The 915,699-nt window shown below is 38.9% G+C and overlaps 7 protein-coding genes, 2 long non-coding RNA genes, 1 other non-coding gene and 2 pseudogenes across 53 annotated transcripts; 5 read left to right on the top strand and 7 right to left on the bottom strand.

Annotated features, from left to right (window-relative positions):
• Positions 1-25,628: 25,628 nt before the first annotated feature.
• Positions 25,629-33,481, bottom strand: LOC105490393 (nudix hydrolase 16). The gene is made up of 4 exons (XM_011755936.3): positions 33,348-33,481; positions 32,898-33,138; positions 32,525-32,794; positions 25,629-31,683 (listed from the first exon to the last, which is right to left on the bottom strand). Coding segments are annotated over exons 1-4 (693 nt in total). The 5' UTR covers positions 33,350-33,481; the 3' UTR covers positions 25,629-31,503.
• Positions 33,482-53,236: 19,755 nt separating this feature from the next.
• LOC105490392 (U8 snoRNA-decapping enzyme-like) lies at positions 53,237-57,095 on the bottom strand. 4 transcript variants are annotated; one of them, XM_071090911.1, is made up of 4 exons: positions 57,012-57,095; positions 56,085-56,150; positions 55,275-55,520; positions 53,237-54,377 (listed from the first exon to the last, which is right to left on the bottom strand). In XM_071090911.1, the coding sequence occupies exons 2-4, from the start codon at positions 56,100-56,102 to the stop codon at positions 54,165-54,167; spliced, it is 477 nt and encodes a 158-aa protein (XP_070947012.1). In that variant the 5' UTR covers positions 56,103-56,150; positions 57,012-57,095; the 3' UTR covers positions 53,237-54,164. The 4 variants fall into 4 exon arrangements, with proteins under 4 accessions (XP_070947012.1, XP_011754237.1, XP_070947013.1 ...); XM_011755935.3 differs by lacking the exon at positions 57,012-57,095 and adding an exon at positions 56,719-56,863; XM_071090912.1 differs by lacking the exons at positions 56,085-56,150; positions 57,012-57,095 and adding an exon at positions 55,821-56,018.
• LOC139361869 (uncharacterized) lies at positions 55,984-84,476 on the top strand. 2 transcript variants are annotated; one of them, XR_011619683.1, is made up of 4 exons: positions 55,984-56,119; positions 81,161-81,219; positions 83,052-83,166; positions 84,343-84,476. It is a non-coding gene; the product is annotated as an uncharacterized lncRNA (long non-coding RNA). The 2 variants fall into 2 exon arrangements; XR_011619684.1 differs by lacking the exons at positions 55,984-56,119; positions 81,161-81,219 and adding an exon at positions 67,831-67,971.
• Positions 67,119-377,441, bottom strand: LOC105490389 (NIMA related kinase 11). 32 transcript variants are annotated; one of them, XR_011619681.1, is made up of 19 exons: positions 377,252-377,441; positions 374,337-374,606; positions 325,523-325,688; positions 302,472-302,590; positions 285,889-285,953; positions 284,746-284,872; positions 266,086-266,235; positions 265,914-265,992; positions 263,473-263,558; positions 256,151-256,270; positions 253,164-253,257; positions 250,085-250,192; positions 248,103-248,217; positions 180,976-181,136; positions 165,349-165,409; positions 135,170-135,266; positions 127,072-127,157; positions 126,805-126,970; positions 84,975-85,090 (listed from the first exon to the last, which is right to left on the bottom strand). XR_011619681.1 is itself a non-coding variant. In XM_011755922.3 (18 exons), exons 2-17 carry the CDS (start codon positions 374,504-374,506, stop codon positions 127,112-127,114), a joined length of 1,764 nt encoding a protein of 587 aa, XP_011754224.2. In that variant the 5' UTR covers positions 374,507-374,606; positions 377,252-377,441; the 3' UTR covers positions 67,885-68,023; positions 127,072-127,111. The 32 variants fall into 32 exon arrangements, 30 of the variants coding, with proteins under 30 accessions (XP_011754218.2, XP_011754222.2, XP_011754221.2 ...); XM_011755922.3 differs by lacking the exons at positions 84,975-85,090; positions 126,805-126,970 and adding an exon at positions 67,885-68,023; XM_071090901.1 differs by lacking the exon at positions 126,805-126,970 and having other exon boundaries at positions 84,963-85,090.
• On the top strand, positions 313,232-313,334 carry LOC112428133 (U6 spliceosomal RNA). The gene has a single exon (XR_003020034.1). It is a non-coding gene; the product is annotated as a U6 spliceosomal RNA (small nuclear RNA).
• A 44-nt stretch (positions 377,442-377,485) lies between the features above and the next one.
• LOC105490386 (asteroid homolog 1) lies at positions 377,486-386,676 on the top strand. The gene is made up of 5 exons (XM_011755911.3): positions 377,486-377,755; positions 378,970-379,092; positions 379,236-380,352; positions 380,455-380,503; positions 386,615-386,676. Exons 3-5 carry the CDS (start codon positions 379,261-379,263, stop codon positions 386,674-386,676), a joined length of 1,203 nt encoding a protein of 400 aa, XP_011754213.1. The 5' UTR covers positions 377,486-377,755; positions 378,970-379,092; positions 379,236-379,260.
• Positions 386,677-388,426: 1,750 nt separating this feature from the next.
• On the bottom strand, positions 388,427-547,096 carry LOC105490383 (ATPase secretory pathway Ca2+ transporting 1). Of its 7 annotated transcripts, none has more exons than XM_011755907.2 (29): positions 510,105-510,363; positions 509,660-509,842; positions 475,179-475,289; positions 473,578-473,694; positions 470,959-471,048; positions 468,228-468,263; positions 465,028-465,089; positions 464,074-464,182; positions 451,852-452,007; positions 450,742-450,810; positions 449,649-449,724; positions 446,228-446,294; positions 441,503-441,627; positions 440,551-440,648; positions 438,322-438,417; positions 438,143-438,232; positions 435,870-435,974; positions 430,203-430,359; positions 426,266-426,436; positions 425,004-425,101; positions 412,185-412,235; positions 411,088-411,254; positions 409,062-409,130; positions 408,375-408,491; positions 407,416-407,563; positions 406,778-406,873; positions 405,469-405,610; positions 403,795-403,919; positions 388,427-388,985 (listed from the first exon to the last, which is right to left on the bottom strand). In XM_011755907.2, the coding sequence occupies exons 2-29, from the start codon at positions 509,663-509,665 to the stop codon at positions 388,890-388,892; spliced, it is 2,850 nt and encodes a 949-aa protein (XP_011754209.1). In that variant the 5' UTR covers positions 509,666-509,842; positions 510,105-510,363; the 3' UTR covers positions 388,427-388,889. The 7 variants fall into 7 exon arrangements, with proteins under 7 accessions (XP_011754209.1, XP_011754210.1, XP_011754207.1 ...); XM_011755908.3 differs by having other exon boundaries at positions 403,825-403,919; XM_011755905.2 differs by lacking the exons at positions 509,660-509,842; positions 510,105-510,363 and adding an exon at positions 546,762-547,096.
• On the top strand, positions 488,775-489,404 carry LOC105490382 (cysteine and glycine-rich protein 2 pseudogene; annotated as a pseudogene).
• A 21,662-nt stretch (positions 547,097-568,758) lies between the features above and the next one.
• Positions 568,759-569,506, bottom strand: LOC105490430 (glutathione S-transferase omega-1 pseudogene; annotated as a pseudogene).
• Positions 569,507-602,264: 32,758 nt separating this feature from the next.
• LOC139361746 (uncharacterized) lies at positions 602,265-638,794 on the bottom strand. The gene is made up of 3 exons (XR_011619338.1): positions 638,649-638,794; positions 632,267-632,367; positions 602,265-602,395 (listed from the first exon to the last, which is right to left on the bottom strand). It is a non-coding gene; the product is annotated as an uncharacterized lncRNA (long non-coding RNA).
• Positions 638,795-642,984: 4,190 nt separating this feature from the next.
• LOC105490395 (phosphoinositide-3-kinase regulatory subunit 4) lies at positions 642,985-716,709 on the top strand. Of its 2 annotated transcripts, none has more exons than XM_011755942.2 (20): positions 642,985-643,499; positions 644,590-645,365; positions 656,345-656,478; positions 658,220-658,802; positions 661,898-662,032; positions 663,662-663,883; positions 668,480-668,653; positions 673,143-673,288; positions 675,080-675,283; positions 684,608-684,809; positions 685,963-686,150; positions 687,311-687,521; positions 690,479-690,644; positions 705,038-705,202; positions 709,229-709,440; positions 711,286-711,417; positions 714,054-714,154; positions 714,589-714,677; positions 714,934-715,042; positions 716,163-716,709. In XM_011755942.2, the coding sequence occupies exons 2-20, from the start codon at positions 644,633-644,635 to the stop codon at positions 716,331-716,333; spliced, it is 4,077 nt and encodes a 1,358-aa protein (XP_011754244.2). In that variant the 5' UTR covers positions 642,985-643,499; positions 644,590-644,632; the 3' UTR covers positions 716,334-716,709. The 2 variants fall into 2 exon arrangements, with proteins under 2 accessions (XP_011754244.2, XP_011754245.2); XM_011755943.2 differs by having other exon boundaries at positions 643,017-643,197.
• A 154-nt stretch (positions 716,710-716,863) lies between these two features.
• Positions 716,864-879,011, bottom strand: LOC105490394 (collagen type VI alpha 6 chain). 2 transcript variants are annotated; one of them, XM_011755938.3, is made up of 39 exons: positions 878,783-879,009; positions 878,371-878,566; positions 878,101-878,215; positions 830,013-830,110; positions 827,095-827,691; positions 825,128-825,748; positions 823,483-824,043; positions 822,122-822,679; positions 819,155-819,730; positions 815,556-816,125; positions 808,228-808,571; positions 808,065-808,143; positions 802,352-802,506; positions 799,850-799,942; positions 798,555-798,608; positions 797,041-797,112; positions 796,931-796,957; positions 796,550-796,594; positions 796,403-796,456; positions 795,307-795,369; positions 791,320-791,385; positions 789,958-790,011; positions 783,058-783,093; positions 781,075-781,137; positions 779,339-779,401; positions 768,108-768,170; positions 763,762-763,824; positions 762,946-762,996; positions 761,240-761,275; positions 760,124-760,186; positions 754,503-754,565; positions 753,363-753,398; positions 753,207-753,243; positions 751,244-751,255; positions 746,761-747,254; positions 737,524-737,620; positions 733,996-734,667; positions 731,196-731,289; positions 716,864-720,455 (listed from the first exon to the last, which is right to left on the bottom strand). In XM_011755938.3, exons 4-39 carry the CDS (start codon positions 830,077-830,079, stop codon positions 720,266-720,268), a joined length of 6,789 nt encoding a protein of 2,262 aa, XP_011754240.2. In that variant the 5' UTR covers positions 830,080-830,110; positions 878,101-878,215; positions 878,371-878,566; positions 878,783-879,009; the 3' UTR covers positions 716,864-720,265. The 2 variants fall into 2 exon arrangements, with proteins under 2 accessions (XP_011754240.2, XP_070946995.1); XM_071090894.1 differs by lacking the exons at positions 716,864-720,455; positions 731,196-731,289; positions 733,996-734,667; ... (1 more) ...; positions 746,761-747,254; positions 878,101-878,215 and having other exon boundaries at positions 751,245-753,243; positions 878,783-879,011.
• Between the last annotated feature and the right edge of the window lie 36,688 nt (positions 879,012-915,699).

Here is a 915,699-nt window from a genome sequence, read left to right as displayed (position 1 = left end):
TGTCCTCCTCTATACTGCAAAAAATATTTCAGTAATAATCATGGAATGAAACTAATCATAATGAAGGCAAGAAAAGAAATGCAGACTGAGAATGTTTCTATTATTGTATTATATGTGTATAATTATGCCAAAAAATTAAAAATTAAACAAATATTATATTACAATAAGGAAAAATAATTATTAATGTTTTAAAATTATATCAGTCTGATTTTTGAAAAAAAGAAAAAATTACCTACTTTATCTCAGTAATGAAAACGTTATATTTCTGTTTTTAAAATATTTTTATATTTCAATTGATTTTTGGGAAACAGGTGGTGTTTGGTTACATGTATAAGTTCTTTAGTGGTGATTTCTGAGATTTGGCACTCATTATCCAAGCAGTGTACACTGAGCCCAGTGTGAAGTCTTTTATCCCTCACCCTCCTCCCACGCTTTCCCCGAGTCCCCAAAGTCTATTGTATCATTCTTATGTCTTTGTGTCCTCATAGCTTAGCTCCCACATAGGAGTGAAAACATACGATGTTTGGTTTTCCATTCCTGAGTTACTTCACTTAGAAAAATGGTCTTTAATTCCATCCAGGTTGCTGCAAATGCCATCATTTCATTCCTTTTTATGGTTGAGTAGTATCCACGATGTGTGTGTGTATATATATATTTTTTTGTTTGCTTTGTCGAAGATCAGTTAGCTGTAAGTATTTGGCTTTATTTCTGGGTTCTGTTTATATATACACACACACATATATACATACACACACACACATACATATACACACATACATGTATATATAATATATACATATATAATATATATGTATATAAATATATATGTATATATACACATATATAAAAATGTATGTGTATATAATATATACAATTTGTTTAATATATACATATAAGTATATATAGTGCATACCTTTTTCGTTTAATGACTTCTTTTCCTCTGGGTAGATACACAGTGGTGGCATTGCTGGATCAAACCATAGATCTACTTTTATTTCTTTAAGGAATCTACACACTGTTTTCCATAGTGGTTGTACTAGTTTACATTCCCACCAACAGTGTACAAGTATTCCCTTTTCACCACATCCACACCAACATCTATTTTTTTAAATTTTTTGATTATGGTCATGCTTGCAGGAGTAAGATGATATCACATTGTAGTTTTGATTTGCATTTTCATAATAATTAGTGATGTTGAGCATTTTTTCATACTTGTTGGCCATTGGTGTATCTTCTTTTGAGAATTGTCTATTCATGTCCTTGGCCCACTTTTTGATGGGATTGTTTGTTTTCTTCCTGCTAATTTGTTTGAGGTCCTTGTAGATTCTGAATATTTGTCCTTTGTCCGATGTATAGATTGCAAAGCTTTACTCCCACTCTATGTGAGATAAAAAGCTATCTGTTAACTCTGCTGATTATTTCTTTTGCTGTGCAGAAGCTTTTCAGTTTAATTAAGTCCCATCTATTTATCTTTGTTTTTGTTGCATTTGCTTTTGGGTTGTTGGTCATTACGTCTTTGTCTAAGCCAGTGGCTAGAAGGGTCTCTCCAAAGTTATCTTCTAGAATTTTTATGGTTTCAGTTCTTAGATTTAAGTCTCTGATCCATCTTGAGTTGATTTTTATATAAGGTGAGAGATGAGGATCCAATTTCATTCTTCTACATGTGGCTGGCCAGTTATCCCAGCACTGTTTGTTGAATAGGGTATCCTTTCCCCACTTTATGTTTTTGTTGGCTTTGTCGAAGATCAGTTAGCTGTAAGTATTTGGCTTTATTTCTGGGTTCTCTATTATGTTCCATTGGTCTATATGCCTATTTTTATATCAATACCATGCTGTTTTGGTGACTGTATTAGACTGTATTTTGGTGACTGTATGAGTTCATCCTATGAGTTCTGTCCTTCTAGAGAACTCTGACGGATTGAAGGGGAGTTGGGGAGTTTTTTAAGTGTTAACTCACATGATCACAAGGTCCCACAATAGGCCATCTGCAAGCTGAGGAGCAAGAAAAGCCAGTCCCTGTCCCAAAACTGAAGCACTTGGAGTCTGATGTTTGAGGGCAGGAAGACTCCAGCATGGGAGGAAGATTTAGGCTGGGAGACTAGGCCTGCCTAGTCTTTTCATGTTTTTCTGCCTGCTTTATATTCTAGCTGTGCTGGCAACTGATTAGATGGTGTCCACCCAGATTAAGGGTGGGTTTGCCTTTCCCAGCCCACTGACTCAAATGTTAAACTCCTTTGGCAACACCATCACAGACACAACCAGGATGAATATTTTGCATCCTTCAGTCCAATTAAGTTGACACTCGGTATTAACCGTGACCATAGCCTTATAGTATAGCCTGAAATCAGGTAATGTGATGCCTCCAGATTTGTTTTTTTTTTTTTTTTTTTTTTTTTTCTTTTTTGCTTAGGCTTGCTTTGGCTATGTGGGCTCTTTTTTGGTTGCATATGAATTTTAGGACTTTTTTTTTGTAGTTTTGTGAAGAATGATGGTGATATTTTAATGAAAATTACATTGAATTTGTAGATTGCTTTTGGCAATCTGGTCATTTTTACAATATTGATTCTACCCATCCATGAGCATGGGATGTATTTCTATTTGTTTGTATCATCTGTTATTTCTTTCAGTAGTTTTGTGGTTTTTCTTGTAGAGGTCTTTTACTTCCTTGATTAAGTATATTCCAAAGTATTTTAATTTTTTTGCAGCTATTGTAAAAAAGGTTGAGTTCAAGGAGTCAGATTCTCAGCCTGGTCACTTTTGGTGTATAGCAGAGGTACTGATTTGTGCATATTAATTTTATATCCTGAAATATTGCTGAAGTCATTACCAGTTCAAGGAGATTTCTGGATGAGGCTTTAGGGTTTTCTTGGTCTATAATCATATCATTGGCAAACATGACTGTTTGAATTCCTCTTTACCTATTTGGATGCCCTTTTTCTGTTTCTCTTGTCTGATGGCTCTGGCTAGGACTTCCAATACTATGTTGAATAGAAGTGGTGAAAGTGGGCATCTTTGTCTTGTTTCAGTTCTCAGGGCGGAACGCCTTCAGCCTTTCCCCATTCCGTATAATGTTGGCTGTGGGCTTGTCATAGATGGTTTTATTACATTGAGGTAAGTCCCTTTTGTGCTGATTTTGCTGAGGGCTTTAGTCATAAAGGGATGCTGGATTTTGTCAAATGCTTTTTCTGCATCTATTGAGATGATCATGAGGTTTTTGTTTTTAATGCTGTTTATGTGATGTATCACATTTATTGAGTTGCTTATGTTAAACCATCCCTGCATTCTTGGTATGAAACCACTTGATCATGGTGGATTATCTTTTTGATATATTGTTGGATTCTCTTAGCTAGTATTTTGTTGAGGATTTTTGCATGTATGTTCATCAGGGATATTGGCCTGTAGTTTTCTTTTTTTGTTATGTCCTTTCCTGGTTTTGGTATTAGGGTGATACTGGCTTCATAGAATGATTTAGGGAGGATTCCCTCTTTCTCTATCTTTTGGAATAGTGTCAATAGGATTGGTACCAATTCTTCTTTGAATGTCTGATAGAATTCAGTTGTGAATCCATCTGGTCCTGGACTTTTTTTTGTTGGCAGTTTTTAAATTACCATTTCAATCTCACTGCTTGTTATTTGTCTGTTCAGAGTTTCTATTTCTTCCTGGTTTAATCTAGGACGGTTGTATATTTCCAGGAATTTATATATCTCCCCTAGGTTTTCTAGTTTATGCACATAAAGGTACTTATAGTAGCCTTGAGTGATCTTTTGTATTTCTGTGGTGTCAGTTGTAATATCTCCCATTTCATTTCTAATTGAGCTTATTTGGATCTACTCTCTTGTTTCTGTTTTGGTTTTTGTTTTGTTTAGTCTCATGAATGGTCTATCAATTTTATTTATCTTTTCAAAGAACCAGCTTTTTGTGTCCTTGATCTTTTGTACTTTTTTTGTTTCAATTTCATTTAGTTATGCTCTGATCTTTGCTCTTTCTTTCCTTCTGCTGGGTTTGTGTCTGATTTGTTCTTGTTTCTGTAGTTTCTTGAGGTGTGACCTTCGATTTTCTATTTGTGCTTTTTCAGACTTTTTGACATAGGCATTTAATGCTATGAACTTTCCTCTTAGCACCACTTTTGCTGTATCCCAGAGGTTTTGATAGGTTGTGTCACTATTATTGTTCAGTTCAAATAATTTTTTAATTTCTATCTTTATTTCATTGCTGACCCAACAATCATTCAGCAGTAGGTTATTTGATTTCCATGTATTTGCATAGTTTTGAGGGTTCCATTTGGAGTTGATTTCCAGTTTTATTCCACTGTGGTCTGAGAGAGTACTTGATATAATTTTGATTTTCTTAAATTTGTTGAGACTTGTTTTGTGGCCTATCATATGGACTATCTTGGAGAATGTTCCATGTGCTGATGAACAGAATGCATATTTTGCAGTTGTTGGGTAGAATGTTCTGTAAATATCTGTTAAATTCATTTGTTGTAGGGTATAGTTCAAGTCCATTGTTTCTTTGTTGACATTCTATCCTGATGACCTGTCTAGTGCTGTCAGTGGAGTACTGAAGTCCCCTACTATTATTGTGTTGCTGTTTATCTCATTTCTTTGGTCTAGGACTGATTGTTTTATAAATTTGGCAGCTTCAGTGTTAGGTGCATATATACATATAGGATTGTGATATTTTCCTGTTGGACTAGTCCTTTTATCATTATATAATGTCCCTCTTTGTCTTTTTTTAACTACTGTTGCTTTAAAGTTTGTTTTGTCTGATATAAGAACAGCTACTCCTGCTCACTTTTGGTTTCCATTTGCATGGAATATCTTTTTCCACCCCTTTACCTTAAGTTTATGTGAGTCCTTCTGTGTCAGGTGAGTCTCTGGAAAACAGCAGATTCTTGGTTGGTGAATTCTTTCTGCCATTCTGTATCTTTTAAGTGCAGCATTTAGGCCATTTACATTCACCTTAGTATTGAGATGTGAGGTACTATTCTGTTTGTTGTGTGATTTGTTGCCTGAATATCTTGTGGTTTTTTTCATCATGTTATTGTTATATAGGTCCTGTCAGAATTATGCTTTAAGGAGATTATATTTTGGTGTATTTTGAGGATTTGTTAGAGCTCCTTTTAGCAGTTCTTGCAGTGCTGGCTTGGTAGTGGTGAATTCTCTCAGCACTTGCTTGTCTGAAAAAGACTAGCTTTCCTTCATTTATGAAGCTTAGTTTCACTGGAGACAAAATTATTGGCTGATAATTATTTTGTTTAAAGAGGCTAAAGATAAGACCCCAATCCCTTCTAGCTTGTAGGGATTCTGCTAAGAGATCTGCTAGATAATCTGATAGATTTTCCTTTATAGGTTACCTGGTGCTTTTGCCTCACAGCTCTGAAGGTTCTTTTCTTTGTCTTGACTTTAGACAATCTGATGACTATGTTCTGAGGTGGTGATTTTTTTTGTGATGAATTTCCCAGGTGTTCTTTGAGCATCTTGGATTTGAATGTCTAAATCTCTAGCAAGGCCAGGGATGTTTTCCTCAATTATTCCCTCAGATATATTTTCCAAACTTTTAGATTTCTCTTCTTCCTTGGGAACACCAATTATTCTTGGGTTTGGTAATTTAATATAATCCCTTGTTGGAGGGATTACAAACTTCTTGGAGGCTTTGTACATTTTTTAAAATTATTTTTTCTTTGTCTTTGTTGGACTGGGTTAATTTGAAAGCCTTCTACTTGTTTGATTATATTGCTGAGACTTTCCAGTGCATTTTGCATTTCTCTAAAAGTGTCCTTCATCTTCAGAAGTTGTGATTGTTTTTTATTTATCCTATCTATTTCACTGGAGACTTTTCCATTTATATCCTGCATCTTTTTTTAAAATTTCTTTAAGTCAGACTTCACCTTTCTCTGGTGCCTCCTTTATTAGCTTGATAATTGACCTTCTGAATTCTTTTCCTGGCAGTTTTCTCCAGCAATTCAGAGATTTCGTCTTGGTTTGGATCCAACGCTGGTGAGCTAGTGTGATCTTTTGATGGTATTAAAGAACCTTGTTTTATCATGTTACTAGAATTGTTTTTCTGGTTTCTTCTCATTTGGGTAGACTGTGTCAGAGGGAAGATCTGAGAATCAAGGGTTGCTGTTCTTTTGCCCCACAGGGGTGCTCCCTTGATGTGGTCCTCTCCACCTTCCCCTAGGGATGGGGCTTCCTGAGAGCCAAACTGCAGTGATTGTTATTTCTCTTCTGGATCTAGCCACTCAGCAGAACTACCAGGCTCCAGGCTGGTACTGGACAGTGTCCACAAGGAGTTTTTTGATGTGACTCCTCTTCTAGTCTGGCAGCTGTGGATACCAGCACCTGCTCTGGTGGAGGTGGCAGGGGAGTGAAGTGGACTCTGAGGGTCCTTGGTTGTATTTTTGTTAAATGCACTGGTCTCGTGTTGGTTGGTCTCCAGCCAGGAGATGGTGCTTTCAAGAGTGCATCAGCTGCAGTAGGATAGGAAGGATACAAGCTTGCCCTTGGTCAGGTGGTGTGCTGGGCCATAGAGCTCCCAAGAGATTATGTCCTTTGTCCTCAGAGTTTGTTGGCTGTCCCACGGAGCCTGCAGCAGCAATCCACCTCCTTCAAAGGGTCTGCTAATTCTCTTGGCCTTCCTGGTATATTCCTATGGTGGTTCTTAGAGCAAAGGTTCACGATATGGGTCTCCACATGCTGGTCTGTCTATCCGAGTGAGAGCTGCAAATTAGTCCTGCGTCCTAGCCACCATTTTCCTCTGAAAACATTGTATTTCTTGATTTTGAGCTTTAACTTCTGCAAATGTCAGCTATTTTGTCAACATTTGCATATCCATGTTAAAGAAACAGCCAGATTTGTCCACCTATCTTCACTCACAGTTCATTAAAAACTCATTATTAATTTTAATTTTGAAAGTTTCTTTAACACGAAGCAACCAATAAATCTTTAAGAAAAGTCTTAAGCATAAAGATAAATTAGATAGAGATTAATAAAAATCACATTTCACAAGAAATTCCAGAAATTGTACCATTGTTCACATCTTTGTTTCTTCAGGATTGACCTCAGTGGATTTCAAATGTCTCTGCAGTTGAAACACTTCCACTAAAATATTTTTGTATTTTTGCCAGAAATCTCATTGTAAGTTTCTATTACATCTTCTACTAAAACTTAACAAATGATTGAATAGTGAACACTGATTTGATCCACTGCTGTAGAGTAAATGTCTAGTTCTTGGTGAAAATGATCAAGGTGTTCAAATATTGCCCTTGTGATTTCTTGGCACTGTAAGACCGGCACATTTTATCATTTTTCCTGGCACTCTTCTTCAACATTTGATTATGTTTTATATGGAATTATTTATTTCCTTATTTTTTATGGTTATTGCATTGTTCATGGGCTTCTCCACAATTTCTGTGCACCAAACTTCAAGGAAAATTTTAAAGCCTGGTGCTAATGTATCTTCAGAGTACGTTATTCAAAACTGATTCTAACTGTTTGGAAATATTTTCATGTTTTTTTTTAATCTCAAAAAAGAAAAATTGCATTCAGCTATCATGGTTTATTTTAAATCTCCTGTTTAAGCACAAAAATGTGTGGTACCACAATGGCTGCATACATAAACCACACCTGAAGTTAGAGAGAATTTTTGAGAACCTCATAAATTTACTCTTGAAACAAACATGTAGCTGAGTCCATGTGTGTTTGAGGCCAAGTACATAACTGGGATTTGAAGCTTTACATATCTATTCTATCTATTCTTAAGACTCAACAGTAACCACAGAAATTGCCTAGAATTTAGGCCAATGAAAGATTTTTGAGGGGAGGGGCATGTTACCAATAACACTGTTTAGCATGGCCAATGTCTGGTGATAATAAAAAGCAAACCAACTTTTAGTCAGTTTTATTACTATTTTTGTATCCTCTACATACAGTGTGACATTTTATTGTTTATACCTTGGGCAGCTACTGCCACTGTTCCACACTTGGTATGCTAATGTTGAAAGACAATACATTCATTAATAATTCTGAGAGTCATTAAAAGATGTGATAGCATGCAGTGCTGGCCAGGATGGGGGTGTCTGGAGTAGGGGGAGACAGAAGAGGAAAAGAGAGGGCAGATTACAGTAGACTAATGCATTGCTGGAGGAGATGGGGATCATTCTAGCCCTTGGGATAGAATTTGGCAGTAGCTATTAAAATTAAATGTAAACATTCCCTTTAATCCAACAATCCTACTCCTGGGAATCAATCCTGTAGAAATAGAAGTCTTAGTTTATAAGGATCTATGGCCAGTAATGTTTATTGGGCATTGCTTGTGATAGAAAAAAATGGAAAGAAGCACATCAATAAGGGAAGATTGGAAATATTGTCAAATGTCTGAACCATGGAATTCCACACAGCCACTAATAAATTAGATTTGCACTGGGCGACTTAAAATGATTTTCATAATGTTTTATTAAGTGAAAAAAGAAAGTGGGCTAAAAGTGTTTATCAACAACAATAAGGCCTTATACATGTGAATATGTGACTTTATATGGTTGTAAGAGCCTAGAGAAAAACATTTATGAACCGAAGGAGTCATGCACTCTTGGTTTATTAGAGAGAAGGGAGGGGAAAGGTCAAAGGAAGAGAAAATAATATTTTAAAAGCTGTTTTTTATTGTGGGGCTCTTCTTTATTCTCTTTCATCTACAGCTTTTTACCATTTATGTAAAATCATGTGTGTGTGTACATAGCCACAGAGGGCTACGAAGAGAGGATGCCAGCAGACTCTCCAGCATCATCCGCTAACACTTTCTAAGATGACAGAAATGTGCTACATCTGCACAGTAGCCATGAGGCTCCTGAGCTGCTGAGCACTTGGAATATGGTTAGTGTGACCAAGGAAGTAAATTGTACTGTACTGGCTAAACTTAAATAGTTTAACTATTGTAGACAATAGTTTTTGATAAGCAGTAGAGTTGTGGTTTATTTTTATTTTCTTCCTTCTACTCTTCTATAGTGTTTAAATATTTCTATAGTTATTAATTATGTAATCAGAAAAAATTAGGCAGAAGTAGTATGTGTAGTGATTAAGAGCTCAGAGTTAGATCCAAACAGCCTGGTTCAATTCCTAGCCCTCCTTCTTCATTGCTTAAAATTTTTAGAAAATTTCTGAATCTGAAATTATTTCCCTCACTGTGCCTCAGTTTTCTCACCAGTAAAATGGACATAATCATGATACCTGTATCATGGAGTTATCATGAGGATTAAATGAATGTATACTTGGAACTTAGAACAATAAGTGCTTAGAACAATACCTAGAACATGGCAAGTGTTTGATAAGATTTACAAATAGAAATATTATTAGTTGTACTTGTCAAGGGTCTTAGTTGCAAGGAATAGAAGATTCTGGCTAAAGAATTTACTGAATAGATACTGGTGAGCTCACAAAAATGTTGATGTGTCTGGAGGACCAAGTTCAAGGCCAAAGGGCAGATCCCAAATGATATCTCATTACTGGTTCTGGTGAGGAAGCCACTGTGCTAATGTTGTCTGAGAGCAATTGCTTCCCTTCTATTCCAGAGTAAAAGTCTTTGCTGGTAGGTCAGATTGGCAGGGAATAGATCACATGTCTGTGCCCTAGCTGCAAGGGAGTCTATGTAAGCAAGCCCTCGTCTAACACTTTCAGCTTCTTTTGGGAAGGTGACTAAAAGTTGGGAGCTCCCTGCAAATAAAAAAGAACTTCATATGCTGGGCAGCCAAAACCAAAATATTTTAAAAATATACAATAAATGCCATTTAAACTAGGGAAAGGCTGGGAAGAAAGGGAAACTAATATAAAAATTTTAAGTAGACCTGGATTCTGGACTCATTAAATACTTTTTAGGGGTAACTAGCTCTCTGAAACCTTGTTTTTATATCTGAAATCAAAGTGTTGAATCAGATGAACTCTCTGGATGTTGATGGCTGTGAAGTGTCACATTCTCAGATCATCTCTGTGGTTGGCATGACTTGAAACAAAGAAACAAGAAGATCCCATAATTATGCTGAAAAAAAATGATTATTTTTATCTTAAGTCACCCCAGAATTTGTATTTAGAAATGGATAAGGTAAACATTTGTACAGGAATTTGTATTTCTTCCCTTAAAGTAACTTGTCAGTATTATACTGTTAGTTGTTGGAATTGAGAGAAGATCTTCTCTCTCCAGACGCCAAAGCCAGTCATCTTGTGCTCTCTGAAAGGGACCAGACTATTTTTAAAAGGGAGAGAAAGAGGTGCCATGAGGTGATAAAAGGGACAGAAAAAGGTAAACTTGGTTTCTGTAAAAGTTTTTTGGAGAGTGATAGCTTTTTCCATGTCAGCCATACTCAGAGGTAAGGGGGAAAAACTCCTGTCTAGCTCTCCCACATCTGCTGTGAAAGTTACTAGGGTTCTTATAGGCTTTTCTTCTGAATTACCATAACATATATTTATGACTATCCCTATTTCATCTGAAAGTTTTTATTGAAATATACTGCTTGTATGCACATGTTTTTTTTAAGTTTTGCTGAAATCTTAAGTATCATTCCATGGCATCTTAATTTTTCTTCCTGTGGGGGATGTTTCTCTTACTTCATAAACCGAAGACAGGGCTTTCCAAAATTTTTCACATCCAAGCACTCATAAAAATTATATTTGTACAGTATGTGAGGTTACTTCAGATCCTGAGTTGTCTTGGGGACTCCAGGCTAGCCACCCTGAAAACTGAGGGCATCAATGATGCTACCATCTGTATCACTTTCCTGGTTCACCAGTGTACGAGGCACTCCTCAGAAAGCTCTGGCCTAAGCCCATGGGAAAAATTAGGTTTGATATACCAAAGCAGTTTTTACATACAGTTTTCCAGGGATGGGTCTGCTAAAGCATGCAATATATCAGAAAGGATAGATTTCATGGAAGTGAAGAGAATGGTGGACTAGCCTAGAGATCTATTTCGGTGAACTGAAATAGATGAGGAAACTGGGACCCACAGAGGTAAGTGACTTGGCCTAGGTCACACAGCCACTTGGTGGCAGGCCAGGCCAAGATTACCAGGTGAAGAACCCTCTCAGTTCTATCAGTTAGAAGAGGTTTGGCCTCAAACTTAAGCATTGATATCAAATGCATTTTAGAATCTTGGAGTTTGATTTTTATCTAATAATAAGAGTTCTGCAAATTATAATCTTGGGATCTACCCAAGCAATTAGTTCAGTGATTCTTTTGTAAAGTTTGTAGACACTGGGGTTAAAAAGGAACGAAACAGTACTTTATTTTAAGCAGCTTAATTAATGTCTTTAGCTACTCCATCTATTTATCACTTTATTCTAGAGTGTTTTTGCAATGCCCAATTCTTTGGCAGTGCATAGAGAAACAAAGTTATTAATTACTATTTTCATAACCACTTCACAAAGCAATAAGTACTCAGACTTTCACTTCTACTTCCTAGGAGCAAAAGTTTCACACCAACATTCCTCCAAGACAAGCATCTTTAGAGTAAAACATTCATATGAATCATCAAGAGCTATTATTAAACGCTTTTCAGAGTTTCTGAGTCATTACCTTAAAGATTTAACTTAGGTTTACTTTGAGAGGAAAATAGAAGGCTAGCATTTAATATCTTTTCTTCTCCTTTAAGAAGTGCTGGTTCTTGACCAGGCCTCCGTGGGCGGCCCGCCCTACCACTCTTCTTATGGGGAAGGTAGACTCAAAGGTGCTTTGTGTCTATAAGAAACGTGTTCAGGCCTCTTCCTCTTTCTGTTAAGGTGGTATACTAGCATGGGCTGCTGGTTCCCTCCCCCCAAATTTACTGCAGATAGCTCCAGAAGCAGATGCAATCAAAACTCTGAGGAAATTATCAGTGACACCCAAAAGGGTGAGAATGCCCTGGAGAGACAGAAGGCCATCTAGAGTAGGAGTGTGAGGAATGAGCGGTGGCAGGCTGGGGCAGACAGCTGGGTATGTGCAGCAGGCAGAGGGGATAGTGGAGGAAGGCCTTTGGGTTCTGCCTTTTCCTCTTCACTGCCTGGCTTTAAATGAATCCTTGCTGGTCCCTTTGCCATTGAAACCGGCAGCATCAACACAGTCTGCTAGTGTTGTCAGGGTACATAAAAGTACTGCAAAAACCCCTATTGGGATGAGGGTTGATGAAAACAAGACTGGCCAGCTGATATTTAACATCCACTCATCCACCTCTTCCACATCAAACTCCCTGGGATGGCAGATTTTAATCTAGGCAACTATTGCCCGCAGGAGTTGCCTAGCAGAGTGGTACCAAAAATAGTAGCCTATCGAATTCTGTGGTATCTGGAGCATCCAGCTCTGGGGTTTATTCCTTCTCTGTTCTTCAACTCACATGAAGGGATTCAGCTCCTGCTTAAAACACATTACCAGGCAGGGTAGATTAAAACAGAAACATGTTTTCCCAGGACAAAATAACTGTCTCCTAAAGACAACAAACGTTGACTGGAACTTATAGAGCAAGAGCTTAAATAAACATAACAACTTAAAGTGAGAATGTGTTAGCAATCTGAAGCAGGAAAATAATGTTTCAGAGGTATATACGTACGTGAACATTTATCAAATTGTACACTTTAACTATATGCAGTTTATTTTATGCAAAGTATACCACAATGAAGCTGTTAAAAAGAAAACTAACCACTTATTCACAAAATAAAATGCAAATCTGACAATGTCACCCTATTTAACACTCTTCAATGGTTTCCCAATTATCTGAGGATAAAATGCAATCTTTAGAATGTGGCTTGGAAAGCTTGCATGATCTGGGTCCCTACTCAATATGTCCTTTTCATACCCAAACTCTCAAAGAGGAGACCCAGACATCTCAATTTCTTTAAATTCTTGGGTCTGCCTCCAAGCATTTGCATTCTATTGCTTGTTAGAACATTTTTCCCGTGCTCTACCCCTACACATACATATACACATTTACCTGGATAATTGCTTTAGGATTCTGCTTACATATCCTTTCCATGAAACTCTCACTGACCATCTCTCCCACCCCCACGACTGGGTGGAGTCCCTCCTATGTGCACCTACAGTACTCTGGGCTTCCCATATTGCTACAACTTGGGTGTAGTTTATTTGACTGCACAGTCTCATGTTGAAATTTGATTCCCAGTGTTGGAGGTGGAGCCTGGTGGGAGGTGTTTGGGTCATGGGAGTGGACCCCCTATGAATGACTATCTGATGCCATCCTCACTGGGAGTGAGTCCTCCTTCTTTGTTCCAATCAGAACTCATTGTTGAAAAAAGCCTGGCACCTCCCTTCCCTCTCTGTTGCTCCCTCTCTCACAATGTGACACACTGGCTCCTCTTTGCCTTCTGCCATGAGTGGAAGCAGCCTGAGGCTTCTGCCAACAGCAGATACTGGCACCATGCTTCTTGTACAGCCTGCAGAACTGTGAGTCAAATAAACCTCTTTTCTTTTTAAGTTACCCAGCCTCAAGTGTTCCTTTATAGCAACACAAATGGATTAAGACACATAGCTTATCATGTATCCCTCTATCTTGTGAGTGTCTGTTTACTTCTCTGATGCCTCACACCATCCTGGGAGAATGTTTGAGAGCAATAAATGTCCCTGTCTTGTGTATCACAGCTCCAGTGCCTTGGATACTATCTAGAATATGGTATGTTTGTTTAATGATTCAATCAATAAGTCAATGGGACATGGAGGATCCAAGAGTATGTCTTTATACTTAATTTAAAGGAAACCCAGGACAACCCTGTGAAAGGGAGAGAAGCAGGAAAGTACAGGGGTAAGAGCTCAAGCAATGTCATCAGGTAGACTTGAGTTCTCATATCAGCTCTGTCACTCAGTAACGTGACCATGTGGAAGCTCCCCAACCTCACTGTGCCTCACAATATCCTCATCTGTTAAGTGGAGATAATAGTGATACCTATTTCATTGGATTATTTTGACGATTAAATGAGATAATCTGTGTAACTTTAGGTTCAATGCCTAGTTTGGCCCAATAAGTGTTAACTATAACTAAACAAAACAATATCATAGTGCTTAAGAGCAAAAGGAACTGAATAATAACAAAATCCAGTCAAATAAATGTTTCTGATGTTACCAACATGGAAAAGCCAGTTATAGGTAAGTAGCAGATTTGATCAATGGTAGCTCACACTTACAGCTTTGCCTTAGAGGCTTTCTGCCCAGTTTTCCTGTAGTGTTGGTGAGTCTAAGGGTACTGAAGTTTGTGTTCCATGTTTTTGAGACTTCTGATTTTCTTCAAAACCTTGCTGAAGTAATATCTAGAGTTGAGGAGCCCATGAGAACATTCTAGCTAGGGAAGGCAGGGAGGAGATGCCACTCTGCTTACACATGAAGAAGCCCTTTGCAGTGGAGACTGTCGTGTGTTTCCCGAAACCTCCACTCCAGGACTGAAGCATTCATTCCTCCAGCTTCTAGGTGTGTTGAAGTCCAACACTCAGGTGAGACGCTATCTGGAAATTTGCCATGGCTAGAGAGAGCTACCTCCCCCAAAGTCAGTCTCTTCCCAGGGCAGCCTATATCTAACAACTGATTGAAGTGGGAGTACAAAGGCATCAACCTCTCACACCAGTTGGGTACGTCTCCGAAGGCCATTCTAGCCCCAGACCTCCCTCTAGAATTGACCTCTGTGGTGGGTGCATAGCAGTTCAACATTTCTCTCTGTGTGTGCCTCAGAGCACTTATCAACAAACTCCTTACCTGCACATCTCAGGTTCAGAAGCTGCTCTCCTGGAAACTGGACCTGTGACTCCCATCTCTTGACCCACTGGATGCCTCAGTGCCCATATATCCAGGTGCCACTGGGCAAACAGTCAAGGCAGAGATTGGCCACCTTCTCTGAAACTGAAACAATGGGGCAGCAAAGAGTGTCTTGGATCAGAAGAAGGAAGGAAAATTGCCACCATCCTTAGGAATTTGACATATGGAGTTATATTTCAGGACAACATTTTGAGGAGAGGCCTTGAGTTTATTGAATGATCAGAAGAAAAAGGTATTTACGATGGAAATCTGGGAGATCAAGGCACAGTTGACTGAACCATTCCAACTAAAATTGTAAGCTCCACGAGGGCAGGGATTTTTGTCTACTTTGTTCGTGCTGCATCTCTAGCACCTAAAACAGTGTCTGGCATATAAGAGGTACTCAATCAGTATTTAGTGAGTCAATGACTATGGATTGCAGCAGACAAGCTGGGCAAGGAAGGAGGCAAAGCTAAAAAGCAAAATGAGAAATGTGACTTAATTTTAAGTCCTAGAGAGGGAATGAGGCAGTGAAATTTGGCAAATCAGATCATGAGCTGTGACCACAGGCAGAGCTGAGTTCAACTCAGGCTTTGCTACTTGGTAGCTCTATGGCTACTGGGAAAATCATTTAGCCTCTCCAAGACTTAGTTTTATCATCTGTACAATAGGACTTATATTAAATATGGTGATTCTGCAAATTAAGGTGACTTGCATTACATATCTTGTACATAGTAGACACTCAATTATCTGTTCATAAGGAGGTACATATGGTACATACATATGCATACACACACACACACACACACACACGCACACACACAATCTCAAGGGATTCTAGGGTAATAGTGTTTATAACATGCTTTCATATCCCCAAGAGGAAGAAGTATGCTACTTTGTCGGTTGTAAAAGGCTCAATAACTTACTGGCTTTAAGGATGACACAAATTAATGCAAAAAACATGTGGGCAAGTGGAGCTTATAAACTTACAAGGCTGCACCACCCCGTTACTTTGAGTCCCAACCATATGACTAAGTTTTTAGTTGCTTAAGCAAACAAATGTTTTCAAATACCCTTTGAAGAACAAGCTAATTTGAAATTGAAGTTTTTTCTTAAATTGACATTTGAGATATTGCTGCTGAGGCTTGAATGTTCAACTTTGACTTAAAGTAGAACAGTTATGCCAGATAGATGAGAGGCCATTTGACCCTTTTATCTCTGCCCAAGCTTTCTAAACAACACAACCTATGGACACAGATTGGCTATGGTTTTAGTTACCATGGTATATAAGCTGCACTATCCATTTCTGACTTTGGTCTCTTATTAAATATGGGGTGGAAGTGGGTAGGCTGTCAAGGAGAACCAACAATTTCATATAAATCCTTCAATTCCAGGGAATTGTTTGAAATTGGGCAGAAAATACAAGTTTCATTTGTGAACCTTTTATACTTCAATTGACAAAAATAATCATGTACTTAATTTGGAGACAGAGTTCTGCCTTCCATGACACCATTATTTGGACATCGTGGTTCTCTTCTTCTCCTCATTGAATGGTAGTCATGAAATTTGATCCTATCCGTCTTGGCGCAGTGAGCCCGTTTTAGGTTGCCCAGGTCTCAGTCAATCAGCTCAATCCCTTCCTTTGACCACAGGGATTGGTTCAGGGCAGACAAATCATTGCAAATGTAAGGACTTTCCCTTAGATTCAAATAAGGGGAACCAGCCTCGCGATGGAGCCCTCACTATACATATTAGAGTCTAGTGAGAGAGAAAAACTGAATTATCAAGCCCCTGGATCAAATTCTTCTGAAACTCATATGCCTCTGAGATTTTCCAGTACATGAACCAAAAAGGTTTAAATTGAATTTTCTATTACTTACAACCAATGACTTCTTAAATAATACATGTCCATCAGCAAATGAAAATGTATTTGCATTTCCAAAACTATATTTGACTTCCTACATACCATGACAGGGGGCTCAGCACACAACTTCCTGTATTGGCATGTATAATAAAGGGAGATAGGCTTACTTAAGCAAAATGATTTTTCTTTACATTGGAAGTAGAGTTTGAGTCCTGAATTTGCAACTTGTTTGTATGTGAGCACTGAATTTGAGCTATGGAGTTCCAGTCATTATGGCTGCCCCCATGAGTAGTGATTAAGCAGTTACAGCTCAAAAAGTCATGCAGATCAGAATTAGATCTGGCACCCACCTGATAGGTCCACATCATCAATGAGGCAACCAGACAGGCAAAACACCTTAACATCCATTAGCCAATGAATAGGTCAGTAGGAATTCAGGGTCAGTGCCAATACTTCTACAGGGTTAACTTCAAAAGGTCAGTTTTCTAGCTTGCTTTGTTAACAAGAAAGGGCAGATGGGTTTGTTTAAGGAAGTTTGGAATGAAGTTTATTAGTGAACTTACCCACCCTTTTCTTCCTGTCCATTTTGTTTGGTCTTCCATAATTAGTAAGCAGCATTTATTTATACGTGTTCCTGACATAAAGCTATGACGTAGTTTTCCTGTTCTAGTAAGAAATTCAGTCAAAACCACCCAGGTGCCCACATCTCAATTAAAAATAAGTAAAAAGACAGGGAACAATTGGGTAGTTCTACTAGTTTTTAATGTTCTGTTTTTTCACAGCCCGGAATGTTCTAATTGGGAATGACAAGATTGCAGATCACAGGCAGAGCTGGGAGGTTTTCAGCCAAATTTAATGATACCTGAAAAATCCACTATTCTCCCAACGGGCTTGGTTTACTGGAAATAACGCCTGCTGTAAATAATTTACATCTTAGTATATGCGGTAAATTGCATGAATAGTTTTTTGTTGGTTTGTTTGTTTTTTGAGACAGAGTGTCACTCTTATTGACCAGGCTGGAGTGCAATGGCATGATCTCAGCTCACTGCAACCTCTGCCTCCTGGGTTCAAGTGATTCTCTGGCCTCAGCCTCCCACGTAGCTGGGATTACAGGAGTGTGCCACCATGCCTGGGTAATTTTGTTTTTTTTTTTTTTGTTTTTTTGTTTTTTTTTTTTTTTTTTGAGACGGAGTCTCGCTGTGTCTCCCAGGCTGGAGTGCAGTGGCGTGATCTCGGCTCACTGCAAGCTCCGCCTCCCGGGTTCACGCCATTCTCCCGCCTCAGCCTCCCAAGTAGCTGAGACTACAGGCGCCCGCCACCACGCCCGGCTAGTTTTTTTTATTTTTAGTAGAGACGGGGTTTCACCATGTTAGCCAGGATAGTCTCGATCTCCTGACCTCGTGATCCACCTGCCTCAGCCTCCCAAAGTGCTGGGATTACAGGCTTGAGCCACCGCGCCCGGCCATGTAATTTTGTATTTTTAGTAGAGTCGGGGTTTGACCATGTTGGTCAGGCTGGTTTCGAACTCCTGATCTCAAGTGATCCACCTGCCTTGGCCTCCCAAAGTGCTGGGATTACAGGCGTGAGCCACCAGGCCCGGCCACATGAATGGTTTTAATTTTCTACCTCTCCTTGTATCGATTCCCACCTGTTACCATTTGACTTTGAAGTTCCTCTTACCAAGAGGCAGATGTATTTCCCTGCCTCTTAACTTTGGGTTCAGCCATGTGACTTGCTTTCACCGATGGAATGTTAATGGGTGTGGTATCACTAATGGCTAGAAAAGGACTTGTGTAATTGTTCCTTGCTTCACTGCTGTAACTAAGAGATGAACATCTTGATCTAGCTCGCTGGTCCCAGGAGGAGGATGAGAAACACATGGAGCAGAGTCAGTCTCAGCTAAGCCCAACCCAGAGCAGCTAACTCCAGGCCAGCTGGAGGGCTGCAGGCACACAAGCTAAATAGATGATTATGTTACTCACTGCTGAGATTGTGTGGTTGTTATAGAGCATTGGTAATTGTTAATTAATGGAATGTCAATTAATTGTTATTTAATAAAATCCAGGATGCCCCATGACACCTTCTGAACATAATTTTGTTTCCATTTTAGTAATGCCTCTGTTGCTCCATTTTTTATCCTTGAAACTTTGTGGTTTTTCCCCACTTAAAGAGTGCACTTCCAGACCTTTCTTTATGCATTGATATAAACGAGTGATACTAACTTAATACCTTGACATCCAATACAGAGCTCCAAGAGAAATGTGGCCTGCCTATGATTTTTAGCAAAGACTTGTTATATCATTGGCTATAACATATGAACTTGCAGACTTAACCTGCCCACTACAACCAACGTATGACAAATTGCCACCAGCTGTCATACAGCAGATCTGCAGTGATGATTTACTAATTTAATTCCTTTAAAATGTTATAATGGGCCAAGTGTGGTGGCTCATGTCTATAATCTCAACACTTTGGGAGGCCGAGGCAGGTGAATGACTTGAGCCCAGGAATTCAATACCAGCCTGGGCAACGTGGCAAAACCCTATCTCTACCAAAAAAAATATGTATATATAAAAATTAGCCAGGTGTGGTGGCAGACACCTGTAGCTACTTGCGGGGGCTGAGGTGAAAGGGTCACCTGAACCCAGGGAGGTCAAGGCTGCAGTGAGCTGTTGATTGCACCACTGCACTCCAGCCTGGGTGACAGAGTGAGACCCTTTCTCTCTCTCTCCCTCTCTCTCTCTCTCTCTATATATATACACACACACACACACACACACACACACACACACACACACACAAACATATACACACATACAGATATACATTCATATAGATAGAGATAGTAAATATACATTATATATATAGATATAGTATCATGAAACAGGAATAATATTACTTCTCAACTCACCAATGTTATCTTTAAAAGCTCCATGTAGCTAATGCATAAAGATATTTATTCTAGTATTGAGCACTATTGAAAAAAATTATGAATATTCTATGGTTTTTTTAAAGATAGAAAGACCTTCACACTGAGAAGATGATAAAATTTCAGGTGTCAGCCAATAGGTGGGAGAGGGTCTGAGGAATGTCTCTAGGAACCAATAAAACCCTATTACATGGTAATCGATAAAAATGGCCTTAAGTTCCAAACTTCAACATGTACCTTCGGTAAATTTATCTGCTCTATACCCATCATTTGAGTGTAATGGTAGTAAGTTGCTAGGATGGTAATAAGTTGCTGAGATACCTCCGAGCAGCCTTATAAGTTTACTTTGTTAAACTATATCCTATGAATTAAGAATTATTAAGTGTTTTGATTGAATGAGGTGAGGAGAAGTGTTTATTTGCATTATGAGGAAACCAAAGAGTGCCCTTTGAGATTTGTCCAATCCCTTCATTTGTTTTACAGATTACATTATTAAAATAAATATTTACTGAGCACATTCTATGTGTCAGGCACTGTGCTAAATAATGGAAAATAAAGGGTACCCTTGAGAGGTTCACAGAAGATGGGGAGACCAAGACCCAGCAGGGTTAGGGAAGTTGCTCAAAGTCATAGGACCTTGTAAAAGAGACTTGAATCTTAGTCCAGTGCTGTTTGCCACAATGTGAGAAAACTCTTGACAAAAGTTAATATAAATTAATATTCAAAATGAACTTCTATGTGGAGGCTTCTTTAGCTTCCATAAGAGCAAAGACTTCTCATGAAGCATGCATTCAATAAGCATTTTACTGAGTGCTTATTGAGTTTACTTCATAAGAAACATACCATATGCTGGAGAAATAAAGTCGTGTTCTAGTAGGGCCAAAAGCAATTTAAAGACAGAATCCTGGGCAATGGCATATGTACTATTGCAGAGGCATACTCTGGTTGCCATGGTAGCCCAGAAGAGAGGGGGCAAAAGCGGCCCTAAAGGGATTATGAGTTTTGAAGGACAAGTCAGACATTACAGGGGCTTGGGACAAGTGGGACATTCCAGGAATGAACAGCATGTGAGTTGCACTTAATGTGATTAATGTTACTAAAAAGAGGATTGACATTTTCTCAGTAGTGTCTGAAAGCAAGATGCCTGATACCTATGGAGCCCATGTGTCCAGTTTCAAACATTCAGCTTTTTTGTCCTAAAAATTGGAAGCACCTTGGCAGACCACAGATCTGAGTTTGGGAAATGAGGTATTGAAGCCAATATTTGAACAGATCTTTAGGTATAAGGTGTTGGATTCTCAGACAGGGGATGGGCCTACACATCACTGACATTTCTGACTCCTCACCTCTCAGACATCACTGCATTCCATGGGCTCTTTCTTAGAAGTCACTTAGGTCTTCACCCACCTCTGAGGTGAAAACAAGGCTTATCTCCTGTGTTTCACCCACTCTGAGACATCGATTGCAACATGCATTAATATTTTAGGTACCATTAAGAAAGAAAAATACTGCCATGGAGCCATAACATGATGGTTTCCTGCCAATTAGAAGGTGTTTTTAAAATTTTCTGCACATTAAAAAAGATCTTTCAGACTCATTTAGACATGAGCTTTTATTATAGATCATGTTTGTACATACATAGAAAGGAAATATAAGCAAAATAAAATGACTTAGATATCTCTAAAACTTCTACACAGCATCCATCTCTTTGAATCACTTCAAATTGGGATCATAGGTGTCCATATCTTTCTATAAAACATCATCCTCTGTGCCATTAAGAGCCATGATGGGCAATGTTTCTTAAGAGTTCCCCACATTTGTCTCTTGGATTTCTTCCCAAGATGCTGACATTCCTTCTAAAACTTTTAAAGCTGTATGCAGCAAATATCAACTATGTCAAGAACAAAACCTGGCATCAATTGTAAGATTCATTCCTATTTCAGAGATTTTAAAAATGTGTGTCTTAGAATACTGAAACAATGGTAAGCCAGACCTAAGGTTTCTTAGAACATTATTACGCTTTTAAAACTTAGCAGAAAAAAAGTCCAGAATCCAGAACTTTCCCTCTGACTTTGTACATGGCATCAACCTGTGTCCATCTCCAGAGGTTTCTAACATGTGATTTGGCAGCCTCATGTCTGTCAGGCCCATGTGAGGTGGGAGCAGGATGACAGCTGCAAGTCAAGAACCGGAGCAAGACCTGCTGCCAGGCACTCTGATTTTAATCCTGTCAGTTAGTGCTCGGCTCCATCCAAAACGTATTCAGGGCTGTGACGAGGGTTCTCAGATCCAGTGCCTCCTTTTTACAATAAGGATTTGGGCCAGGTGCGGTGGCTCATGCCTGTAATCCCAGCACTTTGGGAGGCTGAGGTGGGTGGATCACAAGATCAAGAGATCGAGACCATCCCGGCCAACATGGTGAAACCCCATCTCTACTGAAAATACAAAAATTAGCTGGGTGTGGTGGTGAGCACCTGTAATCCCAGCTACTTGGGAGGCTGAGGCAGGAGAATCGCTTGAACCCAGGAGGCAGAGATTGCAGTGAGCCAAGATCACACCACTGCACTCCAGCCTGGTGACAGAGCGAGACTCAGTATCAAAATAAATAATTAAATAATAATTTTAAAAAATAAGGATTTGGGGACACTGTAGCAGATTGTATTTTCCAAAGATTGCCGTAGAATATCTCCTGTCCCACACCATCTTCCAGAGCTGTGCTGCTCCTTTATCAAGATTTGGAGCCCAGTCCTCCCACTCCTTGAATCTGTGAGTTTGTGTGTAGTTTGTTACCAATGGAATGTGGGAAAAGTGAAGTTGTGTGACTTATAAGGCTGAGTCAGAAAAGGCCATGCAACTTCCACCTTGCTTGGTGGAACACTCATGCTGGAGCCCAGACCTGCCATGTAAGCAGTCTCACTGCCATAAGGTGGCCATGCTGTGAGGAAGCCCAAACAAACATGGAGAGGCCCTGAGATGATCTGACGAGAGACAGACTACTGCTCTCAGTTGAGAGACTACGCAAGCTCCCAGCTACTCGAGCTCCTGCCTCTGTCTGACTGCAATCATGAATTGCTGTTATTCTAACCCACTAAATGTGGGGATGGTTTGTTACATGACATTGGTAATAGGAAGATTCCCTTTAAGGAGAATCCCTCCCATGGAAGACAACTGCCTTAGGGACATTAAATCATCCATGTGACCACGAAGTACACCAACACCAAGGAAAGGCTTCAGGTTCAGGGGCCATGGTTTCTCAGCCACTTACGCTCACTGGGGTTCGATTACTCTCTCTGCCTCACCTCTTATCCTTTTCATCACCGTAAGTCCTGGTATAGAACATTTACAAAACTTACCATCTCTTGGATAAATAAGGAATAACTAACTTCAGTCAGTTCTACAAACTGAAAAAAGCTCAAACAGATGATAGTTATTTCCCTATTAGTTATATCCCAGCTTTCTTGTTTGGGTCTCAACCCCAGCATCAGGGTCTTCAGGGAATGTGGGATAGTGAAAAGCTACTTCCTGCCCCACTTCACTCCATCCAAGTGGCCAGGGGTGCCAGGCCTCAATGCACAGGCAGAGCTACGTTGTGTGCGGCTTGAATCTTTTACAACTCTGGGAACACTTTTTAAGAAAAAAGAAAGCAAAATTACATATGAAAGGAAAGTGATTTAGAATATAAATTCACAACAAATTACAACTTGAAAAAACTAAAAAATCCTACAATCATGAAAAAATCCACAATAACATAATTAATTACCTAATATGCCCTTATAATATTTTTGTACCTTTTTTTAGTTGCATACTATTTGATTAGTCTTCATATGACAATTTTATGCTATCATTCTACATATGGTGTATTGGAAGTTTATTCAGTTGTCCTCTAGGATGGTAATCAAAATGTGTTTTTAATTATTGATAGTTTAAACAATTTTTTTTGGTTTCACAACTTGTTATTGGTAACATAATGTAAAGTTTTAAAATTTTTGTCAAATGTTTAAAAAACCTCAAGTGTTTGTGTTTGCTTGTTTCTGTATATGAGCTGTTAGATTAGGAAGAATTTTCCACAGGCTAGCTCCTGGCAATCTTAATTTCTAGCCTTGTTTCCTTGTTATTATCCTCATAATTCCAGGCTGGATGCCACAGGGCATGCTTCTAATATAACATGGTCTCTGGCCCTGCACCTTTGTGTGAGTTTACCTGGTTTTGTTCTCCCCGCTGTGTAGCGGACATCAGGTGTTTTTGCTATACACTGCCTCCTCCTCCTATACAAATCTTCTCCCGCAGATCTTGACCTGGTGAGACTGACAACCACAACTCTCCACCCTGCTGGCCACAGAGAGAGCAGAGGGCCCAGTCACACTGCATATTCCAGTCAGCACAGGGGATCCACGCGAGCGCACGGCCCAGAGTCAATCAGCCTCTAATCTGATTTTGATCTCTTGGGGCTGGGGAAGAGATCTTCCTTCAACTCCACATATTACCCCAAAATTCTTACCGGGATAGGTCCCCACTTACCCCTGAGCCCTTTTTTGTTTTTGTTTTTTAGATGTATTAGGGCTGGTTTCTATACACTCACAAGAAAAAAAAAAAGTTCCTTTTTATTATTTTAACTAGTCATTTTATGACCATAGAATACATACATATTGTGCAAGATTCGAACAATGTAGAAAGTCATAACAGGAATATTTCAGAGTGTCTGTCCCTGTAAATTTATTTCTAGTTTTACTACTTGTGGTCCAGAACTTGGTATGTGCTTTATCATTTCTTAGAGGGTGATAGAGGACCAGAGGATTTACTGAGGTTTGTGTGTATGTGTGTGTGTGTGTGTGTGTGTATGTGCGTGTGTGTGTATATATATATATGTGTGTGTGTGTATATATATATATAATATATACTTTAAGTTCTGGGAGACATGTGCAGAATGTGCAAGTTTGTTACATAGGAATACATGTGCCATGGTGGTTGCTGCACCCATCAACCCGTCATCTACATTAGGTATTTCTCCTAATGCTGTCTCTCCCCTAGCCCCCCAACCCCCGACAGGCCCCAGTGTATGATGTTCCCCTGAGGTTTTATTGTTGTTGTTGTTTGGAGATGGAGTCTCTCCCTGTCACCCAGGTTGGGTGCTGTAGCATGGTATGGGACCACTGCAACCTTCACCTCCCAGGTTCAAGCAATTCTCCTGCCTCAGCCTCCCGAGTAGCTAAGATTACAGATGTGTGCCACTATATCCGGCTAGTTTTTTTTTTTTTTTAAATTTTTGGTAGAGACAGGGTTTCATCATGGTGGCCAGGTTGGTCTCGAACTACTGACCTCAGATGATCCACCTGCCTCGGTGGCATGAGCCACTGTGCTCGGCCTATTGAGGTTTTATAAGGTCCAGTAAATGACTAATTTGCTAAATGTTTCCTGACCCTTTAAAATTATATTCACTGCTTGAGGTTACAGAGCTCAATATATAAGCAAAATACATTCATTTTATTTTTGACTTTTGTGCTGAGTCTATTTCGAGTATGAAGACAATAGTATCCCTACAACATAAGATTGTTCTAAGGACTCAATATGTTAATACATGAAAAGAGCTTAGAATAGTGCCTGCCACACAGTAGGCATCCCTAAAATGTTGTCATCAGCATCTTCCTTTTCATTCTTGTTCGCTACTAGATAAGCATACTTACAGCTGACATTTTAACTGTGAAACATTGATGAAAGTATGTTAGCACTCTCTTAATACTATTTTATGAATTTCTAATAGACTTTGCTGTATATAATCTGAAGTTGTTGGTGATTATATGATTATTGTGGATAATCTCTTAATCAATTAAAGAATTCTAGGGCCTTTGATATTAATATTACGATGATCTCTTACTTTTTGACCGTAATTCCCTGGCATTCTTTCTCATCTTTTCATATTCAGCCAGAATCATATTGTTTTGGTATGTACTTTGAAATAGTAAAATTTCACAAGTCTTACCATTTTCAGAAACCAAATCATGCTAATTTCCTCAGCAAAACCAGCCCATTTTTATGCTGCTTCCTCCCTCCTCACTTTTACTAAAATAAATGAGAACCTAGGAACTAGCATAAAATCAAATGATTTATTGTTATTCTTTATAAAATAATTACTATGCTCCCAGTATACATATTTCCTTTCAAATGCTAACATATTGTTTGACAGCTATCATTAATACAGCACGTCGCACTAAAATTATACATAATAGGAGCCACTGCCTCACAACCAGCTCACAAATTTCCTAGTTTTCCTGTTGATCAGTTATTTACTTTGATTCATTCTATACAAACATAAAAAACATCTGTATGGTTTTCCAGTAAAACTACGAGTAATATCCATGTTTTTGCACTTAAATGTCTATTTAGATAGACATGCAGTTTGTGCTGTAATAAATGACCTAATTCTCCTACCTTACAAATTTCCTTCACACAAAAAATATTCTGATGCTTTTCAGTTTTTATCTTTTTGTTCCCCTGAACATAGTGAGTACTGCCCACTTCTGGTGTAGTACTTTTCGAGTTTAGGAAATTTTTCTTCTTGTTTCCTCTAAAATGGTGTTCCTGTTACACACGTTCTGTTAGTATTTTCCTTTTATTACTTAACAAGACTCTGGATTCTCATTGTCTGATCTCTATATCTAGGATGTTCTCTTTGGCCATTTTCCTTGTTTTGCACTTTTTCTCTGGGTTCTAGGGGATTTTCTTAAGCCTGGTCTCCACATCAGAGGTAGATTTTCCTGGGGCTGATGATGCTCTTGCTGTTTCTAGGGTAATGTTAAATTCTTCAATACAGAGATCTCTCTCCTTAAATCCTTTCCTTGGTGTTGCCAGCTGTTCCTGCATGTCCTATCTTTTCTCTCCCCTCATTCCAGAGTCCGTGCTCTCGTTAAATGCCCTGAGCAAATACTGCTTCTACTCCTTGGAATGAATCTTTCAGAGCATGGTCTTCATCACGTGCATCTGGTGCTCACATACTCTTCTATTTTGTAGTATTTCTGGAACAGACCTATGTTCCTTGGTGTTTACTTAAGTTAATTGTGGGCAGTTCTGCAATTTTGGTTTCAAACAATTGGCGTCATTCAACTGTTCTCCCTTCCTTGTTTACCTGGCCTTTCCCTACATCCACAGCCTAGGACTAGTGAGGATAACAGGATGTTGTAAACTCATCTGTTCTGTCTTCTAGAGACCTGAAGAAGGTGGGAGGACTGGGACTGTGGGTGAGAGTCTTGGCTGCATCCAGGAGCTTTCTTTTTTTTTTTTTTTTTGAGACGGAGTCTCGCTCTGTCACCCAGGCTGGAGTGCAGTGGCCTGATCTCAGCTCACTGCAAGCTCCGCCTCCCGGGTTCACGCCATTCTCCTGCCTCAGCCTCCCGAGTAGCTGGGACCACAGGCGCCCGCCAGCTCGCCCGGCTAGTTTTTTGTATTTTTTAGTAGAGACGGGGTTTCACTGTGTTAGCCAGGATGGTCTCGATCTCCTGACCTTGTGATCCACCCGTCTCGGCCTCCCAAAGTGCTGGGATTACAGGCTTGAGCCACCGCGCCCGGCCCCAGGAGCTTTCTATACTTGTTGAAAACCCCATCCAGGGGTTGTTATCCTGAGTGGAAAGAGGGAATCCTCCGCCCCTGCGTCACCTGGGAATGCCTGTGGTGGGTACATGCCCATGGTGAGGGCACAGGCAGCAGCTCCAGTTTGCATCTGTGCATCAGGATGAGCAGCACGTTGGTGAAAACGCTAGACACACAAACTCCCTCCATCTGGGAACCGTTGGTGTGGAGCTTCCTTTTCTTGTTTTATGTCCTTCCCAAAGTCCCTTTGCTATTCTTGCTTTTCGAGTGTAAGAAAGGTTCCTTTGCAAGATTTCATCTGTGCCCAGCTGGCCCCTGTAGACTGCCTCCGCCCCTAAAGGGAGCATGAACTGCCTCATTTGCCCAAGCCGGAAGGGAAGGGGGGAGAAGGTAGCAGCTTCATCTGCGCTTTGTGCACTTGCTCTCAGTCATCTCTGCAAGGGACCCTGAAGCCTGGGAGGTCAGAGTCACTGACCCTTGATGGCACTGCTGACACAGTTTCTCTTTGTTTCTCTTGGTTTCTCTTTGTGGGGCCTTAAGTCCATGGGGGTTTCCCATTTTTCCTTTTTCCTCTGCCCTGTCCATATTCCTCAGAATTGAACATGTTGTAAATAAAATCCCCTACCTGGCTCTTCTATACTTCTCTGATAAGGGCCAAGCTCCAGCATCTTTTACTTTGGCTCAAATTCTAATGCCATCCAGTGATTTGTTTACAGACTACATTTTTTCCTCTATTTTTGACTCTCTGACACCCATTCATGAGTCCATTGGTGACAAAGGTTTCAAAAACATTTCTGTGCAATAAACTGAAACTCATAAAGGAAACATGCCTTCCCTCTTCTCTTCCCCTCCCCTTGTCTGTTTCACTGGCCGGCTCCCGGCTCTAAGGGTTCAGGTAACTAGGAAAGGAGGAAGTCACTGTTGCCTCAAATGTTCCAGCCCAAAGCAGCAGCTTTGCCATATGCTGGGTGACCACAGAGGACTTTGTCTCAGGACAGGGAGGAGCTCAAAGTGGTTTTATTCGGCACCAGCAGAAAAGTGCAATGCTGAGAAGTGGGAACAGCTTGCTGATTATGCGGAGAAAGGCAGAAACAGGTGTTTGTGGGGAGGCGGCCGGGCCACTCACCTTGCAAGAAACAAAATGTGCTGTGAAGCATAAAGTACATGGCATCCTGTACTTTCATACCGCTCAATGCCTCTCTGCACGCTTATCCCAAGTGCTGCCTCACCTAATCTCACCACAGGAATCACAGCAACATTTCAGAGAAGGAAAAGGAGGTCAAGGGCTTGGGTCAAAGTCACCACAGCAGTTAGTGGGGGTCAAAGACTGCAATGAGCATTTCTCTTCTTCTTCTTCCTGCCCCAGATGATTGGACTTAACAAGGCCAAGGAAAGCTTAAGTGGGTCATCATCCCCGGCTTTCCTTAAACCTCAGCAGGGTGGGAATGGCTAAGAGGAGGAGAAATGCAGAGTGTGAGCTTGTATCACCCCCCGTCTGCCTACCCAGAGACTGTCTATGTGGGTGAGATGAACACAAACCCCAGTACAGTGAAACTGAAACACTTTTATGAAGGCTGCCTGAGAAGTAATCTACTGACTTGGAGAGTATTCAAGGGATCATATAGGAAAGTCATGGGCTCCTCCCCATGTAACCATCTCCAGAGACCTAAATAAAAAGCCAATTTAATGCAAATAAGTGGAGAGATGAGCTGCCCAGTAGGCAGGTCCTGAGAGACTGATCACTGGGATACTCAAGCAGAGTGAGGCTGAGGGTGGAACCTTCCAGGTGGTATTAATGTTGACCTGGATTACATCCCATAATGAGTTATGCATCCAGAATTACCTGAGGGAAGGGGTGTGTCAGCAGTGCCATCAAGGGTCAGTGACTCTGACCTCCCAGGCTTCAGGGTCCCTTGCAGAGATGACTGAGAGCAAGTGCACAAAGCGCAGATGAAGCTGCTACAGGCTGGGACCCCAGGAGCCACTGGAATGTCCATTTCCTTCAGCCTGCCTATACTGAGGTTTAATCTAGATAACATTTGACAAAAGGGTCAGGGTGAGATTAGGAGATGACGATTAACCTCTAGGGGTCTATCTCATTTGTACAGCTGTTCCCCCACTGGATACTCCCATTCTTCTAAGACCAAGGGCTGAGAGTGGGAACCACATTGCTCTGCATTGAGCTTCCAGACCACTGCCCACCCTCCCTTCCTCAAAAGGCTCTCACCTGGGAGATGCTATCCTGTCATGCCTGCTTTCCCCTCTGGCAGGTGCCACTGGCCTTGTGGCCACTCCTCATGTTCACCAAGGATGCTGACTCCTAGGTCACACCATCCTCCTCAACATCTGTTGGTTTCTTGCTCCAGCACCCACGTGGAGGCTCACCCTGCCCTCCAGCCTCACCAACCCTAGATCTCACTTCTTAAGGCTCCTCCCCTGGCTCTGGCCAGCAACCCCAGGTCATACCCTCTATTTTGCCTTTACCTGAGATTGCTCCTCCTCTCAATTTCCAAAACACTCCTGTCTGGCTCAAATATACCTCCTTGCCCAACCCCTCATCATACTGGAGTTTCTATCTTGTCAAGACCTCTAATTTCCTAATCCCTTCCTAGTTACTCCCAGTTTTCAGTTTCCATCTTGGTCAGATTAATCCTCAGACCACACATTTCATCACTACAGTTTCTCCTGTGCATATCATCTGAATTGCCCCATCTTTCTCTCCTGGCAAAACCCCAACACTGCAGTAAGCATCTCCATCCCAGCTCCTGAATCCTAATGGGGGGAAGACAGGTGCATGCAAATCTCCATTTAACACACACACACCTGAGTGCCCAGCATCCTACTCTAAACTGACCATCTCAGAGCTCAGCCTTGCCCTGCCCTTCTGCTGTTTCCTTAATCAACCTGATTTCAACACCTAGGAAAACATCTACTTCATACCTTCTGAGAACGTGCTCCACCCACATCTAGCTGATAGTCTTACTTCATTTCACAAAGAAGAGATTCAAACTCCTTCATCATTTCCCCATTACTTTAGTCATCCTAATCTTCTATACTTGTCCTTTTCTGTTTTATTGAGCTCTGTGAGGCTGCAGGGCTGTGTCTCTTCCTACAAAGGTCCCATCCCTCCTCCTTTCTCATGAACTCTGCTCATTCAGGGGTCCTCCTCTTCATGCCCCTCCCACCTCTCTCATCACACCATCTTGACTGTTGCCATCAGCATTGGCATGCCCTACCTCCCATCTCAAACATGCCTTGACTCCACAGCACTCTAGTTATTAACCTGAGCCCCTTTAGGGCCAACCTCTCACATGCTCTATTCCCCCACTTTCCATTCACTCAACCAATCCAGCCTGCCTTCCACACCACCCTTCCTGAAATTGCTGCCATCATAGTCATCAAACACTTCATGTTACTGAATTCAATAGACGTAGTGAAATCCTCACAAGCACTCCACATAGTCCACTTACTGTCTTTAATGTTCCTGGTTCCCTCTGCCCAAACTCTTAGGATTGGGCTTCCTCAGGGCCTTGTCCTGAGTCCTCTTCTTTTTGTCTTTCCATGGATTACCTCCTCCAGTCTATGTTTTTATACCACCTTTATGTACATGAAGTGAAGGCAGGGCAGCGTTAGATTGGGGTGGGTCAATTCCCTTCTGATAGTCTCAGAGTCTCAGGCATCCCAAAGATGGAAGCTCTGGAGGAGACACACCAGTACTCACGGGTCTCACGTCCATGCTCCGTCCAAGGAGACCTAGCCACTTCCTTACCCCTCCTGGTCAGTTTCAGAAGAAAAGGACTGGGGATTGGTTGGGCTGTTCTCCCACCTTTTAAGAGCCAACTGCCTTGGTCACCACTCAAGACAAGAGCAAGTCTATTTTCAGGAAGCACAGGGGGTCCTCTGCTTCTCTATCCTCCCTAACAAATAGGCTGGGCTAGACCCTGGAGGGCAGCCATGGAGGAGTGTGGGAAGGACTCACCCTTGCTTCAGAAGTTCCTTGCAATCAGGGACCAGGGAATGGTGACAAATGCCACTTGGTTACACTGGACATGACCAGGGGAAGGTGTCAGGCTGTGTGTTGTTACAGATTGTATATTTGCATGCCTGGGGGTTACTAGGCTGTATGCATATAAACAGGGAGGAGGCAGGCTCTGAGAACCTGCCAGGGTGCCTGGGATGAGCTGTGAATCTTTGCCCCTGATGCCATGAGTTGGAGGGGCCTCTGCTCAAAACATATGGTACACACTTCTCCTTCTTTTAATCTGGTATCATGTGTCATCTCTCAGGTCCAATAAGAAAACATTCCCACGTCCTTCCCTCCCTCCCTAGTACCAAGGTCCTCATCTCAGTTTCCATGGGTCCATGGAGGGCTGCCTCTAGTGATGAGCCGGAATCTTAAGGCCTGAAATAGAGCCAGACTGCAGCAGTCCCAAGTCTTGGAGAGCTTCAAGTAACTGCTCCCGGGCAGAGCCAATAAAGGAATTCTCCAGGAAGGTAGGCAGGCCTCCCACACCATCCCGCAGGGTATACAGGGGCACTCGCACCAGGCCCAGCACCTGTAAAAGGAAGGAGACAGGAGACACTGGGGCCCCAGATGGCTCATTCCCTTAACTCCATCCTCTCTCCAGCAGATATTTCTAGAGCAGAGGCCTCACCCCTTAATACTCCAGCAGAAACAGGCCCAAGGTTCACACCTCACTAAAGCCTATTGGCTCAACCTTCTGCAGGAAAATGACCCAAAACATGTTATCTAGCTCTATCAGTTAATCTTTCCCACATCTGCTTCTAAACCTCTAATGGCTCCTGTCTCGAAGATGTATTCATACCCTTTCACCAGTGGTTGTCAAAATGTGGTCCTCGGATTATCTGCATCAGTATTATTTGGGAATTTTGAAAATTGCAAATTGTCAGGTTTCCTTACCCCCGCCCCGCCACCAATGCAGGAATGCTGAGAGAAATCGCTATTTTAATAAGACGCCCAGATGATTCTGCTACCTGCCAAATTTTCAGAACCACTTTCATACATAATCTATCTACTAGCCCTGCCTGAAATATCAGGGCCACATGTCCTACACAAGAAAAGCAAACCCCAAGAATAAAACCGAGGTTGCCACACCTAGATAATGTGATCATCTATCACACTGTCAACAGGGAACAGCAGAGAGACACAGATGAGTGTGTTCTAGAAAGGATCTCTCCTGGTAAAGGGAGGGAAAGACCTTTACACAAAGCCCAGGTTGGCAGTACTAATTCAAAGTAGAGATGACCACGATCTCAACTCCACCAAGAAAACTGGGGAGAGGGCAAGGTCAGAGGGGCAGACTTTTCTCCAGGAATGCTTTCTTGGGGTAGAGAAGAGGAAATTGGGAAAGGGACAGAGTCCCAGGCTGGCCCCACCTCCAGCCCGTGGTCCTTGGCGCGTGTTGCGCCGGCCTCCACAGCCAACAGCTGCTCGAGCGTCAGACTCTTGGCATAGAAGTGGGCCACAACGCGTGGCCCTGACCCGGCGTGGGAGCTGCGGTAGTCAGTGCGCTCCACGCGGAAAGCGGCCGCCGCCTCGCCGAGCTCCTCGCGCAGCTCGCGGTTCAGCCCGTCCTCTAGGCTGCTGTCCTGCGTGTCCACGAATCCGCCGGGGAAGCCCAGGCGTCCATCGAAGCGCATCTGCATCTGCGAGAGGGGGAGGCAGGGATTGGCAGGGGAGCCCCAGAAGAGACCCTCAGAGAGGGTGCGGGGCTCAGGCAGAAAGTGGCCGGGCGCGCCCCCTTCTCACCAGTACGGCGTAGCGCAGCGGGATGCGGCCGAAGAGCATGCCAGGGTCCGGCGCGTAGAGGAGAGCATGGCACGCATGACGCCAGCCCGACCCCAGCGCCAGGGCCTCGCCCAGCTCCAGCCTGCGGGCCCCGGCCATGGCCGGACACTGCTCCTGTGCTGTCCGGAAGACCCAAGTGGGCAGAGGGGCGGGTCTCCCCTCGGACCAATCCGAGCCTGGGCGGTGCCGCAAGGCCCAATCCCTGCAGGAATAAGGGGAGGAACCTAGGCGCCTTAGGACCCGGCGCCGGGACTGGTGCGGGAGGCAGCTAATCAGGGCGGGACTTGCAGACCTGGTTAAAGTCCAGGGCCCAGGAACGCTAGGGAAACCGAAAGCAGCCTCTGGGTTGGGCCTGCGGTGGGGCGGGGCTGGGGGTGTGGCCGCGCCCTGAACCTGGAGCAAGGTCAGTACATAAAGATTCCTGGGAGCCGAAAGAGCAAGTCAGGAAAGTAGCTTTGGTTGGGTTTCGTGGTACACAAAGCACAAGGCCTGGGTTGGGTTCGGAGGAAATGAGGCTTGCGGCGGGGCGGGGCTGAAGGTATGGCAGCGCCCTGAACCTGGAGCAAGGCTGGTACATAAACGCCTACGTCACAATCTGGAGTCAGCTGAAGTGTCCCAGCAGGTGAGGAAGAGCTGGGGCTCTCAGTTGAGTGCTGGGAGCCAAAGAAGCAATAAGTACATTTGGTTGGGTGTGGTGGTACACAAAGCACAAGGCCTGGGTGGGCGTTTGGAGGAAATGAGGCAGGGTTGGCCTCAGACACCAAGGCCCATCCTAGGGAAATGGGGATGGAGAGGCGCCATGGTCTAACAACTATCTTGAGTGGTGAAACTGAGGGGACTTGGTGACTGAGTGAATGGGGAAGAGGGAGCGCTGGGCTAGTGGTGGTTCAGAGTTTCCTAGATGTGGTGTCATTTTCTGAGAAGGGGAGAGTAGGAGAAGGGTGAGCAGTGGTAAGTGTAGTTCTAGTCAGGAATTGGGGTGACCATAGGCAGTGGGCAGCTGATCGTGGGGGTCTGACGCACAGGAAGTGGCACATGGAGAAGTCACAGGGCAGTGAGATTTTCAGGGGAAGTGTGGGGGTGGAAGGAGCTGTGAGTGAAATCCTGTGGCCCAGGACTGGGAGTGAGGAGGGGTGAGAGGTAGAAGAAGCTTTCTAGGCTTTCTAGTCTTTCCCTCACACACCCTGACACCTCTGAGCTGTGAAGGAGGGTGGGTTACCCTACCATTAGGGCAGAGGCCTACTCAGGGCCTGATGTTGAGGAGCAGGGATTTAGGATCCCTCACTCCAGGCCAGGCCTTCCCCAACCTGTAGAGCGCCCCTACACCAGGTGTCAATATTGATTATGCAATAGAAAGCAGGAGGCAGCTCCTTGAGGGGGGCTGGGCATAAACTCAGTCACAGCCTGTAAGTGACAGCATGTGGTGGGAAAGAGTCCGGACCCACCCAGAAACAGGCTTGTGCCCTTAACAAGTCACTTAACTCCCTCAGATCCCAGCAGCCCATCTGTTAAGTGGAGATGATACCAACCTATTAGGGATGCTGAGATATGTAAAGCACTTAGAACACTGCCAGGCAGAAGGTAAATGTAGCCATTCTTGGAGTTGAGGGTTGGGGCACAGTGCTATGTCTTACGTTGAGGACCCAGGGCTGGGTACAGTGGCTCATACCTATATTTCCGGCACTGTGAGAGGCGAGGTGAGAGGATCATTTGAGGTCATGAATTCGAGACCAGTCTGGGCAACATAGCGAGACCCCATCTCTACAAAAAATAATAATAATAAATAAAGACCCAAGTGTTGGAAATGAGCTGCACTCATCAGGCTCCAGTGTTCGAAGGAGGGATGAGACTGTATGACATCATCTTTCCTAGCTTAGTCTTCTGAGTTGCAGGGCAGAGATATTATCTAATAACATGAAGCAACTGCATTAAGGTGATGAGTCTGTAGGTATGACACAATTGTCATTAGCCTGCTGGAGTTCTAGGGGGTTTGGAAATAGCCCTGCTTTAACATTAGAGTCACCTCGCGAAAAGCTTATAAAAATTTTTAAAAGCTGCCACTTTTTCCTACCACAGACCAATTGAATCAGAATGTATGGGGGTCATGCAGGGGGTCATATGTGGTTTTTAAAATGTATTTTAGGTAACTAATAACCAGGGTGGAGGACCAGGGCCTTCCCCCTTCCACTAGCATTCCAAAGGCGACTTGGTTTTTCTCCTAGATAGGCTACCTTTAATGATTTAGGATCAAACATGCCCTTTCCAGATCTTCAGGCTGTTCTTTCTTTCCTGGTTACTTGAGGAGACTTTAAAGATGGACTTTTAAAGATGTACTTCAAAGATTTCGAAGGCAACATGAAAAACTGTAAAAAGGCAACAGCTATACGAGTTTTAACGATTTTGGAGATCAGAGCTTTTTCTAGATGAATATGATGAATATGGAAATCCTTTAGAGCCCCCAAGCTTGCCATCCCTTTCAAATCCTTCTTTGCCTCTGCCCCACCTCCCCACCCCCATCAACCATCCCCCATTCCACTATCCTAAGGCAGAATGCCCAGGACTCAAGGCTGCAGGTAGAGGGCTGAGCCATGTACCTAAAGAGCTGCTCCAAGTTCATAATGGTACCTGGAGCCAAAAATAACTCTGTGGTCAGCCTGGGAGGATTCTAGAAAACCAATCTATTATTTTAAAAATAATAATGAAAAGAACTAAGCATTTATCCTGCCTTTTTTATGTGAGCTCTTCCTCAGGGCCACCACATAGTTACTGAGAGGAAATTTTTCTCACAAAGTATTCCAGGTAATCAAAGACGAAGGACAGAAGCAATCAAAAATTTAACATTTGTTAAACTTTAAAGAATTAATGGAATCTAGGGAATGAGAGGAAATTTATCTCACAAAGTATTCCAGGTAGTCAAAGAGGAAGGACAGAGCCAATCAAAATTTTAACATTTGTTAAACTTTAGAGAACTAATGGAATCTAGGGAATGATTATCATTGGTTGCTAACATCATGAATAGACAGTTGTTATACACATTGTGATGAAAGAGCACACTACCTCCTTTGGATTATTTCTGCCAAAATATTGAACTATCATCTTAATCTAACAATTTATAAGAAATTCAAACGAATACCTATTTAAAATATTAGGAAGAGACTAAAATGATCTATGTAGTAATAGATTAGAGTTTGAAACATCAGTATGAATTCATTTTTAGCTTGATGTAGATATGGCTATATATATATATATACACACACACACATGCACACACATATGTGTACATACAAAGGTTAGTGTGCACACATATTTCCTTCCTCTGTCAGCTGAGTGGACTTAGAAGCAATGATATTCCAATAGCAACAAACACAGCAACTGCCACATTTTGGTTTCTAACACCATTTTCCATAAAAGGAATCAAAGCCCTTTGGAGAAATGGCTGATTCTAACATTGGAAATATGCAACATGGATATATAATAAGCCTAAAGCATCTTGTGATGCCAGAAATTAAGGAAGTTCACCAAATAAAAAAGGACAAAAATCTATATCGATGGAGGTGTGTCAAAGAAACAGGGACACAGGGACCAACTGAAAATGTTTCTAGTGGCCAAAGCTGAAAGAATTTGAGCAACAAAATAAGTAGTATTGGATTATAACTTGAAGTATCAAATAAATATCTACAGGCCCATACTGATAATACAAATAAATAATGAATATTTGTTAGTAAATAAATGGAGGAGAAGAGAAAAACATCCTGTGCAAAAGAACTGGAAATAATTCATGTAGCTACTCTGCCCTCAAGGAGGTGGAGCATAACTCCCCACTCCTTGTGGGTTGTGAATAATGACTTCCTTCCAAAGAGTGCAGTATGAAAACAGGAGAAGGAGTAACTTTGTAACTTTGTGGAGAAACCTGACAAACACTACCTTGAACACATGATCAAGGTTAAAATCATCATTGACAAGTCATATTGGTAGAATGTACCCTTAATATGAAGTAATGAAAATGGTACTTTTGTCTGTGGTTTTCCTCCAAAAAGACATAATCCCTCTCTAACCATGAGAAAAGCACCAGGCAAATCCCAGTGAAGGGACATTCTACACAATACCTGACCAGTAAGCCTCAAAATTGTTATTATCTTAGTCCATTACAGCTGCTGGAACAAAATACCACAGATTGGGCGGCTGAGAAACAATAAATACTTGGTTTCTCCCAGTTCCGGAGCCTGAGAAGTACAAGATCCAGGTACTGGCAGATTTGGTGCCTACTGAGGGTCCACTTCTGGGTTCATAGAAGATAATCTTGTGCTGAAACCTCCGTGTGAGAAGGGGTGAGGGAGCTCTCTAGGGTCTCTTTTATGAAGTCACTCATTTCAGTCATGAGAGCTCTGACCTCATGACCTAATAACTTTACAAATGCCCTACTTCCAAATACCAATACAATTGGAGTTAGGATTTCAACGTAAGAATTTGAGAACAAAAATATTCAGTCTATAACAATCATGAAGCATAATGAAAGTCTGAGAAATTCTCACAACAAAGATGAGCCTAAGAAGACATAACATGACTAAATGGAATGTGGTATCCTAGAGAAGAAAAAGGACATTAGAGAAAAACTAAGGAAATCTGAATAAAGCATAGATTTTGGTTGATGATAATGTATCAAAATTGATCTATTATTATAAGAAATGTTTTATAATAATGTAGATGTTAATTATAGGGTAAAGTAGGTAGAGTATATGGGAACTCTCTGTACTATTTTTATAGATTTTCTGTAGATGTAAAACTTCTAAAAAATAGATTTGTTTTAAATCAGGAGAATACAAACAGTGAAATATATAATGAACAAAAATTTAAAGGAAAAATGACCTGATTTCTTTAATAAATAAATTACAAAGGGAAAAAAGACATGGTGGCAGAATCTATACATTAAGAGACTGAGGAAACATACCAATTGAAACAGTTGGTTTATTTGAATCCTAATTTGTCCAAACAAATTTATTGATCATTGTTTGAGGTGCTAATAGTATGGCGGCTGTTTTGTTAGGGTTCTTTATCTATTAGAGATACATACTAAAACATTTGTGAATGACGTGATAAAAATAAGTCAATGAGGGAGCAGAGGCTGAAGTTATAAATAAAATAAAATTGGCCATGATTTGATAATTTTCGAAGCTGGGTGATGATGGGGCTATTAAGGACTTACGTTATTCTGCTTACTTTTACTTTTATATAGTTTCATGTTTCCATAGTAAAAAGTTAAAAATAAAAAGATCTTTGGCATCTCATGAAGTAAAGGTAAAGGTTATCATTTACATTTGAATAAAACTTTGCATTTCACAAAATTCTTTCACAGACAGAATCCCTTTGGTCAAGGAGAGGGAGAGAGAGGTAAGGGTCTGGTCTTCCTTTTTAAGCAGGAAGAAGACTACAAACCACCATCTGCCATCTGCCAGGTAATTTTAAACCAGTCCACTTAATCCCCATCAGATTTTCCAGATGCTTTGAATGCAGAGCCAAGGTTGAGAACCACTGATTTAGACAAATATACTATGGGGGAAGGAGAAGGAGGTTCCACCGGCAGAGAGCAACCAGCTGGAGCCATTTGGGACTTAGCACAAAGGACTTCTTGTCAGGGAAATTCACCTATTGAGAGACATTTTGGTGGTTTCCAATTCTGGGCCACTGAAAAGAATACTAATAAGCAAAGTCCCTCTTCTGCTGTGAAACTAAGAGTGGGCAGATATTCCCTTTCTGGCCCTTGGGTAACTGAAAGGAGGCTTATGACCAAAGCACAGCACAGCCAATGAAATGCTCCTGCTCAGAATACTGACTTTGGAGAAGTGACACAAGGTATATGGTCAGAGTTAAGGGTTCAGTAGGCCAGTAATGAGTGCCAGTGGTGGTGGTTCCAGTAGCACAACGGTAAAGACCCAGTTTTGAAGGCTCAGGTGGCAGCATCCTAAGCCCACTATCCCTAGAAAGATGCTGGCTGTGCCTCACCAACCCTCATCCCTGTCTCATCCTTGTTCTCCAGCCTCCCATTAAAACTGTGAGCTTCCTAATAAATTTTGTCATAAATATACCATAATCCATTTCTATTGTTTCTTTCTTTTCTTTTCTTTTCTTTTTTTTGGAGACAGAGTCTTGCTCTGTCGCCCAGGCTGGAGGGCTGTGGTGCAATCTTGGCTCATGGCAACCTCCACTTCTCAGGTTCAAGCGATTCTCCTGCCTCAGCCTCCTGAGTAGCTGGGATTACAGGTGCACGCCACCACGCTTGGCTAATTTTTGTATTTTTAGTAGAGATGGGGTTTTGCCATGTTGGCCAGGCTGGTCTCAAACTCCGGACCTCAAGTGATCCAGCCATCTTGGCCTCTCAAAGTGCTAGGATTACAGGCGTGAGCCACCACACCCAATGATTTCTATTGTTTCTATCCAAGAACATTGATGAGTATATGAGGACAAAAACACTAATCAAAAAGTCACATACGAATGAATGATTTGAAATGGCCATAAGTGATTTGAAGAAAAGGTGAAATTAATCTGGTCTGGAAGGTCAGGGTATAAAGAATGCTTCCCTTAGGAAGTGACACTGAAACTGAGACTCAGAGTTAATGAGGTACCATGTGGAGGGGTGGAGCAATGGGAGGGTGATGGGTAGTAACCAGGGGAAAGAAGAGTGGGAAATACATCACCAGTAGCCTGAGATCAAAATGGCTTTCTTAGCTCTCGTTGGTTTGGAGGGTAAGAAACTAAAGAGGAGGTGATTGAAATGCAGGTGACACATCTTTTTGAAATATTATGATCCTCGTGGAGACTGCATAGTACCATGGAGCAAATCTTATGGTTGAAGATAGTAGACCTGTAGTTCATACACCAAAGAATTAAGGAATCACACATGCCTATTGGAACAAAGGGGTAGGTAGTATACCTGGCCTTGCTTTTTCCTCTGTGGTGGACATCAGGTGTTTGTGCTATATACTGCCACCTCCCTTAGAGAACTGCTGCTTCCCCAAATCTTGATCTGGTGAGATTGCCAAGCACAGCTCTCCATTCCCCTGGCCACAGTGAGGGCAGAGGATCCAGGCCTGACCAGTCAGACTGCATATTCCAATCAGCACAGGGGGATCCATGTGAGCACATGGCTCAGACTCAGGCAGGCAGGCTCTGCTCTGATTTTGTTCATTTCGGGCTGGAGAAGAGATCTTTCCTCAACTCCACAGATTACCCCAGTATTCCTCCTGGGATGGATCCTTGCCCACCCAAGAATCCTTTTTTGTTTTGCTTTTTGATTTATTAGGGTTAGTTTCTGTATACATATAAGAAAAAAAAGTTTTTTACTTTTTAACTGTCATTTTATGACCATAGAATACATACATATTGTACAAGATTCAAACAGTAAGAAAACACATAAACAAGACCATTTCAGAGTTTCTATCCCTGTCATATATTTTTAGTTTTACTACCTGAGGTAGTCTAGAACAATGTGATCTATGATTTCTGAGGGGGACTAGAAGATTTGAGAGGATTTACTGAGGTTTGATAAGGTCCAATATATGACTAATTTGGTAAATGCTTCCTGAGCCCTTAAAGGTATATTCTCTGCAGTTCCAGAGTACAATATTTATCTGTTATGCAAAGTATATCAATTATATTTTTGGCCTTTGTGCTGGGTCTATTTGGAGTATAGAGACAATAGTATCCCTATAACATAAGGTTGTCCTAAGGACTACATATGTTAATATATGAAAAGAACTTATAATACTGCCTGCCACACAGTAAATATCCCCCAAATGTTAATTGTTTTCATCATCATCTTCATTTTTATTCTCTTTAGATCCAGATATGCATACTTAGAAGCTGACATTTTGGCTGGGTGCAGTGGCTCACGCCTGTAATCCCAGCACTTTGGGAAGCTGAGGCAGGCGGATCATGAGGTCAGGAGATCGAGACCATCCTGGCTAACACAGTGAAACCCCATCTCTACTAAAAATACAAAAAAATTAGCCGGGTGTGGTGGCATGTGCCTGTGGTCTCAGCTACTTGGGAGGCTGAAGCAGGAGAATCGCTTGAACCTGGGAGACAGAGGTTGCAGTGAGCTGAGATTGCGCCACTGTACTCCAGCCTGGATAACAGAGTGAGATTCCGTCTCAATTAAAAAAAAAAAAAAAGGTGACATTTTACCTGTCGAGCACCAAAGTAAGTGTGTTTGCACTCCTCAATCTATTTTGTTAATTTCATCCTACATTTGCAGATCATGCTATATATAATCTGAAGTTGGTAATTATGATCATTGTAGATAATCTAGTCAATTAAATAATTCTAATGCATTTGACATTCAATTTTGATGTTAATATTATTATGATTTCTTACCTTTGACTGTAGTTCCCTGACATTCTTTCCCATTCTTCCATATTCAGCAGAATCTGTTGCTTTGGTATGTCCCTTAAAGTAGTAAAATTTCACGAAGACTCTTACCATCTTCAAAAACTAAATCATGCTACTCATCCCCTCACATAATTAGCACATTTTTATTCTTCTTCCCCATACTCCCTATTATCTAACTTTCATGGAATGACCTAGAATTGGGGGGCTATCATGTTAATCAAATTATTTATTTTTTATATTACACACATTTCCATGTATCGGTAACATATTGATAGCCATAACACAGTAACTTAGCATTAAATTTGTACATAATAGGACCCACTGCCTCACAACCAGCTCACAGATTTCTTACACAATTTTCCTGATGTTATTTACTTTGATTCATTTTGTGCAATCCTGAAAAACACCTGTATGGTTTTCCAGTAAATCCAAGCATATCCCTGCTTTTGCACATCAATTTAGATAGACATACAGTTTGTGTTGTAGTAAGTGGCCTAATTATCCTACCTTACAAATGTTTTTCACGTGAAAAGCATTCTGATGTTGTTTTTCACGTGAAAAGCATTCTGATGTTGTTTTTCACGTGAAAAGCATTCTGATGTTGTTTTTCAGTTTGTATCTTTTTGTTCCCCTGAACACAGTGAGTACTTCCCACTTCTGGTGTAGTATCTTTTGAGTTTAGGAAACTTTTCTTCTTGTTTCCTCTAAAATGGTGTTCCTGTTACACGCGTTCTGTTAGTATTTTCCTTTTATCACTTAACAAGACTCTGGATTCTCATTGTCTGATCTCTGTATCTACAATGTTCTCTTTGGCCATTTTCCTTGTTTGGCACTTTTTCTCTGGGTTCTAGGGGATTTTCTTAAGCCTGGTCTCCACATCAGAGGTAGATTTTCCTGGGGCTGATGATACTCTTGCTGTTTCTAGGGTAATGTTAAGTTCTCTAACAAAGAGATCCCTCTCCTTAAATCCTTTCCTTAGTGTTGCCAGCTGTTTATGCATGTCTTATCTTTTCTCTCCCCTCATTCCAGAGTCCGTGCTCTCCTTAAATGCCTTGAGCAAATACTGCTTCTACTCCTTGGAATGAATCTTCCAGAGCATGGTCTTTATCACGTGCGTCTGGTGCTCACATACTCTTCTATTTTGTAGTATTTCTGGAACAGATCTATTAATACTACTCTCTGTTTACTTAATCAGAGGCAATTATTCTGCTCTTTTGCTCTCAAACCATTGGGGTCATTCACCTGTTCTCCCCTCCCTGTTTACGTGGCTTTTCCTACATCCACAGCCTGGAATTAGTGCTGAATAACAAGATATTGTAAACCCATTGGTTCTGTTTTTCAGATGTCTGAAGAAGGAGAGAGGACTGGGACTGTGGGTGAGAGTCCTGTTTGGGATTTGTTTATCCAGGAGCTTTTTATACTTGTTGAAAACCCCACCCACGGGTTGTCATCCTGAGTGAAAGGAGGGTATCCTCTGCCACCATATCAGCTGAGAATGTCCATGGTGGGTTCCTAGGTGGGGAGACGGGTGCAACTCAGGACAGCAACACTTTCGTGAAAAGCCTAGGCACACAGACTCCCTTCATCAGGGAGCTGTTGGTATGGAGCTTCCTTTTCCTGTTTCATGTCCTTCCTGAAGTCCCACTGCTATTCTTGCTTTTGGATTGTGAGTGCTGCCTTTGAGAAGACTTCCTCTCTGCCCAGCTGGCCCCTGCAGACTGCCTCCAGCCCTAAAGGGAGCACGAACTGCCTCATTTGCCCAAGTCAGAAGGGAAGTGGGGAAGCAGGGAGAAAGCACATGGTTTCTTTTTGCTGGGGCCTTAAGTCCATGGGGGAGTTTCCCATTTTTCCTTTTTCCTCTGCCCTGTCCATACTCCTCTTCCTCAGAACTGAACAGGTTTTAAATAGAATCCCCCAACCTGAGATCTGCTGCACTTCTCTGTCTGATAAGGGCCAAGGTCCAGCATTTTTACTCTGGCTCAAATTCTGATGCCATCTAATGATTTGCTTACAGACTAAATTTTTCCCCTATTTTTGACTCCCCCACACCCGTTGGTGCTTCCATTAGAGATAAAGGATTTCAAAACATTTCTGTGAAATAAACTGAAACTGAAATATGGCTTCCCTCTTCTCTTCCCCTCCCTTTGTATGTTTCACTGGCCGGCTCTGAGTGTCCAGGTAACTGGGGAAGGAGGAAGTCACTGTTGCCTCAAATATTCCAGCCCAGAAGTAGCAGCTTTGCCATATGCTGGATGACCACAGAGGGCTTTGTCTCAGGACAGGGAGGGGCCCAAAGTGTTTATTCTGCACCAGCAGCTAGCAGACTCAAGGGAAAAGTGCAATGCTGAGGAGTGGGAACATCTTGCTGATTACGCTGAGAAAGGCAGAAATATGTGTTTTTGGGGAGGCAGCTGGGCCACTCACCTTCCAAGAAACAAAATGTGCTATGAAGCAGGAAGCACACACAGCATCCTGTACTTTCATATGGCTGGACGCATCTCTGCACGCTTATCCCAAGTGCTGCCTCTCTAACCTCACCACACGAATCACAGCAACATTGCAGATAAGGAAAAGGAGGCCAAGGGCTTGGCTCAAAGTCACCACAGCAGTTAGTGGGGGGTCAAAGATTGCAATGAGCATTTCTCTTCTTCCCCCCCAGATGATTGGACTTAACAAGGCCAAGGAAAGCTTAAGTGGGTCCTGATCCTTGGCTTTCCTTAAACCTCAGCAGGGTGGGAATGAGTAAGAGGAGGAGAAGCATAGAGTGTGAGCTTCTATCACCCACTGCCTGCCTACCCAGGGACTGTAAGGTCTAGGTGATGAGATGAACTCAAAACTGACCGCAATGAAACATTTTTAGGAAGGCTGCCTGAGAAGAAATCTACTGACTTGGAAGGTATGTTCAAGGGATCATACAGGAAAGTCATGGGCTCCTCAACCATCTCCAGAGACCTAAATAAAAAGCAAATTTAATAAAAATAAGGGACTGATCACTGGGATACTCCAGCAGAGTAAGACTGAGTGTTAAAGGAACCCTCCAAATGATATTAATGTTGACCTGGATTACATCCAGAATGAGTTCTGGGTCCAGAATTGCCGAGGACCGGATCCTCAGGGAAGGGATCTATTAGCAGTGTCATCAATGGTGAGTGACTCTGATCTCCCAGGCTTCAGGGTCTCTTGCAGAGATGACTGAGAGCCAAGTGCACAAAGCACAGATGAAGCTGCTGCAGGCTGGGACCCCAGGGGCTACTGGAATGTCCATTCCCTGCAGCCTGCCTATACTGAGGTTTAATCTAGATAACGTTTGACAAAAGGTGACATTAAGGAGAAGAATGTAATTTACCCCTCTAGGAGTCTGTCTGTCTACCTAATCTGTACAGCTGCTCCCCCACCAGCCACTCCCATTTTTCCAAGACCAAGGGCTGCCAGTGGGAACCACATTGCTCTGCATTTAGTTTCCAGACCACTGCCTACCCTCCCTTCCTCAAAAGGCCCTTGCCTGGAAGGCGCTATCCTGTCATGCTTGTTTTCCCGTCTGGCAGGTGCCACTGGCCTTGTGGTTCACTAAGGACATTGGCTCCTAGGTCACACTATCCTCCCCAACATCTGCCCTCCAGCCTGGCTAACCCCAGATCTCACCTCTTAAGCCTCTTCCTCTAGCTCTGGCCAGCAACTCCAGGTCATAGCCTTGACTTTGCCTTTTCCTGAGATTGCTCCACCTCTTAATTTCCAAAGCACTCCTGTCTGGCTCAATACACCTCCCTGCCCAGCCCCTCACCATGCTGGAGTTTCTACCTTGTCAAGACCTCTAATTTTCTAATCCCTCCCTAGTCACCTCCAGTTTTCAGTTTCCATCTTGGTCAGATTAATCCTCAGACCACACATTTCATCACTACAATTTCTCCTGTGCATATCATCTGAATTGCCCCATCTTTCTCTCACCTCCTATACTCCCCTGGCAAAACCCCAACACTGCAGTAAGCATCTCCATCCCAGCTCCTGAATCCTAATGGGGGAAAGACAGGTGCATGCAGATCTCCATTTAACACACACACACCTGAGTGCCCAGCATCCTACTCTAAACTGACCATCTCAGAGCTCAGCCTTGCCCTGCCCTTCTGCTGTTTCCTTAACTTGCTTTTTCACACCAAAGTGAATGTTTACTTCATACCTTCTGAGAACATGCTCCACACACATCTAGCTGATAGTTTCACTTCATTTCACCAAGAAAGATTCAAATTCTATCATCTTCCCATCAATTTAGCCATCATAATCCTCTATACTTGCCTCATTCCTGTTTTTCTTGAGCCCTGTTGGGCTGCAGGCCTGTCCCTCCTCCTACAAAGGTCCTATCCCTCCTCTTTTCTCATGGGTGGTGCTTTTTCAGGGGTCCTCCTCCCGATCCCCCTCCCATCTGTCTCCTCTTGCCATCTTAACTGTTGCCGTCAACATCCACATGCTCTATGTCCCACCTTAAACACTCCTTAACCCAACAGCCCTCTAGTGATCATCCTAAGCCCCTTTAGGGCCAGCTTCTCATACCTTCTGCTCCCCCATTTCACTCAACCAATTGAGCCTGTCCTCTATGCCACACTTTTTGAAATTGTTGCCATCACAGTCATCAAACACCTCATGTTACTGAATTCAGTGTACAGTTCTGCCTCCATTTTACCTAAACCCTCACAAGCACTCTGCATAGTCTACTTTCTAAAAGCAGCTTTCTCTCCTCCTAGTCTCCTTTTACATGCCCTGTCCCTTCACCCAAACTCTTGGGGTTGGGCTTCCTCAGGGCCTTGTCCTGAGCGCTCTTTTTCTCTTTATGGATTACCTCACCCAGTCTAAGTTTTTCTATCACCTTTATGCAGACAAATTACAAATTTGTCTTAACCTGCCCAGAATGTCTTCCTTGATCCTGTGTCTTTCAAAAGCTTGTTCCCCCACCCACCAGCCTTTCCCTACATCCTCAATATCAGTGCATTAAGACACAAACATGGAAGTCATCTTTGAATCCTCTTTCTTCCCTACTCCCCTCCTCCCACAACCAGTCCATCAGTAGGTCTTGTCAATGCCACCACCAATATCTCACGCAATCACATCCTTTCTGCCCATCTCCACTGCCCCTCCCTGCTCCAGATCACCACCATCTGTCATGTAGCTATGTGGAAGCTCCCTCCGTCTCCTCCTTCCTCTACTAGCCCCTTCCAGTCCATGTTCCACACAACATCAGGAGTGACTTCCCCAAAGCATACTCCAAGCCCCTCACATGGCCTGTGAGGTCCTATCTTATCAGACTCCCACCTACATCTCCACCTTAATCTCCTCTTACTCTGGTGCGCCCACACGGCCTTTTCCATTTATAGACCATACTTTAGTAGGTTAAAGTTGACTACAAGTTATTTGCTAGTCCTCTGCCCTATTCCTCATCACCCCATCAAGAAATGGAATCTAATTTCCCTACCCCTGAATCTTGGCTTTATTTATTTATTTAGAGACAGAGTCTCACACTCGGTCACCCAGGCTGGAGTGCAGTGGCATGATCTCGGCTTATTGCAACCTCTGCCTCCCAGGTTCAAGCAATTTTCCTGCCTCAGCCTCCCAAGAAGCTGGGACTACAGGTGTGCTCCACCATGCTCAGCTGATTTTTGTGTTTTAGTAGAGACCAGATTTCACCATGTTGGCCAAGCTGGTCTCAAACTCCTGACCTCAAGTGATCTGCCTGCGTCATCCTCCCAAAGTTCTGGGATGACAGGCATGAGCCACCGTGCCTGGCCTTTGGCTGGCTTTAAATGACTTCCTTGACCAACATAGTTCGGCAAAAGTTACACTGTGCAATTTCCAAGGAGAGATAGAGGCCTTGTACTTTCTATCATGGTCTCCTGGAATGGTTCTCTGGGAGGCTGAGTCAACATGCAGGAATTTCGCCTACTGATACTACCATGTTGGCCAGACCCCATTTGGGAACTCTGGTTCCATTGAACCCCGTCTTTCAGTCATCCCTACCAAGGTGCCAGACCTGTCATTGAAGGTCTCTTTGATACTCCATACAGACCCTACAGGCCAGCTCAATACCATCTGGCATTCTCAAGGCATCTGCATCACAGTCACATGGAACAGAATTATCGACCTGGACCCCATCTAAATTTTGATTCACTAAATCTTGAAATATAACAAAATGGTTTTTCATGGAAGCACTAAGTTTTGGGATGTTTTGTCAAGATTCTGCTCACCTCAGGCACTTCATGTGTCTTTTTCTAGAATACTTTTCCCACACTCCTACCTGGCTACTTACTTCTCATCCTTCAGTTTAAATGTTCTCCAGGGTGAGCCCCTTACTTATCTAAAAGTAAAAATACCAAGTGGTTCTGTATGAGGTCCTTGTTTATTTCCTTCTTAACACTTAAATAACAAGTAGCCATCACAATTAAAATGATTAATTTTACCCTTCCCTATAGAGCAAGGGTTGGCAAACTATGGCCCAGAGGCTGGCCAACTACTTTTAAAGTTTTATTGGAATACAGCCACACCACTTGTTTATCTATTGTTCATGTGCTTTTGACATCATAGAGATGCAGAGCTGTCAGAAACAGCATGTGGTGGTGATCCCTGAGCAAAATGATGGAATAGTACTTTCCAGACTTGTCTCCCTGGAGATCCATCAATTTGAACAAGTATCCATTCATTCAGAAAAATAACTACATGAACTAAGGAAAGCAGGTAATAGATTATAGTACCTGTGTGTAACATAGAAATAATAAAAGATATAGTGAAGACAGTAGGAAGGACAGTTTTACATTACCCACATCACCTCTTCCCCAGCTTCAAGCAGCACAGTATATTGAGAGATACCTTCCACTTGGGGAAATGTGCAGGAAGTGAGGAGTGGACTTTGCCTTGGACAAATACCTGACCCATCCAAGTAAAACCCAACACTGCCCAGGCCCCACAGCCTCACACTTTAGGCTGGTACCTGCAGACTAAGCCTCCAGGTCTGCTCCAGTACTAAACCAGATCTCATGGCCCCAAGCCCCAGACTAACCCCAGTGCCAGGTCAGCCCCCATAGACAAAGGCTTCAGGCCCATCGCAGGGCCATGTTGGTCCTGTCTGCTCCAGGCTCTAGACCACTCTAAGCACTGGGGGACTAGTCCCCATAGCCTCAGGCTTTAGGGTTTCCCTTGTGGACTCAGGCTCCAGGCCTGCCCAGTGCCAGGCCATTTTCTGTATGCTCACCTTCTAGGATAGACCACGTGTCCCAACACTCCAGCAGACCTAGGACACAGGCCAGCCCTTTTGGACCCAGTTTTCGTGTCAGTAACTGCATACCCAGCTTTCAGGCCAGCCCCCACAGCTACAGGCTCCAGGCCAGCCCCCATGGCTCCAGGCTCCACATTAGCACCCAGGATCCCAAGCTTTAGACCAGCCCTTGCAGTTTCAAGCGCCATGCCTGACCCAGCATCAGACTGGGCCCAGGCTCCAGGTCAGTGCTCATGGCTCCAGTTTTGACCCACAGTTCAGGCCTGCTCCAGCAAACCCAGAGTCTAGACCCCAGCCCAGCAGACCCTGGTGCCAGGCTGGGCCCCGTGGGCCAAGATTCTAGGACCACATCTATAGGCCTAGACTCCAGACCAGGCCTTGTGGACACAAGACCCAAGATAGCCCCACCAAAGACTCAGGTTCCAGGCCCACCCCAGTGTCAGGCCAGTCCCTGTATACTCAGAGTACAGGCCCATCCCAGTGGATCCAGGCACCCATTCCCTGCCAGTGCCTGGCTGGCCTGTGCAGACTCAGGGTCAAGGTCTATATTAGTTCCAAGTCAGCCCCTGTGGACCCAAGCTTCAGACTAGTCATTGCAGAAGTAGGCTCCAGGCCTGCCTTCATGGACCTAGCCTCCAGGACCCCACTTTCTGACCCAGACACCAGATAAGCCTATCTGAGGAGTCCAGCAGCAAACCTCCCTGCAGACCATGCCAGATGGCCTGCCCAGAATTTCTGGACAGGCTAGTTGGTAAAAGGCTGCCCCAGATGACACAAGCTTGAAAAGACTGGAATAAGTCCCTGTTTTTTCAAATGTGTGGCTATCAACACTCAGCCACAAGGATTCAGAGCAATCAGGGAAACATGATCCACCCCCAACTCCCTCCCTGCAAAGAACTAAATAAAGAACCAGTATCCAAACTAAAAGAAAAGGAGACTCATCATCTTCTTGACAAATCAAAATAATTATTTTAAGGAAGCTCAGCAAACATCAAAACACTACAGATAGATAATTCAATAAATGAGGAAAATAATAACCAAGAGATTAGAATTATATTTTTAAAAATTCAGAAATTCTGGAGCTGGAAAATACCAGGAATGAAACAAAAAATGTAATAGAATATCAACAGCAGAATTGATCAAGCAGAAAAAATAATCTATAAACTTAAAGAGAGTTTATTTGAAAATATATAGTAAGAAAAGAAAAATAAAAAGGAATTAAAAGGAATGAAGAAGCCCCGTGGGATTTATGGAGCAGCATCAAAAGAGGAAATACTGAGTTATAAGAGCTCAAGAAGAAGAAAAGGAAGAAAACGGGCTAGAAAGTATATTTAAAGAAATAATAGCATAAAATTTTCCAAATCTGGGGTCAGGAAGGTGAAAGATCTCCAACAAGATTCAATCTAAACAAAACCATACCAAGATACGTTATAATGCAGCTATCAAAAATCAAAGCAAGGAGAGGATCCTAAAAGCAGCAAGAGAAAAGAAAAGAAATAACATATAAGGGAGCTCCAATAAGGTTATCAGCAGATTTCTTAGCATAAACCTTACAGGCTGTGAGAGAGTGGGATGATATATTCAGTGTTGAAGGAAATAAATGCTGGAACAATAATGCTGTACCTGGAAAAACTGCCTTCAAGAATGAAAGAGACATAGAAACTTTCCCAAAGAAAAGCTGAGGGACTTCATTATTATCAGGCATGTCTTACAAGACATGCTAAAGGGAGTTCTTTAAGTTGAAAGAAAAGTATGCTAATTAGTAACACTAAGCATATGAAAGCCTTAAACTCACTGGAAAAAGTAAGTGCACAGTCAAATTCAGGTGCTGCATAAATCACTTATATCTTTAATATAATGCTTAAAAGACAAATCTATTAAGATAATAGTGACAAAAATTTGTTAAGGGATACACAATATAAAAAGATGTAAATTATAACATTAAGGATGGAGTAAAAGTGTAGAGTTTCTGTATACAATTAATATTTAGTTGCAGTCAGCCTAAAATAGCCTATTACAATTATATTTTATATATGCCTTATGGTAACCACAAAGCAAAAACATACAGTAGATACATAAAAGATAAAAAGCAAAAAATCAGAGAATACAAATTTTAAAATCACCTAATCACAAAAGACAGCAAGACAGAAAGAAAGGAACAAAAGACCTATAGAGAATGAGAAAATGATTAACAAAATGGCTGTAAGTTCTTACCTATCAATAATTACTTTGAGCTGAGATAGCGCCACTGCACTCCAGCTTGGGTGACAGAGCAAGGCTCTGTCTGTCACAAATAAGAGAAGGATGCAACACAGTACTGGAAGTCCTACCCAGAGCAATTACTCAAAAGAAAGAAAAGGCATTCGAATTGGATAAGAAGTTACGTTTTCCCTGTTTGCAGACATGATCTCATATATAGAAAACCCTAAAGACTGTAGCAAAAAAAAGTTAGAACTAAAAAACAAATTCAGTAAAGTTGCAGGAAACAAAGTCAACATACAAAAATCAGTAGCATTTCTGTACAATAAAAAACAAACTATCTAAAAGAGAAATTGAGAAAACAATCCCATTTACAACAGCTACCAAAAGATTAAAATACTTAGGAATAAATTTAGTCAGACAGATGAAAGACCTCTACACTGAAAACTATAAGACATTGATGAAAGTAATTGAAAGTCAGGTGGGGTGGCTCATGCTTATAATCCCAGCACTCTGGGAGGCCAAGGTGGGTGGATCACCTGAGGTCAGAAGTTGGAGACCAGCCTGGCTAACATGGCGAAACCCCATCTCTAGTAAAAATACAGAAATTAGTTGGGCAGGACGGTGCATGCCTGTAGTTCCAGCTACTCAGGAAGCTGAGGCAGGAGACTTGCTTGAACCTGGGAGGAGGAGGTTGCAGTAATCTGCGATGGTGCCACGGCACTCCAGCCTGGGTGACAGAGTGAGACTCTGTCTCAAAAAAAAAAAAAAAAAAAAAAAAAGGAATTGAAGAAGACACAAATAAATGGCCCAACAAATAAATGAAAACACATCCCTTGTTAATGAACTGGAAGAATTTATGTTGTTAAAATGTCCATATTACTCAAAGCAATCTGCAGATTCAATGCAATCCCTATCAAAATTCCAGTGACCTTTTTCAAAGAAATAGAAAATTCAAAGATTCATATGAAACTACAAAAAAACTCTGAATAGCCAAAAAATCTTAACCAAAACAACAAAGCTAGAAGTATCATATTGCTTGACTTCACAATGTACCACAAAGCTATAGTAACCAAAACAGCATGGTACTGTCATTAAAAACAGACACATAGACCAGTGGAACAGAATAGAGATCCTGGAAATAAATCCACACATTTATGGTCAATTGATTTTCCACAGAGGGTAAGAATACACAATGGGGAAAAGATAATCTCTTCAATAAATGGTTTTGGGACAACTGCATATTTCTGTGCAGAAGAATAAAATTAGAACTTTATCTCATACCATATAAAAAATAAACTCAAAATAGATTAAAGGCTTAAATGCAAGACCTGAAACTATAAAACTACAGAAAACAGGGTAACAGCTCCATGACATTGGTCTGGACAATGATTTTTTTGGATAAGACTTCAAAAGCACAGGCAACAACAAGAAGAATAGACAAATGGGATTACATCAAACTAAAACCTTCTGCATAGCACAGGAAACAGTTAACACAGTTAAGGGACAATCTATAGAATGGCAGAAAATAATTTCAAATCGCACAACTGATGAGAGGTTAATAGCCAAAATATATAAGGAACATGAAAAACTCAATAGCAAGAAAACAAATAACCCAATTAAAAATGAGGCAGATGACCTGAATAGACATTTCTCAAAGAAAGACCAATAGGTATATAAAAAATGCTCAACATCACTAATTATTAGGAAAATGAAAATCAAAACCACTATGGGATATCACCCCATACCTGTTAGAATGGCTATGATTTAAAAAGATGAAAGATAAGTATTAGAGAAAATATGAAGAAAAGGGAACACTTACACAATATTGGTGGAAATGTACATTAGTATGATCATCATGGGAAACAGCATGGAGGTATTTAAAAATAAAGAACTACTTTATGGTCCAGCAATCCCATTACAGGGTATTTATCCAAAGGAATTGAAATTAGGATCTGGAGAGATATCTGTACTCCCATGTTCACTGCAACATTATTCACAATAGCCAAGATGTGGAATCAACGTAAGTGTCCATCAACAGAGAAATGAATAAAGAAAATGTGGTATATATACATAATGGAATACTATTTGGCCTTAAAATAGAAGGAAATCCTGTCATTTGTGACAATATGGATTAACCTAGATGACATGTTAAATAAAATAAGCTAGGTCCAAATACCATATGATCTCACTTATATATGGCATCTAAAAAAGTTAAACACATAGAAACAGAGAGTAAAATAATGGTTCCCAGGAGTAATTGAGAAGATATTGATCAAAGAATACAAAATTTCAGAAATAAGTTCAAAAGATCTGTTGCATGAATGGTGACTATAGTTAATAGCTGCATTATATTTGTGAAAATTGCTATGAGTAAATTTTATGTTCTTACCATGAAAAATGATAAATGTGAGGTAATGCACCATTAGCTCAATTTAGCCACACCACAATGTATACATATTTCAAAGCATCATTTTGTACACAATAAATATAGGCAATTTTTATTAGTCAATGTTAGAAAATATTTTTTTAAAAACTATGTAGTTTACAAAGCTTAAAATATTTGCTATCTGGCTTTTAAGAAAATGTTTGCCCATCCCTGCCCTGGAGTCTTGGAGAGCAAGGATGGCTTTCTATACCTTTTATAGTACGTGGCATTTAGTAGGTACATATTAAATAGCTGTTGAAAGAAGTGAAGGGCCTCAAGTGGCTGGACAGGTATGAGTCAGTTCTCTTCTGATAGTCCCCGAGTCTACAGCGAACCAAAGATGAAAGCTCTGAAGGAGAGACACCAGTACTCACAGGTCTCACGTCCATGCTCCGTCCAAGGGGACCTAGCTACTTCCTTGCCCCTTCTCAGTTTCAGGAGAAGCAAAGTGTTGGAGGTTGGTTAAGACCCTCTCCCACCAATTGCTTTGGTGAACCCTCCAGCAAGGGCATGGCTACTTTCAGGAAAGCAAAGAGGGTCCTCTGCTTCTCTATCCTTCCCAAAAAACATGGGCTGGGCTAGTCCCTAAAGAGTAGCCATGGAGGACTGTGGGAAGGACTCACCCTTGCTGTAGAAGCTCTCTGCAAAGCAAGAGGCAGGCTATGGTAAAAGATGCCAATTCCTGCTTAAATTGAACCTCACAGGTGAAAGATGTCAGGCTGTGTGTGGTCACATTATACATATGCATGCCTGGGGGTTACTAGGCTGTATGCAAATGCACAAGGAAGAGGTAGGCTCTGAGAACCTGCCAGGGCCCCTGGAATGAGCTGTGGATTTTTGTCCCTGATCCCACGAATTGGAGGGTCCTCTACTCAAAACATATGATATACATGTCATCTTTTAATTTGGTATCATCTTGAGGTCCAGAAGAGAAAACATTCCCTTCCTTGTACCAAAGTCCTCATCTCAGGTTCCCTGAGTCCACAGAGGGATGCCTCAGACGAACTGGGATCTGAAGGCCTGAGAAAGCACCAGCTTCCACCACTCCCAAGTCATGGAGGGTATCCAGTAACTGCTCCCGGGCAGCACCAATAAAGCAATTCTCTAGAAAGATGGGCAGGCCTCCCACACCATCACGCAGGGTATACAGGGGCACTCGCACCAGGCCCAGCACCTGTAAAAGTAAGGAGACAGGAGACACTGGGACTCCAGGTAGCTCATGTCACTACCTCCATCCTCTCTTTAGCAGATCTTTCTAGAGCAGATACCTCAACCCTTAATACTCCAGCAGAAACAAGCCCAAGGCTCCTATTTAAAGGAGGCCCAGTGGACCGAACGCTCTACAAATGACCCAAGACATGCTATCCAGCTCCATCAGTGTTAATCCTTATGACATCTGTCCCCTAAAACTCTATTGGCTCCTAACGCCAAAATTCATGCTTAACCCTGCAACAATGGTTCTCAAAATGGGAAACCTAGACCAGCGTTATTAGCATCACTTGGGAACTTTTGAAAAAAACAGATTCTCAGATTTCTGAACCCCTGCCCCCAGGACTTGGGAGTGGTGGAAGCTGGTGCTTTCTCACCCACGATCAGCATTCTGGGAGTAGAATCTAGTCATTTTGTTTTTATAAGCCTCACAGATGATTCTGATACTTGACAAAATTTGAGAACTACCTCCGTATACAATCTGTCTCCTACCCTGGCCTTAAGTATTAGGGCCATATCTTCTTCCTAAGAAAAACAGAGGCCCAACAATAAGGGACTCGGGTAGATGCCTGGCCATTTACACATTATCAACAGAGAGCAGCAGAGAGATGTGGACATGTGTATTCTAGAAAAATCTCTCCAGAGCCCAGTAAAGGGCGAGGTGGGTGGAAATCTTCCCGGGAACCTAGGTTGGCAGTACCATTCAATAAGAGAAGACCAAGATCTCAACTCCACCAAGAAAATGGGGAAGAGGGCAAGTTCTGACAGACGGGGACCTCAATCCAAAAAGAGTTTCTGAGGCAAAGGAAGGAACGGAAGGGAAAGGAATAGGATACGGAGCAGGGTCCCAGACTGGCCCCACCTCCAGCCCGTGGTCCTTGGCGCCTGTTGCGCTGGACTCCACAGCGGACAGCTGCTCGAGCGTCAGAGACTTGGCATCTGATCCAGCGTGGGAGCTGCGGCAGTCAGGGCGCTCCACACGGAAGGCGGCCGCCGCCTCGCCCAGCTGTTCCAGCAGACCACGGTTCAGCCCGTCCTCCAGGCTGCTGTCTTGCGAGTCCACGAATCCGCCAGGGAAGCCCAGGCGCCCATCGAAGAGCATCTGCATCTGCGAGAGGAGGAAGCTGGGATTGGCAGGGACACCCAAGAGTAGCGCCACAGGGAGGGGCAGGGCCATAGTGGAGAGAGGCTGGGCGCGCCCCCTCCTCACCAGTATGGCGTAGCGCAGGCGGAGGCGGCCAAATAGAATCCCAGGGTCAGGCGCGTGCAGGAGCGCATAGCAGGCAGGCCTCCAGCCTGGCCCCAGCGCCAGAGCCTCGGCCAGCTCCAGCTTGCAGGCCCTGGCCATGGCCCGACACTACTCCTCCGCTGTCCCGAAGGCCCACGAGGGCACAAGGGCGGGTCTCACCTCGGACCCATCCGAGAGTGGGCGGTGTCGCAAGGCCCCATCCCTTCAGGGATAAGGGGAGGAACTTAGGCACCTTAGGTCCGGGCGCTGCGACCGGTGCGGGAGGCAGCCAATCAGGGCGGAGCTTGCAGACCGGACTGATGTCCAGGGCCCAGGAACCTTAGGGAAACCATAAGCAGCCTCTGGGTTGGGCTTGCGGCGGGGCGGGGCTGAAGGTATGGCAGCGCCCTGAACCTGGAGCAAGGCTGGTACATAAACGCCTACCTCACAATCTGGAGTCATCTGGAGTGTCCCAGCAGGTGAGGAAGAGCTGGGGCTCTCAGTTGAGTGCTGGGAGCCAAAGAAGCAATAAGTACATTTGGTTGGGTGTGGTGGTACACAAAGCACAAGGCCTGGGTGGGCTTTAGGAGGAAATGAGGCAGGGTTGGCCTCAGACACCAAGGCCCATCCTAGGGAAATGGGGATGGAGAGGCGCCATGGTCTAACAACTATCTTGAGTGGTGAAACTGAGGGGACTTGGTGACTGAGTGAATGGGGAAGAGGGAGCGCTGGGCTAGTGGTGGTTCAGAGTTTCCTGGATGTGGTGTCATTTTCTGAGAAGGGGAGAGTAAGAGAAGGGTAAGCAGTGATAAGTGTAGTTCTAGTCAGGAATTGGGGTGACCATAGGCAGTGGGCAGCTGATCGTGGGGGTCTGACGCACAGGAAATGGCACATGGAGAAGTCACAGGGCAGTGAGATTTTCAGGGGAAGTGTGGGGGTGGAAGGAGCTGTGAGTGAAATCCTGTGGTCCAGGACTGGGAGTGAGGAGGAGTGAGAGGTAGAAGCCTCCTAGGCTTTCTAGTCTTTCCCTCACACACCCTGAGACCTCTGAGCTGTGAAGGAGGGTGGGTTACCCTACCACTAGGGCAGAGGCCTACTCAGGGCCTGTTGCTGAGATGCAGGATCCCTCACCCCAGGCCAGGCCTTCCCCAACCTGCAGAGCGCCCCTACACCAGGTGTCAATATTGATTATGCAATAGAAAGCAGAAGGCAGCTCCTTGACGGGAGCTAGGCATAAAGTCACAGCCTGTAAGTGACAGCATGTGGTGGGAAAGAGTCCGGACCCACCCAGAAATGAGTTTATGACCTTAACAAGCCACTTAACTCCCTCAGATCACAATAGCTCATCTGTTCAGTGGAGATGATACCAACCTATTAGGGATGTTGAGATATGTAAAGCACTTATAACAGTGCCAGGCAGAAAGTAAATGTAGCCATTCTTGGAGTCGAGGGTTGGGGCACCGTGCTATGTGTTATGTTAAAGACCCAGGGGTTGGAACTCAGCCACACTCATCAAGGATGAAAACTGTTGGGCATCATTTTTCCTAGCTTAGTCTTCTGAGTTACAGGGTGGACATGCCAACTACTAACATCAGACGGCCAGATCAAGGTGATAAAGCTGTAAGTGTGATACAATCCACGATGGCCTGCTATCATTCTGGGGACTTGGAAATGGCCTGGCTTCATGTTACACTCACTTTGCTCTAAAAGCTGATAGCAACTGCCAATTTCAGGGTTCCAACTAGACCAACTGAATCAGAATCTGTGGAGGCAATGCAGGGACATATGTGGCTTTTCAAAGGTGTTTCAGGTAACTAATAGCTAAGGTAGAGAAGAGGTGATCTACCCCTTTCCCCAGCATTTCAAAGGTGACCTTGTTTCCTAGATTAGCTACTTTTAAGGATTTAGGGTTAAACATGCCCTTTCCAGATCTTCAGGCTGTTCTTTCTTTCCTGGTTGCTTGAAGAGACGTTTAAAGATGGACTCAAATCAGGCAACACGAAATCTATAAAAACCAAGGCAACAGCTATTCAGGAATTAATGCTTTGGAGACCAGAGCTTTTTCTGGATGAAGGAATATGGAAGCCCTTAAGAACCCCCAACCTTGCCATCCCTTTCAAATCCCTCTTTGCCTCTGCCCCACTTCCCCACCCCCACCAACCATCCCCCATTTCACTATCCTGAGGTAGAATGCCCAGGACTCAAGGCTGGAGGTAGAGGGCTGAGCCATGTACCTAAAAAGCTGCTTCAAGTTCATAATGGTACATGGAACCAAAAATAGCTCTGTGGTCAGTCTAGGAGGATGCTAAGGAACCAATTCATTTTTAAAATAATGAGGAAAAGAATTAAGCATATATCATGCTTTTTTATTTTATTTATTTATTTATTTGAGATGGAGTCTTGCTCTGTCACTCAGGCTAGAGAGTGCAGTGGTGCAATCTTGGCTTACTGCAACCTCTGCCTCCCAGGGTCAAGCGATTCTTATGCCTCAGCCTCCCTGAGTAGCTGGGCTTACAGGTGCCCACCACCACGCCCAGCTAATTTTTGTATTTTTAGTAGAGACAGGGTTTCACCATGGTGGCCAGGCTGGTTTTGAACTCCTGATCTCATGTGATCTGTCCACATTGGCCTCCCAGAGTGCTGGGATTACAGGCGTGAGCCACAGTGCCCAGCCCATCCTGCTTTTTTTATATGGGCGCTTCCTCAGGGCTACTAAATAGTTGATGATAGGAAATTTTTGTTTTAAGTATTCTAGCTAATCAAAGAAGAAGGAGCCAATAACAATTTTACATTTTTTTTAAACTTTAAAGAATTAATGGATCCTAGGGAATGATCATCAATGGTTGCTAACATCATGAAAAGGCAACCAGTTACTGTGCACTTCATGATGGAAGAATACCTCATCTCCTATTAATTTTTCTTTCACAAAATTGAAGTTGAATCTCAACCTAAATACCAATTATTAGAAATATAAAGATGCCCCTTTTTAAAATATCAGGAAGAGACTAGAATGATCCATGTAATAGTGGATTTGAGTTGGAGACATCAGTATTAACTCATGTTTAACTTAATATAGCTACATATGTTTACATAGGGAAATATTTATAGACATGTACACACCTCTTTTAGAAAGTCACTAATCTAATTCGTGAGGCCCCTGCCTTCATGACCTAATCACCTCCCAAAGGCCCTACTTCCAAATGCCAATAAATTGGGAGTTAGGATTTTAACATATGAATTTAGGGGGAACAAAAATATTCAGTCAATAGCAATCATGAAATACAATGAAAGTCTGAGAAACTGTCACAATAAAGACTAGCCTAAGGACACATGACATGACTAAATGGATTAGAGAAATCTGAATAAAGTATAGACTTTGTCTAATGATAATGTATCAAAATTGGTTCATTATTGCAAGAAATGTACCATAATGTAAGATGTTAATTATAGAGTAAATTAGTTGGAGTAATGGGAACTCTAGGTACTGTTTCCACAATTTTCCTGTAAATGTAAAAAGCTTTTAAAAATATATAGATGAGTCTTAGTATATTGCCCAAGCTGGTCTCCAACTCCTGACCTTGAGCTATCTTCCCACCTGCGCTTCCTAAAATATTAGGATTACAGGAGTGAGCCACTGCACCTGGCCTGCAAATGTAAAACTTTTTGTAAAAGTTTGTTTTTAAAACACATGAGGATGCAATCAGTAAATCCTAGACTGAAGGAAAGTTTACAAGAAAAATGACCTGGTTTCATTAATAAATGAATTACAGGGGAAAAAGAAACATGGTGGTAGACTCTATACATTAAAAGAGATTGAGGAGACATATCAATTGAAGCAACTGGGCTTTATTCTAATTTGAACAAATAAAAATTCAACTAGTGAGGGACATGAGAATACTGATTGGATATTTTATATACAGGAATTATGGATAATTGAGATGTGATAGTATTGTGGCTATGTTTCTTAAGAGTTATCTTTTAGAGACACATATATTTGAATAAAGTTTTGCATTGTACAAAACTCTTTCAATGAGAAGATCCCTTTTGGTTCAGGAGAGGGAGAGAGGTAAGAGTGTAGTCTCACTTTTTAGGCAGGAAGAAAGCGATAGCAAACATCTGCCATCTGACAGTTATTTTTAAACCATTCCACTTAATCCTCATGAAATTTTCCAGGTGCTTTGAATGCAGAGCCAAGGTTGAGAACTACTAATTTAGAAGAATATACCATGGTATGAGTGGGGAGGAGATGCCACCAGCGGACAGCTATCAGCTAGAGGCTGTAATTTTACCCAGTTACTTCCTGAAAGTGCTAGATGCTGTTGCTTATTATTATTATTATTTTAAGCATTCACATAACCTAAAATCACATTCAGGAGCCTTAAAGGGGGTGCATTTTCTAGAAGCTAACACTGTTTTTGGTTATTTGCAGGTATAGCATCAAAACTATCCACTGCTCTGTTTTTGGAGTTCATTAAGTAGATCCATTTCACACTATCAAGACAGAATTTTCCAGACACCTGAAGCTCCATGCCTAGACCTTTTATTTTTATTTATTTATTTATTTATTTATTTATTTTTGAGACAGAGTCTCGCTCTGTCACCCAGGCTGGAGTGCAGTGGCGTGATCTTGGCTCACTGCAACCTCCACCTCCCAGGTTCAAGCCATTCTCCTGCCTTGCCCTCTCCAGTAGCTGGGATTACAGGTGCCTGCTGCCACGCCTGGCTAATTTTTGTATTTTAGTAGAGATGGGGTTTCACCATGTTGGCCTCGAACACCTGACCTCGTGATCTGCCTGCCTCGGCCTCCCAAAATGCTGGAATTATAGGTGTGAGCCACCGCGCCCGGCCGCCGAGACCTCTTTAACTGAATACCCCACAAGCACCCCAAACTGAAAACACCCAGGAATGAGCTCAGTATTTTTCCCACTGCCCAATCTGCATGTCTTCCTGTATCCCCAGCTCTGTGAATGAACTATCTCCTGCCCAGTCACCCACGCTATAAAACTACCAGTCCTCACAGACCACTCCATCACTCCTCTACCCATCCAGTCAGTCCTCAGTTCTCTCTCATTATCTCCCCTCAGGATGTCTTGACTTCCTCAGATGCAAGTCAGGCCTTCATCTTTTCAAACCTCCTGCCCTGCTGTCCTGCCTCCAGTCTCACCCTCTTCAAACCTGCTCTCCACCCAGTGCCATGATACAGCTAAAGATCATGTTCATCAATAACTTTGCAGTGGCTGCCCCTAACTACAGGACACAGCAGAGCAAACATGGCAGCATATAGCTGAGCTTTGCCTTCTGTATTGGTGATGTATTGCTGAAACATATTGTAAAATGTATTAACACCATCACAAGAAACATTCATTATTTCACAGTGTCTGTAGGTCAGGAATTAAAAGGGGGTGGTTCTAGCTCAGGGTTTCTCATAAGGTTTTAGTCCAGATGTCAGCCAGATCTGTAGTCAAATGTAGGCTTGACTAGGGCTGGAGAATATGCTCCCATAGCTCACTGACAGCTGGCAAGGTGGTACTGGCTGTTGGCAAAATGCCCCAATTTTTTATCCCAGAGATCTCTCCATAGGGTTGCGTACATGTTCTTACAACATAGTGGCTGGCTTCGTCCAGTGTGGGCGATACAGATGAAATCTGTGTGTTTTGTGACCTAGTCTCAGAAGTCACACACCATCACTTCTACATTATTCTGTTGGTCACACAGGCCGCCCCTGAGGCAGTGTGGGAAGGATCTACACAGGACGTGAATATACCAGAAGTGAGGATCATTGGAAATCATGTTGGAGGCTGGTCACCATGCCCTTCTCTCTAAACCTAACATTATCACTCTCATATTTCATGTTCCACCAGCACCAAAGGATTTCAGATTCCCAGAATCTATAGGGCTGTGTCTTCCATCTTTGTGTTCCTCATGCCTGCAAGATCTTTTCCTCCCTTCTATTTGCCTGGTGAATTCTTATCATTCAAAACTATGTGCCTATACTTAGTGCCTGGTACAGAATGGGAGCTCAGTACACGTTAAGCTGAAATCCAAAGAATAGAATTAGAAGAGACGGTCCAGGTAGGCTCCATGCTGTCATCCCACATTACCTTGAAATATGCTGAAGGCCGGGAAAGTCAGAGTTTGTGACTCACCTGGGCCATTTTGAAAAAGGGTATCCGTATTTTTTCTAAGAAGCCACAGAATAATTTAGTTGGAGACAAACTTCCTCCAGATTTATAAAAATCAATGCCTAAAAAAAAAAAAAAAAAAAATCCCAAGGATTTGATTAAAAAAAAAAAAAAGTGTTGGAGAAGGAATAAAGAGAGTGATGTCAGGAGAAGGAAGACATGTTGGTTAGCTTATTGACATATAATGCCACATAACCACCAACCACAAATCCTGAACAGCATGCAGCAGGACATATGTATCTCTTGCCCGGGAGTTTGTACGTAGCCTGGAGCAGCTCTGCTTTGCTCTGCAGTGGCTGAGGTGACTCTGTGTCACTCTGTGGGCTGGCTGGGGTGGCTCTGCTCCACCTCTGTCATCCTCCTATGATAGACGGGCTGGCTGGTGATGAGGGAGATGCAAGAGAACATATCCAAGTGCACCGACACGTTCCCAGCCCCTTAGTCCATTCCTCAGCCAAAACAAGTTCCATGACCAAACTCAAGAGTCAAGAAGTGGGGAAATATTGAGAACTACAGAGTTATAAGGCAACGGTCAGGGGTATAGGGAGGGCTAAATTGGGATTAAAAATTCAAACTATCAAAGTGGGAAAAGCCAATATTTGGGGAAGAAAAAAGAACGTTTCTAGCTGTTGAAAGATTGTCTCCTGAACTAAACCTAAAAATCTACTTTGAAAATATTCCTATTGGGGCCGGGCGTGGGTGGCTTGCGCCTGTAATCCCAGCACTTTGGGAGGCCGAGGCAGGCGGATCACCTGAGGTCAGGAGTTCAAGACCAGCCTGGCCAACATGGTGAAACCCTGTCTCTACTAAAAGTACAAAAAATATTAGCTAGGTGTAGTGGCAGGTGCCTGTAATCCCAGCTACTCGGGAGGCTGAGGCAGGAGAATCGCTTGAACCCGGGAGGCGGAGGTTGTGGTGAGCCAAGATCGCACCACTTCACTTTAGCCTGGGCGACAGAGTGAGACTCTGTCTCAAAAATAAATGAATAAATGAAATAAAAAAGAAAATATTCCTATTGGAGTCATGTTTTCAATTCTTTATAAATGTTAATAACTATGGTACTCCTAGTGAATATTTGTGAATATATAATTTTATAATGTATATTTGTTGAACCAAATTTCTGAACTTCCTTCTGAAGTTAAGGAAAACTTGAGCATCCTGAGATTTCTGGCGATGATGAACACTGTGGTGTTGCAGATTCATGAACTGTAAAGTGGGCTGAGGCACTGAAAGGAAGCAAGGCTGGTCTGGAGAGTCCACTGACTTGCCCTTCCAGAGCTGTCTTCCTCATGGTTCTGTCAGCTCTTAGCTGGCTCTCGGCTAATTTCTTGTTAAGTGCTAGCTGAAAATGGCTAAAAGTGTTTATCTTTCAGGGTGCATTTGGATGGTAATAATAGAAACCTAAGGAAGTCTTCAGGGATGAATCTCCAATGGTGGAAGATGACAATACATTTAATGATTTTTTCCCTCAAAGTTGAGAACATTTTATGGCATTTAAAGCACTTCAACACATTAGGCTGAATCGCATTGGCAATTTCATGTGATTCAACCTATTGTATTATTTATTCTTTACGGCAATCTTCAGACACAGGTAGGAAACAGATTCAGAGGAAATCACTTTTTTTGCCTTAGATCACACAGTAAATGGTAAGAGTAGGCCTGGAGTCCAAGTCATCTGCTATCAAGTTCAATTTTTTTCCTTACACAGGTGTGGCAGAAGTACTTTAAAACATTTTTTGCTCTGCTGTGCCTCTCTCCTTCCCCCAGCCCCACACCTTCTCCTTCTGTTTGCCTGTTTCTGTTTATCCCCTTAGTGGCCTGGCCCCATTCCCTTCTGATACACTAACTAGTGAACCCATCATTCTTGAAAGAGGAATGTGGTATATTTCCCCCTGTTGAGCTACTGCTTAATTTGTCAACCTCCTTTACCCTGAGCCCACTGTGATGGCTGGACTCTTAAAATATACCTAGAGCTTTGCTCCAACTTCAGCCCCAAAGACATTAAATAATTAACTTCCAGCACTCTCCTTTGTGTGCTTTATCTCTGCATCACCCAAAATAGCTGGTGGCATTTCCTCTGTATAAATAGAAAGCAGAAAGGTCAATTGGCATTTTTGAAATATATATGTATATATTTTTTACAAAGCAGCAAGCTAGCAGGTTCCCTTTATTTGCTCATAGTAACTGTTTCATAGCAAGAAACTTCCTAGTTTAACTCCTTAGTCAATTTCCCCCACCATCTTGCAGTTGGATAGTTATTAATACAATTTGAAGTGGTTCAAAATTAAGATTGAGTGTAGCTGAAGGAGAAAGCATTTTCCCAATGACGATAAGTCAAAGATTTAACCTTCAAGTACTGTTAAATCTTGTTCCCCACTCCCACCCCAGTGAACCAAATGAAAGTAAATTTGAGTGAGCTTCTCTTTAGAGGCATGGAGCTATGATGCAAAATGATATTTCTTCCTAGCTCTTTTTTCTTTTAAGCCTGATGAAGTGCATAACACAAATCCCTGGAGAGTAAGCTGTTTTTAGTCTGACCTGTCTTCTAAGAACCATGTTCTGAAATGCAAGGTATAGGAATGTGACTCTGTTTGTGAAAGAGACTATTTGAAAATCTAGCTATTTCCCCTTAGGACCCAGCACACAAGTTTTGTTCTGTTCTAATGTTATGAAAAACATTAACAAGAAGATTCAGCAATTTTTATTAACTGGGGTAATATTATGGTCCCTGCTCTTCCAGTCATATTTGCAATCTGGTTGGTCACAAAAGGGCATGTGGGCTCTGGGGAGCATTTTCTGGGGTGAGGTCTCGTCCCTGTTAACATGATGGCAATTTGCATGCCCGCTGTCAGCAGCAGTGTGGTCACATGCCCCCATCATCGCAGGTTTCCCAGGGCAAACCTGATTTTCAGTGTTCTACCATGGCAACAACCATGGGCCCTAGATTTTGACTTGGGAAACACACTCAAGTTCCAAATTCTGAAAAGTCTCCGATCCCACCTCCAGAAGCCAGTATTTGAGGTCTGCTTTTCCTGCTGCAGACACAGGGGCTGTGAGAGCACATACATGGTCCTGTCCGCCAGCCTCCCAGCCAGGAATCATTCTCTAGTATGCAGGGAGGGAGGGTGAGAACGAGCATTGTTAGCTTTGGGAAGAGGCAGAGTGAAGATTTGTGCAGCCCCAATACCTCTCCATAGTGTAAGGGAATTGTGGGAACTCAGAAGAGTGATGTTCACAACCCTTGAGCACTAGAGAAATTGTGGGTTCACCTGGTTGGTTCCTTTGGTCGCTGGGCAGGGATAGAAGTGAAGCCACAGGGTAGAGCGTTAGGGCACAGTGACCATGCCCCTTTGTCCTTAAAATAAGCCCATTAAGTTCTCTCAAGTTATTCACACTGACTCCCCTACCACTCCACCCCAATTACTACTTGTTTATACTTGCTGTGAAGTATTTGAAATCTTTGGAGCCTTCCTTGAAGTCCTCATACCACCTTCCAATATGTGAGATTAATTAAGCCCCCAATTAAGAGCAGCCAAACCACTGTTCCAAAAAGAGGGAGGGGGAGAAGAGAGACAACAGAAAGAAAGGTCTTAAACAGTGGTTCTGTGTGGTACCAGTGGCACCGGCACCACTTGGAAATGTGTTAGAAACCCTGACCTCTTGAATCAGAAACGCTGGTGATGGAATTCACCAATCTATGCTTCAGCAAGCACTCCAGGTGATTCAAATGCATGCTCAAATGTGAGAATCACTGGTTTAAAGGAGTGCATCATGCAGGAAGCACAGCACCACTGATAACAGGTTAGTAAGATAAAGAACCTCTCTTAGTTTCCTCAGACATCAGCAGGAGGCAGAAAAGTGAATAACAGTACTGTGGGCATCAAATTCACCCATCTAGTTCTGAAACAATAGATATGTTTTAGCCCCTTATCTTCCCAGAGAAGGGAGTGGGGTGGGTCTGGGTATTGATGAAGATTATCTCCTTGACCAAACTTTAGACAGGCTCTTTTGAGCCCTCTTTTTATGAGGACTCATTCTTGGCTCTGTCTTCAGCCTGCCAAATCCAGTTTTAGCAAGAATTCTGGTAAACTCAGTTTATTGAGAATCCCCCACATTTGATAGCTGATCACCCTCAGTATCTGATCAGATTCCTCATCACCTGCCCTCAATCTCTGATGACCCTTGCCTGCCTTCAGCGGGAGCCTTAAGTCAGTTTAGCAGGAGTCTCCCTGCCATGGTTTGAATATTTGCCCCTCCAAAACTTACACTGAAATTTGATCCCCAAAGCGGTGATGTTGGGAAGTGGGGCCTAGTGGAAAATGTTTGGGTTATGGGGGAGCACCCTCATAAATAGCTGTGGTACAGATCCGGAGTAGTGAGTGAGTTCTTGCTCTCTAGGCTGGATTACTTCTTGTGGGAATCGATTATTTCCCGGAAGTGTGGCTGTTATAATGCCAGGACACCCCTTAGGTTTCCCTGTCTTCGTACTCATCCACTTCCCCTTCACTGCCGTGTTGTGAGGGAGCACGCCAGCTTTCGCCAGAAGCCAGGGCCATGCCCTTGAACTTCTCAGCCTACAAAACCGTGAGCGAAATAAACTTCCTTACTTTATGAATTACTCAGTCTCTGGTATTCTTTTATAGCAACACTAAACAGACGAATACAACCCCTAACCTTTGAATACTCCTCTTAGAAATTTTCCATCCGCCAAGGCTCCTATCCTGCTAATTGGCTAATAATCTCTAGTTTTCTTTGCTTCAGCAAAGAAACTTCAGAGTTGAGCCCAGTGCCTCTCCCATATTGCAATATTGTTGATACCTATCAAAATAGTCCTGAGTACAGTCTTTTTGCCATTTCAATAAGTGTCAGAATAATTTTTTCATTAACAGTATATTTAAATGTGTCTATGTTTAAAAAGCTTCACAAGCAAATCTAATGTAGCTCCATGGTTGAAAATTCTGATAGACAGTGGTTAAGAGTATGGATTCTGGAATGAGACAGACCTGGTTGGTAATGCCAACTCTGCTTCTTGCAGCTGAGTTAATTACCTAACCTAACCTAAGCAAATTACCTAACCTGAGCATCTCTCTTTCTGTTGTCTGTCTCTCTGTCTCTCTCTTTCTCTCTCTTTCACTCTCTCTCTGTCGAGTTAGTGCAAAGATCCAATGAAGGCCCTTAAACTACTAAGTACAGTACTGGTACCCAACAGGCACCAAATTAACCAAATATTACTGGCTCTAAGTAATAATTATCAAAGGATGGATATGTTGCATTCAGTAAGAAAGTTTTACATAAGGAAAAGATAAAATAGGTGATTTATTTTGTAACTGTGAAAACTATGTTTATTTTGAATACAAATCTTGAATTATCTATGGATGAGTTTGAAATAAATCATAGAAGAGAATCACTCTTTGGATTTTTAATCCAGGTCCTTGTGTGTGTATGAAATACATACATTTCTTCCTTGTTAGTCATGGAAGGGCAAAAGTGGACCAAAAACACGTCAGCTAAGACAGGTATGTCTGGCTTCTGGGCTGCAGCTCAGCACGTTGTAGGCTAGGGTCCAGTGACCTTCACTGGCTGGCTGCTCACAGTCCACGAGACCCTAGGCAGTCAGGCACTGAGCTCTGTCCTCCAGCTGAAAATGATGAAGAGCACATGGCTTCTCCCAGGTCATTGTCAGGGTGACTTAATTCTGCTGGAAGCCCTGAGGGCGCACGTGAGAGAAATGCTTTACAAGAGAGCCAAACTTGATCTACAAGCTTATCTCAGGGTATAGTCCAAATAACACTTATGACTCCAAGCACAGGCAGCCATGCTCACCGCTCTCTAAAGAAGCCAGTACTTCTGACGAGGAATTGAAAGTCAATATGAGAGCTCTGCTTTTGTATCCATTCCCCATAATAGAGTTCAGCTTCTATGTTAAATGAATTTTCACATACATTTGTCCACTTGAACTCCTGCTTCTTTTTGACTGTTGCCTAGAGATGGTTCTGGAGAGTAGGTTATTTTCCCATCGTGATCAGCAACTGCTCTTCAAAGTACAGGAGCTGGTCCACTTCAAAACAGTCGCTGGCTCGAGGCACCACTTTTTCCAAACGCTCCCGGATCTCTGCTTCGCTAGCATTCTGATGCCTTGCTCTCTTGAGGTAATTATAGACCTCTTCAAATACTTCTGTCCCCAGCTTCTGCATGGCTGATCTGCCAAAAAAGTTACAAAAGATTATGAAGAGTTACGTATTAAGATCACCTGCAGGAAAATGTGCTTTTAAATCATTGATTTTACAAACATTGTCATTCTGGGATTTAGAATAAAAGGGGGAAGAAGGGCACAATGTCTAAACTGTGCCCTTTTTTAAACATTTAACAATATTCAACAAATAATGCCTCAATGTCTATTATGTGCCAGGTACCCTTCAAGGAACTGGGAATATAGCAGTAAACAAGTTAGGCAAAGTCCTGCCCTTGTGTGTGTCTATATATATAATACACAGATATACACACATATGTGTTTATATAAACGTATGTATATATAACACATATACACATAAGATAACAGATGGTTCTAAGTGCAATGAAGAAAAAGCAGGATGAGGCAGGCAGGAAAATCCTTCTGAGGAAGTATCATTTAAGCAAAAGCTCTTAGGAAGTAAGAGAAATACCAGGGGCTAGAGAATTTGGGCCCTAAGGCTAAAACATACTGGAAAAATAACAAGAAAGCTATTGTGGCTGGAGTTAGTAGAACAAAGGGAAACAGGATTGTGGGATATAAAATCCTGAAATAGTTAATAATAACAAAATAACAATGAGGAGGAGGAGGAGGAAAATGAGGGGGAGAATAGTTTTATTTGCCACTTGCCAGGCTCTTTTCTACTCACTTTGCCCTTACAATCACACTTAACCCTTACAACAGCTTTACGAAGGACGCGATTTTTTAAATCCCTATTTTACATATGAAGAGACTGAGGCTTAAAAGGGGCAAAGTTATTTGGCCAAGTTTCCAACAAGGCCAACATTCATTTTTTCCACACCTCCAGTGTTTGTCCTTATGTCAACATAATCTTTATGTTATAATCACATTGCCATATCTAGTGTGTTTATTTCACCATTGACTGTTTTCCTCTATCTCCAGAAAGGGTCACAAACTAAAGACCTATGGGCAAAATTTGGCCCACAACAATACCATGTTTTATCTTCATTATTTTTAAATGTTTTAATGTGAATGTCTTTATGTGGGGCCTGCAAGCGCTCTGTACTCTGCATTTTCTGACCATCTTTGACCTACCTCCCCTATGCTTTATCACCTTATACCAGGCTGCTTCTCATAGTTCTTCTACCCGCTTAACTCAGGGGCATTCAAGTTGGTGGATTTAGTTTTGGGTTCTTCACAGTTGTCGTTCTTAATGGCCCCATATTGTTCCACTGAATTTATGTGCTAATATTTACTCCATTATCCCTTCACCAAACAATGAGCTTTTTTCGCTTCTTTTCACTATAACATAATATGAATATCTCATCTTCAGACATTAGGCTTTTTCATTTTAGAGGAATATTTTATGACATCAAATTTTTAGGAGTTGGGCTATTACATGTGTGTGTTCACTCTAAAAATTTATGTGCGTACTTAGGGTTTCTGCACTTTTCTCTGAAGAACAGAGAAAAGAGTAAATATATGTTGTGCTTGATTAAATGATAAAAATGTTATGGGAATGAGATTATTAGGTCAAAGTGTATAAATGTGTGACTTTAACTTGAAGAAATACTTCTTTTTCTTCATTTCAATGCATTTGGTAAAAAGAAAAACCAGGATGTGTATTTTTTCACAATTTTAAAAAAATTTTTTATTTTTATTTATTTTGAGATGAAGTCTCAATCTGGTCCCCCAGGCTGGAGTGCAATGGCGTGATCTCGGCTCACTGCAAACTCCACCTCCCGGGTTCAAGTGATTCTTCTGCTTCAGCCTCCTGAGTAGCTGGGATTACAGGCGCCTGCCACCATGCCCGGCTAATTTTTGTATTTTTGGTAGAGACGGAATTTCACCATGTTGGCCAGGCTGGTCTTGAACTCCTGACCTCAGGTAATCTGCCCACCTTGGCCTCCCAAAGTGCTGGGATTACAAGCGTGAGCCACCGCGCCCAGCCTTTTTTCACAATTTTTGAAGCATTAATGCTTAACAGTAATGATGGTAATGTTGATAATAACATTGGAGACATTAGTCATAGACTCATTCATTTTATAAGCTTTTATTATTCAGTGTTATTCAACCTTGTAATCTCTAAATCATAGGATATGTGTTATGTATTGTGGCATATAAAGAGATGAATAAGTAATTCTTCTAGCTCTGGTTTAAAGGCTAGTAATGACAATGCAAGACATAAATTTTTAATTTTAACTAACATTTCTATAGCCCTTTAGAGCTTGCAAAGTGCTTTTGCATTCATTATATCAAATGCTCCTTGTGAACTAGGCAATTCATTAAACATTTGTCTTCATTTTACAGATGAGAATAAGTAGGTTTTTAGTAGTCTTTCAGAAGCTCCACAGTTAGTGTGGTGGAGTTTGGACTCAAATGCTGATCTTAAAACACCAGATGCTGGAGAAACCAGCAGCCCTACGCTCCACAATAGGTTTCCCACCTTCTGTCATGAGATTATCAGGACTGATTCCAGCATGCCTGACATCCCTAGTCACCTCAGTTACCCCCAAAATCAGGCGTTTATTTTGCTGACATGTACCAAACCCTGGTCATTCCCTTCATACATTGATTACTTCAGTGACTAGCCCACTCTCTTTCTTCCACCTTGTACTCTTGTCATCATTCTTGACTTCTGTATCCTTGCTGTCTCTGGTTTTGAACTGCCTCACATTCAGCCGTCATTTCTTTTACCCTACCTGAGTTGCCCATTCCCATGATCATATCAATTGACCTCCTCAGTGCCAATGACTACATGACCTCTGAAATTGATTTCACGCCTCCTACTCTCTAACCACCCCCTCTATGCCCTCCCACCATACTTACCAGCCAATCTTCCACTTCATGGTGCCCTTCATTCCTTCGACTCCACCCCCATGATAATAATTACTCACTCCCTTTGTAACCTCATATACTCACTCCCCACCTCCTCACAGTTATATTTCATGGCCCATCATCACAACCATTATCTTGCAAATACCTTTGACTTTTTCCACCCCTTTTCCCTTTGTTTGGCAAAGACCTAATGGCTAAACTCAGTCATATACCTACTCCATGGCTGTACCCAAACAAGAGAATATTTACGGAGAAAAGCATCCAAATGTACCAAGTCTCTCATTTAAGATGATAATCTTGATTCACAATGGTGCTCAGCACTACCCAACGATCTTACCGTATCTCCCCAGTATGTTTATTTTCCTCCCCAAATGACTATCTCAAATGTTTGCCTTTATTCTTTTAAAACATATTTTATTTTTTATTTTTAAATTTTATTGTGTATATTTGAGGTTTACAACATGATGTTTGGGGATACACATAGATAATAAAATGGTTACTATAGTGAAGCAGATTAATATATCTATGACCTCACATAGTTACTTTTTAATGACAAGAACAGCTAAAATCTACTTATTTAACAAAAATTCCCAATACAATACAATTTTATTAATTTTAGTCCTCATATTGCACATGAGATCTCTAGACTTGCCCATCCTACCTATCTACTGTTTTGTATCCTTTGACCTACATTCTCTCATTTCCTCTCCCCTACCAACCCTGCCTGAGGTAACCATTGTTTCATTCTCTATCTCTGTGTACTTGAACTCTTTTTTTTTTTTTTTAATATTCCATATGTAAGTGAGGTCATGCAATATTTTTCTTCCTGTGTCTGGCTGTTTTTCACTTAGCATAATGTCCTCCAGGTCTTTCCATGTTGTGGCAAATGACAGGATCTCCTTTTATAAGGCTGAATAATATTCCATTGTATATCTATGCCACCCTTTCTTTATGACTTCTCTATTGATAGATATTTAGGTTGTTTCCATATCTTGGCTATTGTGAACAATGTTGCAATGAACATGGCAGATATCCTGATGAAGTGGTATTTTCTTCTCCTTTGGGAAGAGGGATTTGCTGGGTTATTGGTAGTTATATTTTTAATTTCTTTAGGAACCTTTATATTGTTTTCCATAGTGCCTGTACCAGTCTACTGTCCCCCAGCTGTATATATTAGGGTTCTCTTTTCTCCACACCAACATTTGTCATTTCTTCTTTTTGATAACAGATATTCTCAGGGGTGTGAGGTAGTATTTCATGGGTTTTAATTTGCATTTTTCTGATGATTAGTGACATTTAGCACCTTTTCATATATCTTTTGGCCATTTTAATGTCATCTTTGGAGAGATATCTGTTCAGGTCCTCTGCCCTTTTTTTTTTTTTTGAGACGGAGTCTCGCTCTGTCGCCCAGGCTGGAGTGCAGTGGCTGGATCTCAGGTCACTGCAAGCTCCGCCTCCCGGGTTCACGCCATTCTCCTGCCTCAGCCTCCCGAGTAGCTGGGACTACAGGCACCCGCCACCTCGCCTAGCTAGTTTTTTGGATTTTTTAGTAGAGATGAGGTTTCACCATGTTAGCCAGGATGGTCTCAATCTCTTGACCTCGTGATCCGCCCGTCTTGGCCTAGCAAAGTGCTGCAATTACAGGCTTGAGCCACCGCCTCTGCCCATTTTAAAAACTGAGTTATTTGGCTTTTTGCAGTTAAGGTGTAAGAGTTTTTATAAATTTTGGATATTAACCACTTATTAGATACGTGGTTTGCAAATATTTTTTCCCAGTCTGTAGGTTGTCTTTTCCTTTGTTAATTATTTCTTTTGCTGTGTAGAATCTTTTTAGTTTTATATAGTACCATTAATTTATTTTTGCAAAAGATCAGAATAAAAATAAATCAAATAGGGAATAAAAAACATAGAAAAAAATTAATCAAACCAAGAGTTGGTCATTTGAAAAACAAAACACGATTGAGAAAGCCCTAGCCAGACTAACTATGAAAAAAAAGAAAATACACAAATAATAAATCAAAACAGAAATAAAAGTGGAGACATTACATCAGATGCATCAGAAATAAAAAAGGATTATAAGGGACTGATATAGTTTGGATACCTGTCCCTGCACAAATCTCATGTTGAATTGTAATCCCCAGTGTCGGGAGTGGGGCCTGGTGGGAGGTGTTTGGGTCTGGAGAGCTGTTCCCTCATGGCTTGGTGCTGTCCTTGTGATAAGGAATGAATTCTCACAAGATCTGGTTATTCTAAAGTGTGGCACCTCTCCCCTCCCCACTCTCTCTGTCTTGCTACTGCTATGTTACATGCCTGCTCCCACTTCCCCTTCTGCCATGAGTCAAAGCTCCCTGAGGTCTTCCCAGAAGCCAAGCAGATATTGGTGCTATGCTTGTACAGGCTGGAAAACCATGAGCCAATTAAACCTCTTTCTTTATAAATTACCCAGTCTCAGATATTTCTTTATAGCAATGCAACAATAGCCTAATACAGAAAATTGATACCAAGGAGAGGGGTATTGCTATAAAGATTCCTGAAAATGTGGAAGCAGCTTTGGAACCTGGGTAATGGGCAGAAATTGGAAGAATTCAGATAGCTCAGAAGAAGACAGGAAGATGAGGAAAAGTTTAGAACTTCCTAGAGACTGGTTAAATGGTTGTGACCAGAACCTTTTATAAGGTTTTATAGTGCTGATAGTGATATGAACAGTGAAGTCCAGGCTGACAAGGTGTCAGATGGAAATGAGGAACTTATTGGGAACTGGAGCAAAGGTCACAGGTGTTATGCCTTAGCAAAGAGCTTAGTTGCATTCTGTCCATGCCCTAGGGATCTGTGGAAGTTTGAACTTCAAAGTGATGATTGAGGGTATCTGTTGGAAGAAATGTCTAAGCAGCAAAGCCTTCAAGATGTGGCCTGGCTGCTTCTAACAACATATGTTCAGATATTGGAGCAAAGAAACGATGAAATTTGGAATTTATATTTAAAAGGGAAGAAGAGCATAAAAGTTTGGAAAATCTGCAGCCTAGATATGACAAAGAGAGAAAAAGCTTTTTTTGGGGGAGAGAAATTCAAGCAGGCTATGGAGCAACCACTTGCTGGAGATACTTGCATACCTAAAAGTGGGTCAAGTGTAAATATCCAGACAATGAGGAAGAGGCTTTAAAAGCATTTCAATGATATTCATGGCAGCCCCTCTCATGACAGGCCCAGAGGCCTAGGAGGGAAGAATGGGTTCAGGAGCCAGGCTAAGGGACCTACTGCCCTGCACAGCCTCAGGACACTGCTCCTCACATCCCAGCTGCTCTGGTTTCAGCCTTGGTTCAAAGAGGCCCAGCTCAGGCCAGAGCTCCAGATGGTGCCAGCCATAAGCTATGGCAGCTTCTACATAGTGTTAAGCCTGCAGGTGCACAGAATGCAAGAATGAAAGTGGCTTGGAAGCATCTGCCTAGGTTTCAGAGGATGTATGCAAAAGCCTAGTGTTCAGACAGAAGTCTGCTGCATAGGTGAAGCCCTCACAGAGATACTCTGCCGGGGCAGTGTGGAAGGAGAATGTAAGGTTGGACTGTCACCCTGGTTCTCAGCCAATGGCCTTACCTATTTTCTCAAATGGAAAACCAAAACAATCATGTAAACATTCCATTTTCCCAGTACTCAAACTGCCCACTTATTTGGATCAGTAACTATATACTTGACCTCCTCTTCTGTGCCTAATTAAGGGATCCTCCCTGCTCCTATCAAAGAAAAAACTCTACCTGAGTGCTCTGGATTCTGGCCTCTGTCGCCATCACAGTGACATTCCCTCCTGCAGTCATCTTCTCTCTTTACCTCACAATCACTTTCTACCTCTACTGGATCTTTCCTGTCAGGGTACACACATGACCTGCTCTATCTTTTCCTAAACAATAAAACCTCCTTTAATCTCCACATCCCCCAAGGCTCATCCCCTTCTCAACCCATCACTTTGATCTCTATTCCCAACAAAACTTCTTGAAAGAGTTTTATTTGTTGCTTTTTTACTGCACACTCTTTGTCAATCCACTCCTCTTGAGTCTTGGTCCTCTCTTTTTCCCTGAAACTACTCTTGCTATGGTATCAATGACTTTCATATGGCCAATTCCCCGATCACTTCTTTGTATACATAAATTTTTAAATTCTTTTTTAAAAATTGAGGTAAAAGTCATTTACCATAAAATTCCTGTTGTTTATAAATTGGCCAGTCTGAAGCATTTTGTTATAGCATTGGAATGGAGTAAAATACTTAAATTTTCTGTGCCTTGGGTTTCTTATATTTAAGTGGGGATTTCATATACACACATACATGCATACATATATACACACACACCCCTTATCGTGATAGCTATTATTTTACTATCATGCACGTTATTGTTGCTTCCTCAGTGGTGAATTGCACAGCAATCCTATTTCTGTTAAACTGGAAGCCTCAAACAATTTTGTAGCTCTATCTTGGTTAAGATACTGTTTTAGTTTTTTTAACTTCTCTGGATGAATTTGAAAAAAAAGACACCAGGAGACTAGTGACACAGTGGGAGTGAAAAACATGTAATTTCTTAGAAATAATCATGAAAACCTGGTTTACCAGAAAGCCTTAAAAGAACACAGGCATAGTTTAAGGAAACCCTGAAAATGATTTTATGGAATATAAGAAATCTCTGCACATCAAATATGTATGAGTCACTGCAGGAATGGAATGGTACAATGTACTTTACCTTTAATATTGTCATTTCAACCATCATTTGGTGCTAACAAGCATCGGGAATCTTCATTAAGGATACATTTTACAGAAAGAGGTTTAAAGTTCTCCATGTGTAGTGTTTCAAATGGCTGTCTCTGAATCAGGTGGGCAAAGACAGAACAGCTCTCTCTCCAGAAACAGGCAGGTGAACTGATAGATGCTTCCATAGCCTGCAGCCTGCTCAGATGGAGCATGTGCCTTGAAGGCCTCTTTCAGTCAACAGCACTTCCCTCTTGCTCAGTTCACCCTAGGCATGATCCTGAGTGCAAGCGTTGGTTTAATATACTGTCAAAAACCATTTCTAAAAATATTATTTTAATTGTGACTTAAATACCCACCATCATTCATAATCATAGTAAATGCAGATGGACTAGACTCACTGACTGAAAAACAAAATCCAGCTAGGCGTTGTTACAAGAAATACACCTACAACATGAGAGCATTGAAAGATTAAAAGTAAAATAATTTTTCACAAAGCTACCAGGCAAATAATAACCCAAAGAAATCTAGGGTAGCCATATTAATATGATAAAAATACATTAAAAAAGCATTATTAGAGATAAAGAAAGTCACTACATAATAATTCAATTCACAAAGAAGAAAAAAAATTCTAAATGAGCATGCATCTAATAAAACAGAATCAAAATACATAAAGCACTATAAAAAGAAACTGTCAGATATATTCTTACAATGTTGGATTTTAATATACCTTGCTCAGTTATTGATAAGTGAAGCATTCAAAATATTAGTAATGATAGAAAATATCTGAATAACATACTTAATAAGCTGAACTTAATAGATACACATAGAGCAAGACATTCTTCCCAGGCTCTCATGTAACATTTACGAAAACTGACCATGTGCTAGACAATTTAAGCTTCAATGAATGCTGAATATCAATGAATGCTGAATAATTGGTTTCACATAAAATCTAGTGGCTGACCACAATAAAATGGTTAGAAATCTGTAGTAAAAATAAAGATTAAACATTTATACATATGAGTAAATTTTAAAATAATACATTCTAAATAAATTATGGGTCAAAAACAAAACCAGTCATGCCATAAACAAACTCATTTTAGGCTGACAAAAAAGCTATAGGTGTTCCCGTCTTGGAATATTGCCATGTAAACTTATTCTGATATTTGGAAAACACACTATAATAGTTCTGCAATGATGCATTTGAATTTTTAGGATTCATAAATAGAAAATTCTATTTAAGAGGACTCTTGCTGTTATCTAAGATGTGAGAAGGGAGGGCAGTGTTCTCTGTGCTGTTCAAATTAAGAGAGTTCCTATGTTCCCTTTTTCAAAGAGAGGGACGTGGGGTGGCAGGAACTATTCCTTTATTTAGTTGGGTATCTCAAATAAAAAGAACTTATATTTTCATTTTTTTCTATTTCTATGCTGTATTTCCTTTCTAAATTTTATCATTTTGTTCAAGAATCAAAAGCCTTTTAAGTTTTTTAGGGATCGTCAAACATCATTTTAGTCCAAATACTTCATTTACAGGTTGTTTTGCCCAAGATTGAATTGGCAGTTGGGGACAAATAGGGGACTAGAGTCCAGGTTTCAGGACTCTCAGGACAGTGCTCATTGGCTGGATAATGTTCCCTGGGCACAGGAGTCAGGAATCCTGAAGGAAGGTTCCCTAATGTTCTAAAATTTGAACTGTTTGGGGTCACATCCCAAATATGTGTTTGGCTGACTCCCCTGCTGATGAAAAACTATTAAACACCAAGAAAGCTCTTCCTCTCTCCCCTGCCCATTTCCTCCAAACTCAGTCTCTCATCCTCCAAATTCCTTTACTTACCTGTTCCTGTGCTTACCTTTCATTTATAAAAAAATACATTTTATCACATCTACTTATTTGCCCATCAACTATAGACTATGCTGTGTACCCTCTAATTGTTTATCTCTATCTCATAAGGGTTCTAAAGAATAGAGCCATAGCTGCTTAGTTTTATAAGGATAATATGTAAAATGTCCTCACATTTTAAATATTATTTTAATTTTGAATCAATCCCATACTAACAGAAACGTTACAGGAATAGTATAAAGAACTCTTTTGTCCCTGAGTCTTTTGAGAATAAGTTGCTACCCCAATGTCCCCCACTCATACTTCGTGTATATTTTCTACAAATAAAAACACTTCTACATAACCACAGACCTGCCACCAAAATCACCAGTCAATCAAATTGATATTGATAGATCTGATTCTCTTATCTTGTATATGGAAACATTCAGATTTCCCCCAGTTGTCCAATAACACTGCCTTATAACAAAGCATTCAAAATAATCATGAGTTCCATTTACTTGTCATGTCTCTTTAGTTTCCTTCAATGATCTGGATGCTAGAATGTCCCTCAATTTGCATTGCTCATGCCTTTGGGATTTACCAGCTCTTACCCTCTGGTCATCCATCCTTTTATGTATTAGCCTAAAGGATGACTTCAGGAGTAGTGTCTTTCATTATCTTGAGGCATTATTAGAGAGCTCCACCTACGCCAGTTCAAGAAGGTTCTCACTTCTCTTGGGTAAGAACAAAGCCCTGATAGTAACAGGAGAAGGATCTTGCCACTTCCAGGTGCCTACTAGTGATTCTTCCATGCAATCTGTTCCTGTTGTACTATAAAAAACAGGACTCCTCCTAGGGAAGGGAAGCAGCTTGTGAAGTGAGTTTCCAGAAGCTCAGAATACAATGCTTTGTCCCAAATATTTCCCTGTACCCCCACCATCACACTTTATAAATCCCACCAGTGAAGGGTACATTCATACAGCGGAAGAAATCACTTCTCAAAGCAGCTGTTAGCTTCCTAGGATAAGGGTCAGGGGCTGCAAAGCTGAGCACAGTGAGAAGACTGAAGCCTCGTCAGACACTCTAAGTGCTGGATGGGATTCTGTTGCCAACTTTCCGGGTGAGGGACTTTCACTTTTCAGAGCCTCAGTTACTTCATCTGCAATGTAGACTAAATGATTTCTAAGGATTCTTTCAGCTCTAAATGTTCAGATTCAATTATAAGTGAGAGCTCAGGAAGACATTCTTTGCTTACAGGTGATCAATAATTATTTGTTGACAAAATGAAGTAAAAAATGACTCGAAGGCCAGAAGAAAATAGACACTTTGTGAGTCATGAATTTCACTCTTTTTAAAAATAGTATCTGAGTAAGCAAATTATTTTTAAGAGCTTTCAATCATGAGTAGTTCTTGCTCAGAGAGAGGGGAATATAGAAGAAAATCTGTTTTTTTAAGAGTATGTTAAGTACCAGGAACGTTTTGTTTTTATTTCATCTTTGTGGAATTCCCTCTTTTATTTTATTTTATTTTTTTTTATTTTTATTTTTTTGAGACGGAGTCTCGCTCTGTGGCCCAGGCTGGAGTGCAGTGGCCGGATCTCAGCTCACTGCAAGCTCCGCCTCCCGGGTTCACGCCATTCTCCTGCCTCAGCCTCCCGAGTAGCTGGGACTACAGGCGCCCGCCACCTCGCCTGGCTAGTTTTTTTGTATTTTTGTAGTAGAGACGGGGTTTCACCGTGTTAGCCAGGATGGTCTCGATCTCCTGACCTCGTGATCTGCCCGTCTCGGCCTCCCAAAGTGCTGGGATTACAGGCTTGAGCCACCGCGCCCGGCCTTATTTTTGTATATATTTTTTAAATTGATAAAAAAATTATATATAACAAAATTTCTTATTTTGAGTGTACAGCTCTATGAGTTTTGACAAACTCATTCAGTCATCTAACTCACACCTCAACTGAGATACAGAGCAATTTCATCACACTCCAAAATTCCCTCATATCCTTTTGTAACCAAATCCACCCTCCACCCCTTGGTGATGACTGACCTGTTTCTGTTCCTTCAGTTTTGCCTCTTCCAGAATGTCATATGAATGGAATCATTCAGAATGTAGCTTTTTAAGAAATAGTGACTTTCACTTAACACAGCATCTTTGAAACTGTTGTATGTATTATAATTTGTTCCTTTTATTGCTGATGAGTGTTTCACCGTATGGGTGTGCTGCAGTTGGTTTATCTGTTCATAGCTGGCCAATATTTGGGTTGTTCCCAGTTTTTGAAGATTGTGAATAAAGTTGCTATATGTATTCATATGTAGGTTTTTGTGTGGACGTATATTTTCACTTGACTTGGATAAATACCTAGGAGTGGAATTTCTGGATTGTATGGTAAGTGTATATTTAATTTTATAAGAAACTGCTTATTGCTTCTCAGCCTTTTGGCGAAAATCAAGTGTGAATAAACCACTCAACTGTTTTCCAAAGTGGCTGTTCCATTTTGCATTCCCACCAGCAGTGTATGACAGTTCTAGTTGCTCCATATTCTTGCCAGACTTGGTATTTAAAAAAAAAACCAAAAAACAGCCGGGTGCAGTGGCTCACGCTTGTAATCCCAACACTTTGGGAGGCCGAGGCGGGTAGATCATGAGGTCAGGAGATCAAGACCATCCTGGCCAATATGGTGAAACCCCGTCTCTACTAAAAATACAAAAATAAGCCAGGTATGGCGGTGTGTGCCTGTGGTCCCAGCTACTTGGGAGGCTGAGGCAGGAGAATCACTTGAACCCAGGAGGTGGAGGCTGCAGTGAGCTGAGATCGTGCCACTGCACTCCAGCCTGGGTGACAGAGCATGACTTCATCTCAAAAAAAAAAAAAAAAAAAAAAAAAGAAAAAATTTATGCCAAGCACTTGATTATCTATTTTTTAATGTGTTATTTACACAATCATATGAGGTATGCAATATAACTCCTGTTTTACAGTTGAAGAAACTGAGGCACAGATGTTAAGTATAATAACCACTAAATGGCACTGGCACTACATGGGGAGTTCAGATTGATTCTCATTCAGGCTTTGCTCCTAGCTAGCAGTGTGGTCTAGTCACTCAACTCTCCAGGCCAGTCACTATCTTCCTTTATAAATGAAGACATTAACTTCTGGAACAATCTCTAAGCTGATTTTTAATATCTATTAATTCTCAACAAACTGGAGACATTGCTAATGGTTTAATGGATACACGGAAGGTCATTATCATCTAATATTCATTACTCAAGCCCCCAGATTTACAAGGATGTTTAGGGCATCAGAACTTAAAAATATTTACTGATAAATGGTTGTGTATAAAATTAGTCCACCCTGAAAACTGCCTCTTTGCTGAATGCTAGTTTCTATCTCCGTCCATCACACTAAGAGTTCTGTTACCAGTGAGCTGTGACAAGGTAAACACAAAGAGCAAATGCAAAGTAAACTGACTTCATTAAAATGGCATTACAAAACTTGCAGATGCAGGATTTCACATGGTGCGTGAATGTGTCCCCCAAGGTTCACGGGTTGGAAACTTAATCCCCATTGCAGCAGTGTTAAGAGGTGGGATCTTCAAGAAGTAATTTGGTCTTGAGGGTTCTGCCTTATGAATGATTAATGCTGTTACTATGGGAGTGGCTTAGTTATTGTAGGAGTGGGTTCCTGATAAAAGGACGATTTTGCCCCCCTCTTCCTTCTCTCTTTTCCCCTCTCTCTTGTTCTTCTGCCTTCTGCCATGGGATGATGTAGCAAGATGGCCCTTACCAGATGCTGGCACCTTGATATTTGACTTCCCAGCCTCCAGAACTGTGAGAAACAAATTTCTTTTCTTTATAAATTACTCAGACTGTGGTGTTCTGTTACAGCAACACAAAATGGACTACGTGATGAAATCATGTTGGAATCTTGTGCTATCATTGATAAGAAAGGATCTGAGCATTAGGTCAATTACCAAAAAACTGAAAAATCAGTAACAATGATGACAGACTCTTCAAATAGGATGATTTAAATTTTAGGAAATTGGAAGAAGACTTTGAGAAAGTTAACAAGGTCCTCCAATATTTCCCCCAAAATGATCTTCTCTGATTTGACTATGCTTGTTCCTCCATATCTCCCTGATCCCTAGACTTCTTCTGTCCTCTATCCACATTCTCTCCCAAAGTGGGTCATCTAGTTTCATGACTTTAAATCTTCCCTTAAACTGTTGGTTCTCAAATATGCACTTGTCACTTCTCTCCTAAACTCCAGACTCATGTATTCAATTACCTACTTGATACTTCTGTGTGGATGTCTAGTAGGATGTCTAATAATCTTAGAATTATTGTGCCCCGTCAAATTCCTGCTCTTCTCTCTAAAATATCTTAATACTATTCAGTCTTCCCCATTTCTGTTTATGTCAGTTCCTGCTCAGATCAAAAACCTCTGAGTTATCTTTGATTCCTCTCTTTCTCTCACATTCCAGTAGTCCAGTTTCTTTCATAATCAGATCAATTAGTAAGCCCAATCAGCTCCACTTGTAAGATGTAACTAGGATCCCAACACTTCTCACCATTTCCACTACTACTCTGTCTCCCATCTGATTATTTCAGTAGCCTCTCGATTAGTTTCCTGCTTCCACCCTCACTACTCTACAGTCTGTTGTCAACTCCGCAGCCATGGTAAGCCCTACTTTCACTTCTCTGCTCAAAACTCTATTGGACTCTTCATCTCAGACTAAAGGTCTTTCCAGTGCTGTATAATATCCAATCACATCTCTCCAGATTGCCTACCTTCCTCCCCTCACTCGCTCCATTCCAGCTGCACTGGCTTCCTGCTCTTCTTTGAACACATTAGGCACATCCTGCTCTGGGACATTTGCATTGATGTTTTGATGTTCCCTCTGACTAGAATGCTCTTTCTCTGCATATCCATATGTTTCTCTCCTCATCATCTTCAAATCTTTTCCCTCATGTCATCTTCTCAGAGAACATATTCTGACCACCCTTTTTAAACTGTAATCTTTACCAATATTCTGTACTACATATTCACCAGCTCTGCTTTTGTATTTTCTTCTTAGTACTTGCTACTTTCCACCATGATCTGCTTTTCCCTAATATTTTATGATTTATTAATCACCCATTAGAATATAAGGTCCATGAGAACATGAAAAATATTTTTTTGACTGATCCCACTGCCTAGAACAGTGCTTAGTGCATAGTAAGTACTCAATAAATATTTGTTGGATGAATAAGTAGATGTCTTGAAAGTCAAATAGGAAGGAATATGGTGATGTCATACAATTTTATTAAAAAATGTATGTATCCCTAGTATTCTAAGAATAGCTAGGAATTTAATAGTAAATTAAATAGAATTTAATAGTAAAATTATAGCCTAATTTTATAAACTCTAAAATCACTTTTATGGGTTTTAGCTGCTGTTTTTCAAGATAAAACTCCAAACAAGTAGTTTTCAGTATTTCTTATGACATATTCATCATTATTGCAAATGAATTGGCTTTATGGGGCCTGCACAATCATCTGTAGATAAAAGATGACCTCTTATATTTCTGGGTGACTAGAAACAAGCCCTAATTTTTAAAAAGGAATTCTGTGCAGAAGGGACAGTGTTTCTGCCTGTCTTCTTTCACACTTTGCACACCCAGGCCATCTGGAGTGAAACTGAAGTCTGCCCAGAGCTGCTGGAAGCCCCAGCTGCCCTGCTGCCCACGGAGTCCTCTGAGAAGGACGACTCCAGAGGCCCTCAGATCCTTGGAGGAGGTAAGCAGCCAACACAGTGTTGTTCAACAGATGCCACCGTCTGCCATGTAAGTTAAATAAGGCAGAAGCAGCAGCTAAGGAGATTTTAGCCTCCTGTTCTAAACAGTATTTTAGCCTAACAGCAGAAAACGTTTAACATGTTACCCCACTCCTAGAAAAACAAGCAATGTATCTTCAGGGAGAGAGAGAAAAAACACTTTCCACCATTCTCATGGGTCATCAAGTTTAAAAGCTCTCTTATCCCTAACCCTTTAGAGAAACTAACGGAAAGTATGTTTCCCTTTCCCTGGAGCTTATTTACCTTGGAAATTGTTTGTCTGCCCAGAAGTGCTACAATAATGGCTACATACATATTTTTGTTTCCAGAGTCATTAATGATGTCAGAAGTGTAAAACTAAAAGGAGAAGACTGGTTTTCAAGATTGCTCCCCCACTAGGCTTGAAGACCCATGAAGGCAGAGGACCTTTCTCAGTTATCTTTGTACCCTGCACAGTCCTGGCACAAAATAGCACCTAAGTCATTCATTCGGCAAATTTTTTAAAACAATATTCCTGTCAATGACACATTCAGCAATGATCTCTTTATTTATTTATATTATTTTTAGAGACAGAGTCTTGCTCTGTCACCCTGGCTGGAGTGCAGTGGTACGATCATAGCTGCAACCTCGACCTCCCAGGCTTAAGTGATCCTCCCACCTCAGCCAGTAGAATAGCTGGGACTACAGGAATGCACCACCACAACCCAGCTCATTTAAACAAAAATTTGTAGTGACAAGGTGTCTTGCTATGTTTCCCAGGCTGGTCTCAAACTCCTAGCCTCAAGCAATCTTCTTGTGTTGGCCCCCCAAAGCACTAGAATTACAGGCATGAGGCATCATGCCTGGCTATAAGCACATTTTAAATGAGCACTTAGTATGTGCCATGTGGGGCAGATGTAGCCACAAGCCTCTGACCTCACAGAACTCATATTAAACAAATAAACAAATAAGGTAATTTTAGATTTTTTTCAGTGCTACAAAATAAAAACAGGGAAATAAGAGAGACAGTAGAGAACAGGACTGTTGAGAAGAAAGTCTGGAATCCCCAAGAAGGTGGGTGTCAGAAAAGATATTTCTAACGGATTTGGCACAGACCCCCACTTTTTTTTTTCTTTCTTTTTTTTTTTTTTTACCACCAGGCTCTGGAATTTGAACCACCATCTTCAGGACTGACTCAAATGCTAAGGAAGCCAGGCCTACTGCTAACATTTGTAAGAGGCGGCAAGAGTATAAATGGAGATCCACATATGTATAAATAATTAAAGAGTGTGAATCAAGCTAACAAACTGTTTAATAAAGTATGATCTACCCTCTTAGCTTGACAAATCAACTTTTCCAACACATGGAAGAACAAGTTTGCACTCAGGATTCTCAGACTCCTCAGAGTTCTGCACTGGGATGTGCAAGGGCTGTTCAAGCCAGCCCTTGGGGCCCTGATCCCTGCCTCCCGGCCTGTGCCCATCTCTTCTCAGCCTGGCTTCTCAGCCTGAGAGGAAGTTCTTGTACACATATGATACTGCTCCCCTATGTCTAATATTTATCCATACCTTCTGCAAACAGCCACTGTGTGACCACCCTTGGGCTTAGGGTCTGCAAACTGACAATACAGACAAAGGGAACCAAGGCAGAGGCTCACAGACTCTAGAAATGGGCTTGGGGCCATTTGAGCAGAGACTTGTGGAATCCCAGGTAAGCAAGGCATCTTAGTTTGCTTGTGCTGCTTAAACAAAATACTACAGACTAGGTAATTTATAAATATGAGAAATTTATTTCTCAGAGTTCTGGAGGCTGGGAAGTCCAAGGTCCAAGGTCAAGGTGCTAGCAGGTTTGCTGTCCAGTGGGAGCTGCTCCCTCTGCTTCCAAGATGGTACTTTTTTGCTGTGTCCTCTGGAGGGGAAGAAAGCTTAGATGGGTAAAAGGGGGCAATTATCTCTCTGAGGCCTCTTTTGTAAAGGTATTAATCCATTCCTTATGGCTCTGCCCTCATGACTTAATCACTTTCCCAAAATCACATCTCTTAATACTCCTTCAATGAAGATTAAGTTTCCACATGAATTTTGAAGGGGACACATTCAAGCCACAGCACAGGGCATGACCTAGTAGAGGAGATGCAAGCTCTGGGTGTGCAAGTCCCCTTTGCTCCATGAACTTCTTGCTTCACGGGAAGGGATGTGGCTGGAGGGTACCCGTCTACAGCACAGGGCCCAGAGCACCCCTCTTGCCTTGGGTTTAGGGATAATATAGGTGGTGGTTGTGAGGCTACTTTTGCTCATTAAGAAAAGCCTCTTTGAGGATGGGTGCGGTGGCTCACACCTGTAATCCTAGCACTTTGGGAGGCTGAGGTGGGTGGATCACGAGGTCAGGAGATCAAGACCATCCTGGCTAACATGGTCAAACCCCGTCTGTACTAAAAATACAAAAAAAAAAAAAAAAAAAAAAAAAAAAAAAATTAGCTGGGTGTGGTGGCGGGGCCTGTAGTCCCAGTTACTCGGGAGGCTGAGGCAGGAGAATGGTGTGAACCTGGGAGGAGGAGCTTGCAGTGAGCCGAGATCATGCCACTGCACTCCAGCCTGGGTGACAGAGTGAGACTCCGTCTCAAAAAAAAAGAAAAAAAAAGAAAAGAAAAGAAAAGAAAAGCCTCTTTGAGAGGTGGGGCTAAGAATGACATTTGAATGGAAACTTGAATGATAAAGATGAGTCATTCAAGCCAAGACTTGGGAGAAGGGCATTCCTAAGTGAGAGAAGAGGATATGCCCAGCTCTCATAAGCTCTAAGGAAGAGTCACCAACTGGGGTGGGTGGAGCCTAATTAAGAGGAGAAGAATGGTAAGAGATGACGTGAGATGATGGTCAGGCAGGAGCAGGGAGCCTGGAGGTCAGGTAAGGGGGCTTGACTTTGCCATGGGGTAATGGGAAGCCTCTGGAGGGTTGAAATGATTTTAGTTCTGTTACAGCACGATCACTCTGGGTGCTGTGTGAAATGGATGAATAGCAAGGAGCTGTAGCCAAGAGCAAATCAACAGAAGTACCACTCAGAATGTCTCAGTACCCATTACATAAGGATTCTTGTGATTAATTCTTCCCCGAATTTTAGAGCCAAGAAAAATCCAGCTCTCGAACCGAGAGTTGTGGATTAGAGCTTCTGTTTCTCATCTACACACAAATGTGTGCAATGTCTTTTCATGACAATTACAACTTTATCATAAGGTTGTCTACTAAGAAACCAGTAGGCAGGTTTCTCTCCTTGTCTAGACCACCTGAAAGCTCATAGCTGAGTTTGCACTTATTTGCAGAGTAATCTGCTCATTTATCAATCTGGCATCCAATCACAACTTTTTAGCTAACTACCTATATGTTTTCATAAACTTTTCTCACACAGTATAAATTTTAAATAAATAACAATAGCAATTACTCATATAAAACAACTTGAGACTGGTATCAGACTAGTGGTTCTTTCACCAGTGTGTACACTGGAAGTTTTGTTTGTTTTGTTTTTTGATGTTTGTACATTGTAATTGCAGGACAGGTAGTAAGAAGATTTTAAATTCACATTAGCTTTGCTACCACTAAATTATGGTGACTGAGTGTTTCTAATTTACAAAAAAATGTATGCAATCTCTTTTTATGATTATCCCAACTTTATCATAAGGTTGTTATATTTTAAGACATATGAAAAGGTATAAAGTATAATACAGTGAATACCCATATATCTAATTCCCAGTTTAAGAAATAAAACATCAGCAAATACAGCTGAAGCTCCATGAATTCCCCTCCCAAATCATACTCCCTTCCCACCCACAGAGGGAACCTCTATTCTGAGCCTGGTGTTTATCACCACCAAGAATTAAAAAAATAATTTTACTCTATATATACAAGTATGTATCCCTTAGAAATGAGTAGTAGTACTGTTTTGTGTGTCTTTACACTTTAAGTAAATGGTATAAGTTTTTTCTTGTTTTTGCTCAAAACTGTTGATATTTATGTCCTTTGATTCTTTGGCTGATTGACTTTCACTGTGAGTCATGCCATCATTATTTCTGTATTCATTCTCCTGCCGAAGTACATTTCAGGTTGTTTCTATTCCTCTCCTGATCGCCCTCCCCCAACACACAACGCTTTTATTAATAAATCTGCTAGAACATTCTTGCATACATCTCCTTGGATGTGTTGTATCATAAACCACAGAATATATTGAGCTTTTCAGACACAAGTTCTACATTAAGTCATTATTTTCAGATTGATTTACTATTGCTTATATTCAATCCTTTAGAATGGCCTCAGGATATTTTATAACAATGGAGCACAATCCAGAGAGGGACAGAGTAATTTTAAAAATCAGAATTATAGAATTTTTTAAAAATCCCTGTAAGGTACCAAGGAGCTCACCTAATGGAACACCTTCATTTTATGGACAAGAAAACCAATGCTCAGAGGGGGAAGGAGTTGCCTAGTAGTGAGCACTGGGCTACCGAGGGCAGCAGATACCTTCATTGAGCCTCCACTGTGATGGACATGTGTACAAACCTTACAAATAAACCCCTTGCTTTCCCTTCTGTTCTCTAAGACTCACTAAACAATGTGCCATGAAACATAGCCCACTTGATGAAGTCCCTCCTGAATGAATTACAATTGTGCTTCCTTTATCAATTCAAGCCACATTTTTTTTTTCATTTTTGAAGAGTCAATTTCACATCAGCTTTACTGAAGTAGAAGCAAAGATCAGAAGATAAAATAGATTTCTTTACCAAGCATAACTAGAATAACTAGATTTACAAAGGACAAATTTTTAAAAATCACAAAGGAGAAAACAGAGCATAAAGTTGGAAGAATTTCTCAGAGCAAGGATGAGTTCCCATGACTGGGAAACTATTCAGTTTCCTTAGTTAAGAGTGAATTTTAAAATCTACATTTCGTTTGGTGAGTTTCAACAAGGACTCTTTCCTTGACCAAAGCTTAATCTTGTTCCTCTGAAGCCTCTTCTTGACTAGGCCTGGTCCTGGCCTGCAGAGCCCAGATCAGCAAGAATTCCCAAACCCTTGATACTTAACCAAATCCTCTTAGTAATTTCCCATCCACTGACCCCTTCGCTATGCCCATTGCCCATAAATCCCCAGCTGTCCCTGCTGCATCCAGAGTCCAGATTAATCTCTCCCCTGCTGCAATAGTCTTGAATAAGGCCTTTCTTGCCTGTTTAATTATGTTTCATGCTTTTTTCTTCAACAGATTCACCTCCTAATACTAAACTGTCACTGAGTCCTTCATCCGAAACTGCCTGTAATTAGGATAGCCATGTGTATCCCTTTACTGAGACAGTCCCAGGGCCTGCCTGACACAGGAGCACAATTACCAGTGGCTGCCCAATCTACTCTCAAAATGCCTTGGTTTGCAGAATAAATTGTCTTCACACACATGAGGTGTGAAATTTACTGGCTAGAGACACTCATTAAGAAGAGGACTTTAAAAATGGTGCTACAGAAATATACACAGAATAAAAGAGAGCAAGTTCATGAAACTAGAACACTCCCTTTTCCACAGTGCCTCCAGAGGCGCAGTTACATTTGATTTGTATCATATTCTATCCAAGTTAAGTGTTTCACCATAAATAAAAATTGATGATTTTCACGAATTTCTCATTCAAACATATTCATACAATGTCTTTATTATGCCTCTCCTTTGGAAACTACAAATGGGTTTATTATAGAACACCGCCCAGAAATGTGACATGCATTCCAGAAAGAGAGGAAGACAGGGGAAGGAGACAGGTAGAGAGGAGATAGAAACAGACCAGGAAGGCCAATGTGGTATAGGCTTCAGGAAAAACAGCTGAGGTTGGGGAATCAATACCTCCTTTTCCAGAAATTGCATTAAAGGACTGAAATGAATTTGCAAAACAATAATTGAGGCCGACACCTGCTCTTGACAGAAGGGATGAATCAAGACTGAACTGTGCTTTAGCACCTGCTGTGGGGAGGAAAGAACAAGAAGGGAACTGCTAAAGCTTTTCGCCTAGAAATGCTGAGTTTTTTAATTGCTTTCTGAAGCCAAAAGAGAAAATTACTCATTAAGGTGGGGTTTGCTGAGTGATTTTTGAACAATGGTTTGTTTGTTTGTCCTAGCTACTTCCACGTATTTGAAAACATTTGCAAGAGGCCCTTATTCTGCAGAGCTTTCTTAGGTCTGATGGAATGAGACGAGAATAACAACTGCACACTCAGTGGGCAGGATCTCAGGCATGGGCTTTCAGACATAAGATGTGATGCAGGGAAGAGGGGAACAAGTTAGATCAGATAATCTTCAAAGTTTTCTCTAACTGGAAAGTCTAAGGTTCTGCCATTCAGTGGACTCTCTACATGGGTTTGCTAATCCCATTTTACAGAAGGAAAGATTCAAACAAGGAGAGAGCAAGGACACTGAAGGGGAGCGGGGGCCTCTTCATCAGAGCTCAGTATGTGACCCACAGGGTCAGACTGACAATTTAGAAAAGAGGAGCCAAGGCCATCACAAGGATGCTCCACTGAAGCCTCAAGGAAATGTGATCCCACCAATGGCATCACATCACATGTGAGCTGCTTAGACATGCAGAATCTCTCACCCTCCTCAGACCTACTAATCACAATCTGCACTTAACGAGACCCCAAGTTCTTCACATACACATTAGAGTTTGAGAAATACAGGCTCTGGTTTGCATTTCTCTGATGATTAGTGATGTTGAGCAGTGATTACACTTAAAGTAGCAAGACTCTAGAAAGTAGTTACAACTATGAACTAGCTTTTTAAAAAATGTAATTTCAACTTTTAGATTCGAGGGGATGCATATATGTGCAGGTTTGTTACATGGGTATATTGTATATTGTGTGATGCTGAGGTTTGGGATATGAATGACCCCCTCACCCAGAGAGCAAGCATAGTACTCAACAGTTTTTAACCCTTTCCCCTTCTCTCCCTCCCTCCTCTAGTAGTCTTCGATGTCTATAAGTGACAACATGTGGTATTTGGTTTTCTGTTCCTACAATAATTTGCTTAGAATAATTGTCTCCAGCTGCATCCGTGTTGATGCAAAGGACACGACTGCATTCTTTTTTATGGCTGCAGCATATTCCATGGTGTAGATGTACCTCATTTTCTTTATCCAGTCCCCCACTGATGGGCACCTAGGTGGATTCCATGTCTTTGCTATTGTGAATAGTGCTGCGATGAACATACATGTGCATGTGTCTTTTTGGTTGAAAACCTTGTTTTCTTTTAGATATATACCCAGTAGTGGGATTGCTAGGTCAAATGGTATTCCTGTTTTAAATTCTTTAAGAAATCTCCAAGCTGCTTTCCACAGTGGCTGAACTAATTTACATTCCTACCAACAGTGTATAAATCCTCCCTTTTCTCTGCAGCCTCACTGGAATCTGTTGTTTCTTGACTTTTTGATAATAGCCATTCTGACTGATGTGAGATGGTATCTCATTGTGGTTTTGATTTCCATTTCTCTGATATTTAGTGATGTTAAGCATGTTTTCATGTTTCTTGGCCACTTGTATGTCTTCTTTTCAGAGGTGTCCATGTCTTGCCCATTTTTTAATGGGGTTATTTGGGTTTTTGCTTGTTTAATTATTTAAGTTCCTTAAAGATTCTGGATACTAGACCTTTGTTACATAGTTTGCAAATATTTTCTCCCATTCTGTAGGTTGTTTGTTTACTCTGTTGATAGTTTCTTTTGCTGTGCAGAAGCTTTTTCATTTAATTAGGTTCCACTTGTCAATTCTTGCTTGTGTTGGAATTGCTTTTGAGAGCTTATTCATATATTATTTCCCAAGGCTGATGTCCAGAATGGTGTTTTCTATGTTTTCTTCTAGAATTCTTACAGTTTGAGGTCTTACATTTAAATCTTTAATTCATCTTTAGTTAATTTTTATATATGGTAAAAGGTAGGGATCCTGTTTTATTCTTCTGCATATGGCTAGTCAGCTATCCCAGCACCATTTATTGAATAGGGAGTCCTTTCCCCATTGCTTATTTTTGGAAGACTTTGTCAAAGATTAGATGGCTGTAGGTATGAGGCTTATTTCTGGATTGTCTATTCTGTTCCATTGGTCTATGTGTCTGTTTTTGTACCAGTATCATGCTGTTCTACTGTAGCCTTATAGTACAGTTTGAAGCTGGGTAATGTGATGCTTCTGGCTTTGTTCTTTTTGCTTAGGATTGCTTTGGCTATTTGGCCTCTTGTTTAGTTCCACGTGAATTTTATAATAGGTTTTTTTCTAATTCTGTGAAAAAATTATGTTGGTCATTTGATAGGAATAGCATTGAATCTGTAGATTGCTTTGGGTAGTATTGCCATTTTAACAGTATCGATTCTCCCAATTCATGAATATAGAATGTTTTTGTATTTGTTTGTGTCATCTATGATTTCTTAGCAGTGTTTTGTAGTTCTCCTTGTAGAGATATTTCACCTCCTCTGTTAGATATATTCCCAGGTATTTTATTTTTGTCTGGCTATTGTAAATGGGATTGCCTTATGAACTAGGATTGACATAGAATTCTGACATTCTTATAGGATCAGGGCAGCTTTCTAAGCTGGGAGGCATTGTTTCCCACACAGCATCCTCTACTGAAATACTAAGCTTTCTTTTTTACAATATGAGTTTAAATCTGGTAAAGGTACTGTAGAAGGAGTCACCACCAATTTCAGGCTACAGCTGTCTTTCCTTCTCTCTCTGTCTCTCCCTCTTCTTCCCCATTTCTGGAGGACAGATTTGCATTGATAATAATTTTGATTTTTAACACATTGTTAGTATTAATCAGTCTACTGTTCTATGTCTTAAGAGGAGAGCACCAGCCTTGCATGAGATGGAGATTATGAATCAGTTTGTTTGGTAGTTTGCTGGATCTCCTTGTCCACATTTACTCCTGACTTCTAATTCTGCATTGGCTAGAATTCTCTTTGCTTAACTAAGCAGGAAACCATTTTCTCTTTAATTTGGGTACTACTGCATTCTAATTTTATTTTACTGATGATCTGACTAGAAAACAACCAAGCATAAAGCTGTGTTAAGAATTTAATTTTTCTTTGATTTTCTTTGTATCTGGGGAAGGTACTATAGAAATTATTTGGTGTAAAATAGTTGTGATAAGGTCTAACATATGGGCAATCCTGGGGAAGAAACAAAAATAATTAAATCACAGGTTTTATGTTGAGCTATATGGAATTGCCATTTTTACAGGTTAAAAACAAGTCAAATATGGGCAATTTCATATAGTTCAGATGAATTAGAATATTTTAGTTTAGAATTTCTTGACTTAAGAAATATTGAGAAAATAGAAAGTACTATTTGTGGAGGCTGGGTTGTTTATTTTACTTGGAGACTTGTTTTTATGAAATAAAAAAAAATGTTTTCAGAGGCTAGATAATCATCTTTGTATTCTAAGCCACCATAAAGAATAGTGTGTTAGAAAGTAAGGTTCAGTTATAGATTCAGGATGAACGTATGTGTCCTTGAAGGAGATTTATTTTTTGCATGTGTGAAAGAAAGATATAAATGGTGCTAGACTTTGACACCAAAAACTAGGGAAAGTTTCTTTTCTACTTCCTTGCCACAGTCAGGTAAACTCTGATAGAAGTAAGAAGAGAAGATATTTCCCCTACAGAACCAACAACACATTACCACCACTCTAGTTGGAAGGTGGGAGAATATTTGAATATTTCAAAGCAAAGTAGTCCCTTTTTGGTTAATTATTACAATTCTACTACAAGCATGCTGAATTTCCATGGCACTCTGGGCATAATTCTATGACAGCCTGAACTGCGTCACAGTGTAATTGTGTGTTTAAACGTCTGTTTTCCCCATACTAGCTTGATATCACACTTTGAGTAGTAAAGTAGGAATCATGCTTATTTGTAATGATGTGCCTAGTGAATGCCAAGGGAGCTTAGCACACAGCAAGCATTGATAATTATTTTCTTTCAAATGTCCTGCTTACATAGGTTCACTTAGCATTACATCACAGGAATGTCCTAAGTTATTCAAATTTCTACCAAAATAGTTTTTGTAATGGCTATAGAATATTCCATTGGATGTAAATATTATAAATTATCCTTTTATAAATACATTATATATATAAACATGTACACACATGTACTAAACAACAACATATGCATGAGACCTTATTATGCCTATTGTTCTGCATCTTTCTTTTCTTGGTTAACAATATACTTTAGAGAGCTCACCACAGAAGCATGTGCAGATCTTTCTCACTTCTTTTTAATGCCAGGATAGTATGCCTTTGCAGGGATATATGTTGATTTTCCAAAACAACTGTTATTTATACTTTCAGGCTATTTATAGCTTTTTGTTATTAAAAAATCCTGTAAGTATATACCTTTGATATATGTTTTTGTGCATTTATACAAGTATTTACATAGCATAAATTCTGAAATTTGCTGAATTAAAGAGGATTTTCACTTAAAAAATTTGAACAGACATTGCCAGATTGCTCTCCAAATTATCACACTAATTAACATTCTCTTCAACTCTGTATGAAAGTAACTGCTTCATTTTAAAATGGAAATAGTGATTGGGATATATTTGTGTTTGTGTATTTGTTTGGGATTGAAATAGAGTTCAAGAACTCCAATGATACTATGGCACAACTAAATTAGGTTTTGCTCCCTCCTTCCCTATCTCCCTTTCCACTTCTTCCTCTTTATCTTCCTTCAATTTTTCTTTCCTTATTTCCCTCTTTCCCCTCTTCCTTCTTTCTTTCCCATCATTCTACCTTACTATTTTATTTAATGGGAGAAGAGATAGAGGAAAAATTAGACTGAAGGACAGTGAAGAATTTGAAGAAAGCAGGAAATGGGCTTAAGTTGGAAGCAGACTGTTGGGAATACATGGAAATCTGCAGGGTGGAGCAAGTCAAACATACTGAGGAGGACAGTTTGGATATGATTTTCTCATCCAGGGGGAACTTGTTTAAAAATGCAGAGGTCTGGCCGGGCGCAGTGGCTCATGCCTGTAATCCCAGCACTTTGGGAGGCTGAGGCAGGTGGGTCACGAGGTCAGGAGATCGAGACCATCCTGGCTAAGACAGTGAAACCCCGTCTCTACTAAAAATACAAAACAATTAGGTGGGCGTGGTGGCGGGCACCTGTACTCTCAGCTACTCGGGAGGCTGAGGCAGGAGAATGGCGTGAACCTGGGAGGCGGAGCTTGCAGTGAGCAGAGATCAGGCCACTGCACTCCAGCCTGGGCAACTGAGTGAGACTCCGTCTCAGAAACAAACAAAACAAACAAACAAAAAATGCAGAGGTCTGTTGTAGGGCCTAAAATTCTGCATTTCCTTCTCTTCTCCTCCTCCTCCTCCTTCTTCCTCCTCCTTGCACTCCTCCTTCTCCTCCTCCTCCCGCCCCTTCTTCTTCTTCAGTGGGGGTAGAGACAGGGGTTTCACTGTTGCCCAGACTGATCTTGAACTCCTGGCCCCAAGCAGTTCTCCTGTCTCAGTCTCCCAAAGTGCTGGGATTACAAGCACGAGACACCACAGCTGGTCAGATTCTGCATTTCTAATGGGACCTCTAGTGATACTGCTGCTCTTCATCTGGGACCACACTTTGAGGAGCAGCAATTAGTTGCCATAAATTGTAGGCAGGAGCGTTCCTAATCAGTGGTAAGGGCTGTGATCATCACTATTTACAGCCAAGGATGCCTCCTGCAAATGAAACAAGGGGATGAAAGCAATGAGCAGGAGCAGTGCAGCACTACTGCTTCACCCATCAGTTGCAACCTGTGCTGACACCAGCACCAGGACCAAACAGCCGCTGCACTCATACCAATGCTTAGTTTTTCACTCTGGCAGGAACCCTTATTGAGGAATTAGGTCAAATTTTATTCATTTCATCTCCAAAGCTCTGTCACAGAGTCCTTCAACATTTCCTTGATTCACATAATATCTGGTGCTGCTGACACTGTCCTGGGTTTAAGTGGCAATTGCTTGCCTTAGCTTCAGTCCTGAGGGTGCCCACAAACTGCAGCTGGTAGGATGGAAGCCTCACCCCATTATTTTCTATATTGTATGAGAAGAACAAAAAGGAAATTATTGCCTAAAGGCCCAGCATTAGTTTGAGTCCAAGCTTGAAAGCATCTCAACTTCCATTTGAAATTTTAAGCCATTTTTAAGCTCCTCTATAAACTCTCCATGCTCCACTGAAATAGTTTTCAAAATACCATGTTTCAGCAAAGTTGGGATTGTTCATGTATGCTTTGGAACCAGGTACTTTTATATTTTATTCTTCCTGTGTAATAGTTTCTTTACCATCAGTTTTTGCAAATCAAGGAAAGTACAAATGCTAACTTCAAAAAACTTGCAAGCCAAAGTTGAGAGGAGTATTTTCCATTTCTCTGATCTAAGCCAGACAGTGTTGGATGCTGGCATGCCTAGGTTTTCCCTCTCTCGGTTTCCACCTAAGGACAGGATGGCATAAAGATACTGTTTTTAAAGTATCAACAACAAAAAAAGCAAAAACAAAGAAGAACAATAAGAAAAAAGCAAAAACACACATAATCAAAATACAGGCGGGAGCTCAGGCGTGGAGCCTTAAGAAAACTAGTTAATGCATATATTCTCGTTTTCAAAATATAATCAAAAGGACAAGACTCAGAATAGCACAGGTCTGAAGAACTTCGTCACCTAGCGAAGATGTTAAATGTACCTTCTGTGTCTATGCCTAGGATGATGGTGTTTGCATTTGAGAAATAGGTTCAATGTGAGTAAAACTGTGTGCTTCTCTAAAGCTGGGGAGGGGAACAGGCATGCAGGGTTAGCTTTATGAGTGACAGATACAAATTAAGGATACACAAGAAAAGTTTCTAATATGGCAGTATTCCCTTTAGATTTTTCTCTAATAAGGATAATTTTAAAATATAGTGATTAGCAATTAGGTTGTTTTATGCTTGATTAATGCTTTTATTTGCAATAAAAAGTTCTATTTAAGTAGAAAATAAGATAGGCATAATGTTTCTTTCCTTTTTCAGAAAATTAGGCTGTTTGGATCATATGTTTATAATAACCACAGAACTATTGTCTGTCTACCTGGTGTATGAAACAAAACAAATAGCCTTTTGAGAATTTTCTTTGTATATCCATATATAGAAAGCCATAAAAATATTTATGCCTTTGTACTGATAAGTAAAAAAATAGAAGCATGTCATCAATGATAGACTGGATAAAGAAAATGTGGTAAATAGACACCATGGAATACTATGCAGCTGTAAGAAGGAATGAGATCATGTCCTTTGCAGGGACATGAATGGAGTTGGAAGCCATTATCCTCAGCAAACTAACACAGGAACAGAAAACCAAATACCACATGTTCTCACTTATAAGTGGGAGCTGAATAATGAAAACACATGGACACAAGGGTGGAACAACACACACTGGGGCCTGTTGCGGGCTGGTGGAGGAGGAAGAGCATCAGGAAAAATAACTAATGGATGCTGGGCTTAATACCTGGGTGATGGGATGATCTGTGCAGCAAACCATCATGGTAGCAAACCTGCACATCCTGAACATGTACCCTGGAACTTAAAAGTTGAAGAAAAAAAGCATGGCAAGATATAGAAACAACCTGTGTTTACTGATGGATGAATACACACACACACACACACACACAAACACACACACACACACACACACACACAGAGGAATATTAATCAGCTTTAAAAAGAGGAGATCCTGCCACTTGTGACAATGTGGATGAACTTAGAGGACATTGTGCTAAGTGAAATAATTCAGACACAGAAAGAAAAATACTGCATGATCGGAATCTAAAAAAAAGGAAACAGACTGCATACAGCACATAGAAACAGAGAATAGAATGGTGGCTGTCGGGGGAAGGGATTAAATGGGAAGATGTAAGTCAAAGAGTACACAGTTGCAGTTAGGTAGGATGAATAGTCTAAAGATGTAATATACAACATGAGGACTATAGTCAGAAATATTGTATTGTATACTGGTAATTTGCCAAGATAGTATATTTTAGGTATTTTTATTACATACACACAAAGAAACTATATGAGATGATGGATATGTTAATTTGCTTGACTACAGTAATTGCTTCACTATGTATGTGTATATCAAGGTACATATATCAAAACATCATGTTGTATACCTTAAATATGTACAATAAAAAAGAAGTGAAATAAAAATAAAATATAATAAGCTCCTCAGCAATTTCCATCCCTTAAGATAACTTATAAGTTGTTTGTTTGTTGCTTTTTAAAATATTTAACTTGAAGCCTGTTTATCTGCTACATTTGGCATTGAATAACGAGCTGATAAGGTAATAAAATATGTTTTTAAAACATGAGTATGGGAGCTTAGAAAGGCTTGTCCCAGGACAACTGAAGTCAAGGCTGTTTTCCACCTAGGACGCTGAAGGAATTGCTCAAGTTTCATGGTGAAGCAAGAAACACAGAAGCATGATATGCTCCAAGAATGTTTTTGGTGTGTGGTGGGCAGGCAAGTTGTGCCAGTTTTTCAGCTATGATCTCAGCTCCAAGCCCAATTTCTGTACTCTGCCTTGTGATGTTGAGCTCAAGACTCTGCCAACCCTACTTTAGCTTTCCAGCTGCTTCCTACTAGGTAGGCTCTGCCAATGGGAAGTGCTAACGAGAGACTGGAAAGCTGGAAGAGAAAAAGACTTATCCTACAGTTTCTGTGAATGATGGACAAGTTGAGAATGGCTGGGTAGGATTCCTTTTCAATACATAACATTCTTAAGCCTAGAGGATTTTCTCACAAGATTTGTTGCATAATTTGATATTAAATCAGCTACGGGTGGAACAGCCTGGTCCTTGTGTAGAACATCAGAAATGAGCACAAAAGAACCCAGTATTCTTGATGATTGTTCCATGAGTTTCCACCTCTAGCCCCTGCTGTCGATGCTCTAACAGCAGAGAAGATAAACAGAGTGTAGTGTGGCATGAAATTGTGGTTACAGTATTTTACAACTTCCTTAATGCAACACACACACACACACACACACACACACACACACACACACACACACACTTTTTCTCCATGGATAAATTGGAAGAAAGCAATGAGAGATTTCTGGAGAAGAATCTGGAGATTATCAATCAGAATCCTGGGTATAGTTAAACAAAGATAATTAGATGTCATTACAAGAATAAATGCCAGCATTGTTGAGTTGTCAGCTGACACTTATTTCCCAATATATTGGACTGAAAAGTAAATATACCTTAACTTGAAGACCTTTTAAATGAGTTTAAAAAATTGCCAATTCATTTATTGTTAGGAAAACGCACAATGTTGAAATGCTACTTGGTTCATATGCAAACCTGTGGGGCAAAACTGTTACCCCTACTTTGCACTAAAATGCTACTGTTGTAAAAGCAGTGTTGTAAAAGTCCCCTTCTTGAAAATTCCTAAGATTGTTTTGTTTGTGTTGGTTTAAAACAGCAAAATTGTGCATGGAGACATGTTAATATGAACATTTTCAGATGTATTGCTGTGTCTATAACATAGTGAGGACTGTGAAAACTTCCTACGTCTTACTTTTCAGAAGAAGATATATGTGCGACCAAAAAACATATGAAAAAAAGTTCAAGATCATGGATCATTAGAGAAACGCAAATCAAAACCATCATGAGATAGCATCTCCCACCAGTCAGAATGGCTGTGATTATAAAGTCAAAAAATAACAGATCCTGGCGAGGTTGCAGAGAAAAGAGAACACTCACACACTGCTGGTGGGAGGTAAATTAGTTTAACCATTGTGGAAAGCAGTGTGGAAATTCCTCAAAAAGCTAAAAACAGAACTACCATTCGACCCAGTGATCCCGTTCCTGGGTATGTAACCAAAGGAATATAAATCATTCTATCATAAAGATGCATGCACGTGTATATTCACTGCAGCACCATTTACAATAGCAAAGGCATGGAATCAACCTCAATGTCCATCAGTGGTACACTGGATAAAGAAAATGTGGTACATATACACCATGGAATACTATGCAGCTGTAAAAAATGACATCATGTCCTTTGCAGCAACATAGATGGAGCTGGAGGCCATAATCCTTAGCGAACTAACACAGGAACAGAAAACCAAATGTCACATGTTCTCACTTGTAAGTGGGAGCTAACTGATGAGAACACATGGACCCAAAGAGGGGAACAACAGACACTGGGGCCTACTAGAAGGTGGAGGGTGGGGAGGAGGAAGAGGAGTGGAGAAAATAACTACTATTGGGTAGTAGGCTTAGTACCTGGGTGATGAAATAATCTGTACAACAACCCCCCCGACACGAGTTTACCTACGTAACAAAGCTGCACATGGACCCCTGAACTAAGATAAAAGTTTTTTAAAAACTTACATCTTGTCTACTTCCCTTACCTCTAATTTTTAGCCTTCCTATTTGAACTGTTCTGAAACAGGCATTCAGAAGTGTCTTAGGGGTTCTGAAACTTGGCTGAATCACCCTTGGCCCTATTCTAGATTAGAAGGGATCAACTTGAATTTGTGCTGGTTGTTACAGATGTAGAAGGTACAATTATGAGGCTGAGTTGACTGACCATTCAATAAATATTAAGTGTCTTCTAAAGAAACAGATTCAGGCTATGAACAGATTCCTCAGAGGAAGGAGCCCTGGAGCCTACACTCACCCTGGGACCCACACTATAAATTGCCTGGACTAGTTCTCAGGAAATTTGGATTCTAGGTCTGCTCTGTACATAGGTTGAAGCTTAGAAGATATTTATTTCATCTGTAAAATGGGCTCATGTCTACAATGATTATCCCACCCTGACTCCCCCACTGCCCCAAGATCAGTGGGCTGGAAAGATGTTACAATGTCTCTAAGGCACAAGAACTGTTATAATTTCCACAGTGTGGGCATTGTCTATTCCCAGTCAGCTGGTTTTGATCAGCATCTAGGTTATAAACAGCAGCTGGACACAGTAATTAGTGTAGCAGGCAGCAATACTGACATGGGGAAAGAGGTGGCCATTGAGGGCTGAGGACAAAAAAACTAATTGTAATGTTCTGACTTTCCCTATGGTCCAGTGCTTTCCATGAGTCCATTAGGGTAATCACTTAATGTGTAATCTAATTATTTCAACCCTGGAAAGCAGGCATTGTATGCACATTTTATAGATGACAAAATTAAACCTTGAAGAGGTAAAGCAATCTGCCCAAGATCATAAAGTTGTTTAGTGGCAAGAAAAATCAGAGTCCAAGTCTCCCTGACTTAAAGAACTGGGCTCCTAACATCTCAGGGCAATTACACATCCTCATCTAACTCCGCCCTTCCCCATTTTGGCTTTACTCCCTTGGGCAATTAAAATTTTATGGACAAAACCCATGTTTTCTTGGGTGACTGTGGCCTGGTTGCCTTCCGAGCTTTTCTATATATACCTGGTAACTATGGCAGGTTCTAACATTTTCCTAAAATACATTACCCAACCAGTTATTTCAAATCAAAAATAAGTTCAAATATCTCTAGACTTTGTGGGCTTCCATTGAATTTTTCAGCAGCTCTCTAAAACAACAGACAGTGGTTTACAATTTTTGCTAAATCTTTATCTTCTCTGGGATGTTTGTCACTAGATCTTACTGATTCGCATACAACAAATATTTGCAAGAGCTATACTCTTCAAACATATCCCTTTCAGTGCTGTTCTCAAATCTCACTTCCAAGTGGCAAACGTCAGCTGCCTTAGCACACTCTGTAATACGTCTGCTCTTCCACAATCATCCACGTTTCTAACATTATTCACTCAGCAATATTAAGCCAACACCATAGAATACAAGGTGCTTCTATTTGCTTTGTTGCATTTAATTCAAGTTTCATAATAAACAAATGAGAGTAGGCAACATTAATGATCTTTTACATTTAATAGAGCAGGAAGAGGAAGTCCGGAAAACTCAGGCAATTTGCCCAGAGCTACAGGGCTAGTAAATCACAGAGGTGATTTAAAAGTCTTGGGCTTTCCTGTGTGGGGTTGAGAGGAGTGAACAAAGGTTGGTTAATGGATACAAACACACAGGTAGATAGAAGGAGTAAGTTCTGATGTTTGATAGCAGAGTAGGGTGACTATAGTTAACCACAATGTATTGTATATTTCAAAATAGCTACAAAAGAGGACTTGAAATGTTCCCAACACATGGAAATGATAAATGCTGGAGGTGATGGATATCCTAAATACCCTGACTTATTACACACTCAATGCAGGTAACAAAATATCACATGCATCCCATAAATATGCACAAATACTATGCATCGGTTTAAAAACTTTTTGAAAAAAAGTCCAGGGCTTCTAAATCTCCTAAGGCTGATATAATTCTGTACATATTTACTTAAGCAAAGGATGAGGGATCCCAGGAACCCCACTAATCCACAGGGGAGTTATGAGAGGGGAAAATAGCTATCAGGGTCAATAGATATTTCCTTCTCTCCTAACCACGGCTTAGGAAGGAGGTCCATGATGCTCATGCTGTAGAGCTAGAAGCAATTACTAGGCTGCATATTTACAGACATCCCATCAAGGGTATTGACAACAGCAGCTTAAAAAATGAAACACCTTCATTTTAGGACACAGTTTGGGTGATGCAAACTGCCTAAGATGCTGCATTAATGTTGCTGTGTGACTCCTGTCTTTTCCTGTATTTGTCAATTCTTCTGTGCAGATAACACACTGTGTTTTTTTCCTGAAGATGTTTTAGAAGCAGCCAAGAAACACATCTCCCTGCAGCTGACACTCAAAAGGTGCGAACACCAGCACCTCTGACATCGCTTTTCACTTTAAAGTTTGAAAGTATATTTGTCATGTAAAAAGTAAAAGTAAGAAACAAAGAAAACTTGAGATGCAAGAGATTTTTAAAATAAAAATCTTTAGAAGATAATAGCTAAGTTGTTCATCAGTGAAGTTGTCTACAAAAATCTCTCACATCTAATCCTGAAAATTAGTCTTTCAGATCTATGACGTATCTCCTATAATCACCTCATATTAATCATCACATTAAAACCCAGTTCCTCACTGGAGTCTTGCATCTTGTCCAGAGAAAACAAACCTACGGGCACCTGAAAACTGCCCCTAGAACCCATTTTTCTTAAGCCTAATCACAGTCCATTTAGGATAACCAAAGATCTGAATTATCATAAATTAATGAGCAAACTTTCGGAGACTCAAGGGTACAACAGAGAATAAATACTTTTTATGACCTCATATTTCATTCATTCATCTATTTACTCACCCAACAGCTATTTATTGAGCACTGCTTTGTGCTGAGGAATTGGCAATAATCCAATGAATCCTGTCTAAATCATTTGTCTTTTTCTCAATAGACAAAATGCAATAAGGAAATCATGTAATCACATCTATAGGATTTTATTTTTTTGAAACATGGTCTCATTCTCTCACCCAGGCTGGAGTGCAGTGGCATGATCATAGCTTACTGCCGCTTCACTCTCTCAGGCTCAAGCGATCCTCCTGCCTCAGCCTCCTGAGTAGCTGGGATTACAGGCATGTGCCACCAAGCTTGATGAATTTGTCTTTTTAATTTTTAGTAAGAATGAGTCTTGCTATGTTGTCTAGGTTGATCTCAAGCTCCTGAACTCAAGTGCCTTTTAAAATAAAATGTTCTACCCTCCTATTTCGGAACAAAAGGGTGGTTTTCTTTATAGCATTCTTCAGGCTATCTGGGAAAAGATGCACTTCCCTAATTTACTGAACATCCATTCTTCCACTTAGGCAGATAATATTGTCAAAAAAAAAAAAAAGCAACTGTCTTGTACCCAGATGTTTCAGTTCACAAAGAATATTAGTGTGATTCTGAGAGGTAATGAAACATCACCGTTTGAGACTTGTGTTTAATGAGAACATCTTCCTGAGCTATTGCAAGTAGGAAGAGAGGAGGTTGTTTTAAGATGTCTATGCTTCTGATGGCAACAAAAGTCAAAATTGACAAATGGGATCTAATTAAACTAAAGAGCTTCTGCACAGCAAAAGAAACTACCATCAGAGTGAACAGGCAACCTACATAATGGGAGAAAATTTTTGCAATCTACCCATCTGACAAAGGGCTAATATCCAGAATCTACAAAGAACTCAAACAAATTTACAAGAAAAAGTCAACCCCATCAAAAAGTGGGCAAAGAATATGAACACTCATCAAAAGAAGACATTTATGCAGCCAACAGACACATGAAAAAAATGCTCATCATCACTGGCCATCAGAGAAATGCAAATCAAAACCACAATGAGATACCATCTCACACTAGTTAGAATGGAGATCATTGAGAGTCAGGAAACAACAGGTGCTGGAGAGGATATGGAGAAATAGGAACACTTTTACACTGTTGGTGGGATTGTAAACTAGTTCAACCATTGTAGAAGACAGTGTGGTGATTCCTGAAGGATCTAGAACTAGAAATACCATTTGACCCAGCCATCCCATTACTGGGTATATACCCAAAGGATTATAAATCATGCTGCTATAAAGACACATGCACATGTATGTTTATTTTTTTTTTTTTTTTTTTTTTTTTTTATTTTTTTGAGACGGAGTCTCGCTCTGCCGCCCAGGCTGGAGTGCAGTGGCCGGATCTCAGCTCACTGCAAGCTCCGCCTCCCGGGTTCACACCATTCTCCTGCCTCAGCCTCCCGAGTAGTTGGGACTACAGGCGCCCGCCACCGCGCCCGGCTAGTTTTTTGTATTTTTTAGTAGAGACGGGGTTTCACCGTGTTAGCCAGGATGGTCTCGATCTCCTGACCTCGTGATCCGCCCGTCTCGGCCTCCCAAAGTGCTGGGATTACAGGCTTGAGCCACCGCGCCCGGCCAACACATGTATGTTTATTGTGGCATTATTCACAATAGCAAAGACTTGGAACCAACCCAAATGTCCATCAATGATAGACTGGATTAAGAAAATGTGGCACACATACACCATGGAATACTCTGCAGCCATAAAAAAGGATGAGTTCATGTCCTTTGTAAGGACATGGATGAAGCTGGAAACCATCATTCTCAGCAAGCTATCGTAAGGACAGAAAACCAAACACCGCATGTTCTCACTCATAGGTGGGAACTGAACAATGAGAACACTTGGACACAGGAAGGGGAACATCATACACTGGGGCCTGTCGTGGGGTGGGGGGAGGAGGGAGGGATAGCATTAGGAGAAATACATAATGTAAATGACGAGTTAATGGGTGCAGCAAACCAACACGGCACATGTATACATATGTAACAAACCTGCACATTGTGCACGTGTATCCTAGAACTTAAAGTATAATAAAAAAAAAATTAAGAAAAAAAAAGACGTCTATGCTTCTGACAGTGGAAGATCCATTTTACCCTGGATTTCAACTAGGAAATGACTCCATGCCAATGATTCCTTTTTTAACAATCCAAATAATAACGCCAGAGTCCAGCTTGTGTTGCTTCGTTTCTTCCCCCAAAGATTCAATTAGGAAAGAGTATGTGTCAATGAATTTTAAAATGCCTTTCCCAGGACCACAGCAGGTAGAACACTCACACAGATAACAAGAATCCCAAAGTTAGAGAGCGATACAGGCCAAGCAAAAGCAGAAAACATTCTGGGGGAATTAAGTAGCACCAAGCATTTTACCTGGTGCACTAGAGCAGGGGTACCCAACCCTTGGGCCGCGGACGAGTACCAGTCCATGGCCTGTTAGGAACCGGGCCGCACAGCAGGAGGTGAGCAGCGGGTGAGCGAGCATTACCACTCGAGCTCTGCCTCCTGTCAGACCAGTGGAAACGACAGATTCTCATAGGAACACAAACTTTCTGGTCAACTGTATATGCGAGGGATCTAGGTTGCGTGCTCCTTATGAGATTCTAACTAATGCCTGATAATCTGAGATGGAACAGTTTCATCCTGAAACCATCCCCCACCCCACCCCCACCCCATCCTTGGAAAAACTGTCTTCCACAAAACCAGTCCCTGGTGTCAAAAAAGTCAGGGACTGCTGCGTTAGATGATGCACAGGTTACAGAAATCATCCAATAGCAATTACACTTAAATTGAATCTTGAGAATCCTCAGGTGCGTGTATAAACTTTAGCAAATTATAAAAGGACTCTGTTACAAAGAATAGATTATCCTAGTTCAGAATAGAATGCGACATGCAGAAGACCATCAGCAAAATGTGTACCATACAAGGAAGTGAAAAATGTGGATCAGATGAGAGAAGTCATACAGTGAGAGGGTAATTCCCGATTCTTAAAGACAGGGGTGTAAATTTATTGTGCTCACTCACTCTGGTCCTCTGCCCCCATTCACTTAGCCATCAGAATGTGTTTTTACATATTTTTGCATTCATAAATTATTCTCATGCCAGAGTGTAAAGTTGATTACACACAACAAATCCTTGGGCTGCTTTAGACAATTCCGAGTTAAGAACTGTTTTTATTATATTAATACTTTCTTGACTATTATGGTTAAGGTTCTACTGCCTAAAGAATGGGCAAACCAACCCAGCAGAACCCCTTACTAAAGACTGATGAGGCCGGGCGCGGTGGCTCAAGCCTGTAATCCCAGCACTTTGGGAGGCCGAGACGGGCGGATCACTAGGTCAGGAGATCGAGACCATCCTGGCTAACACGGTGAAACCCCGTCTCTACTAAAAATACAAAAAAAAAAAAAACTAGCCGGGCGAGGTGGCAGCGCCTGTAGTCCCAGCTACTCGGGAGGCTGAGGCAGGAGAATGGCGGGAACCCGGGAGGCGGAGCTTGCAGTGAGCTGAGATCCGGCCACTGCACTCCAGCACAGGCGGCAGAGGGAGACTCCGTCTCAAAAAAAAAAAAAAAAAAAGACTGATGAGTCTCCATATTGAGTTACTATTGGATGCTATTCTGCATCTTGCCTGTCTTAGAATATCAATAATAGTAATTGTGCTGTAACACTCCTTGATTAGGAGGTGACCATAAAAATAGAAAGTCAAAACACCGTTAATTAATGCATGACAGTAGAGAAGCATACTCATCAAATCAGCCAAGGGCATTCCTGTCATTTATTCCTCTGAGAATTTAAATCAAAATCTGCCTTCAGTTTTTTTTTCCTTCTTCAAGGGTCACATATTTTTAATTTTAAAAAGTGAGAAGCAAACATTTAATTTTAATTAAAACCAACAGATTATAAATTCTCTAGGTACTTGAAATTTTACCACTGAATAGAGTTAGACCCTTGGAAGGCTACATAGTTTAGTTCATTATAGAACAGCTTTTTGTCACCAAAGAAACCACCTTTATAAAATTCACACTGCATTTCATGCAGAACTATTGAAGATATTGCTGTGCTCAATAGGCTCTATATAAAACATCACATGAGAAACTCTGTCTTCCCTGAAGAACTGGCAGCACATTTACATTCTTGATAATGAGAGTTAGGAATTATATCATGTTTTCCCTTTTTGACCTGGCTTCCTGGAAGCTCAAACTATATATTCACACAGCAACTATGGTCAGCACATTGACTTCCTCACCTTCCCTTTGATCTTCACTTTCTATAGATATTCCTTTATTATCAGCCTTACTATATATTGCACTTGACGTAAAAGGGGATTAAATAAATGTCTCTCAGACAACTCTAATGAGTTAAGCCCTGCTCAGCAAAATGTGCTATACATATGCATCAACTGGCAACTTGATTTTCAAATCCTTTTGACAAAGAGTTTGGGAACAAATACATTTTCAGTTGAAACAGACTTTCAGTCTCTCAAAGGCAAAGACTGTTCTATTTCTCTCTCCACTTTATAGCAGTAAGCACTATTCTCTGCAAACAGCAGGGGTTCAGTAAAGGATACTGAAAGCAACAAGAGTTAACACTTGTCTATTGAGGGTTTGGTTTATATTTCTCGTAAGTTGATTTAACTTCGGAGGCTATTTTTAATCCCAAAATAGGAGGTAAAGGATAAGAAGATAGGTGAAGGACTTCTAGTTTCTCATTTTCCATGGAAGTCACTTAGAAGGCATCACTGCCTCCTGATAAGTAAAAGGCTGAACAGAGTTTTTAAAAATCAACAACTCTTTTAGGATCCATTAGAGAGGTGAGGACACAGGGCAAACCTCTGCCACCAAGATTGGAGAGACAGGCAGGCAAATCCATGGATGGAGTCATGGCTTACCAGAGTAAACTCACGAGTAGAAACCATTGTGGGAACCAGTGCTGGGGTAGGAAAACATGAACTGTAATTGATGAATTCCTGGAGGCTCAGTGTGGACAAATCTGAAAGTTAAAAACTCTGGGGCAACTCAGTTATACAGGGTCCCCATCATTGTGTGAGATATACCTCCAGGAGCTTGACTATGTTATCCCAGTACATATGGGAGAAACGGCCCTGCATGCTTCTAGTAGGGAGAAAAGAGAAGGAACCATTTTGAAATAAGTCAGTGTACTCTGTTCTTCTCAGCAAGGCTTGCTCTTAGGAGAAATTAGTTAACCAGAACCTAATCTACTAATCAGAGCCTAACTGGCCCAGGTGAAAGAAAATGTCCAATTCCAGTTAGTTCTAGCCTTCCATGTGGAAGAATAAAAATACCCAGCTCTAGCCCACTCAACATGAGAGAAGGGAAATACCCAACTATAGCCCACTTTAGCCATCTTGTCCTTGAGAAACTGAGAATTGAGAAAGGCTTGCAAAGTTCACAGCCAGAGACACAGACACATTAAAAAACGGAGAACTTACTCCTAGGAGTGTAGAATGCTTCTCCTCCCCCTACACTTACTGCAACATTACTAAAGTCCTATTTACAGCAGAGTTTTTACTCAGTGTAACATGTTTGGTTATCAAAAGAAAAATTATAAGACATATTAAAAGGTAAAAAACACACTTTGAAGAGACAAAACAAAGTACCAGAACAAGACATGGCAGGGATGTTGAAATTATCAGACTGGGAATGTAAAAAAACTATGATTATGCTAAGGTCTCTAATGGATAAAGTAGATAGCATGTACAAAAAGATGGGCAACATAAGTGGAAATCCTAGGATTTCTTAAATCCTAAGAAAGAACCAAAAAGAAATGCTAGAGATAAAAAAGGAGGGCCCAAGTCAAAATGGCTGTCTAGACACCGCCAAAAGGAACATATCCCATCAAGAGATGGGGACATTGGGAAGACTGGGACACTCCAAGCAGATCTTTGGAGAGAAGGCATTGAGAGTGGGTAGAGGGAGGACCCAGATGCTTAGCTGTAAGCAGAAGAAGCTGGGAGCCCTGCATGGGGCTGTCAAGAACCAAGACTCATTCCTGGTCCCAGCAACTCTTTGAGAAAAGGTGAGTTGAATAGGTGAGGAATGGCCCACTCTTGCCATAAACCTCTGGAATCCTTGCAACAGAAGACCCCAAGATCCCCAAGGACACTTGAGCTGGTAGGGAGAACTGTTTAGAGAGGTGGATGGGGTGAGATTCCAGCCTGTGCGAAGCCCAGAGGGTTTGGTGTCGGAACATCTGCAGTGGAGCCAGGGACAAGACAAGCCAGTTCCCCAAGGCTCACCATGCTCCTTTAGGAGACTTTAACCTTAGGGGGACTATTGGTCTTAGGCAGAGCAGGGCAATCTTGCCTGTGGGATGGGGCCAGTCCAATCCGAGCACTCCTATATCTACTGGCTTCTCCTGGGGCCCCACCCTCACCATGCCTGCTAGCAGTGCAGCCTCGGATACCCAACCAGGATATTTCCTGGGGGCCCTTATCATAGCTCTTTCACCAGCAGGCCACAGTTGACTGTCGGAGAGCTCCAGCAGACCTGCCCCTGCCAAAACACACCAGCTCACCTGAAGCTTTGCTTTGCCATTTGGTTAGCATGCACTCACCAATAACCTTCTTACCACTGTTTTGCTGCCATGCATGTGTAGACAGACCTTTCCTCCCTCCCCAGCTAGTGCACACACCATAGCACTACTTCTGCTGGTGCAAGCACACCCCACTGTCCCCTCCACCGATGTGGGCACCCCACCATGCTGCCACCACAAATGCATGCATAGATATTGGAAATATCTCCCCTGCTGCCACCAGCACAAGCACACACACAAATGCTGGCAACCCCAGCCCTGCTCACAGCCCACCCAGTCATGCCACCACTGCCACCAGCACGAGGGGGTGCAGGAATGCCATCACTCCATTCCCAAAGGTGCTCCACCCCAGCTGACACATGTATACCTCACGACTCTGCCTCGGCTGCTGGCATGTGCACGTGAACACAGATCCCACTGCCATTGCCCCAACAGAACCCTTTGGCCAGCACCAACTATTGGCATGTTGTGGTTAGCAGACTGGGAACACCACAACCCTCCACCCCCCACCCCAGTGCAGTAGGTTCCTAACCTCAAGCGTCCAGAGAAAAAGCTCAGGGACTGGCACCAGCCTCTAGAGTTAGAGCACACAGCTCAGCTTATTCCATAAACAAAGCCAGATGTCTGAACCCACCCTGTACCACAATCAAACTCCCAAGGGTGTCAAAGAAGATAAAAGCAAATATCCATCCAAAAGAAAGCAACTTCAACGATTGAAGGAACATCAACCCACAAATATGAGAAAGAACCAGCACAAGAACTCTGGCAATTCAAAAAGTCAGAGTGTATTCTTACCTCCAAATAACTGCACAAGTTCCCCAGCAATGATTCTTAACTTGGCTGAAATGACAGACGTAGAATTCAGAATATGGATAGAAAAGATAATTGAGATTCAGGAGAAAGTCAAAACCCAATCCAAGAAATCTAAGGAATACAATAAAATAATACAGGAACTGAAATATGAAATGGCCATTTTAAGAAAGGACCAAACTGATCTGATAGAGCTGAAAAACTCACTTCAAGAATTTCATAATACAATTGCAAATAGTAAGACCAGAATAGACCAAGATGTGGAAAAATTTTCAAAGCTCAAATGCTGGTTCTCCAAATTAACTCAGACAAAAATAAAGAAAAAAGAATAAAAAAGAATGAACCTCAAAAAATGTGGAATTATGTAAAGAGACCAAATCTACTGGCATATCTGAAAGAGAGGGAGAGAAAGCAAGAATTATGTAAAGAGACAAAATCTATGACTCACTGGCATCTCTTAAAGAGAGGGAGAGAAAGCAAGCAATTTGGAACATATATTTAAGGATACTGTCTATAAAAATTTTCCCCGCCTTGCTAGAGAGGCCAACATTCAAAATCAGGAAATGCAGAGAACCCCTGTGAGATACTATACAAAGATGAGCATCCCCAAGACACAGTCATCAGATTCTCCAAGGTCAAAATGAAAGAAAAAATGCTAAAGTCAGTTAGAGAGAAGGGGCAGGTCACCTACGAATGAAACCCCATTAGGCTAACAGCAGACCTCTCAACAGAAACCCTACAAGCCAAAAGAAACAGGGGGACTATATTCAGCATTTTTAAAGAAACAAAATTCCAATCAAGAATTTCATACCCAGCCAAACAAGCTTCATAAACAACAAACAAAAACATAACAACAACAACAACAACAAAACCCTAAGATCCTTTTAAGACAAGCAAATTCTAAGGAAATACATTACCACCAGACTTACCTTACAAAAGGTCCTCTAGGGAGTGCTAAATATGAAAAGGAAAGACTGTTACCAACTACCACGAAAACACAAATACAAAGACTGTTGACACTATAAAACAACTACACAATCAAGTCTGTATAATAACCCCAGCTAATAACATGATGACAGAATCAAATCTACACATATCAATATTAACCTTGAATGTAAACAGACCAAATGCCACAATTAAAAGGCACTGTGTTGAGCCGGATAAAGAAGCAAGACCCAACTGTATGCTGTCTTCAAGAGACCCATCTCACATGCAATGGCACACATAGGCTCAAAGTAAAGGAACTGAGAAAAATCTACCATAAAAATGGAAAACAGAAAAAAGCAGGGGTGCTATTCTAATTTCAGACCAAACAGACTTTATACCAACAATAATCAAAGAAGGCAAAGAAGTGCACTACATAATGGTAAAGGGTTCAATTCAACAAGAAGACGTAACTATCCTAAATATATATGCACCCAACACAGAAGCACCATGTTCTGAGAGACCTACAAAGAGACTTAGATAACCACACAATAATAGTGAGAGACTTCAACACCCCACTGACAGTATCACACAGAGCACCAAGGCAGAAAACAGATATTCAGGACTTGAACTTGACATTTGACCAAAAGAACCCAACAGACATCTACAGAACTCTCCACCCCAGACAACAGAACATACATTCTTCTCATTGCCACATGGCACATACTCTAAAATCAAACATACAATCAGCCACAACACAATTCTCAGCAAAATAAAAAAAATCGAAATCATACCAACCAAGCTCTCAGTCCACAGCACAATAAAAGCAGAAATCAATACTAAGGAGATCTCTAAAAACCATATAAGTACATGGAAATTAAACAATCTTCTCCTGAATGACTTTTGGGTAAGCAATGCAATTAGAAATCAAGAAATTATTTGAAACTAATGAGAACAAAGATACAGCATACCAGAATCTTGGACACAGCTAAAGTAGTGCTAAGAGGAAAGTTTATAGTGCCAGATGCTCACATCAAAAAGTTAAATCTTGAATTAACAACCTAACATCACAACTAGAAGCACTAGAAAAACAAGAGCAAACCAACCCCAAAGCTGAAGACAAGAACTAACCAAAATCAGAGCTGAACTGAATGAAATTGAGATGTGAGAAACCTCCAAAAGATTAATTAATCCAGGAATTGTTTTTTTAAAAGAATAAATAAGACTGATACACCACTAGCTAGAATAATAAAGAAAAAAAGGAGAAGACACAAATAAACACAATTAGAAATGACAAATCGGATATTACCACCAACTCCATAGAAATAAAAAAATCCTCAGAGACTACTACAAACATATTTATGCATACAAACTAAAAAACCTGGAAGAAACCAATACATTCCTGGAAACCTACAACCTCCCAACATTGAACCAGGAAGAAAATGAACTCTTGAAAACAGACCAAAAATGAGGTCTGAAACTGAATCAGTGATAAAAAGCCTACCAACAAGAAAAAGTCCCATACCAGAGAGATTCACAGATGAATTCTTCCAGATGTATAAAGAAGACCTTGTACCATTCCTATGGAAACTATTCCAAAAAATTAAGGAGGTGGGACTCCTCCCTAACTCACTCTATGGGGCCAGCATCATCCAGATACCAAAAATATGGCAGACGCACAACAATACCCTTGATGAACATAGATGCAAAAATCCTCAATAAAATGCTAGCTAACCAAATCCAGCAGCATATCAAAAAGCTAAACCACCATGATCAAGTAGGCTTTATTACTGGGATGCAAGGTTGGTTCAACATACACAAATTAATAAATGTGATTCATCACAGAAACAGAACTAAAAACAAAAACCACACGATCATCTTAACAGATGAAGAAATGGTTTTTGATAAAATTCAACATATTTTCACGTTAAAAACTCTCCACAACAAACCAGACATTGAAGGAACATAACTCAAAATAATGAGGCATCTCTGACAAACCCACAGCCAACATCATACTGAACAAAAAAAAGCCGTAGCAATCCCCTTGAGAAACAGAACAAGACAAGGATGCCCATTCTCACCATTTCTATTCAACAAAGTACTGTAAGTCCTAGTCAGGGCAATCAGGAAAGACAAAGAAATAAAAGTTATCCAAATAGGAGAAGAAATCAAACTGTTTGTAAACAATGTGAGTCTATACCTAGAAAACCCCACAGTCTCTGTTCAAAAGCTCCTAAATCTGATAAATGACCTCAGCAAAGCTTCAGCCTACAAAATCAATGTACAAAAATCAGTAGCATTTCTATAAACCATCAATGTCCAAGCTGAGGGCCAAATCAAGAATGCAATCTCTTTCACAATAGCCATACAAAGAACAAAACACCTGGGAATATAGTTAACGAGGGGGTGAAAATTCTCTACAGTAAGAATTACGAAACATTGCTCAAAGAAATCAGAGATTACACAAACAAATAGAAAAATATTTCACACTCATGATTAGGAAGAATCAATATTGTTAAAATAGTCATACTGCCCAAAGCAATTTACATATTCAATACTATTCCTATCAAACTACTAATGACATTCTTCACAGTAATACAAAAACTATTTTAAAATTCATATGAACCTTAAATACAGCCCTAATAGCCAAGGTAATCCTAAGCAAAAGAACAAAGTTAGAGGCATCACATCACCTGACTTCAAACGATATCACAAGGATACCATAACCAAAACAGTATGTACTCATACAAAAAATGGATACATAGACCAATGGAACAGAACAGAGAGGCCAGGAATGAAGTCACACACCTACAACCATCTGATCTTGGACAAAGTGGACAAAAACAAGCAGTGGGGAAAGACTTGCTATTCAATAAATGGTGTTGGAATAACTGGCTAGCCATATGCAGAAGATTAACACTGGACCCCTTCCTTATACCATGTACAAAAATCAACTCAAGATGGATTAAAGACTTAAATGTAAAACCTAAAACAATAAAAATCCTGGAAGGTAATCTAGGAAATACCATTCTGCACACAGGCCTTGGCAAAGATTTAATGATGAAGATGACAAAAGTAATTGCAACAAAAACAAAAATTGACAAATGAAACCTAATTAAATTAAAGAGCTTCTGCACATCAAAAGAAACTGTCAAGAGTAAATGAACAGCCTACAGAATGGGAGAAAATATTTACAAACTATACATCTGACAAGGTCTAATATCCAGAATCTATCAGGAACTGAAACAAATCTGCAAGCAAACAACTAACAACCCCATTAAAAAGTGTACAAAGGATATGAACAGACACTTCTTAAAAGAAGACATATATGTGTCCAAAAAACATATGAAAAAATGCTTAATATCACTAATCCTCAGAGAAATGCATATCAAAACCACAATGAGATACCATTTCACACCAGTCACAATGGCTATTACTAAAAAGTCAGAAAATAACAGATGCTGAAGAGGACACAGAGAAAAGGGAATGCTTATACACTGCCAGTGGGAATGTAAATTAGTTGAGTTATTTTGGAAACCAGCTTGGTAATTTCTCAAATAACTTAAAAATAGAATTACCAATCATCCTTGCAATTCCATTATTGGGTATGTACCCAAAGGAATAGAAATCATTATACGATAAAGACATGTGCACACATAATGTTCATTGCAGCAGTATTCACAAAAGCAAAGACATAGAATAAACCTAAATGTTCATCAATGGTAGACTAGATAAAGAAAATGTAGTACATATACACCATGGAATACTACACAGCCATAAAAAGAATGAGATCATATCCTTTGCAGCAACATGGATGGAGCTGGAGGCCATTATCCTAAGCAAGCTAACACAGGAACAGAAAACCAAATGTTGTATGTTTTCACTTATAAGTGGAAGCTAAACATTGAGTATACATGAACACAAAGAAGGGAACAACAGACACTGGGGCCTACTGAGAGGCAGATGGTGGGAGGAGGGTAAGGATCGAAAATTAACTATCAAGGGCTAGGCATGGTGGCTCATGCCTGTAATCACAGCACTTTTGGGAGGCCGAGGCAAGTGGATCACTTGAGGCCAGGAGTTCGAGACTGGCCTGGACATCATGGTGAAACCCTGGCTTTACTAAAAATATTACTGTGATGGCACATGCCTGTAATCCCAGCTACTTAGGAGGTTAAGGCATGAGAATCACTTGAAACTAGGAGGTGGAGGTTGCAGTGACCTGAGATGGTGCCACTGTATTTCAGCCTGGGCGACAGAGCGAGACTCTGTTTCAAACAAAAATAAAAACAAAGGCCACCCATAAATTAAATGCTTGTCACCTGGGTGATGAAATAATCTTAAATCACAACCTTGCTACATACAATTTATCTGTATAACAAATCTGCACAAGTAGTCCTAAGCCTAAAATAAAAGTGTAAAAAAATACTGTAACAGAAACAAAGAATGCCTTTGATGGGCTTATTAGTAGATGAAAAATGGCTGAGGAAAAAATCTCTGAGCTTGAGGATATCTTAATAGAAATCTCCAAAACCTGAAAAACAAAGAGAACACATACTAAAAGAAACAGAAGAGAATATCTAAGGATTATGACACTGCTACATACATATGCAGATGTATGAAAAATACTAGAGGGAAAACAGAAAGAAAAGAAGAAATATTTAAAACAATAATGCCTGAGAATTTCCTCAAATTGATGTCAGACAACAATCCGTAGATCCAGGAAGCTTAGAGATCACTAAGTAGGATATACACCAAAAAAACACCACCACCATTACCACCACCACCACCTAGGCATATTATTTTCAAACCACAGAAAATTAAAGGTAAAGAAAAAATCCTGAAAGAAGGCAGAGTGGGGGAAACCATTTTGCCTAACAGGAACAAATACAAGAATTACATTAGCCTTCTCAGAAATCATGCAAGTAAAATGAAAGCCATGTGAAATATGTAAAGTTATAAGAGAAAATCCCACCAACCTAGAATTCTGTACCTTGAGAAACTGTCCTTCAAAAGTAAAGGAGAAATAAAGACTTCCTCAGACAAACAAAAATTGAGGGAATTTGTTGCTAGCAGACCTGCCTTGTAAGAAATGTTAAACGAAGGAAAATAACATAGGTCAAAAACTCAGATCTACATAAAGAAAGACCACTGAAGAAAGAATCAAGGAAGGTAGGTTTTACAAACTTTTATTTTTCTTAATCTAACAGACAACTTGTTCTAATAATAATAGTAAAAATGTATTCAATGATGTATGCTTATGTGTGCATGCGTGTATATATATTTTCTTATGTATGTTTATATATAAATGGAGTGATGGTAATTATAGAAGTGACGGAGGAGAGAATTAGGATTATTTTGTTATTATAAGGTACCCACACTACCTATGAAGTGGTATAACGTTGTTTGAAAGCAGACTTGGGCCAGGCATGGTGGCTCACGCCTGTAATCCCAGCAATTTGGGAGGCCAAGGCAGGTGAATGGTTTGAGCTCAGGAGTTCAAGACCAGGTTGGGCATCATGGTGAAACCCCATCTCTACAAAAAATACAAAAATTAGCCAGGTGTGGTGGCACTCACCTTTGGTCCCAGCTACTCAGGGGGTCTGGTCAGGGCTGCAGTGAACTGAAATCACACTACTCCACTCCAGCTCAGCAACAGATGAGATCCTTTCTCAAAAAAATTTAAATTTAATTTTAAAAGGAAAGTAAACTTGGATTAGTTGTAAATGTATACTGCCAATTCTAGGGCAACCACTAAAAAAAGTATAACTGATATGCTAGAAAGGAGAGATAAGGGAATCTGCTCAATTAAAACCGTAAAAAGAAAACAATAGCATACTAGTTAAAAACAGATGGTGTATCCATAATATAGAGTATTTTGCAACAGTTATATAAAATGGAGCAGATATATTAATTTATGTAAAAGGCAATCCATATCCATTGTTTTTAGAAACAAATTGGCCTTAAAAATTGTTTAATGCAAAAAAATTTACACATAACAAAATTACAGCCTCACAATATGATGTGTACTCATCTCTAACTTTTTCTTCATGATTCTCAAGATAATGTACTACAGGTTGAGTATCCCTAATCCAAAAATCCAAAATTCAAAATGCTCACAAATCTGACACTTTTTCAGCACCACCATGAAGGTCAAAAGAAATACTCATTGGAGCATTTCAAATTTCAGGTTTTCAAATTAGGGACACTGAACCAAATATTCCCCCCCCCCCAAAAAAAAAAATCCAAAATCTGAAACACTTCTGGTCCTAAGCATTTCAGATAAGGGATACTCAACCTGTACTGACTATTCAAATCAGCCTTAAAAATCTTTATTTGGCCTCTTTAAAAAAAAGGCAGAAAGGATTAGAAGATAAAAATGGAAAAAAGAACAGAGACAACAAATAGAAAACGGTAAGAAATAGGGTAGATACTAACCCAACTACATCAATAATCACATTGAACATCAATGATCTAAATGTACCAATTAAAAGAAATCATCAGGGTGGATCAAAAAATAAGATCCAACTACATGTTAATTACAAGAAACTCACTTTAAATATAAAGACACAATAGTCTAAAAGCAATTGGTTGGAGAACAAGATACCATGTGAAAACTCATTAAAAGAAATCAAGGGGCCGGTCACGGTGGCTCACGCCTGTAATCCCAGCACTTTGGGAGGCCGAGACGGGTGGATCACGAGGTCAGGAGATAGAGACCATCCTGGCTAACACGATGAAACCCTGTCTCTACTAAAAAATAGAAAAAAACTAGCCGGGCGAGGTGGCAGGCGCCTGTAGTCCCAGCTACTCGGGAGGCTGAGGCAGGAAAATGGCTTAAACCCGGGAGGCGGAGCTTGCAGTGAGCTGAGATCCGGCCACTGCACTCCAGCCTGGGCGACAGAGCGAGACTCCGTCTCAAAAAAAAAAAAAAAAAAAAAAAAAAAAAAAGAAACCAAGGGGAGCCTTAGTAATTTCAGACAGAGCAGATTTCAAAGCAAGGGAAGCTATGAGGGATAAATAAAGGCATTACATAATAATAAAGAGGTCAATTATTTAAGAAGTCAAAATAATCCTTAACACACATGTTCCTCAATGTGTATGTGCCTAACAACAGTGTCAAAACACGTGAGGCAAAAACTGACAGCACTGAAAGGAAAAATAAGATAAATCCACTATCATCATTGGAGACCTCAACATCCTTCTTTCAGAAGTAGATCCAGCAGATAGAAAATCAGTAAGGACATAGTTGAACTTGACAATATCATTGATCAAAAGGATAAAACTGACATCTACAGACTACTTCATTCAACAGCAGCAGAATACAAATCTTCTCAAGCTCACATGTAATATTCATGGGGACAGACTATATTTAGGGTCATAAAAGACATTTAGAATTTTTTTAAAAATAGAAATCATACAATGTCTGTACTTAGACTACAGTGGAAGTAAATTAGAGATCAATAACAGAATGATAACTAGAAAATCCCAAAACACATGGAGATTAAACAACACACTTGTAAATAACACATGGGTTAAAGGAATCTCAAGATAAATTTTAACATTTTGAACTAAATACAAATGAAAATACAACATCAAAATTTGTGGATATAGTGAAAGCAGTGCTTAGGAAAAAATTTGTAGCATTGAAAGCATATATTAGAAAAGGAGAAAGATATAAAATCCATAATCTAAGTTTCTACCTTAGAAAAAGAAAAGCAAATTTAATCAAAGTAAGCAGAAATAATGAAGAATTGGAGCAGAAATCAATGAAATTAAAAATGGGAAATCAATACAGAAAATCAAGAAGACCAAAAGCTGGTTCTTTGAAAAGATCAGTAAAATTGATAAGCCACTAAACAGGCTAATTAAGAAAAAAAAGGGAGAACACCAATTGCTAGTATAAGAAATGAAAGAGGGGACATCACTATAGATATAAGAAACATTTAAAAGATCATAAAACAATGCTATTAAGGACTCTATGTCCACAAATTTGATAACTTAGATGAAATGCGCTAATTCCTTGAAAGACAGAAGTTGCTAAAACTTGTACAAGAATAGATCATTTGAATAGGTCTATATCTATTCAATAAATTGAATCAATGATTAATAACCTTCCACATCAGAAAGCACCAGGCCCAGATGGGTTCACTGTTGCTTCTACCAAACATTTAAGGAAGAAATTATAACAATTCCCTACAATCCTTTCAGAGGATAGAAGCAGAAGGAATATTTCCTAACTCATTCTATGAGACCACAATGACCTATACCAAAATAAAAACCAAAACCAAAGATGTTATAAGAAAATTAAACTACAGATCAATATTTTTCATAAACATGAACATAAAAAGTTTTAACAAAATATTTGCAAATAAAATCCAACAATATATAAAAAGAATTATACAACATGACCAAGTGGGATATATCCCCTCTAAATGAGGCTAGTTCCGTGTTCAAAAATCAATTAATGTAATTCATTACATCAACAGACTAAAAATAAAAATATCACATGATCATATAAATAGAGGCAAACAAAAGCATTTGACAAAATATAGCACCCATTCATAAAAACTCTCAGTAAACTAGGAATACAGGAAAAATTCCTCAACCTGATAAAGAATATCTACAAAAAACTTCCAGTTAACATCATACTTAAGGGTGAGAAACTCAAAGCTTTTCCAACTAATATCAGTTACAAGGCAAAAATGTTCTCTCTCACCACACTTTTTCAACATTGTACTGCAAGTTCTAGCCAATGCAACAAGATAAAAAAAGGAAATAAATATATACAGATTGGGAAAGAAGAAATAATGCTCTCTTTCTTTCAGAGATGACATGATTGTCTATGTAGAAAATAAAAAATAATGGATAAAAAGGCTGCTGGAACTAATAAGTGATTCTAGCTAGGTTGCAGGATACAAGGTTAGTATATAAAGGTCAATCACTTTTCTACATATCAGCAATGAATCAGTGGAACTTGAAATTAAAAACATAATGCTGTTTACACCAGCACCCCCCCAAAATGAAACGGGTATAAATCTAACATAATATATATATAAGATCTATATGAGGGAAATTATGAAACTCTGATGAAATAAATCAAAGAAGAACTAAAAAAAAGAGAGAGATTTTATACTAATGGATAATAAGACTTAATATTGGTAAGATGTTAGTTCTATTAGTTGGATGTAGTGGCACACCCCTGTAGTCTCAGCTACTTGGGAGCCTGAGGCAGAAGGATCACCTGAGCCTAGCAGTTTGAGGCTGCAGTGAGCTATCATCACACCACTGCACTCCAGCCTGGACTACAGAGTGAGATTCTATCTCTTAAAAAAAAAAAAAAAAAAAAAAAGACGTTAGTTCCTCCCAACTTCATCAATAGATGCAATGCCAATCAAAATCCCAGCAAGTTACTTTGTGGATGCTGACAGATTCTAAAGTTTATATGGAGAGGTAAAAAATGTTTGGAATCGTCAACACAATTTTGAAGGAAGAAAACAAAGTTTGAAAAGTAACAATATCTGACATCAAGAGTTTACCATAAAGTTACAGTAATCAAGACAATGTAGTATTGGCAAAAGAATAGACAAAGAGATCAATGAAACAGAACAGAAAGTGCAGAAATAGACCCACATAACTGTATTCAATTGATCTTTGACAGATTACAAAAGGCAATGCAGTGAAACAAAGACAGTCTTTTTAACAAACTGTGCTGGAACAACTGTATATCCATATGCAAATAATTGAATCTTGGCACAGACCTTACACCCTTCACAACAATTATCTCAAAATGGATCATAGACCTAAATGTAAAGTACAAGACTATAAAACTCCTAGAAGATAACAAAAAAAGCCTAGATTACCTTGAGCATGGCAATGACTTTTTAGATACAACAACAAAGGCATGATTTTTGAGAGCAAGGAATGATAATCTGGACTGCTCTGTAAACGACAATGTCAAGAGGATGAGAGACAAGCCACATACTGGGAGAAGATATTTGCAAAACACTTATCTGATAATGGGCTATTATGTAAAATGTACAAAGAACTCTTAAAACTCAACAATAAGATAACAAACCACCTAACTAAAAAATGGGCCTCAACAGGTACCTCACCAAAGAAAATATATAGATGGCAAGTAAGCATATGAAAAGATGTTCCACATCATATGTCATCAGGGAAATGCAAATTAAGACAATGAGATACTACTACATACTTATTAGAATGACCAAAATCTGGGCCGGGCGCGGTGGCTCAAGCCTGTAATCCCAGCACTGGGAGGCTGAGATGGGCGGATCACGAGGTCAGGAGTTCGAGACCATCCTGGCTAACACGGTGAAACCCCGTCTCTACTAAATAATACAAAAAACTAGCCGGGCGAGGTGGCGGGTGCCTGTAGTCCCAGCTACTTGGGAGGCTGAGGCAGGAGAATGGCGTAAAAACCCGGGAGGCGGAGCTTGCAGTGAGCTGAGATCTGGCCACTGCACTCCACCCTAGGCGACACAGCGAGACTCCGTCTCAAAAAAAAAAAAAAAAAAAAAAAAAAGAATGACCAAAATCTGGAACACTGACAACACCAAATGCTGACAAGGATGAGGAGCAACAGGAACTCTCATTCATTGCTGGAGGGAATGCAAAATGGTTCAGCCATTTTGGAAGACAGTTTGGTGGACTTCTTGTTTTATTTTTATTTTTATTTTTATTTATTTTTTTAATTTTTTTTAATTTTTTTACAAAACTGAACATATTTTACCATATGATTCTGTAATCACACTCCTTGGTATTTACCTAAAGGAGGTGAAAATATGTCCACAGAGAGAAGTGAACATGGATGTTTACAGCAGCTTTACTTATAGTTGCCAAAACTTGGAAGCAACCAAGATGTCCTTCAGCAGATGAATGGATAAACTGTGGTATACCCCAACAATGGGATATTATACAAATGCTAAAAAGAAATGAGCTATTAAGCCATGAAAAGACATGGAGGAATCTTAAATATTACTAAGTGAAAGAAGCCAAACTGAAAAGGGGCACATACTATATCATTATAACTATATGACATTCCAGAAAAGGCAAAACTGTGGAGACAGTAAAAAGATCAGTGGTTGCCAGGGGTTGGGATGGATGACTAGGCAGAGTACAGGGTATTTTTAGGGTGGTGAAACTATTCTGTATGATACTATAATGATGGACACATGACATTATACATTGGTTCAAACCCATAGAATGTGCAACACCAACAGTGAGCCTTAAAGCTAACTGTAGACTGGGTGATTATGTTGTATGAATGCAGGTTCATCAGTTGCAACAAATGTACCATCTTGGTGCAGGATGTTGATAATGGGGAGGCTATGCATGTGTGGGGGCAGGGGATATATGGGAAATCTCTGTATCTTCCTCTCAATTTTGCTGTGAACCTAAAATTAAAAAACAACACCTTTTAAAAAAAGAAAGGGAAGATCTTGATTTTTCCAGTAAGCAGTTATCTGATCTTACAGAGTTTGGCATAGTAGTAGAAATCTAGGTGCACAGTTGAAAGCTGTCTCAAACCTCCTGCATCAAGTGCTGGGTGGGGTCACAGAGAGTCTGGCAGCATGACAGCAGCAGGGGCCATTCCTGGGCCTAGAACACTAACTGACAATTGTCTAGTCAACAATGACTTCGGCAAGAGACAACGGAGACAGAACCCCTGACCTGGGTAGCAGCCTGGGCTTATGTAAGCTGCATTCTCCCTGCTTCTCTCAAGTCTCAGCTAGTTCACTGATTTACCATGGTGAACATCACAATTTCTTGGGATCAGAACATTGCTGCTGACAAAATACACTGCAAAATAATACTGTTTTCTTTTCTCTTATAAGCTGATGTAACAGCAGTGGCACTCCTGCTATGTCTGAAATTCCTCTTGCCTCTCATTTTCGACCTGACGCTGGTGAGGGTGCACACACATTTTGATGTAAGGAAGGACCACACATTCGCTCAGTTTCCTACCCATGCTGCCAGGCATCAAGGGTAAGTCTATGACCAAGAACTGTAACAGGTTTCCACCCAATAGTGTAATCAACAGTGCAAAACAGAGGCTGAGCCATTTCTGACTTGCGTGGGAAAATATATTTCAGAGTCTCATAATTATTTGTATGCTTAGAGACCTGGATAATGAGTTGGCTTTCTCAGACCTCCTGGAAAACTCCCTCAGTTGTCTGCTTCAATCAAAGGCCCTGTGTTTTAACTGCTGGTGTCAAGAATTTGGATCCTTTGACTTGCAGAGACAATGTTAAGAAATCAGAGTTCTCTCCCGCTTTGGATGACAGGTGAGGCAAAGATAGGCATGCTCTTTCCCATTTCTCCAAGCTGTGCTGCACCATGACAGTGAAATCAGTAGCACTGAGTTTGTCTTATCAAGAACCTCTGGGTGATAACAGACCATCCTGAGAATAATCTGTGTGAAATTCAGGTGTGCCCTGGACCAGTTGTTGCTGAGATATAAGCTGTGGTGCTGCTGGCAGGTCTGGAACTGTGCACCACCTAGAACCTGAGACCTAGGCACAGGAGTGGACAAAAATTTCTAACGGGAGAGCATAAGGCTTGTCCTCTTTATCTGTCATAGGTGACACTAAGCAAAAAAGTTTACAAACCAAATCCCATCAATCACCTCTGTTCCACAGGTGGAGGTCCTTTGGAAGGCATTTGATGCTAGTGCCACGGTCTGTGCGAGTGCCTTCCAAACACTCATACCTATGCCTCATGACCAAGGGAGAAAAGGGCCTGTAAGAAAGTCCCTCCACCACAGATAATAAAAACACCTTATGTTATAGACAGAACTGTGTATCCCCCAAATTCATGTGTTGAAGTCCTAACCCCCATTACCTCTGAATATTTGTATATTTGTAGACCAGGCCTTGAAAGAGGTGATTAAGTTAGAACAAGGCTGTTATTGTGCGCCCTAATCTAATCAGACTGGTGTCCTTATAAGAAGAAATTTGGACTCACAGTGACACCAGGGACATGGGTCCACATAGAAAAAGGACATACGAGAACACTGAAAGAAGACAGCCATCTAGAAGCTAAGGAGAGAGCTCTCAGGAGAAACCAAACCTGCTGGCACCTTGATCTTGGATGTTCAGCCTCTAAAACTGTCAGAAAATACATTTCTGTTGTTTAAGCAACTTGGTTATGGTACTTTGTTATGGCAACCCGAGCAGACTAATACACCTGACTTTTCTGATGAGTTCTGATGAGTAGCTTTAATCTGGGAGGGGACAGGAACATTTTTAATCTCCATTTTATAGTTCTATAATTTATTTATTAATATATACCCTTTCATTTCACAAAGCATTTGAGGGAGCCTAAAAGAACGTATGTTATACTATACAAAACATTACACTAATTAGTTGAAATCGGGGTAGAGGAAAAATAAAATCAGGGAAGTCATAATCTAAGAGTAAGATTAACACAGAAATGCATACCATATAGGCCAGGCACGGTTGCTCACGCCTATAATCCCAGCACTTTGGGAGGCCAAGGCAGGCGGATCACCTGAGGTCGGGAGTTCGAGACCAGTCAGACCTACATGGAGAAACCCTGTCTCCACTAAAAATACAAAATTAGCCAGGCATGGTGGTGCATGCCTATAATCCTAGCTACTCAGGAGGCTGAGACAGGAGAATCACTTGAACCCGGGAGGTGGAGGCTGCGGTGAGCCTAGATCATGCCATTGCACTCCAGCCTGGGCAACAAGAGTGAAATTCCATCTCAAAAAGAAAGAAAAAAAAAAAAAAAAGGAAAAAAAAAAAAGAAAAAAAAAAAAAGAAAAAGAATTGCATACCATATAATCTTTGAAGAGAGAGGTAAATTTGATTCTATGATTCCTAGTGGCCAACGCAGAAAAGATGATCAGTATGCTCACCAACTCAAACCCTAGGATTAAAAACAAACTTGCTACTCAGGAGAAACAACTTCCCAGATACTAAGACAACAGAGAAAGAGAATATTTCAATGTAGAGGAGGAAAACCTGAACACATGGCATGATACAGAAGGTGACAATATCTCTTGTCATATCCTTAATTGAAATCAACAGCATGAAATCAGAGCACACTCAGGACAAACAACTGGGAGTGAGAGCAAGTGGGCAGAGGAGACCTCTGTCCCCTTAAATGTCATGGTCATGAAATGGGTGGATCCAGCAGTAAGATTTAGAAGATGGGGAGAAATTGGTGGTGGTCATATCTTTCCAGCTAACCTTTATGAATACGAAATTTTGCCACTAGGTTTTTTATGAATATTGGACAGCAAAGGACTAATGATAGTTTCTATGGCAGGAACATGGAATGCATGTAAATCTGTATCATGTCCAGAGAAAGGGATACCCCTGGGATGAAGTGGAGAATATTAAGGCAAATCAAAATCTCAGCCTTCCTTACATAATATTACTGGTATAATAGTGTTTTCCAAGGGCTGAAATGCCACGAGGAAGTACAAATCAAAATGCTCTGGAGTTAGACCAAGGTGGGCCGGCTCAGCTTGGCATCTGGAGGATTGAAGGACTTGTGGCAAGTAGGTCAAATCCACAGCCTTTCCCATGTTGACAGAGGGAGGATAACATTTCTGAGATACTCTTATGATTCAGATATCACCTGGGCCTTAAAAATCTTAGATAGAAGTAGGCTTGAAACAAAGATCTTCGGCAGGGCGTGGTGGCTCACTCCTGTAATCCCAGCACTTTGGGGCGCAGATCACCTGAGGTCAGGAGTTCGAGACCAGCCTGGCCAACATGGCGAAACCCCATCGCTACTAAAAATGTAAAAATTAACCGGGCATGGTGGTGCATGCCTATAATCCCAGCTACTCAGGAGGCTGAGGTGGGAGGATTGCTTGAACTCGGGAGGCAGAGGTTGCAGTGAGCTGAGATGGCACCACTGCACCCCAGCCTGGGTGACAGAGTGAGACCCTGTCTCAAAACAAACAAACAAACATCTTTGGACCATCCTTGAAACAGATCAAGTGGCCAAATTTGGGTCCCATTCCTATGATACACCCTTATCTCTTGTTCTGGAGGCAGGGATCTCTGTGTCTGCTAAACAATCCTTGGCTGCACCAAAGAGCTTGCCTAGTCCTATGAGATTACCTTTCCCTGCAGTCCAGCTTCTATGGGCACAGATGGACAGAAAAAAACTGCTATTTCATATGGAGTGGGAAATACTAGGGCTCTAATATTCTTCCAGTTTTTCTAAGGTTTCGCCCATTATTCTGCACCTGACTCTACCCAGAGTGCTTCTGGCTGCTCTGTTAGCACATTCATGTTGCACAAGGGTGACTTACCTGCATGTGCCCCTCACACCCAGAAGGGCTTAATGAAGGACAGGTGCAATTCCTTGATTCTACCCCCGCCTTATCAAGAATCCAAAATAATCTCTTTGAAAATTTTTTTTGGTCAGTATCTTCAAACCATACTGTCAGAGTAAACCTGCCTCCTTTCTGAGGTCCCAGGCACTGGAAGCCCAGATATGGCAGTTTATTCTGAGAATTGAAAGGTTCATGTTGCATGCTTTTTTTTCTTTCTTTTTTTATTATTATACTTTAAGTTCTAAGCGCAGGTTTGTTACATATGGGTACATGTGTCATGTTGGTGTGCTGCACCCATTAACTCGTCATTTACATTACTTGGACACAGGAAGGGGAACATCACACACCGGTTCCTATTGTGGGGAGGGGGGAGGGGGAGGGATAGCATTAGGAGATATAACTAATGTAAATGACGAGTTAATGAGTGCAGCACACCAACATGGCACATGTATACATAACAAACTTGCACGTTGTGCACATGTACCCTAGAACTTGAAGTATAATAAAAAAAGAGAGGCTTCTTTAGAGTTCCTGATGAGATCTAGACTTTAGCATCACTCAGCTCCCACTGTTCCCATCTCATCTTGGCAGTACTTTCCAGTTCTGGTTTTAGAATTAACTACACTTCTATTTGAAATGTTGTCTTGCCACTTACTAGCTATACGGCAATGGGAGGGTTTCTTCACCTCTTAAAATACAAACTCTTTACCTGTAAAATGGAGAGTCCTCTGCACCTCACAGGTATATGGTGAGAACTTCATGGAACAGAAGGTGTCCGGCTTAGCACACTCCCTGGCACAAACGAGGCATGCATTGAAAGCAAGTTTCCCTCCATATAAACACTGGTATGGCTTTGGTCCCATTCAAAAACTGAGCTGGTACGATTATAAATGTCATGTTACTACCCCATCTTGGGAACATTTTTAGCAAGTGCTTAATGTTTCACCATCAGTTTTACAAGCGATAGCTACTGTACCATGAGCTATATATCAGGTTAACAAGAAGGACGACAAAGATCACGGACTTCTCATGTTCTGTTTAGATCTTCCTGTCGAGATCTTCCTGTGATTGAAAGTGAAAGAAAAATTTCAAGAACTTGTGAACCGGCTGAGACTGAATCAGTTATGAGGTCTGACCTCACTGTTACTCATAGAAACTCCCTGTGCCTTCTGCAGCCTCTAAATAGTTGACTTCAGCCCTCACGGCAGCACGCTACGAGGGCTGTGCCCTGACCTGGGTAGGAGAACAGGCATCTATGACACAGATGCAAAAATACAGAAACCTGCTTTGAGCATCAGCAGTGGCATGCACTGTGGTAGCCATTCGACATGCCAGGGCATGAGACAGCTCCATGAAGATCACCTTACCCCTCATCTTCCTCTATAAATACTATAGACACAATGTCCACATGTAGGAGAAGCAATGCTCACTTGGGCATGATGTGCATGTCACTACACTGATCTCTATGGCATTAATAATGCCAGACTCATGTCTGATCTCTAGGCATTAATAATCTAAAACTGATGACACCAAAATCAGCAGCCCTGGAAAGGTGATTCCTCCTAGATATTAGAGATGTAGAATACCACAAACCCCCACTCCTCATTAAGATAATTTAAACAAAAATCTCTGGCTAAATAGCTAAATGAGAAAAAAAGTATCACTTTTATTAATCTTTGCAAGCAACAGCATTTGACTCCCAGTAAGCAAGGTTTCTGGTAAGCTGTGTTGGACATCTCAGCTGAAACCTGAGGCTAAAAGCGGTTTCTTCCCTTCCACTCCAAATTTAGATTTGGGGACATTTTGTGTACTTTAATCTCAAGTGTGTTTGCTGTAAGACATGAAAATATAGCTTCCTAAGTTCCAAAAAATATACCAAAAGCAAGTAAAATAGACCACGCAATGAAGTATTATATTTGTAAAAGACAAAAGTAGATATACAATAGATGGATGGATAGATTAGATAGATAGATAGATAGATAGATAGATAGATAGATAGATAGACAGAATAAACTCCAAAAGTTTGATAACGTACTTTGTGGGGAAACATCACTCTCATACATTGCTGGTGGGAATACAAAGTGGCTTTTGGAAATATCTACCAAAATTATGTATGCATTTATTCTCTAAGCAATCTCACTTCTAGAAATCTATCTCAAAGATAAACTGGCAATAAAACAAACAAACAACCCTGAATGTGCAAGGCTATTCATTACAGCACTATTTGAACTAGCAAAAGATTGCAAATACTCAAATGTCCGTCATTAGGTTACAGATTGAATAAACAATAGTACATCTACACAGAGGAGAATCTGGAAGCTTTAAAAAGAAGTGAAGCATATTGCCATATACTACTGTGCTCCAGCATATATTACTAAACAAAAGAGACAAAATGTGTATAATATGTTACCAATTTCTTAAGCACTAGGAGAGAGGTTCATTTATCTGAATATATTTTTAAATGAAAGTATGAACCATGAAATTTTTAAACATGGAAGGGAGGAAATAGGGCAAGGGATCAAGGATAGAAGCTAGTCTTCATTAACTATGGCTTTTAATAGATCTGACTTTGGACCCATGAAAATGTTACATAATTAACAAAAGTAATAAAACAAAAGCAGTTTCAAAAAATGTGAAGCAAAAGAAGTCAATAAACCTGTGAATACCCACACATAGAGTGTGATTCAGCTGAGTGTAGACCAGCACATGCATGTGGGGAGATTACTGAGCTGAGAGAGAGAAGGACACGAGTGGGTGAGATAAATTGGTACTTGGAGCTCATATTGTGCCATGAATAGTGCCTCTTCAGACCTTCATACTTGCCAGACTGGTAAACCTGGCCATTCATCAGCCATTGCATAGAGAACCCGGAAGGGTCTTGCTGCAGTAATGGGAAATAACCAGCTGCAGCCTAAATGCTGCCCTGGTCCCACATAACAAAGCTCAAAAGTAAAAACCAAAAGTATCAAACTGCTTCCAAGCAACTAAAACAAAGATCTAGGCTATTTATTGGAATACAAAATTATCCAGCACCCAAACCGGGTGAGTTTAACTCACAATGTCAAAGACATCAAAATAATTAGTATAACTCTACTCTGCTTATTAAATAGAGGAAATATTGAGCATGTTTAGCAGAGACAAGGAAGATGTAACAAAAAGACTGAAACCAAACTTCTAGAGATGAAAACTTAAATGTCTAAGATGAAGAATACACTGAATGTTCTAGTCAATTTTGCTAGGAATCTCAAACTGTTTATAATGTCTATTTATAAACATACACTGAATGAGATTAACAGTAGATTAGACATTGCAGAAGAAAAGATTAATAAATTTTAAGACATAGCAAAAGAAACTATCCAAAATGACACACAGAGAGGGAAAAAAGCCTTAAAAAAAGAGCACCAGTAAGCTATGGGACAACTTAAATAGCCTACTATATGTGTAATTGCCATTCCTAAAGTGGAGAACACGTATCCCTACAAAGATTAATTTTTTTCTTGTGCTCACTGCATGAATTGGCAATGCAAAGGCGATTCAGAGAATGTCACCAGAGAATGATGCCATCCCTGTCATTAAACTGTTTCTTAGGGCCCAGATGTTTTTCAGGTCCCTGACTTTCAACTGGAAAAGTGGGCCCAGAAGCTCCCCCAGATTCTCGGGACTTTTCCATTATTAAGCTTTTTAGTGAGGTGGATCTGATCCCTAGAAATCTCACTAGAGCAAGATGGAAGGAGCCTACCTCTACTCACACTGTTCTCAGGAACTAAGGCCTCCCAGCCATTGCAAAAAGCTGACAAGTCTGACAGGGAAACCAGCAGTTTAGCCTCAAAAATTTCTGGGTAGAAAGTTCCTCTAACAGCAGACTCTTACTGGGGCCAGAAACCTTCAGGACAGTTGCTAGTGAGATGCCTGTGACTTTAATGCCAGACCTGAGTGTCCTTGTGACAATTCTGTGGGGAATGAAGTTATTCAAAATTACAAGGCTCTAGCATGTGACTATGCATAGATCTAGATCCATATTCATAACTACTATCCAGTTACAATGGGGGTCTATGATGCTAAGCGATGATTTCAGTAATATGACATTGTAAAAAGGAAAAGCCATAGGGACAGAAAGTAGACCATGGTTGTGAAGTGCAGGGTATGGTGGGAGGAGCTGACTACAAAGGGGTAGCACAGGGAATCTTCAGGACAGAGAAATGTTCTATAATCTTGATTGTGCTGATAATTATATGACTATTTGCACTTGTCAATGTTGATAGAACTGTTTACTAAAGAGTGAATCTTATTGTATACAAATCAAAACTTACAGAACTATATAAAAAGAGGTGAGTTTTGCCACAGGTAAATTATATACTCCTTATTAAAATAAATGGAAAATAAGAGTATTTATTTTATTTTATTTTTTGAGATGGAGTTTCACTCTTATTGCCCAGTCTGGAGTGCGATGGTGTGATCTCAGCTCACTGCAACCTCTGTCTCCTGGATTCAAGTGACTCTCCTGTCTCAGCCTCCCTAGTAGCTGGGATTATAGGCGTGCGCCACCATGCCCGGCTAATTTTTGTATTTTTAGTAAAGAAAGGTTTCACCATGTTGGTCAGGCTGATCTCGAACTCCTGACCTCAGGTGATCCACCTGCCTCGTTCTCTCAAAGTGCTGGGATTACAGATGTGAGCCGCCACTCCCAGCATAAGTAAATTTTTAAAAGTCAAAAATATTAGGGCCTTAAAACATAAATATATAATACATTTTACATAATATTTGATTTTTATTAAGACTGATACTGATTCCAACTCACATTCTGGTAACAAATGTCTCAAACTTTAATGCGTATATGAATTTCCAAATAGTTTAAAATGCAGATTCTGATTCAGGAGGGATGAGGCCAGAGAGTTTGTATTTCTCACGGGTTTCCAGATGATGTCCCTGGTGCCGGTCAGGGACCACACTAAGTAGTAAGGCACAGGACACCAGTGGTCTCACTTGATGTATAAAGCTGAGGCCAAGAGGATAATTCATCTGGACAGAGCAGGCCCTTCATGTACATTGCCTTGGCCTCTGTGAGTTAAAGGACCAGTCTTAGTCACAGTGTGCCCCTTGCCCTCCTCAGAGCTGAAAGCTGTCCAGCTGTCATTCCATAGGGTCTCCTTTTTGGCCTCTAGTGGGAACATGGAGTCAGGCCTGGAATTTAATCTGGCTTGAGGCAGTTAAAATAAATAAATAAATAAATAAAAATAAAAAAATTTTTTAAAAAAGCTTTTTTGAACAGAAACCCTTCCCTGAGAGCAGAAGTTTCAGGAGGACCACGGAGCCACAAAGGCCCACTTATCCACCCATTCACCCATCCATCCACCTACCTGTCCATCAATTCACCTACCCATTCATCATTTATCTATCCATATTATGAATCGCAACCTCTCTTCAAATGTACATGGAAATTCCTCAGTCAGAAAAGAAGTCAACACTGACTTCTTGTCATTCTGCCAACATTCCAATGACTCTGAGCAGTACCACCTAATAATTTCTGAGAGCTGGCATTGTCTGTGCACCAGTAGGCGAGTTTCATTTATGGAGTAGTCTCCCTGCAAGAGTGAGAAGTGGCTGTGGCCAGAAGTCCAAGTTGGAGAACTGCAAATGGTTGGAATTTGTATTAAACAACTTCATGGCATTTTCTCAGAGAACTGGCACTAGCACTTTTTGCATGCTAAAAAGATACTACATGAATGTTTTAACAAACAGCTGCTTCACTTACCAATGCCCTCAGGTATAAAACATCACTAATACATGTCAACACCTTCAGATACTTGGCTTGGGGATTTTCAAAGTGAAGCAACCGCACACATATTGAGAGTCTAAGTTGTTAACATTTATTGAGCACTTACTATGTGCTATAAACTATTTTTAGTGCATTTCATATATTATCTCAACTCACCCTAATAACAACTCTACGAGGCAAAAAACATTATTAGTCCCACTTCACAGATGAGAAATCTGAGGCCCAAAGAGTTTGGTTAACTTGTCCAAGGATACATATTAGTCAGTGGCAAAGAGGGATATAAATCCCAGCAGCTTGCCCCTTGCATCTTCCCTCCTGACCACTGTGCTAGGGTCTACTCTATGCCTGACATTGTATATATTAATACTTACAAAGCCCCAGGGCCCCAGTTTAGAGAACTTGGAGAAGGATGTCAGTATGATCACCAGGTGTTTTGCCACCCAACTTCTTCATAGAGGAGATGACAAAGTCATTTGCCTGATATCCTTAAACTGCCACACACTAAGTAAGCCTTCAGGCATTACTTACTGAGCTGGAAGGTTCCTTCTCACCTAGATCTCGCCTTTGCTTATGTAACAATGGGGAAGGCTGTGGAGAGGGCAGGTGTGGTAGGGAAATTTAGGAATTCGGTTTTGGAAATCCTAAGCTTGAGATGCCTAATGGACATTCAAGGGAAAATGTCAAAGAACAGATTAAAATTCACATATTCACTGAAATATTTATAGATATAATATATGATGAATAGGACTTCCTTAAAAGTAACATGTGAGAACAGGTGGAAGTATAGAAAAACAAGATTGGTCATGGGTGATAACTGTTGAACCGGTTGGGTTGATTAGTCTATAGAAAAATTATACTACTCTGACTACTTTTATTTGTGGCTGAAACTCCTATAATTAAATGTTTAACAGTTCAGGACACACAATATTTCTTATGTAGGCTACCACCAAAAGTGTATAACCTGAAGCTCACGATAAGGAAGGAACAGACAAACCCACAGTAAGAGATATCTCACAAAACAACTGGCCTGAACTCTTAAAAAATGTCATTGTCATGAAAGACGAAGAATGATGGAGGAACCATTCTAGAGTAAATACACCAAAGAGACGTAGCAACTGAGTGTAATGTGTGATCCTGGCTTGTATCCTGAATTGGAAAAACAATTGCTATAATGGGTACTATTGGGATAATCAATGAAATCTGAATATGGATTTGTATATTAAATAGTGTATGTACTGATGTGAAATTTCCTAAATTCAATCATCAGACTGTGATTATATAAGAGAATGTTCTTGTTTTTAGAAGCTACACATTTAAATACTTAGGGATGAAGAATTGTGATGCATGGAATCTATTCTCAAATGGATCAGTAATAATAATAATTTATAAGTGTATATGTGTATATACTATATAGATAGATATAAAGAAAAATTATAAAAATGTGGCAAAATATTAACAACTGGTAAATCTAGATGAAGTCTATACTGGTAAATACAGAAGTCAACATCTTGCTCAGTCACGGCCCCTTCCCAGAGTGGCCCACATGCAATGTCTGATTGATGGGGTTACGAAGGCCCTCTTGTCCCAACTCAGGACAGTCCTGCAGGGCCATCTAGCCCCATAATTCCCTATGGGGTTGGCAGAGGCCTCTAATGACCTGTGTCACAGCTTGACTTCTCCCTAACTAGTCTGCTTCCTTCCTCCTCCTTTCCACAGGTGTTGGTCTCCAGAAGATTCCCTCACAAACCTCCTCCTACACATTAATTTCCATCTCTGAGTATGCTTCCTGGGTATCCAGCTGTGGCAATTAACATGACCATTTTACAGATGAAGAAACTGAATCTTAGAAAATCACTTGTGAAAGGTTAGACAGCCATTTATTAGTGAAGCCAAGACTCAGACACCAAATCTGCTGACCTCCAGTTTCTCCTCCTTTTTCTTTACCTCTCCAAATTATATCACTCTGTGAAGGCTAAATCTCTGCTTCTCCCAGAGGCCTTCCAACTTCCCCTTTCTGACCTTAGAGCTCTCATCATCTATTTGGCTCATGGTCACGCTCCCATTTGGGGACTGTTATTAACTATCCCTTCATATTACATAACCATTATGTTGTCACTTAACGTTCTGCATTTTAAGTTTTGTGTTGTCTCTACATTATAATCTCTATGGAGACAAATGTCATTAACTGTTCTTCTTGGCATCCCAATAGTTGAGATTCATATGCTGAGCATGCAGTATATCACTGTGCAGAGAAAATCACTGTGCGGAGAAAGAACAGCAAGATTTCCTCTTTCTGGCTGGCTTCTAAGTCTTTGAAACTGAGAAAACACAACATGCTCAAATGATACGCAGCTTTGCAGCCTTGATTTCCTTTTTGTCTTTTCTGGAATGGCATAAGGAGTCACAATATAAAATATAAAAGGATGGCAGGTTATTGCACTAAAGGAGCAATACCATCCACGGGGGAATAACTCAAACTGCATTAGCCCACATTAAAAAGGTGAGCCAGAAAGTACTTGGTCAATTACAGTAAAGCAATAAGGAGAAAAACAACACACTAGGAATAAAATCATTAGAATGCATCTTGGCCAATTAACTTGGCAAAATATTTTCATTTTAATTATTTAAAACATTTCATAATATGCTCGGAAGTGGGGTATAGTGTACTTTGCAAAAGTAATGAAGTCTTAGATCAAAAATCTGACACGACATTGTTAACTTTTATGGGTAAAATAAGCAAACCACTTTTCTTTTCTTTAAAGACTATCAACTGGGAAATTAGCAACACCTTCTATATTATCTCCTCCAAGCAAGGAGAGGTGGAGGTAGCTTCCCTCTACAGAGGGAAAAATTAATCCAAACTCCTTCACTTCCAGTTTCTGGGAATCACTTCTTGCCATGGTAATTATGTTATTATATGACCACTCTGGTACAGGTAGGGTTGGAAAACAGTAAGTATATAAACATATTAACAGCTTTAGGCTTGGAAATAATTTTCAGCATTTTTTTTCCTTAGCTTGCAAACATTAGTATGGATGAGAATGTGCTGTGCTGCAAGAATACTATAAGTGCAAATCAACTGAAAAATAATTCTTGCCAAACTTCCCTAATTATTCAACCAGCACCAATACAGAAAGTGAATTTGAGAGAGAAGTTTCTAATTTGGAGCATCCTAGTCCCAGGTATTTTGTTACAGCAGCACAAATGGACTAAGACAGTATCACATGACTGGGTCACACACTTGGTCAATATGCTTTAACACTGCACCTTCCTAGGGGGCAGGCAACATGCTACTTACTCCCTCATGCGTTTCATCTTGGTCCTGGCCATCACACTGTTGAAAATTGTTGGTCCTGGGGACACGTCTGCAGCCATGCTGGGAATGGTCTTTGTGTCTGAAAATCAATGCACAGCCCTTATTGACTTCATCAGCAATCCTGCAACTTCGAGGCAATGTTCAAGGGCAATCAGAAAACAGAAGCTAATCCACCTTTGCCACATGGTAATGCTACATTAATTAGAGATGAATTCAATTATAACATGCACATTAAGAAGATTTATTCCAAATGACAAGATTATTTACAGTTTTAATATGCACAAGGCATTCCAGGACAAAGCCTCTCTCACAAAGGATTGTTTAAACAAAACATCATTATTTCAAAGATGAGCTTTTTATCCTAGAAAACTCAGGGGGAAATGTATCTATAGAAAAGCAAGTGTTCCCGAGGACCCTTTGGCCATTCTCTTTCAGCAGGTGTGGATGTTTGACTAAATGACTAGGAATTTTTCTAATAAGCTTAGTTTTCCTTTCATCTTAATCTTATACCTGAGCATTAGCTTTTTTGCAGTGGAAAGCAAAATGCTTAACAGAGGTACAGCAGAATGGAGCAGAAGGCCAAAGTTGTGTTCAGAAGGTAGAGTTGGTAATGAAAGTTGAGGTGTAATGAAATCTGCTGAGAGAGCTACAGTTTTTAATGAAACATCCTGAAGGCTCTTATAAAACAAGTTGAAACTGAGGGAAAGAAACATTCCATCAACTGAAACAACACTACTTTCCATTAAAAAGCTAAAACTGGGCTGGGCGCAGTGGCTCACAACTGTAATTCTGGCACTTTGAGAGGCCGAGGTGGGAGGATCACCTGAGGTCAGGAGTTTGGGACCAGCTTGGCCAACATGGTGAAACCTCATCTCTACTAAAAATATAAAAATTAGCTGGGTGTGATGGCACATGCCTGTAATCGCAGCTACTCTGGAGGCTGAGACAGGAGAATCACTTCAACCTGGGAGGCGGAGGTTGTCGTGAGCCAAGATTGCACCACTGCACTCCAGCCTAGGTGAAAGAGCGAAGCTCTGTCTCAAAAAAAAAAAAAAAAAAGAAAAGGCTGCTAAAACTGGCCCATTAGCAAGAGCTCAGGGCAATCCATAGAGCTGAATTTACAATTTGGCCCTGTGCTGCTCTTTCCTCCCCGAAACTGGGGGCAGAGTCCTCCCTGCACACTTCCTTAGATCTCTTATAAGGTACTTTGTACCCCATCAGTAAAAAACTGTCCACTCTAATGATCATTTATAAATTATATCCATGCAGTTGCTATGTCAGAGAGAAGAGACTCATGTTATGAAATTCCTGTTCTTTTCTCAACATATCTCATATAATATGTGCCTGCCTGACTTAGGGACCAAGTAAAGAAGCAAGGTGGAGTCCCCATCTTACAAATTAGTAAAGCTTTTTCTTCTTTCTTTTTTTTTTTTTGAGACGGAGTTTTGCTCTTGTTGCCCAGGCTGGAGTGCGATGGTGTGATCTTGGCTCACCGCAACCTCCACCTCCCGGGTTCAAGCGATTCTCCTGCCTCAGCCTCCTAAGTAGCTGGGATTACAGGCGTGTGCCACCATGCCTGGTTAATTTTGTACTTTTAGTAGAGACAGCGTTTCTCCTGTTGGTCTCCTGTTGGTCAGGCTGGTCTTGAACTCCTGACCTCAGGTGATCAGCCCACCTCGGCCTCCCAAACTGCTGGAATTACAGGTGTGAGCCACCATATTTGACCTTTTTTATTTTTTTTGAGACGGAGTTTCACTCTTGTTGCCCATGCTGGAGTGCAATAGTGAGATCTCGGCTCACTGCAACCTCTGCCTCCCGGGTTCAAGTGATTCTCCTGCCTCAGCCTCCCAAGTAGCTGGGACTACTGGCTCCCGCCACCATGCCTGGCTAATTTTTTTATTTTTAGTAGAGATGGGGTTTCGCCATGTTGGTCAGGCTGGTCTTGAACTCCTGACCTGAGGTGATCCGCCTGCCTCGGCCTCCCAAAGTGCTGGGATTACAGGCATGAGCCACTGCCCTGTTTTTAAAATTTTAAAAGTTAAATGCAAATTCTAATATGTCTCACATACACCCTCTTTTTGCACCACCTGCTGGGGCATGCATCCCACTTTGAACTTCTTGCTCCTATAGGTATAATTGAGATGAATATTCTCCAGCTTAATTCTGTGCCAATCTCTGATCTTTCCTTAGACTAGATCCCTAGTTATGGAAATACTGAATTGACAGCGACAAATCTTGTAAATGGCATAATACAAATTAACAATGTGTTGCTCATAGTACATTCACCAATTATGACTTCATGATAAAGACACAAGTACCAGAGACTGATTGCTCCTATTTCTCTCACTCCTGGAGATTATCCCTTCCACACCTGGAGAAGAAATTTGCCTCAGCCCTCACTGCAACCGGACAGCAGCTTTCTGTCAGCTCCAATCTTCCCACTAGCTCTGGCCAGGACAGATACTTTTCCCCAGGGAAGCCTGGGGAGTGGGCAAGAGGAAGGCATAGGGGTTTATTTCATATTCCTCTTGGTTGCTTTTTAAAATAATTTTTCCTAGAACCTAAATAGTTACTAAAACAAAACCAACCATACCATGCCAAGTAACTCACAAACAGGCTCAAAAATCCATTCTGCCAATAATAAAAATAAGGTGCTCCTTTCCCATCTTTTCCAGAGCTAGCAAGTTTTGAAGACTTATGCAAATAAAGGTCAAAGCAATTTCCAGAAGAGCTGTAATTTATTTTAAGCTGGCTACAGTTCCCCTCAATAAGGCACTCAGTGCTGCTAGGAAAGATGCTAAGCTAAGCCCAAGGTAGAAAACAGGGCAAGTGTCATTTCAAGCAACAGGGTTGGCAAAGCTTGGTGCTCAGAGCAATTCCTTTTTCAGTGTTTCTTACCGGCCAACTTTCTTTCCCTCTGCATCCCATCTTCCAACATGAATAGCAGTTGCTTTATGTCAAAGAAAGGGACAATTCATTTAACAATCATAATGAAAATAATTGGGGCTAGAATCATAGATGTCCTCCAATAGGTCACTGAATCCCAGAGTGTGTTCTAGACCACTGCTTCTCAAACTTTAATGTCATACAAATCATCCAGGGATCTTGTTAAAATGCAGACTGTTCTTTAGTAGGTTTGGGTAGGACTTGGGATTCTGCATTTCCATAAGTTCCCAGGTGATACCAATGCTGCTGGTCCTGCAACCACACTTTGAGTAGTAAGGCTCTAGACAGGCCAGCTACATAATTTGTGGGGCCCAGTGCTAAATGACAATGCAGAAATCCTTGTTCAAGAAACAAGAGAAAAAAGCTGGTTTTTGGGGGGATCTGTATTTGTCTGTGGACCTGTCATTGTGCTTTTCGTTAGGTATTTAATGCCATTCTCCCTCGAGAACTAGGACAGATACTCTGCAGAGGAGTATAGACACTTATAGGGACCTGGCAGTCTTACTTCACCCCAAGTCTTCCTCAGTATTACCTAGGACCACACTGGGAATGGAAGGTTGCAGTAGTTATGGGGTGGGGATTAGGAGTGGGTGGCAGAGGAACCTTCCCAGGTAGATGTCTTAAAGGCAAGACAGCACATGAGCAAGGCTTTAAGCCCTGAGCCTGTATCCACTGTCTTACCAGCTTTCACTCATAAAATACAAATTCAAAGATAAAATTTTATGAAACCCCTTGTGTGGGCTCCTTCCTGAACCTGGGGTCCTGTGTAACTGCACTGGTCTCACATCCATGAAGCCCTGGTTCTAGAGCTCTGCTTTCTTAAAGCTCTGCTTTCTGAAAAAATAGCTGAATCCTTAATCCCCATGTTAATTTTTAAAAACTAATTTTGGGCAGACGGCTGAGTAAGAAGAACTCCGGTCAGCAGCTGCCAGTGAGATCAACACAGAAGGTGTGTGATTTCTCCATTTCCAACTGAGGTAGCCGGCTCATTTCACTGGGACTGGTTAGACAGTGGGTGCAGCCCACAGAGGGTGAGCCAAAGCAGGGTGGGGCACCACCTCATAGGGGAGGCGCAAGGGGTTGGGGAACTCCCTCCCCTAGCCAAGGGAAGCTGTGAGGGACTGTGCTATGAGGAACGGTGCACTCTGGCCCAGATACTATGGTTTTCCCACGTTCTTCACAACCCACAGACCAGGAGATTCCCTCGGATGCCTATGCCACCAGGGCCCTGGGTTTCAAGCACAAAACTGGGTGGCCATTTGAGCGGACACTGAGCTAGCTGTAGGAATTTTTTTTCATACTCCACTGGCACCTGGAAGACCAGCGAGACAAAACCATTCACTCCCCTCGAAAGGGGGCTGAAGCCAGGGAGCCAAGTGGTCTAGCTCAGTGGATCCCACTCTCGCAGAGCCCAGCAAGCTAAGATCCACTGGCTTGAAATGTGTGCTGCCAGCACAGCAGTCTGAAGTCAACCTGGGATGCTCGAGCTTGGTGGGAAGCGGGGCATCTGCATTACTGAGGTTTGAGTAGGTGGTTTTCCCCCCACAGTGTAAACAAAGCCACTGGGAAGTTTGAACTGGGCAGAGCCCACCGCAGCTTGGTAAAGCCTCTGTAGCCAGACTGTCTCTCTAGATTCCTCCTCTCTGGGCAGGACATCACTGAAAAAAAGGCAACAGCCCCAGTCAGGAGCTTAAAGATAAAACCCCCATCTCCCTGGGACAGAGCACCTTGGGGAAGGGGAGGCTGTGGGCACAGCTTCAGCGGACTTAAATGTCCCTGCCTGCTGGCTCTGAAGACAGCAGCGGATCTCCCAGCACAGTGTTCAAGCTCTGCTAAGGGACAGACTGCCTCCTTAAGTGGGTCCCTGAACCCCATGCCTCCTGACTGGGAGACACCTCCAAGCAGGGGTCCACAGACAAATACAGGAGAGTTCAGGCTGGCATCTGGTGGGTGCCCTTCTGGGATGAAGCTTCCAGAGGAAGGAACAGGCAGCAATCGTTGTTGTTCTGCAGCCTCCACTGGTGGTACCCAGGCAAAAAGGATCTGGAGTGGACCTCCAGCAAACTCCAGCAGGCCTGCAGCAGAGGGGCCTGACTGTTAGAAGGAAAACTAACAAACAGAAAGGAATAGCATCAACATCAACAAAAAGGACGTCCACTCAGAAACCCTACTTGAAGGTCACCATCAAAGACCAAAGGTAGATAAATCCATGAAGATGAGGAAAAACCAGCACAAAAAGGCTGAAAATTCCAAAAAATCAGAACACCTCTTCTCCTCCAAAGGATCACAACTCCTCACCAGCAAGGGAACAAAACTGGCGGGAGAATGAGTTTGACAAATTGACAGAAGTAGACTTCAGAAGGTGGGTAATAACAAACTCCTCTGAGCTAAAAAAGCATGTTCTAACCCAATGCAAGGAAGCTAAGAACATTGATAAAAGGTTAGAGGAATTGCTAACTAGAATAACCAGTTTAGAGCAGAACATAAATGACCTGATGGAGTTGAAAAACACAGCACGAGAACTTCGTGAAGCATACACAAGTATCAATAGCTGAATTGATCAAGTGGAAGAAAGGATATCAGAGATTGAAGATCAACTTAATGAAATAAAGCATGAAGACAAGATTAGAGAAAAAAGAATGAAAAGGAATGAACAAAGCCTCCAAGAAATATGGGACTATGTGAAAAGACCAAACCTATGTCTGATTGGTGTACCTGAAAGTGACAGGGAGAATGAAACCAAGGTGGAAAACAATCTTCAGGATAGTATCCAGGAGAACTTCCCCGACCTAGCAAGGCAGGCCAACATTGAAATTCAGGAAATACAGAGAATGCCACAAAGATACTCCTTGAGAAGAGCAACTCCAAGACATGTAATTGTCAGATTCACAAAAGTTGCAATGCAGGAAAAAATGTTACGGGCAGCCAGAGAGAAAGGTCGGGTTACCCACAAAGGGAAGCCCATCAGACTAACAGCGGATCTCTTGGCAGAAACTCTACAAGCCAGAAGAGACTGGGGGCCAATATTCAACAATCTTACAGAAAAGAATTTTCAACCCAGAATTTCATATCTAGCCAAACTAAGCTTCATAAGTGAAGGAGAAATAAAATCATTTACAGACAAGCAAATGCTGAGAGATTTTGTCACCACCAGGCCTGCCTTACAAGAGCTCCTAAAGGAAGCACTAAATGTGGAAAGGAACGACTGGTATCATCCACTGCAAAAACATGCCAAATTGTAAAGACCATCGATGCTAGGAAGAAACTGCATCAACTAATGAGCAAAATAACCAGCTAACATCATAGTGACAGGATCAACTTCACACATAACAGTATTAACCTTAAATGTAAATGGGCTAAATGCCCCCAATTAAAAGACACAGACTGGCAAATTGGATAAAGAGTCAAGACCCATCAGTGTGCTGTATTGAGGAGACCATTTCACATGCAGAGACACACATAGGCTCAAAATAAAGGGATGGAAGAAGATCCACCAAGCAAATGGAAAACCAAAAAGAGCAGGGGTTGCAATCCTAGTTTCTGATAAAACAGACTTTAACTGACAAAGATCAAAAGAGACAAAGAAGGCCATTATATAACGGTAAACGGATCAATTCAACAAGAAGAGCTAACTATCCTAAATATATGCGCACCCAATACAGGAGCCACCAGATTCATAAAGCAAGTCCTTAGAGACCTACAAAGAGACTTAGACTCCCACACAATAATAATGGGAGACTTTAACACCCTGCTGTCAACATTAGACAGATCAACGAGACAGAAAGTTAACAAGGATATCCAGGACTTGAACCCAGCTGTGCACCAAGTTGACCTAATAGACATCTACAGAACTCTCCACCCCAAATCAACAGAATATACATTCTTCTCAGCACCACACTTATTCCAAAATTGACCACATAGTTGGAAGTAAAGCACTCCTCAGCAAATGTAAAAGAACAGAAATCATAACAAACTGTCTCTCAGACCACAGTGCAATCAAACGAGAACTCAGGATTAAGAAACTTACTCAATACTGCTCAACTACATGGAAACAGAACAACCTGCTCCTGAATGACTACTGGGTAGATAACGAAGTGAAGGCAGAAATAAAGATCTTCTTTGAAACCAATGAGAACAAAAACACAACATATCAGAATCTCTGGGACACATTAAAAGCAGTGTGTAGAGGGACATTTATAGCACTAAATGCCCACGATAGAAATTGGGAAAGATCTAAAATTGACACCCTAACATCACAATTAAAAGAACTAGAGAAGCAAGAGCAAACACATTCACAAGCTAGCAGAAAAGGCAAGAAATAACTAAGATCAGAGCAGAACTGAAGGAGATAGAGACACAAAAAAAACCCTTCAAAAAATCAATGAATCCAGGAGCTGGTGTTTGGAAAAGATCAACAAAATTGATAGACTGCTAGCAAGATTAATAAAGAAGAAAAGAGAGAAGAATCAAATAGATGCAATAAAAAACGATAAAGGGGATATCACCACCAATCCCACAGAAATTCTACCATCAGAGAATACTATAAACACCTCTATGAAAATAAACTAGAAAATCTAGAAGAAATGGATAAATTCCTGGACACACACACCCTCGTAAGACTAAATCAGGAAGAAGCTGAATCCCTGAATAGACCAATAACAGGCTCAGAAATTGAGGCAATAATTAATAACCTCCCAACCAAAAAAAGTCCAGAACCAGATGAATTCACAGCCAAATTCTACCAGAGGTATAAACAGGAGCTGGTACCATTCCTTCTAAAACTATTCCAATCAACAGAAAAAGAGGGAATCCTCCCTAACTCATTTTATGAGGCCAGCATCATCCTGATACCAAAGCCTGGCAGAGACACAACAAAAAAGAGAATTTTAGACCAATATTTCTGATGAACATTGATGCAAAAATCTTCAATAAAATACTGGCAAACCAAATCAGGCAGCACATCAAAAAGCTTATCTACCACGATCAAGTTGGCTTCATCCCTGGGATGCAAGGCTGGTTCTGTTTATATGATGGATAAAACAATCCATCATATAAACAGAACCAAAGACAAAAACCACATGATTATCTCAATAGATGCAGAAAAGGTCTTCGACAAAATTCAACAGTGCTTCATGCTAAAAACTCTCTAAACTAGGTATTGATGGGATGTATCTCAAAATAATAAAAGTTATTTATGACAAATCCACAGCGAATATCATACTGAATGGGCAAAAACTAGAAGCATTCCCTTTGAAAACTGCCACAAGACAGGGCTGCCCTCTCTCACCACTCCTATTCAACATAGTGTTGGAAGTTCTAGCCAGGGCAATCAGGCATGAGAAAGAAATAAAGGGTATTCAATTAGGAAAAGAGGAAATCAAATTGTCCCTGTTGGCGGACATGATTGTATATTTAGAAAACCCCATTGTCTCCGCTCAAAATCTCCTTAAGCTGATAAGCAACTTCAGCAAAGTCTCAGGATACAAAATCAATATCTAAAAATCACAAGCATTCCTATACACCAATAATGGACAAACAGGGAGCCAAATCATGAGTGAACTCCCATTTACAATTGCTTCAAAGAGAATAAAATACCTAGCAATCCAACTTATAAGGGATATGAAGGACCTCTTCAAGGAGAACTACAAACCACTGTTCAACAAAATAAAAGAGGACACAAACAAATGGAAAAAGATTCCACGCTCATGGATAGGAAGAATCAATATCGTGAAAATGGCCATACTGCCCAAGGTAATTTATAGATTCAATGCCATCCCTATCAAGCTACCAATGACTTTCTTCACAGAATTGGGAAAATCTACTTTGAAGTTCATATGGAACCAAAAAAGAGCCCACATTGCCAAGAAAATCTTAAGCCAAAAGAACAAAGCTAGAGGCATCATGCTACCTGACTTCAAACCATACTACAAGGCTACAGTAACCAAAACAGCATGATACTGGTACCAAAGCAGAGATATAGATCAATGGAACAGAACAGAGTCCTCAGAAATAATACCACACATCTACAACCATCTGATCTTTGGCAAACCTGACAAAAACAGGAAATGGGGAAAGGATTCCCTATTTAACAAATGGTGCTGGGAAAACTGGCTAGCCATATGTAGAAAGCTGAAACTAGATCCCTTCCTTACACCTTATACAAAAATTAATTCAAGATGGATTAAAGCCTTAAATGTTAGACCTAAAACCATAAAAACCCTAGAAGAAAACCTAGGCAGTACCATTCAGGACATAGGCATGGGCAAGGACTTCATGACTAAAACACCAAAAGCATTGGCAACAAAAGTCAAAATTGAAAAATGGATCTAATTAAACTAAAGAGCTTCTGCACAGCAAAAGAAACTGCCATCAGAGTGAACAGGCAACCTACAGAATGGGAGAACATTTTTACAATCTACCCATCTGACAAAGGGCTAATATCCAGAATCTGCAAAGAACTTAAACAAATTTACAAGAAAAAAATCAAACAACCCCATCAAAAAGTGGGCAAAGGATATGAACAGACACTTCTCAAAAGAAGACATTTATGCAGCCAACAGACACATGGAAAAATGCTCATCATCACTGGCCATCAGAGAAATGTAAATCAAAACCACAATGAGATACCATCTCACACCAGTTAGAATGGAGATCATTAAAAAGTCAGGTAACAACAGGTGCTGGAAAGGATGTGGAGAAATAGGAACACTTTCACACTGTTGGTGGAACTGTAAACTAGTTCATCCATTGTGGATGACAGTGTGGCGATTCCTCAAGGATCTAGAACTAGAAATACCATTTGGCCCAGCGATCCCATTACTGGGTATATACCCAAAGGATTATAAATCATGCTGCTATGAAGACACATGCACATGTATGTTTATTGTGGCATTATTCACAATAGCAAAGACTTGGAATCAACCCAAATGTCCATCAATGATAGGCTGGATTAAGAAAATGTGGCACATATTCACCATGGAATACTATGCAGACATAAAAAAGGATGAGTTCATGTCCTTTGTAGGAACATGGGTGAAGGTGGAAACCATCATTCTCAGCAAACTATCACAAGGACCAAAAACCAAACACCGCATGTTCTCACTCATAGGTGGGAATTGAACAGTGAAAACACTTGGATACAGGGTAGGGAACATCACACACCAGGGCCTGTCGTGGGGGTGGGGTGGGGGGAGGAGGGAGGGATAGCATTAGGAGATATATCTAATGTAAATGATGAGTTAATGGGTGCAGCATACCAACATGGCACATGTATACATATGTAACAAACCTGCACATTGTGTACATGTACCCTAGAACTTAAAGTATAATTTTAAAAAGATGGGCACATATACACCATGAAATACTATGCAGGCATAAAAAAGAATGAGTTCATGTCCTTTTCTGGGAGATGGATGAAACTAGAAACCCTCATTCCCAGCAAGCTAACACAAGAACAGAAAACCAAACACAGCATGTTCTTACTCATAAGTGAGAGTTGAACAATGAGAACACATGGACTCAGGGAGGGAGACATCACACACCAAGGCCTGTTGCGGGTTGGGGGACAAGGAGAGCGATAGCATTAGGAGAAATACCTAATGTAGATGACGGGCTGATGGGTGCAGCAAACCACCATGGCATGTGTATACCAAAGCTGCAGCTTCTGCACATGTATCGCAGAACTTAAAGCATAATACAAAAACCTTAATTTTGCCTTTATTAAAATACTAGTAAGTCAAATCCAGTAACATGAAAAACGAATAGTATACCTTTTCTCCTAAGATCAGGAATGAGACAAGAATGTCTCTCTTGCCATTTTTATATAACATTGTACTATAGGTTATAGCCAGGGAAATTGGGCAAGAGAAAGAAATCAAAGGAATCTGAATTGGAAAGGAAAAAGTAAAATTATCTCTATTTGCAGATAACATGATTTTGTATATAGAAAATCTATGTCCTAGAGAATATGATAGGCATATTCAAGTTTTCTATTTCTTTTTGCTAAAAAAGTATTTGTGTATTTATGTTTAGAGACAGACTCTTGCTATGTTGCCCAGGCTGACTTTGAATTCCTGGGTTCAAGTGATTCTCCCACCTCAGTCTCCCAAGTAGCTGGGAGTACAGGTGCACATCCCTGCATTCAGCTTTCTATTGCTTCTGAGTCAGTTTCAGTAATTTGTGTCTTTCTAGAAATTTGTCCATTTCATTTAATTTATCTGATTTGTTGGTATACTGTTGTTTGTAGTATATGCTTATAATCCTTTTTATTTCTTTAAGGTTAGTAGTAATGTCCCCTCTTTCATTCCTAATGTATTAATCTGAATCTTCTCTTATTTTATTGGTCAGTATTTGTTGATCTTTACAAAGAACCTATTTTTTTTTTGTTTCACTGACTTCCTTTATTGTTTTCCCATTCTTTATTTTGCTTATTTCCACTCTGGTTTTTATAGTTTTCTCCCTTCAATTTGCTTTGGCTTTAATTTGCTTGTCTTTTTCTAGTTTTTTAAGCCATATATTTCATATGCTCAATAGGTGGGAGTTAAAATCAAAAGCAATATAAATAGTAGCTGTGATTCTTAACTTATAAAAATCTTGCAGTCAATTAAGAAGATGGGCTATCTATACAGATGATCCCTAGCAGTACTATGGAGTACATATACATAAGACACTAGACTACGTATGGGGCATGCAAAGAAGTATAATGAGGTCTGTGGAAAAAGCAATAGCCTTCAAGTTAGGGGACCACAGTTATTCTTTTAGTTCTCTCACCAGCTCAGGCCACCTCCCTGGGTCTCACTTCCCTCATTTTATATTTCAGTAGTTTCATTAGACTGAAGGCCTTCCCTCAATTCTGACATTCTGTGATCTGATATAAGACACAGGTCAGAGGTATAGCCTTTACTTGGGAAGACAATGCCTGTGCTAACAAAGATAAAGAACAATCAAAGGAAACAAATGCTACGAAGCAAATGGCTGGGACCAACAGTAAATGTTATGAGCATTATGTCAGGCAAGATCATCCTGAAGTCTCTTTTCTCATCTGCGAAATACAGAATGATGAGGATTGTGACACTTGACAATATCCCATGGGGATGTTTTGACAATGAGATGAAAACAAAATGATACGAAGACACATTAAACAATTGGATACTGTGTTTCCTGAGTGCAAAGCACAGCTCATAATAATAATGTTGTCAGGATTCCTCCTACCTCTATGGTCTCTCACCAGCAAAGGCATTTTCCCTGAAGGAGTGACAGCTTGATAATTCTGACATTTCACCAACAGAGAGAGTTTCTCCTCTCATTTCTTCGAAAATTTTCTTCTAAAATTTCCCTTTACCCATTTCAGTTGCTGGACAAATGACCTTGATCACAAAAGAAAAACCTGTGTTTGCCCTCCCTGCTAAACATCCTGCCATGTGGGTAATAAAGAGCTGATGCAGGGACCGCAGAGGTGGATATTTTGGCAAACAAGATCTCGCTTAAGCACCTGAGACATTGCTTACTCAGGAATCCTCAGACACTGCCCTTGGTGCACTGTACATTTACAATGCTTCTTACCTAATCTTTAACCCTCCTCTTGCTCTTAATTTCCTAAGGAATACTTAGGAAATAGCAGTTACTTGACTGATACCAGTCTTTGCCAAATTATTGCAAAGCCATATCCTCATGGCTCATATTTCTCCTCCTACTCCTCGGCATGGGACGTGATGGAAGATTTGCCTAGATCAAGGTCAGCAAAACTTTTTCTGTAAAGGGATGGGTAGTAAATATTCTAGACTTTATAGACCATAGAATTTCTGTTGCAACTACTCAAGTCTGCTGCAGTACCATGACAACAGCTATAGGCAATAGGTAAATGAATGAGCATGGCTGTGTTCCAGTAACGCTTTATTTACAAAAACAGGCAGTGAGACAGGTTTGGAATGCAGGCCATAGTTTGCTGACCGCTGGCCTAAATGATAGAGATTCATCATGATTCTGAGCTGGATGTGACCCTAGAACGCTTCAAGTCAAATTTCTTCATCTTACAGGGGTGGAGGCTAAGGCCAAGAGAGGCTGTATGACTTGCACATGGTCATAGAGCTATAATAGAAAGGGGCAGAGCGTAGACTAGAACTGTGGTTTCCTGACTCCCAATGTGAGAGTGCTCTTTCTAACATCCCATAGAAGTGCCATACCCAAATAACAAGTTTCACGTGATAATTTTTAAAAAATAAGATCATCAGACAAAACTCCCCCTCTAAAAGGTTGAAATTTGGGGTGATCATTATGTCTTCCATCTCATTTCTCCACCTCTCCAGAGGACAGCCCCATGACTTATTATGAGGGGCTGCGAATCAGCAGGGCAATGTGAAAGCTGCTCTACTCTGCTGAGAGGCTTAGCTGACCCAAACTTGGTGAAGATTTTTCCTTAAGCTTCTCCCGTGACAACAGTGAACAGCAAAATGGCAATAAAACTGTCAAAGAATCTGCGAAGCAGGGTAGTCTCTGCGAAGCAGGGTAGTCTCTGCACTGTCTCCCTCAACACCCCAGAAATGGAGATGCACTACGCAGATCCTCCTTGAAGGAAGAACTTGCTACCCTAACTGCTGGGAGTAGACAGACAGCCTCCAGCTGTGGCCCCTTCAGGAACTTCTTTAGCCACAGAAAGCTGCCTTGCCCCAAATCATGACTTTCCAAGTAGCAACCTTTAATGACTGATCATGGTAGAGGGTAGAGAACCGAACCATTATGGCCTTTGCTGGCAACTCTGATGGGACTGGAGCTCCCTGTGGATTTGGCTAAGGCTTGTCAGGCCTGCATGACTGCTCAACTTCTCCCTCTGCCTCATCCTGCATCCTTCTCCTTATGTCCACAGGGTCAATCCCAAGGGCACTCCTGCATAAAAGTGCTGCCTACTCAACTCTGTCAGAGACTGCTTCCTAGAAAACCCAGCCTAAAGGTTGAAGTGGATAAGGTTGAGGATGGAGATGATTGTTTTGGTTCCTTTAACAAGGTGGGTATTTGATAAGAGCAGTATTAGAAATAATGACATGACCATTCCTCCCACTTCTTGTCCACCCCCAGCTCTTTCAGAGAATTGATGTTATTGGTAGAGGACAGAAGCCACCGCCAAGGAAGTTGTTGTCAACCCTGTAGCATCAGCGGTGTCAATGCCAAACCACATTAGGAGGCTGGACTAGAAAAGCACGGGAGGAAAAGGAAGAAGGTGGTCTAGGAGAGAACGGCCTCAAATGCTTTCCAGTAGGAAGGGAGCTGGGGCATATTAGGACAAGTATGTGAGCTGGCTTAGAGGACTGGGGTTTGAATCCTGATTCTGTGATGTTTGGAGAGGTAAAAATCTGTGACTCGGTTGCCTCATTGATACAAAAAAACAAAACAAAACAAAACAAAACCCTATCTTCTACAACTCTAGTAAAGCTTAAATGTATATTAAACTTATACATAAATGTGCATTATTGCTACAAAAGACCCAAGGCAAATTTACACTGCCTCCCCATGATGTCCACCACAGTGCTTTGCGTGAAGCAGCTTCTCAGTATATCAATAGGACCCTACTGCCTACACCAAAATTAAATAGTTGGGAAAAAGTGGATCAACTTGGGAAAAACAAACTTGCTACTTATAGGAAATATGAAAAATACCAGAAGATAGAAAATAAAATATTTTTACTATGGTTATTTCACACTGCAAATATTCACCTGAATTTTATAGATGATTAAAAACAAGAGTTAAGGAGTTTGGAAATTCTTGTTTCATTTTGAATACAACAGGAGAAACCTCTAAGAACAGTACCTACTAGTAAAAGGAAGAGAGGAAGTGTCTGTTTTTTGGATTGACATTCAGTAATTAAATGTGGATATAGGCTAAGATGAGATTTGTGGAAGCCAGACCCTAACTTTTTCATTTGTGCTTTCCCTGTGGAGACAGTAGCCAATGTTTGGGGAGTTTAATTATTCTTATCTGCCAACATGAAGAAACTTAGCTTTAAAAACAAAACCTGCTTTTCTGTAATAGGAGGTTGATCTGGTTTCAAGACTGATTCAAATACTTAAGGAAAGTGTATCAGCAGTACTTCTTCTTTTTAAGTTTTCTTTAAAAAATTGTATTTTATTTTATTTCAATAGTTTCTGGGGAACAGGTGGTTTTTGGCTATATGGATAAGTTCTTTAGTGATGATTTCTGAGATTTTGGTGCACCCATCACTACAGCAGTGTGCACTGTACCCAGTGTGTAGTCTTTTATTCCTCATCCCCTCCCACCCTTCCCGCTGAGTCCCCAAAGTCCATTATATCATTCTTCTGCCTTCGTGTCCCCCCAGCTTAGCTCCCACTTATAAGTGAGAACACATGATGTTTGGTTTTCCATTCCTGAGTAACTTCACTTAGAATAATGGCTTCTAACTCTATCCAGGTTGCTGTGCATGCCACTATTTTGTTCTTTTCTATGGCTGAAGAGTGTTCCATGGTGTATACATAGCACACTCTCTTTACTCATTGGTTGATGAACATTTATGCTGGTTCCATATTTTTGCAATTGTGAATTGTGTTGCTATAAACATGCATGTGCAAGTGTCTTTTTTCATATAATGACTTCTTTTCCTTTGAGTAGATACCCAGCAGTGAGATTCCTGGATTGAATGGTAGTTCTTTAAGGAATTTAGTTCTTTTAGTTCTTTAAGGAATCTCCATACTGTTTTCCATAGTGATTGTACTAGTTTACATTACCACCAGGATGAGTTCTCACTTTTCATTAGAATGCAAACCCTAACAATTGCCATGTGAAGCATGTAGCTCTCTCTATAGTTAGCAGAACAGAAGATAAATTGAAAAATGATTACCTGGCATCACCTACTCCTTAGCTTCTATGAAAGCCAAAAGAGGAGATGTTTCCACAAGACACGCAAGAGCCATCTCTCCTTCCACATCTCTAGGTTATTCCTAAAATTCTATCCTTACAACAGTGGAGCCCATTAGTAGAGTAAATATTTGTTATTTTTGGCCTTACATTCTCATTTCCCTTGTAAGGGGAATCTTCTACTTTGTGAGACGGAGCCCAGCTCCCATTAAAGCCATGAATGTCAGAGACTAACTTACCAGTCTCCCATGTCATTAGGGTGTAGAAATATGACCAGCCTCTGCCAATAAGATGAATTTGACTGGACATGGTAGTTCACATCTGTAATTCCAGCACTTTGGGAGGCTAAGTCAGGTGGACCACTTGAGCCCAGGGGTTCAAGACCAGCCTGAGAAACATGGCAAAACCCCATCTCTACAAAAAATACAAAAAACAATTAGCCAGGCATCACGGCACGTGCCTGTAGTCCCTGCTGCATGGGAGGCTGAGGCAGGAGGATTACCCTGAGCCCAGGAGGTCAAGGCTGCAGTGACCCATGATTGCGCCACTGTACTCAAACCCAGGCAATAGAGTGAGACCCTGTCTAAAAAAAAAAAAAAAAAAAAAAAAAAAGGCAATGAGAAGAAGCAGAGGCCACATGAAGTCCATCCAGGCAGGTTTGGGGTAGAAATATCAGCCACAACCAGGTTCCCAAGGCAGCAATGTTGGCCAGTCTAAAAACTGTGCCCAGTATCTCATATTATTAGCCTTGAGGACACTCAAGATTCCCTGTGGGAAGGCCAATGTGGAGGGGATCTGAGGTCAGCTGTGTGAGTCACCTGGGAAATGCAACCTCCAGCCCCAGTCAAGCCTTCAGAAGACTGTGGCCCTGGGTGATAGCTAACTGCAAACTCATGAGAGACCCTGAGACACAACCAGCCAGTTACACCCTCCTGAATTCATGACCTACAGCAACCATGAGAAATATTAAATTATTATCATTGTTTTCAGCCCATATGTTTTTGAGTTAATTGATATGCATCCATAGATGACCAATATAGGAATTGAGCTTTTATGGTAGGTCAAGATAAGAAACAAATACATAAAAAATATTTCTGTATTTACCTTAAAACCAGTTTTGAAATCACTATATTGGTACATAGTCTTTGTAGAAGACCTAAGTTACAGTAAGTTTTTAGAATGTAGGGTTAAAAGAATAACTTTGAAAAAATTAATTTCTTAAATATCTTAAAAATGTTTTTAATTTTGTTTTCATTGACACATAATTATTGTATGCAATTATGGGATACAATGTGGTGTTTAGATAGATGTACATTATATAAAAATCAAATCAGTGTATTTAGCATATCCATCAACTCATACATTCATCATTTCTTCATGGTAAGAATATTCAAAATCTTCTCTTCTAGCTATTTTGAAATGTACAATATGATATTGCTAACCACAGTCACCCAACTGTGCAATAGAATACCAAAATTTATTCTTCCTATCTAATTTTAACTTTATACTCATTGACCAATCTCTTCCTATCCTCCTCTCCTCGCTCCTCCCCAGCCTCTGGAGACAAATTTAACTGTTTATTTAAGCAAAGAATGATTTATGAATGGCACAGCCCTCAGAACCACAAGAGGTTTGGAGAACTCTATTATGCAGTGTGGGCAAGCAGCAGTTATTGACAGAAAATGGAAGTGAGGTACAGAACCAGCTTTATTGGTTACAACTGGGTATTTGCCTTATTTGGATATGGTCTAATCAGTTGGCAACCCAAGGAAAGCTTCACAGAGAAGTAGAAGGTTTATAATTCTGGTATTTGTCAGGGCAGGGCAAGGTTGTGTTCACTATAATGTTCTCTGAGGCCAACACATAGTATGGCATACAATTTTTTTTTCAACAATCACTTAGCGAATGAATAGAAAGACAGAAGTAGAGCTGCCAAGCAGTTGGGAGGGGAAGCATTTTCTACAAAGGATCAAGTAGTGTGAAAGCTCAGAGGTGTGAAACAACATAGTATATTCATGGAAATGTCAAGAAGTTTGGTGGTACTGGAATGTAAGGTGTGAGGAAGGGATTGATAAACCTAGATGTATAGCACCAAGGCCAGAAAAAAAATCTTGTGTGTCAGGTTAGGAGTTTGAATCTTATCCTGTAGGTTAGGATACTACTGTTGTATTTTTTTAGAGCACGATTTGAAAAGGTCACCTTTAACAAACAAGGAGAGTGCTTTGAAAGCAGTGACTTGAAATGTAGAAATGGGTATATGTTATTACTGCTCAGATAACAGATCACATGTTACTATAGTAACTGTTTAGGATCATCACTGCTCAGTGAGAAAGATGGAAGATGACCTCTGACTTCATTTTCTTTGAACTTCTTAGAAATGAAAATTCTGTCTCCATATCTTAGTAACTACATTATGAGCCAAGGTAATCTACAAACTTTAACATTCTTAAATGTTTGGGAAATTAGCTGTACTGCTTTATTTATTTTATTTTATTTTATTTTATTTATTTATTTTGCGATGGAGTCTTGCTCTTGTCACCCAGTCTGGAGTGCAGTGGCGTGATCTCGGCTTGCTGCAACCTCCACCTCTTGGGTTCAAGTGATTCTCCTGCCTCAGTTCCCTGAGTAGCTGGGATTACAGGCACCCACCACGATGCCTGGCTAATTTTTGTATTTTTAGTAGACAGAGGGTTTCACCATGTTGGCCAGGCTGGTCTTGAACTCCTGACCTCATTTGATCCACCCACCTTGGCCTCCCAAAGTGCTGGGATTACAGACGTGAGCCACCGTGCCTAGCCAAATTAGCTGTACTTCTAGCTGAGAAAAGTTATCAGCAGAATGATACATGTCCTTGGTAAACTATATTTATAAAAAGGCTTTGTACATCAAAACTGGATGTTGTTACAGAAGTAATTAGAATTTCACAGATGCTCCAAAACCTCACTTCCCATTAAGATTCCTTTAGTGTGTTAATATGTCTGATCAGTTTTGCTTTTTGAAAATTGTTATCCCTCAATTCTTTCACAGAACTTTGGTAATAATTCCTTAATCTCTGCTAAACAGTAACACTGATATAGACCAGAGAAAGTATCAGGGCTTCTGAATCCCTTACAAACTTCCCTTGCTTAAGCTCTTCAAACTCTTAAGTCATTAAGTGTGGTGATGACTTACAGTCAGTTAATCTTGCACTATTATGTTTTTCACCTTGACAGAAAAAAATTTCTCATGCTAGTCTCACAGATATTTCAACATACTGTTTTATCTTTGGTTACTGACACATTGCGACCACTTTCACTGGAAGAGAGAAGGGATATTTTGGATCATAAGCCAGTTGGATCGTTTTGATGTGGATGCACAATATCTGTTTTCCATTATCCCTTCTGTTTATGTTTTATAGAGATTTATGTCTTGTGAAAAATTTAATTTTTTACAACTTCTTTAAAACTCCAAAGAATGCAACAGATTCAGGATTAGTGACAACTTGCGGAGAACCTGCTACGTGTCTGCTACCTTGTCAGACAGCTCCATTTGATCCATGTGTAGCAAGGGGAGGTGGCAAGGAAAAGAGTTTGTAATATAAATAAATCCCTACAACAATATTATTAATTACTCTTATTAGCATACTGATAGCAAAGAACATTATGTATATTGGTGTTAACTAGAAAGAAGTTCCAGTAATCAAGTTTACATAGCTAAAAGAGAAACTCACCAATCATTAATTCATTTAATACGCATATATTATGGTTTCATTGAAGTTAATATACTTTGTAGCAGAGATACTGTACATTGCACTAGGGTTGTACTCCAGTACATACCCAACACACATTTGCCTTGTTCACAGTGTGTGGTGTACTCATCACAGTGTTCTGCAATTATCTGTCTCCCTGACTAGACTGGGAAATCATTAAGACAGGGACTTGTTTTCTTCGTCACTCTGTGACATCTGGCTTATAATACAAACTTTACAAACATTTGTAGGGAAGGAAGAAGAGGAAAAGAAATCGAGGATACAAATTTCAACTATTGAAATGTCATGTTTCAAAATATCTGCCCTCAGTAAAATCGCTATTGGCTATATTATTGGCTATTTCCCATGCCCTCATTCTGGCCTTTTTTTCTGTTCCCTTTTCATTTCTTCCCTCTTTCTTTCTCCTAATTCTGCCTAGAATCACTTACTATCCTGTTCATGTCTGGTCTTGCTTCTTGTATCCCATGGGAAATTTTGATGAGAATTTAGAGTTTTGTAAATGAGGGGCCTTCATGTATGACAATTTGTTTTCCATGTATGAAAAAAGCACCTAGTAGGTATTCCCTGGTACTTTCACAAAACTATGCACTGGTCTGTCCAGGAGCCCACCTCATGACAAGGACCATATTCCAAATGAGTCTCAATATCCAACTCTTAATACAATGCCTTGAACCTTCCAGACCTCTCTAAATGCCTGATGTGGATACTGAGCTTCTAAGGAAGCTCAGTAACTCTTATACACAGTGCCAGATAGCCCATAACACAGGACAGGATCACAAAAAGAGGAAAAAAAAATCTAGGAAGAAAACATTTCATTTTAGCTTATAGCTTTTAAGTTCTCTATAATTTTTGGAAACAAAACTTTTATTTTACACTTTAGTATTATTCTGTTTGAAGTATAAATTGGAGTGAGTGTGTACAATAATCCTGTCAGGGCTTAAGGACTATAAAGCCATAGTTCTTAAAGTACAGTCTGGACCCAGAGCATCAGCATCATGTAGGAAGTTGTCAGAAATACAAATTCTTGGACACATACCAAACCTGTATTTTAAGCCCTCTAAGTAATTTGGATGCATGCTCAAGGTGAAAATCACTGATTTCAAGGCTTTAATCTAATCTTGATGCTATAAAGGAGACTGACACACTGAACTTGAAATGCAAAAGATCATCTTCAGGATCTACTGAAGCCACACAAATGCTAACTCATTCATTCAGTTCACTCACCTGTGATGTAAGAAGGAAAAATATCACTGTCCCTGTTCCAAGCAGAATTCAAACTAAATCGGGGTCAGGAATGGGGTCGAACCACTACACACAGCATTTTCAGGGTTTCAAAGTTAAAAATTTCTTGGTTGAAATTACCAGAAAGGACATGTGTATGTCTGTTTTTCTTTCTTCTCTGGTTAAGAGACAGAAGAAGCTCTTGAAGATGTCTGTAGAAGATACATACCTATCTTGACATGCTCTGCAGGCACCTGGGCATTACCAAAGTGCCTAGGCAGATACTGAGCATGAGTAAAGCCAGTTCATTCACAGAGGTTTCATTTTGAAGTGACAAAGCTTATACTCTGACATATTTAAGCTTAAATTGCCCCTGGATCCTGTTAACATTCTGACATATATTAACAACCACAATGATTCATAAGCTTTAACTATTATTATAGTTAGTGGGCCTCCCAAAAATGTAATAGGACCAAAACAGACACCAGTTACCTGGGCAGTGTTAGACCCTTATAAGACAATGTGATGGGATTGTCTTCATGATTTCTATGTAATGACAGGAAGTTCTTGCAGTCCTGAAAGCAATAAAGTTCTCATGTGTAATGAGGGTCCTGCTACGAGTTTCCACACCAGACAGGTATTTCAAAAGCATGTGCTCCCATCATCTTAATGTCTGTAGTCATAATCAAAGAACTTCCATTTCAGCAGCAGCATTAATTACATTCTACTGTTCTGGTAACATAAGAGGTCACAATAAGGGGTCATCATAGTCATAAGAAGCAGTAGAAGGATTAAGGGGCTTCCTGTGTTGCACAGTTTTGGGCAGCAAGCACTTTAGCAGTTACATGGAATGAGCACTGAAATGTTCTATAAATCATTCCAGTAGATGCCAGGACACAAGCAGATGCCAGGACGCAAGCAGGATGCAAGCCAGAACACAAGCAAAACTGAGAAATACATTTAATGAACGTATTCAGAATCTTGCAATCAGACAATCTGAAAAGAAGCTATTATAACTTCAGGGTATATGTATTTTTTATTTTATAATCTAGCTTCTTTTTAATTTACAAATTTAGTTTACTATAATCGTCTCAGTAGTCAAAGTGTCCAAAAGTCTTAATCCAGCCTTACTAGCAGGCACACTAAAGTAATGGAGGGCAGAATTGGGCTCTTTGCTTTCCAACATTTACCTCTTTTTAAAAATTGACTTCTAATCTAAGAATTCATGTACCTAGTACTTCCTTAAGTCAAAGCTTTTAATGTTAAAAACAAGGCAGCTTCTTGCCTCACCTTCAAGTTCCAGTCTCCAAAGTTGACCATATTCAACTCTTTAACTTGTTTTTTTTTTTTTGGATTTACCTTTATCTCTCTATAGCACATGTTTATACAACTATTTTTTTAAACTTTTCTGTTTTAGACTATCTATGGACATCCTACTATACATGGGGAATGTGAATTTTGTTCTTTCTTTCCTCTCTCTGTTATACAAACACACACACACATATACACACATATGCACACATATGCTTACAAAAATTTTTCTTTCCTCCATCTTTCTAATATAGTTACATCACATTTTAAAAATAATTGAATGTTTAAATTATGACTATGCAAATATTGTACAAAGCTAAGCACTCAATGTGTGCAGATTACTAATATTTTCTTTTAAAAATGACTTTTTGTTTTTCCAGGAGTTCATAATTGTCCTGGATTTTTTACTTTGTTTGGTTTTCTAATCTTCTTTCTAATTCATCCTTAAACTCACCAAAGGAACTGAAAACTCCTCTAATTATGATAAAATCCAAATGGGTTATCCATTAGTTCCATTCCTCTCTAGGAGATATTTATTCACCCCTTGGAATTATCAGACTCATTCTAGTCTAAATGGATTGTTTTCCAGGCCTGTTGCCCAGCTATTGTTCAGTGACCTTTCTTTATTCTCATTCTGGGAATCCCCTTAACCTCTCTCCTATATTGGATTTCCTATCTCCTGAAGTTCATGTCTTCCTCTTTCTTGATTGACTCTTATGTTTGATGAAGCATATCCTCTAGGAACTTCCTAAGAAAAGTCATGGGGGGTAGATATTTTTCAGACCTCGTTTTTGATACTGGATTCCTGCAAATGTCTTTCTTCCTTTCTCACACTTGATTGATAGTTTGGATAGATAAATAATTGTAGGTCAAACTTTATTGTCTTCTAGCTTTTAGGTATTTGTTGAAAAATAAGACACCACTCTTTTCTCTGATACTTTATAAGTGGTCTGTTTGATCTGACAATTTTTTTCATTTTCTGTTCTTTTTTCCTGGAATTTCTATTTGTTAGGTACTGAATCACCTAGATGAATCACTTTGTTTTCTTATCATTTATTAATTATATTCTGGTAAATTTCCTCACTTTTATCTTCCAAACCTTCTACTGAATTTTTTATTTCTGCTATTAAAATTATAACTTCCAGAGCTCTTTCTTATTCTCTGTATTATCTGTTTCACAGAGATAATATCCTCTGCTATCTTTTAGAATTTTAATATTGCTTCTTTAATTTTTTATTTTAAAAAACTTTTGTGGATACATAGTTTTTGAATTTTTATTTTCTTGCCTATATTGTCTGTTTCCTGAGTTCTTTGTATATTTTTGTCTTGATTTCCCTTTTTGGTTAGATTTCCTCAGATACTGGCTCTGGCTACTGCATTGTTACATGTTCATATGTAAGTGTGAAACATTAAAAGTCAATTTAAGCTCTTTCTGTAGATTCAGGGATTGTCAACTGGTAGGACTCATTCCCACCATTTTGTTGAGGAAATGTTAACATCCTTAGGATTCTCAGGCTGGTAAATGCTTTCAGAGAGATATCTTCTAAAGAGTCCCTGTTTTTCTGAACCTGAAGGAGTCCATGCTGTTCTTCCAGTGTTTCAGAAGCCAAGTAGGAAGGGTATCTGGGGATTTTATAACTTAATATGAAGACTTTCAATTCATCTCTTTGTTACATCACATCACCCTTTCCTTTGGTGTCCCTAAATCCAGAACCTTCCTGATTCAATGTTCCACCAAATTGAGTCTATTTTCTTCTGTCTTGACTGTGGAGAGGAATATTGTGGCTTTGCCAGTGGAGAGAAAGGAACCTGGAGTCTATTTCTCCTTATGCACACTGTCAACCAACCTTCCCATTTTAATTTTCACCTATACCATGCCTTCAGAGGTAGTTGAGGCCTCCAAATCTCGAGCATTTATGAGATTCTGTAGGTTCAGTTGCCTTGCTTCTCCTAGCCTACACCTTACCCTCCCTTCTTTCCTATATACATCTCAGGCACTTAGCTTTCAGGTTTCCCTGTTGTTGTTTTTTTGTTTTTGTTTTTGTTTTTTGAGACGGAGTCTTGCTCTGTCGCCCAGGCTGGAGTGCAGTGGTGTGATCTCAGCTCACTGCAAGCTCCGCCTCCTGGGTTCCCTCCATTCTCCTGCCTCAGCCTCCCGAGTAGCTGGGACTACAGGTGCCCACCACCATGCCCAGCTAATTTTTTGTATTTTTAGTAGAGACAGGGTTTCACCGTGTTAGCCAGGATGGTCTCGATCTCCTGACCTCGTGATCCACCCGCCTCGGCCTCCCAAAGTGCTGGGATTACAGGTGTGAGCCACCATGCCTGGCCAGCTTTCTCTGTTATCTAAATCAGTTATCACTCATCCATCTGCTTTATATCTTTCTCAAGTTCACTAAAGCTCTCATCTGCTTCCATCTCCTCTTACATTCTCTTTTTTTCTGTAGGTTTATATCAGCTTTATTCCTTTTTTGTCACGTTAGTGGGGCTTCAAGCAGAGATAAATGTGTATTTTTACTCCATGATTCTAATGCTCATTTATTTAAGGAAAAAAAAAAAGCACCCAGTTTAGAAAGGAATTTGGATATTAACTATTCAATCAGTGTTATTTCAATTTTTAGCAGTGGAATCTATCTTTTTCAAGACACAATCTTTTATAGAAATTCAATTTATAAAATAGATAAGAGTGAAGATAATTTTGGTTAAAACTGAGAAAAGAACAGGGTCTACATCTAATTTCTCCTAAAAATATTTTTAAACATTTCACATGGAAAAAGCAAAATAGTGCACAGAGATCCACTATAATCTTTTATTCAAGAAAGAACAGAGGAATTCACTGGAAAAGGAAAGATCTCAGTGAAGAGAGGATGGGTAGACAGCCTTCATGCCAACAACTAACTGAGAACTGTGAGTAAAGCCCTAATATGGGAGGCAGAGAGAGAGTGTTCCTCTATGATCCAGCTTTCCACTGGGGCATCATGCAATCCAGGCCACGTAAGAGCACCTTGTCCCTCCCCAGCCCTGGTGCTAACTTGGAAAAACACTGGCAGGCTGGCAAGAAAGAAAGGCTCCAGGAAGTACCCCAAGCATTTTTCCAGACCCAAACCTCAGTTTCCATGATATGATTACTATGTATTGTATGCCTATTTTAAAATATCTCATATACTCCATAAATATGTACCCACATAAAATGTTTAAGAACCATATGATCATCTATATAGATGCAGAAAAAGCATTTGAAAAAAGTCAGCATTCTATCATGATAAAACCTTCTACAAATGAGGCATAGAAGAACCCTACCTCAAAATAATAAAGGCCATATATGACACATCTACAGACAACATCATACTGAATGGGGAAAAGTTGAAAGTAATTCCCCTAAACCTGGTACAAGTTAAGAATGCCCACTTTCATTACTCCTATTCAACACAGTACTAGAAGTCCTACCTAGAGCAACCAGGCAAGAGAAAAATAAATAGCACCCAAATTGGAAAAAAGAAAGTCAAATTATTTCAGTTTGCTGATCATATGATCTTATACCTAGAAAATGCTAGACTTCTCCAAAAACTGGTAGATTAGATGAACAAATTAAGTAAAATTTCAGGATACAAAATCAACATACCAAAATCTATTGCATTTCTGTAGACCAATAACAATAACACTAAAAACCAAGTCAAGAAGGCAACTCTATTTACAATAGCCACAAAAAAACAAACAAACAAACAAAACAAAAAAACAAAACAAAAAAAAACCCTAGGAATACATTTAACCAAATAAGTGAAAAATTTCTACAAGGAAAAATACAAAACACTAATGAAAGAAATCATAGATGACACAAACAAATGGAGACACATCCCATGCTCATGGATGGGTAGAATCAATATTATGAAAATGACCATACTGCCAAAAAGCAGTCCTCAAATTCAATGCAATTCCCATCAAATACCACCATCATTCTTCACAGAACTAGAAAAAGAAATCCTAAAATTCATATGAAATGAAAAAAGAGCCTGCATAGCCAAAGCAAGACTAAGCAAAAATAATAAATCTGGAGGCATCACATTAACTCACTTCAAACTATACTATAAGGCCATAGTCATCAAAACAGCATGGTACCGGTATAAAAACAGACACAAAGACCAATGGATCAGAATAGAGAACCCAGAAATAAAGCCAAATACTTATAGCTAACTGATACTCAACAAAGCAAACAAAAACATAAAGTAGGAAAAGGACATCCTATTCAACAAATGGTGCTGGGATAATTGGCAAGTCACATGTAGAAGAATGAAACTGGATCCTCATCTCTCACCTTATACAAAAATCAACTCAAGATGGATCAAAGACTTAAATCTAAGACCTGAAACCATAAAGATTCTGGAAGATAACATAGGAAAAAACCCTTGTAAGACACTGGTTTAGTCAAAGACTTCGTTACCAAGAACCCTAAAGCAAATGCATCAAAAACAAAGATAAATAGATGGGACTTAATTAAGCTAAAAAGCTTCTGCACAGCAAAAGAAATAATCAGCAGATTTACAGACAACCCACAGAGTGGAAGAAAACCTTCATAATCTATACATCCAACAAAGCCCTAATACTCAGAATCTACAAAGAACTCAAACAAATCAGCAAGAAAAAAAAAAAAAAAACCATAAAAATTTGGGCTAAGGACATAAATAGACAATTCGCAAAAGAAGATATACAAATGGCCAACAAGCATATGAAAAAATGCTCAACATCACTAAGTATCAGGGAAATGCAAATAAAAACCATAATGTGATACCACCTCACTTCTGCAAAAAATGGCCATAATTTTAAAAATCAGAAAATAATAAATGTTGGCATGGATGCAGTGAAAAGGGAACACTTTTACTCTGTTGATGGGAATGTAAACTAGTACAACCACTACGGAAAGCAGTATGAAGATTCCTTAAAGGACTAAAAGTAGATCTTCCATTTGATCCAGCAATCCCATTACTAGGTGATCTACCTAGAGGAAAAGAAGTAATTATATGAAAAAGACACTTGCACATGCTGTTTATAGCAGCACAATTTGCAATTGCGAAAATATAGAACCAGCCCAAATGTCCATCAATCAATGAATGGATAAAGAAAATGTGATACATATACACATGTGGTACACACACCATGGAGTACTATTCAGCCATAAAAAGAAATGAAATAATGGCATTTGCAGCAACCTGGATGGAATTGGAGACTATTATTGTAAGTGAAGTAGTTCAGGAATGGAAAACCAAACATCCTATGTTCTCACTCATGTGGGACCTAAGCTATGAGGACACAAAGGCATAAGATTGATACATTTGGACTTTAGGGACTTGGGGAAAAGGGTGAGGGTGGTGAGGGATAAAAGACTACACGTTGGGTACAGTGTTCACTGGTTGGGTGATGGGTGCACCAAAATCTCATAAATTGCCATTAAAGAACTTATTCATGTGGCCAAACACCAACTGTTCCCCAAAAACCTATTGGAGTAAAAAAAAATTTTTAAGAAAACCTAGAGAAAACTCTTCTGGACATTGGTCTATGCAAAGAATTCATGACTAAGACTACAAGAGCACCAGAAACGAAACCAAAAATAGACAAATGGGACTTAGTTAAACTAAAATGTTTCTGCATAGCAAAAGAAACAAAGCAACAGCATAAACAGGCAATCTGCAGAATAGGAGAAAATATTTGCAAGCTATGAATCTGGCAGTGACTAATATCTAGAATTTATGAAGAACTCGAACAACCATCATAAAAAAAAAACCAATTAACTTGAATAAAAAGAGGGCAAAGGATATGCATGAACAGACATTTTCAAAAGAAGACACAAATGGCCAAAAAACATATGAAAACATGTTCAACATCACTAATCATCAGATAAATGCAAATTAAAACCACAAGAAGATACCATCTTACACCAGTCAGAATGGCTATTACTAAAAAGACAAATAATAACAGATGTTGATGAGGATACAGAAAAAAAGGAAAGTTTTACAGTATTTTTGTAGGAATATAAATTTGTACAACCTGTATGAAAAATAGTATGGAGATTTCTCAAAGAACTATCATTCAATCTAGCAATCCCACTACTGGGTATATACCCAAAGGAAAAGATCATTATATCAAAAAGATACCTGCACTTTTATGTTTATTGCAGCACTATTCACAACAGCAAAGATATGGAACCAACCTAAGTGTCCATCAAAGGATGATTGGATAACAACAGTACACACACACACACACACACACACACACACACACACACAATGGAATACTATTCAACCACAAAAAAAGAATAAAATCTTGAATTTTGCAGCAACATAGAAAGAACCGGAGGCCATTATCTTAAGTGAAACAACTCAGAAACAGAAAGTGAAATACCAATGTTCTCACTTATAAGTAGGAGCTAAATAATGTGTACATATGGATATAGAGTGTGGAATAATGGATGTTGGAGACTCAGAAGAGTGGGAAGTTGGGAGAGAGGTGAGGGATAAAAAATTACTTAATGGGTATAATGTACCATATTCAGGTGATGATTACACCAAAAGCCCAGACTTTACCACTGTGCAATATATCCATGTAAGAAAACTGCACTGCACCCCTTTACTTTAAAGAAATTATGACAATAATATATATTTTTGAGATAGGGTCTCACTCTGGCACCCAGGCCGAAGTACAGTGGTATAATTACAACTCACTGCAGCCTAAATCTCTTGGGCTCAAGGAATCTCCTAGTCTCAGCATCCCACGGAGTTAGGACTCCAGGTGCAGGCTATCATGCCTGGCTGAATTTTTAAAAATTTGTTTAGAGACAGGGTCTTGCTATGTTGCCCAGACTGGTCTCAAACTCCTAGCCTCAAGTGATCCTCCCATCTCAGCCTCCCAAAACATTGGGATTACAGGTGTGAGCCCCCACCTTCGACCATAAATATTTTAAAATATTTTTTAAGAGCCTCTTCTGCACCAGACACAGTGTTAGACCCTGGAAAAACAGAGATGAGCAGTACAGACATAGCTTCTGTTCTCATGCTGCTTAGTATCCCCAACCCCTCATCCTGGAGGTCTCCAAGGAGCCTAGCTTGAAAATTAGTCATCTGATCTGAGGTCCAGAGAGGAAAAAGCCTTCCTGGTCTTAAGTCATGCTTGAATGTTAAATGTACTTGTTAAATGTTAAATGTATCAAATAAGTGTATTTGATATACAATTAAACAGATCACAGGGTGATGGTCAGGTGAGAAAATCAAAGACCTGTGTTATGACTGAGGCTTCCCATATGCAGATGTGGAATAAGCCAGAAAAAGGCTATAAATTGTGCATAAAGCTCCTAATAAAATAGTGAATGTTTGCCCGCCTGAAAACTTAACTGTTTATTTTTACCCTGCCATTCCCTTTGAATAGATTGCTTTTGGTTTACCGTTTAAATATTTTAAATAAAAACTTGTAATCAAATTTAGAAGAAAAAAATATCTCAGCCCTTTTCATCTAGTAAGAATACTCTGCGTCACAGTTTATCATCTAGTGCTAGAGTGTATCACAGTTAAACTTTTCAGATTAAAAAAAAAAGAAAAAACTAACAAATAGGGCTTTATCCATGAAGCACAAGCAATCCTATTTATTGGGACTGACAATGCTAAACGAGTTTTAGTTTTGTTTTTCAGACCAAATCTCTTCAAATAACTGACTGACCTTCGGAGTGATGGCCCTCCCAGCTTAACTGAATGTACTCTGCTTCTACAGGACAAGTTAGGTAGGGAGATTCCTTTTTCCAGAAACTGCAAAAACTTGTTATTATGCACTGCTATGCTGCCATTTGATCACAAGGGACGACTGGATTTCAATTATTTCATCCTTGGAGACTAAGAGTTACTTACAATAATAATAAGCCATTTTTCTTCGAGTTTCCTGGCCCTTGGGTCAGACATTCAACTTCTGTTGGCCTCAGTTTCTTCATCTGTTATACTAGGATATCAGACTTAAACACCTGTAAGATTTCTTCGAAGTTATTTCAAGATAATCAGTAGCTGCCCATGTATTTTGAAGTCTAAAGGAACTTACTCACCTAGAGAAGTGCAACCCAGGACATTTTCCAAACACCTGGCCAACGCTTCAATATCGCTGTCCTGTCAAAATAAGGGAGAAAGATTTATTTTCCCTGTATGGCAGAAGGATACTTAATAACATGGAAAAATGTTCTTACTCCATTTAAGAAAAAAAAAAAAAATCTTGTTCCAAAATTATTTCAGTACAATCTTATTTTTAAAAAGAAAAATATCTTTGTGTATATCTACATCACTCTCTCCATAACAATCTTTAGATTAAAAAAATTTTTTTATTATACTTTAAGTTCCAGGGTACGTGTGCACAACGTGCAGGTTTGTTACATATGTATACATGTTCCATGTTGGTGTGCTGCACCCATTAACTTGTCAACAATCTCTAGATTTATTGCTCTGTCTCTCATGGCAAAAACATACACAAAAAATGTTAGCAGTGGTTTTGACTAAAAGGTTAAATTATGAGTGATCTTTATTGTCTCCTTTGTGTGCTTATGTCTTTTCCAAATTATCTCTAATAAATACATATTAATTCTATAAATATAGTAAATGCTATCAGAATAAAAGAAATATTTTATTCAATTTACAATTTAGTCAATACAGCAGAAATCTGACACATTTTTTCCTTGGAGAACAACTAGCTCTTCTTTGGAAATGTATGGTCTTCAAGGAGTGCTAAATCTAAGAATATCACTCGTCATTTACCTTAACCCTCAATAAGAGTCAGACATCCCCCATAAGGGTTGGGGAAATTTCAGAACTGCATTTGATTAAAAATATTGTCTTTAATACAAAATAAATCTGTCCTTCACCCAGCAGGCTTGAAATAACCCAAAACAGCATCCTAATGATCTGGGAAAAGTGTTAATTATTTTCAGGTTTGTGGTTATACTAAGGAAAATTAAGAATTTATGGCTGGGCACGGTGGCTCACACCTGTAATCCCAGCACTTTGGGAGTCCAAGGTAGGCAGATTACCTGAAGTCAGGAGTTCAAGACCAGACTGGCCAATATGGTGAAACCCTGTCCCTACTAAAAATACAAAAATTCGCTGCTCATGGCAAAGATTCAGTCAAAGAAAACATCTTTCAGGAGCGTATGATGGCCCGTGTGACTGAGAATCATGCTGCTGATTGGAACTTTTGCATTTCTTCACTGTTTCATAATTTAAATTGAAATTTACTGGAGCTAAATGGCCTGAGAGAGTAACTACATCTTGCTAGATGCCAAATCACAGTGTCACCAGCCTTCAGTCATCTCAGCCAAATGTTGGGAAGCCAGATTTTCAAATGCTGTGAAAAGAATGGCTTCTTTGTTGATGAACTTAAAAGTTCTTTAAGTCTCCTTCCCCCATAGCCATAAACCCCTCCATTATAAGAATATGCCTTAGAGGCACGAGGAACATCTTGTAAAATTCAATTCTGAAAAACTGTCCCATAGATTCAGATTTAGTCCAATGCCCACATTTTTTTCAGAAACCTATGCAGTCATTTCACTAATGGATTGGACGTTGCTTTTATGGTAGCTGTTCTCAAAAGGTACAGTCAGATCCGTGAAGTACATGATAACTATCAATGCCTACCTAGCAGCCACACAAAAAAAACTATCATATCTGAAGGAATCTCCCTTTTAAGACAATGTCAATATATAAATATTGAAAATAATGTTTTCTCTAACAATTCCCATTTATTTTTCATCTGGAAAATATACAAAATTATCAAAGACAATAAATACCCTAAATCCCACTGCTATTAATACAAACACACACACATAAACATATATAGTCGGTCTTTTCTATATACATCTATCTCTTAGATATTTCAGATCATACTATATATGTATGCTATATGCATGCCTATCTTTTAGATATTTGAGATTATACTACATATGTATGGCATATGTGTCTATACATAAGATACACATAAAACAGTACAATGTACTATTGTACAGTATTGTTTGGAATATTAAATTTATTAAATTAAAGGGGGTTAGTATTGATATAAAAAAAAGTTTATGTTTTTAGAACAGACATTTCAGTCACTGCATTCTCAGGTATTCCAAGCCAAATATGATGACATCAATAGATTGCATTTTAAAAACATTGTTTGGTTTTTCTGTTTCCAAACAGAAAATGTACAATATTGTTTGAACTTTTATCCGATGCTCTTAAAAATTCTTCAGAAGCATAATTTTAATGGCTGGACCACTGCACCCTAAAGATATATTATATGTATTTATCCATAGCCTTATCATTGGACATCTAGATTGCTTTCATTTTATTTTGTTGTAAATAATACTGCAATGTTGATCATTACACATACATCTTTGTTTCATGTTTATTGTTATTTCTTTAGGTTGGCCAATCAGAAATAGAATTATTGGGTCAAGGAATATGACAATTTAGAAACCTTCCTCTTTCTCTGTTCTTACTCTTTTCTCTACATTCATACACATCCCAACAAGTACATTTTCTCCACAAGGAGCTAATATATGCCTTCATATTTATTTTCATCCTCCTATCTATTAAAATATGCTCTCTGTCAAGAATAGATATGACAGATCCATTAAAGTCAAAATGCTTGATAAAGTTCATGTGTTATCTCTCTCAGGATATTTGTGTTTCATAAGGCATATAACCTCATATCAGAGGAGTTAATTTCTAACAGCAAAAGTTTAGGCAGCAGCAAGTAGGCAATCTCAAAGGAGGAAGTCGGATGGGGTCTTCACAGGATTGTACAAATCACACCACGTAGATCTTCATTTAGTTATCAGGCAGTTGTTTGACAAAATAATCCAGATTATCGCCTCACCTTAGAGCTAGTCATAATGAAAGATACCATTCACAAGAAAAAAACTGTGTCAATTCATTATCCAGTTGTATTTCATTCAGGAAACATTTATTAAATTAAAGAGGGTTGGTACTGATATAAAAAAAAGTTTATGTTTTTAGAACAGACATTTCAGTCACTGCATTCTTATGTATTCCAAGCCAAATATGATGACATCAATAGGTTGTATTTTAAAAATATTGTTTGGTTTTTCTGTTTTCAAAATAAAACCCTGTTTCTAACAACAACAACAACAACAACAACAAAACCAATTGTGTGTCAAATGTATACAAAGACAAGGAAGAGAGATGAAGCCTAAGCCTACCATTTGGGGAAAAATAATCATTTTCTGACACAGTTTGTTTCTCAAGCTATTGCTGACAATCAGTTATCCAAGAGACTCTGGTCGTGGTGTATTGTCCAAGCTGCAGCCAACTCCAGTGAAAAAGGTGCAGAAAGGTAGGAAAGAGGTTTTGCCACACCTATTAGGGAACAAACCAATAAAAACCTACTCATGGGAGAAGCCTAGTTCTAAAAGGTTTATTTTTCCCAAGTCTAAGAACAGTTAGCCTTTATGTGGATAAAGATTCTGAGAAAGGAGCCAGAGGAAGGCAAGGCTTAAAGAGATAAGATGCCATATTCTTCCCTCCTCCACTATCCACAGTGAACTTGCTCTCGCTAAATGAGTTAAAGGGAAAAACAAATTTACATTGACTAAAAATAATAAATAAATGATTTGGTTAAGAAAAATATTGAGTAAATTTGAAACGTAAAGAGTTGGAGATGAGAAACCAAAGACAGAGGGTTCTGTTTGAAAGTTAGGTAAGTGAAAACCATTTACACAGTTTTCATTGGAGCTGAATGGATAACTAAGGGAATGATATGTGTAAAATGATAACTATATTTAATATTATGTATATTATTTGGTAACAAATTAATTGTGACTGTATGAATGAATGAATGAAAGCTACCTAGCTGCCACAAGAACTTAGTTTGGGATAGAGTTCAGTTTGAGCACCAGCAGTCCCTTGGAGATGGCATATCTATCTTTAGATGATCTTGAGAGTCTCCCAAAAGGTTATTCTTTTGCTCACGGCTCCTTCACCTTGAAGGTGTGAAAACTCAGCCATCTGTCTACATCTAGCACCCTCAGCACTCTCCTGGCTGGTAGGCTATACTGACTCCCGAAGGCATATCTAGAGAAGGCGTGGTGCATATCCACACACGCATAGACAGGTTCAGAGCTACAGAAGTGTTTTCTGTTTCCAGCGGCTGAAAGCTGCTCTGAGTGAGTGAGAATGGATGCATGCACGCTTTCATGCTGTGCTGCCAGCCCCGACACCATGTCCTCCATCTGCCAAACAATCCCAAGCAGGCATAGACCTATAAATGTACGTACAGAGTAGAGTATGCATAACCTTCTATCACAGCCCCCGCTATGGAGAAGTGCTCAGCAAGCTTCATCTTGCTCAGGCCTCAGGCACGTCCTCACTCAACCTTATGTCAATAGATGCGAAGGCGTAGAGGGGCTGATTTCTTTCACCTCTTGGTCACCTCTTCTCTCAGAGTCATCCCACAGAGATGTAAATCCCACCAAATCATGCAAAACCCTCTTCCCTCCTCACCCAGAGTCACTCTGGACCTATGTTTTTTGGTTTTTTGTTTTTTTCCTGAAAGACTTCATTTGAGTATACTCACACCTTCTTGAAGCTGTGGCCATGCACTGGCCACAAGCAGCCAGGAAGTGGCCTCAATGCAGGCTGAGGACCTATAGAGCTCATCTATGTACATGAATATTGCAACTCTGTTGTAGTTTTTTTGTAGTTTTTCTTCTTTTGATGTCATTATTAACGATGCATTATTTTTATTGAGACAAAATTTGCACATGATTAAATGCAAGATCTTAAGGGTAAATTCTGTGTTTTCAAAAATGTATACACTTGTGTATACAACACCTGAAGCAAGGTAAAGAATATTTCTGTCATCCCCAACAGTTTCCTCCTTCCAGCCAATCCCCATTCTCCACAGGCACTGTTCTGATTTCTATCACCACAGACTCATCGTAAGAGTGTTTATGTTACCCTTCACTGCACTGGCCTTTGTCTGAAGTAAAATTCACCCTCCTTACAAGTTCTTCATGCATAGCTGTAACTGGTCTGACTTTTCCAACCTCATATGATCTTTTTGCTCACTATGCAGTTTCTGGAACGTGCCCAGTGTTTTCACGACCTGTAGCTCTCCCACACTCTCTGTTCCCTCTCGGTGAAGCACTCTTCTCCCAATTCCCCTTTGTCCCGTTGAGGACTGGCTCCTTTCCATCCTCCAGGTCATGGCTGAAAAGTCATCTTCTAGAAACTCTCCTTGACTTCCGTTACTAGTAGGTCTTCCCTTAACCAAATGCCCATTCCTTTATCACTTCAGCTTCTTCATTTTCTAGTTGCTCTTACTTCTTTGTGTCCTGGCTAATAGGCTACCTATACCAATAGACTGTACACTGCATCCATTCATTCATGTATTCCACAGTATCTACTAAGTATTTGTTCTATGATAAACACTGTTCAAGGTGCTGGGAATATAGCAGAGAAAAAAAAAATAGAATATCTGCTCTACTGGCTTTCATTCTAGTAGAGTGAGACAGGCCATAAATGAATAAGCAAGAAAACAGTGGCAACTCAGTTGGCAATAAAGACTATGGAAGAAAATAAAGTAGGGGAGGAAAGAGGGGATTCTCAGTCCCGTGAATGCTATTTCATACAAGGTGGTCAGAGTCCTCCCTGATAAGATGACATATAAACAGAGACTTGAAGACAGGGAGGGAGCAAATCATTTGTGTATCTAGCAGGAAGAGAATTCAAGGCTTCCAAAGGCAGGGACATGCTTGGTGTGTTCCAGAACCTGGAAAGAAGCCACAGAGGTGGAGTGAGTGAGGGCAGTTCTTGTATTGAGGGAAGAGAGGGCTTAGTGAGGTGATGATGATGAAGTACTGAAAAGCCTTTATTTGCTTTGAATGAGATGGGAGGGTTAGTAGGAGACCAGTTAGAAGCTATGACAAGGAGGTGATGATGGCTTTGGCAGTAGGAATGCAGGTAGTAAGTAGAGGTCAAATTCCAAGTATACTTTAAAGGTCAAGCCAACAGGTTTTGCTTATGGATTCGATATGAATGTGGGTGAAAGGATGTCAGTCAAGGTTGGCTCAGGAGAAGCTAATTTGGACTGAGGGTAGAGTATATGAGGGGCTTAACTTTAGTACATGCTTATTTCAGGATGTCCATTAGAGACTCCTAACCCTACTCCCAGGCAAGACTGGATATGTGAATCTAGAGTTCTTTTGTACACGCTTATTTCAGACTGGATATGTGAATCTAGAGTTCTGTCAAAACAGAACTGAAGAATGGTAGACACACATTTGGGAGCTGTCAATCAATAAATACTATGTAAATATGTAAGGCTGAGTGAGATCCCATGAAGGTGGAACTATGTCTATTGTGTTCATTACCGTATACCCAGTGCTTAGACCATTCACATATGTGATGCATAAATGAATGACCCAGAAAGTAACTCATCTATGTTGTGTGTGTGTGTGTTTTCTTTTTTTTTTTGAGACGGAGTCTCGCTCTGTCGCCCAGGCTGGAGTGCAGTGGCCGGATCTCAGCTCACTGCAAGCTCCGCCTCCCAGGTTTACCACATTCTCCTGCCTCAGCCTCCTGAGTAGCTGGGACTACAGGCGCCTGCCACCTCGCCCTGCTAGATTTTTTTTTGTATTTTTTAGTAGAGACGGGGTTTCACTGTGTTCGCCAGGATGGTCTTGATCTCCTGACCTCGTGATCCGCCCGTCTCGGCCTCCCAAAGTGCTGGGATTACAGGCTTGAGCCACCGCGCCTGGCCCTGTGTTGTGTTTTTAAAGGTGTTTTTTTAAGACAGGGTCTTATCTGTTGCCCAGGCTGGAGTACAGTGGCTTAATCATGGCTCACTGTAGCCTCGACCTCTTGGGCTCAAGTGATGTTCCAGCCTCAGACACCCAAGTAGCTTGGTGCCACCATGCCACCATGCCCAGCTATTTTTAATTTTTTTTGTAGAGATTAGGTCTCACTATGTTGCCCAGGCTGCTCTCAAACACCTAAGCTCAAGCAATCCTCCCACCTCAGCCTCCCAAAGTGCTAGGATTACAGGAGTTAGCCAGTGTACCCAGCCCCACCTATTTTTTTTTTTTCCTGCAAGTTACATTTCTAAACTATTATCTACTCTCCCATAAATGATGTCCAGAACAGCCCTGAAAAATATTACTAAGTTACTGAAACCAAAACACCAAGGTGACCTTATCCATCTTCTTCACACTCAGATGTACCTTTCACATCTCAGCTTGATCTCATTAGAAGCCAAGTCCTTGCTTATATGCATTCATAATTCATAGGAAGGCAGAAGATGCCGTTTAGCATAAAGCCATAGGACAGAGCTGATGGCACCTTTGTGAGGGCTTCCCTGAAATCAGGAAGCTGATATCACAACTCCCATCTCACTGCTGATGGTGGCCTTCTGCCTTAAAGTATGTGCAGTGATAGGAACACAGAGCCACATCTGCAAAACTCAAACTGCCAACAAGCCCCCAAAGCTCCCATACGACTGAAAGCCTCTTTCACTGAATTCCGAATTGCTGAAACGTGACTGTCAATGTGTCCACATTTCACTGCTAATGCCTTGTTTACTCTGCATTATTAAAACCTTCTAACTGCAGCTGTCTCTTATTAATGCCCAGGTTCTCGGCAAGTCAATGCCTGTGGGGTTGCTTTAGGGTTTCAAAGACGTTCTTAGGTATCCAATGACAGAACTCTTAAGACATTTAGAATTACAGCTTAGAAATGTAAAGGATAAAGAGACGAAAAAAGGAAGTGGGGCTGATAGAATGGCAACATAACACCTACCCAAAACAGGGCAATGGATTTTCCAGGAACTGGTGAGGCCTGTACTCCATCTGCAACAATCCATTTCTAGAATTCCCCCACAGTGAAAGAAAAGCTCCCTCTAATCAATCCTTCCACTTGCTCTTTATTAACTACTTAATCTCTTTCCACTCTATACATGCGATAGCCTAGAGAAGAAAGTCCTGCAATTTAGCGGAGGTTTATTGCCACAAAAAGACAAAAGAATTTTTCAGTCCAAAAGATAGTCATTGTGATACACAGTTCTTTATTGCAGATTTCTATTTTTAACTCTAGTTCTAGCTTTATTTTTATTTAAATCCCACAGAGTAAGTGAAAAATGTAGCCCTGTGATTTAAATATGATTTTAAATCATCAGCTCATAGTCCATTTTCACACACTTTGGAGCTGTCACGTAGGTCCCAAGCATCTCCTTTTCTTCTCCTTTACCAACTTCTACATTAAGTTCTATACTTACGCCAAATTCCTAATGTTGGTACAATGAATATTTGCTGGTTTAAACCCCAGCTCTGTCATTGGATGGGGTAACTTAGGTCAAATTAGTTATTCTGTCTGTTTCATAGTCTTCTCATTTGTAAATGGGTGAGAGATGTTAATTACATTAAGTGCTGTGAGTATGAATGGGATAAGGCATGTAAAGGACTTGGCACAATACCTGGATGCTGCAAGGCAGCTCTCTCTTATTATGACTGGTGTTTTCCCAGGGATGACATAGGCCCCTGTGCCTCCAGATTACCAGGTTATGTAGGAACAATGCACCCCCAGCAATGGCCCCCATGTGTCACAACCCTTTCCTCCCTCCCAGGTTGGACACCATTAAATGGTATTTACTCTCCCTGTCTAGGTGAATGAAATATTCAGAAAATTAAATTTCTGATCACAAAACAGTTGGATGGGACTTGTATTGTTCTGTTTGCCAACACTGTTTAGGATGGTTTTCGTATTTTTTGTAGGCTTTCTGTGTACCATGTGGTCAGGGCACCTCAGCTCTGATGATAGCTAGGAAAATAGGGGTTAATGTAGGGTAGTGGAGGGAGAAGATTGTTGGAGAGAAAAGCACTACAGGGTCCATCACAACTAGTCTTATCAGCTGTGTCTCACCACTCTCACCCCAAAGTTCCAGGAGCAGCACAGCAGAGCACAGGGCATCTCACAGTGAAGGTCACTGTCCCTTTATTTGCCCATTGACCTGTGGACCTCTGAGCAGCCACCAACAAGGGAGACCGTGGGGCTGGTGACCTTATCATCTTCACACTGAAGGGAACACTCAGATGCTTTGCATTCCTGCTCAGTTTTGCTTTGCCCTTTATTCACCCTATTGCCTTTCTCCTTTTTCTCCATGCTTTGGTATTGGGGTGAAAAATGTAGGTGCGATCCTAAACCCTATAATGGACCTAATTTTAAAGACTTAATGTCTAAGGTCTCCTACAAAGCCCGCAAACTCACACATGTACCCCCTGAACCTAAAATAAAGGTCAGAAGAAAGAAAAAAGAACAGTATATCAAATTGTTAAGAGAAGTAAGTGATACAATTAAAAAAAAAAAAAAGCCCACGGTGCTGTATCCCACAGCAAGGTTTGGCTGGTCCCAATATGACTAGCAGTGAGCTGTGCTGTGTCCGGACAAGAAATGGGAGAGAGACAAGTGGGAAGAATCATGATGGAAATGAAGGCTGGGATGGGGGTAGGGATGGAAATTGTCACCTCAAAGTCTCTCCTTTGAGCAACACACAGTCTACAGAAGGCCCATCACCTAGAAGGAATGACACACCAAACTGGGAGTATGCACCAACACTTTAGCAAGGCTGATTGCTTTACAGCCTGGGACACAGGCCAGCAGAATGCTAGTGGAAAAACGATCGACAGTCTGAAACAGCTGGGAGTCTGCCTTTTAGAACTGATGACCTCTAAGGTCGATTTAAGACAAAAAGTGTTTCTTTCCTAGTGTGAAGGTAAATTAATTAGGTCAGATCATGTAAAAATAACAGGCAAATAAGTCCCACTATTGGGACTCAACAGTTCTGGCAACTTCTTTTAAAAAAGAAAAGGACATAGGCTAGGCGTGGTGGCCCACGCCTGTAATCCCAGCACTTTGGGAGGCCGAGGCGGGCAGATCACGAGGTCAGGAGATCGAGACCATCCTGGCTAACACGGTGAAACCCCATCTCTACCGAAAATAAAAAAAATTAGCCGGGCGTGGTGGCGGGCGCCTGTAGTTCCAGCTACTTGGGAGGCTGAGGCAGGAGAATGGCGTGAACCCAGGAGGTGGAGTTTGCAGTGAGCTGAGATCGCGCCACTGCACTCCAGCCTGGGCGACAGAGCGATATTCCATCTCAGGAAAAAAAAAAAAAGAAAAAAGAAAAAAGAAAAGGACATAGTAGGAGGAGGTAAATCTGTATCCCGTAACAGATGAGAGATGTTGGGTCTTTTTTGTTTTACTTTTCATAACTCAGCACTCTTCCTGGAACTGGTTTAAATTTTGCCTTGTACATAGCACAGTCATTGTGTTTAGTAAAAAGGTCTTGCCAGAGTACCAGATAATGCAATGGCCCTGCAGCTATTCCCTGGCACCTAATGCATTTACTCTCTCATCAGTGGAGGAGAAGGGATTGTAACTGTTGTGCAGAGGAAAGACTGTATAAAGCAGAGGCTAAAAATAAAGTCATATAGTCCAGTTCTGCTACTTACTAGCTGTGTGGGCTTGCAGATGTAACTTCATTTCCTTATGCCTCAGTTTCCTCTTGTGGGAAGTTAGGATGTCACAGTCTTATCTTTCAAGGGACCTAGGTTTTAAAGTCAGCACTTGAAATAGCCTCCACTGCTGTTTCTTTTTTGAGCAAATGAAACAGCTGATTTGCACTTAGGGACTAGATTGTGCGAAAAATTGTATCTTAAATACTGGAAGTCTACAACAACAATCCAAAGCAACAGGAGGCTTTTACAGTCTGAGAGACGTGGGAACTGAGATGCAGGAGAGGGACAGGGCTCACATCTCTCAGCTCATTTTCACTCTGGAGCATTCAGCAGAGTCACATGAAATCCCTAACTAACGATCCCTTCCTCTCTCCCACCTTCACCTTCTCCTTTACCTCTGCCTTCTCCCTTATTTGAATTCCAGCCTATTAAATTCTAGTTTGATGCAGTTCATCTAGAATATATACATCAGAGTTGTTGCAAGAATTAAATGAAATAATACACCTGTGACAGCCATGAAATATGCCACTTAAAGTCCCTTCAAGAGAGACCCTGCTGCAAGGAGCCTAGTGATCTACAGCCCTCGGCTACAACACCTTCAGAATCCAATGCAGGGTCCACGCTGAGGTCCTGCTCTTCCCAGGCAGCTCCCAGGCCATGTAAGCACTATGGGGAAGTTAGGGCCAGGCCATTCTTTCCCAGTGCTGGACTCCAGCAACAGACCTTGCGCTCCCTCTTGGCCGGGCCAAGTCTTTTTCAGAATTGCAGTGCAGCCCGAGGCTCTTATCCAATTGCTCCCTCTCTCTCTCCCTCCCTCCCTCCTTCCTTACCTTCCTTCCTGCCTGCCAGCCTGCCTGCCAAGGCTTTATCGGAATTGCGCTGCAGCCTGAGGTTCTCATCCAGCCAACCTACCTTCCTTCCTTCCTTCCTTCCCCTCAAATATATCAGTATGGTTTAAGACTCCTCCCACCTAGTTGATAGGAATTTCCTTTTTATTTCTAATTCTGTCTCATCACCTGCTTCCTGGAGAACCTGAACTGACACAGCATGCAAAGTACTGAGCATAGAATGAAGGTTCTGGAAATACTAGCTGTTACTGTTATCATTACTATGATCTGATTAATGACTGGACTAACAGCAGAAACTCTTGGAGGCATCTACCATCATGACAATCAGATCCAAGGGTCCTCAGCAGAATCTCAGCCCTTGCCTATCGCATATCCAGTTCTCTGCCCCTGGGACAATGTTCCAAGCAGAAAATCAATTCTTTTTCCTAGTGCTTCACTGTGCAGTGAGAATTTCAAAACCTCTGAATGATTTGGGGAAAAAGCATATAGAACTTCAGAATCAACTGGAATAGTGGACGTCCACCACCTTTCATCTTAGGAAGAACAAACACCATAGTCCTGAAGAACCGTCTTAAAACAAGTCTCAGTGAGAGCCACATTCATTAAACAAAGCCCTTCTGAGGAAGTTTTGTGTCAAGTTGTTATTGTCCACCTAGTATGTGTATTACTGGATGCATCTGAGCCATTTATTAGTCTTGGAGAGAAAAATGATAGTCAAGGCAACAAGGGAAAGACAGAAGAGTCTGTGAAAACACTTGTCAGCCTGCAGCCCTAAGCCATGTCCACTAGAGCGCATAAAACACTTTTTAGTGACAGGTCGCACAAATGTTGCGGGGAACCCTGTTATGATGACAGCTATAAACTCAATTCTCCTGAGATGCAAGATGCTGGTTCCAATTCAGTGACCACAGACTTGGCAGAGGCGCCATCAACAATATGATAATGGCTTGTGAAAGAGGTTTTATTGATGCTGTGCTTATCACAGCAGAGAAACAGCTGGCAATCAGCAGCAATTAGGTGCTTAATAAAACTGCTTTGGAGACACTGCTGCTGAAAAGATTGCCATGGGCGGCACAAAGAACTCAGCAATCAATCTCAATGAAGTCCATGGCTGTGTTTACTTTTGAAAGCACTTCTTTCATCAAAATAACTATGTGACTTTGGCTCCATCTAAAGGAAGGGGAATCAACTTTGATCTGCTGACACACATAGAAGGCATTGGTGTGATAACCACCTAAGCAGACCCTGGCACACTCAGAGGTCCAGGGCAAGACCAGGGAAAGGGGAGAAGAGGCCAATCTGAGAGATGGCAGTAGGTCTCTCTCAATTCACAAAGTTGACCATGACTGAGTTCTGTAGTGTAATTTGTATGTTGCTAATGAAAACAACCTGAAAGGGAAGAGTCCATACTCATCACCTTTGGGGAAGGAGAAACTATATTGAATTACTGGAAGAAAACAAATGGGGTTGTAATTACCTGCCTCTAATACAAATTACTCTATCGTGTAAATGTTTTTGCTACTCTATACAAATTATTTTTTGCTACTCTATACACATTATTGTGTATTGTTTTTGCTACTGTAGAATATATATTGACCTAGAATGGACTTGGCAACACTTCTGTTTCCCTTATGCCAAGTCCATTCTAGGTCAATAAATATTCTATAGTAGCAAAAACATTGACTTGAGAATGTGACTGATGTGGGCCTGAGGCATGGGTCTGATCCTTGCCAAGCTACGTGACCACAGGAAGGCTACATCTCTCTCAGAAACTCAGTTTCCTCAATTAGAAAATAGGAATAAGATAACTACCCAACAGCGTTTGTCAGACAAAATACCATCATGTATATGAGAGGCTGTATTTAGTCTCTTCTCACACTGCTAATAATGACATACCTGAGGCTGGGTAATTTGTAAAGAAAAAGAGGTTTAATGGACTCACAGTTTCACATGGTTGAAAAGGCCTCACAATCATGGTGGAAGGTGAAAGCCATGTCTTAAATGGCAGCAGACAAGAGAGAATGAGAGTGAAGCGAAAGAGGAAACCCCTTATAAAATCATCAGATCTCATGAGACTTATTCACCACCATGAGAACAGTGTAGGGGAAACTACCCCATGATTCAATTATCTCCCACTATGTCCCTCCCACAACACATGGGAATTATGGGAGCTACAATTCAAGGTGAGATTTGGGTGGGGACACAGCCAAACCATATCAGAGGCCTTAGCATCTTGTCCCAATAGATTACTTAAAATCAATCACAATCTGTCATGTAACTTGTGATAGATATACAACCCAGAGAACAAAAACTGCTGCCCTTATATTTATCATCTGCCTTAAGACTAATAAGCAAGAATTTTTAAAAAATACTTAAAAGCAAGTTAGAAAATCTCATTTTAACATTAAGGAGTTTTGGCAGTATCATAAAGAGGTACTAGATACCGTGACTGGGTAACTTCATAATAATAATAGCTAATATTTCATTAAGTATTTTATTAAGTTCTGAGCATTATTCTAAGTACTTTATATTGATTACTTCATTTAATCCTCAGAACCACTCTATGAGGTAGAAAACATTATTTTTTCACTTTACAGATTAGAAAACTGAGGCACAGAGAAGTCTAGTAATTTGAACAAGGTCATGCAAATCACAAGTTATAAAGGATAGATTCAGATGCAAGCAATCTGATTTCCAACCTTATATTCTAACTGCCAAAGATGGATATTCTGAGACTGGCAAAATTGTATTTCCTGACCTAGGAGCTGTTTGCCATATAGTATTTTATTCATGTGGTTCTGAATCTGTTATATTTTCTTAAAAAAATTTCTAAGTGATAATATTAGTAGCTAAAATTTTACCACTTGATGCTTTGACCAAAAATTGGGCACTGGATGTATTTTGCCTATCGTGTGTTTTGCAACCATAGGCGCAGAATGAAGGCTCTATAATGTTGCAATAATATCCGTTACAGTTGTTTATGACAGTGGCTCAGAAGGTAGTAGAAATTATATTTTTGATTTGTGGTAGGAGGTGCTGTTGTTTTCCAGATTCCATTGGAAAAAAATGGGGAAATCGTATAAGCAAAGTTTTTATTTTGGCATTCTGAATCCCCCCTTTAGCTGTATTTTTCTCAAAATCTGTTTGTTTCTCTCTTCATTATTTGTCTCCTAAACTACCTCTCTCTAATCCTTACTCTTTATCTCTTTCTCCTCTTTATCTCATCCCTTTCTCTGCTTGGCCCCATACCTGTACCCTACTAGTTCCCTTCTCCTTGCCTCCCTCTCCTAATATCAAATTGGAGAGCACTTCTTACTGCTTTAATTTATTGAATATTATGATGCATAATCTTTATTAAAAATGGTTGAATGGATTTAAGAGGCTGAATGGATTGAATATTAGGATATATTGCATAATCTTTATTAAAAATGGTTGAATGGATTTTTGGAGTGAACCATCTTCACCCCAGAAATCATCTCCTCTAGCTGAGTTTTCGCTCAGTTAGGTGTCCTTTGGTAGACTTTTATTTTAGTAACTGCATGGTTCTCAGTTAACAAAAGCTTTTGTAACTCATGGAAGTTTAGGATTGGAAGGTAAGATGAAAATGAGGTATGGATGTATACATTGCCCAAAGCTTACCCCTTTATCTTCATATGCCTCTTGCTTTTTTTCTCTTGCAGACACCCAACACAGAAAGCACATGTCAGGGGTGTTTCTTGGCCTATAGCTCATATAAAGCTTAATCTTGCTATAGTCAAAGAGATCTACTACAAGGGCATAGGGCATATACTCAGAGAGACCTCACCACTTAAGCAAGAATGTGTCCTCAGAGGCTAAAAGTAGCTAGGAAGATTATCCCCTAAGCCCAGGACCTTTAGGTCTGATCCCCAAAACTAAGTCAGTCTTTACAAATTTGTATTTGCATTTAATTTGTGAACATGACCCCAAAATATGATTACCAGACAGAAAAGTATATAAAAAATCCCATTCTCTCTGCTAAAGAGACACTTGCATTTTTTAATTCAATAGCTGTAGATGAATCCCTCCTCAGTGTGCAATGTGGTATGTGCCATCCCCCAACCCCCCAAATAAGTACAGTGTACTCCAGCTCTTCCCTTATCAATATGGTTCAAATCAGATTCTCCAAATTCTATAGGGCCCTGCCTGCCTCTGGACCTTGAGAAGCCAGACCTATCACAAGTAGCTATTATAATAACCCTGGCCGCCGTGTCCCCAACTTCATCTTAGAAGACTTCCTTTCCTCTCTGGGAGAGTCCAGTCAGTACCTTGAACAGTTCCATGGCTTCCGATGGGGAGTATCACATACCTGTTGGTTTGTTCTGTAAGTAGGCTGGGATCCCTCATTCTTGATTTCTTTCTCTGGTCCTGCTAACACTATTTCTTCTTCCTCCTCATCACTCTCTTCACAATAGGAATCAAATGCATCAGCATAGTATTCTTCAGCCACAAGTGGGTCTTCTGGGATCTCTGAAATAACGAACAAACAACAGTCAGATACTACCAGTTATTAAAATTATAATGAGGTAAGAATACCCTATCTTTTCACAGGGATGTATATTTTGCTTGCACTAACAAAGCTTCCATGGAGTGTAGAGCTGAATCTCAGCTTCCTGAAAGTATTTGGTTGAATGTAATAAACACTCAGCAAAATAAAACCAGTGGAAGAAAGGAGGAACATTTCCATTAGCAATTACCTTTTGAAGGTAAGAAAAAAATCATGAAACAAAAATAAATAATACGCTTTAACATCTTGACATTTGGAGGCATGAATCCTTATTAAAAATGAGGAAATTTAGGAGCAAAGGTAGGACAAGATGTCCTGGCTGAAGGGTCCTGTTACACAACACACATAAAGTTTTTAGCGTACGTAGTTGGAGCAAAACTACCGCAGCATTTTTCCTAGATATTTCTTTCTTTTTTTTTTTTTTAATGTTACTGCTAAGACCAAACAAGATGACTAGGATATACAGCAGCAGCATTCTGGCAAGCTGGGAAAAACATAATTCTTTTCTAACAAGTAATGATGGCTTTTGAGATGGAGTTCACTCTGGTGGGTCCTATTTACTCAACCTTACATTCAGCACTTATTTTAAAAAAGAATACCCACTTAAGCTGATGACAATAAACATCTACCCAAGTTACTTGATGCAACATTGTTAGTAACTAGAATAAAGTCGTTGTTTCTAACAATCTTCAGTGAAGAAAGGCCATGACTGGATCACAATAAAGCATAACAATATAAACTCTTATTTACTAATGGGGGCCTAGAAATAAAGAACTACCCAAAGAACTACCCTTGGGTCAGGGGAGGAGAAAATTATAATACTCAACTGCAGCAAAACAGTAGGTACTTTAGACTTTGCACCATACTCAGACTTAAAAATAAAATTTGCATTCTAAATTATAACACATTATTTTTCAATCTATTGTTGCTATTTCCTGTCTAGTGGGAAAAATATGAAATTTGGGGTCAGAAAATCAAGGCTGGAATCTAGCTCTTCCACCTTTTAGATGAAAATTTGTGCAAGAGACTTAAACTCACAGAGCTCCAATTTCTGTGATAAAATTAACATAAGTGTAATCTAGTAGAGTGGCTACTGAGATTTAGTAATAGAATTCTCATGAAAGCATCGGTATGCAGGGAAGTTTCATACAAATGTTCACTCAATTTCCATGTCTGTGAAAACGGGCTTTTCATTAAATGAGTTCAGAATCCTTCCAAAGCAAAATACTTAATGGATTTAGAATTCCCTGGAAATAGATGTTAAAATGTGTTTGTTATCTATGGTTTTGCACTGAAACATAAAAGGTTGCTGTACAGTAAAATAAAAATTAGCCAGCTCAAAAGACAAAAATTACATATATTCAAAACTGCCTTTGCCAGTTCCTTAGAAAGCAGTGTACTAGGGATCTCATACCTTCTCTCAGCAATTTCAACACAGCGTATTTTTTTTTTTTTCAGATCAGTTCAGATCACTGATTTTCAGCTGAGCATCAGATGAGATAGAATACTGTTATGGAGAAGCTATAGTTTTAATTTTTTATTTATATTGAAATAATATATATGATTTTATTAAATATGGCTTCTAGGCATTATATCAAGAAGACACCTGCACGTGTCTGTATGTACACACATATATATAACATACCCGTACACTTTTGTAGATGCATATAGAACTTCAATACCTTTTGCACACAAGTGGTTTTTGGTTACATAGGTGACTTTTGCAGTGGTAAGGTCTGAGATTTTAGTGCACCCTCACCCGAGTAGTATACACTGTACTCAATATGCAGTTTTTTATCCCTTACCTCCCTCCCACCCTCCTCCCCTCTGAGTCTCCAAAGTCCATTATACCATTCTGCATGCCTCTGTGTACCCACAGCTTAGCTCCCACTTATAAGTGAGAACATATGGTATTCGGTTTTCCATTCCTGAGTTACTTCACTTAGAATAATGGCCTCCAGCTCCATCCAAGTTGCTGCAAAAGACAGTATTTCATTCTTTTTTTAATGGCTGAGTAGTACTCCATGGTGTACATATGCCACATTTTCTTCATCCACTTGTCAGTGACGGGAAGTTATGTTGGTTCCATATCCTTGCAATTGTGAATTGTGTTGTGATAAACATAAACGCGCAGGTATCTTTTTGCTATAATGACTAGAAGCCATGTTTAATAACAATCTTCATTTTACTTACACTGAGAATGACAAGACGATCACAGCATGAGAAGTGTATGAAAACTAAAATCCCCTGAGAGATCTCCTGTTCTGCCATCAAGTAGGGGCATGTGCTTGCTGAGTGGAATGAAAGACAGAACCATATGATGTCTTCCTTCTCTTGCCCACCTTCAACTCTCTCTGAATCTCTGTGTCTTTCTCTGAGCCGTCCATTCTCTCTCTTTCCCCACTCTCTTCTACTTCCTCTCCCTCCCCTTGAGTCTCTTTGTCCCTTTGACAGTTATTCATTCTCTCACTCATTCATATTTTTCCCTTTTGCTCTCCCATTTTTCCTTTATCTTCATTCCTCCTTGTCCACTCCCTTGGCTTTCAAACTATGACACGGTAAGAATATCATTTACATTGGTTGCCCAGTGAACAGAAATGTGCTTATATATGTATGTATGTAAATATCTTTATAGTTGAAACAAAAGTTTCATATATCAAGACCTACTTACCCAAACTATATATGATACACTCTGGTGTTTTTCATTCTGTTCAATCATTTTTTTATGCTGGTTGCAACTCACTAAACTGACCTCTCAACCTGCAGCTTGAAAAACACCCCAACCTAGCTAGAGAGACCAACATTCAGAAATACTCCTTTAGAATGCTGGCTTTGGCATAAAAACAAAATCTGCATTTAAATCAAGCCTCTAGCAATAGCTCTGTAACACTGTGTTGTTTAAGCTTTCTGCACTTCAGTTTTCTCATCTATAAAATAAAGATGATAATATTGGTCTCATGGAATTGTTGGAAACATTCAATAGTACAATGGATACAAAGTATGTATCAAACAAATGTTAGTTACTATTGGAAATAATAAGGCAAACACTCAGTAGTTTTGCCTGTAATATTCAACACCAGGAAGAAGTAACAGTCATGCATCACTTAACAATGAGGCTGTGTTCTGAGGAATATGTCATTCGGTGATTTCATCATTGCATGAACATCAAAGAGTGTACTTATTACAAACCTAGACAGTATAACCTACTACACATCCATGTTTATGTGGTATGGCCTATTGCTCTTAGGCTACAGCCCTGGACAGCATGTTACTACACTGAACACTGTAGACAATTGTAACACAGTGGTAAGTATTTGTGTATCTTAACATTAAAAATGTACAGTAAAAATGTAAAAGACTTTTTAAATGGCACATCTGTACAGGGCAGTTACCATGAATGGGCATGCAGGACTGGAAGTTGCCTTGGGTGAGTCAGTGAGTGAGTGCTGAGTGCATGTGAAGGCCTAGAACATTACTGTACACTACTACAGACGTTATAAACACTGGACACTTAGGCTACACTACATTTATAAAAAACATTTTCCTTTCTTCAACAGTAAATTAAACAGCTTACTCTAAGTTTTTTAAACTTCTTGACTCTATCGTAATAACACTTAGCTTAAAACACAAACACATTGAACAGCTGTACGAAAATATTTTCTTTTTTTTTACTTCTCTCCTAACTAGGATATAGTCAATAAGCATTTTTTCTTTCTTTTTCTTTTTCAACTGTTTTGTTAAAAATGAAGACACAAACACACACATTAGCCTACTGCTACACAGCGTCAGGATCACTGATACCACTGTCTTCCACCTCCACATCTTGTCCCTCTAGAAGGTCTCTAGGGGCAGTAAGACACATGGAGCCTCCATCTACTGTGATAACAGTGCCGCCTTCTGAAATACCTCCTAAAGGACCTGCCCAAGGCTGTTTTACAGTTAATTTTTTTTAATAAGTAGAAGGAGTACACTTTAAAATTATGATAAAAAGTATAGCAGGCCAGGCATGGTGGCTCACTCCTATAATCCCAGCACTTTGGCTGGCCAAGGTGGGCAGATCACCAGAGGTCAGGAGTTCAAGAACAGCCTGGGCAACATGGAGAAACCCAATCTTTACCAAAAGTACAAAAAATTAGCTGGGTGTGGTGGTGCACACTTGTGGTCCTGGCTAACTGGGAGGCTGAAGTGGGAGGATTACTTGAGCCTGGAAGGTGGAGGTTGCAGTGAGCCGAGATCTTGCCACTGCACTCCAGACTGGGTGACAGAGTGAGAACACACCTCGAAAAAAAAAAAAAGTATAGTAAATACATAAAGTAGTAACAGTCATTTGTTATCACTATACTGTACATAATTATATGCATTACACTTTTATATGACTGACAGTGTAGTAGGTTTATTTACCCTGCATCTCCACAAATATGTGAGTGGCTACGTTGTTGTGCAATGTTATGATGGCTATGATAGCACTAGGTCTTGGGAATTTTTCAGCTTCATTAATGGGACCACCATTGTACATGCAGTCTGTCATTGACCAAAAGATTGTTATGCAGTGTATGACTGTATTAGACAATTGCAAATATATACCCAAGTTTAAAATGTTTATTTTAAATAGAAAAACTTCTCAAAATTCATACTGAACCCAACTGAAATGGGCAATATGGAATCTAGACTCTCTCTGGTTTCCTTTCTGCTGGGCTCCACAGGAATTCTTAGGCAATTCACTACACCGTTCACCTCCCACTGTCCTTCCTGTCCACTGGTTCCGTCTAGGTTTCCTTCAAGCAGCTCAGCAGAAACCTCTGCAAGGGGGTTTGACAAATATATTCTGTAAAGGGCTACATAGTAAAAAGTTTTAGGCTTTGCAGATTACATGGTCTCTGTCACACAACTACCCAACTCTGCCTTTGTAGTGTGAAAACAGACAATACATAAATGAATGTGGCTATGTCCCAATAAAACTTTATTTGCAAACATAGGCAGCAAACCAAGTCATATCTCTACAACACAGACAAATTTTTCTTTTGTTAAAATACTAAGTTCCTCTTCCCAAAACGTAGCTCACTATGTACAGACAGCCTTAGTCCCTTTCCCTCTCCTACCTAGGATTTCCTCCTAGAAGGGGAAGAGGGAAAGAAGTGGCCAGGGAAAAGTGCCACTCTGCCACCTAAGTTGTGAAACAAACTGGGATGAATCTGTCTCCAGTATTTCTTAAGTAAGCTCCACTAACTTGGTGCTGCCCACGAAAGGACTCATTTTCATTTTCAAAGGGAAAAGTCAAAAGAAATGTAAGTCTGTTCGAACTGTGTTTGTCAAGCCTCATGTTTTTCATACATAGACCCAATTTGAAACCTTATCAGGCTAAGGTTCCTTTCTCCTGTCACTAAGGGGAAAAGAGTCTGATAAATATCTTTAATTTCCTTGTACCCTGAAGTCAGCCTCATAATGGGTATACTGGAGTGGCATTCCAGACCTTCTGTATGCCGGGTAAGCAGTAACAGAACGTGTTTATGAAGGAATCCAATAATGGCTGCACGAGTTTGGACACAGATGTTTCAAATCCATGCTGCAAAAAGGAAGACATCACCCTGTTCCAGGAAAATGATGGCCTTTATCAGATCCTTCAATTAAGACCCAAATAAATGCCTTTCTCTAAGACTTGTGTGAGCATCAGGATCACCTGCGGGCTTGTTAAAATGGATCTCTGGGTCCCACCCCAAGTCTTGCTGATTCAATAGGTCTGGTGTGGTACCTGCGAATCTGCATTACTGCCAAGTTCCCAGGTGATGCTGATGCTGCTGGTCTGGAGGCTGCACTCTCAGAATCTCTGCTCTAGAATGTGACTAGTTCAAATAAGAGTATACACTATAATAAAATATAAGAGATTTTATACTATCTCTACATATTTCAACCTTTGTAAGTTAAAGACGAAATGTAAACAAAAGAAAAACTCTACCTTAGAAGAGCTCAAATTGCCGTGCTATTAGTTGTCTAAATTACTTACCATCTCCATGGAGGTATAAGTAATTGAACTATTCCCATTTTGTTGATAGAAAAGAACAAAGCTAAGGGTTGGCAGCCCAAAGTTATAATCTTTATATTTGTGTGCATTTTACAGTTTAAAAAGCACATTGATACACATTTGATACCACAAAAATTTGACACCATTTGATAGCACAAAGATACCACTTGATCTTTGCAACAACTCTTCAATGTAGACTAGAATGACATTTTTCTGCCTACTTTTCAGACAGGAAAAGTAAGGTTCAGACAAGCTAATGACCAACCGAAGGTCACACTGCTGCATCTGAATCCTCTTTCTTCCACTGAATAAGTCTATTTATGGTTAGTTAGGAATTTTCATCTTTGCTAGTAAAACCATGTCATAAAGGTCACAATGATCTTTCTTGTAGCTCTGAAAGATATTAGACAACAAGGGATAGACTTTTGACTTACGAGATAGAAAAAGTGAAGCTTAGTCATCCTGGTAAATTGTCTTAAGGGAGCTGGGAGAATCAGATTCAGCCTGAGCCTAGTTCTCACTACCATCTATCTCAGATGTGCCAAACTTGAGTGTGCCTCAGAATCAGCTGGAAGGCTTGTTAAAACAAATTCCTGCTCCCACAACCAGTGTTTCTATTCAGTAGGTCCGGAATGGGGCCTGAGAATCTGCATTTCTAACTATGCCACTCATCTGGAAATACACTTTGAGAACTATTGCTCTATCTTATAGAACCTTCGAGGAGAAAATGACATCTAGATGCAACTGTTAAATGACAAACTCCTTGTCACTTCATCTACTGCATTAGCTCTTTAAACTTCTAAAATGATCTAGATACACATTAACAATTTTTTTTAAAAGAGTGTTTTCATAAAACAGGAACTTTGCCCGAAGAGAAAACTGAGTTTCCTCTAAAGGAACTTAATGCCTTTTAGACATTTAGAAGATCTCAGCCTGCGGGCCCACAACCATCCCAAATGGTTTTAACCATTAGGATGCCTTGAGCAAATCCATGTGACAGGCTTGTCAGAATGGTACTTAAAGGGTGGTCCCCAGAATAGCAAAAAGAACATCACCTGGGCTCTTATTAGAAATGGAAATTTCCAAATTTGCCTATATCTCCAACCTACTGAATCAGAAACTGGGATGAAGGTCCAGCAATGTGTGTTTTGACAAGTTCTCCAGGTGATCCTGATGCACCCTTAAGTTTGAGAACCACTGATTCAGCACAATGACTGGCACTTTATGTCTGCTGAAATAAAAATCCCTTCTAATATTCCAGGTAGATGGTAAGCTCCAGGAGGGCAGAGGCCATGCCCATCCTGCTCACCATGGTATCCCCAACAGATGATTCAAAGCAGACACCCAAAACTTCTTGCTGAATAAATGAGTACATAAATCTCTAAGCAATAAGGACTTTCAAATTGCCACATAGTATCATATACAAATAATTTACTAATCTTTTGGGAGAGTAGGATGGAGAGGGGAAGCTGAGGAGAGGAAGGAGATACAGATGTTTTTCTTAAGACCCCCACCCCTTTTCTCTTTTTCACATACTTTGAACTTATATCTCAGATGTAGTCATACCTTTGAACTGCAAAAAATGTCTTCAGCCTACTAAAACTTCCAGCTACATCCCACAGGCCCACTCAGTCAAGTCCCGGAACTCAGTCAAGATGACCCAGAATGTGACAGCTCACGCTGTTAGGCTGGGGCTTTCTCCAGGTGCCCTAGAGTCTGCCCCAGACACCCTGCCTCTCTCTGCATATCTAATCATAGTTCCGCATTAATGTTTGCGGAGCTGGCTGTCATGGGGCAGACAGAGGGTGGGTGGTGGGAGCCCTCTGCAGAAGGCAGCTACCAAAAGATGTCCATCTCTATTTTTCCTTTCTTTTCTAGTTTTCTGAAGAGGGTAATGGCTTTATTACACCAAGCCAGAAAATACTGAACAAAGGCTATTATAAGGCTGTAAGAAGAACAAACTGATTTATTCTTATATCTCAATGTGACCTCTACGAAGACCATGATCATTCATTACAAATTGGGAGTGGCAGTGCTTAGAATGATTACAGTTATTATTTATATTGACATGGCAGCTATCAAAGCATTTCTTATTTTCCCAAAAATGACATTTGTGGGTGTGAAAAACTGCTCAAATTCATTTTTTAATAAAAACATTAAAAATAAAACAATTATTTTCTCATATGTATAGGAAACCTATGATTAATATGCTACTACAATGTCCCTAAAACCAAAAGGTTTTTTTTTTTTTTACGTTTTACATAAGGTAAAAGTCAATACTTTGAGAAGACACACAGACATAGGCATTGTGCTGAGCTGCCTCGATTTCCCCCAGAAGCTCCATTTTGTATAAGATAAGCACAATTTAGATGAAACAATACAAAAAGAAATTGAAGTCAAAGTTAACTAGTGACATCTGCTGCTTCTGAGAAAAACTGCCTTCCATCAGAAGTGATGATACAAACTCGGGGCTAGGAGGACCAGCTGTAGGGTCAGATGGCAATCAAATTCTGCCTCCGTTGCTTATTGGCTGTGTGACCTCAGGTAGGCTACTTCACTTATCTGGGTCACAGTGCTCTTATTTGTAAGTGGGTGTAGTGGCTACTATCGATGTCCCACCCAAATTCCCTTACCAGACACACTCCAAAGTATAATTGGCACACCCTCGTCTGCTAGCTGCTGTGCGTGTTGGCTGCTGTATTAAGTCAGCTAGAGCTGCCATGAGACGATACCACAAATTGGATGATTTAAACAATAGAAATTTATTTCCCAGAGTTCTGGAGGTTGGAGATTAAGGGGCCAGCAGGGTTGGATTCCTCTGAGGCCCTTCTCCTTGGCTTCCCTCTTGCTGCTTCTTCACAAGGTCATCCTCTGTGCATTCATACCCTGGTGTCCCTGTGTCCTAATCTCCTCTTTTTTTTTTTTTTTTGTATACCTTAAGTTCTGGGATACATCTGCAGAACATGCAGGTTTGTTACATGGGTATACACGTGCCATGGTGGTTTGCTGCACCCATCAACCCATCATCTACATTAGGTATTTCTCCTAATGCTATCCCTCCCCTAGCCGCCACCCCCGACAGGTCCTGGTGTGTGATGTTCCCCTCCCTGTGTCTATGTGTTCTCATTGTTCAACTCCCACTTATGAGTGAGAACGTGTGGTTTTTGGTTTTCTGTTCTTGTGTTAGTTGGCTGAGAATGATGGTTTCTAGCTTCATCCATTTCCCTGCAAAGGACATGAACTCATCCTTCTTTATGGCTGCATAGTATTCCATGATGTATATGTGCCACATTTTCTTTATCCAGTCTATCATTTTTGGGCATTTGGCTTGTTTCCAAGTCTTTGCTATTGTGAACAGTGCTGCAATAAACATACATGTGCATGTGTCTTTACAGTAGAATGATTTATAATCCTTTGGGTACATACCCAGTAATGGGATTGCTGGGTCAAATGGTATTTCTGGTTCTAGATCCTTGAGGAATCACCACACTGTCTTCCACAATGGTTGGACTAATTTACACTTCCAACAACAGTGTAAAAGCATTCCTATTTCTCCACATCCTCTCCAGCAACTCTATCAAAAAGTGGGCGAAAGATATGAACAGACACTTCTCAAAAGAAGACATTTACATGACCAACAAACATGAAAAAAAGTTCATCATCACTGGTCACTAGAGAAATGCAAATCAAAACCACAATGAGATACCGTCTCACGCCAGTTAGAATGGCGATCATTAAAAAACCTAATCTTCTATTCTTATGAGGACACAGTCAGATTGGCTTAGAGCCTACCCTATCAGCCTCATTTTAATTTAATCACCTCTTTAAAAGCCATGTCTTCAAATACAGTCACATTCTGAAGTACTGGGGGATAGGGCTTCAACATATGGTTTTTAGGGGGGACTCAGTTAAGCCTATAACGTTGCAGACAGCACACAGATATTCTATTCTCCACAGAATTGTTCTTGGATCAAAGAAGCCCTCCTTACTGAAAAGATGATGCCATATCTCTGTCCCAGGGGCAGTCCTGGCCAATGACTGAGTGACTTAAGGTAGAATCATCTTTTTGGTGTTACTCATGCCCCAGAGCTCCCTGTGCCAGCAGATTGAGGCTAGTCTCCAGCTGAGACCACATCCTTGCTCAGCTCCCTCTATCTGGACACAGCCCCCAACCCCACACCAAACCCCATACACACGCCCACATCCTTAGAGCTCTCCACAATAAGATACATGCACCAGATACCCGTATCAGGCTGTGCTTCTAGGGAACCTAACTAAAGACTTGGACATTATAATAAAAATATCTTGACTCATGGTTACAAAACAAATATAAAAGACAAGTGACACTATACAGTAAGATAAACATCCCTTAAAGGAAAATAGTCAGGTGCCAGCAAAGTCACATTCTTTAATATTATAACTTTCATCCTCAGACCTTCCAGAAAATAATGGAGTCCACATCTGTGGCACTGCTAAAGTGAGTCCTTTGTCAGATATCAATTATATCTCAGATGACTAAATTTTTTCTCTCTGGAGGTCTAGTCTCCTGGCCCTCTTCAAAGTCTTCTTAAAATGCTTCATCTTACATAGTGTCCAGAACATGGTAGGTGCTCCATAAAATGGCAGTTATTAATTTAGTAGGTAGAAAGATTCATTTTTATCATTGTTGTTGTGAGAATTTTTTTTTAAGAAATTGTATTTAGAAAAATACATGACAAAAGTGCAGGGAAAGAAAATGACATGATCCCTTCTGCCAGGAACAAGAAGGGGGCTCTGGCCCTGTTCCAGAAAGGTGGAGAGAAAGAGAGTGGGAGGGGCCAGAGTGAGATGGTGGCCGATCATGTGCTCTGTAAGACTCCAAATTCACCCGAAACTTAGGATAGCTGTACCATCTAGGTTTGCGGGAGTACACTCTATGTCTGCCCAATGACAAAATTGCCTGAGGACACATTTCTTAGAACACATCCCCATTTTTAAGTGACGTGTGACTGTATACATAAAGGGCCAACAGCAGAGCTAGAGGAAAACACTTCCCAGGCAGAGGTCACCTGTCCTTCAGGACGACAGCAGAACTCTCCCAGCAAGATAAAAACCACTCCAAAAACCCCAGCTTTCCATTCTCCCAGGAGCTAATAAGGATACCCAGTCATTCCCTCACCCATGCCTTCCCCAGCACTATTAAAGAAAAGAAACTGACTCTTTTGATACTTTGCTGTTTGGGAAAAGGCATTTTGTCCACCTCAAAACTTCAATTCAACATATATTGTATTTTATTTTTTCCTTTTCAATTTTTAAAAGCAATCTCTGTCCCCACTGTGAACCATGAAACGGTTATGCAGTGAGTCATCGCTGGGCCTTGAACACTGTTTTCACGGTGTCCTAGTTCCTGGTGGCAGCGGTTAAGATTGCTCAGTGGAGCTCAGAAGTCATAGAGAAGGAAGCGCACACTCTGAGACCCGCAATTGTTCCTTTCCCTGGTGAGTCATCCCCTTTTATGATACCATGGGCCCCTGCTGGAGGTCCCAGAGAAGCCGTTACTCCACATGCCAAATGGTTGCTGCATCTCTATTTCATTACAAAGAGCTCCCTCTGTGCCCAAGGGAAGCAACGGTAATTTTCAATCACAATAACATTTAGTGGGACTGGAGGCGTGCAGCAGCATATTTGCTAAGAAATGTTTTGGACCAATGTTCAAGCCAGGAAAGAATATGGGCAGCCCCTAGTGAAATAAACACACTCATATTCTGAGGGAGAAATGAACACTCCAGGTATCTTTCAACACTCAGCTCTGCAATCATCTCCAGTCTTCCACTGGCATCATGTCTTACACAGGCTGCTGCAAGCCTTGCCTAATGCACTCACCGTGTGACTCTCCCCTTTCAATGATGCCCTCACTGCCAATAAAATTGAGTATAAAATCTTAAGTTTGGCAGGCAAGACGTTTTATCATTTGCAACCCACATTCCCAGATCTGCCTCTTCTTACCAATGAATACGGTAGCTCTCATTTAAAGGTATGTACCAAAAGACTCTGATTGGGCAGTCCTGGTCTGGGTCTAGGAAGCTTTATTTTTCTGATGCTTTCCAGACAGTTCTCATATGTATCTTCAGAATCCTGGCTTTCATCACCTGAACTCTGCATTTTCCCTGAATTCACTCTTTGCTTTCCCACTTCATCTGAAAGTACCACTTCTTTTAGAATTGACCTAACACAGTAGACACTAGCCACTTGTGGCTATTTGAATTAAAATTATTAAAATTAAACAAAATGCCAAATTCAGTTGCACTAGCTACTTTTCAAGTGCTCAACAGTCACCTGTGACAAAAATTATAGCATATTTCCAACACTGCAGAAAATCCTACTGGACAGCACTGTTCTAGGCTGTCATCTCTCTAAACACAGGGCCACAGCCTCTGCTCTCAGTTTGGCCAGATTTCTTTGAAGCTCTGGGATGTGAGTCACTTTACCTCTCTGATCCTCAATTCCTCTCCTGGCCAGCACACCATCTACCATCACTAATCCCCACCTCTGCAAAGAGAAGGTGGAATCTCCTGGCCCTTGAAAGCGCTCCAGCTCTCACGGTCATGGATGTAGCGGGGGAGAGGTAGTGCCCCCATCGCACCCCAGCCCTAAGCCTCTTCGTGTAACTGAGTGCCATATCAAAGGATGTACCAATCAAACCTTCTCATCTGTAAGATGCCCTTTTCTGCCTTCTTTTACACCATATCTACATGTACAGTTTGAATAAATGCCCAAACCCAGCCTTCTGGGCAACCCCTTGCCCAGAGAAAGGCAAGCTCACGGACCTCCCACATCCCCATGGTAGACAATATCTTTCACAGCACAGCAGGGATCAAGTCAACTTTGAGAATAATATCACTAACTGCAAGTGGAACTGAACCTCAAACACAAATGATATGTTTATATTCTTAGGATGGGGGTGCACATCAGTTGCTTGGTTTGCCATGATGCTTTCTTTCCTCACACAATAAGCTACAGGGTTAGTACCTTGACTTTTCTAAAATAAACTTTCAAAACCAGGGCTAAATTTAACTACATTGATTAGCTTAGCCTACAGCATCAGAACATGAGGTTGTGAAAAGAAATAATTTTCATAGACAAAATGCATATTCAAGACCCTTTCCAGAGGGCTAAATTAAGTACAGTACAGTACCGTTTTTTATATATAGGACAGCAGGTTCTGCTGTGTCTCTCTAAGTGGCATCTCTATATTTCACTGAGTGTACTAGAAGTTCTCCACTCCCTGCTACACACACACACACACACACACACACACGCACATGCACGTGACAGAAATAAGCTCCATGATCCTTTTGGAAATAGGTCTCCCTCAAGCTCCAGAGTCTGTACTTTTATCCTATATGTCAAGATGATTTTCCCTCAGGAAAAACTGTAATGTTTCCCTGAAACTTGTTTTTCCTGGTTTAGAGAGTAAAAGCCAAAATGACTAGGTAATGTTTGTCTTTTCTCCCCCAAATTCAGAGAAATGAATTCAGGCCAGGAAATTCATTCTGTCAAGGAGAAATGTAGAAAGACTTCACAGAGATTCTGAAAAATTTGGTACACAGTGGGATGTGCTGTGTTTGGTGGCAGAAGACACCTTGTTCTATGACTTTAGGCAACTGCTTTAAGTTCCCAGGCCTTAGGTGTCTTATGTGTAGAATGGGATGGTGATAACTCACCAACCTTCAAACCAGAGCCCGAACTGAATGATTTCAGGTTACTTTTCTGCATTAAGACTTACAAATTTACAACAAGGAGTAATAAACTAGACCAATATCTTAGTCAGCTTGGGCTTCCGTAACAGAATACCACAGACTAGGTGGCTTAAACAACAGAAATGTATTTCTCACAGTTTTGAAGGCTGGGAAGTCTAAGGTAAAGGTGCTGGCAGATTCAGCGTCTGGTTGAAGGCTCCCTTCCCGTTTTGCAGACTGCTGACCTCTTCTTGTATCCTCACATGGTGGAGCACGGAAACATAGAGACAGGAAGCCAGCTTTCTCATGTCTCTACTTACAAGGGAACTAATCCCATCCTGTGGGCTCTACCCTCATGACCAAATCACCTCCTAAAGGCCTCATCTCCAAATATCATCCCACTGGGGATTAGGGTTTCAATATGATGAATTTGGGGGGACACAAACATGCACTACATTATAACCAGTGTGCACATGAATCACCTGGGGAACTTGATGAACTCCGGGTTCAGACTGGCAGGACTGGAGTAGGGCCTGAGATTCTGCATTTCTGACATGCTTCAAGGTGATAGAGATGCTGCTAGTCCACAAACCACACTTAGAGTAGTAAAAGAATAGACCACTGATTTCTGTTCCTGGCCACCAAATATTTGTCAAAAAGTGAGTTTCTAACTAAGACCATCACAGCTGAAGGATTTAAATTACTACTATAGGTGGCCTCTCCTTCCTCTCTTTTACTTTTTTCTGGCTGTATTTTCTCATTAACAAAGTTTCTGTCATGTACTTTGGAATGCATAGCAACTTGTATGATTATTGGCAGAGAGAACACCTTGTAAGCCAAATGAGAGTTCCTCTTCAATAAAATCTTAACATCATAATTTCTCTTTTCCACCTCTGGTCTCCTGGAAAACATTTGTCTCCCATTGGCAGCACCCTTCTGTTAACTAGCCATCTGGAGGCAGTCAGGAAACTGCTAGAACATGCTTGCTGGCCTAAAGACATTATTAGTTCACCATTGTGAAGAGGCAAATGTAATACAGCAAGATGGGGTGTGTGTGTGTTGGGGGGTGTGTGTGTGTGTGGGTGTGTGTGTGTGTGTGGAGAGGGGTGGCATGGGGGATTTAAGGAATTGGTTCACATTCACACAATTATGGGGGTTGGCAAGTCCAAAATCTGCAAGGTAGGCTATGAGGGTAGGCAACAGGCTGGACACTAAGAAAAGAGTTAATGTTGCAATCTTAAGTCCAAAGGAAGCCTGGAGGCAGAATTCCTTCTTCTTTGGGGAAGATCAGTCTTCTTCTCTTAAAGCTTTCAACTGACTGGATGAGGCCTACTCACATTACGACATTATGAAAAGTGATCTGCTTTACTCAAAGTCTACTGACGTAAATGTTAATTGCATCTTAAAAACACCTTCACAGCAACATCTAGATTGGTGTTTTATGAAACTACCATGGCCTAGCCAAATAGATACATAAAATTACTATCACAGGATCCAACAGGAGAATTATTTCCCAACTTGAATTCCGACAGAGAATAAAGTTGCCAAAGAGAACTCAGATCTTCCACACAGGCTGTAAAAATCCCAAATAGTGGAATTCCAGGCCTCTTCCAGTACTGAAAAACATCTTGATATTTACAAGTTGACTTTTTGGCAAGGGTAATTAACAGTTTCTTAACAAAGACGATCGAATAGGAAAAGCTCCAGTCTACAGCTCCCAGCATGGGTGACACAGAAGATGGGTGATTTCTGCATTTCCAGCTGAGCTTTGAAAAGAGCAGTGGTTCTCCAAGAATGGAGTTTGAGATCTGAGAACGGACAGACTGCCTCCTCAAGTGGGTCCCTGACCCCTGGGTAGACTAACTTGGAGACACCTCCCAGTAGGGACCAACTGACACCTCATAGAACTGGGTGCCCCTCTGAGACCAAGCTTCCAGAGGAAGGATGAGGCAGCAGTATTTACTGTTCTGCACCCTCTACTGGTGATACCCAGGGAAATAGGGTCTGGAGTGGACCTACAGCAAACTCCAATAGACCAGCAACTGAAGGACCTGACTTAACAGGAAACTAACAAACAGAAAGGAATAGCATCAACAACAACAAAAAGGACATCCACAACAAAACCCCATCTCCTCGCCAGCAATGGAACAAAGCCGGAGGGAGAATGAATTTGATGAGTTGACAGAAGTAGGCTTCGGAAGATCGGTAATAACAAACTTCTCCGAGCAAAGGAGGATGTTCGAACCCATCACAAGGAAGCTAAAAACCTTCAAAGAAGATTAGAAGAATGGATAACTAGAATAAACAGCATAGAGAAGACCTGAAATGACCTGATGGAGATGAAAACCATGGCACGAGAACTATGTGACAGATGCACAGGCTTCAGTAGCCGATTCGACCAAGTGGAAGAAAAGGTATCAGTGATTGAAGATTAAATGAATGAAATGAAGTGAGAAGAGAAGTTTAGAGAAAAAAGAGTAAAAAGAAACGAACAAAGCCTCCAAGAAATATGAGACGATGTGAAAAGAGCAAATCTATCTGTGATTGGTGTACATGATAGTGATGGGGAGAAGGGAACCAAGTTGGAAAACACTCTTCAGGATATTAGCCAGGAGAACTCCCCCAATCTACCAAGGCAGGCCAACATTCATATTCAGGAAATACAGAGAACACCACAAAGATATTCCTCGAGAGGAACAACCCCAAGACACATAATTGTCAGACTCATGAAGGTTGAAATGAAGGAAAAAATGTTAAGGGCAGCCAGAGAGAAAGGTCAGGTTACCCACTAAGGGAGACCCATCAGACTAACAGCAGACCTCTTAGCAGGAACTCTACAAGCCAGAATAGAGTGGGGTCCAATATTCAACATTCTTAAAGAACGTTCAACCCAGAATTTCATATCCAGCCAAACTAAGCTTCATAAGCGAAGGAGAAAGAAAATCCTTTACAAACAGACGAGCAAATGCTGAGAGATTTTGTCACCACCACGCCTGTCTTACAAGAGCTCCAGAAGGAAGCACTAAACATGGAAAGCAACGACTGGTACCATCCACTGCAAAAACATGCCAAATTGTAAAGACCATCGATGCTAGGAAGAAACTGCATCAACTAATGAGCAAAATAACCACCTGTCATCATAATGACAGGATCAAATTCACACATAACAATATTAACCTTAAATGTAAATGGGCTAAATGCCCCAATTAAAAGACACAGACTGGCAAATTGGATAAAGAGTCAAGACCCATCAGTGTGCTGTATTGAGGAGACCCATTTCACATGCAGAGACACACATAGGCTCAAAATAAAGCGATGGAGGAAGATCCACCAAGCAAATGGAAAACCAAAAAGAGCAAGGATTGCAATCCTAGTTTCTGATAAAACAGACTTTAACTGATAAAGATCAAAAGAGACAAAGAAGGCCATTACATAATGGTAAACAGAACAATCTAACAAGAAGAGCTAACCATCATAAATATATATGCACCCAATACAGGAGCACCCAGATTCATAAAGCAAGTCCTTAAAGACCTACAAAGAGACTTAGACTCCCACACAATAATAATGGGAGACTTTAACACCCTGCTGTCAACATTAGACAGATCAACGAGACAGAAAGTTAACAAGGATATCCAGGACTTGAACCCAGCTCTGCACCAAGTTGACCTAACAGACATCTACAGAACTCTCCACCCCAAATCAACAGAATATACATTCTTCTCAGCACCCCATCGCAGTTATTCCAAAATTGGCCACATAGTTGGAAGTAAAGCACTCCTCAGCAAATGTAAAAAACAGAAATCAAAACAAACTGTCTCTCAGACAACAGTACAATCAAATTAGAACTCAGGATTAAGAAACTCCTTCAAAATCACACAACTACATGGAAACTGAACAACCTGCTCCTGAATGACTACTGGGTACGTAACGAAATGAAGGCAGAAATAAAGATGTTCTTTGAAACCACTGAGAACAAAGACACAACATACCAGAATCTCTGGGACACATTTAAAGCAGTGTGTAGGGGCACATTTATAGCACTAAATGCCCACAAGAGAAAGCAGGGAAGATCTAAAATTGACACCCTAACATCACAATTAAAAGAACTAGAGAAGCAAGAGCAAACACGTTCAAAAACTAGCAGAAGGCAAGAAATAACTAAGATCAGAGCAGAACTGAAGGAGATGGAGACACAAAAAAACCTTCAAAAAATCAGTGAATCCAGGATCTGGTTTTTTGAAAAGTACAATAAAATTGATAGACCGCTAGTGAGACTAATGAAGAAAAGAGAGAAGAATCAAATAGACACAATAAAAAATGATAAAGGGGGTATCACCACCAATCCCACAGAAATACAAACTACCATCGGGGAATACTATAAACACCTCTACACAAATAACCAGAAAATCTAGAAGAAATGGATAAATTCCTGGACCCATACACCCTGCCAAGACTAAACCAGGAAGAAGTTGAATCTCTGAACAGACGAATAATAGACCCTGAAATTGAGGCAATAATTAATAGCCTACCAACCAAAAAAAGCCCAGGACCAGATGGATTCACAGCCGAAAACTATCAGAGCTACAAAGAGGAGCTGGTGCCATTCCTTCTGAAACTATTCCAATCAATACATCAATAGAAAAAGAGGGAATCCTCCCTAACTCATTTTATGAGGCCAGCATCATCCTGATAACAAAGCCAGGGAGACACAACAAAAAAGGAGAATTTTAGACCAATATTCCTCATGAACATCGATGCAAAAATCCTCAGTAAAATACTGGAAAACCGAATCCAGCAGCACATCAAAAAAGCTTATCCACCACGGTCAAATTGGCTTCATCCCTGGGATGCAAGGCTGATTCAACATACACAAATCGATAAAAGTAATCCATCATAGAAACAGAACCAAAGACGAAAACCACGTGATTAACTCTCTTCTGCATCAATAGATGCAGAAAAGGTCTTCAACAAAATTCAACAGCCCTTCATGCTAAAAACTCTCAATAAGCTAGGTACTGATGGAACGTATCTCAAAATAATAAGAGCTATTTATGACAAACCCACAGCCAGTATCATACTGAATGGGCAAAAACTGGAAGCATTCCCTTTGAAAACTGCCACAAGACAGGGCTGCCCTGTCTCACCACTGCTATTCAATATAGTGTTAGAAGTTCTGGCCCGGGAAATCAGGCAGGAGAAAGAAATAAAGGGTATTCAATTAGGAAAAGAGGAAGTCAAGTTGTCCCTGGTGGCAGATGACACGATTGTATATTTAGATAACACCATTGTCTCAGCCCAAAATCTCCTTAAACTGATAAGCAACTTCAGCAAAGTCTCAGGATACAAAATCACAGTGCAAAAATCACGAGCATTCCTATACACCATTAACAACAAACAGAGAGCCAAATCATGAGTGAACTCCCATTCACAATTTCTTCAAAGATAATAAAATACCTAGGAATCCAACTTAGAAGGGATGTGAAGGACCTCTTCAAGGAGAACTACAAACCACTGCTCAACGAAATAAAACAGGACACAAACAAATGGAAGAACATTCCATGCTCATGGATAGGAAGAATCAATATTGTGAAAATGGCCATACCGCCCAAGGTAATTTATAGATTCAAAGCCATCCCTATCAAGCTACCAATGACTTTCTTCACAGAATTGGAAAAAACTACTTTAAAGTTCATATGGAACCAAAAAAGAGCCCACACTGCCAAGACAATCCTAAGCCAAAAGAACAAAGCTGGAGGCATCACGTTACCTGACTTCAAACTATACTACAAGGCTACAGTAACCAAATCAGCATGGTACTGGTACCAAAACAGAGATATAAATCAATGGAACAGAACAGAGCCCTCAGAAATAATACCACACATCTACAACCATCTGATCTTTGACAAACCTGACAAAAACAAGAAATGGGGAAAGGATTCGCTATTTAATAAATGATGCTGGGAAAACTGGCTAGTCATACATAGAAAGCGGAAACTGGATCCCTTCCTTACACCTTGTACAAAAATTAATTCAAGATGGATTAAAGACTTAAATGTTAGACCTAAAACCATAAAAACCCTAGAATAAAACCTAGGCAATACCATTCAGGACATAGGCATGGGTAAGGACTTCATGACTAAAACACCAAAAGCAATGGCAACAAAAGCCACAATAGACAAATGGGATCTAATTAAACTGAAGAACTTCTGCACAGCAAAAGAAACTACCATCAGAGTGAACAGGCAACCTACAGAATGGGAGAAAATTTTTGCAATCTACCCATCTGAAAAAGGGCTAATATCCAGAATCTACAAAGAACTTAAACAAATTTACAAGAAAAAATCAACCCCATCAAAAAGTGGGCAAAGGATATGAACGGACACTTCTCAAAAGAAGACATTTATGTAGCAAACAGTCACATGAAAAAATGCTCATCGTCACTGGCCATCAGAGAAATGCAAATCGAAACCACAATGAGATACCATCTCACACCAATTAGAATGGTGTTCATTAAAAAGTCAGGAAACAACAAACAGGTGCTGGAGAGGATTTGGAGAAATAGGAACTTTTTTTTTTTTTTTTTTTTTTTGAGACGGAGTCTCGCTCTTTTGCCCAGGCTGGAGTACAGTGGCGCTATCTGTGCTCACTGCAAGCTCTGCCTCCCAGTTCATGCCATTCTCCTGCCTCAGCCTCCCGAGTAGCTGGGACTACAGGCGCCAGCCACTGTGTCTGGCTAATTTTTTGTATTTTTAGTAGAGATGGGGTTTCACCATGTTAGGCAGGATGGTCTCAGTCTCCTGACCTCGTGATCCACCCGCCTCGACCTCCCAAAGTGCTGGGATTACAGGCATGAGCCACCACGCCCGGCTAGGAACACTTTTACACTGTTGGTGGGACTGTAAACTAGTTCAACCATTGTGGACAACAGTGTGGCGATTCCTCAAGGATCTAGAATGGGAAATACCATTTGACCCAGCCATCCCATTACTGGGTATATACTCAAAGGATTATAAATCATACTACTATTAAGACACATGCACAGGTATATTTATTGCAGTACTATTCACAATAGCAAAGACTTGGAATCAACCCAAATGCCCATCAATGATAGGCTGGATTAAGAAAATGTGGCACATATACACCATGGAATACTATGCAGCCATAAACAAGGATGAGTTCATGTCCTCTGTAGGGACATGGATGAAGCTGGAAACCATCATTCTGAGCAAACTATCGCAAGGACAGAAAACCAAACACCGCGTGTTCTCACTCACAGGTGGGAATTGAACAATGAGAACACTTGGACACAGGGTGGGGAACATCACACACCAGGGCCTGTCGTGGTGTCGAGGGTGGGAGAGGGATAGCATTTGGAGAAATACCTAATATAAACCAACATGCCACATGTATACATATGTAACAAACCTGCACGTTGTGCACATGTACCCTAGAACTTAAAGTATAATTAAAAAATAAATAAAATAAAACAATGCATGTTAAGGGAATGATGCACTACCTGTAATGTTAGTCCTCTGGTGATGCATATTTTTATTGTTTCTTATTTGAATTTTTGCTTGTGTGATAGATAAATGTGTTATTATATTCATTTTAATTGAATTTTAAAAGTTATGAGTAACTCTAATGATTTTAATATTTTTATTAGCTGTTTTACTTTTTGCTCTGTGACTTGTTAATATTTGGTTTAGGGCCAAGGTATTTGTGCATAAATTTTTTAAAAGTTAAAGCTATTAAACCTTTGTTAAGTTTAAAAATAAAAAGTTTCTTAACAAATAGAAACCTGCAACTACTACATCTTACAGCCTATCTGGAAAAGCTCTTTGTCTCTATGTATTCATGGTAAACTGTCTACAATTCTCTGGTAGAGTTCTCCTCATCATTCTGAGAAAATCATTGTCATCTTCACTTTGTCTGAAATTTTCAAACCTCTCTGGAGAGCCTGACTCTTTGGGTGAAGACACTGATGCCCGCCATCGACAGAACCAGGTAACCAGGTCACATTATGGCGTGGTGCCTGTACAAGGCTTCTTTTGGTGGATGTGGATGCTCTGTTTTATACCATAACCATAGAGAAAGTGTCAGCATTAAAGGCTCGCAGATTCATTAAAATTATTTTCCTTACTGAACGCAGTGATTCCATGGTTATCCTGTGACACAGACAACACATCAATAAAATCATCAATATTCTTTAAAAAAATTTTAAAGCCTAATTCAGGAAAAACTGGTAAGAAAACTCCCCCAGATCTCTTAAAACAGCCAGGAATTACTTCCAAACTTTTGAAAAGCTAGATGTCTTAGGTTGGATTCCCCAGAAAGACTCTTGAGATGAAAATTTTTATAAAAGTTATTTATCAGAAGGGCGGTATCAAGCAGAGGCCCACAAGGCCTAACTTTGGCTTAATCCCACAGAGCTCTAGAGACAATTAACAGGGAGGAACTGGAGTGTTTACACTCTTCCATACATTAGTCATTTTGAAAAGTCTGCCTCTTGAGGGCTGGGGGTGTGGGAGAGAGGTATATGTTCCCAGGCCATTCTGGCTCTCTTTGAGTATAGGCAAATCAAGCTCTGGCAGCTTGAGAGTAGCCCCCACAAAAAGAGACACAGCTGGGACACAAAGCACAAGGAAATGGTAAAGGGATCAAACAGGGTATGAACACAACACTGATAGCGACTGCTATACTGGAGGCTTTTCTCCTGACACTTGATTCCTATTCTGCTTTCTCCAGTTCTACCTATTTGTGATTCCTCTAATCAGACACCCTCCTGCTACATGCCTCCACTGAGAATGAGTAATGAAAGCCAAGGTGGTTACCTGTTCTGGATTCAAAAGTGCATTCCAACACTTGTTGGCTGTCAACTCCTTGGACCGACACTTTCACTTCTTATTTACCATTTAAATTTCAATTTGATCTAGCCCTATCCATTTGTGATTTTGCCTTTACCAAACCCAAATTCCAAACCCAAGTGAATCTTTGGTTCACTTTGCACCAAGCCCACCCAACTCCAGCATCTTGCCATACAGAGGTTAGTTCCTTAAGGATGGTGATTCTTACCTTCATCCCTATCCCCAGTCCACTTGGCCTCCTGATCTGGACTGGACCTTTTATATATCATCCTAAATTGCTCAGCCATGGTGTTTATTGAACTATAACTCATGTTTAGCTGATAATTTTCCCAAAAAATTAGCACCCTCAATGGAGAAAATCTTGAAGTCACAAGGTTCAATGTCCTCTCTCCATCAATATTCTGCTTCTGATTCTCTCAGAGCACTTTGATGGTCATGCTGCAAACAATGAAAAAGCCCAGGGCATGCCTACTGATTTGCATGAAATTATTTTCATAAAGAGCAATGCTAAGTCATTCCACTAGAAAATTAATTTTGGCCTATTTAATAAGTAGGGAGAAACAGATGTGTTGTACACTTGCATTGTAATAGTATTTATTTTTAAAAAAACCTCAAACCATTTTTCCTCTGCTGTCACACCAAGAAAACAATCAACACAGAAGACACCTGTGACCAAATGTGTGGGTGTTTTTCCCACAAACAAGCAATTAGTACTGCAATGGACACCAGCTGGGTGTCCCCTAATTCAATTCTGACTATCCACAATATCTATCTATGACACTGGAGGTGGTGTCAGATCTCACAGGTTGAGAGCTCAGTCCCCAAGACTGCCCCTCGCACTTCAAACACCAGTCACAAATCCAGGCCTTCTGATCAACTGGCTATAAATCAGGTTCCCACAGCCCCCTCTTTGGGTTTGATTAATTTGCTAGGGTGACTCACAGAACTCAGGGAAACACTGATGTTTACTGGTTTATTATATAGGATACCACATAGGATACAGATAAAGAAATGCATAGGGTAAGGCATGGAGGAAGTGGCATGGAGCTTCCATGCCCTCCCTGGGTGTGCCACCCTCTAGGACCCTCCATGCGTTCAGCCATCCAGAAGCTGGGCAAACTCTGTCCTTTTGGGTTTTTTGGAGACTTCATTGCATAGGCATAATCAAAGCATGGATAACCGTGTCAAAATGTGATTAGACAAATAGGGTAAGATCTAAACCTAGCAAAGCCTGTTTGTTCAGATTCCATTTGGCCTCTCTATGCAGCATCCCTTTCTCCAGGGTATGGAGCAGGACCCTCTCTAGAATGAAGGTCTTATGACTCACAATCAGATTAGAGTTGTAATGTGGGTGAAAGGAGGGCAGGCGAAGGTCACAGAGAGAGATTCTGTTTACTGAAACAAGGGCTATGGAAGTTATGAGCCAGGAACCATGGGTGAAAACTTCATATATATATATACACACACATATATATGTGTGTGTATATATATATAAACTTTATATATATATGTGCTTTATATATATGTGTGTGTGTGTGTGTGTGTATCATAATATCACAGTTTTGAAAAGTTTTGCTTCAGCAGAGCTGAAGCCAAGTTTCAATAAAGGGAAGGAGAATGTCTAGCAAGCAATTTTATTTTCAAATTTACATTTTCCAGCGCTGTTAGTGTATCTACCAATATGCTCAGAACAGAAAGGCAATGGGTGGAAAATGACTTAGACTAAGGTTTAGCAAACTACAGCCTGGAGGCCAAATCTGGGCTGCATGCCTTTGTAGAGTTTTTTGGAACACAGCCATAGCCTATAATGCCTATGGTTGTTTTCTCTCTTTAGTGATGCCAGAGTTCAACCAACAGCAGACTTGAGTAGCTGTGACAGAGATAATATGTCACAAAGCCTAAAATATTTACTATCTACTGCTTAAGAAAGTTTTTAACCCTTGAATCTGACAATAAATAGCTACCAGTCACTCTCCATAGACAAACCACTAGGAGCCGTCTCTGTTTCAAATCTCTGGCTGCTTCCAATGCATCCATCCATAGTAATCTTGGAAATTCTACAAGTCTTTGTGGTCAATGAAGCCTAGGACCTCCATCATAAAGCAAAGGCCTTTTGACCTGACAAGAGAAAAACCTTATTGAGCTTGTTCTGGATTCTAAGTGCCAAAGATGGGAGAAACCATTTTTAGTATGATTTCAGCTTACCAAGTTAAGTCTTACTCAAACACTAAACTTCATTGACAAACCCCTCCCCCAGAGCCACAAAGGGACAGGGGACAAAGTTCTGTGTGAATCTGTGAGGTTCTAAAGCCCGTACCCTCTGTTATCAATTAACTATCAATTAACCCCAGTGTGTTATATTCCCCACCCTGTGTCCAAGTGTTCTCATTGTTCAATTCCCACCTGTGAGTGAGAACACGCGGTGTTTGGTTTTCTGTCCTTGCGATAGTTTGCTCAGAATGATGGTTTCCAGCTTCATCCATGTCCCTACAGAGGATATGAACTCATCCTTGTTTATGGCTGTATAGTATTCCATGGTGTATATGTGCCTCATTTTCTTAATCCAGCCTATCACTGATGGGCATTTGGGTTGATTCCAAGTCTTTGCTACTGTGAATAGTACTGCAATAAACATACGTGTGCATGTGTCTTAATAGTAGTATGATTTATAATCCTTTGAGTATATACCTGGTAATGGGATGGCTGGGTCAAATGGTATTTCCCATTCTAGATCCTTGAGGAATCGCCACACTGTTGTCCACAATGGTTGAACTAGTTTACAGTCCCACCAACAGTGTAAAAGTGTTCCTAGCCGGGCGTGGTGGCTCATGCCTGTAATCCCAGCACTTTGGGAGGTCGAGGCGGGTGGATCACGAGGTCAGGAGACTGAGACCATCCTGCCTAACATGGTGAAACCCCATCTCTACTAAGAATACAAAAAGTTAGCCAGACACAGTGGCTGGTGCCTGTAGTCCCAGCTACTCGGGAGGCTGAGGCAGGAGAATGGCATGGACTGGGAGGCAGACCTTGCAGTGAGCCCAGCCTGGGCAAAAGAGCGAGACTCCGTCTCAAAAAAAAAAAAAAAAAAAAAAAAAAAAGTTCCTATTTCTCCAAATCCTCTCCAGCACCTGTTTGTTGTTTCCTGACTTTTTAATGATCACCATTCTAACTGGTGTGAGATGGTATCTCATTGTGGTTTCGATTTGCATTTCTCTGATGGCCAGTGACGATGAGCATTTTTTCATGTGACTGTTTGCTACATAAATGTCTTCTTTTGAGAAGTGTCCGTTCATATCCTTTGCCCACTTTTTGATGGGGTTGATTTTTTCTTGTAAATTTGTTTAAGTTCTTTGTAGATTCTGGATATTAGCCCTTTTTCAGATGGGTAGATTGCAAAAATTTTCTCCCATTCTGTAGGTTGCCTGTTCACTCTGATGGTAGTTTCTTTTGCTGTGCAGAAGTTCTTCAGTTTAATTAGATCCCATTTGTCTATTGTGGCTTTTGTTGCCATTGCTTTTGGTGTTTTAGTCATGAAGTCCTTACCCATGCCTATGTCCTGAATGGTATTGCCTAGGTTTTATTCTAGGGTTTTTATGGTTTTAGGTCTAACATTTAAGTCTTTAATCCATCTTGAATTAATTTTTGTACAAGGTGTAAGGAAGGGATCCAGTTTCCGCTTTCTATGTATGACTAGCCAGTTTTCCCAGCATCATTTATTAAATAGCGAATCCTTTCCCCATTTCTTGTTTTTGTCAGGTTTGTCAAAGATCAGATGGTTGTAGATGTGTGGTATTATTTCTGAGGGCTCTGTTCTGTTCCATTGATTTATATCTCTGTTTTGGTACCAGTACCATGCTGATTTGGTTACTGTAGCCTTGTAGTATAGTTTGAAGTCAGGTAACGTGATGCCTCCAGCTTTGTTCTTTTGGCTTAGGATTGTCTTGGCAGTGTGGGCTCTTTTTTGGTTCCATATGAACTTTAAAGTAGTTTTTTCCAATTCTGTGAAGAAAGTCATTGGTAGCTTGATAGGGATGGCTTTGAATCTATAAATTACCTTGGGCGGTATGGCCATTTTCACAATATTGATTCTTCCTATCCATGAGCATGGAATGTTCTTCCATTTGTTTGTGTCCTGTTTTATTTCGTTGAGCAGTGGTTTGTAGTTCTCCTTGAAGAGGTCCTTCACATCCCTTCTAAGTTGGATTCCTAGGTATTTTATTATCTTTGAAGAAATTGTGAATGGGAGTTCACTCATGATTTGGCTCTCTGTTTGTTGTTAATGGTGTATAGGAATGCTCGTGATTTTTGCACTGTGATTTTGTATCCTGAGACTTTGCTGAAGTTGCTTATCAGTTTAAGGAGATTTTGGGCTGAGACAATGGTGTTATCTAAATATACAATCGTGTCATCTGCCACCAGGGACAACTTGACTTCCTCTTTTCCTAATTGAATACCCTTTATTTCTTTCTCCTGCCTGATTTCCCGGGCCAGAACTTCTAACACTATATTGAATAGCAGTGGTGAGACAGGGCAGCCCTGTCTTGTGGCAGTTTTCAAAGGGAATGCTTCCAGTTTTTGCCCATTCAGTATGATACTGGCTGTGGGTTTGTCATAAATAGCTCTTATTATTTTGAGATACGTTCCATCAGTACCTAGCTTATTGAGAGTTTTTAGCATGAAGGGCTGTTGAATTTTGTTGAAGACCTTTTCTGCATCTATTGATGCAGAAGAGAGTTAATCACGTGGTTTTCGTCTTTGGTTCTGTTTCTATGATGGATTACTTTTATCGATTTGTGTATGTTGAATCAGCCTTGCATCCCAGGGATGAAGCCAATTTGACCGTGGTGGATAAGCTTTTTTGATGTGCTGCTGGATTCGGTTTTCCAGTATTTTACTGAGGATTTTTGCATCGATGTTCATGAGGAATATTGGTCTAAAATTCTCCTTTTTTGTTGTGTCTCCCTGGCTTTGTTATCAGGATGATGCTGGCCTCATAAAATGAGTTAGGGAGGATTCCCTCTTTTTCTATTGATGTATTGATTGGAATAGTTTCAGAAGGAATGGCACCAGCTCCTCTTTGTACCTCTGGTAGAATTCGGCTGTGAATCCATCTGGTCCTGGGCTTCTTTTGGTTGGTAGGCTATTAATTATTGCCTCAATTTCAGGGTCTATTATTCGTCTGTTCAGAGATTCAACTTCTTCCTGGTTTAGTCTTGACAGGGTGTATGGGTCCAGGAATTTATCCATTTCTTCTAGATTTTCTGGTTATTTGTGTAGAGGTGTTTATAGTATTCCCCGATGGTAGTTTGTATTTCTGTGGGATTAGTGGTGATATCCTCTTTATCATTTTTTATTGTGTCTATTTGTTTCTTCTCTCTTTTCTTCATTAGTCCTGCTAGCGGTCCATCAATTTTATCGTTCTTTTCAAAAAACCAGCTCCTGGATTCACTGATTTTTTGAAGGTTTTTTTGTGTCTCCATCTCCTTCAGTTCTGCTCTGATCTTAGTTATTTCTTGCCTTCTGCTAGTTTTTTAATGTGTTTGCTCTTGCTTCTCTAGTTCTTTTAATTGTGATGTTAGGGTGTCAATTTTAGATCTTCCCTGCTTTCTCTTGTGGGCATTTAGTGCTATAAATGTGCCCCTACACACTGCTTTAAATGTGTCCCAGAGATTCTGGTATGTTGTGTCTTTGTTCTCAGTGGTTTCAAAGAACATCTTTATTTCTGCCTTCATTTCGTTATGTACCCAGTAGTCACTCAGGAGCAGGTTGTTCAGTTTCCATGTAGTTGTGTGATTTTGAGGGAGTTTCTTAATCCTGAGTTCTAATTTGATTGTACTGTTGTCTGAGAGACAGTTTGTTTTGATTTCTGTTTTTTACATTTGCTGAGGAGTGCTTTACTTCCAACTATGTGGTCAATTCTGGAATAAGTGCGATGGGGTGCTGAGAAGAATGTATATTCTGTTGATTTGGGGTGGAGAGTTCTGTAGATGTCTATTAGGTCCACTTGGTGCAGAGCTGGGTTCAAGTCCTGGATATCCTTGTTAACTTTCTGTCTCGTTGATCTGTCTAATTTGACAGCAGGGTGTTAAAGTCTCCCATTATTATTGTGTGGGAGTCTAAGTCTCTTTGTAAGTCTCTAAGGACTTGTTTTATGTATCTGGTGGCTCCTGTATTGGGTGCGCATATATTTACGATAGTTAGCTCTTCTTGTTGAATTGATCCGTTTACCATTATGTAATGGCCTTCTTTGTCTCTTTTGATCTTTGTCGGTTAACGTCTGTTTTATCCAAAACTAGGATTGCAATCCCTGCTCTTTCTTGTTTTCCATTTGCTTGGTGGATCTTCCTCCATCGCTTTATTTTGAGCCTATGTGTGTCTCTGCATGTGAAATGGGTCTCCTCAATACAGCACACTGATGGGTCTTGACTCTTTATCCAATTTGCCAGTCTGTGTCTTTTAATTGGGGCATTTAGCCCATTTACATTTAAGGTTAATATTGTTATGTGTGAATTTGATCCTGTCATTATGATGACAGGTGGTTATTTTGCTCATTAGTTGATGCAGTTTCTTCCTAGCATCGATGGTCTTTACAATTTGGCATGTTTTTGCAGTGGATGGTACCAGTCGTTCCTTTCCATGTTTAGTGCTTCCTTCTGGAGCTCTTGTAAGACAGGCGTGGTGGTGACAAAATCTCTCAGCATTTGCTCGTCTGTTTGTAAAGGATTTTCTTTCTCCTTCGCTTATGAAGCTTAGTTTGGCTGGATATGAAATTCTGGGTTGAACGTTCTTTAAGAATGTTGAATATTGGACCCCACTCTATTCTGGCTTGTAGAGTTCCTGCTAAGAGGTCTGCTGTTGGTCTGATGGATCTCCCTTTGTGGGTAACCTGACCTTTCTCTCTGGCTGCCCTTAACATTTTTTCCTTCATTTCAACCTTCGTGAATCCGACAATTATGTGTCTTGGGGTTGCTCTTCTCGAGGAGTATCTTTGTGGTGTTCTCTGTGTTTCCTGAATATGAATGTTGGCCTGCCTTGGTAGGTTAGGGGAGTTCTCCTGGCTAATATCCTGAAGAGTGTTTTCCAACTTGGTTCCATTCTCCCCATCACTTTCACGTACAACAATCACAGATAGATTTGGTCTTTTCACATCGTCTCATATTTCTTGGAGGCTTTGTTCGTTTCTTTTTACTCTTTTTTCTCTAAACTTCTCTTCTCACTTCATTTCATTCATTTAATCTTCAATCACTGATACCCTTTCTTCCACTTGGTCGAATCGGCTACTGAAGCCTGTGCATCTGTCACATAGTTCTCGTGCCATGGTTTTCATCTCCATCAGGTCATTTCAGGTCTTCTCTATGCTGTTTATTCTAGTTATCCATTCTTCTAATCTTTTTTGAAGGTTTTTAGCTTCCTTGTGATGGGTTCGAACATCCTCCTTTTGCTCGGAGAAGTTTGTTATTACCGATCTTCCGAAGCCTACTTCTGTCAACTCATCAAATTCATTCTCCCTCTGGCTTTGTTCCATTGCTGGCGAGGAGATGGGGTTTCGGTGTGGATTTCCTTTTTATCGTTTTTGATGCTATTCCTTTCTGTTTGTTAGTTTCCTGTTAAGTCAGGTCCTTCAGTTGCTGGTCTACTGGAGTTTGCTGTAGGTCCACTCCAGACCCTATTTCCCTGGGTATCACCAGTAGAGGGTGCAGAAAAGTAAATACTGCTGCCTCATCCTTCCTCTGGAAGCTTGGTCTCAGAGGGGCACCCGGCTCTATGAGGTGTCAGCTGGTCCCTACTGGGAGGTGTCTCCAAGTTAGGCTACACAGGGGTCAGGGACCCACCTTAGGAGGCAGTCTGTCCGTTCTCAGAGCTCAAACACCTTGCTGGGAGGACCACTGCTCTCTTCAGAGCTGTCACACTGGGACATTTAAGTCTGCAGAAGTTTCTTCTGCCTTTTGTTCACTTGTGCCCTGCCCCCAGTGGTGGAGTCTACAGAGGCAGGTGGACCTCGTTGAGCTGGGGCGGGCTCCACCCAGTTAGTTCCAGCTTCCATGGGGCTTTGTTTACCTAGGCAAGCCTCAGCAATGGCGGACGCCCCTCCCCCAGCCAGGCTTGCCACTTCACAGTTCAATCTCTGACTAGCAGCGAGCAAGCTCCATGGCATGGGACCCACTGAGCCAGGTGCTGGATATAATCTCCTGGTGTGCCATTTGCTAAAAACATTGGAAAAGTGCAGTGTGTAGGTGGTAGTGTCCCGATTTTCCCAGTACAGTCTGTCAGGGCTTCCCTTGGCTAGAAAAGGGAAATCCTCTGACCCCATGCGCTTCCCAGATGAGGTGATGCCCCACCCTGCTTCAGCTCACCTTCAGTGGGCTGCACCCACTGTGCAGCCTGTCCCAAGGAGATGAACCAGGCACCTCAGTTGGAAATGCAGAAATCACCTGTCTTCTGCATCGATCATGCTGAGAGCTGCAGACCGCAGCTGTTCCTATTTGGCCATCTTGGAATGGACCCCTGGCTCACACCTTTAATCCCAGCACTTTGGGAGGCCAAGGTGGGCGGATCATGAGGTCAGGAGATTGAGACCATCCTGGCTAACATGGTGAAACCCTGTCTCTACTACAAATACAAAAATTAGCCAGGTGTGGTTGTGTACACCTGCAATCCCAGCTACTCAGGAGGCTGAGGCAGAGAATCGCTTAAATGCAGGAGGCGGAGGTTGCAGTGAGCAGAGATCATGCCACTGCGCTCCAGCCTAGGTGACAGATCGAGACTCCATCTCAAAATAAAATAAAATAAAATAAAATAAAATGAAAATCTGAATTTACATTTCTCATGTGTTGTAGGATTTCATGAGAAATTAACATTAAATTGGTCTGGAATAGTTAGTTATACAGGATGCCTGCCAGAAAGAAAGAAAAAAAAAAAATGACTGGAGGGACATTCCTACAACCTGCTGTTTAGCACTTGCTCAGAGAAAAATCTTCACTCATGATAAACTCTCAACCTAAATTTACTTACACACTCCAATGTTGTGGTGAACACATAACTTTGCAAAGTTTGTAGAGGTATTTCTGGATGATAAACCACTACAAGAAAATGCTGGGTAAAAGGAGAGGCACATTTCTGTCAGAGAGAACATTTCCCCTAGATATGTAGATATGTAGAGTTTGCTCTCTTATTTTGTCTCTACTAAAATGATACCTCCTAAACAATACCAAAGAAGTACAACATAATAAATATAAAGCAAATACTTGTAAAACTACTATATAGGCCCAGAAACACCACCCACATTCTGATATTACACATCCCTTCCTACTTGTAAGCCTGCTTTTCACTCTAGAAATAACCAATATTTTAATGTTTATGGTAAGCACTTCCTTGCTTTCCTTTATAATTTCATATATATATATATATATGAAATTTTAGTTATATCATGTCTACAAGATTTATCTATGTTGTTACGGAGAGCTGAAGTCCATTTAGTTTTATTGCTGTAGAGCATCCCATTGTATGAATATACTATAATTTATTTGTTATGCTATTAATAGGCATTTCATTGTTTCTAGAGGCTATTACCGTATTCTTGTATACGTCTCCTAGTATACATATTACTGATACACCAGGGGTTCTGTCTAGGTCCTGCTGCTTGCTGCACAGAAAGCCAATCACTGAGGCAATGAGTACTGCCAAGGAAGAAGGCTTTAATCAGGTGCTGCAGCCAAAGAGATGGGAGCTCAGCATCAACTCCATCTCCCTGGCTCACTAACTCTAGGGGTTTATATAGCAGGGAAGAAATGTAACAATGTATAAGAAAGCAAGAACTAGGGAGGAGCAAGGAGGCATCTGGTGAGTTTTGGTTCTTTGATACTTTTTTCAGAGGCCTGATAGTCCTTTTCTGGGGAAAAAAAACTCAGATAAAACAAATACAAATTTCAAGCTTTTAAGAGCAGAAGGGTCAATTTCTATGTGTATCCCAAAACAACTGTCTATGGGAGTGTTGGGCCAGTTTCACACATATGCATACATGTTTCTAAGGAATACACCCAGGAGTAAAATTATCGAGTCATAGGGCATGCATCTTTATTAGATGATGCCAAGACTCCCACCAGTAATGGAAGCATAATTTGTCTTTGTAGTTCCACATCCTTAACAACAGTTGGTATTATCAAACTTTTACATTTTTGTCCTGAGTGGTATGTAGTGGTATCTCAGTGTGGACTTTATAATTTTCATTACCTTGATTTACTCTATGAATTACAGGTTGAAGGTTACTTTCTTTCAGTACACAGAAGATGTCAATTACTTATGCCTTTCTTTATTGCTATTTAGATGAGCAATTAGTTTCCTTGTCACTTGTTTGAAAGTAATTTCTTGGTTTTTCTCTGGATTCTTTTAAGAATCTCTACATATTTGGTTGCCTAAAGTTTTAACATGATATATCAAGCAGAATACAGATTTCTATATTTTGTTGCTCGATATTTGTCAGTCTCTTGAATCTATTGAATGATATCCATCATCAATTCTGGAAAAACTTCCCCTGTTATTTCCTGAAATACTGTTTCTCTCTGGGACTTCAGTTCAGTGATATTAGATCTAACTGCGTTCCCCCGGTCTTTTGCCCTTTCTTCTATAATTTCCTGTGTTTGCTCTCAGTACTCTAATGTATTCTCACCTTTCTTTCAGTTCATTAATTTCTGCTTTGGCGGCATATAAGCTTTATGAAAACTAGTCTAGTCTAATCTACTGAAATGTTGCTGGCATTACCCAGCCTGCATTATCAGAAGTAGAATGCCACTGTGTTTTATAAGATATTACATTTTACTTCTATTTGTAGTTTTTTGTTCATTTTCTAACTTCTCCTCCAGAATGTTACATTCCAAGAGGTTAGGGACTTAAAAAAAAAAGCATTATATTCCCAATACCCAGAGAGCTCTTTACATATGATCTTTTTAAAAACTGTTGAATAAAAATATTAATTTTTTTAAAAGTTGTAAAATATTTCTTCAAAACTATTATGCATGTTACCATCAATGTATAAAAGTCCTGTTTCCCCCCGCACTTTTGTTAACATTGTATATTCTGTCTTGTAAATCCTTCCTGTTTTACAAAACTATGACATATCATAGTTTTATTTTTATTTATTTAATAAGGTTGAATCACCTTTTATTAGGCATTTGTGAGATTCTTCATGAAATTGGTAATTTCCTCCGCTCATTTTTCTGTTGGGTTTTCTTTTTTTGTTAATTTAAAGGGGTAGGTAGATTATATATTTTTACCTTATAACCTGTATATATTGTAAGAATTGCAAATGTTTTCTTAATTTGTTATTTGTCATTTGTCTTTTAACTTTATTATGTCTTTTGCTATATAGAAATTTTGCGGCCAGACATGGTGCCTCACGCCTATAATCCCAGCACTTTAGGAGGCTGAAGTGGGCAGATCACAAGGTCAGGAGTTTGAGACCAGCCTGGCCAATATGGTGAAACCCCATTTCTACTAAAAATACAAAAATTAGCCTGGCGTGGTGGCAGCACCTGTAGTCCCAGCTACTGAGGAGGCTGAGGCTGAGGCAGGAGAACCACTTGAACTGGGGAGGTGGAGGTTGCAGTGAGCCAAGATCACGCCACTGTACTCTAGCCTGGGTGACAGAGTGAGACACTGTATCAAAAAAAAAAAAAAAAGAAAGAAAGAAAAAGAAAAAAGAAATTTTGCATTTTTAAATAGGCAATTCTGTAAGTCTTTTATGACTTCTGGGTTTATTTCATAATTATAAAGAAATTCCTTACTCCAAGAATATGAAGTTATTCTTCAATATCTTCTTCTATTATTTATTTCATGTCTTAAATATTTAAATTTTTAATTCACTGAAATTTATTTTTGGGTGTGGTATACAGTGAGAATCTATTTTTTTTTCCAAACAGGCAATTTTTCCAAGACTACTTATTTAAATATGTCTTCTTTCTTCACTAAATAAAACAATGCATTTGTATATACTAAACTCATGTTTAGGCAATGTTCTGGATTATTTACTTTGCTCCATTGATCTGCTTATCATTGCTTATCTCTGGAAAATCTTAAGGACTGCTAATAGGGTATTTGAAAAAACATTTAAGAGTTTATATCACAGTAGAACCTAGCTATTTTACTAATAATCATTTTTCATATTCTATTTAATATTTATCACAAATAATAATTATAACTTACAAAGGACTTTCAATATATTATCACATAAAAGTCACCAAACCCATATAAAATATGCTCCCGTTCATTCATTAAGCAAATATTTATCGGACACATTTTACAAATAACTAACTATACTGGTTAATGGGTACAAAAATTATCAAAATTGACAGAGCTCCTACACTTATGAAACTTACATACCAATAGGGTGTACTAAAAAATTCTTCAATTGCGCATATATATATATATATATTCTGAAATATATATTCTTTATATTTACAATTTGTAGACATTATATGTACCACAACTGACAAAGGTGCTATAAAGGAAAAGAACGGTTCCAGCATCAACTCATGGTACAACTCCGGGGACCACCTTCACGTCATCTATGGAGGTCCCTGAGGTTGTGCAGCACACAGCGGGCACAATTGTATGCAGTAGCCCTGCAGGTGCTAATATAAGAATAACACATGAGATCTAATTTATATCTGTGACTCAGGGAAGGATCCTCTGCAAATAGGACCTTTAAACTGAGGCCTGAAGGATGGATAGGCATGAACTAGGTACATGGTGAGGGCATATGATGTGGCTTCCAAGACAAACAGACTTCTCAAAGATGGGAAAGATGTGGGCACACCCAGAGAACAATATGGCTGGACTATCAGGAGCGTAGTGGGCAACCATTCTTGTTTTCAGTGCTTAAACTAAGAAAATCTCAGGCAAACTGGGATGGCTAGTCACCACAACAGGAGTGAGATGGAGTGTAGTAGCACGGGGTGAGGTTGGAGGTGGGATGGGGAACAGCAAGCAAGCAGGGACCTTATAGGCCACGTGAAAGTTTTTCTGTTGTGTATCCTACACACAACAGAAAGCTAATAGATGTTTCAAGCAAGCAATGGCAAACTCTGCTTTACATTTTTAAAAGACCACTTTGGTAGGCATGTAATGAATGAACTGGTTGAGGGCAGGAGACTATCTGGAGGCAAATGCAGCACTTGAGATGAGATGAGGGCTCCTCAGAGTTGGGAAACTAGAGGTTCTTACCATGCTCATTACCATGAGCAGCCTGGTAATAGTACCTCAGAATCCATTTTATAGATGACAATGTTGAAACTTGGGAAAGTTTCAGAACTTGTCTGATATCACACAGCCAGTGTGGGAAGGCTAGATTCAACCTCGGATCTTTTCACTCTGTATCTCTTGATTCTCACTATACCATGCAGACTTCTTGCTTTATATTTCCTATATAAGAAAACAAACCTGAAAAGATGCATTCAATTGCATGATCGGTAGGATGACAGTTTCTTAGGAAAATAAAAGGGGAAAATATATTTTGTATTTAATAAATGTTGTGGTTTCTCCTAATCATTTGTTAAAACTCAATTTAAAACACAAAATTCACAGTTAAAATGTTGAGATTATTTAATTATAAAATATAAATTTATAAAAACTTAATGTAAATAGTGTACATATTGTGTGGCTTCACTTGAAAAACGAAAATGACTACTTTGAATAGTGGGGAAGAGAAACATTATCAATGTTGAAGTAAGAAAATATTATGCATTTCTGATTCTAAGTTCTGAATTTATAGGATCCTACTGAAAACCCCTAGAAAACTCTCTAGGATATAATAAATCTTGTCAATGGAAGAGGTGTATATAGATAGAAATATAAATTTGGGCCCATCACACTATTGCTGTGCATTCAACTAGAACTGCATTTATTCCAACCGTACATTAAGCAGCTTTGTCAAATGCACCTAATTTTTCATAAGCTATTCAACTAAAAATAACTGTATATCTTTCCAAGAGAAAATTAAACAAAAAAAAGAATACATTCATGTAAGAACATAACTGGGAAAACGGAAATAAAACTATACGTGTAATTTGTCAATGCTAACATAGAGCAATCCGTCTAAAGATACTCTCTGAAATCCATGCCACCAGGGACAGAAAAACATTTCACTGTCACCATACCTTGCAGTGTCTGAAAGTTTTATTTCCATGATGATAAACCTGCAAATCAACTTGCTGTAATATGTTGATTGCATTTGCTGATACTACAGCTCTCCAAGGACTATTTTTTTGAGAAGTTGACAAGTAACATAAAATTATTTATCAGACAATTGCATCTTATTTGGGATTCTTCAGTGATGAAAAACTGCTGTGCCTAGTGAATGCTGGAGCCAGGCATTTGGCTGATTCATTCAGAAACTCTCAAACTCTTGGGAGAAATATTTAAGTAAATGACTGTACTTCACCACACAATTATCCCCACAGGAGGCCCCCCAACAATTTCAAGATCTTGCACCTACCTACTTAGCACATAAAATGATATCTATTAAACTATAAAAGTGCATCATCTCAGTAAGAATGTAGAATTTTATGATAGTTAGAATAACACTGAAAACATTAATTCTGTTTATTAATGATTTCACACCCATGAAATTCAAATAAAGTAGGGCTTTTATCTTACAGTACCCTATTTATGAAATGGGTTCCTGTTGCTTCATTATTCCTTTTCCAGTTTATTAAAATTGTTTAATAGTGCAGAACAAATGGAGAAATTATTCATGATATCCTGGAATATTTAATGCTAGCTCTTGCAGTGTCATTTTATGCCTAGAATAGAAGTTCTCAAAGAGTAGTCCAGGAACCCCTGGAAGTCTCTGAGACTCAGGAAGTCCAAACTCTAACAATACCTAAGATGTTATTTGCCTTTTTCACTCTTGTCCAGTCATTAATAAACAGTTTTCCAAAGGTTATATGGCATGTAATATCACAATAGACTAAATACAAAGCAGATATGAGACTACCGCTGCCTTCTCTTAGACTAGTCATTAAAAAAACATAAAAATGTAAACTAACACCATTGCTTTAAACAAATTTTTTATTTTGGAAAATATAGTTACCTTTCATAATAAGTATGTAATTTATGTTAATATGTATAGATTTATTACTGTTATTTTTAAGTGACTATTTTAAAATTCTGTTTTAGTTTCTAATACAGTATATATCTATAGATATAACCATGTAAACAAAAGCTCTTCAGTGTCCCAAGCAATTTTTAAGCATGTTAAGGTGTCCTGGTGCCAAAAAGTTTGAAAACTGCTAACCTAGAGTTTATTCAGTAGCTGGGGACACCAGCCGATTACCACACCATCACACTGTTGTGCAACCATCACCACTATCCCTGTCCAGAACTTTTTTATTTTCCCAAATGGAAACTCTGTACCATGAAACAGTAACTCCCCATTACTCCCTTCCCCTAGCCCCTGACAACCACAGTTCTACTTTCTATCTCTATGATTTTGGCTGCTATATGTAGCTCATTAAAGCAGAATTATGCAATATTTGTCCCCTTGTGTCTGGCTTATTTCATGTAGCATAATGTCTTCAAGGTTCATTACATGGTGGCATGTATCAGAATTTTCTTCCTTTTTAAGGTTGAATAATATTCCATTGCATGTATGTTATGCTTTGTTTATCCATTCATCCATCAATGGACATTTGAGTTGTTTCACCTTTTGGCTCTGGTGAATAGTGCTGCTGTGAACATCGGTGTAAAAATATCTCTTTGAGATCCTGTTTTCAATTTTGGAGGGTATATAATCAGATGTGGAACTGCTGGAAAATATGGTAATTCCATGTTTAATTTTTTGAGGAATCACCATACTGTTTATACAGCAGCTACCCCGTCTTAAATTCCCACCAGCAGTGCATAAGGGCTCCAATTTCACCACATCCTGGCCAACATTTGTTATTTTGTTTTTTTGATAGTTGCCATTCTAATGGGTGTGAAGTGGTATCTCATTGTGATTTTTAATTGTATTTCCCTAGTGATTAGTGATATGGAGCATCATTTCATGTGCTTGTTGGCCATCTGTGTATCTTCTTTGGAGAAATTTCTATTCAAATTTTTTTGCCCATTTTTTAATTGGGCTGTTTGATTTGTTGTTGTTGTTTTCAAGAGTTCTTTATATATTCTGGATACTAATCCCTTATTGGATATGTGCTTTGCAAATATTTTCTCCCATTCTGTGGGTTGCCACCTTACTATGTTGATACTGTTCTTTGATACATGGAATCTTCTCATTTTGATGAAATCCATGTTTATCTATGTTTTCTTTTGTTGCTGGTACTTTTGGTGTCATATCAATAAATTACTGTCATATCCAATGTCATGAGCTTTCTTCTATGTGTTTCTATAGTTTTAGGTTTTTGATCTATTTTAAGTTAATTTTTTTTGGTATGAGGTAAGGGTCCAGCTTTATTATTTTGCATATAGATATCCAGTCTTCCTAATATCATTTGTTGAAAAGACTGTCCTTAACTCTCTTTTTAAACATTATATTTTTTATCATAATTAAGAGTATTTGTGGTAGGCAGAATAATAACCCCCAAACAATGTTCACATACTAATCCCCAGAGTTTGTGAATATGTTATCTTACATGACAAAGTAGAGTTAAGACTGACATAATTAAGATTGTTAATTTGCCACCTTTAAAATAGGGAGATCATCCTGGATTACCTGGGTGGGTCCAATATAATTCTAAGAGTCCTTAAAAATAGAAGACGGCACAGCACAGAAGAGGGAGAACCAGAGAGATGGCAGTATAAGAAGGGCTTGGTCCAGTGTTGCTGGCTTTGAAGATAGAGAAAGGAGGGCACAAACCAAGGAATGCAGGAGCTCTACGAGCTGGAAACAGCAAGGTCACTAGAGCCTCCAGAAGGAATGCAGCCCAGCTGACATATTGATTTTAGCCCAGTGAGACCACTTTTGGACTTTTAATCTGCGGAGCTGTAAGGGAGTCCATTTGCATTGCTTAAGCCACTAAGTTTGTGATTATTTGTTACAGCAGCAATGAGAAAGCAATACAGTATTATTTTTTCTAGGTATTAAACGTATTTTTTGAAATTATCAAAGAAAAAAACTGAAACTGAGTAGTTGCTAAACTTTAGATAATTGTTCCTTTACCACAAGAGATGTTAGTTAATAACATACCTCTGTAAGGATAATAATTATAACAATGTGAAGAGGCTGGAGTCTCTATCTTTTATTGGCTATGTGTTTCACTTTTAGATACTATTAATTGACTTTCTGCTGTTAAAGAAGTCTGTACACTAAGGCTTTTTTCCAACTCACCTTTCCATACCTCCCAATTTTGGTAACATGTTATTTTTATGTTGTTAAATGTTGTAATATTTACAATAATTATATTTTGTTCTGAAATCATAATTTCTAGAGACCTTTTAGTCTTCAGAATTGGGAGATTATCTTCACATTTTACCCTGGATTAAGAGATTCAATGCCCCACTAAACTTTTTACCACAGGGTATTAGTCCATTAGTATCACTATAATTATAAGGAATATCTGAGGGTGGGTAATTTATAAAGAAGAGAAGTTTATTTTGGCTGAGCGTTCTGCAGGCTGTACAGCAAGTGTTGTGCTGGCATCCACTTCTGGTGAGGGCCTCAGGAAGCTTAAAATCATAGCAGAAGGTGAAGGGGGAGTGGGTGTCACATGGTGAGACAGGAAACAACAGAAGGGAACAAGAAGGGGGAAGATGGTGAGACAGGAAGCAACAGAGGGGAACAAGAAGGGGGAAGATGCTACACTCTTTTAAACAACCAGATCTCATCTGAATGCATCAAGTGAGAAATCACCCATTACTTTAAGGATGGCATTAAGCCATTCATGAGGGATCTGCCTCTATGATCCAAATACCTCCCACCAGCCCCAACCTCCAACATATTTGTCTTGTTTCTTTTCTATCACCCCCAGTTGAATGGAGGCTCCATGGAGGCACGGATTTGTGTCTGCTTTGTTCACTCCTGAATCCCCAGTGCACAGGACAGTGCTGGGCACATGTGAGTGCTGGAACAGTAGTTTTTGAAAGCATGAATAAGTTCATTTGCTGCTAAAGAATTTTTGCTTCTTTAAAAAAATTTGTTCTAGCTCAAGTTTCCCAAAACGACTAACAAAATACCTTGAACTTAGCAGTTTCTCAGTAAATATTTATGGATTTATACATTGATGTGTAAAGTTAAATATAATCACAAGGCTATATGTGATTAAAAACAGTAGAGATATAAAGTTCTATGGTAAGTGAGCAATTAGAAAAAACATTTCTGTTTGGACTGACTGTGAAACAGTCTGTAAGCCTTTAACATTAACGAAAATTAGTAAAATAGTAGTAAAATAATTATTAAGCACTACACTCCAGCAACTGCTCTAAGTGCTTTTAAAGTCCTCACAGTAATGCTATGACATCAATATTATCATGATTTTCATCTAACAGATGAGGAGACTGAGGCACAGATGTTTCAGGTATTTGACCCAAATTATACAGTTAGTGATCGGAAAAGACAGAATTATAGCCCAGACAGTCTGGCTAAATAACCTGTTCTCTTGACTGCTATTCAAACAGGAGATAAAAGGGTTTATGTTTTTAAAATGAATAAAGGAAATGCTATGGTTTTAATGTTTGTGTCTCCCCTAAATTTATATGTTGAAAAGTAATCACCAATGTGATGATATTAGAAGTTGGAGCTTTTGAGGGGAGATCAGATTGTGAGAATGGAGCCTTCATGAATGGGATTAGTACCCTTATAAAAGATGCAGTGAGAAGTCATCATCTATGAACCAGAAAATAGGCCCTTGCCAGACACTGAATCTGCCAATGCATTGATCTTGGATTTCCCAGCCTCCAGAATGGTAATAAATAAATGTCTGTTGTTTATAAGCCACCTAGTCTATGGTATTTTGTTATAACAGCCTGAACAGACTAAGACAGGAAGTGTCTTAGTTTCCTAGGCCTGCTGTAATGAACTCCCACAAATTTCGTGGTTTAAAACAACAGAAATTTATTCTCTCACAATTCTGGAGGTCAGAAGTCCAAAATCAGGGCACTGGCAGGGTTGGTTCCTTTTGGAAGCTCTGAGGAAGAATCTGTTCCAGGCCTCCTTCCTAGCTTCTGGTGGCTGTTGGCAATCCTTGGTCTTCTTTGGCTGGTAGTTGCATTACTAAAATCTCTTCATATCATCTTCTTTGTATTAATATATCTCTGTGTCTGCTTTATTTTCTCTTATCTGATAAGGACTTGTCACTGGATTCAGGGCCCACTTGTAATCCAGGGTGATCTCACCTGAAGATCCTTACCTTAATTTTATCTACAAAGATCTTTATTCCAAATAAGGTTACATTCTGAGGTTCCAAGCAGACATACCTTTTGGTGGTCAGAATTCAACTCACTATAGGAAGTAATGAAACACTTTGGGGTAGAGGAAAACTGAAAACTTCACTGTAGGCTCTATAGGGCAGAAGCAAGTCTGTCTTGCTCACTACTGGATTCCCTTTTCTCAGCAGAATGGATGCCTGATAAATATTTGTTGAAGATTGAATGTTGATGAAAGATAAAAGTGGTGTTCAGGGAATGCTTTGCTAAAGGATATGAAAGGCAATTGCCTAGGAGCAGGAAAATCAATTAGGATTCAAAAGTGCAAGGATATAATGGTACCTACAAAGTACAAGGATAACAGCAATGTTAAATTCCTAAAAGAAAGGACTCCAGAATCCCTAAAAGGAAGCCCAGAAAGAAGAAAACAGGTAATTTTTAAGAGATTTCTACAGAGCCACATAAGATAACCACTTTTGAAGCTCAAAGAGGCAAACTGTCACTTAAGAAAATAAAGTCTATTATACTAGGTTAGTGCAAAAGTAATTGTGGTTTTTGCTATTGCTTTCAATGGCAAAAATTGAAATTGCTTTTGCACCAATCTAATAATAAATCTTTTAGAGGAAAAAGAAATACCACTGACTATTTTCCTATCACCATAAAATCATACTATTTTAATCACAAAGGAACCAAAATAAATGGACATTGTTGAGGCCACACAAGCATTCTGGAGATATGAACTCACAAAACACACTTCTATGTACGAGGCTATATAAGAAACAGCTCATTACACAACTACACATAAGAGACACACTCACACGATGGCACTCCAGGCCAGCTTTAGTCCCAGTGTCAAGCCTCTATCTGCCTGTGTACCCTCCATTAACTCAGGGTTTGGTTATTTGCTCCCAGATGTCACTAATGACTGTTAGCTATTTTACCGGACCATCTCTAATTAAATTGTATTTTGTCTTCAGTCTTATAAAATCAGCTGGTTTGAACACTTCTGATTCATTAACATGATCAACTGGTTTTGAATAAATGTAAGCTTTGTCTTTCACTGGTTGGGAAGGGATTATTGTTAGGTAAACTCTGAAATACTTTATTTTCAATCTGTGTGACTTTTGGGGCTTTCACCTGCCACAGTATGGTCTGAGAGAGCATAACAGTATCACAGTGTTGGGTCCTAATACGATCTGGAAGTAGCACTTCAACCAAACACCCGTACTCATTTCTTCTATTTAGTGGAAAGCTGTCACAGCAGAGAAGAGAAACCTCTGAAAAAAAATTACAGATGGGGCTGGGTCCAGTTCAACAATACCTCTTTTATCTTTTACCTCTTTGCATTTCAGTGTCCTTCTCTATGAAAAAGCAGAAGAGTTATTGACACATGTTGTCAGTATTTGAGAATTTCTGTAAACCAATCCCTCATTCCAAGGAAGAACTAGAAAATGAGGGAAATATAATTTTTTGTTAGTTTTAAGTTGAAATATAAGATCAACATTTAATAGTAGTTATAGTGATTATTGAAACAGGTTTCCCACCAGAATCACCTGTGGAACTTTTAAAAAATTTAGATACTTAGATTTTACTCTGGAACAGTGCTGACCAATAAGACTTTCTTCGATGATGAAATGTTCTAGAAGTATGCTGTCCAACACAGTACCCACTAACCACATATAATTATTAAGCACTTGAAATGTGACTAATGTGACTGAGGAACAGATTTTTAATTGTATTTAACTTTAATTAATTTAAAGTAATCACATGTGACTAGTGGATTTCAAATTAGACAGCATACTTCTAGACAAATTGCTTTTAGTGTGTGCTCCTCAAACCCACAGCACCAGTATCACCAAGGAACTTGTTAGAAACATAAATTCTTGATCTCTGCCCAAAAGGAAATACCCACTACCCAAGACCTATTGAATCAGAAGCCCTGAGGGCAGGGCTCTGCCACTGGTGGGCTGGTAAATAAATGTTTTAACAACTGGCTCCTGGAGAGAGGGAAGCCCTGATTAGTAGCATTTGCCAATGTTTCTGGTGTAAATACTTTCAATATGGCTGATTTCAAGCTACTCACATGATACCACCTGAACATAAGATTGGAAAGAGATATATACAGTAGGCTCTGAGAGTCAGTGCGCGTCAGCTTCAGCATGCCATTGAACCCATTAATCTGTGTTCTAGTTAGTCCTTCAGCTGATTCTGATGCCCAGTACAGTTTGAGTACCATGGATCAAGACCTTCTAAATCAGAGTCTAAAACAACAGATACAATGGTGTTTGTATTTTCAAATCTTCATAAGGGATTTTAATAAGCAGCCCAATTGGAAGGCCTGGACTCAGAACACATATAAACCAAGTCACCTTGAAGAGCCAGACTCAGACTATAATACCTCTCACTCCTGAGCATGGACAAGACTGGAGCCCTCAAAGTAGAGAGTCACATCCAGCCTGCCTTCCTTTACAGAAGCTATTCCACCATCTTGGTAAGATAAATGACATCACAGGCATAATCCGCTCTATGGGTAGACCCAACATATAAGCAATGCCAGCCTTCTAGCCACAACTTCACCCTTTGTCTCCCACTTAAGACAAAGAGTGAGAATTATGATATTATTAGGATAATTCAGAATCTGCTCCAATTAATTTTTATTTTAACAAACTCTTTTATCAACCAGAAAATTTCTGAAGACAGCTTATTGCTATTTACAACCTACAGTAGTAAAAAAATACTGTCTTGGACAAACCACTATATATCACTTCCAGAACATGCTCTTATTGAGTATAATTTTGACCTATCTCAATAGATTTGTGATAAGAAGCAAATGATGAAACTATGCATATTTAATCATATCTGGAATATTCTAATGCCAGATGCAGCCCAAAGGAAGGCAAAAGCATACATTCATTTGAAACAAGCACAGACTTTTCCTTGTCTTCGAAAGCTATGCTACAAAAAAAGGCCTGCTGAAATTTCTTCATATTCCAACTAAAGGAGAAAATAATGGAAGTAATTCAAAGCAACTTGTCTAAAACCAGGAGTTCACTTATACATACAGCCTCTGAGGTAGAGTGGGTAACAAATCCCTATGTATCAGGAAAATTACCTGATTTTATTAGAAACCCAAAGCAGAGGATTACATTAAAATAAACCACATATATTACCTAAATATTTCCATAGAAAAGTCGCGGTTATGCCTACCAAGTTCTATATTTTAATCTACTGAGTTTGGCCTAAATCTCAAATGAGACTACAATGAAAAAAGGGATACATATTCTGGTCCTTATTATGCTCCTTAGCACAAAATATATTTACATTTACAATGTACTTAGAGAAAATAGATGGAAATTTTAACTGCTAGTTTATAGGCTCTAAACGGCTGGCAAAGGAGCATTTTTTAAGGAAAGAACTTTGTCCCAGGTTCTAGTTCTGGATATAACAGTGGTATCCCTGATGCACCAACAGGAGGGTGCCCATTTAGACATGCCTTCCTTGGCATGAATTAGGTCATTAACAGCTTGCTGCACTCTCTCTACATTATCCTGATAAACATTTGTAGGGCCTTGGCTCTAATTCTGGGGGCTCTCTACAGACCTGACAAAGAAGATAATTTATTTTGGTACTAAGTTCACTGGCCCGGATAGGCATCATCAAGACCATCATTTGATATGTAGAACTAATCAGCCAAAGTGATTTTATATTTTTCATAAATGCAAAAACAATAGCAAATAAAAATACTGTATTCTAAATTATTCTTAATTCATATAGTGAAGGTGTTTATGGGTTAAAATTAGAAGGTTTCCTGGTGATTAATTGAAATATTATTGATCACCATTTCAAAGGTTTTATATGAAACTTGGGAAAATATTGCAACTTGCTTTGACACTGATTGTATTCCTTTAGTAAAAAATTGCTGTGTATTTTGTTTCACGTGCTGTGCTAAGCTCTTTGTGTACCATCTTATTTATTCCTCACTAAACCCCTATGAAATGTGTGTGATTATTCTCATTATAGAGATGAGAAAACTGAGGCTTGGGAATATTAAAATTTTATCCAGGTCCACATAGTTGGTAAATGCCATAAGTAAGGAAAAGACAAAGTCTGGCCCCAAATCTCTTTAAAGAATACCAGTGGCCATCAGTTTAGTGGATTTTTAGTGGAAATGTGTATGAATATTCCAGATATTTTAGTCATTCTTACTTTGAACATATTGGAGGTACGGTTACTTTAAGTCAGAGAAAACTACTGAATTATAGACTGTTATCAAAATAGTCTTTTATCATCTCAAGCATATGGAATGGCTCAAAGGAACCACTATCTATGAATCATCTGTGGAAGTCTGCCTCTCAGATCTTTCAAGAATTTGATGATTAGCTGCAAGGCATGCAGTGAGCCCAGCGCCTCCAACTGTAAGATACTGGGGATTAGTTGAGCGTTTGAGTTGGTGGGGGACAGTAGGGCATAGCATTTCTGTCCAATATGGGATTCCTCTACGGGAAATCTTTGAACCAGTATAAGCTGGTTCAAAGCCACCCACTGGGCTGAAAGAGGCTGTGTCAGAGCTCCAGTGCTGTCTGAAACGCTTTCTGCCCAGTCCATTTTCCTTCCTGCTTGCCTTTCACAGGTGTCAGGCCTGCATCATAGTCTGAAGGTTCTCTGCCTACTCCCAATCCTTCTATCAGTTTTCTTCAACAGACATTACCCTAATACAGCTCTTATACTTCTAACTGTTTTATTATCCACTTTCCAGAGGATCCAGTCAATACAACCAATAAAAAATATTTTCACATAATGGCCCTACTAGGCCTGTTATTAAAAAATAAAGAGTGATTCAACCAATATTTGCTAATGTTCTGTCATATGGAAAGTGATGTCATGAATTCCATGGGGAGACTAAACTGATATAAACAAAAGAAACAAGTGTGCACCTGTAATACAGACTATACTTCATACAACCCTTTAATTCCCAGTAGTTCTTAGGCAGGACACATCCCAAGGAGTCTTGGGAGGATTACTCTGGTGATCCTTCTATTAAAGGATGGCTGGCTGCTTCTATTAAATTAAATACTATTCTATAGTTACGGCAGAAGAACAAACCATATTTTTAAACTGTTGGTGGCTTACCTAAAAGATTATTTAAATGTAGGGGTATCCATAAAGAAAGATGCAACAGCTAGGGGATTCAAAAAGTATGCATGGAGGATTCTATATCCTTATCTCAGAAATTCCTTTATTTTTCATTTGTCCAGTATTCGTCTAGCGAAATTAGATTACAGTCTCCTTTAAGAAGAAAGAGAAAAATTTTAAAGATGAACAGTGATGCATACAACTTATCCTCTCCTGGTAACTTGTTATTCTACTGTTTCCCCAACTGAATTAATCTCTGCATGAAATGTATGCTGTTTAAGATAAAAAGCATTCATGTTCTTAACAGGATTTTTCCCTAGGTTTAGTCATTCATTCAACAAATACTTACCAAAACCAACTCTGAACTAGTTACTGTATAAGTAGGTAGGAATAAAATGATGAGCAAGACAGACATGGTCCATAGTCCCTTGGGTTTAGAGTCTAGCTCAGTGCTTTTCAAACTTTAATGTGCCTATGAATCACTGAGAGGTTGTTAGAAATGCATATTCTGATCTAGGAAGTCTGAAGTGAAGTCCGAGATTCCGCATTTCTAACAAATTCTCAGGATGTTAGTGATGCTAATCCACAGGCCACATTTCGAGTAACAAAGAACTAATTTATTGACTCTAAGCTGCTGTGGTATGATACATTCCTATACTGTGAGTACTTCCTTTGAGATTTTTGAATCAATGAATATTGCCAATATAATGGAAAATACATGTTTTCACCATGATGCCTACTGGATGGAATTTTGAGCTGAGAGAGCAATGATTATAGGAATACGATTTACCAAGAGCAAAAGGTAAGAGGCGAGGCATCGAATGACATCATGATGGCACCAAAGAATCATGGAGTTCCTAGGGACAGGTAAGAAGATGGCCTGTGCGATTATAAAAAGTCAAGAAACAACAGATGCTGGCAAGGCTGTGGGGAAATAAGAATGCTTTTACACTGTTGGTGGGAATATAAATTAGTACAACCATTGTGGAAGACAGTGTGGTGATTCCTCAAAGACAGAGAACCAGAAATACCATTTTATCCAGCAATCCCATTACCAAGTATATACCCAAAGGAATACAAATCATTCTGTTATAAAGATACATGCACATGTATGTTTACTGCAGCACTATTCACAATAGTAAAGACCAAATGCCCATCGATGATAGACTGGATAAAGAAAATGTGATACATATACACCATGGAATACTATGCAGCCATAAAAAGGAATGAGGTCATGTCCTTTGCAGGGACATGGATGGAGCTGGAAGCCATTATCCTCAGCAAACTAACACAGGAACAGAAAACCAAACACCACATGTTCTCACTTATAAGTCAGAGCTGAGCAATGAGAACACATGGACACAGGGAGGGGAACAACACACACTGGGGCCTGTCGGGGGCCAGGGGGAGGGAGAGAATCAGGATAAATAGCTAATGCATGTGGGGTTGAATACCTAGGTGATGGGTTGACAGGTGCCACAAACCACCATGGCACACGTTTACCTATGTAACAAACCTGCACATCCCACACACATATCTCAGAACTTTAAATTTTATTTAATTTAAAAAAAAGAAGATGGCCTGTCAACATGTTAGCATAGTCAGGGCAATGACCTACTCTCCTCAACACTGGCACAGAGCTAAAAGGGCCAAGGGAAACATTTTAAACATTTTTCTAAACTCTGCTCTTTCTTAATCAGTAGTCACCTTTCAGCCCTCTCAAGTATACCACTAAAATTTTTCATTTGGGATGCCAAAAACACACAAAGGTTGGTCCTGTTCAAAATGTATAATCTCACCAATAAAAGGAGGCTAAATATATGGCTAGACACCATATGCTCATAAGCAACTGCTTATGCAAATTGTCAAATTATTATATCTTAAAATGGATTTGTGGGAGGTGGAGGGTGGAAGGAAAGAAGCAGGTTAATTTAGTTTCATGCTATTTGAAGCCAAGAAAACAGGTCATGTGGAATTGAGCTGGGAGAAGGGTTGAGTTTTTTCATTTCTTCTAGAGTCAAAAAAGAAAATCAATCTGAGATATAAAAAAGGGTAAAGTCTCTTTGATTTCTACAACCCAAAATGCCCAGGCATCAACACATGCAATAAAAGGCTGCAGGCATCTTAAACTCATCTACAAATATTTACTTTGCCAGCTAATCTTTAATAGTAAGAAAAACTCCCATTAGTAATTTAAAGGAGTCTTGGCCAGAAAAATCTCAGACAAATGAAGGGGTTAGCAGGAAAGGATGATCAAGGTTAGCTGTGAAGGTAGGTAGGTATGTTTATACCACACATTCATATAAATATATCCCCACATGTGGATGGCAATGCACAGACCAATGAGACGGGTTTGCAAGGAACCCATCCTGCAAGATCAGAGACAAGTCTACCTGGTGAGCTGCAAATGCTGGTGACTTTGCATACTTCCCTGAAGACAGACATGGAAAACTGACTGCTAAAGGAGAGAATAAGTCAAATTCACTACACTGCTCACACTTATGCACACCACTATGAAAAGCAACAATCATTTTGGATCTTTTTAGAGGTTTCCTAGTTTTCTTTTTTTGAGTTTTTTTAGAAGCAAGAGAAAAAGAGAAGTCAGTTGAAAATGTTGTTACTGATGAGTGAAAAAGATACTAGGTTTTGCTGCCATAGTTACTTGCCCGAAAGTTCTTTTTTCTTTTCTCTTCTTTTTTCTGGAGATGTACTATTTCACTTCAAAAAACGAAAGAGTTTGACAGGTGATTCTTGGGGATCTCTCACTTACAACAATTAGTGTCTGGTACTGAGATGGCTCTTCATGTCACAAAACAAAATAGGAAGTTCCTTTATAAAAATCAAAGAATAATAATTTCAATGCCTATCATAAATTTCTAAATTAAAGTCTGGCCTAAACACCAAACCAAGCTATTTCAATCATTTCAACAAAAAAACCTAGCATATGAATCAAAGATGGTGGTTATTTGACTGGAAGCAGACATAATCCAATATAGCTGTATTAGTTTTCTATATCTACTGTGACAAATGACCACAAAGTTTGTGATTTAACATAACACAAAGTTACCTTTTCTTTTCTTTTTCTTTTTTTTGAGATGGAGTCTCGCTCTGTTGCCCAGGCTGGAGTGCAGTGGCCCGATCTCAGCTCACTGCAAGCTCTGCCTCCTGAGTTCATACCATTTTCCTGCCTCAGCCTCCCAAGTAGCTGGGACTACAGTTGCCCGCCACCATGCCCGGGTAATTTTTTGTGTTTTTAGTAGAGACAGGGTTTCATCGTGTTAGCCAGGATGGTCTCCATCTCCTGACCTCGTGATCCTCCTGCGTTGGCCTCCCAAAGTGCTGGGATTACAGGCATGAGCCACTGCGCCCGGCCAACACAAAGTTACCTTATAGTTCTGTAGATCAGAAGTCTGACATGGATCTCACCAAGCTAAGATACACTTGTTGGCAGGGTGCCTTCTTTTCTGGGGGATCCAGAGAGGAAGAATCCATTTCCTTCCCTTTTCTAGCTTCTAAAGGTCACTGACTTTCCTTGGCTCATTGTCTCCTTCCTCCATCTTTAAAGCTAGCAATGTTGGGCCAATTCCTTGTCTCACTGCCATCTCTCTGTCTACCTCTCTCTTCTACTTCTAAGAACCCTTGTGGCACTGAGCGCATCCAAATAATCAGAATAATCTCCCTATCTGATTAGCAACCTTAGTTCCATTTGTAACCTTAATTCATTTGCCTCTGTCATGTAACTTAACATATTCACAGGTTCCAAGGAGTAGGACAGCCTTAGGACATCAGGATTTTAAGGACATCTTTGGAGCCAATTCTTCTTCCTACAATAATAGCTTTCTTTAGCTGACAGAAACGAGAAGCTAAGAAAGACTGTAACTATTGTCCTTACAAATATAAACCTGTTCTCCAGCAGTTTTGGCAAGGCTTCATATGGCCCCAATATAGAATTTTACATATTATAGACTGACTTAAGAGATTCAAGAACCAACTTAATAAATGCCTCACATACATTGAAAGTTTTGCTTTTTAGGTTTAATCATGAAATTTAAAACTAAAAAAAATACATTGTTCTTGTCACCAGTTTTATGATAGAATATGAAGAAATAAGCTTATTTTATAATAGCTCATTTTGGTACAAGTTAATATATTCTTCTGTAAAAGAATAAAAGTATTAGTCTCTCTAATTGGAACCTAAACTTCACATCGTTCAATTATATATTTGGGTTTTGCTCATTACCCTAATTTCAGAGTCAGGTAACTAAGATAGACTATTGTGAAAAAGATCAGTAGTGTTCACCCATATCTGATTCTCTCCTCCTTAGACACAGGAAAGACTGTACTTCCCCATGCCCTTGGTGGAAAGTTGGGCCACATGACTAGTTTTAGTCAGTGAAATTGAGAGGAAGTAATTTCCAAGCTGAAGAATTTATCTGTGGGTGTGCTACTTCCAATCTACTTCTGCTGCTTGTGGGAACACTGAAAGCCACATGCTGAGATGGTGGCAGTATAAAATAGAAGAAGTCTTGATCCTTAGTCACTGCACAGGAAATGTCTTCCCTGAGAGATTCCTTTCCACATAGGACTTTATAGGAATGAGCTATAAATCCCTTGTTACCTAGGTCAGTAGGTGTATTTGTTACAGCAGGAAGTCTAGCCTAGCCTGACCAATACAATTGAGAAATATCATATTGTACTTTACAGAATCAAAGACACCATCAATTTTGAAATGAATTATTATACATCATTAATAAAACTACTGTCCATGGAATTATGATATGCCATCTATTTTAAGATTCAGAGGTGTTCAAATGTGCAAAACTGTGTATTTTAGACTGGATGAAATATGGTATATGTCTAATTGTAAGGAAACCTAGAAAATTTTAAGACTTGCCTCATTTTCTAATAAGAATATCAAACTTGAATGTTGAACTATTAGGAGTATAAGTCAAACAGATAAATTTCTATGTATAATATGTTGTTAGAAGATGGCCGAATAGGAACAGCTCCAGTCTCCAACTCCCAGCGCCAGCGACACAGAAGACCGGTGATTTCTGCATTTTCAACTGAGGTACTGGGTTCATCTCACTGGGGAGTGCCGGACGATCGGTGCTGGTCAGCTGCTGCAGCCCGACCAGTGAGAGCTGAAGCAGGGCGAGGCATTGCCTCACCTGGGAAGCGCAAGGGGGAAGGGAATCCCTTTTCCTAGCCAGGGGAACTGAGACACACAACACCTGGAAAATCGGGTAACTCCCACCCCAATACTGCGCTTTAAGCAAACAGGCACACCAGGAGATCATATCCCACACCTGGCCGGGAGGGTCCCACACCCACGGAGCCTCCCTCATTGCTAGAACAGCAGTCTGTGATCTACCGGCAAGGCAGCAGCGAGGCTGGGGGAGGGGCGCCCGCCATTGCTGAGGCTTAAGTAGGTAAACAAAGCTGCTGGGAAGCTCGAACTGGGTGGAGCTCACAGCAGCTCAAGGAAACCTGCCTGTCTCTGTAGACTCCACCTCTGGGGACAGGGCAATAACAAACACAGCCGAAACCTCTGCAGACGCAAACGACTCTGTCTGACAGCTTTGAAGAGAGCAGTGGATCTCCCAACACGGAGGTTGAGATCTGAGAAGAGACAGACTCCCTGCTCAAGTGGGTCCCTGACCTATGAGTAGCCTAACTGGGAGACATCCCCCACTAGGGGCAGTCTGACACCCCACACCTCATAGGGTGGAGTACACCCCTGAGAGGAAGCTTCCAAAGCAAGAATCAGACAGGTACACTCGCTGTTCAGAAATATTCTATCTTCTGCAGCCTCTGCTGCTGATACCCAGGCAAACAGGGTCTGGAGTGGACCTCAAGCAATCTCCAACAGACCTACAGCTGAGGGTCCTGACTGTTAGAAGGAAAACTATCAAACAGGAAGGACACCTACACCAAAACCCCATCAGTACATCACCATCATCAAAGACCAGAGGCAGATAAAACCACAAAGATGGGGAAAAAGCAGGGCAGAAAAGCTGGAAATTCAAAAAATAAGAGTGCATCTCCCCCAGCAAAGGAGCGCAGCTCATCGCCAGCAACGGATCAAAGCTGGACGGAGAATGACTTTGACGAGATGAGAGAAGAAGGCTTCAGTCCATCAAATTTCTCAGAGCTAAAGGAGGAATTACGTACCCAGCGCAAAGAAACTAAAAATCTTGAAAAAAAAGTGGAAGAATTGATGGCTAGAGTAATTAATGCAGAGAAGGTCATAAACGAAATGAAAGAGATGAAAACCATGACACGAGAAATACGTGACAAATGCACAAGCTTCAGTAACCGACTCGATCAACTGGAAGAAAGAGTATCAGCGATTGAGGATCAAATGAATGAAATGAAGCGAGAAGAGAAACCAAAAGAAAAAAGAAGAAAAAGAAATGAACAAAGCCTGCAAGAAGTATGGGATTATGTAAAAAGACCAAATCTACGTCTGATTGGGGTGCCTGAAAGTGAGGGGGAAAATGGAACCAAGTTGGAAAACATTCTTCAGGATATCATCCAGGAGAACTTCCCCAACCTAGTAGGGCAGGCCAACATTCAAATCCAGGAAATACAGAGAACGCCACAAAGATACTCCTCGAGAAGAGCAACTCCAAGACACATAATTGCCAGATTCACCAAAGTTGAAATGAAGGAAAAAATCTTAAGGGCAGCCAGAGAGAAAGGTCGGGTTACCTACAAAGGGAAGCCCATCAGACTAACAGCAGATCTCTCGGCAGAAACTCTCCAAGCCAGAAGAGAGTGGGGGCCAATATTCAACATTCTTAAAGAAAAGAATTTTAAACCCAGAATTTCATATCCAGCCAAACTAAGTTTCATAAGTGAAGGAGAAATAAAATCCTTTACGGATAAGCAAATGCTTAGAGATTTTGTCACCACTAGGCCTGCCTTACAAGAGACCCTGAAGGAAGCACTAAACATGGAAAGGAACAACCGGTACCAGCCATTGCAAAAACATGCCAAAATGTAAAGACCATCGAGGCTAGGAAGAAACTGCATCAACTAACGAGCAAAATAACCAGTTAATATCATAATGGCAGGATCAAGTTCACACATAACAATCTTAACCTTAAATGTAAATGGACTAAATGCTCCAATTAAAAGACACAGACTGGCAAACTGGATAAAGAGTCAAGACCCATCAGTCTGCTGTATTCAGGAGACCCATCTCACACGCAGAGACATACATAGGCTCAAAATAAAGGGATGGAGGAAGATTTACCAAGCAAATGGAGAACAAAAAAAAGCGGGGGTTGCAATACTAGTCTCTGATAAAACAGACTTTAAACCATCAAAGATCAAAAGAGACAAAGAAGGCCATTACATAATGGTAAAGGGATCAATTCAACAGGAAGAGCTAACTATCCTAAATATATATGCACCCAATACAGGAGCACCCAGATTCATAAAGCAAGTCCTTAGAGACTTACAAAGAGACTTAGACTCCCATACGATAATAATGGGAGACTTCAACACTCCACTGTCAACATTAGACAGATCAACGAGACAGAAAGTCAACAAGGATATCCAGGAATTGAACTCATCTCTGCAGCAAGCAGACCTAATAGACATCTATAGAACTCTCCACCCCAAATCAACAGAATATACATTCTTCTCAGCACATCGTACTTACTCCAAAATCGACCACGTAATTGGAAGTAAAGCATTCCTCAGCAAATGTACAAGAACAGAAATTATAACAAACTGTCTCTCAGACCACAGTGCAATCAAACTAGAACTCAGGGCTAAGAAACTCAATCAAAACCGCTCAACTACATGGAAACTGAACAACCTGCTCCTGAATGACTACTGGGTACATAACGAAATGAAGGCAGAAATAAAGATGTTCTTTGAAACCAATGAGAACAAAGATACAACATACCAGAATCTCTGGGACACATTTAAAGCAGTGTGTAGAGGGAAATTTATAGCACTAAATGCCCACAAGAGAAAGCAGGAAAGATCTAAAATTGACACTCTAACATCGCAATTAAAAGAACTAGAGAAGCAAGAGCAAACACATTCGAAAGCTAGCAGAAGGCAAGAAATAACTAAGATCAGAGCAGAACTGAAGGAGATAGAGACACAAAAAACTCTCCAAAAAATCAATGAATCCAGGAGTTGGTTTTTTGAAAAGATCAACAAAATTGACAGACCACTAGCAAGCCTAATAAAGAAGAAAAGAGAGAAGAATCAAATCGACGCAATTAAAAATGATAAAGGGGATATCACCACCGACCCCACAGAAATACAAACTACCATCAGAGAATACTATAAACACCTCTACGCAAATAAACTGGAAAATCTAGAAGAAATGGATAATTTCCTGGACACTTACACTCTTCCAAGACTAAACCAGGAAGAAGTTGAATCCCTGAATAGACCAATAGCAGGCTCTGAAATTGAGGCAATAATTAATAGCCTACCAACCAAAAAAAGTCCAGGACCAGATGGATTCACAGCTGAATTCTACCAGAGGTACAAGGAGGAGTTGGTACCATTCCTTCTGAAACTATTCCAATCAATAGAAAAAGAGGGAATCCTCCCTAACTCATTTTATGAGGCCAACATCATCCTGATACCAAAGCCTGGCAGAGACACAACAAAAAAAGAGAATTTTAGACCAATATCCCTGATGAACATCAATGCAAAAATCCTCAATAAAATACTGGCAAACTGGATTCAGCAACACATCAAAAAGCTTATCCACCATGATCAAGTGGGCTTCATCCCTGGGATGCAAGGCTGGTTCAACATTCGCAAATCAATAAACATAATCCAGCATATAAACAGAACCAAAGACAAGAACCACATGATTATCTCAATAGATGCAGAAAAGGCTTTTGACAAAATTCAACAGCCCTTCATGCTAAAAACGCTCAATAAATTCGGTATTGATGGAACGTACCTCAAAATAATAACAGCTATTTATGACAAACCCACAGCCAATATCATACTGAATGGGCAAAAACTGGAAAAATTCCCTTTGAAAACTGGCACAAGACAGGGATGCCCTCTCTCACCACTCCTATTCAACATAGTGTTGGAAGTTCTGGCTAGGGCAATTAGGCAAGAGAAAGAAATCAAGGGTATTCAGTTAGGAAAAGAAGAAGTCAAACTGTCCCTGTTTGCAGATGACATGATTGTATATTTAGAAAACCCCATTGTCTCAGCCCAAAATCTCCTTAAGCTGATAAGCAACTTCAGCAAAGTCTCAGGATACAAAATTAATGTGCAAAAATCACAAGCATTCTTATACAACAGTATCAGACAAACAGAGAGCGAAATCAGGAATGAACTTCCATTCACAATTGCTTCAAAGAGAATAAAATACCTAGGAATCCAACTTACAAGGGATGTAAAGGACCTCTTCAAGGAGAACTACAAACCACTGCTCAGTGAAATCAAAGAGGACACAAACAAATGGAAGAACATACCATGCTCATGGATAGGAAGAATCAATATCGTGAAAATGGCCATACTGCCCAAGGTAATTTATAGATTCAATGCCATCCCCATCAAGCTACCAATGAGTTTCTTCACAGAATTGGAAAAAACTGCTTTAAAGTTCATATGGAACCAAAAAAGAGCCCGCATCTCCAAGACAATCCTAAGTCAAAAGAACAAAGCTGGAGGCATCATGCTACCTGACTTCAAACTATACTACAAGGCTACAGTAACCAAAACAGCATGGTACTGGTACCAAAACAGAGATATAGACCAATGGAACAGAACAGAGTCCTCAGAAATAATACCACACATCTACAGCCATCTGATCTTTGACAAACCTGAGAGAAACAAGAAATGGGGAAAGGATTCCCTATTTAATAAATGGTGCTGGGAAAATTGGCTAGCCATAAGTAGAAAGCTGAAACTGGATCCTTTCCTTACTCCTTATACGAAAATTCATTCAAGATGGATTAGAGACTTAAATCTTAGACGTAATACCATAAAAATCCTAGAGGAAAACCTAGGTAGTACCATTCAGGACATAGGCATGGGCAAAGACTTCATGTCTAAAACACCAAAAGCAACGGCAGCAAAAGCCAAAATTGACAAATGGGATCTCATTAAATTAAAGGGCTTCTGCACAGCAAAAAGAAACTACCATCAGAGTGAACAGGCAACCTACAGAATGGGAGAACATTTTTGCAATCTACTCATCTGACAAAGGGCTAATATCCAGAACCTACAAAGAACTCAAACAAATTTACAAGCAAAAAACAAACAACCCCATCAAAAAGTGGGTAAAGGATATGAACAGACATTTCTCAAAAGAAGACATTCATACAGCCAACAGACACATGAAAAAATGCTCATCATCACTGGCCATCAGAGAAATGCAAATCAAAACCACAATGAGATACCATCTCACACCAGTTAGAATGGCGATCATTAAAAAGTCAGGAAACAACAGGTGCTGGAGAGGATGTGGAGAAATAGGAACACTTTTACACTGTTGGTGGGATTGTAAACTAGTTCAACCATTATGGAAAACAGTATGGCGATTCCTCAAGGATCTAGAACTAGATGTACCATATGACCCAGCCATCCCATTACTGGGGATATACCCAAAGGATTATAAATTATGCTGCTATAAAGACACATGCACACGTATGTTTATTGCAGCACTATTCACAATAGCAAAGACTTGGAATCAACCCAAATGTCCATCAGTGACAGATTGGATTAAGAAAATGTGGCACATATACACCATGGAATACTATGCAGCCATCAAAAAGGATGAGTTTGCGTCCTTTGTAGGGACATGGATGCAGCTGGAAACCATCATTCTTAGCAAACTATCACAAGAACAGAAAACCAAACACCGCATGTTCTCACTCATAGGTGGGAACTGAACAATAAGATCACTTGGACTCAGGAAGGGGAACATGACACACAGGGGCCTATCATGGGGAGGGGGGAGGGGGGAGGGATTGCATTGGGAGTTATACCTGATGTAAATGATGAGTTGATGGGTGCAGCACACCAACATGGCACAAGTATACATATGTAACAAACCTGCACGTTATGCACATGTACCCTACAACTTAAAGTATAATAATAATAAATAAATTAAAAATATATATATGTTGTTAATTTAGTAACAAATTTAAATTTACACTCTCATATTATATAAAATATTTAGAGCTACTGCTTTTTTCCCACTCTGAAATTTCATGAAATACAATTATTTAAACTCCTCACATGCATACAGACTAAGTGTCCTTGTCACGACTATGAGTTGTGCAACTCTGTACTTCCAGCTCATATTTTTCTGATAAAGCTCTCCTTGAAATCTGCATAGGAAACTGTCAGTACAAGTTCTATCTTTTTCTTAGCCTGTCTGCGCTATTATAACAAAATACCATGAACTGGGTAATTTATACAGAACAGAAATTTATTTCTCACAGTCCTGGAGGCTGGGAAGTCCAAGATCAAGGCAACAGTAGGTTTGGTTGTGTGGTAAGGGCTGCCCTCTGCTGCCAACATGGCGTGTCATTGCTCGATCCTCTGGAGTGAAGGAACACTGTGTCCTCACATGGTGGAAGGTGGAAGAGCAAGAGGGATGAACTCACTCCATCAAGCCCTTTGATAAGGGCACTTAATCCCATTCATAAGGAGGGAGTCCTCATGAGCTGATTGCCTCTTAATGACCCCACCTCTTAATAATTGCCAACAACTGAGTTTTTGAGAGCAGACATTCAAGTCATAACAATCTTAAAGTACAAGTACAGTCATGTACTGCATAATGACATCTCAGTCAACAATGAACCACATATAGAGTGGTGGTCCCATAAGATAATTAAACTAAAAAATTCGTATCACCTAGTGATGCAGTGTAAACACACATACTGCACTATCAGTCATATGAAAGTATAGTGCCTACAAGTATGTACAATATAATCATAATAAATACTTATGTTACTACTTTATTTACTATACTACACTATTATCATTATTTTATAGTATACTCCTTCTACTTATTTAAAAAATGTTAACTGTAAAACCTTCAGGAGATACTCCAGAGGAAGGCATTGTTATCATAGGAGGTGACAGCTCCCTGCATGTTATTGCCCATGGAGATCTCCCAGTGGGACGAGATATGGAGGTGAAAGGCCAAAGGCCTAGGCTAGTATGTGTGTTCGTGACTTCATTTTTAACAAAAAATTCAAAAGTTAAAAAAATTAATGTTAAAAGTAGAAAATAGCTTATAGAATGATATAAAAAAGAAAATATTCTTGTACAGCTGTACAATGTGTTTGTGTTTTCAGCTGAGTGTTATTATAAAAGAATCAAAAAGTTTTTAAAAATTAAATTTTATAAAGTAAAAAAGTTACAGTAAGCTAAGGTTAATTTATTGTTGAAGAAAAATACTTTAAAAAGAAATTTAGTATAGCCTAAGTGTTATATATACAGTGCTTATATAGAAAGTCTACAGTAGTAAACAGTAGTGAATGTCCTAGACCTTCACATTCACTCACCACTCACTTACTGACTCACCCATGGCAACTTCCAGTCCTGCAAGCTCCATTCATGATAAGTGTCCTATACAGGTGTACCATCTTTTATACTGTGTTTTTACTGTCTATTTTCTATGTTTAGATATACAAATACTTACCACCGTGTTACAATTGCCTGCAATATTCAGGGCAGTAATATGCTGTACAGGTTTGTAGTGCAGGAGCAACCAGCTATACCACAGAGCCTAGATGTGCATTACGCTATGTCATCTAGGTATGTGCAAGTATACTCTCTGATGTTTGCTTAAGGATGAAATTGCCTAATGACACTTTCTCAGAATATATTCCTGTCATTAAGCAGTACATGACTGTATTCATTTGAGTGATATTTGAATAGGTTTTTTTGTATGTTGTTGTTCATCCTATGTCTGTAATTTTTACAATATAACTACTTACTATTCTTTTTATAGTGCTTTTCGAAGACTTGTTAACAAAGACATCCCAGTTTTTCAACCTATGCTAGGGCAGGAATCAGGTTCACAACCTCAGTACTGTAAAGCAGCATAGGATATGTTCTAAGAAAGACGAAAAAGGATCAGGGAGATTAGTCAAGGAGTCCTGGTAGGAGACATCTTCTGATGTCGCATCAAGGAGGACGTCTTTGAGCTGGGTCTTAGAAGATAAGTTTGCTTCTAACAAGTAGACAGGAGTTGATTAGCAGCATCTAAGTATTCTATATCTGACTTGGTAGTAAGAGCTCCTGTCACTGATTGAGCCAAACACAGTAACAGACATGTATGTCACTGTATGTTAACAAATGTGTTATATCTAACACATGTTATCTCAATACTCACAGTGAAGTTTTCAGATTGGTATTACTAACTGCATTTTACTGATTAAAAAATAAATGTAAAAACTGCAGATCACAGAAATTATGTTCCTTAAAATCACAGTGCTATCACATGGGAAAGTCAGGACTCAAATGCAGATCTGAAAGATTCCCTTTCATATGGCAGCTTAGCTTTCTTTGGGCATCATAACAATGTTCTCCAAGTGGTAAGCACATAAGCCCTGAGCACAACTGTGAAACCTGCATGCATGGAAAATAAATTTATCAACTAAAGGAAAACCATACTGTGTATGTGCAGAGCACTGTCTGAAACACCCATTATAAAAGGTTTTACTCTATTACATTTGTTGCTATACCCTATTTATATTACATTTGCTTAGGATGCCATGTCAAAGTGGCTTGTTGGGCAGGTGTTAGTCAGCATCCAGCTTAACTTTTCTTTTTTTTTTTTTTTTTTGAGACGGAGTCTCGCTCTGCCGCCCAGGCTGGAGTGCAGTGGCCGGATCTCAGCTCACTGCAAGCTCTGCCTCCCGGGTTCACACCATTCTCCTGCCTCAGCCTCCCGAGTAGCTGGGACTACAGGCGCCCGCCACCGCGCCCGGCTAGTTTTTTGTATTTTTTAGTAGAGACAGGGTTTCACCGTGTTAGCCAGGATGGTCTCGATCTCCTGACCTCGTGATCCGCCCGTCTCGGCCTCCCAAAGTGCTGGGATTACAGGCTTGAGCCACCGCGCCCGGCCTAACTTTTCAAATTGGATATCATCTTTGAAATTTTAGTTAGAGACCTGTCATATAGAAGGAACACTCTAAATTATTAAATATGCCTCAGGGTGGAGAATCAGCACATCTTCATTCAGTATTAGATTCATTCTAATTACCCTGTAGAACTCAGAAATTAGTGAGAACTGCAGGCATCTTTATTCCTGAGAGCAAGTATTAGAGTCAGGTGGAAACACTATTATGAAATGCAAATATAACTCAGTGGAATAAGTGACAATTATGAAATAAAACCACCATCAATTTATGTTTATAAATCAAGTCTTGAAGACATCTAAAGTTCTGGAAGTGATGGAAGATCTAGGAATGTGGAAGTAACCCCTGGTATTTGTTTGGTCTTCTTTTCTGAGAGCTAAAGAGCCAGGCAGCTCCACCAGCTGGAGACATTGGACTGGGCATTGGAGTCTGAGCTACTACCTTTTGTTGTATTAAGCTCCAGTGGCTTTAGTGGACACTAGGTCCTTTTAGATCTGCTGGTAGGGCTCTCTGCTACTCAGATGTGTGCACCTCCACCCCCAACTATATAGACGGAAGAGAGAGGAGCTAAAAGATCCCTGTCCCTTATCTCCAAATAGCCAACTTTCCTCCCGAGACAGGACCCCAAAGCTTTGTTAACACTCATTGTGGAAGACAATGTTGTTCAGCTGATGTTAGAAGAAAATCTCAAACCCCATGATCACCCTCTGGATTAAGGACTCTGTGTCCCAGGTGATACCCAGAGATCTTCCCAATTGCTTTCTATCTCCATGACTTTTCTCGCATCTTTCTTGGCCATTCATTAGCTAACACATAGACAGTTAAGCATTACATTGTTTCTTCTGAATATTTTAACAATTTTTTAAATTTATCAATTTTATTTAGGTATAATTTATATATAATAAAATGCACTAATTTAAAGTATAGAGTCCAGTGAGTTTTGACAAATATACCCATCTGCGTAGCCAGCACCACAATCAAGACAGCAAACTTACAAACTTTTCTATCACAAAAAAAGGTTTCCTTATGCCCTTTTGGAGTCAACTCCCACCACCACCACCCCCAGGCAGCAACTGGCCTAATTTCCATCACTATAGATAAGTACTTCTGGTTCCGGAACTTCACAGAAATGGAATCATTCAGTATGAACTCTTTTATGTAAGACTTCTTTCACTTCTAATAATTTTAAAAGTATTTATCTATATTGTTGTATATATTGGTGTGTGTTCCTTTTCAGTGTCAAGTAGTATATATTCCATCGACAAACTACACATTTGCTTATCCATTCACCTGTTGACGGACACTTGACTTGCTTTAATTTTGAGTACTTATGAATAAAACTGCTAGAAACATTTGTGTACAGGTCTTGTAGACACATTTTCAGATAACTATCTAAAAGTGAAATTACTGAGTAGAGGTTTTCTTTTTAAAATTAAAACAATAAAAACATATCATGTTTAATTAACAAAGTTCAAATCACTTTATTTCCACTTGAACTTTTAAAAAGAAGAGGTGACATCATAAGTCATAGAACAGCCCAGAACTGCAAAGAGCATGTGGGGTTCCTACAGGCAAGCAAAGCACAACCTCCTAGAGGTCAGAGCTATCTCTGAGCACTGGGCTCAGTGCTTGCTTAAAGAGTGGCTGAACAGGAAATGAAGAGGTGACAGCTGGTCAGGATGTGGGTAAGCAGCCAAGGCCTACTTCACTGCATTCTCTACATCTGACTGGTGGGGTAGGGAGTCATGCTCCTGGTAGACCCACGATCAAGAGTCTCAGGCTATTCCAGCTTTGGAAAAAACACTGCTCTGAAAGTCAGCTGTGAGTTGCTAAAACATAAAATAAAATAAAATAAAATAAATAAAATAAAATAAAATAAAATAAAATAAAATAAAATAAAATGGCTAGAGTACAAGGAAGTTCCTGGCAAAAATTAATGGGCAAGAAATCATTAGCATTACATATAAGAAGTTAAATGGGGATAATTTCTTTAACATTCCAGTTGTACTTTCTCAATTGATTATAATGGTTACCCATGACTTTTGCTAGATTAAATCATATGCATAGTCAACTAATGCATATCAAATGTAAATAATAAGTCTTATCCTGTCTTTTTTTTCCCTGCAACTAACTCCTCATATGCCAGAGGGAATTTTCCAAGTCAACATCAAAGACTAATTAAACATTTGGTGTAGGAGCTTTGAAAGAATGACTGTGTAATTTTATTTTACATATACATGCCAAATAAAAAATAAACTAATAAAAACTTCCTTTGGGTGCTGAAAGTTTGCAGTCTAATCTTCTAAAAGGCAAAAAGCATTGAAAAAATAATTAACCACTTCAGAGTTCATCAACAAATTAAGTCTCATGTTTCAAAACCTCAATTAATCTCTGTGATCACTAATTTTCTGGTAGTTGCCCACCTTTCTAATGATTTGTCAAACCCAAAGCTTGCATTTTCTTTTTTTTCTTCTTTTTTTACTTTTGTTTTAGGTTCATTATAGCACTATGCACAATAGCAAAGACATAGAATCAACCTAAATGCTTACCAAAGTTATATTTTCATAGTTCTAAGTTTATTTTTTGAATTTAATATTAAGAAAGAATAGCATTTAGAAAGTATGAATTTACAGACAGGAAAAAATAACGGAAATGTTTAAAGTATTTTACAAGGCATCTGATCCACCTAAAACTATTATGTATTTTTTCTAATCTGATAGTTTATCATAGAGTCCTAAGTAGTCTTTACATTACAATATGAACAAAGTGGTCAAAGAAGTAGATTTGACGATTTCCACTTTGGCTGGTAAATCAACACACTGTCTACCATACTGAAATCTCCATGACAAAGGACAAAATGAGAGGTAAGAAGGACATAGCTTGAGTTTCCCATAGTAGCCGGAACCTGTGGTCAAGACTAGCTTGGGAGTAATTTGGCTACTACAGTTCACAAAAATTAGCAAAGAGACACATGACAAAGACTCTGCCTTTCGAAAGTCCAATTTCTTTGATATGTTTTTCTGTTTCTTACAAGTCGATTGCTTCTACCCACCACCACCAGAAACACATCCTTTGGGGGAAATGGAAAGGGTGGTGTACTAGATAGAAAGCAGGAACTCTGCAGTCCTTAAGCAAGACATTCAATGTCTTTGGATTCTCATCTATGAAATGAAGTATTAAGTACTTTTCCTATTTGAAATCAGGAGGAAGCTCAGACTTTTTGGTCCTAGACCACCCATTCAATATCCTGCCCTGGGGCTTCCTATGCATAAATAGTGATGGCTCTGTCCTCCAGCAGAGCACAAGCCACAGGTATCGGGAGTTACATACTGCCTAACTTTCTCAGCTTTCTGTCACTGGAAAAGGGTCCAATTCAGACCTCGCACAAGAAAGAATTCAGGGCAAGTTCATAGAGAAAAGTGGAGGCAAGTTTATTAAGAAAGTAAAGAAACAAAAGAATGATTACTCCATGGGCAGAGTAGTGGCATGAGCTGCTCGACTGAATAGACTTATAGTTGTTTCTTGATTATATGCTAAACAACAGGTGGATTATTCACGAGTTTTCCAGGAAAGGGGTGGGAAACTCCCGGAACTGAGGATTCCTCCTACTTTTAGACCACATAAAGTAACTTCCCATGTGTCATGGCATTTGTAAATTGTCACGGTGCTGGTGGGAGTGTCTTTTAGCATGCTAATGCATTATAATTTACATATAATGAGCAATGAGGATGATCAGAGGTCACTTTCATTGCCATCTTGGGTTTGGTGGGCTTTGGCTGGCTTCTTTACTACAACCTGTTTTATCACCAAGGTCTTTATGACCTGTATTTTGTGCTGACCTCCTGTCTCACCCTGTGACAAAGAATGCCTTAACCTCCGGGGAATGCAGCCCAGTAGGTCTCAGCCTTATTTTACTCAGCCCTTACTCAAGATGGAGTTGCTCTGGTTCTAATGTCTCTGACATTTCTATTTTTAGAAATAGAAGTCCATGGGATTTTTCTATACTTCTGAATTTTACTTTTGGAAACTAACAAATAATATATTAAATATCATAAAAAGCCTAAGAGAGAAATTCATCTGAAATACATATTTGTTTGTCAAGAATGTCTGTTACAAGATGGCTTCCATAGCACCATTTCAAAAGTTGGCTAATGCCAATCTTGTCTCCATACAGCTGAAGGAGGCAGCACAGGCTCTAACAGCTCTATCAAGAAGACTTCAAGTGCAAATCTGGGATAAGAAGACAAGATAACCCAAGGTTCACTACCTTAATTCTCAACTTGAGAAGACAGCTACACTGCTGCCAAAGAGAGCTCTTATATCATTGTGCAGCCATAAGGATGCACTTGAAGACCTCCAATAACACAGAGTGCAACTGGCCAAGGATCCCAGCTGCTGTGCTCTGAAATCCATCTCTGCATTCTCTCAGAGGCTATGATGCCTCCTGATGGGCGACTACTGGAGCACAGTAGGAATACAAAGGCAGGCCTGTAGGATGGCTCACTTTGCTAGAGGACTTCCTGACGCCTTTGCTACCTCTGACTGCAGAGCAATCTAGTTCACCTCCACCAAACCTCTCTTTTCACTTGGAATAAGACTTTAATCAGTGGTCTAATGGTTCCCCTGGTTTTTTCTAGCTCTTCTTTACTTTCTTTTATGTAAGCATTTTCTCTAAAAGTAACACTGCAATTGTAGTCCTGACTTAGCATCTGCTTCTCAGAGGTCCAGACTAACATTCATTCATGTATTCATCCACTCATTAATTCAGTCAAGAATTATAGAGTGCTTAGAATGTTCCTGGAACTTTGCTCTAGGCACTGGGGAGACTGGTGAACTATACTGAGAAGACACTTACATTGATAACCCTTCTTTGCTCAAAGTGTCATAACTGCTTCCCCTTCTTCAGCACTTACTGTATGCTGGGCACTGAACTAAGACCTCTCCACATGCCACATCTCATTTGCTCTTCACAACAACCCTGAAAGAAGGCATTATTATTCTTATTTCATAGATAAGAAAGCAGAGACCTAGAGAGATTATGTTGTCAGGGCCTTTTCTGATAGAGCCAACTTTTTTACTCCAAAACCCATGCATTTAACCGTTAGCTTATGATGTACCTACTCCATTTGGATGTATCTGCTCCATGTGGACCACTGATTAAAGTCTTATCCCAAGTGAAAATAGAGGTTTGCTGGAAGTGTACTCGTTTGCTGTGTAGTCTGAGGTAGCAAAGGCATCAGGAAGTCCTCTAGCAAAGTCAGCCATCCTACAGGCCTGCCTTTGTATTCCTGCTCTGAGCACTTTTATTTTCTGGTAATGCACAACTGCATAGTTGATTTTCCAAAGCCTGGCTTCATTTCTTCAATTTAAATTTACGACAGTTGGGAGAACCATTTACAGAACAGGGAAAACACAGTGCTCCAGAGCATTCAGAGTTCGCACAATTCCAAAGTCAGGTTAACGACAACATTGTTTAACCCACCCAGAAGAGGTCTCTTATCAGGTGTGAGTTTCCAACTCATCCTCACTATTGCAAAGAAGATAGAGAGGACAGAAAAATCCTTAGCTTCTCTACTTTTCATCCTGGTCATAGCCCAGCCCTGGCAAACTGATAGCAGGTACTGCATATACCCAGAGCTTCTCTCAGAGGCCAGACAGGCCCCCTGCAAAGTCAGCCACAGCAACCTGGGCAGCAGCTGTGAGCATCCTTGTGAAAACCAATGCAAACACGTACCATGATATCCAAGGTCAGATGTGGCATCCTCTACAATTGATTCAAGTTTGCGGAGGTCCATGGAAGGAATAGGCTGAGGTTCAGACAGGTTCTCTAAAGTCGGTTCATCAAATTCCTTGTGGAAGGTAATTAACAATTCATGAGATGCTGATAGAAGGAAACAGCACTACCACAAATGAAAAAAATATTCTTACTTAGAAGACTACTTGGAAACAAGCCTACCTAATCCTCTCCCTTAAACATTTTCAAACTTCAGGAGGTAAGCTGGGATAAGAGAAACAGCCCTGAATCAATGAGACAGGTGACTTTGCACAAAGCATTTAACCTTCATGGGCTCAGTTTCAGGATCATGACTAGGTAAGCCAAGTGGGGTGCCCAAGGTACCAATTGAAGGTACTCACTCCATTGACAGCTGAGGGGGGCCTCCTTCAATTTGGCACCTAGGATATTCCAGTTACCACACCCTACTCCAGCCCTGCTCAGTTTCTGCATCTCAAAATTAAAGGTGTTAGCTTGAATGACTTACAAGTTCCCCTCTAGCTTTAAATCTCTGTGATTCTATGAATTCCAATTTCCTAAAAGAAAAAGATCTAAGAGACCACATGATGAAAGAATTCACGCTTTAAAAAAATAAAAGGTTTAGCCAAAATCAGTAGGTATTTCAATAAATCATTTTGCCTTTTTCCCTTAGTTATGTGTGTGTGCGTGTGTGTGTGTGTGTGTGTGTGTGTGTGTGTGTGTGTATTTGTGTTTGAACCTGGAGCTGGTGCTGAGTTGATCTATTTTTCTTGATAAATGGTTTTCATGGGAAACTACTCCAAGAGTATCTTTTTAATAAAACAAAATTTAAAAGAAAGTTCAATCTAATCTCAATAAGTGAAATGAAGCCATGCCACACTGCAGTGCAGTATTTGTGAGAATATCATCATAAAGTGTTTTTAAGAAGTCAGTTTTCTGTACTATATAATACTTGTTTCAGGAGGTGAAATTGGTTCCAAATTTCAAAGGATTGCTGAGAGTACACAGAGAACTTTATGGATAAAGAACAAAGAGTACATGAAATACATCTTTACGTGCACTTCGAAAATTATTTGAAAATAACAATGTATTTGGACTCTCAATTAACTTTGATTTGCTGTTTCTCTTTGAAGAGAAAGATAGAATTATTATAAATGCTTCTTTTAGAAGGAGAAGGACATGGTCTGATCTTTGGTCCCCATTACCACTCTATGTATAGAGACCTGATCTGCTATGTACTTTTCACAGAGACCTAACTTTAGCCCCAGCACAACTGTATACGCCACAGGATCAACGACAGACCTGGCCTGTCTTACGTATTATGGTATCTAACTGCTTTAAGCTGTCATTCTTTAGAGAAACAGTGCCTAACATGATTCTACATTCGATGGTGCGTCAAGATTTCAAAGCCCAAATTCAGCCAACCAGAAAATGCCTGCCAAAATAAAAGGCCTTGTCAGCTAGGGTCTGAAAAACAAAGCAAGCCACTCTCCTACATGCCTCAAATAATTTTTATAACATGTTTAAGAGGTGACATAGAGCCCATTCTCTCCCATAACTCTGATTCTCTCCTGTAAGTGCTTTAGAAATATAAAGTAGCTTGCTTCCGCCAGGCAAGAGAGATGGAAGAAGGAATAGAGAACAGAGCTCCAGTGAGATTAGTAAGAAATTAAATCATAAACATGTGTATGGGAAAGGGGAAGGAAAGCACTCAAAGATGGGAGCATTTTTCTCTTCCTCTTCTTCATCACATTTTTCTTTAGCCTCTTGCATCTGATTAATCTCTTTCCTATATTCATTTCATCTTTTTCAGCTCAATGAAGCTTTTTCCTGCTACATTTAAAACCCTTCAGGCTCCTCTGCAAAGTGTTCAGCTTCCCATTTGATTTCCCCTTTGTTCTCTGGGTATCATTAAACCTGCCTCACTTTTGTGCTGAATAGTGTGTGAATATGATTAAACTTGCCTCTTCCCTGTCTTGCCACCTCTCTTCATCCTCGTCCTGGGGTGAACAAGAAAGTCTTCCCTCAGGTTGCTCCTCCTTTTCTTCCATTCCTATTAAATGTGTTTTTTCCTAAGGAGATTATGACAAGGTCTGTTCAGCAGTGGTTTTCCAAGTCTTCCCTCATCTGAGGTGAAGTGCTGCTTTCAGGAGGCCCATTTTCTATTCATTATTAATCAGAGTGTACATAGGAAATAGACCAGCAGCATAGGAAATAGCAGAGGGCTTATAAGAAATGCAACATCTCAGGCTGCATCTGGTCTAATCGAATCAGAATCTGCATCTTAACAAGATTCATAGGAAATCAAGGTGCATTTCAAGTTTGAGAATACTATAAGCCGTAAGAATTTGGAGGAGGGTCCATTGATTGTAGACCCAAGTGGGCTGAGAAGGTTTTCCTGAAAACATTTGAAAGAGAGGTGGGATGCTGACAATGTGCCAGAGGGAAATGGCTGATGTGACTGCACAAAAGAGAGCAAGATGCCTGGGGATGCTGAGCCATCCAGTCTGTGGGCCTGAACCAGCTGGCAAGAGGACACAGTGTTCAAGCAAAACAGACTCAACAGCCATCTATCTGCCTGGAGCATTTCTGCCGTCAATATATAAACATAGGAAACATGCTTCTGGAAAGCTCAGGGCCAAAGACAGTGGTGGCACTAATCTCAGAAGATCAAAGAATGAACCACAGTCTTTGTCCACAACAGCATCAGCATCAGTCGCTTCCCCTCCTGCTCCCTTTGCACCTTGCTGATGGGAAGGGGATGAAAATGGGAAGTCACTGGGGAAGTGATGAGTTGCGAATTCATAGGATCCTTGTGAAATCCTCTCTTTCTTCATCTGAGTTGGGCCAAGATCAGAACTTTGTGTCTAGCTCCCATGTTCTGTGGAATAATATATGGATAAGAACATTTCTTGGGATTCTGCCTGCCATATGATCTCAGGCTTATCTTCAGTCACTTCAGGACCCCCAAAGGACCTTGATTTATAAGAGGAAGACAAGACCTAATACAGTGTAGTCATAACACCAATAATAATTCCATCCAATATAAAAGAACACAAACACGGTGATCTTGAAGGGTCAAAGAAGAAAAGCAAAAAAGCAAATTATCAGACACTAATATTTAAGCTCATACTTGAAACTACATTTCTTTTTTGCCATATGGTAACTTCAAGAATGAAGTCATTTAGATTTTATAAAACAAAATAATACCATGCCTGTACTTCTCCATTTTCAATCTTAGGGGGAAAATCCCTTAGAATCAGGGATCCCTGATTTATAAGAGGAAGACAAGACCCGAAAGAGATTATGACAAGGTCTATTCAGCAGTGGTTTTCCAAGTCTTCCCTCATCTGAGGTGAAGCGCTGCTTTCAGGAGGCCCATCTTCTATTCATTATTAATCAGAGTGTACACAGGAATCAGACCAGCAGCATAGGAATTAGCAGAGGACTTATAAGAAATACAACATTTCTGAGCATTCTAGAAAACTATGTCCCCATTTCTATAGCTGAATAAACAAGTACTTTACACATGAACACACTCAGAATTCTTATAATTCTGTCAGCCTCCTTGCCAGGATCTGTGGGAATGAGCAGTTCTCAGGACTGTAGGGGGACAAAGCAGACTGAACCAAAGAAGAAGACCCATCTTCACAGGTTATCATTTGCAGGGCCTAGACGTGTGTGGGAAGTTGAAGAAAGGCACCCAGTTTTCAGAGGGGGGCTTGAGTCCTTCCATAGTGGTGGCATCAAGACCCTTCTCCAAACAGGGATCCAGCCCTATTGTTGACCCCATGGCCTTTCAGCCAGCAGGTTCTTCACTCACACCCCAAGTTCCCTGAGCAGGAAAGAACCCATCTCCCAAGTCTCTGTAGCCTGCAACAGATCCCACATGGAGACTTCACTTAAATGGAGTGGCGGATGGGTGGGAAAAGGGGGATGGAATTGAGCACATATCAAACCAGCATCCCCACATTGTCTGCTAACTGGTCCATCAAACAGAGGAAGACTCCTGAGGTTAGAGGAAGCTGGGCCTCTTATTGGTCCCAACTTGGGATTTTTAGAACTCCAAAGCACATAGAACCCCTAAATAATTGAGAAAGATGCATTACTGGCAGATCTCCCCTTAAGAGGGGCCCTATCTGGCTGAGGGTGAGGTCTCATGCATGCCCCAAGGTTTGGAGCCCTCTGATAACTAAGCTACAACAGAATTAGCATCCCTGGGGCTTGGGGGATTGTACCCGCAGCCTCAGGGGGCTTGGTGCTTCCTGCTAAAGGAGAGAATCTCTCACATGCAGGGATCTCCATTAATAAAAATCAGAATTTGAGATAGTAGAAGTTCTCTATAAAAATGGCTTCATCCCAAGTTGCTTTTACCTGAAGAGCTATGAGGTTGGTATTGACATCTATTGCCCAAATTTGACATTGTAAAGACCACCTTATTTATTAATCAGAGCCTACCCAAGGCCTGTGGAGACACTGTCAACCATTAGAGAAAATGGTGTTTGCTATTTACAGATTTGGAATGCCGAGGACATGCCGAGGTCATTTCATGTGAATCTGCAACTCTATTCATTATTGAACATCTATGGCAGTTAAAATTTGAATGAAGTTATCAACACAGTGTACAACAAAATGGGTAAGAAACAAAATAAAAAGGAAAAGAATAAAAACCAAAGAGAACAATGTACTAAAGAGGTAAAGCAACAATAGCATGGGTGGAATTAAAAATTAGATACACGCACATTTGTTCTGTCAGCTAATCCTTTTAACCCATCAGTTACGCATTCAGTGCCAATTCAGTTGTCTTGTGCAGAGTAGGCACTTGATTTTTGTTAAATGGATCAATTGACCCACCTCTCGCTACAACCACTTCGAATCGTTGTCACCAACTGTTGACCTACATTCTAGAATCCTTCCTAGAACTCGGCAAAGTTAATCTGGGTGTTCTTGTTTTCTCCCTCGTCCCTTTTCCTACCCAATCATCGCCATGAATCTGAAGCAAGAAAAATTTTCATGTAAACTTTAAAATAAGAGGATACTTACATGGAGTACATCAACACTCAGCTGCTGAAAGTTCCGAGATCTCAATTCTTGCATTCGTTTGCTATTTTCTTCATATTTTTCTTCCACAATCTTTCTATAAGTTTAAAGTGAATGTAGAAAAATAACTGTGAATTGCTAAAACCATGTCTATATTATACAGATGAATGTGATCCTTATTTCAACAGATCGACTGGGGGATTAGAAAATCAGGCCATCAGTTCTCTTCCTCATCAAGGTGAATGTGGTGCAGCACCCAGCTTTTAAAGCTTTTAAAGCACACACAGGATGCTCTGGTTCCTTATTCACCCTTACAAATCCCAAAATGCAGCAGCAGGAGAAGGCAGTGCTCCTCTCTGTGTGTTCTCCAAGTGCAATGACAGAGCTATGTGTTCCCAATGCCTAGCACAGTGCCTAACACAGACTAGTAACACAAAAACTGCTTTCAGGATGAACAAATCCATAAAAAGTAAAACTAGAGCCACATATCAAAGGATGTATGAGGAAATATATGGGAGTTATTGTACAGGGGAATTTTTCTAGACACATTTACTTTGTTTTCTCTTATTACAGGAGAGTGAGTTTAAGAGACCTGCTACTGAACTGGGAGAAAGATCTGAGTTCTCTGATTACTTGTGGGCTAATTGATACTCAGGTTTTCCTCACTGAACACCCTTCTGGTCAAACTTTCTTGTCTCTAAAATGGGTACGTTATAATTCTTCTGACAATAGAGTAATTTTCTAGCTAAAACACAAGACCCCCTTGATTCTACAATCAACAATTAGAAACAATTCTAATACAATTTATTCACAAAATCAAGGCCAAACTTTATTTAAAACCATTACCTTCAAATAAGAAAAATATATTAGTGTAACATGTGAAAGATATGTGACTTCTTTGTATTAAAAAACAGTTTTAATGTAAATATTTTGTAATCTGCATATGTTATTAAATTTACCTTTTTAATCTGTTCCTATCAGAGATTTAATTTTCCTTTTACCCTCAGCCAATGACATGAATCATGGCACCTTGGAAATATCACCATTTCTGAGGTATTACAAACAGATTTGGGGCTGTGAGCTGATGCAATGGCTCAAGCAATTTATGTGAATATATTTTCCCAGTAAAACTCACATTCAATGTCACAGTGGTTTGCAGAAGCCAACTTGTATTGGCTCCCAAGAGCAGACTGTGTAAATATCTTCCCAACTGAAAATTAAATGATATCATATTGGTAGCTTGATATTGGCCACAGTGGAAGTATTTATATCACAGAAATCAGCAGCCCCCTTCAAATCCAGAGCTGGTTATTAAATATTCACCAGCACACCACTGCTCACAATCTACTTTCATGGAAATCTTTTTCTACCCATTTATTAAAGAAAGCACATGTCAAGGGAAAACAGACTCACAGATTCTTATTTGGCTTATCATGATATTCATTCTAAGTACAAGGACACCTCTAAATCAGTTTTCAGATAAATTAACAAGGTAACAAAAGGAACAGATTTGTGTTCAGGTTCTTTCTGTCTCTCTAGTTCTTGACTGGGGCTCCTAAACTACCAAAACACTGACAGAGGAAGAAAAAATAAGAAAAATTAGGAAATTTGATAACCTACCAACAGATGATAAATCAGTTTTTCAGAAATTGAGGCTCTTAGGCTCTTTGAAATTTCATTTTATACATGTATTTTTTTCAGTTTTATTAAAACTTAATTGACAAAAAATTTTAGATTTATATATACTATGTGATGTTTTCATATATGTATACATTGTAGGATGATTAAATCAAGCTCTACTCTGTTAGCAATTTTCAAAAATACAAAACAATGTTATTAATCACAGTCACAATGTTGTACAATAGATCTCCAAAACATATTTCTCCTGTCTGACTGAAACTTTTTACCCTTTGACCAACATTTCCCCATTCATGCCCCCTTTCCCCTAGTAACCACCATTCTACTTCCCTCTTTTGTGAATTCAACTTTTTAAGATTCCACATATAAGTGATATTACGCAGTGTTTGTCTTTCTATGCCTGGCTTATTTCTCTTAACATAATGTCCTCCAGGTTCATCCATGTTGTTGCAAATGATGGGATTCCCTTCTTTTTTAAGGCTAAATAGTACTCCATTGTATGTATTTATACCACATTTTATTTATCCCCTTATCTGTTGATGGATACATACGTTGATTCCATATCTTGGCTACTCTGAATAATTCTGCAATGAACATTGGAGTGTAAGTATCTTTTTGATATACTGATTTCATTGGATATAAATCCAAATGTAGGACTCCCGGATCATATGGTAGTTCTATTTTTAATTTTTAGAGGAATCTTCATCCTATTTTTCCATAATGGCTGTACTGATTTACATTCTCACCACTACTGCACAAGGGATCCCTTTTCTCTACATCCTGGCTAACACCTGAAATTTCACTTTTTCATGTAAATACTCTAATTACTAGTGATATCTCCCACCAGCAACACCGCCCTGAGCATAGACTTTTCTAAAGGCTTCACTTGACAGAACAGAGCTCTGTTTCCCATCTACTTCTTTCAAAAGCTAACAATTTCCTGCCAATAAAGTCTCCTTCCTATAAATAAGTGAGGTCTCCTGGTAGAAGGTACGCAGCAAGCACCTAGGGAATCTGGGTAAAACAGTGATGTCTCCTGCTGGGGTATGTGCAGAAGCTGTCAACAGCAATGAGGTTTCATTTGGAAATTGACTCTATTTTCATCACTAATAACCTCCCAAATAGTTAATCTTTCCCTTCACACAAGACTGAAAGCCTGATATTAATAGCACCTGACATTCAATCTATGGCTCAATAGTCATCTTGAAGTGAACGAGTGAATGAATAAACACATAAATACATAATCGTATGCATTGGGGTTTCCTGTTTTGGTTTCTGCTTTTCTCTGTAAATTCCCTGAGAGCCCTGAGAAGTAGTACCAAGCATGAGTGCCTAAAGGAAATGCAACTTACTTCAGCTTCCTGGCTTTCTCATCAGCTGCCTGGAGCTTTCTCAGCCTCATCCTTTCTCTTGGAGTCATTTTCTGTACTTCTGACAGTGCCCTCAGAGTCTGCAGGTGGATCCTTTTTTGCCTATAAATAACAAAGATTCCCCTCATATAGCCCATCCCAAACATGTTCAGAAAAATTAAACAAATATTTTATAAAAGTATTACTACACTACTGAGAGCAAAAGCATCTTGAGACAGGCCAGGCAAAACCTAATAAGCTTTGGGTATGTAATGAGCCAACCAGGACTGTAGTTAATAAGCAACACTTCCCAAATTAGATTCTTGTTTAAAGGAAATTATTTACTTTCCAAATTCCTGCTCGTTTCATCGCCAATGACTAGTTTTCATAAAGTAAAACAAATTAGGATCTCGGCCATCAAAGAGTAAATAGACGGGCACAGTAATTCCACTATGTGTATAAAACACATAATTTTTAGAGTTAGGCAGAGTTTGAATCCCACCTCCACCACTCATTAGCTCTGTGGCCTTGGGCAAGTAACTGAACCTCCCTGAATCTCAGTTTTCTCATCTGCAAAGAATGGGCCATAGTAAGTATCACATGAGATAACACATGCACAGTGCCTAGCACATAAAAAGTATTCCAAATGCTAGTATTATAATAGCTAAATCTTATTTTTTAAATTTTATTTAAAGTTCAGGGGTGCATGTGCAGGTTATACAGGTAAACTCGAGTCATAGGGGTTTGTTGTTCAGATTATTTTGTCACCCACACATTAAGCCGAGTACCGATTAGTTATTTTTCCTGATCCTCTCCCTCCTCCCACTCTCCACCCTCTGAAAAATTCCAGTGTCTGTTGTTCCCCTCTGTGTGTCCACATGTCCTCATCATTTAGCTCCCACTTATAAGTGAGAACATGCATTATTTGGTTTTCTGGTCATGCATTACTTTGCTAAGGATAATGGCCTCCAGCTCTGTCTATGTTGCTGCAAAGGACATGATCTTGTTATTTTTATGACTGTGTAGTATCCCATGGCATAAACGTACCACATTTTCTTTATCTAGTGTACCATTGATGGGCATTTAGGTTGATTCCATGTCTTTGCTATTGTGAACAATGCTGCAATGAACATATGCGTGTATGTGTCTTTATGACAGAATGATTTATATTCCTCCAGGTATATATCCAGTAATGGGATTGCTGGGTCAAATGGTATTCTATTTTTAGGTCTTTAAGGAATTACCACAATGTTTTCCACAATGGTTGAACTAATTTACACTTCCACCAATGGTGTATGAGTGTTCCTTTCTCTCTTCACCCTCACCAGCATCTTTTTTTTTTTTTTTTTTTTGAGACGGAGTCTCACTCTGTCACCAGGCTAGAGTGCAGTGGTGCGATTTCAGCTCACTGCAACCTCAGCCTCCTGAGTAGCTGGGACTACAGGTGCGTGCCACCACACCCAGTGAATTTTTGTATTTTTAGTAGAGACGGGGTTTCACCATGTTGGCCAGGATGGTCTCGATCTCTTGACCTCATGATCCACCATTCTGTCTGGTGTAAAGTTTCTGAGAACTTGCCCTATGAATCTGGGTGGTCCTGTATTGGGTGCACGTATATTTTGGATAGTTAGATCTTCTTGTTGAATTGAACCCTTTACCATTATGTAATGCCCTTGTCTTTTTTGATTATTTTTGGTATAAAGTCTGTTTGGTTTGAAATTAGAATAGCAACCCCTGCTTTTTTCTATTTTCCATTTGCTTGGTAGATTTTTCTCCATCCTTTACTTTGAGCCTATGTGTGCCATTGCATGTGAGATGGGTCTCTTAAAGACAGTATATAGTTGGGCCTTGCTTCTTTATCCGACTCTGCACAGTGCCTTTTAATTGTGGCATTTGGTCTGTTTACATTCAAGGTCAGTATTGAGCTGCGTGGATTTAATCCTGTCATCATGATGTTATCTGGTTATTATGCAGACTTGTTTGTATGGTTGCTCTATAGTGTCACTTATAGTCTGTGTACTTCAGTGTATACCGGTAGTGGCTGGTAATGGTCTTTCCTTTCTATATTTAGTGCTTCCTTCGGGAGGTCTTATAAGGCAGGTCTGGTAGTAACAAATTCCCTCAGTATTTGCTTGTCTGAAAAGGATCTTATTTCTCCTTCGCTTATGAAGCTTAGTTTGGCCAGATATGAAATTCTTGGTGGAATTTCTTTTCTTTAAGAATGTTGAATGTTGGTCCTCAGTCTCTTCTGGCTTGTAAGGTTTCAGCTGAGAGATCTGCTGTTAGTTTGATGGGCTTCCCTTTGTATGTGACCTGACCTTTCTCTCCAACTGCCTTTAACATTTTTTCTTTCATTCTGATCTTGGAAAATCTGATGATTATGTGTCCTGGGGATGATCTTCTTGTGAAGTATCTTACTGAGGCTCTTTGCATTTTCTGAATTTGAGTGTTGGCCTCTTTAGCTAGGTTGGGGAAGTTCTCATGGATGAAATTTCTATGTTTCTATGTAACATATTTCTATGTTTTCTAAGTTGCTTCAATTTTCCCCACCTCTTTCAGGGACATGATTTGATCTCTTTTACACAATCCCATATTTCTTGCAGATTTTGTTCATTCCTTTTTCTCTATTCTTCCCTGTCTTATTTCAGAAAACCAGTCTTCAAGCTCTGAGATTCTTTCTTCAGCTAGGTGCATTCTGATAGTAATACTAGAGATTGCAATTTTTTTTTTTTTTTTTTTTTTTTTTGAGATGGAGTCTCACTCCATCATTAAGTCCGGAGTGCAATGGTGCTATCTCAGGTCACTGAAACCTCCGCCTCCCAGGTTCAAGCAATTCTCCTGCCACAGCCTCCTTGGTAACTGGGATTACAGGCACCTGGCTAATTTTTGTAGAGATGGGGTTTCGCCATGTTGGCCAGGCTGGTCTCGAACTCCTGACCTCAAATGATCCACCCACTTCAGCCTCCCAAACTGCTGGGATTACAGGCGTGAGCCACTGTGACTGGCCTGAAATTCTTATAGTGTGATTTTCAGCTCAATCGGGTCAGTTACATTCTTTTCTATACTGGCTATTTCGTCTGTCAGCTCCTGTATCATTTTATTATGTTTCTTAGCTTTCTTGGATTGTGTTTCAATGTGCTCCTGCATCTCAATGATCTTCATTCCTATTAATATTCAGAATTCTATTTCTGTCATTTCAGCCTTCTCAGCCTGGCTTAGAACCCTTGCTACAGAGGTACTGTGGTCACCTGGAGGAAAGAAGGCAGTCTGGTTTTTTGAGTTCTCGAAGTTCTTGCACTGGCTCTTTCTCATCTTTGGGGCTGAAGTTCCTTCAATCTTTGAAGTTTTTTTCCTTTTATTCTATTTGATAACTTTGACAGTTTGATTTTGGTATAAGGTGGATTCAGTAGACTGGCTTTGTTTCTGGAAAATTTTAGGCAGCCAGTGCTCAGCTCCGAACTCCTGGGCTGTGTGCTCTAACTCTGGGAGACTTGTATTGGGCCCCAACTTTGCTCTCTGGCTCCTCAAGGTCATCAACTCATTGCACTGGGGGGCCCAATGTGCTTCTGGACAGCTGGTCACTACACTCTGATGGGTGGTGCCAGCCAAAGCATTTTGTAGGATGGTGACAGTAGGATCCATCCTTGCTTGCATGTGCCAGCAGCGGCAGCGGTGGTGGAGTGGCAGTGTGGAGGGGTGCACACTTGTCAGCTGTGGAAAGGTGCTAGCAGGTGTCAGGGTGCCTGTCTCCCTGGGGGCGTTCACAGCAGCAGCAGAAGCAGAATGGCTCAGGGAGCTGGGTCCCTGCACTGGCAACTGTGCATGTGGTCCTATTGGTGGTGGTGCTAGCACAAGGTGCAGCACTGGTGGGCATAGGTCTGTGTGCAACCTCTGTGCATGTTGACATGCACATAGGTAGGAGTGCATGTCAGGGCAGGGAAGGGTCCGCTGTTCTCTGCACCTAGTTTCACTCTAGCAGCAGTGTTGGTACAGGGGCAGGGTGCTGGCAGGGCCAGGGCTGGCTGTCTCTGTGTCGCCAAGGCTCTGACTGCAATGGCAGGGGAGGTGAGGTGGGATACACTCCCGTCAGCAGCAGTAGCAGGGCACACGCATGTTGGCAGGGCAGGAAAGTCAAAATCTGCCCATGTATATACATGCCAGAAAAGCAACATGGGGAGGGGTGTGGCTGTGAGCCTGGGGAAGCTGCAGTTAGGGGAAGGAGTAGGTCTCCCCACTGGATCTCTCCTCCAGTCAGGCATGATTCCTCAGCAGTACAGGAGCTATGATGTAGACCCCCAGGGCACCCGCGGCTGCACTGCAAGCAGGCATGGTCAGGCTGGGCCTCAGGAGAGGACAGAAGATCAAGGGGTGCTCAGGTCAGATCAGCCTCCTCTGATGGGCAAGACTGCCTGCAGAGTTCAGGTCTGACAGTTCCCCTGGGTCTAAAGTCTCCCACGGGAGCAAGTCAAGCCAAGGGGATGGTCTCCCTGGCCATGCTCTGCTGCAGACACTCAAGCACCAAACCCTCTGGGCTCCACATCGGCTGGTGTGCTGCCCCTACTACTTCTCTAAGCAGCTCTCCCTACCAACTCAGGTGTCCCTGGTGATCAAGGGGTCTCCTCCAGCTGGAATTCCAGAGGCCTGTGGCAAGAGTAGGTTGCTCCCTGCCAGTTCAACTCACCCATTCCCCCAGCATCACTGGAGACCAGGAATGGGTCCTGGTGCACAGGTGTACAGTGGCCCCATGCAGGATTCCCAACTTCCTCCCCCTTCAGCCCAGCTTCTGTGCCTTCTCTCCAGCCACTCTCAGGAACATCTGTTAGGAGTGTGCCAGTAGTCCTGGTCCCTCAGTGGCAGCTGTTCCACCTGGCTGCACCTAGTTGGGCATCTTGTCCCCTACCTCATGCTAAATTTTATTGACTCTGTCTTCTATTCCAGGCTTAATACAGTAGATATTTTTGTTGTAGCATGGTGTCATGGTTAATTGCACAGATTAATAACACACTCTGGGTTCAAGAATACACAAACTTTTTCCCACTGCCCAGACTGTAATGGACAATGTCTACACTCCCAGGACCAACATAAGATTTAGGATAGTGAGATACCTCAGGAGCAAAATCTAAGGGGGCACCAAAAAATTCAGTAACCAAGATAATTTTAATGAAAATTATTTTTAAAAATCAAAGTTAATTTCAAAAAGCTATAAAGACTACAATAGCAAAATTTTAAGGACAGGACCCAACCCTGAACTTATACAATTCCACCTCACTTTCCTCACCCTGATCCTGGCCCTGCTGGACCCTGTCTTTAAACTTTTAATATTTTGTTACCAGGGATTTTAAGCATTAATTTGGAGTTTTACAATACTACATTAAAATTTGATCTTGATTATGAGTTTTTGGTGTCCCATTGAAATTTTGCCACAGGGTCAAGGGCCTCACTTGCATTATCCTGGTCCCAGCAGATCGCTGTGAATACCTTTAGACCTTTTTTTTTTTTTGTGGAATGTTCACAGCCTCTTCAGTGTTTTTGATCCCAACAATCAGCACATAAACCTCTTTCGATGTATTGTTAATGTTAAGCATGTTTCTTTAACTGAAAAAGAGGCTAAATAATCACATTGGCTAACATTTTAGCAGGTAATAACCCCATGCTTATAAGCACTTTACATGAATTAACTCACTCAAATGCAGAGCAACTCTGTGAAGTAGGTACTTTTTTTATAGTCATAGAGAGGTTAAGTAACTTGTCCAAAGTAATATAGAGTATTACCTGGGAGCTAGAATTTGAATTGAGAGAGTGTTATTAATCTGTGTAATTAACCACTATACCATGCCACAGCAAAAAATATTTACTGTATTAAGCCTGGAATAGAAGACATGGTCAATACAATTTAGCATGAGGGAGGGGGCAAGATGGCCGACGAGAGGCAGCCAGGCAGACAGGGATGACTCGCACACGTCTAAAAATCTTCAGAGGGAAGGCACATTGAAAGAACTTCAACCACATTCTCAATGGCATTTGCTTCTCTTCCTGACTTGATTAGGGCCCAATACTATAGAAGACCTTTTGCACTCCACTCTTTCCTTGACAAACACTATGAGAAAATTGTAATGACCTCTGAGGACAGTTCTAATACCTCTCTGACACCATCCAGACCACAGACTCCAGAGGACATTCAATTTTCAGGAATATACATCTCTTATTTTGTCAGACCAATGGATCTCCTTGAAACATAGTCATAGATCTCAAAAATAGCAGTGACCATCTGAAGTTAATATTTCATAATGTAAAATACCCTCCAAACAACTGGATTCTAGAACACTGTTAATTGTAAACAGTGTCAGTTTTATAACTGCAGTACAAAATGATAGCCAAAACTAGTCCAGTATTTAAAAAATATCTACTACTCTCACATCTCTAGTTAATAAAATACAATTGGAAATTTCGATGTTTCTTGAAATAGCAAATAATAAACCATAAAAACAAGGTTATTAGGAACATGCCTAAAAATTTACCCCCTGTGGTATATAGTGTATCTTAACTGGAGATCATGCAAATTTCCTCAGTTTGAAAGTGAAGATGGAAAGCAAACATGGTGGAGTTGAGAAACATTGGACTGGGTGTTGGAGGAGTGTATTTGTGCTAGAGCAGCCTATTGAGAGCTTCTGTTTTCACTCCACTGTCCTGCACACCTCTTGTATACTACAGTCGTTCATGACTGTACAACTATGCAAAAACCCAAAACATACGAACCTAGTATTCTGGGTTCTTGCAAGTTACAGAACAAAAATTTTGAACGAGGTAGGAGAGGGAAGTTAGATCAGGAAATAAATTTGTTTCTTTGGGAAATACATTGTTTAGTTCTTATATGAAGGAATGTATATTTCAAGAAAGTGAATTTCAGCTTATTTTCAATTGTCCCAGGACTTCACAATGTTCTCTTGTCAATAGATACTCTGCCAGTTCACATTAAACAAACAACATGTGAAAGCCATTTGTGGTTATTATGGAAGGCTCATTAGCATAAATGTTACTAAATATTTGGGATATTAACTTCTCTATATCCTTGCAAGGCAACTGCAGAGCTACCCTGCAGATTTGTAAGCTGTGCAGTGGTTTAAACTTTTATGATTTCAATTTGCTACCACCTGGGGTAAAGGGCTTTGGAACACCAAGTTCCTGAAGCTCCTTAATTTCTTGGCAAGACTTAAGTGAATTCTAGGATACTCCATGCAGTCAGTTTAGTGCTAATAGATTTTTAAAGACAAATGCATTCAACATTTACACTCGATGGGCTTTTTAAAAACAAAGCAATTACTTACATGGCATTAATTAAACAAGCAGCCTCCTTCTGACAATCCAAATTCTTGTCTTCCAGAGTCATTTCTGAATGTCTACACATTAGGTGCTGCAAAAAAGTTCAACAACCCTGACATACCTTAAAGGCTCCTCTTTCGGGATGAAAGGGAATAAATTACCAAGTATCTTTTCAGATTTGGGGTACTTTTGACCACGGCAGGGAGCCTGAGAACAAAGCATGCTATTTTTTCCTGGGTTCCGTAAAATTACATGGTAGCTTTTCCAAGAAGATTTTGCAGGGTCAGGCTCCTGCCTGTCTCTCCAGCTTCATCTTGCACTGCTTGCTCTCTCACTCCCTTTTGCCAATCATGGGCAGGCCTACTTTCAGCTACAAGAAGATACAAGCTTTTTCCAACCTCCCAGACTGTAGAGGACAGTATCTACACCCCCAGGGCCAGTGCAAGGTTTAGGCAAGTGAGATACCTCAGGTGCAAAATCTAAGAGGACACCAAAAAACTCAGTAACCAAGACAAACAATTTTAATGAACATTATTGTTAAAATTAATGTCAAAAAACTATAAAGAATACAATAGCAAAACGTTAAAGACAGGATCCAACCCTGAACTTACACAATTCCACCTCACTTGCCTCACCGTAATCCTGGCCCTGCTGGATCTTGTCTTTAAACTGTTAATACCTTGTTACCTGGGATTTTAAGCATTAATCTGGATTTTTAAAATATTACTTTTAAAATATTATGAGTTTTTAGTGTCCCCTTAAATTTTACCCCAGAGTCAAAGGGCTCACTTGCCTCATCTTGGTCCCAGCAGATCCCTGTGAATACTTTTTGACCCTTTTTATTTTTTTTTGAATGCTCACAGCCTCTTCAGTGTGTTTTTGATCCCCACAACCAGCATATGAGGCTCTTTTTCAGAGGACCACCCGCAGGTTCTACTGGATCCCATTTGGCCTTCACAGAAGGAGAGATGGAAGTACCAGGAAACCTAAGCCTGCCTCCGTCTCTCCTGTCCTGCCTTCCCCATGACCGCGTGGGCTTCCCTGAGAGCATAGGCTTACATAAGAACCCTCCCATCGGTATCTACCTCCAAGGCACAACATAATCAGGACCTTTGTGCCAGCTATTCCCTGTGATTCGAACACTGTTTCTGAGGCTCTTTACATGGCTGGTTGCTTCCCATTGGCTCGCTGGTAAAGAAATGTCAAGTACTCCTTTGACCACCAAAGCCCTTCCTTTCTCCCTTATTTTTACAGTATCCTGTTTGTTTATTATACTTTCTTCCTAGTGCTAGGCATATACTTATGTTATTTACATCCTTACTTTTTCTTGGTTATTGGCTTCTCTCACTAGTCAAGCTTCAAAAGGACAGGAAACATACCTGTTCCTTTCATTTTGGCATCCCCTGGTGTCAGCACAGTGCCCAGCACTCAATTAATAAGTACACATCATTTATCACCTTTGCTTCCTTTGGATTTGCAACATGCCCCACTGATGAAAAGCTATGCACAGTTTTTAAGATGGATGACCATTTTGTGGTTCTTCTTAAAGTTACCCATAAAATTAGAGGAAACTTGCTTCAGGGATTTGTATTGTAAAACCCTGAGAAGTTAAAAAACAACAACAACAACAACAACAAAAAAAACCCAAAAGCCCTCTAAAGAGGGGACCATTTGCTGCTTTCTTAATACCTGAGACACGGCCTCTATATCACATTTCCTAATTTACAAGAAAACAAAATAAACTTAGCTAATCATTAAAAAGTATTATTGTGATATATAATAAAGGATTGGAATTATAAATGCTCAGTGATAATCCTAGATTTTAGTATTCTCTGTTACTATATTCTTGTCCTTGCAGGGATATAGTTACAAAGTGTTTGGGTAAGATCTGTCCACAGGGCTCCAAGGACAGATGTTGAGTTTTGGCATAAAAAACCCCTCACTTCTCATTTTCAATGGCACTAGGGAATGGGAGTTCACACACACCTTATTTTGGAAAGAGATTGTCCTGACTACTATTTTTCTCAGCTTTTTAAAATTCGTATTTATTTATTTATTTTTGAGACAGAGTCTCACTCTGTCACCAGGTTGGAGTGCAGTAGCACAATCTTGGCTCACTGTAACCTCTCCCTCCTGGGTTCAAGTGATTTTCCTGCCTCAGCCTCCTGAGTAGCTGGGACTACAGACACACACCACCACGCCCAGCTATTTTATTTTATGTTTTTTGTATTTTTAGTAGAGACGGGGTTTCACTATGTTGGCCAGGATGGTCTCGAACTCTTGACCTCATGATCTGTCCGCCTCGGCCTCTCAGCTTCTTTTTGACCTTTTTCCTCCTTTCTGGTTGATTCTTACTGCATCGTATCCCCTCTGCATATCTTCAAGTCATGGAATGTGTATACAAATGCTAATACCTGTTTCGAAGAATCCCTTTCATTTTAAATACCTGTAGCTGCTCATCAATGTAAGGGATCTTTAAAATTTCGATAGCAGATGGTCTTAATGAAGGATTCTTGTTCAACATGCTGTAATGTTTAAAAAGAAAATTATTTTTCAAATGAACTAAAATATAAGTACAATTTTCAACTATTTCTGGGACAACATATTTATTTCTATACCTTTCCATGATGGCATTTAGTTCTTTTGGATATCTCTCAGGGAGAGAAGGTGTGTCACCTTCAACAATTTTTAAAACAATGGATAAGAAATTGGAGCCAGCGAATGCATGATTCATGCAGCACATCTCATATAAAATGCATGCCAGTGACCTGAAGACAAAGTCAAAGAATTTAAACAAGGAACAAATATCCTATTTTAAATTTTTTCATCATACAAAACCTCAGATGTGTTGGGGCATTGGCTGTGAGGCACAAACACGCAATCAGTAGTTGACTTAAAAACTGCAGTTTCATACTGTTTTTTTCCATTTAAAGACATGCTTACCAAAAAAAAAAAAAAAAAGGGAAAGAATAAAGCACAAAAGTAAGTCTGAATGACAGCTTCTTTATCAAAGAATAAGCAGCCCAAGAGTTAACAACATGCCCACACATAGTAAAGATTCTAAGTATTTGATCAATGTAAGGATTTTTTGAATTAGCCTTTAATAAATAAAATGCAGCTGAAGATTATCTTCCTAAGGCAGTTTGATAATTTTATATATGCAAAATATAATTTTAATTTAGCAGCCTAACCTTCCCTCTAATGTGCATCCAAGCATTTTTAAAAGGAAACTGGCATTATTTATTATTCTCTGAATATAATCCATTTGCAAGTGGGGTGGAAGAGCAGCTACTTGAAGCCCACATTAAAATGGATAATTCTCCTATGGTGAGTATGAAACAGAATATTAAAATTCTAGATAAGTCCAACACTGATTTGGATTAACCATGCAAATCAATAACCTCTAAACCAGCAGGAAAATATTTTAAATAACTCTACATCATTAAAAAAAAACTGAAAGAGAAATTCCTGTCTGAGCTTAGTATTAAGAAATAATAGCACTTCTCCTGAATAATGAATTATTTTTATCTTATGGACATTATGAATTATGTAACTGTCCAGGTTTTCCTTTTCATGTTAGTCACTTGAAAGATAAGAAATAAACTTGTGATTGACCTTGTGTAAGTTACATTTTATGTAACTTTTAACAATGTCCTTAATACAACAAAGGATAGACAGAAATAAATACATTAATAATATCATTGAACTATTTTGTGGGTGTTCATGAAAATGTGCATTTGTAAGAGAATTTTGGATACATACACTGAGAATATTTCTGTTCCAGTAAATAATAACACTAAAAATTTCCAACTGAGCTGATTGGTACTTTACATTTTACAAAGCACTGACAATATCTCAACAGTCCCTCATAACTTCCCAGTGAAATAAAGTAGAGCCCATGTAATATTTTTCCCATTTTATAGGTAAAAAACTGGCTCAGAAAACTTAAATGACTTGGCCAAGGTCATATAGGTAGTAAATGGTAGAACTGACTTTTGAATTAAGGCATTTATTTTTCAAAATCCTAGACTGTTTCCATTAAAGAATGCTAGAAAGAAGGGGGAGATGTTAGAACAAAGTGCATGAAATCAACTAGAATACCAATATCAATGTAAATATTAAAAATGACAAAAACTATTTGAAAATCAATAAATTTTGCATCTATCTGAAAGACTATTAAATGGCATCTGGTTAGATTTCTATACCCAGAAAAAACATTCCTTCAAATTAAGATGAAATAAAGATGTTTTTAGCCAAGCAAAAACAGAGATTTCATTATCAGCAGGAAAGCATTTCTTAAATCCTAGACATAAATTTTTCTAACAGAAGAAAAATGATCCAGACAAAAACAATGAGTACAAGAAGAAATAAAGAGCACCAAAAAAGTAATTTTGTGAATATGCATAAATGAATATTAACTCTACAAAATAAAATTAACAATATCTTGTGGTGCTTAAAAATTACGTAGAATAAAAATTCATGACAAAAATAAGGCAAATGACACAAGAGGGAAAAGATTCCAATTAAAAAACTAAATTATCAGACTGGAAAAATAAAAGGTATATTCTGCTCACAAAACAAACTTTAAATGTAGGAACACAGAGAGGCTGATAGAAAAACCATACAAACACCAAAATGGCAAGAAACACGACTAAGATTAAGATGGTGGATCAATAAAACAAGCAAACCACCAGGAATATAAAACAATTCTAAATCTGTATACACCCAATAATGTGTGTGTGTGTGCATGTGCATCGTGTGTGTGTGTGCATGTGCATCGTGTGTGTGTGTGTATGAAGCAAGAACTGACAGAATTAAAAAAATCAATCAAGATAGAAAAAATCTACACGATGACAAAATTGACATAATTGGCAAGCTGATGTAAATGCAACCAACAATAACAGAATTCAATGTTTTTTCAAGGGCACAGGGAACATTTACCAAAATTGACAATTTACACAGGGCCATAAAGCAAGCCTTAACAATTTTTAAGGACTGAAATCTTCAAAGCCTGATCACAGTAAAATTGTGCTAGACATGAATAACAGAGCGATAGAGAAAAAGAGATAATTGTAAAACCATAAAATTTCCAACTGCTTGAAAACTAAGAAATACACATCTAAATAATCCTTAGGTCAAACAAGAGATTAGAAACAGTTTTAATGGAATGCTAACGAAGATACCAAATATCAACACATTGAATGCAGTTAAGGTGCTTACAGCAAAATTCAAAGTATTAAATGCATATATTACAAAAAAAAAAAGCTTAAAATCTATCATATAAGTCAACTTGAGAAGCTAAAAAAACAGCAAATCACACCAAAGAAAGTTTAAGGAAATAAATTTTAAAAGAGAAGAAATTAATGAAATAGAAATAAACAATAGAAACAAAGTCAGTGAAGACTAATACATTTAATAGATCTCTAGCAAGGCTGATCAAGAAAATCAGAAAAAAAACACAGATTAACAATAACACAAATTGAAAAAGGTGCAACACTATAGACTCCACAGATATTAGAAAGTGTTAAGATGACATTATAAACATGTTTTTTCCAATAAATTTGACAATATGGATAAAGTTAACAGTCTTCTAAGAACACAACTTACTGACACAAGAAGAAAAACATAATCTGAATAGTTTTTTATCTATTAAACAGAGATAATTTCTTATTTAAGGTAATAAAACTCAAAGCAGAATTACCATTTGACCCAGCAATCCCATTAGTGGGTATATACCCAGAGGAATATAAATCATTCTACTATAAGAACACATGCATGCATATGTTCATTGCAGCATTGTTCACAATAGCAAAGATATGGAATCAACCTCAATGCCCGTCAATGGTAGACTGGATAAAGAAAATGTGATACATATAAATGATGGAATATAAAAGAATGAGATCATGTCCTTTGCAGCAACATGGATCAACCTGGAGGCAAACTAATAGAGGCACAGAAAACCAAACACTGCATTTTCTCACGTATAAGTGGGAGCTAAACATTGACTACATGTGAATGCAAAGAAGGGAACAACAAACACTGGGGCCTACTTGAGGGTAGAGGGAGAGGAGGAGGTTGAGGAACTCAAAAATAAAAGTAAAGAGGCAGTTGCTGTAACAAACTATAAACAAACACATAAATAAAGGTTTAAACACAAAAAATATAGTTAACAATAATTTATTATGTATTTCAAAATAGAAGATTTGGAATGTTCCCAACACAAAGAAATGATAAATGTTTGAAGCAATGAATATCTCAATAACCTAGATTTGATCATTATGCATTGTAAGCTTGTATCAATATACCACATGTGCCCCATAAACATGTACGATCATTATGTATGCATAAAAATTTTTTTAATTAAAAAAAACTGCCTATTGTGTACTATGCTTAACACCTGGGTAATGACATAATCTCTACACCAAGCCCATGTGACATAATTTTTTTATATATATATGTATATATATGTATGTATGTATAAAACAAACCTACACATGTACCCCTGAACCTAAAATTTTAAAATAATAATAATTGAGATAGACAACAGAAGTATCCCCTGACCCTCTATCTCAAAAGTAAATATTATAAAGCAATCCTTGTAAGAACAGGAGCTACATTTGTTTGGTTTTGTTTTTGCCTACCAATGTATTTTCAGCACAACAACAGAACAGTGGCTAGCTGTATCTTTTCAATAGAGATATTTGTTGAATACAGAAAAATAAAACAAAATAATAAAAAGCTCTTGCAAAGAAAAACTCCAGGACCAGATGGCTTTACTGATAAATTCTTCCAAACATTTAAGAAATAAATAACAATAATCTTGCTCAACCTCTTCATTCTGTAAGACTAGGACAAGTTTGATACTAAAATATAACAAGGATATTATATGAAAGGAAAATTACAAGCAAACGTTTTCATGAATGTTGATTCAAATAACCCACATTTACACACACATATTAGCAAATAGAATACAGTGACATATTAAAAAGATAATACATCATGACCACATAGATTTTATTTCAGAAATACAGTTGACTTAATATATGAAAATAAATAAATATATATCTCATTATAGAAAAAAGTTGAAAAACCATATCACCATCTTGATCGATGCAAAAAAGCATTTTATAAAATTCAAAACTTATTGTATTTTTAAAAAGAAGAAAACTCCTAGCACACCAGATATAGGAGGGAACTTCCTTAATCTGATTTTTTGAAGCTTAAAAATACATAGTAAACATGATGCTTATTGGCGAAATATTGAAAGTTTATTATTTTCTTCTGAGATTAGGAACAAAATAAGAATGTCTACTATCATCACTTCTATTGAACACTGTAATGAAGGTGCTGCCCAAAGCGATAATGCCAGAAAAAGTAAATTTTTTAAAAAATCTATAAAGATTAGTAAAGAAAACATTAGACTGTCATTAATCATGTCAACATGATTGTGTACAGAAGAAATTCCAAAGACCTGACAAACTGTTAGACTTAACGAGGGAATTATGCAAGACTGCTGAATACAAAGCCCTTCATTTCTATAAACTTGCACAAAAACACACTTAAAGTGGCCCACAAAATACGAGCCAAAATCCTAGCAGACATTTTGGCAGGAACTGACAAGCAGATTCTAAAATTTATATGGAAATACAAAGGGACCTGAATAGCCACAGCAATTAAACAAGAACAAATTTAGAAGTTTGTATGACCAAATATCAAGATTTATTATAAAGTTATATTGCTTATATTATAAAGTTATATTACCTATGAAAGTGTGGTATTGGCAAAGAAGAAAAAACTATATACCAATGAAATAAAATAGAGGGCTCAAAAACAGATTCACACATATTTAATCACTTGATTAACGCAAAAATAAGCTGCACTCCATGGTAGAGGAAAATATGACTTTTTCAACAAATTATGCTGGGCCAATTGAATATTCATATAGAAAAAAATGTACTTGGATTTCTGTCTCATACCATGTGGCCACATACATACACAGATCAATTATAGATAGATGTTACTGTGAAAGATAGAATCAAATTGAGTCGGCTTTAAAAGAAAACAGGAGAAGATAGAATCAACTGAGTAGGCTTTTAAAAGAAAACAAGAGACTATCTTCATGATCTTGGAATAGGCAAAGATTTCTTAAACAAGACACAAAAGGCACTAGTGATAAAGTTATGAACTTACAAAATGAACTTCATTAAAATTACAAACTTCTATTCATAAAAAGACACCATTAGGAGAGTGAAAAAGAAGACACATAGTGTAAGAAAATATCTGCAACTCAAATATTCATCAGACTACCAAAATATGGATAAAATTAATTAAAACTTCTATAAATCAATAAGAAAAATGAGAGAATCCAATAGAAAAATGGGCAAAAGACTTAACAGACACTCAATGGCCAAAAGCCATGAGAAGACGCCCAACATTTTTAGTCATCAGAAAAGTGCAAATTAAAACCATTGTGTCCTACCACTACATGCTACACACTCATCAGAATGGCTAAAAAGAAAAAGACAGACAATACCAAGTCAGTACTTGTTAAACTATGAAAAAAAAAGTTTCCTTAGGAAAACAAGAGGGGCTAAATATCACTTAAAAAATATAATCATCAAGTTGAACCAAATACTTTTACTAATGTAGAATGTGTAAAATATTTACGTTATGAATTGCCACAATATACTTAGTTATTTCCCCATAGAAGAATCTATAATTCAAACTTCAAGAATGTCCTCTTATACAGAATAGTAGAGTTACAAGAGACTATAAACATTTGCTCATTTCAAACTCTGGTTTTATCAGTGAGAAAACCAAAGCTGAGAGAGAGGAAGTAATTTGCCCAGAAAGGTACCATGTCAGATCAGCTCATGTTGGTATTGGTATTAGTTCTCATCCAATACTTTTTAAAATTTCTCTTTTAAAAAGTTACATTGACCACATTCTGTTATATAGCCTAATACACACATAATAATCTGAAAACTGAAAAAAAGAAATCAAATTTGCAAGTCCAAGTAACAGAAGGCTAGCAATCACTCAGCACCTACACACTCTCTTCTGACGATTTATGCTCACCCCACATAGGCTCAGGGTCTCCTTGAGGAGAAGATTAGAAACAGAACAAGCTAGACAACCTCTCCTGGCCTGGGCATATCTGAAGGGTTGTATGGGAGCAACAATCTCTGATCCAGAACATTTTAAAGTGTCTTGGAAGCAGCTATTAGATTGTCTCCACCAATAATACAAATGGTAACAACAAAAATGATAATAATAGTAATAATGAATATGATAGCTGGAATGTTAATAGTGTTCACTATGAGCCAGGCCCTCTTCTATGTTCCTTTCATATTTTAACTCATTGACTTACCCTCACAACAATCCTAATGAGGTAGGAACTATTATTATCATTCCCATATTTTAGATGAGAAAACCATAAGATTAGGTAAATTGTTCAAGGTTCCATATTGAGTAGGTCATAAAGCTGGGATTGTAGCCCAGGCTATCTGGCTGTAGAGACACAGACTCTCTATGCTATCCTGCTTCTGGATCTTGCACCAATCAGAGCATTCTGGATCACGAAAGGCTCTCCTGAGTTGGAAAACATGGCTAGCCCTGACAGAGCCTTTTAAGCAGGGGCTGATTTCCCAAGGTAATTTCAGGTTCTATATAGAACCTTAATTCACTTTTAAAAATCACTGGGGCCTTAGACAACAAACTATGCAGGGCATCACACCACGGCAAATATAGGGCACACAGACAATGAGACCTTCTGTGGAAAAAGGAAGGCAGACAAGTTTGGTTTTGCTTGGAAGGAAAGAGGGCTTAGTGGTCTATTAACGGTGAATTGATCAACAAGTCAAATTCTGGTTTGATGGAGATGTAACTCTATTTTGATGAATTTATTAAGGTTATAAAAAGATGTGGTAGGCCAGGCACAGTGGCTCACACCTGTTATCTCAGTGACTTGGGAGGCTATGCTGGGGCAATGAGTTGAGGCCAGGAGTTTAAGACCAGCCTGGGCAACATAGCAAGACCCCATCTCTACAAAAAATAAAAATATATTAACTGGGTATGGTATAATACACACCTGTATTCCTAGCTACTCCAGAGGCTGGGGTGGGAGGATCACTTGAGCCCAGGAGTTTGAGGTTACAGTGAGCTATGATTGCACAACTGCACTCCAGCCTAGGCAACAGAGTGAGACCCTCTCTAAAAATAAATAAAAATAAAAAAGATATGCAATTATCTGGCTAAAGAAACTATGGAACAATTAGATCTATAGGCTAACTTAGTAATCAGTTAATTCTGATATAAGTCTATAGTACTCTCTGTTTTGGAAATCCTCTCAGTATGCAGTGCAATTACCTGTTTCACTTTGATGACTAATATTTGCTTGCACTCTAGCACATAGAGAAGACTTCATTTATCAGCCAGTAACTTGTGGAAACGGACCTGCTATAGTGGTCCCAGTGTACCTAACCCTAGAATGGGCGCCAGTAACTGAAACTTGGACCAACTGATTACAGAAACTACCTTGACGCTCAAAGGTAAAAGATTTTTGGTTACCTACCATATCTCAGAGCCCCTGTCAGTGTTTCCCAAACTTTAACATACATGCAAATCACTTAGGGGTTTTGTTAAATACATACGGTAGGTAACCAAACTACATATGGTGACTATATTTCTATGTACCAAGTGTTTTTTTTTTTTTTTTTCTAGTTTCCAACCAGACATTTCCATATAGGAATAATCTAAAACTCTTTACTTCCATCCTTTTAAAATAATTTTCTTTTGTTTGACTCCCAGGTCTTCAGTCTGTTGATACAAAAGTAGATTGGGGGTGGGAGAGAGCTGAAATAAACAAGTGAGACGTGTATTTTACTTAGAAGTCTACGATTTGCATTCCTTTCTTTTTCCAAAATACAGACAACTTTGAAGAGGTAAGCAAATAAATCCCTGAGGGAGTGAATACAAGCAATGAAAAAGAAGGCTGGGATCAGGTGTCTGTGAAGCAAATTACACCTGAACTCCATAAACTTACCATCTGTCCAAGTTGAACAACTTGTCCGGAACTACTGAGAAAATTTTTGAAGCACAGGTTGATTGACAATAAATCACAAATGTAATTCAGGCTTTGTCTTGTCTTAAGGTAACTAAATTTACCCTTCAAAATCTGCCAGACTCTGCAAAGGCAGGCCTGCCCCAGGGCAATGCATGACTCTAGTTGGTTAGGAAGTTTTGTTGATCTTCTAGATAATGTTTTTATTTGATGTAATTGAGGAGCATCCTGATATATTCATCTAGAAAAGAGTAATCAGTTCAATCTATGGAATTCAATCAAAATATAACGAAATGAAAATAAATATAACGAAAACCATTGGGCTGCTTGAAGTAATAGTACTTAAGAAACAATATTATATAGCAATTGTTTATGAATAACCTACCATATCTCAGAACCTCTATCAGTGTTTCCCAAACTTTAACATATATGCAAATCACTTAGGGGTTTTGTTAAAATACTGATTCCAAGCATTTGGGGGGAAACAGTATATACAGTGGAAGCATAGTTTTTAGATCTTTCTTGAATCCACATATGAAAACAGAGCAGCTACAGAACAAAACTCAAAATCCATGAATAATATTATAATTTATAATAAAATCAGGTGATAAGATGTCCCCTTGAACCTCACAGTGCAAGTGAAGGAACACAAACCACATAGCTACATGACTGGCATAGTATCAGCATCTCTGTGAGAAGAAGCAGAGGGAAGCAACGGAGTGATCCAGGGACATGACAACAGAAGAACCTCAAACTATCCACAGTGGGCCAATCTAAGCATAGCAATTAAACCCAGCAGGGGTTCTGCCCAATCCAAAAGCAGGGTGAATGCAAGAAATCCCAAGATAAGGCTTAAAGCAGCTGGAGCAAAATAGTTCAGGGCTGTCCAAAAGAATTTATTGAACTCATGGAAATGTTCTTATTTCCACAAACAATAGCCACCAGCCACATTTGGCGTTTGAGCACTGAAAATGTGGCTAGTGTGACTGATGAGCTGAATTTTTTAAAGAATATTTAAAAAGAAAAGTGAACTCATTTCTTTTATCATATTCTAATATACTGCCACATTTTAGGGAAGACGACCCATAAAATTATAGACAAAACAAGGTTTGGGTGCATTTTCTCCTGTTCATACCAGCTCTTTCTAATTACTTTCCTCCATAACTGAGCTTTACAATGTTTCAAGGAAGATTATCAAATCTCTCTCCTCTGTAGTGGTCCCATGTCCTCCATACCGTAAGAATGTGGCTAATGGAGGAAAAAGATTAAAACCAGTGAGTGAGGAGGACAAGGAGACCACAGGGTGGCAGAAGAGAAAAACTGACCAAAAGTCGAAGCTTCTTTGCATCTTTAGCTGTTCTTGAGGTCACAGTTATAGATTCTATGCAAACCATACAGCTTGGGAAAGGATGTGGACAGTGATCGGAGTTGGGGTAGGGAGGTAGGTTGGCAATGGAAACAATGATCAAAGCATCCTTACATTACCAACGGTTATTCACTCAGCCACTCCATCAAGACCGAATACGGCAACAGCCAGCACTGCCCATGGGGCATCAACTGCTTCATACTTTGACCAAATTGCTATGTTCCAACTACTTTAATAATTTTATATCATCTCCGGAGACTCTTTTATGATGGACAGAACATCAAAAGTAGTAGAACATGCCAGGTTAATAGAAGACCTACCTATCTTCCTCCTTTGATCTTCACCAATCTTCTCCCTCCTGTCAGTTTTCTATAGCCCAGCTGGCATCATAGTAAGACTGACTCCCCTGGTAGATTGATTGCACTCTGCAAATATTCTTTTTCCCTTCCCCCACAGGGGGACTTGGCATAGGACTTGCTTCAGTCAACAGAATATGGGTGGATACGAAGTGTGTCACAACTAACTGAGTGGAGGATCTAAAGGCAGACATATGCTCTCTCTCTAGCACTGTATTGTCCATGTTAGCTCAGAGCATAACCTGTGTCCTGGAACTGGGAAAACCATGGATCAGAGCAGGCTGCACCTTGGAATAGAAACTCAGTTAATCTGCAGTCCTCATGTAATGCCAAAAAAAAATATACGAAGTAACTGAGAGTTTTTTGGAGTTCTTTGTTAGAGCAGCAAAGCTGACTGATACATCATTCCTCTGCTTAACAGCCTTTAGCAGTTTCTCATACTCCAGAAGAGTACAAGCTTCTTATCATAATTACATGGGTCATTCACCATCTGACCCCTGCCCGCCCTTCAGTCAAATGTACCAACACTCCCCTCCTTGCCACACACACACTTTGTCCTACAGCTAATCAGAAGACCCTGAGCTTTCTCACGCTTCCATGTCCTTTCATACCTTTTCTCAGAGTCTTTCAGGAGTCAGAGAAGGTCCAAGTCATTTGTAACTACTTTTAAATTCCCAGTATATTTTTTAAATGAATAAATACCACAATAAAAGTTTCAAAATTGGTGGCATATCTGAAATTTTGGCATTAAACAAACACCTTTAACATATACCACCTCATTTGGAGATAACTTTAAACACACACATTTGAGGCCCTTTGTGAATGAGAAGGCCCTGGGCAAATGGTTCTTCTGGCCAGCCACTTTCCCTACACAGTTCCCTCCCTCTTCTCCCAGTGGGCACCCCTCATTTTTGGTCATTGACATTGGGTCTTTTTACATGAAATACATTTGCCAAACTCTTATCCATGTTTTCCCCATCCTGAGCAGGAATCATGCACTCTCTAAGACTGTAGCTGATGCTCTCTACCCCATCCCCAGCTGTCAATCACTCTCCACTTTATACATCAGAACATGTATTGTACTACAACAGTATACAGCAATTTGTTTATATGTTTATCATTCCTTTGAGGACAGAAACCCTCATGTCTTCACGTCTCTTCCTTTCTGCAAATACTACCCTAGGGGCAAGAAAGAGTAAGGCTAAAGGTATGAGCTGTTCTGGTACACTGCCTTTCTGAGGTAGGAGGAGAAGCCCTAATTTACGAATTTCCATGGTATAAATACCATGGTTGTTTTCAAGTTACTAATGTGACATCAGTGAACACTGACTTGAGAAGAATTGTGGATAAGTGGGTCTTATGAGCTGGTATGAGCTCCAGCATACCACTGAATCATGGGAGTGACAGAAAGATAAGGCTGGAGTCAGATGGTCCAGTGCTGGGGCTGACGTTGGGGTGGGGGTTGGGAGAAAGAAGGCAAGGTCAGGAGGAGTGAAAGAAGAGTTCTGAGGCACATGGAAAAGTTGCTGGTCTGGAAGTTCTCAGCTGTGGTCCAGGTTCTTGGGTTCTACCCACCAAACAGACCAGCAAGTAGAGTGCCAGATTGCCCTCCTGGCACAAGCTTCTTCTCTTAAGCAATTTATTGAGCCTTTTGACATAAAGAAAATGAACACTGCCAGATTGTCATATGGAGGCCTAGATTAGAGGCTACTTCTCAATTCCTGCCTGCTGCTCTCCTGATGAAATCCTGCTCCAGTCACCACTGCTGCATAAAAAACCACCCCAAACCTTAGTACCTTAAAACAACAATAATCAGTCATTCTGATCATGAATCTTTTTGGTCAGAGACTGACAGGGAAGCCTTGAATCTGCTCCCCACAGCATCTGCTGGTGATGCTCAACTGAGGCTTAAGGATCCACTTCCAAGATGGCTCACGCACATGACTGGCCAATTGATGCTGGCTATCAGCTGGAAGCTCAGTGGGAGTAAAGATCAAAGGCCTTGGTTCCTCTCAATGTGGCCCTCTCCATGTTGGCCTCTCAATGTGCCACTCAGGCTTCCTCACAACAGAGTAGTTGGGTTCCAAGAACAAGAATTTCAAGAGAACCAAGAAAAATCTATGTTGTTTTTATTATCTAGATTCAGAAGTCACATAGCATCAATTTTGCCATAATCACAGCCTTACCCAAATTAAAGGTGAGGGAACACAGACCCCAACTCTCAATAAGAGTGTGTCAATATCACATTATAAAAAGAACATATGAGAAGTGATATGTTATGATGGCCATTTTTGGAAAATACAATCTGCCACATGCCCCTATGGATAATGGGACATTTTACCTTATGCTCCCATTCAAAGAGGTCTCTTTCCTCAGAAATCCAGGCCCTGCCCAGGCTCTCAAGGCTGTACTCTTTCCTCGCCCCTGATGTTCCTTGCTACAAAGTGCCCAATCCTGGAATTTGAAAGATTCAACCCCAATTTGACTTCCTATAGAAAGACTAGTCTCAACTAGGGATTCCAAGAACCTAACCCACTTTTAGGAGAAGGACTTCCTGTACTGAATGCTATAAATAAATGAAGCCGGAAAAGTTTAACAGATTTCAGAACGAAGATAATGTTACATATGGGCAAACATTAACAGATGAAAACATAAGTAGTATTAGGCCAATTCTCCTTTAAGCAAATTCTCCTGTCTCCAGTTAAAAAGCAACTTAAACAATGAAGAATGGTGGTAAGATTTAATACTTGCCAAATAAATTTGCATGTTTGAAATAAGAACTTGTTAACACAAGTAAATTTTTCTTTTAGTAAGAGGAATGAAAGAAAATTCTGAGCTAAGCCTCCCTCTCCAATTCTCCCACAGAATTAACAAAACAAGAGTATATAAATTTGTCACATCATTTATTAATGACTTAAATCTGCTTGGTCTTCTATAACCTTCTTATACTTATATATTAATATCTTTTTCTAGATTCAGGAAGTTCTCTGTTATTATTCCTTTTAATAAACTTCTTACTCCTTATTTCTTTCTCCACTTCCTCTTTAAGGCCAGTAACTCTTAGACTTGCCTTTTGAAGCTACTTTCCAGATCTTGTAGGTGGGCTTCATTCTTTTTTTTTTTCTTTTTTCTCTTATCTCAGAGCTCTGTGTATTTTCCAATATCCTGTCTTCAAGCTTACTAATTCTTTCTTCTACTTGATCAATTATGCTATTAAGATACGCTGATGCATTCTCCAGTTAATTGATTTCTCAAGTCCAGAACTTCTGCTTGATTCTTTTTAATTATTTCACTCTCTTTGTTAAATTTATCTGATAGAATTCTGAATTCCTTCACTGTGTTATCTTGAATTTTGTTGAGTTTCCTCAAAACAGCTATTTTGAATTATCTGTCTGAAAGGTTGCATTTCTCTGTTTCTCCAGGATTGGTGCCTTATTTAGTTTGTTAGGTAAAGTCATGTTTTCCTGGTTGGTCTTGACACTTGTGAATGTTCATCAGTGCCTGGGCATTGAAGAGTTAGGTATTTATTGTAGTATTCACCATCTGGGCTTGTTTGTACCCATCCTTCTTAGGAAGGCTTTCCAGGTATTTGAAAATACTTGGGTGTTGTGATCTAAGCTACATTTGCATTGGGGCTACCCCAAGCCCAGTAACACTGTAGTTCTTACAGACTTGTAAGGGTACCACAACTTGGTGGTCTTAGATAACATGCAGAATAATTCTTTGGATTACAAGGCAAAGACTCTTGTTCTCTTTGCTTACTTTCTCCCAAACAAATGGAGTCTCTGTATTGAGTTGCCTGGAACTGAAGGTGGGGTGACACAAGCACTCCTTTGGTCACCACTACCGGGACTGTGCTGGCTCAGACCTGAAGCCAGCATGGCACCCTGTAACCATTTCCTATTACCTATGTTCACTCAAGGCCCTGGGGCTCTACAATCAGCAGATGATGAAGCCAGCCAGGTCTGTGTCCTTCTCTTGAGGGATGTGAGTTTCCTAGGTCCTGGGCAGGTCCAGAGATGCTCTCCCAGAGCCAGGGACTAGAGTTAAAAACCTTAGAAATCTGCATGGTGTTCTATTCTACTGTGGCTGTGCTGGCACTCAAGCCACATGACACAGTCCTTCCCATTCTTCCCTCCCCTTTCTATGTGCAGAGGAGCTTCACTCCATGGCCACCACCACTACAGGCCTATAGGGAATATTCCCAGGCTACCACTGATGCTCAATTAAGGCCTAAGGACTCTTCCTTCAGCTTGTGGTGAATACCACCAGGCCTGGAACTTATCCCACAGGGCACCGGCTCCCCTCTGGCCCAGGGAAGGTCCAGAAATGCTATCCAAGACCTAAGACATGGAGTCAGAGACTCCAAGATCTCCCTTGGTCCTCTACACAACTGTGGCTGAGCTGTTACCTGGTTTTTGGTTCTTATGAAGGTGATTCCTTTGTGTAGACAGTTGTAAAACTTGGTCTTCCTCAAAGGATAAATGCTTGAGGGGAAGGATACCACATTTTCCATGATGTGATTATTCTGAATTGCATGCCTATATCAAAATATTTCATGTACCCCATAAATATATACATCTACTGTGTACCCACAAGAATTAAAAATTTAAATTTTTTTAAAACCTGGTGTTCCTGGGGAGGGCCATGATCAGTGGAGTCCTTATTCAGCCATCTTGTACTGTCATTCCTCTATCAATATCAATTTAACAAGGATTTATTAGCTATATTATTAACCTTTTTAAAATTCATCAGGCCAAATTAGTACTATCTGCAGAGTTTGTATCAACCATTTCATTCTAGTCATTGAAAAAAATATATTAATGCTCAAATATACTTCACCTGACTGCAATGTTTTCTTACCTAAGCTCCTATTGGATGAAAAAACTGACACCAGTGCTTATTCCCTAGGAAATCACTCCCTAGTCAATAGCTTCCTTCTGAACCCATATAAGAACTTCCCAGGCCACGGGCAATGAAAAAAAAATGAATTCTTTTGCTCCAGAGCTTTCTTCACTAAGAGGGAGCTGATGAAGCTGTTGGCTGCCAGCTACTAGATGGCCCCATTTTAGTTACAGGAAATGCTGCCAAGTTGGACTGTATTTCTCAAAAAAAATAGGCTGTTGTCCCCATCCCTTCCCTGACCACCCTGGAAATGTTCTTCTGTGAGAATACTTTCTTGGTCCTGGCAGGTCAGGCAGGTGCTGGTTCTTCTCTGTTTTCTTCTACCCATAGCTAATCCTTGTCTGATACTTTGGCCCCAAGATCACGAGAGCCTGAGTCCAATGTTGGGCATGAACTAGACTCCTTCTCTGTCCCCTACCCAACCAACTTCCACACCAAATCTCCGAGAAAAACCCTGGGAGCTTCACAGTACACTCTGGATGTTGCCACTATTCCCACCACTGTTCCTTTACTTAAATCACCCAAAGAATATGGGGGCTACAAGATCAAAGAGCCATCTGGTTGGCTTCTCACAACAAAGTACACAAGACCAACAGTGAAATATTGTTTTCTTTCTGTTTAATTGCAGTACCATTATTCAAATAATATTGCCCTTTATTTGTTTCTCCTACCAAAATAACATACTCTAACTATTCATAGTTTAAATCAATTTAATGAGCTGGCCTAGGAACCCAACTCATATTTGTATTTCTCCTGTGGGTATAAGAGTATTCAACAATTGCTTATACAAATCAGCTGTGATCAAGGCATTGTCCTCAGTAAACCTAACTATCCAAACTTTGCAAATCACTTTATGCACTTTTGGAACCTAACCCACTTTTAGGAGAAGGACTTCCTGTACTGAATGCTATAAATAAATGAAGTCGGAAAAGTTTAACAGATTTCAGAACGAAGATAATGTTACATATGGGCAAACATTAACGGATGAAAACATAATTAGTATTAGGCCAATTCTCCTTTAAGCAAATTCTCCTTTAAGCATTATAAGTATAATATGAACAGCTATTAGTGCTAAAATAAAACACTTGTCAATTATTCATAAGTGTTTCCAATCCTAAAAAAAAATCCACAATAAACAGATGCTACACACTGAGATGCAGAGATAGGTTCTCGACCTCATTCAATCTAATTTTTCTAAGAGTGTCTACTAAAGATTACTCATCACATGTATGTATCTGCCACTATAATTAATAGATATCTTATTCTTCCCATTTTAGGTTTGGCAATAGAAATTTCATTACCAGATAAGCCCACTTTGATTCTGATACAACCAAGGTAATTACTAAATCCATAATAAGGTGGTTATTTGGGGTCAGGATGATGATGAATCCTAAGCTTGTACTTGCTGAAAAGTTAATAATCTCTGCAAGGAGGGCTAACCTAAAGCTCAGAGAAACACATTAAAATCCTTCTGCATTTGTTATATTTTGGAGGTTTTGGTTGTTTTTTTTTTTTCTTTAGTCAGACATTTTTGTAATCCTAAACTACAGCAATACTGTCTGATATCCCATAATTCTCCATTATAGTAATAGTAATAGTAGGATCAGTTTTTTTAAAAAGAAATAGCACTGACATAACTGACACAAATACTCTATGCTTTCCTTTCCTCTCCGTGGGTTCTGCTGCTTTCGCCTTCTAGGAGACATTCATCTGATCTGGAAAGCAGATACAGATGCCTGTCAAAAGGAGCCAGGTTTGTTACATATAATTCCAAAAACTTAAATGATAGGCTTTGTAAATTAATTTACTCTTAATTCAGATGACATAACATATCTTCCTGAGATACCATATAACCTTAAACTATAAAGATATATATTTGAGTCTATTTAAAAATGTCTATAATATTAATTTTAAAAATTAAATGTAAAGAGATATATAGGTACATAATTGAAATTCAATCTGAAGCAAAGCCCGAAATTGATTTCTCAAACTAGAGAAAGGGACTCCAAAAGCAGCAAGATATCTCCTGATAGGTAGGAATCCTATCACTTTTGCTTTATACCTAAGGGATGTTACCTAGTTCTGGGCAAAGAGCAGATGTTCAATAAAGCAAAATTTAAAGGAACTCATTAGTTATTCCTCTAAAAATACCTTTGTGATGTTTGGTTCTGTTTGGTTTGGGTTTGCCTTTTCTTTTGGATGTGGTAGTTAAGCGGGTTAGAAGGAAAGAAGAGAGAAGATGATAGGTGAATTGGAAAAGACCTCCAGGGCAGAAGTAAGCCAATGATTAAAAAAAAAAACAAAACCTGTCAATAATTTAGAAATGAACAATTGCAAGACTGAATTGAAAGGACAGGATTTGTGGGGAACTGCCATACCCAGACCTAATCTTGACAATGTTCTCTCCCATTTGGTAGGCACGAGAACAAGGAACAGATAACGACCCTTGTGAAAATCCTAAGCAATATCCCCTGCTGTGGTTCACTTCCCTAACCAGAGAAAACATAATTTTCTACTTTGTCTTCTTTAGAAGAGTGAAGTGAGCACATCTTTTGCACTGCTTATCTTTGAAAGCTCAGAACTATTTATGTTGATTTGTATACAATGATTATTTACTTAATTAACTAGCCCTCAGCTAGATTGTTCTTTCAGTCCTTAACAAGCAGAAAAGTATATATTAAGATTCCTCTTCAGAGGAAAAGAAATAGGACCTATTGTTTACACTAGAACATATTGAACACAGTTTTCCACATGGCTTCTGCAATGAGATTTCACCTAGTTCCACAACAAGGAAGGAGAAATTACTTTGATATAAGAGCTCAGAGAAACTCAGACATCGCAGATGTATCTATCACTGAAAATTCAGAAATTTTAAAATTTAGTTTATCCTAGTCCAGGCGCGGTGGCTCACACCTGTAATCCCAGCACTTTGGGAGGCTGAGGCGGGTAGATCACGACGTCAGGAGATCGAGACCATCCTGGCTAACACAGGGAAACCCCATTTCTACTAAAAATACAAAAAAATTAGCCAGCCATGGTGGCAGGAGCCTGTAGTCCCAGCTACTCGGGAGGCTGAGGCAGGAGAATTGCTTCAACCCAAGAGGCAACCCAAAAAAAAAAAAAAAAAAAAAAAAAATTAGTTTGTCCTTAAAGCCAGAATCTTTAGTAAAATTCTTAAAAGTAACAAAAAGAAAAAATATATAGAAAATCTGTACATTCCCCACAGAGATCGAAGTTAACCTTAAAATAGGATAAGCACAGTACTTAGGGTTACAAATACTTTATTTAATAGGTTAACAGAAATGTATTAAAATTTAATGCTTATGGTACATTAAGAACTTTCCCTTGTGATTCAGGAACTAAAAATCCAAAACCAATCAATTAATCAATGAATAAAGAGAATTTTTGAAACTAGTTTAATGAAATATATCAAGCTCTAAATGCAAAAGACCTTCTTTTACTCTGGTCACAGAAATATTCACGTCAAAGGGATAAAGTGAATGTATGCAGCAAGCAAAGGAGCTGAGAGACAAAATGTACCATTCTTTTAGGACAGCAGATGAAGAGTCTAGCCCACTAGCCCACTCACCAGATGTCCGACTTTGTGTCATAGCCTTGGTGTTTCAAAGCCTCAGGACTCATATAATGGGGCGTTCCAGTTAACGTTGTGGCCAGGTCACAGGATCCCATTAGGAGTCGAGAAACTCCAAAATCTCCTTGAAAAAATAATTAATTTTTATGAATACTTTAAGCCAACAGAAAATTAGCTCTGGAAATTAACAACTGAATGAGTGCCTAATTTGACCATTTTATTATGCAATGGTTCATAGCATTTTAACAGGAAAGAGAAGTAATATATCTTAAATTACACAACGCTGGTAAATAGCTTTAAAAACGTAAGTTTTATAGGAGAAGGAAGACTTTAAGCCAGGAAAGTGAATTATGTAAGCTAAAATTCTTTACTTCTGGAATTATGGGAAACTAGACAATTTGATATAAAAAGCTATTTCAAGTCTGAATAATGGCAAACAGAATGATTTTGGAAAAGCTAAATAAGATGATATACAAGTCACCTGAGGGGGGAAGAATTTGTTCTTAAATTTACAATAAAGGAGAGTTTTAAAGAAAAGATCTGAGACTATTTAAGAACATGACTATAAAAATTTGAATCTATCAGCTTTTTTATACTTGCCTAACTAGTTGCACGCTTTTATTCCTTCCTTCCCCAAGAACACCCTATATGATGATTAGATGATCCAGTAGCTGGTATGAGGAGAGGTACAGTTCTGAAGAACTAAAGGTTAACAAAGCCATTATATCAACATTTTAATTATCTATAACCGCTTATTGCTTGTGATGAAATAATATAAATGAGAAACCTGTAGTCACTCATCAAACCAGTAAAATGACTCTAATAACTTGTAAAGTGCCTGGCATGACACAGGGAACTCAGAGTATATTTGAAAATCTATCAAATATGTGGTAAATGTGTATACCTCAATTTATATCAATACTCAGAAACAAAATAATTAGGTTTTGTTGGGCCCATCAGGTAAGAAACCTGGGAAATTTAGTGTTCATTTCAGCAGCACACATACTTAAACATTTGAGAAATTTAAATAAACCAATTATTACTCTAACACTTCCATGTACCATTTACTTAAATTTGATATGATAATATCTAGAATATACTGTTCTGTGTTTTTGGAATTCATACTTTTTAAAATCTTACCAATTTTAAGTAGATTATTTTTCAGAAATATATTCTTTGACTTTAAGTCTCGATGAAGTATCCTCCTACAAAAGACAAAAAAGATACACAACTTCATGCAGAATATAAAATTTTTAAATCCCCGTGTAAATAATATATATTGTTGCATGTGATTTATACATAAATATATACTCCCATAGATATATCTTTCAATGTTTAAAAGCTACAAAGTCACAACACTTTCCAGTTTCCCTGTTTGAGGAAACAAAAGTTTTAAAATAAAGATTTTAAAGGGTGGGGAACATGTGGTTTGGAGAAAGGTGATATGCTTTCAACTATTTCAGTAGGCTATATTTTATTATGTTTTTGTAGCATAACCTACATAGTACTATATCCAGTAACCATATCCTCAATTGATAGACCAGTTTGTAATCTATTATTACCCAAATGTCCAAGTTTTGTATACTTGTGAAATAATAATGTTGTTGATGACATTTAAGAATAGGTAACATTTATTAAATATGACTACAAGCCAGTACTATAAATTATGTCAGTTAAGACCTTTATTTTATGGCATTATGAAGAACTAGAAAACTTGAAAATCTTTACATAAAAAACTAAAATGCTGAATAAAGTATACAAATATCTTCATATATGCACAGTTGAGCTCACATAAAAATGAGAAAAATTGCCTGAGAATTATTCAAAAAGAAAATGAAAGTCATTCTAGGCCATAAAACATTAACAAATTTGAAAGAAGAGAAATCATACCATTTCTGCTCTCACATCAAAATGGAATCAAACTAGAAATTAATAACAGAAAGAAAACTGGAAAATCACAAAATATGTAAATATAAAACCACACACTTCTAAACAATGAAGAAGAAATCTCAAGAGAAATTTTAAAATATTTTGAACTAAATGAAAATGAAAACACACTTTATCAAAATTTGTGCGATACAGCAAAAGCAGTGCTTAGAGGGAAATGTATAGCATTTAATGTATATATTAGAAAAAAAAGGAAGATCTAAAATCAGTTATCTAAGCTTCCACCATAGAAAACTAGAAAAGAAAAGCAAATTAAATCCAAAGTAAGGAGAAATACTACAGCAGAAATAATAAAATTGAAAACATGAAACCAATAAAGAATATCAATAAAAATAAAAGCTGGTTCTTTGAAAAGATCAATACATCAACCAGCCTCTAGCCAGCCTCACTAAAACAAAAAGATAGAAGACAAAAACTATTAAAATCAAAAATGAAAGAGAGGGTGTCACTACAGATTCCCGTGGACATTAAAAGAATAAAAAAGCAACACTATTAACAATCTATAACCACAAATTTGATAACATAGATTATAGAACCAATTCCTTCAAAGACACAAGCTGCCAAAAATCACACGAGAAGCAAGCAATTGAATAGGCCCATCTTCATTAAATAAATTCAATCAATAATTAATAAGTTTCCAAATAAAAAACACCAGGCCCAGATGGGTTCACTGGCAAATTCTACCAAATATTTAAGGAAGAAATTACACCAAATATCTATAATCTCTTTCAGAAAATAAAAGCAGAGGAAATACTCCCTAACTCATTTTAAGATGTCAGCATCATCCCAATATTAAAACCAAACAAAGACATTACAAGAAAAGAAAACTAAAAACCAGTATCTCTGATGAATGTAGATGCAAAAATCCTCAATGAAATATTAGCAAATCAAATCCAACATTGTAGGCCAGGTGTGGTAGCTCATTCCTGTGGTCCAAGCACTTTGGGAGGCCGAGGTGGGCGGATCACCCGAGGTCAGGAGTTTGAAACCAGCCTGGCCAACATGGTGAAACTCCATCTCTACTAAAAATACAAAAGTTAGCTGGGTGTGGTGGCAGGTGTCTGTAATCCCAGCTACTTATGAGGCTGAGGTAGGAGAATCGCTTGAACCTGGGAGACAGAGGCAGCAGTGAGCTGAGATCACCCCACTGCACTCCAGCCTGGATGACAGAGCGAGATGCCGTCTAAAAAATATACATATTATACACCACAACCAAGTGGGATTTATACTAGGTATGCAAAGCTGCTTTAACATTTGGAAGTCAATTAATGTAATCCATCATATCAACAGAATAAAGAAGAAAAATCACATGAAAATATCAATAGATGCAGAAAAAGCAATTGACAAAATCCAATACCCATTCATGACAATAACTCTGATAAACTGGCAATAGGGAATATTTACAAGAAACCTACAGCTAACATCACACTGTACAATGAGAACCCTGAAGTTTTTCTCCTGATATCAGGAACAAGGGAAAAATGTCCCCTCTAATCATTTATTTTCAACATTATACTGAAAGTCCTAGCTAATTAAGTAAAACAAGAAAAAGAAGTACAAAAGGTATAGAGATGGGAAAAGAAAAAACAGACTCTCTCTGTTCACAGATGATACGATCATCTAAGTAGAAAATCCAAAAGAATCAATTAAGAAAACCTCCTGGAATTAAGAAGTAATTATAGCAATGTTTCAGAATACAAGATTGATATACAAAAATCAATTGCTTTCATATACACCAGCAATGAACACGTAGAATTTGACATTAAAATTAAAACATACTTACATTAGTACCCCAAAAATGAAACACTTAGGTATAAATCTAATAAAATAGGTACAAGATCTATATGAGGAAAACTACACAACTGTAATGAAAAAAAAATCAAAGAGGAACTAAATAAATGGAAAAATAATCCATGTTCATGGATGGGTAGACTCAATATTGTCAAGATATGGATTCTTTCCAAATTGATCAATAGATGCAATGTAACCCCAATCAAAATCCCAGGAAGTTATTTTGTAGACATTGATAAACAGATTCTAAAATTTGTATGGAAAGGCAAAAGACCTATATTAGGTCATTTGAAGGAGAACAACAATGTTGGGGGACTGATACTACCTGATGTGAAGACTTTCTATAAAGTACAGTAATTAAGACAGTATAGTATTGGGGAGGAAAAAAAAAAAAAGATCAATAAAACAGAATAGGGAGCCCAGAAATAAAACTGCATGAATACAGTCAACTGATCTTTGACAGAGAAGCAAAGGCAATGCAATGGAACACAGCTGAAACAACTGGGCATTCATATACAATAGATGAATCTAGACATAGACCTTACAGCCCGTGCAAAAATTAACTCAAAAATGAATCGCAGGCCTAAAAAATGTAAAACGTAAAACTATAAAACTGCTAGAAAATAATATGTGATAAAATCTAGATGATTTTAAGTTTGGTGATAACTTTTAAAATAGAACACCAAAGGCACAATCCATGAAGTAATTGATAAGCTAGACATTATTAAAATAAAAAAATTCCTGCTCTGCAAGAAAACACTGTCAAGAGAATAAAAAGATAAGCCATAGACTGGGAGAAAAGATTTGCAAAAGACATATCTGATAAAAAGACTGTTGGCCGGGCGCAGTGGCTCATGCCATGTAATCCAAACACTTTGGGAGGTTGAGGCGGGCAGATCACAAGGTCAGGAAATCGAGACCATCCTGGCTAACGTGGTGAAACCCTGTCTCTACTAAAAATACAAAAATAAAATTAGCCAGGCATGGTGGCGGGCGCCTGTAGTCCCAGCTACTTGGGAGGCTGAGGTGGGAGAATGGCATGAACCCGGGAGGTGGAGCTTGCAGTGAGCCAAGATCGCAACACTGCACTCCAGCCTGGGTGACAGAGACAGACTCAGTCTCAAAAAAAAAAAAAAGATTGTTATCCAAAATATACAAAGAACTATTAAAACTCAACAATAAGAAAGCAATCTGGTTTTAAAATGGGCCAAAGACCTTAACAGACACCTCACAAAAGATGATATACAAATGGCAAATAAACCTGAAAAGATGTTCCACATCATATGTCATCAGAGAAATGCAAATTAAAACAACAATGAAGTACCACTACACACCTATTAGAATGGCCCAAATCCAGATACTGACAACACCAAATGCTCACAAGGATGTGTAATAACAGAAACTCTCATTCACTGCTAGTGGGAATACAAAGTGGTTCAGCCACTTTGGAAGACAGTTTGGCAGTTTCTTACAAAATGATACAAATGCTTACCACATAATCCAGCAATCATGTTCCTCGGTATTTATTCAAATGAATTAAAAACTATGCCCACACAAAAACCTGCACAATGGTGTTTATAGCAGCTTTATTCATAATTGCCAAAACTTGAAAGCAACAAACACGTCCTCCAGTAGGTGAATGGTTAAATAAACTGTGGTACATTCACACAATAGAATATTATTTAGTGCTAAGAAGATATGAGCTATTAAGGCATGAAAAGACATAGAGGAAACTTAAATGCATACTACTAAGTAAAAGAAGTCAGTCTGAGAGATCTATATATGTTTCCAGCTATATGACAGTCTAGAAAATGTTAAACTATGGAGACAACAAAAAGATAAGTGGTTGCCAAGGTTTAAGAGGGAGGGAAGAATGAGTAAGGAGAGCACAGATAATTTTTAGGGTCATGCAACAACTTTATGGTACTAAAATGATGGTTACATGTCACACATGTGCCCAAACTCAAAGAATGTACAGCACTAAGAATGAAGCCTAATGTAAACTATAGATTTTGACGATAATGATCTGTCAATGTAAGTTCATCTGTTATAACAAATGTATGGCTGGTAGCAATGCTGATAACAGGGGAGGCAATGCATGTGTGGGAGCAGGGGGTATAAGGGAAATCTCTGTACCTTCCACTCAATTTTGCTGTGAACCTAAAACTGCTTTAAAAAATAAAGTTTATTTTAAATTTTTAATCAGAGCTTTGAGTAGATTCAACAAACTTTGATTTCAGGGTCCACAAAGGAAGAGGTATCTTAGTAAAAAACTAAAGCTTTCAGCTGAAAGCTCTGAAAAACTTCTTCATAGAAATAAAGGTAAACTAAAAATAGACCAAACCTCCAAAAGCCTACAGCCTACAGTTAAACTATTTCAGTTCCTGATTAGATCAAGGTGATCTGCCCTAAATATAACTGTCAGTCAGAGAAAAAAAATAAATAAACCCTTTCCAGAGAAAGATAATATCATCTAACATCTCTCAATATTTCACATATATTGTTCAGCATTCACTCCAAAACTACCAGGCATGCCAAAAGATAAGACCAAATGATTAAAAACCAAAGGAAAGAAAGAAACAAATACACAAGTGATCCACCTATTGAAATGATTGGGCAAGGACTTGAAAATAACTGTGATTATATGCTCAAGAAAATAATTGATACAATGGAGAATTTCAATAGAGAGCCAGATTTTCTAGGAATTAAATGAAGATTCTAAAACTGAAACAAAATTTTACTAAACTTAAGAATTCAGTGCATATGTTTGAAATCAAATTAGACACGGCAGAAAAGAAGACTTAGAAACTGGCATAATGGTTAGTGAAAAATATTTCAACTGAGGTGCAAAAAGAAAAAAAGATTAAAAACAGAAAAGGCTGGGCACAGTGGCTCACGCCTGTAATCCAAGCTCTTTGGGAGGCTGAGGTAGGTGGATCACCTGAGGTCAGGAGTTCAAGACCACCCTGGCCAACATGGCGAAGCCCCATCTCTGCTAAAAGTACAAAAATTCGCCAGGCATGGTGGCAGGCACTTGTAATCCCAGCTACTCAGGAGGCTGAGGCAGGATAATTGCTTGAACATGGGAGGCGGAGGTTGCAGTGAGCCAAGATCGTGCCACTGCACTCCAGCCTGGGCAATAAGAGTGAGACTCTGTCTCAAAAAAAAAAAAAAAAAAAAGAAAAAAGAAAAAGAAAAAGAAAACATAGAAAAGAGTATAAGAGACATCTGAAATATGGGCTTAAAGTTCTAATATATATATATATATATAAATGGATTCCTAAAAGGAGTGCATAGCAACAAAGAACAGAATGTGAGTGATGGTCCAACATACATCTATAAGCACTGTGAAAGGAAAACAGGGGAGAAGCAAAATTCAAAGAGAGAATGACTAGGTATTTTCAGAATTTAGAAGGACATGAATTCACAAGTTCAGAAGCAAAACAAATCCCAAGCAGAATTAAAAAAAAAAACCACAAGTAGACATAACCCTGTAATATTGGAAAACACCAAAGACAAAGAGATGTTACAAATCAAGTGAAAAGAAAAGATATTACCTTAATAAGAACATCTGTTAGATGGAAAGTGACTTCTCAACATCAATAACAGAATCCAGAAGACAGTGAGATAATATTTTCAAAATGTCAGATAAGATATCTGTCCATCTGGACTTTCATTTTTAATAATAGCTAAATAATAATACATATTTAGCTGAAATAGTAGTTAAACTATTATAAAAGAATGAGGAAAAAATAAAAACATTTTCAAAGAAACAAGCAAAGAAACTGAGTGTTTACCATTCACATAACTTAAGGATTTCTTTTAGGGAGAAAAAAACATGACCACAGAAGGAAGACATGGGGTGGAAGCAGTGGTGAACCAAGAGATTGATAAAAGTGGGGAAATCTAAACTAGTTTTGGCTTATAAGCCAATAATAATGGTAGCACTAATTAATAATTTGTGGGGTATATAAAGAAAGTAGAACTGAAATCCTGAATAAAAATAATAGAAAAGAAGGACACAATTGGAGTCAAAGTCTTTAAGGAGAAATTGACTGCAGTGTATCTGCCCCCCTGCTTAAACAGGAGAACCCAGTCTGGGAGCAGTATTCTTGAGCCTTAGGTCAGAAATGGGGTTGTGGCTTTATAAAATGAAAAGCTGTCCTTCAAACACCAACTTAAGTCCTTCAATGGCTCTGCACTGCTTCTGGAATAGAGTCTACAGTCTTATACGTGGCCTGCTAGAGATTTCAAGATCTGGCTCTACCAATGCTTCTGGCAGCCTTAGCAAATGCTTGAGCCACATTTCTATTAATATCATCTCTTCCTCTTCACAGTTCTTCACTCACAGTAGATGCTCAATAAATGCATGTTGGTTTTTAAAACACCATCGTTGGTACAAAGATGAATACTATCTAGTGGGACTCATTCATTAACCAAAAAAATAATTATTGAGTGCCAACTAGATGTTATGTGCTATACTATATAATGTGACAGATATAAAGATTCATAAGACAGGGCTAAGTATCTCATAATGCTTACACTCAGGTTAGAGAGTTTTTTAAGTACACCAGCAACTATAACAGATGGCAGAAGGGAAACCTAACCATTGTCACTTTACTAAAGAATTATTTATAATTGTAAATAATTACCAATAAAGACATTCATCTGGTCGTAAGGAAACATCTCTCTCAGTAAATGATCACTCTCAGGTACATGCCCACCAAATTAATATTACTACCATAAATTAAAACCAGAAATATCAACTATAAAAATAATTTTACTACTAGAATTAATGATAATACAAGTGTAACGAAGTTACCTTTGTAAAGTGTTCAGGCCTCAACCATCCAGCTTTATTCAATTATTGAATAAAGCTGCAAATTCTGACTAAGAACATTTTAAAGAAAAGTCACTCATAAAGATCATATAGTTTACTTTATAGGACACAAATGGGCAGAAACTCAACCGGCCCTATAAAACCAGCATATAAAGTGAAGAACTGGATATGATAATGAGAATTCCCCTAATTCAAATAATCTTTAGCCTCTTTAACCCTTCAGTGGATTAGAGAGGAATAAGTATGTTTCTAAGAATAGAGAGAAAAGAGAAGAGCAAAACTAGACAATGCAACACTAGGCCACTTCATCTTGAGGTCCATAACTCCAGATGTTATCATCCTAAGCACTATACTACTATCTTTTTACTATTATGCCCAATCTGGAGATGAGGAAATCAAGGCATAGAAAGGCCAAATAACTTGCCCAATGTTGTACAGCCTATTGGTTCAAACTTAGGTCTATTTGACTCTATAAACCACTATTCTCACGTAGGTCTGTTTATCTGTAAAAACTTTGCTATTTAATAACTATTTTCTACTGCTTTCTTACATTCCCACAATACCTAGACCTGTGCTGTACATGAATATGTTGCTGACTTCTTACTGATTTTTAAAAAGAGAACAACAGTATTTACTAACTGTGTTAAATGAAATCTGGCTTTCTCTATGCCCACTCTTGGGGTTCTGTTGGTATGGCAGGAACTGTTAAATGCCTACCCATAAGCATTCTCCTCCTCTTCTCCCTTAACACCAGAACCCCATGAGCCTCTGGGGAGGCTCAGCCCTCCTCAGACCTGTTAAGTAAAGGAAGTGGGGGGAGTAGGGGGTGAATGTGGCAGGGGGATACGATTGCTGAGTTAGATACAAAACTGGTTAATGCCTAACAAGGCCATAAACAATCATCACCAGGGATATCTGTTCCACTAGACAGAAATTATTTGCATCTCTGCTGGACAAATATATTCAAGTGTGCCTCTGCCTCCACAGAGTTACAAAGTAGCCCGGATAATAGAAAGTTAAGGCCAGCACTGCAATGAAAAAAATATCCACTAATATATTTTGTCTCTTCCATGTTTTATGAAAATTTTTTTAACACCAATGAGACATAAGGGAAGTCTGCTGGAATCTTATAGGAAATATTTCCCTACTCTTGTAAAAGACAAAAAAGTGGGGGAGTGACATGCCATATGTCCCTTTTACCTTTTCTGGAGTTTGGTTACTGTTGTATGAAGGCGGGATATGTGGTCGTGTTACAGCCATCCTGGCAACCACAAGACAAGCCTGACTACAAAAGCCAACCACACTGAGAATGGTGGAATAAAGAGAAAGAACTAGAACCCCAGATAATACTGCCAAGCCACCCAAGTTAACCAGCTCTAGAACAACTCACTTTGGAGACTTCTTGTTAGGCAAGGTAATAAATTTTCTCTACTATTTAATCTGTTGCTGTTATTTGCAATTAAGACCATCTTAAGTTGATCACTTAGTTTCTACAGCTATTGATTCTAGGAAGTCAAAGAGATCACGGGTTTAGGATTTGGAATAGTGAGCTAAGGAGCCCACCAGACGACTTGGTGCTATAACTTTGGAATAAGTAAAACATTCCAAAGAAACTCACCTGATGACACCTAGACTAGACAAGCAGAAGATGAATTACAAGTAATAATACACTGATAGGCCTCTATAAATATATAAATTAGTAACTCATCAGTAGATACTTTAAGAATAAGGCATACGATACGTTAGAAAGCAGTTATGAGAAGTAATTAGCTGGCACTGTGGTAATGGAACAATAGATTCTATGCAACAAACCAGGTATCAAGCTATTTGCTAAATATCTATTGAAAAATCATAATTGGCCAGGCATGGTGGCTCATGCCTGTAATCTCAGCACTTTGGGAGGCCGAGGTGGGCAGATCACAAGGTCAGGAGTTCAAGACCAGCCTGGCCAGCACGGTGAAACCCCATCTCTACTAAAAATACAAAAATTAGTCGGGCATGGTGGCACATGCTTATAATCCCAGCCACTTGGGAGGCTGAGTTAGGAGAATTGCTTGAACCTAGGAAGTGGAGGTTGCAGTGAGCCGAGATCGTGCCACTGCACTCCAGCCTGAGCGACACAGCGAGGCTCTGTCTCAGGAGGAAAAAAAAAAAAAATCATAATGTATTGGCTTTGTGGTTACAGTAAGCCAAAATGGGCCAGCATATTTTTGTCCCATGCTTGGCTAATATCCTTTCCTTTGAAGTATATGAAAATGAAATCTAAGAAATAATAAGGTAACAGGCAATACAGACAGTTTATATGAAATCTTTCTTCTAAAAAGCTCAACACAGTTCTCCATCTATTATCTCATGTGCACCATACCATATCTGTTCCAGTGGTGGCTCCTTCTCATTTCTATGTTTCATGGTACCCAAGTGATATGGTTAAGATTTGCTGACAGTTTGTGGTTAAAATTCATGCTAAAAATCCCATCTCCATCTCCCCATCAGGTCATTCTTCCCCAGAATCCAGGGCCCATGTTAGGATAAAGAACAGTCTGTGGAGGTGCAGAGAGCAGGCATTTCTCAGGCCTCCAGCCCAAGGTAGAACTGTGGAGAAAGTATGGACAATTCTCTTCACCTCCCCTCAAACCCTTATATGAATAGTTTCTGAAACCCTCCCTGGAGGTCTGTCCTTCATCTGGCAGGTTCTCAGGGTGGATCACAAACTCTTCTTGCCAAAGGTGCTGGCACAGCCAATGGATCCTTTGTGATGTACAACCTAGGCAAATCCCGTTACTGGTCTCTGCCATTTGGCCCCTGTCCTGGGTGCTGAGGCACCTGCCTTTCTTCATCTGTGTCATGTCCCCTCACTAACACAATGAGTCCTCTATGTTACAAGTCAGAAGCAGGGTCAGGTCTTCCTCAAACTATTGGCCACTGCCAGCACATCAGGAGTGTGCCCACACCTGACTCAGGGGTGAGTTTGCCTTGAAAAAGTGACTATAGGATATCCTCAAGAGGTGAGGACCAGGAGAAAGCAGGAATCTCCAGTAACACCAAACACAACTTCTCTCTGCTTTTCCATCTTCAAATCTGGGGTAGGCCACCTCCTTCCACAGTCATATTTACTGACTCAGATTTCCAAGTATGTCTCTTCCCTGGAAGCTTCACTACACTAAAAATGAGTTCTTAACACTGCCTTTCAGGGAACATTTTAGCCACTCTACCACAATACCTCACTGAGCTGGCTGGGAAATGCATGGGCAGTGAGGTGATGAGGAAACCATCTTGGAGTAAGTGTCCCAGCCCTGTTCTCTCTTCCACTGGGAAAGCACCAAAATCGCAAAGCCTCAAGACCACCAGCAGGTGGGCTGTCTGCAGAGAGGCTGCTCGGTCCTTTATCCTAAGAAATTGACATTAACTGAACTCCCGGCCCAGAACAGGAATGGGTTTCAGTGCAACATTCTCAAGATAGCTTTCAGTGAACTGTGAATACTCTCAGCTTTTAACATCATTATTTATGTTTATGCCATATGTTATAGATTTAGAATAGCATATAAATAAACCAAATTAAAATAAGTACAGGAAAGCTCCAAAGGAGTGAACAGATCCTTCATTTTTTCTGTAACTTCATTCTTCTTAGTGTTTCCAGGGTCGTCTTCATCTCCTCTGCAGCTGCGCTGTATTAGTCTGGGTTCTCCAGAGAAATGCATGATAAATGATTTATTATAAAGAATTGGCTCACAAATTAGGGAGGCTGAGAAGACCCACAATCTGCTGTCTACAAGCTGGAGACCCAGGAAAGCCAATGGTATAATTCAGTCCCAGTCCAAAGGACTGAGAACCAGGGGAGCCAATGGTGTAAATCCCAGTCCGAGGGTAGAAGATGAGATGTCTAGCTCAAGTAGTGAGGCAGAAGGGGGCAAATTCCTCCTTCCTCTGTCTTTTGTTCTATTTAAGTAATCAAGGGATTAGATGATGCCTGAGGAGGGCAATCTACTTCACTGAGTCCACAGATTCAAATGCTAATCTCACCCGGGAGACACACCTAGAAACAATGTTGAATTCTGGGCATCTACTGCCCAGTCAAGTTGACACATAAAATCAACCATCATATATATAAACTAAAAGTTTTTCAAGGCATTTGCAACAAACCTAACCTCTTCACATGTATTGTGTCCAAGGTAATCTTCTTAACTCATATGTAAGCCAATTTATGTAATTTTCAAAATATACTTTAATATATACTGTAGATCATACAAGGAGAAAACTAGAATAATGCTTTGTAGACAAGCCTACATTTATCAGCTGTAATTTGAAAGATTTTAGTTTAAAACTGAGTGAAACATTGTAGTAGACTCATTCTTGTTCCCAAGTATTCACACTTCTTATTCCTTGCAGTGAGGGCTCCCTTTGGGAGGAAGAGGCATCCCCACACCTCTGACATTAGGAGTGGTCATGTGACTTCTCTGGTCAATGACATGTGAACAGACTGGATGATTGTCATGTCTGAGCAAGGGGTTTCTGCGCTCTTGCTTTTCCTTCCACCAGGAGTAAAGCCCATCCCAGATAGGGGCTGCTCCTTCAGTTTGGGTACTGGAATGAAGACATGTAGAGCAGACTTGCAGATGACCCCTATCTGTCAATATGCAACATGAGCAGGAAATGATTGCTGCTGTAAGCCACTGACATTGGAGTTTTGTTAATACAGCATGACTCCCTTCAGCAAGAACATGTTTTAGTGCTACATTCCCAAAGTAGCTATCAGTGAGCTGTGAATAGTCTTGGCTTTTTAACATCATTATTTATAAATGTTTATGCCATATGCTAAAAAAATCATTCTTTTGGATTTAAAATGTTTTAAAATCAGATAATTAAGATAAATAAGTTTATTTTCTGAAGGAAATATGTTTTATCCTAAATTAAATATTGAAAACCAACAGAAGTGAAACACAGATTACACATTTACAATCAGGAATAATATATATATATGTAACTGCTCCATTTAAAAACCATTCTAAAGTTGGATCAAGAGGAAGACACCTTCCTTCCCCTCCTCACTCCAAATTCCCAGAAACACAAGAAATTTTTCAAGAGGAAATTCATAATAGTGCTAGAAAACAACAGTTATATTTAAGCAAGGTTGCTTTTTTTTTTTGAGATGGAGTCTTGCACTGTCGCCCAGGCTAGAGTGCAATGGTGCAATCTCGACTCACTGCAACTTCCGCCTCCCAGGTTCAAGCCATTCTCCTGCCTCAGCCTCCAAATAGCTGGGATTATAGGTACTCACCACCATGTCCGGATAATTTTTTGTATTTTCAGTAGAGACGGGGTTTCACTATGTTGGCCAGGCTAGTCTCAAAATCCTGACCTCATGATCCACCTGCCTTGGACTCCCAAAGTGCTGGGATTACAAGCGTGAGTCACTGTGCCCAGCCTGCTTTTTTTTTTTTTTTTTTTTTTTTTTTTTTTTTTTCCCAAAAAGTCAGGAGAGAAAGCAGGAAGAGAAACCCAAAACTTCACACACTATTAGAAGAGTCCTGCCTTTGCATCCCTCTGCCCACAGCAGCCACTGGTTCAATCATGCATTCTGCACAGCTTTTGTGGCTGCTTCTCACTCTTCCCACTCATTGGCTTCTGCTTTCTAAGACTACCTCCTAAAAAATCTATTTGTTTCCTAGTCTTTGTTTCAGGGCTCTGATATTGTAGGAACCCAAACAAAGTCAAGCCCTGATGGTTCCCTAAGATCCAGGGTCTCACTTCTAACTTCCTTCTCTCATTCTCATTCTCTCTCTCTCCTCCCTCTTCTTCTCCTTCTCTCTCCATATTCTACCCAGCATATTCACAATTAAACTCATCACCATTGTTTCAAACCTGTCTTTCCAACTTCTCATTCATCCAGGCGCAAAACCTCAGGTTCATCTTTGACCTTGTATCACATGTCACAGATCTACTTAATTTCACGTCCAGCCATTTCAACTTACTGAGTTCATTATTATCCTTCCTCATTCTACCCACTTCTGCCAGCTAGGTTTAGGCCTTACAATCTCATACATGTATATTATAAAAGGTTCTTGACTGATAACCCAAGTTATCTTCTCTCCTTGGTATAATTTATCATCTCACCTTCCTGAAGCAAGCTCTGGCAATATTATATAACTCCACTCAAAAAGCTCTTGTGGAGTTCAATGTCTGTGCTCCAAAATAAAGCCCTCTTGACCTCAGCCTACCTTTGCCAACAACTTTATTCATTACTCCAAGAGTCTTCCCAACAGAACCACTCACCATTCTCTCTAAGATTTCCATGTTTTTCCACCTCTGTGGCTGTGCTCTGTTCCCTACATCTGGAAAGCTCTGACCCATTTTTCATCATACTCAAAACCTACCTTGGGTCAAGTGCTACTTCTTCCAAGAAGCCTCCATTGATTCGCCAAATGAAAACATTATCTCTCTTCTGATCTCCTGTAACACTTAAATTGTACTCTTCTTGGCACTTTTATCACTTGTTTTAAACTACAGTATAACTTACATTAAAATGCAAAAATCTTAAATTTGATGATTTTTTACATATATATCAACATATGTACCACTCTTGTAATCCTCCATCCAGATTAATATATAGAACATTTCTAACATCCCAGAAGCTTTCTTTGTGCCCCTTCCAGGCAAAACCCCTTTGCTAATATAATCTCTATTCTGACTTATCTTAGATTAGTTTTGCCTACTTTTGAACTTCATATAAATATAGTCATACAGTATAGACTCTTTTGCACCTGGTTTCTTTCATCCTACATCTGATCTCTGAGATTCACCCAGGTCATGCTTATTATCAATTGTCTATTGTTTTAAAATTATAGAATAGTAATTTTAAAAGTCCATTAAGGGGCCATACCACACTTATGTAACCATTCCACTGTAGATGAATATTTTTTAGTGTTTTCGCAATTACAAAAAAGGCTTCTATGGACATTTCTGTATACCTTTTGTTGGACATCAGCACTCACTTCTACCCTTAGGAATAGAATTACTGGGTCATAGGTATTTGTATGTTTGGCTTAGGAAGTATTGCCAAACATGTCTCAAAAGTGTTTATATCAATGTATACCCATTAAGAATATAAAAGAATTCCAGGTGCGCCATATGCTTACTAACACTTGTTACTGTCATCGTTTTTAAAACTGCTTTTGATGTCTATGCTTTCATTTCTATATTAAATTATAATGACATTACACAGAGCTTAACATTTTGCAAATTTTTAAACTGTATAATATCTCAACGCATATTTTCTACCCTATAATGTAAGCAAGGAGAGTCCTATTATTATCCTTACTTTATATTAGGTAGGTGCAAAAATAGTCGTGGCTTTTGTCATTAAAAGTAATGGCAAAAACCACAATTACTTTTGCACCAACCTAATAGATGAGGAAACAGGTTCAGAGAGGAGTGCTTGCTTTCATGACCAGCTTGCTCAAGGTCATGAATCTAGTGAATAGTGGAGACACTTAATCATGTACATCCACCATGGTACATGGCTTATAGTTATAAGAGTACATGTTTTATGTCTGCTCGCTTACTGACAGCTCTTTGAGGTTGACACTTATTTTTAATTTATCACTAACGAAGGAATTGATGAACTGAAATATGAAACTGTAATTTCTCTGTACACAAGAACTTTACAATAATTGGTTATAATAACACAATGACTAAGAAGCACCATCACTTGTTACCTGAATCACAAAGGATTGTATTTCAAATCCAAGGATTCACAAATATCCAAATATTTAGTCTCATTTAATGGCTTTCTTTGAATATTAAAAGATTTAAAAATCATAAGCCTTTGTTTGAAGGGTTATTTTAAACTCATTATTTGAACTATTACTAAGCAGTCTTAAAGGTATCAAAACTATTTGGGTTCTTAAATCAACCAGATTCCAGTTTTGTATTTTGTGCATAGAATACAATAGTTAGCATCTTAATATGTGGTTTTTTTTTAGTTGTTTTTCTTGTGTGTAACCTAACAATATGCTAAGAAGTAGTAAAGAAAATAAAAGAAACACCAATATAAATGTATGTACACAGACGTTTTATAGTCAGTAGCTTTGGGTACCTTATTAAAAGATTATTTGATTCTTTTAAGTCAAATAATCTTTTAATAAAAGATTTCTTAAGATAGTTTGACATCATCCAACAGATTGTTATGAGGTGTCAATAAATCAGTAGCTATCTGTATCAACAAGCATGTGTTTTAGGAGATACATGGCAAATTACAAAATAATCCGATTACTTTTTATGCTGTCAGAAAGTACAGATGACACATTTAAGCAATCTGACATCCATGGATAGCTAGACCTTGGTGTGCCTTATAAATCACCCCTTTCGTTCAAGAAGAATGGTACCATGTGTTAATGCCCACTCCCAAGATGAAAGCTACCATATACACCTCAGATTATCCACTTCTTTTTTGCCTATGTATGTTCATCTTTTCAAACATGTTCATATCATTTTTGGGTCTCTAAAACATTTAACTTCTAAAACTTCTTACTTTTGACCTATAAAAATTCATTAAAAGTTTTAAAATACATTTTTGAGGCAGAGATTGTAAATGTAAATCACAGATAATCGAAATAATTGACCTTATCAGATACTTCACATCAAAACTGACTTTCTATCTGAATACTTATCTCTCTGAGGCTAAAGAATACATTCTGTCTCAATTACTGAGCTCTTTTGGGATGTGAACCTAGCTAAGTGTGCACTGACACATTCCAAGGTGACCACACAATTCATTTGCGGCATACTAAGATATCTACCACTGAAGCCTGCTGTAAGATACAATAAATTCATAGGATGCCAAAAGTATCTGAGAACTTCCTGTAATTCATAGGAGATGATCAGATATAATGAAATGTGTTTAACATAAATTTCTATCTTATATTCATGGCCAACTTGAGTTTTAGAAAAGCAACAAAAAACTATGCAAATAAATCCTCTAGATATAATCATTCAACAGTTTTCTCAAGGAAAAACATATTATAGATGTTTAATTACAATCATATATTTTTTGAACTTGTTTTCTTTCAATTATAGAAAAAAATTCACTTTTCAAGTTCAGACATGACTGTTAAAAATATATCATATTCCTAGTAGCAAATGAACATACCTCTCATGCATGTAGTCAACTCCCAGCAGCAGTTGGATAAACCATTCTATTATTTGGTTATCTGGAAAGATTTTTCCAGCTTCTTTATATTCCTGAATTTTATAGTCCAGATCTCGGCCCTGAAATGAAGAGCATAATCTTTCATATTTTTTCAGCTAATATATTAAAATTAAGCTCACTTAACAACAGTTAAAACATAGCAGTCACTGTTTATCAGAAAGTGCCACACTGTAATTATCACTGACAAAGATCCTCTCTTTAACCAAAGTCTCTCCAGGTTCCTCTGAGCACTCTTTTCAGCTCAGCCTCAACATTGACCTATAAAGACTTTAACAAACATGCATGTATTAATAGTTTCTAAAAGCCTAAGGTCACAACACTAGGATGGTCCTACCCTCCCACCCCTTAAGTTCCTGCCTGATCAGCTCAAGGTAGACAAAAGAATTGACTGTTTCCTCCAGTCAATGCCTGAAGATAGGGCTCTTGTCTCCCAATCTCTAAAGAAGGTTAGGAGTCTAACTTTGATGAGCACCAGTTAACAAACCCACATGGGTTTACAGGGACCAACCTCCACTTTCTGATTTTTGTAGTTTTTCACTTCCTTGACTCTGCTCAGGCCCCTGCTGTTCCTCTTTCCTATTCCCTTATTCTCCCTGAATACCCAGTCACTCTGCACAAATCAGAATGGAGCTCAGCTCTTTTCCGTAGTGTCAGTAGTTACTTCATAAAATCTGTTTTGAATGTTTTAATGATATCACTCCAGGAAAAAACCTTTATAAGGAGAAAAGTTACCACATAAACCTTCAACCTAAATTATTTTTTATTATATTACCTATATATGCACCCACATAAAACTAGCAATAACTTTTCTTACACTTAGAGTTGTATATAATTGTAGAATCTTAACATATACAAAACTTAAAAAGGTCGGCCAGTAAAATTCCAATCAATGATACGAATTTAATACAAAGTGATGATTTTTGGTGAAACTAAATTGGTACTTACATTGTGCATATAGCTGCTGTAGTATAGATTCTTTTGAGTTTGGCATGCCCAGGGTACCATGTGCATTGGGATGACTGAATTCCCTTTCCTCTATATAGCTATAGCAAAACCCTAAGGAATATAATAACTGTGGATCTATGCGGGGATCCAGGCACATCATTTAAGCATTTAGTTAGCTCTATCCTATCACTCACTGGCAATAACTAAAATAATACTTATTATTAAGGTCAAAAACTAACTATGATAAAAAATGACAAAATCTAAAATAGGCCAGCAGTGTCTGATATAATGCCCTTTCTGAATATGTTTTATTGATGTATTTCAATTGCTATAAAAATAAAAATGTCAAATGCTAAATTCTCTTAGAGAACCCTTAGACCTGATCCATTTTACTGTAAAACACCGAAAAATTAGAGATAATTTGAGAAATGTTCCTCTAAAGAAAAGGATGGATTAAATGTAACTGGTCTTTGCAGGATGTAAAACGCAGGCCCCATAAAGAGCGGGAGAGGTACTTACCATATACATGGGGAGCAAAAGTGGAAAAAATAAAGCTAGTCACAGACTACTCATGACAGAGTTGTTGTTAAGATGCAAAGGAAGAACATTTATAGGCAGAGACAATCCAAAAGAAATTACTTCTAATGAAACAACATGAGGTCAACTGATTCACTTCTAATGCATTTTTTATTTCCTTACAGTGCAATATGCAAATATTTGCTTAGCATTTTCTCTCCTACACAGGACCATAACAAATCGAAAGTATAGCAAACATTCACTTGCAGCCTAGCTCAAGTACGGTTTCCTGATAGATTTTCTGGGCCAAGGAGAGTGTTCCAAAGCTTGGTAGAATTAAAAAATACGGCAAATTGAATACTTAACTCCTTGTCTAAAAGACTATCATTTCTTTCTCATTTTTCAACCCTGCCTTTATTTCTTCTCTCTTTTTAATCCTAGAGTTTATCAGAATTCTGTTGAGCCACACAAGCTGTACTCTCATGTTTCTGTAAGTTGCAAAGAACATTTTTGACAATAGATCATTATAACATCCTGTGTAGTAGACATGAAAGTCCTTCAGATGAAAGGTGACCTGTAAATATACAGTTGACCCTTGAATAATATGGGTTTGAACTGCATAGGTCTGCTTAAAATGTCAGTTTACAAGCTTATAATATCAGCTTCTAAGCTGATATTTTTCAACCAAACACATATTGAAAATACAGTATTTGCAGGAATGGAAATCTGCATATATGAAGGGCTTTTGTATATATGAAGGTTCTGCAGGGCCAACTGCAGGACTTGAATATGCGAGGATTCTGGTATATCTCATTTAGTTTCTCTGAATACGATAAAACATCTCCAGTGGCGGAAAGACTATTGCCTACATGTTTCCATCTTCTTCCGGAATACCTTCAGAGGAGGAGTGAAAGGAGAGAGAAGATGAAGACAATGATAAAGAAAAAGGAAAAGAAAAACTTGCCTTAAAGAAATATCAGTGAAGCTGCCTGCTAGCTTCTTATATCAACCCAATGTTTACCTCTTTAAAAACACCAAAAATAAGCACAATTTTCTCTATGTACAAAAATTATGGCCCCAGAACCTGTGCATTTTTTTTTAAACCTGTTAACCTCACTAAAGACAAGAAGGAATTACAGTGGCCACAGTGAACTGTTAACCAAGATAAAATTGATCGCTTGTGAGGCACATTAGAGAAGAAAGGATCTGACATACCACAAAAGCAATGGGACACATTCTTTAATTGATACACAGAAGTATTAAACATCTAAGATGTTAAATGAATCAAAGATTTCCTCTTTAAAAGATTTCTTAGAGAAGGCGAATCGGAAAAATCTTAAGTCTTTTCTACAAATATCAGTCAAAAGCTTTAGCCATCTGGGTATGTAATCTTGTCTCATGGGCGAGAAAAACTTCACTTCCAGATATCCTTTAACATATCAGGGAGCTTTGTGTTACTGTACTTGGCACCGGGCTAAAATTTTTAAATGAATACTACAAGATTTGCTTTTATGTTTATATTTATATATGTCAGTATGTATGTTATGAATGTGTAATATATTTCTTTTTCCTTATGGTATTGCCAAAATTAAGTTGTAAAAGATAATTATTTAATTGGCTTAAAGAAAAATAAGTTCTTACATAAAATAGGTATTCCTTAAACCCTTAGAAACAAACCTAAAATATTTTTCATGTTTACATAATCTTGGATAATCTTTGGTAAATAGTAGCTAATAAAAGTATATTGCCTTGATTAATGCAGGCATACCTTCAGAGTTGTCAGCATTTAGTATAATACAGATGCACAACTCTTCTTCCCCAGGTTTATTTAGTAAAAAAAGTTCATGCTATCTCTATGTGACATAACTTGTCAGCAAGAAAAATAACTTAAGGTGATGGCTAGCTATTTAATATCTCATCTTTATGAGCATTTCAAGCATAATTATTAAAAGCAAGTGTTAAATAGAGGTAAGATAGAATTCCCATGTGAAAAATGTCCTTGCTATACTAGAAACTTTTAATATTGTTACGAAGGACAGGGGAAAAAAAAGCCCTAACAAGATAGAAATAAAAATTTGCTTCCTCTGCCATTTCTTATCACAGAGAGACTAAAGACAGTTGGGACTGTTAATAAATGTTCTGTGCCACACTGAAAAAAATGCATTATAAAACAGTACATGCTCCTAGAATTATAATCCACAGATTTTCCAATCTATAGACTGCTGGTATGATAGTCACACTTGCTTTCTTCCTAGTATTCACTAGAAATTAAGGTCATAAAGGGCTAAGAATTCTAATTAAAATACGTAACTAAAATTACTAGAAATAATAAGGAAAACTATTTTATATGCAAGTATACAATATAGGTAAGATGTGCTCTTGGTAAGGAAAAGCATAAGTTATGAGGATGTGTATTGCTCTGTTAAAACAAAAGGAGAAAAATTTTTGTTCTAAAGTAGAATGATTGATCCAAACCGAGAAAGAACTATAGGGGGAGGAAAAAACTGACTGGATATTAGAAAGTGATATGGTTTAGCTGTGTCCCCACCTAAAATCTCATCTTGAATTATAATCCCCATAATCCCTACATGTCAAGGGTGGGACCCGGTGGAGATAAATCATGGGAGTGGTTTCCCCCATGCTGTTCTCATGATAGTGAGTGAGTCTCACAAGATCTGATGGTTTTATAAGCATCTAGCATTTCCCCTGCTTGCACTCACTCCGTCCTGCTGCCCTGTGAGGAAGTGCCTGCTTCTCCTTTGCCTTCCAACATGATTGTAAGTTTCCTGAGGCCTCCCCAGCCATGTGGAACTGTGAGTCAATTAAACTTCTTTCCTCTATAAATTACCCATTCCTGGCTATTTCTTCATTGAGAATGGACTAATACAAAAAGTCTGTAGAAGAGGAACCTTGGGAAAGAAATGTTATATGTGATTGAGCTAGCTAAGATTAGATGTGCTATTTGTAAATTTTTCTAAAAATTAAGCATTAATATAAAAAACACTATGAAGGGAAATTAGAATTTCATCCCCTATGTTAAAACAACTTTTTCTTGAGGTATTGGTCTACTTTTAATAGGAAATTGTGAAAAGACTTTTTGTTTGTTTGCTTTGTTTTTACCTTTTAGGTAATTGGCCAAGGAAATATTGTGTGTTTTGTCAAGATAATTAAGAAAGTCAGTAAAAGAAACGCCATGATGGCTGACTTGCCAAGATGGCTGACTAGAAGCAGTTAGTGCATGCTGCTGTCATGGAGAAGAGGCAGAGTGGCAAGTAAACACTAGTTCTTCAAGTGGATCATACAGGAGGCCATGTTTTGATTCATCAAGGAAGCAACAGCGACCCACAGAAAGCAAAGAAAAGCAAGGCAGGACAGCTGCCCACCCAGGATTGGTGCAGAGCCAGAGGAGGCTCCCAGCTGTGAGGAAAGGATGAGTGAGAGTCCCCAGGGACCACACGTCTGCATAAGCTTTGTAATCTTGGGCACAGGAGAGGCCCCCAGCTCCCCTGGGCTTCCAGATCGACACAGAGAGCTTTGCGGACTCTGTGCAGAGCTACCACTCAAGCCCCCCGAGCTCCATGAGCCCTGGATTCCCAAGCATGCTGGTGCCAGATGCCATAGCCCTACCAACAAAGGAGCTGAGGCTCTCTAGTGCACCTCTAGGACAGGGACCACATGCATGGTGCTGAGGAGAGGATGAACTGCACATTGTACCTCATCATGGAAGGTCCAATGGCCTGGGCCCCCAGCACAGCCACCCCACCCCAACCTGAACATTGCAGCTGGTCATCGCTTTTCTTTCCTCTGGGATGGACCTTCCAGAGGCAACTAACAAGCCTGCTGCAATTGCCACTGCTGTAGCCCCTGCCCCTGCTGTCCTCAGGCTGGGGAGAGAGTAAAGAATCTAAGAACTGTCATTGGCCTCCACCATGCCACAGCTGCTATACAGTAAGGTGGCCAGACTGTTTTCCATGCAGATCTCTGACTTTGCTGCTCCTGATTGGGCAGGGCCTTCCAGCTTAGGCCCCCATTGCAGCTGCCTCACTCCCACCTGATCACTTCAGTTAGTGGTGGTTCTTCACTTCTCTGGGGTGGAGCTTCCAGAGACAACTGACAGGCCCTCTGTCATTGACACCACCATAGTACCCACTCATCAGTCCCACCACCGAGGCTAGAAAGGGAACAAACAGCCTGATTGTTGTTGCAGTCCTACAGCACACCACAGCTATCCTATGGAGAGGAGGCCAAACTATCTTCTTTGGTCTTCCCTAGGCAGAGCACCCCCCAAGCCTGGGCCCACAGCACAGCTGCCCCATCCCTGGCTGATCACTCAAATTAGCCATGGCTATGCATTTCTTTGGGGTGGCACCCCCTGAGGTAACTGGCAGGCTGTATACCATTGCTGCCATTGTAGTCCCCACCCCTGCTGCCCCCAAGGTGGGGACGGAACAAAAAGCCTGATCTCTCCCCAGGTCTGCAGTGCATAGCCTGGGAGTACTAAGGCACTCGAGTGGGAATGGAGCCCACACTCTCAGAGCACAAAGAGGGATGAGTCACAGGGGTTCATGGGCTGCAGCAGGAATAGGCATGCCTCACTCCACAGAGCCAGACTGAAAAGGTGTGGTCTATCTCCCTACTGCAGCCTCTGACTGAGGGAACCCTGTAGCCTAAACCCCTAACAAAAGAAATGCAGGTACAGTGCCAGTGATTGGAGGGAGTTCCCCCAAGGCCCAGGAGTAAACTCAGTGAAGGGGTCACCTCTCTTGCCACTGCACCACAGAGCAAGCTTGCAAGTGGCAGGAAATACAAAGGAGCCATGCAGCTGAGTAAGAGCCTCTACCAGCAAATACTCTTAAGCATCATCTACTGGATTGCAGCCCGAACTACAACAACAAAAATACTTTGCTAATATAACCCCCTGTAAGACTAAGGGTAAGAATTCAGCCCAAATAAAGAACCTGCATAGAACCTTGGCCCTCTGAAAACATTCAGAAATGAAGCCAACTAACTATACTCAATTTATACCACAATTAAAGGAACAGCAACCTTCTCAGATGAGAAAGAACCAACACAAGAGTTCTGGCAATGCAAAAAGCCAGAGTGTACCCTTACCTCCAAACAAGTCCACTATCTCCTCAGCAATGGTTTTTAACCAATCAAAAATGACTGAAATGACAGACATAGAATGTGGAATCTGGATGACAAGGAATCTCATGAATATTCTGGAGAAAGTTGAAACCCAACCCAAGGATTCCAAGGAATCTAGTAAAATGATCTAAGAGCTGAAAGATGAAATAGCTATTTTAAGAAAGAATCAAATTGAGCTTCCACAGCTGAAAAATTCACTATAAGAATTTCATAATATAATCAAAAGTATTAACAGAAGGATCGAAGCTGAGGAAAGAATCTCAGAGCTCAAAGGCCAGTTCTTCAAGTCAACTCAGTTGAACAAAAAGAAAAATAATGTTTAAAAATGAATAAAACTTCTGAGAAATATAGGATTATGTAAAGAGACCAAATCTATGACTCAATAGTATTCCTGAGAGACAGAGAGAGAATAAACAACTCAGAAAATATATTTGAGGATACAGTCCATGAAAATTTCCCTAATCTTGCTAGAGAGGATGACATGCAAAACCAATAAATACAGAGAACCTTGGCTAGACCTCATATAAATCAACCATCCCCAAGGCACATAGTCATCAGATTCACCAAGGTCAAGGTAAAAAAAAAAAATCTTAAAGAGAGAAAAGTCAATTCATGCACAGAGGGAAATCCATCAGGCTAGCAGCAAACCTCTCAGCAGAAACCTCACAAGCCAGAAGAAATTGGGGTACTATTTTCAGCATTCTTAAATAAAAGAAATTTCAACCAAGAATTTCATATCCCATCAAATAAAGCTTCATAAGTGAAGGAGAAATAAAACGCTTCTCAGAAAAGCAAAGCAGTTCTCTCTATTTAAAAAGCTAAGGTTTTTCTATAATTACGTAACTATCTTTGAAGTATTTTAATTATCACTCTGCTTAAATGACTATTGTTCCCAGTGACCTATGATCCTATTTTAATTAAGTATTTTAAACCTTTTGACATTTTTTAACAACTTCTCAAAATCAAACATTAAATTAAGGCCTTTTGACCTCAAACCAACTTTGGAAGTTTCCCAACTGACCTCTGGAATTTCTCAAAGGAATTTTTTCCTCTCTTCTTATAAAAAAGAGAGATGTGTTAAATTGCATGGGAAGCATTGTCAAATAATAAGTGTTGCTGAACCGTCTTTAAGTTATATTGCATGGGTATGTTATTAATATGTTTTCCAGAAATTATATGAAATTCCCAGAAACCTGATAGTCTTGATATATTACTATCACTCATAATTTTAATTATTTTAAAATACTGTATATACAGAAAAGGAAACAAAATTTTCTTGTCAATTGCATTATAATTAATTTTCACCAGACATTTAACCATTATCATTTAAAGTCTTGTCATCCACAGACAGCTAATTGTTTTACTTTGGTACTTTCCTGAAAGCTATTGAAAACAACTATAAACCTAAATTTTTCACCTTTGAGGGGATTCATGGAAACAACTCTGACAACATAGGTTTCTGATAACCTTAGGTTCATACAATTAGATTAGATAAGAATTTCCAGAACTCTAATGAATAAATTGATTCGTTCATAAAACCACTAACCCCACATCAAGTAGAACACGAATTAATTGGTTGCCAAGGAAATGCTTTGGCAGTTTTTCATACTAAGCCAGTACTGAAATTGTTAAGATATACAATTTGAGTGAGCTCCATAAAATTGATCCAAGTCAAATTACCTGTGATGAACTATTTCATAAACAGTGCCTTGTGCCTGAATTGGAGAAACCAACTGGTATTTAAAAGGATGTAAATTCAATGTTAAGTGTGGGCTAATGGAGGGCTTGGACAGTTGCTTGGTCCTTCCTGACTCCTTAAAGCTTTAATTATTAAAAGCTCTGTACTCTTTAACTCATCAGAGGAAAAATAAAATAATTCCAATTATTTTTAAAAATACTGGCAGGCTGTCTGTTCTAAAATTGCTAAAATGGTTTATAACCAATGTCTGGTTTGTCAAACCCGTAATTTTGACAAGACAGTAAAATACTCAGATGATACATTTCCAGCACCTGCTAGATCACTGGAATATTTACAGACGGACATCACTCAATTCCCACCTTCAATGAATATTTTCTGGATGTACAGAAGCTTTCCCATCATGCAGGAAGTTTGCTGATATAACAGTAGCTAAAAGGTTATCACGAAATGTGTTTGCTTTATGGAATATTCCTGCCGAATATTCCTCCAGTGGTAGAGGTGCTCATTTCACTGGACAAGTTATAAAGCAGTTAAATAAGTTATTACAAACACAATGGTATTAGGCAAAGCTAACTGAATTGACTGTATTGCCTTGTTCAAAGGTAATACTGATTGATGGCAATCAGCTCCACTCCCCTTGGAAAACAGAGACTGACCCCTTATAAAATAGTTACTGGAAGATGTACGGCCCTAATAATAGACTCACAAATCTCACACTTTCATAAGTTCTGACATGACTTAATATTACAAGATTTTAATGCATTATGCTTGTGTGTGTGTGTGTGTGTGTGTGTGTATATATATATATATTTATTATTTTTTTTTTGAGATGGAGTCTTGCTCAGTCGCCCAGGCTGGAGTGCAGCGGCGGGATCTCGGCTCACTGCAAGCTCCGCCTCCCGGGTTCACGCCATTCTCCTGCCTCAGCCTCCCGAGGAGCTGGGACTACAGGTGCCCGACACCTCGCCCAGCTAATTTTTTTGTATTTTTAGTAGAGACGGGGTTTTACCGTGTTAGCCAGGATGGTCTCGATCTCCTGACCTCGTCATCCTCCCGTCTCGGCCTCCCAAAGTGCGGGGATTACAGCCGTGAGCCACCGCACCCGGCCATGCTTAAGTATATTTTTACCAATTAAAAGAAACCCTTTGTGACCCACCAGCTGATGACAACTAGATCTTTCATGATCTAGAACCCACTGAATGGGTCTTTTGGAAGCAACACCAGAGAAAGGCTGCCCTTGAGACTCACTGAAAGGGACCATACCAAGTTTGCCCACCACCCACACTACTGCAAAATTTCAGGGCCTCAAGCCTTGGATCCCTACATCTCAACTCAAGAGAGCCCCTCCAGACTCTTGGGACAGTAAATCCACTGGAGATCTCAAGGTAAAGCTGACTAGGGAAGCTTTCCCTAGTCATGTGATAATTAAGATTTCAGAATTGACAGCTTTTGCAGGGAACTAGACTGAATGTTGACTATCTCATGTTAAACCTGAATCCCTATATGATCTTAGAGATATTCTAGTTCACCATGTAACAGATTTCATTAATATTCCACGTCTGACTATTTGTTCAAATTGCACATCTGGGCTGGGTGCAGTGGCTCACGCCTGTAATCCCAGTACTTTAGGAGGCAGAGGCAGGCAGATTACCTGAGATCAGGAGTTCAAGACCAGCATGGCCAACATGGTGAAACCCCATCTCTACTAAAAATACAAAAATTGGCCAGGCCTGGTGGCACATGCCTGTAATCCCAGCTACTCAGGAGGCTGAGGCAGGAGAACTGCTTGAGCCCAGGAGGCAGAGGTTGCAGTGAACCGAGATTATGCCACTGCACTCCAGCCTGACCGACAGAACGAGACACTGTCTCAAAAAAAAAAAAAAAAAAATTACTCGTCTGGTTCTTTCCATAGGATTAGGTTTTTAGATTCATATATTCAGACTCTTGCTTAAATCTGAGAGTAGGAAAAACCTATATTGAGGGTTTTGCAGCTAAATTATGCCAGAAACTAAGAAAACCAAAAGAAAGATAATTTGACAGTTTGTAGACAACTTTATAACCCTAATCCCTTAATTGTAACAGGTCATCTACCATACAACGATTCAATAATGAACCCTTGGATAAATATTACCAGTGCTTCCCAACTGGTGATTTCTAACACACAACGTATCACACAAGGAGCTGTCTCTTGTGCCCCTCCAGGATATATTTTTATCTGTGGAGGATTTAATGATCAACCATATGTGTGGGCAACTCCTTGTCTCAAGTGGAAAATAAGGGACCAATGTGGATTAGAGATTCTAATAGTACCACTGTCACTTCATAAGCAACTGGAAACTGAATATTGGTCTATATCTCTTAATTTGTGCCACGGATTAACAAGAAATCGTGGTTGCTTTGGCAGCACATATACTAAAATTGGAACGATACAGAGGAGGTTAGAATGGCCTCTGTGCAAGGATGACACACAAATTCATGAAGCGTTCCATATTTTAAAATAAAAATAATAAAGAGGAATTTTCTGGCAGGCTTAAATTGCTCTAAATGGGCATCTTTTGTAGAATGGTTCTTCCTTGGTTTGGCATAAATGTATATAGAGTTATCATTAGAAATCTGTCTCAAATATTAGCTACTATAGCTGACTGTATTGCAAAGGCTATCGTTGCCCAGAATCCTTTATAAATTCTCTTGCTACCATTGTTTTAGACTGCTTTGGACTACTTGTTGGCTGAACAGGGAAATGTGTATGCAATGGCTAACACCTCATGCTGCCCTTTCATAAATATGTCTGATATGGTAGAAACCCAGTTCTAAAAAATCAACAAACAAGCTACTTGGTTAAAACAAGTAGGTTCCTCTTCTGGCTCATTTTTTGATTGATTTTATTCTAATTATTTTGGTTCATGGTAGACTCTGTTAAGGAATATACTTCATTCTCTTAGTATTATCCTTCTGATAACCATCACAATAGTCTCCCTGGTGTGCTATATTCTCTCAAGTGTCTTAAATGCTCATATACAGCCATCTGTTGTACATCAAATGGTCTCACTACTGTTAAAATAACAAAAACACAAAAAGAACATAAGGAACCGTTCAACGAGGCTGATGCCATGAATGATGTATTTCATACCAAGACCAAACAAGTCCATGACGATGGTGACAGAGTGGCATCCATGTCCAATTTTAAGAGACTGACTAAAAGGAAGATATTGTTAAATTAATTTAAATTTGGCCTGAAGCTGCCTCCATACCTTGCATTCCTGTGCAGCAAATTTCACCCTAATTTAGTATGTAAACAAACTGATACACAGAACAAATAGCTGAGTCTCAGCCAATCACAGGAAGCCAAATCATCACACCATGCCCAAATAAGGCAAATGCCTAATTGTAGCTAATCAAATGATTTATCTGTTTTGCTTTTGTGTCCATCCTATAAAAGCTCATTGCTCAGGTTGCTGGGCAGAAAGAGCTCTCTGAACTTCTTCTAGTTCTGAGGTTTGCCCAATTCAAGAATTTTGTGTGTGTGTGCTCAAATAAACTTTGGTAAATTTATCTCAAATTTTTCTTTTAACAGTTGTAATACTAAAATTTGGAGACATTTGTGCATTAAAATAGCATTACTTTCAGGAATTTATCCCCAAACTGCAATGGTGCTTTTCATATCCTATTGTCATTTTTAAACTGTGTTAAAGAAATATTAAATTCTATACATTTCGTATCAATTTCTTTTTTTGTGAATGAGCATAATTATGTTTTCTGGGTTATCTTGCCATACGGAAGCACGCTCTCTGAGTGACATTTATTGTTGGTCTGACAATCACCTGCTTACATTCTTTCAAGTGGAAGGGCAGATGCAGAACAACAGAGATGGGTAAAAGTTGTGTGTCTGTTTCCTGCATTGATATTAAATGCCTGATTTCCTGTAATTAAATAAATATATATTTAGACTATTGAAGCAAAAACCAGAAAAGGGCCTTCAATAATAGGTCTCAAAGTGAAATGTCCAAAGGAAATAGCCAAATTCCCCCTTGCCTTCTGGGTAGAATTTTAAAAAGAAGAAAGATATCTGTTGTTAGCATTAAGCAAGGGCTATGTGAAATCAACAGGAAGAGGGAACACTGAAAGATTAAATTAATCCAAGATCTGTGTCTTGTGCTCCTCAAGTTATTCTTCCTATTTCCATTTTACATGTTTATCCTCAAGAAAAACTATCTGTCTTGCACTTACTGTGTTCTTTAATAAACACAGCCAGATGCAGTCACTCACATCTGCAATCCCAGTAACTCAGGTGACTGAGGCGGGATGATCACTTAACGCCAGGAGCTTGAAACCAGCCTGGGCAACATAGCAAGATCCCATCTCTAAAAACAATTTTTAAATTAGCCCAACCTGGTGCCATGCATGTATTCTCAGCTGCTTGGGAGGCTGGAGTGGGAAGAGCATTTGAGTCCAGGAGATTGAGGCTGCAGTGAGCTATGACTGCACAGAACGAAACCCCAATCTCAAAAATACAAAAAACAAACAAACAAAATCCTCTGATTTTTCTAAGGATTTCATATGATAGACAAGTCACTCAAAGATTTAGACACAACAAATTATGATTTGACACAACAAAGAAATACAGTTTTTAGTCTGATTTTAACTCAGCAATATGAAAAGCATTACTTTCTTTCTCTAAGCTGTGTTTAAAGAAAAAAGCTAATGTTTTTGATGAAATGTAATGCCTTAGTCTAAGAAATTCATATTATAACATCAGTAAGAATATTCTGTTTTCTTAACTTTGTCCTTGAGAAATATTTAATAGTGACTTTTATTGCTAAAATAACTTTCGTGAAAAATGTATTGACTTTAACTGACCCAAAATTAATATTGCCCTAAGTCTATACAGCTATCAAAAAAGTGTTTTTCTTCACTAAGATTATCCCTTGAAGGTTGCAATAAAAGACTTGATATTAACTTCTAAAGTTTTCAAAATCTGCAACCCAAACTGCAACATTTGATGGATTAATAGTATCTCCTCCTTTCACCATCCCAGTTAGCCAACGACAGATTGACTTTGAAATGCCAAGGCTTTAAAGAAATGAAGAACAACCCAAATACATGTTCTCAACCCCACCTTTGATTGTTATTATCAAATTTTAAATCCCAAAATGATTTGCTTTTAAAAATTAATCATTGTATTAACATTAGCAATCAAAGCACTTACAACCTTAAAAGACCAAAGAAAAGCATTCTCAGAAGCCTGAATTTAAAACAAAATCAAAAACAAAAATATCCCTGCAATGTTTAAGGCTAAAAGGAGCTTCAAAAATTATTCTGTCCTACTTTTTATTTTAAATGAAAAAATGAAAAAGCTTCCCTTATTAATTCACTGGATTGACAACTTAAAATGCTATTCCTTCATACCCTACCATATCTCCATTAAATAAGCATCATTTCAGTGGACCTCAAATATTATGCATCAGAATCTTCCAAGTTGCTTGTTTAAAATGCATATCCCTATTATCATAATTATCATTCTCATCAATAACTCCAACTCATTAAATGCAGATTGGGTGCAGTGGCTCATGCCTGTAATCCCAGCACTTTGGGAGGCCAAGGCAGGCAGATCATTTGAGGTCAGGAGTTTGAGACCAGTCTGGCCAACATGAAACCCCATCTCTACTAAAAACACAAAAATTAGCTGTTCATGGTGGCACACGCCTGTAATCCCAGCTACTTGGGAGGCTGAAGTAGGAGGATCGCTTGAACCTAGGTGGCAGAGGTTACTGTGAGCCAAGATCCCTTCACGGCCCTCAAGACTGGGCAACAGAGCAAGACTCCACTGCAAAATAAAACAAAATAAAATAATGAAAAAGCTTCCCTTATTAATTCACTGGATTGACATCTTAAAATGCTGTTCTTCATACCCTACCATATCTCCATTAAATAAGCATCCTTCCAGTGAACCTCAAATTTTATGCATCAGAATCTTCCAAGTTGCCTGTTTAAAATGCACATCCCTAGACATTATCAACAATAACTCTGACTCAGTAAATCCACATAGGCCCAAAGAATCTGTATTTTTAACAAGCATCCTTCGTGACTCTAGGACAGGTGGTCCATGGAACAAACTTTGAGGCATGATGCTAGGCAATAATATAAACAGGCCATGTGCTTAATATTTAGCCTGTCAGTGGAAACATTTTGTTTAATAGTTTCAAGAACTCCAAAGGCAAAAGATGTACTTGGGAAAGGCAGGGTTGAATAAGAGTCATTTTACAATAACATGTTTTCTAAAGCCTGTTTCATTACTTAGGAGAATACCAATAAATGGAGGTGAAGGCAGTGGGGGAGGAAATCCTTTGTCATTATATTGTACAACCCGAGGACATTTTCCTACAATTTTGGAAGTGCACTTTAAGAGAGTGCATAAAATGTGGGGGAAATGTCAAGCCACATTATGCTTTTAAAAGCAAAACAAGAAAAAACAGCTTCTAAATAGGTACTGAAGAATGCCATGAAGTATTATGATTTTCATTTCTAATAATATAAATGAACATCTTGAGCTTAGTTAGTATTTTTTTCAAATTCTTTTAGAGATAGTATTCCTTTTGCTGAGGTAAATGTAGATGAATAAGAAACGGCAGAACTTATTCTTAAGTGATGTGAAATAATGTGAAATAATGCTTTTATCTATAAAGCACAGGGTTTTTTTAAAAAAAAAAAACTATTTGATATAAATTAGTGTGATTCTATTTTTAAACATTTAGATTTACATAAATTAATATGATAGCCGAAGTCTTACCCCAAATATCATAAATTCTACTGGGTTGCTGATTGCTTTCTATTAGTGCATTACTGCATTTCTTTTAAACGAAAGTAGTTTTGCTTTTCAATTGTTAGATTTAACAATTTTAGGTAAAAATCAGTGGTCTTATTTTTTATTGTTTTTCATTAAAATGTCAAAATATTTCATAGTTTAAGAAAGAAAGTAAATGGAACAAACCAAATGACTTTAATTTTGACACTTATAAAAATCTCAAATGGATCAGTTGAGGTATATAAAAACATTAGACACTCATATTATTTACAGCCTTCCCCAACTGAACAAAATCTAGACCCACAGAATTGACACAGGATAAATTCAGGGAGGCTTACCTACTCCTAGATGGAGCTGCCCAGGAAAACCAGAGGGCCCTGATGGGACCCACCACTCTGAAAACAATGCTTAGTTCCTTCAATCAGCAGCAATCCCAGCAATGCAAACCACTGAAGACAGTCCTGATGTGTGGACAGCCCCACTATGTGGATGCCCGATTTGAACTCACACTAGGAAGGATGATCACCAATCAGTGTCACAATGTCAATATTCCAGGGGTGTTCCTCATCTATAAATGACCAATTCTGGGGGGTAGGGTGGTCCCAAACAGGTTTCAGGACTATGAGCAGTGGCTGTGAAGGACAGAAAATGATTTGTCTCTAATGCTAGACACAACACACCCAATATGAAGTTCTCTAAGGACCCTCTGAGAACTAGTAAGCCTGGTGGCTGCACATCATTGCCAAATTTACTTGTAGTAGTCTACTGACACCCACTAGAGATTCAAGATTGCAAAACTCAACTCACTTACTTGGTTCGTTCAAATACTTTTGCATAAACAAGAAACATACGAGGAAATTTCAAACGTTCTGTTTTACAGTACAGTCAGATTGGAAAGTACTTGCCTCAAAGTTACTATCAGGCCTATTAGTGTTTAAGAATTTGCGGCCGGGCTCTGTGGCTCATGCCCATAATCCCAGCACTTTGGGAGGCTGAGGCGGATGGATCACAAGGCCAGGAGATGGAGACCATCCTGGCCAGCATGGAGAAACCCCATCTCTACTAAAAATACAAAAATTAGCCGGGCGTGGTGGCACATGCCAGTAGTCACAGCTACTCAGGACGCTGAGGCAGAAGAATTACTTGAACCCGGGAGGCAGGGGTTGCAGTGAGCTGAGATTGCACCACTGCACTCCAGCCTGGTGACGAAGCGAGACTCTGTCTCAAAAAAAAAAAAAAAAAAAAAAAAGAATTTTCATATTTCTTCCTTTTGGCATGAATCCTCATACTAAAGGCTGCACACCAATACTCAAGAGGTAAAAACTAGCTTGCCTTCTAGAAAACAGCTGGAGGGCAGAAAGGGGGGTAACAATGAAATAACGAACAATTACAATAACTTTCATTATTGAGAATCTACTAGGAGAAAAGCTCTGATAGTCACTTTTTCAACATTCATTATTTCAAATCCCTATAAAAACAAAATATATGTTATACTCTCTTAAGAAAAACAGGTCAGAGAAACGAAATAAGCTGCTGAAGGAAATGCACAAAGATTTGAACAGAAGATGCCAAAGTCTACACACTTTCCACTATTTAAAGCCCTATCTAGTCTTCCATTGAGAGAAAATAAAATTGTCATATCATGAGATTAAAAGTTTGCATTTGTGTACAAATAGTTTCTATGAATATGTATATGTATTGTAGAAATAGAGATGGATAAAGACACAGAAAATAATTGAGAATAAGCCAAGAAAAGGAGCAGCTATCCCAATACCCCTAGTCCTAGTTCTGCCCTGGATGTAACAGTCAGAAAATCACTCCACTCTCTGGGGCCCTGTTTCTTCATCTGTAAAATGGAATTAATAATCAAGAATTTACTTCTCCTCAAAAAAGGATAGGGACATGTTAAAAAGACACAGGAGCCAACCTGAAGGATCCCCATTAGCCAAAGTTGGAACAATTTGAGCAACAAAATAAACAGCGATGGTACTGGGTGATAACCCATATAATAATTTTAAAATCCATGAGTTCATACTAATATAAATAAATAATTGAAAAAATACATGGATGGAGGAGAAGAAGCAGCTCTTCCTTACAGGGGAATCCCAATTAGTAAATATAGAAAGAATGAGAGAAATATATAATCACAATTAGGCAAAGACTAGAGAGTAAGAATCGCCGCAGGCAACTTCCACTGAAAGAGACTAAAATCAGTGAGTGAAGATTTGAAAAGAAACAGGCTATTATTAATAGAAAACTCTCAAACTATCTTACCCAGGATATTTATCAATTTCAAAGGGACAAAATAATAACTTTACAGTGAAAAAACCCACAAGACAGAATCTTAACCAAGTGATCAAAGTTAACATCATCAGTAATAAGATACAGCCTGTACCCCTTAATATGATGTACTGAGAAGAATACAATACTACCATTGCAGTAGTCTTGCCAAGAATATGTAACCTCAATCTAATCATGAGAAAACATTAGATAAACCACACTCTACAAAATAGCTTGCCAGTACCCATCAAAAGTGTGAAGTTCATAAAATACAAGGCAGGAAAGGGAAATTGTCACAGATTAGAGGAGACTAAAGAAATAGAACTAAATGCAATGTAAAATCCTGGATTGGATCCTAGAATAGACCAAAGGCATTAAGGGGAAAACTAGTAAAATATTAATTTTCTGGTTTTGATAATTAAGCTATGATTATGTAAGTTGTTAAAATTAGGGAATGTATTTAACTGCAAACATATTACAATTAAAGGTGAAGTACTGGGTTCCTAAATCACATCCCATGCTTTTCTATCTCTGAGTCTTTTATCACATCATTCGCTTTAGCTGAAATGTCCTTGTTCTTTTCTTCTTGGCCAAGTCTTTCCCGTACTGCGAACTCAAATAGAATGCTAGCACCTTCATGGTTCCCATGGTCAGAAGTCATTTCTCTCTCCTATTACTCCCACAGCACTTTAACCACACCCTTACCATAACACGTACCACATTCCCCCTTGTATTTTAGCAACTGATATAAATGACTTATTAATCCTGCCTGACAAGATTCTTTAAATATTATCATATTATCTCTGTTATGCCACACAATGACTATAATTGTATCTGACACAGACCTGGGGCTCAGTAATGGCTTTTGAAAAGACCCTTGATTACAACTGCCATTGTGAACTTCAAGTTCGTAAGGCATCAATAAATAATCCAGACTGCCAATGTATTCATATGCAATGAGAGCTAGAACTGCCAAGGCAATAGGGGGCTCATCTCAGGTTAGCCAGCATATTTTTTCCTATTAGAGGAAGCACATATGGAAAGCTAAATTAGGATCAGAAGGTTGCTTGGGAAGCAAGGAGAATAAGTTGGGCAATTTTCGTGAACAGAGCAACAGGCTAAATGGCTTGATCATAAAACTACACCCACTACAGGGCCAGACTCTCCTGTTCTCAGCTCTGGGCTTCATCTTTGCTTAGTGCTCCATCAATACTGACAAATTTTTCCTTTATGACTATTTGTCTATTTCCACCCTAACTATTCTCTCCTTTTTAAATTTTTTTATCATTTATTTTGTCATTCTCAGCCCTGGCTGCATTTTAAAATCACCTGGAGAACTCTCAAAAACCCTGATACCTGGGCCATTCCCGAGGACCAATTAAATCAGACTTTCTAGAGGTGGGTCTCAGGCCTCAGGATTTTTGATAGCTCTCCAGGTGATTCCAAGATGCAGCCAATGTTGAGAACTAGTACTATATTGATAAAATTTTTGCTTACCTATGTTAATATCACCAAGCAGAAAACAGACAAGTCCAACATTTCCTGCCTTTTTCCCTGATATCATATGTTCTCTCCAACCCCCTCTCCTGAGGATACGTGATCTCACCTATTCTGTAGTGTGTCTACTAATTTAATGCCTAGGTTTCTGGAGACGCCTTGTCTTCACCCAAATGGAAGGCTTTCAGGCAGTATCTCACAGGCCTCCAGTGCAGCACATTGTTAGGTCTATCAGCACAGTAAGGTAGGACAAAATACTTTTAACATATACAACAGGCAGAAGGATTCAATATTTTATTATTACCATCAGTGTTTGACAGAAATGAGGTGGGAGGCAGCTGGAACCAAGAGGTAAAGAGTATATCCAAAAATATCTTGAGTGCTAACTTCTTTGTGGTTCACTATGTGGGTCCACCACGTGATAGAAAAATGAATCAGAAAAAGATCAATCCCTCATGCTGAGAATTTGACGTGGTTCATACGATGTAAACTGTGCTTTGTACCATGAGAGATAAAGATGCTATGAGAGTTGGGGGGATTGGGATTGGGGTGGGGAGTGATTTCTAGCCAGGAGATTATGAGAGGCTTTGTTTATGGGAAAGGAACCTTGTTTATTGGAACCTTTGATTATGGGAGAATAGGTGGCATTTAAGCTGGGCCTGGGAGTCAGGGTAAGATTTGAAGATGTGGGACTAGGAGGAAGGGCATTCTCAGAGGATATGGCCTAAGCAAAGATGAAAAGGCGTGAAACTGCGGAGGATGGGCAGTAGTTCCATTTCCTTCCTACATGGAGGAAAACAGAAGACATTAATATTTGAAATATTCTGTCATTCTGGTAGTTTTGGAACTATTCCCCATCAAAGATTTGGTTAAATCTTGACCAGAAATTATGAGAGTTCAGTTGTCTGATGTTTAACATTCATAATCTGATGTATGTGTCCAAAGGGTTGGGTAGTAGATGCAGAGGCCTCACTCATGCATTTATATATTTCAGTCTTGAAAGGCCCCAAATTAAATTATAGAAGGGAGAAACTGGAGATAAAGAGATCAGCCATTTCAATGGTAGTGATAGTATTTTTCTGTGAGGTGCAATTTTGGTCACCTGCCATTTCCTATACTATTATTTTACCTTAATAAAAAGAAGATAACACCAGCCCTGTGCAAGTTAAGAGTAAAATTTGGGTCTGATGATGAGAAATATCTCTGTTAATAAGAACGGAGCAATCTGTGCAAGTCACTCCTCAGGAGTCTGGGGAAGTGGCAACCTGCCAGCTCAGCTGCACACAGAGCCCAGGCGGCCCCACAGCTGTCTCTCAGCACTGCCAGCAGCCATTACCGTGGCAACGGCCCCTTCCAGGAGAGCAGCTCAGCCCACTGAAACCATCCATCATTTAAAAATCAACACAGATGATTCCAGATGAGATCCTGTGCAACAACCACAAAAATCTTTTAGAACTGTCCTTTCTAAGGACGTAATTCAGACAATATAGACTGTGAATTCGATGGGTGATTCTCAAAATTCAGTATGCTTTGGGCTCATTTGGCGGGCTTGTCAAAACACAGATTGCCAGAACCCCACCCCCAGAATTTCTGATTCAGTGCAGCTGGCTGGGGTAGAGGCAAAGAATCCGTACTTCTAGCAAGTTCCCAAGTGAGGTTGGGGTCACACTTTGAGAACCACTGGGTTACATACTAGCATTGTATCACTGTTGATTTCCTGATTTTTGATTGCTGTACTAGGGTTATGTCAAAGAATGTCCTTGGTCTTAGAAAATACTCAAAGTTGTATTATATTTAGGACAAAGGAGATCATGTCTGAAACTTATTCTCAAATGGTTCATTAAAAAATGTAGATAGAAAGATAAAGCAAATGTGGAAAAATAACAATTTGGGAAATCTGGATAAAGGGCATATGGAAGTTCATTGTGTTATTCTTGTAACATTTCTGGTAGTTTAAAATTACATTAAAATTATAAATTTTTTCAATTAATACAGGGAAAGAAAGTTATAGCAATATATACCATGTATGTCTAATATGGTAGCGAGAAGCCACATATGGTTATTTATATTTAAATTAATTACATTTAAATAAAATTTAACATCCAGGCCCTCAATTGCACTATCCGCACTTCAAGTGCTAAAGAGCCATGTGTATGACTAGTGACTACTATATTAGACAGCACAAGTATAGCCCATTTCCATCAGCACAGAAAGTTCTGTGGAATAGTGTTGACTACAGTTTAAAATATTCTAAGACATGGAAAGAGTCTTTGAAAAAGTCAATGTCCTAAAAGCAGCAATAGAGATAGCAGTAACAGTTTAAGCAGTATGAGTCAGTTGTTTCTAAAATAACAGTTTATTAACTGAAGGAGGCTAAAGAAGAAATATGATGAAATTATAGCAGGTGGATCATAGTATGCAACATATGCATATGCAAGTATCTTTAGCTTTGCATGAATTGGTGACATATTTGCCAGAGTAACTATTCAATATTACTGCTCACACCTGTCATCATCTTACTGATTTTGTCAACAATCCATTGGATGATGGACAAGCAGATATCCTAAATGACCTGGTTCTTCTCCACTCACCCTCTGCCCCGTCCACTTTCCTTCAAGCAAAGCAGGGTCAAGACATAGATGGAAAAATACCCAGCAAGGCCAAGGCTGACCTGAAGGGGAATGGCCAAGACATGGAATATTTCAAACTTGTTCAGATATTTTAACTTGGCTATTGGTTTCATTTTGGGTGATACATCAGCTAATGTGTAAAGCAGGCAAGGTTGTTTTCGCTGCTATCCCTTTTCCTTCTGAGCTTCTTTTCTTTCTCCTGTCTCTTCTTTTTTCTCTCTCAAACAAATGGCACCTTCAAGTTAGGTCGAGTTGTCCAAAGTTTCTGGCCCAAACAGGACTGTCATCTACTCTAAAGAGCATCTTTTTTTCCTCATGTCTTTTGGGCTCCAGCAACATCCAAGTGATAAGCTGACTTCATCCTAAAGTATGAAAAGCACCAAATTCTCCCAAGGTGCATTTGGCTAACCCTAGCTTCCATAATATTCTGGGAGATACTTTTTGAGCATAGTCATCTTTGGGTATTCTCTGCCTGACCCAACCCCTGTCAATCCCCTCTCCATAACCTCTCAGTAGTAAACACACAGATCCACACTGCATCTACACATGTCCATTTTCCCCTCTCCCGCTTCTCTAAGCAGCTTCACACTCCCTTGGGGCTCAGTAAATACACAGCTATTACTTGGATAGAACTCAGAGTGGTTGGAAAAATTGTAAATACCTCAAGCTGTAAACCACAAATTGATAAATATGAGGAATTCTTGTGGGGAAAAAAGCCATACTTCCATTTCTAAACTTCCACTGAAGAAATTAAACCATAGAGCTGGAATTCAAAACTCAGGACATGTACCTCTACTCTAACCAAGCATCTGTTAGAGCATTTAAATGTCCATCTAAGCATCAGACCATTCTAGAAGGTCTGCCCCTCCCCCATCAAAACATTGTTGAAGCATTCTTCTGCAGTAATTTCTCCTTTTTTGTTTTTTTGTTTTTTTCTTAGAGATAGGGTCTTACTCTATCACCCAGGCTGGAGCACGACGGCATGGTCACAGCTCACTGAAGCCTTGAACTGCTGGGCTCAAGCAATCCTCCTGCCTCAGTTTCTCGGCTAGCTGGAACTACAAGCTCATATAACCACACCCTGCTAATTTTTAAATTTTTCTGTAGAGATGTGGGGAGGCGGGGGGAGGTCTCACTATGTTTCCTAGTCTGGTCTCGACCTCCTGGACTAGCAATCCTCTCACTTTGACCTCCCAAAGTGCTGGGATTACAAGTATGAGCAACCACACCTGGCCTCCTCCTTAAAATATATTCGTTTTTACTGAGTTTGCCAGTGGAGGGAAAAACCCTTCCTTAGAAACAAGTTTTGTCAATTATCTACAGATAATCATTCTTAGCTGCAAGACATGGGATCCCAGGTCTTTATAGTTCAATTTATGGTTTGATAATTGGACTTTTAAGATCTCTTTATAGAAGGCTTTTTACCATTCAGCATATTTTTATAAAGACTTCCAAGAGAAAAGGAGAGTCTCACCTCACAGTACTCCGTGATAATGCAGAAATTATCTTGCTCCACAAAACTTGCATGGAACTTGACAATGGCTGGGTGGTCCAGCTTGGAGAGGAGCTGGGCTTCCAAATTGGCCTGCACAGTTTCATTTGGATTTAGTTCTCCAACAGATATTTCCTTAAGTACCTTTCTGCAGTCAAAAAAAATTTTTTTAAACATTTACAGCCAAAAAACACATTTAACAAATATCATCAAGTGGTACAGAGCCACTAATTAATGCCCAGGTTGTGACCTACTCATATATCTGGTATTGCCTATTATGACACTGTGTCTCCTGGTGGGACCTGGGCCTGTTTTCCTGTCCTGCTTCCCCAAGGCCTCTGACCTCCTCATCTGTGTACCCTACAGTTCTATAAGGGCAGACATGGAACTAATCTTGAGCAATATTGCTGGGGTGGCCCTTCCTCCACCTCTCTAGATGTTTCAGTGTCTCTTGGTTTCTCTTATAGTTATGTATTTCTGTCTGTCTCTTTCTATGTGTGTTCACACACACACACACACACACACACACACACATATGTAATCCATCACTCTGTATCTTATTCTTTCTTTGCCTCTTTCCTTCTCTGTCTCTGCCTCTTTCTGTGTCTCTCTTTGCCTCTGTGTATGTATTTACACGTATTTACACACACTTACAGGCATGCTTCTCTCTCTCAGCTTAAAGTTTTCCAAATATATTGACTTAATATTGGTAGGAGCAATATTTATTTATTTTCTTTTTAAAACTATCCTTGGCATATCATACTTTATTACTACCAGTATTTAAAAGGAAAAATTAACTAAAACCATTAATAGAGATATTTAGTATTTCTAACATGTATAAATGAAAGAGCTCATTAAATCCCCAAGCCATTAATGTAAAAATTGTGATAACTCTATGAGGAATAGACCAAAACATTATCTCTTCCCATCTAAAAAAAAAAAAAAAAGAGTCTGATAAACAAATCAATTATAGTACCAAAGTGTAAACTAGACTATTGGGAAAAAATACCTTAGAACACCAATTATGTTTGCAGACACAGTCTGCTGATTATAAGTAAGCATTGGCAGTTCATTAAGGCAAGTTCGGCAGGACCAGCAATAGAAAGCATTTTACAAAAATCTTCCTTAGGAGTAGCTACCTATGCATGTCAATAAAAATGTATTATCGTAGAAAATTTCTTTAGGCCCTTTAACCAGCCCATAGATTAACCATCATTCTCCAGTCCTTCCTAACAGATGCTGACAGATGCCCTTGCCACAGGGAATGCCTCCAGCTAGTAAGCTCTCCTTGACATGCCCATGAACTTCTGCCCTCCCAGTTGAGATGTGTGCTTACCCAAGTCATTGCGTTTATTCCCAAGTCTGCTAATGCCAGTTATGCTCATCATTGTAAATTTATGACTTCAGTATAACTTAAATGAAGAGTGAGCGTGAGAGTTATATCTGCTAGGAAAACTAAGTCAAATGAAAATCAAAAAACTTGAAAATAAAAAGTTGCAAAAATAAAAAGCTGTCAAGTAACTGAAAAGACAGTTCTGAAAAGGTTGAAAATGTGAAAATCTAGTATTCTAAATTCAGATTGTTACAGAAAAATAAATCTAGAAAACTAGGTCCTAAAAAATAATATAATAATAATATATATCTTATGGATGTAGTTTATGCAAAAAAAAAAAAAGATGAAGAAGTCTCTAACCAGAGGACATTGAATGCTGGCTATACAGCCAAAAACTGGAGAAAATGTACAATGATATATTTTAAGTTGATGTAAATGTTTTAATTAATGTCATTTTATTTTAAAATTGTTTCCTTTTTTTAACCAAGTACCAGCTCCAATCACATTGGAGAGAAGAGCTTCTACCATTTTTAAACATGTGATTATACTATTAACTTTTCAGTAATTCAAACAAGCCTCTCCCTCTGTTTTACGATAGAAGAACCATAATATCCTCAGGCATCACCAGAGGTAGAGCTTTCTTCTTGTTTCATATTCAGGCTCTAGAAGTTTTGATATTGCAGTCAGCACACTATTGTATAGTATTCCCCCATACCATTTCTCAGTGAGAGACTACGATCAAAATAAATAAATAAATAAATAAATAAATAAATAAATAAATAAATAAAATTTTAAAAACTCATTACAATTCTAAGTTAGGAAATCCATCCTACAAGCTGACAGCCTAAGTAGGAAAATGTAGAAACTGCCCTTATCCTATTCCGGGGTTGGGTAACATTTGACTTTTTTTTTTTTTTTCCCCAGAGCAGTAAAAGCTAGGTTAAGTTTACATTCTCCAAAAATCTCATAAGGAAAACCTTCTAATCCAAGATGACCATTACTGGGAAGTCACTTCCCCTAAAATTTGAGTCCTTTAAAATTTTATTCACTTTAAATGTTCTCCATGGTCTTCCCATTCTGAACTCATCTCATCCCCAAAAGACACCAACAGCAGGCATAAGCTGCTTCCACAGAGGAGGCCAATTTGCATTAGAAAGGGCAGCTCTGCCTCAGCAGCCTCACAGGCAAGGACTCCACTATGCCATTAACAGGTGTCTTTCAATGTGACTGCAACACAGAAAGCTGGAACACTTGTCTTCCTTCCCCTAACAGGTGTTTTCGCATTGGTTTCAAACAGCCTATTACGCTCCTACTTAATAAGAAGTAGATTCTAGAGAAATGCCTGCTTGGTAACATTCTGTAAAGACTGTTCTATCAAGATTTGGTTTAAAATGACCTAATGTTATTAGGAGTGGCATTTCAGACTGTTAGTATACCCAAAGAAGCTTGACATGACATACAAGACTATGTTTTTTTGTTACTGAAGATTACAAAGCAGCAGGTGAAGCACAATGACATCTTCATAGAGCTTTTTCAGTAATTTACTGTACCCCAGCTAGCATGCAGTTATAAAAGTCACAGTGGTTAAGCATGACAATATAAAGTCTTACAAACCTGCAATATTCTCTTGCTGTGAAGGAACAAATGCTATAAAAAGCTTCAAGATACTTATTTTTCCTTGCAAACACCAACTATTGTGCACCAGAGCATGAGATTTTACATACAAAATGTAACTACCTGAGCCCCATCTGGCACCCTGATGATAAAAGCATAACCCATTTGTCCACAATTTGGCAGATGAAGGGAGAGCTATTAAGACAGGTGATATCTATTATAATCATCTCGTAGATGATGCAGAGACATTCACCTTCCTTGCCTGAAATCATGTCACTGAGCTGGCAGAGGAAACTCTCATTGCACATCACTTAATACGAGATCCATATCAGCCAAAGACAGCATGAAAACTTACCAAGTCAGGGACAGCTTGTTACTTGCCCAGTGATTCCCAGTCTGTCACCCCTCCTAAATAACATGACAGACATTTATTTTATCAGAGCCTCAACTCAGGAGAAATTTCATGACAGTAGCAAAATTAGGCATCCCTTGGAGACGTACTCATTTTGCAAACTTCCCAAGTTACATGCTTTCTTTCTTTCTAGAATCAGCGAACTGACAAACTTTGGAGAATAACTTTGGAAATTCGAGATAACTATGGCTAATTTCATTCCCTTGAAATTGGCCTATGTTTTGTAGAAATGGGGAAGATGATATCTTTGAGATATTCATTAAGGGCTATTTTTCTCCAAATTTTCACATATCTTTTCACATTTTCCCCCATTTAACCAGCAGCATACGCTGCTTCAGGAAAAAGGTGACATCACCACAGAGAATATGAGTCAAACATGTCCTGAGTTTTTAAAGAAAAGACCAAGGCTAAAGAGAAAGGATCTGGAGGAACATATGAACAGTGAGTGGGTGAGCATTCTTCTGCTAGGTGAGAAAGAGATCTTTCTCTAGATCAGGGGAAGGGGACAGGGTCAGAGGGCAGGTAAAAAAAATTAGGAACTGCTGAGCCCTTGAAAATAGTTGCTGTGCTGTCAGGTCCAGAAAGGCAACTAAAAAGAGAACTCCAAGATGGGTAGGAAGGTCTGAGAGGAAGAGACCTGTGCTCTCCCTCCAAAGTAGGGCTTAAAGGATTGCAGAACACCCACATTTTCTTATGTCTAGCAAGGGTAAGGAGCTGCAAAAAGCTCTCCAAGGGGCGTGTAAACAGATGGGCCTAAGAGAGCTCTAGAATCTCCGGTACCCCAGGAAGGCATGGGAAGCAGCAGAATGAGATGCCATGCAGTCAACAGCCATCTCAGTGAGGGTCAGTCAGCTGGTAGAACTGGAAACCTTTGCAGTAGAGACAACAGTCCTTTCCTTTCTGATTTAACTATTAACATTCATTACAGGTAACTAGTAAATACCTACTACATGACTACAGTGTGGTGGGCACTGAGGAGTTAAGATCTCTGCTTTTGTGTCTACTGGGAAAGACAGACAACAGGTAAGTGTGCATGAATGTGTGTATATATCATGTATGGTTGTGTTTTTCAAAACTTCAAATTCCGACGAATGCTGTGAAGTTGAGGTAAGGATGTCTGAGGCCCTTCTGCTTTCAGAACTGTGATCCTGATGTGATCAGCAGCTACTGTACCCACTTAGCCTAAGTTACGGGAAATTTTCATTTCAACTTAAATGAGTAACTTTTTGGCTTTTGATTTTGCTTGTGTGTGTGCGTGTGTGTGTGTGTGTGTGTTTTATCATTTGCCTGTTTTACAAAGAGAGATTATCAAATATAATCAGGAGTTTTAAGATTTTTCATCCCTCTTGGAAGGGAGGAATTATTTTTATCGACTTTCTTAAATGGGAAGGTCTCTTTTTTCTAATTTACAAGGAAACAGTTTCATTATAGAAAAATTTGAAAACACAACATAAGGAAAATATTACCCATAATCCAACATAGAGACCATCAGAATTAACATTTCTGTGTATTTCCTTACAATCTTTTTGCTACATGTATTTCTTAATAGTAGAGACCAAACAGCTTACACAATTTGCTTACTGCTGTTTTCATGAGACATTATGATAGCAGACACTTGTCATTTGTGGCTGCCCACTTTAGACAGCTTCCTTACATTGTGGCAGATTCCTGGGCTGTGAGTCTTGCCTCCCCTGGAGAGAGAAAAACAGACAAACCAACCCTATGACTCCCAGCCTCCCTTGAGCTTGGGTGCTGATGTGTGACCTAGGTTCTGTCAGTCAGCTGCATCCAGCCAACACTTTGATGTGAGTGTGAGCTGCATCAAGAAACAAGGCGGCACAGGGTCTCCATTTTGCAAATACATGTATCATCAGAAACAGCATGGCCCTGAGCTCAAGGGCAGTAGGTCACTTCATTAGTGATGTTCTGCCCTCTAGCCTGCTCCCCCAGCCCTCCTACCACTGCTGTGAACTATCTGTGTTCTATAACAAATCCTTTTCTGCTTAAACTGGCAAAGGGTGGCTGCTCTTACCTGCACCTGGGAGTCCTGACCAACGCAATTATGCATCACAGAAGTACTTTCAGGTGTTACCACAAATCACTGTAAACACTTTGGGGCAATGAAAGCCAAACCTCCAAAGGTCTGGCTCATTTGGTTCATTTTTATTTCCACCTTAGACTCTTCTAATGCATTTAAGACTGCGGTAATTCTTTCTCCATTTACAGATAGATAGAAATTGATGGTGGAAAACATCCTGTTTTAAAGTTATTTCATCTCTTTTAATATGATATATAATTTTCAAAAGTAAAGGGGCATGAAAAAGATATATAATGGCAGAAAGTAATGTTTATTCAAAAGCTGGCACATTGATAAAAATAATGGAAAAGCCAGGAACTAAAGGTACCTAAAGGAATAGCTGGTGGGGAAAAAAAAAGAGTAGAGGTTAGTAGCAAGTATACTACAGTATACTACAGATGGAGTTTCATTTTATTTCTGTTGTTTTTCCTTCCCTTGGTAAAACAAAAGTATTATTTTTATGTCTGTGTCACATTAAAAGACAAAATTATTTTATGGGTCATCACCATACGCCGTAATATGCACTGCTTTTTGTTTTTTAACAATTAAACCCGTAGACCTAGCTTATTCAGGGGTTAGAACTCTCTAATTCATCTTGTCCATTCTACGCACCCCTAATTCATCTTGTCCATTCTACGCACCCCTGATCACAAACATGTAGCAGAGTCTTTGGACACAGCAGGGGTTAAAAGGGCATCATGGTGCAGTGCAGGGATGGCAAACTGTAGGTGCCCATGGCAGACATCAGCAACTGAGGAACAAACTGCCAAAGACTTTGAGAAAGGAAATCTCACCTTTCTGTTACTTTACCATCTATTAACTATCTTCTGTGTGACAAATACCATGCCATGTGCTGGAGATACAAAGATGAAAAAGACAAAACTCCTGCCCTCCAAGAGAGCTCAGTCCCATGGGGAGGCCAACAAGTATATAAATAGTTGGACAGCTTCATGATAAATGATAAAATAGAGCTGGGGTTGGGCAGTGTGGATTCCTAACCTTTCTTTGAGGAGAGAAGAAAAGGCAAAATCTATGGACTAGAGTTTCAGGATGTTCATTTTGCAAATGCTAACTGCTTTATACTTGCTACAGTGCCTTTTCCCTGGGTGGATCTCAAGCAGCAAAATAAATGAATTTATCATTCTTTACTATTTGCCCTGTATAAATCAATATCCAGTAGAAGAGTGTCTGTAATTACCTGAATAGACTATGAAAGCTAATCAGCATATGACTCTTTAAAAAAACTAGTTAATACATTATATTATATATTACAATATTTTATATATGGTATATTTTTCCTTAAACACATACATAAACATACACAAAATCACACTATACATTATGGAATGTGGTATTAAAATGTTACAGGGGGGAGGAGTATTTTTTAAGAGATACATAAAACTGTCAGGTTCATAAACCACTCCTTCCTTCCTTGTTTTCTTTCTTCCTTCCTCTCCACCTGTTTATTCCCCATTTTTTCCAAAAAAAATATTGAAGCTTTACATAGCAAGATCTTTAAAATCAGGGTTAGGAACCCTCCCATTAAGCCATGCTTTGCTCTGGAGGACTCTCTTCATTTGCGTCCCCTAGAAGGCAAACCCTGAGACGAGGATTTGAATGCAAGTAGTAATTTGGGAAGTAATAGGAAAGTGGGGAAGTGAGACCGGAGGGGAAGGAAGCCATGAAAGGGTATATCATCAAGACAGTTACCACTGAGAGCAACTGGAGCTTAATTCTATCAAGAAACTCTGGGAGCTAGTGTAGGACATTAACCTCAGAGTTCTCCTGCCCAAAGGGTGAGGAGTGATGGGGCTGGGATATTAATCTGCCAATTCCCATTGTCCACTGACTAAAACGGCTCCCTGGAAGTATTAATTCTTCCACTCTTCTCCCTAGGCAGAGCACAGGAAATCCTAATGGCTAGAAAGAGCACTCAGGCAGAATTGCATGGCAGGCAGCTGGAGGCTGAGTCCATGCATAACAAAATGTTAAGTGCCCAGGGGATACAGGCAGGACCCCAACACTGTCTTCCACAGGATAAAAATAAAGGAAATTCCTCTCATTTTAAATTCTGGCCTGGTTTCCCTATACTCCTGAAGATGGCTAGTATATAAAGATTCCTAGCCAAAGTAAAATAAAGTGGCTTGAATATTCAGTAATGAAACTGCAAACCAATTATAATCTATAGATAAATTCCATTTACTATGCTTTTCAAGACTGATTTTGTTTACAAATATTTTAGCAGCATGTAAGAGTATTACATACAGATAACAGACAAATAATTAATAATACAGCTAATAAAGAACAAAAAAGAATAAAATTATTTCAGATATTTTTGTTTGGCAAACATGCTATTTCTGGCCGCTGTCTATATTATATTTCCATCTGTGGTGACAACTTTCATGCAGTGTTTCAATGCTGGTACTATAACAAATCATTGCAAGTTGCCTTTTAGTTTTAAGGAGCAAAAGAGGATAAACAAAAATTTTAGGAGTAGGTGGTTTGAAGACAAATATTGCATGAATAAAAAATATTTAATCACCATCATGTGAATTCTATGAGTTTTCCCATCTGTATAAATAAGCAAAATAGAAATGACTTGAGCACATGTCTCAAGGCTGGCAATAGTGCTGGTGCTCCCTGGAGTTCTCTGCAGAGAATCTCTTGTGTCAATGTAAGAATAGAGCTGGTATCCAAATGGACCATGTCCTGCATTTCCCTAGAGGGCTTCTTGGAAGTGACGTGGAGAAAAGATAAAATGTCTGACCGCCCTATTGTACAAAGCCCCTCCCCAAGCACATGACCAAAGAGTTGTTAGCCAAGCCAAACAAAAATGCATGAGTGCATGCTAATTAACTGGGGAGCAACAAAAGTCTGCATTTGTTCAGGCAGTGTTGGAAAAGCTTGTGCATTTGTGCACTCACAACACGACAGTCATGTCTTCCCCCCACCCCCATTTCTAAATCACAGCCGCTATAAAAGCTTCTGGGGCTGTCTCCTAGAAGACTGGAGAAAAATTTGCCCATCCCTCTTCTTTTACCTACAATATGAGTGGATTCCCTTCATGGAGGAGACAGCTTTCTGGAACTTCTTTTTATCTACTTCTCTAAAAGTTCTCTTTACCACCAAGGATGCCTTGGGTCAATTCTAACTTCCCCTTTAAAATCATATATAGCTCCTCCTTGTCCCTGTCTTTCTCCCCTACACCCTGAGACAAATGGTCAAGCAATTCTATTTTTCTTACTTATACAGATGGGCAAAGTCATGGATATTGTGGCTTAATTATTGTGAGAAACACTGATGACTGCCTACCCCACATAGAGTCATCCCCCAACACCCCTAACATCATATGCTCTGGAAAGGAGGATCCTCTCCCTAGTTCCTGCGGTGAATCATAATTGGTCTGGAAAAGATGTTCCTCACTGATAAAAAGAGAAGTATGAGAGGAAACTCTTCTTTCATCTGCCTCTGCATGTGATCATCTGCTTGTGACTCCTTGAACTACGGCAGCCAGCTGGACTCATGAAGTAAGCCACCGTAACATGACTGGCAGAAGCACGGAGAGGTAAGACAGAAGGCACCAACGTCCCTGATGATGTTGCTGAGCTGCTGAATTAGTCACCCAGGAAGTGCCATCTCTCCAGACTTCTTGTTAGGGGGATAAGAGTTTCTTATGGTTTAAGCCAATTCGATAGCATCAGCCATTTCCTGATACTAACACTTTGCTACAAGAAGTAAGAGGAGATGTTTAAAGAAGAGATTAGAAACAGAGGTAGAGAATGTAGTACAGTAAATATTCCACTCATTTGTAAATGCTTAAGGTTATAAAAACCCAAATGATAAAGTTATTTAGGCATAGCTATGCTGTATAAAAAGATTAAAAGAAAGGTAAGCCCTTTGAGAACCGGGTAATGTCTTATTTACTTAGAAAGCAGTTAATGAGTCTCCTAATTTAAAACATGTATAACTTGGCTCTTTTCTATTTGAGCATTGATATGAATCTTTTAAAATTCATGACAAAATGAACTACAGTGAACGACACAGAAATGAACCTATTGTGAGAAAAAAACTGGGGGATAAATGACTAAAAATTGTTATTAGTACATTTCAAAACTAAAACAACATGATATTCATTTAATTTGAAAACATAATTCAAAATTATTTTATATAAAAAATTTTAAGTTATTTAAAAAATCAGGGTTCAAAATTATTAAAATTCCACCAGTGTTATACTTCTTCCTTTAGGTGATGATATAGAAGTAATAATAGCAAACAGAAGATAATCTAAAACGAGAGGCAAGAAAGAAAACAGTAAAGCAAGAGGAATGGATAATTCACCAATCAAAAAATATAAAGATTTTAAAATAAATACTGAGTTGAAAAAGACCAAGAAAAAAAGAATTCTTAAAATATTTGGTTTTCACTCTCTCCTGCCAAAAAAGAAAATAAAAAGAAAGTATACTTTATAAACAGGAATAAATATACCTTTTTCTATAGTTCTCTAGTGATAGGAGAGAAAAAGGTACTAAAAATGCAAGTTTATAAAAATTTGCTTGCTAACATACGTGCTGGAATAGCTTTGATCTGGAAGCTGAATTACCAACGGAAGCTGATAATAACATTAGCATAGACAAAAAAAATGGCAGATATTCCTACCTGGAAAAAGGGGTTTGGCTCCGATGTTTCACAGTATCTCAGAGAAATGATAACACCCATTGTAATGGCGTGGCCCAACAGAAGCACAAAGCTACCCAATTTTCTTAATGTGTTCCCCATATTCAGCTTCTTTTCCAGTTTTGAAATGTATTTTATGTATTTGTAGAATTTTAAAGCTGGACAAGACCTTCTAAAAGCAGATAATCAAAGCACCTCAACCCATTGAAGTCCTGGGACATTAAACAATTAATCCAAGGTCACAAAGCAAGTTACAATGGAGCCACCTTTTACCTCTTGAAGGAGGAAACAGACCATCAATTCTGAAGAATGGACTTTTGTCTCCAGATTGAATGGTTTTCCCTTTCTGCTGTTAGTATAGAGATCTTCAGTGTCTAATGAGTAAGACAGTCTAAAATTTTTCATTTTTCAAAGAACAAAAACTCCTGACACCTGCTTTCTTCCCTTCCTTAGCACTTAAGTAAAAAGAAAAAATCAAAAACAAAAATCTTGTCGTTGTGATTGGAATAATGATTTTGCTTTCGATGAGGCACTAATGACTCTATGTCTGTTCTTCATTATCATTTGAGAGTTACAGAAATCACATGGAAGCCAGGAATATTGCCAATTATAGCGCCACAGATTTGGAGGTTTGGGGAAAGACATCATACAGAAGAGGGAGGCAGCGTTTCTCAGGACTTACTCTCCTAACAGGGTGGTGAAGTCTACATTTTGAAGTTGTTCTAAGTACCACAACCCTGCAGGTATAATTTTGTGTTTGAGGGCCAGTCTTTTTAAAAGTTCAACTGAGCAAAATTCATTTGATTTAAAATTGTTAAACAATGGAAAAGTAGTAATATGTCTTAAAAACAAAAATAAATATTGATAACATAAGACTCTAGGCAGCAAATCACTCATTCACTCCCTTACGCTTTGAAAAGTTCTGAGCTTATAGCAAAGATCCTACTTATGCAGGCAAGGAAATTAAGGAGCATAACAATATTAATAAGGATATAAAAAAATTACCACAGATAATTTGGTTAGCTTCTGTTACAATTATTATATGCTCCAAATTTAAAATCAGTGTTAGGCTATTATTCAAAATGCAATATTCAAATGAATAATTCATTCCAGGTTTATATTTTGAACATTACAGAAAAATACAAGAATTGCAGATTTCAGTGAGATAATCAGATGACCATAAAATCAAGATACAGAAACAAATTGAGTTTTAAGAAGCAACAAAAGCTGATTAGCTCCATTTCCTTGACTAGATAAAAATGAGAAAAGATAAACACTGTTTAAAGTAAAATTAAATTATGATCTAGGCAAGAAGTTGTTTAATAAAATAAAAATAAAAAATAAAAAAATCTAGAGTTTTAATGATATAAATTTCCTTAACCTTATTTATAACAGTAGTAGATTGGCTGTCTTAACAGTAAGACAGCCAAAATAGCAAAAGTTTGTAATTCTAAATTTCAATCTCGATTTCATCATCATGGCAAGTGTAATATGCGGGCTTGAGCTACAACTTTCTGACTATAGGACAAAGCAAGTTGTTACTGAATTTAAGTTTGAGATGGAAAGCGAAGAAAATGAAACCCTGTATAAGCATACTTCCCTTAGAGGGTTTAAACAACTGATGCTGGGTCTTTTATTTTTGCTGAGTTATGCTTATACCAAATAAAAGTCTATTTTTGTGCACCTAAAAAGTCAGGGCTTAACCTACCAAGAGAGCTCAAAGTAGAATCTACTCCTAGGAAGGATCTAGTTTCCCTGAATGACAGCTTATGGATTTAGTCATTGATTTGTAACACACACAAAGTCACCATGGACTGTGTGAGAGGAGGGGGAGACAGGGAGAGAGACATGGCTCGCCTGTCTTTGATTACACAGGCTTGCTTTTTTGGAGACAGGAGGGTGGAGGGGAGCCTGGCTAAATAAAGTGCCTTGGACACTTAGCACTTGCTACAGTCACAGAGATGCTTTGTGGTTTCTCCCGCCTGCTCAGGTTGTCTACAGGAGCTCGGCAGCAGAGACATCCTCCTCAGGTCATAATGTTGAGTCAGGGACACTAAAAGAAAAAGAGGCTTGAGCATGGTTTTCTATGAGTTTAGTTTCCAGAGATTCTGGAATTTGAGGATAAATCAAAATGTTTTCATGTTAATATGATCAAAGGAAAACATTATTAGAATCAAAAAGTGTGATACTTGAATAAGTCTCAAAGAAGGGACACAGGGTCTTAGAGCAGTGCTTCTTGAATTTTTTTGTGCATACAAATCACCACAGGATCTGTTCAAATTCTGCTTCTGGTTCAGCAGCTCTAGAGTGGGGCCTAAGAGCCTACATTTCTCAGGTCCCAGGTGATGGCTGCAGCTGCTTGTCCAGGGACCATACTTTGAGTGGCAAGATTGAGAGCAGGTAGGGGTCCAGAAGACTGCCAGGGCTGAAAGTGTTGAAGAGCCCCAGTGTTTGTCTAGAGGCTTGGGGCAGAGGGTGGATTTGAAGAGCAGACAACAGACAGGGAATGTGTCCCCCTCTACCACCCAATCTACTCACCCCTCCCTCCTTCCCAGCAACCTTGAAATCTCATTTGAAAACAAAGAACTGGGAACAGCTGCTAGTCCAGCTCCATCACCTTACAGATGAGAACACTGGAACTCAGAGAGGCTGCAAGAGTGGATTACATGCCCTCCTGAGGATATTCCACAGCCAGCACTGACGTGACCCCAAAACTGTCCGTTTTAAAATACAATGAAGGAAACCTTCCTTACATTTTAACCCAAATTCTTTAAACTATAGTTTGCACTGGTTTCCTCTTGTTCTGTTCCCAGTAATGATAAAGTACAGCTGCCCAATGACCCTTTGAACATTTCTTATTACGTAATTTATTACCTTAATGTATTCACACTCAGCCTCATTTCACAGACAATTTGATATAACTTATATAATACAACAAAAAATTAAGACCAGCAAGCATAGAACACAAATAGGGAAAAGAACACAAATATGCTGGCCAGAAATTATTGCTATGATTGAGCTTCAAATTTAATTCCAAACTTCTTGAAAGGTATTTTTATTATCACTATTAATATTATTGCTGTCATTGATGGTAATGTAATAGATACAATTCTTGCCTATTACAAGGGGTATTTCAATCTTTAGATCCTGAGTGTCATAAGCCAGTTTTAATTTTAGTCACATAACAGTGAAGATGTTTCCCAAGGAGAACATCAGTGGTTCTATTAAATAAAATTCATTCAGAAACAAAATTCCAACTTACATATGAAATAATGCACTTTGATGTCTAACAAGAAAAGCTTCTCAACTATTGCTTTAATTCCAGTTTCTAAATTCAGTACACATGTACGGGGCACCTGATCTGTGGAACGTACTTTACTTGTCACAGGCACAGCCTGTGCCTTCAGGGACTTTGCAATCCAGTGGGAGAGCACAGACAAATAACTAAAAGCTGTAAGAAACCGTCATGCACCTTAAAAGGATGAAATCAATATTCTAAAGAGGTAATCAAAGACCAAGATATGAGATAATCATAAGAAAACCTCTACCCACTAAAATAGTGATACTGGTGATGATTATGGCAATAGTAAGTGCTATACGTGAGACAGTTATTTGGCACCATGTACAGTGCCAGGAAACTATTAAAATCCTCTTGAAATAAAGAAACTAAGACACAGATTAAGACACAGAGTCTGTTAAGTGACAAACTACACTCAATAATAATGAAACTGGGATCCCACTTGTAAATCCTTTTTTTTTTTTTTTTTTTTTTTTGAGACAAGTCTCGCTCTGTTGCCCAGGCTGGAGTGTGGTGGTGTGATCTTGGCTTACTGCAGCCTCCACCTCCTGAGTTCAAGTGATTCCTGCCTCAGCCTCCCAAATAGCTGGGATTACAGGCATGCGCCAACATGCCTGGCTAATTTTTGTATTTATTTATTTATTTTTAGTAGATATGGAGTTTCACCATGTTGGCCAGGCTGGTCTTGAACTTCTAACCTCAAGTGATCAGCCTGCCTTGGCCTCTCAAAGTTCTGGGATTACAGGCATGAGCCACTGCACCTGGCCCCCACTTCCAAATCCTGGGCATCTCACTATCACACCACTATGGGATGCTGCCTTCTGAGTTTATGATATCAAAGTCCAATGAGCTTCACACCAAGAACACAACTCAAAAATACATCTCTGCACAAGGTTGATAGTCTGAATAACCTGGAAAAAAGGGGAGAGGCAACCTCCTGCCCTCCCCATCCCCAAGGCACATGTTCCAATTTTTATGAAAAGCATTTTTCAAAAATTGTACAGCAATAATCCTGACACAAATCGTTGGCAATATTGAAGAACTGATGATTGAACAGGTGGCTTGTGAAAGTTTAAAATATAAAGCAGCGGCCAGCAGGAGCTCACATGGGCTTATGGAGAACATGCCAAATTAACCTAATTTCTTTCTGTGGAGGGTTATTTGATTGGTAGATCAGAGAGAAGCAATTAGCTGTGGTATATTATGATTTCAGCCCATCTGATAAAACATGTTAACATGTCAGAGAGAAGAGTCTGTGATATCCTCTTCATGTGGGAGAAAGGCAGTCTTCATGTGGATTCATGGCTGGTGAACAAGCAGACCAAATATGCTGGAGTCTTGTGTCTCAGGTCATTTTTCAGGTGGTACTTCCTAATGCCATTGAGATCCCTAACAATATCCTCACCTACATTTTATTAATGAGTTGGACGAAAATCTAAAGACACATTTACCAAGTTTGTAGAAGACACAAAGCCAGACAGCATAATCAATAGACATAAGGGAAAGTGAACTTTTCAAAATGATTGAAGAAGCTGAAACATGAGCTGGAAATCAACAAAACTAAATTTTGCAAACTAAAACCTGAAGTTTATAGTTAGAGTCAGGAAAATCAAATCCTCAAATCTAAGATAAGTGACATCTGGCTTAAGAGCAGAATGGCTCATCTATAAAAACTCTGGGGAGAGTATGTGGGAAGGGGAATACTTCTTCCCCCATCACCCCAATTCAATATGAAACAGTATGTGATTGCTAAAAGAGCCGATATTCCAGGCTGATTTTGAAATGTATGAAAGATTTCGGTATCATTACACTTGATTCCATCATACCCCTGGTGTTCAGGCCTCATTTCAAGGGGAATATTGTCACCAAAGTTAGTTCAAGGAATGATTTTAAGATGTTGAGAGGTCTTAAAACCAACTTATCCAAGGAACAGTCAGAGAAACAAGGAGATCGACAGAGCTAATGTATTTCAAGGAATAACTTGTGAAAATGTGCTAGGAATGTTTTCCTTGTCATTCATTTAAGACTTAAAACCATATAGAGTCATCCTTATTTTCCCCATTTTACAGATAAGAAAACTGAGACTACTAGTTTAGGTAATTGTCCAAAGTAAGTGGAAAGACTGAGATATAAATACAGGAGGTCTGACTTTAAGACCAAAGCTCTTTCTACTCATTATTAATGTAATCTTTAGCCAGTGTTTAAATTTCAACAATAACAAGAGAAATCAGACTAACAAGGGCATGATAACTATGTTGTAAAGTTCCTTCCTTGTACATGCCCGGGTTTTCATGCGTTTGTGCCTTCACTTATGCTATTTCTGCTGTCTGGGACACTCTGTCTCTACCCTTTCTCTGCCAGATTTATATTCATTCTGTAAGTTTGGCTCCAGTGTTCACTCTTCCAGAATGTCTTCTCTACTCTATAAAAATAGAATAAGTGCATGTCCATCTAGCATGCCTGCAAGGGGTTGAAAATGCCTATTTACATTCTTGTTTGCCTGAATGGTCCATAAGCTCTTTGAAGGCAAGAGCCTTCATGTCCATAAAGATCACATGTTCAATTTAGTTTTTATTTTTTGTTCCTAATAGTTTTATTGAGACATAATTCACGTACCATTAAATTCACTCTTTTCGAGTGTATAATTCAGTAGTTTTTAGTATACACCCAGAGGTCTGTAACCATCAACACTGTCTAATTTTAGAACACTTTTATTATCCTTATTATGGATTGAATTGTGTTTCCCTAAAATTCATATGTTGGTCTCAACCCCCAGTGCCTCAGAATGTAACTGTATTCGGAGATAAGGTCTTGATAGAGTCGATTAAGTTAAAACTAGGCCAGCATAGTGGGCCCTAATCCTATATGAGTGTTGTCCTTATAACGAGAGGGAGAGACCACAGACACACTTGCACAAACACAGAAAGGTCGTGTGAAAACAGAGCAAGGAGGTGGCCATCTACAAGCCAAGGAGAGCAGCCTCAGAAAAAAACCACCCTGCTGGCACCTTAATCTTGGACTTTCGGCCTCCAGACCTGTGAGAAAATAAATTTCTGTTATTCAAACCACCTAGTCTGTGGCATTTCATTATGGCAGCCCTGGAAAACTAACACAGTCCCCAAAGAAATCCCGTATCTATCAGCAGTCACTACCCATCTCCACTCTCCATAGCCCCTGGCAACCACTTTTCTTCCTGTGGGTTTGCCTGCTTGATATTTCATATAAGTTGAATCACAGAATATGTAGTCTTCTGTTACTTCTTTCACTTAGCATATCGTTTTCAAGGTTTATCCACACTGTAGCATGTATCAGTATTTCATGGCTTCTCATGGTTAAATAATATTCTATGGTACGGATATACCACTTTTTGTTTATCCATTTATCAGTTGATGGACATTTGGGTTGCTTCCACCTTTTGGTTATCATGAATAATGCTGCTGTAAACCTTTGTGTACAAGGTTTTGTGTGGATGTGTTTTTATGTCTTTTGGGTATGTACCTAGGAATGGAATTGCTAGATCATATCAGTAATTTTGCATCTGTAGTAAATTTTCTGGCTGGTGAGTTACTCTATGATTTCCTCAAGCTCAAGGATAATCATTTTTTCAAATACTACTTTTATGTCACTCTCTTGCTAAAGATCTTACAGCTCTTATATTCCCCATCAGACAAAACTTATTAAGCCTCAAGTTTAACTATCAACTGTACCCTATCTGGACTATTAATCGTTACTTCCAAACCTGACCCAGCTACCTCCTCTATTCATGATCCTATCTCTGTATCCTTTTTCTTGCTTCTATTCCCTACTCTGTCCCCCTCCTTTCTATCACATCTGAGAAAAGGACAGATGCCCTCCAAGAGTTGTCTCGTATTCACAACTCAGAATTCAGGGCAGAGCGAAGATGGTCCTGGAATGAACAATAATCTGCTGAATTATCTTAATTAACCACAGAGTAAGGGGCTTGCGTTAGATGACACAAAAACTCCATTCGGGCTAGATGTGGTGGCTAACAACTGTAATCCTAGCACTTTGTGAAGCCAACGCAGAAGAATTGCTTAAGTCCAGGAGCTTGAGACCAGCCTGGGCAACAGAGTGAGACCCCCTCTCTATAAAAAGTAAAAAAATTAGCTGAGGATGGTGACATGTGGCTGTAATTCCAGCCACTTGGGAGGCTGAGGCAGGAGGACTGCTTAACCCTAGGAGTTTGAGAGTGCAGTGAGCAGTCATTGCGCCACTGCACTCTAGCCTGGGCAACAGAGCAAAAGTCTGTCTCTTAAAAAACAATAATGATTTTTTAAAACTTCATTCATACCTAAGATTCTCTGATTCTGTTGAGAGATTATCTTCATCAGCTGGGCCCACCCTGCCCTGAGATCCCTTTACTTCCATTTCTCTTGCCTATCTTTAAGTACTTGGGTACAGTGAATGCCTGAGTCTCCTACTACAGCATTAGTGGGGACAGGTTGGAGCCTGGAACTGGCCGGAATAGAGGAGATATGTGGTGGTCCCTTTCCTCCTTGACAGTCAGAGCTGTGGAGTCACATCTCTACTAGCACCACGACTTGTTTAATCAGGCTGTGGTGCTAAATCTCTAAAACATGATGCTGAGTGCAAGAAGCCAGATGAAAACAGTGCATACCATATGGTTCTATGTATTTCAAATGCTAGAAAAGACTTATCTATAGTGACAGAAGCATATCAGTATTTGCCTGGGTTTAGAGGAGGATTAGAAGGAGCACAAAGGAACTTTTTGAGGGTGTAGAAATGTTCTATGTTTTATTTCTGGTGGTGGTTACCACAGTGTGTAAATTTGTCAAAACTATTAGAAATGTGCACTTCAAATGGGTACCTTTTATTGTCTATAAATTATTCTTCAATGAAGTTGGTTTCTTTAAAAGTTAGGCTACAGTAATGAGAGGGCAGCAGAGCAGAGAAAGGCTGCAAAGGCATTTTTAGCCTTTAACCTGGAAGGTTCTCGGGTTCAGATCACAAGGTTGAGTACCTTTTGTGGCGATCAAAGTTCCAGAGATAATAGGAGCTGCCATGTACGTCTATTCCCAAGTTACACAGCAATATGAAAATTACTCCACAACACCGTAGTTACACTGCTACACACATGTTGTCACCTTAAATTGTGTTCCTTGGTATGGGGAATGTTGTTGCCTAACAAGTTTTGTGTGCCTCAGCTCTTCCCCTAAAATGTAAGCTCCTAGAAGAGGGTTTTGGTTTTTTGTTTGTTGGTTTTTTTGTTTTTTTTTTTTACTTTTTTTTCACTTGCTCTTTGGTGCCTAGTGTTACCAGGGCCCATTGAATTCATTCATTATCAACTCAGTTATCTTTTGATTGAACATGGTGTATGCTACAGTCTGATCCCCTGGACTAAGAATTGGGTGCTGATGACATCAAGAATCAGGGGCCTCAAGAAGGCCACTGTGGTGGTAGCAGAGGCAGCAAGATGGAGTTCCTGGGCAGCAGTACCATGGGGCCCGGCGCCAGTGATGGCAGGGAGGTTGTCCTCAGTCTGGCCCTCCAGAAATCCCTGGTGAATCTGTGACCCACCCATTAAATTTATAATAAATTCCTTTTGGGCTCCGGTCAATATGCTAAGTCTTATTTTGTTGCTTGGAACCGACAGACCTGATAAGATAACAGAAAGGAGAGTACATATGTATTAACATTCTTTAAAGTAAGTTACTTTGTGTAGAACTGGTGAAATCTTGTTTTCTCTTTCTCAGAGAAAAGCAAGAGTAGGGAAATCAAACAGAGGTAGGAAAAATGTACACATTGTCCTTGAGAAGAGACCTGGTCATTTTAGATATAGCCAATACCAAGATACATTATTTGATCATAAGGCAGAATAAAAATTAGATGGGGTCTACCAGGTGTAGAAATAGCATAACATCTCCAGAAAGACTACCTCCTGCCCTACCTGCCCTACATTCTACCCATGCAAGACTTCCTTCTGTGGCAGATGGGCCAGCTAAACTCAACTTGACATCACTTAACGAGGCAATGTCCTCCTGACTGTGATTCTTGTCTGCTAGTGCCACTTCTGCAGCCTAGAACAGCATAGATCATGTTTACCTCTGAATACACTGCAGCTCTTCCGATATTTAAAAAATCTTTAGTTAAGGCAATGGTACTCAAACTTCAGAGCGAAACAGGACCCCCAGGATCTTGTTTAAATGTAGATCCCTAGGCCAAAGCATGGAAAGTTTGATGTATAGTAGGTTTCAGCTGGGTTCTAGGAGCTGTAGGTCATTCTGCTACAAGTGATTTATGACTTTCATTTTGAGTCCCTACAGTATGCCCAGTTCTGGATGGGTGACTGGGGATATAAAAAACAAACAGAAATAGACAGTTCTCCAAGGAAGATATACACATGGCCAATAAGCACATTAAAAATTACTCAGCCTCTTTAGCTATCAGGGATATGCACATCAAAACCACGAGACCACTTTACACATACTACATACTAGGAAAGCTAGAATGAAAAGGACAAATTATAAGTATCAGTGAGGATGCAGAGAAATTAAAACCCTCATACACTGCTGGTGGGAATGCAAAATGGTACAGCCACTTTGGAAAACAATCTGGGCAAAGAGAAGACAGTCACATGTGATACTGTTTACCAGTCTTCAGAATGAGGAATGATATCCACCCAAGAAAAGGATACTTTCCATTTGATTTACTAAATTTTGGACACTGCCTAGATACTGAAGTGGAAATTCCTTTTAGATCTCTGAAAATATGAGACTAAAAACATTGATGAAAGATCAAAGCTACAGATGTAAGCTTAGGATCACTTGCTCTCAGGTAATAGGAAAACTTGGGAAAGTAAGTAGAGTGAATGTGAAACACACCTACACTTAAACCATCATCCTTCACCCCAGAGAATGTTTTGCCAGATAAACTTGGAATGTATTAATAGAAGGCTAAATTTCCTTGATGAAAAAAGCAACCAGAGCCAGTTAAGGGCAAGACCAAACATATTTTCTCTCACTAAAATTGGCCTCCAATACCTTTATGTTTAAAACTCCACGTGAGGTTATACAGATCTGCTCAAATGAGATAACTTCACCCTTGCTCATTGCTTTTAGACCCGTAGAGCCAAAATAGTTCAATTATTCTGATTGCTACTGAACTACGCCATACATCTGTCTTTTAACAGGGGCTGCTTTAACTGCCCTCCCTCCCCATGATATCCATAATATTCTGTGTTCGAGGCCATAGAATTGGCATGGTACCTGTGCAGTCACATAGGACCCAGTGCTTAAAAGAGTCTCACATTTGGATTAATGCTCTGTTATCACTGGCTTGAAATTCTTAATAATTTTTTAACAAGGGACTATGCATTTTTCACTTTGTATTAGGCCCCACAAATTATGTAGCTGGTCCTGTCTGTGTTAGTCAAGCATAAAACCTATTTACAATTGACTCTTGCTAAACTAACCAACATCATTCTTGGTCACTGGATCCATTTTCCTTTTACATATTCTATTAAGTGGGGTAGGGCTCAGTTCTGTTAACCCTCTATGTGTCTGTCAATATAGTAAGTTCTCTGAAAGGGATGCAAGATGTTAGTTACAGATGGGGAAGTCAAGGCAGCTACAGAAACACTTAAAAGAACTAAAACATCATCTGTCAATGCAAATGGGAGTCAATTGTGTGCATACTTTGATAAAGTCCATTAAATTCACATACTTCACCCTATGTGGATGGATCTTAATTTGGCTTCTTGAAAGGGCTATATGGAATAATTAAATGCACACATCTGCACATTGAAAGGGCATCAGTGAATGGTGTGCCTCTGATGGGACTTTCATTACATGTTCAAAATCAGGTTTTATTTGTTATGGGTTACATTTCTAAAGTTCAGAAAAATATGAATATTAAGTCATAACAGTTTTACAGTAACATCAAAAATGTATGTAAAACACAAAAATTAATGTACATATTCCCTCTTTATAACAACTTTATTGAGATGTAATTTATATACCAAAAACCCTGCACATTTAATGTATACAATTTGATGGGTTTGGGCATATGCATACACCATGCTACTATGACCATATACAATTTCTTTCTGTATTTGATTCTCCAGCTCCAGATAAAAGTACCTCAAAATAAAATTCATAGTAGTTTTGATTAGCTAAAACATATTTTCAGGGGAACCAAGAAGACTAGTACTTCTCCATAACATAATTTCAAATGTATTTTCATTGTTCATTAAGGGTTCTCCTGAACCAGAGATCAGTTATACCTTGTATTAAAATTTTTTTTAATCTTTCTTTTGAAGCCTCCTGATAGTACTACTATAAAACCAAATGAAAAGATGCTTTTGAAGTACTTAGTTTTTTCAAAAGAAAAAGTTACACTATTGTTAACATAGAAAATGGAAATTCTTTGGAATAAAAGCATTATTAGCTTTACGAAATTTTACTTCCATTTGGGCCAGTCACCTCTCCTCAGTTACCTCAGTTGTAACCAGGGATAATTCCTGTTACCCAGACAGACTTGTTTGTGAGGATGGGAGAGCTAATAGGTATGATCATCTCAGCAGCTAAAATTAGGGCTGATATCCCTCTCTTGTCTATACTGTAGTATGAATCTCTTAAGGGAACTGTGATGTCTTGAGGCATAAAGAGATGAAGATAAGTCAATGGGTTGTATCTACATAAAATACAATGACATGCAATATCTAGATATTACACCCAGAGCTTTCTTTTAGTCCCCAGCCTAAAGGGGAGATTCCTCAATGTCCAAGCAGCTCTAATCTGGGGCTGGTATTGCTCTCTCTAAAATTGGAAGCCCAGGACAGCAGGGTTTGTCCCTGTGGCTGTATCCCTATAGACATAGAGGGCATCTGCTTTGACTCCCTTTGTTATTTTCCCTCAAGGCAGAAATGGCAGGCCCTTGATGACATAACTGTACATCAGGATGCACAGAGCAAGTTTCTCTCTGTTCTCCACTAGAACCATAAAGAACAAGCTGGCAATGATTTCTGACCAATAGGAATATGACTCACAAGGAGTTTCAAACATTGTGTGTTTCTCTCACTACAACATGTAGCATATATTCTGGAAGAAGGCACTCTGATCTTGGGGTAACACACCTAATAAACAGTAGTCACTGAACATCAGAACCATCAGCTCCCCAGGAGAAACCATTAATGAGAGTGTCTGGATGCTTTTAGGCCCCAAATGGATGATTTCCCTGAGGACCTTCATATCTAACCGTGATAAAGGAAAAACACAGTGAGTGTGCTGACCCCTGCTAAAGGAACAAAATATCTTCAGGCACTGCATGAAGCTGAAATCTGGAAAACACAGCCTCTCTGGAAACACCTAACTCCTAGCATAGGCAAGGAGACCATGTCTACAAGGGGAGGGATGGGGGCAACCATCTAGATCTCTCTATTCCAATCCCATAGCACCCATTCATCCCAGTGTGAAATCTCTTCAGCAGAGCAGAAACACACAATGAGGCAGAGACAGACCGAACCAGCCCAGAGACCTAAAAGTGAAAGTCTTCAATGATCTCAAGGCAGTAAAATGAAGCCCTTCGGAAGAAAACCCAAGTGCCATTTCTCCCCACCCTCATTCATGCCTTACTCCCCTGTAAAATGGTTCCAACTCTCCAGAAAAAGGGAACTGATTAACACACAGTATACTTGGTCTCTTTGCACTATTGCCCAAACATAGAAACATAAACATACGTAAGAAAACTGTATCCTTCTGCTACTGGAAAAACAAGAGCTTTAGTGGTAAATTTTGCTCCAAAATCTCTTCCGATGATCTTTGGTTTTGGGTGTTTCTGTCAGACTAAATATTTACTGCTTAAACAAACATAATATGAACTACCAACTAGCATTTACCAGACACACATTCAACACTCCTTATCCTCTTTCCTTGTTTTATTTTTATTTCATGATGATTATTATTTTTAAAGACAGGATCTCACTCTGCTGCTCAGGTTGGAGTGCAGTGGTGCACTCATAGTTTGCTGTAACCTCAAACTCCTGGGCTCAAGTGATCCTTTCACCTCAGCCTCCCCAGTAGCTAGGACTACAGGCATATGCCAGCACATCCTGATTTTGTTTTTGGTAGAGATGGGGTCCTACTATGTTGCCCAGGCTGGTCTCAAACTCCTGGCCTCAAACAATCCTCCCATATCAGCCTCCCAAAGTGCTAAGAATACAGGAGTGAGCCACCATGCCTGGCCCCTGATTTATTTTTATCTATAGTCTTTAATCACATTTTAGTATATTATATATTTGTATTTATTGTCTATTTCCTTCCAAAGCCTCACTAGACTGTCCCCTCCCTGAGAACTGAGACTTTGTTTTGTTCACTGCCTGAAACAGTGCCTAACATTGTCAGCATTCTATCCATTGACCAAAGACTGAATGAAGACATTCACGCTGTAGATTACTTATAGTAAACACTACTTTCTAATTTTTACAGACTAAATGATTCTATTGCTTAAGCACTTGGCTGATAGAAACTGCATCTCTATTTTTTACTATAGGACCTGAAGAGATAGGTCTTCAAATCAAAGTGACCCCCTTCCTGCCTGAGGAACACAGCAAGACATCAAGGCTCTCCTGCCCCAGCAGTGCCATGGTCCAGACAGTTTATTAAGACATCAGCCTTGCTTGCCTGAGGCTAGTCCTTCTGCTACATCTGGAAAGAAAGGTGAAGCAAGCTTGCCCTTGGATCAGAAAAAAGGAAAAAGCAGGGTGAAAAAACTGTCCAACTGTACCTTAGAAGGGTAATTTCAAACCTTGGTTTCACCAACTAAGGTACAACCATCAACCTAAATGATAAACCCCTCCCTTGGCCATCTTCAGCAATTCCACATCTATCGGGTGCATTTTTTATTTAGAGACAGGCTTTCACCCAGGCTGGAATGCAATGGCGCGATCTAGGCTCACTGCAACCTCTGCATCCCAGGCTCAAACGATCCACCCACCTCAGCCTCCCAAGTAGCTGAGACTACAGGCATGCACCACTATGCCTGGCTAATTTTTTTTATTTTTGTAGAGACAGGGTTTCACTATAATGGCCAGGCTGGTCTCCACCTCCTGGGCTCAAGTGATCCACCTACCTCAGCCTCCCAAAATGCTGGGATTACAGGCATGAGCCATGGTTCCCCTCCACCATCAGGTAAGTCGAGATATCCTTCACTGGAAGAACCTCCACTCCCTGCAGTTCCTCTAGATTTATCATCTGCATCAGGACTTATGTCTCTTTTGCTCAGGCCTGCAGATTCATGAGGGGCTTCAAATGTTGACTTTCTTTTTTTTTTCTTTTTTTTTGAGACAAGGTCTGGCTCTGTCACCCAGGCCAGAATGGCACGAGCTCAGCTCACTGTAACCTCTGCCTCGCAAGCTTAATCCTTCCACCTCAGCCCCCAGAGTAGCTGGGACCACACCCAGCTAATTTTTGTATATTTTGTATACATGGAGTTTCGCCATGTTGCCCAGGCTGGTCTCCAACCCCTGGATTCAACCGATCCACCAGCCTTGGCCTCCCAAAGTGCTGGGATTACAGGCATGCGCCACCCTGCCCGGATAAATGTTGACTCTTAATAAGAGCTCTAAACTGGGTTACAGCCTCTGTCCCTAAGATACACTGACAGCTTGGAAAGATGTTCACCACAACTTTAAATGTGTGTCCCATTTCTGGGCCACCCCAAGTCTAATACACTAGGAATTAAAATTTATAATAATCTTGTCAGTTGTGTAATCTTACATTGTATTGCATTTTGGTATGTTAATTTTTTATCAAATGTAAATATTTAAAGCATATCCCATTTTTGTTGTCCTGTGTTACACAGTCTTATAGTTAAATAGGCCTCAAAAGAATGGAAGTGGCTCAGATCCTCTCAACTTCTAAGAGACCCTGATCTCTCTCATCCCATTGGCCCTTCTAATAGAGTTATTGGCATTCACATCCTATTTTCAGCCCAAATGTCAGTTCCTGAAGTACAAAGGCTGTGGCTGCTTCAGATGCTTGATGAATGACTGAAACTGCTCTCTGCCATTCTCATGGACACTGGAGAGTTAAGTTTGGTTAAATTGACGGCTTTTTCTTTTCAAAAAGAAAGAATACACATATACCTTTGTGTACACACAAGCTAGGAAACATCAAACTAATACATGGACAGCAAATAAAACCAGATCTAGCTCATGCCAGTTACAATGGTCTGTGAAGATAAAAAGATTTCTTCAGATTTACTTCTCAGCCAATTTGTGCTTTTCCTAGGGAGAAATTAAAAGTTTGTTAAATACCTATGTTTAGCCTTTTATTAATTTAGCCAGTGAAATTAAAGTACTGGTAGACTGTAATTAAATGAAGACATTTTGCACTTTGAATTAATGCTGCCATTGGAAATGTTGACATGTCTTAATAGTTGGTCTACATGTTACATTACCACCATCTACTGTTCATAATGGTCAATTTTTAAATAGTGACTTTTATTCTTATTTCCCTCAGTGAATCTTTTGTAAATTTAAATATCACATATACTTGTGACCACTAATTTCAATACGGGGCCCATGGTATCCAACATGGGTAGTATTTCCCAATTTGGGCTCCTTGGTACACTAATGCTAATAATAGTGTCCCGGGGGGTGGGGTAGGGGAGGGGAGAGGAGTTCGGTAGTGAAACATGTTTTGGAAATACTGCTTGCTACATCCAGGCTTAAAAAGTCACAATTTTACCCCAGCAAATTTAAGGATCTGAGGAGTTCTTCAGTAAAGAAACTGGTTCAATGTTGTGGTCCAAGCTTGTACAATCATGGAAATCTTTTTAGATATACCACCTATTAATATTTTTCAAGACATCAGAGTTTGGTGCTGTAGGGCTTAAGGTCAGAGGGTAGGAGCCTATTCCAAAAACTCATAGCTGCAAGTGTTTCATTCTATCAAATGTCAACAAGAAAACTAGACAATTTTACAACATAATTTCTGCTCATAACTTGCCACCAGGTTTACACTTTTCTTATGCTACCTTCAAGAAACATAGGATGGCAAGGTACCACTGTTGTCACTATCACTTCATAGCAGTTATTTCTGAAAGTGAAAAATCATCCCACCACTAGGCCTTAATAACAAGTTTACAGCAGTACTTCTCAAATGTTGCCAGCAAAACACCCCTGACAGTAAAGAAGGATAAATTCAAACCCCTGGAATGAGACTGCCAAAAACAGCACGTTTCTGAAATCTTGTATTTTATCTTAAAAATTCATGCAAGAAATAATGGCATGTTTGTGAAATGACAAATGTTCAGGGTTATCCACTGCAGTGGTATTTTTAATAAGAAAAGATTTAATATAACCCAAATGCACATGAACAGGAAAATAGTTAAATAAATTATATTACAACCATACCATGGAACATACTATTGAGTTTAAAAAAAAAAAAAAAGAATGGGGAAATGCTCTACACACTAACATGGAAATATCTCCAAGATATTGTGTCACATGAAAAAAGCAAAACAAAAAAAAATCCCCCCCCCCCAAAAAAAAACAGAAGTGTACAATATGCTAGCTTTTATCAGAAAGGGGAAAAATAAGAATCTGTATTCTTAAGTTGCTAATGTATGCATAAAGCAATTCTAAAAGGAACCAGAAGAAACTCTTAACAGTGGTTACCTTTCAGGGAAGAGGATGAGAACTCAGAAAAAGGGAGATAAGGATGAGGAGAAACTCAAAACTAGATCTTTTGATGTTTTTTGAGCCATGTGAATGCATAACCCATTAAAAATTAATTATAAAGTCAAAAATCATGCAAATGTTTTACTCTACTTCATAACATATTCAGATTTGTCTTAAGAGTTTAAGAAGCAGGGCATAGCTACTCTGGAGGCTGAGGAGGGAGGATCACTTGAGACCAGGAGTCTGAGACCAGGAGTTTAAGACCAGACTGGACAACACTGAGACTCTGTATAAAAAAAAATTGTTTTAATATATTTTTTAAAGGTTTTAAAAATTACCCATATATTTTCAGTATATAACAGTACATCTTAATCCATATTTAAACTCTGATTGGTAGGTTATCTGAGATATATAGGGTCTTGTGTGAAACATATGGGTTTAGGCCACTTAAAAGTTGCTTAAACATTTAGCCTTCATTCCATCTGGTAAACCAACATCGATAAAAAAAAAAATCTGGAATCTCTACTAAAAAATACTTGTTCAACAGTTTGGGATTTTTATCTACAGGCTTGGGTATTTTAGACCTGGCAATATTAACCCCAGGAAGGGTCCCAGGACTCATGCTCAAAATTAGTACTAACTTATTTTGGAAGTAACTACAGAGAAAATGCCACAACACTGAAATGACAACCCAAAATGGGGAGTGTCACAGAGTTATGAGCACTGGTTGGGAGGCAAGAAACCTCAAAGGCAAACCTTCTGCTTTAAAATGTAATGTAACTGGAATTAAAACTCTCCAAGTATTTTCAAAATATTTTTTAAAGCTTGGTGATTATTTTTAAAATTAAGCAGTCTGGCTTAAGCCAAACAATTTTCTACTACATTTCCCAAATTTTAAAGAAGTAGGCTTCATTTGGTTATACTAATTTTTTTTTGGAGGCGGGTCTCACTCTGTCACCTAGGATGGGATGCATTGGTGTAATTCTAGTTCACTGCAGCCTTAACCACCTCAGGCTACGGCAATCCTCCTACCTCAGCCTCCCGAGTAGCTGGGACAGACTACAGGCATGTGCCACCATGCCCACTAATTTTTTATCATTATTTGTAAAGACAGAGTCTCCCAGTGTTGCCCAGTCTGGTCTGGAATTTCTGGGTTCAAGTGATCCTCCTGCCTCAGTCTTCCAAATTGTTGGGATTATAGGCATGAGCCACCATGCCTGACCTTATTATACTTTCATAGAACTTTTAATAGAATGCTTTCTATATATGTGGAAAATATATGGCATTTTTATATGGTCTAATAAATAGATAAAATATAACTCAAATATAACTGATGAAACAAGCAAATGCAATATGATTAGTGTCAATAAAATGTACTAAAGGTTCCTGCATTTTATTCCAGAAAAGTTATTCTAGGTGTAAGTTTTATGTCCTTGTCTACCTCCTAAGAATGATTTAATAAACCAACAGTGTCATAAAAGTCTCCTACATTCTTTCAAATTGAAATTTTATTTCTAGGTATAAATGAGGCCAGAATTAAAAAGACAAACAGCATGAACAGATGAACCGTGCAGCACGACCAGCAGGGAGTCATTTGTTACTGCTTTCTTTGATTCCGATCCCGTCTCAGAAGGCTGTTCTCTGTGGAATCCCTTCAGAGAAACAAACAGGCAGTGGAGACCGCAAGGACTTAAAACTACTGCAATCTCCTGATGATCTGTTGGATATTCATAAGTGGCAAAATGATTCCACCTTTAGGTTTTATTTCAGTTGTAATAAAGAATTATGAATAATTGATCACTGGGTAATAAATTATTCAGGTAGGCACACAGTTTCCAAGGAATCCTGGAGTGAGTCTGGTTAATGGCAAAGCAGGAGCTTGAGGCAGCTGCTGAGGGGACACCCCCACATTAACCTCATGCTGCAGAGGCATGAGTCGTTAGTGCCTCTCAGTGTGGGCGTTTCAATAGAGGCCATATGAATGCCTTTTGAATTTTTTTATTTTTTGGACTGAAACACCTGTTTTATTTTCCCAATCTAAACAAAATTTCCTTGATGTTAAGTGTTGTCACAAGCAACAATTGTTTTTTTAAATTGTTTTTGTCAGTTATAACATGTAGTTAAAAGTATTCATAGATATATAGTTTAAAAAACAAAAAAAATCCTCAGAAGGTCTCTACTTTTAGAAAATGCAGTTTGAACAGTATCTGGCAAATTTGGAGGATCATGTATTATTGTTATAAATAAGGCAATATAGGAAATAAAAACACAAAACTGACATCTTGGTTCTGCATCAGTTTATCTGACAAACTCTTGAAATAGATAGTTTAGTAGAAAATATACCTTTTACAACGTTGAGTAACATATATGGGCTAAAGTGGGCTTAACATGCCACTGATGGACACACAAATTAAGCCATTTGTGTGACATAAGTACATGTACCAATTAAAGAAATGACATATAATGTTTTAAATTGTCATCTAAAAGCAAGAAGAGTCCCAAAATAAATGATGTGTAGAGTGACGATAAAAGTGGGCTGTGTTAGGATAAAACTTTCATTCTTAAACTGCATACCAGTAGGACATATACCACCTAACTACTGCTGGTTCACAGGACTAGCAACCATCAATCGTCTCCTTGCTAATTGGTATAAAAACTGCACAGAAATATGTATCTGAAATTGGGTCTCTAAATTTGTCTCTAGATTCCACATAGAACATAATCATGCTGAGTCCATACCATGAGGTCGATTTGTTATTTTATATGGATTTATGCCCTTAATCTACATGGAATGTATAACCAGAGAAAATTTAAAATGTGTTTTAGAACCAAAATACTAAACTAACAAAACTTTTAGCTAACTACAGCCAAAAAACAATCATTGTTATTGTATGTACTATTAATTAGAAAACGCTATGCTAGTTCAAGCCTTAGGTTCAGGAAGTCAAAATGGACACCAAGTCCCCTGTAGGCAAAGCAAGTCAGCAGGCAGCTATCCTCCTTACAGTGCTTCAGTACACAGCTGCCAGCGTCTCAATGCAAGAGCTCAGAGGAGAAGCTGTGAGGTCAGGAGGGCTCTACTCCTCAGGCTGAAGTGACATGTAAATGATGCATCATTCCACTCAGAAGTTACTAGCCAGGACACACAAAAAAAGAAATGGTAGACAAGAGGCAGGACTAACTTGCAGCTCCCAATTGGACAGAGCAGTGCATGGAGACTCACATAGAGAACTTTTGCTCCAACAACTACCACAGGAACATACCAGGAAAGCCGAGAGGATCCACAGATCCTTTGAAGGAAGCGGATTGCTGCTGCAGGCACCTGGAGACAGCCAAAACACTGTGAGTGCCCAAAGTGTGAAAGAGGGATCGTCTGCCCCCAAACACACATCCTCACTGGGGAACCTGAAGGTCCAGATCACAGAAGAAGGATCTGACCTTACCTGGAGCTGAGACAAATTTAGAGAGCCAAGTGAAATACAGGTGTAGAAGCAGCAGCAGGAAGAGCCCTGTGGGCACTCTTGCTCCCCAGGGAAGCCGTTTCTGACTTTGTCTCACAGGGGTCCTTGGGGAGGGCTGCCAGAGGAACTGGGAAAAGACCACAGGGAGAAGGAAACTTCCAGCTGTACTTTGTAACCATTTTGACCAAACGCAATTTCCTGGACAGAACCTGGGGGAGCGGGTGAATAAGGAGTGCAAACACAGCACAGAAGCTGCGGCAGGTGCGGAAACAGAGTACCTGAAAGTCCTGCTTGCTTTCTCAGTGGGGAGGCTGGTAGCCTGGGGAAAGTTCCCAGCCCTGTTCACCCGCTGCCTGGAAATAAACTCAGTGCTATTGAGAGGGCATGGTAGAAGTAAGACTGGCCTTTTGGGATACGTGGAAACTGCATGAGGCCTTTAATTACCGGTTTTCTCCCACTTCCCTGGTGACCTTAATGACGCAGCAGAGGCAGCCATAATACCCCTGGAAACATAATCCCACTGGCCTGAAAACCACACCCACATACCCCACAGCAGCCACAGCAAGCCCCACCCCAGAAGAGTCTGAGCTGAGACACACCTAACCTTGCTCCAACCTGATGGTCTTTCTCTACCTGCCCTGGTAGCTGAAGACAAACGACATAATCTCCTGGGAGCTCTATGGCTCCACCTACCACCTGATCCTTCCTATACTACCCCAGCTGATGCTCTCTTGAAAGCGCCACCTCCTGGCTGGAGGCCAACCAACACAAAACTAGCACACTAAAACTACAACCAAGGACTCTCACAGAGTCCACTTCACTCCCCTGCCACCTCCACTGCAGCAGGTGCTGGTATACATGGCTGAGAGACTGAAGATGGTTCACATCACAGGATGCTGTGCAGACACTCCACACTAGCAGTCCAGAGCCCAGTAGCTCTGCTGGGTGGTTAGATCCAGAAGACAAATAACCACTGCAGTTCAGCTCTCAGGAAACCACATCCCTAGGGGAAAGGAGAGAGCACCATATCAAGGGAGCACCCCCATGAGACAAAAGAATCTGAATGGCAGCCTTTGAGCCCCAGATCATTTCTCTAACATAGTCTACTCAAAGGAGAAGGAACCAGAAAAACAATCCTGGTAACATGAGAAAACAAGTTAACACCCCCAAAAGATCACACTAACTCATCAGAAATGGATCTGAACCAAGAAGAAATCTCTGAATTGCCAGAAAAAGAATTCAGGAGGTCAATTATTAAGCTAATCAAGAAAGCACCAGAGAAAGGTGAAGTCTAACTTAATGAAATCAAAAAAATGATACAAGATATGAAAAGAAGAAACTTCGGTGGAATAGAATACATAAAAAGCGATAACTTCTGGAAATGAAGGACACACTTAGAGACGTGCAAAATGCACTGAAAAGTCTCAGCAATAGAATCAACAAGTAGAGGAAAAAACTTCAGACCTTGAAAACAAGACTTTCAAATTAATCCAATCTGAAAAAGACAAAGAAAAAAGAATTTTTAAATAAAGCCTCCAAGAGGTTTGAGACTATGCTAAACAACCAAACCAAAGAATAACTGGTTTTTCCAAGAAAGAAGAGAAATCTAGAAGTTTAGAAAACACACTTGAGAGGATAATCAAGGAAAACTTCCCTAGCCTTGCTAGAGATCTAGGCATCCAAATACGAGAAGCTCAAAGAACACCTGGGTAATTCATTGCAAGAAGATCATTGCCTAGGCACACACTCATGAGGTTGTCTCAAGTCAAGATGAAGGAAACTATCTTAAGAGCTGTGAGAAATACCTAATGTAAATGACAAGATGATGGGTGCAGCAAACCAACATGGCAAATGTATATTTATGTAACAAACGTGCATGTTGTGCACACGTACCCTAGAACTTAAAGTATAATTAAGAGAAAAAAAGAATCACTCTATTGGAAACCAGATATATATTCTGATTAAGGGAGGGAAAAAAGAGCTGTGAGGCAAAAGCATCAAGTAACCTATGAAGGAAAACCTATCATATTAACAGCAGATTTCTCAGCAGACACCCTACAAGCTAGACAGGACTGGGACCCTATCTTTAGCCTCCTAAAACAAAATTATTATCAGCCAGGAATTTTGTATTCAGCGAAACTAAGCTTCTTAAGCGAAAAAAAAGATACAGTCTTTTTCAAACAAACAAATACTGAGAGAATTCACCACTACCAAGCCAGCACTATAAGAACTGCTAAAAGGAGATCTATATCTTGAAAACACATTTTCACAATACATCAAAATAGAACCTCGTTAAAGCATAAATCTCACAGGACCGATAAAACGAAAACAATGAAAAAATAAAAAGGTATTCAGGCAACAAACAGCACAATGAATAGAATAATATGTATCTCAATACTAATGTTGAATGTAAATAACATAAATGCTCTACTTAAAAGATACAGAATGGCAGAATGAAAAAGAATTCACCAACCATCTGCTGTTCTCAGGAGACTTACCTCACACATAAGGACTCATGTAAACTTAAGGTAAAGCGGTGGGAAAAGATATTCCATGCAAATGGACACCAAAAGCAATGAGTAGCTATTCTTATATCAGACAAAACAAACCTTAAAACAACAGCAGTTTAAAAAGACAAAGAGGGACATTATACAATTATTTAAAAAAAAAAAAAAAAACTTGTCTAAAAGGAAAATATCACACTCCTAAATATATATGCACCCAACACTGGAGCTCCCAAATTTACAAAACAATTACTACTAGACCTGAGAAATGAGATAGACAGCAACACAATAATAGTGGGGGATTTCAACACTCCACTGACAGCAACAGACAGGTCAGCAAGATAAAAACTTAATAAAGCCACATGACGTACTACCCAATAACTATGGAATATACATTCTATGCATAAGCACCTGTAACATTCATTCTCCAGGACAGACCATATGATAAGCCATAGAACAAGTCTTAATAAATTTTAAAAAATTGAAATTATATCAAGTACTCTCTCAGATCACAGTGGAATACAATTGAAAATCCACTCCAAAAGGAACTCTCGAAACCATGGAAATACATTGAAATTAAATAACCTGCTCCTGAATGAGCATTGGGTCAACAATAAAATCAAGATGGAAATTTAAAAATTATTTGAACTATAATAGTGACAAAACCTATCAAAACCTCGGAGATACAGCAAAGGCAGTGGTAGAGGAAAATTCATAGACTTAAATGCCCACATCAAAAAGTCTAAAAGGGCACAAATAGACAATTGTCGATTTTAGATCTTTCCCGTTTTCTCCTGCGGGCATTTAGTGCTATAAATTTCCCTCTAAACACTGCCCTAGCTATGTCCCAGAGATTCTGGTATGCTGTATCTTTGTTCTCATTGGTTTCAAAGAACTTATTTCTGCCTTAATTTGTTATTTACTCAGTAGTCATTCAGGAGCAGGTTGTTCAGTTTCCACCTAATAGAGTGGTTTTTAGTGAGTTTCTTAGTCCTGAGTTCGAATTTGATTGCACTGTGGTCTAAGAGAGCATTTGTTATTATTTCTGTTCTTTTGCATTTGCTGAGGAGTGTTTTACTTCCAATTATGTTGTCAAATTTAGAATAAGTGCTATGTGGTGCTGAGAAAAATGTATATTCTGTTGATTTGGGGTGGAGAGTTCTACAGATGTCTATTAGGTCCACTTGGTCCAGAAATGAGTTCAAGTCCTGAATATCCTTGTTAATTTTCTGTCTTGTTGATCTGTCTAATATTGACAGTGGGGCATCAAAGTCTCCCACAATTTTTGTGTGGGATTCTAAGTCCCTTGGTAGGTCTCTAATAACTTGCTTTATGAATCTGGGTGCTCCTATATTGGGTGCATATATACCTAGGATAGTTATCTCTTCTCGTTGCATTGATTCCTTTACCATTATGTAATGCCCCTCTTTGCCTTTTCTAATCTTTGTTGGTTTAAAGTCTGTTTTATCTGAGACTAGGATTGTAACCCCCTGCTTTTTTTTTTTTCTTTCCTTTTGCTTGGTAAATATTTCTCCATCCCTTTGTTTTGAGCCTATGTTTGTCTTTGCACATGAGATAGGTCTCCTGAATACAGCACACCAGTGGGTCCTGACTCTATCCAGTTTGCCAGTCTGTGCCTTTTAATTGGGGCATTTAGCCCATTTACATTTGAGGTTAATATTGTTATGTGTGAATTTGATCCTGCCATCATGATGCTAGCTGGTTATTTTGTTCATTCATTGATGTAGTTTCTTCATAGTGTTGATGGTCTTTACATTTCGGTTTGTTTTTGCAGTGGCTGGTACTGGTTTCTCCTTTCCATATTTAGTGCTTCTTTCAGGAGCTCTTGTAAGGCAAAATCCCTCCATATTTGCTTGACTGTAAAAGGTTTCATTTCTCCTTCCCTTATGAAGCTTAGTTTGGCTGGATATGAAATTCTGGGTTGAAAATTCTTTTCTTTAAGAATGTTGAATATTGGCCCCCACTCTCTTCTGGCTTATAGGGTTTCTGCAGAGAGGTCTGTTGTTAGTCTGATGGGCTTCCCTTTCTGGGTAACCCAACCTTTCTCTCTGGCTGCCCTTCACATTTTTTCCTTCATTTCAACCTTGGTGAATCTGATGATTATGTGTCTTGGGGTTGGTCTTCTTGAATAGTATCTTTGTGGTGTTCTCTGTATTTCCTGAATTTGAATGTCGGCCTGCCTTGCTAGGTTGGGGAAGTTCTCCTGGATAATATCCTGAAGTGCGTATTCCAACTTGGTTCCATTCTCCCCGTCTTTTTCAGGGACATCAATCAAATGTAGATTTGGTCTTTCCACATAGTCCCATATTTCTTGGAGGCTTTGTTTGTTCCTTTTCATTCTTTTTTCTCTAATCTTGTCTTCACACTTTATTTCATTAAGTTGATCTTCAATCACTGATATCCTTTCTTCCGCTTGACTGATTCGACTATTGATACTTGTGTATGCTTCCTTCACGAAGTTCTCGCACTGTGTTTTTCAGCTCCATCAGGTCATTTATGTTCTTCTCTAAACTGGTTATTCTAGTTAGCAATTCCCCTAATCTTTTATCAAGGTTCTTAGCTTCTTTGCATTGGGTTAGAACATGCTCCTTTAGCTCGGAGGAGTCTGTTATTATCCACCTTCTGAAGCCTACTTCTGTCAATTCATCAAACTCATTCTCTGTCCAGTTGTGTTCCCTTGCTGGCGAGGAGTTGTGATCCTTTGGAGGAGAAGTGGCATTCTGGTTTTTGGAATTTTTCAGCCTTTCTGTACTGTTTTTCCCTCATCTTCGTGGATTTGCCTACCTTTGGTCTTTGCTGTTGGTGACCTCTGGATGAAGTTTTTGCATGGTCATCCTTTTTGTTGATGCTATTGCTTTCTGTTTGTTAGTTTTCCTTCTAACAGGTCCCTCTTCTGCAGGTCTCCTGGTAATTTCTGGGGGTCATTCCAGACCCTGTTTGCCTGGGTGTCACCAGTGGAGGCTGCAGAACAGCAAAGATTGCTGCCTGTTCCCTCCTCTGGAAGCTTCATCCCAGAGTGGCACCTGCCAGATGCCAGCCGGAGCTCTCCTGTATGAGATGTCTGTCGACCCCTGCTGGGAGGTGTCTCCCCATCAGGAGTCATGGGGGTCAGGGACCAACTTGAGGAGACAGTCTGTCCCTTAGCAGAGCTCAAACACTGTGCTGGGAGATCCACTGCTCTCTTCAGAGCCGGCAGGCAGGAACATTTAAGTCTGCTGAAGCTACACCCACAGTTGCCCCTTCCCCTAGGTGCTCAGTCCCAGAGAGATGGGAGTTTTATTTATAAGCCCCTGACTGAGGCTCCTGCCTTTCCTTCAGAGATGCCCTGCCCAGAGAGGAAGAATCTAGAGAGACAGTCTGGCTACAGTGGCTTTGTGGCGTTGCAGTGGGATCCACCCAGTTCGAACTTTCCTGGCAGCTTTGTTTACACTGTGAGGGGAAAACCACCTACTCAAGCCTCAGTAATGGTGAACACCCCTCCCCCTACCAAACTTAAGCATCCCAGGTCGACTTCAGACTGCTGTGCTGGCTGCGAGAATTTCAAGCCAGTGGATCTTAGCTTGCTGGGTTCTGTGGGGGTGGGATCCGCTGAGCAAGACCTCTTGGCTCGCTGGCTTCAGCCCCCTTTCCAGGGGAGTGAACAGTTTCATCACGCTGGCGTTCCAGGCACCACTGGGATATGGAAAACAAAACAAAACAAAACAAAACAAACCCTGCAGCTAGCTTGGTGTCTGCCCAAACAGCTGCCCAGTTTTGCGCTTGAAACCCAGGGCCTTTGTGGTGTAGGCACCCGACAGAATCTCCTGGTCTGCGGGTTGTGAAGACGGTGGGAGAGACTGAGCTGGAATGCACTGTTCCTCATGGCACAATCCCTCACAGCTTCCCTTGGCTAGGGCAGGAAGCTCCCCGACCCCTTGCACTTCCCGGGTGAGGCAACAGCCCACCCTCCTTCTGCTCGCCCTCCATGGGCTGCACCCACTGTCTAACCAGTCCCAGTGAGATGAACCAGGTACTCAGTTGGAAATGCAGAAGTCTTCTACACTGATCTCACTGGGAGACGCAGACCAGAGCTGTTGTTATTCAGCCATCTTGCCCTGGAATCACCTTTTGAATTCTTACAAAGTAGAAGTCTCCACTGAGTACTTCCAAGTACTCAATACTGAGTTCCTGTCCAAGTACAGTTATGAAATATTGAGCCCTTGCCTCTTCATCCATCATAACAGGCTATTATTACCAGCTGAACACAACTTTTGCTGCTGAAACTAAAAAACGGTCAAATTAAAAAATGCATACACAGATACACACCCTAAACACACACATACACACACATGCACGAGTATATATTTATGTATGTATACACACACACAAACACATACAGTGTTTTCATGGTTATGTGAGCTAGCAAAATAATGCCAAAATAAGCTTTATCTGGGGGAAATTATCTACTGTTGTCAGTTTTCAAAATCTTTTGAATATGTACTTACTCTCTGTAAGTTCAATAGTCAACTGCTTTAAAGCTTACTTAAAATGCAATTTCAGATATATGTCAGGTCCAATTCATATGGAACACGCAAATGTTTCTTTTTTTAAGTAATGTTAAACTGCCTTGCAACTCACATCTGTCATTAATCCTTCCTGTAATTTTGATTACTAAAGCAATTTTTAAAATAATAGAAACTACTCATTAGAGCTCAGTAATCTTTGCACCAAAATGTCTTTGAAATAGCAATATAAATTAAAAGCAGCTGATCACCAAATAGCAAATCCAATATCGTAAAAAGTGGATTGGCTGATATTATCCCCAAACTCACAGTGTATGCATTTGTATGAGCCTTATGAGATGAAAGACATAAGAAAAGAAGGAAGAGAGGAAATGTAGGGCTGTTGGGCCACAAATCTTCCTTGAATCTCCCCTGAAGGAAAGCAGCCATTGCTAAGTGATTAGATTTTAAAGGGTTTCTCAAAATTCAAACTAATAGGGAGGTGGAAACATCAACCAAAGTTTAATTAAAATGCATGTGGGAAAGACTGAGAAAATTGACACCCAAACACATTCTAATCAAAAATTCAATATTCCAAATTTTCCACTCTTAGAAAGTTGGAAACCTAGGACAATATTATCAACTACATTTTGAACTTCCTTCTTCACTTGCCCAATAAAGGTACCAAAAACAAAGCCTATAATTTTTCTCTGAGCTAAAAACAATAAAACTGGCTGGTATGAACCCAAGATTAAAAAGCAATACTCGGCTGAAACTGTCAAGTTTCATAATGATTATCATCAGTAACTGCAAATTCAGCCAGTTAAAAATCTTAAGGGTTTTCATATATCATGGTACAGGGTTTTTGCTTTTTCTAAACACAATTATTAAGGTACAATTGACATATAACACACTGCACATATTTTAAGTGTATAATTTGCCAAATTTTGATATATGTGTATACCCATGAGACATGACACCATCTCTACAATCATGATAATGAGCATATCCATCACCCCCATATGTTTCATCAGGCTCAGGGTTTGCTTTCTTAATAACTAAAACTTTGGGTGTTTTTTTTTTTTCCAAATAACTACCCAAATAAATACAGCACTACTATACTAATAAGTATGTTCTATAGCACGTCAAAGGTTCATAATTATTCATTCATGAGTAGCAGGTACTAGGGCTTATAAGAGTATCGGAGAAATAAAAAGTGTTCTCGTTAAACTATGGAATGGAAATTCAATTTCACAGCATTTTAAAGCAATAAAGGTCACACAATATTAACTGCTTATTTTTGATACTACATAACGTTATTTATACAATGCACAATTAGTGGAGTAAACTAACTACTTTTAGAACTCTGGTGCCAACAACGTTTATTTCCCACATAGATATACAAATTACTCTTAATTAAATTTACAAATTACTCTTTCCAAAAACCAAGCTTAGGAATAACTGACCAAGAACTATGAGTAACATGAGGGTTGTTTTTCTCTCAGGTTGACTTGTGAGTCATGCACATCACTCAAAGTGCACTATTTAAACATGGATGTCATGGCAACTAAACTTTTTTCCCCAGGAAAATCAGTTGAAGAGTAATAAATTGATCCAGAAACTAATTTAAACTTGAGGAATTTCCCCCTTCTCATTTCTTTTAAATTTAAGTCATGTAAGTATCTCATTTCAAGTTACTTAAAGGTAGATGATACCACAACTAAAATTTTCAGTTCAAAATAGGTATAAAGTTGGGTGCTGGCCAAAATTGCCCATATTACTCTTAAGAGATATTCATGCATCAAAAAGGAACCAGATCAGTTTAGAAGGAAAGGACTGAGCAAAACAGATGCCTCCCTCAACTGATCCAGTTAAAGTAAGCAGTGGTAAAAGGGAACTGCCTGCTGCCTGCCAGGAAGAGAGCAGGGCTGCTGGATGCACCAAAAGTTGTTGGGGGAAAAATTCTCCCAAAAAGGCTGCTTGTGTAGAAACAACAGCAAGAAGGGCTAGTTACAGATTATACTTGAGGGTGTCGTGCTTGTTTTGGGGTCAGGAAATTAGTTAGTTGACTGAATATTCTAATATTCACCAATCATTAAAAACTCTGGATTTGGTTATTGAGGTTCCTCTGGACTGTATTAAAAATCAGCTCACTTTTTATTATAATACATCTCAATGAAAAAAGCCCTTTTAGGTGAAGGAAAAAAACCCCAAGGTAGACTACAGCCATCAAATTTTGCTATTGCATTTTTTACACTCATTCTAAAATACTTTATTTATTGAATAATGAGATACAATAACTTAATAGGCTTAACACACAAATCTTGCACTTTAAAAATTTTAGGAAGTCAACAATGACTATGTAAAGGGATCAGCATATCCAATTACATTTATTATTATTATTATTATTTACTAGAATAGCTTAGATATTCCCCCGTTTCATACATTTAAATGAAGAATGCTATTCCATATTTCATGGGATATCATTCAGTGTTAGCCAAACCGTCAGCTTCCCTACACTCATAGCCACCAGAACAACATATGGGAAGAACAGAGTGGAATGATAAATTTAAATAAGTCTGAAAATCTAACAAGTATACTATTGTAATTTGAATATACTTTTACTGCTGACACTAATACAGCTGTAATATTTTAAATCACTTTTGTTTTCTTTCAAACAACAGTAATGTAAGAAAAAAGAATTCTTTTTAAGAAGAAATTTTGAGTATTGTTGCCTTCTTCCTAATTGTTGTCTTCTTCCTAAATGTTTCTTTGCAATTCAGTCTTAAAAGGAGGCTTTTTTGGTCCCTGCCCAAGCCAAAAAGAAACTGAGGGTTTCCCTGAAGCCTACTCATCCTAAAATATTTTATTAGTCATCTTTGATCTGTAAATATTAAAAACCAGATATAAAGAACATGGTTTCTTTTATGCTAACACATGCAGCAAAGCAGCCTCAGGAAAGTCATTTGCCTCAGAATACTGACTTCATTACCATGATTGAAACAAATCAAAGTAACTATGTGCCCTTGCATTTTCTTCTCCCCGTATCCATTCCATCTCCCAAACTCTAAATGTAACGCAGCCAGAAGCTCAGAGGCTTGACCTTATTGTGTGCAGAGAACTGGCAAAGCACAAAGTGAAGTTCAAATGTACTCTTTCTATATTTACTTAGAGGAACCTAAGCACAAGATTCTAAGAATCTGAACTGTTTTAAAAGAGATTTTAATATGCTTTCATGTTATACTTTCTCTTAAAAGATAAGCAGGAAGATATTTTTTAAACTGTGAGAAACTGAAAGAAACTGTGTTTTGAAGTCTGGCAGGGCAAAATAGAAAGAAATCATTAGTTTCCTCCAAATTGTTTTCATAACTCTCCACTGCGTAAACCACTGAATCCTATTAAATTAACTCAGCCCACTCAATAAACCCACTCTCCCTTCACAGACAGCCACTAGAGAGAACCCCTACACATAATATAGAAATAGTAGCTTTAATAAGAATACATAGATTGAGCTCAAAGTTGAACTCATTAAATCTATTGATGTTTTGCTTAAAATGACTCAAAACTGAAAGTAAAGATATGTTAAAATGATTAAATAAATCAGACAGAAATATCCACAAGTAGGTATTAGTAGGTGCAATGTATAAACATTAGCTTTGCTAAAGGCTATCAGCTATTAAATGGCAGAAATTACAGTCACAATCTGAATAACTGAAAGCGTATTTTTAATATTACAAAAACCCACACATTTTAGTCGGAATTATTATTCATGCTGGGCACGGTGGCTCACGCCTGTAATCCCAGCACTTTGGGAGGTCGAGGCAGGTAGATCATGAGGTTGGGATCACGAGACCAGCCTGGCCAAGATGGTGAAACCTCATCTCTACTAAAAATACAAAAATTAGCTGGATGTGGTGGTGCGTGCCTGTAATCCCAGCTATGTGGGAGGCTGAGGCAGGAGAATTGCTTGGACCCGGGAGGTGGAGGTTGCAGTGAGCTGAGATCACACCACTGCACTCCAGTCTGGCAACACAGCAAGACTCTGTCTCAAAAAAAAAAAAAAAAAAAAAAAAAAAAGAAGTTATTTTACTCTAATTACTACCAAGAAAGTGTAGCTATAACTCACAACTGACCCAAAAAGTGATTCCATTGAACGACACAGAATGCCTGTCACTTCTCAGTGACTGAAGCTTGGTTCCTTAGTTTTTCAGTTATGCTACTGACAGGAAGAAAATGCTGAAACAGTTGTCACATCAAATTGCTGAGGACGCTAAAAGGCACAATAGTCTTCTACTTTAAAGAAGGTACCAGAATCTAGATATCCAACAAGAGGCAGTTAAATGACATGAAAGCCATAGACTACTATGCAGGCATTAAAAATGATGCTTTTAAAGAGTATTTACTAACATGGGAAAATGCTTACATTTTCGTGCTTTAAAAAAGCATGAGATCGTATAAACACGGAACCCTATTCCATTTTAGTGCCTTTCACACTGAACACAACTGTGCTCCCATCCCTTTGCCTAGTACAAGGATCCTCAAAACACAGTCCTCTGAGAAGTAGTAACAACTGTTAGAAATGCAAATTGTCAGGCCCCGCCCACCAGATCTGCTGAATCAGAAACCTCTGGTGTAGAGGGAGCCCAGCAATCTGTTTTAATAAGCTCTCCAGACAATTCTGATGCCAATAAATTGTGAAAAACACTGGCTACTTCTTAGTAATTCTTCGGATTTCAGCTGACAGTTCTCAGGGAAGTCTTGCCTCACCAAACCTCCCATCCTGCAAGCATAGATGAGTTTATCGTACCTCACAAGAACCAAGATTTTTCTTTCACAAGCTATTGCAGCTATAATCATTTACGATTATGGAAGCAGAGTTTTTACCTCCAGACCAGATATTTCAAGTCTAGTGACACATATGAATCACCTGGAAGTTCTCAAAAATCCTTGGCCATACCCCAGGCCAAACAGAATTCACTGGAGTATGACTCAAGCATCTGTACTTTTTAAATACTGTGATTCCACCGTTTGGTCAAGGTTAAGAACCACGGTACCAGACTCAAGCTCCAGATGACCAGTAAACGGTGACCAGTATTTGTTGAATGAATATGTGGGGTTTGTTTTGTTTCAGTCTTACCTATGATACAAAATTCCAAATGCACAGAAAGGGTTCAGTAAAAAGTGAAGTCTCCTTCTCTTCCTGTCTCCCATCTCTGAGGCAATGACTGGGACCAATGTCATGTTTCCTTAAAAGACTGAATATTTGTCAATGCATACAGAAAAGACCACAAGTTGGAGGCAGGATTATAGATTATTTTACTGCTTCTTTATGCACACCTGAACTTTTTGTAAAACGTATACACATTCCTTTCAATATTGGGAAAGGAGGTACCCTAAGAATAATTGTATGGGTATGCATCCAGAGCTATTTAGTAGATAAACACTGGGTCTCAGGGCTCCCACAGCAACAGCCACTTAGAATGTACATACAGCTGCTGTTCCATTTTGTCAAGTTCAAAGAAGAGACCCTTTACCTGGTTTAAGCGAGTAATTGCCCAATTATTCTGCCTGCTTATTTTGGTTATATTTTCACTTCTGATTAGATATACAGCTTCTCCAGAACATCTACCAGAAAATGGTGGGAGGGCGCACAAAAGGAGGAGGTACTATTCATCCCAGGAACCAGATTAATAAGTGGCATCATGGTTTATAGACCTACCTTGTCTTGATTTAGTTAGTATAAGCTCCTCTCCAAGACTGACCATCTCTGGGTATATGAATATGAAAAGCTGAGGCCTGCACCCCAGGGTGGTGACTCAACTATGGTTCAGTTCTTTAAAGACCCTGGGCCCTTTTGACTCCATGCCAGTTGGTGATTCTATCTCAATACAGTAATTTGGAATAGGGCTGCAGGTCTGAGATTTCTGTAAGTAGAAACTGGAGTAGGGAGAGCTTTACAACAATGGACCCAGACTGTTTTGGCTTTGGGGATTTTTTTCAATTATCTTTTTCTTACTTTCTACCTCCCTTACTCTTATGGTCTAAGACCACTCCCCTCTGTTAGTATGACTCATTCTAGCATCAACTCTTGGCCCCCTCTCCTTCATTTTGTTTCCATAGCTGGGTGGAAAATCAGCTTGCTAGGACTTCTAAAAATCTGCTTTAATATGAACCCAAGAGCTCTCTGAGGAGGCAAGAGCTTGGACTTGAGGGACATTTTTTTAAGGACTTGTAGGCCTTTTCCTATTTAATTCCTGATCATCATCTTAGGCAGACATATGAGATAGAGGGGGGAAAAAATGCCTTCTGTAGAGATAGAACATTTCCATGTTTACCATTTTTCCCATATTTAGGCAAAGACCAAGGTGTAGGATCACAGTTAAGGGGAAAAATGTTTGGATATGTACATGGATAGGACCAAGGGGGAAAATACTCATAAATTAGATAGTACATAGAAACAAGTAAGATAATTACCATATTCAGCTAGGAAGGGAGTTAGGCAGTGGCCACTCCAACATCTCCAAGTGCAACCTGCCACACAGATATTTAAGCATTGTCTTGTGCTGTATACTAGTTGTTTTGTGTGTACTGATTTAGTCTTCCAGACTGGAAGCACCTGAGGGCCAGGCCTTATCGCCTACTGCCTCAGTTTCCTCTCTCGTGCTGAGTCCAAAGCAAAGGTTTAATATTTAAATTGTATTAAATACTTAATAGTTGACAGATTAAAACAGACTATAGCAGAAAACCAGCTCTGCATAGTAAGATCACTGTATCTTAAATGCGATACATTTTTAAAAAATCATTATCACAAACATTCTATGCCAATAAGATGAATGTTGAAATTCATTGCAGCTGTGGCCATGATTAATTACAAGTTTAATCACGTATTTTAGGGTAAACCTATTTCCTTAACATCTCTTTTCTATTAAATTACCTGCACTATGCTAATGTTAAGGGCCAAAATAGTTTCTTGGCTGATCAAATCTTTTGGGTTTGATTTTTTGAAAAGATACTTTGACAACTTAACAAAACTACAAAATAAAATGAATAAGAACTAGCACAATCTTTTTAGGACTATGACAACATAATTAGACCAGAGTGTCTATAATTATGAAAGAAAATATTCTCAAATATTGTTTTATGACTTTCACGATGCATAATAAAGGAAAAACCTCTATCCCATTCACTACGCATTTTAACAGTTTAATTTCATTCTACTGTTATAATGAAAAAAGGGATGCCCGACATTTATGCCAGAAAGAAAACTCTACAAACATGCATCAAGCAAGTGAAATGTCTGTAGCTTTTATTTTAATCTCACAGCTAATTCAGAAAGTCAATAAAAATGTAAAGGAATATAGTATTTACATTGTAATTACAGGTCATCCCATATGCAAAATGTCAATGGTGGAGTGATGCCCCCAGGTGGCAAAATGATAAATTGCAATACTTTGATTGAAAAGTACTATGTACATATAGCTCTTCCATTTTGTCAAGTTCTGATTAAATCTAGAAACGTATATAAGGAATCTGTACTTCATAGGAACTAGTCATAAGTCCTACAAACTTATGGTCTACCCAAGTCACTCCTTTAACACTGAGACCAAGGGAGAGTCTGATACCTTCCTCATGAGCTCAAAAAGTTAAGGGTGTATCTGCAAAACAAAAAGGGAAGTCATACCTATTCTGATGTGTTGAAGGAATAGCATTCATACCATTATAAAAATCTCTAAAAAGTATTCACCTTCTAGCCACCTCTCACATTAACCAATTCCCTATGTCTAGCATGTAAACCATAATTTAAAACCATATCTAGTCAAATTGCTTGGACAATGAGTAGTGCTATAATGTGCTTTGCTCACAAATGATTCAGTATCAACACTAAAAAAAAAAAAAAACAAAAAAAAAAACAAAAACGAGTTTAGTTTCCTGCCTCCATACATGTATTAAACATAACAATCACTGATGAGTTGATATCTTAGCTAAAACGTTCACATTTTGAGAACAAATTTATTTTGGACAGCCACAGAGATATAAAAGACGACAACAGAATTGTTACAATCTCAAGAAAAATCATTGAATAAGTTTTTTAAATTACATTCCTGGTTTCAGATTGGTTTATTTGGGAAATTTTTCTCATTTAAAAGTAATCCAAAAAAAACTTCCATTTATTAGAAGTTTCCAATTGCAGTCATTGGGTGGTAATTAGCTAAAGTTTTGTTAGGCTTCCTTTAATCATTCCTTTAACATGGATTGTTTATAATTAAGGTGAATCTGTGCTGCTTTTGAGGGATAACTATGAGCGACGCAATGTGATATCTAAATCTTACATAAATAGGCAGATATCGTATTATTATTACAGTCCTATGAGGTATTATACCCATTTTAAAGATGAGAAAACCAAAGCTCAGATTAGGAATGTGCAGAATCTAGACTTCACATTAAGAACAGGCCTGGCTTTACTCCTTCTTTACATCCAAAGCTGGTATTTTAACAATGACACCACACTGCTCTGTTTCTATTATAGCATTCTAGAACTTTGTGAGTAGCCACATTCACACTTTTTTCTGATTTTAGCAAATAATTCTAAAAGCAATTGTCTACAAGGTTGGCAGGTAGTGGAAAGGTGTGATGCAGCTGTATGCAAGAGACAGTGAGGAGAGGCAGGAATGTGGCTAACTGGAGAATACAGAATTTGTCTAAAGGAGTAGCTGCTACCTAGCTTTAGCAGCCCATTGTGGCTACACACGAACTGATGTTAGCAAGCGTTACCAAATCTTTTTTTTTTTTTTTTTCTTTCTAGAGAAGACAAAATGCTCAATTTATATGAGCTGCTCATTTAAAAATACTAACTACTGGCCAGGCACGGTGGCTCATGCCTGTAATCTCAGCACTTTGGGAGGCCAAGGTGAGAGGATCACCTGAGGTCAATAGTTCAAGACCAGCCTGGCCAACATGGTGAAACCCTGTCTCTACTAAAAATACAAAAATTAGCTGAGTGTGGTGGTGCACTCCTGTAATCCCAGCTACTTGGGTGGTTGAGGTGGGAGAATCACTTGAACCTGGGAGGTGGAGGTTGCAGTGAACCAAGATCATGCCACTGCACTCCAGCCTGGGCGACAGAGTGAGACTCTGTCTCAAAAAACAAAACAAAACAAAACAAAAAAACTGACTAATTTACTAAAAAGAAACACTACCCAGACCAAATAAAAGACATCTGAAAGCCACATGTGGCCAGTATGCAATATGTTTTATATTCTGATGATGAAAGATTCCTTTCCCAGAGATTCTGGACGAGACCTTCTGGTGCCAAATGATTTTTGTCCGTTATCCGCACTATTGGATTCATTCCACAAACACAGACTCTGTCTGCCATCTTCAGCTCTGGTCATACTTTTTTAAGACTGGTTCAGGTACAAGAAAAATCACTAACAAATCACTTACCAACCAACCAGCCCCAGCCCCCTTTCTTCTCTCTCGTTCTCTTTCTCTCTCTCTTCCCCCAACTACAAATACACTTTCTCCACTCACTCATTATCTCAAGTCTAAAGGTTTCAAGTTTGATCTTCATACATCTTATTTTACATCCTTTTAATCAACTTTTTAGTCCTCCTGTGAATTATCTTAAAATTTTTCATATTCCTCATTAGTTGAAGAAATTAAAATTGGATATGATCCTATAGTGTAGTTTTTAGAAGTATTGGGTCTGGTTTAGGTCTTACTCTCCATGTTTCCATAAAGGTTCTCTAATAATTGTCAGAAATTTATCATTCTATTCTAAATGGCTAGAAGAGCACCTCTAGGATTAAAGGAAAAAAATCCTTTTCAGTAGGAATCATAATGCATGTTCTAAGGACATCAGAAAAATGCCAGCTCTTTTATCATCCCTCATGTAGAAATTAACTAAAAACTATAAATTCTAGATAATTACAGCTTTTAAAAATTCTGGACAGAGACCATTTAAAAGGTTGAGTTTCAAAACAAAGTAGTAACATCACTAACATTTACCTTTACAATTCCTATAACCTATGAGGATGTAGAAAAGTGTTTATTTTAAATCCACTCTGAAATATCCAATAGGCAAAAGCTGGAAGAACTTAGAGTAGCCTTAAAACCTCAGAAGAAAACAATAAACTATGGGATGAAAATGTGGTCTTCTGGGGTTAAGGGCTGATATCTTGGATCATTCTCCCTTCTGCTTTCTGTTCCTCCTGCGTTTCTGATAGGCAAGTTTCTTACCCTAACTTCAGTTCCAACTTACTTTCCACTGCAGGAAATTAAAAAAACTTTACACCAAAAATGGAGGTTTATCTGCAAGGGAGGTACTATCTAAAGTTTTTAAGAGTTTTTCTCTATTATCAAAGTGTATAGGGTCCGATTATAATCAACAGAGACGAGGTGAGAAGGCGGTCATCAACATAAGCTAATTTTAAATGGGAGTGTCCATTTGGTTTAAGTATTTAATCTGACGGCTTTCTGATTACGGAATTTGAAAATCTCCGCCATAGAAAGCCCAAAGAAAATTAATACTGTACTTTCTTCGGTATACCCTATTCATCTCAAATGTTAATAACTGTTCATTTGTATTTTGTAATATTTCTAAAAATAGTCATGATGAACAATTCTTATTTTCTCATTCAAGAAGTTCCAATCAAATTAAGTGGAAGCAATATTGTCACTGAGACTGTGGCATGCCCAAACATCTTATTTTCATATAATCTTTCCCATTTCTAGCTCCCTTCTTGAGGTCATTTGGATATTATATTCACCTGCTGAAATGTCTTTAAACCTAATATGAAAGACTAATTAGGGAGCTTACCTATATTCATGAAATACTTGGTTTGGTATAAAGAGCAAAGTGGACATTGCTCCATGCTCTTTTTTTTTTTTTTTTTTTTTCCTACAGTCTTGCTCTGTTGCACAGGCTGGAGTGCAGTGGCATGATCTCGGCTCAATGCAACCTCTGCCTTCTGAGTTTAAGCAATTCTTGTGCCTCAGCCTCCCGAGTAGCTGAGATTACAGGCATGTACCACCCTGCCTGGCTAATTTTTGTATTTTTAGTAGAGACAGGGTTTTGCCATATTGGCCAGGTTGATCTTGAACTCCTGGCCTCAAGTGATTCGCCCGCCTTGGCCTCCCAAAGTGCTGGGATTACATGCATGAGCCACCATACCTGGCCTCCTTCATGTTCTTAATCAGCTAAGACCTGCAAACAAAAAGCAGCCTACTCAAGATTCATACAAAGTATTTTTACTTACAATTCCTCTCCTCGTTTGGCTTTCTTGTCTGAAACCAGATAGACAGTTCCAAAACTTCCACTGCCAAGTTTCTGTTGAAGCACATATCTTCTTGCAATCAAGGTCTTTGGATAAGTGGAAATGGCTGTTGATCCACTCACACACTTAGCTGCCTCTTGGAATTTCAGCATTGCTCCAAACAACAGAGAACTGGTTCATTCATTTATAGAAACTTAACATTCGAGTCTCCTAAGAAATGGTCAAATTCATCCAAACAGTGTTGGTCAATTCCTTAAAGATGAAAAATTCAAAGATCAGGTCTAAAGGATGCTAAACGATCTCTAACAAAAAGTATAAGTGCAGTGATTATCTGCACCTTGATCAGCAGACTGAATGACACCATATTGGTTAACGACTTGAAAGAAAAATGTTAAAAGGTACAAATACCACAAATTCCAGTAGAAGGCAATCCTTCACAGGAAGAGCCTCCCTTTGTACATTGAAATTTGGCAGAACTGAATTGGAGCCAACTTTCCACAAATATCTGGGATGGACATCTGTTTTACAATCAACAATCTCTTCATTTAAGATTTATACTCCCCACCTACTTATAAAAGACTCCAAATACAAGAACATTATCACTTCCTTAAATCTATATATCTGCATCAACCTTTTTGTAATGCCCTCTTCCCACCTTATGTTTACTTTGGTTTACAAAGAGAGAGTTAGGATTAAACAAGGAATTAGCAGGTGCTGTTTTCTTTAGATTTTTTTTTTTTCTGTAGATGTTAAACCACAGTTTTTGCATTTATTAGAACAGATGCAAAGAGAGATAAGGATTCAGAGAGAATTTTTTCCCATGCTCAGCAAATTCTAGTTTCTAAAGTTCCTATTGTACACATTTTGTATAATCTCTCTGGATTAAAAACAGGAAGAGTTAACAAATTCAATTCAAACCTAAAATTGCATTTAATGTCAGTGGAATATAAATGTTACACATGTATCTGTAATTCTTCAGGGAGCTATGAGATGTGACAGTTATGAAAGGCAAGACTGTTTAGGCTGGGCGCGGTGGCTCACGCCTGTAATCCCAGCATTTTGGGAGGCTGAGGCGGGCAGATCACGAGGTCAGGAGATCGAGACCATCCTGGCTAACACAGTGAAAGCCATCTCTACTAAAACTACAAAAAAATTAGCCGTGCGTGGTGGCAGGTCTATAGACCCAGCTACTCGGGAAGCTGAGGCAGGAGAATGGCGTAAACCCAGGAGGCAGAGCTTGCAGCGAGCCCAGATCTCTCCACTGCACTGCAGCCTGGGCGACCAAGCGAGATTCCATCTCAACAAAAAAAAAAAAAAAAAAAAGAAAGAAAGAAAGACAGAAAAAAAAGAAAGGCAGGACTGTTTCATATGAGTAGGTACAAAGTAAAATCATTTTTATTCCATCAGAATGTTAAATGTTTTGTTAGTTATCAAGAAAAGTGTGCTTTTGTTTTAAATCTATATAGAAATAACCTTTTAAATTGAAAACTGCTTATACCTTGAAGCTAGGTTTTCATATTCAACAATTCCAAAGCTATGAGACAAAAACGTAGTTTTTAAGGATGGTCAATGGGCCTTACGTGATGGTGTCCGTCAACCACAAAAACTACTAGGGCAATTAATCACAAAAATCTCAAAACAGAACGTAAGTAAATGCCCATTTACAACATTTTCCTTCTTAAAATGTATTAACCAGTTAAGTTGTACCTGATACCAATGAGATTAGTTGCCAGCTTTTTTTTTCCCTTCCAAAGACATGTTAGTAAAATCTGCTGAAAAAAACAACTAGAGAGCAGGCCTCTAAATGCACCTTTCATTTTTACTTCCCCTTCACTGTCATAAAAGTGATGCCGTTTGGCCATACTAAGTTGTTCAAATAAATATATGGACTTACAGCCTTTTCAACCGAAAAGGGTCCTTCAGGTCACTCAGTAATTCTCCTTAAAGATGAGATTAAGGTTCCCTTTAGGGAAGGACAGAATTACGGACGGACAGAATAGTTATGAGAAGTTCACTTCTAGCGGCTCCTATTTCTAAAGGACAGTCTAAACCCAGCAGTGCTTAAGCAGTCTGGTCCAGGCTGCAGAAGACTCTGGGACTAGGGTTCCCTCCCGCCCAACCTCACAGACTCAGCCCTGGCACCCCCATTCCAGTCCACTTTTAGGTCATCCATTCCATCAGTCTCCTCTGTGCAACCATAAACCTACCCAAGAATGTTTCGCATTGTCTAGATTCTAGAACTATCTGTTCACTTGACAACACCCTCCCCCTCGAGGTTTGTGCGTGAACTTGGGCACTGCGAACACATCTTCGTTATTTCTGCATCTCCAATCCCTGGCATAACCCCTGGCATATATTAGGTGTTTAATAAATCTTGTTAGGGCAAATAAGTGTCCAGCAGATCAACTCCCGCCCAAAGGAGGGAGAAAAAGTTGGTTAAGAAAGCTAGATGGGAACTTGGAGAAAGTTACCACTTGTGCAAACTACCCCTTCTCGGTGAAACAGATTTGACTGGGGGCAAAAGACAACGGAAGGAGGAATATTTATCACAAGTCAAAAATCAGTAGTTACCTTCCCAGGTAATAAGAGGAAGCCAATTTGTCACCAGGTTCTGCTATAGTAGAAATCTACCTTTAAAGTAAACCTTAACCTTAAGGTAAAACGAACAATTCCGTGCTTCTTCACTTTTTTAAACATTTACATTTTGGCAAAGCAGGTTAACGTTTATTGAGGGGCACTGAGAATGGAGTAAATCCGGAGATAAGACGTCCAGGAAAGCTAGGAGACCGCAGCCATGGAGTCCTAGAGATTCGGAACCCAGCCCGGACAGCTTGAAACCATTACCTTCCCCCTTGCAGGGCAGCCTGGCGAGCCCCGAGGAACACAGTTCGCTTTACCTTTCCCTGTTGTGGTCGGAGCGGCCCCCGGGGCTTGCCCAAGTCTTGCCAGTAATCGAGCAGGCCTCAAACTAGGGGCAACCGCACTCACCGACCGCCAGAGACGGCGGGCCACGGGTGTTTGGAACCGTCGCCAGGGAGACGGCGCGGGGCATACTGGGAAGTCGGGATGAGGTTGCAGCAAGGCGGAAGTGTCCGCCGACCCAAGTAGGCGGAGAAAGGCGAGGAGGACCGGCGGGCCAAGCTTTCCTAGCCTGACGGTAGCCACTTCGGAACGTACGTCCCAGCCCTCTTTAGCTACTTAGCGCCTCCGGGCCCGGGAGCACCTGCGCCTTGGCGCAGTCTGGCGCCACCGGCATCCCGGAAGTGTACTTCCCAGAGACGTCACACGGGATACTTCCGGTTCCCGCTCTTGGGGTTGAACTCTCACGTGCAGGAGCCAGTCCTCGCTGGGCTCTAGCAGGCTTCTGAAGGAGGAGCTACTCCTTTGGGAGGAAAGAGCAGGTGGGCTCTGCTGCAGGTCCGGGCGGCGGGTTGTGAGGGCCGAGGTGGCACGGTGTGTGAAGGCCTGTGTTTGAAGACTTAGGTCAAACCTTTTGCCCGCCTTTTCCCTGTGCAGCTATGTGCAACTGTCTATGCAAGGCCCTGTAATTTGCATAGGACGAGTTGACAGGGTCTCTGCTTGTCGACGCTTTACAAGACTGCCTTGCAAAGAAATAAGTACTATACAGGATAGGGTTCTGAGATACTGACAGGGCTGGGACTAGCGTGAGGTAAGTGTAAAATGTAAATGGATCTCAATAAAATTCAGTAATCAAGATAAGTTTTAATGCAATATCTCTAAAAATCGAAATTATTGCAAAAAAAATCCATGAGTGACAAAATGTCACGATTTTAATGTAACAGTACCGTGCTGCACCATATTGAAGCCTGAGGCGCCAAAAGAAAAACCATCAATTCTGATCCTGCGAGTTAAGTTAGCCAGATGAGGAAGAGTAACTGGGCCAGATACGCAAAATAAGATGATGAAGGCCTGGCGCGGTGGCTCACGCCTGTAATCCCAGCACTTTGGGAGGCCGAGGCAGGCGGATCACCAGGTCAGGAGATCGAGACCATCCTGGCTAACACGGTGAAACCCTGTCTCTACTAAAAACACACACACAAAAATTAGCCGGGCGAGGTGGCGGGCGCCTGTAGTCCCAGCTACTCGGGAGGCTGAGGCAGGAGAATGGCGTGAACCCAGGAGGCGGAGCTTGCGGTGAGCCGTGATCGTGCCACTGCACTCCAACCTGGGCGACAGAGCGAGACTCCATCTCAAAAACAAAACAAAAAAAGACGATGAAAAGAGCTCGTGGTTAGGGGTGTAACTGGATAGAGGGGTTCCTAGAGGCATGAAGCAGTTTTCCTTATACCAAAAACTATGCCAATTAAGAAGGGCCCGCAAGCCTAAAGTCTGAAAGAAGTTCCGTGACTATCAATACAAAAGAAAAACTTGATCACTATCATAGGTCCTACACAACTCACTTTACTGAAGCCCAAATGCTTTGTGATTATGAGATGAATAATGATACCATTTTTTAAGCTTAGGACTTTTTACTTTGACCCCACAAAACAAATACTCTGTGCTGTAAGATGTTGACTATTACCACTTCAGAATCAAAGTTCAGAGAACTTCTATACTTGTGTGTCAGTAATGGACTTTAATGGTTTTTCTTTAGAATTAGCAGCAGCCTCTGTCACCATCCAAAGATCACAACCCATGAAACCATTGAGTTTGTGCTTTGTATCAGAAAGCAGAGGAGAATGAAAAAGCAAACCGCTAACATTGCTTGAGGATCTAGGTAAGAATTTATGGATGTTGATATCTATGTTCTATCTAAAGAACACTTCATAACATTTGCTGTTGATTTAGTGGTGCTGGAAGCAATGACTTGGTGCCCTACAACCAGCATCAATTGAAAATGCTTTCTGTTGTTTTAAACAGGCGATTAATTCTTTAGACTGTCGTCATGGGTATCCGAGGACTAATGAGTTTTGTGGAAGATCACAGTAATGAGTTCTTCACTGATTTGAAGTTGCGGGACACAAAAATTGTCATTGATGGCTATGCTCTTTTCCACCGTCTTTCCTTCAATTCAAACTTGGAGCTCCGGTATGGTGGGGACTATGATTCTTTTGCAGATATTGTACAAAACTTCTTTGAATCACTGTTTGCTTGTAATATATGCCCATATGTTGTATTAGATGGAGGATGTGACATTTCGGATAAAAAGCTTACAACTTTAAAGGACAGAGCTAGAGAGAAGATCCAGATGGCCCATTCCCTTTCTGTTGGTGGGAGTGGGTATGTATGTCCCTTACTCATCCGGGAAGTATTCATACAAGTTTTGATCAAGCTGCAGGTATGTTTTGTCCAGTGCTTTTCAGAAGCAGATCGGGACATTATGACACTTGCTAATCATTGGAATTGCCCTGTGTTATCGTCAGATAGTGACTTTTGCATTTTTGACCTGAAAACTGGGTTTTGCCCATTGAATAGCTTTCAGTGGAGAAATATTAACACTATTAAGGGCACACAAAACTATATCCCTGCCAAATGCTTTTCCCTTGATGCATTCTGCCATCACTTTAGCAATATGAATAAAGCTCTACTACCTCTCTTTGCCGTGCTATGTGGAAATGACCATATTAATCTACCTATCATGGAGACATTCTTAAGTAAAGCACGTCTTCCTCTTGGAGCTACCAGTTCTAAAGGGAGGAGACACCACCGAATCCTGGGACTTCTGAATTGGTTGTCTCATTTTGCCAACCCTACTGAAGCACTAGATAATGTTCTGAAATACCTCCCAAAAAAGGATCGAGAAAATGTTAAGGAACTTCTGTGCGGTTCCATGGAAGAATACCAACAGTCCCGGGTGAAGCTGCAGGACTTCTTCCAGTGTGGTACTTATGCCTGTCCAGATGCCTTGAATCTTGGTTTACCAGAATGGGTATTAGTGGCTTTAGCTAAAGGCCAGCTATCACCTTTCATCAGTGATGCTTTGGTCCTAAGACGGACCATTCTTCACACACAGGTGGAGAACATGCAGCAACCAAATGCCCACAGAATATCTCAGCCCATCAGGCAAATCATCTATGGGCTTCTTTTAAATGCCTCACCACATCTGGACAAGACATCCAGGAATGCATTGCCTCCTCAGCCTCTAGCTTTCAGTGAAATGGAAAGGATTAATAAGAATATCAAAACCTCAATCATTGATGCAGTAGAACTGGCCAAGGATCATTCTGACTTAAGCAAATTGACTGAGGTAAGTATTTGTAATACTAATGAAATTTTGGTAAAGTACAGGTTACAAAGTGCTGTCTTGTATATTAGCTCGCTCACTATAACAAACTGATGAGGTTGAGTGCTATCTTGCCCTCATTTCATAGCTAAGAAATCTAGAAATTGAGTGAACTAGGTAATGTCTTAGCCAGAGAGTGACAGTGCTAGGACTCAAACCCAGCTCTTTTAGCTCTAAATCTACCATTTCCACTGTACTTCAGTAGTCTGTGCTATCTTCACAGTTATTACTACTATATTGTTATTACTACTAGGTTAATACTAGCTATCAATAGAATGGGATTATGTGGCTAAAAAGGAAAAAAATTCACAACTGAAAGAAAAAGTATAGACAGTAATGATAGGCATAATATCTCAGACTACATCAGATTTCAAATAAGGTTAGTGCTGATACTAAGGTCTAATTTTTTAACTTTTATTAATGAAGACCTTTTTTAAAATAGGTTTTTGTGGCCGGGCGTGATGGCTCACGCCTGTAATCCCAGTACTTTGGGAGGCCGAGGCAGACGAATCACGAGGTCAGGAGATCGAGACCATCCTGGCTAACAAGGTGAAACCCCGTCTCTACTAAAAGTACAAAAATTAGCCAGGCATGGTGGCAGGCGCCTGTAGTCCCAGCTGCTCGGGAGGCTGAGGCAGGAAAGTGGTGTGAACCTGGGAGGCAGAGCTTGCAGTGACCACAGATTGCGCCACTGCACTCGACTCCGTCTTAAAACAAAACAAAAAAAATAGGTTTTTGTGTCATTATGGTTATTTGCCTAGTTTGATACAGAAAACATGACTCAGCCTAACTCAGTGTTGCTTAAACCTGAGTAACAGACCACCTTTTCAAGGAGAAAAAAATTCTCATGGATCGCGGTGTTGTCTTTTTATATTACATATTTAAAATTACAAATAGATATGAAACGATGCTCATAAAAGAACTAGATTCAGAAATTAAATACAGATAACTTAAAACAAAAAAAAATTGCAGTGCCCATTAGGGGATTTTCTTAGATCCAATGAAATATTCAGTCTCATAAGACTCATAGACCACACGTGGCACCAGTCTACTCAAGGATGTAGGACAGCAACCACAGCTTCCCAGTGGGTTTGAGTCACGTTTTCCTTTTCTGTCAGAGTTCTCCCAGCACTGTTATCGGTCTACATCAAAGGTTTACCAACATTGGTGATTTTGTCCCCCAGAGGACATTTGGCAATGCCTGGAGACGTTTTTGTTGTCCCTACCTAGGGAGTAGAAGGGGTAGTGGTTGCTACCGGTATCTAGTGGGGAGAGGCCAAAGATGCTGCTAAGTTATACAATCTGTACTTACAGTGCACAGGAAAGTGCCCCATAACAAAGAATCTCTAGCCCAAAACACCAGTAGTGCCATTCCCTGGGCTACACAGCTGACCAAGAACTAGCCTCTTAGCCTCCTCATCAGTCACATCTCAGACAGGAGGAGATGAATGTCATAGTGTATGAGTGCAAGAGCCTTCTTGGCATGGGGCAGTGAGTCTAAGAGCCTTCTTGGCATTGGCGAGTGACTGTTAAACCCCCAGGGTTTCTTTGGTGGCGGAGTGAAGAAAATGTTTTGGAATTAGTGATGGCTGTACAAGTTTATAAATATACTAAACCAAGGCAAGGTGGCTCATATCTGTAAGCCCAGCACTTTGGGAGGCCAAAGTGGGAGGATCACTTGAGGCCAGTAGTTCAAGACCAGCGCCTGGGCAACACAAGAAGACTCTGTCTCTACAAAAAAAAAAAACTAAAAATTAGCCAGGCATGGTGGTACAGCTACTCAAGAAGCTCAGGTTGGAGGATTGTTGAGCCCAGGAGGTCAAGCCTGCAGTGAGCTGTGATTGTGCTCCCTGTTGAGCAAAACCCTGTCTCTAAAAATATATATACACTAAACCCACTGAATTGTATACTTTAAAAGGATGATTTTTATTACATATGAATTATATCTCAGTTAAATAAAGGAGAAAAAAAAGGTTTCACTGGCTTAAAAGCCCCATTCCCTATAGGATCCAGTCTTTCTTATAATTCATGCCATAAACATAGCTAGCTAGGTCCCTGAGAGGGATATCCTACTTAAGACACCGCACTCAGGGAAACCCCAAGATATGGTGTCCCCACTAGGTATTTATAGTTCATTTATATATAGTTTAAGCTTAGATGCAATTTTATAAGTCATCTTTATAATGCTTGGTAACACAACTGACAACCTACCTTTAGCACATTTCCAGGGGTACAAAACTAGAAAGTGGAGCATAAGTCAAATTCTCAAACAAGGGATTTATTAACACTTTACCCACACCAATAAAATTCAAACTGTAGCTACATTCTTAATGTTTTGCTAAAATTACATTTCTGCTCAAACATAAATGGTGCTGTTGAAGGAGAGTTTTTTAAAAAAAAATTTAATGGCTTTACTGAGAAGTAATGTACAGTGAAGTGCACATATTTAAAGTGTGTACTTTAATGAGTTTTGACATGTCTACATCTGTGAAGTCATCCTGCAATTAAAATAAGGTATCCATAACCCCTAAAGTTTCATCTTGTTCCTTTGCAATTCATGCTTCCTTGAGTATAAACATACTAAAGTGCACAAATAATTTGTACAGCATGATAAATTTTTGCAAGGTCTATACATCCATGGAAAGAATCATTATCGCCACCCCAGAAGCTTCTCCTAGTTTCTGGTTCCAGTTACTCGCTCTGCAACTCCCTATAATCACTCTCCTGACTGTTTAACACCACAGAATAGTTTTAACTGAATTTTTTTACTTTAGAAATGAACTCTTTCGGCCGGGCGCGGTGGCTCAAGCCTGTAATCCCAGCACTTTGGGAGGCCGAGACGGGCGGATCACGAGGTCAGGAGATCAAGACCATCCTGGCTAACACGGTGAAACCCCGTCTCTACTAAAAAGTACAAAAAACTAGCCGGGCGAGGTGGCGGGCGCCTGTAGTCCCAGCTACTCAGGAGGCTGAGCCAGGAGAATGGCGTAAACCCGGGGAGGTGGAGCTTGCAGTGAGCAGAGATCCGGCCACCGCACTCCAGCCTGGGTGACAGAGCGAGACTCCGTCTCAAAAATAAATAAATAAATAAATAAATAAATAAATAAAAAGAAATGAACTCTTTCATCTGGATTTTATTCCACATGAGATTCATTTGCATTGCTGTGAGTAGGTGATCATTCATTTCTCGTTGCTGTAACATTATTCTATTTTGGTATATTACTATTATACACTTACGAGCATTTTTTTTCATTATACAGCTTATGAGCATTCGGATTCTTTCCAATTTTCCATTTCCATGTGTTCATCAGCCATTTGATATTCTGTTATATGAAGTTTCTGTACAGTTTTTTGCTCATTTTTGTTACCATATACGGTACCTTTGTCAAATAACATATTGTGAATAGTCTCTCCCATTGTTTACTCACTCTTTAGTATGTTTTGATGAACAGAAGTTCTTAATATACTCTAATTTAAATTTTTATTATTTGTGGTTACCACTTTTGTGAACTGCTTAAGAAATTGCCTACTCCAGGGTCATGAAAATTTTTTGCTGTTCACGTTTAGCATTTAGATCTATAACTTAGCTAGAATTGGTTTTTTGTGGGTGCGTATGGTGTGAAATAGGGATCAGGACACCTTTTTCCCCCACATGGAAATCCAACTGAATCCATGAGTATAGCAGGCTGCTTATATTCCTTGCTAAGTAGAGATGACTTAGTGTTCTCATCATTTACCTGGATTCAAAATAGAGTGAAATTTTAGTTCACTCTCTGTGCTGTGCTATCACCCAGCTTTCTCTTGGCATAAATTAATCAATTCTGAATTTAGCTCAATGCTTAATTGTTCTAATTAGCCCATGAAAATTATAAATGTACCAGGTGCTAATGTGATTCCAAACACAAATGCAGGAACAAGTATAGAAACCTTGTGATAGTACCTATTCATTTTGTTTTTTACATCTTGTTGTAATACATTATCTGCTTTGACCAGCTGTTGTTAATAGAAACTGTACAGTCTCTCATTTAATTCCCACAATAACCACATGGGATAGGTTTTCATTTTGGTTATGTTAGTTGCAATGGACAGAGCACCATTCAAGTTAACCAATGGGAGGTTAATCATAAGGAGACACAGAAGTGGATCATTCTTAAGGAGTAAGGCAGCCAAGACCAGTAGACCAGTCTCTCCGGGCCTCTCTGCCTCTCGGGACAGCTGCTTCTGCAGGCTTCTACTTTCGCTCCCCCTGGGGAAGAGGGAAAGTAGTGGTCACATGGGATAGAACCTAACTTTAAGGGCTGTGAGTTGAGTACTTCCCCTTTTGGAAGGGACTGAGGACTGGTGAGTTTGATGAAACATCTTATATAAGTCATTATAATGACCATTTTACAGATAAGTCAGACAGACTGGAGAAAAGGTCTGAAACCTTTCGAACAAGGCCATAGGGTTAGTGCAGGGCACAACATCTCTGAAGTCACAGCCAGACTGCTTTGTTTATGAAAAGTTGTAACTTGGCTCTATAATTCAGTAATTTAAATATTATATATCAGAAAAGAATTGGTGTATTTTCTCAGCTCTACTTAGTGCATTTTAAAAACCAGTTTAAGAGTTTAGTTTCCACTTTACTTTAAGTAGTTAAAACTACTTCCAGTAGGGGTGACTGGTTATACTATAAAGCTCTTTGCATATTTCTCATTTTAAAATTTTTATCACAATATTATTAAAAGCAATATTTAGAAATAATCGTACTAAAGTTTTCATGCATTAATGACAAAACTATTTTGTCATTTATGATGTGTTTTGTTTCAGGTGAACATCTCTAGTCTCAGCTGTCAACCACTCTTTCTACTAACTAGATGTTACGTGCTAAGAAATCTATCACCATCTCGACTTTCCAGAAAGCAGAAAATCTTTTTCTGGTTGTGTGCGGACACTGGGGATACAACTTTTTTTTTCTTAAAGTTTGATTTTAAAGTCCCCCAGAAGATGCCCTTTTAATATTCCTATGAGTGCATGACCTGTAAGGTCCCTTCTGGTTCTTACAAGTCTTGGTAATTCATTGAGGTAAAATTATTTCAACAAGAACCTCAGTGCTCTTACAGCTGTTTACTTCTGAGCTTTTACTTGAAGTACATTTTAAACCATGAAGTAAAAGTGAGTGTGGTGTGTTACTGCAAGCACAATGCAAGTAGTCCTTAAAATATTCCTGTCTCCCTTGAATATACCTCTAATCTAAAAGCAGCCCCCTGGGACAATCCCTGTGTGTCTTTTATGCAAAGACAATAAAGCATTCAACAGGGAAGGGACATGAGACAGGACCCAAACAAATAGAAAGAGTATATGCCACAAAGGGTTCCTATAAGCAACGTTTGTCTTCTGGAGGCAATTAGTAATGGCATCATGTTGAAGGCAAATGCCTGTTGCACAGGCAACAGGTGGGGTTGAGTATAGAGCTTTGTTTCTCAAAGTAGAATAGTTGGGCTGCTAGTTAAAATGTATATTCCTGGGCTCTCTCTCATGTTAGTCCATCAAAATTTATGGAGTAGGGCCTGAGGATTGAATTTTTAACAAGCTTCCCATGTGACATGTGCACTGAAGATGCTCACCAGCGTATACAAAGAGGATGGAATGACATAAGTAAAGGTTGTGTAGGAGTATGCAGTACACCCATTCAACCAACCATATTTATAAAGCATCTCATTCATGTTCTAAATGCTGTGAGTGTGGCTGATTTTTTTTCCCACAAGAAGTTTAACAGCTGACAGAAGTTTCATTAGCATTAAATCTCTTCATGCTATGGTGGAAAAAAAAATAACAGACATTTCCCAAAGTAACTTGCAGGATGCTTGGTGTGTATTTTCAGCTCTCCTTGAGGCGGCGGCAGATGCTTCTGTTAGAAACCCTGAAGGTGAAACAGACCATCCTGGAGCCAATCCCTGCTTCACTGAAGTTGCCCGTTGCTGTCAGTTGCTACTGGTTGCAGCACACTGAGACCAAAACAAAGCTACATCATCTACAATCCTTACTGCTCGCAATGCTAGTGGGACCCTTGACTGCCATAATCAACAGCCCTGGTAGGTAACTGGAAATTACAGGAGTATATTGTTGCATGTTGCTTGCAAACTGTTTGCTCAAGAGTTTACACAAACAAAAAAGTATTTACTCCCATTAATTATATCAGAACTTAGATGTGGAGTCACCAAAATATCATTCATTCATTGGTAAATATTTTTTAACACTTCATGTGCTAGGTTCAGTGCTGGAGGGCTTGAATCTTAAGTATACAGCAGTGAGATGTGTTGGGATACTGCCAACTCCCATCTCTGGTGGCACCTACTGCTTTAACTTGTGAAGTATGACAGTGTATTTTGCCAGCTGCATTTGTATTCCATGTTCCCTATCCAGTTATTCGCACAGCAGCAATGTCATCACAAGAAACTTGCCCAGAAGTGAAACTTCTAAATACCTACAGCCACTGCATTCTTGCTTATACGTCTTTTTATTCCTTTTTCTCTGCTGTCAGTTTCAATTAGTATGTAAGTAGTGATGACATAGTAATTTGTCTTTTTTTTTTTTTTGAGATGGAGTCTCACTCTGTTGCCTAGGCTGGAGTGCAGTGGCACAATCCTGGCTCACTGCAACCTCTGCCGCCTGGGTTCAAGCGATTCTCCTGCCTCAGCCTCCCGAGTAGCTGGAATTACAGGAGCCTGCCACCACACCCAACTAATTTTTGTATTTTTAGTAGTGACAGGGTTTCACCATCTTGGTCAGGCTGGTCTTGAACTCCTGATCTTGTGATACATCTGCCTGAGCCTCCCAAAGTGCTGGGATTACAGGCATGAGCCACCGCGCCCAGCCAGTAGTATCTCTTAAATACACCGAAGCAAGTTTATCTGCGTATAATACAAGGTGAAGTAAATGCTGAAACATTGGGACACTTTAATACTCTAGTGGAATATCCTCTTTAAAGATTATGAATGCTCTACCACTGTATAAATATGTATAATAATTATACTCTAGAATAGTACTATCTAATATGGTGGCTACTAGCCAGACGTGGCCAAAGTTAAATTCTATTTAAATTAAAAATTGAGGTTTTCAGTCACACTAGCCACACTTCAAGTGTCAGGTAGTCACATATGGCCATAGACTAGCTTACTGTATTGGACAGCACTGCAGAAAGTTCTATTAGATAGTGCTACTCCAGTTTACTATTTTATAAGTTAGATGAAAGAATGGAACAGCATGGACTCCTGTTTCCCAAGTATTAAGGCTCAAGCTTGCCAGCTGTCAGAGGGACTATTGTTATACGACAGCCAACTTAAAACAAATCAGTGAAGGCCCACTGCTGCTTTATGAACACAGATTTAGGGTATTTCCTCTGACTGAATAATAAATACACTGTAAGAAAGCTCTCAGAGCACAAGCCTATTAAGTTTTTACCTGAGTCCAACAGAAGGGGCATGTCAAGGGTCTGTTTCTTTTCTTTTAGGAAACGTGGACCCTTTCCCCAGGCAGGCTCAGTGCCTTGCTGCTCGCTAGTTGGTAAAAGGTGGGCCTCCTTTTTATTATTTTCAAATTGGTCCAGATGTTAATTTTGTGTACCCCTGCCCAAACAAATCTGTAGAAACTTACAGCTAAACACATGCAACATTCCTTATTTCCTAGGATTGTTGCTTCTTGCCCCTTATCCTACTATGAAAAGAAGCTGATTATTTGCCAAATTATCCAAGTCATACTTTAGCTTCCTCCCATAAAACACAGAGGTCAAAATGTGTTTTGAACACACAGGTTGTTTCTTTAACACAAATGTACCACAGCATGGGAGTTTCGGTGAAAGAGAACAGTAAAGAGAATAATATTTAATAGTCATTTGTATTTTTCATAGACACAGATTTAGGGTTTAGAGAATTCAAATGCAGACATGTTTATAGTCAGGTAGTAGACCAGTGGAAGAGATCTTATTTCAGGGAAAAAGTAAATTCTGATGGGTTGAATAAAGTTAGGTCATCATTAAAAAAACAGTTCAATATCACTATTTCAATTTATACAGCAAGGCATTTATGAAGCCAGAAGAGAAAAACATCTTAGTTTTTTTCAATGCATTGTTTTCTGTATGGAATTTGTAGTATATGTGGGGAAATGAAAAGCTGTTACAGTGCTTTTGAAATACTGCCCTTGGATTGTTTCTTTATTTAGGTAAGGAAGAGCTGCAGGAAGATGGTGCTAAGATGTTGTATGCAGAGTTCCAAAGAGTGAAGGTGCAGACACGGCTGGGCACAAGACTGGACTTAGACACAGCTCACATCTTCTGTCAGTGGCAGTCCTGTCTCCAGATGGGGATGTATCTCAACCAGCTGTTGTCCACTCCTCTCCCAGAGCCAGACCTAACTCGGTAAGCACCATGGGAAACTTTAGTTCAGATGGAAGCACACAAAAGTAAATACAGTACTTTCACTTATATTTAAAGCAACAAAGTTACTTAAAAAAAAAAAACAAAAACAAAAAAAAAACAAACCTAATCTTAGTGTAATTGATTTTGAGTCACTGTTACAGCTGAAGAGCTGGAAACAGGAAAAATATTAAATTTACATATTCTCAAAGAATGTTTCCATGATTCAATTCAATTTTAAAACATCAGTTCCTTTAAGTAAAACATTAATATGTGGGAGAGGGGAAGTAACTGTTGGTAGGATATAACTCTCTCCTTTCCTCTTGGTCTTTAAATGTCACTTTGTAGAGCCTTTTTCTGATAACCCACCCTAGTGAGACATACTGTCTACCCTCATTCACTCTAGTCCTGTTACTCTGTATTTTTTTTAACTGCATTCCTTACCACCTGGCATATAGCTTACTCATTCATTCAAATATTAAATGCCTACCCTGTGCTAGGGTGTAGGGACAAAAACAGAATCTCTGCTCTAATGGAGTTTTCATTCTAAGTGAGATGATGAGTAGATGCCCAAGTGAACTTAACATAGGATGTTTGCTTTACCAGGCAAGAAAGACAATAAGGGAGTTGAGCCTATGTGCCACAGAGTAATTATAATGTTTGTCTGTGGAGTTTAAGCTGGGTATCATAAAAAGAAATGACAGCAGCAGTAGGGTGTGGAGCAGTGAAAACAGTGATAGGATCAGTGGATTGGACATCTTGGTAATTGACCATCCAGGAGGTACTTGAGGGAGAGATGAAGATAAAAAGGAGATAGATTATGTTTTGTTTGTCTCTCCACTCAGATGTAAACTCTATGGGTAGAGGGGCTCGTCTATTTAATTTGCTGTTGCAGCCCCAGTGCCTTCAATACTTTGAATGAGGATATATGGAGGCATACAAAATATGGTGGGACTTTATATATTTCAAGGTAAAAAGCCTCCTGGCAGTAAACAGTGTTGTTAATGTATCTCTGGGCCTTATATCTGAGCTAACACAAATAAGACTAATTGGCCTTTGACCCATGGATTCTTTATTTCTTTTGTTTAATAATTTAAGGTCATTCTTGACTGGATCCTCTTTAGTTACCACAAATCCTTTTAAAACAAAACAGGAAACACAAAACCAAACAGTTCTCTTAATCATGATTTAAAGAGCAGGACTGTTCTTGAATCTCAGCATAACCAAGGCTTTTTACACAGAGATTTTACACTGATTAAATGATGGTTCTACATGGATTGCTAAGGTACCAGTTCATCAGCTTTGTCCATAACTAATAAACTTGTGGATTCCAATTAATCTCATCTTCTATTTGTGAAGGTTTTAGTCCCAGTGAATGACCTTGCAGATGATGCCAATAAATTTTCTCATATTCTAACAAACCACCTATTTGGTTTATCAGGGTCATTTTAAATTGCTTTTCTTTAAAATTAAAGTGTTAAAGACACCTCCTCAGCCTTGGGACTAACTGCAGAACGAACTAAGCATGCATCATGTAATTTGTTGATGAAAAGTTTTTAAGTATCACCAGCAAAGAATCTTTGTCATACCAGCTCAGTTCCTTCCTTCAAAGAACAGATTATTCTTAAGTAATTTCAATAATATTATAGAGCAATAAGAGCTCTCATTATTTAGATGCATTTGTTGAAGCTATGTCAATGATGGTTATCCTGTTGCACTGAATTAGTTCTTTAACAACATACTTTTTTCTCCCTTTGAACAGACTGTACAGTGGAAGCCTGGTGCACGGGCTATGCCAACAACTGCTAGCATCGACCTCTGTAGAAAGTCTCCTGAGCATGTGTCCTGAGGCTAAGCAACTTTATGAACATCTATTCAATGCCACAAGGTCATATGCCCCCACTGAAATATTCCTACCAAAAGGTAAATCAAATTCGAAAAAAAAAAGGCAGAAGAAACAGAATACCAGCTGTTCTAAGAACAGAGGGAGAACCACTGCACACACCAAGTGTTGGTACAAGGGAAACAACCGGTTTGGGTTGTTAATGGTTGAAAACTTAGAGGAACATAGTGAGGCCTCCGACCTTGAATAAAACTCAGTTTGCATCAAACTAGATGTATTTAATATAATCCTTACTTAAAATTATTCTGTTACCTCCCTTGAAACAATTAACTTTTTCTTTAGGACTAACCTGTTAGGGGATAAACATCACAGCAATCTGAATTCCAAGTTATTTTGTATTTTGCTTTTAATAAATACAACCTGATTTAAGAAACTTTTGTATTTCTAAATATATTTGAAACCATGTTTATACTTCTCATGTTCCATTTCAGCAAGTTAACGGTAATATATGCTATACGCTTTAAATTGCAGCAATTTAGCCAGCTACATTCTCAGAAAGAGTAGAAGTCCCACTCAATTATTGCCTTTAAGTAGCAGCTGGTTATCATTTCAAAAATTTTTAAAAACAGCTTCCTCTCTGTACTTTAGTATGAAGTCTGGGCAATGAAAGGTAGAGAAGTGAGGATGCCAGACAGAAAACTGTCTCTACTAAAAGTAAGTACTTAAGTCAATGAGACCATGACAGGATTGAAGAGCACTTTAGGTACACTCCAGGTTTTAAAGCAGAAGTTGAAACTAATGGCCCCAGCCAAATAAGAAACAGCATCCTGAGCTGTTAGACCTAGAGGAGGAGGAAACAGTGAGAAGTGAAAATATCAGAGATATATGCAGCAACACCAGACTCTATGCCCTCTTTATACTATAGATTTTGACCCATTAATGAGATGTGAAAGTAATGAGTCACACCCATTATTTTTTAATGAAAAAATTCGAATGGAAAATATCAGATATACATATCATGTATCAGGTCATTGTGTAAAATGTATTCCTTACTGTGGACTGTAGTGAAAAAGTTTAAAAGGTACTGCTCTGGAAAATACTGCCAAATAGAGGCTGCTAAAATTAGAAATACCTGAAGAGTTATGAAGGTGCAAGCCAGTTCCAAATAAGAACTTGAAAATAAAGAGAACCAAGTAGAATAAATGCATTGGGCAAGATCCGAAAATATATTCAACCTTCATTTTACTTGTATTCATACAAATTGTGTTCTTCCTTCTGTACTCTCCCACTGGTATATTCCATCAGGAATAGCCCTAAAGGTAGCTTTAAAGCTGCCATTTTGAGCAGGCCTATGTACAGTTCCTAATATCTGATAAACAATTTTCTTTACTTTCCTAGAAGTACCATACTCTTAGAGGAATGAGCCCAGCATCAGCCAGTGTCAAACACACACCTGCCAAGTGTTGACTGGGTTTCTCCATTTACAAAAGACACAATACATCATTTGCTCCTAGAATATTCAAACCTAACAATTACTTTGTTAAATAAGAGTTCTTGAAATAAGGAAATTTTTATTATTTTCAGAGGATTACATGGGAGTTCTTCAGTAAGGTTATTTTTATAATCTTACTAACAACCATCTCCAAAGAGATGGTTATTCCCAGAAGAATCAAGAAAAGAGCAGTCAAGTACATCTATTTTTGAAAAGAAATGTTACTGGAAAATAATGTATCTAATGGGGACTATAAACATGTCAGACCCGTGCTGGGTGTGTGGCTCACGCCTGTAATCCCAGCACTTTGGAAGGCCAAGGCAGGCAGACTATTTGAGGTCAGGAGTTCAAGACCAGCCTGGCCAACATGGTGAAACCCCATCTCTACTAAAAATACAAAAATTAGCCGGGCATCATGGCAGGCACCTGTAGTCCCAGCTACTCAGGAGGCTGAGGTGGGAGAGTTGCTTGAACCTGGGAGACAGAGGCTGCAGTGAACCGAGATAGCGCCACTGTACTCAAGCCTGGGTGACAGAGCAAGACTCCGTCTCAAAAAACAAAACAAAACAAAAACACACACATATAAGACCTTTGTTATACCAAATCCTCCCTACCTTGATTCCTGGAGTTTGAGGCTAATCTGGAGATTATATTAACATAACTGTCCCATTTCCTGGGTTGTCATCAACACTGCTTCTTAAAACCACTGAATTACCTCTATCATGTTTTTCTTTGATTAAAAGTGTCCTCCTCCAGCAGAAGTAATAAGTCAGGTTCCTTTCTCTAACCATTTCAGGACCATTCCACTGAAAATTATCCAGCCTTGCAGTAAAGGAGTGAAAGTCTAATAATGTCCCTTTAAGTATACTACCCTGGTGTATATCTTCTCCTACATATATTAGATGAGAGGTCACAGGCACTTCACAGGAGTATATAAGGTGGTTCACCGAAGAATGATGACATAGCACCTGAACCCCCTGCAGAAGACATTCTTGTTTAAGCTGCTTGGGAGACAACACACAATGAAATGACAAGAGATTATTTTATTAGGTTGGTGCAAAAGTAACTGTGGTTTTTACCATTATATAAAGTATTGTCTGTCAGATGCAAAATGGCAAAGTGCAGACTGAATACTACAATAAGGAAACAGCAGTCACCAGGATGAGAGGTTAAATCACAGGAAGATACTCATGCCTGGCTTTTGACCTGGCTTTAAAGAATAGGAATTTTAAAATTCAGATCAGATATACATTAGGAACACCTGTGTAGAAGCAGAATGTTATACATCCCATATTCCCTTTCCAAAATCTAGTTTCCTGTGTTTGCAATCAAGTGATTAGGTCCTGCTCTTTCTAATTCAGTTCTAACAAATGAAATCTTATCTTAGGCTTTGGAAATTGTCTTCAGTTAGCAGCTCAAGTAACAAAAGGAACTCTGGGCAGCTAAGATGAATAAATTTTAGAGATAAAGCTGCAGAGACAGGAAAACTTTTACTATAACCTAATCATGTTCTGTATTTAGTGCTGATAAAATTATATGTGAAGTCTATTTTGTACAAGCACTTTTTGAGACACTTGGACCTTGAAAGTTTAATATATATCCTATAAATATAATCACAGGTCTTTCATGCTATTTGATCATGGGGAAAGAATTCAAATTAACCTTTTAGCATCTGAATTTGAATTTCAGAAGATAAAGACCATAGCTAAAAAGCCCTTAGAATTCTCTTTTTCTCCTTTGTGCACAAAAGGAAATAAATCAATGACTATGCCTCGGTTGCCCCACCTGCAAAGGATTTTAACAGTCCAAATTATTGTGTAAAAGATAAAATAACATGTATTTTTAAGTTACTTAACACAGTGCCTCATACTAAAAATGTGTTATTAAGTGATGGCCATTGTTATATCCCCAATGAAAAGCCAGGGCAAAGCAAGGAATGTGGGAAGAAGTGAGTGTTAAGCAGTACAAAGATTAAGACAACGTTTGAGACCATAATTGCCATAGGTTTAAAAGCAGAATTTTGCAAAGGCAAAGGAGATCAACACTATCAAATATGGTGAAGAAGAGACACGGGCAGGAATGTGAGAATATTATAGCAACTCCAGCAGTAGCCACACTGGAAAGGGTAGAAAACTACCAAGAGAGTTTCAATGGGCAGCCAAGCTCAAACTTAGAAAATAATGAAAAAAGACTAGAAGGAATTATCCCCATGTGAGTACCTGTCCCCCTTTAGCCCTTTTTCCTATTTTCAGAGTTTTCTGTAGTGTTTTTAAAGCTCAATTTGAAAGAGCCCTTGGCATGTTTAAAGATAGGAAAAGGTGGCCAGGCGCAGTAGCTCACACCTGTAATCCCAGCACTTTGGGAGGCCGAGGTGGGTGGGTAACGAGGTCAGGAGATCGAGACCATCCTGGCTAACACAGTGAAACCCCATCTCTACTAAAAATACAAAAACAAAATTAGCCGGCGTGGTGGCAGGCACCTGTAGTCCCAGCTACTCGGGAGGCTGAGGCAGGAGAATGGCGTGAACCCAGGAGGCAGAGCTTGCAGTGAGCCGAGATCGTGCCACTGCACTTTAGCCTGGGCGACAGAGCGAGACTCCGTCTCAAAAAAAAAAAAAAAAGAGAGAGAGAAAGGTGAAGAGCAGATATTACCATTTCCTAGGAATTTCCTCTTCCTGCAACTACCAGTGTTATAAACCTGGCCCTACTCCATAATCCTAAGGAAGCCAAACCCAGTTTTACCCTTAGCAAGGTTGCCAGATTTCACTGGGTTCTGCTCTCAACCACATGCTGTTTGGCTGGCTGGCGTACCATGAACCTGAGCAGCACCTGGAAAGCCATCACTACCAAGACCAGAAAGTTCCATAAAAGGATAAACTTTCAGTGGTGCCTGACTCAAAATGTGACACTGTATTTTCAATAAGATAGATGTGGGGTACTTGGTGTTTATCTCATGTCTTTTAATGACACACTTCAGTCATCACAGCTGAAAGTGATTCTGCATCTTGTACCAATTTGAAATTAAATACTACTCTTGGAAAAATGCCACCCTACTTCCAGCAGCAGCTTTCTGAGCCATACAGGATAAGCTGCTTTTGCATTTCTTTCCAGAGGTATGAATAATACTAAATTCAAGTCCATCCAGCTGTAAAAATTCTAAGATGAGAACTTCATGTTGAGGAAGGAAGTTTTAAAATTTAAAAGGCATGACTGCACGACAGTCTGTTAAAATGGGAGAAGTGAATGAGATAATACATGAAAGAAGAATTTCCAGCTAGTTTCACTGGATTCTGTTTTTAGGGAGAGAAATCAAATGAAAAATGAACATGTTACAATGCACATTCAATCTCTTCTATTCCTGCTACTCTTGAAAACATTCTATTTGGTTAAAATAGCTAAGTCTTTCTCTGAAAATATAAATATATTTTTACATTTATGTATATATGCACATATATAGTCACCTTTTGGTATCTGTGGGAACTATGCAGATATGTTTTGGTTTAGAATGTTCTGTTCTGAGAAAATGAGTTAGTGACTATATTTTTTCCCTAAGACTGAGCTGTTAGGATAGTTTAGTTTCTACTATTACTAAATGTTGTCTTCTCTAAGCAAGATAATATACTTTAGCCTATTCAGATTAAGCTCTGTTTCTCTGGGTTTGTACAACCAATAGGAGGGAAACCTCCACTTCTCTTCTGCATCCAAGAGGTAGAAGTGAGCCCATCAACCAGACAAGAGAAGACTGCTTCAGATGGATAAAAAGTTGGGTGAGCAGAGAGAGAGAGATGGGAAGCACAATTCAGATGGGACGGCAGATCAGAATACTCCACCTACTGTAAGAACAAGAAGCCTTGATAATGTGATGGCATGTCCTCCTGGTTGATGATGTTTTAACAACAGTCTGAGACACTCTGACTTTCTCTACATGGGAGCCTTGATGGAGACTCAGAGTAGTCACTGACATCAAATCTGCTACCAAGTGCATCCATACGAGAGAGAATATACTGTTGGGAGATTGGAGGGTAGAGAAAATTGGTGCCACTTCCTTTCTAATCCACTGAATGCAAGGTACAGGCCTATTTTCCTCTTTTTGAATATCTAAATGAGTAGGCAAACTTTCTACAAAGGGCCAGATAGTAAATATTTTAGGCTTTACAGGTCATATAGTTTCTTGCAACGGCTCACCTTTGCTGCCATAGCATGACAATGCCAATAAACAATATTGTAAATGAATGTGCATAGTTGTGTTCTAATAAAACTTTATTTACAAAAATAGGCAACAGGAGAATCTGACCTGCATGGCGTAGTTTCTTTCTTTTCTTTCCTTTTTCTTTTTTGAGACAGAGTCTTGTTCTGTCTCCCAGACCAGAATGCAGTGGCGCAATCTAGGCTCACCGCCTCCCAGGTTCAAGCAGTTCTGGTTCTTAGCCTCCCAAGAAGCTGGCATTACAGGGATGCAACACCACGCCCTACAGATTTTTGTATTTTTAGTTTCGCCATGTTGGCCAGACTGGTCTCGAACTCCTAGCCTCAAGCAACCTGCCTTCCCCACCCTCACAAAGTGCTGGGATTACAGGTGTGAGCCACCACGCCTGGCCATAGTTTCTACACCAAAACTAAATAATAGCTCCATGTGGATGAGTTAAACAAGATTAAACTATTTCCCTAACTTGTAATACCTCTAGCTGATGCATGGACCATCCAACCATCCAGACCCACTCCATATAGAAAAATACTTACAAAATCTAATGTAATCCTATTACGCAACCACACAGATGAATATGAGACAGAAATAGGAATTAAAACATTCTAATTTATAACTTCTTAAAATTGATCTAATAATGCTTAAATGTAAAGTTTGTCATGTCTTTCCTATCAGACATACATTTTCTACACAGTTACCTATTTGTAAGACGCACAAACCATGTGTTTCACAGTATGCCTGCAAGATGCAGACCTGACAAGAGCAATGGTCCAGGCATTATATGGTATTTTATTTATGACCATAAGATGGCACCAAATTATCACTTGTCAACTAAAGGGCACTTTGATATACTTATCACAGAGAACACTTTAATAGAAAGTTCTTTAATGTAGTTGAGAAGATTAGTAATTTTTTTTTTAAACTATTAAAAGGCACAATTTCAAAACCTACAAATCCAGAGCCCAAAAATGGATCTCTGGAATTTATATAGAACGATTTGCTCAGTTTCTGGCATTGAGTGCTCATAACAATGAGATGTGGTTTCTACTCAAAAGGGTTACTAAGTAGAGCAATGCAACTATTGCTTAAGAAATAATGATGCTAGGGCACCTTTGCGTTAAATATGAAAAGAAGTTCTGTCAGGCCTAACAGCCATGAAGGCCTACCACCACAGAAATGCGGGCCTTTGTCGGTATATTTGTCAGTTTGGCCAGATTTGAGTAAAACAGAATAGGAATAGCAAAGTCAGGTGTGCACAGTGACCTGCACATGAAACACCATCTACCTGAAGCAGCTGTGCAAGCACAGGCTGTTACATCATATATGCTCATGTGTACACGAGAACACCAGCAGATTTATATTAGAAAAGGATTTCTAAGGATAAAAACTAATGGCTCAAATAATTGTTTTCACTTTTCTCCCCAAACTTTGACACTTAATTTATGAAAGAGATTACCAAATTTCTGTTTAGATTTATCAACAAGTGTTTTCAACTTAAATTTTTAATGCTTTCTAAAACATAAAAATCCCACAATTTTATAAGTTATATGTAAATAATTTTTATTTTTAACATATTTAAATAAGTTATATGCAAACTTACTGCTACATTTAAAGAGTGTTTACAAGAAGTTAGGCTGGGCGTGATGGCTCACGCTTATAATCCCAGCACTTTGAGAGGTCAAAGCGGGCAGATTGCTTGAGCCCAGGAGTCTGAGACCAGCCTGGGCGACATGGCAAAACCTAATCTCTACAAAAAAATACACAAAATTAGCTAGGTATGGTGGCATGTGCCTGCAGTCCCAGCCACTCGAGAGGTTGAGGTAGGAGGATCACTTGAGCCCAGATGTCCAGGCTGCAGGAAGCCATGATCACACTACAGAGCAACACCTTGCCTCAAACAAAAAAAAAGTGTTCAAGAAACTGTACCCCCCCACACACACACAGACACATTATAGAAATCTGGAAAGGTTATTCTTGTTGGCATTTCACTGGGCTTTGAAGTAGAGGTAAAAGCTCTCTCTGATTCTCAACATTGGGACAGAGATAAAAGGATTTCAACTTAAAGTAACACTGTCCACAATGATCTCGAAGTCGACTGTACTGGAGCATTGTGTAGGAGACGAGACTAGAAAGGCCAAAAGAATTACACGTAAAATTTAAAAAACTAAACAGGCCAAGTGCTGTGGCTCATGCTTGTAATCCCAGCACTTTGGGAGGCTGAGGCGCGTGGATCACCTGAGGTCAGGAGTTTGAGACCAGCCTGACCAACATGGTAAAACCCTGTCTCTACTAGATATGCGAAAATTACCTGGGCATGGTGGCACACGCCTGTAATCCCAGCTACTCAGGAGGATGAGACAGGAGAATCACTTGAACACAGGAAGCAGAGGTTGCAGTGAGCCAAGATCGCGCCACTGCACTCCAGCCTGGGCAACAGAGCAAGACTCCTTCTCAAAAAACAAACAAAAAATCAACATTGTTTTCTACTCTTCTGCCACAATTACTCATTCAGAGTAAGTAGCTGCTTTCTAATGGTAATGTTATTTACTCACTGGGGTTTCCTCATGTGGCATACCTTAAGCTATGTGGTTCGCTGACACACACATAAACATACATACACACACACTCTCACCTCTTAGAAAGTGTCTTACTGCAAGTATCAAAAAAAAGTGCTGCCAGTAATTCAGATCAGTGTTTTCCAGTCAGTAACCTTAATAACAGATTCACTATTAACATTCGATAACAAAGGAGACTGAAATATTATCTTGTCCTTCTGCATTTTGAATTTATACAACTGTTTGCTGATTAATAACTATGCTAAAGGAAAGTTTTTAAAGGAAATCTTATTCTGTCAAAGCTGAGTTTACTTTCACTTATTGCTTAATTTAACAACAAAAAAAAAATGGATGTGTTTTTCTACGAGCTTATAATTAGTCAGCCATAGCTTTAACACATCCAGCTGGGAAATCTCAAGGACACAACAAGCTTTACATTTCAGATGGACCTGTGTCCCACTAAACCCTGCTTAGCTTAGGTTCTTCTGCTAATAGCTCTACTATTCAAGCCAAAGGCCACAGACTAGTATCTTTTCCATTTTCCTTTTCTCCTATCCAGTCACGTCAATGTTATCTCTCAGAAGATACAAATTCAAGGCTGGGCACAGTGGTTCACACCTAATCCCAGCATTTTGGGAGCCCAAGGCTGGTGGATTGCCTGAGCTTAGGAGTTCGAGACCAGCCTGGGCAACAAAGTGAAACCCTGCCTCTACCAAAAATACAAAAAAATTTGCCAGACATGGTGGTGTGCACCTGTAATCCCAGATACTCAGGAGGCTGAGGTGGAAGGATCACTTGATCCTGGGAGGTAGAAGTTGCAGTGAGCCGAGATCACACCACTGCACTCCAACCTGGGGGACAGAGTGAGACCCTGCCTCAAAAAAAAAAAAAAAAGACAATTCAAATTCCATGCCTTTCTCTCCATCGTGACTGCCACAGCTCAATCATCCCTTTACTCCTTAAGCTTCCTTGAGTTTCTAATTGGTCTCCCTATTTCAGTCTTCACAACTGATCCTCTGTGCTTCCATCAGCATGTTACGATACAAAAATCCAAACTCACATCAAACTCTTGAAATGCCCTGGCATGCTATCAGACAAATCAATTGTCTCTGCTTTCACCATTAGGCTTCCGCCTATCTCTCCAACCCTTCACACTGTACTTCCTGGTCTTAACAGTGTCAAACTCACTGTGGTTTTCACAGATTCCTTCTAGCCCCTACCACCACCTCTGCAGAGGCTTTGCTGTTTGGCTGCAATGTCCTACTGCTTCTCAGCTGGAGTTTCCCAACTTAAAATTTGATTCAGCTGTCACTAGTTCTAGGCAATTTCCATGACAAATTTCTTTGAGGATCCCATGAAGTTATTTGTCTCCTTCAGCTACTGTAGCATTCTGGACAACATTTACCATCCTACTGGATATATTTCACATTGGTCTCCAGAACTGACTGAAAACTTCCTGAAGGCACGATACTACCTTTTTTAAAAAAAAATCTAAACCCACAACAATGTTTATGGACAACTGTATCTACATTAATACCAGGGACTGGTTAACCATTATCCATTATTAACAATAACCAACTCTTGACAACCAAAACCCAAAATAATGTCATTAAATAAGAGTTAATAGTTCAAGTGGTAGCTGAGCTCAAGGAAACTTAACCATCAGAGTGATCTCTCTGTCCAATCACATACTAGTTAAGGATGAATATCCATACCACGTTTTAGTGTGCAAATCAGCTGCTGTTTGGATTGCAGGAGCTCAGTCTTAAAAAGTGCTTCAAAGATTTTCAAAAGCCAACGTCAAGGAAATTATCTAGTGAAATGTGCACTGGACTCATTTTAATCTATGTGTATTTTTAAAGTAAATAGGCAAAGATCCCCTATTAACTTTCTTGAAATAGCTTATTAGCAGTAATATCCCCTGCTATCTGTGTTCATGGGCTCCTATAGGGCAGGGATGCCATCATCGTTCTACTTCTAGCACACTCCAGGTACTAAATAAATGTAATGAAAAGATAACCAGTTCATCATATAACTTCATGGATGAGTCATATGCGGAAGTGAATTGCCAAGTGACAGAGGCAGAAAGCAAGGTAAAGTTAATTAAGTTTCCTAAATATTAGTTTATTGTTTGCCTCCAACTCATTTCAGTGAGAAACTATTTTTAAGTGTAACCAATACATACTTTACTTATGTAGTGTATCAAGGAGACCAAAACTTAAGTGATCTCAAAAAGACTACCAATGTAAAATACATACCCTACATGGACATGACAGGTAAATAATGTGTCTTATTCTTGTGAGGGTGGTTACTGCTATAAACAAAGCCTATATCCTGAGAAGGGAGGGTCTTTGGGTTGCATGGTTTCACTTTTGTTTCATCTCTGGGTTATGCAATGTCCAGCATAAATGTGACACAACATGTTCAGCCTTGTTCTGTGTGGCCAGTTTTGATCACTTCAGAACTGTTTACCTCATCAGTGCATTATTTTAAGTTCTTTTCTTTTCTTCCCTGACGTTTAGCCATTATGGGGCCAAATAACTCCATAAGGTAGTTTAACAGGGAAAAACATCAAATAAGTTAGTATTGTTAGGGACTCTAGCAAGTCCTAGGATTAGGAAAATGAGGTAAAAATTTAAAATTTAGATACCAGCACATTTAAATCATCCATGTCAACTTGGATTAATATATTATGGAAAATTGCAATCTGGATCTGTACTGTACATTCAACTTCTTTTTAAATCATAGATTCTGTGTACTATGCATTCTCCAGCATCCATATGGATAATTTTAATTTCTGTATCTTCAGCATCCATATGGATAATTTTAATGCTAATAGTCCCCACTGGGATGCCATTAACTTAAGAAATCATTTTTATTTTTACAGTACAAAGCAAATGAATGTATAGGCACATTTATTTCAATCAAGTCATAATCTGAACCTAAAATGCAAAGCAAAAGATTAACGTGCATTTAATATGTATTTCAAGTCTTTGTAACAGAGAAGAAAAATCATTACAAAATTAAGGTATGAGACATCAAGTCACTAATGATATAGTTGATTAGACAATGGCTTTCATGTTCCATCTAATGACATGGAACAATGTACATTTGACAATTCAGCCTTAAAGGGTTAAGTAGAATAAACTTCAGGCAGCTCCTTACACTCAACTGCCTCAGTAACAAGACTCAAAGAATAGATATTTTCCCTATCAATGACAATAGTTCAGTACTAACACTTGTAGTTTCATATTGGATAAAAGCTAAGGAATGGGTCATCCTGAAAGATTATAAAATACAAAACTTATTAGCTTCAAGAAGGATTAAACCTCTAAGAATTGGGACCCATTTCTGTTTATAGATAGAAATATTCAACAGAAAAACAAATTTCTAATTTTAAATTTCTGGCCCACATACTCAAAACAAATGACCTATACCTCATCAAGCTTTTATGAAAACTGATGGCATTACACACAAAATTCATCATCTCCCTAGCATGCCCAATGAAACAAAAAGAAGGTACAGAACACGTGATGAAAGTAGAAGAGACAGACTCAGATTTGTGCTAAAATCTAGGCCAAAGAAGCTGCAGATGCACACAGAGCAAGGCCAGGAAAGAATCTTCCACATATACTCTGGTTCATAAACCATCTGTTTGGGTTTGGGGACTTTTTATTCTTTAAGTCCAGTAGCCTATACTTCCTAAGAAATATGATTAAAAACTACATAACAGCAAAAATAATAAAATAGAATTACTTAGCTGAGGTATTTGGATTTATATTTAGAGGATGACAAAATGATATTTGACAAAGTATATAGTCTCCTTTAACTCAAAAAGGAAGACATGTTAATATAATTTATTATAAACTTCAGCCCAATCAGTCTTAAATGTCTTTGACTCTATGACTAAGTGTTAATTATGGACACTGTTATCCTAGAATACCACTTGATAGCCCTGCATTAATTCTGCTATACCAAAGACATACCTTTTTAAAATAAAATAAAATAAAATTAAATTAAATTAAATTAAATTAAATAAAGCAACCATTTACACTTACTAAGAAAAACAAAAATTTACTTCAAATTGTAGTATAGGCTTTTCAATCACAAAAAGAAAGAAAAGAACAGTGATCTGACAGTGGTCACATCCTGTGCAAAAAACTTGATACAAAAATGGTAGCACATGGTATCTGAGGTGCTTACATTACAGGAAAAAGGAAATACAGTAGCTGAAATATGGCACTCCTGGGAATCAACTTCTAAACCAAATAGAATGCCTTTGAAATGATTAAATTTATTTGTGTATTAGTAAGAAAGCCCCACCACCATAAATAGTACAATATTTAAAAATAAAAAAAAATATATCTATCTAAGATAGATAGTGTATTTATACTGTTAGACTTCTTTAAGTGCAGAAGGTGGTTCAGGTTTTGCCCTTTTTTTTAAATTAAATAACTGACCATATGCTTTATAAAGTTTCACTCAATCACAAAAGCCAATTATATCAAGGAATATGATATCAAAGTTGCATAATTTCATGTGGGACTGCCAGCAGGTTAAAGTCTTAAGTCTTTAACATTAATGTTCATTTTTAGTCAATGAATAGTTAAAAAGTTCTCAAATCTTCATATCCTCTTGAACTTGCCCTTCTAAATGATCCTCAGACTGCAATTTCTAGTTTGCAAATAAAATAATGCAATATGCATCATACTTCAAGAAAAGATGGAGATGTCGAACTAACATGCTTCTGGATCTTTTCCCTGCTCCTTTCAACCTTCTTTATAATTTCTGCCACTATGCACACTGATGAGGTGAGACCCAAAAGAAACAACAGATCTGCAAGAGAAAATAAGTTGGGTTTTACATTTCTTTGAAACTTACAGTTGCAAAGCTTAATAGCTTACATTTTTCTAGCATTTTACCACAATTTTTTTTTTTTTGAGGCAGAGTCTTGCTCTGTTGCCCAGGCTGGAATGCAGTGGTGTGATCTCGGCTCACTGCAACCTCTGCCTCCCGGGTTCAAGCCATTCTCCTGCCTCAGCCTCCCAAGTGGCTGAGATTACAGGCATGTGCCATCATACCCAGCTAATTTTTGTATTTTTAGTAGAGATGGGGTTTCACCATTTTGGACAGGCTCGTCTCGAACTCCTAACCTCAAGTGATCTGCCTGCCTCAGCCTCCCAAAGTGTTGGGATTACTGGCATGAGCCATGGCGCCTGGCCACCACAGCTTTCAAATACATTGTTTCACAACTATTCCATAACGTAGGCACAATCACCCTCAGTTAAAAATAAGAAAAGAAAAAAAGATATTAAATGACTTATCCAAAGTCATATAACTAGGAAAGGCAGTAGCCAGAATTAGAACCTAAGTCCTCTGACCACTTTCCCTGAAACCTTATGTGGCTAGCCTTTATCAGTAACACCAACAAAAGGAGTTTTTTTATTTCATAGATCACACAGCCCTTTAAAAAAGTACTGTATCAACAGTAGTAGACACTTTGAATGAAAATGCCTATCTGAAGATTAAAAATTTGACATTAATATGTTCTATTTCAAAGCATAGAAGACTTGTCTTTACAATAGTATCCACACTATCTCAATTCTTATTTACTGCTTGGAAAATTGCAGATGTTTCCTTAAAATGCCATTTTTTAAAAAAAGAGGAAGCAATGTGAATATGGAATTAAAATACTGAAATTCAACTAGTTCAATTTCAAGGTAAATTTTAACTTGTAACAAAAAATACAGTGACACTGTATAACTATTTTCATAAATACCCAAATTAAGAATTCAATAAAGGATAGCATTATTGTCAAATACATCATTCCTCACACTTACATAGGAAAACTGATTTTTAAATGCACTGTACTATACATATAATAAATGGTAACGTAAGAATAATGTGTAATTTCCAAATAATCTTTATAAAACATTCTACTATTTGGGTCAGACTTTTTGTGAAATTAGAATGTACAAACAAGAAAGAATAAGAAAGAATTATTCGTTTAACTACTGAAAATTCTAACTTTAAAGAAGAGAGCAACTTGGTTTTCAGGGAGATTAAGTCTAGTTTTCTCTTCATACAAGATGGCATAGTACATAAAAAGTTATAAACTATACAGCAGGTTTTGATTTGCTATATTTGAGAATCACATAATATGATTTTTATAACAATTGATAACCTATAAAAAAGCAAAAACCAAAACCCTGGATTTAGGTGAGTAATTCCCCTGAGCTTTCCCAAATGAAAAAATAGATTCCTTTTTCAAATCAAGTGATTTACTTATTTTGCTATTTTAAAAGAATTTTAAAATTAAAACGAACACATTAGAAAATATGATTTATCTAAAGTATATAAATGATAAAGATAACGTTTTCTTTACCCAGTATGCTTAGGCTCTCAGTCTGAAAAACCTTTTGAAGTGGAGGAAAGTAAATAACTAGTAATTGTCCCATGATGGATCCAAGAACTGCATAGCAAAACATTTTATTACTGCAGAGTCCAATCTCAAACACAGACTTGGTCTGTTGGCAGAGCAGAGAGTTCAATTATTACTCCTTGGTCACAGAAATAACTTCTTTATTATATTCACTTCTAATTTTTAATAAGCAGTATAACTTTATCACTGAATTCTACAGTGTCAATTCTATGAAATCTCTTAAATTTTACTATTGGTTTTGGAATAATTCAGATGGAATAAGGGTAAATATTAAAGTAGCTTTTATTTTATTTATCAAGAAAGGGCTTGCTTAAAAAAAAGTGACACTATATAAATGAGACCATTTTTAACATCCCAAACATCAAGAAACTTTATTTGTATTTTGCTAAATCATTTCTTCTTTTAACATCCCAAACATCAAGAAACTTCTCTGTAGTTTGCTAAATCGTTTCTATCCATTCTCACTAAGGTAGATATCTAAAATCCTTTCTTGGAGAATGGACCTAATTATGTGTGTACTGAAAAAGTAAACCACTTTTCATAAAAAAATAATTACAGCTTCTTCAAAAATTGGTCAATTAGTGAGAATTCACTGTACTCGGAAGTTCTAGCATGGCAAATGGTAATATAGTTAAGAATTCATAAAGTGCTTTAAAGCTGAAATGAATAGTCACGCCTCAAATGAAACTAGTTTTTAAGGACAATGTGCTCTAAAAAAGTACCACAAAGCTCTAGCCCATTATTTTCTATCAAAACACTTAGACCAAGAAGCAGCAGTCACATCTTAAGATACAACAAGGGAAGAAAAGCAAAATTAAAATGTCCTAAGCTTTGACACAATGACAGGAGTGATGGGAAAAAAATTGGCACAAAACTGCTATTGTACTCCTAGCAATACTGTCTTCTAAGATGAGATTAATAAAATCTCAACAGAACCTACGAGGTTTGTTCTATGCTCAGATAATGTTAACCATGATCTATCTTATAGCTATAGCCAGCTAAACCCAGACGACAACACCTGTGAATTATTAATACTTTTATGTTCTAGTCAGACATAAAGCTTACCTCCCGCAAATGCCCCATCCTCACTGTGACCAATGGCACATGTTTATAAGAAGGCTATGTCTGGGGCTGCAATCGGTGGTTACAAAATTAAGCAAAGCTTAAAACCCATAATCTTTGACTACTTATTAGAAAGCAGTCTACTCAAGTGAGTCAATCAAGTCAATCAACTAAGATCACCTAAACATACCTGGGATCTGGAACTTAGTGCATTGAACATGTCAAAAAACACAAAGCATGTGAAGGTCATTGTTGTGTCTCGAGGTGTAATCACATTGTCTCGTAGCTGTCAAGAGGTAATAACGAAATTACTTTTCAGTGGCTGAATTTAATGGATAAATAACATGCTTTTTAAAAAATATAAATATTTTCTTTCTATTGGGAAGAAATAGCTTTAGCCTAACATACGAAACGTAAAAGCTACCCAAATTTCCTATAAATCACCTAGCGAATAGTTGTAATCTACATAATAAAAAGTAAAAAAAAAAAAACTCATGAACTATATATTAGATATTAAAATACTGTTATTATTTAAAAATAAAGTGGTTGTATGATTTTAAGACTCAGGTTTTCAAAATTCTCTCTAAATTTTCATTTCTTTTTATTGTATCTGATACTTCTCTGCAGATTTATTCTAATACATGAATCAATAATTTTATTTATCCATAAAGATGGAAATCAAACTCTTTTAAAATGTTCTTATCATATTTTTCACTAAAAGAGGCTCCCTTAACTTCCCAGCCTTCTGGGTAACCCATCAAAATAACTAGGAATCCTATTATATATATAGAATTCATGTTAATATAGCAGCTTGGCCAGTGAATATACCTCACGCCAGAAGACAAACAAAGTCCCACAAACAATGATTATTGATGAAACAAGTATTTTAAGTATCAAGTTTTTAGTCAAAATGCTGTCTTTCCAGTTGCGAGGAGGTTTACGAATGACATCTTTATCCACTGGTTCTACTCCAAGGCTTAAAAACAAACAGAAAAATAAATTACTTTCAAGTTTTAAGGTTTGGATTTGTTACTTTCACAACCTCACTAACCTCAATTATTCAGCAAATTAAATGCTTTCTTATGGAAACAAAATGTTGAATCATAAAGAAAACCTTGGCTATGATTATACAAAAATAACACTGATTTTGTCACTTTTTCTCTCCTCTTTAACTTATTTGTTTGGCACAATTTGACAGGGGATAGATAATCAACTTTCAAAAAACCATCCAATTTATTTACATGTAAGTTTACCTCAAATACGGTGTGAAATACATGACCTACCAACTGAATTTTGAAGTATCTTTCATATAAAGAGGTTTTGACTGGGATGATTTGCTGGAGTGGCCAAATGACATCTATCACTCAACTATTCCATTAGCATTAAATTTTTTAAAAAAGTTATGACACTCAGGTCCTCTAATACTGTCCCAAAGTCTCTAAAACTGACAACAGCAGAACCTAGATAATAACACTGAACCCAGAAATTTCTCCATTATATCCAATTTTTAGAAATAAAAGGCTTACTTCCTGAGGACAGGGATAGCACCTATTCCTGATCTATTCTCAACCTTACGCTAGGCATCTCAGTGGAAAGGCTCAGATCTACACTGCATGCACACTCAAAAAGAATAAATAAAATACGCACATCACACAATTTATAATATAAATGTTAAAACATTTGCTGCAAAGTTTTCCAACACTGTCCATAAATCAAGTTTTAAAACTTAATTATCAGGGTAGCACACATTCCTTGTTTTTCCAGCTCATGCAATAAAAAACTCGTACCTCTGGGCTGGGGGTCCATCCATAATAATATTGATCCACAAAATCTGCATGGCATTGAGAGGATTAGGAAAGTTCATTAATGTAGCCAATGAGATTAAAGTTAATGCTGCTATACTCCTGTTGAAAAAGAGAGTCATTTAAAAATATCAGCATAGTAAATCTGTTGATTCTATGATACCACTTAAAAATTTCACTACTACTATGGTTTTAAAGGAAGACTATAAACTATTCTTCATTCATGTGGACATTTTAAAGCTAATAGTATTTTAACAAAGGATTTTCAAGATGTTTAGCCAACAGGAACAAATAAAGAATTTTTATATGTGCATGATAGTTTCAACAGTATTTCGGTAACCATTTTTTGACTACACGATACCCGTTCTACTTTTGGAAAAAGATACCAAGAGGAAACAATGAGATGTGACTCATCCCTGATTTCATGAGCTATTAAATAAATCAAAAAGATTTATATATTTTGATGATATAGACATCTAATTGTTACATTTACAACCTATTTATCATGCCACTTTAAATTTCTGAATACAATAAATTTTCTTTTTGGAAAACTGACATATGAACAATGCTCAGAAATATAAGGCAGATAAGTTTCTAGGCAGTCTGCTTAGGTTCTATTTTTCATATAATTTATCCAGAAGACCCATGGTGACAAATTCCTTGCAAACTTACGTGCTCAGCTGGAATCTAACGAAATTTTTAATGTTATTATAAATCCCTTTACCCTCTTCAATTGCAGACCTGAAATTTAAAAAATAAAGATGAAGTGAGAAAATATTATCATATAAAAATGTATCTATACTAAAACACTGTGGAGCTAATTTTGAAAATAAATTTCCAGCCGGGCACTGTGGCTCACGCCTGTAATCCCAGCACATTGGAAGGCCGAAGCTGGCAGATCACCTGAGGTCAGGAGTTTGGACCAGCCTGACCAACATGGCAAAACCCCGTCTCTAATAAAAATACAAAAATTAGCTGGGTGTGGTGGCGCATGCCTGTAATCCCAGCTACTTGGGAGGCCGAGGCAGGAGAATCGCTTAAACCTGGGAGGCGGAGGTTGCAGTGAGCCGAGATCACACCACTGCACTCCAGCCCTGGCAACAAAGTGAGACTCTGTCTCAAACAAACAAACAAACAAACAAACAAATAAATAAATAAATAAAATTTCAACTAATACAACACATGTATCAATATGGAAACATTTATTTTAGCAAAGAATTAAAGTCAAGCCTAAGCTCTACCTGAACTAATTTGTCACAGTATTAAAATTCTTATTCTGAAGAAGATATTTCAACATTAAAATCATTCATTGTCTCTCCCCACAAGAGAAAATACTTCACATTCATAATACATAAAATGATTTTTTGTTTTTGTTTTTGAGACAGGGTCTTGCTCTGCTTCCCAAGCTGGAGTGCAGTGGCACAATCTTAACTTACTGCACCTCGACCTTCCTGGCTCAAGCAATCCTCCCAACTCAGCCTCCAGAGTAGCTGAGACCACAGGCTCAAGTCACCACTCCCAGCTATTTTTTTTTTGTATTGTTTGGGGAGATGGGTTTTGACATGTTGCCTAGGCTGGTTTCGAACTCCTGGGCTCAAGTGATCCATCCACCTCAGCCTCCCAAAGTGCTGGCATTACAGCCATGAGATACCATGCCCAGCCATGATTATCTTCTTCACCTTCCTCTAAGCTCATTTTTCTTAGTGGTACAAAATGCAGAGTAAAGGTTTAAACTAATGTATGTCAGGAATCAAATGGCAATGAGATATATAAGAATTATAGAATTTAAGCTACGTGGTGTTCCTACACATCAAGTAGATCACATGTTGCAGAGGAATTAAATAGAGAACACAGTTTATAAGGATTCATATAAATTCTCTCATTCATTTAGCTGAATCCAAGAAAATCTAGGCTTTTTAATCAACTTCCCGTTTCTTCTAAGAATTCTATATAATTCTAATAATGGAAAGAAAAAACTCGTATCTTTGCAAAAGCTTGGCAAATACTGTGAGTCCTGAGCTCCCAAATGTTTTGCTGTAGGCTAAATCAGAGTAATAAAACAGCCTGGAACATATAATTAGAATTTATCACTAAACTCAGGTCATCCAACAGGTGGCTACCAAAAATAAATAAATAAATAAATGGGATTCACATGATCCCCAACTGAACACTGTAAAACTGACACCACCATGTATTATACTGGAGTCTTAATTGGAAACTGTGGCTTACACAAATAAAGCTTTCTAAATTTAATAAATTATAACATTAAATGAGGGCAACATGAATAAATTACTGATATAAAAAAACAGGTATGGATGGAAACTTCATAATTTTCAATATTTATTATAAGGCCCAAAAAAGAGCCATACATATGCATAATTCTAACTACTTGAATTTAACATAAAGGCCATTACTATACCATCATATTAGTGCCCAGAAAAAGGTGACATGTGGCTGGCACTTGGCAAATATTTCTTAAAGGAGAGTCCTGCCATTTACTATGTCTGTTCCAGCCACGCAAATCATTTTCTTCAGAACTATACAACAGACCATAAAATAGGATAATTGCCCTAGAAAAATGGTTTAGTTTACCTAATTTTTAAATACTAATTCTTTTCCAGTTGAATTCTCTAGGGGTGGGAGACAGGAAAGGATAGGGGAAGATTCTCTGATAGGCATTCACTGAAATAAAGCTTACATTATGGTTTGAAAATCATCATCCACTAGGATCATGTCTGCTGCCTCTTTGCAAACATCTGTACCAGTCTGGCCCATCGCAACTCCAATGTCTGCAGCCTTCAGAGCAACTGCATCATTTACTCCATCTCCTGTCATGGCTACAACTGAACCGTTCTTCTGCAGTGACTACAGTGGAGCAGAGGACAGGGGAGAGGAAGGAATTCTGATAAAAATGTTGCTTCCATATAAAGCAATAAACAAATTCTCCCTAATTATTTTTCACATAATTAAGATTAGAAATAATATAGACCACCCATTTTTCAACAAACTTCAACAAATGGAGATCTCAGTAAGATAAAGCTTAGAAAAAGTTACTACTAATATTTCCATCTGTGAGAACTGTATCTCTAAATTCTGTTCTTCAAACAACTATACAATGATTCTCAACCAGGGGCAATTTTATCTCCCAGGGGACATGTGACAATGTTTGGAGATGTTTCTGAGTGTCGTGATTTGGGGGATGTCACTGGCATCTAATGGGAAGGGGCTAAGGATGCTGCTAAACATTCTATAACACACGAGGCAGCCCTTCACAACAAGGAATTATCTAGTCCAAAATGTCAATGGTGCCAACGTTGAGAAACTCTGAACTACACAATGGCTGGTTATCATGATTAATAACTTAAGACCATTAACTACTGGATACTATATCGGTTGCTTTATATGTAATTGACTAATATAAATAATCATAGCCTTTTAAGTATTGTTCACACTATCACAACACTATTTCCTTGCTGTATTTATTTAGTTTCTAACTTATTACCGCTATTCACACTGGGAAGACTTGGCTATGGACCCCAGTTAGAACATTCTTTTATACTGTCTGTTTAAAGAAAGCTACATTTGCAGATACTTCGTTCAAGTTTTCTTCTATATCTTATGCCAACTAAATTCTCTATTAGTGTTTCTATGTCAAGCTGTTACAAAAACAAACACTGTTTTGCTTCACAGTATTTCTGACCTTGATGCTCTACTTCCTGTAATGCAAACATAACAAAAGTAAAGTACTAGCATTTTGTATACAGAAATAAAACAATCTGATTCTTAGACACTCACCTTAATAATTTTCATCTTGTGCCTTGGGCTAGCTCTGTAAAATACTGCAACCTGTTAAAATACAAGATACACTAAAAATTTTCAATATTAAGATTTCCACAGAATAACCCATGCATTCATAACTAATGATGAAAAACTCATCAATTTAAGCTGTATTTAATTTGCCACTGAGATCAAGCTTAAGCAATATGCCATTATGTTTGTTAAGACATTCATTTGATATGGTCATTTCGATCTTTACCAAAGGTACCACAGGAAATACACAATCTAAACAAGTCATCCAATTTATACCATTATGTGTAAACTCTGGAGCGAAAACAGCCTTATTCTTGAAATGTTCCAGAGACAAAAAAAGGAAAAATTCTCTTGCGTCTGTTTCCTACAACACTCGCATACAACTAAAATAGCCTTTTCCCTTTGTTCTGTCTTCAGGAGCAATAAAGAACAGCTGCTTCTCAATGTCTGTAGAGCCATTTTTTAGTGTCAAGTGTCTGCTCATTCCCTTTTACTCAGGTTAACTCATTAGCCTCTCTTCCACTGTACCTCTAAATTGCTTATATGATTTTATCTCTCCAAAAAACGTATTTAATCCTTTTTTCTGACCCCATCTCCTGATCTCCTGAAATCCTTTCACTGTGTCCCAACAAATCTCCTGTATTTTTTACTCTTTTTCACTTTGCTCTAACCTAGTGTTTCCACAAAACACTGCCATCCCTATAACCTCCTCAAATAGTACCACCGGAGGAGCGTAGAGGTAGAGCATGGTATCCTCTATTCTCCCTTCATAAAACCTCAGTTCTGAATGTCAGATGAGACTGTCACTCACTAACTGTAGGCATTCACTGCTCCAGAGTTCACAACCCCTCATTTCACAATGATTTTTAACTTCTGCCTCACTGTCATGTCACTCTCTCCAACAATATTTACAAGTTATGGTGATTTCAATACACATAATACACCATTCTCTTTCCCACTCTCCTAGAGGATTAGTTCATATTACTTTTCTCTCCTCATACCTCCAATCTGTCCCCTTTCTCTAGCCTCCTTCTCAGCTGACCACCTTGCTTCCTACTTTGGAGAAATCAGAATCAGAAGAGAATTTCCACAATTCCCCCAACTCAGTATCTGTATCCAGGAACTAAACTGCTCTGGTTTTACTACAATGAACTGAATAGGCATCTACTGCAGGTCAAAGATTCTACCTTCCTTACCTATTAAGATCATTACTCCAGAAATTCTCCTCCCTCCTGTGCCAAAATGTTTTCCTCACTGCTACATCTTAACCATCAGTATACAAAAACATGTTGTCCCTTCCATATAAAAAAAGAAAACCACTTCCCTTCCCATTTCAGCTGCCACCTTTTCCTTTCTTTTCTTTACTGTTATTATTATTATAATATATATATATATTTTTTGAGATGGAGTCTCGCTCTGTCGCCCAGGCTGGAGTGCAGTGGCGCGATCTCAGCTCATTTCCGCCTCCCAAGTTCATGCCACTCTCCTGCCTCAGCCTCCCAAGTAGCTGGGACCACAAGCGCCTGCCGCCACGCCCGGCTAATTTTTTGCATTTTTAGTAGAGACGGGGTTTCATCTTGTTAGCCAGGATGGTCTCGATCTCCTGATCTCGTGATCCGCCCGTCTCGGCCTCCGAAAGTGCTGGGATTACAGGCGTGAGCCACCACGCCCGGCCTATCATTATTTTTTAATGGAAGAAGAAACATGTTTGTATACTGACGGTAAAGTGCAGCAGCAAGGAAAAAATTTTGATACAGGAACAGGGAGGATTTTTGGAGCAGAGTTCCTTAGAAAGTTCCTACACTTGCTGTCTCCCATTCTCTCTGAATCCATCCCATGATCATACTGTTATCACAACTGCACTGAAACACGATTCATGACTTTCAAAGACCCTCACCACCACCACCACATTGCTAATGCCTACAGTCATTTCTCATCTGACTTAACCTCTCCACCACACCCTAACATAGATGATTAGTCCCTCCTGAAACACCATCTTCCCTTGGCTTCCACCACCACCAACACTGGTCTTCCTCCTACCTTTTTGGCTGTTCCTCTTGTACAGAATTCTCCTGATCTCTCTTGATGTCTAGATGTTGGAGCACCCCAGGGCTCAGTTCCTTTCTCTATAAGAGGTCTCAGAATTCCCTACGCCTCAGGTGAGCATACCCAGGCACATGGCTTTGGATTTTACTTACACGCATTTATTTGAATGCATTTTTATCTCAAGCCCAGACATTTCTTCTGAAATCCAGATCAGCAAAACTAATTCCCATCCCTACTCCACATCTCCTCAGATGTCTCAATCTTGCTCCTTCCTATCCTCTGTTAATGAAAAGTACATATGTGCAGTTGCTGAGGCTCCAAATTTGGAGAGCCATCCTTAATTCCTCCATTTTTCTTATGTGCCAACAAGCAGTTTGACAGCGAATCTTGTTGACTCCACTCACAAATATATCCAGAATTCAACCACCTTACTCCACAACCATTGCCAACACTCTGGGCCAATACCTCCAAAGTGACTTTCTTATTTCTGCCCTAGTTTCCCCCAATTTGCAACACAGTAGCCAAAGTGGCACTGTTAATACAGAAGTGAGATCATGTGTCTTCTCAAAACCCTCAAATGATTTCACATCTCTCTCAGAACAAATGCCGAAGTCCTTTATCATCTACCGGGTCCCTCAAGAAATGCACATCTCACGGCACTCCTATCATTAGTCATTTCCTGACTGAACTACATTGGCCTCCTGATTGTTCCTCACACATGCCAGGCACACTCACTTCCAGCCTTTGCCCTTGTCTGGAATGCTCTTTCTTCAGATATAACATGGGTCCCCTTTCTGTCAAATAGTACCTTCTCAGTGAGGCCCTCCCTAGTCATACTATCTAAAAATTTCAATCTCCCTCTCTAATCATTCAAATTTTGCCTTTTTTTTGGGGGGGGGGAGGGTGCTCTTAAGCACTTATTTAACATAATATATATCCATTTATCTTCTAAGACTCAAGAAGTCAGAGATTTTTGTCCTATACCAACGGTGCTCTATAAAGACAAATAAAATGAATGAACAACTGAATATATGTCAGTACTACCATAAAGACTGTTCCCTGGTTCTCTCCTTTTAATAAAGGTCTAAATAAAAAAAGGTATTATTTTCTTAAACAAAAGACTCTGCTGGACTGTAATATCACATTACTGATTATCCCTAGGCAATCCAAATATCATGAATCACATAATTTATATTTGGGAAATATCCTTTCTTTCAAAAAAGTTCAAAAATCCATTCAGAAACTCTTCACTGTGTCTTTAAAAAAGACTCAGTTACATATATATCCAAAACATACTGGTAACCTTCTAAGTGAAAACTCTAATTACTGCAGAAATTAATCATGTAGCACACAGCACTGAAATATAACAAGTGTTTGCCAAAGCTGCAAAATAAATCTGTTAGCGAATGAAAGGTCTTGACTGTGAGTTGTCCATGTACTTGGTGTGTTGAACAAAGAATTGAACCAAACACACAAAGGAATAAAAGAATGAAGCAACGAAAGCACAAACTTATTGAAGCAAAAGTACACTCCACAGAGCAGAAATGGGCTCGAGCAAGTGGCTCATGAATCCCAACTACAATGTTCTTCAGGGATTTTTTTTTTTTTTTTTTTTTTTTGAGGTGGAGTTTCACTCTTGCTGCCCAGGCTGGAGTGCAATGGCGCGATCTCGGCTCATCACAACCTCCTCTTCCTGGGTTCAAGCGATTCTCCTGCCTCAGCCTCCCAAGTAGCTGGGATTACAGGCACAAGCCGTACCATGCCCGGCTAATTTTGTATTTTTTAGTAGAGACGGGTTTTCTCCATGTTGGTCAGGCTGGTCCCAAACTCCCAACCTCAGGTGGTCTGCCCCCCTTGGCCTCCCACAGTGCATTACAGGCGTGAGCCACCATGCCGAGCCATTTTTTTTTTTTTTTGAGACGTAGTCTCGCTCTGTCACCCAGGCTGGAGTGCAGTAGTGCGATCTCAGCTCACTGCACCCTCCGCCTCCTGAGTTCAAGCAATTCTCTGCCTCAGCCTCCTGAGTAGCTGGGATTACAGGTGCCCACCACCATACCCAGCTAATTTTTGTATTTTTAGTAGAGACAGGGTTTTACCATCTTGGCCAGGCTGGTCTTGAACTCCTGACCTCATGATCCACCGGCCTTGGCCTCCCAAAGTGCTGCGATTACAGGTGTGAGCCACCATGCCCGGCCTAGGGTTTTTACTAAGTTAAAAGAATTTGGTAACACTCCTAGGTGCCCTTTAGAGGCCTCCAATTGATTACACCCTATGAAAGATTAGCCTGTGACCAATCAGAGACTGAAGTGGAGACTTGGTTCCCAGCCAATCAGAGGCTGAAGTGGAGACTTCTGTCTTGTTATCACAGGAGTAAAGATGTGGCCTACATGCCTAGAACTGGCTGCACCTACTGTCCTTTTACTCATCTTGCCTAGAACTGGCTGCACCTACTGTTCTTTTACTTATACGTTCACCCTTGAGTACCCTAATTCTCTATTCTCCTGCCTCATTTCTCCCTGAGAGACATGATCCCCAGAAATCTTTATGGAAGGCAGAGGCACTGAGGATCAATTTTCTGTAGCTGCTTCTTGCTGGTCATGGGTGTCATCCCTGCCTATTGGGGATCATGGCTGTCCTGAGGTTAGGTGGATATCCGTGGGTTGCAGTGAGCCTTGTACTTGGTGGTAAAAGGTGCAGCTGGCTTGATCCAGTTGTGACAGTTGGAGTTGGGTACTTTGGCCTGATTTTAGATTTGGACAAAGAGATAAAAATCATCAAAGAGAGTAGAACAAGGCCACATATTTTCAGAAGCAATCTACAAGGGGTATTTTTCTCTTCTTATGAGTCCTCCTTTTCAGTGTCACATTTGTGGTCAGCACTCACAGTTCTTTTGATGGAGATTAATAGACAAGATGTACTAGGGAAAGGAAGTTATAAAAAAAAAAAAAAGGAAAATATTAAAGGAGAAGTTAATGGAAAAGATCCATCTTGCATTAGAATAACCTACTGAAGATCCTCAAATCTTCTAGGACAGATTAAAGAAAACTAATGCACTGAAGAAAAAACAAGTGATTGAAATAAAGATTTACAACCTATTAAAAATTAGACAATATATGAATTGGAATAACAATATGGGGACTTGGTGAATATATTCAGCAGAAATATAAATGGCAGTAATGCTGTAAAAATCAGACAAAGAAGAATGAAAGAGGATGACCACTTCTATCAATGAATCAATGGAAAATGTAGAACCCACTAGAAAAAGTCACAAATGGAAAACACTGAGAATTCCCAGATGACTTAATAAACAAGCAAAACTGAGTTTCAGTACTACTTTTTAATTGCCTCTAGGTCAAAGTACACAGCAACACTCCATATTCCAAAGGGAGAATGAAATGTGTTCTAAAGAATTATGAAAAAGGATGGCTGAAAAATAGTTTAATGAGGGGAAGAATTAATATGATTCTAGTACATGGGGGAAAACCTCAACAAGCTAGTGATTTAGAACAAAAGGTCTGTTTTATTTGTAACAATAATAAGAGTTATTCAAACTGATGTAAAGCAAAAGTAGGAAATTGTGAGTGCAGTGGCTTACGCCTGTAATCCCAACACTTTGAGAGGCCAAGGTAGGAGGATCACTTGGGCCCAGGAGTTTGAGACCAACCTGGGCAACATAGCAAGACCCCATCTATACAAAAAAAATAACAAAATTACCTAGGCATGGTGGCACATGCCAGTAGTCCCAGCTACTCCGGAGACTGAGTCATGAGGGATCACCTGAACTGGGGAGATCACCTGAACCCAGGAGTTTGAGGTTGCAGTGAGCTATGGTCACACCACTACACTCTAGCCTGGTCAACAAAGCAAAAGACTCTGTCTCAAAAAACAAACAAAGGAAAGCAGAAGAAGAGGCTAGGTGCAGTGGCTAATGCCTATAATCCCAGCACTTTGGGAGGCTGAGGTGGGAGCATCACTTGAGCCCAGGAATTCAAGACCAACCTGGGCAACACATGGTGAGACTCCATTTCCACAAATCCTTTCTTTCAAAAAAGTTTAAAAATCCATTCAGAAATTAATTTTTTTTTCTGTTTTTTTTTTTTTAAATTATCCAAGCATAGTGGTGAGCGCCTATAGTTCCAGCTACTTGGGAGGCTAAGGCAGAAGATAGCTTGAGCCCAGGAATTCAAGGCAGCAGTGAGCTATGATCATGCCACAGCACTCCAGTCTGAGCAACAAAGCAAGACACCATCTCCAAAAAAACAAAACAAAATAAAATAATTAAAAAGCTGAAAACCAAATAAACATATTGGCTGTAAGAGGGTTACATGAACACAAAATGAAGTAGGAAAAAAGACAAAATGAGGGTGGGGCAGTCCTGCTAACCAATGAGACAAAAAATTAACTAATAATATTTAGAGTAAAGACTTAGGTATTCAAAACATACAAAATACCTGGGAGGGAGAGCTGGTATTTATAGAATTCCACTTTAAAGTAGGATGAATTTAAGCAATTCAATGAGCTTCTGACAGGGCTTAGGTCTTACTTTGTTTTAGTCTCCTTGGAATAGCATCAGGATATCTGCTATAATTAATGCACACCCACTCTACTTGGGAAATCCCGACAATGTGATTTGTCCAGGCTGATGATGTAATTTGTAATTAGTTTCTTTCTTCTCTAAATACCTTTAGGTTGGTTTACAGAGTTCACCATAATTTTTATAAGACAGCCAGAAGACGAACTGAACAAAGCAAATAAAATGAAAGTTTCACCACATTTAGTATCTCTGAGAAGTTAAGCGAAAGTCTAATGGCAAAATGTTTAAGTAACTGCAGATTTCACATACATTTACTAATACTCTGTCCCAATACCACTAAAAAAAATCCAATATAGGATTTAGTCGGAAATAAACATCAGGAAGAGATTACCAGGATAGTATGTGCACACACACACACACACACACGAAGCCCTATTCAAATATATAAACACCTTCCCCACCCTAAAAACAAAGCAAACATCCACACTGCCCCAATTCTCTGGGTGGCAGTGATCCCAACAGTGATCTACGATCTCAACATATTGGGATCATAATCTTGAAAGATACAATACCAAATGCCATAATACCAAATGCTGAAATCCCTAAAGATCAAAATCCCTAAAGTCTAAACTCCTCAGCCGGGCACGGTGGCTCATGCCTGTAATCCCAGCACTTTGGGAGGATGAGGCAGGCAGATCACGAGGTCAAGAGATCGAGACCATCCTGGCTAACATGGTGAAACATCATCTCTATTAAAAATACAAAAAATTAGCCGGGCGTGGTAGCAGGCGCCTGTAGTCCCAGCTACTCGGGAGGCTGAGGCAGGAGAATGGCGTGAACCCGGGAGGCGCAGCTTGCAGTGAGCCAAGATCGCGCCACTGCACTCCAGCCTGGGCGATAGAGCGAGACTCCGTCTCAAAAACAAAACAAAAACAACAACAAAGTCTAAACTCCTGAAAATCACAATCACAGGATAGGAAAATTTAATAGAGAATGTTCATGTTAGTGTACATCGAATCACAGAATTTCAAAAAGAGCAGTGCCACGTAGAAAATGAATATGAACATACTCTGATAGCCATGTTCTTAAAGAAAAAAAAGCAATTATTCATCATGCTGCAAGACTTCAAAATATAGTTAATGATCGTGAAGGTCAGCCAGCTTTTATGGACTATCTCCATGCAACTGTCCATCATCTATCTCTGTAATATAATTTTCCATGTCATAGTTTCTTTTTAGGTTTTTTTGTTCTTCTTGTTATCTTTTTTTTTTCCTTCGGTGGGGAGGTGGGCAGACAGAGTCTTGCTCTGTCACCCAGGCTGGAGTACACTGGTGCGATCTCAGCTCACCACAACCTCTGCCTCCCGGGTTCACGCGATTCTCCTGCCTCAGTCTCCTGAGTAGCTGGGATTATAGGCGCTCACCACCACGCCCAGCTAATTTTTGTATTTTTGGTAGAGATGGGGTTTCGCCATGTTGGCCAGGCTGGTCTCGAACTCCTGACCTCAGGCCATCCATCTGCCTCAGCCTCCCAAAGTGCTGGGATTACAGGTGTGAGCCACCATCCCCCGCCATTGTTTTTCTTTTTTTAGTTTCATTTTCCACTATTTTAAATTGTCAGCATTTTTTTTTACAATTTGCTATGCTGTGTATTTCACCTCTGCATCATTTCCAACACTGGAAGCATAAGTTATAGAGACTTAAAGGGTTCTAATTTGTTTTATGCATGTTTTACAAATTTGACTTCACAAAAGTGCATGATCACAATGTTGACTTTGTATGTAAGCATTGTACATGTATGTAAAAATGTTGAAACTTCCTCAATAAATGAACAGATGTCCTTTTCATACATCTGCATTTGTGAAAGATAAAAATGACCCACAGTTATAAAGTGGGGTGCACACAATTAGCAACCATAGTGATAGGTGTTTATGCATTTCCCTTATGACCTATTTCTTTATAAATACAGTTCATATGCTCATAACAGTCCTATGTTATATCTGTCTGTCATATACTATGCCTGAGTGTTTATGCTTGCAAATGCTTGCAAAACTGTGTAGGTTATTTATTACTGCTTATTTTGTATAAAGTGACCAATGGAGCATTTTCATGTTTTTATGTTTCTCATATAAATTCCTTCTTAAAAATGTAAATGATTTTATTTTAAAATTATTTTTTCCAGAATTAGATTTTTAGGATTTTGATCTTTGGGGACTGTGGTTTTTCAGGATTTTAAGACTTTAAGGATTTCAATCTTTCAGGATTTCAACATTCGAAATTACATCTTTCAGGACTATGATTGGCTCTCTCTGAAAACAGCATTTGTGAGTGATTAGAAGTTCAGAAAGAAAAAATATGGATAAGCAAAATAGTGTATTTCTATTAGTAACAACATCCAAAATCTAACCACTTGCTAGAGGATGAGGGAAGTGGGACTGGAGGTCTAGGGACTTAATGCTACTATATGAAGCATAGTTTATGGAAATATAAACAGAAACCTTTCTAGAGAACAATTCAGCAATATATGTTAAGGGCCTTACAAATGTGTTAAACACTAGTCCAATCATTTTACATGTAGGAATTTAGTGTATAAAAATAATCAGAGATGTATATTGCTAAGGGCAGTGGTAAAAAATAGTAACAATAATAATAATAATCAGAGATGGGTACATCTTAGGTTCAATAATATTCAAAGAAACAGCAAACAACAGATGAACTCTGGAGCATACAGACCTGGATTCCACTTCCAATGCCAACACCACTACTTACTAGCTCTGAGACATCAGTCAAGTCTCCCAAGTACTCTGGGCCTCAATTTCCTCATCCACAAAAATGGAACTGCCTGTTTCTTAAAAAACTAAATACACTCTTACCATATGATCTGATTCAGCAATTGTGCTCCTTAGTATTTAGCGGAATGAGTTGAAAACTTATGTCTACACAAAAACCTGTATATGAATGTTTAGAGCAACTTTATGTATAACTGCCAAACCTGGAAGCAATTAAGATGCCCTTCAAAAGGTGAAGTGATAAACTGTGGCACTTTCATACAATGGAATATTATTTAGTGCTCACAAGAAATGAGCTACTAAGCCAGGAAAAGACATGGTGGAACCTTACATGCATATTGCTTAGTGAAAAAAAGCCAGTCTGAGAAGGCTACATACATTATTATTCCAACCATACACATTCTGGAAAAGGCAAAACTCTAGAGACAGTAAAAAGATCAGTGGTTGTCAAGGATTTGAGGGGAGTGGGGAGGGATGAAAACGTCAAACACAGGGATTTTCAGGGCAATGAAACTACTCTGAATGAAATTGTAATGGTGGAGCGAGACTCCATCTCAAAAAAAAAAAAAAAAATTGTAATGGTGGATATATGTCATTATGTATTTGTCAAAACCCCTAGAAAGGTACAACACAAAAAGTAAACCTTAGTGTAAACCATGAAATAAAATACAACTGTATCAATATTAGCTCATTAATTGCAATAAATATACTACAGTAATGCAGTCTATTAATATGAAGGGGAACTGTCTAGGAGTAGAGGGTAGAGATGGGGTAGGAATGCAGAACTGTGTTATCTGCTCAATTATTCTATCAATCTAACACTGCTAAGAAATAAGGCTTATTAATTATTAGAATTTTTGAAGTGGTGCTGCCTATCTTTTATAAGGTAGCTAAAAGAAGTAAATTAGATAATGTAGGTAATACATGCAATTGGCAGATAGTAAATGGTTGCTATTGTCATTATCCTTAAAGGAACACTTACAGTAGTAAAAAGAATAGAAGCTCAAATTTCAACAGGAAAATGGTTATGTAACTATATATATATATATATATATATGCTGTGCATTTATACACACATACACATGGTATACGCAAAATACTGTACAGCAATTAAAAACATGTTTTCTAATAATAACTGACTTCAGAAATGCCAAAGTTATGTAAAATGAATGTTCAGAATTATAACAGTATAAAGTAGCAACCAGGTTTTGTTAAACATATTTTTTTTAAGTCATAATAGGTTAACTTATTATGGATACTCTGTGGATGCATAACCTAAGTGTGGGTTAGATTACAGACAACTTCTATTGTAGCTCTTACTTTTCTATACCATTTTATTTTTCTATGTTGAACATATACTACTAATGAATAAATTTCCTAATCAAAAAAGTATAGACATACCTTACCTTAAGATGCAGAAATAATTTAAGAAAATTCCATGTTCCGAATATATAACTTGAAGTTGTAAGTGTAAAATAAATGAAGGAAGAGGTAGCAATATTTTATTAGTAATAATGGATGGCTACAAAATAGCAAATTCCAGATAAGTGCTTATTTTGAAGGACATACAAATAGATGTGCATATATAATAAATAAAACCAAGAAATCTGAACTGTCAGCAACTGGGAAGACTGCTGCCCACCTCTTATGGGGCACTTCCTACGGGACCTGTGTACCCACAAACCAGGCTTTGATAGGCCCCTTACAAGGCAGCCCAAGATAATAAAGTAAGTTAATCTTGTATCAGGGAACCTGGCTCTAAAGAAGTTACTGTGCTGTGGGGCAGGAGATACCTCTCTTCCTACAAATAATTTGTTAGAAAAGCATTATAATCAAAAGTAAAAAAGTATTTCAATGGAAAAAGGATAGTCTTTTCAACAAATGTTGCTGGAATAATTGAACATCTATATGCAAAGAAAATAAACCTTAACCCATTACAACATATACAAAAAACACACTCAAAATGGATCACAGACCTAAGTATAAAACCCAAAACTATAAAACTTCTATAAGAAAACACAAAGAAAATCTTTGTGAACCTGGGTTAGGCAGGGAGTTCTGAGATATCAAAAGCATTGTCCATAAAAGAAATTGAAAAACTAGACCTAATCAAAATTAAAAACTTCCCCTCTTGGAAAAGACACACTACCAACTGGAAAGAAACATTTTCAAATAAATATCTAATAAAGGACTTGTATCCACATTATATAAAGAATGCTCAAAATTCAATAATTAGAAAACATAATTTTTTTAAAACAGGCAGGGCAGACACTTCACTAAAGAAGATATATGGATGGCAAATAAGCATATGAAAAGATATCCAACATCACTAGTTGTGAGGGAAATGCACACTAAAATCATCGTAAGATACCATTGTATACTTATTAGAATGGGGGGTGAGGACAATGACACTCCCTTGTGCTAGGGAGGATGCAGGACTATTAGAAGTTCCAGGCACTGCTGGTGGGGGTGCAAAATAATAAAGCCATCTTGTAAAACAATTTGGCAGTTTCTTATGAAATTAAATATACATTAAGTGTATGACCCAGCAATTACTCACAGGTATTTACCCAAGAGATATGAAAATTTATTTTCACGCAAAAGCCTGTACACAAATGTTGACAGCAGCTTTATTCATAATCATCAGAAAGTGGAAACAATCTAAATGTCCTTAAACTGGTGAATAGGTAAGGTACACCCACAATAGAATTATTACTTTAAAAAACAGCAACAAACTACTAATACACACCACCGACATAGATAAATGTCAAATGCATTATGCTAAGTGAAAGAAGCAGATTCAAAAGCCTCATTCATACGGTATGATTCAATTTTTAGTGCATTCTAGAAAAGGTAAAGTGACAGAGACAAAAAACGAATTAGTGGCTGCCAAGTCCTGGAAGTAGGGGGAGAGAAAGTAACCACAAAAAGGCATAAGATAATTTGAGGGGATGATGGAACTGTTCTATATCTTGACTGTGGTGGTGATTACAAGACTGCATGCATCTGTCAATGCTCAGAACTATACACTAAAATAGGTGCATTTTACTATACGTAAATTGTACCTTAAAAAAAATTACATACTCATGCTAAAATTAAAATTGAACAAAAGAGTAAGAAGTATAAAGCAATCATCTCTCTCCATCCTCTAATTCATAAATACAAGCACTTTTAATTTCCACAGTACTTTTCTCAGAGGAAATCTGGTTCTTGATAAAATTAATAATTTTTCACTGATATTCATAAACATCATATCATAAAATAATCCATAAGACTACTTCAATGATAAGACTTCATTTCAGGATTTGAACCAACAAATCTGGTGGTTACTTAAATCCCTGATGTTCACAATTAAACAGTTTCATTAAGATAGTAGCAGAAATGGTAACACTTAGAATAAGGCCTTTCAGTCTAAAAGGCTTTAGTTTAGGCCTACCTTTGGTACTATCTGTGAAAGCTGCTGGACATCCATTGCATCTATTTCTTCTCCTGAGACTGACTGGGAAGTTTTGGAATACAATCCCAGACGACTGGCTAAAGTGAATGAGAGAGAAAATGTAATAAACCAAATTGTTTTCGCTTGACGGGCTAAGTCAACATAATGCTCATTTAGTATGATTTGCTATCTATTCTCTTTTTTTATCTACTAGTAATACAAACCTATCTGAATCAATATTAAGTCTGGGGTTTTATGTTTGACTTTTATTTTTGTTTAAATTTAAGAATAAAGAATTTTCAAGGTTGGCCACAGTGGCTCAGGTTTGTAACCTCAGCACTTTGGGGCTAGAGGATCGCTTGAGCCCAGGAGTTCAACACCAGCCTGGGCAATATAGCAAGACCCTGTCTCTACAGCAAAAAAGAAAAAAAAAAAGAATTTTGACTGTTTAAGCCAGCATACCTAAGAATTGAAACTAGGCCAATCAGGTTCTGCTCAGCAGCTGAAATGCAATGAAGATCAGAGTGCATTTTAAGTACAGTGTCCAAAGCCAGACAAAATGGTGGTGGATCTGTGGTAATCATGTAGTTATACATAAATGAAAATAAACATTGAAAAGTTATTCTTCCAATAATATCATGTTCCTAGTGACCTATTCTTAGACAATATATAGTTCGAAACTCCTGGACTAACCCCTCTCCAAATAAGAATTAATGGACTTTAGCCAACTGTTAAATTTATCAGTATGAATTACAGTTTAGAGGCTCTGGGAAATTCACTTTCAGTCTCTTTTTTGCCCTTATTATACTTCTTAAGGTAATCTTAAATAGCATTCAAATATAGGTATACATGATAAAAAACAAATACATATAACAAGCTATTTTCTTCCAAATTATGCACAAGTCTGCTTTGAAAATTATACTTAAGTTGAAAGGGAAAACTAAGTTTCATGTTTTCTTTGACATTCATCATCTAGTGCTTTTATTCTGTCATCACGGTGATCATGAGATTAAAAATAATTACCCTCTGTGAATAAAATACATGTGATTTCATGATTTAGTTATGCATGTCAATGTTATTACTTTTTAAACTATAATCAGTTTTGCAAACTTTATATAGACCATGAGCAAAACCATGAGTCGATTTCAACTGTATAATCTCAATATTACATAAACATATTCATATCTAATAGTTCACAAAATTATGCACCACAGTATTTTAAGAAAAACTATCGAAAACAAAAGAAAGCAGTCTAGTTATACCGATTGCAATTGCAGTCTCCTGTGAATCTCCAGTAATCATTTTTATTGATACTCCTGAGGCAATGAGTGTTGTAACAGCTTCTTTCACACCAGTTCTAGGTGGATCAATGATTCCCACCAAGCCAAGAAATGTCAGCTGTCCCAGTTCAGGACCAGAAGCCAAAGCAAGAACTTAAGAAATAATAAAATCCAAACAACAACAAAAAAAGTGAGTCACAAAAACATCAGAATTTAGTTGATAGAATTTGGAGACAGTAACACTTCTTAAATAAATCACTTAAGACTATAATGTCATTTGTAAAATCAAAATGATTACAGACCAAAACATTATAGTTTAATGGTTCTGGATATGGGGTCCCTTTAAGCTGTTTTAACTAAAAAGAATCAAACTAAAGAACTGAAGGGCAGAGTAGGCAAGAGATGGAAAATGAACAGTATCTTCACATAGTAACCACATGCAGCTACTTTCAACAGGAACTACTGCCTCTTTAGAAAATAGAATTAATTATTTAGAGAAACTATGGGTTTGTCAAGTTTTAAAGTCAATTTTAAACAAACACCTTTGAAGGTGGCTTCTAATGGATCTTCATCTTTCTATTTGCAAGATCTCCAGAAAAATCAAACACTTTGAAGAGAAGGCTGTATTAATTAATTATACACAGCCTATAACAACTTTGTACATGAAAACTCCTGGAAGGTAAAGTTAATTTGAAAGCGGTTGTAAAACCATAAATACCAACAATAGTTTGGATTCTTTTACTCTTTCCATAACATGAACAGACATTTCTTATTTGTAACTTTGGTTCTCTAAGAGTATATAAATAACACTATAATATTATTATTTCTACTTATTTCCCTGTCATCCTTGGGCATGTAAGATGAAGTATAAAGTACTTTTCATTTCCCAAATATCATTTAGCTTGCTCTCAGAATTATGGAACTCCAGTAACTACTTTCATTAACCAAAGGGATGTACCTGCATCTGAGACATTAGACTGAACAACATGCACATACAAACTAAACATAAGTAAGTCAAGGGGAGACTGAAAAGCCCCAGAGAGACCAAAGAAAGTATCTGTTCTTGTTCAAGCAGAAGGTATGAAAGATTACATATACCCCCCCAAAAAAAATCAAGGTTAAAGGCAAGTAATTCTATTTTTCCAATGTAAGAGTCATATACCTAATTATTTATGTAGATGTGGGCTCCAAAGGCTTTCACCCTTGAAAGAATGAGCCACTTCACAGTTTCTGGTGTTTGGGATAGAGGCTGATGGTAACAGAAGGGGACAGTGACAAAAATGTACGTCAGCAAATCCTAAGACGGAAAGATCAGCTCTGCACACTCCTAATGGAGGGGTGGCACTAGTCTAGAGGTTAGTATCCTGCATTTATTTGCTTCTTTAGCACCAATGAAAATCTGTTGCTACTCTCTGAGTCAAGATTAGGTAAACTTTTTTCATGTGAAGAATCCCTGACATAAAACAAAATATACTCTAATATCAAAATTAAGAATCACAGTATTTTAGAAACTTAAGTTTTATAAGATATAACGTAAGTACATATCAACTGAGGTTTAAAATCTTTCTGTTCTTCATTATGGTAATTGCAGGGGGAGGAGGGAAATGGAGCACAAGGGGAGATAAAGAAGAAAAGACATGAAGCAAGAGACAAATGAGCAGAATGTTTCCCAAAACCCTGTGCAACAAAAACTTTCCCCTCTACCAACTCTGCTCTACTTCATAATGTTACAATACAAAACATACATACACAAACCTCCACAATCCTTCATATGAAAATAGTTAGTCAATATAACGAGGTAGGAAAACTCTGTTCCAGAAACTAAGAAAAAGAGGGAACATATACTAGACCTTCAAAACCTCTTTAAGTCCTCTAAATGCAAGCCACTTTAAAACCTCTTGCTATGTGCTGCTAAGAGTTCCCTACCTTTTTTTCTCCGCTCTTTTAATGCTGTATTAATTGCTGGAAACAAAGCCAACAAACTCGAAGTGATTACATCCCAGAAGTTCAAAAGAGGAGAGAAATGGGTTTACGTTTTGTCCACCAACGGTCTTTTTAAAAAATAAATAAGTAAGTGCATCTTAGCAAAAGTAATTTAAAAAGAAAGGGTCAAAGCCCCAGATGTCAGCAATCAAGAAGGAGATGAATCAGGGGAGTAACAGGCCCTCTGCACCAGTCTTCCCAGGATTGGCTCAGTGGAGCTGCCATTGCCCCTTCATACACAGGCTTTAGCAATCAAAACCCTAATTTTGTGGCAGCAAGGCCTCCCTGCAGTGCCCCTTAAGTCTCTGAAACTCCCACTTGCTCTAAGGATTGTAATCCTGGGCCAAGCCTTAACTGTCATTCTCTTTCCCTAGCTGAGGTGGAAAGTTGAGGAATGTAAAGGGAACAAAGCATTACCCTGAGCCAGAGTATCTCAGCTTCCAGCAGCTGGGGCCACCCAACAGTTTGGTCTGCCAACTGTTCAGAAGGGAGCGAGGGTACAATGTACGAGGGCACCCCCTGTGCTCAATTCTCCAGAGTGTCAGTTAGCATTTGCACATTTGGCTTGATAAAAATATATCAAAACCCTGTGGTTTCAGAGACCCTGGGTCTGGCCCAGGTAAACCAGAAAAGAGGTTCCTCCTGCCCCAGAACTGATGCTGAGAGAAAGAATCTGCCTTGGCTTCAGGGGTCCAGAAAGCTTGAGGACTGAGGTGGGGGGGATCCAGAGAATGTTCCAGATTCAGGTCTTTGGGATGAAACCCCAGAAACTCTAGAACCTGCCATCAAAGCCTCTTACATTAAAAGGGGGAAGGAAAAGTTATTTTCCTTTAAATTTTTTTCCATCCAAAATATCCATTTGCAAAATAACTTCTCAGCCACGAGTCTCTGCCTCCCATTTCCTTAGAGACAGGGGATGAAGTGTTAAGATGGTCACAATACAGCCCATATCCCAGATGAGATGCACCAAGCTCTGGGGGCAGGGCTATGAGGAGTGATCTTGGTTCAGCAGCCTGGGGGCTGGCACAGAAGGTTCAGAGAAAAGGGCATAAAGCAATGGCAGCAGGCTGGGAGCAGTGTTCTCTGCTGATAAGAGTACCTTTCCAAACTTAGTTTATTTTAAGAACAGAAGCCCTATATAACCATACAAATGTTTAAAATTCAAAAAAAGCCTTTGCTTAAGTGAACAACAAATAAAAACATTTCTCACATAACTTGTTTTTCTTCCTCCCAGAAACTGTAGTGCTTAGACTCCTATTTCATTAAAATAATAAAATTAAGGAAGCCAACTCTTCCAAGTGCTCTGAGACTACATAACTATATATATTCTGCAGAAGCCAGATGACTATCCAGAAGGTAAGAATCAGGTTAGGACACCAACCACCAACCCCCTAGTCTTACACATGACATCCCTAGGAGAGGTGGCCTGATGTGTGTGTGTCCAGCAGACCCTCTCCCCATCACTGCTCAGTCAGCAGCATATAAGTAAGCAGTATCTGGGGACTTCTTTACCTCCCTGGTGAACAGTAACAGATCAAGTTAGCAACCACCTTAAAGGATATATTAGAGGCCTCAGACTCAATTTTTAGAAAATTATTTTTGTCTTTAAGACAAAATGATAAAAAGAGAGTAACACCATTTTACCCTGATCCATTTCCCTTCTCACAAGATAAACTTGTTTAAAATAAAATTTCTATCAGCTACTCAGAGACCTCCGGAGATCTAAAAGAACCAGTGATTCATATTTTGCTACATTCTCAAATTTCCACCTTCTGAGGGCCAATTAACCAACTAAAACACAACACCTCAATACTGGCAAGGGTTCTACAAAGCCTGGAAGAGAGTTGGACAGCTCAGATGTGAAGCATGAATTCATCTGCAATTAAAAAAAGGCACTACCTTTCCACCCCAGGGGACTATGCTGAAATAGCCTTACCTCTGAGTCCCGCTGAGCCCATGCGTGCCTTCTCTTGTTGGTACACATCTCTCTGCTGCTGAGTAAGTGTCAAGGTCTGCCCTTTGCTCTGGTATGTAGTACAGTACTTAATTACTTGTTCATAAGCACCTTTCATAAAACAAATCTCTGGTCTGTCCTAAGAAAAAATGTACCAAACACAAGTTTAATTTCAACTTGTACATACCTTCCATTGGAGTCCAAAATTAAGTGCCATTCATTTCTCATAATTCCCAGAGAAGCTACTCAAGCCTAAGGTTTTGACTGCCACCTGAACTCTGAAGATTAAATATTCCTGTATGGAGCTTTCTGTATCTTTTATAGAAAACATCTATCCCACCATCCCACACATTAAAGGTAATGCTATATACTAAGCCCCAAATTTGGCACTCTGAATGTGGAAAGAGGCTCATTGCAACACAACAGGAAATGGTAGAGAAATAACAGTTCACAATGGTTCAAGTTCTCTATTAGCTACTATATACATCTATATCTCCCTATCTACCTAAAACGCCATTTAATTCTCCCAATCACAGTGTATGTATGGGTATTATCAGACTTTTTATTTTTTATCATGGTAAATATGCTTATAAAACTTATAATGAAATACTGCAGTTTCCTGTCCAACCCTTCTCACCACTAGTCCTACTCCATGGAAGCAAAATAATTTTAACATTTTTAGCTGTTTTCTCTGATATTTACCCTCATGTTTTTAACATGTTTATACTGCTCCTCCTTCAGGTATCAATTTTATACACTGTCTATTGTGACAGATGTTAATTTCCCCATTCCCACTACCTATTCCCCCCTCCCCATCATTATGATATAGTTAAAGGAAAATTTGCCAGTATTTTGTTTACATCAAGACTCCTTGCCGCTAAGACAAGTGTGGTAATGACTACAGCAATTCACAAATATCCCAGCTCTCCTGGTAGGTAGGAGTGTATTTCCCTATTGCCCTCCTCACTCCAAAAGTCAGGCATGACTTGCTTTAGCCAATAAACATGAGTATTTGTGTCACTTCCAAATGGAAATGTAGGTGCCGGTGCATAATTTCCTATTCTTCTACCCCTGCTGTGACAGTGTGTGCTCACATTAAAATGGAGCTTCCATCTGCCTGAGTTCCCAAATAACTACAATGAGCAGATATTTGGGGACAGGGAGGCAGCAGGAGAGCATGATGTTGTTTTCATGGCCTATCCTGATTGATAGCTCAAATAGGATACTTCTTTTCCTGTTCAAGTTTCATCTTTTAGAAAGTTAATAACCACCTCTTTAATTTGCTTTGTTTTCTGTATACCTATCATTCATTCTTCCTAAACTCTTCAATGTAATATAAAACCCTTCTCATGGCATTTTTTCACATCAACAAAGAAGCAGATAAGCTATTACCTCTATATTTTACTGGAGACCGCCTTCCTTCACTCTTCTTTCCACTTCTAATTGGCTGATTTCTAGGCCTGCTGTATCACTGGTATCTAGGAACAATGCTCTACCTCTATCCTCACTGAATTTTAAGTCTTTAAGTCTCGCTTTTGTTTTGTTTTTTTAATCCACCAATATCTTTCTAAGAAAGGGTGTGTGGTGTAGGACAGATTTTTCTTCTATCCTGACATTTGTAAGTTTAGCTAAGGATAAATTTCCTCTCATTTTGAAGGCTTTGCTCTATTATCTTCCAGCCTACAGTGTCAATGTTTTCATTGAAAAGTATAAAGAAATTAAAGTAGTGCCCCCTTATCCGGGGTTTAATTTCCTGCAATTTCTGTTACTTAGCAGCAGTCCAAAAATATTAAATAGAAAATTCCAAAAATAAATAATTCATAAGTTTCCAATTATACAACATTCTGAGTATGGCTATGAAATCCCACTCTGTCCTGCCAAAGACATCATCCCTTTGTCCAACATATCCACACTGCATATGCTCCCTGCCCATTAATCACTTAGTAGCCATCTATGTTACTGGAACGAAAAAAATATGGTATATATAAGGTTCAATACTACTCATGGTTTCAGGCATCCACTAGGAGTCTTGGAGTGTATCCCGCTGGGCTAAGTGGCAGAGTACTGTACTTTAGTTCCTAAGCCCTTTTATATGATCTCCCCTTTGCTTAAAGCTCTCTAGAAGCTCTTCAAATTCTCTCTCTCCAAGTGTTCTCAAATTTCTTAATTATGGGTCTTGTGTTTATCCATCACCCCACCCCGCTTTAACACACATATTGTGCTGAGCAGTTGGTGGGCCACTTTATTCTAGATACCAAAGTCTTTTCATTCTGGAAAAGTTTCTAACATTAGTTGATAAAATCTTCTCATTTTCTGTTCTTTCTTCCTATTACCTATTCCTATTACCCTTCCTATAACCACCATGGGGTAATTACTGGATCTTCTGTATTTATTTTGATTTTTCTTACCTTTTATACTGTACACGCCTTTGACTTTGTTCTACTTTGATACATTTCTTGACTTTATTTGATAAACATTTCATTGAAAGTTATTTCATCTTTTTTATGTTTTTTGGAAATTTTCTTTAGCATCTGTCATTACCTTTCTCTAAGACCCCTTTCTCTGTTGGTTTGGTCTTTGACTTTCATACTAAAGATTTTCTCCAAGTATCTAGTAATCCCTCCCTGTCACTTGTTTTCAAGAGTGAAGAAATTAAAAGACTAGAAGCTCCATGAGCACTGGCTAAGCTAAGGATCAACTGGGAAGCCTTCTTGTAGGGTGATGAGATAAAGTCCAGGAGTAGGTAAGTGCTTCTAATGAACAAAGAGTTTAGCTCAGAGGTGCCCCTTATGACAGGGCTCCCCAACTCCCAGGCAGTGGACCAGTACAGTCTGTGGTGTGTTAGGAACCTAGCCACAAAGAAGTAGTGGGCTGCAGCCAAGCAAGCACTACTGCCTGAGCTCCCATCTCCTGTCAGGTTAGCCAGGGCATGAGATTCTCATAGGAGCATGAACCGTATTGTGAACTACACATGCAAAGGATCTAGGTTGTGCACTCCTTACGAGAATCTAATGCCTGAGGATCTGAGGTGGACCAATGTCATCGCAAAACCATTCCCTGCCTGCGTAAGCGTTCCAGGAAATCAGTCCCTGGTGCCAAAAAGGCTAGGGACCGCTGCCATACGAGACCAGGCAGCTTTTCTAAAACTCTTGAATCTTCTTACTGAGGGAATGAGAGTAGGGAGATGCCAGCCTTCATGTATTCTAAGAGACAAGTGGTGTTAAGAACTAGGGCTTAACCCTTCAGGACAATGACATCTTCTTAATCACTGTTTTCAGTCTTAAGGCTTAATCCTACCCTCTACTCTTATCCCCAGATTTCTGGTGTTCCACAGGGGTAAAGGAGGGCTAACCATCTGGCCTAAAGAAGCAGCAAAGGTACTTGGGGGAGTTCTGTTGGTTCCTTATTCAGAATTTCAAATATCTCTATTTTTAGCCTTATGCCTTACTCCCTGCCTCCAAAGGTACCTGGCACCTTTGAATCTTCCCTATACTTTCTGAGTTTATATCTTCTATTCCTTGTTAGTGATTTTCATGGGTTTCAGGGAGATAATAAATATATACAGTCATGTTCAAGTGAAAGTCCTTTAAAAGCAAACTAGCCACTGAAGTTACTTTTAAATTGGTAAGTTTCCCTATCTGTGTCAGGCTGACTTCTTGCAGATCCTGAGTCACATCTGTGGGTTGGGGTTTTGTTCGTTCATTTCACCGGTTGGTTTTGTTTTGCAAGAGGAACTCTTCAGGTCAGCAAATGAGAAGAAGAATCAAATGTTTCCAAACATATCCTGCTACTTTCTGTCCCCCACTCCCACAACTAAGAAGATTTAATCTTCCAATGTAAAACTTTGGTGAGATAACATTAAAAGTTGCTGAAAAGTAAAATTATTAAACATTACATGAGCCACACTATCTTCAAGTACTGAGCGATGGTTTACAAAATGTAGTGAAACAGACCTATCCAAAAAAGTCACATGCATATTCTTGCCATGTAACTATATGGTTAAGGGCCATCAGCTGAAAAGTGCTTAAGTTTAATGCAATTTCTGAAAGCTTTACATTAAAAGGTTTAAAGTGTAAGGCATTTTATTTTCGTAGTTTTATTTCCAATTGTCTTCTTTCACCTAAGTTTGTAAAAGTTCCTTTAAAGAACAGACGGAAACCTTTTTTTTGGCCCTCATGAACATAGTTCCTGGAAGACTTCAATTCAAAGTTCAGTGTTAACCAACCTGGCCTTCCTTTTAAAACCAGTATGTTTCCACTTATATGAATGAAGGGAGATCCCTTCATTCCTGTTTTCTATAGAGATGTAATCAGAGGTATCATATGCAAAAATCATGTGTTTGCTCATAGGTAAAAACATATAACCAACTAGTCATTCCTGTCAAAGGAACTATAAAAATAACAAATAAGTCCAGACATAGTGGCTCACGCCTGTAATCCCAGCACTCTGGGAGGCCAATTTAGGAGGATTATGTGAGTCCAGGGCTTCAAGACCAGCCTAGGTAACATAATGACACCCCATCTCTACAAAAAATAAGCAAAATTAGCCAGGTATGGTGGCACGTGCTTATAGTCCCAGCTACTTGGGAAGCTGAGGTGGGCAGATCACTTGTGCTCGGGAGGTTGAGGTTGCAGTGAGCCAAGGTCATGCCACTGCACTCAACCTAGGCAACAGAGTGAAGGAAAGTTTAAGGGGGTGTGGGTGTGTGTGTGTGTGTGTGTGTATTTAGACGGAGTCTCACCCTGTCGCCCAGGCTGGAGTGCAGTGGGGCGATCTCGGCTCACTGCAACCTCCGCCTCCTGGTTTCTAACAATTCCCCTGTCCCAGCCTCCTGAGTAGCTGGGACTACAGGCACACATCACCACACCTGGTTAATTTTTGTATTTTTAGTAGAGACTGGGTTTCACCATATTGGTCAGGCTGGTCTCAAACTCCTGACCTCAGGTGATCCACCAGCCTTGGCCTCCCAAAGTGCTGGGATTACAGGCGTGAGCTACCGCATCCAGCCTAAGCTTCAATATTTTTTAAAGTTAAGTTTAAACATCAAGCTGGTAATAGCAACTATGAGCGATATAATCATACACTCTAGATAATTCAGAACTCTTATTACACTAACTGGAAAAATTTCTAAAGCACCCAGGAACAAAGTGGCAGCTTAAAATACCGGTATGTCATTTCATCAGCTTGTAAGCTAGAGTAATCAACATGAATTACATACATTTGCAAACTACTTTCCAAAAAGTAAGGTGGTTTCATTTGTTCTGAAGATAAGACATTCCTTCAGTGAAAGAACACAGATTGAAACACAGTCTGCAAAGACCTTATAAGGAACTGTCATGAAGAACAGAAAAAATTCTGAAAAAACCAGATGTCACAAGCTTTAGGAGACTGAGACTAGGCTAGTCTCATTTAAGCTGTTTGGTCACACAGCAACAACTCCATGAATATATCTATGCATGGATTCTATAAGGAAAGACTATCAAAGAGAACACAAACAGTAAGAGATGAGTGTACTATTAATTACACGTACTTTCTAGCAACAAGTCTTTATTATGTACAATGACTATTTAAACCCAAAGGTGGACGGTAAATGAAAAACTAGTCATCTAAGCTGAACAGGAAATACGTGTTCTTTAAACACATGGATACCTGCTGTGTTCGGTGTACACACTTAACAGCCATCCACTTTTGCTCAGAGCTAAATGGGTATTCAGTTTTTCTGATGTAGTCTTGTTGAAGTCCATCAAGACCCATCTGTATGGCACAAAAAGAGAGTTAATTCTCACCTATATGTGATTATTTTTTCCTTTAACAAAGAACAAGGATCACAACTTGTAGCTAGGTTGGCTGGATTATTTTTCAGTTATCGGTGAAAGAATAAATGCTCCATCTATATATACCGTACTTCCCTATACAACAGTATACATTTTCAACATGAAAGCCCAGGTATGTAGATAAGAGTCTAAGGCAGGTTTTCTGAATTGCACACTGACTAAACCTCCCACACCCACTGTATTAATCCCTCTACCAGCTCAAATTCTGAAAGGAAGCAGGATATAAATAAATAAAACTACCCAACCAATTCTGAGCATGTATTTTTATAATCAATAGAAGTTTCAGATTAAATCTCTCACTTCTTAGGGACTCAAATGTCTCACTTGTTATCATCCTAGTCCCTTACCCTCTACCACTTTATATCCTGAATACTACCAGTCATATTGTTGTTTTCCTTCCCAATCGCCTTTGCATCAGTATCAAATATGCAAATGTCAAAAATAACAAAAAATATCTTCCAAATATCAAAAAATGCTTAAACTACTCAAAATTCTACCATGTATTGCTTTCTATTTTCTATTGAAACATGTTCAGGCTCTTCTTCTTTGCCTTAAAGGTTCTCCAGAAACCCACCACATACAGTGTCTATAAAAATCCTCCTGGTCGGCCGGGCGTGGTGGCTCACGCCTGTAATCCCAGCACTCTGGGAGGCCGAGGTGGGCAGATTATGAAGTCAGGAGATTGAGACCATCCTGGCTAACACAGTGAAACCCCGTTTCTACTAAAAAATACAAAAAATTAGCCAGGCATGGTGGCGGGCGCCTTAGTCCCAGCTGCTCGGGAGGCTGAGGCAGGAGAATGGCGTGAACCCGGGAGGCAGAGCTTGCAGTGAGCAGACATGGTACCACTGCACGCCAGCCTGGGCGACAGAGCGAGACTCCGTCTTAAAAAAAAAAAAATCCTCCTGGTCGCACAAATACATTTCATTTTATCCAGTTTGGCCAATTCACTAGCCACAGCCCACTCTATGCTCTTTTACTCCTCTCTACTTCTACTTTAGTTCATTCCCTAGCTTACCTCATCTAAACCCTTCCTATCTTTCAAAGCCCTCATATCCCAGCTCTGAATCTGCATTGTTCTTATATGTGACTTAATGTTTAAGCTTTCAGTGTCTGCTGTCTTGGATTGCCTTTTGTCTCAAGAATGTCAATATAAATTCCCTACCTAAAATGTGAGGTCTCTGCCCATAAAAAGATAGGTTCATACTCTTCATCTCTCAGAGAAACTAATATCTTTATAAGCATAACACAGGAAATACTTGATAACTAATTCATGTTTTGAGTACTATACTATTTTAGTTGTAAGGAGACCAAAAGATACAGAAATGTGCTTTTCTGCCAAGGAAACTATATATTCTAAAACTATAAATTTTATTTCATTAAATATGTTATAATAATCTGTAATTCTATACTGTCTCTCATTTCAAGCAACCTCATTTAGAAGCCTCTTGCTTTACACAAGTATCAAAATTTCCTTTGAATACTCTTGAGGTAGGAATAGTGATTTTTGTTGTGAGTGACAGCCTGCACTTACTAGGTTTCTCACTGAATCAAATATAGGACTTAGGGGATAAGGAGACAGATTGGGACAGATGAAAAGTTAACTGAGACTTCTCCCCAAAACAAATTATAACTTCACAATCATTTTGAAAAATTAACAAAGGAGAGAAAGGAAAGACTGAGAAAAGAAAGCTGTTTTCTCATGACTGTGTTATCTTTACCTAGAAATACTAAAGAATGTTGCCTTTTATTCATTCAAGTTAGTATTTATTAGCAATTACACACATTTATGAAGTATTTCACATGCAGATCTCAATATTGTGGAGGACAGGAACATTTCTTCATAAGAAATCAATGACTGTTCATTAGTTTGTAACTTGCATGTGAACAATCAAGTTATACTGAAAAACCTCTATACTTTATATTTACAGGAGTAAAACTGATACCCAAAAGATAGTAAAAACAATGTAATAGTATGAGTTTTTTTCACTCAATACTTAAAAACCAGTAATACTGAAATTGATGACACTGCGTTCTGTTGTGAGGGTAGTGTCTCATATGTCAAAGAAGAGAAATTTAGGTACGTACCTTCATTGCAAGAGCAATTAAGGCCCCTTCTGTTGGCTTCCCCATTAGAGTATTGTTTCTAATTACAGCATCATTGCACACACAGCCCGCCTAAGAAAAATACACATAAACTATGAACCTATCACTGTGTCTTAAGTCATTATGAAGAAAGTCACCGTCTTGGAAAACAAAGTATTTACCTCAACAATTCTGCTAACAGCCGGGTTATAGAATCCATGAACAACATCACCATCAACAATCACTTCCCCAAATTGATTATAGCCAACTCCAGTAACCTAAAGGTCACAAAGTGGGATCAATAATACAAACACTACAAACACATGCTGGTGATAAGACCTATAAAACCCAAAAACTACACTGAGTTCTGTTCATTTTATTTATAATGACACTGTTAAAGTGTTTATCTAGAAAAGCATTAAAATTTGTCTTTTAAAAGGACATTTAGTGAAGAAATATAGATTCTAATTCTCATCAAAATTATTAATCTAAAAAGACATTGTTTTCTACTTACAATATGCTATTAAAAGAATAAGCTATGAAAATATACATAAGTAAGCTTAAACTTGTATGACATTACACTTATATAGCATACTACAGTTTGCAAAGAACTCAAATCCATTACCATATGTAACATATAACACAAACCTGTGACTTTGACAAAAGTAGTATCCAAAGTATTCTTTCTGCAAACATGCAGGCCTGGAGACATTGAGATATACGCTAGCACTTACAAATCACTTTAACACAGCATATTACACACCAATTTTAAAAATCAGAGGTAGAGACAAACCAGGTATTTATATCAGATGTCTAGAACAAACCAAGCCAAACAAAAGGAAATTTCACAATAAAAATCATACAATTTAGTGGCTAGGTGTGGTAGCTCACATCTGTAATCCTAACACTTGGGAGGCTGGGGCAGGAGAATCACTTTAGCCCAGGAGTTCAAGACCAGCCTGGGCAACAAAGCAAGATCCATCTCTATTAAAAATAAAAATAAATATAAAATGTTTCATGACATAATTTAGAGGTAAACAATTAACAAATGATTAATGCATTACATATAGCATGACCTTAAAAGAAAAACTAATATTCTACCTTCCATATCTGGATCATATAAGCACATGTAGTCCCAATGACCCTTCTGAATCATCCAGAAAGGGCACATTCACCAACACAACATGGGGGATCTTTGACCAAATCTAACACCATAAATATCGAGTCTCTTTTCAAAACCTATGTAAATAACGTACATAGGTTTATTTTACATAGGTAATATAAAATGGACGTAAATAAACCCAAGTACAACTTCTGTCAATTTGTCTAATGCTTATTTTTCTCAATGAATTAGCTATAAATACATTTTAAATTACTGTACCCAACATAAGTAGTGTTAAGAGCATTCCAGTCAAAAATCCTGCACAGACTAAGTAGGATTAGACTTGTCCATAAGCACCTTCAGGAAGAACTACTGCACAGTGATGTACACTTAAGAGACAATGTATCAATATATAATTGTTAAAATAAAATGATTCATTCATTCATTTATTCATTTATCAAGCATTTATTACTATGAAGCAGGCTCTGTGCTAGGCAATATAGTTCCTGTTCTCTCATAATGGGGAAAAGGGACAGAAAATTTTACCTAAGATAAGGACTAAGAGGTATGAAATGCTAAGAAAACATATAACATAGGGCCACTTCTGGGTGTTCTGAAGAAGTGGGTTGAATTAAGGTGCAAAGATGAAGAGGTATTAGACTATCCTAAACAGTGAGAAAGGCAGCAAAGTTCCTAAAGTAGGAATAATTGTGTCACATCAAAAGAACTATAAAGCCAGTATATTTAGTGCATAGAAAGCAAAGGGTAGCATACAAGGATAGAGGGGAAAATAAGGGACAGAACATGTACGACTTTGAGAGGCCACAGTTCAGGATCCTGATCACAATGGAAAACCATTGGAGTATCTTAATTTATGGAGTGACATGCTTAAAATTTGGTTCTAAAAAGATCCCTCGAGCTACTTATGGAGTGAGGACATCAAGAATAGATAAAGACCAGTCCAAAAGCTTTATCAGAGTGGCAGGTGAGAAATGGCGGTAACTTAAAGAAGCTAGCTATAAAGTAGATGGCTGGGAAAATTCTTTAGAAGTCAAAATTGGCAGGATTTAATTATGGATAGATGAAGGGGTGACCGAAAGAGAGATGTCAAGGAGGAATCAAAGTTTTTGGATTGAACAAGTGTACAAGCGGAATGAGACAAAGACTTGGTAGAAACACAGAGAGAGAAAATAACTCCGCTACTAATTTACAGCCCTTTTGAAGGTAAGACACTGGAACTGTTAGGTATGTTAAACATCAAGTTTCTTAAAGCGATACTGTTTTTGTTTGTTAAAAACCTATAGAGTACCTCAGCATGCAGACCATCTGAAGTAAATATGTGAGTAACAGTCATTTCATTCTTCGTCAGTGTTCCAGTTTTATCTGAACAAATCACATTACAGCAGCCTAAAGAATTAAATCATTACAAGTCACCAAAAGAATCAAGGAGAAATATAAGTTCACTTAAAAAACAAATCAAAGACTAGAATCCTGTCCTACTTCTCTGAATTTATTTATAGAGATCAAACTCATTGGTAATTTTAGATTAACTTCTCTCATTATGCTTGTTTCAGCATAAGCAATTTCTGAAATTAAAAATAAAAATTAGATGTTGACATTTTCTTATTTACATACAGTTAGTTTCTACAAAGCTACTTCACATTAGCTTTATGTAATGATCTTATATAACATCTTTGCTAGAAAGTTTGGAGAGTTCCTAAATATAAACCCATATAATTTCTTCAGTAGGGATTTTTCAAGGTATTTCAGTTTCTCGTATATGGAGGAGATATTAAAATACAAACTAGAAATTAAATTCAGTACATTTTTGGAGTTTCAAAGCATATTGCACATAAAGTTTTGTTAGAGCAATATAACTACTGTAAATTTACTGTTCTTACAGGCAAATTCAACTCAAGTATGACATTTGGATCTGTAATAATACATATCTTCTTTGACATGTCACAAGAAAAAAATTCTATTAATTTTACTCCAAGATTTCAGTTGTTGTATGGATTTTTCTTAACATGATTTGAGCATTAGAACATTATGATGTAGAAAGACTTCTCTTCAAGGCCCTTACCTAAGGGATAGGAATTTTTAATTGCCTTTTTTGGGTTGTTAAAACCATATCCAATTTTGCCATAAGCCAAACATCATTATGCAAATCTCTAAGATAAAAATTGTAAAACTCTGAGATGATTCACTATTGACATAAACTTATGCATCATTGCATAAGAATGCTCTTAACACAGACTTACCCAGAGTTTCAACAATAGGCAGTTTTTTCACAATGGCCCTTTTCTTCACCATTCTCATAACACCAAGAGCTAGTGTCACTGTGACCACAATGGGGAGACCTTCAGGAATTGCTGCTACAGCCAAACTATAACCAATATATACAAAGTATTAAAATATAGGTTAAACAGTACTCACAGCAAAATTTAAATTGGATGTTACTTAAAGCTTAATAAAATGCAAAATTAATATAGTCAATACCTAAAAAATAAACTTCTCAAAAGGAAGAGAAAGTTAACATTTACTGGATACCTAGTAGCTGCCAGGTTAAGCACAGTGGTTAAAAAATGTAGGTTCTGACATCAAATTGCCTGGATTTGTATCCCTGGCTTCACCATCTTTTACTTGTGTGATCCAGAGCTACTTACTAATCTAGGTCTGCAGTTTACTGTCCTCATCTATAAAATACAGATAACTATAAACGTTCAAACAAAAACTTATCAATGTTCACAGCAACACTATTCACGATAGCCAAAAGATGGAAACAGGCCAAATATTCATCAACTGATAAATGTAAAATTGTGACATCCATGCAATGGAATATTACTTTAGCCACAAAAAGGAATGAAGTACTAACACGTTACAACATGAATAAACCTTGAAAACCCTGAAAACCTTGCTAAGTGAAAAAAGACAGATACAAAAGGTCCCATATTCTATCATTCCATTTATATGAAATATCTTGAAAAGGCAAATCCATAGAGACAGCAGATTAGTGAATGGTTGCCAGGGACTAGGGGAAGAGGGAAACTGGGGAGCGACTGCTTAATGTGTACAGGGTTTTCTTCTGGCATGATGAAAAGGTTCTGAATCTAGATAGTGGTTAACAGTTGTAAAACACTGTGACCATACTTAACTCCACCAACTTAACTCCTTAAAACTAAATTTTTATGATATGTGTATTTTATCACAGTTTAAAAAATCATTTCACTCTTGTCTTTTATAATTAAAAAATGACAAGTCTTTCTTTGTGCCATTCCAAATACTATCTCTTGACTCTGCTAGAAATAAGGACATAAGCAATCCAACCCTTCATTCTACCACTGTTCCCTCTGCTGCTTCTACTTCCTAATTTCCATCACCTTTTCTTTGCGTAATCTAGTACATTAGCATCCGTTTCTATAACCATAATTGGCTTTTTCATGCTTTATTTACTGGTTGATTTTAAAGTTGAAAGCAAATAAGCAACAATATTATTAGCTAAACAATACACACTGAAGAGTCAAGAAATACGTATTATCATTAATACTTCCTTTTCTCCTTTGGGCTACTCAAAGAGAATGTTCCTAGTTCAAAGGGAATCCTTTTTTTTCTTTTTTCTTTTTTTTTTTTTTCCTTTTTAAAATGCTTCCATTAAGGAAAAATAGGCATCATCACTTACAATCTAGATACAATGAATCTTTTCAATCTTTTATATTTAAATCATCTTAGCAAAACTTTGCAGACGAATAAATAAATTGTAAAAAACTTCACTCTAAATTTTCAATTTAACGATAACCCAAAACTATTCCTGGACTTGAAGGCATCTATACCTGAAATGGGTAACATATTTTGGATGTAACTAACTGCTCATCCACTGTTTTTGGTGAACTTGGAACATACTTATCTTATAAATACTGATTTCAGATTTCAAAACATATTTCTAACAGGCTCTAGCTTATCAATCTAGTTCTTCTTTCTTGCATCTGTTCTGTCAAATTGCAATACTTCTAAAACCATTGATGGTTCCCAATTGTGTTGAAAAGAGAAGAGCTACCTTCTTTGGTCCATGACTGCAAAACATTTTCAATTTTAGATTTATAAACACCAATTACAATGATGAATCCAATGAATTTTTCTACTTCTGCATAATCTATTTCCTTTTAATCACTTTTATATTCATACCAGTCTTCAGCATTTCTCCATTTAAATGCAGTATGAAGTCAATGCTGGTAAACAAGCATCATAAAAGATGAATGAAATAGGGTCATACATTCGTTTAGCAAAAAGAGATGGTCCAGATTCTTGGTAAAAACTACTGCATGATAGAGTCCTTGCTGCAGAATGATTAACTGGAAGAGAATACCTTTTTCTTTTTTGTCCTTAAAAACAGACTGCTCACTCATCAAAATTAAGGAGTTTGAGAAGATCTAGAGTATCATCATCCAAAGACTCAGTCTTGAGATTTCACTTATAAGATTAATTTCACCCACATCATTATAGCCTACAGTGCTTCTACTTGGCTCCTTGCACTGATCTTCTGATTTGCCTAATAATTGTGAAAAGTCTTCTCTGCCAATTATTCTCTTTGCCATTATAGTAGAAAGTGAAAAATTTTGAATTCTCACTTTTGTTCAATGAAAGCTATAACAAACAAACCTAAAGATTGTGCCTTTTGACTTCTTTTACATGATGCAATACCTTAGGCAGCACAATAAGAAACCTAATAATAAGAGAATAGTGATGATTCATTTTATTACATCAACCTTCTAAATGATTCCATCATTTTTCTGCTTTCTTATTGTTTTAGTCATCTTCAGTACTCTTGCAAATAATTCCTAGGGTGAAGAAATTGTAAAATACTTCAAGAAAGAGGAAAAATAGGATCATTAAAGGTCCCATAATGTAGCTTATATTTATAAAAGATTCCAGTGGATCCACACTGCAAAACAGAATTGCAAAATAGAATGTTTTATTCTATTTGAAAATTTTTAAGTTTCTTGTACTTTGGAAGACCTTGAAGAAAAAATAAAAGTTATGATATGTCAATCTGTACAAAAAGAACTCAAATAAAACCCCAAATCCTCAAAAACTAAAAATGATCCAATGGATAATATGTCAGTGTTTAATATCTCAAACTTATTCCCCATTTTAAATTTATTTTGTATTTAACCCATGGCTTTTTTAAATACAAATTTAAACCAAGAGTTTCAAATTGCATTTTCACCCCCTTGAGAAATAAAAAAAAAACACATTCCTTCACTATATCACAAATATCTTTTTACTTCTCATTCATTCAGATTCCTTGTAATCTATTTGACTTTTCTTTTTGAAAGACATTGACTTTTGTTCTAATATTTGAAATATTTCCTATGCCTACAACAGATGTCTACCAGGATTTCTTTTCCTTAGATGCCTAAGTAAGTTCTTGCCCTTTCTTATGTCTATTATCATCTTCCTTTCCTTCACCCGTGTTTTGCTGGAATTTCATACAAGGATGGGTAGGAAATGAATATTCTACTTGCCTACTTATTTGTAACTAATCGGACCAATCCTTTGGCTAGGCCTAATTTACAGATTTATGATCATTTGCCCCGTAATCTGTTATCACTGCTCCACTGTATTCTAATGCAATCTGATGTTGCTATGGATGAAGAGCTAATAAAATAATCTTCCCCTTCTGGATTTGATTAACTCCAGTTCTATTCACCTAGTGACCTGGTAAGAATAATATATCAAATATGCTGCTAGGTAACACTGCTATGATTAAGGGATTAAGGGACTAATAAAATCTCTCTAGACGAGGAAAGTTATAATTATCTTATAGGAAGTCATAGCTTTGAGTTTCTCAAGTGTAGTAACTCTTGTAACTAGACACGTCCCTTGCAGGCATCTGGAAACACATGTTTCAAAATATGTCTCTCATAGAGATATTTTAACCCAAGGTAAATCCCACACTCACAAGGTTGACCTTATCTCCTTTTACTTGAGTGAACTGCTACATGGACTGCTGCAGACTCTCAGAAGGCTGCCTGAAGTTACCCTGCTGTGTTCAGGGCACAGGTATCAGATGTGGTCTGTGAAAGTCTTGTGAGTTGGAATGTTTAGAAGAACCTAAAAAGACTCTGTGGTAGAAACTGCAGTTGCTAATGAGAAGTCTGATGCCAGCGTAGTTACCCTTCCTTTGTAGATGTCCTGACATTTTTTCTTTAGTTTCACAATTATGTATCAAGTTTGAAGTTTTTTCCATTCTGCTTGGCATTTAGTGAATCCTTTCAATCTATAAAGACTTATTTTGCCTTAGTGTGAGAAAATATTTGTGTGTCATATCTTACATAATTTCTCCTTACATCTTTTTGAAACTCCAATTAGTTAGAAATGGTATTTCTGAAATTATTCCTCTTCATCATTTTATCTCATTCTTTCTAAGACTTTTTACTTTTTTTGGGGGGGGGACCTCTTTGAATTTATATTACACTCCTTCAATTGAATTTTTAATTTCAGCATTCATAATCTTAATTTCTAAAAACTCTTTTTGTTCTCTGATCCTTTTCTACAACAATCTATCTCATGGATGCAGTTTCTTCACACGTCTCCGAAAATACAAACACTTGGTTTTTAAATTTGTCTTCATTTCTTCAACGTTTCGTTTTCCTCTGAAATTGATTATTCAATTTCTATATTGTGAACTTTCTCTTTCATGCTGCTAATTTTCAATTAGACAATCCTTAATTGTCTATTTATATATAAAAAGGCAATAATGCATTAGTAATTCCAGACATCTAGTGTGGGTTTTCTTCATTACCATATATATACGTTTTCATTTTTCTGGAGGTAATTTTAATATATGACTTCTGAACCATTTATGTAGCAATATTATACTCGTATGGGCTCCATGTAATATTGATCTCCATAATAAAACATAAGCTATGTCCATTAGAGAAATAAAAGGGCAAAAGAGACTCCAATTATGAAGTATTGGAACTTACCTTACACTAATAGTAAACATTTCCAGGATATCTTTTCCCAGTAACCAGCCAACCAACATAATGATTCCTGAAAGAGAAATAGTTATTTTTCCCTTTTACATACAATCACCTAGAAGGAACAGAACAAGCTGAACGCATCTAAAACATCCCTTGACAACAAAAGGGAAAGCATATTGGATCACAATTACGAGATTTTATAAAAATCCATTTTTTAAAGTTAACACTGCTTAATGTGAATACGGTGCATAATCACATATGTACATGTGTGCTCACACAGTTTTACTTTTGGTTGACACTGCTCCCATCTATCCCTTAAAGCAGTATCTTACTATTTTTTAAAAACTTACCAGTATTTTCATACAATGAAAAACAGAAGGTGGCAGCAAACATATGGGTCTTCTATTTAATATCAAATATGCAAAATTAAACCCTAAAACTTCATTTTCCATAACACAATATCCAGACACTTCTCAGCAAATCCATACTACATAAAAAGGGACACTTAGGACTTGGCTCAAAAAGTGATGTGCCTTACGTTAAGCACCTACGATTGCACTAACATCTAAAAATTACTACTTTCAAGGCATTTCAAAAATTTAAAAATCAATTAAACCAATACTCCTTGCTTTAACCTTTTATCTTTGAAAAGAACAGGGGTAAAGGGGCACACAAGCAGGTTTGTAAGGAAAAACCAAACAGATTCATCAGAAGTTTGATAAAATAAAGCTATCTCAAGATTGTAAATCAATATGAACATTTAAGATAAGGTTTTTTTTTTTTTTTTTTTTTTTTGAGACGGAGTCTCGCTTTGTCGCCCAGGCTGGAGTGCAGTGGCCGGATCTCAGCTCACTGCAAGCTCCGCCTCCCGGGTTCACGCCGTTCTCCTGCCTCAGCCTCCCGAGTAGCTGGGACTACAGGCTACCTCGCCCGGCTAGTTTTTGTATTTTTTAGTAGAGACAGGGTTTCACCGTATTAGCCAGGATGGTCTCGATCTCCTGACCTCGTGATCCACCCATTTCAGCCTCCCAAAGTGCTGGGATTACAGGCTTGAGCCACTGCGCCCGGCCCCCAAGACAAGGTTTTTTTCATCTTTGTATAACTAAAGAATAATTATCCAAATAGTAACCTTCTAAGATCCTATACCAAACACTATCATGATGGAAGAAATTATGTCCAAAGGATTATACCAGGGGTCAGCAAACTATAATCTGTGGGTCTCTTGTCTGCTTTTGTGAATGAAATTTGTTGGAACATAGCCACACTCATTTATATGCATATTTTCTATGATTGTTTTCATGCTAATGGCAAAGTAAACTATTTCCAACAGAGACCATATGGACTAAAATATTTACTATCTAGTCCTTTACAAAAAAAAAAAACAATTGCTGACCCCCTTATCTAGCTCTTGACCTTGGCAAGAGAAATTATGTCCAATGTGATATACTAACATAAAACCAGATAATCATAAAGTTGAAACATATTTATTACTAAACTTGAAATGGTTTTATGATATAGTGCTAATAGAAACTACAAAGATTTAATTGGCTAGAATGTCCTTCAGTTTATCAAATTCACTATAAAATTTCTAGAAAAGAGCAATAATCAAATGAAAGAAGTTATGAGGGCATACACACCAGTGAAAAAAACTAAGATAACTTCCTACCTTCTACTTTATGTTTACAATGAAGATAGATGGATAAACAGAATTACTATTTAAGAAGTTATTTCAACTAATATTGTATTAACAGAAATAGTGCTTCAAAATTGCATTACTCCTGTAATCCCAGCACTTTGGGAGGCTGAGGTGGGCAATCACGTGAGTTCAGGAGTTCAAGACCAGCCTGGCCAATGTGGTAAAACCCTGCGTCTATTAAAAATAAAATTAAAAAATTAGCCAGGTGTGGTGGCACACACCTGTAATCCCAGCTACTTGAGAGGCTGAGGCAGGGAAATCGCTTGAACCCTGGGAGGCAGAGGTTGCAGTCAGCCGGGATTGTGTCATTGCACTTCAGCCTGAGCAACAAGAGTGAGACTCTGTCTCCAAAAAAAAAAAAAAAAAAAAAATGTATTACTGGCTTTGAAATACTAAGTTAGCTGGAATAATTAACATGGTAAGAAAATTAAAGGAGAAAAGACTCCAAAATTAATGCAAGTGCTTAATGTGTGATAAAAACATGACTTCAACCCATGAATAAAGACTGGATTACAGAATTAATGGGATAATTAACTTGAGTAAAAAAGTTAAAACTCTGCCTTAAGCCATGTACTAAAATAAATTTTAAATAAAACAGTAAAATGTCAAAAATAAAAAGCTATAAAACAATGTTTTAATAAATGTTCTTATAAACATGAGGTTGGGAAATCTTTAGGAATAGAACAAAACCAACTTAATTGCAGAGATTATCAATAGGAGGGTGATAACAGAATCTCATGGAAGAGGGGATGTTTTAACCCATTTGTGTCTGAGGTTGCAATTTTTTGAATTTTTGCAATCAGACCTTGGCAATGACCTTGAGCAGTAGGATATAAATAACTTCCACATGCTTAACGATCCAATAATGGAACACTAGGCATAAATAATTACATATATTGCCCTCTTACCAAGTTTATTCTACATGCCTCAAAGGCAATTTAAATGGGAAAAAAATACTTATAACTTATACAACAAAAATACTGAAAATCTAGTCATATAAAAAGCTTTTATCAATCTAAGACTCAAGACACAGGAAAACGGACAAAAGAAATTGTTGGCAGGTCATAAAATGAAATAAAAATGATCAACCCACACATGACAAAGCATTCGGTTTCCCTAATAATGAACTGTCAAATCAAATAATGAGAACTCTTTTATTTACAGTTGAAGTTAATGACAACACTTAAAGCTGGCCAAAAATTTAAAAGTTACATGGATCCCCTTTGACTAAATAACTTTATTTCTAAGAATTTTTCCTTAAAAAAGAGAGGTATTTACCAGAAGATAGCCACACTGGAGAAGTATTTATATAACAAAAAAAAACCTCAAAAAATCCTAAATGTCTAGAAGAGGTCTTCTTATATGTTTTCCCACAAAATAGAATACTATACAAACTTTATACTTGTTTTGTGTGAGCATCAATCTAATGACAAGAGTTTTATGACAGGACATGTGAAATAAAAATAGAAAAGCAGTCCATAAAACTACAGTATTACATTCTTGAAAGACAAATACTAAAATGTTTAAAGAAATATTTTCTGAGTACAAGAATCAGAGTTCTATTTTTTCTTTGTTGAAATGAACAATGACTAGTAGTCTTACAATTTTAAAAAGCATTAAACTTAATAAAAAAAAGAAAGCCAATAAATAAAACTAGAATACCACCACCCTTCACATTCAAAAAAGAAAACTCAAATAAAAATATATACATACTCACTCTTCTCTTACCTATTATACCAAAGGAGTAAAAGGAAAGTTGTTTTCCTAAGAGGTCCATGCTCTTCTGCAGAGGGGTTTTTGGTGCCTTGATAAATTGAAAAAGAGTGTCACCACAATTAGCTATATTTACTAAGCTTTATCAAGTGTCAGGGACTTGCTAAGTGCCTGACAAAGCAATTCTTAAGTTAACCATCCAACTCTCCCATAAGGTAAATAATCACCTTCACTGAGAAAACTGAGACTTAGATTTTACACAATGCCCAAGGTCACACAGTGAGGAATAGAAATTTTCTACTTTTAAAAACCTGTTTATTTGAAAAGGTCCGTTCTCCCCCATGCTTCCTTCTGAGGAAAAATCTGTTCTCCTTCCTACCAACCACTGCAGGACTTCATTACCATCAGCTGCTCTCTCACTTACTTTTCCAATTTTCCCCTTTCTGTATCCACAAACATGCTAGTAACCCAGGTCTTTTAATCCCCCCTCATCTGCTAACCCTCTTCTCTATTCATCCCTTCACTACCACGCCTCTTGGAATGAGTTCCCACTCTGCATCACATACTGGAGTTTTGGCAGGTTACCTGAGAAATCCAGAGGATTTGGGGATAACATGACATTTGCATAATGCAACTTCCTTTTAAATAAGAAAGTATTTAAAATGAACTCATCTTTAATACTTTTAGCCAAGAATATTTTGTAGGTTATTTTACTTGGCAATCTTTTCCCTGCCACCCTTACTTGGAATTACGTGAAGTTGAAAAAATTTGATAGGAGACATATTCCAAGGTACAAATATACTAATTACTAATCCTTAAAATTACAACACTAATTTCTGAAAATAATAAGATCTACAAATAAGTGGTTATAAGCCTTTTTCTGCTATAAACAATGAGTAAAGCTCAAAATCCTTTAGAATACTAACAACATCAATTTAGACCTTTTCAATTACAGGCTTTCCAATTATGTTTCTAAACAGAGACAAGTGATTTCCATTCTGAATAAAATATTGCTCTCAACAGTATACAAAATAATCCAATATTCTCTACTTACAATGAAGAATTCCAGATTTGGAACAAATACATCATTAACATATTAAGTACTCACCTCTTCTGCTTGCATCATTTTAAACACCTCCCCAAATTCAGAATTTTCTCCTGTTCCAATGACAACACCCTAAGGGGAAAAACAGGAAAATACATTTACATCCAGATGAAATGTAAACCAAAACACATACACACACACATCCAACAACTTTCAAAGTCTTACCTACAGTGAAGATGTCTAACATACACACTCGTAAGATTTCCTTAGCAAATTTACTTTTTTATGTTACTGTCATAACCATTTGCCCCTCATGATTTAAACCCTGGAAACAAACATTACATTAAATGTATTGCTGGCCGGGTGCTGCGGTTCACGCCTATAATCCCAATACTTTTGAGTGGCCAAGGCAGGGTGGATCACTTGAGGTCAGGAGTTTGAGATCAGCCTGGCCCACATGGTGAAATGTCATCTCTACTAAAAATACAAAAAATTAGCCAGGCGTGGTGGGATGTGCCTGTAATCCCTGCTACACGGGAGGCTGAGGCAGGAGAATCACTTGAACCTGGGAGGTGAAGGTTGCAGAGAGCCAAGATCATGCCACTGCACTCCAGACTGGACAACAGAGTGAGACTCCGTCTCAAAACAAAACGTATTGCAGACTCAATTCTGAGGCCTATTTTTTGCCTATATTAGTATTTCTGAAATACAAATATGTATTATACTCAATAGGAGACATTTAATATAGTTTCTTTTTACCCTTAGTGAATGGTGTCTTTTGCACTGGTGGAGTACCGGAATTCAGGATATGAAGCATTTGAAATCGATCAACAGGTGAACAATATATAGTCAGATTATTACAGCCAGTATCATATCAACTAAATTAAAAATTTATTTAACTAATAATAAACACATCCATGAAACCACTGTTTCTCTCTTTAAAAAGAAACAGGTAATGAGGATTATCCATTATCTGGGAAATAGCAGAACTATGGAAATGTTATACTTCAGGGACACAGATTCTCCCGTTTCACAAATAGATGTAATGGGTTAAGTTCAATTTTATCTTTTGTCATGTATTTGAAAAATTCCACATAAAATCAGCAAAAAATAATTGAGAAAATAATTTAAAACAAAGGTACTGCTTTTTTCACAACAGGAAAAAAAATTTACCTTTGCTTTGCCACATCTGACCAGTGTTCCCATAAAGGCAATGTTACTTCTTGATGCAAGAGCTCCATTAGTTGCAGCTGGCTGAGGAGCTGTCACCTTAGAACAAGGCGTTGTCTCACCTGTCAAGCTGGACTCATCAATGGAAAGATCCACAGCCTTAGGGAACATAAAGAATCCCAGATTCAAATATTGTGCTACACTTAACATCTCTAGAGTACATAACTATCATCACTTCTTCCTCAAATATCCCTTTTCCATTGATTAGCCACATCTTGTATCAAAACCATCACTCTAAGACAAAAGACCAGAATCAGTACAATCATATTTTAAAATACAATTAAGTCAACAAAATCTAAGACATGCAAAGTAGAATGTTGTACCATGAGACTAGATTAGTCCAAAATTGAAAATACAACTAGGAAAAATTTGACACTAGCTAAGACACAATCTTCATCTACAGAAAACTCAACTTTTCATGACAAAATATTATTTCCTAATTTTGTCAAGTCCCTAAAGTTCTAGAAAAATGGCTTGGCAGATTAAAACCACTGATGATGACTGAAAGTGATACATGAATAAAGGGGAAAAATGTCACTTAGAAATCATTTCATTTTGGAATCAATTTTCATAAAATTATTCTTGCTATACATCCCTACGTTTATTCCAAATTATAATTTGCAAGACTCAAAAATGTATACAAATGTTTTCATGCAGATCATAACTATCATAGTATCTTCCAACTCTGCAATAGGGCTCAATTTTGAAGACTTCACTCCTGACACAGTATTTACCTACCCAAGCATACAGAAAAAAGGAAAAAAAAAACTATTTTATGAGTATAGATAGATAGATACATACACACAAACAAGTGGGGGAGAGGACTAGGGCCAAGTAAGTCAGAAATAGTTAAGAGTTAAACAGCTTCCTCTACTGCAGTGCTTCTCAAAACCTTCAATACATTAATGTGAATCACCTCAACAGGAATAAAGGTATACAGCAACGGTTCTCAACGGAGGACAGCATCACATCCACTACCTCAGAACTTGTTAGAAGAGTCCTTTGCTCCACCTCCAACACAAGGTAGAGAAAGTCAACCTAACAGACTGTATTTACAAGCCCTCCAGGTGATTCTGTTGCAAACTTCCATCCATTTTATTCCAGAAGCAATTATTCAAGGGTCCTTAGGGTACTCTTTAACAAACTAGGAATTAGTTCATGACTTTACTGATTTTACAGGCTCATTCATTCACCCAACATTTATTGACTATCAGTGTTAGGCACTGAGCAAGTTCCCGGAAAGAAAACAGGATAAATTACTGCACAGTATCACTGCTATTTTAAGTTGAGTCAGTATTCTCAATCAGGTCTTTCTTAATTCTCAGTTCACACTATGTACGTTAAATTTATATCTTCTTTTTCTTTTTTTTTGGCAGGGGGTGAAAAGTTATAAATTACATCTTTTAAAATGGTTCATTTCTGAGCATAAAAACCTCAAATAACCTCATGTAAAATTATTATTAAAAATTGGTTCACAGAATCTTCATCTCCGCAACAAAACTGTTTTAATTTGACCAACAACATTCCTACATTCACTTAACAAATATTTATTACTGCTTACAACGTACCATGCCCTGTACTTTATCACACACAGTAGGAGAATCAGCAGTGAAGAAAACAAAGTTTCTATCCTTGGATATTAATGGGAAAGTGATTTTAAACAAGCACAAGTATATAATATATAATGCCAGGTGGGGGAAAACAACAAACATAATGAAGATAGAGTCACACTTTAGAAGAAAACATTCCCCAAAACCAGGTAATCCTCTGCAGAGCCCTGATAGACCTGAGAGCTCGAAGGCTGGGCCATAATTAGGGAGAGTGGATTTCCCGTAAAGGGAACAAAAAGTACAAAGACCTTGGGGGCAGGAACATGCTTGGTGTGTTTGTGTGTTAGGCAAACACGTAACTGCAAAAATAAGAGTTTACATTAGATTGTAAGTTTTAAAATATTCATCATGAAAATAAATATAACTCCAAAGAGACAAAATTGTGATAGCATTTCCCAAAAGTTTAAATAGTATGACAATGGAATGCATTTTCGTATCAAAATAAGCTTACAAAAATTATTCTTTAAAACACAGATCAATAGTCCTTTAGACGTTAAAGGATTTTGCATTTAACATTAATTGTGTATACAAACACAAACCAGTTAATAAATTTGGGTTCATTACCTTAACCCAACTGAAGATTTAAAAAACACCTGCCATGTTCAAAGGCAAGTGAATTTTTCTTTATTAAAGGAACATATTTATTTGACTTTTCTTTCCACGTTAACCTTGAAACTATTTAACTTTTCACACTAACACATTTATTAGCAAGGCAAGAGAAACAAATCTTAAAATGGGCCTTTCTTCAAAGATAATGCCAATACTAAAAATCGGCTGACATTTCATTGCTTACAATCTGCTAGGCACTATGCCACATACCTATGCTAAATTATCACATTTAATCCTACTAACAACTCCTATGAGGCAAGTAATTACTATTATTATCCCTGCTTTACAGGCACTGAAAGGTTAAGTAACTCACCCAACATTATAGAGGTAGAACGCTATGCAGATAAAATTCCAGTGTTGAAAGATTTTAACTCCAGATTCCTCTTATTTAGAGGATCAATCTACAAATTATTTCTCCTCCCCAATTTTGTAACCACTTATAGAAAAAGACAGGTATAACACATAAAGCAAATTTATGAAAAATATTATGTATTTTCTGAATTACAAGTAAATTTATGTAAGGTTCATTTTATTTAGCAAGCTCATGTTTAATGCTTGTTACAACAATCAGAGTTGCACGTAATTTTCCAAGATCTTAACTAGAAAAGAGATCCACTAATATTTAAAAATAAATACTTGTAGAAATTTACAGAATTCCTTCCCTAAGAGACGTAAAACTCATGTTTTCCCTTTGAAGACTTTTGCTTTAAATGTAAATCTTAAACATGGATAAATACTAACATGAAGTGACTAATAGAGAAGGAATTTTTTTTTTAATCTGCTGTTTTTAAAAAGAGGAAAAGCATGATTTCATGGCTCTGTAAGCGACCTAGCTCTTTGGTTTCAGCCTCAGAACAATAATCACTTAAGAGAGCCCTTGTCTGGTGTAATAGACAAGCTAATGTGGAAGAAAAAGGGGCTCAGGACCCTAATTTTTTTCTATATCATTATAAATTTGTAACTAAAACTGAAATTAACATGAAATGTGTCTAAATCTTACAATGTCCTGATCTGCAAAGATTTTAACTATCTGTTGAATACGAACACTTTCTAAGTCACAAGTTATCTTCTCTTAATAGTGATTGCAAGAGTTTTCCTAGGAAGTCATTTTGAGGGAGTAGAGGGAAAGAAAAGGTGGAATTTAATAAATGAGGCAAGCCTATTACAGTTTAATAAAGTCACAATTTAATTCATCTGAGAAGAAAGATATTACAGTCATTATTCATTGCATTCATGAGAGAGGGAAAGGTAGGATAAAGTGAAATCAAAGAATCAGACAGCCCCATGACACCTAGCCAAAAGTTGAAGTACTAAACCCTCAGAAGACCTGTTAATGAACAAGAAAACCGATTTTCACTTTCATTCTTCTTCAAGCACTCTGGTGGAGGTGTGAATATGCTATAAAGCAGTTCAAAAATCAGAATATAATAAGAATCAAGATGACTATATAATCCACAGTCTAAATATTTAATAGCTACACAATAAAAATGATTGGAAAAATTCACAAGATTATTATTCACATAAAACACTAGGGAGAAAGAAATCAAATGCCAGTCACAAAGGTTTCCTGAAAGGCAGAAAGTACTTTTAAAAATTCAGGTTAACATGGAACAACTGGCAGCTACAAATAATTTCTTAAGCTAAAGAACTGTTTGACATACAGTATACCGATAAGGCAATCACCTCTCCAGTCTAGAATTAAAAGCAAATCATTAAAAAGCAAATTAGAAATGGATTTCTCTCCCCAGAAACAATCTTCCAAAATATTCACCTGTAGCTGCCTGATCACAAAATGTCTTACTTCTGCTTTCAAAAATTAAGATACCTCACTGTTTATGCAAATGAAGAAAACGTAATTTAAAATCTTCACGTATGTAACTTATTAACACTCAAAGCCAAACCAACCAAGTGTTATGTATTACTGAAAACAATACATGAAATTAATTTTATCCCGTGGTAAATGCTTACATAAATTGCTAACTTTCTGATTTGAGTATACAGAAAAAGTTATTCAGAAGATACAGCTGTTTCATCTACATTGAAAACGTTCGGTATAACCACCTTCCTCAATGATCTTAGCTACATCTTCTGAGTAACTTGCTGCAGCTTCTCCACCAACATCTGCTGCTTCATCTTGCCCTTATATGTTATAGAGATGGCTTCTTTACTTAAACCTCATGAACCAACCTCTGCAAGCTTCAAACTTTCCTTTGGCAGCTTCCTCACTTCTCTCAGCCTTCACAGAACTGAAGAGAGTTATGGTCCTGCTCTGGATTAGGTTTGGTTTAAGGGAATATTGTGGCTGCTTTTACGTTTTACCAAAACCTTTCAACCTTTCTTCATATCCACAATAAGGATGTTTTACTTCTTATCATTTGTGTGTTCACTGGAACAGCACTTTTAATTTCCTTCAAAAACTTTTTCTTTGCATTCACAACTTGGCTAATTGTTTGAGGCAAGAGGCCTAGCTTTCAGCCTATCTTAGCTTTTGACATGCATTCCTCACTAAGCTTAATTATTTCTAGCTTTTGACTTAAAGTGAAAGACGTGATATTTCCTTCACTTGAACACTTAAGAGGCCACTGTAGGGTTACTAATTGGCTTAATTTCCATATTGTTGTTTCTCAGAGAACAGGAAAGTCCAAGGAGAGGGAAACAGCAGTTGGACAATGCAGCAGTCAGAAAACATGCAACATTTATTGATTACATTCATGGTCTTACATGAACATAGTTAATGGTGCCCCAAAACAATTTTAACAGTAACAGCAAAGATCACTGATTACAGATCACCATAATAGACATAATATTGAAAAAGTTTGAAATACTGTGAGAATTACCAAAATGTGACACAGAGACACAAAGTGAGCACCATGCTGTTGGAAAAATGGCGCCAACAGACTTGCCTGACACAGGGTTGCCACAAATCTATTAATATATTTTTTAAAATGCATTATCTTTGAAGCATGATAAAATGAGGTATGCCAGTACAATCTCAGAAGGAAAAATGAGGTGACAGAAATAGCTGAAGATAAAATGGCTGAACACTTCCCCAACTTGATGAAAGACATAAATCTACACAACCAAGGAGCTCAATGAAATCCAAATAGAATAAACTCAAAGACATCCACAATGAGACACATTCTAATCAAACCATTGAAAGATAAAGACAGAATCTTGAAAACAGCCACAGTAACAACTTATCACATAACAGAATTTTCATTAAGATTAATAGCTTATTCCTAATCAGAAAACATAGAGGTCAAAAAGAACAGACATTTACAATATTCAGAAAAAAAACTGTCAACCAATAATTTTCTATCTGGCAACATTACCTTTTAAAAATGAAGGAGAAATTTTTAAATTCCTAAATAAACAAAAGCTTAAAAAGTTCATCACTAGTCAGACCTGACTCATAAGAAATGCTAAGAGACAGCCCTTTAGGCCGAAATAAGAAAGTAGAAAGTAACTCAAAGCCATATGAAGACATAAAGAATTCCAATGAAGCTAACTATGTAGGTAAACATATGTATGTTGAGTTCATGACTCCTGTGTTTGCTTCCTATATAATTAAAAATGTATAAATGCATAAAATGCTTATAAATCTATATTAATGGGCACAGAATGCATAAAGATGTCATTTGCAACAATAACAAAGATGAGGGAGGTGTGGGCTGTACAATTTTGTATGCTACTGAAGCAAAGTTGGTATCACTTCAAACTAAATTGTTATAAGATTAGGATGTTCACTGTAATCCACATGTAATCACTAAGAAAATAAGTAAAAAGTATGCAGAGAAAAGAACTCGAGGAAATAAAAAAGGTACATCAAAAAAAAAATCAATCAGAGGGGTGTAAAAAAAAACACACACAAAGAAGGGCACAATGGAGAAATTGAGGAACATAAAAAGATAACGCAAATAGGAAACAAGTAACAACAGAATTCCTTTCCTATCAGCAACCCCTGTAAGTGTAAATGGATTAAATTCACCAACTATGTGATATAAATCCTTACAATGGAAAATTCTTTGGCAGTAAAAAACAATGACATACTTGGAGTACCTAAAAACATTATGTTAAATGAAAGAGGCCAGACATGAAAGACTACATATTATGTGATTCTACTTATATGAAATGTCCAGAATAGGCAAATGTATTTCAGTGGCAAGCGATTAGTGGCTGCTAGAGGCAGGGAAAATACAGAATGAAAGCTAAAAGGTAAGGGTTTTATTTTGAGAGTGATGAAAATGCTCTATAATTAGATGGTAGTGATGGGTGTACAACTGTGAATATACTGAAAACCACTGAAGGATACACCTTAAATATGTGAACTGTATGATATGCACATTATATCTTAATAAAGCTGTTTTAATATGTATTTTTTTTTTAAATGTGGTGGATGGACTAGAGCTTTTGGCATGGTCTAAAAGCTGGTTAAGTATGCAGAATCTCAGGCCCCACCCCACACCTGCCAAAACAGAGCCCAGCTGACTCCTATGCACATTAGAAGTTGGAATGCATTGCTCTAGGGCAACTCTATGTCACAGTGACAGAACAGGCCTGAAAAAATCAAGTGGCTTGCCTAAGCTCACATGGTCAATTCATTTCATGAGCAGACACGTATCATTCTTTGAATCACAGTTGTTTGCAAGCTGGTGTCTGCCAATGGGGAGGGCACAAACTATCTTTTTCACTTCTAAGCCCTGAAGCCTGGTACAATGTGCCGTACATGGTTTTCAAATATGTGCTAAATGGTGAAAATGGTTTCATAACAGACCGATTTCCTAAGAAATGGATTACAATTGCCTAAATTAGCTTCATTACCAACATAAGTAAATTTAAAATATCACTATATGCTTACATTTTATCAAATATTTGAAAAGATTATTTTTTGAAAAAGCATACCAAACCAAATCAGAATTGTAACCTGGGTTTTACCAGAATATTTTTTCATTGAGTAAATGGAACATGTATTTTATTAACTCAGGAAATCAGAATGCTTGACACAGAATGATTGCTCTGGTAATGGATTTACCCAACGTGGAGGAAGCTGCTTGTTAGTGGGTCTTAACAACAGACGGTGCAAGAATGTGAGCCTCACAAATACAAACATAATGGCTACATGGGGTTCCAGTCAAGGAGATTATTTCTGACTCCTTCAGGTGGCAGGTAGCCAAAGTATATCTGTGCTGGCTCAATCATGCCCATTATCTTTGGTTTTTACTTCTCCTTAGAACTAGGGAATAGAAAGGAGCAAGCCCTGAAGACACCAAAAACTACTCACTGAGCCAAACTGCTATACTATAACAAAGTACAAGGATTCATGAGATTGAAAAATGGCTCACAATATAATGCCCACTGGCGTGTTCTTAAGTTCGAATTCCTGAGCTTGGCCTCAGTAGATGCTGACTCCTAATAGAACTAACCTTTCTGCCCAGATTAAAATGGCCTGGTAATCCAGTATCATAAAAACAGCTTAATCTTGGCTGCTAGCCCAAGTGGTAATTCTCTGAAAGGAGTCTGATACATTTAGAAAATCATCAGATCATAAACAGGTTTAAAAAAATGATGTGGGCCAACTGTACGCATATGAACCACAAAGCAAAGTGTCAAAGGACTTATTCAGAACTTCAAGTGAAAGAAAATCTTGCTATCATTTCAAGCAATGTATTATTGGGCTTAGAAAGTTATAGTTCAGAGAGGTAAAACATTTTCATAAGACAAAACAACAAACAAACAAAGAAAACCCACAACCTTTTTTCATCTGACCCTCACATTGTTTTTTCTTACAAAGAGTTCTTTAATCAAATATTGATATAGACTTTACCTGGAACAATATCAAAAATATGCTGTGTTTTCACAAAGGCAAAATGTACTGTTCAATGATAGACTGGATTAAGAAAATGTGGCACATATACACCATGGAATACTACGTGGCCATAAAAAAGGATGAGTTCATGTCCTTTGTAGGGACATGGATGAAGCTGGAAACCATCATTCTGAGCAAAATATCACAAGGACACAAAACCAAACACCGCATGTTCTCACTCATAGGTGGGAACTGAACAATGAGAACACTTGGACACCGGGTGGGGAACATCACACACCAGGGCCTGTCGTGGGCGGGGGGCGGGGGGCGGGGAGCCATAGCATTAGGAGATATACCTAATGTAAATGCAAATGCAAGTTAACGGGTACAGCACACCAACATGGCACATGTATACATATATAACGAACCTGCACGTTGTGCACATGTACCCTAGAACTTAAAGTATAATAATAAAAAATAAAATAAAAATAAAAATAAAAAGTACTGTTATCCAGGCATACACAGTCAATAAGATTGCTTCATCTAAAGTCACTGTTTGACCAATCCATTGGTTATCATCAAGTAACTGGCCAGGGCTGCCTCTTCTCAAATAACACTACAAGTTAAAATAAAAACCCTCAGGGGGAAAAAAAAAACAAAGAACATGCCCAAAGCTCAATTTCTCTAAGTTTTACTGTCCTAGCTCCATCAATGCCTCTCAGGCTCCTGCTGGAAACGCCACTGCCACCAACCATACAGTCCTCCCTCTGTAGCAGTGGAGTCAACCAATCACAGGCGGAAAATATTCAAAGTATAACTTAAAAAATACAAAAAATACAACAGTAAAAAACAATATAAAAGTTTTTAAATACAGTATAACAACCGTTGACATAGCATTTATATTTTATTAGGAGTTATAAGTAATCTACAGATGATTTAAAGTATACAGAAAAATGTGCAAAGGTTATATATAAATACTACTCAATTGTACATAAGGGACTTGAGCATCTTTGGATTTTGCTCTCTGTGGATCTACTAGGACCGATCCCTAGTGGATACCATGGGAAAACTATCTTGACTCAACCACTGGCTTCTGAAAACCTGATACAGGCAAGGGGAAAACTACACAATTCCTTAGGTTATCAATATTAGTCTTTAAAAAGTATAAACAAAATGGCAGTCTCAACCTGTTACAGTCTTAACTATGTATCCCAAAAAGTCATGTGCTGTAGCTCTACAGTCAACGTTATAGTATTTGGAGATGGGGCCCTGGGAAGTAATTAGGGTTAGATGAGGTCATGAAGTAGTCCTAATGATGCCATTAGGGGCTGTATAAGAGGAAGAGAGAGAAATTGGTGTCTCTGCCACGTGAGGACACTGCAAGAAGATAGCCATCTCAAGCTAGCAAGGGTCCTCACCAGAAACCAAACCGTGCCAGACCTTGACCTTGAACTTCCAGCCTCCGTAACTGTGAAAAATAAATGGCATGGTATTTTGTTAAAAGCAGCCCAAGTTAAGACACAACTTATGAAGATAAAAGTTGTACCAGACAAAAGTTGTACAGCAGTCAGGTCACTGAATGCACTAACAAGAAGTTGCTGAGGACCCAGGCAAGTTTACAGTCAAAATCTGAAAGCACTAAAATTTATGACAGTTGCAAAATGATGACACTGAAGTTGCAACCCTGGCTTTAGGCCTAGTCTGTAAGGGAACTAACTACATAGCAGAAGTTCACTTGCTTTCTCTAAAGTGAAATCTATGTGCTTTGGAGGAAATTAATGATATCCCAAAGCTGACTAAGGAGTTTTCTGGTTCCTTTAAACCCTAAATGACAGTTTATTTCATACAGTAGTATTAAATGACCAGCTAGCCTTACAAAATTATCCAAAGCTCACCACAGCCAAACTGAGCCAACAAAACTCCAATAAGCCAATTTAATTTCAAAAATCTAGCAGCTTCTACGTCCAGAAGAGAAACTGACTTTATCAGCCTATATCTTAAGTCAGTACATTTAAATTTAGATGCAGGATAAAAGACCCCCAACTCTTTAAAGAAGGTTATTTCAATCTGCAGACAAAGTAGTTGCAAAAGTCTGTTTGGGGTACCAGGTAATAGGCAAAACAAATAGGGCAGAATTAAGGTAGAGAGAATAAAAAATATTCAACTATATCTGTCAAAGTGGATTAACTAGAACAAAATCAACCTAACTACAGTACTGCAGAATAAAATGTGCTGATGAAGTGCTTGCAAAGTTAACAAGTACGGGGAAAACAATAATAACTAATAAATTACTCCACAAGACATATGCTTACAATTCTTATTAAATTCACAATGTCGGCCGGGAGCGGTGGCTCACGACTGTAATCCCAGCACTTTGGGAGGCTGAGGCAGGTGGATCACCTGAGGTCAGGAGCTCAAAACCAGCCTGGCCAACACGGCAAAACCCCGTCTCTACTAAAAATACTAAAAAATTAGCCAGGCATGGTGGCAGGCACCTGTAATCTCAGCTGCTTGGGAGCCTGAGGCAGGAGAATTGCTTGAACCCGGGAGATGGAGACTGCAGTAAGCTAAGATTACATCATTGCACTCCAGCCTGAGCAACAGAGTGAGACTCAGTCTCAAAAACAAATAAAAATAAAATAAAAAATTTATAATGTCTTCAATATATATTTGCTGAGTAGATAAAACACATACTAATCCATACTGACAGGTTTTCTTTCCTGTTTACATGTGAACTTTGAAATAATTAACTGTCAAGTCAATCAACTCTTAGTTAAATGAAAACCCTAAAATAGTTTTAGCAAGCCCTAATGGTGTCTTGAAGCTTCTATCATTATACTTCTCGAACCATGCAAACGGGAAACACCGTCTTCTAACTATCCCAATGAGAAGTTCTGCTTCTCAACTGGAAGAGAAGCAGCCCAGAATAAAGAATGGCATCAACTCCATGAATTGAAATTAGGGTTTTCTGGGGGAGGGGGAAGATAATTTATGCCAAGTGACAAGACTACTTAATCTCTGAGGAAGAATAATTCAAAGTATTGTCATCGACAAAATATTAGGTACTGAAGGAAAGGGGAAGAGTAGAAAAGAATTAACATTAAAAAGACCTCAAAGAGGACAAAAAAAGATAATGAAGTAAAATTAATAGCACTTGCAATATTGTCAATTATTCCTGGTCACCCAATTAAAGCAATCCACTAGCTTTCTAAGGATAAATTTCAAATATTTGGAAAAAAGGCCTCTGCTTAAAGATTAAGCCAAGTTTGTTCTCACTATAGTCTGAAAGGTTTTTCAGGCCTTCTATAGCATCTATGAGAACACTCAAACTTTTGGCCATAGTATTTAAAGACTGACCGCTCTGTAGGTGTTAACAAACAGCTTAATTCCAATGGTGGATAAGACCTGCATACTAACGGGTTCTGAAACCATTTTCCAGTTCTTCAATCTATTCTACACACTGTAGCCAGACTAAGGATAACATTATTTGCCTACTGCACAGGAGCCTCAAAATGTAATTCCTAACCAAAAAAATCTGAAATTAAGCCTAGTATCCAAGGCCTCTGAAATCTGATTCCATCACACATTTTCTATCCTTACCATATCCCAGCAGAGTTTCATACACTGTAATGTTTATAGTGATCTGAATGGTGTTGCTTCATTGTCTTCCCCATCTTTGTCCAGTACTACTCTTCAATTATCACTGTCAAAGCCATGTGGTCTGAGGCATATTCTGATCCCATTCAAATCAGGTGGAACCTCTCCCTTCTTTAAATGTCTATAACCTATTCTTTGAACTTCTCTTACTCAATTACTGAGTTCTATTTTATGGTGAGTAATTTATGTACACATAGTATGTTCCCTAGTCACAAGTATTCTATCATATCATCTTTGTATCTCCCACAGTCCCTAACATGCAGGTTTCTATAAAGATCTGCTGATTGACTAAACAGACACCTCAAAAGATGCTAGAGACAGATATATTTTAAGGAAAAAAAAAAGTTTATACATGTCACATTTTAAAGTAGAATACCAAATGTTTCAAATCAACTATGTGTTAATTCCCTAAAACTGGCAATGTTTAGCCTTTAATCTACATCCACGTATTTTCACTTATTACAATCAGATCCCCAAACTTACCTCAAACAAGCGTAAGTCAGCAGGAACTCTGTCCCCAACAGAAAGGCAAACTGTATCACCTGGAACCAAGTCTCGAGCAAGTGTATGCTCCAATTTTCCTTCGCGCACACTGTAACATGAAATAGAAACAACCATGGTTAAAAAAAAAAATTCATGCAACTTATCTTAAAAAATTATTTCCAGTAGGCTTGTCTGAGGAAAAGGCAAATATAAGAACCAAGAAAAAGATTGTTTCTAAACAATTAAGATGCCAAGATGACAGAAAATCACTTGAAAAACGAATTACTTGTTCAAATGTAAAATGTGCAAATTGAAGCAACCTTTTGAATCACCTGGGTCTGTTTGATTGTGAATCTCTATACCCAGAACACTGTTTAGCACATACTTGTGCGCACGCACGCGCGCACACACACACACACACACACACACAATCCGTTAAATACAGCCAGGCACTGTGGCTCACACCTGTAATCCCAACACTTTGGGAGGCCGAGACAGGTGGATCACGACGTCAGGAGATCAAGACCGTCCTGGCTAACATGGTGAAACCCCACCTCTACTAAAAATACAAAAAATAAGCTGGGCTTGGTGGTGGGCGCCTGTAGTCCCAGCTACACAGGAGTCTGAGGCAGGAGAATGGCGTGAACCCAGGAGGTGGAGCTTGCAGTGAGCCGAGATTGTGCCACTGCACTCCAGCCTGGGTGACAGAGCCAGACTATGTCTCAAAAAAAAATAAAAAATCTGTTAAATACATCCATGTCTCAAGAATCTCAGACTTTAAAGTTTTCAATGGTACAGTTTTGCTACATTAATGAGACCAGGAACTTTTTGTGTCAGATTAATAGTGTCTTCCTTATGTTCAGACAAAGTGAGGATAACAATACATACGGTACTAGTCACATTCAACTTCTATTTTTAAAGGAGCGGAAATCCATACCAAAAAAAGGATCATACCAATGGCATTCTGGTGGCACAAGTTTACTCAATTCTTCAAGAGATTTTTCTGAACGATACTCCTATTCAAACAAAAAAAAGTAGAATTTAATTTTGTTCCTATGAATATATTCCACCTCAATCATTATTTTAAAATTTCCCCCAATTCTCATCTTTTCCTTTACTTGTGCTTATATTCTTACCCAGAAAAGCTTGTCCCTTATTTTAAAATGTTAAATTGTAGAGATCAATTTTGATAATTAAATATTCTCAGTTTTACATTTTAATATTCAATGTACAAACCTAAGGTTATTTAGAAAAAAGATGAAAACTGACTAGTATGTCCAAAGAGTACATAATTTGAGTCATTAAAAGTTTTAGGTTATTGAGCCTTAAAATTTAGATACTCTTATGTTAACTGTCTAATGACCACAGAAGTCAAAGAAAATTAACTGTAAACAACATTTGCTTTAGGGATTTAAGCCCATGCTAACAGCAGTGGTTTACAAAGTAAGTTTGCTTAGAACAAACATGGGATAAACAAGGAATAAGATGTGGTTGGCTCTATACTGACAGACTCAGTTCCCATTCAAACTGTGTATCCAAAAGGGAAAATTCTCAGGAGTTCTAACAATGTGATTTCCAGCCTTCTTCAATCCAGATAACAAATAGCTGAGGGTCAGAAACATCCTTCAACTCACACTACTACTTAGTCCACATTTCCATGAGCAGTCTTGCATCACACATCACTGCTATTTTTGCCTCATGTCTGCAGTAAGCAAAAGAATCTTCTAATCTAAAGTCAAAAGAGGGAGAGGCAAATAGTGGAGGTAGAAAGGTTGGGAGTGTTTTGAAATGACTGCAGTGCTAATACCAGTCAAAATGTCCTATCCATCACAAACTTCAAATAGAAAACACAAGGCTATGTAAGAATAACTTAGAACATAATCAGTCTCTACTTAATCTTAGAGTGACAAATATAAGGAAAATCTACAAATGTAAAAATCATAAGACAACACCCCAAACACATGAAGGATATTAAGGAATTTGGAAGTTTACCCCAAAATTCTGTAATATGCTAGAAAATACCCACCAATCCTAGATCCCAGTAATAAATGACATAGATGCTGCCCAATCTTTACCTATCTCTTCTGGTTTCTTAGCCTCTACTCCCTACAATTATACAGATACCTCTATATCAAAATGATCATTAAACATACCACCTAAAACCTAATAAATGCCTAAAAGTCATTTTTCAAATTTATTGTAAGGTGACATCATTATGACCATTTAAAACAATTAGCTATTTTTATGGCTGGGAAGAAGTACAGTGGTGTGGGAAATGGGGATTACAAAGACACACGGGAAAAAGGGAGAACATAAATATAAAAAGGAATATAAAAAGCACTCTTAAGACACAGGTAATATAGCACAAATACCAAATAATGATAAAGTATTAAGAATTTTTTATACATTTTTGATAAAGAGCTTTTTGATTAAAGCATTATGATAAGTTCAACTGACAATAAATAGGATCTTTTTGGAGAGGATTTTTACTTGTTTATAGATTATTTTGCTAGTTTCACAGGCATATTTGGTGATGGGTCACATGTGTGTAAGAATCAGACCTAGCAATTTGAAAACAGGCTTTTTATAAAGTTTTCATCCTTTTGTGAGGTTTCCATCAAATGTACCTATCATGAAGACATTTAATAGTCTCAGCCATAGCATTTAATGTATATAACAACACTGTCTTGTGTAAAATTCCATATTGACTTATGTTAAAATCACAGTTTTGTGGTGTTTTTTGAAAGCAGGGGCTTTCTAGTGATCAAAGAGAACAAGGTACTAAGGTCTTCCATACATAGTGATACTATTTGCAGGAATCCTTCTGAAGTAGAGCACTCCACATATCTGACACATTCTTAAAGACACAAGAAGGTCCAGTCATCCAGTGGGTCATACCACTCACTTGGCTGAATGAAGAGCTGCCTTGAATAATGCTTAGCCTGAAATGACCTATGCTAGACTAACCAGCTCCACCTGACCATGGGCAACATTTGTCTAAGCAAGAAGATTCCCCTAAAAGCGGAACCCTGATAGTCACAAACCTGCTGCAAACAATCTGATTCCAACTGGCTTTCCACACTGGGTTACTACAGAACTAGTAACAACTATGTTAGAGATTACCCTGAGAGGCTGGGATAGTGAAAAGAAATATCCACGTAATAAATCATAGATGTAAGAACAATCATAGTCACTCAACGAATAGGCTTCAGATTCAAAACAGCATGAACTTCAGGCTTATACAACAGTATTACATTTTTCCCTAAGCTAGAATAATTCTATTCTTGTTAACCATGTTTTAGCTAAAAAGGAAATCTGCTGATATTGTGAAACACTGTTCTAAAATCTACAGAAGCTTCAGATATTTAAATAAACATAAAAAAGCCTACATTTCTGTTTATGTCTGTACTTATTAAAAGAAATCTTGACATTATCTCCACATTATTCATAGTAATTTTTAAAAGGGGCTACTTTACAAACGTTTTATTTACTGTTTCAATTACTTTGATCCAGATCACAACACCCCTTTTGTGGAGGAACGATAAATTCTTTTAAAGGGAGGGGAGAGGAGGTCATGCCAACGATGAGTAGAACCATTTTAATTCCTCAAAAAAGACTCAAAAATAAAATAAGGTTAGGCAATAAATTCGGCACACAAGTATAGCATTTGGCTAAGGGAATCAGTCACAGAAACCTGTGGAATTTTCTTCAAATGGTACATAATAGATCGACCTTTTAATTCTACACTTTTTTGTTTCATCTAGACTTAGCTCTAGTAGGTATCAAAACATAACTGTTAAAAAACTATAAACTCTGGTCTAATTTTTTAATTGAAAAAATAAAAAAGCTTACTGCTGGATTTTATTTCTATTACTATGCTTTTTGTTTCCATCTGCTTCAGTTATCCTTAACATTATCAAATAAAAAACTAGATTTTCTTCATCTTACTACCTAAATGAAAGCAGTTCCTTAGTCCCACCACAAGCTTCCCTGAAGAGTTGTCTGTATCTGAAATTATTTCGAAAACAAAGAATAAGTTGTTCTGATGGGCATTACAACCCCCCAATAGCAGTAGGTTTTACCGGTAAAACAAGACACCTTGATTTTTAAGCAATTAACACACCATTTTCATGTTGGCAAAATAGAGTACTTACCTGAACAAAGGCAACTGTAACAACGATAAGTATTGCCTAAACAAAAGAAACAGGCTTTTAAATCAGACATTAACTTGAGAAGTAACTGTTAACTGTTATTTTATTTCTCTATCTGCAGTCCCACAACAACAGATTTTAAACACTGAGATCAGCTGGAGAAAAAATCACTTTACCTTAAGGCCTGTGGGGGAAGCAGCCAACAGTTTATAGTGGCTTGCCATTACCAGGGCAGCTTCTCTAACTTTTTGATCTCAGGGCCCTTTTACGCTCTCACAAATTGAGGACTAGCTTTTGTTTAAGTGGGTTATATATACTGATATTTACCATATTAAATTTTTCAAATAGTTTTCATTTCTACTTAACTTATCTAAAAAAATTTAAACCTCATTACATGTTAACACAAATAACTTTATGAAAAATAAATTTTCCAAAAAAAATTGTGAGAAAAACAGCAGTGTTTTAGAGAAAGCTAGTATTCCATCTACTATAACATACTGTTCGGGCTAAGGTGTATGAAGAAAATCCAGCCTCATACAGATAAGGTGGAAAAGGGAGGGGCATTTTTTATTTTTTTATTTTTTTAGGGAGGAGCATTTTGTTTGTTTGTTTGTTTTTGTTTTTGAGACAGAGTCTTGAGCTGTCGCCCAGGCTGCAGTGCAGTGGCATGATCTCAGCTCACTGCAAGCTCTGCCTTCTGGGTTCACGCCATTCTCCTGCCTCAGCTTCCCAAGGAGCTGGGACTACAGGTGCCCGCCACCAGGCCCGGCTAATTTTTTTTTGTATGTTTAGTAGAGACAGGGTTTCACTGTGTTACCCAGGATGGTCTCAATCTCCCGACCTCGTGATCCGCCTGCCTCGGCCTCCCAAAGTGCTGGGATTACAGGCATGAGCCACCGCGCCCAGCCTAGGGAGAAGTATTTTAACAGATTTTTCAGAAGATTGTGGATATTCTTCTTAGCTACTACACCAAAACTCAACAAGTGCTAGTTACTTAAAGGTAATCTACAATGTAGAATATAAAACTGTATGGATGAACTTTTCATAATCTATTATATCAAAATCCATTGACCTATCTTGCATTTGAACGGATCTTTTACCATTTCAGATTTTGTAACATCATGCATTGGTCTTCTGGGAAATACTGGTTCACTTGGTTATTCAAATCTTTCCCAAGATTCCCCAAATGTTTCCCAAGATTACCACATTTCTTAACAATTTTTTTTTAAAAACACACATTTGTTGAAATCACTACTGATCTAATTGGAATAAAGTCTTAAATACTGGGATACTATCCAGCCCATAGGAGTGCATACAAATTTTCCAAAACTCAGTAATTATTGCTTGAAAATCTGAATTTTATCATTAGCAACAAATTCTGCCAGTTGCCTTTCCTTGGTCTGATTCGCTCATTTAACTCACTTTCAAAAATAAGAATCTGCTGGTTACCCAAGTCCTAACACCCATAGTTTGTCTGTGAGTCAGTCTCTCAAGTACACGGCTAGTTTGCCTCACAATAATCACCATTCCTTAAGACAACCATTGTATTTCAATATACAAAAGAGTTTCATGCATATTTCCCATTTCATTACACAAATTACTACGAAGGTATGTACTCAATGGTCCAGATTTAATAAAATTAATTTTTACTGCTTTATCAAGAACACTCTTAAGAGAAACATGAAAGAAAACAAGGACTGTTAACAAAGTTTGGTGCTATTACTTTGATTTGTGCTAAGGCCCTAACAATTTCACCCACCAATGTTTTCGTGCCATTAATGCCAAAAGTCTATAATTAAAAGACAAATAATGTTCTAGTATTATTAAAATGGTTGCGACCACACATACCCCTTGAACAGGTCTCAGGGATTTCTGGGAGACTGCAAGCAAAATAGTTCAAGAGCTGCAACTCCTCAATAATAGCTACAGTGTTCTTAAGCATAACATAGTGCTTTTACTTGCTACAAATTTTTTATATAACAATGATAGGGGGCAAAAAGGAAAAAGATGAGAAAATAGTTCAATGAAAGCTAGAATAACCTAGCTAGAAAGAATAAAATCATCTATAGTATATGTATGCAGTAAATACAGCATGCACTGTAAGAAATATTTTTAATTCCACATGTCAGGCTTTAGTTCACAACTAGTCAAAATATATTCTCAACTGCAAAGTGAAAGAAATTTAAAATTTAATCAGATAATTATAAAATTTCGTATCTGTGAAAATTATCAGATTGCTAAAGAATTTTCATGTGTGCTAGTCACAGACTTTTGAACATTACTCAAAATTACTGTAACTATAATAAAAGCAGAAGTTAAGCCAGTTGCTCACACCTGTAATTTTGACACTCTGGGGAGGCCAAGGTGGGAGGATCACTTGAGGCCAGGAGTTTGAGACCAGCCTGGGCAACATAGCAAGACCCTGTCTTTACAAAAATTTTGTAAAATTGCTGGGGGTGTTAGCATACACCTGTAGTCCCAACTACTGAGGATGCTGAGGCAGAAGATAGCTCGAGCCCAGGAGTTTGGGGCTGCAATGAGTCATGACTATACCACTGCACTCCAGCCTAGGCAATAGAAGAAGAAACTGTCTCAACAAAAAGAATAAAATTAAAGCAGAATTTGGACACTGAAAAAAATCTGAGAGCATTTCTCAATTTATTTTCCAAAATAAAAACCAATCCCAATTTATACACTTACTCAACAGATCAAAAATAGGTAATTTTTTTCTTACCACAGTGATACTGACGGCATCATCAAACTGATGCATTAAAACACTGATGACTGCAGAAGCCAGAAGCAGCATAATAAGGGGATTTTTAAACTGAAAGTAAAAACAAACAGCAATTCAACACAGTTTTGTACATGACAGTTCGCTGAGCAAAGGCTTTAAAAAAAAAAAAAGAAAAAAAAACCATAAGAGTATGATTGGAAAATTACAAAAGTCTATACTTGGTTTATTTTATGTATCTCTTCAATTAACAAAAAAAAAAAAAAAAAAAAAAAAAAAAAGTTTATACTTAACTATGTTTAAAAGCTTTGTAACAGTTCCTTTTCAGAAAAAAAAAAAAGAAAATTAAATAACAATACTTAAAACTAAGAATTAACCAATTCCTTATAGTATACAGCAATTTTTGGTATATTAATTTAATAAATATAGCTGTTCTGAATTTCTACTGAGGCTAGAAAAAGCAGAAGATGATATTTAAGCTAAAAATTTAGGTTAAATACTGAATAGAACACTGAGATTCAAACATTTCTCAAGTAAGTACATTGGTATAGATTACAATTCTGTGGTTGACTCACATATCACAGAAAAATTTCCTCCTCTCCACAAAAGAAACTGAAGATTTTCCTCAAGGCTAGCTTTCCTGGTTTCTAGCTACCGGAGAAAATCATATCTAAAGAAAAGGACTATAGCATCAACCTGATCAGAAAGCATTTAAATGACCTCACACCAGAGTCAACCCCAAATTCTTCCAGTTGGACATTCTATTCCTTGAAGCTCTGATGTTAGAATCTCTTCCTCTGCTAAAGTGTTACATCACTGTCAAAGTTGCGAAGTAACTGACTAGGCTACAAAGAATCCGTCCCACCAGAAAGCCCCAGCCCTTAGATACCATAGCTCTGAGGTTACATGCCACCACCTCCAAAGTCCCTTTATGGTTCCATTCCCTGGAACAAGTCCCAATCCATGTCACATCAGAATCCTATAAGAAACTTTTAACAATACCAATGCCCAGATTCACACCAAATTAATTAAATCAAAATCTTTAGGCATAAGGCCCAGGCTTTAGCATTTTTTAACCCTCCCCAAGTGATTCTAATGAGGATTTTAAAAAAATAGTAATAAGTTAAACCGCCCTAACAAAACAACACTACAACTGCAATATGGTTCAGGGCTAACCAACCAGAAACCTGACTGAGTCAGAGTACCTAGGTTTGAATCCAGCTGCTGGCACCTGTGTGTCACCTTAATCTTTTTAAGCTCCAGATTCTTCATCTGGTAAAACAGAGCATTATACCAAAGAACTGTTAAAAGGATTAACTAAGAATGTACATTAAAACACCATGTAAACCAAAAAACGTTCTTAAAAATGTTAGCTATTAACACCACACTTTGAGGGCAAGCCCCATGATCTTTTTTAATTTTCCTCTGAAAAAGCTGTGCCACATTACTAAGCACACCACTTGATAGATGGCAGGCTGCAGAGGAGGAAAGAGTCACCCAGTGCTTTATGATTATGATGACTATTGACTGTTATTTGTTTGGTTGTGCTTAACTACATTACAAGCACTATTTAATTCTCACAGGCATCCCAAGGGGCAGGTGCTCCAGCTTTGATAACAGGATCAAGAAAGTAAAACATTAAATCATACTGCCTAGGGATAAGTCAAATCATTACAATTTATAAATCCAGAGTAAACTATGTCAATACTTTCTGAAGTCTTGGTAATGTAGGAATGTGGTAACTGTGAAAATACAAAGACACATACAAATAATATTCCATAAAAATAAGACAGATACACACGAGGTTCATCTAACCTTTAAAATTCTAGTGTTGCTACTTTAGACAAACTCATGTGCAAAATTAAGCCTGGCAAATTTAAGTTCATTAGCAGAAAAGGCACTTTAGAAAAGAAAAGTTACACACAGATCTTTTTAGAAAGACTGCAGGTTAAAAGGCACAGACATTTACTAAAAAGAAATTTTTAGCAAAAAATGTTTGCTTAGCAAACCAACCCAATTACTTCAAAACTAATCCTAGTAACCTGTACCTTTTAACATTAACACAATCATTATCAAGACAAAAGCTGCCTAGAATAAGTCTCTCCTAAAAATTGGGATGAAAAAATACAAATATCATCTACTGAGAGCTAACTATCTCCTGTAAGGTTACCATCACCATTTTATAGATAAGGATCAGAGGATAATAAAGACCATACAACTGATGTAAGAAATGAAGGTGTAATTTGTACCCAGGTAGCTTGAGTTTCACTTACCTAACTTACTTTTTACTAGTTTTCTGAGCTGGTCATGATTACCCTAAAAAATATTGCCATTCCTATCATTTAAATAGTGTAGGTTTGATATCAGCAAGGACACTACTGTCAATAGTATTATCTTTGTGTAATATATCCATATGGAAAATGTTGTCTTTAAGATTTGCATACTAAAAATACAGGAATTCCCAACCTAACAGTAAGACCCAAAAAATGAAAAATTTTAGGTAAAAAAATCTAAAAATTATTTCCTTTCTCCATAAACAATATCACCAAAGTAAGCAACTAAATAACAGAAGTCCATGTATTAATAAATTACACAGTAGAAGAGGAAGTAAAAGTATCTCACCTGAGAAATATACTTCTTCCACAGTGGCTCATCTTCACTAATATCAAACTCATTCCAGCCATGAAAGGCTCGCCTATGACTAACTTCGCATTTGTTTAGACCATTCTGAAGATCAGCCTGTTAAGAGTTTATATATGAAAGTTACTGAAAATGTTAGCACAGAAAAGAAAAACACAAAAAAGCACATAACATAAAGTATGGTCATATTTATAGAAACTACAACAGTCAAAACTAGTCTATTATGAGAGCAACCTATCAGTGGTTGCCTGGGGCCCTGGGGCCAGAAGGGATACATAGAGAGGGAGAGATTAATTACAAAGGGTCATGGGGGAGTCTTCTGGAGTGATAAAGATGTTCTATCTTAATGGTGGTGGTGATTACATTTGTCAAAATGCAAACTGTACACTTTAAAAAAGTACATTGTATTTTATGTAAATTATATCTCAACAAAATTGATGATTTTAAAAAAAATGTAAACAAAAAGGCAGAGTTTACCAAACCAAATTTAGGGAGAAAAATAAACAACACAACCAGCCACAAGACTTAGAGAAAGCATAACAGTACATTTTAATTAGCTTTTTCCTTTTCATCGTTGTTCAGCTGTTTTCTAAAATTAGTTTCTCCAAAAGAACGTTCAAGGGGCCATAAATGCCTTCCTTGTTCTCTGGGCCTATCAAAACCCTGGGGTTGGTATTAATTTTTACTTTTGGACTGTGTAATTATTTCATGCTGAAATTTGTGCTTCCTAAATTACTCAAAAGTAAGGAAGTTAAGATGGACTTCTTCTTGGAACAGTTTATGTTCTATAAACACTACCCACATCCTTCAGTTATTGTCTCTCATGATTTAGTATTCTAACTATTAAAGAATAAAATTATCTGTACCCCCAAAATAGTTGCCCTGACCAAATGGTTATTATAACACAGTTCAATAATGGAGCCCTTCAAAACAAACATATTACAAATAAGTGGTTTTAAAGCAGAGTATAAATACAATAACAACAACAATAACAAAACTAAGAAAGGATACCCATTTTTTAATGCTATCACTAAAATATGCGACTGTTGAAGGAAAAATAAAAAATATTATCTTTTTTATGTTTCAATAGATACTACTTTTGAAAACCAGAAAGAGCCTATATAAGCAATTGTAGATTATTTGCAATTCTAAACCTATAGTTTTTACTTTACCTTAGAAAACCCTTATCAAAAAAAAGATAAACTCCTACCACTACTTACGTTAATTATTTTCCTAATCCAACAAATCCTTACACAGCACTAATATAGTTCCTAGAAATGCTATTATGTTCTAGAGCTGCACTGTCCAATCAGGTAGCCACTAAGCCACCTATAGCTATTTAAATAAATTTAAATTAAATTAAAGTCAGTTTCTCCACCACACTATAAAGTCATGTTTAATTCTGTCAAGTTTAACCCCATGTCAAGCTCAACAGTCCTATTCAACTTGTGGCTACTATGCTGAACGGCACAGAACAGAATATTTATATCACTGAAGAAAATTAAATTAGACAGCACTGATTTATAGAATCTAAGTGACTGACTTTATACCATCTAGTCCCTTCCTCCCCACTAATCACTTACTTGGAGAATGCTTGCAACTTCGCTCACTGGTAATTCACTTGCTTTTTTTGATGTCAATACAGGAATCATTGTCTCATTTTCACCATTAGGTATTTTTTGAAAACGTGCAACCTAGGAAGTAAAACCAAAGAAAAAATATTCGAATACAGCAAACAAGTGTAATGCAGTCTAGAGTAATAAAAATCCCAAAGTTCACAGCAACTAATTTTCCAGTTAGAAAAACATTTCAGACTAATTATGTATCTAGTCCTAATAGGAAAGACAATTTTATACTAACCACATGCTACTTCTCAAGAAAATACATTTCAAAAACTAAGCCATCAGTGTCCAGCTAGAACACAAAATTATCACATTGAAAGAAAAACATACTATTTCTCCACCAACATAAGAGTAAAAAGTAAAACAGATGTCCTGTCTAGCAGATCCTGATGATTACAAATAATCATAATCCTCTAAACTCATTATGTTTAACATGCAAGACAAAGTACAGCTAAGCGTTCTCCATTTTAACTACTCCTCTTAGTCAGTCAGCTCATAGCTGATGTACCCAGGAAAGACAACTGGCTACTCTTCCAACGCACCACGACAACAAGTCAGACTTTAAGAGCTACTCACAAACTAGGAGAAAAACAAGAAGTAAAAGAGACCAGATAAGCAAAGGATGCACAGGTTAGTGAAGGGGGCTGGAGGGAAGGGTGGGGAAAGCTGTGAACAAGCATAGTCACGAGATAGTAGTAATCAAGGTACCTACTTGATGCAGCTTCGTAAGTAAATACCTGTATCTACAAAAAACTGTTTAACACAATTCTAGAAATAAATCCTCAATACAGATTTGCTTTGGGTCCTAAGCTGAGATTCTTTACAGACAAAAAGTTTTGAGTGAAAATAGGAGGACAAAAATTGCCCACTATTGAAACTTAAGAGACGAAAACACTTGAATTGCCACACATCCACTCGATTAAAATAATACGAAAACTAAAACGATCATCTTACTGCCAAGATACAAGTTTTTAAGCTTTCAGGTAAGATCTTTTCAACCTTGGATAATTAACATTTTTAGGATAAAATATTTCCCTAAAACTTTTAAAGCAGTATCTTTAAGCAAATGAAATCAAAGAAGATTCTACTACATTAGAGTGTCATTACAGAGGCCTGCATGGATTACTCCAAAAAATGGTAAATTGCTGAGGAAAAAAATCTTCTCTCAGTATGACTGAGTTTCTGGAACAATCAAATTCAGGTTTTCTAATCTTATTTATGTAAAAAGTACAGTTGGATGTTTCAATACTTTAAAACAAACAGCAGTAGTATTTTTCAACTTTTAATGAGGAGATATAGGTGAATAAATATGAGGAAACTAGAGACAGATTACCTTTCTTTACTGCAAATTACTGAAATTATTTTATAGCATAATATTTTTACATAATTAAGAAATGTAAAAACTTAGAGGAAAGATTAGGAATTTTACAAAAGCCACACACAGGTTTTAGAGACACTGAAATGCCCGTATTTCAAATCTATAAAACAAACTAGGACAGGGGAAAGACTTCACTAAACCATTCCTAAGTAAAACACTGGAGAAGATTCCCCCCAAAATGATTTAAATCTTAAAACAATGAGAATTGAAATAGCTGACATGGTTATTTTATCTTGTGAGATCATAAAGCAAAATTAAGAAGAATCAAGTATATTTACACTGCCTGCAGTGACAAAGAGATCAAAAAAATCTCTTATTTCTAAGATTTCCCAAACCTTAGCTTCTTCATACATAACCTGGGGATAATATTGCTAAACAGAAATGTTTGAGGATTAAATACACTAACACAGCATTTGACTTACCACTAGTAAGAGCTCAAATGACAGCTATTAATACTTTTGTTCCAACAAGGTCAATAAAGACTAAACAAGGTGAGTAAAGTCAGTTCATGATAATTCCCTATTAATGTTTACTTTTCTATCAATAATATATTGGAAACTGCTAACTCTAGTAGCCAGTATGCAATATGACAGTCTTACTCATAAAATGTTTCTCAAGTAATCCTTTGGTAGTTGGTACATAGATAGGGTCTACATTTGAACACACTTTACATAAAACCTTTCGGGGACATTCCATGGGCTCAAAGTAGCTGTAAATCTGCAGAGTAGGAAATTGTATTATTTCATATAATAAACAATAAAACACTAAAGGGGCATCATACTCTTTAAATACATAAAGGACTGCTCTGAGATGCTCTCCAGCTGCAACCACACTTACCTCAAGTGTATTCACAAGTGGAGAAGTACTAAGCAACAGAAAAGAAAGATGGTAAAGTCCACCCCAGAATGCCAGGCCATATTTAACTTTGTCATTCCACATGAGTACTGCGTGGAGTAGAAGGTAGCAGAAACTCATTTCAGGAATACAAGGAGATGAAGAGCAATAAGGCATGTAGGTGTTTCAATGAAGAACATGGAAGCTGCCCATTTGGAGAGAACTGTTCCAAGTCTGCCTACCCTGATGGTGGTACAAAGGAGCCAGAGACAGAAAACGGGAACATAAACAGATACAGGGCCCAAGGAAGGAACCAACTCTGGGAGCTCACTGAGGAAACAGAACAGCAACCCCTTTGGCAACAGTGAACAAGAGTCTTTCATCTTTGAGCTAGGTGAGATGCTGCTTAAGCTCTGTCTGCAGGTGGGGATGATGACCCGACAGTCTCTGACGATGAATGCAGCTTGTTTCATGATAAGCTAGATGATTTTTACAATTTGAATATACAGCAACTTTGCATGGCGTGTGAACTGGTCTGCTGAGACTCAGATGGTGGCTGTACCCTGTAGTAGTATAGCAGTTGCCTGTTTCTCTCCTAGGCAGGCCTAATCAACTCCAGGTGCAGTCATCATAATTTTTACCCAGAGCTGGTTTTCTTCATCCCTCACCTTTCCCCAAGGAATATACTGTTTTCTCTATTTTAAAAAGTTAAAAAGGCTGGGCGCGGTGGCTCACGCCTGTAATCCCAGCACTTTGGGAGGCCAAGGTGGGCAGATCACGAGGTCAGGAGATCGAGACCATCCTGGCTAACACAGTGAAACCCCCGTCTCTACTAAAAATACAAAAAATTAGCCAGGCGTGGTGGCGGGCGCCTGTAGTCCCAGCTACTCGGGAAGCTGAGGCAGGAGAATGGCGTGAACCCGGGAGGCAGAGCTTGCAGTGAGCCAAGATCGCGCCACTGCACTCCAGCCTGGACAACAGAGTGAGACTCCACCTCAAAAAAAAAAAAAAAAAAAAAAAGTTAAAAAAAATCTAGTTTTCTTGTAAAATGAATTTAACTACCAGTTAATATACGTAGGTTTGTTGTTTTACCTGTTTTCAACCAGATTCACATAGTACTTATATAGCGTTTATGAACTTTCCATATTCATTTTTAGGACACCAGGTACAAAACTAAAAGCACTGGTCCTACTTTGGGGTCCAAGAATAGAGGTGAAGGGTAAAAGAATCTGATGTGGCAAGTAGACTTCTGCTACAGACTGAAGAGGTGGGTCCTTGAGATTTCCAGTGAAATCTGTACATCTGTGTTTATATGTTTGTTTTCTACCAACATGGTATAATTCCTATTATGTGTACTTGCTCACTGGTTTCATTGCACACAAGACTACTACTGGGCAACCAAAACCAGGTGCAAATGTGTTGAGATGTTTAATGTGTTTCACATGATAGGAAAACTGTGAAAGAACACATATAAAGATTGCATGCATAAAATACACAGAGTTGGAAGGTGACGCCCAAGGGTTGACAGACCTGGTGTGTGAGTGTGTGTGTGAGTGATAAGGTTCTCATCCCTGCATACATGTGACATTCCTAGCCTTAGTGGCAAAACTTTAATAGTTTGAGTCTAGTATGGCAGATACATTTTAAAGGATAAAGCAGTATATTGGTAGTTATTACTAAACAGCTGTGCTACTTTTGTCTACATATTTATAGAAATGAGGATTAGCCAGAGCAGTTAAAACAATCTGGTTATCCCATATAACACATACTGGGCCTTGGATATACTATTTTATTTAATGTTTTAGTATCACCTAGGCTCTCCAGTCCAAGTACTTTCTGAAAACCTTTGTCTCCTCATTGGAGTGATTTTGCTATCGAGTCTTTGTGTTTCTTTTTGTGTTTATTTGCCTTGTTCCATGCCTGAACTTTGTAGGTAGATACACGTTATTCAAAACTATTATCTAGATGCTCAAATTAAGATGGTGGATAGGAGGCAGGACTAGCTTTTACCTCCTGCTCCGACGGACAGAGCAACATGTGGAGACTCACCTTATGAACTTTTGCTACAATACAAGAACCACCACAGGAACATACCAGGAAAGCCAAGAGAATCCACAGATCCTTTGAAGAAACTGGATCCCCACTGCAGGTTCTCCAGGAGGCCTAAAAACTATGAGTCCGCTTGCTTTCTAAAGGGGGAGGATTGTGATCTGGGGCAAGTTATCTGCCCTGGTAACTGGCTGCCTGGAAAAAGACTGGGTGATGTTGGGGAGGCATGATGGGAGTGAGACCAGCCTTTAAGACCACGGGTTGCATGGAAGCAAGGTAAGGTCTGTAACTGCCAGCTTTCCCCCACTTCCCTGGTGACCTGTATGACTCAGCAGAGGCAGCCACAATCCCCCTGAGAATATAACTCCATTGGACTGGGAAGCACTTCCTCACCCCTCCAACAGTAGCTGCAGTAAGCCCACCCAAGGAGAGACTGAGACACCCTTATCCCTGCCCCCACCTTGTAGTCTTTCTCTAGCTATCCTGGTAGCCAAAGACAAACGTCCATAATCTCTTGGAAACTCTATGGGCCTGCCCACTGCCTGAGAAACCTGAATACTTGACCAAGTGTCTCTAGGGCAAGTTTGCATCCTCCCTATAGCACCACAGCTGATATGCTCTTGAAAGCACCACTCCCAGCTGGAGGACAACCAACACAAAACCAGCACACTAAACAAAAACACAACCAAGGACCCTCACAGAGTCTACTTCACTCCCCACCTACCTCCACCAGAGCAAGTCCTGGTATCCACAGCTGCAAGACCTGAAAACGGATCACGTCACAGGACTTTTTACAGACACTCACCAGTACTACCCTGGCACCCACCCGGTAGCTCAACTGGGTGGCTAGACTCAGGAGAGCAAAAACAATCACTACAGTTTGGCTCTCAGGAAGCCCCATTCCTAGGGTAAAGGACACCACATCAAGGGAGAACCCCATTGGACAAAAGAAACTGAAAGCAGCCCTTGAATCCCAGATCTTCCCTCTGACATAAGTCTACCCAAAGGAGAAGGAACCAGAAAACCAATTCTGGTAATGTGACAAAACAAGGTTCTTTAACACCACCAGAAGATCATACCAGCTCACCAGCAATGGATCCGAACAAAGATGAAATCTCTGAATTGCCAGAAAAAGAATTTAGAAGGCCAATTATTAAGCTAATCAAGGAGGCACCAGAGAAAACCGTTTTTTGTTTTGTTTTTTTTTTTGAGACAGAGTCTCATTTCATCACCCAGGTTGGAGAGCAGTGGTGCAATCTAGACATCCTGCAACCTTCGCCTCCTGGGTTCAGCTATTCTCCCACCTCAGGCTCCTAAGTAGCTGGGATTACAGGCGCCCACCACCACACCTGGCTGATTTTTGTATTTTAGTAGAGACACGGTTTCATCATGTTGGCCATGCTGGTCTTGAACTCCTGACCTCAAGCAATCCACCACCTATGCCTCCCAAGATGCTGGGATTACAGGTGTGAGCCACCACATCTGGCCTAGAAGTAGCTATTTTTATATCAAACAAACTAGCCTTTAAAGCAACAACAGTTTTAAAAAGACAAAGAAGGACAGACATGGTGGCTCATGCCTGTAACCCCAGCACTTCGGGAGGCCGAGACAGGCGGATCATGAGGTCAGGAGTTCAAGACTAACATGGTAAAAACCCGTCTCTACTAAAAACACAAAATATTAGCCGGGCATGGCGGCATGTGCCTGTAATCCCAGCTACTCGGGAGGTTGAGGCAGGAAAATTGCTTGAACCTGGGAGGCAGAGGTTGCAGTGAGCTGAGGTCGTACCACTGCACTCCAGCCTGCGTGACAAAGCGAGACTCTGTCTCAAAAAAAAAAAAAAAGACAGAGAGGGACGTTATAAAATGATAAAAGGACTAGTACAACAGGAAAATATCACAATCCTAAATATATATGCACCTAACACTGGAGCTCTCAAATTTATAAAACAATTACTACTAGGCCTAAGAAATGAGACAGATGGCAACACAAGAATAGTGGGGGAACTTCAATAATCCACTGACAACACTAGACAGGTCACCAAGACAGAAAGTCAAGAAAGAAACAATGGACTTAAGACTATACCCTACAACAAATAGACTTAACAGATATTTACAGAACATTTTACCCAACAATTGCAGAATATACATTCTTTTCACGAGCAGATGGAACATTCTCCAAGACAGACCATATGATATGCCACTAAATAAGACTCAATAAATTTAAGAAAACAGAAATTATATAAAGTATCCTCTCTGACCACAGTGGAATAAAACTGGAAATTAATTCCAAGAGGAACCCTCAAAACTACATAAATACATAGAAATTAAATAATCTTCTCTTGAATGATGACTTCAAGTCAATAATGAAACCAAAATGGAAATTTTAAAATTCTATGAACTGAGGGGTAAGAGTGACACAACTTATCAAAACCTCTGAAATAGAGCAAAAGCTGTGCTAAGAGGAAAGGTCATAGCATTAAATGTCTACATCAAAAAGTCTGAAAGAGCACGGACAACCTAAGGTCACACCTCAAAGAACTAGAGAACAAGAGCAAACCAAACCTAAGCCCAGCAGAAGAAAATAAGTAACAAAGATCAGAGCAGAACTAAATGAAATTGAAACAAAAAATTACAAAAGATAAATGAAACAAAAAGCTGGTCCTTTAAAAAAAAAAATAACAAAAAACAAAATCAATAGACCATTAGCAACATTAACCAAGAAAAGAAGAGACAAATAAGCTCAATTAGAAATGAAACGGGAGATATTACAACTGATAACACAGAAATAGAAAAGATCATTCAAGGCTACTATAAACACCTTTACATGCACAAACTAGAAAATCTAGAGAAGATGGTTAATTTCCTGGAAATATACAACCCTCCTAGATTAAATCAGGAAGAAACAGAAACTCTGAACAGACCAATAACAAGTGGTGAGACTGAAACAGGAATGAAAAAATTGCCAAAAAAAAAAAAGTCCAGTACCAGATGGATTTATGGCTGAATTATTTCAGACATTCAAAGAAACTGGTACTACTGTTACTGAAACTATTCCTAAAGATAAACAGGGAATCCTCCCTAAATCATTCTATGAAGCCAGTATCACCCTAACACCAAAACCAGGAAGCATATAACAAAAAAAGAAAATTACAGATCAACATCCTGAATAAACATAGACGCAAAACTTCCCAACAAAATACTAACTAACTGAATCCAACAGCCTATCAAAAAGGTAATATACCATGATCAAGTGGGTTTCATACCAGGGATGCAGGGACAGTAAATGTGATACATAACATAAACAGAATTAAAAGCAAAAATCATATGCTTATCTCGATAGATACAGAAAAAGCATTTTACAAAACCAGCACCCCTTTATGATTAAAACCCTCAGCAGTATCAGCATAGAAGGGACATACCTCAAGGTAATAAAAGCCATCTATGACAAACCCACAGCCAACAGTACACTGAACAGGGAAAAGTTGAAAGTATTCCCCCTGAGAACCGGAACAAGACAAGGATGCCCAATTTCACCACTTCTATTCAACGTAGTACTGTAAGTCTTAGCCAGAGCAATCAGGTAAGAGAAAGAAATAATGGGCATCCAAATCAGTACAGGGAAAGTCAAACTGTCACTGTTCAAACATGATATGATCATATACCCAACCTAGAAGACCCTAAGGGCTTATCAAAAGGCTCCTAGATCTGATAAATGAATTCAGCAAAGTTTCAGAATACAAAATCAATGTACGCAAATCAGTAGCACTGCTATACACCAACTACCAAGCTGAAAATCAAATAAAAAAACTCCATCCCTTTTACAACAGCTGGAAAAAAAAAAAAGGGGGAACTAAATACTTAGGAATATACCTAACCAAGGCGGAGAAAGATCTCTACAAGGAAAACTAAAAAACACTGCTAAAAGAAATCATATATAACACAAACAGATGGAAACACATCCCATGCCTTATGGATGGGTAGAATGAGTATCATGAAACGGACCACACTGCCAAATGCAATCCACAGATTCAATGCAATTTCCATCAAAGTACCATCATCATTCTTCACAGAACCAAAAAAAATAAAAAATAAAAAAAATCCTAAATTTCATATAGAACCCAAAGAGAGCTCACACAGCCAAAGCAAGACTAAGCAAAAAGAACAAATCTGGAGGCATCACATTACCTAACTTCAAACTACACTACAAGGTTATAGTTACCAAAACAGTATGGTACTGGTATAAAAATAGGCATATAGACAAATGGAACAGAATAGAGAACCCAGAAATAAAGCCAAATATTTACAGCCAGCTTATCTTTGACAAAACAAACAAAAACATAACATGGGGAAAGGGCACTCTATTCAACAAATGGTGCTGGGATAATTGGCAAGCTACATGTGAAGGATGAAACTAGATTCTCATCTCTCACCTTATGTAAAAACTCAAGATTAAAGGCTTACTTAAATCTAAGATCCAAAACCATAAAAACTCTAGAACATCAGAAAAACTCTTCTAGACACTGGCTTATGTAAAGACTACATGACCAAGAACATAAAAGCAGATGCAACAAAAGCAAAAAATAAACAGATGGGACCTAATTAAACTAAAAAATCTTCTGCAGAACAAAAGAAATGATCAGCAGAGTAAATAGACAACCCCTAGAGTGGGAGAAAATATTCACAAACTATGCATCCAACAAAGAACTAATATCCAAAATCTACAAGGAATTCAAACAAATCAGAAAGAAAAAAATCCTATCAAAAAGTGGCCAAAGGACATGAATAGACAATTCTCAAAAGAAGATATACAAATGGCCAATAAATTTATTTACTTTTTTTATTATTTTTTAAATGCTCAACATCACTAACTGTCAGGGAAATGCAAATCAAAACCACAATGAGATACCACCTTACTCCTGCAAGAATGGCCATAATTTAAAATAAAAAAAAAAATAGATGTTGGCATGGATGTGGTGAAAAGGGAACACTTTTACACGCTGGTGATAATGTAAACTAGTATAACCACTATGGAAAACAGTATGGATATTCTTTAAAGAACTAAAACTGGAAATACAGTTTGATCCAGCAATCCCACTACTAGGTATCTACCCAGAGGACAAGAAGTCATTGTATGAAAAAGACACTCACAAATGCATGTTTATAGCAGTACAATTCACAACTGCAAAAATATGGAACCAGCCTAAATGTCCATCAACCAATGAGTAGATAAAGAAAATGTGGTATATATATACACCATGGAATACTATTCAGTCATATGAAAGAATGCAATAATGGCATTCACAGCACCCTGTATGGAGTTGGAGACCATTATGCTAAGTGATGTAACTCAGGAATGGAAAATCAAATATCATACGTTCTCACTTATAATCGGGAGCTAAACTATGAAGGACACAAAGGCATAAGAATAATACAATGGACTTTGGGAACTCAGGGGGAACAGTGGGAGGGGGTGAGGGATAAAAGACCACACATTGGGAACAGCGTACCCTGTTTGGGTGACAGATGCACCAAAATCTCAGAACTCACCACTAAAGAACTTGTCCATGTAACCAAAAACCACCTTTCCCCAAAAACTACTGAAATAAAAAATATATATATAAATAAAAAGATTCAAGTTCAGTTTCCAGAAAAAAAGAAAAATATCTCAAATAAATGATCTAACTTTACACCTTAAGGAACTAGAAAAAAAGAACCAAGTCTATAGCTAGGAGGAAAAAAATAAAAAAGATCAGAGCAGAAATAAATAAAATAGGGGAAAAAAGCACTGAGTTGGTTTTTTGAAAAGAAACGAACTTCACAAACCCTTTGCTAGACTAAGAAAAAGAAAACTCAAATGAAATCAGAGATGAAAAAAGACTCATTACAACTGATGCCACAGAAACAAAAAGATTCATAAGAGGCTATCAACAATTATACACTAACAAACTGGATAACCTAGAAAAATGGATAAATTCCTAAAAACATACAACCTATCAAGACTAAACCATTTTAAAAAAATAATATTTCAACAGATCTACAACTAATATGAAAACTGAATCGGGAATCACAAACCTCTCAACACAAGAAAGCCCAAGATCCTATGGCTTCACTGGTGAATTCTACCAAGCATTTGAAGAATTAACCCCAATCCTTCTTAAACACTTTCAAAAAATTGAAAAGGGTAAAACACTTCCAAATGAAAACAACAGGCCAATATCCCTGATGAAGATAAATGCAAACCCTCAAAATACTAGCAAACCAAATCCAACAATTCATTACAAGCAGCCTACACCATGACTTAGTGTGATTTATCCCTGTGATGCAATGATGATTCAACATATAAAAAATGTATTAATATGATATACAACATTAACAGAATCAAAGATAAAAATCACATGATCATCTCAATAGATGCAGAAAAAGCATCTAACAAAAATCAACACCCTTTCATTATAAAAACTCTCTACAAACTAGGAATAAAAAGTAACATAATAAACACTGTATATGAAAAGCCCACAGCCAACACTATATTCAATAGCAAAAAACGGAAACTTTTCCTGAAAGATCAGGAAAAAAGCAAGGATGCCCACTCCCACTACTTCAATTCAACATAGTACTGGAAATCCTAGCCAAAGCAATCAATCAATAAATTAAATGCTTAATAAAATATATTTTAAAAAATATACATCCAAATCAGAAAGGAAGTAGTAAAATTGTCCCTTTTGGGCCAGGCACAGTGGCTCCTGCCTATAATCCCAGCACTTTGGGAAGCCGAGGTGGGCGGATCACTCGAAGTCTAGAGCTCGAGACCAACCTGGCCAACATGGTGAAACCCCATCTCTACTAAAAATACAAAAGTTAGCCAGGCGTGGTGGCAGGCGCCTACAATCCCAGCTACTTGGGAGGCTGAGGCAGGAGAATCACTTGAACCTGGGAGGCGGAGGTTGCAGTGATCCAAGATTGCGCCACTGTACTCCAGCCTGAGCGACTGTATGAGACTCCGTATTGGAAAAAAAAAAAAAAAAAGAAAGGGCCGGGCGCGGTGGCTCACGCCTGTAATCCCAGCACTTTGGGAGGCTGAGGCGGGCGATCACAAGGTCAGGAGATCGAGACCACGGTGAAACCCCGTCTCTACTAAAAATACAAAAAATTAGCCGGGCGCGGTTGTGGGCGCCTGTAGTCCCAGCTACTCGGGAGGCTGAGGCAGGAGAATGGCGTGAACCCGGGAGGCGGAGCTTGCAGTGAGCCGAGATCGCGCCACTGCACTCCAGCCTGGGCGACAGAGCGAGACTCCGTCTCAAAAAAAAAAAAAAAAAAAGAAAGAAAGAAAACTCTCAAGATTCCATCTTTAAGAAACCATTAGAACTAATAAACAAATTAAGTAAAGTAGCAGGATACAAAATCAACATACAAAAATCAGTAATGTTGCTATACACTAACAAGCTATCTAAAAAGAACATTAGGAAAACAATCTCATTTATAATAGAAAAAAAATTACCTAGGAATAAACTTAAATGAGGTGAGAGGTTTGTTTATTGAAAACTACAAAACAATGATGAATGAAATTAAACAAGAGACACACAAAAACAGAAACACCTACGTTCATGGATTGTTAAGACTTAATATTTTTAAATGTCCATATTATCCAAAGTGATCTATAAATTCTGTGCAATCGCGATCAAAATTCCAGTGGTATTTTTATAGAAATAGAAAAACAATTTAATTCTGAAACTCATATGGAACCACAAAAGACCATAAATAGCCAAATCAATCTTGTAAAAGAACAAAGCTGCAGGCACCATACCCTGATTTCAAAATATATTAATATTACAAAGCTACCATAATCTAAACAGTATGGTACTGGCATAAAGACAGACATATAGAGCCGCAAGCACACAAAAAGAGATCCTAGAAATAAGGCCACACATATATGGTCAACTGACCGTCAACAAGAATGCCAAGAATATACAATGAGGAAAGGAATGGCATCAGGAAAACTTCGTATCTACAAGCAAAAACCTAAAAAAAAAAAAAAAAAAAAAAAAAACTGGGTCCTTTTCTTAAACCATACACAAAAATCAACTAAAAATGATTTAATAAACCTAAGACATGAAACTAAAACTCCTAGAAGAAAACATACAGGAAAAGCTTCGTGACACTGGTGTCAGCAATTATCTCAAGGATTTAACACCAAAAGCATACGCAACCAAAACAAAAATAAACACGTGGGACTACATCAAACTAAAAAGCTTCTACACAGCAAAAGAAACGACCAGCAGAGTAAAAAGGCAACCTACAGAATGAGAAAATATTTGCAAACATGTATCTGACAAGGGGCTAGTCTCCAAATATATAAAGAACTCCTATAATTCAACAGTAAAAAAAAAACACAAATAACTCAAATTAAAAATGTGCTAAGGACATCAACAGACATTTCTCCAAAGATATACAAATGGGCAGTAAGCACATGAAAACATGCTCATCATTAACCATTAGGGAAATGCAAATCAAAACCACAACACAATATTACCTCACACATCTATAAGGATAACCATTATCAAAAAACCAAAACAAAACACTACACAACTACTGATGGTGAGGATGTGAAGAAATTGGAATCCTGTTGGTGGGAACGCAAAATGGTGCAGCCACTATGGAAAAAAGTATGAAGGTTCCTCAAAAATTTAAAAACAGAACTACTATATATTCCAGCAGTCCCCCTTTTGGGTATTTATCCAAAAGAATGAAATCAGGATCTCAAAGGGATATTACCACTCCAATGTTCACAACACTATTCACAATGTGATAGTGATAGGTGCAGAAACCTAATGTCCACCAACAGATGAAAGGATTTTTAAAATGTGGAATGTATGTCCAATGGAATACTATGTAGCCTTAAAAAAGAAACTCTAGGCTGGGCGTGGTGGCTCATGCCTGTAATCCCAGAACTTTGGGAGGCCGAAGCAGGCGGATCACCTGCGTTCAGGAGTTCGACAACAGCCTGGTTAACTCCTTCTCTACTACAAAAATTAGCTGGGTGTAGTAGTGGGTGTCTATAATCCCAACTACTCCAGAGGCTGAGGCAGGAGAATCACTTGAACCTGGGAGGCGGAGGTTGTAGTGAGCTGAGATCGTGCCATTGCACTCTAGCCTAGGCGAAAAGAGCAAAACTCTGTCTCAACAAAAAAAAAAAAGAAAGAAAGAAATTCTAGGGATCTCGGACTCCCTGGACACTCCCTCCAGTCCAGCCTCGCTATCTCTGCCCGCGATGCGTGCTCCTGCCTCCGACTTAAAATGCCTGCGTGGAGAGCTGGAAGTAAGTGCGGGGTCTGCGGGAGGGCCGTTTACCATGCAGAAGAGGTGCAGTGTAACGGCAGGCGCTTCTACCCATATTGCTTTCTATGCATGGTTTGCAGGAATAATTTAGATAGCACGACAGTGGCAATTCACGATGAAGAGATCTACTGCAAATCCTGCTATGGAAAGAAGCATGGGCCAAAAGGCTACAGTTTACGGCCAGGGCGCTGGCACACTTAACATGGACCCTGGTGAGAGCCTGGGCATCAAGCCAGAGTGTTCAGCCTCACATGCCTACAACAAATCCAAAGACTTCTAAATTTGCTCAGAAATACAGAGGTTCTGAGAAGTGTTCCAGATGTGGGGATTCCGTACATGCTGCCGAGAAGGTAATTGGAGCTGGAAAGCCCTGGTACAAAAACTGTTTCCGATGGCAAAGTGTTGGAAGAGTCTTGAATCAACACTCTGACTGAAAAAGAAGGTGAAATCTATTGTAAAGGGTGCTATGCAAAGAACTGTGGACCCAAGGGATTTGGCTATGGCCAAGGAGCAGGGCTCTTGTTCATGCCCAGTAAGGTGTAAACCCAGAACCAAGCATCACACACTGAGAATCTCTTCATAATCTAGGCACAGATAGTCTTTCTAAACTACTGCAAAATTCTACCAGCATTAAGTACTATATATTACCGTGTACTCGGATAGGCTGGCTAACTCGTAGGAAGAGAGCACTGTATCTTCTCCTTTTGCTTTATTCGCCAGCATTTTTTGGGAACCATTTCTTCTACACTTTAAATAAAACCTCAGCTTGGAAAAAAAAAAAAAAAAAAGATATTCTACAAAATGTCACAACATGGATGAATCTTGAGGACACCAGGCTAAGTGAAATAAGCCAGTCACAAAATACAAATGACTGCATAACTCCACTTACATGAGGTATCTAAAATAATACAAATTCATAAAAATCAAAGAGTGGAATGATGGTTAGCAGAGCCTGGGAGAAGGGGAAATGGAGAGTAGCTAATCAAAGGTCATGAAGTTTCAGTCAGGCAAGATGAATAAGCACCAGAGAGCTGCTGTACAACACTTTACCTATAGCCAACAATAATGTATACTTTAAAATTCATTAAGAGGAGAGATCCCTTTACCACAATATTTTTAAGAGAATATTTTTGCAAGAAAAAAAAAAGTTTTCACCTGATCCCAAGTTTTAGTAGTGTTTTTAAATGTTGAGGTAAAATAAAAGCAAAAGTGTTACATCTTAATTTTTAGCACACACTACCATGTAAGCAAGATTCAGAAATAATACTCTGGCATTCATTCCCAAATGTTATGTGTTAAACACAATTGCAAACCATCTATAATACAACAAAATCTAAAGTCTTACTTAGATAAAACAAATCCAAAGGCGTTCACATAGTATTAATCTGCTTTTTAAAAAAAAGAAATGTCTTTTACCTGGTAGTTAAGTTTATCTTCATAGAATCCACTATTCTCCTGAACTACAATGGGATAATATCCCAATAAATCCATCACAAGTTGAAAGTGACAAGTCAAAGATGCATTTCATACACCTAACCTACCGAAGCGAACATCATAGCTTAGCATAGCCTATCTTAAACACACTCAGAACACTTACATTAGCCTAAAGTTATGCAACATAATCTAATACGAAACCTATTTTATAAAGTGTTGACTATCTCACTATTTAATAAATAATACTGTACTGAAAGTGAAAAACAGAAGTACAGTTTCTACTGAATGTGTATTGTTTTCACACTATTGTTAAGTTGAAAAATCCTAAGTCAAACCATCACAAGTCAGGGACTTGTGTGTACTTCATTTCTGGTAACCAATGACCTTAGCTGCTTTAAGGATACAATCAGGGAAGTGAAATCAGTCAGTACACATTGACTTACAAAAGCTATGTTTAGAAAAACCAATCCTCGACATGAGTAAGAAAAGAGAGCAAGAAAACACCATTTGTGTGGTTTTTGGACAATAAAAAGATAAAGAGAACTGAAGGCTGAATAAAAAAAGAAAAAGAAAAATTGAGCTGTCGAGTGGCTGAATAAAAAAAGAATAACAAAAGAGAACTGAGGGGTCAAGTTACACATAAAGGTAAGACATTAAAGATTCAAACAGTCCTCCACTTCATTAATCAGGGAACTTGAATTCTGCCTGCAATGGTACCAGCTGTTTCCCCGCTAAGGTAAAAGAAATTGGTACTGCAGCAATACACAAAGGCTTTGAAGAGAAAAAAAAGAAGAAGAAAATACATACAAATATATATATATATATATAAATGTAAGCACAAATTTCATCTTTAACCCTACTAATCAATCACCTTTTGGACCCATCCTCCAAGGAAATCATAGTTTCCACCTCACTTTATTTTTTTATTTATTTTTATTTTTTGAGATGGAATCTTGTTCTGTCACCCAGGCTGGAGTGCAATGGCGTGATCTCTGCTCACTGCAACCTCTGCCTCCCAGATTGAAGCAATTCTTCTGTCTCAGCCTCCTGAATAGCTGGGATTACAGGCACACGCCGCCATGCCCAGCTAATTTTTTTATTTTAGTAGAGACAGGGTCTCACCGTGTTGCCCAAGCTGGTCTCAAACTCCTGAGCTCAGACAGTCCACCCACCTCAGCCTCCCAAAGTGCTAGGATTACAGGCGTGAGCCACTGTGCCTGGCCTCCACCTCACTTTAAACACTCATACTCCATGAGGATCTCTAAAAGGAATGTTACCTAATAGAAGACTATAAGAATCCTATTTATTAACTATACTTAAATATTCTGTTGTCACAAATAAGTTTGCTTTACATGTCCCAGTAATGCTGCCCTTCACATATAAGGATGGCGAATCCTCTATTATTAAGATACATAACCCATTTATTTAGTGACAGTGGATCTGGACTGACTCAGAACGCCTCAGGCTAAATATAAATGGCTAAATATAAAATCTAAAACCACACTACTGAAGTGGCATATGTAGGGGAGGTCTACCACCAAGTCCCTTGGCCTGAAATGCTTGTAGCACATTTCTGCAAGCAAGAGCCAAGTGCAGCCTGCACACTCCATATCCTACACTAAGCTTTTAGGCCTCATTCCTTCTATGAGCATTTTTGTGATGTCTTATGACAACCCTGAACCAATTACTCACACCCAGTCCCCTACCACTTAGCTATCACTGCTCCTCCAGACATGTCTTTTCCCCTCAGCTACACTATAAACTCAATAGCTACAAGAATTGCAGGTCACACAAACCAAGACTGACCATGCCTGGCATATAGCTGGTACTCAGTAACTGTTAAATAAAAGGATAAATGAAAAACTAAGTAACCAGACTTTTTCCCTAATTTTTTCAACCAACACTATATCCGTAAACAAAAACTGTACATTCTTATCATTAAGAATGAACTAGGCCGGGCGCAGGGGCTCATACCTATAATTCCAGCATTTTGGGAGGCCAAGGCGGGTGGATCACTTGAGGTCAGGAGTTCAAGACCAGCCTGGCCAACATGGTAAAACCCTGTCTCTACTAAAAATACAAAAACTAGCTGAGCATAGTAGCAGGCACCTTTAATCCTAGCTACTTGGAAGGCTGAGGCAGGAGAATCGCTTGAACCCAGGAGGCGGAGGTTGCAGTGAGCCAAGATCACACCATTGCACTCCAGCCTGGGCAACAACGTGAGACGCTGTCTCAAGGGGAGAAAAAAAGAAAAAAAAAAAACAATGAATTAATCCCAGTAAGTTCACAATTAACCCTTTTCTTTCCCAATCTTTACTAAGAGGTAGGAGGGAACCCTCCTGTCATCCAAAGCAACAAACAAGTCAAGAAGATTCAACAATCCTACTGTTTTCCCGTAAGTGCTAATGCTCTATTTGCTCTGTATTATAACAACTGCAGAATATCCAGATGGTTCTCATACTTGTTCACAAATAATTGGGCTTCTTCTATTGGTCATGTTCCCCATGTTTTCTGTGCTCAAGGTATGCTATGGGGTAGGGAGGTAAAACGTAAAAGGGATGGGCAATCAAAATCTTAGTCAAGCAAGTTAGTCACTCCTACACAACTACTTGCCTAACATATATCAGTAATTCATATCTATGTTTTTAATTCCTTGCTTCAAGTTCCAATCCTTTTATTAAACAAAGACACCCTCTACTTAGGAGGCTAAAGCAGAGGATCAAGAGTTCAAGCCCAACCTGGGCAAAATACCAAGACCCCATTTCCTTGCCCCCTAAAAAAGACAAAGACACCCCAAAATTGTATTACTGAACACAAAATAGCCAAAAGTAATTGAACATGAGTTAGTAATCTGAATGAATTTTTCCTTGTGAAACTATAGGGCTTGGCTGGTCTGAAGGTAGTTGAGTTATCTCAATTGATTGTTCACAGTCAGTTACAGATCCTACGCCTTATTCTACTCTTTCCCCCTTCTCACTGAAATGCACTTGACTAGTTAAAACAAACAAACAAACAAAAAACCCTATATGGCTTAAGCCTTAAACTGAAGAACAAAAATGTCTAGCTATGAAACTTTCACAGGGCACTTTCATTTTAAAAGATCAACTATTTATCCTTAAAGGATCTGCAAGAAATAGGGTGTTTTTATTTCGAAGCTTTGAGTTTAAAAAAAAGTCTAAAACTCTACTGATTTCACATTTAGTCATTTATATGTTATCACAGTAGCAGTTGAAGGAAACACAATAGGAAGAAGAGTATAAGGAGGAGGAGGGAAAGAGCAGGCTTGCCCTTTAAGCTGCTAAGTACGAGTGTCGATGCTGAGTGCTTTATTTCTAATACTTCATTTAATCCTCGGAAAACGCTCTGAAGGGGGCATTATTTTTACTATTTTTTTACATAGGGAAATTAAAGATTAAAGAAGTAATGTGCCCAACATAAAAAGAAACTAACAAAACTAGTAAGTGATATGGCCAGGAACTGAACCATTGTGTAACTCCAAAAGCCCTCCTTCTTAACTATTGTACAATATTTAAATTAGTCAACGTAATCCAAAAATTCCAAAGTAAATCCAGTTTAGAGGACTAATTTTAGTACAGTGAGACTAGACTTAAGATCTAAGAACACAGCTTCTTTTTAACCAAAAGCAACCTTCGTGCAAAGAATCTTTTCATCCTTCCACCTCCCCTCTTCCCCCAGACACACACCAAAAAATCTTAAATAACCTCCCCTCTTCCCCCATACACACACCAAAAAATCTTAAATAAATACAGCAGATTTTAACTTTCGAAAAAGAGAAAACAGTCATTTAAAAACAGCATGTCTTAAGTAGAATAAGGCGGTACAGTTTTCTGATGCCAACAAGACATTTTATAAACACTGTCACATGAAAATACACAGGCAGACTGCATAATTTCTGATAGGTGAGCCAGTAGTATTACTCAGTACCACCAGGTATGACACAAGGCTCTATTCTGTTAATATTTTATCAACAACTCAGGTAAATACTGAATAGCATACTTATCCAAGATGACATTAACTCAAGGCTGGAGAGGGATAGCCACCTTGCCTCATAATCAAAACAAAATTCTAACAAGTGATTATCAGGCAGAATCAACGAGAAGAGGCAATATACCACCATCTCAACATTTACAAAAGCATACGTATACTTATTAGAGATAAATGTAAAAATCTACTACTGGCTGGGTGCCGTGGGTCATGCCTGTAATCCCAGCACTTTAAGAGGCCAAGGCAGCAGGATCACTTGCACCCAGGAGTTCAAGACCAACCTGGGCAACATAGTGAGACCCTAACTCTATTGACAATAAATATAAATATATATTATATATAAAACCTACTATTATACTGAAAAACCAACTACTAACATACCAGATGCTAAGGCTCTACAGTAATAATTCACGCAAACACATGGGTAAGTTGACCTCACACATCATTTAAAGAGCTGTAAAAGCATTCTCAGTGTAAACCTATTGCTAAAAAGGTAAACATTATCCTAAACTGCATTATGAGAAAGACAGCTTTTTAGTCCAACGAAGTCAATGAGCCTAGAATATTTTACAACAATCCAAACACACCTTGAGAAGTCTATATTCAGTTTAGGGCATCATTAGAGCCTGCTACTAAGCATGCCATACTATGGTGACATTTCGGAAATGAGGTCTTAAGATGATCAGTGGAAGGAATTAGGAATATTCGGTCTAGAGAAGTATGAAGGGCAGTACCTGACCATTAATTGGATTTCAATAAAGATTTCTAAATAAATAAAAGATATGACAGGCACCTTCAAATATTTTAAAATATGTTACATGAAACATGACATTCTCCCTAAAGACAGAACCAGCATCAACAGATAAGTTTCCAATCACCATAAAGTTTCTAGGAGAGATGTTGGTGCCATTTTTATATGGGGTGGGAAGCTGGTCCCCTCACCTTAAGAATTCTAGGAATGGTCTGGCAAAATGCAGAGGGATCTCACTGCCTCCTTACTGCCTGTGGTACTAAGGTTTCTGAAAATGTATCAGTAACCTCTGTTAAGGGAGATAATGTGAAATGGTTACCTTCTTCACTGAACCTTAAGTTCCAGAGCATGAACCCAAAGAACAGTGGCATAATCAGGCTTCAATGCACTTAAGTATTCTTAAATATTATTTGTACTTAAAGAAGTAAATATTCTTAAATATTCTTCATTTGATGAATTAAAATCTAGCACAATCACAACTCTTAAAAGATAAATCATATTTTTCTCCCATACTTATAATACATAGAAATGAAAAATGTGGTTCTAAATGCTATTAAATATTTGTACCCAAGAACTAATTGTAATCCATTTTCCATATAGCAATAAAAATCACAATAAAATGCATTTACCTCTGGAGACCAACAGAGATTACATACAAAACAATCAAACTGCTCTGCAGACCAACAGAGATTACCACAAAACAATCAAACTGACAGAAAAAAACAAATATCTTATTCCTAAAGAGTAGTATTAATTCTAATTTTACTTACACTACTAAGTCATTCTTAATGATTTTTCAGAAAATAAAAACCTGCTCATTGTTTTAAAAAAAAGTCAAGTAATGAGAAAGGATTTAATGAGATTTCCAGTCCTACTGTCCAGAAGTAACCTCTGCTAACTATTTCTGTGTATACTGCCAGCCGTTTTCTATACAGGTGTGTATATAAGTGTTTCTGGTGTTTTTTTTTTTTTTTTTAAATTACTAATAGAACCACACAATAACAAATTCTGTCATTCAATACATCTTGGACTCTATGTCACCTTACATAACTAACCTGCCCCATTCTTTTTAATGGCTCACAGGGCATTTCATTATATGTAGTACTTCAATTTTAACTAGTCCTCTTGATGACATTTAGGCTGACTCCTGTCTTTTGCTATGACAAATGTTGCTGCAGTAAACATCCTGTACAAACTTCTTGACATGTTTGTGCAAGTACAGGTACAGAATACATTCCTGAAAGTGAAACTTTTGGTTGTGCATATTTTTTATTCTGATAGCTACCGCTACTGATCTCCAAAGGGACTGTGTCAAAAACTTCAAATTCAGAAACTTCTATTTTCTCCACAATTTAGCCAAGACTAGTCATCACTACACTCTAATCTTTGCCAATCTGACAAGTGAAAAATTATAATTTTGTTTTTAATTTGCATTTCTCCATGACTGAGGTTGAACATCTTTTCATGTATCTTTTGGCCTTTTATCTATTTCTGTGAAATGCTTGTTATCTAGAATAAGGTCACACCCAAACACAGTACTCAAAAAGTCTTATGTTTGTACCTATGTAAGAATATTATATTCTCAAAGTAAAGGACAATTCAAGGCAATGCTTATGAAAATTCCAACTGCCTTTTTAACAGAAATGGACAAACTGATTCTAAAATTCATATGGAAATGCAAGGGACCCAGAATAGACAAAACAATCTGAAAAAAAAAAAGAGAGAGAAAGAAAGACAAACACTGTTAAAGGTCTCACACTTCCAGTTTCAAAATTAACTTACTACAAAACCTACAGTAACCAAAACATTATGTACTTACATCAGCGAAGACATATAAACCAACAGAATAGAGAGTCTAGAAATAAACCCATAATTTATGGTCAACTGATTTTTGACAAGGGTGCCAAGACATTCAATGGAGAAAGAATAGTCTTTTTAACAAATAGTATTGGAATAACTGGATATTCCATGCAAAAGAATGAAGGTGGGCCCTTATGTCACATCATATGCAAAAATGAACTCAAAATGGATCAAGCATGAGAGTTAAACTATAAAATTCTTATAATCTTCATCACATTGAATCAGGCAATGGTTTCCTAGATATATAAAGCACAAACAATAAAAGAAAAACATATATAAATCGGACTTCATCACAATTTTAAAAGTTTCTGATGTAGAGGACACCATTCAGAAAGTGAACAGGCAATCCACAGAATGGGAGAAATATTTACAAACCATCTCTCTGAAAATTATCTTATAAACATTGCTACAGTGAACACTCTTAGGTAAACGTCTTTGTATACTGGTACAACTATAGAATATATTCCTATCCAGTATCCAGAATAAATATGTGTGTGTGTGTGTGTGTGTATACACACACGTATATATGTAAAGAAGTCTTACAACTCAACAATAAAAAAGTAAATAACCAAATTACATAATGGTCAAAAGATCTGAACAGACATTTCTCCAAAGATATACAAATAACCAATAAGCACATCACACTTCCTAGTTTCAAAACTAACTTATCACAAAATCTACAGTAATCAAACATTGTGATACTTGGATCAGCAAAGACTTATAAACCAACAGATTAGAAGTCAGAGTGCAGAAATGATTTTTGCGTATGCTGTGAGATAGCAGCCCACCTTCATCCTCTTGCATGAAAATCCATGCGTAATGACATCATTAGTCATTTGGGAAACGCAAATCAAAACTACAATGTGAAACCACTTCACACCCCCTAGGATGCAATGAAAAAAAAAAAAAAACAGCAAAGTGTTGAAGAGGATGTGGAGAAATTAATCAAATGGAATCCTCATACACTGCTAGTGGGAATGAAAAAATGGTTCAACAACTATGGCAGTTACACAATAAATTAAAGATAGAATTACCATGACCCAGCACTTCTACTCCTAAGTATACACCTGAAAAAACTGAAAACATGTTCACACAAAAACCCATACATGAATGCTCACAATAGTGTTATTTTTTGACAAAAAGTAGAAACTGATGAACAAAATGTGTATATCCATACAATAGATTATTATTCCATCGCAAAAAGAAATGAAGTACTAACCCATGCTAGAGGAAGACATAAAAAGTCACATATTGTATGATTCCATTTATATGAAATGCCCAAAACAGGCATATCCATAAAGACAAAGTACATTAGTGGTTACCAGGGGCTGGCAAAAGGGGAGAATGGGAAGTGACTGCTAATGGGTAAGAGGTTTCTTTTTGGGGTGATAAAAATGTTCTGGAATTATATCAATATACCACTTTGTGACTTTACTAAAAGCCACTGAATTATATATTTTAAACTGATAAATTTTGTGGTAAGTGATTCTATCTTGAAAAAGAAAAACCCAGTAAAGGACAGGGTTTACAAAATAATTTAATTCATGATTTACCACAGCTTTAAGAGAATTAGTATTAATACTGTAGGTGGCTCTGGGTCTAAAATTGTGCATCCAGAACAAATAAGATTTAGTCAATAGGCATGATTTCAAGCACTGACAGTTATGGGGCCACAGCTGGTATCAATTCCTAAATGTAAGCGATGTAGAAATCAGAGCTGTAACTGAGGAATCAGGCAAGCAAGCCCAAGAGAATGATTGCCAAAGCACATGTCCTTTAACTGCTATCCTGCAAAGCAATTACAGCTGTACCCAACCTTAAGCAAATCCAGTCCTTTTAAGAACACATCTTTATCATAAATAAATGGGGGAGGGATACTGTGCTATGATGAAACAGGATGTAGGAGGAACTTAAAACAGCATACAAACAATAACAAGTGAACCTAATTTTATTACAAATGACTAACATAACCCTTAGGCAGGGATGAAAACAACCCAAGTAACTTCTGAAAACAGAATTTGCCTATATACTATAAAGTTAAAGACAAATATTGTACTCTAGTTTAAAACTGTGTTTCTCACCAGGGAATGAATAGGTTAGTAATTCTAAAACTACTTTTGTTTGTGTGTACTCCGATGAAACAAGTAAGTCAATATACTGTGGTTGAGAATAGTTTCTCACCTTTGTAGAAGGAAGTAACAAGAAAGAGAAAAGGCCTGAAGAGGAAAAAAGACCAAAATGGACCCTATGGTGGGAGAACAGAACTGGAATCATCACTGGCAGTTTTTAATTTATATACTTCCATGGATAAGGAAATAAAAATATATGTGTTCATACATGTTACTAAACATATATACTGCTAGTTCTATCTACTAAGAGAGCCTAGAAGCAATGACACCCAGTAGCAAGGAGCACAACCGGCACCCAGATCTTGGTTTCTAGATATCATTCTCTAGTAAAATGAACTCAGCTCCCTGGAAAAATGGTTGATTCCATGGCTCGTGCAAGCAGGAAAAATACAAGATACACTCAGAATATCATGTGATATCAGAAAGTAAATCAGTGCTCACAAAATGAGAGAGGGTACTGTAGAAAGGACACAGGAACAAATTTTCAAGTGCCCTCAATAACCAAAGAGAGAATGACTTGAGCAACAAATACTGGATTTTAACCCATAAAGTAAAATATCCACAAAGTCATGTAAATAAATTAATTGGATAATTAATAAATAAAGGAAAGGGGACAGTACTTCCTTAATTGTAGAATTCCAAATATAGTAAGAATGAGTGAAATAGAAAACTCGCCATTAAGCAAAGACCAAAGCAGTAATAAGTGTTGCCAGTAAGAAGCACTGATAGATTGCAAAACTGGCCCATGTACAGTATAATAGAACACAGGATATTGCAAAACTGGCCCATGAAAAGTATGATGGGACACAGGATATTTGCAGTACCTCCCTACTAGAGGAAAGTATTAATTACAAAGGAATTACTAATTATTATACAACTACAAGGTTAAAATGAATATTTATTAATTACAAAGGAAAAACAGTAACTTTACAATGAAGAAACCTGGCAGACACAGCCTTAACCAAGTGATCACATTAACTTCACCCGTCGTAAGACATGCTAATCATGGGTAAAGATCTGACAACCCCAAATTGAGAAACACTCTAAAAAATAACTAACAGTACACTCTGCAAAAGTGTCAGTAACATTTATAAAAGATAGGAGGAAAAAAAAAAACTGAAAAGCTTAACAGGCAGGAGGAGACTAAGATGATGATAACCAAATGCAAGGTAGGATCCCAAATTGGATCCTGAACTAGAAAAAGGATAGTTTATAAATGTGAATGTCCTGGTTTTAATAATTATACTATGGTTATATAGGATGTTAACATTAGGAGTAACTGGGCAAAGGATATCCAGGACCTCTTTGTACTATTTTTATGCCTTTTATGTAAGTCTAAAGTTATTTCAAATTTTAAAAATCAACATAATTTTAAAAGATTTTAGAAAAACCTCTCAAAGGAAAGTAAATCTTTCTACTATAACTGAATTTACATCCAGCAGTTAACTACACCTGAATTATACTGCCACTTTGGAAAGAATCTGGCATTTTTTTATCATTAAATTAAAAACTGGGCATAATACTCCATCTACTGATACATCCGTTTATATAAATTATTCTAGATTTGAAAGAACTTCAGTACAAGGATGGGGGAAAGGGGTATCATACCATTCACATATTTTTTAAACCAGTCCATTCTGTTGCCATCCTATATTAAGCATTCAACTAGTGTTTTTTAAAGCCTTCAGTGAGCAACAATTATTTTATTAGCAATAAAAGAAGACAGGGGGAGGGGAGGGGAGGGGAGGGAAGGGGAGGGAAGGGGAGGGAAGCGGGGAGGAAGAGGCAGAAGGAAAGAAGTGAGGGAGGGAGAGAAAGTTATTTTAGACTCCTTTATACCTTCTCCTAATACCTCCCCCACCATGACCAATGACATTCATTTCATAAAGCAGCTAATTGGTGAACTTAATTTTACAGGCTATGACAAACAAAACCTTTATGAAAAGACATTATGGTGGCATTCTTAACACCCTGTGCTTCCAGACCTAAATAACTACAGGTACAATGGGGAGCCACATAAGCCTGTAAAAGCAGTTGATGGTCAAATACAATTCAACATCATTTAAAGCTACCAACTTTGAATCCTATAGGGTTAAGTTAAACGATAATTTATTTGCTGTCACAAAATGTACTCTATTATTACTTTCCATTTTTAAATAGTGTTCCTCAAAAGCTGATTTTCCTAACCAACTAATTAATAAATGGAATATTTAAATAATCTTAAAGATGAAAAACAGGCATGTTATTTCTAAATTCCATCTGCAATTAATAAAATGTACATTAAGTCCAATACATAGTTTACCGAACTCAAGGACATTTACCTACAGTAATTCCATTCTATAGATGGAGAAAATAACGTATGGTAAGAGTAAACTGGTTTTTTTCCTAAAAGGAAAGAAATAGCAGCAAAAAATTCCAGTGACTCCCTAAAAATGAGAATGCCACACTACTATGTACATGTAAGGAGACTTTAAACACTGAGGCTATGACTGGAATAGATCACTAAGGAAATGGTATTAGAGATGAAAATATAGGTGGTCCTGTCCCTAACATCACCGAAAAAACTGGAGGGAACATTCAGCACCTTACAAAATAAAGTAAAAAGGCACCTGAGGACAAGCAAAAGAAAGCCACCTAATGAAGACCCTAAAAAGGAAATCTAAGGAAGAGTTCTGGACTTCAGGGAGAGGTCTACTTAGAATCATAAATGGATAAAAAGGAAAAAGGCAATAGAGACACAGGAGGTCTACCATTTTCCATGAGAAATAATTCAGTACATTTTGGTCTTGATTTCAAAGAATAGTAAAATTGCTTCCAAACAATAACAGTTCTGTGAGCAATAAATAATACATAAAATGTATTTACAGGCTAAAAAGTACAATTTAAGGGCTTAACTTCATTGATCTATATTAAGGGTTTAACTTCATTGTCTACTGCTAAGGGAACACTAAATACTGAATCCTGAAATAGTACAAACCCAAACCAAAGTATAATCAAAATCATAATTTGATAAAACAAGAGAAAAGCATTAAGATTATAAAAGCTACTCTATGTTTCCCAGGCATCCCACTCACCTCTCAGGAAAAGAAATTGTGTGTGTGTGTGTGTGTGTGTGTGTGTAGCCTTGAAATTAGCAGTTAAAAGACCAAAAGTAACTCCCCTAAATCTATTCAACAAGGAAGGTAAAGGAAATTAGCATTTGCTGAGCGGCTCTTTCATGCCAGGCACTTGTACACACCCTGCCTTGTCTAATTCTAACAAACCTGAAGTAGTCATCATCTCTTTACAAGCGAGGAAACCAAAGCTTAGAGGAGTCAACTTCCTTGCCGTTTGTTAGAATAGTGTTTCTCAATCTTGGCACCACTGACATCTGGGGCTAGACAATTTTGGGGGCGGCAGCGGGGAGGTAGAAGATGCTGTCTTACGGATTGTAGCATGCTTACCAGCATCCCTGGTCTCTACACACTGGATGCCAGTAGCATACTTTGGGTTGTGGCAACCCAACATTTCTCTAAACATTGCCGAATGTCCCTTGGGGGCAAAATAATCCCGAAATGAGAACCACTTAGTTAGAAGGAAGAAGTCAGCATTTTCATTCAATTGACAATAGGTACGTGCCAGACTCTGTTCAAGATGAGTAAAGGACAAATTGAGGTCTCTGCCTTCAAGAGCTCACTTTGAAACATGGTACTTGATTTAAAACCTCTCTCCATGCATAGCCATATTGAGCCTCACACCATGACAGTCTGACCTACATACTCCCTTCAGCCAGCCCCCAAATCCACTCACTCCTTCAACCACAATCAATGGCACCCTCACTGACCTAAATGATATCTTGCAGTCATGTCTGATTCAACTATTCCCTTAATTCTCTGTATCTAGTCACTGTCCAAGTCCTGCTGATTTTTCTTAGGAGTAAAATATCTCCGTCATCCATCCCTACCCTTCATTCCCATGACTCTAATATAGATACAAACCAAACTCCCTTTATCTTCTAACAGAAGAAATCAGGAGTAACTAATCTCTCTTGGTCCCTCATATGAATTAGGGGTACATATCAAGATATAGTAACTGATCGACCAACTTTTAGGATACAGGGCTGGCAGACTTCAGAGCAGTCCACAATGACCACATCTTTCTCTGGGGTGGGGACGGACGCTGGAATTTCTCATCTGATAGTAGTTTCATAAGCCAAATATTAACTCTTAAGTAAATAGTAACCCTCACAAGCATTAAGAAGAGGACACAGCAGAAATTAGTTTGCATGCCATTACAAAGTGATTTGCATGCTATTTCTGGCATTTGTGCCGTGAACTGCTTTTGCCTGCTTCAAAAGAAGGTAGAACTGACACTCAACAGAGCAAGTAAGGTGCAACTCCCAAAGAAAGCTTAATTAAACCAACTAATATTTCCACCCCTGCTGATGTAGAAACCTAGATGAAGGCAGGTAAAGCAAACATGCTGCTAGGGAAACACTAAAATAGATGGCCAAACAAAATCTAGTGAAATGCCTGCATATAAAGAGATATATAAATCTCATATATAACATATACAAATAAAATCACAGCATCAAAAGGCTAATTTATTTATACTACAAATGAAAAAGACTCCTATTTAAGATGAGAGGAAATCCAGGACCTAGTTCAAAGTTGGATCTTGCCCTTAGGCAGAGAATAACAGAACGTTTATGTACTAATGTACTGATGCTCTATCCTTTTTAACTTCCAAACACCATAATCAAGACAAATTTCTGAAATGCACAACTTAACCAAAACTTTTAATTTTTACTCTGCGTGTTTAAATTTTCAAAAAAACACATTTACATATTCAAAAAAAAGTCTGATGAGTAACTTCCTAAATACTTCCACTTATTATTTCTGAGTTTTCCTATAAAGGGCTGATGGCAAATATATTTATTATTTAGGGTCTTGCTTTTTCCAACTTTATCAAGCTGTTTTAAGTAAATAAATAAACAGAAGTAATTTCTATAAGGATGCATCAATATCTCAAAGCTTTCTAAAAGAATAAAGAAAGTCATTCTAAAGTTGGGCATGGTGGCTCATGCCTGCAATTCCAACAATTTGGGAGGCCAAGGCAATAAGACTGCTTGAGTCCAGGAGTTTAAGACCAGCCTGGGCAATAAATCAAGACCTCGTCTTCACAAAAAATTAAGAAATTAGCTGGGTATAGTGATGTGGGCTTATAATCCCAGCTACTCAGGAGGCTAAGGCAGGAAGATCACATTAGTCCAGGAGTTTCGGGCTTTGAAGAGCTATAATGATGCTACTGTGTTCCAGCCTAGGTAACAGAGTGAGAGTCCATCTCAAAAAAAAAAAAAAAAAAAAACACACACACACACAAAGAAAAGAAAAGGATGTCATACTAAATTAATGCATTTCCTTCTGAGGGACATGATTTTAGGTCGGCACGTTTATGAAATGACCCAATGTCAAACCAAAAGGCCTTTAACTTAAGAAAGCAATTATAACGAACAGGTGTATTAAATAATTCCAATTCACACATTTCTAATATCTATAGCAGAATTTAAAAAGCAGAGATAGAAATTGAATCAGACACCCAGTTACAGCCATCTTAAGATAATGCTTCTGACCCCGACTATTACTGTCTTCTGTCTATAACCTAGGACAGCTTTTCAACATTTCATTCAAACTTTTTCTAAACACATCACAAGTTTAGTCTAATCTAAATTAACACAGTTGGTTTAATTTATTTGTAATTCTACAATTTATACCTTTGTCTGTAGTAACTTAAAGCCTGAAGACAGAAGATACACAGTTGACTCTTTAACAACATGAGTTTCAACTGTAAAGGTCTACTTATACTCAAGATTTGCTTCTGTCACCCCAGACAGCAAGACCAACTCCTCCTTTTCTTCAGCCTACTCAATATGAAGACAATGAGGATGAAGACCTTTATAGTGATCCACTTCTACTTAATGAATTATAAATACATTTTCTCCTCCTTATAATTTTCTTGGTAAGTTTTTTTCTCTACTTTATTGTAAGAATACAGTATATAATACATATAACATACAAAGTATGTGTTAATTGACTATTTATGTTATCAGTAAGGCTTCCAAGCAACAGCAGAGACTATTAGGAGTAGTTTTCAGAGATTTAAAAGTTACCTGCAGATTTTCGACTGCATGGTGGGTCAGCACCCCAACCCCAACATTGTTCAAGGGTCAAATGGATTAACAAATGCATACAAGTTGCAGTCATACACATCCAACAGGAAATTATCAATTTAGTCTTATTTTTTTGAGAAATCCTTTCTTTCATGAAATGATAGCATTAACCTCAGAATGCACTCTTTACTGCCTTTTACCAACATTTGTCTACATGAAAAGCATAAAGATAACATTGTCATAACTGATGCCTGAAACCATTATTAAAAAGAATTTCTGTTTTAACAAAGTAAATGTGAGGGGACCTCTTGAACTGATCCTTAAGATATCTTAAGATGCTACATGTAACAACAATGTAATTTAAAAATCATACTAACTTTACCATCAAGCCACAGCGTTCTTGGCACCTTTAAAACAAAATTTAACCTTGTAAAACAGATCATGGCTAACTAAGATCTCCAAAATCAGTCCTGGGCCCCTAGGGGTGTGTTCCCTAGGAAACTATTTTGTTTCATAATGCTTCGGGTTAACAGACCTGAATTCTGCTGACTTTAAATGAATGACAAAAATATGAAGACAAATCAAGTATTTGTAATCCAACTGTCAGAAGGCTACCGCATACAAGTACTCTCTATAGCATCCTCTGGCTTAAAGTACGACAGTTTATAAAATGTTGTCATACATACAGTTTCTTTTAGTTTCAACTCTTTTTCAAAGTACTAATTAAGAGTATCATTTTACGGGCAAAACTGCAAACAACATAAACTATATTTCCCACACCCAAAGATATAAAATATTTTTACAACCTGGTTTCCTATTTTCAGTTAAAGGAATAAAATTAAGGTGGCTTCTCATCCCTTTTTCCCTATAGCTTCTCCAACTATAGCAACACAACCTTAATTCTTGAGACATTCCTAGATGATTAACAATTTGAAATTGAATTAAGAAACTGCTTTTAAAAGTAAAGTATAAATACATCCATTTTCAAACGAAAAAGATTGGGGGATTGTTCTCTACACCTATTAGCTCTGTCTATAATCTTAAATTAACCACGTCCTGAAATCCTGAAGACTATTACATTTCTATTCACAAGTCAAACATTTAAGGCTATATTAAAGTTTCATGTGTATTAAAGTCACACTGAATTTTCTATGGGAAAGGCCAAATTTATTCCAAAAAATAAATCCATTACAAGAAAGGAAAAACTAATTTGCAAGCTTCTCCAGCTAGAAATATCTTTTCTAGTAAGCTATCACTTTAAACATGCAATTAACTTTTAAAAATCAGGTAAGAGCTGTTTACTTGTGCATCTCAAGATTCCTAAGTGGTATCTGTTTAGATTTGTGATAAACATGTAAAAAGAAATTCCAAAGGGTCTGGATAAAATCCTAACTCACGACTGAATGTTAAGTAGTCCAAAAATTCCAGGAAATTAACATTTTAAATGTTCCTAGTGACAAGCAGAAAGTGTTCATGAAACATCCTGGAGTCTACAGCTAAAAATTGGTCAAGATTTGCTAAGAAAGTTTAAATGGGCCCTGGGAAAAAGGTCCAGAAGAATCGAAACTGAAGTGCCAAAAAAAATACCACCATTGCTGAAGGAACCGACACATGGATGAAACCATTTCCTCCCCACACCACTGTAAGCTATCTAAGAACCTTCATGCTGATGCTCTAGGGAGCCACTATCAATTCCACACTGTTCACACCTACAAAAATAACTTACCTGCATACCTACTGGAGGATTCTGTTACTAGGGAACAGCAGCATCACTCAATTCATCCAAGTTAACTGTACGTCAAACATTGCTCTGGCGGCTTCATTTATTACCTACACCAACTTTGCAAGAGGGCATTGTCTCCTTTACTGATGAGAAAATTTATAGAGGCTGAGAAAGCTTAGAAGCCGAGTAACTTGTCAGATTTTTTAGGGGAGGAAAACATTACCTGTCAGGCTTCAACTCCAAACCTGTCTCTTTCTATACTGGACCCTGGCTTCTTGCTAGAGCCCTAACTTTTTCTGTAGGCTTAAAAGCACTAATGCCATAGAAAATTCCTTACTTAACTCCACTCAACCCTCAACTAACAATGACAACTTCATACAGAGTATTTTGGCCACAACTGTTCCCCCTTCCAACATTCAGCTGTCATGACAATATTAAAGCCAGGTGGCCTATTAGTATGTATCAAACATTCAGCTAGGCTATTTATAATTAACATTTAGTGAGCACTTACTATGTGCCAGATACTGTTTGAAATGTTTACAACAACCTCATAAGGTAGGTTCTATCATTATCTTTATTTTATGAAGAAAGGGAAGCACAGAAAACTTTAATATGCACAAAGATAAATGGTAAGCAACGAATCCAGCATTCAACTCAGTTTCCATGGTTTCACCACAACTCAAGCTCTTAAACGTTATCATTCCTCCCTCACAAGATAATTTATACAGGGTTTCTCATTTAAGCCTCTCAACTCTGTGAGTCAAAGATTATCAATTCCAATTTATAGATGAAGAAATACCGGCTCAGAAAGGTGAAGTAATTTACTTAAAATCACACAGCTTTAAGTGGTTCAAGACAAGTTAGTCAAGACTTGAATCCATTTTTGTTTCACACCTCCAAATTGTTAATACTACACCATATCAAAGAAGGATGAGAACTATAAAAAGGCAAGTGAACGATAAAAAGGAACAGGTATCAATCTATGTAGTTTAATATGGTCAATCACTTTGGAAAATTTCTAGGCTACATACAGGCTCTTCAAACTGTTTATGTATTAAAAAAAATGTTATGATAGTGAGGAAACTGACAAAAATGGTCTCTTGATGGTCAAGAATAACAGGACAGAAAATCCCACACGTTTTTAAGAACTGTATAATCTTTTACTATGAAAACAAAAAATTCATATTTGGCCACAAAATACAGAGACAGACACAAGCAGGCACCATGCTCCTATCTCACAACCACCGCCTCCCACCCCAGTAGATAATGAGAATCGGCTTCATTACTCATGCTCCTCTTCCTGAGAGATCAAGAAACAAAAGCAACATGAAAGAATCCACCTACTTTAGACTATCCTCTTAAATCTGGTACCATTCTGAAAACAAGCTCATAAACATACATTAAATTTTAGAAGTTATTTAAGATGTTTCTACCAAGAAACAAGTATATGAATGCATTTAACATTCTTTGTCTCACGTGCAGAATGGATTTGCCTTTCTTAAATCCATAAACTTAGAGAGGAAAAAGACTCAGAAAAGTGATTTTCCTATCACCAAAAACATCACTGCTTTCAAATGTTTCTCAAGACCCAATTAGACAGTATAACTCCTCTGCAGTTATACACTTTAGTATTTCAGAAAATGTCTTCCACCAATTATCCATCCAGAGTAAAATTGGACAATATAATCATGACTCTCATCATATTCCCTACATAGCCCAGAGGTCTCAGATAGCAAAACTGATTACTGCATCTATAAGAAACATCCATTTCAAAATTACCAGTCCTAGTAAGACAATCAAGCTTACATTCTCAACAATGGAAAAACAAATTAGAAGCAGCCAGCAAGCAAGACTGCAGTTCCTTTATACCAGATACAGATTTTTTAAAACAAATTACAGAAGAGGAAAAACCTGTCATTTGTTAAGTATCTTTTATAGTATTTTGCAGCCCGGTTAAAGGCAGAAGAAAAAAAATGATCATGCACAAGTCAGAAGTCAGTCCAAAGAATAAGTGTTGTTTCAGGAGGGGAAAAAAAAAATCACTTATTCACAGTTGTTCGACAATTTTAAAAATAATCAGTGCTGTGCAGGAAAAGCATTAAATATTTTAACGAGGCCAAAGGGATCATGTAACATGTGAATGACGATCTAATGTGTCCAAAGTGTACAGTGAACAAACAGGTTCCGCTGTCAACCTCCTAAATGATGTTTTGAAATAGGGTGGAACTTTAAGAAAAGCACTCGCCTCATAACATTTCATTAAATTCACAGGTTTTTGTTTTGTTGTTTGTGTGTTTGTGTGTGTGTGTGTGTGTGAATTGAAAAACAATGAGCTTTTTCCCCCAGTGCTAGAGATAATAAAACATGGCTTGCTTTCTTATAAATGAATCCTGCCACATCGAGGCTTGAAACGCCAATATACAAAGATGCAGCCCATCCCCTTGTCCCCCATTTCTACTTCCCCTCGGGTAATTCCTTTCAAATAGCTATTTAAACATACATAGACGCTATCTGAAATGAAAACTTTCCTCCCATTCCCTAAGCTGAAGCAAGCAGGAATTCCTCAAGAAAGCTGAATCAAGCTCAGTCACCCACAGAACCCCAATCTCTCAAATGCCCTATGTTACCAAAATAAAAGCTGGATACCCTAAGTAAGCAAATCCTTGGACACTTCACACACACAGTAAATAAATAAGCTCACTAAAATAAAAAGGTGGAAAAACAAAGTCAACTTAAAAGCAAACCACCACACCCTCAACTCCGCGTTGCAACCGGTCGGCCAGGGGCCTTTACCTTCATTTTCCATCGAAACTGCACTCGGGTTGATGGCTACAAAGTCTTTAGTGTCAGCCACGGCCACACTGGGAATAGAGAGAAGAGGAGGACAAGGAAGAGAAGCCCCCGGAATCCCAGGCTGTCACCCCCGCTCCCGGCCACGCGTCCCACGGCTGCTCCCACCACCCCTAGCAGCAGCATCTGCAAGAGAAACCAGGAGAAGCGGCGCTGACGAGAGAGAAGCTGAGAAAGGAGTTCCCCGCCCAGCCGCTATCTCGGGAGCCCCCCCGCCCCGCGCCAAGATCCCGCACCCGCCCCATCGTGTGCCCGCAACGTCCCCAGCTCACGCCAGCGGGGCGGCGCCCTAGAGATGTCCCCCCAGCCAGGGGATCCCCGAACCTCCCCTTCCTTCAGAACCTGGAAGTTTCTAGAAATGGGGGCAGGAGGTAATACTGGTACCCACCCAAAGCCCCACACAGCCCTCCTCCAGGCTGCGGGGTCTCAGCCGCGGGGCTCGCGGGGGCGCCCCGCGCGCCTCGAGAGAAGAGGAGCTGCTCGCGGGGCAGCGGTGCGAGGCAGGAGCCTGCTCCGGGCGTGAGAAGAAGCGAGCGGGAGGGAGGGAGGGAGGGAGAGAGAGAGGGCGGGCGGGGAGGGGAAAGGAGAGGAGGTGAGGGGACCCGTCACGGTCCGCCGGGCCGGCTCCGCAAGGCCGTGCTGGTCTGCTCCCGCCTCCGACTCCTGCGCTCCGCCCCTCCCCGCCGCCGGCCGCCCAGTCGCGCCCAGCACTCCTGGGCCAGCAGCGCACCAAGCTTTGTCGCTACTACTTCCGCTGCGAGAGGTGCGCGCAGGCGTATTCGTGCTCACGGGCGGGGAAGGCGGAAGTGAAGTGAAGGCCCAGACTTCGGCATGGAAGGGACAATGTTTGTGTTTGGATCCGTCCGGTAGGAGGTCGCGCGGGGTTGGTGGCCCGCCCTGTTCTTGCCGGCGCCTCCCTTATCCCAGGGACGGTATCCGCCCGTTTATGTGCACCCACTTAACGCGAGGGTGGGAGATTCGCCCACGCCGCGTGTTGACCACACATTCCCGTGGGGCGGCCGCAGGGTCAGCCCAAGCTGACAGCCATGGCTGCTGTCCCTGAGGCGTTTAAGCGCTCTCTACAAATTCTGCAGGGGAAGCCGCTCCCGACGGGGTGGCAGTCACAATCCCAGCAGGCGACGTTGAGGCCCGCGGAAGAAAGGGACGAGGTATCCATGCTCCTGCCAGGGACTGGAGCACCAAGAGCAGCCTCCCGAGTCTCGCACTCTCACTTGCAAAACCCTGCACTGACTGCTTGGTTTTTGCGGAAGCCGGTCATCGCGGGGCGACTTCCCAAAATTCCGTAAGGGGTGTGTTTAGTTACCATGTGTAATGAGACAGCAAGGTTCAGCCTCAGAGAACTCCAGGGAGAACTAATCTTTTTCATTCGTTTGTGGTGTGTGGAGCTGGGGAGAGGCTGGAACAGCAATTAGAAACCAGTCGTACAGCGGTCGAAGCCAATGAACGAGCACTTCTTCGGCCGCTGTACCTTTGTCCAGGGGCAATGCCTTTTCACACGTAAACATTTCACTTGCTCGGCATCTTACCCAGACCCCTAATAAGTGCTTTTTAATTAACGATTGGTTTTAATAAACCTTGGTGAGCCAGACACGTAGTGTTGAACAGAAGTCCTCGCACACCCATAACCACTAGAGGGCAGGGCTTCACCTACTGAGTTGGTGATCACCCTCCAGAGAACTCGAAAAGAAAATTTCCGTATATGCTAGTTGTGTTTTTCTCCATCAACACTTAGACACTTTACAAATTTGCTTTTTATCTCAAGTCCTGTAACATATCCCAGTGTGCTCTCTAACCACACGTTCAACATCAAAATTAACAGACGGGATTGCCTGTGTTTCTATATTTGTTCCCAAGTAAGTAGTACTAGACTAGGATGGAAAATTCTGGACAGCTTTCTAGATTTACCTTTCTTTTAAGAAATATTGAACCTTTAATCAGCGAGGTCACTTTTAAAGATGAACCCATAAAAATCACTATCAAGTAGATTTCTAGTCTTAAGAGTTAACTATTTATGATCCACCTCTGGCGTGCATGGTCAGTGATTTTTGTCTATACAATGACATAGAGCCAAATTAACGGACGGGGTTGCCTGTTTTTCTATATTTGTTCCCAAGTAAGTGGTACTAGACTAGGATCGAAAATTCTGGACAGTTTTTAGATTTACCTTTAAGAAATATTAAACTTTTATTCAGTGAGGTCACTTTTAAAGATGAACCCACAAAAATCACTATCAAGTAGATTTCTAGTCTTAGGAGTTACTATTTATGATCCACCTCTGGCATGCATTGTCAGTGATTTTTGTCTATATAATGACATAGCCTATGATTTTTACAATGATTGTGCTCTCTTGTAACCAATTTGTAACAGTTATCACTACATACTCAACCTTGAAACAGCATTATATTAAAAATGAAAGCATCTAAGGTAGGAAATTACACAATATAAACACTTTGGTATTAACATACGCATTTACAAAATAGAGGGTAACTACAGAATTTGATATTGGGTCACTTTAGCTGAAACATTTTTCTAAAGCAACTTTTCAGAGCTATCTATTTTATTAATAGACTGCAATACTCTAGCATTAACACTGAATCTATAACTCTTACAAAAGATTTATAGCTCCATGGTTTATTCCTAAAATGACTTAAACTGAAATTTTACTTTTGGTCGCCTAAATTATGAAAATCATTGTTCCTATTACTAAGCCAAAAAAGAAACCAGTAAGATCAAGATCAGCTTTACCAAGAAGAATTGACCAATGAGTCATTTTATATAAAAAACTTAAGCATCTGCAAATTCTGGTGTCTGAGGGGGTTCTGGAACCAATCCCCTGTGGACACTGAGGGATGACTATATATATACATGTCATACACACACGTATGTATACATATAAACAAATATATGCACATACATGTACATATATTCATACACACACATACATACACACTACCCTTCTTTCAAAAGATTGTTGTAAGAATCTCATAAAGTAAGTGAACGCAGGTTGCAAATTATAAGCACTATAGAAGTATAAGATTATTATAGAGAGAAACGAGCAAATCCCTGGAGTGTTAGCTACAATGAGATTGATGGCAATGAAATATATTATGTCCAAGTTTCATCTTATTGCTTCCATAGAAATCAAAGCTCTAAAAATTCTTTCTACTCTCCTTTCGTCCTGAATATTTAACCTACAAAATTAAGTGCATCTGATGCAAAAAGTGGTCACATGAGCAAGAAGGGGAAATTTGTCATGCTTCTCCGCTTGGGGGAAATATTACAAATGGGAAAGATTGAAGAAGAATGGTCATGATGTTCTCATTTTCTTCATACTGTGCTTTATTCCACAAAGGATGTGAGGCATCTTGATTTTAATATCAAATTTGATAGCTGCATTTTTATAAACCTGGATGGTAAAAGAATATGTGGTTCTTTAGGAATTTAAAAATTAAAACTTAGAAAAATTATTTTAAAATCTTTCCTTAGTTAATTAATGTCTTCTTTAAAGGCTGTTTTAATGTTGTTTAAAGTACCAGAGGTTAATAGTTACGAAATTTCACCTAGCTGCTAGAAAAGAAATTGTCATTTTATTTTAAGTTGAACATTTTATTTATTTATTTACTTTCTAACTTACTTAAGAGACTCTGTCACTCAGGCTGGAGTGCAATGGTGTCATCATAGCACACTGCAGTCTTGAACTCCTGGGCTTGAGATCCTCTTGCCTCAGCCTCCCAATGTGCTTGGGATTAGAGGCATGAACCACCATGCCTGGCAAAGTTGGACATGTTAAAAACATATAAAGATGCATCACTTTATTTTTATAAGCTAACCTACTCCAACAGAACAAAAAGAAGTATTTTTCTTCTTATAGGATAAAGGACATGCTAAATGTCAAGTTTAGAGAACTATACAGTTTTATTGCCAAGAGTGTTGTATGAAATCAGTGCCTAACAAATACTACCAGAATTGCTATAAATCTGCCTAGTTCCATGTTTTGGCAGTGCTGGAAGATTAAAAGTTGGAAGCAAGAATAAAAATTGAAGGACTCATATGAGCTACTTGTGTTTGGTTGGTTTTAATAGGACCCAGATCCCCAAGTACTCTACAAATATTTTACCACTCACAAAATTCCATAGCCTCTTTCACACTTGCTAGCATTCTAAACATGAAATATTTCATGAAACTGAGAAGATGAAATGAGAGAACTTATACTCTTAATTTTTATTTTTAAAGAAGTTTATTTCAAGTATGGCATAGTCTGTCCATTTATTGGCTCAGATTCTGAGCCAGTGGTAATATTTGGGGTCTCTTATATACTACCAGTCGTCTGGATTAGACATGAGTGTGGATGGGAAATAAGAAAGAGGTAAAAATGTGAAAATAAGAAAGAGGTAAGAGCAAAGAGAGTGTGAGTCCCATGACCAGGAGTACCATGACCAATGAACTTCATCATTTCCATGGAAAACAGACATACAATATTCCAAATTATATAAACTACAGGATTTGTTTTGAGATACAAACACACCCATTTAAAAGAATATTCCATCTAGTCTCCAAACTAGGATAATTCACCTCTGGCCCCAAAACACTTGACAGCAGTGAATATGTAATAAAGACCTATTAAATAAATGGATAGCCTGAAAAATGTTTATCATAAATATTTTTTGTTGAATGAATAACAACCTACTTGTTTCCTGTGATCAGACTAAAATCCAAGCTTCTACTTTCCTGTAAAACAAAGAGGACTTATGGGATTTTTAAGAAATTTAAGGGTCTGGTGCATCTCACACCTGTAATCCCAACATTTTGGGAGGCTGAGTCAGGAAAATTGTGTGAGTCCAGGAGTTCAAGACAAGGCTGGACCACATAGTGAGACCCTGTCTTTACAGAAAATAAAAACATTAGCTGGGTGCAGTGGCACACACCTGTGGTCCCTGATACTCGGGCAGCTGGGGTGGGAAGATTGCTTGAGCCCAGGAGGTTGAAGCTACAGTGAGCCATAATCATGCCACTGCACTCAAGTCTGGGGGACAGAGCAAGAACCTGTCTCAAAAAAAGAAAAGAAAAAGGTTTAAAAACATGAACCTACATCTCCAAAAACCACAAAGGGGTTAACTAGGACAACATTATCTGAATGGGAATAAGTCCTAATTGTTGTAAGAAATGCTTGATATTGAGCACTGCCCAGAGCAGATAAAATTGCACACCCAGATTTTGAGCCCAGGTAACCATTTGAAATTAAAAGATAACAGTGTTGAGGTGGTTGTTTCCATGCATTTGAGAAATTTTAGCTGAGCCTGTGCTTTTGATTTTGATGGCATGCATATTAATGCCTGACAAAAAGCATTATACACTAGGTCCTCGAATAAGGTGATTTTCAACGTCATTTCATTAAATGATGAGGAAAAAGAAACATCAATTACTGGTAGGGCCATTGTATTGAGTTTGCACATTCTCCCTGTGTCTACATGGGTTTTCTCCAGGTATTCTGGTTTCCTCTCATATCCCTAAGTTGTGCATGTTAGGTTAATTGGCATGTCTAAATTGTCCCAGTGTGAGTGAGTGTGTGTACGTGTGTACCCTGCGATGGAGTAGCATCCTGTCCAGGGTTGATTCCTCCCTTGAGTGCTGAGCTGCCAGATAGGCTGCAGCCACCTACAACCCGGAACTGGAATAATTGGGTAAATAATTATTTGTTTTATTAATCTTTCTTAAATGTATGTATAACTCACATTTATTTCAGTGTTTAATATTTGAAGTGTTTTGGGAGCAGAGCAAGATGGTGGAATAGAAGCCTATACCATGATAACTCCCGACAGGAACCACAAATTTTAACAATTATCTGCACACTGGAAGGCACCATCACAAGAACAAAAATCAGAGCAATCAGAGTACCTGGTTTTATATTCATATCGTTGAAACAATCATTGAAGAGAGTAGGAGAGACAGTCTTGAATCACTGACACCACCCCTTTTCCCCGTAACCTAGCAGCAGCCGTGCTGCACAGAGAGTCTATACACTTGGGAGAGGGAGACTGCAGTCACTAGTAGTCTTTCTATTGAACTCAGTGCTGCCTTGTCATAGTGGAGAGCAAAGCCATGCTGGGCTCAGCCAGCACCCATGCATGAAGGGAGGATTTGGACCAGACCTAGCCAGAGGGTAATGGACCATCCCAATTATCAGAACTTGAGTTTTTTGGCAAGCCTCACCACCATGGGCCAAAGTGCTCTGAGGTTCTAGGTAAACTCGAAAGGCTGTCTAGGACACAGGGATTGCAGTTCTTAGGCGACTTCTAGTGCTGGGCTGGAATGGTACATGACCTAGGGAGACACCAGCCAGGGAATCTAAGGGAGTGCTTATGCCATCCTTCCCCCAACCCCAGGCAGCACAGCTTGAAGCAACAAAAGTGACTCTGCTTATGAAGAGGAGAACAAAGAAGACTTTGTTTTGCATCTTGCATACCAGCTCAGTCACAGTAGGATATGGCACTGGGCAGTCATGAGGCGCCCATGCCAGACCCTAGCTCATGGACGACATGTCTAGACACACCATGGGCCAAAAGGTAAACCGCTGCCTTGAAGGGAAGGATCCACACCTGGCAGGATTCATCACCTGTGACTAAAGAGCCCTTGGGCACTAAATAATCAATAGCAATACCCAGGTATTGCATTATGGCATGGGCCTTGGGTGAGACTCTGAGACGTGTCTTCAAGTGACCCCCAGAACATTGCCAGCTCTGGTGGCTATGGTGAGAGACTCCTTCTGCTAGAGAAAAGCAGAGGGGAAAGTAAAGAGTACTTAGTCTTGCACCTTAGATACCAGCTCAGTCAGAGTAGGGTAGATCAATAAGTGGGCTCTTGAAGTCCCCAATCCCAGGCCTAACCTCTTGGATGGCATTTCATGACCTTTCCTGGGCCCACTTGGGGTCAGGAGTTTGAGATCAGCCTGGCCAACATGGTGAAACCTCGTCTCTACTAAAAATACAAAAAATTAGCCAGATGTGGTGGTGTATGCCTGTAATCCCAGCTATTCAGGATTACAAGAGGCAAGAGAATCACTTGAACTCAGGAGGCAGAGGTTGTAGTGAGCCAAGGTCACACCACTGCATTCCAGCCTGGGCAACAGAGTAAGAAAAAAAAAAAAAAAGAAGAACAAGAAGAAAGAAAAAAGTATATGACAGACACACAGCTAGTATCACCCTGAATGGGGAAAAACTGTGAGTCATTATTGTAAGACTGGAACAAAAAAGGATGCCCACTTTTTCACCACTATTATTCAACATAGTACTGGAAGTCCTAGCTAGAGCAATTAGGCAAGAGAAATAAAGAACATCCAAATTGTAAAGGAAGAAGTTTAATTATTTTTATTTGCAGATGATATGACTATATATTTGGAAAAACCTAAAGACTACACCAGAAACTGTTAGAACTGATAAATAAAGTCAGTAAGTTGCAGGATACAAAATCAACATACAAAAATCGGTAGCATTTCTATATACCAACAGAGTACAATATGAAAAAGAGGTAAAAATAATCCCATGTATGATAGCCACAAATAAAATTAAATCCCTAGAAATTAACCAAAGAAGTGAAACATCTCTATGATAAAAACTGTAAAACACTGATGAAAGCAATTGAAGAGTATGCAAAACAAGGTAAAGATATTCTATGTTCATTGAATGCGAGAATTAATATTTTTAAATGTCTAAAGCAATCTAGCGATTGAATGCAATCTCTATCAAAATGCCAATGACTTTCCTCACAGAAATAGAAATAACATGGAAAACATGGAGAAACACCATCTCTACAAAAAACTTTAAAACTAGCTAGGCATGGTGGTGTGCACCTGTGGTCCCAGTTACTTGGGAGGTTGAGGTGGGAGGACTGCTTGAGCCCAGGAGGACAAGACTGTGGTGAGCCATGTTCACACCACTGCACTCCAACCAGGATGAGAGAGAGAGAAAGTGGGGGAAGGAGGAGGAGGAGAAAAAGAAGAAAAGGAGATCTTAAAATAGGTAAGTTAAATTGCCACCAGCCAATATCTTCCACCAACTTTGAAAACTTTGCTGATGGATTGGTTGTTTTAAATTGAAACTGTGGGACAAATTCTGTATCGTATCTGCATGCCTTTAGCTGTGTTTGCATTAATAGCCTAGGCCTCCTCCCTCCATTTAAATGCTGTATCAATTTCATATCAGAAACATTTTCAGTCTCTCTTTATCCTGCTGCACACTGGGCTGTGAGAGTGCTTTGGGAAAGGTTGCATTTCCTCATACCTACAAAATGGTACATTTTGCACTTAAAAGTTTTCTATGCCAATAACTGCTAGAAGTCAGATATTTTCTGCAAAGCTTGCATCTGTGTCTGAACTTGTCCCATGTCCTTCCAGGCCCCCTGCAGAAATCGTCTCTCTCCACTGTGCTTCCCATTGTGCAAATAAATGAGAAAAAAGACACAAAATGCCATTATGATAATAAATTAGAGAGTGAGATACACAGCCCCAAGGCTTTATGAGGATCCTGCAGTTTAACCCTGGCCAATCATGCAAACAGACCACTACTCCCACTGAGCATACTATGCGAAATAAAGAACCCATATCAATGAGATGGTTTTTGAAATACAAAATTAAAAAGGGGAAATTACAATTTTGGCGATATAGTTTGTGAGATAAATGACAGAGAAGGGTATTTACAAATTGGCAGGAAAGAGTTTTTGCAACACAAGTAAACTGTTAATCCTTTAGGTTAGAAAATTTATTGCTACAATAAAAGATCAGGTGGAAAATTGGATTAGAAGCATTTACAGTATGCCTTCAGACAACCTTATTTTTATTGCTTGGTTATAAAAGGTAATGCTTTTGTAGCCTATATCATATTTTAAGTTTTTAATAGTTCCAAATGTCCTATATTTAGGGGAATTAGAAAAATGAGGATTTGAAGGGTAAAACTTTCTATGAGTGGCAACAGATAAGCTGAGGTGAAAATTTGGGGCTTGAACTGACCCAATCAGCTCCCAATTCAAACATCTGAATGCAAAACTATTTTCTGCAAAAGTGCTACATCAACTACTAGAAATACTGGTATTTGAAATGAGCAGTGTCCCAGTCTAGAATATTTAACAGGAGACTTACAAACTAAAAATGGCACCAGGCCCTTCAAGGTGAGTAAAGGGAACTCTGTAATTTTCCAAATGATAATTATAGTGTATCTTTTAATGAGTATCATAAGTAATCCTCAAACATCTATTCCCAGCCATCATCAACACCTCTGCACTCCTCCTAGGTACCTGCTGCCATCACCCTACCAAATAGGGGTTAAAGGACCAAACCACCTTAGGGTTCACTATCACTTCTGCCAGCAACCCAGCCCATTCCAGTGATGAGGTCACGAGGCACCCATGTGCTGCCCAGGGACCCAAGGATCATCTCACCTGGCATCCCCATCCAGCACAGCTTTCCTACAGCCTCCACAGACAACTGCAACCTAAGTCACTGAGGAACTTGCAGACACCACTGATGTTGATGACAGCAAAAGAAATTATACAGAGAATGTACTATTGCACCCACCCAGAACAAAAGCCAAAGCACTCTACCCAACTGACATTACGAATACATCTATAGGAAAAAGTCTTTTTCTATGAAAGATACTGTATAAAACTGGAAGAAAACAACTGTTAACACCAGATGCACAGATATTAACCTAGAGAAACAAAACACATGAAAAAGCAAGGAAATATAACAGTACCAAAAAACAATGGTAATTCTTCAGTAGCAGAATACCAAAAAAAGAAAAGCATGAAATGCCTGAAAAGGAATTCAAAATAATTATCTTCAGAAAACTCAGTGAAATGCAAACAAACATAGATAAGCAATACAATAAAATCAAGAAAACAATTCAGGATCTGAATGAAAAATTCAACATAGAGGTACATTTCATTAAAAAAACAAACAAACAAATATTGGCCAGACATGGTAGCTCACACCTGTAATCCCAGCACTTCGGGAGGCTGAGGCAGGTGGATCACAAGATCAGGAGTTCAAGACCAGCCTGGCCAACATGGAGAAACCTCATCTCTACTAAAAAATAAAAATACAAAAATTAGCTGGGCATGGTGGTGTGTGCCTGTAATCCCAGCTACTCGGGGGCTGAGGAAGGAGAATTGCTTGAACCAGGACTCAGAAGGCAGAGGTAGTAATAAGCCAAGATTGCACCACTGCACTCCAGCCTGGGCAACAGAGCGAGACTCTGTCAAAAAAGAAAAAGAAAAAAAAACCAGCAATATTAAAACTGAAGAACCCAATGAATGAAATAAACAATACTTATACAGTTTCAAATAGCTAGAAAGTATATGTTGAATGGTCGTAAAAGAAAGAAATGTAATTTCATAAAATAATAGCTGAAAACTTCCCAAATTTTAGGAGTGATATAGACATCCAGGTACTGGAAGCTGAAAGATCTCCAGATAAATTCAACACAAAAAGGTCCTATTTGAAATGCATTATAGTTACACTGCCAAAAGTTGAAGAAAGAATTTTGAAAACAGCAGGAGATAAGCATGAAGTCACATATAAAGGAATCCCCATCAGACTAACAGCATATTTCTCAGCAGAAACCTTACAGGCCAGGAGAGAATGGGATAATATATTCAAAGTGCTGAAAGAAAGAAATCGTCAGCCAAGAATACTATACCCAACAAAGCTAACTTTCAGAAATGAAGGAGAAATAAAGTATTTTCCAGAAACCAAAACAGTAAATGTATTAATACCCCTCAAAAAAATGCTTAAGAAATTCCCACATTTGGAAGCTAAAGGACAACATCATAACTACCATCAAGAAAACATACAATAGTGTAAAATTCACTGGTAGAACAAATACAAAAATAAGAAAGAAAAAGGAACTAAACATTATCACTACAGAAAATCGTTAAACTGCAAAGAAAAACAAGGAGAAACAAAGGGTACATAAAACATTCAGAAAACAATTCACAAAATGACGGAAGTAAATTCTGTTTTATAAATAGCAACCTTAGGGCTAAACATTTTATGTTTTTTTTTTAATTTTTTTATTATACTTTAAGTTCTAGGGTACATGTGCACAATGTGCAGGTTTGTTACATATGTATACATGTGCCATGTTGGTGTGCTGCTACACCCATTAACTCGTCATTTACATTAGGTATTTCTCCTAATGCTATCCATCCCTGCTCCCCCTACCCCACAACAGGCCCCAGTGTGTGATGTTCCCCACTCTGTGTCCAAGTGTTCTCATTGTTCAGTTCCTACCTAAGAGTGAGAACATGTGGTGTTTGGTTTTCTGTGCTTGCGATAGTTTGCTCAGAATGATGGTTTCCAGCTTCATCCATGTCCCTACAAAGGACATGAGCTCATCCTTTTTCATGGTGGCATAGTATTCCATGGTATATATGTGCCACATTTTCTTAATCCAGTCTATCATTGATGGACATTTGAGTTGGTTCCAAGTCTTTGCTATTGTGAATAGTGCTGCAATAAACATACATGTGCATTTGTCTTTATAGCAGCATGATTTATAATCCTTTGGATATATACCCAGTAATGGGATGGCTGGGTCAAATGGTATTTCTCATTCTAGATCCTTGAAGAATTGCCAAACTGTCTTCCACAATGGTTGAACTACTTTGCAGTCCCACCAACAGTGTAAAAGTGTTCCTATTTTGCCACATCCTCTCCAGCACTTGTTGTTTCCTGACTTTTTAATGATTGCCATTATAACTGGTGTAAGATGGTATCTCATTGTGGTTTTGATTTGCATTTCTCTGATGGCCAGTTTTTTCTCTGATGATGAGCATTTTTTCATGTTTCTGTTGGCTGCATAAATGTCTTCTCTTGAGAAGTGTCTGTTCATATCCTTTGGCCACTTTTTGATGGGGCTGATTTTTTCTTGTAAATTTGTTTAAGTTCCTTGTAGATTCTGGATATTAGCCCTTTGTCAGATGGATAGATTGTAAAAATTTTCTCTCATTCTATAGGTTGCCTGTTCACTCTGATGGTAGTTTCTTTTAAACACTTTAAATCCTCCCAATTAAAAGATATAGACTCGCTGACTGAATAAGAAAAAACAAAACCCAACTTTATGCTGCCTACAAGAAACTCCTGTCACCTGTAAAAACAGACGGAGACTGTGAGTGAAGAAATGGAAAAATGTATTCCACACAAATGAAAAATGTATTCCACACAAATGAAAAATGTATTCCACACAAATGAAAATATACTCCTATATAGTATATAGGAGTAGCTATACTTATGTCTGACAAAAAAATTAGGCTAGAGAAATAAATAAAGAGCATTCAAATTCAAAACAAGGAAGTCAAATTGTCCCTGTTTGCAGAAAACATGATCTTATATACAGAAAAATCTAAATACTCCACCAAAGTACTTTTAGAACTAATAAACAAATTCAGTAAAGTTATAGGATACAAAATCAACCTACAAAAATCAGTAGCATTTCTGTATGCCAATAACAACAACAACAACAAGAAATCAAGAAAGCAATTCCATTTATACTAGCTACAAAAAATCCCTAGGAATAAATTTAACCAAGGAGGTGAAAGACCTCTACAATGAAAACTATAAAACGCTGATGAAAGAAATAGTAGAGGACACAAAACCAATGAAAAGACATCCTATGCTCATGAATGGAAAGAATTAGTATTGTTAAAATGACCATATTACTCAAGTTACAGATTCAATGCATTTCCAATTAAAATACCAATGACATTCTTCATAGAAATAGAAAAAACAGTCTTAAAATTCATATGGAAACACAAAAGATCCTGAGGAGCCAAAGCAATCCTAAGCAAAAAGAATAAACCTGGATGCATCACTCTATCTGGCTTCAAATATACTACAAAGTTTTAGTGACCAAAACAGCATGATATTGGTATAAAAACAGAAATAAGGACAAATAGAATAGAGGACCTAAAAATGAATCCAACTATTTACAGCCAGCTAATTTTCTGAAAAGATGACAAGAACATACACTAGTGAAAGAACATCCTTTTCAATAAATGGTGTTGGGAAAACTGGATATTCATATTAAAGAAAAATTAAATCAGACCCCTAATTCTCAGCATATATAAAAATGAACCCAATATGGATTAAATAATTAAATGTAAGACACAAAACCCTAAAACTACTTGAAGAAAACAGGGAAAATGCTTCTGGACATTGGTCTAGGAAAAAAATTTATGGATAAGACTTCAAGAGTACAGGGAACAAAAATAAAAATAGACAAGTGGGACTATATCAAACGAAAAGCCTCTGCACAATAAAGGGTATCATCAACAAAGAGGCAACCTGTAGAATGGAAATAAATATTTGCAAACTATTTACCTGACAAAATATCCAGGATATACAAGGAACTCAAAAAAATCAGCAGCTCAAAAAATAACTCCAAAAAACCTCAAATATTTTGATTTAAAAATGGGCAAATGATCTAAAGACTTCTCAAAAGAAGACAAGCAAATGGCCAACAAGTACATGGAAAAAAAAAAAAAACACTCGACATCACTAATCATCAGAGAAATACAAATCAAAACCATGATGAGATATCACCTCACACTTGTTAGAATGACTATTGTCAAAAAGACAAAAAATAACAAATGCCAGTGAGGATACATGAAAAAGGAAACTCATACAGTATTAGTGTGATTGTGAATTAGTACAGCCATTATGGAAAACAGTATGGAGGTTCCTCAAAAAACTAAAAATAGAACTACCATGTGATCCAGCACTACCGGGTACCTATCCAAAGACAAGTAAATCAGTATATTGAAGAGGTATCTGCACTCCCGTGTTTATTGCAGCATTATCCACAGTAGCCAAGGTAATGGAATCAAACTACAAGTCCATCAACAGATGAATGGATAGAGAAAATGTGGTATATATGCACAATAGAAAACGATTCAGTTATAAATAAGAATTAAGTCCTGTCATTCATGGCAACATGGATGAACCTGGAGGACATTATGTTAAGTGAAATAAATCAGGCACAGAAAGATAAATAACACATATTCACACCCATATATGAGCTTAAAAGTTGAAGTCATAGAAGTAAATAGTAGAATAGTGGTTACTAGAGGCTGGTAAAAGTAGTGGGGAGGAGGAATAGGGAAAGGTTGGTTAATGGATACAGAATTACAGCTAGATAGGAGAAATAAATTCCAGTGTTTTATAGCACTGTGGGATGAGTATACTTAACAACAATTTACTGTATATTTTCAAAAAACTAGAAGAGAGGATTTGGAATGTTCCCAACAAAAAGAAATGATAAATTTTTGAGGTGATGGATATGCTAATTGCCCTTACTTGATGATTACGCATAGTACAGATGTATCAAAATATCACTCTGTGTTGTATAAATATATACCACTATTATATGTGGACTAAAAAGAAAAGAAAAAATCCATTTGTTTCCAAGATTATTAGTCTAAGTTAATTATTTCCCAGTGTGGCTTTACTATGAACAGCATCAGCATCACCTAGGAATTTATTAGAAATGCAAATTCTCACACTCCAGTGGGTCCAACTGAATCAAATTCTGGGGATTAGATGCAGAAGTCTGATTTAGCAAGACTTTTCAATGATTCTGAATGCTTGGAAGTACAGCAGCCACCTTTTTATCCCTCCTTCCACCCTTCCCCTGAGAAAAGACAATACTAAGAATGGCAAAGTAGTGACTCTAAGAAGCCAAGTCCTGTATTATATAATTAAGCTAAGTCCTTTATTATATAATTAAGCTAACAAACCAACTCTGGGGCCTGCCCTACCACTAGACTTCCTCTAATGTGAGATAATAAATAAACTACATTTTCTGTTACATACAATCAGAAGCATCTTAATTGACAGATTAAATGAGGGGGGAAAAGTTTAGTTTAGATTAATAGGTTAAAATGTTCGTTGGTTGATGGTTTGGTTGTTCCTATAAAAGTGAAGAGTTTAAAACAATATGAATTATTCAAATGATAAAATGTTAAGTACTTAAAATGTTAAAGGCGATATTAATCAATAGGAAGTTACAGAATAAGATGTCCAAAAACTGAATGAGGAAATGTGTCTGTTTTTTAAGTTAAATAATTGCCGATAAAGTTAAAAACTGGCTATTGACTTCAGAAAGTCCATTGACAAGTTTTCCTTATCACTCATTAGAAATGTTTTAAAATTACGTAACTGACTGTGTTTTATTCTTAAACACTGATGATCTTTTAGAATTTTTTTTTATATAGTTGCATGCCCTGACACTAGATTTTTTTCTTTTCTTTTCTTTTCTTTTCTTTTTGAGACAGAGTCTCGTTCTGTCACCCAGGCAGGAGTACAGTGGTGCGGTCTCAGCTCACTGCAACCTCTGCCTCCTGGGTTCAAGCAATTCTCCTGCCTCAGCCTCCTGAGTAGCTGGGATTACAGGCACGCGCCACCACGCCAGGCCAATTTTTATATTTTTAGTAGAGATGGGGTTTCACCATGTTGGTCAGGCTGATCTAGAACTCCTGACCTTGTGATCTGCCCACCTTGGCCTTTCAAATGGCTGGGATTGCAGGGGTGAGCCACAGCACCTGACTAGAGTTTTTTTCTTTAACTAATGATTACTTAGTGACAGATTCGACTATGGAATTGCTAAAATGAAACTAAGTTTATTTTTCTTAAAGTATAATGTAGTCTTTTCTTTTTCCCAAAAGGTAGGCAAAAATATTTATTATTTTGTGGTTTGCACATCAACTTGTTTCTATTAGCAGACACAATTAGAACAGTTAAAAAGCTATGACATTTGAGTTTTTAAAAAACTTATAGTTATTTTTCCTCATTTAAATGACCAAAATGTTATTTTAACCCTGGAAAAGTACAAAAGTACTTGGAAAGGTAAAGATACCAACATTGCACATTTGATTAAAACATTTAAATTACTTTTAGGGAAATGAGAATCAATTCTCACTGAACAGACACCAAAACTACATATTTATATATAATTAAATTTAATGCTCAAAACATTGCGAAGAAAGCAGACTAGATTTCATTAATTGCTTTTTAAAGGTGATGAAGATGAGACTCATACAAGGGAAGCTCCCTACTCAAGAATTTCTCAGTGTTTAATGTCAAAGTTAGGAGACTAATGTCCATCTTGGCTTGGGTATCCCTCCATCCCTCAATGTTTCCACAATGTCTTATTAGAGAATATATAAGAAGCTGCTCTGTTTATTTAGTTACCTTTTGTAGTTTATCATTTTGTTTGTTTAATTCTTGCCTGTTTCAATTCAGTGTGGCCCCCTGCAACTGTTATACTGTCTAATTCCTTAGTCTAGGATATTTGCCCCATAGCTAACTTGATGACTCTCAAGATTGTATTAATAAAGTAACTGTCTTTCTTAGTCACTCTTGGTCAATATCTACATCTATTCACTTGTCGTTATTCAACCTTCAGATACCATTACTGGAGAAATCATTCTCCAAGCAGATCCTCTTCTAGAATCCCTTGGGTTTATCTTCTTGGAGCTGAAAAGTACTGCTCAAATGGGAGTGTAGTCTCATGAATAATAATCACAGATAGGCATAGTACTGGTAAAAATGGGAGTATGATCTCATGAATAATAATCATAGGCATTTTATAGACATTATTCAATAGGTAATTGAGACATGTTAATTAACATGCTCTATTGAAAAATCAACAGAATACATATTAAACATATGTCCTAGATCAAAAGCCACTAAGTAGTATTCAGAATATTGATTTCATCTTTTCAGTTAAATTTTTGTTATTCAGAGTCTTTATAATTATATTTAAATAATAAGCAGAGTAAGAGCTAGGGAAAAATTGAGGGTTTTATTTTTTGTTTCTTTTCATTAAGACCTCATAATGGCTTTAGAAAGCATGAAGGACATAACAAGGATTGTATCTTTTTGTATATTCCATGATTTAAATCAACAATCGAAATTCTCAGTTGCTGCATCACTTAATCAGCTATCAAAGAGGATATAAACAGATAAGGACATATTTTAGGTTATATTTTTAGGGCCAAGACATTGCTTAAAGATTTTTTTTTGTTTTTTTTTTGAGACAGAGTTTTGCTCCTGTTGCCCAGGCTGAAGTGCAGTGGCACGATCTCCACTCACTGCAACCTCTGCCTCCTGGGTTCAAGCGATTCTACTGCCTCAGCCTCCCGAGTAGCAGGGATTATAGGCACGCGCCACCACGCCCAGCTAATTTTTGTATTTTTTAGTAAAGACGGGGTTGGCCAGGCTGGTCTTGAACTCCTTACCTCAGCTGATCCAGCCACCTCTGCCTCCCAAAATGTTGGGATTATAGGCGTCAGCCACTGCCCCCGGCCTAAAGATTTCTTACTTTACTAAGCATTAAGTAACACTAGGCATCAGCCAAGGTGGATGAAAATGGTCAATTAAGAACCTGTGAAACTGTAAGTCATCATTAGTATCCCTCTGGCTTTGACAATGACTTACCATCTTCTAAGTGGCATACATACTATTCTTAAGTAGGTATGACAACCCCTGTCAGCTTTGATTTTGAAAATATACATCATCAAATGATCTGCAACAGTGGTTCTGAAAGTGTGGTCCCTCCCACCTAGAATTTTTTTAGAAATGCAAACTCTTGGGCCCCACCTCAGCCCTACTGTATTAGAAACTCTGGAGGTGGGGCCCAGCATTCTGTTTCAATTAGTCCTTTAGGTGATTCCAATGCATGCTAAAGTTTCAGTGCTGTTTACAAGAAGCATTAATCTTTCATCTAAAAATATTTTGATCATGCCAATAGTATTCAATTCTAAAAATGTATGAGAATGTACAGGGATAATTCAGAGATATTGTGAGCTTGGTTTGAGACCACCACAATAAAGCAAATATCAGCAAGTCACACAACAATACAGCAAGTCACACAAATTTTTTGGTTTCCCAGTGCATATAAAATTTATGTTTACACTATACTGTAGTCTATTAAGTGTTCAATAGCAAGTCTAAAAAATGTACATACCTTAGTTAAAAAATACTTTATTGCTAAAGAATGCTAATGATCATCTGAGCCATCAGTGAGTCATATTTTGGCTGGTAGGGGATCTTGCCTTGACGTTAATGGCTATTGACTGATCAGGGTGGTGGTTGCTGAAAGTTACAGTGGCTGTGGCAATTTCCTAAAATAAGACAGTAATAAAGTTTGTCGCATCAATTGACTGTTCCTTTCACAAATGCTTTCTCTGTAGTGTTTGATGCTGTTTAGTAACATAGTAGAACCTCTTTCAAAATTGGAGTCAGTCCTCTCAAACCCTGCCACTGCTTTATCAACTCAGTTTATAAAATACTCTAAATCATTTGTTGTCATTTCAACAAGGTTCACAGCATATCTACCCAGCAGTAGGTTCTATCATAAGAAAACATTTTCTGTGTTTTCTTATGAGGAAGTAATTCCTCATCTGCTCAACTTTTTTTTTTTTTTTTTTTTTTTTTTTTGAGGCAGAGTTTCGCTCTGTTGCCCAGGCTGGAGTGCAGTGGCTCGATCTTGGCTCACTGCAAGCTCCACCTCCCGGGTTCATGCCATTCTCCTGCCTCAGCCTCCTGAGTAGCTGGGACTACAGGCGCCTGCCACCACGCCTGGCTTTTTTTTTTTTTTTTTTTTTTTTTGTATTTTTAGTAGAGACGGGGTTTCACCGTGTTAGCCAGTATGGTCTCGATCTCCTGACCTCGTGATCCGCCCACCTCGGCCTCCCAAAGTGCTGGGATTACAGGCGTGAACCACCCCCGGCCCTGTTCAACTTTTATCATGAAATTGCAGGCCGGGCGCAATGGCTCATGCCTGTAATCCCAGCACTTTGGGAGGCCGAGACGGGAGGATCACAAGGTCAGGAGATCGAGACCATCCTGGCTAACACGGTAAAACCCGTCTCTACCAAAAATATAAAAAAATAGCTGGGCGTGTTAGCAGGCGCCTGTAGTCCCAGCTACTTGGGAGGGAGGCAGAGCTTGCAGTGAGCCGAGATAGTGCCACTGCACTCCAGCCTGGGTGACAGAGCAAGACTCTATCTCAAAAAACAAACAAAAAAAAGAAATTGCAGCAATTCAGTAACATCTTGCCATTTCTACCACATCTGTACTTACTTCCCCCACTGAAGTCTTGAATCCCTCAAAGTCATTCATGAGGGCTGGAATCAACTTCTTCTAAGCTCCTGCTAATGTTGCCATTTTGTCCTCCTTTCGTGAATCACAAATGTTTTTAATGACACCTAGAATGGTGAATCGTCTCCAGAAAGTTTTCAATTTACTTTACCCAGATCCATCAGAGGAATCACTATCTGTGGTAGCTATAGCCTTATGACATGTGTTTCTTAAATAATAAGACTTGAAAGTTAAAATCCTCCCTTGATCCATGGACTGCAGAATAGACAGCAGACATGAAAATGTTATTCTCCTTTTACTTCATATCAGAGCTCTTGGGTGACTAGCTGCACTGTGAAGAGCAGTAATATTTTGAAAGGAATCTTTTTTTTTTTTTTTTTGCGGTCTCAACAGTGGGCTTAAAATATTCAGTAAACCATGCTATAAATGGATCTGCTGTCCTACAGGCTCTGTTGTTCCGTTGATAGAGCACAAGCAAAGTAGATTTAGTATCATTCTTTAGGGACCTAGAATTTTCAGAATGATAAATCATCATTGGCTTCAACTTAAAGTCAACAGCTGTATTGGTTCCTAACAAGAAAGTCAGCCTGTGGCTTTTTATCCATATTGAAAATCCGTTATTTAGTGCAGCCACCGTCATCAATGATCTTAGCTAGATCTTCTGGATTACTTGCCACTTCTCCATCACTCCTTGCTGCTTCACCTTGTACTTTTATGTTATGGAGATGGCTTCTTTCCTTAAATCTCAAGAACCAACTTCTGCTATCTTCAAACTTTTCTTCTGCAGCTAACTCACCTCTCTCAACCTTCACAGAATTCAAGAGAGTTAGGGACTTACTCTGAATTAGGCTTTGGCCTAAAGGAATGTTATGCCTGATTTGGTCTTGTATCCAGACCGCTCAAACCTCTGCACATCAGCAAAAGTACTGTTTAGCTTTCTTATCATTTGTGTGTTCACTGGAGTAGCACTTTTAATTTCCTTCAAGAACTTTTCCTTTGTATTCACAACTTGGCTAACTGATGCATGAGGCCTAGCTTTCAGCCTGCCTCAGCTTTCAACATGCTTTCCTCACTAAGCTTAATCATTTCTATCTTTTGATTTAAAGACAGGAACATATGACTCTTTCTTTGACTGGATCATTTAGAGGCCATTGTAGGGTTATTATTGGACTAGTTTCAATATTATTGTGTCCCAAGAAATAGGGCCCAAGGAGGAGAGAGCTAGGGAAATCACTGGTCAGTGGAGAAGTCAGAACACACACATTTATCCATTAAGTTTTCTGTCTTATGCGGGCACGGTTCAGGGCACCCCACAACAATTACAATAGTAACATCAAAAGTTACCACAGGTCATCATAACAGGTATAATAATAATGGGAAAGTTTGAAACATTGCAAGAATTACTAAAATGTGACACAGAGACATGAAGTGAGTACATGCTTTTGGAAAAATAGTGCCAATCAAAATCCTCAATGCAAGGTTGCCAGAAACCTTCAATTTATAAAAAACACAATTACCCGTTGAGTGCTATGTATATATAAGTGAAGTGGAATAAAATGGAAGTATGACCGTATATGAATATTTAAACTTCCTCCAGCGTTCTTAAAATATATAAGGATTTGAACTTCTTCGAGTAGAAACTCACTGGCCTAAAACCAGTTATTTTAAAATATGAGAGGAAAGAGTATTAAAATCATAAAGAAATCATACTTCTACTCTCTTAGGTAATTGAGTATCACATTGACAAAACCATGGTTTGAAAGAATAAGAACAAAAGTTAGCAATTTAGTGATAATGGAGCTACAGTTGTCATCCTAGCTATGAAGTCAGTTTTTGTTTTCTTATTCCAGGTCAGGACCTTTGGAAAAATGCTTCTTTGACTAGGTGTATCAAGTTTTAGCAGCACCAGTTAGATGAAAGAAGAGGGGTAGGGAAGCTTCACGAAGTAAGGATAAAATGCCATTTTCTTGAAACTGGGTTTCTCAAACAAATAATTTTATCCTTAAAGAAAATAAGTTGTATAACATCTCAGAGGCTCTAAAAATTTCAAGTATATTACACACAAATTTTATGTTGGGGAGAGAGCAAAAGTATAGTTTTTTGACTGGCTTTACACTATTCTCACTAATCACTTGAAACAAACTTATGTCTTCATTATCTGAGGCTAAAATACTTCTATAATTTGCTTTATTTATTTTGAGATGTACTTATAAGCCATGGTCTAGTTAAGTTGTAAATATGGGTAATATAGTAATGGTACAGAACAGAATTGTAAGCGCTGCTTACATTTAAGGATAGTTATGCATAGATAATCAATAAAGGAGGATTCTAGAGTTTCAGCTAAGAAGAGGATATATATGAAAAAAGTAGATATTTAAATACATTATCAATGAGCAAAATTCAGCAAAAAAGTCAACATATGCTTGTTTATGGGGATTAAACAAGTTAAAAAAATTTTAAATCAAATCAACATAAAGATGATCTTTATCCAGAGTATAAGACAAGTTTCAGAAGCTATGTATATTAGTCTGTTTTTATGCTGCTGAAAGACATACCCAAGACTGGGACCAAAAAGAGGTTTAATTGGATGTACAGTTCCAAATGGCTGGGGAGGCCTCAGAAACATGGTGGGAGGCAAAAGGCACTTCTTACACGGTGGCAACAAGAGAAAATGAGGAAGAAGCAAAAGCAGAAACCCTGAATAAACCCATCAGACCTTGTGAGGCTTATTCACTATCATGAGAATAGCATGGGGAAGACTGGCCCCCATGATTCAATTACCTCCACCTGGGTCCCTCCCACAACACATGGGAATTCTGGGAGATACAAGTCAAATTGAAATTTAGGTGGGGACACAGCCAAACCATATTATTCTGCTCCTGGGCCCTCCAAATATCATCTCCTCACATTTCAAAACCAATCATGCCCTCCCAACAGTCCCCCAAAGTCTTAAGCCATTTCAGCATTAACCCAAAAGTCCACAGTTCAAAGTCTCACCTGAGAGAAAGGTAAGTCCCTTCCACCTATGAGCCTGTAAAATCAAAAGCAAGCTAGGTACTTCCTAGGTACAATGGAGGTAAAGGTATTGGGTAAATGTAGCCATTCCAAATGGGAGAAATTGGTCAAAACAAAGGGGTTACAGGGCCCATGAAAGTCCAAAATTCAGTAGGGCAGTCAATTTTTAAAGCTCCAAAATGATCTCCTTTGACTCCAGGTCTCACATCCAGGTCATGCTGATGCAAGAGGTGGGTGCCTCTGATCTTAGGCAGCTCCACCCCTGTGGCTTTGCAGGGTACAGCCTCACTCCCCGCTGCTTTCATGGGCTGACATTGAGGGCCTGTGGCTTTTCCAGGAGCACGATGCAAGCTGTCAGTGGATCTACCATTCTGGGGTCTGGAGGATGGTGGCCCTCTTCTCACAGCTGGACTAGGCAGCACCCCAGTAGGGACTTTGTATGGGGGCTCTGACTCCACATTTCCCTTCCACACTGCTCTAGCAGAGGTTCTCCATAAGGACCCCACCCCTGTAGCAAACATTTTCCTGGGAATCCAGGTGTTTCCATACATATTCTGAAATCTAGGTGGAGGTTCCCAAACCTCAATTCTTGACTTCAGTGCATCCGCAGGCTCGACAACACATGGAAGCTGCCAAGGCTTGGGGCTTCCACCCTCTGAAGCCATAACCTGAGCTGTACATTGGCCCCTTTCAGCCATGGCTGGAGTGGCTGGAACACAGGGCACCAAGTCCCAAGGCTGCACACAGCACAGGGATCCTGGGCCCAGCCCATGAAACCACTTTTTCCTCCTGGGCCTTCAGGCCTGTGATGGGGGGTTGCTGTGAAGGTCTTTGACATGGCCTGGAGATATTTTCCCCATGGTCTTAGGGATTATCATTAGGCTCCTTGCTACTTGTGAAAATTTCTGCAGCCAACTTGAATTTCTTCCCAGAAAATGGGTTTTCCTTTTCTATCACATAGTCAGGCTGCAAATTTTCCAAACTTTTATGCTCTGCTTCCCTTATAAAACTGAATGTCTTTAACAGTCACCTCTTGAATGTTTTGCTGCTTAGAAATTTCTTCCGTCAGGTATCCTAAATCATCTTTCTTAAGTTCAAAGTTCCACAAATCTCTAGAGCAGGGGCAAAATGCTGCCAATCTCTTTGCTAAAACATAACGAGTCACCTTTACTCCGTTTCTCAACAAGTTCTTCATCTTCTGAGACCACCTCAGCCTGGACCTTATTGTCCATATCACTATCAGCATTTTGGACAAAGCCATTCAACAAGTCTCTAGGAAGTTCCAAACTTTCCCAAATTTTCCTGTCTTCTTCTGAGCCCTCCAAACTGTTCCAACCACTGCTGTTACCCAGTTCCAAAGTCACTTCCACATTTTCGAGTATCTTTTCAGCAACATCCCACTCTACTGGTACCAATTTACTGTATTAGTCTGTTTTCACGCTGCTGATAAAGATATGCCAGAGACTGGTAAGAAAAAGAGATTTAATTGGTTCCACATGACAGTTCCACATGACTAGGGAGACCTCAGAATCGTGGTGGAAGGCAAAAGGCACTTCTTACATGGTGACAGCAAGAGAAAATGAGGAAGAAGCAAAAGCAGAAACCCCTGGTAAACCCATCAGATCTCGTGAGACTTATTCACTATAACGAGAATAGCATGGGAAAGACCAGCCCCCATGATTTAATTATTCAGTTACCTCCCCCTGGGTCCCTCCCACAACACCTACGAATTCTAGGAGATGCAATTCAAGTTGAGATTTGGGTGGGAACACAGCTAAACCTTATCACTATGCTATAAATGCAAATAACACATGAGTTTGCAAAAGCTTGATTACATCTTAATGAATTCCTAAAGACTTTATCTTTCCTTAGTGATGTTTTAATTTTTCTACTATGTAATCTTAAACAGCAATAACATAGTCTTTCTCTATGTGTGTGTTAACTGGTCTGCTTGAAAGTATAGTAAATGGTGTGTTTAATATTAATTAGACTAATATAGGAGTATAAAGATCTATTTGCATTTGCAAAGAATCCCTTTGCAAATAATTCTTTTTTGAATATAAATGTGGCAGAGGAGTCTGAGACAAAGCTTTGAGTTTTAGCAGTACCAGAACATCTGTATCTCAACATATTATTTATAAAATATACTGAAAGAACGTCCTCTACTTCATTCAACGAGTTTGGGAGCTGAAGCTGCTCAGAATAGGATCTCATACAACATCATCTTTTTGAAGTGCTATATGGCATGGACTCTTGTGTATTATAGTATAATACCATTTTTTTGGTTACACCTTTCTTGCAGAGCTGGGTTTTCTTGGAAGCCAACAAAGCTTAAGCTTCAAGGTCCCTCACTTGCAGAACCCTCTTTCAAGGCCCTGAGAAAGACTGTAGCAATGTTCTCATAATCTTATGTTTCAATAAAAATTTGCAAAATATATTTTAACTGCAATTGGCTTGAGGGCACTCTTTTTACTGACTTTCCCTCCTTTACAATTCTACTCCTATCAGGTAGCACTGAGGTGGCCATAGGTATATCTTGGATCTGGCTCAAAGAAAGTTGAGATGGGGAAACGCTGAGATTTCATTTGGATTTAGTGGATTATATAATTGTGGTTTGTAGTCATGCCTGTGCATGGTTAAAGTTATTGCTAAATGTTTTGGTGGAGAAATGACATACAGGAATATCCCTACTACCTATACTAAATCAGTGGGCTGAAATCTTAATATAAATATGTCCCATGGTGCTCAGCACCTGAAGTATGTGGGTAGTAAGGGAGAAACAGAGCAAAAAGCTAGGCGATGGAACTTTTCTAGACTCTCATGAAAAGTAATTAACTATGTCTGAATTATCTTTCCATTATCTCTTTATAGAATGTTAAAAAAATCAGCCAAGGCCGGGCGCGGTGGCTCAAGCCTGTAATCCCAGCACTTTGGGAGGCCGAGATGGGCGGATCACGAGGTCAGGAGATCGAGACCATCCTGGCTAACACGGTGAAACCCCGTCTCTACTAAGAAATACAAAAACTAGCCGGGCGAGGTGGCGGGCGCCTGTAGTCCCAGCTACTCGGGAGGCTGAGGCCGGAGAATGGCGTGAACCCGGGAGGCGGAGCTTGCAGTGAGCTGAGATCCGGCCACTGCACTCCAGCCTGGGTGCCAGAGCGAGACTCCGTCTCAAAAAAAAAAAAAAAAAAAAAAAAAATCAGCCAAGCACGACGGCTCACACCCATAACTTCAGCACTTTGGAAGGCAGAAGCAGGCAGATCACCTGAAGCCAGGAGTTCGGGACCACCCTGGCCAACATGTTGAAACCCTGTCTCTTAAAATAAATAAACAAATAAATAAATAATAAAGACTGGGCACAGTGGCTCACATTTGTAATCCCAGCACTTTGGGAGGCTGAGGCGGGTAGATCACGAGGTCAGGAGATTGAGACCATCCTGACTAATATGATGAAACCCCATCTCTACCAAAAATACAGAAAAAATATTTGCCAGGCGTAGTGGCAGGTGCCTGTAGTCCCAGCTACTCGAGCGGCTGAGGCAGGAGAATGGCGTGAACCCGGGAGCCAGAGCTTGCAGTGAACCAAGATCGCGCCACTGCACTCCAGCCTGGGCGACAGAGCGAGACTCCATCTCAAAATAAAAAATTTTTAATAAAATAAAACAAAAATAAATCATCATTGTGTGAGGAGGTCATTAAAGATCCTGCGGCCCTCACATTGTAGGAACAAAACATTTTAGGGTGCATTCATTAACTTTTAATTGGTAAAAACACTTATTTCCTAGATTTTGTGATGCCTATGGATCTGTCACTTAGATTTATAATTTATTTTGATTTCTTCTTCCATTCTAAATAAATATTCACTTCGTATCTAATTTAATATTGACAATTTTGTGATGTTAATTTTATGTGTCAATATTACTGGGCTAAGGGATGGTCAGATCGCTGGGAAAAAAAAACCATATTATTTCTGGGTGTGTCTGTGAGGTATTTGGGGAAGAGATTAGCATTTGCATCAGTGGACTGAATAAAGAAGATTCACCCTCATCAGTGTGAATGTCCCTCATTCAATCCATTGAGGATCCAAGTAGGACAAAAAGGCAGAGGAAGGGTGAATTTGCTTTCTCTGAACTGGAACATCAATCTTCTCCTGCCTTCAGATATTAGTGCTCCCAGTTCTTACGCCTTCTGACTCTGAATAAATTACATTGCTGGCTTTCCTGGTTCTCAAGCTTACAGACAGCAGATTATGGGATTTCTCTGCCTCCATAATTGCATGAGTCAATTCCCATAATAAATACCTCACCCCCAGACGACCCTGACACAGACTTTTGAGACAAGGTCTCACTCTGTTACCCAGGCTGGAGTGCAGTGGCGCGATCTCGGCTCACTGCAACCTCTGCCTCCCAGGTTCAAGTGATTCTCCTGCTTCAGCCTCCCAAGTAGCTGGGACTACAGATGCATGCCACCAAGCCTGGCTAATTTTTGTATTTTTAGTAGAGACAGGGTTTCACCATGTCGTCAGGCTGGTTTTGAACTCCTGATCTCAAGTAATCCACCCACCTCAGCCTCACAAATACAGGTGTGAGCCACCACACCATGCCGATAAACCTGATACAGATTTTATATTCTTTTTCTTAAACAAAGTCTCCCAAATGGAATAAACTTTGAACTTTGCAAAAATCTGTATTTCCACCTGTATTTCTCATTCTAAAAGAGATTTAAGGTATCTTCCCAACACAATAGTTGTGATGGCTTTATTTTCAAATCCTTTATCCTCATTAATGAGAGAAAATCTGAGGTCAAAGAAAAAAGGAAGGAAAAAATAAAAAAGGAAGGAGTGAAGGGGAGAAGGAGAGAAAGGAATCCTATCTATGGGAGGTATCTGTGTATGAGGGAATGAATTGGGCTTTGGGGTCAGACAGACAAACCTGGAGCTAAAATCTCAAAGTCATCATTTATGAGCTATGTAGCAAGTTATTTTACCTCTTGAAACCCCAGTTCTCTCATCCATAAAATGGGGATAATACCACTGACTTAGCAAGGTTATTATGAGAAAGAAATTGCCACATATGTAAAGCACCTTGTCAAGTGCCTGACACATATAAGGCATTTAATACAAATTTAAAATGTTTTATTGTTGAATGCATAACCCAAGTTGTATCTCCTGAAATAGCCTTACTAATATGCCACCTTTAGGGTGAGTAGGAAAGAAATAATTCCAACATTTTTCTTGCTCTCTTCACAGCAAATCATGAACAGTACAACATATGTGGGTACTTCATTTCGTTTTCTGTCAAGACATGAGACTGTCTGTACAAGGTGCAAAAATATGTCATCTTTCATTCTGAACAAAAGTTAACAAATAAACTGTTGTAGATGAACTGTCTAAAACATGGAATGGGATAGCAAATTTAGGAATCTTTATAAGAAGCTACACTGCCACTCACAGAAAAAGGTTTTGCACTTTATGTTTGTTTTAATGAAAAATAATCATAAATTAACTGTATTAGGGCAGTATCCAAATTCTCTTTGTACTATCTCTTCACAGAATATTTAAAAACCATCACTGTATGAGGAGGTGGTTAAAGACCCCGTGGCCCCCACAATGTAAGAACAAAATATTTTAGGATGCATCTGTTAACTTTTAATTGGTAAAAACACTTATTTCCTAGATTTTTTGATGCTTGTGATATTTGTCATTCGGATTTGTAATTTGTTGTGATTTCTAATTCAATTTCTTATTCTAATAATGTGCTTATTTCAAAGACAAAGCAACAGTTTTGATATTCATCCATTTACTGACTCCCATGTTTCACAGGCACCTAAGCACAGTAGATTAGAAAAATTTTAAAGTAAATGAAAGGATTAGAACTAGCTCAGAAGTCAACCCAGGGTCCAGGGGTCTCTTAGGCTTATCTGACACTTCACAGCTGTGATGCTGTGGACAAGAAGGATGGAACACCTTCAGAAGGGACCATAAGAAACAGCAAGTTGTCAGCAATGACTGCATTAAAGAAAATCTGAAGGTACAAGAGGCTTGATTGAAGAAGAAGAAAAAACAGCAGTGGTTAAAGTGCCACAAAATAACCTGAAATTTCTTGGTGCCCCCACTCAACAATGACTGCTATGTATAGTTAGCAATTTATCGTTATACTGGAGGGAGTTAGATAACCTATAAACTATGGATTAGAAGTAGTTAAGTGGTCAATTAGGCTTAGAAAAGCTGGTCACAGGTACATAGCTCTTCACTTGAGGTCTTTGCTAGATATAACTATATTTTTTTCCCTTGATGGAGAATTACATGCTACTGTAATCACCAAAGGCATTTGATTCTGTCTTCCTTGGTCTTAGACTCTAGAGCAACATGCTAAGACTATGGAGTATTCACCACTAACCAAATAAAACAGGAGAATTCTAACTGATGCATCTATACCCTCTGCCCTCTCCTTATTTCTAAAATATCTGAATTGTTCATCTCTCTATTGCCTATTATACTAGAACATCAGAGCTGCAACCTAATAAGTCATTTTATCTTCTCTTTTATGATGCAGAAACCATTGCCACAACATCCCCTAAGGAGGGGCCACATACCCCTGCACTCTGCAGAAGATAGTTCATTCCTTTACCTTTCATTTTTAGAAAGTTCAGCTTTATTAGTATATCATAATGCCTCCCTGCAATTCTACCCATTGGTCATGGTTATTTCCTCTGGAACCTCCCAAATGCATACCTATCTTTCTTCATGAATTAGCCCTATGATTCTTAAGTCCAATACCTTAATCACTCAGCCATTCTGGTACTATAGCCCTACGATTCTTACAAAACACATACACAAACACATATACAAAAGCAGTCATATATCTTCCTCACAAAGTCTTGAAATAATCCAGAATTATTTCAAGTATTTCAGTCTCGAGAGAGAATTCATTGCACCCCTACTCCCCACATTCACTCATTCCACAAACTTGTATTCAGTGCCTTCCATCTGTCAGGCACTTTGCTAGTCACCTGGGATACACTGGGAATCAAATAGCCCCCACAGAAAGATGCGAAATTGCTACTAGGATAAATATAGCAAAGGAGAGTTACCAAGTGCCTTCAAAGGATGTAATGAAGCAAGGTGGAAAAGTCAGAAAAGGCTGCCCTAAAGGAGTTAATATTGAATTAAAATCTGAAGGAAGAGTAGATACTAACTGAGGGAGGATAGAAAGATGATTATCGGAACAAAGGCCCTAGCCAGGAAGTAGCAGGAAAACTTGCATACATAGAAGAAGGGTGCTATAGCTAGGGTTCAGAGAACAGGGGGTGTGATTCATATTGAGTGTCAACTTGATTGGATTGAAGGATGCAAAGTATTGTTCCTATGTGCCTATGAGGGTGTTGCCAAAGGGGATTAACATTTGCGTCAGTGGACAGGGACAGGCAGACCCACCCTCAATCTGGGTAGGCGCCATCTAATCAGCTGCCAGCACAGCAAGAATAAAGCAGGCAGAAGAAAGTGACATGAGGAAACTGGCTGAGTCTTCCGGCCTTCATCTTTCTCCCATGCTGGATGATTCTTGCCCTGGAACATCAGACTCCAAGTTCTTCAGGTTTTGGACTCCTGGACTTAACCCAGTGATTTACCAGGGCCTCTCAGGCCTTTGGCTACAGACTGAAGGCTGCACAGTCAGCTTCCCTACTTCTGAGGTTTTGGGACTCAGACTGACTTCCTTGCTCCTCAGCTTGCAGATGGCCTATTGTGAGACTTCCCCTTGTGATCGTGTGACTCATGTGAGTCAGTTCTCCTAACAAACTCCCTGTCATATGTTCAAATATCCTCTAGTTCTGTCCCTTTAGAGAACGCTGACTAATACAGGGGGCAAGGTCAACATGCAGCAGGGAGAGAATCAGAGCTGGACCACACAAACCCCTCCATGTTAGGGAGCTTTGTCTGTATCCAAAAAGCAAATGGAAGCCAGTGAAAGATCATAAGCATGGGGCTAAGGGGTAGTGTTCAGAAGACCTCTCTGACTGTAGGGTGGATTATTGGGAGACCAATGAGGAAGGTATTACAGTATTTCGGGCAAGAAGTAATGATGGTCTTTGGGCTAGGGTGGTGAAAGAGGGAAGTAGACCAACTGGTTTGGGAGTTATTTAGGGGTAGAATTGAAGGGAGTTAGTGATAGATTAAGTATTGACTAAGGGAGCAGAAAGCACCAAAGATGAACTTAGGCCTCTACCTAAATATCAGGATGGTGATATCTTCTTAGATAGTGAAGACAGGTTTGGGAGAGAGAAAGACCATGAGGGTGGTTGCTGGCAACTAGAAAGCCATTTATCTTTTTTTTTTTTTCTTGAGATGGAGTCTCGCTCTGTCGCCCAGGCTGGAGCACAGTAGCCGGATCTCAGCTCACTGCAAGCTCCACCTCCCAGGTTTACGCCATTCTCCTGCCTCAGCCTCCCAAGTAGCTGGGACTATAGGCGCCCGGCTAATTTTTTTTTTTTTTTTTTTTTTTTTTTTTTTGTATTTTTAGTAGAGACGGGGTTTCATCGTGTTAGCGAGGATGGTCTCGATCTCTTGACCTCGTGATCCTCCCGTCTCGGCCTCCCAAAGTGCTGGGATTACAGGCTTGAGCCACCGCACCCAGCCAAAGCCATTTATCTTTATGCAAGCTATCGATGATAACTCTCAGGCGTCTTGCAGATAATGTGAAAAACCATTGGTAGCTTTTTAATTTTTGGTAGATACATAGCTCTTTTAAAAATTCTCTCCCTTCAGATAGAGGAAAAGTTTGTCATTACCATAATAAAATAGTTCCACTTTTAATGTCACATTTAATAATCAGAAATATTAAAGTTCAACTTCATGTTGTCACAATTTAAGTGTCAATGTTACCTGTATATAATTATACAAATTCCTCCACAGTAGTGGCATAGACTCTCTGTCCTCTATCTTAACCCATTTATGCCCAAGGTTGCAATTTTCTGAATTTTTACAATCAGACCTTGGCGATGGCCTTGAGCAGTAGGATGTAAATAACTCCCACATGCTTAGCGTTCCAATAATGGAACACTAGGCATAAATAACATTTATTAAGTTCTACAAGGAAAATGTTTTCCTCCTGTTTGTGAAGGACTGAAACTTTTTTTCTACTCAAGCACAAGGACATGGGATAAGCACTTTCAGTTTCCCCTCATATATCACTTGAACTGACAATGGATAGCATTTCATGACTTTTTAAAAAGACTTTTTACAATGAATAGCTTTGGTATACACTCAAGATATAACCAACTTACTGACTTTATGGAGCTAAAAACATTTCTTAAATCAAGTTGTAGTGAAATGTCTATCATTTTACCTAAAGAATCAGAGCCTACATCAACAACCTCAAATCCTTATTTATCCTTGGAAATCTCAATATAGTTTTCTTTGGAGTGGGGAGTTCTTAATTTTATAGTATAATTCAGAGCAAGTATGAGAGTCAAAATGCAGAAATAAGTTTCTAAAATTCAAATTAAATTCAAATATTTATTTAACAATGCAACTTTGAGGTTAGCATTCATTAAGAAACAAAGCAGCAAAGGAAAAAAAAGAAATCCAGTGATCCTGTTCCAACTAGAAACATTTTCTTAAGCCACTGAAAGGAAACTTTAGAACAGCCTCCAAAACAAAATTTGATTCTACTCTGTAATTAAAATGTAGCTATAGTACATGCCCCCTGGGCCCAAAGACCACTGTCCTCATTTTAAGCAGATTCACTGTTAAACAGGCAAGACTTGTCAGGTCAGCGCTTAAATGGTATTTCTCAATCCAAAAAAAAAAGTCTCTATTCAAGAGAGTGAGGCATTGGTACAGGTCATCCCAAATTCTTGTAGATTAAATTAGCTGGCCTGTGTTTTCTGACTCCTAGTCTGCTTTCCTCCTGCAGGGACACATAGAAGGGGGGATTCAGACTGGCAAGGCTGTTGAAGGGCAGGTAAGCTGAGGGACAAGGCACAAAAGAGCAGGCTCCGCTCTGCCTCAGTCTCTCATCAAAAGGTCTTATTTGTTATTGATAAGTTGACGCTCAGGCATCACCTATTCTCTGGACCCAGTCTGTAGAGTTTTTTTCTCATATGGTCTTTTTGTACATCTCTGCTTAGGGGCTCACTATACATAACAGAAAGGTCACTGAAATGAGAGTCAAGCGAACCAAATTCTAATCCCAGCAGTGACACAGGTGAACCATGCGAGCTTGGGCAAATCTCTTAGTTTGTGACACTAGTTTCATGTCTGTAAAATAAATTCCTCTATGTGATTTCCCCTAGATCTCAACAGCCTCTGCTTACTAAGGGTAATAACCCTATTTTCACCATCTCTTACCCTCACCTGCATAACAACATCTCAGCCCCATGAACCCTCCAGCCCCACGGCTTCTCTAATACTTACAAAGTCCCCTTCTTAGATTAAATTACATTAACTTACCATCTATATGCCAGATTTATGCTTAGCACTGGGACTAAACTAGCAAACAAAATAATATCATATTCCCAGCATTGAGCTAAAATAAGATTTTCATTTAAAGCAGAACATTCTGACTGCTACAGGGAACACAGATTGTAGGATAACCAGAGTGAACGTGGAGACACGAATTGGAAAACTATTGCAATAGTTCGAGTAAGAGAGGATGGTTGGCAGGATTGGAAGGGTGAAGATGGAGAATTCAGTAACTATTTTAGAAGTCTTACTGAAGGATTAGGAAGGGGACGTAAGGGAGAGAAAGGGAAAAAGAGAGGTGCCAAGGTGACTCCTAGCTTTCTGGTTTGAGCTTTTGTGTTGATCAATGGAAAAATCTGGGGAGGAATATGTTTGGAGCTTGTGGAGTTCTCCTTGGACACATTCAGTCTGCAACATTCACAAGACATTCAGATGGAGATATCAAGTAGATGATTGGATGCAAGGCGGAAGTGCTCTGGATATAAACATTTGGGAGTTTTCAGCAAATAGATGTTTCAAACCATGGGAATAGAGGAACTCACCCAGGGAGAGAGAACAGGCTGTCCCACATGAGCTCACAAACTGTCTTCTCTCATTGTTTGGTGCTAGCAGTCATATGTAGACCAATGGTGCTGGCCCCTAAGAGCAGTACTCCCCAGGGGTTCATGGCGTACTTGGTTCTTGGCAGGCATCCCTGGGCTAAAGCTAGACTTCAGTCAGCCCAGAAGTGGAGCAAATTCTCCCTTCCACACTCAGTGTCCCGCTTGGTCACCTGAGCCACAGGTCAGGCTGCTGAGTCTCTAGTACTTAGGAGAACATTACCTGCAAGTCTCGCTCATTCCTTATAAACTAGACACCAACATCTGAGCCAGGCACTGGATGTTGCCCTCAGACCAAAATCACATAACTGAAACCAAACACCCTTATGCATGCATTCAGCACACCTACTCAAACTCATCTGAGACTCCATTTAGGCTCAGGTTGCCCACCATGTTCACCACTACCACCGTTACTACCACACCATTTGAATAATTTTGAGAGAAAGGTTAACAAATTTTCCCAACCTTCAGCATCTTCATCTAATTAATACTCTTAATCTTCTACCTATGTGGGGATTTGGCTTTGTGAAACACTTGCTACAAGAGAATCTAGGGAAGCAAAGGATGAAATATTTGTTCTCAATTTGATAAATAACCTACTAACCTATTGATTGCTGTATCACAGGAATAACACTACCACCATCAGAAAAAGCTGCCGAACAAATCAACCCTCGTGTCAAATCTTCTTGTCTGTATGACACCAAGTGCAAGGAGAAGAGCACTAGGGGAAGCTTTAAACAAGAAAGCATACATGAACAAGGTGAATATAACAATGATCATAATTTGGACCACAGAAAAGGGGTATGGGGACCTTATAGGTCTAGTAAAGGCACCTGTGTCACAGGCAATCCAGTGTGTACCCTCTGCCTGTTGTGTGGGTCACCTTTACACCAGTATCTGCCAGGCTCCAGCGTGCCTGAGGGAACAAAAAACAAGATAACATCCTGTGTCATGTGTGTGTGGTGCACAAATGTTGACATGAAATCACATTATTTACTACATAGGATGTAGTAAGGGCCTTATCTGAAGCAAACAAAATATCTTGGAAAAGGAAGACTTCACTCTTCCCAGCAGCACTGGAGAAAGCTTTTCACTCAACCCATTTAATCTGAGTCTTGAAGGATGTACAGGAGACCTCCAGGTGGGCAAGTTGTAAGTAAAGGAGAGAATTCTAGGCTAGAGGGGAAGTTCATTTAAATGTGCAAAAGTAAAGAAGCAGATGGTGTTCTGGGATAATATTCCCCAAGTATGTGGACCTCAACATGGTTGGCACCTAGCAGTGCCAAGTGAGGTGGGAGAAGATTTTGAGTGGCATGCAGACACTACATTCAATAACACTGAATCATTTGGGATTAAAAAAATTATCTACCTTTTAATTCCTTTCCTTCCTCACCCAGGAAACTTTCTCAGTTGGCTCCTAGGATGCTCTAACCTTTCTCTTAAAAGCTAATCTTCCTTATTAACAAATGAGCAGGTTTCAGGTTTGGAGGTTTTACAGGCAATAGTATCTACCTAGAATTTAATATTATTTTGCTTTTATTAATTATTTTTACTTATGGATAATTACAATGGTTTTCCATTTACAGTTATGATATGAAAATTTTTTTCTAAATAAACTCTAATAATGTGATTTAAGTACAGAAAAATATTGAGGAGTTAATCATACAGACATGGTAAACACAGTAAAAATTATGACCATGGTATGTGAATATAGGAAATTTTAGAAATACTCTCAAGGAGAAAAGTTAGCAGGGTGATATTTTGGTATTACTAGATTGTTCAGGGATCAAGCATGGTAAAACGGATAAAATTCAAAACCATGAGATAGAAATTCACATCTTCCTCTGCTACTTTCTAGCTGCATGGACAAGGGCTCTTAAGGGCTCTAAGTCTCAATCCCTTCACCTTTATATCAAGGATTAGTTATACAAGAATGTAAGGATTAGAGGCAACAAATATGCAGGTCATAAGATTGTAGACATTATTAATCTCCTTTATAACTTCCCAACAAGCTTTCAAGTTTAGTTATTATGGACTCTGACCTAATGTCTCTAATTATGTGAGACATTAGGTCTGCAGAGCTGTATTTGGCTTTAAAAAGAAATCAAATGTATTATTTCTCTTAAGTATTCAATTAACTTATACAAGAATTTAAGAACTCAGCACAATGCTCACTCCCAGCTGCTCCTAGATTGTCCCAAATGGTTGTAAACTGGGGAGGGGACTGCCCACCCTGTCCAAGTCAGAAGTTTTAGGTTAAATTCTAATGGTCTTCTGAACGCATTTTGTAATACTTCTTCAATAAACTAAAAACAACAAACCATAGAACTATGCAAACAATATGGCCACATCTCTGAAAATTTACAATACTGAAAAAAAGAAAAAAAAAATCACTCAATTCATATTCCACAGTTTCGATCTCATCCTTTCAGCCACCTCTCTTCCTCCCATAATGAATGAGGCCTGAAGAAGCCTCTGAACATTAAAAGATTGGCAAACAAAAACTTAGTGCCCTACCACTTGGTTCTCTAGTTTTCTACTTCAAAAACAAGTGCAGGCTGAAACCTGGAAACCAAGAGGTTTGTCTTTTCATGGTGACACCTTGCCTAAGTAAGAGATAAACTGGACCAGCCTACCTCCCTTAGTGAACAGAGTCTGTTTGAATTTCTGGCCCATGTAAAATTATTAAAGCAGGGCACACAAGCAGTTTCCTCTCAAACAGTAGCAATGATTTTGATTTTCCAAATTATGCACTGCCTTTTTGGGAAACCTGTCATGAGAGGATTTTCTGCCTCCTAAACCTATCTTGCATTTCCTGGAAGTGTTTTACTAAGTGGGTCATCTCATATCACAAAGGAGAAAAAATCCAGGACACTGGTGATATCTCCTGCACAGTTTTGCAGTTCTCATTACAAGCACAATGCACAAGCAATTTATGACTGCTGGGTCTTTGGTATGGCTATACATTTGTCCTTCACATTTGTATACCACCACCACACTTCTTCCTAAATGAATCACTAGATTTAAATGGATCAGATATTAGTATTTCTTCTAACAAGTTGGTAAAATTCATAAAAATCATTTTTAGAAATGTCTTTTTTGAAGACCAAAGGAATGGAATGATATAAATCTCACGCCATAAAAATGAGTGCATTATTTTAAATGAGACATGATCAGACATTTTAACAGTTTTTAAAATGCTTATGTTCCCAAGTGATAGTATCTCCTACTAGAAATCATAGCTTTTGATTGGCTAAAAAGACTGAAAACGGCAGTGCTCTACCTCCTACCTTTTACACACACAAAAATGACCAACTGCTTCTGAATGATCTTTACATCTTGTTAATGATCTGTTTAAGGTTATTATAGTTTATAAAATGTTTTTTGTTTTGCAAATTCTGGCTATATAAACATAACCATAAATACAAGAAGACAAGTGTACCTAGGGTCTGATACTTTCTTTGTTGATATATTAATGGTGTCAAATTTTGTATCTGAGGCATAGGAAAATGATCAAAGAATTCAAAATTTAACTTTGATAGAGTAGCTCTTTAGAAGAAAGAAAGCATGTGGCTTCATTACAGAACTCCGCTTAATCTCAGGATCTAAATGTTCCAACTTTAAATAAATTCTCACAAGCCTGCTTGCTTTCTGATTGCCAAGTCTGAACAGCCACAAGCAGGATCTGACCTGTACCTATAAACACGTAAACCAGCACAAATGAAATCACTAAGCGACGTAAAAGCAACAAGGAACAAGCACCCGTTAATTTTAAAGATAATATAAACAAAATGATACCTGTTCTTCGGCTCTTTGGTGTCTCAGCGTCGATAAATATCTCCTGATTGCATGGAGAGGATATTTTTTGAAATAAGAGAATCTAGATGGAGGTAACAGACTATCCATGGTGAGGAAAGCAAGAGGGTCTTTGTCTGCACCTCCTTGTCAGCAACCATATGAAATTAGAAACTTAGCAATTCCTCAGATGCCTAAAGATTTGTTTGTAGCTCGACCACTTCCCTCCTACAAACAAAGCAAATGTTCTCCTTGCTGTTTCCTCTTTTGGGTAGAGTTCCTGGTGAAACCAGACAGCCAAGTATGAACACTGTCTAGAAGCGTCCAGAAATGCAATGCCCAAAGGGCAATAGGAATTCAGGGGCTGGTCCAGAGAATGCAAATTACTTAGTGGTAGTGATGCGACTGTCCTATTTCTAGCAACAGTGTTCTGTTGCAAGCTATGTTAATATTAGCTAGCTGGTGACTTTCCATACCCACAGACTCTCGTGAGGCTTAATTTTAATTCTTCTGACACTTTTTCTACTTCTTAAACAGGGCATGAGATGTGGTTTTCCCAGTTTCCTTCTAGATTTCTTATCATCATGCGCACACACAGACACACAGCTCAGTTGCGGTCTGAGCTCGAAAGTGTTGATTCATTCAGTCTTGAGAAGACTGTTTTAGGGGACTTCTAAAAAAAATTAACAAATTACCTCACTCTTCATTGTTATCAAGGAGCTCATTGTCAGCACTGAAAACGTTCGACTTGCACTGTGATACATTATGCAACATGCCCAGTAACCAGATACTTTACATTAATTGAACAATAGCTGCAAACAGATTCTGTTCTGAGTTAAAAGCCTTCTCTCCCTGAATCCTTATCTCCAATCCACAGGCTGAATTCAGAAACATTAACTTTCCCTAGGCTTTTAAAAATTATGATTGTGAGAGAAAATGTTATATGTTTACTTTCTAACTTCTATAAAAAAAATTCATGCTTAAAAAAAAAAAAAGAAAAAAGAAAAATAATGCCAAGAGGTCTGTGGTCTTAGAGGACATGAAATCATAAAATTTGAAAGTTCAATATTTTCTTAATACTTTATAGAGATCACAGCGTTTTTCTAAACTAGGGCCCCAAATAGACTTTACTATTTTATTATCCTTTTAAACTTTGCAGTAGCTGGTTCCTTTGATGGAAATATTTGGTCACTTCTGTGAGGGGCTGTCATGTAGAGAATAGACTGGACATCAACAAAAATTATGTGACCCAGAGTTTTCTTTAAGGGTGAAAGAAAGACCTGGTTTTTCCCTCTTCACAGAGAGCACTGCAAGTTAGAGGGGAAGAGGAGGTAGGCAGCGCTGGGGAAATTACATTGCAGCCTGAGTTGTCCCCCTGGACAGCCTCCCTGACACTCCTGGATGGGTCACCTGCCTTCAGGGAACACACTTGATGGCCTAAAGCTGGTTGCGCTGCAAGCAGCCCAGGCCATCTGTCAGGCTGGCATTGGGCCCATTGGCAAGGTGATCTTCCAGACTCACCAGGGCCAGTCTGGCAATTCCAAGAAGTCATTTACATATTGCTGCTGGAGCTGGCTCCTAGGAGGAGGCCCTGCCCTTCTGTCACCTCTCCAGGTGCACCATGCTACATGCATACAGAGGCTCTGCACGTCCTTCTCTGTATGCTGGAGACAGCTGACTCTAATGAGGGCAAGAGCGAAGCAGTGTGCTTGTGAAACACCTGAATGCTAAGGGCGCAGTGTTGCATGCTCCCTGCCAGTTCATGACCCAGAAAAACAAGAAGTGTAGAAGGCCAGATACCCTGGGCCAACTTGAGGCCCTGGAAAGAGAGGCAGCCCTAGGGATTGTGGGGGCAGGGAAATGTGCCATTCATACATACCTCTGAGATCCACTAACTGCCCTTTTGCTTCTCTTTTTAAAAATAAACGTTCGGAGATGCCTCTTTATTGTGGGCAGAAGCCAGCAGCCTGCTAAACCCCCACAACGTGACTGGTTATCCAATCTTTTCCCAACAGACGAACACAAAGCAGACTTCATTTCCACAGTTGTTTCAGGATCACTTTTTCTTGGGCTGAGGTGAGTGATGAAAAGAAATGGGGAGGAGGGAGAAATGCAGCAACCCCAAACAAAAATTGTTCTATTAGATTAAGCACAAAAAAGAAAAATGGGTGAAACAAATGCAACTAAAATTCCTTTAGGAATTTAATTGATAACAAATATAAATCATATCTAATACTAATTGGGCCTTTTGGCCAGGTGATGTGCTAACATCTTTACGTGTATCCTACATGTAATTACATGTAATCCTACAGTAACATATGGGGAAACTAAAGCTCAGAGAAGGTAACCATTTGCTGAGGTCCCACAGCTACAAAAACAGAGGCGAAGGGGATTGTTACCAGATAAACCTGACTCCAGTATACTGCAGAACCATTTAACCCACTCCCAGAAATGAATGATCAGGGACCTATTAACTTGAAGAAGGAAAGACACGGAGTTACCTTGTTAAAGAGACAACAGGTCAGGTGTGGTGGCTCACGCTGGTAATCCCAGCATTTTGGGAGGCCAAGGCAGTTGGATCACTTGAGGTCAGGAGTTTGAGACCAGCCTGTCCAACATGGTGAAACCTCGTCTCTACTAAAAATACAAAAACTTAGCTGAGTGTGGTGGTGCGTGCCTGTAATGCCAACTGCTTGGGAGACTGAGTCAAGAGAATCACTTGAACCTGGGAGGCGGAGGTTGCAGTGAGCCCAGATCTTACCACTGCACTCTATCTTGGGTGACAGAGCAAGACTCTGTCTCCAAAAAAAAAAAAAAAAAAAAAAAAAGAGAGAGAAATACAAATGTAGACTGCTAGGAATTTGCAGACTATGATTGGAAAGCAAGTACGTCTTCTCAAACAATCATGCAACTTCCTGTCCTGAATTCTCTGTAAATAATGTTCATATCATTACCTACCTCTTAAAGATTCCTTTATGAAATGATTCTGGTGATGCTAAAAAGAAGCTGTATTTGTAGATACAGATATTCTGCTTCCCGAATTTTGAAAACTACTATAATCTCAGTTTCTGTTTGATGTAGGTTTCAATGGTCCCTCTATATTTAATACAATATGAATGTGGGAATTTATGCACCCTGATTCTCAGGTGGTAGGCATAGTCTCCTTAAGTTTACAGTATGGACATCTCTGCCATCCCAGCTTGGAGAAGTGCTTTTTTTTTTTTTTTTTTTTTAAAGGAATGCCACTTTTAATTGCCACTGTGACTCAGGTGACTTGATGAAAGACAGCTGACCAGAGTCCTGGTCGCTACAATCTATATCTGCAAGGACTGAAGGGCTCAGTGTTTCTTCCACAAGTATAAGAGGTATATTCTGCCCTCTGCAAAGTAGCACAATAAAGAGTGGAAGCAGGCTGAGCACGGCAGCTCACTCCTGTAATCTCAGCACTTTGAGAGGCCAAGGCAGGTGGGTCATGAGGTCAGGAGTTCAAGAACAGCCTGGCCAAAATGGTAAAACCCCATCTCCACTAAAAATACAAAAATTAGCCAGACATGGTAGGGTGTGCCTGTAATCCCAGCTACACAGGAGGCTGAGGTAGGAGAATCACTTGAACCCGGGAGGCAGAGGTTGCAGTAAACCGAGATTGTGCCACTGTACTCTAGCCTGGGCGACAGAGCAAGACTCCGTCTCAAAAAGAAAAAGAAAAAGAAAAGAGTGGAAGCAGTTATCTGTTATTTTGCAGAACTCACTCCCACCCCTCATCCTCAATAGAAAAATAACCAAGAGAAACCATGAATCCAGGAAAGTCATAGGTTAAGGCTGCAATCCCACAATGAAAGGATATTGTTTGTTCTCTGTGCTTTCTAATAATAACCTGCTTTTTTGCAAATGGCTTAAAGTATGGGGAATTCCAAATTCTTCACTTGAAAAGAAACATAATGAGGCAAAGCCAACACCAGGAAAAATAGTGGCAAGGGAGTGAGGAGAAAGATATTTGCAGGCTGGGCGCGGTGGCTGAAGCCTGTAATCCCAGCACTTTGGGAGGCCGAGACGGGCGGATCACGAGGTCAGGAGATGGAGACCATCCTGGCTAACAAGGTGAAACCCCGTCTCCACTAAAAAATACAAAAAACTAGCCGGGCGAGGTGGCGGGCGCCTGTAGTCCCAGCTACTCCAGAGGCTGAGGTGGGAGAATGGTGTAAACCCGGGAGGCGGAGTTTGCAGTGAGCTGAGATCTGGCCACTGCACTCCAGCCTAGGCGACAGAACGAGACTCTGCCTCAAAAACAAACAAACAAACAAACAAACAAACAAAGATATTTTACAGTTTATTCTTTTTCAAATGTTAAAGAAGATGGGATGAAAATGTAGGTTTGTGAAGTCATCTAGCTCTGTTCACCACACACAGTAGGTGTTTAGTTAACATATACCAATGCATATTCATTGAAAGAGAATGACAAAGAAAAGAGAGTGAGATCCAAGGGTTAAATACAGGTTAAGAAACGTGAAAGAAAAATTGAGAAACAGTGTCTCCAGGATACCTTTGAGTTGATGAGATTTTCAAATTGAATCAGGACAAAAATGAAAACCCCACTAATCTCCTCCTTCCAATCAGTGCTAAGAGTTCCTATCAGGAAAATGACTCTGTTCTCCGGGAATTAATCCAGCCTGGATACATAGTGAAGGGTCGGCAGTTAGGATGATGGAGAAGCCGCTAGCTCAGAAAACAGAAATCATTTATTATTATGAATTCCACTGATAAATCATTCTCATCCCACTAGATCTGTAGATACTGGTCCAGTCTCACATTCCCGCAAGGACAGCATCAAATACAATCAAGAGAGGAATGGGAGGCATTCAATATTGCTCATCAAGACAAGTTTATGCAGCACCAGATTCCACCTTATTGCATGATTAAAGCACTTCTGCTACTTCATAGGACAACATTTTCTTAGTGCCCTCACCACATAGGGAGTAATTATCCTATATCTGCAGATGGTGCATTTTTACTTTCCCAAAATTCACTTTCAAAATTCCCTCTATATTCCCATTACAACCATCATTCAGCAACTTTTATGTTTCTAATTGCTCTATAAACTGTACAACTTTTATGCCTTTTGCTCTTTGGTCTCAAGTATTAATTTCTCAAATTCAACAATATTTCCATACTCATGAGACACTTATCCTCCACTTAAGAAAAAAAGACATTTTCTGCATAGTTTAGGCCAAACTTGAACATGCATTTGAATCATCTAGAGGGCTTGTTAAAGCACAGGTGGCTGGGCCCCACCCTCAGAGTTTCTAATTCTGTAGGACTTGCGGGAGGAGCAGAGATTTTGCTTTTCTGACAACTTCTCCAGTGATGCTGATGCTGCTAGGAGCCCCACTTTGAGAGGCACTGGTTTGGGAGCTGTCAGGTAAGGACATGGCTGTAGAGGGATTTCCCAGGTGGAGTTTGAAAGATAGTGGCCCTGTTTGCTAAAGCACTTCGAGAGCTTCCATCAGGCCCACAATTTAAAACACACTTCCCCAGTAGGGGTGGTTTTCCTCAGGCCAATGCCCATCTCTTTTCTTGCAGCCACTTTCCCATGAGAAAATTCCTGCATATCAGTCTTCACATGGGCCTCCCATCAGGTGATATCTTGACTTGATATCTGATTGCTTCCACATTCCCACATTCTCTCTCACTCATTTTCTCTTGTCAAGGTACAGTGGTGCTATTAGTAGCCTTAGTTCAAGGAGATCAACTCTTGCTTTAGGCCCAGGACCAGAAAATAGAGCCAGCTCTACCCAATGCCCCCTCTTCTCCTTCTTCTGCCACTAGCTTCTCGTCCTTTTCAAGTTAGGATGAAGGGATCCTAAACCTGAAACAGGGAGCCCCCCTTACCACCAAGAATCTCCCAAATCACATCCTTTCTCAAACCCATCCCCAAGCACAACCTGCTTATCTTTGTCTCCAACATGCCCATGGTTTGCGATGAATCCTCTAACTCCATCTTCTTTCATCCAGTCTTGAGAATTCCCACTGGGGATGGAATTCCAAATTATTCCTTTAACAGAAACATTCAAATCTCCCAGCAAACTTACTGTTTTTGATGGATTTGGGGCAGGTCTTTGAAGCTGTGTTGCCTTCTTCTCTCCAGCAGTCATGATTTGCTCCTTCTGGGAGGCCTAGCACCAACCCAGAAGAAGAGGAAAGAGGCTTTTCTTTTTAAGGAAAATGGGGGAATTTCAAATTGGTGGACATGCTACCGATAATTCTATATGAAAACTAAAAATACGGTTTTACTACAATGCTTCTCAATCTTTCATGTGCACATGAATTACCTGGAAGGTCTGGGATAGAGCTCAAGATTCTGCATTTCTAACAAGTTCCAGGATGATGTTGATGTTCTGTGTATCTTACTTTAATTAGCAAGATTCCAGTACCTCTTTTGGAATGCAAAATCAACACTATCTCAGAGCCTCAGTTTAAACTCCAACTTTAATTACAGGAGTTTCTTCCATTAATACCCATCACAGTTTGCTATTTTTAAAATTCATTTGTTTACTCTTTTTTTTTTTTTTGGTCTTCTCTACTGGAACATAAGCTCCATGAGGGCAGGAATATTGTTCATCTCAGTGACCATTTTGTCCCCAACACTTAGCACAGATGGTAACAATGTAGAAGCCAGGAAACAGAAGAACAAGTGGTAACTCACTTAACAAATGAGCTGAAAGTTAAGGCAACAGCAAGGAACACTGAGAAGAAACCCAATTTGCACTACAGAATTCCCCAAAGGCTCCAGAATTGGCAGACCAAGTAATTCTGGAAATGGGGGCAGAAACAAGGTGGTTGGTTGACAATCTTTAAGATGCATTTTGACCAGACCCCTCCCTACTCCATTAAAGAGAGGACAGAAATTTCTTTGCGGAAGATTGGCGTTTATTTTCATTCCTGTTCTCTTGGCTCTTTGAATTTGTGTCTTTAAAAAAAATTGCAATCCTTCTCCCTGTATGCAGCTGCCTTCTTTTTCATTCTTTAGGCCTCAGCTTAAATCATACCTGCTTGGAGGGGGTTTCCATACTTTTCTATCTAGAATAGGTTCCCCTTGGTGTTTTTTTTTCACTAGGTAAGTTCTTTCTGTGTGTAAGTTGTTCACTGAACACAGGGAAGTCATGGGGTGATATTATAAAAAGAAATTATTGCCAGGCGCGGTGGCTCATGCCTGTAATTCCAGCACTTTGGGAGGCCGAGGCAGGTGGATCACGGGGTCAGGAGATGGAGACCATCCTGGCTAACATGGTGAAACCCTGTCTCTACTAAAAATACAAAAAAATTAGCGTTGCGTGGTGGCGGGCGCCTGTAGTCCCAGCTACTTGGCAGGCTGAGGCAGGAGAATGGCATGAACCCAGGAGGCAGAGCTTGCAGTGAGCCGAGATCGCATCACTGCACTCCAGCCTGGGCTACAGAGTGAGACTCCATCTCAGAAGAAAAAGAAAAAGAAATTATTTTCTACTCCTACTATCCCTTTATATATGACCCGTGTGTGTGTGTGTGTGTGTGTGTGTGTGTGTGTGTGTGCGCGCGCGCGCATGCGTGCACACCTTCCTCTATAGATGAGTAAACTTTGGAGCAGTCTGCATTACTTTTTTAGTTACTCAGAGGAACTAGAAAATCCTACAATAATTTCATCCTAAGCCAATCTCTATTTGATATAGCCTAGTCTAAGAAAATATTTTCAACATGATTGACCTTCTCGCTTCGCTTTGGCTGAAACCTACTGAGCGCTGACTACTTTCAGCAGAAGAGAGAGGAGTGGTCTCACTCTCTCATTTCTCCTCCTCTCCTAGCTTGCTCACCGAGATTTCTGAATCTGCCAGGGCAAAGGCAGGGGTTGGAAGGAGAGACACTGTGAATAGAAAGCTCTCACTTGGCTGGTGCTGTGGTAAGATGGCCTCATTCTCTCTGGGCCTGGCAGTTGTTTAGAGTGTTCTCTTTCCCTGGCAGGCTCTTCATTCATTGCAGCGTTAGGAACCTGGCTCAAAGTTATCCTCTCAACCACAGGGCTGCTACCACCCTTAATGCATGTCAGATTCACCAGTGTTTGCTTCCTGGGTTTAACTGACTTGCTGAGAAAGGTTTCCCTGATCCTGATGTTATAAAATATTTCTCTTTTTTTTGAGACAGAATCTCCCTTTGTCACCCAGGCTGGAGTGCAATGGTGAAATCTCAGCTCACTGCAACCCCCACCTCCTGGGTTCAAGCAATTCTCTTGCCTTAGCCTCCTGAGTAGCTGGGATTACTACAGATGTACGCCACCACAACCTGGCTAATTTTTATATTTTTAGTAGAGACAAGGTTTCACCATGTTGGTCAGGCTGGTCTCAAACTCCCGACCTCAGGTGACCCACCCCCTGCCACCCCCCATCTCGGTCTCCCAAAGTGCTGGAATTACAGGTGTGAGCCACTGTGCCTGGCCTTTCTCTATGTTTTCTAATATGCTTTGTCTTTTACATTTAGATATTTAACAACATTTAAAATTTATTTTTGTGTATGAAATGAAGTAGAGATCTATTCTACTTTCTTTTTTTGTTTGTTTTTGAGACGGAGTCTCCCTCTGTCGCCCAGGCTGGAGTGCAGTGGCTCAATCTCGGCTCACTGCAAGCTCCACCTCCCGGGTTCACGCCATTATCCTGCCTCAGCCTCCCAAGTAGCTGGGACTATAGGCGCCCACCACCATGCCCGGCTAAATTTTTTTTTTTTTTATTTTTAGTAGAGACGGGGTTTCGCCATGTTAGCCAGGATGGTCTTGATCTCCTGACCTCGTGATCTGCCCGCCTCAGTCTCCCAAAGTGCTGGGATTACAGGCGTGAGCCACCGCGCCCGGCCCTATTCTACTTTCTTACAAATGGATAGCCATTTTTCCTAGCCCCATATATTCATTCTCCACAGAATTATAATTCAACATTTAGCATGTATTCATTTCTAGTATATGCTGTGTATTAGTTTGCCAGGCCTGACATAACAAAGTGCTGCAGACTGAATGGCTTAAACAATATAAATTTTTTGTCTCATAGTTCTGGAGGCTAGCAGTCTGAGATCAAGGTGTTGGCAGGATTGGTTTCTTCTGAGGCCTCTCTCTTTGGCTTCTAGATGACCATCTTCACCTTGTGTATTCACATGGTCTTCCTATCTCCAAATAAAAACCCTATCTGCAAATAACATCACATTCTGAGGTACAGCAGTTTATGACCTCGACGCATTAATTTAGGGAAGGAAACAATTCAGTCCGTAACAATTTGAATCTATTTTCAGATGCTGTATTTGTCTATTCCTGTGTTATCCCAGGGACAAACTTACAGATTACTTAGAAGACAATCTACAATTTAGAAATTAACTTTTCTTAATAATTCAGGAGTAATATCATTTGTAAAACTTTCCCCAATCTCTTCAACTCTCCTGCTAGAAACAAATACCTCTCCCTGTATTTTATTTGAACCTCCGTTACAATACTGTTCACTTTATAAAGAGGTATGCCAACTTCTGTATTCAAACTAGACTGCAAGCTCCCAGGGCTCAAATAACTAAATTATTACTAAATATTAATATTTGATATTAATAATCATTTGTTGATGCTTACTCTGTATTGAACACTGTATTTTGAGTTTTTCTTGGATCTGCATCCTGTGAAGTAGAAATAAGGCTTAATGAAGTAAAGTTACTCGCCTGAGAGCACATAGCAAGTGAGTGACCCACTTAAGATTCCAACCATCTCTGTTTGACTCCAAATCCTAAATTCTTAGCCATTACGCATCACTGCCTTGACAGCTGTTTTGTACCCACTTCCATCTCCCCACAGAGTGCCTGCTGCACTGTAGGTATTTAATATATGTGCTTAGAAAGTGAACTAAGCTGAAAGGCACACCAACCAACAAGTTTTTTTGATGTCATTCTTTCTATTTAAAAACTCTTGTGACTAATGAGCTATTTTAGGTCTGGATTACTGTGGCTGAAGTAACAGATATGTGATCAGGTGCTCCTCATCCCCACGACACATACAGCCTATGCTTCCCAATACTGAGAGTTACCATTTCTTCCTGCATATTCCTGGTCTTTAATATAACCTCAAACCAAATTCCAATACATTGTGTACTTGATGCTACCATTACTCAGCATGTTAAACCAATGCCATAGGCCAGGTGTGGTGGCTAGTGCCTGTAACCCCAGCACTTTAGGAGGCCAAGGTGGGCAGATCACTTGATGTCAGGAGTTTGTGGCCAGCCTGGCCAACATGGTGAAACACATCTCTACTAAAAAGACAAAAGTTAGCCAGGGATGGTGGCACACTCCTGTAATCCCAGGTACTTGGGAGGCTGAGACAGGAGAATCGCTTGAATCTGGGAGGTGGATGTTGCAGTGAGCTGAGATCACACCACTGCACTCCAGCCTGGGTGACAGAGCAGGACTCTGTCTCAAAAAAAAAAAAAAATAATAATAATAATAATCAATGCCATAAAAAGCTTTCATTTAAATATCAAAATAAAATACTTTTATGAAAGAGATTAATTAGCAAATAGGTAGTCAATAAATGCTAATTATCCATGATCACTAAAGAATTCTGCAGTGGTTGACCTATGAACACTATAACAATGTGTTGATTGGATGAGTCAAGTTGTTTAGGATGGAAATATGGAGGGAAGGCTCCTGGTGGTGGTAGTAATAGCCCATTGTCAGGCTCATTAATTGTGACTAGAACAATACCTGTTTATACCTAAATTGCTCTATCTTTCCTAAATGTGAGGAATCCACATCTTTATAAAATTTTGAATAATATTATCTACTAAAAATTTATTTATATTATGCTTCAGTTCCCTGGATGAAAGAGCCCTGTATTAATTGTGTAAAACATTTCATCAAAATGAATAAAGTCTCTATTACTATCTTCAGCATTAAAATGTATCCTTATTCTAATTCACAGTTGCTTTATTTTAAAATTTTTAAACTTATTTCATTAAACTATTCCAAACAATCTCTTCCCTTCCTCAATATTAGTTTTCAAACACTTACATATTACTCTATCTCCCCAGAAGCCTTTGTTTATAGTTCTAACATTTTTATTGCTACAGAATTCATTTTAGCTCTTTATGATTTCTCCTGCTCCAAGGTCCTGTCCAGATCCAACATCTTATGATTCTGAGATGCTCCACAATGAAAACAATGTTTTAAACTCTGAGCTTGTCAAGCTCCGAAAGAATATAAGGTTGAAGAGGGGAATAGGGCAACAGAAGTGCTGTTATTGCCACTGTTCTGCAGAATTGGAAAAGTAGCTCAAAATGACAGCATGGGTTGAGTCCCCTTCATTCATGTGGCTACAAATGCATAAACAAGTCTGTTTCCGAGAGTGTGTCAAGGTTTTCTCCTTCCCAATAATTTTTCCCCAAGTGTTTTTCATGACTTCCTACCAGGCATATTGTATATAAAAACTGACTGCCCCACCCCCCACTTAACAGCAGGTGTCCAACTTTCAACTTCCATCTGCATTATTTCTTACAGTTCTGTCCTTATTAGGAGTTACTTCCTTTGTTTTGCAAAGAGGCAGCCTTGTAACAGGTGTCTTTATTTGGCAGCTAACATTGCCAGAGCCACTTGAGTTTCTTCCAGTCTGTGGCTGGGCTTCTTGCAATTGATTGAGGCAGATGTAATGTGGAGACTACCATTTGAAATGTAAAATGGATCAGATTGGCTAGAACATCTGAATGAAGATTTCATTTTACTAATTTTAAACACGCAAGTGCTAAAGAACACATTTTTAAACAATTTTACAGGACATCAACTTTTCAGTGTGGTCCTAGCTTAGCTTCTCTCTTCTCAAATGCACAGTTCGCCTTGTTTGTAGAAAAGAAGGGGTCACTTATGACAGAAGTAATGCGCTACCATTCCTTCTGAAAGCACAGCCAGCTCCATGTGACCATCAAGTTATACTTAAGACAACCATTCCTTGGAAGCATAATTCCTTATCAGAGCCAGAAAAGGACAGTGTCCCCACTAAGAGAAGTATGCCAATTACTAAGTTACTGTTTCTCAACTCCAAACTCAAAATTCTGTTCTCTACTTAGCAATGCTGGGATTCTACACACTTTTCTGCTTTGCCAGCTGTTCCCCATTAGCCTTTGCCAATGGAAAGAAACTGAAAGTTTGAAGGAATAAGAGGGGGCTTACTCCTTTTTATTTTAGTTTTGCTTCCTGTTCTTGACAATCACTCAAGCAACACTTTTTTCACCCCAGCAACTGGACTTTGGCAGCAGTGGTTCACTGTTTTAGGAGAAGCTGAGTCCAGCTTGCAATTTTTCTGCCACTCCCAGCCAGTCTTCTCTCCTCAAATATCTGTGTTCCAGCCCCCAGGACCCTCCTCCTCTCCTCTGAGTTCAGACACAGGAGTACCAGCTGGTCGGTGCCTCCTTCCTCAGAGGTCTGGGTCTTAGACTTTCCCACTTTGCACTAGGAATACTTAGTAGGCCCAGATTTCTTGCATTTACATGCATGGAATTGAAATTCAGGTCGTTTTATTTGGATATATTACAGGTAAAGATGTCATAAGAAGGCTGGAGGACTTGGGAACATTCCATTTCTGTGTTAATGACTCCCAAACCTGTATCTGAATACCAGCTATCTTTCCAATATAAGAACCTATATGTACCTTAAATTCAGCATGTACAAAATTAAATCATTATCTTCTCTCTTAGATCAATGAATTTTGATATTATTAATCAGTTCCTAGCAAGTGCTACTTTTTACCATCTCATACAGTCTTCAAGTGCTGTCAGTTTTAATTCTTAAATGTTTCCTACGTTCCATTGTTACTTCACAACCCCAGTTCAGGTTCACTAAACTTTTATGGTACTCCTTAAAACCCTCCTAACTTGTCTCTTTGCTTCCCAGCTGTTTCTAATCTAACCTAATATTTCTAGAGTGTGTGTGGTTCTAAAAAAGATATACAAAGATAATACACATTTATAATGTCCAGAACACAGTCCAGATCTGTCCAGTAACTCTGAAATACCCTCCTTCCACCCCATATCATTGAAGATTTTGCTCTTCATTATTGGTTTTGAGCAATTTGACTGTGTGCCTTCGTGTCTTCTATGTTATGTTTCTTGTGCTTGTTTTCATTGAACAATACATTCGTTTCTTATTTATCAAAAACAATGAATCTATGGGTTTATTGTTTTAATCAAGTATAAAATATTTTGGCCATTATTTACTCAAACATTTCTTCTCATCCCTCTTTAGGAGTCCTCAATAACATGTGTCTTAGGCCACTTAAAGTTGACCCACAGCTCATTAGGTTTTTTGTTTTTCTTTTTTTTTGTTTTTTTGAGATAGAGCCACTCTCTGTCACCCAGGCTGGAGTGCAGTGGCGTGATCTCGGCTCACTGCAACCTCTGCCTGCAAGGTTCAAGCAATTCTCCTGCCTCAGCCTCCTGAGTAGCTAGGATTACAAATATGTACCACCACACCTGGCTAGTTTTTGTATTTTTAACAGAGACGGGGGTTTTGCCATGTTGGCCAGGCTGGTCTCGATCTCCTGATCTCAAGTGATCCAACTGCCTCAGCCTCCCAAAGTGCTGGGATTACAGGTGTGAATCACCAAGCCCAGCAATTTTTGGGTTCTTTTTCCCCATGTTTCACTTTGTATACTTTCTATTGTTCATGTCTTCAATTCATGTGTTATGTCTAATCTGCTATTAATTTCATCCAATGTACTTTTCATCTCAGTCATTTTAGTTTTCATTTTCAGAGGTTCTACTCGAGTCTTTTCTTATACTTTCATGTCTCTAACATTTTGAACATATGAAATACAGTTACAATAGCTATCATAATGTCCTCATCTTCTGATTCTAACATCTGTGTTGGCTCTGGGTTAGTCTTAATTGACTAATTATTTTCCTCATTATGGGTCATATTTTTCTGCTTCCTTGTATGTCTGGTAATTTTTGTTTGGATGTCAGACATTATAAATTTTATCTTTTGAGTGTGGAATATTTTTGTGTTGTTATACATATTCTTAAGTTTCATTCTGAAATGTTTGTTAAGTTACTTAGATATAGTTTGATCTTTTTGGGTCTTACTTTTATGATTTGTTAGGTGTACACATCTATGATTTATGATTTCTTAGCTGTATTTAACCAGAGTTAATTATTTCCTATAAATAAAACTTTCCTGAGTTTTCTACCCAATGCATCAGGAATTTTGAGTTTTTCCCCAAATGGCTTAAGAATAGGTACTATTCCTGACCTCATGTTAACTAGGCACTGTTGTTCTCTACTTCTTTTGGATGTTTCTTTCCCAGCCTTAGGTAGTTTGCAGATCATATAGACATAGATCACTACCCAGCTAAATGCTCAAAGGGGACCTTGAGTATATTTCTAAGGTCTCTCTGGGGTCTATGCTCTGTCACAGAGCAGTTCTCAGGATCAAGAGTTTTATATATGTAAAGGCCTCTAACTTGTTGCCCAACATATAGTTGGGACTCAATAAATACTTTAAAAATTCAATTTAGATCTCCAGATACAATAAACTTTAGTGGACATTTCTTACTCTTTTTTTTCTTTTCTTTTCTTTTTTTTTTTTTTTTTTTGAGATGGAGTCTCGCTCTGTCGCCCAGGCTGGAGTGCAGTGGCCTGATCTTGGCTCACTGCAAGCTCCGCCTCCCGGGTTCAAGCTATTCTCCTGCCTCAGCCTTCCAAGTAGCTGGGACTACAGGTGCCTGCCAACACGCCCGGCTAATTTTTTGTATTTTTAGTAGAGATGGGGTTTCACCATGTTAGCCAGGATGGTCTCAATCTCCTCACCTCGTTATCCACCCACCTCGGCATCCATCCACCTCGGCCTCCCAAAGTGCTGGGATTACAGGCGTGAGCCACCGTGCCCAGCCTTCTCATTCTTTTGACTACCCAGCATCTATAATGTCTTCTGATCAGGCAGAGCTTGTCTGCCGTCATAGAAACTGCAAAGAAGAAAGTAAGAGAAGAAGCAGAGACCACACTGAGCTTATTCTAGGGACAGGAAGCAGCAGGGCAGTGAGAGCAGCTCCCTCCACCCTTTAGAGGCAGCATTCTCGGTGGCCATAGTAATAATGGTCCATCAGTGCAGAAGTGTGATTTTCATTAAATCTGTTCTGTGGTGAGATTTGGGGCTCTTTTCTAGCTGTGTCGCCTGGCAATCTGGTTGTTTTTCCAAAGATTCTGCATGCCATCCAGTATCCCTTAACATTTTGCATTGTAAAAGTATAGTATATATACAGAAAAACATGCACATAAGTTTTTTTTTACAAAATGGATTTTTACAAACTGAGTGCATTTTTATAACCAGTGCTCAGATCAAGAAACAGAATATTACCAACATCCTTAAAGCTTCCTCATTCCCTCTCTAGTCACTATCATCTGCCATCCAAGGATAACCAAAACCCTGACCCCTGGCATCATAGATTAATTCTACTTGTCTTGTTTTTCTTCTTTATACAAATAGAATCATACCACATTTGTTGTGTATGTCCAACATTTTGATTGTGAAATTTATCCATGTTGTTTGGTTTAGTTGTATCTCATCCACTCTTACTAGCATGGCAAAGTATTCCATTCTATAAATATACTATAATATTTATGCATTTGTGTTGGGGGTTCTCAAGACCACCCTCAGGCTCAAAGATTTGTTGGGAAGACTCACAGAACTCAGAAAAGCTATTATACTCATGCTTGAGATTTATTTCAGTAAAAGGATACAGGTTAAAATTGGCAAAGGGAAAAGGTGCACAGGGTTGAGTCCAGGAGAAACCAGGAACAAGTTTCTAGCTATCATCTCCCAGTTGAGTCACACAGATGGCGCTTAATTTTTTCAGCAATGGTATGTGACAGCACATGCAAAGTGTTGCCAACTAGGGAAGCTACTTGACCCTTGGCATCCAGGATATTTATTGGAGACAAAACTACTCAGTCTCCAGAACCCATAGGTCAAATAGATACAGTGAGGCCTAAAGCCTCAGGCATACAAAAACAGGCATTTTGTTAGTGCTAACTAGCTGACATAGCCCAAAGCATTAGGCATAAAAAGATACTCTTTTCAGGCAGGATAGTCCAAAGGCTCAGAGACCTTTTCCCAGGAATCAGGCTAAGGGCCATTGCTGAAGACCTTGGGAATGTACAGAGTTTGAGTAACCCAGGCATACAGAGTTAACCCTGTTTACATATCATTATATTGTTGATGAGCATCTAGGCAGTTTACATTTTTATTAATATGAATAGTGCTGCTAGGAACATTGTTGTACACATTTTTGTTAAAGATTTGTATGCATTTCTATTGGGTGGTTACCTAGAAGTGAAAATGGTAAATTATAGGATATAGCATTTGCTCAGCTTTTATATACACTGCCAAAGAGTTTTCCAAAGTGACTGTTCCAGTTTACACTCTCAGCATCAGTGTAATATATGGGTCCAATATCTTTTTTAAAAGCAGTTTTATTGAGATATAATGGACATACAATACATTCTATATTAAATTATCCAATTTGATAAATTGTGACATTCATTATATTTACACCTGTAAAACCACCACCACAAGCAAGATAATAAAAGTATCGTTCAACTCCAAAAGTTTCCTTATATTTCCAATATCCTCTCAATTGATTCATTTTTCTATTACAAATCAGCCATCAGTTTCTGTTGCTTACAACTGAGACTTCCTAGATGGTATAATCCTATCTTGCATTTGTGCCCAGCTTGGTCCTCCACACTTCTTTTCATTTCAATTCTTGCTGAGCATCTTTGATGTATGTCAAGGACATAGATTCTGATTTTTGTCTGTGTGAGTCACTTTGGTCAGATTCCAGATCATCTGATTATGGCTTTGTCCTCAAGACTCCTGGTGATTCCACACATCATTTTATCTCCGTTTTCTGCATATACTTCTTCCTGAACTGCCTTATAGCCACTGGCCCCAGTCCTTCCTGGTTGGCCGAGAACCAAACATCTCTAGATTTATCCCTGAACGAGAGTTTCCTCGATGTTAAGAGAAAGGGCTTCTTCCTCAGCCCTTTATTAAGTTGCATAGACTAGTGAGATAGGTTGAATTGTGTGCCTCCCTCCACCCCACAAAAATATATAGATGTCCTAACCTCCAGTACCTCAGAATGTGATTTTATATGGAGATAGTGTCTTTATTTCCACATAAGGCCATATAAGTAATCAAGTTAAAATGAGATTGGGGTGCACTCTAATCCAATATGACTAGTGTCCTTATAAAAAAGGGAAATTTGAATACAGATAACAGATATTTGAACGAATTTGGACACCATGACATGAAAACAAATAGAGGGAAGATGATGTGAAGAGAAACAAGGAAGAAAGCCATCTACAAGCCAGGGAGAGAGACCTGGAACAGATCCTTCCTTCACATCCCTCAGAAGGAACCAACCCTGCTGACACCTTGATTTCAGACTTCTAGCTTCAGAACAGTGAGACAATAAATTTCTGTTGTTTAAGCCACATCATTTGTGGTACTTTGTTAAGGCAGCTCTAGCAAATTAATACAACCAGGTAGGTGCATTAGCTTTTCTCCATCATTTTCAGATCATGTGGAGTACAACAGAGGATCAGAAGGCAGTGTCTGCCCTTTTGGAAGCACTTCATTATAGAAATGGAGATTGGGGAGAAAATAATGTGGGAAGAGTAAACTAACTCCAGATTTTTTACTTTGGTCATTCATGAGACCCTGAATAGGAATGGCTAAACCCTGAAGTTCTATACTCCTTGTTCTTTTCTTTCCGTTTTCTCAAATTGATAAGTGTGATTCATTTTTCACAGCCATCTGTGGGAACACATGGACTCCTTCAGTTAGTGGCTATTAAGATCTGTTCTACAGTCTGATGGGGGTGATTTGGGAATGTTTTTCTCCTAGGTCTTTTTAATGGAAACTTTTCCAAAGCAAAAGGTTAATAAAATTTTGATAGAGGCAGATACAGAATATCTTGAAAATCCCTGAAATATTCTCATCACCTTTAATCAGGTCCTCTGACAGGCTGAGTCCTTGTAAGGGCTGATTTTGCTTTACTTGTAAAATCTTATAAAGTCTATTTGCCTTGTTGGTCAAAAGTTGATTAAAGAAGAAATATCAAGGAGAAAGAATGACAAACAGAAAAGATATTGAAAATATTAAATGGGCATATGATTTATTGCCCCTGCAGTTCAATCTAACAATAGAGAATATAATAAATTTGCCCCATGAGGAACTTCTTTTCCACTTCAAGTCCTTCCTTTGGCTATTTTCACCCTCCAATCTCTATCCTCTTTTCTAGTTTTTAGGTCTAGAATTGCAGATATTTCAGCAAAGCTGCATAATGACCCATTTGGCTGTGCCTTGGGAGTCAGATTCTGATTGCTTCTTGGAAGTGAGCGTAGTGATATCCCCCTGGGGCCTTGCTCTGTTGCTGTTAGTGAATATCTTGGTTTCCTGGAGATCAGAGATCCCCTCCTGCAGCTCTGGCTCCACTTCCTGCCACTTCCATGGACAAGTATCACTCTGCTGTCTACAGCGGTTGCTTTTTCCTTCTTTTTTAAAAATTGAGATTAAATCCATATAACAGAATTTACCATTTTAACCCTTTTAAAGTGTACATTTTGGTGGTTTGTAGTATATTCACAATGTTGTGCAGGTATCAGCACTAACTCCAGAATGTTTCCAGCACCCCCTAAAAAAACCCTGGACCCATTAACTGTCATATCCTGATTCCTCCACCTCCCTTTTCCCTGGTACCCACTAATCTATTTTCTGTCTCTATGGATTTGCCTATTCTGGATAGTTCATACAAATTAAATTATATAATTCTTGGACTTTGTGTCTAGCTTCTTTCACTTAGCAGGTTTTCAGGGTTCATCCATGTTGTAGCATGTTTCAGTATTCCATTCCTTTATTTGGCTATCTTTCCATTGTATAGATATACATTTTATTTTTATTTATTTATTTATTTATTCATTTCTCAATTGATTAACATTTGGGTTGTTTCCATTTTTGGGCTATTAGGAATAATGCAGCTATGAATATTCAAGTATAAGTTTTACTGTGGACATATGTTTTCATATTTATGTATATGTATTAATATATCCACAGGGTATATACCTGTGATTGGAATTGCTGGGTCATATAGTAACTCTATGTTTAAGTTTTTGTAAGAACTGCCAACCATTTTTTGGTCTTTTCTTTTCAGGGAGCATAAGATGATAAGATTGATTTCGGATGCACTGATGTTTAGGAGAAGCTGAACTGTCAGAGAGAAATGCCCACCATGAGTTGAAGATGCAAGAGTGGAGCCCAGGTAGGCATATCAAGATTGCATATGTCAACTTGGGCATCATTCAAATGCAGTGACTGCTAAACCTATGATGGAGATGAAGTCTCTGAGGGTGATAACAGATAGAAAGAAGAAAATATGAGGAGCCTATGATAGGCCCAGCACTGCCTAGGATTGTACTTTACTTGTGTTAGTTTAATCATTACAACATAATGAAGTGAGTGCTACTATTAGCCCCATTTTATAGATGGGGCAACTGAGGCTCACTGAGGTTAAGCATATGAGCTAGTTTGCATAGTTTGTATACAGCAGAGCTAGGATTTAAATGCTGGCAAATAACATAGATAGAGCCAGAAGAAATTTAGAGAATGAGAAGCAAATTTAAAAGAAAGAGAGAGGGCCATTAATTGCAATAGGATGGGATAAGTGAGTTATTGTGTTCCAGAATCAAAGGAAGAAAATTTTTGGTTTTTTTTTTTGTTGTTGTTTTAGAAGGAATATGTCAATTGTGCAGACTGTTACAAAGGCATCAAGTAAACACAAGATAGATATATATAATAATATCTAATTACCCCATTTCTGACCCATTACAATTCTCAGAATGTTTCCTATTTAGCTTTTAACTGATCTGTCCTGGTTGCTGCTCTATGTGCATTTTCCTCTGCAGAACAACAGGACATCACTGGGTTGCTATTATAGACAATAAACGCATTTCAGAATGAGTAAGGAAACCGATTATTTACAGAGAAAACAGTTTCACAAAAACTAATTTTTTTTTTTTTGAGGCAGAGTCTCGCTCTGTCGCCCAGGTTGGAGTGCAATGGCACAATCCCGGCTCACTGCAACCCCTGCCTCCTGGGTTCAAAGGATTCTCCTGCCTCAACCTCTCAAGTAGTTAGGATTACAAGCACGCACCACCATGCCTGGCTAATTTTTGTATTTTTAGTAGAGACAGGGTTTCACCATGTTGGTCAGGCTGGTCTTGAATTCCTGACCTCAGGTAATCCGCCTGCCTCAGCCTCCCAAAATTCTGGGATTACAGGCGTGAGTCACTGCGCCCGACCAAAAACTAAAATTTTTAAGTAAAATGAGATTCTCTCATGGTAAGTCATGAAGTAAAATTTTGAATGCATAACGCTAAATAACTCTTAGTACTAGAAGGAAAAAGAATTATATTGTAGCATTGAAATAAAACTGTATTGTATGGATAATGAAGCAGTACCCTTACCTTTCTTCATTATTTTGTATCTTTGGCTTTTCTTTCCCCCTTTTCAGATGGTGGCAGGTTCACTTAAGATTAAAGTGCCATTATTTCAGAGCACTGAAGCACATCCACGTAATGATGACATTATATGAGAAATCTCAGGCAGTTTCAGCCGGTCAAGTCTTTTTCATTAGTAGTCACAGGTATTGCTGGGGCTAGAGTCTTCCCCCACTTCAGATTCTTGGTTTATTTGGCACTTCAGGATATTTCCAAAGATAAAATAAGGTTGGATTCCCTGAAAAACCAATCATAAAAGCTTTCCATACAAAGCTTTTGTATGGAAAATTGCCATGAAAAACTAAGGAACAAATGTTTTTAAGAGAAGAATAAGGTAAAAATAAAGTGAAATGGATGTCATAGTAAGTCTCTGTAATTCACAAGCCATTGGGTGACAACCAAGCAACTAACTAGAATACATTCACCCATTAGCTTGTCTGCAGCTCGATTTTACAGGCTGCTCTTTGTTAGAAAACAAACGGTTTGGGGGCTGCTTTTTATTAAAAGTCTTACCGAGAACTCCTGTACCCTCACTATCCGGCTAAATAGTTTTTTCTAACTCCTATATTACTAGTTGCCTGGTACCTGGCACTGGGATGATTAAAGCAGAGGAATATTGTCTCTTGGGTGTATGAGTCAGATAGTGGAGGTAAGACTCTGGATTGGTTAGTTTGCATATCAAAGGCATGCATGCTCCTGGCTGAGTCTTTTGCTGCCTCTGAGAATTGGCTAACCCTGAAATGGGCTGTCTCTCCCTAGCTAGATAGGTTTTTTAAGATATCAAAACATCGTAACACAGAAAAATTTAAAAATATATAACCTAAAATGTGGGGTTTTTCCCATAATTTGTTAATTATCATGAAAAGGCTAAAGCAATGAAGCACTGTTCTATTCTGAATATGAAAGAGGTATTTATATTAAATTGAATTATAAGGTACTGTAAGAAAAGAAACCAAGTTCATTAAAGCCTTCCCAGTTTGGGCCATTTTCTAACATTAGTTACATCTATGTCAATTACTTCTTGTTGATTATTCCAATTCATTTTATTTATTTATTTATAGATAGACTCTAGCTCTCACCTAAAAGGGATTTAGAAAGGAAAAAAGACCTAAAATCAAATTTGGATGAGTAATGTTAAAAAGCTGTTAATGTCCCATCACCCTGCAGAAAGCAGAGTAGATCAGTATATTAACGTGGGCAGCAAAGGCTATCTGGTTAATACGGTAAAATTTCAGAGAGATTTATGTTCACTCTTCATCTCTTTTGCAGTCATTTTTTTCTTCAGGGTTGCCTATCTTCCTTGTTACTAGTCCTTTGTGGTCTGTGTACTATTCGATCTCTTCTCTAAGGTTTTATTAGAGTTTTGATACGGACTTTCTTTTTTCTCTAAGTGAAGGAAAACCTCAGACATAGCTTTATTGCTGACTCCTTCCGAGCCCGTAGTCACAGGTCTCCGGGCTGTAAGTAGAGCTCTATGAAACCTTGCCAGTCCTTCACACCAGTGAGCAGGGCTGAGACTGTGGGATCTTCCCTCATGGCTGCCATCCACAGTTTAAGTTCTGGAGTGTGGTCTACACACTCACTTAACTTCATTGCTTCCAGCCGTTCAAACCAGGGCCAGATGACGTGATCAATCATAGAGACGGAACTGTCACCAAAGAAGGTTGTCTTCTTATTAACCAGAACCTCCTCTAGCTTGCTAAATTCTTTACACAATGCTTCTTTCAGGCCAGCACCGTCTTCCTTATTTCAGCTTCTAAGGAAGCTTCCTACCAAAGATGGCACCTTAGAAAACAACTTAAAGACCATCTTCCGGCAAGCTTTCTCATACGGGTCATCCGGCAACAGCTTCTTCCCTGAGTATGCTTCCTCCAGGTACTCACAGGTGATGGCGGACTAGTAGATCAGCTGACCCTGACTGTTTTCCAGAACTGGCACCAAACTAAAGGGATTTTTCTTAACCACTCAGGCTTATTTTTCAGGTTGATATTGATGACTTCATGCCTGATTCCCTTGGCCTTCAGGACCAGATGCGTCCTCTCAACAAATGGACGGAACCTCATGCTTGTAGACTCGGATCTGGCCCTCTGGGACCAGCCCCGCGGGCGTGCTTCCCTTCCGCAGGCTCCTGGCTGACTCCTCGGACATCGTGGCGCAGCGCAGGCATCCCAGTGCCGCGGGCTCTCAACATCGACATTTTGAACATTTGACATCTCTTTAAACTTTAAAATATTTAATGAAGTGAAAAAAATCTCCAAAGTTATACAAACACATAGGATTTTTGAGTAATCATTGAGTATTGACACATTTAGATTAGTATGACATTCTAATAACTACACCATTAAGTTCAAAAAGGAAGATACATTTCTACTTTAGTGTTACTCATAAACAAATTCAAAACTCAGGTTTCTGTTTTGCTTTGTTGTTCTTCTTTGGTTTTTGGAGACAGAGTCTCAGTCCGTTGTCTGCTGGAGTGCGGTGGGGCAATCTCGGCTCACTGCAACCTCTGCCTCCCAGGTTCAAGCAATTCTCTTGCCTCAGCCTCCTGAGTAGCTGGGATTATAGGCATGCACCATCACGCCCGGCTAACTTTTGTATTTTTAGTAGAGACGGGGCTTTGCTAGGTTGGCCGGGCTGGTCTCAAACTCCTGGCCTCAAGCAATCCACCTGCTTCAGCCTCCCAAAGTGCTGGGATTACAGGCTTGAGCCACCAGGCCTGGCCTGAAAACTCAGTTTTTAAAGATTAAGTAAAGAAATGCTCAGGAGCTCATTCATTTCACATCTGTCACCTGCCGGTGTCTACAGTTATTAATGACCTCATGTTGTTTTCATTGTATTTGCATGCCTGCACATAAACCATCCAGAATCATTATATGAACTACTTTCAGCTAAACCTTGGGAGAAATCATGCCTTGCATTTCAGATAAAGAAGTGACCAGTCCAGGGAGGGAATCACCATGCTTACAACATTGATGCTAATAGGTAATCTTTAAAAAAAAAAACAGTATTTACTGCCTGCCACCATAGATGAGCCGGTATGATTTGGGCTTCCGGGACCACACCCCTTATGACAGAAACCTGTTGGCATTTCCAAGACTCAAGATAGGCTATGTGCTCTCTGTTCCATGAGAGGAAGGGGCTAACAAGGCCTCAGTTATGACATTCAGGAAAGAAAACAGATATTATCAGTGGGAAAAATCCACTTATAACCAGCCCAGCATGTGTTAGCTATTAGAACCACTGTGAGAACTCTCTGCAGCCCTTATGTGTGGTCTAGAATCTTCTTTGCAGTTGATGACTATGACACAATTCAGTTCTAAGTCCACAAAAAATATATTTTATCCAGAATTTCTTATATCAACTAGATTATCTCTGCTATCCAAATTCATGTAGTTTACTTTCTGCAGGATACTGGGATAACAGCTTTTAGGGTTGCTCACTCAAACTTCATTCTAGGTTTTTTTTCCCTTCCTAATTTTTTTGGGTGTAAGAGTTGGAGTTTATATGTTGTTTTGTTGAATTTTATCTCCACAACCAGCCAATTCCTTAACCCTTCCCCACTTCTCTTAACCCTCCTTTGGTCCCAAGGATTTTCTCTCCTCTGGTACAAATGGACATCTCAGCTCCTCCATATTGGATTGGTTGCCTAGCTGGCTCCCTGCATCAAAGAGAACTTTGGTCAGAGGGCATAGAGTAACTATTACTCCATCGTCCTGCCTGTGCATAGTTAGGTGATAGCACAAGTGCCACCCCTCCCTTTTTCCAACAAAGAGAGAAACAAGATTAGAGTTCAGCACTTGGGCTATTTATTTCATAAAGAGTTCAGTGCTTCTGCACAATTGCCTGATCTTTATCATCACAATTCAATTTTTCAGGATGCACTGAAGAGAAGAAATCATGTTCAAGTTATCTTCCTCCTTGTAAAAGAACATCCAGCAACAGCCCCTCCTCCCAATTCCCAAAGGAGGACAGCAGCCACTGCAACTACTGAATGCCATTAGAAATACCAAGATGAGTCTCCTCTGTTTCAAGACTTGACAGCTTTGTGTTTTTTCAGGCACAGATTGTTGACCTGACTTTTCTTCTTCTGAAAGCTTTCTGCAGGGCCCTGCAGAGTAACTTTTGCTTTGATTACTCAGTGATTTACAGCCCTTCTCATTTGCTTCTCATATCTCTTTTTTTCAGAGTATAGGGAGCTCTCCTTTTACCCTGTTGCCTCAAAGCAATTTTTCTTATCATCTCCTGGAATTTCAAGGCCTATCTCCTTTATGCTCTTTTGATTCTCCTAAATAATGATTGTCTATTTTCTTTCTTCTTTCTTCCTGCTTCCTTTCTTCCTCCCTCCCTTCCTTTTTACCTTCCTTTCTTTCTTCCCCTCCCTTACCCCTCCCTGCCTTCCTTCCTTCATTTCTTTCTGTCATTATTTCTTTTTTTCTTTCTTTCTGGCATCTGTGTTTTCATCATAGGGGCAGATTTAATATAAGCACAGAGCACTGTAATTCTAATAGAGAAAGAAAATAATACATTTTTGATCTCATGTTTACCTAGCTTGTATCTGCAAATGTTCTTGCGAATTATAGAGTTTTGTGGTAATAGTTGTCTCAGTATTCCTGATATGTCTGCAAAATAGCATGCCAATACTCAGATATAAGAGAGATGTGTTAGCAGGGCTCCTCTCAGAAGCAAAGCTGAGACAAAGACTGAGTGCACATAGTCTATTTGGAATGTTGAGAGAGAAGGGCAGAAGAGAGAGAAAGAAATAATATAAGGAAGCTAATCTATAATGGGTACACTATTAAGGCAACTACCATAGTGTCCACCTGAAGTTTAATCCTTTGGAGAAGTTTTTAAAAATTGTGCAAAACGCATGCTTAATTATGATTCCAGTCAAGGGGCAAGGGAGCTGGAGTATTTATACATTGTACTTAGTAAGTTTTGGTTAAATGATACCCCTGATGGGTTATGAGTTACCCAGGCACTTTGGGTCTGCCCTGCATGGAGGCAAAGTAGGTTCCAGCAGTCTGAGGGCAGCCCTCTAACAAAGTTGTAAATGCTGACTGTTGGAAGGCAGACGCATGCACAGAAGTGAGGCAATAGGGAGGGGGCACTGGTGTATCCACTGTAGGGAACCAAGGGAGAGAGGTTGGAGGGCTTAGTTTAAAATCCCACTAACTATGCAACAAGCAACCAATTTGAAACTCATAGTGGTGGTGGACTATGTTGTGACATCAGAGTTCTCTATAAACAGGTGGCCCAGGTAAGCAGATAATGGGAGGAGTAGCTGTTTGTCTTTATTCTAGCTGCCCGGCCCCTAAAACCTTTCCTACTGGGGAGTTCTACACCATTAGGTGACTTGGTAAAATGCTCGCATTCCAGAAGCCAAAAAGGCTGGCTAAAATTTTCTTTCCTTGCTTCCTTGTAGCCAGGATATGGGCGGGTGATCTGGCCTTAGTCATTCAAAGACTCCTACCTGGGACTTCTAATCTTCAGCAAGTAAGGCGGAGATGAAGGAACTGTGTGTGGGGTTTTTCCTGATGGTGCTGTTGAGAGTGCAGGAGCAGAGGAGTCAGTGGTAGCAGCCTAACAGCAGTGGTGCAAGTATGACCTTGCTCCCTAATTTGTGCCCATTTTCACATGTCCTTCCAGCAAATTTGTCTTCTGTTTCACTTAGCAAGTCTTGGCTTCTGTTGTCTGCCACTGAGAACAATTGACCTTTGAGAATAACAAAATTTGGAATGCAGGCCATGCCTTGCTCTGTGCAGAGGACTTTTCTAGGATCTAGAGACAAGGATGAGAGAAATAAAGGCAATAGATAACAGATGTTTCGCCTTCAACAAAATCATAATCCAGTTGAACAGATAGATACAAAGTAAATTTATACAAAAAAGCCTGAAATATACATACTTACATTATCTCATTTACATATGTTATCTCTATTACTTAATTATCTTTTATATATTTGGGGTCATTTATCCTCAGTAACCCTGCCCAGGAAGTACTATTGCCTAGGATTTGCAGAGGAAGAACCTGGGGCCTGGAGGAATTAAGTAATATTCTCAGAGTGCTAGAGAGTTAAGTAATATTCCCCGAATGCTACAGTCAAGACATGACAAAACTGAGACTCAGACTCTGTTGTGTCTACTCTGCCACATGCCCTTCCCATTAGCATTCTGTTTGGAAGTACCTTGCTGTACATGGACAAGGGGCTAGAGAAGGGGTTGGCAGACTATGACCTACGTGTTAAATTCAAACAGCCAATTCTTTTTGTAAATAACATTTAATAGAGCACAAGCACACTCATTTTCTTATGTATTGTCTATGGCTGATTTTGAGTTATGATAGCAGAATTAAGTAGTTGCAAAACAGACCATATGGCCTGCAAGCCTAAAATATTTACTATCTGGCCCTTTTCAGAGAAAGTTTGCCAACCTGTGAGCTAGAACATAGATTTAACAACTTAGTTTTGCTGAGTTAAGCTCCTCAGGGTCTTATAACTGGTGTCATCTGATGTGCACTATTCTAGGGACATTAATGACTATATGATAAGTACAAAGCAATAGCCATGTGATGATAATATACTAATAATGATGACAATAATAACTGTCATTAATAAGGACTCCCTATGTTCAGGCTCTGTAATGAATGCTTTACTAATATGTTGTAACTAGCCTGATTTCAGGTTCAGAGAGGTTAAGTAAAATTGTGCAAGAGCAGAGAACTGTTAAGTGGCAAAGCTGGATTTATCCCACATCAGTCTGTCTCCAGAGGTGGGTTTTAACTAGCATACTTTACTGTCTTTCACATCCATCATGAAGAGTGAAATCTAGAAAAAAAGAAAAGGCTAATTTTCTGAGGCTCTGTGGAGGCAGGCAGATCATCAAGGGCCACCTGAAGAAGCTAGCATGAATGAGACAGTGAATGTCAGGTGATTCAGAGCAGGAATGTTTGGTTGTGATGGGCACTTCTGAAGTTGTCAGGGTTCCACTTGTAACAAGGTTCCACTTGTAATTACCAGAGTTGCTTTAAGTTTGCTCAGTGAAACATGTTGACAAACCATTCAAGATAACATTGCTGTAGAAACCTAACAAAGATGAAACAGAAGCCAATTTAGTTCCTCGTCCACTAACATTTGGCTTTCAAGAACTTCTGAATATTTTGAATGACCCATCTCCCAAACCTTCACAGCTTCGATGATAATCTGGAGAATTTTCCTGCTCTACCCATGCTAGTGCAGCAAGAGAGTGGATTGTGAATCCTCTTAAAGAGGGTTGAAAATAGGCCTGCCTCATCTTGGAATGTCAATTGCACAATGCCCTGCCTTGTTGGGAGATTCAAGATAGTTCATGATAGTGATGCCAAGGGGCAACATCATTCCCTTGGCTTCAGCCCTTACTTGCTCCCTGTGTTAACGGAGCCCTTACTTATCTCAGGTGTTGGATACCCAAGGATGTTAGCAGTCTCAGAGCTTCCCACTGCACCCTAAAATATGCAGAGCTTGGCACTGGTTGCCCTCACATTTTGGAATCCCAGTTCTGAACACAGAACTGCAATGTGAGTCTTAGAGTCTAAATTGTGGCCCTTAGCCTGGACACTTTCAAGGGCAGGGAGAACCTCCTACTTCTCTTGGTATTGTCTGTGCCTAGCATAGTTAGCATATTGCTGGGCACAGAGTAGGTCATAGAAAAAGATTTAGTGCGCCACTGTATCAACCTCAAGGAAAGCCAAGACAGGACAGCTGGCTGTATTTCTTCTTTATTCATGCATGGCATTCTCTGGGTTCCTGTGGGCTAGGGCCCAGGATCCGACTTCAACTCCTGAATCCATTAGCCTGGTGCTCTGGGTCTCATGTACCTGGAAAAGAATAGTAATATTAATAATACAATAAAACAACTACCATTTTAGCAAGAACTAAAATTTATTTGATGATTAAACCTACCTATAAGTAGATGTTATTATCCCCATTATATAGATGAGAATTAGACTCAGAGAAAAAGAAAAAACTTGTTCCTAGATTATCATATTAATTTTCCTTTGCTACATAACAAATTACACACCAGAAATTTAGTGCCTTAAAACAACACACATCTATTACCTCAAAATCCTCATGGGAGAAGTCTGGGCACAGCTAGCCTAGTTCTTCTACCCAGGATCTCATAAGACTTCAATCAGAGTGTCAGATTGGATGTATCCTTACCTGAGTAGTTGACTTGGGTAGAATCTGTTTCCAAGCTCATCCAGGTTGTTGGAAAAATTCATTTCCTTGCAGCTGTATGACTGAGGCCCCAGCTTCTTACTGGCTTTCAGCTGGAGATCCCCCTTCAGGTCCTTGAGATGACCCACAGTTTCTCCCACATGGCCCTTTTCATAGGTAGTTCATATGGCTGGTTGTTTTTTCAAAGCTAGGAAAGTCTCCCTAGTCAACTAAGATGGAGTTTTATATATCATAACATGAATCATGGGAGTGACATCAAATCGCCTTTGCCATACAACGCAATGTAATTGCATTCCATCAGTAGTGACATTTCATCACGTTAGCCATATTCTGTTGGTTACAAGCAAGTCACAGTTTCCACTTGCACTCAAAGGCAGAGGATGACATAAGGATGTGGGATTATGCAACGGTGTGACTCATTGGAGGTGGCCTTAGGAAGTGCCCACTACAATTACATCACTGCTACGTGGCAGAGCAGGGATCAGAGCCATGCCACACTGCCTCCCTGACACTTCTAGGTTCCCTCCTTTCTCCATCTGCCCCTTTTGCTACATGGAATTGTCCTGTCACATGAATCTCAAGTCGTAGCATTAGAGACACCTTTGATTCTGCCCTCAAAGTCATGCTCATACTTTTTTATGATTGAGTCCTTTCCTTTTTTCAATATAAACTCTCTTGAAGAGGGTTTAAAACATCCCTTCTTGTCTTGGAATGTAATTTACATAGTACCCAGTCTTGTTGAAAGATTCCAGGTGGTTTATGATGATAAAACAACCAACAGAGCCCTTAGAGCGAACCTGGGCGGATATATTATGAAAACTCAATACTATCTTACATGGGCTGAATTCTATTTCCCCTAAGGACAGCTTGTATATATATGCAAACAAAGATTTAAAAAATATCCATAGAAGAAGAAAAAGACTAAAGGCTATTTTTCAGTTAAGTCAGTTCAGAAACACTCACGTCTGGATATAATTTAAATTCCCAATGAAATCCAGTGGAGATAGATCAGAGGCACAGCCTCTGTGAAGAAAATTGTCAATGCATGAGACATCTCTGTCATAGTGTCCCATCATCTTTTTATTTCTGGGAAGACAGACCCTGTCACCAGTCGCTCATGACAACCTTATCATAGAGGTTGCCATATATCTGTGGATGTGTCTGATTTCTTGGCCTTTTTTCATTTTGTCTAAGTAGTGATACAGTGTAGATCTGATTTGGTGAGCAGACTCCACAGAGAGCTTTGTCTACTGTTTATTGGTTTGTGATGAAAAACAGCTCTGCAGAAACATAAAGTGTGTTCTGCTCCTGAGTCTGAGACAGATTCCAAGTTCATTCAAACTCATAAAAAAAATTGAAGAAAGGAATAGGAACTCAAGCTGGTCTTCATAGGGAATAGGGATCGCTTTAGCAGGTATGCTAAAGTTTTTCATCACAAGTAAGTTAGGCAGCCCAAATACAATTTTTATAATATGCCAGCACATTGTACAGTGCTCCCATCAATCATAGCAGAATAATGTCACAGTAAAGAAAGGTCATGGAGGAAAGCAGAGAACTTAACTGAGCTGAATTTATTAAAATACTGTAGAAGCAGATAAAGTCAGTCCATGCAAAACTCAAGTCTATACAACACTATTGTGTGTATAAAAGAAGACAAGGTACTTGCTTTTTGCCACCCAAACTTTACAAAATACATACAATTTACAAAACGTGTTGCTTTTTAAATTGCTTTTGAATTGGGGGAAATATTTATTTAAGCAGGTTAAACCAAGGAAATAAATGACAAAATAATGTTCAGTATTTTATGTAATGAGATACTTGATTGAGTTCCACAAAAGAATGGTGATTAGAGACTAGTCAGTGGGAAGCTGCTATTACACTAACCTTCTGCCATTCCTTTATGACAGAGACCCACAGTGGAAAATGTAGCTGTTATTTTTGAAAGTGGATCCTGATTCTTACAGGACTTGATTGCTGGGGGCATGGGGGAGGGCAGTGAGGAGCAGAAGGGAGAGAGAGAAGACCCAGATGTTTAGAAAGTTAGACCTAGTATGACTGGGCACTGGCTGGGGAACAGGTGAAGGCAAATATCACCCTCTACCCCACTCCCCTACCCCTGATCTAATATTAGAGAAGAGTTGTGGAAGAAAAAAGAATAGGTGAGATTGGTAATTATCTGATTCCTTAGGATACCTCTGCTATAATAGAAAACTAAATTGAGGCAACAAAATCATTGAGATAGCTCCTATAATAAGAAGTTGGAGGAAGGAGAATCTCAGTATGAGGTGGCACTCTAAAATTCTCCTGGCATTCTCCTCTAGCTGCAAGGTGGCAGCTATTGCTCCAAGCATCTTATCCTTACAGGATGCAGGGTGGGGGATGGGGGATGGGGGAAGGGATGCACAGAAACAGTAAAAGGGATGAGTCTCACATGATCACAAGAAGCTGAAACACAGAGCAGAACTGGAAATTGTCAATGAAAAGATTGTCAAACTCTGTTAAATATTTGAAGGGATTTATTCTGAACCAAATGTGAGTGACCGATGGCCTGTGATACAGCCCTCAGGAGAGCCTGAGAACATGTGCCCAAGGTGGTCAGGCTACAACTCACAACTTGGCTTTATACCTTTTAGGGAGACATAAGATATCAATCAATGACTGTAAGATGTATTACATTGGTTTGATCTGGAAAGCAGAACAACTGAAAGCCAGGGCAGGGGGCTTCCAGGTCATAGGTAGATTCAGAGATTTTCTGGTTGGCAATTGGTTGAAAGCATTGTTATCTAAAGACCTGGAATCAATTGAAAGGAATGTCTGAATTACAGTAAGGGGTGGTGGAGGCCAAGGTTTTACCATGCAGATGAAGCGTCCAGGTAGCAGGTTTCAGAGAGAATAGATTGTAAATGTTTCTTATCAGATTTAAAGAGGCTGTTCTATTAGTCTTAAGGTCTGAGTTGATGTGGATGCTGGTCAGCTGTGCCTGAATTCCAAAACGAAGAAGGGCATAATGAGGCATGAACGACTCCCTCTTCCCATCATAGCCTGAACTAGCTTTTTGGGTTAACTTTGGAATGCCCTTGGCTGAGAGGGGTCCATTCGGATGGTTGGAGTGTTAGATATGAGTTCTAAATTTCTTTTCAAAGAATTAATATGTCAATATTTTCAATTCTTTGCCTTCTACTTTTAAACTTAACTTCCTCGTAAAGCAAACTTTTTTGATCACCTACACCACCCTAACTGATTCCAATCACCTGCTCCACCCTAACTCATTCTGATTACCTGCTCCCTGCTCTGTCCTGACTCCTGCCAAAGCACTCACCCTGTCGTTCTCTTTAAATTAGCCAGTTGGAATTAGTTTAGCCTGTGCAGTCTAACCCTAGCCAATAGGGGAAGACACAGCAGCAGGGGCCACGTGCATCAGGGATAAGAACCCCTTCCCCTCCCTTATCCAAGTGTGCGCTCACCATTGTTCCATCTGTAAGGGCACACCCTTCTATAGAAGTAAGTTGCTTTGCTGAGAATTAAAAAGAAAACTCTATATTCAAGCGCTATTCCTTTTGCGGCACTGAAACTTTATATATAACAGGAGGATCTTTGAATTTTATTTTTTGTTTACGAAATAAAACATAATTTTAAAAATGGAAGGAGTATGGGTTGGATTTAAAGAGGATGAGAGGAAGGGAGGAGAGAAGTGGGGGAGGCAAGTATGAATTCTGACAAAGTGCTCTGATCTACCCTTGATAGATGCCATTATTTGGAGGAAGCAAAAGAAAAACCAATCACATGCAATTTCCTTCCAATTCAAAAATCTGGATTTATAGAAAACTTGGATATAGGCCAGCCTAGGGCCAGAATAAGCTTTCAGGATTGTAGTTAAGGCTGTCATCGGAGCTATGAGTAAAAGCTACACAATGGCTCAATTCAAACATTTTAAAAAGTAGAAAGAATTCCAATCCCATTATATAATTTTAGTAGAACCCCAAATTTCAATTCACAAAGGCTCACAGGATAATTCCCCTCTGTGGTGTTTGTCAGAGTCTCTCTTCTCATGAATTTATTTTCTTCTTCCTTGTTAGAGCAATGCCATACTTTTCAGCCTCGTGTTTTTTCTTCTCATTTTAGGCCTCAACTTTTTTTTCTGTCTAGCTCAGCATTGATGCTCTCTCACTTTTCAGGGAAACAAATTATTTCAATATGAGTATGAACTTGTTAGACCAAGACCCCAGGAATACTGTTTGTTATTAGGAAGAGAATTCCAGCATACAGCTGTGGCTTGAAAACTTTTAAACATCCTTGTATGTTTACGTGGCAGAACTGACAGGCACAGGTGAGGTTTCCTTCACAGACGAGCTTCCAGAGGGGTGGTATAGGATGATGAGTGAGATGCAGACTCTGGACTCAGACTGCTTGGGTTTAACATTTGATAAAATTATGACCTATTCTGTGTGGGATGTTGCAAGCTATGAAATGATATGTAATCATTTTATCATCAGTAAAATGTGGATGATGTTATTAGCTAGCTCATAGAGTTGTTGTGAGGATTAGAGTTAAATATCACCAAATCCCAACTACTTAACCGTCTTCATTAATACCTATCAATGGTGTCTAAGCCATCATTATCTCTTTATGGGTCACAATCTCCTCACTAGTCTCTTTGTCTTTACCTTTGCCCAGCCACACAGTAGCCAGATGTATTCTTTTGTAATGTAAATCAGATGTAATGTCATCCTTCTGCTCACCACCCTGCAAAAACTCTCCATCTCATTCACTGGAAAGATAAAGTCTTCACAATGGCCTTATAGGGTCTTATAGACCCTATATGACCAGGCCTTTCATGATCTCTCTGACCTTGTCTCCTGTCAGCTTTCCCTTCCCTCACCTATTCCAGTCACACTGGCCTCCTTGCTGCCTCTGAACACACCAACTGTTCTTCTGCCTTAGGGGATTCACTCTGGTTGTTCCCTCTGCTTAGAATGTTCTTTCTTCAGATATCTATGTGATCCACTCCATCTTCCCCTCCCTCCCCTTTTGGATAGCTTTATTGAGACAGAATTTACATGTCATAAAGTTCACCTGTTTTCAATACACACTTCAGGCCTGGCACAGTGGCTCACACCTGTAATCCCAGCAGTTTGGGAGGCTGAGGTGGGCGGACCACTTGAGGCCAGGAGTTCAAGACCAGCCTGGCCAATGTGGTGAAACCACATCTCTACTAAAATACAAAAATTAGCTGGGCACCGTGGTGCACACTGGTAATCCCAGCTACTTGGGAGGCTGAGGCAGGAGGATCGCTTGAACCCAGGAGGCAGAGGTTGCAGTGAACCGAGATCATGCCACTGCCCTCCAGCCTGGGTAACAGAGTGAGACTGTGTCTCAAAATAAAATAAAATAAAGTATAAATACATACACACTTCAATGGTTTGTAGCATATTTACAGAGTTGTGCAATTATCACCACAATCAATTTTAGAACATTTTCATCACCTCAAAAAGAATCCTTTTACATTTTACCTAACATTCTTCACTTCTCCTGTCCTTCCCAGCACTTAGCGTGTTTTCAAGGTTCATTCATGTTGTAGCATGTATCAGTACTTCATTTGTTTTTATGATCTCATAATATTCCTTGTATGGATCTCTACCACATTTTGTTTATCCATTCATCACTTGATGGATGCTGGAGTTTCCACTTTTTGGCTGTTATAAATAATGCTGCTGTGAACATTCATGTATAGGTCTTGTGTTAACATATTTTCAGTTGTCTTGTGTATATATCTAGTAGTGGAATTGCAGGGTCATATGGTAATCTATCTTTAATCTTTTGAGGAACTGCCAAATTGTTTTCCAGAGTGGTTGTACTATTTTACATGTGCACCAGCAATATAAGAGGGTTCCAATTTCTCCACATCCTCTGTCATAGTTATTTAATTCTAGCCACTCTGGTGAATGTACAGTAGGTTTTGATTTGCATTTCCCTAATAATTAATGATGTTGAGCATCTTTTTATCTGCTGATTGGCCATTTATATAACTCCTTTGGAGAAATGTCTATTCAAATTCTTTGCCCATTTTAAATTCTGTGATTTGTCTTGTTATTGAGTTGTAAGAGTACTTTGTATGTTCTGGAAACAAGGCCCTTATATATGTGATTTGGAAATACTTTCTTCCAATCCATGCATCCTTTCACTTTCTTGATGTCCTTTAAAATGCAAAAGTTTTAAATTTTGATCAAGTCCAGTTTATTAATGTTTTATTGCATGAGCTTTTGGTGTTATATCTAACAAATCATTACCCAATCCAAGTTTGTGAAGATGTACACCTACATTTTCTTCTAAGTATTTTATAATTTTTGGTTCTTACATTTGAACTTATGATTCATTTTGAGTTAACTTTTTTGTATCATGTGAGATAGAGGTCCAAATTTATATTTTTGCATGTGAATATACAGTAGTCCTAGCACTATTTGTTGAAAAGGCTATTTTACTCACATTAAATTATTTTTGCACCTTTGTCAAAAATTAGTTAACTGTAAGTGCAAGAGTTTATTTCTGGGCTCAATTCTATTCCATTTACTCATATATCTATGCTTATGCCACACTGTCTTGATTACTGTAGCTTTATAGTAATTGTGAATTCTCCAAGTCTGTTCTTTTCTAAGATTATTTTTGCTATTCTGGGTCCTTTGCATTGTCATATACATTTTAGCACCAATTTATCAATTTTTGTAAAAAGAAAGCTACGATTTTTATGGTGATTGTGCTAAACCTATAGATCAATTTGGGAAGTATTGCCATCTTAACAACATTAAGTTTTCCAATCTATGAACATGGAAATGTCTTTCTATTTTTTTAGGCTGCCTTTAATTGCTTTCAATATTTTTGTGACTTTCAGTGTTCAAGTCTTCTACTGCTAAACTTATTATTAAATACTGTATTTTCTTCTTTTTGGTGCTATTGTCAATGGATATGGTTTCTTAATTTCATCTCTGGACTGTTTATTGCTAGCATATGGAAATACTATTTACTTTTGTATATTAATCTTATATCCTTAAACTTTGCCAAACTAATTTATTAGTTCTAGCAGTTTTTTAAGTGGATTTCTTAGAATTTTCTGTATATAAGATTATGGCACTTACAAATAAAAAATGTTTTATTCTTTCTTTCCAATATGGTTTTCTTTTACTTCTTTGTTTGGCTTAATTGTCCTGGTTAGAATCCCCACTACCATGTTGAATGGAAGTGGTGAGAATGGACATCCTTATCTTATTCCTGATCTTTAGGGGAAAACATTATTCTTTCATCTTTAAGTTTAATATTAATTGTAGGTTTTTAGTAGATGCCTTTTATCAGATTGAGGAAGTTCTTTTATATTCCTAGTTGCTTGAGTATTTTTTATCACAAATGAATGTTGCCTCACTCTCCTCTTGTCTTAGCTGAAATGCTGCATTCTCAGAAAAGTCTACTTTCTCCTCTCTAAAGTATAATATGCTTCCACCCACCCATGCCCCTCACCTTACTCTACTTTGCTTTTTTCCATCATAGCTGTAATCATCTTCTAATATACCAATGATTGCACTATTTATTTATTTTTTACTGTATCCTTTTGCTAAAATATATGCTCTACAAAGCCAGACATCATTTTCTGGTTTTGTTTGTTTGTTTGTTTTAACTGACATATCCCAAATGTCTTGAGTGATGCACATAGCAGGAGTTCAATAAATATTTGTTGAGTAAATATATTAATATAAAATGCTTGAGAACAGCATTTTTCAAATAGTACGATAGCTGTGAGGGTGATCTGGCTGCAACATCTGTCACCCCATTGATCTAGGAGGGTGTCCCCTTCTTCCCTCTCTGCTCCATGTGCATCCCTCCTGAAGCTGTACATGTACATGAAGAAGATTACGTTTCCTGAGAGTGGAGGACCATTATTTGATCAAGGGAATATGAGTAGCTGCACTCCCCTGCTAGAATCTGTAACCAAGCTCTCAAACAGTAACGTCTACATAATTTTTTTTTCCCTGCAGTGAGAAAGCAATTCACACCTAGTGCTAAAATCCTCTTACTGTCCAGATCCACAGATCCTTGCCAAAAATGCTTTTAAGCTTCCTGAATGCTTTTTTCTTACACCACTAGGTATAAAAAATTTCTCTTACCATTGGGAGCTTTGGTTTCATTATTTATAAATAAAGAAGGCCGGGTGCAGTGGCTTATGCCTATAATCCTAGCACTTTGGTAGGCTGAGGCAGGCAGATCACTCGAACCCAAAAGTTTGAGATCACACTGGGCAACATAGCCAGACCCCATCTCAAAAAAATAAAATAAAATAATAAAATAATCTCCCTATTTACTTCATAGATGGCATGAAAATGAAATGAAATAATATGTGATATGTGATTCAAACTAGATAGAATTTTCTATCTCATATAATAATCCAACACATTCAGGCATCTCTGTTCTGTGAAGCAGCCTAGGCATCATGTTTCTTCCATCTTGTTGTTTCTCCTACAGTATTGTCTCTTTTATCACTTAGATATTGATGCATAACAAGCTACCCCAAAACTTAATGACTTAAAACAATTTCTTTTCTTTTTTTTTTTTTTTTTTTTTTTTTGCTTATGGTGGTTTTTAGGTGGTTCAGCTATTTAGTCTGAACTCAGCTATATGGTCTCTTCTACTGGTCTCATCTGGAATCACTCATGCAGCTGAACTTATCTGGTGGCTTGACTGGGGCTGGATAATCTAAGTGGCCTACTTACTTGCTGGCTATCAACTAGACATCTCTCTCCATGTGATCTGTCATCATTAAGGAGACTAGGCCAGGTGTTTTTACATGGCAGTTACATAGCAGCCACAGGGTTTCACAAGAGAAAAAGCAGAAGTCATACAGTACCCTGAGACCTCTGGAGAGCTCTCCATAGGTCAGCTGAGGCCTGTTATGACCACATTGCAGGCCAGCTTCTCCCTCTTCCCAATTCTGCCTTTCTCACACCCTTCTCCATGTATCTCTTAAGAGTACCTCCAATAAGTATTTTGCACACAACTCCCTGTTTCCAGAGAACAAATGCAAGACATATTTGAAATTACATATGCACAAGGATAGTTTATAATAACTGAGGATTGGAATCAACATAAATGCCCACAGAAGCAGACAGGTTAGATAGACTATGTGGCCTGTAAAGAGAATTATAGACTGACATGAAAATATCTCTGAAAATAATACTTCTGGTAAAAGATATTGAGTAAAAAGCACTTACTTTGTACCAGGCACTGTTCAAAGATCTTTATGTGTAGGTGCTCTTATTGTGCCCAGGTAAAGATGAGTAGAGAAAAGAATAAGGAAGAGCCTCCCAGGTAAATGAAATGGCATATTTGAAGGTGCAGAGGCAAGAGCAGTCTTGGAATATTTTTAAAACTGAAAAAATAATTATAGTATTATAGAAGCATAGAATGTGAGTGAGAAAAAGACTAGAGTTGAGGCTGAAGAGTTAAGATGGAACTAGAAGGATGAGGTAACATGACTGCATTTCAGGGACGAATTAGGGGGTTGTAATTCTGATCCCAGTAAGACACAACAATGGCTTGAACTAGGATAGTGATGACAGGGAACAAATTCATGGAAACCCATAAGATAAAGTTAATCCAGTTTGGTAACTTAGATGTGGGAAAAGGTGAGGCAGGTTTGGTTTTAAGTCTGTGCTAGTGGCGGGGGTGCTGTTTGGTGTTAGGTTTAGACATACTAAGTTGAGGATCCCCATAGACATCCAAGTGGAGATGTCAGGAAGACAGTTGAGTATATAAGTTTTTAATTCAGTCCAAAATGGAGATTGAGTTGGCAGTTTATACATGTTATTTAAAGGCATGAGGCTAGATGAGCTCACTCAGGATATGAGTGTTGGTAGAGAAGAGAGGATTATTTGGTCAGTCATATAGTTATATACACACAGTTATATATAAATTAATACATATATATGAATAAAAGAAAATCTGTGAAACATCTACCTTTAAGGGGAAGATGAAACAGAAGGAGCACAGCAAAGGTGACTGACTAGGAGTGTGGAGAAAAAGGAGAGACAATCAGGTGAGAGAATGTGCCCTAGAAATCCAGAGATGAGAATGTTTAAGAGACCACTTGCTATGGATACTTTCAAGGCAACTGAAAGCTGGCCCCTTGAGATGACCATTTAGGAAGTCACTTGTGACCTCAACAGAAGCAGTTTTGGGTAGTGAAGACACACTCTGGTGTGATAGATTGAATAGTCAAAGTGCAGAGAAAAGGTACAGAATGAGGAAGAAAGAGAGGGAGGTAAGGAGGGAGGGAGGGAACAAAGGAAGGAAGGGAGAAAGAAATGAATGAAGGCAAGTAAATGGGGTATGTGTGGAAAGGTGTCATTAGGAAGCAGCACATAGTATTCAATAACAAATTCCCCATCTAAAATAATGTTTATGAATATCATAGCTGTATGGTTTTGAGCAAGTTACTTAACCTCTACTTTATTCAGTAATTGTGAGCATTAAATAGTTTAATATATTATGAAATGTGTATAATAGTGTCTGCTGCATACTAAGCACTGAAAAATGGAAATTCTTAAAATAAAATAGAAGCTATCATCATTATTTTTAGCATCGTGGAACTATCATGAAGCACCAGACTCTCAAAAGGCAGGAAAGTGAGTCTGAACTTGAGATAGATTTTTAAAATCTCATTAGTACCGAAAACACATCGATAAATTAAATAAAAATTAGAGAAGAGCCGCAAGGGTAAGAATTTGTGTCCTTATTACTTGTTGTTATTTGTCATCCTAATTACCATCAATATTGTTTACCAGGCAGCCTGGTCTCTGAGGGAAGCAGGGTGACTGAATTTCTAACTAGAAGTGAAATAAATGTTCGCTCCTGGGAGGTGTTCTTTCTTTCGGCTCCAAGGAACCAGCTGGTGATATAAAAACAGTTAATTGGATTTCTCCACTTCCCTCAGAAAAAGCTTCTAAAAGAACTTATTCTCTTTTTATATAGGAACATTTTATTCACAAAAAAATCTTCTTTTAGTATCCATCTATTCAGGACTTTAAGAAGAGTTTGGTACTCCATCTATTGGATCCCCACGGGCCATTTTGACCAGCATGAACCCCAATGATTATTGAATGATTTTTCTTGTTGGAAGGGAGGCAAATACTTTTAAGAAGGTCAATACAAATTTTTTTTCTGAAAAGGAAATAAATGTTAAAGCAATTAATGGTTCTGTGAACTATAGCCCTTACTCAGAAAAAAAATCAGTTGTAATACCTCCATTTACATTTGCAGTGTCCAACACAAGAGCGACATGTGTCTATTGAGCACTTGAAATATGTCTAGTGGAGCTGAGAAATTACATTTTAAATTTTATTTAATTTTCATTCACTGAAATTAAAAACTGATACTTGATTGAGTTATTTTAAGTAAGTTTTAAACAACTTGGGCATGTGAATCTACTTTTCTTTTTTTTCCTAGCAGGCATTTATTTATTTAAAATTGAATATATTTAGTGTACAAAGTGATCTTTTGATATACATATACATAGTGAAATTGCTACTGTACTCAAATTAACTTAGCTATCACTTCAAATAATTATCTTTCAAATTTGCTAGAATCTATTCTTCTAGCAAATTTTCAGTATACTATACAACACTGTTAACTATAACCCCCATGCTATACATTAGATCTCTAGACTTACTTATCCTATGTAACCACAAGTTTGTGCCCCTTAACCTACATCTGCCTATTTTCTTCCCCTGTCTGCCCTTGGTAAACACCATTCTACTCTCTGTTTCTATATGTTTGACTTTTTAAAGATTTCACATATAAGTGAGATTATGCAGTATTTTTCTTTCTGTGTCTGGCTTATTTTACTTAACACAATATCTTCCAGGCTCATCCATGTTGTTGCAAATGGCAGGATCTCCTTCATTAGCAAAGGCTAATAATATTTCATTTTATATAAATGCCACAATTTGTTTTGCTTATTAGTCTCACTTTATCGTTTTTTAGCAAAAATGCTTAAAATGACCATATTTAAAATTAATAAGTCAAAGCATATTTTATTTATGTGGCATCCATTTTAAATTATAGTTTAATAAGTATGACATGAAATCTAAGACAGCCACTATAAGGTAGAATTATTCTTAACTGAACATATAGTTAATACAATTAACTAAATAGCTATCATTTTAACTTAATATTGCTGGACATTTTAAAAAAATGTCCATTTTTTAATATGATTTACATCCTTTTTTTTTTTTTGGAGATGGAGTCTCTCTGCGATGCCCAGGCTGGAATGCAATGGCATGATCTTGGCTCACTGCAACCTCCGCTTCCCAGGTTCAAGTGATTCTCCTGCTTCAGCCTCCCAAGGAGCTGGGACTACAGGCTCGCACCACCACGCCCAGTCAATTTTTATATTTTTAGTAGAGACGGGGGTTTCACCATATTGGCTAGGTTGTTCTCAAACTCCTGACATCGAATGATCGGCCCACCTCAGCCTCCCAAAGTGCTGGGATTACAAGCATCAGCCACCACGCCTGGCCAATTTATATTCTTTACATATTTGCCTCCTATTCTTTTTTATTTGCTTTGGAGATTTAATACCACCAGGTGACTCATTTGGATTTTGTTCTTTGTCTTAGAAAATTAAAATAAAAGCAACCATGTGGTCACCTTCACTACTGCATGATTGACTGAAGGTGATTTAAATGTAGTTCTTGGGATACTCATAGTTTGCTAAGAAACAGAATTGACAATCACATGAACCTTTTGCTTTGTTTTCATTGAATCATTTATCTATTTTCTTGCAGTAAATATTTAATCTTTTTTTTTTTTTTTTTTTTTGAGACAGAGTCTCGCTCTGTCGCCCAGGCTGGAGTGCAGTGGCTGGATCTCAGCTCACTGCAAGCTCCGCCTCCCGGGTTTAGGCCATTCTCCTGCCTCAGCCTCTCCAGTAGCTGGGACTACAGGTGCCGCCACCTCGCCCGGCTAGTTTTTTGTATTTTTTTTAGTAGAGACGGAGTTTCACCGGGTTAGCCAGGATGGTCTCGATCTCCTGACCTCGTGATCTGCCCGTCTCGGCCTCCCAAAGTGCTGGGATTACAGGCTTGAGCCACCGCGCCCGGCCTACAATATTTAATCTTTGAGTATTAAATACATCACGAACCATTATACGTGTCTTTGTTAATATTTGAACTAATCGTGTAACATTGATTTCAATGGTAATTATATTTTCTTTCAGAGACTGTATCTGATATACTTTTCATGAGAGAATAACCTTTGTGGGGTGAGAGTAAAACTTTAAAAGATACTAAAGTACGTTAATAGGTTTATTTTTGCCTTGTTTTCATTTTCAAATCTGTTAATAATTATGAATATTGCAACTGTTGTGGGAATACAGTATGCATATGGGAGTCATAATGTGTTCAAATAGTTGAGTAGCCCTACAATAAAAACAAGAACAAAACAGAAAGAAGTCTAGAAATTAAAACTGATAATTTTCAGAACTACAAAGGTAAGTCTTAACATTCTCTCATCAAATGACTTTAAGTAAATTTCCTAACTTCACTTAGTCTGTCTCTTTACATGAAAATGTGAATAATGGTACTTATAGACTATTGTGATAATACAGTGAATATTGTATGTAAAATTGCCTGGCCCAGTTCCTATCACAGAAGGTGTATTTAATTACTATTTTTCTTTTCTTTTCTTTAAACAAACTGTAGAAATACTCATTTTAATAGCTTCTCTACAGTTTGTAGCCATAAGGCAGGAACTATTCTACTACTTTGCCTATCTTTTATTTTCTTTTTCTTTATTAAAAATATTTTTTACTTCAATAGTTTTTGAGGTACAAGTAATTTTTGGTTACGTGGATGCATTGCATAGTGGTGAGGTCTGAGATTTTAGTGCACCCATCATCCGAGTAATATATATTACACCCAATGTGAAGTTGTTTTTTGTTTTTGTTTTTTTGTTTGTTTTTTTTGAGATGGAGTCTTGCTCTGTCGCCCAGGCTGGAGTGCAGTGGCGTGGTCTTGGCTCACTGCAAGCTCCTCCTCCTGGGTTCACGCCATTCTCCTGCCTCAGCCTCCCGAGTAGGTGGTACTACAGGTGCCCACCACCATGCCCGGCTAATTTTTTGTATTTTTAGTAGAGAAGGGGTTTCACTGTGTTAGCCAGGATGGTCTCGATCTCCTGACCTTGTGATCCACCTGCCTCGGCCTCCCAAAGTGCTAGGATTACAGGCGTGAGCCACCACCAGTGTGAAGTTTTTATCCCTCACCCCACCTTCCACCATCCTCTTTCTGAGTCTCTAAAGTCCATTACACTACTCTGTATGCCTTTGTGTACCCATAGCTTAGCTCCCACTTATAAGTGAGAACATATGGTATTTAGTTTTCCATTCCTGAGTTACTTCACTTACAATAGTGGCCTCCAGTTCTATCTGAGTTGCTGCAAAATACATAATTTTATTCTTTTTTATGGCTGAGTAGTATTCCATGGTGTATATATTGCACATTTTCTTTATCCACTCATTGGTCAATGGGCACTTAGGTTGATTTCATATCTTGACATTTGTGAATTGTGCTGCAATAAACATACATATGCAGGTGTCTTTTTGGTATAATGAGTTCATTTCCTTTGGGTAGATACCCAGTAGTGGGATTGCTGGATTGAATGGTAGATTGACTTCTAGTTCTTTAAAAAATTTTCATAATGTTTTCCATAGACACTGTACTACTTTACATTCCCACCAGCAGTGTATAAGCATTCCACTTTTACCACAGCCACACTAAGATCTATTGTTTTTTGAGTTTTTAATAATGGCCATTATTGCAGGGGTAAGGTGGTATCTCATTGTGGTTTCAATTTGCATTTCCCTGATGATTAGTAATGTTGAGCATGTTTTCATGTTTGTTGATCATTTGTGTATCTTCTTTTGAGAAATGTCTGTTTATGTAATTTGCCCATTTTTGATGGAACTTTTTTTTTCTTGCTGGTTTGAGTTCCTTGTGTATTCTGGATATTCATCCTTTGTCAGATGCATAGTTTGCAAATACTTTCCTCCATTCTGTGGATTATTCCTTTACTCTGATGATTATTTCTTTTGCAGTACAGAAGCTTTTTAGTTTAACTAGGTCCCATTTATTTATTTTTGTTTTTGTTGCATTTGCTTTCAGGGTCTTAGTCATGAATTTTTTTGCCTAGGCCAATGTCCAGAAAAGTTTTTCCTGTGTTGTCTTCTAGAATTTTTATGGTTTCAGAGCTTAGATTTAAATCTTGAGTCATCTTGAGTTGATTTTTGTATAAGGGGGAGAGATAGAGATCCAGTTTCATTCTTCTATATGTGGCTAGCCAGTTTTCTCAGCACCATTTATTAAATAGGGTTTCCCTTCCCCAATTTATGCTTTTTTAATGCTTTGTCAAAGGTCAGTTGGTTGTAGGTATTTGGCTTTATTTCTGGGTTCTCTATTCTGTTCTATTGGTCTATGTGTCTATTTTTATACTGGTACCATGCTGTTTTGGTAACTATACTCTTGTAGAATAATTTAAAGTCTGGTAATGTGATGCCTCCAGATTTATTCTTTTTGCTTAGGATTGATTTGGCTATTCAGTCTCTTTTTTGGTTCCATATATATTTTAGTATTGTTTTTTCCTAATTCTGTGAGAAATGATGTTGGTATTTTGAGAAGAATTGTATTAAATCTATAGACTGCTTTGGGCAGCATTGTCATTTTCATGATATTGATTCTTCCAATCTATGAGCATGAGATGTGTTTCCATTTGCTTGTGTCATGTATGATTTCTTTCAGCAGTATTTTGTAGTTATTTTTGCAGACATCTTTCACCTGCTTGGTTAAATATGTTCCTAGGTATTTTAAATTTTTTTGGCAGCTGTTGTAAAAGGAATTGAGATTGAGTTCTTGATTTGGCTCTCAGCTTGGTTGTTGTTGGTGTATAACAGTGCTACTGATTTGTGTACACTGAGTTTTTAGCCTAAGACTTTACTGAATTTATTAATCAAATCTAGGAGTCTTTTGGAGGGAGTTCTTCAGGTTGAAATGAAACAATGCTAAACAGCAGTGTGAAAGCATTAGAAAGTGTAAAACTCATTGGCAAAAAAAAAGAATACTTTATTACTATAACAGTGGTGGGTAAACCTATTATAATCCTACTATGGAAATTAAAAGACAAAAATATTAAAAACAACTATAACTAAAAAATGTTAATGCATATATACTGTAAGAAGTTGCAAATTATGACTTCAATAGCATATAACACAGCGGGAGGAGAGGTAAAAGCAGAGTGTTCTTGCAGGCAAGTGAAGTTAATTGTTATTAGCTTAAAATAGACTATCAAACTATAAGATATTTTATATAAGGCCCTTGGTAACCACAAATAAAATAGTTATAGAAGTTCACAAAAGAAAATGAGAAAGGAACCCAAACCTAGCAGTATAAAAAAAATAGCAAGAGGAACAAAAAAACCACGAGCCAGGTGCAGTGGCTCACGCCTGTAATCCCAACACTTTGGTAGGCTGAGGCGGGCAGATCGCCTGAGGTCAGGAGTTCAAGACCAGCCCGGCCAACATGGTGAAGCCCCGTCTCTATAAAAATACAAAAAAAATTAGCCAGGCATGATGGCTGGTGCCTGTAATCCCAGCTACTCAGGAGGCTGAGGTGGGAGAATCGCTTGAACCCAGGAGGTAGAGGTTGCAGTGAACAAAGATCACGCCATTGCACTCCAGCCTGGGCAACAGAACAAGACTCTGTCTCAAAAACAAACAAACAATAAAACAAACAAACAAACAAAAAACCCACACAAGACAAACAGAAAACAGTTACCAATATGACAATAGTAAATACTTTCTTATCAATAATTACTTTAAATGTAAATGGACTAAACCCGAAAAAGAGACACAGAATGGCCAAATAGATTAACAAAAAACTGCATCCAACTATATGCTACTTACAGAAGACTCTGTTTCAATTTGTGGACAAACAAACTGAAAAAGAAGGGGTAGAAAAAGATATTCCATGCAAGTAGTAACCAAGAGAAAGCAGAAATGGCTATTCTTATGTCAAACAAAGTAGACTGTAAGTCAAAAACTGTCTCTAGAGACAAAGAAGTTCATTACATAATGATAAAGGGTCAATTCAACAGGAAGATGTAATAACTGTAAATATTTGTGCACCCAGCATCAGGGCACATAAGCATATATAGCAAATATTGACAGAGCTGAAAGGAGAAATTGATAGCGATGCAATAATAGAAGGAGACTTCAATATACATAGAACATTCATACAGAAAACTAAAAAGAAACATTAGACTTGAGCAACAGTATAGACCAAATGGACTTAGGCACATTTAAAAAATTACAGCAAAATATCTGGGAATTTGTCCTAAGAAAATATCAAAATACAGAGAAAGTTTTATGCAGGATAAAATTCATGGCAGCTTCATTTGTAATCAGGAAATATTGAAAATATTTTGTGTATACAATAGAGAAGTGGTTGGGTAAATTATAGAACATTATTTTAGTTGAATTGTCATGGAATTATTAAAAATATTCATGTTCACATAGCAATATGTAAAATGTTTATCACCCAATGCTAAATGAAAAATGCAGAATACAAAATTTTATTTGTGTTAAAATTTCAACAAATTTTAAGTTTTATATACATAAAGATGCAAACTATGAGAAAAAATAGTTGAGTTGTTAGGTTAATGGAAATGTGTGTATATTTCTTTATAAAAGGGGGACATTGTTTTGTATAATTATTATATAATAAACATTATAATTTATTATAATATTTATATAACAAGTAAATACACAGTGGATCAGAAAAATAGGTTACAGTGAGCAGAAAAACTTAAAAACTTTTTTTAGTAACTAAAAATGTTTCCAGAAAATAAAAGTATTTGGATTGAATTAACTGAGTGTCTCCATTTACGTAATAAAGGATGAAGTTTCTTTTCCCTCTAAAAGTGTACCAAGGCCAAATGTTCTTCTTGGAGGCACATAACCCAGACAGAATCCTATTTAGTATATGTTCTGTTGGTGGTTTTAGAGAAAAGGAAATCAAAAAGCTTTGGAAAAGAAGTGCTTTGATTGTTAGGAGTAAGACCAAGTTAAGACTGTCAGAAGCATTTGCAAATGTGTGAAGAGCTGCATTCCTCACAAAGAGAGGGGAAAAGGGATGTCACCAAGAAGATAATTTTGTGCTAATGTAGGTGACAGCACTATGACGTGTCTCTCTCTTTTCCTGACCAGATTTTTCATTTTTCTTGTTCCAGTTCATTCTGACAATTATGTGCAGCCTAATTACTTTTTTTGGCATGGCTTTAATTGAGGCCCTTTATCCCCTATTCCTCACTTAAACTCAACATTACATAATTTTTGCATTTTTCCTTTTTAACCCCTTCCAATAACTGCTTTCATCAGTGAATTTCTACTGACTTTAAAGCAAAGGATATTCATTTTCTTATATTTTGAAAGCTAAGTAACCTTGCCTAAAATTAATCAGCAAGACTCAAAGCAGGGTTATAAAATTGTTATTAGCATTAATGCAAATCATTAATCATTTCTATATTATAATGCATTCAACCCACACCGCTTCATAAACCTGACTTTAGAGGAGAATTAAGTGATTTGGGGGACACAATTTGAATACTGAAGAAGGATAGGTTGTTTTAATATTTTAACCTTGGAATAATTTTTAAGTGATAGGCTTGCAGGTGTTGGCACTTATTCTTTCCTTATATTTACATAATGTGCAGGAATATTTTTTATTCACCAATTATACTTAGCATTGCTCAGGCTAGAAGATTAGTGTTTTAGAGGCAGTTTGGCTTAGCGTAGAGAGTAAGTTTTGGAATCAGAGAATACTGGGTTCTAATCCAGTCTCTGCTATGGCATGCTTTAGGGCAAGTTACTTAACCTCTTTGATCTTGTTTTCTCGTCTTAAAAATGCGAGTACTATCTCATTACATTGTAAGGAACATTAAATTAGCTAAAGTATGAAAACCACATAGACTCTGTCAGCCCAGAGTTCTCAGTTAATGGGAGCTATAGCAAATACAGGACTCCACTGAGATTGTTACTCTGCGTTAACAACACATTCTGAGGCACTGAAGAGCACCCAAGGAAGATAAATAAGAATCCTGAAGTAGAAAAATAGGTCGTTCTCAAGCAAGTTTTAAGAAATAAAAGGAATTCAAATTATTTGAAATGGATGTATGACAATTGAAGGCATGATCTAATAGACCTCTTCAAATACTTGAGGAGGTGTTATGAAGACAAAAAGGAATTCATACCGTTTCAGTTGTATTCTGGATAAAGGAAAAATGAATTAAATCTCAATGATGGGTTTATGCTCAACGAAATGGTCACTATTTTAACTGTGAAACCTTAGACCCAATTCTAGGAGAGACTGCAGAATTTCCTGGATGGACATGGGTAGTTGCCTATAGAATGTCCATTTCCTCTCCCCCTCGCCCATTTTTTTTTTTTTTTTTTTTTTTTGAGACAGGTTCTCACTTTGTCACTTAGGCTGGAATGCAGTGGAGTGATCTTGGCTCACTGCAGCCTCAACCTCCTGGGCTCAAGAGTTCCTGCTGCCTCAGCCCCCAAGTAGCTGGGACTACAGGTGCATGCCACCATGCCTGGCTCCTTTTTTGCTTCTTTTGGTAGAGACGGGGTTTCGTCATGTCGCCCAGGCCGGTCTCCTACTGAGCTCAAGTGGTCCACCTGCCTTGGCCACCCAATATTCTGGGATTACACGCGTGAGCCACTGCTCTCAGCCTCCCCTTCTTAATAGTACCCAGAATCTTCTATGCTTATCTATCCCTCCTTTAAATAGCCCAAAAGTATGTGGGAGGGAATCTCACTCTTTCCCTCATTCCAGGGGTGGATCCCAATTTCCTTACATTAATAAACATATCCACCACGCAGGTGGTCATGGGATTTAAGATGCCCAATCAAACTAAATTTCAAGACTCTTATTTAATTTGCTGGCAAATACATTCTCTTTCTTCAGAGCGGTTGGTGTGATATTCAGAGGTGAAGCCTGGAACTGTGGCAATCATTTCAGGATAATGAGGGAAGTTAGCCTAAAGGAGGAAGAGTAGAGAAACAAGAAGAAATTAGGACCTTGATGACATTGCAGAGCTGACCAGGCAAACCAACTGCATCCCACTTGATCTTTGGATTTCCTGAGATATAAGCCCAAGTTTTTTCTAATGTTCAAGTTTATTTTCTCTTCTCGCAAGAGACAGTCCTAATGGACTTATGGAGGTCCTCCATTCTGAAGTTCTGCCACATTTTCAAATATGTTTGTGTTCTCCACAAAATGGGCTACAAACATTCTCAGGGTAGTGCTTATGAGTTCGGTTTATTTTAGATCTCCTACCACACCTAATGGTATGCGCTTTGTGCAGTAAACCCTCCAGAAATGTTTGTTTACTGAGGATCATGGCTGGCTGGTCCATTGTCAAATTATATTGTATCTGTGATTCTCAGTAGGTGCACAGATTGGTTTTTGGTTATCTTCAAATCCTTTTCCCATGCTAGGCTGCCACTGTCATTATCTTTCAGACTGGGAAAATGGTTTCAGCAAATGAGTTTGCTACCTTTCATTTAGCTCTGTGCCACTCCTGCATTAGCCAGAACCTAGACTGTCTGGAAAAAAATAAGAGGTTTTAGGGGAATTCTACTAAAATCATCACAGCAGTCATAGCTCATTTTTAGAAGGTGCTAAATATCTCTGGAAATAAAACTTGCAACTCCCAGAACTCTTAGAAAATTAATATTTTAATTCAACTTTATGCATGGCTTGCTAGTGTAATATTACATATAATGGAAAAACTGAACCATTAACTAATCTTCAGATAGTTTGTGATGTTAGCATTTAAACTACATCTATAGTAGGAAAAATTACGTATGCTATAAATGTGATTAGTATAGTTTATCACATGCCATGGACTTCCAAAATCAGTGTTAGGTGAGCGTCAAATCCTACTGTGTGTGATTCTACAATATCCTGCTATTCCTAGATACTTGAGGATCCCTCTCATTGTTACATTTCTTCTACCCTGTCTTCTTATGAAGCTAAAGCCATGGCTTCCTTTTTCTTTTCCCAGATAAAAGCTTTTGACCAAAAGCTTTTGTAATTCATGTATGCATATATGTAATAATAATGTAGCAAACTCTTTGCCTCTCTGAATCTACTTTGGCATGACAAAAGCTATCTCCATCATTTCCTGGTTAAAAAGACACACATTTTAAATCACAATTCCATCCTTGGCCCAATTCAGAGGTATATCTACTTTCAGTTGAAAGACTATGAAACTCAGGACAGGTTACAGAAAATGTCCTGGTTTGTATGACTCATGGTATTAATAGAATTGAAGTTCTTTGTGTTTGCACAAAACAAAAAACAAGGGCTGACAAAGTGCAGCCTTATTGCCAAGTTCCGGACCTTTTAAAGACTTGTAAAGATTGGGATATGTTCCCAGCATAGGGAAGATTCAAGGCCACTGAGAAAAACAAAACTATAAAATTCTGACAGTGATTTTTCCTCACAGTGTCTGCAATCCCTCTCCAAAGCTACCTGATAGCCTTCAGTATGATACTATATTGATTATTAAGGATTTTTGCCTTTCTTCCCATTTGTAATAGCCTGCCTGGTTTCCTAGCCGTATAGTCCCTTCCCCTCTACCAGTTGCAGGCTCTACTCTAAACAACAGGTGACGCTTATTTAATGTATACCATATGAACCTCCCTCCTAGCTACTACAAGTATTAATGCTATTTTCCTAACAATCCTATGAAGAAGATACTATTCTTATCCCCAATGTAGAGATGGAGAAATTGATGTACAGAAAAGTTAAGTAATTTGTCCAAGGCCATACAGCCAGCAAGTGGTGGGACTAGGATTTGAATCCAGGCAGATGAACTCTGGGAGTCTATACTATTAACCACTGTGCTCCACAGTCTCACAGCTGACTTCAGGTTCTGACATCAAACTGACCAGCAAATAAGAAAAACTTAAGGCCAGATCAGCATCCTGTTGGCCTGCAACTCAGACTTGATCTGCTTTGCCTTGGACCTCAGTTTTCATGATTGGGTATGTATTTCACCATCACCTCTTGCTCTCTCAAATCATAGTTCCTGCACCAGATAGCTTTTTTTTTTTTTTTTTTTTTTTTTTTTTTTTTTTGGAATTTATGTATGGGACAGAATTCCTACAACCTGATGTTGGAGCTCCCGATCCTAGCTTGCTGAGCACTCTTTGCTTCCTTATAGGCTTGCAGACTCTGCAGCTTGCTATAGCCTGTTGCCTATCACCAAACCTCTCCATGCCTGACTTGGCCCAGTCTTTGGCCAGTTTGTTAGCTATCTGCCTCTCTTAAGGCCGGCAGACAGCTCTCTGGACTTCCTTCGTATCTGTCAGGACTGCCCGAACATCTGGCTTGCCCGATGAGTATGTATTGTTTATGGTTTTTGTTACCCTCCAAACTGACCCAACCAGCCTCAGTTCTGACTCTTCCTTTTTTTTTTTTTTTTTTTTTTTTGTCATTTCCCATTTATCTTCTTAGTGGGCTCCTCATCTGACTCCACCAAACTTTCCTCCCTCTACCTTTCCACCTTTCTTATGGACCACATCATTTTCTGCCTTGTCTCTATTTTGCTTATTTTTTTTTAAACTCTTCATAGTATCGCCTTCTTTGGTTTCTCCTGGAAACATCTTATTTTCCCTTTTTTACATTCCATATTAATTGTTTCTATCTCAATTCTCACACTTCTACAAACTATCTGGTTTGGAATCAGCAGTTTTCTGACCTTGAAAGAGTAGATCTTTCACCTACGCGCTATATGCCAGAAAAACATCCAAGCTTTAGATTTATGTTTCTGATTTGCAAGTTTCACAGCCTTAGTTTCCTCATCTGTGAAACAGGGATAATAATATGACTTCACAGAAACATTGTAGGGATTGTACAGGGTCACGTATTAGAAAGTACTTGAATAGTATATTACATTAAACAAATGTTAGGCATTATTAATATGAAGAATACTACAGGACCTTTAAAATATAGAAGAATAAGTGATTTCTACTGTGCATCATAAACCAGCCCAAGAATTGCAGCACTCTATTTCTGTTCTTCAATCTTTATGGCAGATGTTGATATATAGAGCAGAAAGAACCAAATGCATTAGGAAGCTTAAGAGCTCGTAATAGCCGTAGGCATTAGATATACAGGTCTCTGGAGACTCTCAACATCTTTGTCAAATTTTTCAGTACCCTTGTCAAGTTCCTTGATTTCTTTACTGGACTGGGAATAAAAGTTTTTCTTAGATTAAATCAGACATTGTAAACTGGCAGTTTACTGGCTAAATTTGACTCTTTGATACACCTCATGTGACAGAATAGTAATCTTTTTGAAAAGATGCATGTGAATGCATTTAGGTAGCATTGTGGATCAGGTTCTCCCAGAAGATTCTCTAAACCAAGAATTTGGGTGTAAGTGATGTATTTAAAAAGCTCTCCCAGCTGGACACGGTGGCTCATGCCCAGCACTGTGGTAGGCCAAGGCAGGAGGATCACTTGAGCCTGGCAGGTTGAGGCTACAGTGAGCTGGGATCACGCCACTGCACTCCAGTCTGCGCTTCAGCTCCAATGAGCTGTGATCACGCCACTGCACTCACACCACGGCACTCTAGAGCAAGACCCTGCCTTAAAAACAAAAATTAAAAAAGCGCTCCCAAGAGAAACTGATAAGGGAGTTGGGAAACACGATAAGGAAGGGGAGAAGCCCAGTAAGGGTGTGATTCCAGGTGAAGTTACAGACTAAAACAAATGATACCTCAGTGTATTGTTCCTAGTGTTAAAGGAGGGATGCTTTTATATACCCTCCTCCCCTGCAGAAAGAGGAGACAGCATAACCGCCAAGTTCTTCCCTTGTTCTTAGCAGTGATTAACTTTAGGGCCCAAGAGCAAGCCTCTGAAGGCCACACAGGTGAAGTATTAGCAGCAAAGCATGTAAGAAGTGGGGCAAGGGCACACAGCTGGTGAAAGAGATCTAGAGGTTCCAGTTGGAGCACCAACAAGGTCCACCACAAATGGGGTACACGCTCTCTAGTGTGCCACAGTCCTACCACTTCCAGTTCTCACTCCTGGCCAGCTGCAGCTCCAGCGTTTCTATGATGGAGGGACTTGGCATGACACTGTGGCTGGAAGTGGAATGCTATCGTGAGGCTGTGCTTACTTAGCACTTTATACAAGATGAGAAAACATCAATTGTCCATACCTGAGACTGGAGACTGTATTGGGGATGAGGGGAATTTGTGTTAAATTCCTCCCTCCCCAAGCCCAGTTTTGTTTTTACCCCAACATTTAGCCATTTCATTATTTAGTCTGGCTCCTATATGCATTTTCATGTGGTGACTACATAACTCGTATAATAGGAAATTAACACGATGATAGAATGTTAGATTGAAGAGACTGAGATTATTTGAACCTCTCCCTTAACTTTACAGATTATGAGAGGAGGTTCCCAGATATTGTGACTCTCACAAGGTCACAGAGCTAGTGGTGGGAGAGACTGTGTAGCACCAATGTCTTCTGACTCCCATGGGTTTGCTTAGTCTGGGCTCAGCTTCATTCAGTGCTTCTACACATGGGTTATGACGAGGCTGACTCCACAGAGAGACTGAGTTAGATAAATTTATTAAATTGTAGAGCCCAATATAAATGTTTAAGTGTGGTTATGACCTCAAATGAAATATCTTGTCCAGCCGAAACTGATGAGCTTTGAGAGGCAGCAGCTACAGGTTATTACACAGAAAATGGAGGGCATTAAACTTAATTCTCTGTATGATGCCTTTCTAATATCTGCTAAATGTGTTTTATATCCTTAACGTTTCCCACAAACTCATTGATAAAGGCCTCACTTGATTTTAGTTCATTGGAGCTGATGACTGAGATAGCTAAGGAAATTGGCTTATACTTCACACTTTAAAAGCATAAGTGATCCCATACAGTAACTTTTTGAACTGTCCCAAGCATCAGTTTGCTGAGGATACATCACTTAGAAACATGGAAATGTCAATAAAATGAGTTAATGCCTAAACTAATATTTAGTACCATGCTTGGTGATATGGTTTGGATTTGTGTCGCCATCCAAATCTCATGTCAAATTGTAATCCCCAGTGTTGGAGGAGGGGCCTGGTGAGAGGGGATTAAATCAGGGGAGCAGATTTCTCCCTTGCTGTTTTTGTGATAGTAAGTGAGTTCTCACAAGATTTGGTTGTTTAAAAGTGTGTGGCATTTTCCCCGTTTTCTCCTGCTCTGGCCATGTAAGATGTGCCTCCTTTCCCTTTGCCTCTGCCATGACTTAAGTTTCCTGAGGCCTCCCTAGCCATGCTTCCTGCACAGCCTGCAGAACCATGAGCCAATTAAACTCCTTTTCTTTATAAATTACCCCATCTCAGGTAGTTCTTTATGGTAATGTGAGAACGGACTAATACACTTGGCATAAAGAAAGCAGTTGATAAAGTTTTTAAACAAAAATTACATAAAGGGCTAAGGGCTTCTGACTTAGGTTGGAGGAATATCTTGAGATGCTTTTCATTGTAATATTTTCCAACATCTACGTGGGAAGCAAGAGACTTGGCCTGGCTGCTTGTTGAAACAATTCTCGAGAGGAGACCCAGAGAGGTCAGGCTGACTGTTGTTAGAACTTGAACAAAGGAGACTGGTGATTAACTCAAGGACAAATTTGTGGGTTGAAATATGAGGATTCAGGTTGACTGACAGGCTGAAGCTAGATACTGGGTAGGAGCAGAGAGAACCTGGAAATACATTGCAGAGGATCAGAGAAAGAAAGGCAGAGTAAAAATTGGAGATAGAGGCTCATATGTTTCATAGCATGATGTCCCTGACCTGGCCTGGCCTGGAGAGGGTTAACAGCAGCAGGCTCTGGCCTGAATGATTGAGGATCACGCACTTTGAAAGTCTGGGGGTCAAGTACTGCTTGCAAACCCCAAGGTTGTTCTGGGCAGCTAACAATTAGCCTGGTGTGAAAAGCCCTCTCATTTATCTTTCTTCATGGTTGACATCTGATGGAGTCATTCAATTCACATCAAGCTCTTTGACAAGTGATGTTGGATATGATTTATTTATGTAAGTGCAATCCAGATATATGGTCTCCTTCCCTTCACCTATCAGAGGACAGTATCTTCTTAGCTACCAGGACAAACAGAAGATTCTATACTACCAGAGCTGTGCCCCAGCATCCTGGGTGTTCATGTTTGCATCTCTCCACTAGCCATCCCCCTCCCCCTGCTGGCGTTTCTGTGGTTTGGTACACAGAATAGGCTGAGCCAATATGAGAATGGGGTGGTTCGAGCCTCACCTTTTTTTCCTCACTGGCCACTCAATTGCCCTAAGACCATCATACCAGGCCAAGCAGGTACACACACATTTTATTTATGGGAGGGGTAAGCAATTTTAGCATAAGTTTATAAGGAAGGCCAAGAGTTGATCTCTCCTTCCCCCAGATGCCAGGTGGTGGGAAGGAATGGCATCTTTTTGCAACTCTGTATCAGGTTTAGACAGACCATTTCCTTTTAATAGGTTTATTATACCAAGCACAGACCTGCCTCCCAAGCATTGTCTTAATCGGCTGGGGAAAAAAATCCATTCTGAGGAAGAAAAAATTTATTCAATTAGCATAAAGTGCTATCCCAGGACCTTGGAGTCGATGAGCCCCCATTGATTACGTGGAAGTACACTTGATTTCTGTTCTGCTCTCTTCCCATACCTACCAAAATAAAAAGAAGCTGTATTAGTCTTTTTTTTTTTTTTTTTTTTTTTTTTTTTTTTTTTTTTTGAGACAGAGTCTCACTCTGTCACCCAGGCTGGAGTGCAGTGGCCGGATCTCAGCTCACTGCAAGCTCCGCCTCCCGGGTTCACGCCATTCTCCTGCCTCAGCCTCCCGAGTAGCTGGGACTACAGGCGCCCGCCACCTCGCCCGGCTAAGTTTTTGTATTTTTAGTAGAGACGGGGTTTCACTGTGTTACCCAGGATGGTCTCGATCTCCTGACCTCGTGATCCGCCCGTCTCGGCCTCCCAAAGTGCTGGGATTACAGGCTTGAGCCACCGCGCCCGGCCAGCTGTATTAGTCTTTAATGACCTATTTCTTTTTTTATAGCACAAAGGACTCTGGATTAGATTAAATTCTTTCAGTTCAACAGTGGGGAGCTATTTCAACTTTTCTTTACATCTGCAATACCCTAAGTGCAAAAAATGTTTCATAAATGTTACTTATGATGATAATAAGTAAAGGAGACTGATTTAGGTCTTTGTGGGTTTTGATTCCTCTCATTTCTCCACTGCCAGTCTCTTTCTAGAGAGCATTGGCTCAGGATTAAATTGCAAAATAGATCAAGATTTCCAAAGTCATCTTTGCTCTCTGTTCTTGCAGTTTTCCCCCATCAGTGGCAGAGGGGCCTCATTTCTCAGCTCCTGATGGTCCTATTCCTTTCCAATAAAAACCCCTCTTGCTTATCTATACTGGAGTAGAATTAATACAAGCTTAAAGAGTTACCCTTTCCAAGCCTATGGTTAGAACAGAGATTACCAGCTATTAATAACATTCCTACTGAAGCAGACAGACAGATGACTTACATGGGGAAAGTGGGTGGATGAGCCAGAGTGGAGAGCTCGTCATTGTCTAGTGATGAGCTGCTACTCAGCTCTAGCTGACTGTGACAATGAGGAATACTGGCCCAGTATTGGCAAGTATTTTCCAGGTTTTCAAAAAAGCTGGAAAACTTGATTTTAGGGGAAATCTTCCAATTTTCCAGTAAGCTAAACAGTAACTTAGAATACAAGTGAGCAATCCCACTCCTAGCTATCTATCCAAGAGAAAGGGGATATGTCCATAAAAACATGTGTAAGAATGCCCATAGCAGTTTTATTCATAAAAGCCAAAAAATGAGAAACAAGTCAACCGTCCCTTATTTAATGTTGGCTCCCTAACTTATCACCCAAGCTACCTGTTGATAAAGACAAAGCTGAATCAAGAGCTATTCTGACAGAGTCTGCAGTGTGACAGAGTCTCTGTACTGTCTCAGAGTGGGAAGGACCAAGTCAGGATATTTACTGATAGCTTGAAGTGCTTTAAGGTGGGTCTTTCAGTGTAAGAGAGTAGGTCTTGGTTAGGAGCAGATAAGGACATGATAATTTAGGATTGATGGACACAGCAAGGCAAGGTAAAGGGTTTAAAGCAACTAAAGGTGTCAATTATTGTTCGTTGATTTCTATTGAAGAGTTTCAAGAATTTCCTGGAATGAATAATAAAGTGGTTTGTGACTTTTATCTTCCTAGACAAGAGTCTCTTAAAATAGTAAAATGATCCTGACGATGCCAGGGGAATAGTAGAGTTATGCTAATGTAGGTAGTCAACTGTATAAATGTAGATGGCTTGGGTTCTCATCTTCAATAAGAGAATGAATACATTGTGGCATATTTATAAAATCGAGTATTACATACTACTCAACAACAAAAAATTAACAAACTATTCCTATACATGGTAACATGGATGAATCATATAGGGATGATGATGGGTGAAAAGAGCCAGATGCAGAAGCGAAATCAGTGTAATATGTTGAAGAACATACATAAAGTTTCAAGAATAGGCAAAACTAATCTATAGAGATAGAGGTCAGAATAGTGGTTACCTCTGAGGAGGTAGGGCAGGTGGTAGGTGTGGTATACTTGGGAAGGGGCACAAGGGAACTTTACAGTGTTGAAAATATTCTGTAACTGAGTGGTGATTACATGGATATACATATGGTGATTGGGCAATCATTGAACTGTATACCTAAGAATACTTTATACACTTTAATATATGTCTTACCTCAATTAAAAACATATATACACACAAAATATCACCATTCTTCAACAACACACTCAAATAACAAGATATCCATTATACTCATTAAAACAGAGGTCCATGTTGGGGGTGAAGAGAAAAATAGAAGTGAGCTATGGGAATAAAAACATTATGAAAACAAACATATAAGAAATGGAACCCCATCTCTACTAAAAATACAAAAATTAGCCGGACATGGTGGCACGTGCCTGTAATCCCAGCTACTCAGCAGGCTGAGGCAGGAGAATCACTTGATCCCGGGAGGTGGAGGTTGCAGTGAGCCGAGACCGCACCACTGCACTCCAGCCTGGGTGACAGAGCGAGACCCCGTTTCAAAAAAAAAAAAAAAAAAAAAGAGACTTTTCAGAATCAAAGGTGGCAATGCATCCTCAATTATAAATAGTTAATGATCCATTCATCTCTCTCCTTTTGAGATCTAAAATAATGTATATTTAAAAGATTTTTTAAAAGTAAAACCAACTATAAAATGTACATGTGTCAAACATTTTGATGAACTCATTAATCAGTATGAACCAGTCACGATGCTACAGTGGGAACCAGTAAGATGCTATGACCAGTTCAAAAGACATTTAAAGGGCAGAAACTTACACAAGGGAGTAAAAAATTATGAAATAAATTTCTAAACAGGTGCAAAAAGGATTTAAACAGATCTATCTACCTGTCTATCTCTATCATCTATCATTCATCTATATGTAATAATCAATTGCATTTCACTAAACACAATGAATTTGTATGTCTCTGGACAAGAATCACTTATACTTATTTGTTTTCTGTAACTAGCAGAATTATTTTTAAAAGCAGCTCACACAGTGAAAAGAAGTGATAACCTGGATGGGTGAGCTAGAGTGAAAAAAAACCTTTACAATTTTGTTTATTATTCTTTTTCTGAATACACACACACACACAAATTTAAAACTAGGCAGTCTGAGAAAAAACATAGACACAGGCCTGTTTTAGCTCAGGAACCTCAAAATTTCACACACTCTTTTGCAATGTTAAAAGTTGAGGGTACCAAAGAGCCTCAGAGGTCATCCATTTTTAAAAGGCCTCAAACTACAGGAACGGCACTTTCTTATAGATTCTTGGCCACCAGTCAGCAAGAGAGATACATTTTAAGAGACAGCCTGGTCTTTGAAATGTTCAGCAATCACCCCACCTCAGGCACCCCTCTTTTTGCTGGTATGCCTAACCCTGATTCTGAAATCTGGTCTTATTGTATAATATAGAAGAATTTCATATGATAGGTCATTGTCTGGACTTCTGATAAAATATCACGACGTCTTTTTCATAGTCATCTAACTTGCTAGGTTTCTGTTTCAAGCAGTGGGATAAGATATGTCCTAATTCTTGATCATGAGCCAGGAGGAAAGGCAGAGAACTCTCAATTTCACAAAAGGAACAAAGCTTCATTTATAGTACACCACTGCGCATGATAGAACTTCATGAGTCAGTCAATAAGGATAATTAAACTGTGTAGGTCAAGGACTGGACACAACCATTCAACCTCCAGAAAATCCATTAAACAAAAGCATAAAGAACATTATTTAAAAGCTGCAATATTTAATTATTGGTGCATTTAAAAAATTGCTTTATTGCTGCAAAACAGTGTCAAGAAAATAATAAAAGCCCAAATTCTCAACAATATTATTTCATCAAAAAAATCAACTTCAAAACATACTAACAATAATCCTTTTTTTTTTTTTTTTAAATTCACTGTGTAAATTCCCTACTTTTGTGCTTTGCTTCTGCTGTTTCCTCTTCCTGGGCTGGCTTCTTGTCTGTTTTGTTTGTTTGTTTGTTTGTTTGTTTATACTGAGTCTCGCTCTGCTGCCAGGCTGGAGTGCAGTGGTGCCATCTCAGCTCACTGCAACCTCCACCTCCCAGGTTCAAGCGATTCTGCTGCCTCAGCCTACCAAGTAGCTGGGACTACAGGCGCGTGCCACCACACCCAGCTGATTTTTGTATTTTTAGTAGAGACGGGGTTTCACCATGTTGGCCACGATGGTCTCGATCTCTTGACCTCGTGATGTACCCACCTCAGCCTCCCAAAGTGCTGGGATTACAGGCGTGAGCCACTGCACCCGGCCCCTGGCTTCTCGTCTCTTTAAAACATCTCTTTAAGATTCTTTTCTAGGAAACCCTCTCTGGGGACCACAGCATGCTAAATTTTCCCCCATTCTGAATCTTTTCAGTGCTTTTTATTTTATTTTTATTTTTAGAGATGGGATCTTGCTATGTTGCCCAGGCTGGAGTGCTGTGGCTATTTTGAGGCATAATTATGGCACATGACAGCTTTGAACTCCTGGACACAAATGATCCTTTTGCTTCAGCCTCCCAAGTAGCTGGGGCTACAGGTGTGCCCCACCAGGCCCACTTTTGGCACCTTTAAGGCATTGTTTCTTCTAGCACTTTAAAAAATATCGACTCTATTAAACTATAGTTCACATATAATGCTACCCATAGTAAATGTAAGTTTGATGGGTTTTGTCAAATGTATACACCCTTATAACCATCACCATAATCAAGGTACAGAATATTTCTACTCCCCACAAAATTTTATCATGCCCTTGTAGGCAATTCCATTATATCACCACTTCTGCCCCCAGACAACTCCTGATCTGCTTTCTGTCATTGTAGATTAGTTTTACCTGTTCTAGAGTTTCATATAAATGGAATCATATGATATGTACTGTTTGGTGTCCAATTTATTTGGCTCAGCATAGTGTTCTTACAATTTACCTATGCTGTTGTATCAGTATTTTATTCCCTTTGCTTGCTGAGTTGTATTCTGTTGTACAAATAGATCTCAATTACTTGATCCATTCGCCTACTGTTGGAGACTTAAGCTGTTTCCATGTTTTGCTACTATAAAAAGCTAATATGAACATTTTTGTGCAATCTTTGTATGGACATATATTTTTCTTTTTAAAAAATTAATCAATTTTTATTGCATATATTTAAGGTGTCTAACATATTCTGATATACATACAAATAGTGAAATTACTACGGTCAAACAAATTAACATATCCATACCTTACATAGTTTATGTGTGTGTGAAAAGAGCACTTAAAATCTACTCTTAGCAAATCTTCATTATACAACACAATGTTACCAACTATAGTCCTCATGCTATACATTAGATACCTAGACTTATTCATTCCACATAACTGCAAGTTTGTATCCTTTGGCCTACACTTCTCAATTCCCTCCGTCTCCCTACCCTTGGTAACAACCCTTCTACTTTCTATATATACAATTTCTTTTTGATTGTGCAGACATATATTTTCATTTCTCTCTTACACACACGTATGCATACATATATACCAGCTATATATGTATATGTACCTACATATATATAACATACACATATATATGAGTGTATGGTAAATATACGTTTAACTTTATAAGAAAACTGTTGACCTGTTTTTCAAAGTGTTGTACCATATTACATTCTCACCAACTGTATATGAAAGTTTCAGTTATTACACATTTCCATCAACACTTGTATTGTCAGACTTTCTTCTTTTTGTTATTCTAGTGGATGTGCAGTGATATCCATTGCAGATTTAATTAGCATTTAACCAAATGCTAATAATGATGAGCATGTTTTCATAGGCTTATAAAAAGTAGGAAGAAGCTAGAGGATGGGTGGAGTCGGATTATGAAGGAACTTCTAGACAAACTAAGTAGATGAGCATTTGCCAGATTCCTCTCCTCAGGCCTTTAAAACAATTTCTGGAACCACTTTCACAGAAATATATAATATTGCAACTAATTTTTTCATTTATTTTTGATCATTTAATAATTTTTATGTGCAGGACAATTGAACGGACTGAAGTAAAATATATAACTATTAAAAAGTTTATTTTAGATGCACTATTTAATATCAGTAATATATGAAGACAAGTCTGGCCTATTCCCCTATGAAGAATGCATGCATGCTGTTCAATTTAAACTCTATAAGTGTGATTTGTCAGCTAACAAATTAAAATATGACACATACTGTGTTTGGCTTTGGAACCCAGTATATACTGAAATGTGGAAGTGAAATTTAATTTTATTCTAGGGGATCAAAAAGCATTCAAATTGTTTTCAGGGCCTGATATTTGAAATTCCTGTTTTACTTTAAGATATCAACAGGTTTGTGTTTATCTTTTTATGTTTTGCTTCTTAATGGCATGATGGGAGACAAGGTTTCAGAATTCTCTTGGAAAATAACACATGGCAGGAATGCATGATTTTCATTCCTGAAAATTAAGAGCCAAATGGAATATAATTGTCATTATGCTGTCCTTCTTTTTAACACTGTTTTTGTAATTATTTGATGTACTCTCAAAGCTTTTGATAAGAATCATGCAATTTACAGATCTATTGAGGTTCTATTTGAGGCAAATTAATAGTGATATTATTATTATTATTCTTTGAGACAGAGTCTCGCTCTGTTGCCCAGGCTGGAGTGCAGTGGCACGATCTTGGCTCACTGCAACCTCCACCTCCCAGGTTCAAGTGATTCTCCTGCCTCAGCCTCCTGAGTAGTTGGGATTACAGGCGCATACCACCATGCCTGGCTAATTTTTGTACTTTTAGTAGAGATGGGGTTTCACCATGTTGGTTAGGCTGGTCTCAAACTCCTGACCTCGTGATCCACCTGCCTCAGCCTCCCAAAGTCCTGGGATTACAGGCCACCACACCCGGCCAATAGTGATATTGTTTTTTATTTTCATCAGCTTATTATATTTCAACGCTTATATTCAATAGGCTTTCTGCCTTTAATTAGTGGTCCATAAAGCTTTACAAATTAGTATAAGGCAAACATCCTTACAACCACCATTCATGTCAGAAGATAGAGACTCTCCAAATACTCCATAAATCTTATACATTTTCAGTCCCGATCTCAACTCATCCTTCCCCCAACAGTAAGCACTGTCTTCACTTTATGATATTCACTTTCTTATTTTTCTGTACAGTTTCACAACACAAGTGTGCATCACTAAATTGCCATTTAGTTTTGCTTGTTTTTTTTTTTTTAAGTTTGCCTTTTGAGTCTTTTAATTTATAGATTTCTTCTTCCTCCCTCTCTTGCCTTGCAATTATGTGTTGTAGAAACACGATTATTTCTCCCGTATTTTCCAGCAGTCTGGGTTTACTGATTATATCCCCTTTTCACAGGTTCCTCTGCCCTCTTTATTCCTATGAATTGATATTTGGATCTTGAAAACTAGTCAGATTCAAGTTTAGTTGTTTTAGCAAGATTATTTCACAGGCGATGATGAATATACTTCCTCAGGAGGCACACAATGTCTGGTTGTCTCTCTTTCTGTGCCCTGAGCAGCTATGGTTGCATATTGCCCAGATGATTTAATTCTTTACAAATTGCAAAATGGCAGTATTCCTATTCTCACATTCCCTCTTTATTTATTTGCTGAAAATTTTAATGAGAAACCTTGCCTTATCTACCATTTGATTATGTAGTGATAGAGTTCATATAGGAAAGGAGGGATAAATAGTTCTTTCCTTTTATTTACTAATTTCCAAAATAAGTAATTGGTTTGCTAGCATCTCCAAGGTGATCAATTAGCGTGCACACATGTGTGTGTGTGAGAGAGAGAATTAACTCATTGATTTATACATATTTGATGTGTTTAGAAATCTGACAGATAATACCCTTATTCATGCTAAAATTATCTCATTTTGGGGCCAACTTTGAGTTGGCTCCCAAGTCTACAAAAGATATATTTTAGAATTCTTTTTAACAAGAATCTGGCTGTGAGAAAAGACCACAAAGGAAATAAAAATTTTGCACCAAAAGGATTTGCTTTGGCTCATCTAGCAATTTTGTTTTTATAGTCTGTACATGCCCTATTTTACTAGAAACCGAACTATGCTTTATTATTTTTAGTCTCATGACTGTGTGAGTGGCAGGATTTGCCAAAGACAAGCAGTATTAGAATGTGAATCACAGAAACTCTACCTAACTTCTAGAGAAATAAACGTTGTCCGACAGGTGTAAACTATCATTCTTATTGGTAAATAACCACAGCTGGCCTTGAAGGGGAACCACCTTCCACTCTAAATGATGCATAGCCAGGCTTTGACAGTAATTCACAGTCTCTGGAGTGCAGCGCTGTCTGGGTTCATTTATGTCCTCAAGCCTCTTTGTCCTTAATTGCAGCCTCCCTTACTAGGCTCTATTTTTAACCCCTTTGAAACTATGGTAAGTATTTGGATTTTTACTAAAATATTTTAGACATACATAAATAGAGAAGTATTATGAACATCTGTAGAATGACTATCTAGAATTCCCAAATTTTATTATTTTGTAGTATTTCCTTCAGACCATTTTTAAAAAGAAAAAATAGAGTGAATCCATAGTCCCCTTAATTCTCTAAGCTAGTTCTATTTAGCTCCCTTATTGCAGAGGCAACCACTATTTTGATGTTGATTCAAATGATTGAATGAATGTTGATTCATTCTGTGCATATTTTAATGTTTATGTTCCATGTCTATATCTGTGAAAAATATTTAGAATTGTGGTGTCTTTTCAAAGTTTTATAAATATTATTATACTACATGGCATCTCATCCACTAACTTGCTTTTCTCACTGGATGTTTCATTTTGGGAATCTGTTTTTGTTGCCGTTGTTTTGAGACACGGTCTTTCTCTGTCACCCAGGCTGAATTGCGTGGCACAATCATGGCTCACTGCTGCCTTGACTTCCTGGGCTTAAGCAATCCTCCCACCTCAGCCCCTTGAGTACCTGGGGCTACTGGCAATGCCATCATGCCCAGCTAATTTTTAATTTTTTTTGTAGAGAGGGGGTCTCATTGCCCAGAGTGGTCTTGAACTCCTGGGCTCAAGAGATCATCCTGCCTCGGCCTCCCAAAGTGCCGGGATTACAGGTGTGAGCCACCATGCCTGGCCTGGAATCTATCTATGTTAACACATCTAGTTTATTAATTTTCATTGTTGCATCCATTGTCTTGTTAATGGGCATTTATGTTTCTATTTTTTCCTACTATAACAGTGCTTCAAATAATATTCTTAAATATGTATGTGGGAGAGTTTCTCTAGAGATAGATGTAGAAGCGGAGTTTCTGGGGTACAGAGTCTCCTATATCTTCAACTATGCCAGATACTACCAAATTACTCTCTGATGTGGTTGCATATTTTTAAACATTTTGTTGTGTGTATTTAAGGTGTAGAGCATGATGTATGAGGTACACACAGATAATAAAATGGTTACTATAGTGAAACAACTTAACATATCCATCATCTCACATAGTTACACATTTTTTTCTGTGTATGGCAAGAGCAGCTAAAATGTACTAATTTAGCAAAAATCCCAAAAATAATACAATATTATTGACTATAGTCCTCATATTGTACATTAGATCTCTAGACTTGGGCATCCTACGTATCTACTACTTTGTATCCTTTAACTTACATCTCCCCATTTCCTCTCTCCTCCTAACCCCCCATCTTTGGTAAACCCCTGTTTTATTCTCCATCTCTGTGTATTTAACTTTTGAAAAAAAGATTCTACATATAAGTGAGATCATGCAATATTTTGCTTTTTGTGTCCATTCAGTTTCATTTGGCATAATGTCCTCCAGGTTCATCCATGTTGTTGCAAACGGCAGGATCTCCTCCTTTTTTAAGGCTAAATGATATTTCGTTATATGTATAATGTTATATTTAACAGTTTATTTTAAATTTGAACCTGTTAAATTTAATTTTGAAGATTTTTATTTTCAAATCACTTTAATTTGATCATTATACATCATGTATCAAATTAGAGTTATTAGCATATCCATCACCACAAAAATGTATCCTTTCTTTGTGATGGGAACATTCAAAATTCTCTCTTCTGTCTACTTGAAAATATAAAATAAATTATTGTTAACTATAGTCACCCTACAGTGTTATAGAACACTAGAACCTATTCTTCTATCTAGCTGTAGTTTTGCCTCTGTTAACCAACGTCTCCCTATTCCCACTTCCAACTCTTTCTCAGCTTCTAGTAACCACTTTTCTACTTTTTACTATTATGAGTTTCACTTTTCAGCTTCCGCATATGAGTGCCAACATGTGGTGTTTATCTTAGTGGGCCGAACTTACTGCATTTAACATAGTGTCCTCCAGGCTCATCCATGTTGTTGTGAGTGACAGGATTGCATTCTTTTTAATGACTGAATAGTATCCCATTATGCAGACATACTTCATTTTCTTTATTCATCTATTGATGGACATTTAGGTTGATTCTATATCTTGGCTATTGTGGATAGTACTGCAGTAAACATAGGGATGCAGATGTCTCTTCAATATACTGATTTCCTTTTCTTTGGATATATATCCAGTAATTAGATTGCTGGATCACATGGTAGTTCTATTTTTAGATTTTTGTGGAATACTGCTTTTCATAATGGCTGTACTGTTACATTCCCACCAATAGAGTACAAGGGTTTCCTTTTATCTGCATCCTTCCTAGCATTTGTTATTTTTGTCTTTTTGGTAATAGCCATTCTAACTGGGGTGAGAATGTGGTTTTCATTTGCATTTCCCCGATGAACAGTGATGTTGAAGCATTTTTTCATATATGGGTTGGCCATTTGTATTTCTTCTTCTGAAAAATGTCTATTCAGATCATTTGCCCATTTTAAAATCAGACTAATATATTTTTAGCGTTGAGTTTTCCATTCCTTGTATATTCTGGATATTAATCCCCTTGTCAGGTGAATAGTTTGCCAGTGTTTTATTCCCTTCTGCAGGTTGTATTTCACTCTGCTGATTGTTTCCTTTGCTCTGCGGAGACTTTTTAGCTTTATATAATCCTATTTGTCTATTTTTGCTTTTCTTGTCTGCTTTTGAAGTCTTATCTATAAAATCTTTATGCAAACCAATGCTATGAAGCATTTCCCCTATGTTTTCTTCTTATAGTTTCGGGTCTTATGTTCAATTATTTAATTCATTTTTAGTTAATTTTTGTATATGGTGAGAAATAGGGGTCTAGTTTCATTCTTTAGCATATGAATATCCAGTTTCTCCAGCACCATTTGTTGAAGAGATTGTTTTTCCCCCAACGCATGTTCTTGGTGCCTTTATCAAAAATCAGTTGACTGTATGTATGTGGATTTATTTCTCAGTTCTTTAGTTTGTTGGATTGGTCTGTGTGTCTGTTTTTATACCACTACTGTGCCGTTTTGGTTACTACAGTTTTATAGCGTATTTTGAAGTCAGGTAGTGCAGTGCCTCCAGCTTTGTTCTTTTCACTCAGTATTGCTTTTATTGCTGTGGCTCTTTGGGGTCTTTTGCAGTTCCATATGAATTTTAGGATTTTTTTTCTGTTTCTGTGAAGAATGTCTTTGGTGTTTTGATAGGGATTGCACTGAATCTGTAGATTGCTTTGGGTAATATGGTCATTAGGTTGTTTCTACATCTTGGCTATTGTGAACAATGCTGCAATGAACATGGGTGTACAGATATTTTTATGAGGTGATGATTTCATTTCCTTTATGGATATACCCAGAAGAAGGATTATTGGTTCATATAGTAGCTTCTTTTTTTTTTGAGACAGAGTCTTGCTCTGTTGCCCAGGTTGAAGTGTAGTGGCATGGATTTCAGCTCATTGCAACCTCTGCCTCCCAGGTTCAAGTGATTCTCCTGCTTCAGCCTCCTGAGTAGCTGGGATTACAGGCGCACGCCACCATGCCCAGCTAGTTTTTGTATTTGGGGGTAGAGCTGGGGTTTCACTGTGTTGGCCAGGCCTTGAACTCCTGGCCTCAAGTGATCCACCTGCCTCAGCCTCCCAAAGTGTGAGGATTATAGGTGTGAGCCATGGTACCCAACCAGTAGCTCTATTTTTAATTTCTTTAAGAACCTCCACAATATTTTTCATAATGGCTGTATTGATGTGGTTACATTAATTTACATTTCCACCAGAAGGGGTTCAAAATTCCTTTTTCCCTATTTCTGGTGTATCATACCTTCTAATTTTTGCCAACCTGATAGATATGAAATGGTAACTCATTGATGTTTTAATTTTTATTTGCTTGATTACTAAAGAAGTTGAATACCTTTTTATATACTTATTGGCCATTCTTTCTTTTTCTTCTGTGAGTTGTTGGGCAGTGTTCTTCAAATTGCTGAAGGATGATCAATGTAATGAGAAAAGTTGGAGATAGAAGGTCACTTACACACTGGCACAGATTTCCAGGAGTCCTCACTAGCCTCCTCCCCAGCTTACATCTTTATCTTAAATCTGTGTGTCTCTTCACTGTTCCTCCTGTGCATTTATTGTGAGGTATCTGAGAGAATAATATGGGGCAGATGAACTACAATAAGGAGGAAAGATAATAAGGAAATAAGCTCAAAATTAAGAATAAAAAGAAATAGAGACTGCAATCTATTGGGCTTTAGCATGATAAAATCCCTATTTTGTTCATTGGATTGAGAAGAACACTAGTTTAATATTTTACTAAGGAACTAGAAAGAGAATCATAGAATTTAGATTTTAGACTTTGTCTTTATATTTTGTAACTTTGCTTTTTAGAGTCTCCACCTCTTTCATGGCCTCTGAAGGTATATCTTTGGTGTTTGAGGAAGATGAATAGATTATTGTCTGAGGTGGGTTGTATATAGTTAAGAATAGGGGAAGGGGGTTCTAGGTGTAATTGCTGGTTCTGTCACTTACTAGCTTTGACAACTTGAAAATTTGTGTAACCATTCCAGATTTCATTTCCTCAAGATAACAAATAGCACCTACTTTATAGGGCTGAAGTAATGATTAATGGAGTAATATATGTAAGTAGTAAGAACAATGCTTAGAATATAGTAACTACTCAATGTCAGTTACAATTATCATCTTGAAAAATAACACATAAATGAAAATATACTATATAAATGCAGATTCTTATCTTGAGTGGAGAATTCTGAAAGTTCATATGACATTCCTAGAAGTAGATATATATTTTTTTCATGGTTGATAGGAAAACCGGTAACTTTAGGGTAGTTTATGTGGAAATGATTTCATCCTGGTGTTGCAGAAAAGATGACTATGTTACGAAAGCATTAATCTATTCATTCATCCATCCACTCATCAATCATTTATTAGAGACCTGCTACGTGCCATGAATGCCCTGTGCAAGAAAATGGAGGAAATAAAAAGTTAAATGATACTTAGTATCTGTTATTAAGGAGGTGAGTAGGAGAAATAGCCACATGAGTAAATTTATTAATTTAACAAATTTTAGAACAGTAAGAGCACAGAGTAGGGAGTTGCCAATTCTATAAGAATATATTAGGAAAGCTTCTATAGAGATATAAGTTATGAGGAAAGGAGACCTTCTGGTGCCTTTAAAATTCCACCAGGTAGTTGCTATTGGACTAAGCCAAGGGGGTACTTCATGGCTATAGGTGGTATTGGAGAGGAGAGGCCTGGGAATAATGTCAAACCAAGAGGGTGTTTAAACCAAGTATTCTGTGGATTCATTGCCAGGAAAGAAATGCAAGGTGGTCACTGGAAGGTTCCAAAGTCATGACCAGGAATATGAAACATGGTCAAGTTCAAGGCAGGACCAAGGCCCACTTGGAAAATAATCAGTGAAGTTGGAAGTTCAGCCCAGAGAAACAAAAGGAAGTTTGTTTTTCAGATCTAGCTGGAGATTTAGGCTCATTCAGTCAATGAACCTCTTTGGCTATGCTTATTATCAGCCGTGGGGTAGTGTGAAGTTAATTCAAGGAACTCTGCCAAGCTGAGCAGATGCTGCCTAATTTGCCAGCTCATAAGTCTGGTTTTCTGGTTATTTTTCCTCTTTATTCTAGTTCATGTGGGTACTCTTATCTTTAGCACAGTTTTTCTGTGTCCTGAAAGTTTTTAAATCCTCCTTAAAAAGAGATCTGTTTCCATTGAGTTATATTCAGGCAGTAAAATACATAACTTATCTGTATTATGTGCAATATATCCTATGGAAATTGTGTTTACTAGGGTAGATATAAAATTACATCATCCTGCTTAAGGGCTTAATGAAGGATTCCAGGAGAAGGTGACCAAACTGATGATTCAATGTTGAGGGTGGCCCAAAAGAGAAAGGTGCTCACTGTCGCAGCTACTGGATTAATGGGCCAGATTTAAATGCTGAAAATATGTCCAGTGCTGACGTTTGTCACCAAATGCATGCCAGAACAGTGGCCCACTTGGCAAATAACCTACATCCTATGCCTTGCCTTTCTACTTGTGCTATTAATTTGCTTTCCGTGGATCAATGACTACAAAGTGTGAATCAGTCTCTACAGGAATGGCCAGCTTGCTGGCAGGGCAGTAGCTCTTCTGTAACTTTGCCAAAGTTCACAACTGGGAAGAGATAATTAAATCCAAGCACGAAGCTCAGACATCTTTGAAAGCTTCCCATAAGGTTACCTTCTGCTTCAGGTTTTGAGGCTGAATTCAAAGGTCATCCTCTGAAAAGTCAGAAACCATCCAAACTGACCACATTTAAAATACTATTACTAATGAAATTCCCAGAGAGCTTTCTTATTAACTCAAGGAACACCTGTTTGTCTCTCTGCATATCCCCTTAGTAAATTACTTTTGCCCCTAGACAAAGATATCTTCTGTCACCCCGCCAAGTCCTTACCTACACACTGGATCTACATCAAGAGAAGAACACAGATGGATAGTAATTGCTGCCATAAGAAAGCTCAGCCTTCCTGAATATGGGGAAATTAGCTTCTTTGTGGGTTAGGTCTTTCCTGGAATCCATAGCCAGGCATAAGACAGAGGTTCCCTGAATCTGAGATACTAAACTGGGAAGGAAGAACCTTGCTCACACACTAAGGATAGTCTTAAAGTCTATCTCGAATATTCACCCGCAGTGGGGAAGCTTAGGAGGGACTAGAGAGGCCAGCCTAATCTGTATAAGTCCTATGACCTGACAGATGAAGGCAAGTTGTGTGTGGGTAGGTGCCAGGGGGCAACGGAGAGGCATGGTCTGGTATTCAATAGGGTTGAATGAGAATCCAATACAAAGAGGAGCATTTAAGTTAATGTCATGAGCAGGTGTGTGAGAGGACATTATGGGCAAATCTTGAGACATGCTATGGCCAGTTATCTGTCTTCCTTTGTCCTATGTGGGGCAATGCATAGGAGAGTCAGACCCATTCGAAGGGACAAGTGTGGAATGTGTTTTTTTTGTTTTTTGTTTTGTTTTGTTTTGTTTTTTTCCGAGACGGAGTCTTGCTCTGTCGCCCGGGCTGGAGTGCAGTGGCCGGATCTCAGCTCACTGCAAGCTCCGCCTCCCGGGTTTAGGCCATTCTCCTGCCTCAGCCTCTCCAGTAGCTGGGACTACAGGTGCCTGCCACTTCGCCCGGCTAGTTTTTTGTATTTTTTGTAGAGATGGGGTTTCACCAGGTTAGCCAGGATGGTCTCGATCTTCTGACCTCGTGATCTGCCCATCTCGGCCTCCCAAAGTGCTGGGATTACAGGCTTGAGCCACCGCACCCGGCCGGGATGTGTTTTGACTCTCTTTGTTCAATTTGCTTTACATGTTCTGGTAGATCCTGTTTCCAAAGTGTAAGGCAGCATCCCATGACTGTCCTTTCAGCCACTCCTTTCTTAGTGAACCAAACACTGAAGTGAGATTTGATGTGCCCAGGAACCCACTGCATCTTCTCAATCTTGGTTCACCGGGGCTAGGCACTGAAATATGGGACTAAGGATAGGAGCTTTGTGGGCAGCAGAGAATAGTAAAAATTTTGTGGATACATATGGAAGGGAAGGTGGGTATTACAGTACAGGTGATGGGGCAGATGATCTCTGTCATCTAGTAGTCCTAGCAGAGGTCATCTTGTCCTTGGTATGAGTGAGACGTTAACAATGGGAGGGGAGTCAGATGGACGACAGCGCTTTGAATTTCTGGATGCTTTTGGCATGTAGCTCTTCTTGAACTATAGGTACCTCATCTTAGTACAGAATGGATCCTAATTATTGTGAAAGGTAAGATTCTAGATGAGGGGCTACTGTGAATCATATCCAAATGCCATGATAACTAGATCAGCCTTTGACTGTAGGAGTGTTGTCTCAGCAACTATAGACATGGTGAACTTTGAACCTAGATTTTCTGCTCTATCTGATAAATGGTCTATAGGAGGTGGGAAGTGGAAAGGCAAATGAATTTGTTTGAGATTTTTTGTGTAGAGCCCTATAAAATAGAAATAGGCTATCAAAATCAAACAGTGTGTGGTTGGCTCTTCTATGAAGAGGGGTAAGTTCCCTGAGAGGAGGACAACGGTAGAGAGGGGACATATACATTTTCTTGAGGATATTCACAAGCAGGATAGTGTCCTTGTATGAGGAGGGGACAGTCTGAAATGAAGTGCACTGCCACAATATTTCATTTAGATTTAGAGTTGGGAACAGCTATATCGTCTTGGCTTATTTCTCTCAAAGTCTCTGTTGACTGGGTTTAATCAGTTATCCAGGGTAGTTCTAGGATGACGGTATTTCAGATTGTGAAACAAAACAGGTCATCCTACTAGATTAGTGGCCTTTGCAACCCTTGACCCCTGGGCCTCATCTGCATAGCTCTGAGCTCTAGCAGGAGCTACTGCATCATCTTTGTCACCTGAAACTGGGGAGGGATAGCCAGAGATCTTGTGCCAAAGTGTCCTAGGCCTGGTGCCCTCACTTTGCCATCTATTTTAGTTTGAGTTTTCTGCCTGGTGGGGCCAGAGCCAGGAAGGGAGGAGCCAGGGATTCTACCTCAGGCTGTCAAGCACATATATCCTAGTCTGGGCCCACATAGCAGTTCTATTGCCATCAATCAAAGAACACTCACATCGGAATTTTGTGATGCCAGAATTTGTGAACAGATGAGATGGTCATCTATGTCCTGTGAATCATCAAATCATCTGGGGAGTTTTGTGTGTGTGTGTTGTGTGTGTGTGTGTGTGTGTGTGTGTGTTGTTTTGTTTTGGTTTGGTTTTGGAGATGGAGTCTCACTTTGTCACCTAGGCTGGAGTGCAGTGGCATGATCTTGGCTCATTGCAACCTCCGCCTCCCCGATTCAAGCGATTCTCTTGCCTCAGTCTCCCGAGTAGCTGGGACTACAGGTGCCCACCACCACACCCAGCTAATTTTTGTATTTTTAGTAGAGACAAGCTTTCACCATGTTGGCCAGGCTGGTCTCGAACTCCTGACCTTAAGTGACCCACCTGACTCGACCTCCCAAAGTGCTGGTCAAGGTTGTAGGTGCCCTGGAGGTCCAGCTTTCTGTGGGTCAGGGCCACCCGAAAAGCAAAGATCGAAGTGTGTTAAGTTGAGGCTGCTGCCCTATTTTATATACATCTAATTTCATATTCTTCTAGGTACTTATGGAGCCCTTGTTTCCTGTTTCCAGAGTACACCCCAGTGATAAGAAGTTGCCTTGGGATCCATTAGAGCTTACTTTTTCCTTAATTTTCCATTTTTATGGGTACATAATAAGTGTATACATTTATGAGTTACATGAAACATTTTGATACAGGCATACAATGCATAATAATCATATCAGGATAAATGGGGTACTCATCACCTCAAACATTTATCCTCTATGTTACAAAGAATTCAATCATACTCTTTTACATATTTTTAAATGTATAATTAAATTATTTTTTACTATAGTCACCCTGTTGTGCTAGCAAATACTAGGTCTCGTTCATTCTTTCTATCTTTTTGTATCCATTAACCAACCTACTTCCCTTGCACCCACCAAGCCTACTATCCTTCCCAGCCTTCGGTAACCATCCTTCTACTCCATCTCCATGAGGTCAATTGTTTTAGTTTTTAGCTCCCACAAATAAGTGAGAACATGTGAAGTTTGTCCTTCTGTGGCTAGCTTATTTTACTTCACATAATGACCTCTAGTTCCATCCATGTTGTTGCAAATGACAGAATCTCATTCTGTTTTATGGCTAAATAGTACTGCATTGTACATATGTACCAGTTTTCTTTATCCATTAATCTGTTGATGGACACTTAGTTTGTTCCAAATTCCAGCTACTGTGAATGGTACTGCAGTAAACACAGGAGTGCAAATATCTCTTTGATATACTGATTCTTTGGGGTATACACCTAGCAGTGGGATTGGTATGGATCATATGGTACTTCTATTTTTAGTTTTTTGAGGAACCTCCAAACTGTGTTGCATAGTGGTTGTACCAATTTACACTCTCAACTACAGTGTACCAGGCTTCCCTTTTATCTACATCTTTGCCAGCGTTTGTTATTGCCTGTCTTTGGATATAAGCCATTTTGACTAGGGTGAGATGATATTTCATTGTAGTTTTGATTTGCATTTCTCTGATGATCAATGATTTTGTGCACTTTTTCATATACCTGTCTGCCAACTGTATTTCTTCTTTTGAGAAATATATATTTAGATCTTTCACAAATTTTATAATCAGAGTATTATATATTTTTTTCCTATAGAGTTGCTTGAGTTTTTTATGTATTCTGGTTATTAATCCCTTGTCAGAAGAATAGTTTGCAAATACTTTCTCTCATTCTGTAGGTTGTCTCTTCACCTTATTGATTGTTTCCTTTGCTGTGCAGAAAGTTTTTAACTTGATGTGATACCATTTGTTCATTTTTGTTTTGGTGGGCTATGCATGTGGGGTATTACTCAAGAAATATTTGCCCAAACCAATGTATTAGAGAGTTTCCCCAGTGTTTTCTTGTATTGGTTTCATAGTTTGAGGTCTTAGATTTAAGTCATTAATCCATTTTGGTTTGATTTTTGTATATGCTGAGAGATAGAGGTCTAGTTTCATTCTTCTACGTATGGATATCCAGTCTTCCCAGCACCATTTCTTGAAGAGAGTGTGCCTTCCCCAGTGTATGTTCTTGGCACTTTTGTCAAGAATGAATTCACTATATGTGTGTGTACATATTTGTAAGTTCTGTTTTCTGTTCCGTTGGTCTATGTGTCTGTTTTTTATCCCAGTACTATGCGGTTTTGTTACTATATAATTTTTGTTCTTTTTGTTTAGGATAGCTTTGGCTATTCTGGATCTTTAGGGTTCCATATAAATTTTAGAATTTTTTTTTCCAGTTTTGTTCTTTTTGTTTAGGATAGCTTTGGCTATTCTGGATCTTTAGGGTTCCATATAAATTTTAGAATTTTTTTTCTATTTCTGTGAAAATGTCATTGGTATTTTGATAGGGATTACATTCAATCTGTAGATTGCTTTCGGTAGTATGGATATTTTAACAACACTGATTCTTCTATTTTATGAATATGGAATACCTTCCCATTTTTTGGTGTCCTCAATTTCTTTCATCAGTGTTTTATAGTTTATGTTATAGAGATGTTTCAATTCTTTTGTTGATTCCTAGGTTTTTACTTTTATTAAATGTGATAAAATTGACTATTATAAATAGGATTACTTTTTAAATTTCTTTTTCAGGTTGTTCACTGTTGGCATATAGAAATGCTACTGATTTTTGTATGTTGATTTTGTATCCTATGACTTTACTGAATTTGTTTATCAGTTCTAATATTTGTTTTATAGAGCCTTTAGGTTTTTCCAAATATAAGACCACGTCATCTGCAAACAAGGATAATTTGACTTCTGTCTTTCCATTTTTCGACGCCCTATATTTCTTTCACTTGTTTAATTGCTCTATCTAGGAGTTCCAGTATACAGTGGTGAAAGTGGAGATCCTTGTCATGTTCTTGATAGAGGAATGGCTTTCAGTTTTTCCTCATTCAGTATGATACTAGCTATGGGTCTATCATATATGGCTTTTATTATGTTGAGGTATTTTGCTTCCATACCCAGTTTTTTAAGGGTTTTTATCCTAAACAGATGTTGAATATGATCGAATGGTTTGTTAGCATCAATAGAAATGATCATATGGTTTTTGCCCTTCATTCGGTTAATATAACATATGGCATTGATTGATTTGCATATGGTAAACACTCTAGCATCCCTGTGATAAATACCACTTGGTCATGATGAATGATCTTTTGAATATGTTTTTGAATTCAGTTTGCTAGTATTTTGTTAAGAATTTTTGCATCAATATTCATCAGGGATGTTGGCCTGTAGCCTTCTTTTTTCGATGTGTTTTTGTCCGGTTTTGGTTACCAGTATAATACTGCCTCTTATAATGAATTTGAAAGTATTCCCTCCTCACCTACTTTTTGGAATAGTTTGAGTAGGATTGGTATTCGTTTAAATGTTTGGTAGAGGTAAGCAGTGAAGTCATCGGTTCCTGGGCTTTTCTTTGCTGGGAGACGTTTTATTATGGCTTTGATCTCATTATTTGCCATTGATCTGTTCGGATTTTGGATTTCTTCATGGTTCAATCTTGGTAGATTCTATGTGTTTAGGAATTTATCCACTTCTTCTAGATTTTTCAATTTATTGGCATAGAGGTGCTCATAGTAGCCACTAATGATCCTTTGAATTTCTGTGGTATCAGTTGTAATATTTCCTTTTCATCTCTGATTTTATTTGTGTCTTCTCTTTTTTGTTTGTTTGTTTGTTTGTTTGTTTTTGGTAGTCTGGCTAAGAGTTTGTCGATTTTGCTTATCTTTTCAAAAATCCAACTTTTTGTTCCATTGATCTTTTGTATTATTTATTTTGTTTCAATTTCCTTTATTTCTGGGCTGATTTTTATTTCTTTTCTTCTACTAATTTTGGGTTTGGTTTGCTCTTGCTTTCCTAGTTCTTTAAGATGCATCGTTGGGTTACTTGAAGTTTTTCTGCTTCTTTTTTTTTTTTTTTTTTTTTTTTTTAAGATGGAATCTCACTCTGTCGCCAGGCTGAAGTGCAGTGGCATGATCTTGGCTCACTGCAACCGCTGCCTCCTGGGTTCAAGTGATTCCCCTGCCTCAGCCTCCTGAGTAGGTGGGACTACAGGTGCATGCCACCATGCCTGGCTAATTTTTGTATTTTAGTAGAGATGGGGTTTCACCATGTTGGTCAGGCTAGTCTGGAACTCCTGACCTCATGATCCACCTGGCTCGGCCTCCGAAAGTTCTGGGATTATAGGTGTAAGCCACCGTGCCTGACCAGTTTTTCTTCTTTTCAACGTAGGCACTGACAGGTATGAACTCCCTTCTTAGGACTGCTTTCACTATATCCCGTAGGTTTTGGTATGTTGTGTTTCCATTTCATTTGTTTCATGAAATTTTCCAATTTCCTTCTTAATTTCTTCATTGACCCACTGGTCATTCAGGAGCATAATTTTTAAATTTCCATGTGTTTGTATAGTTTCCAAAATGCTTCTTGTCATTGTTTTCTAGTTTGTGTTCAGAGAAGATGCTTGATCCTATTTCATTTTTAAAAAATGTTTTAAGACTTGTTTTGTGACCTAACAATTGGTCTATGCTTGAGAATGATCCATGTGCTGAGAAAAAGAACATGTATTCTGGAGCTGTTGGACAAAATGTTCTGTAAATATCTATTAGGTAAATTTGGTATATAGTGCAGATTAAGTCTGATGTTTCTTTGTTGATTTTCTGTCTGAATAATCTGTCCAGTGCTGGAAATGGAGGTGCTACACTCTCCCAATATTATTGTATTGGAGTCCATCTCTCTCTTTAGCTCTAATAATAGTTGGTTTTTGTATCTGGGTGCCCCAGTGCTGGGTGCATATATATTTATAATTGTTATACCCTCTTGCTAAATTGACCCCTTCATCACTATATAACCTTCTTTGTCTCTTCTTACAGTTTTTGTCTTGAAATCTATTTTGTCTGATATAAGTATAGCTACTTCTGCTCTTTATTGGTTTCCATTGGCATGGAATATCGTTTTCCATCCCTTTATTTTCAGTCTTTCTGTATCTTTTTAGGTGAAGTGTATTTCTTATAGGCAAGGGATCATTGAGTCTTATTTTTTTATCCATTCAGCCACGATTTCTTTTGATTGGAGAGTTTACATTCAATGTTATTATTGATAAATAGCTTACTCCTGCCATTCTGTTATTTGTTTTCTGGTTGTTTTGTGATCTTCTCTTCCTTCTCTCCTTTCTTCCTGTCTTATTTTTAGTGAAGGTGATTTTTTTAGTGGTATGGTTTAATTTCTTGCTTCTGTGTGTGTGTATATATCCATTGTATGTTTTATTTTATTTTTTGTGAGCATGAGGCTTGAAAATACTAACATAACCCATTATTTTAAATAAAAGCCTTTAATAACTTAATCCCCACTTTTTAACTTTTTGTTGTTTCTATTCACATTGTATTGTACTGTCTATGTCTTGCATTGTTTTTGAAGTTATTATTTTTGACTGATTCATCTTTTAGTATTTCTATTTAAGATAAGAGTAGTTTACATACCATAATTATAGTGTTATACTAGTCTGTGTTTTTCTGTGTACTTACTATTACCAGTGAGTTTTGTACTTCAGATGATTTCGTATTGCTCATTAGTGTCCTTTACTTTCTGTACTCCCTTTAGCATTTCTTGTAGGATAGGTCTGGCGTTGATGAAAAATCCCTCAGCTTTGGTTTGTCTGGAAAAGCCTTTATTTCTCCTTCATGCTTGAAGGATATACTATTGGATATACTATTCTAGGATAAAAGTTTTTCCTTCAACACTTTAAATATGTTATGCTACTCTCCTGCCCTGTAAGGTTTCCACTCAAAAGTCTGCTGCCGGCCGGGTGTGGTGGCTCACGCCTGTAACCCCAGCACTTTGGGAGGCCGAGGCAGGCGGATCACTAGGTCAGGAGATCGAGACCATCCTGGGTAACACGGTGAAACCCTGTGTCTGCTAAAAATACAAAAAAATTAGCTGGGCTTGGTGGCGGGCGCCTGTAGTCCCAGTTACTCCGGAGGCTGAGGCAGGAGAATGGCATGAACCCAGGAGGCAGAGTTTGCAGTGAGCCTAGATCGCGCCACTGCACTCCAGCCTGGGTGACAGAGCGAGACTCTGATTCAAAAAAAAAAAAAAAAGTCTGCTGCCAGATGTACTGGAGCACCACTGTATGTTATTTATTTATTTTCTCTTGCTGCTTTTAGGATCTTTCCTTTATCCTTGACCTTTGGGAGTTTGATTATTAAATGCCTTGAGGTAGTCTTCTTTGAGTTAAATATCCCTGGTGTTCTCTAACCTTTTTGTATTGAATGTTGACATCTTTCTCTAGATTTGAGAAGTTCTGAGATATTATCCCTTTGAATAAACTTTCTACTCCTATCTATTTCTCTATCTACTCCTTAAGGCCAATAATTCTTGGATTTGCCCTTTTGAGACTATTTTCTAGATGTTAGAGGTGCGCTTCATTCTTTTTTTATTCTTTTTTCTTTTGTCTCCTCTGACTGTCTATTTTCAAGTAGCCTGTCTTCAAACTAATTCTACTTGATCAATGCTGCTGTTAAAAGACTCTGAGGCAATTTTCAGTATGTCAATTGTATATTTCAACTCCAGAATTTCTTCTTGATTCTTTTTAATTCAATGTTTACTAAATTTATCTGATAGAATTCTGAATTCCTTCTCTGTGTTATCTTGAATTTCTTGGAATTCTCTGTTTGAAAGGTCACATATCTCTATTTCTCCTGGATTTGTACCTGGTGCCTTATTTTGTTTGTTTGGTGAGGTCACTTTTTTTGCATGGTCTTGATGCTTATGGATGTTCATCAGTGTCTGGGCATTGAAGACTCCAGTATTTATTGTAGCCTTCACAGTCTGGGAATGTTTGTACCCATCCTCCTCGGGAAGGCTTTCTAGGTATTTGAAAGGATTTGTTGTGATCTAATTTGTATCTGCATTAGGGGTCACCCCAAGCTCAGTAATATTGTGGTTCTTATAGATAGTAGAGATATTGCTTTAGTGGTAATGGATAAAATCCAGAAGAATTCTCTGGATCACCAGGCAGAGACTCTTGTTCTCATCCTTTACTTTCTCCCTAACAGAGTCTCCCTCTCTGTGCTAAGCCACCTGTAACTGCGAGTGGAGTGACACAAGCACTCCTGTGGCCTTCACCACTAGGACTGCACTGGGTCATATCTGAAGCCAGCACAGCACTGGGTCTTGCCAAAGCCCACACTAGCTACTACTTGGCTACCACTTACGTTTGCTCACAGCCCTAGGGCTCTACCATTAGCAGGTGGCAAAGTCAGCCAGGCTTGTGTCCTTCCCTTCATGATAGCAAATTCCCACAGGCTTAGGGTGCATACAGAGATTCCATGCAGGAGCTAGGGACTAGAGTCAAAAACCTTAGAAATGTATCCAGTGTTCTATTAGATTGCAGCTGAGTTGGCACGCAAACCATGAGACACAGTCCTTCCTACTCTTCCCTTCCATTTCCATGGGCAAAGGAGCCTCACCCTGTAGCCACTACCACCACAGGCCCACGGGGAGTACTAACAGGCTACTGCTGACGTTCACTTATGGACCAAGCACTATTCAGTCAGTTTGTGGTAAATGCTGCCAGGCCTAGGACTCACCCTTAAGGGAAGTGTACTCTCCCGTGGTCCAGGGTGGGTCCAGAAATGCCATCCAAGAGCCAAGGCCTATAATTGGGAACCCCAAGAGCCTGCTTGGTACTCTACCTGACTGTGGCTGAGCTGGCACCTAATGTGCAAACTAAGTCCCCTTTAGTTTTCCTTCTGTTTTTCTCAAGCAGAAGGAGTCTCTCACTATAGCCACTACACTTGGGAATGTGCTGGGTCTCACCTGAATCCAGCTCATCTCAGAGTCTCACTCAAGGCCCCTGGCATACTACCTGGGTGTCACTGTTGGTTATTCAGGGCTGAAGGGCTGCTTAGTTAGAAGGTGATGGATCCTGCCAGGACTGGGTCCTTCCCTTCAAGGCAGTGGGTTCCCTTCTTACCCAGGGTGTGTCTCAACATGTTGTCTGGGAGCTAGGGCCTGGAATGGGGGGTCTTACGACTCTGACCAGTGCCCTATCCTACTGTGGCTGAGTTGGTGCAATATGCATGACAAAGTCCTCTTTACTCTCCCCTCTTTTCTCCTCAAACAGAAGGAAGGAGTCACTTTTGAAACATGAGCTGTGCTGCCTAAGTTTATGGGAGGAGTAGCACAAGCACTCTCATAGCCACTTCGGCCGGCTTCTTAGTAGGTGGTGTACCCCTCAAGTCCACTGGTTATGAAACCAGCTCAGCACTATTACTCTCCTAGGGGTTGCCGTCCTTGTGGCCTAGACTGTCTTGCAAGTTTATTAGGGCTCCAGCTCACTTTAGCCCTCGGTGATGAGGCTTGCTGAAACTCAAGTTCTGACCACTGGGATGGGTAATTTCCCTCTGGCTAGGGCTCATCTACATGTTCCTTCCTTCAGCACACACTGGCTGACTTCAGCTGGGTTTTGCTTTCTGCTGTGATAGGACACCACTGCGTTGAATGCAAAGTCTCACAATCGCTGCTCTTTCTCTCTTGCAAGTGCACAGATTCTTTCTCTGTACCATGTAGCCACTGCCAGGGGGATGGGGGAGGAGTGGCAAGGGCGATTTAAGACTGTCTTTACTACTCCCTTTGATGCCTCTTTCAGTGACATGAAGTTCAAACCTGGTACTGTGAATGCCCGCCTGATTTTTGGTACTTAGGAAGGTGTTTTTTGGGTGTAGGTCGTTGGTAAATTTGGTGTTGCTGTTGTGGGGGACAATCAGTGTGGAGCCTTCTATTCAGCCATCTTCCATTAGAGCTCATTTGTAATGGGCATGTGGGTTAGGGGGACAGCTCCTCAGCTTCCTGGTCTGATGATATTTCCTAGTGGTTATCAAAAGCCTGATGTTCCAAGAAGCTATCTTTGGTTTAGACATGGAGGTGGGTAACTGCCATCCTTAGTTTCATAAGAATGTGTTGTCATTTACATCTGAGGTTAGAATTCAACAAGGTACAGGACATTCCTAACCAATTTCCCTCTTAACTGGCCAGGTGAGGTCAAATAAACAGTGAGATGAAAAAAGTGAACAATAAGTTTATATAGTCAGAGGAAGTAGTAGTTATAGTGGAGATGTTGGTGATGATGGTGATGTCGGTCATCTGGGTAACACTGATGCAGCCACTGACAAATGCCTGTGATGACAGTTAGTGCCTGAGGCTGGCTTTTAGTTGATCTTTTTCACATGATAGGTGGGTGAGTCAGCTACTTTGAAAAGGCTAAGAACAGAGTGGACATGTATAAATCAAAATTTTATAACTTAAATATTTCCACTTTGATTCATACTATAATTTCAGAGACATTCAATCTTTATTTCGGAATGACCTTTCATTGTCAGTGATGGAGTATTTTAGCCTTAAGTTACAATGCCCTGTTGCCTCTGTAACATACAGTTATTTTGTAAAGAAATTCCTAAATGATTACTGGAACTTATATTTAAACTATCATTTTGTAAAGAGTAATTGTCATATTTGACATATTTCTATTTTTCATCAGATGAAATTTTCTTACACTGAGAGGTCCAAAAGAAATATACTATACTATCCCAAGGCTACATAACTTATGAGGAATAAATTTAACAGGATTAAGAGGTAACTTATTTGTATATTCCATTTTTTTCCTTTGGGTGTTGACAGTTTATTCATTTAGGAAATGAAAATAAATAGCAAAAAAGTGATAATGATAGTCTAGATATTAAAATGAGAAAAATAACATTTTGTAGCTACATGAAAATTATTCTCACTGGAGTTTAAAATGCTGAAGAGAATAACAGAATTATTCTCTTATCGATGAGAATAATTTCATTTAAAGCCAATAAAAATATATATTCCATCACAAGCTCTCCACTGTAAATGTAAATCAGATATACTACGCAATAAATCTCTAAACAACCCACTCCAATAATTAAAATTGTTTTATTTTCCTTTTTAGTATATTTTGTGATCATCATCCTGCTATTTTTTTTTTTTTTTTTTTTTTTTTGCTGAGCAATATTATATGCCTGGTCCCATGCTGGACTTTTATATATATGATCCCTTTTAATGCTCACAACAACCCTATGTGGCATCTGTAATTGCCTCTGCTTTACAGATAGAGAAACTGAGACTCAAGAGATTTTAAACAACTCATCCAAGGACAGTGGTGCACACAGGAATTACCCGAGGTCTAAGATCATGTTCTCAAATATTGCACGATATTTGCCCACAAACATATGTAATTTTCACAGAGTATCTGAAGTAATTTTAAAAAAATTCCCGTAGCTGTTTTATTTATAGTAATATTATATCACAAACGTTTTCCGTATTTGCCACATAACTTCTTAATCAGACATCCTGTGCACATTTGCTCTGAGCTGCCACAGGGGTACACTGCCCTCTAGTGGAATTCTATTCTTAAAAAAATTTTGCCCTCTTTCTGCCCTCAGGATAAAAAGTTGTTTTCTTGTTGCATAACTATGTATTGTTACTGCTTTATTTTAAACATGATAAAGTGTTAAAAGGTCTTTTATCTTGTATTCTTTAATGTAGAGAGATATGATTATTCCTATTTTGGGGGGTATGTGGAAAATAAATCGAACCTCAGAGAAGTTCAGAAATATACTTTATGAAAGAATTCATTGTTCCTGGCATTGAAATAAACATGGCGCCACTATTTCCTGAAGTTAACAGGATATTTAAAGCATCTCTCCTAAAATTACATTTAAAGGCTTGAGGATATGTCAAATTGTGTTAGGACCAGCACTGAAAGACAAAGTAGACTCCCCTGGGATCCATAAATAACTTAGAAATATATTTAAAACACAAGAAATTCAAATAGACCAGAATTTGTTTTTGCCTGAGCTCACGTTAATTCCTCATTTTTAAATATGTTTTTTTGTTTCTTTTTCTTTCTTTTTTTCTTTTTTTTTTTTTTTGAGACAGAGTCTCACTCTGTTGCCCAGGCTGGAGTACTGTGGTGTGAATCTCGGCTCACTGCAACCTCTGCCTCCCAGGTTCAAAGGATTCACCTGCCTCAGCCTCCCAAGTAGTTGAGACTACAGGTGGGGGCCACCATGCCTGGATAATTTTTGTATTTTTTTATAGTAGAGACGGGGTTTCACCATTTTGCTCTGGCTGGTCTCAAATTCCTGGCCTCAAGTGATCCACCCACCTCGGCCTCCGAAAATGCTGGAATTAGAGGCGTGAGCCACCCACGTATGGCCTAGTTTTTAATATGTTTCTAATGAATCTTTTTCACTTTAATATTGTTAAAAATCCTCACAGTATTAAAATGCTTAATTGGATAGCTTTGTTTTAATTAGGAAGGACTTTGGTTAATATCGCATTGTTTTAGAGACAGCAACAGGGATAATGTTTTTTGTTTTGTTTTGTTTTTAGTGAATTAGGCCATTATTTCTGCTACTGTTCATCAAAAAAGAGCCCTGGGCAAAACTGCTGATGCTATCACATGGAAAAGGGCTGACATGAGTTGTAATTGCTTTGTGTGCAGCCAGTGGAACATGCTGTGGGGGGGAGGGGAAACCCCTTCAGCTTCATCTTTATAGAAAGCCCGATCTTCTTGTGCTTAGTGAATGACCAATTTGAAAAAGGAGAAGCAGCAAAGACAGGGTTATATGGCACGTATAACACTTAATAAAAGACAGAATCGTACAAGGCTTCCTAAGGAAACGATATTAATATCTCTTTGTGCTCTACGTTAAAATTGTTTATTTTCTTTGAGGTTAGGTTTCAGGACAGGTAAGAAGATGGTTAAAACGAACATAAAGCAATTTTTAAGACAAATACTCTTCCAAGTACTACACAAATAAGTTACCCACACAAGGTTAAAAAAAGACGATGGCAAAATGCCTTCTCAGTGTAGAAATGTAGGATAGGTAAAAATCATGGATTATGTATACTGATAAACTCTTTTGTTCACTGAGAATTGACATTCAGCATATAACATACAAAATGAAAATTTGCCTAGGCAATGATCTTTGCTATTATAGACCATGCCATATATAAATACCAAATTGCAAATAAAATTTTATACTTAGAAGACTTCTAGGATGTTGATGTTTTCTATAGGTTCCTCCCCCTACAGTTTAATTATTCTAAATACTTGTAGAGTGTTAATATTATAAGGTAGGATTTCTCAACCTCTATTATGTTACCGATAATTCTGTGTGTGTGTGTGTGTGTGTGTGTGTGTGTGTGTGTGTGTATGTGTATGTGCTGCTTTTCTGTGAATTGTAGAAAATTTAGCATCATCCCTGGCCTCTAAGGCTAGATGCCAGTAGCAAACACTACCTGTACCCCATATGACAATCAAAAATGTCTCTGGACATTGCCAATAAAATCAAAACACTTGTATATATGGCATGGCTGTTCATTAAAGAGATGAGATAATGGTATAGTATTACAGATTGTGTTTTTCAAAGATGACTGCCTCAACATATATATATGAGATATATATGATAAATATATATGATAAAGACATATATCTCATATATACATATATCTGAGATAAATATATATATCTCATATATATATATATGAAATCTCACTTGCTTTTCATATAATGTGACCTTGACATGCATCAGTTGAAAGGTGTGTGTGTTGGGGAGAGGGTATCTATGCTCCTTTCTCTTGAACCGGGGTGTAACTTTGTAACTGTCTCACCCAATATAAGGTCTATCACTGAAGCTAGGTTATAAAAGGCAACGCTGCTTCTACCTGGATGTCTCTCTCTGGATGCTTGTCCTAGGAACCCATCCAGAATGTTGTGAGGAAGCCTAGGTTGCAGGAAGAGGTTATGTGTGAATATTCTGGCCAACAATCCTAGCTAGGCCTCCACCACAGCCAGCACTGACCTGTATATGAATACGAGGGCCTCCAGATAATTCCAACCTCTAGTCTTCAAGGCTTCAGCTAAGGACCCAGAAGTCATGGAGCAGAGGCAAGCTGTCCCAGTCTAATTCCAGATCCACAGAAATAGACAGACAATAAATTTTTAAAATTACTTTCAACTACTAAGTTTTGGGGTAATTGCTTATACAGCAAAATATAGCTAAAATATACAGTTTGAATCAGAGTTCAATTATGTGTGTATATATAATATGTATATTATATATGTAATATTTTAAATAAGGAGAGTCTAACATTATTGATTAGGATTAAGATTGGCCCATAATACTGATTTTACCCCATCCTTCTCCACAACGTGCAAGCATTCCAAAAGGAGAAAGAATCTCAGTCTTCCCGAGTTCCATTAAAAACAAAACTAAATGACTAAAAACAACCATACTCATCCCATAAGTACCAGGTCGTTCCCCCATACCACTACTTTATCACTAGCGCACAAAACATCATATTGATTTATGATACGGCAAGCACTGTCAAACTGAATCAATTAACATTTTAGGGCCATTTCATTCCTATAAGCAAACTATATTCAGCTGCTAGAAACACATGAACTAAAGGCCATGGATTTGGTTTTATTTTTCAAGCCACATGGGCATACCCACCTGCTACAAACAAGAGGCCTGTAAAGGTCAGACTATAATAAAAAAGCCATCTCCAGTATAATTGCAAACTCTGCACAGTGACAGCCCCTGGAATTAAGTGACTTTAAAGTTCTAGAACAAGATAAATTGGTCAACTTTTTACACTACTTTATCAGTTAAGGAAGACCTTTGGTTACAAATACAGAAAATCTAACCAACAGCGACGTCAACAAATGTTTATTTTTCCCATGTAATAAGATGTTTGGAGATCAGGGCTGTGGGTTCAGAGGCTTGACTATTATCAGGGCCGGCCTTCCTTCCTTCCTTCCTTCCTTCCTTCCTTCCTTCCTTCTTTCCTCCCTCCCTCCATCCCTCCCTCCCTTCCTTCCTTTCTGTTTGAGACGGAGTTTCGCTCTTGTTGCCCAGGCTGGAGTGCAATGGTGTGATTTTGGCTCACTGCAATCTCTGCCTCCCAGTTTCAAGCAATTCTCCTGCCTCAGCCTCCTGAGTAGCTGGGATTACAGGCATGTGCCACCATGTCTGGCTGATTTTGTATTTTTAGTAGAGACAGGGTTTCTCCATGTTGGTTAGGCTGGTCTCAAACTCCTGACCTCAGGTGATCCGCCCACCGGCCTCCCAAAGTGCTGGGATTACAGGTAAGACACCATGCCTGGCCCAGGGCTGGTATTTCTGTTACTCTCTTTACCTTTTCCTCATGCCTCTTGAATCATGGTCACATTATAGCTACTGTAGCTCTGGGCAAGGCATCTGTATTAAAGGCTGGAAGAAAGTCAGAGGGGAAATAGGTGGTGCCAGCAGATTTCTCCTTGTATCTCTTTGGACAAAACGTAAGGCATGGCTGTGCCTCAGTTAAGGAAGACTGGAAAAACAAGTATCGCCAGTGGCCACATAAAAATGTGTTCAATGATGGACCACATATACAACGTCCCATAAGATTATAATGGAGGTGAAAAACTTCTATTGCTCACCTGTTGTTGGTGATGCTGGTGCAAAATAACCTGAATTGCCAGCCATATAAGAGCCTAACACATACAACTATGCACAATACATAATACTTGGTAATGACAATAAACGACTATGTTACTGCTGTTTTTAGTATATTATTCTTTATATCACTAGAGTGTATGCCTTCTATTTATGAAAAAAAGTTAACTATAAAACAGCCTTTTGTGCTTCTCAGTTACTACTTTTGACTTAGTAATGTGATCTTAGGAAAGTCATTTACTTCTCTGCACCTTTGTTTTATTATCTGAAAAACGGGGACAGTTTTTTCATAGAATTGATGGGCAGTTCAAATGAATTAATATCTGGCATATTTTACGCCCTATAACAGGGTTAACTTTTCAAGGTAATATGACATGTTCTGGCCAGGCGCCGTGGCTCACACCTGTAATCCCAGCACTTTGAAAGGCCGAGGTGGATAGATTACTTGAGGTCAGGAGTTTGAGACCAGCCTGGCCAAGATGGTGAAACTCCATCTCTACTAAAAACATAAAAATTAGCCAAGCGTGGTGGTGGGTGCCTGTAATCCCAGCTACTCAAGAGTTTGAGGCACGAGAATTGCTTGAACCCGGGAGGTGGAGGTTGCAGTGAGTAGAGACTGTGCCACTGCACTCCAGCCTGGGTGATAGAGCGAGACTGTCTCTCTCTCAAAAAAAGTAATATTACATGTTCAAATATAAAGGTCATGTAGATATTGGATACATGAGTTCAGCGATCAGGCAAAGGTTTGAGAGGGGAAAAACAGTATCATCAGCATACTGATGATATTTAAATCCACAGAATCGGAAAAAGTCACTTAAGGAGAAATTTTTTTTTTTTTTTTTTTTTTTTTTTTGAGACGGAGTCTCGCTCTGTCGCCGGGGCTGGAGCGCAGTGGCCGGATCTCAGCTCACTGCAAGCTCCGCCTCCCGGGTTTACGCCATTCTCCTGCCTCAGCCTCCTGTGTAGCTGGGACTACAGGCGCCCGCCACCTCGCCCGGCTAGTTTTTTGTATTTTTTTAGTAGAGACGGGGTTTCACCGTGTTCGCCAGGATGGTCTCGATCTCCTGACCTCGTGATCCGCCCGTCTCGGCCTCCCAAAGTGCTGGGATTACAGGCTTGAGCCACCGCGCCCGGCCCGGAGAAATTTTAAATAGAGATGAAGTACCTAGAAAAACAGAAGATGCTATAACATATTATTGAATTGATCTCAAGTAGTGAGCACCATATTTGCCAAACCATTTACCTAACTCAAGAGAAAAACTTTGCCCTGGCCAGGCACAGTGGGCCATGCATGTAATCCCAGCATTTTGGGAGACCAAGGTGGGTAGACTGCTTGAGCTCAGCAGTTTAAGACCAGTCTGGGCAACACGGTGAAACCCCATTTCTACAAAAATTGTTTTAAAAATTGGCCAGATGTGGTGGCTCAGGCCTGTGGTCACAGCTACTCAGGAGGCTGAGGAAAGAGGACTGCTTGATTCCAGGAGGCAGAGGTAGCAGGGAGCCAAGATCATGCCACTCCATTCCAGTCTGGGTGACAGAGTGAGACCCTGCCTCAAAAAAAAAAAAAAGTTTGCCCATGATGTTTATTTAACATGTTAACAAATGTCTTCACTATAAAGATTCAAAGAAAAAAAAAATCCCATCTGGATTTTGGTCTAAAGAAAAGCTTTTCATTTCATATTAACTCATTTATTCCCCTTTACCGAACAATGAGAACTATATAAGTCACAAATTTACCTTTTGTGCTGCCACAATTTCAAAGCTAAATTAATACTTTAACTTTTTTTGTTTGTTTGTTTGTTTTGAGACGGAGTTTTACTCTGTCACCCAGGCTAGAATGCAGTGGTGTGATCTTGGCTAACTGCAAACTCTGCCTCCCAGGTTCAAGTGATTCTCCTGCCTCAGCCTCCTGAGTAGCTGAGATTACAGACACCTGCCACCATGCCGGGCTAATTTTTGTATTTTTACTAGAGATGGGGTTTCACTATGTTGGCCAGGCTGGTCTCGAACTCCTGACCTCAGGTGATCTGCCCGCCTTGGCTTCCCAAAGTGCTGGGATTACAGGCGTGAGTCACCATGCCCGGCCAAATTTAACTGAAGTTTAATTTATTAATTCCAAGTACTATTTCTCTGCTCCTTTTGAATGAATATTTATTATTTTCTCGTTTTATTTGAGTTACTTTTGTAAAGTCATTTCAAATCTTTTGTGGAAGAGAACTGGTGAAGGAATAGAGGTGGATAATAGTGGAAGACAGAGGAATGGCTTGGATAGATGTATTCCGTTTGCCTACCTCCTCCTCTGCAGCCAGCATCTCACTCACTGCCCTCTTCAATCCCCCACAGTGGCCTTCTCTTTGTTCCTAACTTGTCAAACTTCTCCCCACTGCTAGTCCTTTACTTTTACTCTTCCTTTTGCTTACAACACTATTCCCATTATTCTTTATTTAGCCAAAGCCTGTTCATCTCTTACATCCCAGATTAAATGCCCATACCGTGGGCATGTCTTCCCTGACTGCCCCTTATTATATACTCTCGTGGACCCTGTACTTTTTCTCCATAACACTTATTATCATTGAAATCCTTTGATTTTTTTTGACAAATCATCTACTTTAAAAAATGTTAACCCTTTCATTTCCATGTATTCAAGAACAGTTTTATCCAAGATTATACATTCCAAGAAAATTGGAATCTAGTTCTCCCTATCCTTTGTCTGCCTATTTTTTCATGTGTAATGGTGAAAGAGCTTTAGGTCAGGCAGCTTAGGTGTTTTTAAATAAGATCCAGAGAAGTGATAGCAATGAAATAATTACCAATTTTTAAAAACATTTCTGCCACTTCGTTTCTCTCTGAAATATTCAATCTATATTCACATTTCTTCAATTATGCATGAAATGTTTTTTATAGCTGTTTCTAATCCTGGATCTAGTTGAAGCTCACACATTGCATTTAAATTTCATGTCTCTTTAGAATCTTTTAATTTAGAAAAGTCAGTCCATGTTTTTCACGGTATTCACTCTTTGAAGAATCCAGGCTAATATTCCATTTTCTGGATTTGTCTGCTTGTTTCCTGACGGTATTGCTTAATTAATTTTTCTATTCCTTTTTTTTTAATAGGCTGGAAATTGGGTCTAGAGTAGGATTGTCTAATAAAAACATAACATAAGCCACATATGTAATTTTAAATTAGTAATCACATTTTAAAAAGTAAAAAGAGGCCGGGCGTGGTGGCTCACACCTGTAATCCCAGCACTTTGGGAGGCTGAGGTGGGCGGATCATGAGGTCAGGAGATCGAGGCCATCCTGGCTAACACAGTGAAATCCTGTCCCTACTAAAAATACAAAAAATTAGCCAGGCATGGTGGCGGGCGCCTATGGTTCCACCTACTCAGGAGGCTGAGGCAGGAGAATGGTGTGAACCCGGGAGGCGCAGCTTGCAGTAAGCCGAGATCGTGCCACTGCACTCCAGCCTGGGCGACAGAAAGATTCATTTTAATTAAATATTTTCCTTAACCCAATATATCTAAAATATGATTCCAACATATAATATTTATCAAAATATATTAATGAGATTTTTTCATTTTCTTTTGTACTAAGTTCTCTAAATCTGTATGTTTTCTATACTTGTAGCACATTTTAATTTGTATTAACCATATTTCAAGAACTCAATAGTGAAATGTAACTAGTGGCTATCATATTGAGCAGTGAGGTCTAGGGGCTTGATTGAATTCAGGTTACACATTCTTAGCAGCCGGGTGAGCTGACTCACGCCTGTAATCCTAGCACTTTGGGAAGCTGAGGTGGGTGGATCACTTCAGCTCAGGCCAGGATCACTTCAGGCCAGGAGTTCAAGACCAGCCTGGCCAACATGGTGTAACCCTTATCTCTACTAAAAATACAAAAATCAGCCAGGCGTGGCAGCATGCACCTGTAATCCAGCTACTTGGGAGCTGAGGCACAAGAATTGCTTGAACCCGGGAGGCAGAAGTTACAGTGAGCTGAGATCATGTTACTGCACTTTAGCCTGGGCAACAGAGCAAGAGTGTCAAAAAAAGAGAGAAAAAACCAAAAATATTCTTGGCAAGAATGCTTCATGGGTGACAGTATATATTTCCCATTGCATTATATCAGGAGCCTCAAAATATCCGTGTCCTACTATTAGTGATACTAACTTTGATCACTTGGATAAAGGGGTTATGAAAAGGTTTTCCACTATAAAAGTTCATTTTCATTCTTTTTTAACATAGAAAATAATCTGTAGGTATTCCTTGGGTACCATGAGACCATCTTGTTGTTCACAACTTTTACCCAATGATCTTAGAACCCATTGACAATCCATGTAAAAATCAATTATTGCACTGCAGGTTACAAAATGGTAATTTCTTATAATTTATTTTACATGTATTAGCTGGCATTCTTTTTTTTTTGAGACGGAGTCTCGCTCTGTCACCCAAGCTGGAGTGCAGTGGCCAGATCTCAGCTCACTGCAAGCTCCGCCCCCTGGGTTTACACCATTCTCCTGCCTCAGCCTCCCGAGTAGCTGGGACTACAGGTGCCCGCCACCTCGCCCGGCTAGTTTTTTGTATTTTTTTAGTAGAGATGGGGTTTCACCGTGTTAGCTAGGATGGTCTCGATCTCTTGACCTCGTGATCTGCCCGTCTTGGCCTCCCAAAGTGCTGGGATTACAGGCTTGAGACACCACGCCCGGCCTAGCTGGCATTCTTGTATAAGAAGATAAAATACTTACTATTAACTAGAAGGAGCTGTTTATATTAGGGATCCTTCCCCCCTGCCTTATTTTTCCCCTTAGGATGCAAGGACAGCAGAGCTCACATGGACATCTCACAGGACTGCAAATGCACTGGTGGAGTAAACAGCTCAGGAGAGGGAGGAAATGAATAGACAGACATTCATCAGGCAGATGAATGTATTTGTAAAGGTAAGGCTAACTGCTATAATTAATAGACTATGAGATTTTGCTGGCTTATAATGGGGTATACTTTTGTATATGTAAAAGTTCTATGTGGGTGTGCCTGCTAAGCAGGGGTCTTTCTCCAGGCTGTGATTTGGGGACACAGGCTGCTATCTTCTTGTGGCTCTGGCATTAACTAGGGCCTTTAAGTCTTCTGCAACCAGGCTAAAGAGGAAAGAAGGTGGAACTCATTCACCTCCTAACTATCATGTACTAGAAATGAAACACATAATTTCCACCTGAACTTCATAGTGAAAGCTAGTAAAATGGCTCCACTTAGGTGCAAACAGTGGTGTGGGACTGAAAAATATGGTTCCTATAGTTCAGGCACTTCCCAGAAACATCTATTTTCTGTGGAAGGGGACAGTTAGCCATCACTGCCAAAATGCAGCTGCAAGGACACTGGCTAGAGGATGGTCCAGTGTTTGCTGGCTCTTTCTTAGTTTGACTTCAACAGTAGCAAGTAAATTTTATCTTTTATTTGCTTTGAAAAGAACTAGGTGAAATTTCTTCAAAAAAAAAAACCTCCATGGACGGTCATGATTGCTATTTAACAACAGAAACAAGGAAAGAAGGAAGAAAGAATGAGAAGGAAAGAAAGAAAAAAGGAGGAACTGGAAAGAAAAAGAAAAGAAAACCATAGTAGTGAGTATAGAAGGCATTGAAAAAATCCACAAGTTATTTCACAAAATGTAATGTTGGGGAAAATACAGGTGGGGAAAAGCAGAAATAATCTAAATCGAGACATATTTACCATATTTCTATACCATTACTTCTCTATTGGAGAGATATCTAAAGCACTTACATACATGGTATTCAAAGTCTGAAATATAAGCTTACTCCTTAAAAAAATACTATCTGGTAATTAACTGAGTGCTTCTACTGATTTTATGTATATATTTTAGATGTTCCCAGTCCTGGGACTCCTGACCTTGGCCCTAATGATCACAAACCTCACAAAGTCCATATTTATTGATTCAAAAAATACTGATTGAATGTCTATCATCTGTTAGGTATGGTTCTAGGTGTTGAAGATATCCTGATGAGTAAGAATCACACAATCACTGTTGTCGTGGCGTTTACAGTCTAGTGATAAAAGAGACAATAAACAGTTATGCCTCAAACTTAAAGGATTTCAATAATAATAAGCACTGTGAAGGAAAAGTAGAAGGTCCATGAAAGTATATAATGGGGGGCAGTCAGTGAAGAACTGCATGAGGTGATGGCACCTAATCTGGGACTTGAAAGATGAAAAGATTTTGGCTAAAGAATAGGGGAAAGAGTGTTCTAAGCAGAGGAAAGAGTAAGTGTGAAGGACTAACAGTAGGGAAAGGTTTGACAATTAGAACAGGATAGGAGCAAAGAGAAAGCCAGTGTGGGAGATTGAGAGGGACAATGAGTGATGTCAATTGCAGTGCAGCAGGTGGGCAGGGGTCAGATCATGCAAGGATTTGTAGGGCAAGCTACGAATTTTTAATGTTAGCCTAAAAATGAGGAGGAGCTTCTAGAAGGATGTAAGCACAGATGTCTTATGATTATAATTTCATATAAAAAAGGCTACTCTAGGACTAGCCATGTCAGACATTAAAACATTATACAATTATTTTAAAAGTACTGGTAGATGAATTAAATAGTACCTCAATGGACAGAAAAGAAAGTCCAGCAGAAGACCCAGATATACATAGGAAATCTGTTATATGGTAAATATGACATTTCAACTAAGTGGGGGGAAATGTATTACTCAACATTTTTAGATAACTGAGTAACTCTCTAGAAAAACATACAGTTGTAGCTATACTTCAGAAATTTAAGAGCACAAAATGAAACCATAAAAGACCCAGAAAAAATTTTGGGAGAAGTATACAAAATAATATCAGGAGTGAGGAGTGCCTTTTCTGTGTAGGTTTCAAAATGTAGACATCATGACAATGATGGTTGCTTGGCCTAGGCTCTGAGGAGATGGCAGTGAATGGGTTCAAGGTATATTTCGGGGATGGAATCAGCAAGAGCAAGTGATCACTGAATGGGAGGAATGAGTGTGGTGAGGAAGAGGGGGAGAGTAGGAATATGTTAAGGATGCCTTAATGAGTTCCAAATTTACAGTCTTGAGGAATTCAGTGGGTAGTAGTGCTGCATATTGAGTTGGAGAAGAAGGGAGGAGGGAATGTTGCAGGGATAATAACAATTTCAGCTTTGGATTAAAACATTTTGTGTTTTAAAGAACACTATCAAAAATGTGAAAAGACAACATAGAGAAAATATTTGCAAATACTATCTCCGATAAGGGATTTGTATCTAGAATATATAAAGAATGCTTACAACTCAATAATAAAAAGACAAACCAATTAAAAATAGTCAAATAATTTATATAGACATCTCTTCAAAGAAGATATATGAACAGAAAACAAGCACAATAAGAAAGATGCTTAATAGAATTGGTTATTAGGGAAATACAAATCAAAACAACGAGATACCACTTAAGAGCCACCAGGATAATAAAAAAAGGAGATAATAACAGTGTCAGCAAGAATGTGGAGAAATTAGAGCCCTCATACATTGCTAATGGGAATGTAAAATGGTGCCTGCACTTTGGAAAACAGTTTGGCAGTTTCTGAAATGTTAAACATAGAGCTGCCATATGAGCCCGCAATTTCATTCCTCAGTATCTATCCAAGAGAAATGAAAACATATGGCTACACAAAGACTTATACACTAATGCTATGAACATAGCAGCATTATTCATAATAACCTAAAAGTAAAACAACTCAAATGTCTATCAACTGACAAAAGGATAAACAAAATGTGATATATCCATACAAAAAAAATATTTGCAACAACAAATAAATGAAGTACTAATACAAGCTACAACAGGGATAATCCTCAAAAACATTATGCAAAGTGAAAGAAGTCAGTCTCAAAGCCCACATATTATATATAAAATGTCCAGAAGAGGCAAGCGTATAGAAACAGAAAGTAGATTAGTGATTGCCTAGGGCTGGAAGCGGGAGGAGAAATGGGGGAGAACAGGAGCGACTGCGAATGGTTTCACGGTTTCCTTTTGGGGTAATGAAAATGTTTAAAATCAGGCAGGCTGGGCACGGTGGCTCATACCTGTAATCTCAGCACTTTGGGAGGTCGAGGCGGGCGGATCACTTGAGGTCAGGAGATCCAGACCATCCTGGCCAACATGGTGAAACCCCGTCTCTACTAACAATACAAAAACTAGCTGGGCGTGGTGGCACATGCCTGTGGTCCCAGCTACTCTGGAGGCAGAAGCATGAGAATCGCTTGAACCCGGTGGAGGTGGAGCTTGCAGTAAGCCGAGATGGCACTACTGCATTCCTGCCTGGGTGACACAGCGAGATTCTGTCTCCAAAAAAAAAAAAAAAAAAGGCCGGGTGCGGTGGTTCACGCCTGTAATCCCAGCACTTTGGGAGGCCGAGGTTGGCGGATCACGAGGTCAGGAGATTGAGACCATAACACGGTGAAACCCCGTCTCTACTAAAAACACAAAAAATTAGCCAGGCGTAGAGGCCGGCGTCTATAGTCCCAGCTACTCGGGAGGTTGAAGCCGGAGAATCGCTTGAACCCGGGAGGTGGAGGTTGCAGCAAGCCGAGATCGTGCCACTGCACTCCAGCCAGGGTTACAGAACGAGACTCCGAGACTCCATCTCAAAAATAAATAACTAAATAAAATCACATTATAGGGATGATTGCACAACTCGACAGATGTATTAAAAACTACTGCTTTGTACATTTTAAGCAGGTGAACTTTATGGTATGTAAGTTACATCTCAATAGAACTCTTAAAAATCCAGCTTGGGATATATTAGTTTTCCTAAATATTCTTGAGTTCTCTTAACGCTGTTCTGCTGTCCTGGGAGTGAAGGGGTGTCTGAACAGGTTCTAGGGGATGTCAGAAACCTCAGCGTTCGAGAATGAAAGGTAGAAGAGGAGGACGGGGGTAGATCGTTGTCAGAGCATTATTTTCTCCCTGTAGTTTCGCCCGGAGTAAGACCACGCCTTCGTTCGTTTCCTAGCAACCAGTTTCCTACCCCGGCAATTCCTCAAGGCTCACTCTTTTTCGTCACTTCTGCTCGGCGACAGGAAGTGAGGTCAGACCGGCTGCTTTCCCGGGAGTTCGGCGTTTGCTGCGGCTGTAGCAGCTGAAGTATAGTGTTTTCCTGGGACTGGCGGTCTCCACTTCTCTCCCGGGTTCCATCTCCCCCCGCCCGGTGGTGAGGCCCTCGAGGAGGGCTCGGAAGGGTGTAGCGATCCGCGCTAGAGGAAGACGAGGCCCAGGAACGCATGGCCCCCAGGGCAGGTTAGGGGGCTGGAAGGGGCAAATCCCAGGGTACCTGTGGAAACTCTTTAGCGTGGCTTCTTCTCTCTGCTGAGACCCCGAGAGCTTTCCCAGTTCTCCTCCCAGGACCACCCGGGTTCCTGAAGAGCGGGACTTTTCTGCGCCCCTCCCCCAACAGCCCATCTCCTGCCTATGAAGAAAGACCCTTCGTAGAGATAGCTTCCCCGCTGCTGACGCGTTTTCCCGTCCCGTCCTCGAAGTAGTCCACTATGACCTCGTTGTGAAGCCTCTGAACGATTTTTGACACTTTCCCGAGGCCTAGGGTAAATGTTTATGTGTGCTTAAGGTCGTGTGTGTATATGTGTGGCATTTATTTCTTGCAAAACCTGAGTTAGCAAAACCCTGGGCTACGGTTAGCAAGTGCCTATTTTGGTCTACATTTCTTTAACATCTGTGGCAAGGTTTCTTGTTGCAGACCAGGGAAGTTTGCGCCTTCTTTTAGCTGGGTGAGCGGGCACATTGGAATTAGGCAGGAAGTGTCCAGGAGTTAACTGAATTTTTAGATCTTGGTTTGACCATTTCAGGAATTCAGTGACCTATTTGTATTAGATGACTCCTAGTCAGTTTCACATTTTTCTTTTTTTCTTTTTTCTTTTGAGATGGATGGAGTCTCGCTCTGTCACCCAGGCTGGAGTGCAGTGGCGGGATCTCCACTCACTGCAACCTACGCGTCCTGGGTTCAAGCAGTTCTCCTGCCTCAGCCTCACGAGTAGCTGGGATTACAGGCGCCCACTACCACACCCGGCTAATTTTTGTATTTTTAGTGGAGAGGGGGTTTAACCATGTTGGCCAGGCTCGTCTTGAACTCCTGATCTCGTGATCCGCTGGCCTCGATCTCCCGAAGTGCTGGGATTACATGCGTGAGCCACCGCGCCCGGCCAGTTTTAAGTTTTTAATGTGTCTGTGTCTTATTTCCAAGAAACTACAGGTTCTTGGACAAGAACTATGTCATATAGTAATTTTGTGATTCTCATAGCCCCAAGCACAGCACGGAATACATAGTAAAGGCTCATTAATATTTTAAATTTAAATATCAGAAAATAACACATTCTAACATTTTTGGCTTAAAGTTGAAGAGACCTATGTAAATATAGTTCAGCTCCTGGAAATGGCGATGCACAATAGCAGGATCTTTTTAGGTAAAATAAGGTCTTCTTAGAGAAAATAACATGGTCTTTTTAGATAAATGTGTGTGAAATTTAGGGACTGCCCAGAAGGCTAGGTACAGTGCTCTTAGTGGAAGAGAAATATGCTGCATCTGTCTTTTCGGAAGAGACCAAATAATGGAATAATGGTATTTCACTGCTTCTTTGTTTCTTGTCTTTTTTCTTCATTTGTTTTTCTTTTAAATAGGTATTGTATCCTAACCTTACCGACTCCAAAGGTGCCTGCCATCATGGGAAATCAGCTTGCTGGCATTGCTCCCTCCCAGATCCTTTCTGTAGAGAGTTATTTTTCAGATATTCATGACTTTGAATATGATAAAAGCCTGGGGAGTACTCGGTTTTTTAAAGTTGCTCGAGCCAAGCACCGAGAAGGCCTGGTCGTTGTGAAGGTTTTTGCAATTCAGGATCCCACATTGCCTTTAACCAGCTATAAACAAGAGCTGGAGGAACTGAAAATCAGGCTTAATTCTGCACAGAACTGTCTACCTTTCCAAAAAGCATCAGAAAAAGCATCTGAGAAAGCAGCTATGCTCTTTAGGCAGTACGTGCGAGACAATCTCTATGATCGTATCAGTACCCGTCCATTCTTGAATAACATTGAGAAGCGCTGGATTGCTTTCCAGATCCTGACAGCTGTGGACCAAGCACACAAATCTGGAGTTCGTCATGGAGACATCAAGACTGAGAATGTGATGGTCACCAGTTGGAATTGGGTTCTTCTAACTGATTTTGCCAGTTTTAAGCCCACTTATCTTCCAGAAGACAACCCGGCAGATTTCAATTATTTCTTTGACACATCACGGAGGAGAACTTGTTATATTGCTCCTGAACGTTTTGTTGATGGTGGGATGTTTGCCACTGAGTTAGAATATATGAGAGATCCTTCAACTCCACTTGTAGACTTAAATAGCAATCAGAGAACAAGAGGAGAGTTGAAGAGAGCAATGGACATCTTTTCAGCAGGTATTTGAGTGGGTCACATTTGCTAAAGGAGCATTTATCTTTTAACTGTTAATCAGAAATGTAGCTTTTTTTAGTCACCAGATATTGAAAAGTTAATGTCTTGGTTTGTCCTCAGACACTATTTCAATTAGAGGCAGCATTCCTGCATTGGATGTGTTTAAGTGCCTAGGAAATGCAAACAGCAGTTTATTTACACAAACAGATAAACATATTTGCTTGCCTACTTTTATTGTATGTGTCAGGCACTGTCCTAAGTGCTAGGGACATTGATGGATAATATATTTTCATAATGCTTCCATTTTAAAGTGACCATGGATATTGCAAAAGGACATTTCAATGCAGTGTTGTTTACTGTGGTGGTAATAAGCATTGAGTGCTACTATATGAACACATAGATACTTAAATTAGTCCTCATGGTGGTGATGAGTCAAGAGGTGGGATCAAGCAAGGCCTCTTTAATAGAAAGATGATATTTACATTGAAATCTGAAAGTTGATTGGGAGTTAACTTTCGTAGAGTAGTTTGTTTCAGACAGAGAATGTTGCCTACACAAAAGCCTAAAAACCAGAACATGATGCACTGATGTGTTTTCTGGAACACAGAATGTGAATTAAGTAAGGCCCAAACTCAGGCCAGATCAGAAATGGTGTGGCCTGACTGTAGCATGGAGAGTGAATTTTGCAGGGAAGCTACACAGAAGACAGGAAAACAAGTTAGGAGAAAACTGCCACAGTCCAGGTAAGATGATTGTGACTGGCTTAAGGTTGTGGCAGAGTTGGAAGGAGTGGAGAGAAGTGGTAATGCTTAAGAGATTATTAGTAGATAGAATTGTTAGGACTCTGTCATTGGAAGATGAAGTCACGGAACTTCTCCCCGCCCACCAAACTGAGTGGGTGGTAATGCTGGTCCCTGAGACAAGGAGACACAGGAGGAGGAACAGGTAAGATTGGGAAGATGATGAGGTCTGTTTTAGATATGTTAAGTTTGAGATTTCTGCCAAGGATTCAGGAGAAGATGTACAACATATATTTGGTTATATTTTTATTTATTTTTAATTTATTATTATGTTTTAGAGATAGGATCTCACATTGTTGCCTAGGCTGGAGCGCAGTGGTGCAGTCGTAGCTCACTTCAGTCTTCAACTCCAAACATCCTCTTGCCTCAGCTTTCTGCGTGTAGCCAGGACTACAGGCGCACACCACCACACCCAGTTGATATTTTTTAAAACATTTTTGGTAGAGACTGTATTTTACTATGTTGCCCAGAATGTTCCTGAATGCCTGAGCTCAAGCTGTCATCCCACCTCAACCTTCCAAAGTGTTGCGATTACAGGGATGAACTACCACACCTAGCCCAGCAATTGGTTATAAATTTTTGGGCATAGAAATCTGGGATAGAGACGGAGATTTGGGAGTTATCAGGAAATAGGTAGAAATTGTAGCTAGGAAAAGTTTGTACAGAAGTGATTCTTAAGCTTTTTTGGACTCCCTTAAAAAATGTAATGAAATTAGTGGACTCCTTCCCTGGAAAAATGTACCATGCATTCATTCCTATATATTATTTCACATACACAGACCTCATGAAGCTGAGCTATGGATTCCAGATTATTTAAGAATTTATGGGATAGAGAGGAAGGAGAAGTGTGTTGAGGGTGGTACTCTGAGGGACTTCGAAAGAAATCTGGCATCAGTGCCATTTTTGGTAAATTTTGTGATAGTTTGGCTTAATTTTTTTCTCGCTTGTGGGTTTTATTGCCATTGCTTTTGGTGTTTTAGTCATGAAGTCCTTGTCCGTGCCTATGTCCTGAATGGTATTGCCTAGGTTTTCTTCTAGGGTTTTTGTGGTTTTAGGTCTAGCATTTAAGTCTTTAATCCATCTTGAATTAATTTTTGTATAAGGTGTAAGGAAGGGATCCAGTTTCAGCTTTTCACATATGGCTAGCCAGTTTTCCCAGCACCATTAACTAAATAGGGAATCCTTTCCCCATTTCTTGTTTTTGTCAGGTTTGTCAAAGACCAGGTGGTTGTAGATGTGTGGTATTGTTTCTGAGGACTCTGTTCTGTTCCATTGATCTATATCTCTGTTTTGGTACCAGTACCATGCTGTTTTGGTTACCATGCTGCCTTGTAGCATAGTTTGAAGTCAGGTAGTGTGATGCCTCCAGCTTGGTTCTTTTGGCTTAGGATTGTCTTGGCAATGTGGGCTCTTTTTTGGTTCCATATGAAGTTTAAAGTAGATTTTTCCGATTCTGTGAAGAAAGTCATTGGTAGTTTGATGGGGATGGCATTGAATCTGTAAATTACCTTGGGGAGTATGGCCATTTTTCACGATACTGATTCTTCGTATCCATAAGAATGGAATGTTCTTCCATTTGTTTGTGTCCTCTTTTATTTCATTGAGCAGAGGTTTGTAGTTCTTGAAGCGTTCCTTCACATCCCTTGTAAGTTGGATTCCTAGGTATTTTATTCTCTTTGAAGCAATTGTGAATGGGAGTTCACTCATGATTTGGCTCTCTGTTTGTCTGTTATTGGTGTATAGGAATGCTTGTGATTTTTGCACATTGATTTTGTATCCTGAGACTTTGCTAAAGTGGCTTATCAGCTTAAGGAGATTTTGGGCTGAGATGATGGGATTTTCTAAATATACAATCATGTCATCTGCCAACAGGGACAATTTGATTTCCTCTTTTCCTAATTGAATACCCTTTATTTCTTTCTCCTGCCTGATTGCCCTGGCCAGAACTTCCAACACTATGTTGAATAGGATGGTGAGAGAGGGCATCCCTGTCTTGTGGCAGTTTTCAAAGGGAATGCTTCCAGTTTTTGCCCATTGAGTATGATATTGGCTGTGGGTCTGTCCTAAATAACTCTTATTATTTTGAGATACGTCCCATCAATACCTAGTTTATTGAGAGTTTTTAGCATGAAGGGCTGTTGAATTTTGTTGAAGGCCTTTTCTGCATCTATTGAGATAATCATGTGGTTTTAGTTTTTGGTTCTGTTTATATGATGGATTATGTTTATTGATTTGCATATGTTGAACCAGCCTTGTATCCAGGGATGAAGCCAACTTGATCGTGGTGGATAAGCTTTTTGATGTGCTGCTCGATTCGGTTTGCCATTATTTTATTAAGGATTTTTGCATCGATGTTTATCGGGGATATTGGTCTAAAATTCTCTTTTTTTGTTATGTCTCTGCCAGGCTTTGGTATCAGGATGATGCTGGCCTCATAAAATGAGTTAGGGAGGATTCCTCTTTTCCTATTGATTGGAATAGTTTCAGAAGAAATGATACCAGCTCCTCTTCGTACCTCTGGTAGAATTCGGCTGTGAATCCCTCTGGTCCTGGACGTTTTTTGGTTGGTAGGCTATTAATTATTGCCTCAATTTCAGAGACTGTTATTGGTCTATTCAGGGATTCAGCTTCTTCCTGGTTTAGTCTTAGGAGGGTGTATGTGTCCAGGAATTTATGCATTTCTTCTAGATTTTTTAGTTTACTTTCATAGAGGTGTTTATAGTATTCTCTGATGGTATTTTGTATTTCTGTTGGATCGGTGGTGATATCCCCTTTGTCATTTTTTATTGCGTCTTGATTCTTGTCTCTTTTCTTCTTTGCTAGTGTTGCTAGCAGTCTATCAATTTTGTTGATCTTTTCAAAAAACCAGCTCCTGGATTCATTGATTTTTTTGAAAGTTTTTTGTGTGTCTATCTCCTTCAGTTCTGCTCTGATCTTAGTTATTTCTGGACTTCTGCTAGTATTTGAATGTGTTTGCTCTTGCTTCTCTAGTTCTTTTAATTGTGATGTTAGGGTGTCAATTTTAGATCTTTCCTGCTTTCTCTTGTGGGCATTTAGAGTTATAAATTTCCCTCTACACACTGCTTTAAATGTGTCCCAGAGATTCTGGTATGTTGTGTCTTTGTTCTCATTGGTTTCAAAGAACATCTTTATTTCTGCCTTCATTTCGTTATGTACCCAGTAGTCATTCAGGAGCAGGTTGTTCAGTTTCCATGTAGTTGAGCGGTTTTGAGTGAGTTTCTTAATCCTGAGTTCTAGTTTGATTGCACTGTGGTCTGAAAGACAGTTTGTTATCATTTCTGTTCTTTTGCTGAGGAGTGCTTTACTTCCAACTACGTGATCAATTTTGAAATAAGTGCGATGTGCTGAGAAGAATGTATATTCTGTTGATTTGGGGTGGAGATTTCTGTAGATGTCTGTTAGGTCTGCTTGGTGCAGAACTGAGTTCAAGTCCTGGATATACTTGTTAACTTTCTGTCTTGTTGATCTGTCTAATGTTGACAGTGGGGTGTTAAAGTCTCCCATTATTATTATGTGGGAGTCTAAGTCTCTTTGTAGGTCTCTGAGGTCTTGCTTTATGAATCTGGGTGCTCCTGTATTGGGTGCATATATATTTAGGATAGTTAGCTCTTCTTGTTGAATTGATCCCTAATAGCCCTCTTTGTCTCTTTTGATCTTTCTTGGTTTAAAGTCTGTTTTATGAGAGACTAGGATTGTAACCCCTGCTTTTTTTTGTTTTCCATTTGCTTGGTGGATCTTCCTCCATCCCTTTATTTTGAGCCTATGTGTGTCTCTGCACGTGAGATGGGTCTCCTGAATACAGCACACTGATGGGTCTTGACTCTATTCAATTTGCCAGTCTGTGTCTTTTAATTGGAGCATTTAGTCCATTTACATTTAAGGTTAATATTGTTATGTGTGAATTTGATCCTGTCATTATGATGTTAGCTGGTTATCTTGCTTGTTAGTTGATGCAGTTTCTTCCTAGCATTGATGGTCTTTATGATTTGACATGGTTTTGCAGTGGGTGGTAGTGATTGTTCCTTTCCACGTTTAGTGCTTCCTTCAGGAGCTCTTGTAAGGCAGGCCTGGTGGTGACAAAGTCTGTCAGCATTTGTTTGTCTGTCAAGGATTTTATTTCTCCTTCACTTACGAAGCTTAGTTTGGCTGGATATGAAATTCTGGGTTGAAATGCTTTTCTTTAAGAATGTTGAATATTGGCCCCCACTCTCTTCTGGTTGTAGAGTTTCTGCCAAGAGATCCGCTGTTAGTCTGATGGGCTTCTCTTTGTGGGTAACCTGACCTTTCTTTCTGGCTGCCCTTAACATTTTTTCCTTCATTTCAACTTTGGTGAATCTGACAATTATGTGTCTTGGAGTTGCCTTTCTTGAGGAGTATCTTTGTGGAGTTCTTTGTGTTTCCTGAATTTGATGTTGGCCTGCCTTGCTAGGTTGGGGAAGTTCTCTTGGATAATATCCTGAAGAGTGTTTTCCACCTTGGTTCCATTCTCCCCGTCACTTTCAGGTACACCTATCAGACGCAGATTTGGTCTTTTCACATAGTCCCATATTTCTTGGAGGCTTTGTTCGTTTCTTTTTACTCTTTTTCTCTAAACTTCTCTTCTTGCTTCACTTCATTCATTTGATTTTCAATCACTGATACCCTTTCTTCCTCTTGATCAAATTGGCTACTGAAGCTTATGCATGCATCACGTAGTTCTCGTGCCATGGTTTTCAGCTCCATTAGGTCATTTAAGGTCTTCCATACACTGTTTATTCTAGTTAGCCATTCGTCTGATCTTTTTTCAAGGTTTTTAGCTTCTTTGCGATGGCTTCGAACATCCTCCTTTAGCTCGGAGAAGTTTGTTATTAGGGATCGTCTGAAGCCTTCTTCTCTCAACTTGTCAATGTCATTCTCCGTCCAGCTTTGTTCCATTGCTGGAGAGGAGCTGCATTCCTTTGGAGGAGAAGAGGCACTCTGATTTTTAGAATTTTCAGCTTTTCTGCTCTGTTTTGTCCCCATCTTTGTGGTTTTACCTACCTTTGGTTTTTGATAATGGTGACATACAGGTGGGGTTTTGGTGTGGATGTCTTTTTCTGTTTGTTAGTTTCTAACAGTCAGGACCCTCAGCTGCAGGTCTGTTAGAGTTTGCTGGAGGTCTACTCCAGGCCCTATTTGCCTAGGTATCACCAGCGGAGGCTGCAGAACAGCAGATGTTGCTGCCTGATCCTTCCTCTGGAAGCTTCGTCTCAGAGGGACACCTGGCTGTATGAGGTGTCAGTCGGCCCCCACTGCGAGGTGTCTGCAAATTAGGCTACTTGGGGGTCAGGGACCCACTTGAGGCAGTCTGTCCATTCTCAGATCTCAAACTCCATGCTGGGAGAACCACTACTCTCTTCAAAGCTGTCTTAGAGGGACATTTAAGTCTGTAGAAGTTTCTGCTGCCTTTTGTTCAGCTATGCCCTGCCCCTCTAGTGGTGTCTACAGAGGCAGGCAGGCCTCCTTGAGCTACCGTGGGCTCCACCCAGTTTGAGCTTCCCAGCCACTTTGTTTACTTACTCAAGCCTCAGCAATGGCGGACGCCCCTCCCCCAGCCTCGCTGCGGCCTTGCAGTTCCATATCAGACTGCTGTGCTAGCAGTGAGCAAGGCTCCATGGGCGTGGGACCCTCTGAGCCAGGCGTGGGATATAATCTCCTGGTGTGCTGTTTGCTAAGACCTTTGGAAAAGGGCAGTATTAGGGTGGGAGTGTCCCGATTTTCCAGGTACTGTCTGTCACAGCTTCCCTTGGCTAGGAAAGGAAATTCCCCAACCCCTTGTGCTTCCCGGATGAGGCAGTGCCCCACCCTGCTTTGGCTCATGCTCTGTGGGCTGCACCCACTGTCTGACAAGCCCCAGTGAAATGAACCCAGTACCTCAGTTGGAAATGCAGAAATCACCCGTCTTCTGCCTTGCTCATGCTGGGAGCTGTAGAATGGAGCTGTTCCTATTCAGCCATCTTGGAACCTTCCCCTGCCTTCAGTGTGTTGTAAAATGAGGTATAGTCTGTTATAAAACACAATATAGTTAATGCCTATGGTAATTTTAACATTGATACAGTAATTACACTTCTTATTCTAATTTTGTATTTGACCCAATCATATCTCTTATAGCATTTTGCCTGCTTCAGGGCAGGACCTTGTTTAGGGTCAGATATTACATTTAGTTGTCATATCCTTTTAGCCTCCTTTAATATTTCTACAGCCTTTTTTTCTTTTTGTTATTATCACATTGCCATTTTTTGAAGAATGCCTCCCCCCACTTAATTTTTCAAAATCATTTTTATACTTGTTAGTTTGAATTATTGTAGAATCAAAGGAAGTTGCAAGAATAGTGAGGTATCCTTCACTCAGCTTCCCCAATGATGACATGTTATGACTGTCGTACCATATCAGAATCAGTTGACATAGGTACATTACTGTTAATTAGAGTATAGACCTTATTCCGTTTTCACCAGCTTTTACATGCATTCTGTATGTCACCCGCTCCTTTGTTTTTTGATAGGATGTTTCTCATTTTGAGTTTGTCTAATGTTTCCTCGTGATTAGATTTAGGTTATAACTTAGTAGGAATACTGCATAGATGATGATGGGTTTTCATAGGGTCACATCTTGAAACAAATGATGGTTGTTTGTGATGTTAATTTTAATCATCTGGTCAAAATCTTCCCAAATTTCTCCCCTCTGTAGTTTTCTATTTTTTTAATCCCTTGCAACTAATAAGCAACCTATGGGAAGAAATTTTAAGATGTGCAAATATGCCTGGTGTGGTGGCTCACACTTGTAATCCCAGCCTCCCACACTTGGGAGGCTGAGGTGGGCAGATTCTTGAGCCTGGGAGTTCCAGACCAGCCTGGACAATATGGTAAAACCCTGTCTCTAAAAAAACATGCAAAAAACTTGTTGGGCGTGGTGGTGCATGCCTATAGTCTCAGCTACCCGGGAGGCTGAGGTGGGAGGATTACCTGAGCCCGGGAGGTCCAGGCCACAGTGAACTGTGATCACACCACTGCACTCCGGGCTGGGTGACAGAGTGAGACCTTGTATCAAAAAACAAACAAAAAAAGATGTGCAAATATCCTGCCCATCACTACAGTTTATCCCTTGGCATTTGGCATCCATTGATGATTCTTGCCTGATCGAATTTTTACTATGATGGTTGCAAAAATGATTCTTCCACTGAAACACTTCCTCCACATTCAACAGTAGGACCTCAACATTCTGCTAGACTCAAGGATCCTCTCTTTCGCCCCATTTATTTATTTATTGGTATAGACATTAATTCTTAATTTTTTCAATCGTTTGTATTTATTACCTTAATTATATTGGTGCATCAGTTGTCTCAGATTTGGCCAGTGGTAGAAGGAGCCTTCTCAGGCTGATTCCCGTGTCCTTGTGGCAGTCCTCATTATTATTGTAATTTTTTTTTTAAGCTTGTCTTTACTTTTTGGTATAAGATATTGTACCTACGGTGCCCTAGTGCTCAAACAAGCCATTAAGGAATCCTAATTCTTTTAGTATGTAGTGAATGATATTAGAAGCCTCTGTCTAGTGCTCATTGCTGTTAGATTGTCTTTGACACTTGGCTCTTACAGCTGACAACGCCAGGCGGTATATGTAGTATGCGTGTGTTGTACTCTGCTTTCGTTGGGTGGAGTGTTCTGTTGGTATCTGTTAGATCCAGTTGGTGTTTTTCTCTACTGTTTTTTCCCCATAGCACCAACTTCTAGATTCTATTTTATGTGCCTATGTTCCTCAACTTACAATGGAGTTACATCCCAATAAACTGATTAGAAGTTGAAAATATAAGTAGAAAATGCATTTAATACACCTAACCTATTGAACTTCCCAGCTTACCCTACCTTAAACGTGCTCAGAAACTTACTTACATTAGCTGGTTAATTTTAATTGTATTTTTTGGGTCCTCTGTTTCCTTGTTGCTTATGGTGTTTTTAATAGCTGCTTTTCGAAGTCCTTTATTCTAAAATGTGACACTATACAGAGAGAAATTAACAAATTTATTGAGTGTTTATTATGTGTTAGGAACTTAGTTGCTGGAGATTTTTCAATGAATAAAGTAGAAAAATCCCTTCCTCATGTAACTTGTATTCTAATAGGCATATAGACAAAAAGAAACACAGACTGTCCTGATTTTGTAATGGTTCAGCTTATGATTGTTTGATTTTACCAAAATCAAAAGTGCAAAAGTGATACACATTCAGTTGAAATGTATTTGGAGCACCCATACAATCATGCTGTTTTTCACTTTCAGTTCAATATTAATAAATTATGTGAGAGAAATATCTCACACCTTTATTGTGAAATAGCCTTTGAGTTAGATGTGTTTGCCCACATGTAGGCTAATGTAAGTGTTCTGAGCATGTTTAAGGTAGGCTAAGCTGGAGAATTCAGCAGGTTACATGTATTAAATCCATTTATTTTTCTTTTCTTTTTCTTTTTTTTTTTGGAGACAGAGTCTGGCTCTGTTGCCCAGACTGGAGTGCAGTGGCCCAATCTCTGCTTACTGCAAACTCTGCCTTGCAGGTTCAAGTGATTCTCCTGTTTTAGCCTCCCAAATACCTGGAATTACAAACGTGCACCACCACACCTGGCTATTTTTTGTATTTTTAGTAGAGATAGTGTTTCACTGTGTTGGCCAGGCTGGTCTTGAACTCCTGACCTCAAGTGATCTGCCTGTCTTGGCCTCCCAAAGTGGTGGGATTACAGCCATGAGCCACCATGCAATATTTTTAACTTTTCATTGATTTATTGGGATGTAACCCCGTTGTAGATTGAGCAGCATCTGTACATAAAATATAACCTGGAAGTTGGTGCTATGGGGGAAAAACCGTAAGGAAAGAGAAAAGGGAATGTGTCTGGTGAGGGGTGTGGGGGTAGTTGTGGAAGTGGGGCCTGCAATTTTAAACAGGCAATCAAGAAAGGCCTTACTGCTGAGTGACATTTGAGCACCTGAAGATCTGAAGGAGGTGGAGGTACTTGGGGGAATAGCATTCTAGGTAGAGGGACTAGCAAATGCACAGGCTGTGAGTTGAGGTTATTTAAGGATCTCTTTAGACTTGTTAAATGCCTGTCATGTAATGATTCAGTGAAACTGTGTTGTCCTTTTGGAAATGTGGGTACTTTAAAAATTTCTGGTTTGAAGATTATATAAATGCAAAATGAGAGTTATCTCTCTTTTCCTCTCCCTAATCTTACAGCTACACTTTTTAGCATTTCACATATTATGTTTGTTCACTGCTTTATTTTCTGTCTTCCTTCCTAGAATGAAAGCTTCATGAGGGCAAGGATTTTATCTGCTTTATGTACTACTTGTGCCTAGGGTATAGTGGTCACCTAATAACTTTTTGTTTAATGATGAATAAATGATTTGTCAGATACGACTTTGTAGTAGTAGTTCCTTATGAATTTAATGTCTGTAAGTCCATACTTAAATAAAAGTTTCTTGTTTTATCACTCTATATGTAAATTGTATATATTACATATATACTTTAATTTATTTATTTTTTATTTTATTTTATTTTATTTTATTTTATTTTATTTTATTTTTTTGAGATGGAGTCTCACTCTGTCATCCAGGCTGGAGTGCAGTGGCATGATCTCAGCTCACTGCAGCCTACCTCTACCTACCTCTACTTCCTGGGTTTAAGTGATTCTTGTGCCTCAGCCTCCCAGGTAGCTGGGACCACAGGTGTGTGCCACCATGCCCGGTTAATTTTTGTGTTTTTGGTAGAGATGCTGTTTCATCATGTTGACCAGGCTGGTCTCGAACTCCTGATCTCAGATGATCTGCTGGCCTTGGCCTCCCAAAGTGCTGGAAGTACAGGTGTGAGCCACCATGTCTGGTTTATACATTCATTTAAAATTACAGAACTGGGGAAGTATTTAACTTTTAAGAGGGAGAAAAATTGTATGGCTCTATTTTGACTTTATACTTTAGAAACCAGTGTTCAGGCAATAGACATTTTCCCTGTCAGCTTGATTGTAGTTATATGTTGCATCAGCATTTTAAATTTCATTTACTTTGGGGTTTTTGCATTTTGGGTTTTATGAACTGTCTGAGTTCTCAATCTATATTGCATGATATTTTTCATCTCTTTTCTAACAGAATTATACCTGCTATTTTTCAGGTTGTGTGATAGCTGAGCTTTTTACAGAAGGTGTACCATTATTTGATCTCTCTCAACTTTTGGCTTATAGAAATGGACATTTTTTCCCTGAACAAGTGCTAAATAAAATTGAAGATCGCAGTATCAGAGAATTGGTAACTATGCTACAAATATTTGCCATAAAGTTTTTAATAGGCTCTTGTTCCCACTTTTGCTTTAATCAGATTTCTGGAATGTTGTAAATTTGGAATAAAGCAGTAAAACACCATAGACGAATATAAACAGCCTTTTGTTACTACTTTGTTAGGGCAGAATGTACTGTTTTTTTCCCCTTTAGGCACAGAGCTCATTTGACTTAAAAAAAAAATCTATTTATTATCTATTTTCCCACTATAATTTTCAGTGCGTGTTTTACAGATTTGGAAGGAGGTAAGGTGGTTTCTAGGGGTGGGAGAGGTTGTCCTGGATAGAGCTTGCTAGTAAGAAATGAAGAAGACAGACATTTAAAATGGAGGGAACAGGAAATGTCAACTTGAATATAATACAGCAATGCAGGGCCATTGCATATAGAAGCAAATAGCTTTGTATTAATATATGAAGCTGAGGGCAGCTCTGGAAAGGCAGCTACAGAAGCACAAATTAGTATAGCAGAATGGGCGTGAGGAGTCATGTGGGGGGATCACCTAAGCCACATAGCTACATTACTGTTTGAGGGCATCTTTTCTAAGTCATTTGTAGGGTAACTAATATTGTGGTGATGACTCTGAGTCATGGAAAAGATTGTGGTATATTTAGAATATTATTTAATTAGGTAGGGAGATATATAATACAGGGAGATCTATAATACATTTAAATTTCTCTTAAGTATGTCAAATATTAAAAACTAAGGTGCTTCAGAGGAAGCCAGTTTAGGCCATATTTATTGAACAGTACACTGGATTAGGAGTTGGTGTAATGTTCTGTCTTTGGGTATGGCACATAGTTGTTATGTTGCTTTGGTTAACTTCATGTCTTTGGGCGTACATTTTCTTAACTGCGAAAGAAGTGAATTTGTTTAATCTTTAGGGCCTAATCAAACTAAAAGCAATTCTGACTAGTTAACATTTTCTTTTAGTACATTTGATTCCCCCATGTTCACTACTAGGCTCTTATTTAAAATATAAACAAAGTTCAGATAACTCAATACATTTTGTGATATTTTATTTAAATAATGACTGATACCCTATGAGTGTCCAGGAAAGATTAAACTATGTTCTGTGCATTGAAAAATATTTATTTCCCTATGATACTAGAAAACATAGGATAAATTCAAATGAGGTGTATCATTTCTAGTGTTTGCAGAATTTAACATCTCTTTGACACTATTTGAAAACTTTAAGCCACTGAGTCCCCTATTGATTAGATCCTAGAGCTATACTTAACCCACAGATTCCTTTGCACTTGTGGCAATAAGGTTCTGAACCATAACTCAACCCTGGATATGTAAATGGATTTTAGGGGTTCTGTGATTCCTTCCAGAATTGTATGGGTTTTTTAATGCAGAAATTGTGTGTATACATTTTTCTCTGGAGAAAATCCATTGCTTTCCTCAGATCCTTCATGGTATCTCCTACTCAGAAAAGTTTATAAGAATCTTTGAGTTGTGGACAGCAATATATTAGTCCCTATTTTAAGAAATGGGGAATACTGAGCCATGGTATAACCTCCTGTTTATGTGTCAGGGCCATCTGTAATATATTTGTATATGATTTTTTGCTGCTTTCTAGGATGATGGAGTCACAATCACTTAGCAGTCAGGTTCTGAAAGATCCTTTACATCGTATGTAAATTGCCTTCCATCTGCTTTACTTTTCTATTCTCAAATCTATTTTAATTCCTTTTCTTTCCTTGGTGTAGGTAACTCAGATGATTCACCGTGAGCCAGATAAACGTTTAGAGGCAGAAGATTACTTAAAACAGCAGCGTGGCAATGCCTTTCCTGAAATATTTTACACTTTCCTTCAGCCCTACATGGCCCAGTTTGCCAAGGAAACGTTTCTTTCTGCAGATGAGCGTATTCTGGTTATACGGAAGGATTTGGGCAACATTATTCACAATCTCTGTGGACATGATCTGCCAGAAAAAGCCGAAGGAGAGCCTAAGGAAAATGGGCTGGTTATCTTGGTATCTGTTATAACATCCTGCCTACAGACCCTTAAATACTGTGATTCCAAATTAGCTGCTTTGGAACTTATTCTTCATTTGGCTCCAAGATTAAGTGTTGAAATTCTTTTGGATCGGATTACTCCATATCTTTTGCATTTCAGCAATGACACTGTTCCCAGGGTGAGGGCCGAAGCCTTGAGGACGTTGACCAAAGTTCTTGCTCTCGTCAAAGAGGTTCCTCGTAATGATATCAATATTTATCCGGAATACATTCTGCCAGGCATAGCCCACTTAGCCCAAGATGATGCTACTATCGTTAGACTAGCCTATGCTGGTAAGAGTTTATTGTCCAAATATTAACCACTTAGATAATTTTTAAGTTAATGACTATAATACTGCTTGTTTTTCTGATTTGTTTGAGAATTCCAAGTATGAACTTTGCTCTTTGAACTGTTTGTGTACATTTTGATAATATTTCTAGATACTGTGTTCCTGGGAATCAGTGTTTGTGTGTTCTCTCACTTTTGAAACGATCAGAATTATCAAGTGATGGAATTTTGTGATTTTCTTAGGAATATTACATTCAACTTGGAATAAGACTAATGTTACTAATGTTTACAAGTATGTGCTTCTGATCTAGTGTCTTCAGGCCTTTATGAAGTTTCTCTGATAAATATGGTTATTTGACTGTCAGTTTTAGGATATAACAGTCTATTGCTGCTGAAAAAGATTAATTTTGTTGGATAATTTGATGTTGAAAGAACCTAGCATACTAACTTACTGAAGTTTAAGGTTGTTTTTCCAGTTACTGTGCTGTTTAGGATGTACATCTTCTTTGTGATGAGGTGGGTGTGTTATACACACCTACCTGTTTTGCCTGTAATTCTCACTCAAAATCAGGTGATACAGATTCATATTTCTAGCTCCCCAAATTAATTCTGAGAGCTTATTTCTGCATGAGAAATTCCACTGAATATATGTAATATCGCTGAGTATAAATAATTTATTTCTATAATATAATCTGAAAGAAATCAGGGATTCTGTTTTGAAGTCTTTGTAAATAGTACGTGTGTGGTGATGATATTGTCTTTTTTTTTTTTTTTTTTAAACAAACATAGTTCATTCATTTTATGATTTGTTTGTCATTATTTTAATGAAACATGCGAAAAATGGTCTTTGGACTCTGGTCTTATCTCTAGGCACACCCAAAAAGTGATTGGTGATTGTTAGGTGTTTTTATGTTTCCTCATAGATATATTTTTATTTATGTATATCTTTGCCTATTTATTTATTTATGGTTTCTGTAACCATATAGGTATGAACTTCAGGCTCAGAAATCCGGGATTTCTCTAAGACACATAAAAGTTTATCATTTATAACAAAGCATAGTTGTAACTCACTTGGCAAATATAAATAATTGAACCAGATAAAATCAAATCAAATCAAAGTTTCTCAGTTTTAAAAACAAGCTCTATCTTCTTTACCAGAATTTTATGATCCTACTTTTTGGTGCAGTGTATCTTAATCTGTTCTCAATTGTGTTAAACAGGTCATGTTCTGATGAGGTGCCATATTAACATATTGACACTCAGTTGCTAATAGCTATCACATAAAAATAATAGCTACTGTTTATTGAAAAATCTGCTCTAGGTTGTTGCAAGGGTTAGCTGCAACAACCTTGAGCATTAGATGTTATATTACCTTCATATGACAGGTGAGGAAATTGGGGTTAGGAGAGACTAAATAACGTGACCCAAATGTATTTGGTCTATTTCTCAGTTCTCAGAGCTCCTGTTCTAGACCTTGGTTTTGAAGCAATCCTGCTTTTCTTTGGTCTTCTGGGTCTTTATGGTGAGAGTCCATGATAACCCAGGGTCAGTGCCAGCACCTTGCATTGTCATTTCTTCACGGCCCAGTATGTGATCACCCAGGCTGGAATGCAGTGGGGAGATCATGGCTCACTGCAGCCTTGACTTCCCAGGCTCAAGCCATCCTCCAAATACAGCCCTCCAAACACTATAGGAATGTGCCACCACGCCTGGCTAATTTGTGGTCTTTTAAAATAGAGCCAGTGTATTTGAATGTGTATGGTTAAATATAATTAAAATATATGTGTCAGTAATTATAAAAGTTTAAAATCATTTATTTCTTTACAGTATTTTTAAAATATCATAGATGCTGGTACAGATTTGTGTAAAGTGAACTTCCAAGTGTGCTGTGGTTTATGGGGAAATAAGCATAGATCTACTCACACTTTAGAGGTACCCAGGAAAGTAAGAGACTTTTCCTAATAAAAATTTGCTCATTAAAGTGGGGATACTCATCTAGAATTTTTGGCATATTATCAGGATATGGCCCAGAGTTTTTCCATCTCTGGGGTGAGCAGGCGTTATAGGGTATTAACATCTTGCTTACTTAGAGGTAAATTTTTATTCTATTCAGAGCATTGTTGAACCTGGCAGGGGTGGGGAGTAGGACCCCAGGATGAAGGGAATAATTGTATTTGATTGACTCAAAGATCTCAACTGCCATAAGGTACATTTCGATTTCAGAGATGTTGGAAAGTAAGGAAAAAGTAAGGTTATTTTAAGTTTAAGGTAGTTAAACTATGTTCAGTGCTGTTCACTGCTAAGAAGGAAAAGAGTACAGTCTTTGACCAGTTATGGTCATATGTTAAGAAACACATATGTTAAGTGGGAGGCAAGGTAAGAGAAGAAAGTATAAGTGAAGAGCAGATACAATTGATAGTAAATGTGACAGCAGAAATTAGAAGTAGTTATTTTGCAGCAGTGAGGAGTATCAGTCTTTGTAGGTCATCAGAAAGGGAAAGGAGAAGATATAGACAGCTGTAGTAATGTGGCAAACAGTCTGCCACTTTGGTTCACTAAGAACTTGAGTATCACTTGTAAAGCAGTCTAACAGTGGTTTCTCTTTGAGGCAGTTGTGACTCTTCATTTGTGTGTGAAGAAACGGAGCCTCAGATTGCTTAAATGGCCAAGTTAGTAAGTGGCAAGGTTGAGATTTGAACCCAGGTCTGTCTGATTCCAAAGCTTAGCTTGATCTGTTATTTTAATGTGGATGTTTCTTTGTTAGTCTAATAAATATCTCTCACTTGTCAAGGATAGTGTTTGAAGGGTAAGTCCCTGCAGAGAATTAGGCTTTTTTTTTGTCCTCAGTAAATGGGGTATTAGATTGTTTTTGTATTATTATTTTTTAAAGCTGTGTTTCGTTAATAAGACTGGCAGTTTGGAGATAGTTATAGATTATGAACTGGGTTACTAAAATCTGATTAGGTTAAATGCTAAATTGAAAAGTTCTGCTTTTCCCATAGGCTTATGATTATTTATGTATAAAGACAGGGAGGAAAAGTTACAAGCTTTACAGAGAGTTAAGACTGTAATTATAAATTTCTTCCTTTTTATTTTATAGAAAACATAGCTCTGCTGGCAGAAACAGCTTTGAGATTCCTGGAATTAGTACAGTTAAAAAATCTTAATATGGAAAATGACCCCAATAATGAAGAAATAGATGAAGTTACACATCCAAATGGAAATTATGACACAGGTTGTATAATTTTCTCTTCCAGATTTCCTGTTGTTTAGAATGAATTGCTGATGCTAACTTGTAAAACTATCATTTGTAGTTTTCATGTAAGGTGAAGGAATACCAGATATATATATATATATTAAATAGGAAGAGTCCCTGGTGTCTATTTATTCTCTCTATCCTCATATACTGGTACCTTACTCGAAAACAATCAGCTTGTCACCGTGGATGCTAAATTCAATTGTTTGTCAGCCAGAATTGATTTGTGTGAACAGTAAAGCTGGCTGAATTATGTAATTCTCATAAAAGAAGAAAAAATTAGAAACCTCATAGCTAAAGAAGCTAAACCCTTTCCCCTTATGTGAGTATATTCTGAGTATCCTCAATCATAAATTGTTTTTATTTCATACTGATTGTGATTTACATTTCAAAACCGTAAAGGAGCAGATGTGATGATGGTAAACTTATTGAAGTCAAAGTCCTTGTCTTAGGTTTCTTTGCATTATACAACTCTACAGATTTTTACTTAATGTTTGTTGAGTAAAAGATTTAGAAGTAAAGTAATAGGTGTAATTTTCTCCAAGATACTTCTAGCTCTGAAAAATTAGAGAAATCTAGTTTTTTAGAATTTTATGCTACAAACAGCTACAATTGCTGTTACTTGTTAGAATGGCACCATTTTTAGACAACATGTATTATCTAGAGTTGAATACAGTGGAATAATTTTGAAGTTTCAGGAGGATGTGTCAGGAAATCCTAGCCTTTTTTTGTGGAATTACTTGGAAAATAATATTTTCCTATAACCATGTAATTGGACCTATTTCGATAATAAAGTTAAATGTTAAAATTTTGGGGGAGGGAATCTAAAGTTTTTCTTAATGTGAGCGTATAGTTTTGCATGTCAGACCAGTTAACTTTTTCCTTGACAGGAGTAGCTGGACCAAGAGTGGCCTCTGTCTTCTGTTTATTCAGATAATTGTTAAAGATTAGCTCTGTATAAGGCAATCAGGAGCCTGCCCTAAGCACTAGAGCATGGCGGTGAATCAGGTAGAAATGATCCTTGCTCTTGAGCTTACATTTTAGTAAAAAGAAGACAGGCAACTAAGTAAATAAATAAGTGAGAAAAAGTGAGGGTGAGTAAGAGATAAGGCCAGAGAAGATGACAGTGGCCAGATGAAGTAAAGCCTCGACAGAACTTGCAGTGCGTTTTCTGGCTTTCTAAAATAAACTGACCTTTAAAAACACTTTCTAAAAGGATTGCTCAGTACCGTCATATTATATCCTGATCCTATCCAGTATTTTCAGGTCCTTGATTAACTGGGATCTTACTGGGGCCATGTGATTTCCTTTCTGATGCTTCTCTATAATTTTCCCCTTGAGCTCATAAATGAAACTATTTAATTAGTGAGATAGTAACTATGCTTGTGGCATCTGCTTGTTAGGATCTTCTTCACTTTATATTTCAGTTTCCTATCCTTCAGAGCTTTGAATAATGGAAAAAATTGGCGATTAAAGACTTCGGTGGCTTCTGTAATCAGTCTCTCTGATGAGTAAGAGAGAAGACTGGGACTATCTGTATGGGGGAAAATTGGCCTTTTCTTAACTATTTCTTTCTTTCTTTCTTTTTTTTTTTTTTTTTTTTTTTAGAGCTCCAAGCCTTACATGAAATGGTCCAGCAGAAAGTTGTTACTTTGCTAAGTGATCCTGAAAATATTGTAAAACAAACCTTGATGGAAAATGGAATAACACGGCTGTGTGTATTCTTTGGACGTCAGAAAGCCAATGATGTTTTGTTGTCCCACATGATTACTTTCCTAAATGATAAGAATGATTGGCATCTACGTGGAGCATTTTTTGATAGTATAGTTGGTATGTTTTTTGCTTTTAAATTCATTTAAGATTTTTAATCATCCTCTCAAATACTTCCATGCAATCTGAAGGATAGATACTACCAAATTTCATTAATAATCAAATGAATTCCTAGTATTTCTGTTTTCATGCAGCTTTTGGATGATGTAAGTATTTTAGCTTGGTAAAATCAAGGGTTGGTAAATCAACCTGTGTTACATCCGTATGAAGGAATACCATGTGGTCATTAAAAACTATATTTAGACAGAATAATGACCTGGAAAGTACCGTGAGGTATGTTAAAGTGACATAAGTAGGTTGTAAATCCTCTTAAAGTATGGTTGCTGTTGTGTAAAGGTAACAATAACAGGAATCATATATGTTTATAAACATGTTAATAAAAGTGAACACGCATCACCTTTAGAATCAGAAAATAACAGTTAAAATATAATCGTGGTTGAAAATCAATGTAGTTGGAAAGAATTAAGTTAAAGGCTTTGCTTTGTGTAACTGAAAATTTTTGAAAATTTAAGCAGCATTTTTTTTTTTTTTTTTTGCTGTTCTTTCATTTTACCATTCTTGATTTTTAGATATATCTAAAATCAGATATCTTATGTTTTATATGCATGGCTTCTATTACATTTGGATTCAGAATTAGAAGTAAATGAAGTGGACAGTATTTTGCATGAGTTAAGTCATGTTTGATACAGGATTTAATATTTTTCTCTTTTAAATAATAACAGATCCCCTTTTCCCTGAATGTACTGATCTTTTCAGTTTAAGATTTGGCCAATTATGAAATATATGCTAAATTCATATTGTTATGATTATCCAATACCCCCATTATATAATTTCTCACATGGTTGTAATAGTTTATCTGTTAACCCAAAAAGTTTAAAGACTATTCTGCACAATAGAAAGCTTGACTGGTATCCAAACTTTCTTGTGAGGTAGCAGGAAGCTGTAAGACTTAAAGTTTTGGTTCCCAACAGTCTAGGAAAGGTTCGCTGTTTTGATTTTTGTTTTCTAAAAAAATAAAATGCAAGAAACCTATGTGGCAACAGGATTGATATTTCTACAAATACTCTCATATGTTTTGGAGGAAAGGGTACTTTCTACTTTGAAAAACTTTGAAATTCCCTGTTTTTCTTGCTTTGTTATTTTTGGAAATTACTGTACCTGTTTTTTTTCTTTTCAGACATCTTTTGTTTCTTATTTTTAGATTAATTTATAGATGCATCTCAGCCTTCCATCTAGGACTTCATCTAACTCAGTTTCTGAATACAGTATTATTCTTTGATTCTTACATCTTTTTGACTTCCTTGCTCTCTTCTTCTTCCAAATAATGCTATTTTTATTTCTTTCTCGGGAAAAGTTGTTTCTTACAACTTCCCCTATCTATTGGTCAATTCATGTGTTCTTTGAAATATATATTAGCTCTTTTTTAATTTAAAAATAAATTTTTTTAATTGTTGAAAGTAATACATGCTTATATTACTTTTGGAAATAAAACTTAGAAAAATTTGGAAAATATAGAAACCAAGAAGAAAATAAATGATGGTTAATCCTACAACCCATGCACAATCTCTGTTAAAGCTTTGATGTTTTTTTCCCATAGCACTTCCTTTTCTCTTTCCATCCCATTTATCCCTTTCTGTCATATGCTGATGGTTAAGAGAAGGCTTCTGGAGCCTTCTAGAGCTAGACTTCTGGGTTCAAGTGTTCGCTTTGTCACTAGTGGTGGCTCTTGGAAAATCATTTAATTTTTTTGTGGCTTAGTTTACCTATCTGTAAAATGAAAATAAGAATAGTGCCTGTCTTACTGGTTGTTAGGGGATAGTTGAATTAATATATGTAGCAGTACCTGGCATAAGTGCTGTGTATATATTATATTACTTCCAAATTTTATTTTATTATTTCTTATACTTTTTTCTAATAACATACTTTAAGCATTTTTTCATATCATTAAAAATTTATTTGAAACCATAATTTAATAGGTCTAAACTATTCCATTATATAGTTTTGCAAAAATTTAACCCTTCTTTTGGATATTTAAATTATTTTCATTTTTTTCTGTCATATATAGATTATCTATATATTTGGTGTAAATATGTAACATATGTATGTAAGTAGTTGTTTCTGATTATTTTCTTAGGATAGCAGTGAACAATTTTAATTACTTTGTTAAAGAATGTGAATTTATTTTTAAAACTCATGACACATTTATAAGCTATTCAAAAAGATTATATCATTTTGCATTCCCATCTCCATTAAGTGCTGCACACCCATCCAGTGTGAAATAGGCTTTACTTAGTCCTTGCCTGTTGGAAGGGTAAAATGATAACTTGTTTTGATATATATATTTTAGCTTAACTATCAAGTTGAAAAACTTCCTCATGTTGATTATGTATTCATATTTCTAATTCTATGAATTTTAAAATTCATTATTTTGGCTTTTTTTCCTGATATTTATGCTTTTCTTGTTCTTTTTGAACTTTTACATACATGTTAAGAACATTAATTTTTAAAATTAAGTGCACGTTTCTTAGTTCTTTAACTTGATTTTTAAATCTTTTTTGTAGACAGTTTTTCTGAAGTCAGTTTATTCGATCTTTTTGCTTTGTGATTTTTTTTTTTTACTTTTGTGTGTAAAGTCTTTTCCCATTCCAGAATTAGATTAATAATCTGTTGTGTGCTTGTCTTCTTTTCTTTTTCGTGCTTTATTTTTTACACTTAACTGTTTAATTGATCTTTATTTTTGGTCTGGGATGTGAGGTGAAATCTAAATTTTCTTTTTCTTCTCAGATATGTAACTGATTTTCCCAACATAGTTTATTAAGCATTTTTTTGTTTTTTTCGTACTGGTTTGTGAAACTGTTTTATCATCTGTTGCATGCCTCTGTCTGTTAAGATCAGTTTTCTGGCTATCTAGTCTGTTCCATTGATTTTTCTATTCTTGTACTCATAGCCATATTCAATTTACATTATTATATATTTTGAATCACCTGTATTATCTGATAGGGTAAGTTTCAGATGTCATTATTCATTTTCAAAATATTTTTAGCTATTTTAGCTCATTGTACATTTCAGTATGTAAAGTTCCTAAATTTAATCCACTGGAATTTTAGATAGTATTTTTCCATTTATTAAAGAAAACAATTATAACATTATTTTTTAATCATAAAGGAAATAGGCTTTTAGAAATTATTTAAAATTTAATCAAAATTTATAATGTGTGAAAAACAATAATTGATTTTCCAGAGGCAGCTACTCAGCTTTGTGCTTTTATTTTAGTGTTTTCAGGTGATTATTACCATATCTCTAAATAATATTTTTATATTACTATTCTTAGAATAACCAACTTTGGATTTTATCTCTTTGTTTTCTGTGCCAGATGAAGATTTAATTCACTCATATGCCTTGATCCTTCTTCTCTTCTGAGTTTTTGAGATGTTGACTACTGTTTTCAGTGCTTTAGTTTTTAGTTTGTTGTTTTAATAACTTGAAGTAATTAAATCTATTTTGTATTGCTCCACCTCTGATTTGCACTACAAGATTAGTGCCCCCTTTTTTTTCTCTTTACCTTTGTCTCTCTTTTTATTGTTTGGTTAGTTGAGAATTGAGAATTCTCAACAATTTTTTTGTCATAGTTAATAATACATTCTGTTCTATAATCACAATGAAGTCTGGTATAGACTGATTATGAAGCTTCAAAACAAAATACATGATTAGGAATGTGTAAATTTTATTGACTGTGGAGCCAAGTAGTATACTGTAATTATATTTGCTCCATCATAATCCCAGTTCAGTGACTGCCCCCTCACCATTTGAGTATGTTTATAGCAAGGCCAGTGGATTCTACTTTGCTCCCTCTTCTAGGTACTAAATACACTATTTTAATTTCATATTTGGACTGTGATTTTCTTGAGCAATTTTTTGTTTGTTCCAGAATTTTAGATTTCTTTGTTCTCTTTTTAGAAAGAAAAGTAATATATTGTCACCACAACCGTAATAGCTAGCTTCTTTCTTATTAATTTTATTTGTTACTTAGAATCTATTCCATTTTCTTTTCGATGACATTCTTGAAATTTATTAGCTGTTAATTCTAATAAGGGCTGACTGATTTCTAGGTCTTTGCTAGCTTTTTTTTGCCCTTGAATTCTTAGGTTGAAACTTTCCTAGAAAGGGTTGCATGGGGGGCAAACCTTTAATAGTCCTTATATGTCTTGAAATGACTTTTTTATTTAATTGATAGTTTGACTGAAAATAGAATTCTTTTCATAACTTTTAATGCCTTGCTTGCCTATGTCTTGTCTTCTAACCTCCATTGTTGCTGAAGATTATATAATTCCACTCTGATTCTTCCTTTTTAGGAGACCTATATTTTCATTTCTATAAGTTCTTAGGATCTTAGCTTTTCTATGGTGTCTGAGAATTTCCTGATGATTTGCTTTGCTGTGGGTCTTTTTAACTTTATCATGCTGGGTAGGAAGTGCAATGTTCTTTCCTAGGTAATTGATCAGTATGTTTGACTTTTGCTTAATTTTATTACTTTACTTAATGATATATGTATTTTTAGGTATTGAATAATCACATAATATTGCTTTTCATTTCCAGGTGTTGCTGCCTATGTTGGCTGGCAAAGCTCCTCAATTCTCAAGCCCCTGCTGCAACAAGGTCTTAGTGATGCTGAGGAATTTGTCATTGTGAAAGCTCTTTATGCCCTTACTTGTATGTGCCAGTTAGGACTGCTACAAAAACCCCATGTTTACGAATTCGCCAGTGATATTGGTAAGTTTCTGTTTCTCAAAATTAGAACGAGATTGGAAAAACTTTATAAAATTTCTAGGTAATATAGAATAAGAATTGCAACTTTATTGTTCCTACTATTGATTGTGTGGGGTTCCTACCGTTGATTGTGTGGGTGTGCATGCATGTATGTATGTGTATATGTGCATGCTTATGTGTATGTGACAGACAGACAAGCTGACTCATTGGGCCCTCCAGGCTGGTTGGGAAGTACTGCTTTGTTTTCATCTGTTATTAAGTCTGTGTTACCCTTGTCAAAAAGCAAGACTTTGGTGTTTTATTTTGTTTGTTTGTTTTGCGACAGAGTCTCACTCTGTCGCCCAGGCTGGAGTACAGTGGTGTGATCCTGGCTCACTGCAACCTCCACCTCCCAGGTTTAAGCCATTCTCCTGCCTCAGCCTCCTGAGTAGCTGGGATTACAGGTGCCTGCCACCATGCCCAGCTTATTTTTTTTGTATTTTTAGTAGAGACGGAGTTTCACCATGTTGGCCAGGCTGGTTTCAAACTCCTGACCTTGTGATCTGCCTGCCCCAGCCTCCCAAAGTGCTGGGATTACAGGCATGAGCCACCGTGCCTAGCCAAGACTTTGTTTTTAAAAAAACCATGATATGGGTCAAGCCTTGACTGGTCTGAAGATGAAAATTATTTTTGGGCACTTGACCAGCAGTCAAGTTGAAAATTGGATGTGAAGGATCTGTCACTGCATTGATTACCAGTTAAGAATTCATAGACTTGAATAATATATTTGTTCTATTATGATTTCACATAATACATTGCTTCTGTGGCCTAATTAGTTATTTCCAAATAACTTTTGGACATTATTTTTGAAATTTAATATAGCTTATAATTAGCATTTTATTTATCTACAAAACACATGCGCATCAATTTTAAAGCAAAAATTATCATGAAAATAGTTTTTTACCCCTGCACACAAAGTTTGCGGAGATTTTTCTGGACCTTGTTATTTCTAGTCTTTGATCCCAGGATGAATACATGGAGTGCTCATATATCTTCAGTGTCAAAATAAATTATGTTTATGTGCAGAATAAACCCAGTGTGGTACTACTTCTTCGATGGATAACTCTCTTAGAACTACAACTGAATTTGATATGAAAACTATGGGGGGAAAAACAGTTTTCTGAGAAAAATCAAGTAAACAATCATTTGTTGGCATTTAAAACTTTAAAAGTAAACAATTTTAGTAACTTAGAAACACCTACTTATTTAAAACAAATGATAGACTATATGCATCTCTCTCATTCTGTTTTTAAACTATGTGTATTCTGTTGTAGTGATTTTTTCCCCTGCTTTATTGATGTATAATCAACAAATAAAGATAGTATATTATGTTCAACATGATATTTTGATATATGTATACTTTGTGAAGTAATTATGGTAATCAAGTTAATTGACATATCCATAGTTCTTTTTCTTTAGTGATAAGAACATTTAAGAGTTATATCCCAGTGATTTTCGAGTATACATTTTTATTAATTATGATCACCACGCTGTACTTGCACATACACTGTACAGGAACTTATTCATCTTGTCTAACTGAACTTTTGTATCCTTTGACTAACACCTGCCCATTCCACCCTCCCTTCTACCCCAGCCCCTGGTAATCACCATACTACTTTCTACTTCTATGAGTTCAGCTTTTTTAGATAATATGTATTATTACTTCGATCATACAATATCTGTCTTTCTGTTTCTGGCTTATTCTACTTAGCATAATGTTCTCCAGTTTCATCTGTGTTGTTTCAAATAACAGGATATTTTTATTTTTTAGGACTGAGTAGTATTTTAGTTGTATATATACACCATTTTTTTTTTTTTATTCATTCATCAATGGACACTTAAGTTGATTTCCTATCTCGACTCTTATGAATAATGCTGCAGTGAACATGGGAGTGCAGATATCCCTTCAACATACTAATTTCATTTCCTTTGGATATATACCCAAAAGTGGGATTGTAAGATCATAGATAGTTCCGTTTTTAATTTTTTTTTAAAGACACACGGTTTTGCTCTGTCACCCAGGCTGGAGTGCAGTGGTGTGATCACAGCTCACTGCAGCTTTGATCTCCCTGGCTCAAGCTCTCTTCCGGCCTCAGCCTCAAGTAGCTGGAACCACAAGCATGTGCCACCATGCCTGGCTAGTATTTATTTATTTAGAGACGGAGTTTCGCTCTTGTTGCTCTGTGCTGGCTGCCTGGACTTTGGGGAATGTTGACATGGGTTATGTGAAACTACCCTTCCTGCCCTCTTCTTTGGGGCTTTTCTCATTTTTGTGCTATACCCTGGTGCTGTAATCTCTCACCTGGATTCCTTTGTAATGGTGTTTTTATGCATTGATAGTTGTTAAAACAGATTTTTTTCTACAAGAGGATGAACGCTGAAATGTCCTATTCAGCCATGTTGTTTTCACTGCCTAGTGACTCTTAAAGAGAATAGTGGTGGTGGTTTTGATGGTGATTGTGATTTCTTTGGTACTCCTTTTAAAAACTGTACTCTTCCCATTTAGCTATTGTGAATATTTTCCCCCACACTTTTCTTCTGATAAGTTGAATGTGCTAGATAAAGAAAAGATTGATTGGGAGGCTGAGGCAGGCGAAATCCGACCTGAGGTCGGGAGTTCAAGACCTGCCTGATCAACATGGAAAAACCCCGTCTCTACTAAAAATACAAAATTAGCCAGGCTTGGCAGTGCATGTCTGTATTCCTTGCTACTCGGGAGGCTGGGGCGGGAGAGTTGCTTGAACCCAGGAGGTGGAGGTTGCGGTGAGCTGAGATTGCGCCGTTGCACTCCACCTGGGCAATAAGAGCGAAACTCTGTCTCAGAAAAAAAAAAAAGGAAGAAAAGATTGAATAGGCTATTTCATAGGCAGTTCTTTAGATTCAGGCTTCTTGTTTTGAGTATTTGAGGTGCTTTGTATCAGGTACCTACTTTCTGATATAATAATGCTGTAGAACAGTCAACCACAGAATCTCAATAAATCCTTCAGTAAATTTTTCATCATGCACCCGTGGGTTGTATAGGTGGCCCTGCTTCAGGTTCTGCATCTCCAGGTTGTCTGTGATGACTGTGATTCATCTGTCTCATTCTGGGGCCCTCATTGTAGGGGCAGTGGCTACCCACATAATGTTCTCATGGTGATGACAGAAGCACGAGAGGGCAAACCCAGCTATGTAGCACATTTCAAATTCCTGTTTGTCCTAATATTCATTGGCTAAAGCAAGTGATATAAACCAAAAGCAAGGGGGCAGAGAAGTATCCTTTGTATACTGCAGGTGTATACAAAGTGAATGAGTGTGGTTGTATAATACAGGAAAGTTAAGAATAAATAATACATTATAATACAGTTCCCAACTCCTGTCAAACCGTTATGGGTTTAGCTACTTTCTGGAGGTTTACCAATGTTTTTCCAATCCTCATTTTCCCTCTTATCACAGGGAAAATACTCACTGTCCCTTGTTGGATGGATCAGAGGCTGCAGGGTATTTATGAAATAGACAAAATCTTCTTCATTTATAATTAGAAGATTTAGAAATGCGAGACCTTGGGAGAGGGATGTTTCGAATGCATCTTTTCTCCTTCCCCTTTTAATATAAGTATTATTAGCCTATAATTGTATTCCTGTTTCTCTGTTAATGTGTATTTCTTATATACATTAAATAAATATCAGAGGATAAATAAATATCGTCTGAATGCTGATGTGTTTGCATCCTCAGAGCTAATACAATTTTTCTTGCCTTTAAAAGTTTGGATTTTATTCTAAATCAGGTTAGTCTAATGTCAATTAGTTGAAATCATTGATTTTATGTTTAGTACATAAAATCATTAAAATAAAAGGTATGGAAAGACATTTAATTCTTTGGTTTAATGTCATATTTTAAACTTTTTAAGAATAGGTATCATGTTTTCAGCTTTTTTGTTTCCATTCATTAATGGCTTGTGAAAGTAACTGTGAGTTATGTGTTAGATTTGATCAAACCACTGCATTAAAAGAATATCAGATGGGCCAGATTGTTCCTTTCATCTTTATGCTGTAGCTGGAGAAGTAACTTCTCCCCAATTTCTCTGCCCCTTGGGTACAAGTTGGGGAATAATAGTTAGCTATATGCTGTTGGGACTTGTTATGTTTGTAACAGTTTTTAATCCAGTGTTATAAATGAGTAGTGCCCACACAATTTTAGTTCTGACTAAAAAATATAAATTTTAAGTCCTCAGCTATGAGGTAACTGTTTCTATTCTTTTGTGGTACTGCTGTGATATTTATGATAAGAGAATATTATAAACAGTGTGTCCACTTGATTGAGTTTATGCCTCAGGGTCATTGAGTATGTGAAGGCTCCTGATAGTAACATTGTGGCAAAATACTTTTGTCAGTTATGTTATAATGTAAAAATTTGTTTATCCCAATAGTTTGAAATAACTTATTTGATCCCTACCTTTTCTTTTCCTCTTTAGCCCCCTTCCTGTGTCATCCCAATTTATGGATACGTTATGGTGCCGTGGGATTTATCACAGTGGTAGCTCATCAAATAAGTACAGCTGATGTCTACTGTAAACTGATGCCTTATCTTGACCCATATATTACCCAACCAATAATACAGGTATACATGTTCCAAGTTGGAGTCAGTCTTTCCTCCAAACTGTGCCTCTTTAAAAAAAATGTGCAGAGAGCCCTATTTTTCTTAACATTTTTAAGTATTTAAATTGGGCTATAGCATTTTTATATTCTTTCAAGCTAATTAATACTAATGAACCAAGCACCTCTGAAGGTCAGAAAAGTGCAAAAGATTATTATGTTTTACATCATGTTGTATCTAATGTAGCGTACAGTAGTTCATATATTTTCTTCTGTGTAATATAAAGCATCTGTTAAAAATGAAATATAGTCTAGCAAAAATATATGTTGATGGACCTCTGCTTTTTATTTTAAAAAGTATTACTGATTGCATCCAGTTATAATAAATTAGAAAAAGTCTTTTTCAAATTTAAGTTTTTCACCACTAACTGGTTGTTTGATGTCTTTTCTTTTTTATTCTAACAACACCACAACCTCTGCCCCACCTCTAGCAGTACTTGGTGATAAACTTTGAGTCTTTGGTATGTACAGGGCAAATATTATTCACCTAGCTCTTCAGTGTTTATACCCTTCATCTTGCTAGACAGCAAACTATCAAGATAGGCATTTAAATGGAATGAAATGGTGAAGGATGATTCTAGCTGTTAAAACATCCTGAAAGTTCCTATTTTTACCAGAACTCCATTTCCCATTTGGAATTCACATACCTGTCTGGCTTTCTCCTACTTTTGTATTTCAATGTGCCTTCTCTTTGTTTGGAGAAAATGGCCTTGGATAAACTCTGGAAACTAGGAAGTTTTGGTTATACCCTCTTTTCTTCATAGATTCATTCATTTCTAGAGGTTATCATTCTTTATTTCATAGAGTTTGTAGGATTTTTTTTATTTTTACCCCAAGAGCAACTTACATATACATGAAAGATGGATAACGCTATCAGAAAAAATGCCCTTTTAGAAAAGTTTATGCTTCCTTGAAAATTAGGCCTAGAGATATCATCTACTCCTTTTGAGTAGTTACTCTATTTAAAAGTTTGCTCATTGAACTTTTTCTTTTGTCACTGTTTTATATTTTGAAAGGCCAGGATCAGAAGTTGAGAGGCTAATTATTCATTTGCTTCATGAATCTTATTTTTCTACAATTTGGATTAGAGAAAAGATACCTTTTTATGCTGCTTTCCACTGACTGACTTCACCAAGGAGTTAAATATACCTAAAGGAAGTCCTCTTGGTGCTTCTGCTAGAGTCACAGAAAAAAAAAGAAGATAACTTGGTTACTATCAGCAGGTTCATCCATTTTATTATATTTGCATTGACAAGGAATGTATTCCTTTTGGATAATTAAAGGAAGGATTTTATAAACACTATGGAGATAGCAATGGTTTTTAGAAGTGGTTGAATCTACCAGGAAAATGTGATGACTGAAGGAAGACCTATGGTTATTGAGCATCTTTTCTGGATCAGTACCTAGTGGTTGTCAGATCTGTGAACTGTACATACGTTTTGGATGTAGGATGTTGTCTGACATATTGGGATCTAGAAAAGGCTCTTTTTTTCTCTAGAATTTCCTGGATTGGATGATTAGTCTTCCAATGATAGATACAGATGTGTGGTGTAGTGCTAACAATGAAAAGTAAGCGATACCTTAGCTCTTTAAAGTTTACTAGTATTCTTTTTTCTTCTACACAATTAAAGATGTTGATATCTATTATTTTCTTAGAAAATAAATATGTTAACTTTTCGCAAGTTGTATTTATTGAATTTGAAAATAACTGTACATGTTATAATTTTAGCTGATCCTTTTTATTCTTCTAATATAGATTGAAAGGAAACTTGTTCTGCTCAGTGTTTTAAAGGAACCAGTAAGCCGTTCTATATTTGATTATGCTTTGAGGTCTAAAGATATTACTAGCTTGTTCAGACATCTTCACATGCGTCAGAAGAAACGAAATGGTTCTCTTCCCGACTGCCCTCCGCCAGAGGATCCTGCCATAGCTCAGCTTCTGAAGAAGCTGCTCTCACAGGTTGTATCACCCTTCCAAAGCCTTATATTTAAATGCGAATTTCATAAAAATATTGAAGTGTCCATTTAGCTTTTAAAAAATGTTTTTGATTGATTAGATTACATCCTAAAAATCTGGCAAACATCTTTTTTTTTTTTTTTTTTTGAGACGGAGTCTCACGCTGTTGCCCAGGCTGGAGTGCAGTGGCGCGATCTCGGCTCACTGCAAGCTCCGCCTCCCGGGTTCCCGCCATTCTCCTGCCTCAGCCTCCTGAGTAGCTGGGACTACAGGCGCCCGCCACCGCGCCCGGCTAATTTTTTGTATTTTTAGTAGAGACGGGGTTTCACTGTGGTCTCGATCTCCTGACCTTGTGATCCGCCCGCCTCGGCCTCCCAAAGTGCTGGGATTACAGGCTTGAGCCACTGCGCCCGGCCTAAACATCTTATGCATTTGCTTTGAATCCTAAACAAAGATAATACTAAGATGATGATACAGTATCAGGTTAAGCTAAATAAGGAATCATGGGAGACCTGTTATGTTTCTTTTATAATTACTGGCTAAATAAATGAGGGAAAGGCAGTAGAAATAACCTTAGATTTAATTAGTATTCTTGATTCAGTTCTATGTTTTACCAAAAATATAATGAAATTTAACTGGAAGAAACATTGCAAAACGCAGATGAAGTATAGAAAAATCCTGGTTCATTTTGATCCAAATTTGTAATTAATACTTGTAAATAGCTGAAATAACTTGTACTTAGAATGCATCTTAGGTATAATAGACCAGCCATTTACTGGTATATCTTAAAAGCCTATGAATTTGAATCAATTAACAAAATCTTATTAGAACTAGGAAGTAATCTTACTACACTTGGCATTGGTAATGCCTCTTTAGAAACATGAATTGTATTCATGACAAAAAGGCCAAAAGCAATTGCAACAAAGGCCAGAATTGACAAATGGGATCTAATTAAACTAAAGAGATTCTGCACAGCAAAAGAAACCATCATCGGAGTGAACAGGCAGCCTACAGAATGGGAGAAAATTTTTGAAATCTACCCATCTGACAAAGATCTAATATCCAGAATTTACAAGGAACTTCAGTGTATTTACAAGAAAAAAATAACCCCATTGAAAAGTGGGCAAAGGATATGGACAGACACTTCTCAGAAAAAGACATTTCCACAGCCAACAAACATATGAAAAATAGCTTAACAACATTGATGATCAGAGAAATGCAAATCAAAACCACAATGAGATACCATGTCACGTCGGTCAGAATGGCAGTTACTAAAAAGTCAGGAAGCGGGCCAGGCACTGTGACTCAGGCCTATAAACCCAGCACTTTGGGAGGCCAAGGTGGGTGGATCACCTGAGGTCAGGAGTTCCAGACCAGACTGGCCAACATGGTGAAACCCCATCTCTACTAAAAATACAAAAATTAGCCATACGTAGTGTTCTGTGCCTGTAATCCCAGCTACTTGGGAGGCTGAGGCAGGAGAATCACTTGAACCTGGGAAGTGGAGGTTGCAGTAAGCAGAGATCGCGCCACTGCACTCCAGCCGGGCGACAGAGTGAGACTCTGTCTCCAAAAAAAAAAAAAAAAAGTCAGGAAAAAATAGATCCTGGGGAGGCTGTGGAGAAATAGGAACACTTTTACACTGTCAGTGGGAGTATAAATTAGTTCAACCATTGTGGAAGACAGTATGGTGATTCCTCAAGGGTCTAGAACCAGAAATACCATTTGACCCAGCAATCCCGTTACTGGGCATATACCCAAAGGAATGTAAATCATTCTACTATAAAGACACATGCACGTGTATGTTTATTGCAGCACTATTTACAATAGCAAAGACATGGAACCAACCCAAATGCCCATCAATGATAGACTGGATAAAGAAAATGTGGTACATATACACCGTGAAACACTACACAGCCATAAAAAGGCATGAGAGCATGTCCTTTGCAGGGACATGGATTAAACTGGAAGCCATTACCCTCAGCAAACACAGAAACCGAAAACCAAACACTACATGTTCTCACTCATAAGTGGGAATTGAACAATGAGAACACATGGACACAGAGAGGGAAACAACACAAACCAGGGCCTGTTGAGGGGTGGGGGGTGAGGGGAGGGAACTTAGAGGATGGGTCAGTAGGTGAAGCAAACCACCATAGCACACGTATACCTATGTAACAAACCTGCATGTTCTGTACATGTATCCTGTTTTGCTTTTTAAAGAAAAAACAAAAAATAAATATATGAAGTCTAGGCCAGGCATGTTGGCTCATGCCTGTAATCCCACCACTTTGGGAAGCCAAGAAAAAAAGAAATATTAAATCTAAATTTACATCTTGTTTCATGAGGGATATGTGGAACTTAGGGAAGCCAAGACAGGAATAAAAATGGTTAAAAATAAAGAATACAGTTGCTGAATATATGCTCTATGAGCCTAATGCAAATTTTAAAGACTTAGTTTGATGTGACTTGAATTCCTGAAGAGTTTTTTCTTTGGGTTTTCTTTTAACCTTGGCTTGTACATTAGATATGTTTTGTATTTTAGAAAGCAATTTGTGGAAAATTGGATTCTGAATCACATTTTTCTTTTTTTTTTTTGGTTCTACAATTTAAAAAAAAGAATGAAAGATAAAGAAAGAAAGAATACCAGTCTTTCTTTTTACTTTCCTTTTATTCATTTTTTAATTATTGTTATTATACTTTAAGTTCTAGGGTACATGTGCACAACATGTAGGTTTGTTACATATGTATACATGTGCCATGTTGGTGTACTGCACCCATTAACTCGTCATTTACATTAGGTATATCTCCTAATGCTATCCCTCCCCCCTCCCCCCTCCCCACAATAGGACCCAGTGTGTGATGCTCCCCTTCCTGTGTCCAAGTGATCTCATTGTTCAGTTCCCACCTATGAGTGAGAACATGTGGTATTTGGTTTTCTGTTCTTGCGATAGTTTGCTGAGAATGATGGTTTCCAGCTGCATCCATGTCCCTACAAAGGACACGAACTCATCCTTTTTTATGGCTGCATAGTATTCCATGGTGTATATGTGCCACATTTTCTTAATCCAGCCTGTCACTGATGGACATTTGGGTTGATTCCAAGTCTTTGCTGTTGTGAATAGTGCCACAATAAACATACGTGTGCATGTGTCTTTATAGCAGCATGACTTATAATCCTTTGGGTATTTCCCCAGTAATGGGATGGCTGGATCAAATGGTATTTCTGGTTCTAGATCCTTGAGGAATCGCCACAGTTTTCCACAATGGTTGAACTAGTTTACAGTCCCACCAACAGTGTAAAAGTGTTCCTATTTCTCCACATCCTCTCCAGCACCTGTTGTTTCCTGATTTTTTAATGTGAATCACATTTTTCTGATGTTTCTTCTGAGTAAGTAATCCTTATCAAAGAGATTTCAATGTGCAGTAAAAACCATCTCAATCTAAATGTTTCTTCAGGCTTGGCCATTGTGACTCTATTTCTCTCTCCCCTACCTATCCTATATATTAATTTAAAAACCTTCATTCTGGGCCTGGTGCGGTGGCTCACACCTGTAATCTCAGCACTTTGGGAGGCTGAGGTGGGGGCAGATCACGAGGTTGGGAGTTTGAGACCAGCCTGGTTGACATGGTAAAATGCTGTCTCTACTAAAAATCCCCAAAATTGGCTGGGTGTGGTGGTGTGCACCTGTGGCCCCAGCTACTTGGGAGGCTGAGGCAGGGAAATTGCTTGAACCTGGGAGGCAGAGGTTGCAATGAGCCAAGATCGTGCCATTGCACTCCTGCCTGGGTGACAGAGCAAAACTCCGTCTCAAGAAACAACAAAACAAACCTTCATCCTGACATTTTCTTTTCCTTATCAGTCATTAGTTTACCTCATGGGGCCACCCTAGCCCCTTATCTCTTCTTTTTACCTTGCTAAGGTGTCGGTTTTGACACTGGTAAAAGGAGGGAGTGGGAAGGAACAGTTTCCATAGCCGTTCTACTTCCTGCTTCCTACGGTTCTTCTAACTGCTTCTACCACTGCTGCTCCCTCAATGCCAGCCCGCATTACTGGGTGCCATGATAACAAATCACTAAAGCTCACTGACCCATATTCCTCTGAAATGTCAGTGCATGGTATCTTCATTGGTCTGTCAGTGATCCCCTCATTTGTCTGAGTGGAAAAAGAGGAACAAACAACCCCCCATTTTATGTTATCTCTGGTGCCAGTGGCTTTAGTGTCCTAAAGGTTAGGGGACAATCCTCTGTTCAAGAGATAAGCACTGCTAGTAGAAGGGAGAGCAGGCCAGAATCTCTGAAGTTCTTACCAGAAATAACAGCAGAACAACACCAGCTTCCGGTTTTTTGAAAGCCAACAACGACTTTACCACTGTAGTTTGTGATTTCCATATTTTTGACTATTCTTAAAACAAATTTGAGCAACAGATGTTATTCCTGTTTTATAGATAAGGGAATGGAGACACAAGGAAGGTAGTTAACTTGCTTATGTTCAGATAGTGCAGTAAGTTTCAGAGTTGGCATTTGAATCTAAACCTACCTGATTCCAAAGCCTACACTCCTACACTATGCTGTGTTGCCTCTAAAGTCAAATAAATAGAGGACATGGAACTAAGACTCAGAAGCTTGCTTGGGTTTTATACAGACTTAGGAAGAAGCCCATGTGCAGTTTATCTCCTCCAGCCCCTTATAAGCCTTTTCTCTACCTTCATTTCTTTTTGGTCCCTGTGCTACCTGAGTTTCTTAGGATTATTAGCAGAGACTTAGATCCAGGGGAGGCTTTGGAGATAGGAATTGAGTCCTTGTTTCTTTCTTTCTTTCTTTCTTTCTTTTTTTTTATTGAGATGGAGTTTGTTGTTGCCCAGGCTAGAGTGCAATGACACGATCTCGGCTCACCACAACCTCCACCTCTCGGGTTCAAGCGATTTTCCTATCTGAGCCTCCCGAGTAGCTGGGATTACAGGCATGTGCCGCCAGGCCTGGCTACTTTTGTATTTTTAGTAGAGATGGGGTTTCTCCATGTTGGTCAGGCTGGTCGTGAACTCCCAACCTCAGGTGATCTGCCTGCCTTGGCCTCCCAAAGTGCTGGGATTACAGGCGTGAGCCCCCGCGCCCGGCGAGTCCTTGTTTCTAATATCAGGGCTACAGAGTGAAGGGCCATATTTTTAGTTTCTGCAAGCGGGCAATATGAACACTCCTACATAATTTTTTTTTAGCTTACAGTTCTTCAGTGCTCTTCTATACGGAACTGTACTTGAGACACATCATGGGTAAAGTAGGCCTTTCTAGACAAGCCTAGCATTGTTTCTATGGGAAAATATGTTAGTAGTTCCAGCTAATAGACTTAACATACACTTTTGGAACATTATCCATATGGGAGTTGGAATCTGTACTCCAGATTTTCAGTAGAACTTACATTAAGAGACGACTCTTGGAAGGACTGTTTTCGTTAGATCCATCTACAAGAGCTTCCTGTTTTATTTGTGTCCATTTAATCAGGTTCTAATAAATAATACAAAATGATTTCACTCCTTTAAAAATGAGTTCCATTTTTAATGATTTTTATTTTTGTACTTTTTGACAGATTAGTATAAATACAGCTTTAAAATTCAAAAGCTATAAGAAGATACGTAATGCAATGTTAAGTTTTTATCTAATCCCTGCCCTCCAGCCATGCAGTTTCTTTCTCTGTCGATTGTGAATTTTATGTTGGGTGTTGAATTGCTTTGCAGTGTTGGACTTGTTCTGCTGCACAGTTACTTGGAATCAGTTTCATCCTTTTAAGCTTTGCTTTTAAGCTTTGTTAAGATAGGTTTAGGATAGGTCCAGACCAACCCTTAGTTGGTCAGTTTAGTCCCACTGCTAAGGACTTTTCAGAACATGATGCTTTGTGTATAGTAAGAGGTCTTTCACTGTTCCCAGCCTTGTGTTGTTCTTTCTATGGCCTCAGGTAGTTTCCTTATGCATACATAGTTTAATATTCAGCCAAATACTTCAGGAGACCCTTCTGTAGCCCTCTGAAGCTCTCATTCTATGCAGATCCCTCTTCTTCATTTCTCTGCCCCACAGAGTTAGCTTTTGTAGCTTTCTTGAACTCTGATGTGTCCTTGAAATCAGCTCTGTTTTATTCTATGTTCCTTCTGCCATAGCCTGGCAACTCTAGACAGTATTGCTGGGACAGTCATAGGACTCAGTTTTAAATATTTTAGGCATTGTAGCCCTGTCTGCCTGTTTTCCCATGCCTGAAATGTGTGTGTCTGTGTGTGTGTGTGTGTGTGTGTGTGTGTTTTGTATGGTTTGAAGTTGTTTAAAGTGGAAGGGTAAAACTAGTCTGGTCCCTGTGATTTCATCATGGTCAGAAGCTGAAGTCTGTGGGCATGTTTATGGACTTACACTAATATTGCACTTTCTTAGTTACCATAACTTAGGCTTGATCTTTGGTGGGAAAAAACATCTCCCAGCTTTTTTTTTTTTCCCTTTCTTTTTCAACATTTTCTTGGCTATCCTTGGTTCTTAACATTTTTTTTTTTCTTTTTCAAGAGTTTCTTGGCTATCCTTGATTCTTAACATTTTCTTACACATTTTCCATGTGATTTTTTTCATCAGCTTGTCACTTTATACAATAAAAATTTGTTGATATATTGAGATTGCATTGAACCTGTAGAAGTCAGCTTGTCACTTTTGATTATTTTGAATGCTATTACAATTGGCAAATTAAAACATTATTTTGTTTGTAGCTGGTATATGGAAAAATTTTTATATTTCCTTTTATCCAGCAACCTCATAAAACTTATTAATTATAATAATTTGCTTGTACATTTTCTTTTGAACTTGTACATTCACAATTGTATCATGCATGAACAGTGACTATTTTATTCATTGTTTTTCCAATCTGAGTATCTTTGTTTTCCTTGCCTTTTTTTTTTTTTTTTTTTTTTTTTCTGAGACGGAGTCGTGCTCTGTCACCCAGGCTGGAGTGCAGTGGCCGGATCTCAGCTCACTGCAAGCTCCGCCTCCCGGGTTTACGCCATTCTCCTGCCTCAGCCTCCCGAGTAGCTGGGACTACAGTCGCCCGCCACCTAGCCCGGCTAGTTTTTTTGTATTTTTTTAGTAGAGACGGGGTTTCACCGTGTTAGCCGGGATGGTCTCTCGATCTCCTGACCTCGTGATCCGCCCGTCTCGGCCTCCCAAAATGCTGGGATTACAGGCTTGAGCCACCGCGCCCGGCCATTTTCCTTGCCTTTTTTAAATGACTAGGATATTTAGTATAGTATTAAAGAGATTTGGTGTGAGCAGGCATCCTTGTTTTGCATATCAGAGGGAAAACTCAGATTGTACGATTCAGTGTGATTTTTGCTATCAGTTTTTTGTACAATCTTTTGAACAGATTAAGGAAATCCTCTTTCTGGCTTGTTAAGATGATTATTGGAAGAATGCTAAATTTTATCAAATGTCTTTTATCTGTTGAGATTATTATATGGTTTTTCTATTCTGTTAATGTGTTGAAATATGTTGGTTGATTTTTCATATTTTAAACTTACTTTATTCCCTGGATATTTGAAATAAACACAGCTTTGTCATATTGTATCTGTATATAAATGTAGTTTTAGAAAATAAAATATAAATATATAAAATGTTTTTAGGTACACTGGATTTGGTTTGCTCCTACTTTAGTGGATATTTTTTCATTTGAGTTTATGAACAACCTTGTCCTGTAGTTTTCCTTTCTTGTAATGTTCTTGTCAATTTGTTTGTTTTTTCATGGTACAGTGCTAACATTTTTTTTTATTGAGATACAATTCACTACCATAAAATTCACTCTTGAAGTGTACAGCTTACTGCTTTTTAGTACATTCGCAAAGTTGTGCAACCATCACCACTGTTAAATTCCAGAACATTTTCATCACCCTGTAAAGAAACCCTGTATCCATTAGCAGTCGTTTTCTTTCCCTTAGCCCCTGGCAATCGCTAATCTACTTTCTGTCTCTATGGATTGCTTAATCTGGACATTTCATATTAATGGAATCATGCAATATGTGGCCTTCTGTGTCTGGCTTCTTTCACTGATCTTAATGTTTTTAAGGTCCCCCTATGTTGTAGCATATATCAGTACTTCATTACTATTTATAGCCCTTACTGTGGCCCTCCCTTTTGTGGACTAAAACATAGACTAACAAAAAGAGAGCTCTTACTTTAGCTATAAAGTAGCTATTGTCTATTTAAAGCGAATTTTAGGAGGAGACATGAAAATAAACCAAGTGTTGCAAGTTAACACTGGGATTTAGTCAAGAATATGTCTATTATTATTGTACTTTAATGCAATTTTATTTCATGTTTTTTGGCTTTGTGCCCTCCTAGGGTTGGTTTTATCATAGTCTGCTGAGAATTGTGAATATGACTGTAAACTCTAGTGGGATTCTAGATTGAGGCCTCAGGAGAACTGACATTTTATTAAATGAATGTTTTTTTATTCCTTTGCTTGATAAAAATGTACTAGAGGATTCTGTGGATGGTTGGAAAGAAAGACACGCAGAACTGCTACATTTTCCAGAATATTTAAGTTGCCAATGAATTAATTATTTAGATTGATTACTTAGTATTTGTCTGTTTCAAGTGCGCTAAGTATTTTAGGTGGATTAGCATGTAAATTTCACTATAATCTGATAAGATGGGTGCTAGTAATTATCTTTATAGATTAATAGAAGTGGACACATATAGTAAGTAGTAATTAGGGCTGGAATTTGAACCTAGGCAGTCTGACTTCAGCCATTATCCTAGATTGCTACTGGATTTGTTGCTCAGATCTGCAGTTCAGGCAGCATTCCAATCAATCCTTTAGTTGCACAGTATATTTTGTATATCATAGAATGCCTTTATATTCTTATTCAATATACATTTCTCAACATAACCAGGAGCAAAGTTGAAGTCGGTACACTTTCTTTTGCTTAATATTATACATTCAGAGTTTTTGTTCAGATAATCTTTATTCAACAGTTGTATTTTAAATATTACTAGATATCACACGTTGTGTTCTTTGGAAATTCCAAAGATGAGTTATGTTTGAATACTGTCCTTTAGGAAGAAAGTTAAGATATAAATCATGATACAAATTACAAAGTGCCCTAATAGAATGTTCTGGGAGATCTTAGTAGTGACATGTCATTCTGTGTTGTTAACTATATTTTTCACTTGCACTTGGTTGTTTCACCCTTCTGACTCTTTCAGTTTTAAATTGGGTGATTTGTCCCTTCAGTTGTTAGTCATTCTGAGGTCTGTTTTTATTACTTGTGAAAATAAACTAGAACATATGGTTTTATTTGGTTTTAGGGAATGACAGAGGAAGAGGAAGACAAACTTCTGGCACTGAAAGACTTCATGATGAAATCTAATAAAGCAAAGGCCAATATAGTGGACCAGAGCCATCTTCATGATAGTAGTCAGAAAGGTGTAATTGACTTGGCAGCTTTAGGCATAACTGGGAGACAAGTTGATCTTGTTAAAACCAAACAAGAACCAGATGACAAACGGGGTTAGTATGCTTGTTTGTGTGTGTGTAGCTTGTTGTTGTTAGTTATTTTGTAAGACTGTTTTTTAGCTAATTAATAATAAAAATCCCCATTTCACAGATAAATAACTTTCAAATACAGTGACTCCATTACTTAGCAGGGAGATTTTGGGGAAGAAAATTAGGGAAGCATACTAACAGTTAAGGAAGTAACTTGCCAGAATCACAACTCTGTGTGTGACAAACCAAGGTCTGATTCCAAAGCTCTTCTTTTACAATAAAATCACGTTGTCACCATGGAAGGGTTTGATTGAAGATGAAATTCTGTTTTTTAACCCTTTAACCAGCAACCCAAGAACAATAGTGTATGTAAAATGGTATCAAGTTTTCTAGTTCGTTATTAGTAGGTAATGCCCAATGAATTCAAAAGAAAGATCTTGCTATTAACAATGAAATGCAAGAGTAGAGACCAGATAAGACTTAACCATTTGCAGTCTTGAGATTTGGAACTGTGAGCTCTTGTGACATTGACATTGATTGTATGAAGTTTTTTAAGATCCTGTGCATACCCTTTTTGCATATGCATTCACTGACAATTATATGTCTTTAAAATTTCCTCTATTCTAGCATTAGATTTCGAAGGCAGCTAGTGAATTGTATTTAAAATAAACTTCTAATTCCCAAATTCGAGAAAAAGTATTTGTAACTTAAGTTTTAATGGTTTAGATCCATAATATATAAAACATACAAATTAATAAGAAAGCAAGTCAAAAAAAGAAAGATTGAAGGATATGAACAACTGATAGAATAGAATGCATATATATGAAAAGGTAAATAATTTAATAAATGCAAATTAAAACAGATGCCATTTTCTTACTATTCGCTACTTTAGATATCGTGGTTACTTGAAATTGAGCTGACCTTGGGAAACTAGGAAGTAATTAGGTCTTATTATTAAAATCATTGGAAGCACATCTGTTCCATCTGCCCTAGAAATGAAATGAGAGTTAATGAGTTGATATATGAATATGAATAAATTAGAAATCTTAAGGAACAAATAGGATATGAAGTGTAGTGCTGTCCCTGCCCCCTCTCCTGTCCCCTCCAAAGGCAATAAAAGCACATAATGGTTTTAAAGGCTACTTTCAGACTAACTATTCCGAATATATTTTCATAGCCAGAAAACATGTAAAACAAGACTCAAACGTAAATGAAGAATGGAAAAGCATGTTTGGGTCACTGGACCCGCCAAACATGCCACAGGCCCTACCTAAAGGGAGTGATCAGGAGATGATTCAGACTGGGAAACCTCCTCGTTCCGAGTCCTCTGCTGGCATTTGTGTCCCTTTGTCAACTTCTCCACAGGTACTGTCACCCAGTCAGTGGTCCTTCTAATGTCTTTGAACCCCGTTCTGCTATATTGGATGTTTAAAGGCTGTGTACTGTAGTAGAAAAATCAATATGGTGACTTTTCTTTTAGGGAGGACATATTTCTTTCTAAGACAGGTTTATCTTTAATTTTATAGTGAGGAGGAAATCTAGTTATTGAAAGTACTAAAAAGGTCTCATTTTAGGGTACTTGCCAATAAAGTGATCTGAAATTGTGGGTTGAAGACACTATTATGAACTGTAATTATAATTAGGCTGCAGTGAACCTTTTAAATCTTTTTTATTCCTCCTCCAGTATAACATAGCTGTATCTATAAAGTAGCAAAAATACTTCTGGGAAGAAGTCCCAAATTTCCTATGTGTGATAAATGTCATGATGCTTTTGATATACAGATCATTCCTGACAACAATGGTTAGACTTAGGATTTTTTGAGTTTGTATGGTGTGAAAGTGATATTCATTCATTAGAAACTGTACTCCGGTACCCATATAGCCATCCCATTTTTTGTGTTCAGTACAGATTTCAGTAAGTTACATGAGATAGTCAGCACTTTATTATAAAATAGGCTTTGTGTTAGATAATTTGCCCAACTGTTGGCTAATGTAAGGGTTCTGAGCATGTTTAAGGTAGGCTATGCTAAGCTGTGATGTTCAGTAGTTGGGTGTATTAAATGCATTTTCGACTTAATGATATTTTCAACTTATGATAGGCTTGTTGGGATGTAATGCCATTGTAAGTTGAGGAGCATCTGTATTTGAAATAAGTTTGTAATTTAAGGAGCTCTTTCCTAGTCATTCATTTCTTAAATAAAAAATATTAATTGAACCAGATTAAATTGAAATTCCATTTCTTTTGTTCACTTAATGATAATTTTTGTTTAATGTTATTTTCATGCTAATCTTTTTTTTATATATAAAATGTAGGATTTATATAAAAAATGGAAATGTAGCATTTGTGGTTAAACTTCATTTTAACTGAGTTTTCATTGAAAAATGTATTTAAATGAATTTTAAAATTGGTACATTCATGAGGACAAAAAGCTGTTATAATTTATAGATAAAAACATGGGTACACTTTTATCTTCAAGTATACTTTGCTTATGACGTAAATAGTTAGAATTCTATTTGTTTTGTAGGTTCCAGAAGTGACAACTGTCCAAAATAAAAAACCAGTAATACCGGTTTTAAGTAGTACAATTTTACCATCCACCTATCAGATTCGGATTACAACTTGTAAAACTGAACTTCAGCAACTCATCCAGCAAAAGCGGGAGCAGTGCAATGCTGAGAGAATAGCTAAGCAGATGATGGAAAATGCTGAATGGGAGAGTAAACCACCACCACCTGGTAAAAGTTCCATTGATAGGTAGTTATAGTCTAGTCTGGGTGCTTAAGGCTAGAATCTAATAGAGGAAATGAATACTTAACTACCAGACAAAAGAGGTAAGAACAGAAATGTTATTTGGGAAACCCAGAGGAAGAAGCAGTGAGTAAGAAATTGTGTCATTATTTGTTGATTTGGAGCTTTTTAGTTGTGGGGGCAGCTGGCAAAGTCATATTTAGGCCAATCACATAATAATTTAGCTTATCTGTGCTTCATTTTCCCCACTTATAGTACTAGGTTTTACCTGTTTAATGTCTTGCCACTTTCTCATTTGAATGTCTGGCTTCTTTGACCAAATTCCTGCTTTTAATTTCTGGAAGGTTTAACATACTTTGATTAATATTAAGAAAAAGTTAGAAAATTTAGAAAATGATGAGTACTTTTGAAAAGAAAATAGGCTGGGTGTGGTGGCTTACGCCTGTAATCCCAGCACTTTGGGAGGCTGAGGTGGACGGATCACTTGAGGTCAGGAGTTCGAGACCAGCCTGGTTAACATGGTGTCACCCTATCTCTACTAAAAATACAAAAATTAGCCAGGTGTGGTGGCACACGCCAGTGATCCCAGCTACTCAGGAGGCTAAGGCAGGAGAATTGCTTGAACCTGGGAGGTAGAGGTTGCAGTGAACTCAGATTATGCCACTGCATTCCAGCCTGGGCAACAGAGCAAGACTCCGTCTCAAAAAAAAAAAAAAATAATAATAATAATAATAAAGTAAATAAATAAATAATTAAAAAAGAAAACAACATCACCTTTAACCCTACGCCTTAACGATGATCAACATTAAAATTATGAGGAAGCAGTTCTGTATTGTTAAGACTTAAAAGTAATTTAGAGATACTTCAAATGAAAATCTGACTCAGCTATTTTAGCAGACTTGCCTAGTGTAATGTAGCAGAGCTAGTCTTTGACACAAGATTTGTAGGTTTAAAAATATTTTTTGAGTTTCTATCTCTACATTTTAATGATAAAAATTGAAATTGAGAAGATGCATAGTGTGCTTTTATATAGATATTTACAAATCATGTGAATTCCCATGGGCTACTGATGTGGACTTGGGGAAAATGCTGGTAAAGGTCAGTGATTTAAAGATTTAGAAGATACTATTAAGTGGCAAGTAGCATCGTTAGTTGCATAAATTTTCTCATCAAAATAAATATTTTGGAATTTTTTAATGTTGAAACTTTGTGATATGAATCAATATTATATACCAGCGCTACTTTAAAAACTGAAAAGTTGAGCACAGACTGCTGTATTTTATGTAGAATCTCTTTGTAAGTGGCATATTATACTTAGTAGAGTAATACATTTTATTTAATAAATCACAGAAAAGATGTCAAATTTTGTAGTTCAAGAAATGTGCAGTGACTGTTGGACTCTTGATTTTTTTCTTTCTGCACTTGAGTAGCTGTGAAATTGATTTTCTCCAGAGGGAATGTGCAGCCTAGCCTGGTAGATTATTAGATTTCATGACAAAGTGTTTTTGATCACTTTCAAATCCAGCATATTCTTAAAAATCACATTTAGCTACTGTTCCCACACATGTGAGCCGGAGATCTAAGGGGAAACGTTTTGTTTTTCGTTTTAGAGTAAGCTCGGTTTGGCAGTGGTATCAGTTTCATTTTTGTTTCTTAGTGAAAAGAAATCATTTCTAAAATGACATTATCATCACTCAGGTTGCCACAGTGGTGATTCCCAGTACAGTATGCTCTTTAGCATAGCTTTCTGTTTTATTTTAAAATCTTACGGTATTAAATATAATGAACTGTTATACTTAATACAAAAGAAGCTTATCAAACATTGAAGACAGTTATGTGCAGGTACTTACGTTAGGTGCTGTGAATGAACCATGAATGGATAAGATATGGTTTTTGGTCCCAGGGAATGTATAATTTATTAGAGGAAATTAATCATACTCAAAAAAAGAATATACATAAGAAAACATAGGTTATAGCCGGGCGCGGTGGCTCAAGCCTGTAATCCCAGCACTTTGGGAGGCCGAGGCGGGCGGATCACAAGGTCAGAGATCGAGACCACAGTGAAACCCCGTCTCTACTAAAAATACAAAAAATTAGCCGGGCGCGGTGGCGGGCGCCTGTAGTCCCAGCTACTCAGGAGGCTGAGGCAGGAGAATGGCGTGAACCCAGGAGGCGGAGCTTGCAGTGAGCCGAGATCGCGCCACTGCACTCCAGCCTGGGCAACAGCGTGAGACTCCGTCTCAAAAAAAAAAAAAAAAAAGAAAACATAGGTTATAGATGTCAAAGTACTGGAAAGTCCATGAACATTCTGAGGCTATAATTTATAATACCATTTATACTAATGTGTTTATACCATAGAATAAATGATTTCAAGTAAAAAGAGAATCAACCAACATTTGGATGTTTACTATAGGCTATGGATAATATTAGATTCTTGTATATATCTCATTTGTTCATATAGTCACCCTTTGGGTTAAGTAATATGTCCCTCATTGTACATTTAGGAAATTAAAGGTCATAGAGTTTAAATAAGTAGCTCAAGCTCTCACTTTTATGTATAGTGGAACTGGGCCTCCTAGTGCCCAGTTTCTCTAGACTAGTCATTACCCCATCTACTGAGTCAGTAGTCAGGGATTTCAGAGGTAGCAGGTACCCCTGTGCCTTCATTTTCAGTTAACTGTCGTGCCTTGTCAGATACTGGAGAAGGGCCCCAGGGGCTGCCTTTCTGAAGCTATTTAAGCAACACTTAATTGCTAAGTTGATGTCTCAGTAAATAATATCTGTCATGGTCCAATAGACCACTCTTTATTGGCAACTATTGGTACTTCCAAATATTTTAGTTGTGATTGTTTGCAAGCTGGTTGTTGGTTATTATAATGGGGGATGATGGGGAGACTGTATTTGTAAACTACAGTTTATGATACGCTCCTTTGCTTTTCCTTAGGGTGGCGTCCTAAAGGGCTATTAGTTGCCCATCTTCATGAGCATAAATCTGCTGTGAATCGAATTAGGGTCTCTGATGAACACTCACTTTTTGCAACATGTTCAAATGATGGCACAGTGAAAATCTGGAACAGTCAAAAGATGGAGGGGAAGACCACCACTACCAGGTACCATATGCTCAGGAATGAATCAGTTCGTTAATTCAAATCAACAAATGTTTATTGAGTGCTTACTCTATAACAACCACTGTTAGGGATAGCAGGCATATAGCAACGATAAATAGACAAAAATCCTTCTGTGGTGGAGCTTACCTTCTACTGGAAAGTGAGAGACAAGGAAAGTATAAGTAAAACAGCTAATGTGTTAAATGGTTAAAAATAATTGTGGTAAAAAATACATCTGGAAAGGAAGATAGGAAATGCAGTAGAGGTGGGGTAGGGTAGAATTTAAATAAATTAACCAGAGAATGCCTCACAGGGAAAGTGACATTTGAGGAAGGACTTGAAAAAAGTGAGAGAAAGCCATGTGGATATCTTGTGGAAAAACATTCCAGGCAGAGGAAACAGTCATTTCAAAGGCCCTGAAGAAGAAACATGTTTGGCATGATTGAGGAATAGCAGAAAGGTCTTTGTGGCTGGAGCAGAGTGAGCAAGATGGAGGAGTAAGAGGGGCCAATTAGATATGGCCTTGTAGGCTGTTGTAAAGGACTTTGACTTTGACTCTGAGTGAGGTGGGGAGCCTTTGAAGAGTTCCGAGTAGGGGAGAGATATGATCTGAGTTAGTTGTCAACAGAATTACTCTGGCTATTATGTTGAGAATAGACTGAAGAGGAGCAGGGCAGAAGCAGTCAGGAGACTTTTAATAATCAGACAAGAGCTGGTGGCTTACTAGCAGTATGAGGTGGTGGGAAACGATCAGATCCTGTATATAACAAGATTTGCTGAATCAGTTAGATGGAATATGATCATGAGAAATGTAAAAAAACTATAGAATGGCTAACTGTATAAGGAAAACAAATAGTGTACCATTGCCACACTCCTGTGGACAAGAAGGATATAATTTATGACTTCAAATCCCTAAGACTTTAAATATGCATGATGTGATTTTAATAAATGTGATTATGATAAGTATTTTAGAATTGTACAACTTTGTAAGTATGTCCCTATCTGTAGTTTATCCTCCTATCTGTAGTTTATCTTCCTTCTGTTTCTTTCTTTCTCTGTATTGGTTCTACTATACTCTTTTTTTTTTTTTTTTTTTTTTTTTTTTGAGACAGAGTCTCGCTCTGTCACCCGGGCTGGAGTGCAGTGGCACTATCTTGGCTCACTGCAAGCTCCGCCTCCCGGCTTCACTCCATTCTCCTGCCTCAGCCTCCCGAGTAGCTGGGACTACAGGCGCCTGCCACCACGCTGGGCTAATTTTTTGTATTTTTAGTAGAGATGGGGTTTCACCATATTAGCCATGATGGTCTCGATCTCTTGACCTCGTGATCTGCCCGCCTCGGCCTCCCAAAGTGCTGGGATTACAGCCATGAGCCACCACGCCCGGCCCGTTCTACCATATTCTTATTTGTTCTTTGCCTAGTTTGGTCTGAAAAGAAAGCTACTAGAAATCAGAATTGAATCTCATCTATGTAAAAAGATGTGGGGTATCTCTGGTGCTTTTCTTGTAAGTTCATTGACCATAATTAACCACAAAATCATCAAACAACAAAATATCTTTGATAACTAAAATAATTTAAAAGTTTACTCTTTACTTACCAACCTGATAAGATTTTGTGCTGATTAGCTCTATATTTTTACACCATGCTTAATTATTGTATTTTTCCTCATTCTGTCTTTGTGTTGTATTGGTCAGAAGATAATTTAAAAAGAAGAATCCTAGGTCCATGTAGAAATTTTTTTGTCAACATTTTACTATAAAATTTTCAAATATACAAGCAAAGTTGAAAGTGTTTAACAGTGAATATCCACATACTTGCCACCTAGATTTGTAATGATTTTACTATGTTTGCTGTGTTTTATAACTATTCATTTATCCACCTCCCATCAATCTATTCTTTAAAATTTTTATTTTACTTCTTAGAGTCAGGGTCTCTTTTGCCCAGGCTAGAGTGCAGTGGCCTGATCATAGCTCACTGTAACCTTGAACTCCTGGGTTTCAAGTAATTCTTTTGCCTCAGCCTCTCAGGTAACTAGGACTATAGGCGCATGCCACCACACCCAGTTAATTTATAGCTCTTTTTTCTTCTTGATATAAAATTTGTATGCTATGAAGTACGCAGATCTCAAGTGAACCATTCCATGAGTTCTGACAAATAAAACCTCTACATCCTGAATCCTTCTCAAGATACAAAATTTGACCATCATACCAGGATGTTCCCTCCTATCCCTTTCTTTTAAATCCCTGCTCTTTTCTTCCCCTTCTACTACCATTCTTTTGATTTTTTCCTAACCATTCTTAGCTTTTTTTTTCCTTTTTTTTTTTTTTTTTTTGAGATAGTCTCACTCTGTTTCCCAGGCTGGAGTACAGTGGCATGATCCTGGCTCACTGTAACTTCTGCCTCCTGGGTTCAAGTGATTCTCCTGCCCCAGCCTCTCAAGTAGCTAGGACTACAGGCGTGTGCCACCACACCTGGCTAATTTTTGAATTTTTAGCAGAGAGGGGTTTTGCCATTGTTGACCAGGTTGGTCTTGAACTCTTGACCTCAAGTGATCCGCCAGCCTCAGCCTCCCAAAGCACTGAGATTACAGGTGTGAGCCACTGCACCCAGCCCATTCTTAGCATTTTAACTTAGCATTTTAAGTACCTCTTCTGATAATTGTTTTCCAAATGGTTCTTTGTTATTATCAGTTGGATTCATTGTCCCCTTTATTAGGATGGTAAATTGCAAAAACCCTGCTTGTTAGTTCTCAAGTGATTTTTATTACAGTCATACTTTCTGTATCCCAGTGTCATGCTTTAGACAGTGTTGTTTCGGTATCCCATTTCAGTTAATAATATCCCCCAAATTTTGGTAATTTAGCTGACTTAATAGAATTTGGGAAGTCTGTATGATTAGGAGACTGGATCTCCTCTGAATGCAGTTACTCTTTTGCTTTGCTGTAACACCTGCTCTCTTGTTTGTGGGCAGCCATGGGCCTTGGATTGGGAAAGAGTGTAAGAAAATGCAGTGTGTCGCCCTTATCAGATCCCTTTATTGACTAGTGGGGGAGAAGGAAGCAATTCTTATTGCTAGAGCCAAGTGGGGAACAGCTGGTGGCAGGGAAAGAACAGCAAAACTAATGTGTTTTCTTAGGAAATGTTGCTAGTACATTCTGACTAAGAGGAGTTTCCCCCAGGAGTGATGTTGGCAGACCATCCAGTTCCCAGTCCTGATTTTCTTACTGAATTGTGATTGGTGATTTACGCTACTTAGATCTTGGCTCTGCCATTTTCTTTTTTCTTATTTGAGTTAAACTTTCAGTTTGTCCCTTTGGGACTAGTTGTTGAAAAATTGCTGTTTTTCTAAACTTTTGCACAGATTTTTCAACTTATTTATAGTATTTTAAATTACATTTTCTGTGTTTTCTTCTTGTGCTACCTTATTTCTGGCTCATTCAGCTTCTCAATTTTAGGGGAGATGGATGCATTTGTTATTTGTTGAAATTGGGGTGGTAGTAAAGTAAGTGGAGTTCTATCACAGTGAAAACTTAAAACAATATGAGTGGTACAAAAGAAAGTTGTCAGTGTTAGGGTTACATATTTTGGAGTCACTGGTAGTGTTACTGGGGGATCCTTGCTCCCAGAGCTCCCAAGATGGTGGCGGGCCACTTGCAAGATGGTGGCAAGCCTCATATTCTCTGACCTGGGGTTCTTGGCCTCACAGATTCCAGGGAATGGAATCCTGGGCCATGTGGTGAGTGTTATAGCTCTATTAGAAGCAGTGGGTCACGGAAGAGAACCATGGAACCCAGTGACTAGTGTTCAGCTCGATTAGGACGAACCCAGGCACTTAGCCGTGCAGGAACAGTGGCAAGCCTTTAGCCCTATCGGGAGTGGCAGTGGGCGCCTTGCTAGATCAGGAGCACAGCGGACACCCTGCAAGATCCGGAGGGATGGAAGTCAGCAGCGAGTCTGCGACAGCAGCAAACAGCAGTAGTGGACGGCCAGTGAAAGCTTAGCTTGAGCCATAACAAAACACGGACCAGAAGAGTGCAGTTGCAAGATTTAATACAGTGAAATAGAGTGAAAACAGAGCTCCCATATAAGGGGAGGGGACCCAAAGGGGGTTGCCCTTGCTGGCTTGAATGCCTGGGTTTATATCCTGATCTTTGTCCCTCCTGCTGTGCTCTCAGGCAATAGATGATTGGCTATTTCTTTACCGAGTTTAAAGGCGGATGCGGTCACCTTCCCAGCTAGGCTTAGGGATTCTTAGTCGGCCTAGGAAGTCCAGCTAGTCTTGTCTGTCAGTAGTATTGAAAGTCAAAGTTTTTGAGTGACTATAAAGTAAAGGGATTATGAAGGGCAACAAAGGCCTGATGTTTGAATCTTAGGAAATTGAATTTTTGAAACAGGAAGAGAGGGGCAAGAAAGGGAAAGAGAAGAAACCATTTAAGTTAATATTATAAACTACGATGAAAGAGAAAACTTATGAAAGGAATACGTAGGCCTCTCTCAAAGGAGACAAAAACTCCTACTAGCATGAAAAGCTCATAATGCCATTGGTGCACTCTCATACAGTGCCCTCTGGTGGAATGCAATTGATGCCTCTTCCCTGGAGGTGTTTTTTTACAATATATGTATCCAAGCCTTTATGATGTACATATCCTAAGGAAATAACTAAGAATCAACTCAGATTTAGTTTCAAGACTGTTCAGATTGACTTTCTTTATAATAGCAAAAAATTAGGAGCACACTAAAAGTTCAGCAGCCATTATCAATGAAAGACATTGATAATTGTGTTTTTTAAAATTAGGTTTAAGAAGAGCATATGGGGTTTCTATTTTGGAACGGCATAGTAAATCTGTTCCTCCGTAAAGCAGTGAGAATACTGGCAAAGACTGGCAAAGTCAATTTTCTGAGAACTTTGGAAATCAGCTAACGCCTTGCAGCAATCTAAAGTGGATTCAAGAAAAACACTTGACTCTCCATAAGAACAGTGAGCCATGTCATCTTTAACTTACTGTAATCTCATCCCCCTTTACCAGCTCTGTGATAGTCTGGAAAACAGCCTCATAACTATGGTAGCCATGAAAACTAGCCCCTTAGTAGCCAGTGGAGGGGTCATAATAGCATTGGAGCTCCCCAAAAGCCCATCTCCAGAGAATTGTCACTATTTGACCTCTGCGCCAGCTGGCTGTAAAGTTCCATTTTCAGGACCCGTCTTTATTTGACTTGGCTCATACCTTGTTCTTTGAGAAAACTCTTACTCACAGGGTACTTGTTGAAAATAATCATCACCATTTATTTAACATAGCAGTCATCTTGAGGTGGCATCAAGAGGCTGACAGAAAGCTTAAAAGGAAGAACTGGGTAATGAGATGTCCATATGGGCCTTTGAAAAGTTTTGATCTATCCGTGGGTCCTTATAAGACCACATGTATGTGTAGAGTTGTGCACATACCCAGGAAGGAACTGAAAAGACCAAATTCTCATGTCTGGCTGGCTTTGAGACTCTGTGCAAGCAAGAACTGAAGACTAAAGCAGAGATGTAAAATGCCTGATGGAGTGTTGAAGGTGTGTCACAACATAAACAAAACCCTCAGTAAAAGGCTGGAACACTTAATTGTTCAAGGCATTGAAGGAAATACCTGCCAGTTATTAGGTGACCACTTACCTAACTGAACAGAGACTTCAGTGGCCACATATGACAAAGAATACAGACTTTATAGAATTAGTCCAAGCAAGTCACTAAACAAATAGCAACAGCTTTGGAATCTTATTTCCAACGATGACACATTATATTAATTTTGAATGCACAGTTTTGAACAAAAGATTACAAGTTAGGCAAAGAAGCAAGTAAGGATGGCTTATACATAGGAAAAAACCTTACTAGACACAGATTTTAAATCAGCTATTAAAAATATGTGCAAAGAATTAAAAGAAACCATGTCTAAATAATTAAAGGAAAATATGAGAACATTGTCTAACCAAATAGACAATATCAATAAAGAGGTAGAAATCATAAAATAGAAATTCTGGAACTGAAAAGTATAATAACTGAAAAAATTTGCTGGAGAGCTTCAATAGCAGATTTCCACTGATAAGAGCAAAAAATTAGAGAATTTGAAGATGATTGATATTATCCAGTCAGAGGTACAAAAAAGAAAAGAATGAAGAAAAATGAGTAGAGCCTCAGAGACCTGTGGTGTACTATCAAGCATTCTCACACATGCATAATAAAAGTTCCAGAGGGAGAGGGGACGGAAAAGGGGACAGAAAGAATATTTGAAGAAATAATGCCTGAGAACTTTTCATGTTTGATGGAAAACGTTAATCTGCCAAGCCAAGAATTCAGTGAACTCTAAATAGGACAAAATCAAGCAAGCCATACCTGGACACATCATACACTATTGGAAGACAAAGACAGAATTTTGAAAGCAGAGAGAGAAAAGTGACTCATCACATACAAGGGATCTTCTATAAAATTAACAGTTGATTTTTAAGTCAGAAATGATAGAGGCCAGAAGTCAGTGTGTTGAAAGGAAAAGACTGTCGACCAGTAATTCTGTGGCAGTAAAATTGTCCTTCAGAAACCAAGGAGAAATTAAGACATTTCAAGATAAATAAAAACAGGGACTTTATTGCCAGTAGATTTGCCCTAAAAGAAATACTAAAGGGAGTCCTTTATGCTGAAATGAAAGAATATGATACAGTGACTTCAATCCGTATAAAGAAATGAAGAGCACTAGTAAAGATAACATAAGTAAATACGAAAGTACAAATTATTTTTATTTGTAACTCTTTTTACCTGCTATCTGATTTCGAAAGATGACTGCATAAAGAGATAATTATAAGACTGTCAGTGGGCTTATAACATGTAGATATGTAATTTGTATGATAATAGTTATATGTATGAGGGAGGAGGGAAGAGAAGACAGAGCAAAGTTTTTATGTATTACTGAAATTAAGTTGGTATTAATTTGATTATTTTATGATGTTCATTGTATTCTCAGAGCAACCACAACTTATAAATGTAATCAGAAGGCAGAGTTGATAGAAAGGGTGAAAAACATGATCCAACTATATGCTATGTATGATAGACACACTTTAGATTTAAAGACATAAATAGGCTGAAAGTAAAAGAAATGAGAAGATAAACCATGCAAATAGTACCTAAGAAAGAGCTAGGCCAGGTGCAGTGGCTCATGCCTGTAATCCCAGCACTTTGGGAGGCTAAGGCGGTGGATCACCTGAGATCAGGAGTTCGAGACTAGCCTAGTCAACATGGCAAAACCATGACTCTACTAAAAATAAAAAAAATTTTTGCCAGGCATAGTGGCACGCACCTGTAGTCCCAGCTACTCGGGAGGCTGAGGTAGGAAAATTGCTTGAACGCGGGAGGTGGGGGTTGCACTGAGCTGAGATCGCGCCCCTGCACTCCACCTTGGGTGACAAAGCGAGACTCTGTCTAAAAAAAAAAAAATAAATGCTGGAGTGGCCAATGTCAGATAGAACATAAACTTTAAGGCACAAATTTCTCCTAGAGACGACGAAGGAGATTTTATAATGGTAAAAGAATAAGTTCATCATCAAGACATAACAATTACAAACATACTTAACAGCAGAGCCCCAAAAACACACTAAGCAAAACCCAATAGAATTGAAGGGAAAAATAGATAATTCCATTATAATAGTGGGAGCCTTTAGTAGCTTGTTTTCAAGATGGATAGAACAACTAAACATAAGATCAGCAAAGAAATAGAAAATGTGAGCAACACTACAAACCAACCAGATTTAACAGGTATCAGTAGAATTCTCCACTCAGAAACAGCAGAATATAAATCTTCCTTAAGTGTACATGTAATCTTTTCTATATTTAACTATATATTAGGTCACAAAACAAACCTCAATAAATTTAAAAGGATTGAAAGCATATGAAGTATGTTTGCTAACCAAATTGGAATGAAACTAGGTATCAGTAACAGAAAGGAAGTTGGGAAATTCTCAAATACATGGAGATTAAACAACATATAGCTAAATACCCAGCATTTCAAAAGGAAATTAGAAAATACTTTGAGATGAATGAAAATGAGAACAGCATACTAAAACTTGGATAATGCATCTAGAGGAGTACTAAAAGGGAAATTTATCACTGTAAACATTCATATTAAAAAAGAAGAAAGATCCTGAATTAGTAACTTAACCCTAACCTTAAGAAACTAGAAAAAGAGCAAACTTAAAGCAAGTAGAAAGGAATGATAAAGACTAAAGAGGAAATAAATGAAATAGTAGAAAAACAAAAAAAAAAATCAACAAAGGTAGAAATTGGTTGTTTGTAAAGATCAACAAAATTGGCACACCTTTAGTGATCAATAAAAAGAGAGGACTCAAGTTACTGAAAACAGGAATTGAAGGGGACACATTACTGCTGACTTGACAGAAATAAAAAAAGTACTGTGAAGGAAATACCATAAACAATTGTATGCCAACAAATTAGATAACCTAGGTGAAATGGACGAATTCCTAGAAAGACACAAGCTGCTGAAAATGACTAAAGAAGAAATATAAAATCTGAATAGACCTATAATAATAAAGAAATTAGTAATCAAAAAACCTCCCACAAAGCCCAGGCTGAGATAGCTTCATGGTGTATTCTACCAGAGGTTTAAAGAATTACAGTAGTTCTCCCTTATGTGCGGAAGAGACGATCCAAGACCCCTAGTGAATGCCCCAAACCTCGGATAATACCAAACCTTATATATACTGTGTTTTTTGTTATATGTACATATCTATGATAAAGTTTAATTTATAAATTAGGCACAGTGAGAGATCAACAACACTAATAGAAGAGTTACAACAATATATTTTAATAAAAGTTATGTGAATAGAATATCTCTCAAAATGTCTTATTATTCTGTACTCACCCTTCTTGTGATTATCAATCTAATAACTGGGACAGCTACTAAGTGACTAACTGACCAACGAGCAGGTAGTGTATTCAGCTGGATAAAGGAATGATTAAAGTCCTGGGCAGGAGGGAACAGGACAGTGTGAGATTTTATCACACTACTCAGAATGGTGCACAATTCAAAACTTGTGAATTGTTTATTCTGGAATTTCCATTTAATATTTTCTGACTGCGGTTGACCACAGGTAACTGAAACCAGGGAAAGTGAAACTGTGGATAAGAGGGAACTAATGTAATATCCATCCTTCAAAAAGTCTTCCAAAAAATAAATGAGGGAACACTTCTTAACTCATCCTTTGAGGCAGATGTCAGTCTGATACCACAGCCAGGTAAACAGTTCACAAGAAAGCTACAGACCAATACCAATAATTAATATAAGTGTAAAAATCTGCCAGAAAATAATAGTAAACTGAATCCAACATGTAAAAAATAATATGACCAAGTACAATTTATCTTAGGAATATAAGGTTGGTTCAACATATGAAAATCAATTAATGTACCATTAATATGGTATAATGTACCATTTATATGGTATAATATGGTATAATATAGAATAAAGGGTAAAGACCAAACGATCATCTCACAAACTCTCAGAAAGTATTCGACAAAGTCCAATATCATTTTATAATTAAAACCAACTCAACAAACCAATTAGTAATAGAAAAGAATGAATAAAGGCCATCTACACAAAAAACCCTACAGCTAACATTGTACTTAATGGTAAAAGATTGAAAGCTTTCCCCCTAAGAGTTAGACAAGAATGTCCACTTTTGCCACTTCATTTGAATACTGTACTGGAGGTTCTAGCCAGGACATTTGGGTAAGAAAAAGAAATTGAAGGCATACAAATTGGAAAGGAGAAAGTAAAATTTTCTGTTAGCAGCTAGCATGAGAATTAGCAATAATTAAACAATGATTGTTTAAAAAACTTACTAGAACTAATAAGTTCAACAAAGTTGCAGAATACAAGATGAATATATAAAAATCACTTGCATTTCTATATGGTAGCAATGAATAGTCCAAACATGAATTTAAGAAACCATCTATTTACAGTAGTATCAAAATGAACAAAATATTTGGGAATAAATTTTACACAAGAAAGTATAAGATTTGTATACTGAAAAATACTAAAGATCATTGAAAGAAATTAAAGAAGACTCGAATGGAAAGAAACCCCATGTTCATGCAATGGAATACTTAATATCATTAAGATGGCAGACCTCTCGATGTACAGATGCAATGCCATCTCTTTGGAATTTCTAGCTGCCTTTTTTTTTTTCCTGAAATCAATGATCTAATCCTAAAATCCATAAAGAATGATAAGAGACTCAGAATAGCCAAAACAATCTTGAAAGAAAAGAACCAAATTGAAGGACTCACACTTCTGTATTTCAAAACTTGCTACAAAGCTACAGTAAATCAAGACAGTGGAGTACTGGCATAGGGATAGACATATAGATCATGTCTATGTGTATGTCTGTGTCATATATTCAATGATCTAATCCTAAAATCCATAAAGAATGATAAGAGACTCAGAATAGCCAAAACAATCTTGAAAGAAAAGAACCAAATTGAAGGACTCACACTTCTGTATTTCAAAACTTGCTACAAAGCTACAGTAAATCAAGACAGTGGAGTACTGGCATAGGGATAGACATATAGATCACGTCTATGTGTATGTCTGTGTCATATATTCATGGAATAGAACTGACATGCAGAAATACATTGATGGTCATTTTTTTTTGACAGAGGTGTCAGGATAATTCAATGGGGAAAAGAATGGCCTTTTGAACAAACAGTGCTGGGATTACAGGATTTCCACATGCAAAAAGATGAATCTCAGTAGACTTACTCAAAGTGGATCATAGACTAAATGTAAGAACTAAAACCATAAAACTTTTAGAAGAAAACATAGACATGTATGTCTTCATGACCATGGATTCGGTAAGGATTTCTGAGAAATTACATGAAAAACACAAGTGACAAAGGAAAAAATAGACAAATGGGACTTCATCAATGTTATAAACTTTGTGCTTCAAAGGACTCTATCAAGAAAGTGAAAAGACAACCCACAGAATGGGAGAAATAACTTATAAATCATATATCTGATAAATATCTATTATTTAAAATGTATAAAGAACCTTACAACTCAACAGTTAAAAGACAAATGACCCAATTAAAAAGCAAATGATGTGAATAGATGTTTCTCCAAATAGGACCAATTAAGCACATGAAAAGATGCTCCCTAGTCGCTAGAGAAATGTAAATCAAAACCACAGTGAGATACTACTTCACACCCACTACAATGGCTATAGTAAAAAAGGCAGTAACAAGTGTTAGGATGTGGAGAAGTTGAAAGCTTTATACATTGCTAGTGAGAATGTAAAAATAGTGCAGTAACTTTGGAAAACAGTTTGGTAGCCTTTCAAAATGGTAGACATAGAGTTACCATATGACCCTATGATTCCATTCCTAGCTATATACCCAAGACAGTTGAAAACATATGTTCACACAAAAATCTGTACACAAATGTTCATAGCAGCGTTATTCATAATAGTCAAAAAATGGAAACCACAATTTCTATCATGTGATGAATAGATAAATTAAATGTGGTATATCTACACAATGGAAAACTATTTAGCCATAAAACGGAACGAAGTACTGCTACATGCTGTAATGTGAATAAACCTTGAAAACAGTATGCTAAGTGAAAGTAGTCAGATCCAAAGGCCACATATTGTATGATTTCACTTATATTAAGTGTTCAGATAGATAAATCCATAGAGACACAAAGTAGATTAAGAATTGCCAGGTGCTGGGGGAAGGGAGCTTTGGGAAGAGACAGCTAATGGATACGGGGTTTCCTTTGGGTATGCTGAAGATGTTCTGGAATTAGATAATGGTGATAGTTGTAAAATGTGGTGACTTTATTTATAAAGCCCTTTAAAAGGGTAAATGTGGTGATATGTCAATATTAAAAGAGATGGGGAGAGAAAGCCTAAGTGTGTGTGAGAGACCAAGCACACTGGCACTCCCGTCTCTGCCATTGCTTGTCACTGGCTGTCTTTACTCATCTACAGTACTGATTGGGCCCCTGTAGGCATTGTGTTTGAGACATTTGTCCACACAAAGACTTACACACAAATGTTTATAGCGGCATTATTCATAGTAGCCAAAAGGTGGAAATGACCTATATGTTTATCAGCAGATGAATGGATGAGCAAAATGTGATGTAGCTGTACAATGGAATAATATTCAGCCTAAAAAGGAATGAGGTATTACATACCACACCATAAACTTTGACATTATGTTATGTGAAAGAAGCTTAATTTAAAGACCACAATGATGACTGCATTTATATGAAATGTCCAGAACAGGGACGTTCATAGAAAATAAAGTTGGTGGCCGGGCGCGGTGGCTCAAGCCTGTAATCCCAGCACTTTGGGAGGCCGAGACGGGCGGATCACGAGGTCAGGAGTTCGAGACCATCCTGGCTAACACGGTGAAACCCCGTCTCTACTAAAAAATACAAAAAACTAGCCGGGCGAGGTGGTGGGCGCCTGTAGTCCCGGCTACTCGGGAGGCTGAGGCAGGAGAATGGCGTAAAAACCCGGGAGGCGGAGCTTGCAGTGAGCTGAGATCCGGCCACTGCACTCCACCCTGGGCGACATAGCGAGACTCCGTCTCAAAAAAAAAAAAAAAAAAAAAGAAAATAAAGTTGGTTAGTTGTTACCAGAGGCTAGGGAGAGAGGCAAATAGGGAATGAATGCTAATGGGTATGAGGACAGTTTATTTTTTGATGTCTTATAATTAATGAAAATGGCCTGGAACTAGTGGTGATCTTTGCAGAAATCTGTTAATATACTAAAAATCATTGAATTGTGCACTTTAAAATGCACTTTATGGTATTTGAAAATCATTTCAGCAAAGCTGTTATTAAGAAAAACAACTAGGCCGGGCACTGTGGCACATGCGTGTAATCCCAGCACTTTGGGAGGCCGAGGTGGGCGGATCATGAGGTCAGGAGATCAAGACCATCCTGGCTAACACGGTGAAACCCCGTCTCTACTGAAAATACAAAAGAATTAGCTGGGCTTGGTGGCGGGTGGAGGCTGAATCAGGAGAATGGCATGAACCTGGGAGGCAGAGCTTGCAGTGAGCCAAGATCGCGCCACTGCACTCTAGCCTGAGCGACAGAGCGAGACTCCATCTCAGAAAAACAAACAAAAACAAAAACAAAAAAACAACTAGGGAGAGATGATTGATAAAATATGTGAAATACTACAGTTTTTTTTAAAAAACAAATGTAAATATATTATGTATAGAAAACCTTTTGAAGGATATGTAACAAAATGTTAATAGTGTTTCTGGGTGGTATTGTTATAAATGTTTTTACATTTCTGTATTTTAGTGCGCTTAATATGCATTAACTTTTATAATAAAGTGAAATAAATTACACAAGATAGATGAATGTGTTCGGCGTTTAGGGGCTTTTGACTTTTTAGAGGTATGGCCCCTTAGAAGTGTAAAGTTGCAGTCTGTGTGGAGGGTAATGGAGGAGGGAGTTGGTGATAATGGAAGTCCCTTGCGTAGATGATATATTCAAGAAGTTTGGCAGTGAATTTAAAGAAAGAGAGTAGAAAACACAGCTTGAGAGATCAGCATATGTGTGGGAGAGACTGAATATTATAATTTTGCATTTATGAATGTTTTGTGGTTTACATATTACCTGATTTTCCCTGTGGTCCAGTTAGGGAAATAGGTCAAGGATAAACTGAGGCATACAACTGATTAAGTAGCTTCATCAACATCATGTAAGTAGTTGGTAGTGGAAGTTCTTGATTCCAAAGCCAGTGCTTTTCCTTCTGTGCCAAGCTGCGCTGTGTGATGGAATAACTGAAGGGTGTAAGAGTGAGGGTTTAAGATATTTCAAGAGTTGAAGGAGTTATGATCAGGACCACAAGTGTGGGAGTTCTCATTAGAAAAGAGTTCAAAACCAGCCTGGGCAACATGGCAAAACCCCGTCTCTACAAAAAATTAACCAGGCATAGTGATGCACGCCTGTAGTCCCAGCTGCCAGGGTAGCTGAGGTGGGAGGATCACTTGAGCCTAGGAGGTCGAGGCTGCAGTAAGCTGTGATTGCACCACTGGCCACTATACTCCAGCCTGGGCAACAGAGTGAGATGCTGTCTCAAAAAAAAAAAAAATAAGGAGAAGGAGGGATAGTCTATGATGGGAGAGAGAAGTGTGTGCAGATGGCTATTTGAAAATATCAGAAGAAAAGGTGATTTTTGTAACAGTTCTTTTGGGAGGAAATTGTTTTTGTCCTGAGATCAGGGAAATTAAGTGGACCTCACAGTAATAATTTTGCTTGCTAATAGCCATGTGGATATTTAACATTAGCAGTGACATTGTTTCATAAATGAATTTTATTTTTCTTTCATTCAGGTCTATTCTTACATACAGCCGAATTGGAGGTCGAGTCAAGACGCTCACATTCTGCCAAGGCTCCCACTATTTAGCCATAGCATCTGATAATGGTGCTGTCCAGCTTCTTGGAATTGAGGCTTCTAAGCTGCCCAAGTCTCCTAAAATCCATCCTTTACAAAGCAGGTATCTATCTTTTGTCTTTTTTAAACATTGTATTTAGTGCACTACAGTACCTTAACTCTCCTTTCTACCCTGCAATGTAGTTGGGATCAACTGAGGGCCTCTTAGAAGCCCATAAAATAAATAAATAAAATTTAAAAAATGTGCTTCCAGCTCAAAACTGTCACATGTGTTAGTCTCAGAAGATGATACCTATGTATCTTACCTTCTGCAAACTTGTCAAGAGGCCAAAGGGGCAGCTTTGAACTTGCAGCTCATCCCAGTCTAGAATTTGTCTGAATAACCTAAAATTACCAGTTATATCTTCTGTCTCAGTTACTAAAAACACAACTCTGCCTGATTTTGAGAATGTGAGTGTTCTTCATTAAGGAAAACTCAAATGTCAGCATTCCGTGACTTGGCATTAAAATCTCTGAAGTTGAGGGGGACGTGGAGAAGAGCATTTAGACAGATGATTTGCTTTTCATTTTAAAACAAAATAGCAGTGGTTCTATTTAAGAATTTTCTTCATTTTTTTATAAATTGTGGTTGCTTGCAGATTAAATGCATACAAGGTAAGATATTTAAAGACAAAGCAGAACAATTTTTGACCAATATGTGTTACACACTGAAGATTTCAAAGACATGTTATGCTTTAAGAATCTATAGTCTAGTGGGAGAAATAGACAAGTGAACAGACAATTTCAGTGCAATGTGGTAATTTTTACATGGATAACAGGAGCCAGCTTGAAAGGGAAGACAACAGGTAAGACCAGGTGTGAGTTAGCCAGGTGAAGCAAGGTGGTTAGGAAGGCCCAGGTGGAGGTGGTGGACCCCATAGAAGAAAGCAAAATGAGGAGTTGTTTAGTGGATGATAAGCCATGGCCATTAGGTAGCTTAAGGCAGAAAGGGATATTTGTTGGGTCACCTGGGCTTTTTGTTTTGTTTTGTTTTGCTTTTGCATTTAAAAAGGTTTTCCGCACATTCACTGAACAGATTTAAGCTACTTTTTTCCAGGACATATTCTTTATGGCCTTTAATAACAAATACCTGCCCATTTTTAAGAAAATCTGTTTCAGCAGATGATGCCTGTCTAGTAACAAATCTATTGAGTTTCATGTAAATTATTTAATAACTTGGCATAGTGCACTATGTGATGACTGAGCCCAGAGGCCACACACACAGACAGACATGCACATTCAGTGCACGGTTGTCTCTCAGCCAACGGCACTTTTCACTGTAAATGTTGCTCTCTTAAAGCAAACGTTAACTACCTAGATAAGGAGACTGGCAGGATGTTTAGCTTTTACTCTGCCTCACAGTGAGTGCTTCAAAGAAACCTTGCCATAAGGTCATAAGTCTTTGATTGTTTTGGTTATATCAACTGTTGTCATAGATAGCTCTTACTAATTAGAATTTGTGGAAGGAACCATTTTACATTTTACTTTGCAGTTGGATTTTTCATCACTCCTCAATAGGAAGATATGGTCCAAATTATAATATTTATAAGTACAATTGTTTATCCAAGAGTTAGCAGACTACAGCTTGCAGTATGGTCCATAAAATAAGAATGATATTTGCATTTTTAAAGGGTTGAAAAAATAAAAATAATATTCAACAGGAATGTATGTGATTCACAAAGCCTAAAATATTTACAGTCTGACTTCTTATAGATGATGTTTGCTGACCTCTGATCTACAAGATAAAACCAAAACTGCCTGTATGAATGCATGATATGTATGAGTCAAGGAGACTGGCCAATGTTTTATGTGTTCTTTTTAGTTTTAAAAATGCCTCAGCTTGAAAAAAACTAGTACACTTATACAGTGGAATAATAATCTGCATTATAAAGGAATGAATTATTGACTCATGCAACAACATTGATGAATCTTAAATGCATTTTGCCAATTAACCCACTTAACTGTATACCACAAAAAGTGAATTTTAACGTATGTAAAATTTAAAAAGTTAACCAGGATGTAAGGGGAAAGATGGAATGCAGTCTATGACAAATTAATCTGTTTTACAAGTGAATCACATAATCATATTGAAGGGCATGGCGAATAAAGGAGTAACTTTGGAAAACAGTTTTTAAATTTGATACTGGGAGGCTAATGACACAACTCAACTCAAACATTGTATTCTAGTTCGTTGTTTTTCACAGGGTTAACAACTTCATTTTAAGTTTCAGGTTTAACAAATCTGAAACTACCCTTCGTTTGTGTACTCAGGTTGAACAAACAAGTAAATATATTGTAGTTATGGGAGCCAGGTTTGTCACTGTTAGAGAAAGGTATTACAGATGAATGAACTCTGGTGCTGCATAGGAGTTGGAGATTATCAGTATGGACTCATGATATTTGTATATGCATAGGCATAAATATATACATGTATAGAAACACACGAACAGATACAGAAATATAGATGTGTCCACATGCCTGAAGTAGTATACATAATATATCTTTTAGCTCTGGCCATTGAGAGGAACTAGAAGCAGGCACACTGCCAGAGCAGTGAACACATAGGGCCTAGATTTTTGTTTCTAAATACATTGTTCAATAAAAGGAACTAGTACTTCTAGAACTGGTTGATTCCAGGTGTGTGCGGCAGGGAAAATAAAACATAAGCCTGGAGCATCTTGTGGTGTCACAAAATTAGAAAGTATTTAAAAAAGTACATTGAAAGGGCACAAGAGCTAACTTGAAAGAGCTTCCAATGGGCAAAGTTGGAACAACTTGGGCAACAAAATAAATAATTGTAGTATTGGATTGTAACTCAAAGAATAAAATAAATATCTGTGAATCCATACTGATATAAATAAGTGAATGAATAAGTTTCTGGGGAAGAAGTGACAACTTACAGAAGAATCCCAGTCAACTAATGCAGAAGGACTGAGGGAAACAAAAAGTCACCATTAGCTCACCACAGGCATGCTCCCTCAAATGGATGCTAAAATTAGTGGGCCAAAGTTAAAGCAGAAACAGAATTTTTGCATTGTCTCAAAGTATTTTTGCCAAATATTGAGTAATTATAAAGGGAAAAAATGTTTTACAATGGAGAATCCTAGCAGACACCAGCTTAATTCAGATGATTCAAGTTAACATCATAAGTGATTCAGGTTAAACATTTCTAATCTGAAAATCCAAAATTCTCCAAAAACTAGAAGTTTTTGAATGCTAATTTGATGTCACAAGTGAAAAATTCCACACCTGACTTCATGGGACAGGTTGCAGTTAAAACTTTGTTTCCTGCACAAAAGTATTTTGTACAAAATTGCCATCAGGCTATGTGTATAAGGTATATATGAAACAAATGAATTTCATGTTTAGACTTGGGTCCCATTCCCAAGATACCTCATTATGTTATTTCATCTTAAAAACAAAACAAAACAAAACAAAAACCAAAATCTGAAACAGTTGTGGTTGCAAGCATTTTGGCTAAGTGATAATTAACCTGCACATGCTAACATCAGGTCCTCCCTCAAATGATGCACTGAGAAGGGCACATCACTTCTGTGGTATCTTCCCCAATAAGGCATAATTTCAGGATAATAATGAGAAAATGTTAGACAAACCCAAATTGAGGAACATTCTCAAAAATAACCAGTAGTCTTCAAAAATATCAAGGTCCTGAAAGACTGAGGAACTGTCACAGATTGGAAGAAATTTAATATTGCCCTGTATTATCCTGCATTGGATCCTGGAATAGTAAAAGGACACTAGTGGGAAAACTGGTAAAATAAGAATACGTTCTGTACTCTAATTACTAGTATTATACCAAGGTTAATTTCTTAGTTTTGATAAATGTTCTATGGTTATATAAGTTATTTACCTAAGGGGAAGCTTGAGTGAATGATATACAAGAACTCTACTATTTTTGCAATTCTTCTCTACATCTGGAATTTTTTTTAATGTATCAGCTTTCATTTGCTTGATGGAGTCACATAGCTCTTGTTTCTTGACTATGGATAGGATATAAAGTCATCTTAAAGGGAGACTAGTGCTGTGTTTTCAGTGACTGGAAACGTCTGTGCTTTGTGTATTTCTCTAGAATTCTAGATCAGAAGGAGGATGGTTGTGTTGTGGATATGCACCACTTCAACTCTGGGGCACAATCTGTTCTTGCCTATGCCACTGTGAATGGTTCTCTGGTTGGCTGGGACCTTAGGTCTTCAAGCAATGCGTGGACTTTAAAGCATGATTTAAAGTCGGGCCTCATCACTTCCTTTGCTGTGGACATCCACCAATGCTGGCTCTGCATCGGTAAGCTGACTTTCAAGTCATTGACTGGGTTTTGAATGCCACTAATGCCTGCAATTGCTGTCTTGTGAAAGCAGTTTTTTCCACTTTGTTCATTGGTAATTTTTCCCATCTCTTCTTTTCATAGTCATGTTAAAATAACTTGCAATTTTATTTTTTTCATTAAAAAACAGGTTTGAAAGGGTGAAATCAGTATCCTAAGGCATAAAAGTCTCCTCATTGTCCTTGTCTTAAATGAGCCTCCTTACTTTATAATCATTAAGTGATCAGATTTGCTGGCATTCTCTTACTCTGCCAGTGAAGCAGCAGACTTGACTTAAGGAAAATAACATCTGAGTTTGGGCAGACATGGTTTAAATTCCACTAGCTTTAGGCAGGTTGTTTAACTCCTCTGAGGTTCAGCTATCTCCATCTTCAAATGGGGCTAATCCTTTCAAGGGCAGCTTTGAGGAGTTAATGAAGTAAAAGGATCTGTCACAGTGCGTGGTGTTGAGAGAAGAGCTAAGCAATGGTTTCTTTCTTTATTATTTGCCTTGTCTCCAAAGGCTAAAGATGAACCAAGTGATCTAGCTTGCTTAAGCAGGATTTTAGAAAATGTATTGTTTCATGATATTCCATTTTATAGATAACAATTTGTGTATCCCTCTGTCCCTCAGTTGATGGATAGCTGAGTTGTTTCTAGTGTTTGGCTTTTCGGAGTCAACCTGCTGTAAATATTTGCAAACAAGTCTTTGTAAGGACATATATTTCCATTAATCTCAGGCATATATATACCCAAGAATGGGATTGCTGCTTTTGTAAAATTTAATTTTTAATTGACAAACAATTGTATATATTTATGGGGTACAGTGTGACGTTTTGATACATGTATTAATTGCAGGATGATTAAATCAAACTAACAAATCTATCACCTTACATACGTATTTGCTATGAAAACATTTACAATTTACTCTTTTGGCAACTTTGAAATATACACTGTATTATAGTCACCATTCTGTGCAGTAGATCACTAAAGCAAAAGCTTATTCCTCCTAACTGAAACTTTGTACTCTTTGATCAGCATTTCCCATTTTCCTATCTGCCCCTTTCTTCCTTTAAGTTTCATGTTTTTCCCTCATGGTGTTTTGAACCTGCCACTTGAGAAACTACCACATCTTATTCTTTTCTAGTTGGCATGCTAATTCAGAGGAATTATCTTCTGTGCTTGAATTTCGGTTTTCTAGATTCCCTAACTTACATTTGTTACTGTTAAGTGTGTGCTCTTTGTTTTATTACTTTTTATATGTTTATATGGAATGCATTTTTTTTTTTTTTTTTTTTGCCTTTTATGTGAATAAACTGTAGAGGGACAGAAAGATGTAATATACCTGTCTATAGAATGTTTAAGAGGGAAGGGCAAATGGAAACAATTGAAATCTGATGATAGATACAAAGCTGCTGCTACTTTGGGATTGGTAAAGTGATCATTGAATACCAGTAAAACATCTTTGGGTATTTAAGGCAATCTGGACATTTTGACATACCAAATTCATTTTGTATCTTCTCAATAGCTTCTGTTTTTGTGGGTGCCTTTGGCAGTTAATAACAATGTCAGCAACTAATAAATTATTCATTTTCAATTTACCTTATTAGTAGTAGCATTATGATAAGCACTTTATATCTGTTATTTAACAACCAATGGGGTACTGTTTGAAACTGGTGAGACAGCTTCATGAGAACAAAACTTTTTTTTAAGTAATGAAGGTATTTTTCAAATAAATTCATAAAAAGCTAATTCTATTTGTATAAATGCAGCTTGATGTACTTTGATCATTAGATGGTAATCTTTTTGTGCTTTTTCTCTTTAAGGTACAAGCAGTGGTACCATGGCTTGTTGGGACATGAGGTTCCAATTGCCAATTTCAAGTCACTGTCATCCTTCCAGGGCTCGAATCAGGCGCCTCTCAATGCACCCTCTGTATCAGTCCTGGGTGATTGCAGGTAAGATGGAGGGCTGGCTTTCATGTGTTGGGAGATTTTCTTGGAAAGTACATAATAACCTGCTGCCAAAACTCACATTTTTAGTTTCATTTTACATATGAACTGAATGCTTGATTCTCTTCTGATTATGGAGGTTGCCACTACTGATACCTCACTGTCATCTAATATTTATTATGTTCAAAAATGATCTCATCAGTCACCATCATTATTCTCCATTCTTAACTGTCCACCACCATCTCCTATCCTTTTTTCTTCCTCCTGTGTCCCCTAGTTTTGTTACAGCTGCCACCATCATCTTAGAGAGCTTAGAAACCTTGACTCGTCCTTCTCTGTTGCAATTTCTTGTTGCTCTGCTTCCTTTGTGTTGCTTGAAAGCTTCCCTTCCTTTCCCTCATTAGGCACTTAAATTTTCTTGTATGGCTCCTGGGTGTGACACTTGGGCAATTCTTGAAACTGATTTTCCTCATCTTTAATATGTAGTTAAAAATACTTGCTTTGTAGAGTTATAGGGAATTGAGATAAAACATGCAAAGTACATACTCTACCACACAATTAATGGTTGGTAAATAATAGCTTTTATTATTCTTACGTTTTCCCTCAGCCCTCTTGCCTCTAGGCTCTTTGTGGTCCCTTCTTGTACATATAGTCCATCGCATACACTGCTGCTATCAAAGTCACCATGTTGCCAAGTTCTGTGGTTATTGTGAGCCCTTTTCTTATTTGACTTACCATTTGAACAGTTGATTTCTATTGTTTTCAGATGCTTTCCTTACCTGGTTTCAAAGACATTTCTCTTGATTCTACAACTTCTTGATCTACTGGTTCCTTCTCATCTTCCTGGCATTTAATTTGTGGCCTGCCTCAGGACCCAGTCTTTGGTCTCAACCACTTTTCCTACACTGGCTGTGTGTGTGATCTCATGCAATCTCATGCTTTAACTATTATTCAGACTCATATCTATTTTTCTTAAGATGTCTAATAGCCATTTTGTAAACTCATCATGTCTAACTAAACTGAATGCTTGATTTCCTCTCTACTAAGTGTCTCCACCACTGCCTCCTATCCCGCTCTTCCTATGGTGTTCTCTCAGTAAATGGCAGCTGGGTGCTCAGAAGCCTGGAATTATCCTCGCCTGTTCTTTTTCTCATCCCACTTCCAGTCCATTAGCCAGTCCTGTATGTTCTATTTGAAAGTATATCCAGAATTTGATCACTCTTTACTACCTCCATCACTATCTCCCTAGTCCAAACCACTATAGTCTCTTTTCCCTATTAATGTAATAGCTTCACAGCCTGCTTCTGTCTGTACTTCTTAAGACCATTTTGTTTCTTCTGCTCAGTACCTTCCCATTGGCTTCTTGGTCCAAAAGACTTTATGGGACCTGCCTTCTGGCCACCTCCCTGACCTTTATCAGTCAGAATTCTAACAGGAAACAGTAGCACACTCAAGGTAGGATAATTTAAGAATTTATTTTCAAATAAAATTGTTTACAAAGGTTTGGGTGTCGGGGTATTACAAAAGATAGCACAGTAATATGGGCTGGTAACAGCAGAGTAGCAGTAGAAGGCTTGAGGGGAGGAGGGCATGGTTACTGAATTTGGAAAGGAATAGAGAAGGCCACCTTGAAAGGAGCAGTGACTTTGAGATGAGGGATATAACCAGCCTGATGTGAATGACTTGACTTTCTTCCCTCTCTCCCTTTGATCTCCTGCTGCGGTTTCCCATAGGCATATATTAGTTTCCTATTACACCACAACTTATTTTTTTTAATAATTCTAGAGGCCAGAAGTCTGAAATGGGTTTTGTGGACCAAAATCAAGGTAGCAGACCTGTATTCCCTCTGGAGGCACTAGGGGAACATCTATTTCCTTGCCTTTTCCTGCTTCTAGAACTAAATTCCTTGGCTAATGGCTCCTTCTTTCATCTTCAGAGCCAGCAACATGGCATCTTGTTTCGTTGTTACATTGCTTTCTGTTCTTGCTGCCAAATCTGCCTCCCTCGTCTAAGATTTGTGATTGCATGTGGGGCCCCCTGAGTAATCCAGAATAATCCGTCTCAAGGTCCTTAATTTCATCACATCTGCAAAGTCACTTTGCCATATAAGGTACCATTCACAGGTTCCAGGGGATAGGACTTGGATACTTTTGGGGCCATTATTTAGCCTATCACAGGCTGGCAAACCCAGCCAGAGGGGGTGCAGGAGCTTGTTGATGTGGTTCATTTAGGCCAGATTTAGAGCAGCAAATGGAAAGTGACCAGCACTACTGCCCTTTCTCCTACTTATCTCCCATTCTCAGTCTGTTCCTGCCACACTGACTTGTTCTTTCAACTAAGCACACGCCTGCTTCAGAAAGGCCTTTGCATTTTTGTCTATTGTCCCCACTAGAATGGAAGTTCCATGAAACTGGGAATTTTTCTGCTTTGCCATCTTTTCTTCAGTGCCTAGCTCAATGACTAGCCCATAGTAAAAATATTTACTGGCTCAGTAAATATTAATAAGTGAATAAAGCCTCTTATATTGTCTCTCCCCCTGAAAGAAAGAGATTTGTCTTTCTCTCAGGACTGCAATTTGTTTTGTTGTAATCTTCCCCAACTCTTTTTGTCTGAGTCTAGATTCTGGCCTTTGTCTCTTTTAGCTGTTCAGGGCAACAATGAAGTGTCCATGTGGGACATGGAGACTGGTGACAGAAGATTTACTCTCTGGGCCAGCAGTGCACCACCACTTTCTGAATTACAGGTTTGACTTCAGTTTTTACAGTTTTTACTGTAAAGGATGATATTATTCCCTACATCCTAAGTACTTTTAGGCATTTAATCAAACCTAGTATCTGTTGGGCTTTTGGGTTATGTTTAAATTGGGGTTTTTAATAACATCAAGTATCATGTGGCCATTGCTACATGAATGTTTCCTTGCTAGTGTTCTGCATTAGTGGGTAAATAAGTTGCTAGCCCATAAAGCTTGTGATGTCTCTTTGGAACCCCAGTGAGATCTAGCTTAATTAGGAAAAGCCCAGATTGAGGTAGATAGGGCATACATAACTGGTCTCTCATTTCTTCAGGTAACCAGGTGCTTGTAAAGCTACTGACAGTTAACTTGCCTCTAGAAATAGCACCATCATTTATGGAATACACGGATGTCTTTTATTTGACTCCACATTTATTTCTTTTAAGTCTTCTCCTCATAGCGTCCATGGTATCTACTGTAGTCCTGCAGATGGAAATCCTATCCTGCTAACAGCTGGCTCAGATATGAAAATAAGGTACACGATCTCAACAAATACTTAAAGAATAAAATGGATACTTTTACAAGATGTTATTACAGATACTGATGGCACTGTAATGTTTAAAATCATCTTATAAGGACAACTGTTAATACTTTATTTGTAACCAATGGTATGCTGTTCTATAAAAACCTCTTTTTCTAATGCAAAAGAAAAACAATGCATTGATGAAGCCAATGATTATTAGTTCCTCTCATTGTCCTGTAAAGGTTGTCATTTATTTCCTCTTCCCTAGGTTTTGGGACTTGGCCTACCCAGAAAGGTCCTATGTTGTTGCAGGAAGTACTAGTTCCCCATCTGTGTCCTACTACAGGAAAATAATTGAAGGCACTGAAGTTGTCCAGGTACTGTAGTCTTTTCATTCAACTTTTGTAAGCACAAACATGGCTTTTGTAAACAGAATTAAAATAAATGACGTGACCAAGGAGTACTTTGAATTTAGGAAATTTATTTTTTCTTGAATTAAAAAAATTAACTTTTATTAAGGTAAAATAAGCATAAAGAAAGTGCATATAAGTAATAGCTCAAATGACCAGTATGTACTTTATAACATCGTAAGGAAGCACTTTTATTATCCTCTTACAAATGAAAAAGGCACAGTGAGGTTAAGTAACTTGTTCAAGGTCACACAGCTAGTAAACAGAAAGCTGGGATTCAAACCTGGCTTTGGGACTGTAAAGTTTGTATTCTTGACTCAGGCAGAAACTTCAAGTGAGAGAATATACCCTTAGTACCTGGGCCAAAGTAGGTGTTCCATAAATAAAAGTGTGCTTCCTTCATGACAAATATTAATGAGCTTTAGAAGTGCTAGAACATCTGCTATGTATTTTTTATATTCTGGTCATGTATACCTTTTTTTTTTGTTTGTTTGTTTGTTTTTTGAGACGGAGTCTCGCTCTGTCGCCCAGGCTGGAGTGCAGTGGCACGATCTCTGCTCACTGCAACCTCTGCCTCCTGGGTTCAAGCGATTCTCCTGCCTCAGCCTCCTAAGGAGCTGGGACTACAGGTGTGTGCCACCACACCTGGCTAAGTTTTGTATTTTTAGTAGAGACGGGGTTTCATCATGTTGGCCAGGATGGTCTCGATCTCCTGACCTTGTGACTTGGGAGACCTTGGCCTCCCAAAGTGCTGGGATTATAGGTGTGACCCAACGTGCCTGGCTATACCTCTTTTGATTGTATTCTATCCCTTTTTTCTTTTGATGTTGGCAAAAGTTAATATGCACAGAATATTGACCTAAAATAAGTTTTCCATATCTGTAAGTGGCTACTCATGAAATCCAATGACTAGGACCCTGGAATGTCATTTTTGGCTCTTCTACTCCTTTTGCTCAGTGTATTTGTGAAAGCATGACTACTTTACAAAAGGTGTTAACTTAAATACAACAGTATCTCAGAAGCAAAGACTATTGACGAGAGGAAGAATATGGTACAGACTTTTAACTTCTGGCTTGCTCCCTGACAGGAAATTCAGAATAAGCAGAAAGTAGGACCAAGTGATGACACCCCTCGAAGGGGCCCAGAGTCCCTGCCCGTGGGACATCACGACATCATCACTGATGTCGCCACATTCCAGACAACACAGGGCTTCATTGTAACTGCTTCTAGAGATGGGATTGTGAAGGTGTGGAAATAAAAACCTACTGATTTGTATAAATTGTAATAAAGTTATAAATATACTACTATAACTCAAAAGGCATTTCTAGAGAACAGATTCATTTGCTTAATTTTCAAAATTATGTCTCTATATTACTGTTTCATGACTGACTAAATGATACCCAAAATGGTTAAGATGTACTTAACTAGTTTACTTATGCATCTCTTTGCAAGAATCAGCCAGCCAACAATGTCTGGGATTTTTATTGTATATGTTATAGAGGTGAGAAATATAAAATATGAAAATGAATGTTTATTTTGTATTGAAAAAGATGGTTGAAAAGATGGTTGTAAGCTATTATAGGTATAAACACATTTTTGCTATTAAAAATGCTATTCAAAGCAGTTAAACTGTATTCGTGCATCCTAAGTGTTTGTGTTTTTGGTGGTGGTTTTAAATGGTAAATTTAAGCAGAGGAATAATCTCTCCAGCAGCATTTGTTCTAAGGTGAAGAAATGGACTCGATGTCACAAGGAATCAGTGACAGAACCAGGGGTTAGGTCCAAATCTCTGGACTCTAAATATTGTGCTCTTTCTGCTCTTTCTTGTGTGTTTTACAGTCTGCCTTATTAGTTATTTAACATTATAAAATTGATTTCCTGCATATTAGTTATACAAGTATGCCTCCTCTTGGCCATCATTATTTTTTATGGGCTGTACCATAAATTCTGACACTTGGCCCAACAGGTTGCTTTTATCCAGTATAGACTATTGAATGCATGAAAAAGAAAAATAAAGTTAAAAGTACACCAAAAATATACATTTTTAAAAGGCCAAAATTGGTCTTTTCCACTAAGATAAAACCCTTCAAGGTTATGGATTACTATTTGCATACAGACTGTCTCCATATTTAATTCTCATCCACTTGTAGAAGGGTTTATGGTATTCAGAATATTTTAGTTTAAAATTAGTTACATGAGTCTATAAAAATCTCAGCCAAGAGAAAAGCCTGCTTGCTTAGAAATACGCTAAGAATTTTCTGTATTTTTATAATTATATAATTAAGTTACAGTACATGTAGTTTACAAAGCATCTATCTAGTTTCATGATTCAATACAATCATCCCTAGGTATCTCTGGGGCATTGGTTCCAGGACCTCCCAAGGATAACAAAAGCCACAGATGCTCTAGTCTCTTACATAAAATGATGTTGTATTTGCAGATAATCTACACACATCTTCTCATATACTTTAAATTATTTCTACATCACTTGTGATATAATACACTATAAATGCTATATAAATAGTTGTTATACTGTATTGTTTAGAGAATGAAAAGAAAAATGTCTGTACATGTTCAGTACAGACACAAACATCTTTTTCTGAATACTTTTTATCCATGGTTGAACTCATGGATGTGGAGCACCCACAGATACAGAGCCAGCTGCACTTAGTTTTTAGACAGGTAAACAACAAAACTGTCAGAAAATGCCAGTCATTCAGAAATGTCAAAGTTAGGAATGATGGACTAACTAGGCCTAGATAGCTTCAAATTTGGCATTGTCATGTTGCCTTGCCTTTGTTTCCCCTTAATGTCTGCCAAAACCATATTTACAGGGTTTCTAGCCACTAAGTCAGATTTAGAGTCTGCAGGGGGTTGGGGAAAATTTTTTTTGATATAGAAACTGTAATGCTGAGATTGGACTTCAGCCTGGAGCCATTAGATAAGCTGTAAGGCTGATAAATGTGGGAAATGCTAAGAAAAAAAAAATGGAGTGGGCTGACAGAGATATGATCCTTTTCTCCCCTTATCTCCTGCTACTACCCATTCTTCTCTGTCCCCTTGCCCCACAGAAAAGCCCCAGTTTTGGAAAAAAGTTATTTGGTTGAATGCTAAGTATTACAATCTGATGCCATGTTAAGTTGCATCTTCTTTTGACCTCTACTTAAAAAAAAATAAGTTTGAGTCATAGCTGAGTGCAGAGATAATGGGAGGCAGTTCCTTTACAGTCGATTAATTCACATTTTTAAACCAAGAAGCATCCTGCTTGTGTGATTCTTGGGTTAAATATAGCTTTATTACATTTATATTCAACTTAATTTTTGCTGTTTCTACTTTTAGGAGAAAGAGGTAAATCAGGGAAAATACTAATATTAGGCATTTTTAAAAAGGAACTTCTATTTGCAGCATGCTTCAGAGCTCTCACCTATTAGTGATTCAAAAGATGGCCCAAAATGCTAAAAATAATCTGTCACCAAGGGAATATTTGTTTGGTGTTCTTTACTTGCCAATGCAGAAAAACAGACAAATACATCTTAATGGTATTTCCAACAATTAACAAAAGAAAAGTTTGTGCTTAACTCAGAGTTAACTAGAAAAATCCCTTTTATTAAAATACATTGTAAATATTGCTCATTAATTTCCTGTACTTGAGACATTTTTCCTGAACCTCTAAGCACCACTTAGGATAGATGAAGCAAACCTGATGTGTTTTATTCTTCTCTGCTACCTGAGTATGAATGTGACATTTAACTCCTTGAACTTCTGTCTCCTCTGAAGACATTAGGTGCTATCTCTGGATTTACCTAAGTAAGAATGGCAGAAGTGGTTTTTAAAAAATGCTGCAGAATAGTTTGTCTTTCCAAGTTTTATGAAAATAGGTATAGGAAAGAAAATCTGAATGTCCTTGGTGTCAGTATCCATCCACTCCATGCATCCAAGCAGGGCTTCTTGCCATTCCCAAAGAGGGGGACAGTCTGCCTAACAGGGCCATTGCTACCAACTGTGGAGCCAGCTCTTAGACTGAGGTAAGGTCTGAACACTGTGTTTAAATTAAATAATGCTATAATACTTCGGGTGTTTAGTTGTTAAAAATATCAGCCCTATCATAAAAATAAAAATTAAATGCAGATGAGGACACAGCTATCAGAGCATGCTACTAGAGACTAGGTACTTCTAAAACCTTTCATACTTTTACTCTGATCTCTTTTGCATCTCTGCAACTGCATATGAATTTGTAGATTAAAACAATTATTTTCTTACATTTTTTCTAAACTCAGCGTGTATTTAAGGCTGTTTTTAAGAGCTCTGCCAATCCTGTTTTGGTGCTGTTTATTATTGACTAAACAGCTACCTGATGGGTAAAAGTAACTCAGAGCTTCATCTATGACAAGTTGTGTCTTGACTCTCCTTGTCTAAAGCATATATGAATTAGTGAAAATTAATAAATGACCATAACAGGAAAGACAGACTAGAATTCCATCAAAATGGCTTCAAGCTCCATCAAAATGGCAGTAAGCTTCCTAATGAAGAGAAAACTTCCAGCTCAAAAGCAATAATTTATGTTCTGTGGGAATTAATGAGTTTTTCAGTGAGTTTAGGAGGATTTAGAGATGGAGAAAATTACCCTCTTCTCATCAGTCCAAGCAAACAACTCCCACAGTGGTGTGTTTAAATGGAATAGAAGGTCAAATTTTAAAAATATGACATATAAACAGCATCCATTTCTAGGGTAAATTTTGGAGTAGCTTAAAACATTTAAAAATAACTTTGATTAAATAGATGAGCGTTAGACATTACTAAATTAGGAAAGGAGGATGGGTTTGCAGGAAATGAACTGGACAGAGATAAAAGAATTAACATTGACTCATGTACACATATGCATACATCATATAAATTTTACCTTCAATTTATATCTCCATTAGACTTTTCAAAACACTTCTTTCATTCTTCTGTCTTCTAATGAAACAGTTCTTGAACGTATCAGTTGTAGAGTGCTGGAATTGTCAGGAGTGGTCAAATAAATGAACAAGATATATCTTAATACCAATGAATGCAGGGGGTCAAGTCACCTGATAACCTACAAACTGTTGCTTGAGTTCTGGCAGCAGATTTAGTTACTATTTAAGTCCAGAGTCTTACTATGCTTCCTAAGGCTAAGTTGTTCAAGCATTTTTTTTTTTTTTTACCACGTCATTTGGGAGCACTTTTTGTCACCCTTCTTCCATTCTTAAAGGTATAGGAGGTGTTTCTGATAAAATTTTGAATAGCATCATCTCTGCCACTTCTTGCTACTCTTGAAAGATATTTTTTATCTTGAAAGAATTTTGCCTTCTGTAATATATCTTCTTTGAGGGTAGCTTTATATGGTCCAGGAACAAAGCTATACAACAAAAGAGAACATCATAGAAGATAAATGCCATTTCAACTTTAATAGACTACATATTAATCTGTCTTACTAAATTAATTGTTTCACCCATTTCCTTGTTGCAGCCTTCCTCCAGGGTAATTTTAAAATTATTAAACTGGGTACTTACATTGGCTCATATATCAGAAGCTGACAAATGATACATCTCATCAAAGTATGCAAAAGTATTATTTCAGCAGCAAAGTTTCTTCATGGAATATGTACCACTCAGATCTACCAAGGATGGTCCTTCAGATTATTTAGATTTGGGTTCATAACAGTACCTCATCACAGACCACCATATCTATAGTTTTCCCAGATCCACTCCTACTTCCAGTGCCTCAGCACATCATGCTATTTTCTTTATAACACTTGGCACTATCTGAACTTTTATTTACCTGTAAACTTCTTTATGATCTGTTCCCCACTTTTCCACCCAACCAGACAGAAAGTTCATGAGATCTTGTCTGTTCACTATAGTAATCCCAGGAACCTAAAAGTGCTTAACACATAGCAGTCACTCAATAAGTATTTGACTAATGAAAGCATGAATGTATGCCACTCCCTTCTTTCCTCTCTTCCTTTCTTCCATAGGTCCATCTATCCATCCATATGTTTACTCTCTGCTTAATAGAAGGCATGGTGTTAGGTACAATGGGGGACACAGAAATAGAGCCCAGTCTGGCAGGCACATCAAGAGCCTGGCTAGGAGTCATGAGTAACCCAACAGTAAAGAGGAGCTGGAGTCAGACCCTGGTAGGACTCGCAGGACAGGTTGAGAAATCCGGGAATCATAGAAGCCAAGTGCTAACTAGAACTTAGAGCCTGTCTGAAAAAACCTGTGCTGACAGAAGTGTCTGAGAATCTGTACTGCCTATATGGCAGCCATGAGCCACATGTGGCTTTTGAGCACTTGAAAAGTAGTTAGTGTGACTGAGGAACTGAGATTTAATTTTAATTAAATAACCACATATAGCTGGTGGCTACTGTATCAGCCAGTACAAAAAGGGAGCCGTTTCAGACAATCCTATATACAGGGATGTTGTGGAAAGAGCTTTGGGTTCACTTTCTTACATTCTTATATTCTAGCCCCTAGCCGAACAGCTCTGGGCAAATCATTTAACTAGAGTGACTCTTGTTTCTTCAGGTGTAAAATGGGAATGAAAAATGATTTCTGTTGTGAGTAACAACTGAAGTCCCCTAGACTAGTTACCATGGTGCTCTGTTGGTTACAGATGAGGAAACTGAAGTGCATTGAGGTGAAGGTCAATGGCAGAGCCGGAACTATAACCCAACTGTTCCGAGACCGAGTTCAATGTTACTGCCATTGAACTGGGTTTTTATTCAGGACACTATGGAGAACTATCAACATATTTGGAGTAAGAAAGTGAGATAAATTTCATACTACCAGAAACACCTGGAAATGGGTGTAGAACTATAGGAACACAGATGGCTTGGGGCAGGCCGGACGGCTAAGGTATGAGAGCCTGGTGCAGCAGGCTCTTCATAAATATTTGTAGGATGAATGCATGAAAGCTGGTGGTATGAAGAGAGAGAGAGGCTTCTTAATACTGATAAACTTGAGCAATTAGCTGAATTACAGTCAAGGGAGGTGATATGATTTGGATGTCCCCTCCAAATCTCATGTTGAAATGTGACTTCCAGTGTTAAGAGGTGGGCCTAGTAGGAGGTGTTTGAGTCATGGGGGTGGAGCCCTCATGAATAGCTTGGTGCTGTTTTTGTGGTAATGAGTGAATTCTCACTCTTAGTTCATGTGAGAGCTGGTTGTTTAAAAAGAGCCTGGAACCTTCTCTCTCTTGCTCCCTCTCTTGCCATGTGATGTGCCTGCTCTCCCTTCATCTTCCACCATGAGTAAAAGCTTCCTGAGGCCGCACTAGAAGCTGAGCAGATGCTGGTGCCGTGTTTGTATGGTCTGCAGAAACGTGAGCCAAATAAACATCTTTTCTTTATAAATCACCCCGTCTCAGCTATTCCTTTATAGCAATGCAAAGACTAATACAGGAGGACTGAAGAGAACTTCAAAACATTGAAACCAAAACAGTGGTAATATTCATTGTGATCCCTTTCTTATTTTTCTGTTTTTACCAGCTATAAAATCTGATCTCTCAAAAAAATCAGTATTTAGAAAATGAGTATAGTGAAAGATATAGAACAAATTTAAAATTAAAGTTATTTCACTTCTCACACACATAGAAACACACACTATTTCTTCCACATATAAACAGAGTTAAGAAGAAAGGAAGCATTCAAACAACAACAAAAAAAACCCATGCCAATTCATGTTACATAGACTCCAAAGCCTCCATGCATTGTATACTACATATCTCGGCTTCTGAAACTCAAATTCCAACATATATCTCAGTTCACTTCCATCAGTGTTATCAGAGATGTAATAAGTTGATCAACAAACATCTACCAAGAACAGCAGCCATGGCTAAATTTCACTGCAAATACAAATTTCTCACATCTCCCTTCATGTTGCTCTTCCCAGTATGTGTGTGTGTATGTGTGTGTATATATATATTATATATAATATACAAATATAATGTATAATATACATAATATACAAATATATTATTAACATCTACCAAGAATAGCAACCATGGCTAAATTTCACTGCAAATACAAATTTCTCACATCTCCCTTCATTTTGCTCTTCCCAGTATGTGTGTGTGTATGTATATATATAAAAAATATATATTATATAATATACAAATGTATAATATACAAATATATTATTAACATCTACCAAGAACAGCAGCCATGGCTAAATTTCACTGCAAATACAATTTTCTCACATCTCTCTTCATTTTTGCTCTTCCCAGTGTGTGTGTGTATATATATACATATTATATATAACATACAAATATAATGTTATATATATTTATTTGATACGAGGTCTCACTCCGTCATCCAGGCTGGAGTGCAGTGTTGCCATCATAGCTCACTGCAGTCCAGATCTCCTAGGCTCAAGTGATCTTCCTGCCTCAGCCTCCCGAATGGCTGGGACTACAGGTGCGTGCCTCCACACCTGGCCAATTGTTTTATTTTTGGAGAGCTGAGGTCTCACTATGTTGCCCAGGCTGGTCTTGAACTCCTGGGGTCAAGCAGTCTTGTTGCCTTGGCCTCCCAAAGTGCTGGGATTACAGGAGTGAGCCACCCATGCGCTATCCCAGCATTTCCTTATTATCTTCCAGACTGAACGTTATAAACTCATTCCCCAAAGTGACGATTGTATGCATAGAACATGGCTCCACTGATCATGGGAAGGGCATTATTTTGAGTCTGAAGCACATTGTTTTCATGGTCTTATCTTTACTGGACTCTTCCCTAGCCCCTTCACGCTGCCCCCCACCCCCGCAACCCCTGCCCCCCTGCTCCCTTTTCCATTAGGTCCTTTGTTTTCTTTTATGGCAGGTCTAGTTATGTTATCCCCCTCCCCATCTTTAAGAAAAAATTGTTAAATTAGTAAGTGCTTGTATAGCATGATATTGCTATCTTTTTTCCCCTCTCAAATATTTTTATTCTCAAAAGGTTGAACATTAATACCATATCTTTGAATTTCCATTTTTCACTGTGTTATATGTAGGAGTTAGTACTCGTTTTTTTTTCTTTTTTCTTTTTTTTTTTTTTGAGATGGAGTCTCTCTCTGTCACCCAGGCTGGAGGGCAGTGGCGTAATCTCGGCTCACTGCAACCTCTGCCTCCTGGGTTCAAGTGATTCTCCTGCCTTAGCCTCCTGAGTAGCTGGGATTACAGGTGCCTGCCACCATGCCTTATTTATTTATTTATTTATTTATTTATTTATTTATTTATTTTTAATTTAATTTTTTTGGGGGACAGTCTCGCTCTGTTGCCAGGCTGGAGTGCAGTGGTGCAATTCTGGCTCACCGCAACCCTAGGCTCCCAATTCAGGTAATTCTCCTGTCTCAGCCTCCCGAGTAGCTGGGACTACAGGTGTGCGCCAGCACACCCAGCTAATTTTTGTATTTTTAGTAGGGACGGGGTTTCACCATGTTGGCCAGGATAGTCTCGATCTCTTGACCTCCTGATTTGCCCGACTCAGCCTCCCAAAGTGCTGGGATTACAGGTGTGAGCCACCACACCCCAGCAATAATCATTTAATAAAAATCATTTGGGCCGGACATGGTGGCTGACGCCTGTAATCCCAGCACTTTGGGAGGCTGAGGCAGGCAGATCATGAGGTCAGGAGATCAAGACCATCCTGGCTAATATTGTGAAACTCCATCTCTACTAAAAATAGAAAAAATTAGCCGGGTGTGGTGGCACGTGCCTGTAGTCCCAGCTATTCAGGAGGCTGAGGCAGGAGAATTTCTTGAACCCGGGAGGCAGAGGTTGCAGTGAGCCGAGATCATGCCACTGAACTCCAGCGTGGGTGACAGAGCGAGACTCCATCTCCCAAAAAAAAAAAAAAAAAGAAAAGAAAAGAAAAGAAAAAAATCATTTGATTACTCAGTTTGAGAATTACAAGACTGTATTTCTCTTTATCCTACTGTATATTGTTCAAATAATTCTTTGCTGATTGGTACGTTCAACAATAGGTTGTCAAGGCAAAGAATGAAATTGTCTATTTTGCAACTTGTGCTCAGCTCCAGTAAAGTCTCTGGAAAGATGGATGTGACAAATTCTAGATAAGGCGAGGTAGGATTAATTATAGTTCTCTGTGATCAGACTCCTCCATCTATGCAGATATTCAAAAGTCAGCCATGCTGCATTTATTAGTTGACTAGATGGACTGAAATAGAAAATACAGACAAGATTGCTTCTATTTCCGGAATTCTTTCACATTTGGTGTGTCCAGAAAACATACGTTGGAAAGCAGAATTATAACAGATGTATTATTCATATGGCATTAGTGATGGTGTCCATTTCTACCATTCAGTTGTTCTGGCTCTGGCCTGTCACTGCTTTAAAGTCTGGCAAAGTTTCTTCCTTGGCTGGATGAAGCAATAAAAAGGTGGCTTTCTGCCTTTATTGTTTCTGAGCAGATCTAAGTGCTTATATAAAGAGGGTGCCCTGCTCTCTTGCCCTCGTGGGCCATTTGTCTCCTTGGTAGCTTGTGGTTTGATTCGGCTCCTTCCTTTTCTATCTGATAAGCACCAGTTTCTACATGTATTTCTCATAATCTCACAGAATGACCTAATTCCTATGCAAGTCATTCCAAGGACCTGATGAGTCTCTATATCCAGACCTCTTCCCTAGCAGGTATTCTCATCTCCCTCAATCCTGTGTTTTCAGTTCTGCCTCACCTCTCTTGAATGGCTCAGGCAAGGAGTTTCAGAAGCAGCTGTGTGGCTCATAACTTTTGATTAGAGTCTTTGGTCACTTAGAGAAGGCCTGGGGAATGCACAGACAGTGGTATGGATTTCGTGTCTCAATTCCTTGATGCCCCAGCCATTTGCTGACATTTCACCATTTCAAATACATAGGAGAAGCTGAGCATCCAGTGTATCTGGGGCAGTGTGGCGAAAGAGGAAGAAACTTCCTGTCCAAAAGCACTTTGGATCCCCTCCTCCCACTCATATTTCTCTGCAACAGAAAGCATGGTAGGAGTGGTTTTCAAAAATGCCTTTTAATTGCATAGATTGGCTCCCACATGTGTCCTTGTTGCAGTCATGGCTGGCTACATATGTGGAGAGCTGAAGGCAAAATGCAAATTGAGGCCCTTAAGTCTAAAAGCAGGGAAAAAAGCTTTCTTCCTTCTGTGATCTCTCCATGTACCATGGAGGTTTCTATCTGTCATTCAAAATGCTTTCCCCATCCCCTTTACTTGGTGTGTGGCCGGCTCTTGAGTTCCTTTTCCCAACAGCCAGAAGTTGAGCCAGACATCTCGCCCCTTCTCTTGGCTGGCCATCCCAACCTGCGGCAGAGGGGTGATCCTCTACAGCAGGGGTGTCCAGTCTCTTGGCTTCCCTGGGCGACACTGGAAGAAGAACTGTCTTGGGTCACACATAAAATACACGAACGCTAACAATAGCTGATGAGTTTTAAAAAAATTTTTTTAAATCACAAAAAAATCTCATGTTTTAAGAAAGTTTGCAAATTTGTGTTAGGCTACATTCAAAGCTGTCCTGAGCCTCATGCAGCCTGTGGGCGACAGATTGGACAAGCTTGCTGTAGAGTGTTGCAGCCTCTTTGCTGGGACATGCTGGGTGCCTAGATATAGGTGGGCAAAAGACAAATGCATTGTGGCACTGCCAGCTTGGGGTGGATGGCTGCTGCTTTCCTGCCCCAAGACTGTGGGAGCATAACTGACCCTGTCTCCCAGTCTAGGGGAGGGTGGGGCGGGGGAACCCCAGGGTGCTGGGAGATACACAGTGGTCTGTGAGAACCAGTTCTGGGGAAGTGGAGGGAGGTGGACTGGCAAGTGAACCAAGGCTCCAGGTCCTGACTCCCCAGCACGTGCTTTATTATCCCATTGGACTTCACTAGAAAACTCAAATTCAAAAATAACATTAATAGTGACTGCAGAGCACTAAATCCCAAGTGCTGTGCCCTACTGAGCACCCAGGCCCTGTGCAAGCTAACCAGCTTATAGCACTTAGCCTGACTCGTTGAAAACACTGCTTTAGCACCAGTTTTAATGTACCCTCCATGCCAAAGACGCTGTCCTCGGCAAGAGTCACATGCACAGCATCTTGTCTATATCCCTTTTCCAAGCTGCCAGACACCTGCAGCATGGGGAGCCCTGCTCTTCCTGGACTTACTTCACAGGCCTGTTTTAGGTGTGACTTCAGGAATTATTTGCTGCTGGACAGTTCCCCGGACAGCTCATCTGTCAAGGTAAGCAAGAGATTCCAGGTGGAGGCTTCTCAGAGGTGACAGAGCTGGGGCTTCTGCAATAGGAGTGCCTCCCTGGCCTTGATTACCATGCAGAAATGCACACATCACACAATAAAAGTAGGCACATCGCCAAAGGTATTTGCCTAAGTGTGGGTCCAGGTGCTGGTACACATTTGATTGTGGTTGGTGGCTGAGTAATGTATATGTGGGTTTGTACAGAATAATTTACCACAGAAATAAAGACACTCCCATTTGATTTCACTTATTTCTAATTTTTAAAAGGTAATATTCATATGTGCTAAAGATACAATATATATGCACATTCTTAAGTTTTGAAAGAACTGACTTTGCCTTTGTTGATACTCTTTTATATGTTAATTTTTAAAAAAACATTAAGTCTACTCATTATATTCATTTCTTTGGATATAGTCTGTTTTTTCAAATATATAACATCTTCAGATCAATGCTTAGCTCATTAGTGTTTTGAATTTTAAAAACTTTCCTCACATGAGAATTAAGATAAAATTTCCTAAATCATGACTTTGGTGCATCCTACAAGTTTTGACATATAGCATTTTGATTGTTATACAGTTCTAAGTATTTTTAACTTTTCACTATAATTTTTTGTCCCATTATTGAGAAAGCTGATTTAAAAATGTATAGGCTTTTAAAACATTATTTTATTTATTTATTTATTTATTTATTTATTTATTTATTTATTTATTTTGAGACAGAGTCTCACTCTGTTGCCCAGGCTGGAGTGCGGTGATGTGGTCTTGGCTCACTGCAACCTCTGCCTCCTGAGTTGGAGTAACCCTCCTTCTCAGTCTCCCAAGTAGCTGGGATTACAGGTGTGTGCCATCACACCTGGCTAATTTTTGTATTGTTCGTAGAGATGGGGTTTCACCATGTTGGCCAGGCTGGCCTTGAACTCCTGACCTCAGGTGATTCACCCACCTCAGCCTCCCAGAGTGCTGGGATTAGAGGCGTGAGCACCGTGCCCAGCCTAAAATATTGTTATTAATTTCTAACTTAGTTGCACTGTGGTCAGACAATGTGGACTGTATGACACCAGTTCTCAGAGATTTGTTGACACTTGCTTTATAAGTTAGAAGTTGCACAAGGAACACTTGTAAACACTCCACCTTAACAGTTGTTAATATCCATATGTCTAATTTTTCTGTGCAGGGTTCTGCATGTATCTACTAAATGGTTTATTACTTATGTTTAAATCTTTTATATCATTACTCATTTTTGTCTACTTCACCTATCAATATTCAAACTAGTGTAATGAAATCTCAAATTTTGATGATGGTTCACTGACAATTTCTCCTTGTGGTTTTTCAGTTTCTCTTTTGTATATTTTAAGATTTTACGACCCTCTTATCAATTTAAAATTGTTTTATCTTCCTCATAAATTTAACACTTTGTCGTCATGTAGTCATCCTCTTTATCCCTATGAAATGGTTTTATTTAAAAGTATATATTATCTGATATAAATATAGCTATTCTACCTTTATTTTTGATATATTTGCCCAGTATGTTTTTTTCCATCATTTTACTTTCTGCCTCTCCATTTCCTTATATTGTGGATGTGTGTCTTGAAAGCAGTTGAAGCTGGATTTTATTATTTCTTTATTTTTTGAGACAGAGTTTTGCTCTTGTCCTCAAGACTGGAGTGCAGTGGTGCAATCTTGGCTCACTGCAACCTCTGCCCCCTGGGTTCAAGTGATTCTCCTGCCTCAGCCTCCCGAGTAGCTGGGATTACACATGCCTGCCACTACGCCCGGCTAATTTCTTGTATTGTTAGTAGAGATGAAGTTTCACCATGTTGGCCAGGCTGGTCTCGAACTGCAGACCTCAGGTGATCCACCTGCCTCAGCCTCCCAAAGTGCTGGGCTTATAGGCGTGAGCCACCGTGCCCGGGCAAAGCTGGATTTTATTTTGTTTTTAAAATCAAATCCATCAATCGCTGATTGTAACTGGCATGTTCATATTTTTTTTTTTCATGATTACACACATATTTAAATGGACTTCATTCTGCTGTCATTGTGCCTTCTACTTGTCTTTTTTTTTTTTTTTTTTTTTTTTGGCCTTTTTAAAGAAACTTTTTTTTTTCTTGGCTTTTTATTTAAAAAAATATTTATTACATTCTTGTTTTCTATCCTATTTTACCTCACTAGATTTTTGTTAGTTAGCTAATTTCTATTTTCCTTTTTCATGTGTGCCCTTAAAATTTGTAATGCATTTTTAAGCATCTCAAGTTTTTCAATAGCCTAACCCCCAGCTCAAATGATACAAGCTCCTAGAATCTTTTAACTCCATTTATCTCCCTGTGACTTACATTATTAATACCCTCTTTTTTTAGTATCACCTTTCTTTCCTTAAAGTCCAAGGCTTCATTTTTTAATAATACAAGATTATTTTTGTTTGATGTCTTTTCTCGTATTTAAATAAATCAAAAATATTTATTAATATTTATAGTCTTAGAACTTTTTCTGTTAAAATCACCAGGTGAAATGTTTTATTTTCATAGTGTTGTTAACAAGTCAACTTTTTTGTAATCCCAAAAGTTAGATATATTACTTAAAAATACATTTGTTTAGGCTAGGTACGGTGTCTGATGCCTGTAATCCTAATACTTTGGGAGGCTGAGGTGGGTGGATCACTTGAGGCCAGGAGTTCAAGACCAGCCTGACCAACATGGTGAAACCCCATCTATCCTGAAAAATACAAAAAAAAAATTAGCCAGGCGTGGCTAAAATTAGCCAGGCATAGTGGTGGATGCCTGTAATCCCAGCTACTTGGGAGGCTGAGGCAGGAGAATTGCTTGAACCTCAGAGGTGGAGTTTGCAGTGAGCTGAGATCATGCCACTGCACTCCAGCCTGGGCAACAGAGTGAAACTCTGTCTTACAAACAAAAACAAATTTGTTTAGATTTAACTAAATACTGACGAATTTTATCACTTACTATTGCCTCTTGCATCTCATTCCCTTCTTCTGTGGTTATTTTTTATTTTTCTTGAAGTACATACTTTAGAAGTTTTAGTAAAGGCTTCTTTGTAGTAAACTATTTTTTTAAGTCTAAATTGTCTTAAGACAGTGTTTCTAAGTTGACAAAATTTTCTTCCACTAAAGTTATTCAATAGTTTGGTGGTTTCCACTGTTACAATTGATAAATCACCTACCAGCCTAATTATAATTTATTTGTAGATGATCTGACTTTTCTTTTTGGCTGCTTTTAAGTTTTATCTTGGTGTCCTGCATTTCCCCATACTATGTCTAACTGTTGCTTTCTATTTATCTTGCCTGTTATATCTTGTTTTTTCTTCATGTGAATTCATGTCATTCATAAGTTCTAGAATATGATCATCTCTTTATGTGTTTGAATATTGGCTCTCATTATTTCTATTTCATCTTTCTAGAATTCCAATTAGATATAGATTAGATCTTCCCATTTCATTTTGTCTCTAAAATTCTTGATCATCTCTTCATTCTATTTCAGCATTTTCTATAGTTCATTAAGCCTCTCTTCAGACACATTTATTACTGTTCACTCTTTCACTAAGTTTTACAAGTTTTTAATTGTGAAATTCACAGAAAATTAGAATGAACAGAATCATAAATAACCTGTATATCTTTCACCTATATTCTCCAACAGTTACTATCTTGCTACTCTCTATATGTATATATGTATATAATGTACACATACATTCATTCACACACACACCCTATCCTACTTCCCTTTAGGAAAACCATCTGAAGGTAGGCTGCAGCCATCATATATGTCAGATGAAGGAGGAAGAAAAGCAAGACGAGGAGGAGGAGGAAAATAGAGAGAATAAAGGCGGGGGGCAATCTCATTTATCAAGTAACACCAAGCAGACAATACCTTCGGAAATGTCGTGGGGGCTGCCTTGGATCTGCAGGGTTAAGTCTATTGCACTTTATTTTTAAGTTTATTGGTGGGTATTTGTTGATTGCACCTAGAAGAGAAAAGCCTGTGATGAGTCTTGTATTCATGACTGTTAACATTACTGCAATCTGCTCTGTACACAAAGTGCCGCTTTACCGTTTTAAATAGCCATCAAGAGAAATACCAACTAAGGTGGTCACATGAAATGAAAGCAGATTTCTCAGGGGAATCTTTAAAACCGACTTTAGAAAACACATCCCTTCTGCATTTATAGGTGAATTCAACTAACTTTTCAGTAAGATCCTCTTAGCTGCTAAAGCAGGTCAACCATTAGAGGAGATACCATGAGCCAGTTCTAATGGTCTGGCTTTTAATTGATATAAACTAACCAGAGTATTTATTTATTTGCTCCTTAGAAATATCAAAATGCAAAGGGGAAAAAACGTTTTCTTTATGGTCTTTGAATCAGTAACAACAGCGACAATAGCACTAACATCTTGGGTTCAGTTCATTAGTGGCTCATTTCATTTGGAAGTGTATTAATTTTTCATAACAATGAAGCATGCCTCTTTGTATACCATGTAAAGATTTAAAAGCCATTTTTGATGGGAATTCTTAAAAATCTATTCTATATTTCTTTGAAGCATTAAATCAAACAGATTTGCTAAACACAACTAGATCTCTTCCTGGTCACCCAGGGTCGGGTCATGATAAGTAGCGAGTTGGTCCTGGACTGTGATCCAACACTGTCTCCAGAGCTGCTGTTGTAGGTAGGACTGTGTGCTCTGGACTGAATGGCCTAAGACTGTGAGGCTACTGTTATTGAGCACCTGAATTTTAATTTCTTTTTATCTGTGTTAAGTATCAGATGGTTTGTCAACAGTTTTGTTTCTCTTAGAAAATGTGTTGATTGATGTGGACTGTGCTTGACAGTCAACTCTACTATAACAGTATATTTAAGTAAGAGCCACAAAGCGAGGGAGCTAGACCAGAAGACCAGTCAGTAACTAAGACTGTTTTGGTCACTCCTTGATACCCAGCATCAGAACAATGAGTGGCTCAGAGAAGTTCCTCAGTAAATATAGGTTAATGTTGAGTGCGTTAGTGCAAGTCTGTGGGCCTGCTATGGAATTAAGCATGTAGACTTGAACATGATTATGCAAAGTCTTTCTTGACTTGTACTTTTATAGTTACATTTTAAAGATTACAGATTTATAGATCTAAGTTCCAGAAGAATGGTATATAATTTCATCACGGTTATAGTTTTCCCAAAGCACTTTATGTATCTCTCACGTACCCTAAGTACTTTTTTCTTAAAACATCTTTTTACCTTTCCTCAGTTGGTGGCAGGGGGTGGTGCTATTTATCTAATAAAATTTGGCTAATAACCCATAAAACACTACCAAGAATTTTGGGGGAGTGGGGAAGGAAATTCCATCATAAGACTTCTTCCAACTTCTTGCCAAACTCTTGATGAGAGTTTCTTTACAAGTTTATCAGTCTTGAGAGGTGTACTTTTTTTACCCTTACAGATGCCTTATGATTCTTTTCTTCAGAATGACCCCATCCCCATTTTTTTCCTTTTATCCTTAGCTTTTCTTTCTGGCTTCTATTCCAGAATACATCCACATAAATTTCATTTTGGGAGTTTATTGTTCCTATCCAAGTGTTTCTCAAACCATAATATACATATGAGTCACCTGGGGATCTTTATAATATGCAGATTCTGGCTCAGAATGACTGCGTTGGGTCCTAAGATTCTATGTTTCTAATAGGCCCCCAAGTGACACTGGTACTACTGGTCCTAGAGTCAGTTTGAATCATAGAGGATATACTATCAGCCCCAACAACAATCTCCAAGGCTTCTTTAGACCTCACCCTACACTGATTGATAAGTCTATGTCTCTACAGCTTTAACTGGGCTTGCCACATAATATCACAGGCACATTTGAGACACAATTAGGACTTCAGTTGAGCCACACTGGGTATTCTTTTGCCTGTGTGTTCATTTTTCTGTATCTGGACTTCAAGGGATCATTTACCATGAAAACATTTGCAAATCCTACCAAGTGCTTTTCACCCTTCAGAATCATATTAGGATACAGCTTATTTTTATCCATCCTGTTGCATTCAAAATGGATTGCATATTTTCAAGGCAAACTTACTCCAAGAAATGAAGCCCATGTTTCTTTTTAATGGGTGCCAGTTACACTAATTACTGGCATCATAAAAAGAGCCATTAACAAGGCTAAGAAAGTTTTGCAAGGCTGTATTTTTCATTCTGACAGGTAAAATGGTATCTCCTAACACTTCAAACTCTGCCTCAGGAACTTGTGAAAGCAAAGCCCAGAACTGTTTAATTTTTCTTTGGCTCTCTTTTTTGGTGCCTTAACAGATAAAACTTTCCATCAAAGGGCAGTATGCTAAGGTTACATGGCAAGGATTTCTACTTTGTAGCTAAAGTCCAGGCTGTGACTTCACACCCCCGGACTGCACTGCTCCATGAAGACAGATGTGTGAACAGCTGCTTGTTATGCTTGCTTCTCCATAGGAACCAGAGGCATAAAAAAAAAAAATGAGCCAGAAAACTAAATGTGTAGGAACCAGAGGTTTCCTCCCTTCTACCATCTGTCATTATATATTTTCTTTTCTGACCCTGAAGTGCCCTTGAAGACAAACAAGAGGTTTCCAAGTATCCATGTTAGCTCATCAACCTTTTTTTAGTGATACCATGTATATTCTTAATGTGCAGAGAAGAACAGATTTTATGACTTACGCCTGATTGAGTTTATAAAGGTCTTCACAAACTTCACACCATAACTGTGGTCAGGTTTATGAATTCGGCCAAGCTGGACCAGGTGGTGATCCAAAGGGTGGCTAGCGAGATCCTCCAGTTCCTTGTCATCCCAAGTAGGGCCAAGGGAAAACACAAATAGGGCATACCCTTGACATTTGGCTCGCAAAGATTCCTTCTTTAAGATTTCCCCATCTAAGTGGCTGGTTTCCCCAGCAGATATCACAAATATGACTTTGTTTCTTCTCAGATTGGGTGCAGTTAAAAAGACATTGTCCAGAGTCCACTGTAAGGCATGACCAATAAAAGCATCTCCATTTAGTTGTTTAACTGACTCATCCACGTGCCTCTTCATGAGGCGCTTACTGCTATAGGTGGTGAGATTGAACTCAGCTCTAACTGGACTCTTCTGAGTGTTGGGTAGGAAGTCGGGGGGAGCATGGCTCAATAGGGCCACCCGGTCTCCAGTGACAGAAGTCTCTGGCTCTGGGGTGATTTCAAAGTGATCTAATAGTGCTCCCAGGAAAGCTCTTATGTCTTCAAATTCAGCACTTCCCACGTTCCGGGAGCCATCCAGAAGGAAAGCAGCATCCATGTAAGACTGCACAGGGGGTGGTCTGGCTTGGTCACAAGAAGCGTCTGGCTTGCATACATCTGTGAACCAAAAGTCATTCTGGGTTACTAAGTAGAAATAGAAAAGGGAAGATAGCATGTCAAACATTTTGACATTTAGAGACTGCATAGTCTTTGATGTTAAAAGTGACTAAATACTTTAATAGTAACAGGAAGATTGCCTTGTACATGGTTTGCATCTGTCTCCCAAAAGTACAGATTTTATATCCAGCCTGTGTCTTGGACTCCATTTACTAAAGCTATCAGACTTTTAAAGATTAGACTGTTTTCAACAGAAGTTTAATCTTGGCTGTGTTTCAAGTTTATGTCATTTGAAGTGGACAGTTTTTCTCGTGCATGCAAGGGTATACTGTATCACAACATAACAGTGACTGATCGCTCTAGATTGGCAATATTATCGCTATGCTCATATTGTTCTACTATGAAGAAGTGCTTACAAAGTAAAAGTGAAAAAAGCAATGTATCTTTTATCTCAATTTAAATAAGTTTATAACTCAATGTCTACCTATGAGTGATCTTTAAGGACAAAACTCATCTGTGCATTTCCATAGTGCTCATTAGCTGAAAACTGAATACATGTTTGTTAAATGAATATTGGATATTAATGGACTTTCCTAAATGAGGTCATTTTATAAATGTGCATATCTCATTTAATAAAAGAATGCATAATACTAAAAACAGACAGGATTTTATTGAATATGACCACAATGAATATTCAGAGGAATAAAAAAATGGAAATGGAAGGATCTTAGAGGTCATTTAATCTTGTAATTTTACAGAAGAGACTGTGGCCAGGATAGTAAAATAATTTTGCCAAAGGACACACCAGTATTTCTAGAAGTTTCTATATAAGAAGTCAGCATTTTATTGTTAGAGATGAGGCCAGGTGGTATAGTAGTGGGGAGGTCCCTTGGCCTGAGAGCTGGAATGCTTGGGTTCTGGTCTCGTTTCAGTAACAAGCTGTGTGCCCCTAGCCAAGTCACCACTGGGCCTCAGTTCAGCATAGTTCTGCAAAATTAGGTGGTAGGACCAGACTCACCTACAGACCCCTTTCAGAACTGACATTTTGTAATCCTAGGTTTTCAATACTAATTGATGGTTGAGAATGAAAATAGCCTCTTTAATAACCAAAGATAAGAAAGAAACATGGAGTAACATGAGTATGGACAGCTGGTACTAGATATATAGGCATAGGCCACGAATAAAAACTTAGATGAAAGATTAATAACCAGAGTGCTGATCCTAGGGGATGTAACAAAATTCTCACTACAGTCTTGTTCATGGACTCAATAAAGATGTGACTTTGGATAAGTTATGGTTCCCTTACTGAAATTTACTAAAATTTTATGGTCCTGTATAATGGTCAGATGATAGAACAGTCACCTGTGTGCAAAGCAGTTTCTAAAATCAGGGACAGTAGGCTGCCCATTTGCTCAGTTTTGTAGGATTTTTAATTGCAGGAAACGACAGCCAAAATCTTTTATTATACGCCTAAGAGACAAAACAAGGTTTTAAGCCAAGAAATGAAGCCAAAATCTATCCCCAGTCACACATGTGCAACTTCTGACTATGCAACATACCATCACACTGTTGTAACTGACATGTTTGAAAAGGTAGCTGAGAATACATGGGGTGGAATGTACCTCCCCACAGTATGTAAAGCACTTTAACTGTTTTGAGTAAGACTGCCAGTGCCTAAACCAATTCGGTGCAGTCAAGAGAAAGAGAGGGAAAGGGGGAAATTTACTAGAGGGGAGTAGAGGGAAGACAGAAAGAAGAAGGGTTATTAGAGACCAGAAACCCTACTTCTTCCTCAGAATTACTACCTTCCTCATTTAGGTCATTTATATGGCAGCCTTTTTCATCTCACTGATACATGTGAAGGAGAAAAATCAAGCATTTTCTACAGGCTCAAATGGAGAGGTTTAAGGAGCAGAAGAATGAGACCTCTGTTTTTCATAAACTGCAAATGGTTTAGAGTTAGCTGCCTTGGGTTTGATATGGCTGTGAAGCCCTGAGCAAATTATTATCTCTAAGCTTTATTTTCCTCATCTGTAAAATGGAACTCATAGTAGTTCAAATGTTTTAGGGTGATTTTAAAGACTGAATGACATAATTCATTTAAAGGTATTAAAACAGTGCTTGGAATATAAACACAATCATTTAAGTATTAACTGTCATTATCACCATCATTGATATTACATGAATTAGAACAGTGCATGGCCGATAGAAAATGCTTTATATCTCTTAGCTATTACAGCCACCAATGACTCCAGTGGCTTCCACTTTGTAGTTATTAGAACACTCAAATGGAAGGTTAGAGTCCAGTTTTCTAGTTAGACCTATACATTATGTATAAAACACTACAAATAAATCAACACTGCAAATCTTTCTGATGCTTAATATTTGGGAGACTTTTTTCAATGAGAAATGTATGAATTTTGCTATTTTCCACTTTGACTGTACTAAAAAATATTCCCAAGCTGGTAGGAGGGTGCTGAATTGCTTTCAAGCATTTCTTTGTGGCTGTGAACATTTGAGATTTAGAAAACACATAAATATACTTTATAGCATAACAACTTGGCAATGAAGTAGGCTAAGTTGTTGTAAGAATCATTACCGTTTCCTGTAAGCTGCACTATGTAGAAAGGCCTGGAATGTAACTCTTTTGCTGGGATATATAGGGAGAGACCATGTTTGCTGAGCTGAGAGGATTCATCTGTGGAAGATGAAGTGTGACAGGGCGCATCCAGAACCCCAGAGAAGTCCTCCCCAGGCCATGAGAATCCCTGCTGCCAAGTTCCAGTTGTCCCTGCCAATGGTGACTCAACATGCTTAATAGGCCTAATCAAATTATCTTCTCTCTGTGGGTCTTACCATAGCAGAAAGTGCACCGCTGGAGTCTCTCTAATGCTGGTGTGTAGTCAGCTCCAGAGGGAACCACTATTACTTGAAATGTGCCAGTGTCGTCAATCTAAAAGAAGCAAAAGCAACAGACAGAAGAGCTTAGTGGGTAGGGCTGCAAGAACCTCTTAGGACTACACAGAGAACTGACATCTGGAGAGAGTAACAGTGCTCCTTCTAAGAAGGTACTGGGGAGGCACAGCATGTGAGCATGGCTAAGAGCTCTGCCTGGGTTTAAACCTTGACTCTCAATTTAGCTATATGACAACTTATTTTCCATGTTTCTTCATCTGTAAAATGAGTGTACTACTACTACCTCCTAACAGGACTACTGTGGGCATTAAATGAGTTCACATTTGTAAAGCACTTACTGACACAGGGTGGGTACAATGTGGGTAATGACCACAAAACATTTTCATATCTATTACTGCAGCAATACAGTGAGTTCTTACACTCATCATCCCAATTTTACAGATGGGGAAACTGAAGCTCAATGAAAGGTTAAAAGGACCGATCAAAAGACACTGAAGCCATTTAAGGAAGAGTATCAGAGACCTCCTCTCCCCCACCTGAGTCTCAGAGACCCATGTAAAGTCACAGGATGCCCTTTATAAACAATCTTCAGGTTTCTACTATAAACTAGGCATTGAAGCTGTCTTCGAAATACACTCAGATCTATGTCCATACAGCTCTCTGAACAACTCCCAACCCTTTCCCAACTTGGCCCCATTGCTAGTAACCCACGTGGGGAGTTTGAGGGTAGAGAACAGGGGGGAAGATAAGGAGGCTCCAAACAAGAATTATGAGCTTTGCTAATCGACCCAGAGATCATTGATAATTAAAGAAAAACTGTAGGCATGACCCTAATGGCTAGGAGATGAGTCAGATGATAATTTAGATTTTCCCTGTGATTCTCCTGTCCTAAGCTAATGACTACTCCCTTCCTCTGGGAAGATCCCCTGCCACCATAATTAATCCACAGAGGTAGAACTTCAGCAGTTGTTTATATGGAGTAATTCAGTCTTCAACCAGAGCTGACTGGACTAGATTTGGTGTTAAAGTAAATTTGGCCTGAGGACACCTCTGTACTTTGAGTCCTCATGTAACCAACTGCAACCTAACTTAGTACGTACTAACTGAAAACCTATCTTAGGAGTTATTATTATTATTATTATTTTTTACAAATAGCAGAGTCTTAGCCAATCATAGCAGCTGTGCTTCAGTTAGTCACAAGTGGCCAACTGATTAGACCAGGTTCAAATGAGGCAAAGGCCAAGCTGTAATCAGTCAAGCTGTTTCTGTACTTCCATTTTCATCCATAAACACTGCCTGCCACATTGTGAAGAGCAGCTCTCTGAAACTCCTCTGGTTCTGAGGGCTGCTCGATTTGATGGCAGCGGCAGCCCACCTGGAGTGGCCACTGCCGTGATGCTGGCTGCAGTCGGGCCCACTAGGCTTGTTCCACTCATTCAGCCTGGCAGACTGTGCTTGGCTCATGCTACCTGAGCGCAGTCGGGGCTGCACACTCCATGGAGCCCTGGGAGCTGGGAACAGGTGGAAGCCTCACCCGCTTCTGAGTTGGCAGGGTGAGAGCTCCTGCTTCTTGAACGCAGCTGCGGCCATCCAGCTGTGGCTCCAGACCCAGGCATCTTTGTGCTCTTGGGAGCTGGGAGTGGGCAGGGGCCCTGTCCTCCTGGGAGCAGTTGCAGCCGCCTGGCCCTAGCTGTGGGCCCACGCATTTCTGCACTCTTGGAGACCCAGGAAACCCTTGCCCCTACCAGCTCAGAAGTGCCTGCTCCTGCTACCTAGCCTCTTCCTGCTCCGGCACCTGCTCTGATCTTGGAGCAAAGTTGACACTGAGCCCAGGCACTGTTGCAACCCGGCCAGGTGTGCACACACTAGGGGCAGTGTTGATATGCCAACCTCACTGCCTCAGTCCCCTCCCGAGTTTGGGTGCTAATGAGCATGAGAGGGAGGCCAAGGGGGGTGCTCAGGACAGCTTGGTGCTGGACTGTAGGCACCTCTCAGTGCAAACAGCCTGGGCTCCAGTGGATGACAGAAGGAGACAAGCCGGCCTCTGCGTGGAAAGGGGTAGGTCCTCAGTGAAACCCCACCTTCAAGCCAGGAGTGGCCCAAAGCCTGGGGGCTGGGCTGACAGACCAAAATGGGAACTTATCATGCTTTTTCTGGCCCATCCATGGCCTCCCATGAATCAATCAGCACACACTTCCTCCCCTCTGAAACCCATAAAAACCCTGGACTCGGACAGACTCAAGGAGGCCACCAGATGACCAGCTACCCACCCCAGGGCCTCCTCTCTGCTGAGAGACAGACACTCTTCAGGAGACCCTGCCTGCAGAGAGGAGCTACCCACTGCAGGTCTCCTCTGAGCTGCTCTGTCACTAAATAAAGCTCCTCTTCACCTTGTTCAACCTCCACTTGTCTGTGTACCTCATTCTTCCAGGATGCAGGACAAGAACTCAGGACCCACTGAATGGTGGAGCTAAAAGAGGTGTAACACAGACAGGGCTGAAACATGCCTCTTGTTCACCACATTGCGGGTGACAACAAGATGAGGAGAGGAGAGAAGAGTTGCAACCCTTTGGAGCCCAGACCTAGGAGATTGCCAAGTCAGGGCTGTGACACCCTCTCTGGGGCTCTGCAGTTCCTGGCATCTCCAAGCTTCCAGGTGCCACCATGTCCTCCAGTGCCATCTGTGGAAGCTGCTTGGGGTATACCTGGTCCAGCCACAGCCTCGTGGGGAGCTGCCCACCCTGCCATGCCACACTCACTTGCTCACACACCCCTTGCTGCTCCACGCCTGGTTTGCCCTTGGTGGGTGTGAGATTCAGGCTAGTAGCGTGAGTCAAGCACAGCCTGCCAGGGTGAATGGGTGGAACGAGCCTAGTGGGCCTGAGTAAAAACTTGGGCAAAGGCACCACTGGCCACAGAGGTTTCCAGCTGGCGACGCAATACCCCAAGGATCCAATGACAGATTTACAAATTGCTTTTAGTGCAAATAAACTCTGCAAAATTTAACTTGCCTAAAGTTTTTAATACTTTGGTATCAAAAATGGGATCCAAACTGGACTTCCAGTGACTCCCAGGAGCACCAAGTGACCAGGTAAATATACCTGCCTGGTCCATTGTGACCACTGATCTCTCACAGCAACTGGGATCATGGGTGAGTTCTCTTTGATTCAAGCTCCACGAACTTGTGTTTTGAGCTCAAGTTTATTTGAGTAATTTTTATATCGGCTGGGTCCAAGATCAGATTGGATCTTATAATTAATAGGATTGCATCCAGTTAGAGGCCTCAGATATCTGACTGGGTCAGGAAGAAGCTGGACTGGGTCCAGTAGGTTGGTAAGATTAAGGAAGACAGAGAAGAGTGGGCCCATCTGGATTCAACGAGTCTTCTATCTTGGAACCTATTCTCTTCTAGAGAAATGGGTGAACCTTACCAAAAATAAGAGTTATAATGGCCACCGTGGGAAAGATTTAACCCAAACAAAATTGCTTATCTATGAGGCACTTTGGAGGGTAAAAAGGGGATCCTGGACACCTCAGGAACAATGGGCTGTATTATCCATTACTAGCCATTATTCTGGAGCTCGCAAGATATGCACTTTTCCCAATTACTCCTACAGAGAACATCACTACTGTAGAACAGAAGATTGGCTCTTTGAGATGTCTTTTCAGGTTGTTTTGCATTTCTAATAATAATGGCTCCACCTGAATCCACCAACCACTCCTGTGGCCCCACCCAGAATTGACTCAGAGTGTATGAGGACCATTTTCCACACCCCTATGATTGCACTTCCAACCAATCAGCAGCAAGCACCATTGCCTAACCACTGCCCACTTCCCCCAAACTATCCGTGAAAAGCCCCAGCCTCCGAATTCCCAGGGAGACTGATTTGAGTAATAATAAAACCCCAGTCTCTTGTTCAGCTGGCTCTGCATTAATTAAGCTCTTTCTCTACTGCAATTCCCCAGCATGCTAAATCAGCTCTATGTGGGCAGCAGGCAAAATGAACCTACTGGAAGGTTACATGAGCACAGGGTAAAAGCAAAGGCTACTTATCTGGACTCAGGACCAGAGGACACCTTGGCTCCAGATACTTATAATAAATTCTACTTAGGATATGTGTATGTAGGTATACCTAAGCTAACTTAAATTGGTTTTTGTGATCTGTAAACAAAGTAGTCTTGACTATACACCAGGAGAAAGAGTCTGCATTATTAATAGCTATTAAGAGGTATCTCTATGCAATGTTTTAAGTGAATCATGCCTTCACTGCATCTGGATTGTGGTAAATGACTGGAAACCAAACCCAGTGTCAGTTCAGACAGCATAGCTCAGACTAGCTGGGAAGGGCCAAGAGCTTTGTTATTGCCAACTATCAGGATCCAGGGGGAAAAAAACAATCACAGAACATTTGAACCAGAAGAAATCAGGAATCATGTCATCTATTCTCATCATTTTAAAGATGAGCCAAGTGAGCCCCAGAAGGGGTGGATTATAGAAGGCTCCAATTTAAGTTTTACTGTCCCCAAACAAGGGCTACCTTCCATCTTCTGTATGAACCACCTTTATGATTAGAGTTTTGTATCAGTGGGTCTCTAACTTAATTTAGAGCAGTGTTTCTCAAGACATTGCCCAAACATTGCTGCCATTTGCTAACTAGTCTTGTGTTCTACACATTCTACATGACTACAATGTGACCACTTCCATATTTCTGGTGTTGGTCCTTGTTAGTTTAGGCTCACATTTAATCACATATCAACACACTGGTGTCAACTTAGAGTGACATCAACCTTCTCATTGATTCTAGTGAGCTGTTTTATGGTGAGAGTCCACAGAGGGTCTACACTCTCACCCAATACCTCCCCACTTCCCCCCAACCTTTTCCCCCTTGACCAAGTAATCTTTCAGTCAGTAAAGTCTGGAAGATGTAGTTTTAGAGTTCATTCATCCTATCACGTATCACTCGAGTAAGTATAGTAAGCATATTACAGAAAAATTCCTTAAAGTCAATGTGGTCTAGAGATTTAAAATAAAAGAGACCTATTATTTACGTTTCTTATTGCTCACTTCTTGTGGATTCAAAGAAGCACCAGCTTGAATGAAAGCACAGCTATTACACTCAAAGATGGGAGGTTTGGGGCATTTAGCAAACGGTTCTGAATGATACCCCACTCTTTCCTCTCTAAACATCATGGGGCATCTCTAAACATCTAAGAAACAAATACAATGAATATTATGAATAATTTTCTTTTAGACAGTTATATATAAACAAATAAAAATTCTCTTCAAAATAAAAAGGTTGGGTACTAAAATGCTTATTTTCCATTAGAAGTCTCCCCGCATTTCAACTCTGTCTGCAATCACGAGAATCATCTATAATGTCAAAGACTACACTTAATTTTCCTCTTACCAGCAATGCCACACAGCAGTGTAAAATAAAAAGCCTGGCTAGCTAAAAGACATATTTCTTATAAAAATATTGGAAAGGGAGAGTCACCCTAGATTGGAAGCCTCAATGTGCAGCAAGTAAAATTTTATCAGAAGAGGCAATTGCTAAACAAATCTAAAGGCAAATTCCTAGGGACAAAACAAGCAAGCAAACAAAAAACATGTTTTTTCCATTAAAAAATGGTCCTCTATTTGTGAAGGGAGGCACAACTTGCCACTCAACTTCATACTATCATGAAAAACTTCCAAGATGGTGATCACAGTCCATTTACTAAAACACAGGGAAATCAGTACATGCTGTCAGAGTGGGTGCTTCTGAGGCCCAACACACATGGCTGCACAGGTACCAAATTTCACGCTGGACTACTTAACTCCCAGATGGATCAAGATTTAGAAAAGCCTTGGTAGGTATGAAACAAACTAGGGCTTTAAAATGTGGACCCGCAATAAAAATGCATCGTGTCATGAGACTTTCAAGTTCTGTTCTTAAAAAATAATGGACAACAGTTTGAACGTAGGTAAAGCACGATGGAAGAGAATGGATAAAATAAAGAAAAAGGCGGCAAACAGAGGTAGTAACGTAATTTCTCTTCTGTAATGTCAGACACTGGGTTCTAATCAAGTTGCATATATGGCTCTGTTTTGAACCCTTCCAGACCACCCTGCTTGGTCTCATCTTCCAATGTCAAGGTGGGCCTTTTGGTTTTCCAGTTTGCTCCTGTATCCTCAGACCCTAGGACAGTACCTGGTATATAAAATGAGGCACTCACTAAACATCTGTTGGATAAAACTTGGGAGCAATTCTGACTTCATCTCTAACTCCATAGCAAGTCTGAGTTCCTGAGCTTGTTATAAAGCAACATGGTCCTTGTTGTGTTTATTATCACTGAATCTGACCTGCTGATACCTGAATGAAAAGAGGCACCTCTCCAAGAGAAACGCATCACTGGGGTTTTCTTTTACCAACCTACATCCCAGCATTAGGCATCTCACACATTAACAAACTTTTGTTCTTTCTATACCTGTTGCAAAGAACTGCTCTTTGTTGAGCTTTTTCATTCATTCAACATTGGTTAAATATCTGATATATGGCAGGGACCAGTAACCTAGAAGATCAGCAGATACTGTTCCTATTGCCACACACCGTACATTAGGAAAAATAAACATGAATCCGATAATCACACTTCAGTTGGGAGTGTTGGGGGCCAATGTGGCTTACATTAATGGGGGTCATTATCAAGAACTTAAACCTTCATTGGTGCTCTTTTGAGAGGAACTTCTTCAAAAAAGGAGTAAAGAGTTTCTAGAAGATTTGAGTAGAATCAAGAAACCAGATTCATCAATTTCTAGGTGAGACTGAACACTCAAAAGTTTAAAACACAAAGTACATTTTCAGAAGTTAAATGTTGTGCACACACCTTTGAGTGGGTGAGCAGAATTGTGTCAGTTTAAGTTTACATCACAATTTGCATCAGGAGAGAAAGTTATCTCCTTTTATGAGTAAATAAAACCAAGGGATGAGGGAATTACAAGGACTGTGTAGCCAAAATCACTTATAGAATTTTGTAGCTACTGCTACTTCTCATAGCAGCTACATTTGCATAGCCCAGCCCCACCTTTTCCTACTTTATTGCATTTCCCTATCTGAACCTGATCCATCAGCCTTTCATTTGCATAATTCTAAGATTAGTTCAGTGATGCTACTATTAATAATAGCAGTTTCAACTCCTTTACAATCTAGATTTTATTATTATTAAACAAATTTTAGTTCAGGATCAAGCAACTGAATGCTAATAATTAAAGCAAAAGCTATCATTTTTTCTTTCTTTGAGACTGAGTCTCACTCTGTCACCCAGGCTGGCATGCAGTGGTGCGATCTTGGCTCACTGCAACCTCTGTCTGCTGGGTTCAAGCGATTCTCCTGCCGCAGCCTCCTGAGTAGCTGGGATTACAGGCACACGCCACCACGCCCAGCTAATTTTAGTATTTTTAGGAGAGATGGGGTTTCATCATGTTGGCCAGGATGGTCTTGATATCTTGACCTTGTGATCTGCCCACCTCAGCCTCCCAAAGTGCTGGGATTACAGGCGTGAGCCACCGCGCCCAGCCAAAAGCTGTCATTCTTGAGTGACCCTAGGCACTAATGTAGTGTTGCATCAATTAATCTTCACACTAACTCTAGGAACCAGGTACTTTCTGCTTTCAATATTTTACAGATGAGAAATGTATTACAACTCTGTTATGCTTATTTCAACACTTTCACGGAAAATTTAGAGCAGTGGAAAGGGCCTCAAAAGGCCACTTTTAGCTCCTAATCTAGGAAAAATAGAAGTCACCCTCCACAGGTGAGTGACCGCCCCTATAAAAGACGTGCAGAGAAAGGTAACATCTTGTCTACCGGCATTAATCCATGCCCAGTACGTCAACATTGCCTTTCAAAAGTTCTCTTTTAAAACCTAAAGTTTCCTACTGCTGTCACCCTTCGTTTCTCTAATAAGAGATTTTGCAAATTTGGAATTTGGCTGGCTTGTTTTCTCCAGTAATACTTTTTCATATGCTTGAAGACAATGATTGTTTCTTGTATGTCTTCTTTTCTCAAAATACATGTTCATGTTCAAATGGCTGGCCTTTTTTTTTTTTTTTTTTTTTTTTTTTTTTTGAGACAGAGTCTCACTCTGTCACCCAGGCTGGAGTGCAGTGGCGCGATCTTGGCTCTGCTGCCCGGGTTCAAGTGATTCTCCTGTCTCAGCCTCCCGAGTAGCTGGGATTATAGGTGCCTGCCATCGCGCCCGGCTAATTTTTGTATTTTTAGTAGAGACGGGGTTTCTACTAAAATGTTAGCCAGGATGGTCTCGATCTCCTGATCTCATGATCCACCCACCTCGGTCTCCCAAAGTGTTGGCATTACAGGTGTGAGCCACCGCGCCTGGCCCTGCACTTTTTATTTAAGTTAAATTTTCCAGTGCCTCTTTGCTGCTCCCTGGGCCCCATTCATGGTCTCCACATGGAGAACAGAACATCGTGTGGTGCCAAGAGGCCAACTGGAAGGACCCTTTGCTGGGCCCAGCAGGTCCCCAGTGATGAAGCCCTGCCACTGAACCACTATTAACGGGATATTTTAAAGTTATCCTCAGTCATCTTAATCCCAGGTGATTTATTTAGGAATGCAACACATTTCCGATTTTACTCCACAAGCTAAGAAGCTATAACTGGAATGGCTTTTCCTTTATAAATTGCAGGTCGTTACATAATTAGCAAAGTTATAAAATCAGCCAATTGGCTTTCATCACACAGCAACAATTACTACCCTGACTAACTGACATGTATGTTTATTGGCCTCCTGATTCAGTATCTTTAGATTCAAAGGCAACTCAAAGAGTAGCTCGGGGAAGCACTAGAACAGCAAACTTGAAGTTCTGACATTGCCATTTCTTAGCTGTGGGAACCGGGAAAAGTGGCTTAACTTCTGCACGCTCAGTTTCTCATCATCTATTTTATACACACTACTTGTGAAAATTAAACAGGTTAATGCATAGACATCATCCCATTTAATAGAAAGAGCTTAACATGTTCCCAGTACACAGTAAGAAACACTTATTCTACTCTGCCGATCCAGATTTTTTTAAACTTCCTAACAAATGACCCTGATTTTGAAGGCAAGGTAGTATAGGGGCTTCTGAACACAGGCAAGATAAATAAGAATTGTCGTGTGAAAGGTTTCACCCTCCTACCGCAAATGCGCGCCTGACCGAGGGCACGTTGCTGAAAGTGATCACCACGGGAATGATTTCAAGCGCGCTGAACTCCATGGCAGCCGTAGTGATGGACTGGGAATCCGCAGACTGACCGCTGCTGAAAAATGTGGCAATTCTTCTCGTGTGCGCCCCCGGAAGCGTCCGCTTGAAGATATTCCTGGAAATAAACCGCATTGCTCTGCCAATCTCCCGGCTGGAAGAGGATCTCTCATAAGGAATGGCTTCAATTTCCCTGAGAAGTTGATTCTTCTTGTAGGCATCTGAGAAGCGCACGAGGTGCCTGGCGTGGGAGTTATAGGAGAGGATGGCGATGCGCGCTCCCACGGGGCAGCTGTTCTCCCGGACTTTAATGTCTTTCACCAGGAAAGCCATCATCTCCTTCATCCTCTCAAATTCCCGCTCAGTGACATCCCGGGACTGGTCCAGGGCAAACACCAACTCGGTTGGGTGCACTGGGCATTCGGGTTTTCCTAAAAGACCATATCCCTTATCACATAGCATCCTTATTTATTTATTTTTTTGAAAAAAAAAAAAAAAAGACACATAGAAGGCAAAGTAATTTTAAATGTTAACTATTCAAATACTTAGAGTAAGTAATTTAAGTACTAAAACAAACGTAAAATATTATATATTTAAATCTTGAATAATTATAGATGTTATTCTAAAAGCTGAGTCTGCTCTTTTGAATCAGGCACAAAAGGAAAACATCTGGAATTCAGTTTCATTTTATAAGAAATGTTAAAGTTGATTATCAAATTCCTTCTAAACAATAGAGAGCTCCTGGAAATACCCTTCACCTACAGAGACTGGATTAAAAGTATCAAGTTTTATTGGTGAAACTTTACTCAGTTAAACATTTCTTCTTTCACTTAATAAGGAAATGTAATAAGAGTTAAAAAGGAATGGCTGTGAAAGCTCTGCTGATAATTTTAGAAAAATTTGAAGAAAACTGACATAGTTCACAGAGCAAAGCATGAGATGCAAAGAGAGTAGGCAATACAGGGTAGAGTTTGGCGCCCTTGGCCCAATCACTAACCAGCCATGTGACCCTGTCCAAATTACTCATCCTGTCTGTGCCTCAGTTTCTTCATCTGTAAAATGTGAGTCATAACATCACCTGCTACATAGGTCTGAGGTGAGCATTAAATGAATCAGCACAGGTAAAGTACTTAGAATAACAGAACTTGGCACATAGTAGGTGCTCAATAAACGTCAACCATTGCTGTTACAATTATCATTCCAGACTTTTTCACTGTGAGAAATACATCACTAAAAGGAGACTGAGGAAAGCTTTAACAGATACATTTTTGTTTAACTGTTACAAATGCAAGTTTACTCAATAAATATGCCTTATTACTTAGAGAAAGTGACGATGGTTGGTAAGCTCTCCTTTAAGTGTTAACTGCATATTTACGTATCTGTACTCATTGGTTTCAATTCATTCTAATCTCAGTACCTTGTCCTTGTCACAGCTGACAACTTATTTTTGATTATCTGATTAATGTTCATTTATGCTAGTTTATGATGTATGGATAGGAACAGTATCTGCTGATCTTCTAAGTTATTAGTCCCTGCCATGTATCAGATATCTAACAAATGCTGAATGAATGAAAAAGAGCTCAAAAAAGAGCAGTTATTTGCAACAGGTATAGAAATAACGAAAGTTTAATAACATGGGAGATGCCCAGTGCTGGAATTTGAGTGGTAAAAGGACACCCCAGTGATGTGTTTCTCTTGGAGAGGTGCCTCCTCTCATTCAGATACCAGCAAGTCAGATTCAGAGATAATAAACACAGCAAAGACCATCTTGCTTTACAAGCTCAGGACCAGACTTGCTGGGGCTCACGTAGGCTGACAAGGAGACATCCCTCTGCCATGGGCCAACTGGGCCTTGCCCACCTTAGTGCTAAACTATGACCTCCTGCCATCCTTGACTCCACGTCCTTCAAAGGCAAAAAAGTACCAGTGAGAATAAATGTTCAAACCCAAATCAAACTGTTCCTCTCGATGGAGACAGGAAATCATTAGTCTCCAAGTCTAAATTACTGGGCTGAACAGATTTTTACAAACTGAGGTGTCACTTTTAGAGTTTAAAAAAGTAAGTAGAATTAAACATGAAAGTGGTTCTGCTGACTTTTTTGGGGGTGGTTATTTGCATATGGAAACAAAACCAACAAAAATGCTTCAGATACAACTTAGAGATAAAGGTGGGGGAAGGTTCACAGCACTGGCAGAAGACATGAAAAAAAAGTCAAGTTTTAGGGGAAAAACCTAAGGAATAATTCAGCTTCCAAAACACAAGCCCTAAAACCCAGCAAGCTGCCAGGAGTCCCAAGGAGTCTGAAGAAGCCTAGGCTGGATTGCAGTGGTACCTAGGAGGCCCTCCTCAAGAAGGGAGGGACTGCTACATGCGGTTCCCCAACTAACATGGCTCTGTCACCACACACTATGTACTGAGGACTGCCACTTGTCACAGAGGAGGTAAAAGAAAGGACAGGGAGGCAAGGATCAGCCCAAACTACTGCCATGTAACCTAAACACAACTCTGATGGTCCTTGTCCAGGTCACCATCATATTTGCCTGAATACTACAGCCCTGTCTAAACTAGGCCTTTGGCTTTGACATTTCCCACCCTTCACCCTTGCCACAATCCACTCTCCCCATAGCAGCCCAAGTAATACTTTAAAATCAGATAATGTTCCTCTCCTACGTACTTTCAACAAACTCTTTAATACCCTCCCCATCACCATTCAAATAAAATCCAGCCTCCTTATAATGTGCAAAGCTCAGCTTGCTCTGGCCTCTGCCTATTCCCCATGTTTTTATGTGCTGCTCTCCCCCCTCCCCATATCTCAACCTTGTTGGGCTCTATCAGTTCCTAGGAAATGCCTAGGTCTGTTCTGTTTCATGGCCTTTGCAAAGATGGCTCCTTTGGGGTTTTTTGTTTTTTTTTTTTTTTTTTTTGAGACGGAGTCTCACACTGTCACCCGGGCTGGAGTGCAGTGGCATGATCTCGGCTCACTGCAACATCTGCCTCCCAGGTTCAAGCGATTCTCCTGCCTCAGCCTCCCAAGTAGCTGGGGTTACAGGCATGTGCCACCATGCCCAGCTAATTTTTTGTATTTTTAGTAGAGACAGAGTTTCACCATGTTGGCCAGGCTGGTCTCAAACTCCTGACCTCGTGATCCGCCTGCCTTGGGCTCCCAAGTGCTGGGATTAAAGGTGTGAGCCACTGTGCCCAGCCAAAAGATGGCTCCTTTGTGTTCTTCAGTCTAAACTTTAATTTCACTGCCCCCAGAAAGAGCCCTCTGTCCAAAAACATCTCCCCCCTTACATTATCCCAGGACACAGCATCCTATGCTTTATCTCTTTCAAATGGCACCTAATGTGCTGGGCTTCCCTTTATTTGCTTGTGGTCTGGATCCTCCATAAGAATGGAAGTTTCTGAGCACAGGAAGCAGGTTCATTGTTCAACTCTGTATCCCTAATGCCTACTATAGATACTGGCACTTACTAGGCTTTCAACAAATATTCTTAAATGTGTGGATAAGCAATCAGAGGACATGGGTTGGTGGGCTTATTCAAAAGGTAAAAGTGTATAAATGTATAAGAGGGTGATAAGTTTACACAAAAACATCATGTAAGCATTTGTAAGATACCTGAAAACTGGCACTGAAAAATATGAAGCCGACTTGATAATTAACATCAGGCATGAGCTCCATGGATTTTGGCATTATCTGAGTTGTACATTCCACTTACTTGCTATCTGATCATCCCCACTTTTATTCTGCCTTCTGCATCTTAATACCTAATTAACCACTGGATGACAGAGATGATATGACAGAGCGAGAAAATGATGGGAGTAAGAAATACTAGTTTTGGCCAGGCACGGTGGCTCACACTTGTAATCCCAGCACTTTGAGACTCCAAAGCAGGTGGATCACTTGAGCCCAGGAGTTCAGGACCAGCCTGGGCAACGTGGCAAAACCCTGCCTTTACAAAAAATACAAAAATTAGTCAAGCATGATGGCATGTGCCTGTAGTCCCAGCTACTCGGGAGGTTGAAGTGGAAGGATCACTTGAGCCCAGAAGGTCAAGGCTGCAATGAACAGTGATCAGCCTGTGTGACAGAGCAAGACCCTGTCTAAAAAAAACCCAACATATTTATAAAACCTTTAAAAGGTGAATGGTGATGTTAGTCATTCAGATATTAATATCTTAATGATTTAATTAATATTAATGAAAAACAAATTGCTTGGTTGAGAAATAGCTGTGAAGCTCAGCTAAAACTGAGTGATTTATTGGAGGCGAGACTCTGCTACCGGTATGAGGCAGTGGCAAAGAAAGCCCAGATAAAATTTGTATCATTTGGAAGCCAATACATTGCGCTAACTCATCTTTCCAGATGTGTGACATTTTAGAGCTTGATTAAAGCATGCTGTAAATAAAGATTACTCACCACGTCTGCCAGCTGGGGAAGAAGAACAAAGGAGATTGGATTATTATTTGGTAGGAGAAGAGAGTTCTATATCGTGCAGAAAAGAAAGGTTCTATCCTGTCTGCTTTTTGTCGATGACTCAAAAATCAAGGCAACAGAGTTTGGAGAAAATGCTGAGTCTCACAAAAGCACTATTCCTTCCAAAGGGAAGATGATGTGAGAAGTGGGACAACATACAGCCATAAATCAGCGGCCTGCAGCCGGCTGTCAAAAGACAAAGAACCTTTGCCTGGGAGGGAACATGACATTGCAGGGAGGTGTGCTGAATTTGGAAAGCTGAAAGGTCCAACCTCTCTTTCCTCTAAATTTTCCCCATGTAGATATCTATAACTATCATTTACATATATATAGATATATATACACACGCATATACACAAATGTATCTATACCTATGTATAGTATATATGTATATACATTATATGCATATTTATATGTTATGTAAATATCAAGTGGATTTACTCTGAATTAAATGAACACTCTTTTAGACCTGTACTGTTCAACATGACAGCCACAAGCCATATGCAGCTACTAAAATTAATTAAATAAAAATTCAGCTTCTCAGTTGCACTAGCCACATTTGAAATGCTCAAAGTCACATGTGTCTTGTGGCTACTGAATTGGGCATCACAGGGAACACTTCCATCACTGCAGAAACTTCTATTGGACAATGCTGCTTTAGACTTCTCTCTTGCAGGGGCCCCTTGCAATGCCTTTCTTGGGAGGAACCCTAGCCATGTTGTTTGCACAATCACATACTCTTATAAAATAAAATATGCAAAAGTTAATGGTTATGATTTCTCTTTTTTGTTCTAAATAACACTTACTTTTGAAATACCTTTACACCCACTTTTAGATTTGTGATTTTGTATTGAGTCCCTTAAATTTTAAAAGATCAGGTCTCAACATACTTGGATCTGCCCTTGAGTCATTACAATTTTCATAGTTCCTATGTCATAAAACCTACCGTGCTAATTGAGCCCCAAAACAACCCATCTTCATGACTAATGTATATGTGTTTTGATTCCCATCATGGTTCTACTCTGCTACAAAAAGACAGAGTTCCAATAGACACTGCATTCAACGCTTTTAAATGTCTGTCTTTGAGACCAGTGTTCTCTACAGAAATAGGCTCTAATTTATTTTTCTTCCCCCAAAATATCGAGAGGAAATTTTTGGCTCCTCCTTTCTGTCATATTGTTATTTGGAAAGTCATTACGCATTTGTAGTTGAACACTGAAGAGTCAACTCTCTCCTAATCTTGCACATGAAATTGTTTTTGATGGTATCAACACATATTTTGATACAATGGGCCGCTAGAAGGGTTTAAAACAAATTCAAATGAGCATTTGCCAAACCAAAATATCATTTTGATTTTAAAATTTTGAGAAAGATAAAAAAAATACTGGCAGAATGAGTATTACTATGAATTTTTAAAGCAAATCAATCAGCCCAACAAAAAATAATCAAACATATCTTTCTGGGAAAGGAATAACAAACAACAAACCAAAGTCAGGACTCCCACCCACCAGGACACCCTATTATCACAGCTGCTTCTTTCACACCAGGTGAATTCAACTCTGTCGGTTACTGTCAAGCATTCATAATCATCTTTTAAAAAGTTCCATGTGACTCTCAAGTGACTGATTTCACTATTAGGTGAATTCAGACATCAAATCTCAATTTTCTTTAGATTAAAAGCACTCAATAGATTATTTCTTACTGCTTGATATGGGTTTCAATGGACATGATAGCAGCCAGAGAGGAAGTTAAAAGTCACCAGTCTATGCTGACTCAAAAATACATGCAGTGACATCTCTAATTTTAAAGAAATTGGCTCGTGAACTCTTTCAATTCTGAGTGTAGAGTTCTCTATTCTTGTATGAATGCTGACAACTTGGGTGATCATTTTAAGCAGGGTACTTACGACTGCGGTCTTGCACATACTGAATGAGCTCACATGTCTGCAGTTCAAAAATAAAACAGAAACAATTAAACAACAAACTACTAGGCCCTGAAGTTTAAAAATAAGTAAATTTAATGGAGCACCCAGAGCACTCTGTTGTAGTCGGGAGATACGTACAGAAAATGAAGCCAGGCCTTTGGCTCCTTTCACACCCTAGGAAAACAAACAAAACACTGTTTTAATGACTCTAGACATACACATCAGTAGCCAGTGTGCACCAACATCGCCCTCAGAAAGTGATAACTTTCAAAACTTTTATTCTCATTAAATTGTTAAGAGGGAAAAAAGAATGCAGGTAGATACGCATTGCCTCATTAACAGTAACATTCTGGAAAGAACAAACTTTAAGCAGCAAGCTTGGTGCACACAAGCCTTGAGAGGCCACTTTTCTCTGGGCCCATCTCTGGATAACAAGCGTTGTCCAGAATTACAAGGATGGAGCTGACAACCTGAAACTTACCGCAGAGCTCTGGAGCACGCCTACACCTCAGGACTAGCTAAAGTGAGCCACACAGGTGCAGTTGCCCTCTTTCATAGCAGAAGTTTCAAGGTCTTCAACCCCCTTTCTTTGAGCCACTGAACAGCAGCCAGAGCTGAACCTTAATCTGTTCCCATCATTGGTTAGCTGACAAAAGGATCGGGCTCAACTTGAACATCTGGAAAGGTTATCTCACCTACCTTCCCAAAACTACACACACACACACACACACACACACACACACACACATATATAAAACTCTGTCAGAGTTTGGGATAGAAAAAACAAATGGAACTGGTTTTCATTTCATGCGTTCAATCCCATCTTCAGAAGAGGAAGAGTCTGGCTTCTTTCAAAGAGAGACACCCAAGGAAAAAAATGCAACAGAATCCCACCCGAACTCCTGAAGCAAGTAAGTTCCATGTGAATGCAGCACTGATCACAGTCACTATTTATTTCCTTTCACTTCCATTCATTCAATGATCATTTATTACATGTAGAAAGACTGCACAGATACAGAATATAATTGAGAACTACCATTTTAGTCTAAATACTTTTGATTTCCTCCTTCAATTTCCCCTCTCTCTCAAGAGATGTATTTAATCAGTATTTTTTCTCCTCTAAATATTTAATCAGTATTTTCTCACCCATAAAGGTGGGAAAATAGCGGCCAAGAAGCAGAGACAGAAGGCATGCACATTTGGACAATGAAGATTTCATGCACAAACTTTTTTTTCAGTGGAAAAGGACCTGGTGTGGTTTATAGTTTTTCTACTTACCTTACGTCCAGGAGGTCCTGGTTCCCCAGGGGATCCCATCTCTCCTGGAAGCCCAGCAGATATCTCAAAGGAGAATTTAATTATTTAAAAATTATATTTATACATGTATATATGTGTGTGTGTGTAAATTCAAACGTAAAAAAATTAAAATTCAAAGGTGAAAGTTTGAAAGTGAAAATTTCACTTTTTAGAAAATTGAGTGTTTTCCAAAAAACATAAAGAAGGAAAAAATATTCCCAGCAATCCCTTCTTCCCCAAATAATCCTCATTAACGTTTTGATGTCTTTTCTTATTTTTTTATGGTATTAAGATATATATTCTTTTTTAAAACTCATTTGAATCATACTTTTCTCTGTTACCTTTTAAACTAAATTTATCTCTGGACATTTTCAGTTACTAAATATTATTTGGCAAAATCATTTTTCACAGCTGCATACTATCCCATCACATGGTTGTACATGATTTAGTTAGTCCCTTAATGTTTGTTGTTGTAATAGGCAATGCTGTTACAAAGTTATATGCATCACTCTGATTATTTCCTTAGGGAAGATTGCTAGGACTAGAATTGCTGGTCAAAGGAAAACTTTTTATCTAAATGGAGTGGTAGGTAACTAAACTGAAAAAACAAACAAAAAGCAAAATGTCTAGAAAAACAAAATTGAAATACAAAAACTTTTAAAACAACAGAAACACAACAATTAGTTGGAAATATTGTAATGAAATGGGGAATAACAGCAATAAAAATGACAGTTGTTATCTACTTACTAGATGTCAGAAATATTTTCATGTACATTCAACAATACGTTTATCACAAGGCTAGGATTTAGTTTAAAAATTGGAATATTTCTTTCTTCATTCAAAATGCCACAGGATTTACAACTTTTACAGGAATAAAAAATGAAGTTTAAAATCAACTTAATTTGTAAAAGCATTACCTGTAAAACAGTAAATAATGATTGATATCCTTTGGGCATTCCAATGATATTGACAGTGTGCTTGTTTGAGTGAAAAATAAAGTATTTTTATTTAGAAGATAAAGGTTAACCTCCAAGGAGAAAACAGCAGATTGAGCACATGTATTTACTTTCATTCCTTTCCAATATCTTACTAAAATGACAGTAAGTAGATTATTTTAAAGGCAAAAAACAATGGTGGGGAGAAGGAGAAAGGCGATGACAGCCATAAAATGAGTCTGGAAAGCAAATGTGTAAGTGTTAAATGACTGAATAGACCTGAGAAAGTTGAATCCTAAGCCAGCAGCAGGGAAAGCCAAGAACCAATGTGTTTTATATCAGACGTCCCAGAAGGCTGAGGATTTGGCCGCACCGGGAACCTCCAGAAGTGGAGGTGAGGGAGAGAGGTGAAGTAAAGGTGTTTAGGTGAAAATCATTTTAGGAATCCCCAAATCTCCTCTCTATTCTCAAGGATTGGGTGAATATCCCTTTTCATACCCTAGCAACAAACAGAGGTAAAACCGAGGTGGGACTCCAGGCTGAGTTGAGAACCTACAGTATCCGAAACAAAGAGAGTAAATGAGGGTATGTATAGTAAATGTGAGAGTCTCTCTTTCTCTATATGGCTCCTAGAAAGCTGGCAGCCAGACCTTTACTCTCCAGGTAGGAAATTTTAAGAAGTTTTCTCAGGAGAACTTCACTAGACAAAGAAGAAAGACCAAAAAGTATTGATTTCAGAGGTTTGCTAAAGAAAGATTTTAGCTAGATCACTCTCTTTGGAAAACTGGTAGTTGACAAGCCCCACTCATGCTCTCAGAGCTTCCAATCAGTCGCTTTTTTTTTTTTTCTTTTTGAGACAGGGTCTCAGTCTCACACAGGCTTGAATGCAGTGGTACAATCTCAGCTCAATACAGCCAAGACTTCCTGGGCTCAGGTGATCCTCACGCCTCAGCTTCCCTGGTAGCTGGGGCTACAGGCACATGCCACCACGCCTGGCTAATTCTTGTATTTTTTGTAGAGACGGGGTTGTGCCATGTTGCCCAGGCTGGTCTCAAACTGCTGGGCTGAAGCAATCTGCCTGCTTAGGCCTCCCAGATTACAGGGATGACAGGCGTGAGCCACCGTGCCTGACCCCAGTCAGTCTTTTTGTCTTCAATTCTTAACTATGAAGAAATAGCTCATTCCTGAAACATCTGAGTAATAGAGATCAAAACAGAAAGGAAAATAAAATGCAGGAAACAGACTATGTTGGGTAAAAAAGACACAAATATTTATATTCTCGGAAAGGTAAGAGAAGATATTTTAATCATGAAACAAAAAAAAGTACACTACAAAAAGGAACATTCAGAGAACAAACACAAGCTCTTGAAAATTCAAGTATGAAACATTGTAAGAGAAACTCAACAAACTCTCCCGGAAAGTAGAGCAAAAAGACAAAAAGCTGGAAGATAGAACAGAAAAAATAAGAAAATTAAAGGACTATACTAATACACCAAATAATAGATATTTTATAAATAGGGAATAGAGAATATAGAGGGCAAGACATCATCAAAATAATTGACCAACACTTCTTTGGAGGACACATATTTCCAGGCTCCTAGTGCCTATGAAGGACCTACCTAATGCCCAGGAAAATGGATAAAAATGGACATCAACTCACAAAACCCAGGAAATATCAAAACACTGCAGACAGAGAAATTATGCAATAAGGTGCCAGAGAGAGAACACTGGCCACATAAGGAATCAGAATGGCTTTGGACTTCCCCAAGCAACAAAAGAAGCTAGAAGTAATGGAGGAATGACTGCCTTCCAAATTTCAAGAAATTAATTCTATCCCAGAACTGTATACCAGCCAAAATATCCAATCACATCCTAAGGTAGTACAAATCCCTTTCCGATGGTGGCTGTTTCCAAAACTACACCTTTCATTCACCCCTTCTTAGCAGACTACTGGATGAGTTTTCCATGAAACAAGGGAGAAATCCAACAGGAGGAGTCTGAGAATAAGAATGGGAAGCAGAGATTCAATGCAGAAGAGAGGCAAAGAAACGGGTAAAGGTGAAGGACGATTGCAGTATGGCAGCTCGGCACCAGCCACAGACGAATCTCCATCAGGTGGGTCAGGTTGAAAGGCTCTGGGTCGGGATTAAGTTGGAGAGAATACTTGCCTCATCTAAATGTTTTCAGACAGGATTTAGATAAAGGGAAAATCAAGAAAGGTACATCAGCAACTTTTATAGCAGGAGGAAATCAGTTCATAATGCTTAAAATTTATAAATCTAAAAAGTAAGAATGTAAGTATGACATTTAGAGACATATTGTCAATTCTGAGACAAATCAGTTCAGAAGTGAAAGCTGTTGTTTCTGGGCAGAAGGAAATGGGAGTGAGTGAGGGAGTGAAGGATTTATTTATTTTTTTTAACATAACAAACTTTGTTATTTGACTCTCTAAACCAGTGGTTCTTAGGAAAGGAGAATTTTGCCTCCTTTTTTTTCCCCTGGGACATATGGCAATGTCTGAAGGTGTTTTTGATTGTCATAACCTGGGGTGTGGGGAGGACAGAGGGTAGTTGATGCTGGAATCTAGTGGGTAGGTGCCAAGGATGTGGAGAAACATTCTACAATGCACAAGACAGCCCCTCAACAAAGCCTTATCCAGCCCAAAATGTCAATAGTGCTGAGATAGAGAAACCCTGCTTTAAACTATGTGCATGTTTTTAAAGGTGGTAAAAAGAAAAACAAAATGCATACAAACATACATGTATACGCAAATAAAACAGGTTAAAAATCATGGCAAAATTTAAAAAATGTTTTTTGAGGAAAAAAAAACCAAGGTGAAGATTTAGAGAATTTAAACGAGGAGTATCATCATTCAAAGAGAACTGAAGAAGCCTTTAGAATTTAAGCTGACGTTTTACCAAAATCTTCCAATAGAAACTTCAGCTCTTTCAGAGAGAAAACCTGAATTTTTTCAGTGTCTAAACTTCAACTTCAAATCCAAAAACATTAATGTAAATGTGGAAAAAGTCGCTAGGTGGGTGGAAAGAGCAAGTTACAAACAGTGATAAATTGTCCAACGTGGAGAACAAAAAAAAAATTTTCAAATATTTTCAAAGGCCAACAGAAAAAGTTTGTTTCCCATTCGTTTATTGTCTTTAAAAATGATTAATGTGCCTTTGTGGGGAGGGATCCAACCATGAACTTCTTAGCGTGCTTCTGATGTTCAAGGTTAAACTTATTCATTAATAAGCCAAGGGAAATAAATGATCCAGAGATACTTCAATGCAGATGACATCTGGATTAATTTGAAAGTCTTTTCCAATTATTTTTCTAATTATATCTGTCTTCATCTTTTTTTTAGAGCATAATGTTAATGGATAGCCGTCCAAAAACATGTATGAGGACAAGCATTATAGCTGGGAAGCAGTTCTCATGGGGGGAGGAGGGGGAGGAGGAGGAGGAGGAAGGGGAGAGGGAAGTGCGGGGGAAGGGGAGGGGAAGGGGAGAGGGGAGGGGGAAGGGGAAAGGGAAGGGAAGGGGGAAGGGGAAAGGGAAGGGAAGGGGGAAGGGGAAAGGGGAGGGGGAAGGGGAAGGGGAGGGGGAAGGGGAGGGGGAAGGGGAAGGGGAGGGGGAAGGGGAGGGGGAAGGGGAAGGGGAGGGGGAAGGGGAAAGGGAGGGGGAAGGGGAAAGGGAGGGGGAGAAGGAGGAAGAAGAAGAGTTTCCTTATTTTGTACCCCTAAAGCCTACACAAGTAATATCTATACATAAAGATCGTACAGCTTGTAGAAACAAAAATAGATCAGAGCAAAATGAGCTATGAAGACAAAACTAGAAAACTATTTCAAGTATACGTTTTTATCAGACTTTTAAAATTCTTGCTAATTGACATGATGAATTAAGACCAGGTTGCCTGATTAGTGCTGTTCTGAAGAAAAAAGATAATTGCTGTATCAAGAGACAATTATCTTAGGATTGTCTTTTAAAAAACTAAACAACATTCTCACTTATATACAGTCTAATATATAGGAGAGAGTCAGCAAATGCAAGAAATCCATTCTTAATCCACAGGAACCCAAGGCAAGCCTACGGGATGAATTGTACTGGAGACTTGTGTTTATTCCAAGTGACTCAAACCACTAGGCAATATCTAAGCCCCTCTACAGAATACAGACCTACTCAGTTACACAGTAAACAAACTTTCTCACAAAGCTCAAGAGATAACCTCCTTGAGCTAAATGAGAAGACCTTTCTGCATATATCTCACTAAAAGTAGATTTAAAAACCTGAATAGTGAAGACAAGATGCCAGTGGGCATTAGGTTGCAGTAAACCTGCCAGTGAGACAGGATTAAATTAACTACATTTTGGCAGTGCAAAAACTGTTTTGAATCACAAGGATTTCGTTTAAAAAATCGTATTACCAGTGTTAAGTATGGTACCCTGGCAGCTAGAACAGGTGAACTTGCTCACTAAAAGCAAACAGTTCATGGTTTTTGCACTGGCATTGAGAGATGAATATCCACTCCCCCTTCCCCAAGTTTGCCTTAATAGAAAAACATGCATTTTGCAAGTCATTGGTAACAAAAGACGACTCAAATTACTGTAAATGCATGAAGGAGGACTTCCCAATATAGTGAGGTTGTCAGCAATTGGAATCTAAGAAGCTTACCGTTTTGCCTCTAGCTCCCTTCAGCCCAGTCTCTCCTGGACCACCAGGGTCCCCAATCTCACCCTAAATACATTCATTAAAGTAAAATAGTTATTAAAATCAAACATATACATATTTAATATATGTGCATCTTTAAACTGATTCTAACATGAAGACATTTTTCATATGCATTTTTAACAGTCTTCTTTGAAGGTGTGAGTATGTGTGTGTTTCCATTTGTGTAACCCTCTACATAGCACACTGCCTCAGCATTGTTTCACTTTGCTGTCTGCCCAACAAGAACACTGGTTCTTTGGAGAAATGAACTTTGTTCTTTATTTTATCCTCTGACTCTATCATAGGACCTGGCATTTTCTGAGTTCAGTAAGGGTTTCTAGAAGAAGTGATATCTCCAAAGTAGAAGATGTCATTGCTAACTAGTTATCTAAAGATGATTTATAAACATATTGGGAAAATTGAGACAGGTGAAATCAAGTAACTTTAATTTTCTTTACATTATACTTTTAGCTTTTTGGAGACAGAGTCTTGCTCTGTCACTCAAGCTGGAGTGCAGTGGAGAGATCTCAGCTTACTACAACCTCCGTCTCCTGGGTTCAAGTGATCCTCCCACCTCAGGCTCCTGAGTAGCTAGGACTACAGGCATGCACCACCATGCCCAGCTAATTTTTGTATTTTAGTAGAGACGGGGTTTTGCCATGTTGGCCAGGCTGGTCTTGAACCCCTGACCTCAAGTGATCCACCTGCCTTGGCCTCCCAAAGTGCTGGGATTACAGGCATAAGCCACTGCCCCCGGCCTTACATTATACTTTTCTTTGAGTAAATAAGAAAACATATATGATAGAGGGAAGGAGTAAATTTGAGGAAAAAAAGGGATAAGTTTTCTATCTTCTCATATTAATTACAAAACTAGAAATACTTTTTAAGTCTTACACTCCTAAACAAATGCATAATCTTAAAAATTGAAAAAATATTGGTCTATTTCCTTCTTCCCTCCTTCTCCCCACAAAGGCAGGAAATTTATTTGTCATTAGCTGTTCTTCTACTGGCCTAGGATACATTTCATAACCTCCAGAAGTATTTCTGACTGATCTCTAGTCACTAGGAAGCACACGGTACCTTAGGTCCACTTTCTCCAGGGAATCCTCCTTGTCCCTGAAATGGACAGGAGGGAAGATTAATACAGGCACACATCACTCAATGAAGTTTACATTGACTTTCATTTTACCTGCTGCCCTCTGTAGTTTTGGTACCTCTGAATTAAGGAAGGGCCAAAACAATTGAAATCTGGAAGTGAAATAGCAGTATTTGAGAAACAAACTCTATAAGTTAAAGTATTTAAAGGTTTCATCAATATATCATAACTACCTAGCTGGTTAAAAGCATACATCTGAAAAGTTACAACTCAGCTTTCCTTCTTTTGTAATGGCATAGGTGGTCATTTGGCCATGTGTCTCTGAGAAGATGTTAAAATGGATTTCCATGGGGAAATTTGGAAAACCTATGGAGAGTCTAAACTTGATCATTCATTTTAGGGTCCTCTGTTTACCTTACTTCGTTCAAAGACTATAATTGAAGAGATTTAATAATCCCTATTGGATAAAAAAACTATATAATTAATTTAAAATAAAGTTCATTTCCTGATTATAATAAATCCTCAAACATGTATAAAATCAAACAAATAGAAAGAAGAAAAATCACCAAAATCTTACTGCCCAGAATGATTATATATATTTTGTTGTCATTTCCTTTTAACTTTTAAAAATGCAATGTAACACAATTGGGATAAATGTTTTTTCTGAGTATATTCTAGATTTTTACTTGAAATTGTCACAAAAATTTCTTTACATAATTATAAACTTCATATACATTCATTTTATAGGGTGGCTAATGTTCCAATGCCACAGGCTACTTAATATATCCCTTCCTGTAAGATATTAAGGGATTATACTATGGAATATTAACTATTCTCTGTTCTAATGAACATTTCACTGGAAATCCCTCATTCATTAGTTTTATTTTTCAAATAGTTCTAGTTTTTGGTTCTTTATTCTTCCAGATGGCCTCTTGCATTATTCCCATTGGGATTTCACTTGGAATTATGTTCATCCTTCAATATTTGAAACTTTCCAACAAGATCTTGGAATGCCTCTCCATTTATCGAATTCTTTTTTCCGTCTCAGCAATTCACTGTCATAGGTCTCAAACATTTTGCAGACATGATATCCTTAACTGTATTATGTTTTCTGTATTTTGTAATTATGGTGGGATCTTTTTCATTCTGGCTTCTTAGTGGTAATTGTTAGTATACAGAAATCACTGGTCTGGGTAAACTTCTCTCTCAGTTCCAGCCACCTAAATATTCAGTGACAATATCAAATTACTATTCTGATGTACAGTTTTATTTTTAAGTTATTGCTTGGCCCAGTACATTTAGAAAACTCCTGTACAACCTCTCACTACTGGCTAAATCAAACATAATAAGAAGAGGACTAATTTTGGAGTGCTTCCCTGAGTAAACTTGAGTCTAGAGCGGCTAAGATTACATGCACTGTTCAGGCTGGAACAAGTCAGACTAGGGCCACACATCACCGCAAAAAAACAGAAAATTTATTTTCAAGTTTCAATTGTTGCCTGCACCTTAAACCATCACATTCTTTTCTACCACATTCCTCACGGGATATCAGCAAATAAATTATCAAAATATATTTCTAACTGTCCAAGATTGCCTTATTCCCTGCTTCCCTTTTTCTCTTACATGTGGCAAACAAAACCAGCAACAAAAAATAAATGGAAACGTCCAGCTTCCCGCAGACGTGACCTACCTTTGCTCCTTTGCGTCCGACACTACCATAACCTGGACTGCCATCATCGCCCTGTAAACAGAGCAATTGATTACCAACATCCCAGACTACAGATAGAGACAGGCTTATTCCTCAACAGGACAAGATTGCCAGCTTTTTGGTTTGATAAAGGAAAACCAGGACACAAGATTCTTCTTCTGGGGCTGGCCACCAACATTTTACGATAGCGGTACTAACAGCAATTGTTAGTAACAGATACAGACAATGCACTGTCCCTAGGTATTCCCATCTGTAAGCTGGGAATAATAATTATACCTACTCATGTGTTGTTATGAGGATTAAATGAACAAAAAATCAGGCACATAATAATCTTTCAATAAGAGGAGATAGTATTACCTCTCCCCGATACCACTTGTATTTTAATACCATTTTCGCTTTGCTAGACAAAAACAAGAAGTAAATGCCCCGGTATTGGCTACTGTCTGACCCTTGTAGAAACCCTGAGCAATGGGTGAAGGATGGAATGGATTTCTGATGAAGAGGCTCTGATAAAAGGAAAGGCTGGGGAAAGGGTTATGGGATTGCTGAAGACAAGTTTTGTTCATTTTACTATTTGGCTTCAAGAGCATTCTGGTCATGATGTTTGGCACCTGGGGAATTCCACCTTGGGAAAGCTGGCCAAAGAACTAAGATGAGGACAATATCCCTCTTAATTTCTAGAAAACTATAAAACTTCATCAGGATCTATCCTTACAACTCTCTTCAGAGAACCACACCAGATATCTGCTGAACTAAAAATTCCAAGAACCAGATGAAAACTAGTGACAAAATACAAACCTGCAAGCCACGAGGACCAGGAAAGCCAACAGCTCCTTTTTCTCCCAGATCTCCAGGTTCTCCCTGTTAAACAGAGATTGTTTTTAGGTTGGAAATTAGAATAGAAATGATGGCACTAATTCAGCTCACCTGTGTGGATCATGCACAACAATGGGTTTGTGCCTAGAACTGTATGTTGTGCAAGTGATGCAAGAGGAACTGCTGTTGGCCAGGGAGGTGTCCTCCATTGATTAGTGAAGCCTCAGCAAGCATGATTTATTGTTTAGTGCAAGTTGCCATCTTAGCAGCTCAATGCCATGAAGATGAGTCAAGAGAAAAGCTCTGTACTGTTTTAAAAAAAACACAAAATCGTTTCCAGGATGATTCATGCAAATCGTCTGGCTCCTGCAAAGATGGCAGATTGATTAATCTAGTTTTAATATTCTAAGGGAGAATCAAGTTAACCAAGGGAGCATGATATCCTGGCAATAGTTGCTAACTTCTGACTAGTAGAACATTTACTGTGGGTTATTAATCAATCTCAGTATTATGTTGAGGGAAGTTCAGCTACATGACAAATCAACACAGGTTTACAAAGGAAGGTTAACTTCTTTTTATAAAAAGGTAACAATTTTAATTCTGGAATAGTTTCAAATTTACAGAAATGTTGTGAACATAATACAGAAAGTTCCTATATATCCACATCAATTTGCCCCTATTTTTAACATTACATTACACTAGTTGTATTTGTAGGGTACATTTGTCACCACTGAATCAATACTGATTTATTATTATTAACTAAAGCCCATACTTTATTCAGATTTTTTCTTTTCTTTTTTTTTTTTAACCTGATATTCCTTTCCTGTTCCAAGATCCAATCCAGGATCCGCATGGTATGTCTCCTTAGGCTCCTTTAAACTGGGACAGTTTCTCCACCTTTTTGATAACCTTGACTGTTTTGAGAAGTATTGGCCAGGCATTCTGTAGAATGTTCCCCATTGCTGTTTTTCTGATTAGACTGGACTTATGGGTTTGGGGGAGGAAGATTACACAGGTAAAAGGCCATTCTCATCACATCATATTAAGGGTATATACAATCAACATGACATCACTGTTGATGTTAACCTTGATCTTCTAGTTGAGATAATCGCAGTCAAGTTTCCCTAATGCCAAGCTACTCTCCATCTCCCTCCCCTTCTATACTGTACTCTTTGGAAGATAGAGTGTGCAAGTGTGTGCAACCTACACTTAAAAGGTGGGGAATCATTAAATCTTTTTTAGGGACAGAAAAGCAACATAAGGGAAAGTGGACAAATGACCACCAGCACTGCTCTGGGGGTGGCGAAGAATAGGATTCTATGAAAGGGAAGCAGGAGATCATCTGCCTTGATGCCTTTTAGTACAGTGGTTCTCAAAGTGAGATGTGGGGACCACCTGCTGCATCCAGGGTTCATGTGTCAAGAAAATTCTTGGATCCCATTGGATTAGACTCTGGTAAGTGGAACCCAAAATATGTGCTTTTACATAAGCTTCTCAGCTGATTCACATGCACACTAAAATTTTAGAACATCTGCCTTACAGTAAGGAAACAAGGAAAGTCATATGGTTTGTCTAGGGCTGCATGGTTGGTTATTGGTAGAGACAAGTGTTGAGCCCAGAATTAACGGCTGGGTTACTTGCCTCCTGGAAATCTGAACTTACTGGAGTAAGGTAGGGTTAAGTGTTTGAGGTTTATCTCAGTGAATCATGAGTCTAGAGTGCCCACTCCACCCTAGGGCAGTACAGAGGATTTGGGTTTTCTTTGGGGCACTTGCCATCTAAATTCTTGACCCCCCTCCCCGGCCCCCAAGTCTTTTGTATTAAAAATGATCTTCTAAGGCACAACTTCCCTCCTCCTGTTTATCTACTTCCCCATGGTCACCTCTATCCAACTCTAGGGTCCCTTTATCTATGTCTACCCCTGGTAAGAGAAACTTTATTTTTACCAGTGACACCACTTCCCCTAGAGCCTTCTTCAGGAGCAAGAAGGCAGCATTGTCTTTGTTCCAAACTTTGATTTCCTGATTACAAGCCATATATTGCTACACTACATGCCATAGCAGTCCCTTCCTTTGGCAGTTGATTGTTCTTGTCATCCACTTATCTTGTTACATCCTCCAATTAACTGTCTCTGCAACACTCAACTGCTGGACTCCATCATATCAGCCTTGAACAATTCTTCAGTACAAAGTTAACCCCTTTTCTTATGCCCTCAAGCTCATCCTTTTTGCCAAATTTCTCTGTTAATAATCTACTCTGTCTACTCTTTCCTACATTTTCAATCTCCTCTTTTCTCCCTGGCTTTCTCCTCTGATCATAAACATGCTGGTCTCTCCTGTCATTAAAAACAAACCAATATCCCACGTCAACCTTTCCTAGACCTTGCCAGTATAAGTAGTCTTCCTCTTCCCCTTAAAGGCCTAGGTTTTCCAAAGAGTAGTTTACAGATTTTAATCCATTTTCTCCTCACACATTTCTTGGTCCTTTGCAGTCTGTCTCCCTTTCTCTCCTCTCAATTGCTACACTTTTGAAATTGTTCTTTAGAATGTCTTAGCCACCAGATATCATGGCCTCTCCACTCCTCCCCTCTTTAACTTTTCTTCACCAGTTGATACTCTTCACCTCCCTTCTTGAAGTCTACTCAAAATCTAGTGTGCTTTTTTGTTGATTTTCCTTCCTTCCTAATAATTGTCGTTTCCTCTTGGACTTCTTACAAAGGGGCATCACCAAGAGTTATTTTTAATCCAAATGACTCTGAAATTTACATATCCAACCATACCTAAACCCTTTCCACTATCCACCCAAGTGATTTTCTTTCCTCTTAAACCCACTCTTCCTAATGACTTTCCTATGTCTGTGATAGGGTTACCCCTCATACACGAAGCATCCAAGTCATCTAGCCCACTCCTCTCTGCCTCAGTCCCCTATTGGAAGAGTTCTAAGGAATCATCACAAGTTAAGTCCTCACCCTGTTAAGTCACCTAATCACTATTTGCCTTGGAGACTATAAGAGTGTACCAACTGTTCTCCTAGCTTTCAATCTCTCAGGCTTCATAATATTTATTTGAGATGGAGTCTTGCTCTGTCACCCAGGCTGGAGTGCAGTGGCAGGATCTTGACTCATTACAACCTCCACCTCCTGGGTTCAAGCAATTCTCCCTGCCTTAGCCTCCTGAGTAGCTGGGATTACAGGCATGTACCACCACACTTGGCTCATTTTTGTATTTTTAGTAGAGACGGGGTTTCACCATGTTGGCTAGGCTGGTCTGGAACTCCTGACCTCAAGTGATCTACCTGGCTCAGCTTCCTAAAGTGCTGGGATTACAGGGGTGAGCCACCATGCACGGCCTAGGCTTCATAATATTTCTACACTGAATTGTCTATTTAAAATCTTCCAAAAGTCTGGCTGTGTTCATCCACTCCATTCACAAGTTTTAGATAATACTGTGCTGGCCACTGAATAAATTCACCACAGACTTTCTTGTTGTTTTTGTCCTGCCAGACAGGATCATTTTTCATGCCTAGGTACCTCCTCTTTCAGGATTTTCCAACCTTGTGCCTTCCTTCACATGTTTTTTTCTCATTATAGTCCCCCCATTCCCTTCTCTGCTCGCCAAAATTTTTATCATCTAAGTTCTAATCAAAGTCTGTATTTTCTATGATGCCTCCTTTCCCATCCCAGAAATACTTCTAATAATGCTATTTAAACCTCCATTTTAGCCCCTTATCTCTATTTCACATCCTAGATTGTTATGAAAATATTCTTTGGGGTTGGTTTCAGGTCATATATATTATGCCACCCACGAATTCATTTATTCAATATTTACTAAGCACATATTACATGCCAAGCACTGTTCTAAGCATGGAGGGTGCAATCAATGACCAAAACAAAGACGTCTCTCCTGGAGCTGATTCTTCAGCCCAACTGAATGCTCAGGATAGTGCCTTGGTCTTAAAGGCCTTTGGTCTTAGCAAAAGTTTGTGTGAATAGAGGAAAGAAAGGAAGAAAAAAAAAAAAGAGGTGGCGGGAGGAAATTAAGAGAGACTGGAAGAGAAAAACGAAGGCCTGCCCCAGAATATCCCTTGTTCCCTGAGATCCCTCAGCTCCAATAGGGTGTATCCCTCTCCTCTGAAATTACACTGAGCTGGAATCCCTGATCTCATCCAGGTCCACACCCACGTCCTTAGAGGTTGCTGGCTCTCTAAGAATCAAGCCAGGGTTTAGGGACCAGAAAATGTGTCCTCGTTTGTGTTGAAAGGGCTCTGGCTAATAGAGTTCTCTTGAGCAGAAAACCTCAACTTTGGTGAGTATAAAGAATGTGACCTACTTTATTTCCTTGGCTTCCCAAATGGCCTTGATTCCCTGCCTCTCCTCCGGGTCCTGGAGGTCCCTGAAACAAAACAAGGGGATTGCAAATATAGCAAAACATAAAGCAACTTTCCTTCAAATCCTTTCTTTGTCTTATAAGAGGAAAATGAACCACAGATGAGAGAAGAGTTATGGTTGCATCGATTCTTGCTCTGAAAAAAGCATTGCCACCATCAAATAAAGACTAGTAAATAAAAGAAAATTAATAAAGTAATTCATGCCAGATGTTGTCTAAAGAATTGTGCTTCCTTGTGAGTTTTCTCTTCCAAAGTGATTTCAGGTTGTTTTGCTCTAAGAACAGATGTTGTTAAAATGCTTAACACTTAAAGAAGCCATTCCAAATGACATTTGCCTTGAACTATAATCCTTCTTGTCCTTTGGTAGAAAGGACTGGCTTTGGTAGAAAACATTTTTTGGAAGACAAAATGATCTTTACCGGAAAATCATATGATATGTATATTAGAAAGCTCAAGAAACTTTACTAAAACAGTGTTCATAAGACATGTTTAGGTAATATAAAATAAATATTCTGAAATAATTTTCTCTTTCCTAGTGATAAGTTAGAAAAATAAATGTAAACAAATTCCCACTTACCAAAAGAAGAAAAAAACTGTAAAATGCTTAGAATAAATTTAACAAGAAAGACGCAAAACCTAAAGAAAGCAAGTCTTAAGATCTTATTGAAGAACACAGCAAAACTTAAACAGATGATAAATATAACACCAATCTATATGGAAAAGCTATTAGATATAATGGAAGTAAGTCCTTCCAACATTCTAGAAAGCATATTTCAATGGAACAACTTTAGACTTAACATTTTAAAATACCAATTCAGAGATGACACAACTGCCTTCCTCTGTTATGAACACTTGGAATCAGATTTTTCCTTTGGGATAGCTAAACATATGGTAAGAGAAATCTCTTTTGGTAAAACTGTTTACAGATATTTGTAAATAATCTCAACCCCAGTGAGCTGAAATCATTTGCACAATTTTTTTGTCATGGTTGTCGTAATTTAAAAGTAAATAAACCAACCTCTGTGTAATGAACATGATACTTGCAAATTTATTTCATTCAGAACAAAAATACAGTAACATTAATATTTTCATCTTTTAAAAAATTTTAAAAGCAATACATTGGACATAAAAAATTTCCTAATAGGAAGGATTGTTGAACAATAAACTGGTTACTAACAAAGATAATAATCTTTCCATAACACCCTATCTCTCCCCCTTCTTTCATCTTTAAAGAAAATTCTCATTATTGTCATCCTCCATAGATAGCTCTCAACCCAGTCCCTTCTAACTTTTACTGCCACCACTCCATGGAGCTAACTCCTTTGACTTTCATGTTCAGTCCAGTTGACATTTTTTTGCTCTCACCTTTTTTGAGTTTGATCATGTGTTCTTTGAAACTTTTCCCTTAACTTCTGTCACACCAAGTTACCATGGTCTTCCTGGTACCTCTCTAGGCTCCTCTCATTAACCTTTGAAGGCTCCCCTTATTCTATTTGCCTTTTAAATTCTGTGTGCCCCAGGACTCCATCCTCTGACCTTATCTCTCTAACTTTACCCCCTCTTCCTGAATGGCACCCCTATGAATTCACATACCACTTCAAAATGACTCCTAAATACATGCTCTCCTGTCCCAACCACTCAACTGAACACCGGAGCCATGTATTAAAAGGCTGAGTAACATAGCAAGACTCTATGCCAAAAACCAAAACAAAGCCCAAGAATTAGCCAGGCATGGTAGCACACACCTGTAATGCCAACTACTTGGGAGGCTGAGGCAGGAGGATCACTTGATCCCAGAAGTTCAAGACTGCAGTTAGCTATAATTGTGTCACTGCACTCCAGTCTGGGTGATAGAGTGAGACTCTGTCTAAAAAAATAAATAAAATTCCCATTGGACATCCTATTGAATAGAAATGGATTCTCAAAACCATCATATTTACCCTAAATCATGCTTCCAGTCTCATTTTCTTTTCATAAAGGAATAGTATCACCCTTTACTACCATTGAGACCCATGCCAGAAACCTGAGAATCATCCTAGACCCTTCCACTACCTCACTTCTGAAAACCCCTCAGCTACAACCCACAATAGACTCTGTCTACTTTCTGTACCCCTCCCTCTTCCATTCTCATTACTTGCCTTCAGGCCCATTTTGCATCCTGCCTAAATTCTTGGCTCTCCTAGCTGTAGCCAGGTCTTCCTCTAATCCATTCTCCACCGTTTTTAGAGAGAGATTTAAAATGTCAGGCTCATGTTACCGCTTTGTCTGAAATTCTGAATATCTTTCAGAATAAAGTTTAAGGTCTTCTTAATATGCAAAATCCCTCAAAATGTTGGAATTGCATGCCTCTGGAGCCTCATTTTCTGTGACTACTTCCATTGCTTTATGTTCAGGCACATCAAAGCAAGTGATTCATCAAATGTTTGTCTTACATCTCCACAGTCATGCAAATTTTTCCCTTAGCTGGTCCATTTTTTTCCCTCCAAGGAGAGGTACAATCTCCCTTCTCTGAAAAATCCTACTTTTAGCATCACTGTTTCAGGAAGAGTACCCAAACTTACTGGCTGTGTTGGGTCTCATGCTTGTCCTCCAGATTCCTCTACTCTGTAGGTAATTGTTAGTGTATTTCTCTCTCTCATTCCTTAGAGACTAGACTGTATACTTCTTTAATGGGCACATCCTGTTTATTCATATCTCTGGAGCATCATAGGCTACCTAGGACCCATCAACCCATCCATTTATCTACCCAGGAAAGATTCTCAAGAGAGATGAACTAATGTGTTTAATTAGCTGGTTTTCCATATGAAATTTTCATGCACTGTACAAAGAAGTAGAGAGATTCTAATTGTCCTGAAAAGCAAGGTATAAATTGGAAGATCTGTCTAGAAGTCTACTCTCCATTCTTCATCCCGACATGAATTCTGAGACAGAGGATGATTTGGGGAGATTATTTCATGTGTAGTTACCTCAAACACACACAAGCACAGTGAGAGATATCCTGTTTTAAGAACTTTCAAAATAAAAAAAAAGGTCTTGGATGAGTAGATGGTTGGACACATACAGGGCCTTGCCATTAGAGAATCAGAAAACCTGATTCTGTTTCCTATGCAGGATCTTGCAAAGTACCAAAGTGAGGTTTGACTTAGGTGAATAGGGCTCAAGCCTCAGTGAATGGTTACCCAGATAAATCACCTGCTCAAATACTGCTGGTTAGACAAGGAATCACACTGGTGGATTCTAAAAGAACGACAAAAAAGTTATCACCCCCAGAAAGATATCAAAGAGTGAAAGAGCTTACTTGACTTGAGATCAAGAATAACTATGGAGGGTTAAGAGAAGTTTAGGGCATTTAAAGGGGAAGGGCATTAGCTAGAGATCAAATCTTCTTTGGCTTTGTTGTAATGGCTGCCTTTTATTGAGCATTCACATTTTGTGCAAGGCACTGTGCTGAGTGGTAAATAAATACAGTCTTTAATTCTTACAACAACACAGTGAGATGCCTGTTATTAACCCCATTTACTGATCAAAAACAGTTTCTCAAGGCATTCACATCCAAATTGCTCAGTTAAGAGGATTAGATGGGAATTGAACCTAATTGTATCTGACTCTAAAGACTCAAGTCCCAGTCACTATGCCTGCTGCTCTGAGGCCCTTGTGTGGGACAGGATTCCCAAACTCTTACCATCCATGCATTAGTCCAGATTGGAGTTCTAAAAAATGTGGCTCTCCAAACTTGATGCATAAGGCTGGGGCCACATCAAACCTCCAAAAGTGGGACTTGATTGTCCCACTTTTTTCCTCATGTTGAGTTAGTTACAGAGCCCTTGGCAACCACAACTGCTTTAGTGTTAAGCAAGGATAGGAAAGAAGTGTTTAGAGGTTAATGATTTTTTGAAAATTGTGCTTAGCACCTTATCAGAAGAGACTGCACTTGGGAGTTTAGGTTTAATGGTTGGGGCACTGCCAAGGACATCCTGACTTTGGATTAGATAAGGCAGGGCAGGTAGAAGAGGTACAGGGTCTTCCCACACTTAAAAGGAATCCTTGTCACTTCTTTTTATTTGTGTGGGGGAAATGTATGAAAACTCACAATGAACAAATATCAAGGTGGAAAGAAACAAGGAGATCAAATGCTCAGCTTCTTTAAAAGTTAGATATCAGCTAAGTCTGAGAAAACAAAAATCAAGAGGCCATTAAATGGTGAGCTAATGCAAGAAAAAACCCCAACACATCTGAGATGTCAATCTTGACAGTACTAGTCCTTAACCTTAACTTCTAATACTTCTCCGTGCATTCTACACTCCAACCATATCAAGCCATTTGTGGTTCCCAAAACTCACCTTGATATCTCTGAGTAACTTGGTTCTGTCCTCCTTCTGAATGCCTGCCTTTACCGTGGTTACCCGGAAAACACCTGCTCATTCAGCAAAACCGAATACACGCATCTCGTTTAACTCCATCCTTTACCACATCATTCTACTTTGAGTATAATTCTCTTTTAACATTCAGCACATCACGTGGCAATTGTTTGTTTGTATGAGCCTCCTTTATGAGACTGGGTATACGTGAGGCTGGAGTCTATACCTGATTCATTCTTGTATCCTAGAATAGGGCCCAACACACAAGCAGCACTTAGTAAATGTTTGTTAAATGAATAAAAGGAATGGTTAATGGACCACCAAACTTAGCTTATACAGAATGATGAAAGTTGTTGACTACTACAGGTTACATATTGTTATATTACTATCATGGCCTTTCCTGGAATGGTGACCTGCATTCTTTGAGCCCTAAAATACCCCCATTAAATTGGGTATATTGATACAATATAGTAGTAATAACAAACACATACAGCTTATGACTGCAGGCAATTTTCTAAGCACCTATATATATTAAATGCTTTAATTTTCACAACAATCCAATGAGGTAGCTACTATTACCATCCTTATTATTACAGCAAAAAACTGAAGCACAAAGTGGTTACATAAATTTCCCAAGGTCACAGAGCTAGTAAGGTACAAAGTTAGGAATCAATCCTAGGCAGTCTGGCTCCAGACTGTGTACCATTTACCACTATGCTATGCTTTGTAAAGACAAAAAGAGAAATTCTACTCTGGACTCCCAATTGCATTGAACATCCCAAACTTTCTTGATATTGTACAAGCCACTAGTGATTCATTCACCAAGAAAGCATAAGTATTCAAAAAATAATTACAGCTTCAATTGAAATTTGTACTTTTGTGTCTGATTTTCCATTCTTTTTTCTATTTATATTTTTTTCAGATATTGATTAAATTAGAATAGGACGTTAAGGTAAACCAAAAGGGGAATGAAGGAAGGTACAGAAGAATACACTATTCCTTTCAAAGTTCTTTCTTCCTTTTCATTGGGCCATGGACTGTATTCTTTTGTATCATAGTCACATACTTGGCTGGATTAGCCCACATGTGATTTATACAGAATGCCAGTTAATAAGCCTTCAGAATATTGTCAACAGAAATCACATCTTTTCCCAAATGTATATCCTAAGATAAACTTCAAATCCTGAAATTAGAAAGCACTCATGTTATTCTACTCCAGTGGCTGGTCCTTGTGTGCTGTAAAACAATATGAAACTTAAGGCAGGGGATTTATAGAACCAGTAAAGAATAATACTCTCTTGTATATCTGATTGTGTTAGTCTCTGTGGCTTTCTTTTGGACTCAACAACGTTGTGACCCCATTCATCCACGTCCTGAACATAAAAAACTGTAAACATATTTGAAATAGCATTTTCACTGTATTGACAATGGTATTTCAAGAAAGCCAAGCACAGAAAGAAAAACCATGTTTGCCAGCCAGAAAACTGGAAGACGTAGACTAGAGAGAAGTGGTACATTCTGACTAACTGACAATGCCAAGAGGCTGAATGATTTATGGCCTTGACCAATCTTGCCAAAGCAAGATTAAAGGGTACTCATTCACAGACGTGCTCTGCACAGCCATGTGGATGCAATTTGGATTCTAGAACAAAAGAAATAGCAAGACTTTTGGATTTCAACCCACTCACATCTCCATATTTTATATAAACAGATGAGATAATCACATGATATATGTTTTTCTTGGCATTTCCATCTTTTAAAAATTTCAATTTGTGGTACCAGCAAGCTTTTATTGATTCAAGGATATGAGTGCGAAATAGTTATTTTCATCAAGTTATTTATACCATGACATTTTAAAGTTTTTATGCTTTTTGAAGAAGCAACTTCACAAGTAATAATTAATATGCTTAAAAACAGTGTCATGACAGTATTAGGCAGGTCATCTAGGCAGAAAATTAAGACAGAAATTTAGAACCTGAACTCAACACTTGATTTAACAGACATATACAGAACTCTCCACCCCCAAACAACAGAATATTCATTCTTCTCATCGCCACATGGTATATATCATAAAATTGACCACACAATCACACATAAAACAATCTTCAGTAAATTTAAAAAAAATCATATCAACCACACTCTTGGACCACACTGAAATAAAAATAAAAATCAATGCTAAGAAAATCACCCAAAATCATACAATTACATGGAAATTAAACAACCTGCTCCTGAAAATTTTTGGGTAAATAATGAAATTAAGGCAGACACCAAGAAATTCTTTGAAACTAGTAAGAACAAAGATACAACATACCAGGATCTCTGGGACGCAGATAAGACAGTGTTAAGAGGGAAGTTTATAGCAATAAATGTCCAATCAAAAAATTAGATCTCAAATTAACACAACCTGTCTTCCACAACCAGAGGAACTAGAGAACTAACCCCAAAGCTAGCAGAAGACAAGAAATAACCAAAATCAGAGCTGAACTGAAGGAAATTGAGATATAGAAAACCATACAGAAGAACAACAAATCAAGGAATTTGTTCTTTGCCAAAATAAGATAGACTAGTTAGCTAGACTAATACCAAAAAAAGGAGAGAAGATCCAAATAAACACAATGAGAAATGAAAAAGGAGGCATTACCACTGACCCCACAGAAATACAAAAAAAAAAAAAAAAAAAAAAAAGGCCCTCAGAGATTATTATGAACACTTCTATGTACAAAAACTAAAAGATCCAGAAGAAATAGATAAATTCCTGGACACAAACAACCTCCCAAGAATGAACCACAAAGAAACTAAATTCCTGAAAAGACCAATAACAAGCTCCAACACTGACTCAATAATAAAAAGCCTACCAATGAAAAAACATCCAGGACCAGATAAATTTAAAGCCAAATTCTATCAGATGTATAAAGAAGAGCTGATACCATTCCTACTAAAACTATTCCTAAAAATTGAGGTGGAGGGACTTCTCCCTAACTCATTCTATGAGGCCAGCATCATCCTGATACCAAAACCTGGCAGAGACACAACGAAAAAAGAAAACTTCAGGCTGATATTCTTGCTGAACATAAATGTAAAAATCATCAACAAAATACTAGCAAAGCGAATCCAGTAGCACATCAAAAAGCTAATTCACCATAATCAAGTAGGCCTTATCTCTGGGATGCAAGGTTGGTTCAACATATACAAATCAATAAATGTGATTCATCATGTAAATAGAACTAAAAACAAAAACTACCTGATTATCTCAATAAATGGAGAAAAGGCTTTTGACACAATTCAATATCCCTTCGTGTTAAAAACCCTCAACAAACCAGGGATTGAGGGAATGTACATCAAAATAGTAACAGCCATCTATGACCCACAGCTAACATCATACTGAAAGGGCAAAAGCTGGAAGCCTTCTCCTTGAAAACCAGAACAATATAGGGATGCATTCTAGCACCATTCCCATTCAACATAGTACTGGAAGTCCTGACCAGAGCAACCAGTCAAGAGAAGGAAATATAAGGCATCCAAATATGAAGAGAGGAAGTCAAACTATCCTTGTTTGCAAATGACAAGATTTTATATCTAAAAAACCCAATAGTCTCTACCCAAAAGCTACTTGATCTGATAAACAACTTTAGCAAAGTTCCAGGATACAAAATTGAAATACAAAAATCAGTAGCATTCCTATACACCAACAACATACAAGCCGAGAGCCAAATCAGGAATGCAATCCCATTCACAATTGCCACAAAAATGTACAAATAAAAATACCAAGGAATATAGCTAACTAGGAAGGTGAAAGATCTCTAAAATGAGCATTACAAAACACTGCTCAAAGAAAACAGAGATGACATAAATGGGAAAACATTCCGTGCTCATGGACAGGAAGAATCAATGCTGTTAAAATGACCATGCTGCCCAAAGCAGTTTACAGACTGAATGCTATTCCCATGAAACTACCAATGACATTCTTCACAGAAATAGAAAAAAACTATTTTAAAATTATTTAGAACCAAAGAAGAATGTGAATAGCCAAGACGATCCTAAGCAAAAAGAACAAAGCTTGAAGCATCACCTTATGTGACTTCAAACTATATTATAAGGCTACAGTAACCAAAACAGCATGGTACTAGCATAAAAACAGACTCTAGACCAATGGAACAGAATAAATAGCCCAGAAATAGAGCCACACACCTACAACCATCTGATCTTTGACAAAACCAACAAAAACAAGCAATGAGGAAAAGACTCCCTATTCAATAAATGGTACTGGGAGAACTGGCTAGCCATATGCAGAAGATTGAAACCAGGCCCCTTCCTTATACCATATACAAAAATCAACTCAAGATGGATTAAAGACTTAAATGTAAAATCTAGAAGCATAAAATCCCTGGAGGATAACCTAGGAAACACCATTCTGGACACAGGACTTGGCAAGGATTTCATGAGAAAGATGACAAAAGCGATTGCAACACAAACAAAAATTGACAGACCCAATTAAGCTAAAGAGCTTCTGCACAGCAAAAGAAATTATGAACAGAGTAAACAGACAACATATAGAATGGGAGAAAACATTTGCAAACTACATATCCAACAAATGTCTGATATCTAGAATCTTAAGGAACTTAAGCAAATTTACAAGTCAAAAACAACCAACCACATTAAAAAGTGTGCAAAGGATATGAACAATTTTCAAAAGAAGACATACACATGGCCAGAAGGCATATGAAAATATGCTCAATCCCACTCCATACAACCCTCCCCTTTCTGATGCCTCCATGCCTGTAACGCACCTCTCACCCTCATGGACATAGACCTCACCAGAGGGGCCTCATTCCCATTTTTTAATCCAGTGGCATCCCCCACCCCCAGGCTGTCAACGCTTTCTGTGTTGCACTACAGGTCAGAGGAGCCCTGCAGTCCTCCCATGAAACCCAGGGAGAGAAGCACAACAAACACTTATATTTTTTGTAGTATCAAACACAGTTCTGTATTATTACAAAATGCTCAAAATCACTGATCATTAGAGAAATTCAAATCAAAACCACAGTGAGATACAGTCAGAATGGCTATTATTAAAAAGTCAAGAAATAACAGATGTTAGTGAGGTTGTAGAGAAAATAGAACACTTACACACTCCTGGTGGGACCGTACATTAGTTCAGCCATTGTGGAAAGCAGTGTGGTGATACCTCAAAGAACTTGAAACAGTATCACCATTCAACCCAGCAATCCCATTATTGGGTATTTACCCAAAAGAATATAAATCATTCTACCATAAAGACACATGCATGTGTACATTAATTGCAGCACTATTCACAATAGCAAGGACATGGAATCAACCTAAATGCCCAACAACAGTAGAATGGACAAAGACAATGTAGTAAATATACATCATGGAATACTATACAGCCATAAAAAAGAACGAGATCATGTCCTTTGCAGCAACATAGATGAAGCTGGAGGCCATTATCCTAAGCAAACTACCACAGGAACAGAAAAACAAATACTACATGTTCTCACTTACAAGTGGGAGCTAAACAACAAGAACACATGGACACAAAGAGGGGAACAACAGGCACTGGGGCCTACTTGAAAGTAAAGGATGGGAAAGGATCAGAAAAAAATACTTAATTTGGTACTATGCTTATTATCTGGGTGGCAAAATAATATGTATGCCAAACCCTCATGACACGCAGTTTGCCTCTATAACAAACCTGCATGTGTACTTCTAGACCTAAAATAAAAGTTATAATTAAAAAATAGTGTCATGAGATACAAGTTTATGCAAATAGCCTCTTAAATTTTCTTAAACGTTCTGGTGATAAACACAACCACTTGCATATTGGACTGCCCGGTTAAACTAATCCACACAAGCAATGGACTCCTTTTACCCTAGTGTTAGTGGAGAACACAATTCCCAAGTGTGTCTCATTCATTCATTTATTGTTTGATTCAATATTCAAATATGTGTTGAGCTCTACTATGTGCCAGGTACTGATATTCTGGACTCCAGGAATAGAGCGTAATAAAACAAAGTCCTATCCTTTATGGAACTTGCAATATAGAAGGAGAGACAGGCAAACAGCTAAACAAATAATATTGATAGCAGGTAGATGAGGGCCAGATCACATAGGGCCGTTCTATTAAAAATGTGGTCTGGACCAGCAGCATCAGCATCATCTGGGAGTGCCCTAGAAGTGCAGAATCTCAGGCCCTGCCCTAGACCTGCTGACTCAGAATCTGCACTTTAACAAGTTCTCTACTTAACAATCTCCTCTAGGGGGTTCTTCTGCACTGTGAAGCCGGAGCAGTGCTAATGCAGAGCAGTCATTCCTAACCCTAAGTCTACATTAAGATCTCCTAGGGAGAAGTTAAATTACTGCTACCCTGGCCTCATTGCCAGAGATTCTGATTTAAGTGTCCTGGGAAGGGTTCTAGGTGGTGGAATGTTTTATAATTCCCCCAGGAGATTCTCATATTTAGCCAGTTTGAGGACTACTAAAGTAGGCTGTATTCTGGGGGTGGGGTGGGGATGGGAAACCCCACAAGGATTGAGATCAGGGGAGTGATGTGACCTGATTTACATAGCTGAGCAGCTGAGGCAAAGAGGGCTTGATTTTCTCCCTCTGTGTCTGATAGTGATAGCCTGCTCTGCAAGAGGGACCATGATGTGACGTGGCCACCACATTGAGCTGAAGTCAAACCTAATACATTTTCCTGGTTCCCAAGCAGTAAATAACTCCACCTGCATGAAAGAAACCACAAAGATGTATCAAGCCAAGATCAAAGTCAGATGCAATCATTTATCTCATTACATACCTGGGGACCTTTACTTCCCACACCTCCTTTTTCTCCTTTCACACCAGCCTCTCCTCTTGGGCCCTAAGTACATAGAATTAAAGCATTATTTTTTGCCTGAAAGAGAACATTGAATATTAAATTGAATATTACAAGTAGAAATACTAAGTAACATGGACAGAAATGGGAAAGAGAGCTCCAATCACGCCTTTCCTTCCATCCTGGCCTGTGGAGCTCATTCTCATTCATGCAGGAACATGAATGTCCAATCTGAAATTTAGGCAGTTGAGGATTTGCAGTCAAACTGACTGGGGCTTGGAAAAAATACTGAATGGTTGAGCTTTTCCATATTGCTTTCTATATTTCCCTACATTTCTTCTGTTAAAAAGAAAAATATTCCTTACAAATATAAATCTGAAACCAGAACATTTAAATAAGTTTTCTATTCAATCACCACACTAAAGACTGGTCATAAACAAGATATTGTATGTGGTAAGATGAAATCTATTTCTATTTTTGGAATGTGATACTGCCTATTAGCTGTGGCTTTCATATGTTATGCAGAGAAACTTTCATGCTGTGTTTGGTTTTTGCCTCTGCTTTTAAGTTACACCATTAAGAAACAGTAAGTTTCTATAAAATGGAAGAAGGGATGCTGTAGTATTACTTCCTTAGCATGAAATAAAGCTAGTCAATCTATTGAAATGCCTCCCTACAACCCCAGTGGCAACTATTTCTCGCTTGAAGGTAAAAAATAAAAATAAAACAGTGAGCTTTCCTCAGCTGGAAAGCAACAACAAAGAAAAGTAATCAAGCTAGGAAGAGATAAAGGTCCAAGGGGAAGACTGTTCACTGCTCTGAATCTTGGCAAAATGTGAACAAACTTTCCCTTCTGATGTTTAAGGATATTTTGCTCAACTTCCATGTAACAAGCTGCCAACATATAATAGTTACTTTTTTAAACTATGTGGATTAAAACTCTGAAAAATAGCAGAACCATTGATCGTCCTGCCTATGCCAAATAGTACACTTATTCCTTAAGCTTTCAAAACTAAATTTGGAGAGGAAAAAAAAAGTTCTAACTTTTTTGTGGTCTGGCCTTTCTTTCATCTCAGTATTTGCTAGGACCTCCTTTCCCTTATCTTAACATTTTAGCTAAATTTTGCTCTCTCTGGCCCCTCATGTGACCCCTCATGCGACCCCTCATGTGATCAGTGTAAAGAGCCAAGTATGGCTTGTTCCTTGCAAAGGAAAAAGTGCTGGAGGTAGCTCCCTGGAGAAGCGAGCTGGCAAGCGCAGGCTGAGTGCTGCACTGCAGATCACCCCGCTGATGTCTCCAGCTGTCTTTCGAGCAATTCTTTCCTAAGAATAAAGCCAATTTTTCTACATCATGAGCACCAAGATATGTAACACTGAACTATTACTATGCTAAATTGACCACAATTCCCAGATCTGAGGTTCAACATTTTCCTTGGCTCAAGATCTCCCTGGAATATCCTACTTACCCTGAACCCTGTACACAGGGACCACTGCCTAGCCTGCTCATTCACTTTTCACTTCTTGACTGGGACAAAACTTAAAGCAGACCAAGTGCTGCATGAGTTCAAACTGTGTCGTTTCCTTACTTTATTACCGTGAAAACTTTAAACATCTGGAATTCTGCAAGGGGGATTTGAGGGTTTCTATCAGGTCCTCAGATTTTTCCATTCCCAGATTCTTCTTTATGTTCTCCCACCCTGATTGGTCTTGATATGTACCTGAGGGCCCTTAAGTCCCAGGGAGCCTTCAAGTCCATCTGGTCCTGGGATGCCTGCTATTCCCTGTGGTGAGAAAGTATCAATCTGTTAACACTGTTTCCTGAAAATTTTGTCTCCTTTACCTGCAAGCTTATAAATATTTTTTCAGTCACAATGTCAATGCAGGATCTTTCCAAAAAAAAAAAAAAAAAAAAGTGAAAAATAAATGCAAATACGAAGAAAATAAAAACTTATAATCTCATCAAGCAGAGATAACCACAGCTAGTATGCTGGTGTATTTCCTTTCCATCTTTATATGCACGCATGCACACACGCAGCCCCGACCCCTTTCCTATACAATTTGTATTATATCTAACTTAGCCATGTGACCTTAAAAACACTCAAAATTTAGTTCACATTTTCTTCAAACATCTTCGAGCATCTTACACAATTATATTAATATTTATATTCAAATCAATTAAATATCTAGGGAACAAAAGTTGAGTATTCTCTTCATATTGTTCTTGAATTCGGTCACAGACAAGGATTATAAAAAAGCATAAAGAATTCAAAAAGTTTATAATTTAGGCAACTATTAGGAGAGCCTAAGTTTATATTTCAGTTGTTATATAGTTGGATGTGATTAAATGGACTTACAGAAAACTTTTCCTAGAAATCAGAAAAAAAATTTAACACCTTTTGTCTCCAATTTCATTTCATTTATATCATGCCATTTTTCTGGGTAGGTTCTCCTTTTTGCTGAAGTCCAACCTTGAAATGTGCTGTAGTCTGAATGTGTGTATTTCTTCAAAATGCATTATGTTGAAAATTAATCCTCCATGTAATAGTATTAAGAGGTGGGGCCTTTAGGAGGTGTTTAGGTCATGAGGGCTCCATCCTCTTGAATGAGATTAGTGCCTTTATAAAGAGGCTCAAGGTAGCTGTTAGCCCCTTCCGCCATGTGTGGATGCAGCAAGAAGGCACCATTTCTGGAGTGAACAGCAAGCCCTCACGAGACACTGAACCTACTCATGTCTTGATCTTGGACTTCCCAGCCTCTAGAACTATAAGAAATAAAATTCCGTTGTTTATAAATTACCAGTTTAAGGTATTTTGTTACAGAAGCAGAAACAGATAAAGTATGTGGGAGGGAGGCATAATGTCTGGATGGTAAGCTCTCTTTGTCTAAAAGTGTCTATTTTACACTACTCATAGTTTAGGTATAAAATTCTAAGTTAACAATTATTTTTCCACTGTACCTTCAGGATATTACTCTGTTATTTTCTGGCATGTATTATTGCTGAACAGAAGTTGCTGCAATCTAATTTGTCAATCTTTTCATGAGTAAAGCTATCTTTTCTCTCTGGTAATTTTTAAGATGTTTTTTACCTTTAACATTCTGGAGTCTCACCATGTTGCCATTAAGAGTGGATTATTTATCCTCACTATATTTTTAATCTGAGGATGTGTGTTTTACAAAATTGTAAGTCACAACCACTCTTTCATAAATATTACAGCTTCATGAAACACATATAATGTATCACCAACATGCGCAATGAGAATGGGATATGGTTTTTGATTTAACTGACTTTTTGATCAAAATACTCAGACTATCCAATTTGTACAAGAGTTTTATTGTATTATTTTGGCTTATATGGGTTTTTTTTAAATAATTGTAAGATTCCAAAGTTAAATGAAAACATAAAACAAAGGTCATCTACTAAGTTATTCAAGTTTGTACTTAAAATCCAAGCAAAGTTAACTTTAACAGTAATTGTACTAAGTACATCTCTGGCCATTATTTTTTTACGGTTTTTGACCAAAGTTCCCACATCATTTTAAAATATGAACTCTTAAAATCTTAACCTAAAATTTTTCCAGCATTCTATTCCATAACCAATATCATCAAAAGGGGAAGTTTAGAGACTTTACAGAGCCTTTATTCCAGCTCCTTGATTGGATGCAATATTTGTCATTTGGAGTTAAGGGGAAAAATCGTTGTACCTGTGGGCCTGTATGTCCCCTTCTGCCATGAGCTGCCTAAAATAGAAGAAAAAGGTAGATATCTTTAATTCAGAAAGAATGCTTTTTTATATATGATTTAAATTCATAATGGACACTTTAAGGCACCAGCATACATAAAAATTCCCACAAAGTGCTTACAACATTCAATTTTCCACTGTACCATGAAAGCAAAACACTGCTAAATCTACGTTTCTACCCTAGGGCAATAGAATATTTGTCTCTTTGAAATAACTGACAATAGAAATAATAGACAATTGAAATCTATAGATACTTATGAGAACAGACTGTGGTCAATAATTTGTTCTCTATTAAACTTTTACTAGAGCTGTTCACAAGCTGCAGATTGACTTATTTGAATTTTATTTCTTATATTTTTCCTGAAGCACTACCAAGAAAGTCAGAAATCAGGGGTAAACTAGCCAAACTGGCTCCAGAGGAAAAACTGGGATAATTGACTCCATGTACTTTATAATAAAGTTCAGACATAAAGATGGCCAAACTAATTTTATTTTTAAAAAGCCAATGTTTACCTGAGAAAAATGAATTTTCCCAAGCATTCAAAAGCTACTCCATCCAGTATATTAATATCCAATCAAAATGATGCTACATAATCAAGTGGGTTTTCCTGCCACTGTCATACGTAAGTGTAGGGTCTAGATATATTCTAGATCAATATTTCATAGACCTGGAAATCAAGAGACAATGGCATTTTGTTGTCTAACTTAGGATCATTCAGTAATGTTATAGTAAAAGTAAACCCCAGCATTTGCAAAATTCAATAAAATCAGACATTGTCTTGATTGAAATTTGAGATGTTCTCCGAGAGGCCAGTATTTCAAACTTGAAATTCTGATAATCCTATTTCAGTCAAAATCTATTTGATATGGTTTGGCTGTGTCCCCACCCAAATCTCACCTTGAATTGTAGCTCCCAGAATTCCCACATGTTGTGGGAGGGACCCAGTGGGAGATAAGTGAATCATGGGGGTGGTTTCCCTCATACTGTTCTCAGGGTAGTGAATAAGTCTCATGAGATCTGATAATTGTATAAGAGGTTTCCCCTTACACTTGGCTCTCATTCTCTCTTGCCTGCCACCATGTAAGACATGCCTTTCACCTTTACCATGATTGTGGGGCCTCCCCAGCCACGTGGAACTGTGACTCCATTTAACCTCTTTTTATAAATTACCCAGTCTCAGCTATGTCTTTCTCAGCAGCGTGAAAATGGACCAATACACTATTGTTACATAAGAAACAGACTGTATTTCGGGGAAATGCTTAGAGGTCTTTATTTTATTTTATTTTTACAAAACTGATGAATCATATTGAGATGAAACCCTAAATCGTCTATCAGAGGGAGGAAAATAAGCTGTTTCCCTTCCTTCAGCACATGGGTTTGTCTGTTCTGATTCAATTCACTTCTCTTTTATTCAGAAAAATATCAGTAGATATTTCCATTTGACAAATAGCAATAGATATTTTCATTTGAAAAATATACTACCCACAAAACACACTAGATGGGAAATATGGGAGCATAAAGATCACACACACACACATTCCTGACCTCAGGAGGCCCTCATTCTTTGGGTTTGGGAGGAGGAGATACATATTACAAATATTTACAAGGCAAAGTATTGCAAATGCCATAAAAAAGGGGAAAAGATAGAAACACAAGTTTTAAAGAGAGCAATCATATCCAGTTGGTCAAATCAGGAAAAGCTTCCTGGGAGAAGAGATTTTTGAGATGGGTGTTTCAGAGGATGGGTAGCAGTCCTACAGGCAGAGAATGTATCAGGTCTTTCCAGAAGAGGTACAGCCTAAGCTATGAAGTAGACAGAAAAACAGGAAGCATATTTGGTAGTAGCAGTAAGGCCATCTGTGTCAAAAGTGTGAGAAGAAAGGGAAGTAGCAGGGTTACTAGGCTGAAAGGTTCCTACAACATTTAGCAGAGGCCACTAGGGTTTTTCGAGTTGGAAAAGTACATGGTCAGACCCCGGCTGCAGGTGGATACATCTGGTTGTGGTAAGAGGAATTGAATGGAACTTTATATTCCAGCAAAATAAAGAGCTTTCCGCATGTTTAAGGGAAGTGGAACAGACCTCCATGTTCAAAAATCTACCTCTGGCTTGCTGTCACAATGTTTCAAACATCATCAATAAACATTTTTTTCCCCTTGTGTCTTTAAGGTTTGATTTTAAAAGGGCTTGCTGAAAATAAATTATTGTGACACATGTTTATTGAGTTCCTGTTCCCTTCTAGGAACTGGGCTGGGTGGTGGTGAACAAAATCTGACTCCTGACCCTAGTTAGTTTATAAGCCTAATGGATGGGAAAGACTTTTATCCGCCATTCACGCAAATAATGAAAACATCTTCAGAAACGATCGCATAGCACCTTTGTTAATGGTTACTTGGGATTTAAGCTCCAAATGAAAGTCATGGGAGAGATACATTGGGTTGCTGTGAGAGACAGAAAACAAGGAAATATGGAAGATGATTTTGCAATTTTGCCTAAAAATTTCACGTGTTTTATATGAGAAAGACGATTTTCCAAAATATCTTAATGGTTTACCCAAGGACTTGCAGATGTCTGATAACACATCTAGACACCCTGACTTATCTTTAAATAGACTGTGAATGGGCACATCAGGAGAGAAAATCTCCCCAAAGGGACCTGAGAAGAAGATGGGCAAGAACAGGGTACTCAGTCCTTCGTTCCCCAAAGCCTGGCTTTCTGGTTGTTCATAGGACCCGATTTCCTGGATATAGAACCATCGGGATGGAGAATTATCAGGTAAAAAGCAGGACATTCTGAATGATAAAACATCACATTAATACTGAGTCTTAGTGGCAAGCATTTACAATGATGAACAATTGTCCAACACCGCTTCAGGATCCTCTAAACTAGTGCCAAGAGGGATGAAAAGGGCAAGTCATAACTAACAGCCCTCTAGACTAACCAGGAATGAAAGATATGCATTAATTTCAGGCTACAGTTGCTTCTCATTATCCTCGGCACAAGAATCTGTTTTAATTCTCAGGTTTGGCTCAGAAAGAGACGGCCCCCACTTTCTTCCTCATCTTCCCCACAGAATTATCACATTCTAACCCAGATTCTTCCTTCTTGTCCCTCCTTCCTGCCTTTCTCCTGAATTCATTATAGTCTGCTAGCATAGCACTGGTAACAGCTTATTAACTCTACAGGTCCATCCCCTCCTACAAAGTGATTCTCAACAGGAAGCGGGGATTTAGCACCCTCCCTTTCCCCAGAAAACACTTAGCAATATCTGGAGACATTTTTCATTGTTACAGGTCAGGGGTGTTACTGGCAGCTAGTGGGCAGAGGCCAGGGATGATGTTAACATCATCATAACATGATAATACATAACATGCATCTTCTACAATGCACAAGACAGCCCCCTATAGCAGAGAATTGTTTAACCCAAATGCCAATAGTGCTGAGGCTGAGGAACCACACTCTATAACATGATTCTTAAGTTCCTTGACAGGAAACATGGTCTTAGTTAAGCTTGTAGTTGAGTTTATTTCTAGTATTTAGTAGTGTTGCTGGTGGATTGTAGGTGTTCAAATGAGTAAAGGTCAGATTTGCTGTTTATTTCCCAGAATGCCACTCCTACCACTGGCCATCCTCCAATCACTTACCAGCTTAGCAGAACTTAAGTGCACTGATAAGTCCTCCATGCTCATTGTAACATTCATTTTAGAGTTCTGCAGTGAACATTAGATTTTTCTACTTTCTCAAAGAATGACTTTACTGTTATGAGAATGATATATGCTGATTTAAAAGATATTTGAATACAAAGAATATAGAAAAAAAATTTAAATCACCCAACTCCTCCATCTAGAAATACTATGTTAATCATGATTCCTGACATCTTCTATACTCATTCATACAGATAAAATTCTAAATAGTGTTTCATTAAAGAGACATTAAACTATTTTAAAATTAAAATATTACATCTAATTTTACTTGAATAGAAGAAAAAACAAAGAATAGAAATGTCAGGTGTTAACATATCTTACATCTCTACTGTTTCCCTTCCATTGCTCCTCAAGCACTGCCAACTTGCTTTCTTCACTTTCTATTGTCTTGTCTGTGCTTCAAACTTTAAGAGCAATAATGTTATCTTCACTTCTTTGAGACTCTAAAGAACTATTTGCCGGAATTCAAATTTTTCCTTGAATAATTCCTCTTCTAATGAGGCTTCATCTGCCCTTTGCCCATGGTTTCCTTTCTCTTGCAGCTTTATGTTCTGATTAATCATCTAATTAATAAAGATTATTAATGTTCCTGACCATTCACCATCTTTGAATAGGACCACTTGTTTATTGAAGAAATTATGGGGATGTGTGGCTGGAACAGGGCTGGTAGCTTTCACACAGATATGTTGCCTCAAACACTTTCTCATCAAACAAATGATTTCTTTTACCTTAGAGCTACATCTTCCTTCTACTATTGATGTTTAAGGGATTCATGGCACTCACATGAAGCCCCTTAAGTCATAGTTTCTCTGTGTTGTGACAGACACTGTTGCCTCTCCTCATCGTTTGCCTCCGTGGCCTTGGTTGCTAGTTGTACATAATAAAAGTGGAATATTTTCCATTTCTCATTTTGCCTCTGCTGTTGAACTGTGGTCCTATGTGTATATTCCCTGCTTCTCCCAAAATCTACCATGTCCCTGGATTTTGTTCACCAGTTTCTTCAGGACTACGGCAGTCAGTTTTGAAGAAATCTCATTCCTGCATGAGGTCACACTTGATGTTCAGCTTTCTAAATCCTTACTCATTAGGGTTGAGATTTAAAAACAGTTGGCCGGTATTTGTCATTATTTGCAGCTTGAAGCTGTGGTTATTCTTTGTTTCACCATTTTTAATTTCTTTTGTTGTTTTTGGTGAGATGCACATAAGAGGAATAGTATGAAAACATCTTTATTCTGCCATTTCAACTGGAAGTCCCACTTTTACTCCTGAATGACATGTGTGAATCTATAACCCAAGATGAGGGTCATATTTCATGGGAGTGGTGTGGTTTAAATAATACATAGCAATATTGCATTAGCCCCCGGAGACTATAAAACAGTGAAAGTACATCCTTACATGCCAGGATTTCCTGGATGATATTCTTTAAGTTGAAAATATTTTCCAGGGGTATATAAGCTGTCTACACCCTTTTAGAAAGTGAAATGAATAGCAAATGCATTTCTTTATATGCATTGAAACTGCATTAGTAAAGCACTTTTCCAGCAATCAAATTCTGCATATTTTAAATGTAATCTCTTTTCTTTTCATTTTCTCTGCCTTGCAAAGAACACGGGTATGCTCCAAGATAAACAAATATTTTTTGATGGAGTATAATAGCTGGTTCTACAAACTTCTGCTCAGAAAAGACGATGTGTAATAAATGCAATATACTAAAGTAGTTTCTACTTGTGCTTAATTTTAAAGCATTTCGTATTTGGGAGGGGGTGAGGGAAATTGAAGGCTGGATAACTACATAAAGAACGGAAAGAAAACCTAGCAAAATGAAACAAGAAAGCCTAATTTAGAAGTTGATGTAGGCATCTAAGTATATTTTATTAAAGTTATCTCTTCTTATTGAATATTTTCTTTTATAATCTCTGTGCTTTTCTGCACAAACGCAGAAAATTTTTAAAGTACTTAATGAAAAAAATGACAAAACAAAGAACAAACCAAAACTGCACCCCCAACAAGCAAGTGACCGAATTTCAGTCTCAGATATGCCTATACCAGGACTGACTTCTTTTCTTTCTCCTGACTTTTTTTTCTTTTTTCTTCTTATTTTTATTTTACTTTAAGTTCTGGGATGCAAGTGCAGAATGTGTAGGTTACATAAGTGTATGTGTGCCATGTTTGCTGCACCTATCAACTGTTCATCTAGGTTTTATTCCCTGCAAGCATTAGCTATTTATCCTAATGCTCTCACTCCCCTGGCCCCCCTAACCCCCAACTGGCCCAGGTGCGTGTTGTTCCCCTGTGTCCATGTGTTCTCAGTGTTCAACTCCCACTTATGAATGAGAACATGCAGTGTTTGGTTTTCTGTTCCTGTGTTAGTTTCCTGAGGATGATGGCTCCAGCTTCATCCATGTCCCTGCAAAGGACATGATCTCATTCCTTTTTATGGCTGCATAGTATTACATGGTGTATATGTACCACATTTTCTTTATCCAGTCTATCATTGATGGGCATTTGGGTTGGTTCCATGTCTTTGCTATTGTAAATAGTGCTGCAATAAACATGTGTGCATGTGTTTTTATAGAAGAATGATTTATATTCCTTTTGGTATAGCCTAGTAATGGGATTGCTGGGTAAAATGGTATTTCTGGTTCTAGATCCTTGAGGAATTGTCATACTGTCTTCCACAATGGTTGAGCTAATTTACATTCCCACCAACAGTGTAAAAGCATTCCTATTTCTCCACATTCTCACCAGCATCTATTGTTTCTTGACTTTTTAATTATCTCCATTCTTTTCTTAATAGTCATATAGTTTGGCAGAAAAAGAGTAGAATAATTTGGATTTAAAACGCTATCACAGGTGATCTCAACCTAGCTAGTAGGCCACACTTTGACCACTTTTCCCCTAGTTGGAGGCTTTTTTGGTTTTCTTTGCCCAGCTCTCTCTCCTGACTGGTGAACTCTTCTGTAGTCAGCACTTTCCTACCTCAGCTTCCAGGGCTTTCCCAAGTCCTTTGCCAGCCCTAGTCCGCCAGATGCCCTAAGTTAGCTTCCCCAAGATAGTGAGCTCCAGCAGAACCATCCCACCCACTCCCCCAAGTCAGCCATTTTCACCACAAAATAAGCCACCAGTATAGTGGGTTTCCTTGTCTAGAAGGGGTCTTACTGTCCTTCTTCTGGAGCCTGGTGTCCCGGGGGGGCCTGGCCAGCCTCTTCTACCCTGTCAAAGGAACAGATAGATGTGTGATGGTAATTATGCAGCATTGACAGAGTTAATCTTTAACACCAATTTTTACTCCAGGGAGGAGAGATAGGTTTACATACCAATGAGAAAGTTACCTTTCCTTTGGAAAATGGCATGAACTCTACTGAAAATAAGTCACATTTCCATGTGAGTCATGAGGAATTGCAGGAGAAAAAAGCTATATGACATGGCTTCATCTGTTCATCATTCATCACTACCGTCTAAGTTGTATTTGGGGTACATGTCTCAGATAATTCGAACTATCCCTACTACGTTGCCACGGTGTGGATAACTTAAGCATACTATGTGTCAGGTACTACTGGTTTGGATTTCTACTTTTGAATCGCTTGATCTGTTTGGCTAATCAAACGGATTATTACCTTACTGTAAATAAAGTCTCATAATACAAAGACTTGTACGATCACCAGAGAGGATCACTAGACACAAAAGTATGCAATAATTTATGAGTCTCCTATGAGACTTACATTTACCACTTACTAATAATGGCAGACAATATTTACTGAAGGTTTTAATGTCATTAAATTAAATATCATTAATTCCCATCATGACCTTCTAAAGTAGGCTATTCACCCTATTTTGCAGATGAGAAAATTGGGGTTTACAGAAAGTAGCCCAAGACCCAGAGCTGGTAAGTTATGGAGCATGAGATAGGACCTAGGGCTGTCTCCACAGTTCTTTCCACTATATATCATACTTCTTCCGTAGGTACAGTCAAGGGAACATTATCCAAAAAAATCCAGTGACACACATTTTTTAGATAACTATTTTTAAATACTGAAAACAGGTTTTGATGAACACATTGTGACTTATGAGATTAATCCCAAGAACTTTTCTTGATTGTGTGGACCACATCTACCCACCAGATCTTGTTCCCTTTATCATGTACTACTAATATGTGTTTTTAGGGTATGTTACCTCCAGATACTGGAAAGGCCAACAACTCTTTTGCTAGCACAGTTGTTTCTATCAGCTAGCCCTACATTTTAAGTTAGAGTTCCAATGCTTATATTCATGAATGAAGACCTCGAGGATATGTCTTGGTGAATCAAGTCACCCCAAATTTAGAGGAGGAAGACAAGAATGTTTCTCAAATCCCATAGTACATAGGCAGGAGAAAAGATCATTTTGCTCCTAATAATAGTTTTTCTGTACCAAGTATATCCACTTTGACTACAATTTTTTTGTTAAGCATTTCATATTCTACCACTAAGAACTTGAGCCCCACAGTTGTTGCATCATCATTTTACAAGCCCACATAGTTACTTCTCTTCCACGTTCTCCTTTCAAGCCTGTGGGTCCTTCTATACTATTGTCAACTCCAGGAGTCCCCTAAAAATAGAAAATAAAGAGAAAAGTTAATATATTTGAACATTTCTCCTTAAAAATATAACTTATGTATAACATTTAGCTATCTCTCGAGAAGTTGACAAGTCTAAGCCATTTGAAAGCAGAAATAGGTTAAAATTACAGATGGCTTACAAGTATTTTCTTTTCCTCCTGTGTTTGACGTTATCAGAGACAGAATGGAGACCTAAAGTGTGTGTGGGGAGAAAGAGCTCTCCATAGAAGGCACAGCCAAGGCAAGCCAGGGTGATGTGACCCATGTGCATGGCAACTCTTACCCTGGGTCTGGAGGAACCCCCTCTTGTTACTGCCACCCCTTCTCTTAACTTTTCCTCTTTTTTCTTGGAGGCTAGGCAAAGTTACACTTGAGAGTTGGTAAGTTGGTAGATTTTATTCTACCATACCCTTGGGAAAAGACAAACATTTGTAATAGGTTCCACCCTGATAATGTAATAAGCACTCTGAGTGACACTGAGAATTCCACCTGCCACCGGCTCCCTCTTTCTCTTCCTGGACACCTGGGCACTCCCATATGCTACCCTCATATGTTCACTCCTACTTTTCTGGTTTTCAAAAAATCCTGAAATTTGGAATTTTTCCCACTATTCATGCAAATATTTCCCAGGAACTCACTGAAAACAAAACATACATTGTGGGATATTCTTTTTAGCAGGCCAAACCAAAGTGTTTCTTGCTTGAGTCGTATGAACCACAAACAGAGCTATGTCTCCATGATGCTGAGAAAATCAACTGATCTGGTCAATTCAGTCAATGCTCCAATAAACTGAGAGAGGACAACAATTATCCAGTCCTGCTGAGCGCCAGCTATGGGGCTGCCAGGCTGATAGCAGCTCAGATTTCCTTCATCAATCAACAAGTAATTTGCGGTCACCAGCAGGAACATATCATTGTTCCAGATGCTTAGTAAGCTTTTTAAACAAGTGGTTTTGTACTTACAGAGCTTATAAGTTAATGGGGTAAAAAAGAAGGGTTTGGAATTTACTTTATAACACTGATATTACTAAAACGTAGGTGAAAAATTGCTTCTTTCCTCCACCTACCAAAGCCAAATATCATTTTCTGCATCTTCTTTTTCTCCCTTAAGTTTAAATATTTGTCTCTTAAATATATTTTCAAAAATCTGCACCATTTGCATGCATTCTCCAAGCAGGGTATACCTCAATTACAATATCAGAAAATTGTATTTTGGTGGAAAAAGCAAGGAAGGAAAAGGGAGGTCATGTAAAGTCCAGAATTTTATTCCACTGGACATAAAAGCCCCTTATTGTAGTTCAATTCTAAACTACTTGAAGAAGTAACATAAAAAGAATTGTATACCAGCACATTTTACAGAATAGAACAACCCAAATTGCATATAGACAGTTGGTCAATGTGAGTATGAACCGATTTAGTCTTTCCACATGTATACAACTGGGCAAAAAAGCATTATCTTCCACAAATTTACAATTAAACACAGGCTTATAATAATATGTTGTCAAAATGATTTAGCTGTTTACCCCCAATATTTCTTGAGATTGAAAAAACACTCCCAATGTGTGAAATTCCAAACAGTTCATCAAGATGGGAAATTCTGAACAGCCAAATGCGCTTCCATGTGATCATAAAGCCTATCTAAATAAGCTTAGGGTTTCAAAAATTTGTGCCATTTGCATGTTTTCCTAAGAATAAACTGATCACGTCCTATTTATTTATCTGAAATTTTTCCTGAAATAGCAACACACTGAAGCCACATGTAAATAAGCATAGAGTTGTTTTACAGTTGGAAGTCACAGAACATTTCTTTTAAAATTAAAGCTCTTTATGTTATTCAGACTCTTTTAAATATGCTACATAATCACACTATCTTTAGCAGACAATTTAGGAGAAATTCTGATCAAAATCAGTGGAAGTTATATAGCCATACCCCAAATGAATTTTTGGTCATCATGTATGAATGACTGAAATGTCTTTGTATTTGAACGAATATTTCTAAGTTATGCTTATATGTGGATAGTTCTTTGGTTCTAAATATTCTTTGAAGTTTGAAAATTCTCAGGACACTTTTATCAGAAGTTGTCACTTAGTCAACAATGTTTTCTTCATGCGTGAATTCCTCTGTTTTTTTAAATACAGTTGTCTAACATTACATGTTCATATATATTGCATCGAATTCCTTCTCTGATCAACCCATTGTATACAACCCATTGTATATATTAAAAAGAATTTCATGAGATTCCCAGGTGTCCCAAATCCTTATCATCACTTGGTATTGTTTTTTATAAATTGTAACCATTCTGATGAGTGTGTAGTACACTGTTCTCATACATTGCTAGTGGGAGTATAAATGAGTACAAACTTTTGAAAACCATTTGACTGTAAAGACAATCTGAATATGGCCATACACATTATAATCCAAAAATTCTACTCTTAAAATATAGACCCAATAAAAATACGTACAAAAGTGCATCAAAAGACATATATAAGAATATTCATAGCAGCACTATTTATAAAAGCAAAAACTGGGAACAACCCACGTATTATTAGTATAAGTAATAAATCATGGCATACTCACACAATGAAATACTATGCAATGCAGCCATGAGATTGAATGAACTATTATTATACACAACATCAATTCATCTTACAAGCATAAAGCAAAAGAAGCCAGAAAAAAAAAAGAGCAGACACTTATATGATTCCATTTATTTCAAGTTCTAGAACACGTAAAACTGATTGATAGTGAGAGGATAGTGATTACCTTGGGGAAGGGGAGTAGTGGCTGCAGTGGGCATGAGGGGGGCTTCTGCGATGCTGGTAATGTTCTATTTCTTTACCTGGTGGTGACTACACAGGTGTATTTACATTCATTAAGCCGTGTATTTATAATTCAGGGACTTTTCTGATGTATGTTACAGTTCAATAAACATTTAAAAACAAAGCTAAGTCTTAATTCATTAAGGTTTTGGAGACTTACTTAAGTGTGGGTATGGTGATGAAAATCCTATAGTACTGATGTTCTATTGGACTTGGCATATTCCCTACACATTGGCTTGTGTCCTTTTTCTTTTTCTTTAACATGGGTCATGCCTACTCAACTGGGTTGTGCCCCTGCAAGAGCAGTGCCTTTATTTCGTAAGTTTTGCCTACTCAGCTTGGGTTACAAGAAATGGGGCTGATATTCTTGATTGAAAAAACTCTCGGAGAACTGATAGTGGTTTGGCTGTGTCTCCTCCCAAATCTCATCTTGAATTGTAGTAATCCCCACATGTCAAGGGTGGCACCAGGTGGAAATAATTGAATCATGGGGGTGGTTCCCCCGTACTGTTCTTGTGGTAGTAAGTCTCAGGAGATCTGATGGTTTTATAAATGAAAGTTCCCCTGCACAAGCTCTCTTGCTGCCTCCATACAAGATGTCCCTTTGCTCTTTCTTCATGATTGTGAGGGCCCCCCAGCCATGTGGAACTATGAGTCAGTTAAACCTCCTACCTTTATACATTACCCAGACTTAGGTATGTCTTTATTAGCAATATGAGAACAGACTAACACAAGAGCCATCTCAAAAAAGAGATGGCTTTGTTTCTCTCATTCTGTATTTTGAGGTGCTTGGAAGATAACAAAGTGGACCAGAATTTCTTCATTGTTTTGAAGCACAAGAACAACTCTGAGTATGTATTTACAAAACTGCATTTGCAAAAGACACACAAGGGCTTTTCACTGCTCACACTCATTCAGTATATGAAGAGGATCTAGCACAGGTACCTGAATTTAAAATTTTACAATCATGCCTGCGGTGTTTTAAACTCAGGGTTACTACTGTAGTACCTTGAAATCGAGACTCCCTCTCAGAAGTACTGATGGGAATCAAGCCCTAACTCCAGTCGCAGCCCATGCAGCCCCGGCACTTACGGGATCCCCTCGCAGGCCCTTTGCTCCATGGTCACCAGGAATCCCTCTCTTCCCTGGGCTTCCCTAAAGTTAATACAAATCAGAAGAACAACAAGACAAGAAGTTTTAATGAAATTAATAAAAACAAGAGCTTTTCTTCTCCCTTGTGTGAATAATTAAACATTTTTCTACCAAGGCTATTTTTAAGTTGGAAAGATGAACAACCGAAAAAATTAGTTTCAAGCACCATATAATAGTGAACTCAATTATTTGCCACAGTGGTGAAGTCTGTATTCCAGACATATTTGTCATCTTGTTGTTTTTTTACAAATATTCTATGAACCAGGTATTCCTTATTATCTTTCTAAGGCAACTGAGATTCAGAAAGAATATGCACTTTGCCCAAGACGGTTGTTTCTGACTCAATTGTTCACACTCTAAAGACAAAGTAGAGGATGAAAATATGGCTGCTGTTGGTATTCATTCTAGGTGGGAATGAGTGACATTCACTCTTCAATGTGCTGCCTGGCACCACTGACCCTTGTCAACACCCCACTTCTATTTTTACTATGGTAGCTGCTTGTCATTGATGGCCCCAGTTCTTCGCCTCTCCCTATTCCTGTGTCCTTTGCCATGTAACTCTACAGTGACTTCCAACTTTGGTGGGCAAGATTCCCTTCCTCTGAGTTTGGCAGTATGCATTGATTTGGCCAACAGAGAGAGATGCAAGCGTGGAGAGAGTTCTGAGCCTAGGTCTGAAGAAGGCCTGCGAGTTCTAGTATGTTTCCACTTGCTTTCTTGTGCTTTTGCTATGGGCATGAAAAGGTCATGGCTAGCATGGTTAGGCTAGCTCCTGGTCCCAGGACGGTAAGTGACATATGGAGTAAAGCCCCCGGCCACCTTACAGACATGAGCCATGTCCAGCCTCAATCAGTTGAACCCCTCAGAAACATAAGAAATAAATGTTCATCGTCGTATGTGATTGAGGTTTTATGACTGTCACAAAACAGTTTTGTAGCAATAGCTGACTGATACACCCACGGTAGTTATTCTACTCTGTCAATCACACCCTTAATCTCCAGTACAATTTTCATGTTCTTCCTTTTTAAATCCCTACCTGGGATCCCTCATCACCCTTTTCTCCTTTTCTTCCAGGAAGACCATAATCACCCTAAAAAACAAGAAGGGAAAGCTATTAATAGAATTCTCATTTTCATAACGGTAAATAGCTCAGAAGGGTCTCTATGGTACAAGAAGGCTCTACCTGTTCTCCGTTTAGTCCGTCAATTCCACTTTCCCCAGCTTCTCCCTGAAAAGACAGATATGATTAGAACAGAGTACATTACATGCATGTGGAAAGAAGTCAGATGCCAAACAAAAACTCTATCTTTGTGTTTCACACACAGCTTCTTTGTTAGGCTAGGCCTAGGTAATATTAAAGGTTACTCAGTAATAGAAACTATCAACAAATAATATATATTGCCTGTACTGAAAGAGAGGAAGAAACAAAATGAAATGGCTGGCAATAAAAAAGGAAAGTCAATGACAACTTTATTTGTATAACTTACTGATCAATTTAATCTCAAAAATAAAAATATTTCTAGATAACATATAGGTAGGTAAATGGATGTGCCTGGTACCATACCTCCTGTCCATTTAGTCCCCTGTTTCCCTGAAAATAAAAGGACAGTAATAGTTAGTGTAGGAAAATGGAATTAATGTTGAGAAAACTCCATACTCTAATGCAATCCTTACCTTAGGACCTTTGGTGCCATAGCATCCCTTAGTACCTTGCTCTCCCACTGGTCCAGGGGCTCCTCTTTCTCCCTGAGAAAGGGCACATATCCAAATGAGCTTTTTCTATTGTAATCTGGAATCTGTCTTGAAAACTTGCCAAGTTTGTTGTTACCAGAAAAAGTGTGAATGCTCATGGTTCACAATCCAGAGTTTTGCTTATAAAAACTAAGAGTGGAAATAAATCAGAGATACCCTGATGACAGACAGCCATTTGCTCTGGATCCCACTTGCATATTGCCTCTGTGAGGCTTCTCTCTCACCCAGTGGTCACCAAGTTACGTCCTTCCGACCTTCTTAACATATCTAGTCATACTGTCCCAAGCACAAATTAAGACGTGTCTTGCACCTATGACTACAAGACTTACCTATAATCTTCACCTTATCATCATCTGCAATGTTGCTTGAGCATGCTTTCCAAACACTCCCACAATTTTGACCCCTGTGCTTCCCACCATTCAGTGACTGCCCATCAACTAGAAGACACAATCCAAATCTTCAGCAGGGGATTCAAGACTCACAATAACCTGAGTTTTACCTTCCACATATATCTTCCTCCTGAACTGGCCTGGGTTCCATCCATGTTGACCATGTGCTATCTTATGAACATGATCTTCTCTCAGACACATGCCCTTGAACACACTGTTCCCCCAAACTTCGCCTGTAGAAATTCCTACTCATCCTTCAAATGTCTGCCCAGGTACTTCTCCTTATTTGCAGCCTTCCCCTCTCAAGCTCCAACTTTAGCCAAGGCTGTTAGGTAACTGAGTTGTTCTGCCACACTCCTTTGCATGTCTCTATACTTCTAGTCTAGCCCTTGTGTATAACAACCAGAATCACTGTTGTCTTATTTGCATTTCTACTAGTTTGAAAGTTTCCTGGAGGTAGAAACCATATTTTTCCTTTTATTTATTTTTCTCATTTCTGAAGCCTACAAATATAAGTATTTGATCATGTGCCAGGCACACATATACATAACATATATTTGTTGAATGAACCAGTGAATGCATGAGTATGTTAAAGTGTGAGGTCTTTGATAAATAATGTAGTAAATGGTAGATGTTTAATATATAATTGGTAAACAAATGTTTGGATGGATTGATGGGAGAATGGAAGGATGAGTGAATGCAAGAGTGAGGTCCTTGATACGCAATGTGGTGAGTTGGTTTCCTTTGCAGAATGCTCCAGAATGGGGGATATAGCAGTGATTCAACTCCCCCAGTGACGAAGGTAACTTCTGCATTGAATTCATTGTGCAATGTTGGTGGGTAGTCAAAGAAGAGACAATAGGTCAATAAGCCACTAATGACCACCAGAAGCAAAGCACAATGAGAACAAAAGAAGATCCCAGATTCTGTACAAGAATCCTTAGAATCTCACCTTTCTTGCTTCCCCAATTCAGAATTGACTCAAGGAAGTTCATATCGTAGATATGTTTTTAGGGATAAATGGAGGTAAAAAGAGCCTTGACTTACAGCGATTCCCTCCTCTCCCAGGTAACCTTCACTGCCTTTAAAACCTGGAGGTCCCTGGAAATAAGAAAAGGAAGAAAACATTTGCATCTATGAACCAAAAATCAGAGGTAACCAAACCAAATTCAACTTTACAGTTTTACTTCATGTGGAGTAGTAAGGGTTTGGGGGGGGGGCGGGGGAAGTCCCTGCTTCCCAGTGTAGGTTACATTTACACACATAGAAAGACATGGAATTTTGAGACAAGTATCCAGTTAACCCAACAGGGTGTGTGTGTGTGACAATCATAATATTGTAACTCTGGGTTTATATATTGTTCCAGAGCTTCTTTCTAAACAAACATTCAAGTCAACACAGCTATATTTGCCACTGGTAAACTAGAATTATTCTCCCTTTATCAAAAAATCTTTTAGGATTTATGCTACACATAGAAAAATAGACCACACACCTTTCTTTCCATTCTTTGAGACTTATTTTTAAAAAAATTTATCACTCTCTTTACATGAAGCTGAAACATTCAGGAAATAATTAGTCCAAAAACTTTCAGAGACATATTCAGACACATAGCCCTGGTGATTTGGGAGTTATAGTGCTATCTATAAATTACTCAAAAATCAAACACATGTAACCAAACTGTATTGAAATCATTATAACATATCCATAATGTTTATATGTATTTAAACATTTCTTAAAGTTCAAAATAATATGTTTACATAAGGATACATATACTTGTTCTGGTTAGGAAACATATGAATCATCATTGTTGGTTTCTGTTTTTAAATAATGAGCCTGTTTTTGTTTATGTATCTGTGATAACATTTTGACCTGACTTAAGCTGAATGAGACATCTTAACATCTTCTGCTATAAGAGAGTGATCTGATCTAGCCTGGTTTCCAGCAAAGTACACAAAGTATCTTCTGTTTGATTTTAATAACTCTGCCATCATTAGAAACGAATGCTGAAATGGGTTATTCACATGGAGGAGGCTTTCATTATTCAACATGAGGGATTACAGCTGATTTTCCTGCATCATTGTCATCAGTACTAGAATACTGGATAATCAAGGATCTTGACAGTTGTTTCTTCTGAGTCTTCCACAAAAACTTTTTAAAAAGACTCCAATTTAGAATGCCAAGGAAAATCCATGACTAACTTGACACATAAAAAGGAAGTATAATAAACTCTTATATAAGAGGCTCTATTTAGAAGTTAAAAATCACCCCTTATTTCTACTTAAACCCATGTCTGAAGGACATTCTACAACTCAAAGTAACCCATAAATCTGAACTAAAATCACCCTTTTCCCTGGTGGTCCAGGATCTCCCATTGTGCCATCTCCTCCAATGCACTTGCAGAACAAACAGCAGCATGTTCTTTCAGCAATGTTGACCTTGGGAGAGGGTAAGAAATACATTACATTTGGTGATATTGCTTCCCAAATCTCGTATGCAAGTTCAACCATGTGATCCAGACTTCTACCACAGTTTCAGAAGCCTGGTCACCATTCAAATGATTGTGCTTTAGAAAGAATGCATGAAACCTTTTTTTTTTTTTGCTTCCATCTTTCCTCCTATCATCTGCACTCTCCACCATTTGAGGTATTCCAAATCAACTCAAAAATGTTTCTGTGTTTTCAAATTGGTATCAGTTTAGCTGTGGCAAACTGACTGCATGCCAACCGATGTGGCTGTCTGTCCCTGCCCTACCTCACCCTAGCACTGACCATGATATTGTTAATTTCCCTACATAATTCTGCCCCAAATATTTTGTTCAATAAAATGAATGCATGCTATTTTCCTCATCTTGTGAAATGTTGGTATGCTAGACAATTTAGACAGTGCCCAGTGTAACATTTCTTGGAACTAAGTCCAATGGTAAACTCTTCCAAAACAATTTTGATAGGATTTCCAAAACACAAATTGCATGTGCAACATTTTGGAAGCACTTGCTGTAGGGGATGGGGGCACAGGAGAATATTCCTCTTTATACTCTGGTCAAAAAATCCATATTATGTATTTTAAAACATGAATAAATGTCATCCTGGACTTACCTAGTCATCCCCTGAATAGATGATATATTGCTTTTACATTTTTACAATTAACTCACCAGATTTACTTTTAGAAAAATTCTATTTTCAAATAAATGTTATACTTCACTTAATGGGGTAGAACCAATCTTTGTATTGCGAAGTTTCCCAATAAATCTCTAGTGAAATGAAAAATGAAAATCTTTTGTTATAGCCATTTAGCAATTTTCTCCCTTTGATTGTTTCCTACTATATAATGTTCCTTTTCTGACATTATGAAATTATTTTTCCGACAATTTCAGAAAAAGCAATCAAACTGGAAATGTGTGAAAGCAAACAATAACAAAATGGATACTATGATTTTATATTAGATAACATTTTATATTAGATAACATCAATTTTCTTTGGATCACCAAAATTCTACAGCATCAAATCTATTACTATTAAAACTGACCTATGATTAAGTTTTTCTTGTAGAGTGTTCCATTTATATGATATACAAAAACTGACAGGTTTGTTTAAAGAATAATTTCCTTCCTCTATAAATTACCAAAGAGATTTCACAGAGTAGTCGACAGGAAAAAAAAAAATACATTTTGTAAAAACACTGTCTTTCCATGTAGAAAGGAATTCCAATGAAACTTTCATATTCTTTATGTAATTATTTTTACATAATTACAACACTGAACAAGTTGCTTAAATACCTCTGTGTATATAAATTTTATAGGTGGAAAATAGCAGGAGCTAGCACTTCCTTGGAAAGTGTTCTCATATACCGATTAAAGATTCTGTAAGTTGTAAGCAAATTACAAAATTACTAGCAATTCATTAAAGTAAAAGTAGAGCCACACAGAGCTTGCTGGCGCTTTACCACTCGAGTTTGACTTCTCGTATGTTTTTGAAAGAAATACGATTGAGATGCATCTTCAGGTTTAAAAATAGAACATAAGGTGAGGTCAGGAGTTTGAGACCAGCCTGGTCAACATGGCAAAACTCCGTTTCTATTAAATATACAAAAATGAGCCAGGCATGGTGTTGGGCGCTGGTAATTCCAGCTACTCGGGAGGCTGAGGCAGGGAGAATAGATTGAACCTGGGAGGCAGAGATGCGGTGAGCTGAGATCACACTACTGCATTTCATCCTGGGCGATAGAACGAGACTGTCTCAAACAAACAAACAGAATATAAGGTAGAAATCTCAAGGAGTCACAACCCTTAATCTTTCAATTGCTCATAAAGTACATGTGAGGTTTACTGTCACTAGGCTTTTCCTCCAGCTTTAGAGCAGATTACGCTTTCTCTAGTTGAACTCCAAATGTAATTTGCTTTCATTTACAGGTCTTGTCCCAGGAAAAATATACATCTTAAATACTAGAATTACACTCAGTGCGGAAAGCTGTTATGCCTAGGATCTGCAAGGGGTGTGAAAACTGGCTGGTGGAGGTAACAGCCGATTCATGCTCGCATCTCAGATTCTTTTTGTCACTTATGTTCTTTGGCTATAATTTGGACATGATTGTGGGTACTATTTAAATTTTCTTCTTTTTCCCTGTTTCCTCCTCCTATTTTTGCCAAGCATATACATTAAACATGCTTTGACATCTCTTTACTACATTTCTTCCAAATAAACCCTCTTAGGCTGTTCACTAATTCATAAAAACCTCTCTTCACTCCCAAATAAACAGAATAAGTTCAAATTCTTAAGCATAAGTATTAAACCTACATACAAAATAATTGAAAATTTAAGCTTACCAGCCTTTTCAGAGTAACTTACCAGTTGCTTTGATAGACGGCTCCCAAGATCTCTCATGCCAATAGAGAGCTGCGTCCTGTACTCAAATCCTTTCCCAAATTCAATATAGGGAAGATCAGCCAAGTCACTTGAATCAGCAGGTCCATCCAGAGCAACAGTTATGAGAGCATTCAGGCCTATCCAACACACAGTTTACAATGTTCCAGGTGAGATGGGTTTGGTTACTTTATTTTTTTGCAAGCATATTTAAATTGTTATTCTCAGCAAACAGTTGCAAGAGGAACAGTCAGTTTACTTTATTTTGAGGTCTTTCCCCCAAACACGTGATGTAAACTTGACAAGTGACAAGACTATAATAAGAGCACAAAAGGAATTATGTTTTCCAAAACTAATTAAATTGGAGATAGTGAAAATTGTAACAGAACTTCCAGTTCCCTGATTTGAAGGACACAGTCCTCAAAGATCTACAGAGTGTGCTAAAGTACAGAGAAATTCACATACCAAGAAAGTCCAGCCTGGGCAACATGGCAAAACTCCACCTCTACAAAAAATTTACAAAATTTTACAAAATTAGCCAGGCATGGTGGCACATGCCTGTGGTCCCAGCTACATGGGAAGCTGAGGTGGGAGGATCGCTTAAGCCTGGGAGGTTGAGCCTGCAGTGAGCTGTGATTGTGCCCCGGCACCCCTACCTGGGCAACAGAGCAAAACTGTGTCTCAAAAATAGAAAATACATGTTGTACATTTTTGTCATTCAGTGGGGGATCCTTGAAGCAGCAGCACTGGCATCATCTGGGGGCTCATCAGAAATACAGAATCTCAGGCCCCACCCCACACTTACTGAATCAGAATTTGTATTTTAACAAAATCCCCAGGTGATTTGTATACACATTAAAGTTTGAAAAGCACAGTTCTGTATGATCTGATAAAACATCAATAACCCAGTTGGAACTATAGGTAGTAAAAGTAACAGGCCTATTGTCAGGCAATTAGGAACAGATGACAGACAATCATCCAGGAGCTGTGGCTCAGAGGCTTTGGGGTTTTATGAATACAATTATTTCAAAGAAAACTGTTGGTTAAGGACCAACATAGGGTTGCCAATGACTTATTTTGCTAGGTAAGAACATTAAATAATGGTGGCAGTCATCATGGTGGAGGAGGTAATTCAGCAACAACAGTGCTATCATTTGTTGATAGAAACTGTGTGCCTGGAAAATGGTTAAGTGCTTCACATGCATTATCTTATTTGTAAGGGTCAAATATAACTCTATTGGTATGTATAATTATAGTCCTATTTTACAGACAAGCAAACAGGCTTGGAGAGGTTAAATGACACCCTGTAAGTGGTATTTTTAGGTTTTTCACCCAGATAGCCTAATTCCATAGCTTACATTCAAAGGATATTTTGACAATAAAAATGTGCTAAAGATAGAATCTTGGAATAAAGGGCAGTCTTAAAATCAAATACATTTAGCTTCACATAAATCTGACTCCACTGGCAACATTTTTCTCATTATTATTGATGGGTAAAGAATTATTTGATGAGAATTGGAACCAATGAACCAGAATAGATAAATGTTCAAGGACTTGGCTGAGAGTCAAGAACACCTTCTTAAATAAGTTTATATGATATGATTTTATATGAAATGAGTAGATGAAGACAGAAATCAAGAGAATGAAGTTTCAGGGACATATTGGAGAGGTTCAAGTTCCAAGAGAGGCAAACAGAATGGTTATCTGCAGTGGAAGAAAGAAGCTGAGCGTGGTGGCTCACGCCTGTAATCCCAGCACTTTGGGAGGCCGAGGTGGGCAGATCATGAGGTCAGGAGATAGAGACCATCCTGGCTAACATAGTGAAACCCCATTTCTACTAAAAATACACAAAATTAGCCGGGCGTGGTGGCACGTGCCTATAGTCTCAGCTACTTGGGAGGCTGATGCACAAGAATCACTTGAACCTGGGAGGCGGAGGTTGCAGTGAGCTGAGATGGCACCACTGCACTCCAACCCGGGCAACAAGGCAAGACTCTGTCGAAAAGACAAGACAAGACAAGACAAGACAAGACAAGAAAAAGAAAAAGGAAAAGAAAAGAAAAAAGAAAAGAAAAAAGGAAAGAAAAGAACCACCACCACCAAAGAAGAATAGGGTCACCAATTTGTCCTCATTTCCTGGGACTTTCCTGGTTCTTGTGCTGAAAGTTCCCATCTTGTTCCAAACAAATCAGGACAGTTGGTCACTCTTCTAGAATGAGAATGAGGAGGGGGAGAAAAGAGGTTGTAGAGTGGTCTGGGATATGAAATGCTTGTACATCAATTGGTGTTTAGTGATCAAGAGAAGCATGCTAATGGATCTACTTATAAGAGAAAAAAAAAACCTTCTCTCATCTGATTTTTCTTATAATATCCAGGAAATGTAAAATTTTAAGAATGTAAAATGATAAAATAAGAACCATGGGATTGTTGACTTGCAAGAAATATGTATATAACTATTATTTATAACTGCTTTTCTTAGGATCAAGGGACTCCAATCTTCTTTCAGACTCATCCAATAAATGAGTCATACGATCCTAAATACAAAGTTTTCAATTTTCTAACAATGAATTAAGAAAGAAAAGATTTTCAAACTTGGAAGAATAAAGAATCACTGAGTAGATTCTAGGGTATTCAATTCTAAAAAAATAATTAATTTAAGCCCCAATCCACGTGCATAAGTTTTAAAGCCATGTCCACCATCAAGGATTGTTTTTTCCTTGTCTCCTCTTGTTCAGTGATGATTGCATAGTTTACACATATTGATGTTTGGCCTGAAATTAAGAAAGCTTTCCTAGGTGAATAGATCATAGGGCCCAGCACCAAGTGAAGTCCTGTGTGTGTAAGTATGGGAAGCCAGTGAGAGAGATACTTCTTGTCCATACAGAAAGCCACTTTCTTTTCTTTATTAAAGAAAAAAACAAAATTTAAAAATTCAGATCCTTTGAGATCTTGCTTGGTGTAAGTCTGACAGGTGAAGAAACTGGTAACCAAATTCACACTCAACCATGTCAAAGATGGTCCCTTTCAAAGAACTAGACACTTTTCAAAGAATGTTATTACCATGATTTCTATCTTCCATTTGAAGAATCTAAATATCTGAGGATATTATTCAAAATATAGCTTCTGAAGTTGATACCCATTTACTAGTTTTTCAGTAGGCAATGGAAGAAAGATGTTTGGTCTTAGAATTCTGGGTATTCCAAAGCACTTCCTGGAAGAAACTCTACTGTCGTTTGCAAGAGAAACATCTTTTCCCCACAAAGGAAAAGCTGAAATAAAACAAAACAATGGCAACCACCAAAACTACATTACCCATCCCAACTAAGCACTCTGGTATCTTTTTTCAGTCTTAACTAAAACCTTAATTATAGCTCATGAACAAAGGCCAAGACCAGAGAGAATAAAAACAAGGCAGATTTAGTAAATAAGGGATAAAATAAAAACCCTTACTCCCTTGTTGCAGGAAGTCAGGGACCCCAAATGGAGGGACCAGCTGAAGTCACGGCAGAAGAACATAAATTGTGAAGATTTCATGGACATTTATTAGTTTCCCAAATTAATACTTTTATAATTTCTTACACTTGTCTTTGGTGCAATCTCTGAACATAAATTGTGAAGATTTCACACACATTTATCACTTCCCCAATCAATACTCTTATAAAATTTCCTATGCCTGTCTTTAATCTCTTAATCCTATCATCTTCGTAAGCTGAATATGTATGTCGCCTCAGGACCCTGTGATGATTGTGATATCTGCACAAATTGTTTGTAAAGCATGTGTGTTTGAACAATATGAAATCTGGGCACCTTGAAAAGAACAGGATAACAGCGATTTTCAGGGAACAAGGGAGATAATCATAAGGTCTGACTGCCTGCAGGGCCAGGCAGAACAGAGTCATATTTCTCTTCTTACAGAAAGCGAATAGGAGAAATATCACAGAATTCTTTTTATCAGCAAGGAATAGCCCTGGGAAAAGACTGCATTCCCGGTGGAGGGGGTCTCTAAAATGGCCGCTCTAGGATTGTCTGTGTTATGCAGTTGAAGATAAGGGATGAAATATGCCCTGGTCTCCTGCAGTGCCCTCAGGCTTGCTAGAATTAGGAAATTCCAGCCTGGTGAATTCTAGTCAGACCAGTTGTCTGCCCTCAAACCCTGTTTCCTGTTAAGATGTTTATCAATGACATTGTGTGCCCAGTGGGACATGGACCTTCATCAGTAATTCTAGTTTTGCCCTGGCCTTGTGATCTCACTCTGCCTCCCTGCCCTTGTGATCTTTTATTGCCCTTAAAGCATATGATCTCTGTGACCCACTCCCTATTCGTACCCCCCTCCCCTTTTGAAATCCCTAATAAGAACTTGCTGGTTTTGCAGTTCAGGGGGCATCACAGAACCTGCCAACATGCAATGACACCCCAGAGGCCCAGCTGTAAAATTTCTTTCTTTTGTACTCTTTCTCTTTATTTCTCAGACCAGCCAGCACTTAGGGAAAATAGAAAACAACCTACGTTGAAATACTGGGGGCTAGTTCCCCTGATACTCCCTAGTAGTAAACTCAGAGAATTTTGCAATTTGTTTAAGATGGGAGAGAGAGAACAAAATAGAAAACACGAAGTCCTGTCAACCTCTATTAGCTAACCTGACAGGTAATGCCTTAGGTCAGGTTCCCTAGAAACAGAGTTTGAGATAAGGATTTGGAGGTGCACAAATTGTTGAGGAAGCACTTTCAGAAGAAAGGGAGTGAGGAAAACAGGATAGGGCAGGGGAAGTTACTGAGCAAGACAATGTTGCAGCTGGAGTCTAGTTTTATTTAGCCTGATCCCAGGAAGCTCTGGAGCATAAATTGCACCACACCACTGGTGTCATTTAGAGGCAAAGGTCCAACTCTGTAACCTAATCTGCTGCCCAAGGATGGGGTGGAGAGCAACCTTCCAGGTGACGTGGCTCTACTGGCCAAGGGCAATTCTTCAGAGAAGGAGTAAGCTGTGAGTTGTTAGCAGCTAGAGGATAGATGAATCTCCCAGTAAAGGAGATATGGATAGGGCAGAAATTGCACCCACTTACAGAAGAGGATTTCTATTCTGAGTCAAACAAGAACTTCTTTGTTTGACTAAACAAGAACATCCACATGTTCTTGTCTGACTCAGAATAGAAGCTTTTGGTTCAAAAGCTAAAAGCCTGGTTCCAGAGCTTAAAAATCTCAAACACCATGGTTGGCCCATCTGTGGTCTGAAGGAAGGAACTGATTAGAAAGCCCCAAAACATGAGTAAACTTATCCAACAATGCTTGCAACTCTGGGAACTTTACAAGTGTTAGAAGAAAACTGACTCTCATTCCCTGGTCAAAGAGAAACATACTATTCCCTTCTGGTGACACTAAAGAAGTAGCAATATTAGACAATATGGGGCAAGAGAGAAAGGAACATTCTCCAGGAAAGGAAGAAGAAATACAGTAATATGATACAAAGGATAGGACTTTGTATTCAGTGCTGTTTCATACATATAAGGCATGAGGAAAAAAATGCATGTCAAAATATTCTGAGAGCTTGTTTGTTCTGCCTAGTACATACAGAATATGGAGATTGTCAAAATCAGGGTTATTCAGAATTTAAGAGCCTGGAAATTTAAGAGCCAGAAGTTAGTTCTGAGATTATAAAGTTAATAAGCACTCCCTTCCCACTCCTCCTCCATACTCAGTACCTTCTTTTCTAAGTTCATCAGATTTTTGTTCAAGTTTCTCAGCATCATCATCCAATCCATCTGAAAATAAAAGGACCACCTAAGAAGTATTCCAAAAAAGAAAAATGAGTTAAAAGGGGTTCACTGCAATCACAGATCAACAAATGAGATAAATCCATGTTACCTTTCCTCGAGCAGCCGATTTATTCTGAAATGTATCCCATAGAGAATCCAAGAGGTTTGCATTGAGAAAAGATGGTCCTTTAACTGTTATATCCTTCAAGCTATTCAGTATGTTTTCACTGTAGATCTCAAACTTGGGAGAATATTTTTCCATGGCATTTGTCACTTGAAAAGCCACACTGACCTGAGTCTCTGTGCCCACCTCACAGCTTACTCCATTGAGGGAGCTGATGGCACGTAAGATGTCTTGAAGGTAGGTTTCCATCCAAAGCTGACCTTCAAGCAAAGTCTGCCCTTTCTCCTGAGTTGAGACATCAAATCCCACCACAACATCCATGAAACAGTCTAGGATTCAAAGGAAAAGCATGTCTTAATAAATCAACAAACACCTTTATTTAACTCAGACACCATGTCTGAATCAAGGGACTTGGAATTCTATTTCAGTTATAAAGTTAGAACACAATGAAAGGCATAAATGAATAAAGGAAGGGGCTAAGCATCAACTCTTTTCTAATCTGTAGAAGTGTAAGGGTATATTATTACTTTTTCAGGTCATAAAAAATCCGTTGATTCTATAATGAAATTCTGAAAGATTTTATTTTAGATATTGAAAAAGTCATGCAGAATCATTTAAATATCCCCAAAGTACCTGTGGAAATGTTAATAGTCCAAAATAAAACATTCATATAATGCTACTTATCAATTGAGGTCATTCGACAAATATTAAATTTTAATAATTATAAGGGAAATTTAAGAACATTTGAATAAAGTCATTTAGAAAAAAATAAATCACAAAGGACTCATCTAGGGAATGGTTTTGATGATTTATCTTTCTAAAAAGGGCCTCTGATTCCTCTTGTCATCTTCTAACATCCACTCAGAAAAGAAAAAAACAAAACTAAAAAATTCAGGAGATCCTTTGAAATCTGGCTTGGTATAAGTCTGACAAGTGAAGAAACTGGTAACCAAATCATTCACATTCGACCATGTCAAAGATGGTGCCGCTTTCAGGAGCTCAGCCATCCCAGAAGCCAAGGACACTGCCATTTTGAGGTTCAATACTTAGAGAAGTGTTGCATTAAAGTGCTTTGCTCTTATTCTTATTAATTCTAGGGAAACTTAAGAGTTGGATAAACTAGAAAGGCCTTGATATTTTAAGCTGAGTGTCCTAAGAGACAGTTAGAGAATAGTCATGTGACTCAAACACTCTTCTTTCAATAGTTTTTAACTTGGCTAAAAACTGTAATTTTTTTCAGCAAACTCAACACATACAGCTTGCTTGATAAAATGAGTGGTTGTTTTTAATTTGGTTTGCTTAGATCAGCAATGTTTAAGATATTCCTTGTAAAGGCAAATGCCTAACTACTTCCCAGACACACTGGTCAGCTGGACATTTGCAAGTGTTTAAAACCAAAATCGTTAATTTCAACTTTTAAAACAACTGTTGGCAACTTGGTTTTTAATGAGAGTTGACTGAGGGAACACAAAAATCTTATTTGATAATCAATTTTCATCATGAGATTCAAGGTAAACCAAAGTGTTATCAAAAATCTGGAAGACTGGACATCTTATTTTACTGTATTTTACTTTATTGGAAATCTCTTCTTAGATAATCAGAAAATCAGATAATCAGAAAATAAGATAAACTATTTAGAAAAAAAGCAGAATATATCCTTTCCTAAATTCCTCTTGCATCAACGTCTTCTCATATCTGTCTTGAGCTTGAAAGTTTCATCTTTGATGACAACCGTTTAAACCTGAGCAGGAAACCAGGTAGTAAACAAGATATGATAATGTCTTTAAGGAAAACAGACCAGCAGAAATACCAAAATGACATCAAGTGACCTTGGGAACTGTTGCCTATAAACATTGTGTATTTTAAATTTTTGTCTAGATTGCTGAAAGTACAAACTTATTGAGGTAAACAAGTTCCTTGTGTTTAATTTAAATTGACAAATGATTCCATAATAATGTGAGAGAAGGAATGGAATTTGGTGGGCAAGTCCAGAATTAGTAACCATGTGTCTAAGTACAGTGAGAGAGGCCAAACCACACTGAGCAAGAGGCTCTCATGCAACAGCCTAAAAACTCCACTGAGACATCTACCCTTAAATCAGGAGCCCTGTCTTGAAGTCTTCCACGACACGGGTTGTGCTTTAAAGTGAATCTGCCACTGGTGACTCCAAAGGACTGGAGGCAGGGAGTTTTGGAAGTGAGCTAGGGAGAAGGCTGAAATTGGATTTCCAAAGAAATCATAAAGAATTAAAGTAGGATAACAGCAGTGGGAATAAGAAAGGGGCAATAAAAGCAAAATATTTAAGAAGGTAATTGGCAGGAATGGCTACAGAGGGTGACAAAAGACGTAAGAGTAGCAGGCTGAGCCCTTGACCAGTCCTCCAAATAGCAATGCGGAATCCTGGGGGGCAGGTCTGTGAGCGGGAAGACAGAAGTTCAGTTTCAGTCATATGCTGATCACCACTCTGTTACTGCCAAACTACTTTTGGCAACTCTTATCCTCTCTGGGCATTAATTTTCTTATCTATACAAATAAGGGGGTTATATACTTCAAAGTAAAAATACAAAAGCACAGAAAAGAGTGAATTGGACCAGACAGTTACAAGTCTCATTGTTTCCTGCCAAGCCCAAAAGCTGATTCTAATTATTACTTTATAAAGACAGTTCTTAATTGGAGCTGATGATGGCAGATTTTTGGTATTAAGAAATACTGTCAAGAGGCTAGGGTACATTTGTAAGATTAGAAGACAGATTCTTGAGAAAATACTTTAGAGGGGAAAGTGGCAGTTATTAGCTGGGATAGGAGATAAACCTGTTTGGGACTTTGAAAGATGTGGTAATTTAGATTTTAAAAAGAAAGGATGATCTATAAAGTATAGCTAGGGACTGTTAGAGACTCAGTTTATACACCTCCCAGATTTGCTTCCTCCCTTTCCCAAGGCATAGACATTTGTCCACTCAAGAGCCCCAGCTGCCACCATCCTTAGTCTGCTAACCACGGAGGTGACAGCCTGGCTTTGACACGGCCTCCACCATGCTTACTGCAGAATGGCCACAGTGACTCTGGTGCCTGTGTGCAACCCATGTGAACTTAGGGAGGCCCTGGCCCCTTCACCATTTCCCGCCCTAGATGTAGTGCACCGTGGGACCTGTTTCTGGTTTCCCCAGCAGTTTCCATAAGGGGCTGGATAACACAACCCAGCAGTGTAGGGAAGTTAGCTCTCTGACTTATGAGAGGCAGTAGATGGGAAGGAATTGGCAGGTAAATCCTCTCCTTTATTCCCCCTGCTGGGCTGGTCTACACGGTGGTTCTGTAGGGCTTCTCTAGTGATGTTCTGCATGACCAATGCACCAGTTACGCTTCTTAAGCTGTGGCTAACTTGGTAACATACTACCTTGTATTTACTTTCCCCTCCTTTCCCGCATCACTTCCCTTCCATTCACTCTTGCTTCCCTGGGACTGCACTCCCAATAAAGTATTGGCACGTAAACTCAAGAGCTTCAAAGGTCTGTTTTCTAGAGAACCCAGATCCAGTTAAGGCAGGAACATAAAAATAGCTCCTTATTAAAAGTTGGAAATGAACATCTATTTTTTTCCTTACATTTTTCACATCTCTTGAATCAAATCCTGACGTTGTCTCTTACCCTAATCAGACTAGTCTTTTGCCCAGTCTCCCTTTTGATTCATCTATCCATAATGACAGATATATCAGATGAGAGATGCTCCCGATTCTTTGCTACCTAATCATGGCTCCATGCTAAAAAATAGACAGAACCTCCACATTCTAAAAATTGCTCCAAGTCTCCTCTAGTGGACAGAATAGCCAGTCTCAAAGAAAAATCAAGACAGTAAATATGGATAAAGGTAAGAAAATACCGTGTATATTTATTAAATTTGAATATAGCTCTGAAATGTGGCTAAAATATTTAAGTCCCTAAACTAAGGAATTCTTGGTAAGTTGTCCTTCTGTGAACTAACCCCATTACTCCACAAATTTGCATTCAAGAAATCGATTCATGGTACTCTCAGCAACATGCTATGATATTAGCTAACTCTCAATGAACACTTACCATGTACTTCCAATTCACTGTCTCACTTTTCCTCATAAGACAGAATAAGTAGAAGCTCTTTTTCATTTTGCAGATGAGGAAGCTGTGACAGAGAAGCTTGCCCAAGATCTCACAGTTAACACTGTGTCTCGTCTCTCACACTGGGGATTCAGATCCAGACTTCTCTGGAGTCCACATGCTGAACTACCTTATACTACCACTTCCTGGTTAGCCAGTGATGACAAGTCATGCAGATTGCTAGTTCTGTGAAGAGATTATGCTATTGGAAGTGACAGCAGGAAGTGGTTTCCTTAGGGAATATCAGCTTGTGGAAACAATTTTAAAGATACAAACCTATGATGTCTTAATAAGCTCCAGCTATTAATTGGTGAAGCACAACACTTAGATATTAGTTCTTTATAATGTCAACATCAGATAACCTAGACAACAACTAATATCAAGAAAACAGCTTAATATAACAAAAAACTCAGGGATGGGGGTGGTGGGAGGAACAGATGGGGGTCAGACAAGCCTAGGTTTCAAAATGTGCTTAGTCTTACTTCCTGTATGATCTAGACCAGGCTACCAATATTCCCTTGAAGTTCAGCTTCCACATTTATGAATGAAGACAAAAATACAAACCACGTAAGATGCTGGGAGAACTGAGTGAGACAGTACATTTAAAGTGCTTAGAGCACCAGTTTTGACCCTTCGTAGATGCTCAAAAAATAAAGATTCTTAGTCACCTCCCTCACACCTCCATGCGGCTGACCTCCCTTTCACATACGTTGAATCACAGTATGCAACTAGAGGAACTTTTAGAGATTTCAGAAAACTAAGAAACCAGAAAACTAAGACTCAGAAATAGTAGTGACATCTCCAAAGTTATGCATATTTTAATAAGAAGCAGAGCAAGTGTTCAGGCCTTAAGTCCAGTTTGCTTTGAGCCGTACTCAGCTATTGTCTGATTTCCTTGTTTTGGGATTTACAGTTTAAAAAGAACTGGCATCCCCTAATGTATTTGTACATGCCTTTGAAGCTTTACCGGCATTCATTCCAGCCTCATCAGTCCTCAGCTGACAGCCTGCCTCACATTCTACCTTGCTGGAATAATAACCTCAAGTTTATCTTAATACAGAGTATTTTTCTTATATTTTGCATTCATGACTATTTCCTTAAAAAATAACTCATTAACTACTTGGAGTTCATACTCCTGTTTTTTACTTTCCACATGGTTTTCTTTCATCGCACTCAGATAGAAACTAGATGGTTCAGAGATAATTTTCTGCCTAATACTTGGACTTGAGTATTTCATATGAAACAAGAAATTAATGTGGAAGGTTTGGCTGAGGTAATCAGATACATTCCAAAGTATGTGAAGCAGGACTTAGAGAGTCAGTAGTCCCAAATCAACTACAGAACTCTTAACCTTTGACCCACACATCAGGTCTTATTAAATGTTTCAGACTGCAGTTTGGAAAAGTCTGTTTGGAGAGAGCTGTTGATGTGCTGTGGGCTCTCTCATCAGGCACACACACAAGGAGAGCGGGCGACTTCCTTTTCAAGCTGAGAGAGGGGATTTCAGAGATAATCTGGAGATAACCTAATTCTGGAAATTCTAAAGCATGAGACACAGGATGGCATATTGCCCTCCCTACAAAGAAGAGGCAATCACGCTGGGGGGCTGTGATTCCCAGTTTTTATTAGGGCAATTGATATGTTATTGTTGACCATGGAGCTGATATGGCTGAGTGGAAGAGCAAGCTGTTGTGGGCTCCTCTGATCTCCCATCTAAGAAGCCCATGGTGGGGGCAGAGAAACCTCAGCAGAACAAAGCTGGAGGTGTCACCAGATGCCCAGAGGCTGAAAAAGGCATAAGAGACACTCTGGAATAGAGACATACCCTCCTAAAAAAAACTGTGATGGAGAGATTTTTAGACAAAGGTGGCTTGGTGGGGGAAGTGATGATGTGGGGCAGGAGGTGAAATCTTTGAAGGACCTATGAATGGACCTGGCTTTAGACATGGGCTATTGTCAGAGAAAACCAATTCCTGATAAGGGACAGATGAAAAACTTTCCTGTACCCTTTTAGTTGTTCCCCCTTTCCTAGTACCTTCTCCTTCTGGAGAGGCCAAAACTATGGTTAGTAAGATGGAGCAGCACCTGGAAGATGGGGAGTGCAGTGAAAGGCTGGGGACATTGGGTGAAATGTCAACCACTTCTCTCACAGCAAGGCAGCCTGTAGCAAGCTGGAAATGTGGGGTAACCTTGAATAAAATGTAAAGTTTTAATATTACTGGGATGACCAAAAGGAGGTTCTTTTATTTCCTGAAAATGATGAGAGGCAAGGGAAGGGCTGGCTCCCATTGATACATTTAATGGTTACTGGTAGATAAAAATGAAGGCACTTTATAATTTTATCACAGGTGTTATGCTTATTAAAGTTTAAATATGCATTTTCTCATTGAGTCTTCTCAATGTTCTTTTGAACTAGGTGCTGCTATCATTCACATTTCACAGGTGAGAAAATTAAACTTAGAGAAGTTAGGCAACTTGTCCCAGAAAAAAATGGCCATAGAGCAGGGATCTGCTGTCAGGCTGTCTGTCTTCAGAGCTGCCTCTTCATGACCTTGCAACTTTTTTTTTTGAGTGGAAATCTGGGATTAATGTTTACCATGGGTAGTTACACAGAATCATAGCCAACCCATAAGGTGCCTTTATAACAGAAAAAGTGACTTCTCCTTTAAGACACTTCACTTCCATCTGCTGAAAAAAGTGTCAAAATGCACTCATTGTAAAGAAGATATTTACTAACTTCTGTGGTAAAGTTTCATAATAAAGATATAAACCTCTAGGGAGGTTTCCTATCTGTACCACAGCTCTTGGCAGCCCTATAGGCCCTCTTGCCAAGCAACCAAAAAATCAGTCAAATATTTCCTTCCTTTGAGGCATGCTCTTCAACCTCTGAAACCAGCCAGATTGCAAACAATGGCCTTTTCCTCACACCGGAAGGCAGGCGTTCCCACTCACAAAGGAGGCATGCCCACCCAGGAGACAGGGAGGAAAAAGGGCACAGGATTTCAGACACCCTGTTTCTCAATCCGCAGGTCAAGATAAATATTTAATAACTGCGAAAAGCTCAATTTGAAATCCAGAAGCACACCTCTAAATGCTCCCACTAGCCCCAGGGGATGACAATGGAGCTTGAAGAAAATGTCAGAGAAGATAGTGTAGGGAATCGATATGAACTTGCTAAATACTTACTGCTTTCACCCCCTGTGGTACAGATGTTGCGAACGATCCTTTTATTGACCTTCTTCAGTTCATCAAAGTTGTGCACTGTCAGTTTTTTCTCTGCAGTCCCGGTGATCTGCATGAGCTGCTGGTCATCCACATCCCCAATGCCCACAGAGTAGATGTCGATACCTCTGCGTCTCAGGGCTTCCGCGGCCTGGGCCACCTCGTCTTGGGACTGGCCATCTGTAAGGACCAGCAACACCTGTGGGGTACCTGTATTTATCCTGCTGCCCATGTGTGGCCTGAAGTAATGTTCCACCTTCCTGAGTGCGGCACCGATGTGTGTGTTTCCAAAGATCTGCGTGATGTTTTCAATCTGAATTGATATCTCTTTTGCACCTATGAAAGTTCCCAGTGGAAACTCTGGGCGATAGGCATCGCTAAACTGGGCCGCTCCTATACGCACTCTGTTGGGGCTGACGTCAAAGTCTTGAACAACGGATACCAGAAATTCCTTCATTTTCTTGAAGTCAGTTTGCTGAATGCTAGTTGAACCATCCATAAGGAAAACCAGATCTACTTTGTCAATTTCACAATCTACAAAGAAAAGAAGGAACAACAGCAAACCCAGATTGTTATTCTTTCCTTAATCCACCAAGAGTAAATTAAATGTTTGCAACTATAGGCCAGGCGTGGTGGCTCATGCCTATAATTCCAGCACTTTGGGAGGCCGAGGCGGGTGGATCACAAGGTCAGGAGATCGAGACCATCCTAACAAACACGGTGAAACCCAGTCTCAACTTAAAAAATATATATATATAAAATTAGCTGGGCATGCTGGTGGGTGCCTGTGGTCCGAGGTACTAGGGAGGCTGAGGCAGGAGAATGGCATGAACCTGGGAGGCAAAGCTCGCAACGAGCTGAGATCATGCCACTGCATTCCACCCTGGGAGACAGAGAGAGACTCCATCTCCAAAAAAAAAAAAAACATTTGCAGCCATATAGAAACGATATTTCTGAAAGTGGTTTCTTAACTTATTCTAGCATGTGGTCACATTAATTGGAGAGGAAATAAAGGCAAATGATCAGTTCATAAAGTCAGTACAAGGCATGAATCACTCACACATCTTTTTATGCTTCTCTTGGCTTGTTGATTTGGTCTTAGGCCATTTTATTTTCTGAGATGCCAGAGAACTGGGGCCAGTGCTACGGAAAACTTGTTCTCATCTACAATCTAGCCTGAGCTCTTCCAGAAAGCCTGGTGACAGTAGTAGCACATCAAGAGAAAACAAAACACATATACATTTAGGGATTCAAACAAAAAGGCAGATGGTTCGTATTATTGACTTAGCCTCCCTGGTCATTTGAGCCAATAATTATTTTTCTAGTTCATTAGGGCATATTGAAAAGAGGTTTTAAAAGGATGCCTTTTGGTCTGTATCTAGTCAGTTTTCCTTGTTATCAGTCCCTTTCTGCTGTATGTAGGCAAAAATATCTACTTGAGAAAAATATTTTTGAACAAGCAATGCAATACAGAGATGCTTCCCCCATATTAACATAGCAAATATAAAACAAGAGAGAGACCATTGCCAATGAATGAGTTATGCTTGGCACATGCGTGTTCCTTAGCTTTCTGGTAAGCATGGTCGTTTCCATGAATTCCCCAGTGATCTCACCACTGTCCGAACTTAGTTCTCATCATAGCCTCAGAAATATTAAAGGTGTCTGAGATTCCTTAAGTCCAGGTAAGCAAGGAAGTGATAAGAAGAAATACGGTAAATCGATCCTTTAGGAATTGGTTAACTTATTAAATTACTTTGTTTCAGATTTGGAAATCTAGTACTGTTTTTCTGTCCCAAGGAGAATATTCAATATGAAAATGCAATGTCAATTTCTACAGTGAACTGGTGAAAGATAGATCCAAGTTTAGGCAATGGCTACGAGGAAGGAAGAGATTTGTCCCAGTTTTCAGTAAGACCCAGAAAGATTTTGTTAGTTTTGTGAAAGAAAAAGATAGTAGCTGCATTCTAAGGAGGCAAGGCTTAGGAAAACCAGAGAAGTTAGATGAGTTTTAAAAACAACTACTATATCTAGATGTTGGAATCATGAATTAATAGCAATTCAGCTAAGTAAAAACATTTTGTATATTTAGTAAAATAAATCTTAGGAAAAATACTCAGGAAACTAAGTAGAGAACAATCTTTCTCTGAACCAAACTTATAAACTGAAAGTAAAATGATGAAGGAAGGAATACATACACACATGCAACAATGCAATCTCCAGCTGTCAGAACACAAGCCCAGCATCCAGTTGCAAAAGAAGTCCCACTATGCTCTGTCCTGGAAACCTCTGAGGCTGGAACCGAGTTTTTAATACTGGGCTTCGCATTTTAAATGACCTTGCGCCATAATTGAAATAAGCAAAGAAACTGGTGACTTCTGGCCTGAAGGAAAGAAGACTTCAGGCAATTATAGCTGGTTCTTGGGAGGAGAATTTGATTTCTTGCATAAAGAGGAAAAAGAACTAGTGGGTGGAAAAATGTGTAAGCACATTTGTGTTCTAATGAAGCCTGTTCAAAACTGGTGAATTCAGCTAGGTGTAGTGGCCCACACTTTGTAATCCCAGCACTTTGGGAGGCCAAGCAGGGCAGATGGCTTGAATCCAGGAGTTTGAGACCAGCCTGGGCAACACAGTGAAATCCTGTCTTTACAAAAAAAAAAAAAATTAGCCATGCCTCATGGCACACATCTGTAGTCCCAGCTCCTTGGGGAGGCAGAGGCAGGACGATCACCTGGGTCCTGGAAGTTGAGGCTGCAGTGAGCCGTGATCATGCTACTGCGCTCCAGCCTGGACGACAGAGCAACACCCTGTCTAAAAAAAAAAAAAAAAGGACAAAACAAAACAAAACAAAACAACTTATGAATTCCCCATCATTAGAAGAGTTTAGGAAGAAGCAATTAGGAATGCTGCAGAAAGTATCTTTCTTGGGGGAGTAGTCTGAATGAAATATCCGAGGTCTTTCCAACCCAACCCTGAGATTTTATAATATAGAAAGTCCTAGCAAAGTCTTGGAATCAACCCAAATGTCCATCAGTGACAGACTGGATTAAGAAAATGTGGCACATATACACCATGGAATACTATGCAGCCATAAAAAAGGATGAGTTCGTGTCCTTTGTAGGGACATAGATGCAGCTGGAAGCCATCATTCTCAGCAAACTGTCGCAAGAACAGAAAACCAAATGCTGCATGTTCTCACTCATAGGTGGGAATTGAACAATGACATCACTTGGACACATGAAGGGCAGCATCACACACCGGGTCCTGTTGTGGGGAGGGGGTAGGGGGGAGGGGTAGCATTAGGAGATATACCTAATGTAAATGATGAGTTAATGAGTGCAGCACATCAAAAAGGCACATGTATACATATGTAACAAACCTGCACATTGTGCACATGTACCCTAGAACCTAAAGTATAATAAAAAAAAAAAAAAAGAAAGAAAAAAAATGAAACAATTAGAAATCCTTCTCTCGTCTCTGGAAAACTCATTCCTGAGAGCCATTGTTTTGCTTTCTCTCTCATTTGTTCCTCTAATAATTAGAAAAAACTTAGTGGCAAACCTTACCCACTTTTGAAGAGTTGCAGACACTGGCTGTCACATCTGAAATTATTCCCTTCAGACCTCCAAAAGTCTCCACGAAGAAGTACTTGTCGCTTGATCCTGCCATGGCTAACAGTTCCACGGGATTGGCATCAGCAATACCCACAGCCAGGACAAGAATGCCTTTGTCTCGCAAGGCCTTTGCCGTGGCATTGAGTTTATCAGCATCATGGGAATCCCCATCGGTGATCACAATGAGGACTTGGGGGACCCCCTTGTTCAGGCGACTGCCCCGGGCTTCAGTGAACATGTGGTCCGAGAAGCCCAGTGCCTCAGCAGTATAAGTATTGCCACCCATGGCTTGGTCATTCTGGAGCACTGAAATTACCTCCGGTTTTGTGCCAAAGTTATCCAGATAAAACAGCACCTCTGGGTCATCAGCATACTTCAGAGCCCCAAACCGGACCCGATTCATGCCCACATCAGCTTTTCTCACTATGTCAATCATAAAATCCTTCATGATATTATACTCATCATAGTCAATGCTGCCAGAGCTATCAATGACAAACACAACATCTAAAACTTCAATCCGCTTGCATTCTGAAAGAGGAAGAGAAAGGTAAACCATATGAGATTAGCTTTGGACAGCATGGGAGACACCCCAATCTTTTTATAAATTGCTAGTGTTTTCTCTCCATGAGGATCATGCTATGCATTAGAATGTCAATTCTAATAGCCTCAGAAATATTAAAGGTGTCTGAGATTCCTTAAGTCCAGGTAAGCAAGGAAGTGATAAGAAGAAATACAGTAAATCGATCCTTTAGGAATTGGTTAACTTATTAAATTACTTTGTTTCAGATTTGGAAATCTAGTACTTTTTTTTCTGTCCCAAGGAGAATTTTCAATATGAAAGATAAGAGAGACAATACACATACATTGGTGCTGGAAGTATATAGTTAATACTCACTTAGGTGAACTTGAAAGATAAAGAAGGAGTCAGTGGGGTCCCACTGCAGGGAGTGGGTTGGGGTGAAGTGACAATCACAGGATTGTCAGGAATAAAAAATTTTGAAATCTTTGGACTAAGTCAATTCTGTGTACATTTTCCTGTATAAGTGGTTTCTCCAACATGTGCTTTCATTTATACAAATTTGTTTCTTTTTTTTTTTTAACCATGATCTTGAGATTTGTATTCTTAATATAAACCTTGGGGAAATGACCAAATAAAAATGAATTTGGCAATACTGTATTTTTTTCATGATTCTCTGATGGGTGACTTTTCAAAGTTACTTTTTCCTCGCTTTTTGACTTTTTTGAAACATCTATTTTTCATTTTTTGGTCTCATCATAGAAATAAGCCCACTTCACACTTGGTCCAACTAAGCTGTTTTAGCATGATGCTCCTATTAACTTTTTAAATCTGAGGTTAGCACCATGGAACAGAAAAGCAGGAAAGACCCAATTAATTCTTAATCCATGTGTAGCATGTTCCCTCCAAAGGTGCAGTGTTCCAAAACTAACTCATCCATTCTGGAGAAGGGGAATTGTAAGATGGTTTGTTATTTAGTCCTTATGTAGCACATTCTCTCTACAGGCCATAGAAAGCTATGTTCCAAACATTAACTCATCCATTCTTGAGAAACGGAATTGTGAGAAAGCACCCACCCCTCAGAGGCTTGCCACATTTTCTTCTTTTGACAGCCACTTGCTGGCTATGTAAGGGCTGTTGAAAACCTTAGAGCCAATGTACCTGTCCCCACTAATTGCAGGCCATGTGTACAGGGCCATCAACCAAATTCCCAAGAAAGGCTGGCTCTACGTGGGAATTTACATAGAAGAACTATGTCCCCGTGGTCTTGACTGCCTGGGAAGCCTGCTTGGATTACCCAGGGGAGTGGGGGTAGATTACACTGCATCAAAATGCTTCAGAAAGTTCATATTTGTTCTGGGTGAAATTACCAGGAAATAGAAACCAGGTGTACTCTTTTTCTACAAAATACAGATCATGAGCACCAAACCTTCCAGTGGGAGTTGAACAGAACTGTTATTTGAATAAGCAAACAAGGTTCCTCTCTTCCCTTTAAACTCCATGAAGATCCATGTCCTTCATGTTCAGAATGCCTGTCATCAAGCCCTATGGGTCACAGTATAAATCAGCCCCTTATATTTGCTGAGCTTTTAATTTGATCATTTCCATTACTCTATATTTCCATTACTTTTGATCATTTCCATTACTCTGCAGTTTCATGGGAAGACAGTGGGGACTAGGTTCCTTACTTTGAAGCAACCATTGCTCAAGTCCTCTTACTATATTCCTTCTTTATAAAATGTAATAACTACCAAAGTGTTTTCACAAACATTATCTCATTTGATGCAAGTATTGGTCTTTAGAAATTGCAAACATAAACACCATATATAGTAGATGTGTAGGTCAAAGAGGAGACACCTTGCGCCAGAGGATAAATGCCAGGCCTGCCTCAGCAACCCACACGTAGCCCAGTGACACAGGGCACACAAGGCTGAGCCCCTCCCATCAAAGTAGAACCAGCTCTGCAATTCATGGCCTGGAGCTCCCCATGGGATCAGGTCAAACTAGACTCCAGCTAAGGTGATTTCCTTGTTCAGTTTCTACCCATGCCCCGACCTGTTTCCTACACCCCTTCTGAAAATACCTCCTAAATAAATCACTTCCAAAGAGCCCCTGACTTAACTTCTGCTTCTAGGGAACCTGATCTAAGATCTGGTATGATACTGTTTTTCTTAAACGGAGATTCATCGCTCTAGTGCTGTTTACCTATAAATGGGAATGGATCTAGGTAAACCAAAATTCTTCCTTACTGTCTGTTTACTTCAACAGGTCAAAGCCACTAGGAGAAACATTTCAATTAAACCAAGTTTACAATATGTAAATAGACTGAAATTCAAGAAATAGAGGCTAAAAAAGACATCTGTTGTTTGGGCAGTCCTGCTAGTGAGTATACCCATGCCTACCTTCACGGGGGCTGCATATTCCAAAAACAAGATCATCTTCAATGCGCTGCAGAATGTCAAAATTCTCAACATAAAAAACCATCTCGGGCCTCCCGCTGATCTCCTCAAGCTGGGTGACATTGGAGCCAAACACTCCCACAGAATAGATGATTACACCTTCTTGCCGGAGCGCTACCGCTGGTTCCTTTACTATGTCCTGAGCTTCACCATCCGTGATAAGGATGAGAAACTTTCTGACACTGGGCCGGGAGCCCTTGGTGGGGCTGAAGTACTGAGACACAAAGCTCAGGGCACTACCAGTCAGGGTGGTTTGTCCAATGTGAGCCATTTGGTCTATTGCATTTGAAATGTCGCTTTGGGACATGAATCTGTTGAGCTGAAACTCCTCCTTATTGATGTCGCTGAACTGGACTACACCAATTTGCACCCGATCTGGTCCAATCTGAGACTTGCTCACCAGGTTTTTCATAAACATTTTCATTTTGCTGAAGTTTTCAGGTCCTATACTTCCAGAACTGTCCACCAGAAACATGATGTCAGCTTTCATCTCTTTGCAAGCTGCAAAAGAAAAACTGGGATGTTTATTCAAGTCAGCTACATGTAAAAAGTTCAGAGCAAACAGGAAAATCCAAAACACAAATAATTTTATATTGAAATATGTACTTAGTAATAATTAGTAGTAAATAAAGCATAGAAGACAATAAAAGTGAGAATATTCTATTTGTTATTTAGTAATTTGCTGAAATACATAACTCAGGGTTACTCAACCTCAGCACCACTGACATCTTGGGCATCATTTTACTGTGGAAAGTCTGTGTGTTGTAGGATCCTGTAAAATACTTCTTTGCAGTATCCCTGACCTCCACCACTTAGATGACAGGAGCACCCTCCAGTTATGACCATCAGAAATGTCTCTAGACATTGACAAATAACCCCTAAGGGTGCAAAATCACTCCTGGTTGAAAACAGGAGCTCTAAATGATATAGCTCTAAAAAAATTTTGTAAGAGCTGTATAAAAATACATTCAAATAAACCTGAAGTATTCCTTACAATCTGAAATCATTTAATCATATTACACATGTGGTATACACTCATATCTATCGTGGCAAGAAATTGTGAGAGGAAGCTAATTAATACTTATTAGGGAAATTCCTCCAAATATTTTTCTTATGCTTCAGATAGTATTTAAAACAACACTATAATGGGCTGTTAGCTTTGTTCTAGAGAACAAACACAGTCACACAAGTCAACAAATCTCAACATAGTAATGTTGTTGTTTTTCTAAACCAGCAATGTCAATTATTGCCAGGATGGCAATTTGCGAGTGAAGGTCAGTAGGTAGAGCCACGGTTTCTCTTACCTTCTTCAGCACAGATTTCTTGAACAACTTGGTTTCTTATGTCTTTCAATGCATCAAAGTCATGCACGTAATACACTCTCTTTTCCTCTCCTGCAATTTCTCGCAGCTGTGTTTGGTTGGCCTCCTTAATCCCGATAGCATAAACTCGGATGTGCTCTTCTCTCAGTCTGTTTGCAGGCTCCAAGATGCTATCCTTGGACATGCCATTTGTCAGGACAACAAGGTGACATGGAACTTTGTTTCCTCGCTGTTTCTTTGCTTTTTGCAACAGACTCAGTGTGAAATTCAGTGCTGCACCTGTATTTGTATTCCCACCCAGCTGCCTGATATTCTCAATGGCCTTTCCCAAATCCTGCTTGTTGGAGTATTTATTGATCTCGAATTCCAAGTCCCAGCTGTCAGCATACTGAACGGCCCCAACCCGCACCTTATGGGGGGCAATGTTGAACATCCCTACCACCTCTGACAGGAAGATCTTCATTTCATGGAAATCTGTGGCCTGGGTGCTCCCTGAGCCATCGATGAGCAGATAGATGTCTGCTTCCTCAGTGTCCACACAACCTGAAATGGAATCAGTAAGTTGCATGTGGCATTTGAGCAAACATGAAGAAAAAATGAGAGCAGGTGGAAAGAAGAACAAATACGAACCTCTTCAGACAGAAAAATGGGAAACAGCTTCTAGGCTTAAAATACATGCTTTGTTAGCTTACAATGGGGGAATCTTAGCATCCCTTCAGCCAAATGAATCGCTTCTGACACTTTAAGACTATTGCCCTAATTCTCTGCCATGAATCAGGATAAATCTGAATATAGTAGGAGATTTAAAAAATTTGAAGCTGCTTTTTACAAGACACTTCACCCATTAGTAAATAACTGCTTAGCAAAAAGTCAAGTAGTGTGTCGGGAAATGGAGAAGGTATTTAACTGGACATTGTGGGCACATGAACTCTCTTGAGCAAATTATTTACTCCTTACCCACTCCTAGTCAACTAACTACGGATACTATTCGTGAGTGAGACAATGACATTTGTAGTAAATATGCTATATTTATGGAAGAATATATACATCTATATGTATACCAATACATAAACATATTTATATAGTGTAAGTGTATATATGAATGTAAGATACATCGCCCTCTGTCTCTGTCGCTGCACTAGTGGATGCTAGAATGGTACCCCACAACAAATTACATAATTACTTTGTTCTTCATTCAAATCATGCTCCTGTTTATTCTCTAAATTGGAATTTGGAAATGAGGGAAGAAGATTTGGGCGAGAAAAGTACAAAAAGAATAAAGAAATAAAGGGAAGAGCAGGAGAACATGAGAGGCAAAAGAGAGAAAGACAAATGAAGAGAGAAAAATAGCAAAGGAAGGTATTCTGCAGCATGGATGAGTAACAAACCTAATTACAGCTGCACAAAAGAGGAACTAGAAGGGGAAATCTCTTGTCCCCATGCCAACACCTCAATGGCTTTTATTGTCCCCAAATTAGGATTCATATTTTCAAGCTCAAGTAAAAAAATTAGGAACTTATCCCCTTCCCATCCACATCTTACCAAGCCAATCCACTTTGTATACAGAATATTTGAAAGAGAAGGAAAAAAGAATCCAAACATCCCTTCTTTCAGCAGAAGACCTTACCAGATTTGAGCGTTTCGGTCCTCTCTGAAAAGACAGAGACTGTGTGTGTTATTTGGTTCCGCAGCTTCTTCAGAAACGTCTGGTTGTGAGCAGCCAGGTCAGCGAAGGTCTTCAGTTTGGAGACATACTGCTCAGCAGGGTGGGATGCTATCTTTTCCAACTGGGTGTCGCTGGCCCCCTTTATGCCCAGGGTGAAGATGGTCACACCCTCCCGTCGGAGGTTCACAGCTGCTTTTGTCACGTTGTCTTCCGAATCTCGGTGGGTCACCAGCACGGCAATCTGGGGCACCCCCTGATTCTTCCGACTGCCATTCCGTGCACTAAAGACTTCCTTCCTGAGCTTTTTGATGGCAGCTCCGGTATAGGCCTTCCCAGTCCGGGGAGAAAGGTTCTGTATATGCTGGAGAACCTCTGACTTATTTATGCCCATGCTCAGTGAATTTATCACTTTTGTCTCATTGCTATAGGCCACAAGGCCAATCCTCATGCAATTTTCCTTTATGTCAAGGGCAGATACACTTTCTTCCAAGAATCCTTTAAGATAGTCTAAGTTCTCGTCACTTCCATTGATTGACATATCCAATAGGAACACAACATCGGCCATAGAAGGGCCTTGGCAAGCTGTATGGGCAAGAAATAAACAAGCACAATTTTAGCTGGTGGTTCAGCATCTTTGGTGAGCATCAGAAGGCATGAAGACCATACAGTAGAGCTCAGTTAGGCACTTAGAGCAGGAGGTAGACAAATAATTATGAAGTTGAGGTTAAAGAGACCTGGGTTCAAATACTACATTTTAGCTAAACTCCTGACTTCAATTTCCTCATCTGTAAAAGGGAGATAATATTAATCTCACAGAGTTGTTATGGGGATTTAATGAGATAATATTCTTAGCATGGGGCCTGGTACCTAAAATTCATTCAGTGAACCATAGCCATTGCTATCGTCTTAAAATCATTTAAGCATCATCTACCCTATAGTCAGCAGTTACAGTCCAAATATTCCTAAGGGATACTAATGAAATAGCAATTGCATTTTCAGTTCTTTTATTTGGGAATGATCTTAGTAATAAGGACTCATGGTTTCATAGATGACCCCAAGGAAAGCATTCTCTGTTATCAATAGGTAAGTACATATATCAGCTCATTCAAACTGATTTAATCAGGGATAATGTGAGTTTCCTATATAACATATTTGGACATGTACACTTTGAACACATGTTTTTTACTGGCTATCCCCTGCCCCTCACTTGAATGATGATCACAAACTCTTGACCATTCTAGAGTCATACATACTAGAGTAGTACAACAGGACAGACCAGGAGAGCAGTTTGGCCCCAGAGCAGAACACAGGGAAAACTAATTCAGAATAGGGTAGCAGGGAGCAAGGCAGTCTGGAGCTGAAACCACATGGCTGGGAATTGGGAAACCTGCCCTACTAGCTCTGACTTTAAGTCACAGCCTGGCCCTGGGCCAAGGCACATCACTTCTAAGGATATATATAAGTTCCTATTTCCAAAACAAAAAAGGGGGGGCGGGGATGTGGACTTCTGGAAATTGTTTTTAGATCTAACATTCTATGATTATATTATGTGGTTTTAAGAGTCAAGAATTTCTTTAGAAGCAAATTTACCTTTTAAATGAACCAGTACTAAAACTACATAGCAACTAAAGCCCAGGGAAATAGCTCAGAGATCAGTTGGGTGGCAGGGAGAAAGCATCCCTAAATGTTAGGAAGTCTGTGAATCTCAGGCAACACAGATAAGTGAAACATGAAAAACCAAGACTTGTGGGGTTCACTGAATTGAAAATAGTCATAATCACTGGACTCTCTTAAATGTATGGGTACATAACATCTGAAAATGTGGCCCATTTTGGGGATAGAAATATTCATAGAATTTCAATCTTCTCCCCATTTTAATGTTTCAAAAGCATTTTATCATCATTCCTATACATATATCCTAGGCCCACCTTCTACAAAGATGTCATCAACTGCTCCCTCCTTGTACTTTGCTACATCCTTGATGATCTGTGTCATGTTTTGGGAAAACATGCTGAGGTCTCTGACTGTCCGAAGGTTGAAATGAAACTGAGACGTGGCCATGGCCTTCAGGTTTTCCTCAGAAGCTTTCTGCACCCCTACGGAGATGATTTTCACCCCGTCTTTCTGCAGGGCCTTCGAAGCCTTTTCCACATCATCCTCAGACTCAGACGAAGCCAGGACCACTAGAATTGGGGGAAACTGTTTCTTGTCTCTCCCATTTGTGGTTGCAGAGAAATAAGTCCTGTGAGCCTCCTGAAGAGCCTTTCCTATCTGCAGGGACCCGCCAATGAATCCAAAGTTCTTCTTGAGGTGGTTCAGCATGGGGCTCCTGCCTTTGAAGGTGCTCAGGTGGAATTCACTGTGAAGTTTATCACTGTACTGGGCGAGGGCCACGCGGTATTTGTCAGCCTCTATGGGGAGACTGTTGATCATTTTGGTGATGAACATTTTCACAAATGGGAAGGACCTGGATCCCAGGCGATCGGAGCTGTCCACCAGAAACACGACATCTGCATACTTAGGGCCTGCAAAACCACAAACATATAAACGAACTAAAAACTTTAAAAATTTACTGCCATATTTAATGCCAACTCTATGGGGGGGGGGAGATGTACTTTCCTTTTTATTTTTAAAATACCTTCCCAATAATCTGAAAATAGCAGTCTGCAACTGCATATTCTCTCAAGAAAAAGAGATAGCTGTATCTTGGGCTGATTCTTTTAAACAACTTCTCATTTGAACTGATCACAAAATTAAGCATAACTTTTGCAAGGAATTGGTTAATTAGAAATAGTGATTAACAACAGTGACTGGAAAAATAAAACAGAAAGAGATAAACAGAAATAAAAAAATCATGGGTTTTATACCTTTTGTGGATAATTTCCTCTTGTAATGTTTTTGGCTTTTGGAATTTAACTTCAACTATGTCAACTAGATAAAAATTTTAACTGAAACTCAAACTCCATCAAATTCACTTTAATGGTAGAATCTGAAAGATGGCCTTTCTCATTTAAGCAACACAACAGCTTATCTGAGTAACTTAAAAACATATAAGTTTTATATTCCTGTCACATTAAGTTTTTAAAAAGTCTATAAATCATAAAAATATGGAATAGTCAGTCTTTTTCAAGGTTATTTTAAATATCTTAATATTTTTGATGAATCACATGAATGAACATTGTATTATAACTGGTGAATTTTATCCCCACATGTGCAAAATGTGATGGCATCAATGTATCTCGGGCTAGAAAAGGGATTATAGCTTTAGTTTCCATTAAAAATATAAGTTTTATATAGGAATGTAATACTTTGCTTAACTTTTAAAGCTTCATTCAATGTTAGATTCAACACTAGTTATCTGGTACTATATTTTTACGTAATACAGAATCATTGGTTCAAACACTAACTGTTGTTTACTGGTGGTCTGCTGGTTTGAACTCAGAGCTCATTCTACCTTAGCATAAGATCCATTTCTTGTCTGGGGTAGGGAGGGAAGTATGTGTGTGGTGTATGTTCAAGAAAATACAGTGTAATGGAACAAGTAATGAACACCCTGACTTTGCCTTCAGCTAACTCTATGAGCTTTGTTAAGACATTCAATATACTTGGGCCCTAGTTTTTTCTTCTTTAAAATAAGTAGATTCAACTAGAAAATATCTAAGGTACCGCCTCACTCTGAGATTCCAATTATCTAAAATGGTTACTAGGTAAGTTCTAATCAAATTAGAATAACTTCAATCTTTTCCTTTCTACACTGGCTGGGAAACCAGCTTTGGCAGCCCTGTGTGTTATTTCATTCTTTTTATGGCCATCTGATCGAGGCATAGTGGGTAAAATAATTTCTTGTCTTTTAAATAACCCAAATTCAACCACTCTGAGATTCTTTTCATGATTATACAGCCAGCAGCATCTCAGCAGAAGAAATAAGTGAGGGTGTATCAACACCTTCCTCCAAAAGAAGCCTGAAACCCTGTGAAGACTGCCAGGGGAACCTGGCTGTGGGTGGCTTGATTTGTGACCACCTGTGACTTTCTATTCATAAATGAAGTCCTACATCTTTTGTGGAGAAAGGAAATGTAGATGAGTGGCACATAAGGTGGACTCAGCTTCTGATAAGGTCCATTACTACATCTGAACCATGAAACAATGGAGGACAAAACATGGCTTCTACTTGAGAAGCTCAAGGCCTAGAGATACATCAAAGGAAGATGTTTGGAGGGCAAAGTCTAGTTTATGTCTTCACAAAACTTGCTTCCAAGGTCAGTGTCCTCGAGGAAGCTGTAAAAGCCAACGTAAGTTGCTCTGGACAAGAACCAATTATTTAGGAGATGGTGAAGTGGTTAAGGGTGTGCAGGGGTCTTAAGTCCACAGGACAGAGATTGTCACCAGACAGAAGGCAGTGCTATGAAGCTTGCTCTCCAGGGAAAAAGCACTTTCTTCACAATAAGCAGTCAAATAGCTTAATTTGGAGCAAATCTGGACACTAAACCAAGACACCCTTTTGACACAAATGAATCAGGATAAGACATTCCAAGTTTTCCAGCCTGAGCCTAATATTAACAGAATTTTTATGCAACCTCCCAGAAGACCTAAAAGGGGTTGAAGCAGGACAAAATGACAGCTCTCGTATCTTTCTATTATTAACAAGGAATAAGATCCAGAAACAAATGATCTTCAAAGGAACACGGAGTGACCTCACAAAGAATTTGACCTACCGCCCTTACCCTGCACTACCATCAAAATCAAAACAAAGTGATACAAAACTCACAACTTTTAAATAGGTCAAATTCATGTATTATCTATTTTCTATAATAAAAATTAAGAATTCTTTCCAGTTTTTCCTTACCAGAATCTTGGCTCACAGAAATATGGGAACAAATTATCATGAGGAACAAAATTAGCAACATTTTCATGTTATGACCTGAAAAATCTTCAACTTGAAATCTGAAAAGGCAAAAATATAAACATATAAAATTGTTGTGGATATTATTTGGAAATTAAGACTCACATACAAGAGCATACAAAATTATATAATAAATTGGGTGCAACAGGGGACAAGGAATGTCTGAGGTTCACTGACCTTCTAATATGTGAAGTGCCTTAGAGAAAACAATCCATCAATATTTACAAAGTCATAAGAGTTTTTTTTTAGTACCCAGACCTAGTAGAAACATGAAATTTTGGACAGTTGGTAGAAGGAGTCAGATGCATTTTAGTGCTAACAATATTACACGTTCCTAGTATTTATTTTCCTGTACCCTAGTGTCATCCTCTATCTATTCATTGCTAAGACAATTCAGAGTTCACAGTTGAGACACACCCTGAGACCTATTTTGTAATCTCACCATCATGAACATGTAGGTGTACTTTATCTTTGAAGACTAATTATTTTTAGATGTGATCAAAATTCCATGTTTTTTCCTTTTCCTCGCTAATTGAAACAGTAGCTATTTCAGAACAAGCAGTGATTTTCCATATTCCATATAATGTCTTGCTCCTCAGAATGAGGAGCTCAGCTTACACCATTTTATGTCCAACTTCCTAGAACTGCATGAGGCAAGGGTTTTCCAATCTCATTTTGGCCTAAAGCATTTTCAGCCACCTTGAAATGTTCATTTTATGGAATGAAACAGGATATTAAATGTATTGAAAATAAATATTTAATGAAGCAGGTTGGGCTCATTTATTCGCTTGTTTATTCATTGAACAAAAAAATGAATTGATTCATTAATAAACTAGTGTCTCCATGTCCTGCTTAATTGCTACCCAAAAATGTACTTGCAACACTACATCTGTTTATCTCACCCTATACCAGTCAGGCTCCGAGTTTCTAATATTCAATCTCTTCAGAAAAGGGACATTTGTCATAAGAAGTTCCATCCCTGTTTCCTCACCTATGTCATTGTTCTTCTGACATTCTGCAACTTGAGACTCTCTTCTAGTCCTTCACAAGTCTAGACGATGTAAAATTTTCAGTCTGTATATAAATTTATTAGTTCTATTCAAGTTGTAACCAGTGAGCTAGAAAAAGATGTTAGCAGGTAATGTTTAGTACAAACCTTTTCATTTTAGAGAAACTAAGTCCCAAAGTGGATTTCCAAAAGTGAAAGCCAAGTCATACCATCTGTATAATTTTTATTAATGTGTATAACAATAAATAATAAATTCTACCATTTGTTGAGCTTTTACTATGAGCCCTGCCGTGTGCTAAAAGCTTTACATCTGTTCTCCTGTTTGATATTGGTAACAACTCTAGCAGCAGGTATTACTACTACTATTGTTCTTAGTTTGCAGATGAGGAAACAGATTTTTAAGGAGAAGTAACTGATGCAAGGTCATACTGGTAAAGTGAGCCACAATTTAGACTAGAACCCACGTGTCTGACTCCAAAACCTTTAAAACTCAGCTACCCAGCAGACCAAACTCAATGTTATGAACACAAAATGGCTTCTAGTTTTTTCATTCTACATCTTTTTTCTAAGAACTAAGAGATTTTGGTACTTGTTTTCATACCTTTTTATTTTTGTTTTTCAAAACCAGTGTTTTACACTATTTTCTTCTTTTCTGTTTATATTGTAAGCTTTATAAATTATTGTAGTCTTTTGGAGTTATGAGAGAGAAAATGCTTTGGGAAGAGTCCATAGGACCAATGTCAAAAGTTTGCAAGCAGTTACAACGGGAAGAAAATGGTATTGAGTGAAGGATGAACATCTGGACAGAGAAACAAGGATTTGGAAAGGCTGCAACAGTCCCAAAGCAACATGCAGCATCTGGAAATTTCCATATACAAATGTCAATCTATTACCTCTAGTATTTACTCAAAAGTTAAGTTCTCAAGATTAGCATCTTGTGGAACAATTTTCTTGCAGTCTTTCAATGGAATCCAAAGTCTAGTGTGCTGTAAGGCTATACAATGATGAAGCCGGGTGAAATGTTCTTGAGGTGTGCGCGCCTGACTTTGTGTGTGCGCGGGGTGGGTAGTATATGTTAAAACAAGCTATAGGACCAAACATCCAAGGTCATGTGTGGGAGGTAGGGAGAATGGGCTCATTTACACTGTATCAAAACACAGACGAAGTACCTGCAATCTGTATGTTGTTCTATTACCAGTTATGACCAGGATTTTCATACTTAAATTATAACAATAACCAATCACCTGAAGACATGTGAGGGGGGAATGAAGGAGACATTTAAAGCAATCAGTATAAAACTTAAATTCGCAGTAAGTTCTATCTTAACAGTGAGATTAATTGCCCTTCATTATAAACACTCTCAAAGGTACATGTCTCTTTAATCTGAAATTTTTTTGCATTCAATTCTTTCTGAATCAAGTAAGCTGAGGCTAATACCTTCTCTTTATATGCTATAAAGGTCTTTTTCTAAAAAAAAAAATCTGGATATCTGTAAACTAGAATGTTTCTAATTTAAACTACAGCTGCAAAGCAACATAGCCACCCAAGACTTGGCTTCAAACCCAGAATGTTTAGAACTTGTATAACACCTCTCGGGGCTATTAAGAACCAGGAGTCTCAGAGAGACTGCCGCTGCGTACAAACCAATTCATAATCCAAGTCATACCTCTGAAAAAAAAAAGTAGTAAGAGCCCATAAGGGAAACAAGAGAGACTTCAGCAAAATTAAGATAAATATTTCTTCCTTTAAAATAAGGTATGAAGGATACATCACTTGGAAGTACTGATTTTATTTTTCTTCAGAAACAAGATCATTGTTTTACTGTAAGAAACAACATTGGGTCTCTGCCACAGGGTTAAAGATAAATGATTGTTTGCTTATTGAACCCCTGATGTCTTCATTATTTCCTTTCTGCAAGCCATTCTACTCTGAAGTCAAAAAGTAAAAAGAAAAATATTCAGAGTGAGCCTAAGTTCATGTTAAAATGCTGCAGGATAAATCCGTGGCACGCAACAGGCACAGACAAATATTGAATAAATGCTGGTGAGAAAAACAAAACAAAAGCATTTGTGGTACAAGCAAGTTGCACAGTTTTTACTTTCCCCCAATTGCATTTTCTGGAATTACAAAAAGGAGCTTTGCTTGTTAATCATATTTGAAGAGGGTCATGCAGGTGAACTTGCCATTTTATAAAATGATACTCTCCTGTGTAGAGGAGGTGTTTGGTTGAGTGAAAAGTGCACAGGGTATAAGGTGTCATGGCCTGGGTCCACTCCATTCCTAAACTGCCGTGTGACCTTAAACGCCACCACCTGGGTTCCTAATCTCAAGCATAAGGGATTACAGTCTCTCTCAGTCTAAGCAGTTCCACACCCTAACAGTTTTCTGACCTAACAAATACAAGTAAAAGAAAGAAAAATATGAATAATTAAGCCAAGAGCACATTCGAACACTGAGTGCCTGTTTTGAAATCATTCGCTGGAGAAAACTGCCCCTCAGATGACCACCCATGGCAGGTCCTCTGGCGGAGGGGCAGGCAGCAGCGAGGGAGCGAGCGTGTGTTCGGCTGATCCTTTCTGGGTCAAAACTTGTTGGAATTCTTCAGGATTCACCCATCTACATGAACTTCAGGGGACTAAAATTTTAATAGTTCAAATAATCCACTAGAAATTATGTGTCCAACACAGAAATTAGAAAAAAAGAATAAATCTAAGACAAATAGAAACAACACTAAAAATTAAAGCAGAAATCAAACTCAAAAAGAAAATTAATCTCTGAAAAGACAAATCCGGAACAGACTGATCAATCATAAAAAGAAAATGCAAATAGATAATCGTTGATCAATAATAAAAAGAGAAAATGCAAATAGATAATCGTATAAATGAAAAAGGATATATAACTAAAGATAAGGAAAGTATTTTAAAGAAATTGTAGCTAAAAATATTCACAGAAAGTAAACACCAGGCCTCTGGAAAGTTCCACCAAAACTTACAAGAAACAGATTATCTGAACCTTTTATAAAGTATTTCAGAGAGCAGAAAAAAAAGGAATATTAGCCATCTTATTTGTATAGGGACAGTATAATCCTGACATATAAATCAAACAAGGACAATATGAGAAAGGAAAATTAAAGGCCCATTTCACTCATGAAGATAAATATTAAGAAAAATCCTAAACAAAACATCAGCAAGTTAACTCCCATAGTATATAAAAATCATACCTTTTGCAGCAACATGGATAGAACTGTAGGCCATTATCTTAAGTGAAACAACTCAGAACCAGAAAGCTAACCACCGTATGTTCTCACTTGCAAGTAGGAGCTAAATAGAGTGTACACATGGACACAGAGTGTGGAATAATAGTCCCTGAAGATTGAGAAGGGCGGCGGGGTTGCAGGGGAGTGAGGGATGAGAAATTGCTTAATGGGTACAATGTTCACTACTCCGGTGATGGTCACACTAAAAGCCCAGATTTCACCACTACACAGTACATCCACTTAAACAAAAAACTGCATTTGTATCCCTTAAACTTATAACAAAAAGTTAATATGCCACTATCAAGCTGAGTTTCTCAGAAATGTACAGATGTTTTAAAATTAAGAAATACATAAATATAATGCAACGCATTAATAGCTTAAAGGAAATAATAAACTATAAATATTTTTTAAATCCCACAACAAAACGCAAAAAAAACCCATCATTCAATTCATTATTATAAAGAAAAACTTAGCAAATTAGGAGTAGAAAGAAACTTACTTAACCTAACAGAAGATATATTTTGAAAATCTGGAATACATATAATCCTAACGGGGAAATGTTAAAAGTATTCTCTTTAAAATTAGGAAAAGGATTTTTGCACATTGATTTTGTATCCTGAGACTTTGCTGAAGTTGCTTATCAGCTTAAGAAGATTTTGGGCTGAGACAATGGGGTTTTCTAAATATACAATCATGTCATCTGCAAACAGGGACAACTTGATTTCATCTTTTCCTAACTGAATACCTTTTATTTCTTTCTCTTGCCTGATTGCCCTAGCCAGAACTTCCAACACTATGTTGAATAGGAGTGGTGAGAGAGGGCATCACAAGCATTCTTATACACCAGTAACAGACAAACAGAGAGCCAAATCATGAATGAACTCCCCTTCACAATTGCTTCAAAGAGAATAAAATACCTAGGAATCCAACTTACAAGGGATGTAAAGGACCTCTTCAAGGAGAACTACAAACCACTGCTCAGTGAAATCAAAGAGGACACAAACAAATGGAAGAACACACCATGCTCATGGATAGGAAGAATCAATATCGTGAAAATGGCCTTACTGCCCAAGGTAATTTATAGATTCAATGCCATCCCCATTAAGCTACCAATGACTTTCTTCACAGAATTGGAAAAAACTGCTTTAAAGTTCATATGGAACCAAAAAATACCCCGCATTGCCAAGACAATCCTAAGCCAAAAGAACAAAGCTGGAGGCATCATGCTACCTGACTTCAAACCATACTACAAGGCTACAGTAACCAAAACAGCATGGTACTGGTACCAAAACAGACATATAGACCAATGGAACAGAACAGAACCCTCAGAAATAATACCACACATCTATAGCCATCTGATCTTTGACAAACCTGACAAAAACAAGAAATGGGGAAAGGATTCCCTATTTAATAAATGGTGCTGGGAAAATTGGCTAGCCATAAGTAGAAAGCTGAAACTGGATCCTTTCCTTACTCCTTATACGAAAATTAATTCAAGATGGATTAGAGACTTAAATGTTAGACCTAAAACCATAAAAACCCTGGAAGAGGCTGGGCGCGGTGGCTCACGCCTGTAATCCCAGCACTTTGGGAGGCGGAGGCGGGCGGATCACAAGGTCAGGAGATCGAGACCATCCTGGCTAACACTGTGAAACCCCGTCTCTACTAAAAATGCAAAAAATTAGCCGGGCGAGGCGGCGGGTGCCTGTAGTCCCAGCTACTCGGGAGGCTGAGGCAGGAGAATGGCGTGAACCCGGGAGGCGGAGCTTGCAGTGAGCCGAGATCGCGCTACTGCACTCCAGCCTGGGCGACTAAGCGAGACTCTGTCTCAAAAAAAAAAAAAAAAAAAACCCTGGAAGAAAACCTAGGTAATACCATTCAGGACATAGGCATGGGCAAGGACTTCATGTCTGAAACACAAAAAGCAATGGCAACAAAAGCCAAAATTGACAAATGGGATCTAATTAAACTAAAGAGCTTCTGCACAGCAAAAGAAACTACCATCAGAGTGAACAGACAACCTACAGAGTCGGAGAAAATTTTTGCAATCTACTCATCTGACAAAGGGCTAATAACCAGAACCTATAAAGAACTCAATCAAATTTACAAGAAAAAAACAACCCCATCAAAAAGTGGGCAAAGGATATGAACAGACATTTCTCAAAAGAAGACATTCATACAGCCAACAGACACATGAAAAAATGCTCATCATCACTGGCCATCAGAGAAATGCAAATCAAAACCACAATGAGATACCATCTCACACCAGTTAGAATGGCGATCATTAAAAAGTCAGGAAACAACAGGTGCTGGACAGGATGTGGAGAAATAGGAACACTTTTACACTGTTGGTGGGATTGTAAACTAGTCCAACCATTGTGGAAAACAGTGTGGCAATTCCTCAAGGATCTAGAACTAGAAATACCATTTGACCCAGCCATCCCATTACTGGGTATATACCCAAAGGATTATAAATCATGCTGCTATAAAGACACATGCACACGTATGTTTATTGCGGCACTATTCACAATAGCAAAGACTTGGAATCAATCCAAATGTCCATCAGTGACAGACTGGATTAAGAAAATGTGGCACATATATACCATGGAATACTATGCAGCCATAAAAAAGGATGAGTTCATGTCCTTTGTAGGGACATGGATGCAGCTGGAAACCATCATTCTGAGCAAACTATCACAGGAACAGAAAAGCAAACACCGCATGTTCTCACTCATAGGTGGGAATTGAACAATGAGATCACTTGGACACAGGAAGGGCAGCATCACACACCGGGTCCTATTGTGGGGAGGGGGTGGGGAGGAGGGATAGCATTAGGAGATATACCTAATGTAAATGACGAGTTAATGGGTGCAGCACACCAACATGGCACATGTATACATATGTAACAAACCTGCACGTTGTGCACATGTACCCTAGAACTTAAAGTATAATAAAAAATAAAATACAATAAAAAACATTTTGTTTCATTGATTTTTTGTATTAAAAATAAAATTAGGAAAAGGAAAAGGTGATCCACTCTTACGCCTAGATGCTAATGAGTTTAAAGCCACAAAGATTGAAAAAATGAACAGGAACAGGGACAAGATGGCAGACTAGCCACAGCCAGGAGGATCATTCGCTAGCAAGGGACTGGGACATTGGGGAGACTGACACACACTCAGCAGATCTTCAGAGCAACGGCATTGAGAATGGACAGAGGGAGGACACAGATATGGGGCTGAAGAGGGAGGACGCTGGGAACTATGCATGGGATTACCACGCACCAGGACTTGTTCCTGGCACCCAGTGACTCCTGGGTTAGGAGTGAGTTTCAACAGGTGAGGAGCAACTTGCTCTCACTACAGACTTCTGGAATCCTGGAAGCATAAGACCCCAAAACCGACACTGGAAATGGCAGAGAAAGCTGCTTAGAAAGGTGGCAGGGGCAGGACTCCAGCCTGTGCAGAGCCCAAAGAGTTCGGTGCGGGAACATCTGCAGTGGAGAATGGCCAGTGATGCCCATCCCCCAAGGCTCACCCTGCCTAGAGGAACTGTTGGACCTGCACAGAGCAGGGCAACATTGTCCATGAGATGGGGTCAGTCCTACCTGAGTGCTGCCCTGTCTGCTGACCTCTTCTGGGGCCCCAACCTGGCTGCCCAACTGGGGTACCTCTCAGAGGCCCACATCATAGCTCCTATGCTGGCCGACTGTGCCTGACCCTTGGAGCGCTCCAACAGAGCAGTCCCTGCCAATACACACTAGCCCACTAACATGCTCCCCTCATCCACCACAGCCTCCCCACACTGCTTTACTAGCGAACACTCACCCATGGCCACCCCCTGTGTCACTTTGCCAACATGCAAGCACACGAGAAGGCCTCACCTCCCCTTCTCCACAGGTGCATGTGTGCACCTTATGGTGTCACTGCTGCCAGTGTGAGTGTACCCTACAATCCCTCCACCACACCTCCAACGTCAGCATGAATGAGTGCATGGAGCCCAGCGGCCCCACCCCCTGTTGCCATTGCCACCTGCACAAACATGCACACGGAGAGCAGTGGCCCCACACTGGTACCCAATGTGAATACGCACACAGAGGCCACCAGCCTTGTGCCCACCAGCACCCCATTCCTGGGCTGACACCACTGTGACACACTGACACACTGTGAACGTGTACAAAAATGCCAGCCCCTCCACCTCCCAACACCACCACTATCATGAATGCCTGGATGAAGGTCAGCATGCCTGCACCAGCCGGTGCCCCACCCCCATGTCAACACCACTGCCACTGTGAAAGCACACATGAATGCCAGCAGCCCCATCCCATCTGGTGCTACCACTATCTTGAATACCTGCACAGGAGCCGGCACCTCTATACCAGCCAAGAAATGTGCACTCCAATGCATTATTGCTGCTGCCGCCACATGCAAAAGAGCACAGATCTTGCTGCCACCATCCAACAAAGCACTTTGGCTGGCACTACCCATCAGAGTGTTGTGTCCAGCAGCCCAGGGACACCTTGGCCCCTTCAGCGCAGCAGGTTCCTAACCTTGAGGGGTCAGAGAACATATGCAGCCAAATTAATCTTCATAAAGGAGAAATAAGGTCCTTTTCAGACAAGCAAGTACTAAGGAAATTCATTATTACCAGACCTGCCTTAAGAGAGGTCCTTAAAGGAGTGCTGAATATACAAAGGAAAGGCCATTCCTGGCTACCACAAAAACACACTGAAGTACATAAACCAGTGACACCGGCAACTACACAAACAAGTCTGCATGTAACCAGGGTTAGGTAAACAACACAATGGCAGGATGAAATTCACACATATGAATACTAATCCTGAATGTAAACAGGCCAAATGCCCCCAATTAAAAGGCAGAGAGTAGCGAGTTGGATTAAGACCCAACTTAATCCAACCCAATAGTATGCTGTCTTCAAGAGACCTATCCACATGCAATGACACCTATAGGCTCAAAGTAAAGGCATGGAGGAAAATATAGCAAACAAACAGAAATGAGAAAAAAAGGATGTCTTGCTATTCTAATTTTAGACAAAAAAAAAAAAAAAAGACTTTAAACCAACAAAGATTTTAAAAAAAGACAAAGAAGGACATTACATAATAGTAATAGGCTCAAATTAACAAGAACATCTAACTATCCTAAATACATATGCACCCAACACAGCAGCACCCAGATTCACTAAGCAAGTTCCCAGAGACCTATGAAGTGACTCAGATAGCCACACAATAATAGTAGGAGACTTTAATGCCCCACTGCCAGTATTAGATCATTGAGGCAGAAAACAGAAATATTCCAGACTTGAACTAGACACTGGACCAAATGGATCTAATAGACATATATAGAACTCTCCAGCCAAAAGCAATAGAAAATACATTATTTTCATTGCCACATGGCACATACTCTAAAATCAACCAGACATAAAATAATCCTCAGAAATTAAAAAAAATAAAACTGAAATCACACCAATCACACTCTCATACCATGATGCAATAAAAATAGAAATCAACACTAACCACTCAAAACCAAACAATTATCATGGAAATTAAACAACCTGCTCCTGAATTACTTTTGGGTAAATAATGAAATTAAGGCAGAAATTAAGAAGATCTTTGAAACTAACGAGAACAAAGCTATAACATACCAGAATCTCTGGGATACAGCTAAAGCAGTGTTAAAAGGGAAGTTTATAGCACTAAACACTCACATCAAAAACTCAGAAATATCTCAAATTAACAACCTATTATCATAACTAGAGGAACTAGAGAACCAAGAGCAAACTGAACCCAAAGCTAGCAGAAGAAATAACCAAAATCAGAGCTGAACTGAATAAAATGGAGCTGTGGGGGAAAAAAACCTAAAAGATAAACAAATCCAGAGTTGGTTCTTCGAAAAAAATTAGTAAGAGATGTTAGCAAGACTAATACAGAAAAAAAGAGAGAAGAACCAAATAAACACAACTAGAAATGACAAAGGGGGCATTACCACTAACCCCATAGAATTACAAAAAACTCAGATTACTATGAACACCTCTATGAACACAAACTAGAAAATCTAGAAAAAGAGATAAATCCTGGACACATACAATCTTCCCAAGAGTGAACCAGGAAGAAATTGAATGCCTGAACAGATCAATAAGAAGTTCTGAAATTGAATCAATAATAAAAAGCCTACCAACCAAAAAATGCACAGGACCAGGTGGATTCTAAGCCAAATTCTACCGATGTATAAAGAAGAGCTGATACTATTCCTACTGAAACTATTTCTAAAACTTGAGGTGGAGGGACTCCTCCCTAACTCATTCTGTGAGGCCAGCATCACTCTGATACCAAAACTTTGAGACACACACATATACAGAAAAAAAACAAAACAAAACAAAAAAAAAACTTCAGGCCAATGTCCTTGATGAATGTAGATGTAAAAGTTGTCAACAAAATACTAGCAAACTGAATCCAGCAGCACATGAAAAAGCTAAACCACCATGATCAAGTGGACTTTATCTCTGGATGTGAGGTTGGTTCAACTCATGCAAATCAATACATGTGATTCATCACACAAACAGAACTAAAAACAAAAACTACATGATTATCTCAATAGATGGAGAAAGGCTTTTGATAAAATTCAACATCCCTTCATGTTAAAAACCCTCAACAAACTAGGGATTGAAGGAATGTACTTCAAAATAATAAGAGCCTGATATGGTTTGGCTGTGTCCCCACCCAAATCTCAACTTGAATTTTATCTTCCAGAATTCCCACATGTTGTGGGAGGGACCCAGGGGGAGGTGATTTAATCATGGGGCCAGTCTTTCCCTTGCTATTCTTGTGACAGTGAATAAGTCTCACAAGATCTAATGGGTTTATGAGAGGTTTCCGCTTTTGCTTCTTCCTCATTTTCTCTTGCTGCTGCCATGTAAGAAGTGCCTTTCACCTCCAGCCATGATTCTGAGGCCTCCACAGTCATGTGGAACTGTAAATGCAATTAAACCTCTTTTTCTGCCCAGTCTCAGGCATGTCTTTATCAGCAGCATGAAAACAAACTAACACAGAACCATCTATGACAAACCCATAGCCAACATCATAATGAATGGGCAAATGTTGGAAGCATTCCCCTTGAAAACCAGAACAAAACAAGGATGGTCTCTCTCATCACAGTACTGGAATAAATAATTCAACATAGTACTGGAAGTCCTGGCCAGAACAACCAGGCAAGAGAAAGAAATAAAAAGCATTTAAATAAGAGGAAGTCGAATTATCCCTGTTTGCAGACAATATGAGTCTATAACTAGAAAATTCCATAGTGCCTGCCCAAAAGCGTCTTGATCTGATAAACAACTTCAGCAAAGTTTCAGAATTAAAAAAATAAATGTACAAGAATCAGTAGCATTCCTATATACTAACAGCATCCAAGCTGAGAGCCAAATCAAGAACATGATCCCATTCACATCAGCCACAAAAGGAATAAAATACCATCTAATCAGGGAGGTGAAAGATTTCTACAATGAGACCTATGAAACACTGCTCAAATAAATTAGAGATGACATAAACAAATGGAAATACATTCAATGATATTCCTATCAAACTAGCAATGATATTCTTCAGAGAATGAGGAAAAGAAACTATTTTAAAATTTAGATGGAACCAAAAGAGCCTAAATAGCCAAGGCAATCCTAAACAAAGCTGGAGGCATCACATTACCTGACTTCGAACTATACTACAAGGCTACAGTAACCAAAACATCATGGTACTAGTACAAAAGCAGGCACACAGACCAATGGAACTGAATAGAGCCCAGAAATAAGACTGCACACCTACAACCATGTGATCTTTGACAAAGCTGACAAAAAGAAGCAACAGGGAAAAGACTCCCTATTAAATAAATGGTGCTGGAATAACTGGTTAGCCATATGCAGAAGATTGAAACTGGACCCCTTCCTTACACGATATACAAAAAATCAATCCAAGATGGATTTAAAAAACTGAAATGTAAAACCCACAATTATAAAAACCCTGGAAGATAACCTAGGAAATAGTATTTTGGACATGGGACCTGGCAAAGATTTCATGACAAAGACATGAAAAGCAATGGCAACAAAACCAAAAATTGACAAATGAGACCCAATTAAACTAAAGAGTTCAAGATCAGCCCAAGCAACATAGTGAGATCCTATCTCTATAAGAAATTTTTTAAATGGGCCAGATAGGGTGGCACAAGCTTTTCAAAAGGCTGAGGTGGGAGAAGTACTTGTGCCCAGGAGGTCAAGGCTGCAGTGAGCCATGATCATGCCACGGTACTCTAGTCTGGATGACAGAGTGAGACCTTGTCTCAAAAAACAAAAAACAAAAATAGGAATGAATCTTAGCAATATAAAGAGTGAAAACATGAATTCCAGAAAACTACATAGAGCATAATATCCTTTTTATAGCATTAGAAACAACTAAAAACAGTTTTAAAGGAGTGTAAATGCGATAAAATTATATTTTAAAAATCAATGGATGGTTTCCAGCCTACCATATAAGAAGCTTAGAGGTCATCATGCCATCCTAACAAGTAAAAAGCTGAACAAACTGAAAAATCAACTATTCTTCTTAGATCTGTAACAGAGGAAAGGTCACAGGACAAACCACGGCCCCCAAATTGGAGAGACTAACAGGCAAATACAGAGAATCATAACTTACCAGAAAAGAAATCCATGAACTAAACCATCTGTGTGAACCCATGCTGGGGTAGGAAAACCTGAACTGTTTGACAAACTGCTGGAGCCTTAAAGTGTACAAGTCTGAGAAATAAAAACTCCAGGCACAGAGAACCCACTCTTGTGAGTTCACCTCCTGGCGCTCCACTGGGAACTCACAGTAAATACTGGAGAGAAATACCCTCATGCTTCTGGCAGAAGGAGAGAAATAGGAGCCACTTTGAAACATGCCAGAGCACTTTGCTCTTCTTAACAAGTACTGCCCTCAGGGGAAAGTAGTTAAGGATTTCCTAACCAACTGGGGTTTTATCAGAGCTTAACTGACCCGGAGGAAGAAATATCCAACTCCAACCGCCTTTAGATTTCCCTGTGGGAGAAGGAAAACACCCATCTCCTGCCCACTCTAGCCATCCAGTCTCACCAAGGCGGGACAGGAGCCTGAGAAGCACTCGTGGAATTCATAATCCAGAGACACAGGCTCACTAAAAGACTGAGGCCTACTTATACAACTCTAGAACGCTTCCTCTGCTTACCACCACATTACCAAAGGCCTACTGACTGCAGTTCCTTTTACCCAGCACATTGTATCCAGCTACCAGGAAAAAATTACAAGACTTTCTAAAACGAAAAAAGAAGTTTGAGGAGACATAGCAAACATCAGAACCAGACTCAGACATGGCAGGGGTGTTGGAATTATCATACCAGGATTTAAAACAACTAGGATTGGCAGGGTACAGTAGCTGATGCCTGTAATCCCACCACTTTGGGAGGCCAAGGCAGGCGGATCACCTGAGGTCATGAGTTCCAGACCAGCCTGGCCAACATGGTGAAACCCCGTCTCAAAATACAAAAATTAGACGGGCATGATGGCAGGTGCCTGTAGTGCCGGCTGCTCGGGAGGCTGAGGTGGGAGAATTGCCTGAACCCGGGAGGCGGAGGTTGCAGTGAGCCGAGATGGCGCCGCTGCCCTCCAGCCTGGGTGACAGAGCAAGACTTCGTCTCATAAATAAATAAATAAATAAATAAACAAACAAACAAACCAACTAGGATTAATATGCTAATGGCTCTCATGGATAAAGTAGACAGCACACGATAACAGATGGGCAATGTAAGTACAGAGATGGAAATTCTAAGAAAGAACCCAAAAGAAATGCTAGACATCAAAACACCATAACAGATCATGAATGCCTTTGATGAGCTAATGGGCAGGCCAGACACTGAGGAATAAATGTCTGAGATTGAGAATATCTCAATAGAAACTTCCAAAACTGAAAAACAAACAGAAAAATGACCAAAAAGACCCCAGAATCTCCAAGAATTGTTGGGCAACTACCAAAGGCATAATATGTGCAAAATGGGATTACTAGGGAAAGAAAGAAAAAAATAAATAAAAGTAATATTTGAAACAATGAGAGAATTTTCCCAAATTAACATCAGACACCAATTCACAGATACAGGAAGCTTAGAGAGCACCAAGCAGGATAAACGCCAAAAAAGTACATCAATGCATAACATTTTCAAACCATAGACAATCAAGAGATAAAGAAAAAAGCCTGACCGGGCATGGTGGCTCACGCCTGTAATCCCAGCACGTTAGGAGGCTGAGGCTGGTGGATCACCTGAGGTCAGGAGTTCAAGACCAGCCTGGCCAACATGGTGAAACCCCTGTCTCTACTAAAAAATACAAACATTAGCCAGGAGTGGTGGCAGGTGCCTGCAGTTCTAGCTACTCAGGAGGCTGAGGCAGGAGAATCGCTTGAACCCGGGAGGCAGAGGTTGCAGTGAGCCGAGATCATGCCACTGCACTCCAGCCTGGGTGACAAGAGAGAAATTCCATCAAAAAAAAAAAAAAAAAACCCAAAAAACAAAAAACCTGAAAGCAGCCAGGAGGTGGAAACCCCTTACTTGGAGCAATGATGAGAATTACATCCAACTTCTCCTCAGAAATCATGAAAGTTGGAATAAAATATTTAAGGTTTTGAGATAATTCTGGGAAATTACCCTTCAAAAATTAGAGAGAGAACCAAGACGCAATAGGGAAAGGATAGTCTCTTCAGTAAACAATGCTGGAGAAATGGGATATCCACATGCAAAAGAATGAAACTGGACACGTATCTTACACCATCCACAAAAACCAACTCAAAATGTATAAAAGACCTAAATATAAGACCTGATATGACAAAACTCCTAGAAGGAAAGATAGGAGAAAAGTCTCTTAACATTGGTCTTAATGATTTTGGTTATCACACCAAAAGTTCAGGCTGCAAAGGCAAAAATAAATAAACAAATAAAAAATAGATGGGCATACATCAAACTAAAATGTTTCAGCACAGCAAAGGAAATAATCAACAAAATGAAAAGGCAGCTTACAGATTGGTAGCAAATATTTGAAAACCACATATCTAATAAGGAGTTAATATTTTAAAAACCTCATACAATTCGACAGCAGAAAAGAAACCTGATTAAAAAATGGGTAAAGGACCTGAATAGAAATTTTTCCGAAGACATACAAATGGCCAACAAGTATATGAAAAAGTGTTCAACATCACTAATCAGGGAAATGCAAATCAAAACCACAATAAGGTATCAGCTCACTCCTGTCAGGATAGCTATTATCAGAAAGACAAGAGATAACAGATGTTGAAGGTGTAGAAAAAGGGAACCCTTGTACACTGTTGGTGGGAATGTAGATTGGTGCAGCCACTGTGGAAAACAGTATGGAGTTGCCCAGAGAAATTAGAAATAGAACTACATATGATCCTGCAATCCCTGCATCCCTCTTCTGGGTATATACCAATGAAAATTACCACCTTGTAAAGATATCTGCACTCCCTTGTTCATTGCAACACTGTTCACAATAGTCAACATATGAAAACGACTGAAGTGCTCATCATGGATGAATGGGTAAAGAAATTGAGATACACACACACACACACAGAGAAAGGGAGGAAGAGAGAGAAAGAGAGAGGAATGTTATTCAGTCTTAAAAAAGGATATCCTCCCATTTGCCACAACATGGATGAGCCTGGATGACATTAAGCTAAGTGAAGTAAACCAGAAATAAAGAAAAAAACTGCATGATCTCATGATCTTACCTATATGTGGAATCTATTTCTTAAAAAGTTGAATACATAGAAATAGAGAATGACATGGTGATTACTGGGGAAAGTGGGAGGATATAAGAGATGTAGGTCAAAAGATATAAAGTTGCAGATATATAGGATGAATAAGTCTGGAGATTTAATGTACATGAGAATTACATTAATAATATACTATTGTAGTCACAAGTTTCGCTGAGAGATTTTAGGCACTCCTGCCATTGTGTTAGATGAATGATATATTATTTGACTGATCATTTTGCTATATATATCAAAATATCATGTTGCATACCTTAAAAATACACAATAAAAAAGTGGAAAAGAAATACTTTCTCAGACAAAAATTGACAGAACTTGTAGTAGATCTGCTTTGCAAGAAATATTAAAATAAACTTTTTATAGGAAAAATTATGTATGTCAGAAACTCAAATATACATAAAAAGCATCAGAAAATAAATAAAATACAACCATTTTTCTAATTTGTAATTCATCTAACACATAACAGATGAAAATAGCAACAATGCATTTGATTATGTATGCTTGTATGTGCATATGTTTATGTGTGAAATGAACAAGAGCAATGTTACAATAGATGGAAGGGAGAAATTAAAATTATTATATCTTACTTGCATTACTCATGAAGCAGTATAGTGTTATTTGAAAGTAGACGTGGATTAGTTGCAATGTATGTCATATACTCTAGGCAACCATTACAAACAGTGTAAAAAAAGGAAGTGTAACTGTTATGCTAAGAAGGGAGGGAAAATGTAACCATAAAATGCTCAGTTAAAACCACAAAAGATAGACAAAGAATGGAAGATAAAAATAGGAACAAAGAACAAGGGTGTCGAATAGAAACAGGTAACAAATATGGTAGCTATAGATGCAAATATATCAATAATCATTTGAATGTCAATAGTCTAAATGCCCAATTAAAAAGACAGTTTGTCAGAGTGGATCAAAAAACAAGATCTCACTATAGGTTCTGTACAGGAAGCCCACTTTAAATATAAAGCCAGATATAGATTAAGAGTGAATAGGTCAGGCATGGTGGCTCACGCCTGTAATCCCAGCACTTTGGGAGGCTGAGGTCAGCAGATCATGAGGTCAGGAGATCGAGACCATCCTGGCCAACATGGTGAAAAGCTGTCTCTACTAAAAATATAAAAATTAGCTGGGCATGGTGGCACGTGCCTGTAATCCCAGCTACTTGGGAGGCTGAGGCAGGAGAATCCCTTGAACCCGGGAGGCAGAGGTTGCAGTGAGCCGAGATGGCACCACTGTACTTCAGCTTGGCGACAGAGGGAGACTCTCATCTAAAAAAAAGTGAATGGATGGAGAAACATGTACTATGTTAACACTAAGCAAAATAAAGCTGGAGCAGCTATATTAATTTCAGACAGATCAAACTTCAGAGCAAGAAAAGTTATCAGGGATAAGGAATGGCATTACCTAATGACAAAGGAGTCAATTCTGCAAGAAGACATAATAATCCTTAACAGGTATGTGCCTAACATCAGAGTGTCAAAACACATAAGGCAAAAACTAATAGAACTATGAAGAGAAACAGATGAATCCACTATTAGAGTTGAAGACTTTAATACCCCTCTATCAGAAATAAACAGATCCAGCAGGCAGAAAATCAGTAAGGACACAGCTGAACTCAACAATGCCATCAATCAACTGTATATAATGGATACCTATAGACTACTTCATTCAACAACAGTAGAATATACATTCTTCTCAAGCTCACATGGAACATTCACCAAGATAGACCACATTCTGAGCCACAAAACGCGTTAACAAATTTAAAAAACCAGAAATCATATGATGTCTGCTCTCACATGACAATGGAGTTAAACTAGAAATAAAAATGTAGCTGGAAAAATACCAAAACACACGGCGATAAAACAACATACTTCCAAATAACATGAGTCAAAAAAAAAAAGATAAATTAAAAGATGAATAAAATGAAAATAGAAACACAGCTTATCAAAATTTATGTGATACAGTGAATTAAATCCAAAGCAAAGAAAAATTAGAGGAAAAATAAAAATTTTAAAAAGAAATCAATAGAAAAAAATCAACAAAACCAAAAGATGGTTCTCTGAAAAAGAAAAAAAAAAAAAACCAGTAAAATTGATAAGCCTTTAGCCAGGCAAACTAAGAAAAAAAGAGGACACAAATTACTAATGTCAGAAAAGACAGGACATCACTGCAGATCCCACATTAAAAGGCTAATCAAGGAATAATATGAAGAGCTCTATGACCATAGATGGACCAATTCCTTGAAAGACACAAGCTGCCAAAACTCACACAAGAATATACAACTTGAACAGGCTTATCTTTATTAAATAAATAATCTCCCAAAACAGAAAATATCCAACCCAGGTACCTTCACTCCTGGGTTTTACCAGACATTTAAGAAAGAAATTATACCAATTTTATATAATGTCTTTCAGAAGATAGAAGCACAGGGAATACACCATATGTCATCAGGAAAATGCAAATTAAAACAAGCTACCACTACACACCTCTTAAAGTGGCCAAAGCCCAGAACACTGACAACATCAAATGCTGGCAAGGAGTTTGAACAATGTGAACTCTGATTCATTGCTCATGGGAATGCAAAACGGCATAGCCACTTTGGAAAACAGGTTGGCAGTTTCTTGCAAAACTAAACCATAAGATCCAAATGAGTTGAAAACTTATGTCCCCACAAAAACCTGCACATGGATGTTTCTAACAGCTTTATTAGTAATTGCCAAAACTTGGAGGCAACCAAGATGTACAGCAGGTAAGTGGATAAAGAAACACTGGTCCATCCAGACATTGAAATAGTATTCAGCACTAAAAACTGAACTATCAAGCCATGAAAAGACATGGAGGAAACTCAAATGTTTATTGCTAAGTGAAGAAAGCCAATCTGATCATTGTGGCTCTGATTTTCATTTCTCTATTGATCAGTGATGTTGAGCTTTTTAAAAATATGTTTGTTGGCTGCATAAATGTCTTCTTCTGAGAAGTGTCTGTTCATGTCCTTTGCCCACTTTTTAATGGGGTTGTTTATTTCCTAGTAAATTTGTTTACATTCCTTGTAGATTCCAGATGTTGGATTCCTCAAAGACCTACAACCAGAAATACCATTTGACCCAGCAATCCCACTACTGGGCATATACTCAAAGGTATATAAAAAATTATATTATAAAGATACATGCACACATATGTTCACTGCAGCACTATTCACAATAGCACAGACATGGAATCAACACAAATGCCCATCAATGATAGACTGGATAAAGAGAATGTGGTACATATACACCATGGAATACTATGCAGCCATAAAAAGCAATGAGATTATGTCCTTTGCAGGGAAATGGATGAAGCTGGAAGTCACTATCCTCAGCAAACTAATGCAGGAACAGGAAACCAAACACCTCGTGTTCTTATAAGTGGGAGCTGAACAATGAGAACACATGGACACAGGGAGGGGAACCACACACACTGGGGCCTGTTGAGGGAGGGTGGGGTTGGCGAGGAGAGCATTAGAGAAAAGAGATAATGCATGTTGGGCTTAATACCTAGGTGATGGGTTGATAGATGCAGCAAACCACCATGGCACATGTTTACCTTTGTAACAAACCTGCACATCCTGCAATGTATTCTGAAACTTAAATTTTTTAAAAAAGAAAAAAAAAGGGCAGAACACAAAGATCTTTAGGTCAATCATTCTGATACTATGATGGTGGACACATGTCATTATAAATTGTCTAAATCTACAGAATGGATGACATGAAGAGCAAACCCTAATGTAAATTATGGACTTTAGGGGATGATATGCCAGCGTAGGCAGGTTCATCAATTATAATATCCCACGCTGATAGAGGATATTGACAATCAGGGAGGCTATGTATGTGTGATAGAGGATATATGGGAAATCTGTCCTTCAGCTCAATTTTGTTGTGATGCTAAAACTGCTCTAAAAAAAAAGTATTTTTAAAAAGGAAATAATAACCATAAGGACCAGGATAGTAGTTACGTAGGATGTGTGGGGCAGAGAGAAAGGACTGAAAATAAACTCATTGTAGATATGTTATCAACATTCCAGTTTTCATGTGGTAGAGGTTTACGGTTTATTATTAATAAACAAGCAGATAAATAGAACTTCTCGCAAGGACCCATAAATGAGTAGGTAATGAACTGTGGGTTAGAATTAACCCAATTCTATGTACCTGAGATCCAATACATGTATATTTAAAAAACAAAAACAAAAAGTTTTACAATTAAATACTGTTGAAGGAAAGAGATCAGGCAATTAAGCCCCCAGTTCATTTAAATGCTGGGAGCAGGTATGAAACAACTGCGGGGAAAATTTGTCCCACTGAGACAGTTGTCTGTAATAAGTTTTGTACTAGTGTGGCAGGAAACAAGGAGCATATTTTGATCAAAAAAACCTTCCTTGAGCCCATTTTTCATGGTGCACTGCAGAACCCAATTAAAGGAACTCAAAGAAATAAAATTTCATCAATGAAAAACCACCTAGAAATAACCATAATCTCTGTGGCTGACACTTCTAGTTCTTCACCGAAAATTAGTGCTGCCTATTTCACATTGAGAAGTTGTCACTGAGCCATGGCAGCCAGCAGGGGGCTGTATTTTCCAGCTCCACTTGCAATGGCTAAATGAGTGCCAGCCAGTGGAACCTCAGCAGAAACTCCCATAGGGGGCACCTCAATCTCTCCTCCCCTTCTGATTGGCTGGAATGGAGACAACCTCAAGCACCAAATGTTGAAGATGGCAAGGTTACTCTCAGCATGGTGACCTGAATGGCTGTGTGGACAGGTGCCACCCCATGTATGTGTTTATAGATCTACTTCTGTTAAATCAGTGATAATTTAACTTACTATTGTGTGTACATCAGTATACATTTTTAGGTTTACTAGCTACAGCAGCAAGCATTACCCAACGTAGTCTCTAGCACATATGGTTGTAGGATAGCATGAAATAGTAGGGATAGGAGAGAAATTCTGAGCAGGGGATAGGAGGTGTGAGAAATTCCGGAGGCAAAAGCAGAATCACTCCACCGAAAATGACTTGGCAATACTGAGGTCACACTCCAATTATACTAGGATCCACCTGTAAGGCTGTGTAGGCTAGTAGTTAAACTCATGGATTCTGGCATCAAACTGCCTAACTAAAATCCTAGTTCTACAGCCCATAAGCTGCATGACTAAGCAAGTAATTTAATAGCTTTGAACCCATTTCTCATCTATAAAATGGTGTTAGTAACCATACCCACTTTAAGGAATTGTTGTGGGGGTTAAACGAACTGATGTGTGTAAACAAGTTGGCACAGTATCTTTGTAGCAGATACTAAATAAATGTTAGCTGTTGTCATTATTTTTATTTTTGTTGCCATCTTTACAATGGGACAGCTTGTGAGTAACCTAGCAAAGGCACTGGCTAAAGAATACCCTGGGCAAGGAACTTTATTTACTCCCTCTCTTCAAGTCTTTCCTTATCACATTTTCAAACCTTAACACGTCTACATGCTTTTATAACATTTGCTTAGGTATAATATTTTGCCTGTATATACCCCTGTAAAGTAGGTATAATTTTTTATTCATTTTCTTACAAAGGAAACATCTAAGGCTTGGCAAAGTTGAGCATTTCCTCAGGTCACAGCCAGTCCCGCTGATCTGAGTCCAGTACTTTTTCCACTATATCATATTGCTTTCCTTGAGGCAAAGCTTTGCATAATATCCAGTTCTCTGCAGATGAAGGAATTTTATCCAATGTGTTAGAATGTACCAGATAATCTGTTGGTAATTATTTTTCACTGGAAATTTCCTTAAGTTGTCTTCTTTCTCAATGAATGGTTACCAACTACTGTGAATTTCTGCCATTGACAGCTAATCCCATTAAGTCTGAATAGAGGCTCTGTATCTCCAAGTTGCTGTCTTTCTGTATTTGGCCAAGATACAAAAGGGCAGCCATACTGACACAATTTATAACAGCCAATAATGACATCAGCTAGTCTGAAATCTGTCCAGCAATACCCAAGAGAACTAGAGAGAGAATAAAATATTTGGTCACTGATAAAATATTTATTACAGCTAAATCAAAAGCATGCATGGCAGGAAAAATGAGGTTTAACTGGTACTCTTGAATATCCCAGCAGCTAAGCCCAAAGTAGACATTCAACAAATATCTGCTAATTGTCGACCACCTAAGTTTTAGGCTTGGAAAAGCAAAATGCAACTAAAGAGATTCACACAGTAGCATTTGAAAGCTAGCATGGATTTTCTCTATTAGCTCAAGTATTAGGCACCTTTGAAAACTATTCTGACCTTGCATTGAGCAAACTAAGTAGAGAAAAACTCCTAAGATCCCTGGGCTGACAGACTCTAGTTGGTGGGGTGTTGGGGTGTTCCTGGAATGAATAACAGCTACTACTGAGCACTACTAAGTGCCAGGCATTATTCTAAGAGCCACACTTAATTGTCTCACCAACCTGATGCGTACCAGACCCACTTTACAGATGAGATTGAGTTAGAGGGTTAAGTAACTTGCCGAAAGTCACACAGCTATTAATTGATAGAGATAGAACTAATCAATCACATGTGAATGTAGTGTCCCTAAATGTGTTAAGGGAAATAGACAATCTAATTGCTGAGCTGTAACAAATACACTAAAGAAGAATTAACTGTTAAATCATGCACAGTTGAATGTGACTGCCATCTCAGTAAGCGGTACCACTACCCACTAAGTTTCCTCAGCTAGAAACGTAGGAATAATTGACTCATCTCCTTTCACATCCCTGAGCAGACACTGTTAGTTTTGCTCAAAAAAATTAGATCTCAGATCCAGCCACTCGTCAATACCTTTTTTACTTCCCCCTTAATCTAGGACACTATCATCTCACCTGAATTCTAGCAAAAGCTTTCTAATTGGACTCCTTGCTTCCACTCTTGCCAATTACATATTATTCAAGTGTGCTTCCTTTTAAACTAAAAATGACATAGTATCACATCTACTCAAAACTGCTTTCCATGTTCATCAGGGCCCTCCATGGTCTAGGCCCTGTTAATCCTCTGACTTCATCTCCTTCCTCTCTCTCACCGCTCCAGCTTTACTGATTTCACTTTTCCTTGAACAGGACATGCTTGTTCTACCTCAGGGCCTTCGCAGTTTCTGCTAGTTTGGTTTCCTTAGATGTGTGTTTAAATATTATATCCTTCTTAAAAGGACGTTTTGTTAGCACCCTATTGAAGATAATTTCCCCTTCTCTATCCGTCTACCCCCAATCGCTCTTCTCTTCAGAGAACTTGTCTTCCTCAGATAATCTATTGTGGTAATATTTGTTTCCTTGTTTATGGTCTTTCCTCATAAAAATGTGAGTACCACAAGGGCAGATATTTGTGATTTTGCAGGCTGCACTCTGGAGTCTGGAACAGTGCCTGACCCACTGTGGTACTTGAACGAACAAGTAAATGAATGGATGTATAGAGATGAATGAATGAAAAGAGACAGGTGTCTCTGGTGTGAGGACAGAAGGACTCACAGAGAAAGTGAGACCTGAGTTTGACTTTAAAGGGTGAATAGAATTTGGTTATATATAGAAAGAAGTGGAGAAGAATTTGTTTCATGAAGATGCATGAGCAGAAACCACCATGTAAGACTCACTATTGAAGTTTTCTGTATAGTAGAGTTTACAAGAGCATCCCCTTCTAGAAAATCAAAAATAGAAAATTTGGCTCACTGGCCTGGAGAAATGGCTAGAATAAGGATATTGAACTCTCTTTATCTGTCAGCTACCATTTAGTACTCACAGCAATTCTGTGAAATTACATTATTTTTTCCACTTTACAGATGAGGAGTTGAGGCTCAGAAGCCAGACAACTTTTCTAAGGTCCTATAGTGAGAAAGTAGTACAAATGGGATTTGAACCTAAGCAGTTTTACAGTCGCAAGACTAATCAAAGTGTTTTACTGGAACCTTATGTTAAAGAAGAGTCATAGATAAGAAAAGAAACTTAGAAGTCTGGTGAAAAGTAGATACAGGGCTTCGCCCTACAAAATCCACATGGTATACGAGTCCCAAACTGAGGAATTAATGCAAAGACTGGTTTCAACCATGAAACTGCTCAGCAGCTGCAGAGGCAAAGGCAAAACTCTTTAGGGGCATTTTCACCACTTTAGGTACATAGGAATCTCTCAAACACATAAAAATAGCCACCGCTGAAGACAAGTGCAGAAAAAACTACAACTATGAAAAAAAATGAATCACTCAAAGGGAGGAGAAGCTTTCACAAAGAGGAGATGTGGCATCCAAGACCACTGGCTAATAATTCAAGACATTGCAAAACAAATTTGTGAAAAGTGCTTAAAGAGATTATAGAAAGCCATAGTGAAATAAAGGAAGAGCATAAAATAGCTGGAGCACAAAAAAGTATAAAATGAGGTATGGATTTGAAAAACAACCATAAAAATATCTATCCATGGAAAATACATTCACTGGAACTGGAATTGATTCATTAAACATTGTGTTTTATACAGAACATTTAAAACGAGAATTAGTCACCCAGAGTAAAGAAAAATAAAGACAGAAAATATAACAGGGAAGTTAAAAGCCTGGAGTGAGAACAACTGGCATGGGTCTAACAGGGATAGTGAGGGAGGAAAAAAGAGAATGAGACGCAATGTCTGAAGAGGTCATGGATGAGAATTTTCCAGAACTGAAGGAAAATACTATGAGTTCTCTTGGGTGGAACAAACTAAGACTCGAATTGAGGAGGTAAAATGAATCAACAGATGAATGAGATTTGAGGAGTAAACTTCTCATTTATATCAATAGATGCCAGAGACTAATATAAATGCTACTATAACATAGTATGAAAACCCCAATACTCATTATAATTCAAAAATGAGAGTGAAATAAAACATTAACAGAAAAAAATCTACTTCTAGATATTCACCGGAAACACTATGATTAAACCCAGAAAAGAAAATGAAGGAAGCAATGATAATAATTTGAATGTAGGTAAATCTAAGTAGGTACTGACTGTGGAAAAAAATAACCCAGGGTGTTTTAAAATAAAGTGTAGCTAAAATATTCAGTAATAAAAATGTGAAAGATGAGAGGGAAATCAAGGAAAACATATTTCTGAGTTCTCATGTTACTCAAGAAAAGTATAGGTATTTACTAAGATTAAACTGATAAATCACACACAGTATTCCAAAGGCATTATGACAAAATGCAAACCCAAACCATTATGACTTTGCAAGAAATTAAGGAAAAAATACAGTAAGTACCAATCGTAAAGGAGAGGACTGGTGAATGGAAATACATTAAAATGTTAGTGCTGACAAAAGACATCATAAATAAGAAACAAGCTACAATAAGGAGAAATATATTTAACTATGAATCAGTATGAAATCACTGACCCCAGCAGAAAGATGGACAATGAATATGAACATGAAATTCACAGCAGAGGTAATCTGAATGGTCAATAGCCACATGAAAAGATTCTTAGCCTTATCAGTAACAGGGAAATGCATATTAAAACAGTGAGATTCCATTTCCCTTCTATTAGACTGGCCAAAATGAGTTTGACAATACCAAAAGTTGATAAGGATGCAGGGAAATTAGAATTCATATACATGGCTGGTGGGAATATAATTTGATGCACTCACTTTGGGAGCAATTTGGCAATTTCTAGTAAAATTAAAGATGACCTAGCAATTTCATTTAAAGTAGATACCCTAGAGAAATTATAGTACATGTGTATAAGAGAATATATGTTCGTAAAAATTCTTAATGTTCATGCAGGAGTTAAGAAAGTAAACTGGCGTGCACACACACATACATGGGAATATTGTTCAAACATTAAATGAATAATTTAGATCTACATGCCTTCAAGAGGAATAAATCTCAAAACATAGTGAGAAAACTATTTGTAGGTTGACATGACCTACCCACAACAGGGCTCCTATCCTTGGATGAGAGGCTTAGGGAACAAGTCTCAGAAGTACAATACCATCCATGTAAAATTATCAAAACACACCAAAATATGAAGTGTTTAAGCAGAGGTACATTAAAACAAAACTTAGAACAATAAGAATCAACTTTAGAACAGTGGTCCCCGCTGGGAATGCAAAGTGGAAAATGGGAGCAGAAGGGGGGACCAAGAGGATTTCTAACTTGTCTAATATTTTATTTTGTAAAAAAGTCTGAACATTGAAAGATGTTGTTAAATCTGGGTAAGGAATAGTTATTACATTATTCACTATGCTTTTTTGTGTATTTGAAAAAAATCATAAGAAAAAAGGAATGCTAAATGATGTAATGCAAGAAGAAGGAACCAACAAAGGTCTTTAAAAAAGGAGTGTTCATATCTTATGAAAACCAGTGTGGTAGAGGGTTGGAGGGTAAGCGGGAAGCAGGTGACGAAGTGATGAAATCCATTGTTATTAAATTAGGTGGAGCACCTGTGCTTGACACCGTTTTTGCTTTTAATTCCCAAGATGTAAGGCTATGAAACAATTATTGACAGAGGCAACAAACTGCACCTGTTAGAAAATATGGTAAAATATGGCCGCTATTTCTTTGCCACTGCTCCCACTGAGAGGAAAAGTCGAATTTCCCTTGCCCTAAATCTAGGTTAGCTTTAATGACTTACTTGATCAGTAGAATGTGGCAGAAGTGATGCACTCAGGCTTTCAATGCTAGGTCATAAGAAGCCTTGGAGCTGGCATGTAGGCTCCTGAGGCACTTGCTCTGGGCCAAGTCAGCTGCCAGTAAGGAGTTCCGCTATTCTGAATCCATATTGTGAAGAAACCTAAGCTAGCTCCATGGAGAGGCTTTGTAAAGAGGTCAGGAGAGATGCCTAACCAGCTCCCAGATGATCCAGCCCTCCCAGCCCAGGTGCCAGACATGTGACTGAAAACACAGTGATGACTCTGGCCTCAGCCACTATCTCACTGAGACCCTAAGCAAGAATTACCCAGAAACCCAGTCAACCCACAGAACCATGAGAGATATTTTTAGGCCACTACTTTTTGGAATGATTTACTTTGCAAACTTAGATAACTAGTGCATAAAGTAAGATCCAGTTTTAATTCCTTGAAACACAGAATTTGAGGTGTCCACAAGTCATAGCATGGAGACATTCCACAGGCAGACGTACACATAGTATTGGAACCTTAGTGAGTCATTGTCACATTCATCAGTAAGTCACCTGCTTTGGTCAGTGTACCAGCCCGTGGGAACACAAAATCCAGCAAAGACAGCCCTGGACATCATGAAATCACAGTCTGACTGGGGACACAAGGGCCAGACCTGTGTTCACATAGATGGGCAAGCCCAAGGTAGGAGTGTAGAAGACCAGAAAAGGGGCATATGAATGAATGCCTTGGCAGGGTGGGGTGGGAGGGCACAGAAACTATTTTTCTGTAAAATGGCTGCTTTAATAAGTTCTGAAGGAAAAATAGTCAGTGTCAAGCACAGGTGCTCCCTGAGTGAATAAAGACAACAGACAATAAGGGTAGGGAGAAATATTGATAAGTGGCATAATTTCCAGGAATTTGAAGTCAATAACTAGGGAAATTGCATTGCCTTGTCAACTGCCTCATTAGGTTATTTACATATTAATCTCAGAAGGACAGAGAAAAGATCCTATCTTATTTCAAAAGCTATCAAAAGAAAATTAAAACAAAATGCAAAATATGATATGCAAATCCATGCATTTATATGTTCATCTGGCATTTTTCAAAAGTCATATTTCATCCTAAGCACACCTCCAAAATCCTCTTCCCCTGTACTGTCTATCTCTATACCAGAAAAAGGTATGGTTTTTCTTTGAGGAAAACGCATATACAGTATTTTTATAGTTTATAAATTGTTTTTTCACTATAACCACTCTATGAGGTAGACTCTGCTCTTCTTATTTTACAGATATTAACACTGAAATTCAGCAAGAATGAGTGACTCTACCAAGGCCACAAGCTGGTAAACAGCAGGATTTTGACTCAAATCAAATCATCTGCTTCTCTTTCATGGCTGCCTCTGCCTTCGAGGGGTTTCAACGGAGAAGGATAAAGCACAGGCCTATGAGACTACAAGCAGCACATTAGAAAACTCTGTGAAAAGACAGGCATGAGAGCGGGAGCTCAAGGGGGAGGCAGGTTATTCGAGCCACCTTTGATGGTAGTGATTTTGAGCCAGACTTTGTGGACAGTGTTTTGATGGAGAAAGGGAAGAGAATGTAAGCTATCTGGGCAGCAGAGCAGCACTGCTTCAGTGGGAGTGAACTAGGGGGAAAAGCTCCTACATTTTCCTTTTTATACCAGTTGTTCTCACCTGGAGATTTTCCATTCCCAGGGGACATTTGGCAATGTCTGGAGATATTTTTGATTCTTCTAGGCTGTGGGGTGCCACTGGCATCTAGTGGGTAGAGGTCAACCCACTACTGTTGTTAGTATGCTGCTAATAGGATGTTAGATGCTGCTAAACATCCTGCAATGCATAGACGAGTTCCCCAAAATAAAGAATTATGCAGCCCAAAGGTCAATAGTTGAGAAATATATAGGTTGAAAAGCCTGGACCTACACATATTTAGCACATTGAATTAGAGCTCTCTAGTGAAACAAAATCAATAGGTACAGAAAGGCAATGTGTGTGTGTGTGTCTGTGTGTGTGTGAGAGAGAGAGAGAGAGAGAGAGAGAGTGAGAGTGTGTGTATAGAGGAGGGTGCTGGAGAGCAGAGAAAGATTTCAAGAAATTGGCTCACATAATTACGAGGGTTGACAAGTCCCAAATTTGTGGAGCAGGCCAGCAGGTTGGAAATTCCAGCAGGAGTTGATGTTGCCATCTTGAGTCTGGAAGCAAAATTTCTTCTTCCTCAGGGGACCTCAGTCTTTTTCTTTAAGGCCTTCAGCTGATTGAATGAGGCCCACATACATTAGAGGGTAATCTACTGTACTTGAAATCTCCTGATTTCAATGTTAATCATATCTAAAAAACACCTTCACAGCAACATCCAAGACTGGTGTTTGACTAAACAACTGGGCCCCAGAGCCTAGCAAAGGTTAAGCACTCTAACATATTACAAGCATTTAACTTTTAAAACCCTGTGAGGCAAATTTAATCCTTGTTTTAAAGACAAAGGAAATAAAACTCAGAGAAGTAATAAAATTTCCTGGAGTTGCACAGTTAATAATACTAACAGATAACATATTTTCACCGCTTACTTTGAGCAGTGCTGTATTAACAGCTCTAGGTTGTTTATCTCATTTAATCCAATTGAGGTAGCTACTAGTATTTTTATCAACTCCATTTGGTAGAGGAGAATGCTGAGGTACAGAAAGGCGATGTAAATTTTCCAGAGCCAAACACTTTTAAGCAACAGAGCCAGGGTTTAGAGGTCAGGCAGTCTGGCTTCAGGGTCCATACCCTAATCCATGGTCCTCACACTGGAACAAGCTTCAGATGGTATTTTTATCAATTCCATTTTATAGATGAGAATGCTGAGGTACAGAAAGGTGATGTAAATTTTCCAGAGCCAAACAGTTTTTAAGCAACAGAGGCAGGGTTTCGAAGCCAGGCAGTCTGGCTTCAGAGTCCATACCCTAACCTGTGGTCCTCACACTGGAACAAGCTTCAGAATTGCCAGGAGGGCTAGACTGAAACACATATGGCTGGGCCACAGCCCCAGAGACCCTGAATCAGTAGGTCGTGGCGGGCCTAAGGATTTGCATATCAAACAATGTTCCAGGTGATGCTAATACGGAAGGGCTGAGGACCATACTTTGAGGACCATTCCTCTAAACCACTGTGCTGCCCTCTGCTGAGCAGGGGGACTAAGCTCATGCAATCTTCAAAAATTCACTGAGCCCCTGCTATATACCAGGTGTTGGAGATAAAATGACAAGGCAGTCATGGTCCTTTCCCTCACGAACTTTTCCAGGGCCAGGAGGTTAAATTCATGTCAATAGAAGAGATCTGGCTTTAATAGAGAACCTCACTAAGGGCTACAGGTGCTCCCAGTCGGGGCCCCTTCCCTGGGTGTGGATCCAGGAAAGATACTTCAGAAAAAGCAGGTGACTAAGCTGAGGAGAAGACTTGAAGGAGAAGCAGAAATCAAACAGGTGATTGTAATGAGATGAGGAAGCATGTCCAAGGCAGGGAGATCAGCATGTACCTGGAAAGGCCCAGAGGGGACAGAAAAGCTTAAGCAGTTCAGCAAGCTAAGTCACAATAGGTTGCCTGTGTCTCCTTGGAATATCATTATGCAATCTGCACAATACGTTTTCTGTGCTCCATTTCCCTCATCTGTATACTAGAGATGAAAATACCATATTTCCTGAATTCAGAGTGAACATTTCCACTCCACCCCGATTTTAAAATGCATGAAATCAGGATGTGTATTACTAGAGATTTGTAAAATGCATGAAATCAGGATGTGTATTACTAGAGATTTGTACATTTCCTGTTTTTTTTTTTTTTTTTTTTACATTTCCTGCTGTGTTTTTGTATATTTCCTGCTGTGTTTTTCCCCTCTTCGTTGAAAGCTAATGGTCAACTGATGATTTCTCAGAATTAAGAAAAGATGGAGTCATTTTGCCTTACCTATCTCCTAGGGCAAAGAGAATAAGGGGCTATCAAATGAGATTGAGGCCCAGAGTGGCTCTCAGCCCAGGCTGCACCTTGGCATCACCTGGGGATGTTGCCCAGGCTGGAGTGCAGTGGCGTGATCTCGGCTCACTGAAAGCTCCACCTCCCAGGTTTACGCCATTCTCCTGCCTCAGCCTCCCGAGTAGCTGGGACTACAGGTGCACGCCACCACGCCCGGCTAATTTTTTGTATTTTTAGTAGAGATGGGGTTTACACTGTGTTAGCCAGGACGGTTTCGATCTTCTGACCTCATGATCCACCCGCCTCGGCCTTCCAAAGTGGCGGGATTACAGGCGTGAGTCACCGCACCTGGCCTACCTGGGGAGATTTGTAAATCTACCAGTGCCTCAGTCCCATCCCTAGTGATCCTGATTTTATTGATCTGAAGTAGGAACCTGTGGGTAATTTTTCAAACCCAGGTGATTTTAATGTGTATCTGAACCTAAGAACCAATACCACCTAATTCTGCCCCAGGAGTCAGAAAACTATTGGCTGCCAGCCAAATCTGATGCTCTGCTTTGTAAAGTTTTATTGGAACACACCCACACCCACTCAGTTATGTACTATCTGTGACTGCTTTTACACTACAGTGGCACAGCTGAGTAGTTGCAGCAGAGACAGTATGACCTGCAAAGTCTAAAATGTTTATTATCTCACTCTTCACAGAAAAACTTTGCAACCCTTGCCCTATTCCGTTGCTACTTAAAGAGTGGTCCTCAAATCAGCATGATCAGCACCACTGGGAGTCAGAAATGCAGGATCACCTGTCCTACTGAATTAGAACAAGATCCCAGGTGATTTGCATGCCCTTCAAAGTTTGAAAAGCCCTGCCTCATGCCCATGTGGCCACTGCCACACTCTCTGGCAACTTTTTTGTTCCACTATCCTTGTTCCTGCTCAGTCCCCATCTCCAAGTCTTCATTGCAATGCTGTTGCCTCAAGGAGGTCCTTTCTTTCTGTCCTCATTAAGTTAGGTTCCCTCTGTGATTTTCTTCTCATAGCATCTTATTATTTTTCATAGCACATCTGAAATCTATGATTAAGCTTTTATCTGAGTGTTTATCTCTTCAGTGTCTGTCTCCTGGAAACCTCATAAGGGTTTAGGTCTCAGAGCATCAGAAACAGTGCTGAAAAATTAAAAGCACACCACGTGTTGCTTCCAAAAGGAGGGCAACAAAAAAAAAAAAAAAAAAAAAAGGAAAAGTAACATTGGAAGTAACTTGATGGGAAACAACAGATAAAGTTACTATGCTGACCATGGGCGATGCAGCCTAGAAGGTCCCAGATGATGAGTAGCTAGGTTAGGTTTAATTTCCTCTTTTTGTATTCTGCAGTAAATGATTAGTATTCAATCATACCGAAACTATGAAGTGCTTTGGTAAACCTCTGCAGAGCAAGGATCCAATTTTACCAGCTGTTCATTAAATGAAACATCCATATATATGTATCAGCAATTTAATTAGAAAGGCAGAGTGCCAAGGATGTGATCATTGCTTGGGAAAGTTACATTTCAGCCAGCTTTTGTCTTCCAAGAGAACAGAGGAGACTCTTAATTGCATTCTATTCTCCTCTCCCTCTTAATCACAGCTTGCCTCCACTGATTTTCTTCAAAGTGCCCTTGGTGGGGGACACCGAACATTTTTGAATGGCTTCCTTCTTATATTAAGATTAAGCACACCAGCTGCTCTTGCCTAAAGACCTATAGTGTCTTTCAAAACAGGACACAAATCAGATGGCTTAGGCTGACCTCTTCTGGGTCCTAGGCATAACACTCACCAATAGTGAGTTAAGATTAGTTATCTTTACTGGAGAAGAAAACAAGGTCAAAGAAGAGAAAAAATGTCATAGACTCGTGCTACCTCAACAGAGCCTCAAAGGTCATTAGAATAACTCTTGACTGCCATTGGTGAGTGCCAGGCTAAATACTAGTTATCCATTAGGAGTTTTTGAAACACATGTTGGCAACCCTTCCCTCCCCACAATAAAAGAGTATGAGGTTCACAGTGGTTCTACGGCAAGAGAAAAAGTAGCCTAAAAGAAGAATGTAGAGACATGGGTTCTAGTCTGAGGTGAGAGGCCTAAGGCCATTTCCTTAAACTCTCAGAGACCCATTTTCCTTATCTACAGAATAAGATCGTTTTAGTTTATGTATTTATCCATTCACTTATTCATGCCTTCATTCAAGTAATATTTATTAAGCATCTATCACCTGGTAGGCAGTTAGGCAGCAGGTATGCAATGAAAAGTAAAAACAGACATGTTTTTTAAAATCTCATGGAGCATATAGTCCTTTGAAACTATAAGGTACTGATTAAAGAATTATGTCAGTAAGTGTAAAGTTACAGCTGTGGTACATGTAAAAAAGAGGTTTCTCTGAAACTCCTGAGCCAATCCATCAGCAAGTCTTGTCAACAGTACTTCAAAACATATTTTAAATCTAACCACTTTGCACCAGCTGCAAACCACAACACTGCCACCGTCACTTCTTGGCTGAACTACTGAACTAACAGTACCTGACCCTTGTCCTTCTTCATAGATCCATCACACAGCAATCAGAGGGATCTCTGAACACCATACATTAGATTGGTGCCCCTATGTTCAAAATCTCTAGTGACTTCTCATCACACTTAGGCTAAATTCCAATTCCTGACACCCAGTCCATGAGGCTCTTAATGATGTGAGCCATGCCCATGTGATCTTTGATCTCATCTTTACTCTCCTTCTCATTCTCTCCACTTCAGCCACTATGGCCTGCTTGCTATTCCATGAACAAGCCAAAGTTGTTCCTGCTTGGAAGTGTCCCCTTATCTGACTTCACAAAGAGGAACTCATATTTTCCTCCCATATTCACTCAGATCTCTGCTCAAATACACCTCCCCAGGGAAGCCTCCCTGATCACCCCATCCAAAATTACCTCCCACCTTCTTCAGAGTCAGTCATTAGCTCCACAATTAATTTCTTAACTAAGGTTGCATGGAATACTACCTATAAGTCACTTATTGACTTCTCTATTATTTATATCCTCCTTGGAGCAGGGACTTTGTCTTGTTTTCCAGCACCTAGAATAGCGTTTATACATAAAAAATGCTTAATAACTATTTGTTGAATTATTATACACTGTGATGACAGATGTCACTACATAATGAGGAGAACTGATTAACGTGGAAAGTCCAGGGAAGGCTTCTTTGAGGGAATGCTGTTTGAGCTGATGAAGGAATGGTGAGAGATAACTAGCCCAAGAGGAACGTGATGTTCCAGGAAGAGAGGATAGCTCATGCAAAATTCTTGTGGCAAGAAGGAGAATGGTGTGATCAAGAAAGCAAAGGAAGTCTAGTATAAATAGAACACAGGGAGAGAAGGGAAGCATGGCACTAAATGAGACTGGAAGAGAGGAAGTGTCGGAGGGCAGAGCAAGATGGCCGAATAGGAGCAGCTCCAGTCTCCAACTCCCAGCGCCAGCGACACAGAAGACCGGTGATTTCTGCATTTTCAACTGAGGTACTGGGTTCATCTCACTGGGGAGTGCCGGACGATCGGTGCTGGTCAGCTGCTGCAGCCCGACCAGCGAGAGCTGAAGCAGGGCGAGGCATTGCCTCACCTGGGAAGCGCAAGGGGGAAGGGAGTCCCTTTTCCTAGCCAGGGGAACTGAGACACACAACACCTGGAAAATCGGGTAACTCCCACCCCAATACTGCGCTTTAAGCAAACAGGCACACCAGGAGATCATATCCCACACCTGGCCGGGAGGGTCCCACACCCAGGGAGCCTCCCTCATTGCTAGCACAGCAGTCTGTGATCTACCGGCAAGGCAGCAGTGAGGCTGGGGGAGGGGCGCCCGCCATTGCTGAGGCTTAAGTAGGTAAACAAAGCTGCTGGGAAGCTCGAACTGGGTGGAGCTCACAGCAGCTCAAGGAAACCTGCCTGTCTCTGTAGACTCCACCTCTGGGGACAGGGCACAGTAAACTAAACAAACGCAGCAGACACCTCTGCAGACGCAAACGACTCTGTCTGACAGCTTTGAAGAGAGCAGTGGATCTCCCAGCACGGAGGTTGAGATCTGAGAAGGGACAGACTCCCTGCTCAAGTGGGTCCCTGACCCCTGAGTAGCCTAACTGTGAGACATCCCCCACTAGGGGCAGTCTGACACCCCACACCTCACAGGGAGGAGTACACCCCTGAGAGGAAGCTTCCAAAGCAAGAATCAGACAGGTACACTCGCTGTTCAGAAATATTCTATCTTCTGCAGCCTCTGCTGCTGATACCCAGGCAAACAGGGTCTGGAGTGGACCTCAAGCAATCTCCAACAGACCTACAGCTGAGGGTCCTGACTGTTAGAAGGAAAACTATCAAACAGGAAGGACACCTACACCAAAACCCCATCAGTACATCACCATCATCAAAGACCAGAGGCAGATAAAACCACAAAGATGGGGAAAAAGCAGGGCAGAAAAGCTGGAAATTCAAAAAATAAGAGCGCATCTCCCCCGGCAAAGGAGCGCAGCTCATCGCCAGCAACGGATCAAAGCTGGACGGAGAATGACTTTGACGAGATGAGAGAAGAAGGCTTCAGTCCATCAAATTTCTCAGAGCTAAAGGAGGAATTACGTACCCAGCGCAAAGAAACTCAAAATCTTGAAAAAAAAGTGGAAGAATTGATGGCTAGAGTAATTAATGCAGAGAAGGTCCTAAACGAAATGAAAGAGATGAAAACCATGACACGAGAAATACGTGACAAATGCACAAGCTTCAGTAACCGACTCGATCAACTGGAAGAAAGAGTATCAGCGATTGAGGATCAAATGAATGAAATGAAGTGAGAAGAGAAACAAAAAGAAAAAAGAAGAAAAAGAAATGAACAAAGCCTGCAAGAAGTATGGGATTATGTAAAAAGACCAAATCTACGTCTGATTGGGGTGCCTGAAAGTGAGGGGGAAAATGGAACCAAGTTGGAAAACACTCTTCAGGATATCATCCAGGAGAACTTCCCCAACCTAGTAGGGCAGGCCAACATTCAAATCCAGGAAATACAGAGAACGCCACAAAGATACTCCTCGAGAAGAGCAACTCCAAGACACATAATTGCCAGATTCACCAAAGTTGAAATGAAGGAAAAAATCTTAAGGGCAGCCAGAGAGAAAGGTCGGGTTACCCACAAAGGGAAGCCCATCAGACTAACAGCAGATCTCTCAGCAGAAACTCTACAAGCCAGAAGAGAGTGGGGGCCAATATTCAACATTCTTAAAGAAAAGAATTTTCAACCCAGAATTTCATATCCAGCCAAACTAAGTTTCCTAAGTGAAGGAGAAATAAAATCCTTTACAGATAAGCAAATGCTTAGAGATTTTGTCACGACTAGGCCTGCCTTACAAGAGACCCTGAAGGAAGCACTAAACATGGAAAGGAACAACCGGTACCAGCCATTGCAAAAGCATGCCAAAATGTAAAGACTATTGAGGCTAGGAAGAAACTGCATCAACTAACGAGCAAAATAACCAGTTAATATCATAATGGCAGGATCAAGTTCACACATAACAATATTAACCTTAAATGTAAATGGACTAAATGCTCCAATTAAAAGACACAGATTGGCAAACTGGATAAAGAGTCAAGACCCATCAGTCTGCTGTATTCAGGAGACCCATCTCACACGCAGAGACATACATAGGCTCAAAATAAAGGGATGGAGGAAGATTTACCAAGCAAATGGAGAACAAAAAAAAGCGGGGGTTGCAATACTAGTCTCTGATAAAACAGACTTTAAACCATCAAAGATCAAAAGAGACAAAGAAGGCCATTACATAATGGTAAAGGGATCAATTCAACAGGAAGAGCTAACTATCCTAAATATATATGCACCCAATACAGGAGCACCCAGATTCATAAAGCAAGTCCTTAGAGACTTACAAAGAGACTTAGACTCCCATACAATAATAATGGGAGACTTCAACACTCCACTGACACTCCACTGTCAACATTAGACAGATCAACGAGACAGAAAGTTAACAAGGATATCCAGGAATTGAACTCATCTCTGCAGCAAGCAGACCTAATAGACATCTATAGAACTCTCCACCCCAAATCAACAGAATATACATTCTTCTCAGCACCACATCATACTTACTCCAAAATTGACCACGTAATTGGAAGTAAAGCACTCCTCAGCAAATGTACAAGAACAGAAATTATAACAAACTGTCTCTCAGACCACAGTGCAATCAAACTAGAACTCAGGACTAAGAAACTCAATCAAAACCGCTCAACTACATGGAAACTGAACAACCTGCTCCTGAATGACTACTGGGTACAGAACGAAATGAAGGCAGAAATAAAGATGTTCTTTGAAACCAATGAGAACAAAGATACAACATACTAGAATCTCTGGGACACATTTAAAGCAGTGTGTAGAGGGAAATTTATAGCACTAAATGCCCACAAGAGAAAGCAGGAAAGATCTAAAATTGACACTCTAACATTGCAATTAAAAGAACTAGAGAAGTAAGAGCAAACACATTCGAAAGCTAGCAGAAGGCAAGAAATAACTAAGATCAGAGCAGAACTGAAGGAGATAGAGACACAAAAAACTCTCCAAAAAATCAATGAATCCAGGAGTTGGTTTTTTGAAAAGATCAACAAAATTGACAGACCACTAGCAAGACTAATAAAGAAGAAAAGAGAGAAGAATCAAATCGACGCAATTAAAAACGATAAAGGGGATATCACCACCGACCCCACAGAAATACAAACTACCATCAGAGAATACTATAAACACCTCTACGCAAATAAACTGGAAAATCTAGAAGAAATGGATAATTTCCTGGACACTTACACTCTTCCAAGACTAAACCAGGAAGAAGTTGAATCCCTGAATAGACCAATAGCAGGCTCTGAAATTGAGGCAACAATTAATAGCCTACCAACCAAAAAAAGTCCAGGACCAGATGGATTCACAGCTGAATTCTACCAGAGGTACAAGGAGGAGTTGGTACCATTCCTTCTGAAACTATTCCAATCAATAGAAAAAGAGGGAATCCTCCCTAACTCATTTTATGAGGCCAACATCATCCTGATACCAAAGCCTGGCAGAGACACAACAAAAAAAGAGAATTTTAGACCAATATCCCTGATGAACATCGATGCAAAAATCCTCAATAAAATACTGGCAAACCGGATTCAGCAACACATCAAAAAGCTTATCCACCATGATCAAGTGGGCTTCATCCCTGGGATGCAAGGCTGGTTCAACACTCACAAATCAATAAACATAATCCAGCATATAAACAGAACCAAAGACAAGAACCACATGATTATCTCAATTGATGCAGAAAAGGCTTTTGACAAAATTCAACAGCCCTTCATGCTAAAAACTCTCAATAAATTCGGTATTGATGGAACGTACCTCAAAATAATAACAGCTATTTATGACAAACCCACAGCCAATATCATACTGAATGGGCAAAAACTGGAAAAATTCCCTTTGAAAACTGGCACAAGACAGAGATGCCCTCTCTCACCACTCCTATTCAACATAGTGTTGGAAGTTCTGGCTAGGGCAATCAGGCAAGAGAAAGAAATCAAGGGTATTCAGTTAGGAAAAGAAGAAGTCAAATTGTCCCTGTTTGCAGATGACATGATTGTATATTTAGAAAACCCCATTGTCTCAGCCCAAAATCTCCTTAAGCTGATAAGCAACTTCAGCAAAGTCTCAGGATACAAAATTAATGTGCAAAAATCACAAGCATTCTTATACACCAGTAACAGACAAACAGAGAGCCAAATCAGGAATGAACTTCCATTCACAATTGCTTCAAAGAGAATCAAATAGCTAGGAATCCAACTTACAAGGGATGTAAAGGACCTCTTCAAGGAGAACTACAAACCACTGCTCAGTGAAATAAAAGAGGACACAAACAAATGGAAGAACATACCATGCTCATGGATAGGAAGAATCAATATCGTGAAAATGGCCTTACTGCCCAAGGTAATTTATAGATTCAATGCCATCCCCATCAAGCTACCAATGAGTTTCTTCACAGAATTGGAAAAAACTGCTTTAAAGTTCATATGGAACCAAAAAAGAGCCCGCATCTCCAAGACAATCCTAAGTCAAAAGAACAAAGCTGGAGGCATCACGCTACCTGACTTCAAACTATACTACAGGGCTACAGTAACCAAAACAGCATGGTACTGGTACCAAAACAGAGATATAGACCAATGGAACAGAACAGAGTCCTCAGAAATAATACCACACATCTACAGCCATTTGATCTTTGACAAACCTGAGAGAAACAAGAAATGGGGAAAGGATTCCCTATTTAATAAATGGTGCTGGGAAAATTGGCTAGCCATAAGTAGAAAGCTGAAACTGGATCCTTTCCTTATTCCTTATACGAAAATTAATTCAAGATGGATTAGAGACTTAAATGTTAGACCTAATACCATAAAAATCCTAGAGGAAAACCTAGGTAGTACCATTCAGGACATAGGCATGGGCAAAGACTTCATGTCTAAAACACCAAAAGCAACGGCAGCAAAAGCCAAAATTGACAAATGGGATCTCATTAAACTAAAGAGCTTCTGCACAGCAAAAGAAACTACCATCAGAGTGAACAGGCAACCTACAGAATGGGAGAAAATTTTTGCAATCTACTCATCTGACAAAGGGCTAATATCCAGAACCTACAAAGAACTCAAACAAATTTACAAGAAAAAAACAAACAACCCCATCAAAAAGTGGGCAAAGGATATGAACAGACATTTCTCAAAAGAAGACATTCATACAGCCAACAGACACATGAAAAAATGCTCATCATCACTGGCCATCAGAGAAATGCAAATCAAAACCACAATGAGATACCATCTCACACCAGTTAGAATGGCGATCATTAAAAAGTCAGGAAACAACAGGTGCTGGAGAGGATGTGGAGAAATAGGAACACTTTTACACTGTTGGTGGGATTGTAAACTAGTTCAACCATTTTGGAAAACAGTATGGCGATTCCTCAAGGATCTAGAACTAGATGTACCATATGACCCAGCCATCCCATTACTGGGTATATACCCAAAGGATTATAAATTATGCTGCTATAAAGACACATGCACACGTATGTTTATTGCAGCACTATTCACAATAGCAAAGACTTGGAATCAACCCAAATGTCCATCAGTGACAGACTGGATTAAGAAAATGTGGCACATATACACCATGGAATACTATGCAGCCATAAAAAAGGATGAGTTTGAGTCCTTTGTAGGGACTTGGATGCAGCTGGAATCCATCATTCTTAGCAAACTATCACAAGAACAGAAAACCAAACACCACATGTTCTCACTCATAGGTGGGAACTGAACAATGAGATCACTCGGACTCAGGAAGGGGAACATCACACACCAGGGCCTATCATGGGGAGGGGGGAGGGGGGAGGGGGGAGGGATTGCATTGGGAGTTATACCTGATGTAAATGACGAGTTGATGGGTGCAGCACAGCAACATGGCACAAGTATACATATGTAACAAACCTGCACGTTATGCACATGTACCCTACAACTTAAAGTATAATAATAATAAATAAATTAAAAAAAAATTAAAATTAAAATTAAAATTAAAAAAAAAAAAAAAAAAAAAAAAAAGAGAGGAAGTGTCCAGGCCATTCACAGCTTTGCAGGACCTACTCATGATTTCTATCTTTTTCCCAAGATCAACAAGAATTCATGAAAAGATTTTAATTGTGGGAGAGCATAGAGGAATAACCAATCACTTTTGCTTAAAAAATACTTGAAACAATTCGTAAGATCCATTTCTGCTCGGAAATTCTAGGATTTTATAAAAAGTCAAACAGCAAAAAAATGAGAATGGACTTTTGAAAATATTTACCAAAGTCAATTTCAATGACAGAATCCAAGCCACTGAGTGACTTCTCAAACATCACCACTTTGAGACTTCATGTTCACAATGTTAGCAGTCTCCCTTTTTTCCCTTCTTCTAAAAAAATACTGAGTCAAAATTTCCTCTTACCATGAAAAATATGACTTCTGAGCTATGATTCTGAGCATCCAGGGATCTAAATTTTAACTACATTAGAAGTTTCTAGACTTTTGAAGCACACATTTTCCAGATTAACTGGCAGAATATACAAGTAGCAGTGTCAAGGCCTGAGTTTTAACCACATCCAGAATTCAAATATCTTTCATTGGCCAGCTGTGATCTTGAGCAATTGATGAACCTTGAAATCTTGGACTCCCATTTGTGGAAACAGGATAATGGGCTGTTGTCCTGGATTAAATGTGATAATGTATAGAATAAGTTTAATAAGTGCTGAGTTCATTGATGTAGAAAATTTCTGGATTGGAGTATTCAAAGACCCACCTTTTGAAGAGCTGAAGTCATTCATCTCTTTTTCCCTAGGGTGGTTCTATCCCAGCCCAAAATTGCTTAATGGCTGCAGCTAGTGGCATGACTTCAGCTCTGCATCCACAGCACATATCTCCTTTGTCAAGGGGGAGTTTAGCAGGGATGGAAGGCGTGGAATCATGCAATTGGTGCCCAGCACACTGCCCAACTTAATAACTTTTGCTACTGCTGATTGAGATGATATAGGAACATCTATTGCCTAATTGCTGCTTTCTCCATGAAGAAATTTAAAGACTGGATAGATCACTGAGAAATAAAATAAACAGATAAATAAAGTCCTTCATGCTTTTGGAAGTAAAAAGGCAACTACTTAAAGAATTTTGCAGCTAAGAATACATATTTATGAATTTATCTATTCAAGCCTATCCAAGAAAATGAGGTGGGACTCCAACATAGACAACACCATATTTTTCTGAGTATACTGACTGTTACTTACAAGTGACTATGTATTTCCAAATTGCTAGGATATATAGAAACAAAAGGAATTTACACACTTTGCATGTTTAGGGTGGGGTAGGGCACCTCTGGCTCAGTGAACTTGAAAACTGTTTTGCTGTGGACTATTAGGTAAGTGTGCCAAAGCAGTAACTTACCAAATACCCAAAAGCCCTTAAAATGTGCAGACAGCTCCCTGAGGTGGTATTATCCCAGTTGCCACCCAGTTATGTACTAAATTCACTCACCCTACTAAAAGCTAAAAATTCTCTGCCTTCATTATTCACCAGTGCAAGCTCAGGAACTTGTTTAGTGCTTGCCTCCACCCAGTTACATTGCCTCTAAATGTGCATTTTGGTTCCTGAGCATTTTGATGACAGTTCCCTGGAGGCTCAAAGATTAGGTGCTTAATGGTGCCATTTCGGGTTGATGACAGTAATCGTGGAGAAGGGAAAAAAAACCCCAAGGAGGAGCAGGGAATAACTTTTAAGGCAAAACTCTTGGAAAAAAATATCAGTTTAGAAATTGGACTCATGGCATTAATCCAGGGAATGCAGACATTGAAACTCAAGGAGAAAGACTGTTTAGAAGAAACTGTGAGGTAATTAGATGCCATTGTATGTTGTTATATCGCTTGCATTTCCAAAAACACACCTCTTGAAATGTTTAAAAAGACCTTTTAGCTTTTCGCTAAACGATACTTTCCTCGCTCTGGGTTCCTCCCAGAGCTGCTACATCAAAGTGCCCCTTTAACTTACACCTTCTGGGATGTAGCCTTTACTGTCTCAAAACATCAAGAGGCAAGGCAAGCCTAGTTCTACCTTGCTGAATCCAAAATAACTACTATTTATTGAGCACCAACTGAGGTGTCAGGAACCCCAGATCCATAATTTCATCAACTCTTTTCAGTCACCCCGTGCTTGAATATTATTTCCACTTTGATGAGCAAGCTGAAGTTAGATAAGTTAGGTGACTTGCCCATGGTCATCAGCTAGTAAGGAACCTGATTTTGGCTCATTATTCACACACAGATACTTCAGTAGCTGGCACTGAAAGCAACCTGGTGAACATGAAAGACTAAGAAATACAGCTTTTAGTGGGAGAGCGATATGGCTTAGGAAGCCCAGGCTATTGTGGGGATCCAGGGAAGGGCACCTTTCCTAGTAAGGGGGTCCAGTAATGTTTTTTCTCAAGGAATGAACATAGTAGGTAAGTTCCAAAGGGAGAGAAGCAGTTAGCCAGGTTTAGAGTCTGGAGAATATGGTTCTAGGTAGAAGAAATTCCAAAATGCAAGTGGCAGGAGGTGGGAGAGAGCAAAGTCTCCCTAAAGAACTAGAGGACTGGGAGTAGTGGGAACAAAATAAGAAGGCATGATGCAGGAGAGGCAGTTAAGGTGGAGTGGCGGGAGGATTTTCAACCAGGATAAGGATTTTGGATTTTATCTAAAGCCATTGGAGCATTTTAACCAGAGAAAAGTGTGAGCAGATGTTTTTGGGCTGGAGTGTGGAGAATGCTAGAAGAGAGGCATGACTAGATGCTGGAAGGGGCACTAGGAGGCCGGTGCTAAGTGAAATAGATGACGGTGTTTTGGAAATGCAGTGATGACAAGGAGAATGGAGAGAAGTTTGTAGAGTTTGTTAGGAAATTAAATTTGTAAGACTTGGAGACTGATGAGATGGGATTGTTAATGAAGAGAGGACAGATCCTTAAGGCTATTTCAAAGTTTTCTGATGGGGCCACTGGGTTGCGCCATTCACAGGAAGAAGGGAGAGTTTGGGGTAAGATAAAGAGTACCATTTGGGATTTGTTGGATTTGTGGTGCAAATAAATTTTCAAGTGCCTTGTGGGCAGTCAGATATCTGGACTGGACTTCTCAGGAGAGGTCTGGCATGGTGGTATAGATTAGAAAATCACTGATAAATAAACAGTGACCCAACCTGTGGCGGGGACAGGAACACCCAGCAGGAAAATAAAGGGTCCAGCCTTATCTTCACTGAGCATGTGTTCGAACCACTTTCCAGAACCTCTCTCCATAACATGAGCAGAATGTGTTCTTTGTGCTATTTCTCTAATTATGAGATCACACCAAGGCCTCATTGTTCTGGAGTCACACCAAATCTTCACTGATATCTCCCTCCATGTCCCATGACAGTTTCCAAAAAGGTGATGAGAATATAGGATCCAGTTATATGACAGTTTCCAAAAAGGTGATGAGAATATAGGATCCAGTTATGACCAATAAGACATAAATGAAACAAGACACCAAGACACCAATGCAACAGTATTAGCTACAGACAAAATTCTGTTCTCCACTGTGGAAAGCAAGAATTCCATTCATGATTTACTTTTTGGCTAGAATGGCAGCTCTAGTCCACTTGGCTAAGTATAAGCTATACTTAGTTTACCGCAGTGTAACCTATACGGCATTTACTGAAATAGCCAAAAAGTTTATGGTAGACTGGGTTCTCCCAAAAGCAGACCCTGGACAAGAATTCATACATTAGTTTATTTGGGAGGTGATTCCTGGTAAAGGAGTGAAGACGTGAGACAGAGAAGGGAAAAAAGTCAATGTTAATGAGCAGGTAGGTTACCACTATGGGCAGCTGGAGCTCGGTTCCATTGGGTACCTCTGGAGTGATGTATGGCTCCTATCTCAAAAGTTGCCTCACATAAGATGTGAGAAAGTGGGTTATTTACTCACCAGCTTTCATATGTTATTGGTTAAGGTATTGCTCCAGGGGTGTTTACTCCCAGACCCGTCTGGCCTACCCCACATGGGTCAGGCAGGCTTCCAAGACCCAATAAAGCCCTCAGACAGAGTCACAGTGCTTGAAGTAAGAAGCCTCCAGCATGCACTGAAAGAATGAACGCAGTGGGAAAATGTGGGCAGGGCCCTCACACCATCTGTAGCCAGCAGAGAGGAGAAAAGCCTGGACATAGAGGGAATCTGCTATAGTGTATAACATCATCTTCTTCACATTAAAGTTTCTAGCTGTCCCAGAGAAAATGTGAAAGTAAACGAGATTATAAAGGTAACTATACATGCTGGCTTAGGGTGAGGTAGGGGTACGAAAATATGGTACACAGACCATTTGACATATTGTGGGATTTTTTTCATAACAAACAGTAATAGCCAAATATGACTGTGACTTGCTTATGATCTTCAAAGTTCTATTGTATTTGGATGCATATAATGGAGAATTTTAGTCAGAATTTCTTACCAAACATTAATCAAGTTGTTTTTAACAGACTAAATAAGTGATTAGCTTATGGTTTTTCAAGCCAACACAAATGCCTTTGCCAACTAACTCTGGCAAAATCTTTCCCCTCTAAAGTGTAGGATACAGTACTTACAGCAATACAAAAATATTTCAGAGTCGAATCAATGTTCACATCCTTAACTGTAAATGGTTTTAAAAGGGTTACATGTATATTTATTTGTGCCTTTGTGACTTAAGGAGAATATTGAGGTTTACGTTTGCAAGACTAAGTTGGTTTGTATATTCTAGTCTTCTCTCCTCTCTACCAGTTGAGCATTTGGGGAAAAATTTTCTCATCATTCCAAAATTAAATGAGTACATCTCCTTAGACTTGTTCTTTGGGACTGTTAAATGTATTAGTTTTTAGGGTTATGTTAGTCAATCAAAACAGCTCATAAGGATAAGATTTAGAGTCAGTAATGATAGACCAGGTGTTTTTTGTTTTAGTAAGACTGAACTTCAGAAGTAGTGACACAAAGCTGATACTGCCTCCTTTATCTTGTCCTGAGATTTTTCATGTTAGGGATTTTCCCCGAGATTTTGCATTTTATTGGATTTTCTAAGTGCAACTGCTCCAGCTTCACATGAGAAGCATAATTTAGCCAGAATTTTGAAATTTTAAGTCCTTCACTTACCAAATATTACTGAATACCTACTAAGTGCCAGGTATTGTAGGAAGCATTAGGGATACAAGAGACACAAAAGATCTCTTCTTCTGCATATGACTTATGTTAGCTAATGGTATCTATTTTTATGTGGTAATCTCCTCTAAATTTCCATGCCAAGGCCTTGGGGTCACCTCAAGAAAAAACCAGTTTTGGAAGGAGGACGCGGAAACAGAAGAGGAAGTGAGACTAAGACTCGATTATTGTTTCATTTAGAAAGTTCGGCCTTTAGTCAATCACTGTTTTCTAAAGGATCACTTACGCCTTTTAAATTCCTTTGAAAAACTTAGCGTTGCTTTTGGTAACTGCTTTAAAATTCAGAAAATCTAAATATAATACTCTTTTGCTGAAAGTAGAAAGTCATTTTTATTACCACAAAAGCATTAGCTGAAGAAATTAAAACACTGAGTGCACTTTTAAAAGCCTCCTACCCGCAGGCGTAATTTGACTCTCAGGGAAAGGTCTCCTCGAACGCTAAAGCCTAAGATAGGAAGAAATTTGTAGTAAAAGCAGAACAGCCGCAACCCCCAAACATCTCTTCCAGGATAGCAGCGTGCCTGAGTGACAGGCCCTAAATGAGCTCCATGATCTCTACAAACTGGAACACTTCCAGGGAGATTACAGTGTTTGGCGGATCATTCGTTTCTATTAATCATGTATTACACTCCATGGAAACCAAGTATTTCAGTGAGGTCAGAACACAGGATAAAATTGGGCTCGATATTAACTAAATTATTAGAAAAAAGTCTATTTGCCTGATCTAATGATGATGATGGCTTTACCACCACCATCGCCATCACCATTGTCCTCATTTATTGAGCACCTGTGCTTGGCATTTTACAAAGATCTTGTTTTTTTCCCATACACCCCTGTGAGGTAGGTAGATATCACTGCCCCATGTGACAGGTGACAAGAATAAGACTCAGGTAACTGCATTGTTTGAGTTTGTCTGTAACTTGAATCTAGACCTGTTGGAGAACAAAGCTAATCCACTTCCTTCTTTAACGACAATAAGGTCAGCAAAGGAAAAAAAAAAACAATTTTGGCCAACAATCACCCTGGAAAAGTCATATTCATGATTCTTTTAGAAGCATAAGAAACATAGAAAAGCTAATCTTCCTACTTACTTCTTAGGACTGTAGGAATGAGCGTTCTTAAATCACAACACATAATCATTAGTTTAGATCACTTTTATATATTTGCAGGGGGTCTGGCTCACAAACCCATATTTCTGAGAAATTCCAGGGTCAGGGGATATTTACTGACAGGGAAGTTCGTTTTAGTCATTTTTAAGACCATTATATTAGTGGGACTTTATAGTGTACTAAGTATAGAGATTAATAAATAATGCACCAATTTTATTCATAATTTTTACAACCTGATCTTCATTTGGTGACTTAATTAGATGCTCTTAGTACTGTCTATACAAATAAATAAATATTTTCTGCAAAATATTCAAAATACTGAAACTTTCTAAAATTCAGACTATCTGAAGGGAATGGAAAGACTGAAAATTGCAAGTATTTTATATTTAACAATAGTATTTCCGGAGAATTGGTTCACAAAAAATTCAGCAAAATTAAATTTTTTTAATTACTAAAATATAAAAGCCCAAAGATGATTCTCCCATGAATGCTTAACCTGACATCTTTAATGAACATTATACAATTTGATTTCACATGGCACAACATCCAAAACACACCTTCTTTTGAGGCACGGTATTTTTTGTTTTTTGTTTTTTCTCCTTTTTTTCTTCTCTGCATTTCTAATATTTTGGGATAAAATGAGGGAGAAATTGCTGTAATCACAGCACTTTGGGAGGCTGAGGTGGGCGGATCACCTGAGGTCAGGAGTTCGAGACCAGCCTGACCAACATGGAGAAACCCTGTCTCTACTAAAAATACAAAATTAGCCAGGCGTGGTGGCACATGCCTGTAATCCCAGCTACTCGGGAGGCTGAGGCAGGAGAATCGTTTGAACCCGGGAGGCGGAGGTTGCAATGAGACGGGATGGCGCCATTGCACTCCAGCCTGGGCAACAAGAGCAAAACTCCATCTCAAAATAAATAAATAAATAAATACGGAGAAATTAATTGACAACTTCTTTTATAAAGAAAAGAACTATTAAGGCTGTGTATTTTTAAGAACATTATTTAGAAGTTTCAGGATTTTTATGTGACTTCCTCTATGAAGACACTGAACAATAAATTTAACATTGAGCATTTTATATTAAAATACTACTCATTAAATAGATTAGTTTAGAAAAAGTAACATTACTGCTGAATTCTGTAACTATAGAATTCTTAACAGAAGACTTCTGATATCCTTCCTGTCACAAGTGTTACGAGTTTTACTGTCTCAGATATTCCTTATCACCATCACCACCCCTCTCTCCTATCACTCCCACAGCCATCCACTGACAAAGGTCCTCTTTAAATAGATCCACAGAGTAGACTTTTAACAGAGGAATGAGAAATCCTTGTCACAAAAGGACAAAAAAAAGAAAAGAAAATCACCGTCTAGTTTTAGTATTTTTTTTCCTCTTCCAGCCTGCCTTCTCTCCTCTTCAAAATTCTTTGCACGGTTGATATTGAGTCAGGTAGTTAGGGTTCCACTCAGAGCAGAATGTTTCTGGGAATTGAGAAAAGGGTGCATTTTCTCTGCTTTCCTTCCTCCCCTCATCCAGCAATAAAAACCCAACTTTCTTTAATAAATTTGGGTTAAGTGCAAGAACAAAAGTACAGGCTGGGAATGTACAGGCTTGGGAGTGACTTTTCCTGACTCACCCTGATTAACTCCATTCATTTGTTTCCGCGAGTGATCCACTGTACATGCCAGTCGCCAGGCCCTGTGCAGTAAGGACACAGTGTTGGGTGAGGCACCTCTCAGGAGGCGCCCTGGTGTGCGGTGGGAGACGCAGAGGTGGGAGCAGAGAATGACAAGAGTGTGCTGTGGGTTCTTCAACAGTCGGATGCGGAAAATCTAAAAGAAAGACGAGGTGAAGGCAGCTACTCTTGTTTGGAGGAAGAGAAAAGACAAAGAAGGAGATTTTGAGCTTCTGAAATTCACTTATTTCCTTCCACGGCAGTCTTTCTCATGCAGCCTCCTCTATTCTGGCCGGTCACTCCCATCCAACTACTGATCACTTATAAACCTAGTTTTGGCTCTTGCTGTCCCAGCGTCGGCTCCTGGACTTACCTTGGGGAAACTTCCATGCAGCCCCCAGCCCTGCACTTCCCAAGCCCCGGGCGGACTTCCTCTGGACGCGCACCGCGCGGGCTGAGCGCACCGCCAGGAGCGCAACGTTTGGTGCCGTCTGCCGCGCGCAGGGAGACCGTGGAGACCTCGGAACCGTGGAAGGGACGGGCAGCGGCGTGGGAAGCCTCTTGACTCCCGTGTCCCGCAGGCAATCGGGTGGCAGCTCCCACTCCCCTCGCCGACATATAAACGCTTCTCCCCGCCCCGGGCCCGACCCTTCCCCGCCCCGGCGGCCCCGGGCCCAGCGCACGTCCCCAGGGAGGGGGGCGCAGCCTTAGGGAGGTGACGGAAGCGGGACTGGAGAGATTACGAGGGCTGTTACTGTTCCACCGGCTTCTCCCCTCTTGAAACTCCCGACCGTGGGAGAAAAAAAGAGGGGAAGTTGGGGCGTTCATGGTTCGCGCCTTCTCTGCGCCTGGAAGATAGGCAGGGAGTGCAGATCCGAGGGGCACGGAAGGCAGTAGCTCTGCTCCTGTTAGAACTGTTGTTCTTTGGCGGCTTTGCCTGTATTCTGGGGTCTTCTGGCAGAAGACAGGGTCTAGCAAGGGAGCCAGAGAGAGTCTTTGGGTGGTAGGAACTCCTCTCTTTTCCGTGGGAATGGAGACCCTGAGATTAAGGTCCAGAGCCACCATCTCATCCCATCCTCCACGCCCCGCTACCTCCCCAGTTTCCCTACTGTCCCGTCCGAATTCAGGAGTCCCATGGAGAATATCCTTGACTCTTTGTCTACTGACCTTCTTCTCTTCTCGCTATCTGTCCATTCACTCATCTATCTATCTTTTTGTTGTTGTTGTTCATTCCACAAATATTTGAGCACCTACTATGCACTACTATCAGATGCTTGGGGTGAAAAAAACCAGCAGAGTCGGAATCTTAGCTCACAGTTTGGTTAGGGAGATAGACACGGAAACAAAAAAGCAGGGTGGCAATTGCTGAATGGGGAAATGATGCCATAGGAACGCAGAAGAGGGAATCCCAACTCAACCATGGTAGGCCAAAAGAAGCTTCTCTGAGGTAAATAGGTCCAAACTGAAATCCAAAGATGGAGCTAGACAGAAAAGCATGGAAAAAAGGGTCTCAGGCAAATGGAAAAGCAGCAGGGAAGACAGAGGGAGCATTTCCTTCTCCAGAATAGCCAAGTTTGTGTGATTTTTAAAATTTGATATTTGTTGTCATCCTAAGGAGGTAAACTTAGGAGGTGGTAAGAGAGGTAAACTTGTAGGTGGTAGAACTGGATCTGAATGCAGGTAGACTAACCATGGAGTGTGCATTTACCAGCTACTCCGTATGTAGCATGATGTGTCAACTTGGCAAATGACAAGTTAAAAAACAGATTATTCACCAACGAGTGGGGATTGCTCTGGAGTCTGGGGCATGACCCCAAGTCTCAGCTGGACCACTCATCAACTGCAAGTTTGGCCAGGTCCTTAACCACACTTTCTTTGTCAATGGAGTGTAAATAGTAAAGATGCTTTCCCAATGTCCCTCGTTGAGTGTCCTGGATCATGAGGCTTCATGTTCTGGTTCAGGGACTTGGTGGAGCAGCACCAGGACAGGTGTCTCCAATATGGTGATTCCTCCATGGACTCCTTGGCTTTACACAAGGAAAGCTGGGAGACCACTGGAACAACAACAACAAAAGAATGAACATTAGAACGTCTCAAGTTATTATTGCTTTTATCTAAAACAATTAAGTAATTCAAATGTTCACATTCTTTCTAAAAATGCACTTAACACAAATATCCTTTTCTCATTCCAGGATCACTACTGAAAAGGCAGATGTGAATTCTGGGTGGCAGGGTTTCTAGAGATTTGCCAGTCCCCCACCCAAAACTACTTTTGAAAGTGTGTATTTTAAAATAGCCAGAAGAGAAGATTTGAAAGTCTCTAACACAAAGAAAGGATAAATGCTTGAGGTGATAGATGTACTAAATACCCTGACTTGATCATTACACATTCTATGCATGTGTTAAAATATCACAAGTGCCCCATAAATACATCCAAATATTATCTATCAACTAAAAAAATTTTAAGTGTTCCATACATGCAAACAAGGCTTATTCTTTGATAGCTCTATAGGAAATCTAGTCTCACTTCATGAATGGCTTCTGGAAGTCATGAGCTTGTGACCCATGGCCCAGCCAGGACAAATAATCATGTCAGTCCAATAGGAAGGTTTAGCAGCACTGCCTTAACCACAAGCTGAATCCCTTTGACATATTGTTCTGAGACATCTAAAAACACTCTCTCTGATGCCCTGGACCTTCTGATGTCCAAACCAGTTTTCACTGGATCATACTCAGTTAAGCACCCCAAGAACTAGGCTTCCTTTTACCCAGCCTAGAGCAAAAAGGGAAAGAAGAGGGATCCTTGGGTTTTATAAATGCAGGTGGTTGCCTGAAGTGACCCCAGTTTTTCCCATTGTGCAACCCTTGATTTCTGGACCAGGAAAATAATGGGCAAGTAGCCAGTGCTCTTTGCTGTCTTTCTGGAGCTTTTTCAGGAACATCTGTAACTTAAGAAAAAGTGTAGTGCCACATGTGTCTGTATGGGTTTTTGATGCCCATGAAACCTCACAAGCTAATGATATTAGAAGAAAGGGCAACTCTTAAGCTAAGACATACAGTGTCTACAATGACACTGTTGGGACTCTGGGAATCTTGTCTATTCATAGTTCAAGACTTTGGGAGAAAGTCAGCTACCATTTTCTGGGAAGATTCATGTTGATTTCTGAAATGTCTCCAATTTTAACCCAGCTAGACCTTCATACTTTAGACCCACGAGCTACTAAAGTTGGCTTTTATGTGGTATTCCAAAGTCCAGTCTTCTCCTTCAATCATCACCCATTCAACTCCTGCCATTCTTCTGACAGAGGGATCCTTCTAAACCACATATCTGATTAATTGCTCTGCTGACTTCATGCTATATTGAGGTACCCACTACCTGGAGAGCAGAGCCCTCATTCAAGATCCCTTATCTCTCTCCTCATTACTCCTTCTTGCCTCATTTCCTGCCATTTGCCACACTCACACCACTACTTGTGAGTTCCAGTGCTTTTGTAATGACCCACATTGCTTGATTTCATGCTGTTTTAATATGTCCTTACTATTGTTAAGGTTGTTTCCTCACCATTTATTTACTTATTCATTCAGCAAAACACATATGAGAGGACTTCAAAAAGTTCATGGAGAAATGGAACTAAAAGATACAAATAAAAATACCAACTCTACTTTTTAACTTAAGCTCCATCATATTTAAGACACTTATAAGTGATGATGCCAGTCGTTTAGTCCATCCTGAAAGAACTGAGGGTCCTGGGAATTCAGCCATGTCAATGCAGTCTTTTTTACATTGTTAACTGAAGAAAAGTGGGTGCCTTTTAAAGACTTTTTAAGATTAGGAAACACAAAAAAGTCAGAAGGAGCCAAATCAGAACTGTAAGTTGGGTGCCTAGTGATTTTCCATCAAAACTCACAAAATTGTCCTTGTTTACTGAGAGGAATGAGCAGGAGCATTGTTGCAGAGAAGTACTTTCTGGTGAAGCTTTCTCAGCACTTTTCTGCTACAGCGTTGGCTAGCTTTCTCAAACACTTTCATAATAAGCAGATGTTATCATGCTTTGGCCCTCCAGAAAGTTAACAAGTAAAATGCCTCGAGCATTTCAGATAACTGTTGCCATGACCTTTCCTCTTGACCGGTCTGCTTTTGCTTTGACTGGACCACTTACACCTCTTGGTAGCCATTGTTTTGATTGTGTTTTGTCTTCAGGATTATATTTGTAAAGCCATGTTTCATCTCTCATTACAATTCATTGAAGAAATCCTTCAGGATCTTGATTCCACTTGTTTAAAATTTCCATTGAAAGCTCTGCCTTGTTTGCAGCTGATCTGGGCACAATGGTTTTGGCATCCATTGAGTGGAAAGTTTGCTCAACTTTAATTTTTCAGACAGAATTGTATAAGCTGAACCGATTAAGATGTCTATGGTTGGCCATTGTTTGTGCTGTTAATCAGTGGTCCTCTTCAATTAGGGCAAAATGAGATGAAGTTTTTCCTCACAAATTGATGTGGATGGTCACTGCTGTGAACTTCATTGTCAACATCATCTTGTCCTTTCTTAAAATGAGTTATCCATTTGTAAACTGATGATTTCTTTAGGGCATTGTCCCCACAAACTTTTTGTAAAGCATCAGCGATGCTGCCATTCTTCCACTAAAGCTTCACCATAAATTTGATGTTTGTTTTTGCTTCAATTTTAGCAGAATTTGTGTTACTCTGTAGGGGCTCTTTTTAAACCAATGTCTTATCCTTTTTAGTGCCTCAAACTAGATATTGTTCAGACATATTCTAACAAGTTAGTGTAGTATTATTTTAATGCCCCCAAATTCTGAAATCCATGCTGAGTTTTTTTCATAAAACACATTTTCCATATTTTTGAAGACTCCTCATATATTGATTACTTACCATGGGCCAATGGTAAGTTCACAGTAAGATTACTTACTGTAAACCTCTATATTTTTATAATAATAATCTGTACTTTTTCTTTTTTTTTTTTTTTTTTTTTTTTTTTTTTGAGGAGGAGTCTCGCTCTGTCGCCCAGGCTGGAGTGCAGTGGCGCGATCTCGGCTCACTGCAAGCTCCGCCTCCCGGGTTCCCGCCATTCTCCTGCCTCAGCCTCCCGAGTAGCTGGGACTACAGGCGCCGCCACCACGCCCGGCTAAACTTTTTCATCATAAATTAAAATAATATACTTAAGACTGACATCTTGAGTTATTAAAATCCATTTGTTTATCAAACATGTATTAAACACCTACTATGTGGCAGGTACTTTTTAGACACCAGGATGCATTCAGCCATTGTCTCTGCCCTTACGACCTCAGAGCCTAGTGTTGGAGATGGATAAGTAAGCTAATTATTAATGTGATAAAGGTCTGTATGCACTGGGCACCATGGGAGGAACCCTGTAAGGAAGACAATACTTGGGCCTGGAGTTGAGTGACGAAGGTTATAAACATTGGGCCTGGAGTAGAGTGAGGGAGGCTGGGAGACGTGAGACATAATAAGAGAAGGAGAAACATATATGAAAGTATGGAAGTCAGTTGTGGCCAGAGTGCAGGGCAATGGAGGGGCATGGTATGAAACGAGAGTAGAGAAGTAGGCAGAGGCAGGTACTGGATTGGATGTGAATGAATGAGAGGAGTCTAGGATAGCTCTAAGGCTTCTGGCTCACAACTACATGTGGGCAACACCACTTACTGAGATAGTGAATACAGAAGGGGGAGAAGGTTTAAAAAGAAAGGCAGAAGAAAATAATTCTATTTTGAATATTTTGAGTTTGAGATGCCTGGGAGCTGTTCAAGGAATGACTCTCAGTGGCCAGATGGATTTGTATAGGTCCGAGGTTCAGGTGTGAGGCCTGAATCCATGGATTTGGGAGCATAACAAAATGGGTAGTTGAATCTACAGAAGTATATGAGATGATACAGGGAGAGTTTATTCAGTCATCACTCATTGAATAGATATTCACTGAGCACCTGCTATATGAGAGGCACTGTTTTAGACCCTGAGGATACATCAGAGAACAAAGCAAACAAGATTCTTGCTCTTGTGGTGCTTGCGGGAGAAGGCCTGGAATCATCCTGTTAGATGGCAGGGGAAGGTTACAATTTTCATGCAGTGTGAAGGTAACATTGGGCAAAGTCTTGAATGGAGGTGAGAAGTAAGTCCTGAGAGATATCTGAAGAAAGAGTGTTCCAGGAAGTGGGAACAGTCAATGCAAAGGCCCTGAGGCAGGAGCACAGCTGTGCATTTGAACAAAGAAAAGACCAGTGTGACTGAAACAGAGTGAGTGAAGGGAGAGGTAGGAGGCAGACATGAACTTAGAGACATAATGGAAGGGGCACAGGTTGTAGGGAGAAGTGCAGTGTTTTAAGCAGAGACTGACATGACTACTGTTTGTGAAGGATTTCTGTTTATAAAGGATAATAGACTGTAGTAGGACAGGGTTTGACAGCAGAGTCCTGGGACATAGCTGACATTTAAGGGACGGGAAGAACAAAAGGTGTTTAGGGAAATGCGGAGGTTGACAGAGAGTCAAATCCAGGTGATCTTAAGAATGTTAGGATTTTAAGATTCTCCAGGACTTGGTGACTAGTTAGACATGGTGACTAGTTATGACAGAAAGGCCGGCAAGGCAGGAGAAGACCAGGGAAAAGATCTGTCTAGAATGCTAAGGAGGACAGCTTTGTAGGAAGAGACTCATGGAAGGTGTCAGAGGCCACAGAGAGGTTAAAGAGGATAAAACTTGGGAAACATCTCTTGGCCTTGGCAATGCGGGGAGCCCTGTGCCTGCTGCTAGAGTGACTGGTGGAAGTGGAAGTCAGAGCCTCAGAGTGAAAGGCAGATAAAGAGAGTGGATTCTTTGAAGAAATATGGCCAAGAAAGGAAGAAGATCAGGGTCTGTAACTTCACAAGGGCATGGTTTTGAGGGAATGCTCATCTTGTTGATGATAGCACAGTTTTTCTCTCAAGTGTAAGACAAATGCAAGAGGACTTTTGTACTCATAAAGAAAACCAGGGACAAAGAAAGAAGCAGGTAGAAGACGTCTGCATTACAGGAAGTTTGAGTCTGCACTTCCCAAGCTTTGCCAACTTTTTTTTATCCTTCAAAAGAGAATCTAAGAATAAGGATACATGAAACTGTCTTATTGCAAACAGGAAATGGGGAGAATTCTAGGACAATCTTATTGTGCCGTAGGAATTCTAAAGTAGGGGAGTAAAGCCCCAAGTAGGTGAATTTGGACCTATCACCACTGATTGATTGATTGATTAGCTTCTTTTTCCTACTCACACTCATTTTCAGACGGGGTGGGCTCAAGTTCTTATCACGTATGGGAAGGAGGGAGAGGTCAGTTAGGAAATAATCACCAAGGACTCTCCAGGCTATTTGCTCGGTTAAGAACAGTATAAATTTCACTACCTTTACTTTTGTACCCTCTGAGATCATATAGACTCTCAAAAATAGCGATTTTCATTAACCTCATGATAACACAACTGAATTTTCTGCAAATGATTTTCAGACTATACTTGTCAGATTGTGTCACGTATACTGGTGTAATTACTTACTTAAGGCATGTGTTGGATCATTCTAGGATAAATACCCTTTTTAAAGCCCTGAGATTTTTGAATCAGCTATGCAGTCAGAGTAGAGGAAGACTTTTTTCCCCTATTCGGTCAAATTAATGTCAAGGAACTAGAGACATCAAGCCAAATTCTCTCATTGTGTGACTTTATACAATTCTTACACAATTATATGAGAGACCAATTCACTTTTATAGGCCATTAGGGTAAAATTAGGATTCAGCAGAAACTTTCTAAATTCTCTTCTCAAGATTGAATAGTAATACTTTATATTTAAAGGAACAGAAAACAAACCCCAAGATAGAGTAACATTTCTCTCACCTTCTCTAAGAAAACCCACTAGTTCCTATAATCGAACCAAACAGTAATCCTCCAAGAATGGAAAGTGAAGGACCAATGGACCTTGTGATCTGACCACTGACCCCAAAATTTATTTTGTTCATGGGAGCTTTTCCTCATAGATGCTGCTATCACTCCCAAGTACCTCATCTTAACCCTTTCTCCCAAGAGGAGGTTTGCAAACCTTTCCTTAATTTCTGGATCACAACCAAGAAAGGCCAAGCCAAGCCATACAGAACAGAGAAAGAATAATAACAACAACAATTAGTTAACCCCATGCATTAAGTATCTTTTACAGATGAGGAAACAGGCATAAAATGTCAAGGAGGCTGCCCAAGCATAATTGTTGAAATTGTTCAACAAGTACTAATTGTTGAAGCCAAGATTGAACTCAGACAATGAACCAGGAAGTGAATATAGGAATAATGTAAAAACAAGGAAGCAATTTGCCATACAAGGTATGGGTGGCAAATTGTATTTCCAAAATGGTTGCAGCAATATCTCCCATATCTTTGTCTCCACAATTCAATTAAACATCATTTCACTGTCCACTCTGTGCTAGTCATGGAGATTGTCCTAGTTTGCCCCCCGCCCAGTTCCATCCAAAAGCAGACCCTGAGACAAGGGCTCACATGCAAGTAGTTTATGTGGGAGACGATTCTAGAAAACACTTCTAGAGGAGTAGGGAAATGAGACAGGAAAGGGAAGGCAGCCAGTGAAGAGTGTGTTATCGAACAAGTTGCCTCTGTGGACAACTGGAGCTCAGTCCCACTGGGGAATGCTGGGAAGCAGTGCAGGACATGCTCAGTTATCTGTTAACAAAATCCCTGTTTGCTAATGGCTGAGAGATGCTCTCAGAAGGATAAACTGTCTTGCAATGGGTCTTGCCCTGGTTTCAGGCAGCGCAGCCTTTAGCATGTGGAATCCAGTGTGAAGAGGGGAGGAGCGTGGAGGGGGACTGAAAACATCTGCTGGAGAGTCTGCAAGTCTGCCTGCTGGGTCAGTGTGGGAGCTCCCAGGAGTGTAGAACAGCAACAACAAAAAATATTAGGACCCAAATGAGGCTCACATTACCCAAATCCAATGGAATATAAAATCCTTTTGAGGCTGTGTGCAGGCAAGCTCCCATACTGGCTTCTGTCACTTTTCTCTGAGTCTCTGCCTGCCCAAATTGTTCTTCCTCTCAGTTTCCCTTATCCCTGCCAGTCCTCTGGGGCTCATGATGGAAGTGGGGCAATGCCTGTCTGGCTGCATGAATGTTTCTTTAGAAACATTGACTTCTCTATCCGGGGAACATCCCATGGAAAAAGTCCCTTGTGTCGTTCAAAGAGGCTGTGTCATGTGCTTTGTGCAGCACGGGGCTCATTGGGGTTCCTTAACACTAGCTGCTGATAAGGAATTATTGAAAAAGCACCATATTAAAACCTGGCTTACAATGTGATTTTCCTTTATTTGACAAGAATTATTTATCTTGGATACATCTACAATATTTTAGTATGCTGACTGGGTGCCTAATCCGATGACCAAATCTCTCGAAATTGGAAACTAGAGAAAAGCTATGAGAAAGGCTTAAATTCATAATCTGAGTGCCTTAATTGTACGTATTTTCCTTTCACAAAGATGTGAATTGATCTATCATATTGCGTTTTCCAAAGGTTTGTTCTGGGGTTTGGGGGTGGCTTAAACAGCAGAACTTTATTTTAAGGAATTGATTCCCATGGTTGTGGGGGTTGGCAATGTAAGATCTAGGTGTCCGCTGGGTTGGTTTCTTCTGAGCCTGCTCCCCTTGGCTTCTAGGTGGCCACCTTCTCTCTGTGTATTCACGTGGTCTTCCCTCTATACCTATCCATGTCTACAGGACACCAGTCATATTGGATTGGGCTTACCCTAATGACCTCATTTTAATTTATTTCCCTCTTTTAAAATTTTGCCTTTTAAATGCTTTTGTGTTTTTTTCCAGTTCTATTGAGGTATATTGACAAATAAAATGATATATATTTGAAGTGTACAAAATGATGATTTGATATACATATATGTTGTGAAATGATTGCCATAATCAAGTTAATTAACACATCCATCACCACATATGATCAAGTTTTTTGTGTTTGTGAGAGAATGCTTAAAGTCTACTCTCAACAAATTTCAAGTATGCAGTATTAGTATTACTAACTGACACCATGCTGTACATTGGATACTCAGAACGTATTCATTTTCTAACTGAAAACTTGTATCCCTTGACCGATATTTCTCAACTCTGCCACTCCCCTCAATCCCTGGCAATCACCATTCTACTCTGTTTCTATGAGTCTGACTTTTTATTTTATTAGATTCCACACATAAATTATACCATACAGCATTTGTCTGTCTCTGTCTGGCTTATTTCACTTACCATAATGCAAAGCATCAATAATTTTATTCTATTTCAATTTTATGACATGATTCCGAGGTTCTCAAGAGTTTGTGAGGAAATTCCTTGGTAAAATACATGATACTCCTTGGAGGCAAACTTCATTTGTGGTTCCTTATCACTTTCCAATTATTTATGAGTTTAAGCTAAGGCAGATTTCTATAAAGTGACCACAAATATTAAGTTTTATAAGGCTGCGGTTTCACATTAATAATAATGAAATTTCAGGATTCAAAATTAAACGTTAAATAACTAGGAAGTGTAATCTCTCAGTCTGCAGGCATATTATTTGCCTTTTAAGCCTTATTTAAGGAAACATAGGTCAGTGGTTGTAGTATGTGTTTTAGGAAGCATAACCGATTGTATTGGAAAGCTGGATCCTCCACTCACTGTTCACACTAACTTTGCAGTTTTTCAAGAAGCCTGAAAAGAGGAATGTTGAATTTGGAGGGAAACTTGTGGTAGGCACATAGAAAAAAAAAAAAAAGCCAGGTGCAGTGGCTCACTTTGTAATCCCAGCACTTTGGGAGGCCGAAGCGGGTGGATCACCTGAGGTCAGGAGTTCGAGACCAGCCTGGGCAACATGGTGAAACCCTGTCTCTACTAAAAATGCAAAAATTAGCCGAGTGTGGTGGCATGCCCCTGTAATCCCAGCTACTCGGGAGGCTGAGGCAGCAGAATCGCTTGAACCCAGGAGGCGGAGGCTGCAGTGAGCCGAGATTGCACCACTGCACTCCAGCCTGGACAGCAGAGCAACACCACACCTGTCTCAAAAAAAAAAAAAAAAAAAACAGAAAAACTGTATTACAATTTTATCTTAGATTTTCCTGAAAGAAGTGGAAGTTCTACTCTGAAGAAGCCCTACTCAGAATCTTTGATCAGCCAGTAGAGACTGTATTATTTGAACTGTCTGAATGAAAGCACCATTTTAGGCATCTGGAGAAGAAGCAAATCTCTATTGTTAAAAAAGAAACAATAAGTCCTGATTTTCAAAAGGGTATGATTCGTCCACTTGAGAACATTTATGGCAATTACATGTTTCTAGCAGTTTTTAATACTCTGATAGTAGACTGCAATAAGACTAAGAAGGGCAATTAATAAATTTAAAGTCTCAATGAACTTTATTACAGGAGCAATAGCAATTGACATTGCTCCAACTGGTTATTTTACTGTAAGAAAGATTATTGAATTAATACGTGCACACATTTCAGTTTTTATTTCAGGGAAACCCATTTAAGGAATAATTTGCATTTTTTCCCCAAATCTCACAAAACTCACCCCTTCTGATATGTTATTTCCATCCCAAGGTTTCTTGTGCTGGACCATTGTTATTAAACATTAGATATGGTATTTTCCTCCCACTCTTATCCCCAAAAACTCTGAAGAAGTTCAGACTTACTGTGATTAGTCATCCATCCTCTGGGATCCCTGGTGCAGAATTAAACATATACAGGCACATGTGCATGTACACGTACATGCCATGCAGAGATTTATATGTGCTTTCTTCCAATTTGCTGAAACTGTGGTTTCTGGGGACAGAAACCAGAGTTCTCCTACACAGTAGTTCCAGGAGTGATGGGGAAAAAATAGTTACGGCCATGTATAAAATCAAAATTTTCCTCAAGAAATGGAATAGTAAGTAAATGTATCCAGGCACAGAGCTTTATTTCCTATGACTTAAGCTTGGGGTTTAACTGGTCAGCACTTTGCTGAGAGCAGAGCCTCAGAGCACTATCTCCTCTTAATTACAATTTTGAGAACAGATGCAGAATTTGCTTGTTTAACTTCCCTCCTGCACACACACTATACCCTACTCACACTATACCCATTTCAGCTGATCCCCCCAAGTTAAATTCAGGAGGTAGGGAGGAAAAGATACAGGTTCATTTTTTTTTTCTTTTTCCTGTTGAAATTGGGAACTCATGTAAGTTCTAAACTGAGGATAATAATCTATTCCTGGGACAGAATTCTGAGACATATCTCTTCATTTATTATTGCTAAGGCTCAGGGCAGTTTCTATTGCTGTTGTGACTAAGAGAACACTATGCAAAGGTGGAAAAATCCACAGTTCCCACCCTAACTTCTTCGAGGAGAGGATTATTAATTAGCAATCACAAGTATATATCATGGTATCATTTCCATTTTTCCAGGACTGAAGCTTTTTCAATAGTATTTATGCTCAGAGTCATATTATGCTCTGAGCATATTTACTCTCAGAGTTTAAAAGCTTCAAGATTATCCAGTCTAACACCTTTCTTTTCCCTGTGGAGTAATGGAGGTGCAAGGAGGGCAAGCAAGGTCACCCAGCCAATGGTGGCAAGGCCAAGGCCAAACGACTGTTCCTAAGATCACGCCTCTAGGCCTCTTACTTCGTACCCAGCCATTGCGGGAAATACACAACCCAAACCAGTTTTTCTTTCCTGAGAAATCTTCCTTTAAGTTACCCATGATTGATTCCTTTTTGGGAAACAAGTTAAAAATTTCCCATAAGCAAATTCTTACCCTAGAAAGATATAGATTTTACTATGTATTTTAAAAATAAAGAGTCACAAGTGGGCTTCTATGTTTTCATATATTTTGTTGAGAAATAAACTACTGGAGAAGACTAATACACAAGGTGAACAATGAGATTTTTCTAACCGAAACAACTGGTTCTCTTATTTTTTTTTTTGCTGTCCAAAGAAGAATAACATTAATTTTTTTTGCTAAGTGAGTGTGTCCAATAGCTGGCTGCTCCACCAAAGATTTGTGCTCTACCTGCCATAATGTGAATGTTTACTGGGAAACTAGGAACCACAGTTCCCATATTCCTTTCTGTCTGAATGTGGGCATATGACTATTTTGGCCAATAGGAATGTAAGTGAAGCCAAGGCATTATTTCCAGACTGAAGAGCTTAAGAAGAAAATTTTACTTTTCCATGTACCTTTTCACTTGCTCTTCTTCATAGACTAGCTGCATCCATAAGGGAAGCACAGCATCAGAAAATGGAAGAAGGATGCCTCCTGGAAGCCTCTAAATTACCATGTAAAAGCTCGCTTACTCATCAAAATGTCAGCACTGGGCTGTGAATGAGAAATAAACTTTAATTTTTTACTCTGTATCTGTTATCTATCACTATGCAATAAACCACCCCAAAAGTTAGAGGCTTAAAATAACAACAATCATGGATTTTACTCACAGAACTTTAATTTGGACAGGGCTCTGTAGGGGTAGTTGCCCTCTGTTCCACACAGCATCCTCTAGGGTAGATCTGCTGGGGGCTGGAGGGCTGACTTTCAAGGTGGTCTCTCAGATGGCGGGCAAGTAAGTGCTAGGAGTCAGCTGGGAGCTGACCTGAGGGCTGGAGGTCCGCAGTTCCACTCCATTCTGGCCTCTTCATAGGCTGCTTGACTTCCTAATGGCATAGAGTCTGAGTTCCAAGAGCAAATGTCCCAAGAGACAGAAAGCAGAAGCTAATAGTTTTTCGAACTTTTGGCCCAGAAACTGATACAATTTCACCACTGCCATAAGTTATTTATCAAGCAGAGAGCCCAGATTCAAGGTATTAAGATGTAGATGGCAGTTTTCAATAGGAAGAATGTTAAAGAATTTGGGGGGCATGTTTTAAAATAATCACTTAAACCACTGTGATTTTGAGATTTATATGTTACAGTAGCTAATGTCACAGTTACAACTACTACAGTGACAGAAAAGAAAAAGGACCAGCTCTATAACTGTCATAGCTTATTTTAACTATAGGTCACAAACCAACCAACCAACTAACAACAACAAAATTTGCAAGGGATGGGGAGGCCTTTAACTTTTCCCAATTAACAGAATGAAGAGATCTTTAGGTGGCTTCTGCAAAGCCCTATGATCTTAACTTCAAAATATACTTGCAGATCTCTTGTAAGTCAGCATAATAAAGATGAACACTGCAGGATAAAAATGTGCAAAGAACATAAAGAGATGATTTGTAGAAGGAGAAATGAATAGCCAATAGAGGAAAAAAACTGTCATGGTCATTTGTTGGGTTGATGGCTCAAGATCCATTTCCCCTTCCTGACAAGACTCTGATTTCCCTGGAGAGATTATCACTGTCTCTCCGGCTTCTGGTTCAGAGGGATGGTAATCAGAGCACTGCATTCTTAGTCTAAGGGCAGGCATGTGGCCCAATTTAAGTCAACTGGAACTTGAATCTTGAGAATTAAATAAAGAAACCAAAACTGTTGGGCTCCATCCCATTCTTGTGACTATGTGCTGAGCAGATTCCAGCCCAAGGATGCTGTTCTATATTGAGTCCAATGCTGAAGTGCTTGCTTCATCACCTCCAGAAATGCCTGTCCTGACCATTCCTCAGCCTGGAGGATCTCCAGCCTCTCATTAATTCTGTGAGCCTCTGATGTCCTTTCCCTGCATTTCCCTTGATTTAACCCACCCAGAATCATTTTCTGTTGCTCATAATGAAAGAACATTGATCTGTACAAATGTTCATTTAAAACAATAATGAACCAAATACATATTAAGGCAGTAATACACAATTTCGCTTATAAAACTAGAAAGGATTCTTAATAATGAAGAATACTATCCAGTTTTTTCAGGTTTTGGAAAAAAAGGCTCTCTTCATAATTACTGGTGGGAGTGTAAACAATTTCTCTGGAAGGCAAGGTAATATATATAAAAAAATTAAAATGTACACAAAGTTTGATCCAGCCATATAAAAATTCTATGTAAAGACTTAACTGCAAGCATATTTATTGCTGTACTGTTTATATTAAGGAAAAATAAAAATAATTACATAAATTAGGTGACCATATAATGTATCATTCAAAAGGGAATACTTTTGGGAGTAAAAGGAGGCTCTATCTTTTTTTTTTTTCTTTTTGACACGGAGTCTCACTCTGTCACCCAGGCTGGAGGGCGTTGGTACCATCTTGGCTCACTGCAAGCTCTGCCTCCTGGGTTCTGGCCATTCTCCTGCCTCAACCTCCTGAGTAGCTGGGACTACAGGTGCCCACCACCATGCCCAGCTAATTTTTTGTATTTTTAGTAGAGACGGTGTTTCACCGTGTTAGCCAGGATAGTCTCGATCTCCTGACCTTGTGATCTGCCTACCTTGGCCTCCTAAAGTGCTGGGATTACAGGCGTGAGCAACCGTGCCCAGCCAGGAGGCTCTATTAATAATTATGCCAAGACAAGAAACATAAACCAAGCCTGTTTCAGGCACACTGGGATAACAGTGGTCACCTTGTATATGATCAGGAGTTAGTAACATTATTTTAAGGAATATAAATAATTGGTTCATGTGATTGTGGAGGCTGGAAATCCAAACTCTGCAGGTTTCATAATGGTACCGTATATCCAAACAACAGAATCAATCAAGCCATTAAGAATATAAGTATAATAAAATTATTTATTTGGGTCTGTTTCTAGAACTTTGTATCATTTCAATGATTTGCTTGTATATTTTTGTACTAATTTTAAAAAGATTATGGTTTCATGGTATGTTTTAATGTGTGATAAAGCAAATCACCCAATATTAGTCTTTAACAATTCTTTCAGATAAAATGTATAATAGTTTGCCCACTTTTCCCAACATGTTAAATTATATAATACTTTGGGAAGAAATTCATGTTTAAATATTCTGCTTTTTAAGAATATGGAATTTATCTATTTTTGGTTTCTTTCATATTGCTCAGTGGAATTTTACAGTTTCTCTACATTTTCTGTTATGTTTATGCCTGGGCATTTTACACTGTTGTTATTGTAAATACTGTTCCTTCATCATTGCTATGTAAAAGGTTATAGATTTTTGTATATCTATAAAACCAATCCTTCTGCTGAGTAGCCTTTTCAATTATAATTAGAATTTCATTACATATTCCTCAGTTTTCCAAGTTGATAATCGCATTATCTAAAAATAACAATTTTGCCTCTTTTTCCCATTTTGTTCTATTGTCTCATTACACTTGTTGGTATTTCCTGAATTAAGTTTGATAATAGTGGTGTTAACCATCATCAAATCTATTTCTGATAATGTGCCATATTGCTTGTCTTCTCATATACTTCTTTCTCTTCAATTCAACTCCTTAACTTCCCCTACTGTTACTTATTCTTCAGATCTCAGTTCACCTCCTCTTCTAGGACAACCAACTCTGATGGCCTGGACCAGTCCAGGTCTCCCTACTAAAGTCTCTTAGCGGACCATGTACCCTTACTTCATTGTACCCATTACATTTGTAATTTCAGGCTTATTTGGATAGTGATGTGACTAATGACTGTCTCCTCCATTCATCTGTAAACTTCATGAAATCTAAGAACTCATCGTATTTTGCTCACAATGGTATATCCAGTACTTACTAAAGGGCTAACATGGTTAATGCTCAATGAGTACTTATTGAATTAATTCTAGCATTTTATCATTAATCATGATACTGTTCATTTCCTGTTACATTTTATCTATTTATCTATTAGTGATTTATTATTGAATTTTAGAAAGTTTTTATGGTTTTAATTTATTAATTGTCCAGAATTGGAATGATTCTTTGCAATGCTCACATCATAAGAAGTCAGAGCAGCCACTAAAAAGTTGAATTGAAGGCTTGGAAGCTTTTCCTTTGAGATCTGCCATCTGTGACAACTTGGTTTACAGTGGCCATAGAGTGGAAGGTTATCACACACAGGGGCTCCAACTCTCCATCACTACCAATATTTGTCCCTCTGAGATTGCTTTTGCCAGACATTCTTCCCTTTGCTTCTGCATAATTTTCTTGAGAAAGGGAATTCCGTGTTGGTTTTTCTTGGAAGCTGGTCCAAATTCAACAGTATGCTGAAAAACAAATCCTTGAAGTTTGGGTTATGCAAAATCATGTTAAGGGGATATTTTAGTAAATAACCACAGCTACACACATGGATCTTTCCACAGGAAGAAGTGTTGGAAGAAGGGGCATTATAAGAGTCTATCTATCTATCTATCTATCTATCTATCTATCTATCTATCTATCATCTATCATCTATCATCCTAGTGGTTCTATTTCTCTAGAGGATCCTGTCTAATATACTTAATAATACTTAGTAATATAATTTCTAAGAATCTATCCTAAGAAAATAATCATATAGTATAAATTTGTATAACAAAATGGAAAAACCAGTAATGTTCAAAATCATTCAGAATAAATAGATAAATTATGCCATATATACCCATAAAAGGAATGAAGAGATGATATAGTCCACAATCACTGAAAATCATGTGTTGGTATAATAGTTATTGATATGGGGATATGCCTATATGTGACATATCCATAGCCACATCCCTATCCATGTGTCTATTTTTCTATATAGCTATCCATCTATATCTGTGCTGTCTAATGCAGGAGCTACTAACCACATGTGGCTCTTGAGCACTTAAAATGTGGCTAGTGAGAAAGCGGAACAGGAGTTTTAACTTAATTTTAATAAAATTTTAAAAACCTTATGCCCAATTTAGCTATTAGAAAACCTTTAAAGGTATTTGAAACAACTTGAGTATTTCGATCTGATTTTTTTAACTTAAAATTTTATGAAACTGAAATATAGATAAGTATTTTTGATGAAAATTGAATGCCCAAGATTAGAAAATTTGTAACTGTAAAATACATGGTAGATTTTAATGTGAATTGTATATTTTGAAGTGGTTTTTTTTTTTTTTTTTTTTTTTTAGACAGAGTTTCGCTCTTGTTGCACAGGCTGGAGTGCAATGGTGCGATCTCGGCTCCCTGCAACCTCTGCCTCCTGCGTTTAAGTGACTGTCCTACCTCAGCCTCCTGAGTAGCTGGGATTATAGGCATGCGCCACCACACCTAGCTAATTTTTGTATTTTTAGTAGAGATGGGGTTTCACCATGTTGGCCAGGATGTTCTCAATCTCTTGACCTCGTGATCTTCCCGCCTCAGCTTCTCAAAGTGCTGGGATTACAGGTGTGAGCCACCACGCCCGGCCCTGAAGTTTTCTATAATGGATACATGTTACTTTTATAAAGAAAAATATGATTTCAAAAAGAAAATATAAGTTCATCTTCAGCAGCAAGAAATAATAAAAATATTTCCAAGTGTGACTTTCACAAATGTCCTGCTTTTCAGGAATATGAGTTTCTAGACTATTGGGAAAATGACATTTCATTGAGCGGTACCTAAAATTAAAGGAAATCAGTTTGGATACACATGTGGGAACTTGAGGACATTTGTTAATATTTCAAATACAATTATTCAACACATTTTGTAAGAACTCTTTTCTTGAGCCATGAATAATTTGTTATTATCCTGAATTTTGGCTCTGAGTTAATGTTTTCTTATTCCTGGGGGATCTTACAGTTAAATTTCAAAAAGATAAACTGTCTTTGGGAACTATCTGAAACACTCATTTCCAATCAGCCCTGTTCTTGTGGAAAAGTCACACTTTGCCTAATGAAAGAGAAAGTTTGCAATTTTTATTGACTTTTTCCCCTTTCGTTTGCAATGTAACAATTTGTAAGGTATCTTTGAGGAAGATTCCCTACCAGGAAGTTTCTGGAACTGAATTAGTCTGTTGAGTTAGGTGAATGATCACTCCCTATCATCCATCTTTCATTCCATACTATGGGGCAAAACACTGAGGTTCTACAGGGATTGCAGGGATTAAGCCTGTGCTATTTGTGATTTTCTTCCTATGTGTGGTCCAGTTAACTCTAAGTAACACCCAAAACGGAAAACATGAACCACCATGCACTAGCATGGACTATGCATGGGTGGGTATTTCTCTCTTTTTAATGACAAAGGTACAGCTATTATGGAAATAGTTGGAAAGTTCTTCAAAAAATTAAAAATCCAGCAATCCCACTTCTGGGTATTTATCCAAAGGATATGAAACCAGTATGTTGAAGATATGTCTGCACTCCCATGTTCATTGCAGCCTTATTCACAATAACCAATCATGAAATGCCCATCAATGGATGAATGAATTAAGAAAATGTATATATACACAATGGAATACTATTCAGTCTTAAAAAAAAAAAGAATCCTGTCATTTGTGACATCGATGAACCTGGAGGGCATTATGTAGGCAAAATAAGTCAGGTGCAGAAAGACAAATACCACATTATTTCTCTTATATGTGGAATCTAAAGAAGTCAAACATAGAAACAGAGTAAAATGCTGGCTACTCGAGGCTAGGGAGTAGAGGGATTGGGGAGATGTTGGTCAAAGTATTCAAAATTTCAGTTAGGGGAATAAGATCAAGAGACCTGTTGCACATCATGATGACTATAGTTAATGACAGTATATTATAAACTTGAAAATTGCTGAAAGTAGATTTTTAAGCATTTTTACCATTAAAAACCAGCAAGTATATGAGGTGCATCTGTTAATTAGTTTGATTCAGCCATTCTACAACGTATACATATTTCAAAAAATTATGTTGTATACCATTAACGTACAAAATTTTGTTTGTTAATTTAAAAAATAAGAACACATTTAAAATATAAAGACAAGGAAGCTGAGTTTCAGATATATTAAGTGTGTAGTGACAGAAACGACGTCTACCCACATCTTCCGAATTCCAATGCCACTGTTTTTGTTTTACTTCAAGTATTTCACTAAACAACACATTATAATAGAAATATTTCCTGTGTATTGTACATCAGAAAACAAAGGAAGCTTTTTGCTCAACAAGGTGGATGACCACGCACATCTATCTTTTCTTGGAATCCCTTTCAATATTAAAAAGAAAAAGAATTTAAATGTACAAGGACTGCTAAGGTTTGGGTATTTGTCTCCTCCAAACCTCATATTGAAATTTGATCCCCAATGTTGGAGGTGGGGGCTAGCGAGAGGTGTTTGAGTCCTAAGGGTGGATCCCTCATGAATAGATTAATGCCTTACCTGAAGGGGGCTGTGGGGAGGAGTTCTTATTCTATTACTTCCTGTGAGAGCTGATTGTTTAAAAAGCCGGCACCTTTCCCTTTTCTTTCTTTCTTTCTTTTTCTTTTTTTTTTTTTTCCTGAAATGGAGTCTCTGTCATCCAGGCTGGAGTGCAGTGCATGGTATCAGCTCACTGCAACCTCTGCCTCCTGGACTCAAGTGATTCTCCTGTCTCAGCCTCCCAAGTAGCTGGGATTACAGGCTTCCACCACCATGCCTGGCTAATTTTTGTATTTTTAGTAGAGACAGGGTTTCATCATGTTGGCCAGACTGGTCTTGAACTCCTGACCTCAAGTGATCCTCCCACCTCTACCTCCCAAAGTGCTGGGGTTACAGGCATGAGCCACCACGCCTGGCCCCTTTCCTCTTTTGCTTCCTCTCTCACTGGTAATCTCTGCACACACTGGCTCCCCTGACCTTCTACCATGAGTGGTAAAAGCATGAGGCCCTCACCTGACACAGATGTCCAATCTTGAACTTTCTAGCTATCAGAACTGTGAGTCAAATAAACGTTTTCCTTTATAAATGACCCAGCCTCAGGTATTCGGTATTCCTTTTTTTTTTTTTTTTTTTTTTTTGGAGACACAGTCTTGCTCTGCTGCCCAGGCTGGAGTACAGTGGCGCAATCTTGGCTCACTGCAACCTCCATCTCCGAGGTTCACGCCATTCTCTTGCCTCAGCCTCCCCATTAGCTGGGACTACAGGCGCCCGCCACCACGCCCAGCTAATTTTTTTTATATTTTTAGTAGAGACGGGGTTTCACCGTGTTAACCAGGATGGTCTCCATCTCCTGACCTCGTGATCCTCCCATCTCGGCCTCCCAAAGTGCTGGGATTACAGGCGTGAGCCACCGCGCCCGGCCAGGTATTCCTTTATAGCAACACAAATGGACTAAGACAAGGACAAAGAGAATGAGAGAACATACAGCCACAAACAAGGATTAACACAAATTTTTCAAAGAGAGAAATCTTTTTGAAGTGGTGACTTTCTTTCTCAGCAGAGTGGAGAAACTTATAAACTGTGTCAGGAAGAGATACAGAAACCAATCTGATTCTTCCTTTAGAACCTTGGAAAATCTCAGGATTTAAAACGGTGAATACAGCAAAAGATGTGGGTAAGGTATGAATCTGAGTATAGAGGGATTGACTGAAATCTTTCATGCAAAATGGTTGGGTTTTTAGGTTCTCTTTCTCTCTCCAGAGTTGGTTGACAAGTTCCTCCTGTACACAGAGTTTCTAATCAGTTATTTGCGGTCACACTGTTAAACGCAAACAGCCTGGGTTTACGTACATTTGAGGAAAGCTTTCAATATGAAAAAGATACAAACCAACAGAATAAGCAACCTGGATAAACAGAAAATACAGAGAGAGCCAAGGAAATCATTAAGAAAGTGGGGGAAAAAAAACCCAGAGAAGTAGAGAATAGGAAATAGAGGATAAGAAATTTGGGGAGGTCAATCTGGGATATTGAACTTTCAACCAACAGAGAAGAGGAAATTGTCAAAGAAATAATGTAAAAAAATTTTCAGGACCGAAGGACTTGACTTGCCAGATTGAAAAAGCTCTCCATGTGCCCATGTCAATTAATGAAAAAAAAGGAACCACACTAAGATAGATCCTAATGAATATTAGTTCACTTATTGGACTAAATTTGGTGAATAAACTTTAGGACACCAGAGATAAATACATGATACCGAAAGCTTGTGGTGGGGGACACTTCACATACAAAGAAATGGAAATTAAAGTGGCATTAGACTTCTTACACCAACATTGGAAACTATAATGACACAGGGCAGTGTGGTCATAATTTGGAGGCAGCTGATGCTCAACATATAATTTTTTGTTTATTTGTTTTGAGACGGAGTCTTACTCTGTCACCCAGGCTAGAGTGCAGTGACATAATCTCAGCTCATTGCAACCTCTGCCTCTCCATTTCAAGCGATTCTTGTGCCTCAGCCTCCTAAGCAGCTGGGATTATAGGTGTGCACCACCATACCCAGCTAACTTTTATATTTTTAGTAGAGACAGGTTTTGCCATGTTGGGCAGCTGGTCTCAAACTCCTGGCCTCAAGTGATCTGCCTGCCTTGGCCTCCCAAAGTGCTGGGATTATAGGCGTAGGCCACTGTGACTGGTCTCAACACAGAATTTTATCCCAGATAAACCATGTATTAGCTTCCTGTGGCTTCCATAACAAAGCACCACAAACTGGGTAGCTTAAAACAACAGAAATTTATTCTGTCACAGTTATGGAGGCCAGAAGTCCAAAATCAAGATGTCAGCAGAGTTAATTTTTTTTAGAGGCTATGAGGGAGAATCTGTTCCATGTTTCTCTCCAGGCTGCTGTTGTTGTCAGCAATCCTCAGTGTTGTTCCTCGGCCTATAGATGTGTCACTTCAATCTCTGCCTCTGCCTTCACATGGCCCTCTTTCCTCTGTCTGTGTCTCTGTGTCTTTATAAGGTCTTCTTATGAGGACACCAGTCATAGGATTTAGGGCCCACTCTAATTCAGTATGACCTTATCTTAACTAATTACATCTGTGAAGATCCTATTTCCAAATACACTCACATTCTGAGGTTCTTGGTGAATGCAAATTTTGGGGGAACACTAGTCAATCACTATAAACTGTCACTCAAGTGTGAGGGCAGAATAAAGATATTTTTGGGCAGATAAGTACTGAAAAACTATCCTGCAATGCACTGTTTTTTAAAGAAGTTACTGGAGAATGTACTTAAAGTAAGTAAATAAAGAAAGAGGCAAACATGAGACCAGCCAATAAAGAATAAGGAAACCAGAATTAAGAGTTCATGCAAAGCAGAACTCTGGGAGTGAAGCATCCAAGGGCAAGAGAAATAAAATGCTAAGTATTTGATATCTTAAAATATTTAGAAATTAAAATTGACAGTTGTTTGATAGGGCTGAAACTCCAAGATAAAATAGAAGTTCAACGAGAAAGTGAACATATTCACAGTCCCTTCTTGGATCAATATTGAACAATATTTATATAGTTTTAAAATAGCAATCCTAACTCTTAACAAAAACTTAAGGGTCTATATCAAGAAGGTGAGAATGAATAATTATGCTAGATAAATTGCTAAATATTAATCATAATAGAAAGTCAGCAGATAATGTCTAAAATATGACATGAAATTGCAGTATTGGCATGTTATTTAGAAATAGGAAGGTAAAAATTGAAGAAACTCATAAAAGTATAATATGTTGTTTTAGTCCATTTGGGCTGCCATAACAAAATACCATAGACTGGGCAGCGTGTGGACAAGGGAAATTTATTTCTTGCAGTTGTAGAGGCAGGAAAGTCCAAGATCAACACGTCAACAGCTTGAGTATCTGGCGGGAGCCTGCTTTCCCATAGGTGGTACCTTCTCTCTCTGTCTGTGTATGGTGGAAGAGACAAACTCCCTCAGGCCTCTTTTGTAAAGGCATTAGTCCCATTCATGAAGACAGACCTAATTACCACCCCCACCCCCCGCCACAAGGTCTCACTTTCTAATACCCTCACCTTGCGGGTTACAATTTCAAGGCATGAATTTTGGGGGACATGAATATTCAGAACTTAGCATGTGGTAACTTCTGGAAAGTAGAGGTGGGCAGGAGAAGAAAGGTAGTGGCTATCTTTCATTATTAACTTTTTAGTATTCGATTTTAAAACATGTTTGAGCAAGTAATATTTTTTATAGCAACACAGATTAAAGAAATAGAATATAATACACGTAAGAATTATCTAAAAAGTGTGTTAAAATGCAGCTTCTGTGTTCATATCTAGAGATTCTAATTTAGTCAGTCTGGAGGCACCTGTGCAGTGGTGCGATCTCAGCTCACTGCAATCTCCGCCTTCTGGGTTCAAGTGATTCTCCTGTCTCAGCCTCCTTAGTCACTGGGACTACAGGTACATCCCACCTCGCCTGGCTAATTTTTGTACTTTTAGTAGAGACAAGGTTTCACCGTGTTGGCCAGCTGGTCTCGATCTCCTGATCTCGTGAACCACCTGCCTCGGCCTCCCAAAGTGCTAGGGTTACGGGCATGAGCCACTGCGACTGGCCAGGACCATGCATTTTAACAAGGCTGATGAAATTCTGATGGAGGTGGTCCCTGAACCCCACTTTGAGAAACACTTGTCTAGAAAACAGCCACAACATGGTGGGGACATCAGCTTGAGCTGGTTTCTGGTAGAGGTCAAGCAAGTTGGAGTCTATGTTAGTTGTATCCATCCCCTATTGGTATTGGGGTAAAACAGTGTTGCATGCTAAAACCCTGCTTAATCAAAGGTTATTCTAACTTTAAGAGTGAGTGATGAAACAAGAAACCTAAATGCTGACTTCAGGACATGTTGTCAGGCAGCTGTTAAGTCTTCTGCCCAGGCAGGTTGCTAACATTGGCAGAAACTATGGGGACGGTCACTCCTGTGTTTGTAGGGGACTGAACCAGCCTGCTGCTTTAAAGAAGGCATATGCACAAGGACTGCCACAGACCCTGCTCCACCATGCGATCAGCCCGTTACTATGCAATTACTATGAGTTTGAAGGTGCCGGAGGTCAGATCCCAGTCTGTGTGGAGAACCTTAGAAATGTTTCCAATAGGAATGCTGAAGTGAACACTATTGCTGAAATCTGCTACTTACCCAGCAACAGAAGTGTCACCGTGACTGCAAGTCTACTGTAAAAGGTTTAAAATGCCATGATCAGCCCTCTCCAAAATTCTACACAACCCTGTTCCTTAGCCTACCCTGAAGGCTATTGCCAGCTTCCCAAATGGAGTCAGTTGGGATGGTTCCCAACTTCTGCTGAGGAGCTGCTGTGAGCCAGACACCATATAAAGCACCTTAATGTGCCAAATCGCACAAAACCAGTTTCACAGATGAGAAAAACGGAGGTTCCAGAAAGTTAAACCACAAGTCCAGCATCACATAACCAGCATGTGGTAGAAAAAGTTTTACTCTTTCCATAATTCCAAATTGCATCTTGGACACATCTTTAAGCCTACGGGGCATCAGATAACAGATAAGATCATTAGCCTTAGAGCTGCAGAGTGTGGTCCATTTATCACTGCAAATGTGTTCACGGAACGGAATTCCTGCTGACCTGGCATAAGGATGCTCACGCAGGCACTGCAGAGGTTGCTGAACACAGCAACACTGCACAAGAGACGTGATGGAGCTCCTGCGAGAGTCACCAAAACACTGACATAACTCTGTGGCAGCAATGGATAGCCAGGAAACAGCCACGGCCAGCCACACAACCCAGGGGAGGGGATGAAGTGGTAAAATAGGGGGTTATAGGAAGAGAGGCTGATTTTAAACAAAGACCAGTTCTTAAGATGAAGTCACTAGTTGAAGAGTATCAGAAAGTAGCTGTAGACACCAAAGAAAGTAGTAAATTTTTAATCACAGCATTCATAATATGAAGGAATTTTAGGGACGATTAGCCCAGCTCCCTCATTTTACTGAATATGAGGATGAAGAGGAAGTAGATAGTAAGAGTTAACGTTATTTGAGTGTCTTCCATATGTCAGGTATTGGGCTAGGTATGATCTCATTTCATCCTATAAGGCTGGTAAAAATTTTGTCCCCATTTTGATGATGAGGAAGTCAAGGCCCAGAGAGATGGAGATTCATTCAAAGTGGCACAGCTAGTTAGTGGTAGAGCTAGGGTTAGGATTCAAGCACCTGATGCCTAATCCTGGCTATTTTTCTCTGTACCATATAGCCAGTTTCTCTTCCAACAAGAATGTGTGCAAATAGTCTTTGGAAGAACCAGGCAAATCCAGATCTAAATCCCTTTTTACCTTGGATTGTGTGACCGTCTCTCTCTGAGTTCAGAATCCCTTATTAAAGGAATGGAGATAAGGATATCTTACTCTTGCTTTTGTTGTCAGCATTCGATGAGATAGTGTATATAAAGTACTTATTATACTATCTGGCACATAGCAAGAACACAACAGATTTTTTTTCCTCTTTTCTTTTCCTCCTTCCTCTTGCCTTAGGTGTGGAAGTAGTATCTATTTTATCTTTTTAGTATTTGTCCTTTTAGATAGTAGTCATTATATGCTATAATGATCTCCCAGAGAGATTGACTATATATTTACGCACATATCAGGGCCCACACAGTGAGGTATTTGTAGGAATATGTAAAAATAATTTTAACAAATTTAATGCCCAAATGGCTCCTTTGCCTGTATTCCAAATATAATTAAGTTGCGTTTAGCATTGGAGCCACCGGGAGCTTTACAAATGCTGTGTCCAGGCTGCATTCCACAGCAATTCCGTCAGGATTCCAGGGGTGAGGTGCAGGCATTAGTAGTTTAAAAATCTCAAGTGATTCTAGCAAATTACTAAATCAGAAACTCTGGGGTGAGGCCTAATAATATATATTTTAATTAGCCCTCAGGGGATTCTGATACACACTCAAGTTTGAGAACCACTGGTCTAGACACCCAGTCTTCTCCACTCCCTTATCTTCTGTCCAAACCCATCAATGATCATATCCCACTACTTTTATCTTTTAAGTATTTCCCTCATATGTCAACTAATTTCCATCCTGAGCACCATTATCCATTCTTGCCCAGATAACTGGTTACCCTGTGACTAGTTTTTCTTCCTTCCAGTTCCCTCTTCTTTCAGCAGCCAGTGTGAGCCACAATAAATGTCTAACCATGTCTCTTCTCTGTCTTCAGGGGCAGCCCATTACCTCCAAAATAGAATCTAAACTCTTCAGCCTGGTGCACAAGGCCCTCTGAGGCTGGCTTGGGCTAAGCTCTCTATCCTCCTCTCCTATCACTCCTTGACTCCATTTCAGCAGTGGAGAGAGTCTAGGGGTTTCAAGGTGGATAATGCACATCTAGAGAAGAAATTTGGTCAAAAGAAAATCCCGGGGTTCTGGGGCTGGATCTCTGGTAATCTTGCAGTGGGAGAGGTGTTCTGGAAGTACAGACAGGTTACTCTAGAAAGATGGAAAAGGGTTCCAATTTAGGGAGGCTGACTGGAGCTGCACAAACTTTCAACTATGCTTATTCAAATTTTCACCCCCACTGCTTACACTCAGATAAAAGATCTAGAAATTAGGTTTGAAATGTCAACTGCAGTTTTCCAGAGCTATCACAGGATTCTTAGTCATCTGTAATTCTGACCAGCTGTTCTACAGCACATTTTCTCATGTCACGTAAGGCTGCAGTGGGTTGACCATGGGTCATTTCTGCATAGAACTCGGAAAAATGGGTGCTTAATGCACATACCATGGCTCCTTTTTGAAGGCATGCTCTTCTGCTTATAGATCATCCCATATTCAAACTGGATGCTGCGGAATGGTTCTAAGATTTTTTTTTTTTTAATTTGCTACTTTTAAAGGCTTTTTAAAAAAGGCACTTCAGCCCCTCACCATACGTGCTGTGGTCTCAAATTTCCAATCACACTGGCCTCCATACAAGCCAATTTCTCCACTTGCCTTAGTGCACAGACACACAGCTCTTTCTAGCTTTTGTTTTCTCATCATTGCTCATACCAGTTCCCCTCATTGCCATCAAACCAAACCATATTTATCCTTCAAGGCGAGTTCGTTCACTCATTCATCAAATCTTTATTGCATGCCTTTTAAGTGCCAGGCACCATCCCGGGTACTGGGAGCACAGCGATAAACAAGATGGAGAAGCTCACTTCAATGCCTCTTGAGGATATTGACAAGTGAATGGGTCATTATAACTCTCCCTAATAAGGGCCCAGAGGGAGAGATCCGGGTACTAGGAGAATATCCGGGTACTAGGTAATCCCAACCCCCCTGTATGGAAGGTGTTCCTAAGCAGGTGAGAGCCAGCCTGGAAGAATAAATAGGAGGTAGAGAGTGGAAGAGGTTCCTTGCAGTGAGAACAGATTGGGCTGGAAAGGCGAGCAAAGGTCAGATTAGAAACTGACCTATAGAAACTCCTTCTAAGGCATGAAAGGATTTTTCATTGTTATTATGAAGAAACTGGAAGGAAAGCATTGTGAGCCTTTAAGTGGAGACCTGGTGTGAATCCCATTTATTCTTTGAAGTCTTCTTCAATTATTTAAATCCCAGGTGATTTTTTTTTCCTTCTTTGATTTCCAAAGCAATTACTGGCTGTACTTAGCAGCCTGACTCTGAATTCATGCACTGTATTTTTATTAACCTATGGTCATTCTCTGATGTTGGTTGTTGACATTTTGTGCCCACAGCACACATTCAGGTATTATATTTTTTGCTTGAATGCCCAAAATTTATTTTAAAGCTCCCTGTATTTACAGTGTAATTGCTCCTCCAAGGAAACAATGCCACTTAGTATCACCCATCTTGGCTCTTATGTGCATCAAATTGTGCTGTGCTCTATGCCTCCTCAAATGACCAGATATAAAATTAATTTCATATATTGATCAACATTATGTGGCATATCAGTGAAGGGGACAAGTTTCCCAGATGGTCAATGTTTAAGAAGAACCATTATCTCAGAAGGTTACCTAACTCTAATGACCTTGACTTAGTGCAAACTCCTCAAGGTCAAGTGGAGTTATCTAATTAAAAAAAAAATCCCTCTCAATTCCTAACATAGTCCTGGATGTAGCACAAGGATTTACTTGAATTTTGCAGTTTTATTACTTAATTTACTCTTTTAAATTATGGAATGTCAGGCATTGAAATATGTATAAAGAATATACATATTTCATAAGGAAAGTACATCTTTTCCATCACCCAGCTTAAGAAATAAAACATTATGATGATAATTGGACCCCCACTTTACCTCTTACCACTGAAAGATAACCATTGTCTTGAATCTGGTGTTTGTCATCCCCACATATGCCTTTGCGTTTTCACTCCAGTTGTCAGTAGCCATAAACATTATGTGGTATTGCTTCCCAGGTTTTAAAATGTTGTATAAATGATGTCATAATGTATCCTTCTGCAACTCTTTCTGGTTCAATATTATCTCTGAAATTTGTCTGTTTGCAGATACAGCTCCAGTTTATCAATTTAGCTGCTGTATCATATGCTATTGTATGAGTAGACCACATTAGGACATTCATGTTGGCTTCAGCTCCTCTCTAAAACACACAGTGCTGCAGCGAACATGTTTGTATTTGGTTCCTGGCATATATATGTGAGAGCTTCTTACACATAGCTGTAGAGATCTAGTAGTGGGTTTGCTGGGTTTTAGGATATGCATATCATCCATCTAACTAAATATTGCTACAGTGCTATTTAAACAATTTACAATCCCATCAGCAGAGGGTGAGTTCCTGTGGCTTCACATTCTTGATAATCACGTCATTTTCAGATTTAGGTATCTGATGTATTTTTCATGCGTATGTTTACACACACACACACACACACACACACACACACACACACACACACACACACACCCCTACACATATCAGAGTTCTTAGGGGAAAACAAAACTTTACTAAATGAGTAGAGTTGAATCTGGAACTTCTCAGAGAGCAATAAATGGTAACTATAAAAATCTCAGCAACTTAGAATTAATTGGATTATTTTTAAATTATACAAATAACATCAGTAAAGTCAAGGACAATTATACAAATAACATCAGTAAGGTCAAGGAAAAGTACAAAATAGCCTATGGTATTATCCCATTAACATGGTCATTTCATTTTTTAATATAATAGATGCTCATTGACTTGGTAATTACTTGTTGCCTTAGCCAAATTGAATGATTTTTAAAACTAATTCACTGTTAGCTAATTTTACATTTTATGTAAATGTTCCAAATATATTTAGTCTTCTACTGGTGTTCTATTAGGGTTGAATTAGACTGTAGTTAAATAATAATGATCAGAACAAACTTCCAAGTCAGACTTGTTTTTATTTTAGCAATTATCTCTTGCTACATTATAATTCCCAAGAACATCTCTGGTCACATAGAGTATGTGTGCTTTTCCATAATTCTTTTGCTGCAAACATTCAGTATACACAAAGCAAAGCATTCTAAAATATAAACAAAAGATTATAGCACAAAATAGAGGTTCATAAAATTAGCCTCTTATCACTTTTTTCTATTTCACCAGTTCCATTCTTTTGTTAATGTCCTTGTGAAGAGCAAACATTAACTATGGGTGATAGTATCCTGACAGGTGGGTTTTAGAGGACAATCACTGCTAGATGAAATGTTAGGTTCATCCCAGAACCAACGACATGGGCGTGGCTTTCCAGTTTTAAGAATGAGTAGAAGATATTCCTAGGAAATTCCAATTCTAAATGCTTTTAGGGGAGTCCAATCTGAGATATAGATGTAAGGAAAATAATGACAATCTTTTTCAGACAGATACATCATCAAAATCGATGCCTGAACTGTGCAGAGCTTTCAAAGAAAAGTTAACTCTTATAGGTAGGTTTCCCCAGTTCTCAGGAGAAATGAAATCACTCCGGGTTTGTCAGGTCTTCTTACTGATGTCTTCACTCAGAAAATGCTTCTCCTCAGATTTGGGATGGAGAACAAATTTAGCATGCTATTAGCCAATTGTTTTTGTGAAAAGTCCCTGTCATTTACCACTGCCTCTAATAGATGATTATACATTCTGATTAGAACCACATGGGATTATACATGTCAGTGGAGCTATCTTCTTTTCTCCTATGATGACCTTGTGTCTTCACCATCTGCAAAATATAAAAATATTCACTGCTTTTAATGTCATTATATTTGTTCAAAATGTTCCTCCAGGGCCTGCTCCTTTATATGCCACATATAAAACAAACACAATATTTTTGTCATTTTCAATGGTCAAAATAGAAGTCCAGCTCAGGGTGATGTGATAATAGAAATAAATGAACAATATATAAGGAGAATCATAGACATAATTCTTCCTGGAAGAATGCTGGTACATTAATGATTTGACATTCCATGCTTAGCAAATATAGTGGTTGGTATTAAGTAGGTGCTTGAAGGGGTATGCAACAGACAATATCGAGGTTCTGTCCAGAATCCTTCTAATCTTTCTTTTTTTAACATTAATTTCTAGGACAATATTCCTTCATTTTCTGTCTTCCCCTTCTTGGCCTCCCTCCCCAACCATTGCCATATGAGCTTTTGCTTCCAACATCAGCACCTACTATTCTTCGAGGGCTGCTGTTAGCTACTGGACCTGTTTTAACCACATGCACCATGAGTACCTGGAGTTTACATTCCTCTTGACAGCAGCTGTTGACCAATCAATAACCTGGGAGGAAGTAAGAAAGTCCAACTTTCTCTTTATCCAATTTGCCAGTCTGTGTCTTTTAACTGGGGCATTTAGCCCACTTACATTTAAGGTTAATATTGTTATATGTGAATTTGATTCTGGTATTATGATGTTAGCTGGTTATTTTGCCCATTAGTTGACACAGCTTCTTCATAGCGTTGATGGTCTTTACAATTTGTTATGTTTTTTGCAGTGGCTGGTACTGGTTTTTTCTTTCCATATTTAGTGCCTCTTTCAGGAGCTCTTGTAAGGCAGGCCTGGTGGTGACAAAATCTCTCAGCATTTTCTTGTCTGTTAAGAATTTTATTTCTCCTTCACTTGTAAAGCTTAGTTTGGCTAGATATGGCATTCTGGGTTGAAAATTCTTTTCTTTAAGAATGTTGAATATTGGCCCCCACTCTCTTCCGGCTTGTAGGGTTTCTGCAGACAGATCTGCTGTTAGTCTGATGGGCTTCCCTTTGTGGGTAACCCGACCTTTCTCTCTGGCTGCCCTTAACATTTTTTCCTTCATTTCAACCTTAGTGAACTGATAAGCAACTTCAGCAAAGTCTCTTGCACATTGATGCAAAATCAATGTGCAAAAAAATCACAAGCATTCCTTTACACCAACAATAGGCAAGCAGAGAGCCAAATCATGAGTGAACTCACATTCACAATTGCTACAAAGAGAAAAAGATACCTAAGAATACAACTTACAAGTGTATGTGAAGGACCTCTTCAAGGAGAACTACAAACCACGGCTCAAGGAAATAAGAGAGAAGACAAACAAATGGAAAAACATTGCATGCTCAGGTATTTCATAATCAATATTGTGAAAATGGCCATACTGACCAAAGTAATTTATAGATTCAATGCTATCCCCATCAAGCTACCATTGACTTTCTTCACAGAATTAGAAAAAAACTACTTTAAATTTCATATGAAACAAAAAAGAGCCCATATAGCCAAGACAAACCTAAGCAAAAAGAACAAAGCTAGAAGCATCATGATACCTGACTTCAAACTATATTACAAGTCTACAGTAACCAAAACAGCATAGTATTAGTACCAAAACAGATATATAGAACAACGGAACAGAACAGAGGCCTCAGAAATAATGCCACACATCTACAATCATCTGATCTTTGACAAACCTGACAAAAACAAGCAATGGGGAAAAGATCTCCTATTCATTAAATGGTGTTGGAAAACTGGCTAGCCATATGCAGAAAACTGAAACTGGACCCTTTCCTTACACCTTATACAAAAATTAACTCCAAATGGATTAAAGATTTAAATGTAAGACCTAAACCCAGAAAAACTCTAGGAGAAAACCCAGGCAATACCATTCAGGACATAGGCATGGGAAAAGACTTCACGACTAAAACACCAAAAGCAATGGCAACAAAAGCCAAAACTGACAAATGGGGGGATCTAATTAAACTAAAGAGCTTCTGCACAGCAAAAGAAACTATCATCAGAGTGGACAGGCAACCTACAGAACGGGAGAAAAATTTTGCAATCTATCCATCTAACGAAGGGCTAATATCTAGAATCTATGAGGAACTTAAACAAATTTACAATTAAAAGAAAACAACCCCATTAAAAAGTAGGCAAAGGATATGAAGAGACACTTCTCAAAAGAAGACATTTATGTAGCCAACAAACAAATGAAAAAAGGCTCATCATCACTGGTCACTAGAGGAATGCAAATAAAAACCACAATGAGATACCATCTTACGCCAGTTAGAATGACGATCATTAAAAAGTAAACAACAGATGCTGGAGAGGATGTGGAGAAATAGGTACGCTTTTACATTGTTGATGGGAGTATAAATTAGTTTCAACCACTGTGGAAGACAGTATGGCGATTCCTCAAGGATCTAGAACCAGAAATACCATTTGACCCAGCAATCCCATTACTGGGTATATACCCAAAGATTTATAAATCATTTTACTATAAAGACGCATGCACAGGTATATTTATTGCAGCGCTATTCACAATAGCAAAGACTTGGAACCAACCCAAATGCCCATCAATGATAGACTGGATAAAGAAAATATGGTACATATACACCAGGGAATAATATGCAGCCACAAAAAACAATGAGTTCATGTCCTTTGCAGGGACATGGATGAAGCTGGAAACCATCATTCTCAGCAAACTAACACAGGAACAGAAAACCAAACACTACATGTTCCCACTCATAAGTAGGAGTTGAACAATGAGAACACATGGACACAGAGAGGGGAACATCACACACTGGGGCCTGTCGAGGGATGGGGGGCAACGGGAGTGATAGCATTAGGAGAAATACCTAATGTAGATGACAGGTTGATGGGTGCAGCAAACCACCATGGCACATGTATACCTATGTAAAAAACCTGCACATTCTGCACATGTATCCCAGAACTTAAAGGATTAAAAAAAAAAAAAAAAAAAAAAAAAAGGAAGCCTAACTCTCTTGCCTCAGCTCAGAACATCTCTGCAGCCTAACTTAGACGCCTGCGTTTCCTTGAAGGATCAGGCTTAAGCTGCCCTCTATGGGACTTCGCCTGAGATGACACCCTTATTTGCCTTCCACTCCTTCCCTGTCTTGCTTCCTTCCTTACTGGTTCTCCTGTGAGAACTCCCTCAATAACTCACATGCACAGAAATTCCCAACTCTGGGTTGGCTTCAGGGGAATCTGGTCTAAAACAGAATCTTAGAGAGGCTCCAGCCTAGTTGTCTTAAAAAATTTTGCTTACAGCCACACCTCAAGGGAAAACAAAACATCTACTTCTTGCCTTGAACGTTTTAAATGTCTATTTTTTTCCATTATGAGTTTAAGTGGTTGAAAAAGATGTACGTTGTGACATACTATAAAAACTGACATTTAAAAATAAAATCTCAACATTTCTCTCTTAACTTATCCAACAGAGTCTACCATTATTTACCAAAAATATATGCAAACATGCTCATGTTTAAATGTCAGATAGTTTATAGTGTTCATTTCTCTCCTTAAATTTGTATTTCCCTTCCACTTTCCCCATAGAATTTCATTCTAACTCTAATATGTTTATATGCTTTAAAATATTTTGTTTGCCTAATCATAATTCTCTGTAAAAATATATATATTTAAGTGTATGTTCTTATTTTCTATGACGATAAGCTTCTATGTATTAACACTTTTTAAAGATGAATTATCATTAGAATTTATCAAAACAATATATATATTTAAATTTTGGTAATTCTATTAAGACAAAAAGTAAACATTTTTGCTCAAAATACATTTATTAATGAAATGGATAGTTTTTCCCTGTTATTTTTACTTATTACTGTTTTTGCTAGAGTAAGGCAAGATTTAATATCAGAATTGATAGAATTATTAATATCTATTGTTATATATTTAAGCACTGATAAATATTATTTATATCAATGGATCTTGAAGGAGTTTTATCAGAGCAATGTCAAGCAACTATTTGACTTCTTTCTGAATCATATCCCAAAAATCACCCAGTAATCTTTCAAAAAGTTTTACAAAAGAATCAGTTATCTAGTCATTTAGATGACATTTTCTAATTTCTGAGAAATATTTTTTTTAAAGTGCTTTACCAAATTTATCAAACGGCTATTAATTATACCCGTTACTCTTTTACGGAGAGGCACTGTATTTATCTTGAAAAACTAAAATGTTTGCAAAAGTTTAATATTGCTAAATTAAGCACACTTGACACTTATATTATTAGTATATTTTTTGATAAAATATTTTAATCATCTTTTTTGTATGTTTTTACTTCAGAATTTTGAAACTTCAATTTAGTTCATTCACTTTATGAGAAATGTTCCCCATGTAGCCTAATTGGAAGAAAAGGTCTTTATTGTAAAAGCCAATCCACACACGCTCTGCCTTTGAAAGAGTCTAATCTCATCTCTCAGTTGAAATAATTATGGTATTGGGGGTTCCTGTGATGATATCTTACTATGATTCTATCCCAAGATAGGTTGATAGCTCTTGCCATAGTGGGTTTTTGTTTTGTTTTCTGTTTTGTGGCTTTTGTTTTTTGTTGTTGTTTTTGTTTTTTTTGTTTTTTGCCTGACAAAAGAATGCTTGCTCTCTGTTTTAGTCTATTTAGGATGCTATGACAAACTACCATAAACTGGGTGACTTATAAACAAGACAAATCTATTTCTCTCAGTTCTGGAGGTTGGGAAGCTTATGATCAATGCACTGGCCCATTCAGCATCTAGTGAAGGACCTGCTTTCTGGTTCAAACGTGGTGCCTTCTCACTAAATTTTCACATGGTAGAAGGGAAGAGGAGTCCCTTTGTCTCCTTTATTATAAGGACACTGATCCCTCCATAAGGGATCCACCCCCACGACTTAATCACAAATGTCCTAACTCCTAATACCATGATCTTAGGGGTTAGGATATCAACATATGAACTTTGGGGGGACACAAACATTCAGGCCATAGCATTCTTCATCAGTCTATCTCCAATACACTCACTGTTTGTTCTCATGGAAATCTCAGTCAGGAGAGATACACCCTTTGACAATAGTTGGGAAATGGGAGGGGCCAGATTACAAAATGAAATTTATCATCATTGCTATCACCCTCACTCCATGATACACCGGAATTCAAAACGTTCTAACATGAGTTCAAATACTCCATTTCTAGCAACACACTTCTTCCTTAACAGAAGTATGTACAGGATGGAAAAGATTTGAAGCCTTACCTGGGTTTATGGTGCTTTGATTAAAGAAAGACTACAGACAGAATATTTTTAAATGACTCCTAGTTTGACAATCCCCACTCCACCCCACCCCAAATACCTCCCTAGAGGGGTTTTACATCTAGAGCAAAGCACCACAGTTAGATTCAGAATGGCCAAGAGATGTGCTGTTTAGTGTGTGTGAAGTGGGGGATGTTTTTAAAAGGGGATGCAGAAAAAGATGCCCTTTTGTGATTCCTCAGACACAAGTACATTCTCAGGTAGATGGAGCCCTTTAAGACTAGCCTTTGAAATCCACGCACTGGAAAATCTTTGTGTGTCACCCAGTATGTATACCCCAGTATAAAAAACACTGGCCTTGTCTAAGCTTTTCATTACACTGAGAAGAAAGTTTAGGACCAGAGCAATCAGGTAACTTCTCAAGATCATAAAACCAGTTAGTGACAGAACTAAAACTAGCACTGGAGTCTCCTCATTCCCAATCTGGTGTTCTTTTCACCATAACCACTAGCTCTGATATCATTTGTTATCATCACTGTCATCATCAACATGATCACAATTTTAAATAGTAGCTAACATTTATTAAGCTTTTACTCTATGCTAAGAGCTGTTTGAAGTACTTCATATTCATTTACTGCTTACATTAGCCAATGACATAGGTTATATTATTATCCCCATTTTGCAGATGAGGAAACGGAAGCTGAGAGAGGCAATGTGACATGCCCAAGATCACATGACCAGTAATTGCAGAAATAGGATTCAAATTTACAGCTGGCTCCAGGATTCACTCTTTCAACTCCTGTTTCCTGAAGTGTTTACTACAAAATACTAGCCCTATAAAATGCGTTAAAAGATTCTGTGTCCAAATTGGTTTGATTATAGCTGTTTTCTCAGAATATTAATATAATTTAATATTCCATTAAAGACAATAAAAAGTCCTGCAGAAAAACCCATATCTACTTATCAGTGATTTCTAGAGAAATTATTTTTTTCCCAAATACCTATTAATATCCAATGAAAGGACCCCTATTAAAGAAGTCTGATTTAGACTTGATATTTATAACACTAGGTCAGTGGTTCTCAAACTCTGGAGGCTCCACCTCCAGAATTTCTGATTCGGTAGGTCTGGGATACAATTCAAGAATCT

The sequence above is a fragment of the Macaca nemestrina genome, chromosome 2 (genome assembly GCF_043159975.1).
Source record: "Macaca nemestrina isolate mMacNem1 chromosome 2, mMacNem.hap1, whole genome shotgun sequence".
Classification (NCBI taxonomy): Eukaryota; Metazoa; Chordata; class Mammalia; order Primates; family Cercopithecidae; genus Macaca; species Macaca nemestrina.
Note: the sequence above shows the minus strand (reverse complement) of the source record. Positions and strands in the feature narration are given on the sequence as shown.

Coding starts and splice junctions, on each gene's coding strand:
- LOC105490392 (XM_011755933.2), bottom strand. CDS start 55,760: ATGGCCAGGGCCTGCAAGCTGGAGCTGGCCGAGGCTCTGGCGCTGGGG. Junction 55,521..55,622: donor GCCTGCGCTACGCCATACTG/GTGAGGAGGGGG, acceptor CTCCTCTCGCAG/ATGCAGATGCTCTTCGATGG. Junction 54,378..55,274: donor CCAAGGACCACGGGCTGGAG/GTGGGGCCAGTC, acceptor TTACTTTTACAG/GTGCTGGGCCTGGTGCGAGT.
- LOC105490394 (XM_011755938.3), bottom strand. CDS start 830,079: ATGAAAATGTTGCTAATTTTGTTCCTCATGATAATTTGTTCCCATATT. Junction 791,386..795,306: donor AGGGCCTGCGAGGGGATCCC/GTAAGTGCCGGG, acceptor TTCTATTTTTAG/GGGACTCCTGGAGTTGACAA. Junction 790,012..791,319: donor AAGGAGAACGTGGAAGAGAA/GTAACTATGTGG, acceptor TTCCTTTGACAG/GGTAGAAGAGGCTGGCCAGG.
- LOC105490389 (XM_071090896.1), bottom strand. CDS start 374,506: ATGCTGAAATTCCAAGAGGCAGCTAAGTGTGTGAGTGGATCAACAGCC. Junction 284,873..285,888: donor AAATAATCTACTTAAAATTG/GTAAGATTTTAA, acceptor TATTTTTTCAAG/GAGATTTTGGAGTTTCTCGA. Junction 131,724..135,169: donor AAGATGAAACGCATGAGGGA/GTAAGTAGCATG, acceptor AACCATTTGCAG/TTCTCCAACTTGGACTTCTG.
- LOC105490393 (XM_011755936.3), bottom strand. Junction 32,795..32,897: donor CGCTGCGCTACGCCGTACTG/GTGAGAAGGGGG, acceptor CCCCTCTCGCAG/ATGCAGATGCGCTTCGATGG. Junction 31,684..32,524: donor CCAAGGACCACGGGCTGGAG/GTGGGGCCAGCC, acceptor TTCCTTTTACAG/GTGCTGGGCCTGGTGCGAGT.
- LOC105490395 (XM_011755942.2), top strand. CDS start 644,633: ATGGGAAATCAGCTTGCTGGCATTGCTCCCTCCCAGATCCTTTCTGTA. Junction 663,884..668,479: donor ATTTTTTGATAGTATAGTTG/GTATGTTTTTTG, acceptor TTTCATTTCCAG/GTGTTGCTGCCTATGTTGGC. Junction 714,155..714,588: donor CACCACTTTCTGAATTACAG/GTTTGACTTCAG, acceptor ATTTCTTTTAAG/TCTTCTCCTCATAGCGTCCA.
- LOC105490386 (XM_011755911.3), top strand. CDS start 379,261: ATGGGTATCCGAGGACTAATGAGTTTTGTGGAAGATCACAGTAATGAG. Junction 380,353..380,454: donor AGAACATGCAGCAACCAAAT/GCCCACAGAATA, acceptor TTGCCTCCTCAG/CCTCTAGCTTTCAGTGAAAT. Junction 380,504..386,614: donor TAATAAGAATATCAAAACCT/CAATCATTGATG, acceptor CTACATCATCTA/CAATCCTTACTGCTCGCAAT.
- LOC105490383 (XM_011755905.2), bottom strand. CDS start 546,869: ATGGATAGTCTGTTACCTCCATCTAGATTCTCTTATTTCAAAAAATAT. Junction 438,418..440,550: donor CAGATGGTCTGCATGCTGAG/GTACTCTATAGG, acceptor TGTGACCTTTAG/GTTACTGGAGTTGGCTATAA. Junction 405,611..406,777: donor CACTAAGTTCCAGATCCCAG/GTATGTTTAGGT, acceptor CTCTGCCAACAG/ACCAAGTCTGTGTTTGAGAT.